Source organism: Suncus etruscus, chromosome 17 (genome assembly GCF_024139225.1).
Source record: "Suncus etruscus isolate mSunEtr1 chromosome 17, mSunEtr1.pri.cur, whole genome shotgun sequence".
Taxonomy (NCBI): domain Eukaryota; kingdom Metazoa; phylum Chordata; class Mammalia; order Eulipotyphla; family Soricidae; genus Suncus; species Suncus etruscus.
The window spans coordinates 48580281-49733713 of NC_064864.1; the positions used below are offsets into that span (position 1 = coordinate 48580281).

Below are 1153433 nucleotides of genomic sequence, written 5' to 3' on the forward strand. Positions count from 1 at the left end.
TGACTTCTCTCTTGAGGCAGTATCAAGGTTCTTCAGTAGTTCCCCCCTCCTGATCCCCCAGTGTTCCAGGAGCGTTGTCAGAGAAGTCCATGTAGAAAGCTAAGATTCACCATCTGCTCCAAGTAGTAATGAGGCTGCTCTTAACCTCAATCAGGAGGCAGTAGAAACCACTTGTTTTCCCACTGGTGGTTTGACTGCTAGAGTAGGGTGAGTGGGTGAGTAGTGGATGCCTAGTGTGACTCTGGACTTTTGCTTCTTTCTTCCTGATAGCAGGGAAGTTTCATATCAATTCCACTGTTGTGTCTGTGGAGGGCATATGAGAAGGAATATTGAGACGCACTCTCAACCCTCCTAAGAATAAAGGTTTAAAAGAGGAGCTTCGGTGGGGATGGAGAACACCCATCTTTGCCTATAGCTACTACTACTCACTATTAATTAGTAGAGACAAGAGAAGGATGTGAACTTTCCTTTCAATCCAGTAGTAATAAAGTGACACTTCCTCCAATTTTCAGGCCACACCTGTCTCAGAAGCCAGCTAAGTAGAGAAGGTCGAGTCAGATCCAGAGGCTGAACACAATATTCAAAATACTTGCATTTTAAGAAAAAGCCACCGATTATGCTCTGAATCAGAAGATCTCAAACTGAATGTAAAAAAGGCAACTGATCAATGCCAGCCTTAGATGACAAAGATGTTAGAGTTGACAAAAACTTTAAAACAGTTGTAAAAATATTTCACCAAGCATTTATACATATGTTTAACATATGAAAATACAAAAAGTTGAAGCAAGGCAATTGAAAACAGAGAGGAAGGATCAAATGGACATATTAGAACATATTAGAACATAATAGCAGAAGAAAAAAAATCAAACAATAAGATTTTCAAAAGTGGAATACAAGGACAGCAGAAAGAATAATTGAAGATAGAAAAGTAGAAATTACCCCATCTGAACAAGAGAAAAGAAAAACAAACAGAAAGAAACAACTGAGGTCTCAAGTGCTTGTGTGACAGTAGCAAAAGTCTAAGGTTCTGGAACTCAGAGGAGAGGCGACAAAACTAAGATAGAAAAGTATGCAGAGATAATGACCACAAATGAGTCATTTAGTAAAAGAAATGCTTACATATTCAAGAAACTGAGAGAGCCCTAAGGAAAATAAAAATAGAAAGAGATAGACAAGACATATCACAATCACACTTCTGAAGACTGAAAGCAAAGTAAAATCTTGAAAGTAGCAAAAAAAGAAATGACACATTACCAATAGGGGGAAACAATTCAAATGATAGAGGATTTCTCCTCTGAAATCCTGGAGATCAAAAAGAACTGACAAAACATTTTTCAACTGCTGAAAGTAAAGAATGTCAACCCAGAGTCTTATAGCCAGTAAAAATCCCCTTCAAGAATGAAGGGGAAATGAAGACATCCTCAGGTAAAAAAAAAAAAAAAACAACAGAAAACCAGGATTTGTTGTCACAGAAGACCTAGTCTTGACAAATGAATATGGGAAGTACCTTAAAGAGAAAGGAAACAATAAAGGTAGACATTTTAGAATATCAGAAAGGAAGGAAAAAATAGCAAAATAAAGCATGCAAAAAACAGATTTTCTATTCTTTTTTTTTTTTTTTTTTGGTCACACCCGGCAGTGCTCAGGGGTTACTCCTGGCTGTCTGCTCAGAAATAGCTCCTGGCAGGCACCGGGGACCTTATGGGACACTGGATTCGAACCAACCACCTTTGGTCCTGTATCGGCTGCTTGCAAGGCAAACGCCGCTGTGCTATCTCTCCAGGCCCAGATTTTCTATTCTTAAGTTTTCTAAATTGTGTGTAATTACTGAAATAGAGATGATAATACTGTGTCTCTATGTCTGTCAGTAGATGGGTAGGAAGTATTTAATCAATACCTAGGCCAACCACTAGAAAATAGTATATAGAAATATATAGCTGGGGTGGAGAGAGAACAGCACTGTTGGTGGAAATACCCCTGATTCAATGTCACTATGTACCGCAAATATTGCTGTGAAAAATTTGTAGTTCATGTTGGTCACAATAAAAATTATTTAAAAAAATCTTGGGTCCTAAGAGATAGCATGAAGGTAAGGCATTTGCCTTTCATGCAGAAGGATGGTGGTTTGAATCCCGGCATCCCATATGATCCCCCGTGCTTGCCAGGGGTGATTTCTGAGCATAGAGCCAGGAGTAACCCCTGAGAACCTCCAGGTGTGGCCCAAAAACCAAAAAAAAAAAAAAAACCCTTATAGAATGAATAAAATTATATATATATTAATCGAATAACTATGACATACACAGATACAAAGTTGCTCCTGGTTGAGATTCAGTCATAAAATATTTCAATACCCTTTACCAGTGTACATTTCCTGCCACCAATATCCTCAGTTTCTCTCCTATCTGTTCCCTTACCCTGCCTCTTTTCCTTCTAAGTCTGCTTCTATGGCAGACACTTTTCTTCTCTCTCTTTTTAAATTTATTTTTCCTTTAAGGCATTATGGTTTGCAATGTTGTTACTGACAGGGTATTATGCATATGAATTTTCCTCCTTTCAGCATCATTTAAAATAATTTTTTATTGAAATTATTGTAATTTATAAAATCCCTCATAGTTGGGGTTCAGGCATGCAATGAATGGGGGCCATCAGTGTCAAGATCCCTCCACCAATATTCCCAGAGTACACGAATTTCTTGTCCCAGTAATTATTTCTAGCTCATGTCATCATGGTCCCTTCTTTGTCCTGACTGCACTCCCCCGCCCCCTTGTGGCAAGCTTCTTATCATGGGCCAGAATTGTCTTCGGGTATTATTAAAAGTTTTTTTAAACCGTGTTATTTTTTTTTTAATATCCTGCAAACAGTGAGATCATTTATCTTTCACTCTCCCTCGGTGTCATTTCAACTCAGATTGATACTCTTCATGTCTATCCATATTATAATCAAATTTTCATTAAAATGATAATTTAAAAAAATATGCTCAAGTAATCAGCAGGGAGGCAGGAGAAATGAATGAGATAAATAAAAAAACTAAAAAGAAAAAATCTTAAATGGAAGATTAAACTCTAACATGTCATTATTTATAGGAACTATAATTATATCTTATTGTGTAAATGCATACAATGTATTTATAGGTATTGATTACCTTTATATACCTTATCATAGCCTGATTATTTTAATGTTACAATTTGAAAATCTATAGAAATATTATTTTTCTTTACATCCATCTATTCTCTCTATTTACTGTTTTAAAAACAGAAAACAATGACAGACTTAAATCCAAACACGTCACAATTACATTAAATATAACTGGTCTAAATATATAAAATCAAATACATTGGCAGAGTGGATTGACAAGCATGACCCAAATATTTGATATCTATTAGAAATTTACTTTGAGGGCTGGGAGCGGTGGCACTAGAGGTAAAGAGTCTGTCTTGCAAGCACTAGCCTAGGACGGACTATGGTCCCCCCCAAGCCAGGAGTGATTTATGAGCTCATAGCCAGGAGTAACCCCTGAGCATCAAATGTGTGTGGTCCAAAAAACAAAACAAAACAAAAAATTTACTCTGAATATAATTATAAGAGAATGATTATATGCATAATCATATACACCAGAGAGATATTATATAATATCAAAGGGGTTGTCATGTAAATAAGCTATTATAATATTAAGTGTGAAAATGTAAAATGATAGAGCTACAAAACGTGTGAAGCAGAAAGTTATATAGAAAAATACACAATATAATTATAGACCTTAGTATACCTCTTTTGTCAACTGGTAGGACAGCTAGAGAGATGAGTCAGAAAGGCTTAGCAATTTAAAAAATCATTAACTAGGTCTAGTTGTTCATTAAATATTCCATCAAAGAATATATTTTGTTTGAAAGTACCAACAGAACATAGGTTAAGGAGGTAATGTTCTGAACTATCAACTGAACCTCAGCATATGAATACAATTAAAATCATAAAGAATGTATTCTCCTGTCACCATGAATGAGACTGTAAATCAATAACAGAGAGAAAATAGGAAAATCTCCAGGTATTTGGAATCAAAGAGCATCTTTCCAAACAATCTATGAGTCAGAGACAAAGTCTCATGATGAATTTTAAATAATTTTGAATTAGGGTCTGGAGAGATACTATACCAGATAGAGCACTTGCCTTGCACAAAGCCAACCGAGATTTGATCCTCTGCATCCATATAGTCAGTAAGCCCCACCAATAATGGTTCCTGAGCACAGAACCAGGAGTAAACCCAGAGTACTGCTGGGACTAGCCAAAAAAAAAAAAAAACCCTAAAAAAATAAATTAAAAAATTTTGAACTGGTTGACAATAAAATAGTGTATCCACACTTGTGGGATATAGTTAAAAAATGCTGAGAGAGGAACGTTTATCACGAAATACATTTATTTGAGAAGAGGAACAACCTCAAGTGAGAAGTTAAGCTTCTACCTCAAGAACCTATAGAAAGAAGAGAAATAATATATCTAGTAATAAAGAAAGGTATATCAGAAGGGAAATTGCAGAATTCAATGGAACTGAAGATAGGAAAGAAACAAAAACTAAAAATAATAGTAACACAAAGTGCTATTTTTAGAAAAGCGGGGCAAATTGCAAAATGAATACACTTTATTCCGGACTTACAAAGTGAATAGAAATTAGTAATATCAAAAATTGGATCTATCGGGGCCAGAGAGATAGCATAGAGGTAAGGTGTTTGCCTTTCATGCAGAAGGATGGTGGTTCGAATCCCGGCATCCCATATGCTCCCCTGTGCCTGCCAGAGGCAATTTTCTGAGCATGGAGTCAGGTACTGAGTGCTGCCAGGTGTGACCCAAAAACCAAAAAAAAAAAAAAAAAAAAAAAGGGATCTATCATTATCAATTCTGAGATTAAAGGATGATAAAGGAATATGACAACAACTGTACACCATATATTTGAGATCATTTACAAAATAGACTGAAGTTAGAGAAAGACTATTACAACTTATACAGTAAAAATAAGTTTGAATAGCTCAATAATATTAAATACATTTGAATATATAATTTCAAAAATGCCCCAAATTATAGGCCATAAAATTTTCACTAGAGAATTCACTTTCTAAAGAGTTGGAACAAGTTCTATTAAAAATCTATTATGAACGAGTTTGAAAATCATGGTGCTTTAATTAAAAAATTAGCACCAATTCTAAATAACCCTTTCTAGAAAGTAGAAGGATACATGTCCCAGTATATTTTATGAAGTTAAAAATATACCCAAAATAACCTGATACCAACAGCAGACCAGTATATAACAAAAAACTAGAATACACAGATTAACACTAATCATGTATGTATACAGAAATCTCTAATAAAATATTAGCAAATAGAACAATATACAACAGCAATATACAAATTGGAGTTCTTACTAAAATCAAGACTCAGTTAATATCTTAATATTAATTCACATTAATAGTTTAAAAAAGAAAAATCAACTGATCTTATTAATCAATGCAATAAAGACATTTTACAAAGTTAATGCACATTTATAATAAAACTCAGAATAATAGAAATAATAAAGGAAAGGATGAAAGAAGAAATAGAAATGGAGGTGAAATTTATCTTTTTAAAGAGAAGCATAGAAAAGGAATAGTCAAAAACATCTCTATTTGTATACCCATTTTTAAATTTTAGTAGTTATAATAATAGAGAAGAATAGAACCAAAGATCAATGGTAGCTTTAAACTAGAATCTATTTATTTCACCTTGGTTCAACGAGCTAATAAAACTATGTTATATTCATTCCATAGACTCAATAGTTAAAAAATGAATGAACTCTTGACACAAGTAACCATCAGAATGATAGCCAGAGAATTGAGCAGAGTGGGAACATCTATCCCAATAGGTCATATTTTCTTTAATTTTATTTATTTAATCTTCTTGAAATGTGATAACTTAATAATAGTAATTAGAAAAGTCTAGTCCCTAGTAGATCTTTTCCATGATGAAAATGTTCTGTGTCTTGATGGTATCAGTGTCAATATACTAGCTGTGAAAATAAACTGCATAATCCTCTAAGATGGGTTTATGTGCCTTCAGGAAGGCCAACTGTTCCTGATACCTGTACTGGGTAAAGGGTACATGGAATTTCTTTGTGTAAATTCTTACAAATGCACAAAAGCTACAATGATCTCAAAATAAAAGTGTTATGTGTGCCCTCGGATGCATTGACAGGGAAATAAATAAGGACAGAACTAAATATTCAAGCCCAAGTCAATGATAATAGAATCAAACTTTGACAATCTAAACTCAAAAAGGCCTGTTATACTGGCAGGCCAAGGGGCAAAGTGTAGTGGTATAGGATGCATTCTGGGTCCGTTGATGGAGGGAGGTCAACACTAGCGGTGGGAAGGGACCTGATTTATTCTATATCTGAAATTCAACTATGAAGGATTCTGTAGGTCACAATTGTTTCCATAAAATAAAAATTTAAAAAAGTGTTATGTGGTCTCTGCCGAGGGGGTTTATAGTTTTCCGGAGGGCAGAGATATTAATCTGTACCAACATATACAATTCAAATGTCATATCGCATTAGAGAAAAGGTTCATAGTTCTAGTAAACATAGATAGGCAAGGTGGAGGACCACATAGTTTACTGCTGACTCAGAGATATTTTCCAGAGTGAAAGAGTGCTCTTAGGAACAAGGCCTGGGAAATGAGTTTAAGGGGAGACCTGTAGCCACCCTAATAATAAGGAAGAGAACTTATTGAAGCTAGGGGCAGGAGGAGATAGATCTCAGATGTAAATAAGTCAGGGGATGGATCAAGCTTGCAAGGAGAGGAGGAAAACATGGCTCATAGCCCACACGGGTGGAGCACCTGCCACTCCTGAGACCACCCAACTCCTTCTGGGGTCCATCAGGGGAAGCCTTAGCTAGACTCTGGTTTTTGTGAGTGGCTCAACTCTGCCTCCTTCCGTCTGCCTTCCTGATTCTAATTGTCAACCACATTTGTTTGGGGGTGACATTCAAGTCCTTGCTTTGCTTTTTCTGCCATGTTCCTATAATTTGCTAGGAGTCACCAGGTTAATTTTCATGGGTCCCATATGGTGCTCCAGATTCAAACTCCTGGATAGGGTAGGATGAGGGCATCCCACCAGAATGCTCCTTCTTCTCTGACAGCAGCCCATGTAATCTGTCGACATTCCCCAGGGGACCTCTCTCCTCCTTGGGGGATGCTGTTTCTGAGCTGCATTTCCATCTCTCTCTAGCCTCTTTCTTCTGAGGGCCTTTTCCCTGGTTTTGTCTCCAGGCCCTGCAGAAATCTCCAATGACCAGACAGCCAATTACTAGCCTTGGAGGGTGGTGTAATACCTGTCTGGAAAAGGAGACACTGACCTTGACACTGTCAACCTCCAGGCCTCCAGGATTCTGGATTTGATTAAGGTAGTGTGTGTACGTGTGTGTGTGTGTGTGTGTGTGTGTGTGTGTGTGTGTGTGTGTGTGCAGTTGTGTTTGTTTGTTCAGAACTTTCTAGTAAGCAATAAGCACAGAAGTCAGTCATCTTGGCCATTGTATGAGGCTAACTGCTCCTTTTTTTGTGGTACCCTCTGACAGTTCTTGGCCAAACAGGCTGGCAGTTCAGTGGAGACCCAAGGATATGTGTGGTGCCTCATAGGCTCTGTTTTACAGGGGATGTCTGAACTGCCTGAGGTAGAGGGGGATTCAGAGCCAAATGCAAGAGCAGGGGATTAGGAGTCTGGAGTTTCACTTGGTATTGACAGGGACACCTTTTGTTGCTGAGATCAAACATGGTTTGGCTAGGTGCAGGCATGTATCTTAAACCCAGTACTAACGCTCCAGTTCCAAGGCTATTTGCTCTTATGATTTCCCACTGGTGGAACAAAAGCTTCGACTTTTCCAAGAGAAAAATCCAGACATCAAAAGGCAGAGAAAACATATTATTATGGTGGGAGGAGAGTAGGAGGTGCACAAGGGAGGAAATGGGGATGAGCTATTAAGTGGCTAAGTGCCAGCACTAGTAGTAATTACCTCACTGGGCCCTAAAACTACACAAACCATAGCCCATCCTGGAGATAAGAACTATTGATCCGACCCTGGTAAGAAGGAGTCACAGGACCACAGTGGAGATGCCCCATTTTCCCAAGGACATACAGTACTAAACTTCACTGTAGTTGGCCAGGGACTCTACAGTTCCTTGAGAGTGGGTCTCGTTCAGGATCCAGATGTTTGTCTTTTCTTTAGTGCCTTCTCCCCCAATATTCCTGCCACTTCCCTCTCCTCCTCTCCCCTACCATTTTCTTCCCTTCACCATTGTACTTCTTCATCTCACTTTCATCTTTCTTATTCTTTGTCCTAGAGTCCTCTCCTACAGTGATACCTTGAGGAGCAGCTTGGCTCTGTTTGTGTTTCACTGTCACTATTGCCTAGGGTTGTTCTGTTCCCAGGTAAGCAACTGGTGAAAACAGCAATTGGTGAAAACACAATATTGTACTTCTAAGAAGGGTGTGGTATTAAGACATCTTCATATAGCTAGCTATGAATTTCTGTGAGAAAATGTAGAGTGGGAGGGTCAAGGGAAAGGAAGTTGGACTGAATAGGCACACTATTATTATGACTGAAACCCAATACAATCATGTTTGTAATCAAATTGTATAATAAAGACATTAATAAAGAAAAAATATAAACTGGGCCTTAGAACTCAAATGGTGGACTGGCTTAGGTCTGGGAAATATCAAACTTAATGTAAGATCTATAGTGAGACAACCATTAGGATAGCAAGACTGTTACCAGTGGAAGATGTTTGCTTTGCATGCAGCCATCTGAGCACTGTCAAGGGTAACTTCTGCACATAGACCATGAATCTGCACACAGTTCCTATGCACCTACAGATAAGACATCATCCCAGACACCCCAATGATGACAGTCATCAGTGAAAACAACAAATCCAAGCCTTTGTTTTAAACTTTGCTTAGTGACTCCTTGTAAATTCTGTCCTTTAATCTCCAAAGTGGTTTTCTTTCCCCCCTGTTATAATCATGCGATTTGCTAAAATCTCTCCACTAGCACCGACAAAGCTAGGACTAGGCTTTAAATCCTCTTATATCCTCCTCTCCTGTTTTTTACCATCATAGAATATACTAAATTAACTTACTCAAATATCCTTTCTGACTTTGGTATCAGTCCATTCATTCTATTATTCTTTTATTCATTTGACAAGCATTGATTGAGATTCTATTAGGTTGACCAAACTCCAGGTTAAGATTTCACATTCATTATTTTCTTAACATAACCCCAAGGAGAAGATATTAGAAAGCCTTTTTATTTGTTTTCATTTTGATTTTGAGGCTACACTCAATAGGGCTCAAGGCATACTCCTGGCTCTATGCTCCGAGTGGTGCTTGTAGGACTATATAGGTTGTCTGCAATTGAACCTGAGTCTTCCATGTACATTGTAAGCACACTGCCCACTGTAAAATCCCTTCTCCCATACAAATCCTTCTTTTAAGAAGGAAAATGGAATTACTTCCCACTCTTTGCTGAATTGATCCAAATCCCAGTTCTATAGTTCTGAATGTCCCATCCCTGCTCCAAGTAGTGTCATGCTCTATGGTCAAATATCAAAGCAGACCCTATGCCAGGAACCAGGCAGCTCCTTGACTAAAGAACTGCCCTTCAACCCTGCCAAACCCTTACAAGGGTTCAATGAAGTTCTTCCCACCCAAAGTTCCTCCTACATTCTTTTCAAGAGTCTAACCTGGCCCTCCTGGCCACCACTCCCAACTCCCTCTACTTTCTCATCCATGGCACCAATGTAGATCTCTGCACTTTTTGTAGCCTCCCCCTGTTCTGGTACTTGATCTTTGGAAGATCTAGTTAAAGAATAATCTTTGATTTTCAAGCAATACAGCCTACTCTGAGTTTGAGGATGTGAGCAGGCCAGGAGACCTGGACAACATGCTTCCACCCTTGATGATCATACACCCATTTTTGTGTGATAACTGGGTACCTGCTCAAGCTGCCCCCTTTCAATCTCTTTATTCTTCTGTTCCATTCCATCCTAAGGGTCTCATTATATGCTTGCATTTCCCATGTTGTCTTCAAGAGGTCATCTTTTTTTCTATTTTCTTTCATTGTAATTTAATTGTAATTCCTTTCTCTAATTATAGCAGTATCTTTAGTCACTAAGGAAAAGAGTTAAAATAAATCTATTATTCTTCATATCTTTTTTCCTCAATCACATCAATTGCATTAGAATGATGCTCTTCTTTTCTTTTGGACTACAGAAAAAATATCAGCAAAGTTGCCAATGACTTTTAGTCACTTAATGATTACCTTCTATTCCAAAGATTTTAGTGCTTCCATTGTTCACTTTCTTCTTTAGCCTGAACTTGCTACTTAAACACAGCCCAGCAATTCAACAACCTCATTGTAGATAAATGGTATGCACAAAAAGGGTATCGTTTATTTTATTTTAAGTAAAAACAGATTTTACTTGAAAATTCCGAGGATGGGAAATGAGAGGATAAGATAGAGTAATAAGTTCAAGAGAGCACAGAATTCTCCTAAACTCAGCGTGAAAGTAGGAAAGTCCACACTCAAGGGGGAGTTGTGGGAGACATGTGTGCAAGTGTCATGTGCATACACCCAAGGGGCACATGTGAACAACCCTTTCCAATGGTGGAGAGAGTCCAGTATACACCCCAGAGTGAAAGTATGAAAGCATGGAAGTCCACATCTCAAGAAGGGAGTTGAGGGTGTCATGTGCTCGAGTAGCATGTACCAGGCAACACGTGTGCAGAAGCAGATATCATTTAAAAGATAGTCACATCATCAAAAACGTCACCCACATCTTCTCTGTTGGTGACCACTGGCTTTGCAGCTAGGTAGACCTAATATAAATATTAGCTAACTATGGCCTGGCTTGTGATTGAGGGCAAGAAGATATCATAGAACAGAAGTTTTCAACCCTTTTAGGCCCATGGGCATAAAAACTAGGAGAAATATTTTGTAGCCTGATAAGACAAATAAAAAACATTCTTCCCCTCCCCCCAAAAAACATTCTTTATAGTAGTATTTTGTATATGCTTGTTTTTAATCTAATATTATGAAATGAAAATTCTATAGTTACTTAAATTTGAAATAGCCAGAAATGTAACCATAAACAAAAATTGCTAATAATAGATTATCATGAACCTTGGAGAAAACAATATTAATTCAACTAATGATAGTGCCAAAATTGCTTCTCTAGCTAGACTATTCTATAACCATGGCTGCGGCATTATTTCAGAGAGATGAAGTACTGTGTCTACATGTCTACATCCGTTTAATCTCTGTTTGGCTTTTGTCACTGCAGGACTGAACAGTTAAGTGGCAATAATGTTTTCAAAAACTCGTAGGGAACTTCTGTGGACAAGTATTAGTTTAAGGGTGGGAGGTTGAAAATCAGTGATAGAGACCTATGCTTAAGAGCTTAGCTCAAGTTTCAGATTTCAATTTGACCCAAAAACCTTAAACTCAATCTCTTAGAATTAAAGTTTTTCATCTGTAAAATGGGAATATAATACTGGTCTTTGAGGATTGCCAAGAAGGATACTAACATTTATAACCAAACTTTCTTGCTATTTAATCTGTGCAACATTTTAGCTGTATATTTATGGGAAATATTTTCACCATTCTCATATACAGATTAAACATGGGAATATAGGGAAGTCAAGAGGTATGTCCGAAGTCACACAGCTGTTAGAATTTGAATCTCCAAGTATGCACTTCTAATCACAAGTTAAAGTGCTCTTAGGTTCTGACCACCTCTCTGTTGCAGTCAATGCAGTATCTCTTAACACTCATCATTCTCTTTAACAACATCTTCTCTGTCCTCTGTCCCTTGAATGTGTTTCTATTTCTCAAATTGTTATTTGAACCAATTTTTGTTGTGTTTTGTTTTTGGATCACACTCAATAGTGCTCAGGTGTTACTCCTGGCTGTGTGCTCAGAAATCTCTCTTAGCAGGCTTGTGGGGACCACATAGGTTGCCAGGAATTGAACCGGGGTCTGTCCTGGGTTCTCTGTGTCCAAGGCAAACACCCTTCTATTGTGCTATTGCTCTGGCACCAATTTTGTTTTTTAGAATTAAGTGAAGCAGTGGGCATAACTGGCATAGTTTGTCTTAAAGAAAGGTCCAATTCAACATCATGTTAGGTTCTGCTCTATTTTCTTTTCCTCATTCCCTCTTAGTGTTGTCAGTGCCTTTTGTAGACAAGATTCTTAAACTTATTTGACCTATCTTTCCCCCTTCAAAAAATTACTCTGGGCCCCTCTGGAAATCTACCTTCTTTTATTTTTTTATTTTTATTTGTTGGAAATCTACCTTCTTTAAACTGTTATCAGACCCCATGATTACTATCTCTTCCCCCTCCACTGGAATCAAGGGTTCTACTTTAAGAAACACTGACATCCCTATGACTAAGGAGCATCTGTGATAGGTGATGATCTCAATCAAATCTAAGATCTCAATCAAATCTTAGAGCTACACAGGCTGAAAAGACCCTGAGATTATAGTAGAAGTGCTGCCATTGATAGTTACATGTTTTATCTTCTGTTGTGTATCACCAAAATGATGTCAGTGGCTTCAGTGCCAGGGATTGGGCCAGGTACTGAAATTATAATTGAGCAAAGACACTTGCTTTTCTGAGCACAGTGGCAGAATGCAGTGATTTAATAGTCTTCTGTCTGCTTTTATCTACACTTCAGCCTTTGTTTTATAATCATTTGCCTCTGTAGAAATTCAAGGAGTTACAATGTGGATAGTTGTTTTGATGTTAATCAATTAATTAATTTCCCATTTAGTTCTACAAAGGATGTGAAGTGGCTTATCAACAATCAACAGATATGGTAAGACCAGAGTGTATCAAACAGAAACAAATAGCACTTAGTAAAAGGAGAGCGGTGAAAAACAACTTATTCTGAAGATCATTAGAGTAAAAGGACCACCTTCCAGCTCAACTGCCAGACAAGAGGAAGACACAGAGAGAAGGGTGGGTTTAAATAAAGCCTTTAATGGAGAATGTCAGTTTCACAGGGTAAACACTTTCCTGGTTCTATGCTTTATGAGGAATTCAACTTTAGAATTCTCATATAAGAAGACTAAACACATTTAGTATCTGAGAAATAGATATAACTGGAATACTTCTATGTGCTGATTGTAGGTACTGATGATCAAGCACTTATTGTATTATTAAGGGGTTGGATTGGGGATGGTTGGATGTGTTTGTGTGTGTATGTGTGTGAGCGTTATGTCATGGAGAACAACTCTCCAAATGATATATGCATCCACTGTGATGCTCCAAAAATCTGACTGAATTCATAGCTGGGTGATATTTAGTGGAATCTCATCACTGACTTATAGCAGTGTGCTTTATTTAGTAGCTTTCAACATATACAAAAACCTGAATGGAAAATGTCCATTCAGTGTGTTTTTTTCCCCTCAATTAGGAATGGTGAAGGGCTAATCCCAGATGCAAATCTGACATTCCCAATAGAAGTAGGCACCATACCAATCAGGGAAATGAAAGTCCATTATAACCCTAGTCCTCTCTTCTAAATCCCCATATAGTAGCAGAAAGACAAAAATATTCAGTGACGATGATGATGGTATTATGACAGTGGATCCAGTACCAATACTGTAGAGTAGTGGGGTCAGGCTTCATGGCAGAACTTTGTCTTAAACCAGACTATAATGAAAATGGCAGTTGGGGGAGGCAGACTATGGAGGCTAGGTTTAAGAAATATGGCAAGCATAAAGACTGGTGCACATCACAAAGAATGGGAACAAGCAGTGCTGGTGGGGATGTAAAGAGAAAGGAACTCTTTACTGCTGGTGGAAATGCCATCTAGTCCAACCTTTATGGAAAGTGATATGGAGATTCCTCCAAAACCTGGAAATTGAGCTCCCATATGATCCAGCTATAACACTCCTAGGAATAAACCCTAGGAACACAAAAATACAATACAAAAATCTCTTCCTCACACCTATCTTCATTGCAGTGCTATTTACAATAGCCAGACTTGGAAACAACCAATATGCCCTTCAACAGATGAATGGCTAGAGAAACTGTGGTACATATACACAATGGAACATTATGCAGCCATCAGGAGAGATGAAGTCATGAAATTTTCCTATGCATGGATGTACATGGAATCTATTATGCTGAGTGAAATAAGTCAGAGAGAGAGAGAGAGAGAGAGAGAGAGAGAGAGAGAGAGAGAGAGAGAATAGTCTCCCTCATTTATGGGTTTTAAGAAAAATAAAAGACATTTTTGCAAAAATCCTCAGAGACAAAGAGAGGAGGGCTGGAATTTCCAGCTCACTACATGAAGCTCACCACAAAGAGTGGTGAGTGCAGTTAGAGAAATAGCTACACTGAGAACTATCACAACCATGTGAATGAATGAAGGAACTGGAAAGCCTGCTTAGAGTACAGGTGGGGGCAGGGTGGGGAGGAGGGAGATTTGGGACATCAGTGGTGGGAATGTTGCACTGGTGAAGGGGGGGTATTCTTTACATGACTGAAACTCAACTATAATTACATTTGTAATCAAGGTGTTTAAATAAAGATATTAATAAAAAAGAAATATGGCAAAGAAGCTGATGAAGGTGGAGCAGTGCTTGGGACCTGGGGCAATATTCTTAGAAGTCGAACTTTCTGTTAATGGTTGGTCATTGGAGAATCAGGAGGAAGATAACCCACAACATCTTTCTTGTGTATTCAGAGGCTATTCGGGCTGATAGAGTGAACTGTGTGGTCTGAAACAATGGCCACTAATCACATGTGATAACTGAGGACTTGAAATGAGGCTAATCTGTACTGAGAGATGCATTTAACAGATTATTATTATTATTATTATTATTATTATTATTATTATTATTTCTACTACTACCACTTCTACTACCACATTTCTTAGTCTCTCTTTTCATTTTTAAAATGAAAACGTACAATGACCTGAATAGCTTGTAATGTATTTTTGTAGGGCAGTGCTGGATGGAAGTTGGAATTTTTATATGCTAAGATGATAAAGGTCCTCTTTGAAGGCAGATTCTGGGAATAGACAGAAGAGGACAGATAAAAGGCTTTATAATAGGACTTAACAATGAATTTTCTGAATATGTGGACTAAAGAAGGAAGGTCTGCATTGCATGCTCAGTGTGCAATTTAGGTGACTCAGATGTTGGGAGAATTTGGTTTCAGATGGGTTTCAACGTGGAAAGGACAGTGAGGCTGTAGAAGTAAGTCAACAGCAAGAGGTGACAGTTGCAGCATAGAAATGGATGAGATTATTGAGTTCAACTGGTGAAGTACTCTATTAATACCATTCAAGCACAGAGAACTGGAGGGAAGTGGGGGCTGGAGGTTCATTTAAGACTTGGGTGGGAGAAAGGGCTGGTGAGCTCGACTAAGATTGGGCAGAGAAAAATCCAGAGGTCCCTGGTGCCATGCAAACCTAGGAAGTTCTAGATGGGACATGTTTACAGACGTAGGAAGCAAAGGCCAAGGGGCAAGTGTCCCAGGAAGGTCCTGAGTGGTGATTGCTGGGTTTCTTGTGAGTCACTTGGTCAGATGTCAGGAAAGCACAGCAGAGAGGCGCCCGGGAGAGGTGGAAACTGCAGGGCCAGAGCACAATTTCTTGACAAGTTTGGGCTCTAGAGATAGTAGGTGGAGAATGGGAGGGGGTCCGGGGCAAGGGTTTTCAGACATAGGGTGCCTGAAGGAGATACTGGAGATAGAGGAGATGGTGACAATTGATGGAGCAAGGCCAAGAAGATGAAATGGTGTCAGAACAGTGAAAATGACCCACCCAGAAGAGTCTTTTAACTTCCTGACCCATTGCGTTATGGCCACCCTTACCAGGAAGGTGACACTGTGTACATCAGTAAAGGCACCTCAATGGGGTTTCCCAGAGCTGGAAAAGTGCAGGAAGAGGTGTGTGTGTGTGTGTGTGTGTGTGTGTGTGTGTGTGTGTGAGTGATGGGGGACGATATGAATGCTACACACTTCCCTATGGGTCTGTCCTGCTCACATACCACCTCCACTCCTGCCCCAAGTCCGGGCAGGAAAGTCCTTTCGGAAACCCCAGTTTTCTGCTTGGCCTGCAGCGCCTGGTCTTCCCAGTTAGGGGCGCTGGGAACCCGCGGATGGCCTCGTCTGGTCGGGTGCCCGCAAGCACCGCAGCCCTCCCGCACCGCAACTCCCTCTATCCTGCAGGCCTCGTGCCCTAGGTCTTCGGGAAAACTCCTTAGGGCCGTACATGTCACCAAATGGCTCCGTGGCCAGGCTGCTGGGTCCTCAGTTTCCGTCTAAGCACTGGGTGGAAAATATCAAGTTCTCCAGGAAAAGGGCTCCTGGGGGCCGCGGGGGGGTCGCCCTTTGGGCCAGCTCCACGTCATAGGCGCCTCTCTACCTCCAGCCCATCCGGTCCTCCCTGGTGCTCCCCTTCACCACTTTTTGCTCTCTCCTTAGACCTCCTCTTTCCTCTCCTGCACTTCGCCATCTCTACTCGGCCCTTTTTCTATGTTCTCTTTTTTCCCTATCTTTCCATTCCCAGTACCCCCTTCCCCGCAATCCCACACCCCCAAGTGTATTTATTTTATTAGAGGAAGGAAAGGGCCTGGAGGCCGGCACCCCCTCCATTCCCCGTCCCCTCCTCCTACTTTAATAGTCCCTTCTTTAGCTCCGAGCGGGCATCCCTACCTTTGCAGTCCCTATAAGCCCCGAGAGCTTCTAGGAGGTGGTGACGGGCTGTTCTTATGAGCCAGGATCCCTATACCCCAGTCTGTTTTCTTCTGGTTTAGCTGCCTCCCTCTTCCGACTGGGCACACAGAGTGTCACCCCAGCCTGCACTTCTGCAGTGGGTTTTGGACGGGGAGGGGGCTGCTAGACAAACGCTGCCATGGAGGTGAGCGGGGCGTGGATGGTGGTGGTGAGGGGGGTCTCCTATCTGGCAGGCAGCCCGCGTTTGCCAAGAACCCGGGCGACGGGTGAGACTCCGCTGTAGGGAGCATAGAGTCTCGAGGCTGATCTAGGGGGGCTGAAACCTCCCGGTGGCTCTCTCGTCCCCCCCGCCCCCAAGCCCCAGCCAGCAATTCCGGGAAGAAGAACCCCTACATCTGGCAGGAGCGGACAAGCCCCTGACTCTGGCGCCAGAGCCTCCCCTAATCACTTCTGCAAGGCTGGAAGAACCAGGAGGTTTAAAACAGGGGAGCGGGGGAAGGAAGGCAGGATGCCAGGGGACCCGGAGGAGGGCTGTCTATGGCCTCCCTCGCTCTAAACATTTTACCTTGCTGCGACTCGCAGAGGCGGCAAGTCGGACTCTCGGAAATGCCAACAGCCCGTGCGTGATCCGCGCGCCCACGGCCCCGCGCACCCCGCCCCACCCCACAGCTCGTCGCTGCTTGCACCAACACTGGGGCTAGTGCAAACTCCGAGCACGAGAGCCACACGCTCCCTTATCCCAGCTGCCCGCACGGCTCAGCTCGGGGACCCCCCCACCCCCATTCACCCCAACCCTAGGCACCCACCCGCCAGCTCCGGGCGCACCCCTCGCCTCACCCTAGCAGGCTGGCGCGCACGTACGCGCACGCACGCATTTCCCCGCGCCCCTGCTCGTTCACTCGCTCGCTCGCTCGGTGCGGGGGCGCGGACCGCAAGGAGGGGTGGGGTGGGGGCCGCGGAGAGGCGGGCTGGGGAGCGCAGAGCGGAGTCCCGGTCCATCTATCCATTCATCCATCCATCTATCCATCCATCCCGCGCTGGGCTTTCCTGCGAGCCACGTCCCCGCGCCCAGGCTCCTGGACGCGCGCTCCGTGGATGCTGAAAACACTTTTATTACTCCTTCCTCTGTCTCCTTTACTCCGGGCCTCCTCCCCACCCTCCTTTCCTGGCCCCCTTTCCACACACCCCCGCACCCCACGACAGGCCCAAAGAGTAAACCACCCCCTCTGAACGCTGCAAGAAGCGGTCCCCAACTCTTCGCCGCGAGCAGGTTGGCGGCTGGATTTTGGGGGAAGGCTGGACCGGTGCTCGACTCCAGCCCCTTCTGCATCCGACTTGATTTTCTGATTTCGAAAGAGGATTTCTTTACTACCTTTGAACCTCCTCTTGGGCAAAATTACTGGAGGCGCTTGGAGGAGAAGATTTTGGGGTGGGGAGGAAGATCTTATTTTAAGAGAGAAATAAAAGACACCGAGGGAGTATTTCTTAATTTGCTCTCGTGGCTTGGAATCACCCTTTGGACCGGAGCGCGAGGCGGGAGAGGACGGTGGCACCCCCTCCCGGCCACCCCCTCCCCACTCTCGGCTCGCTCGCCGGCGCGCGCACTCCCCACGCACCCCCCGCGCCGGACCCGCACCTCGGCGGGCGCCCGCCACACACTCGGCAGCCCCGAGCCCCGAGCCGCGGCAGCCGCAGCGGGATGGAGGCGGCGACGCGCACCGAGCGCCCCGCAGGCTGGCCCGGGGCGCCCCTCGCCCGGACCGGGCTCCTGCTCTTGTCGACGTGGGTCCTGGCCGGCGCGGAGATTACTTGGGGCGCGACGGGCGGTCCCGGGAGCCCCGCGGCCGCCCGGGCTTCGCGGCCACCGGCGCTGCCGCTTCTCTCGCCGCGGGCAGTGGCGGCGAACTCGTGGCCCAGGGAGCTGGCGACGGCGCGGAGAGGCGCTGTTCTGGGGCGCCAGCCCAGACCCGAACCGCTGCCCCAGCCGAGAGGCGGCGGCCAGAAGAAGCCCGGAGCCGCCCGGGTGCCGTCGCCGGCGGACGCACCGTGGGGACCGGACAGCCCGGCTTTGGGCAAAGCTGGCGGCGCCAGGAGAAGTCGCCGCGCTCAGCCTCCCAGCGCCCTGGAACGCGGGGACACCCGGGCCACGGTCTTGGCCGAGGATGCCCAAGGAAGCCGCCTTCTGGCCAAGGGTCTCCGGGAGGAGTTGAAGGCGCCGCGGGCCGGCGGGGCGGCAGCGGTAGAGGAGCTCCGGCTGCCCAGCACTTCGTTCGCGCTGACCGGGGACTCGGCCCACAACCAAGCCATGGTGCACTGGTCGGGACACAACAGCAGCGTGAGTACCGCCGGAACCCCGACTCTTCGCCCGCCGGGGACCGCTGGGGGTGGGTGGGACGCGCGCGAGACAAGGATGGATAGTTGCTCCGGGCCGAGACCTAGATCAGGGAGGGGGCTCTCCGACTTTTGGGGGGCGAGCTGGTTCCTCCCACACCCCCAACAGGTTAGCGGAGTTTGTAGTGAGAGGAGGGTGCGGAGATGTGCGCTGCTTTGCGGGAGACCCTGGCTAGGGGAAGGGTGTCTTCGAGATGAGCCGGAAGGACTTGGTTGTGGCTACTCCCTAGCATGATGGACTTGTTGGGGTGGTGGTGGTGGTGCTTAAACTCATGGGTGTGGACCCAGTCTGGTCTGGGGATAGACTGGCGAATATTCCGGGTCCCCTGTCCCCCTTCTCCCTTAGAGTCCGGCACAGGGAAACCTGGAGATGGAGGCCGCTCCTGTCCTCTTGCCCGCCCCAGTGGGCTGAGCCTGGCCGTGCAGGTTAGCACCGGCACGGAACATCGCCAGGCAGCGGCTCTGCTAGGAAATTGAAGAGGCAGCCAAAAAGTTTAAAGCGTGGAGGGAAATCCCGGACCCAATCCACCCCCCGTGCACAAGCGTAAAAAAGTGGCTCAGCAGAAAACTCGCGTTGGCCTCTTCCCTCTGCCCACTCACTGTTCCGGGAGCAGAATGGGGTCCCAGAGCTTTCCGCGCACCTCTCTACCCCTTTTCCCAGCTGGCCGGGTTGCCCTGGACATCGCTGTGCCAAGAGGTGGCGCCCATGAGTCCGCTCCGGCAGCTCCCAGACTCGAGAACCCTGCTCAGGTCTTGTTTGGGCTCTGGATCTGCCTTGGCAACTGTTGCAGACTTAAGAGAGTGCCTGGAATGAGGGGTTTCCCTAACCCACTCTGCCCCCACTTGCTCCCAGCCCTGTGGGAACAAACTGAGGAACCCTAGAGCCTTTTCCAGCACGAATGGGATGGGGTGCCATCCCATGTCCTGCCTCATCCCATCCCTACCTGCAGATCACAGGTTCCCACTCTGGCCAAACAAGCAAAAATTCTCAAGCTTCTGCAGTTCCTGGATCTTATCAGAAGCTGCTGTTGGACAGTCTGGAGGAGGAAGGATGTACAGACAAACAGGTTGGGAGGAACTCATTACTCAGAAACCTCCTCTACCTTTTGTATTTCTCTTTTGTAATTGGTATTAGAGATTTTTCCTGGAAAATTCCGCTTTATTTTAAGGGGACTGGAGGTGTCACTGGGGTGAGTAGTGAGTAACAGTGAGTGGGAGTTTACAGCACAGCATATCGGCAACAGGGAGTACAGATTCCCCTTCTTAACGAAAGATACACAATATAGTGCCAGCTGTCTGACCTGCAGAAGAAACTGGTTTAAAAGGACCCCACTTCCTAGTAGGGCAGTGATGGGCAAATCTGCACGGAGTGGAGACTCCCAGCTTGGAGTGGGCAATTCCAGGCATGCAGAAGGGGCATTCATGTGCCTTGCAGGTCTGGGTGATTGGGGTGTAGACTGACATTTCCCCAGAGCATCATACTTGCTGTGTGGCATGGGCAGGGTGTGTGAAAGGAAATGCATTCCGAGGAGCAGGTTTTGTCCTCATGTATAGTCGCCACAGTTGGATAATGTAGATTCACTTTGCCTAGCGAGTTTTTTTTAAACCTCTGTTAATTAAAGGTGTGTGTGTGTGTGTGTGTGTGTGTGTGTGTGTGTGTGCATTGAAGAAGCCTTTGAAGATGGGACTTAGAATGCTTTCTGGAACTAGTAAAGAGTGTGTGACCTTCTCTGCCCATCTCAGCCACACAGCTGAGGAAGTGAGGGGCAAGTCTAACATCTCCCCCATCCTGGAGATGTGCTTTATAATCCCAGGAGGTCCTCAGTACCTGGCACGTAGACCAGTTGATCTTGAAGTCCTTAGTGACAGTGATGAAATGCAGGCAATCCTTAATAGCCATCCCCAGGGGTTTATTGGTTGTGCTCTGAACCATCTTACTCTGCAGACACAAGACACATTTGGGGTGGGGGGGATGCAGACCTTATTCTGTACTCTTTCTTGTTGAGAGAGGACTGCCTCTCTAGCTCCTGGGCTAAATCTACACTGGCGGTCAGACTGATGGGAAAAATTCGTGAAACGTGAAACACTGGGCTGCTCTGCCCAGAGGGAACATGGATCTGCCTTTGGGCACCAAAGGAAACTGGTGGGCAGTTTCTGCAATGTTACTCAGGTGGTTCCTTCCCCCACCTCTGAGAGCAACAAAAGGATGTGCTGTAAACACAAGCCAGAGTAAGGAGTGAGGAGCTGATAAACCTTCTGGAAGGTTCCCTTTTCTGTTTCAAAGTGCAGGTAAATGTACTTGAGGCATAGATCACAGGTCCTTAACATCAAGCTTTTTGGACATGAGAAGAAAATTCTTCTTACTCTGCATGTTAAACATTAGTGCAATAGCAAATTCCTCTGCTTGGTTGTCGCCTCCTTTTAAATGAGTTCCCCTTTAGGGAGAGTTTTTGGGCACCCCTTATTGAAAAAAAAAACTGAACTGCCTTCCAGCAGTTTGCAGTCAGGTCTACAGAGTTGTAAATGCAAGATCAGGGCCTCCATTCCAGTGTGTTTCCAAGGGACTGAAAGAGATTCTGGTCATTAAAGGGCACTTATTCACTTACCCAGGTGGGATGACCTGGGGGTAAGGTGGGCAAAGGGACTGATCCCCAGCAGCCTGGAACTAGGAGGAGCCTGTTGTCTGGGACTCCCTTTGATGCTGTTGCCCTGCTGTATTTCAGGGGTGAGGGAAAGGATTGGGTTTGGGAGGATCCTTGATCATCCTTTCCAGTCGAGTCCAAATGCCATCCTGGTGCTTAATGGGTTAGAGCATGTGTCACAAACACCCAGGGGAGCTGGTCCCTGTGGCTTCCAGGGAAACAGAAAAACACATCATTCTGCTCACACGCGAAGGCAGGCAGTGCTTGCTCAGTGAGTTGGCAAATGGCTACGGAGAGTGGGAAGTTGTGAAGGCATCGCTCCTTCAAGCCTGCCTCTCCTGGCTTGGGTGGGGGTGGGGGGTCCAGGCTGCACAATGTCTCCTGGTGCTTAGATGTTAGGGCTCTGCCCTTCCTTCCAGGCAGGCTGTGGTTTTGGTGGCTGTGCTCCTGCTCACTCTCAAGGCTGTTGGCCTGCAGGCTGCTGCCCTGCAGTGTGTGGTGGAAATGAGCTTTGTGTGTGCCCCCACTTCAAACTTCTCCTCAGTCCAGTTCCCCCATCCTTGAAGGTGCTGGGGGTGAACCACACAGCTCCCTACCCCCCTACCTTCCACTCCCCTCTCTGGGCAAGATTCTGTAGCCTTAGCTAATTCAGCTGGACGGTGTTCTAAAATATTTACTCCTAATGTGCAAAATAGTGACAGATTTGATCAGATTAATTGCATTTCACTCACTGGAGCATCTAATTGTGGCTCCCAAACAGATTTTTCAAATAGCTTTTGGCTGGCTGGTCTAGCCTTCCTGGGCCCTGCTCACAGCCTCCGTGTCACAATATCTTAATGCATTTGCCTTCTCCGATGCTTAATAAAGAAGCCTGCCACAGGAGCTGTGCTTCAGAGAGTTGCCAGAAAGAATCTGTTTTTAATTAATATTACATGGGGAGTCATCTCAGTTGAGACATAGTTGGAAAAGGCAGTGGGGACATAACAGCACTAATTGTTCTTGGTCACTGTCTGGGGGGCAGGGCAAGGAGGGCTCTGGGCACAGACTGTGTCTGCTCTCCCTTGCTAAAGAATATGATTGGCTTCTCAAAACCTGCAGTGATTTCTAAGGTGAGCAGAAGTTGCAAACTTCTTAATTGCGAGGTTTGATTGAAAGATGGCAAAAACTCACTGCTTGGAGCTTGCTTTGTAGCTGGCAAGAAGCAATGCTTCTCCAGCTGTGTGAGGTTTGAGGGAAGAGGAGAGTTGGTAGCTCCAGTGGCAAGAAAGCTCCTTCTATTGGGGCTGTGCAATTCTGCTAGTCCTTCTAGACTGGAGGAATTTTGGAACAAGATTTCTAGGTCAGGTATCATCCCCTGCTTCTAAGCAGGAGATGCAAAAAAGTCTGAGTTGAAAACTTAAGATGGTCCCTGAGGCCCTGGGGCTTCACTCACCTGTTGATTTTCTGCTTTTGTCAACCTCTAAACTGGTTTGAGATAATTCTCCAGAAGGAAGGACATGCAAAGCAAGTTTGGGAGAAAAGTTTACAGCGAAGGAAGTAGGAGGTACACATCTCTGGGTAAACAGGGATTGTGCTCTGCCAGGCATGGATTTGCAATTCCACATGGCTGGTGGCACTGAGAGCAGGAATGGAGCAGGGGTGGCTGGGGACCATTGAGGTGAGGTCTTGATTAGAATCCTGTTCCTAGAGTGCTGGAGCTATAGAACTGCAGATAGAGTGCTTACCTTGCACAGGACCAACATGGGTTCAGTCTCCAACATTTCATAGTTCCCACGAGTCCCACCAGGAATGGTTCCTGAGTGAAAGTGAGGAGAAAGCCCTCATCATTGCTGTGTGTGGGTCCAAATAAAACAGACAAATACAGTCTTGTCTCTGGAATGGTCATGATTTATTTATCAGAGTGTTTCTAAACCAAGTCCTGTTATCAGTGTTTTTTAAACCAGTAGATCTATATTTTAGCTTTGGTTCCTTTAATCTTTTAGGATTCAAATTTAAACTGTTTTCCATAGCCCTCCCCAGTTCCTGTGATGGGATCATTTTCCGTGACTATGAATGGAACCTTTTGATGATGGACCTCATCATCTGGCTACATCAGCCTTGTCCTGACCTGTAGCAAGTCAGCCCCTGAAGAGGTTGACTGATGGTGGGATGGAGGATGAGGCCTTTTTCTTCCAGCTCGGAGCACGCGTCTGCCACCCTGTCTAGCCCACGGTTCTGAGGTGAAACGGTGGGTAAACAGCTCACAGAAAGTCAGGCTCATGGAAATATTCGCTTTATTCGGAGGACAAAACTGAAGTCCAAAGACTCAGCTTCCGTTCCAGCCAAAAAGCCCAGGCCTTCCACAGACCCTTGTTTTTATCCCCCAGAGTCAGGTACCACCCAATGGTGGGATCAGATACCAACCAATGGTGGAAGCAGAATCAGGTCCTACCCTAGGGTGGGGGCAGAATGCCAGGTCACACCCTAGGGTAGGGCACAATCACCAATCAGTTTAGGGTGAGTAACATAGTAATCCCCCAGAATATTTACATACACAACACTGACCCACATGCGAGTGTACCCCAACCCTGATTTTGATGCTTCCTCACTTAGAAGAGCTCTTTCCCTATGGGAGTGCAGCCAGCATTTGCTGCTCAGTGGGGGATTCCAACTCAGTCTTTCCGTGGAACCTGCATGAGAAGCATTTCTTTTCCTTTGTCCTAATTGTATATAGAATTTATGGACTGCATCGCACATTGGATTCAACTTAATTTAGTGTGGAGTTATTCCAGTCTTATTCTGGGATTGTTTGAAAGACTTGGAATAAAAGAATTTGAACAGTAACCATTTCCACCAGGTAGAAGTGACATCCTTTTGTGTGCCCACTGGTGTGTGGCACTGGGCTTGGCACCTTGCTCAGAATGTACTTTTTGAACTGAATCAGAAAGGGACAGTGCCTGAGCAGTGGGGGGTGGGTGAGAGATAACCAGTCTCTTAAGAGTATCATTTATGCACCCAGTCAGCGAGTTCACATATGCATTTTAACTTAAGATGAAGCAACATTTTCAACTCACTCAGTAAGAGGATGGAAATAAGGACTTGTTAGAGACTTGGGGTTCTTTCTCACTTACTTTTGGGAGCAGATGGACTCACATTAGACATTTAGCCACTTTCTACGTGCTTTCAGTATGCTTAGCATTGTTTAGGGTCTCTGAGGTTGGCAGGCGCAGGAAGAGGAGAGAAGAATGCAGACAAAATTTTAATGTTTCTATACTTCATATTTCCAACTTGTTACTTAGATTCTTTAAACTGTATATTTTGGGTCAGAAAAAATAATTGTCTATTTAGACTGTTAAACACTGATCAAAAGGTTTTTATTAGAATTGTGTTAAATGACTTTCATACATGAAAAATGTTATCTGAAGTTCTTTGTCTTCCAGTTTTCAACTGTCTTATGACTTTTATTGGACTATATATAAATAAACTGAGTCTATAGATAAAAAAATAAGCCCATGCCATATTAAAAAAAAAGCTCATGTCCAGAGGTCCTTCCAGTAGGCTTTAGATGGGAATGGGTTCTCTTGTCAATTGAAATTACATGTGATTACAAGACAGCTGCTGGGAGTGATGGGGCTTCATTACCAACTGATGCTTTCGGGATGTGAGTACAGAGAAGAGAGGATCTCCAGGGAGAGTTACTAGGCCTCTTAGGCTAACAGAATGTCAAGGTCGGAAGAGCAGCTGGGAGCCTGCCTCCATCCCATCACTCAGCATGAGTGGAGTGATAGGGGGCTCAGACAGATCCAGGTACCCTGCTGCATGGGCACCCTACTGTTCCTCCTATCTGGACAGCCAGCCTCTGTACTGACTCCCTGGGGCGATGCAACCTTTTCCTTCCCAGAGGATTTAAGTTTTTTTACTTAAGTTAGCTGGAGGAAGAGTTGCCCATTTTGTAAGTTGAATCCTTGGTGTCTGAGGATGTGGCTACACAATGATGCTATGGGAAAGTGTCAGGAACAGATATGGAACCTCCCTCTGCTCTGGAGCTGTGTCCGAATGGAATGCCAGCCCTGGCCCACAACTCCATGGACACAGAGAATAAATATAGAGCTGGATAACCTCAGACGATCTTTATCTTACTAACAGTTGTTAATGGGGGCCTCCTATGAGTCACCTCATTATTTGAGTTAGTGAATCAAATCTGGTTGCATCACCAGGAACATTGTGCTCATTTATTTCGATAAGTGTAGTTTGGATTTAATTATTTATGGAAATGCTGTTCTTTATAGTACACTAATCCATGCACAAGAGTAAATTTGGAAAATGTAATGGAGTTGAAGAAATTCATTATTACACAAATAATTTTCTACTATTAATTCTGTGCTAGGGCTTAGTGGACATCATCACTTCTGGGTTGGAATGAGGGGAATCAAAAATTCAGTCATTCGGGGTTGATGGACACTCAAACTATTTGCACTGCTTAGTGGGGCCTGTTTTTCCCTGGCATGCTGTGTAAGAGACACTAGCAAACCAGACATGGAGCCAAAGAGTGATCAAAGCTCCTCTTTGGTTGTAGATTGTGGGGCACACAGTCTGTATATGTTGATATGGGAGGTGTAAATTTCTTACTTGTGAAGAGGTTTCATCATGAATGTTATCCTCATCAGGATGTGCAGGGAACAGCCAGAGATAGGGAGTGGGAAATAAGGTACAGGGAGTAAGGGGTTGGGATTGTGGGTCTGTAGGAGTATGGGGGCTTGAGTAGAACCTTTACTTCCTTTTGTTTGTTTTTGGGTCATGCATAGTAATGTTTAGTGTTTACTCCTGGTTATTTGCTCAGGGATATGGTGGGATGCCCAGGGTGGGATGTGGTGGGATGCATATAGGAATCAAACCACATGCAAAGCAGTTATCCTACCTGCTGCTGTACTATTGCCTTGACCCCTGCCTCAGCCTGTTTCTTAATAGAGGTGTGGAACCAGAAAAAATCTTACCCTCTCTGATATTTATTTTTAACATATGTAAAAATGGATAATATTACTCCTCGCATTGGACTGCTACCAGATTGTTTGAAGTATGGAACTGCATGAAGAAATTAGAAGAAATAGTCTGTGTGTTATGGTTGCTTAGCTGTTTACTTTTATATCAGATGGGGTCAGTCTCCCCTTCATTTTTCATAGGAAAACATGGACACAGAGGAAGGAACTTGATGTTTCTAGTGAGTGGACAGAAAAGACTTGGCTGGAATCCTATTGGTGTCTCAGTTTCATGTATATTGCCTCCACCTCCTCAGTCCATGTCTGCAGTTGGAAGAATCTATGCTGTTTGTCTTCCACTCACTGCTGAGGTCATGAAATGAGGGGGTACCCCATTTCTTGAAATGCATAATCAGAATTTTTAATAGAGATGGTTATTGTCAGATTAAAGATGACCCACATTAATGATGAATAAAAAGTATTTCAGGAGGCTGTAGTGATAGATAGTATGATGGGTCGGGTGTCTTGTTAGATTCCTGGTATCCCATATGGCCTGTCAGAAATGCTCTCTGAGCTCAGAGCCAAGAGTAACCTTGCACACTTCTGGGTGTGGACCCACAAACAAACAAATAAAAAGTATTGCAAATTTTCCACGGCTTTTCTGGGTAAGGCACTGGGAAAGAAGAATAATCTTTGTTGTTGTTGTTGTTGTTGTTGTTGTTGTTGTTGTTTTAGGCCACATTGGCTGTGTTCAGGGATTATTTCTGGTGATACCGAGAGGACCATTGTGCAATGCAGGGGATCTAACTGGGGTCTGCAGTATTCACACCCAATGCCTTTGCCCTTATATTATCTCTCTCGTCCCCAAAGTAGCTTCCTATAATTTTGGCATTTATGATGACACCGCACAGTTAAACTTGGAAGAATTCTTAAAGAAAGTGAGCACATTGTCTAGTGTTAGGACACTAGAGGAACGCTGGCTGCTGGGGCTAGCTGATAAATAAGTAGAGCCTATCTGCCAAAAACTCATCTATGTTGAAGTCATGGGGGTGGCCTTATATGTTCAGTTTTGCTTCTCCTTTGACTTCCTTGCTTTGCTTGATGCCGAGTATGAAATGGTCATCTCCATGACTGGAATTATCTCCAGGCTGTTTCACATTGGCTGCTGGCTCTTTGAAGCCATCAAAACCCGAGTTTCAGTCTTGACTTCCTTTTTGCCTCACTTTATTCACCAGCAATGGATCCTAAGATCCCTTCTCAGACACTAGAGGGAGTGTTGCCCTGGGAAAGAAGTACAAATAAATGGGATGAACTAATTTGTAAAATGCTGCATGAAGAATTGTTCTGAAAGAGAGAAGAGAAACTGCAGCCTCCACCTGCATGGTGGAAGGGGTCTTTGATGACTGATTGGTGAATTGTTTCTGGTCATTTGACCAGAAACAGGGAAGTTGAATTAAGGGGAATGATCATTCAACTTCTTGTGGAACAAAAGGAAGTAGATGTTTTGTACAAATGTGTCCATTCCAAAGTTGGTTATTCAGCCCATTCATAATACAACTGTGGCTCTAGGAATAAATTCAGCCAGAAACCATGTTAAGACTCCTTTGTTACTCCCCAATTGCTTACATATGAGTGTCAGTCTCTATGAACTTACACAGTTTCTTTGGAACAAAATTTATTGGGGAATGAACACATTTCTTAGAGGTAGGAAGGGTTTGCTGTATTTTAGCTGCTTCTAGGCTTAGCTGTACCCCTTGGGCATCACAGGTGTCCCTCAAAGTCATCAAGTCCCACATGCCTCAGTGTTCCCAAGGTCCTTTGGGAACACTGTCCTTTGGGCATTCATGGTTCGGTTGGCACTTTCTCTTCCAGGTGGTTAGAATCAGGTTAAAGATTTTACTGCAGACTCTGAGGACTTCAGGGGAAACATCTTCTATGCCTGTCTGCCTGTGCTTCTGAATTCCCGAAGGTTTCCTCAGAGGCCAAGGGAGCGCACCCCCAAAAAACTGCATTTTGAAGCTGCCCAGTAAGTACATTCTGGCTGCGGGGATCGCTGTCCAATAAGCTGAGGTCTCTGGCCTGTGGAGGCTCCACCCTGCTGTGCCTTTGTTCACTCTGAGGACTGTCAACAAGAGGCAGCAGAAGAGCACTTTGCTTCAGGTGTCGCACTCTTTCTAACCAATGAACCACACCACAACACGCAGGAAAAACCACACTACAAGTGTGACAATGGGGAAACCTCGCAGGCAAACACCATCTACAGTGAATGAAGACGAAAGCTCGGATGACCTAATAAATTCCAACCACCAGATTAACCTTTCAGATAAGGAGTTTAGAATAGAAATATGGAATATGTTCACATAACTCAAAAAAAGCATAGATCGATCTGAAGAGAACACAAAGACAGAAATCAGAAAACTCCAAACTAAAATAACAGATCTGAAAAACACGGTTGCTCAACTGAAAACCTCAATGGATAGCCTCGCCAACAGGATATCAGCAGCTGAGGAGAGAATCGGAGTACTGGAAGATGTGATGCAGAAAAACTCAACACAACAGAAGAAATTGGAAAAGAACCTTAAGACAAACGAACAGGCAATGGAAAAAGTACTCAAGGCATGCGAACAGATGAAAATAGAAGTCTTTGATAAACTCAACAGAAACAACATAAGAATCATTGGAGTCCCAGAAACCCAGGAAGGAGATCTCCAAGAAGAATCAACTGTCAAAGACATCATCAAAGAGATACTCCCAAAGTTAAAGACTACATGCAATCAAATCCTGCATGCCCAAAGAGTACCAGCTAAAAGAGACCCAAAGAAAAACACCCCAAGACATATCCTCGTTACAATGACAAATCCCGTAGATAGAGATAGAATACTGAAAGCAGCAAGATCAAAAAGGGAAATTACATTCAAAGGAGGATCCCTAACACTTACAGCAGACATGTCACAAGAAACTCTCAAGGCCAGAAGACAGTGGTGAGATATTTTGACAAGACTGAATGAAATGAATGCCTCACTGAGAATACTGCACCCAGCCCGACTCATGTTCAGGTTTGAAGAAAGAATACACAGCTTCGTGGATAAACAACAGCTCAGAAACATCACAGATGATAAACCAGCCTTAAAGGAAAAACTGACAGGTCTACTCTAAGACAAGAGAGCCCAACAAACACAGCAAACTTATCTACAAAGATGACATTAAATCCTATGACAGTCATCTCCCTCAATGTCAATGGACTAAATTCACCAATTAAAAGACACAGACTGGCAAAATGGGTCAAAAAAAATGAATCCTACCTTCTGCTGCCTACAAGAAACACATCTGAATAGTCAGAACAAACATAGACTCAAAATCAAAGGCTGGAGGAAAATCATCCAAGCAAACAACACCCTCAAAAAATCTGGGGTGGCCATATTAATATCTGATGACACCAACTTTATACTCAGAAAAGTGGTAAGGGACAAAGATGGACACAACTACTAATCAAGGGATATGTGCAACAGGAAGAAATCAGACTATTAAATATATATGCACCCACTGAGAGACCAGCAAATTATTTAATACAATTACTGACAAATCTGAAAGAAGAAATCAATAATAACACAATCATTGTGGGAGACCTCAACACGGCCCTATCAACATTTGATAGGTCAACCAGATTGAAACACAACAAAAACATACTAGCCCTGAAAAGAGTTATGGAAGAAAGAGGACTAGTACATATATATAGAGGACACTCCATCCCAAAAAACCTGGATACACATTCTTTTCCAATGTACATGGGTCATTCTCCAGAATAGACTACATGCTGATACATAAAACATACCTCCATAAAATCAAGAGGATAGAAATCTTGCAGGCTACCTTTGCTGACCACAAGGCTCTGAAATTAGATGTGAACTACAAAGCCACACAGAAGAAAAACTTTAACAATTGGAAATTAAACACCCTGCTACTGAACAACCAGTGGGTCCAAGATGAAATCAAATAGGAAATCAAAACTTTCCTGGAAACAAATGATAATGAAGACACAAACTGCCAGAATCTATGGGATACAGCAAAAGCAGTCCTGAGAGGAAAATTTAAAGCCCTACATGCACACATCAGGAAGGAAGAAGGAGCATACCTGAATAACTTAATGACGCAGATCCAAAAATTAGAAAATGACCAACAAAAGAAACCAAAAATAGGGAGACAGAAGGAAATAACAAAGCTGGAAGCAGAACTCGATGAAGTGGAAAACCAAAAAACAATCCGAAAGATCAATGAAAGCAGAAGCTGGTTCTTTGAATAAATAAACAAGATTGATAGACCATTGGCAAAACTCACAAAGAAAGAGAGAGAAATCTGATAACCCATATTAGAAATGAAAAGGGGGAGATCACGACAGAAATTGCAGAGATCCAAAGGGTCATCAGAGACTACTTTGAGAAACTTTATGCTACTGAACACGAGAACCTAGAAGAAATGGAAAAATTCTTGGACACTTATAACCTTCCACATTTAAGTAAGGAGGGTGTACCATATCTAAACACCCCCATCACTACTGAGGAAATTGAAACTGTAATCAAACATCTGCCCAAAAAGAAAAGCCCAGGCCCAGATGGTTTTCCTAATGATTTTTTTCAAATCTTTCAAAAGGAGCTACTACCAATCCTAGCCAAGCTCTTCCATGAAATTGAAAAAACGGGAACACTCCCAAACAGCTTTTATGAAGCCAACATCACCTTGATACCAAAACCAAACAGAGACGCTGCCAAAAAAGAAAATTACAGACCAATATCCCTGATGAATGCTGATGCAAAGATCTTCAACAAAATCCTGGCAAATAGGATCCATTGCATCATCAAGAAGATCATACACTATGACCAAGTAGGTTTCATCCCAGAAATGCAAGGATGGTTTAACATCCGTAAATCTATCAACATCATACACAACATCAACAACAAGAAAAATAAAAATCACATGATCATATCAATAGATGCAGAGAAAGCATTTGATAAGGTCCAACACCCATTCTTGATCAAAACTCTCAGCAAGATGGGAATGGAAGGAACCTTTCTCAATCTAGTTGAAGCCATCTACCACAAGCCAATGGCAAATATTATCCTCAATGGAGAACAACTAAAAGCCTTTCCTCTAAATTCAGGTACAAGGCAAGGCTGTCCGCTCTCACCACTCCTCTTCAACATAGTACTGGAAGTTCTTGCTATAGCGATCAGGCAAGAAAAAGATATCAAGGGAATCCAGATAGGAAAGGAAGAAATCAAGCTCTCATTGTTTGCAGACGACATGATATTCTAATTAGAAAACCCTAAAGACTCTACCAAAAAGCTTCTAGCAAGAATAGATTCATATAGCAAGGTGGCAGGCTACAAAATCAACCTACAGAAATCAATGGCATTTTTATACACCAATAATGATAGGGAAAAGATGGAAGTCAGGAAGGCAATCCCATTCACAATAGTGCCACACAAACTCAAATATCTTGGAGTCAACTTGACCAAAGATGTGAAGGACCTATACAAAGAAAACTCTAAAGCCCTACTCCAAGAAATAAGAGAGGACACACGGAAATGGAAACACATACCCTGCTCATAGATTGGCAGGATTAACATCATTAAAATGCCAATACTTCCCAAAGCATTATACAGATTTAATGCGATCCCCTTAAAAATACCCATGGCATTCTTCAAAGAAGTGGATCAAACACTTAATGAAGTTCATCTGGAACAATAAACACCCTCGAATAACTAAAGCACTCCTAGGGAAAAGGAAAATGGGAGGCATTACTTTCCCCAACTTTAAACTGTACTACAAAGCAATAGTTATCACAACAGCATGGTATTGGAATAAAGACAGACCCTCAGATCAGTGGAATAGGCTTGAGTTCTCAGAGAATGTTCCCCAGACATACAATAACCTAATTTTTGACAAAGGAGCAAGAAATCCGAAGTGGAGCAGGGAAAATTTCTTCAACAAGTGGTGCTGGCAGAACTGTTTAGCCACTTGCAAAAAAGCGAACATAGACCAGTTAACATCATGTATGAAGGTAAAATCCAAATGGATTAAAGACCTTGATATTAGACCGGATACCATAAGGTATATAGAACAACACATTGGTAAAACACTCCATGACATTGAGACTAAAGGCATCTTCAAGGAGGAAACTGCACTTTCAAAACAAGTGGAAGCAGAGATCAACAGATGGGAATACATTAAACTGAGAAGCTTCTGCATCTCAAAAGAAATAGTGCCCAGGATACAAGAGTCACCCACCGAGTGGGAGAAACTATTCACCCAACACCCTTCAGATAAGGGGATAATATCCAAAATATACAGGGCACTGACAGAACTTTACACGAAAAAAACATCTAATCCCATCAAAAAATGGGGAGAAGGAATGAACAGACACGTTGATAAAAAAGAAATACAAATGGCCAAAAGGCACATGAATAAATGCTCCTCGTCACTAATCATCAGGGAGATGCAAATCAAAACAATGATGAGATACCACCTCACGCTGCAGTGATTGGCGCACATCACAAAGAATGAGAACAATCAGTGCTGGCGGAGATGTGGAGAGAAAGGAACTCTTATCCACTGCTGGTGGGAATGCTGTCTTGTACAGCCTCTATGGAAAGCGATATGGATGTTTCTTCAAAATCTGGAAATTGAGCTCCCATTCGACCCAGCTATTCCACTCCTAGGGATATACCCTAAGAACACAAGAATACAATAAAAAACCCCTTCCTCACACCTATATTTATTTCAGCACTATTCACAATAGCCAGGCTCTGGAAACAACCAAGATGCCCTTCAACAAACAAATGGCTAAAGAAACTGTGGTACATATACACAGTGGAATATTATGCAGCCGTCAGGAGAGATGAAGTCATGACATTTTCCTATACATGGATGTACATGGAATCTATCATGCTGAGTGTAATAAGTCAGAGGAGAGAGAGACGCAGAATAGTCTCACTCATTTATGGGTTATAAGAAAAATAAAAGTCAGTTTTGTAACAACCCTCAGAGACAATGAGAGATGGGCTGGAACACCAGCTCACTCCATGAAGCTCACCACAAAGAGTGGTGAGTACAGCTATAGAAATTACACAGAGAACTACCATAATCATGTGAATGAATGAAGGAACTGGAAAGCCTGTCTGGAGTACAGGTGGGGGTGGGGTGGGATGGAGGGAGATTTGGGACATTGGTGGTGGGAATGTTGCACTGGTGAAGGGGGTGTTCTTTACATGACTGAAACCTAATCACAATCATTTATGTAATTAAGATGTTCAAATAAAGAAGAAAAAAAAGAAATAAGTAAGAGGGAGAGAGATAGATGCAGAATAGTCACACTCATCTATGGGTTTTAAGAAAAATGAAAGACATTCTTGCAATAATTTTCAGAGACAATAGAGAGGAGGGCTGGAAGATCCAGCTCAGGATATGAAACTCACCACAGAGTGATGAGTGCAGTTGAAGAAATAACTACATTGAGAACTATTATAACAAAGTAAATGAATGAGGGAAGTGGAAAGCCTGTCTAGAGTACAGGTGGGGGTGGGGTGGGGAGATTTGGAACATTGGTGATGGGAATGTTGCATTGGTGAACTTTACGTGACTGAAACCCAAATACAATCATATTTGTAATCAATGTGTTTAAATAAAGATATTAATAAAAAGATTATTTTTTAAAAAGGAAAAAAATAAATAAATAAAATAAAAATAAAAAAGATTTTACTGGAGCACCTATGAAATCTTTAAAATGGTTTCTCAGTGGGAGATAGAGAACAATTATTGAGTTGAATATTTTCATTTTTAGGACTAGAGAAGTTGTTTAAACTGTTATATCAAAATGTGATTTCACATAGCTGGGAGACTTGTCTGCAATGAGAATTTTGAAATATGAACCCAAAGACCCAAAAACACACTTTGCTTTCCAGGGAGCTTGGGGAAGAAGGAAGCAGTAAAAGCCAAAGGGTTGTTCATATCATTGTGTTGCTGTCAGTGTTTTCCATGCTTGAGCACAGGAATTTGGCTGTAAAACTTCTCAAAAATCAGGTTTAAATATATATTTTTTTTATTTTGGGCCACACCAGTGGTGCTCAGAGTTTACTCCTGGCTTTGCACTTAAGCATCACTCTTGGTGGACTCAGAGGAGTATATAGGGGTTTCTGGGGATTAAATCTGGGTTAGCTTCATGCAAGGCAAATGCCCCATCCATTGTACTATTGCTCTGGTCCTTGAGTTTATTTTTAAATGATGAAAATGTCTCATTTGGGGCCTGGAGAGATAGCACAGCAGTGCTTGCCTTGCAAGCAGCTGATCCAGGACCAAAGGTGGTTGGTTTGAATCCCGGTGTCCCATATGGTCTCCCTTGCCTGCCAGGAGCTATTTCTGAGCAGACAGCCAGGAGTAACCCCTGAGCACCGCCGGATGTGGCCCAAAAACCAAAAAAGAAAAAAAAAAGAAAATGTCTCATTTGCAACTTTGAATAATTGATCTTAATCCTTAGTTTTACTAACTGTAAAATGGAAATATTACTGAGTAGGTAGGGTTGTTTATTGTGAGTCTTTCAATCATTACCTGAAAGGATCTACCATACTAAGTTCTTGTGCTAATGATGAATGTTCGCCCTCATGAAGTGTCTTAGCAGGAATGGGGTGGCCGAGTTTCTGTTTTAAGGCAAACAGAGATTTCACCCTGAATTGGATATGGATTGACTGGTTCCCAAAAGGATCTTCCGTTGGAATTGCTGCCTTGCAGAAGAAAAGAGCACAAACAGTTCGGGGCTATAGTGAGTGGCAAAAACTTGGCTTTGAAAAGATGATAAGGGGGCATACACTTGCATTAGTTTTTACTGTCATTTCTTTGGGTTAAGGAGACTCCCCATACAATAAGATATACACTTAGTCTTTACAAAACAAATGTAAAATTTGGACTGTTTCTCCCTGTAGGTAATATCCTGTCTAGGAATATGGTAGCATTTTCTCTCTTCCCCTTGGACTCTCAGGGTCTGTTTGGGTATGGAGCAGCAGAGCTTGTATTTGGTGCCTTAGAAGCATTGGGGTATCAAGATAGGTTGCAAAGGATATTGGTTTAAGAGTTGGATCTTCTTTTAAGATTCTGCTTTACATTAAATGTCTTCAACAAGTCACTTGCTTCTTTTGTATAAGGGCATGAAGACCGAGGTATAGTAGCTTTATATGGTTATGATTAAGATTCTTCAGAAATGGGGTACATTAGTAAAGAGAGATCTAAAAATTAGAAAATGCTTAAGATTGGTCTTTTTCTCCAGCAGATGTTCATTAACTTATTCATTCATTCAGTAATTTCTGTATTTCACTTGATACGAATTAAGTTATTTGAAAATTCTGGGAGTCAGTTGCCTTATCTCTAAAAGGGAAGAGTTCCATAAATTGATTGCAAGCTCATCTCGCTACAAACTAGATGTGACATAAGGTCACTCACTTCTTTATGTGTGAAATGGGGACAATCCTATTTGCTCCCTTTATGTCACAGTTAAATAATAGGATTCTGCCTGTGAAAACATTGCGAAAAGAATGCCTTTCAAAGCGATATGAACAGAAGAAGAGAGTTCACTTTCCTCTGCATTATTCCTTAAGTAGGTGAAGTTGAGACTGCATCCAGCCTTTGGCTTCTCCCAGCACAAATGAAATACTTCCATGAGCACACAGAGGACAGATTTTCAGAACCTTAAGATTCTTATTCCGAGCATGATTGTTCAATTTACTTCAAGTCACATCTGATAGAATACAATTCTCAGATGGGAGTGTAATTGGGATGTTTAAAACAAACATTTATTCCTGGGCTTGACCTTTATTGATTGCTCTGATTATTCCTCTCAGATACTATGAAGTATTTAGGGAGCCCCTGTTCTATGCCTTGTGATGCTGGATGTGGAAACAAAATTCTACTGCAGTTTTGACATCCCCAAAGCTTTAGTCTTGTGTGTGAGAAAACCTATTCGACAATGTGAGATTGTGTAAAATAGGTGCTAATTTAAGCATATTTGGGAAACAACATTGAATGTAGTCAAGACTACAATGAAGGAAAGTGAATAAAGTTTGGGTAGCATGGCTTTCTGTGCTACCCAAATCCACTATCAATGTCAGAAATAAACATAGCAATTGTTCTGACTGAGCTTGTACAACTTGATGGAAGCCACAGATGATTATCTGAGTTTCCTTTTACAACTTTTTGTTTTTCCTTAGTTATATTACTTTATCTATATGAATAGTAAAATGCGTTATTTTTTTAAAGCATGATGCCAAGATGTTTTAGCTTCTTGTTTAACTATTAGATGTACTTTGTACTGATTTCTCTCGGGGCCCTCATCTCTCTTTTCATCTTGATATTTTCATTTATTCTGTTCCTAAATTAGTTCAGTTTCTTGGACTCTATTCCTCTCTTAAGACTGATCCTTACTTCTCTCCCTCAAGTATACTGTTCCAGAGACTGCAGGAGAATGTCCTAGATTATTCCTATCCTGACATGGTTGCTAGAATCTATTCAATCCTCAAAAGAATTTTTGTGTGAATTATATAGTGACCTTATGCTGACTGACACTTAAAAACATTTTTTAACTTCTATTTTTTGTGGGGGGGTTTACACCCAGCAGTGCTCAGGAATTACTCCTGGCTCTATGCTCAGAAATCGCTCCTGGCAGGCTTGGGGGACCATATTGGATGCTGGATTCAAACCACCGTCCTTTTGCAAGGTGAACGCTCTACTTCCATGCTCTCTCCAGCCCCCCCCCTTTTTTTTAACTTCTTGACCTGTTTAAAATTTATTTTCTGTCCTATTGGCTAGATGGTTTTTCTTTAAAAAGAAATCTAGAATCAAAAATGTTTCTGTTGGAACTTTGTAGTACATGCTTACTTGGTAGTTGTTATTTTTGATTTATAAGAACTGAGAATCATTGTTGAAATCCTAGAGGAAAATGTTATTCAGAATTTAAGGACTGAGGCTTCTATGACAGAGACCCAAAAAACTTGATGGTGAATTGGCTGGGCCATTATCAACAAACACAATATTCTGGATCTTCTACTCTGGTGTCTGTTTTATGCAAATGCGATTTTCAGTCAGTGCAGTTCTTAATGGTGGAGAGTTTGTAAAATCATGATTAGTGAGATATCAATCCTGGATGGTCTTTGGTATGACTGTGGGCTTTTATTTTTTCAGCTAACTGGGCAACAATGGACCCACTGGGTAGTACCTATTTATGCCTGGCAACTGCTCTTAACAGCTTCCCATTCTGTTTTTTTCCTCAACTTGAGATGTTTCTATCATTTCTCCTCCCCCCCACCCACTTCTTCCTCAATGTGTGATCTGGGCTTACTACTGACTCTGCTCAATTTCTGGTAGGTTCAGAGGATCATATAATTGCCATGGATTGAACTGGGTCAGCTGCATGCAAGGCAAGCACTTTCCCCACTAGTGCTTTCTCTCCAGTCCCTCCCCCCTTTTAAAAGACTTCTTAAAATACTTCTTTAAAATACTTCTTATCTTCTTTCTCATCAGTGGTGGTTCAGGACAGGGAAAGGGGCACACTTTTGGAACTGTCCAAGTTTCTAAGGGAGACCTGATATATTACAAAAGAATGTATATAAAGTGACAGGGGATTAAATCTGAACCTAGGCACTTGTCATTTAAATCAGTTTCATTAAAAATTCAACACCCCAGAGTGATTTCAGGAACTGTCTACTTAAACATTTTTCAGTTGCTTTAAATTTATCAGTGGTATTAAAAAAGTACTTGTGAAATATTCTCAAAAGTGCCCGACTATGGTGAATTCTGAGTATGTAATGGTGAACTGTGCTCTGAGGGAGGAGAGCCATCAGAGATTGTACCAGGAATATTTAACAGAGAGGGCAGGGAAGAGAGGGTCATGTGTAGATGAGCAAAGACTTCAGGTGTGCAGTATGAAGGGAAAGGACAGAGTGTTCTGGTACATAGTTCTGAGGCATCAGGAAGCAGGACCTGAAAGGAATAGGACATAGTGGCTAGAATAGGGCTTACAGGGTAGAAATGAAGTTAGATCCTGGACTTGGAGAGGGCCAAGTGGACCTTTGTGATATGGGAGAGGGAGATTAGTCTTTATCCCAAGAGGACAGTTGATAATCATAGGAGAGTTTAAAACATGAGTCAGGCAAAGTTACAAGACACATATACTGTGATCACTGGAGAAGCCTGGGTCAATGACAGACCAGACTGCTGCTGTCATCTAAAGGGATGATTGGGGTCTTGAGGAAGAGGTAACTGAAGAAACTTACCAGAAGTCAGGGAGGCTGTTGATGGCACCTCTTGTAACTTTTCACTTCCCAGCCACTCCCTTGTTTGTTTTTGCAGACTTCACCAGAGGTCTTGTAGGAAGGGCTTTGCGGCTCATATCCTAATGGCTTTGTTACTTGCTGTGGTCAGTAGAAGATATGCCATTTTTTATTTTTTTTTAATTACTTCATTTAAACGCCATGGTTACAAGTTTGTTCACAATACAGTTTTTTGTTTTTTCACAGACACAAAGTTATTCATGGTTGAGTTTCAGCCATACAATGTACAACCACTTTATCAGGGTACATTTTCTGCTGCCAATGTCCCCAGTTTCCCTCCCACCCTTTCCTCTGCCTGCCTAAGGTGCAGGCATCTCTCTCTCTCTCTCTCTCTCTCTCTCTCTCTCTCTCTCTCTCTCTCTCTCTCTCTCTCTCTCTGTCTCTGTGTCTGTCTGTCTGACTTTATTTTTCCCCTCTTTTATTACATTGTGGTTTTCAGTACTGTTTCCGAGGAATATCATGCCTATCACTTTATCTTCTTTCAGCACCCAGTTCTTATCCAGAGTGATTGTTTCCAACTATTATTGTCATAGTAGTCCCTTCTCTGTCCTAACTGCAGTCTCCTGCTTTTTGTTGTAAGCTTCTTATTATGGACTGGTCCTCTTGGCACTTGCCTCTATTGTCTTTGAGTATTTTTACCATACTATCTTTTTTCTATATACCACAAATGAGTGTGATCATTCTATATCTGTCCCTCTCCCTCTGACTCATTTCACTCAGCATAATACTCTTTATATCCATCCATGTAAAAAGCAAATTTCATGACCTCATTTTTCTTATAGCTGCATAGTATTACATTGTGTAGATATATCACAGTTTTTTTTTTAAGCCACTCATCTGTTCTTGAGCACTTGGGTTGTTTCTAGATTCTGCTATTGTGAATAATGCTGCGATGAGTATAGGAGTACAGAGGGTTTTTCTGCATTGTGTTTTTGGGATCAGAGGGTATATTTCTAGGAATGTTATTTCTGGTAAATGGAATTTCTAATTTTTAAGAAATATCTATATTATTTTTTAAAAAAAAGGTTGGGCCAGTCAGCATTTTCACCAGCAGTGAATGAAAATCCCTTTCTCTTCATCTGCACCAGCACTGGTTGTTCAGCCTAGTTCTCAAGAGTTTCTGTATGACCACTTGCTATCTCACCCTTTGGTGAGAAAACCTTCCTCTAAGAGAAGAGAGACAAGTGATCCTGGTGCCCACTTACCCAAGGAAACTACATTGATCTGCCCAGTCACAAGCAGCAAAACTACCCAAATGAGCCCCAGTGTGTCAACCAAATTTCAGCTGCCTTAAATGTTTACAAGTTGTGAGAAAAAGTAATTGAGACTTGATGGTTTGATTCAGCAGGTTTTTATATTTTATAGCTAAAGTTCATGGATACAGTGGGCAAAAGTTCATGGATACAGTGGGTCAAAGCAGGACTTTGCTGATTAGATGGAGTAAGTTTAGGAGCATAACTACAGCATAAACTTTAAGGCTCACTTGTATTTTAAGATCACTGGGTTTATACATTCACAGACTTATATTTATTTAGGTGTGTCTTCTTAGTGGTTTCCTGACATTCAAGGATTAAAATTCATGTTTTATATATATATGTGTGTGTGTGTGTGTGTGTGTGTGTGTGTGTGTGTGTGTGGTAAAAAGGCAGACCAGATCATGATCCAAAAGAATTCATCTTCCACTCTTCCTACTCTCTTTCCAGCAGCTTAATCAGATTCCAGCAGAGCATTATCGTTGAGTGGTCCTCAGGCCCCTCAATAGGGGCCCTAACATTCAGTACATTCTTATTACTGTGAAAGTCAATTTCTAGTCTAGTTGGGAAGATGGAATTTCACTTAGAGGAGGAGAGAAATGAGAGACCAGAGGTTTTCTTGGACTTGACTGATTATTTAAAATATATTAGTGCTGATAAAATATTTAGCTTTTAAACAACAAATTTAATATAGGGGATTGTGCTTTATTTATTAATGACAGTTGCAGGGAGATTGGTAGGAGTTGTGCTAAAGTGCACTGTTGTGATTTTGCAAAGTATAGTAATTACTGTAATATTTTGTTGAATTATTAATATCTATGATGCCTGCAGGAACAGAAGCTTCTGCAGTCTTACTCATTTCTAGATTGCTTTCCCCCTTCTGGTTTTTGTTTTGTGTTTTCTTTTCTTGTGAGCTCATGAATTTTTAAAGAAATGGAGGGGGTGGGGCAAAGTTGATCACATCCTGTGAAGCCCTTTGTTGTGCCCTGTAAGGGAATGTAGGTAGGCAGCAGAGAATACCTGTTGTTCCTTGAGATTCTCTGCCTAAGCCAAACCTGTCTACTTTGTCTTGACTGAGGGATGCTGAAAGCATCATGCCTGGGGCAAAATGGACTTCTTAGAGTACCTTTTCAATTGAGCTGAGAATGGGCACAGTAAACCCACAGGTGGTGTGTGCATAGGTGAGGGGAATGAGCTCACTTCAAAGCTGTGTCTTTTAATCTGTTCATGGGGTTGGAAAGTGCTCAGGTGTATTGTATTGAAGCAGTACAAGTCTCCTTTGGTTAGAGTTATACACTTTTAATGACTAGTAGGTGCTCAACTGAGATCATTGTAGATGGTGATGATGATGATGTTGAGATAATGACAACAATGATGATGTGTTAGCTTAGCTGGAAGTTGCACATCTAAGTAAGACCAGTCTCCTTCCATAACTATTTACCAGTTCTGTGAAATAACCCCAGTGAGTCAGCATCTAGCCCCCAGTTTTCTGGTCTGTGTAATAAATATATTGTTCAAAGTTAAATGGTATGTTTAAGAGGATCTGATAGACATTTATTTCCAGATACATCTAAGGAAATATCATTGTTATAGAATAAATTGTTCATACTCGACTGTGATTTTTTTGGGTTTTTATTAATTACTTGGTTGTTCATGATCAGTTGTTGTTTTCTCACAAAGTTATTCATGATTGAGTTTCCGTCAGGAAGGTACCAGCATTCTTCACCAGTGCACATTTCTCACCTCCAAAGTTTCCAGTTTCCCTCCTGCTTCTCCCCTCCATGCCTCTAGAACAAATATGCCTCCCCAATCCCCCCAAATATATTTCCTTTCTCTTTCTCTTTAAACACTGTGATTTGCAATATACCAGTAGTGAGTGAGGGGTAACAGACCTATCATTTAAGAGACAGCAGAGAAGGAGTCTTAGCTCACTTTTCTTTTGGGTAGAAATGTAAAATTTTGAGTCATTTTTGGGGGTGGACAATTGTCCTTTTTCAAGATTCTCTTAACATATATTTTATTAGGCAAAATTTTAGAGACTTGGTGATCTACCCAGATCCTTTCTTCAAATATGGAATGTGGTCAAGTGAGATTTTGCAGTGTCCAAATTTACTGAGATTATGGAAGTGCTGCCACCCATATGCAATCTCCTGACTTCTGGGCCCATGCTTTCTGGTTTTCCAGAAAATTCTCACCTTTTATTTTTTCAGAAGGAAATTTTGGAAGGAACGAAGAAATGAGATAATTTTAGGGAGACCTAGAGACATCTTCTGTAGCAGAGTAGTGCTTGGGTTAGACTTCAGTTTATTTTGAATATAAGCTCTTCCATGGACCATCTCAAATACCTGTGTAAGTTATAATTATTGTTATAAAGTCAAGATTATATTCTTGATTTTGCAAGGTTGTTGTGTAGCTTTGCGATGTTTTGCCAAGGTGTCTACACTTTTCTCAAAGATACTGGAAAATGGGTAGAAAATGATTTAGTGTGTATACATCTTGAAGACATGGGGACATTTTCTCTACTGTGAGTTTCTCTAGGGTCTAGGGATGGTGGTAGAGACTCCTGAGCTGCTTACAGAGTAAGAAAGGATCCTGCAAGGGCCAGAGGATGTGCCAGCAGTTACCACTACCCCTGGGTACTACTATATTCTGTGGCAGGTAATGACAGCTCCATTTAATATTCTCCAGGGCTGGTAGCAGGAGGCTGGGGATGAGCCTCTTCAAAGAGCATCAAATGTTTTTGGGAGATGAGATCAAACAAAGCACTGGCATCCCTCTGGCTTAGGGCTCTGTGTTTATTTATTTATTTTTGGTGTTCCCTTTACTCTTTCACATTTCTGAAAATGGTTTCAGGCTTTCTTAACTGACAGTTTGTCTTTCTTTGAACTATTCCACATTGAATTCCCTGTGGGTTGTATAGGACTCTTGCTTCTATGACTTTGCAGAAGGTGAAGCAGTACTGCTTAGAATATGCACTTCCTAGGAGGAAGGAAACCACACATACATGTTTAGAGTCTATGTCAGTAGGTAGGTCCAGGTTCAGATGTAGAACTTTTCTCAGTTGAGCCATTTTTTAGGTATCTGAAGCAGAGACATTGGTCATGTTGCATGGCTCTGCAAACCATGCCATGTTTGATTTACAGCATTTTCCATGGCCTAAAAGAAAGCTCAGGCCACTGTCTCTGACTTCCCATTGCTCGATACTTCCAACAGCACCTATCTCCACTGCCCTTCTGAGTAGGAATGGAGATGTTCTGTTTCATCTTCTCTTCTCCCCTCTCATTCCTCACCTTTACTTATTGTTCTTCCTGTACCAAAGGTACATGGACCACGAATGAAGAATTGCAGAATTCAGGACAGAGAAGTCGCAACATTTTCATCCTCTTTCAGATGCCCTGGTCATCATTTATGGCATTATTTAGGATAATTACACTTTCTGGCACCTAGAGACACGAGAGACATGTACTCTTTTGCATTCCCAAACTTATGCTCTCTGAGCACTGGCAGGTCAGGCCAGACTTTTGGCAGGCTGGCCACTCAGCCAGGTCTTAAACTTGACATTTGAAAGGGGGTATCACAATGGGCGGTACTCACTGAGCTCCTGGTTTTGTGCTCAAGAATTATTTCTGGTGGGACTTGGAGAACCATATAGAATGCTAGGGAATGAACTCAGGTAGGTCACATGCAAGTACCCTACCCACTGTATTACCTTATCTCTATAGCTCTGTGTTCCCACTTTTTTTTACAGGAATTTTGTGAAAAAATTTCTGATTGTGCAACTGCACTATAGTTGATGCAGAATAAAGAGCAATTTGAACTTGACCTTGACTTTCAGTGAAGCTAACCTCAGATACCAGTGTGTATAAAAAGAAGGATGGGGATATCAATTCAAGATTAGGGACACAAGTGAAGCATTTGGGAGCCCCTTTATTATTGCCAAGGGCCTACTATGTGCTAGCTTTCAGACTCACCTGAAGGACCATTTCATGCTGCCTCCCCACAGCCTATGGTGCTTCTTATCTTTTTTCAGATGATATAACTTTGAAAATGGGAGGTTAAGTAGATTGCCACAGCCATACAGCTAATAAGCTGCAGAGTAGCTAATGAAATAGATGCCTTTAGTGATGGAAGGTCATTACACCTGCTATGTTACTGACATAGAAATAGGAAATAAGAGAGTTTGGCAGCTAAGAAGCAGATCAGTTGGATAAATAGAGGTGAAAGGATCACCTTTCCTTTCAATCTAGAATAATAGGCTTTTATACAAGTAATGGATAGGGCTGGACATACAGCTCAATGGTAGAGCACATTCCTTAGCATGGTGAGGCCCTGAGTTGGATTCCAAGCATCACATTCTTTTTCCAGTATTGCAGAATGTACCCTGAGCACCAAAGATCTGGCCTGAGCTTCACTGGGGTTGGCCTCTATGTAGATCAGTAGAGGAAAACCTTTAGTATGTTCTTGCTGGAAACTGAGCTGTGATCTCTGCATTCAGCATCTCCAGCATCCCTAACTCCATGACTACTCCAATAGGAATATTGGTGTGAATCTGGCTGTAAGGATGAGTAAACAAAAATAGAGAGGCCAGGTCACAGCTGGTGAATGACCAAGTCATAAATTCCTATGAGATTTGTGACGGGGCACTTCTGATTCGCTGAGCTCTTTTTCCAACTGGGAGGGAAGAAGGTTTAGCTGATAACAAGTCCAAAAGCATTTGCCTCTCCATAGGAGAGGTAGGGAAGAGATGAGCTTGGATTGGAGATGTATTTCACAGTCGCCTAATAGGCTGGTGCTTAATTTTTGCAGGCATGGGGCAGCCCTTAGACACTTTAAGCAAGAGAGAGATGTAATTAGCAATGATTATCAGTCACTTTCAGAGCACCACAAAACTTATCCTCTGAGCTGGGGCTAGAGAAGGGTGAACAAAGACAGCAAGGTGGAGCACTGTGTTTGGAGGCACACAGCATCTTGTGACTGGTGGTAACCCTTGGTTCTGGTCACTGCAGGTTCCTCTTCTCTCCCTCCCCTCCCCTAGCAGTGCCTCTTGCCTGCTCCCTCCCTCTCACCACACTCTCTGCACAGTGGAGGTCCTCTTCATCATTAGAGCAAACAGTGGGGTTCTGCTGTAATTAAAGGAGGCCAACAGGAGGAAGCAAAGCAGAGCAAGGGAAAAAAGCAACCACCAATAAAACATCTTATTTTCCTCCCTAACAATCACCTCCCTAATAGTTGTCTTCTACAGACTTTCCTGGGGGCCTACTTGCTTTAAATGCTACAAAGAGAACCTCAAGGGATGGTGTAAGGAAGCAGGCAGTGAAGTTACCTGCATCTGCCATAATGGGACTGATTCCTTTTCTTGCCTTCTTTGCCATGCAAGTCAAATATTTGAGTTGGAGAGTTCTCGGTCCTTTGTTTATGATCAGAGTCTCACCCATAGTAGAGTTGTTTCCATCCCATCTCTTCCCAGGGAGGCATCTCTGACATGTACCCTGGGCTCTTCACTCACCCCCAGATCCCGAAATGAGCTGACCTGAAGCTCAGGTTGGGGAAAGGAGACACTTTGCCCAGTGAAAAATTGGCCACCACGCTTGCTGTCATTGATGGCAGAGAGTCCGGAAGTGTCTAATTAATTCATTTATCCAATTAGCCCCTTGCTCTTTGAAAAGCTTCTTCTTGGTTGCTGAGCAACTAGCATAGACTTTCAGCACATGCATGCTGCTGTTGAATGAACCGGTCGTTTTTTTTCCTTTTGCCCTAGCAACATCTCAATTCCTCCCCACCCTGCTTTCTTTTTATTTATTTATTTTTTCTGATATACTGTAATGTAGAACATCTCCACCAATCTCTGGTCTTCTCACCTTTCCTGGGTCTCTGGATTTGCTTGCTGCCTGCCTTAACACATTTCTAAAAGTAATTTTATGCCAGACATTTGTCACAGATGAGGAGAGTGACAGAATTTACATGTACACAGAGATGCATTGGCAGCCTAATGGGATTAGTTCTGCTTAGACAAGACTTGGGAGAAGCTTTGGGATTGCCTAGACTTGCCCACAGGTAGACAAGGTGTTTGGGAAGAAAGGGCAGATAGTTTCTGGGCGTCAGAGCCTTCTCAAGAGCAGTGTTAGTAGGCCATGATTCTGTCTGAACACCTGCCCTTCTTTGGGTAATTGTCAGCCACCCCAAGGTGGCTGCTTGCCTTGTGGACAGTGAATAAGGGGATATTTATGGGAGACTGAAGGGAACAGCTTCAGCCATGGAAGGCAGCAGAATACCTGGAGAATCATCCTTGTAGGAGAATATGTGCATATTTCAGGATGTGGAAATGCCCAGCACAGCTTTGGTGAGCTCCAGTCTCTGAGCTGGACAGAGCCGAACACTCATCCTTCTTAGGGTTGAACAGTTGGATCACTGAAAGGATGAGAAGTTTTTCAGTATTTTATTGTCAAGGTTTGGATGATATGTCAAGGTTTTTATTGTCAAGACTCTGGAGTCTTAGGCTTTCCCCTTTGACCACACTGCTCCTCTTCTATCTCATTAAGAGACACTTATTCAAAAGAAAGATACTAGTCACCAACATTTGAAATCGTCCTTTGTTTTAGAAGTTTTGAACTTGGCAGTGAAGATTTGCAGAACTCAGGTGACTTGAGTTCTAACCACCTTGGCAAACAGGTGTGCAGGGCATGTGTAACCCACTACTCACACACCAGCAGACTCAGTCCTGCCCTCTGGAGACCCAGGGAGATTAGGAAATGGACAGCTGAGAAGGAAGAGGCTTCTTGGCAGGGTCCAGGGAGGATTTGAGTCTTCTCCCTGGAGTTGGAGAGGACTAAGTAGGGAACATTCTGTAGGAGGGCAGGAGCCACAGGCAAGGGAGACAGGAGTTCATTTGGACATGGCAGAGAGGTCTGGGAAATGGACTGGGAGACTTTTGAGCTCTTCTCTGATAATTGGTGCATGGCTTGGTGCTGCCCACAACCTCATCCAAAAATCCCAACAACAACATGGAAATGATCATATAATCATTCAGGATGGTGACTCTGGGACACATATGGCAACAGACCTGATGGAAATGACTGACTTGGAAAAGCTTTGTAGTTGTCAGACCTGTCCACGGATGGACACAGATATTTAGGAAGAGGGCAGCAAATTAGTTTCTCATGTTAGTTAATAACAATTAAGCATGTAAAAGGTCTCATGCTTTGTATACTTGACTAATTTTAGGGCCAAACTCACCAGGAGAGAAGAGAACATCAGAACAGTAGCCACTTAGGGAGAAGAAGAAGAACCAGGCACCATTTCCAACATTCACTCTAAGTGCCTCCCAGGGCCAGGAAACCTTGACTTGGTGCCAGTCACAGCTTTTGGTGCAGCTTTTCAACCTGCAATCCAAGAGGCAACCCAAGAAGGATGAGGCATGGCAGGGAGAGAACTGATCAGCGATGTGACTAGGCCTTCCTGTATGTGCATTGGCCAGCAGGTTAACTAGTATTCTTGGCCAAATCCCCCCCATCAGTCACTGCTTTCCAAGGTTGGGCTGGCTTCTAAAGAACCCGATATGACAGACAACGTGGAATGCTCCTTAGTATATAATCTTCCTTGGGAATTTTTCTTAGGTGTTTTGAGTCCTCTTAAGCCCCCAGAAATTAACTGGCTATGGCTGTTCTTTTTCTAAAATTTCATGTTATTATAAAGTGCAGGCAGGGCTGGAAGTCACAATGGCCTGTATCAGAATAATCAAACACATGATAGTGACCTGAGGCTCAGCGAAGGAAACATTGGTGGATTTTTGTTCAATCAATATTTGCTGCACTTGGGCATTCGTGGATGAAGTCCTTTCTTCCTAGACACGAAGGTGGAGTCTCTGGGAGCCTCTGCCTCTCATTTGTCCCCTTGATTTTTCCTTGCAAAATAGAAATTTTGTGTTGGTGAGGTCTCTTACTTCCTGTTGACATCGAGTGAGGTTGTTAGTACCTGGAAGACACTGGAACTTTCTCTCCCTTTGTTCATTTCTTGCCACCCCAGAGGTGATTTGATTTCCCATTTTCTGAGACAGTCCCTCAGGGTGTCTCTCCCACCCCTCCACCCCCTTCTCTTATATAAGAAGGCGGGTGCCTGGCGTGCCAGGTTGCATTCAACACTGTAACAATCCCCTCTTTATGACATCACTGCTTGTCCCCATGGAAACCTTTCCCGGGTCACAGAGACTGGATTGTGGCATCATACCCTCATTGGGAGGAGGGATTAAAAGTGCCAGGAGGGATGAAAGTCCACCGAACTAGCATGTGATGGCAGAGACATGGGGCTTTTCTGTTTGGATCTTGAACGGATTCTCATATTGGTTGCTGGAATGAAAAAGAAGAAGACTCTGCTTTTGCTCAGTATCAAGGGAAATGAATAATCTTAAGGAGAACAAGCCTATTTCACAAAATCTCCACCAACTACTGGAATCAGAAGGATTAAATAACCTACATAGGTGACTCAGGTGGAATGGAGAACTGGAACTGGAACTAAAATTGAGAATTGGGGTATAAGATATAGTTTGGGATTTCAGGTGATTTAAAGGTGTGTGTGTGTGTGTGTGTGTGTGTGTGTGTGTGTGTGTGTGTCTGTGTGTGTCTATGTGTGTGTGTGCGTGCAAATATGCCTAAGACATCTTAGGTACATAAAATACTAATTGTTAAATTTGTGCTACATGTGAAGAGAATTAACGATGTTTAGGTTAGGATGGATTGAGAATGGGAACTGACTTGCATGGGTGTGTTGTTAGGGCTAGGACTCAGCTTGAGAGGGACACAGTGAAGAACATGGGAAACTGTACTCTCAAATATTTCTGGGTTCCACCTGCCTGAGTGCTCCCCTGGGTGCCATGGTTCTTTCTTTATTCCCAGGATACTCTTCTCTGTCTGTTCCCAACTTCCTGCTGCTCTCCATTTCTCTGCTGCCTTTTCCTGAGTTTTTTCTGACCCACTTTTTCTCCTTCCAGACCTAAACTCAGAGTAAAGACAATACTGATAGAAAAGGTCTTTCATTTGGCTCAATATCATTTAGAAGATCTTTAGTAAAAATAAGGTTGATCTATTTTATGAGTGGGGGGGAACCAATTTTGTATGCCTAGAGAATATTCTCGTATAGACTTTACTTATTTTTTTGTCCCCCAATTCACAATACAGACCAGGCAACGGGCCTGGGTTGAGGTGTATTTGGGGTGCATTTACTGTACCTCCTCTTTCTGTACAGTCAGTGTAAAGAACACAGCCTGTGGTAAGAATTGGGAGGTCTTATCTTTTCTTTTTTTTATTTATTTATACACACACACACACACACACACACACACACACACACACACACACACATATATGATCCTTCACCAGTGAAAACATTCCCATGACCAATATCCCAAGACTTTCCTTATTAAGTGTTGAATGATGAATGAACAAGTCACAGATGAACATACAAATAGGTTCCCCTTCATCCCCTGGAAGTAGCAAGCATGCTCATTTAAAATATTTGTATAGTTTCTGCCTATCGTGACTTCATGTTGTGTTTATGTGATCCAGTGACCTTTTTTGTAGTAAAATAGGCCAAGTGCAGGATGTTGGCAATAAATAATGCTCTGTTGGCTGTTGAAGCCCTCTGTGTGCGACTGTCATGGGCCCCCATCTGTTCAGTAGATGGGACCAAGGAAGGTTGCTCATATCCATATGTGATCCCTTGCTGAGCTCTCAAAAGTGTTTATTGCTTGGGTTCATAAGTCTTCCATGGAATCTCCAGGATCTAGAATGGGTGGGTCCCTAACTTCTCTCCAAAACTCAGGTTGTGCTTTTTCATGGAACACGTCAATGCCTGAATCTTTGCTCTTATATTCAACTGCAATAATGTGTGTGTTTGTGTATATTTTAATTAGTAAAGCATTAAATACATTCACAATCTAAACTTGTTTTATTTTTCTAGAAGATTGTGCATAAGCATGGAATCATAATGAATTCCTTCAGATCACAGATGTGGTATGAAATGGGTTGAAATACATGGGTTAAAATTCTTGTTAAACCTCTCACTAGCTATAATGTATGTATATTTTCTATGTGTAAATGTTTTCCTTTATAAAATAGGCAAGAATCTGAGTGCTGACTTCATGGTAAGCATGCTCATATTCAGTGAGGGATATTTATAAAGTAACTTTGGCAAACAGGTATAAAAATAGACCAGATATACCCTAATAACTTAAGTAAAGACTTGATGCAAAAACTATCTATAGCCCATGTATTAGCTACATCTTCCTACAGTTTGAGTTGTGTGAGTCAAATAACTGACTTGTTAATTGTTCTTTACAGGCAACCATAAGAAAAGGATGCTAGAACCAGAGCAACAGTACAGAGGGTAGGACACTTGCATGCAGCTGACCCAGGTTTTATCCCCAGCATCCCACATGGTCCCCTGAGCCTGCCAGGCATGATTAGTGAGTACAGTCCAGAGTAATCCCTGAGTACCATCGAGTGTGATTCCCCAACCCCCCCCAACTATAAAGAAGGGGGCTGAGGAAATATTATTCCTTTTCTGGACCAAATCTTAAGAGGCTAATAATATGATTATGAAATAATATGATTTTCCCAAGTATGTTCCTGACCTTAGTATAATAGGAGCACATTAAACAGAGATTGTCCTCTGCTCAAGCAGAGTTCTCATTATCTGCTAGAGGAGACAGTCAGCCTGGTAGGGGAGGGTGTGTGTTCAGTTTCATATGAAGAAAAGGTGAGGAGGCTGTCCACAACTGCCACCCCAAATGTGCTCTCTTCCCTTTAGACATCCAGTTCATCTCTTTATAGCCTCAGATATAAGAGAAAAACATTGGGGCCTGTTTGAAATCCCCCCAATTTTTATTGATGTGGAATATATACGCATGAGACAAGCACACTATATTAAGCATTCATCTCAGTGACATGAATTTTACATATAATTGTGCTGATTTTTCCCACACCCTAACAAGTCTCAAGATGAGGAACATTTAGTGCCTCACAGGGAACTCCTTCATCTCTTTTTACACCGATAGTCTCTCTCCCAGAAATAATCAATATTTTGATTTCTGTCAGGTTCTGTTGGTCTTTGAAATTCACCTAAGTGGAATAATATAAAGTGATCACTGGTTTCTAAGCCAATATCTCAGAACTTTTGCATCCCAAGATCCAGACCTGATGTAATCTCCCCTTGGGTAAGGACTAGTCCTTGAAACCTTTTCATCAATACAGGGGAGGGAAAGTAATGAGAGATCATTTTCCAGTTTTGGTTGCCAAAGTTACTCTGTTTTACTCTTGTACTCTCTGGTTCTTATCGCTTGCTTAGATGAAGCCAGTGGCTGCATGGCAAGTCATTTTCAGGGACAGAGTCAATGGGGAGCCTCAGACCCTAAGCTCAAAAGCATTTTTGAATGAGCCTGGAAGTAAATCTTTTTTCAACTGTATCTGGAGCTCATGATCAAAGACACCTTGATTAAAATGTGGTGCGTAGTTGGAACCAAGCTGCTCCTGGACTCTTGATTCACAGAAATCATTTTTATCAAGTGTTTTCAGTCACTGGGTGTAATTCATCACACAACAATAGAAAACTTGTGTGTGTAGTATGTTCTGTTTGTTGTCTTGCCCTTTTCACTTATTTTTATATCTGTGCACTCTATTCCTATTTCCACAAAAAGGTCTAGCATGATCATTTTTTTTGTTTTGTTTTGTTTTGTTTTGGGGGGTACACATGGTGTTTCTCATGTTTTACTCCTGGCTCTGATCTCAGGGATTACTCCTGGTGATGCTCAGGGAACCATATGGGGTATTGGGGATTGAACCCAGGTCAGACACTTGCAAGGTAGATTCCCTACCTGCTGCATTTTCGCTTCAGTCCCTTCCTTGGCTATTTTTACTGTTGTATAGTATGCCATGGAGGAATAGCTCTGTCCAATAATTATCTGTCCATTCTCTGATCTATAGTTGGGCTGTTTCCATTACCTGGCTATCAGGGACATCCTTTTGCATGAGGTTTTGTTTGTTTTGACAGATAGATACACTGATTTTTCTTGAGTATATACCCAAGTATAAACTGTCTCAACCATAGAACATACTTTATTAATACTACCAGTAAATATTCACAAAGTATCAATCTCTGGGGAATTCTTAGAATGGATCAGAGCTGATTCCCCTTTCTACATGAAGTCACAGCAGCCACTGCCACACCTAGCACTCTCATCCAAGAAAAGTGGCTCAGCTCCATAACTTAACCTTATCAAACTGCTGAGCCACCAAATTTGTTTTAGATCTATAAATCTGAAATCTTGTGGCCAACAAGCAAGCATAAATGTTCCTTAAGTCTTGTCAGTTCTTGGTCATGGTTGAATGCTTCTTTTTATACATACATACATACATACATACATACATACATACATACATACATACATATATATTTCCCATTTAACTTATTCTAGTGGTTGTATATCCCCATGTCATTTCAAGTTTCATGATAGATGGCTTAGATGCTTACTGGATATTTGAAGAGCCTCCTTAGAGCTATGACTATTCAGATGGTTTGTTTTCGATAAGGCTATCCTTGAAATTGATTTGAGGAACTCTTTATATTTTTCATATAAGGTCTTTGTCAGATATTTTTTTTTTTTTTTGGTTTTTGGGCCACACCCGGTGACACTCAGGGGTTACTCCTGGCTATGCGCTCAGAAGTCGCTCCTGGCTTGGGGGACCATATGGGACGCCGGGGGATCGAACCGCGGTCCATCTCCTAGGCTAGCGCAGGTAAGGCAGGCACCTTACCTCGAGCGCCACCGCCCGGCCCCTTTGTCAGATATTTTTATTGTAGATATCTTCTTTAAGTCTGTGGTTTTCTTTCTTATTGATTAATAATATACTTTTTATTAGACATGCTTTTAATTTTAATTAAGTTTATTTTCTGAAGGTAATAAAAATTCTTGCCTTATTCTGTGTCAGGAATATGTTCTAGGTTTTTTCTTATAAATAAATATACTTTATTAACTTTCAACAGTTAGGCTCATGACCCACCTGAAATCCATTTTTAAAATATGTAGTAAAGTCATAAATTTTTTAAATTATAACACTGTGATTTACCGAGTTGTTAATAATACAGTTATTTCAGCCATTAAATGTTTAAAAACAAGTCCTACCACCAGTGTCCTCATTTTCCCATCACTACCCTACCCTGTCACTTTGCAAGCACAACCACATTTACTTTATGTTGTTTTTTACACCACAAAGGCAAATGGAGTTATCAAAACTTAGATCAACAGGGGTTAATTTGAAATATTTGTTCTATCTCTCCATAGTGTTACTAAAATCAGTGTCCAAGGATTTACTGGGCTGTGTAGGTGCTAGTTGAGCTTTCTGTGCTCAGAAAATCTGAGCATGGCAGATTACAATGTAACTTTACCATCAGATTTCCTCTCATACAACTGGGCACTACTATGTAATTTTGAGATGTTGGCCACGTGGTCCCAGATTTATAGATATGAAACAAATTTGGTGGCTCGGCAGTTTGATAAGATTAAGTTGTGGGACTGAGCCACTTCTGTTGGATGAAGGTATTAGATGTGGCAGTGGCTGCTGTGGCTTCAAGCAGAAAGAGGAATCTATTCTGACCCATTCTGAGAATGCCTCAGAAGTTATCATCTTGGATCAGACTACCAGGGAAGAGTCTATGGCCATTGTTATTTCTTTTGGAGTATGGTAAAGGAACTGGGTCATTTTTTTGCTGAGTAGATGAAGGGTATGGGCAGAGGCTGTTGAATTTTTGAATTGCTGTGGGAGGGCCTGGGGGGTCTTGGCCCACCCCATTACAAAACTATTTCAGACTTTTAAGTCTCTAGTCTCATCCCACCTATAGAGTTATTTCTTTATATCTAATGAGATGAAGAGCTCCAATGACCCAACACCCTTTATTGAACTGTAGATGTCTTTCATCTTGATATACATGTCCGTGGATTCTATATTTGGTTTTATTGGAACTTTTTCTGTCCTAACACCAGTTCTACACCATCTTAATACTTAATAAAGCTTAATAATACATTACAGCATTATAATTTATTTTATATGGTAACTTTTTGTGTGTGTTTGGTTACTTCTTGTTTAAAAAATTTTTATTAATAATTTTATTTTGACCAAATGGATTACAAATCATTCACAGTAGTATTTTAGGTACATAGATTCATACATTGAATCAGGGGCATTCCCATCACCAATGTTGTCCTCCCTCCACCCCTGTTCCCAGCATGCATCCCATACCGCCCCTTCTTTGCCCCCCAGGCTGCTAGTATAAGTGGTCCCTTCTGTGTCTAGCTTGTTGTAGATTGGGTATTGATTCTGTTGTGTTTGGCTTTGGATTTGGTTTTTAAGTATGATAATTGTTTATTTCTATTCAATGCTCATACAACTGTTTGATATTGGTGCCCTCCATTATTTCCCCCTCAATTTGTGAGGCAAAACAAGATGGTCCAAGTTATGTGGTTCTGTTTGAAGGTAAGAAATAAAAAAGAAAAATTAAAAAAGGGGGGCAAAAATTCAAACAAGCAAAAAAGTGGAAGGAGTCCTTCTAGAGACTATAAAAATCAGTTTAAGAAAAAAAAAGGAAAAAAGGAAGGAAAACATAAAAATAATTCAAAAATAATCAACCCCCAAACAAAAGCAAAACAAAAACAACCTGAAAAGCACCACAGCAATAAAGACAACAATCAAACACTAACCATGTGCTGAAATAAAGACGAATCAAAGCACAGGGAAAAAAAAGGCAAAGAAAAAAAATAAACACAAGCAACAACAATTACAAAAAATATAAAAAAATTAATTTGTGCTATTTTTTTGCAGAGGCACAGTAAAAATTGGGGAGATTAGAAAAGGAATTCCCCTGGCCTAAGAGATACAGGGTTTCTCCGCCCTTGAAGTATACTGTTATGGGTATAACTACAGGCTCTGTACATGCTCTTTTACTCTCCCCTAGGTCCTTTTGTGATGTCTGGAAGTTTTCCGCTCCATCTTGGATGATAAGATCAGGTCTCTGTAGCTAGTGATCTTAGTTTTTTCACATGTCATAGGATGAAGCCTAGGATGAAGTCTTTCTTTACAGTTCCAGAAGTTCTGTTCCATCACTGTTGTTTTAATCAGTCTTTTGTAGTTGTTTGACTTGGTTTTTGCACCGATCCTAGAACGAAGCATAGGATAGAATCTTTCATTATGTTTCCAGAAGTTCTGCTCAGTTGCAGTTGTCTCACTCAGACCTCTGGAATTAGAGATCTTGGTTGTTCTACAGATCGTAGGCCAAAACCTAGACTAGGTCCAGGATATGTTCTGGACCTAGGATACGTTCTGGTCCCAGAATATGTTCTGCCCAGTCATAGTGGGCACAGTCAGTCTTCTATAGTTAGCAATCTTGGCTTTTGCACAGATCAAAGGAACAGGTTAAGAGGTAGTATTATAAAGGTCTTAAACTTATAAAGGAAATATAGGCTTCCCCATTGTCTTTTGAGATATTCTTGTGGGGGTAGAATTCAGAGCAGATTTTCATCACACACCTTGGTCTTGTTGAGTTTGAGAAGTGATTTGTGGCAGAAAGGGCTTGGGTAGAGTTCTTGCACTGGAGGTCCTTCTGGAGTTGGTTCTGGTATCCACATTTGGAGGGAGGATAAGAGGGAGGGCCACAGAGCATGAGTCAGCAGGAGTGTTGGTTGTAGTTTCTTTGTGGGGGCGAGATGTGGGGCTGAGTGGGTGTCCCTCCTCTTGGGAGCTGAGTGATGGCTTGTTGGAGCAGGAGGTCAGTCTTGATACCTAATGGATTATGATTGAGAGTAACAAGTGTTAATAAGGCGGGGTATCAGATTGGGATTGGGGGGGTGAAGGGATAGTAGGATTTCTGAGGGGGAGGAGGAGGGATATATATAGAATGGGCTATATACACGATAGACATGAATAGTTTATTTGGTAATTTTTATTTAAGATTTTTAATTTAGTTTTATTCATTATTGTCTTGACTTTGGCCCTTTGAGTTCCCATATACACTTTAGATTGAATGTTTTCCCTCCCTCTCCCTTCCTTCTTTTGTTGATTGTGTTGATTGTGTGGCCAGGGATCAAATAGTGAAAAGAAAGTCTCTTATCCCAGTAAAATATCTCTAATACCTAGATTCAATTTCTTTCTTTCTAAGAGTATATGGTAATAATATCCTTAAACAATGGAGACAAAGTTCCAGGAGGACTGGTCTATGGTAAAAACCTTTCCTTGAAGAGGATGAGGGAATGAAATTAGGATAGAGAAGTAACCACTATGACAATAACAGTTTTAAATGATCACTTTGGACAAGAACTGTGTACTGAAAGGAGGTAAAGTGATACCCTGTCAGTAACAATATTGCACAAGGGAAAAGAGAAGAGAGAGAAAAAGAAGAGAGGGCATAAGGAGATAGAAAAGAGAGAGAGGAGAGAGAGAATAAGAATGTTTGCCAAGAAGGGATGGGGGAAGGAAACAGTGGACATGAACAAAGAAAATATACATTGGCGTTGGGAAATTCTATGACTGAATATTATGAATAACTTTGAGACTGTATCTCAGTGGCTCAATTAAAATTTATTAATCAGGGGCCGGCGAGGTGGCACTAGAGGTAAGGTGTCTGCCTTGCAAGCGCTAGCCAAGAAAGGACCGCGGTTCGATCCCCCGGCATCCCATATGGTCCCCCCAAGCCAGGAGCAATTTTTGAGTGCTTAGCCAGGAGTAACCCCTGAGCATCAAATGGGCGTGAAAAACCAAAAAAAATTTATTAATCAAAAATAAAACATTTTATAAAAGAAACGAGTTTTATTTTCTAATTATTTGTGCTAGCATTATTTTTAGATTCTTTTAGATTTTCTTCGCCATCATATTATCTGAATATTGAAAAGCACTACGATTTTTTCTTTATATATTATATTTCATTTTCTTTTGATGGAATTAAGGAATAACTCCTGGCTCTGTGCTCAGAAGTCATCTTTGGCAGTGCTCAGGGCCCACATCTGCCAGGGATCAAACTTAGGTTTGGCTGTGTGCAACCTGCTGCCTTACCTGCTGTACTCTCTCTAGCCCCTAGTTCATTTTCTTATCTTGCTGCATAGGCTATGATCTCCCCACAGCATTGAATCAAAATTCAGCATCTTTCACTTGTGTCTGAGATGAGGGTGTGTGTGCATAGAAAGACATTCATTATTTCACTAGATCAGTATGTTTGCTGTGGAGGGCTATTACCTTTTATCAGTTAAAAGATTTCAAGCCCAAAAGTTGATATTGCCTCTAATTGTTGGGAACAATAAAACCAGAGAATAAAACAATAAAACCATATAAGAACAGGAAAGGCAGGAAGCAGATGAACAGTATGTTCAAGGGAGACTAAAGGAGTTTCTGGGTGCCAACAATGTTTCAGACATGGTGAAAGTAGAGGTGAGCTATGATCTGTAGCCCGAGAACTGGGAGAATCTTTTTTTTTTTTTTTTTTTGGTTTTTGGGTCACACCTGGCAGCACTCAGGGGTTACTCCTGGCTCTATGCTCAGAAATCACTCCTGGAAGGCTCGGGGGACCATATGGGATACCAGGATTCGAACTGATGACCTTCTGCATGAAAGGCAAATGCCTTACCTCCATGCTATCTCTCTGGCCTTAAATAATATCTTTATTTAAGCACATTATTACAAGAATGATTGTAGTTGGGTTCCAGTCATAAATGGAACACCCCCTTCACCAGTGCAACATTTCTAACACCAATGTCCCTGATCAAGCTCTTTAATGCATGGTTCTGAGGTTCAATTTTCCCCCTCAGTCTGAGAGACAGCCCTTTATCTGAAGGAATCAGGCTGGGAATATGCTGGAAATGTGAAATATCCTGTGAAAAGGAGGCTTAACTTCTGTTCCCAAGTTCTGCCTCAATGAAAGCCAGCTGAAGATGGGAAGTGTCCAGAGTGCATGGAATCTTATGGCTGAGAAACTCATAGAATGAGATTGCAAGGACCAGTTTGCTTCTTCCCATCCCTATCTCAGAATCTGCAGAGTAGTGGTGGTGTCCTGTTGAAACCATGACAAGTTAGAAGTGGAGCTCAGAGTCTGACTATATCACTGTTCTCTTGCTGGCTGAGCTGTGGGGTGTGAAGCAGGCCTTCGGGGTCCAGCGCCAGGATGGCCTAGTGCCTTTGAGGAACAATTTCAGGGTGGCCAGGGAACTTGAAGGGACCTGGTTAATTCAACAAGCAGGTGTATTTTAGCAAGGAGATATGGAGATGGACCTGGTGGCCCCAGGGACACTGCTGGCCCTGTGCCCCACTGCTGATGCATTTCCCTCACTCCCACCTACATGAAATAAATGCACTTGCCATGTGTGCTGGGCATGTGTTTGTTTTTATTTTCCTCCCATTTCCCCACTTCCACCCCAGCGTAACTTCATGCCGAGAGCACCCCTTTTTCCACTACAGAGCTTTCCTCCCCTGATTCCTGCGGACGACTCAGGACACAAGGCCAGCCTGCTTCCTTTCCTCTCTGGGCTCTGGAACACTCTGTTCCAGGAAGCTGTCAGAATCTTTTTTTCTATTATTACCAGAAAGAAAGACCAGGGAGAGAGTTCAGCTATTTCAAAATAAGCCCCAGAGGCTCCTGACATTGTGCTTTTTTTCCTCAACTTCTCTGTTTATTTTTGTTTATTTCTCAGTATCTGATGCCAACCCAGCCATGACTAATATTGGTCTCTAGCTCAGTATCATTCTTTCTCTATCCAGGTGATATGTCTGGATGTTGTTTCCATCTGGACCCTTCTGCTCTAGACTACCTTCTATCGTCATTTGTGTGATGAGGCCCAGGACATATTGCCAGTTGTCCCTGGGTCTCTCCCATCACAGTGGCTATTGGATGAGTAGTCATGGCTGTTTTCTTCCTGGTGACTGAATGTCATCACATTTGCAAATAATGGCCACTCCAAAATCACTGAGCCACTCAGTAACAGGGATACAAACTTTTGGCTGGGGTGAAGGCAGCTCCCATATCTCTCAGGACAGTCACATCTTCATGGCAATAAGATAAGAGTACCTTCTGTGACCTTTGCCTGGGCCCTGATCCTGGAGTGTTTGTGGACAGCTGTGCTGCAGTTTCTCAGAGCTGACCCAGCTCTCCTGGCAGGATTGCTTTATTGAAAAATCTGTCCTGAGGCTATTGTTTAGTTTCCTAGTCCTGACTGAATTAGGAAGATTCCATTTAAGGTGAAAACAATATAAAAACAACCACTAAAAATGTACTGAAGAAGAAACAGAATAAAGAAGGGCTATTATACTCTTGAAAGACAAATGCAAATGTATGTCGTGGTGGTTTTAATATATTTGAGTTGCTCCTCTTAAGGTGATCTCATCTGTTTTTGTCTGCCTCAGAACCTGGCGCATATGTCTGGCAGAGAAGTGTGTTGAAGATATTGAGATTTGGGTTGAGAAGCTGCCTGCTTGAAGATGCCTTTGAACCTGCATCTTGCTTAGTGCACAATTCAACAATGCCTGGTCTCTGAAGGCTGCTCTTGGTTCTGGGATTGAAGTCTGGTGGGAACAACCATTTTTGGCCATTGTCCTGTTGTTCAGCCACCACCCAGGCCTACAGCCAGGATGTAAGTCTGTGACCTGCAGCCTCTGGCACTCTTACTTTCTGGGAACATTATGCCAGTGCCAAAACTGGTACTGGGAGACATGCTTGAACATGGTTTTCAAAAGGGAAAGTGAGAAGATGCCAGAAATAACTGTCTTCACTGGATACTTGATGAGTGTTATTTCAAAACAGAGGAAGGACCTCAATATATCTCCCTATATCTGCCCTGAGTTCAGGGTAATTATATGTGAAAACAGCATGAAGCTTTCATCATAGAAAATCTTTTTCAAGAGCAGTGACCCCCAAATTCCTTAGGGTTGACTGGACTTAGTTCATGCTTGTGACTTCCAGAAGTAGAGTTTAGAGTTGCAAAGATCCTGACATGAGCTCAGGCAAGTACTACAGGAACTTGAACCTGGGACTCTGCCAATGTTAGTGAACATGGTCACTACTGTCGAAAGGCACAGAAGATGGCCAAAGGCCAGACAACTTTATGTCATTACGACAAATTTTGAGTTTGGGGACAAAGTTCCATTTTGAATAGAAACATTTGGGGGAGGGGAATTATGGCTGCTTGTTTTAAGTATGGTGCCTGCCTTAACATCTCTGCTGGGCTGAACTTGGGGTTCTGTGGGAGTTTTGTTCCCTCTTTGCCATCCCATGGACCACAAGGAGTCATGTTCTCAGTCTGCAATGGGGGGAATGACTGATATACTCACAATGATCCAGCAGTGCCTCCCCCCCCCCCCCCCCCCGCAGTCACCCTATCTATAGCAGCAGCAATGTATACAGTGAGAATTCCGGCAGTGCATTCTGATCCCCGCCTGCTGCACTCAGGTGGTTGCCATGAGATAAGCCAACCCTCAGTTCTTAGAGGGTTCAAGACACAGTAGGAAGCTAAAACCCCATATTGTAACATCATTGGTTAAAAAGAAGGATCAGGGCCAGAGAGTGAGTGCAGCAGATAAGGTGCTTGCCTTCCCTGCAGCTGATCTCTGTTCAGTCCCTGGTAATCCCCTAAGTTTCCCTCAAATAATACCAAGAGTGGTCCCTTAGAATAGTATAGAGGCAGGAGTAAGGCTTGAGCATCATTGGGTAAGACTCAAAAGAATGACAATAAACTACATTATTTATGGGTACAACCATTTCTCAAACCTGAAACTTTCCTCAGTAGCTTAGATTACTCTAAACCTGGGTTATTGCTCCTTTACTAGTTAAGATCTTCCCTTTCCAGCAGAGTCCTCTCTAAGGGCTTTCCATTGTAGCCTCCTATTTCTCTCCTTTTCAGTGGAAAGTTCCAGAAAGCCTTCTGTTGACCTCCTCTTAATTGCTAATAATTATTCAATTTTATATAGCTCAGAGTGATAAATATTCATGGATAACACAGTGTATCTGGATCCAACACTTTAAGCTATTGTGTTTTTTTCTTAATTAAATTGAAACATAGAATTAAATGCAGTAAAAAGAAAAAAAAGTGACCATACATGTGCATTTGTTTCTGCCCTCCTGTGGGGTTGTGTGAGGGCAGATGAGACACTTTGACCTGGATCATGTTCAAATCTTAAAGGTTCTAAGGGAGACTAAAAACATTGGGGTCTGGACAGATTTATTCATTTATTTGCACATTTTCAAACAAATAATTCACTGTGCATACATTAGTCCTTATAGCCTCTTTGCTTGTGGGATGCCAGTGGACAATAACATCATACAAGGAAGAGCCAGTAGAATTGTCCAGCACAATAGATATGAGTGGCCTAGGGGTGCTGATTCCTATGGTAACTATTACCAAATCCAAGTTCCAGGGCTCACTGCTTGAAGACTAGTTGCTTAAGAGATAGTCTTGATATGGAAAAAAGTTTGAATCAGTTGCTCGCCATCTGAGAAGATGGGAACTTCTTGATCTTAAAATCCATCTTACCCTGAGGTCACTGGAAGTCTAACAACAGCTGGATAGAACATTAGAAGTTAGAAGGAATTTATGGTTATGCAGGGCAGATGGCATCCTTTCTCAAGGCATGTGGCTAAGGAATCCTGGTGTGATGGTCTGCTCCTTGTAAAGCTTATACTCCACATTTTGAGCATCTTCTTAGCTCCTAGAGATTTTAAGAGATTCTAAAAACATTTGGATCTGGCCAGGCTCATTTATTCATTTGCACTTTTCAAAAAATTACTTCATTGTGCCCACATTTCCTCAGTGATACCATGAGCCCTCCTTGACTATCCTAGTGGGATGCCCAAGTGTAGATTGCCAAAGCCAGCAAGATGATGACAAAGGTAGAGCCTTCACAGATACCTTTCACATGTGTGGCCAACACACACCCAGCAGCCCCCAGGAAGAAGACTGGAAAGGGCACCCTAGTACACTCTCCAGTAGGAGCCCCCAGGGCCCTTTTCTCGAGGGTGAGAGGCCTGTGTTGGAGGGCACACTTGTGGGTGGGCAGAGGACCCCCTCTTGCCGAAGGGAATATGAAGGGTTATTTGTAGCATTTGCGGGGGGAGATGCTCATGCACCAGCAGCGAACCAGCGTGGGGATTTTCTCCAAGAAAACAAACCTGCTTTCTGAGAGGCGGTTTCTTTTTGCAGCCTGAGAGCCGGAAGGCTCCCCATTGCCAAAGGCTCTCTGGCGTTTTGACTTCCCTTTCCTGGCTCGAGGGCCATTTCTGTCATCTTGGGTGCCTCTGACAGTCATATGGGAGCTGTGAGGGGACTGAATCCATCCTTTGCACTGCCATGCTCTCCCTTTTATGCAAGTCCAGAGGAGCTGTTTGACTTTGGAATTGGATGCGATTGCCAGGTGGCAGAGGCTATGGGCATGAGGACAAGGTACTGGGTGCAGCTTGGTGGGGCAGATTCTGATTTAAGACCCTGCTTGAAACTTTGGCCTTGTGTGGCTTTCAAGGAATTGACACTCTGCACACCTGCTGTCCATGTCTGCTAGGAGTAGAGGCATGCCTGTTCCGTGAACCCCAGGACTGGTCCTGCGGCTTCTCTTCCCTTGGTTATTCAGCCCAAATCTATTAGTCTCTTACCCCTCATCTACAGACAATACTTCTTCCTTCAGAACTTTGTACAGACCCCTCCCTCCCAGGATGTTCAGAAAAGCAGAGACTTCCTTCCTTCACTGTCTCCTGTGGATTTGTGTATGTTTTTTTATTTCTCTGGAGCTCACCATTGCCACCTACCCACTCTCCCTTTCCACATTCACCTTCTTTTCCTGATTTAATTTTTCTCCTTGGAACTGTGTTTTTGCTAATTCTATAGTATGTTTTTACATATAATTTTGTAAATGAATGCGTATTGTTTTACTCTTAATAGGAAAGGATAGAAGGTTCTCTTGGAGTAGAAAGAAATAAGGGGCTCTGAAGGCCACCAGAGACCTCACAGGCTGTCTTATAGATGAAGAGACATTGGAACTGAATCTTTTGGGGGAGGAGAGGAACTTCCTAAGCAGCACTTGGGATCCAGGGACTTCTTGGTGGTACTTAGCTAAATGGGATTGACAGTTCAGTGGTCAGGTCCAGTGGTGCTGGGAGCCACCAATGTTATCCTTGGCAATAACAGGTGGTGCTTGGAAAGGGGTGTCTGTGTGGTACCAGGGATTTAATTTGTGCATGTGACCCTGAATTATATCTTGATTTGATTCTTACATGTTTTAGAAGCTCTAGTGTCAGATACTCTTGACCCTGCCACTCCTCACCAAGTGAACCTGGAAATATGGAGGACAGTAAACCCAGGAATCATGGTACTTGCTTCACAGCTACAGTAGGTGACAGCTCGAAAGTGTACCCAGTCTGTTTTAGTCAGGCACCTTTCTTAGTGTTATGGATTAATATCTGTTTTGTCTTTAATTCCTGCATTTAGTTGCTAATATAGTCACATTCTCCAGAATGGTGTCTTACATAGTATGTAAAATTAGTCTGTATATCTATACAGCTGCCCATCCTTTTATCCATTGATCCACCTATCCATCATCTATTCATTCAGTCATCCATCATCTATTCACCCACTTATTCATCTATCCATCCATTCATCCACACCTACCTACCTTACCCATCCATCTACCAGCTTCCATATATCCACTAAATCTATCCATCTGTCCATCCATCCATCACCCATCCATCCATCCGTCCGTCCGTCCGTCCGTCCGTCCGTCCGTCCGTCCGTCTGTCCGTCTGTTGTCCGTCCATCTCTCCTTCCTACACTTGCTTCATGTTTACTAAGCACTAACTCAATATTAGTAGTGTGGGCAGCAGAGTGACAGCATGGTACAGGGCCCCTCACAAGCTGTTCTGGCTAGCCCTGTTGCTCTACTATTCTGGAAAGTCGTTAAGATGCCTACTCCCGCTTAGATGATTTGTTACTAGCATACAGGTGATGAAAATACAAATCAGAAGGGTTTTTTGTGGGGAGACATCTTGAGGCCACTCCTGGAAATTATCAGCCAACCAGATTGGTAGTTCTGTGCTACCAATGGGGCCAAAGAGGCAGTGTTGATCAGACCCTATGCTTCTGGGTACCAGCGAGGCCACCCTAGTGGTGCTTGGGGGCCCCAGAACTATGCCAGGATATACTTGGTGGCTTCCAGGGACATACCACTTAATTCTTGGGGGACTTGTGGTACTGGGATTGAACTGGGATTCTATCTTTCTGATCTCTGGAGATTTTTGTGTGGATTAAATGAGCTGTTCTATGGAAGGCTCCCCATTGCCAAAGGCTCTGGCATTTTGCTCTCCTAGCACTGTGGTCAAACAGGAGACACTCTTGTGGTCTGTGAGGCTGAGAAAAAGTGTACTGCACCCAGTGGCCAAGGATGAGCTCCTGGTGTGCCCTGCAGTCACCTCAGGCACACTCCTGGGTCTGGGGGTTCCTTTCAGTAGACAGTCTTTGGGGCCTCTGCTAGTGTCTTCTGGAGGGGAATTTTAGGTTGTGGTTTGCCATCAGTTCTCTCTGCTACCCAGCACCCAAAGGCAGTAGCAGTGGGGTACCATGGCACATGTAGCCCCCACTCCAATGATGTTTCTGCTTAACCACACACCTCAGCCCTTCCTTACAGAAGCACTTCCTGGTTCATTAAAATCCCTGAGCCTACTAGCTTTGACCTGGCCCTTCTTCTGCACCTCTGAGCCCCTATATCTTAGAAAATAAGGAAGGACCCCTGCAGGGGACACTTTGATTTCTAGGGCCAAGAACAATGCTTTCTGGTGCCAGACTCTGGGGCATTCAGAACTCAGTACCCTTTGTCCACCCACCCAGCTGCCCTCACTGGTCTCACCCTTCCCCAGTGTCCTCTTGGCACTACATTTTTGCTTTATCCTTTGGGTTTCTTTGTGTGTGGACTTTTCTTCTTCCTGGTGATTAGCTGATCACTTGTCTTCCTGCCCTTGGGTTGCTTTGATGGCTCTGGAGCCCAGAGGGTGGCAGGTCAGAAGTACAAGAGAGAAGAGGAGCTGAATGAGGGAGTCCTTTGTGAGAATGAAGCAAGGCTGGGAGGGTACATCTCCAGAGGCCTCCATTCTGATTTCTAGGCTGTCCCTGCTCCCAGCTCTCTGGGGAGGGAGGGTAGGCAGGATGATATGATTTCCCTCTCAAAGGGAGGCTTAAAACAGACTCCAAGCTGTCTTCTCAGAGACCAAAGGGGTTTGGGAGGATGTAGTCCAGGGCTCAGTTTTGGTGACTGGCAAATCAAGGGTTCAGTGCCAGTCAAGGGGTACTATTAATAGTGGTGACCATCTTAGGGATGAAGGTGGAATTTAGGAATGGTGGAAGGAACTGCCAGTTGCTGCAGATTCAGGCTGCAGAGAAGCTTCAGCCTTACTCATGCCCTGCATCAGCCTCGGGGATAAATAAAGTGACAAATAACCAATTGTCATGAGCTCTAGAACACCCACACTCAGTACATTGCAGAGATGAAAAGTGGGGTTCCCAGGGGCTATCTCTGCTTTGTTGTAATACACCAAAAAGTTCAGGAATACTGGGAGGGAGCTAGATGTATTGGCACTTTCACAAAGTTCTATTTGCTTTTCTACCCTGCTCTATACATGCCCCCTTACCCTTTCCATTTATTCTGTTCTCATTCTTTATTTTCTTTCATCTTTACAAATTCTAATTGGACCTGAAGGAAATAACTGAATTTCCTGGCAGGAGCCCCATGTAGTGGGTGGTCTTAGAACTACACACTTACCTTTCTAAAAATTATTCATATTTATCCATCCACCTACCCACCCATCCACTCCCTCCATCCATCTACCTACCCACCCACTCTTTCCATTCATCATCCATACACATTCACTCACTCCATTTATTTATCCACCTGTCTACCTTATTCATCACTCCTTCCTTCTATCCACCTATCCATTTATCATCCATCCATCCATCCATCCATCCATCCATCCATCCATCCATCCATCTGCTCACTCACTAATTCATCCACCTAGCCACCAATTTATCCATTCCAGACATACCACACATTTTCCCTGTCCCAATCCAATATTGCCCTTTCCCCCACAGGATGTATGTTCCTTTGGTGAGTTCATGTAATACAGACTTTTCAGAAGCCAGCTATTTGTTCTGGGGCATATGGTGCTGCCTGAAATTTGAGGGAGGGACCTTTTGTTTCCTTACCTTTTCCTGAAACTCCCTCCGTGCAGTCCTTTAGAGAGGTGTAGCTGAGTGCATGGATAAATAATCCCCTTTAGATAACTAATAATCATTTGAGACTAAACTTCCTATAATGGTTAACATTACCTTTGCTGTCATGTGAGACAGTTTAAAATCAGGACGATATTATATTAAAAGTTGATATACCTGAAGGTGTCAGTGATGGATGTGAAGCTCTCTCCAGGGTGTTTCTGTGCCCAGGGAGAGGATCTGGCAAGAACTCATGAGTGAGGGTGGCATGTACTACACAAGGTAGGGCATGGGAGAAGTCCTTGGGATGTTGTGAGCTGGAAGGTTTGAACTGAAAGTGTTATTTTGAGTGCCCAGCTCTGCTCCAGAGATCTCTGGGAATGCCCCTTGTCTCTCAGGGCAGATGGTGTACTTAGGAGGTATGCAAAGACTCTGGCATTTCAGGGAGTGGTAGCCTTAGCTCATAACTGTGTGTTCTTGGCTGAGTTTTGAGCCTTGGCTTCTTCACCTGTGCAGTGGAGATGACAATGAAACTGCTCCCCCAGGTTGTCACGGGGATCTAACGAGTCAAGGCGTACATTGGGCTTTGCACAGCAGCTGGCCTGTAGCAGCTCAAAATGTCACTCATCATCATCATTGTCGTCATCGACATCTGTGGCTCAGGGAAAGGAATTTGCAGCCAAGTGAAAGAGGGATTTGCCCACTTACACCATTCGTCAGAGCACTGTCATATTTAGCAAATAAAAATAGAAGGAAATGTCATCTCTATGAAATGCAGACTTAGTTGGGTGCCTGTATTGTATCTGGAACCCCTATTCTCAAGAGCTACTCAGAAACAGGGCCTGGACCTGCACCCTCAGCCTGGTCCCCACTAGGAGAGACATGGGAGTATTTGGGACAGGGCTTGCAGACAGTGGGGGTCTGTGCCATACCCTGGATGAATACTGGAGAGATGACTGGACTGAAGCCAGCTGTTCATGTTGGGGATGGAGGAGGAGGAGGTGGCTGGCAGTGGCCCAGTAGCTGATGCAGAGGGTGCCTGGTGGTTGTGGGGTGTAGGGTGTGGTGACTCAGTTCCCCGTGCCTGCTGTGGGGCCAAAGAGTAGCAGTGTGTGTGGAGAGGCACCTCCATGGTGGGTGCATCTGTGTCTTCCTGAGAGAAAGGGCAGGCTGAGAGAAAGGAGCAGCTGCCCTGGTGGTGAGAAGTGCACAGTGCAGCCCTGACTGTTTCTGGGCCACCTCAGGTCCCCTAATTTCTGTCGCATTGGGCTGCGCTCTCTCTCTCTCTCTCTCTCTCTCTCTCTCTCTCTCTCTCTCTCTTTCTCTCTCTCTCTTTCTCTCTCTCTTTCTCTCTCTCTCTCCCCCCACATCCTCAATCTTTAGGAAGGAACTTGTGTGTGTGGGACAGGCACATATCATCGGGTACCTGATATTCCTACCCCTGCCCCACTGTGTCCCTCCACCCAGCCATAGGCAGTGTGACTCAGTCCTTAGTCTCAGGGACAGTTTCTCTGTGAGCTGAAATGGTCCGTGGCTTCATCGCTTAGTTAGGAAGGAGGATGACTTGTCCCATGCAGGGAAGTCAACTTTGAGTGTGCATGTGGGATGGAGGGGTTGTAATCATTAGATTCTTTCACTGATGATGGGGAGGAGTTCAAATGCAGGCTCCCATTATTCTATTTTGGGGGACAAGATCTTCTGGATTCAGAAGATCAGGGCCCTATTCCTCTGTGGATCTTCCTTATTTCTTTCTCCTGAACTTTTCAGGAGTTTTTCTTCTTTGATCTGCTCACTTTGCTTTTGTTTTCTTCCCTGTAGTTCCTGTGACTCTATGTATCTATGGTGGTTCATCTGTACCATAGATTTGTGTACTATCATACACTTGCAGTAAAATGAAACATTGGGTGGGGTGGGAGTAAAAAAGAGAGAAGAAGAGAAGAAGAAAAGAAGAAGAAGAAGATGATGATGATGATGATGAAGGAGAAGGAGAAGGAAGAGGAGGAGGAGGAGAAGAAGAGGAAGAAGAGGAGAAGAAGGAGGAGGAAGAAAAAGAAGAAGAAGAAGAAGAAGAAGAAGAAGAAGAAGAAGAAGAAGAAGAAGAAGAAGAAGAAGAAGAAGAAGAAGAAGAAGAAGAAAAGGAAAAACATTGTCTTTTAATGATCACCTGGTGTAGGGGGAGAGCAAGAAAGAGAGCAAGGGAACCTGGGAAGTGGGGGCCTGAAGCTCTGGGGCCAAACTGGTACATTTTGTGGGGAATGGGGGAGATGGGAGTGTGTGGTGGGGTAGAGGTTGAAAGAGGGGTAAGAGAGGGAAGGATACAGGGAGGGAGGGAGGAGCAAGGTGCATCTGGCTGATGCTATTTTAGGTCCAGTAGGTTTCTTCCTGGCCTCCCTCTTCTAGCCACCAGGCTTTCCCTTTTATAAGCAGTTCATTGACAGTTACAGGGGGGCATTTTATAGCACCATCACCCCTTAAAGCTACAGTAGCACACACTGGAAGTTCCTGGAATGTTTCCCCTTACCATGCCTGCCTGGTTTTGCCTCAGGGCCTTTTCACATGCTATTGGCATTTCTTGAGTATTCCTCTTTCTATTCAGGAAACTGGCCTCCTGACCCCTCTCAGAGTTCAGCTTACTTAGCACTTCTCTTGCTAAGTCTCTCTGACTCTTTCTATCCTTGAAGATTTATTTCTTTATGACAGTACTCTTTATTCTCTTAGAGGGATTATGATAATTTGAAAATGTAATTTATTTCTCTCATGTCAGTCTTTACCATGGGGCCATAACTTTAGTGACAAGACGAAGATGAGGCGTGTGAAACAGAAGCAGAGAAAGCCTGTTCATTTGCTGCGATTTCTCCTAACCAGTGCTCACTACAGAGCTCCTAAAGCCCGGAGATAAGAGTGATAAATGCATCTTTTGTTACATGAATGAAGTGACTTTCGCAAAGTCCTAGGTAACCAAGGTGGGAGCTGGTTGCCAGGGGAAACCAACAGATGATCAGAGGGTTGGAATTTTCTGTGTGCCAACCTACCCCACCCTGCCTCTGGGGAGGGGAGAGGGCTAGAGTGCCAGCCATGGACAAAGTGACTTGACTATTGAATGAAATCCCTGCAAACACCCTGAGACTGATTGGGGCACTGCCAGGAGAGGGGCCCTGGAGAGAGGGAAGCTTCCAGCCCTTTCCTTAGGCCTTGCCCTCTGATCCCTTCCACCAGGCTGCCCTACAGCCAATGTTTGTTGCTCTGAGATGCTCTAGCAAATCAACCTGAGGCTGAGGCTCTGAGTTTTACATAGTCTGTCAGACGCACAGATAATGGTCTGGTCTCCACATGGTGTCTGAGCTTAGCAAGGGTTGTCGGAAAACTGTCACCTCCAGCTGGTCCTGAGAAGGTCGACTTGTGATTGACACCTGGAATCTGGAAAGGGCCTCTGGGAGGGAGTCTTCAGAGAGTCCACTGATGTTATCTCCAGGCAGATAGTAGAGGGCTGAGTGGTTAGACACCCCACTGAGGTGGGAGACTCCTTGTTAGTGGGGTGTCCTTCCTAGCTGTGGAAATTGGCCTCAGAACCTCCATTTGCCTGGAAAAAAGGAATCCCAGGCCAGCAATCCCCTGGAGCAGTGAGGATTAATTTCTCTGCTTCTGCAGCCTTTCCTGCTTGTCTCCTGCTCTGTGAGGAGCAGACACACCCCTTCCCAGGGCAGCTTCCTAGTATGCTTTGGAATTCTTTTTTTTTTTTTTTTTTTTTAGTTTTTGGGTCACACCCGGTGACGCTCAGGGGTTACTCCTGGCTATGCGCTCAGAAGTCGCTCCTGGCTTGGGGGACCATATGGGACGCCGGGGGATCAAACCGTGGTCCATCCAAGGCTAGCGCAGGCAAGGCAGGCACCTTACCTCTAGCGCCACCGCCCGGCCCCATGCTTTGGAATTCTCTAGAATTCTCTCCAGGCCTTTTTTTTTCCTGATGTTTTTGCTCCCTGGGAACTGTGCCCAAGGGGCAGGGTGCAAACCTCAGGCTGCAACATGTAGAACTGGTGCTCAGCTCTGAGCCATGCCCTGGCCAGCAGAAGAGCTCTTTCTCTGAGAACGTGTGTGTGTGTGTGTGTGTGTGTGTGTGTGTGTGTGTGTGTGTGTGTTGTGTTTGGGAGCCCCAGGCACCTACAGGATGCCTTCCCATGTCCTCTTCCTAGGAAGGGAGAGTCAGGAGTTCAGCTGAGAAAGGTGAAAGGTGGCACAAATAGCAGGATAAATTACTAGCTCAGAGACCTGTACAGATGAGGAAACTGAGGCACATGGAGAGGAAAAGTTTTGCCTGACAACAAAGGATGGAGAATGGACAGGCATCCATGTCTTGTGACCTCTAGGGGTGCTGCATTCCCATCAGAGCTGTATACTTCCCTCATTGAGGAGGTTAAATCCTGTAGCAATCAAATGGCCCTAGGAGCTATTCCTTTCTCTTCCCCTTCTTCCTTTCCCTTCTCCTTCCCTCCCCTTCCCTTCCCTTCTCCTCCCCTTTCCTCCTTCTCCCCTCCTCTTCTCCTCCCCTCCCCTTCTTCCCCTTTCCTCCTTCTCCCCTCCTCTTCTCCTCCCCTCCCCTTCCTCCCCTTTCTTCTCCCCTCCCCTTCCCTTCTTCTCCCCTTCTCCTCCTCTTTCCTTCTTCCCCCCTCCCCTTCCCTTCCCTTCTCCTCATTGTCCCTCCCCTGCCCTTCCCTGCCCTTCCCTTCCCTTCCCTTCCCTTCCTTTCCTTCCCTCCCCTTCCTTCCCCTTCTCTTCTTCCTTTCCCTTACCTCCCTTCCCCTCTCCTTCTTCCCTTTCCTTTTCTCCATTCCTCTTTCCTCCCCTCCCCTCCCCTCCCTTCCCTCCTTTTCCCTTGCCTTGCCTTCATTTATCTTCTCTTCCTTCTCCCCCTCCCTTCCTCCCTCCTCCCTCCCTCCCTCCCTCCCTCCTTCCGTCCTTCCCTTCCTTCAGTTCCTTTCTTTCTTTTTTTTTTTTTTTTTGTGGTTTTTGGGTCACACCCGGCAGTGCTCAGGGGTTATTCCTGGCTCCAGGCTCAGAAATTGCTCCTGGCAGGCACGGGGGACCATATGGGGCGCCGGGATTCGAACCGATGACCTCCTGCATGAAAGGCAAATGCCTTACCTCCATGCTATCTCTCCGGCCCCAGTTCCTTTCTTTCTTTGTTTCTCCTTTCCTTCCCCTTCTCTTTCTCCCATTTAAAGGCCATACCATACCTAATGGTCTTAGAAATGAATTCCAGGCCTTCTCAATGCAAAGCCTGTACTCAGCCCTTGAGCTTTCTCCCCAGCCCAGTAGCTCCAGTCACCAGGCAAAGATGAACCTTTTTACCCTATTGTGGCTGTAGCAAGATATCTGAGTAGGTGAAGGCGAGGTCTCGATTTCCAGGGAAGGAGTGGGTAAGTCACATGCATTTCCCAGGACCAGTCATGGCTGACCCAGCACATGCCTGGGCTAAGAGCTGCCCTAGACTCGCTTCCTGATTTCTTCTGGAAATGTGGCACCCACCTGAACTTGCTTACTTTATTTTCTGATATATTTTAAAGGCTGTTTCTCTGGGCTTCTGGAACCTCACTGCAGAGTCATTGTGTAGGGTGATCTCAACTGGCTCAGACCACTGAGGCCAGACCTGAGAGCCTAGTGTGTGTCTACGAGCTGTTGACAAGGTCTGAGAGGGACCAGGAGGGAGGATTCCATGGTAACAAGGAGGCTGGGAGGCCATTGTGCCAGGGTGTCATAGCAACCAAAAGAAACATTCCATGCACCTGTGACAGGATCCTACTCTCTCAGGCCCCTGGGTAGGAGTGGGGGTGTGGGAAGGGACATAGCTGTGGTGGGAGAGGTAGAAGTTGTTCTGTGTGGGTTTGGAACATTGAAAATTGCTTTCAGAGGAGCCAAGAAAGGTCAAGACCACAGGAGAGACAAGCCACCAGTTCATGGATGCAGCTTGAGGAAGCATCGTTGGCTTCCCTTCTCCACCTGGGTACTTTGATATCCTGATCTTGGGTGCTTGACCCTGATTTGGAGTTAGCACTCACCTGAAGGCTCCCCCACCCACCTCTTAACATTCTTATTTTATTTTTTTGTTTTGTTTTGTTTTGTTTTGTTTTGGGTCACACCCGGCGGGGTTACTTCTGGCTCTGCAGTTGCTCCTGGCTGGTTGGGAGGACATTATAGGATTGAACCTGGGTCTGTCTTGGTTGGCTGCATGCAAGGCAGATGCTCTATCGCTGTGCTATTGCTCCAGCCACCAACATCGTTATTTTAAATGCAGATTATGACCAGGGAGATGGCTCAAAGGCTAAAGCATATGCTTTGCATGTGGGAGGCTCAGGGTTGATCTTCGGTACAATGCAGCAAGTGTTGCCTGGATCCTTCTGTTTTGGGGGTGAGCAGTTTTGGGGGTGGTTTCCCCCTCATATTCCTCTTTCAAAAAAAGGAGGGAAAATGAAAACATGCACCAAGGCTCAGATGATGCTGACAGGGATGGCGTTGTTATCTAGTGTGAACTTTTTGAGTAATAGACTATTATGTGTATATTGGATTTATCTTCTGTGCTTGGCTCCTCACCCTAGACAAGTACATGGGACAGACACCGGCAGGATGAGATCATCAGGGCTCAAGGTGGTGATAGCTGATGAGTTATAGGCTCTTGTGATTGGTGTCTGGTGACCTGTCTAGCTTTCAGAGCTGAAACCTTCTTAGGTATGTAGGAGGAATTGAACCTTCATCCTCCTTTATCATCTGTTGGGAAAGGGTATTGTGCGTGGAGTTTCTGGGGGAGTTTTGAAGAACACTGGGGAAAAGGAACAAGAAAGTTGGGAGGTTGGTATCCCAATGGCAAAGACAAAGGACTTTGACCTTTGACTGTAAAGGGATCATAGGTAATTCAGGGGTCAAAGTTTGCCTTGAATACAAGCTGGTGAGAGTTAGTGTATGCAGATGTCTTGCAAGGTTGGGCCATGACTTGCTCTGTCTTACGGAGTCATAAGAATGGACATGCGTGAGTTGACTCTAAATGAGCTAACTCAAAAATGGATCAACATATTTGTCCTTGTGAAGCTTAAAATGTCCTTGATAATTTGACATCTCTGCCCACAGATCACCAAATCCCAGGCTCACATTAACAGACTATACATTTTCAAGTATAAAGATTTTTTGGACATGTAAATGTAGGGGAGGCAGATTGGCAAAATTAACAAAAAGGCCTTATGTTGTGACCTGGGTTGTAAAGAAAAGCATTCCTGAGACTGTGGAGATTTTTCAGTGATGTGGAACTCAAGCTTTACGTGCAGAAGATTCAGATTTAATTCTCAGCACCACGTGCTTGCCCCCAATCACCACTAGTAACAACCTCTGAGCACTGAATTGGAAGTACACATGAGGACTATCTAGTGTGACCCCTCACCCCAAATAACAAAACATAAAATATATGCATGTATTGTTTTGTAGGGACATTACTCACCCTTTAGTTTTTGAAGAATCCTCTAGAATTCTACTTGAGTATATAGCTTCCCGGGAAGATCTTGTGTCAGACTGAGTTGTCTAACTCATAAGCAGTTTAATTTGTGAGGACAGGAGGGTTATACTGGGCAGTACTCATAAAGCTACTCCTGGTTCTGTGCTTGGGGGCCATTACTTGGGGAACCATATGGTGCTGGGGATTGAACCAGGGTCAGCCACATATGTGAGAAGTACCTCTGATGTGTGTGGATTTTGAACAAGATATTCAGGTTATTTCATTTGTCTTTGAGCCACACCCGGTGGTGTTCAGGTGCTTACTCCTGACTTTGCACACAGGAAACACTCCTAGAGGGCTCAGAACACCATATGGAATACTGGGGATTGAATCTGGGTCTATTGCATACAAGACAAACATCCTTCACTCTATACAATCTCTGGCCTCTCAGGTTATTTAACAGTCAATAAGACACTCCTGGAAATTTTCTACTGTACGGCATTCCAGACCTCTGTGAACCATATGTGAGGCTTCCTGTTTTGAGGTGATTCCTATAGATTAGGAAGACAGTAAGAAAGCTTCTGTGGGTTTAGCATATCTAGGACTTCACCCTTTCAGCAGAGAAAACATTCCTCTTTCCATCCTTAACTTGGGAGGCAGGAGACAAAGGTTGGCTTTTGCCCTGGCTGAGCGCCAGGATGCAGAGTGGGAAATGAACTCCTTACTCTGGGGTGTGAGCTTTTGCCCTCCTGGGTAAGGATGAGTCTGTCATTTTATCTGGCCACACTCTGGCTGCTGTGAAATGCAGGAGAAAATAGAGAATTTGCAGGGTGGACTTGGCATCTGAGGGGTTGTCACTAAAAATAGAAGAGCAAGGCCATTTATAAACCAATGGCCTTTGCCCAAAGTTGAGAAACATTTGCTCATACTCTGTGCTATCTTTCATTCTGTCTTTGCTGGTTAGAGTGGCTGATGATGATGGTTGTGATAGCAGCATTGAGGACAATAACCAAGACCTAACATTGACTCAGATCTGCCAGTTGGCATGCCCCGTTCTGAGCACATACTGTTCATTATTTTGTTTCAACTCCATGAAAGGAACCATGAGGTCTGTAGCATTCCTTTCCAGTCAACTGTGAGGGAAACTGAAGCTTCAAGCAAGACTCACCAATGATGTGCAGCTGGTAATCCACAGAGTTGGGTATTGATGCCTTTACCAAGGGTGGAGGCAACATACAAGATTTCTTTAATTTATTATTTCGCTCTCATTTTCTTCCTCCTTGTGAAAAACGTGTACCTTCTCTCCTCCAGTTTATCCTGTACAGTTTCTAAATTTGAGAGCTTATTCTAGGCCATGAGAGTAGACATGGGATAAAATAAATGGATTTTTTAAAGCTTTCAGTTGAAATTAAACCTCTCCTGGGTGAGACACAATATAAGCAGCATGAATACAATGAAGGCAGGTTGTGAGGAACTAGAGCTGAAGTGTTTGCAAAATGAACAGCTGTGATTTTCAGTCCCTGTCCTGTGTAGGAAACTAATAACTTTTGCCTGATAGTTTCCTTTTAACATCTGATTCAAGCTTTTCCCTCTCTTCTTTCCTTTGGTAGGCAAATGGAGCTTCTCAATCTCTTCACTATGAAAGCATCCATTCTAGGAATGAATGTAGAGCCAGAAACTAGCCCTTTTCAAGGCAGTCATCTTGAGTGGATACTTGGTTTGGGGAGGTTGTTTGGTTCTTGGAAGAGTTGTGCAAGCAGATTGCTCAGATTCTGCCTCTCCTTTTACATTGGGCTTATTTACTTCTCTCTCTTGTTACATTCTCATTTTGGAACATGGATATATCAGAGCAAATGCAGCATGCACTGTGTCACAACATTTCCTGTTCCAGGTGAGCTATTTTCTCTCAATAATGTAAGCAGATGCTTCCTTCACTGGGAATGCCTCAGCCTAAGAGGGTGCATAATGTAAGGTCATGCCCAGCCCTTGTGTGTAGTCTTATCCATATCAAAGGTGTAAAGATAGGCACCACCATCTTGACCTAAGGCAGGTTCTCCCTAGGGTTGCTCCTATGGGATGTAACTGCCTTTATCAGGAGCTACAGTCATGTTCCTCTGCCCAGAGCTTTAGCTTCCTGGTCCCTAGAGTCCCTGCAGCTGTTTGTCCTGAACCTCTGACCCAACTTTCCCCAAATCCTACCTACTTCCTCCAAATCCCTTCTACTTTGGAGTTGTGTGGACCCTGCTCAAATTACCTTAGTACAGTGTTTTGTGATTAAGAAGTGTTATCATGAGATAAAAGCTGTGTTGGAAAATTATAAACATAGCTTTGGTTTTATTTGCTTTAAAATTTCATAAAATGTATAGCTGTAAAATTTCAAGAAGCTTTTCTATATTTTGGGAAAATATTGAATCTGCTGTTATGATCCGGGCTTAATACATTTCAGTGAAAGCAGGAATTCTTTGGCTCTCGAAAGGAAGCCCTCCTATTGATTCATGTCAAACTTCATTATGAGAAGTGGTCAGAGACATTCAGATCAGCTCTGGGTAATGGAATTTAATCATGATGATTTTTCAACCAGTTTCCTTCTTTTTTAAATCATGGTCTCTGATGGGTCTTCTTGATATTTTTCACTTGTAGGGAGCATTTTAATGTGATCTTTTGTGAAGATTGAATGAAGAAAAGAAGTGGCATAAACTCAACAGATGAGAAGGATGTTGATAACATCAACAGTTGCTTTTTCCAAGCATGTGTTTGCACATTGTGCACAAGTGCTTGTGTTTTCAATTTAACTGGAGAATTAAAGAACTTAGTTGATGGTTACCAGTAGGGAGAGGTTATAACAGTATTGGAAGTTCTCTTGAGGAAAGAGGATCTCTAGTGTACTATTTTGAAATAATATCATTTATAAATTATTATATTAGGATTGGGAAATACATTTACACATTATTGAGATGTAGATAGTAACATGTGAAAGGCCCTTATATAATTCTGCTTTTTATCACAAATTTCATTCCTCAGAGGTAACTGCTATCAAATATTTACTCCCAGTGTCCAGCTTTTCTTCATACATTCAGCACATGTATATTGACTTATCACAACAAAGCCTGTGTGTGTGTGTGTGTGTGTGTGTGTGTAACAAATGAAATCATCATACATCCTATTGTGAGATTGGTATTGTCTCTCAACAGGGGTCCTCAAATTTTTTAAACAGGGGGCCAATTCACTGTCCTTCAGACTGTTAGAGGGCCAGATTATAGTAAAAACAAAAATTATGAACAAATTTCTATGCACACTGCATATATCTTATTTAGAATTAAAGAAACAAAATGGGAATAAATACAATATGTGGCCTGCGGGGCCGTAGTTTGAAGACCCCTGCACTATAGTGATCATTTCAGAAATGTACTGATAAATTTACTTAATTCTTCAGAGCTTTTGTGAATAATAAACCTTAAGTGTCTGCCTTTGTTTGTTTTTTTTTTGTTTGTTTGTTGTGCCTGATTTATTTGTTTTTGGGTTTGGTTTCTGGGCCATAGCTGGCGATGCTCAGGGGTTACTCTTGACTCTGTACTCAGGAATTAATTCTGGCAGTGTTTGAGGGACTTGATAGGATAGAACCTGGGTTGGCCACTAACAAGGCAAATGCCTTACCCTTTCCATTTGCTATTGCTTTGGCCCCAACTCTGAAATTATTTAAGTCATTTTCTATTGGTGGGCATTCATCTGGTAGGTGCCCTGGCTGTCTTAGCTCATCTACCCATTGTATCATTTGCACAGACGAACAATAAGCGTTGAATCAGTAGCTCTAATCCTGAGGGGAGGTTTTGCTACTTGATGTGAACATTTTCCTTTAGCAAATAAACAGGCACTGCAGTCCAGGAAAGACCTATGGTCATATATAGATCTGAAGAAGAAAAGGAGATGGTGCCTAGGAGTTCCTGGTGTGCTCACGCAGCATACCCAGTGATGCCCAGGGCTTATTTCTCCTGGCTCTTCACTCAGGGATCACTCTTGGTGAGCTCAGGGGACTAGATGGGTGGCAGGGACAGAACAGTGGTCAATTATGTGCCAGGCAATTGCACTGCCTGCTATATTATTTTTCATCTCACCACCACTATTTTTTTTATGTCCTGGGGAATGTTTTTTGTCTGTTTGTTTTGGAGACATACCAGGCATTTTTCAGAGGTTACTTCTTGCTCTGAACTCAGGAATTACACCTGGCAATGCTTTGGAGACCACCTGGGATATCAAGGATTGAGCCCAGGTTGGCCACATGCAAGGAAAATATCCTATTTGCTGTGGCCCTGGTAGGATGCTTTCCTTGGTCAAGAACTTTACCTAGGTAGGTGGAATTTCCTTGGTTGTTCAGAGTCTGTATGTGAATGTATTAGTAGTGAGTCAACACAAGTTGCCTTGTTCACAGGTATTTCACAGCATCTTTACAAGACATGGGGGGGGGTTTGCAAAGAGTAGGCACATCATTCATGACAGAGCCTCACACATGTAAATAAGTCTCTAAAATGTTCTCCAATGAATAATTAACTCTCAGATGCAACCACGACATACTGTTCAACATAGCAGTTGATATATAGGCACATGAGTGCATTTCCTTGAAAGGTCTGGTTCTGCACATTCACAGCCCAGCATATGCTTGTGTTCCCTCACCCTGGCCTTCCAGACATCCCTTTGTGCTTGAGGTGGTTAGCCCTGTTGTGCACAGTTGACTCAGGATTGTTGCATTATTTTGGGAACTGTATTTATCTCCAGATCATAGGAAGAGGTTTTTACAAAAGCTTCTAAGAGGAGCAGCTTCTTCCAGAAAATCATGGACCACTGTGGACTATACAGGTCCATCAAGCAGCATCTTGATTTTTTGTTTGATTTTGGTTTGGGGGCTATACTCAGTGGTGTTTAGGCTCTTGACTTAGTATATGGGGACTAAACCTGGGCCTCCTGCATGCTAGGCTCTTTCTCCAGCCCAACACTGTGATTTTGTTAAAGCACACCCCCATTTGTTTTGTACAACATTTGAGCAGAGCAGACATTCAAGACCCATTTACACCTGCAGGTCAGAATTCAGTGGCTCCTACCACTTTGTGTAAGAGAACCAGGACCCAATGCTGCATTTCCTTATTTCAATTGTTGAGCTCTTCCTGTAGAGTCCAGGGGTCCTCAAACTTTTTAAACAGGGGGCCAGTTCACTGTCCCTCAGACCATTGGAGGGTCTGACTATAATAAAAACAAAACTTATGAATGAATTCTTATGCACACTGCATATATCTTATTTTGCAATGAAGAAACAAAACAGATACAAATACAATATGTGGCCCGAGGGCCATAGTTTGAGGACCACTGCGAGACACACTGTGCATGCTAAGTCCTGGACATAGGTGATGCACGTTGCAGATACCACATTGAACATGAAATTAAATTCATATATATTCCTCAGCAGTAATCTTGTTAAGGGATTCTCCTCAGTAATAATGGAGCTTGAGGCTGCCAGCCACTATTGATGATGTGTGAGGGTCACTAGGACTCTACCTTGTTTTGCTGCAAGGGTAGAGGTATAATGTGTGTGGCACCAGAGAACCAATCTTGGGGTCTTCCATTTGGCCAAGCATATTCTCTTTTTTGTTTTGTATTTGGGGATTCACACCTGGCAATGTTTAAGACTTACTCCTGGCTTTCAGTCTTGGTGCTGCTTATGTGACCTTTATTTTGGGTTCCAGGAATCAAATCCATGTTGATGGCATGCAAGGAAAATACTCAATCCACTGTACTTTCATTAGCCCTAACACTACTTTTTAAGCAGCCTCTGCAGTCTTGGGGCTTTGGTCTCAATGCTCAGCATCCTTATCATGCTGTCCTGTTCATCCTATTGTTGACCATCCCTTTTTCACAGACACAAGCACACAATTCCTATAAATTAAATGCAGACCATTTGAGAAGTAGAAAGGAGTGATCTCATCACAGATTACCTTCATTGATGACATCCATTCATGACATTTCTCTTAAAACTTCTGCTTGCTTCGAGTTTCAGTCACATTTCATTAAGGTATGCACATTGTTGTTTTTGACATAACATGCCTATGCGTGCACTAGACTGCAGTGTCGTGTAAACATACCTTATATCTGCATTCCCAAGCCCCAAATTCTCCTGGGACTTGCTCTGTGGTGCCACTCATCTCTGCCTGCAGTGATGGGGGCAGGGTTTGACATGGTCCCATAGCATTGTCAAGTGGCAAGTGGGAACCCTGACTTGATCCACACAGAGAAACAGCTGTTGACACAGTGAATTGTGTGTCAGTCCAGCTGAACACAGAGTAGGAGACCATGTTGTGCAATGAGCTATTTGTGTATTCAAGATGGCAGCTCCCATAAGGCAGTTAAATATCATGAGAGCTAAGGGGGGTGTTGCTGTCTTTCTGTGGGATTTTGGGGGTGGAAGGTCTATGAGGGAAAAGGTGGCAGGGAAGCAACTCAATTCTGCATTGGGGCTTTGAGGCAGGGTAGCACTTTGAAAGAGGGAAAAGGAAAGGAAAAGTGTCTTAGGACCACCCCTCCACCCAAGACTTAGCCAGGATGTGGTAGGGAATCATAAGAGGAAGCGCTCCGTCACATGTGTGGGACATGCCTGCTCATTTGCAGAAAGCCAGCAGAGTCTTTCACGCATGGTTCCTGACACTTTTTGGCATAGAAAGACTCAAGGTTAAGAGGATACCATGGTCATGCTGGGTTATACCCAGGTTGCTGCCTCAAGGATATGACAAGTCACTCTTCTAAGCATTTGCTACATTCTAGAGATGTGTTCTGAAGTGGCAGAGTTAGTTTTGGGGTAGGATGTCTGCTATAGTGTCAATGACAAGCTTAGATTCCCTTTGGCCTTGAACAAGAGCTGGGGTAGAGGTTAGATGAGCAAGTGAAAAGAATAGGGCATATCTGTGAAGAAATGCAAACAGGATTATCTGTTTAGAAGAGTTACCCAGAATGGGGAGGTAGAAAATGGCTTAATAGTTAAAGCACTTGCCTTGCAAATATGAAGTATTAAGTTTGATCCCTGGTGCTTTATTATGTACTATGTAGTGAGTACAAACCTGGTGATTTCTGGCATGTATGTGAGAACCACAGCTATAGGAGTTGTTGTTCCCTTTGATGAGCCTGTGAGATTCTCCACAACTCTCGTGTGTGTCTCCTACGAGCATCTATGCAAACAATGTATGTAAAAGAGCACAGCTTCTGAGCACAGCTTGTGAACCCCACAAGTGTGTTTGATCCCTGCACAGTGCAACACCAATATCTACAGAAAGCACAGAATGGGGAGAAAGACAGAATGTACTACCCCCTCTTTTTCTGGAAGACAGAGTTGTTGTGTAATATTAAGAGGAGAAAGGATCTCTGATCAGGGAGTCTTTAATAGCACTTTAAAGATCTTTAAGAATATAGCTACCAAATATTATAACATTATCATCAGGTAAAATAGATAAAAACATAATCAGGACATTCTTGATTGTCAGAAAAATAATAGAAGCTAATAGATTTTTAAAATGCCTGTGATTTAAAAAGATGGATCATTTATGGTTGCTCATTAGCTTAATTGCATCTGGATGCAATGTGAGCTTTACTCTAGGAGGAATAGATTTCAGGATACTTACAAATTATTTTCTCACTCTGCTCTAAATAAAGATGCAATAAATACTCAATTCTAGGTCTGCTGAATAATTGTGTACATAAAGGCTTCAGAGTAGAATAGAGGCAAAATAGCACAGGGGGTTTTGGTACTGCTTAGGCCTGATTATTTAGGTGGCTTTGAGTTTCAATTTTAGGGTTCAATAGTTTGCCCTGAACTATGCCTATCTTGTATTTTGATATCAAGGTAAATGAGATGCCTTGAGATGCGTGTTCACTGGGCTAGTCAAAAACTTGAATGGCAAGTGACAGAAACTGACAGTGAATAGTTTTAAGCCAGGGCATTTTTACACAACTAAAAACAACTAGAACTTAAGAAATCAGGAGTGATGTAGCTTCAGTTGTGATTTGGTCTACAGGCAAAGGGTGCTTACAAGCCTGTCTTTTGTACTCGCCTTCAACTCTGCTTTACTTAATGTCTGCTTCATTTCCTAGTGCTTCATTTCCATGTGGGGAGAGAAATGGCACCTGAAAGCTTAAAATAACTAAAAGAGTCTGTCTTTGCCTTCATCTTCTTCCTCTCTATTTTTGTCCCAGAAGAAATAATCTCTCTTTGGAGAGACCACCTCTGGAGTGATTGAAAGACAGAATTCCTTGATTGATATCATGATGAAGATAAAATGGGGGTGAACAGCAGCAATTTTCAAAGGATAGATGTGGGCCAGATCATGAGGGTAGGACCCAAGGATCTAGGGATCTTAAGCATCAAGGTGATAATAGTAGGTGCTGGCTATCATGGGGAGGGAATTTATGGTCTTTCTCCTTAGGTACTTTCTGCTTGCACATTCATTCCCATTCTTACTTTGAAGGCAGGGACTTTGTTTTTCCCTGGACTGCAGCAGAGGCTGTGGATATCGGTAACCACGTCATATTGGGTCTCTCAGTCAACCACAGCTCAAGTTCTTTAAGGCTGGAGATTGACCAGCCTTAAGAATTTCTTCCAGAGATTGTTATTCATATCAGTGGAATAGAATGCAAGTGTGGATGCTATTCTTTTAGATATTACCAGGATTTAATCCACACTGGTTTTTCACACATAGATTGCCCAGCTTTGGAGTTAAGGAGGAGAGAAGTTTGTTCTTGATTCTTCAGCTTTTGTTCTGACCAGTGTATACTCCCTGACTTTCACCCCCTAGAAAGTGACTTTGTAAAAACTGTGGTCAAGAGGGTTGCAAAATAGTATAGCAGGTAGTGATCTTGCCTTGTACATGGCTAACTTGGGTTTGAGTCCTAACATCACATATGGTCCCCATGTTCCCCAGAAGTGATCGCTGAACACAGAACCAGTAGTCAGACATGAACACTGCTCGGTGTGGTCCCAAACCCAAAACAAATGAACCCAAAATCCTCAAAGAAGCCCCTAAGTCCCAAAAGAAGTAAACACAACCATTAACCATTGTTAGCATTTATCTGGGAGAGTCTCTTAAAATGCTCACATCAAATGTAATCTTTCTAATGCATCCATTCCAAATAACTGATTTGGAGAATGAAAGAAGGTTTATTAACTTTTTAAACAGGGGGCCAGTTCACTGTCCCTCAGACTGTTGAAGGACCGGACTATAATAAAAACAAAAACTATGAACAAATTCCTACGCATACCACATATATCTTATTTTGAAGTGAAGAAATAAAACGAGAACAAATACAACATGTGGCCCGTGGGCCGTAGTTTGACAACCACTGGTAGGAGATGATTTTCAGCTTTGGGTACATGTAGGAAAGTAAAACATTCAGGGGGTTAAGAGATTCTCAAGGTAATAATCATGACAAAGTCTAAAGACAGAAAGCAACATTCTTAATTTAAAATCACTTTTCCTAACAATCGATTTTCATCTTTCCTGATTCCAATATGTTTTTTCCTTTTAAAAGAGAAGCAACACATTAAAATTCACTTTCATTGGCAAGTCCATTCAGAGCCATTGGTGAACCCAAATGATAATAGCCAAAAAATCATTTAATGAGATCTAGGTCATTACAAGACACACTGCCCTCTTTGTGCATAGGCCTACATTCAATGTGCACTTCTCTGATTTTTTATTGAAAATATAGTAAAAATTGTTTTCTTTAGGGCTTTTTTTTTTCTGATTTCTAATTCCAAATGCAATGGTGATGAATGGGGTAGATGCCTGGTTCAAGAGTTCAGGCAAGAGTAGATATTATTGGCAAGATGCTTTGAAGCAGGTATTAAGTGCTCAGGTAATTTATGATTGGAGGGGTAGGAAATTTATCCTTCCTAGCTCTTTGCACATCAGTAGTACTTTGTTTAATTGCTCTTGCTGTTGGTGTTAAGTGAGTCCATGCAGTATTTCTGGAAAAGGATAGATAGTAACTATTTTTGGTTTTGTAGGCTGTAGGGTGAAAAACTGGGCTCTTTGAAGCAGCACACATAGTATATACACAAGTGGGTGCATGTAGGTGCCAGTGAAACTTTTTATGTAAAAACATATGGAGGGACAGATTTGGACCACATGCTGTCATTGCTGCTGACTCTTGGTAGACTCAGTTTGCTGGCGTCATAGTGGACAGGTCTGCTGAGCATAGCTGAAACAGTGTTCTCACATAGGTTCTTGCAGCCTCCTTTCTGCTCTCTTCTATTTTCTGTAAAAGTCTAGAGGATGCTATTTGTAAAAGCAGTTTCTAAGAACTCCTGTTTCCAGTACCTGCATTTTTATCTGGAGACCCAGGGACTTTGAATTAACTTGGGGCCTGATTCCAATTCTACAGAAGCAAAGACCAGAAAATTCTTTCATTCCAATATTTAAGTTCTTGTACCTTATATGGTAGATATGTAATTCTAAACAATTGTTGATGGAATTCTACTTTGGGTGAATTTGAACAAAGGCGTTGACCTTAATCCTCAATTGTAAGGATATCTACACTTTACTCTCCCCACAGGATAGTTGTGAAAATTCTCCATCAATGTAATGTTTTTAAAATTTTTGCTTTGGGGCCATACCTAGCAGTGCTCAGGAATCTCTCCTGCCAGTTTTAGGGGTGCAGGGGTGAACTCATATATGGTAATTGAAACTGAACCAGGGGAGGCTGGTTGTAAGACAGGCAAGCTCTTTAATTTCCATACTGTTTCTCCAACCCCATTGTTAATGGCACCTACTTCTTGTGGTAGCTTTATTAGGGTATAGGTATGGACAAAATATTAAACCAGCATACCTTCAAGTGAATCAATTTATTAATGAATATTTAACTAATTATAAGAGTGAAGATTTTCTTGATCCTTTGAGAGAAACACTTTCCCAACGACCAAAGGAAAGTTTGGTCTTTTTAGCAGCTGAAATCTCAAGAAAATCAATGGGATGGCAATTTAGATCGAATTGTCAATGGTCAGGGGAAGGACCAGGTAAGAGAGAGAGAGTCACCAGAGAAAAAGTTTGAGTGAGTTGCTAAACTATTATTTTCTACCAAAGTTTATTTCCAAAAGAAACCAAAGATTTCCCCCTGTATCTGAATTACAAGCCTAAAGAGATTACCATTAAAGTCAGCTAGTCAAGGTTAAAAATAAGAATGTAGGAGGATTCATTTTGAAAAGTTGTCAGCAACCAGCTGGAAAAAATAGCAGCTGCTGTGATTACTAGGAAATTTGTTGGAGGGTATAGAGGTATATCAGGTAATCTAATCTATCACCGATTTCAGTGGCATTTGGCTGGTTGGATAAGCATTTCAGTTTAGAAGGAAATAGCACCAAATTGGAAAGAAAGTGGCATGGTTATTTTCAACTCTTGAGTCCTTCTGAACAGTATGAATTTTTTGTTGATTAGATATGATAGCTTATCCCAGATCAATTATATGATTTTTACAGAAAAATATATTTGGAAACATCATGGGGTTGGAAATGGGATGCTGGGGTAGAGATAGGAGGCAATATCAAAGCTGAGCTAGATCTCTGCCTAATCTTGTGATGCTCAGCTTTCTAGATTCAAGGTGCAGAGGTTTTGCAAGGTGTAAGAGGTTGCACTCTCTGTATATCTTTGTTTTCCTAAAACAACTGGAAGACCTCCCTCAAAGTCTAGGTCTTAGTATGGGTGTTCCTAGACATAAGTGTGCAAATCCTTATGGAGAATCTTGTTTTTAATCACCATTTTATCTGTGTTCCAGCCATACTAACTCAAGTGGATCTACACCAGTGCACCTTGTGTCTTAATAGCTACTTCTCTCTCTTTGCCTTGTGCCTTTTTACCCGAGCTTCTGCTGGCACTTTCATAATCTTAAAGGCTAAACCTATAGTCCTTTTCCCCGAAGGTTTTTCCTCCTGGTCTTCCTTGTGGCCTTCTATGTAGCCTTCTACTCCTCTAGTGCCTAGTTCAGATGTTCCTTCTTTCCTTTCTCTGCTTTCCCACTTGGTCCATCTCTTATAGCCTATGGCTCACTGATTGTGGTTTGAAGCTTACAATGGAGACCAGTTGTGCTAATTATCGTTTTCCAAAATTGCAAGGAATCATAAAAAACAATTGATGCTGAAGTTACTCTTCTTTGAAAACAACGATGATGTACTTTTATTATCCACCTTTTGATAGAGTTAGGCTCTAGGTCATATCTTTGCATATTGATTTGCTAACTAGTTCTAAATTCTTGTGAATAAGTTACTCTTCTAATGCATCATCTGTAATTTTTTTCAGTTGATTTTTTTTTCATGGAGCAAGAAGACATTGGGTTAGGCAGATCAATATTTCTTTTTTTTGTTTTTGTTTTTAGGCCACATCTGGTGACACTCAGGGGTTACTCTTGGCTATGTGCTCAGAAATTGCTCTTCGGTTGGGGGACCATATGGGATGCCAGGGGATCGAACTGTTGTCTGTCCTAGGCTAGCGCAGGCAAGACAGATGCCTTACTGCTTGCACCACCGCTCCTGCCCTAAGATTTATTTTTATTTTGTTTGTTTGGTTTTTGGAACCACATCCAGTGGTGCTCAGGGATTAATCCTGGCTCTGCACTTAGAAATTGCTCCTGGCAGTCTCGGGGGACCATATGGGATGCTGGGGATGGAACCTACATCTGTCCTGGGTCAGCTGCATGCAAGGCAAATGCCCTACCGCTGTGCTACCACTCTGGCCCTCAATTCAAGATTTCTAGATTCTTCCCCACACCTAATATTTTATACATTTCTTGTTCATACTTAACAGCTGCATTGTTTTTTTTTAATGAATCACCTTTGTCAAGTCTTTACAAAACACTCAAAGAAGCATTTATAGAAACATGGGTTGTTTTGTACTAATTTTCTGTTGATTTACATAATATTGAATTAAATAATTTAATTATAATAACATGTACAACAACTGTACATAATTTTGTGAACAAACAATTAGCTGTTGTGAACACATTGTTCAGCTGATGGAAGAAACAATGTCTGAGCTTATGAGAGTGGAATAACACAGCTGGCACGAGAAGCATGGGGTTGGCAGCCAAAGCGGTGAACTTCCGGGAACCTGGCAGGTCTGCTAAGCTAAGTTCAGTTCAGGGAGCCTACCTTTGGTTGAACAAATCTTATGCTCATTCAAACAGATGCTTCATATGTGTTAAATGGGAGCATGAACAACTCACTAAGTGAAGGAGAGAATTTGGCTGGGAGGAGATGACTTTTTCAGAACCACTGACTGGTATTTCAACTCCTAATTGGCCATCCTCTTTATCTGTGGGATTCTGGGTCCAAATCAAAAGGCTGGAACTTTCCCCACTGTCTGTGAAATGAGACTTTGAGGAGAAATCACTCTTCAATGAACAGGAAACAGATTTCAGGAGGCGCCTGCCAGTTGGCTCCCGAGCTCTGCCCCACCTTCTAACCCAGATGCTGTCTTGCTGATGAGTCAAGTTTAAAATTTTTCTCCGTGGCTCCCTGGACACCCTCCCTGCCACAACTTCTTGTTTCACTGCCTTCTACTTTGGCTCTGAGTTGTTTAAAATATTCAGGGACAAGAGTTTCTAGCAAGAGGGAAGAAAGTCTTTATATTAAAATGTACCTTGGATCCAACCCCAGACCAGAAATTAGGGCCTCATTTCTGGTAGTCCTACAGAGACTTTACTTACTTGTGTGTACATAAACACTACATATGCGATGTTTATAGCAATCCCAGGCAGAAACTCACATATCTATGTGTGCTCACTTGCATACAGAGAGGCATTTCATGCAGGCACAGATACACCTGCATACATATATGTGCATGTGTGTGCATAAATAATTCCACTGCCCAAACATGGGACATATGTGTTATAAAGAAATAGTGCTGTGGTTCTAGGGTAAGTTTTTGCAATCTAGGGATTTGGCCATGAAGTGGGATCAAAAGATTGTATTTATGTGTTTTTGGGTGGGTGGTTGGGGCATAAAATGATGAGTGAACGGGGCAGGTGTGAGCCAGGGCACTGAGCTAGGAAATGCAAGTAATTAGCCACAAAAGGGAGGCAAGGAGCAGAAAATGTAGTGAGTCAGAGTATTAATCCTCATTTTAGGCAATTCTGGGTTCAGATTATCCTGCTGCTAATTACTTGCTTCGAGTCAAGGTAACTTATGCTTTGTGTTTTTATCTATTAAAAAAAAAGGCATAGGAGCTCCTTCAGAGGGTTGGTGGGATGAGAGTTTTATATAGAAACCATGCCTGGCAGTAAAACACTGTAAAATGTAGTATGATAAATATTAATGGAATGTGGGGACAGCACAGTTGTGTCCCACAAGGGGGGCTCTTGGGGGGGTGTTCTTGCACGCAGCAGGGCCTTACTGAACCAGACTATCTGATGAACTCAGTGGGATACAACAGAAGACATGCCAGGACTTTGGAGATGGAGGATCAAGATTGCCATGAGGTAACTGTGCAGTGTAATTGGGAGAGGGGACTGTATCAGACAGTCATATTCAGAGAAAGTGTCCAGATGAGTTTCACTGAGGGGCAGGGATCGGGATAGGACCAGCAGTTTGTCTCATCTACTTTGCATCCCAAGATTCTGAAATTCTCAGGCCGTGAGCTCAGGAAGATGTTGCTGCTTAATATCTATTTCGGAAACCAGAATAAAGTGCCTGTTGCTTCCCTTACTGGCTCAGCCCAATTCAAGCCTGTTCTGCTTTATCCTCTATATTAGGAAAGACTCGCCTGTGACAGTCGTGAGGCCTGATGTCAGACACTCTCGGGATGCAGTCCTTTTATTGCTGAGCAGGTTGGGACTTTACACGTGAGAGGGGCTGAGATGAATGAGCTTCATTGTATTTATAGATGCTGCTGCAATATCTCCCAAGGTATAAATAGAACAATGGAGTGTTGACAAAGAGGCCGGTTTTCTGTAACTGTGGAAACTCTGCAATTATTCCTGGAACTATACTCATTGTTTATCTGCATCTGAATTTTAATAAACAGGGCTCTTGCTGCTTATTCATGAATTTTCAAATGGAAATGTATCTCCTATTATTATCCCCTTCTTGTGAGTCAGGGCCCATCTTGCAAATTTGCAGCTGAGTAAATATATGGAACATTAGCAGCAATTAGATAATTGGTGCCCTGGATCAACCCACCCGCAGCTGTGAAGGAATATGGACGGTGCCAGTGTCACCTGGTGCAGCCTTCCCCATGGCACCACATGCTGCCATGGCCTGGCAATGAAGCACAGACATTTGCCAGCCCTGTTCTGGGCCTTCTTCCTTTCAGGTATTGAAATAAGGGCTGCTTCCTACAGTCAGCAAATCAGTGAAAGATTTTAGGCAAGAGAATATGTTTCTCCCCCTAACAAAAATGGGGGATTGGGATTAGTAAGAAAGCACAGAGTTGAAGCACACACTTTGTGGTGGTGTGGACCTTGATCCCCATCACTGCATGGTCTCCCAAAGCACCATTGGGTATGACCCTGGTGGCCCCCCAAGCACTGCAGAGCTGAACATCACAGCATCAGTGGCCCAAGCACCAAGCCTCAGGCTTACACAGCTGGCCCTTGGATTGCCAGAAATGTTTCTAGGTCTCTAGAGCACGATGGGGAAGCCCAATAACAAATATATTGGAGAGTAACTTTGGCTAATCTGCTCCTCATCCATTGTTTAGTACATAGAAAAAACTGGGCTTGGATTCTGGGCTGGAGGAGGAAAAAGGATGATAACTTTGGATTTCCTATGATTCTCCCCAAATTGCTTACTTTGGGTTGGCTACTATTTTATTTGATCCCTAATTATCTGGCGTTTTGGCCTCTGACAGTGATGTGGGTGTTCTTGGTTTTCTTTTGTGTTTGGGGATACACCTGGTGGTGCTCAGGGGCTGCTTCTGGGGCAGTGGTGCCGGGGCAGGAAACAACAGGAACTTAACTGGGACTCCTGGGTGCAGAGACTTGTTACAGCCTCTGAGTTGCAAATCCATTGTTTCTACTTTCCTTGGGATTGTTTCTCCCAGGCTGAAGCAATCTCTTTTCCAGTTCAGCTTCTCTCCTGTCTCTCAGAGTCACGTGCCCCCTTTCAAGTTCTTAATTTTTTTTCCAGTTGCTGGAGACTTGTTGGGAACTGCTCTATCACAAAAGGGAAAGTGGGAGGTAGGACTTGACCCTCCTATATCCTTATGGTAGGGTGCATACAGAGCCTCTATGGACTTAATTTCATTTTCTCTGCCTCACTTTTGCTTTTACTTAGAGCTCAGTTCTGCCTGGGCCTCTAGTTCTCTCACTCTCATTCCTCCACTAGCACCCCACCCCAGATGGTTTTTTAAGTCTTTGCATCTCTGTCTTACTACCCCTTTTCTAAATTTTGGAATTGGTTTACCATCTATGGGTTTGGAACAGGGAATGTGGTGAGAGTTGGTACCAGCTGGGTGGAGTGGAATGGTGGGTTGGGTTGGATGTTTCGGCCTGTGAGTGGAAGGAATGATTTTGTCTCAAGGGAGTAATTCCTGGACTTTTCTCTGTGTTCCTGCCTATTGAGACCAGAAGTGAGCATAAAAGAAGGACTCCAAGGATAACCCCAAGAAAAGCAGGGATTCTGGTTGCATTCTTGCTGCTGCTCCTTGGTGCTGATCAGGGCTGTCCTTCGTAAACATGGAGTATGTGATTCCAGCTCTTCTCATAATGCCGTATGGTTTTTTGGGGAAAGGCAGGACTTGGGCATCTGCCCTGCTGGAAGCACACCCTGCAGTGCTCAGGTCTTACGCCAATTTCTCTGCTCAAGGGGTCACTTCTGGCAGGACATGGGAACTATTTGTAGTGTCAGGATCAGCCACAGCAAGGTAAGCACTTTAACTACCCTGTATAAGTTCTCCCACTTTGTGTCATCTCTTAACAAGATTTGAATTTAACAACATTAAACATAATAAAAGCATATTTCCAACATTGGTTGCCTACTCTGCTATATGTCTATTTATCCATTATTTTCTAATCCATGAGATCTTATCTGTCTTTACACATATGAAATTAAAGGTTCAGATAAAAAGAGTTAAGATAGTTAAGGTCACTCAGCTATTAAGGATCAAATGGGGGAGGAGAAAGAGCAAGAGAGAGTGTCAGAAAGTGAGAGTCAAAAAGAGAGAGAGAAAACTAGAATGAGACTTTTTTTCCCTACAGTTTGGCCATGCTGGTTTGATCCCTGGTACTACATAGAATCCCCTTCCAGGGGTAATCTAGGAGCACAGAAACGTGAGGAATCCCTGAGTATTTCCAGGTGTGGCTCTCATAATAAACAGAATCCCCAAACAATTAAAAATAAACAAAGCACAGAGAGGGGCCCACACACAGGCAGGACTAAACCCATTCCGTAACCATGTGCCAAATGGCATGATTCAAGTCAATTGGATTTGCAAGTAAGGTCTGACTTCTTCTCCACTTAAGGCTGAGATGTTAACTTAGAGCCTGCATTTCCATTCCTTGAATTATTCGTCTGTGTTGGAGAATATATTAAAAATACAGACTCAGGCAGTGGACTGTTGTTTATTATATTTTATTTTTTCCCTTGCTGAATTTTCCCTTCCAGCGGGGAACTAGTTTTCCCAATTCTCCTCACTTGCCTTTTTTACTCTTGCCAACACATCAGATGTATCTACCACCTGAAACTGGGCTGCAGGGGCAGGATATATTTGCAAACATTTTAATTTCCCTGGTGATAAGCAAATTAATTTTGTTGCAACTCTTTAACTTTCTAATTGAATGATGGAATGTCACTGAGTGTTTTACAGATGGAAGGTGGTCAAAACCGTAGCATTTATCTATCAGAAAAAATGACAATGCTGGGACCTGGCTGGGTAGTTACTCTATGTCCCAGTGCCCACATCACCTTTCTGTGCTTGAGACAAATCCTTCATCAAAGGGGTTTTCACTCTACATCCAGCCCAACTGCTGGTGCTTGCCTCTGCTGGGTGTGGCCTTAGCTTCATTGATTCATTCTGCTATGAGCATCTGCTTTGTTGTTTTAGGCACAGTTCTAGTGCAAAATGGGCCAATCTCTCTACTGTTTTCCTGAGATAATGGTGATGAGAAAATGATGGACAAATATATGAAATTTTAGGAAGAAGAGGAGAACAGAATTTGGAATGTTGGGGAACAGGTTAAGAAAATCCTGAATGAAGCATGAATGGCATTGCAGCAAAAGGGAACAACAGATCTACAAGATTGCCCATCTTCCTACAAAATCTACTCTGCTCACAGAGTTCAGATCAGGAAATTGACTGGAATGGAAGGTCCTATGGCCATTCTATACCTGCCAGTTTTCAGTCAGGGCTTCTTACTGTGTGCTCAGGCATCATTCCTGGATGAAATTTAGGAACCATATGGGATGCCAGGGATTGAACTTGGTCGGCCATGTGCAGGTCAAGCACCCTGTCTTCTGTACTGTTGTTCTGGTCTCTATTTATACTCTTCTTGGTTGCCACCTGTGGAAGACCCTGGTTTTGTTCTGTTTTAAAAATGAAGAAGCGGTACCTCTTCCTGCCTGACATCTCAGTGGGTGCCAGAAAGCTACTCCTGGTTGCTCACTTCCCCTCTCTGCCACAGCACCACCCTCCCTAAATCATTGCCTGATGAGTCTTTTTAAGAGCTCCCTGGTTGAGCTGGTTTTGTAGCCCCTGCAAAGCAAGTGTGACTGAAACCAGATGGTCTTGCTGCTGAATAAAAACATTTATGCAATGTTGACTTCTAGGTCATCTCCCATGTGGTTCTCTTGGATCCTGAAGCCACTCTGAGTTGGGGAGGGTGGTGGAGGCTGAGGAAGGCTGGAGGCTTTGCTTGTTCCAGGTGAGGTAGTGGGCTCACTAGAGAATTGAGGTGGCCCTATGAGGAAGAAACATCTGCCTTGCTAGGGTAAGTGATATTGTCATGGACCTTGTTCCCAGCTGAAGGTGGCCCTGGTTTCCCTATTCTCACTCTCCAGCCTCTCAGGGTTCTTGGTACCTTAGTAACCAGAGAGACCACAAATGTCTGAATGGATTCATTCAGCCAAAATAACCTCACCACTGTGTGGTGGAGACATACATTTACTAAATCAGCAAATACATCTTGTCTCCAGTTTAGATTTTAACGGATGACTGTAAAATAAATCCCCACAGTGTAAAATCACTCCCAACACTGTATTTCTAACCCCAGGTTGGTGCGTATGGAGCAGGTAGGGAAGTTGTAAAGAATTAATAAACCAAGACAGTGAGGAGAGAGTTATGGAGTCAGCCTGTTTTTCGCCTTGTGGTATCTCTCAGTGTGCCAAGGCAGAACTACTCTTTCTTTATTTTTATTTCTTTATTTCTTTGCTGTTTTTTTTTTTGGGTCACACCCAGCAGTGCTCAGGGGTTACTTCTGGCTCCATGCTCAGAAATTTCTCCTGGCAGGCACAGGGGACCATATGGGATGCTGGGATTCCAACAAATGACCTTCTGCATGAAAGGCAAACGCCTGAACTCTATGCTATCTCTAGGGCCCCTACTCTTTCTTTATTAAACCAATACCCATTCATCAGGAAGGGAAGATTAAATAATACACTTGGGCTCTTACATATTAAAGGAGAAGTTTTAAGGAAAAAAGGAAGATGGGAGAATGCCTTTGTTTTGAGTTAATAACTGGATGTCATCTTACAGATGATCATTGATGGAGTGAGTCAGAGAGTTAGATAGTTCACTGCTCAGGGAAAATTCAGAAGGGGTATGAGGTGTGCTGTTGGTAGGGCCTAAAGTATTCCAGGCCTCTCATCTCAGTCCTACCCAGCATTGGATGCTTATAATCTCAATGGCATGGGGGCTATGAGAGAGGACGCAGAAAGGGGGGACCTCGAAGAACCTTCCAGCTTCTCAGTTACCACTAGACCTGAGGGAAGGAAAATGCTGAGGGGAAGGGAAGGGTAGGGAGAGAGAGAGGACAGAGAGAGAGAGGAGAGAGAGAAAAGAGAGAGAGGGAGGGAGAGAGAGGAGAGAGAGATAGGAGAGAGAAAGAGAGAGAGCAATTTCCTGGCACACTGACAACCTAGGTTTAGTCTCTGACACCAGAGAAGGTCCAAGGCAGGCCCCTGGCAATGGTGTGTGATTAGAGCCAACTCTGGCTTCTAAAATAAACAAAGCCCCAAGTAGACAAGAATGCACGTTTGGGGTTGTGAAGTTGTACTGTGGTTAGGACACTTGCCTTGCACATAGCTGACTTGGGCTTGATCCCTGCTTCTCCATATGTTTCCCTGAGCACTGGAAGGAGTATCCTTGAGTGTGGAGTTATGGTTAAGCCCTAAACACTATCAGGTGTGGCCCAAAAACAAACAAAAAAGAATGTGTCTTCACCTTTTTGTCTTTTTACTGGGATACTCTACTTAGCTCTAACCTTGCTATTTGCTCATATATATCCTCTTTATAGGTGGGATGTTCCCAACTAATATTCAAGCATTAGGGCACTGAAGGAAGGCCACTCCTGGTGATTCCTGATCTGAACAGTGAATGGTGGTTCTATGCTTGGGTCCAAAAATGTGGTTCTGCTCAGACCTGTGTGATTGGTGTGGGGCTCTATTGGGCTACTCCTAGAATTTTGAGGGGGCACTTGGAATCACACATGCTGGTGCTCTTGGGGATATCTCCCTGCATGGTAGATATTCTTCATCACTCTGAAAAGGTTTCTTCCTCTTTCTAGTTTTCTGACAGTTTTGTTCAAAACATGGATTCATATGATCATAGAATTTTTTTCTCAAGTCTGTTAATGTGATGAACCGGTTACAGTGATTGATTTAGGAATATTCAACCAGTTTTACAAACTTGAAATAAAATCCCATGCGACTATGTTGCATGATTCTCTCAATACATGGCTTGATTTAGTTTTGTGACTATTTGTTAAGGATTTTACATCTATGCTCATAGAATGATGTTAGTTTGTAGTTTTTCTTTCTTGTAATGTCTTTTTTCTGGTTTAGATATTAGGGTGTTGGTCTGACAGACTGTTTAGGAAGTGGTATCTCTGATCATTTTCTGGAAGAGATGGTATAAAACTGGTATATAGAGATATGTTTATATCTATAAATATATATATTTTTAAAATCTTAATGGGATTCCCAGGTGAGACCCTATGAAAACTGAGATATATTTTGGGGGACTATAAATTGTTACCTCAGTTTATTGAATACCTAAAGGATTTTTTAAGTTTTCTCCATTGCTTGGGGATATATTTTGGTAGTTTATATTTTTCAAAGACTAGATATATTTTAATCTAAAGTATCTACTTTAGTAGATAGTAGGATCCACAGTGATGGTTTCTCTTTCATTTCTGATATTGGTGATTTTCTCTTTTATTCCCTCCCCAGGTTATATTTCCTAGAAGTTTATCAATTTTGTTGATTTTTTAAAATAAGGAATATTAGGTTTAGTTGATTTTCTTTATTGTCTTTATTAGTTTAACTTCATAGATTTTGTTCTGAAATTTCCTATTTTTTTCTGCTTGCTTTAATACTAAATTGCTTTATTCCCTCCTTGTACTAAGGTGGAGAGCTACATTATTAATTTTAGATCACTTGTCTAACATGTTCATGTAGTGTTATAAATGTATCCCTTAAACATCGTCTTTGCTGCATATGAGAAAAATTTGATAAACTGAATTTTTATCTTATTTCAAAACATTACACATTTTCTCTTAAGATTTCAGTTGTTCATGAGCCTCCAAAGCAATGCTTTGGAGGACTGAAAGCTTCTTCAGGCCATTTCTGGCAAATCTGGCAAATTCTTCAATATGAGATTGTAAGAATGCAATGATGCTTAGACCCTGGGGTGCTAGGGATTACCGGGGTCACTTCACCAGTGTTTAGGGATCTCCAGACCTCCACTTGGCAGTGCTCTGGGAACCATGTGGGGCTTGAGGTTTAATCAGAGTTGATCACATGGAAGGCATATAATTTTTACTGTCTTTATGGACCTGAGGACTATCCTTTTAGACCCCATATGCTTTTAGAAATGTGATTTCTGGGAATCTGAGAGCCAGTAGGGCATTTGTCTTGCATCAATGGACTTGAGTTTAATTGCTGGCACTTCATATGATCCCTTGTGCCCACCAAGAGTAAACCCTGAGTTCAGAGCTAGGCAAGCCCTCAGTATAGCCAGGAGTGGCCCAAAATTAAACACATTAAAAAGAAATATGATTTTCAATTTCCAAATATTGTGATATTTTTTGTATCTTATTTTTTATTTTTATTGATTTTTAGTCTAATCCACTATTCTTGGAGGACAGACTTTGGGCCATTTCTTTTTTTGTGTTTTGTTTAGAATGAGTCCATCTTGGTGACTGTTCTACACAAACATGAGAAGAATATGGATTCCATTGCAATTACATAGTCTGATGTTAATTTTAAACAGATCCAATCCAAATTACATGGATTCCCCATCTTCCCTTCCCAGCCGAGATGGTGCCTTTCTAATAGGAATGCTTTGTGGGTAGCTGAGCATTACATTGAAGTAACCTTTCAATCTAGCAAGTGACCAGATCAGGAGGAGGAACAGGGAGGGCTAGAACCTGGAAAATAGGTCAGAAATGAAGCCATAGGGGTGGTGGCTGGGAGGAACCCATATAATTCTCCTGGTCTTCACTGGCATCACAGTGTTCTCATTGTACTTGGTACTTGATTATTTTTGTGTAGTTGACACCAGTGCTCTTTAAAGTGGAACACTGTAAAATCACCCCACATGCCCTATCTACAAGCCCAGGTGAACGAGTCTGAATTGGGGTCATACAAGAAATAATCCAAACGAGGCTGAGGGTGAAACACTTGTAGTATGGTTGTCTTCTACCTAGTATGACGAGCCAGTTGCCTGCCAGAACTGCCATTTTTTTTATTGAGTATAGAGACCACCCCAAGGTGGGATAGCTATCCTGAGCCTGTCCTGCCCAGGTTTACATATAAGGCAATCTTTGTTTTGGGTGAAACCAAGTTGTAAACAAACAGATACAAAGAGACCAGGGATAAACTTTGTTTTAGGTAAAATAAGGTATAACGAACTGACACATATTGGAGGTAGGCAAATATCCTATTGAATGGTTGGAACAAGCTATTAAACTATTTATTTTTGAATCTCATCGCTTTACTATTTATTTCTATGTGGAGTATATTTTTGAAGTCAGTAGTTCAAAACTACAAAGTTGGTGAAGTTGTACAGTTTTGGTCAACTCTGTAACTCAATACCTGCTGTGAGTCTGTGATCTCTCACTGGATTATCTCAGTGGTTTCAGGTCTGCCCCTTGCACCTGCCCTTTATGCTGTGTGATCACACCAACTAATGTTGTTCCTCAGAGGGCCAGGCTTTGCCACCTCCTCTTCCAGTTTTCAGTTTCAGTCATTCTAAGCAAAGCTATAATTCTTAACTGCTTACCTTCTTTCACTCCTACTATTCTCATCTCTCTTTTGACTTTCTTCCTTCTTTTCTTAAACTCCTTCCTTTAATTGAATCACCATGAAAACAGAGTTAAAAAGTTGTTAATGATTGAGTTTCACAGAATATTTCAACATCCATCCCTTCACCACTGTTCATTTTCTACCACCAATGTTCCTTACTGCATTTCATTTTCTTTCTTTCTGCTTCATTTTTCTCCTCCTAAATTGTAGAACTGTCAGATATATAATTTACATACTCACTTTGCTTATTGATTACCTTTCTCCCTCTAGAATATAAGATGCACAACTACAGGGTTTGGGTCAGGTTTGGTAGTGCTCTGTCTTCCATGTCTGACATAGACATATTATGCCCTCAGTAAATATCTGTTGAATATATGGAAGAATATATAATGCAAGGGTGCTAAATTTTGTTGACTGTTGGAGTGCATAATGAAAACATGGCATGGCCTCAGGCAAAGGAGGGTAGGTCACACCACCAGAAAGAAGCAGAACTGAGTTTCAAATCCAGGGCCTTCTGAGCTAGAAGCTGCAGTACTCTGCTCAGGAAGAGAGAAGAAAGAAAAAAACAGAGGAGAGGAGAAGGAGAGAAAGAGGGATAGAGAGCAAAGAAGAGAAGAGAAGAGGGAATTGAAACAAGAGCTAAGATTTAGATCATGGGGAGAAAACTGGCAACTGTTCTTTTAGCTTTTGTTTCAGACAAGAAAATCACTTTCATCTCCCCAAAGTCTTAGCTGTCGGGCCTCTGGGATGAGTTGGGAGGCAGGGAGATTTCCTTACTGCATCCATGCTCTGAAGTTGAGTCTCAAGTCAGTGCAGCCACAGCCACTGTGTTTGTGGACCACTGTCGTCTTTATTTGGAGGGTTGTACTTAGGGAATTTGATGTGTGTGGATGATGCAGTGCTGACTGCAGGTAGACAGCACTCAAAGGATTTTCCTGGTTTAGAAGAGGAGCCATTTTCCTAGTCTCCTTCCCCAACTATATGGAAAACATTCTAACCTTATGGCAGCAGTGAATGTGGTGCAGTGCATGCAGGGGTTGACTTATTAGGCCATCTATATAAAACCTATTTAATCTTGTAAGCCAAGGGTCCTTCAATTAAAAAAAAATAAGGAATGCATTTAATAATGGGCATAATGAAGTAGAACAAAAAGGAAGTGAGCTTTTTATTTGATCTCCTTGAGGTTCCTGTGTATTTTCTCCCCAGACCTTCTGTGCTTCTTTTCCGGTTCACAACCAACCTTGTTTGTTGACTCTTCTGTGATCTGGTGCTTTCCACTGATATTGGTGGGGTAAGCCCAAGTTTTTTCCTTTCCCTTTTTGTAATTTGTCCACATACAAAGATGCGAACATCATTTTTTCCCATTTGTTTCTAGTTTATGATTGCTTTTGTTTGTTTGTTTTACTTCTACACACAACAGTGCTTAGGATTTATTCTTGGCTCTGCACTTAGGGATCAGTCCTGGTGGAGCTTGGGAGACCCTAATGGGTTCCGAGAATCAAAGTTAGGTTGCCGGTGCGTAAGACAAGCACCTTATCCACTGTATTATCACTCTTGCTTCATTGCTTTTAATTTTGAAGACACAACATTGGTGCTCAGGCTTATTTTTGGCTTTATTCATAGAGATCACCTGGTACTTACTCCTGGGGGGACCATATTTTGTGTTGGAGAACAAATTGGAGTTGGCTGAGTGCAAGTCAACTTGTGCTACTTCTCCACCTGGGAATTATGATTTTATTCCTTATTTTAAAGAAAATGAGAATAGCACTTCCCAGTAATAATATAATATGAACTACTGTCATTTAAAGTATCTTAAAAGCCAAATTTTTAAAAAGCAGCTGGAATTAATTTTAGTAATTCATTTTACCTAGTATATTTAAAATATAATTTCAGCAGGTGTCTAACAGAATTCATATTCATATGAATTTTCATATTTGGTTTCTGGTATGTTTCCGACACCTGTAATTGATCTCGGTGCTGACTGTGCTTCTCATGCTACTGTATTGGCCAGTGCAGGTCTGAAAGGTCCCCTTTTCTCCTTTAAAATCTCTATTTCCAAACTGCTTCACTTGAGTCTCTATGCTTTCAATGAGATTGTTAATACAGGTGTTGTGGTTATGCCATTGTAATTGGATAAAGATATTGGAGAATGGATAGACATCCCTTTACTTCTCTATTCCTTGACTCTGGCCCAGAGAATGTGGGAGGTTGTGTAGAATGGATGGTAGGTACACTACAGAGAAAGACATTATTATGTATCATTGTCTGAGCTTAAGCTAAATTGCTCTGTCTTCATTTATCTGCTTCTCCATTAAATGGGGACGATGGGATTGTTTGTACCTGCCTCCAGGATAAAAGCACAATAGATGAAAAGGAGTTACACACATTAAGTCAGGGTATTTTAATTATTTTGAGGTTATTATAATTATCAGGACCTGGGCCCTCTATCTTTCTATGATGCAGCTCAACTTTGTGGGCAACAAGAAACTGAGATTCATAATTATGAGAATGACACTCTGATTTGATTTGGGGGTTTGTTGTGGGGAAGAAAACAAATGGACTGGATTATTAAGGTTCTTAGGACAGGGAGAGCCTTCTCTCTCTCTCTCCCTCTCCCTCTCCCTCTCCCTCTTCCTCTCCCTCTGTCTCTATCTCTGTCTCTCTCTATCTCTGTCTTTCTCTGTGTCTCTGTCTCTGTCTCTCCCTCTCTCTCTCTCTCTCTCTCTCTCTCTCTCTCTCTCTCTCTCTCTTTCTGTTATGTAGAACAATGGCGAAAAGCTCTCAGCCAGCTGTGCTTTCTGTTCCAGGGGGCTTTAGAGTAAACGTGTTTGGCAGTGGAAGGCATCAGAGGCAGATTTACCTTCCCCACATGCTGAGTTTCACGAATGCCCTACACTGTGTTACCAGAGGAGCTTCTTCCCCTGTGGGAGACATTCAGAAACATCTGGGCCTGTTCTCTCCTGCCTGCTTCTGTCTAGCCTTCATTACTGTGAAGCCACTGCTTGGAAAAGGATGTGGTTTCATGTTGTTAAATGATCAGTGCTTGCTTAGAATGAAAGCCCTGACTATTCACCCATATGTTGGCTTTAGGCAAACATGTTGTGTGTTGAGGAGCTGGGTGACCACCCAAAACAGTGTGTGTCCAGAGAGTTGCTGCAGCTAATGCCAGCCTGGGGCGCTTCTTCGACCTTGGTCATTTCACGTGCTTTGTGTCATGGCATTGGTGGCAGGCCCCTGACATTGCTTCTCCCAGGAGAGTCTCTCTCTTGCATACCTCTCTGGGGTTGCACTTGTATTCCTTCTTTTCTTCTCCAGTTTACAGATTTCTGTTCCAAAATTGCTGCCTCTTTAAAAAGCTTTACTCATTTTACTTTACTTGAAAGTTCATTGCCACTGAGTCAAGTTCACTCCCTTTTCTAGAGATCAGAGGTGTATTTAGCTAGGTAGAAGAGTCCCCTTATTTTCTTTAGGGCAAGCTATATTTCTGCCATTGTACAAACAGGCTAGGCCTGATCCTATGGAAGTCCTTGCCCTTTCCCAAATGATGCCAAATTAGCCACCATTGGATATTCTTCATAAGATTGCACTTACAATGTTCATCCTGGTAAAATTTTAGGATGCAACACAGTTAGGACATTGGTCACTCCCTCCTGTAGCATCTTCTCTCATTAAAATCGTGCGAGTGGAGGATATGGGAGGCAGGATGGGAGCGATTGTGGGAGGACAATTTGGAGGTGGGAATCCCCTTGATTCAATGTAAATATGTACCTGAAATATTACTGTGAACGATATGTAAGCCACTATAACTAAAACAAAAATTATATTAAAAAATTGTGCCCATTTGAGTGTTCTGGTAGATTCCTATTGAATGCTGAACTTTAGCACATATCTGTGCTTTGTTTTTGTTAAAGTTTTTTTGTTTGTTTTGGGGTCACTTCTGGTAGCTCAGATCTTCTGGTTCTGTGTGCAGGCATCATCATTTCTGCTGACGCAGTGGACCAAAAAAAAAAAAAAAAAAAAAGGACACCAGGGATTGAACCCAGGTTAGCTGTATACAAGGCAAATGCTCTATCTGCTGTGATATCATGCTGGCCCCTGTTGCTGTTGATTATCATAGGTGTTGGTGCTCATTTAAGTGTTTCCATGTGAAATGTAAGTAATTTGAGGACAAGGGTAACGTCTGATTCTTTGGATTCTCTGGAGGACCTTGTAGGGGTCTTTTACATTGCAGTTATTCAGATCTTATTTGATGCATTGATGAAGGGTGAATTAATTTTATATTTCATGTGAAAGGCTGTATCAGAACTACTGATTTGGGTGGATTTTACTGGTTGATTTCTATTATTTTTTTGCTGACTACAAATAATGTTTATTTCTGTAAAAAATGTGGAAAAGGGGAAGGCACATATATACTTCTCCTAAACCTACTTTCTAGGAATACTTGCTATTGATATCTTTTTGCTTGTTTCTCCAGAATCTTCCCTTTCTCATTTCCAACTCTTTATCTTTACAGTAACACTATAAATATAATATATATTTATGGAGTTTTAAAATTTGCTTTTAGGCCACACTGTGCTGCATTTGGGACTCACTTATGGCAATGCTTGGCAATTCTTGCACCATATGCAGTGCTGGCAATTGAACCTGAGATGATAGCAAGGAAAGTGCCATATCTACTGTCCATCTATATAAATCAGAGCAACATACATACATTCATACATACATGTATATCAGCAAGATAAATAGGATAGAATAAAAATTTTCATTTTTAATTATTTTATTTTATTTTTTTCTTCTTGTTTCTGCAATGAATGGAGATTGCACAGCCTTGACTGTAATGATCAGACATATGGTGGCTGTGTTTTCAGGCATCACACACACTTGATCCTAAACAGCAGAAACTCTGGTATTGTACTTGGGCATGTGAATGGTGTTTGAGACCAAATTTGTGGCCTCACAAACTTCAGTCTACCACTGAACTTTTCCCAGTCCCTCTCCTCCATATTGTTTAAGGATACTTGGATATAATAGTATATATTATTTTATAATATATATAATATATAGTATATATTATTTTATCACCTGCTACATCCCTGCTCACTTGATCAAGAATTTTCCTCATAAGATTGGTTTATGTTATCCTAATCATTAAATATGCATCCTTACATAACATGCATTTACCTGTTTGTTAATCTTCTGGATATATTATCTATAGATGAAACTCATTATGTTTTTAACCATGGTACATTTTCTGTTTTTCCTTTATAACCAGTCATCTACTTTGGATTTGTTTTCAAAATTTGTATTTGTGTCTCTAGCTTTCTGGCATTCCTGATTATTTTCTGACAAGAATTTGTTAGAGATAGGATCTCAGTCAAAGGTTTCTGAGTGACTAAAAAATTATCATTATATATAGATTTGAGTTTCAGTCATATAATGTTCCAACACCATCTCTCCACCAGTGTTCAGTTTTCAATTGTTTCTGAGTTATTTAAATGAATATCATGGTGGTTTTTTTTTTAATTCAGTTTACTTTTGATAGAGGATGCAAACTATTGTAGATAAATCTTGCTTGGGTCAGATTGACTGGAAATCTTGTTCTTCTAGTCATGCTCTAATTCTTGAGTTCTGTGGCAAGGCACAAGAAATCACAGTGAACCTGAGCTCTGTTTCTAGCTCATGGGATCCCAGGAGTCTGTGTGTCTGAAATGATGAAAGGCAATGGAAAAAAAGCAGGGATATCAGATTAGGACAGTGTGAGGCGATCAGACTAGGTGACAACTCATCAAAGATCTTTGAATTTGAGCTTCTGTTACTCTCAAATCCTGGAGCTTGTGACTGAGATAGATGCTGCTTCATGCTGAAAGCTTTCTATCTCTGCTGGGAATCATGTAGGAATTCTCTGTAAATAGCCTCTTCTAAGGTCTTGCATGCATACTCAAAGAAGTTCACAGTATAAGGAAGGTTCTCATTTCTATTGGTTCCAGTTCATCTAAGTTTAGCAAATGATGGTGGAAGTCCAAACTCACTATGAGGATAATTATGTAGGTCGAAGTATGGGTAATCTGTTCTGATGAGTCTATTACAAGAGCAACACCCTCTGCCTTAAATGAACTTGAATCTCTGGATCTCAACAGTTACATTTAAGGTAAGATGTCAAAGTCTGGCATAATATAATGTTTGAGGAAGTTGTTGCTGAGTGGGAATGTTCTAGGTGGTTGGAAACAGGCAATTATTCCTATTTTCAGAACAGTTGTGAACTAGTTTATAGATTCACTAGCTGCCTTAAAATCCTGGGAGAAATTCTAAAATAGTGTATTAAAATACAATTTGGATAACCTTGTAAAAGTAAATCATAATTACTAGGAATGGTCATATACTAAAGATTGATTGTGCTAAAAGTCTTGTAAGCTAACTTCATTCTGTTCTTTGCTATAAGCATAGCAAACTTTAAATTTAGCCAGGCATTGGAATAGATTCTCAGGATAACCTTGGTTTTAAGACTTTGGGCTAGACAAGTTATTCATGGAATGATATGCTCAGAATACTTTTTAATGAAGCATTTTAAAGCAAGAGACAGGTTCATAGAGATATAAGGTTCTATTCTTGATCCTGCATTGTTAACATTTCCTTTAATCAATGACAGAATAAATATATAGGTGACATGAAGATGGGAGAGATAATGGATATGTTGGATGAAAGAATCAGATCTACAACTATTAGCTCGGGCTTGAAAAATTAACTTAATTTCTCAAAATGATGGTTAATAGGGTCACAGGGTAGGTTTTATTCATGTATTAGAGAAGTGGAACCACTGCACAATTGCTATATGGAGAAGTTTGGCTTGCTCATATTTCAGAAGCCATGAGCTTCAAGCTAAGGCCATGTTAGGTTGCATGAATGGAACCACACACCTGGTGATGTAGTTTGAGAAAGTCTTATTCCCCTGGTCCTGTAGTGAGGTGAGTGTAAAATAAAAATATCCATAAGTGGTGCCTGCCAAAGCCAGAACTGTTCTCTATTATTCAGAACCAAATCCACCAGAGTGAGGAAAGGTTCTGTAATACAGGTGGGCTTTCACATATCAAAGGAAGAGGTTACAAGAAGAAGTTGGTGGAACACCTTTGTTTGGGGTTGATAGTTGGGTCTTATCTTATTGGTGAGCATATCTGAATGCAGCCTTTTGAGGGTGAGAAAACACAAAGAGACAATGGGTCCTGATATGACCTAATGAGTTAAACACATGCTTTGCATGTAGGAATTCCAAGTTAGGACCCCATCAAGCACTGTGACTAACTCCATGCCACACACACCACTCCCAACACTGAGCTTGTCTTTTAGCAAAAACAAAAGAAACAAGAACTCCAAAAGATAACCACCAAAAAAGGTCAGACAGTCACCAGGAAGAGACAAAACAGTACATCTTCATGTCTAGTAAACCATATGTAAACCTTGGGGCTGAGCTTATTCTTGGTGAGTTTCAGTTACCTTATCAGAAAAACTGGGGCACTATTGAGTTACCTTATCAAGTATAGGGGGGCATTATAGAGCTTGTGAACATTGCTTAGAACTGGGCTACACTCAGACTTGGCATTCAGCAAAGCTTGGATCTTTGTCTTATGTCCTTGCTAACTGGAACAAAATTCAAAAGGTGAAACACATGTTGAGTGTGGATATGCAGACATGGAGACCTGCAAAATGGCTCAGTACCTCCTGCCAGGATTTGTTTTGAGTAATTTTTAGGGGTAACCAAAAAGTTCTTTTCTCCAGGAGAGTCCTGTAAAGCATTGGCATGTTGCAATAGGGCATTGGAATATTTAGTCTAAGGATAAGAAGTCAAGTCAGGGACTTAGCTAGAAGCTCAACTTCTGCATCCTACCCTATACTACAGGTTGAAATATCTAGACCATGAGGGAGGAAATGGTGACATCCAACTAGATTCTGAGTCAGAGGCCAGCTGCTGACCTCTTGGATCTACCTCTGAGGGTGTCTATCCGCTTCCTCATTTCTCCACCAAGTTTTCACAAACTGGCATGTTAGGATATTTTGCTAGACAGTTGCTACTATCAGACTAAAACATGACAGGTCTAAGACTTCATTCTGCACTTTGGATGCCTGGAGCTGAGGCCAAGCTACTTGCAATGAATTGATCATGACAGCGAGGGCAAGGGTTGGTGGAGGTAAAGTGCACTCTCAAAGACCTCCTAAAGGTGCCTGGTTATCTGCTGCCTTCCCTTACCTGCCCCTACCTCCCAGTGGAGAAACACCATCACCCTCTACACATTCACCCTGTTGCCACTAGCTTTTACTAGTGAGATGGAGCATTGTCAGTGATTCATTGCAGCATCACAGTGACCTTTTCAAAGGGCTTTCCTGGCTTCCAGCCAGAGGCAGAGCCACAAATTGATGTGCCTCCTCCTTCTGTATCTTCATTTACTAAGTCCTTTTCCTTCTGGGAGAAAGGGCAGGGCTTGGGCCTCACTCAACATATAATCTTTCTCCCACTGCTCCAATTCTTCCACACAGAGGCCTCAGTTTCCCTCTTCCCTTTCATCCACCTTTCAGGCGCCAGGACTTGGCTCTCACTGTGACATATCTCCTATTCCTGGTTGTATTTTTTCTGACTCATTTTATTTTGTGCCCTTCTCCCTCCATAAATCTCTCATTAAGACCACAGAGCAGGACATTAGCCCTGTGACTTCAGTGAGATCAGTAGACACAGAGAGAGAAGGAATGAGCACAGGTAGGGTGCATCCAACACAGCCCCTGGAACTTGCATTCCTCAGTTGTATTGTGGTTGAATGATAGCTAACTTCCCACTGTGGGCTCCAAAGTTAGACATGGGTTCAAGTCTCAGCCTCTCCATGAACTTGGGTGCCTTAATTACAATCTCTAACCCTTCCATTCTTTATTCCTTGGGGCATCTCATTGTTGGTATAGGGAGCTTTAAATGAGATTATAAAGTAACAGGTATCCAGGCAGGTGTACAGGCCTGCATAGCATGTGTCTATATCTGCAGTATGGGGCTCCCCTTCTACAATTGCTGCTGATTTGGTGTTTATTTTCCCCCACTCCCTGTATAACCATCTTGAGTGCCTCTTAGATAATGACCCTTCTCCATCCAGAGAAAGCAAAAAAAAAAAAAAAAAAAACAAAACTCATCAAAGGTCTGACACGTTTATGATAAAACCCAACGTAGTTTTTGGCTTGAACAAAATTGTGCTTGCTGAGAGGCTTAATGGCAAATATTATGTGTACAAAGAAACATATGAAGAGAAGCATGAGGTCAGGGACCTTGTTACGTCTGTATTCTTTGTTGTCTATAAACATGATGTTCCTAAACAGCAATGCTGCCAATTTGAAAGGCGAGTCACTCCAGCACAATGCTGCCTTGAAAGATTATGATAGACACTGGTGTGAGAACACTTAGAGTCAAGCTCTGATTGAGCCCCAGGCAGAATGGCATGGCAAGGAAGAAGGAGGGTCTCCCCAGAGCCCATTCCTGCCTCTTGCATTTGAAGATTTAAGGGCTGAGCAGCTATGAGTGGAGAAGGTAGCTTCAGAGTCAACACAGAGGCAACTTAGTTTATACTCAGCCACAGTAAATAGGCTGACTAATCAGAGATAGTCAGTTTCCCTGCAAGAGCTGCTTGCAAAAGCATCTGCAAAAGAACAACCTCTGGGTTGCAGAATGTGCTTTGACTTTGGAACGCACATTTTCTGAAGCCAAATGTTCTGGAGTCCCTGGATGTTCCTGGAAGTCTGACAAGGGGTGAAGGGCACTAGCCAGACAATGCTGGACCCCCAATTGCTGGACCTAGTGCCTGTTCTTGTTTTTCTCACTTATACCCCCAAATCTTTGGACACCAGTTTTGTGTCAGGCCTTGAATTTATGTTTAAGAAATATGGAGATACAGAAAATATTTGCTAATGACCCAAACATTTAATTTTTTTAATTTTTTTAATTTAAACATCTTGGTTACAAGGTTGTTTATAATACAGTTGTTTATTTTTAAGAGACTAAGTTATCTGTATAATTAATTAAATTAATATGATCCTTGAAGGGGTGGATGATGGTGGATGGAGTGGATGGTGAGGCCTTTCTCGGCCAGCTCGGCACCTGCAGCTTCTTTCTGCAGGTCTGAGGGTTCAGGATAATGGTGAGAAAATGATCCACAGCAGTCAGTAGAAGTCAGGAGACAAGCAACTTTATTAAGAAGGCCCTAGTCACCATATGCGTATCATACATGGCTTCTATAGTAACCTTTTAGGCAGCCTCCTAAGCTGCCCTGCATCTAATCCTGTCTCTGCTCTCTACATCCTGCGTCCTTTCAACCAGGCTTCTTTCTGAATCTCTTGCTGAATCTCTCTCTGAATCTCTCCCTATATCCCTGGCCCAGGCCTAAATTACCAACCCCAGATCCTTCCCAGCAGTGAGCTAGTCTGACCATCAGGTAAGATTAGATTTAGCTTTGGGGAGGGATAACAGTTATTTATGATTTAGTTACAGTCATATAATGTACAACTTTCATCAGTGCACATTTTCTTCCACCATTGTCCCCTCCTTCCTGATGCCCTCTCTCCTTCCTATCTCTGGGGTATATAATTTTCTTCTCTCTCACTCTTTCCTTCTTGCTCTTATGTGCACAGTGCACATTTCCCACCACCAATGTCCCCAATTTCTCTCCCACTCACCCTCTCTCACCTATTTCTAGGGCAGGCATTTTTCTTCTCTCTCTTTCTTGTTCTCTCTCTCTTATTTTTGATTCTGTGGTTTGCTTTGTTGCTAATTAGAGGTACCATGTATATCATTTTATCCATTTTTAGCACTCCTTGTCCAGAGTGATCAGTTCCAGCCATCACCATCACTGTGGAACATTCAGTATCATAACTGCATTCACCACTCTTTCTTACCATGACTGGTCCTCCTGAACTCATCTCTATAGTCTCTGGGTATTATTACTATACTATTTATTATTTTTCTTGTACCACACAAATGAGTGAAATTATTCTAGGTATCTTATGCTCCCTCTGACTCATTTACTCTAATAATAATTTCCATATCCATCCATGCATAAGCAAATTTTATGACTTTATTTTTTGTAGCAGCTGCATAGTCTTCCATTGTGGAGTTTCTTTAGCTGGAACAATCTTTGTGTTGTTCCAGATTCTGGTTATTGTAAAGAGCAGTGCAATGAATATAAGTGTGAAGAAGGCATTTTTGTATTGTGTTATTGTGTTCTTATGGTATATCCCTAGGAGTGATATAGCTGGATTATGTGGGAACTCAATTTCCAGCTTTTTGAGGAATCTCCATATTGTTTTCCATAAAGGCTGTATATGATGGCATTCTCGCTAGCAGTGAATGAGTTTCTTTCTCCACATCTACGCCAGCATAGATTGTTCTTGATCTTTGTGTTGTTGGCCAGTCTCTGTGGTGTGAGATGATATCTCATTATTGTTTTTATTTGAATCTCCCTGATGATTAGTGATGTGTAAAATTTTTTTTCATGTGGATTTGGTATTTATTCTTTGAGGAACAGTCTGTTCATTTTTTTCTCCCCATTTTTGGATGGTGCTAGATGTTTTTTCTTCTTGGTAAGCTCAAGTGCCTTGTATATCTTACATATTAACTCTTATTTGATGGGTATTGAGTTTCTCCCATTTAGTGATAGTCTTTGTATCCTAGTCACTGTTTCCTTTGGAATATAGAAGCTTCTTAGTTTATTGTAGTTCCATTTGCTCATCTCTGCAACCTAGATGCAGCCAGATCAAAAATACTAATTTTTTTTTATTCTGGCTCTACCCAGCATGACTTACTCCTGGTTCTGAACTCAGAGATCACTCAGAACCAAGATACTGTCTTTTTATATTTTGGCTATATTCAGCAGTGGTCAGGGCTTACTCCTGGCTCTGCACTCAGGGATCACTCCTGGCAGGGCTCAGAAGACCATCTAGGGTACTAGAGACAGAACCTGGATCTGCTGCTTGCCAGGCAAGCACCCTACCTGCTGTACTATTGCTCTGGTCCCAGAAGTATTTATTGTTTGTTTGTCCTGGACCTCAGGAGGCACCTTTGCCTATTCTGTGAGTGGTCCCCCCCAAACTGGTGTGGTTGCTTAGCAACTGTTCCTGGAAGAAGCAGTCACAAGGCTCAGTTTAGGGGAAGAGGGACACTCCTCTCTATAACCTGAGCTGATAATTTCCTGAAATCTTTGACTCGAGATCTCATGTTCTAAGGGAAAAGTAGAATCACTTCTTTGGACATTGTGGCTTACAGGACCTTGGGTTCATCCCACTCGATGGCAAACTTCTACCCACTCTGCTCACAAGACAGGAAATATAGCACATGAGTGTGTAATTGTGCACACATATTACACAGAAAGAAAGGACCCACATACAAGGCCTTCTTGGCTTATAATTAATAGTCCAAGCCTGTTGGGTTTCCCTTAAGAAGCAAACATTTTTTGAGTGATTAATAATGAATCTACTATTTCTGGTACTTAGCTGAAAAATGTGTTCCTTTCCATGGGTGGCATATACCTTGATAGTTAGGGAAGAATATCAAGCAAAAGAGGGTGCTGTGGGTGCTGTTCCACATTGTTTTTCCCGGGGTCTTCTGCTTGGTGAATATTGGCAGAGGACACAGGCTGCTTTCAGGAAGCTTTGCCACACCACTGTTTTTGGCACATATGTACTTATGTTACCCATTTGGGGCTCTCAAACATGGGGTTATGAAATAGTTTGGAAGTTATTACTTGGGATTCAGGGAGCTCCAGGTGGCTTTTGAGAATTGGCCCCAAATGCTGCTAGAGATGCATCCCCAGTTGTTTACTTTGGGACTTTCATTATGTTTCATATTTATTTCTGGCTAGAGCCAGAGCTGGAGCATTCATAAATTCTCACTGTCTGGTTTTATGTTTTTGTTTTTAAACCTATCTCTTTGTTTCTTAGGGAGAGAAAGTATCCTGTTCCCCAAGTCCCTGGGCCCCATCATGGGTTCAAGGAAATTGGCCCTTGTAATTGTAAATTATCTATGAAAAAGACAAAGCCACTGGCTGCCTTGCTGGCTGAAGTCTTCAGATCAGCAGTGATGGAGGAAATTAATGAAAGCCACTGCTGAGTTGCTGGCCTGTTGGTGCTGAGCAGATAAAAAGGCTTTGGTTGAAGTCAGCTTTGGGGATAAGTATTCTGATCAAGAGTTTTATTGGGGATACAGTTATTATTTTGTGCTTTGGGTTCTAGCTGTGGCTCAGATTTCTTGGAACTGATTCTGACCTGCTCACTATTATATAGCTAGTTTTCTTAACATTTCTTAATTCCCTTTATTCTAATACCTATTTCTCCTACCAAAGGTCAAAGGGACGGTCCTGAAAAAGTCTCTTACCTTTGTCAGGCAAAAGTCTGCATCTTTCTCCTTTTAATAGCAGAAGGAAACTAGGTTGAACTAATTTTTTCTTACATCTCTCTCAGCCCCTTGGGCCGATGTTAAACAGCTGTCATACTTGGGCTGCCCAGGAATCCACTTATGAACAAACCAGCCAACCTTCTTAATTGCTCTCCTGTGACTGGACTGGATTTGTCATTTTGTTCTTGAATGTCTGAGTTCACAGGCCTTGGGTTGATGAGAATCCTTGTGCACTGTGACTGGCTCTCTGCCCTCAGCCAGAGCTTCTAGTATCACTGGTTAGAGATCAGAATGGCAGAACTAAAGTGTTGACTTCAGACATGGACAGGGGGAAAGGAGTAAAGTAACGGTAGTTGGATTGAGCTTGTTAGAAACCAAATGATTGTTGTTTTTCTCCTTTTTTCTGGAGTGAAATAAGTGCCCCCAAAGGGAAGAGAAAGCATGCATGTACTCAACCAGATCAAGTTGTGTGTGTGTACTCACATGGGGGTTCCCAAAAAGTACTTACTGGACTTGGGGCCACTACCAGCAATAGTTGGCCAGCTCACAGTGTGGTTTAATTTTAGGGACCAGTGATGTGATGTGATGTTGTTTGGGCTCAACAATTTTGTGGGCTACCAGGGCCATATAAATAATGCTTGGTGGGGAAGATAAGGTGAGTCACTAGGTTACTTATGTCAGTACTCAGGGAGCCACATGATGCCAGGGATAACCTATGTTCTGCTTACTCTGTTACTTCCCATTTCTAGACGTATTTTAATTGATAATGATGCATTTTATATTCAGGAATTGGATATTGTTTTGGTGTTTTAGCATTGTCAATTATGGTATTTTTTAATGACCTTGATAATTGTGCATTTCATTCATTAAATAGTTGTTTTCTCTATTTAAGGAATGATTTCCTTTCAAGGTCTTTACTTTGTGCTCTTTGAAAGAGAGTGACCTTCCTCTCTCCCTCCCTCCCTCCCTCCCTCCCTCCCTCCCTCCCTCCCTTCCTTTCTCCCCTCCTCCCTCCCTTCCTTTCTCCCCTCCTCCCTCCCTCCCTCCCTCCCTCCCTCCCTCCCTCCCTCCCTCCCTCCCTCCCTCCCTCCCTCCCTCCCTCCCTTCCTTCCTTCCTTCCTTCCTTCCTTCCTTCCTTCCTTCCTTCCTCCTCCCTCCCTCCCTCCCTCCCTCCCTCCCTCCCTCCCTCTCTCTTTTATGTTTCCATTGCTGAGAATTTCTTTGTCTTTTCCAAGTGGAAGCTTGTTATTCATTGTCTTTCTTACCTTTCTTTGGTTCAAATTCAAAGTTCTGACTTTGAATTTAATGACTTTTTTAATTCATAGTACACCCACACATCCATGACATTTTACATTGATCCAACCAAGACACACTTTGGAAACAGGTTTCTGAGTCTCTTGAAGAAACAATTTATGAATGTAGCATCTTTTTAAAAAATATTTTTTGGTTTTTGGGTCACACCCGGCAGTGCTCAGAGGTTACTCCTGGCTCTATACTTAGAAATCGCTCCTGGCAGGCTTGGGGGACCATATGAGATGCTTGTATTCGAACCACCATCCTTCTGCATGAAAGGCAAATGCTCTACCTCCATGCTATCTCTCCAGTCCCTGGATGTAACATCTTATAGTAATTAGACACTTGGTTATATTAGAAGAACATGGCTTTACATGAAGCAGTAATTTTCCCCACTGACTCTTTTATTTTTTTCTAGAAAGTTTACATTTTTCTTAAGAGAATTTTCACCAAAGTGCAGTATTTTAATATTGTGTCATTTTAATCTCAACTACTCTAAGTTTCTTGCAATGAATATCCAGGGCATCATGTTTTTAGTGTCTCTTGAAGCTCCACGGCAGAAAAATGAATGTAAAGACTCTACAAATAAACTATATTTGCAAGTACATATGGATGAAAACCACCAGAAGTATTAAAAATGAATCTCTGTTAACAGAGCAAATAATGACTCTACAAATTTGATTTCTTTCAGAGAATAGACTGACAAGTCTATTCTCTGAGACTCAGAACATAGATCCAGGACAAAAAGATTGGGAAGGAACTCTAGATAATATGCAGATTTCCTGTAAACTCCCAGAGCTCTTCAACTGGCTCTATTATTTGTATTTTCCAATATAGACAGGCAAAAGTGAAATCAAGGCTCCCCAAAACACATGCTGCAGAACTGAAGATCTCAGGACTCTCTGATGGACTCTGCTAGACTTTTATGTATGGTCACTTTGGAAGTCATTGGTAAAAATAAAGAAGGCATTAGCCATGAGGGGACTCAGATTCACACATTAATTAACAGAAGGGCAGCTTATAGCATTACAGTCACTTTAGTTATCAGTTTCTAGCCAGCACAGGATCATGTTGACCTAGATTCTCTATATCTGAGTGTTGTTAGACACTGAGAACAAATAAAAAGACCATCTTGTTTCTCCATTTCCAATTTTGTGACAGGTGAAGTAGAATAATAAACTATGGTTGTAGAATAATAAATAAGGGTCTTCAACATAAATGGAGTAAATGCATCAAATCTTTCCTAACCTTTACTTCCATGGTCACATAGATATTTACTATACCAGGACATATTTTCTGCCTTTGTTTATTATTGCTCCAACCTTTTTGATGAGTGCAGTCTAATCAGATTGCCTAGTGTCTGAACTTTCTTCTAGGAAAATTGAATGCTTTTTAGGCAATTGTAAAGCTTTTGTTCTCTGACACCAAAGAGAAAGGCAACTTAGATAGATTCTGTATGTGAGTGATCTTTTTCTTTTACCCCACCAAGTAAACCACATGAAGTGGGATGCTCAAAGTCATCCCCAAACAGGGAAAGGCCAATGACCTCTGGCAGCCAACCCTAGGAGCTCTTCATTAAAGGTCTCTTGATCTGACTGTGAAGATTCCCAAGGCACCTGGAACTCTTGAATCTGTGACACCATTTTATTGGGGCAGGTTAGAACACGGATCCTCCATCTATATCCCACACACCCATTTCTCTTACTATATTAAAGGATTTTCATTAAAATGACCAAATATGAGACTGTGCTCACCAAGCTATGAGGAGTCCAGGATTTCTAAATGGCAACTTGCAGATTTTGTGTTTATTCATCTGGAAAACAAAAATTTACTTGGCACTTTGTTTATATGGGAAATTTTGTTAAGAGATTTTCTGTTTATGGTGAAGATGAAAGACTTGCACTAGATGTTGCTAATTTGTATTAATTTTTATAAGATGCAGGTATCCTTTAATTTTATAAAGAACTTCCTTCCTTTCTTCTTTCTTTCTTTCTTTCTCTTTCTTTCTTTCTTTCTTTCTTTCTTTCTTTCTTTCTTTCTTTCTTTCTTTCTTTCTTTCTTTCTTTCTTTCTTTCTTTCTTTCTTTCTTTCTTTCTTTCTTTCTTTCTTTCTTTCTTTCTTTCTTTCTTTCTTTCTTTCTTTCTTTCTTTCTTTCTTTCTTCTCTTCCTCCTTCCATCCTCTCCCTTTCTCCCTGTCTTTCTTCCACCCTCTCTTCTCCTCCCTCCTCTTCCTTCCTCCTCTCCCTTCCTCCTCCCTCCCTTTCTTCATCCCTCCCTCCCCATCCCTCCCTCCCTCCCTCCCTCCCTCCCTCCCTTCCTTCCTTCCTTTTTTCCTTCCTTCCTTCCTTCCTTCCTTCCTTCCTTCCTTCCTTCCTTCCTTCCTTCCTTCCTTCCTTCCTTCCTTCCTTCCTTCCTTCCTTCCTTCCTTCCTTCCTTCCTTCCTTCCTTCCTTCCATTTCTTTCCTTTCCCACACCTGCTGGTGCTCAAGGCTTACTCTTGGTTCTAAATTCAGAAGTAATTTCTTCTAGTGCTCAGGGAACTCTCTGTGGTTTTGGGGATTGAGCCAGGGTCATGATCCAAGCAAACACATCCAAGGCAAATATTAACCCCTATACTATCTATCCTAAGTATTTCTTTCTAAAAGATGATAATAAAAATACCAAAGGACATAATACTAACATTTTAAAGTATATTGTGAGAAAGGCAAAAAGAAATTTTATATTGGTGATAGTACATTTCATTTAAAACAAAACTAATATCTTTATTTAAGCACCATGATTACAAAGATCATTGTAGTTGGGGTTCAGTCATAAAAAGAACACCCCCCTTCACCAGTGCAACATTCCCATCACCAATGCCCCCCCCACACACACACACCTGTATTCGAGACAGGCATTCTACAGCTTCTTTATGTTATGTGGTTCAGGAAATTTAAGTATCACCGAGCCAAATAATCAGTGTATAACATTATATATCTTGTTAAAATTTAGTCTTCTCAAATGTAGGGCTTATTTGAATTAGGTGATTTGCCTTCTATTTACTCCCTCAATCCACTCACAGTGTCATCTGAGATCTCAGATTAAGGATGCCCTTGTTTATGTTTTCATAGCTTCAACTGGATCCTTTAAAGCATTTAAAAAAAACTTTAGTTCAATTTAGAAATATGGAAGTTAAGAAGACAAGCTGTAGGATGAGTGAGAGTATAGGACAGGAAGGACAGGACCATGGGTACATTGTTGGAGGGGATGATGATACTAGTAGTGGGATTGGAAGTGGAACATTGTATGCCTAAAATTCTATTGCTGACTATTCTGTAAATCAGTGCATAATAATAAACAAATAAAATAAATAAAAAAGGAAATTGTGTATTTCTCTGTTACTTGCTAGTTTCTGTCTTTCAGTTAAGTAGAGTTTTAATTCAAATTAAAATTCAGTATCTATAAACAAAATATTAGTTCTCTTATCCCTCTTCACTCATGCATACATGTACATGCTCCTATCTATTCCTTTTTTATATTTATTAATCACTAAGAGTTCTCTGGTGTGTCTGTCCACCTCCCATATTATTAAGGTATCGTACGTATCTAAAAACTGTACAAAATTAATGTATAAAATTGGTAAGCTTGGACATAAATATATGTTCATGTATATTATCACAGCCCAAATAATAAGCATATTTATCATCACCACCAGTAGTTTCCTTGTGTTTCTATGTGTGTTTTTTGAAGTGTACATAAATGAGATCTACATACTTCTGGACATTTTTAAGCCCACAATAGTTTATTTTTTAAGCCTACAATAGTTTATTGTTAACTACAGACATAATGTCATATGTAAGATATGTGAAATTTATCCTTTAGTGTAACTGTAACCTTATACTAATCGAATAACAACCACATCCCTATTCTAACCTCCTCGATTCTCTAGTAACCATCATTTTATTATCTACTTTCCTATATTGGGCTATTTTAGACGCCTTATGCAGGAGGAATCGGTCAGTATTTTTTTCTTCTGTGACTTGACTTATTTCACAATATGGCATTACTGTTCGAACCACAGTGTTTGCAAGTGGTAGGATTTCCTTTTTTAAGCCTGAATAATATTCAATTATATACAATACCTATTTTTTTTACCTCTTCACCTGTTATTGGAAGTTTGATCCTCCATCCAATATCTTGGCTTTGTGAATAATGCTGAAAATAATATAGGAGTGGAGATTCTTCTTTGAGATTCTAATTTCAGCTCTCTATATGTATATATATGTACATATATATATGTACGCATATATATATATATATATATATATATATATATTCAGAAATTGGGTTTCTGGTCATTTGGTATTCTATTCTATTTCAGGGTTGTTGTTGGTTTTTTTTGACAAGCCTCCTGTGTTTTTCTACAGTGACTATACCATTTTACATTCCATCAATGTTTTTAAGGGTTTTCATTACTCCACCCATTGCAAGCACTTGTTATCTTTAGCTTTTCATTTGCTGTATTGAGCTCCCATCAGGTTCTGATCCCTGATGTTGGGAATGCCAGGGTTGTCTTTTTTTTTTTTCTCACTTGGCATTTCTATTGAAGAACCTCTTCAGGATAGAGAGGTTAAGTTTAATGCCTGAGTGCTGTAGTGGAATGCAGGGTGGGAGGTGAGCTGTGAGAGGTGTTAATCTTGTACAAATGGCTATTTGCTCATATAGCTAACCATGGGTTCTCTACAGGCTTGCTGAGCTTGTAGCTGGTGTGAAAGAACTGAGCAGCTTTCTCACAGCATCCCTTCCTCCCCTCTCTCTTGTAATCCCAGTCACTTAAAACCAACTCCTAAACAGTAAACAAAAGGAGCAGCATTCTGAGACAACTTACTTTTTCTGCTCCCATCTCAGCCCTGGACAGATAAATAGGCCTGGCTTGTGGGTGACAATTTACACCAGTATATCCTGGTCAGTGAGATTGGTAGCTCCTGGTAGATTTTTTTCCTCTTGTAATGGTGGTGATTGTTATTAATTACAATAATGCTATTTTTATTAAAACAACAGTGATATGCTGATAAGAGTGTTCTTGCTTTCTTTTTTACCCTCAGATAGTTGCATGGAGAATCACAAAATCAAATCTATCCTTAGAAAGGGATCTTTGATGATTTGTGATTTGCCTAAAAGGAGATGGTTGAATAAGAGGGCAAAACCAGGATATTGAACCAGGCCAACTTGAATTCAAAACATGTACTTAAGCCCCCACAATGATAATAATTTCCTCCCCACAATGATATTTCTTTATGCTATGTTTACCCAGTCTGGTCTCATTGGCATCTCTAGCATGCTTCTCAAACATTCAGAAGTGAAGGAAAAACAGAACCTTCTTCCAAGTTTCCTCTTGCCTTTTAGCTCTCAGCAGACTGCTGTTGGAGGTTGCTTGCCTGGGACCAATTTTAAGACTATGCTCCACGTGGTAGTGTGAATGTTCTAGTAAAGCCCAAGACTCGTTGTTCACTTCACGGGTGTTAATCAATGGCAAATTAGAATGGAATTGATATATGCATATGACATGCACATTAATTCCAAATGTGTTTATAGTAATTAGTGCTATTACAATGAATACCAAAGGAATCAGGGAATGATTAGCTACACTTAGTTTTTGTTACGGTTTGTTTAAAAAAGTTAAACATAGAATTAGTTGAGGTTTGAGGAGTGCTGTTCCATTTGCACAGAGAATGTGGCTGCAAGCCTTGGGTGTTGGTAAGTAGGGAGGTTTCGAGGGAATTTCCCGTGTGAGGTTTTGCAGAAAACTGAGTTAATGAGACTCTAATCCTCAATTAATGATGTGGTTTTCCTTCTAAATCATTTGTATCTCACAGCTGTTTCCTGTTGTTATACCTATATTTTAAAGCCTACAGATCACAATGATAAGGAATGGGGGACAAAAGAATAGAAAAGATTTGAAAACATCTGCAAGATTTGTATATGCAAAAATTTGGAGACCTCCCCAACTGTGCTCAGGAGGACTTGGGTCACACCTGGTGCTACTCAGCCATCTGGGATAGTCATTTAATACAAGGCCCCACCCTCAGATTTGGTAGCATTCAGGTCCTGCTCTGCCACCTGAGACATAAAACAGTGACTTTGGTACAACATTTGGTGATGCTCAGAACCCATGTGTTACCATGGATCAAACTTAGGTCAGGCAAGTAACACCTGTATTATCTCCTTGGCCCAAAGATCTGTAATATATTTTTTAAGAAGTGCCTTATTAATCAAAAGATGGTTTCTGCCTATTTGCTGACTTGTATGACATCCTGGCACATCATTTGTGTGATCATCATTCAGTCCTCAGAAGAACTCTATGAGGCAAAGTTTAAAGCATGAAACCAAAGCTTAGGGCAGTTCTCTTATTCTATCACACAACTTCTGGCTCAAATGTGGGACTTCACATGAGGTCTCTCTGAATCCAAATCCATGCATTCTCCTCTAATTATGGTTTGTTTCCTCATTGTGCCCTAAAGCCTCAACTGTTGGAACCAAAGCCATGCTGTGGTTTTCAGAGACTTCTATCCTATTGTTTTATGGCTTAGTTGTCACACAGAAGGGAAGAGATAGTCATAAAATGGGGTCAGGGGAACAGAACAATGAGCTGGACCACATGATTTGCCTACAGGAACCCCAGATTTGATCTCTAGAGTAGCCCTGGATCACCACTGAGTGTGGGTCCCCAAACAAGAAAACAAAGCAACTGATTAAATTGGAGAAAAGAGAGGATTGGTTTAGGATGAATGAACTCAATTCTGCCATGGCCAAGGGCCATGATTGCTGAAGGGGCAAGGCTCATAGAGAGTCCAGCCAACAGTGATTTGGAAAGTACTTGCACATACTAATGCAGGTGAGCCGCACAATAGTCCATGCAAATGAACTTGTAGTAGAGAACTGGAGAAAGACATATCTTCCCAAATGCTGCACTCTAGGTATGCAGCCTAAAACCAGGGGATGGAGTGATAGTCGCTGGGAGCTCTACTTCTGAAGATCTGTGCATACTTCTGCATATATACTTCTGTTCATCTGTCACAAATGCCTGACATCAAGGGCCTTCAGGCCAAATGAATGAATGAGGTCTGTGAAAGAATGAATGATTTTCACACAGAAAATACAGATCAAAAGGCCACAGACAAAGTACAATGGGTAAGACACCTGCCTGGCTTGTGGCTGACCCGGATTTGATTCTTGGCATCCCATATGGTATGCCCAGCACCACCAGGAGTGATTCCTTAGCACAGAGTCAGGAATAAACCCTGAGCATTGCCGGGAATGGCCCCAAACAAAACAATCAAAAGGCATAACAACTCCCACAGGACAATTTCTTTCTCTTTTTCACAAATCTGTGAGGCATATGGCAGCATCAGCGGAAACACATTTGCAGGCGCCTATGGTACACGGTTAGGAACTCTGGGTTTGTGAGGTGGATTTATCCCTGGCAGGTTATGCTCTCCCAGTCCCAAGTTTCCTTTTAATGGGAACTTTAGGAGGACACAGGCATAGAATGCTTACGGCCCTAAGTTCAGTCCTTGTATGGTCCGAGTGACACTGTCAGACTGACACCAAAGGACCAAGCATTTTTGAGTGGTCTTGCATCCTACCTGTTGTATATGAAAATATTTCCATGTGATTATACTTTACCTGTTTTCCTACCTTAACCTTCCAGATGTGGGTGCTGTTGAGGGCTAAATAAATAGCTTGGGTGCCAGGGGTTCAGGGTCTTTTGCTAGAGTTGGCTGGCTGGCTCGAGGTGTGTTTTGGAGCTAGCAGCAGGCTGACAAAGGATTCTCTTCGCCCAACCTTTTATCTCTTAACCCTCCTGTCTGTGTGGATTATTTGCCATGGATAAATATTACCAAGATCTCCCCCCAAAAGAGAACAAGGGGATGGGAATTAATTTCTTATTCTGGGATCTCTTTGCAGATTGTCAAAAACCAATAAAGGAGTGAACGGGACCCAACACCTACCCACATGCCAGCACTCCTGGTATTTCCCTTATTAAGAATACTAAATGGGACATGGTGATGGGAATGTTGCACTGGTGAGAGAGGGTGTTCTTTACATGACTGAAACCCAACTACAATCATATTTGTAATCTAGGTGTTTAAATACAGATATTAATAAAAAAAAGAAAGAATAAATATGGTCCCCTGTCAGGTACTTGAAACCATTGGGTCCTGACATCATTTCCACCCAAACCGGGAAACCCTTTTCCAATCATATCTGGGTTTGCAGAGAAGGGCAGGGGGAAAATATTAAATGTGACTCCTCAAAGCTCCCTTTGGCAGGACTATGATGATTAAAGGGGTCAATACATATGAAAGCTTTGAGATAATACCGAGCACTTAGTGAGTACCCAGCCATTCTTGGCCATTGGAGATTAAATTGGCCATGAAAACCACATTAATCTTCTCAGGAAAATATCTCTCTTTGGAAAATTCTGATATTTTGGTTAATATTGTTGCTGATGTCCTGTGGTCTGATTCTAAAGTCTCCGAAACCTTATAACTCTTGAGGCTACCTTTAGATCACATGACTCCATCATTTCCTTTCTAAATAACTTGGCTGTATTCCCCCTTTAAGTCTGCTTTAACAGATAGTAAAGATTAAATCTTTTATGTTTTTGGTTGTCTGTAGCAGTCTCAGCACCTGCAGCCTTGGGCAGAGCCAGGCAGATAAAACCAATGTCCTTGCCCTTCATTTGCCTCAGTGTATCAGATCAGAATTTGTTATATTACTGTTATTCAATTAAAGACAACAGAAAACAGCTGGCACTCACTTATGTACGACCAGAAATGCGTTGGAAAGACACTGTAAGAGTAGTCATTTCAGGGTTGTGAAGGATAAATCGAAGGCAGACACTCCTTTCAGATTTTCACTAATGTAACTGGATTCCTGGAAGAGGAGAGGATCCACATTTCCCAGGGTGGTCAGGCACCCCTGGTTACTGACATGGGGGCCGTGAAGCAAGATCATGACTGTGATCCCTACTTTATGTGGGTCAGGCAGTTCTCAGGGAATGGAGATCGGGGTGTACAAGTTGCTGCAGTCATTTCCTGTCACCTTGAGCACTGCAAATTCATTTGTTGTTTTCCACCTCTGTGAAACACTGTTCATGGTTATTGATACTTGCTTGTGCTCTTTTTCTGTGAGGTGTGATGGTGCTTGTGTGTGCCTGTGCTTGTGCATATAGGACACATGGACATATATTTCAAGGGCTTTGTTCTTCAGGCAGTTACTGTGCCAGGGGAGAACTAGATTGAGAGACGATTTTATTCATTTGAATGGCTGATTAAAAAAAAAAGCCAATGTACTACCGTCTGTAGCAGCTAAAAGCTAGCATGCCTACTTCTTTATCCTCAAAGCTATTTATATCTACCCATGTTTCATGCTCCTGAAAAATAGGAGCATTTTTGGCCCAAGTATTCAATATAAAGGGTAGATTTTAAATGGAAAATACCAAATTATATTATAGATATATATTACTTATTGTATATTAGTAAGAGTGCAGCCTCTCTCTGTTTTCTCTTTATTATTGGCCCTTTCCAGGTCCTTATACAGCGGGCATTAAAATTATTCTTACCTCACAATGAAGGAGATGGGGTCTTGGAAAGAAGGGTAATTATTTCAAGGGTTCACACATATTGTGAACTGAACAAAAGTTTTATATCTATGTTTAAACACCTTGATTACAAACATGATTGTGGTTGGATTTCAGTCATGTAAGGAACACCTCACCTTCACCATTGCAACATTTCCATCACCAATGTCCCAAATCTTCCTCCTCCCTACTCCACCCCCACCTGTACTCAAGAAAGGCTTTCTAATTCCCTCATTTATTCTCATTGTTAGGATAGTTCTCAATGTAGTTATTTCTCTAACTAAACTCATCACTCTTTGTGGTGAGCTTCATGCAGTGAGCTGGAATTTCCAGCCCTCCTCTCTTTTGTCTCTGAAAATTATTGCAAGAATGTCTTTTATTTTTCTTAAAATCCATAGATGAGTGAGACTATTCTGCATCTATGAACAAAAGTTTTTGAACAAAACTTTGTTTATCTCTGAACTTGTTCTTCTCCCTACTACACTATTCTAGATTTTAATTTTTATAGTTCTATTAAAAATACCTAAAACTTTCTACTTCTTTTTTGGATTTATTTTCATATATTTGTTTTTTATTTCTTTCTTTGAATTATATATTTAAATGCTTATTTTTATGATATTGGTATATTATGAACATCCTTAGTACAAATTATAGATTCCTGAAAAAATTAAAATTAAAATTCAAAGAACCATATTAATCAACAATGGCAAAACTTAAATTATCAAATGGTTATACATCTGTGCTTTACCTTGAAAAATATCCAATTCAATTTTTAGCAGTATGTTTAAAACTGGGTTCAATGGTAAGAGGTGAACATGACATAATGTAGTAAGCAGCAAACCTAAATTTTAGTAAACAAAAATTTGGAATATTTTTATTTAAAAATAAAAAACAACTTCCAGAACAATATATTTAAAGGTATTTGGAAAAATGATATTAAGAAAGGTACATTAGAATAATAGTTAATATGGAGAACACAGAATTTGTTCTCACTATAATTTTGCCTTCTGGGTCAAGGAAAAGTCATGTTCAGATCCAACATGTTATAACTTGAACATGGATGAAAAGGCAAAACCACACAAGTTATGTGAAGAGACTCTGGTAGGATGTCAGGCACATTCAGCTCTTTACTCATGGAGAAGAGAAAGGCTTGGAATGACACCACTTTGTAGATAACTGTTGAAGACCGAGAAACCTACAGAATGAGATGTGATGAAATCTGTCAGATATGTCAGATGATGGATCAGTGACTTGGAAATGATTCTAGGAATGATTTTAGATAATAAGGAGGAAGTGATGATCACTTGGATGCTGAAGGTGACATGTTGGCAACTCATGCTTTACTCTGGCTTCTCTTGTAAGGATCTCTCTTGTAGTGTAAAAGGCATTGAAACCAAAAGACCTCAAAAGCTCCTCTGAGTAACTTCCTTGAGATGGTCTTTGCCATCAACCTGGATATACATTTGTATCATTTGTATGTAAGAAAAACTGAATTTATTCTCTTTCCTTTCTTCCTCCCTCCCTCCCTCCCTCCCTCCCTCCCTCCCTCCCTCCCTCCCTCCCTCCCTTCCTTCCTTCCTTCCTTCCTTCCTTCCTTCCTTCCTTCCTTCCTTCCTTCCTTCCTTCCTTCTTCCTTCCTTCCTTCCTTCCTTCCTTCCTTCCTTCCTTCCTTCCTTCCTTCCTTCCTTCCTTCCTTCCTTCCTTCCTTCCTACCTTCCTTCTATTTATATATCTTTTTGTTTTCTTTTTCTCCTTCCTTCCTTCCTTCCTTCCTTCCTTCCTTCCTTCCTTCCTTCCTTCCTTCCTTCCTTCCTTCCTTCCTTCCTGCCTGCCTGCCTGCCTGCCTGCCTGCCTGCCTTCCTTCCTTCCTTCCTTCCTTCCTTCCTTCCTTCCTTCCTTCCTTCCTTCCTTCCTTCCTTCCTTCCTTCTTTTCTTCCTTCTCTTCCCCTTTCCCTTCCCCCAGTGATGATCATGGGTCATTCCTGCCTCTGAACTCAGGAATTATTCTAGATCATGCTTGGGGACCATATGGGATGATAGGATGCTGGGCATTAAACACAAGTTAGCTGCATGCATGCAAGCACTTTACTCAGACTTGAAACTGATCAAATTACCATTCTCCATGGATGAAGACTCCCCGCAAACCCCCCCCCCCCCCACACACAAGTTAACTGTTCTAGCAGTTCTGTGTGAGAAGGTGCTGTCCTTGGTCCTGCCACAGTCTCTACAAGAAATTCGGGACCTATTTCTCTTATGCTAGGAAGATATTGATGGCAGATTCATCGAATGTGCAAACAATACAGACAGTGTTACAGTGATTCTAAAGAAAGATACAGGATATAAAATGGTATTTATAGACCAGAGATCTGGGCCAAGTATAACAACAAAATGTAGGAGGGATAAATGTAAAAATCTACGAATCTCAAAATTAAACTGCATTATCTGCATGAAATTGGATAAGGGAGATATTTCAAAGATTTAATAGCAGAGTGAAAATTATTAAATTGCTTGGGAAAAAGTAAACTAGTACTATGGGCTCAAAATTTATAAAACATCAATATTTTGTTAATAGATGATATTGATTATAAAAAACTTAGTATTGTGCATTTTTGGAATAATTTTATTTGTATTTGTATTTTTTATTTAAACACCTTGATTACATACGTATTTGTATTTTCTATGATTTATGATTTTATGATTTTATGTATATATAATGACATGAACATAAGAAGAATTGTAGGAAAGAGAGAAAACTTGATTACAGGACCACTTTAAACTATGGAATACCAGAGAAAAAGAAGACAAAAGAAAAGACCTTATAGAAGTCTTAGAACAGTGTACATTATGGAGACATTAAGATTATACATATGGGGCCGGAGAGATAGCATGGAGGTAAAGCGTTTGCCTTTCATGCAGGAGGTCATCGGTTCGAATCCCGGCGTCCCATATGGTCCCCCGTGCCTGCCAGGAGCAATTTCTGAGCCTGGAGCCAGGAATAACCCCTGAGCACTGCCGGGTGTGACCCAAAAACCACAAAAAAAAAAGATTATACATATACCAAATTGTAGCACTAGTGCCAATCTTTGTAAGTCACATGTAGACAGGTTTGTGTTCAAAATAATTAATGTATTCTAACAGAAATGTCTAGCAATGATATGATTTTCCATGGAGGGCAAATAAGTTCTCTTATGGGAACTTAATTATCCTAGAGTGAAAGACCATATAAATTGACTCTCAAGAGATATTTGTTTAGATTTCTTGAATATTTTTATTTTTGGTTTTTGGGCCACACCCAGTGATGCTCAGGGATTACCCCTGGCTATCTGCTCAGAAATTGCTCCTGGCTTGGGGAACCATATGGGATGCCCTACCCAGAATTGGTTGAATATTTTAAAATGGTTACACTTTAAACATTTTAGTGATTGAGGTTCTTACCACCCTTAAAGAGAAATTCCTGTTTGTAATGAGGGGACTATTGATATTATGTAGGTGAAATAAAAATTGACAATTATTGGGTAAAAGTGTTAAGTAAATATAGAAGGGCTCAGTATATAGCTATTGCCATACAACCCTTGTAAAACACTGCAAGTGGATAAAGTATAACTTGTTGGTTGTGTGAACTGGGGCAGATCATTAAGTGGTTGTGGTCTTTAGCTTCCTCAGCTGTGAAATGAGAGGCTAGAATTAGGATCCCTTCCATTCATTCTATTCTGAATGAAATGAAACAAGCCATAATAATCTCATTTAAACGAAAGTACCTTTACCGTTGTGTGGCTACCTATGTAAATTGTCTGATGTGAGGAAGGAGTTAGAGGTGGTTCCTCTCCAGGATAAACTTTCAAGTTCTCCCACACATGACCTCTTCAAACAGTGAAGTTTCAGTTGAATTAAGCCCTAATTCTTTCACTTAAAACCAGTTGTAAATGCCAGTAAATGACTGCATAGTAAATGATGGTCTAACAGATTAATCTAGAAGAATGTAGGTCTTTTTTAGGTAGTTCCCTCTAAAACTTCCTATTAAAACAATAATGTCTTCAGACATTCTTGATGTTAAGGAAAAGAAAGGGCATTTTGGAATACAGTTAGGAAAGATGTGATCATTTATGAACTGAAAGGGAGAGGTTTCACCTTTAAGATCATCCTTGTTTTCTTCTTCTTCTTCTTCTTCTTCTTCTTCTTCTTCTTCTTCTTCTTCTTCTTCTTCTTCTTCTTCTTCTTCTTCTTCTTCTTCTTCTTCTTCTTCTTCAAAAAAGTGGAAGGACTTCAAGCAGTCATTAAAATCCTTTTTCAGTTTTGCTAAAGGCTAAACCTGATCTCTAATTGAATCATAGATTATATCTCACTTCTGTCTTCCATTTCTTTGAGAATAAGATCCCAAGGATATTTGGTGTGTGCTATTATGATCGCCATTGTATTTGGTCTGTGGCTGAAATAAAACTTCCTTCCAAAAGCACTTTAAACTTTTTGTAATAATTACTTTCATTTGTATAATTTATGTTAAAAATAAGATTTTGCAGAATATTTGGAGGTACTCTACTATAATATAATAGACCTTTAATGAAATTATTGCTGGGCTTCAGATGGTTATTGTGAACTTAAAGTTGAGAGGGTTTACATATATTCTATATATCTCAATACCTATAAACAGCTTACTTCCATCTTTGGTTATTTAACAGCAACCTTGGAAAGAGTTTGTTGGTAAAAATCAGTGATGATTTTAGAAGAAAAAATACCTTCATGGAAACAGGAACTTTGGCTCCAAAAATAATTTATTAAACTCTTTCTAGCAATTAGCCATTCAAAGGGGAGTATATCTACTCTCCTGTCTGGCCTTCTTTTAATTAAATGCTGTACCTGGCGAAGCATCTTTTCCGGATCTGGCATTAACTCTAGACAACAATAGGGCATCTATCCAAATAAGATTTACTTTGGTCTCCTTCAATTTCTAAAATATTAGAAAAGGACACCTTATAATATTTTAAATAAAGAGTAAGGAATCCATTGATGAATGAAACTAGGGCCACTCTCACTATTGGAGAAAGGTTAAGTGATAGCTACCAGAAAATGTCATTGCCAAGAAATATGAAAGGGAAAGTGTCTACATTCTTGTAGAGTAATTGATCCAGGCTCTGTCAAGAGGAGAATGTGTGTGCTGATTTTTCAGGTAAATTTTCATTAAAGCTTGCTTCTGAATGATGCTTTGAATACAAAATGTATGGAAAATAAGGGAAGAGAATGAAGCGTTGTGCAGATAGCAACACTTAGCTTTAATCAAGATTTTATTTCTTAATAATAATACGAATTATAGTAGGAGTATAAGAAGGATTTTGATACACTATTTTTGGATGACTTTTCACTCTGTTGCTTCTAAACATGGTTTTAAAAGGTGAACTTTCACTACTCTTGTAGTAAAAAGTAGGGCTTCTTCAAAGTGCTTCTTCATTCATTACCTTATTTTCAAGTATGTACATTTTAATTATGTTGTAGTAATATTCTAAGAAGGAGGCAGAAAATAAGAATCCTTCAGAGTTCCATGAACTGGATGCCCAAGGCTTCTGTAGATTTGGAATTTTATACTATCATTATGGTGACCATGGTCTCAGAAACTTCAAATATGTTTGTTTTCTAAGTGGGAATTCATACATACAATATAATTGAGGCAGGTATCATAATATGCAGATCTACTATGATTCAGTGACATGAGGACATAGCAGAATTTGAGAAGAGTTGAAGGGCTCTATTTATGGACAGTTTGTGTTGACTGAAGTTTTGCTATATGCCAGGCCCTTCCCTAGGTAGCTTAGTTAGTGTTATGTGTTAAAATCCTTGCAACTCTTTGAAGAAGCTATTCTTACCCAGAGGTTAAGCAACTTGCCCCCGTTTGCAGTACAGTGTAGATCTGGGATTAGCACTTAGGCCTTCCTGAATCACAGGCACATGCTGTTTGTATTACATGCTGTTTCCATGTTGTTTACTGATTTGTCCTCTGGGTGGGTGATTTCAAAATTAGTTGGGACCCTTTTAAAAATAAATTATGACCTTAAGTCTGAATCCTTCCAGTAGTTCTAGTAGTGCTCCAAGCAACTTAAATGCCTTTGAGATATGCCTAGCTTCTTCATGGCTGATGCGTTTGACAGTAACACAACAGAGGGCAGAGCTTTTGCTGTGCACTTATAGATATTAGCAAATTATTGTTAGAGACAAATCTTGCAGAGGTAGAAAGGGAATTCTGCTTCATTTGCTGGTGTTTCTGTGTTTAGGTGATGTAAAGTAAGGAGTCCCATACTGAATAATAATATTCTCCAGGCTTTGATGACTAAGAGCTATGTTAAGGTTTAGGGCCTTCTTTCCAATGCTCAGATGTGGAAATTTTACCCAGGAACTAATTTCCATTCAGGCTGCCATATCTTGGGATATTCATAGATGAATGAAAACATATTACAGAAGTAAGCAGTCCCTACTGGGCCCTGCCAGGCAGAACCTTGACCTTCATGCCCATGTATTGGCATCTTGTTTATTAGCATCAATAAAGATTTATTCCACTCATTAGGGATGGTAGTTTGAACAGCGGAATTATACTCCATTCTTGCCAGTTTGTTTACTCATTTTCTCCTTTTCCCCAAGTACCAAAATAATACAGATGGAGTCATGGAGGATTGGTGGGGGATGCCAAAAGAAAAATTAAATTAGAAAAGGTGCTGCTGAAATAACCTGGCTAATCTCAGTAGAGATGTGTGCTAATGCAGTCCAGGTGAGCTCATTTTGGTGAATGAAAACATGTGTGTGTGGGAGAGGAAAGGAGAGAGAGTGAGAGAAATAGAGAGAAGAAAATGAAAGGAGAATTTAATTTGGAATTGTCAATCTAGAATTGACACTTGACTAATGACATTGCCATTTCATTCATTCACTATTCATGCTTTCACGGATATATGTATGCCACCTGCTATGTAGCTTAGATTTGTCCATATGTGAGCTTTCTAGAGAAAATAAGTTTCCTAGAGAAATTCCATTTAGGTATATAAATTTTAGATAAATAAGATGACATGTGAATTAAATAAGGATGTAAGAACAAAATAAAAACAGAAAAAAAGCAGATGAAGTATTATAGAAAAAATAGGGAAGTAACAGAGAGCGTGAATGAAATGGTTCTATGTGATATAGCAGGGGTGGTGAACAAGTTCAACACAAAGAGCCAAAATTTTAAACTGTGAGAGTCAGAGAGCCCCTCCACGAAGTGACCTGCCAAAACAAACACACAAAAGCATATAATTTTAACAATAATATATTAAACACATTGCATTTTGCCATTTTGAGTGAGAGTCAAAATCCTGCAGTGATGGTGAGGGTGTGCTGCGTCCTCCACACTAAGAACTAACGACAAGATGTGACCCAACAGGTGACACACGGGTCCCCCGCTCGCTGGCCCGTGCAGTTGTTTCCGAGGGATGGGAGATGGGAGGACACAGCCTGGGGGTGGAACTCCACGCTTGGAGATCTCCTCAGAGGTCCCTCCTCAGAAGCAGCAGAACAAAATCCAAACTTTGCAAAGAGCCACAGTATACAAAATAATGATAAGAGGCAAAGAGCCGCATTAATTTTGGCTGGGAGCCATATGTGGCTCGAGAGCCAAGTGTTTGCCACCCCCGGGACATAGGATTCAACTCTGAACTTTGCATTTAAAAGATGTATTTGATTTCCATGGGATTGAGGACATTCTGGGTAAGGAGGATGATGTAAACAAAATCTAGAAGCACAGGGTGCAGAAGGTTTTTTGCTAAGCCAGGCTTATTTCATAGGGACATGCTGATAAATCAAGAGCAAGAGATGCAGATTTTGTGATGTAGAATGGTCTTTGTCATACCACCACCTATCACAAGGCATTCAGTATTTCTGGCTTGTTAAAGTTAAATTCCTCCAGGTCAACTACTGAATTTTTTTGTTTGATAGTTATAGACACAAAGCTGACTAAATAATGTGTACCTAGTTAGCATGGGTAGGAGGGTAAGAGATTCAATGGTGATATTTTCAGATTAAAAGTGGAGGACCAGTCCATCTTCCTTTCCTCGTTGCCTGTTACCTGGCTGATGTTGGTATAGCGGTTGTATCTTTAAATAACTTGGTTTATGTAATTCCGCATCCATGGAGTTAGAAGTCATGATGAATCATCTCATGACACTGTTCCTAGAATTCAGTCATCATTGAATCTAAGAGGAAAACTCTGATGCTGGCCAGATTTTTATGTAGAACTTCAGTGTCCATATTAAATACTTAGGGGTATGTAAAAGTTTAACGTGTAGAATAATATTGAGGCTTTGTCTTCAGAAATATATAGCATATTGGTTTGACGGCATTACCTTACATCAAATTAAAAGAAGGCCATCTTAATAAGCCACAGAGACTGTCTGAGCATTGGTTTAGTTCTACCCATAAATCTGGCCTGGATGATCTCTAGCTTTTAGAGCTGGAAACTCTTAATGAGGCTCTAAGAGTTCATCAAGGTAAGAGTAACTGCCTTACTAGGGGCAAGTAGTAATTACTCAGCACCTTCATTGTAAACAGGTTTCTTGGTAGAATAAAAGTAGGCTAAGGAGAATTGGAGATAAAAATCATCCTCAGAACTACATAAAAAAAACAGTTATTTAAAGATACAACCGCTGTACCAACATAGCCAGGTAACAGGCAATGAGGAAAGGAAGATGGAATGGTCCTCCACTTTTAATCCAGTAATATCACCATTGAGTCCCTTTTCCTCAGAGAGGAAAAAAAATGGACATAAGTGATTGGGGTTGGAATGAGCAAGCAAAATGCTTGAAAATAGAGTTAGAATTAGGGTTCTGACAGCCTAGGCTGCTGAGTATGGACAGGGTGGAAGTTCAAAGGTAAAGCATTTAGAGGCCTGTGTCTGTCCTCCTCAGCAACTGGTAGCATCTCTGCTGGTTTTCGGACAGTCTGCTGTGTTGGTGCATGAGGAAACCTTCCTGCCTGTCATCTGGTTCATTTCTGGTCTCTGCTCATGATTTCAACCAGTTCCACCTGCTTTCAGGACTTCCAGTACTCCCCCTAGGGTCCCACAAGGACTCCCCACTAGCATCTTTTCAGAGCTGGAAGATCTTCATGTGCAAGATCAGCCTTTCTTAGACCTTTGAAAGGTCTTGTCTAAGTGTAGGTATTTTTATTTTTTAAATCCAGTTACAGCACATAGAAGTTTGTGTCTGCTCTTTCCAGGTGAGTCTGCCAGAGGCATCCTGCCTGACCCAGATGGTCTGCCCCTGTCTCCCCATCATGAGGTCACCCAGTCCAATTACAAGTGACCCCAGACAGGCAGCCCACTTAATTTTAGACAGTTAACACCTAGCCCTTGGTTTTCTGGGCAAAGCAGAATCGTTGGCCTCTTGGCCTCTGCAGATCTGGTCAGCAATTACCCAGTTATTAAAATGAAGTAATTGCCATTAGATCTTGTGCCCAGAGCACCAGTGTCTCACTGCAGGCAGATTTCCATGGCGTTTACATGGCTGTTGGTGCAGAATGGGACCTGAGCCTCACACCAGAGCAGGGCCAGCATCAGAGCCCTATAGGCCATGCTCTTCAAGGCATTTCCACTTGGAGCTGCCACCTGGAGTTGAACATTCCTGCTTCAGGTGCTCTTCGGCTGTCTCTGCTCTTGTTTGTTCAGAAGGCTGTGGCCTGTGTGGTGAGGAACAGGATTTTTTTCCCTTGCTTTTTCATAGCCGGATATTGCTTTGTGCTGGTGCTTTGAAATTCCGTTGTGGGAGCATGACCTTTCTCTCCTCATTCTTTCTCTTTCCCTTTCTTAGCGTTCGAGTTCTCCTTTCTGAAGAGCTCTCTCCTGAAACACTGGCATTGAAGGCAGCATTTTTTGCTTTCTACCAGAGAAGGCTCCCACGCTGCTGTGTGCAGATCCTTGCCTCTAAGGGCTTCCCTGCTGCCCAGTGCAGAGAGGCTGCCTAGACAAAGGGCACGTTAAGATGACAGGCTGTCCGTCTCTTTGATTGTATTCTTGGCTGGAGCTCCACAGCCCTTTCTGGAAGAAACTCACATCATGCCGGATGTAGAAACTGGAGAATACGCAGCCCCAGAAATAATTGCTTCTCCGTGTAGATGTTTGGGAGTTGCAGCTCCTAGGACTGGATTTAAGACTTAGCCAGGGCAACTGATGGAGCTGGAATAGGAGGAAAGGTCCACGACCTATGTACTGAGGCAAAAATATTCTGGCAGGACCTGTGTGCATATGTATGCAGAGACCTAATTAGGTCCTGGGAGTTTTGCAAAGCTCTGGTGCTGTAACTACCACATTATCAGATTTTAACTGCTTCCACAAGGCCATGATCTGGATTCAGTCCTCTTTTTTTTCCCAAGGGAGGTTAACTGCGATCTTATCCTTCTGGTTATGGATTCATTCCATTTTTGCCTTCTCCTTTCAAGTTATTTGGAAAATGTTGATGAGGTGGCATCCTAGGTAGAAAGTATGGCATAGTCTGGGATCCACATTATAGGCATGATGCCACCAGGTATTATGGAGGCCGCAGTATAGAACTCCTGGTACAGACCACGAGGACTTGAAAGGGCCATAGGTGCTATTGACCAGAGAATCACTCTTCCTTGGAGGAGGTATACTTTTTGATTCATCACTTCTGCGGACGCTGGACCTCCTTGTTGTCTGGATGCCTGTTATTTCATCACTCTGGACTGTTTTTTCAGGGCTTTGAGCTGGTGCAGGCTCTAGCTAGTACATTGGAATGTTGTGGTTTTACCAAGAAGCTTCTTATTCTGATTTCCAACCTCAGGACCTTGCTGCTTTTCTTCTCCCCTGTTAGCAGTCTCAGAGGGCTAATCTGCTTTCACTGTGCTCCCAAATTCGAACCCAGACAGGGACAATCTCTGGAAAACAGATTGGTTTCAAACCCGAGACTTTGGTGCAGATTAAAGTAGAAGCATATATTAAAATCCAGACTCCAGTACTTCAGACTGTATTTGGAAATAGGACTGTGGCAGACTTGAAGAGATAAGAGGAAAGCTGGATGGGAAGTCTGTTGCTGTCTGTGTCCTTGACGAGAAGGGGCACAGACAGGGCCTATGAGAGAATATCACCTGAGGAGATAGAGTGGCCCACTAGCCAGCAAATGCTAGGGGGTGGGAAAGCTCTAATAGGCTTTTCCTCTTCACCTTTGTAGGCAAACACCTTGCCAGCTCCTTGATCTTGGGAGTCCAGCCTCCAGATCTGGGGCCTAGACCATATCTATTGTTGAAGCTCATTTGTCCCCCTATTGTGGAACATTGTATGGCAACTTTGGAAAAGTAACATAAGCTCCAGATCCAAGGAGTTCGGCATTGAGGCAAAGGCATCACTTTCAGAGAGATAGCAGGGGGTCTCTGCCCTGCCTGGTGCTTTCCCTACACTACAAACCACGCTCAGACCACATAGGTTGAGATTCTGGCCAGAATTATTTTGGTATAGTACTGAATATGTAGATTTTATGTGGGATGTTGTTTGGAGTAGCTCGATTCTTACCATTCTACCAAAGCTACTATTTGAGGTCTGGAGCAGTGTCCAATTATTTGAGATGCCTTTTGCTCCTCTGGTTTGGTGGGTACCGTCTTCTGGTCTTGTTGGAATCCCACCATTTCTGCAGCTTTATCAGCCCCATAGTTGCTCCATGGACTGTCTGTCCCTTTCTGGTCCTGGCTTTGAGGTACTGGATCAGTGGTGGGTACACAGGAGTGCCTTGTGCTGGCTGATTCTACTCAGATGTGGATAAATGGATACTGAGCATGTTAATGGGCAGAATAGTGTCAGAGCCTAGAGGGAATAAACAAAGAAAACAAAATGTAGCAGAAAGAGAGCAGCTGGAATAGAAAACTCTGATGATAGGTGGGAGCATTTCTGGAAGAATAGGAAGTAGATAAAAACCAGCAGGAGGAGACCATCAGGAGAGGAAGGAATATCTCCCAGCATCCCAGAGGTGAGAGGTTAGCTCTGGTGTATTCATACCCCAGGGGAACAGACTGACCACTGAGCAGGTAGGTGGGAGGCAACTCGTCCAAAGAGAGCACACACTGTCTCTGCTGGACAGATATTTGCCGAGGCCTGAAGTGGAAGCTTAAAGGGCCTGAGCACCTGCATTGTGTGTGGGAACTTCCACTTTGAACTCTAATACTCCCTAGTTCCTCCAGCACTGCCAAGTCTGACCTCCAAGCACAGAGCTTATGAGTAACTAAGCTTCAAGAAATGTCCAATATGACCGAACCTGTCCACCCCATACCAAAAGCTCATGCTTGCTGAGTGAATAGGTAGCCAGAAGGGCATGTGGTAATTATAAATCATGAGACAATGACTCCTGTTCCTCAGGATTGCTTCCGGGGCAAACTCTGCTCTTCTAGAGCATCAAGAAACAATAAATAAACCAGATCCACTCAGAGCGAGACAGCTAGCCTTTCATGTGTTCAAGGTGGTAAAATCCACAAAGCAAACACTGCCTTTGACCTTGTTCAGAGCCTATAGGCTCTTTTTTTTCACACACTGTTAGGATGCTGCTTGCTTAAGTATCCTGATTTATTAGAAATTTCGAGTAACAGAATATGTTGGGAAGCAATGAGGGTGGAGAATTGCCACCCCCAGGAGGCAAGTCCCATGATGTGAGTTGATCATGATGGGCAGACTGGTTCCAGGAAGGTAAGCAGGGGAGGGGGAAAAAGCAGGATTGAGAATTCAGAAAGCTCGTCAGCGTGAGACTGGTAATTCAGAGACAAGCAGTGCTATTTAAACATTGCTACAGGCTGTGCGGGAGCCTGGTGAAAATGCAGGCTGTTTACAGAGAAAATGCTGAAGTACTACACCAGTGGTTACATTTTGCTCTGTGTATTTGCCTGAAAAAACAGGAGAAGTCAGTCCCTTTCTAGAACAATTTCCATTTGAAATGGTTCAAATTCAAAAACAAAGCAGGTGCTGATGGATACGCTGCATTTCTCTGGAACAAACTTTTGTTCAATTCTTCCTCCTGGGATGGTGACATGTAAATGAAAATGTGATTGCTTAGGCCCTTTGATCTTCAAACACCTTTGTACAAGTGGTCGATGATTTCCTAAGACCTCCCAATCAAAGCCAGGGCTTATTATTTCTGTTTTCCCCTCCCTGAGAGCCAGGTAGAAAATGATGAGCAAACAATGACATTATTATGGTGGCACTTTAATAGGTGTTCAGGGAACAGAGAAGTCAGAGGAGGCACTCATGAAATATTCATAGATCATTTTCTTTTCCTTGCCTATTCTCTTCCCAGATACAGGAGTGGAAGGGCAAGGCCAAGAAAGTTTTGATAGTGGGAAGCGTGTAGAAAGATCTCGTCAGACTATCTTTGACTTTTTGAGGAGTGCTGCTAAAGACTCTTTCTCCCTAATGCCAGCTTGCATTTTTCTCATCCTGAAATTCTGGTTTTCCATTAAACTGAAAGACAGCTGACTCTCACAGTCTCTGGAAGTCTGCAAGGTTATTGACACCTTCATCTTCTTTGGGAATTGGAACAGGTTTTGGTAGACTTCAATTTCTCTCTGAAAAACTTGTCCAGAAGTTGTGTAGGATCTATCTTGGGTGTCACTGGTTGAAGAAATTGGAAAATAATGGGTTGGTCCAGGTTTGTCCAGGCATACCTTCAGGTTATTTGACTTGGTGCAATGTCAAAGGGCCCCTGGGTAATTCTGCAATAGCCTATTGAGTTCAAGGGTTCAAATCTGAACTTTGGCAACCAAACTTTCATATAAATACTCTTAAGCAGCATTCTTTCTATGTGTAGTTTCCTCACTGTATATGATAAACCTTGTCCCATCACCTTTAAACATATACTGCTGAACCTCTCCTTTCTTTATCTCCCTTCTCCTGCTTCACCACTTCCTGGAAGTATAAGCACTTCCTCTTTACTCCAGCACAGTGAAATGCTATCTTTTTTGGTATTGGTTGCTTATCTATTTGTCACAGCAGCCTTCTTCTCAGTGGCATGACAGTAGACATGTGAATTTAAGCCCATGGCATTGTGTCACTAAATGCATTTGGAAAGAAATGTACATAGCTGTCTTCTGAAGCTTTTGCAGTCTGATTCTGCCATAACACTTTGTATGTGTGTAAGTGAATTAACTCTTTCTCCCTATCCTGCTCATCTCTCCCATCCCCAAATTAGACTCTAAGGCTCAATGATGCTCAACTCTGATGTCACTCATGAAAATATCAGTGTCCAAACTGTTACCAGGCATTCTGATGCAGCTGCTCCTTGGGCAGAATTAGGTTTTTGGTTTGTTTTGGGGCCACATCTGATGGTACTCAGGAGTTACTCTTGGCTCTGCACTTAGGAATTACTCTTGGCAGGCTCAGTGAACTATATGGGATGCTGGAGATTAGCCACGTGCAAAGCAAACCCCTACCTATTGTGCTGTCACTCTGGCCCCTAGTATCAGGTTTTTTATTTTTTTATTTAAACCAGCATTTTTTCAAGTTTCCCAGATGATTGGAAGGTTGGGTGAAGGTGAGAATAACTGCCCTCACAGAAGGGAGCCTAATGATATCACTTCTTCTCTAAGTATGACCTCTGAACTGACAGTATCAGTACCATCCTGGGACTTGCCAGAACTGCTGACGTCCTGAATGTACCAAATGTTTTATGGGGAATGTGTGTATTAGACCAGTAATTTGACCAATGCTTTGGTAAGCCATTGAGGGGATCCTGATGCTATGTGTTAGAACCACACATGTGTATTTAATCCTTAGAAAAAAAAAAGACAGAGGCACACAGCTGTGCCCAATCAACACTTGTTGATTAAAATTTGTCAGGGAGCACATTTTTATGCAGGAAGCTTTTTCCCCCTCTTTGTGAAAAGATTTAGTGCATATCACTTTAAAATAGAGATTTCTTCTGTATGCTGAATCATGTGGTTGAAGGATATTCAGGGATCTAATACTTAATGATTATTCAGCTATGCAGAAACATGCCTGTTATACAAAACAGTTCAATGAAATTCATTCATTTGTTCCCTAAATAAATACATAGCCATGACTGGGAAAGTACAGGAAACAGCTGGTCCTCTGCACACAGTGTGCACTTTCTCATTTACTCTTGCTCATTCATTGATTCATCCATCATTTATGTAGTGAGTGACTTTGGAACTCATTGATGAGCCCGAATAATTTGCTGTTAAGCCCCCTACCTGGCATCCCACCTCTGGGCAATCATAAGTACAGACTTTTGTATTTTATATGTTACTTTCAAGTAGGAAAATCCAGTGATTGACATAAAATCCCTTTATCACTTTCATAATTATTCAACTATGCAATTCATTTCTTTTAGAATTATTATTAATGGAGATTATTGTGCTTTAAATACCTGGGGTTTTCATCTTAAGTTATTGATAATATAATTACATATTAAATAATATTTATTGACTATAGAAGTCTCTAGTAAATGAATATTATTTAACATAAAATATTTTCATCATATCTAGAGAAAAAGAAGTTGAAGGCTTTATTTTTATATTTTAATTTTAATATTTTTAAATTTTGAGCCACACCAGTGTTGCTCAGGGGTTACTCCTGGCTCTGTGCTCAGAAATCACTCCTGGAAGGCTCAGGGCTATATGGGATGTCAGGTATTGAACCAAGGTTGGTCTGGGGTCGGTTTTATGCAAGGCAAATGCCCTATCACTGTATTATTGTTCTGGCCCTCATTTTTCTAGATTTTAAAGGGTAGTTTTGCAAAATTTCAAAGGTAAGTTGCCCATGTCTCTGCTGAGGATCCTGTTTAGAGACAGATTTTGAGAAATCTGAGGTGGGGCCTACACTGCCTTTTCAACCAGTTTCCAGCTGATGCCAGAGCTGCTCTTCATAGACCATGCAACCGAGCAGCCCTGAGATTCTGGCTAATGCAATAAAATCAGAAAGAGAAAGGACAGGGCATGAGCATTGAACAGGAAATCATTTTTCAAAATAATTGCCTATTAAAAAATTTACAAACCAGTGATACATAAGAATTTTATGCATGATACATTTCAAGGTGTCTAGTTGCCTGGGGAAGTAATTGTGAGATCCATGTGATGGTAATCTGTAAATCAGAAATTATTTTACAAGCTTATGCTAAGAAAGCAATGAGTGATAGGTTTCTCCTAACATAGTTAATTGTATTGTTTTGCCTAAACAGTTGTATGAGGCGATTTTTTACTCAGAAAATCTCTCTTTTTTTATTTTTTTAAACTTTATTTGTTGATTGATTGGTTTTTGGTCCACATCTGGTGGTGCTTAGGGGCCACTCCTGGCTCTGTTTTCAGAAATCACCCCGGGCAGTCTCCAGAGACCATATGGGATTAGAGGAATCTAACCAGGTCCCTCCCGGGTTGGCCTCATGCAAGGCAAATGCCTCAATGCTGTGCTATCTTTCTGGCCCTTTCTCTCTTGTTTTAAAAAAGGAATCTTAAAAATCCACTCATCAGGGCTCTAGCAGGATATTTTATACTCATTTTGGTATTCTAATCACTTTATCCACTCTTTGAAGATGCTGGGAGGAGTTTGCTGCTGAACCTCCTTTTGGCAGCATGAAGAGAACGACTGGCTAATCTATTTTTTCACCTGATTCATTTGGGAACTTGGAGGAGCCTCTGAGGCAGACCCTGCTCCAGAGCCTGAAGGCATGAGCAGTGCTATCAATTAGTGATGTCTGTCTTTGACAAAGGTAGACAAAGTGTCTGAGCCAGAAGTCTTAGCTTTGGTGCTTTACCAAGAAGTAGACACCTTTCCCCCTTCTTAAGCTCTGAAATCTTTCTAGGTCCAGAAACTCTCTGGCTTGATCTTTCCTCCCAGCTACCAAGAGTCTACTCTTATTTCCCTCTACCTCAATCACTTCTCTTCTGTTCCCTGTGATTCTTCTTTCCCTGCAGCCCTAACTCCTAATCTTGCTGTGAAAACAGATGAATATCAGCATGATGTTAAGAGATATCGACAACCTCTCAGCTATCTAGAGGGACTAGTCTCCAGTTCCTATACAGGTTAGAGCAATTTGTGTACTGCTGTTTTCTTTACTATAAAATCAGAATTATTTGGATCTCTTGGGTTGTTGAGGAATTATCTACAATGCTTATGGGAATATTCACCCTCGAGACTAGTGCACAGGTTGAATTTGGTCTTTTGTGCTCTCTTCTGGTAAAAGGACCCCTTCTGTTAACTGGCCCCAGTACATAGTAATTCCCTTCTTTATTGAACCTAGACATTAGCTTGAAGTCCAATGTCCTAATTGGCATGGACTCTAAATGCCCTTCATACATGTTCTTGGATTGTGAGAAACACCATTATTTAACCCAAATTTCAAGGCTCTTGTTGTGTGCTCTGCATAAATTTAATGTGTTATAGATATTGGCTTATAGTATTGTGAATTTAATACTATTTCATAGCCAAGGAAATCGAGCCTCTGAGAACTTTAACACTACCTCAAGGTCTTCCAACTTGTGATTATGAGAGCTTGTTATAGTAAGTATGAGAGAGCTTGCTCCCCACTCAAGGGACTTGAGCCATTGAGAGATTGTGCTTATGGCCATAATAGACATTTGCTTTGTATTTTGGGGTAATAACTTTTGTTAATTTTATGGGATTTCTTTTTGAAAATCCTTTCCCTCAATTTTGACATTATTCACATTCCAAGGGAAATACATGAGGAGATAGTCAGGATGGGAGAGAGGAGAGTAAGTAAAGAACAGGCTCATTGACTCTGCAAAATCAGCCCAACTAAAGAGCACCAAGAGCACTATGGGGCAGTGGCAGGAAGACTGCAGCATCTGGAGAGAAAATGAGTAAAGGCTGGGGAACATAGTCACCTGGTCAGCTCTGAGTTTGCCCTCTGGGCCCAGAGCTGGGGCCCCTGGCTTATAGATATTAAGTGGCAGAGGAAGCATTGTGGGAAGTATTTAACATGGTGGTATTTTTTGCATCCATCTGTCCAGAAAGCACATTGCAATGACAGTGTTTGTCAGCCATGTCCTGTGTGAGCTCTGTGGGAGCAATAGGGGCTGTCTTCTTGCATTTCAAACACTGCTCAATGCCAGACCATAGTTGACAGAGGAATTGTGAATGACCGAAAGGAAAGACTCTTTGTTCCCTTCTTATAGAACCACTATTCACTTTGATTTTCTTTTGCCGCTTCTGTCGGGACCATGGTGGGCATCAGATATGGGGATATGGTTGCTGGAAGGAGAAAAATGAACCATGTTCTGGGTTAAGAATATCAAGAGCATAATTGTCCATGGTATCTTGAATTGTTTGCCTGTACCTTCTACAGAGCTGTGGGTTGATTTCTCTTTATGAGTCTCAGTTTGTCCTGCCTGTCTGGGTGGGCTTGACTGAACAGAGATGAGCAATACTCTTTATTTCCTATACATTTCTTTGTTTAGAGACCTGGTTTCTGCTAGGTTTCAGTGTTTAGATGAGGGTTGGTAAAAGTGGTCTTTCCTTGAATTTATGTCCTTTAAACATTGTGATTCATGTCTCCAAGTCTGCCTTGTACCCAGTTGGATGTCATTCTTTCTTGCAATATCTGATCTTCCCAGCGTAAGTGTAAGCTTTGGGAGAGCTGGTTCTGTGGTTGGTTCTGACACAGCTCTGAATTTACATAGAGAAAATAAAAATATTTGTTGCATTTGGAGAAATATGTATACACGTTATCTGTGCTGGTGTAGCTGAGAGCCTGACCTTCCTAAGAAAGAGACAAAGTCTGATTTCTGACTCTGAATAAATGAAAATTTCTAAGGAATGATGAAGTTGATAAAAATTTTACATAAGGAGAAGGTGAAACCCTGTTTATCTAGCCTACAGAGTGAACAAATTATTTTAAAAAAGTCTGAATCCATAGGACATTATTTTATTTTTTAAATATCTTTATTTAAATACCTTGATTACAAACATGATTATGGTTGGGTTTCAGTCATGTAAAGAACACCCCCCTTCACCATTGCAACATTCCCATCACCATTGCCTCAAGTCTTCCTCCTCCCCACCCCACCCCCACCTGTACTCTAGACAGGCTTTCTATTTCCCTCACTCATTCTCATTGTTAGGATAGTTCTCAATGTAGTTATTTCTCTAACTGCACTCATCACTCTTTGTGGTGAGCTTCATGAAAAGTGAGCTGGAACTTCCAGCCCTCCTCTCTTTTGTCTCTGAAAATTATTGCAAGAATGTGAAAGACATTCAAGACATTATTAAAACGCTTTTAGATTCTATCCTGAAAGCTGAGTGCTACTACTTTTGGAATTGTTAGTCCAAATTTACAAGCCAGTTAAAGCTAAGCTGTACTACTAATTATAACCAGTAGGTGCCAGTGTCTTAATCCTTTAAGGTGAGCAAGAACCAGTTAGGACCATCCAAGAGGGCACCAGCAAACAGGTGTTTGATTAGGTATAGCAGAATTAGCAATTGGGTCAAATGTTTTTTGAGAAGAAATCTGTAACACTGTATTCCATGACCCCAGTTGGATCTGTTAGAACAAGTCTTTCCATGGGAGCATCAGAGAGAAGTGCCTTACACTTTCCACGTGACCCTTCCTGTAGAGCTCCAAAGTCAATACACAGAACCTGAGTTTATAAAAAGAAGAAAAAACAACCCACAATTATACTGTTTGTAAATACCCTAGGTGATTCTTATATGCATGGAAAGTTGAGAATCATTTAATGTAGACACTCTTCCTTTCTGGAGAAAATGAATGAATGGGCACACTGGAGTAAGTGTAAAATGGTGTTGGAGAAACCTGAGTTTGTCATTCAAAAGCAAACACTAATAGGGGCAGGAAGCAATCGTATAGCTGGTAGGGCACCTGCCTTGCTCATAGTCATCATAGGTTTGCTCCCTGGCACCACATATGGCTCCCTGAACTCTGCTAAGATTGATCTTTGAGCCTCTAAAGAAAAAAAAAAGCAATATACCCTATTTCTTTCCTTCTTTAAATTGCATTTTTATAATACAGGGGCTATTTAAAGAGAAGTTATTCCTGGGGTTGGGCCAAGGAAACTGGAGAAGAGGGAATTCTTGTTACCTTGGCAAGAATAAAAGAGTCTTTTAGCTCAGTAGTTTTCCACCCTTTGACACCTGCGGACTGGCTCAGCTCCCTGGACCAGTGATTAATAATCAGACAGTGGTTTCCTGCCTTCTCCTCCCCATGACCCTGCAGCTGAAAATCACTGTCTTAGCTTATTTTTTATGTTTTCCTCCACAGTCTGGTCCTCATTGCCACCCAGGAGAGGCCTGATAACAGTCACCTGGATGCTGGAGGTGTGCAGAGGTTTAGCTCTGTTACCGCACTCATTAGTCATTCAGTATGTGTTGAGCTTCTGCTGATGGAGTGTTTGCTATTCAAGAGCTTCACAAGGCAGGAATCACCCTTGCTCCCTCCAACCCAATTTTCTATGCAAGAAAGCATCTGCTTCTCTGCCTAATTGGAGGCTCTTTTCTCCTGAGAGACCTGGTGTGGCCTCTGGTGGAGGTGTCATGTGGATTCCCAAAGTGTATGGCCAAGTGTAAAAAGGCTTGGGAGCAGAGGATGTGCTGGGGCCAAGACAGCTGGAGGAGACCCAGCACCTACTGACTTTGCAGATGGAATCCCAATGTTGTGTGTACAGCTGCAGCCTGGCGCCCCCTGCCTACAAAATAGTAACCACATATGCCAGTTCTTTCCTGCTGCATTGGGCTCTGCTCTCGGCCTCCCCATCGTCACCCATGGCCTCACCTCTGCTGTTTGCAGGAGCCTCAGAAGGGAGAGTCAAAGAATCACCTGTGCACTTGCAATAAAGGACACGGGTCTACCGTGTGTGAGAAATGGGTGTCTTTCTAGAAGAGACGGTGTTACTGAGACAGGCTGCCCTCCTGGGACAGGAGCAGTGAGAGAAGTGACACCATCCAGGTTGTCCTGGAGGCAGAGGGAGAGTCTGGAAGAAGCCAGTTCCCTCCAGCTGACCTAGAGGACATCCTGAGCTCTGTAGTCGTAGAAGCACCACAGCTAGCTCCTGTTTCTGGGAATTGTTTTAGAAATGAAGTGTCTGGTAGGTGTTTTGAGTGCTGAAGGGGACACCTCACCCGTGGGATGTGGACCAGTTATTTTCTTGGCTGTGCTCAGGTGTGGTGAGAGGCTATGGAGCTGGGGTTCTGATGTAAAACAGACTTAAGTGGGAGAGGGCAGAAAGCATTCCCGGGATACACAGGGTGTTGGGGAGTCTTTGAGATGTATTATTAGTGTGAAAGCAGGGCCACCAAGAATTGGTGTCCACCTTTCAGGAATCCAGGGACATTGGGGCAGAGCCGGAGGAGTAGTCAGCAGCCAGAGAAAGCACTGACACTCTCTGTTTGACGTGTGTGTGTGTGTGTGTGTGTGTGTGTGTGTGTGTGTGTGTGTGTGTTTGGCTGGGCAAAGCCAAATACCTGGCGTGGTCTCATATGTTACAATTTTGGTCATATGTTTCTTGTTTGGGGTACTTTTGGGGATATTGATAATGGTAGTCATCATATCCCTGACTGGGATAATGGCTGTTCCAGTGAAGGGAGCTGTCCAGTAGTGAAGTAATCAGCCATAGAAAGCCAAAAACTCATTGTTACACTATAAGAAGTAATCAAGCAGCACAATACCTCTGAGTGACTCTAGACAACTTTTGGAACCATTTATATATTAAAAAATTTGGTTCCTCAATGCTATCCCTAGAAACTCAATTTATTAGTCTTAGGAAGGAGCTGGGGGTGTTTTTGAAAGCAAGTGTGAACTGTTTGCTGCTTAGGAAAGTCAGAAAGACCTGGGCAGTTCTGCCCTCAGTCTTCCCAGTGGCCAACTCACTCAGCACAGGAGCAAGTTAAAGGCAGAACAAAGTAGAGGAGGAATCTGCTTGATTTAGGGTAACCTGCTGTTTCCAAGGCTGAATGCAGGATTTTGTTTGTTGCAAGAGCAGAGAGGAGTCCGGAGGCACCAGAATGATTTTGTGCCATTCTGTAAACTGCTGCTTTTGTGGGTTCATCATCTTTGCAGGAGAATCTATGTTGCCACTCCACAGAAATACAATATGAGCTCCATGTGAAATCTAAACATTCTAGTGGCCCTATTAAAGCTGAGTTAAATTGTTATTACTCTTTTGGTTAAATAACTATTTAAAAATATTTTTCTTGTTTATTTTTTTATTTGTTTTTTTTTGTTTGTTTGTTTTTGTTTTTTGATTTTTGGGTTTGACCTGCTGTTGCTCTGGGCTTATTCCTGGCTGATTGCTCAGGGAAGACTCCCAGAAGGCTGGGGAGAACACAGGGAGAACACATGGAGTACCAGGATTCAAACATGGTCAACCATAAAGAAGGCAAGAACTCTTCCAAGTGTACTCTCTCTGTCCCCAGAAAGTCCTTTAAATAATAATATTAATTTTTTTTTACCAAATTAGCTTTAACCAAAATGTGACTTCAAAGTGTAATCAATTGAAGATTTTTCAGGTGAGCTTCTGTGTTCCTTTTCCCTCTGAAATCTTAGAAATTTGGTACAAGTTTTGTGCATATAGCTCAGGCCAACAGAACAGAAGCTGCCTAAGCTTTAGTGACCTGGTGGTGTGATGGTATGAGCTACTATCACTCTCCAGGTGTTCCAAGGACCTGCACATCAGTATCTCAGGGGTCTTGATAAAAATACAAAGTATTGCCTAAACTCCCACCCCAAATAAGGCTCAATGAATTGGACTGGGGAGTTTCCCTGCATCTTAAAATTTGAGGTCAGCAGTTCCCCTGTCACAAGGCCCTGAGATCCTGCATGGCAAACAGACACCTCCTATTATCATGACTCCTAGTTAAAATTGCTGAATTGTTGAGGTTGTATTGAATTGCAGCATTGAATTATTGCCACTGAAATGAGTTGTCAAATCTTGGTCTAGTGGATTTTACAGGGAGACACCAGTCTCAAAGAAGGCCAGAGGAAGCAGCTTTGGTGATAAGACATGAAGGAGTAGGAATATCAGCAGCAAAAGGATCAAAGATGGCTAGCTTTCAAGTTTTATTTTTTTATTGTAAAAATTTATTCAAAAGACAAAATTAATTAACATAATGAGGTAAACTAAAATAACATAATATAGTGACATAACATATAATATAATTGATATAATAATAATACATGTAAGTCAAAAAAAGTTTCTAATTAAAAACATATTTTTTTCCATAATGGCTTTCAGGTTTTTAAAGAAGGCATGAGCATTTAGTTCTCTTTCTTGCAGGGTTTCACACCTATTCATCTGCCTATGCCCCCCAATTAGCCTAGAAGCTACATGGAGGCAGGGCTGCACTGCAGAACCTCGATCCTCCATCACATCAGCTGCAGTAGCATCCTCCTAGTTTATGTCTTGGAGAACAGACGGAAAAGTCTTCAGGGATTTTTTTGAGCTGGTTGATGCCCACTGGTTGCTTGAAATGGACTATAATGACTATATCTAAACTATCAGGATGAACAAAATCTTTTTATTCAGGGCTCTTGCACTTTCTTTTACTCTGAGCTGGTGCTTAATTGTTTTCCTTGCACAGCCCTGACACAGTATTCCTAGATTCCCAGAGCAGAGAGAAAGGAGCAGGTAGGTGTCAGAGGGAGGAGGAGCTTAGTCCTGGGAGATACCAGTTGTATATTACTGGCCAGGGTCTTCAACCTATTTGAGCTTCAGCTTCTGTATTCACCAGGTAAACCCCAAGACAGGTTGGAGTGGGAAAGGAGAGCTAGGGAGTGAAGCTCTTTAAGCTAAACATGTAGCTCAGAGAAACTTGGCCTAGCTGGTTCCTCCCTGTCTCAAAGGTCTGAATGTTGGAGCCACCTGAAATCCATTTAAAAATTATTTTAAATTGAGACAATGGTGATTTACAAAGTTCTTTATAGTTGGGTTTTAGACATACATAATGTATCAGGACCAATCCTACCACCAGTGTCAACCGCCCTCCACCAATTTCCCCAGAGTCTATCCCATGCCACCACCTTCTGCTCCAGCCTGCCTATTTTAAGTTTTGATTGTTAAAGTTTAGGCCTCATGATTTCATTATTATTGACTCTGGCTTGGTTATTTAGTTTTGTCCTTAATACCATCAATGCACCTGAAACCGCTTGAAAATCCATTCTTGATTGCACTAGAATTATTTCTGATTTTTGTTATACATTTACCATAGGAAAGGCAAAATTCTGTTTTCCATTTAATTTTACTTAGCCCCTTCTTGCAGTCTTTCTGAAAGAGGGTGATAGAGTAGTTAATAATAAAATGAAACTCCAGGAACAATTATTTTGCTCTTTTTGCCCTTGTTTTCTTTAAAAAAAAAAAGTTTTTTTTTTTTTTTTGACTAAACGTTTTTAGACCAAACTCAGTCATATTCTGAGGCTAATCTGAGCTCAATGGTGTTGATAATTTTTGAAGAACCATGCGAGGGATCAAACCTGGGCCTTCTGCATGCAAAGCATTTGTTCAGTCTCTGAGCTCTTTCTCTAGCCCCAATTGTTCTGTTCTTGTGCTCACCCACTGCACACACCCTAATCTCATGTCTCCGTGGGAAATCAGATCTGTGAAATGTTTGGTTCAGTTGTGCGAGCTGCTTCCTCAGTATGGCTGGGAAGCAACCCCCCTTACCCTCACAGCCCCTCTGACCTGCGTAGATATCACCCTTTTCCAAGAAAAGGGAAGGCAGTGTAGTCCCTTGCAGCGTGTGTACTGTGTGTTGATTATTTAAGGATAATATTTCTGGCAGTGGAGCAAACGAGGCGGGAAATGGCTTTTGCGGGTGATTAAATGCTGAGATGAAGTGGCAGCTCCTGTCTGCAGCCATGAGTCCCAATTACCTGACAAGGAAGAGATGTGGCCAACTGCCCTCCAGAGTTGGTTCTGAGAGTTGCGCAAGGGAGGAAACAATAACCCCTAAGATTTTTAGACTTGGGGTCCTGGGATACAAGTGGTGTAGACTGTCTGGGATTACTCTCTTGATCTGTGTTTACTTTGTGTTGTGTGACCTTAAGCATGTCTTTTTTCTCTATACCTCAGTTTACCTCACTGCGAAAGGCAGAGCCAGATCTTGATGACTCTTGGTCTCTCTCAGTACAGACTCTATGATTTTATGAACTCCACCAACAAGCAGAGACATTCCTGTTTAGGCTTGTTTTATGTTCTAATTCCCAAGGACATATTTCTAATGGACTGTACTCTAGAGACTCTAATTATTTCTTGTTAGCCAAGAGTAATTTCTAACAAGCAGCAGTAAGCTATGAGGTGGTTTGTGTGTGTGTGTGTGTGTGTGTGTGGTGTGTTTATGTATGTATGTTTTCAATGTTTTAGTGTTCGAGAACTCAGTTTAACAAGTAATCAATGTGTGTCTTTGCTTGGGACAGAGTGTCTATTTCAGAGCAAGATGGGGTGATGGAGGGCACAAAACCTTCTTTCCAACCAGTGATCTGCCGTCAGTTACCTGTGGCCTTCTCTCCCTTCTTGTTTACTTTGAGGCTCCATATCTTCATCTCTACTAAAGGTCCTTTCCTGTTCAGAAGCAAATGAGTAAATGTGCAGAGAAACTATTGCTCAGGGCATGAGGCAGGAAAAGGTATATGGATATGACCCCTTTTCCTCTTGGATGCTAGCTTTTTCTTAGGTGTGAGGAATGGAATACAAAGATACATGCACATCTGTGGGTTTTGCCTGCCAGACATGCTAAAGACCCAGCAGACACACTCATGGTAATAGCAATGCTGTGAAGACCAGGGCAATGGAAAAGAAAGATTCAGCTGGTGGAGCTTGAATTAGAGAAGCAGTAGTAGCCTGTGTGCTGAGGGCACAGGCCTGAGAGCATCATGAAACATCATGGTGCCACTATTCCACTGTTACATATCCAAGGAGCTTTTGGGCTGGGCCATGCTATTTAACTTATATTTGTTGGCAGCACACTGCAGACAGTCTTGTAGATGGAACAGAGCACTAATTTGTGTTTTGGGTGCTGGCCTAACCCCGTAGTGAGGGTGGAGAGAGGTAGAGGAATTAGAAGCAGCAGCCCCTGGAGGCCAGGGTTCCTTTGTATGAGACACATACAAATTCTCACCAGAATAGCAGAGATTGTGCAGAGGACCTGACAACTTCTGACCAGGCAGAGCATATCAGGGGAGAACTTGCCTCAGCTCCTCCCTCCTTCCCATTCCTGCATGGATTAAGTTTATATGGAACTCTCCCTGGTGCTGAGGGTGAAGGGACCTACAGTGAGTGGACCTGGTAATTGAAAGATTCCAATTTGATTCCAGATAGATGTTAATACAAATGTGCTTAGCCAAGGATGTGGTGCTATGGATGCAGGGACAGAATTTGAGGGCCAGAAGGGGTGGAAATAATCATCTTGATTTGAGAACATGGAATTGCAATAAGGTATCTAGAGAAGGAGCGGGGCCTCTTTCACCTTTGGGGTGATGAGTACTCTGTGCTGGTGCTCTTTACTTTTTTTTGTCCCTCCTCCCCACCCCACCCCAGCCTGCGCTCTAGACAGGCTTTCTACTTCCCTCATTCATTCACATTTTGTTATGATGGTTCTCAGTGTAATTATTTCTCTAACTGCACTCATCACTCTTTGTGGTGAACTTTATGTCGTGAGCTGGACCTTCCAGCCCTCCTCTCTTTTGTCTCTGAGAATTATTGCAAGAATGTCTTTTATTTTTCTTAAAACCCACAGATGAGGGAGACTATTCTGAGTTTATCTCTCTCCCTCTGACTTATTTCACTCAGGATAATAGATTCCATATACATTCATGTATAGGAAATTTTTATGACTTCATCTCTTCTGATGGTTGCATAATATTCCACTGTATATATGTACCACAGTTTCTTTAGCCATTCATCTATTGAAGGGCATCTTGGTTGTTTCCAGAGTCTGGCTATTGAAAACAGTGCTGCAATGAATATAGGTGTGAGGAAGAGATTTTTATACTGTATTTTTGTGTTCCTAAGGTATATCCCTAGGAGTGGTATAGCTGGGTCATATGTGAGCTTGATTTCCAGCTTTTGGAGGAATTTCCATATAGCTAGCTGTCCATAAAGGTTGGACTAGACGGCATTCCCACCAGCAGTGAATATGAGTTCCTTTCTCTCCACATCCCCTCCAGCATTGCTTGTTCTCATTCTTCGTGATGTGTACCAATCTCTGTGGTGTGAGATGGTACCTCATAGTTGTTTTGATTTGCATCTCCCTGATGATTAGTGATGTGGAGCATTTTTTCATTTGCTTTTAGCCATTTGTATTTCTTTTTTGTCAAAGTGTCTGTTAATTTCTTCTTCACATTTTTTTGATGGGGTTAGATGTTTTTTTTTTTTTGTAAAGTTCTGTCAGTGCCTTGTATATTTTGGATATTAGCCCCTTATCTGATGGGTATTAGGTGAATAGTTTCTCCCACTCAGTGGGTGGCTCTTGTATTCTGAGCACTGTTTCCTTTGAGGTGCAGAAGCTTCTCAGCTTAATATAGAGCTAGTGCTATTTACTAAAGTCTTTAGGCCCTGAGTTCCAGTGTTGTGCCCTCCTCCCATGCCAGTTTTCTAACACCCTGAGGTGGGGAAGTTTTTGTGTCTATTTTGAGTTGTTTCTGCTAGGCCAGCCTGAGTGTTGCCAGTCATCACAAGGGTACTTAGAGTTGGCATGACACTTAACTCTGAAAGTCAATTGCATTTGTTTTTTGAAAATGGGACTGGACATTTATGCTTAATATTTGAATACTTTGTTGTTGGCTTTTTATGACTACTCTTTTTATTAGGTCATACTCTGCTAGTGAAATAAGATTAATTTGAAATGGAATTATCTGTTCTGTGTAGGACACTCTTGCCAAATAATTACATCAAATATAGTTAGCAAGGGAAGTGTCTTTTTATCTTGTCACATAGGGCAGCCAGAACTTGAACCTCACCATGTTCACTTTTGAGGGCCAGCCTAGTCCTGGCCACCCCATGTATCCAAGGATTAGCTCCACCTTCCCTGAGGACCAGGCTTACTACAGTAGTTATGGAAGATGCAATAACCATATATCTCCACAATCAGAACTTTTCCATACCCTCTTCACTAAAAGGATTGGATTTCATACAAAGGAAAAAAGCAGAGCTTATTCAGCAGCAGTAGCAGCAGAGGCAAAAAGTAAAGCCAAGCTAAGTCCTATCATTCCTCTTTGTGTCAAGAAGGGGAATGGGTAGTTGAGGAAGAGAAAGGGAGAGAGGGAGGGAGAATTGGTTGTGAGGGAGAAGAGAGGGAAAGGGTGGGTTGTGGAGTGATGGGAGACCCGGGGCCTGCTGGGGTTCATTGCAAATGTGACAGAGGGGAGCTGTGGCCATGCAGGTCTGTAACTTTGCTTTTCTTTTGGGAACACAGAGGCCATCTTCTCTCTGTGCTGTCCCTATGTAACAGTTGGGGACTTTGGGTGGAAATGAAGCACTTAGAAGGCAGGTGACTCTGGAGATATTTGTACTCAGCAGGTTCCCCTCGCAAATGGGAAAGGAGATTCAGATAAGGGAAATTCAGCAGCAATGCAGTGTCTCCTGCTCTGTGTATGTCAGTGCCCTGGTTGGGGTGCCTTCTGAAATGTTCCCCAGTACCTGTGGAGTTGCTGGGTTAGGGAGACTGATGGAAGCCTCTGTGCACACCAGGCTAAGTGCCTCCTTCCCACTGCTCCTTTCCCACTTATATTTGCTCATGATGGTTCTGTGGCAGTCACTGTCATGACCTGTGCTTTCTGCTTGCTCCACCTGCCCTTCATGCTTGGGACTGGTCAGCACTATCCTGTATGTGACCCTGCCTCTAACTTGGCAACATGCCACTGGCATCTAGTTATGGAAGCCTAGCAATCTGCATCCTGTTGCACAATGCAGGCCATGTCTATAGTCTGTCACACTGCTGCCATGCATGGATAGTGGGTGTAAATGTGGGGTGCGTTTGAGAGATGTGGAAGTTTGGGGGATGATAGGGAGTCCTGGTATCTCCAGGGAGTTGAAGTAGAGACAATAAATAGCAACAACATATTTCCCCAGTCCACTTCCCTGATACCAGTACCAGAGTCTTCAAGTAGGCCTCAGAATCTGCCCAGCTTCTCTGCCTTCTCCTAGGTGATTCTGACAGGAGCCCTTTGGGTAAATAAAGGATTAGGTAGCACTTGGCATTGCCCATTCAGGTGCATCTAGATTTTAACCTCAGCTCTGATACTCATTGATGTGTGACTTTGAACAAATCACACATTCTGTGACCTGTGTTGTGTTATCCTGGAAAGAGGGATAGTCAATCCATGTTAAGGCTTGCAAAGAGTGTCCAGTGAGATAAATGATGTCAAGGTTTCTGCCCGAGGTCTAACTGTTGGTTGGGTAATAATGAGACCTAGCTGTTGTCATCTGCTTATGTTCTTGGCTCCATGGTATCTGCTTTCATGTGAGCATTTCTACTTAACTTCACAACAGGTTTGCTTTACATTTGGGCCTTTCAGGTTCCTCATGTGATTGGCTGAATAAGGCTTCCTCAGACCTCAGTTCTCTGTGACTGCTCTTGCCTGGCAGAAGGGATTTTGCACATCTTGAGACCGGGAAGATCTCAAGATGGAGTGATTATCCTGGGTGGGCCTGATGTTATCACAGGGTATTTAGAGAAGACAAAAGGTCAGATCAAAGGAGATGATCCAATGGAAATTAGTGATCGGAGATGTTGAAGGGAAGGTGCTAAGTCAAGGAAAGCTTCCACTTTACACATGTTTGACTGAGCAAGGATAGAGATGTCCCTGGAGACTCCAGACTTGGAGTCTTGGAAACAACTTCTTTTCTGCCCCTGAGAACTTGGTCCTGCTGCTGCCATGTCGTGTTCATTTCCAGGTGGCTCAGTTTCTCACTCATGTGTTGGGGAAGCAGCTTTCTTCTCCCCTGAAATTGAAGAAAGGGATGACAGGCCTCTTCCATCCTCCTCTCTACATCACCCTTTGCCGGTCCAGGGCAGCACCAGCATTGAAGCCCATGGTTATGGGAAATCTCAATTGTGCGAAGGAGCCTGCACATCCTTAAGCTGTCATTCATCAGAGGGAGGCTGGGCAGGGCCCATTAACCTCCTGCAAGTTGCTATTTTACTTCAAGAGGGAGGTAAGGTAGGGTGGGGATTGGAATTGGGGATGATGGTTGGTACAGAGAAACAGAATTGGCTGCTGTGCTGTGGAGGCTCTGAAAGACTTGCTCGAAAAAAGAAGCAGATTCTTTAAAAGAATAAAGAAAAAGCTGAGAGTAATTTGATAACACGAGTTTTTTTGGCTCCAAGACATTGTGAATTGGAAGCACAGGAGGACTAGCACATCACACACACACACACACACACACACACACACACACACACACACACACACACACACACACACACACAGACAGAGGCATCTCTGAGCATCATACCAGGATGATCACTGTAATTATAATAATGACAAATGTTCTCTCATGGTGGGGCTGGCGGAGGTCTCCCTGGGAGGAGAAAAGCAGGAAGACAGACCTGATCTGACCCTGTGCAAAGTCTCTGTCCTGGGTGACCCTTCTCACAGTCTTCCATGACCCTGATACTCCTTTGATCTTGGTTCATAAAACCCAGGAGCTCCATCATTTCCAAAGGGATGATTTTGTTGGATAAGAAAGTCACTTCTGTTTCTCATTCCTGGAGGGATTTTTCATCCGAAGATTTTCCCCCTTTGTGGAGTCAGGAGATTTGAAACCGAGTCTCTGAGTGGGATAGAAGACGAGCAATGTCTCTGGTACAATGGACAAAGAGAAGCCTCTTGTGCCCTTTGCCTTAAGGGGTTGCTGGGCTGCTGACTTCCAATAGAGGTCTTGCCTTATGTCCATTCATAGTGAGTGCTACTTATCTGGCTGGCCCTTATCTCTCAGGATCGTACAATCAGATATATCTTCACTCTGAGTCCCTGTTTCATGGTGGAATGAATCACACTACCCGAGTACTCTCTATGGAAATGGTGTTATTATTGCTGTCACCAGCACTGCTAGGAAAACATCCTTCTCCAATGACAAAGAGCAGCAGCATTGTTCAAAAGCCCTCATGGAGCTTTTCTAATATGCAGGTTGCTTTGAGTAGTGATCAACGGATGCTCTGTTGGGCCAGGATAGATGTGCTTAGCACAGAATACAGAGATCATTGCAAGCTACTGGTAGGTAATAGGTGGAGCCTCGAAGGCAAGTGGTCAGTAGACTGAAGTCTCATCACCATGGCATGCTTCAGAGCTCAACCCTCATCATCAGGATCTTCATCACAGCTCTCAGGGATGCTAGCCATCTCCCTTCTATCATACATCTAAAGGGAAGTACTGGCTTCAAACTCCCAGCACAGCAATTCATGTGAGCTGTAAGTGGTCAATACATCCCAATGTCTGCTGATGCAACTTTCCTTTGTGCCACACATGTCCTTTGTGTCTGATGGAGAAGAAATATGGGAGATAGTGGCTTGACCAGGTGTTTCAGAGGCAATGGTTTATAGAATCATGATGTGTTAGGAGGGCATGATGCCTCCATGGAAAGAATCAACACTCATGTACACACATACATGCAAACACACAGTAAAAGAGCCACAACCTGAAATAATAGCCCGTCTCTGTTCCTTGCCAGGTGCAGTGTCCTTCCTTATACTCCAGAAAGACAGTAGTGATGCTGGGAGGGCTCCTCCTATGTCCCATTTCTCCACATCCCTTGCTTGCTCTTGATTGTCCTTAGGCCCCGGTGCTGTGTTCATGGTCATCCTGATCTTTAGCACCTTCCAGGACTTGATACCCCAGGTGCATTCATTTTCCTTCTTCCTTGCCCTGAACATTGTAGGGGCCTGCAGGTAGGGCACTGAGTTGGGAGTGAAAGGACGTCTAGCTTCATTGCTGGCTTTGTTTCTGTGTTCATAGTGGGTTTTTTGCATGCATACTGGCATATGTGTCTATCCACAAATACACTTGAATGTTCCAGGTCACCCCACCCCATCTACCTTCTTAGAAACAGGGAACAGGATTGGTCCCCTCATACTCTGGTTCTGAGGTAGCTTTATTATTTTAAAATTATTTTCAAATTATTAATTTGAAAATATTTTGAATATTTGAAAATATTTTGTGCTATCTCTTCTGTCAGTTTCTGTCCTGTTTCTGCTCGACACACCCTGAGTTGTTGATTGGGTAGGGGGAAGAGGCCCGTTAGCTTCTGCCATTGCTCACGCTCTCTGCACCCACTGGTCATTTCAGCAGGTGGGTTTCCATGGAAAGGAGGCAGGAGCATGGGCATCATTCACTGGGCAGCAATCACTCTTTGTCTGGGCCTGTATCACTTCTCCAGGAGGGTCTCCTGTTGTTAAAGCTGGAAGAATGCTGCGACACTACAAAGATGTCTTTTTTCCTCCTTCTTTGCTGGTGGCCTGCCCCTTGCAGACAAATATTACTGTACTCTGAGGGAGATCACGTTGTTTTCAGGCCTCACCATTACAGACAGTGTAGTGAGTTTGCTAATGTGTTCAGTCAGCACCTGGGCAAGCAGGAGGATCTTGGGGCTTTAAGTCAGACCAAAGCATGGAGGTTTCTCAGTCTCTAAGTGATATGTCCTTGAATCTTAGGCCAGTCATGGTGAGCTGCTTGTGACTTAATTTCTTGTGTTTGTGAAGTGGGAGAACTGGTTTCACATGGGGCTCTGAGAAACTTGTGCTTTCTGGAAGGTTCTTCAGGGGCTATCAATTTGGTTGGGGTAGTAGTTCAGTGATGGTGACACTCCCAGGAAAGGAATTGCTGCCAGTTGGTGATTTTTGTAGGGTCATTGGCTTTTGTAAATGAAGCAATTTTAAAAACAGCAAAACAAGGTAATTCAAGATTTTTTCCAGCTCAGATTTTTTTAATGGTCTTTGAAACTTGGCAGTTACAACAATGTTGATTTATTTAGAATAACACCCTTTTAAGAACTTATTGTGGGAAACCATTTTACTTGCTTTCCAGACAACCCTCATACTTTCTTGGACCTTTCAAAATGTCTATACCTGGGTTAACATTATATAAGAGGTTACTGTGGCCTGAGTAGTGCCTGAAAAGAGTCCTTGCCCTATCTCTTTCCTTTTTCGTGGTGTAGGTTTTGGGCCACACCTGGCTATGCTCAGGGATCACTCCTGGTGGACTCAGTGGACCATATAGAGTGCTGAGGATCTAACCCAGGTGGGCCATGTGCAAGGTAAATGCCCTCCCTGCCTAACTATTGCTCCCACCCAAAAGAGGTCCATCTCTTGTTATTCTCTTCACCTTCAATTTCCTCTCAAACTGGTCACTCTTAGGCCATCCAAGTTGGTCAGTTTTCATCATGGAGAAAGGATTTGATTAATTTTTTAGCCTCCTCCTGGGAAAAGTGTTAGCAGATGGCGATGTAGATGTCTAAGTATCCTGAAGCATTTGGGATTTTTAGAAACCTGAAAATCTAAACACGTTCTTATGCAGTGAATCTCCGGAGATGTATGAGTTCTGAGATCCATTGTGTGGTGTAAGTTTGAGTAGGTTTGTTCCGGCAGGCTCCCTTCTCCATTTCTTCTTTGGTGCATTTGTCTTAGAGATCTGTTTCCAGTTTTGCCTTGCAGAAATGTTTCCAAAAGTAAATCCCTCAGAATACTAATCCCCAGTGCTTTGTGATAAAAGGATTCTGTGGTCAGTGCTTTAGGAAGAATGAAGGGTATTACGTTTCTCTGTAAGAGATTCCTGGTCTACCCTGAGAGAAATCCATCAGCAAAGAGCCTGTTTATCTTTGTTTAATCCACTCTTTCCTAAACTATTTGACTATACAATGGCCATTCCCCCCACCCCACTCTAAATCATTGGGCATCCCTTTGAACTGCTGTTCCGTAGATGCATTTGGGAGATCCTAGCTTACTGGTTCTCATAAAAGGTGACTTTGCTCTCTTGGGGGCTATTGGACAGAGTCTGGAGACATTTTTGGTGGTTACAGCATGTGGGGAAAATGTGTCTGGTTAATACAGGACAAGCCTGGGCGATTGCTACACCCTAAATAGACAGTCGTTCACAGCACTAATGATCTAGTCACGGTATAAGTGATGCAGAGGCTGAGAAACCCAGCTCTGGAGACAGGTGGTGATGGTGTCTGTTTAAATGCAGTATAAGACCCTGCAGGATACAGTTACCAAGACTAACTTATTTAATGAGGAATGTTTTCAAACAGAAAAGTATGCATTTGGGGGTATGTACCTGCACCTCACAGAATAATTCTGGAGCCAGAAATGCTCTGAGCATAGAGGCAGTGCTCAGCTTCCCCATTAGCCAATGTGGACAAGGATGAATGGTGCCTTCTCCCTGCAGTGTCTGGGATCAGAGTTGCTAAGGATCATTGCCTGTCTTTCCTTCCCAGAAACTATTGGGAGAGCAACATTTTTAGAGTAGCCTGTTAACCCTGCTTGCTCTTCTTCCTCCCTCCCTCCCTCCCTCCCTCCCTCCCTCCCTCCCTCCCTCCCTCCCTCCCTCCCTTCCTTCCTTCCTTCCTTCCTTCCTTCCTTCCTCCCTTCCTTTCTTCTCTTTTCCTCTTTTCTTCCTTCTCTGCATTTCCCTCTTCTCTTGTTTCTTCACTCACTTCTAGCTTCTTTTTTTTTTTTTTTTTTTTTGAATCGACAGGACTTGGTAGGTCAGGGAAAAGGGGAATGTACTTGCTGTCAAGCACACTCATGTTCCTGGTACAGGGATTCTTAAAGTCCTTCTGATTTATCTGTTTCCACAAAGCAACACAATGATAGAGGTGAGCCAGCAGCATTCTCTACTGTAGCTGCCTATATCCCCTGTCATTGCCGCTCCATTACAGTTCTCACATTTTCTGCTTTTCCAAGTCAGTCAACACAGAGTTATTTGGAGGCCATGGATACCTTTGAGAATCTGATGGAAGCCTTGGAATTTGTTTTGTAGGACAAAAATGCTTGTAGAAACAGGCACACGATCTGGCTTGTGATTTGCGGTGGTTGTGCAGTCAGAACGCAGAATTTGTCTGCCTGATTACCAGGATACTTCTTATATATGTGAGCATATATGTAGCTCTGTGCTTTCTGAGCTTAAGTATCATCACTAAGGCATATAAGAGCTACAAAGAGAGATAAGAAAGTATATAGGGCACTTGCCTTGTACATGGAAGACTCAGGTTTGGTCTCTTGAGTCCCACCAGGGGTGATCCTTAAGTGCAGAGATAGGAATTAATCCTGAACACTACTGTCTGTGTTCCCAAAACAAAAATAAACAAGAAATAGCTACCTTAATCCTTAGTGTCAAGGAACTGTTTTGGGGGGATAATAATACAGTGAGTTCATTAATCCTTTTGTTTCAGCTCTTTTATTTATTCATTCAACAAACATTTACTGAGTTTACCTATGACAAGTACAGTATTAATCATGGATGATTCAAAGATTAAAAGACAAAACAATATAATCTTCCTTCTCTAAATAACAAGGATCCAAGAATAAAAATAAAAGATAGCATCATATAAACAAGACAACATGCACACCGAGAGACAAAGCAAACAGAGAGTAAATTGGAAGCTGAAGAGTGGCAATTTGGGTTTTGAGTTTAGTGAAGAGTGGGGGTATTGGGGGTAGTGAAAGTCTTTTGGGACAGTTTCTTTTTGAAGAGCATCAGCTGCCCCAACCACTAGCTGAGACTGGCCTGACATTTGTGTGGGAGCACTCAGAGTGGGCCTGCATCCTACGACTTGGCTTGGGTTCAAGCTTGAGCACCTTAAGAATCATCTAGAATCATCTACTATTTCAAAACGTCATGGCTCAATCATTTTTTCAGTGTTCTCTATAGAGCTGGGACCACTTGGTGGTCTCTGGTAGATGGGAAGAGAGGGTAGAGTGTGTCCCCCTGGGGTTCAGGACATGCTCACTAACTGTGGTTTATAGCAGGGGTGCATGTTTTCTGCCAAAGGAGAAGGTAGGGGAGTGGAATCGTGTTTTTGGTTCATGACTGAGCCTAGTGGGGCCTTAGGATGTTTTTTCTGATTGCAGTATCCTAAATGATGATGTTCACAAATGGAGGATGCTTTATAAAGGGAGAACTTTGCAAAAATAATGAGCATCTTTGTAGTGAATCATGTTAATACCACATTTGTTTCTGTTTGATCTGCATTGTTTGGGCTCATAATGAATCATAACAAAATCAATAAAACAACAAGAAGCCTTTCTATTGAGGACACATTTGGTAGGCAGGCAGTCTGGGAAAACAACAGGCTGGTCGACTTGGAGCTGACAAAAGCTTTGACTTCAGCTACAATTCTACTTAACTCTGGTGAGCTTATACACAATTGGCAGGTGACAGTTTTTTTTTTTTTTTTTTTTTTTAACCAGGCACAATTTGTGCCTGCATAGTTTATAATGTTCTCACCAGCAGGGGGACAGTGGAGTCATAGCAGTTGAATTCAAAAGACAAATAACTATTTCATAATTGGTGCCTTTTGATTTTTTTTTTTAGAAAGTACCCTCTGTTGATACCCCCATCATGCATGCCCTAAAAAGAGCAGCATAGAGAAAGAAACATATATAAATTACAGTTGTGAGCAGGTAATGAGAACCATCTAAGAGAAAATACCTTTCTGTCTGGAAGAAGGGAACTCCTAATTACAGATTCATGTGGCTTCATTTTCAGCTTTCATTATAGCCTGTCGGAAACTCAAGCTGAGAAGTCTATCACTACAGTCTGGATAGTCACTTCCCGCTTCTATTTTTTTTTATTTATTATTTTTTTTAATGCATAATTTTTTTTTATTTAAACACCTTGATTACATACATGATTGTGTTTGGGTTTCAGTCATAAAAGGAACACCACCCATCACCAGTGCAACATTCCCATCACCCAAGTCCCAAATCTCCCTCCTCCCCACCCAACCCCCGCCTGTACCCTAAACAGGCTCTACATTTCCCTCATACATTCTCAATATTAGGACAGTTCAAAATGTAGTTATTTCTCTAACTAAACTCATCACTCTTTGTGGTGAGCTTCCTGAGGTGAGCTGGAACTTCCAGCTCTTTTCTCTTTTGTGTCTGAAAATTATTATTACAAGGGTGTCTTTCATTTTTCTTAAAACCCATAGATGAGTGAGACCATTCTGCGTTTTTCTCTCTCTCTCTGACTTATTTCACTCAGCATAATAGATTCCATGTACATCCATGTATAGGAAAATTTCATGACTTCATCTCTCCTGACAGCTGCATAATATTCCATTGTGTATATGTACCACAGTTTCTTTAGCCATTCGTCTGTTGAAGGGCATCTTGGTTGTTTCCAGAGTCTTGCTATGGTAAATAGAGCTGCAATGAATATAGGTGTAAGGAAGGGGTTTTTGTATTGTATTTTTGTGTTCCTAGGGTATATTCCTAGGAGTGGTATAGCTGGATCATATGGGAGCTCGATTTCCAGTTTTTGGAGGAATCTCCATATCGCTTTCCATAAAGGTTGAACTAGACAGCATTCCCAGCAGCAGTGGATAAGAGTTCCTTTCTCTCCACATCCCCGCCAACACTGTTTATTCTCATTCTTTGTGATGTGTGCCATTCTCTGGGGTGTGAGGTGGTATCTCATCGTTGTTTTGATTTGCATCTCCCTGATGATTAGTGATGTGGAACATTTTTTCATGTGTCTTTTGGCCATGCGTATTTCTTCTTTGTCAAAGTGTCTGTTCATTTCTTCTCCCCATTTTTTGATGGGGTTAGATGTTTTTTTCTTGTAAAGTTCTGTCAGTGCCTTGTATATTTTGGAGATTAGCCCCTTATCTGATGGGTATTGGGTGAATAGTTTCTCCCACTCAGTGGGTGGCTCTTGTATCCTGGGCACTATTTCCTTTGAGGTGCAGAAGCTTCTCAGCTTAATATATTCCCATCTGTTAATCTCTGCTTTCACTTGCTTGGAGAGTGCAGTTTCCTCCTTGAAGATGCCTGTAATGTCCTGGAGTGTTTTGCCTATGTGCTGTTCTATATATCTTATGGTTTTGGGGCTGATATCGAGGTCTTTAATCCATTTGGATTTTACCTTTGTACATGATGTTAGCTGGGGGTCTAAGTTTAATTTTTTGCAAGTGGCTATCCAATTGTGCCAACACCACTTGTTGAAGAGGCTTTCCCTGCTCCATTTAGGATTTCCTGCTCCTTTATCAAAAATTAGATGGTTGTATCTCTGGGGAACATTTTCTGAGTATTCAAGCCTATTCCACTGATCTGAGGACCTATCCTTATTCCAATACCATGCTGTTTTGATAACTGTTGCTTTGTAGTACAGTTTAAAGTTGGGAAAAGTAATTCCTCCCATATTCTTTTTCCCAATGATTGCTTTAGCTATTCGAGGGTGTTTATTGTTCCAAATGAATTTCAAAAGTGTCTGATCCACTTCTTTGAAGAATGTCATGGGTATCTTTAGAGGGATGGCATTAAATCTGTATAATGCCTTGGGGAGTATTGACATTTTGATGATGTTAATCCTGCCAATCCATGAGCAGGGTATGTGTTTCCATTTCCGTGTGTCCTCTCTTATTTCTTGGAGCAGAGTTTTATAGTTTTCTTTGTATAGGTCCTTCACATATTTAGTCAAGTTGATTCCAAGATATTTGAGTTTGTGTGGTACTATTGTGAATGGGGTTGTTTTCTTAATGTCCATTTCATCCTTATTAATATTGGTATATAGAAAGGCCATTGATTTTTGTGTGTTAATTTTGTAGCCTGCCACCTTGCTATATGAGTCTATTGTTTCTAGAAGCTTTTTGATAGAGTCTTTAGGGTTTTCTAAGTAGAGTATCATGTCATCTGCAAACAGTGAGAGCTTGACTTCTTCCTTTCCTATCTGGATTCCCTTGATATCCTTTTCTTGCCTAATCGCTATAGCAAGTACTTCCAGTGCTATGTTGAATAGGAGTGGTGAGAGAGGACAGCCTTGTCTTGTGCCAGAATTTAGAGGGAAGGCTTTCAGTTTTTCTCCATTGAGGATAATATTTGCCACTGGCTTGTGGTAGATGGCCTTCACTATATTGAGAAAGGTTCCCTCCATTCCCATCTTGCTGAGAGTTTTGATCAAGAATGGGTGTTGGACCTTATCAAATGCTTTCTCTGCATCTATTGATATGATCATGTGGTTTTTATTTTTCTTGTTATTGATGTTGTGTATTATGTTGATAGATTTACGGATGTTAAACCAGCCTTGCATTCCTGGGATGAAACCTACTTGATCGTAGTGGATGATCTTCTTAACGAGGCATTGAATCCTATTTGCCAGGATTTTGTTGAGGATCTTTGCATCTGCATTCATCAGTGATATTGGTCTGTAATTTTCTTTTTTGGTAGCGTCTCTGTCTGGTTTAGGTATCAAGGTGATGTTGGCTTCATAAAAGCTATTTGGAAGTGTTTCTGTTTGTTCAATTTCATGAAAGAGTCTTGCCAAGATTGGCAGTAGTTCCTCTTGGAAAGTTTGATAGAATTCATTAGTGAATCCATCTGGACCTGGGCTTTTGTTTTTCGGCAGACATTTGATTACTGTTTTAATTTCATCAATGGTGATGGGGGTGTTTAGATATGCTACATCCTCTTCCTTCAACCGTGGAAGATTATAAGAGTCCAAGAATTTATCCATTTCTTCCAGGTTCTCATTTTTAGTGGCGTAGAGTTTTTCAAAGTAGTTTCTGATTACCCTTTGAATCTCTGTCATATCAGTAGTGATCTCTCCTTTTTCATTCCTGATACGAGTTATCAAGTTTCTCTCTCTCTCTTTCTTTGTTAGGTTTGCCAGTGGTCTATCAATCTTGTTTATTTTTTCAAAGAACCAACTTCTGCTTTCGTTGATCTTTCGGATTGTTTTTTGAGTTTCCACTTCGTTGATTTCTGCTCTCAGCTTTGTTATTTCCTTCTGTCTTCCTATTCTTGGGTCCTTTTGTTGAGCATTTTCTAGTTCTATTAGCTGTGTCATTAAGCTACTCAGGTAAGCTCCTTCTTCCTTCCTGATGTGTGCTTGCAAAGCTATAAATTTTCCTCTCAGTACTGCTTTTGCTGTGTCCCATAAGTTCTGAGAGTTTGTGTCTTTATTGTCATTTGTTTCCAGGAACCTTTTTATTTCCTCCTTGATTTCATCTCGGACCCACTGGTTATTGAGCATGAGGCTGTTTAACTTCCAGGTGTTAAAGTGTTTCTTTTGAGTCCCTTTGGAGTTCACAAATAATTTCAGAGCCTTGTGGTCAGCGAAGGTAGTCTGCAAAATTTCTATCCTCTTGATCTTATGGAGGTATGTTTTATGTGCCAGCATGTAGTCTATCCTGGAGAATGTCCCATGTACATTGGAGAAGAATGTGTATCCAGGTTTCTGGGGATGGAGTGTCCTATATATATCCACTAGGCCTCTTTCTTCCATTTCTCTCCTCAGGTCTAGTATATTCTTGTTGGGTTTCAGTCTGGTTGACCTGTCCAGTGTTGACAAAGCCGTGTTAAAGTCCCCCACAATTATTGTGTTGTTGTTGATATTATTTTTCAGATTTGTCAACAGTTGTATTAAATATTTTGCTGGCCCCTCATTCGGTGCATATATGTTTAGGAGAGTGAATTCTTCCTGCTCTACGTACCCCTTGATTAATATAAAATGTCCGTCTTTGTCCCTTACAACCTTCCTGAGTATAAAGTTTGCATTATCTGATATTAGTATGGCCACTCCAGCTTTTTTATGGGTGTTGTTTGCTTGGATAACTTTTCTCCAGCCTTTTATTTTGAGTCTATGTTTGTTCTGACTATTCAGGTGCATTTCTTGTAGGCAGCAGAAGGTTGGATTGAGTTTTTTGATCCATTTAGCCACTCTGTGTCTCTTAACTGGTGCATTTAGTCCATTGACGTTGAGAGAAAGAATTGTCCTGGGATTTAACGCCATCTTTATTTCAAAATTTGGTGTGTCTTTTGGGTAGTCTTGTCTTAGATTAGGTCTTTCAGTTTTTCTCTTAAGACTGGTTTTGTGTCTGTGAAGTTTCTGAGCTGTTTTTTGTCTGTGAAACCATGTATTCTTCCATCAAACCGGAAAGTGAGTTTTGCTGGGTATAGTATTCTGGGTGAAGCATTCATTTCATTCAGTCTTGTCACAATATCCCACCACTGCTTTCTGGCATTGAGTGTTTCTGGTGACAGGTCTGCTGTAAATCTCAGGGAAGCTTGCTTGAACATGATTTCCCCTTTTGATCTTGCTGTTTTCAGAATTCTGTCTCTATCTGTGGGATTTGTCATTGTGACTAGGATGTGTCTTGGGGTGGTTTTTCTGGGGTCTCTTTTGGTTGGTACTCTTCGGGCATGCAGGATTTGATCACATATATTCTTTAGCTCTGGAAGTTTCTCTTTAATGATGTTCTTGACCATTGATTCTTCCTGGAAATTTTCTTCCTGGGTCTCTGGGACTCCAATGATTCTTAAGTTGTTTCTGTTGATCTTATCATAGACTTCTATTTTCGTCTGTTCCCATTCTTTGACTAATTTTTCCATTGTCTGCTCATTTGCTTTAAGTTTTTTGTCCAATCTCTCCTGCTGTATGGAATTGTTATGTATCTCATCTTCCACAGCACCAAGTCTATTCTCAGCTTCTGATACCCTGTCCCAGAGCTTATCCATTTTGTCATTCACTTCGTTTACTGACTTTTTCAGTCCTGTTAGTTGACATGTTATTTCAGTTTGGAGTTTTGTCATTTCTGCCTTCATATTTTCTTGGTTCTTATTAGTGTTCTGTTCAACTCGATCCATGGTTTCTTGGAGTCTGTTGAGCACCTTCCATATTGCTAGTCTAAAGTCCTTATCTGAGAGGTTGATTAGTTGTTCAGTCATTATCTGGTCCTCAGAATTGTCATCTTCATTCTCTATGTCTGATGCTGGCCTGCGTTGTTTCCCCATTGTCACACTTGTATTGTGGGTTTTTCTACGTGTTGTGGTGGTATTCATTGTCTATATGATGTAGGCAGCACACTCCTCTGGCTCCTCCCTTTCTGGATGGGCTGACTTGCCTCTAAGGGAGGGGAGTCCTCCGTGGATGAGGCCTCACACTGGGTCAAATCTTAGGCCCGAGCATGCAACAGAGAAGACAGTCCAGAGAGAAATGTTTGCTTCTGTGATATAGCGCCGTTCTTAGTGTGATTTTTCCTTCTTGTTGCAATGGAGTTCTTTCCTTAGAAAGAGTGCACGGCCGCATAGCGAGCGGAGCGGCCGTGCTCCTCTGAGCCTCTTTTTGCCCCACTCGCAAGAGTTTCACGCAAGAGGACAGTAGACAGACATAGACAGGTCACACTCACAGTCTTTCACAGCTGAGCCCCACTGGGCCGGTGTACTTTCGCGGATTTTCCCCGCCTGGTGTCACACACAGGGAGCCAGCTTTTGCAAAGGTTAGCCGGTTTTTCACTTCCCGCTTCTATGTCTAAAGAGATTTATTATTTTTGTAGATACTTCTTACAGCTATTCCCTTCAGATGGGATCAGAAAGAGAGGATTTCATTTATTTCATTTTTGTCGAGAACCTGGGTTCTGCAGTGATTCTTGTTCTATTTCTTAGGGGGTAGTTTTCAGAATCTAGGTGAAGAACAGTAGAAACTTGAATCAAAGAGTGGCTGTGTTGAAAGTTAAAAGGAGCCAAAGGGCCATTTACTGCTGCCTTGTGGGAACATAGGCATAATAGCTATAATGTCCATAGGCTGAGAATTGGATATGTCAGTGGTCCATTCAGTAGAATACTATGCAACTGTTAAAAAAGTGAGGATAATTTATTTCCCCAGATAAGGCTGATCTTCATGGGAGATAATATGAAATTATAAAAAAATGAAAACCAGAGTTGATTTGCAGTGCAGATTCTACATGTATAAAAGTCAGAGCCTGGGGTCAGAGTGGTGGTGCAGTGGTAGGGCATTTGCCTTGCCCGCACTAAGCTAGGATGGACCACAGTTCAATCTCCTGCCATCCCATATGGTCTCCCAAGCCAGGAGCAATTTCTGATTGCTTAGCCAGGAGTAACCCCTGAGCATCAATGGGTGTGGCCCCAAAACCAAAAACCAAAAAAGAAAAAGTCAGAGATATCTATCTATAATGATAGACCTTTTGTTTGCAAAGGGAATCTCAGAAGACTTCACAAGAAAATCAATATTTACCCACTACAGGGACAAACGTTCTTACTAAGGAGCAGGATGGTTGGAAAAATTTTATAGAAAATACATTTATGTTTTTGGATAGCATTTGTTTTCACTTTATTTTAATGTTCTCTTTTTTTTCCTGCATATTCAATGACTTTGTCAAAAATCATGTGAGACTCAAAAATGGAATTTCAAAAGTTAATAGACAAATAAGGTTTCCTTTTGAAAGGATGAGAAAATTGCCATTTGACTATGACTAACTGAAGCCACCCAGAAATGAAAAGTCATCTCCAGGAACTCCCATGACTCTGGGATTTATCATTGCTAATGATAAGTAAGAACTAGAACCTGTCAGGTGAGATGCAGTTTTACCTTCATTTATGGGGATGAATAGAGTGCATTATGGCCCACATAAATTGCATTTATGCCACACCGATTTGTTATGTGCCATCTATTAGCAGTTTGAACTCTCCTCGTAATGACATCATCATTCTCCACCCCCAAGGCTCTCTTGCATTCTACAGAGGTCTTATTTCTTTTTTTTTCTTTTTTATTGGGGAAACTTTCAGGTGGGACTCAGGAGATTCACGGTGATTTTCAGCCTACTGAGTGGTGAGTGATTTAGTGCAAAGGCCAGAGGATGTGGTGCTGCTTGGTTTCTATGGTGCCAGACTGTACCAGCAATGCTGAGAGCCTCCAGGGCTGTACCCAACGAGGCTCAGGGAACCATATGGTGCAGGGAATTGAACCCACATTGAGTACATGCTGGACACATTTTCTCTGTTCTGGCTGCTAGGCTTTTGTTTTTGTTCAAAAGAGATGGGGTTAGAAGTTTTCCTGAGGCTCTCAACATTTTGTTCTTGTGAATCAGAAGCCCAAATGGTGATTTTGGGCAAGCTGCTATGGCCAATGGAGGGACATGTCCCTCTTGGAAATAGTCCACTTTATTTTGAAAAGATCCTGAAGTTTTGCTGTCATCCAGGATCAGGGACATTATCCACTCCCCTTCCTAAGCCTTTCTCTGGTGTCCCATTCTCCACTTTTGGTAATGCCCAGTCCTGCACATTTGCTGGTAGCACCTAGTCAGGAAGCCTCTTTCTGGGTGTGAGCGTAGAATCTTTGGGGGATAGTGGGACAAAGATCTGGGACACGGTGTGTCCATGTTTCTGTGTGCTTTCAGCTTCAGGTTTTTGAAAAGGCACCTCCTCGTCTGTGTAGGACCTGAGATTCCTGAAGAGAAGGGAATGTACATCACTCAGTCAGAATCAAAGTGGAAACGTCCTGAGCTTTTCTTGGAAAACCTGGGTCAGACAGCCTCGGGCCTGCCTATGAAAGGGTAAAGCATCAGAGTTGGGCAGTTCTCTTGTCAGGAATGCATTTCTCTGATGGGAACTGTAAAAACCACAACCATTTTGTCGAGAAAAGACATAAACGAAAGGAATTAATCATAGTGTGGTATAGATTTAAAATAAGAACTTCTTGTGCATGAAGAGCAAAATGATGGTCCCGTGAAAGCCCCCAAAGCAGTCTATTGCTCTTGGAGCCTCTCCTGCATCCACAGAATCTTTGCTCCTGTGATTTGATTGCAGTGTTTCCTTTGCTTTACTGTCAGGTCTGTCTCAGTGCTCAGCTTTGTCAGAGAACTCAGGACACCTCCCTCCCCCATCCCTTAATGGTTTGGCATGACTAAGGGGATTCTGTGCCCAACCTCCATAACTCTCCTCAGTAACTCACTGGTCCAGGATTTCCTTCCCTAGAACAGGACAGCCCGTCCAGGTCCCATATAACATTACTTCTCTCCCTTGCAGAAGCAACCTGCCTGCAGACTGTATCTCAAAGCCATCCACAATACTAAATAACATAGAGCAGCAGACAGCACTGCCTATAAATTACTGAAAATGGTGCTGGGAAGACAATGGAGGGTGCATAAATTCAAGTATTTAGCCAGAAGCCCATTAACTGAGAGCAGACAAAAGGAAAGGGAAGAACATTAACAAGCTACTTCCCGGTAGGAGTTTGCAGTGGATTGGAAATAGAAGAGAGAACAAAAAGAATAAGCAATATTGGGAAGAGGGCCAGGGACTAGGAAAATAAAATAAAGGGCACATATCCATTTTAAGATAGTGGGAGAGAAAAATATGTGCTGAGAAAAATGTTTGTTCGTGAGTTAGTATCCACAGGTAGAAAGAGGGATTGATCACCAATGGGAAATCTCCTTGTCCCCCTGTTGAAAAGGCCTCTTTCTGTCTCTGCAGTTTAATAGCTTTTCCATCTAGTAGTTCCTCATGGCTTTTATGCCACCTCCACCACGGAGTTTTCCCTGAAGTTCTGAAAGAAATTACTTACCTTCTTAGGAATTATTGTGTATCAGTGCACATTTCTCTCATTGCTGACTTTATGCCTGTTATCTTGGTTATTTGTGTTGCATGTTTTTTTCTTCTTTACCTGCAAATGTGTATGATCCTTGAAGGCAGAGATTATGACTCTGTAATTGACAATTTAGCAACTATTTTTCCAAGTGTTCATTATATTTACCTAGCCTCGTGTAGGCAGGGTATACTTAGAAGAACACAATGTGATTTCAGCATTAATAGCATTTGCATTTAGCAGAGCAAGGACAGTTCTTTGCATAGTGCATGTGTAATTTCTATTGAATACATCTGGCCCAACCCTGACTTCTCTGCATTAAGGATGAGGAAATAGTTGTTCAAGACCAGTTGACCTTAATAAGAGGATACTTGTCTTTTGCATAAAGGCCACAATTCAGGAAAATCTTAATTTATTCTATAGTTTGCAAATAAGCAGAAATCACTTGATCTGGCAGATAAGTAAGGTGAACTGAGTGAGAGGCTGAATAGTTAGTATAAAGGGCCAATCACTTGTCTTATATATGGCTTATGTGTGTTTGATCCCTGACACTCTATATGCTCCCCCAAGTCCTGCCAGGAAAGAACCTTGAGCATAGAGAAAGGATTAATTTCTGAGCAACACCAACTGTGGCCTCCAAGCCAGAAACAAATAGACTTATTTTTTTAAACTCTAGTTCTCCTTTGAATACATATGTTTGCTGGATTGCTCTTCTCTGCTTTTCTACTACACCCTATGTGGCCCACCGAGCCCTGCCAGGAATAATCTCAGAGTACAGAACAGGAGTAAACCTTGAGCATTTTCAGGTGATTACTTGTAAACCCCTCAAACCCCAAACAAAAAAAAAAGGTCTTACTTTTTTCTTTCTTTGTTTTATAAGTATAACTGGGCGAACAAGTGCAGAGTTCATCACATAGTTGGGAATAAGTCTTCTTGACTGCACTGAGATGCTAATAAAGAACATGTGTGAGCTATTCAAAGCAATATCATTGAAAAAGTGGATATGTCTGAGAAAGGCACCAAAGGGGTTTTATGGATTGAAAGAGCTAGTAAGTCATAAGATCCTGGACTCAGTTACCTTTTTATCTGGTCAGTCAAAAGGCATTGAAAACTTTTAGTAGTTGTGGATTCCTCTGAGTTCTGAAAACAAATATATGTGGATCTCTACTTAGCTGCAGCCAGTGCCTTGTCAAACATAAAAAACACCCTTTTCCTTTCCAAATTGGTAGGCAGCGAAGTGCGAGCTGAAAGAAAACCCAGGAAACCTTCTGATCCAACATTTACATTTATGACCATAAGAAATTACCTTAATTTGACAGATGTCTCAAGAGACCCAGTGGATTTATAAGATATAAAACTACTATTGTTGGCATTGATAGGCTTTCCACTCTGACTGCTATGCCTGAATGATGCTAAAGGCTTAGAGGTCATTCTGAGGTCTTTTCTGATAGTGAGATTGTAACATCCTGAACCACAGAAGATCCTGAGATCAGTGTCTCCTTAGCTCATTTTTTTTTTTCATCCATCAACTAATAAACTCTTCTTAGGATACCTGGTTGATCATTCAGAGTTCTCTGAAATTCTCAGAGAAAGGCAGTACTTTCTCTCAAAATTGAGAATCTGTAATTGCAATTTCTAATATATTTTCCCATATTATTTTGCATAAAAACCAGCGATTAAAATCTTTTTGCCTTGACCAGAGTTTTGCATTAGAATGAAAAAAGGAAAGAAGGATGTAGATTGGAGTATGGAGGAAAACTTAGAGCAGCACTACATTCTCTATAAAGAGAAGTTTAGAGATAGTGCTCATTTGAATAGAAAGGTCAGAGCCCAATAAAGTCATGAAACTGAACCAAAGCTGCCCTGTATGTCCTGTGACAAAGCATCTGGGCAACAGGCATATGTGTTGGGAAGGAGAGTGGCTATTTGTGACTGGATTTTTATTCTTGCCTTATAGCCTTATAGTCTATTTGTACAGTGAAACTGCTGCTATTCGCTCTCATTCTCCTATGCCAGACACATGGTTAGTTTCTTTTATATTTTGATTGTACCATATTCTGCTTTACTTCATAGTTAAGCATATTCACAAATTTCTAAAAGCATTTGACCCTTGAAGACAATAGGTATTCAGTTCCATGTGGATTGCTCTGGGCATTTGTGCAGTTCTTGGCAGTTAAAAGAAGTAGAGTGAACATGTCCAGTGAATGGCCTTTGCACATTTCCTCTTTGGAAATTGAACCTCTAAGTCTTCTTGGTAGCAAGGTGGCCACAGTTCTTATTCTTTAAAATTACTATTTTCTTCTATAGAAATCTATTTGGAAGCATCCTCCTAGACAAAAATGTCTATATGTCTACAGTTTTTTTTTTTTTTTTGGTGATTCTGATTTAACCTTTGCCATTTTTTCTTCTAGTCTCAGGTAAATTTCATACTCCTTGGATTTTCCACAATATCCATGTTCATATTTAGAGTTAGACTGATTTTGGGCCATCATTTATCCATGTGTATCAATAATTGCATCAAAGCTGGGCAAAAGAGTAACCTGGGAACTTAAGTTAAGCAATAGAATAGACACCAGATATATAGGTATATCCTAATTTTAATCTATTAAATAAACCTGAGAAATACATCATCATTATGTCTACTTTTGATACTTATATCTATTCTTTTTCTTCTTCAACTTTCTTTTTTTAATATTTTAAAATTTTTATTGTGGTAAAAGTGAATTACAAATCTTTTACAGTAATATTTAAGGCACATAGTGACAAAGAATGAGGGGCATTTCCACCACCAGTGTTGTCCTCCCTCCACTCCTATTCCCAGCATGCATCCCACATCTCCCTCCTCATAATGCTAGTGGAAATGTTCCCCACTTGTACAGCTTATTGTAGATTGGGCATTGATTCTGTTGTCATTGACTTTGGATTTGGTATTCAAGTCTGATCATTTTTTTATTTCCACCAAATGAACATACGACTGTCTGGTCTTGGTACCATGGGGTGGAGGAAAGGCAAACATAAAAGAGAAGAACTAGGAGGAACCCGTCTAGGATCTGGGGTCTCAAACTCGCAGCCTGCAGGCCATTTGTGGCCCTCCGTACAACATTTTGTGGCCCTGCCCTAGAGGAATATTTTTTTGTTTTGTTTTGTTTTAGTTGTTTGGATCACACCCCCCAATGTTCAAGGCTTACTACTGACTTTGCACTTAAGGATCATCCCGACTTTGCCTCCTGCGCCCCCCAGATAAATTGAGTTTGAGACCCCTGGTCTAGGTGTTCTACTTTTAAGAGATTGTTATCACTTTATTAGAGTTATCTTGAATTTCACATAGCATAATCCCATTTCATATTATTATTATGTTTTTTAACTTGTAGTGGCTAAATAAGAATTTGAACTAATGTACCACAAACATAGACTCTATAGTTGGGACAATTAAAATAATGAGTATCTGGCACTGGAGACATAGTATAGCAGGTATAGTGTCTTGCACATGGCTAACCCAAGTTTGATCCTGGGACCCTATATGATCCTCTGATTCCCTCCAAAAGGGATCTCTGATCACTAGTGGGTGTGGACACCAGACAAAGACAATTAATTATGAAATAAAATAACTAGTATGCCTTCTTGTTCATATCCAAGATCACATATCCAGGAATCTGTGAACCATAATTGAGTTTTAGTTCTTCCTAATTCATAGAACTATAATTCCTTTTTTGGGAGGGAAGTTCGGCCACGCTGGTGGTGTGCAGGTGTTACTTCTGGTTCTGCACTCCTAGCAGGCATAGGGAACCATATGGGATGGCAGGATAAAACCTGGATAGGCCTCATGCAAGGCAAATTCCCTACCTGCTGTGCTTTTGCTCAAGCCCCCATAGTTCTTTTAACTGCAAGAGAGAAACAAAGTGTTGTTTCTTCTTCACAGAATCGTCTTTTATGGTAAGAAGTTAAGAGTCTGTACCAGGGGCAAGAGGGATAGCACATCTATAGGGCATTTGCCTTGCACGAGGTCAACACAGGACAGACTCCAGTTTAATTCCCGGCATCCCATCTGGCCCCCTGAGCCTGCCAAGAGTGATTTCTGACCTCAGATCCAGTGTAACCCCTGAGCATCACCAGGTGTGACCACCCTCAAAAATCTGTAACACAACTATTGAAAGCTTGATAAAGAGCTGAGTGTAAGATTTGATGACATCTTTAATAAGATAACATTGCCAGAGTTGGAAGGTGCAAGAATAAAGAGGGGACAGTTAAAATTCATAGTATTTGATGATTCCTGATAAGAGATGATACTTAAAGTTGTGGGAATATAGATAGTAGAGCAACAACTGACAATTGCAGCAATGGAGTGCTTAGAACAAAGCAATTTTTGATTGAGTTTGAGGAAGTCAGAAATAGGGCTTTTCTTATCTGTGTGGAAGAGTGGTGACAAGGGCAGGAATATGGATAGAGGGATTGGAGTTATATTTAATTTTATGGGGAAGGATAAGAATGTATATAATTTTGACATATTAGTGAAGTACGTGCAGTTCAGATATTTATTTTTCTTAGATGAATTACTAGAACTGGCAATCATGAAAGTGGTCTTAGATAGAGGAGGCAAGATTGAGGGGGAGTTTTAGATTCATTGGAGATGGAGGGAAGAGATTTGTCAGTTTGTGAATTTATATTTATCAACTTCACTAGATTTTACATACTTATAGGCCATCTTACAGGCTTTTTTTTTCAGGATAAGAAGATTGTGGTAGCAACAGTGATATTCAGCTTGTATCTCAGAGCTAATTTTCTGACTACACTACACCTCTGGGTGGACACGATAGTCTCATCATCCCAAAACTTGGAAAGGTCAATGGACCTCTATTTCTCAAACCTAAGAAAAGATCTGATAGACGGGGTGGAGGAAATAGAGGTTATTTAAATAAACCATTGTTTGGCTTATTTCTAAGGAGGATCTTCAGATACATCAGGCATGTTACCCCCCGCCCCCCTTGGTAACAAATGTTTTAAAACAATCTCTTTACAATATTGAAATGAAATTCAGATATAATGTAATCTGCCCACACACATAATTAGAAGCAACATACAGCTCTAACTTGAATGTAAAGATGAAACAAATGCAGAGTAATTTATACCAAAATGGTGTTTAGTTTAATAGGTGTTTGCATATGTCACTGCAAGGTAAAATGAGGGTTTCAGAGGCTGCCTCTATACATAGCATGCCATGACTAAGACAGATACCAGAGCAGACTGAAATAGGTGTGAGACACTGGCAGTTCACAAGTAGTCTAAGTGGTTTTGGCATCTATTATTTTATTTTTTAGTGAATTCATTTTGTATTTAATCAAAATACAAATGTATTTGAGCAGTGAATAAAATTTGTAAGATATCTCATAAAACAGAAGTCAATCTTTTCTGATGTGGTAGTTGTATACCGATAAGAATTCAATCTAATAATACTGCAAAGCATTTTAAAATGCAAGACATTTTATTCTTATATATGTAATATAAATTTAGGTTCATGTATTGATCGGCTAATGACAATGCCTTCCTGTCAGAATATCTAGTGGTTATTTCTATTTGTTTGTTTTGTTTTTAAGCCACACTGTCAGTGCTTAGGGGCTAATTCTTTTTGTTTGTTTGTTTGTTTGTTTGTTTTTGGGTCATACCCAACAGTGCTCAGGGGTTACTCCTGGCTCTACAATCAGAAATCACTCCTGGCAGGCTTGAGGGATGCTGGGATTTGAACCACCGTCCTTCTGTATGTAAGGGAAATGCCCTACCTCTATGCTATCTCTCTAGCCCCAGCAGGGGCTATTTCTTGACTCAGCTCAGAAATCATTCCTGGCAGCCTCAGGGAACCATAAGGGGTTCTGGGGATCAAACTTGTGTTGGCTGTGTGCAAGGCAAATGCCCTATCTGGCTATCCTATTGCTCCAGCCCCTTTAGTGGTTATTTTTTTTTATCTTTGTGTGGGATGTTTTGCACAATTTCTAAGGTATAGCCAAATACCCAGGATGAGTGACATTTCTGCCTCTCTGCATTAAATTTAGTATTTCTCAGTTGCACAAAATTTCCAACTGCCTGGGAAGTAAGGGCCAGTAGCTCTTTTATTAATAAAAGTTTTTATTAAACATTAGTTTAGACTTAGAGGAAGGCATAGAAGGCCAGTAATACCAGCAACCAAAGAGTTTCAGTTATTCTGAAAATGAATTCTTAATGTGCCAGAATTCTCAGTACTTGGATGCAGACCCTTACCCCCACTCCCATAGTGCTGGTTTAGACTTTAATGAAAGTGAAGTTGATTTCAATGGAATTGGCTAATTTTAAGTCCAATCTACTGCCAAAAGCCTTTTTTTTTATCCTGATTTATCTATGTCTCTATTTCCAAGCACTAGATTTCCCCATAATATGAGTTACATTCCATAGAGAAAGATGTGCAGTCAGGTCTTCTTGTCCTGCTTTGTCCTGAAACATTGTCTGAGCAGTATTGCGGCATTGCTGGAGATTTCTTGGTAGAAATCAGATGAGGACAGAGTCACAACTTCTAGGATGCTCAGAGAAAAGTTGTTGAGGAGGGATTTGGCAAGTTGTTTTCACTTTAAGCTACTGAGTAGAGCTTAGTTATATTCTCACATTAGGATTTAGTTGGTATGAAATTCCCATAATTTCTGATGTATTTTGTGAAAAGCCTGTCGTATTATAGTTTCTGAAAGAAAAACTTTTAACAAGATTTCCCAAAGTATTAGGCTTGTAGGAGTTCACATGTAGTATATGGATGTGCCAGTGGTTCGTTTGAAAGATAATTATTCCTCTTCCATATTGTCTTTAATCCCTTTGGGACAATTAGGAGAAAACCTCAATTTGGGACTAATGTCACTCACACATTTCAAATCCTTGATAATCTTTTTTAATACAGAGAGGAAAGACTTCAGGACCAGAGCCCACAGTAGGGGACAGCATAGACTAGACTCTAATGGCCCTTTTTTCTCAGCTTTGCAATTATTTCATGATTGCTTTGCATTTATGGCAGAGAAGACTGAGTTTCCATTTTCTGGTGACAATACCATGTGTTATTTCAAAATCAATTTATTTTAGTAAAAAGAAGAACCCGTTTAGAGAAATGCATTAATTTAGTACAGGCATTACATAGATGGAACTTGCAAAGAGTATGGTGCATGAAGATTGAAATGGGAAATACTGCCATTTTGAATAATTCAAGAGGCAAGTTCAGGTGTCTCCAATAAGTTCAAGGCAGTGTCAGGCAACCCTTTTTTGGGTGCTTGCTGGTTGTCATTAAATTCTTGGTTTCTTACACAGACTGTTTACTATTCTTGTTGCTATCTGTGTCCCCGGATAGGAAAGCAGCATGTTAATGCCTCATATAATCGGTGATGGATGGCCCCAGCCTGTCAGTTTCTGACACTTTGAGTGTTTAGTAATTTCATTATCTGTCCATTTCTCCTCTTTGCAGCATAGTTCCTGTGACAAGGTGGCATCCATCCCTAATGACTAGGGATGGGCTGCGATTCTCAAGAAACATTCTGCCTTTAGACAGGAAGAAATTTTTTGAAAGAAGGCATTTCCCATTTTTGTTTCTCCCTCCTTGAGAACAAAGTAAGAAGCTGAGTCAAGAATATTTATGGTTGCAAAAATAGAAAGAGAAGAACAATCTAGGTGAGAGGTCTGGAAAATGAAATCTTTAGTCACAAATAATAGTGCTTAAGTTAAATATTTTCAACTCATAATGGAGCAAAACTTTCTTTTCAGATATTTTCTTTTAGAATAAACCTTGATGCAGATTGGATGCCAACCAAGTAAATATGAGCAACGGAACAACATCTGTCACTGGTTCGATGGTGCCACGGTGTTCACAAAACAAATCTTAGCCAACTTTGCTGCTTTGAAAAGGGTATCAAACCTTGAGTCTAAATCAAGGCTGGTTAAAAAATCAACAGACAGTATATATGCAGAGTGTTTACAATATAGGCTGCTGTGTTTGATTATTTTCTACTTGTCACATACATTAATTTCAGTCTTAACTGAAACTTTAAAGAGGCTTAATTTCAAAGAGTTTGAGTTGGTTATCAATAATCACAAAACAGGCAGATGGGACTAATATTTGAATCATAGGGACTAGAGAGAAAGAGCATTTGAGTTCATGCAACTGATGTGGGTTAAATATTTAGCATCCTATAGTCTCCTGAGTAACTCCAGGAAAAATATCACTGTATAGAGCCAGGTATTACCTCTTGAACATCCCTGGGTATGGCCTCCTCTCAAATAATAACAACAATCAACAGCAGCAGCAACAACAACAAGATTTGAATCCCACCTTAACTTGTGTTTCTATAGATAAAGTTACTACTTTCGGGTCTTCAGTACTTTTTTCTTAGAAAAATATTTCTAGCATGGGTAGAAATATTCTCTCACTCTTTTTTCTTTACATTGCAAAGCTCTCCTAAAGATATAAATAACCATGGGAGATTGAAAAAAAAAACAGGATATTTAAAAAAAATAAGAAAAATACATATGTAGGTTGCTGGGCCCCAGTTCGGGTAAACTGAATCAGTATTTTTGAAGTACGTCCTTGGCAGACATCTGATAAACCCAGAAGATATTTATATGAGGAAATTTTTAAGAAACTGGTAATCTCAGGGGTGCTATTAATAATATTTAACAAATAGTAGTGAAATCCTATAGATTACTTTTTGGTTAAGAGTTATCTTAGGTACAAATTATAAAAAATAAAATTATTTGAGAATATTGGGGCCTAAGTGACAGTACAGCAGGAAGAACTCTTACCTTGCATGTAGCTGACTTAATTTGATCCCCAACATCCCACATGGTGTCCTGGATTCCATCAGGAGTATGTCATGAGTATTATCAGGTATGACCCAAAAACCAAACAAAAAGTTGAGGGTTTCTGATCAATAGATATTCTTATTCTTGTCTGGGATTGCTTGGTGGTAGTAGAATAAATAGAAGTATTGGAGCATAGCCTTTTAGTCTCCTAGTCTTTTAGGAGTTTATTTAATAAAGATGGCTGCATCAGAAAGTACCCAATGAATACCCATCTCAATAGCCCTTGTGAAAGAAAAATTATTAGCTGTGGTTTTTCTGTAAGTTATACAATTTTCAAAACATGGAGTTACCTACATGAAAATCATAGTGAAGCTCTTTCTAAAATGGCAAACTTGGTCCTATTACAAATCCCTTAGAATGTGGAACACCCAGAAACTGATACTATCAAATGCGGCGGGGGAGACCATGGATCAACAAGAACTTTCTCTCTCTACAGGGGGGATATGAAAGTAGACAAAAATGTTGTAAGACAACTTCGCAGTTTATTATACACTATCATATTATCATATATACATATCATATATATTATCACCATATGATCCAACAGTTTTCGCTTTTTAACCAAATGTGTTGAAAAACATGTCCACACAACATCCTATATATGGATCATTGTTTCCCAAATCCCCTGAGTGGCATATTAGTGATCCCTTCCAGGGGGAAGTACTAACCTTAGGTGCAAGTGAATGGCATATCCTTTATGTTTACTTAAAAATCATTATATAAGGACAGAACTAAATATCAAAGCCAAAGTCAACGATAATAGAATCAAGGGACCTAAACTTTAACAATATAAACTCATAGACCTGTTACACTGGGAAGCCAGGGAACTAAGGGTGGTGGGATAGGATGAGTCAATTGGTGGAAGGAGGTTGACACTGGTGGTGGGAATTACACTGAGTCATATATCTAAAATTTAACTATGAATATCACAATTGTTTCAATAAAATAAAATTTAAATAATCATTATTTTCCAGAGGGACACTATTGATTTTATGTTTTTTTTTTCTAAAAAGGTGGTGGTATTCCAAGAAAATTTGGGGACCTCTGTGGCAGTTTTGTTCACAAATGCCCAAATTTGGAAGTAAACAAGATGTTTAGTATCTTGTTTAACATATCACTTGATATGTTTATATAATGGAATATTATTTGACTTAGAACCCAGAGCTACAAAGATGTGAAAAAGATGTGTGGTAATGCTTGAATATGGTATAGATTGTATTATTCTAACTATGTGATGCTCTGAAAAAGAGAAAACCATAGAGGTAGCAAAAATGACTGATGATTGCTCACACTAAATAGGGAGGTATAAAAAGTCAGAATATAAAGGACATTAGGGAGGTGAAAGAATTCTGTATTATACTCTATTGACAGAAACATGCCATTATATGAACATTTGCTTATGTCTTTTATTAAAGCACAGTTAAAACACCAGATAAAATGTAAGAGATTGACTTTGGGATTAGAAACCGGTCATATAATTTTTTTTCCTCTTGCTATAAGGCTAACTTCCCTTCTGATTTTTTAAGAGTAAAGCATGATCTTCTATAGTCAGCCACAATTGGAATTGAATCCCCTTTTCCCAAATTTGTAGATATCCAAGAATATATTACTACCTTTTTCTGTTTGTATATTCTGACTTCTTTTGGTCTAAAAAGGATGCTTTACTGTGAGGTAAAGAGAACAGCAGAGCAACCTGACTTCACCTTTGTTGCTGCCACTTATTGGTATCACTTTAGGAGGTCATAGAATCTGCCCATATCCAAGGTTCTCCATGTTTTAACATGGGAGTTATTTGGAGCTTACAACTACTCTTTAAGGTACAATAATAGCTTGTCTTACCCTTAGAGGGAGAGCAAGTGGGCAGAGTGGATGGGCTGTATAGCATGACATCCTTGATGTACTCCTTGGGAAATTATTTAACCTTTGCAAGCCATAATTTCCTCACTTGTAAAATAGAAGCAAAACCGCCCATCTCTGAGTGTAATTTCCAGAGTGAAAAGCATCACCCCTGTAAAAGGCCCAACTCTGTGATTGGCGCAGTGGGTGTTAATATCCCTTTTGTGCCTGTCACTCACACTGCCACAAACACAGCAAGTGTGCGAATGAATTATGTATTACAGTGCAGTGCAGGTGGAATCTCCAATGGTCAGATAGGAATCTGTTGTGAACATAATTTTTAAATTTTAGCACTTTCATCTGGCTTGTATATTTTAATACAGAGCCTGGAAAAAGGAACTAAGCTACTAAGGGATGCAGTTGGTTCTAACTAAAATCGGACGTGGATGTACAGATATGGAAAAGCTTATGGTGTCATTGTAGCAGAGAGCAAGGGCAAGCTTCAGATTTTCTTAAAAATTGGAAAGTCTTGCCACTTTTAAAAAGGTCTTACGATTAAATGCTGATAAGAATAGAGAGTACAAATGATTTGGAAGGATCCTGGCTTCTTTGATGCTAAAAGGGGAAATTTATTCTCTGAGATTTCTTTCCCATTGCCAGCTCACTGAGCAATTGCTCACATTCTCTCTTTCAATTTATTATATTTGAAGACATTTTAAATATTTTGGTGAGTCATTCTTCTTGGTAATTAGATGTAGTGATTAGAATAGCTTTTATGTTCCAAGGCATTAAGTTTCCTTTATACACCTCAACATCATCATTTTCAGTAATGATCTACCATTTCACGATGGATTCACAAACATCTGGAATTCCTAAAGGCAAGAGGAGATGAATGTCGGGATTTGGGAATGTGGTCCTCACCTACCTTTCTCTGGGTATAATTCACAATAGATTTATCCAGAAAGAGAAAGTAGAAGAGAAGAAAACTGAAAACAGTTACAATAGAGATAAGGCTCTGTGTAGGGTTTATATGCAGTTGTTCAACATCTTAAAATAGTTCTTACAACTGATAGAGCACTTTCAGCTTGAATGGCCAGATCTTTCACAGAACAAGATACTAGACTGGTTGGTTCCAGTTAGAAAACAAAGGATCATTCCAAAACTCTCTGGAGGCAACAATTTGGGATTATGGTGAGTGTTTAGAACTGTGAAATACTAGCTTCTTAGGCCCAGATGGAGCAAGGAATAAGAGAGGGAAGGATGTGTGCAGTTTGACTCAAAGATCAGGTGGGACTTACTGTATTTCTCCTGCATCCCTTTCTGTACAGAAAATGAACCACAAACTGAACTTGTTAGTACTCAAAGCTATAATATCTGCTCAGAGATCAAGGAAGGGTCAGGAGATAAAAATGGAGTTTCCTCTTCCTTCTTTCTCTAGTATTGCCACAAAATTTATGAGTTATGAGAGCAAGCATCAGATAACATGAAAGCCAGGGTGCTGAATCAGACAGGATGAAAATACCTTTCACTCCCATTTTCAGGTATATGCAAATGGTTCAGGGAGAAGTAGTTCTGCTCTATGAGGTTATCCAGAAATACAGGCTCCTTCCATCTTGTTGCTCTAGTAGACTATAATCATGGCCATTCCGTACACTTGCAGCTAGAAATTATTATGGCCATGTTGGAGAAGGGAATGAGAGAGGAATAGTGGAGAGAGGGGAGAGAGAGGGAAGAAAGAGTTTTTTCTTTAGGAAGTAACTCAGAAATTGCATATACAACTTACATTCAACTATCTTTCCCTCAATATCATCCCTTATGATCACTTCTAGTAGCACAGTAGCAAGAGGGAGGGGCTGGGAATTAAATCTTCAGTTGGATGGAGATAAATGTGTGTATTTATTTTTCTTTTGGGGGCGGGGGTTGGGTCACACCCAGTGGTGTTCAGGGGTTACTCTGACTCTGGGCTCAGAATTTGCTCCTGGCAGGCTCGGAGGACCATATTGGGGTGCTGGGAATCAATCTGGGGTCTTTCTGGTGTTTGCCATGTGCAATGCAAATGCCCTACTGCTGTGCTATTGCTCTGGTCCAGTGTGTTTATTTCTAAATGGAAGAGAGGAGGGCCAGAGATATATGTGGTGAGCAGGGACTTGACTCTAATGTGCCTGACTTGATTTGATCTCCAGCATTGCATTCGTTTTGAAGAGCCTTACTAGGAGTGAGTCCTAAGCACAGAGCCAGGATTAAGCCTCCAGCATATCCAGATATGGCCCTAACCCAATAAATAAATAAAAGGAATGAAGGAAAATGTACAAGTTGGTAATCTATATCTCAAGTCAGTCCCAAATCCCATGCATTATTTTTTCATTTTTATTTTTTTGGTTTTCAGGCCACACCCAGTGATGCTCAAGGGTTACTCCTGGCTATGCACTCAGAAATCACTTCTGGCTTGGGGAGAACCATATGGGATGTTAGGGTATCAAACCGTGGTCCATCCTAGGTTAGCATGTGCAAGGCAAACACACTACCCCTTGTGCCACCACTCTGGCCCCAATCCCATGCATTATTAAGTCATTGTTCTGTTTATCCCTTGGGGAATTCTTTGAAGCCCTTTTAGAAGCTTCCTGCTGGGCATGGAGGGCTGTGGGCTTGAGTATTTCTATTCCCAATGAGCTCATCATGATTAAACTTATTTTTTTGTATAGGGTACTCATACCAGTTTTCTTTAAAATACATTTTCTGGGCTGAAACATATTTTGAAAACTGCTGCTGTAAGCACTTTTTATAATCCTGTTGTGCCCATCACTGGCACATTTTTCTCTTTTTACCTTTTCCTCTTTCCCCTTTTATGGGTGACTCTGGGTTGCTGTTTATAGGAGTCATTTAATGTTCCTGCATCAGTCCCCAGCCTCATTTACTCACTCAAGCTCATACTGCAGGTGGTGACCCCATTTTTGCTTCCAGACTCTCATGAAAGGTATTATATTCTTTCCTGAATTTTCCCCTTCATATCATTCATGGAGATGCCTCTGCCACCTCCAGGGCTAAGGGCCTCCTTCCCTGACTAAAGTCAAAGAGATCATCCTCAGCTCCTCCCTAATTAAGGGCTGTTTTCAATTTTAGGGAAAGAGAAATTACATATTGTTTACCAATGTGGTGGTATTGACCCAAACCAACTCCAAAGAATTGGCATATCTGTTCCCAATGTTGTAGGTATAGATCAATTACTTACCTCTATTTAATTGTCAGAAGGGAATAAAGGATTTTGTTCTTTCAGTAATTATACCTGGAAATCTCTTACTGCTTTACAGTCTTCATAGGTTTTACAGAGATGATCTCATTTGATGTTAAATAGGAACCAGGAGATAGGAGTTTTCATCATTTCCATTTTAAAGATGAGGACATTAAGTGATAATCAAAGACACATGGACTTGGGACAAAGCCACACAGATATACATGGCATAAGTAGGATTTGAACTCATTTGTTCAATCCACATTATCTGTGGTCCCTTGCTTGTGGAGAAAGTAAGACAGGTTACTGAAAGTGGTTTTATGATCTTTGCATTTTTCAAAGGAGGGCTTACAGTATTATTAGTTCCTTTCCCCCTTATTCTTTTGTAAGGGTCCCTAACTTTCAATCTTTTTCTCATTCCTATAGTATTGGAATTAAGTGATGTGGACATGGTTATGTGCTTTCTACAGGTAAGAAAGGAAAGTAAAGGCCACAGAGGTAGTACAGGAATCGGGAGGCATGGTTTGCATGTATCTGACCTTGGTTTAATAACCAGTATCACAGGCATCCTATCCCCAGCCTCACTAGGGTGATTGTAACATTCCTCTAGCACATTGGTGGGCAACCTTTTTTTTCAACTGAGCCAAATCTCGCCAAAACCACGATTGAAATTTATTTTGAGAGCTACACAGGGTGCACACTGACAGAGGCTAGGAGCAGAGTTCTGCCTCCTGGAGCAGCAGCCCAGCACACAGAAGAGCCATATTAAAAGTGTAAGGAGCCACATGTGGCTTGCAAGCCGCAGGTTGTAGACCACTGCTCTAGCACCACAGACCTTCCTGTTGCATTGCTAGCCCAGGGAAAAATGCTTGAAGTTGCTCATGAACCCCTAATCACCACATAGAAGGCCTCCCTCCTCACAAAAAATATAGAAGCTAAAAGAGATACAATCTGTATTAACTATAGTCATGTCATATTGTTATCAGTAAAAGCCAGCAGCTGAAGCTTAGTGAATGCATTTATAAGCTTGTATTTCATATAAATTTAATCTTGCACATGTCTTTTAAAAGGTGATGTTCAGTTTTCAGAAGCCAACACATATCCTGCTCTATAGAGAACATAAAATTAGGATGATTGATACAGAAATCTGGAACAGAAGTCAGATACCATTTTGGAAAATTTATTTGATTTCTATTGGAAATACTGGAGAGAAATGGAAAGGTGTGGACTTCCTGTGTTATCTGGGAAGTTTAGATTCTGAAAAAAGAAAAAAGACTCATTATTTTGCTTCCTCAAGTTTGTCTGGTATTTTTGTGGCTTTCAAAAGGAAAAATATGGATGGAATCTAAGGAGTGGTCACCAGTTCAAGTCTCCTTTTTCTTTTTGGATGTTGATAAGCTCTCTGGACATCTGGGACTTTGGGGACAGGGTTCCCTTAGAACCAACATTTCACTGAAGTTGTAACCTTTTCTTCTGCATTCTGAGCAGTTCTGAGGAAATCTCTTAGGGTGTGACTCCAGGCCACATTTTCAGGCTTTTTAGAACTGTTGCTCAGAACAAAATTTCTTCCCAACAGTCTCTTTACTAATAAAGAGAGAATGTGACAGAGAGAGAGAGAGAGAGAGAGAGAGAGAGAGAGAGAGAGAGAGAGAGAGAGAGAGAGAGAGTTGTGTTTGGAGCACTGTTTATTTCAATTTTGTCAGAGAAATAATATAGAAAAATTATTTGTTGTTGTTTGGAGATGATGGGAAGTTGGAGGTTCCTTGACTCATTAAGAGACTTTAGGTAATCCATATACCCAGGGGTTTCAAATTCATGGCCTGTGGGCCGCAAATGGCCCTCCGTACAACATTTTGAGGCCCTAGAGGAATCTTTTTTGTTTTGTTTTGTTTTAGCTGTTTGGGTCACACCCCCCAATGTTCAAGGCTACTACTGATTTTGCACTCAAGGATCACCCTGACTTTGCCTCCTGCAGCCCCCAGGTAAATTGATTTTTTTTTGTTTTTTTTTGGGGGGCCACACCCATTTGATGCTCAGGTTACTCCTGGCTAAGCACTCAGAAATTGCCCCTGGCTTGGGGGGACCATATGGGACGCAGGGGGATCGAACCACCGTCCTTCCTTGGCTAGCGCTTGCAAGGCAGACATTTTACTTCTAGCGCCACCTCTCCGGCCCCTACACACTTACATTTAAAGGGAGATTTTTTTGTATGCTTCCGTGGAGAGAGTATTCACTATTTAATAATTTTCTTTAAGAGTCTTTGGCCTCTAAATTTAAGTGATGCCCCGAAGGCAACAGAACTGGGAGGCAAGAGACACTAGCCTGGAAGGATGAGAGAGGTGAGTGACTACCTTTCTATTCAGAATATCCAAGTTTGGAGCATTTCTTGTGATTGGATGGTGGGAAATCAGTGACTACTGTCCATATTTTTTCCAATCTCTGTCCTCACCCCTTCTCTCTATATATGCATTTAGTTTTTCTTTTTTAAGCTTGATGTTAGTTTTTATAGCTGAACTTTCTGAAAATAAGAGTGACAGCCCTAAAGTTAAAATCATTCTGTAGCTTCCAACACTTGCTGCTCTCCTGCTTGTAACAGATGGATTTGTAGTTATTATTCCAGAGACTGTGATACAGTGACGTTGTCCTCACACCAGGAAAAATAGGTTCATCATTTACCTTTAGATTTGTGTTTCAGGTGGTGCTGGAGGCCTCCCCTGCCACAGTGTGAAGGGGTATGGCTCTGTTGTCTGATCTTTATTCTGTATTTAAGTACACATTCTGCTGTTTCCCTGTGGTAAATACTAGAGTGAAGGTTTTGTATCGAGGAGAGATGAGGGAAACATTTGCTGTAAAGTCGTTGGTTGCCCTGGCTGGGAGACAGGCACTTGGCTTTGAACTAGAGTTTAGGAGTGGGGTGGGGGAGTGACGGAAAATATTTTCCACATGAGTGCCAGTTACTTTGACACTAAAAGAATTAGGCCTCCCAGAGCAGAAGTAGGGTCTATTGATTCTGAATACATTTTACTTTTGTGAGTTGGTGGAGGGTAGAAGAGGGGATCTCCTATTGTTTATCCATTCTGGCATCCATCATGGCAATTGGTTAGCACGTGTTAGGATCTAGGTGCTTCCTTACCTGCATTACCTCTGACATCAACTAATCAATGTGTGATAGAAATGGATGAACATAAATGTATAATAACATACACTTCAGTAGAAGTCTGCATAAAACAGCATTAAAGAGAGGACTTTCAAGGGAATTAGTAACTCTATGCATTGCTAGGGAAAGGTGAAAGAAAGGTGAAATTATTACTGGGTTTTATGGATGAAGAGGAGTTTACCTGTAATGAATGGTGGGAAGGGCACTGCTAGATAGAGACCAAACAGGTGGAAAGATCTGGGGGTCCGGGGGGAAGTGAGGCATTGGTGATGGCATCTTCCCATAATCTTCCTGTAATGAGATGGAGGGAACTGTTACTGGGGGAGAAGACTGGCCACCAAAATGGGTGCTTTGTTGCATTGTTACTACAAAGAATAAACCAACATTTATGTACCACAGTTTCTACTGAGCACCTTAGATGCATCATCTCAATGTCCATCACTTTTATGAAGTAGGTGCTTAGTAGCAATAGCTCTGTTTTGCAGTCAAGGTAACAGACACTGAAGAACTTATGAAATGTCACATGAAATGGGTTGATAAAAACAAGACATATTAATAACAAAGTCTGAAAGAAACAAATAGTTTTAGAGAAATAGGAGACAAAATCAACATTGTGTATAGTAAAAAGACAGTACATTTGAAGATAGTTTTTAGGTTTTGGTCTTCTGAAGTATATACAAGCTATTCTCAACCTTCACAGAATATTAGCAGTTCTTGAAGGGAAGATATGAGTTCAGTTTTCAGGGATCTGGATTTTATGTACTTTTTTGCTTTTGGGCCATACCCAACAATGCTCCAGAATCACTACTGGTGGTACTTGGTGGACCATATGGGATGCTGGGGAACAAATTTGAGTCAGAAACATGCAAGGCAAGAACCCTGCCTGCTTGACTATCTCTCCAGCCCCTTATAAGCTTTTTGTACTAACAAATAGATACTTAAAAGTCTGAAAGTAGAGATTCACTTGTTGGACTGAAGCAATAGTGCAGTGGTAGGACACTTACTTTGCACATGGCCGACTTTAATTCCATCCTTGGCACCCAGTTGGTTCCTGAGTCTGCTAGAAGAAATGTAAGTGCAGAGCCAGGAGTAATCATTTAACTCAAGTGTGGCCCCCAAACAAACCAAAAACAAAAATAAAGACCCACTTGTCAGTGAATCTCTGTGTGGGTCAAAAACATTTACTTGTGTTAGGATTCATTGAGTGAGATGTTTGGGTCCAACAGGATGAGAGTTCTGGTTTGACTGATTTTCTTCATCTCTCATGCATATAGTAGCTGTGTGGCTTTTCTCAATTTAAATGGCCAGCTGCAATCTTCATCCATCAACAGATGAAGCAGGATTGCCTCAGCTTGGTTGTGTAGGTTGTAAAAGAGCAAAAAGACACATTGAAGGTTGCTGAAGGTCTAGCCCAGGTCTGGAACACTATTGTTTTTGACATTCCTTTTGGCACAAGAACTCAAAAATGATCTAACTTCAAGGACTGGAGCAATGGCCTTTTAATTCTGGGGAGAGAAAATAATGCTAGACACAAAAGCATGCAGATATGAGTTCAAGGAAGAATGGCATATGGAATCCTTGCCTTAGGCCTTGTTTCTTCTCCAAGTAAGCTGGGCTCCTTTTCAAGGCTAGAGCACTTCTTGTCTCTTCCATCTTTTCCTTCCATCTTCCCTATCTGCATGCAAGGAGGATGACTTGGTCATTGACTGTGTGAGCTACACCTCCTTCTTGTTGCTGGCAAGACAGATGTGAATAGAGACAAATTCTAGCCCTTGGTACTAAAGAGAGAAGGATAAAGAGGACCTGTGAGTGGTGAGGGCCCAGCCTTTTTTCTAGGCTGATTTGTTCCTTTCTCTAATGCTCTTGTTCTCCTGGAACAACCACTGTTGAAGCCTCAGCCCTCCTGTCCCAACTCCCCCACCGCCCACCCCTACCCCCATCTCGAGCCTGGGACTGCTTCTTGTACGTGTTCAGGAAGTGTTTCACCCACCAGTGGGATGGGCTATTTCTGCACCTCCCGAGACAGCAAGCACGTTCTCATTGCCACACAGCCATATGCCACATCGTGAATGTTAAAATTTAGCCACAGCTGAATCATCTAGAGATAAAATAAAGGTTAGAAGATTTTTAAAACAGAAATGAAGGCCTTTCAGTTCTATTTTTGTAATGCTTCTTCTTGGCTTATAAAATAAATCAAAATACCTATCGTAAGAAATTAGAAAATCCAAAACATATCAATAGGAAATAAAAATGACCTATCACACCCTATCACACACACAGATGATATGTCAACAGATGAGTGCGTTTGTTGTATAAGATTAGTTAATACTTTGTCTAAAATTTTTGACATTTCCATTACACAGAATATACATATATTATAAGCAATTTTAGCCACTTAATATTAGTGTTAGTATTTATAGAATCTACTTTATTTGGTATTGACCTGTTACACATAATAGTTAATATTGTAATAAGATTGATAACATGCAGTTTTCTCTTATATTAAAGGAAATTGCATCCAGTGAAAGAGATAATATGTGGGACTAGAGAAATTATAATTGTAGGGCACTCAACTTGAACATGGCCAGTGTGGGTCTGCATCCAGGTAGGTATAATCCTTGAGCACAGAAACAAATGTAAACTCTGATTACTGATGGGTGTGCCTTAAAATTAAAAAAAAGAACAAGAAAGAATAAAACTGCTTGCAACACTACAATACAAGAGCACATTAGAATAGCACCTAGAAAAGGGCAAGGAAATACTTATTGGCACATTTTGATTCCAGGAACCATGCCAGAGATTTTCAATTCATTTGTTTATTTTCTGGGAATACAAAGATGAAAAGCCACAGTACCTGCTCTCAAAGCACACCCTCATGGAGCAAGAGCTGCTGACTGTGGCCAGAGCCTTAATAATCACTGCAGCAGCTGCATATGTACAAGACTCAGTCTGTTTGGGAGGGTTGGAGGGCTGGACCTGGATTCATAGGGAAGGGTGATGGGAGAGTGTTGTGATGAGCTGGAAAGGATGCTTGGCTTTATTGCTTTATTTTTTATTTATAGCTTTATTTAACTGCCTCACAGCAGTTTGGGAAGGTGGGATAGGGCCTCAAAGTTTGTTTTCTAGGGGTGGAAACATGAACCTTGTGAGCACGAGGCTCTATCATACCAGCCTTCACCCATGTTGCTCAGATGTCTGTTCCCATTTCTGCTCATTGTACTGGCCTAAATCTCCAGCAGGATCTAGGATGCACCTTTTAGGATGGGGAATCCATGAGAACTGAAGCAACCAGGAGTATGTGCAGAGGCTTGGCAAGTGGCAGTTGGGTAGGTGAGCAGAGGGAGGCATCCAGAGACAGAGTGTGGTGAGCCAGCGGGCAGGGAAAAGCCTGTCTTTGGAGATGAAAATAGTGGCCTTTGTTGAAAGCAACGGAAGTGATTGACATTTTGAGAACAAGAGAGATCCCAGCTAATACATGTGCCCCTGAAAAGACAAGTCTTGGAGAGAGGTAGAGGGAGACTTACAACTGCTTTAGTAATAGCTCTCTTGCCACCCTCACCCCCACCCTACAGCTTTCCAACATGTATCTCTGCCCCATGATCTGTATTTGACTAGTTCTGGGCCTTCTTGGACAGTCCATGATTTTATTGGTTATAGAAGTCATTTATTTGTTAATTCAGTCATGATAGGGAAGCAAAGTATTCCCACCAAAATTTGAGTGTATGTTTTATTTAAATTAGCAAATAAACAAAAATCTCTTTTATGCCACTGTTAGTTCCTTCCCATTTCTCAAACCTTCCGGCTCATAAATCCCAAAATAAAAGTTTTATTTTGTTTTTTTTTGTTTGTTTGTTTTTGGGCCACACCCTGTGGTGTGGTGTGGTGTGGTGCTCAGAAATAGCTCCTGGCAGGCATGGGGGACCATATGGGATGCCGGGATTCGAACCAACTACCTTAGGTCCTGGGTCGGCTGCTTGCAAGGCAAACACCACTGCGCTATCTCTCCAGCCCCAAAAGTTTTATTTCCTTAAACAATGATGACACACCATATTGAAACATTCCAGTGGGCTGGAGGAGAGGATGGAGAGATGGAGACCTGGGAGGACTGTTTGGATTAAAGCAGATTATGCTCTTAAAACAGTGCTGAAGGTAGGGGACTTGGTATTGCCCTGCTGTGCTCCTCCCCCAGAACTAGTAAAGATCAAGCTGCGTTTTTTTAGGGTGGTGGAGAATTCCTTCCTCATTCTCTTTCCAATAAGGGACCATTACAGGGAAATGAGGGTTAAGAAGGTGTTGTAATGGAGTTCACTTAATTAAATACATTCAGTCTTAAGGCAAAAAGAGTGTGGAGATTTAATTAATTATTTAATGTCAATGGACCACCGTTAGGCAATCACCTGAAATTATGGCTCAGAGAAGGGGCCATATATAGGGCTCTTTATATATAAAAGTTTCTGGCAACATAACACATTTGTGGATCATAGGGGAGAAGAAAAAAAGAATTGAGTTTCCCTATTGGTTACAATAGGGAAATATTGTCAGGCAGGAAAGCACATGTCTGCTAGGATTGGGCCTGTATAGTTAGAAATCTTTGTGGTAAATATATTCTGTTTTAAGTTCCCTATGGGGATAGACTCGTGGTGCTAATTATTTCTGTGGTCCTGTCCTCCTGCCTTGGCAACCAGATTGGCCTGGCTCTTCTGTATTTAGACATAACTTTATGGTTCATGACCTATTCCTCTTTGCTTGGTTCCCAATTTATTTTGCATATGACACCAGTCTAGCACTCTCCCTGGTTACCTGCACTTAGTTAACTAACTTTCTCACTTTTACAATACAGCATTATTAGACATTGCTTAAGCCCAAGGAATACATGGAGTTTAGAGTCAAATGGTAACTCAGCCCTTGCATATCACACTTCAACTGCAATTTAATTCCTACATATTAGAGAGAGGTTGTATATATTTCTTGTGGAAACAGAAGAACCTTAATTTTTCTTTTTCAAGTGCCAAGACAGGGCACCGGACTTTAGCTGTAAAGCTTTCTCCAGTGTGCTTTCTTTCCCTGCATCCTAGAAAGCCCAGCCTCCTCAGCACCTTCCCAATTTTCTTATTTCTCCACCCCCTGCCCAGCCTTCTGACTGCTTTTTGGATTCTGAGGGGTGCCAATGCTTATTTAGCCTACAGGAATCTATCATGATGGTTCCCTTCAAGTCAGTGTGTTTCCTCTGGCTTTTTTTCCTAGGAAGAGCAATCTTTCCTACTTGCTAACCATTTTGCAAGAGCATTTGTGACTTCCCCATGTGAAATCTCTCCCCTACATCTCCTCTAGCCTGGAGCCTTTTGCTATCATTTCAATTACATATGCATTTCTTGGGTCTAGTTCCTCAGTCAGTCTTCTTCCAGGATTTCTGCTCAAGGACAAGAACTGTCAACTTTTTGCACTAATCTTGATTAACACATGCCAGGTACAGAAAAGGAGCATCAGTAATATTTACCAAACGGGACATTCCATTTCTGTGGCTTATTAACACAGTTTTTGGTCTGGGAGTGAACCCCTCAAGGACACTTTTCTTCATACAGACCAGAGTCCTCTGGTCCTTGAAGAATTTGCTGGTCTCTCTCCTGGGAAGAGCTGAAACACCCAGTAGGAAGAGTCCATTGGGTATACTCTGGACTGTAGAAGCTGTCAAGAAGAATAATCTATCTCTACTATAGAACAAAAATAGTATCCAGATCAACAATGATTTTGTGGATTTATGAAGGGTAAAAAGATATTTATTCTGTGACTTTTATGAGAATCTTAAAAATTCTAAAACTAGGTAAGGAAAATAATAATAATGATCAAATATTTTGGGACAGTTTTAAAAATATTAGATTTTGTGAAAGTTTCTGTATTAATTACAGTGCTATTAATAATGGTTTATTATGTGCATAAATCCAATACCACACCTTTCATATTTGGGGTAGTTTTAAAAATAAAGTTTTGGGGGACTGAGGACATGGCTCCAGACATACAATGAGTATATATCTTGCATCTGTATAACTCTGGATTGGATTCCCATAAGGCCTTGAGTATGACTGGATGTGGCCCAAAGGACAATTTTTAATTTCAATGTATAGTTATGAGAACCTTGTGTGATTTGTTCACACTCTCCCATTGTAACTTTTCAACCTACCAAAATAAAATTGTAGATGTTCTCCCCTTTCTAAATCTCATCTACATCTCCTATATTCAGGCTTCTTAGATTGTGGATAGGCAACCCCACCATCTAAGATTAAGCGTTGGTGAAAATCTTAAAAGTTGGTTTTAACTAAGTTATATTATGATGTAGTATATATTTTATACATATATATCTGTGATCCTGTTTAAATTTCTTGTATAGAAAGAGGTTGTGAATGAAAGCCATTAGACCACTGTAAAATAAAAGTCATATAACAAGCTACCTAGGGGTTAGTGCTCATCTAGTGGGAGTGGGGATGATACAGTGGGGGTTGAGGTTGTACATTGGGTATGGGATTATATAGTGGGGACTGGGGTTGTGCATTTGTTGTGGGGGTTATATAGTGAGGACTGGGGTTATGCATTTTTTGTGGGGGTTATATAATGGAGGTTACCATGGGGACTGGGTTGTTCACTGGGTGTGGGTTATACAATGGAGAGTGGGGATGTGCATTGGGTGTGGGCACTATACAGTGGGGTTGAGGTTGTGAATTGGGTGTGGGTATTATATAGTGGGAGGTGGGGTTGTGTATTGGGTGTGGGACTTACAGTGGGAGTGAGATTGTGTCTTGGGTGTAAGGGCTATCATGGGGTGTGGAGTTGTGCATTGCATGTGGGGTTATACAGTGGGGAGTGGGGTGGGCAGTGGCATGTGTGCTGTCTGCATGTCTTTTATGCTAGAGGAGGCATCAGATTTCTACTCTAGCTGCCCACTGCTTGCCCTGTAGTGAGACTTTGCCCTGACCTTTTCTGTCCTCCTCTCTCCACATCTTCCTTCTTTTCTTCCTCATTCTACGTGTATATTCAGTCCCCAATAATTGCAGGCATTTTCTGGGGGCTATCCACAGCTTCCTCTATGTCAAATTGAACACTTACGCTTTGTTTGCTTTTTTTGATTCTCCTGCCTCACTGTGTTTGCCTGTTGATCCCTTTGCTTCTCCCAACCCTACTTTCCTCACAAAAACCTCTTCTTTATCTTCCAGGGCTTAACTCAGGCATTGCTACTCCTAGAAGCCTGCCTTGATTGCCTTCACTTAGATCACCAACTCTTATTCCAACTGTCTCAAAGCACTCTCTCCTCTCAAGTATCTGCCTCACTTAATATCCAATACTTTTACAGACAGGACTGGGTCTAATTTATCTTCATATCCCTAGGAAATATTAGATACTACTTATTAATTAATGAAAATGGAGATAATTTTATATGCTTTAAAATCTTTGCCTAGTAAAACACAGCAAGTTAATTATTTGTACTTAACTTCCATTTTTAAATCTCCCAGCAGGATTATATCTTGCAAATATATTGATAATAGCGAACTTTCTCCCCCCTTTTCTTATCTTCTCATCAAACCCTAATTGAACTGAATCTGTGACGGGACCTTGAAAGATGCTCTTTATGACTAGGTTGGAAAAAAGAAGAATGGCATAATCTTGCTTATAAAAATCTAAGTTTGAAGGAGGCATGGCATAGAGCAGCATGCTGTGTGTATGTATGTATGTGTGTGTGTGTGTGTGTGTGTGTGTGTGTGACTGACAGGAAGTTGAGTTGGAATTAATAACAGCTAACCTCAGGAGTAACCATTGGGAATCTTGCAGTATAACCTTCCCAGATATTGACAGAAAGATAAAGATTTGAAATCGAGATACAAAGTCAGCCTATCACTCTTCTAATTTATCCTGTCTTGCTGGTCACTTATGGCCATTATATAATGAGATAATCTTTTGTATTTTCATGATTACTCTCTAAATAGATAAACACTGCTATTTTAGGTAGTATTCAGGTCAAATCAATCCATAAGACAAAACAGGTTTTTTTTTTTTACTGTGTATATAATTTAATAGGGTATAATCTTATTAACACCAAGCCTCATTTACAAATGGATACACATATTCACAGGGAGCTGTAATAAGAATCATACCTTTTGTGCTAATTTATAACTTAAATATGTTTATGCATTTTCCCTCTGTGTTAATATAGACCTTGTAATTTCAGTTTTCAATTTGAGGTAACAATGTGAAATCTGTCACAGAATATTCTATTAATTGCTTGAATATGTTTGTGCTGTTGGGTATTTAGCGTGTTTGTTTCTTTTCCCCCTCCGTGAGGAATAGCAGAGTGATGAACATTTCCATACAAATTGCTTTTTGCTTTTCTACTTTTGAATGATTTTCTTGTAATAGAGAGTATATTACCTGAGGTGGACCTCAGTGGTTTTGTCCTTCTTCCAGAAGGTTCCCTTGTCAGGGTCAGCCTACAGCAACCCTAGTAGGATTTTGAGGATCCTTGGTTCTTTAGAATCTTTTTAAACTTTATAACATCAAAATGAATTGTATTTAATTCAAATGGAAGCCTGGTCTGTTGGAAATGAATCCATTCACTCTTCTGTCAGAAGCTGGTGATGACATCCAGGCATTTCCCCATGTTGGGTCCCTGTAGCCTTTCCTTCATGGTTTAAAACTTTCATGCTTTTCTTGCCACAGTGTGCTTGGTGTGCTTGAAGCCTGGCCACAGTATTGGACCAGCAAGTGGTCATCCTTTCCTATTCTTCCCTGGGATGCACTTGAGGTTTGCCTCCTCACTCTAGTCAATCATGAGTTTGTCCCTAACAACTCAATATATTTATACTGGACACAGAGATAACATCATCTCTGCTTCACCCAGCCCAGGGAAGTGTGAGAGTTGAGTTGATTCTTGGCTATTCCACAGGTCAGGCAGTTACATAGACTTATTGACACTCTTATGAGTCTCTGTAATTTTAACCAAACAAATACTGAAAATATTCAAGTTGAAGGAAAAAGTCAGGATTTGAGAGGTTCCAGCCTAGACTAGTAACCTGACTCTGTTGTGTGTGACCTAGAGATTTATTAGCCTCTCTGTGCCAGAAATTCCTTGGCTAGAACAAAAAGGAGTGGTGATGGGGATGAAGAGAATGAAAGATCAAACTCTAAATAGAAAACTTGTTAATAGACCTGTCAAGGTGGCAGGATGGGTGGTGGGAGGAAATCTGGGAACATTGACATTGGTGGTGGGATTGGTACTAGACATTATATACCTAAATCTCAACTCTCAATAGCTTTGTAAATCACAATTCTTTAAATAAAATGTTTTTTGAAAGTGGACAATAATGTGCAGCCAGAGTGATAGCACAATTGGTAGGGTGTTTGCTTTGTACATGGTCAACCAAGATTTGATCGGTATCCCAATGGTCCCCAGAGCCTGCTGAATAACCTTTGGCACCCCCAAAAAAAGTGAGGGATGAATTCAAGTGCCATATGGTCTAACTCAATTCCTCACTATTTGCCAGACTCTGAGTTTTTTTTTCTTCATCTTCCTCACAAGAACCCAGTGAAAGTGCTTGGTCCTGTGCAGAGTGAGAGTAGAGGCTGAGGGTCGCAGAAATTTCCCAGTGGCAGAGGAAGGAGTGATTGCAAACTTGAACAAGGGGTTATTTGTTTTCATCCTCTTGGGTTGCAGGTACTCAGGCCCAAGGATACGCCCCCCCCCCTTACCAATGTCTGTCCTGTAACTTCTTCCTCACATGTTTTTTGCTCTTGCATTCATCCAAGAGTCAGATATTTGCTGAGCACTTCCACTCTCCCATTCCTGGTCTCCATGCAGAGGACAAGCAGCACAGACTTGACAGACTCACTGCACACCCTGCACCAGACCAGACCCACTGTGGGGAGCAAGAGATGAGGCCCTGGGCATCCAAGTATCTTGTCCAGAGTATCTTGTCACTGTGAGTGTTGGCACCAAGGCTGAATCCTGTGGCACTGGATGTCCGATTGATCACGTTTCCCTCTTGGGTAGAACTTGGTTGAGGCCACTTCTCCCTCCCATTGTCCCTAATCAGGCTGAGTAGGGCTCTTGTAGAATGTTAATGACACACAGGCATGAAGGTTCTGGGCTTGTGCTGAGAACCCACATGTTCTTTACTGAATACTCAGTTGCTGCCTTAGCCACTGGGCATCTTTCCATCAGTGAGGCAGAGCTGATGGGGCTGCCTTGAAGTAGCCAGTACTGCTTCTGAGTGGGCTCAGGCCAGACCTGGCCATAATGGAAGAGAGGGGAAGATGATTAGGCATAGCCCTTCTAGAAAATGGGGTGCAGCCACCTTGTAGTGAATATCTCACATATGTGTATTTATGACATGTGCCATTTTGATTTGCTTGGAAGATATAACTGGTGGGGGCCAGTTCATTGTGTTCACTGAGTTCACACCAGCTTAGTTCTTGTAGGTCACTCCTGGTGATGCTGGAGACTATGATGTGCTGGGGCTCAAACTCAGACCTCCTATATGCAAAGTGTATACTCCTACCTGTTACCGTCTCTCTTTCTCTCTGACATTATCATTTCAATTTTTCATGAGTTGTATGCTGAAGCAACCATATGGATTCTTCTTCCTCTCCTTTTCCTCTTCCTTTGCATTCTTCATTTTTTGGGTTGGGAGACTAGAAGTTGACCCTCAGAGGAGGCAGTAATTTGCCTAAGGTCTCACCTTGGGAAGTTCAGAGACAACTTTTGAACTGATATTACTTCCAACCTTGTAAACCTAAAATTGCTCTCCATGCATTCAATACTCTCAATGCCTTCTGCTGTTTTCTCCTCTACTGTATAGACTATAAATTACTATTGCCTGTGTAGTGTATAGCTGGCTTGTCTATAGAACTCAGAAACCATGCCCTGTCCTGGAACCATTCTCTGTGTGGGGACCATTTCTCCCTATGATGAACCATGTGGTTGTATGGTACTAATTGGTTTAGGGGAAATCTTGTAATCAAATTTATGCCAATGAGATCCAAATCGTCTTTCTGGGACTGATGGAAAAAAGAAGAATCCCTCTTCTTTCCTCGAAAATAGTGGGAAAGATTCACTTTTTAACAGTCTCCTATTTCCAATTAATATGATGTGAAGATGGTTTCAGAGTGACTAAAACCATTTACTCTCTGGAAGGGAGAAACTATATTGAAGCAGTACATAATGGAACCTCAGGTTGCAGCCAACACAGATTAAGCCAGAGTAGAAATGCAAAAACCTTGGTTCAAAGTTCTTTGAACTCCAGGATTAAGCCAAGCCTGAAACTATTAAGCTATTGTCTTTTATCATCAATTAGCCATCATGCCTTTCTGTTTCAGACAACTTGTATTCTTAACTCTTATACCAGAAATACTGCTACCATTCTTAAGGCTCATTTGAAAAACTTTGCATGCAACAGTGCAGAATAAAGTTACTCTCAGCAGTGCTTTGAGGCCACCTGAGTTATACCTGGAGTCATGCTCAAGGGGTTATGTAGTGTTAGGTATTAACTCAGGGCCTTGTACAGGCTCAACCACTTGAGTATCTCCCTAACCCCATTCAGCTTACCTTTTAAGATCAATGTTACTTTGATCACAAGGCCAGTCTTGGTTTTTCCAAAACTCTGTTCCTCCTTTTATGTGATTCTTGATATATCCAAATAGTACAGCAACTTCTCACTGAGCTGAAAGATGACTATTAAGATGACTTCTTGTCATGAAATTTTCCTATACATGGATGTACATGAAATCTATTATGCTGAGTGAAATAAGTCAGAGAGAGAGAGAAATATTCAGAATGATCTCACTCATTTATGGGTTTTAAGAAAAATGAAAGACATTTTTGCAATAATTTTTAGAGACAAAAGAGAGGAGAGCTGGAAGTTCCAGCTCACCTCATGAAGCTCACCACAAAGAGTGATGAGCTTAGTTAGAGAAATAACTACATTGAGAACTATCCTAACAATAAGAATGTAGGAGGGAAATAGAAAGCCTGTGTAGAGTACAGGCAGGGGTGGTGTGGGGAGGAGGGAGAATTGGGACATTGGTGATGGGAATGCTGCACTGGTGATGGGGGGGTGTTCTTTACATGACAGAAACCCAACCACAATCATGTTTGTAATCAAGGTGTAATCAAGGTGTTTAAATAAAATAATATTTAAATAAAATATTATTTAAAAAAAAAAAAAAGCTTTGGCACAAGGCTTGTTTCCTGGGAGGAGCTCAGAGGCTGCCTGTGGAACTAAAATTTCTTAGGGCACCTTCCGGGAAAAAAAAAAGATGACTTCTTAGCATTGTCAATAACTGAAACCTGCTTACATATGTTTATTTTGAGTATAAGTAAATATGTCAGCACTTATATAAAGTACCGCATTTCTGCCACACAAAAATCCAAAAAAGATGCTGTGGGTGTCAGTGGTACTTTGATGAAATCCTTAGGAAATGTAGAATTTTGCATGTGCGATGGAATAGGTCTGATAGGTCATGACTTTTTTCTCTCAATGAATTCACATGCTGGACCAGAGCTATAGCATAGAAAGTAGGGCATTTGCCTTTGCAGCCTTTGCATGTGGTTGGCCTTGGTTCAATTCCTGACACTTCTTATGGTCCCCAGAACCCACCAGGAGTGATCCCTTAGTTCAGAGCCAGGGGTAATTTCTGAGCATTCAGGTGTGGCTCTATATCCAAAGGAGTTTACATTATATGCTCTCTCTGGAGATTATGTCTATGGAATGAGATAATGAAAAAATTCTATGCTCAAAAGGACTGTGAGTCTTAAGAACTGCAAGTGTTGTGGGTTTTTTGTTTGTTTGTTTGATTTTAGTTTTGGGCCAACCCCGATGACACTGAGGGGTTACTCTGGCTATGTGCTCAGAAGTCGCTCCTGGCTTGGGGGACCATATCAGATGCCAGGGGATTGAACTGGACTTCGTCCTAAGTTAGTTCATGCAAGGCAAATGTCCTACCACTTGCACCACTGCTCCAGCCACAAGAACTGCAAGTGTTTTATGAATAGTATTCTTGGTACTTTTTTTTTTGCTAAGCTCACTATCTCCAAATGTGGTACAAAGGGAAAAAACCCTTTTATTATACTTGTGCATTCTGCAGTTAAAGATTTTGACAGGGCGTAATGCATCCAATGTCTGTAGATTCAGTTGCACAGTCAAAGTGGCTGACTAGGGCTATAGGCAGCAGAAGGAGCTGCCATGTGCTTTTTTCCACTGTGTCCTTAACCAGTACAGTGGCCTTAAACACCACAGCCATGCAGGGAGATCTTGGTCTTCCTTTCATGACAGTTCATCATTAGGATTCAGAAAAATCATCCTAAATGTGTAGTCTTGCTTTGAAATCACCTGGCACCCTCTTTTCATATCCTTTTAGATGGAGACAGTAACAGAACTCTGTTTGCATTCAAAGGGAGGGACATGAATACTTAATATGAGATAAGCCAAGAGCCAATTTTGAAATAATTAAGGAAAATAGAATAAAAAGTTGGCCAGTGATGGAGAAACCAGTGGGGACTAGACTGGTGTAATGAGGGCAGCCTCCTTGTTGGTTTGAAGACTGATGAGTAGGTGGAGTCTAACACAGGAAGTAAAGCAGGGTGAGGAGGACACATGAACTTTACTGGACATATAAGACAGGGTTGGTTTTTTTTTTTTTGGTGTGGGGTCTTTTAGATCAGTTTTATTCAGCAGAAGGCATTTATCATGGAATCTATCACTGCTCCAGTGTGGAACATCCAGGAACATGGCATTTCAAAACAGTGGTTCCTTTATAATTTTGATTCAAAACCACACCCAACATCAAGTTCTCTGTTGTCCCTTCATAGCTGGTTAAGATGCAAAGTCATCTCTCTTGACTCTTTTTAGTTGTTTTCTGTGCTGTTCTGGAGTAGCCGAAGCCAGTTCTTCATAGAATTGTAAGAAACAATAAATGAATGCAGAAACCTCATGCAATGAACTATTTGTTACTTACCGGTTCTCCCTTCATTAGAACGAGAGGAAACACTATATCTCACCTTTTCCAGCTCCTGAAGCAGACCTAGGTATAAAGTAACTCACAATACAAGATTGTTGGCATAAAAAAAAAGAACTGCAAAGAATGGCTTCCCATTAAAGCCAAAATGAAAGCAGTGTAGAAACACCTGCACATTTTTCTGTTGTCCTCATCGTGCCTGAGACTCAAATGTGTTTCTGCCTTTTATTTTCAATTCCTTTTCTTTGTCTCAGAATACAAACAGTCATTCTGCATTTCCTTTTCTTCTAAACTGGAGTATGATTTGGCCTGGCTTTCTCGTTTTTGTCTCAGACACTCCTGCCTTGGCACTGAGGCTTTCATTCCTGAACTCATCTTGTCTTCCTTCTGTCCTGGAGGGTGGGCATTTACACCTCAGAATCGCTGCCAGATCCTGTCCTCCCTTCTCCTGGCAGGTATCCTTGGCCTGGATTTCAGTCTAGCTGACTTATATTTAGGCAATTGGGCAGTTAGTAACAAAATACTTACCTGCCTCGTAAGCTGATAGGTAAGAGTATGATGGGATACAGGGGGAATCATGACATTTCCATAAAAGGAAAACTGCATAGATTCAGGGATATAAACTGGAAAGCATTGCCTGCCTTTGGGGCTTGAAATAAAGAGTCAATTATGCATAGCTGGAGGATGGGCTTCCTGAAAGTATTGGCACTGTGTTTGACACCCAGGCCTTTGAATTACCATGAAGCACATCAATCTGGGAAGTATCTTGGACTCAAATTTTAGCAATAACTTCCAAGGAATTTTTCCCCACTTTATTCTTTCTTTACTTTGTGAAGGCCATTGCCTCTGTTCTGTTCCTTTGATCTCCGATATTTTGACTCTGGAAATAGCTTTCTAACTCCCTGCTTTGTATCTTCTCTAACCTACCCTTCATAGTTTGTAAAGGGTAGGTTAGTACCCTAATAATTTGTGTCCCAAACTCAGTTACAGATAGATCATTCACTTTTTCAAGCACAGGAGCACATGAGACAATACCAACTATTTGCAGAGTAGAACTGAAAATTTAGGCTGGCACAGTAGGCACAAAATGATGGCCTCCTCCCAGGAATCTATAAGCTAACAAGAAAAGGGGAAGTAAGATCAGTAAGATGCTGAGATGGGGATAAAGAGATTTTTCCGGGTTTCTTGTCGTAACCCATATTATTGAAACAATCTGTAGAGGAGATATGAAAGTGACAGGAGAATGATGAGTCTAAGCCATGGAAGATGAGAAAAAGTCCATCAGCCTGCATTGGCTTTGAGAGAGATGAGAGCCACATGCACACAATCTGGGAAGATGAAAAAGATAAGAAAATCTTTCTACAGAAGGAATACAGGTGTATTCTCCACTACCTCCATGGTCTTAACCATTAAAAATCAGTTTGGATTCCTAACCTTTCACAAAATAGGTCAAGTACATGTGTGCTGTTTCAAGTCACTGAATTAGTGGGGATCTGTAGTAATAGAAGCTGGTGTAGTGAACTCTCATTATCATTGAATTTCAGTTTTCTGGCCTCAGCGGACCACCCAGGTCCTGGAACATGATTCTAGATTTCTGGTATTTAATCATGCTGGAGAAACCCCTGGCCTTTCTTCCTAGTCAATGATTTAGCTCAAATACCAGTGAAAAACGTTCACAGAAGGTAATGTTCTCCTTTACCCCTGCTAGGAAATAATTACTTTCTGTTCTGTGCCAAGGTTGTAAGGTTTCCTGAAGACTCCCATGGGTCTTTAGATCGGGCGTCCCTTATGTGGTGTTTCTTAGACTAATCTGACTTCGCTTAACTAGTTGTTTTTCACATGAGCATTTTTCTTTTTTCTTTTACTGAAAATTCTGTATGTTAGGGATTCTGTGTTTTGTCCCTCTCATTGTCATAGGACCTTCTGTGGTGCCAGGGTTTCAACCCTGGCAATTAAGAAGGTAACAGATGTCACAGCCATATTACCTTCACAGCTCTATGAAACTCAAAGTGGGGTCTGTGGGATGCTAGGCATATAACTTAACCCCCTATTCTTTATGTCCAGCCCTGAGATACATATTTATAGTGGATCTTAGAATGTACCAGGCACTTTCTAGCATAACAATTAAAAAAATTGTTTGCCTCAGGGCACCTTGAAGTTGAGTCAAGTCACAACTCTGAGTTGTGTCAGAGGCACCTTGGGCTGGTGGTTACAGGGCCAGAGGATCAGGGCTAATTCCTGGCTCTGTGTTCAGGGTTCACTCCTTAGGGCTCAGGGGTACAAAGTGGGGTACTGGTGACAGAATCTGGTTCTACCACATACAAGGCAAGTTCCCTATCCATTGTATTATCACTCTAGCCCCAGGTAGCTATTCTTGTCTAGGAATGACTGATTGATTCCCAGAAAACCCACTGTGTCAGAAGCTAGAATGATTGGGCTGACAGCCTAGAAGGAAGGTGCCTCTGATGGGAGTGGCAGAAGGGCTGTATGTGTGCTTGTGCATGCACCTTCAGGCAGGACCAGTCAATGCACATGGGTAGGATCACACAGCAGGCAAAATGGACTTGATGGGCCTGTGATCTTGCCGCTACTGAGCTGTCAGTGTGTTTCCCCACAAAGCAAGCCGATCTGAGCACCTGGGGATGCTCCTGGCTTTCATCTCCACATCAGCGAGAGTTTGTTCTTTATTTTGTGAGCTTCAGGTTGTCATCACTAAAGAAGTGACATGCAGTCTCTCAGGGACTAGGCATTCTCCTACTTGGGTGGCAAGTGGCCTGATTTGCTGAGAGAGAGAAAAGGACTTGCTGTGTACCTGGTCGAGGAGCCTATCACCTCCTGCCCTCAGAGTTCCTCTGCAGGAAGGATTTCAGCTTCATCTTTTCTTTTAATTAATATTTTTTGGGGGGGCATATCCAGTGACACTCAGGAGTTACTCCTGGCTATGTGCTCAGAAATTGCTCCTGGCTTGGGGGACCATATGGGACACTGGAGATCTGACTGAGGTTAATCCTGGATCAGCCGTGTAAAAGGCAAATGCCCTACCACTGCACTATTGCTCCAGCCCCCAGCTTCATCTTTTTAAAGGGACACAGAGGCTTCCTATGTGTAAGTACCTGTCCTGCAGTCACATATTAAGTAGCAGAGCACTAACTGCCTACCCAGTAGACTGGTACTGAACTTTTACTCTTCCCAGGGAAACAGATTGTTGCACTAATTATTATTTTTTCTTCCCAACCCTCTGTTGCATTAATTATTAATTATAAAGTCCTAGAGGTGCATGGATGGATGGTGAGGCTTTTCTCAGCCCAGCCCGGCATCTGCAGCTCCTTCAGCCTGACAGGTGTGTGGGTGCAGGATGACATAAAGAAATGATCCACAGGCAGTCATATGAAGTTTCAGAAGAAATTCAGCTTTTTTACAAGGCCTTAACCACTATGTGCATATTCCTAACATGGCCTTTAAAGTAAGCAGCCTCTTTGATTTTCTGCCTCCATCCTGTATCTCCTCTCTACCCGCTGCATCTTCCTTGCTGAGTCTGTCCCTCACCCCTTTCTTTAGGCCACTCTTAATTACCAACCATGGACCCCTCTTAGCTATGGGAGAGTCTCTCTTTTTCGATGAGATAGGCAAGAAGTTGGGGGTTAACACAGATTGCTTATCTTTGCATCTTTGATCATCTCTGGAAGCCTCACTCTTGTGCTTTTAGAGCTACTGCTCCATTTTTTCACCTGCTCTCTTCTGATTCTTCTCTTGTTCTCCAAGAGAGTCCAATATTGGTGGTGGCCACATAGGAGTGATGGACAGCTATCAAGGTCTAGGTTCACTCCTGGTTAATCACATACTTTTGGAGCAATTAACCAAAGTGAGTTTTCATCATGGAATATATTATGAGGAAGCTCTGGGGTCCTTTGACTCCACCCTGTCACTGGGCTGCATGCTACCTAAATCATTTTCAAGAGATAGCTGTCTTTTTCATTTTTAAAGTCCCTCAGGGAATAAGAGCGAATGGATTTTTAATTCATTTTTAATGGCTTGTTACACAAAACCAGAACAAACCCCCTACTATTTAACAGCCATTTTTCATAGGCTCCTTGTTTCAACAACAGTACATTTCCATTTCCTGATGTCAGTTGTCTTATTCAGGGGCCAGATTCTGAAAAAAAAAAATGCTTTCTTAATCAAGGCCCATTTTTAAGTAGGCATGATTAATGCTGATTAATTTCTCTGCCTCTCATCTCTTTCTTAATGGTGCAGGAATAGATGGACTTATGCTGTGCGGACTTACTAGCTGCTTAACTCAGGACCTATCTGGGCAAATCAAATAGTTGTGGCTATGTACATTATCTCTGTGGTATCTACAGATTACTCTAATATAGTGATTAGCACATAATAGATGCTCAGTAAATGCTTAAAGTTGCCCCTTACCTATACTTTTCTGCATCTGTTCTGCTCTTGTCTGTGCCACTGTGCCGAACCATATCATGCTTTTGAAGACTGAGTGTTTCTGTAGTCTAAATATCAGGTGGTAGAGGTGTTTATATCTGGCCTATCACACTTTAGAAGACTGCTCTCCTCATTTCTATCCTCTCTTTCTTTTTCCCCTTCCTTTTACTCTTTCTCTCTGGTGAATATTTCAAGGGATCCAGGCTAAGGAAAACCTTATAGGCCTTGTTGAAGGATTTGGATCATATACTAAAGGTAGTGAGAGGCTTTGGGAAGTTTACTCAGTAGTGGGTTGAGAATTTAGCTATGCCTTAGTGAGGCCATTCCGTTGTAAGGATGGAAGCATATTGAGGTTTAGAGATTGTGAAAACAGTTGTTTTAGCAGCCTCTGCAATTCTCTAGAAGCTAATACTAATGGAGCCTTCTCATTCTTCTCTATATTATGCGGGTGCCTCATACAGTGGAGCACTCATTCCTTTTTGAAAGACTTGATTTAACTTCTCGAGTACACATTCTACAGACTTTGATTTCACAAACCATTCTGTGCCAGTAAAGGTCTTTGACTTAAGATAGTTCTAAGATAAAACCTAGAAATCAGGGATTAATTAAAGGTACTGGTAGTTGGTGAAGCAAGAATGAGAAAGACATTGTGGCTTAAAAAACAGTAAATTCTGAAATCATGATGAACCACACATGAGAAAGGGTAAAGCAGGTTGCTTGCAGTGCCTCCCATTCAGATTCCTGCTGTGTGTGCTTAGATACAGGAACCTGTACTCCCTGTCCTCAGATCCAGCCCATTGTTCTTGTTTCCATCAGCTCTTGTGCTTTAACTAGAAAATAGAAATGTGAAGAGTGATTCTTTCACAGTTCCCCACCAGTACTTCTGTTTCACCCAGAGGGGAAGCTAGATTAGAGGGCATTCAGTGAAATACAGTTTTCAGTGATCTAACTATCTAAAATACATAGTTGGAAAGTGTCCCAAGAGTGAACATAAATCCATCCTTTTGGTTACCTTTTCACTTTCATCCTAAATGAACCTCTCCATTGGTTCAGTGGTAGTCAAAGAAACTGAAAGTAGCTGGGATTTACTTTCTGTTTTCAGTTCAAAGGAAGTAGTTTGTCTCCTGGTGACAATTCCATTCTTGGAAACCAACATTTTCCTGTTAACTGAATCAATAGTTATGGAGTAAGAAGAAAATATTTTTTGATGGCTTATTGGATTTAGTAAGGAAAGCCTCCCCCATTTGATCAGTGATTCCCAGATCTATGTATATTTACTAAAAAAGTCAGATACTGGTTGGTAGCACCCCAACCTCACACAAATTGCCCCCCAGATAGTGTTGTCATTGAGTGTTTGAAAATCCATTGAGCTATTGTACCAAGTCAGCTGCTTCTGGGTGATGAAGTTTGTGCTAAGAGCAGAGAATCCCATGGACATGCCCATTACTGCACTTCATTTGCTGTGAAATGAGTTTCTTTGTTAAAATAATGTTGTATGGGAGACCATGACAGAGATGGAGGCTTTCTGAAATTGAAATACTTGAATTCTAGCATAATCATTGCAGGCAGGGAAAGCAATTTCCACGAGAAGTAATTGTTCCCAGTATGTGATGAGAGGGATGCAGTGTAATCAGTCAGCCACTAGGTGCTGTATGGAGGCTCAGCATTAATTTCTAATGTACGCAGGTAAGGAATTAGCTTTGACAAAATCCAATAAACTTTAGATCCCAACTCTGCCACAATTACTATGCCCAAGCCAACAGAGAAGACACAGGTAGCAGGCATAGAGGCATTCTGGTTCTCACATAAGAGACCATCTCGTCCATCTGATTATTACATATCTTCTCTGCAGTAAATATTATTTGGGGAATATTGGCACAGAACATAAATCACCATGGTGCTAATTTTCAGCTTAAAACACATGTTGGTTTGCTTTCCATGTTTCCCCGACCTCTAAATGCTGAAATGCTCCCACTTTCAATTCTCATATCTTTACTCTGTCGACACTTCCTCATTGGGTGATCTAATCACACAATCTCATCACAGATGACTCCCAAATAGATTTTCACCCTCGATTCTCTTAACTCTTCCTGTCATTCATTCAACAGACTTCTCCATTTAAAAGTCTCTTAGACATCTCAAAATAAATGACCAAAGTTGAATTGGTAATCTTTTGCTATAGTTTTTATTTTGTACAGCAACTGTGCTTCCAGTTACTTAGTTCAAAACTTGAAGGATCATGACTGCTCTCATTCATATACTTACCATATTCAATTCATCAGTATCTTTGCTCTGTCTCCAAAACATTTATATTCCATCTCTTTTCACATACCCATTTTTATACAGAATGATGATCCACATTAGTTTTCATCTGAAGGATTTATTACTACAGGATCCTTGTTCAGTTGTGTCCACTTACTTCCTTTCTCAACTCAGTAGCTGGATTGATCCTGTGAAAATGTGAGTCCTCTAGTCAAAAACCTGTAGTAGCTTCTAATTCCATCAGTAAAAATGGAATCCTCTTATTGGTTCACGTTTGCTTGTAAGATCTTAGCCTCCCAAGCTCACTGCCTCATCTCCTACCATCTTCATCTCTTAGCTTCAGCCTTTCTCTTTCTGGAATGTGATACTTCAATATAGAAACTTACTGACTCCTGTTGCAGTGTCTTTGTTTTTCCGCTTCCTCTGACTAGAATGTAGATTACCTGGGTAGCCCTATGTGTTCATTCCTTTGGATTTTGTATACTATATGTTTGAAAGTCAATCATGAACTGCTTTGTAACTGGAAAATATGAAATCAACAACTGTATTATTAACAACCTTGGAAACCATGGTGTTTAAATAAAGTGATTTTTAAAAATCAGTAAATAAAGGTTAATAGAAAAGAGTTCATTTCTCCTCTGTCGGTTTTCCATGGAGTCCCTGTCCTCTGTTGTGACTTGCGAATGCCTGTGGTGTAGTCTTTACTCTTAGCTTCTTCTTTATTCCTCAAACCCTCTGGACTTACTCACCATCATCTGATCATTATGCTTCCTCCTTTGTTTTTATTTATGTGTTTGTCTCCTTTTTCTGCTGGAATGTAAACTTCCTGAAGGCACAGAAGCTGGTTTGTTTTTCTGATTCCCAAATTCACAGTGCATGACAAATTAAAAGCATTTTCTTCTTAGTTGTTTAGTGATAAAATAAAAGAAAATTATGGGGAAATTGGGGGAACCTAGTGGACTGTGGCATATTTCAGAAGGCTTGGTGTTTATATTGCCTCATCATGTTTGTGATGAGGGAGCAATCAGGGCCATGAAGTTCTCTCTTAATAAGCATAGTTATTGATAATGTACCCTAAAAGAAACAGGGGAGGAATAATTACTTTTGCAATAGTTTCTGCTTCATGTAATGACAATGTTAATATTTCTGTCATTTTTTCTTTTATCTTTGTCCTGGTGGGAATGGAAACCCTGATAATATGATTTTGGATTTGAACCCTACTCAGCACACTTCTTTGTCCTAGGGATCAATTTGGCAGAGGACTGCAAATAGCCAATATTTTTTTGCTTCAGGAAATCCTTCCCATGTGGGAGTCTGGGATTTAAACTCTGCTGACACTGAGGCCTACACTGTAGGATGTGTCCTAAGGCCCATGTTTCAGCATTTTTGTCATGTCACCGTTGTCGACTACTTCTAGAAAGGAAAGCCACAAACTTGATCCCATTTACTGGGAACAGAGAACTGCCAGGTAGAGGCAGGAAAAGTGATGAGAGGGACCTGAAGGGATTGGGGTAAAAAATCTCATGCACTGATCTAGAAACACTGAGATATCAGGGAGCCTTAATGAACTAAAGTAATTTTCCTTCAGATTAAAATTTTACAGGCATGAATGGTCTTCCCTTTACTGAATGTACTTCTGACAGGAGCATCCTAGTTATTTATGAATTCGCAAATTATACTTTCAGAGGACAAAGATCCACTGGGGACTTCCTACCTTCTTTTCTAAGCAGAGTGGAGGCCCCAGAGTTGTGATTTACAGCTAGTCTTGGGTTTGACAAGTGGCAGTAATTTTTAGGAGCTGAGTCACTCTAGAATTCACCCTTTTCTATATTGCCTCAAGATCACTTGACTCCTAAATAGAATGATCACATTAATAGCTCATATTTGTATAGTACAGTTTGTCAAACAGGTCAGCTTTCCTTATGCAGTTTTAATAAAAATCTCTGTAGATTGTCTTGGGGGAAAATGTATCATTATTCCCATTTTGGAAACAAGAGCAGATTTTGTAAAGACCTGTGCACAGTAGGACTGGGTGTGAAGTGGGGTTCTCCAGGTGCCAGTGCTATTACATTTTTGTGCCACCAAGCCAGACCCATTCAGGAGGAGAGAGCTGGGTCTCAAGAGAAAAACAAATTAAAATATGGGTGGAATTAAAAAATAACTTTAAGGAATTGTGATTTACAAAGTTACTCATGATTGGGTTATAGGCACAAATCCCATCACCAGAGTCAACTTCTCTCCACCATTGTCCAATTTGCCCCCTCCCTCCATCCCTGCTTGTCTAGATGACAGACACTGTGTTTAAAGGCATTGTGGTTTATAGTATTGTTACTAATAGGGTTTTATGACTGTCATATTGTGGCTCAACACTCTCCCTAACGTGACTGTCTCCCTGCACTCTTGTCTCAGTGTCCCCCCTCCATATTCTAACTCCTGTTCCCTGTCCTGAACCCTGCATCCTACTGATTGGGGGTAGAGGCAACACAGCTGGAATAGGAACTGCAATTTCTCAAGTTCAGAGTATAGAAACTTCCTGTTACATGGGAAGTGGTAACGGAATAATGTAGAAATTGTGAATTCCTTCCCACCTTTCCCCTTCCCCCATGTCATTCTCTCCAATACTGCCAGGATTTTGGTCTCCTTAGATCATCTTGGAAAGCAGCAGGTTAAGAAAACTATACATTTCATGCTGACAGGAACCATTTCTCTTTTGATCATTTTAGCACCAAGTGTCTTATGTTGTGCTTGAAATAAGCACAGATAAATGGCAGTGAAAAGGGAAAATGTGAATAAAGTTGTTAGTTACTGGCATCTAGTGTCTCTGAAGATCATGCAGTTGGCTGAGCCTTTGGTGGAGCTATGAGGCAGTAGAAGATACTCTTTCCAGGGACAAGAGAATTGGAGGTGAATGGTCCATAAAAATTGTCCTAACTGATTTTGTAAGAGGCTATCCATGCCCCTTATTATCCTCTTAGTATGTCTCTTTATAATAAACCATATATATTCATTCAGAATATATATTTGATTTTTATTATATTTATATTATAACCATATATATTCATTCATAATATATATCTGATTTTTATTATAATTCCTCATGCCACCATCCTTGTTGACCACAAGTTGGGCTTTCATTTCTTACTGAATGATTTCATTGTACTTTATATCTTCTTTCCCAGTTTGTATCTCTCAACTGGAAGTAGAAAAATAAAAAGGGCCTCTGCAAGGACATAAGAAAGGGAGGTTACACAGGAAGGATATAAAGAAGGAAAGGGGGAAGCAAACCAAGAATAAAAAGTAGAAAATGAGGAGGGAAAGGAAGGAAGGGGTATAGGAAAAAAAGGAAAGAAAGCAGGAATGAAAGGGAAGAAGGAAGGGAGAAAGTCTGACAGATAGAGTTTCATTTCTTTACAACTAATTTATTAGCTTTCTTTAAGTCCCAGCTCATGTCATTTCTTCTTTATGAAGATTTTGTTTATAACTTTCTGTACTGAATTGTATCATCTTTTCAACTCTTAGAACACATTATATGTACCTTTCTCATACATTTATCATGTTTTTCCTTCTTATTATCATGGATATATAATTCTTTACTGGATCTTGTATAGTACCTGTCATATGCCAGGCATTGTGCCAGGTATTAAGGGGTGCAAAGTTGAGTGTAACTTGAGTTTTGTTCTCAGACCTATATTCCCACAAATAAAGCAGTCATACAAAAATATTATTTTACTGATTATTATGTCAGATGCCTTTTTAAGGTTTTATGTGAATCTATATGTATGTATGTTCATAAATATGTATGAGCTTCCTCACTAGGGTATATATAAATATAAATATGAAGGGATTTGCCTATTATCTCTTATATGTGTCATGTAAACATTATATTAAGAGAGACATTCTATTTACTTACTATTATATATTTTTTTGATTTTGGGGGTCACACCCAGTGATGCTCAGGGGTACTCCTGGCTATGCACTCAGAAATTGCTCCTGGCTTGGGGGACCATATGGGATGACAGGGTTGGAACCTAGGTCCCTCCTGGGTCAGCCGTGTGCAAGGCAAATGCCCTACCACTATGCTATCACTCCGGCCTCTAATTGTTTTTATTTAGTTTTATTATTTTTGCTGTTTAGGATGTCTCAAGATTATAGCTATTGGTCAACCAGGTGCTTATTTGAGAAACTTAGGTCTCAAATATTTGGCTAGTTCTGTACTTATTACATATCTCTGTTTCCTATCTTTTTGTATAAAGACAATAAAAACAAAAGTTATACCTCCTGCCTCCCTTTATAGCTTGGCCCTCTTTGAGCTGTGGGTAACTACCTACCTAATTTTCAGGTTTCTTTTTTTTTTTTTTTTTTTTTGGTTTTTGGGCCACACCCTGTGACGCTCAGGGGTTCTCCTGGCTATGCGCTCAGAAGTTGCTCCTGGCTTCTTGGGGGACCATATAGGGCGCCGGGGGATCGAACCGCGGTCCGTCCTAAGCTAGCGCAGGCAAGGCAGGCACCTTATCTTCAGCGCCACTGCCCGGCCCCCTTCAGGTTTCTTTTTAATATTTTATATGTACTCATAACTTTTTAATGTTTTAATGTACTTATAACTCAGTGTGGAATTCCTGAAGTTATGACCAGTTTCATGGAGCCAGTGATGCACGTTTCTCCCTTAGTAATTCCTGTTCATTTTTCTGCACACAAGCCCCCAGAGACATTTGCTCCATGGGAGAACTTGTGTGACTGCAGATCAGCACCTGGGTGTGAACACACATGGGAATGCCTCTTGCTGTTTCTGAGCCAAGGGGATCCCATAGTTAGCAAATGGACTTCTTTATTTATCTGGGAAATACAGGATATTACCCTTGATCTGTATGTAAGAAAGTTAAATGGCTTAATTTAGGTCTTAAGATAAGTTTACGAAGCTATTTATTCTATGTTTTTGCATGACAGCTGTGAGAATAAGTTATTGATGAGGAAAGGTTAAATGAAGGGGATGGTCTGTTGTATGAGTCTACTGAAGAGAAATGGAATTATGGGGACATGACTAGACATTTGACAGAGAGGGTGTGAACAAGCCTTCATTTTTAACAAGAAGACATGAATGGGAGAGAAAGGAGCAAATAGGGGACTATGAAGAACAATCCTTTGTACAGATTTTAAACTTATTGTACTTTGGTCAGATTTGGGAGATTCTGCTGTTCTAGAAATTGCCACACCATGGAAATCTTTTAGCAACAGGGCTGCAGAGAAATTGCTGGACTTTTTTGGTCATAGACTTTCTTTGCCAATGGGTCACATCTTTATATCTTTGCCTCTTTTCTTTTTCTTTCTCAGTTTACATAAAGGAAATGAAAATGATGTTGACTGACCCCATGGGGTGTTCAGTGGGAATAAATCTCCAAAAGAGTATTTTTCTATCAGTTAAATGCCATACAAATGTTCAATATAATGGCTGATTATTTTTCTTTAATCCTAAATAGATACCTCGAATGGGAAAGACCCATCTTGGTAGCAGAAATTCATTATCTCAGAAAGAATTTAATGGCTGCTGTGCAAATGAACTGGAGGAAGTTAAATTGTGGAATGAAAAGGAGCTGAGAAAAGTGAAATGAATTGTGCATTAAATTTAGATAAACACAATCATGTGTAACTGGATTATCACGAGTGCAGGCAGGCGCTATGTATTAGGCACCTGCGTTTTGATTAAAATCGACTCAGGTGCGTGCACTTAACAACTTTGTCGATACAGAGATGTGCTGAAGCCACTGTCTAGGAATGTGGAGGCTGGATTGGGCAATGTCTGATGTCCATGTCTCCAACTGAATAAGGGTAGAAGGCATGGGATCAGACTGACCAGTCTAAGATCATTCAGAAAACTACTAACTCTATTCTAGGCAGCTTCGGCTCTCTGACAAGTTCAGCTTCTTCCTGGGGCTCTTAACTTCTGTTAGGAGTAAAGAATAAGTGTCTTGGGTCCCTGTGGAGTGCAGTAGCTGCTTACTGCACAGCCAGAAATAGGGACCAGACTGCCATCCCTTCAAGTATTTAGGGCTGGTGTTAACCCAGGTCCCTTTGATCTTTGTGGCCAGAATCTTTCAGGTCTGAGTCTTTAGTCAGTTATCTCCAGATCAAAGCTAGCCTTCTGCTCTGATCTCTGGGTGGCGAGGCCAGCAACAGAACAAGCTAGAGGGTATCTGACCTGGAAGGGGACAGATGTGCACAAACAGCTGGAGAAACTCAGTTGATTATTATTGCCATGTTGTATATCTGATGCACAGCATCTCTCGGATTAACATAAATGCTACCAGTTACAGGGATGCATTAAAGAAATTATTCCCACCCCCCTTGCTTGATCCTATAATACCCTTCACTCACTCAATGGATAAATACTAAATCCTCCTCTGGGTAATATGATATGCTCTGTACATTGTTACACAAACTCAAGTCTGCTTCCTTTGTTCCTCCCCTGGCCTTGCAGGTTATACTGATCCTGACCAAGCTGTATGACTTCAACCTGGGGAGCGTGACAGAGAGCTCACTTTGGAGGTAAGTGGATTAGTTCATCTCTCTGTGGCTCTGCCTCTGCTCAAAGGAATACTGGCTACTCAGGAGAGTGTGTGGTCTGGAAGAAGCAAGTGGTTCTTTTGCAGGAAGAGCTCTTTAATGTCCTGAATTGCTTCTCCTTAACCCTCACCTCAGGAATCCCCTCTGCCTTCTGCTGCTTTTCTCTGGGGGTAATGCTCATTGTCCCTGGATGCTTTGGTAGCATCTTCCCCTCTCTTCTCCTCTCCTCCCTTACCCTCCCTTCTCCTCTCTTCTCCTCCCCTTCTCTTCTCCCTCCCCTCCCCTGCTTTTTTCTCTCCTCTCTCTCTCTCTCTCTACACACACACACACACACACACACACACACACACACACACACACACACACACACACCAGTCTTCAGAAAATATTCTTCAGATAATAGGGACCTGTGGGGACCCAGTGTGTTGCCAGTGTGATGCTCTCCCCTGAGCTCACCAGCCTCCACAGTATTTTTATAGGGCTGGAAAGATCGCACATGGGGTAAGCAACTTGCTTCCGGGGCTTTCATGGTGAGTGACCCCTCACACTCCTAGTGCAGAGCTAGGAGCTTTCTTCTCTCCAGTACCACACCCGTGGCTGGGACATAAGTGCATCATCATCACTGCCCCCCCATCACAAAAAGAGAGAGAGTGAGAGAGAGAGAGAGAGAGAGAGAGAGAGAGAGAGAGAGAGAGAGAGAGAGAGAGAGAGAAAAACACTATTCTCTGGAATACTGCCAGAGTGGAATTCAGACCTTGAGAGCTGAACCACCCAGCTGCCTTGACTCTGTATCAGCAGGGAGGCTCCTGAGCCTGCCAAGTACTGCTTGGGAGTCCCCAGAGAACACCACAGTTAAGAGTTGGATTGCTGCATTGGATAAAGGCAGAGATGTTAAAAAAAATATGTATGAAAAGAGTTTCTCAATCTAAGTGTTTACTGTAGGTTTCACTTTGAGAGAAGCAAAACAGTTTTGTGAGCTGTAGTCACTGCCTCTGGGGTGCTGCCACATAAGTCAGTCAGAATGAGTCTGGAGGAGTAAGTCAGAGAGAGTTTTAAGGAGGCCTGGAACATTAGCATTTTGGATAGGGAATCCTCTTCCTCTGTTTACTCACACATTTTTTCTGCTTCCGACCTTGCGGACTGTGGTTGGCAGCCTTCAGATATCCATGCTTAGAGCCCAGTTCTTTGGGTATCTTCAGAATGCATAAGACTGTGTCTGCCCCTGTAGCTTTGTCATTTGTCATCTCTAGGGAGGATGGTGCCACCAGAGGCCTTTCCCTTTGCTGTACCATCATCCCTGGGCTTTTCCAGAGGACAAAAATGTGGAGTGGGAGGTTTGGCTTGCCTGACAACTTCTCCATTTCACCTGTTTGTTTGCAGCCACCTAGTTGCTTCTCTCTCCCAGGATGAGGGAGCCCTCACAGCATCTATTAAATATTTAGGGGTTAATTGCTCATATCGACTGCGGCCTGCCTCCATTTGCTCAGGATGTCCAAAAGCTAATTTTGCTGCTCAGTGAAAATTGGCTGAGATATATAAGTCACCGGGGTGCCTCGCATGGATGAAAGCACAAATATTTCCATTTACACGGGGCTCCCAGGGAATCTGAGCCTCGGAAACCTGCCCCTCAGGCACTCGCTCAGTGACACGATGGGGTTCCTTGAAGCTCGGCTCCTATAAAGGCCACTGGCTGGAAATAATGCAATGAGCTGGGCCACTGCCGGACCTGGGAAGGAGCCTCTTCTGGGAGCCCACATTTTGGAAAGGGCTTGGATGTGTCACAGATGGCCAGAGAGCCGAGACGTAGTGTTCACAGGAGCCACATTCACTGGTATGTTCCAGTATCACAGACAGCTGGTGGCTCTGACAGCTGGATACCAGACCTGCTTTGACAACTAAACTACTGTGAAGCTGCAGCATCTAGTTCCCATCAGTGTCCCTCAGTCCCCTCAGTCTGGGCAGCCAGATCAGAACTACACAGGCTGACACTGGAAAGTGCAAAACATGAGCTCCAGGTGCCTTTAGGAACAGTTTTCTTCCTGAGGCTTGCTTAGTGAGACTCTCCCTCACCTTCTCTAACAGCTGGTGGCCGCAGGCATCCCTCAGGCTTCCTGACTCTGTTTACTTTTGTAACATCCTAGGTCCTCTGTGTCCCTATGTTCTTGCGTGTTTTTTGTGGGTACACCTGCCAGTGAATTTAGGGCTCACTAGGGTTTGTGCTCACTCTAGGTCCTTAATTACATATGCAAAGATGCTTTTTCTTTTTTTTTTTTTGATTCAATTAAGGTCCCACTATCTATTCTGGAGAGTGACAAGGTGGACTTATTTGTGGGGAAGCCACGGTTCTATATATTTGCTCTTAGCTATAACTGTTGATAGTCCTGATCTTACATTTGTATATAGTACAGTGTATAGGGCACTTGCCTTGCATGTGTCCATCTCATGTTTAATCCCTGTCACCTTAAAAGGTCTTGTGAAGTCAACTAGGACTAAGGGCTTAAACTTTAGGGAACAAGTGTCACACATGGGATGTCTTCTCCCATTTTTTATCATTTCCACTCAACCCCTCAAGGTGAGTTTCTTCCTAACTCTTCACTCAGTTCCTAATTAAGATACATTTTGCAGTTAGAACAAGGAGCACTGTGATTTCCCTCACTTAATACAGTGTGTAGAGGAAAGAAACTCAATTAAGTACACACCCCTTTGGTTTCATGTTTTGGCCCAATATGCTTAATCAAGGTGAAATTTAATTTAGTGATTATGCCTGGAGTAGCAGCCATTAGGACAAGATGACAGTCACTGCCAGGTTACGGTGGGATAAAATTATTTGCCTCAGTAGATTATTAATTTTGAGGCAGTCTCCTAAATAGACAGAAGACTGGTTAAATAGTCATCAGTTTTATGACAGTAGCCATTGTTCTCATGATATTCTTTGTGGAACTCTCTAGTGCTTTTAGTCAAAGTGTTTTCTCCCCAATCCAAGCATAGCTGCATACATACATTGGCCAGTAAGTAAGACCATCTGTTGGCAGCCCTCAGTCAAGGCTCTATTTCCATATGGAGATCCTAAGCTTTGGAAATTTATGAGGTTGAGGACTCACTTCTGAAGAACAACCTAAAGCTTCATCTTCAGAACACTTCCAGTCCTGAGTGTGTCAATCCCAGAGGCTATCTAGCATTTGGGAGTGATATTGGAGTTTGTCAGTGATGGACTTTACAGAAGCTTGACTTAAGCAGGAGAAATGAAGCATGGTCAGAAGTTCAATTTATCAGTTTCCTCAACAAAGCAAAGATAAATTTGAACCTGAGACAGACAGGTTTAAGTCTTTATCCTGGGCACCTTTGAATAACTTTCTGTTCTTGTGTCTCCACATTCCTACCTGTTAAGTATCTACTTAAATGGTTCTGAGTGAGAGTCCCATGAAGTGATACATGTAAACTGCCTCATTGGTGTCAGTCTGGAAAGAGCTCATGATGAGCAATGCATTGTTGCATATAACCTATTGATAACTGAGCAGCCTCATTATGCTGCTATCTATCTGTTATGCTATTCTGTTATCTAAGCTCTTTTGTTCTGTCCTTTCCAACAGTTTGGAGGCTTGGATAAAACTTTCACCATTTTATAGATGAAACATTGAATACTACAGTGGTTTAGTAACTTTTCACAAATTCTATAGCTCTTAAGAAGGAATGCTAGGTTTGTCTGTGCTTATTTCATCTACTATACTGGGTCTTATGCTTCCCTGAAGGTAGATTAATGGTCATCTGAATAGGAAGGAGTATTTTTTTATGGAAAGGAAATTTGATAAAATGGAAAGTAGAGAAGGATTAAAAAAAATTCAGAGTGGGATATTTGCTGCTTAATGATCAGGCTAGAAGTTTGACTCCTAGGCTGAAATATTCCCCATTTAATGAAGACAGGTATTTCTTTTTTTTTATTTTTAATTATGAGAACAAAGATGCAAAGAAAGAGGACAAGGTAAAGTTACAGTGGAAGGACAATCACCCATAAACAGAATTCTCAGTAGTCCTATTGCTGATATCTTAACTTTGAACTTTCAGTCAAAGAACATTAAAAAAAATAAAACAGAACCTATGTACAGTTGCTTTGTCCCTCAAGTCCCCAGATTGTAGTACATAATATTTCTTAGCAGCATACTGAAGTAATCTAAAGACATAACACTTATGTAACTCTTTAAACATTGAAGGCAAAGTCTTTACATTTCCATGCACATGCATATTAGTTTAAGTTAACCTCAAAAGTTTAAATGGTTTCTCTTAAGGATTGGAGTCAAAGGAGCACAGTAAAATGGTGTTAGAGTGGCAATTATTATTTGCATAGGCCCACCAAAATATGAGGGACATGGAACGGAAAAGCTTTGGCCTAAATACAAGAAGACCCTACCCTTGAAGTTTCCTGGTATAAGACCAACTCTAGGCTCCAGGAAAACTAGTTTTTCCAATCCAGGTCATTGTCTGTAGTGCCAATACACTTTTATTTTTCACACAGTCTCTGTTGTTGGTATCATGTTTCTGTATTAAAGATCCTGGAATCTGCATATCCTACATTGCAGTCAGGATGGTGTGGAGCGTCCTCTCATTTCACCTCACAATTAAAGGGCAATGAAGAGAGCCCTGTCCTGTAAGCAGGTTGTGTTGTTGTCAAGTCTTCTTAGTTTTAAGGGAAGTCTCTTTGAGCAGGTCGATGTCAGAGCAGGGTAGTGGAAGACAGGTATTTCTAAGTCAGCATCCAGCAATTAGACAAACATGTGAGTCTCAGATTTTTAAGTTTTAATTTGCCAGTCACCAATATAAAAAAGGTGATACTGATTTTATCAATATATTCTGAACCTAGTCACCCCAAATCATTATTCTGATATATACTCAATCAGCTATGTTAAAATTCCACTTGGACTTGTCCCAATTTGAGTGCTTAGTGGCGCCCTATGGCTAGTGAATGACTTTCTGTATGGGAGACATCTAAACCCCTTTGCAAATATTGTCAGTTCATTTGGAAGATAATTTTTTCTTTCATGAAAATGTATGTATGTTTAATTCAAGGGCACAAGATAAAAACTTGACATTTAGTTTCCCAGATACCAGTTTTAAAAGAAAATTATTATTTATTATTCAGATTCTGGGAACATATGCAGTGTCTAAAAGCTGACCTGATAAACATCTAAACTCTGATAAAGTAATATGGAAAGAGGGGATGAGCTCAGATATAGAAGCAAGTTCCCAAGGCTTTCAGCTTATTGAGCTATGTTTCCTGGTATTTGGAAATCCTTTTATTTTACTGCTCCTATAATAAAAGAACTAGGACTGAAAAATATAGCCACAATTCCTCATCCTTGAACCATGGAACCTTATTCAGATCTCAAGGTGGGAGTTTGGTGGAGAAAGAAACTTCTGAGTTACCTAAATCTGAAATTTAGAAATGTTCTTTGGCTCCTGGTATTTAACTCTCATTCTAGTCCTACCTGTTACAAATGGGAATCTTTATAGCTGAACAGACATTACTCTGCTTACCATATCTCTTCCAACCCCAACCCACTGAAAAGTCTTTGTTATAGAGTTCAGAGTGGGCCCTCATAGACTCAAAAAGGAATTATATTCTTGCTGATTTCTGTGAGAGTAACATGTAGAGACTCCTGCTTCAATGCCTTGGCACAAGTGGGTATATGTATCTGCTTCTGATGGTGACTTGTGCTTCTCAATTTGGAAGCAACTTACTCCTAACCCCTTCTATCTGAAGGTGAAGCTTTTGTCAATTAAGCTATTGTTTCTCCCAGGAGCAACTTCCAAGCACTGTCCTAGGAGGTATCCATAGGACCACTCAGTGTGGCTTCTCAAAAATTAATCCATTGTATGAGGTTTCAGAGTCTATGTTTATTACATAAAACAGAATTTTTATGCTTGATAAACGAATAACTTTTTAGACTCCGTTTTCTATGTCTTACATGCTAACAGTTAGACTGATTGTTAAACACATTGCCTTATACACCAAATTTTTTCTAGGGTATTGTACTCTGAAAGTCAAGTTAGCAATTTTCTAGTTTCTAGGTGTCTATTCAAACTCTGTCAAAGGTTGTTGATTGTTGAGTTGTGATCAGGTGTAGGGTCTTCACCTAGCTTTCTTTTGGATTACTTACTGGATTTAGAGTTTCCAAAGAGAATGAGATTTTTTTTGTCCAGGCATAAAAGGAAACAAGAAAGGGACATCACTCAGCAGAAGATCATATATATTGCTTATATGAAGTCCTTGATTCAATCTATGACACAGCAATTACTACAAAGAGAAGCTGGAAAACTTGGCAGAGAGTAATTCTCTGATGGTAATTCTACCCCACTGAGCTTATCTATCTCTAGCTCAGCAGTTTAGTTTGCTTGCTGTTAGATAAGCCAGGAGACTGCTCAGTCATTCCTCATGCGAGTCTGGCCTTATATCTGATTTCAGACCTGGAGAACCAGGAGAGGCCTGGGGCATGGCATCCTGCCTAAGATTTATGGAAGGTACCATTTTTCTGCTACATTCCTTGCTACCACCCCAGCTCTGCTCTCTGTATCTCCTCTGACTACATTTAGTGCCACAGCCTATACTCGGTTGGGAATTTATTCCGAGTCTGTGGTCCTCTCAAGATTGGCCCTCGTACCTGTTTTGTATAGGCATTGACAGTACATTGCATTGAGCCTACACCAAGAGGGGCTTGGCTTACTGCCTGAGAGTTTCTAAGAGCCTCCAACAAGTCCCAGCACCAGCTCCGTCTTGCCCTGTCCCTTTCAATGCATTGAGTTGTCTTGTGCTCCTGCCACAGGGGAATCCTCTGACTTTTCATTGGTTTGCAAGCTGTTGTCTGGATCATGATTTCCTCCCCTAATTGTTTTGTCAGTGACCTTTCTGGGAGATGCTTTTTTTTCCTAATAGAAAACGGGAGACCTTTTGGATTTATTAATTTTTTGTTTGCCAAGAAAACCCTGATAATAATTGCTAAGACTTCCCAGAAGTTATTAGTTTACAAATTTTAATGACACTCATGATTTATTTATGGCCTTCCCTCCTTCTACAGCTGCTCACCCCAATTCCTCAGTGGGGTTCCTGCTGCATCTGAGTGAATTAATGGAAACAAAACTGCAGATTGGAATGACATTTTTTTGCTAGGTTTTTAATTAAAAGCTTTCCACCCAATTCGCTCAGCTCTTCATATTTGAGATCCAGAAGGCTGGGCTGATTCAGGCTATGGAATCCGCTCTCTAGAACTGGGTCCTTATTATATTTGCTTTCAGTAGTAATAAATCTGGTGAAAACTGAATGGGGTCACAGATCATTTAATTGAACAGATATTAATTGAGCATACTTTATATTTGTAGCTCTGTGCTCATTTCTGGGATATGCATCATAACTATGTGATAATTGTTATCCTCAGGAAAGTTTAGTTTGGTGGAGATAGGAACTAAATTTACATAAGAGCAGCACCAGGAAGATGCAAGTCTATATCCATCTATAGGAAATGCAGTGCATTCTTCAATGAGTGGGTGTATTATCTCCACCCATCTCCTTCACCAAAGGATGCAAAGTAGTTCTAGGAATGAATTAAAGAAGATATTAGACTAGCATATCTAGTATATGATTTTATTGTCTTCAATATCTATGCATGAACAAAACTGAAAACATATAATTGGTGAAATGCCCAAGAGAAAAGACGCTTTCATATTCTAATAGTTTCCTTAGTTCTCAGAAATACTTAGTAATAAATAGGATTAAATATATGTAGTAGTTGATTGAGTGGGTCTTGGTTTTAGCTTACCTGAAGGAGAGATGTGAATCTCTCCTCCACTGCTTACCAGCTGAACTGAATTGATCCATGCTTTCTCTAAGTCTTCACTTACTTATCCATCTATTGGGAGAAACTCAAACCTGCCTTGTGGAAATTTTATGAAGATTCAGTAAGTCAAGCAAGAAATTAAAATGCCTGAAGTCTAATTAATACTTAATGTAATAATTGTTTGTAGCCTTGTATCCTCTGAACCTAGCAGCTACCACAGGCTCCAGATGACAGCTGTGCTGATATCCCTTGAAATCTGGCAGCAGAGAATATATGTAGAATCCTACGTGTATAATGCCTGGCAAGGATACATTTCTATTGTGAGACTATTCTGGAGTCTTTTCTTTTAGATACTCACTGAATTGTGTTTGATAAGGTTATTGTAGATCTTTCCTACATTAAATGATGATGATTGGATGGGGGAATATGCAAAACCCAATTTCATTTTCTAGTTCCCTAATACAATACTAAATCACCTAATGTGTTATGAGTTGTTTCTTTTCTTTATGAATTTATTAGGTAACCCTTTCCATTCTAGAGCTTTCTTATCTCCCAAGTACTAAACATGGAAGGGCAGGGGTTGCTGCATGCTTTTAATTATGGGTGGATCCTCTAACTAACTTGTAGACAGTGTTAAACATGAAGATTCCTTGTATCTACCTAATAAATTCTGTGACAACAAAGTTGGGGCATTAGATACGATGTATAATTAAAATGCATGATTAGGGGCTGGAGCGGTTGCACAAGCTGTAGGGCCATGCATGCGCTAACCTAGGATGGATCGCAGTTTGATCCCCCAGCGTCCCATATGGTCCCCCAAGCAAGGAGCGATTTCTGAGTGCAAAGTCAGGATGAGCATCATCGGGTGTGGTCCACCTCCCCCATGAAAGCGTGATTAATTTGAATTTTCCCAGGGACTGTGAAGTACTGAACTCTAGATGCTTAAATTCTGGGTACATCTCAGTTACTGAGTAATTGGATTATTCATGCCATTTCTTCTATTTCCTCCTAAATAAAGACACTAACTAGAATCAAGTCTCTTTCAACTCCAGTCACACAGTTACCACTTTTATGGTAAACAGAAAACACCCAGGACTTATGGATATCCTTATTAAAAAATATAGTGGTGTCCAAAGCATAAATAACTTGCTAACCTGTTGATGGACAGTAGCCATTTGGCAGGTATTAGCCAGAACACCTGTCCAAACTACTTCATTTAAATTCATTCAACATAGGGGGCATTTTCCAGTCTGGATGCCATTGTTCCAAAAATAAATAGAAGAAGAATGGAGTTGGCCCTAAATATTGAGCCTTGAAATGTCTTACTTTGCTGTGAATAGAGAAATCAGAACGCTGAAGAAGTAGCTCTGGACTATAGATTCAATGTTTTTCTATTTATTATGGGAAAGCAGGGTTCTTTTTATGGCCATCTTTTTTCTTCTACGAGGAAGGACCTGGTCATGCATAAATCTTGATTTTTTTGTCCAGCGACTGGGAGAATATAACACTTTCATATGGATCGTGTCTGTTGATTGTTATTTTATGTTGTTTTTTCTTTCCTCCAAATGCAGTGCCATGCAACCAGAATCATAAATAACCCCACTATTTAGAGGGAGGGTGTGAAATTCTACTCATCTCTTTCCACAGCCTGTGCTCCCTCTCATTTTCTCAGCAGTAGATTCATTAGCCTTCTAATGAAGTTAATAAGTAAACAGGATCAGACAGTTCCTTCTAAAATAACATTTACAAATGGATGCATTTACCTACTCTCTAAGGTAAGCCTTAATTTAGCTCCCTGCCAGATGTCCATGTGGGCAAAACTATGATAAGTGGACCCTTGGAGTGTGGTTTGAAGTCAAGTTGTTTCCTTCAATTTACACTGAGCCTCTATATATGTAGAAATTCTGTGTATATTTATAAAGGCAGGTAGTGAAGTTTTCATACTTTTTATTTAGTTGTCAGTGCTTTACTGGACACAGCCTGTAAATATTGGCTTCTGGTAACTTCTTCACAAAGACCACTGTCCCAGACATTGTTTAGAGCAGTGGCAGTAAGCTGGTGAAAACTCCTCTTTGTCATGTATTTGTGTGGCTTCTTAGGAATAGTTGAAATTCTAAAGGGAGAATTTATGTTTTGCTTTTGCTTTCAAATATTTTGCACCAAGTTAAAGCTGAAGTTTGGTTTTAACATACAGTCCACAAAATTCTTCTTTTGAAAGTTCCCCTTTTGTTGGGCCATCTCTCTGAACTGTGTGTTCTGTGTGTCATGTTGCCCATGTGGACACAAAGCATGTCTCATGTTTTTGAGAGAAATGAGAGGCCTGTGTAAACAAATGCCTGTGTTGCACAGAACAGTCACCTAAGGTACACCACGGGCCATCATGTTTAGACCTGGTATACAGACTTCTTCCTTTTATTTTCAGTAGCCCCATGACCTTGATGTTCCTTCATTAGCAATCACTACTGCCTGGCCTTTCTTGTTTAACAGTAATTTATATTTTGTAAAGATTCTATAGCCCAGGGACTGCCTTAGGAACTATGAATGGATTTCCTCAAATATTTGCCCAAATGATTTTTCAGTTCAGGTGGATCATGAGAATCACTTGGAGAATATAAGAAAAATGGATTTCTTGGGCCTACTCTAAACACACTGAATCAATTTGTGAAGTCAAGATCTTAGATCTCTCTTCATTTGATTGTCACAGACTTCATGGTCGATGTGTTTTAGGATGGTTCATGAAAACTGGTTTTGGTCAATTCATACCTGCCTAGCACCATATCTTTGTACCAGTTTTTCCTGTAGCTGACTCAAAATGACAGGTACAATCATTCATGCAAAAATCCATAGTTGCACCCTCTTCATTATAAATGACAACCATAAAGGTTAATAATTGGAATGAGCTCTGGCACTTACTAATTAGCTCACATTCTGCCTGCACTAGGCTTTCTTAATTGGGCAATTAACATTGATTTTAGAGAGTGGTAACACAGGAGAGTGGTCATAAGCTTCGATGGAGCTGTGAGGGTGGTTGGTTTCTATGAATATGGTGTCCGGGAGAATTAGAAAGCACTACCAAGGGACAATAGTGTCCAGGACATTTGAAAAGACTATAGTTAAATCAAATTGTATTTATTTTTATTGATTAATTAATGATGTTAATTTTATGTGTATAGCTTTATACCTTGATGCATTTATTCTTAGCCACTCACCAAAATCAAAGGTCCAGTGCCATCACACAATCAAACTTGCCCCTCTGCTCGTTCCAGCCACTCAGTTTCCTTTTCCTCTTGTAACCAACATGTTTTCTCAGAAAGCCTGAGAGTTATTTTGGATGTGTTTTGTAAGTTTGCTTTTTATTTATTTATTTATTTATTTATTTATTTATTTATTTATTTATTTATTTATTGTTTTGGGGTGACACCCAGCAAGGCTCAGGGGTTACTCCTGGCTCTATGCTCAGAAATCACTTCTGGCAGGCTCAGGGGACCATATGGGACGCCAGGATTTGAACCACTGACCTTCTGCATGCAAGGCAAACACATTACCTCTATGCTATATCTCCAGCCCTAAGTTTGCTTTCTTTGGTTAATTATATTCCACATATAGTAATATTCTGTACCTGCTTTTTACATTCTGATTTGGTTTTCTTATCAAACTCCTTTCAGGTTCCATCTATGTTGGTTTAAAGGGAAAGGTGACATGGGTTTTTTTTTTATCATGTAAGTCATAGTCCCTTGAGAATATAACAGTAATTTCTTTACTATGTAGCTCTATTATCTGTCATTGTTGATTAGATTTATTTTATGTATTGGTTATTGTAATACTGCTATGAAAAGTAAGGTATACATATCCTTTTGAACTAGTATTTTGATGTTCTTCAGAAGATACTGATGGGTATTAGGTCAATATGGAATGTCTGTTTCCAATTTTAAATGAACATTCATGCTCTTTCTCCATAGAGGCTGCACCAGTTTACATCTCCACTAGCAGTGTATAGGCAGGGAGATAGAGGTGCCTTATATTCCATACCTTTGTCAGCCCTTGTTTCTAGTTCTGTTTAATAAATGTCTTTCTCAAGGTGTGAGGTAACATACTATTTTTTTTAATTGAAAGCAACAAAATCACCACTACTTTAAGCAAGAAAGGTTTTCAAATAATGAAAATAATGAAAAACCGGGAGTCTTGGCTCTATTCTTCAATGAGATGCCATCAGATGACAATAGACTGATCTGTGATTTAAATTCTTGAGTGATAATTGAAGGAACTTCTATTGGAGACAAATTTCACAGGTGAAACTCTCTAGGGATAGGAATGCCTTGCTTTTTTTGTTTTGTTTTGTTTTGTTCTTTTGGTGCTCAGGGGTTACTCCTGGCTAAGCACTCAGAAATTGCCCCTGACTTGGGGGGACCATATGGGACACTGGGGGATGGAACCTCGGTCCTTCCTTGGCTAGTGCTTGCAAGGCAGACACCTTACCTCTAGTGCCACCTTGCCAGCCCCAGGAATGTCTTGATTTTATCTGATATTCTTATTCACCTTGTTGAATAGGGAAATTGGGGTCACCAGGGGAAAATTGAAAAGGTATGTGCATGTATATGTGCGTGCCTGTGTGCATGTGTGTATGGTATGCATTTTTGTATTGTAGTACAGAGAAGATGCTAAATTGTTGTTGCCCATGATATCTCTTGCATTTTTTTCACACCCAGATCCTGTTTTTCCTAAAGCCCTATCTACCAAGCTTCACAACCACTATTTTTTTATTTTCTAAAATTTTGTCATTTCAAACATGTTACTGCTACTGGATTTGATACATTGGGGGTATAATTTTCTTTGGGTATTTGGCATTTATTTTTTACTGACCCTATCTATTTCAACAAATGCATGCTAGTCTTTTTTTCCTTTTTTTCCAAAACACTATGTTTTAATGTCTTTTTTTATTTAAACAACTTTATTACATACATAATTGTGTTTGGGTTTCAGTCATGTAAAGAACACCACCCATCACCAGTGCAACGTTCCCATCACCAATGTCCCAAATCTTCCTCCTCCCCACCCAACCCCTAACTATACTCTAGACAGGCTTTCTCTTCATAAGGATAGTTAAAAATGTAGTTATTTCTCTAACTAAACTCATCCCTGTTTGTGGTGAGCTTCATGAGGTGAGCTGTAACTTCCAGCTCTTTTCTCTTTTGTGTCTGAAAGTTATTATTGCAAGAATGTCTTTCATTTTCCTTAAAACCCATAGATGAGTGAGACCATTCTGCGTCTTTCTCTCTCTCTCTCTGACTTATTTCACTCAGCATAATAGATTCCATGTACATCCATATATAGGAAATTTCATGACTTCATCTCTCCTAACAGCTGCATAATATTCCATTGTGTATATGTACCACAGTTTCTTTAGCCATTCATCTGTTGAAGGGTATCTTGGCTGTTTCCAGAGTCTTGCTATGGTAAATAGTGCTGCAATGAATATAGGTGTAAGGAACGGATTTTTTTTATTGTATTTTTGTGTTCCTAGGGTATATTCCTAGGAGTGGTATAGCTGGGTCATATGGGAGCTAGATTTCTAGTTTTTGAAGGAAGCTCCATATTGCTTTCCATAGAGGTTGAGCTAGACAGCATTCCCACCAGCAGTGGATAAGAGTTCCTTTCTCTCCACATCCCCGCCAACACTGCTTGTTCTCATTTTTTGTGATGTGTGCCAATCTCTGGGGTGTGAGGTGGTACCTCATAGTTGTTTTGATTTGCATCTCCCTGATGATTAGTTATGTGGAGCATTTTTTATGTGTCTTTTGGCCATTTGTATTTCTTCTTTGTCAAAGTGTCTGTCCATTACTTCTCCCCATTTTTTGATGGGATTAGATGTTTTTTTTTCTTGTAAATTTCTGTCAGTGCCTTGTATATTTCAGAGATTAGCCCCTTGTCTGATGGGTATTGGGTGAATAGTTTTTCCCATTCAGTGGGGGGCTCTTGTATCCCGGGTGCTATTTCTTTTGAGGTGCAGAAGCTTCTCAGTTTAATATATTCCCATCTGTTAATCTCTGCTTTTACTTGTTTGGAGAGTACAGTTTCCTCTTTGAAGATGCCTTTAGGCTCAATGTCCTGGAGTGTTTTACCTATGTGTTGTTCTATATATCTTATGGTTTCTCTCATGTTCTTTAACATTTCTTCTTTAATTTGGCTGATATGTTCATCCATACATTTCTTATACTCGGTAGCTAGCGTTTCTTTCATTTATTTTATCAATTCTTACATTTCCTTCCTCATGGCTGCTTTTAGGTCTTCTTCCCATGGATCTGTGCGTTTTGGTGGACTTGGAAACTTGCTAGGGTTTGTCTTCGTATCTCCAGATATTAGGGTTATCCTTGATTTACCCATATTTCTTTGTATTTATTGGTGTGCTTTGGAGTGCTGTGCCTTCTAAATTCAGTCTGCTTTGGTCCCCTGAGGCATGGAGATGGGTCCTCTCCCTGAAGGTGGTTCTAGAGGGGGCTGTTGGGTGAGCTCGCTGAGGTTTGGCTCCTCCTATGCTTTTTATATGGCCTGATCCGTTGCTTTTCCCTTTTGTTGTCCGCTAGTGCAGGTCCTCCTCTGGCCACAATGGTGTAGGACATTGTTGAGCCTAGCTTTTTCTCCCCCACTTTGCTACCTGGAGGTCAGCCTTCCTTCAGTGGGTCTTGTCAATTTCCTTCTCCTTATTCTTGTCAGTTAGTGCAGTTCTGCTCCTGGTCACAATGGTTGCTGGCACTGTTGAGCATAGCTCTTTATCCTCCTCCTCTCTTTAGAAGTCAATGGAGCTCTGCCCCATTTGAACCTCAGCAGAAGAAATTCCCTCAGCTAAATCCTGTCGGCTGCTGCCCTCAGCCCTTGGGGAGTCCCATGTCCACTCCAGGGCTCAGGGTGGTGGGCTGCTATAGGTCACCCAAAGGTCCAGGTGGCCGGCCCAATCTCACCCAGTCTATTGGTCCCAGCGGTGCAGATTGGGTCAGGTGCAGGATTCTCCTCACCCCTCCTACCATCCACTCAGGCTTGGGGTCCCTGGGGCAGGTTGCTTGGGTTGTCGGGGCAGCCGCGGGTCTGGACGCCCATGTGGGTGGAAAGGACTCACCCAGTCCGCTCTTCAAACGGGCTTGGGGTCCCTGGGGCAGGCTTCTTGTGTTGCCAGGGCAGCCGCGGGTCTGGGCGCCCACATGGGGGGAATGGGCTCACCCAGTCCGCTCTGCTCGGGTTTGGGGTCTCTGGGGCAGGTTTCTTGGGTTGCTGGGGCTGCCATGGATCTGGGCGCCCTCATGGGGGGAAGGGACTCACCCAGTCCGCTCTCTGCTCGGGCTTGGGGTCCCTGGGGCAGGTTGCTTGGGTTGATATTATGGAGGTATGTTTTATGTGCCAGTATGTAGTCTCTCCTGGAGAATGTCCCATGTACATTGGAGAAGAATGTGTATCCAGGTTTCTGGGGATATAGTGTCCTATATATATCCACTAGGCCTCTTTCTTCCATTGCTCTCCTCAGGTCTAGTATATTCTTGTTGGGTTTCAGTCTGGTTGACCTATCCAGTGTTGACAAAGCTGTGTTGAGGTCCCCCACAGTTATTGTGTTGTTATTGATATTATTTTTCAGATTTGTCAACAATTGTATTAAATAATTTGCTGGATCCTCATTCAGTGCATATATGTTTAGGAGAGTGATTTCTTCCTGCTCTACATACCCCTTGATTAATATAAAATCTTTGTCCCTTACAACCTTCCTGAGTATAAAGTTTGCATTATCTGATATTAGTATGGCCACTCCAGCTTTTTTATGGGTGTTGTTTGCTTGGATAATTTTTCTCCAGCCTTTATTTTGAGTCTATATTTGAACTGACTATTCAGGTGCATTTCTTGTAGGCAGCAGAAGGTTGGATTGAGTTTTTTGATTCATTTAGCCACTCTGTGTCTCTTAACTGGTGCATTTAGTCCATTGACATTGAGAGAAAGAATTGTCCTGGGATTTAATGCCATCTTTATATCAAAATTTGGTGTGTCTTTTGGTTAGTCTTGTCTTAAATTAGGTCTTTCAGTTTTTCTCTTAAGACTGGTTTTGAGTCTGTAAAGTTTCTGAGCTGTTTTTTGTCTGTGAAACCATGTATTCTTCCATCAAACCGGAAAGTGAGTTTTGCTGGGTACAGTATTCTAGGTGAAACATTCATTTCATTCAGTCTTGTCACAATATCCCACCACTGCTTTCTGGCCTTGAGTGTTTCTGGTGACAGGTCTGCTGTAAATCTCAAGGATGCTCCCTTGAATGTAATTTCCCTTTTTGATTTTTCTGTTTTCAGAATTCTGTCTCTATCTGTGGGATTCGTCATTGTGACTAGGATGTGCCTTGGGGTATTTTTTTCTGGGGTCTCTTGGTTGGTACTCTTTGAGCATGCAGGATTTGATCACATATATTCTGTAGCTCTGGAAGTTTCACTTTAATGATGTTCTTGACCATTGATTCTTCCTGGAAATTTTTTCCCTGGATTTCTGGGACTCTAATGATTCTTAAGTTGTTTCTATTGAGCTTATCATAGACTTCTATTTTCATCTGTTCCCATTCTTTGACTAATTTTTCCATTGTCTGTTCATTTTTTTATGTTTTTTTTCCAATCTCTCCCGCTGTATGGAATTATTTATCTCATCTTCCACAGCACCAATTCTATTCTCAGCTTCTGTTATCCTGTCCCAGAGCTTATCCATTTCGTCATTCACTTCGTTTACTGAGTTTTTCAGGCCTGTTAGTTGACATGTTATTTCAGTTTGGAGTTTTGTGATTTCTGTCTTCATATTTTCTTGGTTTTTGTTAGTGTTCTGTTCAACTCGATCCATGGTTTCTTTGAGTTCTTTGAGCATCTTCCATATTGCTTGTTTAAATTCTTTATCTGAGAGGTTGATTAGTTAGTTGGTCATTATCTGGTCATCAGAATTGTCATCTTCATTCTCTATGTCTGGTGCTGGCCTGCTATGTTTCCCCATTGTCACACTTGCATTTTGGGTTTTTCTACGTGTTGTGGTGGTATTCATTGGCTAAATGATGTACGCAGCCAGACTCCTCTGGCTCTGCCCTTTCTGGGTGGGTCGACTTGCCTCCAAGGGAGGGGAGTCCTCCATGGATGAGGCCTCTCACAGGATCAAATCTTAGGCCTGAGCACGCAGCAGAGAAGACAGTCTGGAGAGAAATGCTGGGCTTCAGTGATCCAGCACAGTTCTTAGTGTGATTTTTTCTTCTTGTTGCGATGGTGTTCTTTCCTTAGAAAGATTGCATGTTTGCGTAGCGACAGGACAAGAGACAAACACACACAGGCAGCACTCACAATTTTTCACAGTTTGGCCCCACTGGGTAGGTGTAGTTTCGTCGGTATTTGGCATTTTTATCTTCAGATTCATGTTGATTGTTGTACATATGTGAAGTGTTACTTCTTATTATTTGAAAAAGATGTTCAATAATATGGACTGAAATAATAAATCCAATTATTTGACTTTTTCACTGTCGAAGGATATTTTTATTTCAATTTTTGGTTCTTTCAAATAATGATATTATTTGGAATAACAATATTTTGGTTTTGTTTCACAAACATAGATTTTCATTTCTCTGGGATAAAAAGAAGGCAATTTCTTTGTTATCTAATAATTGTTGAATAATTATAAGAAATGGACAGTTAGTATTCAGAATAACCATGTCATTTATTTTACTCTCAGCCAAATGAACTAATTCTTTTTGGGTGTGTGTGTGGATTGAAGATGTTCCTCCCAGCTGATGAGAGGGAAAGATTTGGTTTCAAGCTGATGACCAAAGAAGCTTTATTCAATTCAAACAATTTTAATATAGGACAAGAGGAACTAGAATACTTTTAGTGTAGCACAGCATAGCAAAAACATGGCCAGGGGAAATTGAGGCCAGGGAGAAGATAGGTATAAATATTTGGGCTTAGTGAATGCCTTGGGAGGAACACAGTGTTGATAGGTAATCTCTCCTTTAATCAGAGTTCTCTATAAGGGAAGGAAGGGTTGATTAGTTGCTTGATTAATTACCACTGATCATGAGGAGATGGTACCCCTCTTTGTGCTGTCCATCATCATTTCTGGTGTATCTTATCTCAAGGAAAATCCCACGAACAATTGTTCTATAGGGTTCCCAGAATAGTTGCTTTATGGGTTCCTTCTGCCAGGCAGTTTGGATGTTGCATCCAAAGGGGTTGGGAGATCCAACACTGGTCAAATTTATTGTCATTTAAAAACACTATCTAATTGCTTCCAGCAATAAAGTCTAGGGCTTCATGCTTGTGAAGCTTTTGTTCTGCCTATGAGGTATGTGTCTTGCCTCTTGTCATTGATTTTTATTTTAGAGATGCCAGTTGTTGAGCAGTGGTATTTCATTGTGATTTGAATCTGCATTTCCCTGATAACTAATAATGCTGAACATCTTTTTATGTGCTTATTTGCCATCTGTGTATTCTCATTGGAGAAATGCCTGTTCATGTCTTTTGTCTGTTTTTTCAAAAAGCACTTCATTAAGGTATGATTGAAATACAAAAAAAATCTGTATACAGTATATACAACGTGATGAGTTTGGAGATAAATATGTACCTAGGAAAACCATTATGTATGACACATAATTTTATTGTTGACACTAGAATTTTCTATGATTATTTTGTGTGTGTGGAAATATAACACAATATAATATCAACCCTTTTAGCAAAATTTTAAAGTGTATCAGTTAGCAGTGTTACTTTTAGCTCTGTGCTGTATAGAATTCTAAGATACCGTCTTGTATTATTAAAATTTTTTGTCTCTTGACTAATAGTTGCCTATTTATATCCACCCTAATCCTTAGAAACCAACAATCTGCTTCTAATGTTGTAAAGCATTTATTCTTTTGTGTTTTAGTTAATTCATGCAGTCTTCTGTTCTATCCATGTTGTTGTGAATGACAGAATTTTCATTTTTTAAAGGCTGTATAATATTTAATTATATGTATATACTAAGGTTTCTTCATTCACTCTTCTGTTGCATGTTTAGGTTGTTTTTGTCTTGGTTGTTATAATGCTACAGTGGATCAGAAATGCAGATATCTTTTCCAGGTCCTCATTTAAATTTCTGTGTCTATGGTTTTTAATTTTTTGAGAAATCTTATCTGTATTTATAGTGTTTGTGCTATTTATATTCCCACCAATAGTGTCTAAGATTTTCATTTTCCCCACATACCATCTTGCATTTATTATCTTTTGTCATTTTGATAGTAGCATCCTATCAGATGTGAAGTGTTAGCTTATTTTTCTTTTTTCTTTTCCTAGTTGATTAGTGATGTTGAGTACCTTTTTATGGACCTCTTGGCCATTTAATATCTTCTTTGGAGAAATAGCTATTCATTTTCTTAGATCATTTTAAAAAATGGGCAATTTTAATCATCATTATAATGCAGAAATTTTTTTATTATTTTGAATATTCTCTTTCAAATTTGAATGTTCTTAATATTTTGAATATTAATGGTTATTTTGATAATATAATTTGAAAAGATGGTCTCTTTTTTTTGTAGATTATCTTCATTTTGCTGATTGTTTCCATTGTTATGCAGAAACCATTTAATTTTACCTAGGCCCTCTTGCCAGTGTTTTGCTTCTGTTGCCACATCCAATAAATCATTACTGACACTAATGCCAAGATAATTTTTCTTTATTTTTTCCCTAAGAGTTTTCTGGTGTTCGGTCTTACATTTAAATTTTAATCTATTTTTATTTGAATTTTGTGTATGAGGTTAAACAGGATGCAGTTTTATTCTTTTGCTCATAAATATCCAATTTTCTTTACACTATTAAATGAAGAAACAATTATCTTTATTGTGTATTTTGTCATATTTTAAAAAGATTAGTTGATCCTGTGCTTTATTTATGGTTTATTTATGTACTCCCAGTTCCATTATACTGGACTACCTCTATGTTTTTATTCTAACATGATATTGTTTTAAATATTGGAGCTTTGCTACATATTTTGAAATGAGAATGTTGTATGTCTAGTTTTTTCTCCTCCCTCTCTCCCCTCTTCCTTACTTCTCTTTCTCACCTTCCCTCCCTCCCTTTTCTTCTCTTTCCTGACCCTCATTCTAACTCCCTTATTTCTTCCCTTCTTTCCCCCTTCCTCATTCTCTCCATCCCTCTTTTTATCCCTCCTTTTCTTCCTCCTTTTCTGTCTCCCTCCCATCCTTTCTTGTATCTTTCTCTCTTTCTTCTTTAGGAATCAATTCTTGTGGAGCTCAGAGGACCATATGGAATGATTAGAACTGAACCCAAATTGACCGCATGCAATGCAAACACCCTACCCACTATAATAGTTCTCCATTGGCAAGCTTTGGTCTTGTTGCTCAAATAGATGAAGCTTCATCTATTTTGAGCCTTTGAAACTGCTTATATATTTTAGGATTCTTTTCACTACTTATGCCTAAGACTTCATTTAGGGTCTGGTAATAATATATTGAAATAACATGGATTTAAGTAAAACTAACACTAAATTTTTAATTCTATGGACATAGAAATCTTTCCATTTATTGGTATTTAATGTTTCATCTCTATCTCTATAGTCCTACTGTACAGATATTTTACCTAATTGTTTAAGTTTATTTCTAAATATTTTTTATTCTTTTTAATGGTATTACAAATAGGATTAATTTAAAACTTGGTTTATATATATCTATATGTTGAGAATATTATAATAAGTAAAGTAATTTACAATGAAAGATTTTATGAAATAACTTATGTAGAATAAAAAAGTGAACAAGAAAATAAAGAAGAACACCAAACTCATAGATACAAAACAATCAGGGTGGTCATAGGAGATAAGAGTTGGATGGGGGAAATATGTGAAACTATGTAAAAAAGTATAAAGTTACATGTATAAATATAGAAGTATATAGAGAAGCTTATATATAATATAGAATATTATATAGAATATATATATATATATCTATGTATATCTATATAGATGTATATAGAATATATATAGAACATAGAAGCATAATGATTGTAGTTAATACTGTATCATATCTTCAAATTTTTTGAGAGCAGATCTTAAAATTTCCTTTTATAATAAATATAACTCGTGATAGATGTTAATAGATTTGTGTGATGATCACTTCATAATATATATAGTTATAAATTAAACTGCATACTTATACTGTGCACCTATTACCTGCATGCTATTATATGTCAATGAGATCTTGATAAAAAAAAGTAATGCAGCTTATTTTTAAATGCAAGTTTTGTTTCTTTCACGTTTACCAAGTTCACTAATTTTTTGTAATAGTTTTTCTTTCTGTCTTTAGGATTTTCTATAATATGTCACATGTAAACAGGTATAGTTTTACTATACCTGATTGCTTTGACTGGAATTTCTAGTACTATATTCAGTAGTTGTGGTGAAATGAGAATCCTTGGTTTGCTTATATCTTAGAGGGAAAGTTTCCAATATTTTATTATTAGCAGTCATGTTAGCTCTGGGATTTTCCTTTATATTTTTGTTGTGTCTAGTTGGGGTATTTCTATAACTTTTTATGGAATTAAAAACAAATCATCATGAAAAGAATTATTAATTTTTCCAAATTATTTTTTATATTGAGATAAACTTGTGATTGTTTTTTAAAAGCATAGTTTACAATAGTATTAAAGTTGTTATTTTAATTTTTTTTTTTTGGCCACACCTGGTGACTCTCAGGGGTTACTCCTGGCTATGTGCTCAGAAATCACTCCTGGCTTGGAGGACTATATGTGATGCCAGAGGATCGAACTTTGGTCCATCCTAGATTAGCTGTGTGCAAGGCAAATGCCCTACTGTTTGTGCCACCACTCCAGTACCTAAAGTTATTTTATAGTTGCAAGAGTACCAAAACATCTTATGAATTTACCCTAATTTTTTCTTCTTCTTTTTTTTTGGGGGGGGGACACACTCGATGACGCTGAGGAGTTATTCTTGGCTATGCACTCAGAAATTGCTCCTGGTTTGGGGGACCATATGGGACTCTGGGGGATCAAACCATAAGCTGTCCTAGGTCAGCTTCGTGCAAGCAAGGCAAACACCCTACTGCTACACCATCTCCCTGGTCATTACTCTTTTTTTTAATGTGGCATGTTACGTTGATGAAATTTTTCAGAATTGGACCATTTTGCACGTCAAACAAAACCCATTTTTTAATGGCATATATCCTCCCAACTATTTTTGTGTTAGAATTGTTATTGTTGGAGATTTTTCATCATGTTGGTTTGCGGTTTGGTGGGTGTGTTGCATTTGTGTAACTTTTGTTTTAGAATGATATTGGCCTATTAAAATAAATTTCAAAAATCTTATCTGAGTTCTGGACAGCCTTAAGAAGCTTAATGTTTCAAATATTTTGCTACAATATACATATCTCTACATAAATATTCTGATATATCTTCAAAAAAAGAAGACTTAATAGAAATCCCCTCCTTTTTAAAATAAAAAAGGCAAATGCATTTGTTAAGTTATCTAGTTCTTATATTTTCCACTTTGGAAATTTTATATTATTTATTTATATCTCTGTTTTTTTGTGTGCTAAATTTTGATTAAATAATAGTTATAACCATTTCTTTGAAGCTGATAAGAACTCAACTTTATATTAATTGCATAAAAGCTGTATTTTTTATCTCTTCCCCTTATAGTTGCTAAGTGGTGTCAGAAGTTATTTCTTTATTATGTATCCATTAACACATTTTGAAGCTATATTATTCTTAATATTTCCATCTTTTACTTTTCCTACCAGAGGCTAAGCATGATTTATGCACTGCTATAAGAGTTCTGCATTATTCCATTTGTAAATACATTTGTCTTTGTATTTACTTTTACCAGTACACTTATATTTCACATGTAATTTACATGGCTGTTTTGTATTCTCTTTTTTGAACCTGAATAACTTCTTTTAGAATTTTTGAAAGATAGGCCTATTGGTCATGAACTTTCTTAATCTTTAATTGAGTTCTTCTTCAGTTTAAAGGATAGTTTCATTAGGTATAGTATTCTTGTTTGGCTTTCCCCCCCATTCAGCATTTTGATTATTTCATTTTAATCACTATTGGAAGGTTTCTACTTAGATATCTATTGATAATCTTTTTAAAATTAAAAATAGTTAAAAAAAATTGTGGGCCATACCTGGCTATGTTCAAGACTCTGCTTCTGCAGACTCTTTTCTGCCTGGCTCTTGATTATTCTAGATGGTGTTCTGGGATTGCAGGTTCCTGGAATCTGGTTCAGTTGCGTGAAAATTATGTGCTCTACCCACTGTAATATTCTTTTTGCCCCTCTACTGATAATCTTAAGAGGAAAGTATCCTTTTGTCTATGGTGATTATTTTTCTTCTATTACTTAAATTTTTTTTATGTTTTTCACTATTGACAATTTAATTGTGTGCTTTGCTTATACTCTTCTATTTTGGGGGCCTTGTAACCAGTTTTCAGGATGTTGTAGGATTTACCGGCATTTCTCAGCCTAGTTGTGCAGGCCTGAAGATTTAATGTTCAGGTCTGGCAATATGTTAGTGATTGAGCCCAGTCTTATTGAAGGGTCATTGCAGTCACCCTGGTAGTACTTGGAAGACCACCAGAGCTATGCCCACTCTATGAAAACATTCAGTGTCAGGGACTAAATCCAAGATTGTCACATGCAAGTCATGTGGTCTGAGGCCTCTCCCTGGTTATCAACCATTTTTGATTCAAGTTATTTGGAGTCCTTTGCACTTCAGGAATGTTTATGTGCTTTTTTCCCCCTCATATAGTTATTTTTTAAAATTTATTATTTCTTACATAAGGATTTACACATTATAGAATGTCCCAAAGGAGAAAGACATGTACAGAAAACTCCTCCTGAGCCTTGAAACACATAACAAATGATATATTTCAAGTTTTGGATTTTTTCCCAAAACATTTTTTAATTTTACCATAGAAAAGCCATAAATAGTTTACTAAGTGTGCAGTTCAGAATATAATTTTCTTTGGAATTATTGTAAAGGGATTGTTGCTCTAAATTTTAGTTTCTATATTGCTTATATAAATAGAAATGAATTTTTATTTTGTATTTTAAATTTATATTCTATGATTAGGATAATATTTGGGTATTTGCTTTTGAATAATTACTGTGGAACTGGCACTGTGGCACTGTGTGCTACAGCATGGCACAAACCACAGTGGTAAGTGTCGTTCCTTTTTGAGACCTCTGAGCCCAAGAGATTTGGCTTCCCTTAGATCAAACATTAGACTAGTCCATTTAATGAAACTGAACTCCAAGAAACATTTGTGCTAAAACTGCATATAAAAATGTGTGGAAGAGATTTTTTTAGCAATATGTAACTGGGACAAGGCATGACAGAGGTATAGATAGAACATATGCCTTTAATAATATTCTGTAGTAAATAAATGTAATAGAAGTTTAAAGAAGAGATAGGTATCTTGCTTCCTGTTTAAAACAGAGAAAAGTATTGATTCTGGTTTTAAGAGATCAAAGAAATTTCATGCAAGGAACAGTTAATGAAATAGGGAGAGAAGGACTTTGATAAATAATGTGAGGGAATGGATAAAGAAATACTTCAATTAGAATCCAGGAGGAGAGCACGACCTGGACCTGTTGGAAGAATGATGAAGAGACCAATGAGTTTGGAGAAAGTGACCTAGAAGACAATTTATCAGAATGTGAGTCACACTGGGAAGTCTCTAATGTCTTTCTGCCTTTACAAAGATAAAGGTTTGTAAGCAACAATTGTAAAATAATAGCTGTGTTTTAGAATATACTTAGGAGTTGGAGGAATAGCACGGCATGTAAAGAATTTGCCTTACTTGAGACTGATCCACGTTCAATCCCCAGCACCCCCTATAGTTCCCCAAGTATCCTGAAGTTATTCTCGAGCATAGAGCAAGGAGTAAGCCCTGTGTACTGCCAGATGTGGACCACTATCACTACCACCACCACCAACAACAAATAAAACATAAAATTGTCTTTAAAAAGATGATTTAGTGTGAGATAAATCATGACAGAAAGCTCAGCTCTGCAATTGATGTCATTCTTATTGTTTTTGTTCTGTTTTATGTATATATGTAAAGGTGCATTCATGTATGTGTTTACTTGTTTGTCTATATGTCTTATCTTTTCACATGTTTTATTTGACATGAATGTCAAATGTCAGGAATAGAGGTAGGAAGGCTAAAATCAGAGCTTGCTTATAGAATTTTTTTTCTCAGAACCCCTCAAATCTCTGCCCAACTTTTAGCTTAATGTACATGGCCTGTCACCATTGAGTGAATTTACATGCAAAGTGTGTGACTTACTCAGGGAGGCCAACCAAGTGAAGAGTGCCTGGGGCTAGGAACAACTTAAGGCATTTGAAGATCTACCTTTAGCTCTCTATAAAGATTGAGATATGTACCTGGAAAAGGCCCGCTTCCCTCCATTTATCATGTTTCCTTTTAAGCATTGCCTCACGGTAAGAATTTGGGAGGAAGGTGATAGAAATGTGGGCTGTGATGATTTTGGGATTGAAAATAACTCTGACATACATTGATACCTTATGTTGGTATATTCTCTTGACATGCATCCTCCTGACTTTCATAAGACTTGAGAACAGAGATTTCATTCAAGATTTCATCTGGCTTATGAGGAAGAAAAAATAATGAATCTCTTAAGATTCTAACTTGTTTCTTATTTTCACAATTAAATATTTGAACTATAATTTCACTAATAAAACTAATTTTTCAACGCTTGACAAGGGAATTGAATGCACAAACATTTACCATGTATAATCCCCTTTAAACTATTGCTATTTCAGTAAATATATATTATTTTTCAACCTACAGGTTTGTACATAGTTGAGAGAGTTTTGTATAAATATTTTATTTTTATATAACACATGCTTAAGCATTTTTCTATATTCCTCAAAATGCTGTGTAAACAATTTTAACATTTGTATAATAATGTATTAAATTGCTGTTCTACAATTTACTCAACTCTATTCATTTCTCTTCTTTGAAGATTTAGATGGAAAGATTCAATGAATATTGAGATACTTATATTTTTGGTTTTGTTGCATTTATATTCTTTCCCCAGGTTAGAATTGTAGGGGAAAACATTGTACTGGTAGTATATATTGTCAGACTGATTGTGAGCAAGATGTATTTCTGAAACTTATGTTGATTTAAGAAAAACAAAAATGAAAAGTAAAAAACTAGAAAAATATAACAAGATTTGCACTTTGTCTTAATATGTATGTATATGTATGATGTTTGAACGTTGAAAATGCATTTCTTTTTTTTTTAATTTTTATTTTGACCATATTGGCTTACATATTTCTCACAGTAGTATTTTAGGTACATATTAACATTGAATCAGGGGAATGCCCATCACCAAATTTGTACTTCCCCACCCCCGTTCCCTTCCTGCAACCCATACCCCGCCCCATCACAAATGTATTTCTGTGACTTAAGATCATTAGGATACCTACTATGTTAAAATTGGTGGAACAAAATTTGAGTAATGAGATCCTTGAAATGAGGCACCTCCAAACTTCAAGAAGACTGCTTTTTTCCTGTGAAAGCCTGTCTTCTAGCCACAGCTGATTGGGAGATGTCAGAGAGTCTTTCCTGTGGTAAACCATGGCAGTTTCCAGGTTTTCTTGGGTTTCTAGTAGCCTTAGTAAAGTTTTACAAACTGGAGCCCAGAAATGACTGCCTCAAGTTTTGGGTACTGGTCAGTGAAAATAGTGTCCTCAGCAGCTGTGGTTGCCTTGAGTGCTATAAAAGTGGGGGAGCTGTCTTCAGCTTCTGGGTTTTTTTCTGGTCATGTTTGTTAATCCTTGACTTGTCAGTCTACCACAGTCTTCTATTCTTGTGTGCATAGGTTTCTTTGAGTGCTTCCTAGGCTCATTTTATCAGAAAATGCTCACACTCTGCCAGGGCAACCTTCATGAGTATGATGTCTTCTTTTTTTATTTTTTCTTTCAATTTTATTGAAACACTGGGATTTACAAAGTTATTTGTAATTGAATTTGAGAGATATAGTATTCAAGTGCCACTCCCATCACCATTGGCAAATTTTCTCCCATAAAGGTCCCCTTCCCCAACCTACCAGCTTGACAAGCAGCATTAAAAAAAACATTTTTCCCTTTTTACTTTTATTACACTGTGGTTACAAAGTTTTCCCTTATTGAGTTTCAGTATTATAATGTATACCACTCTTCACTCATGAACATTTCCTGCCCCTCTAGCCCCCAGTTTCCTCCAAACCTTCCCCCCCCCAGGCTGCCTCTAGCAGAATATTACTTTCCATATCATCCATATCTAAGCAAATTTCATACTTCACTTTTCCTTACAGCATCATAGTATTCCATTGTGTAGATATACCACAGTTTCTTTATCATTTGTTCTTGGGTACTTGGATTGTGTTAAGGGTCTGGCTATTGTAAATAGTGTTGTGATGAAAATAGGAGTGCAGAGAGCTTTTCTGATTGTGTATTTGTGTTTCTAGGGTATATTCCTAGGAATAACATTGCAGGATCACATGGAAGCTCCATTTAATATCCCATTTGAGGACTATTCATATTGTTTTTCAAAACAAAATATCCATATTATTTTCCAAAAGGATAGACTAGTCAGCATTCCCACCAGCAGTGAATTAGAGTCACTGTCACCTCATATCCATGCCAGCACTGATTGTTCTTTTTCTCTCTGATATGTGTCAGTTTCTGTGGTGTGAGATGATATATTTTTTTTTCATGCAAAAGCAGAGGGTTTATTGTTCAAGTATATATGCCTGGGCACCCAGCATGGCCATATGGCTAGAGGCTGAGAGCCCTGATCACAAATCCAGCAGTTCTTTTATAACACTTCAGTACAATGGAAAATTTACAGAACCAGCATGACTGTTGATTTCAGGAAGTTTAGTAACTTTTACATTTCAGGGAACATTTGGAACATTTATCACAGACACAATAACAGGTTGTACAGGTTCAGTGAATTTTCAGTTGCGGTCACCTTAACCTTTTGGGGGCTTTCCGGGCATATGTAGAGACTTTTTAAACTTTTTTTTTTTTTTTGGTTTTTGGGCCACACCTGGCGGTGCTCACGGGTTACTCCTGGCTGTCTGCTCAGAAATAGCTCCTGGCAGGCACGGGGGACCATATGGGACACCGGGATTCGAACCAACCCCCTTTGGTCCTGGATCAGCTGCTTGCAAGGCAAACGCCGTTTCTGGGCCTGACTTTTTAAACTTTTTAACTCGTTCATGTCCCTTTTCAGGTGTATGCTATTAAGTCAGTTTTGTATCTAATTTGGAATATGAATGAATAATTTTATTGTTGTTTTTATATGTATCTCCCTGATGATTAGTGATATGGAACATATTTTCATGTACCTTTTGACATCTCTATTTCTTCTTTGTAAATGTCTGTTAATTTTTCTCCTTATTTTCAGATGAAGTTAGATGTTCTTTTCTTACTAGTGCCTTGTGTATCTTAGACCTTAACCCCTTATCAGATGGGTATTGGGTGAATAGTTTCTCCCATTCCCTAGGTATTCTTTATATCCTCGTTACCATTTCCTTTGATGTGCAGAAGCTTCTCAGTTTAATGTTGTTTCTTTTGTTTATTTTTGATTCCATTTGATTGGCTAGTGGTATTTCTTCCTAGTTGCTGCCTTTAGCTTTAATATCATGGACTGTTCTACCTACATTTTCCTCTATATATCTTATGGTTTCAAGTCTGATATCAAAGTACTCATTTTGATTTAACCATTGTGCATGGACTTAGAGTTCTGAGTTAGCTTTTTTGCATGTAATTGACAAGTTTTCTCAATACCACTTGTTGAAGATACTTTTATGGATACACTTTGTATTTATTGCTTCTTTATCAAATATTAATTGAATGTATACCTGTGGGTCTGTTTCAGAATATGCAAGTCTATTCCATTGATCTGAGGGTCTGTCTTTATTTCAGTACTATGTTGTTTCAATAACTACTACTTTATAGTACAATTTAAAGTTGGGTAAAGTTATTCATTCTATCTTCTTTTTAATACGTATTGCTTTAGATATTTTTGGACATTTATTGTTTCATATGAACAATAAGGAACATTTGAAAAATGTCATGAGTATTTTTGCATTAAATCTGTACAGTGGACAAACACCATTTTAAAGTTGCGTCTCATAATTTCAGTGTTCTTATCTGTCTCTTCTCCCTATTGCTCTGTATCTCTTTCTTCTACCTATACTCTGAGACTGTGGGTGATCCAGGCATCCCACCTTTACATCATTGAATTCTATCATCCAGTTATTCTAAATAGCACATTTAAGTAATATTATTTTATGTTTATTCTCTTTATTAAGGCTTAATTTTAAAAAAATGGTATCTGCATGTTCCATCCATGTTGCAGAAAAGTGTATTTGATTGTAGTAATGCTTTAGCTATACAATGTTTCTATATAATACCCATCCAAAAGCGCCAATGTTCCTCCACCATTATGCTGATTTTCCTTCCTGTCTCTCCCCTATGCCTTGGCAGATTAATATTGTTATCAGAACTTAAGAGTTTTACTTGTTTCTTTATGTGAAAAACAGGAGTAAGATATTTCTTATTTCTCTAGTTCCATCCATGTTTTTGTGAAACGTAAGATTTCTTTGTTTTTGTGTCTGATCAGTATGTCATCATGTATGTAGATAATGATTTCATTTTGTTTTTGTTCTCCTTGAGCCACAAAAGTGGTGTTCAGGACTTAATTCTGACACTCACTCAGGAATCACTTCTGATGGGGCTCAGGATTCCATTATGGTTGTTAGGGGTTGGACTTGGATTGACTGCATGAACAGCAAGTGCCATAAGCCTTGTAATTGTCTCTTAGGTCAGGCCCCCAGACTATAATTTTTTAATAATATATTTAAGCACCATGACCATAATTTTAAGTGAAGATAGGTATTATTTTTATTGTAACTCACTGAGAAAATTTTGATAAGAGAAAAAGAGGAGAAATATGTTCAACAGAGAACACAGGAAACAAAGAAACAGAAAAGCAAGTGGGCTACATGTTCAAGGGAGAAAACAGGCTTGAGGAGCAAACACAGACACCAATTTCTTTATCCACTCATCTGTTGGATACATGAGTTGCTTCTAGATCTTGGCTATTGTAAACTATAGTGAGATGAATATGAATGTGTGCACATCTTTTCAAATTAGTGATTTTGGATTCTTGGTATAATTACTAGAGAGTAAAATCACTTGTTATCTTTTCTTTATCTTCCTTTCTAAGTCTCTATATTATTCTTTCTAGAGTCTGAACCAGTTTATAATTCCATAAAAAAATCAAGTAAAAGTTTGTTTTTATTTTACAGCCTTTTCCATATAGTTTCTTTCTAATCATCTCAACATAGTCCATTTTCACTTCACTAGTGTGAAATGTATTGTCATTTCTATTTGAATTTCCCTAATAATAAGTGATGCACATTTTTCATTTGCCTGTTGACCATCTCATTTTTTTCTGAATAAATATTTGTTTAGTTCTTCTTCCTGTGTTTGGAGAGGACAATTTATTTATTTTGTGGTTCAGTTGTATGAGTGCTTATTGTATCTTGGTTTTTGGCCTTTCATCAGATGTGTGATGTGCAAATATTTTCTTCCATGCAGTATGTTACCTTTTCATTTTAACCTTGGCTTTTTCAAAGAGTCAAAGGAAAGCAGGGAGAATGTGACTTACAGATGTAAAGTGAGACAGAGGATGTGCACTATAGTGTCTTATAAAGCTTTGTGGGGGTCCCCAGTGGTATGTATCAGGGAGTCACTCGTGTGGTGACCGTTTAGCACTTGAGTATGGTGCTGCTCAAATCCAGTGGATAGATGTGTTACCAATACCTCATCTGGTAGTGCTCTGAGTGTGATATGGTCCTGGGAATTGAACTCAGAATTGCAAGGACTTCTTGAATGCATTCTGTCCCTTGAGTTATCTCCTGGCCTCTAGTAAGCCTCTTTAAGTAGTTAAGATGTGTTTAGGCATAAAAGGGTATTAAATGACTAAGCAGGGACAAGAAAGGTATCATTTGGTGACTGTTTTAAAGATTTATTATAAAATTATATTTTATTACTATTTTCACATGATTGAGAATGGGAGTTTTTATTTCTCTTTGGTTTATTGTCCACTTTAAATCCTTAAATGCATTTTCTTTTATTGAATTTTGTATTTTTATCTATTGGTGACTTCAGGTTTTCTTATCATTTTGTGCATTCTATTTGTTAAAATACAGAAATTGAAAGCCTTAAAGAATCCTATGCTAACATTTTCCATTCTATGTCTCCTTGTTATCATCAATGCTTTTCATAAGTGAATTTTACATTTTGTAAATAATAAAATGTGCTAATATTTGCTTAAAATCACTTTCCTTCTTAGTTTTATTTGTGAGCATTGAGGAACTATCACCTTTTAAATCTATTCTTCCGCTGCAGCAAATTCATCCCTTAAATGGGAAATGTATGCTAAAAATGTTGAAAATGCTGTAACATTCATTTGGGGAAACATCTGCTTGTTTTGTGCTCAATTATCTCATCAAATTCTACCTTCAAGTCCTAGGAAACAGGTACAATTATACATTTTCTTTTTGCAGATGGGGAAACTGAGATCTTAATAAGACAGACAATCTGCTGCAGTCTTGCAGGTGGAAGAGTGCTGTGGACCCAGATGCACAGATGCCTCTTATTTATGACCAAGGAATTTCTTAGTAACTTTGAGTTCTTTCAAGGGTGGCATCTGCCCTCTTACTTCCAAGCCTGTTGCCTGCTTTGCAGATAGAAATGGGAATTTACAGAAGGGTGAATGCTTTTGTCTGTAACTGTGCTCTAGTCACACTCCTGCATCATTCTGCAGCCACTTTCCATTTAGGGAGATCACCTACCCTCTTTTAAATCTAACCTATTTTCTTTCTTCTAGTGTCTTTCTTACACATCCAAGCCTTTTCCTTCTCTTTTGCATTCCCTAAAATCTTTCTTTTCCAACCATACATCTGGGTTTCACTCTGTATGACTTTATATGCTGAACCAGAACACCTGACCTTGTGATTTAGGTATGATATATAGTCAGAAAGTGTAGGATTTTTTTTTCTTGATACTGGGAATTGATTTTCTTCGGTCTGAATATTGGAGTAGCAGTTCTTGCAGGTACTGGTGTTATGCAACCTCTTGTGGTTAATTCTGTCACCAGCTTTGGTAATGGCAGGGTTTTCTTCTTTTCAGCATGTCCTCTATAACATCTGGAGGGTGCAGGATGGGGCAGACAAAAACTTTGGAGATGCCATGGATTAGAACACTTAGCTGATAACTGAAGAATGTCATACTTATCCTAATTCTATAGTTCCTTTGAGGAAGTTGCTGAATTGTGTATCAGATTTGACCAAAGGAATATTTCCAAGAAATTGGGCATAAATGGGGACAATATGTGTTTGTGGGCAACTATCATAATTGCTAGCATATATTGAATGACTCATGAGAGCCAGGAGTTGGTATACTTTTTGATATCACTAATTTAAATATTCGAATGGCAAGATTTTTAGTGAAATGCTGTGTATGGCACTTGCTGAGAAGAATGCTATATGTATCTGGGGAAGTTGCATGACTTTCTAGCTTCCTTGTCTTGCCCAGAGATGTCAGGAATTGTTATAGGCTTATAAAAGCCTTTAGGCTTAAAAATGTTTTAAAAGGTTTAAAAAAGGTTTTAAAAGGAATCCATACAAGTTGGGGGAGATTCTGCAGGTATAGCCCGAGGGACCCAAGGAACCTTGGTTCACTGGATGAATGTGCTCACGGGGGGGGGGGGGGGCTGTCTAGCCTTGTATATCATAGGAAACTCTCTTGATCTTCTAATACATACTGGCACCAAAGCCACACTTAGTTCCTTTAGAATTCATCTCCCTTTTCTCACCAGAGATACCCCGAAGCAGTATCTGGTATTTTCAGAAAGTTTGTCCCCCTAGTTTCTCATTGGTGCTGCTTTTTAACCTGCAATACCCTGGGATTTTCTGTTTCAACCATTGAGTACCAGTGTGTTGGCCTCAGAGTTCTCTTTAGATCTGTCACCATACTTCTCTATTGGCCACCTTTAAAGCCTTAGTAACAAGGGGATTGCTGCCAGGAGTGATCCCTGAGCACAGCCAGTTACTCTCTCCCCCAAAATAACACCCATTAAAGAATTGCTACATGGCCAGGTTAGTTCATCTTAGGTCCCTGGTAGCACTATTTATTGTGTAATATGAAATATTCATTTCACATATGGGTTATACATTTACATAGGGGTAATTTATATATCTCACTACAGTTATACCATTCCTACTTTATAATTATTTATTGAGAGAAGAAGTTATGTTTTAGTCCTATAACATGGTTTATCAGCACAACACATGGGGCTTGATTCCTGGAAGGAGATAAGGGAAGAAAGTAAGAAGTGGGTGGAAGGAAAAACCGAAGCAATGAGGAGTTGACCAATAGAAATCAGGGCAAATATCTGGGGCTTCTAGTTCTCTGATTTATGGTGGAGCTTTTCTTTTATCAGTTCTCTCCTAGAGATGGTCTATATTCTTGGGTTTCCAACTCTTGCCTATAGATGTTCAGTAAGACTTCCTTCCTTGGTCTGGTAATGGTGAAAGGGAAAGAAGGTTATGGCTTTTATCACACCCCATGGTTTTTGGAAATAAGGGCATAAACCCACACTTATGTAAGGAAGATAGGCACCCTTGCATGGTCTTAGGATCTAGGTTTTAGGAATTTGTAATTAAGCCCTTTTCCTTAAAAAAAAAATAAGAGAGTTAAATGGAAAGTTAAGACTCATAGACAATCACTTTCTTGCTTTTACTCCAGAGAAATCTGTATTTGAAAGGCCCTTCATCAAGAGGGACTATAAGAACACATGGTTAGATTCTCCTTCTTTCTCCTTGGTACATATTGAGCATACCACCCCAAAGTTGAAAAGGAAGGCCCTCATCAGTACAGATGGGGTGCAGAGTTCCTCATCTCTGCCGTATTTGTCCAGAAATGTTTCCCATTTTATCTGTGCTTGTGTTCTCACCTTCCAGCAGAGTTTAGTTAGGTATCAGATAGTATTTCTCCATGTACTTTCCACACTCATTGTCTAAGTAGATCATTTAACTCTATTACTCCTGCATTTTCAGAATGGGGAGAGAAAGGAAGCATACTTAAACAGAGCTGAAGCAGTGAGCCAAAGTGTGAGGGAAAAGGTCTGAGAGGGAAGAGAATCACAGTGTGGAGCTTCCTTTTGAAGAAGTGAACTGAAGTTGGACTTGCTCTTCATAGATTGTTGAGCTATGGAGATTGAACATAAAGACATAGACTCTCGGTGAAGGTGTCAGAGGTTTATTTAACACAGGTGCTTGCTGTGGTGGTAGGAAATATTAGAATATGTAGAACGTACTAAAATATAAGTATTTTCAAAGCTAGTCTAATCATGTGGACTGCACATGGAGATTACACATACAGAATTTGTTCCTCTAGAGATTATTTAGAATCGGCCAAGAATGATTAATAGGACATTCAGGAATTTTTGTCTCTTTCCCTGTATCCTAGATATGCAATAAGTGTAGATGCTTTTTCAGTCACATGAAAGAATAATTTGGTTTCTTTTAGAAATCTTGGTGAAAACACTGGATACATTAGTAGTTTTCTGTAAAGTCATGGACTGATTACATACACTTTTGATGGATTTGTCCTCATGCAGCATGATTACAGCATGAGCATTTATTGTCATATGAAAATAGGAACAGGATTATTTCTGAGGATAAATGGGGTCATTAATTGAAAGAGTTATTATGTATCCTCATTTTCATGTTTCTTTCTTTCATTAATTTGGAAAAAGTGGCTCTCTTATGCATGTGAATCTGATATTTTTATAGTTGATTTTTGTGAACTCTAGTGCTATGGTTCTTTTTGCCTTGATTTGGGCAATTTTGTGAGGAATCTCAGGGTTGAACATTATCTCATAGCTCTGGCTCTTTCTTTGTTGTTTAAGGGAAAAATTGGGGAGGTCTTGCATGGGTTGACCAGAGTGTCTGAACACAAATGCTCACAGAAGGGTTCCCCAGCCTTGAGTTAGTCCCACTCCACATTTAGGTCCTGGAAGTCCACCACATGCGCAGCACTATGTGAAACAATGAGGACTCTAGGCTAGGAGAAGGGGAGCATAGAGATTGCTTGTGCCTTTATGGAGCTGGGCCCATGTAAGGAACCAGGGAATACCCCAGATAGTAAATACGTGATCAACACATCCGGGGAGAGGTGGGGAGAGCCACAGAGCAGGGAGTTTGCATCATGACAGAGGAGTGGTTAGCAGGTGCTGTAATCAGAGGCGACTTTACCTGGGTCAGGGGAGAGCTAGGTAAAGCACTGGGCATGCCCTCTTTAAAGAGGCACTTACTCTGTAGGTTTTGCAAGTGTCTTCTTCAGTTTTCTGTCTGATATCCTGTTGGCTTGTCTCACTGTCTCATTCCAGTCCCAGCCAGCTTAGGAGGTAACAGTAAAGCTGGAACCTTAAAGATAATGAGACTGGGCCTTCTAAGAGCTTTGTGAGCATCAAGTAAATGAGTGAAGACTGCATTTGCTGTGGCTCATTTCAGTGTGGTGCAGAGATAGCCACGTAAATCCTGTATTTGCCAAAATTGACCCATCAATGTTAAAGACCCCTTTTAAGCGGATCATTTTACACAGCCATCAAATACAGCACTAATGAGGGATGTTATTCATCTTGTTTTACAACCCTGAGCTTCTGTGTATTCATTAGCACATAGCAGTCTGGTTCCACATGATTCTTAGAAACACCACCCGTATCCTTGTTTTGTATTTTCTCATACAGATATGTTTAATTGCTAAGGAGCCTCATGGCTCAGCCCAGGTGGCTGTATCCATGTCCTCATTTCTGCTGATTTTAAATGCTTTAGGGGTCTGTTCTTTGACTACAGGAGTCTGTTTTGGTGATTTGCTTGGGGGAAATGTCTCCAGAAATAGAACATGCAACTATAGCCCATTAATTAAAAGCGCATCAAGAATATTAGCACATCATGGGAAAATGCCACAATGCCAAGTTGCAAAACTATGAGCAAAGTTTTACTTCCTGAGCCACATAAGATTGGTCTTTCAGAGGCAAAACACTTTGCTGACTCTCAAACTGTACCAGGACTGTTCACATTGTCAGGGATACTCACACCTACCTGTCATAAGAACCACATATCCTTAATGTACTACTCCACTCCATGCCTTTCAGATCTAGGTTTCCCATGTCCTCACCCTCCCACACCTCTAGCTTAGAGACACTATACAAGGCTCTGTGTCTATGATGGTGACTCTGAGATGGCTCCCAAGACACTAGATTCAATGAAATCTAAACACTATATGCTATGTTGAAGTGGGTTGGATTAAATGTTTGAAATCAGGACCTGGATAGAAATCAGTACCTCTTTGTATTACAACATGTTATCTGCCTAAATTTTCTTGCTAGATTCTTACATCATTTATTATGATGGTACATACCTCAAGGCTTCTATCTATACTGTGGGCAATGATATTCACTGCATAGAACTGTGTGGAGTAAATGAGTTGGTATATAGAATACTCTTGGCAGTTTTGGCATAGTATAAAAGCTGGAAGTGCCTTCATTATTATCAATACCATACGTATTTCTATAATTTTTTAGGCTCAAAGCTGATGTATATTCTGAATGTCAACAGCTCCCAAATGATGGCATGCATTTTGCTCTACTTTTATTTTGTAGTCGAAACATATATAAATCAAAGTTTATTGAACTGATATTTATTTTTCTCATCTTTATACTTATGCTCTGCCTCTCTTTCCAGTCTGAATCCTTTTAAAGAGAATCATGGAGGCCCCTTTTTATCAGTGACAATGAGTGAGTCATTATTCATTCATTGACTCACAGTTTTATTCAACAACTCTTTTTTGCACCTTCCACTTACCAGGCTCTATACCATTTACTTGATTAAATGGACAGATCCATATTCTTTTAGACTGTGTTTTTATTCCTGATAAAATATAGCACTTAGGATTCAGAACAATAGTACATCAGGTAAGATGCTTGCCTTGGATGTGGCAGACCTGGGTTTGATCCTCAGCATCTCATATGGTCCCATGAGCTCACTAGAAGTCAGAGAGCATGAAAGCATAGAGTCAGGAGTAAGCTCTGAGCACAGTCAGGTATGGTTTCTCCCTCCAAAACAAAGCAAAAAAACCCCAATAAAACATAGCACTTTACAATAAAAGTCATACCTTCAACTGCCATCAGCTCCTGATGGCTCAGCAATGGAAAGGTTTTGAGGAATGTTTTTGCAGTTACCAGGGAAACTAGTGTCAATTTAGGTTGCCTTGGACCGGAGGATAGCAGAGGTCATAGGCAGCTGCCAGAGGGGGAAAATCTCAGGTGAATTGGAGATGAGTTTACCCTGAAAAGGACAGATAGATCCCAAGCAGATAGTAGTCAGTTTTTGTTAGTATGACTTCATTGGGATGACACAGTTGGATTGGTGGAGAGGGGGGCAGGAATTCTCAGAGCTTACTCTTGCTTATGGTCAGGGATTACTCCTGGTGTTATTAAAGGATAAATATGCAGTATCAGGGATTGATCCTGGGTTTATTGAATGCAGACAATTGCCTTATCCACTCTGCTATCTCTCCAACTTCCCAGATGGATTTTGATAAAATAGGACCATTCCACATTGCTCTTTCTTCTACTTCCTCATCCTCTCTTTGTTTTTTGTTTTTTGTTTGTTTGTTTTTTTTTTTGGCCACACCTGGTGATGCTCAGGGGTTACTCCTGGCTATGCGCTCAGAAATTGCTCCTAGCTTGGAGGACCATATGGGTCGCTGGGGATCTAACTGAGCCCATCCTTGGTCAGCTGCATGCAAGGCAAACACTCTACCAATTCGCTATCACTCTGGCCCTTCATCCTCGCTTTTGAAAAGAATCTTGCCGTAAGCCTATTTCTACTGTTTTCTTATGACAGTAATTCTGTACATATTTATGATAGAAGGCATAGTAATTAAGGGAACTATTGCTCAAGGAATCTGGAGAGTAGGATAAACAAAGTACACGAGGTGAAAGAGCCCTGCATTCTTATGAGTTATCTGTGTCTTGAGGACCAGAATAGCTGGAAAAATGCGAATGGGTATTGGCTAGGGTATCCAGAGCTTAGAGTAAAAGTCTATCTCTTGAGATGTAAGTATGTACCATGCTTTGTCTATAATGTATGCATAGAGTATGTTTACAATTCTCCCAAACATTCAAGGCACTCCAGTAGACCCCATTATGCAGAGGGAAAAATTAAAACATGGAGATCTCATTGTGAATTGTTTGCGTGACTTATATTTAATTTTGCAAAGACAAAGGATGGAGCTTTTGATGAAGGGAGGAATAACAACAGTGAGCCCTTAACTAAAGTGTAGATATACTTGACTTAAAGGGATGGAATTCACGAGCAGTGCAATGTCCTCCTCTGAGTCTAGTTCCTTTGCAAACATGGAAACTTTGCTCTCAACCCCACTCTATGTTTCAACTCTGGGCTGGTGGCAAGCCAGGTGGACCCTCAAATGCAAATTTCCAGGAAGATAAATGAGAATTGGCAGCTGTATTTAATTATGCAGCCTTCTGCAATGTGTCTACAACAGACATTTTTCTTACAGAGAGTAATTATTCTTAGCATGCCCATCTGAGTGAGATTATGCTTTGGTAATTGGTTTTGAATCCTTCATCCATTTTTTTGAGCTGCCTTGCTGAAATTCTTGCTTGATGTTTGTGAGCTGAGACTAAGGTGCATCTGCCCCTGAGACCCTGTTTTACTGTGATCTTGTGTCTGCCCTTCCCAAAAATCAGTGAGGATCTCCAGGGCCAGGACAAATCCCAGACTGTGGAAGAGGCTTGTTTAGCAGCACTCAAGCACTCACCCTGTGCTTAGACTGTTGCTTGAACTATGCTCAGACTTCTCTTCATAAGGTGGCCTGTTGGTTCACAAATGTACCCTCCACTTACATATTTGCTAGACTCAGGCACAAAGTTTATACCCTGATATGTCAGAATCCACTATATATCTAACCATTCCTCTATACCCACGTGGATAGCAAAAATATGGCGAGGGAACCCTTTTAGGGGCTGAGAGCAGTTATCTGCTTATAATTGGTGAAGTGGCTTGAGCTTAAATGTTACAAATGCTAAACATGGTAGCTGGCTTGGACAGAATTCCAATAGTGACTTTCCATTTGACCCTTAATCCATAAGACCATTGTGCTTGAGACATTTATTTTCATTCCTGGATTTCATGTCAAAAAAAACCCAAAAAACCCAATGAGTCAGTCTGAATATTCCTGTTGAAGTATTTTTGAGAGTCTCCTTGTTCTCTGAGGTTTTTGTCTTGAAGAAGAAAAGAGACCCTTGAATTGAGTACCCATCTGCATTATTTGGCATGACAGCCCATAATCTTTCCACCAAACTATCTCTGGTTCCTAGGAACTCTGGTTCAGTGAGTGAGAGAAGGTTCCTTGTTTGTTTTCTATTTTTCTTTTCTGTTCAGTTAGCCCAGGATGTGGAGGTGCTCTCACAATGAGCAGAATAACAAAGGGGAGTGAAAGAGAAAAATGCTTGTCTTGTCACCTCCTCTGGGGTGGGGTGTCTGGATTTCAGATAAGCTTCCTTTCTTTAACTCTGCTCCCTCCTGTGCATTTCGTGTGCTTGCCCAAATGCGTACTCTCATGTCCACTCCCACACACGGTTCCAAACAATATGGGCTGAAAGTTTGTTTTCTGAAAAGCACAATATGCTGGATTCTTGGCAGGAAGAAAATTGTGTTAGGTGCTGAAAGCATCATCATTTGCCATGCGTGAAAGCTTATGGCTAGAAGGGTTGATACTCCATTTGCAGAATGTGATTGATAGTCACAAGCACAAACACAGACACACGCGCTCCGGAGTGGGCTCCCACACGAAAAATGTGTTAAGGAAATAGCAATGAGGAAAATCTACGAAACTACGCCTGCCCAGTGGGGCCCAACCATGAGAAATTGTGAGTGCTGCCTGTGTGTGTCTGCCTCCTGTCCTGTCTCTTGAACCTCTTGGGAGTGGCCCAAAAAGAGGCTCCAGCAGAGTATGGCCACTCCACTTTGCTGTGCGGCCGAGCGCTCTTTCTAGGGAAAGAACGCCATTAAAACAAAAAGAAAAAATCACACTAAGAACTGTGCTGGAGGCTGAACTCTGCTGGAACTCAGATGCCAGCACTCCTGTCTGCCTGTCTTCTGTGCTGTGCTCCATTATTGGCCCGATTTCATCCTGTGTGTGGCTCATCTGCAGATGGCTTGCCTTCCCTGGAGCCTTCCCTGGAGCTGAGCTTACATGCCCAGAAAGGGGAAACCACTGAACCCTGATGGAACTCAGATGCCAGCACCCCTATCTGCATGTCTTCTGTGCTACGCTCCATTTTTGGCCTAATTTCATTCTGTGCGTGGCTCATCTGAGTTTACAAGCCCAGCAAGGGTGGAGCCAGAGAAGCATGGCCGCTCCGCTTCACTTCCCGGCCATGCACATCATTTACCCAATGAATACAACCACAACATGTAGAAAATCCACAATACAAGTGTGACAATGAGGAAACAATGCAGGCCAGCACCAGACATAGAGAATGACGATGGCAACTCTGATGACTTGAACATGACCAACCAACTACTCAGTCTCTCAGTTCAACCTTTATGGAAAGCGATATGGAGATTCCTCCAAAAACTGGAAATCGAGCTCCCATACGATCCAGCTATACCACTCCTAGGAATATACCCTAGGAACACAAGAATACAATACAAAAACCCCTTCCTCACACCTATATTTATTGCAGCACTATTCACAATAGCCAGGATCTGGAAACAACCAAGATGCCCTTCAACAGACGAATGGCTAAAGAAACTGTGGTACATATACACAATGGAATATTATGCAGCTGTCAGAAGAGATGAAGTCATGAAATTTTCCTATACATGGATGTACACGGAATCTATTATGCTGAGTGAAATAAGTCAGAGAGAGAGAGAGAAAAAAACGCAGAATGATCTCACTCATCTATGGGTTTTAAGAAAAATGAAAGACATTCTTGCAATAATAATTTTCAGACACAAAAGAGAAAGAGCTGGAATTTCCAGCTCACCTCAGGAAGCTCAACACAAAGAGTGATGAGTTTAGTTAGAGAAATAACTACATTTTGAACTGTCCTAATAATGAGAATGTATGAGGGAAATGGAGAGCCTGTTTAGAGTACAGGTGGGGGTCGGGTGGGGAGGAGGGAAAAAAAAAGAGGCAGGGCTAGCAAAGAATGGCTGTGCTTGAAAGGTTATGAAAAAAAAAGAGTTTAGAGTTGCAATATGGAAGATGTTCAAAGAACTAAAAGAAAGTATAGAAGAGAACACTAATAAGAATCAAGAGAATATAAAGATAGAAATCAGAAAACTCCAAACTGAAATTTCAGGTCAAATAACAGGTCTGAAAAATTAAGTAGATGAATTGAAGAAAAACAGGGCTGAGCTTTCCCATGGGTTAACAGCAACTGAGGATAGAATTAGTACACTGATGGGCCTGGAGAGATAGTACAGTGGTGTTTGCCTTGCAAGCAGCCGATCCAGGACCTAAGGTGGTTGGTTCGAATCCTGGTGTCCCATATGGTCCCCCATGTCTGCCAGGAGCTATTTCTGAGGAGATAGCCAGGAGTAACCCCTGAGCGCTGCCAGGTGTGGCCCCAAAACCAAAAAACCAAACAAACAAGAATTAGTACACTGGAAGATGAGATGAATAACAATTCCATACAGCAGAAGAAATTGGAAAAAAGCCTTAAAGCAAATGATCAAACAATGGAAAAATTACTCAAAGAATGGGAAGAGATGAAAATAGAAGTCTATGATAAGCTCAACAGAAACAACTTAAGAATCATTGGAGTCCCAAGACCCAGGAAGAAAATCTCCAGGAAGAATCAACGGTCAAGAACATCATTAGAGAGAAACTACCAGAGCTAATGAATACATGCGATCAAATCCTGCATGCCCGAAGAGTACAATTAAAGAAGACCCCAGAAAAAATACCCAAAGACACATCCTAGTCACAATGACAAATCCCACAGATAAAGACAGAATTTTGAAAGCAACAAGATTGAAAAGAGAAACTACATTCAAGGGAACATCCTTAAGATTTACTGCAGACCTGTCACCGGAAACACTCAAGACCAGAAGGCAGTGATGGAACATAGTGACAAAACTCAATGAAATAAATGCTTCGCCTAGAATACTGCACCGAGCAAAACTCACTTTCAGGTTTGAAGGAACAATACATGGTTTCACAGACAAAAACAGCTCAGAAACTTTACAGACTCAAAACCATTCTTAAAAGAAAAACTGAACGACCTACTTTAAGACAAGACTGACAAACAAACACACCAAACTCCAATATAAAGATGGCACCAACTCCCAGGACAATTCTTTATCTCAATGTCAATGGACTAAATGCACCAGTTAAGAGACACAGAGTGGCTAAATGGATCAAAAAACTCAATCCAACCTTCTGCTGCCTACAAGAAATGCACCTGGATAGTCAGAACAAACATAGACTCAAAATAAAAGGTTGGAAGAATATCATTCAAGCAAACAACACCCATATAAAAGCTGGAGTGGCCATACTAATATCAGATGATGCAAACTTTATACTTAGGAAAGTTGTAAGGGACAAAGATGGACATTTTGTATTAATCAAGGGATAAGTACAGCAGGAAGAAATCACTCTCCTAAACATATATGCACCGAATAAGGGTCCAGCAAACTATTTAATACAATTGTTGACAAATCTGAAAAATAATATCAATAACAACACAATAATTGTGGTAGACCTCAACACGGCATTGTCAACACTTGACAGGTCAACCAGACTGAAACCCAACAAGAATATACTAGACCTGAAAAGAGAAATGGAAGAAAGAGGCCTAGTAGATATATACAGGACACTCCACCCCTAGAAGCCTGGATACACATTCTTCTCTAATGTACATGGGACATTCTCCAGGATAGACTGCATGCTAGCACATAAAACATACCTACATAATATCAAGAGGATAGAAATTTTGCAGGCTACCTTCGCTGACCACAAGGCCCTGAAATTATATGTGAACTACAAAGGGACACAAAAGAAAACCTTTAATACCTGGAAGTCAAACAGCCTAATACTGAATAACTAGTGGGTCCGAGATGAACTCATAGAGGAAATCAAAACCTTCCTAGAAACAAATGGCAATGGAGACAAACTATCAGAACCTATGGGACACAGCAAAAGCGGTACTGAGAGGAAAATTTATAGCTTGGCAAGCACACATCAGGAAAGAAGAAGGGGCATACCTGAATAGCATAATGACTCAGCTCATAGAATTAGAAAGTACTCAACAAAAGGACCCAAAAATAGGGAGACACAAGGAAATAACAAAGCTGAGAGCAGAAATCAGTGAAGTAGAAACCCGAAAAGCAATCCAAAAGATCAACGAAAGCAGAAGTTGGTTCTTTGAAAAACTAAACAAGATTGATAGACCACTGGCAAAATTAACAAAGAAAGAGAGAGAGAAACTTGATAACTTGTATTAGGAATGAAAAAGGAGAGATCACTACTGATATGGTAGAGATCCAAAGGGTAATCAGAAAGAAAACTTTGAGAAACACTATGCCACTAAAATTGAAAACCTGGAAGAAATTTATAAATTTTTGGACTCTTATAAAATTCCACAGTTGAAGGAAGAGGATGTAGCATATCTAAACACACCAATCACTATTGAGGAAATTAAGACAGTAGTCAAATGTCTGCTCAAAAACAAAAGTCCAGGCCCAGATGGATTTACTAATGAATTCTTTCAAACCTTTCAAGAGAAACTTCTACCAATCCTGGCAAGACATTTCATGAAATCAAAAAAACAGGAACACTTCCAAATAGCTTTTATGAAGCCAGCATCACAACAAACAGGGATGAGTTTAGTTAGAGATATAACTACTTTTTGAACTATCCTAATAATGAGAATGTAGGAGGGAAATAGAAAGCCTGCCTAGAGTACAGAGGGGGGTTGGGTGGGGAGGAGGGAGATTTGGGACATTGGTGATGGGACTGTAGCACTTTGGGACATTGGTGATGGGACTGTTGCACTGGTGATGGGTGGTGTTCTTTACATGACTGAAACCCAAACACAATTATGTATTTAATAAAGTGTTTAAATAGAAATAAAAAAAGAGTAATGAGAGAGCTGAAGATTTCCTGCCCTCTTGGCAGCAGAGAGCAGGAACTGCCAGAATATCAGTCATTTGCACAAGGAGAGCTTTACTTCCTTTTCCCAAAACTCTTTAAAAATAGAACCTGAAGCAGAAATGTGAGAAGGGATGAAAATGAGGCATTTCTTTATATGGGATTCACTTTCCTCAGTTAGAGAGAACCCCTGCTGCTTGATTTGTTTTTTGATCTTCCATAATTGCTGGGCAGCTTTTTTTTGCTGGGCATCATTTGATTTCTGGGTGAGCTTGCGAGCCTCTGCTAACTTCACAGTGCACCGTATTGCAACCCAGAGAAGTGGGGCTCACCTCTGTGCACAGTACTGAGGCAGCCCACAGCTCCATTTGGCTTTTATTACCTGCTGAACTTCCAAAGATGTAACATTCTCCCCATTTAGATGGAAAGTGTGCAGAAAAATAATTTCCTGCCCTCCCCCCTTTTTATAGCAGAAAGAAGTGCCTTTTTGGGGGGTAGAGCCTTCGTGTTGTCCTGTAGTTGTAGTTATCCAGTCACCATTTGTAGATGTGCAATCGCTCACTTTTATTACATTTGTGACATATCTTTAATTTGCATGGCATAATGCACTTAATCCATAATTATAAAGGATGTAACTAGCCCATGGCCTCATACTGCTCTCCCGCCACAGAGGCAGCTTGGCGATTTTTTTTATTATTATTAATTGAACTTTCTACAAGCTAACAGATTGCCATAAAGGAAAACAGAATTTCTCAACCAGTTCGGCTAATAGCTGTGTTTCCGCACAGGGCCCTGTGGTATGTGTTGAACAATAATCACCCCTTTCCTGCTCGATGTGCAGTTTTTAATTGAATTTCTATCCTATGGATCTCATGTTGAAACTATTCTTGTGCTCCACTATGTCTTCTGATATTTAACAAGTTCTTCCAGGTTATTATTGTAATACAAATACTGTTAAACAGTTGATTTTCATCAAAAAATTCACAGCCTTGGTGAGGGGGGGGCACTGATCCCGAATTTGGCCAAACCATGCATGTACATTAATAGGGGTGAAAATGCTGTGTGCTTATCTCATTTGCTTCCTTCACACGCCTCTCCTTTCTTTGAGTGAGAGGATTTGGTTATGGTGACAAATTTTGATGAATGACAGAATAGCAGGCATTTTTGGAGACTGCTTGCTTTGGTTTCAGAGATTGCCATTCAGATCTGCCACAAGACCCACGTGCCTGCAGCTCAGCTGCTCTTAGCTCTGCGTTGTCTTGGCTGTCTCGTCTTTCACAGATGTTGTCATTCTGGTTGATATTAGGACTATCTCTTCTAAGAGCTCTGTGTTTATAAAATTGTTTTATAGACCTCTTTGCCCCTGTATTGTGTTTTCCTGTCACTTCCCAATGTTTGTCACCTGCACTTTCTGAAGTTTGTAGACTGCTTAACTTACTAAAATGTTAGGACATTAAAATACTGTCATCCCCATAAATAATAAGGAGAAGTTTTCTGATTGAATGAAGCAAACCTTATATGTAATTGTGTGGGGTAAAGAATGAGTGGTTATAGTATATTCCAACTCTCTTAGAGTATCATATTAAAAATAAATTACTTTCTGGCCAACTGTTGTGTTTTTAGCATGTCTACTTCAGTCTGCCTTGCTGTGTTTTGTGCCTTGTTCTTGGTTTGCAATTTCTTCACTCTCGGATTCTTCAATATCCTCCATGATGACTTCTTCATCCATATTCACAGATACTTCAAAGTCCTGACTTCATAGACTTTAGTCTAGTTAGCCACCAGACAGCACCATAAAAATCTTTTGGTAGGAGCACAACCCTGGTAATGCTCAGGAATTACTTTTGGCTCTACACTCAGAAGTCATTCCTGGTGGTACTTGGGGGACCATATTGGGGCTAAGGACTGTATCTATGTCAACTGTGTACAATGCAAACACTCTACTGGTGTGCCACTCTACTTTGCCCTGTACTACAAAAAAATCTTAGTCCTCATCACCATCTGGATTAACCCTCTCTTGTTTGTCCAATTTTTCTCTCTATTGATAGCTAAATTTGTATACTTCAATATTTGATATCATATGTTTGCTTAATATTCTCTTATTTTCAGATTTTCAAGTCACATGTCACTTAGTCTATAAATATTTTTTCTCTTCTTTAAATGAAGAATTAAGTATTTTACATACATGGTATTTAATTATATATATTAATATTTCCCAACATGGATAATACTGCCTAAGTCCCTGAAGGTGTACTGGAATAACAGGGTGGTGGTAGTGGTTTGGGTTATTTTTGGCAAAACTTATTGTTTCTTTGCTTAAAAAGTTAAATCTAGGATTTATGGTGTGACTTTTTTTTTCCAGAAAAGGTATAGTAGGCCAAATAAATTTGGGAATGTCCAGAAAAGATGCTCAATGACTGATTGCAAATTGGCAATTTGATTTTATTTTGTAATTAAGAGTGTTTGACCAGTCAAAAATATATTATAGTTAATTTCCAGCCTGAGTGATGCATTGGATTATGTATGGTATCTTGGTACATGCAGTATTGTTTATACTTTGGTTTTACAAAGATCAGTTTTCCTGAAATAGTCTATCTTGAGTTGATTTTCTAGCTCTACTACTGGAACTATGTGATCTTGGGCAAATTATTCTACAACTTGAATTTTCTTATCTGAAAGATGGGGCAAGATCTATTTTATGTAGTGTCTATTTTATAAAGTAAATGTGATAGTTAAATTAGCAATGTTTAGGAAGTAGTTAACCTTACTCCTAAAACTTGGTAAACTCTTTAAAATACCAATTATGATTATTGGAATCACTGATTTGCTAAACTATTTAAATCAGTGTTTCTTTGAGATGAAAATTTGGAATTTCAGGTTGAGCTCTGAAGCATTGAAGACATTTGCATCTATAAATTGTGGCTGACACCAAGCTGGTCTAATGAAATTCCGAGTTAGTTGCTGCTGTTGGCCTTCCTATGTCTATGAAAAAAAATAGATGGTCTCATATTAGAAATTTTTCTAAATTGTAAAACCTATAAACTTGTCTGTGTGAATAACTGGTATATTGAGGGTCAGTACAACACTTAAAATGGACATAGTTATTAGTGTCTTGAATCTCTAGATATTGTAATACTGATGAGAAAGCCCATTCGCATGGCTAAAGAAAAATACATGTTTTCTCCCTTTTGCTCTATATTGCCAAATGTTAGCTCCAGGCTCCTCCAATTTATTTGGGTGTTTTGAGTCATGTTTATATTTCTTGTTTTACTTTCTAGTTAGTATTTATCCATATGTTAAGGTCAAATGTTATTAAGTAGCAATTTGTATTTCTCATCTTGGTATATGATTGTTGGACCTGAAATTTCTTGAGATAAACAGTAAAGCCTGCTGATAAAGGGTAATGGAGACTTCGACTGTTGGGAGTGACTAATGATGATAGATGTCCTGAAGGAATCCTATTCTTTTTTTTTTTTTAAGAGTTCGATGAGGTTTATTTGCAAATATTTGCAAATATAGGGAACCACATTCACACAGCTCCACGTGGCATTTTGAAATTCATCCCAACTGTGGGCTGGGTGACCTGCAAGTTGGACAGACTGCCGAAATCCAAGAGCTTCAGCATCTCCTTAGTGTCGTATTCTAAGGATTGCAATCAGCTTCTATTGTGGCAGTTTGTTTCAGCTAACTGTGTCATAAAATGTTAATGATTTTCTTTGATTTTTCTGGCTGTTGGAGGGTGGTGTTTATTATAATGATGTTATCTTTTATTTGGGCTTTAATGCTTTTTTAGTTATTAACAAAGGAGGTCAGTTTCTAAAATATTGTAATTCTGCCCCATTGAAATTAATCTGTAGAAACCTTGAAATTGGCACTAATAGATATGTTTTCATAGACTTGAGGCCAGAACCCCAAGGATACTCTGGTCCCTTTAAAACATAATAACAGCTATGCTTGATATAAATAAAGACGGAGATGGAGGTTAGGAGGTATGGGTAGGGATCTTTATGGCTAAGGCAATTTGTTATATCTGTAGAGCAGAGTAAGCATCTCATCCATATGTTACACAACTCAGCATACTGGTCAGTGCTGGCCTCTAGCATTGACCCTGGCTTCTTTTCTTTGTGTCCCAGTTTAAATTATTATAACTGTTGTTTCTCAATCACTTTAACCCCTGTTGCAGTTCAGTCAAATTCTGCATTTCTCATATCCTAAACTATTGTTTTCCCTGAATGGCTCTCTCTTATTTTTTTCTACTTTTTCTACTACTTAATACCTACTTTCAGCTCATTCCAACCCTGGGCCAATGATTTTAATATTTAATATTTCAAATTAGTTGAAATCACATTATATAATAGTATTATATAAGTTTTAGGTATATAAAGTATTATATAAGTTTTGGTATATAAGCTAACAGGTCAACATTTATATATAACATATATTGCATATTTTATATATGTATATATTATATATAAGAGGTATATAGACTAATAGACCAACATTTGTAGCTAACACCCTGTTTTTCCCTAACAGTCTGGTTTTTATCCTTCACTATACATTCCCTCTAACCAATTTATTTATACTGTATTCATTTCTTTTTTGTAGCCAGTTTTGTGGTTTTGTAGTTGACGAGTTTGATTTTTTTTTATGTTTTATCCTGGATCTGTCACCTTTGAGTGAAATCATATAACCTTCGTGTTTCATATCTGAGTATTCCACTTAGCATTAATTTAACCTTAATCTGTAAAATGATTGTACTCCATACTTTTCATGAGTATTAAATATGTCAGTTTATACTTTAGTTATTTGACACATGAATCAAGTTCAATAAAGATAATTTACAATCACTATTAATGCTTCTTATTATCATGTATTTTTCAAGCCTTATTTATAACAATTGAAACTAGGCTTTGTGATAGATATATTAAATATGTTTATGGATACACGAGCGCATATTTATGATACTCAGAATCAAAGAAGCAAAGATGTATAGAAATAATCTCAAGGCAAGGCCTTAAAAGCAGAAATATGATAAAATGAAAACAAGCTAAAGAGAGAAGATAAAGGCAAATAATACAGGGTGTCAAAAACAAGTTTCTGGGAAATTTCAAAATGTACAAGGTGTTCTTGCTACATCATTATATATTTTTTATATATTTATATTAATATATAACATATATCCTCCTATAATATCTGCAGTATAAATTTAATTTTCTTATATGACTAGTAATCATGTATATATTTTAAAATATTTATTTTTTTGTAGATTCATACCTTACCATTTCCCTGAAAATAACTGATAGTATCTATTATCTAATACTTTGCCTATGTTAAATCCAGATTTCAGAGAATCCTGAAATCCTAAGCTACATTTGCTTATGTAAAGTAATTCTTTACATAAAATAGAAATCTCAAGTCTTTATAGAAAAAGAACTTCTTTTGTCTTTTATTTGAAAACTAGTACAAAAGTACTAGTTTTTACAAGGATAAAACCATTAGATTTGCATGGAAATCTCTGTTCTCATGTCCATTCACCTGGCCATACTGTGCCCATACTTTATTCCATGTCTTCGCTTTCTTGGGGTATAGATGTGGACAGGCACCCATAGTCTCTTTCTTGGACAATCAGACATTTGGAGGAGGAAGCAGATAACAATTAGGTAAATTAATAGAAAAATAATTTTAGCCGAAGATCTGAGCTATTTTTTTATTTCTGTTAGCTGTATTTATGTGTGCATCTTTGTAGGTAAGTGTATGTATTATTCAAAACAGGAAGTTCATAAGAGAAAATAAATGAATTGTCAAGTAAGAAAATGAATAGTTTATACATGAAAATACTCTGAGCATATAAATGAATTAAATACCATATGAGATTTGTCTTAAAATTAATAAAAATCTGAGGGATAAGATAATAAATAAATATATAAAGTTATACTATTATCAGATATAATTCTATCTCTGTGGAATAAACTCTATATATTCCAGGTATGGAACAGCAGAGTCTGGGTATTAGAGAGATTTATATTACCTGTTGGAAAGTTGAGGAAGCAAAACTTTTGCTATTGCACCCAACCTGGTGTAGCACCATTGATGTTAACAAGGAGTTATGGCAGATGTCTAGAAACCTCTGGGGAGTGTCCGTTTAGACCATTTGTCTATATTAGCAAAGTTGGTGTTTTTCAAGAACAGCTTCTTGTTATAAAAGACTAAAGCAAATTTTCCCTCAAGATTTTGTTGAATGTGAGGACTAAATTTTAAAGAGCTTCAGGATGGACAAGTATGATGGATATTTCTGTTGTGTTCCATTACTTTCATAAAAATTACTACAAATTGAGTAGCTTAAAACAATGCAAATGTATTTGCTATATTAAAGTTCTGAATGTGGGTCTCATTGGGCTAAAATCCAGGTGGCTGTAAGCCATTTTCTTTTCTGGAGGAGGAAGATCTGAGCAAAATCTGTTTCTGGTCTTTATAGTTCTAGAGGCAGTTTATATTTTTAGGCTCATTCATGTTCTTCTTCCTCCAACTTCAAAGTCCAGTGAAGTCTCTCTCACATTGTATCTATTTTAATCCACCATGGCTATGGAAAGTTTTATTTATAGACTGGGTCTTAGATAATCCAGGAAGATTTCAAATTGGACTCAACTCCATTCATATTCTCATATTTCAAGGATTAAAGTAAGCACACCACAAGGATGATTTATCTGTCTTCTGCAAGGTACATGATAGATGAGGGTTTGGACCATCTCTAGCACAAATCCTCTGGTTGAACACTCTCTTTGATGAGTTAGAGAAATTTATTCCTACTACTAGACATAAGCAGCTTGGTTATTATCTACCTTGCAGAACAGAGAATGGGTTTCACAGCCCTCTCTTCATTGCTTGACTACCCTTAATCTGAACAACACTAGACAGGCACTCTGGGGAAGTAAAAAGTTAGTAGTATTTAGTAAATGTCTTATAGTGGTAGTAATTGTAATGGTGGATCAAGGTTTCTTATCACTTTTTATTTTTGCAATGGCCCTTTTTCAACTTGTCATCCCCCTATCTTGCTAATTGGACTTTTACTTTTGTCCCATGCCACCTTCCCTGCCCCCATTTATTCAGCTTCTACTTGGGGACTCATCAGTTGATAAACAGCAATCAAGGCAGGTGAGGATTCCACAACCCAAATCCTTCTTTCTAAAGTCCACATTTTGATCAATACCTGATCTCTCTCTATTTTTTAAGATTATGTCCTAATGGGGTTCAGGGGATCATATCAAAAGACAAGGTTCAATGAAAGTAGGCCACATGCAAGACAAGTGTCCTATCCATCATACTATCTCTTTGACCCCTTATATTTTTTCTATATCACCTTGATAGATAGGCTATATGTCTCTCAATGGCAATGATTGTACAGTGCTGTTTCTTTATATTCCTTATATACTAGCCTCTTCAAACATGTGGCCTAAATGAACCAATAGCTGAAGTAAAATGTAGTAGAGCTTTTGATTATTTTAAATTTACTAATACATGCTGTCTTTATCTTTATCCTGTGGAAACAATACTGGGGAGAGTATCAAATAGCAAAATGCATATTTATTCACATATTTTAATTTCCTCTATGGAATTTCCTTTTCTTCTCACCAGATTCTTTTTGCATTTCCCTCCCTCTGTCAAAATTTGCCTGCCAGTGTAGCATCCCAAATGCTATTGAGTTTTATCATTGTGTCCTCTTTTCTATTTTATATTAACCTTTGATACACCTTTGGTTTGTGCTAAAATATTGCTCAGAGCATGTGGGATAAATAAATGTATCTGATTCAGAGGTTCTTTAGTAGTAATAGCCCATGGATCTGACATTTGAATAGATCGTCCTTAGCTCTAACATCCTAACCCTTTGGTTACTACCAACTCTAACAAAGTCTACAGTAGACTTTTTCCCAGGTATCATCTTTAGGAAGAGGAACCATGTTTGCAGAGCATTCTGATCATCTCAGACTTCCTACTAGAAATTTTGCTTTTTCCCAGCCTGGTCTCTGCTTTGTTCTATTATAAAACAGAGAAGTATAGAAGAGGCTTAGATTAACCAGGCCATTACCAAGCCGATCTCCCATTGCAGCCTATCCATCTGGCAGTGGCAGTGTCATGATGTGAGTCACAATTAAATTTCTTGTGCTTTGTCAGTCTACATGCAGGGAGAAAAGATTAATAGTTCAAAATTCCCAAGAGTTCTGTGTATCTGACTTGTTAAAATATACAATCTCTGTTGTCTGAGAGATAATACCTTGATATTGAAACCATGATTATTTATTTGCTCCATCTTCAGCAGCATTTATGCAGCAGAGAATGAAAAAAGAGTTATACTTCTCCATAACATCACTAAACCCATGTTTAATGCAGATTTAAAAGGACAGCTGTTAGTTTATTGCCCCCTCCCTTCCTTCCCAACACACAGAGGTTTAGCAGCTGTGTAATAGCTATGTGCAGAGCAAAAAGAGATACGAATATGGGTGAGTGCATGTGGATTGTAGTTTAATCTCCTGGAATATTTTTACTGATCAATTACTGTAGCATCATTGTGTACAATTTTTCCCTTTAAAGTAAAATGACCTGCTTATTTGTCAGCTCAGTGCTTTGCTGGGGGAAGTAGGAAAGAAACATGTTAGTAATGCATAGAGCAATACTTTGTAATCAGAATATTAACATTTTGATTGAATTGATGGAGCATTTAAATGGAAATATTCAATTGCAAAGACTAAGCTTGGGAGGGAATTTACAAGATGCAGATGGAATCTGAACCTTTTTTTCTTGATTAAAGAGACTTCTTTTAATAGAGAAAAAGTCACAGGCAGAAGAACTTCATATTAAGAGTGAAGGGCAGGCAGTGTTCACTTTTTAATTGCTTATATTTAAATATAGATAAGTATACACATTGGCAGCTATAAAGGCAGGGGCTTTGATCTACTGGTGATTGAAGAAGATTGCAGAAGATTGTGAAAATACTAGCAGAGTCACACAGCAGTAAGATAATGCAATGTGCAGTGTTGTCGGACAAGGGGCTGGCGCCACCTCTGTTCCCTATGAGCCTTAAGACACATTTTTTTAATTTTTAAAATTTGCTTTACTCATTTTGAATTACAAGTATTTCACAGTTATATATAAGGTACATGGTGACAGTGAATTAGGGCAATTCCCACCACCAGTGTTGACCTTCCTCCATCACTGTTCCCAGCATGCATTCAGTACCTCCACCCTTAACCCCCTGGACTACTAGTGTAACAGGTCCCTTTTGTGTATGGATTTTTGTAGTTTGGGTCTCTTGACTCTATTGTCATTGACTTTGGGTTGGGTATTTAGGTCTGATCATTTTTTATTTCCATTCAATGCTCATTAGACTGATTTACTCCTGGTACCATCCACTTTTTTGTTCTCAATTTGTAGGGAGATATAGAAATATGATGGAAAACAAGGTGATTTGTGTTCTATGATTTTGTTAAAAAACAAAGAAAAAACAATAATGACCAAACAAAAATCAAAGAAAGAAAGAAAAAAAAAGAAAGAAAGAAAGAAAGAGAAAGAAGAAAGAAAGAAAGAAAGAAAGAAAGAAAGAAAGAAAGAAAGAAAGAAAGAAAGAAAGAAAGAAAGAAAGAAAGAAAGAAAGAAAGAAAGAAAGAAAGAAAGAAAGAAAGAAAGAAAGAAAGAAAAAGAAAGAGGCGAGTGCTCCTGTCTAGAAGCTATCAAAGAAGAAAAACAAAAAAGGAAAAGAAAAGAAAAAAGGGGATCTAGTATGGCATGGTTTATTTTTGTTGTTTTTTTTTTGTTGTTGTTTTATTTCTGCATATGCACAGTAATATTGGGGAAATTAGAAAGGGAATTCCCTTGACATAAAAGATACATATAAGGGTATGTTTCCCTACCTCATGACCTAACAGAGAGATGAAATCGTAAGACACTCTGTCCTTTGATCTGTGCAAAAACCAAGATCACTGATTATGAAGACTGTCTACATCAACTGCTACTGAGCATAACTTCTGGAACCATAAATAAAGACTCTAGACTTTTTCCTAGGATCTTAGTAAAAACCAAGATCCCCAATTACAAAGAACTGACTTGGACCACCACAACTGAGCAGAACATTTCCTGGCACCATAAAGACAGACCTTGGGGTTCCATAATGAACATGTCTAGAGCTTTCTGACTTATGACCAAGCTATCTTTGCTTAGTTTTTTCCCACTGGTAAATTGGGAGCAACAATGTTTGCCATAGAAAATCATTTGGTTTTTGTGTGGATTTGATGGCATACAAAATTCTTTGCATCTGGGGGGAAGAGCAGAGTCACAAGAGGTAAAGCATCTGCCTTGCATGCGGTAGCAGTTCAATCCCCCACCATCCCATAAGGTCCCCAAAGTCCAGAGCGATTTCTAAGTGCATAACTAGCAGAAACCCTTGAGCATCATAGGATGTGGACCCAAAACAAAGACAAACAAAAATAATTCTTTGCATCTGTAGTAGTTTACAAGAATCTTTGTTCGCGACTGGGAAAAAAATAATTCCCTCCCCCAATGGGAACTAAAATTAGAGGTGACAAACTTCTCAGTGGATGCAATGTGCAATGCAGAACTTTGATTATCTTTAGGATAAATTATTTTTTAAAGAGTTTTAACAAATAACTTTAATTGATCAGTACTCAGTTTCCCAAAGCCAAGATCTAAATTTTCATTTGCAACAGATTGTGACTAAAAACCTCCCCAATTCACTTTATGCCTTTGCTTCTCAGTCTTATGACCCCTAAAATGTCCAGAGTCATTATAAAAGTGATTTTTAAATCACTTTTCTTTGGCTTTGATGCATAATAATAACATGGCATTGCTTTGGTCAAAACATAACTCCTGACTTCTATTATCTTACAATAGAACTTAATAAGCAGAGCACCAGCATTTAAAGTTTATCAAGTCAATCCAGATAAATATGATTTCTTTAATTGTGTATGGGGGGAAAGGATATGTCCTTCTAGAGCACAAGATTTTTTGTAGAATCCATTTTTACAAATGAAATGACTGAAGTACAATGGGAGAAAGTTCAGTGAGAATTTAGTTTACATCTGTTTAAGGAAGAAATATCTGATGGCCACACCCTTGCCTATAGTATATGTAGACTGATTTTTTTTTGTTTCCTATAACAACCTTATCTTTTGGTGCTGCCAGATCCTAGAGTTACCTATTTCCATTTCCCAGAACAACCATTTCCTTCCAGTCAGAGCTTGCAATAAGTGAATCTTTGTAAGCTTCACAAGAACTAGTGAATATTTGGACTTGAAACAAGAGTGATAATTTGCCATGTCATGTTATCCAAAATTTCTCTTTCTTTTTCTCTCTTCCACTTCAAAGATAATGCTACTTCTTTTTAGTGGAATATAGAAGGAAGCATTCTGGTACTCAGAAGACCAGCCTCACAGAATCACAAGAGAAATAAAAAAGCATTGCAAGGTTACAGGTGGTTGTACCATCTGTTTACTTATTTCATAGAAGATAAAGGAGGAACTTATTTGCTCAAGTCCAGAGTGGTACTGTGAGTATGAGATACTCCCTGGACTTCATTCAAGCTGGCTGCCATGAGGTTTGGGAAGCCTGGGAGTCTCTGCATTGGGGTGAGCAGGTTTGACAGAAGAGGCGGGTAGAGAGTCTACATGAAAGAGCGGCCTAATTAATCACAAGCTATCAGTACCCGTCAGCAGTTAGAGTCTCTGAGGTCTTAACGACACCCTCAGTAATGTTAAAAACCAGCTTGTATGACTTCATTTTCTTAGAGACACATGATTGATCTGGCTATTGGTGAATTGAGACACGGCGGCTTCTTTTCATAGATAGTGTCATTAGATGAGAAGATTAAGTGCCTTTGTGCAAAGGCTAGGAGAGTGATTCACTGGCATTGAAGGGAGGCTAAAGAAAACTCTAAAATATGTATTTTTAAAGGCAAAACCTTAGACATTCCCTCATTTATTAGCATCATAAAAAAGCTAGTTGCAGAGTCTAACTAAGAAAAATGGCTCCTTTGGGTCAAGCGTAATAGGGGTTTTGCACAAAACTGCCTACTGGGTCTCTATGGATTATCTTTGTATCTTTTGGTGAGGCTGTTCTGTGCCCTTTCCTAGTTTTCCAAAGCTCTGAAATGGAGTGAAGGGGACTCTTCAGTTGGAAATAATGCTTCAGGGAGGAAAATGGATGGAGGAGTTGCAGCTTCCTTTACTCTGAGTATACCAGGAGTTGTGTTTGTTAAAAAGATATGGATTCTGGGGCCAGTGAGGTGGTGCTAGAGGTAAGGTGTCTGCCTTGCAAGCACTAGCCAAGGAAGGACCGTGGTTCGATCCCCCGGCGTCCCATATGGTCCCCCCATGCCAGGTGCAATTTCTGAACGCTTAGCCAGGAGTAACCCCTGAGCAAGAAACAGGTGTGGCTGAAAAAAAAAAACAAAACAAAACATCCACACTTACCATGAAAATTGGATTTTATAAAATGTATTGGCATATGCCAAGTACCTTGGACAAATTCTGGCCCATAGTTAATATTTTGGATCAAATAATTATCAATTTGAAGTTACTGGTTACAGAAAAAAATATGCAGAGGAGAATAGAAGTAAATAGTTATAGAGATGCATGAGACCTGGGCCAGCAGGAATACTTGTCTTTCTTCTCAAGTTATTCAAGTTCAGATTTTGTTGGTTTTGTTTTTGTTCATTGGGTTACACCCAACTGTAGTCAGGGCTTACTCCTGGTTTGTGGCCATTCCTGGCATTACTCAGGGAATTGTGTGATACCAGGGATGAAACTGTGATCAATTTTATACAAGGCAAGCACCTTATTTCCTCCATCTACTAATTCTCAGGCCAAAATTTAAATTTTAAGTGCTTTTTGACAGACCAAATCAAACATGCTACAGAGGAGTTAATCCAAAACATTTCTAAAAGGTCTTATTGCTTACTTTATTCATTCAGTTTTCAAACAAGGTCCTTCTTGATTTTCTTGGAGGACATAAAAATATAAAAACATGTAGCCAGAGATATAGAGCAATTCAAAATTTAGGTTCTATGGTATAAAAAATCAATATGTCCGTGAGAAACCTTTAAATTTAATAGTGTAAATTTCACAAAGACTTTAGGATTATGGGTGTTATGTGTCAGGTTAAGGTGGCAGGCAGTTGGCACAGGGGAAACTAGAGAAGATTTTGGACTGGGTGTTTGAGCATGAAAAATGAAAGGTAGGGAGAATAATTAGGTTATATTGTATGAAATATACATGATATGATAGTCTAGAAAAAGGAAGATCAGAAATGAGCCTTTCTGATGGATCATAAAGGTACAAAATTCATCACACTTAATAAAACATATGAGTGTAAATAATTAAAGATGTTTCCAAAATGGGATGTTGAATTCCCAAGTGGAGAAATTTGGATGAAGTGGGGACCTGTCAGCAAAGTGCCCCATAATCTTGTCCCAGCTTTTGTCTTGTCTTCAGCTTTTCTATTTCTCACATCATTCCAAGATTGCTCACTACCAATCACAGTAGAACAGGATAAGTGCCTTTGTTTCATGCATACTTTGTATGCCTCTCTTCTGTATTGTTTCCTCATACCATTCCATCTGCTTTGTGGACATTAGCAGGAGGTCAGAAAAGTATTACTGGGCATGTACTGTATATAGTAAATTTCTAAGCCAGTATTTTAATACATTTTTCAAATTCCTGAGAATCTACCTAGCTGTAAGCCTGGGGCAAGATATGTTGGCTTTAGTCTGGGACTGAAAAGGAGACAATTGCTGTCAGATATGCAGTGAGTATTGACTGCATAGTTTTATTGGTGCTCACAGTAACAACCTGTCTACCTGTGGATTATTGCCTCCTCTATCAATACTGTCTCTTGACTGATAATTTGGAATCAAAAGTCTTTTATTTTATTTTTAATTTTTAATTATGAGAACAAAGATGCAAAGAAAGAGGACAAGGTAAAGTTACAGTGGAAGGACAATCACCCCTAAACAGAATTCTCAGAAATCCCCTTGCTGATATCTGAACTTTGAACTTTCAGCCAAAGAACATTAAGAAAAATAAAACAGAACCCATATACAATTACTTTGTCCCATAAGTCCCCAGATTGTAATGCATATTATTTCTTAGCAGCACACAAAGCACTCTAAAGCCATAAAACTTATGTAACTTTTTAAACATTGAAGGCAAAGTACTTTTTTACATTTTCCTGCACATGCATATTAGATTAAGTTAACCTCAAAAGTTTAAGTGGGGTGTTTTTCTCAAGGATTAGAGTCAAAGGAGCACAGTAAAAACGGTTTTAGAGTGGCAATTATTGTTTGCATAGGCCCACCAAAATATGAAAGACATGGAAAGGAAAAGCCTTGGCCTAAATACAAGGAGACCCTACCCCTGAACTTTCCTGGCATAAGACCAACTCTAGGCTCCAGGCAAACTAGTTTGTCCAATCCAAGTCATTGTCTGTAGTCCCATTACACTTTTATTTTTCACACAGTCTCTGTTGTTGGTATCATGTTTCTGTATTAAAGATCTTGGAATCTGCATATCCTACATTGCAGTCAGGATGTGTGGAGCGTCCTCTCATTTCACCTCACAATTAAAGGGCAATGAAGAGAGCCCTGTCCTGTAAGCAGGTTGTTGTTGTTGTCGTCAAATATTCTTAGTGTTAAAGGAAGTCTCTTTTGAGCAGGTCGATGTCAGAGCAGTGGTAGGGTCTTCCCTGGTAGAGGATTGCTTCCAGGTATTGTTATAAAAAACTTTGGATGTTTCGTAGATAGCTTCCCTGGTTCAGTTGTGAATGGAGGATGCCCATTCTTCTGAGGCCTGTGCCTGATCATTATATCAATGTTCAGGGTTCCCATTGCACTACAAGATTTGTGTGTTCCAATTTCTATTAGATAAGAACTTATTTGTATGTATAGTATTTTCCCATGCAAACAAGGAACAATGCCACGTGGCGTTATCAGCGCATATGGGGGCCATAAGAACAAGTCCAACAATCCCCATAACATGGTTAAATCAAGCATTAAACTGAGGGACTCTTTTCCTAACCCTAACCAAAATTCCTTATTGAACAGCTTACAAAGAGAAGAAAAGATAAAAAGATAAAAAGTGGGTAGAATCGTTACTGTAAAAGAATATTAGTAAGAGTTATAACTGTCAAAGAAAATACACATAAAATATTCAAAAGACTTTTTTTTTTGTCTTTTGAAATAGTTGGGGGTTGTTAAATCCAATGCACAACTTTTGGTCTGTGATTAGTACTGTGCAGTACTGAAGTTAAAGAGTAAATGTGGGATACTGATGGTTGGGGGTGAGAGAGTTAAAGAGTAAAAATGAGCTTTGTAGGGGTGTGCAAAAAGGGCAGAATCTGTTGTGGCAGGAGGTCGGTCTTGGTGCCTAACAAAGTAAGAATTGAGGGTCAAGAGGGTTAATTAAGGAGAAGATAACAAATCCATATTGGGAGATAAGGGAGAAGAAGGGGACCTGGTGTGGAGGAGAGGCAATTTATCAGAGGGACTATATACATTGGATAGATGAATTGTTTATGGATTAGGCTTAACAGTAAGAGAGGACCACTATATAGGAAGTCTCGTCTACATATGCACTAATTTTAGATATCTATTTGAATGTTTTCCTCCAAATCTAGAGCATTTCATTTTTTTCCCTAGAAACAATCAAGAATTAAGAACATTTTTGGGTGAAGTTAAAAAGTATATAAGAAAAGAACCCCTGAATGGGGTTCAGCATGCATACGGCAGGAGTTTGTTTCCTCCCCCCTACCCCCAGGGCTCGATTTACCAGGCCCAGCCCTGAAAACCAGTCTGGCATGGGGGGGATCTCAGTCCCCTGGACTAAGTGGTCAGCCCAGGGGGCCTATGGCTAGCTGTCCTGCACAGAGCCCCCAACATACCAGTGGAAGACACCCAGAAGTCCTGGCATGTGGAGTCTTCTGAGTGCAGCCTCTGCCCCAAGAGTCTTTTCTTAATCAGGGTCTTATCAACAAAGATATAAGTACTATTCCAAGAAACTTAGTCTATATCTGAAGGCATGCTCCACTTGAGTTTCAAGTGCCACAAAGCACTTTAAAGATGTTCAAGATGCCAGAGCATTCCGGAGATCATGGTTTGGGGATGGTACACATCACACTGTAGTTTAAAGGACTCTGTAGAAATATTAAAATGCATCTTTATGAATTTTAATTTTACTAAGATTCCAAAAATGTTAATGAAGATCTTTTAAAACATTTGCAGTATATTAAGGCTTATTAGCTGGTAAAAGTTATTTAATAGAGAATGCATAACTAATAAATGAAGTTTGCAAAGTTCTTAACTTTCTTGGAATCCTACTTGCATGTAATGCATTATTAAACCAGCTGACAGTAGTCTCAAGCTAACTAGAACTTATATGGCATGAGTATCCTATGATTCTGGGACAGTTTTTGTAGACTTCAGTACTACTTGAACTTTTTTGAGGATTTTTACTTTTTCCTTACTAATTTCAGAATCCCTCTAGGTTTACATGTTCTAGATTAGAAAAGACAGCAATGACAGAGAATAGCTAAAAATAAGAAGGAAAAGTGGAGCATGGTTATATGTTCTTTGTGACAGATCATTTGATAATGTTCTAATTAAGCAAGAACATCATGCTAGAAAGGACAGCTTGACACCTTAGTCATTCCTCTGATTAACAGATTTAGAAATTGAGTCAGCAAAAATACCAGGCAGTGGACTTACAGATTCCCAGCAGTGCATGGAATATAATTTAACTTTTGACTCAGGTTCCATAGTCATCAAAGACATTTTTAATATTAATTTATTTTCCTAATAAGGGTAACTTGATTCATAGTCTAATACAATGGGGTTCAGGCTTTTATTAAGAAAGTTATGATGCATAAGGTTTAGTCATTCCTCTATGAAGGCAGCAATATCTATTTGCATTGTTTATTTAATTAGTTTGATTTTTGAGTCATGCTTAACTATGTTCAGGTATCACTCTTAGAAGATCTTAGGGAACCAGAGGGGTACCTGAATTGAACCTGGGTCAGCTGCATAGAAGGCAAATATCCTACCTGCTGTACGATAACTCCAGTTCCTGTTTGAATCTCTTCCATTTCACTAGCAAACCTAACATTATTTTTTAAGTGTTGCTTCTTTTTTCGATATTCCTGGAAATTAAATATTAATACTGTTCTCATAAAGGTAATTGGCAAATTTATTTGTTTACTTTATGGGTTTAACTATAGATATATACATATATTTATACAATTTTCACAGTAGGCAGACACATAGGCTCTACCCTCATACCAAATAAGTAATAAACTGTGATACATGTTTATAACACATGTTATAGCAGTATATCTAATAATATACTGTATAAAATGTTCTTCATTTATACCTATATCCAAATATATTTTCATTTTCCCCCAACCATAGATTTAGATAATTATTAGTTAAATTAGAACCCATGGTAATCACTACGTCTCAACAGGAAATCATGAAAGATAGAATCTATTTGTCATTGTGATATTTGTTTAATATTGTAAGAGTAGGGAGAATAGAGTTATAATTCCTAAATAAAATCTTTATTCTTTTTTCTGTGATGGCAGCATTCAGACTTGTGATAGATTTATGGAGGGTTTTTATTTTCTTCACAGTTTACCCACCACCTTCTTGGTTCAACTTGTATGGTTGCAACACTTTCAGGTTATTCACGGATTTGTCTGTGAGTTTAGTTGCTGTGCAGTTTGATAAGAACATTTTCTAAAGGATTATTTTGGTTGGAGAATCTGGACAATTCTCCTGATTCAGTAATTTTTATTCAGCAAGTATTTTAATGAATTCTTCCGAAAGCATAGTGGGGGAAATCATTTATTTTAGAGTGTCTGCTTTACAGGAATTTATGACTTGGTTGGCGAGACAAAAGATTCATGTAAGTAGCAATTACATGAAATTTAAAAGCCCATGTGAGCCAGTGGCACAGATACTTTTCCATATATGCTAAGGGATTTTTTAATCAAAAAGTAGTCATTGTGAATGGGCAAGTTTGGCACCAGTGGTGAAGGTGCATATGGCTTGACCTAGAGTCAATGAAAGGATGGATAGGAAAGGATGGATTGTAAAGAGCTGGGCAGTCATGCAGGGCAGTTTAGAGAATCATGTGGCAAAGCAAAGGCTCCACACAGAAGCAGACATGCATGTTGGAAGATTTGGAATCATTTGGACGTGCTGGTGTGGAGATCCAATGCTGAGGATTAACAAGGGATAGTTACAGAGGTGGGGAGATGAAGATGTTAATGTATATCAAAACTACCATGAGGAGTTCAGAATTTCTGCCATGGGCTCATTAGAGAAAAGGCAGCTTCTAGAGAGGAGTGCAGCTATAGGGAAGTGTAGAGAGGTCATTCTGGTTTAGGTTGCCAGGTATTACCTTTGGATTCTTTCTGCCCCCAAACTCAACTTGATGATGACTTAGCATGGTGACATGAAATTCTCATCTAGGATTATTTTATGCTTGATTTTGGGCTACTCTCAGCAAAGCTTGAGGATTACTCCTGATTCTGCACTCAGAGAGCACACCTGGCAGTGTTCAGGGGGCCATATGGAGTACCAGGGATTAAATCCAAGTAGGCCTCATGCAAGGCTACACCTTACCCACTATACTTTTTCTTCAGCCCATCCTCTAAAACTTTTGTCTAGATCTAGTGTCATCTCAAAACTGGATTATTTTCAAATGAAACAATTTTTCAGAGCCAGAGAAATATTACAGGAGATATGGCACTTGTCTTGTATGTGGCTGGCCTGAGTTTGAATCCCTGGAACCATATATGGTCTTTTGAGCACTGCTAGGTGTCACTCCTGACCAAAGAGTCACAGAGCACTGCCAGGTGTGGCCTAAACACTCTTCAAAACTCAAATTTTAAAATTAATAAAATATATGCTACTGATTTTTCATGCTGTACTCTTTCTCACCTCTATTATTTTGTTTCAGTTTTATTCACATTTCTGTAAATGTTTTAAATGCTCCTGAATCTATTATGGTTTACACTAGCCAGATCTGCAGGCGTGTCAAGCACAGAGGTTGGTCCATTCAGTACTGAGGACACTTTCTCTCTTATCTCTTGTACCTTCCCAGCACCATGGGGAGGGGCAGAGCCATGGTGACAGTGTGAGGCCAATGAGAGTGCTTCTGTGAGTTTGGGTTTGTGATAAGCATTTTTGAAGGTGGTTGGGAAGCTGTGCTCTCCCCTGGACTTCTTTTCCTCTGGCTTGTAGCATTGAGATATCATAGATTTCTTTTAGTGAGCATTGTAAAACTATTCCCGGTTATGTTCACTTTTTAGAGCCTCATAGAATTGTTACAGTTAACCTCTTTTAAATGATTTTACTCTGACTTTTATTCCCCTGCTACTGAGTATAAAACTTAAAATTAAATGTTGAAAGCAAATCCATAAATCCCTAGCTACCAACACAGAAAGTGAGTGGCCTAGTGGTTGGATCCAGAGATTCCTATGCTGTGTGATCCCAAGAATCGAGCTTAATTGTAGTTTCATGTGAACATCAGACTGGTAGTCAGTGAAAAATGTAAAATTGTCAGTGGAAGAGGTACTTACTTTCTATGTTTATAAAACATGTGTGTTCTCCCTGTATTACCCATATACAGATGAGAAAGACCCTGTCCATTTTTGTTTCTTGGCTCTTCACCACCACTACAGCATTCAGATATTCTTTTAGAATCTGTTAACTTGAATCAACACAATGATTGAACCATGAAAATGGAGGAAATTTGGAGATCACTTTCATCTAAACCCAAAGGTTTTACTTTAGCTACTAACAAAGGTTTCAATTAGGATAAAGAGAGGCTAGAGGGTTAGAATAAATTGAAGAGGAATTATACTATACAGATGTCACCCATTTAGATCCTGAATTAAGGGAGTCCTTGAGGAGAGGCAGATTTATCTGGAGAAATGTCTGAAAGCTTGTGGGACCTTGGGGGAAAATTGAGGAAACACTTATTTACTAAATTACATTTAAAAAACATTATTGTGTTCAACTATTAGCCCTGCCTGTACTGTATTCTACTTTACATATTTCAAAAGTGGACTTTATCTTCATGAATATTTATTTGGGACAGGCTGACTACTTTATCATTCTCTTTATTCAGGGAAATATTATTTTGCTTTGAAATCTCCATTTTCTGGTATAATATAGTCATACCAATTTTTCAATTGATTTATCTTTTCCTATCATTTTGATTTGAAGCTATTTACTTTTCTCTCTTGGAAGTCCATTTCTTATATACTGTAGTACTTCTAGTAGATACCATAGTGAATGGTCTTGGTTTATGTGTGTTTTTATTTTTGGATTCTGGCTCTTTGCTTAGGAGTTGTTCCTGGTGATCCCAGAGAACTGAGTGGTACCTGGGATCTAAGCCAGGTCTCCCACATGCAAAGGGTGCAATAGCTCTTTTATTCCTCTCTAGGGCCCCATCAGTATTGCTTTTACATTTAACGTGACACTACATTTTGCTTAAGCATTTAAACCATTTTCATGTTCTGTTTTTGTAGAGAGTATATAGCATTTATAATCTTACTCTTTGTGGTGGTGGTGGGGGGAATGCATCCAAACTGAGAGGGCCAGGGGATACATCCAGGTTATACTCTGACAATTGTAGTAATGTCCTTCAATACTTGGGCATAAAATACAAAGTTGCTGAGGTCCAGTTGTGCCAGGAATTATCAGTGCAACACTCAGAAGTGCTTAGAGACTTTCATAAGTACCTGGTGATGCTTAGGGACCATCTGGTGTTAAGGATGAAAGTGGGGTCAACTGTAAGCAAGGCATGGATCTTAATCCCTGTCTACTATTCAGCATTCTGACTCTGTATTTGGTTGTCATTTGGGGGCCACACACCCAACAGGCATTACTCCTGGATCTGTTCTCAAGAATCCCTCTTAAAAGTGCTCAGGTGGATATAAAGTGCCAGGGGATCAAACTGAAGTTGGAAACATTCAACATTAGTTGCATGTTGTGTAACACTTGTACTAGTTTTTAGTTCTCTATCTTGTTTATTTTGTCTAATTTTCAATATCTCCCTTTGAAATTAATATTTTATTATTCTATATACCTTATTTAAGAGGAGGAGGTTATTAGATGTAACACTTGGTTGTATCAACTGGGTTGATAATTAGTCTAGTTATTAGCTGGTATTTGGGTTTATGGTATTTATCTTTATCATGAACTGAATCTAAGTGACATTTAGCCTATTGGTAAAAGACCCTTCTAACAATTGACTTGAATAAACCTGTGGTAAAGGGGGCCAGTGAGGTGGCGCTAGATGTAAGGTGTCTGATTTGCTATCTGCCAGCATCCCATATGGTCCCCCCCAAGCCAGGGGCAATTTCTGAGCACTTAGCCAGGAGTGACCCCTGAGCATCAAATGGGTGTGGCCCAAAAAACAAAACAAAACAAAACAACAACCTGTGGTAATATCTTTTATGTATTCCCTCACATGATCTCCTTAAATACCTGATGGTCAGTGTATTTTATTTCTGCCTCTTTTATTAAAGTCACAGTACATTATTAATTTTTCTATTTATTGGGGAGATTTCAATCAAGGAAAAACATATTTATCCACATTTGCCATTTCTTTATGAAGAAAATTGGTATTTTTTTCCCACTTGAAGGACCTCAACTTATTTTAGTAGTACAGCTTATGCAGGTCATGAATTCTCTCAACTTTTTAAAAGAAAACCTTTTTTTGATCTTTGTTTATCTAAAAAAATGTTTGATATGAAATTTGACTTTTTTCAATCAAACTTTAAAAATGTCACTTCACTTTTTATTTATAGTTTCTAAAGAGAAAAATGTGCTGTCATCCATGTCTTTCTTCCACTTTATGTGATGTATCTGTCTTCTCTATATTTTTGTGATTATTACTGGTGTTGAGCTACTTAGTTGATTTTGATGTAATTTTATTCATATTTTCTATGTTGGAAAGTATTATTTTGATTTTTAAATATAGGTTTATAGTTCTTATTAAATTTTTAATAACTCATCTATTATTTTATTCAGCTATATTTTTGCCCTCCAACCTTTCAATAACTAATTATATTTTATTTTTTATCATACTGATGTTCTATTCAATTTTTACCATTTTTCATTGTGTCATTTTGTATATTTTTATTATTTTTTCCTTTTAACTTGTCTTTTTTTCTGCAGTGTCTAATTTGTCATTAACATCATTCAATGTCCTTTACAGCTCAGATATTGTGCCTTCCATCTCTAAAAGTTTGATTTGAGTCTTCTAAATATATTGTATGTCTATAACTAACATGTATTCTTGTCTTGTTTCTGAACATATGGAGAAAAGTTATAACTATTTTAATGTCCTTGTTTAAATTCTATCACTTGTATCATTTCTGAGATAGTTTAAGATTTATCTACAGAAGTCTTGACATTTGAATTGGCTGAATTTCTTGTTGTGGGGATTGTTGTTCTGTGCATTGTAGATATTTAGCCAAATGAATATCTGTTTTCCACCCTGTGTATGCCAGGAGCCTCTTTCTTTATTCATAACAGAAACTTCTGTAGGCATTGATTAGTGTTTCCATATTGGATGCTAGACAATAGCAATCACCTCAAGCTGATAACTAGACTTATTGATTATTTTCATTTTATGTGTTGTATTTTTCACTTTATAATGATGAATAATCTTTTATTTGATTCCAGATACCATTATTCTTATCTTATCAAGATATTTTGATTACTATTAATATTATAGACATTTTAAATTAATGTTTTGTGACAAACGTGAATTACAAATCTTTCACAGTAATATTTAAGGTACATAGTGACATTGAATCAGGAGGATTCCCACTACCAGTATTGTCCTCCCTTCACCTCTGTTCCCAGCATGCATCCTGTATTGCCATCATTTGCCCCCAGATTGCTAGTATAACTGATCCCTCTATGTAAAGCTTGTTTATAGATTGGATATCGATTCTGTTGTCATTGACTTTGGATTTGGTGTTCAAGTCTGATCATTTTTTATTTTCACTCAATGTTTATACAACTGTTTGGTCCTACTACCATCCATTTCTCCCATGCTTTCTGAGGGTTGCGCCTCTGACTTGAAGTCAGAACTGTATAACTCTAGAATTCTTTCCCCATAATCTTTTCTTTAGTAAAGTCTTGCAAATTCTTTTTAAGTTTCCCTGCCCACATTTTTGATACCATTTTTTTTTTATTTCGAGTACCGGCCTTGACTTAGTTTCCTTTCTGAATGTGACCTATCAGCATGCAGGGCATGAGAAAGTTGTATGGTTCCCTCCTTTGTTTCTTCATTATCAAATGTCAACTTACTTGAAGAATTTCTTCTATTTATTTTCTTCTCAGCTATTTCAGATCATATGGAAAATATAATATGGCAGTTCTCCTTGACTGCCTTGCTCCCTGGGCTCTTTCTTTTATTCCTGACATGGTCAACTCTCCCCTCTCTGCCACAGGACCCTTCCACATACCATTCTCTCCACATTATTCTTTCATTTACTCTTCTCTAGCAATTCTTCTTCATTTCAGCCCAAATAGTATTTTCTCTTGGAATACATGACTACCAAGCTTTGTCATCATCTCTTTTTTTCTACCAGCTGATTCTGCCAGTTCAGAAACCCCAGTTTCTGATTTATTATCACCATAATTAATTTTCCAATAGCCATTGTGAGTGCTTTATAAGATTTTGCCTGCTATGACAATCTTTGAGTGGTTGGTTGAGGTTCCAAGTTGATGGAAAAATATATATAGTTTACACAGAAAGGATGTGTTCATAAATTAGTGTCACAATGAAAGGCTCATGTGGATACTTAGAATACACTCATGGCATAAAGTCAACCAAGAGAGTAAATCAATCTTCTGAGTGTCACCATGACCAAAGCTTACTTTCACTATTAATATCATGTGACAGATGACAGAGGCTTCTTCTGTTCAGTCCCCATACTGCCTGACTTATCACCTTTGGTGATTGAACGGTACTAGGCACAGATCACTCCTGTTTGGTGTTAGCATCGGTGTGATTCTGACTTTGAAAATCTATTGATGTATGTGCTGGATACTTTCAATGCCTTTGACAAATGACAAGCTTTTTTTTTCTCTTGTTCAACTTTTTGCTCAGTCCACTGGTGTGGGACCTTTAATGGGTGCTTCTTTAGAGTCTGTTTCTATGAATCAGGGCACATTTTCTTCCAGGTACTAAGTTTTCTTTCCATATCTACTCTGTATGTTGAGAAGTCAGTGATGTCAATGGCAGGTTGAGCAGCCCCCTGCCTTTCCAATCATTTCTTTTTCAGGCAAGCTGTGCCATACTTAGTAGTCTGCTCAGCCACAAGTTCCTCAGAGACTCGACTTTACCCAGTCTGATAAGGACCTCCAGTTTTCTCCAGTGGCAAATTTATGCTCCTCTCCAGCTACCAATCCCTCCCTCCTTTCTGCAATATTCCTAATCCACAGAGTTAGTTCATTATTTATCTGTATCTTGTCCTCCTGGATAAATCACTTTCACCTGGCTTTGCTAGCCTTTTTGGTTCTCTCATAGATTTTTTGGGGGATGAATATTTTGTTCTTAGTTATTTTGCCTCCTTGTCTCTGAGCTTCTTCCCTGCTATTTGTCAGAAACTTGGGTAAATCTCTGTTCTCTCTGCCCCTTGCTTTCTTGTTGTTTTACACACTTGTAATTGTCAATTCATTTCTGTTTTATAAGCCCACAGGTCCTCTCAATGGCAGTGCTTCGCCTCAGTAGCTATAGAGGCAGAGAAAAAGAAGCATTTCTTTGCTCCATAGTCTTGAGCCACTGACCTTTTCATCATCAAGCAATAACTGAAGTTCGATTGTGTGCATCCTCCACCCCCCCAAGTTGGGGGTTGAGCAATGATGGTGCTTTGTACAGAAGAAACATTATATCAGAAATCTATTTTATACTCAATATGAAACTATGAGGGTCCTTGAGCTGGAAAAAAGCATTGTACTCACAGACTTGCTTTGCAAGGGAGATTTGATTACTTTGAGAGCTGAAAAATGGCTGAAGGTAGCATCACAAAAGAGGGGAGTGCAGGGAGCCCAGCTGGTTGAATTTGGCTTGTTTAGAAAGAGAGAAAGAATGGCCAAAGCAGGAGGTACTTAAAAGACACAACTAACAGGACTGGGCCAGCAGTAAGGGGCTAGAATAGTCTGGATTGGTTGTGCTGGAGGTCATAGACACATTGTGGAGAGGGGCTTGAAAGGAGAGGAGGGAGAATGGCAAGGAAGAGAAAAAACTGCAAGTGGGTTATGGTGGAGAGAGTACAGAGCTCAGTTTTTGCATCCTGGTCTTGCAATGGTGCTACTTCATTATGCAGCATTTGGAAATATGAGATTGTGGTTCAATGCAGAAGCTGAAGCAAGATTTGTTTTGGGAGTCATCCAAACAGATGTGGGAGGTGAACCCGTGAGGAGCCCTTCTGCACATGAAAAGGCAGATCCACCAGCAACTGTGGGGATACATCACAGGTGTGGGTGTGGACAGGCCCCGGGAAGCTGTGGCTTCTGGCATGGATATTCTCAGAGGGTGTCTTTCTCTCTGTTCCTGAACATAATGTTACTTGTATCTCCACCCCATCCCTTTCCATAACTGAGCACTGCTTATATTTGCATTATCAGTTCTCAACGTCATTGTTTTCCTTTCTTATCACTTGCTATTTAATCTTAAAGCCAAGAATAAAGTTCAGTGAGAGAAAAATAACAGAGCACCAGGCCCAAGCTTCTTTTGTGTTTCCAAAGACAGTGAGTTCAAGGCTTTCTTTACAATGTATAGGAATTCCAAGGTCCTACTTACTGGTACTTCCTACTAACACCCAGAACTAAAAGAAGGAAACTAAAATGCTATAAAGCTGTATCTAGAGCCTAAATTCTCAAGAACTCTTCCTGTGCATTGGGACCTTTTTTCTTTACATGCCTAGGAAATCCATTGCTACCACCTCCTTCAAACCCTAGATTCCTTTCTGTGAGTCTCTCTGTGTCTTAGCACCATACAAGAGAAATCCAGCTCCTTCAGCTAGTCTCATCAGCTGTTCTTATTTCCACTGCACTGACTCGTGACTTTGCTGGCAAGGCAAGGACTCCCTCTCCACTTACCACTCACACGCCTCCATGCTGTCCACGCTTACACAGGCTGGAGGAAGAGCTGGGGGAGCCGCTCTGCCTGCTAGCTTTGCCAAGGCCATTGAATTAAGCAGACAATTTCCTCTCAATTTCTCTCTCTGTAAATTTCCCAACCATATGGTCTGAGGAGAGTTGCTGGATTATAAATAAACAACACTGCTCATAAATCTTAGGGTTTTTGTTTTTCCCTCCAATGAGAATAAATAGCAACCATAGATTTTCCACGTCAGAAAAATGTGTTGGAGAAGAAGATAATGTCTCTCTTCTGCTCTGTATATAAATATTTCTCTCCTCTTGCTCTTTATGCAGAATCCCTTCTTACTGAAAATCATCCGTCTGACTAGGTTCCATTCATTTTTTATGGCTGCCATTTCCAACTGGGTGGTAAACTTTTGCTTTAGGCAACACGAGTATGGCCTGGCCAGATTGTGTTGACCAGATGGATTTAGTGCATCTTTTCCCCTGCTGAGATTGTCACTTGCCCTCTTTGCAGGACACATGCTTCTTTCCCAGTCTTATGGCAAAGGGAGGGAGATGATAAACGCTTGTCATCCTCTTTTGGAAGAAGCCTACCTGGGCATCAGACATGCCAGCCCATCAGGGAAGCATCAGCTTGGCCAGGCTCAACTTCAGATATTTTACTGCAGGAAACTCATGACACTTGGCAGCCATTTTGTTTGTTTCCCCACCACTAACACTACTAAATCATATAGGAATGCCAGCCACGAGGATGAATGCCAGGAGAATATCCCAGACAAGAGAGAGTTCAGCAAAGGACAGTTCAACGAAGGCACAGCAGTAAGCATGGGTGCAGGGTTGCATCTAAGAGATAAAGATAAGGGATATTGATGTTAGGTTAGACAAAAAGACAAAAAGTAGCAGAGGGACCAGAGTGATAGCACATCAGGTAGGATATTTGCCTTCCATGTGGCCCACTGGGTTTGATCCCAGGCATCCATATGGTACCCTGAGATGTCAGGAGTGATTTCTGAGTGCTTTACCAGGAGTAACACCTGAACACCACTCGTTGTGGCCCAAAATTAAAACAAAAACAACAACAACAACTAAAAGAGGCTCAGTGTGGGAAGAGACTCAGGTAGAGGCACATGAGCAGGAATCTGCAGGCTGTGGCCTTCAAGCTAGTCCCAGGCTCTTGCTTATTTTCAATAGTCTGTGTGCTGAGGAAAACTTTCATGTTTGAAATATTTTCAGTTTATTGGAAATGGGCAAGTTCATTTATTTCTGTGTTGTCTCTGTTTGTCTTTGTATCATAAAGAGTCAAGTGGCTGCAACAAAGACCATGTGCCCACCTCAAAACACAAACTATTTGCATTTGGTAAAGTTGGAAAAACTTTACTACTGTCTCTAGCCAAAGGTGCAGGAATGAGTTTTAGAATTATTGGGAGTAAGTTTATGGAGGCAGTAGATTTAAAATAGGCTCTGGACTTGCAAGCTTGGCTTCCTTGTTGGGTGCTATCCATATAAGGAGCTGATCCAGATCATTTCATTTATATACCTGAGACAAGGGGTGGGAGAGATCGTACAGTGGGTAGGACTCTTGCAGAGAGCTAAATGAACAACTCATAGAACACTATATGGTATCAATGGATGCCCCAGAACTTCCAGGTGTGAAGCTAAAGGCCTCTGTACCACTGGGCTTGGGCAGTACCACATTGACAGGCCTAAGCAGTGAAGCATCTCTCTTACATCTATCATCTACCCTATTGAGCATGGCTACTACATCCCTAGAATATTAATTGGGAGCAATCCCCTACACACACACACACACACACACACACACACACACACACACACACACAAAATCTATGTCCTATATAGCTTTGTTGGGCTCAAATAGCTTGATTAGAAAAGAGATTGATTAGTTTGGGGTTTATTTAAGGTAAAGATAAATATGTCTATCATATTTCATTCTATTCCAGGCCCTTGTATTCATAAACATAATTTTCAAGTCAATTTATATGAAAACATTGATTTGTTCAATCCTTTCCCAGGATTTTATTTTGCTTTTACCAATAATTATCTCAATGAATACATTTTAATTTGTAAAATAACTTACTAACCAAACATAAAATTTGAGGCACTGAGCAAATTCTTGGAGGATAATATGGTCCTATGAAATATCAGGAGTAATTTCTTTTTTTAATAATATTTTTAATTTAAACACCTTGGTTACAAACATGATTGTGGTTGGGTTTCAGTCATAAAAGAAGACACCCACCATCACCAGTGCAACATTTCTACCACCAATGTCCCAAATATCCCTCCTCCCCACCCCACCCTCACCTGTACTCTAGATAGGCTTTCTATTTCCCTCATAAATTCTCATTGTCAGGATAGTTCACAATGTAGTTATTTCAGAAGTAATTTCTAAGTGCCTAGCCAGGAGTAACACCTGAGCACCACTGGGTATGGCCCCCAAATTAAAAAAATTATTAGAGGCTCAGTGAAGGAAGAGACTCAGGGGAAGGCACATGGGCAGGAATCAGCAGGCTGTTTTAAATTGGGGATACTTCTTATATTCTTATAATACAGCAAATCTAACTATGAGATATAGGTTAGCTAAGGTAATATTAAATAAAATAATTCATAAGTAGTTGAAATTACTAACTTACATTATTGGAAAAATATTTTCATTCTGAAAATCTGCATTAAATTCTATATTTATTTTATCATCATTATTTTTGGTCACACATGGCAGTATTCAAGGGTTATTCCTAACTCTAAGCCCAGGGGACTATATGCAGTGTCTGGGATATAATTGGGATCAACTACATGCAAGGTAAAACACCTTAATGGTACCTCTCTGGCCAAATCCTATGATTTTTATTTTCTTTGAAACTGTTCCCTTACAACCCAGTTTAGTGACTTTTTGGGGAAATGGTGCCATAGAATCAGTTAGGGAAGAAATAATGGAAACAACCAAAAACTATTTCAGACTTTCCTTGCCAGTGAGAATGCTGTTGGCTGTGCAATGGGGTATTTTGGACAAGCCCTGACTAGTCCCTATAACTTGAAATTATATCCTGGGAGAATCCCTCTGCAATTCTGTCAGTCAGATCTGGAGAACACCCATATAGCTGCACCCCATAATGACTCTTCACACTCATTTAGTCCAGTTTAATCATTTGCAGAGAGGTACATTATGGAAGGATAAATCCCTTTAGTTGCACTTCTGTTCCTTAGCACTGTTGAGAAGCTGATTTAGGATTGTATTGCAGTGCCTCTTTAAGGTATTTTATTTTTGGATCAGTGGAGTGACTATGGAACTAATATAGTTTCTGGAGAAGAAATTAAGTTGACTGTAAAGTTAAATAGACATGATTTCAACATACTCTTTGCTAATAACTAAGGACATAAAATTTAACAAGTTACATGGTCTCACTTATTATTCTAGTATTTTTTAAGAACAGATTTTATTATGTAAAATATATGTAACATTTTTTTTTTACTATTGAACTGTTTTAAAAGGTAAAATTTAGTGATGATACAAAATGATCATCGCAATAATACATTTCAGAAATGATAATATTGACATTAAAGTTTAGAGAGGATATTTTCACTGCTTGGGTTTTTAGATGTTTTGTACACTTTTAATAATTATTATTGTTATCATTTGTGAGAACACCTAAGTTCTACAATATAAATTAGTTTCAATTTTAAATGTTCTATTTCCAATTATTGCTGTCATACATTAGATCTGGAGACTGTATTCATTTTATAAATGCCTATGTAATTTTATTTAGACATTTCTCTCAAGCATTCAGTCTGGAAAACCTAATTCTGCTCTTTCTATAAATTGATTTAAAAAATTGGTCAGGGCTGGAGTGATAAAACAGTACCCTTGTCTTATATGTGGTTGAACTAAGTTTGATCCCCTGCCATCCCATATATTCTCCAACTCCACTAGCAATGATTTCTGAGCTCAGAACCAGGAATAACCCTGAGCACTAGTGGATGTGCTCAATTTGATCACTTGCCTTGATCACATTCTTGGTTACTCAGCATTCTAAATGATCCCAGGAGTAATGCCAGAAATGGTTCCTGAGCCCAGAGATAGGAGTAAGCTCTGAGCATTACTGGATATGGCCCCAAAACAAAAATTTAGATAACATATAGAAGTGAGATTACAAAAATTTAGATAACATATAGAAGTGAGATTACAAAAAAGTATTTTCTGTTTGTCTTATTTAATTATGCAATAATGCTCTATAGGTTCATCTATATTGTCTCAACTGCCAGGAAATGGCAGGATTATTTATTTTGTAAAAGAATAATATACAATTATGATGAATATACAACCTCCATCACTCATCTCCAAATATTTGGCTGCTTCTATACCAGAGCTATTGTGAACAGTGCTGTAATGAGTAAGGGAAGGCATATACACTGAGGTATCTTTTCATTTCCTTTGGATAAAAACTTTGACTGTAGAGTGTAGCTTTATATTTATTTCTTTTACTTTTTATGTTGCTGTCACAGTGGCTGAACCAGTTTACATTTCCCCAAATTTCCACTAGCATTTATTTTTTTTGTATTTTAGGAAAATATATATATATATATATATATATATATATATATATATATATATATATATATATAACTGCTTGGAGATACTGTCTTACTGTGATATCTATACACATTTCTCTGAAAATGATAAATGTTTTAAATTTTTCCCTTGTAGTCATCTGTATGTTTCATTTGGTAAAATATTTATTTAAATCTTTTTCACATTTAAAATGTGGTATATATTGAATTATTTGATTTTTTTTAATGCATAATTTTTTTTTATTTAAACACCTTGATTACATACATGATTGTGTTTGGGTTTCAGTCATAAAAGGAACACCACCCATCACCAGTGCAACATTCCCATCACCCAAGTCCCAAATCTCCCTCCTTCCCACCCAACCCCCGCCTGTACCCTAAACAGGCTCTACATTTCCCTCATACATTCTCAATATTAGGACAGTTCAAAATGTAGTTATTTCTCTAACTAAACTCATCACTCTTTGTGGTGAGCTTCCTGAGGTGAGCTGGAACTTCCAGCTCTTTTCTCTTTTGTGACTGAAAATTATTATTACAAGGGTGTCTTTCATTTTTCTTAAAACCCATAGATGAGTGAGACCATTCTGCGTTTTTCTCTCTCTCTCTGACTTATTTCACTCAGCATAATAGATTCCATGTACATCCATGTATAGGAAAATTTCATGACTTCATCTCTCCTGACAGCTGCATAATATTCCATTGTGTATATGTACCACAGTTTCTTTAGCCATTCGTCTGTTGAAGGGCATCTTGGTTGTTTCCAGAGTCTTGCTATGGTAAATAGAGCTGCAATGAATATAGGTGTAAGGAAGGGGTTTTTGTATTGTATTTTTGTGTTCCTCGGGTATATTCCTAGGAGTGGTATAGCTGGATCGTATGGGAGCTCGATTTCCAGTTTTTGGAGGAATCTCCATATCGCTTTCCATAAAGGTTGAACTAGACAGCATTCCCACCAGCAGTGGATAAGAGTTCCTTTCTCTCCACATCCCCGCCAACACTGTTTATTCTCATTCTTTGTGATGTGTGCCATTCTCTGGGGTGTGAGGTGGTATCTCATCGTTGTTTTGATTTGCATCTCCCTGATGATTAGTGATGTGGAACATTTTTTCATGTGTCTTTTGGCCATGCGTATTTCTTCTTTGTCAAAGTGTCTGTTCATTTCTTCTCCCCATTTTTTAATGGGGTTAGATGTTTTTTTCTTGTAAAGTTCTGTCAGTGCCTTGTATATTTTGGAGATTAGCCCCTTATCTGATGGGTATTGGGTGAATAGTTTCTCCCACTCAGTGGGTGGCTCTTGTATCCTGGGCACTATTTCCTTTGAGGTGCAGAAGCTTCTCAGCTTAATATATTCCCATCTGTTAATCTCTGCTTTCACTTGCTTGGAGAGTGCAGTTTCCTCCTTGAAGATGCCTGTTCTTTCATTTTCTATAGACATGTAATAGGATATGTGGTTTTTAATTTTTAAATATATTATATAAGTCCTATTTTTCCTGATATTTTCTGTTCACAAAATTTTAATAGATTCCTATTTGCTTCTTTTAATTTTTTAGTTAATTCTTGTTATCTGTGTCTTTGTTGTCAGATTTGAGAATTTACTAGCAAGCCCAATTTTATGGGGTCTTACCTATTATTGTTTTCTTTTAGGAGTTGTATAGGTTCAGGCTAATGTTAAAGTCTTTTTTTTTTTTTTTTTTTTTTTTTTTTTATTTTTTTTTTTTTTTTTTAAACACCTTGATTACATACATGATTGTGTTTGGGTTTCAGTCATAAAAGGAACACCACCCATCACCAGTGCAACATTCCCATCACCCAAGTCCCAAATCACCCTCCTCCCCACCCAACCCCCGCCTGTACCCTAAACAGGCTCTACATTTCCCTCATACATTCTCAATATTAGGACAGTTCAAAATGTAGTTATTTCTCTAACTAAACTCATCACTCTTTGTGGTGAGCTTCCTGAGGTGAGCTGGAACTTCCAGCTCTTTTCTCTTTTGTGTCTGAAAATTATTATTACAAGGGTGTCTTTCATTTTTCTTAAAACCCATAGATGAGTGAGACCATTCTGCGTTTTTCTCTCTCTCTCTGACTTATTTCACTCAGCATAATAGATTCCATGTACATCCATGTATAGGAAAATTTCATGACTTCATCTCTCCTGACAGCTGCATAATATTCCATTGTGTATATGTACCACAGTTTCTTTAGCCATTCATCTGTTGAAGGGCATCTTGGTTGTTTCCAGAGTCTTGCTATGGTAAATAGAGCTGCAATGAATATAGGTGTAAGGAAGGGGTTTTTGTATTGTATTTTTGTGTTCCTAGGGTATATTCCTAGGAGTGGTATAGCTGGATCGTATGGGAGCTCGATTTCCAGTTTTTGGAGGAATCTCCATATCGCTTTCCATAAAGGTTGAACTAGACAGCATTCCCACCAGCAGTGGATAAGAGTTCCTTTCTCTCCACATCCCCGCCAACACTGTTTATTCTCATTCTTTGTGATGTGTGCCATTCTCTGGGGTGTGAGGTGGTATCTCATCGTTGTTTTGATTTGCATCTCCCTGATGATTAGTGATGTGGAACATTTTTTCATGTGTCTTTTGGCCATGCGTATTTCTTCTTTGTCAAAGTGTCTGTTCATTTCTTCTCCCCATTTTTTGATGGGGTTAGATGTTTTTTTCTTGTAAAGTTCTGTCAGTGCCTTGTATATTTTGGAGATTAGCCCCTTATCTGATGGGTATTGGGTGAATAGTTTCTCCCACTCAGTGGGTGGCTCTTGTATCCTGGGCACTATTTCCTTTGAGGTGCAGAAGCTTCTCAGCTTAATATATTCCCATCTGTTAATCTCTGCTTTCACTTGCTTGGAGAGTGCAGTTTCCTCCTTGAAGATGCCTGTAATGTCCTGTAGTGTTTTGCCTATGTGCTGTTCTATATATCTTATGGTTTTGGGGCTGATATCGAGGTCTTTAATCCATTTGGATTTTACCTTTGTACATGATGTTAGCTGGGGGTCTAAGTTTAATTTTTTGCAAGTGGCTATCCAATTGTGCCAACACCACTTGTTGAAGAGGCTTTCCCTGCTCCATTTAGGATTTCCTGCTCCTTTATCAAAAATTAGATGGTTGTATCTCTGGGGAACATTTTCTGAGTATTCAAGCCTATTCCACTGATCTGAGGACCTATCCTTATTCCAATACCATGCTGTTTTGATAACTGTTGCTTTGTAGTACAGTTTAAAGTTGGGAAAAGTAATTCCTCCCATATTCTTTTTCCCAATGATTGCTTTAGCTATTCGAGGGTGTTTATTGTTCCAAATGAATTTCAAAAGTGTCTGATCCACTTCTTTGAAGAATGTCATGGGTATCTTTAGAGGGATGGCATTAAATCTGTATAATGCCTTGGGGAGTATTGACATTTTGATGATGTTAATCCTGCCAATCCATGAGCAGGGTATGTGTTTCCATTTCCGTGTGTCCTCTCTTATTTCTTGGAGCAGAGTTTTATAGTTTTCTTTGTATAGGTCCTTCACATATTTAGTCAAGTTGATTCCAAGATATTTGAGTTTGTGTGGTACTATTGTGAATGGGGTTGTTTTCTTAATGTCCATTTCTTCTTTATTACTGTTGGTGTATAGAAAGGCCATTGATTTTTGTGTGTTAATTTTGTAGCCTGCCACCTTGCTATATGAGTCTATTGTTTCTAGAAGCTTTTTGATAGAGTCTTTAGGGTTTTCTAAGTAGAGTATTATGTCATCTGCAAACAGTGAGAGCTTGACTTCTTCCTTTCCTATCTGGATTCCCTTGATATCCTTTTCTTGCCTAATCGCTATAGCAAGTACTTCCAGTGCTATGTTGAATAGGAGTGGTGAGAGAGGACAGCCTTGTCTTGTGCCAGAATTTAGAGGGAAGGCTTTCAGTTTTTCTCCATTGAGGATAATATTTGCCACTGGCTTGTGGTAGATGGCCTTCACTATATTGAGAAAGGTTCCCTCCATTCCCATCTTGCTGAGAGTTTTGATCAAGAATGGGTGTTGGACCTTATCAAATGCTTTCTCTGCATCTATTGATATGATCATGTGGTTTTTATTTTTCTTGTTATTGATGTTGTGTATTATGTTGATAGATTTACGGATGTTAAACCAGCCTTGCATTCCTGGGATGAAACCTACTTGATCGTAGTGGATGATCTTCTTAATGAGGCATTGAATCCTATTTGCCAGGATTTTGTTGAGGATCTTTGCATCTGCATTCATCAGTGATATTGGTCTGTAATTTTCTTTTTTGGTAGCGTCTCTGTCTGGTTTAGGTATCAAGGTGATGTTGGCTTCATAAAAGCTATTTGGAAGTGTTTCTGTTTGTTCAATTTCATGAAAGAGTCTTGCCAAGATTGGCAGTAGTTCCTCTTGGAAAGTTTGATAGAATTCATTAGTGAATCCATCTGGACCTGGGCTTTTGTTTTTCGGCAGACATTTGATTACTGTTTTAATTTCATCAATGGTGATGGGGGTGTTTAGATATGCTACATCCTCTTCCTTCAACCGTGGAAGATTATAAGAGTCCAAGAATTTATCCATTTCTTCCAGGTTCTCATTTTTAGTGGCGTAGAGTTTTTCAAAGTAGTTTCTGATTACCCTTTGAATCTCTGTCATATCAGTAGTGATCTCTCCTTTTTCATTCCTGATACGAGTTATCAAGTTTCTCTCTCTCTCTTTCTTTGTTAGGTTTGCCAGTGGTCTATCAATCTTGTTTATTTTTTCAAAGAACCAACTTCTGCTTTCGTTGATCTTTCGGATTGTTTTTTGAGTTTCCACTTCGTTGATTTCTGCTCTCAGCTTTGTTATTTCCTTCTGTCTTCCTGTTCTTGGGTCCTTTTGTTGAGCATTTTCTAGTTCTATTAGCTGTGTCATTAAGCTACTCAGGTAAGCTCCTTCTTCCTTCCTGATGTGTGCTTGCAAAGCTATAAATTTTCCTCTCAGTACTGCTTTTGCTGTGTCCCATAAGTTCTGAGAGTTTGTGTCTTTATTGTCATTTGTTTCCAGGAACCTTTTTATTTCCTCCTTGATTTCATCTCGGACCCACTGGTTATTGAGCATGAGGCTGTTTAACTTCCAGGTGTTAAAGTGTTTCTTCTGAGTCCCTTTGGAGTTCACAAATAATTTCAGAGCCTTGTGGTCAGCGAAGGTAGTCTGCAAAATTTCTATCCTCTTGATCTTATGGAGGTATGTTTTATGTGCCAGCATGTAGTCTATCCTGGAGAATGTCCCATGTACATTGGAGAAGAATGTGTATCCAGGTTTCTGGGGATGGAGTGTCCTATATATATCCACTAGGCCTCTTTCTTCCATTTCTCTCCTCAGGTCTAGTATATTCTTGTTGGGTTTCAGTCTGGTTGACCTGTCCAGTGTTGACAAAGCCGTGTTTAGGTCCCCCACAATTATTGTGTTGTTGTTGATATTATTTTTCAGATTTGTCAGGAGTTGTATTAAATATTTTGCTGGCCCCTCATTCGGTGCATATATGTTTAGGAGAGTGAATTCTTCCTGCTCTACGTACCCCTTGATTAATATAAAATGTCCGTCTTTGTCCCTTACAACCTTCCTGAGTATAAAGTTTGCATTATCTGATATTAGTATGGCCACTCCAGCTTTTTTATGGGTGTTGTTTGCTTGGATAACTTTTCTCCAGCCTTTTATTTTGAGTCTATGTTTGTTCTGACTATTCAGGTGCGTTTCTTGTAGGCAGCAGAAGGTTGGATTGAGTTTTTTGATCCATTTAGCCACTCTGTGTCTCTTAACTGGTGCATTTAGTCCATTGACGTTGAGAGAAAGAATTGTCCTGGGATTTAACGCCATCTTTATTTCAAAATTTGGTGTGTCTTTTGGGTAGTCTTGTCTTAGATTAGGTCTTTCAGTTTTTCTCTTAAGACTGGTTTTGTGTCTGTGAAGTTTCTGAGCTGTTTTTTGTCTGTGAAACCATGTATTCTTCCATCAAACCGGAAAGTGAGTTTTGCTGGGTATAGTATTCTGGGTGAAGCATTCATTTCATTCAGTCTTGTCACAATATCCCACCACTGCTTTCTGGCATTGAGCGTTTCTGGTGACAGGTCTGCTGTAAATCTCAGGGAAGCTTGCTTGAACATGATTTCCCCTTTTGATCTTGCTGTTTTCAGAATTCTGTCTCTATCTGTGGGATTTGTCATTGTGACTAGGATGTGTCTTGGGGTGGTTTTTCTGGGGTCTCTTTTGGTTGGTACTCTTCGGGCATGCAGGATTTGATCACATATATTCTTTAGCTCTGGGAGTTTCTCTTTAATGATGTTCTTGACCATTGATTCTTCCTGGAAATTTTCTTCCTGGGTCTCTGGGACTCCAATGATTCTTAAGTTGTTTCTGTTGATCTTATCATAGACTTCTATTTTCGTCTGTTCCCATTCTTTGACTAATTTTTCCATTGTCTGCTCATTTGCTTTAAGTTTTTTGTCCAATCTCTCCTGCTGTATGGAATTGTTATGTATCTCATCTTCCACAGCACCAAGTCTATTCTCAGCTTCTGATACCCTGTCCCAGAGCTTATCCATTTTGTCATTCACTTCGTTTACTGAGTTTTTCAGGCCTGTTAGTTGACATGTTATTTCAGTTTGGAGTTTTGTCATTTCTGCCTTCATATTTTCTTGGTTCTTATTAGTGTTCTGTTCAACTCGATCCATGGTTTCTTGGAGTCTGTTGAGCACCTTCCATATTGCTAGTCTAAAGTCCTTATCTGAGAGGTTGATTAGTTGTTCAGTCATTATCTGGTCCTCAGAATTGTCATCTTCATTCTCTATGTCTGATGCTGGCCTGCGCTGTTTCCCCATTGTCACATTTGTATTGTGGGTTTTTCTACGTGTTGTAGTGGTATTCATTGTCTATATGATGTAGGCAGCACACTCCTCTGGCTCCTCCCTTTCTGGATGGGCTGACTTGCCTCTAAGGGAGGGGAGTCCTCCGTGGATGAAGCCTCACACTGGGTCAAATCTTAGGCCCGAGCATGTAACAGAGAAGACAGTCCAGAGAGAAATGTTTGCTTCTGTGATATAGCGCCGTTCTTAGTGTGATTTTTCCTTCTTGTTGCAATGGAGTTCTTTCCTTAGAAAGAGTGCACGGCCGCGTAGCGAAGCGGAGCGGCCGTGCTCCTCTGAGCCTCTTTTTGCCCCACTCGCAAGAGTTTCACGCAAGAGGACAGTAGACAGACATAGACAGGTCACACTCACAGTCTTTCACAGCTGAGCCCCACTGGGCCGGTGTACTTTCGCGGATTTTCCCCGCCTGGTGTCACACACAGGGAGCCAGCTTTTGCAAAGGATAGCCGGTTTTTATGCTCTGAAGTCCCTCCCTGAAAATGGCGTCTGGGCGAGCGAGGTTTCTGGAGGCTCTTTTTGCCCCACTCGCAAGAGTTTCACGCAAGAGGACAGTAGACAGACATAGACAGGTCACACTCACAGTCTTTCACAGCTGAGCCCCACTGGGCCGGTGTACTTTCGCGGATTTTCCCCGCCTGGTGTCACACACAGGGAGCCAGCTTTTGCAAAGGATAGCCGGCTTTTATGCTCTGAAGTCCCTCCCTGAAAATGGCGTCTGGGCGAGCGAGGTTTCTGGAGGCTCTTTTTGCCCCACTCGCAAGAGTTTCACGCAAGAGGACAGTAGACAGACATAGACAGGTCACACTCACAGTCTTTCACAGCTGAGCCCCACTGGGCCGGTGTACTTTCGCGGATTTTCCCCGCCTGGTGTCACACACAGGGAGCCAGCTTTTGCAAAGGATAGCCGGCTTTTATGCTCTGAAGTCCCTCCCTGAAAAATAATGTTAAAGTCTTTAATCCATGTTGATCTGATGTTTGTGTATGGTGTAAGATGAGTGTCTCATTTTATTCTTTTGCTTGTCACCATATAATTTTCCCAGGTAATTTAGTGAAGAGATTATCCTTTCTCCATTTTTATTCCTGACTTCTTTGTCCAAAATTAATTGACCATAATCTAACCTGTCAGCTAGATAAAATAGAAAAGGGACAATAAATAAATACTGAAGTGACTAGTAGGCAGAGAATAATAAAAAATACAACAGAACTCAATGACATTGAAAAAAGAAAATAATACAAAGTGTCAACAAAGCTAGAAGTTGATTTTTTGAACTAGTAAATAAGATGGACAAACCCTTAGTGGGATTCACTGAGAACCTAGAGAAAAACATAAGCAAATAAGGACAACCAGAGATTACAGGAGAAATCATAACAGATACCTCAGAAATAAAAAAAAAAAGATAGGAGGTTACTATGAATAACTTTCTGCCATCAAGCATGAAAACATAAAAGAAATGTACAAATTCTTAGAATCGTATGAACTCCCAAGATTGAACTAAGAAGAAACATAAACCCCAAATATATCAATCTGAAGGAACGGCTTTGAAATAGCAATTTAAAAACTCCCCAAGAGGAAAAGCCCAGATGGATTCACTAGTGAGTTCTAGCAGAACTTCAAAGATTTAGTGATCATACACTTTAAGCTCTTCAAAAATAATTGAGCGAAAATGAAGCTTTCCTAACAGCTCCATGAAGCTAATATCACACTGATACCTAAACAGAGAGCCACTACCAAAAGAATTGTCAACCAGTATCCCTGATAAACATTGATGCAAATATCCTAAACAAAATCCTTGAAAACTGAATACAGCAATATATCAACAGGATTCTACACCATGTTGAACTTGGGTTCATCTCAGGGATGCAGGGTGGTTCAATATATGTAAATAAATTAATTAAACACACCATATTAACCAAAATAGATACAATCATATGATCATATCAATCAGGAAAACTTTTTACAAAATTTAGTACCAATTTATGCAAAAATCCCCTCTAAAAGTAGGAATATAAAATATACCTTAAGAAAGCAATAATCATCTACAACAAACGAAGTGTCATACTAAATGGTGAATATCTGAACTCTGAGATTGATAGCAAGGCAAGGTCTTGTTGCCATTCTTATTCAGTATGGTTTTGGATGTCCTCACCACAAAAGACAAAAAAATATGGAAAGGTTTAAATTGAAAGTGAAGAAGTGAAGCCATCAGTATTTACAGATGATGGGGTAGTATATGCTGAAAATCCTAAAGCGTACATGTAAACACTCTTGAAAATTAAAAACCAATACAGAGAGGTAATGTATTATAAAATTAGTAAACAAAAATCTGTAATGTTTATGTATGCTAATAATGAGCTATAAAAAATAGAAATTACAAATACTACACCCTTCAGATGCCCAGAAATCAACAAGGGAGATGAGAGACTTATACAGTGCAAACTTTAAACCACCCCTAAGAGAAACAGAAGATATCAAGAAATAAAAACATTCACTATCAATAGATTGGAAAATCAACATTGTTAAATGATTATTCTAGCCAAAAGTACTATACAGTTTAATGAGATACCCATAAAATTCAAATGATTTTTCAAGAGCCTGGTGCAAATTTGACCAAAATTTGTGTGGTATAATAATAATACCCAAAGACAATAGAGATGAGGGCTGGAAGGACCATTTCATGATATGAAGCTTGCCACAAAGAGTGGTGAGCGCAGTCAGAAAAATAACTACACCAACAACTGTCATAACAATGGTAGTGAGTAATAGAAATAGAATGCCTGCCTCAAAGACAGGCAGATTGGTGGAGGAAGAGATGAGGGTGTTGGTGGTGGGAAAGTTGGTGAATGGGGGTGTGCTTTTTATCACTGAAACCCAACTACAAACATGTTTGTAACCCTGGTGTTTAAATAAAGATAGTACTAGAAAAAAATTAAAAAAGATTTTCAAATTTCAAAATATAAAATTTGTGTGGATCCATAAAAATTCATGAATAAACAAAAACAATCCTAATCAGGAAGGAGGGGGAAAAATGGAAGACATTGCATTTTGCAACTTTGAGCTAGGGTACAAAACTATAAAAATCAAAACTGCATGATATTTAAATAAAGATTGGCCAGTCAACGAAAGGGCAGATAATCTATGATAAAAGAGCTAAATATATGAAATGGAGCAAAGAAAACCTTTACAAGAAAATGGTTTTGGGAAAACAAAATGGCTAAAATATTTAATAGAGATGAAATTAGAATCACATCATTCACAAAGGTAAACCCAAAGTTGATCAGTGATATAGATATTAATATGGATTCATAAAATACATTGAAGAAAATATCAGTAGAACTCTCCAGAAGAGTTTTCAGTGCAATACCACAATGACAAAGCATTTTTTTTTATAAAAAATGGGATAATAATAACAAAAATGTAGATAACAACTTCAATAATAGATATATTATTTGACACTTGTTTTTGTATTGTTGTGGTGTCTCAGTTCCTTTTTCCCCTTCGTATCTCAAACTGAGGATGAGAGCCTCTAGAAGGACTCCACCCATTTTCGGCGTACCTGATTTTTACCCCAGTTTATTACTTTTCTCTTCTTCAAACAAAACCGCATAACTTGAATTATCTAGTCCCGCCTCCCAATTAGAAGGGGAAATTAATGGAGGAACCAAGACCAAACAGGTGTAAGATCACTAAGTAGTAAGTTAGGCACAGAGGGAACCACTCATTCTTGCAGCCCCGGGAGTGAGGGTGGAGGGTGGAGGATATGGGAGGCAGGACGGGATCAGAGGTGGAGGGAGGACAATTCAGTGATGGGAATTCCCCTGATTGAATGTTAATATGTACCTAAAATATTACTGTGAACGATATGTAAGCCACTATGATTAAAACAAAAATTCGGGGCCGGAGAGATAGCATGGAGGTAAAGCGTTTGCCTTTCATGCAGGAGGTCATCGGTTCGAATCCCGGCGTCCCATATGGTCCCCCGTGCCTGCCAGGAGCAATTTCTGAGCCTGGAGCCAGGAATAACCCCTGAGCACTGCCGGGTGTGACCCAAAAACCAAAAAAAACAAAAAACAAAAAAACAAAAATTCAAATTCAAAAACTCAGCAAAGGACACAAAACTCAACAACAAAATTCCAGTGCCCCTATTCACAAATGACATGAAGAGATGAACAAACACTACCAAATAAGAGATACAGATGGCTAATAGCATGAAAAAGGTCATAATTAGGGAAATCCAAATCAAAACAACATTGAGATATTATCTTGCTCTTGTAAGAATGGCTCATATCTAAAAGTCTGGAAGCAGACATTTTGGTGGTGGGAAGATTGCACTGATGAAGGAAGTGTACTTTTTATGACTGAAACCCAATTAGAAACATGTTTGTAATCATGGTGCTTAAATAAAGATCCTATTAAAAATAAAAATTAATTAATTAAAAAGTCTGAAAACAACCAGTATTGACAAGAGTTGCAGTGAAAAGGAACCCTGATTCAATTCCGGGGTGGAGGTGTTGTCTGGTTCAGACTCTATTGTAAACAGTATACAGATATATAAAAATAGAAATAGAACTATCATATGATCTAGCAATTTAACTTCTTGGCATCTATTTCCAAAAGTCAAAAACATTAATTCAAAAGGATACATGCACTTGCACATCCATATTCATTGCCACACCTAATACAATAGCTAATATGTTGATACAGTCCAAATGTTGATACAGTCTAATATGTTGATACAGCCCAGCTATGGAATCAATGGATCCAGAAGTTGTGATATACATATAGAATATCATACTCTTCCCTTTATAAATAAGGGGAAAAAATCATGCAACTTGTCACAACATGGCTACAACTAGAGGATATCAAGCTGAGTGAAGTCAGAAGGGGCCAGAGACAGAATGGTCTCTATGACAAGTGAGACAAAGTTACACAGCAATTGTATTTTGTAACGAAGTTTTAAAGAAACATATTGGGACAATTCTTCTACAAAATTAAGTTAGTGTGGTGGAATTGAAAAAGGGGGAAGCTAGGATTATTGTATGAAAAAGGTATAAATACTGGTGATAAGTGTAGTATTCGAATTTTGTGTATGAGAAACCATTATTGTAAACTTAAACCTTAGTGTAAACCATAAACTTTATTGTTAACTACAGAATATCAATTAAAATTAAACAAATTAAAAAACATGAAAAATTAAAAAAATTGAAGACATATACTTTGGTTTATTTATGGGCTAATTATTCGGGTTCATTGATTTATGTCTGTTTTTTTCTTCTGCCGGTGCTATGCTAATTTTATTACAATAGCTTTGTAATATAGTTAACAATCAGAAAGTGTTTGATTTACTTTTTTGAGATTGATTTAATTAAAGTCTTTTGTAATTGTGTTTGAATAGTAACATCATACAGTGGTCCTCAAACTATGGCCCGCGGGCTACATATTGTATTTGTATCTGCTTTGTTTCTTCATTGCAAAATAAGATATATGCAGTGTGCTTAAGAATTCGTTCATAAGTTTTGTTTTTACTATAGTCAGACCCTCCAATGGTCTGAGGGACAGTGAACTGGCCCCTGTTTAAAAAGTTTGAGGATCCCTGAAAATTTTATAATATTCTCCCCCACTATCTGTATAAAATGACAGTGGGCTTTTAATAAAGAATGAATTAAATTGCTAGTTTTCTTGGATAGTTTAGATATTTAAACACTTCCAGTTCATAAATATATAACACAGCTTCATTTGTTGAATTTTCCTCAAAATCAATTTCTTAAAGTATTTTGTTCAGTTTTTTCTCCTTCTTTGTTTAAATTTATACCTGGGTGTCTTGCTCATTTTTATTCAGTTACAAATGGAATTGATTGCTTAATATCTCTCATGATATATTATTTTAATGCATATAAAAAGATTTTATATATTGATTATTATTTTGTTAGCGTATTTAGGATTTTTAACATAATATTTTGTCACCAAAAATATGTCTTCTTTGATTCTCTTTCTTACCTAATTGCTCTCTTTAAGATTTCCTGTATTGTAATGAAAAGATCAGTGAGAACTAGTATTTTTGTTGCTTCAAAAGCTCGTAGACAAGCTTTTAACTTTTCATTATTGAATAATCTTTTAATCATGTTGTTAGCTTTGAGCTTATTATATGTGACTTTTAATATGTTGATGTTCATAACCTAATTTTTATCATAAAAGAACATTGAAAGGAAACAGCTTCTTTCTAAAATATTAGAATAAAAGTAAACATATATATCTGTACCCAACATATGGTTTACTGTTCCTTTTTTTTTTTTTTTTTTGGTTTTTGGGCCACACTTGGTGATGCTCAGAAATCACTCCTGGCAGGCACGGGGACCATTTGGGATGCCGGGATTCAAACCACCATTGGTCCGGGGTCAGCGCTTGCAAGGCAAACGTGCTACTGCTGTGTTATCTCTCTGGCCCCAGGTTTAATTTTCTTTATGGTGTGTTGTGCAACTAAATTAGTGCAAGGCAAGTAATGTGCAATTCACAAATACTAAAGTTAATATATATAATTAGGAATTAATTTCTCTTCTTTGATGAATCAGATATTATTCTGAGTCTGAGTGAACTCAGAATCTTCTTGACAGCAAGACAGTTTTGCCTGGAAATCATGTATAAGATAAAATTCTACTTGAATAAATGAAAACGTACCATATGTTTTGTGGTCAGAGATTAGTTGCATCTTCATAGAAACTGTTTCATTTTCATCTAGAATAAGACTAGATTCTTTCTTTTTGATTATAGTCTTATCACTAAATTATGATTCAACCAACTTGGAAGACATGATGTATGCTGATTCTATAGTTGATTTAAGTAAAAGAATATAAAAAAATACTCCTTTCTTCTGTCTTTATGCTCATTAACTTTTCCAGCCACCAGTTAAACTGAAATTACTTAACATCTCAAGGATAGCAAAACCCTGATATGGAAAGAGTGTGGGTCTGTTACTCTCTGCACAGAGAGAGCCCCTTCCAGTCCCTCTTTCCACCTTCTTCCTGGTCCATATTGAACTGTGAAGCCAACAAGAAATGCATGAGAGGATGGAAATATAGTACAGCAGGTGGGGTTTTTCAAATATATATCCAGTCCTCCTGCACCTACCTTTATTTTATTCTCTGCCAGAAAGTCTGTTTACTATTGCCAAGACATACTGCTTTTGTAAGTATGATTTTCTTCATGCCATTGGTGCACAATAAACATCTATTGATTGATTTCTGAGTTAAGGAATGAAAGAACTTAAAAAAATCTAAGTATGTTTTATGTTAGACCTGATATTTCAAATATGCATTTGGGTGTGATTCTCTACTATATAATTTAGTATATGGCTCTTAAAAGAAGAACTCCGCTTATATGCAATATTAAAACAAATAGATATACTGCAGTTTTCCAGGATCCTTTCTGCCTTACAAAAGGAAAATATGGCCAGATAAGAGTTATAGAAGTATTTATTTATCTCTAAAGAGAGGTTTCCTTAGAGCCCAGGCCAGCATATCTGAGCTAGTAGTATATGTCAGGGATCCAAAGTAATGGATTGGATGGATATTCATGCCATGTTTTATCATACATTATTACACACTAAAAATAGACATAACCCATCTTTTCTCATTTTTAGAAAGCCACCATAACATCACATGCCCCTTTATACATGTCTTGGCTAATATTGAAAATCCTGAAAAAGAAAACTTGGTCTTCTGTGGGCTTACCATGAAGTAGATCAAGCAATGGTGGGGCAAAGGGTCACACCCCTGCCCCAGTTTTACAGGGACAGAGAATTGCCATTGTCTAAGATTGTTTCTTTCACCCTTCCCTAAAATATCAAACACCATGGCATCTTTGTCATGAAAATCTTCATAATGATTAGAAAAGGCCTTTGTTGAAAATGTTTTGTCATGGTGTAAAATCATGTTCCCTGTACTCATCTACTGCTGCTACAAAGTGCTGATTTCCCCCTGCTGTAATGAACAGTAACTGGCTGATTTTGTTGAAGAGCACTGCTTTGGTATTTTAAAGGTCCTAACCCCAGACTCAGATTTCTTTTTTTGGGGGAAAGGGGTATTGGGCCACATCCAACAGTGCTCAGAGCTTACTCGTGGTTCTGTGCTCAGAAATCACTCCTGGCAGGCTCAGGGAACCATATGGATGAAGGGAATTGAACTGTGATCCATCTTGGGTTGGTAGTGCAAGGAATCGCCCTACTGCTGTGCTATCACTCCAGCCCCAGACTCAAATTTCTTTTTTCTTTTAAATATATTTATTTAAACACTGTCATTACAAACATGACTGTGTAGACTTAGATTTCTAAGTGAAGTAACTGATTTAGGCGTTTTTTTTTATTTTTCCAGTTAAAATATATATATATTTTTATTCTTTGGGGGTCTGAATTGTTTGAAGAGATAGTGAACATTTTTTAAAAGATATTATTGACTAGCCGCATTATTCTATTCTATTTACCTACTTACCCTATTTTGTGCTTATATGAGACTATTTCTGGCCCATCTACTAATTAACTTCTGAAAATATTTACATATTTCAGGTTCCTTGGGCATGTTTTTTTTGTGTTCTTTGACGTCTCATTATTCTACTTGTTACTCAAAGTTCTTGTACTGCATGAAATATTCTCCAAGTTTTTCTGAGCTTCTCTGAAACTAATAAATATCATTGGCTTCATAACTTTCATTGTCATTATCTTCACAATAATCCTAATAATGTACACCATTTATAATATGATGTAATATGCCTGACACTATGATAAATGTGAAAAATGCTTTAGGCACATTTCCTCATTGGGTTCTCATTGCCTTATTCACTCAACCCTGGGAGGAAATTTAGATAGTCTTTCCTATGTTATTAGTAAGAAAAAAATGGAATTTCAAAGATATTAAGTGACCTTCACAAGATCAGACAGGTCACATGGTAATAGCTGTAAAAACATCTTGAAACCGTGTCTGAAACTAAAAAATTGTTTGTTAACCACTCTGCTATCCAATTGCATTTGGTACAATTTTAATCTTACTTATTCATTATTAATTTACTGATTAAAATAAAAGTTGAGTGTCTAGGCACTTCATAGGGTTCTTTTCTTTTTTTTTTAGAAATATAATTTTATTTATTTTTAATATAAGTCTTTATTTAAGCACCATGACTACAAGTATGTTTGTAGTTGGGTTTCAGTTATAAACAGAATATCCCCCATCACCAGTGCAACATTACCACCACCAATGTCCCCCTCCTCCCCCACCCCTGCATGTATTCACGACAAGCATTCTACTTCTCTCATTCTTTAACACTGTCATGCCAGTTGTTAGTGTAGTTATTTCCCTAACAGGATTCATCACTCTTTGTGGTGAACTTCAAATTGTGAGCTGGTCCTTCCAGCCCTTAACTCTATTGTCTCTGGGCCTTGTTACAGTAATGTCTTTAATTTTTCTTAAAACCCATAAATGAGTGAGACTATTCTGTGTCTATCTCTCTCCCTCTGACTTATTTCACTTAACATAATAGATTCCATGTACATCCACGTATAGGAAAAGTTCATGACTTCATAGGGTTCTTAACCTCCGAAATTCCTTCTTGTTTACTTTTTCTCTACCTCTAATAAAGGACTTTGATCACAACTCTGCAGTATCATCTAGCTCATATTTCATGGTGGGTTTTTAGCCTTTGACTTTTAAAATTTATACAGTTTACTCCATGTAATCATGGAGTAGTTGTAAGTTTACTACATGTAATGATGTAATGGAAGATGATCTTCTCTAATTCAAATCCTATATTTTTCTTCAGTTTTGGGACCACACCTTATAGTCCTCAACACCTGATGGTCACTCTTGGCATTCTCAGAGGACTTTATGGGGTGCCAAGGGATAAAACCTAGGTTGGCTACTTGCAGTGAAAATGCTCTATACTGTTGCTCAGCCCCACCCCAAATTCTTTTGTTTCTGATTATGTTTCTTTAAGTGACTCGATTAGGTGATGCATAGGCTGTAGACAATTATTCTCGGGGCATGCCCAAGAAATAATTTATTCCAACCTTCACAATTTACGAAGGAGGAGAATAATCAAACTGTGAATAATTGTTTTTGGTTGGAAACAAGGAGTTTCTGTAATAAGATCTCTGAAACCCAATAGTCCTGGACTTATGGGCCTTGCTGAATTTGTAAGTTTGAACTGCAGGAAACATTCAATAGCATCATGTTGTTAGCAATCCTGGTATTGTTAATGGACTTAGAGGTTTTGTTTCCTACCAACACTCTGACTCCTCAGGCTGAAGCAAAAGTATTCAGAGAGAGAACTTGTCTTGCATGTGACTAACCCAAAGTTCAATATACAGCACCCCATATGATCTCTAGAACTTTCCAAGATTGATTCCTGAGTGCAGACCCAAAAGTAAGTGTTGAGCACCCCAAACTAAACAAAATACTGAATTCTGTGAACACTGAGACTAATAATGCACTTTAGAACTGTCTTTTCCCAAAGGCATGGCCTTTTTAGGACTCAGTCACAGTGAATCCTGGGGAATCTATGGGTTTGAGACAGGATTGGTGTCCCTTGAAGGAAGTGGACACTGGCTCCCAGAGTCACAACACCAAATAGTGCCCACTGAATTCACAATGGATTTTTTCATGTAAAAACTATTGTTTATTTTCTCCAGTGACTTTTTTTTGGGGGGGGGGCATTGTGGGGGTTGGTCTTTTGTGGCTCCTCTCTTCCAGAGATTCTAGATTCAGATGTTTGAGATCAGCCTTTTATTTTTCTTTGTGACTTATACTTAGAATTTATTGTACCTCTTTTATTTTATTAAATCAGTGCTGTTTCCCAGAGGTGGATAGACCATAGACCTTGATGGTATGATGGCTCATTGCTTCTTTTGGAAAGAATGAAAGTGTATTAAGGAACTGTTTCTTACACTGTGTCCTATGTAGATTTATATAATGTTTTTTCTCAATAACCCTGCTGTATAGGAAGGAATTAATATGCCTGCTCAAGAGATGAAAAAATAGCCCAAAAAGTAAGATGATGTGACATTCTATCAGTGAGGAAACAGGAATTCTAGCTGATTTTTTGACCCCAAACACTTTTTTCTTTTAAGTAAATACAATGCCTCTAAAATAAATGAAATAAACTAACATTTCTTGAAATGATGAGTTAATTAATTCCTTTCCATGCAAGGCAGATGCTGACAGACACCCACCTAAATCAAACCTCCAACATAGAGTATGAGAGCTTTGGAATCAGTTGACCTGGTTTCAGGTTTCAGTATTGTCATTTATCTAGTCACTTAACCTCTCTAAGTCCTTGCTTCCTCATTTTTTATGACAGAGATAAATACCAATGTCTCAAGGTCACTTTGAGAATTGAGTGATTTTGATAGAAGACGGTTCATGTAAAAACTATTCAAATGCTAGTGACTTAAACACCACAGTGATTTAGGGTGACACTTTCCCAGAGAAATCAGTTACTGAACCCCAGTGTGTTCCCCAATATGTTCCCAGTATGTTCCAAAGGTGTAACCCCTGACTTCGAGAAGCTGAAAGTTTTGTTGGGACCAAGAGATTATGGTAGTCAGAGGATGTAGTGTATGGAATTCCTTTTGTTTGATGTGGTGGGAATTTATGTTCTGAGTTGTCCCTTGCCCTTTGGGACTCAGGTATGTTCTGCCTCTGATCTTAGGGTTTCAGAGGGAGTCTTTATGGCTTACAATTTAATGAATATGCTATAATTTGGAATAAGCCCAGTTTGTAGACTGGTAATTTTTATTGCTTTAAAAACAGAAGAAACCTGTAAAAAAAACTGGAATAAGTTTTCATGTCTTATATCCCTGGTGTATTGTCAAGAGCATTTGAAATGTTAATGTAGGGTTAAAAATTGGCAGTTTTGTAAATAATGATATGTGATGTGTATTTGATAATTTATCTTTCGTTTATCTGTTTGTGTGCCACATGCATAGTGACCAGGAGTTACTCCTCGCACTGCACTCAATAATCACTCCCAGTGGTAACAAGCAGAGCATATGGAATGCAAGGATCAAACCCTGGTTAGTTGCATGCAAGGCAAGCATCTTACCCACTGTACCATCTTGTTGATCCCCAATTTATCATTTTTAAAGGAAAATGTAATGAGAGTTCAGATTTTTCAAGTCCAAAGGAAGAGAAATGATGGTTTAAAAGCCTTGATTAAAATAACTGTGATTCATTATTTGTCTTCTGTGAATTTTCTTCTTTCTGGTCTGGGAGATGTCAGTCTGGAAAATAGTTCTTTCTCTTCTCATCCAACTGTCCAGTGGGATAACTGAGAGCCAGTGCTGGAGGGGACGTGCCTGCTTTGGTTGTTCATCACTTGCAGCAAAACAGTCTCACTATCAGAAGAGCATCTGTCTGAATTTATTTCAGTCCCTAGAATACTTGTGCTTAGATTAAGTATCCTTCCTGTGTGGTATGATTCAGCACACTTGAAGGGTTCAAAGAGAAATCCCAGGTGACCATAAAAAACTTGTATGACTAGAGGAAGAATATGTTTGCGCAACAGTTACAGACATTAAAAATAAGACTCCACTACAGTGGGTAGGGTGTTTGCCGTGCACATGGCCAACCAGGTTTCAATCCCTGGCATCGTATACTATCCCTTGAGTCTTCCAAGAGTGATTTGGTTTTTTTATATATTTTATTTAAATACCTTGATTACATACATGATTGTGTTTGGGTTTCAGTCTTGTAAAGAACGCCACCCATCACCAGTGCAACGTTCCCATCACCAATGTCCCAAATCTCCCTCTTCCCACCCGACCCCCGCCTGTACTCTAAACAGGCTTTCCATTTCCCTCATACATTCTTATTATTAGGACAGTTCAAAATGTAGTTATTTCTCTAACTAAACTCATCACTCTTTGTGGTGAGCTTCTTGAGGTGAGCTGTAACTTCCAGCTCTTTTGTCTTTTGTGTCTAAAAATTATTATTTCAAGAATGTCTTTCATTTTTCTTAAAACCCATAGGTGAGTGAGACTATTCTGTGTTTTTCTCCCTCTCTCTGACTTATTTCACTCAGCATGATAGATTCCATGTACATCCATGTATAGGAAAATTTTATGACTTCATCTCTCCTGACAGCAGCATAATATTCCATTGTGTATATGTACCACAGTTTCTTTAGCCATTCGTCTGCTGAAGGACATCTTGTTTGTTTCCAGAGTCTTGTTATGGTAAATAGTGCTGCAATGAATATAGGTGTAAGGAAGGGGTTTTTGCGTTGTATTTTTGTGTTCCTAGGGTATATTCCTAGGAGTGGTATAGCTGGATCATATGGGAGCTCGATTTCCAGTTTGGGGAGGAAACTCCATATCGCTTTCCATAAAGGTTGAACTAGATGGCATTCCCACCAGCAGTGGATAAGAGTTCCTTTCTCTCCACATCCCCGCCAGCACTGTTTATTCTCATTCTTTATGATGTGTGCCATTCTCTGTGGTGTGAGTTGGTACCTTATAGTTGTTTTGATTTGCATCTCCCTGATTATTAGTGATGTGGAGCATTTTTTATGTGTCTTTTGGCCATTTGTATTTCTTCTTTGTCAAAGTGTCTGTCCATTTCTTCTCCCCATTTTTGGATGGGATTAGATGTTTTTTTTTTTCTTGTAAATTTCTCTCAGTGCCTTGTATATTTTGGAGATTAGCCCCTTATCTGATGGGTATTGGGTGAATAGTTTCTCCCACTCAGTGGGTGGCTCTTGTATACTGGGCGCTATTTCCTTTGAGGTGCAGAAGCTTCTCAGCTTAATATATTCCCATCTGTTAATCTCTGCTTTCCCTTGCTTGGAGAGTGCAGTTTCCTCCTTGAATCTGCCTGTAGTCTCAATGGCCTGGAGTGTTTTGGCTATGTGTTGTTCTATATATCTTATGGTTTTGGTTCTGATATCGAGGTCTTTAATCCATTTGGATTTAACCTTCATACATGATGTTAGCTGGGGGTCCAAGTTCAATATTTTGCAAGTGGCTAGCCAGTTGTGCCAATACCACTTGTTGAAGAGGCTTTCTTTGCTCCATTTAGGATTTCTTGCTCCTTTATCAAACATTAGGTAGTTGTATGTCTGGGGAACATTCTCTGAGTAGTCAAGCCTATTCCACTATCTGAGGTCTTGTCCTTATTCCAATACCATGCTGTTTTGATAACTATTGCTTTGTAGTAAAGTTTAAAGTTGGGGAAAGTAATTCCTCCAATATTCTTTTCCCTAATGATTGCTTTAGCTATTCTAGGGTGTTTATTGTTCCAAACGAATTTCAAAAGTGCCTGATCCACTTCTTTGAAGAATGTCATGGGTATCTTTAGAGGGATCGCATTAAATCTGTATAATGCCTGGGGGAGTATTGTCGTTTTGATTATGTTAATCCTGCCAATCCATGAGCAGTGTATGTGTTTCCATTTCCGCGTGTCCTCTCTTATTTCTTGGAGAAGAATTTTATAGTTTTTTTTGTATAGGTCCTTCACATTTTTAGTCAAGTTGATTCCAAGATATCTGAATTTGTGTGAGACTATTGTGAATAGGGTTGTTTTCTTAATGTCCATTTCTTTCTTATTACTATTGGTGTATAGAAAGGCCATTGATTTTTGTGTGTTAAATTTGTAGCCTGCCACCTTCCTATATGAGTCTATTGTTTCTAGGAGCTTTTTGGTAGAGTCTTTAGGGTTTTCTAAGTAGAGTATTATGTCATCTGCAAACAGTGAGAGCTTGACTTCTTCCTTTCCTATCTGGATTCCCTTGATATCTTTTTCTTGCCTAATCGCTATAACGAGTACTTCCAGTCCTATGTTGAATAGGAGTGGTGAGAGAGGACAGCCTTGTCTTGTGCCAGAATTTAGAGGGAAGGCTTTATTTTTTCTCCATTGAGGACCATATTTGCCACTGGCTTGTGGTAGATGGCCTTAACTATATTAAGAAAGATTCCTTACATTGCCATCTTGCTGAGAGTTTTGATCAAGAATGGGTGTTAGACCTTATCAAATGCTTTCTCTGCCTCTATTGATATGATCATGTGGTTTTTATTTTTCTTGTTTTTGATGTTGTGTATTATGTTGATAGATTTACAGATGTTAAACCATCCTTGCATTCCTGGGATGAAACCAACTTGATCATAGTGGATGATCTTCTTAATGAGGCATTGAATCCTATTTGCCAGGATTTTGTTGAGGATATTTGCATCTCTATTCATCAGCAATATTGGTCTGTAATTTTCTTTTTTCGTAGCATCTCTGTCTGGTTTAGGTATCAAGGTGATGTTGGCTTCATAAAAGCTATTTGGAAGTGTTTCTGTTTTTTCAATTTCATGAAAGAGTCTAGCCAGGATTGGTAGTAGTTCTTCTTGGAAAGTTTGAAAGAATTCATTAGTGAATCCATCTGGGCCTGGGCTTTTGTTTTTGGGAAGACATTTGATTACCATTTTAATTTCATCAATAGTTATGGGATGTTTAGATATGCCACACCCTCTTTCTTCAACCGTGGAAGATTATAAGAGTCCAAGAATTTATCCCTTTCTTCCATGTTCTCATTTTTATTGGCATAGAGATTATCAAAGTAGTTTCTGATTACCCTTTGAATCTCTGCCATATCAGTAGTGATCTCTCCTTTTTCATTCTTAATACGAGTTATCAAGTTTCTCTCTCTCTTTCTTTGTTAGTTTTGCCAGTGCTCTATCAATCGTGTTTATTTTTTCAAAGAACCAACTTCTGCTTTCATTGATCTTTCGGATTGTTTTTTGGGTTTCCACTTCGTTGATTTCTGCTCTTAGCTTTGTTATTTCCTTCTGTCTCCCTATTTTTGGGTCCTTTTGTTGAGCACTTTCTAGTTCTATTAGCTGTGTCATTAAGCTACTCAGGTAAGCTCCCTCTTCCTTCCTGAATTGTGCTTGCAAAGTTATAAATTTTCCTCTCAGTACTGCTTTTGCTGTGTCCCATAAATTCTGATAGTTTGTGTCTTTATTGTCATTTGTTTCCAGGAACCTTTTTATTTCCTCCTTGATTTTATCTCGGACCCACTGGTTATTGAGTATGAGGCTGTTTAACTTCCAGGTGTTAAAGTGTTTCTTCTGAGTCCCTTTGGAGTTCACAAATAATTTTAGAGCCTTGTGGTCAGTGAAGGTAGTCTGCAAAATTTCTATCCTCTTGATCTTATGGAGGTATGTTTTATGTGCCAGCATGTAGTCTATCCTGGAGAATGTCCCATGTACATTGGAGAAGAATGTGTATCCAGGTTTCTGGGGATGGAGTGTCCTATATATATCCACTAGGCCTCTTTCTTCCATTTCTCTTTGCAGGTCTAGTATATTCTTGTTGGGTTTCAGTCTGGTTGACCTATCCAGTGTTGACAAAGCCGTGTTGAGGTCCCCCACAATTATTGTGTTGTTATTGATATTATTTTTCAGATTTGTCAACAGTTGTATTAAATATTTTGCTGGCCCCTCATTTGGTGCATATATGTTTAGGAGAATTATTTCTTCCTGCTCTACATACCCCTTGATTAATAAAAAAATATCCATCTTTGTCCCTTACAGCCTTCCTGAGTATAAAGTTTGCATTATCTGATATTAGTATGGCCATTCCAGCTTTTTTGTGGGTGTTGTTTGCTTGGATAATTTTTCTCCAGCCTTTTATTTTGAGTCTGTTTTTTTTCTGACTATTCAGGTGCATTTCTTGTAGGCAGCAGAAGGTTGCATTGAGTTTTTTGACCCATTTAGCCACTCTGTGTCTCTTAACTGGTGCATTTAGTCCATTGACATTGCGAGAAAGAATTGTCCTGGAATTTAATGCCATCTTTATATCAAAATTTGGTGTGTCTTTTGGTTAGTCTTGTCTTAAATTAGGTCTTTCAGTTTTTCTCTTAAGACTGGTTTTGAGTCTGTAAAGTTTCTGAGCTTTTTTTTGTCTGTGAAATCATGTGTTCTTCCGTCAAACTGGAAAATGAGTTTTGTTAGGTACAGTATTCTAAATGAAGCATTCATTTTATTCAGTCTTGTCACAATATCCCACCTCTGCTTTCTGGCCTTGAGTGTTTCTGGTGACAGGTCTGCTGTAAATCTCATGGATGCTCCCTTGAATGTAATTTCCCCTTTTGATCTTGCTGTTTTCAGAATTCTGTCTCTATCTGTGGGATTTGTCATTGTGACTAGGATGTGTCTTGGGGTATTATTTCTGGGGTCTCTTTTGGTTGGTACTGTTTGAGCATGCAGGATTTGATCACATATATTCTTTAGCTCTGGAAGTTTCTCTTTAATGATGTTCTTGACCATTGATTCTTCCTGGGTCTCTGGGACTCCTATGTTGTTTCTGTTGATCTTATCATAGACTTCTATTTTCATCTGTTTCCATTCTTTGACTAATTTTTCCATTGTCTGTTCATTTGCTTTAAGTTTTTTTCCCAGTCTCTTCCTCTGTATGGAATTGTTATTTATCTCATCTTCCACAGCACCAAGTCTATTCTCAGCTTCTGATACTCTGTCCCAGAGCTTATCCATTTTGTCATTCACTTTGTTTACTGAGTTTTTCTGACCTATTAGTTTACATGTTATTTCAGTTTGGAGTTTTGTGATTTCTGTCTTCATATTTTCTTGGTTCTTATTAGTGTTCTGTTCAACTTTATCTATGGTTTCTTTGAGTTCGTTGAGCATCTTCCATATTACTAGTCTAAAGTCCTTATATGAGAGGTTGATTAGTTGATTGGTCATTATCTGGTCATCAGAGTTGTCATCTTCATTCTCTATGCCTGATGCTGGCCTGCGTTGTTTCCCCATTGTCGTACTTGTATTGTGGGTTTTTCTACGTGTTTTGGTGGTATTCATTGGCTAAATGATGCAGGCAGCCTCACTCCTATGACTCCGCCCTTTCTGGATGGGTCGACTTTCCTCCAAGGGAGGGGAGTCCTCTGTGGATAAAGCCTCACACATGATCAAATCTTAGGCTTGAGCATGCAGCAGAGAAGACAGTTTGGAGAGAAATGCTGGGCTTCAGTGATCCAGCACAGTTCTTAGTGTGATTTTTTTCTTCTTGTTGCGATGTTGTTCTTTTCTTAGAAAGGGCGCATGGCCGCGTAGCGAAGCGGAGCCAAAGTGCTCTTCTAGAGCCTTTTTTCGGCCCACTCCCAAGTGTTCACGCAACAGGACAGTAGACAGACACACACAGGCAGCACTTACAATTTTTCACAGTCGGGCCCCATTGGGCAGGCATAGTTTTGTGGATTTTCCAAGAGTGATTTCTGAGCCCAGATCAAGGAGAAATCCCTGAGAGCCAATTCTCCCCTCCCCTTAAAAAAACTCCACAAAAACAGCAGCAAAGAGATTTGTGTTTCTAGAGGGCAATTACTACACAGATAGTGACAGATAGTGACAGAGATCTTGAGATTTGCCAACTCAAGGAGTGGAGAAAGGAATGAGAGATTCATCTCAGAGAGAGCATCGGCAATGAGGATGCTATCTTCCCCTTACGGCTGTCTGCTCTGGGAGAAACAGACTGACTTTAATTGCTAAAATCATTAACAAATGTGCAGCACTCTACCATGTGCCAGGGAGAGTGCTTCTTCCTGGGAAGAAACAGGTTCACAAATGATGGGGACCCAGATTTTAGCTGAAGGTTGTCCATTGATTTCCACATCTCCATCAAGCAGCTGCTCACTTTATCCTGGGGTCTCAGGCCTTGAATAAGCTGCCATAATTGCATGCATAGCATAGGGAACCAACTGATGGCATGCTGCTTTACAGAGATATTGTAAATATCTATTCCCTAGATAGAAATAACTTGCTGAAACAGTCCCCAACCTTCAAGTTCTCGCATCATTATTTTTCCCCCCTGGAAAACTTAGTAGAAAAAAGGAATCAGTTTTCCCTTGGCTTTACTTTGCAAGCACAGGCCACCTGCTGGAAGCTCCCTCTGGTTTTGAGAGGCACCCCCATGCTGTTCCTCTGTGCCCTCGGTGAGCTTCTGCTGATACAGTAGAAATAAGATAGAGTTGTCTAGTGGTTATATAACACCAATATTGGAATTTGCCTACAATGGTAAGGACAATTCTCCTTCTGAGCTTATATTCATGCTCTACCATGGGATCTGCTGGCGACAATGAACACCATGGTATTAGGGTTATTTATATTTTAACATAAATACTTGGAAGGCATTATTTATATTTCCTTGGAGTAATATGAAATTCAGGGCTTATATAATCAGCCTCAGAATCCATACGCAGGATTTGATACTAAACCAGTTTTAATTTGAAAAAAAAAATCCTCTTACGTTGCTATTTATTTATTTATTTTTTTGGTAAAAATAAAGTTTTAGAGTACCTTTTCAGATGTGTTCATTTTTTTATCTGCATAAAGTCTACTCAGTACTAAATTTTACTATGATCATTTTTATGTCATGAGTGGTCCATGGACACATTTTTTTTCCCTCTAAGATATTGTGGTATTAAAAGTGAACTCAATTCCCTGTCACTTCCCCAGTCTCTTCCTCCTAGTCCTCTACCTAGTGGCAGCATCTATCACTAATTATTTGTGCTGGCCTCCAGCTTTTTAAGTGTACTTCAAAAACTTTTTTCATTTGAATTATCTGCCTTAGAGCCTTTTACAAGTCAATAACCTTCATATCTACCTTATTTGTTAATGCTATTAGATGACATGTTGTATAAAATACATTTTGTTAGGCCTTTCCCTAATGATGACCACTCTAATTTGTTCATCTGAACCAAGGTTCAGTGAATTATGGGCTGTTGGATATTGCATGGATTGTTGTTTGAGGGAAGCTTCTTTTCTTCATCTGAATGGCAAAAGCATGCTTCTTGGCTCTAAGGGTTGAGATCTTTTGACATTTTGAACCCTCAGAATTAAAAATCACCAACTTGATTTCTTTCAGTGAAAATGGAAGTGCCTGCATAGTGAGAAAAACCCTCTCTTCTGTTCAATATTTAGACACCCTCCCACCTACCTTTCTCCCTAGCTCCATGCATTGCTGGTGCTACTGTTGGTGCCATGTTTTATCTGCTGTCAACCATGAATTCTGCATGAACTGATCTCCAAACTCAGCTCCTTTCCAATTTCCTGTATTTGGAAGCCAGCGATGGCTCTCATTCAGATAGCTGAGGCAGGCAGACAAATTAATTATCCTGTCTCATTGTGCCTCTTTGTGAGGCCAGAGAATGCAGCTGAGAAGTCAGTGCATGAGGAGAGGTCACTGAGAGCTTTGTGAGCTTCTGCTGGGACATGAGCCTGCCTGCGGTTTTTCTGAAGCAGAGGGTGGGACCAATACCCACTTGGAGAATGAGGCAATTTAAATCACTCGCACTTGGCTTGAGCTCTGATATTAGTTATCTGGCTTAGTTATTTGTGGTCAGTCTGGTCTGCTGCCATTGAAAAGATACAAATTAATGTGGGTTTGGGCACTGACCCCCAATGGGAAGGAGAACAGGCTAAAGGGCAGCATGAATGATTTTTCCCATTTTGCTCATAAAGACTCTCTGGATAGCTGTGGGCCTGGAGCTGTGCTGTGAAGACTCTGGAGCCTGACCTTGGAATGGGTTGTGGTTCACCACACACCACAACCCCTAATCACTTCTCTATGAGCTTTGCTTATGGTTGTTCTTTAGTGTATCTTGGTGAAATATGCCCTGAGCCAGGGCTAGTGGTTGATTCTTAAAGCCTGGCCTAGACCTTGATTTCCCAGGCAGCTGTACCTTAGGGTGCTCTCATGATGGCCAGAGCTAGTTTGAGGGTCTATTGAGTATCCAGGTACCTCACATCTTGGCATATAAGGGTATATATTCAGAAAAATAAACCAAGGGGAACATTTCAATTTTCTGCAGGAAAATTGAATCTGGAGTAGTCATAAAAATGAGACAGGTAAGAATTGATGGCATAAGCCTTTTCTTACCTACTAGGTTAAGTCACTCAGTTCAGGGCACTGATTCTTCACCTAAAAGCTCTTGCTAGAGCAGAGGTTCAGAAAAGCGAGGGGCTTTTCCCTGCTTGTTCTTCTGGCTTGTGGCTTGTATCTTGTGTTCTTTGTTCTGCATCCATCTTCCCACACTCTTCACTCAAGAGCCCTGGGCAGTCCTTACAGAGAATCAAAACATCTTTCATTTGTTGTGTATCTTTAAAGGAGTGTTTATCAAATACAGAAAAGAGCCAAAGCACCTCTGCATACTCAGAGAATAAATAGGGCAGTCCTTGGTATAAAAGCAGATGAGAGCATAGACTGATGTAGGAAATATCTCCATAATTTTATTTGGCCTGGAGCTGAGAATCCAAAGGCTGGAATCTGGGCCATGGTCTACCACAAGCTCGACGGAGTGGGTTGGAGGCTGCAACAAAGACACAAAGCCAGATGGACAACTAGGTGGAGAAGGGTGCATTGGGTATCAGAGTCCCTGAAGAAACATGAGCATTTTTTTGATGGAAGGGAAGAAGGAGTTGAAAAAGGTTATGTGACCATATTGTGCATATTGTGCAGTATTAGTGCTATATTACAACTTGCTATTGGAAAAGCAAGGTTAGTGCCCTGCAGCCAAAACCACTTATTGGTTTGTTTGGTTTTTTTTGTTTTTTTTTTTTGTTTGTTTTTATTTTTGAACTAGAAAGAAGGAGTTGAAAAGCTGTGACAAAATGCCCCAAACTTGATCTATTTGTTTTCTGGTCCTTTAATCTGATAATCAGAGCAAGAGCCACAGATGGGAAGCCAAGTCCAGTGACTGGTATGTGGTTGCTGGTGAAATTATAACAGATATGTTAAGAAATCTGGTGAAACAAATATGGTTGCTTACAAGGAAGTCTTGGGAATTTTTTTGCTAAGTTGAGGTATTATTACACACCTGAGTATAATATATACCTGTGTAAAGCCTTGTGTTTCTTAGTTCAAAGCACATGAACCAGGAGTGAGCAGACAGCCCAGCCTAAGTTGAATGTAAAGTGCCCCCTCAATCTGGAACATTTAATATGATCTGTGAGAGGGGACATTGAGTCCCCAGAGCCCACTCTTTTCTGGCAGGTATTTAGCATTGGGAACAAGGTTGTTAAGGTGTTCCACTCTACCAGGAAGCCAGCTTGGCTACATTGGCTGAAAGATGCTCTTTTCTGTTCTTTTACTTAAAAAATAGTAGCCTCATATGCTGTGGCCACAAGATCTTCCCCAGAAGCTCAGAGGAGGAGCGGGTGGAGGTTGGTTGGACACCTGCATCCTGTGCTCACAGCAAAGCTTGAGAAATTGTCACTGAGATAATGGACATGGGGGACACTTGGGGAGGCTGGGAGGTGTCCCCTCAGGATGTAGGACCTGCACGTAGCTCTTCTGAAGAACTGTCGGGTAAGAAAAGAGCTTTGAGTGAAAGGACTCAGACTTTGGGGTTCCAGCCCTATTACCTCCAACATAGGCATCAGAGAGGGAGGGAGTCTAGTCTTGCATTCAGCACTGGGTACTTGAGCAGTAATGGGAACAGTCTACTGCTATGGGAGCCATGCAGACCAGCTGGTATGATCAAGGGCTGGAGCCCTCAACCAGTTCACCTACAATAATGTTAGATAGAACAGCAGGGCAGAGAACCTGAGGCCAGGAGGGAGACCCTTTGTTGACTGGGTTCCTGGAATTGGGAGTTAGAGCTATAGAGGCAGATGAGCAACCAGCCTAGAGCTCTGTTCCTGGGCCTGGGAAGGAAAGAGAAGCTGCTGCTGGAGCTGGATACCAAGCAGAAGTCTTTTTCTGGGTACAGTATTCTTCCTTAAAGAAGATTCTACTGATGACTGGCAAAGTATGAAAGATGCATGTAGTCTTAATTATGTCTTCTGAGAAGAAAGTTTTCTTCACAAATGCTCAAGAAGCTAGGTAGACCAAGGATCATGAAATCATTGCTTCTACCAAACTTTAAAAGAGAACAGAAATGTTTATCAACAGTCCAAAAAACAATGATGATTTCTTCATAAGCTATGATACTTTCCAGCAGCTAACTGAAGTAGGAATTCAGTTGCTCAATGTGCCTAAATCTGTAGCTGGGTATTAGGAATAGCAGCTGAGTGAGGAACATATATCCCATCTGCTCACACTTGTAGTTATAAAAATTGCCTCCAGGAGCTTTTGTGCTTATGAACACAAACACAATTATTCATTAGATATCATGGAGAGTGGGAAGTATGTTTGTTTATATGTGTTTGTATTGGAACTTGCTCATCAAAGTGTCAGGAAGAGGACAGAGAAAGGGGGACACACTTGGATGCATGCACGCACGCACACAAACACACACACACATAGCAGAGGGCCCATACTCGGAGGATCATTGGCTGGCACATTTCAATGTGGCCTTCCAGGTTGGCTCATGAACTGAAGGATTGGAGCATCACTGTTCTAGTGCCAGGCCCATGCTGGGGGCTGCTTGCTTGTGTTCAACGAATCGAGTGTTCTGAACATTCAGTTTTAGGGACCCAGCCTCAGGATGTGGGAAACCAGCTTTAAACTCAGAGATAAGCCTCCTGTCTGGTAACTGGTGAGGATCATATCCTTCTCAGGAAGAGTGTGCTCTGCAGGCACAGCTGTCTCTGGCTCTGGGGCAGAGCCTTAACTAGTGTGGCAGCTGTTCCTCACCCAGATAGAAACAGTCACTGAGCTCTGGACAAAGCAAGGTCCAAGGGCCATTTGGAAAGGGACAGAGTCCTGACCCCCTTTGGCCAGCAGCCCCTGGGTTGGTGATGTAGTCTCAGTCTGGGGCTAAGGGTCTCTTTTTCAGTGGGCAGGAGCAGATACTGCTGAAGGCACAGAGTGAGAAATCACTGGAATAGCTTTAGTCTTCCTCGGAAAGGCCTTCTTCACCACAGCCACTGTTGAAATATGGCAAAGACACGTGAGCTGCCATGCAACTTGTAGGTGGGGAAATCGGTTCTGGTGTGGAGGAGAGATGAGGGGCAATGAGGAAGAGAACTGGGGGAGCTGGAGCGGGATGAGAAGGGCTGGGGTTAAGTGAAGAACATGGAGTTTGCTAGTTTGGATAGAGCTGGGATCATTAGTCAAAAGTCATCAGTTTGGCTGCCAGGCCTTTCAAGCTAAGTTGTAAGTCAGGGTAGGAGCAAATTAGCATTGAAAGGTGAGGAAAGGGAGTGCAGAAACAGCTCAAAGGGTTGGAGCAGCTGTCTTGAGTGCAGAAGCCCTGGTTTGATCTCTGATACTCTTTGCTACATGAGCATTATTCATGTGCTCCAATTTGCCCCTCCAAAATTAAAATGCAATAAGGGGTGAGTGAAAAGCAGAGGGAAAATCAGGCACAGTGAGTTGCCTGGGGAGGTCTAGAGCTGGAGACAGGAGCAAAGCTCTCAGTGGCTTACTGTAAGCACATTTGACCACAGAGAGAACCTGGCCTCTGTGACTTTCTAAAGCTCCAGTGGGAGAAGCTTCATGATGCCAGCCAAGGAAGATGACAGCAGAAGAAGGCAAATCCTGTGATATTGTTGGAGAGAGGGAAGCAGTGACACATGACACTCATGAGCCCCTTTTTTGTCATCTGTTTCTCCTTATAGGAGGGCAAGATGGAGAGGGAAGGCCAAGGCATTGGGCTGTGTTTTTTTCCATGATCCCTTACTTGGGTTTTATATACCAGATCCAAGTCTAAAAAATTAGGCCCCACCAAGGAGCAGTTCAGTAACAGCATAACTAGCCTGGATAAGGACTGGCATTAGTTGATTGCCACTGGCTTTTCACCCCCAAAACAGCCTTGTTCTTGGGTTAAGCATCAAGACCACTGTTGCAGGGCATGTTGGCCATTGAAACCCTTGGGGAGGGTACTTTATTCCCTTTGAGAGTTTCCTGGCTTCAGCCCCAGTGCAAGGGTAGGATTTTAGTTACAGCTTAGTGACTTCAGAGATGACTCTCCTGGGTGCCTGGTGTCAGTTGTCCTGCCAGCAGGAGTGCCAGCCCTGCAGGGCTGTGCAAGGAAGCAGAGGGCTGGGTGTGGGGGAAAGGCAGGCTGGCTCTGTGCTCCTCCTCTCACATGCAGCTTTACAAAGGGCAGGCAAGTAGGTCTCTGAGAATGGCCCAGAGCAAAGGGGATCAGCTTCAGTAAGAAGCGGACCCAGGAGTCTAATTGTGCTTCTAAAATTAATGGGGCTTTTTATCTTCAAAGAGCACTTTTAGGAGCTCATGTGATTTGGGAACAAAAGGGCTCTTTTGGGGAGAGTCTGTCTCCCCTTTCAACACAATTCTGAACTTGGTAAAACAACTTCCCTTTTCTTTTTTTCTTTCTTACATGCAGATCAACAGATTATGGCACCACTTATGAAAAGCTCAATGACAAAGTGGGTCTGAAGACGGTCCTAAGTTACCTCTATGTCAATCCCACCAACAAAAGGAAGGTAAGAGCAGAGCTCAGGGGGTGAGTGTGGGGCTGAGGACTCCAGATGGGGAACAGAGCTGCTGGATTACTTTCATCTTGGCTGCTGAATATGCCCAGAGCATGATGGGTGTTGGGTTTGTACAATCTATGTAATATTGTGGTAAAGATAGTACTACCTATAGCAAGAATCCCAGATGGGACGAGGCAGGGCAGCTTCAGGCTTTATGTGTCGAATTCTAGCTTTCCCAAGAGTCTGATCCATAAAAGTGATTATTGTCACCATTGGCAGATGGATAAACTGAAGCTCAGAGAGGATAAATATCTAAAAATCAGACCCAAATCTAGGATTGATGTTGGACTCTGCTTGGCTACTGGACTAGGTCCTTCCCCATCCTCACTACTTGCTGGCCTCTTTTCAGCAATTTTGAATTAGAGGTTTCTGTAGAGAAGAGAATTTGACAGCTCCTGTTCCTTCAGCTGGATGCTGAACTGTTGCTGAGCCCTGGGAGAGCAGTGATCACAGTGCTCTTTTCTGCCTCTTTCCTCCGTGTTTGAGAGCTGGCATGTGAAGATGATCATGGAAGATCATGCCCTTGGATCCATGGAAAGATGAATGAAGGGTCTAAGAAAACAAATCCTGTTCAAGTGTTGATCATCTGAGACTCTACTGTTTACCACTATGTGGCTGGGAAGGCATAACTGTTAGAAACTTTGAAGGGGGGGTGTAGATTTTATGACTGAAACCCAACAACGGACATGTTTGTAACCATGGTACTTAAATACATAAATTATTAAAAAAAAAAAAAGCAGTGGGGGCCTCTGTCTAGGAATCACCATGTTCTGCCTCATATTTCTATGTTTTTCTACAAATTGAGGGGGGAAAATAGTGGATAGTACCAGGGGAAAAGCAATCTCATGGGCATTGAGTGGAAATGAAAAATAATTAGACCTAAATACCCAACCCAAAATCAATGACAATAGAATCAAGAGACCCAAACTACAACAATCTATACACAAAAGGGACCTGTTACACTAGCAGTCAGGGGGCTAAGGGTGGAGTTATGGGATGCCTGCTGGGAACAGTGGCAGAGGGAGATAAACACTGGTGTTGGGGATTGTCCTAATTTACTGTCACTGTACCATAAATACAACTGTGAAATATTTGTAATTCACATTGGTCTCAATAAAATTTATATTTAAAAAAAAGAAAGAAAGAGAGAGGAAAGAAGGAAGGAAGGAAGAAGAAAGAAAGAAAGAAGAAAGAAAGAAAGAAAGAAAGAAAGAAAGAAAGAAAGAAAGAAAGAAAGAAAGAAAGAAAGAAAGAAAGAAAGAAAGAAAGAAAGAAAGGAAAGAAAGAAGGAAGAAGGAAGAAAGAAGAGAAGAGAAAGAAGAGAAGAGAGAAGAGAGAGAGAAGAGAAAGAAAGGAAAGAAAGAAAGAAAGAAAGAAAGAAAGAAAGAAAGAAAGAAAGAAAGAAAGAAAGAAAGAAAGAAAGAAAGGAAGGAAGGAAGGAAGGAAGGAAGGAAGGAAGGAAGGTAGAAAGAAAGAAAGAGAAAGAAAGAAAGAAAGAAGAAAGAAAAAGAAGAAAGGATGGAAGGAAGGAAGGAAGAAAAAGAAAGAGAAGAAAGAAATTCATGTAGGCCTGGACTCAGCCAGCTTCCATGAAGTAGGAAAGGTCATTTCCATTCTGCATCTAAAGGCAGAGACTGGATTCCCTATCTCCAATCGGTTAACTAGCCTTTACCCTAAACTATAGTGGCCATGTTGGCCTCACCCTTAACACTGATGGCTTCCTCTTTTAGATTGGTCCTTTACGTTAGACACACACACACACACACACACACACACACACACACACACACACAGACGTGCGCGCATGTGCACACACACACACACACACAAACCACCCATCGAGGTGGTCTATCTTTCCAATAAATATTGCAATCCCAGCTGATCTCTCTCTTGCTTCACATGGTAGAAAAGTCCCCAGACTGTGTTTCATCTCTCTTCAGCCTGGTTTGGGTTATTTCCTGCGGTGGCCCAGCTCCAGACCCACTTCAACCTTCCCCGGTGGGATTACAGTGTGTGGAGCCTTTTAAACCACCACTCACATTTTTGTTCTAGATTGCATTCCCCATGTCCTATTGACAAAGCACTATATTTTGTCAATATAAGTTTAAAGTGATTTTCTATCACATGTCCCTAAAGCTTCCACTGTGGCTTCCACTGGTGAGCTCTGTGCTGCTCAGTCCAGAGCGGATGTGTCACCAGCCTTTCTATTCCCTTATTCGTTTTTCTCTGGCAGACCAAATTTTCTCCTCCCACCTTTGGGGTTCCTTCCTTTCCCAGTCCAAGCAGGAAACAACTGCTAACTTCTAATTTCACTTTGAATGCTTTAATGTGAGGGCCTCCAGGCTCCCTGATCAACACAGTCCAACAGCTCCCTACCTACGTCCTGACAGACAAGCATGTTCATTTGGCCTACTTACTCATTCTACCTTAGAATTGCCTCTTTTCTTTGTCCCCACAGATTATCCTTTTAACATTTTTCAGTGTTGTTATTTAAATTACTGAAAGTTAGCCATGGAAGGGATCATAGGTTTCAGCAATATACGGTGTTATTAATAGTTTTCTGAAGCTTAACTCCTTTGCAAATGTAGAATGACATTCTCTGCAGAAGCATCCCCTGAAAAACATCTTGAAAATAAGTTTAGAGGTTTCTAAAACACATTGAATCTCACAACTAGTCAGAAAGTCTTCATTAAGAATCATTTGTCTATACCGGTAGCCTCATTTCACAGCTAGAAACACTGAAGACTAAAGGCCCAGAAGATGTCAAAGCAAAAGACCCAGGTCTATAAGCTCGAGCTCAGCTATCAACCCAATATTCTCTGCCTCACACTATACTTTGTACCTTGACTTTGCTGATAATTATAGACCAAGGTTTCAAAATAGACAGCTCAGACCTGTTTTGGAAATGTTTGATATAAGGACCACTTTAGCAGTATTGGGTTGCTGCAGTGGTGGTGCAGGGGCCACACTTGGTGGCCTAGTGGATGCTTTGAGGTTTGGACCCAACAAGATGCTTCTCAGGCCCAGGGGTTCTGGAGGCCACCAGGAAAATCCCTGACTCGGCTCAGGCTCAGGGACATGAATTCCTGGGGATCACCTCAAGCCTTATACTTGCCGGTCTTGCTCTTGTGCTCTTTGAGCACCTCTCAGACCCCTGAGTGGAAGATTTCTTGGTGTGAGGTAGTTGCTTGGTGATTTGAATTGAAGCTTGGTGCCTTGTCCATGATGGATTAGATGCTAAAGGATAACCAAGTTGAGTCAGTCCTGATGTGGTTCCCTTACTTCTGTGTGTGTGTGTGTGTGTGTGTGTGTGTGTGTGTGTGTTTAGGCCAAATAAGCCCAGTCAGGGCTTATTTCTGACTCTGAATTTAGGGATACCTCCTGGTTGGACTAGGGGGAAGCATATGGGACTTGAGATTGAACCCTGTCATCCATGTGCAAGGCAAGCACTTTATCTACTATGCTATCCCTCTAGCCCCTCTCCCTTTCCTTTTATTTCTTCATAAGAAGGAAGTTGAGGCTCAGAAAGGGTAAGAGTCCATGGATAGTGACAGTGTGGTGAGATGGTCTTATGACACATAAAGTAATTTTCTTCCCTTCCCAACTGCAAGGTATGGGGCAGAAATGTTGTGACTATCACAACTGGGCCTATAGGTTTGGTTGGACCTGTGACTGAACCACATGTAAAATCAGTGTCTGGTATGTGTGTATGTGTGTACTGATACTTGCTCATCCTGGGATCTCTTTTGCTCTTTTTTGCCTCTTCTTTGTCTTGCCTGCCTACTTTCTCTCTGTTCAGGAGCATCTACAAATGCTCTGCAGGGTGGGGCACCCTGACAGGTTACAGCCAATGCTGAACAGAACCTACCCCTGAAATCTTGGACCAAAATTGTGCAAAAATGACATCTTGCTTCTCCTTCCCAGAGGTGAGGTCCAAACTTGGGGATCCCAGGAGCAGTTTCCCACAGGAATTGCTGCCTGTGTCACAAAAGTTAGGGCTATTCTCATGGTCTTCTTTAAGCACCATCATCAAGCCTAGTTAACAGCGCCTTAGAACCCCAGTGAAAAGCGTAGCCATCCCCTGTCCTCAGATTGGAGGAGAATGACAGGATGATGTCACTTATTTATTTCTAATAGTCATGAAAATTAATTTAATAAAGATAGTCTGATTCTGAAGTACTTTATGAATTAGCCAAGGAAGGAGGAAATTAGATTCTGATTCTTTGTATTGTTAAGTGTTTTTATTATATTTAGAGTCTCTAGGTATTGATAAAACACGGATATTCCACACAGTCATTTTCTTGGATCCAGAATATTGCTGGAGAAAAATATCTTTCTCCAGCCACTAAGCAAAATAACTGTTAGGTATAAATTATAAGTAAAAATACTCTTTGTTTTTTAATGACCTAGTGCTCTGGGTTACCTTGTAAAACAGCTTTCCATTTTTTTCTTTGTTAAATATGTTTTGCACTTAAAATCTGTGTCATTGTTTTCTCATTTCAGCTTGTAAGATTCTTTTAATTCTCTTAGCTCCAAATTATCTGTATCTCCCTGTGTTCATTGACCAACTAATGTCTATAATCTCCTGTATATTCTTCAGTTAATCTTGTGAAACACTTGCTTTTCACCTAATGAGTCATTTATTTAACAGATGGCTATGGCTTTCCTTGGAGGCTCTGAATATATCAGAGATCTGTTGCCCCTGGCAAAATAGTAAATGTGCTTGTATTTATATAGTTGTTCTCAATTCTAATTGTTGATTTTCTAGCATTTTCCTCCCTGATAACATAAAACTTCTGAATTCAGATTGCTTATAAGTCATTAGGTTGAAAGTAGAAGTAGGTCTAATCTCCTATCAGTAATAATATTAACATTAATTGAGCAACTACTATACTGAGCTTCATAGGGGCTTAATTTTTTCAATCTTCTGGGCACTTGTAGAAGGCAGGCAGCAAAAGGACAGAATCTATATAAATTAGCCTGTTGTTCTCTTGTAATTAGTGGGTCTGTGACCACCATCTCATTGGTTCTATTTTAGGACAAGAAGTGCTGAGTCCTGTCAAGAAAGTGAAAATGTGAACAAGATTTTTTTCTAAGCCCACAAGCAGATGAACAGACCATCTCAAACCCTAGTAGCTGCTCCAGAGGAAGCAGTCATAGACTATCCTAAAATAATGCTAGTGCATTATTTTAATGACCTTGGCCTACCCTGGTAGTATTTGATGTGAATTCTATGTTCCTTGCTATTTGCTTCTCACTGACCACTAACCATTTAACTCATTGTCTGGATCATGTCTGGTGCTTTGAAGATTCAGAGAAATAGTCTTGGAAGCAGATATGTGGGAGTATTGTCTCTTGGAGAAGGTGGTCTTATGTCATGGGTTCTGGGCTCCAATTTAACATTTTCTCCTTCTATTGTCTAGAGGTATTTGTCTTTGGGTTTCCAAGACCCTCTACTACGTATTGGCTTATTTTTAGGCCCATGCAGAAAGGCACTTGTCAAGGTCAAGTCTTTTTTTTACAGTGTTATGCTTTGTAAAGACAGGCTTTGATCCTCACCAGTGGGGGTCTGGTTCATGGGTGTCTATTTCTGAATACATTTTTGAGTAGACTTTTGAGCAGGTAGGAAAATATAGTTATGAAGTGCCTATCATTGCTCTGCTTCAGTGGCTTTTACCTACAGATTTGGAAATAAGTGTTCTAGAAATGGCAGAATATCAGAAATTTGACTTACCAGGGAATATTTCTCAAATCCTGTAAGGTAGAGATGCCTATTCTTCTTTCTCTCTTTCTCTCTCTCTCTCTTTTCTACTCGTTTTCTCTCTGTGGCCTATCATATTCATCAGAATCAGATAATGTTTCTTTTTACTGAATTCCTAATAAAACCAGGCATCAGGACAAATGAATCCCCAGAGCCTGGTTATTTCATCCTCATTTGATAGGTAAAGAAATGAAGACTAAATTAGGTGAGCCACTTAAATTTTTGCAAATTTTGAATTCCATCTTTCACCCAGGATATAGATCTGATCTCTGCTCTCACTACTGCTGGTTGGTAGTTTTTGCCGCAGGAAAGAAGATCATTATAGTACAGGCGAGTCTAGACACAGTAGTAAGAACTCTTAGGCCTGGGTTTCTGCCCATTAGTGGCAGAAAATTAGTAATTTCTTGGAGAAGGGGAAGGTTTAGAGCTTGTACTTTCTAATTGATTTACCAGCAAGGAGGATAATTACTTCCAGGCTTCCCTGCAGAAATGTAGTGGGAATTGCTAGTTTGAGTTCTCTGATGAACACACCGCCTCTGTCAGGCTGTTAAAGAGGCTCTGTGTGTGTGTGTGTGTGTGTGTGTGTGTGTGTGTGTGTGTGTGTGTGTGTGTGTGATTGGTTGGATGTGGTTAGTCCCATATCATTCTTTAATACAGTATCATTGTAAGTTGGAGCTCTCTGTAATAGACTCAAACACTTCTAAACAAAACAGAGCAGAGAAATTTAAAATATTCAATGCCTGCCTTCTCTGACAACGTCTCCCAAAATTATTAGAGGATCAGGAAAAGTATTCACTGAAAGGGAGAGAACCCTTTCAGTTTCCATATTTTAAAACCCCTTATGATAACATGGAGCAAAAATAATGTAGAAAGATAACTTTAGGCTGTGGAGCAATTTGTTGAATGTTGGGCTCTGAGAAATTGATCAGAATGGAGGTTCTTGCTTTCAGAAATGTGAGTTTTCATAGATAACAGCTGTCTTCTTATACTTGGTATCTCCCACTTATGTACATGCAAGGCCCAAGTAGTTGATGCCAATGAATGGCCTGAGCCAGATGAGTACTGTGCAGTTTTCTGGGATGGGAAGAAAGTTCTGTGAGTCAGCTTCAGGTGTCATGTGAGGATGAGCCAGTGTAGCTGTGGCTTTTTCTGATGTTGAAGAGGGTTTTCATGTGTTTAAATTTTTTATATTAACGATATCTTAGTTTATAATAGGACTGATGTTATTGTTTTATTCTTGCTGCAGTGCTATACCTCACCAACCAGGAAAGTACCTAGATTTCTCCGCTGTTCTCCTAAGGTTCTCCAAATCCCCTGCTTTTTGCATCTTCTATTTGTAGTTTTATTGATTATATGTTAGGATTGGTTTTCAATAAGGATTGCCAGGTTCCCCCTTTTTTCAATTTCTTTATATTCTGTGTATGATCAAGATCATTTAATGATTGTCTTTTTTTTTCTGATTCACTTCACTTAGCATGACTCCCTCCCATTACTCCCTCCAAAGCCATTCAAATTGCAATAGTATTGCCAGATTCATCTTTACTAGTAGATGTATAGTACTTCATGTGTATATGTGCCATTATTTCTTTATTTACATATTCTCTGTTGGACTCAGCTAGCTTCCAGATCATTGCTATTGTAAATAATTCAATTTTGGGATTAATGTTTTAAGATTCTTCAGATAATTCCTAGGATTAGATTATAGGGCGATATGGAATCTCTATCATTATTTTTATTTATATTTTAAATTATCTTTTTTTCTATTAATTTTTGACAAGTTTCCACACCTGCTTTTGCAAAGAGGCTGGATTGCACAGTAGTATCACCAGAAGTGAATGGGAGTTCTTTTTTAACCATATTCAACTAGCACTTATTATTTCTGGGCATTTTGATATAAATCCTTCTTCCTGCTTTGAGGTGATATTTCATTGATATTTTGATTTGTGTTTCTGATGATCAGTGTTCATATCATCTTTTTGTATGTATGTTGGAAAGTTTTATATTTTATTTGAGTGGTACCTACTCATCTCTCACAGTTTCTTGATGGCCTTTAGCATTTTATTGTTTTGATTGTTTAGCTTTGAGAGTATTTTAGATATCATGGAAAACTCTGTGTGCAGCATGAGCTAGGGATCTAATTTTCTTTTAATTTTTTGGCATGTGATTATCAAATTTTCCCAACACCATTTGTTGAAGAATCTTTTCTTTCACACTTTATACATATAGCACCTTTATCATAGATTAGTTGTCCATATAATCCACATAGCTGATGGTTTACTTCCGGGCTCACAATTCTAGTACATTCATTTGAAACTTTCTTTGCCTTAGTGCCATGTGTGGTTTTAATTATTATAATTTTGTAGTCTAATTTAAAGTATATTACATAATACTTGGAGGATATGACTTTCTTCTAATGTTTATATTAAAGCTTTATATTTTGAGATGTTTTAGGTTGGTAAGAATGTGGATTTTTAGGTGTGAGGGTTAATGGACTCTTCCAAACTGACTTTGGTCACTTATATCCAGTTAGCATCACATGACGTTTTGAAGAGCAAATCTACAGGTGACACATTGGCATTTGCTAAGTGGTTTTTGAGGACTAAAGAATAACATTGAGTAGTCATTCTTAGGCATCTTTGCCAGAGACCTGCAGTGATATTTTTATGAACTGTGGTTGAAAAAAACTCAGCTGAACATGATTTCAAAGAGAAACAAGCTCAGTTGAACATGACTTCAAAGACTATTCTCACCCAGATATCACAGAGTAGGTCCTGCAATGCAAAGCAGGCATTTGCATCATTTTAAAGGTAAGGCAACTTGAGTGGGAATATGAGTCAGATACTGGCTTTCTGTTTCTGCAGTGTCCTTGAGTAACTAAACATTCTTTAATAAGCCAGAGCCTTTTTAAAACCTCGTCTTTCTTCTTAGTGCAATGGCAGCATTCAGTTTTGTATTTTCCTTGCAGCTAGAGAAGTCTGGAGAGCTACCATTAGGACTATGCCTCACAGAGAACTACAGAACAATCATGTGCAGATATCCATGTACTTTGGGTTCAATAGATAGTTGAGTGGTCCTTGAAAGGTCTACTAAGTTCTTGCTTTTGTGGCTTAATCTGGCCAGTTAAGTTTCCATCCAGACCTGCTTCTACAAAGGTCCTGTTTTCTTGTCACAATATGGGTGGTTTGCTGTACTGATAATACTTAGAGTTGCAGCACCTTTGATGGCCATTGGAAAACTCCATCACCTTGATTGAATCAGCCTCTTATGATTACTCCTTTTTGTTTTTAAGCATGTGTAATAGTCCTAAATTAGGGGGAGATGAGTTCTGCATTGGAAACTTCAGGGCAAGGTTCCCAAGGATTGCTTTAGCAGGGAACAGATCTGCTGTATCTCATTTTTTTTCCAGTCCTCCTTTAGCTGCAGACTCAATCAAGCATCTTGTCTCTGTGGGCCATATTTTCTATTTTCAGAAAATGACCATACTAAGATATTATGTATATACATATATATTAGATATATTAGAAGGCAAGTTAAAAAACGTCCTTTGGGGGCCGGGTAGGTGGCGCTGGAGGTAAGGTGCCTGCCTTGCAAGCGCTAGCCAAGGAAGGACCGCGGTTCGATCCCCCGGCGTCCCATATGGTCCCCCCAAGCCAGGGGCGATTTCTGAGCACATAGCCAGGAGTAACCCCTGAGCGTCAAACAGGTGTGGCCCAAAAACCAAAAAAAAAAAAAAAAAAAAAAAGGAAAAAAAAAAAAAACGTCCTTTGTTGCTAAGTTCTATTTCAGAGACAAGTGATTACATGATGATGAAAAGAACAAACGCCCGTTTTATTCAACATGTATTGTGTTTAAACACATTTAAATGCTTTATATAAAATAAACTTAATACATCACCAATATACTATAATGTGGAAACTGTCATTACTATTTGCAAATGATGAAAGTTTGAATCCAGAAGCCTTGGTCTCATAAAACTCACCTCTGCTCCTGTTTAACTTTTAATTGCACCACAAGGTGCAGCTCTCCTTAAGTAGGGGCCATTTGAAGCTTTAAGTCTTTTATGTTAGATCCAGGACTATAACTGTGTCTTCTGATTTCTGGTCCAGTGTTCTCTACCAAGTCCATGGGCTTTGGACACTGAAAATCAGGGATATGATAGAGAGCCACAACTAAGAAAGAAGTGAATGCAAGAGGAGCAAGAGGGGGTTATGCACTTCCCACTGGCTTTATGAATTTGTGTTGTTGCTGGAGTGTTTACAAAGCACCCATAGTATTTCTGCCTCCAAGCCATAGGACATGGCTTCTTATATTCTATTATATATCACCTGGAAGAACAACCAAGGGTCTGAAATCTAATCTACTTATTGCATATTGGAGGCAGAAAACTGAGTGATCTGCTTGCCCCAGGCCAATGAATATCAAAGAAATAAATGCCAGGAAAGATGTCACTAAGATATCAGGATTTCTGATTTAGGCTTTTCTCTTGTTATCTTCATGGCTTGGTGAAAGCCATTTAAAATTCTTGGAGTTTCTGTTACTCAATCTGTAAAACAGGGATAAAATAAAGGCTGGAGCCTTAACACAGTGAATAGGGTGTTTGCCTTGCATGATGCTGACCCAGGTTTGATCTCCAGAATCCCATATGATACCCTGTGCCTTGTAGGAGTAATTTCTGAGTACAGAATTAGGAGTAACTTCTGAGCACCAGCTGGTGTGACCTAAAAAATAGCATACAAAAATATTTATCTATCCTATTTATTTATTTATCCCATTTCCCTATTTATTTAGAACAATGAGAAGTATTGTATTAATTTGTAGGAAACAAGTTACAGCAAATAAAAGCAGGAATGAGTACAGAGTTTTTCTAAGATCCCAGGCTGGATTGTGAGCTCATGGGGTTGGAGGTTGAGGGGCAAGTTCTGGCCATGTCTCTAATATGGACCCCAGAGGAAGCAAGGATTCCCACTCTGGGCTTCTTCAAAGACATTGCAGCTCCCATAAGCCAAAGATTTTAAAGAGCCTGTTCACAAAGCACACTGCCTCAGTCTCTACCCCATCCCTGGCCTTCCCAGGCTCTTTAAACCAAACCTGCCAAGGACCTGAGAGAGATTGATTACTCTGCTGAAAGAGAGAAATGGTCCCCTCTTGTTAATTCACAACTGCTAAGTTTTTCTTACCTCATAAATTAACAGCTACTAAGAGGTTAGAGAAGTATTTCAGAAGATGGTTAAGGAAGAAATGTGGAAATGGAAGGAGTAGACAGAAGAAGAGAAGTTGGACCAGATTTCTTTCTCTGATTCCAAGCCCAACCCTCTTTTCTTCACAACATGTCTAGAAAGAAAACTGGAAAATAAATCTCTTGAGAATGAAATTATTAGACTTTTCATGTTTTGGGAACCAGTGGTTAAAAAGAAGCTAAAAAATGAGAAGAAGCTGTGAACCTTTGAAGGGAAGATACTCTTTGACAAGTTTACATCTGGATTTTGCAAGTGCATCTTGGTGCTGGAGTCACTCTGGAGTGTGTTTGAATTCTAACTAATCACTTAAAGAAAAAAAGCTAGAGTAATTCTTGGAAATTTCACTCTTCAGTCACAAAGTCCCTTTCTCAGCAATATATGTATGTAGTTCCTTTTATAAATTATAGAATCGTGCTTTAGCCAAGAATTTATTTAAAGGCTCATTAAAATGATGACTAGTTTTTTTTTTTCATTTTATTTGAAAGTGGGGAGAATATAAACCTGTAGCCTGGATTTTTTTTCCTAAGCATCCTTTGTGGTTTATATCTTACATATCACAATTTTTTAAATTAAGATATGTTTTGTAAAATTATTCAGGCATTTAAGAAGACTAATAAAAATTAGTCACTTACTGCATTTCTTAGTGGCTTGTGTTTGCCTGACCAATTTTTTATTTGATTTTTGTTGGCTGTAGACTTTAAATATCTGCCTGTATTTGTGCATTTGCATCTATGTGGGTAGAGATATTTAACAAGGATCATTATCAAAGCCTCTGAGGTAATAAAAAATAAAACAAAATCTCAAACCTACTTCTCATCTGTATAAATTTTGGTTTGAATGGAAATGCAGATGAAATGGAACTGCAGATTGAGATGGAACTTGTATTTCTGGATGGAAACATGAGATTATGGTTCTGAGGTATTCTTTTGCTCATCCCAGTGGCCTAATCCAATTTATAAAATTGTCAATTGGCATCTCTAAGACTTTATTCTAGTCAGGAATATAAAGATGGCAGCTGGGGACATATATAGGTAAGATCCAGGAACTGAAGCAGAAAGAATAAGGACCCATCCCAACAGGTGAGGGCATTGGTTACAGCATTAAAAAAAGTGAGCCAGAAAAGAGAAAATTACACATGGACACTGACCATTGATGTGGGCTCTTGAACCTGGATGTCCCCACCATGGAGAAAATGAAGATTCTCTTCTTGGATATTTCTATTAAGGATAGCTGTGCTACTTGGACAGAAGAATAACTCAGTCCTGCAGGTTTCTGTGCAGTAGGTTGAGGGAAGGGTCTAAAATTTGTGGAAAAGGAGACTCAGCAGAGCCCTTTGGATGGTTGAAATGCTGGTGTTAAGCTCCCTATCCATCTCTACTGTCATCCCTTACCTTCCCCAACCTCTGGCTGTGTTTTTTGAGCATCCAAGACGAGAGCAATTTTCACAAAGGGCTAGGGAAGGCAGGGTGCTCTATTCTCCCTAATGTTGCGACACACAGTCATCTAGCAAATGATCTCCCTGGCCTTGAGATAGTGCTCTCTGTCTCACAAATAGCACCACCACCCGTGAAAAAGAAATGACCATTTTTTCCTTCCTTGGTGAGCTCAACCAAGCAGAGAGTTTGCTACTGGCAGGCTTGTCTTGCCCCTGGTCTGTGTCCTGTTATCAACCCAAGGTCAGGATGTCAGCCATTTCCGATCAGCACTCATCTGGGTAATGAGGAGCTAGATCATAGGGTCCCTGTATTTGCCAGAAGGCTCCAGGGCAGGTCCAGATCAAGCAAGTTTTTATCCTCACAGGTGGCCATGCAAAGCAAGACTTTGACCTCAGTGACAAATACAGACACATTTGGTATGGGCAATCCCTGGCAGAAGGCTTTCCTGAAACATTATCCATCGGCTCTGCCATTCTTTTTGTTTGTTGGTTTGGTTTTAATTTGAGGGTCACATCTGGCAGTGTTTCTTGTTTACTCCTGGTGATGCACAGGGGACCACATGGAGTGTTTGAGAATTGAAACTGGGTCAGCCACAGTCAAGACAAGTGCTTGTCCTACTCTGCTGTTGATGACCCATTCTTTTTTTTTATTGAATATATTTTTTATTTAAGTAACATGATCATATTTGGGTTACAGTCATAACCAGAATGCCCCCCTTCACCAGTGCATCATTACCCCCTCCCCCTTCCCATCCCCTACCTGTATTCGAGACAGGCATTCTACTACAGTAATTTTTTTTTAAGTTCAGTAAGTTGTATTTTTTTCCTTAAAAGATAAGAGTAAAAAAATATAGTAAAGATGTGATAGTGGCAATCGCCAATGTTTGCATAGGTCCAGAAAAATGGAGAAAATGGAAATAAAGTCCTTGACTTGATTACAAAATGGCCTCACCCCAGAAGTTTATTGGCATAAGACAGACTCTGGGTTCCAGGCATACCAGTCTATCCAACTCCAGTCAATCTCAAGGTCCCGTTGAAACTTTTGCACACTTTAGTTATAGTTGGTATCAGACTTTTATATTTAAAGACTCTGGATTCTGTGCATTTCTTTTGTCGATGTCAGGCTGATGTGGAGCATCCTCTAGTTTCAGCATATCATTAAATGCAGAGCGATCTGCCCTGAATGCAGACTGTTGCTGAGTCGCCTGGGTATTGGGAGTACTCTTTGGAGTCAGTCAATGCCAAAGCAGTGGTAGGTCTTCTCTGGTAGAGGCTTGGATCCTGGGAGTGTTAAAGACAATTGTGATTGTTTCCATAGTTCAGGTGTGTGTGGGCAATGCCCATTCTTCTGAGGCCTGAGCCAAATCATTATGCCAATGTTCAGGGTAAAAGACCTAATTACATTACCAAATTTGTGTTTCCATCTCTATTAGATAAAAACTTGTTTGCATATGTATTATTTTCCCATTTTAATGTGCCTATGCAAAAGAGAAGCAATGCCACAAGATATTGTTGGTGCATCTGGGGGCCAATGAATAAAGTCTAACATTTTCCGTAACTTGGTATAAACGTGAAATCTATACAGAGTTACTCTTCTACCAGTATTGCTTATAAAACAGATCTCACAGGGGGAAAATCAAACAATCAAATAACTAATCTAGTGGGCAAAATTGTCACTATGTGAGGATATTTGAAAAGTTATAGATGTAAGGGAATACATCTGAGATATACAAAAGAGATGCATGTGACCCTTTTATGTTTTAAAAAGAAAAAAAAGAAAGAAAACAAGGGTATTTGAAGACAACAGGTGATAGTTGAGTTTGAGACATGTTTTGCGGCATTACAAAACCATATATTGTCCTTGAAGTAGGGGTTATGCTGAAGCTGATTCCGGTATCATGTAACAGTCCATAGTTTGATGAGGGCATGAGGGGCCACCAAGCATGGGTCAACAGGCGTGTTGGTTGTAGTTATTTGTATAGGCATGAGCTGAGGACCGAGAGGGTGTCATTCACTGAGAAGCTGGATGGTGGTGTTGGAGCAGAAGGTCAGTCTTGGTGTCTACCCAATCAGGAACTGAGGATAGGGAGGGTTGAATAAGGGGAAGATAATGGTTCAGGGTTTGGGTATGAGGAGGTAGGAGAGACAAAGGGGTGAGGGGAGAGGCAATACATAAAAGACTAGACAATAAAGGTCAATTTGAGTGTTTTATCAGAATCTTGGGCATCCTGATTCTATTCCTAGGAATAGTCTAGTATCAGGAACGTTTTTAGATAATGCTTAAAAAGTACATTTGTCACGCATTTGCGCCTGCGTGGTTTTGAAAAATAGAATTACTAGCAAAAAACAACAGGGGGTCGAATATACATAAGGGAGGGGTTTCCCTCGTCCGCCTGCCCCCCAGGGCCCGACTTGCCAGGGCCGGCCATGAAGACCCGCCTGGCATGGGGGGGTCCCAGTCTCCTGGACCAAGTGTTCAGCCCAGGAGATCTGTGGCCCACTGTCCGACCAGCAACCCTAACATACCAGAAAAACAGAGGGAAGGCTTTCCTGGCATGTGCACTCTGCTGGGTCCAACTGCGAGCTCCCTCTCCAGTTTGAAAATTGAATGGGAGGGGTTTCCCTCCTCCGCCTGCCCCCAGGGCCCGACTTGCCAGGTGTGGGGTGGTGGTGACCCATTCTTTATTTGTTGCTGTTGTTGTTGTTTTGGGACCACACCCAGTGACACTCAGAAGTTACTCCTGGCTATGCTTTCTGAAATTGCACCTGGTTTGGGGGACCATATGGAACACTAGAGATCGAACCGAGGTCCATCCTGGGTTAGCTGTGTAGGCAAATTCCTGACTGCTGGACTATTGCTCTGGCCTGTGTGACCCATTCTTGACCCATTCTACCATTCTTGAACGTGTTTCAGTCTGAACAATGGATAAACTGTCTTATAATGACCCAGTATTGGAAATAGTTGAAAGAGAAGAGGAAAATGTCAGAGGAAGGGTTGCCTTTTAGAGATAGGAAAGGGTAGCCTTCTGTTGAAAAATTTGTTAACACTTAGTCTCCACTTGGCAAGGAGTATGATATTGTGTGGGGATCTCCCCAGCATAACCCATCCCTGGCTGTGTACCCTAAGCTTCCTCATCTCTAGAGGGGCTAGAGCTAGTATCAGGAAAAACAAAATAAAGGGTGAAATATGTCATGTATGTAGCATGCACAGAGCAGAAACTCATAAATATGACTTTTTTCTCCCCATTAAATACTTTCTTTTGTTTTTTTTTTTTTCTCTGCTGTGGACAGGGATGCCTCCCATGTCTATGTAAATGACCTAACTTATGTGGAACAAAGAATATGTCAATCACAAACTAGCCTAGTCAGAATCCTTTCAAATTCCATGACAAAAGAAATATCTCTATTTTTTCCTGTCTCCTTTTCTCCTTCCTGCCCACCTGCCAGTGTGCCTTCTCTATCTCTAGACACTTCTCTCTGGCAAGGTGAAGTAAACACGACTAATGGTGGATGGTAATGCATGAAGGGCCTGGCAAAGTTTTCACCCATTTTTAGCCTCTGCAACCCATTTTACTGGGCAGATTGAGCTGATAGAAAAAATTTATTTTCCCAGGAGGCCTGGCTCCAGAGCCTATGGCACTGTCTCTTACATGACAGCAGTGTCTGTCCATGTCCTGTGGAGCATCCTTCCTCCTGCTCGAGTGTCCTATTGCAACCCCATATTTGCAGTGCTCTTTGCTGATAGGAATGTGCTAGGTCAGACCCAGGAAGCTGCAGGTGCTTCGGGCTGCTGCTGCTGGTGTTTGAATGAACCATTAGGACCAGAAGAGGATTTCAGAGACTGTAGCCATGGCAGCCCTGCAAGATCAGACCTCAGGCTTCATTTCCACCAGGGTATCAGGAAGAAAAGAAATGCCAACTTACTAAGCAATTACTCTGTGCCATGTCTCTCTTAAGCAAAAATCCACAAGATAATTACTATTATTATCCACATTTTATGTGAAAGGACTTGAGATAGAGAAAGAGATGAGAATCAAACCAGGTTTTAAACCTGGGTTATCCTATTCTAAAGCATTCACTTTTACAGTGGAATATTACTGCTCTTCCTCAGCATAGATAAGCACCCTGACCTTCCAGAATTTCCCTTCATAAATCTAAAATCGAGGTGCACAGGTAGAGGGATGTGTTTTATCTAGCTCAGCAGAGTCACAATTCTATGCTGAGAAGTTAGAAAAATGTTTCCCTGCTGAGAGGGAAAGCCAAAGACATTAGTGAGGGAACAGAGAGGTGGACAGCAACTTTTTATTTTCTTTAAGCCTGGGACAGATCATAGCAAAGTGGACAGGACACTACAGAATGATGGGAAAGCCTGAGAATTTCAGACTTCACAGGAATCTGAGTAGAGTTGTCAAGCTCCAGAGTCCACTGGGCAACCTCCATAGGCCAGGGGCTGGCATGATTCCTCGGGTCTCTCTCCATTGAGGCAAGAAGCCACTTAGTCAGATTCTGGTTCTGCCTCCTTTCAGATGATTATTTCAGCATAAATATTATGCTTAAATATTTTAAAGATTCTGTTTTCTTGCCTGTGTACTCAGAGTAATACCCACTTCATAGGCTGATTGGAGGATTAAATGAGAACTGCAGGTAATCAGCCAATGACTGACTCATGGTACCTGGTTAGGACATAAAGTTGGTCTGTTGTTTTTCTCTTGGTTTTACTCTCAGGACAGTTGGCCTTTTCACTGGGGTAGCCATGATTGAGGAGCTGAATTAGCACCTGGCTGGGCACACAAGGTTCTCTCTGACATGGTGGGGTCTGTTTTGGAAAAAAATGGGGCTGATACTCAGACATCATCTGGTTCAAGTTTTAGGGCTAGGTTTATTCTCTCACTAAGCCGATGAAGAAACATAGTCCCAGGAGACTTGTTCTTCAAGCCTGTGTTCTCTCTTGAACATGTATCTTGCTTATCTCTATGTTTCTAAGCTGTAAAACATGTACTTCTCAAAAACATGTACTTCCTTCTATTGTTTACCTCATATTTTTAAAATAGGTTTCAATAAAAATGCTGCCATATTTTAAACACTAAGAAAAGCAAGCAAGAAAGAAAAGCAGAAAGAAAGTCCCAGGTAAAAAAGATGGACATAGTCAGCTTCATTGGAATATGTTTTAAAGCTAAAAAAATTTTTTTTGCCACACCCAGTGATCTTCAGTGCATACTCTAAGCTCTAAACTCATGGTGGGCTTGAGGGACTACATGTAATGCCAGGTATCAAACACCAGTAAGTTGTGGACAAGGCAAGTACTGTACCTGCTGTACTATCACTCCAGCCCCATTGGAAATCTTTTTTTCTTTTTAATCTGTGTTTGATCTGTGACATTACACAGAGGGCACTACTGCTTTGTACATACTCACCTGGCCACCATAGACATAAGGATGAGGTCAGCGTGTGTGAGGTGGGGAGAGTTTCGAGTGTTTTTCCAGGAGACCTAGAGTTTCCCAGACCCTGGCATTGGAAGTAGCTAGCTCAAACTCTGAGGCCAGGTTTACTGGTAATGGGGTGCTTCCTGGAGGGGAATTCCTGAGGATGGGGGGGTCACAGGTAAGAACTCAATTTGGACCCAGAACAGTCAGTGACAACAAAACCAAATGATAGCTTCATGCTGAAATGAAGAGGCCAGAAAAGGTTGATATTGGAGACAGTCTATGGAACTCAGTGGGAGAGGAAAAAAAGGCCCAGAGCAGAATGAGAAGAGAAGAGGAATGAGGCCCAGAAGCTGGTGGTGAGAGAGATGAAGTTATGCCTGGCCTCAGGGTTCTGGCCCGAGATTGGCAGTTGGCTGTACTGGATTCTGTACAGTCCTGTTTATCTACTAAAGGGTAGCTGGTGGCAGGAGAAGCACTTGCTGATTAAAACAGTCTGGCAGGGCAGACAAGGACAGTCGCATCAGAGGAGGATCAGAGATATGATGCAATTACACTAAGTGGTCTTTGGCCTGAGCCTTGAGTCCTCAATCACCCCAGGGAACTGGTTGCAGCCAATCTCAGCATGGAAGATTTCGTGTCTCCCATTTGGACCATGGATAGGAAGGAGTGGAGGATGACAGAACAGTCTGAGCATACTGCTTACCTCTGGGATGCTCCCTTCACTCCTCTCTCTGCTGGCTGTGGCCTTCGTCACCTCTCTTGATCTCATAGTACCAACATTCATAGCTTAGAGATGCAAGGTTGTTGAATGTTATTTTGCTGAGATTTCCTCAGCCTTAATTGCCTCTGCAATGTGGCAGTCTGGGTGCTTGTCTTGCTTCTACTCAATCCTGAGATCATTAAACATAGTATAACATGCTCAGTGCTACTCCTCTCTCTCAAGCAGCCTTAAAGATGGTCATTTGTTTGTCTCAGAGCTGGTGACAGGTGAACTCCCACTACATGCAGAGCTTCACCTGATACCTTTTCTCAACAGGTATGTGGGGTCTACACCAGAAAACCTTCATAGTATGCAGGCTGACTGCTAACCCAGGCATCTTCTAAAGACCAGACAGTCATATGAACATTAAATAGAAAAAAATGATTAGACTTAAACACCAAATCCAAAGCCAATGACAACATGCTAGACACAGAGGGGACCACTTATACTAGCAACCCGGGTGGGTAAAGGAAGGGGATATGGGACGTGTACTGGGAACAGAGGTGGGGGGAGAACAGCATTGGTGGTGGGAATGCCCCTGATTCAATGTCACTACGTACCTAAAAAATTACTGTGAAAGATTTGTAATCCACTTTGGTCAAAATAAAAATTAAAAAAAAAAGAAAAAAATTATATTGTTAAAATTCTTTTTAGGAATTCTTACTTTGATAACACCAGGTCATACTCAGAGATGAATGTCTTTAGGAAGTGATCTATCCATTTGTGGGGGGACAGCAAAGAACTCTGATCCTTTCATGATTTAATTTTTTCTGATGCTGCACAGTGAGTGAAATAAGTCAGAGGGAGAGAAAGACATACACACAAACAATGGTCTCACTCATCTATGGATTTTAAGAAAAATAAAAGATATTATTGTAATAGTACCCAGAGATAATAGAGATGAGGATGGAAGGACCGGCTCACTATATGAAGCTTACTACAAAAAAGTGATGAGTGCAGTTAGAGAAATAACTACACTGACAGCTACCATGACAATGGTAGTGAGTGAGAGAAACAAAATGCTTGCCTTGAATGTAGGTAAGAATTGGGGGAGGAGGGAGTTGGGGGCACTGGTGGTGGTAATGTTGCACTGGTGAAGGGGATTGTTCTTTTTTATAAGTAAAACTGAACTACAAACATGTTTGTAAACATGGTGCTGAAAGGGAGAAAGAAAAGGAAGGAAGGAAGGAAGGAAGGAAGGAAGGAAGGAAGGAAGGAAGGAAGGAAGGAAGGAAGGAAGGAAAGGAAGGAAAGAAGGAATAATGAAGGAAAGAAAGAAAGAAAGAAAGAAAGAAAGAAAGAAAGAAAGAAAGAAAGAAAGAAAGAAAGAAAGAAAGAAAGAAAGAAAGAAAGAGGAGAGAGAGAGAAAGAAAGAGAGAGAGAGAAAGAAAGAAAGGAAGAAAGAAAAAGAGAAAAAGAGAAAAAGAGAAAAAAGAAAGAAAGAAGTAAGGCAGGAAGGAAGGAAGGAAGGAAGAAAGAAGGAAATAAAGAAAGAAAAAAAGAAAGAGAAAGAAAGAGAGAAAGAAAGAAAGAGGAAAAGAGGGAAGGAAGGAAGGAAGGAAGGAAAGGAAGGAAGGAAGAGGAAGGAAGAAAGGCAGGAAGAAAGGAAAGAAGGAAGGAAGGAAGATGTGTTCTTAAACTCTGATTCTAACCCATTAATCTTTTTGTTTTGTTTTCTTTTGACATAAACAGATTTTATTTGGAGGTACTGAGGATGGGAGGGAGAAAATAAGACAGAGACAGTAATGATGCTCAAGAGTGAGCATGGGCTTCTCCTAAGGTGGAGACAACCTGGTAGACAGCCTCTAGTCCTACAGTCCAGCACCAGCCAGCCATAAAAGGGTCCTGCCTTTTTAAGTAAGACCCTAATTGTAAGTGGCTGGCTGAATCTGTTAAATCACCCCTCTAGGGGAAGACTGGATATGGAAAGCTGGCTGGCAGTTTGAATAGACAGTTAAAAAATCAAGTGGATTTAACTGTTTATACCCCTGGCTGTGACTTTTCTCCCTACTTTGGACAGACCTTTGGCTGTATCTTTTCCTTTATCTGGCCCTCAATCTGACCTTACCCTGGTCACAAACCCATCTCTTCCACTTTATCTCTCTCCTGATTTAGAGTATGGTCATAGGCCTCTGAGCTTCTCTAATAAATAGGACAGATATTTGTCAGAGTCTTGCCTGTAAGGCCTCATTGTCACCAGCAACATGGGCTCATCTCCGGCCACTCTGCTAGTACACTTAGCATGAAAGTAGGAAAGTCCACATCAAAGAGGGTAGATGTGGGCAACATGCGCTCTGGTACTATGTTCTGAGGCAGCTCTTGTACCTCATCTTTTTCTTAATTCAACTCAACAGTATTCATTCTGGGACAAGTTTGAAATGCTTCAAACCCAGAAGGTTATTTATGAAATGGGAGTCATGATGCTTGCCTGGGTCAGTTGGCAGATGTTGGCTTTGCAAGGTCTAGGAAACTGCCTTCACTGACTGAAAGATGGGGAATGCCTTCCTTCAGTGATAAAGCTGCAAAGAAGGGTGATTCCAGAAGGTTAATTCAGTAGTTCTGTGACATGGTCAAGGACCAGATTCTTTTCATTATTCTGCTTCATCATCTAAGATGACTGGTCTCTACCATCAGCTTAATTTCCTGTCGCTGGAAAGCATAGTTGTAGAGGTGGTAGCACCATGAAAATGTCAAGAAGAAGAATAGGAGGCAGCATATTTCCAAAGTTAGGAAACTTTCCAGTAACACATGACTCTCAGCAATGCATCTGCTGAGGGAGGGAAAACCAGGAGAACTAACATCCTTCAAGCAAATGCCCACATCAGGTGCCTCTGTAGAAATGGATTCCGTTAAAAAAAAAAAAAAAAACAGAGGGCACACAGTTCTATTGATCACCTACATAACAGCTTTCTACACACTGCAGACTGCAGGGAGACAGGACATGAAAAATCAGGTCAGTTTTAGCATTTTTTCCTCTCCACCCCTTCTGTCTCTGTGTCTTGGTGCTCACAGATATGTGCCCATTTCACTTAACAAAATCTTACTCCTGGGTCAGAGAAATAGCACAAAGGGTAAGGTGCTTGCTTTGCATGTAACTGACCTGGGTTTGATACCCAACACCATATATGTTTCCCAGAGTTCTGTCAAGAATGATCCCTGAGGGGCTGGGCAGTGGCGCTAGAGGTAAGGTGCCTGCCTTGCCTGCGCTAGCCTTGGACGGACCTCGGTTCGATCCCCCGGCATCCCATATGGTCCCCCAAGCCAGGAGCGACTTCTGAGCGCATAGCCAGGAGTAACCCCTGAGTGTCACCAGATGTGGCCCAAAAACCAAAAAAAAAAAAAAAAAAAGAATGATCCCTGAGCACAATGCCAAGAGTAAGCCCTAGGCACTTCTGGGTGTGGCCTTGATATCAGTCAACCAAACAATAGCAAAGAAAAAAGAAAGGTAAATGTTGAGCCAGAGTGATATTACAGTGGATAGGATGTTTTAGTTTTGCTTGCAACCAAGCCAGGCTCAATCTTCAATATCTCATGTGGTGCATCACTAGCCCTGCCAAAAATGGCCCTTCAGTACAGAACCTGAAGTAAACCCTGAACACCCCAGAACAAAAAAATATAAAATTTACTGTATTTTCAAAGTTCAGCTTAAATTTTTCTAGGTCTGTGTAGTTTCTTTGAGACCCTAATATCTTATCTGTATTATTTTTCTCTCAGATGAAACTTTTGCTCTTTAATATCTGGAACTCTATAATAGGTCTGCTTCAGAAAACTAGAAGACACTTGAAAAATATTGAATTCCAGACCTCACTTTCTAATTCTATAGGTCAGGAGAAGGTTAAGGATAGATATTAGGTAAAATACCTACTAGACATTCGTGATATGCAGTCTCATTTAGAAGTAATGCGTGAAATGTAATGTCTGGGCCTCATCACTTACTAACAGATAATAGGTATTTTTAAAGTTCTGCCTTAATCAAAGGGCAAGGATCATATCTTAGATATTTTTCTTAACACACAATCTGTGATCCACAACAGTAGTAAAAATAAATTTATTGAGAGAAATTAATTTAGAGAAATGTGAGGGTAGAGAGTGATATATGATCAAGAGAGCATAGACTTCTCTAAAAACTGTCACTACTTTTTAATTTTTTTTTATTTTGGGACATCCTGCAGCACTCAGGGGGTTACTCCTGGCTCTACGCTCAGAAATTTCTCTTGAAAGGCTCGGGGGACCATATGAAATGCCGGGATTTGAACCACTGTCCTTCGCATGCAAGGCAAAATGCCCTACCTCCATACTATCTTTTTGGCCCTTCTTAAGTGGGGGGCTAGTTTTAAAGTGATTGAATATTTTTTCACTGAGTCTTTTTTGACAATTTGACATTGTCTCTGAGGATAATTACGGATGGGAAGGGTCACTCCTTGCATCATCTCTTTCCTAAAGACACTGAGCAATGGGATCTATCTCTTCTAGCTGGAGCTACAGGAACGGCTGGGATACTGAGTCACAAAAGTCATTAGATCAATGATCACATTTCAAATGATAGTGGGGAGGGGCTGAGGTAATAACACAGCAGTCAGACCATTTGAATTGTATATAGTTAACCTGAGTTCAATCCCCAGAAATCCATATAGTCCCCCAAGCCTTCCAGAAGTATAATTCCTGAGCACAGAGATGGAAGAGCCCCTAAGCATTGCTGGGTATAACCCAAAAACAAAAACAAAAAACCAAATTGATCATGCAGAATATTTTCTTGTTTGGGTCAATAAAAAGGACAATAATGAAACAGTAATCAAATCCTATATGCTTACTGTGTGCCAAGGACTGGGTATGTTTTTCAATGCATTATGTGATTAACCATCAAAATTGCCCTTTGTCCCTTGTGAATTAGACACTATTCATATCCTCATTTTGCAGCTGTGAAAATGCAGGCCAAAAGGAGGAAAGAAACTTGCATCCTTAAGAAGTCGGTGTCCAGATTTGATTAATCTAGTTTTTATACTCTAATAGACTGTTCTGCTGAGTTCTATATCCACAGCTTTCTTGGACCTGCAGGTGTGAAAATGCTGAAGAAAAGTCTGTTCTGACATCATTCATCATTGCCTTCAAAGGATATGGATTTAACTTAAATGATTCTCAATTCTGGTTACCATTTGAGATTTCTGAAGAAGTTTTAGAGCCTACCCTGCCCAAGACCTCAACCTAAGGGACTATTTTTAAAAAATCTCATGTTTGGTAAGGGGCTAAGAATTTATAAAGCTTCCCAGATTCACATGAGTTTCAACCTGAAGAATCATTGAAATACCTAGAGTGAAGGAAAATCTATCCATGAATATTTTGGAGTCTTTCTTACATCCTGGGCTAGTGCTTTCACAGAAGTAGATTCTGAAGAATGGCCAGTGATGTGGACCAGAAAGATCTGGCAGTGATTCTACCTGGAAAGACCAGGAAGTCTAAGAATGAAATCTTATTTGGGCTGAATTCAGCACATGAGTGGTTACTGAGAACTAGTGAGGGTTTTCTGGGCAGAGGAAAAAACATGTTCAGTGGCCTACATATGCAGGAGAGTTAAGTACATTCAGAACATTTCAAGAACCTTGGAGTGATGGTAAAGAAAATTCATGTGGGAAAGTGACAGAGGAGAAGGTGGTGGTCAGGATCTGATGAGCAAAGATCTAATGATGGTCTATGGAGTTGCTTTGGTTGCTTATTCTTTTTTTATTTTTATTTTTTGGTGTTTGGACCGCACCCTTTGTCACTCAGGGCTTACTCCTGGCTATGTGCCCAGAAATCGCTCCTGGCTTGGAGGACCATATGGGATGTGAGAGGATCAAACTGCGGTCTGAGGATCAAACCACTTGTGCCACCGCTCCAGCCCCTGTTTGCTTATTCTTAATGAGAGACATGGAATATTAGATTGGATCTTTTAAAAACAGTATGGAAATGGAATTGAGGGGTGTTCTAAGACTGCATACAAAATATCCAATCATGACATTTCAATTAAAAGAATAGGCTGTCCAGTCACAAAATTAACACTGAATATTAATTTAGTGATTAACAATTAGTATATTTGTTAATTTGGAAATTATTTTTTATATTTATTTTAGGGTGTATCTTGAGATGGAAGTTGAATTTCTGATTGAAATGAATTTTGTGGATTTTAATAAGACATGGATTGACCACAAAGAAAGAAGGGGTCCTGGAGAAAAGACAATCACTTTAAATGAAGCATCTTGAGTTTGATAACCTGGGATAACCAGGTAGGAAGGATTTTAGGTAGTTGGATTATGGATATAGATTTTAGAAGAAAGGCTAATACTTAGGATTCTACATTAATCTTGGCAAACAAAGATATATTCAACAATAAGGTCTGTTTGTGATTCTTGTTGATCATAGAATCTAGAGCAAATAAACCTAGCTCACCATCAACTCAGCCACTGTTCATTGAAAACTTACGCTAGTGTAAGCATAGTTCCAGACATTGGAGAGTGTCAGGATGAAAGTTATATATTCTGTCCAAGGAAACATCTTACATGGAGATAAATGTCAAGTGCATTTGTAGCATGGAAAGAGGAGTAATTAATTTTATCCTGTATGGTCACAGAAGATCGCAAGTACTGCCACATCTGACCAGGTCTTAAAAGTGAGTTAGAATTTCCAAGTAGATTGATGTTTTAAGCATTACTGTTTCAACTGAAATTTATTTTAGTAATCAAGCATATTTAAAAAAAATAGGGGTTTTTGTTTGTTTGTCTTTATGGGCCACACCCAGTGACGCTCAGGGGTTACTCTTGGCTATGCGCTCAGAAATCGCTTCTGGCTTTGGGGGACCATCTGGGACACTGGGGGATAGAACCACAGTTCATCCTAGGCTAGCACTGACAAGGCAGATGCCTTACTGCTCCGCACCACTGCTCTGTGCCACTGCTCCAGCCCTAGGAAAATCATTTTAATTTTATTTATATTATTTTTTAAATTTAGCTATCATAGTTTAGGCCACATATTTAGAATTTTAGTCAATTATAATATTTTATCTTTCTCTGTGATTATCATATTCTATTGTTTTTATGTGCTTATAAATAACTTTTTATAGAACTTTTTAATAAATTCACATGCCATTAGATTTTTTGGGTTGCTTCTATATACAGTCTAATTTATTATTATACATAGGTGTTCATTTTATTTTCAAAAAATATATTGTGCATTTTGAGGGGGAGTTGCTAAGAGATTGAATCACTGTAAGATGCAAGTTTTATTTTTATTTTTTGAGAATTCCCCAAACTCATTTCCATAGAAGCTGCCCCAGCCAACACTCCTACAGCGATTGGAAGTTACTTTTTGCCACATTCCCACCAACCTTTTTTGTATACAGTCTTTTAAATATATGCTATTATCACTCATGTAATGTGAGTTTTAATTTGAAAACCAAATATTAGAATTAAAGGAATTAACTCTAAAATTCAGGAAGTTTCTTTCAAAGAGAACAGTGAACACTAATCAGGTGTTTTTTGAAAGCTAGTTTACTATTTCTCATCTATCTATCTATCTATCTATCTATCTATCTATCTATCTATCTATCTATCTATCTATCTATCTATCTATCATCTATATCCCATGTCACCTTCACTCACCAGAAGGCAAAGTTCCAACATCTAAGTACAGAGTGGGACCTGCCCTAGGTTTTCCCCCATCCTCTGTAGTTAAGTCAACTTTAGGTCTTGGAAGGACAGATGTTCTCCAGACTCCCAGCAGATGCCCTATTTACATTGCTGAAATAGGAATGGTCAGTCAGTTCTTGCTCACCAGGAGACAACTTATTGAAGGTCACTTAGCAAAGTGTTGGCAGCATCTCACTGCCGTACTCACCTTCCCACACCATTGTGCCCTTCTAAATGATGCTCCTCACATGTTTGGCTGCACTCTTTGGCAGTGCCCAATGTACTTTTTTTTACCTTTAATTACAAAGCACAGCAGTGAGTAGAGGTTTTCATTTGGGTGCCAGTGGGAATGGAAACCAGCCAAGTGGTAGAAGCTTGACCAGCTGAAGAATGACAGATTGACAGAGTATGGATTCCAGTCTCACTCTTGGATTTTGCAGCAGTTTAATGAGTTTTCTGCACTCCCAAGGTACCTTGTGCATCAGGACCCATTCAACCTCAACTTGAGCTACTGTTGTTAGTGCCTTCAATTTGGAGTTGGGAAATATAGTACAGAAATCCAAACCTTTTCAAGCTGATATGGCTCTCAGTGTTTGGCAGGTAAATTTATCACCAGAGACTAGGCTGTGCTTTGACATCTTCCCACTGAATGAGCTTTATTGGTCCAGGAAGGAATATTTTTCAGAGAGAAATGTTATGTGAGAACATTTGCTTTTATGGAGTTGATACTCTACTCAAAATCAATTGGTGACTGCCCAGTGATTTGGGACTCAAACCCAAATCTATGGCATGGGATTAAAACTCTGTTATAACCTGTCTCAGATAGTATCCTCTGCCTCATCCATCCATGTGTACTTTGTTGCTGTGTTTTCTTTGGATTCCTTAGGCTTAGGCTGATTTTTTTGGAATTTTACACCCTGTCTTCACTCTACTGGCCTGAATTCTAGCCATCTGCAGGGCTCCCTGCAAAAGTCATCTCCTACAGGTGACTTTTACCCATCAATTTGCCACCCTGTGTTCCCCTCCCATATTATCATGATTTTTTATGTTGTGCATTTCCTTTTCATTTTCTGTATATAGAAATATGGTGAGATCTTCTGAAACAAGCCCCAAGTTTTTCCTATTCTTTCCCCCATCATAATGCCAAGTATCATAATTCCTGCACCACATTCTCATTTTGATGACAGAGGGGTGGCATGGTGCAGGTGTGGAAGGCAGTTCCAGGATCTTGAATTACAGCCACCCAGAAATTGATCTCAGTCTTTACTGGGCAAGGCCTTGGAAAGCTAACTCATGAAAAGGACTTTGCTTCAGGATTTATCCCAGGTTCCTCAGTTTGCTTTTCTGGTCCAGATGGCACCTGTACTTGGCTGCTCTGTCCTGGACTCAACTTCTGTATTCAGCATTTTGCTGGCCTCTCCTCTCTTTGCCCAATAGAACTAATGTCTTCCAGCTGTGATAGCTTATAACTTTCCTTCATCATCTCCTGCCAGAATCTAGAGCACCCCTCTTGTCTGTTGGGGGAAGGGAACATTAATGGTAGAATTAATTGCTCCCTTCTTGGTGCTTTATGATGCTATTTTTATCTCCTGCTATAGCACATATCTCTGTATCTCAGCCACTAGGTCCTGTCTTCCTTGCTAAACATTATATACCCTACAGCCATCATTATGCATAAAATGACCAGGTTCTCCAGTATCTAACATAGTACTTGGCACAGGATTGAACTTCATCTCAAGTAAACTGAAATCAATAAGCAATTACTAAGCGAGAATGGCCCTGAATGTGACCAATCAAACCAGGTGAACCACCTGAACTTTATGTTAGTCTCCGCTTCTACTCTTTCCTTAAATTCCTGAAGACTCTTCTACTGAGTGCTGGGGTGATGTCTCAAAGGACTGGAATACATGCTATCGGTGCAGTAGTTCAGTCCTGGATTTGATCCTTGATAATACCATGAGTGGCCTTCTCCCTAAAGAGTGTTCTATGTTGGGGCCGGGAAGGTGGCGCTAGAGGTAAGGTGTCTGCTTTGCAAGCGCTAGTGTAGGACAGACCGCTGTTGGATCCCCCGGCATCCCATATGGTCCCCCCAAGCCAGAGGCGATTTCTGAGCGCATGGCCAGGAGTAACTTCTGAGCATCAAACGGGTGTGGCCCAAAAACAAAAACAAACAAAAAAAAAGAGTGTTCTATGTTCCTGAAACCCCTGCATACTGGAGTAAAGGGTAATATTTTCTGTCTCCTAAGTAGAAAGATAGTTGACAAGAGAAAGACTTAGTCTGACATAGACTAAATCTGGTTTAGATTCTGCAGTACAAAGTGTTACCCTCATGAAAAAACTTATCCAGAGGACTAACTTCTTTTTAGGTTCTCACACAGATCCTATTCTTAATTGTCAAAAAAAAAAAAACTGCACATAATTTACTTCACAACACACAAACTAGAAATCAATTTATTTATTTTTATTTTAGCATAAATTTATTATTATTGTTGGCATAGTGAGCCCATGATAATTGGACTAAGTATACGGACCTATTTCATATTATTTATTCTCTCTGAATCTTTTTCTATAGTCATGTGTAAAATGCTGAACTTTTGTCCTTCCATAATCTAGGGATGATGGGGAAAATCTTTAACCTAATTTAGTGATGACTTTAACTACCCTTGCCAATATCTTTCAATCAAATGTCTGGTTAATTCATTTTGTTTTCTTCTTCAGAAGCTGTGTTTGCTTCTGTCTGTGTTGAAATGGACTGTAGATGACTTCTCCAAAGCATAGGCTTCTTTCTCTGTTCATCAGCACTCCTGCCCCTCCTGTCCCCTCCTGTCCCCCAAGCCCCCACACCCTAGCATTTGTATTTTTCCCCTCTTTGTGCCTCTGACAAAGCTAAGAGAAGTACAGCCTTTCTTACTGCTATTTAATACAACATTACTGCTTAAAGGATTTAAACACTTCTCTTTTCAGAGGACTAAAACTTAAGTCAGCTTGGCTAACTTCCCAGCACTGGTCTGGGCTCTGGAGAAGAAAGCAAAGATGATTTTAACATTGGTTTCCCAATATAAGCCTCTTTCTCTTCTTGCTCTGGCTCCAAAACAAAGTTGCAGAAAAGCAATAAAGTCCTTTCTGTGGGCGGACACAGTCAGGTGCTTGGAAGCAAAAGCCAGGATGCCTGACTACCAAGGGTTTATGCAGGGAATTGGGATTTAGCTTTTGTTTAAGCTTGCTGAGTCTGGAGCCTGCGGGAAAGAAGACTTGATTTTTATGTCTTAATAAATTATACTGTGGTACTAAATTCCCAATCAAACATCCTGCTCTGAGAGCAGGATTGCATTTTCATTGTCAATGATGAAAGTGTTATGTATTCTGCAGAGAGGCACTGCAGGGGAAGAATGGAGCCCAAGACCCGAGTCAAAGCTCAGAGCTGTGGCAAGACTATCTTGAATGGTCTCACTGATAAAATGTGTCACTTTGTGTTCTAGGAGTAAACACTACTATTGGAATATTTCACAATTTCACAGTTGAAATTTTGAAGAGGCCAGAATCTATTGGAGATGCAAAGCCTGTGACGAAATTTTCCTGCTATGAGTTACTGGGCCCAGATGGCTTCAATGATGAATTCTTCCAAATGTTAGAAAAAACTAACATGGATTTTACATGAACTTTTTAGAGAATAGAGAAAAGGCAGAAGACTTTCAGCTTATTTGAGGACAGTATAACCTTGATACCAAAACTTGAGGATGATAACAAAATATTCTTGTGAATATATATGCCAAAACCTGTAATGGAAATATTAGCTTTGTCAAGACAGCAGAAAATAAAAAGGATAGTGTATTAAAACTATGTTGGGTATATTTCTAATTTTGTTTGTTTTAGTTTTGTTTTGGGGGCTACACTCAGCAGTGCTTAGTGGTCACTCCTGGCTTTGCGCTCAGAAATCACTTCTGGCAGGCTTGGGGTACCATATGGAATACTGGGGGTCTCACTTGGGTTGGCACATGCAAGACAAACAACATACCTCCTGTGCTATCACTCAACACCAGTGGGTTTATTTCTAAAAGAGGGCTTGAGGGCTTGAAATAGATTAGAGTTATGTCACTTGCCTTGCTTACCACTGATCCCTAGAACTGCATATTGTTTGGTTCCTTGAGCACTGCCAGGAATAGCCCTTGAGTATCTCTTAGAGTCATTGTGGCTCCAACAACATTCCCCTTTTCAATAAAAGACAGTTACAGTAAGGTCACTTCACATTAAAAAGCAAATGTAATTAATCATAATTACATAATAAGGGAATTCACATATAGTCTCAACTGCTACTAATACTATATATCATACACCATATGTGATTGCATTATTTTGATTGACTATTTCTCTAAAGGTAGGTATTGAATATGATAAGCAATCTTACCTCTTTTGTTCACATGATAATGGGATGCAGAAGGTAAGGAATAAAGAATTTGTGGAAAGAAGGAAAATTTAAGGGAATCTCTAAACAAGCCATTAGTCTGAATATGAAAAAGTCATGAGTTTTAATTCATCTTTCTGTATACGTATATTTATATGTTATAACTTTCTATTTAATCATAACAAGCAAATAGAAAATAAAATATGTGGCATTGAGAGGCAATTCGAGGGTCATAGACACATTCCTTGCATCATACACAAGAACCCTAGTCCGTATGTGGTACTGTGTAACCCTCTAAACATCTCTGGGGGTACTTCTAGTATTTCCTTCCAAGCACCATTGGGCCTGAGAAACATCTCATTGCAGACCCTGATATTAACTCATTTTGTGTCAGTGGCCAAGTGGTTCTCAGGCTCCCTGAACACTACTAAGGAATCCCACATTCTCAAAAATAGAGACATATATAAAATTATTCTAGTTATAATGGTATCAAACGGGTGTGATAAGCAAAATTTTATATGATACGTAATGGTTATAATAATAAAGGATGAGCAAGATTTTTATAAAAAGAATAGAAACTCTTGTTGAGAAATTAAAGAAAAGACAGTAAACTAGAGAGGGAATGATTATTATGAATTGAAAAACTAATATGATAAACACGTGAATGTTTTCCCTACAACAAATGTTAAATTTTCTAGGGGAAATTTCTGTAGAATTTGACAAATTGATTATGAAAATATATAAAAATGTGAAGGACCAAGTTTATGTGAGAAAATATTGCAAACAAAAATTAGGAAGAACTGAACTATTATACATTAAAGCTTAGTAACTAATACAATATGATACTATTAACTGCTGCAGGTGTCTTGCATCTCAGCAACTCTAGTGGGGGAAAGTATCCTTCATGAGAGAAAAGCGGGTAAACACGAAATGGATGGGCAGAAAATCAAACCATATTGAAGAAAAATCAAACCATACACAAGTATTGTATATGAGGACCCATGTCTTCTGGCAGATGTGAGACAACTTTACTCTTCCATGTTGGTAGTATATATACATAGCAAACCCAGTCTTAGGCATGGAAGGAATTTCCATGTTGACAAAAGGTGGGAGTCTTAGGAAAATAGAAATTTTAACAGCAAGCCCTGATAAAATATACATATCAAACTAGCCAGTTCAGGTAAAAAGAATCTTACTAAGAGCTCCTGAGCTAGGAAGGAGTAAGTAACATAATAAAGAGAAGGGAGTATACCTAGATTAGAAAGGAGGATATATAACAAAGATAAAGAACTTATTTTTCTGCAATTTGGGGGTTGGGCCCAGATGGAAGTCTCTATATTTTGGCCTGTGATTTTACAAGGAAGAGATACGCCAGACAATATGAAAGAAATGTAATGTCAGTACCATGGCTTGAATTTCAGAAACATTGTCAGTAATCCATGTAGGGGGAATCCACAAACAGGCCTGCTTGGAAAAATATTTCTTGAGGAATTATCAGTGCTCTGCTCCAGGCAAATTTGTAGATACATCTGGTGGTTCTCCTTAAAAGGAGGTGCCTATGTCATAGTGTGGCAATTAACAAGATATTAATACAGACCAGTAGAACAGAATAAAGGCTAAAAGTAGATTCACATTTGTGGTTGCTTCATTTATAACAAAATAACATGAAATGCAATGTTAAGAGGGTTATTTATATAGTTTTGTTTGTTTCGGGGAGCCATGCCAGTGTTAGGACTTCTATCTAGTGGTCCTTAGGGGAATCACAGTACAGAGTTAGAACCTAGGTTGCCCTGTGCAAGGTAAAAGCCTTATCTACCTACCTATCTCTCTACCTCAGGTGGTTATTTGAAAAATTATAACTTGGTTCACTAAAAATCTTAATTTAAATATTTTTGTAGGGAGGCTACACCTTAAGGTGCTCAGGATTTACTCCTGGCTTTGCACTCAGGAATCCCTTTGGCAAGACTCTGGGACACAAATGGGGTCCTATTCTTGGAGAGTGAACCCAAGTCTGCTGTGTGAAAGGCAAGTGTCCTACCAACTGTATTATTTTCCCAATACCTCCCAAGAAATATTGATTCCTATCTCACTCTAACATAAAAAGTTCTAGATGGATTATAAGTATAAATTAAAAATGAGGGGCCGGAGAGATAGCACAGCGGTAGGGCATTTGCCTTAGACGCAGAAGGTTGGTGGTTCGAATCCCGAGCCTGCCATGTACGTTTTCTGAGCATAGAGCCAGGAGTAACCCCTGAGTGCTGCTGGGTTTGACCCAAAAACCAAAAAAAAAAAAAATTAAAAATGAAACTCGTAGAGTTTCTCAACTGAAGACTATCATGAATTTTGAATAGGCAATGATTTCTTTCTACAGTCCACAAAAAAAATTGTCCATAGGAAAGACTGAATATTAAAACAAACTGATAAATTGACTATAACTTAAGTGAATAACTTCTGTTCAACAAAAGCATTATATAAAGTAAAAATACAAGACATTTAATCAGATATTATATACACATATATAATACACACATACATATGTCAAAACACTTATCTATGAAGAATTTATATGAATCATTAAAACAAATACCTGACAACTTAATGGAAAATGAGCAAAAAGCTTGAAATAACATGTCAGTAAAGATATCTAAATGTTCCATCAACATGTGAAACTCCTTTAGTCATAAGGAAATAAAAAATAAAATCACCCTGAGACATCTTTATGTAACCAAAATATTAGCTGAAATGAAATAAACAATACAGAGTGTTGGCAAAGCCACCAGAACTTTCCCACATCATTGAGAGATATAAACATTACAACTCCTCTGAAAAACTGGCAGCATCTATGTCATTTACCAATTCTTTCCTTCAGTAGAGATCAGAAAGAAATGCCAGAATTGTGTACACTACACAGCATGTAGACAAATTTTTGCTGCAATGAAATCCACTGTCTGCAACCAACCAGTTATATTGTCCACCATTGTAAGATGGACAAATAAATTCTTGAATATTTATGTAGTAGAATGCCATATAGTGAAGCAAATGAATGGATCACTGCTCTCAGCTAGCAACAAGATGGATTAATTTCATAAAATGTGGAGCCACACAAGCAAGACAAATGCATATTGTATGGCTCTGTTGATACAACATTTAACAATAATCTGCTAATCAATATGAATAGGAGGATTAGTCGTTACTCTTAGAAGATGGAAAATCTGTGGAGGTTTCTGATGTATAAATTTACATATGTTTAATCCAAAATGAATATATATATTTTCTAAAAGTTTTACTTTTGTGAAGATATATCAGTACTACTACTATGGTGACTTATTATCTAGATTTACCTTGACGTTTGGGACAAGATTTCCATTTAATTATTTTGTGACATCAAGGAGGTATTTATGAGTACATAGGATTATTTGTATTTTTTTTGCAAAATAAGCTACCCATCTCACTTTCTACACTGTCTCAGTTTTTTTCCTTTTTCTTCTCTCTCTCTCTCTCTCTCTCTCTCTCTCTCTCTCTCTCTCTCTCTCTCTCTCTCTTTCCCCTTCTCCTCCAAGTAGTGTCTGTATTAGATGGGTAGTTAGCTTGTTTCCCTGTTATCAGCAGAAACCAAAATTATCCCCATCAGATTCTCAGGAGCTTTGAGCTAGAGATAAGTCACACAGAACTCCTAGGAAACCTTAGGTCCCATCTCCTGCTGAGGTTGGGGGCCTTGCTGACTCCATACTTTCACAAGACATCAGTAGCTGCATTTCCATTAACATAACATTCCTGTATCCACTCATCACTGTGCTCCTTCTCACCCACTGTGTGAAAGTAACTGAGATCTTCCCCTTCCCTCATTCTCTAGAACTAGTCACATATGTCTCCAGGGTGATAGGCCTTCAGAGCTGAGCATACTTATCTTTATTTGGAGTTAAGGATTCTATGTCCTTGATGGAACGTTTAATTCCTAGAGAAATAGGATCTCACACTTTCTCTGAGCTCCCAACTCATTGCTTTGGGGAGCGGACACAGGTAGGAAAATTTAGTCAGAATGAAACTGCAGAAGATATGATTCTATATTAAAATCATTGTTTGTTACCCTCTGGGAGTAGCTATTTGGGGTTGGCGTGAAAGGCTGAGAGAGGAGATGATAACTCATATTCCAGGAAGAGCAATTGGGTGGACCATGAGCATTGATATTGGGTTAAAACTGTTATTCCCACCCTTCTTTCTCCTATATTTTTCCTTTGCAGCTTCTTAATTTTTCCTTTCAAGTGTAAACATGTGATCAGTTAAAGGGAGGGCTCTGTTGGAAAAAGATGCAGCTTGAAAAACAGGTTTCTACAGTGGTAACAGGCACTATTTTACACATAGGGCACTTCATAAAGACTCAAAAAAATCTTCCCTTTCTGGTCACCCTAAAGAAAGACTAGTTTTTCCGTAGAACAAAGGGAAATTAGGAAACTGGGATTTAGAGGGAAGAATATCTTTCCCCTTACTTATCCTTGAGAATGGACTGTTAGATAGAAACACACCCAGGTTCAGAGGTGAAGTTCCTCTCTGAATAGTTAGGCTGATCTGTGCTCCAAGACATTGCTGATTCCCACAGTGCTTCCAAACCCCATTTCCTTTCACACATTGGGACTTTTGTTTTTAAAGACCATGGAACTTGACCTTGTACATACACACAGTTTTTCAATGGCACATGCCTGAAACTGATGTAATGTTATAGTTATAATGCAATGTTACTTAATAAAAAAGAAAAGATCTATGACAATGTGCAGTTAGAAAAAAATTGCTTTTGTCTAACAGCAGAACTCTATGTTTTGGAGCTGGAGAATCCTTGAAACAGTGCTCTAGGCCTTAAGATTCTTGGCCAGTTGGGCCACTATTCAATGCTAAGGACATGAACATGAAGATGTGGTACAGCTTTGACCTTATATTGTTAGGGATCACTTTAATGCTGCTCCAGGTCTCCAGAGTTTCCCTGGAAATTTAAGGAGCTCCACAGCTACACTCAGCAATGCTTCAAAAACTGTCATGCTGGGATGAAATCAGTACATACTAGAGGTAACTGCTCTATTACTGCTCAGCATGGGGACTATTATAAAGTTGAATCTAAAGTTGAAGGGTTTCTTCTTCATGAGTCCCAGGAAGATAAGAATGCACTTAACACGAAGAGAAAAAATACACATATGCAATCCTCATGGTTTTCTCAACTAAGTCCAGCTCTCTGATGGTTAAGAATGCTCATCCCCAACTGACTTTGCCTGGAGAGCCACTGAATCCTGCTGCCCACTGAGGGTGTCTTAGCTGTGTCCAATGTCACCTTCATTAAAGTCCTTCTACCAATCTCTACCAAAGTTCTGGTAGAGATTGGAAAGGGCAACATATGAAGCACATAAGTAAGGACTGTGCCAAATTACTAATGAAGAAATCAAGGAAGATAGAGAAATCAGCATCAAAAAGCAGGAAAGCCAGACTTAGCTTCACAGAGGCATTCTGTTGGCATGGGTGATTGAAATCTGGATAAGAATAGAGGTATGTGTAAAGAAGAAGCAAGGTTGTAGAGCATGCAAAAAAGGTGAATGGAGTGAGAAAGGTAGAGGGAAATGGTTCAACTGGAAATGTATGCATTTGAGTTCCCTCATGGTTCCAGGTACTCTTGAGACACAGTAGAGTATTTTTTCATTTTTGTTTTCAGTTTGCCTTTTTCTTTTTCTTTTTTCTCTTTTTGGCCACACCCAGTGATGCTTGGGATTACTCCTGGCTCTGTACTCAGAAATCGCTCTTGATTTGGGGAGCCATATGGGATGCCGGGGGATCGAACCACGAACCACAATCCATCCCAGGCTAACACATGCAAGGCTTGTGCCACCGTTCTAGCCCCAGTTTGCCTTTTTCTTAATGTAAAATTTTGATTTATTGAAATTCTGGGGCTTATAATACTGTTTATAATGTTTTTTCACATACATAGCTCCAACAGCACTCATTCTCCCTCTCCCAAGGACCTCCTTCTCACACTCCTACATTCCTCCTTCTCACACTACACCCACTCAATTTTGTTCATCAGTTTTCCCATAATATTGTCTTTGGGCATTGATTGTCACCTCGTATATTTTTCAGTTCCACATATGACATTCTGTAACATATGTGATATCCTTTCCTTCTGATGACTTCACTCAGCCTAATAATCCTCTGGTTCCATTCACGTTGCTGCAAATTTTGTTCTTTCTTAGAAGTGCATTTTATTGCACTGAAGACACAATGAATGCACAGTTGGCCTGTGCTTGGTAGTCCAGTGTGATAACCAGTGTGTTTTTCTTTCTTTTCCTGTATTTTATGGATCCAGGAAAGAGTCTTAAAGAAAAAGGCTTTTATCAAGGAAAAACCAGTCAGGAAGTGAGTGAAGATAAGTTCTATTAATTTCTTAAGGGTTATCAAATGAGTCAGACCAGTCTAGACTCATATGCCTTCCATGGTCCCAGTACTGACTCTTTACACTAGTGTCTGGTGTCTCCACATTGAGTGTTAATGGTGAACTAATGTTTCCCCAGTTTTCTTTGGCTTCCACCTTAATTTCTTCCACCATATCCTAAATTTTACTTACTTTTTGAATAATGTCAATTCCTGCTAATAGTAGCCCAAACTAATTCAAAAGGATTTGTTGCCAAAAAGAGTATAGCATATAGGGCACTTACTTGTATGCAACCAATTGGGATTTGATTTCCAGGGCCCCGTATGGTCTTCTGAGCCCCTCCAGTAATAATTCCTGAATGCAGAACCAAGAGTAATCCCCAGTCATTCCCATATGTGTCCCACCACAAAAAAAAAGGATAAAAAAAAGAAAGAAAAGAAAGAAAAAGAAAAAAGTGGAAGAATATCATCCTGGATTATAAATAAGAGAAATGTTTAAATTAGTCACTGGGGCTTTATATCCCTCTAAGGTCATCACCATGGTGTAAGTAACTAAGTTTTGACAAAGTCATTTATGTTTTCTTCGTGTTTGAACAACCAGTAGGTCCCTTTGGCACACATAAACCCCATCCTTCTCGAGAGGCAGGGGATTGAGAGTTGGCTTTATTTGAAATTGCTATGCTTGCTTTGTTTTTAAATTACTATGTTTTCTACATTCACTATGCTTGTGCATGGTATCAGTGGGAAGACCTGAGGAGTGAAAGGAAACTGACTTTTAGGCCATTGAGAATGAGAAACAGTTTTGAAAGTAGCTCAAACCTAGGAAGTCAGGCTTTTCCTTTGAATTGGCAGTTCAGGGAAATGAAAGATGTACTGAATTAGTTTCCTCAGCAAGAGAATAAAGCACAAGCAGGAGAAGGCTTTCTCTTAGATATTCAATATTCTTGGCATTAATCAAAGAAATTAAAGATAACTTCCATCTACTACCCAAAAAGTTAATCCTATCTTGTGAAACTTAATGCAGAATTTCATAAATACATTCTTTTTCCTTACTCATTATATATAAGGAAGCTATTCTAAGAGCTGCAACCTGGTTTGCATTAGGTGTTTATCTGCACATTGTGGCATTTGGAAATAACTGTATGCCAGTTCCCTTTAAGAAACCCCACTATACAAACATTTGAAGTGTAAAATATGGAGGTTCTGTGTGTCTTTGTTATGGGTGTAGAAAAAGTAAAATTTATTGGTCAGTTCCTTGGTGAATTTCATCATTCATTTGCAGATCATTAGGTACTTGCCATAAAAGTTAGAGGAAACCAACTTAAAATTGCACATTGAATATCAATTTGAAGTGAGATGGTAATGAGTCATTGGAGGAATATGATTTTATTCACACAAGTTCAATGTATGCACAGTTTTTGTTTAAACTGCAAAAGCCCACCTGTACAGGTATCAGGTGGATCCCAGACAGCATCAATATAAGAGATGCAGAATCCAGGACAGTGAAAGATAATGTAAAGGTAGAGAACAAAAGAAAGTGTAGTAGCAAGCAAAGTAGGAAGAACAAAACACACAAGACAGCTCTGTTTTCCCACCTTCATATCTTGGCACTCTTCTTGGCCAGACCATTTATTTTTCTCTTACCTTTCCCTTCAAAATATTGTCCTCTAAAAGAAAGCCATGTCTAATCACTTTTATTTCTGTTACCTACTAGCTGTATTATTTTGGGTTATACTTCTTAATCTCACTGAATGTTTCTCTGAAAACAGTGCTTAATAGAGTCCTAACTCATAAAAGGACCTTGGAGGGTTAAATGAAATAGTTTTATACAAAAAGTCTTAGCAAACACCTGGGGCTTAGCAAAGAATATTAGCTATTATGATTATGATTTTAAAGCTATTTTTATGAATCTGGTTAAGTTACAAACATGTTTTATAAATTGGTTTTTGGAAAAATATGTAGGAAATTTTCATTTTAATTCAAGGGCTAGGGCTTGGGTAAAAGCATCAATTATTTTCTGACTTAGACTGTGGAAATATCTTGAGAAAAAAATGGGGTCTGGGAAGATGTCCTGTTTTGACATTAGAACATCAGAATCAGCATCTCTGGAATATGTATCATGTATTTTGAGTCTTTTAAGAATCTTTCCAGCTGGCTTTTATGCCACAGTAAAGTTGAAACTTAAAAGTAAGTTCATGGTATCTTATACAATTAAGTTCAAGTGATGTTATGAATGGGGGCCGGTTTTAATGGAAAGAGTTTTATTTTTCCATTCAATTTTATTTTGTGGAGGGCACATTGGGATAATTCCTAGTCTGTGCTCAGAGTTCACTATTGTTTAGGCTCAGAGAACTAAGAATGGTGCGAGGAATCAAACAGGGATTAGTCACATGCAAGGGAAGTGCCTTAACCTTTGTACTAATTCTCTCACCCCCTGATTGTATTTAAACAATATCTGTGGGCAGTTCATAATAAAAACATATTCCAGTTTGAAGCACACTCCTCTAAGGTAACCTTTTAGGGAGAGAGCTAGCCCCTCTGTCTCCCCTTGCTCTTAAAATATGTCATTTCTTCTTTTTCTAGATGTCCAGGATCCTGGGGTTTTCCAGTCACCCTTAGTGCAAGAGCCATTAAAAATGCTGTCTCCATTTTTCTGCTTTGGCACTAAGCTGAAAACTAATTTACTCTTTTCTGATCAGACCCAATGTCTCTGTCCCAAGCATTTGGTTTTTTTTTTGTTTGTTTGTTTGTTTCTTAAATACATGTGCATGTTAACATTGAATACTTATGTTTCCCTTTGAACTCACATCAAGCAAGTCACAATAGTACCAGAGCAGATAGAGTTGTGTTCACATGTTGTAAACTAACAGGGAGGGCAACTATTGCATATTGATGAGGAAAGAAAATGGCTAATTATTGCTCATTTCTATTTTAGAACTTAAAAGTAGATATTGAATAAAGCAGCTCATTGCCCCACCATTGATGCTAATTACTTTCCAAACATGTTATGACTATATAGGTGGTGTTTGGAAAACCTACACTATTGAAGAGAGACACACCTTCTGGGGCTTTCCTTAGTGTGGAGTTGTGAAGTTACAGAAAAGAAATTACAGAAAGGATACTACTGTGGGCAGTGTGGGAGGAAATCAAAGATTATACCAAGCAGAGAAGGGTAGGTAAGAAATGATGTCCTGATACCTGGCAAGTTCTATTCTTAGAGTCACTTCTTCCTCTCAGGCTTCACTTCCCATTGAGTCCAAGAAGATGAACCTTTTCAGTGCAAGTTATACCCACATTTCATCTTCTGCTTTACTTAATAAGAGTATTCTGGAATTTTCCCTGGCCATATCATTGTTGATGAGAAACTATCAGATTTTATTTTTCTCTACAAAAACTGGAGAACTATGGTTTTTTTTTTTTTTTTGCTTTTCTTCTTTTCTTTCAGTTTTGTAACCAGATTGAATAGTGCCAGAATGGGGGAGGATACTACTTTGGTGCAATGCTCAAGTACCCTGCAACGCCAAGGATGACACCTAGGGTTCTGTGTGCACAGCTGTCTGCAAGCTCTGAGAAACAGTGTTTGTGTTGCAAATACTTCATGAGGAGTGGCTCACATACCATTAAGTGGTACTCTTCAAAATAAATTAAAAGACAAAATCAGAATTCTGTTCCCCAAATGAGAAAACCTAACTTAGGGTTTTGGAATTAAGAAAAGGGAGTGTTTTAAAGCACTTCAAGTGACTGTCATGCTCTTTCCCAAGGGATGGATATATATATATATATGCTAAATAGTATATCACTGATCTAATTGTGGACCTTGGTTAAAATTGATCAATTGGGGATTTTAGGAAGATGACTGACACTTTCATGTGCATTCAACTGTATGTTCTGGTAGTTGAAATTGATGCCCTTGCTCTTACAGTTTTCTCAAACTGAGTTAGCTATCATTTCACTCGGGCATATCTATTACCATCTGTACTAGATATTGTGCTGATGCTAGGGATAAGAAAGATCAATCAGGCACCATTCTCAGAGGCATTACAGTTTGTTGACGGTACAACAACATATCCTCTAGAGTCATCCTGGCATGAAACATGCTAGCTGGTATCAGAGTGCTAAGGCTTGACTCATGGGGAGGTAGAGTTGGAAATACCATTGTCTCACAGTGCTCTCCATATTGTATTATATTATTGGGCTATTATAGCAGTCGGAAATAAATCATCTTGGGGAATCAAGATTTACATGAGTAGAACAAGATTCTAAAAAATACCAACTAGTGGTTAAGGCAGATGTAGACATTTTTAATAACTTCCTTTTCTTGAGTTAGTATGACATTTGATTACTAAGAAGATGAAGGAAAAACAAAACAAAACAAGTGCTTTCATTCTCCCAGGGGGACACACTCAATTGAGGCTCTGGGATTTGTGTTATTTCTAGGAAATAGGGGGTCCTCTTAGTAAAAGCTTAGAAGAGAAGTGGTCCCTGTATTGCTTTTAGTTTGGAAGGCTATCTATTCCTATTTTTCTTTATCCGATTATAAATATCATACTGAAAGTCACCTTTAACACATAAATATTGCTGGGATTTTGTGGGACTGAATTGAGCGACCAGCCATGGTATTAAAAAGCCATATGGGTGAGGGACTTTTATAAGCAGTACTTTTATAACACATGCTTCATAAAGCTGTATAAAGTGAGCACCTGTACCCTATCATTTCCAATGAGGTTGTTCAGGCATGGCACATAGGTATAAAGGAGCTTCTGTTTGTTAGTTAAACCTGTGGATAATGTTCGTTTTTTAAGACGTATGAAATAAAATCATGAAGTGATTAGAATAGGATGTGTTTCTGTCTTTGGTAGCCCACCAGACACTGTCCCTACTACAGCAGAATCTATAAATCTAGTTTAGACTGGAGGTTGGCATGGGGTGGGGGGGGACTTGAGATAAGACTCATGAACTAAGAATTGATGGTGAGTTTAATACAGCCCTCCAGGTTTTCTTGATGGCAGTGTTTTGTAGAACCTATTAGATCAGTAGTCTTAGTACTCACTTGTATTTTTTTTAATTACTCCATTTTTTAACAAAATGTTAAAGAACAAAATGTTCTTCAGTTCCAAGATGTTAATTGGAGACATGTACTTGCGAGTACTTTAGCCTTTATTCTGTAACTAGGATCCTGGCCTTCAATAGTTGTTCCTTGGACCCATTCTGGTCCACACGTATAAGATTATTAAAAACACTGTTCTAAACCACTATACATTTGACCTAAAAAGTTTCTAAAGTTCTCCAGAAATAGACTTTCTGGAAGCCATTTATTTGCTTCCTTTCTAATCTTCCATAGGTAAAAATGCATTGCATCAAATATAAACTATTTCCCTTCCATATCTTTGGATGAGCATCTATGATTGTGTCAAAGAAAGTACTAGGCTTTTTTAATTAATTATTTTTATTTAAGCACCGTGCATTAAGCTAGGAGGCTATCAACTTTACAAGCTAAATGGGGATTAGTATTTACTAGTATCTTTCACTTACTTTTCCCACTTTAGTCTCTTCTTGGCAAAGAAGAGAGAGATGATAGCCAACTGGTGTCACAGTCACACTCATTTATTTAATTGAGGTGCGACTCCCTTGACATAAAATTAACCGTGTAAAGTGACCATTCAGGGCATTTAATACATTCAAAGTGTTATATAGCCAGTTCCTCTGTTTCTAAAGTGTTTCTACCATTCCCAGAGGAAACCATATAACCATCAAGGGTCACTTCTTATTCCCCTTTACCCTTAGCCCCAGTGAGCACCAACCTGCACTTTTTCTTCTTGGGTTCAACTTTTATCCAAATTTTATATGCATGAAGTCAAAGCATATGATCTTTCTGTCACAGCTTTCTTTCCCTTCCTAGATTTATGGAAGGACTCATATTTGTATTATAACATCAGCCCATACTTTGTGCCTTTTAGAACTGAATATTGTTTGATGTACCTGGATTTGAGAACCATTTTTTTATGTTTTGGGCCACATTTTAAGAATAATGATGCTATGCCATAAATGTATGTTTTTTTGTTTTATTATTATTTTATAATTTTGGGTTTTGGGTCACTCTTAGTAGTCATCAGAACTCACTTTTGGATGTGTTAAGGGGTCACACCTGTCAAGACACACGTGACCATATGGGATTTCAGGGATCAAATCCAAGAGAGCCATATACAAGGCATATGCCTTACCCCTGTTCTATCTTATTGTGACCCACCCCTGTGCATGTTTTTATTTGAGGTTTTTGGGGGAGATGGGCCACACCTGGTGACGCTGGCTAGGGGTTACTCCTGGCTATGCACTCAGAAATCACTCCTGGCTTGGGGAACCATATGGGACACCAAGGATCGAACTGAGGTCCGTCCTGGGTCAGCAGCATGCAAGGCAAATGCCCTACCATTGCGCTATTGCTCTGGCCCCTTATTTGAGTATGTTTGTGTTTGTGATTCATTTTGACATATACCTAGCAATAGAGATCAGGCAAAGAATTTGAACAAAATAAACTTGCCTTCATCCTGTATATGGTATGTTTCCACTAAGAAGATTATGATCTCACCTTTCATGGTATAGGAGTGGCCTTTCTGTAATAGTGAGAAGACTGGTTTTCCTAGTGAACATAAAGCTTTTACAATTGTGTGAGGCTCTTCCATAACTTTCTCCTCATCCAGAGGTCCTGCAGGTGTGATTGGTGCTACTCCAGACTAGATTCATGTATAAAGTCAGAACAGCAGAGTAGAATGCTTTTTGAATTCCCTTTGAAAGAAGCTAAATTGCACTTGGTAGATTAAAAAAATAAATGGAGAAATCTCAGGCCACCAAAGAGCTTAGTTTTTCTTCAATTTAAGCAGGCCATATAGTATTGTACAGCTCTGTAGAGTGAAAGGGAGGGGACCCATTGACTGTCCCAGCAAAAATTTGGCATGGGTTAAAGGTACTGACAAGGTTGAGGTGAACTGTATTGGGTATAAAGATATTCCTAGAACCATCTCAGCAATGACATTTTACTGGGAAGGGAAGAAGTTTGGGAAGTAGGAATTGGGCTATTTTTTGCCAGGGTATTCAAACCCAAGGAAAAATGTGCTGGAAAACTTCTGCTGAACCCAGTGAGAAAATGACCATCACCTCTAATTCATTGGCATTTGGTGACTGTCCTTGTCACAGAGAGTTCTAGATAGCTTTCTGGGACCTTGGGGAGAATTATATGTAAGTTGATCACATAGAATCCCAGGTGTGTTGGTATTTTAAGTCTAAGCAGGTATGCTTTGTTTCTGACTATATCCATTGCTCAGGTCATTATTCTTTTTTTAATGGAGCCCACGATTCTCTGCCTCCTGTAAACAGTGTCTTGGGTTCTTTCCTTCCTCTGAAGCTCAGAGTTTCTTTCTTCTCATGTATGGAGTCTAGGCCTGAGATTCCCTGCTTGGGTCACTGGGTGTCTATTGCCCCATTGCTATTTGTCCCTTTGACTTCCCTGTTGTTGTCCAGAAGTACCCTGTGAGGGATTGCTTCATCTCTCTGTTCTCCCTTTGCATGCAGGGGAGGAACCCAGAGAAGAAAATCCCACCCAGTGACCTCCTTATGCTTAATTTATATAACTCCTAAGCTATTCCTGCTACCTCATTGCTTTCCCCCAATGAACATGAGATTCCAAGCAACCAATTAAATTAACAAAATTATTCAGTACTCCTTCCCCCCACTTCCACCTTAATATCTTATATCTGTCTGACATGACATTGTCTCACTGTTTCACTGCTGTTTTCTTGTGCTTTGGTGGTGGGGCACATCCTTCTACTATGATTATTTATCTTGACAATATTGTCTTTATTTCTTGCATCTCAGCCCTGCAACCCAAGGTCCTCCTCTTCTTCCATCAATTGTTTCTCTACTTTTGCTTCACATTCATCAAGAATAATCGTTGTCAAAAGTCGTTGAAAACTAAAAGAAAGTAAAGGTCTGGTATGTGCCAAAAGTCAGTATTAAGATAGGATATTTCCAAACATTATTTCTCCTGCCCCTACTCTCTAAATCTACTGTGCTGCTGAGGGTAGACTTGTTGTCTGTCTTTGGTTCACAGTTAAGGAAACTGAAGCTATGAAGTCAAGGACCTTGTCAATGAGGATTTGGATATGGTTTTACTCAGTTTCTCCTGTGCCTCTCCTAGCACTGGGCACTGATTCAGAGCCTAAGTAAAGAGTGTGAGTGTATGGTCCCACATGTGGATACCTGATGCCATGAAAAGCAGATTCTGAACTTAAAAGTAGATACTCAATTTGCAGTAAATGGATGATTTACTCCAGGGTACTCATTACCAACACCACAGCAAAACAAACACCTGAGAGCTGAGGATAGTGAATTGGGAAAATATGCCTCAGTACTGACTGGGAGGCTTGACTCTTGGTATTTTGAATGGGGTTTACTCCGCAAAGAAATGATTCCCATTTTGGCTTTCTCTTGCTTCTGCTTCTCCAGACTGATGAGTATAGACAAGTCCACTGGGTGAGACTTCTCAAGTTCATTGTCAAGGTTGTTTTCTTTGGTCCCTTTGCTATGGGATTACAGCTTTTGGAAAAACCCTCCCTTTTTAGGGAGTGGGAAAAGTGAAGAAATCAAGGTGAAATGTAATTTCCTCTTTAATATAGACTGCCATTTAATCTAATATTATAGAAAATGATTAGATCTTAAAAACCTATAAATTACAGTTGCCACTTCTCTGGTGTCCTGTGCTCTCCTCCCAGCAATTATCCACAGCACAGGCTGAGAAGAGCTCTCTGAATGCAGTTTGTTTATTGGCTCTTAATGAGAAGCGATTAATCTAAATCACCATAGGGTGGATCCTTTGCGAGCTTTGGAATCTGAAGTGGCAGTTGGACCTTTTGACAAATGTGCTCTTGCCTCCCAAGCAACAGAAGGTTTGCATGTGATTGCGTGGTAGCATTCTCTTCTTGTGAGAATGAAAGAAATAAATGAATGTAAGCACACACTAGTGCACACACACATACACACAATAGCACATGCGCACAGCCATGCTCACTCAGCATGGTCCGAGGGCAAACAGGGCAATGACAATCTTCAGACTTCTGTCTTTGCTCTTTCAAGCCTGTGATTCTTGTGTTTTTCCCCATTCTCCTTGGGCCACAGCTATGGGCCACTCATTGCTTCCTGAAAAGCTTCTTCTCTGTTATTATTGTTATTGTTGCTGTCTCTTCCCTGCCTTGTCTGGGGCCCACCTGGCATGGGATGATGGATCATTACAGACAGCCTGCCTGGCAAAATTGCTACTTCTCTGTCTTCCCCCCTTCTGCTGAATGCTGGGAAAAAGAAGAAAAAAATCAAGTAATTTAGACACCCCAAGCCCAACAGGGAAGAGGCACATGGGCCTGCTGTCATAGGCACTATTGTTGGGGGATAATAGGACTTGGCTTTGAGCTGAAGGGAAGACAGTTCTCTGTGTCATGAAAGCCCTCTTTGCTCTCCTGCTCTCTGCTGCTGCTTCTCTGCCTTTGTTTGCACTCTAGCTTGGTTATTATCTTGCTGTGTCTTCTCTCTCCCCTCCACTCTGTCACCACTATAGCACAGCAAGAAAGTTGCCACAGCACTCAACTTAGAATGTGTACTTCGTGTTTGAGCCCCATTCTTATCACCTGATATCCAATTGTGACCTCTTGCAAAAGCCCCGGTTCTAGCTCTAGCACTTTTAGCCTGAAGAAGGGGATCTGGTTAGCTGAATAAACACTCACTACCCCACTAAATTATTCTTATCCCCAGAATATGGGAAGGTGACAGGAAAATGAAATTAAACTGTGCATGATGATATTAAAATACTAGAGATTTTTCAGGGAGGACAGTGTAAACTCTAACATCTTTAAAACAAGATGAGAAGTGTCAGAGCAAGATAATGTGAAATGCTTCAGCAAAATATGGAAGTCCCTTTGGAAATCTGCTTTCTTCGGCCAACAAGCAAAAAGTGTTGCCTAATATTACCTAAGCTCACTAACGCCTCCTGGATGACCCCAATGTTCTCTCCTTCCTCCAATACTCCTACAGGAGGGTGTTTTTACTCTCTTTGGGAAATAGTCCTCTAAAATCTGGTAAAGATGAGAGAAGATAGCCTCCTAGAAAACTTGCTAAAAAATCACAGCCTTAGGGGCTGGAGTGGTGGCTCAAACAGTAAGGCGTCTGCCTTGCTCACTCTCACTAAGATAGGCTACAGTTGGATCCCTTGGAGTCCCATAGGGTCCCCCAAGCCAGGAGCGATTTCTGAGCACATAGCTAGGAGTAACCTCTGAGCGACCCTAGGTGTGGCCCTAAACCAAAAAATAAAATAAAATAAAAAATCACAGCCCTGGGCATACCTTGATTTTATCTCCAGAAATCTCTTTGGAGTATTCTAAATCTTAAATCACAAAAGAGCAAAATTGGGTTGTTTGAAATCATTAGTTTTGTTGTTATTTGCATCCTACCAACAAGTAACTAATACAGTGGCCATAATATCTACCCTGTTCTCCATTAAAGGAGGACCAAGAAGAGATCAGCTATGAAAAGACATGAAAAACTACCAAACACTTTGCATCTAGTAAGGTTTGATATTGCTGTACTCTACTGAAGCATAAGGTGTGCAGTGCAGGTTCCAGAGCTAAGAGTCAAAAGCATAGAACATGCAGGCACTTAAAGGGGATGCCCAATTCACAGTATGGTTCCTTTATGGTCCTGTGTATTTCATCCTGGTTCCAGGTGTTAATGAAGTCAAAGGATGATTGGCTCAGAGAGTTGTCTTGTTCATTTCTTCTAGCATGATGAAATGAACAGTGTATGGAAAGTGATTTGAGTGAATTTTGAGGTAAATTTTAAGACAGTGTCTTAAAATTTTATAATCACTGTAAGACACATTCTTAGACAAGATCATACTTTTTAACTATCATTATACCTGTTAACTGTTACACCTGAAATATAGTAACTCTTCGTTCGTAACTTTCATGAAGCTCTCTACTGTGTGGTTCTCTCTAATTATACCAAGTCAAGGATGTTTCCAACTGTGTATATGTCTCAGATTATTTTTCCTCAAGATAAACTAAAGATTTTCATGTGTCTCCTAACTAAAATATTTCCCTCCTTATTTCTAGGATTAGGTCCCTGATAATTGTCTAGGTTGAAGCCTCTCATAATAAGGATTTATTGGAAAATAGGATATGCAGGTAAATTTATAAAAAACCATGTTACTTTTTTGATAATTTTCAGTAAATTTAATACTGAAGATGGCACAATAAATAAATACAGTATCAGTGACAATCTGCAATTCTTAAAATTAGTTCTAATGGGCACTGTGCAATTAATTTCTGTTTATCATCTCTTGTCAATGTGAATCTGTTTAGGATCTTCCTCCCACACAGCTTCAATAAGATGTTATAAATTAGGTTTGTTTTGTGGATGATGATATATATATATGCTTGGAACAATTTTTTCTTATCTCTTTAGATTGTCATTGTGTTTCTGATTTTAGAGTTTGAGACAATGACTGTCAATTCTAGGGTTCTGGTGTGGTCCCTGGACAGCACTGTGACAACTTGGATGCTTGAAAAAATAAACACCTTGGAATCTGGTCGTTGTTCAACTTTCTTGTAATTATGAACTGACACAAGTCTCTGGATATGCTGATTGACAGCTATACCTTGTATATTTTTGATTCAACTGATAATCTCAAAACTTTCCCAAGGACACAGGGCTAATATCTGCGACAATGCTATGCCAAATCCCATAACTTCAACAAATCTCAGCATCTCTGTCTTTGCTCTCAAAGGCCTGTGTGAGCTTTAATCTTTGCTTAATGGAGAAAACCAACTCCCCCAACCAAACCACAACCAAATTTTATGGGAGGGAAGAAAATAACAGGTTATGAATGAAGCACAGCCAAGAAGGTTGCTGGGCTTAGTAGGCAAGGCCTTTGCAAATATAAAAATGTAAGAGTGAGTTTAGTGACTTGGAAAAATTTTGAGGAGGTTCTTGGCAGGAATATGTGTTTAACACTCCAGAGATGATATGTGAGAACAACATGGGTGCTTGTGTATGAGGTGTTTGGGATACCAGGCTCGTTTTTAGTGATGTGTAAAGGGCCCTTGAGTGTTAGGAAAATGTCAAGATCAGAGCTGGGCTAGGGAAGTCTCATCAAGGAATGTGAGGTGGACAGGGCAAAGAGGGACAAGAAAGTTTACTCCAGAAAGAACAGGAATTTCTCTCCCTGAGTTGGAAGGAACAGTTATTGCTAAATATATTGAGGTCCATTTACCCTAACTTCTCCCCACACTTGACCTGTGCTCAGATCATGGCTATTAGGTAGGTAATTTTCTGCTCATAAAGATATGAAGAAAAATCCAAGAGTGTAAATAAAAATAATGAAAATTGCTTCTGCTTTTGCAATATAAGTATTATTAGCTTATAATGAATATTCTCTTTAAGTTTTTCATTTATGTATAAACATGAACATCAAATAGAAATGATTTTTTAATGAAACTGAGTTGTCTTATGCATTTAATCAGTTTATAATACATTTATTTATTTATTTTTAGTATTTTAGCCAAACCTTCCTATTCTTTTTTTGTGTGTGTGTGTGTGTGTGTGTGTGGAAGGGTCACAACTGGAAGCACTCAGAGGTTACTCCTGGATCAAAGCTCAGAAATCACTCCTGGCAGGCTCGGGAGACCATATGAGATGCCAGGATTTGAACCACCATCCTACTGCATACAAGGAAAATGCCTTACCTCTATGCTATCTCTCTGACCCCAATACATTTTATTTTTTTATTTTTATTTTTTGTTTTTTGAGTCACACTCAGCAGTACTTAGGGTTTACTCCTTGCTCTGTGCTCAGAAATTGCACCTGGCAGGCTCATGGGCCCATCTGGGATGCCAGGGGTTGAACCTTGTTCTATCCCAAATCATCTGGGAGCAAGGCAAATGCCCTACTGCTGTGCTATTGCTCCAGCCCCTATGATGCGTTTTAAATATATGATAGAAAGTTTTTTTTAATCATAGTTTAAACTTATGATAGAACTTGTGTGTGTGTGTGTGTGTGTGTGTGTTTAGGTCACACCTGGCAGTGCTCAGGGGTTACTCCTGGCTCCATGCTCAGAAATTGCTCCTGGCAGGCACGGGGAATCATATGGGATGCCGGGATTCCAACCGATGACCTTCTGCATGAAAGGCAAATGCCTTACCTCCATGCTATCTCTTCGGCCCCACTAGAACTTTTTTTTAACAAAAAAACTAAGCTAAGTTTTCTTATGTGTTTCAGTCTGTTTTAATGCAGTTTAAACATATGATTATTTTTATGTATAAATTTATTTGAACCATACTTAATGGCTGCATGATATTCCCTTGAATGAAAGTAGCCTACTTTATTTAATCATTTTATCATATATTTGGATTGTGTCCAATTTTTTATTACTATAAAATAACACTGAGAAGAACATAGAGGTGCATAAACATTTTATGAGGTCCCTGATAGTTTCTTTGGTCAGATTCCTAGAAGAGAAATTACAGGGTCAAAGATATAAATATTTATAAGTCTGATTCCATTTTGTCACATTGTTATATAGAATAGCCATGCCAGTTTACACCCACTTCAGCACTGTCTGCAACTTCACTCAACACTTTTTCCCTGTTTGCTAATATTCTTCATGTTGCTTAGTCCCAATGTTCAGTTAGCAGAGTGAATCTGACTTAACTGTCCACTCTCTCTGACTCTGTTGGACCCTCTCTTCTAGATTCACTTTCATTCATGGTTTGCAAGACTTTGAGGACAAGATACCCTCTGAGTTTCCTTTTACCCTCCTGCTCCTTTTCTGATTCAGCTGGCAAAACTCTATTCAAATTTTTACAGATTTAGTGATTTCCACATTCACATTTTGAAAAGCTATTCACACCCATCCTGATGTCTCTCCAATTCCCTTTCTACAAATCACCTCATCCTCCTGAAAATAGATCTGGTACTTCCATTGTCTATTTAACACCCCCTTTGGGTATGTGCTTCAGGCCTCTTAAATCTACCTTTTCAAAACCAAATTCTTTATTTTCTAAGCCCTACTCCTCCCACTGGCTTTCCTAGCTCATCAGTGTTAATTGTGTTTTCTCCACCCTTCAGGCCAAAAAAATCTATCAGGCAATTTGAGTTATTTCCAACAATCAACTATGATAAGCAACTCTGAGATGAAAGTTCAGTTATAAGACCCTTCAATGGAAACTCTTCATTTTATCTTATACCTCACATCAAATCTGTAAGTGCACCCTATTGATGTTTTCTTCCAACTATATACAGAAGGACCACACATCAACATCTCTGCATTCCGTCCAGTTTCTCCACATCTGCATCATTACAGTCATCTTGACTGTTGTGATTCTTTGATTTCCCTCTCACTATTCCCAATCTCCTGCCATGCTCTATTCAAACAGAGTAACAGACAGAGCAAAAGAATCAAAATATACAAGCAAAAGCATAGTCTGACAATAACTTGCTTGAAATACCCCTAGGTGAGATCCACTGCTATAAAATATGTTAGGCAGATAGAGAAAGGTCAGTATGTGGGAAAGAAGCTAGAGAAATACAGGAAGGGATAAAGGGAGAAAAGAATAAATGGTGAAATATTGTACTGTGATTATCTATCACCTTCACTATTAAATATTTTATTTGTTTGTAAGCCAAGACTCAACAACACATCAATTTTACCCAAAGGTTTCAGGGTCAACCTAAAACCTATTTCTTTTACATTCTTTATGAACTTGGTATTGATATTATTGTTATTCTTTATTGAGCATTGATTGTGCTAAGGATCTCCCATTAGGACTCAATTATACAGTAAATTACATTGTTTCTTCCTTTTCCATTCAGAAGCTTTCCACTCACTCCTGTTTTGAGACAATTTTCAAAGTATTGAATTAGCATGGGTTTCCTTTGTGTTTCTGGGATCTCTGACAGCGTGAAAGATAGAAATCTTTAACTTTTCCCCATTTTTATGGGTTGCATATGGGAAAAAACAGTGAGGATGAAACAATTGAATAAAGTCACATTATAGTAATGGTTTTGTAAGAGAATATGCATTCTGGATTTTTATACACATTGTGCTAATGTTACTAAAGTTGGTGGCTTAGTCATTGACTTCTTTTTTTTAATAATATTTTTTATTTAAACACCGTGGTTACAAACCTGTTTGTGGTTGCGTTTCAGTCATATAAGAGGACAACCCCATCACCAGTGCAACATTCCCACTACCAATGTCCCAAATATCCCTCCTCCCCACCCTGCCCCCACCTGTAATCTAGACAGGCTTTCTATATCCCTCATACATTCTCATTGTTAGGATTGTTCTCAATGTAGTTATTTCTCTAACTAAACTCATCACTGTTTGTGGTGAGGTTCATGAAGTGGGCTGTAACATCCAGCCTTCCTCTCTTTTGTCTATGAAAATTATTGCAAAAATGTCTTTTATTTTTCTTAAAACCCATAGATGAGTGAGATCATTCTGCATCTTTCTCTCTCTCTCTCTCTGATTTATTTCACTCAGCTGAAAGCAAACCTCAATGAAGGTTGAACTCCAGTCTAATTCCTGATCTCTGTGATCCCTATGTCCTTCACAACTTTCTTTTGCAATTGGCAACACACCATTAAAATTTGACTATTGTTACTCAACATTTTCAAACATTTCCTGCAAAACAAGCATTGGAAGTTGAATACAAAAAGATATTACACCATTTGCTTGTGGATAAATCCTAAAGTGGTCTATCAGTAATTTACAATACAATGTATTGAATTGAGAAGTCAAAGCTTGTCACTCCTAAAATGGTAGCATTTAACTTTTGCACGACTAGCACCTCCTACCAACCTGCTGAGAGTGACCATAAAGAGTAGCCACCATGTTTCACAATGGGCAAATGATTTTCTAACTCATGTTCAGTTTAGCAGGATTGATACAGAGTGCTTTTCTTTGAATATCAACAAGAATGTTAAGAAATGTGAACTGCAGTTTTCCCCCACTGTTCCATGTGTGTTTGCAGATTTTAATTACAGTAAATACATACATTAGCATTTATGCTCTCGAGTCCATTTGTACAGTCCAGTATTGTTATCTAGTGACAGTGTTGGACTGTAGAGCTTTCCAGCTTAATCATCTTTCAAAACTGAAACTGAACTTATTGAACAGCACCTCTTTCTGCCCATTACCTATGCCTTTTGTTTTGATTCACAAAGCTTGGTAATGATGGGAGCCAGAGGGAGGCAAATAATCCCCAAATCACTTTTATTTGTCTCCAGCATGCAAGGATTTCCTTCAGATTTTAGCTGTGTGCTTGTCCTGGGTGATTTGAAGACAAAAGGTTAATGTTTATTTAGCAGTTATGTGTCTGTACTAAGCTCTTTTAATCATTATCTCATTAATTCCTTTCCATAGCATTTTCAGTTAAATACAATGTTAGCATGAAAAGGAGTTTTATTGAGCTGGTGGGTTCTTGAGAATTGTACGAAAGATATGCATGCAAAATACAGAAGGTTGTAAGTTAAAGTTTAACTTAGTCCTATACTAAGTTCCTCCTCAGTTGGGGGCCCTTTGCCGTTCTCATAAATTTTCCAATAAATAGCTTTCCTACTTTTTAAGGAAAAACCTTACATTTTTATTGTACAATATAGAAGCTAGATCCAGGTCTCTTCTTTACCTGTGATTTGTATCATTTTTCCTACCCAGTGCTGTCCTGCCCCATGTGTGACTTCATTAGTCCAGTCCCTCACTGGACTACTGTCCTCCAGTGTATGATGACCTGATTTTGTTCCTATGCTACTCTCCAATTTAAGATTTCTTAGTCTAAAGTTGTGTCCTGGGGCCTTCCCTAGACTATCTTCCAATGGTTCTCTGAAGTCTTGTTCCAGTTTTAAGTAAGTTTTCAGCCTGCCATCTGCCTGAACAAAAGACCTCTGCCTGATCTCTCCTCTATCTGAGTCTAAGAGCTTTACCTCATCTTCTCTTCCATCTGGGCATAGACCCCTACCTGAGCCTACAGTTCCCTGGATTTAAGAGCAAAAGAAGGACTGAATGAAGAGCAGAGGAGAGAGAAAAAAATAAAGAGTGAACCTGACTAGGGGCTTTAAATGCTGTCATCTCCCATCCCTTGCTATCCCATTATCTATTTTTGATAAACTATTTATTCATCAGATTTTAAAGTCACTGACTAAATTCACCTGGCACTACGTTTCCACATCCACTAGAACACAATTATTATCATTTTAATTTGTTTAAATATGTGATAAGACCAGGAAAGTTAAATAATAATTTCACAATTATAGAGAGAGTAACAAAATAAGAATCTGAATTTAAGTAACCTACTTCAAGATTATTTACCCTACCATTAATAATTCTGATCAACCACATTCATGTGATCCTCCCCTACCCATTTACTTCCATTAACCCACTGTAGAATTTATAGCCAAACTTAAACAAAAATCTTCATTAGGAACTTTTTTCTCTTTATGTCATTAAAATCGCCTACATGTCAGGGCTGGAGTACAGTGGGTAGGTCATTTGCCTTGCATACAGCAGACCCAAGTTCTATCACCAGCATCCTAAATGGTCCCTGAGACTGCTAGGCATGAACCCTGAGTGCAGACCCAAAATAACCTGCCATGTATGACCCCAAAATCAAAATATATGTGGACAAGTGTTAGGGTACACCTTATTTACCTAAAACAAAGGTCATCCCTGTTTCCTTTGAATGTTGTTTACAACTTAGATTTACCCCAAAACAGAGATTGTCTTACTTCTAAACCTGGATGGAACTGGCTCAGGATAGCCTGAGCTATATGTTTTTATTGTCCCACCCAAGGGTGGTTTCTGTACTCAATAAAAATGGCAGTTCTGGCAGGCAGCTGGATCTCCATACATGGTAGAAGACTGCCAGACTACACGTTTCACCCTCAGCCTGGTTTGGATTATTTTGTGCGTGACCCTGATTCAGACTCATTCACCTGGGGTTGAAGATACAGCACTCAGAGTGATTTTATGGAGAAGTACTAAAATATATCACCTACATGTAGAACATAGTGATATCTACAATAGCCATTGGCATAGGATTTATATCAGTATACCTGCAATTAAAAATAGAAATGCATGGTGTTTTGTTTGAAAAGAAATATTGATCATAACTTAACCAAGAAACATGTACATAGTTCAAATTTTGGTCCTCAGATTTAATTAGGTTAAAATTTATCTTTAAAATTCTACTTGTGAGCCTGTCCTTCCGGCTCTCATCTCTCTTTTCTCTGGGTATTATTACAATAATGTCCTCAATTTTTCTTATAACCCATAAATGAGTGAGTCTCACAATATGAAGCTTACCAAAAAGAGTGATGAGTGCAGTTAGGAAAATAACTACACTAAAACCATCATGACAATCTTAATGAGTGAGAGAAGTAGAATGCCTATCTTGAATACAGGGAGGAGTTGGGAAGGAGGAGGGGGTATTGGAGGTGGGAATGTTGCACTGGTGAAGGAGGGGGTGTTCTGCTTGTGACTGAAACTCAATTACAATCATGCTTGCAATCATGGTGCTTACATAAAGATTTTATAAAAAAAATAAAACAAAATTCTACTTGTAGTGGCCAGAGCAATAGAACAAAGGGTAGGGTGCTTTTTATGCATGTGACCTACCTGGGTTTGCCTTCCAAAATCCTAAATGATTCTCAGAGCCCTGGGTGTAATCCCTGAATTTAGATCCTCGAGTAAGCCCGGAACACCAAAACAAACAATCTAAAAACAAACAAAATCCAATTGTAAATATTTTAGGAAAAGATATATATGTTATTTTTTTGCAATTCTCTTGATATTCCTGAGATAATATTTTTACACAGGGAGGATATTAATAAACTATATTTTACCTGAGACAACTGGCAAGGCATTTTTCTGTCTTCTTATTTTTGTTATTATGGTAGTTTTTTTATTTTGATAATATACATTTTAAATTTTATTTTATCTTTATTAATTGATGTATTTAAATTTGCACTACTTTAGTGATGGTTTCTTGTGTACCCAATTCCAATAATGCACCCAACCAGTGTCTACACTTCTCTCCCCAAGGTCCTCAAGACAAGTTCCCTTTAAAACATTCTCTCCAGATTTCATAAACTCAGTTCTGTGGCTTGGTTATCTCATTATATTGCCTTTGGTCCTTGTTGTTTCCTTACTGTTTATATATCTTAAAGTACCACAAATAAGATGGGTCATTATGGATCTATCTTTTTTCTTCAAAATCAGTGTGGTTTGTTGCTTTTATTTTTTTGGTGAGCACTCAGATTATATGTCCTATTTAACTTCTTATACATTTACTTCTTTATATTCAGGAGAGGGAAAAAAACAAGCCAGAGAAATAAAGGGGGATTTCTTCAGGATGTTTTTATTTTTAAAATATTCAGAGTTGCTGAAAAGAAGAATCAAGAACTTTTTTTCTTGGTAAATATAGCAAATCTTTAAGTAATTGTGAGTATGTCCATCAAATTGTTCATATGTGAGAGGAAGAGAGTTGAATGTTTAAGTTATTTAGAGGCAATAATACGCAATTTTATTCTTTATCCTATAACTCAGTTTCCTAATGGTTCTGCATTAATTTGTATGATGACTTGATAAAATATATGATAAATTATAGATTAGAAATCTAGAACATGTAGGTTTCTATTATTCCTTTCTTTAAAGAAACTAAGATTGAATAGAGAACAGCCAGTGAAATCAAATTATATAAAAGGATTTCTAATGAGAATGTCAGAGAAAGATTTGGTTTTAATAAAAATAGGCTCTTGTATGATAAATTTCCTAAAACCATGGTGTAATGCCAGTCTACCTTGTCTGTAAATTCATTTCTGTCTGTGTACATGCACATGTCTGCATATGTATGTTTACAAACATGTGGCTCTTGTTTGCCCAGTAATGTGTTCTGTGTGTTCAGCAAATCTGAGCTGAGTGCAGAAAGGACAAAGCTGGAGGAAGAGAAAACTGAAATATTTGATGGTAACACTTGTTCAGTATATTGTAACTCATGGTATATAAAGCAGTACATTTTATGATGTTGGTCTCATCTTCTTTTATTTTAATTTTTATTTTTTAATATGAGAACAAAGATGCAAAGAAAGAGGACAAGGTAAAGTTACAGTGGAAGGACAATCACCCATAACATAATTCTCAGAATTCCCCTTGCTGATATCTTAACTTTGAACTTTCAGCCAAAGAACATTAAGATAAATAAAACAGAATCCATGTACAATTACTTTGTCCCTCAAGTCCCCAGAATGTAACACATTATAATATTTCTTAACAGCATACAAGGCAATCTAAAGCCATAAAACTTATGTAACTCCTTAAACATTAGAGGCATAGTATTTTTTTACATTTCCTTGTACATGCATGTTAGCTTAAGTTAACCTCAAATTTTAAGTGTTTTTTTTAAGGATTAGAGTCAAAGGAGCACAGTAAAAACAGTGTTAGAGTGGCAATTGTTGTTTGCATAGGCCCACCAAAATATGAGGGGAATGGAAAGAAATAACCTTGGCCTAAATACAAAGAGACCTGACGCCTGAAGTTTCCTGGCATAAGACCAACTCTAGGCTCCAGGCAAACTAGTTTGTCCAATCCAAGTCATTGTCTGTAGTCCCATTACACTTTTATTTTTCACACAGTCTCTGTTGTTGGTATCATGTTTCTGTATTAAAGATCCTGGAATCTGCATATCCTACATTGAAGTCAGGATGTGGAGTGTCCTCTTGTTTCACCTCACCATTAAAGGGCAATGCAGAGAGCCCTGTCCTGTGAGTCGTTGTTGTTGTTAAGTCTTCTCAGTGTTAAGGGAAGTCTCTTTTGAGCAGGTCGATGTCTGAGCAGTGGTAGGGTCTTCTGTAGTAGAGGATTGCTTCCAGGTGATGTTATAGACAAACCTGGATGTTTCGTGGATGGCTTCCCTGGTTCAGGGGTGAATGGAAAATGCCCTTTCTTCTGAGGCCTGTGCCAGGTCGTTATGTCAATGTTCAGAGTGTAAGGTCCCTTTGCACTACAAGATTTGTGTGTTCCAATCTCTTTTAGATAGGATCTTATTTGTATGTATAGTATTTTCCCATTTTAATGTGCCTATGCAAAAAAGGAGCAATGCCACATGGCATTATTGGCGCATATGGGGGCCATAAGAACAAGTCCAACATCCCCATGACATGGTTAAATTATAAGCATTAAACTGGGGGACTCTTTCAACAAAATTCCTTTTGAACAGCTCATAAAAAGAAGATAAAAAGTGGTTAGAATCGTCACTGTATAAGAGAATATTTAGGAAGACTTATAGCTGTCAGAGAAAAAACACAAAATATTCTAAAGAAATACGTGTTCATTTTATGTCTTTTGAAACAGTTTGGGGTTGTCACACACAATGTACGGCTTTCGTCTGTGATTAGCATTGTGCAGTTCTAAAGTTAAAAAGAGTAATGTGGGTTAGTGATGTTTGGGGGGGGTGAGAGAGTTAAGGAGTAAAAATGAGCTTTGTAGGGGTATGGGAAAGGGAAGAATACAAAATGGATATTCTGGATACGCAAAACAAACATAAAGATAAGGAATACACTTAATACATGCAGTGTGTGCGGGGGAAGGCTGGGGGCCTATCAAAGCTCCCAGTGCACCCAAGTTAGGGAGAAGGCCTTACACATGGGGTCTCCCCAAACCCCATGCGGCTAGAGCTAGCCTCCAGCTCAAGAGAGGATGGATAGAGAGCCGGAAGCCAAGATCTGCCCGCCCTACACCCTGTGCCCTTCCCACCCTAGAGCTGGGGGAAGGGCGGGGAAAGCTTGGGACCCCATCCAGGAGGGACCTCCCGACACCCACCTTGTCTGGCCACCTGGGCTGCCACCCAGAAGGCCTGGAGGCCGGGGGCAGAAGAGGAGAAGGCTGGGGGCCTATCAAGGCTCCCAGCACACCCAAGTTAGGGAGAAGGCCTTCCACATGGGGTCTCCCCAAACCCCATACGGCTAGAGCCGGAAGCCAGGATCTGTCCGCCCTACACCCTGTGCCCTTCCCACCCTAGAGCTGGGGGAAGGGCGGGGAAATTTTAGGACCCCATCCAGGTGGGACCCCTGACACCCACCTTGTCTGGCCGCCTGGGCTGCCACCCCAGAAGGCCTGGAGGCCTGGGGCAGAGGAGGGGAAAGCTGGGGGCCTATCAAGGCTCCCAGCGCACCCAAGTTAGGGAGACGGCCTTCCACATGGGGTCTCCCCAAACCCCATGTGGCTAGAGCTAGCCTCCAGCTCAAGAGAGCCTTATCTTCTAATTAAAATCATGGGCATGAACCTTCTTTATACCTGCATAAAATAAGCAGTTTAATTTCTCTGCACCTGGGGAAAAATGATTCCATTGCCTCCTATGAAGCCCATTGATACATCCTGTGGTGCAAACAAGGGCAGTTTTGAAAGCCTTGTACTGACCCAGTATATCTGTCAGCTCAAACTGAAGGAAAACGATGCATCCTGGAATGTTTTCTCAAGGACTGTGGGATGAATTTACCCATTTATCTAACCCTTCACCATGCCGAAGGAGGGAAAAATTATTTTGTCCCTTAATAGCTCACCCAAGTGCTTTCATCCCTAGATCATTAACACATGAATGATAATATATTACATAGAATACATTTATTTCAAAGTTTGTGATAACTAGCAATGCCTATTTTTATAAAGCCAGAGCAAATATTTGAGAAAAAGAAATTAAGTTTGTCTTGGAAGCTATAAAAGAATAGTAAAAGAAAAGGACTATGAATCCTAGCCATTAAAGGGATTGCATTTGCTTTAAAGTTTGCCTTATAATACTAATATACACTGTGGGTAATAGTTTTGAAATCCTTCTATTTAATAGTTTCATAAAGAAGGGATGTGTGTTTTGACAATTTATCTTATATTTTTGAATTGAGTCAGCATGAATTACAGTTAATCATGGTTGTGTTTCAGGATTCAGTGTTCCAATGCCAATCCCTCCACCCCCACCTGTGTCCACTTCCCTCCATCAATGTCCCCAGTTTTACTCCCAAACATCTTCCTGCCTCTGTGGTAGACTTATATTTTAGGTTCATAATTCATACCATGTGTAAAAGTTGTCTTTAATTCAGGTAAACAGAAATTAATGTCATTTGCTTCTTCAGTCATATAGCAAATATTAGGAACTCAAAGAATTTGAATCAAGTTGCATTAGAGTGCAGAAAGCCTCTGCTACTCGGGAGATCAGCGACATGAACGGGGGCGGCAAGTCTTACTTGGTTATCTAAAGTATTTAAGAACATAGAAAGGCCAATGAGTCACTGATGAACTTTTAGCAGTGGTATAAGATTGTTTTAATCTCTATGCAAAGTGCATTGAAGGAGAGATGACTAAAACTGAAATTTTCTAGGAGTGACCCATAGAAACCTAGTAAAGAGGTACTACATTTTGGACTATGGTAATCTCAGGGGAGGAAGAGGATGCATCTGATTTTAGAACTATTGATAAAACACAGGAACAACGAAATAATTATTTTAGTTGAGGAAAAAAGCAGAATTAAAAATGAATTCTGTAACTTTGGATGGATGGTTAGATGCATAGATATAGGACAGGGCACAATAGGGAAGGAAGATAGTGAGAAGAGTCTCTGAAATGTCTGTGCTTGAGGCATATACAAATGTGAAAATCTTCTAGGTTGCTGTGTTTTCAATCTTCAACTGAGAGACCTATCATTTTTTAAAGCCTTACTTTTGGCAAATTGTTTCCAGAAAGTAGTAGCTGGAAGATGAAAAGGAATGGAAGGGAGGTGACTGAAAAACAATATGTGGAATGAAAATAGGAAGAGTGGAAGGGACATTATTGAGGAACAATGTACTAAATGAGAAGAGGAGGGTTGAACCAATGTTGTGTAAGGATTAGATTGCAAAGTTACCTGCATTATCTCATTCCCCAAATTGCATATCTCTGGTCATCAAAGAAAGGTAGGAATTATAAGAGATGAAAAGGATATACCAGAGGAGTATGATGTTATGGGAGCTCTGGAAGAGAATGCTTCAAGAAGGATGGAATTGTGAATAGTATCAAAGACTGGAAATTAAGTGTTTGAGAAAAAGATATTAGTGTAGAAGTATCTATTTTTGGAATACAAATACTAGAAAGTGGTCAGACATTTAATACCACCAAGGTTGTGAGCTATACCACTGAGGTACAAACTAACCTCTGGGAGCCTGGTGTAGACTCTAAGAAGGCTAATGGATCTGATTAAAGAAGATTTTAAGTACTAAAAGTAAGGAGTAAGGGATGAAAAGATACCTCAAAGGGCCTAAGTCTCTATTTGGCATGAAGGCTACCCTGCTTTCTGCCTTAGCACTATTAGGCTGCAAGAACTTTTGGGTACAGAACCAAAACAAAGTCTAAAGGGTAGTCATAGATGTAGCATGAAAAAGCATTTTTGGTACATTTTCTCTAACTTCTTTGTCACAAGCATTTTCCCTGTCAATATTTTTTTTACTGAATTTCTTATTTTCCACAGATAATTTTTCTATAAAAGTAGGCAAAAATCACCCAAAAATATCTAGAACTTGTAAATTTCTAGCTGGCTCCTTTTCCATTTGTAAGAACTTGGCAAACCTTTGATTTGGGGGTGGGTTGGGTGGTGGACGACTGTGTTCATACCGGGATTTGCAAGCTGGAATGTTATCATTTTCTAGGTTAGTGTGCAGTCAGATTTACACTCTTCTTACTTCTAGTAAGCTTTCACTCCATCTTTTCTACCAAATATACTTAGTTGTTATCATCCCCTGGTAAGGCGTTTATGTCTGCTCTTCACTATGTATCACTTTACAAGGGCCAAAAATTGTATATGATAAATATGAAAGCTTTGCATTTATTGGAACCAAAAGTAAATGAAACCAAACTATCAACTAGTAATTTTATCAGTTTTATGGCAGAATTGTTTTTATGGTTAATGAGTGTTGCAGCCAACATGCTTGGGTAAAGAACTTATTACAAAATTGTCTAGAAATTTATGAAGGATGTATGTCCTGCCAAGAGTACAAAGCCAGACTCCATCACTATATGAAAGTGAGGTTTCTATACTTTAAATAATTTTCTGTAGTGAGTGAATATGAGCAGAAAGGTGCTGAGATTTGAAGCTTACTTTGAGGCCAAAGAATTTTTCCCTGAACCATTTTTGTTATTATCTTTTGGCTCAGGAATGACAAACTTTTTTGACCAGTGAGATTTGACCTAAGGAAAATCTTTGGAGAGAGATTTTGGGAAACTATTTAGAGCAACAGAATCATACAAGCCACTGAAATCAATGGGATCCCTCCAACAATTCAGAGATATAAATCCAATAATGGAGTCTATGAACAATCTTCCTTCTCCGGGATCCTTAGAAAGAGCAACAGAGTGATGGAGAGAGACATGGAGAAGTAGTCATGGTGTGGCAGGGGAAAGGAGAGATAACGGAATAAGGGTTTTAAGGTCCAGGGACAGATAACCACAATAAGTTACTATAATTGAAATAATAGGCATCAAAATTTAAAAATTAAATATGAACACCCAAAAGTGAAGTCTCATCTATATTTAATCATAAACTTACATAGTTTTTTTAGCTCAAATCAACAATTAGTGGAAGAAACAAATAATTTATCTGTGTTTAGATTCATATGCCTTATTTTGTGCTGTAATATACAAGTAAAATAACTTTATATTTGTGCTTTACTTTTTATATTTCTTTTCTCCTAATAACTTATTTTTTCTTTTTCCCTTCTCCTTTATATAGATCATGCTTCTTAGTGATCCTGAAATGGAGAGCAGTATATTGATTAGCTCAGATGAAGGGGCGACCTATCAGAAATATCGTCTCACCTTCAATATCCAGAGTTTGCTCTTTCATCCTAAGCAAGAGGACTGGGTGCTAGCCTACAGTCTGGATCAAAAGGTGAACAAATGCCATTTTCATGTGTCTTTTATGCGAGTTACTACATTATAAAAAGCATCTGTTTGGAGGGGATTTAATGATAAACCACTTGGTTTTTGTCTTTAGAAACTTTCTTTTCTATTTGTCTCAATAAAAAACGAAATTATCATTTCACAGGTTTAAATGGGGCTTGAGGGAATTATTGGTTTTGGGGCCACACCCAGTGGTTTTTAGGGATTAGTCCTGATTTCATACTCAGTAAGTACACTGGGTGATGCTCAGGGGACAAAATGAGATGCTGCCATTGAGCCTGGGTTGTGTGCTTGTTAGGCAAATGCCTACCAGCTATACTATTTATCCAACTCCTAAAATTGAACTCATTTGACCTTTAAGTCAACCTTGTAAGCAGAAAAGATGTTTTCATAATAATTTCATAGAGACTGCAGTAAACAAAGTTGTAGAAAGGTTAAGATGCTTCTTCAGACTCATCTAGCAAGTGACTTAGGCATCAAGACTTTGAATGCATGTTGTCATGTTCTAAGTGCATGGCATATTTCATCCCATAAAAATGATATATTTGAATATAACATTATTCTCAGTTTTTCAAAGGAAGCAAGGGACATCTTAGTATGTTAGCATTTTTATTTGCTAACGGAACATTCAAAATAAGTGACTAATAAGAACTCCATTTTTTGAGGAGTGACATACCCAGTGATACTTGAGATCTACTCCTGTCTGTATGCTCAGGGATCATTCTTGGTGATGCTCAAGGACTGTGCTGTAGATTGAACCCAGTTTGGGCCTGTGCAAAAAAAGCACCTTAATTCCTGTACTATTTCTATGGTCCAAGACTTCTTTGAACTTCAAATCTATATATCTAACTGTCTAATAGACTTTCTCTTGTATGTCTTCAAAACCTTTTGATTTAACATAGTCCCAGCATCACCTCTTGATCTCTCCCCACCTTAATTCTCCTTTTGTATTTCAATTGCAATTCCAGAGTTGCAACTAATTCTATCTAGTTGCAGTAATCACAAACATACGCGGTATCCTTAAAATTTCCTTATTCCTACTTACCACCTCAAATTTACCGTTTTACCTTTAACTATCTTTTTATTCATCCATTTCTTTTTCTTGTTTTGTTTTGTTTTTTTCTTTTTTGCCACATCCAGTGGTGCTCAGGGGTTACTCCTGGCTCTCTTCTCAGAAATTACTCCTGACTGGCTTGGGGGAACTTTATAGGATGACATGGATCGAATCCAGGTTGCATGAAGGTAAACACCCTACAACTGTGCTATCACTCTGGCCCTCTTTTCTTTTTCTTAACACCACCACTCCAACGTAGGTTACAGCTGCCATTTAAACTGTTACTAGAACCTTTTCCAATGTATTCATACTCCAGCCTGAATACTGTTGTTTTTTCTAGATGTTATTTTTTCCCTTTACTCAGGCTCCTACAACATTTCTTCCTTATATTACTCACAAAAGAAGAGCCAAGGATTCAGTAAGATCTACTAGCACTTACTTATTCTGTTATATTCTTCTCTTTTTCTAATTAGACTTCTTCAGTTTTTTTCTCTACAGTCCAATTTCAACTAAACTATTTTTCTCAATGTAAAACTCACCGTGGTCAGATCTCCAATGTAGTTTTCCTCCTCAGGGATTCCTATCCTAATCTCCCTAGCAATGTAAAATCTTTCTTTCTCATTATATAATGTCCCTGCAGAGTACCTGCTGCAGTTGAGATTTTGTATTGGATTATATGACCTTTGAATTATATTATAGTTTGAACTAGATTATAAACTGCATCAAGATTATAGTACAGGGTCTAGGACTTAGTAAGTTCTCAGTAAATATTTAAGCAAATGAAATAGTGGATAAATATATGATTACTATGGTAATGACTGCTTTATAGTTGATCAACTTATACTTAAAGGACTTTAGATTTTTTTATATTTTCTGGCATTTCTGGAACCTTATTATAGTGTTTGATGTCCAGTTATTATGTGATGTTGTAGAATCAATCAGTAAAAGGAAATAGATAATTATAAGCACTATCTCACATAAAGATATCCACAGAATAATCTTAGCTAAATTATCTCCTTTCTGTTCTCCCTCAAATCCTGAAATAGTTGCTCTTCAAAATGTATTTGAATATGTGATTTAAAGTATGTGTGTATGTATGAAAGATGTCAGCACCTTTAAACAATAATTCCAACATAACCTTTATATCTCTCATTAAGGAGCCTCATGGTGGGCGCCAGATGCTTAATGCAGTCTCCTAAGGACACCCACATGACATTTGCAGAGCAAAAGCCATTGCAAATACAGTTCTTTCATGGCATCAAGTGGATATTGTATGAAAGACTTAGCCAAATGTCAAGTAGGCTGTGAGTTTTGATACTCAGTATAGCCAGAGAATTTGAAGTTATGTTAAAAATAATAAATAATTTGGATGCTATTAAATGGCTGGGTGACAATTTATTTAGATGACTTTTAGAGCTCCTTAGCCATATTTTTATTGATTCAGAGACAAACTAGTCTTAAAGCAATGACTGTCAACAAGTTAAGAAAGAAAATACACTGTGGTTTCGTGCATCTGGAAAGGGTGAAAGAGCTCCCCTTTGCCTCCCTCTCAGTAGCACTGAGAACATCCCGTGTATAACTCCTGAAGCACTCTTGTTGATAAATGTATTCATAGCATTTTTAGAGTTGGTGATAGCTTCTTCAACTAGTAAATATTTGGAAAGGCGACAGTGGGCATCAATAGATTTTCCTAACACACAGCAAATGCTGACTGTACTAGTATTCCTTAGGTATTCTTCCTCATTGACATCTTCTGCATCAAGTGAATGAATACTGTGAAGATCCATTGAGCTTCTAGCGGGTGCCCTGCCAATCTTTTAAATAAATGGAGTAAGAAAGCAAACTATGCCCCCAGCAATATTTGTAGAGATGACACAAAAATACCTACTCCAAGTCATGCTGATTTCAGCAAAATATTTAGTTATTTTGGAATAATTTATGGGTGCAAAGTCAGGGGAACTGAGCCTATCTAGCAGCAAGTGAAGACACAAGTATAGTTGAGATTGATATTCAAATGTCTTCTTTCAGACTACAACCTTGTCAAATGAGCATGCATTAATTTCTTCTAGAGAAAATTACAAGCATGCTATGAAGGTAACTGCAGCATCACAGGGAGTTGTTTGTGATGAGAAGTGAATCGATGTTTTCATTATTGTGCCTTCGATAAAATGCAAGAGCTATTTCTTTAGAATCTGCAAGGCTATCTTCTAATGCTGTATGTGTTGCAAAAGACCTAATTGAATAATATTTTAAGGGGACAATATCTAATTGCAGAACCTTTCAAATTGCTATCACAAAACTGCAGGAGACTTACCAGAGAACTCTCTCTTGGCAAATGCACCATGTAGGAACTAAGGAAATAACTTCTGGATAGAAAACAGCTGTTTCTAGAAACTTGAGTTTTGAACATTACACAACACAATACAGGTTGTGTTGGAATGCTTCATGGCAGGTTAGGAGTCAGATAACTAGAAGGCCTTGCTATCTTATACCATGCAAGGTCTGAATAATGTTATGTAGGTTTTCTAATTTCCCAGGCTGCAAAGGTATAAGGCGGGGGGGGGGGGGGGAATCCAGAGCAAATGCTCCTTGCATTTAGCCCAGCCAGAGGACTGATTCTATTACTTTCTATTGTATCAAAGTCTTTTTTGTTAATTCAGCTCTGGCAATATTATAAACTTCCCATTTTCTGATAACTTCTATCCCAGTGCCCTCTCTGGCCTATAGATTCTCCTGCCATATTGAATTTTGATATAAATCTATGCACTAGACACAGGAGATCACTTCTTGAGTATAAGAATTATTTTAATAAGAATACTGGGGACTTTTGAAAAATCTGTGGGATAATACATGGGTTACAAAATGGAAAGAAAAATATATTCCTCTCTTCTTAGAATCAAAGTTCTAGAACCTTTTGACAGCTATGTAAGAGGCAGAACTGTCTTTTGTTTCTGTCAGACTGTTGTCTCCATGGTACTTGCAACAGTTTTTAATTGGGATATTTGTGATTAGAAAAGGGCTCAATAATATCAAAACAAAAATTTGAAAAATTGAGATTAGATTTGAAGACACTGCAGTTTTCTAAATAGATAGGTACTGTTCTCAACTGCTGGATGTTTAAAAATTCCTCATTTTTACAAGATCCTTAGTGAAGTTTTTTTGGAATGGGTACTTAGAGACATACATCTAATGTATTCTTAGAGATATACATCCTGACACAGGGGCTTTCTGCAGGAAATGGCAAGTTGAGCATAACAATTTTTCTGCATGAAAGTTGGGGGTTGAAGAGCTCTCTATTATCATTTATCTTTTTGGCAAAATGTAACTTTAACAAATACAGCTCTCTGTGGAGATCAGAGGTGAAGAATTCAATGGGATTTTAGACTCCATTGTTTTTCAGATACTTCTTTGGTAGACAGACCTAGAATTGTCAATAATTTCAATGTAAAATGCCACTCTCTGAAAATGACATAATGCATAATGAAAGGTTTCTATTATAGTAGAGGTGGGTGGGTGTGCAGCTATAAGTTTTTTGTTTTGTTTTCTTAGGTTGGTTTTGGTTTTGATCACTGGCTAGCAGCCATAATCAATAGAACCTGACAGATTGACAAGCTAGTTAAAAAGCAGATGCCATCTAGGCCTGACCACTGGCAGTATCAGGCCCACAAAGCAGGTTCTAGTGGTTCTGAGAAGACTTTATGAGTCTTCACACCCTACCCAGGTCGGCTACATCATACCTAAGCCATGTGAGTTTAACTCTAGCTGTATTGCGAAGCATCTGAAAATTTAATAGGAAGTATAAACCCATATTTCTGGAATGCTGGATACAAATGAAGCTGTTTCTTTCATTTATATTCTCACATAAACCCTCAGATTAGAAATGTAATTGTATTCAGAGCCTCCAGGATTAGCAGGTGATGATAACTTTCCTCCGTAGCTATTGGCAGAAACAGGCTTCATATGTCCACACCTGGTGGGGATAAAGCTGTTGGGGGATTAGTTAGGGATGATAGAGGTTTTGCAGCTTATCCTCCATGGACTGAAGTAGGACTGAAGGGCACCTTTTATTTAAAGGAAAATGTTGTATTTTCATTAGGTCCTCTTCCATGACTGTAAACCCTTTGTGTATCATTTAAGAGGAAGAAAAAAATCCATCACCTCCCCCTCACCTATGGCAGCCGACTCAGCTCTTACAGATGTCTCGTTGGTACCAGGAGGAGGTGCCCACTCATCACCATAGAAACGCTACTACCATGAGGCCACTTTCCTGAAAGAAAACAAAAACAATGAACCAAGAAGGGTCGGATTTTTATTAAGGAGGCAGGACAACCACTGTGTTATTCAAATGTTTGCACAAATAGATTTCAGTTTAATTCTGAGTGATGAAACTGGTTGAATGTACTGATAACTTGCATTCCGTGAGGGCTGCTGTGGTAGGAATTTCCACCCCTGGCAGTATTGCTCATAAACTCAATCGAACTACCTTTAATATCACTGTGACCTTCATCTGCTCAAGACCTGCTTTCCCTATATCATGTCGCAGACTTTCTGCACACTTTTCCACCATCTAAGCATACATTTTGGTAACCTGATGCATTCCTGTCAAGTAAAACATTTGCAAAAGTATAATGCAAGATGCAGTGTATATATGAAAAAAGAAGGATGTTCAAATACCTTTTCCTAACAGCACCTTTCATAAAGCAATTATGCTTTCAGGGTACAAATTCAGCTGTGCCAGTATTATAGTGAAGGAGGAGATAACAGTCAGAGGGAGGGAAGAAGGTAGTTCTGCCTCACAGCTCTCTCTGCTTCTGCCTGCTTTCTTGAAGCCACATAGACTGTCACATTATCTTCTTCTACGTGTTGATATTTTGGGCCCATATTGCTGCCCAATGTCCCTAACTTTGACCTCTTTGTTTAACCTGTGGTGCTGAACTTCTTTTTGTTTGTTTGTTTGTTTTTTCAGTGTCCTCAGTACTTCTTGCTTTCGTCTTTTCATTAGCAGATCATGGTAATTTGAGGTTCTTCTCTAGGTGACCTTGTCCATGACACTGTCTGAAGATACTCTATGCTCTGTCCCTGCTTTAATCATTTCCTCTGAAAAGACAGCACTTGGTCTTTTAAAGTCAGGGTCAGTTCGTTAAAGCACTTATTGACCTGTGGCATGTAGATAAGAACAAGTACATACTGAGAACTGGATGGATATTTTTTAACTTTTCTTTTAATTTTATTTTGACCATATTGGCTTACATAAGGATGGATTTTTTAAAAAAAATATCAGGACTCCTAATGAAACCAGCACCTTGACTAATGAACACAAAATATCTTCCATTCTAGAATGTTCCTTGGAGATATTTTAAGGCTATAGCACCCACAAATTAGGCTGTAGTCATAATTTCCAACTTCATTCTTAATTTTATGCAAATTATTTACAGATAGCTTACTGACTTGGAAGAATGGTTGAAAGTAGAAATGAGGCAATTGAAAGAACTGTTTTGTTCTGTAAATATTAACACTACAGAATTAGATTGAACCAATAATTCACTGATGTTGAATAAGCCCTGCTAAAATAGAAAATTTGTAAGATAAATTTTAAAGATTACTATTTAAATGGAAAAAATTTTTAGTTTTTAAGGTATGCTACTTTTTTGTGCCACAGGACTTTGTATTATTTAATGTTGACAACACTATGGTGAAATTAATATTCTACACTAGTATGGTGGTACAAGTAAATTTGCATTTTTGGGAAAATATCTTGGAAATGTGTATCAGAATTTATACAAATATTAATATCATTTTCAATTCTTTCTGAGATAAACTTAGTATAAATTCTAGGTTTAATTTTTATCAATACCATTTATAGTGGAAAACTGGGTAGAAAATATATGTCTCACAGTAAGGGACTTAAATTATGATGCATACACTTGCAAAATATTATATACACAATAAAATGGTGGTTAAGAAAACATGTAGCTACATAATATTTACAAATAGGTGTCTGATATATATAATATTTTATATAAAATTATATATATTTGTTATATTTTAATATAGTATATAAAATAAAATATTAGATGTAAAATTAGGGTGAATAAAAGAAAATTATGGAGAATGGAAGCAAATAAACACTATTATAAATCACAATACATCAATTTATTTTTTAAGAATTAAGGAAAACAGAATGGAAGGAGATATCTACAAATAAAATGTTTTCTTCTACAATTAATTTATGTATATTAATATTTTATATAATTTTTTCAAATTTTCTAAATCTAAATTATTTTATTAGATTGCTTTTATAGTTTACAAATCTGGAGAAATGTAGTCTGAATATCAGTGATCAGTTCTAATAATTAGACTCTCTTTTACAAATGGTTTCACCTATTTATGACAATGTTCCTGTTGCATAAAATCTTTGCAAATCATTATTTAAATCCATTTTCAATAGGCAATGTGACATTGAGGAAAATATTTTGCTTTTCACTCTGGTTCCATTTTAACAGTGAAACACTAGGAATTACTTTTTTTTCCCCTAACAAAAAGTGTACTCTTGTTGGATATAACCTCAATCTATATTATGTACAATTCAGTGATAGATATAGGTTTTATTATTTTGAAGCACCCACTATAGATAGATGTTATGAAGTGATTTATTCTGGTAGTTGTTCAGATGAATTTTGTGGCTATATCCCAAAATTGAATTAGTATTTGGTTATTTGATTTGACAGCTGTAATAGAAACAAATACTCTAGAGCCAAGAGGTGGAGACATATGCCGTGAATTGAGGCGTGTGTCTAGTAACTCTTGCATTCCCCCAAGTTATAGTTATATATACTCAGTATAGGATATAACCATGTTTCTGGAAATAAAGATGAATAGCCTTATGCAGCTCCTGAATATGGGCCCTGACAGGTGTTTCTCTATACATCATCACACTGAATTTTCATAAGATCCTTCAAGGTGGGTATTATTTTTTAACTCATATGACTCTTGAAGACAGTAACTTGTCCACACAGAACCAGTGAAGAGACTGATTTGGTGGATTCTCTATGACCATCATACCTTACTCTCCCTAATAAATAGTTTCTACTGTCTTGAAGCAGAATCATCTTTTTTCTGAACTCCAGACATCTAGTCCAGACAGCATTTTAATCATGAGATAGCAAAATTGGCCATCAGTGATAGTCCTTTCCAACTTGGATTTTGAGCCTAGAAGCCTTGACAATTTTCATTAAAACAGGCATTTGAACTATTTTATTCCCCTTTGATTAGAAAATAAACACAGCACAGCTGTAATTTTCTTTTGGGCTTTGTCCGGTTTTACTTATTTTTGTCCATTAATTTGCTCCAACATTTGGGTTAATATATAGATTAAAACAAAATGTTTGCCATTTGAATAAGCAATACTGAAGTTTTTTAAAGATGCTCATAGAGACAACATCTTTAATATGGTAATGAAGATAGAAGTTGAAATCATTTAACTTCATTTACAAATCATGAATATGTATTATGCTTTAAATGAAAAGAAGGCCTAAAACAGATATAGTGTTTGTTCAATTTGCTAAAGAGAAGACAATTTGTCAAGAATTTTTCCCCAAAACTCAAGCAATATGCAAATGTAGGAAAATCAGCCCCCCATGTTAATTCCATGGCATGATGAATATTTTTATAATCCTAATTAGTAGCAGTCATTTAGTCTAGCAATTTCCCCCAATCTAGCCAATTTGAAATTAAAATAGATGCCTTGATTACAAAACTCATTAGCAAAGAAGCACCCTTCTCACTAACCAGTTCATTTAAAATGCACAAACTGAATGAAGTGTGGAACACTTGTGTTGTCGATTGGCATAAGTGAAGTGAGTCTTAATTGGAAGCATTGTGAAGTATTTGTATTGCCGCATGTTTCATTGCAGTATAATATATCATTCATTAAATGTAACAAAAGCAACTTTTAAATGGTTTAATTAAGCAGAGTTGGTGCACTTGGTAATTTTTATAAAGTCAAATGTCACAATTGTTTGCATTTGAAGTACTGATGGGTATTAATGTCAGGAATATGGAGTCTGACTCTGCATTTATCACTCTGATTATGCGGGAAATGGCAGGTTTAATGTGAGAGGAGAAAATTAAATTATAGAACATTAACTTCTACTTAAAAGTACCCACATACATACTATCCTCGTGCATTTGGTTGTGGAATATCCAGAATGCCTAATTAATGGTAGGGAATATAAGGGAAGAGCTAAGGACTAGATGTGAAATGGAAGCAGAAAGGAATAGTTGTGTGTTTTTTTAAATGTAATTTCGTTTTCAATCAAGGGAGGAAGCAATAGATAGATACTATCTGCTATATTTCATCTACTCAAAAGGCAAAGGCATGTGTAGCCATGCAGATTAATGATCTATCTAAGCCAGGAGAGGTGTGAGTGGAAGATGAAAGGAAATTGGCTTCAGATCAGGTATACTCTGGAAACAGGGATTCTACAAAAGCCCTGAATGGAAGCCAGACTTCTGAACTTCAACAGGAAGTTTAAGGCTTGTTTCCTATAGAAATCTACAGAAGAAACTACAATGGTGACAATTCTGTTGGCATTGGACTTAAGACAAGCACTGGCTATGCTATTCTACATAATGTTTCTTCTCTGTGTAATCCAGATGTCAGATGTTCTCTCATATTTATGGCACTTGTTCAAGCCCATGTTAGTGAGCATGTAAAATTCAGCCCTGTCACTGATTTCCATGAGGAATCTAATTTTAACTGACACTGTTGATGTTCTGCTGGTATCTATTTGGTGTTTCCACTGCAGTATGCTTCTGTGGACTTCCAATTGATGGAATTTGCATTTCTTTGCCAAAGGCTTTCTCCAAACTCTTAAGAGTAATGATTTCCACCCTTTAACTCAAGCACTTGCACTGACCTATAGACCTGTGTCTCTGCATGCCAAGGAAGAGAATTTACAAAATTTAACTCATAAGCAAAGCTTTTAACCAATAATCAATATTTGATTAATAGATATCCTAATCCTCTCACTTTCAAGTGAGGTAGGCATGAGTCTTACACCTTTTGACCCTCAGAGTTTCCCAGTAGAATTAGTTGTCCATAGAATTGAATATTTTTAATATACTGTACCCTGACTGCCTTCCATTGCCTGGAAAATTTCTCAGATAGTCTAACATCTTCCCAATAAGTGACTTCATTTTTTTGTTGGTATGTTCTCTGGAGTAAAACTATTATACTGGTCAAGCAGTTTATGGATTGGGCATCACTAGCTTAAGTTTTGTGGGGTCAAGTTAGGAATCCCAATAGACAGAAAGTCACAGTCCTCTTTTACCTTTGTGTTCCTAGGCCCTCCTGGGCCATTCTGATCTCTGTATTTCTGCAGAAAATCAGGAGGATTAAACAATACTTTACTTTCCAAAAAAATCTTCCTCTAAATTTTCAGAATTTGAGGACAGAGCTTGGTGGGGAGGGGGGTCCATAGATGTAATTCTTTTGAAGATCTTGAGATTTTTTTCCCAACTAAGCTTGGGGAAGTTGGCAGGTGTGAAACAGATCTGAGATGGAAGGAGTAACCTTCATTACTCCTTTGGTTCAGTGTAGGCATAGGGTTTCTTGAACAAAAGAATGAGAGTCAAATAAGGTCTCCCTCTATGTGTAACTGTGACTGGTTCCTCTTTTTTAGAGGATGGCAGCCACTCTGCATTAATTTCTATAATAATAATAATTATTATTATTATCTCATTCTAATTTAATAACACTTAAAATAGCCTCTCTAACTGTTGTCACATTCTGAAGCATTAGGTGTGTGTGTTTGTGTGTTTGTGTGTGTGTGTGTGTGTGTTTGTATATGGTTTATATCTTCAACAAATGGACCTTCACAATTTGGTCAATATTATAAGCACATGTCAAGGTTGCTAAGATAGAAGCAATTGACTATAGGTTGAGGAGCAAAAGGGTCTCATGCTGTGTGGTCTGAGATGCTCCTGAGGCATATGAAATGGAACTCAAGGATGGAATTGTTTTGGATTTCCAAAGAGGCAAACAAGGAAAACACCACTTCAGTGCTTACCCCTGAGATAGAATCAGAGTCACATGAGTGGCCCAGAGACTGGTCAGAAAAGTTGTGAACTAGTCTTTACTCCTGATCTGGCTATGGTAAGATGACAGGGAGCACATGAGAAACAATGGTACCTGGACAAGGAAGGCCACTTGCTAGAACTCAGAGGCATCAGATGCTGTGCAGAGTTGCAGGTGGAAACTTAGGTTTGAAAGCTGAGGCTATTTGTATTAACTGGATATGTTGTTTGGTTGGGTTTGGGTTTTTTATTTTTCTCTATTCCTTTTTTTCCCCAGGGGCATCCACATCCAGCCATCCTCAGGGCTTACTCCTGCCACACTTTGGGGACCATATGTAGTACCAGGGATCAAACCCATGTCAATTGTGTGTGAAACTAGTGCCCTATCTGCTATACTTTCACCAGGTCTCTTTGTTGGCATTTCAAAATGTCAGCAGAGATGCCAGAAACGACCTTAAGAGGCTTGGCTGACCTGAATGTGTTGTAAGACTTGCTAAGATTCACCATTGGCTTCTTCAAAACTTAGAAGAATCACTTAGCTAGCATGCAGCCTGTTGTCAGTTGGTCCTCTTCTCCCCAGGCACTCAGGGAAAGCACCCTCCTGCTTATACAAATATGCTCAGACCCACATTCTTTTGCTGGGAGATCTTTTCCTTCCTCATCTAGTTTTCGCTAAGGTTTCAAAACTCAGTGCAAACCGCAATTGCTACAGAAAATGTTTTTATGAGGCAAAATTAATAAAGATTTTTTTCAAAATCTTGAAAGATGATTTCTCTTCTTCCTTCTCTTCATCTTCCTTCTCTCCCAGTTCCTCTTCTTCCTCTTCCTTTTCTTCCTTCTCCTTCTTATTTTTTTGTCTACACGGGTAGTATTTCAGGCTTTATTCCTGGCTCTGAGCTCAGCGATAATTCCTGGTGATCTCAAGGAATCATATGGGATTCCAAGGCTCAAACTCAGATCAGATGCATCCGAGGCAAATGCTCTACATGTTGTATGTATTCCTCTGTCCGCCCAAAAAAATTGTTTTCATTTGAGCAAATTAAAAAGCCTTTTATGGTAACTTCATTCAGGTGAAGACACTAACATTTTTCTCCATGTTCAGAACATCCAAAGATTATAAATTATCTTCAATAATAATAGTGGGCTTAAATTAAGACAGCAAGTGTGAGAGTGAATGGAAAAGGAAGCAAAATACAGAAAAAAAATTAAAATAGAAGCCAGTTGTCAGCATGGAAACCACAGGGCAGGGAGGAGGCACTTGGTACCCTCAACCAGGGTCAGAATATCTAATTGTCTGCAGAAGGAATGAAAATATTAATAAGTCTGTAAAAATACCTAAAGCCAGAGGCAATGGTCACAGGTAATTCTTCCCCCACCTGGAGATGCTTGTTTCTCACAGCCACTGAATGGATAAGGGAAGACCCTAGTAGGTACAGTATCGAAGGGTCCATGACCTTCCTTAGTGCTTCTTTTTCCCTTTAGCCACTTTCCTAACATTTTGCCCTGTGCCTCCCTCAGTTACTCTGATTGCTGGAGGCAGCAACCAGCTTTCACCATCTGAGAAATTTATTGAAGCCAGCCTTTAACAAATGGAGACTTTTAAAATTTGAAGTGCTTGGTAGTGATACTAGGGGTGGTAATTTAGAAGATTGGTAATAGGCAGCCAGGGAATGACTGAGGGGGATAAAGATATATTAACTTTTCTTTCTTCAAATACTGTTAAAGTAGTCAGGGTTTGAGTGTTTTCTTAACTAAGATACTGAAAGGTCACTGTGAAATCTCTTCTCTCCCATGTCTCTCTTATGTAAGGACAGGCTCTGAACCTTCTAGTAAAAAAGGCTCTTCCTCCAGCCTGCCCAAAGTGCTTTCCAGGTCCTCTTTCTTTGTCTATTTCTCTGTCTCTCCCCTTCTTTTTCTTTAATGCTGAAAATGAGAGTTCGGTTAGTTCAGTAAACAAGTAAAATATATTTTAGCTTATACTCAGTTATAGATACCACAGCTTTATCTTTAAAATTAACTGAAAATTAAACCCAACATCTGCTTCTGTAATAACTTATGAATAGATACAAGTCTAACAAAACATCAAAAAATATGTTAATATTAATCAAATAAATAAAATAAGTATTAAGAACAAAAATATAGTCCTTATACTTTAGTCAGGAAAGGTCTCAACAATGAGTTCTTCACTGTTCAGATGCCATATTTAAGAGTATGCTGTTCTTATTAATTGAGCACTGATTCTGTAGAAGGACTGATAGGGATTTGATAATGAAGAATCCCGACACTATCTCCACTGGCAGGAAAAGATAAACATGGAGCACACAGGTAATTGGTGGTAATTGTGATAAGTGGTGCAAAACAGAAAAAATAGACTGTTAGAAAGCTTATGTTATAGAGAACATCTTACTCTCTTCAGAATTGCTTGAGAGAAAAACTGGAGTGGAGTTAAGGTATTCTCTAAGTTGAACTTTCTCCAATGCTCAGAAACATTGTTTAAAACAAATTTAAGAACATTGTATGAGCTCTCCTCAGATTTTGGTAAATGAACCTTGATGTCTAATTAACATTAATATAAGAGGACAGATAAATATATAAAATTAGTTAAATTTTGACATAAATAGATCCACATAGTCATAAGTACTTTCAAGAAAATGTGCAGATCCATCATCTCCAAAAATTTTGTTGATCCCTGTAAATATTTTTCTTTCACTATTTTATTGTTTATATTAATCTCCACTATATTCATGCTTAGGTGTTGCTTACAATCAAGGTAGAATCATTTGTGTTCTGTATAATTTTATTTTATTTTTGTCCCCCAATTCATAATACAGACCAGGCAAAGGGCCTGGGTTGAGGTGTATATGGGGTGCATTTACTGTTCCTCCTCTTTCTATACAGTCAGTGTAAAGAACACAGCCTGTGGTAAGAATTGGGAAACCTTTTCTTTTCTTTTCTTTTTATTTTTTTGATTTTTTAATATATATATATATATATATATATATATATATATACACATATAAAAAATCCTTCACCAGTGCAACATTCTCATGACCAATATCCCAAGTGTCCTTCCTCCCCACTCCACACCGGCCTGTACTCTAGACAGGCTTTCAACTTCCCTCATTCAGTCACATTTTGTTATGATAGTTCTCAGTGCAATTATTTTTGTGATTGCACTAAACGATCCCTGTGGTGAGCTTCATGCCAGGAGCTGGACCCTCTATTTTGTCTTTCAGAATCATTACACAAATATTTTTCATTTTTTCTCAAAACCCATAGATAAGTAAGACCATTCTGTGTTTATCTCTCTCCCTCTGACTTATTTCACTCAACATAATAGATTCCATATACATCCATGTATAGGAAAATTTCATGACTTCATATCTTCTGATGGCTGCATAATATTCCATTGTGTATATGTACCATAGTTTCTTTAACCATTCATCTATTAAGGAGCATCTTCCAGGCTGTTTACAGAGTCTGGCTATTGTAAACAATGCTGCAATGAGTATAGGTGTGAGAAAGAGATTTTCTGTATTGTATTTTTGTGTTCCTAGGATATATCCCTAGGAGTGGTATAGCTGGATCGTATGGGAGCTGAAGTTCCAGCTTTTGGAGAAATCTCCATATCGCTTTCCACAAAGGTTGGACCAGGCAGCATTCCCACCAGCAGTGAATAAGAGTTCCTTTCTCTCCACATCCCTGTCAGTACTGCTTGTTCTCATTCATTCTGATGTGTGCCAATCTCTGTGGCATGACATGGTATGGTACCTCATAGTTGTTTTGATTTGCATTTCCCTGATGATTAGTGATGTGGAGCATTTTTTCATGTGCCTTTTAGCCATTTGTATTTCTTTTTGTCAAAGTGTCTGTTCATTTCTTCTTATTTTATACAAAATAAATAATATATAGGTATTTTGTTCTTACAGATTTTTTAAGCCTACAGAACCTGGTATTCTCAGGTGGTCCCACATCCAAGTACTAACCAGGGAAGACTCTGCTTAGCTTCTGAGATCAAACAAGATTGGGCGCTCGGACACATTCAGGGTGGTATGGCCATGGACAGAACTTTATTTTTTTGAGGTTTACCCAGGTTATTTTTGTATATATAACTACTTTTTTCTGATTAGTATTCCACTATATGGATATACAATAACTGATTTGACAATTTCTCTTGTTAATGCATATTTGGGGTGATTCTAACTTCTACTATTAGATTGGTATGAAACTCCTATACAATTTTTGACATGGGCACAAGCTTTTAATTCTCAGGTAGAAAGGTAGTGGAATAATTAGATCATAGGGGAGAGATCCACTTACTTCCTTTTTCTTATAAGTGTGATAATTAGGGATTCACATACACTTGGTTGTGGTATGCAGACATTTCATTTAGGGCACTAGTGATCCCAAATGATGGTACCATTAGGCTTGCATCCAATGTGTGGGGCCCTATTAGGGTGTCTAACATGCACTCTCATAATTGTCGGGGAGGTTCTCTACCATTTGAGCCATCTTTGAACCCCTCAGAGACTCAATTTTTTGAAGAAGAAAAAAAATAGTCAAAATGTTTTCCAAAATGCTAGTATCATTTTACATTCTCAATAGAAACTGACAGTCACCCAGGCTTAACGTTCCCAATCATCTCTTCTTTTAGTTTCTGTTTTGACTTTTGAGTCAGGGTCAGCTATGTGCAAAGCCCCTCTGCCTACACTCCTTATGATCAATCTTTAAATTTTTACCCATTCCACTATTGGTGTTTAAATTTTAATTGTGTTAATTAATTTTCTTTCTCTTTGTGACTAAACATTTTGAATGATATTTTCTCATATGCATGTTTGCTAACTCCCTTTGTGTATGTGTGAAGTTATTGAGCATATTGTATAAAAAACACAGTTTTGGAGCCGAAACAATAGCACAGAGTTGGGCGTTTGCCTTGCATGTGGATGACTCAGGATGGACCTCAATTTGATCCCCAGTGTCCCATATGGTTGCCCAAGCCAGAACTGATTTCTGAGCACAGAGCCTGGAGTAACCCCTGAGAGTCACAGGTGTGGCTCAAAAACCAAAAACTAAAAACAACAAACAAAAAATCCCAAAACCAAAACCCACAGTTTTATCTTATATTAAAGGTTAAGAATCCTATATTCTGAATCAAATTACTGCAAATATTTGATTTGCAGATATTTCTCCTAAACTGTGACATAACTTGTCTTTTTATTTTTTTGACATTGGGTTTCAATTCTGAGAAGTTTCTACTTTTTGTGAAATATAATATGTCCATTATTTTGGATTATTGGTGTCATGTATTTAAGAAATATTTGCATGGTGCCAGAGCGATAGCACAGTGGTAAGGCGTTTGCCTTGCACATGGCTGACCCAAGACAGACCTGGATTAGATCCCCAGCTTCCCATATGGTCCCCCAAGCCAGGAGCGATTTCTAAGTGCACAGCCAGGAGTAACCCCGGAGCGTCACCTGGTGTGACCCAAAAAAACAAACAAAAAATAGAGAACTATTTGCTTAAGAAAATTCACAGTTTTTCATCTAACTTTTATCCTACTTGCTTCATAGTTTCAAGTTTTATATTTAAGCCTATTTGAGCTCTTCTGGATCAATTTGTATAGGTGTGTAAAGTATGAGTCAAAGTTATTTATTATTATAATTTATTATTATATAGTTCTATTGAATTACATTTGCACTTTTGCCAAAAATAACTTATTTATGCAGACATGTTTCTAGATTCTATTCCTTTTCATTTATATACTTTGGCATCGTTTTTGTTTGTTTTGACACCATTACTACATTATCTTGATTATTTGAACCTTATAATAAATCTTAAAGACAAGAAATATGTTTTTCTAGTTGTACTTTATCAAAATTGTCTTTGTCATACAGGTACTTTAGGTCTCCATACATATTTGAGGTTCAACTTGTCATTTTTTATTCTACATAAAGAGTTTTCAATTTTAATTAATATTTACATAAAGTGGAGCCGAAGAGATAGTACAGCAATAGGGCATTTGCCTTGCATGTGGCCAATCTGGGATAGACCTAGATTAGATTCCTGGCATCCCATATGTCCTCACTACCCAAGCCTGCCAGAGCGATTTTTGAGCACAAAGTCAGGGGTAAACCCTGAGCACTTCATGGTGTGCCCCCAAAAAAAGATTTACATAAAATCTAAAAATTGATTTGAAGAGTAATGACATCTTACAAATATCAAGTCTTCTCATTCATGAGCATATTACGTCTCTTTCTTTACTTAAAATTTTCATTAACTTAACTATATAACATTTGTTGGTACAGGGTTTCTGATTCCCTCATTCATTCACATTGTTATGATAGTTCTCTATGTAGTTATTTCTCTAACTGGACTCATCACTCTTTGTGGTGAGCTTCATGTCATAAGCTGGGCCTTCCAGCCCTCCTCTCTTTTGTCTCTGAGAATTATTGCAAAAATATATTTTATTTTTCTTAAAATCCATAGATGAGTGAGACTATTCTGTGTATATCTCTCTCCTTCTGACTTACTTTACCCAGCATAATAGATTACATGTACATTTATGTATAGGAAAATTCCATGACTTCCTCTCCTGATGACTGCATAATATTCCAGTGTGTATATGTACCACAGTTTCTTTTTTTTAATTTTTATTTTGACCATATTGGCTTACATATCTTTCACAGTAGTATTTTAGGTACATATTATCATTGAATCAGGAGAATTACTCTCACCAAATTTGTTCTTCCTCCAACCCCCGTTCCCTTCCTACAACCCATATCCCCCACTCTCACCCCCTGGGCTGCTAAAGTAAGTGGTCCCCTCTGTGTCTAGCTTACTACTAGTGATCATATGTCTGTTTGGCCCTGGTACCCTCCCTTGTTTCCCCTTCTATTTGAGTGGTGGAGCTAGATGGTTCAAGTTATGTGGTTTTGTTTGAAAGAAAGAAAAGCAATAGAATGGGGTAAAAAATCAAATAAGCTGAAAATGGTCGGAGTCCTTCTAGAAGCTTTCAACCTCAGTTTGAGAGAGGACAGGAAAAAGGTAATTGAAACATCACAACAATACAGAAAGAAATATCAAATAAAATATCCAGTGAAAACTACAGCAATAAAGACAAGCACCACACAATAGTCTTGGTCCTGAAATCAAACCATGCTGGAGTGAAAAAAGAAAGAGAAAGATAACATATCATAAAATAAAATTGGAGACATCAACTTTAATATCTACACCAAAATAAAGAAGTCAAAATCAATCAGTTAATCAATCAATCAATAAATATATAAGTGGATAAAAGGATTATTTTGTGATTTTCCCCCCCTCCCTGCATAGGCACAGTAACTAGTGGGGACTTTATAGAGGAAATTCCATTGGCCTAGGAGGTACAGGGTTTCTCCACCCTTAAAGCACACTGTCATGGAATTAACTATCGACTCCCTGCATGATCATTTACTCTCCCCTTGGTGCTTTTGTGCTGTATGGAAGAGTACCACAGTTTCTTTAGCCATTCATCTGTTGAAGAACATCTTGGTTGTTTCCAGAGTTTGGCTATTGTAAATAGCACTACATTGAATATAGGTGTGAGGAAGGGACTTTTGTATTGTATTTTTGTGTTCTTTGGGTATATCCCTAGGAGTGGTAGAGCTGGATCATATGGGAACTCAATTTTAATTTTCAGAGGAATCTCCATATAACTTTCCATAAAGGTAGGACTAGATGGCATTACCACCAGCAGTGAATAAGAGTTTCTTTCTCTCCATATCCCCACAAGCACTGCTTGTTCTCATTATTTGTGATATGTGCCAATCTCTGTGGCGTGAGATGGTACCTCATAGTTGTTTTGATTTACATCTCCCTGATGGTTAGTGATGCAGAGTATTTTTTCATGTGCCTTTTAGCCATTTGTATTTCTTCTTTGCCAAAGTGACTGTTCATTTCTTCTTTGCATTTTTTGATGGATTAGATGTATTTTTTCTTGTAAAGTTTCATCAGTGCCTTGAATATTTTGGATACTAGCCCCTTATCTGATGGATATTGGGTGAATAGTTTCTCCCACTCAGTGGGTGATTCTTGTATCCTGGGCACTATTTCCTTTGAGGTGCAGAATCTTCTCAACTTATTATATTCCCATCTATTTATCTCTGCTTCACTTGTTTGGAGAGTGCTGTTTCCTCCTTAAAGATGCCTTTAGTCTCAATGTCATGGAGTGTTTTACTTACGTGTTTTTCTGTGTACCTTATGGTTTCAGGTCAGATATTAAGGTCTTTAATCCATTTGGATTTTACCTTCATACATGTTGTTAGCTATGGGTCTGAGTTTGCTTTTTTGCAAGTGGCTAGGGTGGGGTGGGAAGGAGGAAGATTTGGGACATTGGTGATGGGAATGTTGCACTGGTGAAGGGGGGTGTTCTTTACATGACTGAAACCCAACTACAATCATATTTTTAATCAAGGTGTTTAAATAAAGATATTAATAAAAATTGTTGGTGTATATATTGAAATTTTTATGAGACAATCCTAACCATTTCACAAGTATGAATTTTTATTCCCCCACCCAAATCAAGTACGACTTTAAGTGTATTTTGAATTAAGTGAATTAATTGCTGATTCATTTTTGGTACTTTGCAGAACAAGTAAAAAGAAAAATCATAAAGGATGTAGAAGAAGTGAGCAGAAACTATCATCAGAAACTTGACCTAACTGATATTGATAGAGTATGTTGTTCAAAAGCAGAATAGACATTGTTCTTAAGTGCATATAGAACAGTTACAAAGATGGGCCCATATTCTGGTCCTTTGTAAATATGTACATTTTGTGTAACTCTTCACCTGTAAAATATAATTATTTTTACTTAGTTTTAGGGGTTTCTGAAAATTACATAATATATGAGAAAACATTTTCAAGCCATCACAGGCTCTTCTAAAGAAATAATAATAGAAAAATTCCTTATTACTAAAATGTAAATTTAAAATATGAAGCAAGTGTAAAGTTCTTTCCTCGTGTCTCATTGAAGAAATAAAACTTGAGGTGTACATGTGAAATGAAAACAAGTGACTAGTGTGGGTGTTGTAGGGCTGGTTTTGGGGGAAAATTCAAGTTCTGTATGGAGTTTATATTCTATGGGGCACAGATGACTTGAAGAAGTGGGTAAAAGGTATGATAAAGTTTACATGTAGCTTCATTTGACAGAAGGCAGAACTCACAATAGGGACAAGGGCACACATCAGAAATATGACAGGCTTGGTTCCAGACTACCACGGTAAAGGTAACATTGCAGTACAGTGAGTCACACACTTTTTATTTACTAGTACACATAAAAGTCATGTTTTCCCGAGGCAGTAGAGAGTGAAGTAGTATTATGTCTTAAAAGCGTATCTATCATAATTAACTGTGTCACAGAGACACAAAGTGAACATGTGAAAATGGCACCTATAGACTTTCTTGAATCAGGGTTTTTATAAATTTGTAATTTATTTATAAAAAATAAAGTGGTGTCGGAGAAGTGCAGAAAGGTGAAAACACAATTAAACTAAGTTTTTCTGTAATAGGAAGTAAGGTTAAGAAGTTAATCTAGGTTCAGTCTTGGGGGTGGAGGTTCTTTTTAGTTTCAAAGGTTTGTGCTTTGTTATGCAGGTTGGTAATATAGTTTCCTTTTTATACAACCAAATAAAGTCAGCAACTCTTGATGCTAAAGTAGTAAAGGTTATCTAAGAAACTAATTTCCTAGATATCATATAACCACTTAAAATCTAAAATGAATCTTTTAGTTTAGTTTTTGATTTTCACTTACTTTTTTTTCCCCAAGGAAAATAATGATAATAATAATAATCAGACAATAATGATAGTCTGTTATAGGGAACAGCCATTTGTGCAGGCTTCCAATCCACAGGAGAAAAAAGAACATCAGGGCTTAGGGGCATCAGAGCTGAATATGTGCTTTCTGTTTCTGAAGTCTCCTAGAGAATTATCTCAAAAGCAGCGGTACTCCTGGAAAGGCAGTTTAAAACTTTCCATGTCTATGTGATGATTGTAAGAAGACTTTAATTTTCACATACCAAAGCCAATGTTTACTATCTTTTTTCCCATACTTTCACACCTTTACAAGCATTTACATGAGAGCATATAATGCTTTACCAGACGTAATTATGAACCAGATTCAGATTTTATCTGAAGCAGCCAGTCCGGGGGAGGAAAAAGTAACAGGCTGTTGTTAATCACATGCATTGATATTGCGACCCCAGGAACTGTGATTTTCTGAAACTACTAGCTTTAGGTTCTTTGAAGACTAGACAGTATTGAAAAAAAAAGTATCTGTTCAATCTTGGAAGATGAGGAGGATTCACTAGAGAAAGGAGCCTAGAGAATATTTATTAGGTTCTAGTCATACCTAGAGACTGGTCATTGATGAGAAGGAGACTAAGTTAAATAAAAGTATATACCTTAACAATGTCTAATAATTCATCACAGCTGGAAGTAGATCTTCTAGTGATCTGCATGATGGTAGGCATAGAGATAGACTTAGGCTAGAAAGAGAAGTGGCTTCCAAGTCAAAAGACCTACATTTAATTCTGTACTTCTTTTTTTCCCCAAGTGACTTACCTGGAGTGGGTAGTTTAACATTTCTGCCCTACTTCACTTTGTGTAGAGTGAGATAATGATAGAAAATTCCCAGGCGTGTTGTGAGATTCCTCTGGGAGAAGTCACACAGATGAGTTAAGTCTCTTGTTCATTGTGCCAAACCTCAGCTTGGTATAAACGAGCTCTTCTTCCTGTTAGACTCCACAGTGGAGCAGATGACACATATTTTCATATAATTCAACTTCAAATGGACTCAGCTAAGTCAGATTTCTTTGTCTCTCTTGGCAGGCCCCCCTCTTGGCAGCCCATCTCTCATTTTTTTCTACTTTGCACATTCACTTTCCTAAGACTTTAGGGAATATTTTCTCTTGGGTGACATTATCTACCAAGATTCTTTGAACCTTCCATCTCTTTAATGTCTAGTTACACAGACTTGGAACTAGAAAGGCCAGAGTCTCAGGCAAAGGAGGCTGACAGGAAACCAGTTGGCTAAGAGAACCATATATCACTGAGGACAGTTTTCCAGCAGCAAATCATCAACCGGTGATTAATATGGAGTGTGGACGGCTGTAACAGGACTATCTCTGCTCATTAAGTCATGAGCTGGGGCTCTGACTCCATTTGCAATTCATCAGGTCCTGTGTTCTCTAATTATGGAATTGAAGACAGCAATGCACAGATTATTGGGCTCTTTCGCCTGATCATAGAAATATACTCAGAGAAAGAAAATTATGACAGTGTGTGAACTATGGCATGTTTGGCATTTAAGTAAGCCTAGAAAAATCATGACTTTATTATTAATATTTATAGAATTCATTTTACTCTTGACTGGTAATTTTATATGATTCTTTTTGCTGCTTTTAACTTTCCATATTTATTTTTTCTTAATTTTTATAGAAGTTTGAGCAGGACTGATCTCGAGTCCCTTATATATTATCTATATTATACAGAGCTTCTGTTTATACACCTTTAATTTTAGGGCACTGAGTTTCTCATGGCAGACAATTCTTGTTTTAGAGATTTCTAATTACTAGCTAAGTCCTTAATCATTAAGATAAAATCTCTCCCCTTTTAATTTTCGATCTCTTGGAAATACTTTCTCATTATGTACTAGCTCATCCAAGCATTTTGTTCTCTGAAGCTACGAGCACTTCTCTCCCTATGAAAATCCTTCAAAAAGGTAACTTGGCTTTGGTGCCTGTCATATTCCTCTTACTGTATCCTAAATTGATATCACTTGCTCCACAGAATAACTGCTGAAAACCCTGAGCTGGTCGTAAAAGAGGAAATAGAAAGTTTATGCTCCCATGGTCCATGTCTTGGCTTTGATATACATATAACTTGAAGGAAGATTTATTCCCCAAACTTTGATTTCAAGTCAGGAGTCTATCCCATTTAAGTCTAAACTGGAACTGGTTATTTTTCATGACTAGCTGCTTAATTCTGTTCAATTTAGTCATTCCTCAATTCCTTTACTCCTTCATATGTTAAAACATGTAATCTCTCTCCTGTGGTGGGTATTGTGGTCAGATGAATACTATTTCCTATAGACCACTTGCTTCTTGCTAACTCCCTACTCATCTTTTTTTGGTCTCTAATCCTTTCTATATTCTTTCTTTCCAATAGTGTTAACACAAAGTATAGTTTGTCTGTCTAGAAATGAATAGATGAATCTATGAATGAATGAAATACCAAAATATGTTGATCAAACTAACAAAGAAACAAGGACAGAATCTTAAAAACATTATTTAGGACATAAAAACATGGCAGTAAAAGAATTAGCTATAAGAAACATGCACATATACATATAGACACATGTATATTTGCACTAAACATTATACTAAGTGTTTTCTTTAGGCAAATTTTAATATTCTTCACTCAATCTGATTTATTTTTTTAGTTCCATTACTTTAAGACTTAATAAAGATTTGTTGCATCTTTACAGGATTAGTTAGATTATAAAACACACCTCATAAGTGGTGTATTTTTATTTGTTTCTGCTTGAGGCATAGGAATATCAATGGATATATATATATAAACATTCAAAATATACATGATATAGCTATATTTATCTACTGTGGAGTTTTGCATCACGTAGGTCATGTGAATTTAAATGTCAAAATAAACCCATAGCTGTAGTTAGTTGAAGCATTTTTTTCTCTTGGGTAACTGTTGCCACCTCACACTAATTCAAGTCTCAGATTAAAAAATCAATTTATTGGTGCCGGAGCGGTGGCACTAGCAGGGCGTTTGCCTTGCATGCTCTAATCTTGGACAGGCTGCGGTTTGATACCGCGTGTCCCATATGGTTCCCCAAGCCAGGAGTGATTTCTGAGTTTATAACCAGGAGTAACCCCTGAGCATCACTGGTGTGGCCCAAAAAGCAAAACAAAACAAACAAAAATAAATAAAATTAAAGCTAAAAATCAATTTATTGCTGTTTGTCTGGATAGAATCTAACATATTTCAAGACTTCATTTCAACTGGATGTATTTCACATCAAATTTATATGTGTGTTTTTTCCAGCTATGTATCTTGTAGAGCAAGTTTCTCTTTTCCTGAACACAATGTATTAGGACCCACCCATTATTTTCCAAAGCCTATCATTGGTTCACAAATAGTGTAGATCAGCGTTGGTTTATTTCCTGCTTACTACTTTGGTTTAGAGTTCTCAGTATGATTTATAACATGCAGGAATATGCTTTCAAACTCAAATATTTTTTTAAAATTTTGAGTTTTACTTTAGTTATTAGTTCCATATATTTGTTAGGTGTAATCCAATTGGGGCTTATTTCCCCTAAATTAACTTCCAATTAACCCTTTAAAGTGTAGATATTAGTACCTTAATTATTATTTTGTGTATTTGGGGAGATATGAAGCCACTCCTAGCTGTACTTACTCCTAGCTCTATGCACTGAGATCACTTTTGGCATTACTCCAGGGAACCATATGGGGTTCCCAGGAATCAAATCTCCTTTACCTTAATTTTATGAATGATACAAAAAATTATATGTAAGATTTTGAAGTCATACTGTTAGTGGTAGACCAGCAATGTACAGCAACTCTTAGAGAAGCTGGTGGCAGAACATATTTGGAAGCAGGAAGAAAACCAGTGATGAGAACTGATAGGAACTTAGGGTACGAAAATAGTTCAAGGTTTGGAAAATAATCAACCATAGCAGAAAGGACTAAGAAAAGCATTGGGTTTGGTGATTTTTTTTTAAAAGAAACCAGATTATATTTAAAGTTTCTTTGAAGTGTGCCCTGAGGATCAAGATTCTGTAGTATTGTCCTTTGTATTCAGTTCCACATACAAATAGAAACTTAAGTGTTTTTTTATGGTGTAGATGATTACCCAAATTTTTTCTTAAAAATGTATTATCCATTCTAAAAACGTATGCAAGAATACAAGATCAAGCCCCTTTTCTTTTTTTCTGAATGTTCTATACACTTATTTACTTTAGCAAGTTGCTTGATAGAACCCCCAGGGGGGAAAAAAGCAAAGAAAGGCTAAGTTTAGTGGCTTAACAATTACAGGAGGCAGTTTTGGTAACTTGAGCTTGAAGATAGGGAGAAAGTCATTCTTTTTTGGATGGATCCAAACAACATATTGGAAATTGTGCTGAATTCTTTTTATTTTATCATTTTTATAGTTTATTTATTTTGTTGTTCTGGGGTCACACCTGGTGGTGCTCAGGAGTAATTTCTGGAAGGGCTCAGGGGACTATGTGGGATGCTGTGAATTAAACCCAGGTCAGCTTCTTACAAAACCCCTCTGTGCTATTGTTCCAGCCTCAATTTTATTTATTTATTTATTTATTTGTTTATTTATTTGTTTGTTTATTTATTTATTTATTTATTTATTGGTTTTTGGGCCACACCTGTGGCACTCAGGGGTTATTCCTGGCTCTATGCTCAGAAATTACTCCTGGCAGGCATGGAGGACCATACGGGATGCTGGGATTTGAACCACCGTTGGTCCTGGGGCTGCTGCTTGCAAGGCAAATGCTCTACCGCTGTGCTATCTCTCTGGCCCTATTTTATTTTATTTTTTAATATATCCTTTAAGTGAATCACTGTGAGATATTCAGTTTCAAAGTTGTTTATGATTTTCAGTCAAGCAGTGTACATCTTTCACCAGTGCACATTTCTCACCACCAATATTCCTAGTTTCCCTCCCAAGCCTGCCATGATCACTTCCCCTGCTTGCCTCTTTGGCAGACATTTTTTTCTCTTTCTTTTTCTTTCTTTTTTTTTTTCCTTTTAGATACTGTAGTCTGCAGTATTGTTACTGAAAGAGTTTCATGCATATCACTTTATCTCCTTTCAACACCTAGTTCTTGTCCAGAATCATTTTCAACTATCATAGTCAACTATCATGGTCCCTTTTCTGCCCTAACTGCAACCCTCTGCTCTTTGTGGAGAGCTTCATATCATGGACTGGTCCTCCTGGCTCTTTTCTCTATAGTCTTTAGATATTAAAACCATACTATCGTTTATATATTCCAAATCAGTGTATTATACTTTGTGTCTTTGCAACCTTAAGAACCTTAAGAAAACCTTAAGAAAAAAGTGTGCCTCCATTATAAAAATGAGGCAACCAAAAATTTAAAATATCATGTCATGTCTACACCTAGAAATTATAGAAATGGGAATGACAATATGTAACCACTGTGTTCCCAGTTGGCTTCCAGACTCTGAGATGTGTATGTTGGTAGGAGAGGGGATCTTTGATGACAGATAATTCAGAACCTCTATGATCTTGTAAGTTAGCTCATTGTTCTTTTCAAAAGAGTTGACTGTTATCCCAAAATGAACAAAACTTGCTTGAAGCAAAATATGTACACTTTACTTGGAATTTTCACAGGATTACAGCCTAGGAGACACAATTTATGTTCCAAGTTGCCAGTATTGGAAAAAGGCCTTCTATCAATCAACAAAGGATAGGTGGGTAAGCTTTTGCTTTATGCAAGTAAGGATTAAAAGTTCATTAGGTTCCAATTAACCAATCGAGTTAATATTCCAATTATTAGACTAGAAGTTATCTCAGTTATAATTAATCCAGTAACATTCAAATTAGTCTAAAAGTAGCTGAGTATTGATCTGTCTCATTTTTATTTGGGCAGGTGGGTGATAGGAAGTCTTACCTTTGATTTCTTCTTGGAGGTGGGTTTGTCTGAGCATGTTTGGATGTGCTTAAGATACAACATTCAACCATCTCCCAACTTGGTTTTCATTGCTTAGACTAAATGACTTGAGAGTATTTCTTTTTTTTTTTTGTCAAGACATGATATAGAAACTGAAGGCTGGGGAGGGAGTGTCTGTATCTTGATAGGGGAGGGGAGACCACTCTGATTTACATGGATTGACTTTGCATCTTTGCCGAAATAGACTCTTCCTTCAGTCATATGGTCAATCATTCGGCAGACAGTGGTGAGCATTTGTTAGCTAGATAATAATTCCCAACGACAGACTTAAGGGCAGTAATTTGAGATAAATAAAAATAAAAGTTTATATCCTAATAGTGACTTAGTGCCTAGTGTATTAAAAGTCAGGCAGAGCTCAGGTATAAAGAAACTAATAATGGTGTATGTGGGGGGGAGGGGGATGAATATCTAGTACAATAATAACTAGCCACATGTAGACACAAATTAAGATAAAAATTTAAAAAAAATCTCAACTCCTCTGCTGCATTAGCCACATTTCCAGTACTCAGTTACACATGACTGGTGCCTACCAGTTGAGGTAGACCCATCTCCATCAATACAGAAAGTTGCTTTACCTACCATCAATGAGAGTGAACTAGAGCTCAGCAATCTGTTGTCCTGGTGGCAATATGCCTGGCTCTTAGCAGCCATGTGTCTGTTTGTTCCTTAGAAGATTTTCAAAACTCTGTGTCTTTTTTTCCTCATCATTATAGTTTGAAAACTAAATTAGAATCACTCACAAGAATCCCACTATTTTCTTGGACTGCTGTATCCGACTTATTTGCCTGACTAGTATCTTTAAAATCCCTCTATAAGAAATGGCTTAATATTACCATTGCATCAGTGGATAAACTGAAACACAAATATCATGCCACTCCTATGTGAGGGGAATTTCCACATAGCCCTGAGCTGTTGGAACCCAGGACCACTGTTGTCATTTTATGTCAGAATTTACAACAATGACATCAGTCTCATACTGCTGTTGAAAGACTAAACTATGAATCTATTCAGATCTTAGTATCTGCTGCCATAGGGTGAAAGTTCAGAAGTTATTTATTATTGTATTTATAGAAGTCTTAAAAACTAAAATTGTATCTGTCTCAAGAATTTAGTGAAGTAAATACCTTGTTTTCATTAAATGGGGGAAAAATATGGTTAGGAGAACTCTCAAGGGCCAAAAGGGCCTTTATTCACCATTCTGCCTTACCTGAGAGAATGTCACTTATCTTCTGCTCTAGGTTCTTAATCTGTACCAATTGGGAGTTCAATAGGAATGTCTCTGGACTTGCTTTCTTCCAGTTCGCCTATGCCATGAAAAATGGGGCCTAATTTGCATTAACGCAATTGCAAGTCATGTATAAATATTAGCTTATGCACCTGGTTAATCACTTAATGTCAGATAAATGCACAGAGCAAGGTGTTTAATATGTTTACATATACTGTACAAACCATTTTGTCATTAATTGTGCTTACCAAGCATTCCTGAAGGAGCCTTTGAGGCTGGGGACTTGATGTGGGTATCCATCCCTCAAATTTTTCTTTGTGACCAGACTCTGATTGATGTCTTGAGCTTGCAATCTGGGGTTTAAAAAATATTTCTGTAAACAGTGCAGCCCCAGAACCAGAGGTATACAGGTATAAGCTCTTTCCTATATTAGGCTGAGCTACTTGTGAGCACTACATTTTTCATCCAGTCAGGAAAAAGAAGAGAATTAGAGCTAGTCTATAGTGGTTATGGATGTCAAACCTTCTTCCTTTTCTCTGACCTTCTCTTATTTAAGTTTACCACAGGAGATTCAGAACAATTTGGGGACAGTTTAGAGAAATTTCTCAGGTGTGATATTCTCTGGCTTTCTATTCCATTGTTTTTTTTTCCTTTGGCCCTATAAAATCAGAGTGGGCTAAACATAAGGATGATAGCAGGATGTGCAAGAAGTCAGGAAGCATTAGGCCAGAGCATAAGGGCACCATAAGGGAGGATCACTGTTTATTTTTGTTTTTGTTTTTGGGCCATACCTGGTGATGCTCAGGGGTTACTTTTGTGCTCAGAAATCACTCCTGGCTTGGGGGACCATATGGGATGCCGGGGAAATGAATCGCAGTCCGTCCTAGGCTAGCACACGCAACACAGACACCTTACCAATTGCACCATCTCTCCAGCCCCAGGATCACTGTTCTGATGCCAAGCAGGGTATGGGACAGAACAGGTACCTCTGGATAGAATTATAGTATGATCTGAGTGAAGGGATATTTTTTATGGGAACTAATACACCTCCTAGAAGTCAAAAGTAATCTGATGCAGCAGGAATAATCTTTTAAATCTTGACCTCAGGCGCAGGCATCGAGAACCATCCCTACAAACCTGAAGTTCTAGCATGCAGGAGAGGGTATAAAGATAAAGCATAAATGTCTTAGGAGATAGAGGAGTTCAGGCAGGCTGCATGGGGAGTGAACACAGACATATAACAAGCTCCTTCTTTGCTTCCCAGCTCAAATCCACCTGTGCCTTTCTTCTGCAGAATCCATGTGGAATTTCCAGAAGCTGATATGTGTGAACCTGTAGGGGAATGCAAGAGGTCAGAAAGTGCAGAAAATTAAGAGAAAAATTAAGAATAATCAATATAGACAGAAAGGAAAGCAGCTGTAGAGATTTAGTGAAATAATGTGCTACAGGGAAAAAGGTTGGTAAAGCTGGGAGTGCACTGGGAATGTGAGATTTGAGCTCATCAGGACTCCCCTCTTTCTCCACCCATATAAAAAATTTCTCAACTGACTTGCCTTCCCTATTGATCAAACTAATGCTAAGTGGGACCAGCAGAGCATGTAGAAGGGGTGTCTACTAGGAATTAGGTATACTTGAAATTAAATGGTTGTTTTTTTGTTTTGTTTTTTATTTTTTTGGTTTTGTTTTTTTGGGCCACACCTGGCGGTGCTCAGGGGTCACTCCTGGCTGTCTGCTCAGAAATAGCTCCTGGCAGGCACGGGGGACCATATGGGACACCGGGATTCGAACCAACCACCTTTGGTCCTAGATCGGCTGCTTGCAAGGCAAATGCACTGTGCTATCTCTCCGGGCCCTTAAATGGATGTTTTAAAGCCTCGAAGTATATATTAACAAGATGTCTTTCAGTTACTCAAATTTTGATTCTCAATTTTTTATATATCTAAGTAGAACTGATCCTAAAAACATCTCAAGTTTTCCATTACACTAATACTAAAGACTATAGTAGCCTAGCCCATGGCCTGGTGTTTATTTTTGCATTTACTTAACAAAATCATCCTGAAATAAATGGAATTCTTTAGGGTCCCTGCATGTTCAGTTAAAAAGTAATATTCATTTAAAATGATACATGTAAAAAGCATGGAATGACCCAAGTTTTAAACATATGCATATATTACTGTCCAGGGTGTTAAGAAGTCAGTGGTTACTATGATACTATATGAGGGGGTTTATACCAGGGGCTAAAAGTTCTCTTTTTTTTTTTTTTGGTTTTTGGGCCACACCCGTTTGACGCTCAGGAGTTACTCCTGGCTATGTGCTCAGAAATCGCCCCTTGGGCCCGGAGAGATAGCACAGCGGCGTTTGCCTTGCAAGCAGCCGATCCAGGACCAAAGGTGGTTGGTTCGAATCCCGGTGTCCCATATGGTCTCCCGTGCCTGCCAGGAGCTATTTCTGAGCAGACAGCAACCCCTGAGCACCGCTGGGTGTGGCCCAAAAACCAAAAAAAAAAAAAAAAAAAAAAAAAAAAAAATCGCCCCTGGCTTGGGGGGACCATATGGGACGCCGGGGGATCGAACCGCAGTCCGTTCCTTGGCTAGCGCTTGTAAGGCAGACACCTTACCTCTAGCGCCACCTTCCCGGCCCAAAAGTTCTCTTTTAAGTATTAAAACAAAGGTCAAAGAATAAAAGGTGAAAAGAAGTTTTTCAGTGAAGTCAATGAACAAGTAAGAAGAGGAGGAGGAGGACTGTGGGTGGAATAATCAAGTGAGGATACTGAGGAGGGAGCAGAGGAGAAAGAGGAAGAGAATTTTGTGGAAAATGGATATCATCTTTTTATCTTTTCCATCACTGGATGCTCTATCTCAAAAACCTTTTCAGGTCTCATCTAACCTATCAGACTTCTCCAAATATTGAAGGGCCCTTGGATACATTTTCTGGACTGCTTCCCACTCACTCTCTTTATGATCTCATCCAGGCTCCTGGATTTAAACACCACTTACTTGTTCTAATTATTAGCCCAGATCGCTCTATACTCCAGACTTGTTCATCTCAAAATGATACTTGACATTTCACCATGGGTATCTCATAAATATGCCAAGTAGTACATTCTAAAATTAAACGCCTGGTTTCTATTCATTCTCCTTCACAAAGTAGTTCTTATGGTTTCATTATTTTGAACTTTCAGGGAAAATCCATTGGAGTCTTGACTCTATTTTACACTGATTATGAGTCCCTAAACATAATCCTGGATTGATTTTTAAAGTGCATCCAGGATCCCAACAACCCTAGTTCACTCTTCCTCTTCTCACACCTGTCCATGTTGCCAGCATCACTTCTTTACATGGACTATTGCAGTAGACTTTCATTTACTTGTACCACCTACTGTTGACTCCACAGAAAGAAACCAGTAATGTAAGTGTTCTGTCATTGCCACTCAAAATCATCTCCAGCAGATACTACCTCAGCCAGAGTAGAAACTTGTCTTTTGACTATCACAAGACCATGATAAATTGCCTTGTGACCTTTTTGCTTGTTTGCTCTTTCTTGACATCTTATTTTTTTCCACTTTTTCATCACTCACAGTGCCCTATGCCACTCAAAATGCCTGAAGTTAGCTTCTTCAGGTGATTAAACCTAGTTATTTCTGAGACTGACTTTTTCTTTTAAATCAATGGACTGCAACAAGTTACTTACTGGCTGAAATTCTCCCTCAAGTCTCTGCCCAGAACTCACACCTACAGAAACATCTATATAGACATTTTTCTACAGAAGTTCACCCTGTGTAAAATTTTTTACAACTCTTCAAATGGGCCCTAACCTAGGTTCTTTTTTTGGTTAATGCAGAATTTGTCCCCATTTAGCTTGGTAGTTGTATATAGTTAGTATGTCATCCCTTTAAAATTAAAACAGTAGAAAGACAGGGGCTTCCACCCTCTTGCCCCAGGATGAATCATTTTTTTGTTTTGTTTTGTTTTGTTTTTTCTTTTATTGTGATTGAAGTTCATTACACAGAATTATTTATGATATATCGTGACAATGAATGAAGGGCATTCCCACCACCAATGTTATCCTCCCTCCACTCTTGTTCTCAATTGTCTCCCACATTTTTCCCCTTTACTTCTCAGAATCCTAGTGCAAATGGTATCCGCCTTAGAGCTTGTTATAGGTTGGATAACTATTCTGTTTGGTGTTCCAGTCTGGTCATTTTTTTATTTAGACTACATGTTCATATGACTGGTCCTGGTATCATTCTTTTCCCCCCTCAATTTATGAGGCTGAATGATTTAAATTATGCTATTCTGTTGGAGGTAAAAAGGTTAAGGAAAAGAGGAGAAAAAATTTGGTATCAACTACTAAAAAAAAATCACTGAATATCCACAAAAGTGGAAAAGAAAGAAAAATGTGAGAAGAAAAATAATATCAAAAAACAAACAAAAAATAAAACAAAACAAAGCCAGAAAAAGTGCTGCAGTGGCAGGATTTGTGTTACCCCACCTTTTTTTTTTTGTTTGTTTGTTTTCTGTTTTTTTTTTGTATAGGCACAGCAAGTATTGGGGAAGGAAGGAAATTCCCATGGCCTAAGAGATTCAGGGTTTCTCCACTCTTGAAGCATATTGTCATGGGAACAACCACTGGCTCCATACCTTCTCATTGCCATATCCCAGGAGTTTTTTTGTTTGTTTGTTTGTTTGTTTGTTTTGTTTTGTTTTGTTTTGTGGTGTCAGGAACCTTTCATCTCTGTTGTGGATGAGAAAATAAGGTCACTATAGCAAGCAATCTTGGTATTTGTGCAGGTCCTAGGACAGGGCCTAGGATAGAGTCTTTAAGGTTCTAAAGGTACTGTTCTACCATTGTTGGTGTGTTCAGTTTTCTGTATCATGTGCTCCATGTTTTTGCTCGTTCCCTAAGCTGAAGTTGAGGAAATTATGGTTCCAATGGTTCTGCTCAGTCTCTATTGTCAGAATTGGGCCTCTGTACTAAGAAGTCTTGATTTTTGTAAAATCCCTGGGCTATAGCCTAGGGTAGGGTTTTTCTTAATGGTCTCAAGGTACGTTCTGTCCAGTCACAGTTGTCAAAGTCAGTTTTCTGTAGTTAGTGCTCTTACTTTTCATAGTTCAAAGGACGATACATCTTCTGATTTCCACTTAGTGTTAGGTGATGTGATAGGACCTCCTGGTCTTAGGTCAAGTTATCCTCGCTGTCCTTGTTGTCATATTACCACTGGCTCAAGTATATCTCCCAACACAGCTTAGTTCCTGGTGTTGTCGCATGGAACACAAACCAAAGGATGAATCTATTTTGATAAAGGTATGGCATAGCACAGGTGTCCTAGAATGAGCTGTTCACCAGCTGGATAGTGGTAGAAAGTTATAACTCCGGTAGGAACTTTTATTTTCCGAAACTCATTTTCCTTACAGGAAGAAAGAAAGTTAGAGTGATTGCTTTCATCTTAAAGTCCTAACTAGTGGTTTCGCTTTTTTGTTCGTTTGTTTGTTTGTTTTTTGGGCCACACCCAGCAGCACTCATGGGTTATTCCTGGCTCTGTGCTCAGAAATTGCCCCTGGCTTGGGGAACCATATGGGATGCCGGGTATCAAACCCGCATCTGTCTGAGGTCAGCCATGTTCAAGGCAAGCACCTACCACTGTGCTACCACTTTAGCCCCTGGTATTACTGTTTGAGTGGTTGGTGAACTAATTTTTAATAAGAACCTACTTCCTGGGGTTGGAGAGGTGGCACTAGAGGTAAGGCGTCTGCCTTGCAAGAGCTATCCTAGGATGAACCACAGTTCAATCCCCTGACGGTGTCCCATATGGTCCCTCCCAAGCCAGGAGCCATTTTTGAGCACATAGCCAGGAGTAACCCCTGAGCGTCAAATGGGTGTGACCCCAAGAAAAAAAAGAACCCACTTCCTGTGTACAATATAATTTCTGTTTTCCAGAATTGTAGTTGTCTAGTTGAGATGAAATACTCTCTCCCTCTCTTTTATTTTTAAGCTCTCCTTTCCCCCATCAATATTTAATAATAGATACCAAGTTACATCTACAGTGTAAGTAAATTCTAACTACTCTATCAAAATCTCACATTCATCCGTATCCCAGTTACCTTATACTCCAAAGAAGCAAACAAATGAGAATATAGAAGCCTTTAGAGCTTCAAAATCAGGGTGACTTTGAATGGAGTTTGTAAGCATGGGGGAAGTGAGTGTAAAGAAGGAGAAAGTGAATTTATGAGTTTATAACCAACTGTTCAATACTCAGCACCATCACTGCAGGCCATGTTTTCTGTACCAAGTTCTGTTTATGGTCCAAATAGTTGTTGGAATTTCATTGGCTACCTTGTTATAAGTATTGTTTATTACATAGTTCAAGCAAGAACTTTGATGCAGACAAAAAAAATGATGGTTACTTCAGGTATGGATACTGCCAATGAAGAGCTTTGGAGGTCAAAGACAAAAATTGAAAATCTGGATAACAGCTAGAATCCAGAAGTAGATATATTTCTTTCCAAGAGGAAGTCTGCCTGGGCTGGAATGATGGCTGTGAAACAAAGGAAAGATTGAAGGTGGGGTTAAAAAGGTGGGAAAAGGAAATCATGTCTCTGGAGAGGAAAGAAACACAATGGTTTCCATTAGCCAATTCTCACTCAGCATAAGAAGTATTTTGATCTCTTCTCTTTGAGGGTTTTACAGATATACTTCAACTCAGCATCTTACAAGTCATATTGTAAACAGTTCAGTGGACAGAAGACCATGAACTACAGAGCAGCAGACACTTTCTTTCCTTTGAGAAATCCTTCTAACACAAGACTTAGTAAATATCCCAATTCAGTGGTGCATATCACAAATGCCCTATCGGAATCCCTCATGGAGGTTTATATGTCACAAATGTCCAGCAGAAATTCCTCATGAAGGCTGCTCTCTTTTTCTTCAAAAGTCCTTGATAAAAGAAATGATCTCAAACTGGTGAACTTGAAGGCTGTCTTACTAGGCTGGATGCATCCATCTCCTGGATCTGGCCTCATGTTTTCTTTTATTGTCTGAGCTCAAAATTTCCCTGCTTTTAACTCATAAGACGAGGATGGTGAGTCCTAATCAGTGTGTTAGCAAGGCTGCTGTCAACCTGCATGTTAGTTGACAGAACAACATGGTTAGTTGGAAGAGGGAGAATTAAATTAAGAATGGAAAAATTTTGCTGCACTTTTTTTCTTACTCTTTTTGCTTTGACTCTAAGAGGAAAATAACACAGACACTTTGTTTTATAGTCTAAATAGAACATTTATTGAGTACCCAAAATATAAAATATATATGTAAAAATAAACTTTGTATTAAGTATCTCCCCATACTTTGTAATCACAGGTCACCTGATAAACTTGATTCTTTGTTTTTTAAGTTAAAGAATTAAAAGTGTGGTTTAAAAATCATATGACTTGCCTTTATACTGAGGGATAAAAATGACAAAAAAATGAAAAATTATTTGGAAAATCTGGAAAAAGCTAGAGCTATAATTGTGGAAGGGCAAATTATGAAACGAAAAGGCTATATCTAAATATGTATTTGAGTTTTTAATGCTCTTATATTTAAAGATCTGTTATTTACAGTCTCTGTCTTCAAGATGCTTACCATCCAGGAAGAGACAGAAAAATTCATGCGATTTATTTTGAGTCCGTGAAAAGAACACATGAATGGATTTTCTTACATTGAAGTTAGGTCAGCAGGCAAAAAAGCATAAAACATGTTAGTAAGGGATGATAGAGGTTGAGATCAATGCATATAATTGATCTATTAGGCTTATTGAATAATGATTGATCTTTATCAAGTCTAATATTTTCAGACTTGAAAATATTTTCAGACTTTATCAAGTTGACATTTTCTCAGGTATTTGGAGGGCAAATACCAAGAGTCTGACATCTCTTCTTGCTATAGCGGGACTCTGGATCAAAAAGAAATTGACCAGCTTTCTTTTGATGGAGAACTTGGGGTCTCTTAAGTGGTACTCAGAAATGCTAGGAGGAGGGAGCATTAATGCAAATTCCAATTCAGCCAGATTAGAAGACTCAATGCTAAGGCTGAAGGATTTGGTGTTGCTTATGTCTTATAGCCACTCTACAGTGCTTGAGGGCCTCTAAGATAATGCAGAGTGATGTTCAGGGAACTCTAAAGCTATACCTGACAATGCTTTAATTCAATCTAAACACTATGCTTTATCCCTGGTCCCCAGATATTCTTTTGCTTTATAAATGAAGAGAATGGAATAAAGGATTCATATTTCTTTCCCAAATCTCTTGTTATTTGTTACAGAACCAGCATTTAACCCTACTATCAGCCTTATAGAACTGAAAGGACTGGTAGTCTGAGGTAGAAAGTTTGGAATGGAGTTCTGAGGTATCTCTGCTGTTTTCTGTGTCTGAATGCTTAAGTCAGACTGGAGACAATACCTTATAGTCTCTTATAGTAGTCTGTGAAAAAGTATACTATTGCCTCCATGTAAACCGTAAGAAAACCTAGAAATGACAGGGACTATAAGTCATTCTACTTCCATCATCTTTGGAAAATAGTGGAAAATGTCTATCATCTGAAATACTCTGATTTTTCTTTCTAGAACTGAAGGACTTGGTTTGACCTAGACAAGACATAGTCAGACAAGAACCTTGTAAATAAAAATGATTTTTCAGACTATTCAAATTGCTAAAGGCATCTCATCACATTTGGCTACTAAATATTGCCCTGAAGATCATCTACCTCGTAGAGATTCTAAAGACGAGGGAGCTGCAGCTTTAAGTTGTGCTCAAGCTAATATGTGTTTCCACTGCATTGCCTCAGCTACTCTTGCATTCAATAAACATGAGAAATTGCACTGTAATAGCAACCAATGCACCCAGACACATACTTTAATTAAAGGAATACATCACACAATAAAGTGCATTTAAATGAAAAATCTTTCTGTTAGAAGCATACTTTCTCCCCTTTTCTGTGGCAGTTTTCTGATATTTAAACACTTTTAGAGAAAAGGAAGAGCAGGCTAGTATAAAGGTCTAAAGAAATGCTGGGCTGATGACGCAGTAGTGCAGATAGAGTTTTAGGTAGACCTTGTACAGTGACAAGTGGTACATGTGGCATCTAATGGAATTGCACAGAAAAGTGGTGAATATGCACAGTTCAAATACATGTTAATGAATAAGGGAAGATTCAGGAATCTCAGGAGAAGAATAGTGGCTGGATCAAGGAAGGAATAGAGAGAGAATCTACACTTAAGGTTTGATGTTACATATCATGGATGCCTGATTGGTCTCACAACTATTGATTATGTGATAGGAAACTGAGCTCAGAGCTTGCCTGCTTTTCCCAGTGCCTATTAGGGCATTTTTTACACTACAAATTTATTGAAAAAATAATTTATGCATAATAAATCACATTTATTTAAATGACACAGTTCAATGAGTTTTGACAGATGTAAGCTCCCGTAAAAACCACCACCAAGATATAGAATATATTTATCACCGCTGCCAAAATTTTCTTAAGCCCCTTTGCTTTCTGTAACTCTGGCCCAAGGCCAATTCTACTCTACTTTTTATTATTATAGGAAGATTAGCATGCATTTGCTACAAATGGGCCCATAGAGAAAGCAGTCTTCTGTGTGCCTGACTTTCACAAGTATTTTCATATTCCATTGCTTTGTTGTGCAACTCTGATTCATTCATTTCTATTGCTTTCTATTGATTATGGTGTTTTGAGTTTAACACAGCTTCTATCTTACTGCATGGCTACTACTGGTACCTTAGAAACTCTCTAGGCTTATCAAAGCTGAAGCGTGTGAGAAAACAACTTTTTAGGGACATGGGCATTACTGACTCACCAACAAGGGTCACCATATATTTGATTCAGGCCTCAATGAGAAATGGAGGCTAGCTTTCCCTCATTGCTGTCCATACATCCTATTTCCTTTCTCTTATCAATAGCTATCTATCTATTTATTATGATTTCTAATAGTTATTGAATCCTGCTTATGTCTTTACCATTTTTCACGGTATCTGGGAGCAAAAACAAACAAAATGTACTCATAAAGAAGCTTTCTGTGTGAGGGTGAGGAACAGAGAGAGCTGGGTGGAATTGTAGCTTTGTTGTTTATTTGATTTTTTATATTTTTTGTTCTGAGGGGATTATACCTGGTGGCACTTAGGGGTTACTCCAGGCTCTGTGATCAGAAATCACTCCTGGCAGACTCAGGGGATCATATGAAATGTTGGGGATTAAACTTGGGTCCGCCACATGCAAGGCAAATACTCTACCCTTTGTGCTATTGTTCCATCCTCAAAAGTTGTATCTTTGATGGAATATTTAGAGTTGGACTCACCAAGAATGTGGCACATGGGAGAATCAAAGCTCTGGAGCAATTATCAACTGGGAACCATATCTCCCTGTCCTTTTAATTCAAAAGTTTTTCTAAAGGAGAAGCTAGTGAAAATAGTGTCAACAGGGACTGTAGGATGAGGCTTAAGTTACTATGGTAGGAAACCATACTTTAAGACATCTGGTAGAACATGGACAGGGGTTTGGTTGGGGTACAAGAAGAAAACACGATCAGAAAGGGTTTACAGTTCACAAAAGGATGAGGAACACTGATCTAGAGTAGAGGCTTTTGAAGTGTTTGTAGATCTGCAATGTGGCATGAAAGTCCAGGCATGACCTCTTGAGCATGGGATAACTTTTCACAGCATAGAGAGGGTGAAACTTTTGGACTCCCACTCTACATTTGGGATTTTGGTTTTTTTTACAGTCAAGATTCTTTTAATTATCAGTGATAAGAGCATCTTCCATAGTTTTTGCTCTATTGCTTTATCTTTCAATACAATGTCCACACTTTACTAACAGTTTATACTATGTTATATGAAATAACTCACTATGGATGGTGTACAATGATGAGAGCAAAGAGGGAGATGGAGGTTACACCTGACAAAAAGGTCAAGGAACCCTTTGTTTGGGGATATAGAGGCTAGTTTACTACCTAGACAAACCACAGCATCTGTCTCATTCTATACAACTGACCTTGCTGGACAGAGTCAAAGGTGCCAGTCCAATAGGCTCTATTGTGATGCTCTCCCACAGTGAGTAAAATTTTACTTAGAGCCACATTTTATAAAGAGGTAAAGATGCTATTTTTGTGAACTTCTTGTGTCTTCTCTAGTAGCAGGTTTTCTAGAGAGCAAAATGTATTTATATGTTTATTTTTGATAATGATAATTGATTCTTTTTCGGGAGTTCTCAGCCAGCAACACTAAGGGGTTACACTCAGAAATTACTCTCATCAGGCTCTGGGAACTATGTAATTCTGAAGATAGAACCCAGGTTGATCTTGTGCAAGGCAAATACCCTAACTGCTTTGCTACCCCTCCAGCCCTGATAATTGATTCTTTTTAATAGTCCTAAACAATGACAGCTATAAGCATACTTCTAAGTATTTTATTGCTTTTATATATTTTAATTGATTTATAATTGACTTCTAATACCAAAGAATTTCAAGATTATTACTTAAACATTTATATGTGTTTAGAATGTGCACACTCACCCCAAAATGGGATAGTTTCATTCTTTGAACTTCCTTATTCATAATGATATACAAGTGAGTGTATGAAATAGCTTCCTCTTGTGATCAAATGATGCAAATTGTATGAAATATTTTGTCAATTTCTGGTTTGCTTTAAGGGACTTATTTCCTGACAGTTTATTTTCCAGTGAGGAGATTTTAATTTTTATGGTGACAGTCTAATGCATTCTAATTTTAATTGAAGTAGCATTGTATTAGCACATAAATTAGAACTTATAAATTGTTTCAGTGCTTATTACTAAAAGTCAGTCTCTATGTATATATACACTAGACTATATTTTCCAAAAGTAAAGAGATGTTATAAGCGTACCTTAGTCTAGATAGAAAGGAGCTTAGTGATACATTCACTAAGTAATATGATGTGTTTTCATCTTGATTTTTGATCATTTTAATGTCAGCACTTTTATCCTGTTTCGTTTCTATACATACATCTAAAGAGTAGAGTTTCAAGACTCTCCAGTCAGTGTAATAGAATTAATCTAAATAACAAATAGGACTAGATACATTCTAGTCATGGATCCTATGAAAGTGGTGTATTGGGAAGGCATTCTTTTTTTTTTTTTTTTTTTTGGTTTTTGGGCCACACCCGTTTGACGCTCAGGGGTTACTCCTGGCTATGTGCTCAGAAATCGCCCCTGGCTTGGGTGGACCATATGGGACGCCGGGGGATCGAACCGCGGTCCTTCCTTGGCTAGCGCTTGCAAGGCAGACACCTTACCTCCAGCGCCACCTACCCGGCCCCGGGAAGGCATTCTTATAAGCAGTTAACATCAAACATTCAGAGAGCTATTACAAATGATTGAAATCTTGACTTGTGGAATCAGACAAGCTTGAGGTTAAGTCTTGGCTTTAACCATGGTTAGAGAAATCAGGAATATTGTGTAAAGAGATTGCTAGATACCTACTTTCTAGTAAGAAAATCCCATGCCATAAAATTAACAGTGTTGTTTGTGAATGAAAATGTTATGATTGAGATTTATCTATATCTAAAATGCAAGATGCTTTAATGTCAGAAGATTCTAAAAATGAAATTCACAGTGTTAAAGGTATAAGCAAAAAAAAACCTAAATTAGCATCTCAATTGACTCATAAAAATTCTTTTTTTTTTTTTTTTTTTTTTTGTTTTTGGGCCACACCCGGCGATGCTCAGGGGTTACTCCTGGCTGTCTGCTCAGAAATAGCTCCTGGCAGGCACGGGGGAATTCGAACCAACCACCTTTGGTCCTGGATCTGCTGCTTGCAAGGCAAACGCCGCTGTGCTATCTCTCTGGGCCCTCATAAAAATTCTTAACTAAAATTCAATACCCAGTAGGATTTACAAAACAAAACCAAAAACAAATAAGCAAGTAATCCTTAGCAAACTAGAAGATGAGTACTTCTTTAGAGTGATAAAGATTATCAACCCCAAATTACAACAATCAACATTGTTTTAAATTTATTTTTATTGAATATTATTTGTTAGTCAGCATGCAAATATTTGTTTTGATGGTACAATGTTAACACAACACTCCAATCACCAAAGTTCCAGTCTCCCTCTACTTCCTCCATTGTATTCTGTCAGTCTACTTCCCCTCATTAAAAACTATAGTTCTATAGAATAATCATTTCTTTTAATTCTGAAATATTAGATGTATTTCTTTTAAAATGCATAGTAAGATATATATCTTTATATTATCTACAAATTGAAACAATGATTTACATATACTAACAACAAAGTAGTATGGAATTTTTGCACAGCTGTGTGGATATCCCCTCTCCCACCTGAATTTATCCCACCTGAATGATCAAATTTGCCCACACCTGGAGTGGGCGGGTAGAGGAGTCTGCATGGGGAGAGAGAGGGGATAAGAAGAGAGAGAGCCACCATCATCAGAGATCCAGCATTAGATTCAACATCAGCAACTCAGTATCATTAAAGAAGCAGCAGCAGGAGCATGATCAGAGGGACTTAGTCCCTGAAGCCAGTTAGGAAGCCTGGTAAAAGCACCGGAAAGGAAAACGGAGGTCGAGAGAGCCCAGGAGGAATGGAGAAGTAGCTGCTAGCAAAAGGCTTAGTATAGGAGGCCATGTGAGGAGATGTGCATGGCAGTAGGGATTGAGTAGGGATTGTGAAATAAAGCTGGCTAACTCCTGGAATTTCATCTGACTGCTCTGTGAATCTCTCCGCCCTCACCCTGCCTACCTTTAGACCTGCCAGACCATAGGGGCTGCGGGAGCTGGGTAGACTCCAGAAAGGCCTCACCATCTCCACACCAACAGTAGGACTCTTTAATTTATATTAAGACAACAAGCTGAACCACAGCAGAGCAAACACTAAAGAAAAAACTCTAGAGTCCAAAGAGCTAAGTAACACATCCCCACAGTCTAATCACTATTTAGCAAATAATAGCTGCTGCTAACATTGACACTATGGGAGATTATTATTATTATAATAGATAAAGGCTACTTGGCCTCCACTGTGTGTGCACACCCTCATATGGTCCTGATATTCTTGCCTGCCATTTCAATATCCCGACTTCCTGCCTGAATTCACTTTGTCTTTCTACTTATTGTCTGTGGGAAATGATGACTGGCTTGCTCAAAGCTCACAAAATACATGTTATAATGAGTTTCAAGAAGGGAAAAAAGTTTCCTAAAGCAACAGTTCCAATATGATTCAGCTTAAAAATGGTCTTGGGGGGAAAGATGTTTTTAAACTGATTTGACTCAGAATCAGGAGAGCAGTGTTCTCATTTGAAGAATGACATTTTTCACAATGACTTCGATGCAGTGCAAGAATCTACATTATGTCTAATTTAAAGATTAAGTTTTGCTTGTTCTCCCATGCCAGGAATATTTTTTTCCCTGCCACTTTGGGTAATTATCAATGTTATTTGTTGTTGTAATGAAATGGCCTTTAAAAAAACAATCTATTTCTTCTGCTGTTGTCTACATGCCATGGATATATGGTTAGGCTTATGGATAGGCTGGATATGACCAGAGTTGCCAGAGGGTGTCCTCCCAAATGTTGTCAGATGGCAGTGATAGAAATGTTTGGTCAGAAAGCAGTTTGTGTAATGAACTCACAGAATTCTGAGAACCAGAGAATTGGAAGTAATGATCCTATGTTTATGTGGTGTCATGTAGAAAGAAAATATTCTCTGGTTAGATCAGCTGAATGGGAAAGGCATCCTAGGTTTTGCATTATGGCAACTAGCGCACATTTAGATGGCAATTAGTGCACATTTAGAGATAGAGTCTAGTTTAATAACATGAGAAAAGCATCAAAGTGTTGATAGAAAATGTGAGAATGATCTCCCACATCTCTTTAAACATTTTTTTGCTTTGTATTGAGTTTAGATATATAACTTTTCCCTGTATGAAATCATGACAAACCTGGTAAGCAGGAACTGTGCTAAGTTTTTTTGTTTGGTTGTTTTTTTCCACACCTTGTGGCACTCAGGGATTACTCCAGGCCTTGTGCTTAGAAATCACTTCTAGCAGACTCAAGGGACTAGGGACCAGGGATGGAACCTATGTCAGCCATGTACAAGGCAAATGCCCTACCTGCTATTACTATTGCTTTGACCCCTGCTTTCCTTTTGAACATTTCCTATCAGTGCTCAACAAATCTTATTAACCAAAGCATAATGAAATAGCCTTCTAGGACTGACCACCTGTATTATGGGTTCCCTAGCTGTGGCACACAGAGCTTACTATATTATTTTCTTTGGGCTTCATTTCTATATGCTGCCATATTACATGTGCTTACATGTTGTGCAAGAAAATTGATATTACAAAGAGGAATTTATGGTGACATTCATGGGAAAATCTGTTTTTCAAATGTGCTTGGATGTAGACAGACAGCTGTGTTTTCTCTACATCCTCTTCTCATCTCTCCCCTCTCCTTTGCTTCTATTCCTTCTCTCTCTCCTTTCCTCTCCTTTTCCTCTTCCTCTCACCCCTTTCTCCTCACCTCCTCTCTTCTCCCTCTCCCTTTTATTCCTCTTCCCTTTTTTTAGTTTTCTTTCTTTCTTTCTCTTTCTTTCTTTCTTTCTTTTCTTTCTTTCTTTCTTTCTTTCTTTCTTTCTTTCTTTCTTTCTTTCTTTCTTTCTTTCTTTCTTTCTTTCTTTCTTTCTTTCTTTCTTTCTTTCTTTCTTTCTTTCTTTCTTTCTTTCTTTTTCTTTCTTTCTTTCTTTCTTTCTTTCTTTCTTTCTTTCTTTCTTTCTTTCTTTCTTTCTTTCTTTCTTTCTTTCTTTCTTTCTTTCTCTTTCTTTCTTTCTTTCTTTCTTTCTTTCTTTCTTTCTTTCTTTCTTTCTTTCTTTCTTTCTTTCTTTCTTTCTTTCTTTCCTTTCTTTCTCTTTCTTTCTTTCTTTAGTCTTTCTTAACTTTTTTCTTTCTCTTTCCTCTTTTTTTTCTCTTTTTTCTTTTGTTTCTTCTTTATTTTCCTTTTTCCCTCTTTCTTCTTTCTTTACTTTGATTTGCCTTTTGTTTATTTTCTGCCTCTTTTTATTATCTTTTCATCATTGTCATAATTTTCAGGAAAATTTCCATTCAAAGTGTCACCAGTAGCCACTAGCAACTCTGGACCCAGAATCTGTCCTCTTGGTAAATACAGGATTACTTTAAGACAAATTGTGAGGATTAGCTCAGGTTGCTTGTGCTGGTGTCATATCCCTCAAGGTCTGTTCAGTGACTCTGTGACCCTAGGCCTGAGTTACAAGTAACACCAAGAACAGAGATGAGCATAGATCACCATCCTGGAGCCTTCCCAAAATGGAGACACATGGAGTGGAGTGGTCTCAGGCACAGACATCAAAGATAGATGTCTTATTTTTCCTTAAGTAGAAACATGCATTTCATGTCTTTTTCAAGTACATTTTAAGATTATTACATGGGAGGCTCTATTATTCTTCGGATTTTACTCTTTCTTAACTTTTAAAACCAAGTATACAGGAATAGTTCAACACAAAATCAATAAGATTAAATTAAATTGTCTTCCTTTCTTTCTCTGACAATAGAATCTCAAACAAGGTATAGGTGCATGCTCATTTTCTCCCTGTATATAAAATAGATTCTTTCATTCACAGGAAAAATGTTATTTTGTAAAATAAACCAAAATAGGTCCCCTGTTGCCAATATCTTATCATAGACAAAAACTGATTTGACCACAAGGTTGAGACCCCTTTTTTTTTCATTCTGCCCAAATGTACACCTTATTGTCTCCATTAACTCTGTCTTCCTTATGCTGTCCTGTCACTATGCCATTGTTTAAGAAAGTATCTCCTCTCACTCCAAAAGGTCTTCTGTCTCACATGTTACTGAGTCAAAAAGGCTTCTTTTCCCTTGCCTGAGCTCCCATGTTACTCATCATCTATAACTCCTTTGACCCAAGTATAGAACATGAGATCTAATATTGCCTTAATTCTTTCAAGCATTGCACTTCACCAGGTGATCATATGTTACAATATAGAGGGCAGATATCTTAGACAATTGCAGGCCCAAAGTACTTTATGCAAAGCCTCATATTACTAACATTGTTGGATTCTCAGAGAACATCCATTGACTGGTGCTTGAGCTATCAGAATACCTATACACTAATGTGAAATTAACTTATTGAGTAATGAAAAGCTTTTCTGTGCTGTTTTATAGGGTCCCTGCATTTTTCTTCCCTGATTAAACACCAACGCATTCTCAGTTTAATAAAGGCAATTTCTAATAGGTAGAGATTACAATGATACCTAAAATGGCATAATTTTGGGTGATATAATCACAAACACACTGGATAATATAAATATATAACCCTGTAGTTTTACCCTTATAGATATTATGTAGCTCCAAGTATTATTTACTTGATTGGATTTTTTCTATTATTTTTGATATGCTTCAAAGAAAATAGTTAAGGAGAGAGTTGAAAGAGACAATTTACAGTTTTTAAAGCTACTAGTCCTGACTCTGTCTTTACAAGTTACTAGTTGCAGTAAATAAAAACTAAGAGCCTTTCTTCTATGAAAAGAACTACAAAAAGCTAAAATGTGTATTGCTTAGTGAGAGAAGCCAGTTTGAAAATAGCAATAGCACAATGGCAGGGTGTTTGCCTTGCATGTGGCCAACACAGGACAGACACAGGTTCTAATCCCAGCATCCCATATGGTCGCCCTAGCCTACCAGGGGAGAATTCTGAGTGCAGAGCCAGGAGTAACCCTTGAGCACTGCCGAGTGTGGCCCAAAACACAAAATAAAAAATAATAAATAAAAATGAAAATTGTACATAAATTATGATTTTAATTCTATGGCATTCTAGAAAAGGCAAAATTTTCTATAATGTAAAACTCACATTACCAGGGACTAGAAGGGAAGGAAGTATGAGTAGATGGAACAGAGGATTTTTAAGAAAAAGTAAAACTTCTGTGCATGTTTCAAGTTAGTTTCTTATCACTGAATTAACATCAAAGCTTATAAAATATATATAGTAAACTTAATAGGTCAATACTGGCTCAATATATACCATGCAATATATGATACTAATGCTATTTAAATGATAATATTTTGAGAAGAGAAGTTAGATGGGAATTCTTCACCTGAAATTTCCACACACATTTCCCTAAAAACCTAGGTTGTTAAAAGGCCAATAATTAAAAACAGTAATTAATTTCAATCAGTAAAACTTGGAAAATATATCCCAATCCTCATGAGAAAAAAACTTCAAAAATATTGGCCAGAACTCATTTTGGACAACCCGAGAGGTTGGAAGAAGCTCATTTACAGTATCGCTGGATTGAGTAAATTGAAAGCAGACTGGAGAGGTCAGTGGGTAAGGTGTGTGTTTGCCTTGCACATTGAGGAATTTATTCTCTTGCATTATATATGGTGCCTCAAGCCCTGCCAGGAGTGGTCCCTAAAGGCTCTGCTGGGTGGGGTGTGTCCCAAATGAGAGAGAGAGAGAAATGATGGAAAAATTGGAAAAAGAAAGGAAGGAATAAATGAAGGAAGAAAGAAAAAAGAAAGAAAGAAAACTGGGTAAGTGGCATATTGACAGTTAACTGCCTTTGAGATATTTTGAGACAATAATTCCTAAGTTTCCACACTACTTATTTTTTCTGTGATAATTATTTTCTGTGTGTTTTTTTTTGGGGGGGTCACACCTGGCAGTGCTCAGGGGTTACTCCTGGCTCCATGCTCAGAAATTGCTCCTGGCAGGCACGGGGACCATATGGGACGCTGGGATTCGAACCGATGACCTTCTGCATGAAAGGCAAATGACTTACCTCCATGCTATCTCACCAGCCCCATCATCTGAGATAATTATAACGTAGAAGGCAGAGGAATAAAAAAGAGATTATAACATCTTCGGGATTTACCTGAAAAGTGACCTGATTTTTAATAGATTCCCCATTTATTCACCAAGGACACATGTTATGGAAGAGTCTATATTTTATCTCTGTTTCCTACTGAAAGGAGAACTGGGATCAAGCTTTTCTATGTATTCCTCTATTTAGTAAAACACTATTTTAGAGTTCTCACCAGTCTCATTTCAAGAGCATAAATGTTAAGCCAAAGCTGGTAGATAAATGGGTCTATTTGTTTTCATTTTAGTTACTGATTTCATTTTTTTTATTACTGAGAGTAAACAAAGGCTGGAAATAGAAGCACATATGCAGATTTATTTTTTAATCTTCCAAATTCTCTGCATCTGGGGCTCTTCCAAATACTGCTTGGCCCATAGCAGTGGCTGCCTGTAAGCTCCCCATCAGAAGAAAAGCAGCAAAGAGTTTCCAGTGTAGACTGGAGAGAGGAAAGCTTTGGTAGTGAGACCACCTTTGTGAGTTAGGAAAACAGCCTGGAGTCTTCCATTCATTGGCACTGATAGATGGAGTCGTTTTGTTGGCACTTTGCTTTCTTTGTGCCTGGGGCTCTTGGTAGAAAGCTGTTTGAGTCAGAGGCTGTGTACCATGCCATCTTGGCAATTCTGTATTTTCAGCATTTTGTCAATGCAAGAAGTAAGAGAATTTATAATTGACACTGTTTTTCTATAAATCATAGCATGGAGTGTGAGCACATCCAAATGCTGGGTCGAATAGTTAAGTTTTGTTCTTTGCCTGAGGACCATGGTGGTGATGGGCTAGGGATGTGTGTTGGAAAATCAGTATTAGGTATCTCTATTGTCGCCAAACAATGTGAAGAAGAAATTTTTAAAAAATTCAAAGTTTCCTGGCAAAAGTATGAACTCTCGATGAGAATAGGATTGGGGTGGTGGTAGAAACAAATAGCAAAAGATTATCAAAGCATAAAAATCCATCTGGAAATGGCAAGGCAAGCTTGCAGGTGAAAATAGTTCCAATATTCACATCCATACAGGCAAGAAAACAGGGAGACTCCATTTGGCGATGCCAGCTTTTAATCCTTCCCATCACGATTATCCATGCAACATGGTATATAGCTAGTGGGTTTTTTTTGTTTGTTACAATTACTTGAAGATAATCTAAAATATAGCAGAAAGGTCAGAAGTATCCATCAGTGGTCTACATTCCAGATGCAGTGCTTTTTATCACATATGTAAACTGCAGGTGAAAGTAAATTGACTAACTTTGTTGACTTTGTGACTTCCTGTCATTTTTTAAGGTTTTGTGTGTGCTGTTTTTTGAATATTTTTATGAATATTGAATATTGAATTGTTTTTCATTTGAGTATGAAATGCCAAACCTAGAATGATAAGAAGTCATTCCTCAAAAAGCTAGAAATTGAGCTTCATTGTGATCTAGTAATATCACAAAAAAATATCACACAAAAACCTGAGAGAGATATAAAGAGAGAGAGAGACTCAAATTGCCTCCTGTCCTAGATCAAAGAATTTGGCGGTGGTGGTGGGAGGAAATTGATGATAGGAAGGATGCACTGGTGAAGGATGGTGTACCTTGTATAGTAATTTTATAATGAACAATTTTATAAAGCAATTATAAAAAGTCACTTTATAGTCAAAGGTATAAGCCCAACTCTTTGGGTTGCTGGCTTCAAAGGAAACTAGAATTGACTTGTACTCTTAAGTCCTAAATTGCAAAGTTTTCATGAAATAGGATGAAATCAGGACAGGAGAAGGAAGTTGTTGTCCAACTCACATCTCTATTTTGGGTACTTTAAGGATTATTAATTTTACATTGTTTGTGCAGTGAAGTTCCACCAACTGTGATGGTTATTTCTCCTCTCCCTGAAAACATCCACTGGACTGTAGTTTACACACCAGGTGTTTACCTAGAAAAGAGGCAGGTGAAGTGTATGTTTAAAGGAATGTATTGCACATCTTGCCTGTTTAAGAAGTAAGGAGAGGTGTTCTCTGAATGCAGAGCTTTTAGACAGAATATGGAAGGAGAAGGGACTGTAAACCTGGAAAGTAAGATTCTTAGCTATTGCAGGACCAGGAAACTTTGCTTTGTGAAAGCAGTACTTTCATAATATTTGTTTTATGTTTATTTCCCTCTTGAATTTCTATAGCAAGTATTTTTTAAATGCTAGTCGCTACCAGTTGTTCTGAGGGAACACAGGAAAAGGATCATCTTATTTTTCAGTTTTGTCTCAGGCAATATTGGGGCAAGTAAGAAATGAACAAATGTACTCAAAGAAATATTTGCCTTCAAGAGGGATTTTTCTTAAGAGATCTGTTTCTACCTTTGTTCAATCCATGAATCCACTTGCATTTAATTTGATTGGGAGCCCATTCCCTGCACCAGACTACTGGGTTTCCTGGGCTTTTTTCTGGAAGAGATGCTCTTCCTTGCATTTTTAAAGCACATGTCCACCTTGAACTTGGAGATGAGTTCAGCAGGTAGAATGAAGAAAGGAGGTGCTGGTCCTGAGAGTTTGTGGGCTGTTCTCAGAACAAAGAGACATTTATGTGGCACTTAATGTGCTGTGGCTCTTGACCTGCCAGGGGCAGTTTCTCATAAACCATTTCCCACAGAGATCTTAGTAGCAATTTAATCATCTGCTGAGCTACCTGAGCTGTAATCATTTGGCTGTGTGTTTCTGGGACTAAAAAAAATCATTCTTTCTCAGGCCTGTCTAGAGAAATTGGAATTTCTTTACATCAGCATTTCTCAACCAGGGGCCATCTACAGGGCCCCCGTAAATCCCGAGGATATTACAAGGGTGTCACAGGTGAAAATCAAATTTATGGGGGAGGGGCATGAGACGGGGAAAACTGGCAGTACAAGATCACAGGAATGAAAGGTCAGAATATGGCTTTGGCCAGAAACAGTTTTAGGAACATAGTTTTATGTATGGTCTCAGAGTCTTGTTCCTTTTTTTTTTTTTGGCATGCTCTGGCTTCAGAACTTGTATTTGTGTTTTAAATAATCATTTGTTTGTCTGTATGTCTCCTTCATTATACTTCAAGCTCCTCTGAGCTGCTCTGTTTTGTTTCTGCCTTATCCCTAGCACTTAGCAGAGCATATCCAATAAGTAATTGATACATATTGATGAGTTCTATTGCTCCTTTATATTCTCTCTTCTTGCTCATCCTACAGACAGATCTGAAGAAGAATAAATAAGCCAATGCCCATAGTTCTTGAGACCCTTAAAAATTCACTTTGGGGGCCTGAACGGTGGCACAAGCTGTATGGCATTTGCCTTGCATGTGCTAACCTAGGCCAGACAGCAGTTCGACCCCCTGGGGTCCCATATGGTCCCCCAAGCTAGGAGCAATTTCTGAGTGCATAGCCAGGAGTAACTCCTGAGCCTCATTGGGTGTGGCCCAGAAATAAACAAACAAAAAATTCACTCCATCCCCAGATTTCAACTGCCATATATGGCTACCTTTTGTGTAGGGTTAATATGTTTTTTATTTCTTTCTTGAAAGATCAAATCTGACACAGTGCAAGTATTATCATGTTAATTTTAAAAAATATTAAGTTAGAGATCCTCAGTTTTTCCTTATTGACTACTATTCAGTAGACTAAATCCAAACACTTCCTGCTCTCCAATTCCTCTTTTATACTCAGATTTCTTTATGAATTCAAATTCAAATCACAAATTCAAATCACCTCCAAACTATTTCACAAACCTCTTCATTTCCCCAACTTTATTACTGACATCTAAACCACTCCTGTAACACCACCTGAAACATCACGATTCTGTACTTTCAACTTTTCTTCAACAGCCAGTGACTTTTTAAACTTTAAATCAGATCATGACAGACATTTCCTCAAATACCTCATGCTTGTCCACCTACATGGAAGAAGCCCTCAACTGCCATCTATGGCATGTTGCCATTTGTATGATGTTGCCCTTGGATTTCTCTCTAGCCTCATTTACTGAGTTATGTCCCTCTTGAGTACTCAGCTCCCACTAAGCCAAATGTCTTCAATCATAGCCCCCAAGCTCTCCTTGTAGGAACTTCCTATTTCTGACTCTTTTTCTGTCTTCGAATGTCACCTGATTATTTATATCCTTTAGGGTTCTACCCAGGGTTAGCTCTTCAGAGTGGTATTTTTTGACTGTATTTACAAAAACAATGTTGCTTGTCTGACTTTAACTCTTTTAGCCTGCTTTCATTTTTTCCTTGCTATTTTTCCCTACAGGACAATATGCATTCATTCTGTATTATTTGTGGGTTCCTTTATATTTTTTCTATTTTTTTTTACAAACATGACTGTAATTGGGTTTCAGTCATAAAATGAACACCTCCTTCATCAGTGCAACATTCCCACCACCAATGCTCCCATCTTTCTCCTCCCACATCCTCTGCCTGTATTCTAAACAGGCATTCTACTTTTCTCTCTCACTCATTAACATTGTCATGGTAGTTGTTAGTGTATTATATCTCTAACTTCACTCACCCCTCTTTGAGGTGAACTTCATATCATGAGCCAGTCCTTCAGGCTCTCATCTCTGGGCATTACTACAATAATGTGTTTTTATTAAAATCCATAGATAAGCAAGACTATTCTGTGTCTTTCTCTCCTCTGACTTATTTCTCTCAGCACAATAGTTTCCATATCCATCGATGTATAAAAAAATTTCATCAGTTCATCTATTCTGACAGCTGCATGATATTCCATTGTGTATATGTACCACAGTTTCTTTAGCCATTCGGCTGTTGAAGAACATCTTGGTTGTTTCCAGGGTCTGACTATTGTAAATAGCACTGCAATAAATATAGGTGTGAGGAAGGGATTTTTGTGTTCCTAGGGTATATCCCTAAGAGTTTACCTTGGTATTTTTAAAATTTCCTTTCGAATATGTATTTACAATGTCAATTCTAAAAAGGTCTTCATTGTAATCTATAGACATTTGCAGAGTAGCAAAAATAAGTGTTTCCAGCTGAGTTTGAATGAGGTGGTGGTATACACAGTTTATGAGATAGAGTTCTATTTTTTACATTATTTTGTAAATATATGCTTTTAATATGCTTTTATTCAGTAATTTCTTAGTGGAAAGTGGCCCTCATATCATAAGGCTGAGTGACTGTATAGTCCTCCTGAGCACTCTGATGTAAGGCCTGGAACAAAACCATATGCTGGATAAATTTTCTTTAAGCATGTGGTAGAGTTTAACTGTTCATGATACATTCTTAACAAACCAGCAAATCCTATCGAATAATGTGTCTTTATAATATATAGTACATAAACAATATTAGGTCTTGAATATGTGATAAAACGTTGGGACCTGAGAGATATAGAATCGCAAGTATCTTTTATTCTTGGAATCAGTGATTCACTATCAGCTAATATGTTTAGTGTTTTTAAATTCTATTCATCTTAGTGCCCCACAAACTCAAATATCTTGGGATCAACTTAACCAGGTAGGTGAAGGACCTATATAAAGAAAACTACAAAATACTGCTTCAAAATATAAGAGAGGACACAAGGAAATGGAGACACATACCCTGCTCAAGGATTGGCAGGATTAATACCATTAAAATGGCACTATGCCCCAAAGCATTGTTTATTTAATTATTCAATTAAATTGATTAATTAAATTAAATTAATTAGTTAATTATTTAATGTAATCCCTCTAAAGATACCCATGGCATTTTTAATAAATGGATCAAATACTCCTGAAATTCATTTGGAACAATAAACATCCACGAATAGCTAAAGCAATCATTTGGAAAAAAGAATCTAGGAGGTATTACTTTCCCCAATTTTAAACTGTACTACAAAGCAATAGTTATCAAAACAGCATGGTATTGGAATAAAGACAGATCCTCAGATCAGTGGAATAGACTTCAGTATTCAAGGAATGTTCCCCAGACATACAATAAACTAATCTTTGATAAAGGAGAAAGAAATTTAAAATGGAGCAAGAAAAACCTCTTCAACAAGTGCTATTGGCACAAATTGCCACTTGCAAAAAAAAGTGAACTCAACACCCAGCTAACACCATGGACGAAGGTAAATCTAAGTGTACTAAAGACCTTGATATCAGAAACCATAAGGTACATAGAACAACTTGTAGGTAAAACATTCATGACATTGAGATTAAAGGCATCTTTAATGAGGAAAAAGCACTCTCCAAACAAGTGGTAGCAGAGATAAACAGATGGGAATATATTAAGCTGAGAAGATTCTGCACCTCAAAGGAAATAGTGCCCAGGATACAATAGCCACCCAATAAGTGGGAGAAACTATTCACCCAATACCCATCAGATAAGGGCCAAATATCCAAAATATACAAGGCACTAATGGAACTTTACAAGAATAAAACATCTAAACCTATCAAAAATGGGGAGAAAAAATGAACAGACACTTTGTCAAAGAAGAAATACAAGTGGCCAAAAGGCACATGAATAAATGCTCCACATCACTAATCATCAGGGAGATGCAAATCAAAACAACTCTGAGGTACCATCTCACGCCACAGAGATTGATGCACATCATAAAGAATGAGAACAAGCAGTGCTGGCGGGGATGTGGAAAGAAAAGAACTCATTCACTGCTGGTTGGAATGCTATCTAGTCCAACCTTTATGGAAAGCAATATGGAGATTCCTCCCAAAACTGGAAATTGAGCCCGATATGATCTAGCTATACTACTCCTAGGGATATACCCCAGGAACACAAAATACAGTACAAAATTCCTTCCTCACACCTATATTCATTTGTAGCGTTATTTACAATAGCCAGACTTGGAACAACCAACCAAGATGCCCTTCAACAGATGAATGGCTAAAGAAACTGTGGTACATATACACAATGGAATATTATGCAGTCATCAGGAGAGATGAAGTCATGAAATTTTCCTATACATGGACATACATGGAATCTATTATGCTGAGTGAAATAAGTCAGAGGGAGAGAAATAGACACACAATAGTCTCATTTATCTATGCATTTTAAGAAAAATTAAACGCATTATTGTATTAAGGCCCAGAGTCAATAGAGTCAACTGCTGGAAAAGCTGGAAGGACCGGCTTGCAATTTGAAGCTCACCACAAAAGAGTGGTGAACTTTGTTAGGGAAATAACTACACTAGTAACTAGCATGACAATGTTAAAGAATGAGAGAAGTAGAATGCCTGTCGCGAATACAGGCAGGGGCTGGGGACAGGTTGGGGGCTGGGAGGGGGAGCACATTGTTGGTGGGAATGTTGCACTGGTGAAGGGGGATATTCTGTTTATGACTGAATCCCAACTACAAACATGCTTGTAATCATGGTGCTTAAATAAAGAGTTATATAAAAATATGCTTAGTGTTTTTAGTAACTTTAAAAAACATACCTATGAAAAAGAAGAATGCTAAATATATAATTTTTATTTATGTAAATATAAATGTTTGCTTCCTACCTGTTTCTTCCACAGTCATGTAAACTTCATAAAGCCAGGAATTAGCAACTTGTTTTCTTCTTTTCCTTTGCTGTTAATATTATACCTGGCTCATGGAAGTCTTCCAATGAATTATAAATAATGAAGTGAGTTAAAACTGAATCGAGTATAGTCAAGATTGTCTCAACTAAAAAAATCTGACAAATAATAATTTTAGTTTGCCAGGTACTTCCATTTATGTCACATCATTCTACCTTTAATTTTATCATAGTCCTCTTGAGCTAAATATTTTGAATTTTACTTTTGAATTGGTCAACCTAAACTCACAATTTGTTGTGACTCAAAGGGATTCCTGGTTGTGAATCTTGGCTTAAATATCTATTGAGTATGTGAACAGTGTAATTATACATCTTGGTTTTGATCTTGTGGCCATTCTTTGTATTTTCAAGAAACATGATTTAATCCTCTCTAAAACTTGATTTCTATTATGCAAACAATGTCCAGACATCCTCTACATAATTCTTATTCAGATTAAATTAAATTTATTTAGCCTAGTACTGATATGTAGTAAGTCTTGTTGGATACGATGATGATGATGTTGATGATTAAGATATGATTAAGTTTTGGATCCTTATGTTAGAAAAAAAAGTAGATCATAAAAAAGGTAATCCAGGAAGCTCTCTTAACAAAATCTATGAGTACCACTTTACAGGTACTAAAGATGATAATCTAAGGACAGGTATTGATAAACTTTATATAAAGAACTAAATAGGAAATATCTTAGATTTTGTTAGATATAAGAGATTTATTGTAATAAGTAGGTTATACTTTCTCTGTTTCTGCTTTAGACCAGTGATATTCAACTCTCTCTATATATTAGATTCACCTAGATAGTTTTCAAAACCCCTAGGCCTAGATAGTCTAGTCTGCATCCAGAGAGTCTTATTTACTTTTTCTGAGATGGGAACAGTCATCACAATTGTTTAAAACCTCCAGAAAACTAATGCAAGTTGATAACCATCAGTTTGGATCATTAAACCCTAGATGAAAGAATCTCACAACAGTTGATATTTTCCTGCCACTGACCAGCTCCCTTCACACCCCATTTTAGTATCTAGAGATCAGCATAGTTTGAGGGCTTCCGGCAAGGGTTGGCCAAGCTGTGGTAACTTCCTTTTGCTTAATGCACAGACCACATTACTTTTGTATCTGGAGGGAACTCTAATTATCTGTGTAATAAATGCATTGTACTTTCAGGGAACACAGTCCAGCTGTTCCTGTGCATTTTAGCTGAGACTATACTTTTTGTTATTTAATTGTGTTCCAGTGTTGGCAGTTGGACAGAATAGTTTTTTGAGAAGAAGCAGCCTGGCTATTTTCTTTGTTGAGACAATAGATTCTGGAACGAAACTGGCAATGGTTCCTGAGAGTCTAAAAGTGTTTGAGTTAAGGTCAATTCACTTTTCTGCGAAGACTATAGAATAGACTTACTACCATCTCTAAGGCACTTCAAATATTCATATGGTTCATGTCTACCTGATATGAGGGTAGAAGTTGAGTAAGGGTATGAATCTGGGCTTAGTTTTAATTGTCCACAATCTTCTGTATAAACTATTTAAAGACTTTCTTAGTGTGTGGTTTCTCAGCATTTACATAAAAATGATCCGATTGCTTCTAAAATGCCCATTTCTGAAAGTACATTGAATGAAAATTTCTGGAGAGAGAGCAGGTCTATAATATAAGTGTTTATTAAAGCATCTGGATAATTGAAACTTGAGGTCTATTGTTTTGGAGATAAATCTGAAGTTTCATCAAAAGAACACTGAGCTTGGAAGCTTTAAGTCACTGATAGACCAAAGGCTTGAATCTAGAGTAGTGTATAAGCTAACTAATGCTGGGTAACTCTCTCTATATCTAGAGGTTTAAAACAATACACATTATTGCTCATGAATCTGTAGGTTAGTTGGGTTATCTTTATGATATCAACTAGATTCACTATGTATGGCTGATTGAAGTTGAATTAGTAGCTAAGCTCATTCATCTTGGCTAGTCTCTTTATAATGTTTAGAACTCAGCAGGCTGGTATTGTTCAGAGATGATTGTATCCTGGGGTTTTTTATGTGACCTTTCACCTTTGTCAACTATCATATGTTTGCTCATATGGGGGAAACAACATTTAGATATTTTAGAAGGCTTCAGATGATGTGTATAGCTCATAGAGGCACATCTGCATGCCTACATCCCTGAGCTCCACCCTGGCACTCATGCCTTACAAGTACCACTAGATATATCCCTAAAACCCTCTGTGTGCCACTGTTTCAGACCTTCTGGTCCACAGCACAAGTGAACTCAAGCAGTAAACACTGAAGTACTAGACCTTAATATTAAATTCCTGGCCCAGCACACTAAGTGTACCAGAAGTGACCTACTGGCTCCCTGAGCACTACCCAAAAATAATAAAAATGTCCAAAGTCATTTTTAGGACCTCTTCTTTGAACTGGAACATGCCCACCACTACTGTGTTTTGGAACTTAATCAAGATGCAGGATGATAAATCATAATCTCAAAGAGACAACCTAAAAATTGACAGCATATAACAATCCTTTTACAAATGACTAACAAAGTCTGCTCTACAGAGACCTATGCCTTTGACACATCATTGGCATGCTTGCAAAAATTTTTCTGCCAGATTTTACAAGTATTGGGAGGCCATTAGTAGTCAATATCCCCCTGAATACTATTTCTAGGATTAATGTTCTTGGATAAAGAATTCACAATAACATATTTATTTTCTTTTTTTTAATATAATTTTTATTTTGATCATAGTGTCTTACATATTGTTGACAATAACATTTTAGGTACATATTTACATAAAATCAGGGGGGATTCCCATCACCAAATTGTCCTCCCTACACCTCCGTTTTTGTCCTACCTCCCATTTCCTCTTCCCTCACCCCCAGGGCGGCTAGAATATGTGGTCCCCTCTGTATCCAACCCACTACCTAGTAGTCTTGCACCTGTTTGGTCTTGATGCCTCCTTTATCTCCCCCTCTAACTGTAGGCAGGACTAGCTAGTTCAAGTTGCATGGTTTTGCCGGAAAAAGAGAAGATATATAAACTGGGGGTAAGAGTCTAATACTCCAAAAATGGGTGGAATCCTTCTAGAGGCTCTCATCATCGATTTGGGAGATGAAGGAGAAAAAGAAGGTGAAACACTCCACCAGTACCAAAAAAAAAAAGTGTCAATTATCCAGTGAGGACTCCAGCTATATCGATAAGCACCACAAAAAAATAGACGAAAAAAAAAAAAGAAAGAAACAAAAACAAACAAACCAAAAACATGCCATGGTCTTGAAATAAGAAACATGGCATAGCACATAACGAAAAAAGAGAAGAGAAAAAAAATAAGTATATTTGGGGACAACGATTTCAATAATCACACCCAAACAGAGAAATCGACCAAAATAGATAGGTAAATAAAAATAATAATAACAATAATAAATGAAGGTAAAAAATATATATGTGTATATATATATATATATATATATATATATATATATATATATATATATATATATAAAAAACCAAGGTTTTGTGCTTTTTGTATTTTTGTTTTTTTCCCCTCCTGCCCTGGCACAGTAAATATTGGGGTCATTCGAAAAGGAATTCACTTGGCCTAAGAAATAAGGGGTTTCTCCGTCCTTGGAGAATACTGTCATGGGATCAGCTCTAGACTTTGCTCAGGATCATTTATTCTCCCGGTGGTGTTTTTTTTTTTGGTGTGTGGAAGACTACTGCTCTGTCCAGGGTGATCCAATCAGAGCTCTGTGTTTAGAGGTCTCAGTATCTGCACAGATCCTGAGGTGGGACTTATGATGAAGTCAGTCTTTGTGGTTCTAGAGGTTCTGTTACCTCAGTGTCATTTTAATCCATCTTCTGTGGTTGGTGATCTTGATCTTTGCACTGAACCTAGGATGGCACCTAGGATAGCGTCTTTCTTTGTGCTTCCAGAAGCCCCATTCTGTTGCAGTTGTCTCTGTCAGACCTTTGGGACTGGGGATCATGATTATTGTACAAGTCATAGTTCAAACCCTAAATTAGGGCTTTTTTATTGGTCCCAAGATGTATACTGTCTGGTCGTGGTTCTAGTAGCCAGTCATCTGTAAGTCACGATCTTGGCTTTTGGACCTACCAAAGGGTGCCGAGTCTTCTGGTTTTGTCTTGTCGTTAGCTGGTAAGGTATGCTAATCTGCTCTCAGGTCAAGTTGTTCACATTTTCCTCAATGTCAGGATATCATGTTAGGACTGGCCCTTGTTGTTGACCCCGCAGTATTAAGGCTGTCTCAGATGGAGTTTGTTTCCTGCAGCTGATGTGAAGAGCTGTGCCAATTCTATGTCTGGGATCCAGGGTTCAAGGCTGGATGAATGGTATCTAATCACCTGAGGTCTAAGTTGATTCCACATGACATATTTTCAAGGTAGGAGATATCCCTGTATTGTAAACAACTATGAGTTCCCATCTCTAGTAGATAAGAGCTCTTTTTTTTTATATGTAAGATTTCCCCTTTATTTAGTGTGTCTTTGCAGGGGAAGTGGTGCCACATTATATTGTTGGTGTAGTTGGGGCTGGACAGAGGGGATAACAGACACAGGTCACATACCCAAAAATGATAAAAAAAAAAAGAAATAAATAAAAATGTATGTGCTCGCAAATGTATATGTAGGACCAACATTTAAAAAAATAAATAAATAAATTTAAGAAAAGAAAAAAAAAGAAGTAAAATGAGTTAGCGAAGTTTTTAAAGGACCAAAGTGGTGCAAAAGACTACCTTACATTTGGGGGAGAGCAGGTAACGAGGTGGTGTATTACAGGTCCTATGCCTATGTTGGAAGTACAGTTTTTCCCATTGTCTTTTGGGTTTTTCTTGTGATGTATGGGTTCCCAGGCATCTTCCTATCACACCCCCTGACCTTCTTCAGGTTGGTAAAAGTTTGCGGCAAGGAGGTCTTGAAAGAGTTCTTGCATTGGGGATACTTTTGGACCTAGGTCCAGTTTCAAGAAACAGTCCACGTTAGGGGGAGTTGGTAGGGAGGGCCTCACAGCATGAGTCCGCAGGGGAGTTGGCTGTCATTTCTTGCCCGGGACGAGGTGTGGGTTTGACTGGGTGTCCCTTCTCTTGGGTGCTGGGTACTGGTTCGTTGGGGTAGGAGGTCGATCTTGTTGCCTAATAGATTAAGGACTGAGGGTGAAGTGTTTTAATATAGAGGGAGGTCTGGATGGGATTGAGGGGTGGAGGGATAGTTGGATTTCCAGAGGGGGGAAAGGGTAAGGTGTATGGAAGGGGTAGGGAGGGAGAAAAGAGAAAAATACATTAGAAAGAGGGAGAAGAGAAAGGATAGAAAGTAAAGAAAAGAATATAAAAGAAAAAAAGTAAAAAAGAAAGTGGTGAGAAGAGAGGAGAGAATAGCAAGGGAATGCTAGTTTGCTTGAATGTGTTCAGTGAATAGAGCATGTAGTTTGAGTCTGTACGTCGCTGTTACTGCTTCGGTGGTCTGACTGGTCCCGTGCTTGAAACCCTAAAAGAAGGTAAACCTAGAGATAAAGTGTATGTTAAAGAGTTTTCTCGGGGTCATCTCGTAGTGCAAACTAGGTATGGTATCTCGTGTGATATCCCGAGCTGCTATCTTAGCTTGTCCGCCCTTTGTATCCAAGAATGCCTGTGGACAGAAAAGCTGAGATGTTATTTTAAATATAATAAGATAGAGGCATTAATGCATAGTGATATAGGATGTTTCCATTGGAGTCAGTGGTTTGCCGTGTTATTCTTTACCTGTGTTCCTGTATACGATCTCTACAGGATTATTATGGGCCATTATTGTAGAAGGTTGATTACGTACCTGTTCTCTCTATGCTGCTGTTCTGGTGTTGCTGTTTACTTTTTGGTATAATGTGTTGTTGAGAGTTTGTGTTGTTCCTTTTTCATGTGTTTTGGGTACTGTTCCCAGGTATATGATGACTATTACAGTGTTTGGAGTTTCTACCCTGTTAGATCCTGTTATTTGATTGTTAAGTATTAGTTGTGATTGAGATGTATGTTCTATGTGCTTCAGAATAGTGCTACCATACTGTGTTTATCTTTTGTCTTCTGACTTACTTCGTTTAACATAATATGATCTAGGTCCATCCACGTTGCTGCAAAATCTGTGATTGTATCGTTTCTGACTGCCATGTAATATTCCATTGTGTATAGATACCACATCTTAATGATCCATTCATCTTTTGTTGGACAACGCGGTTGGTTCCAAGATTTGGCTATTATACTGAGTGCTGCGATAAATAGTGGGGTGCACACGTATTTTGGAATGAATGTTCTTCCAACTTGGGGGTATATACCTAGGAGTGCAATTGCTGGGTCAAAAGGAAGTTCAATTCTGAGTTCTTTGAGCACTCTCCAGACTGTTCTCCATAGATGTTGGACTAGGGGGCATTCCCACCAGCAGTGGATGAGAGTTCCCTTCATACCGCATCCCCGCCAACAAAGATTGTTCTCAGTATTTTTGATGTGAGCCATCCTCACTGGTGTAAGGTGGTATCTCATTGTTGTCTTGATTTGTATCTCTCTGATGATGAGTGAAGGTGAGCATGTTTTCATGTGTTTGTTAGCCATCCTTCTGTCTTCCTCAGAGAAGTGTCTATTCATTTCTTCTCCCCATTTTTTTATGGCTTTATTTGGTTTTGAGGGGTTCAGTTTTCTGAGTGCTTTGTAAGTTCTAGATATCAGCCCTTTATCTGATATGTCTAGTGAAAAGATTTTTTCCCATTCTGTTAACTGTCTTGCATTAAGTAAGGTTTCTTTCGCCATGCAGAAGCTTTTTAGTTTGATGTAGTCCCATTTGTTTATGTTTGCTGCTAAGGTTCTTGCCATTGGTGCTCCATTCTCGAAGACCTTTTTGATATATAGGTCTTCGAGTGTTCTCCCTATTTTATTCTCGATAAACTTTATAGATTCGGGTCTGATTTCAAGGTCTTTGATCCATTTTGAGTTGACTTTTGTATAAGGAGTGAGGTATGGGTTGATTTTCACTTTCGTACATGTGGTTTTCCAGTTGTGCCAACACCATTTGTTGAATAGGCTTTCTTTGTTCCATTTCAGATTCTTGCCTCTTTTATCAAATATTAGTTGGCTGTATATCTGGGGGCTTATGTCTGGAAATTCTGTTCTGACCCACTGGTCAGAGGTCCTGTCTCTGTTCCAGTATCATGCTGTTTTGATTACTATGGCTTTATAGTATAGTTTCAAGTTAGGTAAGGAGATTCCACCCAGCTTCTTGTTTTTCAGTATGTGTTTGGCTATCCTGGCTCTTTTGTGGTTCCAGATGAATTTTGTGATTGATTGTTTTATTTCTTTAAAGAATTGTGTCTGGATTTGGATAGGGATTGCATTAAATCTATATAGAAGTTTGGGTAGGATAGTCATTTTGACTATGTTAATTCTACCTATCCATGAGCATGGGATGTTCTTCCATTTCTTTAGATCGTCTTCAATTTCTTTCTGAAGCGTTTTGAAGTTTCCCTGGTATAGGTCTTTAACTCTCTTGTAAGGTTGATTCCTAGGTACTTGATATTTTTTGATACTATCTTAAATGGAATTGTATTTTTAATCTCTCTCTCCTCAACTTCATTGTTTGTATATAGAAACGCTACTGTCTTTTGTGTATTGACTTTGTATCCAGCCACTTTGCTGTATTGGCTGATTGTTTCTAGGAGTTTTACTGTGGACTCTTTAGGGTTTTTGATGTATATCATCATATCGTCGGCAAATAGAGATAGCTTGTGTTCCTCTTTCCCTATTTGAATTCCTTTGATTCCCTTCTCTTGTCGGATTGCTATTGCTAGGACTTCTAAGGTTATATTGAATAAGAGTGGAGAGAGTGGACAGCCTTGTCTAGTTCCTGACCTTAGTGGGAATGCTTCTAGTTTCTCGCCATTAAGTATAATGTTGGCTGTAGGCTTTTCATAGATAGCTGTAACTATCTTGAGGAAAGTTCCTTCTAACCCTATTTTGCCAAGTGTCTTTAACATGAAAGGATGTTGGATTTTGTCAAACGCCTTCTCTGCATCGATTGATATGATCGTGTGGTTTTTGTCTTTCATGTTGTTGATGTGATGTATCAAATTGATTGATTTGCGTATGTTGAACCAACCTTGCATTCCTGGTATGAATCCCACTTGGTCGTGATGTATGATCTTTTTGATGAAGTGTTGGATTCGGTTTGCTAAGATTTTGTTAAGTATCTTTGCATCTATGTTCATTAGTGAGATTGGTCTATAGTTTTCTTTTTTGGTGGTGTCTTTGCCTTCTTTGGGAATGAGTGTGATATTAGCCTCATAAAAGGAGTTGGGGAGGATTCCTGTTTTTTCTATGGTTTGGAAAAGCCTATGGAAAGTGGTAGTAAGTCTTCTTGAAATGTTTGATAGAATTCACCTGTAAATCCATCTGGGCCTGGGCTTTGTTCTTAGGGAGTTTTTTAATTACATCTTCAATTTCCTCTGAGGTGATTGGTCTGTTTAGGCTTTCTAGATCTTCCTTTTCCAGTCTTGGAAGAGGATGTTTGTCCAAGAATCTGTCTATTTCTACTGGGTTCTCTATCCTAATTGAGTATAGTTGTTCATAATATGATCTCATGATATGTTGTATTTCTTGGGGTTCTGTTGTAATCTCTCCCCTTTCACTTGTGATCCTACTGATTTGGGTGTTTTCCCTCTTTTTTTTGGTGAGTTTTGCCAATGGTTTGTCTATCTTGTTTATTTTTTCGAAAAACCAACTCCTGGTCTCATTGATTTTTTGTATTGTTTTCTTTGTTTCAATGTTGTTTATTTCTGCTCTGGTTTTTATTATTTCTTGCCTTCTGGTTGTGGTTGGATTTCTCTGTTGCTGTTGTTCCAATTCTTTGAGGTGATCTTTTAAACTGTTGGTTTTGTTATTTTCCTGTTTCTTGACATAGGCCTGTATTGCTATGAGTTTTCCCCTAATTACTGCTTTTGCTGTGTCCCATAAATTTTGACATGTTGTCTCTTCATTGTCATTTGTCTCAAGGAATCTTTTTATTTCTTCCTTGAGTTGTTCTTTGATCCAGCTGTTATTGAGCAGCATGTTGTTTATTCTCCAGGTATTAGTTTTTCTCCATTGCTTCTTCTTGACATCAATTTAACCTCTGTTGCATAGTGATCTGAAAGGGTACTTCTTATGATCCTTACCTTTGTGGTCTTATATAGGTTGGCTTTGTATCCTAAGACATGGTCTATTCTGGAGAAGGTTCCATGTGGGTTTGAGAAGAATGTGTATTCTGCTTTCTGGGGATGGAGGGCTCTATATAAATCTATTAGCCCTAAATCTTCTAATTTTTCATTTAGAGCTCTTATTTCTTCGCTATTTTTCTGTTTGGTGGATCTGTCCAGTGGTGATAGTGGTGTATTGAGGTCCCCTACTATTATCACATTTCCCTTCATGTGTTTCTCCAGGTTTGCCAGTAGTTGCCTCACATATTTTGCTGACTCTACATTAGGAGCGTAGATATTGACCAGGGTTAGTGTTTCTTAATCTAATGTTCCCCTGATCAGTAAGTAGTGACCCTCTTTGTCTCTGATCACTTTCTTGAGGTTGAATACAATTTGGTCTGATATAAGAATGGCTGTTCCTGCTCTTTTTTGTTTTCCATTGGCCTGAATAATTACTTTCCATACTTTTATTCTAAGCCTGTGCTTATCCTGTAACTGTAGGTGTGTTTCTTGCAGACAGCAGAAGTCCGGTTTATTTTTCCTAACCCAGTTCTTTACTATGTGTCTTTTAATTGGAGAGTTTAGTCCATTCACATTTAGGGAAATTATTGATAGAGAGGACTGTTGTGCAGTTGTATTGTGTTGCGTGGTTGTTGTTACAATCAGGGGTTTGGATTGTGTAATTCATCTCTGAGTAAGTCGCTTAGGATTGGCTTGGTTTGCACAAATAGTTCAAGTTCGTTCATGTTTGAGAATGTTTTTAGTCTGCCCTCCCATATGAATGATAGTTTTGCTGGGTATTGGACCCTGGGTTGGAAATTTCTGTCATTCAGTCGTGTAAATATGTCATTCCACTGTCTTCTTGCTTGAATTATTTCAAATGGGAGATCCGGTTTGATTCTTATGTCCTTTCCTTTGTACTTGAGGTTTTTTTTCTCCCTTATTGCTTTCCTCTTTCTCTTTGTTTTTTGCCATTTTGATTATTATGTGTCTTGGTGTTGGCTTATTATGGTCTATTTTATTAGGGACCCTCTTGACTTCCTGGATTTGTCCTGAAGTGTCTTTCCAGAGGGTGGGGAAGTTCTCCGTTATTATCTCCCTGACTACCTGTTCTTCCCCCTTCCCTATTTCCTCCCCTTCTGGTATACCCACAATTCTTAGATTGTTTCTTTTGTCTTTGTTCATTAGATATTGGATTTTTCCTTCCAGTGCTTTGCCTTTTATTTCTTTGTTGGTTTCTTGATCTTTTTTTGATTGTAGTTTTCCTTCGAGCTCTTCGATGTGCTTCTCCAACTCTGTGTTTCTGCTCATAAGGCTTGTTACTTTGTCTTTTAAGTCCTTCACTTCTTTTTGTATGGACTCTCTCATGTTCTTTGGCATTTCTTCTTTAATTTGGCTGATTCGTTCTTCCATGGATTTCTTATATTTGGTAGCTAAGGTTTCTTTAATATCTTTTAGTAATTCTTGCATTTCCTTCCTCATTACCGTTTTTAAGTCTTCTTCCCCTGGATCTGTACGTTTTGGTGGACTTGGGAACTTGCTAGGATTTGTCATGGTGTCTCCAGTTATTAGGGATCTCCTTGATTTACACATGGTTCCTTGTATTTAATGGTGTGTTTTGGAGTGCTGTGGCTTCTATTTTCGGCCTGCTTTGGTCCCCTTCCTGAAGGTGGTTCTAGAGGGGCCTGTTGGGTGAGCTTGTTGAACCTAGCTCTTTCTCCTCCCCTTTGCTGCCTAGGGGTCAGCCTTCCCTGTGGGTCTTGTCCCTTTTCTGCTCTTTAGTTCTGTCAGCAGTGCAGTTCTGCTCCTGGCCACAATGGTTGCTGGCACTGTTGAGCCTAGTTCTCTATCCCCCCTCCTCTCTCTGAGAGTCAATGGAGCTCTGCCCCCTCCAAGCCTCCGTTGAAGGAGTTCCTTCCGCCCAACCCAGAGCCCTTGTCCTTGGGGAGTCCCTGGTCCACTCCAGGGCCCTAGGGGATGGACTGTTTTAGGTCCCCTGAGGGGCCAGACGGCTGGTCCTATCTCCCCTGTCTATTTGGGTTGTTCAAGTTGCCCTTCGAGGCGCCCACCCAGAGGAAGGGACTCCCTCAAGCCACTCTCCTCTGTGCTTGTGGTCCCTGGGGAAGGGGCGGGGCCAGGTGACCGCACTGGGGAGGCAGGGACTCACTCGGGCGCTTCTGCCTGCGTTCCTAGGTCCCTGGTGAAGGGGCGGGCCCAAGGGACCGCGCGGGGAGGCAGGGACTCACTTGGCCGCTTCTGCCTGCGTTCCTAGGTCCTTGGTGAAGGGCCACAATAACATATTTAAAAGGACCAAAGAAGCCATTGGTTTAGACCCCATCTGACACTTTAATTTCCTGATAGCCTTAATGAAACTGTTCATCTGTCTTCTACTCAAGCACATCCCTAAGCTCCCTAGAAAACTTGTCAAGAGAGCTTGCTTCTTCCAGCCTCAGGGTTCTTTCCATTAGAATATTCTTTTTTAAATCAAGTTACCATTCACTTATGGAATTTAGCTTTTCATTTTGTTTCTGTCCTCTGAGGTGGCACAGAAGTAAGTCCTGTTGCCCTCATTGAAAATATTTTTCTGAAATTTGAAAGCAGTTATAAACTTTGTGCATTGGTCAGCACATGAGTTCTACCAAACTCAAATAATTATAACTTTGCTCTGAGGACATAATCTGAGCTCCCTCATGATTCAAGTCATTTCCTTGTAAATTCTTTCTCAGAGGGGTTCTGGTATTTGGGATGAAACCATTTGTAGGATTAGATGTCCTATAGTTTGCTTTGAGTTTTATAAAACTCAGAGGGCCTCCAGGAAGTATAAGCTGAAGTAGTCAACTAACAGTTGACTGTGAGGCAATTAAAATGGATAACATAAAGAAATGTCTGTCAGTGGCACATCTTTCATAAATGTGTTTCTTTATTTCTGTATTTTTTCTTATTCTTATAATACTTTTTAAAGTACAGCCTTTTAAGTAATATTGTTTTTCTTTAGTGTCATGAGTTTGAACTCACTACTAGATTTTCTGGTCATCTATTAATTCTAAAGAGCAAATAATTTTAAATGTAGACTTAGACATGGGTCTCCACTGTTGTTTTACATAAAAAATACAGTAGTCTTTATTTCTGCTAAATTTAAGCTGATATTCTTGTTTCAATAGTTAGTAATTTAAATGAAATAAGCAAGCTAAAACTAAGAGATTTCCATTTTCCACACCATTTCTGATTCAGATATTTGGGAAGGAAAACAAATCTGAACCTGGAGATGAGTTAACGACAAATAAAACACAGTGAAGGCAATAAAATGAATGTTAATAATAAGATGTGATATGAAACTGAAACCATTATGAGTAGGGAAAACACAGGCCATGGTATGAAGATGTGGGTCAGAATAGATACCATCATCTCACAAAAGACTCTCAGCTTTTATGTTCAAAGGGTACTGTTTAATAGGGGATGTTCTGAATTGCAATGTATAAAAATGAATAGCATTTGATTGCTAAGAAAAATGCCAAGTGACTGGGGCCATGGAGACAAAAGGATGGATTTTGTTAAATACTATGTAAATTGTAAGATTATCTGATATGATATTAGCTCAGGAAACACTGTTCAGTATAAAAGAGGGTAAAATGAATTGTGAAAATGATTTGTAAATAAGTGTGCTAGATAAATACGAGGTAAAATGTTATTTATGCATGGTATACATAAATGAGCTATTATTTCTGCAAGCTTATATTAACATATTTTTTCCCTCAAAATCAGGGAGTAAAAAAAGAGTATTGAGTGGGGGTTAGGGTTCTGAGTTTGAACCTCAAAAGACTATATGTATGATCTGAGGCAAGTTATTTAGTCCTCTGCACTTAATTCCCCTCATATGACAAAAATTGTCCTGTTATCTCTAAGACCAACCAACCTCAACTCTATGACATTTTATTTATATATCAATAATGTTATTAGTCTAATTTTCTGTGTTTGGGGATTCCCATGAATTGTTTGTATGAAGTCAATATTTCAGATGGGGTTCCCCTTTTCCAGGAGCTTCTAATAGATTTGAAGAGTTTGAAGTTGTGATATATAAGGGAATTAATAGATCAATGTTTGGGATGAATTCAGTGGAAACAATTTGTATAAGGAAAAGCTGTTATTAGAATGTGATTGGGCATTGAGTGTTAAAAATGAGAAAAGAGATAGTAATTATAGGATATGCTTCTTTTTAGCCAGCTTCTTTATGTGTTTTATTAATTTGCTTTTCAAAGCAGTTCTTTGGATTTCATGCTTCAGTCTCCCCTCTTTTGGCCACGCATGAGTGAAGATGACATAGTGGCCATGCAAATCCAACAATGACATGGAAGACAGTTTCAACTAAGATTGAATGCTTGATGTTAGGCAACTTTTGAAGCAAAAAGAGGGTCTTTCAGTGGAAGGAATTAAAATGTGAAAAATTGTAAAGGGATATTTATGTGATCATTCAAAAGTATTTATGAGCATCATATTCTCCCATGTCTGGTAGAGTCTTACAGCACTTGGGCCTATTAAAATATATTTTTTCACTATTTAGAAAGAAAGGCATTGATCATATAATTGACCACATAGATAATTTTGTATATGATAGATTACATAATAGATAATCATCGTTAAAGTACAGATTAACAAAGGATTTCCTTTGAGAGGTATAATTTACATGGATAGCTTACATATTAGTAGGATTTTTATTTATCAATAGAAAGATTGGAAAGTAAAAAAAAATAAAGTAAGGTTGGAAAGTGGGATAAGTGTGGCATTGGGGTATGAATATATATGCAGAGGGTATAGCCTATGAAAAAATACCACAATTCAGACAGACCATGCCATATTTGAAAATACAAAGACTTGGTATGCCTGAAACTTGCTAAACTAGGGTAAACAAGAGAAACCTAAAAAAAAATGACAGTAGAGCAAAATGATCATTCATTACTATTGTATATGAAAACATTTCCATAAGATTATTCTTTGCCTGTTATCTCACCTTGATCTTCCAGGTGGGGCGCTGTTGAGAGCTGAATAAATAGTTTGGGAGTGAGGTGTTCAAAGTCTTTTGGGAGAGTTTGCTGGCTAGCTCCAGGTGTTTTCTGGAGCTAGCAGCAGGCTGACAAAGGACTCTCTTCGCCCAACCTTTTACCCCTTAACCCTCCTGTCTGTGTGGATTATTTGCTTTGGATAAATATTACCAAGATCTACCCCCAAAAGGGGACAAAGGTATGGGAATCAATTTCTCATTCTGGGAGCTCTTTGAGGATACACAAATAACCAACAAAGGAGTAAATGGGATTCCACACATTATTGCTCTAACAATATGTAGCCATAAGTTTTATGAATCACTTTGTACATTCCCAAAAAAAGATAAACATTCTTTTTTACAGGGTGGGGGGGAACATCTGGTTATACTTAGGGGTTACTCCTGGATATGCTCTCAGAAATCTCACCTGGTTTGGAGGACCATATGGGACGCTGGGGATTGAACCAAGGTCACGTGCAAGGCAAACACTCTATTGCTGCACTATCACTCCAGCCCTAGAGATAAGTATTCTATATGTGCAATAAGCATAGGGTGTTTGAGGACAACTCATGCTTTTGTTCTCATGTAGGTCTTGATTGTCATCAACATTAAGCAGAGTGTAAGACATAAAGCTGGGAAATGAAAGGCTTTGGTCATCCAAATCTATGTACTTTCAAAAGAGTCAGGGAGTAAGATCAAAGAGCTATACTAAAATCATAACAAAAGTGAAGCTAATTAAGTTGGTTGATGAGCTCAAGGGGGTAGCATGCTACCTATACAAAGTGTTTCCATTTTCCCAGTTTATTACTGTTTGAAGACAAGTGTAAACCCTGCACATGGACTGTCTCCAATTGTTAAGCCCAGAATTTAAACTGTCAGAGGCAATAAGAAATGGCCCTCCCCCATCAATCTACAGTTCGGTGATACCTCCAACAGTAGAACCAGAGCATTAATATTAGCAAATCATTCTTTTATTTTAATTTTATTTTATTGAAACCATTGTGACCTACAAAGTTCTTCATAGTTGAATTTCAGATATATAGTGAATCAGGGCTATTTCCACCACCAATGATTCCAGAGTGCATCCTATATCACCATCCTTTGGCCCTGGCCTGCCAGTCTAACAGGCCCATTGAAGTTTAAGTTGTTAAAGTTTAGGTCTCTTGATTTTATTGTTGTTGATGTTGGCTTGGATATTTATTTATGTCCCTTTTTTCCTCTACCAATGCATCTGAGACCACTTGGCCCTTGGCCTCATCTTTTTTTTCTTTCTTTCTTTCTTTTTCTTTCTTTTCTTTCTTTCTTTCTTTCTTCTTTCTTTCTTTCTTTTTCTTTCTTTCTTTCTTTCTTTCTTTTCTTTCTTCTTTCTTTCTTTCTTTCTTTCTTTCTTTCTTTCTTTCTTTCTTTCTTTCTTTCTTTCTTTCTTTCTTTCTTTCTTTCTTTCTTTCTTTCTTTCTTTCTTTCTTCTTAATTTTATAGAAACATGCAGAAATATTAGGTAAAACAAATCAATCTGTGTCCCAAGATTCTATGAAAAAAGGCAGAAGCCCCTATTTAAAGGATAAAAAGAAAAAATAAGTTAAACTAAAAATAGGTGGTGTGTCAGGGTTTGTTTGTTTTTCATAGGTGCAGCAATAGTTGGGGAAAATAAAAAGGAAATGCCTTTGGCCTAAAAAATGGAAGACCCTACCCATGAAGCATCCTGCCATAAGACCAAAAACAGGCTCTAGGCATACTAAATTGTGTCATACCAAAGTCTTTCTTCATGGTCCTAGTAAAAGTCCTTCTCAATCACAGGTTTCACAGTCAGGTTTCATTGATTTAGAGATCTTGTTTTTTGCACAGATCCTCTGTCGAAATCAGAATGTCATGGGGTATCTTCTGATTTTATCTTATGAGAAACAGAAACAATATTACTAAACCATTCTTTTATGTCTTCTTTTCAAACTGGGGCTCAAAAATTCAGCTATAGAACTAATTTTGGGGGATTGAGTCTAACAGATCCATTCGGAATGGGGTTATTGAGTTTTGCAGGATTTATATCTTTAGAGATTTGTAGAAAAACATTATTTTGTGTTCTACATAAAGTATCTTAGAGATTTTACTACAGCATAGAAAGGGGATTTTTTAGGATAGAATTAGAGATTAGAAAAATTATGTCCTATTGTTCAAGATCAAACACTCAGCTGCCTGGTGAGAGGATATAGTCCCTTTGTCCACTTGAGCAGTTAAACAAAAAAATGTAAGAAACATTGAGCTTTATAGGATTTTATACTGTTATATGGTACCCTGTGTCCTTCTCATCAGTTTCTTTTTTTTCAGTTTTTTATTTTTTAATTGCTTTATTTAAGCACCATGGTTACAAAATTGTTCATTGCTGGGTTTTAGTCATACAGTGTACATAATTCTTCACCAGTGCATCCTTCCTGCCAGTTTCTTTTAGTCAGAACATTTATGAAATTGCTTATAAAACTATTTATTTTTATTTTATATTTATATTTATTTAATTATATTTATATTTAATTAAGGAACTATGATTTACAAAGTTATTTATAGTTGAGTTTCAGACATACACTATTCCTATGTGAACTTATAACAACTGTCAACTTCCCTCCACCATTTTACCAAGTTTCCCTTCCAATGCCACAACTCTGCTTCCTTGAAAGGCACATTTTTTAGTGTGATGGTTATAGATTGGATCTCATGCTTTCCTTGATTTGGTCATTCAGCTATGAAAATGTATTATATATAAATATATGCTGCCATTTTTTCATCATTGGTTCTGTAATCTTTTCTTTCTGGGACTGCAAGAGAGAGAGTTTTCCAAAATATGAACAAGTACATCTTTATCTGTTCCTTTTTATTTTCAGAGCATTCAGTCTCACAGTCCATATTCAAGTCTTAATTTTCCCCTTCCCATGGTCTTGTAGAAGTGTTTCCTCCTCTCCATTAAGAACCCTTTATTTGACCTTGTTAGGTCCTTTTCCAAATCTGTTCATTCTCTTAGATTTCAAAAGGAGACCAGAGTACATGATCTAGAGCCAAGTGAGTTGTACTTTTGTAGGAGGATGAGATAATGTTTGTTTTATTTCCAACATCATTTTGAATGACCAGAATTTTATTTTTTATCTTTGTTAGCTACTATGTTTGGGGGAAGTTATCCTTCGGGCCAGGGCCAACTCCTACTCACCCATTATGACTCAGCTCATGGTACAGTGCCAACCTATTTAAACTGACCTCTCTTTCCTATGAATTTTTTCAGAAATCCTCTACTTCCATTAGCACAGCTCCCCCGTGTTAGGTTGTGCTTATAGTTTAATATGGTTTTATTTGTTTGTTTTCAAATCTAGATTTTTTTTTATTTTTTTTTATTTTGATCGTAGTGGCTTACATATTGTTGACAATGATATTTTAGGTACATATTTACATAAAATCAGGGGGGATTCCCATCACCAAATTGTCCTCCCTACACCTCCGTTTTTGTCCTACCACCCATATCCTCTTCCCTCACCCCCAGGGTAGCTAGGATATGTGGTCTCCTCTGTATCTAGCCTACTGCATAGTAGTCTTGCGCCTGTTTGGTCCTGGTGTCTCCCTTGTTTCCCCCTCTAATTGGAGGGGCAGGACTAGCTAGTTCAAGTTACGTGTTTTTGTTTGAAGGAGAGAAAAGTAATAAACTGGGGTAAAAGTCTAATACGCCGAAAATAAGCGGAATTCTTCCAGAGGCTCTCAACATCGGTTTGAGAAATGAAGGAGAGAAAAAAAGGTGAAACATTCCACCAGTACAAAAAGAAGTGTCAAATATCCCGTGAGAACTCCAACAATAAACACAAGCACCAAAAAAAAAAAAAACACAAAAACAAACACAAAACAAAACAAGCAAACAAACAAACAAAAAAATGCCATGGTCTTGATATAGGAAACATGGCATAGCATACAAAGGAAGAACAGAAAGGAAGAGAAAGAATAAGTATAACTGGGGACAACTTCAATTATCACACCCAAACAGAGAAATTGACCAAAAAATAGATAGGTAAATAAAAATAGTAATAATAAATGAAAATAGGGGGCCGGGCGGTGGCGCTGGAGGTAAGGTGCCTGCCTTGCCTGCGCTAGCCTAGGACGGACCGCGGTTCAATCCCCCGGTGTCCCATATGGTCCCCCAAGAAGCCAGGAGCAACTTCTGAGCGCATAGCCAGGAGTAACCCCTGAGCGTCACAGGGTGTGGCCCAAAAACCAAAAAAAAAAAAAAAAAAAAAAAGAAAATAAAATAATATATATATAAAAAAATAAATAATGTTTTGTGCTTTTTGTTTTTTTTCCCTCCTGCCCAGGCACAGTAAATATTGGGGTCATTCGAAAAGGAATTCACTTGGCCTAAGAGATATGGGGTTTCTCCGCCCTTGGAGTGTATTGTCATGGGATCAACTATAGACTCTGTTCAGGATCATTTACTCTCCCGGTGGTGCTTTTGTGGTGTTTGTAAGACCTCTGCTCTGTCCTGGGTGATACTATCAGGCCTCTGTGTCTAGGGATCTCAGTATCTGCACAGATCCTGCGGTGGGAGTTATGATGAAGTCAGTCTTTGTGGTTCTAGAAGTTCTGTTCCATCAGTGTCATTTTAATTCATCTTCTGTGGTTGGTGATCTTGGTCTTTGCACTGAAGCTAGGATGGCACCTAGGACAGTGTCTTTCTTTGTGCTTCCAGAAGCCCCATTCCGTTACAATGGTCTCTGCCAGACCTTTGAAACTGGGGATCATGTTCATTGTGCAGATCGTAGTTAAAACCCTAGGTTAGGGCTTTTTTATTGGTCCCCGGCTGTATACAGTCTGGTCATGGTTCTAGCAGCAGTCATCTGTAACTCGAAATCTTGGCTTTTGGGCCTTCCAAAGGGTGACAAGTCTTCTGCTTTTGTCTTGTCATTAGCTAGAAAGGTAGGATAACCTTCATTTAGGTCAAGTTGTTCCCATTTTCTTCGTTGTCAGGATGTCATATTAGAGCTGGCATTTGTTGGTGACCTTGCAGTATTGCAGCTGTCCCGGATGGGATTTGTTTCCTGTAGCAGTTGTGAAGAACTGTGCCGTTCCTGTGTCTGGGATCCAGGGTTCAAGGCTGGATTGATGGTATCTAAACACCTGAGGTCTAAGTTAATTCCACATGGCATATTTTCAAGGTAGGAGATATCCCTCTATTGTAAACAACTATGAGTTCCTATCTCTAATAGATAAGAGCTCTCTTTTTTAATGTATATATATATATATATATATATATATATATATATATATATATATAAGAATTCCCCTTTATTTTAGTGTGCCTTTGCAGGGGGGAAATGGTGCTACCTTATATTGTTGGTGCATTTGGGGGGTGGTCAAAAGGGGAAAACAGAAACAGGTTACATACCCAAAAAAAGATGAAAAAAATAATAAATAGAAAAAAAAATAGGTAACAAAAATGTATGTGCTTACATATGTATATGTAGGCCAGATTTTTTTTTAAATGAGGTAGCAAAGTATTTAAAGGGCCAAAGTGATGCATATGACTATCTTACATTTGGGGAAAAGCAGGTAAAGAGGTGGTGTGATACAGTTCTTATGCTTATGTTGGAAATACAGGTTTTCCCATTGTCTTTTGGGTTTTTCTTGTGGTGTGTGGGTCCCCAGGCATCTTTCCATCCCATCCCCAGATCTTCTTCAGAGTGGCAAAAGATTTGTGGCAGGGAGGTCCTGGAAGGGTTCTTGCATTGAGGGTACTTTTAGACCTAAGTCCGGTTTCAGGTAACAGTCCACGTTAGGGGGAGTTGGTGGGGAGGGCTGCGCAGCATGGATCAGCAGGGGAGTTGGCTGCCTTTTCTTGCAGGAGACGAGATGTGGGTTTGACTGGGTGTCCTCTCGACTGGGTGCTGGGTAGTGGTTCGTTGGGGTAGGAGGTCAATCTTGATGCCTAATAGATTAAGGACTGAGGGTGGAGAGTTTTAATATGGTGGGAGGTCTGTATGGGATTGAGGGGTGAAGGGATAGTTGGATTTCCAAAGGGGGAAAAGGGGAAGGTATATGGGAGGGGTAGGAAGGGAGAAAAGAGAAAATACTTTAGAAAGAAAGGGAGAAGAGAAAAGGAAAAAAGTAAAGAGAAGAGTAGAAAAGAGAGAGAAAAAGAACAAAAAGAAGAGAAAAAAAAGAAGATAAAAAATAAAAAAGAAAGTAGTGAGAAGAGAGGAGAGAATAGCAGGGGAATGCTAGTTTGCTTGAATGTGTTCACAGAATAGAGCGTGTAGTTTAAGTCTCTACATCTCAGTTACTGCTTCGGTGGTCTGACTGGTCACGTGCTTCAGTTCCTAAAAGAAGGTGTAACCTAGAGATAAAGTGTATGTTAAAGAGTTTTCTCGGGGCCATCTCATAGTGCTAGCTAGGTATGGTATCTCGTGTGGTATCCCGCGCTGCCATCTTAGTTTATCCGCCATCTGTATTCAAGGATGCCTGTGGATATAAAAGCTGAGAGGTTATTTTAAATATTATAAGATAAAGACATTAAAATGTAGTGTTATGGGATGATTCCATTGCAGACAGTGATTTCCCGTGGTGTTCTTTACCTGTGCTCCTGAATACTATCTCTAAGTGATTGTTGTGGGCCTTTGTCGTGGAAGGTTGATTACATACCTGTTCTCTCTACGGTGCAGTTTCTGGTGTTGCTGCTTTCTTTGTGGAATAATGTGTAGTCAAGAGTTTGCGTTGTTCCTTTTTCAAGTACTTTGGGGACTGCTCCTGAGTATATGTTGACTATTGCAGTGTTTAGAGTTTCTACCCTGTTAAACCATGTTATTTGATTGTTGATTATCAGTTGTGTATAAGATGTGTGTTCTGGGTGCTTCAGAATAGTGCTACCATTCTGTGTTTCTCTTTTGTCTTCTGACTTACTTTGTTTAATATAATATGAGAAATGATACAATCACAGACTTTGCAGCAACATGGATGGACCTAGATCAAATCTAGATTTTTAAGTATCTAGAAATCAAAGAACTGTGCATTATTGATCACTATATGCTCACATATGTCACTAAATATTGCACATGCTAGGTGCTCGATTAATTCTAAACCCACGGATGAGTGAAGTGTTTTGAGTTACTTGATTACAGGGAGTATTTGTCAGAAACCCAAAATTCAGTTATTTACTTGGTAATGACTAAAGTCAAGTATAAGAAACTTAATTCCTGGGGCATGGCGCGTGGTAGCGCTTTTGCCTCACATGTGGTTGACCTGGGATGGACCTCAGTTTGATCCCTTGTGTCCCATATGGTTCCCCAAGCCAGGAGCAATTTCTTAGTGCATAGCCAAGAGTAACCTCAGAGCATCACTGGATGTGGGCCCCCAAACAAACAAACAAACAAACAAACAGAAACTTAATTCCAGGAAGACATATCTTATTTTGTCTCAAAAAAATTGAAGGTCAGGCTGAAAGCTAAATTATGGAAAACCTAGTGAAATTTGAATTTCAAATTAATAACTATTAAAAACTCAGAAGCACGCCTCAGTTGTTTCTCAGAACATATATACATAAAATATATTATTTATTTTTGGGGCCATGCACAGCAGTCTTAGGTCTTAATTCTGGCTCTATGCTATGTAATTACTCCTAGAGGAGCATAGAAAACAATTTGATGCCGAGGATTGAATCCCTGTTGGCTTCATGCAAGGCAAAATACTTAACCTGTATACTATTTTTCCAGCCCCTTAAAAATGTTGTTTTTGGTATTTGGTCCATACCCAGCAGTTCTCAGGGGTTACTCCCAGATCTGTGCTCAGAAATTGCTCCTGGCAGGGTAGAGGCACCATAATGGATGTTGGTATCGAACCCAGGTCAGTTCTGGATCAGTTGCATGCGAGGCAAATGCCCTATCACTGGGCTATCACTCTGGCCCCTGAAAAACTTTTTATAAAATTATTTACTTGGATTTTTGTATCTTTCAAAGTGGAATTGTCTTTCCTGTCTCCATCAAGCAGTTTTATTTTGGTTATTGATGCCCCTGTTGGTTACCTCAAGTGTCATCTAGCCTCTGGACCAAGTTATGCTCTATTTGTATAGCAGTAGTATCTTGTAAAAACATTTGTCAATATTAAAAAATGGGGAGAATCTATAGAAAGCTGAAACAATCAAACCTTACTATATTGTATCAAATCACTGTTCAGCTAAGAAATGTTCAGCTCAGCCCATTCCTCTGGAAGATGAACATGCTGCATGTCTTCAGTCTTTAGCCTGGTGGTGCAATGTCCTTTTTTAACAATACTACAATTACTTTAAGGTTGAGAGCAACAAGAAACATATTTTTGACTCCAATGTCTATCAAAGAGGAAGACAAGACAATCCTAAAATTCCATATGTTTCAGTAAACGTAGGGCAAAATTGGCAAAGTAAAAAGTCCTTGTTTTAAGAATTAGAAAAATTGACCTTGTGTCTACAGCATATAAAGCACCCCTAACATTTCTTAGGCCTCCCTCCCACTATAACTTGAGGAATTTTTAAAAGTGATATATAGACACACAGTTTACAAAGTGTTTTACAAGTTGTTTCAAGCATATAGAGTTCCACCCTCTATCCCACCACCATGACTCCAAATCTGTACCAATAACTCCTACCTCGTTCTTCAGAGCACTCTTTTTATATTTCAAAAAGTATCCCAAGGGAAGAGATTCCCCTTATTTTGTATATTTATGGGTCCTAACCCTAAAATATAGTGTTTAGCTCTTAATAAACATTCATTAATATTTGTTAAAAATTAAAAATGAGTGATGTAAGTCATCAAAATATGAAGAAATCGCAAAGACAAAAATCTTACAGAAAAAAAAAATGGTGTCTCCTGCAATAGAATGGTTTGACTGGATGTGAAAACCTATAGTCATTCCTTAAAGTGATAACCTTGGTATATATTCCCCACATCTCCTGAGGATCAAAGGAGTTGCTGTTGAGAACAGAAGTTCTTGTTGGTGCACTGAGAGATTTGGCGAACATTGGATTAAATTAGTTTTCACTAGTATCAAGAAAGAAATTCGTTTTTAGAGAATTTTTGGATGAAAGAGTAGATGAACATGTTGAAAATAATTTTCTCCTTTCTACCACAATTCTTTCATGACTTGGGGGTTTCTCTCTGCATTCTCATAAAACCCAGCCTTCCTGCGTATTGTCTGTGTTCACTATGGAAATGCACAGACACTCTTCTTTTGAATACAAACTAGATTCATTTTATTGAAAGAAAACAACAAATTTTGTAGAACATTTAAAAACCTTGAACTCCAAAAGTTTTAACAAAAATAATTAGAAAATTAATATATTGAGTTTGAAATTAAGTACGTGGAAGAGCTTTTATATCAATGGGAATCCAAACTGTTCTTTTTTTTATAATAGATTCCTTGAAATCAGATGTGAACATCCGGAGCTCCCATTAAATGTTTATTTTGCTTCTTCTGATTATGTTGGTTTTTACCATATGGTTTTCATGAATTCATCTTATCTCAAAAAATATCCTTAGTGCATCTGAATAGTTAAGTATGTAGCTTGCACACAACCAATCCTGATTTTATTTCCTGTACCTCATGTGGTCCTTGGCCCATGTAGAGTGAGCTTGAGTGGAGAACAAGGAGAAAGCCCTGATACTGCTAGGTGTGGCCTCAAAACATGAACAAACTGTGCATGCATGTGTGTGTGTGAATGAGAAAGAGAGAAAGAGAGAGGATGTGGTTAAAATTCATAGCACAGAGAAATGGATGAGAACAAGAGTTTAGCTTTTAACCATAGACTCAATTCTGTTTACTTGTTTTCATCGTCTAGGACCACTGCAACAAAGTATCAGGAACTGAGTGCCTTAAGGAATTAGGAATTTATTTTCCCATAATTATGAGGCTTGAAGAACAAAGCAAAGTGCTGTCAGAAGCATATACATTGTAAAAACTTTTAGAGTATCCATCTATGTGGCTCTTAAATTCTAGCGCTTTGCCAGTAGCCTCTTTGGCTTTCCTTGGCTTATGAATGATCATTTTCATCTGCTGCCTTCACATGGGATCCTTCCTGAATGTCTTTATCTCTTCTTCCCAGTATTTCTTTTTATATGCACAAATTTTCCCTAAGAGGTTCTCAGAGTGTAACACCAAGGCTTTTGAACTCTGTATTCTAGACATGCCTTGAGTTCAAACAACAATAGCCTGGTTGTATATAAGTAATTTGTAAACTAAAGGAAGACAGCCCAGAGCAGGATCTCCAGACTTGATTTCCAAACGATGGTCTGGAAAATTTTTAAAGAAGCAAAAGTAGGAAGGAGGATGTGTTAGCATGTAGGGATGGGAAGCAGGATGTTGGGCTTGCAGGTTTATTTTACAGAACATACATCTTCATAGGTCTTATGTCTCACTAGTATGTTAAATATCTTACTGGGGTGTGATTTTTCAGATTTAAAATGAGGGACATTTAATGAATCATCATCAAAGTCCAGCTGGTTGAATCCATTTCCTTGCTCTAACTCACACTTGAACATGCTTGAATCGATACATTTGCAGCAGCAACAGCTTTAACATGTTTTACATATCTTCCCTCTGTATTATTCTTTTCCCTCTGTATTATTTTGAAATTATAAGTAAAGCTTTGTGTTTGCAGCAGAGCTACATTTCCTGAAAAAATGTCCCTGTTCTATTTCATCAGCAGTATTATATCAGGACACACCTATATTTAATTTTCAATTTTTATATTTAAAAATATCTTTTTTTTTCCACAAATACCTTATTTTCAAATGATACCACCTTCTGAAATACTGGGGTGAAAACTTCAACAAATCTTTCTTCTAGAGGAATGCAATTCAACTTCTAACCTAATACTCTTCTTTAAACTTAAGCTTTCTAGGTAAAACCTGTGGTTCTTCCTGTGAAATGTTGCATTGCTTAAATTGCCTCTGTAGTTCTTCACATTATAGATACTTTTCACTGACAGGCTGATGTAATTAGGGAACGGAGAACAGAATCAATAAGGGAAAGAGTATATGTTTTTCCATATTTTCCAGCTGTCCTGGAGATTCATTTATGGTTGTGTGAGTGTTTGTGTGAGTTGTTAATTAACATGTACTTGTTAGGAGAGAGGAGATCATGACAGATGATGAATAAAAGCAAGGAGAGGATATGGATTGTTCTCCGTTAAAAGCTGAAGAATGATGTCCTACAGGGAAAGAGCATGAGGAGATTGGTATGGAGGAGAAAATGTTCTTAGATATATTGCTTCATGTAAATGATGGATGATTTGAAAGAGGCTTGTTATTTAGAAAACATATTTACTTTCAATAAATATTTTATGTTGCTATTTACTTTCATACTATTATAGTATTCATCTCTTGTTTTGTGTACATACCTCCCCATCTTCATTGATGTAAATTCTACTTTTAGTCACACCATCAAAATGAACACCCTATACTCTTTTCCTTTGTCCTCTCCTTTTCTCCCCCTCTGGCAATCACATATTTTTAAGATTGTAAGAGTTACTTCAGTTGAAAGCACATTTTATATACACAAAGCAGATTGGGTTGAAGTCATACAACTATATAAACATCATGTGTGTTACTATTTTGCTTGTCTTTCCAAGGAAGAAGCTACCACTTAGCATAATATATTTATGTAAAATATTATTTTGTGGAAAATTTCAGGTTAATTTGTCTAATTTCAACTTTCTTATGAAGAAATAAAATTTTAGTTCTTAGGTTTTATTTTGGAATATAGACGAGTGTATTACAATAGTGCTATTATAAAATTTATATAAAACAATATATAGACATGTTTTACATTTCAAATATATATCAATGTTAAAGAAATATGGAAATTAATGTCAAATTTTAGGAAGTTTAAAGGAATATAATTTACCTATACTCCCTTAACTCAGTATAATGTTGGTAATATTTTGTAATTCTTCTATTCTACTTCAAGTTTCCATTAATACTTTAAATAAAATTGACATTAGTATATGCATATTTACTATGTTTTCAAATATATAATTTTGATATCACTAAAAATCTTTTAAAATTCACTAATTTATTTTATAATTACATAAACAAATTGTGTTCACAAAAATTTTAATAATCAGTATAGTTAGAGGAGAAAAATCTCAATTGCCTTTATCTCTTACCATTGCAGAAATAACTAATATAAATGTTATAACATGTAGTGCCAGCAGTATAATTGTTTGTAGTTCTATCTTCTACTTTTCGTAGCAATTTTAACTTGTGTAACCTTAGCACTTAGTTCATAGTAGTTAGAACATAGCAGTTACTTGATACTCTTGAGTGAATAAAGAAATGATGAACACATGTATGAATGGGGAAGCTGCAAACATTTGTTTCAGAGTCAGCAAGTTGCCACAGATTGAGAGACAAGGTATCTAACCCAAGTCCCTTAATGAATAGGAGAATGCTCTCTCTGTTCATCTGAATCAGCCTCTAGGCAGAGAATTCAATTTAATTTTTCTCCCATCAGTCAAACTGAAGAGCTGAAAAAGCAAAACCAGAGATAGGGGAGGCAGGAGGTGGAACAGGCATGAATGAGATCAGCATCTGATCTCTTGTTCTTTCTCAGATAGGAAAAGCATGAGATGAGACAACCATATTTCTCCCAAGGGCAAGTCACAGTAGGAGTTGAGGTGGATGACATGCTGCCACTTCCAAGGACCTCTATGGTGGAAGGACTAATCATTTTCCCAGCAGACTGAGATTCCAAAAGTTAGTGTGACTTTCATGGTTTATACCTAACTTATCTAGAGTTTGCAATAGAGAAAAACACAGTTGTTCTGGGTTTTATTTGAAGGAATTTGGAACTCTGTTGAATATGATTGAAATTAGAAAAGACAGAGGATCAATCTTTGAGTGATACAAAGCTCAATGTCTTAAGTGGGAAAAACTCAGTCATTTCAAGAAAATATGCAGACTCATTTTCCCAACAGAAAGGTTTGATTTTCACATACATTTTTCTTCATCCCATCTGTAAATATGAATATGAACAATGATGTATGTAGAACTAAGAAAGACTCTCTTTCTATGGACAGTTTTCACCTCTACTGGTCCAATATATATTATCATAGTTCTTCTCTTTCTCCCCAAATATCTATTAACCAGCCTAAAAACAAAGTTGACACCATTGCCTCTTCTCCCAACTAAAAATTTTCCCACCCTCTCTCTACTAACAACTTATCTCTAAATTCTAGCTCAAGAGCTCTTTCTTAGCCTTACTCTAGCCTCTGTTTTGGTATAGTATACTCATATATATATATATGTATATATGTATATATATCTAAGATATACAGGCCTGAAAGAATTCGTTTTTGCTTTCTGAACAGTAGGTTGTGATTATGTGTATTCAATAATTAAGGTTTTAAAGATAGCAGTGAGTTTCTGAATAAAGATATCATGCTAATCATAAAAGTAGGACTAATGGGGAATAGTTTTATATATTTCCTCATGTCCAGATAAGGCAGAAATAATGTTTAATGTTCATGGACTGAGAGAATCATTCGGATAAATACTGTGAGAGTTTGTTTAAAGTATAAATGTGCAATAAAATATATCAGTACTGACTTCCAATTTTATTTGTAACTGTCTTTGTAAAATTGAAACTCATATGAAAGCCCAACATATCCTATTGTTATTTGTATTTCATTATAAACAAAGTTCATAAATTATACTTTGTTATATTCAACTTAACATAGTTCCTTACATTGCTAACCAGTGTATTAGAGGTATACTTGCTCTTTTCCTTATGTGATTTGAAACAATCACATTCTACATGCCTATTAGGAAATGTAGAGTCTGAATCCATTATCCACAGGGAGTAAGATATTTTTTTTTTTTTTTTTGGTTTCTGGGCCACACCCGGTGACGCTCAGGGGTTACTCCTGGCTACGCGCTCAGAAGTTGCTCCTGGCTTGGGGGACCATATGGGACGCCGGGCGATCGAACCACGGTCTGTCCTAGGCTAGCGCAGGCAAGGCAGGCACCTTACCTCTAGCGCCACCGCCCGGCCCCGAGTAGGATATTTTTAATGTTTTAAAATCCCCAAGACTCTTTGAGAATATTTTTAATTCCATGAATTGTTACTCAGTCTTACCTGCATGTTTTATTTATTGATTTCAATGCTATGTATTCAATGGACCAGAGGCCAGAGGGATAGTATAACTGGGAGGGAGTTTACCTTGGATGAGGTACAATGAAATTCAATTCCTGGCATTCCTCAGCACTACTGGAGTAATTCCTGAGTGAAAGCCAAGACTAATCCCTGTGTATCATCAGGTGTGGCCCAGACAAAAATTAGTAATTCAGGAGGACAGAGCAGTGGCGCAGTGGTAGAGCGCTTGCCTTGCAGAGGCTGACCTATGATGGACCATAGTTTGATCCCCAGCATCCCATATGATCCCCCAAGACAGGAGCAATTTCTGAGCACATAGCCAGGAATATACCCTTAACATCACTGGGCATGGCCCAAAACAAAAAAAAATATTAGTTATTCAAGGAACTCTTTAGTCATATTCAAATATAAAAATGCATAATGGCTACATTATGTCTATACATATTTATTTTTAAATAAATATTTATAAATATTTATACATATTTGCCTACATAATGTATACAAATGTATAATTACATATTACTCAACATAAACAAAAGGTGAGTGAGTTAACATGACAGAAATAGAAGATGATGGAGCAGTCAGAAAATATTTATTTTGGATCACTTAAGCTGACTCGGCTTAAATGGACAATATTTTTCCTGTAGTTTAAAAATTGTTTAAGACAATTTTTTTCTTAGTTCATCCCTGATGAACACAGATACAAAGGTCCTCAATAAAATCCTGGCAAATAGAATCCAATGCCTCATCAAGAAAATCATTCAATATGATCAAGTAGATTTAATCTCAGGAATGCAAGGATGGTTTAACATCCATAAATCTATCAACATAATACACAACATCAAGAAAAAGAAAAATTAAAATCACATGATCTTATCAGTAGACACAAAGAAAGCATTTGATAAGGTCCAACACCCATTCTTGATAAAAATGCTCAGCAAAATGGAAATGAAAGGAATCTTTCTCAAAATAGTTAAGGCCATCTACTACAAGCCACTGGCAAAAATAATCCTCAATGGAGAAAAACTAAAAGCCTTTCCTCTAAATTCTGGTACAAGGAAATGCTGTTCTCTCTAACCACTCCTATTCAACATAGCACTGGAAGTACTTGCTATAGCAATTAGGTAAGAAAAAGATATCAAGGGAATCAGAAAAAGAAGTAATCAAAGTCTCACTGTTTGCAGATGACATGATACTCTACTTAGAAAACCCTAAAGACTCTACCAAAATGCTTCTAGAAACAATAGATTCAGATAGCAATTTGGCAAGCTACAAAATTAACACGCAAAACATATGGCCTTTTTATACATCAATAATGATAGGGAAGAAATGGACATTAAGAAAACAACCCAATTCATATTAGTGTCACACAAACTCAAATATCTTAGAGTCAACTTGACTAAAGACGTGAAGAACCTATACAAAGAAAATTATAAAACTCTGCTCCAAGAATATGAGAGGACACACAGAAGTGGAAACACATATGGTGCTCATGGATTGGCAGGATTAACAATTAAAATTGCAATACTTCACAAAGCATTGTACAGATTTAATGCGATCCCTCTAAAGATACCTACCCATGACATTCTTCAAAGAAGTGGTTCAAACACTTATGAAATTCTTTTGGAACAATAAACATCCTAGAATAGCTAAAGCAATCCTTGGGAAAAGGAATATGGGAGGCATTGCTTTCCCAAAATTTAAACTGTATTACAAAGCAATAGTTTTCAAAACAGCATGGTACTTAAATAAACATAGACCCTCAGATCAGTGGAATAGGCTTGAGTACTCAGAGAATGTTCCCCAAAAATACAATCACCTAATTTTTGATAAAAGAGCAAGAAATTCTAAATGGAACAAGGAAAGCCTCTTCAGCAAAAAAAAAAAAAAAAAAAAAAGCAAACTCAGACCCCAGCTAACATCATGTACAAAGGTAAAATCCATGTGGATTAAAGACCTTGAAATTAGACCTGAAACCATAAGGTACATAGAGCAACACGTAGGTAAAATACTCCATGACATTGAGACTAAAGGCATCTTTAAGGAGGAAACTGCACTCTCCAAACAAGTGGAAGCAGATATAAACAGATGGGACTATATTAAGCTTAGAAGCTTCTGCACCTCAAAGGAAATAGTGCCCAGCATACAAGAGCCACACACTGAGTGGGAGAAACTATTCACCCAATACCCATCAGATAAGGGGCTAATGTCCAAAATATACAAGGCACTAATGGAACTTTACAAGAAAATAAACATTTAATCCCATCAAAAATGGAAAGAAATGAACAGCCACTTTATCAAAGAAGAAATACAAATGGCCAAGAGGCACATAAAAATGCTCCACATCACTAATCATCAGAGAGATGCAAATCAAAACAACTCTGAGATACCATCTCACACCACAGAGATTGGCACACATCACAAAGAATAAGAGCAAGCACTGCAGGCAGGGATGTGGAGAGAAAGAAACTCTTATTCACTGCTGGTGGGAATGCTGTCTAGTCCAACCTTTATGAAAAGTTATATGGAGATTCCTCCAAAAACTGGAAATTGAGCTCCCATATGATCCAGCTATACTACTGCTAAGGATATACCTTAGGAATACAAAAATTCCTTCCTTACACCTCTATTCATTGCAGCACTATTTACCATAGCAAGACTCTGGAAACAACCAAGATGCCCTTCAACAGATGAATGGCTAAAGTAACTGTGGTACATATACACAATGGAATATTATGCAGCTGTCAGGAGAGATGAAGTCATGAAATTTTCCTATACATGTATGTAGATGAAATCTATTATGCTGAGTGAAATAAGCCAGGAGGAGTGAGATAGACACAGAATAGTCTTTCTCATCTATGGGTTTTAAGAAAAATAAAAGGCAATTTGGCAATAGATTTCAGAGACAAAAGAGAGGAATGCTGGAATATCCAGCTCATGACATGAAGCTCACCACAAAGAGTGATGAGTGAAGTTAGGGAAATAACTACATTGAGAACTATCATAACAATATGAATGAATGAGGGAAGTAGGAAGCCTTTCTCGAGTACAGATTGGGGCAGGGTGGGAGGAGGAAGATTCAGGATATTTGTGATGCGAATGTTGCACTGGTGAAGGGGGTTATTCTTTACATGACTGAAACCCAACTACAATCATATTTGTAATCAAATTGTTTAAATAAAGATATTTAAAAATGCTTAAGAAAGAGTGGCTTGGTCCTTGACATTTGCAAAACATTGCAGTATTCTTGAGCCTTATAAAGAATGAGAGAACTCATTTTATTTATAAACAGTAAAAAATAAAAAGGGAATATTATAATATTTGAATATAATATTGACTCAGATATTAGATAATGAAAATTTCACATATAATCTTATGTCTCTTATATGTACCTCTTATCATTATCTTCACTAGTGTCTTAAACATAATAGTATATCCATTATGTTTTTTGGGGGAGGGGGGTTCTCATCTGGCAGCAGTCAGAGATTACTCCTGGTTCTAAGCTCAGAAATAGCCCCTGGCAGGTTTGGGGATCCATATGGGATGGCAGGAATTGAACTTGGGTCCATCCTAGGTCAATCGTGTGTGCAAGGCAAACAGCCAACCACTGTGCTGTCTCTTCGGCTTCTATCCAGTATGTTTAAAAAAAAAAGTCAGACCACACCTAAAGTGCACATGGGGTTACTCATGATGCAACACTCAGGTATTGTAAAAGTGCTCAGGAAACCATATCTCTTGCCAGGGATCAAGTACAAGTCAGTCAGGTATATGGCAATTGACTTACCCACTATACCTTACTCTGACCCCAATACTTTTAAAATAAATATTGCTAAGCTGTTTTAGATGTAGCTGAGGTTTAAAGAATTTGAAGAACAAAGTCATGATTTTATTAAGTATTTTACCACTAAGAGAGAATAAAATAATATTATATAATATATACAATATATAATTATCGTATATAATATAGTATGATGTATTATATAATAGTATATGGAATTATAAATGTTTATATTCTGTATAATATGTCAGTCACTAAATACCTTGCATGCTTACTTGTTTCTAGAAGGTCCCATGATAAGCATATTATAGACGAATTTATTTTAATCTGTATAAAATGGGTGCTTTCTTAGTGTGCAAGGCACCCTGGTGCATTGGAACCTTCTTCGCAGGACAGACATGTGTAGGTACATTAAACAGTGATCTTGATGCTTATACACTTTTGATTTTGTTGTTTTGTAGCTCTACAGCTCCATGGACTTTGGAAGACGATGGCAGCTTGTCCATGAACGTATCACACCTAACAGATTTTACTGGTAAGTCCTACCAGCAATCTCACTATGTTCTGAAGTAAAAAATTATCAGACAACATAGCAATATTTGACATCTTTGCTACTTCAGTAGTAAGAGATACACATATTCTAGCACTTTGATAATCAAAGCATAATTCGAGGATCAGTAATATTAAGCATCTCTCAATTTGCCATGGAGAATTTCCAGCAAGATTTACTTATAGGGTGGGGTACTTGCATGTCATGTGCTTGGTCTATCTCTGGCACCACAGATGTTGCCTTGAGCACAGAATCACAAAGAATAACTGGTACTCATGTACCACAGGAGTGACCCTAAAATTAAAATAAAGAGTTGTTGATTAGGAATATGCATTTACCTTGATCTTTGGTAATTTAATATGCACATAAAAGTTGTAGAAGCACTGAAGTAGAGAGAGCTACGAGAAGCTCATCACCTAATGCCCATTTTGGTATGAGCTAATGTTTTCAAAGACCTATCCCATGTGCCCTTCACGTGCCTTCATTTAGTTCCCTTAAAAAGTCATGAGATGGCCTATAAAAAACGAGGTGGGAAGGGGGGTGTTGATTTTATATGAACACATTCATAGTAACATCTTTGGAAGCAAAAGCTTTAACAAGTTTTCCTTGTATGTGCAAAACTGAATAATATAAAAAAACGTTTGCCCAGGTATACTATAAAAATCAATTGTTTCATTTTCTGCAGTTCAGAGAGTATTGGGAGATAAAGTAAGAGTATTTTTCTCAACTCAATACATGAACTATCTTAGTTATTTTATCTTTTCAGCCTAATTATTATTTGGTCTGGCTTTAGAACAATTAAATTTTTTCAATAGATTAGAATAAAAAAGGAAATATTTGCTTCTTTGCTATTTCAGTTGTTAAACTACATCCATTTGTTGATTGAGTAGTTTCTCAGTGTGCCATTACTCAAAAATCTTTCAAAAGCAAGTGAGGAGTGTGTTCTGCTATTTCTGGAACAAACTCTTGAGTTGGTAAGGCAGTTGGCAGAGTAGAAGGTCAAGTTGATGGAGAAGCAAAGTACAATAGACTGGATAAGCCTTGTCATCATTTTGGAAGGAAATTAAATTAAGTGGATGAGGGGCGTTTTTTCCTATCTTTTGTTAAAAATAAGAAGAGAATGTTCCAGCTGTTATCCACTCTCCCCCTTCCTTTGTGTAGCAAGAAGAATAAATCCCCAGATCCTGATAATTGTGTTTCATCTCTCCTCCACTCTAAGCCTCTTTCATATGTGCCCCCATGGGGAAATATAAAAGTTAGTGTCCATGCTGGCTATCCAAGTGGTAGCTGAGAATTCCATTTTGTAATTATCACTTCTCCATTTCTGATGTATAATAATTGCCATAATTATTCTTTCAGGTGTCATAGGAGTCACGGAGGAAGAGCTCATTTTCCATAGACTTTTTTTTCCGCCCAGAGATAGAATCCAAGGCTTTCTAAAGCTCTAAACTACTTCTGCTGAATAGTGATGTGCTGGATGGGCTAGGAGTGACCACATTCAATTAACTCCTGAAAAAAGGCAAAATACCTGCTTCTCTGTGTGCAGAGCACATCTTTGACTTAGGCAGAGTTTTTTAAGCTGTGATTTTTTATTTACCATTAGTCATAGATAACAGTATTTATATCAGCTTTATAAGGTTATTGCAAAACCAAATAGAATTATTTGGACACTTGACAACATCATTTCTTTATTTCAGATATATGTGTATATGTATACACACACACACACACACACACACACACACACACACATATATATATATATATATATATATATATATATATATATATATTTGGGGATCACACTCAGGGGTTACTTCTGCCTCTGCAGTTAGGAATTACTCATAGCTGTGGGTCAAGGGACCATTTGGGACTCAGAGGATAGAACACAGATCAGGCCTGTGCAAGGCAAATGCCAAGCTGGCTGTATTATTACTCCAGCCCCCAGATTTATCATTTTTAATTAAAAATTTATATATTCTCTTTGCTAGCAGTTATGAAATTCATGACACACAAGTGATTTGTCATATTTGTAAGGCATTTTGAGCTGATGGGTTGCAACATTATTTACCTATGGACCTCTGGTTATAAGTGCATGGGTTTAATTTACTGCCAAGAATCCATGTGTCAGTCCAACTTTTGTGTCTTCTATTTTATATTGAGTCTTAATCTTTTATGATGTAGTGAAAACAAAAGCCTTAAAATGTTTTCTTTGGTAGAGATTATGCAGAGTGAAGTAGTTATGGGGGTAGGGAGGTATAGGAGACTTTTAAGAAGGTGCCAAAAACAAGAGGTTGATATACACATTTGCATTGTGGTATTTAGACAAAATGAACATGGGATCCAGAACTAATATTATCCAGATCTTGCTGTTATTTATAAGTTAGATATTTGTAAATTTCTAGGGACAGATACTTTTTTGTGTCGCATTTCTTCTCTGTGCCACCTCAATTCACAGAAAGTGGCATCCTAGAGAAGATTTATGGAGAGACAAAGATCCAGAAATTATTTCCTCTGAGGGAACAGGAGGAAGAGTGACTGACCATATATATGCTTCTTATTTTCCTTTTTTTCTTCTTGTTTTCTTTCTCCTCTCCTTTTTGGCACTGATCATGAAAGTGGGTTGATAAATATAAGCAGCTCTCATCAATAACCATTTCCTCCATTGTGCCACACTGTGCCTGTGCATTTAGATAGAGCATGAGTCATAATATTCATTGTATCAATAATAAAACTTTTTTTTATCAGAAATAAGATTTTCTTTATGTACTTTGATTTTCTAAACTTACAAAAGAGACGCCTTAGGCATTGGATATCATAAGGTGACATAGCCCTTTATCATATATCTTAGAAGAACAACAAACTTGAAAATACCTTTACTCCTTTAATACATTTTTAGCAGAGGAATCAGCAGGTCTACCTTCTGCTCCCCATGCATCACCACAAAAGCTATAGTCATCATAATTTTCAGAGAGAACACACAGTAGAGGAAGTACACTGATACCATCGCTTTCTACTAGTCTCTGTATGGGCAGAGCTGTCATAGAAACAGGTTATTTTTTTTATTAATTCTTAAATTGCTACTAGGTTGCAAATAATCAGTATTTTATTAAGGTTTTTCTTTGGGGATAAATCCCATCTTGTGGTTGAGAGTTAGCTATCTTTTCATGTTTAATACAAGTTCTAATTAGGACTGTTGTATATATCCATGACCACTGACCCTTCCTAAGTGTTACCCCTCTAAAGGCAAGCCTCTTTTTTTTAAGGAGGTCACAACATTCTAAGTCTTGGCTGAGTTCTCTGTGTAACTAAACTGACTTCAAAGTGATTTTGAGAGAATTTGTTAGTATAGTAATATCTTTAGTGTTTCTTTTTCTTTTTTTTTTTACTAACTTTTCTTTGGTTATTTCTGTCCTAAACAAATAGGCTTTCTTTTCCATCTTTTCCTATATCTAAATAAGTGTACAGAATGAAAAAACTCCCCAAAATTTAAGGGACTTAAAATATTAGTTTTTTAATGCAATATTTGGATAAAATATAGACTTGAATTTAGAGGTTCTTCAAGATTCTTCACGATTTGGGGGGAAATTCTAGAACAGTTCTAACAGAATTCTTCTGATGAGTTGAACAAACTGGCCTGGGTTTAGTGTATAAAAAATATTTATGATAGTAGGTTTTATTCTGCTATTGTACTTTGCTCAGTGTCACCTTACTATTATTTCTAGTGATGATTATACCTTCAATTTCTCTGATTTTTTAGAAATACCACAAAGGAGGGTAAAAATGAAAAAAAAAACACATGTCTCTTCTATTGTGTGTAGACAGAGGTCCTTGGCAAATGTTCTTTAAAGAAGAAACAAACAACATGGAGAGAGAGTAGGCTGAAATGCATTTTAATGAAACTTTCCTTTTTGATTTGTTACTGTTTTATTTTCCTCAGTCTTGTTTTATATGTATTTGCTCTATTATAAAGCCAAAATATTTTTCATGTAAGGCTTTAGAGTCTGCCTGTCTACCCAGGTAATGTTCTAGGACAGTTTTATGGCATTATAAAATAGTCATAGTCAACTGTTAAAATTAGCTATTAAATGGATCACTAAGTAAAACATATCTTCTTTTTTATTTTTACTGGACTTTGAAAAAATTGAAAATTTTTATTATTTTAAATAATTATTTGTCTAATATTTAGGACTGTTTTCCTGGCTGAGTCTTTGCTTAACAAAAATTTAATTATGCTTTGTTCTAATCTAATCATAGTGTCACATTTCAATAGTAGGATTCAAATTCTATACTGAAAGCATTTCAAATTAGCTTTTTATTGTTCATTTAAAATTTTCATTCAAGTGCCATGATTTACAAAGTTATTCATAGTTGAATTTTAGATATACGATGTTTCAGCACTAATACCACCACTAGTGTTAACTTCTTCCACCAATATTCCCAGAATTCTTTACCCAACCCCTCACCCCCAATCTGCCATCTTGACAGGTACTTTTTATGATTGGTAATTAAAATTTGAGTTTGAATGATGCAAAAAGCATTATATTATACATAAAATCATCCTGAAAGTCCTTTGTCCATACATGTCTCCCCAATCATGACATATGTGCTAGCTATTTTCTAATTTTCCTGTTTACATGGGTTTTGAAACTATTATCAAAGAGATTTATATCCTCCCTGCTTTCTCTTGCACAGCACTCCACTAGACATATACACCTAGGATCTAGAATCCCCAAGTACCATTGTTTATGTTCTGATTTATATCATGATCTACTACTATTACTTTTTAACAAACCCTAGATAATCAAGGTAATATTTCCCAGGTTCATATTTCTTGGAATAGAGAGGAGGGTACATTGGTAACTGTTGAATTTAATATTTTGGTTTGATTAACATTAATATACACCTTTTGAATATATTGGTGACTTAAATATTATTTTATTAATTTTAAATTTAAATACTAGATTACATATTTAAGCTTCTCAATATATGCCTATGAAACTGTAGTTGATGCTCACTTCTCTCTTGACAAGATGGTCCTAGTGTCCTAGTGTCTTTTTTTTTTCAGAAGACCATGTTATTGTATAGTGAGTTCTCTGAGTTTTCGCTGAATATAGTGACATATTTGTAGCAAATTAAAATAGTGGAAGTGATGAACTGTTACTTTGGGGGTTTGGTTACAAAAAGGCTATAGTTTTCAATATAGAGAACTCTTTGGTGGAAGCACTCAAGAGAAGGGACATCTGTCAAGAACCTGAGAAAGGTAAAGATGAGGGGTCCAGTTCTAGTGCAGAACACCAGAATTCCTCCAACACTAATGTGAGTGAACTGGAAAAATCTTTCTTTTCTCATTTCTCAGAGAAGAATTCAGTCCTGTTAAGCACATTAATTGAGACCTTTAAATCATCTTTGAGACAGGAGGAGGGGATGTGGTTCAGCGGTAGAGTACAGCGGTGATGTAACTCATGCAACACTCACATAGCAGAGTGAAGGAGATTGTGAGCTTCTAGGTCAAAGTACCCATTTTGTGATGATTTGTTATTAAAATAGTTAACAAGTAAAATTATCCATGCATTTTAATTTTGCCTCATTTATTTTTCAACATCACCACTACTGTTTTAGATCACATCTCTTCATTGTTATGAATCCCATGTGTTGTTAGACTTGAACTATTGTTTAGGTTTACCACAATTTAGATTTGCTTGGTGTTTCTGGTCTATTGAGGCTTGAAATATATGGGACTGGGGGGTGCTAATGGTTGAGTAAAAGATCTTAGAGTCTTATTATCAGTCTAAATAAGACTCATTTAGTACAATGAGGTTGTGTAACTTTGTTCTATCTTACTATCTTTTCTGTTATGCTACACTAGTATATATATTTTATTGTAATATAATCTTTTGGGAGAATATTAATTCTTATGAATATGTATATATGTGATCATACATATATGAGCCAATTTCATGCACTTCAATTTAGAATAATATGCTCATTTCACTTAACACATAAATATTTTCCTGTGTCTGGGTCCTAGAGTTACTCATTTCATCCTGTAGCAATGGTGGGAGTAGAAGATATAGGGTAGAGGAGTAGGAGATGAAATGGGAAAATATTACCTTTAGGTACAAGGCTGGGCGAACACTCTTAAACCTTGACCTCAATTTAAACGGTGTCAGTCTTCCCAGTTCTGGAATGTATCCTGTGTTTTGCTTCAAAATGAGCTGCTTCTATTCAGCCAGGAACTCATTTAAATCCTAGACTATGCTTCCAGAAGAACTACACGAGGAGTCATTCTTAGGCTATTAATACATTGCCTATGATAGAGACAGAGTTAAGGTATAGACAGAATGACTGAAGATTGCTTCCTGGAAAATCAAGGTCTTTCAAACAAAGTTAATATTATGGCTGAATTTTTGAAGCTGTCTCTAAATGTGCATATACAATTTTGCAATCTTAGTCATTTGCTATCTCAAGTAATGGGATTTAGCCATCGACCTGTTAGAAGGGATCAGATTTAGAGGTCCTTTGCAAACCAGGGTATGCCACAAATAATATTTAATTCAGTTCTTCCTTACATTTTTAAAATGGTACAGCAATTTAAAAATGCATTACATTCAAAATAATGCATGCAGGGTCAGGAAGCGAGATGGGAAAGCGCAGCTTGCAAGCAGAAACCTGCTTCTACTTTACTAGTGGGGACCACCCATGCTGTATGTCTGGTTGCATCATGGCTTTGTAAAAGCATCTTAAAACTCAGAGCAAAATGCAGTGCTCAAAGGTGACACCTGGTATTCAACCAGGGTGCAGAGGAAGGCAGAAGTCTTCCCTCATTGGATGACAACAAAGATGCAGTGGATTTTTGTGTGTCGTATGTTTAGTACAGTTGGGTTAAATTAGGGGGAGTAAGAAATATATGCAACTATATACTTAAATAACTTCTTTACTGTAAATGTCATCTTTGAGCTGCCTTTAGAAATAGGAAAACGTTTGTGTGTGATAAAAATGGTGAGCAACTTAACTGTTGGAATTTTCCTGAAGTTCTTTTTGTATTGTTTATTATCTGAAGAATGGGCATAGTAAATGAATTGATAGAGGTGAGTGGCTTTTTTTTTTTGAATTGGAGCTTCAGGGAGAAGTCGAGAGAGAAAAGAAAAAGGTATCTATTGAGCTGAGTAACTTAAAAAGACAATGGCCAGCTGAAGGTGTGCAGGCCCTTTAAAATGCAGGTGGGATACAGGGTTGCAGTCAGAAAAAATCCTTTACTCTCTGAAGAAATGGGGGTGTTTTCCATCCCAGTTTAAGCATAAAGTGTATATTATTAGGCAGATGGTGTTGCCAAGACAAACTACTATAAACTGGCAGCTTGAATAGCAGAAATGGAATTTTTCTAACAGTTCATAGGCTTTCAATGTGAGATGATGGCAACAGGGTAAGTTTCCGATGAGCGCCTTCTTCCTAGCTTGCAGACAGCTACCTTCCCGAGGTCTTCACCTGATGAAAAGGGAGAGCAAGCAACCTGGCTTCTGCACACAGGAGTTCAAATTCCATCAGGAGGGAACACCCCCTATCTCCTGTGACCTCATCTAAACCAAAGCCACCTCTCCATGCCTTCATCTACAAATACCATCTTATTCCAACTTGGAATTTAGGGTTTGAATTTGAGGTGGCTAAAGCTCAGTCCAGAGCAGGGAAGGAAAAGAAGTGCCAACTTTTCTTGCAAAAGAATTTCTGAGCTAAAATATTCTAAGGCTGTGGGAATAGATGGAGCACCAATGCCAAGGCCACAAAACTAATTTGAAAAAGACACAAATGATTTATTTTTCTTTCTGATTGCAGAATACAATTCCAGCTTGTTACAGACATTTAAAGGAAAGGCAAAAAAAAAAAAGAGAAATAGTTTCTTGTAATTTCACTGTCCAGAAAAAAATCAAGAATATTTTATAGACTTTTTATCTATTGTAATATGGCATAATATGAACATGCATTTAAGTTTTTATCACAATTGACATCATGCTGTTTAGAAAATTTCATGTCTTTGTATCATGCACATTTTTTGGTGTAATCCTCACTACTTTCTAAATATAATTTGAAACTTGCATTATTTGCATTATATTCTCATTGGTTAATATATAATAATTACATAGCTTTACCCAGTTGACATTGATTTTGATCACAATTTTTATCTCTGAAGAAGATATGGAGTGTTATTTTGAAGATGTTGAAGCAATTATTTTTCTAATTTCTGATTGTCAATAGTTTTAAAGATTATCAAAATATTACACATCATCATACAAAAATATTGCCTGAAGTGTATTAGCAGTTTCCAACTCCAATTATTAAAATGTCATTCTAAGAGATCTCATCAAATTTTAATTTAAAATAATCTAATTTAATATGCAAAACTGAATTTTCTTTGTTTTAATTTGCACTTGTCAGATTGGTGAGTTTGGATCTGTGTTATTCTCATGTTCACTGTTGTAGTTCTTTTCTATGATCATTGGATTTGCTGCTTTTATATTATGTATTCTTCACATGGGTTCCTCATTTTTTTCAGTATTTTCCTCAGCTTCTTTTCAGCCTTTAATTGCCTTATGATTTTTAACATTATTATAGTTAAATTTTTATCAGATCACTTTATTTTTTACCATTTTTTTTTAGTTTTTGGGTCACACCTGGCAGCACTCAGGAGTTACTCCTGGCTCTACACTCAGAAATCACTCCTGGTAGGAGTGGGAGACCTTATGGGATGCTAGGATTCCAACCACTGTCCTTCTGCATGCAACGCAAATGCCTTATCTCCATGCTATCTCTCCAGCCCCTATTTGTTTCTTTGTTTCTTTGTTTCTTTGTTTCTTTGTTTCGTTTCTTTCTTTCTTTCTTTCTTTCTTTCTTTCTTTCTTTCTTTCTTTCTTTCTTTCTTTCTTTCTTTCTTTCTTTCTTTCTTTCTTTCTTTCTTTCTTTCTTTCTTTCTTTCTTTCTTTCTTTCTTTCTTCCTTCTTCCTTCCTTCCTTCCTTCCTTCCTTCCTTCCTTCCTTCCTTCCTTCCTTCCTTCCTTCCTTCCTTCCTTCCTCCTTCCTTCCTTCCTTCCTTCCTTCCTTCCTTCCTTCCTTCCTTCCTTCCTTCCTTCCTTCTTTCTTTCTTTCTTTCTTTCTTTCTTTCTTCTTTTTTTTTTTTTTTGGTTTTTGGGCCATACCCGGCAGTGCTCAGGGGTTACTCCTGGCTGTCTGCTTAGAAATAGCTCCTGGCAGGCACGTGGGACCATATGGGACACCGGGATTTGAACCAACCACCTTTGGTCCTGGATCGGCTGCTTGCAAGGCAAACGCCGCTGTGCTATCTCTCCAGGCCCTCCAGCCCCTATTTTTCACCAATATTTTCCTTTATTACTTCATCATCAGATAGAAATTTGTAATATAATCATTTTATTAAGTGGTTTATATTATACTATATAAAAATATTATATGCTATTTAATATTAAGGTTATATGTATGAAACACATATATCCATATATACTAACTAGATAATATATATTACATATATCTGTCTATAATAGAATATGTAAAGCATACTAGGTATATATGCATTTAATAATATGTAAAATATAAAATACAGGAACATTTGAGGGTACGGTCAGAGAGACATTATCATATAGTGTGTACTTTCATTACATATGGTCAACCTGGGTTCAATAAATGGCGCCCCAGATGAATCCCCGAGCCCAAAGCCAAAAGCAAGATTTGGAACATTCTAAATTATACTATTGTAATCTTATACTAATAGTTGTCTATTTTGATGAATATATTACATTTTGATTTGTTAAAATAATTGATTATTTTAATATAATTTCATTTATGTGATACATATATTTATAATTTATAACATTTCTACTTTTTAGTTGGATAAAATTTAAAAAATTAATGAACTTGTTCCACTTAATCGTATTTCAGTTTCTCTTATGCAAACTCTGTTGAAGTTGATGGTACTTGTCAGCTATTTCTTTTTAACTGCATTACCCAGTGCTTTGTGCTCAGAACAAAGCCTCCCTGTATTTAATTATTGTTTAGGACATATTATAGTATCTAGCTGAACAAATCGCCTCTCTTGAAAAACATAGCACAGTAAAACAAAAATAGAAGCCTGTCTTTTTTCTACCCCAAAATATTCTTGACTTGTCATACTCAATCATGCTTTCAGAAGAATTTTTAGTCAAGTTACAGTAATATACATTACCTACCCCACTCCACAAAGCAACAGGTAAGAGTACTGATTATAATTACAGCAAGGACACAAATTCTTATGGAAAGAACTGAATCATTTTTATGATTCAACTTTCATTTTTAGCCTTGTGGTTTGTCTCTTTATTCCATTTTTGTATATTCTTTAGAAAAATTTCTGGTATTCTCTCATCATTTCTACATATTTCCCACATAATGTTACTTGTGGGAATTTTTACTTTTGAAATTATGGCAAATCAGGATTTTTGCATCTAGTGTCTTGCATGTTTGAACTGCATTGCAATAAAATGCATTTCTAATTTGACTACATGCATATATAGTTGATGTCCTGAGATTCTATCTATACATTGTAAAGAAAAGGTTTTTTAAACTTTAGAAATCAAGAGAATTGTTCTTCCATCCTGTGTCTACCATCTTGCACATTTGAACTTAAGTGCATGGCAAATGCCTGTTCTTCCCATTTAGTTCATTACTGTTGCTCTTTGACTGTTCTATGAGCCTGACACATAGGAAATATCTAATAAAAATTGCATCAATAATAACAAAATGGCTTTTGATAAAATAATTAGAAGAAATTACCATCTTCATTAACTTACTGACAAGTTTGCATCTAGCATGTCTTTAAGCTAACTAAGTTTAAGTGTGACTAAGTATTCCCTACCAATCCCCCTACATAATTTGTTTTATTGCCCAAGAATCAGTGTTGTTTGTTTTTCTGATATTTTCCCGCTCTAGGCATATGTCTTATTATTATACTTGCTAAAATCATATTTAGAGCAAATTATTGTTATTGTTAATAAGTTAAATAAAATTCATAAGACCATAAACTAAATATTGTACTGTTATCAGGCCATATGTGCTTTAACAGATGTGGTGAAAATGTTGAGACAAACTCACACAGATTATTGAGGAACTATGTCCAGAGATTGAAATGGGAAACACCAAAAGAATATTAGGTAAATATTCAGGTTTCTAAGAGAATAAAGGACTAAATTGGCATAATTTTCCCAGAAAAGTTTTCTTGGAGTGGGTGAAATTGGACAATCATGATGATTGTGTTGAATTGATATTTATAAAAGGGAGTTATGTTTTCTTGGGAAGGGAGAATAATTAGAGCAGAGTTTGGGTCTTGTATCATGTAGAGCATTAACATATCTTCTAGAACAGTAATTCTTTTTTTTTTTTTTTTTTTTTTATTTAAACACCTTGAGTAATTCTTAATCCCATATGTCTCTCAAAATATTCTAAGGGGACCACTAGTCAATATTCTGTAAATGGGGAAGTCATGGAACAAGACTAGAGGGTCAAGTGGTAGGACAGGTGAACCACAGAGAGGAAACAAGATTAGAAGGATCCTGGTCACTGTTCAAATAAGCTGAGAAAAACACTCCTTTAAAACAATTTTAAACCATCACCATTTTACCATTGGACTGGAGAATTCTCCACATTGGATTCCTGCTCTCTGCTTCAAAAATATCCACAACACTTCTCCCATTGTGGCAACCAGAATTACCTGCATATTCAGACTATACATGTTTTCTGTGAGCAGAATAGCCTCTTCACTTTATCATTGAAAATATATATGCTAGAAAACAAGGGCTTGTGTAGAGAAGGAACGAGAAATAAACCCGGGAACATAAACTGGGTTCAGATAGGGGAAAACTACTAATACCAGGTAAATAGTTTTGTCTTGTGTTTCTGTATAATAGAGGCATTCATCTTTTTTGCATGGGAGTGACATGATATTCATGTTTTATGAAGATTTATTAACATTTGGCATTTTTCCTTGACATGCTCAAGTGCATTTCTAAGCAACTCTCTTAATACATGAGCTACTGATCTTTTTTCTCATGACAGATGCAAATCTTTTAAAACATACACTTTTCAAGTTTCATTCCCAGTAAAACTAGGGAGTTTGTCAACTTTTATCAGTGGTCTCACCAATTTTTGCTCATGAGAAGATAATTGTCCACACTCACAGGAAGGTGGTTTGGGGATGTTAAGTAGTATTTCATTAGAATTGAGTCTGAAAGAGGGTGGCATACTTTGGTGATTGGATTGGAAGAAATTGTTTCTACATGGTGCCAGGAAATTTCATTGAGGATTGTTCATTTGCACCTAAACTTTCTTTTCCTTCAAATACATGTCCTTACTAGGAATTTTTTTTAGCTATTTAGTCATTTTATACCTTTGGCATATGACTTTTCAAAGATAATTTTCTTTTTATTTGCATTTTTCTTATTCTGGCAACAAGACCCAATCTCCTTGTCTTAAAAATATAATCAAGGACAAAATTCTAATTTAAGAACCTAGGCTATTTCTCCTCAAGTCTTCTCAAATGAGGACACATGTTACCTCCTTCAAGGTTCCCTATTCACATTTGCCCTTTAGAAAGACAGCTTGGATGATGGATTATCTCACCGCTGCTCATGTCCTGCTGGCCACCATGTCAGTCAGTCATTCTTCAACTTTCCCCTGAACAATGTTGAAGAGGAATTGTCAAGTAAATTGGACAGGATTGTGCTTTGTGGAGAGAGTGAGGAAAAGGGATGGAGGGAGCGAGTGAGAGAGAGAGAGAGAAAGAGAGAGAGTGAGAGAGAGAGAAAGAGAGAGAGTGAGAGAGAGAGAGAGAGAGAGAGAGAGAGAGAGAGAGAGAGAGAGAGAGGCCCTGAAGAATCCCTTCTCTGCCTACTCAGCACTTGGGATGGATGTGAGAAAACTGAAGCATTGAAAAGGTCAAACCTTGGAACCAGTCTGATCTATAAAAAGCACCAGAGTGTGCAATAATTGCCAAGGAGTCAGGCCAAGAGCACTGGGGGGTTTAAAATGGGACAACATGCAATGGTCCAAGTAACTCTAGGAAGAGAGGGCCAAATCTGCATCTCAGTTTTATCCCTCCTTATTTAACAAGTGTCATTAAAAGAAGGGATAGTAAAATCAAGAGAATGGAACTAGGGTTTATGACTTTTTTTCTACTTTGGTGGAAGAGGAGATTTATGATGTGTATTACCTAATTGAGGAAACTATGTCATCCTTCTTTCACCCTCCCTCATTATGTTAGTGCACTCATTCTTCTTTTTTCCCTTTCTTCCTTGCTTTCTTTATCTTTTGTTGATGAAAGATGGGTTAGGGTTTTCTTACAGACATTCAATAGAGGAATAAAACAAAACAAAACAAAACAAAACCAGCCTGTGATATAAGGAAGGAGCTTGTGAAAAAGTCAGACTTCCAGGTGCTAATTTAATTTCTGCCACTACTATAGAAACCAGAACTTGTGGCACTCAGAAATTTTGGTGGTTTTCTGCATTTTATACTGAAGAAATCTGTTGACTAGAAAATGGCAGCCTGAGTGTCACTCTTCAATATTAATGGTGGTTAGAGAGAAAATCCTGAATAGTTTTTGATAGTTGGGAGAATTTTGTTCTCCAAATGATGGCTAAAGGAGAAATTGTAGTGGGTTTCCCTTGGTCAAATTGCTGATCTTGTTTATTCAGGTCTTAGAAAATTCTTTTATTGATGATTTCTCCTGAAAATTCCTTTACAAATTAAGATTTAAAAATCAGGGAATCAAGCTGGCTGAGCACCAGGGAATCAAGCTTGCAGGGTACCAGGTATGGGCTACAAGAGGTTAACCATGGGACCTCCCCCATACTTGAACTCCATTTCTATCCATGCTATCCTTGACATTACAGTTAGAGGTGTTCTGACCAGTGAAGACATTGCCACCTCCAGGCAAGTTTTACACAATGTATATGCTCCATAGTAAATGGAATAATATTTTAAGTGTGCTTTAAAGCTGTAAGTATATTAAAATGCTTTGTAACTGTAAAATGCAGCAGAGATGTCAGTCATTATGAAAATGATGCGTGCAGTTCTTTTTAACACTGTGTCAAGAATGAGATTATCGATTTTATCAATGTCCATTTAGAGGTACTTATGAAAGGATTGTATTTAGCAGCCAGGTTTTAATCACTACTCTCTGGACAGAGTATGCACATATAGGCTCTAAAGGACAGTAGATGGCCACAATAGCTCACTGTCTCTCAGTGGAAGGAATGGGGTGTCATTTGACTATGTGCAGCAGATACATTCTCAATCCCCTAACTTTGGCCTCATTCAGGTGACATTTTTTTTTTTTTTTTGGTTTTTGGGTCAGACCAAGTAATGCTGAGGAGTTACTCCTGGCTATGTGCTCAGAAATCACTCCTGGCTTGGGGATATCGCAGAATCAAACCTCTGTCGTTCCTGAGTCAGCCAAGTGCAAGGCATATGCCCTACCACTGTACCACCACTCCAGGCCCTCAGGTGACATCTTTTTGCCCTGTTGGCAGAGGTGATATAAGCAGAAGCTTTTAAAATGCCTGTATTTGGGGGCCAGAGCAGTGGCACAGAGTGGTAAGACATCTGCCTTGCCAATGATAGCCTAGGATGGACCTTGGGTCAATCCCAAGCATCCCATATGGTTCCCCAACCAGGAGTGACTTCTGAGCACATGGCCAGGAGTAACTCCTGAGCGTCACTGGGTGTGGCCAAAGAAACAAAACAAAAATGCCTGTCTTTGAACGTGCCTTCTGTACCTCTTCTCTCCATGGTAACTATATCCCCTTCTCCACCTAATCTCCGTTATCACCTCTTAAAGTCTGTGAGAAGCCAAATTTGCCTCGTTCCTGGCTTAAGAGAAAAACCCAGCCTAAACAAAAACAATTCTCAACTGACATCGAGATAGGTAAGAAAAATAACTGTTTATTATACCTCATTGGTTATTATGCAACAAAAAATGAAACCAGAGAGAATGCCACCTTGAGTCACCTGGACCAATGTTTTGATATAAAGGACAGCAGTGAAGATACTGAGAGTAATATGATCTGATCTAGTGCAGTGTGGGAAGGTATTATTACTGTCCAGCAGAGTCCAGAGAGATAGTACAATGGGTAAATTGCTTGTTTTGTATGTGTCTGATCCAGGTTTGATCCCTGGTACCACCTCATGGTCACCTAGCCCTGAACCTGAGCACAGATAGGGGTAAGCCCTGAGCATTGCTGGGTGTGGCCTCAAATAATTACAAGGTAATAATTCCTTGCTAGGAGGAGGTAGCATCTGCTCGGGAGTTTGAGGGATAGGTTCCATTATAATAGGCAAGTATGTAGTGCATATGTGTGGGCCTGTGTGTTTGTGCATATGTGTGCATATGCTAGTGGGTTTTTTTGGTTAATGGGATGGCAGACTTTTTAGGCAGAGGAAGGTACAGAAAAAGAGATTCAACAATGAAAGTACATGGGAGTGTGTTTAGAAAATTGTTAAAATTCAGTCTGCCAGGAAGCTCAAGCTCGATGCATGTGAGCGAAGAGATGACAAAAAGACTGGAACAGATTAGAATGAGAAAGCGGAGGTTTTAAATGCCAGGCTGAAGATTTTGTAGTTAATCTAATCCACCCTTAAAGAGTTCTGCTTGGGGCAGACTGGCCTTCAGGAAGATCATTCTTGCCTTGCAGGGAAGGGCAGATCTGAGCAGGAAGAACTGAAGACCAGGTGGCCTATTAAAAAACAATTACTGGGGGCAGTGAGTGCTGACAAGAGGAGATGGAACTCAGGAAATTGTAGAAAATGTGCTTTGCAATTAAAGCAGAAAAAGAACCTCTTGAAGAATAGAAAATAAATCCAAATTCTTCTCTTGCCCTAGAATGTTTTTGTTGTTGTTGTTTTATACCTCAAAGTTCTACTTCTGGGCCAAAGAGATTGTACAGCAGATTTAGTGCTTACCTTACAGCCAATTGGGATTCAATCCCCAGCACCCTTATGATCCTCTGTGGACCACCAGGTTTGACTTCTTAGCACAGAGCTAGGAGTGAAGCTTGAGCACAGCTCAGTCTGGTGCAACAGCCAACACATAAAATAATATAAGATAAAAATTCTAGTCCAATTTTGAAATAAACTGATAACTTATGGCAATTCCTGACTCCTGATTTGGAGACATAAATATACTTTTTAAATGAGTGTTGAGATTCAGCATGCTGTTTATACAGTTCAAGGAAAGCCATACCTAAAGACTTAGGGAAAAATGTCTCCCACTTTAGAAAACTATTTACAGAGTTGCCTGAGTGTTTGTGATGACAGGGAACTAGTTCATATTGTACGTCTGTGATATATGTCCTGTATCTCTAAACTACATCCCAAGTCCTTTGCTGGTATAATTTTTAAAGTTAATTTTTGAGCCACACATGGTGGTCCTCAAGTACAAACTCCTAGATTGTACTTAGAACTCCCTTCCAGTGGTGATCAGATGCTTATGTGGTGCTGGGTACTTAATCTGGTTCAGGTTGAGTATCTTATTCAGACCTTATTTTAAGTGTCTTGATCCTTATTTATAATCCATCTTGGGCAATTTTGTTTTATTTTTTTTTTGCTCTCTCTCTCTCCCTCCCCCCTCTTTTTCTCTCCCCTTTCCCACATCTAGTGTGGAATGTTATAGGCAATATCTCTAGTAAATAGACTTTGAAATAGATATTTTCATGCATGAGGTGTTACTGGACTTTCTCAGGCACAACATTGCCCTCATCAAAGGGTGGAGTGACTTCTGTGGGTAATGGGGAACCTGGGCTTTATTGCAATGGAGGTGCCAGGCATGTAATGCTGGATGACCCTTCAGAGAAACTGAGACAAGGAGTCAAACCTTCATACCTCTGCACTGACTCCCCTTAATTGTGGATGATTTATAGGGGAAGGAATGTGGTGAAACTTGGTGAAGTAGTAGTTGTAGAAAATTTTCAGAAATGAATCCACTTGGGAGTTATCAGGTATATCCAATACTCAGGGCAAATACCTGGAACAGAGAATTATCCCCTCAGTCACACCCCAACAACTCATTGAATTTGCTTTGAGAGAATTTGCAGCGAGAGAATTTACTCTGGATCTATGTTGCTAAGAGAGACAGAAGTTGTGATAATCATGACCACGAAACTTGGCCATATATTGAGGAACTGACTGTCAAATCACCATTCTAGCTTGGTAGCCCCTTTATCAATGGCTACTGTAGTAAGCCTATGGATGTAGGGCCCAGGCAGAATGCCAGTGCAGTTGGCTTCTGAGAATCTATTGCTTTTGGCTACGAACGGCTTTGGTTTCTTTGTCAACTGGGCTTAATCTACAAAGAGGTCTGGAGGCAATCTGATCTAGAGAAAAGTGGGGCTGATTGTTCTGACACATTGTACAGTCATTGTCTATTAGAAGCTGTGTTAGGTTTCCTCTATGGGGACTCTCCTTTAGTGAGAGGGTGGAAGGTTTTGGGGGGTCAGGAGGACAGGGCTAAAAGGGTAGAACTGTAAGTGGCAGGAGGGTGCAAGCAATTCTAAGCTCAGTTTGTATGTTTCCTCACTAGAAAAGCTCATCTTTTGTATCTCCTATAAAAACATACCCAAGGGAATCTGGACTTCAACCTTTGGCCCTAAGCAACCCCCTTTTTGTACTGAGGCAGCTTTCTGATTTTTCTCTTCCTTCTCTGCTCCCTCTCCTTGCACAGCACAAGCATTCAGCAGACCCTATTTGGTAAAAGGGAGATTCTTGTAGTCCCCTGGTTATAAATATAGAGTTGAGTCTCCAGGAGTGACAGTTGCATAGGGAAGTATGAAGATGAGTGAGAAACAGCAATTGGTGATGGGATGGGGGGGGGTAACAGAGAAAAACCTGTTGGATGTCATTCATCACTAATTGCTGAATGATTTTATTATATGGCAGCTATAAAATACCACTTGAGGTTTTACAGCCTGTTCTAGCTTTAAGAAAACAATTTCTTATGTCGAAATGACTATTAAATTAAATGATTTCATATTAATATCCTTTGAGCATGCTATGATGAATAGGGATGGTGTCATGAATCAGGACCTTTTCTTTCTGGCCATGCACAGGAAGTTGTCAGCTGTTTCTGGAACAGCTGTTGACCTTGGGAAGCCAGAATAGACTTGAGTGTGTCCATGAGACAGTGGACAGACAGTGAGCACAGAAAAGGAGTCTTGAAAGAACAAGCCAATCACCCCTGTTTGTCAGATATGCTTCCTGTGTCCTGAAGCAAAAAGGAGATTCACCATGAAGCACCAGGTCACCATAGAACCTTACTGTGTCTGATCATCTTTTTTTTATTAATATCTTTATTTAAACACGTTGGTAACAAATATGATTGTACTTGGGTTTCAGACATGTAAAGAACACACCTCTTCACCAGTGCAATATTTCCATCACCAATGTCCTGAATCTCCCTCCTCCCCACCCCTCTACCTGTACTCTAGACAGGCTTTTTACTTCCCTCATTCATTCACTTTGTTATGATAGTTCTTAATGTAGTTATTTCTCTAACTGTACTCATCACTCTGTGGTAAGCTTCATGTCATGAGCTGGATATTCCAAACCTCCTCTTTTTGTCTCTGAGAATTATTGCAAAGATGTCTTTTATTTTTCTTAACCCATAGATGAGTGAGACTATTCTGAGTCTATCTCTCTCCCTCTGGCTTATTCTACTCAGCATAATAGATTTCATATATATCCACGTATTGGAAAATTTCATGACTTCATCTCTCCTGATGGCTGCATAATATTTCATTGTGTATATGTGCCACTGTTTCTTTAGCCATTCATCTGTTGAAGGGCATCTTGGTTGTTTCCAGAGTCTGGCTATTGTAAATAGCACTGATGAATATAGGTATGAAGAAGAGATTTTTGTATTGTATTTTTGTGTTCGTAGGGTATATCCCTAGGAGTGGCATAACTAGTTCTTATGGGAGCTCAATTTCCAGTTTTTGGAGGAATCTCCATATTGCTTTCCATAAAGGTTCCACTAAATGGCATTTCCATAAGCAGTGATTAAGAGTTTCTTTCTCTCCACATCCTGCCAGCACTGCTTGTGCTCATGCTTTGTGATGTGTGCCAATCTCTGTGGTGTGAGAAGATAACTCTTCTGATTTGCATCTCCCTGATGATTAGTGACATGGAGCATTTTTTCATGTGCCTTTTGGCAATTTGCATTTCTTCTTTGACAAAGTGTCTGTTCATTTCTTCTCCCCATTTTTTGATGAGATTAGATGCTTTTCCTTGTAAAATTTCATCAGTGCCTTGTATATTTTGGATATTAGCCCCTTTTCTTATGGGTATTGGGTGAATAGTTTCTCCCACTCGTGGGTGGCTCTTGTATTCTGGGAACTATTTCTTTTCAGGTGCAGAAGCTTCTCAGCTTATTATATTCCCATCTGTTTATCTGTGCTTCCACTTGTTTGGAGAGTGCAGTTTCCTCCTTGAAGATGCCTTTAGTCTCAATGTTTTACCTATGTGTTGTTCTATACAGCTTATGGTTTCAAAGTCTAATATCAAGGTCTTTAATCCATTTGGATTTTACCTTTGTACATGATGTTAGCTGGGTGTCTGAGTTTGCTTCTTTGCAAATGGCTAACCAGTTGTGCCAACACCACTTGAAGAGGCTTTTCTTGTTCTATTTAGGATTTCTTGCTCCTTTAATAAAAATTAGGAGATTGTATATGTGGGGAACATTCTCTGAGTTCTCAAGCCCAGTCCACTGATCTGAGGGTCTGTCTTTATTTCAATACCATGCTGTTTTGATAACTATTGCTTTGTAATACAGTTTAAAGTTTGGGAAAGTAATGCCTCCCATATTCCTTTCTCAAGGATTGCTTTAGCTATTTGAGGGTGTTTATTGTTCCAAATGAATTTCAGAAATGCTTGAACCACTTCTTTGAAGAATATCATGGGGAAATGGAAACACATACTGATAAAGTTAATTCTTAAGAAACCTAGAGAAACGGTTAGGTTTGAGGAATTGAGATTCCCTGAAGAAATCTTAGCAGGATAGTTTGCAGTGCCAATCTTTTGTATATTTCCAGGCTCTTATCTACTTCTGGAACTACTAGCTTCCACAGTGCCTCCAGGTGCCCTCACAAGCTTCCAAACAGTTCTGTTGTATCTTCAACAGACATGTTCAAAAGATATCAGGAGCCAAGCACTGTACAAAGCATAAGGTATAGCCATAGACAAAAAAACCTTCGCTTGTGGATCTAGCAGACAATTAAAGATACAATTGGTAGCTATAGTAAACAGATAAATAATGTTGAAAAGTTACTGATGAATGTGAAATCAAGGGACTCAACATATATTAGGCATCAAAAAATCTTGTCTATATAGGGTATATCAGCAAGGAACCTATTTTAGTTGTACATAATAAAGTCAAAGTATTTTGGGGACAGAGAGATAGTACAGTGGGTGGGGTCTTTGCCTCATAGGTGGATAACCAACATATGATATCTGACACCTACATGGTCTATTCCTCTCAAAAGTGATACATGTGCACAAATGCAGTTGTAAGTTCTGAGCACTTCCAAGTCAGTCCCTAAAACCAAATAATTAATAACCAAAATCAAAACCAAAGTGTGAGGGTACAAACAAAAAGAACTCTTTGTGTGGAGATTTTATTTTATCTAAATCTTGACAGGAAACATTTTAAGGAGATTCTTAAGTGGGGACTTCAGAATCAGTATTAGTCCTGACCTAGTTTAGTTCTTCTACTAAGAACATTGTATTTGGGTGACTTGACTGTGCTTTCTGCTCTTTAGCTTACTTTTATGAAGAACAAGAAGCTTGTAACAAAGCCATTGCTACTCCAACTGTGGTCCAGGGACCCACGCTGGCCCACATATTGATTTGTGATGAGATAAGTACAGATAAGTACTTCCATTGAGAGCCTTTAGTAGCCTGTATTGCAATTTGACAGACTTTGGTATCTTTATTGCATAAAAAAATATGTCTGCACTAGTTTGAGAAAATATATGCATCCCCAGTGGTTTGAAAACCCACTGTACAAGATGACCTCTAAGAACCCTCTCAGTGCTGACATTTATTGTTTCTGTTTGGTTGGGGTGGAAACTTCTAGATCAGCATTATAGAATCCCCAGTATGAGAGACTGGAGTGAGTTATTGTGAATGAGAAGATGTTATTTTAGAAAGAATTATTTTTTCAGTTTGCATCTCAGATATTAGCCGGGTCAACTCCAAATGTTTTGATAAAACATGAACGTCACGTGAGCAACTGAGTCAGAATTTGGTCATTTGAGAAAGTAGACACAGCATGTCTCCAGGCCAAAACTTAATAGATCAGGCCTAACTCATGACATCATTGTCAAAGAGGTAGGAGGAAAAAAAAGAAAAATTCAATAAAGCCAAAGCCAAATGACTGTATATATTTGATGTTTGTTCATTCTTAATCCATTTCACTCCCATCAAAATTTGAAAAAGCTACTTTAATTTATAAATGGAATTTATGAAGGGAATATTGTGAAATATAAGCAATTTAAACTTTGAAAAGTAGCTCCTGTGAAGCAGAGTAAAGGTACTTAAAGGATTTCTATTTCCCAAGACCCTAGAAACACAATGAATCTGAGTGTCTCTGTTTAACTGCTGTTATGGATATCCCCCTTGGGTAAATACTGTGCTTTATAAAAAGTTAATACTAGAAAGGGTTTTTAAAAATTAATATTCATTCATGGATCCATTCAGTGGAACAATCCATGGCTGACATTTGGTGACCATGTTGCACAAAAGGTTTGCATTAATATGAGTGAACAGCCACTCCCACCTGACCTGCTGAAATGCTTCCTTGTGACATCAACTCAGACTGTTCCTTTCTAAATGCTCCAAGTTGGATGAATTCTTTTCTTGCATGTTTCTACAAGCTATGATAGATTTGAGGAGGTTAAGATTCACTTAAAGGAATGATTTGGGTTTAGTTGAAAGAACATGTTTTAGAAGAGCTGGAGATAACTAGATGGTGTAAACAGCCATCTGAGGCCATCAAATGATTTCTGGGAAATCCAGGCACAGGGTTGGTGTGGTGTATTAGATAGTTGTCACATCATAGGTGTATCATTCTCCCTGAAGACAAAATTAGATTTATCTCTATTGTCTGCCATTTATATGGCACAGATCTACTCTATGCTGCTCTCTTCTTTATGGATGACAATTAGAATTGTCCAGCACCTGCCAGGACTTGCTTCCTTCCACCCTCCTAAACTGATTCTCAAGATAGCACTGGCTCTCATCAAACAGTGTATTCCATTTCCATTATTGAGCCCTACCATGTGAGTTAGTCCAAATCTTGACCTGCCTTAACCTCATCCCTCTCATTTGCCCCCATCCCTTCCCTACTACAGAAATCATTGTGCTTTGTCTCACTGAAAGTTTCCTCATGTAACCAACCCTATTTGTCTTTGCCCGTTTGCTTCCAAAGTTTTATTTATTCTCATATTTATTTGGCTATTATTAAATAACTATCTTTTTGGTGACATTAAATTCAATTTTACTTTTGTGGGTTCCAAGCAATATTAAGTGAGTCTAGACGAGGGACATTTCTGGTGAGATTCTACCAACTAGATTGGGTGGTTTAATGTAAGGATTTGAGGATACAGACAGAGCAGTTTGACTCTGTAGAGCTGGGTGCCTCTAAGGGGTTCTAGGGTGTGGACCTAGTGATTTCCTGCTACTCCAAAGCTGTTCCCAGTAGTGTTCAGGGAATCTTTATTGATCCTTTGATCAGCTGGAAGCTAGAATTTGAACATATGCCTCGCCCTCAAATTGTACTTTTTAGTTAAATTTTTAGTTTTCCTCCATATTAAGGGCTTTGTTTTTTTCTGTTATTATCTTTGAACAGTATTTTCACATTTCTTTTTCCCTTTACCCCAAATCACCAATATTTCTTGTTCATTCTGAAAAATGAGGAAAAACACAACTATTGTTTTCATTCAAGTGGATTTTTCATCTGTCTCCTTTTCTTTGCTTAATTGTATAATTAATAATAAATATGTGTCCTCATCTTAAAATCAACTTTCAAGCCACTTGGATTGGTTTCCTCTTCATTGTTCCCTGGGCCATGGGAACTAGGTATCTCCAGAAGGCCAAGTGTGTGTTCTTTCCAGTTCTCATCCTGTTTACTCCAACAGATTTTCCCAGTGATATCAACTTCCTCTACTCTTATGTTTCTTTGACTACTGTCCTTTTATTCTGCATTTTTATCACTATGGCACTCAATAATTTTAATGGAATCCATAGTCATCTTTGACTCCATGTCCTTGATTCCTTCTCTGAATTTGGGGATGCCATAAATGTCAATGTTTTCAAGATGGCCTGATAATTTTTTGTTTGCTTTGAAAATATTGTTTCCCAGGAAAAATACAAGTGTATCATACTTTATCACCACCACTCAAGTTCTTTTTTTTCATATTCTATTACATTTATTTCCTGGTACTTTGATATTTTTGATTTCCATAGTTTGGCTTAAGTACATTTCTTTTTTTCTTAAATTTTTAATTTAAAGACGTGGTTACAAGGGTGTTCATAAATATATTTCAAAATAAATATTTTGTGTTTATAATTATTTGAATTATACATTTTATTCTCTTTTTTGATATAATTTTTATTTAAGTTCTTAGAAGCTTCACAGAATTCCTCCCCATACTCTGCTCTCTCCAGAACATCCATGAAAACAAAGTATCATTTTCCCTGTGAATAAAAATTATCTTTCCTTCTTATCTCAACTTGATTAAAGTCTTCTTCTTGCATTTCTAATTACCAATTAATAGTATCACCTTCTACCCATTTGGCTTCAGATCACCTGACTCCCTTCATTCTCTCCACCATTTCACCTAATTTATCCCCAGGTCTAGTTTAGGACCATGCAGAACCACTTCCAAGTTACCTTTTTTGGTCTCTCCCAGCATTTCCTTAAACCAGATATGCCCATCTTATGCCTAAACCAGCTTATATTTTCATCTCTGCTTTCAGTTTTGCTATCATTTGAGTAAATCCTATATATGTTACTTTTGTTTGTTTGTTTGTTATTTGGGACACACTTGGCAGTGCTCAGGGATTACTCCTGCCACTGCACTCAGAAGTCACCCCTAGCAAGCTTGGGGGACCATTGGAAGTGTCATCCATTACACAGGTTGGCCACATTTTTGTCTCTCTGGCCCCATTTAACCTTAGTTAAAAAATTCTTTGAAATAATGAAAGAACTCATAAAAGAATTTAAGATTAAAGTAGTGACACACAAGGTGAGTCATGATGACTTGGGAAGTGTGACACTTCACAAAAATTGTGTGGCTAATAATGAAGAATAGATGTTGCTCATTTATCTCTCATCCATTCTATAGGTAGAAGTGTAAGGAAATTAAATATTATCTGTAAAATTAGGTCATTATGACATATTCCCATTATGAAATGAATAAAAATCAGTGAAATGGCAGCTAATATGTCCCCAGTCTTTTCTTTCTATTTTATTGATAGAGTAAGCTATATTATTGGACAGTTCATAGAGAGATGTATATGGTGAATGCAAATAATTTGCTAAAGAGGATTTGAGTTTAATCTTAAAATTATGGTATGTTTGCTCAGTGACATATTACATAAATAACACAGACATAATTTTATCAGAGAGAGAAGGTTGAGAAAATAAGTCTAAAGGTTATATTTAAAATCCTGTGGCTTGTCTGTCCATAGCCTTTTTACTTCCAGTTTTCAACCTCTTGAATTAGTCCAGTGATATTCACACTAGATGGAAACATCTTTCCAGACTCATGATTCTTTATTAATCCTTGATTGTTTGCCTTCAGCCTGTGCCCATCCACATCATATCAAGGATGGTTACTCTATGTGCTTAAGTCAGGCTCATGGATTCATGGTATATAATTCCAGGCAACGGACTCAATAATTTCAAAAGTTCTGCTAAAATTTTGGCCTTTATTTTGAAACTTCCCAAGTCTTCTGCATTTTCAGAATTGCCACTAGCTTATTTTCTGAAACAGACATCTTTTCTTTACCTTTTGAAGCACTAACATTTGGGGAAATTTTTTTCTAATTTAGTTTCATCAGCCTGAAGATCGCAGTAATTTCCTTTACCCCATAGACTTATTAGTTTGTCTTTTATTAGTCTATCTCTTCTAAGCTCTTCAGAACAGTAAAGATTTCCAGTTTTTTCAGACAATACATGGTAATGCCACATGCAGCTGGGGTCATTTCTTCCAAACCTCTTAACTGTGGCGTAAATTAATTTTTGGTGACTTAGATGTTGTCCCAAGGTAATTCTCTGTGATACTTTCCAGCAGGGAAGCTTTGAAATGTCATCTCTCTTATAATTAATACGTTGTTCTGTGCTGCATGCATTGGCAGATGGATTTATCCTCACCATTCAGGGTTGACAGAGGTCAAGCCATCATCTCTTTCACGTGTCCTTGTGTCCTGCTAGCCATCTGGCTTCTTCTTTTCCTTTTTTTCCCAGCCCTTCCAATCTCATTCTGTCTCTTAGCCCAGTCTGATACTTTGCTCACAACATAATAATTTGAAAATTACTATATTTGTTTAGAGTTTTGAGATGGAAACTTCACTATACATAGATTTTAGTTATGGTTAGGAGTCCCGGTGTCCTCAATATCACACACACCCTGTTGATTCTTAACAACTTGACATACAACTAGGTTATTTACAACATCCCAACATTATCTGCCCTTTTGACACATTTCTGGATGTACTTCCACTTAGAAATTTTGTAAAATGCATGGAACACTGTTGTCAGCTTCTGCTTTTTGTGTCATGGTTAAACTTTTTTCACATATTAGAAATGTAAGGTTGAAAGTGGTCAGGTAGATAGTACCTACTCACATAATTACAAAGCAACAAATCAAGATCCAACCTGGATTTACTTCAAAGCTAGGATATTAACCAGTTTGATATGCCTCTGAGTCAGAAAGGCATTTCTGTCAAGGCTGTTTTCAGATTTTGTACCAAGGAGATTTATGGATCAAATGGTCCCACATCAAAATTACCTACTTGGCAAAAGGGAAAAATCCCAGTTCTTTTGTCTCAGACAAAATTCTGGCTTGTGAAGGGGCATGTCAGGTAATATTTGTCAATGGAACCACTGTTCCTAGGCTTTTCAAAGACCTTGCATAGGAATGAGGCAGCTCATATTTTCCCCACAAACCACAGGACCCTCTTGTGATAGTTAAATAGGATGATCTCTGCAAAGCTAACAAGATGTTTCCATGTTTGTTAAACAAGAACCATTTGTTTAGCTCAGGAGCATCTGTTGAATAAACAAGATATCTGATGTGCCATTTGCTCATTGGAAATTAACAAACCCTTAAAAAATGGCAATTTGTCAGGAATTATATGAGGCAGAATTCATTCTCAGCAAGTGAACAAATTGAAACTTCCCTCCCAGGGTTTCTAAAATCCCTCTGAGCCAGTTGTGCTGAAAAAGTTCAGCTTAAATCTTCCATCATCAAGGAAAATATGCAGATGGTAAAGGGGGGGAGAGAAGAAAGTGTCCTATTAGGACAGCTGAAGGGGCCTGGGAGATGCATCTTCAACAATAGCTGGAATAAGCTGTTCTCTTTCTGGGTTGTTTTCTGTTTGTAGAATGGAGGAAGTCTCTTGGGTGGAAAAGTTTTCTTCTTTTATTCTATTTTTAGGACTCATTTATGCTCCTGTTTGAATGGGATTCTGATGGGTGAGTGGCAATGAAGGAAGAAATAGTTGTGCTCTCATTTGCATTTTTTTCCAGGACCAAAGGTGATCCAGAAATACAATATCAATATCAATATTAATATCAAAAACATATCAGAAATAAAAAAGCAATATCTCCTCCCAGGGCATATGGCAGTTGCTAGAGTTAAAGTTAAGTCTTTATATTTCACTATGTGTTTTCTTTTTTCCCCTCACAAGACTTAAGAGCTCAGAATGTTGGTCCATTTTGACTTAGTCTTTGAATAAGTAGAGTTTGCTAGTCTTGAGTGGCCAAGCATCACAGGCAATAATGGCAGTTCCCAAATCCTAAGTGCTGGAGCCATACTAAATCCATCACTGGCATGATTAGTGGCATGCCTGTGAAGTTCCATTGTGACTTCCATCTACAGATAAGGATTCAAACACAGTAGAAATGGGCCTTAATGCCAAACAGAATACGAGTTCATTGATTTCATGGAGGTGCTGTATGTAGCGTTGGGTACTCTGAATACAAAATCCCTAGGACCTTTGGTAGGAAGGCTAAATGGAACAGCTCTGAAATGATGAGCCTACCCAAGGCATAGGTTAAGTGCATTAAATAAGACCTTTCTGAGATTCCCAGGAAGTGCTGCCATGCCTTTATTGCTGGGTTGCAATTAAAATTCTTTATTTAGAGGGGGTTTGCAGATGGGAGGGGCAGTTGAGTGAGGCAGACTCTTGGATTTTATATAAGTGGGTCCCTCTGGGCTCTAGTTAGAAGCTAAGGAATTAGCTGACTCTGGGCCCAGAGCAACTTGCTGCCTCATCTCCTCACATTAGCCCTCTTAGCAATTGATCTTGTAAATGTTCTGAATCAGAGAAATTAAAGATGAAAAAGGGCCTATTAAGTGATCTTGCCCCAGACCCAGACTAGGCAGAATGACTCCCAAGAGAGGATTCCCAAGTGTCTGGTTCAGTTTAATTTGAATTGTCCCGCAGGGTCTGGCTCTGACCCTCCTTCTGGACAGCCCCTCTCTGGGAGGATGGAAACAGGTGCGTTTCAGAGGACAGGGCTGACCTCTTGCAAGGGCTGTAACACTCTTGCAATCATTTTCAGGGCTGAGATTTTTCACTTTCAAACCTCTGGGTTGTGCTAGAGCTTAGAAGGAATCTTTTCTCAGGGATGAAGACAGACAGGCTTGATTTTAACCACTTGACTTGTAGATACATCTCTCCTTTTCCAGAATTTTCCTTCTACCAAAAGCATGTGCTAGAGAAGTTTATAGAGGAAAATCTCTGGAAATGAGGGATATGGCAACTGTGGGGACCATGTTTTTTAAGAAATCCATTGAGAAGTCTAGAAACACTATCATCTAAATTCCTGTGCACTCCTAAACCATGCAATTTTTTCATTTAATTCCCACTATAGAGCTTTGAAATGAAGAATAAATGAAGAATAATGAGCCTCCCTTTTCAGAATTGAGGATTCAAATCTCACAAGTCAGATAGGTGTATGTCATGTAAAGGAGCTATTATGAGTTGGAAGGAGATATGACTCTAGATAGGACAGCAGAATCCATTACATCTCTTCTCTTTCTTTGCCTTGATATGAGATGCACAGAACATGGATGAAGGACAAAAGAGAAAGAGAAGGGAAAGGGCCAAATCTAAATCTGAATTAGAACTGACAGGTCCTTAGATTGCCCAGGTTTAGGGAGCTAAACTGGAAATCTGGAGGTTGTAGCAAGATCTCTGAGGGTAGGCAGGCCCCAGGAGTGAATTTGGAAACCTTGTGTACACTTGCTTCGCTGCGTGCACTTACACTGTGATTCCCTGCAGGCCGTAATATAGGACACGCTTCATTTATGTTTCTGGCAGGTGCTCTCTGAAATACATGTAAATGGTTAATGTTAATTCACTGTTTCCCTAACTGAGTCATCCTTCTTTGCCATAAAGAAAATCTTTGAATTCATCCAATCACTTTCCTTTGCCCTTGTTGGCTGAGGACCTGCACATTTCCATAGAATTCCAGTGTGTTTTAGAGCCCAGAATATTATCCCGAAATGGGACATCTGAGCATGGAACAATCTTGGGTTTCTTAGCATGCAATCAAGATATGAGGACATGAATGATGCAGAAATCAGAGAAAAGTGTGAAAAGGGGACTGGGATGAGGGAATAAGAGCAATTTATCAGTGAAGGATTACTTATGCCACAATTCATCATCCCTAAAGGATTTGATTTGCAGGAACAGGAAAACTCACTTGGCCTGTGCTTTCAGGAAGTATTTTGATCTTTTCACACACTTTCATAAGGGGAAGCTACTCCTCCTCTCATTTACTCCCTGAAGAATTTTGGGAAAGTCATTAAAGATATTTAAAAAGAAAAGCCAAAAACAAACAAACAAACAAAAGCACAAAATAGATAAAATAGTAAAATAAAGGATTACATAAAAAATTTTTTCTAGATTTGCCGTCTTCTGGACCTGAATGATATAGCACAGCAGTAGGACATTTGGCTTGATCCAAATGGTTGATCCAGGACGAACCTAGGTTCGATACCTGACATCTCATATGGTCCCCTAAGCCTGCTAGGGGTGATTTCTGAGCACAGAGCCAGAACCAAGACCAAACAAAGATTTGCCATCTGCATTTTCAGCTTGTGAGTAAAGCTTCCTTGACTTCTTAGATTAAAGGCTATAAGGAGACAAGATAAATGTCTGGCTTAGTGTAAGTGAGTAATATTTCTTGTTTATTTTCCTTACCATTTTTCTTCTTCCTCTCTCTTGCTCTCTTCCTCCTACTTTCACTAGACCCAAACCAACCTCCTTCCACAGTACTCTGCAGCCCAGTCCATCCTACTCCACCTGACCAGAGTGTGAAACTGGAAACTGCCACTTATTCCCTGCATTGATGCAGATCCACTTGGTTTAGTCCTTCTTTAATAAAACACACACAAACGTCATGGAATTTTCTGTGTAGTTTTCATGGTAAAATCTTGGTAATTTGTTCAGTAACAAAATTATCACCATTGTGCAAGGTGGAAGTTCTAGAGATTCCTATGATGGGCAAAACAGTGGACACCCTTGACTTTTGAAACATTACAGTCTAAAAAAAAAAAAAACCAAACATTGCAGTCTGAGGGAGGCGGGCATGATTCAAACACTAATGTGGGGAATGTTGTATGTTAGCATATGAAGTAGCCTGCTTGGGGGAGTCTAGCTTCAGTAAGATACACTTAGATCAAACATGCATTCTCAGCAAGGTTTTTGATGTGGGTTCCCAGAGGGTCACATTCTATTCCTTCACAACTTGCCTGTTGTCCTCTGATGCTTTTACACAGAGGAACACAGATGTCCTTATATCAGGTGACAGATGTGAGAATAGCTTTTCTCTGAAGTGAGTGGTCTATGTAAACTCTGGAGAGTATGCCTACACTGGTATAATGTACCAGAATGTGTGCCTGATAGTCCTGAGGCAAAGACTAGAAAATTCTGTTTTTATTCTCTTCAGAGCTAAGATACAATTAAAAATGTTACCACAGTAATTGGCAACATCCATTAACTTGATGAGAATTGCCAGAGGCAGCACATTTTTCCCCTTCTGCACATTATTAGTCTATAAATACACCTGGTCCCTTTCTCATTCTTCTCTAGAACTTCCACAAAATACCCTCCCAAACTGTCTTTTTAATGCCCTTTGCCTTCTTTTAATTAACTCCCTGAAATTCTCAAGCACTTCCCTTGGTACCACAGAATCCTGTATCTAATTGCATGTTGCCTTGTGGCTGCTAGGAGAGACCACAGTGGGAAGGCTGGGGTCCCAAGGACTCTGAGCCAGACTGAGCAGAGCCTTATGGAAAATGCAGTCTGTTGGGATTACTCTCTAAGTCATCTCCACTGTTTAGTTTTGCTCTTCTGTGGAATGGGAACAATGAGATCCCAGATGAAGGTAATGTAGCATGATAGTGACCTGCTCCAAGGTGCTGTTCCTTTTACCAGCAGCATGTATATGGCCAGCTTGGCCTTTCGATCTCTAAAGTAGTAGGGGAGGCTGGTTCTGACAGTTTAAGAATGTTCAGAGATACCTTCATCTGCTGATCCATGGCCCTGCCCATATGGGTGACAATTCAAAGATCCCAGTAGCTGAGATTCCTCTATCTTCTGGTGCATTCACTTTTTTGGAAAAGCAGACAGGGAGCAGGTTAGGACCCACCAGAGAGTCACCTGAGAGTGGCAGTGTACAGATTGTCTCTTCAAAGGCAGAACTGATGGCTCACTGTCCACAGCTTCAGTTGCCCAGTGCTAGAGGTGAGGAGAGTCCCTTTATGCTGCCCACACCCCACAGGCCCACACTACAGTTTACAGGTAAGGAAATGTGCTAGAGTCAAATGATAACACATGTAAGGCTACAGTTCTGGTGGGAGCATAGACCCTATACTGTGAATTGTTCCTAGACACTTTCTACATAGTCAGTAGTGGTTGAAGTGTGTGTATGTGTCTGTGTGTGTCTGTGTGCGTGTGTGTGTCTGTGTGTGTGTGAGAGAGAGGGAGAGAAAGAGACAGAGACAGAGAGACAGAGAGGCAGAGACAAAGCTAGAGAGAGAAACAGAGAGGCAGAGATAGACACAAAGACAAAGGAAAGGAAAGATGTCTGGAAAAAGAGTTTCTTTTTCTACAAATATTTTGAGTTGAAAATAATACAAGATTTCAACAGGAGTACTCCCAAAAATACTGTGGGACAGTGAAAAGATTGTCCATTTCTACTTGTTTTTGCTTAACTAGTTTCTATATTTTTGAGAACTTATTTTTCTCTCAAATTATAATCTATATCCATCACTCTTCACTGGCTTTTTCTACAGAGGTCCCAAGGACCCTTTCTGCCATTTGTCTTCATGCCCTATATACAAGAAGTTTTTTGGAAATACGTGTGTTGTTATCCTCAAAAGTATACCAGTGAACCAGTGGGACATAATTGAAGTATACCAGTGAACCAGTGGGACCTCATTTATTTATTTACAACTATTATTTATTTTTCTATTTACAATTATATTTCTACTCTTATTTTTATTTAATTTATTTTTAAACTGGGATTTACAATTACTGCTCATTATACTTTTTCTGAATACGTTAATCATGCCAACACCACACCCATAACCAAAGTGCCACTTCTCTTTCTCAGCGTTCTCTGGACCCTTTCTACCACCCTCTCATATAATCTTGGCTCTATAGACGAAGCCTCTAGTTTTGATTAATTTGGCCATTGTGTTATTCCATTACTGTGTTTCTCTATACTTCATATATGAGAAAGAGTCTTATAAAAATTTATTATGGAGGTGGTGACATATAAACACATGTAGATGATTAAAGTGTCTACTCACTTTCAACAACCAATCCTTTAGAAACTCCATCACACTCTGTAGAATACACTATCATTAACTCACATACCAAATTTTCTTACAAATATCTGTTTTCCATTTCACTCTGAATTTCTAGAGAACTGAAATCATTCCTTTCTCATCTTGACATATTCTCTATTATCTTTTTGGTAAAGAAATAATTTTAAATGCTCATAGCTATATGTGAATGCATAGAATCTATTATTTATTTAACATGACCCAATAATGAGACCATAGAAATGATAGAAAGATGCCTATCTTCTCCATACACATTTTCATTAAAAGTCTTGCTGGTTAAAAATATCTCTGTATTCATGGCTGATGGCATGGGTTCATAGAACAGATTTGGGAGTGATTGGAATAGATGAATGAGTACTTTAGTTTTTTTTTTTTTTATTTAAACACTCTGGTTATAAGGCTGTTCATAAGAAAGTTGTTTCTTTTTCCCCACAGATAATGTTGCTCATGACTAAGATATAGCCATACAATATACAGCAACCTTCACTAGTGCACATTTCCCATCCCAAAGTCCCCAGTTACTTCTCACCCTCCCAATGCCCTTTCCCCTCTCTGGGTCATATATGTTTTCTTCTCTCTTTTTCTCTATCTCTCCCTCTCTCTGTCTCTCTCTCTCTCTTTTTTTTTTTTAGCTTTTGGGTCACACTCAGCAGTGCTCAGGGGCTAATCCTGGCTCTACACTCAGAAATCGCCCCCAGCAGGCTCGGGGGACCATATGGGATGCCGGGATTAGAACCACCTTCCTTCTGCATGCAAGGCAAATGCCTTACCACCATGCTATCTCTCTGTCACCTATTTTTCTCTATCTCATTCACTTGCTTTCTCTCTTAGTTTTATGAGTTTTTATTTCTTGCACTTTGACTTGTATTCAACCCTAAGTGACTATGAATGTGAACTGAAAAACTCAGTTAATGATAAAGTGAGAAAATCTCCACTAAGTGATAGCGTTTGTAGAACCATGTTTTTTTCAAGTTGTAATATTTTATATATGTGGAAGGAAGACTGTTGGGTCATAACTGGTGGTGCTCAGCTATTCCTAGTTCTATGCTCAGGAGTGACTCCTAAAGGACTGAAGGACCTTATGTAACTTCAGGAATTAAACCAGGATCAATTGCATGTAAAATTAGTTAGTGCCTTATCTCCTAACTATTTCTCTGATCCTAATTATGATATTCTAAATTTCTCATGGAAGCTAAAATAATCAATAAAGGAAAATATCTAAAAGACAATTATGAAGACATATATAAATACATTTATAAGTAAAAGTTTCTATAAAACAAATCTATAAAGTTATGATTATACAAATTCATTTTGGATAAATAGAATGATGACAACTTCAGAAATAAGAATTTGTCTAGTTGCAAAACCAAAATGAAGAGTTTATTTTAGACTATAATTTCAAGAAACAACTGTCTAATTTCTGGAATGGCAGCTTTTTATTGTCTTCCGTTTCTTTCCTCTGTCTTCAGACAGTTGACTAGGATTCTAACCCTGCAACATGCCTATTTATATCACCAGATATGGCAGCTTATTCTACTCTACCATGATTTCTACTCTCCTTTCTGATTCAGAGTTTTTTCAGGTCTCTTCTTTGTCTTCTCATCTCTCTAATTCTTTGATCCACCACACCTTTCCAACAAGACTGGAAATTGTGTCACCCTACAAATTTTACCCCACAAATTTCAGTGAGAGAATATCCTACTCTCAGGAGGTGGTGGTAGTGTTTGAGAGTAACAGTTCTAAAACCCAATGATTAAGCCTGTTCTTTGTAATTACTTTGCAAAGTCTGTAACACATTTGTTATGATGAGTATGAATTAAGTGGTATTCAGTAAGCAGCAGTTGTCTTTTTAAGGCTCCCCAGTATGGTTTTATATGAAACAATAAACTTGTTTGCTTGAACTATTTTAGATTGAAGTTCACAAGTATGCATAGGACAAATGAAAAATGGAGCTATTATCCCTACTACCATACTGATTCTATTGTACTTACACATAGTAGGCACTCAATAAATGATTGCCAAATTCGGTTAAATTTCTAGTAGACTATATTTGTGGAAAGTCTTAAAGATCATGTCAGTAATTTTAAACCACTTTTTTTTTGGTGTACCATGTTTGAATACCACTCTATTATACTGTACTAATATTATCCTGATAATCTAATAAACAAAACTAGACTTTAAGTTATTACTCTTACCATTTAGCATGGTGTTGTCTATGGTTCATTAAGATTATTCACTTGAGAGAAAATTCCTCTCAGTTGAGAAATATATTTTGATGTGTTTATGCCTGTTTAAAACTCCCCCCACCAATTATACAACTGCTAGATTCAGCTAGATTCTATCTAGAATTTAAAAAACATTAGGTTATATGAAACTCAATTGCTTCTTTCTTTCTTGTTTCTAAACTATTCTCTGTTAGGGAGTATTATCATATTAGAAAGTATTGTGTTTATAACCTACTATAAGTCTGTTTATTATATGTCATAAACACAATTGTATGCAAAATACTTGGTCTCCTACATAAGAAAGTCTTTAATATGTCTACTGCTTTCCATATTATTTTATTTTAAATGCATATATAATCTAATATATGTATTTCATGTCCTTCTAATGCCTTACAGCTAAGTCTTAAAGATACCTACCAATTTATCAGTGATCTTTTTTTGTTTTGTTTCATTTTGTTTTGTTTTGGGGCCACACCTGGCTGCGTTCAGGGGTTACTCCCAGCTCTGCTCCCGGCTCTGCTCTCAGAAATCACTCCTGGTAGGCTTGGGGGACCATATGGAATGCCGGGAATTGAGCCCAGGTCTGTCCTGCATCAGCCGTATGCAAGGCAAATGACCTACTGTGGTGCTATCTCTTCAGCTCATCAGTGATCCTTTTAATTTTCTGGAAGAAACAGAACACAGAAAAGGTTGTAGCTCTGTAGGTATAATGGAAGAACTTATACATGTTAAGCAATGTTTAGAGGTTGTATTAGCCATGTTTTTTTTTGGAGGTAGTAAATAGTAACTATAGGAGCAGGTGAAGAGTGCAGGACCACCTGTATTCTCTTTAACCACAGTTACTATTTCTTGTAACCAAATACATAGCACTATGAGCATTAGCAACATCACTAGGTTCAGTTCTGGAGGACCAGAGCACTGCTGGGATAGCTTGGTTACCCCTGGCTTCATTGGGTTCCAGTACTAGTACATTCTTGTATTGGACCAAGACCCTGTTGACTGATATTTACTCACCACACACCCTGGGAGGAACCCTTAAGTCTCTTGATTACAATTTGGGAGCCATTTTTCACCTCCACACCCCCTTAAAAAGAAACATTCACTGATAGTATGTGTATGTATGAGAGAGAGATCAAGAAAGAGATAGACAGATAGAGAGAATCACAGAACGAAATAGAGGCATAGACAAAAGTTTGAGAATCAAAGAAATGCATCGAGACTTCCAACAGGACCCTCTCCCAGAAATCACAAAAGATGGTTCCCTTTCTGTGTCCTTAGTTCTGCTTTTCTCCTGTCAATACTTGCTCCAAATCTTTTCTATTAATCCTAAACCAGAAAACATGTATTTAACCCAATGTGAACTGTAGGGAATGTCTAATTAGCTATGTGCAAAGGGCAAGATTCTGTATCTAGAATTCTGAATCCATCAGCATTTAATAGGGCATCAGCATTAATAAAGACAGTTGTAATTTCAGAGCAAAGCTCCCAGAGTGCCCACTAGTGGTGCCATGCTCATTGGAGCTGCATGAAGATGCCTGTGTTGCTACCACAGCCATTTTGCCAGAATGATGACATTTGTCAAGCAAATCACAGATGATTGTGCTTGACAGATCCAATATTGCTTTGATGATAAATAGTGAAGTTATCTAAAATAAAAATGTAAAATGAGGATGTTATTCAATTAATTCCCTCGATATTAATTAAATGAATGAAATCTGTTTTGTTATATTATGGGCCTGTTTTCAGCTTTTATTCTAAACATACGGCTGGGATTATTATTACTGTTCTCATTTGTGTATTTATTCAACTACTTACCATGTATTTAATAAATGCAGAGCCAGGCACATTACTAGGTGATAATGAAAAACATAGTTTTCTCTTCAAGGATAATGCAACCCAAAAATTAAAAAAAATCAATTATACAAATAATTAGAAGAGAAGTAATATTTGACTATATTCCTGACCCTATGCCAATGGTAGTCCATGATTACACCTTAAAATCTTCATTTCAAACAGTTGTATAGACCCCCAAAATATATAATGATTAAAGTGACAGTATGTTAATAGTAAGAAACTTAACACATTATTCGCTCAAGTTCTAGATGCACTTATACATAATGTAAGCACTATTGTAGTGCACATTATAGTGTTTAAGTGTTAACACATGCCTCTCCTTGAAAATTTTTGCATGCATTTAGTTCATTTGGTCTCATAAAGGTCATGAAATGGATAATGTTATTATCTCTCCATATTTCAGATGATAAAGCTGAAGCAATGAAAAGATAGCTATATTACCTGTGATCACATAGTCAGTACATTAAGATCTATGACTGCAACTCAGAGTCTGATTCTAGAATCATAAGGAGTGGCTTGTCCAGGTTAGTGCTGTACAGAGTGTTTCCAGTTAGAGAGAGTGACTTGAATCAAAATATGTGTTATCTTCTAGGAGTTTTGAAAGTGCTAGCTTTTTGACTGTACGCACTTCAACTAGAAGTACTCAAGTTGTGATCCTTAGGACATCATTTGTCTATTTGCTAAGAATGCAAATAGTTGGATCCCACCCCAGAACTACTGAAGTCTGACAGTAGAGTCATATATCTCTTTTAATAAAGGACATCTTGACATTATGCCTTTAGGCCAATAAAGTAGAATTTCTGGTATTAGGGCCTAGACATTGGTATTCAAAGTGTATAGAAAGTTTTCCATTGAATATGGCTTTCAGCCAGTATGTAGTGCTTAGTGGACCCAGAGAATAAAGTCATAGAAGGAGAGTTCCAGGTAAGGGGTTAGCTTGAGCAAAGACATAAAAGGGGAGAATGTGGTGTGAATTATGCAAAAATATGTTAAGACAAGATTATTATGTAATTAAAGTTTCTAGCTAAGCAGTTCATACAAAATTAGTACTTAGGACTTATCAGTATTTTATCCTCAATACTTCCCTCAGGCATACCGCAATATGCAATGCTTTTCATTTGTTTGTTTTTTTAATTTGTGGATAAGCTTTTGCTCTGGGATTCACATTCACATTTACAAGGAGATAAAATGCACAGTTAAGCCCAGGCATGTCAACATGACAGCCAAATACATTTAAAGAGGTTTGGTAAAAAGTTTCTAATAGGGAATTGAAAAAACTACTAATAGGGTTCGTGAGTCACAGAACAAAATTATGTTTCTGGATAGTTGTGTGACTATTATTTTAGCTACTAAGTAAAGAGTTGGATGCAAATAAGGTGTTTTAATCATGGTCTATTTCCAGTCTACTATCATAACAATGTGTCACTGTAAGTAACTAATAGCTTTTGTTTGACTTATTTGATAGGACTTAAATGGTATACATAAGATTTGAAAACCAATTTGAACAGAAGGTACAAATGCTAACAATACATTTATTATTATTATTATTATTATTATTAATTTTTGGTTTGAGGGTCACACCTAGGGTTTATTTTAGACTCTGTGTTTAGGTTCCACACATACCTGGATATGCACAGGGATTGAATCCAGGTTGGCCACATGCAAGTCAGATGCCCACTCTAGTTACTGTGCATATCTCCAGTCCCTAAAAATAAATGTAAAGACATGTCATCTTTTTCACAGGCTTCCATCAGTAACATCTGCGAGTAAATGGGAACTTAATTTTTTTCTTCTGGAGGTGTGATTATCACTCCATATGGCAATTCGCTTCCTGTGTCCTGAATCTTTGCTCTGAACTCAAACGACACAGTTTAGAGCATAAGCATTAACCTGCTTCTCAGAATTTGTTGCAATCTTTAAGTAAAGCTATTGGACTGATTAATTCTCATAGAATTAAATATACCATGAGGAAACCTACACAGACATTATTCAGGTCTGCATATGCCCCCTACTTCATTTCAGCATCAATTGAGCAATCCACAGGATTAGCATGCATCATATGGGCGTTGACAGGGCTAGGTCATCTCTTTTGGCTGTAAGAAGGGTTTACCTTTGAATCACAAACATAAGTTCAAGGTTATGAGTACCAGAGCTTTATGAAGTATGTCTGACTGGATGAGAATATTGTAGTCTCTCATTCAGCAAATTGATGATCTTTCATGTGCCAAGACCTCTGATGGAAATGTTGATATAAGGCCCAACAAAAGTATGTGAAGTTAGATTGCATCCCATATTTTAAAAAAGAAAAAAAAGTTACATGCACTACAGGTTAATGACCTCTGCTGCAGAGGAGAGCAAGGAATTATAGGAGCCCTTATCAGAGTTGCCTAGAATCTGTCTCTAATCAGTTTAGAGAAAAATATCTAAACTGAACATCTCTATATCAGGGATTTTTTTTTAAACCAGAGCCTAGAACAAGGCTATAATTATAAGACATTCCATGCATAGAGAACTAAAATATCAGGGAGAAAAGAAGAAGAAACAGATAAGGACAGTATATTAGTTTAGTTTCTGTCCTTCAATTCAAAGTTAATAATGACCAAAAGTTAAATATTACTTTCAATGTGTGTCAGACACTGTTCTAAATTTTATGACATAGCTCATATAAACCCATAACTGTGAAGTCAGTATGATTTCTCAGTATCATAGACATGGAAAAACAAAAATTATTATCAGTGTCTGTGAGCAAAATGTGATGGGAAGTTGGCGCAGGGGAGTCTAGTTCATTTCCCTAAAGGACCTGGAGATCTTTTACAAAGGATTCTTTATCCTATAACATGCATCCTAGCTGTCCTGCTTTCTTTCTTTGTAATTTGATAAATTATTTTTATAGTGCAATGCTCACATCCTTTATAAATCGTTGATATTTCTACTATAGGGCTTTTCTTTATGATTACTTCTTTATGAGACCTACACAAAACATACATAAGTCTATTTTAAACTGATAATTACTTTTATACAAAACTCTAGCACCACATTATTTCTCTTGTGCTACAACTTATGTAATTTCACTTTGGAATATCTGTTTAAAATATTGTATAGTTCAGTTGATTCTTTTGGTCTTTTAGCCTTTACCTCAGATTTATATGTGATCTATCTTACACCATTGCAGCATTAAGAGTATTATAAATTTTAATATGTACTATTTTATCGGTGACTTTTATATTTGCATATATTTTCCTGTTATTCAAGAGCACATATTTTTTAGCTTGAAGAAGTTACTTTGAGGGAGAAAGGCTGGATGGAGCTTGAGCTTAATGGATGGTGGCCAGTGAACTTATCTTTCATGCCTATTTTATGATATCTCCATGGAAGACCAAAAAAGGGTTTAGTTGCACTCTTGGTAAGCAAACCTGATTTGGAGGAGACTGGCTTGTTTGGACAGGGCAAGGACACTGCATGCTTTTATCCTGAATTTTCCTTTTGTTACATATCTCTTATTGTTTGTACCTGAGTAGTAACATAGTAATAAATTAGTGACACACTATTTAAATAAATTAGTGAACACACCTGGCTATGCTCAAGGCTCACTCTTCACTTTGTGCTCAGGGATCACTCCTGGAGAGCTCACGGAATTATAAGGGGTAATGGGGATAAAACTTAAAGTTGACTGTGTGCAAGACAAGCATCCTACCTGTTGCACTTTCTTTTTAGCTTTATAAATTGAAGATTTAATAAATAAGTTGATTTTCTGTGTTATGTATACCATTCTAGAAAATTACACAAAACATAGAGTATGTTGAAACTCTGATTTAGTTTGTCGTTAAATTTTTCTTAACATTTATTATTAGCATTGCAACTCCAATTTCTTACTCAAAGTGTTATGATACGATTGACCCCATTTCTGTGTTGTTTGTTCCGAAGCAGAGGCGCCAGATACTGAATTGTGCTGTGCTCAGTAATGACCTTGGGGCTGTGGACAACTGTATAGATTTGTGGTATAAACTATGGGATTTTGAGTTCTTAAGCATGTTTGTCATAGATTTTTCTATTTCTTTTGCTATCTGGGTATCAACTTTGAAGCTCACCTTTTTAAATTTTACTTTTCTTTCTAAGTTGCTATTTCTCACCTATTGTGAGCTGTAAAACCAGAAAAACAATCATAATATTATTTAAAAACAGAGTAAATGGACTATGAGAGAGTTTGCCAGAAAGATGGGATGCTGTGATCTCTTTCGCACATGAATGTTTCAGTCTGTGTTGCTTCCATTAGCTGACTTTCTGTGTCTCCCCCAGACTGGCTATTTTATGCAGGGTTATTTGATGGGTTTCATACGTGGGAGGTTTACAGGATTAGTTGGGAAGTGTTATAGATCAATTGGTGGTTCCAATCCTTCCTTTTTGTTGCTTATTTTTGTGAGGTGGGAAGGACAACACACTTAGTAGTGTTAAAAGCTGGCTCTACCTTCAGAAATCACTTCTGGCAGGCATTGAGAGAATAAAATTTTGGGTGCCAGGGTCAGCTGCATGCAACGTATGTATTCTACCTGCTGTTCTGGCCCCCATCAAACATTTAAAGTCAAAGTCAGTAGGGAAATAAACAGGGGTGAGTGCTGTTTCAAAAAAGACTTTATGCTTGTGTATAATTAAAAATGTCCAAGAGGGAAGTTACTGTCTTTCCATCTTGCAGGGTCTCACTCTTAAACACAGCAAACAAGAATATTTCTGAGTATTCAAGCCTATTCCACTGATCTGAGGACCTGTCCTTATTCCAATACAATGCTGTTTTGATAACTATTGCTTTGTAGTACAGTTTAAAGTTGGGGAAAGTAATTCCTCCCATATTCTTTTTCCCAATGATTGCTTTAGCTATTCGAGGGTATTTATTGTTCCAAATGAATTTCAGAAGTGTCTGATCCACTTCTTTGAAGAATGTCATGGGTATCTTTAGAGGGATGGCATTAAATCTGTATAATGCCTTGGGGAGTATTGCCATTTTGATGATGTTAATCCTGCCAATCCATGAGCAGGGTATGCATTTCCATTTCCGTGTGTCCTCTCTTATTTCTTGGAGCAGAGTTTTATAATTTTCCTTGTATAGGTCCTTCACATATTTAGTCAAGTTGATTCCAAGATATTTGAGTTTGTGTGCACTATTGTGAATGGGGTTGTTTTCTTAATGTCCATTTCATCCTTATTACTATTGGTGTATAGAAAGGCCATTGATTTTTGTGTGTTAATTTTGTAGCCTGCCACCTTGCTGAGCAGGAAATCCTAAATGGAGCAGGGAAAGCCTCTTCAACAAGTGGTGTTGACACAATTGGATAGCCACTTGCAAAAAATTGAACTTAGACCCCCAACTAACATCATGTACGAAGGTAAAATCCAAATGGATTAAAGACCTCGATATCAGCCCCAAAACCATAAGATATATAGAACAGCACATAGGCAAAACACTCCAGGACATTACAGGCATCTTCAAGGAGGAAACTACACTCTCCAAGCAAGTGAAAGCAGAGATTAACAGATGGGAATATATTAAGCTGAGAAGCTTCTGCACCTCAAAGGAAATAGTGCCCAGGATACAAGAGCCACCCACTGAGTGGGAAAAACTATTCACCCAATACCCATCAGATAAGGGGCTAATCTCCAAAATATACAAGGCACTGACAGAACTTTACAAGAAAAAAACATCTAACCCCATTAAAAAATGGGGAGAAGAAATGAACAGACACTTTGACAAAGAAGAAATACACATGGCCAAAAGACACATGAAAAAATGTTCCACATCACTAATCATCAGGGAGATGCAAATCAAAACAACGATGAGATACCACCTCACACCCCAGAGAATGACACACATCACAAAGAATGAGAATAAACAGTGTTGGCGGGGATGTGGAGAGAAAGGAACACTTATCCACTGCTGGTGGGAATGCCGTCTAGTTCAACCTTTATGGAAAGCGATATGGAGATTCCTCCAAAAACTGGAAATCGAGCTCCCATACGATCCAGCTATACCACTCCTAGGAATATACCCTAGGAACACAAAAATACAATACAAAAACCCCTTCCTTACACCTATATTCATTGCAGCACTATTTACCATAGCAAGACTCTGGAAACAACCAAGATGCCCTTCAACAGACGAATGGCTAAAGAAACTGTGGTACATATACACAATAGAATATTATGCAGCTGTCAGGAGAGATGAAGTCATGAAATTTTCCTATACATGGATGTACACGGAATCTATTATGCTGAGTGAAATAAGTCAGAGAGAGAGAGAAAAACACAGAATGGTCTCACTCATCTATGGGTTTTAAGAAAAATGAAAGACACCCTTGTAATAATAATTTTCAGACACAAAAGAGAAAAGAGCTGGAAGTTCCAGCTCACCTCAGGAAGCTCACCACAAATAGTGATGAGTTTAATTAGGGAAATAACTACATTTTGAACTGTCCTAATAACGAGAATGTATGAGGAAAATGGAGAGCCTGTCTAGAGTACAGGCGGGGGTCGGGTGGGGAGAAGGGAGACTTGGAACATTGGTGATGGGAATGTTGCACTGGTGATGGGTGGTGTTCTTTACATGACTGAAACCCAAACACAATCATGTATGTAATTAAGGTGTTTAAATAAATTTAAAAAAAAAGAAAAAAACAAGAATATTTCTGTTCCCCCAAGTCTGACATAGCATGGAGATTTGGTTCTTTGGTGCATGCCCAAAATGGAAACACTTGCTGACATAGGTCATATAATTTTTTAGCATGTTGATCTTTTTGGATATAAATTTTTAGTAATAGATTGATTGGCTAAGTAACTGTGAGGTCACCACTGGATTCTAGATTAGAATTAGTTTAGTACTAGCTTGTTTACTCCAGTATTTTTGTCCAACTCTTTTTATTTTATTATCCTGCTGATCCACCCACATTATTCTGAGTGGTATTGCTCAAAGGGGTATGCTCAGGTGAAGCAAAGATTTTTTCTTCTCTTTTTGATTGGTTGACTCTAGACCAAGGACAAGTGGAGGGCAATCCAATTGTAATCTCTTTTTCTGATTATACTACATCTACTATTTTACCCTGTACTCACAGACTTGGGTCAAAGCTCTTCCAAATACTCCAACTGGCTTATATAAATGTTCATATTTTGGCTCTTGGTCATGAACCAGTACAATTTTTCAAGCCAAGCATCAGAAGAATATTGTCCTGACCAGATCAGATTTAGAATGCTACTAAGTAGTTATTGCTGGAAACGTAGGAGGAAGGGAGGGAAAACATCAAGAATCTATAGGGTTGTGTTGAAACAAACAGCTAGAAGCTAGAAGCAAGGGTAACAGATCTGTAGGAAAGAGCATGATCCCAGTTTGAGTGGGAAGAGGCGGGTGTAGCCAGTTGGGTGAAAGTTGCCAGATGGGTGGAAACTGGAAGATGGCCAAACTGGAAAAAAGAGAACCTTTTTCAAGTGTGAGGTGGTTGGAATAGAGGCAATGATGGCCAGAGGTTTTAATCAGCATTACAAAGGACTCTATTCCTTTGTGGTGCTTTTGGTTTTGTTTTGTTTGAGACACTGGCCTAGAGCACTCCATGCTATCTGTATTGCGACTGTTTCAGATGACAGCTGCTAGAGGCAACCATGCTTCAGGCCACCTGGGCAGACTTCTGTAGTTTTCTACTATTCAGAAGATACTGTCTTGAAAAAGTGGCTTTCCAAGTAACAGTCAGTCCTGAGTACTGTCTCTCTTTGTCATCTGCCATCTGTGTGGTTACTCAGCTTCTCTTTCCTTTCTCTAGGTCGGTGGCTGGACTGGATAAGGAGGCAGACTTGGTTCACATGGAGGTGCGGACCTCGGATGGATGTGAGTGCTGTGGCCACCAGGCGGGGCCTAGAAAGTTCTGCCTGCAGGTTCTTCTCTGACATATACGCCCATTTGCATTTTAATGGCTTGGGAAGATGAAAAGCCCTGAGCTCCATTACTGCCATATCCATCCTTATTTCCCCAAGTTGGGGAGAGGCCTCTGGTCCCAAGGTAGAAATTTTATTGAAATAAACCCTGAGGAATGAATTTTCTGGGGATATGAGTTAATGTGATGAATTTTGAGGCTCCCTTTAGTAATTTCCTAGCATCTTCAGTGTAATTCGAATAGGAATGTCCATAGCTCACCATGCTATTTTGCATTCATATGGTGAATCGCTAAGGCTACCAGCTCTAAAAAATGAACCCTTTATGTAGCCTAGCTTACCAAAAATAGGAACTGGGAAATTATTTGTGAAGCTATTTATTCCACAAAGAGTGAAGGATGACCTACTGTGTGCCAGACAGTGTTCTTGTCCCTAGAGATATTACAGTGAACAAGATCTTTATTTTCCCTGATACACATTTTTGCACTTAATCTGACCCAAGATTTTAAATATAGTTGCTTACCTAAATCTTAGGCAAAATCTGATTGCTTATGTATCATTTTGCACAAATTAAGAATTTTATTCTTCTCAGATTTGGACACATTTATAGTATTCTTCTCTATTCAAAAAAATAAAATAAACCTCAAATATATATGTGAAAATATGCATCATGAATTTAAATATAGAGACCATTTTTAGGTTAAAATAGAGACACTGTAGAAATGAAGATGGGCTACTTTTAGAAAAACAAAAATCAGATTGTGATTGTCACTTTGAGTTATAATATCACTTAACTATGAGACCGTAGAAGCTCCCTCAAAATAAACCTCTTGCTTACTGCTTTACCTCACATCAAGTTCCCTACCCACCATAGGATTATGGTTAGAATAGATTTAAAGTCAGTATCTAGTGGAAATTATAAAATCTCTCAATGAAAGAAAATTCTATTTTGACCTAGGGGTGGGTATGGTGTTATATTTTAGAATAAATTAAGTAAATTACATGCAATTTTCTCCACAATAAATTTACTCTTTTAAATCCAGATATATTCTTGGGCCAAAATACATGCTGTTGGCAAGCATCTATGTTTGGCCTCAAAAATAGTAATATTTGTTGCTTTTATTTTTATAAGAGTTAAAAGGAAACTAACATTTGTTACTATGTGACTAGCACTCTGGTATACAGTATATGTTTTCACTCTATTCTTTTGGTCTCCTGTGATCTTCGAATTAATTTAAGTCTGACAGTAGGCAGGGATGAGGGATGATTCACAATCTTAACAAATTTAATAGATGAGTAGTTAAGATTTAGTAATAGCTGCTGTATACTCACATTAACTCATCATAACGATAGTGAAGACTGGGTTCAAAATCACATACATCTTCCTCTTACTGCCAAGAAAGAAAGAAAGAAAGAAAGGAAGGAAGGAAGGAAGGAAGGAAGGAAGGAAGGAAGGAAGGAAGGAAGGAAGGAAGGAAGGAAGGAAGGAAGGAAGGAAGGAAGGAAGGAACTGAAAAAAAAAAGAAAAGAGATGTGGAAATTTAAGAAGCAGTGTCTGAAGGACATGTACAGAAAATTACCCACCAGTCAATTTTGGGGTTAAACAAAAATTCAGCTTTTCTTTCTATGTCAGCATTTTTAATACAATGTGTTGACTTTGGACACATTTCTTAACCTTCTGTGATTCTTCTACTCCTTCACTGATTTTACAATACCAGGAATTTGACTATTTGGCATTATTTCAAATACATGAATTATTTTATATTTCTCCCCAATTGGCTATTAAAGGCCTTATAGGATGAAATTTTAAATGATGCTGATTTTAAATCAGCAAACACAAGAATAATGACTAAGACTATATCCTGTTATGACATAAGGCTACTTTGTGAAAGAATAAGTTCATACTTATATAAAATATTCAAGCATCAGTCATATGGTATCCTATAGAGAGAGTGAGTGAACTTGGATCTGGGAAAATGTTTTTAAGCATCAAGATGTACCTAAAACATCTAGATCAACTGTAGCACATGTGCCACTATTTCTTTCCTGAAGCTTTTCTCAACTCTCATAACTCAATCTCTTAATTCTAACTCTAACACTTGCTAATCAAACCAGGATATGGTCTACCTAGGAAAATATTTTAGCCCATTTTAGGTGATCAACTGGTCCTAGCATACAAAGTGAAACGGTACTAATGCTATTGCCTGTGTTGTAGACATAGTGAACATAGGCTTTTCCAAAAAACTTGGATTATCACTAAATTCAGTGATATTGAACTATGGGACTTTAAACTCTAGTAGCTTTCTTATAGCTCATACATGATGGAAGTAGAGCCATATCAGTGGGGTTGTAGCTACCTAATCTTCTGCTAACTAAAGCAGGTATACAAAAATCCACTTTAAAGATTGAGGATATAGGATTGTCTTTGAAAGGAGTCCCAGAAATTTGTTTTGATGTTGAAACAAACTAGAGATTTTTCAAAATATATCATTTTTAAGAAGCCCCCAAAGTATGACAACTTGTCCAACTTGTCAGACATATAGATAAACCAGTGACAGAGAGGGAATTAGAATGTAGATTCTGTTCTGATGGTTCCTTCCATGATTCAAACAAATAATGTTAGAATTCTGGTTACCTAAATTCAAATCTCATCTCTCACTCTCTAGACTGTAGAACTCATGCAGATTAATTCATCATTCTTCAGCTTAGTTTCCTCATTTATGAAAACATGTATTGTGTTTTAAGAATTAAATCATTTAATGTATGATATAACCGATTTGACAGATGATATAGATGTAACATGTTACATATGAAATGAATTCTGATGTAACAAATTATATAGATTGAACTTTCAAATATGTACCTCTCTGGATTCTCCATCTTGCCTACATATGTTAGGAAATACTAGAATCTTTTTTTGGACAATTAGAAGTCTCACAGACACTGTATATTCATAAGCATTGTAGGAAGGAATAGAAATTGTTCTTTTATTGAATGGTTCCATTTTGATCTTTTCCATGATGTCTCCAGCACTGTATTAAACATGTCCTTCAATGTAAAAACTATTTAATATCATGTCTGCAAGCCATTGAGCCTGACTCCACAGACAGGGCAAAGGGGGTCTCATTATGGAGGTTAATTTTTTTTTTAATTTTGGAGTGTTTTTAGCCGTACTCAATGTACCTTTGAGTAATGTTCAAAGGTTATACCTGCTTCACACTCAGGAATCACTCATGGCATATTCAGGGACCATATGGGATGTTGGAGATTGAACCAGAGTCTATCACATGAAAGGCAAGAACCCTCCACTGTACTATGGCTGAAACCCCTTGAGGCTAAATGCTTTTGCAAAATTTTCTGGAATGAGCTTTCTTTTACTTATTTGCATTTGAGAGTTCATGTTTTTTTTAATAAATAGCTGCTGGATATTTTTCTAACAGAAGACCTAAAGAGCTGAATTTGCTTTTTATTCACCATTTTAATTCACTTTTTCAATTGTTGACCTCATGTATATTACCCTAAGGGATGTAAATTGAGTGAATCACAGAGAGCTTTATTCTCTGAGGTGGCAAGAGGCATGGCATGTGGGATATTTTGAATATTTAGTAAGCTCAAAGGCAAAACATAATCACAAGCCACAATATAATTCAATGTAACAAAAATGTATAGGCTTTTAATGCAATTCAGTTCAGCTTACCTAGCACTTACCAGGCTTTATGAAGTCAGCCCTAGGAGAGAAACCAAGATGACTAAGACTTTATTCCAGTGTGTAAGGAAGTGATGGTTTTAAATAAGCATGGTCAGAAGGTGAGATTCTGGACTTTCAGAAATAACTTGACACAGTAGAAGATAATTTGTATTACTGAAAGAAGTTTGAAACCATCATAGTCTGAAAAAGCTCCTCACAGAAATGCAGCTTCATAGGGGGAAAGAAATGGATAAAAGAGTATCAGGTTGTCTTCCTTCTCTCCTTCCACATTTTTCATTTTTCTGTCATTCTCTATCAGCACCAATGCTAAGGCACATTAGTTTGTGTATGCCCTATATTTGTCATTCGTCTTAGAATCTTCTGCCAAAGAACCACAAGTATACTTTGAACCTTGGACCAGTGAAGAAGGAGTGAATCTATTTTTTTGAAACTTCTTTGCTTGAGGAAGAACTCTTGGTCCAATATCTGTAAGATAAGAAAGTTGGACAGGAAATAGTATTTATAGCTTTCTTTTAAGACACTGCAAACAGTAGGGGCTGGTGGAAAATGAGGACACAAATTACTGAGCTGGCCCTCTGGACACAGTGCAGAAAAAAAAAGCTTCTGAATTTAGGTTTTCCTTTGTTAAAACAAATTAGAAATACATTATGAAGACATTTGACATTTTAAAATGCATTAATCATGGGGGAGAGTGACTCCACCATTTGAGAAATTACTCTCTGATTTTCCCACAGGAATTTCCAAATGAAATCTTCATTCAATACTTATTCTTTCTAGCTTTTATTTTGTTTTCTTTTATTAAAGGCTAATTCAAAGGAGAGGATGGAAAATAGTACTTAAAATAGGATTAATCAGAGTTCATTATTTAATGGGTAATTCTATAATATCTAATGTGAACTTTGCTTTCCTGAAGTGATCATGTACCATGCCCATCCCTCCCTCCTTCCTGTTCACATCAGAGCACATTTTCCAGTGCAGGTTAAACACAGGACAGCATCCTCCCAAGGTCCTCTCTGACAATTCCGATCAACAACTTCTTTCTTATGCCCTTTCTTCATTGCTCCCTTCCTCCCTTCTTCCCTTCCTCCCTCCCTCTCCCTTCCTCCCTCTCTCCCACCATTTCATCTTCCCTCCCTCCCTCCCTGTCACCCTTCCTTTCTTTCCTATCATTTCTATCTCCCTCCTTTCTTCCCCCATCCTTTCCTCCCTCCCTTTCTCCCTTCTTCCCTTCTTCCCTTCCTCCCTTCCTCTCTCCTTCCCTTCTCTTCCTTCCTTCCCCCTTCCTTCCTTCCTTCCTTCCTTCCTTCCTTCCTCACTTCCTCCCTTCCTTTCCCCCTCAATCCCTCCCTTTCTTCCTTTCTTCTTTCTCTCTTTCCTTTTTATTTCCTTCCTTCCTTTCTTCCTTCCTTCCTTCCTTCCTTCCTCTCTCCCTCCCTTCCTTCATCCTTCCCTCCGTCCCTTCCTTCCTCCTTCCTTTCCCCCTTTCTCCCTTCCTTTTTCCCTCTTTCCCTCCCTTTCTTCCTTTCTTCCCTCTTTTCTTTTTTCTTTCCTTCCTTCCTTCCTTCCTTCCTTCCTTCCTTCCTTCCTTCCTTCCTTCCATCCTTCCTTCCTTCCTCCCTTTCTCCCTTCCTCCCTGCTTCCCTTCCTCCCACCGTTCCTCCCTTCTCTTCCTTCCTTCCCTCTTTCTTCCTCCCTTCCTCCCTTCCTTCCTTCCTTTCTCGCTTCCTCCCTTTTCCTTCTCTCCCTCCCTATCTTCCTTCTTTCCTTTTTCTTTCTTTCCTTCCTTCCTCCCTCTCTGCCTCCCTCCCTCTCTGCCTCCCTCCCTCTCTGCCTCCCTCCCTCCCTCCCTCCCTCCCTCTCTTCCTTCCTTCCTTCCTTCCTTCCTTCCTTCCTTCCTTCCTTCCTTCCTTCCTTCCTTCCTTCCTTCCTTTCTTCCTTCCTTCCTTCCTTCCTTCCCAGACTTTAAGAAAAAGAAAGTAAATGGTGATATAATTTTAGAATAGTACATGGCTCATTGTTTATGTGATATGGTCTTAAGCTTTTCAACAATAAAACAGATATTACTTATTATCTGTAAAATGATGAGTGATGCCAAGTGTTCAATTCCCTCCTTCTCTTTTCGTAATAGAAAAGAAGTTAATATTTATCGATCTTTTGAAATGTATCCAACAGTACACTAATCATTTTTCATGCATAAGCTTATTTCATCTTGAAAAAAATTCTTTGAGGCAGATACTAATCATTATCAGCATCTCACAGATGAAGAGCTGTGCTGTTGCTTAGTGAAGAGATGCCTGTGAGTATCAAGTCCAGGACTTGAACTTGGCATTTGTATCATTAGAGGCCTTGCTCTCAAGCACTATGCCATGCAGAAATTATTAGGACCTCTTATCTTTAGAAGGAACTTGATAAAATAATATAAAATGCATTTGTTCAAATAAACTTTCTGCTTGTTTGTTTGGTCTTGGGACCATACCCATTGGGTGCTCAGGAATTACTCCTGGCTCTGTACTCAGCTTAACTCCTGGCAGAGCTAGGACAATTCTTTGACATTTTAAAATGCCTTAATCCTGGGAGAGATGTGACTATCATTTGGGAAATTAGTGTCTGCTTTTCCCACAGGAATTTCCAAACCTAGGACAGTTCTTTCAAAGTAAGAGCTCTACCCGCTGACTTATTTCTCTGACCCATCCAGTTTTACTGTATGCAAGCAAAAAGGCAAACCAATAAATAAATTAGTTGGGGGGAAGAGTGGAGGGCCTCCTAAGCTGTGCTCAGGGGACTGTGTAATGCAGAGGATAAAACCCAGTAGCCTTTCTTAGAGAAAAACATGCCAAAGAGCCTATTGAGGGATTTCTCTGGTTCCAAGTTCTATTTTGGAATTTCAAGGGATGTTCTCAATCTTTCTTTCATTTTCCTCATAGCATTTGTAACTTCAAACAGACTCATTTGAAGATCACACCCAAGTCTATATCTAAAGTCTTTTGCAAAGTGGAAAATTAGTTGCCACCTGATTCCTTTGATGCCATCTTTTGTTCTCCTAATTCCAATCAATCCTCATTCACTTCCACAACCTTCCAGGCTTTCTGACACTTGTTTCTTCTACCTTTGCACCCAGTTATGGTTCTTTCAACATAAAATGGCCACAATAACAATTGCTGTTAGTTTAGCTCTGCATTTTGGAAAACAAAAATGTTAAGCCTTCTAACATGAGTCTTGTTAAATACTTCCTAGCCACTCCATTTTAAATGAGTTTTAGAGATTTAATTTTGAGTTGTTTTCATGTGTATCAGATATTTGTTCTACTTTCATTGACAAGCCTTGTGCAGAGCCAAGAAATAAAGAAGTTTGGCACAATATTTTCCTGCATTGGCCAAGGTTCATTCAGGTGGGTTTTGATTTTGTTTGGGGAGGCTCTGAGTACAGCTCATTTATTTTTTAAAGTGTCCAAATGAAGAAATAAAAGAGTACAGAAGAGAAACAGGAGCCTGTGCTGGAGGGATATGCAGGGGTCTCTGTGTATGCTCTTTGGATTATCCAGAGAAAAATTTCTGAAGTACTTCTGGGCAACAAAGAAGCATGTTACCATAAAAACTTTTGGGGCTTCTGTACATGTATTTACTGCAGATTTTCTCTAGGTTTTTGTGCTTTAGGATAATATTACAGTGATGGAGGCCCAGGAGTATTTCCAGTAGGTAGCCCTTGTGTTCCAAGGGGATCTTCCTATCCTATCAGCACAGAGTACAAAACTAGTAAACCCTTGACTGCACCTATGAAGGGAGGCAAACACTGGAACAGGCAGACTGCTCTAAAGAAATTAGCTGTGTTTTCTTGCTAACAGGGCAGAGCAGGCAGGGAACATCTGTCTCTTTCTTGGAGACATTGGTAGGAACTAGATTATAGAACCGATTTGGACCAAGAATGGCCTTAAAGCTTATAGGAACCGCAGGCTAATTTTATTTATCCTGCACTATATTTTGCATTTGAATTTCCTATTCCTTAAAGACATCAGAAAAATTGTCCTTAAAAATTAGTGACAATTGTCTTCTCTAAGAAAGTCAGCACTTATTGCAGGTCAGTGGTGAATAGATGCTAAGAAGCAGCTGCCCTTTAAGGTTCAAGTATTGGCTTTGTCCTGTGGTTTCACTGCTCTTCAGTTGTCCCAAAGAAACCAAGATACATGACAGATGCCATTTGTCATTGTATCCATCTCATTTTACTCATGTTCATTATTTGTCCACCACCTGAGGCATTTATCTTTATAAAGATAGTTGTTAAAGGCCTTCCATGTCCTAGCAGGATATTAAGATTTGTCCCTGGGCACTCAGATTCCATGTAGTTTTGAAGCTATGGGATTATCTGCTCACATTTGGGCTTTAGAAATGACCTTGGATCCTTGCCTCAGGCCCATATTATTTCCATCCATCATGGACAAAAATACTAGTTGATAAATGGCTATAACAGACAATACACATGGCAAAAACTTATTACACCAAATGGTGGAGGTCTTGGGAAGAAGAGAAATGCTGGAAGATCTTTGAGGCAGAATGGTCACAGTTGGGACCAGCTAGATTGTATGAAAAAAAACAACTGTTTAGAAGCTTGAGTATTTTGAAAGTGAGATTTTTTTAAATTTTTTTTGTTTTGTTTTTCGGGTCACACCTGTTTGATGCTCAGGGATTACTCCTGGCTAAGCACTCAGAAATTGCCCCTGCCTGGGGGGACCATATGGGATGCTGGGAGATTGAACCATGGTCCTTCCTTGGCTAGCGCTTGCAAGGCAGATACCTTAATTCTAGCACCACCTCGCCAGCCCCTGACAGTGAGACTTTTAATGGAGAAATGCATGTCTGTTTGACATGCACTGGTTAGGGACTCAAAACATTTGAGAGAAATATACATGTAGTACACAATTTATTTTGAATCAGAGGTTTTAAGTTAAAAATCATGTTTATTTAGACCCCACAATGTGTAGGACATTTTCTTTGCATGCTATATGGTTTCCTACAATATCTAGGAGTGATTCCTGAGCACAGAACCAGGAATAGGCTCTGAGCACCATTGATATAACCTCCAAACAAACAAACATATATAAAATAAAATCATGTATATTTTAACTGCATATAGTAGTTGGCAACAAATAAAAATATGTAAGTACATCATCGTCCTACTCAGTGTTTCTATTAGAATAGAAAATCTTGACCAGATATTAGTACAGGGTTAAAGCACCTGTCAAGCATTGTAGTCAGCTCTGATTTGGTCCCCAGCACCATATATGGTCCACTGAACACTTCTAGAAATGCTTCCTGAGCACACCCAGGAGTAATTCCCAAGTAATATCACTGGGTGTGGATTTAAACAATAGTAACAACAACACCAACAAAACAGGTAGAAAAAATCTGAATCTTAAGATCAGAGAAATAGTACAGGAGTTAAGTCACTTGCTTATATGCAGCTAACCTTGGTTCAATCCCTTACATGCAATAGATACCCTTGATTTCTATCAGAAATGACCTCTGAACACAGAGCTAAGGAGCATTCGCTGAATACCACTCAGTATGATTTAATTCCATTGCAGTCAACAAAAGAAAAAAATCTTTTTCTTACTACTATATTCCCAATCTCTAAAATGTAGCTATTAAACATTATACTATAGATAGATGCTGGGCCACAGATATTAAAAAGTTGAAAACCACACTAATACACATTGATTGCTTCATTAACAGATTTTTTGTTTTGTTTTTTGGGCTGTACCTAGCAGTACTCAGGATTACTCTTGGCTCTACACTCAGGAACCACTACTAGTTCTCAGGGGGATTGTATAGAATGCCTGGGATTGAACCTATGTCAGCCACATACAAAGCAAATACCTTGCCTACTGTCCTTTTTTTTTTTTTTTATAAATCTTTACTTAAGCCCCATAATTACAAGCATGTTTGTAGTTGGGTTTTAGTCATAAACAGAATACTCCTCCTTTACCAGTGCAACATTCCTACTACCAATACACCCCTCCTCCCCTATCCTTGCCTGTATTCATGAAAGGCATTCTACTTCTCTCATTCTTTATCTTGTCATGCTAGTTGTTAGTGTAGTTATTTCCCTAAAAGCATTCACCACTCTTTGTGGTGAGCTTCAAATCATTAGCCTGTCCTTCTAGCCCTTCCAGCCCTTAACTCTATTGTCTCTGGGCCTTATTACAGTAATATCTTATTTTTTTAAAACCCATAGATAAGTGAAACTATTCTATGACTGTCTCTCTCCCTATGACTTATTTCACTCAATGTAATAGATTTGATGTACATCCAAGTATAGGAAAATTTTATGACTTCATCTTTCCTGATGGCTGCATAATATTCCATTGTGTATATGTACCACAGTTCTTTAGCCATTCAGCTATTGAGGGTCATCTTGGTTGTTTATAGAGTCTGGCTATTGTAAACAGTGCTGCTATAGCTCCAGCATCTTGAAACTTTTGAATCAAACAATAATTAAAGATAGTCAAGTATAATTTAATATAACCTTGTTTAAAGTCCAACAATTATGTGCAGTTTTAATATTTTAAACTCCCTCCCTCCCTTTCTTTTTATTTTTAGACCACACTGACCACATTTCAAGCCTATTCTTGATCTATGGCTTAAGATTGTTCCTAGCTTTACTTAGGGGACTGTTCAGGGCCTAGGACTGAATCTGAGGCTCTTTCATGCAAAGTGTGTGTTCTACCCTTTGAGCTACATCTGTGGTCCAAAACTTTATCTGTTGGGCTGGAGAGATAGTATAACAGAGAGGGCATTTGTGTTGCATGTGGACAAACTAGACTAGATTACTGGCACCACTTGTCATCCTCATTCCCAGACACACTCCCATTGGGATTCCTGAGCACTGGATGTGCTTCTCCCAAGCAAACAAACAAAAACAAAAAACAACTTTATCCTTGCTGCCTAGTGCTACTTGATCATTACCTCTGACAACTATGAACACCCAGACATCCATTCAAGGGGACAATATTATTAGATGCATAGGCACATAGTTTTAGATGATAAAATACTCTGCTTTTTATCCTAAAATGATCTGTAATTTTCACTTTGACCCATGTTATTTTTTAATACTATAGAATAAAAACCATAGTAAAATTAGATTTAGGCAGTGGTTTCTTTATATAATAAAATCACTTGTAGTTTTACTGTAATAAACTAATAGTGAATGAGTTACTTCCTTTGGATGACCTTATAGTCTTAACCAAAATGCCTTTTAGAGCCAAATATTTCCCATTCTGCTTTAGTTTCTGACATTGTTTGGAGAAAGGTTTTTGAAAAAGTGTTTAGCTGTTGAGATCTTTAGAAGATTTTATAAGTCTGTATTAAAGTTTTATAAACTAGAACAAGTCATCAGAAAATATATTCACATTGTAAATAATTAAAATGTATTCACAAAATAAATGTATATGAAAATGTATATGTATACCAACTCTATATTCTTAAATTTCTTATTTTCTCCCGAAGTAATAAAAACTAATTTTTATATGTCACTGTTCAAAGTTCTGTCTCCTGAGTACTTTGGCACAAACCTATACATATATAGGTTTATATTTGAAATGTTTCTTTATATTTATAGATGTTTCTTTGATTTCAGCAGTATTATAGTTTTATATATCTATATGATATTTAGCAGAGATGCACTGCAGTGCCTCTTGGAGAAAGAAACATGCTGATACAAATGTAATTAACTATTTAGTTTAATTACATCACCCTCTTCTGCAATATGTATATAATGTAGGTTATTTAAGTGTTCCATTGCTTATGCACATTTTGCCTATTTCAGATTTTCATGGCTGTAAGCAGTGCCACAGCATAAATCTGTGTCCTTCCTTTTTTCCCTCTTTGTGGATTTCAAGGTGCACTTCTATAGAAAACAACAGAATTGTTTGAGTAAGATATGTGACAGAATATCTTTTACAGCTCAGCAGACATTTCAAATTTGTTCTGGTGGAAAACACTACCAGTTTACTCTTTTACTTATAGGACATAAAGTTACTATCCTCTCCCTCCCTTATCTGAATTTTTTTCTAAGTCATTAAAAGTTTTGAGGATGAGAAAATGGCATTTCACTGATATCAGCTCTGTCCTTTCCAACAGGTAGATCTCTGTGTGCTAGGTGAACTCAGCTCATGATTCTCTCTTATATCTAAGTGCCTCTCTGCTCTCCTATTCCAGATGCTCACTACCTCACCTGCAGGATCCAGGAATGTGCTGAGACAACTCGTAGTGGGCCTTTTGCTCGCTCCATTGACATCAGTTCTCTGGTTGTCCAGGATGAGTATATCTTCATCCAGGTGAGTCCAGAAAAAGGCCAGTGGAGAGGAAGAATGTTCAGAGGGAGTTTTCTGCTCATTGGGAAAATGAGGATTACTTTTCTTTTTTTTTTTTTTTTTTTTTGGTTTTTGGGCCACACCCGTTTGATGCTCAGGGGTTACTCCTGGCTATGTGCTCAGAAATCGCCCCTGGCTTGGGGGAACCATATGGGACGCCGGGGGATCGAACCGCGGTCCTTCCTTGGCTAGCGCTTGCAAGGCAGACACCTTACCTCCAGCGCCACCTACCCGGCCCCAGGATTACTTTTCTTGTCTGTGAGAATTTAGAGCAGGAGTGTTGTCCTTCTATTTTGTGGGACTAGACCATCCGCAGACTTCTGAAAACTTCCGAAACTTCTCTAATAGGTCCCTAGTGCATACATCAGAGGTAAGTATCCCATAGATGCCGACAAATGGATAATATTTTATTACACTAAATACACACATCACTGACAGGAAGTTGATCCAAAGTTTGTAGTTACATAGAGTCAGTTCTCTAAAAGGATTAGAATTTTAGTTATTTATTTAAAAAATGCATCTTATTTTTTATCAAAATTATGCCTTTTACTTGGGAATATGAAAAGATAGCATATCAGGTTCAGGGAAATAACTTGAAGAAATGGATTGCATGCCTTGCCCAGCAAGGCCCTGAGTTTGTATTGTATGATCTCAGTGGAACTCATAGTTTGAGTACCCATGGGTGTAATCCTGGAAACATACCACTGGGTATGGCCTAGTAATTTCCTGTGCCTCTGAACCAGTCTTAGAAGCATCCATTGCTGGTTTGAGCTTTGAAACAACTGGCCCAGTTGGCAATGTGTCACCTAGAGTACTCCTGGGTTCTCTTGAGTATTTCTTGAATTCCTCCCCTCAAAAAAAATTATTAAACAAACATAGGAAATTTTCTGTTTTGGAAAATCTGGAACTCACTAAATGTTTCATTTTTTGAGACACATCACATGGTGATCATGGCTTCTCCTGGCATGATGCTTGGGGGTAATTTTCTATTTGCAGTTCTCAAGGGAACATACATACATTGGTAGGGGATAAGACTTAGGACTCCTGCATACAAATTAGGAACTCCAACTCTTTGTATCACATCCTTGGCCCTTAAGCTGTCTTTTCAGTGTTACCTTCCCCTCATATGTCCAAGTCTAAAGTGCTTCTCCCTACTTTTCTTAGAGAAAAGTAGGTGAAATTCACAGTTTTAGGTAGGCAAGGCAGCTTTAGTTTGCTTTTAAATTTATAGGTGGAGATATAATAAATGAAGAACAACAACAACAAAAAAATGATATCCATGTCGATGTGTGTGTGTGTGTGTGTCTGTGTGTGTGTGTGATGGAACTTGACATCTACTGGCAGCTTTATGTAGGATGGGAGTATTAAACTACCCAATGGTGCTGAGGGGCGATTTATGGCTCTCTTCAAGGGTCACTGCTGGTGGTGCTAAGAGGACAATATATGATATTGGGGAACAAACTAAGGTCAACCATAAGCAAGTCAAGTGCTTTAACCCTGTACACACAGTCTCTAGCCTCAGGGGATTTTCTGCTGAAAATACACATTTGACACCTATTCTAGGTATAACAAGGTGGCTTTCCAAATCAGAGGGACTCTGACTACTTGACGTACTGATAGTTTATAAATGTAGCAATACTTTTATTTTCCTATTTTTTTTACTAATAAATTTCATGGATTTGGGGAGGTTTAGTAAAATTTAGGCAGTCAGGCTCGAAATAAGATCAGAGAGAAGTTGGTCTCTGATCAGAGAGATCAGAGAGCATGGTCTTTGTGGCTTAAAAAGAAGCTTTTTATTTCTCAGTTGGAGATTAAATATTAAAATTTCTGATTATTGATCCTATCATTCTTCAAAATACTATCATCCTTCTCAAAAAACCAATATTTATAGGGTATATATTATGTGTACCAGGCTTAAGTCTTGGTGACCTCCCCTCATTTTCTGTCCTTGAATCTGCTTTTCACCTAGAAAAGTCTGAGGTTAAGATTCATTCAGATAAGGGGCCAGAGAGGTGGCGCTAGAGGTAAGGCATCTTCCTTGCAAGCACTAGCCTACAACGGACTGTGGTTCGATCCCCAGCATCTCATATGGTCCTCCCAAGCCAGGGGCGATTTCTAAGTGCATATCCAGGAGTAACCCCTGAGCATCAAATGGGTGTGGCCAAAAAAAAAAACAAAACCAAACAAAACAATGAATCATTCAGATGTTCTGATGACTCTCATGATAATGGGTAGAATATCCAAATTTTCTACTCTGGAAGCCCCACTCTATCAGGACAATTGGGCAGACCTGGAAATCAGTCTATGCTGCCAGACTGAGTGAGTCAGTAGCTCTCTTTATTAGTCCTAAAATATTTCAATTTTCGCACATTTGTGATCGTCCCAGTTTGTTTTTAAACATAAAAGTTGTCTCTTGGATGTTTTAAGTAGAATGATTTATACATTTAACATAATCATAAATGATAATTTATTAATTTAATATCTTACAGTTTTCTTCTAACATAAATACCATTTGTTATGATGAACATAGAATTGTTTGGGGAAAACATTATTTAGAATTAAATATTCAGATTTTTTTCCTATTTGATTTTTTATTGATTTGCACAAAAATTTTTGTGATTCTTAGAAAATATTCAGGTATTTTATAAATTATACTGAAACTTGTTCTCTTTTTTATTTTTTAATTTTATTTTTTAAATGAGTCACCATGAATTACATTGTTACAAAGTTATTATTTTTAGGCATACAATGATCTAGCACCAATCCCTTCACCAGTGTCTACTTTCCTCCTAATATTCTCAGTTTCCCTCCTGCTCACCAACCTTCTTTTATTTACTTTTTTTGTTTGTTTGTTTTTGGTTTTTGGGCCACACCAAGTGACACTCAGGGGTTACTCCTAGGTATGCATTCAGAAATCGCTCCTGGCTTTGGGGACCATATGGGACTCTGGGGGATCAAACCTTGGCCAGTCCTAGACTAGCATGCGCAAAGCAGAAGCCTTACCCCATGGGCCACTGCACCGCCCCATCATCAGCTTTCTTCTATGGCAGGCTCTTTCCCTTCCACCATTGCCCAGTTCTCTTTTTTCTAACTTATCCTCACTCACCACCCATGGGAAAATCTTCTTCTTGAAGACCATTTCTCTTGGTCTTCATATTTACTGCCTTTTGGGCATTTATTATTCCCCTACTAAATTTCTTTATATCCTGTACATGAGAGATCATTCTGTGCCTATATCTCTTTCTCTTACTAACTTTATTCAACATTAAACTCTTGAAAAAAACTCTTGAAACTTGTATTCTCAGTCATACTGGAAGTCATCAGGATTTCTTCCTCCCTCCCTCTCTTTCTCTACTTCCTTTCTCTCTCCCTTTCTATCCTTTTTTCCTTTCTCCTTTATTCATCTCCTTTCTTCATACCTCTCCTTCATTCATCTCCTTCCTTCATACCTCTCCTTCCTTCTTTCCTTCCTTACTTCCTTCTTTCCTTCTTCTCCTTCCATCCTTCTTTCCCTCTCCTTCCTTCCTACCTTCCTTCCTTTCTCCCTCTCCTTCCTTCCTTCTTTCCTTCCTTCTTTTCTTCCTCTTCCTTCCTCCCTATCCTTCCTCCCTTCCTCTCCTTCCTTCCTTTCTTTTATTTATTTATTCTCTCTGTCACTCTATCCTTTTGAGTTTTGGGTCACATTCCATGGTGTTCTTGGTTGCTATTTCTGGCTCTATTCTCAGTGGTCACACACCTTACTGTAATTGGGATCCCATATGTGATGTCAGAGATAGAACTGGGGTTGGTCACATAAAAGGAACCCAACTTTCTCCCATATACAGTCCCTCTGACCCCAGAATTTTTCTTCAATCAGTTTTAGTTTTATTTTGACTGAAAGAGATTTGAATTCTTGCTGCCCAATAGTTTTATTGATTGCCCAACTAGGCCTTAGGTTTAATGATTTAATTACTGGAATTAAATATGAAATACAGCCAAGTATCTGCTTATGTGGCTTTTGTATTCTAGACAGGAAAATATGTATATAATATATGTCTCTATATACACAGATATGAAAAGCTAGAATGGTAATAGTAAAGAACCTAAAATTAGAAGAATGATAGTATTTTTCTCCATCTCAGCTTGCCACACCTAACCATGATCCTGAGATTTGTCTCATGTTATTCACTTCTACCAAGGAAAATTGTGCCCAATTCATGGGTTAATGTCAGAATTGTGTGCTTAACTCTCACTGGAATGTGCCCAAACAATATTATATAAATGTAGCTTTTCAATCACCTATTTATATATGTACCTTTTATATATATGTATGTTTATATGTTTATTATAATTCTATAATTTATATATTATATTTATTTATATATAAATATATCTGATAATGACAATGCTATAGATAAAAATAAATAAATGAGGGTCTATCAAAGTTGAATATCTGTAGATTGTGTAGTCTTATTTAGGATGACCTAGGAAGGCCTTTTTTTTACTTTAAAAAACATATTTCATTGTGGCATCATTATTTACAAAGATATTGTTAGTTGAGTTTCAGGAGTAGAATGTTCCAATACCAGTCCTACAATCAGTGTTAACTTTCTTCCAACAGTGCCCCTGGTTCCTTCCCAGTCATCAGCCTGATTCTTTGCCAAACAAATTTTAAATTTGGTTATTGTAGTTCAGTTTTAATGCTTATAGTGTTATTTGTTGGATCTGTGACTTAAATATAGACATATACCGCCAATGATAGATGAGTGGATAATGAAAGTATGGTATACACAATGGAATACTGTGCCACTATAAGGTATGATGAAATTATGCAATTTGCTGCAAATCTATCAGATTAGAGGATAGTATGTTAAGTGATACATAAGAAGAAAGACAAATACCGGATAATATCATTTATCTGTAGTATATAAAATGACAGTATATGGAAAGGACTTTTTGAGTGGTAACTGAAAAGATGAGTGAAATCATCACAATAGAGAGAAACATAAAACTAAATATTTTGATCCCTCCATAAAGATAAGACACAGGCAGGTAGAGATTTGAGGCTAGGACTAGGAACAGGTTGGCATACAAATTTAAAGAGTGTCAGCATATTGATAATATTTTTGAACCATGACATTGAAATCACCAAGTATAGATAGAGAAGAGAAACACTAGATTAAACTACAGGACTCTCATTTTTAGAGTTCAGGAAATGAGCACAAAACATCAAATGAAACCTCAAAAGTGAATTTAGAGATAATATTACAAAGGCATAGATTCCACAGGGCCTTGGAGGCTCTTTTAAGGAATTTACTTGTATTATGGGAGAAGTAGGAAGCAATGGCCTCCAGAAATGCAAAAGACCAATTCTCTTGACAAAAAATATTGAGTTTCACAAATCGTCAGATAAATAGATTACATGCTGTTATTTACCACTGTCAAGTGGCTAATACTAAAATGAAATAAAAGGATAAGCAGGTAAGCAGCTACATGCATGCAGTCCTTATCAGGCAACAAGTATCAGTCTTTTCCTTTTCATAGGTAAATTAGGGCATTTACATTGATCTGAAAGATAAGTCTTATTTCTAACAGAGAATCTTTAGTTTATAGATACTATTTTTCTGTCCTTTAACTCCCTCTGTGTCCCTTGTGATCTTGCCTATATATTTCTTGGTAAATTTAAATATTTGTTCTATTAAGCTTCCTTAAGTTGCTGTTTTGAGGGCCATACTGAGTGCTAAGTGCATGGAATCAAGTCCTTCAGTTCTGGTATCAGTGGTGCTTGGTGCTGGAGACTGAACCCGGTGCCTCCTACATGAGAGAGCTGTGTGCTATCACTTGATCCACATGCCCATCTATCTACTATAGCTTTTAAAATATCATTTACTAAGACACAGCAGGTATTCTGTTTTGGGATATGTATTGATTTTCTCTTGTGAGCAATGACTAAATTCATGTATTTCCATGCATTTCTGTTTCCTTATCGCTCTAATTCCTCCACCAACCAATTTTTGTTGATTATATTACCTCCTTATGTTTATTTTACTATCTCAGAATATGATTCTGTTAGACTTAAATATTTTATGAAGCAGTGATAAAGGTGGAGAAATAGTAGTAGCTTTTGTTTATAATCTTTTACTCTCCCCTTTATTCAACCTGCTCTTATTTAAATCATCCACATCTAGAACTTTTGCATACAACTATCATTCCAACTTTTATTTTGTGCTTTGATGTATTCAATGTTTGTGTATTCAATTTGTGTATTCAATGTTCTGCACCTGTTATTTTCCCTCAGTTTCCTTAAGATGTCTTGGTTGTCTGAATTTTGTTTCTTATTCATTTCTTCAAAAATAGTGACTTGTTGAATAGTGAAATTTTTTTCAATCCATTTTAAGTTTTAATCTTTTAGAATATAAAATCGATGTCATTTGTTTTCCATATAAAATTTGCTTCACTAACTTCCTGAACACTACCGTGGCAGGTCACTTGGGTATTTATATATGTTTTATTTTTATTTTCTTTTTGTTTTAGAGCCACACACATCAGTGTTCAGTGCTTACTACTGTATCTGTGCTAAGAAATCACTTCAGGAAGGGTCTGAGTGACCATTTGAGTTGCCAGGGATCAAACCCAGGCTGGCCACCTGCAAGACATATGCCCTATGCATTCCAACTCTTCACTTGGATATTTTATTTCATGTATTTTTTTTTGCTAGAAACTGTATTTTAAGTCCTTTTTTAAATATATGTATTGGAGGGCCAGAGTGGTGGTCTTGCCCATGCTAGCCTAGGATGGGCCGGGATTTGATCCCTCCACATCCCTTATGGTTCCTCAAGCCAGAAGCAATTTCTGAGTACATAGCCAGGAATAAACAAAAAAAAAAACATATGTATTGGAATACTAGTTATTTTACTAGTATATATTTTGTGGTTAGTCATACTTCTTTTCTATGCAATATTAGTCTCTTTTCATTTCACATAAAAGTTTAACCTTTTTAAAAATTTTTCTTAAAAGGTTTTGTGATGACTCTTTGAAATGTGTATATATATGTCTGTGAAAATATGTGTAAAATAATACCTATATAGATAAGTATATATTTATTGAGTTTATGATTGTATGCATATATATTATATACAAGTTGATATTTCACTTATATTATTTTTACCTCTCCCACTAAGATAGAATCTATGTAGTATAAAAGATAAACTATTTTCATTTTATCCCTTTATTTCTTTATGTATTTGTGTGGTGGGGCCATACATAGCTATGCTCAGTGCTTACTCCTGTCTGTATACACAGGAATTACTTCTATTAAGGCTCATGGAATCATATATAAGTGCTAAGATTGAACCAGTGTTGCTGTATCTATAGCAAGTACCATATAACTGTACTATCCATAAAAGTCAATAGGAAAGTATTTTAATTATTTATCAGAATTGATCAGCTGCACACATACAAACAGCCTTCTAATTTTATCTATCAATGAGTCTTCAGTTAACCAAAGCATCATAACTCCCCACCCCAAACATTTGTACTAGGGTTATACAGCAGAAAAAGGAAAGGCCTTCCAATGCTCATACTTGGCTATTTCACCATTGTTCACATTATCCTTTGAATGAGTATTTAGCAATGTGTAGCCCTTCTATTTATTTTTATAATGTGTTGATTTCATCTCTTTCTTGAGCTTTGCCAGTTTGTATTCTACTTCCATTTTATGAGTGGGGGTAGGAGAAGTGACTCAGATCATGTTAAAGGTCTCAGGGTTTATTCCTGTCTTTGTACTCAGGGGCCACTTCTGGCAGTAGTTTGGCTGCCAAACCGAGTAGTTAATTCATTCAGCATTAAGGATAGAACTGGGATTGGCCTGATACAAGGCAGGTGCATTATTGGTTATATTATCTCTCCAGCATTGTATTTTACCACCTTTAATCAGCTCAACATGCCCTCTTATTTCTAATAGTTCTATGCCAAATTCTTCTCAGATAGTGAACTCATCATAGGTATTATTTAAAATCAAAGCTGTTGGCCCCAAATTTCTTTAGATACAAGGGAATATTTCTTATACTACGGCTTCTTTTGTTGCTTTCCTTCAACCTTTTTTAAAAATTTTGTTCAATATTTTATAATTTTTGCGCTTTTTTTATTTACATGTATGATTCAAATTGTACTTATTTCACAGTGATAAGAATTGGGTGAACTGCAAGAGGGCTTCATCTTGGTGTTAATATGAGCTCCGGGCTAATTTGTCATGAATGCCCAGAGGTTCTCTCATTGGTTATAACTCAAAACTGGTTTATCTCAGAAGGTTGAACCTGGATAGCTTTTTAACCAGTCACACTTTCTGTCACTATTAAGTGTAAGAACTATTTCTGCTGCCAATTCCTGGGCTAGTTCTTTTGATGGCAAATAATGGATTGTAAAGTTTATATCCATGAGAAATGTAATTCCAGGAGAACCATAGTTTCTAGCTTGATGTAGGATTTATAGCTGCAGGCAGTCTCACCCCAGTGCCTGACTGCATTCTACTTGCCCTTCATTGCTTTTAGCTTCATTTTCACATATACTGTGTTTCAGACTTATATTTTCATTATATACCGCGTTTGCATTTTTCTTTCTTGTTTTCCTTGTAGCTCTGGGGTGATTTATGAGAAGAAAAAGAGTAAGAACCATTATTACTTGGTATTTAAAACCATTTATAACCCCTTATCATATGTTTTCTGAAATATAGAAATAGCTTGTTAACTTATTTTCTTGCTTCCAGATCAGCAGTCCTCCAATCCATTCACAACACTACTTGCAAAGTAATTTATTTAAAATAAAAATCAATGTTCCTGTCTTTAGTGGCTACTCATCACCTGTAGGTTAAAATCCAATTTCTTTAACATTACCTAGAAACTTCTGTATCTTTTCATCTGCATTCTTCTCTCATCACTGGCCTCCAATCTCTCCTTGTTGTCTGCTACCTTCCAATAAAAAGCAAGCCATTTTAGTCTCCAGGCATATGCCATGCCATTTCTTACCTAATGTGCTTTTTCTGTTTATTTGTTTTGGATTTATTTTTTTCCTGCTTGAATGTCTGGTTACCAAAGCCATCTATTAGAATTCAATTTAGGTGATGCCCCTGACAGCCTCAATCCAGATCTGACCATGGTTTCTTTGCTAACTATTTATCTGTGCCCGTTATGTCTTCCCATTCAGGTCTGAAAGCTTTAAGAGGAGCAACTATGTCTTATTCATCATTGTTTCTCTTACACTCAGCATAATGACTGTTACTCAATAAATGTTTGTTGAACTGAACAGAACTGTGAAGATAAGGCACCATCCTTTTTCTCAGGGAGTACAGTTAGTTATCTTTTTCAAGCAAGACAATCTTGTTTCTCCAACTAACAATATAAGACAACTTAGGGTAATTGGCAATTGCTCACTGCATACGAAATGACCATATGTAGAATGTCTGCATTTTTTATAAAACTACTATCCAGGAATGACCCATTATGTTATTCAGTACTCTCTTTATATTCATTCATTTAAATATATTAAAATACATTCATCCCAGTGAGGAACACAGACAGCTAAACAATTTTAATATAGTATGATGAAAGTGTGTTAGGAGCCTTGCAAGAGGCAGGCGGGTGTTTTATCTGCCTGTAAAGAGGCTCAGTACCAGCTTCCCCTAGGAGCTGTTGAGTATCAGTTAAAAGGGAGGAAAAAGGGTCTCTGGGCAGAGTTGAATGGTAGAGTGGGGAGTGAGGGGAAATATATATATATAGGCTTCTTTTAGGGACAATTGTAGTTGGGGAAAAGAGTGAACAGAAAAAAAATACAAAGAGAGAATGAACATTAAAAAGTGAGCTTTGCCTATTCTCTTAATCTAGAATAGGGCTGTTATTTAGCAGTGGTTATATTTTGTGGATCTTACCTCAAATTCCACCAGGAGACCCACCCCCACCCCAAATTACACTTAGATAATTGTAATTTTCCTCTGTATAATGGAGAGAACTATCATGTCAATTTTATTAATTTTATATTTTGCTGATGCCTCAAGTCTTTTATTGATTAACTGATTCTTCACTGGGCATTGGTCAAGTGTTTATATGTGCTTTTTCATATTCTGCTTTTATTCATCCCCAAATGGGTGTTTATTTTTTTTTTGATGGTAATGGTGATTTACCAGACTATAAAGATTTATTTTATTGCTTTGGGGATACATTTACCATACCACACCCACCACCAAAGTGCCACTATATTCTGATCACTGTCCATTGAATTCTTCCTTATGTTCCTTACCCTGAGGAAACTATCCCAGTTCTGTTATTGGAATCAGAGTTGTGGCTATGTTAGTCATTTCCTTTCCTTAGGTTTTATGCTTTTTCCTTCTCTGTTCTTCTCTACTATTGATTATTTTTATTACTGATTGCTTTCATTTTTTTGTTTATAGCTTTTAGATGCATTATGGGAAGCCATCTCAAATGTATGAAATTAGCATGGGTTCTTCATCTGTCTTGGAGGGTCTAAGCTTTGAAATTGAAATGAGGATCGGGAAAGGCTTTATGGAGAGTGTAAAATTTGTACTGCCATGATTAATATCTTGAATGAGGAAATAGCAAGAATTTCTCATTCTCTTTCTTGAAATGGAATTGACAGAGAAAGCGTTTGTCCAGACAGAAAGCTTTCACTGCCACAATTTATAACCCTGCTTCATTTGCTTTTGTTTATTTGCTTGTTTTTCTGTTTTTTTTTGGGGGGGTTGCACTCAATGGTGCTCAGAGCTTGTTCTTGATTCTGTATTTAGGGATCTCTCCTGGCGAGGCTCAAAGGACCCTACAAGTAGGCTCTAGGGACCAAATCTGGACTAGCTATATGCCAGGCAAGCACTTTACTGTTGTACTATCTCTCCGGTCCCCAACAGTTTTGCTTTGCTTCAGAGTAGAAAAACACTTTAAAATTTGCTCCATATTCTTTCTACCCTACCGGCCTGTCTGCCTGAGAATGATCTTTGGAGAAGCCCTAATGCAGAAGGTAGAGGTCTAGGCTGGCTTTTATGGTGGTCCAGTAAGTCTCTCTTGAAGAGCTGGACACTGAGAATTGTGCATCCAATGAAAGAAGCCAGTTGGTTCTCAAATTGTCTTTGAAGGGAACACTTTTTAGTTTTTTTTTTTATCTGATGTTTCTATTTAGGCACCTGAATTTTTCAGGATGGACACTGGAAACTTAGTAGATTCCAGAAACAAAAGAACTGAGTCTCTTACATTTTTAATTTTAAAAAATATTTATATCTTCTATCTTTTATTTTTATTTATTGCCCATAGAGCATTAAAACTCTAATGTGGGGGGCACACTAAAAAAGGAGACCCACATACCTATGCATCCCCTCCTTTCCCCATCAACTATGCCAAAAGTGTTTTCTGTTGTCTTTATGTTGGCTTCTATGGAACTTTTAAAACTAGATTGACCACAAAAGGAAGACCATGTCTGGGTGAGTTGAATCAGGACCCCAGTTCTCTAATTCTTCCTTAGAGAAATTTTGCTTTTGTTTGATCTTGGAGTTTTTAGTATCATGGTAGGGAGTTGGTGCAGGGTCTGGGAGATTTGAGGAGGGAACTCAGGGACAATGATAGAGGGAAATATATACTCTAGTGAAGGGTGTGGGGTTGAAAAATTATATTGTGAAACCTTATATTATAAATTATAATTTATAAATAAATTATATTATAAGAAAGGGCGACTTTCAAAAACAGAAAAACATAAAGAATTTACTGATGAAAGATGTCTCAAAACAAATTGCCATCATATTAATGTTGTACCAAAAATTCATCGTCTCACATTTGTGTTTCTAAAGAAAATTTCCTGAGGCCAAATTACAGTTGTTCTTTTCAAGATGCAATTCTATTCTTTTTTATCCTGTATCTTGTATATACATCTTGTCCATATAATACAGTTTCAGTAAATTAGAGAGATCTCAGTGTTTCAGTCTCATCTTTTCACTTGTCATTGGCAGAGAAGTGTAGGTATTCATCTTGATAGTTTTACTAGGAGTTCGAGTCTTTAATCTTCCATTGTTAGGGAAGTTCAGCTTGAAATGTGAAGAAATATGTGAAATGTGTTCATCAGTCAAGCCCATTATGAAAGATAATCTAGGCTTTTATTCAAGATGTACTCTTAAATATTCATTTTTACATATTGTGACGTATTTATGGCTAAAAATTATGCATAAATACATACAGTATGTTTATTGATACATAGAGACAGGCCTGGATGTCCTCTGATTTTTGGTGTCCTGGTTTGACCATCTACAATGAAGGTTGATCTTTGACCCTCAGAACCATCCAAAATGTGTGTTTTTAGAAATCTCTTACCATTAATATTAGCTCCAATTAATGTTTAACTATTTATGAATTCAAGCTTTGTATCAACATATATGTGATAAAGATGTCTTCACATGATATCTTCCATGATGTTTATTATCCATAAATCAGCTTTTATCAGTACATAAGATTACATACATACATATACCAATATGTATATGATTATAGATATCCACGAGTTTAGTTATATTTCACCAATTTAGCAATATTTTAAGGGACTAAAGGTTACACCTGGTGATGCTAAGGGCTTAATTCTGACTCTGCACTCAGGAATCACTTTTGGCAAACTTGAGGGACCATATGGACCCTGAGGGTTGAGCCTAGATTGACTGTGTAAGGAAATAGCCCTGTCCACTGTACATTGTTTCTGGCCCTGTCAACAGTTAAGAAATTTATTATAGCATCTTAGTTCTCAGCTCTTTCCTGTTTTGATACTTTATTTAAGATTCTGCTTTATATGCCAATAGGGGAAGCAGAGATTTTGTGTGGTGTGGCTACTGTACTTTTAATAAATTGTTATCTTTCTGAAGAAAAAAGCCCGTAGGTAGAAATTAATAGAAAGTAATTATTCAAAGAAAAGCTATTTGGCAATATTTTAAATGATCTTAATTTATTCTTAATGAGGGAGATTTTGAATGTTCAATAGACAGCAATTTCTTCATTAGGGACCCACTTATACTACAGAAGTTTAGAGAAAAATAATAGTTTTAGAAGTGATCTTCAGAAGAAATCCAGTAAAGATAACTGCAGGTGAACTTTCTTGAAGCACTTTGAGACTCTTAAGTGTTTTCTAAAGGCTGCACTAATGGAAGTTCATTAAGTAGCATGGGACTGGGCTGTGTCCCCATATATATAATTATTTCAGCAGCCAGATGCAAAAGTCGCTGTTAGTATTTTTAAATCTTCTCTGAATAATCACAAATGAGTTACTGATTAAGAGGTGAAGATTCTGGGGTGGCCTTTGTTTTGACATTCCTTGTGAGCCTTCTGTCTTATGCTTGACTCAATGACTGTTACAGAGCGGGCTTGTCTTAGCTGCATTGTAAACTTCTTGGTATTTTGTTGTTGTTGTTGCTGCTGCTGTTGAGTCTAATTTTTCTGCAGATAATTCATGAGAGATTCCCTAAGCTATTCGGATTCAGATATAGACTGGAAGGTATCAGGACCCTCTGGGAACATTTGGCCAAAAAGAGTAAGGATAAGTACACTTGTATTCCTGAATAAGGAGGAAATTTTTACTCTATCTTCGTAGGGCTTTTATTTTGTATCTTTATAGTGGGATTGAGCCTACTCACTCTTAGTAATAACCAGTTAAATAATACACTGAGGATGGCTTTCCCTCCTCTTTCTTGCTCCCTATACTGTCTCTGTTCCCTAGGATCCTTTCTCACATACAAAACAACCCCCTCTAGTTTTCCCCACCCCAGAAAGAAAAATAATAAAACCATGCTTAAAAATTCATTTCACAGACTCTGTTTTTGGGTGAAAGCCAACTCATAACTGCCTTCAATGACTCAAATTTAGTGAATCCCTACCATGTTTATAGTATAGTAGATCAATTACATTCTTCACTAGAGATGGAATCTTCCTCCTTTTCATGTAAGATTCTCAGTTCAAGTATGCAATGACATTGCTTCTAATTTCTCAGAAACCTGGCTTTAGAAATTATCTTATTTCCCTTTAATCTTTAGCTTATTCATCCCTGTTCCAAACTTTCTTTCAGTACTTGAATGTTTTTAAATACCTGCCATATTTAATTGAAAACAACAGAACAGTCTTTGAACCCCACTTTCCTTCCTATAATTATCTTATCCTTCATTCACAACCAAATTTCTTGAGAAATGTTCATTACCCTAGTTTCTCATTTCCTTTTCTCTTTAACCCAAATGAAGCTGCTTCCATCAGTCCATTGAAATTACTTTTGAGTTCATCAACAATATCTTTTAATTATATCCAGACTGTGTCTCTCAATAATTGGTTGATCTGTCTGTATTGTTTAATCCCTTGACTCTCCTTTCATTAAGATCTCTGTCTCCATTGCATCTTTGATAGGTAGGGCTCCAGCTGTCCTTCCATTTTTTAAGAACCTTCAACAAATTCCTGATCTGCCTATCTTTTAAGCATGCCCTTTTTTCTGAGATGGTTCCTAAATTCATTTCCTCTCCTCAGATTCTACCCTAAACCTCTGAATTCTCTTTTCTTAAATAAATTTAATTTGACAATTATGAGATACAAAATTACAAAATTGTTCATGATTTGTTTCAGTCATACAATGTATAACAATGTATAACACAATGTATAACACCCTTCACTAGTGCACATTTCCCAAATTCAATGTCCCCAGTTTCCCTCCTGTTCTCGACCCTGCTCTCTCTTACCTACTTGCCTCTGTGGCAGACATTTTTCATGTCTTTCTGTCAATTTCTCTCTTTTTTTTTCTCCTTTTAGACACTGTGCTTTGCAATATTGTTACTATCCAAGAATGATCATTTCCAACCATCATAGTCATAGTTCAACCAATCAATTCTTACTGCATAGCATCTTTTGCCATGTAGATGCTCATGGTTCTCTGTGTCAACTGCTGAGACAGTCTGCAGAGAGAGGCACTTTATTCACTAGAAGCCCATCAATACTTTAGGCATGATGATACCTTTGCCCCACTAAGAGTTTTTCTGTTTTTGTTCCTAGTAAATTATTAAATCTTGCTTATTCCCAAGAATCTGCTTAGACTCTATGGAAGTTACAATCTTTATTGCTCACTAGACCCAAATAGCAAGGAATGCTTTCCCTTAATCTCATAGAATTGCTCCACGATTTTCTATGTATTATAGCATAAGTGTTTGCCTTTCTAGTACTAGATAGATTGGCCCTGTATGGCTCAGGGATGTCAGATTGTTTACATTTTGTGTATCACCTCTAAGTAATAACTGTGTAGAATGTTTTGTTATTATGTATGATTCAGTAGAAGAGAGTGCTGTTGTTAAGTTGGGCTTTATCTCCATGGACAAGAGCAGGAGGAGTGGTGGTAACTGTGTTTGTAATTTTTTTCTAGCAAGAGTAACACTCAGATTCTTTCATCATCCAGAAACTTCACAAGTTAGATGCTGCCTGTTGAGTTCTAGTTAAGAAAGTAGATATACTGTGCAGGGGAGCACTTAAAATTCAGCCCCAAATGGTGAAATCTGCACACAACTCTATTTTTTTTAATTGAATTTAACCAGAGGGTAAGGGACACCAACTTCCATTTAACTGACAATCTGCATATTATATTTGATTCTACCCAATGTTAATGAAAGTCATCTTGATATCCTGGGACATTGGTTGCAGAGTTCCTCACCAGATAGAAATATCCCAAGACCTTTAGATCCCTAAATTGGCTATCCCATCACTTTATCCTTGGGTTCTGCATTAGCATTTTCAGCAAAACAATTGGTTCATTTCTTGGTTGCTGAATTCTGTTATGGAGAACTAACTATATCCACTTAAAAAAGGTATTCCTGCATCTACTCTACTGAAACATATATTACTCAAGAGACACCTGTATTTGAAAATGTATAAAAGCCTATTTTCAAAACAATGATTCTTCAACATTTTCTTTCTACCTACCCATACTACATATCAGCAAACAGAAAAAATGTTATTCTTGGAAACAGACTTCTCATTTTATCCCATATTTATGTCTCGCATTTGGGAATTTTATTTTATGCAATTCTATTTTTGTTTTGTTTATTTGGGAGACCACACCCAGTGATGTTCAGGGGTTACTCCTGGCTATGTGCTCAGAAATCGCTCCTGGCTTGGGGGACCAGATGGGACGCCAGGGGACTGAACCGCGGTCCGTCCTAGGCTAGTACTGGCAAGGCAGGTGCCTTTTTGCTCCGCGCCACTGCACCAGCCCCATGAAATTCTATATATATTTTTATAAATTTTATTTTTATTTTTTTTACTTGCATGTCTTGCATTTCTTTTTTTTTAAATATTTTATTTAAACACCTTGATTACAAACATGATTGTGGTTTGGTTTTAGTCATGTAAAGAACATCCCCATCACCAGTGCAACATTCCCATCACCAATGTCCCAAATCTCCCTCCTTTTAGATAAATTTAAAGAATCAACTTTGTTATTCAACTTATTAGGAAATTGTAGCGTCATTTTGATCCCAGGTCTGCCTGTGTTCCCTAAGAATGGAAAAGAAATCAGATGTATGCTTTTCATTTCCCTTCTCCCATCTGAAAATCTTTACAGAATCCTAGTATGACTGGTATTCCCAGTAACATATAAATGAGAAATAAGCAGTTATTGTTTTCAACTTTGCTGATATGGTGATTTCCTCTTATCTGTGGTTTCACTTTTACTTTTGTGGTTTGTTATCCACAATAAATGATAGTCCCAAGCCACTATATACTATTAGATACATAGAGAGGTATCTCATTGAAATAACTTTTATTATAGTGTATTATTATAGTGCATTTTATTAATAGTTTTGTTCAGCACATAGAGGGCACAAGTATATCTTAAACTTGAGTACTGACATATCAGTATGTGTACATTTCTATTCCTACTAAGGGACTTTGAACATGTCCTCAAGAGATAAGGGGAATTGTTATACTAGAGTCAGGAAACCTCACTCCACCCATGTAGTGTTATCAGGACCTATTTTAGTTTTGTTTCAAATCAATAATTTTCTGTATCCTTGACTAAAGCCCTTAGTGGTGTTTTGTACACTAATAGTCATGTCCTAAGAATTGTTCTTTAGCAGCTAGAGCATAATTCAAATATCCATTGTTAAAATACCAATGGGAATAAAGAGAGGCCTAGTTATTTGTTTTTGCTATGCTCAATTCCACTCTCTTATAGGTCTTCCTTCATGCCTGCGTCACTTGCTATGCCTTTGACAATTTCCACCATTTATTTCAGAATTTTTCAGGTAGGGATTTTGAAGTCTCATTCCAAGGTAAGAGCTGTTGAATCATTACCCAGATGAGTTCCCCTCTCCTTCCAAGTGGCAACATCTACTCTGCTAAGCCCCACTTCCATGAGGATCCATTCTATGGTTCTTCTCCTATTAAAGATAATGATATTGTCATAAAAACAGCAGTGCTTATAATGAAGGCAGTCGGACTACTGGCTGAGAAAGAGACTATTAAGTCCAGTTTTTCCCACATTACCATTCTAAGTAGGATATATTTCTATTTATTTCAGAGTTTCAGGTTTAAAATTTTTTAATTGCTTTCCCTTTTACTATAATGAGCTAATGAGAAAAAAACAGCATTTTGGGTTTTTGCAAGAAGCTTCCAAGATTCTAAAAGTGTTTCATGATTAGATTGAACAGTCATTTTTGGGATCAAATAGTAGCAGAGCATGTAGCTAATCAATCCACTTGTTTTGATTGTTTACTCTAAAGTCAGAATTGTGATCAGCTCTAGATCCGACAGAAGTATTGATCAATTTATTTATTCATTTAGCAGCCATTTATTGGCCACTTAATATGTTAAGTCACTATATGTTAATATGTTAATATGTTAAGTCACTTAATATGTTAAGTCACTATATTAAGTCACTTAATATAGTGACTGAAGGGATACTATAGTGAGTTTGTAACTACAAAAGAATATCTTCAATACTTCAGTGACTTCAATGTTAATGAAGGCTATATAATGATAAGCATGACTGGCAGTGGTCTCATTTTCATTTTTTCTAAGTGAAGAGTTTGATTTTTTTTGCTAGTTGACACTTTCAGCAATGCTCCAAAACATTGAACAAACTGCTCATTCCTACAACCAAGAAAAGCAATCTGTAAGACTAGAGTTGATTTCCTATACATGGATGGACATGGAAATCATTATGCTAAGTAAAATAAGTCAGAGGGAGAGAGATAGAAACAGAATAGTCTCACTCATCTATGGGATTTAAGAAAAATAAAAGACAATATTGTGAAAACACCCAGAGTCAATAGAGATGAGAGTTGGAAGAATAGGCCCATGATATGAAGCTTACCACAAAGTGTGGTGAGTGCAGTTAGAGAAATAACTACACTAACAATTATCATGGCAATAGTAGTGAGTAAGAGAAAGAATGCCTGTCTGGAATATAGGCAGGAAGTGGGGGAAGAGAGAGAAGAGGACATTGGAAGGTTGCACTGGTGAAGGGGGGGTGTTCTTTTTTTAATAACTGAAACCCAACTACAAACATGTTTGTAATCATGGTGCTTAAATATATTATTTAAAAAAAAGACAAGGTGATTTTCTATTAGAAGTGAAGCTTAAACTAGCCCTTAAAGCAGAGACTTGAGATAACCACCCTTCACCAGCCAGTTAAATAAAAGAGACTCTTTATTGGTAGAAAATATTGGTTCTTACTGCTTGTTTTGTGGCCTTTTTTTTGTTTTTGTTTTTTATTGTCCACACCTACTGATGCTCCAGGATTACTCCTGGCTTTTAAATGTGTCTCCTTCAGCTTTCTTTTCCAGAGCCAAATGAAAGGTTCACATCAAAGAAAAGCTTTCAGATTGCTTATTGTGACTACTGTTGTTCAATGTATAGTGAGGATCAATTTTAAGACAAAATTGTTCACGAAAATGCAACATGAAATAAAACAGTTGGAAAAGATCATAGTTAAAGAGTGAAAAGGCAGATAAACACATTCATATGCAAGGGTATAAAGAAACAAAGGCAACAGGCAGTCCCCAAATCCCTCAAAGGAAACAAAACTTGAATCATAATCAATAGAAAGGAAGTCAGGCTAGGGGTGGGCATGGAATGATGGTGGAGGAATCTAGAAACTGCTGGAGGGACAAGTATAAAATAAAAACTTCAATAACATTGAAAAACTATGTCTCAACTAAAAAATAAGAAGAAATTAGGTTTTTCATTAGCATTGTAGGTAGCAGTCAGTCTTGCAATAAAAAGAAAGAAAAAATTTGAAATATCTTAAGAGGATGAAGGGTTATCTATATAGCCTATCCTTTTGGAATATTCCAAAAAATCTAGAACTAAAATCACAGAATCCAACAAGGAGAGCAGGCTGACTGAATAACTCCAAATCTTTAAATACTATAATTCTCCATGCCTTCTTACTCTGCCAAACACTCAATTTGGTCAGATACGTTAAAGCTAAAATTAATCAGAATTATTTCTTAGCTCACATCTTCAAAGTCAAAATTTAAAAAAAGGAAAGACATTTTGTGTAGTTAATTCTTTAAGAGAGCTGCTGAATCACTTTCCTTACTTTATATATATTTTTGGACAGCACAAAGTGGAGATAATGCAATAGATAAAATATTAAAAGATAAATAATATTTATAATCCCTGGAGGTCATACAGTATATAAGAATATATATACTGAATATATACAAGTAAGAAATGCATAATTTCTTCAAAGGAGATTTAAAGTCATATGCAATGAAGCAAGGTATGAAACAAGGCATGGTATGGTAAGTTTATGAAGAAATAAATACTATTGTTTTAAACAGAGATAACAAGATGGCTGTCCATTTATTCATTTATTCCTTCAACCCCTTAGCTAATATTTCTGGAATTTAACTAATGTCCTAAAGCATTTCCTCTACTTGGGAGATTTGATAGTATTACCAGACCAACCTATTCTCATCAAAGCTAATGACTTAGATGAATTCTCAACTTCCATAATAATTAGGAGGAATAACTAAAAGCGTATAAAAAGTCTAAGTTAAAAGGTGTGTGTGTGTGTGTGTGTGTGTGTGTCTGTGTGTATGTAAAGAAGCCCAGGCCTGCTATGGAGAGTGGGTCCTAGGAAGTGCTTTTATGACAAGCGGATACACACATACTCTCCCCCTTTCTAAACTGGGAGTCAGAAGGTCTGAACAGAAATCAATCCAAGCAATTTATTTTTAACTTCTTTCTCCTTAGCCAGGATTGATTTTTGTCTTTGTGATCAATGGCACAAAGAATAGCTCCATAGCCTAAGCAGCTGTTCAAGTACTTGGTTTGGTTAGCCCCATATCTATCGAACAGAACATTAGAAAGCTGATTATGAAAGTAATAGAATGAAGATGTTTAAAGGATGGGCCTGATGACTCTGCCTTCTGATGTTGGCTGCTATGTAAGAGCTCAGGAGATCCTGAGAGCTGCAGGGTAGCAGGAGCTGCTGTCTTCTCCAGTGGACAGAGCTTTGCCAGGAGGCAGAAAGTAGGGAGGCTTTGAGGACTTAGTCCCTCATTTGCCAACTCCTACCTCCCCCCTTTAAAAAAAATTTCCCTTTTTCTTTCTCATCCTATTTCATCCTACCTACACAATCTACTATTAGATTTAGAACTGCAAGCAAAACAGCTGTTGCAATCTGACAACCGAAAAACTCCACAAAACAAGAAATGCATTGGCTTCTCCCCTCTGTATTTCTCAAGCTTTAAAATTGTTCTTTCATCTTCATTCTTACCTCTGTCTTCTTTGTCTTCTTCTAATGTATGTGAGGTCGCTTGACAGGAGCCACTATTCTTTTCTCCCTCCAGCCTTGTAACCAGGCATGATTGCTTCTACCTTCCTCTCTGAAAAATGTTTTCAGGGGAAATGTACACCTTGTGCTGTGGTAATTCTACCAAATATAATAAGAGTAGGGAGTCTACCCTAGCCAAGGCTTCTCTCCGATCCTACCAAATAAACACTTCTGGTTTCCTGCCCTGGTGACAATTGCTTTCAGATTGCAAAATGAAGAAGTAATCAAACTACTCTTAATATGATGATGTTTATTATTTCACCGCCTGTGCAATCATTTTACAATGTGTTTTGTGTAGGGAATGGAAAGTGTAAAGTGATGCCTTCCTTTGTTCTAGCAATATATCTGAGATAAGTCCTTTAGAAGTTGATTGAACCCAGCTAAGTCTCAGCTTTCCTTGTATTCTCAATTTTCTTTCATTCCTATCCCCCCTTTACCCCTGCTCAGTGTCCTCTCTCATTGAATGATTTGGAGTGTCACTGCCTTAAGATAGTTACAGCTACATTTACTGAGTAGCTACTGGAAGTGGGAGTTACGCTTATTAATTACATAGATGCTTTTGATGACACGGCCCTATTCTTATTTTTATTTCACTGAAAGACACAGAGAGGTTAAGTTTTTCTTTCAGCATTGAATAGCTACATTCCAGGTAGAACAGATATATTGTCTGTAGCAGTTTAGAACAAGATGCTTTTTATTCCCAACTACTACATTTGTTCTACCCTTTAAAAGAAAGTCACAGCCAATTTTTTTCCTGGTTAAATTTTGGGTGATGAACTGTGTTAAGAGACAGAAAGTTAAGGCAGAATAAAGAATTACCATCAAGCAGAAGGCATAAACCCCCTTTTATGGGTCATTGAATGGCTTTCAAAGAAACTGGTGGTACATAATTTATGTGCATTGTAAGAATTTGAAAGGCCAAGTAACTGAGACCCAGGAAGGAAGTACAGAAATGAAAAACATGAAGTTCAAACTTTCAGTTCTTACTTGGTCTCAGACTTCATGCTATCAGTGTTTACCTTCTTTAGGATATATAGAGTCTGGGAAATAGTTAAAATTGCTTTTCCCAAAAACACACAGTAGGAAATTGGGGTAAAAGAGGCATCTGATTCCAATCTGAGCTTTTGTTCCTCAGCTTGGTCCTTTTCCACAATAAAGAAGTAGAAAAGTAACCTGTGAGGAGCAGACAAATAACATTTCAGATTGCTGAGCTCTAACTCTAAGCATTTTCTTTAGGCAGAACTATATTCATGATATGATGCACCTCTGTGAAGATAAACAAATAAATAAAATTACAAAGAGATTATTGAACAGTGCTGCATAGACTTTTATTGAAAATGTCAAACAAAACTGAAGCAGTGTTTACACTGATTCTGCACAGCAAAAATTACATAATAAAATCCACTCACATGACCACTATTTCTTGCCACTTTGCCAAAAAGCTGATGTTTTTACTTCTTTCAAGATTCAATCCCTCTATTTTCTTTCTGTTTCATTTTGCTTTGTTGAATAGTGTTGGCTGGGCCAGAATTCCTGGATCATTCATTCTCAATCCCATCATCTCTTTCAGTGAACAAACTATCAGTGAAGAAACTATCATTCCATGTTATGAACTTTTTCTCCTCCTCAGATAAATAACATATGAAGTACAAACCAGGATGTGTTTGGGTATCATGAGTCTAAGACCACATGGTTCCCCAATTGAATTAGGGTCAGGAGTTGTTACAAGAAAAACAGGCTTATTTAGGTTCTTACAAGCTGGGAAGATGATAGATCTATTGTCTCCCCAAACCATCTTCCTCTGGGACTTGGAATTTTTAAAGCTGGTGGAAGAAGTAGGTAAAAATAAAAAGGGTGGTGGGTTGGTGGGGAAAAAATAAGGTCATGCAAAATACCGCTGACATCAGTGGCTTGATGAGTCCACTAGGACACACTAAACTGTTCTTTGTAAAATGCAAGATGGCTTCACTTTGCAATGTTGAGATCACATTGTTGGGCACATCGTTACCCATATCATTGGTCACATTGATGATCCATATCAGCATTTCTCAGCTGTGGTCCATATGGCCCCACTGTGAACTCACAAGATATTATGTTTGTTTGTTTGTTTTTGCTTGGTTTGTATTTTGGTATTTTGAGGGGGCCACATTTGGCTGTACTAAAGCTTACTCCTGGCTCTGCTGTGGAAGACTTACAGGATAGTTAAAATCAAACCCAGGTTGACTGCATGCAAGGTAAGAATACTTCCTGCTATATTATCTCTCCAGATACTCCCATAATATTCTGAATAGATCATAGACAAATTTCATAAATAGAAGGCTATAACACAATATTGGTGATGTACCATTTCAAACAAAGGGATAGCAGGAAGGAAACAAGCTTAAAAGGCATCACAGTCTGGAAAAGGTTGAGAAATCCTAGTTTTTATGACATTATTAGGGATCAGATATTATAGGTTCATTCATTCTTTTCCCTCCTCTGTGATTGCCTCCTAGTTTAACACTAAGTACAATTTATAGGAAAGGAGGAAAAGAAACAAGAACTGAGGAAAATATCTAAAACTATTGTGAATACAAGATGATTTCTACTATTTATAGACAAGAGTGTTTTCTACTGCCTGCTCACAAATGGAAAATAGTTTATCATATTGGTGAGGTGAGGTGAGTGGAGTAGTTATTCCAATACCTTGGGAATAAGGCACCTCTCACTCTTAAGTCCTAGTTTAATCCTTCAGCCACTACAATCACTATCTGTATTCCTGCCATCTCTATCTTAGGCATATGAATTTTAAAATGAAATAGGATGGATGTGTATTCCACATCTACTGCGTCTATTCATTAGTGTGGACATCACTGATATTCATAACATTCTACAAGAAGTGTGATAATAAATTAAATAAACTAATGTGGTTCTGAGTAAGGAGTGTCTTTTATAGCTCCTAGACTATATCCTGCTTACAATACTATGCTATCATATTTTATTACTGGATTTTATTCCTAGGATTTTTTTATGTATTTTTGGGACCAAACCTGCAGTTCTCAGGGATTTCTTTTGACTCTACATTCAGAAGTCACTCCTTACGGGCTCTGGGGACCATATGAGATGTCGGGAATTGGATCCAAATCTGCCACATGCAAGGCAAATGCTCTAACAGCTGTGCTATTGCTCCAGCCCTATTACTAGGATTTGATTGCTATTTTCCATCAGGTCTATCAGGCTCTTTTTTTAACCAAGAAACAAAAAAAGTTCAAAATCCCTTGACTCCTGTGGTAGTTAATTCAACCTGGCACCAAGGTACTGAATACATGCTGGGTAGATGACTGACAAGTGTAAGGCATAGTAGAACTAGGATGGCATCCTAATGAAATGTCAAAACATGATTGATAGTCAAAGAATAAGGTAAAATTGGCTATGGCATTAATTAACAGTTAATTGGGTAGTGGGTGGGGAAGAACATCTTGTAATCTGCTTTCCAGTCTCCCATAGGAAAGCATGTTCTCTTATAGCGCCTGGTTTTGCATGTTGTGGTGTTGCCAGCCACTCAAAGGAGTAATTGATGTAGAATTATGACCCACTTGTAAAAATCCATGCAATTATCTCCACTTTGTGTTTTCCTGATATTGACTACAAACTGAAGCAGTCTGGTCACATAAAAAGAGCCTGAGTTTTCAAGCCATTCTGGAGATGGTTTTGAGCCTCACCTTTTAGTGTCAGTGTGACCTAAAGTGACTTGTCTGGGCCTCAGGCCCCCTAATTATATAATGAATGTGTAATTAGCACTTACAGGGTTGTGCTCTGACCAAATGAGATTCTGTTTAATAATTAAAACTAATGGCATAGAAAAACTCTGCAAATATTAGTTATTAAGACATGGGGGCTGGGTACTAAGACTGGACTAAAGAGAAATAAGGTGAATGTGGACAGATTTAACAGATAATAAGACCTTAGATGTATCTATTTGCCAGACATTCAGATTGGCAGCTTCTAAGTGTAAAAAAAAGGCACCAATAGAAGCAATGAAACTGGAACAAGAAATAATACCAACTGGGAAATGGTGTAGTGGGTGGAAGGTTTTATTAAGGATGTGACTTTTCTAAGTTAGTATGAAATTTATCAATGCTGTGCCTTCTAATGTTCTAGGTCAGGATGAATCCCTCTGGGTACATTGTCCTAAACTAGCCTTTCTATGTTCAAAAGTCTCTTGAGTAAACATTTTTAGCTTTAACCAGAGTTGTGTAGGGTAGAGGACACTCACAATTTAGATCTAACTTAAGATTTTGGTTCTGCCACTCTGAAGTTGAATGGCCTTATGTATGACAGCTAGATCATCAGTGAAAGAGGGCTATGTGGCCTCCTTCCTTTAGCCCTGGTGCATGGAAACAGATAGTGCATGCAATATAGGAGTTCATGCTTTGTTAGAGGACAAAAAAGTTAAGACATGGGAATATACCAGGAAAGTTTCAAGAAATTGCAGTTGATATATCTCTCATGTTCTTGGTTCTATTGGGCAAACAGTAGTGTTTTCTGTGAAATGACTTGACAGATGGCTCAATTCTATCCTCTGCAGATTTAAAATTCACTCGTCGCCCATGCAAATACCACACTAGCAAATTTCTGCTGTCAAAGATGGCAGCCCACATGCATCTACTAGAGCCTCTGGAAATCCCATGTCCAGGAGAAACTTTCTATTTTTCCAGAAGATTAATTATTTTGTTTGCCTTACCAATTTAGGGTGTTTAAAATGTCACCAAATCAATACATAGAATTAGTTCTTCTTATGCAGCTGTTTATCCTGCTATTTATTTTGTGGGACTAAAAAAGACTTGTTTTCTATGGCATGAGCCATCTAATTCCTATTTCTCTTCTCATACTCATTATCTTTCACCCTTCAGTCTGGATGTGGTAGTCTCTCTGGAAAATGTCAGGCCATCCATTTTAGAGAGTATGTCTGACCATTAGCTTGATTTCTGTATTAGAATTAACAGATGACCATAGACTGGTTGACACATAAACAGCACTTTATTTTGCTTTAAGTTCCAGAGACTAGTAAAGATAGAATTTTTTACTCTGTGTCAGTTTTTTTGGTGTTCTCTTCTCTCATGGTAGAAAGGGGAAGGGAGGTTTCTGGTATATTTTATACTAGGACTGAATCCATTCAGGGGGCCCTATTCTCAGGCACAACTTGATTACCTGCCAAGTGTCCTACGTACAAATACCATCACAATAAGGATGAGGTTCCAGCAGTTTCACTTGGGGGGTGAAACATTCAGTATATAGCAATTTGTTAGTTTAATTATGTGTAAAATTTTGGAATGCCTGGGTTTATACTATAGGTCATTCTTAACATCATAATCATAATTACATTTGTAGAACACTTGACAGTTATATGAAAGCATTTATTATCTTATCCCATTTACTTTTCTGCAACAGACGGGTAATTATTATTTGTTCTATTTTTATAGAAAAGTATCCTTAAACCCACAATAAGTTGTTGGCTTCCCTAAAAAGTGCTTGTCTGATAAATAGTTTACTGAAATAAGAATCACAGATGTTACAAATAACATTTGTGTTCCCAGGACCTTATACCCCTATTTTCTTCTCTCTTTCCCCACCATTTTGTTACTTTGATATTCTGGGACACCATAGAAAATAAAAATGATTAGTATCTAACTTGTGAAAATTTCCTTTCACTAACTGTCCATAACGTCCCCTGCATATAAGAAGCTTATGTGATATTGTAAGTGGCAAAGACAAACCATTTATTATATTAAAGTACGAAGAGTATATAGATGGGTTTGTTACAATATCTATTTTAGCTCTCTCTACATTCTGTATTGTACAAAACTATTTTAAATTTGTAGAATTTTTTAAAAAGGTGATAAGTGAAGGTTTTGACAGAGGAAGTGTTTTGATAGTAAGTTTAATATCTTGCTCTATACTTCTCATGCATGTGAAGAGTAATAATAGCACTAGTAGCAGTAGCAGCAGCAATAGTAGTAATAGTAGCGAGTTTGGGTGTGTGTATAAGTGAAGTTTTTGCGTCTTGATCCAGAATAGTCAAATCAACAGACTAAGTCTTTTGGAGGGTGTTTGACGCATACCCAAAGCCTTTAGACTTAAGAAACTCAAAAGTTATTTCTGGATTTATGATTTGGGATCTCTCCTGGTGGTTTTCAGGAGACCATAGTCAGTGAAAAAGATGAAACCAAATATAAGGGAAGAGTCATACCTCCTATAGTATCTCTTTTCCCCTCTAGGTCTTACTTTTTAAAAATACTTATCATGGGGCCGGAGCAGTGGTGCAAGCGGTAAGGCATCTGCCTTGCATTCGCTAGCCTAGGACTGACTATGACTCAATCCTCTGGCACCCCATGTGATCCCCCAACCCAGGAATGATTTCTGAGCACATAGGCAGGAGTAACCCCTGAGCATCACCGGGTGTGGCCCACCTCCCCCCCAAAACTTATCATGTTAGCTGAAAATATCTATGTAATTCCATTTTTTTTACTCCAGGATGATCATTGAAGTACCTTCCTATTTTATATTTTTCACTTTTACTTTATGTTTTGCTTTGGGGAAAGAAATCTTAGAGAGGAAAAACAAAGAAAGGTATGACACTGGAGTATGTTATGCTTGAAACTATATCAGTAACAATATAGTAAACCACAGTATCTAAAAGTTTTTTTAAAAAGCCAAACAGGGAGTCCAGAGAGATAGCAGAGCCATGTTTGCCTTGCAAGCAGCCTATCCAGGACCTAAGGTGGTTTGGTTAGAATCCCGGGGTCCCATATGTTCCCCCTGCCAGGAGCTATTTCTGAGCAGATAGCCAGGAGTAACCCCTGAGCACTGCCAGGTGTGGCCCCAAAAAAACCAAAAACAAAATAAAACAAAAAAGGCGAACAGGAATGGAAGCTATAACACAGCAGGTAGAGCATTTGCCTTGAATGCAGCTGACCTGGTTTTGATCCCTGGGTTCTGTCCCTGACATCCCAGATGGTCTCTTGAACCTGCCAGAAGTGATTTCTGAATGAAGGGCCAGGAGTAACACCTGAGTGCCGCCAGGTGTGACCCCCAACTAAAATAAACAAACAAACAAACAAACTTACATAGAAACAGGCTTGAATAGATGAGGGAAACTGGGAGTATTGATAGAAGTTGACAGTGGTGAAGGAATTAAGAGCATGATATATTATATGCTGTAATTTCATTTCAATCATTACATACTACAGTAACTTGATAAAAATTGTTTTAATCTTTTTTTAGTTTTGAGGACACACCAGTTCAGGTTTATTCCTAGCTCTGTGACCAGGGATTGCTCCTGGCAGGCTTGGGTTCCATATGGGGTACCAAAGATCAACTCTGGTTCAGCAACATGCAAGGCAATTTCTTTACTTTTTGACTATTATTATGGCCTCCTAATAAAGTTTTTCAAAATATATTTCTGTTATGAAAAGTTACTTGGTTTCCCAAAACCTTTTATCTCTAAATCAAGTACTCAAAGCAGGTCAGATCTCTATATGTAAGATATATTGGCTTTGGGATTTCATAATGGTCTTCCCCAGGAAGTCATCTTTGCTTTGAAAAGCAAAATTTCAGTGCAATTTCTTATGTGCATTTTCTACACAGATAGCCCATATTACTAGCCTATCATTATCTGATACCTCTATTTACATATAAATATAAACTTATTTACATATATGTATTATGTATGTTATTTTATATATCATTTATATATATATATATCTGTGTGTTTGATTCAGCAAGGACAAGTACTATGCCTTGAGTACTTACTTGGTGTCAGCTAAGGGGCTGGCAATTCTTTCATTTTATCTTATGTTATTTTTATTTCATGATAACATGTCCATAAGTAATATTAATATCACTTTTCTAGATGAAGTCTAAATTACCTGTCTGGGTCACAAAACCAGCAAGTGGCAGAAGGAGGACTCATATATGTATCTGGGATCATAGCCAATGCGTTATAATACTTTGAAATCAGAGAGTCCACTTTGATAATCTGTCATCAGAAATGTATTCACTTCAGGCTCTTTATGCTATTTGAAAATAGGAAGAAAAGGAAATGAAGAGTTGAACATACTGTTTCTTCTTCTAATGCTGTCTGTGCATGGTTCAGACATAGTCTTTGTCCCAGGCTTTTCCAACTCACCACATTTTTCTGCCTTACTGACATTCTCAGCAGGCAAAGAAAGATCCAAGAATGTTCTGTTAAAAAGGGGCAGTTGCTTTGTCAGTATTTTTTTTTTTTGCTAAGAGTGAATGTGAGTGAAGTACACGTCTTCTCTATTTTCTTTCTTGCTATGTACATTCACATTCATGCACACATTCATATCCTATGTACTCAGTGAGAAACAGCAGTATTGGCTTCAGTTCCAATTGTCATCTCCCAAATCCTTGGTGAAGCTATTTTGCGGCTATTTTATTAGAACCCCAATAAAATATTTTATGTGCAAATCTGATTCACAGAAGGTTCAGCCTCAGCATGGTGCACATGTGTTAGGTAATAGATCCACTCTTCCCAGAAGCAGGCAGATAAAAACGCATATTGCATTAATATCACAGAGCCTCTAGGACATAAAATGAGCAAATGCTAACTTCAACAGACACTAAATTCCACGTCAAACTGTATAGTTACTAAGATGGCTTGTTGATATGGTATCATGATTTTCTAAGGGCTGAACCACAGTTTTGATTCAAACATGTGTTGTGCTACCTGAATAAAGCACGTTTTAAAAATGAGTTCAAGAAAGTAAGAGAAACCCATGAGACTCCCCTGACACTATTGACAGTGTTCTGATGAAACTTTTGACTAACTCTTGATTCTTGTGTCCCTGTAGTCAAAATCCTGTTTCTGAAATGTGATCTCTAAGGAATTTTGTAGGTGAAGAGGCAGAGAGGGGCCTAACAACATCAAGATTTATTTTAAATAATCTGAATAGAATTAATGAACAAAGAAATTGGAAAAGTTAATTGTGCATCATAACAACTCAGCTGTCCCCTTTTATTTCTTCATGGAGGAGAAAATAATAGAGACCTGGTGAGAAGTAACTAACATGTGCCTATAAAAGTGGCCATTTCTCTAGCAGATTATTCACATTGTATTGGACCCCACAAGATCCTCTAACTGGGAAAGATTCTGTCATTTCTTGTGTCAGCTACAGCTCTGTGTAAGCTGAATTTATTTCCATTATGATCCCTCTTATTCACAGATTCCAGCAGCAATACTGTTCACTCCTATGTAACAATAGGTCATTGATTTCTCAGAGCCAGGAAATTGATATGAACTCTCACCTAGAATGATCTACTTTGTTGGTGGCCATCTTATCTGGAAAATTGGAATTTGAGTGATACAGGCTCCTTTCTCTGTCACAAAGACGTGTGGAAATTTCACATAGACTGAAGGACCAGCATAAGCTGTTTTGTCAGATGAACTTGGATTCAAATTCCAGCTTACTTGGCTGGTTTAAATTCCTCATTTACTAAACAGTATGTTTTGGAAATGTTATATCATTTCTCTAGAATACATTTTCTTACCTGCATATCATTGTCTGTACACTTTTATGTGGAGACAAATTGACACATGTGACATATGAGGACATATGTAAGCACATAATACTCAAGGTAGGTTATGTTAATACTTTACCTTGTATTATGACTTATTTAATAGAAATTATTGAATAATAGCCATTACTATTATGGGTATAATAATATAACTATGAGCCACACAACCTATAATACTGGGAATCTTTGTTTCCACTTCTCTGATAATTTATGCATAGTTGATAAATTTAGAGGCAATTCAAGTTTTCTTCTTTGCATAACAGAAAAAATGTTTAACATATCTCTAAGTCCTCTGGTTTCATTTTTCAAGGGTATATTTCTCTCTCTTCTCTAGGGTAAGTCATCATCCAGAAGCAAAGGAAAATGAAAACATAAAAGATATATCATGTTAGGCTTGGTCATAGCCAGAGTGCAGGCACATCAGAAGAGACAGATGTGTTTAATGGCCAATGTATCTGTCCAGAGAAATCATTTTCACTGGCCAGGAGCCCGATTAAACCTGTAAAATAGAAATCCAGAAAATCAGATTAATGGGCCAGTCATTAGTGAGGAAAAGACCCAGCTAATTCTGTGTTTAGCATGAAGGATGGGCCCAGAGCAAATAATTGGATGACATTCATCAAACATAAAATAAAAGGTGTCACTAAAAGGGAAAGTGGTAATAATCTTTGGGATTTACAGTGCTAGCAAATTTGCTTGTAAGGAAGAGAAAAGTTCATCAAAATAGATTAATTGTTGCTAAACTTTATTTCTTTCCTGTATGGTTGCCAGCAAGTCACACAAATAGTTATGGAGATAAAGCAAATGTATCAACTTAATGGCTTCCTAATATAGCAAAGGAGATTCTTTTCCTGGGGTGGTGCTCAAGCTTCTTTTTGGAGATCAGTACACTGGGCATGACTAGTGTTCTCTACATTCAGGTTTTAGGCATAAAGCATTGGAATGAGTACCACATTCAACATCTTTCTGGTTAGAGGACTTGATTCCAATAAATTATTATTCACTCAGTATATAAATATGTACTTTCTGTCTTACATTTAGGGGTTATGTTCATTCCTAGTGAAGGACTTAAGCCATTGGATAGAGTAGTTGGTGATGATCAAAAACTATGAGATATTATATAAGTTCGTTGTCTTTTTTCTGACTAAATTTAATGACCTGTAAGTATTTTAGGTGTGTTGGTGTGTGTGTAATTAAATCATGACTTTTATCTTTGTAGGGGTGGTTGGACCACACATGACAGTGCTTAGGAGGTACTCCTGGACTGCACTCAGATTATTACTCGTGGCAAGCTCAGGGACCATATGAGATGCCAGGGATTGAACTTGGGTTGACTGTGTGCAAGGCAAACACCCTACCTGCTTTGCTATTGCTCTGGCCCATTATTATAGCATTTTTATATATTTACTTTATTTAAATAAGCAGCATGGCTACAAAATTGTTCATGGTTCAGTCCTAGTCATAGAATGTACACATCGTCATAGAAAATACAAAGAATAGCCATAGAATGTACGTAGAATATACATATAATGTAGTTATAGAATGTAGTATTACAGCATTTTATGTAATAAAATTTTGTTAGATGGTAGTTATTAGTCATATTTTTATTGTTCCATATTTTCTTTTCTATGTATCTATCTATATCATTTTCTGTGATTACAATAAATAAAAAACTACCAGTATATATGCATGAAATTATAGAGATCAAAAAAGAAGTTTAATTTGTTCAAATCAGGGCTAAAGATTTGGTTCATTGGTAAGTCACATGTTTTGCATGCTTGAGACTTAATTTTGATCTCTAGTAAGGCAAAACAAAAACAAAAAGATGTTGAAATCTAGATAATATATTGTTTTGTAATAGGATGAGTACAGTGAATGGAAAACTTTTTTCATCACAGCAGAACAGCTTTAGAACCAAACCTATTGTGGACAGTACCCTAAGTTCTAATGACCTTTTTAGGGTTGTCTGGAAGATTATTTTATGAGTTTGCCAATGGATCTGTACTATGTACTTGTTAATCACTCCTGGCAGGCTCGGGAGACCATATGGGATGCTGGGATTTGAACCACTGTCCTTATGCATAGAAGGCAAGCACACTACTTCCATGCTATCTCTTTGGCCCCCTCATTGACACCTTTATAAAAGATATCATCATTATTTCTTTGTTTATTTATTTATTATTACACATAACTGATCACTTGCCATACACCAAATTTCTAAGTAATCAAGGAGTTTAACTCTTTATGATAGGATCTTAAGGGTATTTGTAAGAATATGTCTATCACAGGAGCCAGTGTTGAAAGTGTGAAAAAGTTTAAGTTGGAGAGTTGAGAAGAGAAAAAGATTACAATAAATTTGTGGCATTAAAAGTCACTGGGTATGAAATTTAGGGTACCTTTGGTTTTCCTCTGGCGCAGCATGAGACAGACTCAGGCAAAGGCAGTGTTAGAAGAGCCAGCATGATATTTCTGGCGAAGAATATGATGAAAGAGGGACTTGGGAAACCTCTGGGTTTCTTATACTTTATATAGCCCCTTAATGTTTTTGGGTCATTCTCTGGTGTCTCTGATCTATCACTTAAGATCTCTTCCTGCATGAACTTTCCCAGGATGTGTGTGTCAGCTTGGGAGAAAGTGTACATTCTTTTTTTTTTTTTTTTTTTTTATTTTTTTTTAATTTTTTTTTTTATTTAAACACCTTGATTACATACATGATTGTGTTTGGGTTTCAGTCATAAAAGGAACACCACCCATCACCAGTGCAACATTCCCATCACCCAAGTCCCAAATCACCCTCCTCCCCACCCAACCCCCGCCTGTACCCTAAACAGGCTCTACATTTCCCTCATACATTCTCAATATTAGGACAGTTCAAAATGTAGTTATTTCTCTAACTAAACTCATCACGCTTTGTGGTGAGCTTTGAAAGTGTACATTCTTATACAAGGCTGTCACAGACACTAAGTGTCTTAGTGGGGTCTGAGAGACTACTTTGGGATAATGTGGGCAGGGAACCTGCTAATGGCCACTCTGTGTTTCTTTGAACCTTGGTGACTAAAGCCTGCTTCCCCTCTTACCACCTCCAGGGTCCAGATTTCTTCTATGAAACTGGTTAGGAAGCCTGGTGGTGTCTTCATCCTATCCCATGTGATTGACAGGAGTCTTTGGGGAAAAGATTATTTTTGCCCACTGGGCTTTGAAAATAATTTGGAAAGGGGCTCTTTTCTTGTTGATTATTTACTTCCCCCAGGTGTCTTTGGTGCAGTTCAGGACATCACAGAGAGCTGTTTTGAAAGTCTATGATAAATAACAAGGATATTTTTATGAGATTAAAAAGCCTTTCTCAGGACCAAAGAACTAGTACAGGGTTAAGGCAAATGATTTTCATGCATCCAATCCCAATTTAATCCCCATCACCCCTTGATCTCCTAAGCATTATTAGGTAGTTATGGAGGTAACTGAGTACTGCTGTTTGCTTATATGATCTTGCACCTTAAGGCTTAAGCAATCCTGCATCCTGATATAAGAATAGTCAGGATCTTCCTCCCTGCCCCAGATTCTTGAGCGTGACTTTAGGAGACACCCTGAAAACAAAAGGGGAAAAGTCCTTATCACAGTCAGAGGTCCTATGAGAGTGATGGAATTCTGTTGTTTGTTTCATAGGTTGCAGCCCACTACTCCTGGAGATACAGCTAGAGCCTGACAGTTAGAGACTTTGTGTTTGTTTTCAGTAGTGGAGTCCCTACAAGGGTGAATACATGGGCATCAATGCCAGGGATTGATCAGGGATTTGAACATGCTAGGTATATGCTCCACCCTTTGAGTCATGGCCTCAGGGGATATTTGTATAATATTTTAGTTGTGTCAAATGTCCTTGAATTGCATACTTTGGAATAATCCTCTCTTTTTATCATTAATTTTTCCTCTGTTAAATAAAGCTCTTTATCATCATAGCAGTCATTTTACCTCTCTTAAGTAAAACTCTTTATCATCATTCAGGAAAACAGCTGTTTCCAAGAGGGAGGGAGGCTAGGTGAAAAGGCCCAGAGGCACAGAGCCTATGTCAATTGTGGTAAAAATTCCAGCTCTGTGCTACTCAAAGTGTAGTCCCCAGACAAGCGGCATCAGCGTGATCTGAAAACTTATTAGAAGAGACAAGTCTTGGAGCCCAGCCAGATTGATTGAATCAGAGACTCTGTGGGTGGGCTCAGTAGCCTGAGTCTTAACAAGCTTTCTGGGTGCTTCTGATGCATGCAAAAGCTTCAGAGCTACTGGTCTTATTTTTGGACTGGCAGATATGTTTACCTGTGTTGGTTTTATAATTAAAAATAAAAATCTTTTGTAGAAACAAATATATAAAATCATGCAAAGACTTACAGTGATTATGTGTTTAGATCCAATATTTTAATGTTTTTAGGTAGTTGAGATTTACTTCTAAAAGAAGAGGGGGAAAAAAAAGAACTTCTTAGCCACTTATTGATTCTACTATGTCAACAATCCCTGAGCCAATACAGAACAATATAGATTTAGAACTGATGTCTTATTAGAAAAAAAAAAGTCCTGAAATCAAAGACAAGTGGGCCTCTAATTAGAAAATAAAGATGTAGGTTTTGCTCTGAACATCAGGGAACAGACATATCTTTTCTTGGTTACCAGCCTGCATCTTCATACCAAGTCTTTCCCAAGTTTCTGTCTTCACACTTAGTCTAACATCTGTTCTACCTGGCAGCTTGTGGTACCTGCTTTGTGGGCTTCCAATCTGTGCAGAGAACAAGGAAGTGGAGAGGCACCATGGGAGAAGAAATTTCCTCTAATGGGGACTCTTGTTTGACTGTCAATAGAGATGTTATTCCCCTCCTGCACTCACAGCTGTAGTGGATAGGCCCCAGGTTTTGCCCAAAGTGGAAAGATGGCTCATCTCCAACAAGTGCTTGGACCTTGGTGGGAAGGGACTGTATGTATCTTGTAACTGCCTCCATAGCACAGCAGCCTGGTTGCTATTGTTGTCTTGCTATTTTCTCTGAACAAATTTTTTGCTTTTCTCTTTGAATATTAATTTTCCCTGAGTTAGAAAAACAAGGATGAGAGCAGCTTGGTAGGTCTTTTTAAGAAGCCTAGGCCAAAGGACCACCCCACAGAGCAGTGCCCAGGTTCCTCTGAGAACACGTCATTGACCATGCAAGGTTTATAGAAACAATTTCCCTGTTGTGATAATGCAGAACTAGAAGTTCACCATGGGATCTGTCACTTTCAAACCTATATATTCTTTCTCTGAACTTTGATACCTTAAGTAAATAAGTTGCATCTGAAAAGAAGCAGTAGCTGTCTGTTCAATGCATGGATTTGTAAATATAAAGGAAAACATGTTCTCTGTGCAGAAGGAAATTGAATTTCAAATGCTGAGTTTAGAGTACTGATGAGTGGTTCCCAATGACAGATCATACCCACCCCTCTTACTCCTAATAGCTGCCTGGAAAGGGCAAGGGGTTTGGCATGGAGAGAAGGAACTGACCTTATTCAAGAGTTTTCAGCATTATTAACTCTTTAGGTGCAGAAAAACACGTCTTCCTTTGACAATTATGTCATGATTGCATTGTATTAAAAAACATTTTAATAAAGCCTGAAGTGTGTTGTGTATGTAAATATTTTATGGGATTATTATGTTACTGACCCTACCCTGATCGGTGATTGTGCACTACCCTAGGGTGTGACCTGGCATTCTGCCCCCACCCTAGGGTGGTACCTGATTCTGATTCCACCATTGGGTAGTATCTGATCCCACCATTGGGTGGTACTTGATTCTGGGGGATAAAAACAAGAGTCTGTGGAAGGCAAAAGGCTTTTTGGTTGGAACTGAGGATGAGACTTTGGACTTCAGTCTTGTCCACCGAATAAAGCTAATTTTTCCACAAGCCTGACTGTCTGCGAGCTGTTTACCCTCCGTTTCACCTCAGAACCGTCAGCTGGATGGGGTGGCAGACACGTGCTCCGAGTTGGAGGGGAAAGACCTCATCCTCCATCCCTCCATCAGTCAACCTCTTCAGGGGCTGACTTGCAACAAAGTGTAAGGCTGGAGTGATATTTTTATTAAATGTGTTTGCCTTGCAATTGGCAGACCTTGTTTCTATCCTTGGCCCTGTATATGGTCTCCTGTGCACTGATAAGTGTAACACTTGAGTACAGAACAAGGAGTAATCCCTGAGTATTTATATATGTAGCCCAAACGCCATGTACCCCAAGAAAGAAAAGAAAGTAAATACATCATGAGTTCAGCCACATTAGTAGCTTCTCTTTTTTATTAAATTTTTTAAGGGTTGAGTAATAATACCAGATAGATCTCTTGCTTAGCATGTGGAAAATCCAGGTTTTATTTCCCAGAACCTCATGTGGTCCATTGATCACTGTCACTGGTTGATCCCTGAGTAGAGTCAGTAGTAAGCCCTGAGCATTGCTGGGTGTAACTTCAAATACAAATAAAAGGGGAAACAGGAATAAAGTATTTGTCAAATGTGGACTGCATGCAGCACTTAGTCACCAAATACAGATCCCTTGGACCCGGAGGAACCAGCCAATGGTGAGACAATTGTCATTGCTCCTTTTTTTGTCTAGGCAGTGACATGGAAGTATCTCCAGTGGGATTGAAAACTCAAGATCAGTTCTAAGGTCTTTAAGGTCGCCGCGGGCCAAAAAGATAGAGCTCTTATCTTGCACACAAACTGACCAAGGTTTATTCTCTGACATTACAAATTGTCTCCTAAGCCTTGCCTGGCATGTTCCCTGAGCACAGAGTCAGGAATAAGCCCAGAACATCATTGGGATTGCCTCAAAACTACCTAATATTTTTTAGGTACAAAACTGTTGTGCCTGTTTATGAGCATGTTTCACACTGTTCAGCTCATGCCAACACCTTTGATCTATCTCACCTCTGTATTTCTCCACAACCCAGGTAACAACTGGAGGAAGAGCTAGCTACTATGTGTCCTATCGAAGAGAGGCCTTCGCTCAGATCAAACTGCCAAAGTACTCACTGCCCAAGGTATTTCTACTTACTGATAGGGTCCTGCCCAACAGAACAGGGGTAAAGAGGCTGTCTTTTGGGTCTGTGGGAGGTTGGCAATCAATTGGGAGAGGGCTGCCATGTAACCTATCTTGCCATTGGGACTAGGAATGCAGATTCTTTGTGCTCTTGTATATTGAACCTGTATTCAGGTTCTGTATTCTTCTTACAGCTGATTATGCAGATAAGAGCTTTGATTTTCTATGATTGAAATATCCAATATCACCTTGGGACATTTTCAAGACAGTAGCAAAGGAGCACTAACTTTGGAGTTATTTCCGAAGGTTCTTTACTGATAGTACCCTATTGTTTTTTTTAAAATCTGTATTGCTATATGGAGTCTCAGGCTAAGAATGGCCGAAGCAGAGGACACAGACGGTGTGCAAGCATGCATGTGTGTGTGTGTGTGTGTGTGTGTGTTTGTGTATTGAAAGTGCTCAGGTGGGTCTACTGGGTTTCTGAATTCTCTAGTCTTTAATACTAAATACAAATGTGCCGCCTCTGCATTTGCTCCTTCATCCTACTCTGAGTAATTAAAAAAACCATTTACTGAAATGTTAATATCAAATGACGGCATTTTAAATTCTCTATTGGAAAACCGAGTTTCAAGAACATTGGCCTCTGGGAGGAGATGGATCTTAGACCTCATTGTGAACATGGCCACAGTATAATTGCATCACCTAATGAAACTGCAGAGAGGCAGTCTCAGGTTGAAAACATGTCAAATGTAATGTAAGAAAAATGTGAGAGTCTCAGAGCCACTGCTAGGACATATAATGCAAGGATGAATGAGTGCTGAAGTGGAGGGATTATGGGATGAGAGGTGTTTAAGGCTCACCCTCAGTTGTTTTTATTCTTATTTTACTCATGCATATCGGGAGGGATTGGTTCCTTTTCCCCTTTTTTATGCATTCATTGAATAAATCTTTCCTTTTCATTTGGAGATTTTCTATTGTGTCTTTGTACTTAGACATCTTAAATTGTAGGGATGGAGTAATCGCTTAGATACAAATGCTCCATGCCTTCACGAAGCTTTTTTCTTCAGCAGGCAAGAGAGATAGTGAACACTCATAAGCAAGCATAAGGAGTGTTTCAGGTGTGAAAGTTCAAGGGCCATTCTTGTGGGAAGGGTGGTGCTGGCTATTACAGTGAGGGCATATTTCCTAAAGACCATGATATTTGAACTTATTCAAGAGTGTCAGGGAGTTAATTCTGCAATGAACACTCAGTGAAAATACTCTATTGAAAAGAGAGTATTATTCATTCAACGGCAGAAGTAAAATATAAAGCAGTTGGGTAATAGAGGGTCATAGAGGAGGTGGAGATTGATGAAATGGACAAGGTCCATATTCAGTCACCTCAGGGGTTATGGGAGTCACTTTCTCATTTTCTCTTCCTTCTCTTGGATGAGCTTTTGTTAGCCTAGAAGAGAAGCTAGTATTGTGGTTACAAACAGTATCAGACATTATAAACCCAAACAAGCCAAAGTTATCCCTGCTTGGAAAAGATGAGAACAGGACCATCCACATCCTGAGGATTTTTTTGCAAGGAAAAGGTCCTCTCAAGGAAACCTGATGATTTCCCTGGGTTGGCCTAGGAAAAGTGTTTCAGGACCTTTCTAAACCATCTCCCAGTATAGAGAGATACTGTTTTATCTACTTGTGTGCATACTTTATAGGTTTATAACTTTTAAGGGAAAACAAACAATTTGCACTCCTGGGTATTGTGGCTGCAGGTGGGGACAAACCAAGCCTGGAATTGATTGCAACACTGGAATCGTCCATTAATGATTCGCACCCCCATGGAAATTTATTGTCATGGTGGACCATTCATGCAGCTACTTTATGGGACTCTGTCCAGAGAAGCTTCTCATTAATATGTGGGCTGCTGTGAAAATAGCTGGATAGTTATTGATCCTCTTTAGTAGCCAACACTGGCTCAGATTTTCATCATGAAAACCAAGGAGTAGGGGATGGAGGGGGTAGAAAGGGGAATGGGAACACTAGCTCTTTCTGTGGCTTTCAATGAAAACACCTTTCAAACAACTTGTTGCCATTCTATGTAATAGCTGCTGCAGCTACCGGGCACCTTGTTCAAAAACAAATGGGAGGAAAAGTTCCCTGTCATTGCCCTCATACCTCGGCTCCCAGCCTGTCTGTTCAGAATCCTGTCTCCTGGGGCCTCTGTGGCTTTGAAGTGTTTTGCAGAAAATGAAATGAGCACCATTAATAATGAGTGGTATTATTAGGAGCAGCCACCTTGTGCTGAGTCCTGCATAACCTGGTCCCTGAGCATCTGCTTGGCACTCTCAGTGCAATAGGCATGAAAATCATATTCCAGCAGAGGGCATGCAGGCAGACAGCACCAAGCAATGGTAGCTCAGGGAAAAGACAGAGGAGCTGTGAGCAGAATGAGCTTTCATTATGGCTTTGCTACTGATTTATCCCAAAGTTCAACTGCCTCCTTTGTGAAATGGGATCTTCAGACTTGGTGACAAAGTTGTGAGGACCTTACAAACATCTTGTTGTTAAAGACTTATTTATGGGACAAATCTAAGGAATGTTTAGTTTGTAAACTAAAATCAAGCTCCTACCTGCTTGGGTAAATTCATGTTTCTGGTTATACCTCATCCCATGTTGACCTAGGACTTAGCATCACCAAAGTATCCTCTTTCACCACATGAAGTTTAATCAAGGTGTTCTTCTGTCTCATTCTGGATTTATTTTTAACATGCTACTCTAATAGTAAGACACATAGAAGCTTACTATGGTAGCCATGATGTTGAATGCTAACTGAGACTTGTGCTCCTGAAAATACTAATCCTAAGAGCACTCTCCACCCATCAGGACTTTTGACATGTCTCACTGCAAAAAATGACCCTTACTCCCATCATTATTAAGATTCATATGCACTGTCACTCCCTTAACTATTGACAAGATCAAATTACATTCTTTGTCTCATATACAGGAGTTGCTTCTCTACACTGTCCAATCTGTACAAAATACCTGTTCATTTGACTTCATCAGACTTTCCTGGCTTTTGTATCTGATGCAAACTCCTGAACTTTATCCCTCTTAAGCAGATGCCAATATTGGGATATTTTAACGAACTCTAGAATTCTTAACAGCTCCTCTAAAAATTGCCAGATCCAAAGGAAAACATTTTCTTTCTAAGTGTTAGAGCCTGCCAACTACCCATTCCACCCAGTGCTGCCCTGTCTTGGTTGACAACTCTCTGCAAAGTTTCCTTTTCCTGCTCTTACTAAGGTACATAAATTATGGTCATCATATTACTTTGGCTCTTAAAATAAAGTGTCTTCTGACCTTTTTTTTAAATTGACATAAAATGTGATCAGTGTTAGTTTAAGTAATTAAAGAGAGAAGGAATTCTGTCATAATTGTACCAAGGATGACATTAACCTATTATTTCATTTCTTAGAAAAAGTTTTCTTAAATGTTTATTGTTGCTCAGCTTCAGATATATTCCTCTTTTGCTTTTTCAGAATCACACTTCTCAGAGTTAATCTCATCACTTTTTTCAATTTCCATTTCCTCTTTAACCCCCTGCTAGATACCTTCTGCTCTCTTGCACTCATCTTTCCACTTTACCACTAAAAATGCTCTAACATTGTTATTGGTGTTCCTGCATGTCAAATCCAATGAACATGTTTATATCTTTGCCTTTCACATTTGTTTTCAATCTGTCTTTTTTTTCAGACTTCATAGTCCCACATCTTTATTTTTTGAGAAATTTTTGTTTTTACCACAGTGGATTAAAAATCTTTCACAGTAATATTTTAGGTACATAGTGGCATTTAAATAGTTGAAAAAAAACCCACATTTACTTATCTTCTTGTTAGCAGTATTTGATTTTCTGGGACCCTTCCCCTAGTCTTCCTTTACATTTTGGCATTCCAAACTTTGCTGCATAATTCTTAGCTGACATGATTCCATTAGTCCAGATCTCTTCCTGGAAATTGGACTTTATACATGGTGTTTATTTGAAGAACATCACTTTAACAATCCCAATTGATCACTCTAAAACTATATAGTCACTGTCTTTAATAAACTTTATACTTTAATACTTTAAACTTTTATACTTTAAATTTTATAGTCACTGTTTTTATTATTTATAATCTCACACCCTTCTTCTTTTTACTAAATAGCATTATTTATTCATTAAACTTTTGTTGAATACCATATAGAAGAAACTTTGGCAAATTCTAGAGATAAAGAGAAAAATAAAAGCATTTCTGCCCTCTGGGAAGGGTATTATACTTTGAAAAAGACAGGCATAAAACCAATAATTATAAGATTAAATAATTATGGTCTAATACATGCTCTGAATGAATAGCAGATATATTTCTAAGTCAGATATACAAAGTATTAAGCACATGTTACTTTTTCTTACCCCCATTTTAAATATCTCTTTTTTTAACTTTTTTGATTTGGGAGAGTCACTCCCCGTGAAGTCGTTGGTTGAGTATTCTACAGTCCACGGTGAGGGAAAGAGATTTCCATACACTCAATCCGAGTAGTACAAGAGATACGAGTCCTGTAGCTATTCCAAAACAGAAAATAATCTACACATGACTGGGAAAGAATAACAGGCCAGAAACCCACACCACAAACTGTTCACCCACAAGCCAACAAGATGGAAGCTCCCTTTCTAGGCTTTCCATGCAGTGATTATTGGGAAAATAAAGCCCACCCCCAAGATCAGGGAATAGGCCAAGTGAGAACCAGCTAATACAAACAACTCACCAACAGGGGATGAGGACAACAGAGCTCTGCCTATTGATTATCAGGAGGTCATGTAATGATCCTTTATCTGCCAAGCATGTGTTCCAGCCATTTGAGCTGTATCCCTGGCCTGAACACACTTCTTTACCTTCTCACCAATCACTTGCAAAGAGCAGCTACTTAGGATTAATCTTCATAGCTTACCACCTAGATAGTTGCAATAATCTTCAAAGTCTTCCTCTCTATCTCTAGTATCCCCCACTTAGATCAACTCTTCACACTACCTCTATGAATAATGTGATTGTAAGTGATCTTAAACTTTTCCAACCAAGTCTCTGCACTGGCCAATGCTAATAATTTACATTTTCTCCTGCCTTTAATATTCTGCTAGCTTTGTACTTTTTTGGGTATAAATTAATGATCCTAAGCAATACCTCTGATGTGGCAATTCTCTGTTCTCACATTCCTAGAGGAAAACTGTGTCCAAGCTATTCTAAGACTCACACTTTCCCTTGCATGAAACACCTTATCTCCTTCACAACCTTATAGTGTTACTATTATAACACCTAATCAAGGTTACAAAGACCAGAAAAGTATATGTTGTCCATGAGTTGAGCATCTTTTGAGGTCAGCTTCTATATTTTATTCTGTAATAAATGAGGTTACATGAAACCTAGTGTAGAAAAGCATTTTAATAATTAAAATTTTCACTATTGCACATCTAGAAAATCACACATTTGGGTATTCGAAAAGCAACTATGTATCTCCCAAATTACTATCTTCAGATGGAACAGGGAAAATAGTACTTAAAATTCTTTTCCAAACAAAGCCACATATGTGCTCTCCAAATTCTAAGATGAAGCCAAGCTTCAATCAGAATTTACTCTTGCTTCATATACTTCCATTTATTTTTCTCTTGAGTGCCAAAGTTCTCTCTGCATGGTCTCAGGACCAGTAAGAATATTTTAATAAGGAGATGATTTATGTTTTAGATTTGAACAGAAAAAAACAGGATTTGGCCAATAACCATTATGTGTCATTTGGATTCCTATCAGAACAATTTTAATAAGCAATGATTCTCCTTATTCTCAAAAGCTTCAAGTTCTTGGTTGACTCTTAGTCAACCATAATACTTACATGGAGAAAGAACACAATTCAGAGCATTTCAAAGAGAGATTTCCCCAGAGTTCAGACTTTAAAATCGGCAGGAGACTTGTTCATATGGTAGGATCTTAAGCTCTTTACAAGACATACTAAAATCCAAATCTCAGGTAGTGGAACTCATATGTTTATTTGCACTTAAAATCTGGAGACCCTTTAGATGCATTCTAAAATTGCACTGTGAGGACAGGGAGTTTTAACTTTTTAATTTATAATCTTGGTTATAACTAATATTTTATTAGCTAAATAACTTTGACAAATTTAGAATCTCTCAAGTAGATATTTAAAATTCCTGAACACTAGTGTTGTTCTCTTTGTGTTTTTGTTTCAGGGCCACACAAATCAGTGCTCAGGGGCTACTCCTGGCTCTGAGCTCAGGAATCATACCTAGCAGTGCTTGGAGGACTTTTAGGGATGCCAAGAATGGAACCTGGGTTGGCCACATACAAGACAAGCACCCTACCCACTGTATTATCACTCTGGCCCAGATACCAATTTATAATCTGAGAGTCTGATGTCCCTATTAACCAGGTGACAAGGTCCTAGAGAAGCTCTAAACCATGATATATTCCAAGCCAATTGTTGCCTCTCATCTTGACTATGCCCCAGTGGTGTTCTAAGTTTTTTTTCCCCCCCATTTCTTTCACATTAATTCAGTCTAAAATAACTTAGCTCATTCATTTTTATAACCAAAACATCTGGGAAAAACCAGGCATTTCGAATGCATTTTTATCAGGATAAGTGAATTTAATCCACATTTCCTGCAGCTGCTATTTCCCCTCCTACTGGGTTCTTGGGCTTTCATTCCACACCAACACAACACGATTTCATCACATGGTTGTTAAGAGTAAGCCTTATTTCCCTTTTCTTTTTTTTTTTTTTTTCTTTTTTTTTTTTTTATTTTGATCATAATGGTTTACATAGTGTTGACAATAATATTTTAGGTACATATTTACATAAAATCAGGGGGGATTCCCATCACCAAATTGTCCTCCCTACACCTCCATTTCTGTCCTACCTCCCATTTCCTCTTCCCTCATCCCAGGTCGGCTTGAATATGTGGTCCCCTCTTTATCTAACCCACAACTTAGTAGTCTTGCACCTGTTTGGTCTTGATGCCTCCCTTAGTTCCCCCTCTAACTGGAGGCAGGACTAGCTAGTTCAAGTTGCGTGGTTTTGTTTGAAAAAGAGAAAAGTAATAAACTGGGGTAAGGATCTAATACCCCGAAACTGGGCGGAATCCTTCTAGAGGCTCTCATCATCGATTTGAGAGATGGAGAAAAAGAAGGTGAAACACTCCACCAGTACCAAAAGAAGTGTCAAATATCTAGTGAGGGCTTGAGCTGTATCGATAAGCACCACAAAAAAAAAACAGGCAAACAAACAAACAACAAAAAGCAAAACAAGCAAAAACAAACAAAAAAAACACACCATGGTCTTGAAATGAGAAACATGGCATAGCACATAACGAAAGAAAAGAAAGGAAGAGAAAATATAAGTATGGTTGGGGACAGTTTCAATAATCACTCCCAAACAGAGAAATCGACCAAAATAGATAGGTGAATAAAAATAATAACAACAATAATAAATGGAGGTAAAAAATATATAGATAATAACCAAGGTTTTGTGCTTTTTGTATTTTTATTTTTTCCCTCCTGCCCTGGCACAGTAAATATTGGGGTCATTCGAAAAGGAATTCACTTGGCCTAAGAGATATGGGGTTTCTCCGTCCTTGGAGCATACTGTCATGGGATCAACACTAGACTTTGCTCAGGAGCCTTTACTCTCCCGGTGGTGGTTTTTTTTTTTTTTTTTTTTTTGGTGTGTGGAAGACTTCTGTTCTGTGTTTAGAGGTCTCAGTATCTGCACACCTCCTGAGGTGGGACTTATGATGAAGTCAGTCTTTGTGGTTCTAGAGGTTCTGTTACCTCCGTATCATTTTAAACCATCTTCTGTGGTTGGTGATCTTGGTCTTTGCCCTGATCCTAGGGTGGCACCTAGGATAGCATCTTTCTTTGTGCTTCCAAAAGCCCTGTTCCGTTACAATTTTCTCTGCCGGACCTTTGGGACTGGGGATCCTGGTTATTGTGCAGGTCATAGTTCAAACCCTAAACTAGGGCTTTTTTTTTTTTTTGGTCCCAAGATGTATACCGTCTGGTCGTAGTTCTAGCAGCCAGTCAACTATAAATCACGATCTTGGCTTTTGGACCTACCAAAGGGTGCCGAGACTTCTGGTTGTGTCTTGTCGTTAGCTGGTAAGGTAGGTTAATCTGCTCTGAGGTCAGGATGTTCAGATTTTCCTCATTGTCAGGAAATCATGTTAGAGTTGGCCCTTGTTGTTGACCCCGCAGTATTAAGGCAGTCCCGGCTGGGATTTGTTTCTTGCCACTGTTGTGAGGAACTGTGCCGTTTCTATGTCTGGGATCCAGGGTTCAAGGCTGGATGAATGGTATCTGATCACCTGAGGTCTAAGTTGATTCCACATGACATATTTTCAAGGTAGGAGATATCCCTGTTTTGTAAACAACTATGAGTTCCCATCTCTAGTAGACAAGAGCTCTTTTTTTTTATATGTAAGATTTCCCCTTTATTTGGTGTGCCTTTGCAGGGGGAAGTGGTGCTACATTATAATGTCTGTGTATTTGTGGGTGGACAGAGGGGATAACAGAAACAGGTCACATACCCAAAAGCGAGGAAAAGAAAAAAAAAAAAGGAAATAAAAATGTATGCGCTCACAAATGTATATGTAGGACAAACATTTAAAAAATAAATTAATTAATTAAAAAAAATTAAAAAATTAAAAAAAAATTTAAGGTGAGTTAGTGAGGTTTTTTAAGGGACCAAAGTGGTGCAAAAGACTACCTTACATTTGGGGGAGAGTAGGTAAAGAGGTGGTGTATTACCAGTCTTATGCCTATGTTGGAGGTACAGTTTTTCCCATTGTCTTTTGGGTGTTTCCTGTGGTGTGTGGGTTCCCAGGCATCTTCCTATCCCACCCCCTGACCTTCTTCAGATTGGTAAAAATTTGTGGCAGGGAGGTCTTGGAAGAGTTCTTGCGTTGGGGATACTTTTGGACCTAGATCCGGTTTCAAGAAACAGTCCACGTTAGGGGGAGTTGGTAGGGAAGGCCGCACAGCATGAGTCCGCAGGGAGTTGGCTGTCTTTTCTTGCAGGAGACGAGGTGTGGGTTTGACTGGGTGTCCCCTTGCCTGGGTGCTGGGTACTGTTTCGTTGGGTAGGAGGTCGGCCTTGATGCCTAATAGATTAAGGATTGAGGGTGAAGAGTTTTAATATGGTGGGAGATCTGGATGGAATTGAGGGGTGAAGGGATAGTTGGATTTCCAGAGGGGAAACAGGGGAAGGTATATGGGAGGGGTATGCAGTGAGAGGAAAGAGAAAATACCTTAGAAAGAAAAGGAGAAGAGAAAGGGGAAAAAGTAAAGAGAGGAATAGAATTAAAAAAAAAAAGTAGTGAGAAGAGAGGGGAGAATAGCAAGGGAATGCTGGTTAGGTTGAATGTGTTCGAAGAATAGAGCCTGTAGTTTAAGTCTGTACATCACAGGCACTGCTTCGGTGGTCTGACTGGTCACTTGCTTCAATTCCTAAAAGAAGGAATAACCTAGAGATAAAGTATATGTTAGAGAGTTTTCTCGTGGCCCTCTCGTAGTGCATGCTATGTATGGTATCTCGTGTGGTATCCCGAGTTGCCATCTTAGTTTGTCCGCCCTTTGTATCCAAGGGCGCCTGTGGACAGAAAAGCTGAGAGGTTATTTAAAATATAGTAAGATAAAGGCATTAAAACATAATGCTATGGTATGCTGCCATTGCAGTCGTGATTTCCCTTGGTGTTCTATACTTGTGTTCCTGTATACGAACTCTAAGGGATTATTGTGGGCCTTTGTTTTGGAAGTCTGATTACTTACCTGTTCTCTTAATGCTGTTGTTTCTGTTGTTGCTGCTTTCTTTGTGGTATAATGTGTTGTCAAGTGTTTGTGTTGCTCCTTTTTCATGAATTTTGGACACTGCTCCCACGTATATGTTGAGTATTACAGTGTTCGAAGTTTCTACCCTGTTAAACCCTGTTATTTGATTGTTAGGTATTAGTTGTGTTTAAACTATATGTTCTAGGTGTTTCAGAATAGTGCCACCATTCTGTGTTTATCTTTTGTCTTCTGACTTACTTCGTTTAACATAACATGATCTAAGTCCATCCATGTTGCTGCAAAGTCTGTGATTGTATCGTTTCTGACTGCCATGTAATATTCCATTGTGTATATGTACCACATCTTAATGATCCATTCATCTGTTGTTGGACATCGAGGTTGGTTCCACGATTTGGCTATTATACTGAGTGCTGCAATAAATAGTGGGGTGCATACGTATTTTGGAATGAATGCCCTTCCATCTTGGGGGTATATGCCTAGGAGAGCAATTGCTGGGTCAAATGGCAGCTCAATTCTGAGTTCTTTGAGCACTCTCCAGACTTTTCTCCATAGATGTTGGACTAGGGGGCATTCCCACCAGCAGTGAATGAGAGTTCCTTTCATACCGCATCCCCGCCAACAAAGGTTGTTTCCATTATTTTTGATGTGGGCCATCCTCACTGGTGTAAGGTGGTATCTCATTGTTGTCTTGATTTGGATCTCCCTGATGATGAGTGAAGGTGAGCATGTTTTCATGTGTTTGTTGGCCATCCTTCTGTCTTCCTCAGAGAAGTGTCTATTCATTTCATCTCCCCATTTTTTTATGGCTTTATTTGGTTTTGAGGGTCTCAGCTTTCTGAGTGCTTTGTATGTTCTAGATATCAGGCCTTTATCTGATATGTCGAGTGAAAAGATTTTTTCCCATTCTGTTAGCTGTCTTCTTGCGTTAAGTAGGGTTTGTTTTGCCATGCAGAAGCTTTTTAGTTTGATGTAGTCCCATTTGTTTATATTACATGCTAAAGTTCTTGCCATTGGTGCTCCATTCTCAAAGACCTTTTTGATATATAGGTCTTCGAGTGTTCTGCCTATTTTATTCTCGATAAACTTTATAGATTCGGGTCTGATTTCAAGGTCTTTGATCCATTTTGAGTTGACTTTTGTATAAGGGGTGAGATATGGGTCGATTTTCACTTTCTTACATGTGGTTTTCCAGTTGTACCAACACCATTTGTTGAATAGGCTTTCTTTGTTCCATTTCAGATTCTTGCCTCTTTTATCAAATATTAGTTGGCTGTATATCTGGGGGTTTATGTCAGGGAATTCTGTTCTGACCCACTGGTCTGAGGTCCTGTCTCTGTTCCAGTACCATGCTGTTTTAATTACTATGGCTTTATAGTATAGTTTCAAGTTAGGTAAGGAGATGCCTCCCAGCTTCTTGTTTTTCAATATGTGTTTGGCTATCCTGGGTCTTTTGTGGTTCCAGATGAATTTTGTGATTGATTGTTCTATTTCTTTAAAGAATTGTGTCTGGATTTGGATAGGGATTGCATTAAATCTATATAAAAGTTTGGGTAAGATAGTCATTTTGACTATGTTAATTCTACCTATCCATGAGCATGGGATGTTCTTCCATTTCTTTAGATCGTCTTCAATTTCTTTCTGAAGTGTTTTGAAGTTTTCCTGGTATAGGTCTTTCACTTCTCTTGTAAGGTTGATTCCTAGATACTTGATATTTTTTGATACTATCTTGAATGGAATTGTATTTTTAATCTCTCTCTCCTCAACTTCATTGTTTGTATATAGAAACGCTACTGTCTTTTGTGTATTTACTTTGTATCCAGCCACTTTGCTGTATTGGTTGATTGTTTCTAGGAGTTTTACTGTGGACTCTTTAGGGTTTTTGATGTAGATCATCATATCGTCGGCAAATAGAGATAGCTTGTGTTCCTCTTTCCCTACTTGAATTCCTTTGATTCCCTTCTCTTGTCGGATTGCTATTGCTAGGACTTCTAAAGTTATATTGAATAAGAGTGGAGAGAGTGGACAGCCTTGTCTAGTTCCTGACCTTAGTGGGAATGCTTCTAGTTTCTCGCCGTTAAGTATAATGTTGGCTATAGGCTTTTCATATATAGCTGTAACTATCTTGAGGAAGGTTCCTTCTAATCCTATTTTGCTGAGTGTCTTTAGCATGAAAGGATGTTGGATTTTGTCAAACGCCTTCTCTGCGTCAATTGATATGATCATGTGGTTTTGGTCTTTCATGTTGTTGATGTGATGTATCATATTGATTGATTTGCGTATGTTGAACCAACCTTGCATTCCTGGTATGAATCCCACTTGGTCGTGATGAATGATCTTTTTGATGAAGTGTTGGATTCGGTTTGCTAAGATTTTGTTGAGAATTTTTGCATCTATGTTCATTAGTGAGATTGGTCTGTAGTTTTCTTTCTTAGTGGTGTCTTTGCCTTCTTTGGGAATGAGTGTGATATTAGCCTCATAAAAGGAGTTGGGGAGGATTCCTGTTTTTTCTATGGTTTGGAAAAGCCTATGGAAAAGTGGTAGTAAGTCTTCTTGAAATGTTTGATAGAATTCACCTGTAAATCCATCTGGGCCTGGGCTTTTGTTCTTAGGGAGTTTTTTAATTACATCTTCAATTTCCTCTGAGGTGATTGGACTGTTTAGACTTTCTAGATCTTCCTTTTCCAGCTTTGGAAGAGGGTGTTTGTCCAAGAATCTGTCGATTTCTACTGGGTTCTCTAGCCTAGTTGAGTATAGTTGTTCATAATATGATCTCATGATATGTTGTATTTCATGGGGTTCTGTTGTAATCTCACCCCTTTCGTTTGTGATCCTACTGATTTGGGTGTTTTCCCTCTTTTTTTTGGTGAGTTTTGCCAATGGTTTGTCTATCTTGTTTATTTTTTCGAAAAACCAACTCCTGGTCTCATTGATTTTTTGTATTGTTTTCTTAGTTTCGATGTTGTTTATTTCTGCTCTGGTTTTTATTATTTCTTGCCTTCTGGTTGTGGTTGGATTTCTCTGTTGCTGTTGCTCCAATTCTTTGAGGTGATCTTTTAAACTGTTGGTTTTGTTATTTTCCTGTTTCTTGACATAGGCCTGTATTGCTATGAGTTTCCCCCTAATTACTGCTTTTGCTGTGTCCCATAAATTTTGACATGTTGTCTCTTCATTGTCATTTGTCTCAAGGAATCTTTTTATTTCTTCCTTGAGTTGTTCTTTGATCCAGGTGTTGTTGAGCAGCATGTTATTTAATCTCCAGGTATTAGTTTTTCTCCATTGCTTCTTCTTGATATCAATTTTAACCTCTGTTGCATAGTGATCTGAAAGGGTACTTCTAATGATCCTTACCTTTGTGGTCTTATATAGGTTGGCTTTGTATCCCAAGACATGGTCTATTCTGGAGAAGGTTCCATGTGGGCTTGAGAAGAATGTGTATTCTGCTTTCTGGGGATGGAGGGCTCTATATAAGTCTATCAGCCCTAAATCTTCTAATTTTTCATTTAGAGCTCTTATTTCTTTGCTATTTTTCTGTTTGGTGGATCTGTCCAGTGGTGATAGTGGAGTATTCAGGTCCCCTACTATTATCACATTTCCCTTCATGTGTTTCTCCAGGTTTGCCAGTAGTTGCCTCACATATTTTGCTGACTCTAGATTAGGTGCGTATATATTGACCAGGGTTAGTGTTTCTTGATCTAATGTTCCCCTGATCAGTAAGTAGTGACCCTCTTTGTCTCTGATCACTTTCTTGAGGTTGAATACAATTTGATCTGATATAAGAATTGCTGTCCCTGCTCTTTTTTGTTTTCCATTGGCCTGGATGATTACTTTCCATCCTTTTATTCTAAGCCTGTGCTTATCCTGTAACTGTAGGTGTGTTTCTTGTAGACAGCAGAAGTCCGGTTTATTTTTCCTAACCCAGTTCTCTACTATGTGTCTTTTGATTGGAGAGTTTAGTCCGTTTACATTTAGGGAAATTATTGATAGAGAGGACTGTTGTGCAGTTGTATTGTGTGGGGTGGTTGTTGTTACAATCGGGTGTTTGGATTGTGTAATTCGTCTCTGAGTAAATCGCTTAGTATCGGCTTAGTTTGCACAAATAGTTCAAGTTCGTTCATATTTGAGAATGTTTTTAGTCTGCCCTCCCATATGAATGATAGTTTTGCTGGGTATTGGACCCTGGGTTGGAAATTTCTTTCATTCAGTCGTTTAAATATGTCATTCCACTGTCTTCTTGCTTGAATTATTTCAAATGGGAGATCTGGTTTGATTCTTATGTCTTTTCCTTTGTACTTGAGGTTTTTTTTCTCCCTTATTGCTTTCAGGAGTTCCTCTTTCTCTTTGTTTTTTGCCATTTGGATTATTATGTGTCTTGGTGTGGGTTTATTAGGGTCTATTTTATTAGGGACTCTCTTGACTTCCTGGATTTGTCCTGAATTGTCTTTCCAGAGGGTGGGAAAGTTCTCTGTTATTATCTCCCTGACTACCTGTTCTTCCCCCTTCCCTATTTCCTCCCCTTCTGGTATACCTACAATTCTTAGATTGTTTCTTTTGTCTTTATTCATTAGATATTGGACTTTTCCTTCCAGTGCTTTGCCTTTTATTTCTTTGTTGGTTTCTTGATCATTTTTTGATTGCAGTTTTCCTTCGAGTTCTTCGATGTGCTTCTCCAACTCTGTGTTTCTGCTTGTAAGGCTTGTTACTTTGTCTTTTAAATCCTTCACTTCTTTTTGTATGGAATCTCTCATGTTCTTTGACATTTCTTCTTTAATTTGGCTGATTCTTTCATCCATGGCTTTCTTATACTCGGTTGCTAGGGTTTCTTTCATCTGTTTTAGTAATTCTTGCATTTCCTTCCTCATGACCGCTTTTAGGTCTTCTTCCCATGGATCTGTGCGTTTTGGTGGACTTGGAAATTTAATAGGGTTTGTCATGTTGTCTCCAGATATTAGGGATTTCCTTGATTTACGCATAATTCTTTGTATTTAATGGTGTGTTTTGGAGTGCTGTGGCTTCTAATTTCGGCCTGCTTTGGTCCCCTTCCTGAAGGTGATTCTAGAGGATGCTGTTGGGTGGGCTTGTTGAACCTGGCTCTTTCTCCTCCCCTTTGCTACCTAGAGTTCGGCCCTCCTGCAGTGGGTATTATTGCTTTTCTACTCCTTATTTCTGTCGGCGGTGCAGTTCCACTCCTGGCCACACTGGTTGCTGGCGCTATTGAGCCTAGCTCCCAATCCCCCCTCCTTTCTCTGGGAGTCAATGGAGCTCTGCCCCCTCCAAGTTTCCCTTGAAGGAGTTCCCTCAGTCCGACCCTTCAGGCTCTGCCCTCGCCCTTGGGGAGTCCCTGGTCCACTCCAGGGTCCAGGGGGGTGGACTGCCCTAGGTCACCTGCGAGTCCAGAAGGCTGGCCCTATCTCCCCCCGTCTATTTGGGTTGCTCAAGTTGCCGTTCCAGGTGCCCACCTGGGGGAAGGGACTTGCCCAAATCACTCTCGCAGGCGCTCGTGGTCCCTGGGATGTGCTGGGCTAGGCTCCCGCGTGAGGCAGCAGGGACTCACCCAGGCCTCCCAGGCTGGCGTCTGGGGTCTCCGGGGGATGTGGTGGGCTAGGCGCCCGCGTGAAGGAGCAGGGACCCGCACAGGCCTCCCGGGCCGGCGTCTGGGGTCTCCGGGGGATGTGGCGGGCTAGGCGCCCGTGTGAAAGGGCAAGGACCCGCGCAGGCCTCCCGGGCCGGCGTCTGGAGTCTCCGCGGGATGTGGCGGGCTAGGCGCCCTTGTAAAGGAGCAGGGACCCGCGCAGGCCTCCCGGGCCGGCGTCTGGGGTCTCCGGGGGATGTGGCGGGCTAGGCGCCCATGTGAAAGGGCAAGGACCCGCGCAGGCCTCTCGGGCCGGCGTCTGGGGTCTCCGCGGGATGTGGCGGGCTAGGCACCCGTGTGAAAGGGCAAGGACCCGCGCAGGCCTCTCAGGCCGGCGTCTGGGGTCTCCACGGGATGTGGCGGGCTAGGCGCCCGTGTGAAAGGGCAAGGACCCGCGCAGGCCTCCCGGGCCGGCGTCTGGAGTCTCCGCGGGATGTGGCGGGCTAGGCGCCCTTGTAAAGGAGCAGGGACCCGCGCAGGCCTCTCGGGCCGGCGTCTGGGGTCTCCGCGGGATGTGGCGGGCTAGGCGCCCATGCAAAGGACAGGGACCCGCACAGGCCTTTCGGGCCGGCGTCTGGGGTCTCCGGGGGATGTGCCCAGCTAGGCTCCCGCGTGAGGCAGGAGGGACTCACCCAGGCCTCCCGGGCCGGCGTCTGGGGTCTCCGGGGGATGTGGCGGGCTAGGCGCCCGTGTAAAGGAGCAGGGACCCGGGCCGGCGTCTGGGGTCTCCCTATTTCCCTTTTCAAGCAGCTCAGCGGGAGTCTGTAATTCTACAAGGTGTGGAAGCACAAATGAACAAGTGAGGTCTCAGTCAAGGTGACCTAGGAGTTCAAGGCCAAAGGCTGAGATCTGACAGAAACCTCCAATTAAAAGATAAAGCACTTGCTTTCTTTTCACACTTCACATTTGAGTAAATTAAATGAACTTTCTTCTCTATGAAACATCTTGTATGAACTCTCCATGGTTCCTACATTATAGACATTACAACCTCAGTTAGTTGAAATTAGATCTGGAAAATGTAGGTCAAATAAGGATTGGCGAGATTGTACAATAGGCGAGGCTCTTGCCTTGCATGCAGCTGCCCCAGGTTTGATCCCTAGCATTGCATTTGGCTCTTCTGCCAAGGTTGATTCCTGTGTGCAGAGAGAAGACTAAGCTCTTATCACTCCTGGGTATAGACCCAAAACAAAACAGAAATAAAAAAGATGGCTCAAATATAGAAAATGCTAACCTCAATCTGGTCATTTTTTTCACCCCTGTTGTTCATACTTCTATTACCATTGTTTTCTTCTACAGTGGCCGGATACCTCTTTGTGTTTTCCAGAGATACTGTGACTCTGCCATCTATAGTCACATCCTTATCTATAACTGCTACACTGTCAAATATTTATGTCAATATTTCCTCCTAAAAGTATCAACTTCTTAATTCAGGCCTTGAGTTTATATCTCTGTATAATGCTTAACCATAAATAAACTGACTTCTAGGAACTATTTTGAAGTTTGAACTAATAATTTAGGGCTTCTTATTTTAGGGGGACTTGAAGGGCATTCTTAGGGATACATGACTTGGTGATATAAGTTCAGAGTTAGAGTGAAGCTTCGTGGCATTACTCAAACCCAGTGGTACAAAGGCCTACATTCAGTGCTGAGATCAAACTCTGGAATTTATACATTCTAGGCATGCATTTTAGCCCTTGCACTATCCCATCAGTCCCTGAATTATTAAATTTGATTTTAGAAATATTTTACTCCAAGAATACAAACTAAGGTAAATTTAGGGACTAAAAACATTCATATACTAGTGGAAAATATGCAAGTGGAAGAACATTTGGGTAAGGAGGGTTAAGACTCCATGTTGTAACTCTGCCTCAAAATTCTGGGCTGGAATGATAGTAAAATAGCTAAGGCGTCTGCCTTGCACATACCAACCTGGGTTCCATCCTAGGCATCCCATATGGTCCCCTGCACCCACCAGGGGTAATTCTTGCGTGCAGAGAGGAATAAACCCTGAGTATCACTAGCTGTGTCCCAAAAAGAGTACAGGCACACACACAATTGCATAGACACGTATGTAACAGAGACCAACTTTATAATTCACATTCATTTTATAGGGAATTGGTTTACAAATTCTGAACTAGAGACTAAAACTCAAACACTGTTAAAAGCTAATGTTGGGGTTAGTCATACACAAAGCTTTGAAACCTGCAATCCAGAGTGAGTTGATTAAGATAAAGTCTGCTTTATCTTAGTAGATTGCTCAATAAAATAGGTATGATAATACTTTACTATAAATTATTTTCACTTTAATTAAAATAATTTTCTTTTTGTTGTTGATAATAATGGCTTATTATAATACTTAACTGTTTTTGCTTTTGTTTAGTTTCTTTTTTTTTCCTTGGTTTTTGGACATACATGGTGATGCTCAGGGTTACTCCTGGGTATGCACTCAGAAATCACTCCTGGCTTGGGGGACCATATAGGTCACCTGGGATTAAACCAAGGTCCATCCTGGGTCAGCTGCATGCAAGGCAAATGCCCTTCCTCTGAGCTATTCCTCTGGCCCCATGCTTTTGTTCAGTTTCTGCAACTCCACCTCAACCAAAGTACTAAAGATTCTCTAGCCCTGTCATTATGTCAGTACATGTAGATAACATTGGTTGGCAGTTAAGGGTTATCTATTTTTTAATAAATATTTTTGAGGGACTTTGATTTTCAAAACTATTCATTATTAATTTGAGGCATATAGTGTCATTTCTAATTACATTTCCTCTACCACAGACAACTTCCCTTCACCAATATCTACAAGTACCTAACCTGCATCTTTCCTACTTCTAACCTGAGTCCTTGACAAGTACACTTTTTTTTAATACATTGTGGTTTACAATAATGTTAAGAGTAGTTTTTTATTCATCACACAACCTATCACCCCACCTTCATCAGAGGGTCCATTTCTCTCCACTATTTCTATTTCTCCACTATTTCTCTCCACTCAGTGCCCCTCGCCAAACTTCTCACTCCCCATGACAGCCTTCCTACTAGAGAAAGCATGGAAATAAATATATGTTTTCATTAGTATTTCAATTCTTAACTATTTTGTTGAGAAGAATGAAGCTCCAAAGGCTGAGGTATTGAATACTACACAGTTGACTTAAAGGAGATTTTATTTTATTTCTTTTAAATTTATTGTTACCAATGTGAATTACAAGTTTTTCACATTATATTTAAGGTACATAGTGACAGTGAATCAGGGTCATTCCCACCACCAGTGTTATTCTCCCTCTACCCCTGTTCTCAGCGTGCATCCAATACATTCCTCCTTTGCCCCTTGGTGAGTGTAATAGGTCTCCTTTGTGACTAGCTTGTTGTAGATTGGAGGTCTTGTTTCTGTTTTTGATTTTGGGTTTGGTGTTTAGGTCTGATCATTTTTATTTCCACTCAAATTTCAAGCGACTGTTTGCTTCTGGTATTATCCACTTTTTATTTTGTCCCTCAATTTATGAGGGATGATTCACGTTCTGTGGTTCTGTTGGAAAAAAAAAACAAACCAAACCAAATAACAAGAACAATGAAACAACCAGCGATGGCAAAACAACAACAACAACAACAACAACAAAAACCCAGCCTTAACAACAACAAGAAAAAAACAACAACAAAACAACAATAATAAGAAAAAAAGAAAGGAAATGAAAAAAATACAGAGGGAGGGCGAATGTGGCAAGTGTTATTTTTTGTTTTGTTTTGTTTTGTTTTTCTTTTATTTGTGCATAGTCACAGTAAGAATTGGGAAAATTAGAAAGCAAAATTTCTTGGCCTAAGAGATAAGGATTTTTCCACTCCTGAAGCATACTGTCATGGTATGGTAACATGGTAACAACTACAGGTTTTGGACATGCTCGTTATTGAACCCCATTATCTTTTTATGGTGCCAAGAAACTCAGTTGTGGCTGACTAAATCAGTTCTGTCATTAGAGATCTTGGTATTTGCACAGATCCTAGGACAAAGTCTAGGATAGAGTCTTAAAGAATATTTTATAGTGTGATCCAAGTCCCTTAGTACTAGGTTGTTCTTTCTTCTATATCCGTGATTTTCAACTGTCTAACATTCCTGTCTAAGTGGCAGAAGCTCTCATACATTTCATTCTAATATAAAATAAGTTAAAATTATTTTGCTTTGATTTAAATTGAATTAAAGGCCCAAAACTCCCTCTCATTATCTTTTCTTAGGACCCATGTTATAATTTCCATGAGTCTGGAGATCCCCCCAGAATATGTGAAAACCACTGCACTAAAATGCCTAAAAATGTAAATAAAGATCTAGAAAAGATATAGGCCATTGTTTTTTTACTTGTGACTCTTCTCTTGTTTGCCTGTACATTTCCGTTAGTTCTAACACTTTCTTATATCAAAATAAAAGATGAGACAGAAGAGATTCCTTAAGGCCATGAAAAATGATATCAAAGCCCCTTGCCCTCATTTTATTGTCACTTAGCAAGGAACAGAAGTCATGAAGCTCATAATTTATAGCCTTGTTCCAATACAGAATTGTTTAACATTGCCTATAACTCAAGCTTTTCCCCCAACCATTTCATAAGTCATTGTAATTACTCTGGGTCCCACCGGGCAGGGAAATATGGAGATCTGCTGCCTTAAAGTCCTTCCATCTTCTTACAGGACATGCATATCATCAGCACTGATGAGAACCAAGTATTTGCTGCAGTCCAGGAATGGAACCAGAATGACACATACAACCTCTACATCTCAGACACGCGAGGGATCTACTTTACCCTGGCAATGGAAAACATTAAAAGTAGCAGAGGTCTAATGGGAAACGTCATTATTGAGTTGTATGAGGTATGTAGCCAAGAATATCCTGCATCTCAGTCTGTCTCTCTTGTTCATTTATTTTTATATTATAAACATATGCATTGGACTCAGTTCTGAATTCAGGTCTCAACCATATAGCTTGGCAATTGTGTGACTTTGAGTAAATTATTTAAATTCCTTGCATCCTAACATCTTCTTTTACAAAAAATAAAGGGACTGCATATTTACCTGAGATTATATTGAGAATAAGAAATATGTATCAAATTATCTAATTATCTGTTTTAACTCAAAACCCACTCAAAATTATTGGAGAAAGCTTATGTATGAAGGAGCATGAATTAATGAAAATATTATGTTTGTTGTCCTACATTTGGTCTCGTAAGTAACTTTTACAATTTTATGTTGTTTCTCATGGATCCTGGGTGAAAAAATCTGTATTAGAAATGCACTTTAGGTTATTTAGAAAATTAAAAAAATTAGAAAAGGAAAGTGCATATTAGTGCTGAGAATGGGTATTTTACAAAAAGCCAGTGGATTTTAATTCATGGTGAGTAACTGATTTTATATAGAGTTTTTTTGGTTTGTTCATTTCTTTTAATATTACCAAGTTATGGAATTTACCTTGTATATATACCAAGTAAAGAATTTTCCTTAAGATTTTTTTGATCACCAGTTAAATAATTATTTATATGTAAAACAAGTGACTCAAACATCATTTTAGTGAGTCTAAGGAGGTAGCTTTTTTTTATATGTCAAGTGACAATATACTTCCACTGACAGTGATGGCTAGAGTTAAAAGGTGTGCTACCTAGTGTCACAGTTGAATAAGAGCAAGAGCATCTCATAGTCCAACACCTTTCATGACTGGTAGACAAACATTGAGGTCAGTCATTCAAGGAAGAATGAGTTGTCTGTGTATGGTAGCAGCTTATGTGACCTACATACATTTGGCGTTTTATTCCCTGATAGTTGAAAATGGCCTTTAAAGCAGAGGGAGCAATGTATGTCTTTCTGCCTTACTGTGATCTCATTTGAGTAGGTTCTGTCAAAACTCTAGCACCCCTATACTGATATCTGTGTGGGTTGCTCAGTTATTGACAGTTTTGGAAGTATTTAAGTTTCTAGGCATTTTATTGGGTAGAAGGAAAAGTACATAAAAGAGAAATGGAATTACATTTTTAAATGAGAGGAAATATCCATAGGAGGGACAGTATAGTGGGTTGAGTACGTGCTAAGCAGGTGGTGGTGATAGGTTTGTTCCCCAGCACCACATCTAATCACTGAAAACAATGAGAAGTGAGAGAGAGTGTGTGTGTGAGAGAGAGAACACAAATGAAAGCATGTCTCTTTGCAGTTGACCTTAATTTGATCATGGGCACTATATATGGCTCTATTCACTGATCAAAGCTGGGGGTGATTCCTGAGTAGAGTCAAATGTAGTTGATGGGGGCAGTATCAGAGTGATAGTGCAGTGGATAGGGCTCTTGCCTTGCATTATGGCCAACCTGGGTTTAATCCCCAGCAGTAAGCCCTGAGCACTGCTGGATTTTGCCCCAAAATCCACATACACAAAAAGTAGTCCTTGGGCAGCCCCAGAGATAACCACCTAATCCAAAATAGATAAATAAATATAAAAAATAGAGATGGGAATTAATATTGTTTAGCATAACAAAAACAACAGACATAACAGCATTTATTATGTACATATTGACCAATACTAAAGTAATTCCTTTGGCAATTACTTTAGGTCCCAATTTGGGAAATGGCCCTGATTTCTACCTCACATTGTGAAGACTGATAGTGATAAGTGAGGTGTATAAATGGCTTTAGGAAGCTTATATCTTCATGTCTCTAATCATACTAGGAAGAAGAATAAACCTTTTCATTGGGCAATATGTCACATTTCTTAGGAACAGTTGGATCAGTGTTCCGAAAACTGAGGTCATTCAGATCAAGTTCCTCTCTGCACAAGTGAGACTATATAGAGATAAGGGGATTATTCATGCTGCTGTGATCAGTTCCCAATATGAAAAGGTAGACTTTGCTAAGAATGTCCTTTCAGCTAAGAAATCTCTTTGTCTCTCATCTTATTGATATTGTGGGTGAGTTTGCCTACTATTCAGTTCCTTACCTGAGAAAAGGAGTCTGAAACTCCTTGGTCATTTAGTTCAGTGAGACCTTGATCAGGGCATCACATCAATCAAAATGAGGAATGTGATTAAATATATGCAGTATTTCTTCTTGTTAAATACACTTTTGTATTTCACTTTCTTTTTTTTATTTAATCAACTTTATTACATACATGATTATATTTGGGTTTCAGTCATATAAAGAACACCACCCATCACCAGTGCAACATTCCTGTCACCAATGCCCAAAATCTCCCTCCTCTCCACCTAATTCCTGGGGCTATAGGGAAAAGGTAGTGTCATTACATCTATAGAGGAACTAGGTCCATGGTAAACAAGGCAACTTCACTAAAACTGGCTCAGCTGAATTTGTCTGCATTCGGTTTTTATCAAGGTTGCCTGTGTCAATTCTTGTGGTCAAACACATGAAAAAAGCAGGGGACATGAAGATTCTTGATATCTGTTTTGTAACAATATGATGCCTTGATTTTTGAGGGCTCAATAAGGTTCTTCTTTTATAAGATAAGGATCTCTTTCTCTTGCACAAGATAAGACATAGTTAAGACTGAGACAAAAGGAGATCAAATAAACAACTTTCTTCTCTTTAAAAGTTAATAGGAAGATGTAGGTATGCTAATATTAAGGCGAGTATTGGGTGCTTCAACCTAGTTATATGAAGAAATAATAAATCAAAATTCAATGGCATGCACTTCGTAGAACATTACAGCATCACGGGAGGTAGAATGTGACCTTTGAAGTCAGGTTGCCAACATGGCAGAGTTGGAGATGAACTATATAAGTAGTTCTTTTACTCAGTATTCTCACTCTAATTTTAAGTTCTTTCTCTCTGAGAAAGAAGAAGTGAATAAATAAATAATGACATGAGCTAAGAATTGGATGGAAGGTATAGATTTGAGAGCATATGCTTGCGAATCTAATTGCATAGAATAGATGCTTGTCTTGTCCGGTATAAGAATGAGTGGCGGCTAGCTGGTTGGAGTTCAGATTCTAGAAGGTATTTACTACCAAGGGGATAAATTGAATTCTGACACTATCTAGACCGTGACCATATTGAAGGTTTTTAGAGGGCAATGCTTTTTTGCACCTGGAGATACATTCTGTAATTTAGAGATAAAACTCAATTTAATTGGTCTCTAGGGGTCATTAGACTTTAACCTTCTTCACTGGAGATTTTCTTAGAACTGAGATTGTGTACCATATGGACAGTTAGCAAAGAGACTATAATTTTCCTAGATTCTAAATGCCCTTGAGTAATGCAGCTGGGAAAACTAGTGTGCTTTTGTTCTCAATTCAGCTAAATTAACACACTTTCATATAGTGTATTTAGTTTGATAAGGCCAGAGCATGAAACTGACAATCTACTGGCAAGGTTTAAGTGACAATTAGGAAAATGATCATAGTCTAGCATCTCTCAGATGTAAAATGCCCCTAGTTGAGAAATAACTAAAAACGAAGGTTAATTTTAAGTTAGTAACTTGGGGAGATTTATAGATTAGTTGGCTTGAAAAATGAATTTCTTTGGGACATTGGTGGTGGGAATGTTGCACCGGTAAAGGGGGTGTTCTTTACATGACTGAAATCCAATTACAATCATATTTGTAATCAAGGTATTTAAATAAAGATTAAAAAATGAATTTCTTAAAGTTGGGAGAAAGGCTCACCTGGCAGAATTCTGGTATGAGAAGGAACTGGAGTCAGATGAGTTGAGATCTATTTCTGTGAATTGTTAAATGACCTCACGGGAGTAGTGAAGAATAATATACCAAATAACTGTTGGACCAATTGGATTAATATTCTCTAGGGGTAGTAAGGTTCTCTGGGCAGTGCCCATCCACCATCACTATGGATTTTTACTTAAGTATACATAGTAAGAAACTTATATTTATTTGCCTGAATAGGCCCGTAGACCAGGTTAATGTATAAATTTATATTGTAAGGTAATAGTATAGTTTACTTGGTATAGTTTACAGTTCCATTCTCTGAAATAACAAAGATGTGGTTATGGCAATCACAGAAGTACTATTTAAAACTATTATTTATTCACATGGACGACTCAGTCCTCTGCTTGACATTTGAAATAGAACTCTCCCAAAAAGTTAGAATTTATTTGAGAATTAACTTTGAAAGTTCTGATGCTGGGAAGTTTTGAGATTTAATGAAGATCAACTCCATAGAACTCCCTAACACAATGAGATACACTGTCTGTTTCCTAGACTGCTCCAATCGCCTGCTACAGAAATAATTTCGTCCTTGTATGGTCTCTAAACCCTACCTGAAAACACTGTTTTATGACATTAATTATATATTTCCATGAGAAAATAACTATTATAAGCCAAAATAATAATAAATTATTTCTTTAAGTTGTTGAAGTCCAATCAATCAAAACATGATTGCTTCTGATAGTAATGTAGTCAGGGCACTCATCATATACTTTTTTTTAACCTAACATATACATTTTTTTTACCTGTAATATATCTTTTCTAGAGTGTTCCTTTGTAGTTACTTCACATCCTCAATGATAGTATATTTGTTAGTTGTTTTCCACTTGTAAATTAAGAAATAAATATTATTTCCAACCCCTAAAGTTAACATTCACTGAAATGCTGTTCTGATACATTTTCTTTAATACTTTCCTATGTATTAGGCATCTAGTATAAAACTGCTAGTAATAGTACCAAGTGTACCCAGTTATACCCAAAGTCTTCATTGTTGAATATATATAAAATATATATATATATATATATATATATATATATATATATATATATATATATATATATATATATAAAATGTGGACTTTATGAACATTTTAACTTTGGGGTAAGGGAGTAGATTCTTGGCAAACTGGACTAGTGGTTCAATGCAAAGGCCTGAGATGTGATGCTACTTTGGGCCTGCAGTGTTTAGGGTTACTTGGGTTAGCCCAGTAGTGCTCAGGAGTTTCAGGGCCATAGAGAGTGTTGCTAGGGGTCTATAAGACCACATCTAGAAGTAATCAGAAAATTATGTGGTACCATGATTGAGCAAAGATTGTCCATATGGAAAAGTTTTACCTTAACCATTGTGTGTATGTTAAAATCCACATAAAATGTTTTAAAAAGATGGAATTAATTGTAATAATATATTTGTTCAACTGAATAGTCGAACTATTATAATTTTAGAGTACTCTTAATATGAAAAAAAAACAGTGAGCTAGTCTAAATTTTTTTCATGCTGTCTCCAACAAAATTCTGGGTTTATGGTACACTTCCCACACATCTCAATTCATATGCTAAATTTTCACCAGAAATATTTGATCAGCATTTACATCTCATGAAATTTTCAGTAAAAAAATTAATTCACATTCACAACTTATCCCAAATTATATTTAAAATTTTGCCAATAAGTGAATCAGACATAGCTTTTAAATTCAAGTTTAAGTTGGTTAAAGTTAAATACAATTAAAAACAGTTTCTTATTTCCCAGACCTCATTTCCTGTGCTTATTAGCCATGTGGGCTGGTATTGGCTATGATATTGGTCTGAATAATCATAAAAAATTTATAGGCTTTTCCTTATTTAACTCTCTCAGAATTCCTTGTGGTAGAGATCATTGCTTATTCTGCTCAAGTGAGTGGAGAGATACAAAAAATGTAGGATCTTGGATCAAATAGCAGCTAGTACATGGTGGCACAGATTTTGAAGAAATTCAGCTATGCTGGACTATTAAAGAAGCCATCAACTTCCTACTATATATATTTTTACATTTATACTTTTACTAATACATAATTTTTTGAAATAGCATATTTTATGTACAGAAATATTATTTTGGTATATAGTTTTATGGCTGTTTATTTTCCTTTTCTTTTTTTTTTTTTTTTTTTTTGGTTTTTCGGGCCACACCCATTAGATGCTCAGGGGTTACTCCTGGCTACGCGTTCAGAAATTGCACCTGGCTTGGGGGGACCATATGGGACACCGGGGGATCAAACCGTGGTCCTTTCCTTGGCTAGCGCTTGCAAGGCAGACACCTTACCTCTAGCGCCACCTCGCCGGCCCCTCTTTTTTTTTTTTTTTTTGGTTATTTTCCTTTTCTGATATCTGACCACACCTGGAAATGTGATTCTCCTAGGTTACTTTTGACTCTGCACTCAGGAATTACTCCTGGTAGTGCTCAGGAGACTCTATGGGATCCTAGAGATTAAGCTTGGGCCAGCCACATATAAGATAAACGCCTATATAGTGTATTATTACCCTGACCCCTATAATTCTGTGAGTTTTGACAGGAATGTGAAATTACCTCTGGAATCGAGATAGGGAAGAGTTCAGTTACCCACGCCCCAAATCTCTCATCATCTGCTTATAGTCTGTTCTCCTACCCAAAGTCATAAGCAGATATAGTTTGTGTCTCTGTCTCTGTTTCTCTCTCTTACACACTATCTCTCACACTCAATCACTTAGTAAATTACATTTGAGAACCCCAATGTTGCTGAGTGTTGGATGTTCTTTTTTGCTTAGTAATGTTCCTTATGAAGAATCTACCCTCATTTGTTTATTCATTCACTAGTTGAAAGTCTAAGAAGTTGTTTTCAGTTTTTGTGTGATTATGTAGAAAACGTTATAAACATTCACCCTGAACCATTAGGTTGTATTTTCTACTCAGAGTAAGATTGCTAGATGGAATATAAATGCATATAAATATATAGAAAGCTATGGCAATATTTAAAAAGAGGCAGATAGCACTTTTTATACCTCCACAAGGTGTGCAAGTTACAATTGTTTCATAGCCTCATCAGAAGTTAATACAGTGTGTGTCCTCATGAGTGGCTATTCTATTATGGGTTTGGTGATACAGCCACATCTGTTTCACTTGAATTTTCCAATGATTAATTACACTGACCCCATTATAATAGAATGGATTAAAAAATAAAGCTCAACTAGCCTTTCTTAATATTAATTCTCTTTGCTCATCTTGTGGCTCTTTCCTTAGTCCTCCACCCTCTGCTTAGTTAGGAACTTAGGTGTTCATTCTCTAGCCAAATGAACAGTTGCTTATGGACACTACAGGGACACATATCCATACTGACCTCAGCTGGCCTCTCCCCACAGAGCTAACTCTCCAGACTGTCCAAGGTCAACCATGGTAATTGCTTTTCTCAGTAGAAACAAGGACTTCCTTGTCTCGAGGGCCTGGAGATTGATTAGCAGATGATCATGCCACCTGGACTCAGTGCCACCATGGGAGCATCATAAGATTCTCTTTGCTATTCAATTTATTCCCAGAGGGAACATTGGCAGAACTTATCTGACATTGTATTGCCCCTTTTCATGGGTACCCTGTGTGCTTATTTTATTTTCTTTGAACAACTGGCACTAGCAGCAACCATACTTCTGATTTTTCACAACATTAGAAAGAAGGATGGTTATCTGTTACCAAATACCTTCTTCAACAGAAAAGATTTATTTTTTGTATCTTGTTCTCTGAGTCTTGTGTTTATGTAATTGAATATAAGTAATATTTCATGATACTCTTGCGTCATAGATAAATGGATGGATGTAGTGATATTTACATATGTACACAGATGGGTTAGAGAAGTAGGTCAGTGGGTAGGATTCTGGCCTTGCATGTGACTAACCTGGGTCCTATCCCCAGTAACCTGTATTACCCCCATAGCAGTATTAGGAATGATCCAAGTGCAAAGCCAAAAGTAGGCCCTGTGTAGAGCTATGTGTGGCCCCACAACTATCACAAACAAAAAAATATATGTGCACATATATGAATATTTGCCAATTAGCATATTATTCTGCAGTAGTCAATAATAGTGTTAGGAATTTGAAAAATTAAAATTTAAATAAAAGTGTTTTGATTCTTTAAAGTAATTGGGGGATTTTTTGAGGTAATGTGATTGAAGGAAAAATGATCTGAGAAATGCAAATATGTTTCTTGCGAACCTCTTCTTGCATCTTCTGTCCCCTTTATCCTACTTTTATGCTTACGATCTGAAATAATAAAATGAAATAATAGTTAAGGTAATAGAAATTTTATTACTAAGATAATTAATAATAAAATAATAGAAAACATTCATCTAAAAACCAGGTCTTTATGGGATTGAATTGTAGCATAGTTGAATGGTGGTAGCTATTCCATTTTCTGAATAAGTTCACCCAGAAGAACAAAGACTTTTAGAATGACTCTATTCACACTCTACTGAGTTGAGCCAGAGGTCAGCAAATGAAGGCCCAGAGTCTCCAAGGCATGGTATCAGAGATCCACCTAAGAACCTAAATCTCAGGGCCAGAGTAATCATTCAATGGGTAAAGCACTTGCCTTGCAAGTGACTGGTCCAAATTTGATCACTGGCATCCTTGTGCCCCACAGGAGTGATTTTTGAGCTCAGAACCAAGGAATAACCCCTGCACACAACTTGTTGTATTCTTAAAACAAACAAGCATACAAATAAACAAAAACATCTGAATCTATTGTATGAATCTATGTATATTCTTGCAGAAAGTAGAATACCAAGGACCCAGGTACATATTATATTGCAAGGGAGCTAATTTATATAGGAGTCACTGTTCTTTAGAATCATTACATAGTCATCCAGAAAAAAATGACACTAGTTTGTGGCTGAAGAGAATTTGACAAATCTTCAATGGGCAGAAATTTCTAAAGCTAAAGCTTCCATTCCATGTGAGAAATACAGAGAAACACTTTTGAGATTAGTTTATAAAAACTGAGGGCCTCCTAGTTTCTAGGCTAGTCTTTCTGAAAGGGCACCAGCTTTAAGTGGTTAGAGAAAGGAAGATCATCCTGGGAAGGATATACCTTAGATTCCACAGCCCCAACCTTGGTTAACCTCTTTTGTCTGAGGTATGAATTGATCCAGTCCATGGTTGGCTTTTTTTTTTTTAAATAATGTCCTTCACTTATATTTCTGTTCCCTTGCCATTCTTTGTTCATTTGTTTTTATGTTGGCTAGCAATCTCTTTCAAGGTTACTAAAGTTACTAAAACATACAAACTATCAAAAACACTCATTCTTTTGTCAACTAAAATATATCATTAGAAAGTAAGAGCTCACTTCTGTAGGATTCTTTCTCTTTCTCTGCATACTCTTCTCTCAGAAATACAATAAATCCTACATAAATGTAATGTTCAAAGAATGGGGAAGAATAAACACAATTACTATTGCACAATATCTAAATATTACCCAGAAGACCAAACCATTTTATTTCTTGTGAATGACTTTGAGTTGACTCCCACAGGCTTGTCCTAAGAATGTCCTACATACACTAGTTTCTGTTAGGAGGTGTGTGTGTGCCTGAACACATGTACATGAATGTTTTTGGAGGAGGGTTTGTGTGTGCTTTTGTGAATATGTGTTAGGGGAATATAGTTTTGACATAAGAGGTTGAAAATACTAACTACCTGTTCACATTGCTCAGAATGTAGATATTGAAGGAATGACAGCCTGAATAGAATTTGTACTCTATCCAAAACTTTTCCACCCCCTAGGTATGTTTTAATCCTCTGTCAGGTTATTATACTCTTCTTCTTTTAAAACAGCAAGGGTATGCAAATCTCCAAACATGGGAAACTCTGGCAAGTGTTCTCTGAATTATCTCATGTTCCTTCTGCTGGTTAAAAGGAAAAGGATAGGAGGTATTGATAATACTGTTTGTTTTAAATTGATCACGGCTGATATCCAAATCTGGTATGTTAGTTTTCCAAAGTCACACAGTGAGCCATGGCTCAGCCAGAGATGCATATAAAATCAACAGGTTGGGTGACCTGATCAATAATTGTTTTTTTAATTTTGATCTGGGTGTCAAGTTTTTCACCATTAATTTAATGCTTCTCTGCTTGGAAACATTTATCTATAAACCCTTCCTGAGATTTTAACTTGCATCATTTAGATATAATAATTCCTTAAGTTTTCTTCACCTACCCTTCAAAGGGAATAGGTATTATTAATTAAGGGTCAGGTCCTATGAATCACAGGAAAAATTAAATGAGTCAAATGGAAATAAAACCTGAAGAGAACAAGAGATGAAAGATGAGATGAACTTCTAGAGACCATATATTATACACTCCATATATTATGCTGTTTTCATTCTGTTCCAGCCTTTTTCTTCTGACACTCCCAATAACCTCTGGAAAATTTGGGTCTCATACATGATGGCATGCCTTTGGGCCCAACATGGTTCTCCATCTCTCACCCTTTTTCCTAGGTAGCAGGTATCAAAGGGATATTTCTGGCAAACAAGAAGGTGGATGACCAGGTGAAGACCTACATCACCTACAACAAGGGCAGAGATTGGCGTTTAATACAAGCCCCAGACGTGGACCTAAGAGGAAACCCAGTCCACTGCCTTCTGGTCAGTATCCACTTTCATGTAAATTCCACAAGGCTGGCCAGTTTCCTGGAGATGATTTGGGAGGGGATTTCTCCCATTCATTGCAGAGTCATCAAATGTTCCTGATGCTAGGTAGGAGTCCCTCCATACCCCTTGACTTATTCTGTAAACTCAGTTTGTCACAGTTCTTGAATATAAACTTAAATTGATTTCTACAGACCTGTTCTGATAACCTCCTACAAGATTTTATTACTATTAATATGTAGAACACTATAATGAAAAGAGCTCAAGGGTCCCAACAGAGACTCAAAGTAGCACTGATCCTATTAACTAAAGTTGATGTGACAGTTTGATAATTGTTTGATAGATGTCAAGGAATAAAAAGGTAAGCAGAAAAGGTGAGACCTTTATGTCCACATGGGATAGAATTTAATCTTTGAGTATCCCCAGATCTCTTTTATAGAATTCTGAGGTAGGTACTAGGCAGTATATGATTCATACTTCCTCTCTGTAGCATCTAAAAATTAAGGTAGGGAAGCAAAGACAAATAAAATTAAGAATTCAGGTTTTTTGAGGGTAAAATTCTTCTGAGGGTTCATAAATATTTATAGTTATAAATATTTATAACTAACATAAAGGTAACTTTAGCTACTTTTCAAAACAATTAGCCACTTATCAGCTCCTGAGTAAGAGTCAAAAACTAAGGCTAGTATAGAAGAGAGGCCATCAATTTCTTTTTCCTATTTAATGTTCAGCCCAATTGCATGGATTTATGCTTGGGGTGCTAAGAATGTTAAAGATAAATGATAAAAAATATAAAGGATTACATGCTCCATAACTGGTCACAGCATGAATTCTATTCTTTACTATTTGTTTTGTTTCTGTGTTGGAGCAGAGGCACAAGTGGTAGGGTGCTTGTTTTACGCATGCTGACCTAGGACAGACCTCAGTTGGATCTCCAGCATCCCATATGGTCCTCCAAGCCAAGAGTGATTTTTGAGCACATAGCCAGATGTAACCCCTCAGCGTCACTGGCTGTGGCCCAAAAACAAAAAGAAAAAAGAAAACTGTTTTGTTTCAGAAATAACCCCCCCAGTACTCACATACACAAGCCCTTTGCTCTGTTGCCAACATATCTTTGGCTGCACAGGATGAATTCCTTTCTAAGACCTTACCCGTGCTTAATCCTATCTACCTTACCTAACTTTATTTCTCCTGTTTCAATTTTAATAAAAAATTACAATGCCTCTTATTAATATATACCTTTAAAATTACCAACTCCTTTTTAAAAATACCACCCCAAAAAAGGAGTAGATAGTGAATGCATATGTTACAACGTTGTGATTTTTAGCATTCCATGGTTCCCTGGTACTGATCAGGTGTTGTCCTGGATGCCCCCAGCACTTTCAGATTGAGCCAGGTGGCCAGAACTATGGCATCTAAGCAGCATTGCTTCCCTGGCCCTCACACTGAATTATCTGTCTTCCATGGCCAAGAATCTGCATGGCCCTTGAGCACTATTTAGAGGCAACCCCTAAAAACCCCCCAAAAGGAAAAGTAAGTAAATAAAAAAGGGAATTAATTTATGTGAGTTTTATTCAAAATACTAAAGGTTATATGTGAAATTCAAGTAACATTTCTATAAATCGAATGTTATATCAAAGTGAAACAGACTATCTTGTGGAAGTAGAGGGCAGACCTAGACCTAGAGAATATTTGATTCATTTTTCCCTTTGTTCCCTGTATTCAAAGCTCCTTAGAATGCTAAGAAGAATATAGTGTGATGGTCCAGATAAGAGAAAGGGGAAAGTCAGTACCAACATGTGGCGAAGAGTGGGTAGGAAGGTTTTGTGAAATAAGCCATAAATTAATCAGTGATGGAAAACACAAGGATGAGGAGAAAAGAGTTCAGGGTCAGAAATGGTTCCTGATAGGAGCCTCCTAGCTGATATAGATGGAGATGAATAGGAATAGCCTCTGCCCAGAGCTCCAGATGTGCCATATTTCTTGGTAGAATACAGAGGTATCCTAACAGACAGATGTGTCAGGGGTTTCTTTGGAACCAAGTTTTTCTCTTCTTTTTTTTTTTTTAGCCATTCTGTTCCTTGCACCTGCACTTGCAGATTTCTGAAAATCCATATTCCTCAGGAAGAATCTCCAGCAAGAACACTGCCCCAGGACTCTTGGTGGCTACAGGTAAAGAAACTATTCCTTTGGCAACTTTCTGAGAGTTTCTTCAGTAGGCTTACTGTAGGACTATGGACTCATTGGAGCCTCAAATAAAAACAGTAGGCACTCACTCCAGATAGTAGGAAAGGTCTCCAAGACTAAATTAACCTAGGAAAGGAGTTCTAAAATTTCTAACTTCTGAGTGAATGTGTCATATGCTTATCAAGAGTTCTCTTGGAGAAAATGGACTGTTCTGAAAGAGTTTATAATAGGGAATCCTCACTTTAAGAAAACACAATAGATAAACTTCCCTGCTCACCAATTATAGAGCAGGTTTTTTTTTTCTTGCAAATGATTTCATCCAAAGCTGTTTGCATCAGGAGGTCTTTGGAGCATGTAAAGGTTTGTTTGCATATGATTAAATACTAGGCTGAAAGCCTGGGGGAAAGAGCAGAAAGACTTAAGGCTGCATTGTTGGAACCACTGTCCACTGCACATTAATCAGAAGTGAAGATAATAGAGTTCTGAAATAAAAATATGAGTCTCCAGGGCACTGTGTTCTGATTAACAGGCATTTGATGTACATACACCTTTTCAGGAATATCTTGATAGCATAAAATAAGATGAGGGCTTCTCATTTTAGAAGTTGGCACTCTTGGGGCCAGAGAGATAGCACAGCGGTAAGTTGCTTGCCTTAGGTGCAGAAGGACGGTGGTTCGAATCCCGGCATCCCATATGGTCCCCCGAGCCTGCCAGGAGCGATTTCTAAGCATGGAGCCAGGAGTGACCCCTGAGCACTGCCAGGTGTGACCCAAAAACCAAAACAAAACAAAACAAAAAAAGAAGTTGGCACTCTTGGGGCCAGAGAGATAGCATGGAGTTAGTGCATTTGCCTTGCATGCAGAAGGATGGTGGTTCGAATCCCCGCATCCCATATCATCCCCCGAGTGTGCCAGGAGTGATTTCTGAGCAGATAGCCAGAAGTAACCCTGAGTGCTGCCAGGTGTGACCCAAAAACAAAATAAAACAAAACAAAACAAAACAAACAAACAAACAAACAAAAAGAAGTTGATACTCTTGTGTTAGCATTTTTGTGAAAACATAAATAAATTTATAAAAACATACATTTCTGAGATGAGACATTGTTTTCTCACACTGACTAAACTCGTTCCCTTCAAGATACAAATTTCTTCCTTAAGTACCCAAGTGTGCGATCTTTTAGACCACCAATGACCTACCCTCCATTTAGGAAGACAGCTAGAGCAGCCTTTGGCATTACAGTCAAGATCTCAAAACTCCAAATGGGTTAAATTTACTGTAGTTAATACCAGTGGCCTCGGGGAGCCCAGAAATGTGGAGATAAGGGTAGGCCTTGTTCCTAACTAAGGAACATCCACAGTCATATGTAGATTGAACTTCCACACTCAAAGACTGCTGCACTCTGTCTCTTCTCCAAGTCTACAGCAAGCCCTGAACTGAAGCAGAGGCAACATGGAAAATAGTATTTTTAATAAAAGTTAGTATGATTTCTGGAGCAGAAGCAACAGTGTAGTGGTAGGGCATTTGTCTTGCTCGCGGCTGACCCTGGTCCCCAAGCCAGGAGTGATTTCTGAACGCATAGCCAGGAGTAACCCCTGAGCATCACTGGGCCCAAAAGCCAAAATAAAAAAAAGTTAGTATGATTTCAATACTAGGACAGCTTTTCTATGCAGTGTAATAACCACTCTGAACTTCAAAAGATTTTTTTGGTCCAAGTTCAAATAATAGTTATGACATGCTAAAACTGAATGTACAAAACATTAGAAAATGTGGAACAATGTCTTGGATGTATTGCAATCTCAATACATGTTACCTATTATTTTACTTAATATTTCAGATGTTTAAAGTATTCTTGAATCTCAAGAGTACATTTCTCATCTCTTCCAATGAAATTCATAATTTATATGTATCCACAGTGTACACACAAATGGTTACTCTCAGCAATCTTAGGTCCTATCTTTCAAACTAAGCTCTGATATTTAGTAACATTGTGGTGATTTTGACGTAGCTCTTTAATTGCCAAGCTTGATTTTCCTTATCTGCAAAAAAGAGTTTCTACCTTGTGAGATTGTTGAAATCAAGTTGGCACAGAATCTTCAAACTTCCAATAGTCTGTCTGCTCATAGCTCGGGAAGCTAGCATAAGTGGTGGTGGTTCTTACCTGTGACTAGTAGGACCTTTACACTAGCTTGCTATGAAGTCCACAAAATAACAAACATGCACAGGTTAAAGATTTTCTTTTGAAGTTTATTGTTCATTCACATTAGAATTGAGTACTCTCCTTTTCCATCATTTGTAACTCTTATATCCTCAGATGGTATTTGCTGAACCTTGGGATATTTGACAGACCAGAGAACTGCTGAATCAACCGCAATGAAAAGCTGGAACTAAGTCCCATGCCTCCTCATGCCCACTATCTACCTGCTTAATTGTTTGCCCATTCTCTCTGGGACATTATTTACTCTCAGAAAAATGATGACCAAGTTCTGCTAGTGTGCTATTAGTAGCTGAGATCTCCAAAGGTTCCCACATCCCAGTACTCACCTGCCTCTAGGTGACCCTTGCCATTCTCCATCCATACACACTCCTGACTTCTCCTTCTGATCTTGCAACTGAAATGTGATCCCAGGGCAGCTGTAAAAGTATATTCTAAGATTCACTTCTATCTTGGTTTGAAGACATCTCAAGAAGACAGGTAAAATCCCAGTCTGGACAGTTCAGCTATTTCTTTGAGCAAGGAGAGACCTTAAGTTCCTATAGCTCTTAGTGATTTCAGTATGGCACTCAAGTTCACAGTGCCTTACTTGTTCCTTGCTTGAATGCACAATCATCGAGTGATGTAGAAGGAATGATTACTTCTCTCTTCAATTTACAACTGGAAAAAGCAAGAAGGAATAAGTATCCTACCTAAGTTTACATTTTCTGACTCCAAGTCTCATCTGTCTATCAGTCAGATCCATCCTGGGGACCCTTCACAAGATAGATTTACCCTGCTTTGGCTCTCTACCATGTTTCCTGAAACTGAAAATCTAGACCCTCATGTCATTAGTCCTTCCAGGAGGGCACTTTCCTACATATGCTAAATCAGGTATCATGTGCTTCCAGCTACACTGAGTCCTTAATTACCCTGAAATGGCAGCAGTGGTCTGAGAGGACTATCTTAAATTCTTTCTTTCTCATTGTCTACCTAAGAATGGAAAGTTCTTGGAAAGAAATGGTGCTAAAGTCAAGCTTCTTTAAGCTGTTTCAACAGATGAAAGGCTCACTCTGATGGGAAGAGAAGTCTACTGCTTCCCTGTCCTGTCTTCCTCTTTCCAGACACACAACTTAGGAGGGGAGCGCTGTTTCGCTTTGCAATGGTCTATGGACTATTTTGGAATGCTTCCAGTTAACATTTTCTCCAGGGAAGCTTCTTATTCAAACTTCCTTCTCTAGCATCACAGTCTTTATTGCAGAAGTTTTCCACTGGCCATTTCTGGACTGAAACTATTCAAAGATTTGATTACCTGCATTGATCTTTCACTCCTATGCCATGGGAACAACTTCCTAGTTCTTGTGATCAGATGACTACACTGTGCTCCCATTCATATTATCTGTACATCTCTAAGACTAGTTTGCTTGGGTTTTAAAAGAGAAGCTGAGGGTGTGGACATACCCTGCTCCAAAGGAGGTTAACAGGTTATGAGATAAATTTCAGGAAGCCAAGACAAATGGTAGATTTGTGGCTCTGTGGAGTGTTGCTATTCTTGCTGCTGTTGATCTTTTCCTTCTCTCTCTCTCTTTCTCTCAGATTCTCTCCCTTCTTCTCCCCTTTATTCCTTGTCTCTTATTTTTTATTTCTCTTCCTTTGTCCCTCACTTCTTTATTTGCTTCTCCTATTTAGTAGACAGTAATTCAGTGCTGCACTCTAGTTTATTAAAACCAACATGCTTTCAAAATTCTTTTTAGCCATGTTTTAGAGGATCAGAGTGGATGTTCACTGTTCCTCTCCTGTTCCTTCTTTAGCTGTGTCTTCCAAAGCCATATCTGCAGGATTGAATTCCCCATTCTAGACAGATCTCTGCAGAGCTCCTCACCATGCTTCTCCCCTCTCCACTTGCCTGAGTCCTGAACCCTGGGATTATTTTTGGAAGCCCAAGTGTCAAAACAAGTTGGCTAACTGTGTGCTCCCTGATGCTGATGAGAGCTTGACAAGCTGGAGCCTGGCTTTAATTTCTCATTTTGAAACATTAAATGTCAGGAGCTCAATTAACATTTTCATTATTGCATTTTTATTGTGCTCTTATTTAGGCTACAGATGTGTTGGAGCTAACATTCCCTTCCTGCTGTTTTTTTAAAGTAAAAAAATATTTTTTTTTTCTCTTTTTTTTTTTTTTATTATTATTTTAATTATGACAACAAAGATGCAAAGAAAGAGGACAGGGTAAAGTTACAGTGGAAGCCCAATCACCCATAAACAGAATTCTCGGTAGTCCCATCGATGATATCCCAGTCTTGAACTTTCAGCCAAAGAACATTAAGAAAAACAAAACTGAACTCATGTACAATACAATTACTTTGTCCCTCAAATCCCCAGTTGTAGTACATACTATTTCTTAGCAGCACACAATATAATCTAAAGACATTAGGCTTATGTAACTCCTTAAACATTGAGGGCATAGTACATTTCTCTAGTTCCATGCATATGCTTACTAGTTTAAGTTAGCCTCAAAAGTTTTAGTGGGTTGTTCTTCTTAAGGATTGGAGTCAAGGGAACATAGTAAAAAACGGTATTAAAGTGGCATTTGTTTGCATAGGCCCACCAAAACATAAGGGATCTGGAAAGGCAAATTATGGTCTAAATACAAGGAGACCCTACCCCTGAAGTTTCCTGGCACAGGACTGACTCTAGGCTCCAGGCACACTAGTTTGTCCAATTCAAGTCATCCTCTGTAGTGGCAATACACCTCCATTCCTCACTTAGTCTCTGTTGTTGTTGGTATCATGCTTCTGTATTAAAGATCCTGGAGTCTGCATATCCCATATTGTAGTCAGGATGGTGCGGAGCATCCTCTCATTTCACCTCACACTTATGGGGCAATAGAGAGAACCATGTCCTGTAGAGCAGGTCATTGTTGTTGTCAAGTCTTCTCAGTGTAAACGGAAGTCTCTTTTTAAGAGGTCGATGTCAGACCCTTGGTAGAGTCTTTCCTGGTAGAGGACTGCTTCCAGCTGTTGCTATAAAAGACCTTGGATGTTTCGTAGATAGCTTGCCTGGTTCCGGCGTGAATGGAGGATGCCCATTCTTCTGAGGCCTGTGCCAGGTCATTATATCAATGTTCAGGGTGTAAGGTTCATTGTACTGAGATTTATTAGATAAGAACTTATCTGTATGTATGGTGTTTTCCCATTTTAATGTGTCTATGCAAACAAGGATCAATGCCATGAAGCGTTATTGGTGCATCTGGAGGCAATGGGAACAAGACCAGCAGTTTCCATGACATAGTTCAATCATAGGAATCAAACTGAGGGACAGTTCCACCAACAATCCTTACTGAACAGCTTACAAAGAAAAGACAAGATGAAAAGTGGATAGAAACATCATAGTAGAAGAATATATAGAGAGTTACATCAGTTAAAGAAAATACCCATAAAATATTCAAAAGATATATGTGTTCAATATGTGTTTAATTTCTGTCCTTCTAAGTAGTTCTGGGATTTGTTAGATCTACTGTATGTCTTTCGTCAGAGAATAGAACTGTGTGTTACTGAACTTAAGAAGAGTAAATCTGGGGTACTAATGGTTGGGAGGAGCATATGTTCACGCGGGGGCGCTAGCCCCCGCGTGGTTTGCAAAATGTAGACTGGTATGAAATTGCCAGTGACAGCCTAAGTATAGCTGAGCTAGCTATCTGCCACCCCCCAGATCAATCTCCACCCCCTTAGCCAACCTCTGTAGCCAGCCTAGGAGTGGGGAAAACCCAGGGTGCCCCATCAGCTCCTTCCAGAAACCCACCTGGAGATCCGGAGGAAAGGGGGAGAGGGGGGTCGGGTGACCCATGTCCGAGCCCCCCTACCCTAGGCCGGGCTAAGGGGCCGCTGGCACATACGGAGGCCTGCCAGCTGCCCGCCCGTGTTGGCTAAGAATCCTGCTCCAGGAAGGGAGAGAGACCCTCCCAAGCCCGAAGGACAGGGATTTAAGCCCCACCCTAGGCCAGGGTCCGGACCCGGCCAGGGAGTGGGGAAAACCCAGGGTGCCCCATCAGCTCCTTCCAGAAACCCACCTGGAGATCCGGAGGAAAGGGGGAGAGGGGGGTCGGGTGACCCATGTCCGAGCCCCCCTACCCTAGGCCGGGCTAAGGGGCCGCTGGCACATACGGAGGCCTGCCAGCTGCCCGCCCGTGTTGGCTAAGAATCCTGCTCAAGGAAGGGAGAGAGACCCTCCCAAGCCCGAAGGACAGGGATTTAAGCCCCACCCTAGGCCAGGGTCCGGACCCGGCCAGGGAGTGGGGAAAACCCAGGGTGCCCCATCAGCTCCTTCCAGAAACCCACCTGGAGATCCGGAGGAAAGGGGGAGAGGGGGGTCGGGTGACCCATGTCCGAGCCCCCCTACCCTAGGCCGGGCTAAGGGGCCGCTGGCACATACGGAGGCCTGCCAGCTGCCCGCCCGTGTTGGCTAAGAATCCTGCTCCAGGAAGGGAGAGAGACCCTCCCAAGCCCGAAGGACAGGGATTTAAGCCCCACCCTAGGCCAGGGTCCGGACCCGGCCAGGGAGTGGGGAAAACCCAGGGTGCCCCATCAGCTCCTTCCAGAAACCCACCTGGAGATCCGGAGGAAAGGGGGAGAGGGGGGTCGGGTGACCCATGTCCGAGCCCCCCTACCCTAGGCCGGGCTAAGGGGCCGCTGGCACATACGGAGGCCTGCCAGCTGCCCGCCCGTGTTGGCTAAGAATCCTGCTCCAGGAAGGGAGAGAGACCCTCCCAAGCCCGAAGGACAGGGATTTAAGCCCCACCCTAGGCCAGGGTCCGGACCCGGCCAGGGAGTGGGGAAAACCCAGGGTGCCCCATCAGCTCCTTCCAGAAACCCACCTGGAGATCCGGAGGAAAGGGGGAGAGGGGGGTCGGGTGACCCATGTCCGAGCCCCCCTACCCTAGGCCGGGCTAAGGGGCCGCTGGCACATACGGAGGCCTGCCAGCTGCCCGCCCGTGTTGGCTAAGAATCCTGCTCCAGGAAGGGAGAGAGACCCTCCCAAGCCCGAAGGACAGGGATTTAAGCCCCACCCTAGGCCAGGGTCCGGACCCGGCCAGGGAGTGGGGAAAACCCAGGGTGCCCCATCAGCTCCTTCCAGAAACCCACCTGGAGATCCGGAGGAAAGGGGGAGAGGGGGGTCGGGTGACCCATGTCCGAGCCCCCCTACCCTAGGCCGGGCTAAGGGGCCGCTGGCACATACGGAGGCCTGCCAGCTGCCCGCCCGTGTTGGCTAAGAATCCTGCTCAAGGAAGGGAGAGAGACCCTCCCAAGCCCGAAGGACAGGGATTTAAGCCCCACCCTAGGCCAGGGTCCGGACCCGGCCAGGGAGTGGGGAAAACCCAGGGTGCCCCATCAGCTCCTTCCAGAAACCCACCTGGAGATCCGGAGGAAAGGGGGAGAGGGGGGTCGGGTGACCCATGTCCGAGCCCCCCTACCCTAGGCCGGGCTAAGGGGCCGCTGGCACATACGGAGGCCTGCCAGCTGCCCGCCCGTGTTGGCTAAGAATCCTGCTCCAGGAAGGGAGAGAGACCCTCCCAAGCCCGAAGGACAGGGATTTAAGCCCCACCCTAGGCCAGGGTCCGGACCCGGCCAGGGAGTGGGGAAAACCCAGGGTGCCCCATCAGCTCCTTCCAGAAACCCACCTGGAGATCCGGAGGAAAGGGGGAGAGGGGGGTCGGGTGACCCATGTCCGAGCCCCCCTACCCTAGGCCGGGCTAAGGGGCCGCTGGCACATACGGAGGCCTGCCAGCTGCCCGCCCGTGTTGGCTAAGAATCCTGCTCCAGGAAGGGAGAGAGACCCTCCCAAGCCCGAAGGACAGGGATTTAAGCCCCACCCTAGGCCAGGGTCCGGACCCGGCCAGGGAGTGGGGAAAACCCAGGGTGCCCCATCAGCTCCTTCCAGAAACCCACCTGGAGATCCGGAGGAAAGGGGGAGAGGGGGGTCGGGTGACCCATGTCCGAGCCCCCCTACCCTAGGCCGGGCTAAGGGGCCGCTGGCACATACGGAGGCCTGCCAGCTGCCCGCCCGTGTTGGCTAAGAATCCTGCTCCAGGAAGGGAGAGAGACCCTCCCAAGCCCGAAGGACAGGGATTTAAGCCCCACCCTAGGCCAGGGTCCGGACCCGGCCAGGGAGTGGGGAAAACCCAGGGTGCCCCATCAGCTCCTTCCAGAAACCCACCTGGAGATCCGGAGGAAAGGGGGAGAGGGGGGTCGGGTGACCCATGTCCGAGCCCCCCTACCCTAGGCCGGGCTAAGGGGCCGCTGGCACATACGGAGGCCTGCCAGCTGCCCGCCCGTGTTGGCTAAGAATCCTGCTCCAGGAAGGGAGAGAGACCCTCCCAAGCCCGAAGGACAGGGATTTAAGCCCCACCCTAGGCCAGGGTCCGGACCCGGCCAGGGAGTGGGGAAAACCCAGGGTGCCCCATCAGCTCCTTCCAGAAACCCACCTGGAGATCCGGAGGAAAGGGGGAGAGGGGGGTCGGGTGACCCATGTCCGAGCCCCCCTACCCTAGGCCGGGCTAAGGGGCCGCTGGCACATACGGAGGCCTGCCAGCTGCCCGCCCGTGTTGGCTAAGAATCCTGCTCAAGGAAGGGAGAGAGACCCTCCCAAGCCCGAAGGACAGGGATTTAAGCCCCACCCTAGGCCAGGGTCCGGACCCGGCCAGGGAGTGGGGAAAACCCAGGGTGCCCCATCAGCTCCTTCCAGAAACCCACCTGGAGATCCGGAGGAAAGGGGGAGAGGGGGGTCGGGTGACCCATGTCCGAGCCCCCCTACCCTAGGCCGGGCTAAGGGGCCGCTGGCACATACGGAGGCCTGCCAGCTGCCCGCCCGTGTTGGCTAAGAATCCTGCTCCAGGAAGGGAGAGAGACCCTCCCAAGCCCGAAGGACAGGGATTTAAGCCCCACCCTAGGCCAGGGTCCGGACCCGGCCAGGGAGTGGGGAAAACCCAGGGTGCCCCATCAGCTCCTTCCAGAAACCCACCTGGAGATCCGGAGGAAAGGGGGAGAGGGGGGTCGGGTGACCCATGTCCGAGCCCCCCTACCCTAGGCCGGGCTAAGGGGCCGCTGGCACATACGGAGGCCTGCCAGCTGCCCGCCCGTGTTGGCTAAGAATCCTGCTCCAGGAAGGGAGAGAGACCCTCCCAAGCCCGAAGGACAGGGATTTAAGCCCCACCCTAGGCCAGGGTCCGGACCCGGCCAGGGAGTGGGGAAAACCCAGGGTGCCCCATCAGCTCCTTCCAGAAACCCACCTGGAGATCCGGAGGAAAGGGGGAGAGGGGGGTCGGGTGACCCATGTCCGAGCCCCCCTACCCTAGGCCGGGCTAAGGGGCCGCTGGCACATACGGAGGCCTGCCAGCTGCCCGCCCGTGTTGGCTAAGAATCCTGCTCAAGGAAGGGAGAGAGACCCTCCCAAGCCCGAAGGACAGGGATTTAAGCCCCACCCTAGGCCAGGGTCCGGACCCGGCCAGGGAGTGGGGAAAACCCAGGGTGCCCCATCAGCTCCTTCCAGAAACCCACCTGGAGATCCGGAGGAAAGGGGGAGAGGGGGGTCGGGTGACCCATGTCCGAGCCCCCCTACCCTAGGCCGGGCTAAGGGGCCGCTGGCACATACGGAGGCCTGCCAGCTGCCCGCCCGTGTTGGCTAAGAATCCTGCTCAAGGAAGGGAGAGAGACCCTCCCAAGCCCGAAGGACAGGGATTTAAGCCCCACCCTAGGCCAGGGTCCGGACCCGGCCAGGGAGTGGGGAAAACCCAGGGTGCCCCATCAGCTCCTTCCAGAAACCCACCTGGAGATCCGGAGGAAAGGGGGAGAGGGGGGTCGGGTGACCCATGTCCGAGCCCCCCTACCCTAGGCCGGGCTAAGGGGCCGCTGGCACATACGGAGGCCTGCCAGCTGCCCGCCCGTGTTGGCTAAGAATCCTGCTCCAGGAAGGGAGAGAGACCCTCCCAAGCCCGAAGGACAGGGATTTAAGCCCCACCCTAGGCCAGGGTCCGGACCCGGCCAGGGAGTGGGGAAAACCCAGGGTGCCCCATCAGCTCCTTCCAGAAACCCACCTGGAGATCCGGAGGAAAGGGGGAGAGGGGGGTCGGGTGACCCATGTCCGAGCCCCCCTACCCTAGGCCGGGCTAAGGGGCCGCTGGCACATACGGAGGCCTGCCAGCTGCCCGCCCGTGTTGGCTAAGAATCCTGCTCCAGGAAGGGAGAGAGACCCTCCCAAGCCCGAAGGACAGGGATTTAAGCCCCACCCTAGGCCAGGGTCCGGACCCGGCCAGGGAGTGGGGAAAACCCAGGGTGCCCCATCAGCTCCTTCCAGAAACCCACCTGGAGATCCGGAGGAAAGGGGGAGAGGGGGGTCGGGTGACCCATGTCCGAGCCCCCCTACCCTAGGCCGGGCTAAGGGGCCGCTGGCACATACGGAGGCCTGCCAGCTGCCCGCCCGTGTTGGCTAAGAATCCTGCTCCAGGAAGGGAGAGAGACCCTCCCAAGCCCGAAGGACAGGGATTTAAGCCCCACCCTAGGCCAGGGTCCGGACCCGGCCAGGGAGTGGGGAAAACCCAGGGTGCCCCATCAGCTCCTTCCAGAAACCCACCTGGAGATCCGGAGGAAAGGGGGAGAGGGGGGTCGGGTGACCCATGTCCGAGCCCCCCTACCATAGGCCGGGCTAAGGGGCCGCTGGCACATACGGAGGCCTGCCAGCTGCCCGCCCGTGTTGGCTAAGAATCCTGCTCCAGGAAGGGAGAGAGACCCTCCCAAGCCCGAAGGACAGGGATTTAAGCCCCACCCTAGGCCAGGGTCCGGACCCGGCCAGGGAGTGGGGAAAACCCAGGGTGCCCCATCAGCTCCTTCCAGAAACCCACCTGGAGATCCGGAGGAAAGGGGGAGAGGGGGGTCGGGTGACCCATGTCCGAGCCCCCCTACCATAGGCCGGGCTAAGGGGCCGCTGGCACATACGGAGGCCTGCCAGCTGCCCGCCCGTGTTGGCTAAGAATCCTGCTCCAGGAAGGGAGAGAGACCCTCCCAAGCCCGAAGGACAGGGATTTAAGCCCCACCCTAGGCCAGGGTCCGGACCCGGCCAGGGAGTGGGGAAAACCCAGGGTGCCCCATCAGCTCCTTCCAGAAACCCACCTGGAGATCCGGAGGAAAGGGGGAGAGGGGGGTCGGGTGACCCATGTCCGAGCCCCCCTACCCTAGGCCGGGCTAAGGGGCCGCTGGCACATACGGAGGCCTGCCAGCTGCCCGCCCGTGTTGGCTAAGAATCCTGCTCCAGGAAGGGAGAGAGACCCTCCCAAGCCCGAAGGACAGGGATTTAAGCCCCACCCTAGGCCAGGGTCCGGACCCGGCCAGGGAGTGGGGAAAACCCAGGGTGCCCCATCAGCTCCTTCCAGAAACCCACCTGGAGATCCGGAGGAAAGGGGGAGAGGGGGGTCGGGTGACCCATGTCCGAGCCCCCCTACCCTAGGCCGGGCTAAGGGGCCGCTGGCACATACGGAGGCCTGCCAGCTGCCCGCCCGTGTTGGCTAAGAATCCTGCTCCAGGAAGGGAGAGAGACCCTCCCAAGCCCGAAGGACAGGGATTTAAGCCCCACCCTAGGCCAGGGTCCGGACCCGGCCAGGGAGTGGGGAAAACCCAGGGTGCCCCATCAGCTCCTTCCAGAAACCCACCTGGAGATCCGGAGGAAAGGGGGAGAGGGGGGTCGGGTGACCCATGTCCGAACCCCCCTACCCTAGGCCGGGCTAAGGGGCCGCTGGCACATACGGAGGCCTGCCAGCTGCCCGCCCGTGTTGGCTAAGAATCCTGCTCCAGGAAGGGAGAGAGACCCTCCCAAGCCCGAAGGACAGGGATTTAAGCCCCACCCTAGGCCAGGGTCCGGACCAGGCCAGGGAGTGGGGAAAACCCAGGGTGCCCCATCAGCTCCTTCCAGAAACCCACCTGGAGATCCGGAGGAAAGGGGGAGAGGGGGGTCGGTGACCCATGTCCGAGCCCCCCTACCCTAGGCCGGGCTAAGGGGCCGCTGGCACATACGGAGGCCTGCCAGCTGCCCGCCCGTGTTGGCTAAGAATCCTGCTCCAGGAAGGGAGAGAGACCCTCCCAAGCCCGAAGGACAGGGATTTAAGCCCCACCCTAGGCCAGGGTCCGGACCCGGCCAGGGAGTGGGGAAAACCCAGGGTGCCCCATCAGCTCCTTCCAGAAACCCACCTGGAGATCCGGAGGAAAGGGGGAGAGGGGGGTCGGGTGACCCATGTCCGAGCCCCCCTACCCTAGGCCGGGCTAAGGGGCCGCTGGCACATACGGAGGCCTGCCAGCTGCCCGCCCGTGTTGGCTAAGAATCCTGCTCCAGGAAGGGAGAGAGACCCTCCCAAGCCCGAAGGACAGGGATTTAAGCCGCACCCTAGGCCAGGGTCTGGACCCGGCCAGGGAGTGGGGAAAACCCAGGGTGCCCCATCAGCTCCTTCCAGAAACCCACCTGGAGATCGGGAGGAAAGGGGGAGAGGGGGGTCGGGTGACCCATGTCCGAGCCCCCCTACCCTAGGCCGGGCTAAGAGGCCGCTGGCACATACGGAGGCCTGCCAGCTGCCCGCCCGTGTTGGCTAAGAATCCTGCTCCAGGAAGGGAGAGAGACCCTCCCAAGCCCGAAGGACAGGGATTTAAGCCCCACCCTAGGCCAGGGTCCGGACCCGGCCAGGGAGTGGGGAAAACCCAGGGTGCCCCATCAGCTCCTTCCAGAAACCCACCTGGAGATCCGGAGGAAAGGGGGAGAGGGGGGTCGGGTGACCCATGTCCGAGCCCCCCTACCCTAGGCCGGGCTAAGGGGCCGCTGGCACATACGGAGGCCTGCCAGCTGCCCGCCCGGTAAAAAAATATTGGCTGAAATGATTCAGGGTACTTTTCTGGTTCTTGATACCTCCCCAAATGCATCTCAACACTGGAACATGATTCAATCTTCTCTTCCTCCTCAATCCCTTCCATAGTGATTTGTTGAGCATAAAGCAACATTTGGGGTACTTTTGTGGCTCTCAGGTAGGTGTCTACTGAGAAATCAGTCCATATACATAGACTAGAAAAATCTTTATTACTTTCTTTTGGAATAAATTTAACTCATAGGTGCCAAAAAGATTTGGAAAGAAATAGGAGAGTAGAAGATGTGAAGGGGTGGTGGCATAAAGAGTGGTCGATTTATACATAATACTGATGATATCTTCTGTCATATTTGATGACCATAGTCTGAGGATAGTCATGCTAGTTTACAGAGACTACATTGCTGTATTACTCAGCTACTTGGCACTTGAGATATGACAAATTTATGTTGAGGCCACATACACATACTAACAAAAACTAGTGTTTGTTAGGCTAAAATTATACAAAAGAAATAAGGTAACTCTAGGCTCATCATCTACTCTTCTGCTGTTTGCCACCTACCGAGATCAATTTTAAGAGATTATTGTTACACATAATGAATTCTTCAAAAGAGCCAAGCTATTAAGTATTTTATCTTTGAGGCTTATCATTTTAGAACATATTTCTATCATATTATTTACTTTTATCATCTATATTGGGTGTTTCTTCCTGCTGAGTTTTTTGATACATCAACAAGCAAGTACCTGCACATATTAAATGTAAATACCACTCAGAAAACCTCCCTTCTCTATAACTCCCACCCTAGCTCAAACATACCTTCTCTGGAAACTGCCTGACAATTTCAAATGATCTGCTTATGTTTCAGGCAACATTGGTTCGGAGCTGTCATATACTGATATTGGTGTGTTTATCTCTTCTGATGGAGGCAATACATGGAGACAGGTAATGAGAAGATTGTGAAACAGAGGAAAGACATTTAGGCAAAGTCCTGATAACAGTTCACTTTCTTAGATATTCAAAAGTTCACTGTGACTTTATGGTTGCAGAAAATAAAAACAGCACTAGTTTTGTCACTTCATCTGGCAGGTTAGAAAGGCAAAGGAATGAAGGGGGAAGAGCAGTAGACTGAGAATAGAAGAGCTTAAATTTACCCAATACTTCTCAAAATTTTCTTAAGGACTAACTACAATTTTCCTTCTTCCATTCAAAACTTTATATGGAACAACCATCAAATGATAAACTAGTAATATAGCTAAAATCTATTTTTGTAATCTTAGAAAGTAACTCCTGCATCTTTGTGTATATGTTTCTTTATCTATAAATTGAAGTAAAATACTAAGACCAGCAGAGTTATGAAAGTCTGTTTTTTAGACACAGTAAGTGTGTAAAACTTAATAGAGATAGGACTGCATAAAAACATTTCACTTTGCACACATATGTAGCAGTGATGCCCAATAGAACTTTCAAAAAGAGGGAAATGTTCTTTCTCTATGCCATACTAGATAGTCATGGAGCATTTGAAATATGACTAAGGAACTGAATTCTAAATTCTATTTACCTGATTTAAATGTGTCTTATATGGCAGTGATTTATATGATGTCAATGGATATCTGTTGATGTATACACAACTGTTCAATACTCTGGTTTTCTTTCCTTAAAAAGCTCAAAATTTAGTAGAGGAATGGGATTGTGAATAACAGTAAAATCTAGTGTATTTAGATTACATTTAACTAAGTTATTAGAAGGTCTCTGTGTATTGAAGATATAAGAGTAAAATTAAATATCTTGATGGTGAAGGTAAAATTACTGTTCGTAACCTAACAGACTAAATTCCTTTTTGAATATAGCAGATATTCATCACGATCGCCAACATTATCATCTCCACCCCCATTACCAACACTCTTACCACTCTCATTGACCAAAATTGTTTAACAAGGATTTATTAGACACAGTCTTTTTAAGATCTCACAGGTATTTGGGCCCGGAGAGATAGCACAGAGGTGTTTGCCTTGCAAGCAGCTGATCCAGAACCTAAGGTGGTTGGTTCGAATCCCAGTGTCCCATATGGTCCCCCGTGCCTGCCAGGAACTATTTCTGAGCAGAAAGCCAGGAGTAACCCCTGAGCACCGCCGGGTGTGACCCCCCCCCAAAAAAAAATCTCACAGGTATTTAACAATGAATAAATTGCTCATGTACAATTAGGTAAGTGGAGAGATAAAAAAATTATATAACTTAAAAATTGAAAATCTGTTGTGATTCTTCAATAATAATGGAAGCTGGAATTCAAATTCCTCAGGCATGAAAATTTTTAGCAGACAAACCAGTGTCTTCCAATTCATAAAATGCTCATCTAGGCAGGTACTCACACCCACATTTCTTCCTGTTGCTGCCTTGATTTTGGTTTTTCTTTCTCTTCCCCTCCCCCCAAAAAAAGAATTCCAGTTTACACTCCACTGATTGACAGAGAAAGATTTAATATTGTTTAAATCAACAGTATTGAGAGAAAAAGTATAGTAAAGTAAACTCACTTTTCCTTAGTTCCAAGCTTATTCTTATTCCCCCGTATCCTCAGACATTATCCAACTTCTTTATTATATGACTTATCCTACTCTTATCTTACTGTCCCTGGTTTAATCTATGAAGAAAAATAATGCTGGCATTTTTAGCTATGTTTATATATTATATACCAGTTAATTGCTCATTATAATTCACTGCTAGCGTGGGCATTTTTATTTCCTTGAAAAGCAAATGTAAGAAAGGAAACTAATTGAGAAATTTAGGTATGAGAATCCACTTGTTTTCTCTATAGTGTACTCTGCAGCATATGTACAAGAGATCCTTTTCCTTTTTTAAATATTTTCATACCTCCTTACCTTTTCTAAATGCCTCATTTAACTCACCATCCAAATCTCTTGATTGAGATTGTAAGAACCACCTTTAGTGATAGAAAAAGTGGAGGAATTCTTCAAGTCTATTTTCCTTTTAGAAAATATCAAAAAATTATTTTCTGATAAAGAGTTTTCCTGTTTAGATTAGAGCTGTATAATTCAGGTATAAAGTGCTGAGTTCATATATACAAATATGTACATATATTTATACAAACACATGCACAAATAAAATGCATATATAAATGGATGTGCATATGTGCATGCCTATATTTCATTAGGGATGACAATATTTGGCTCTGAACTTCAATACTTTGTGCTTTACTACTGTTTATGTGTAGATAGAAGACTGGATCACTGAATAAATAAATAAATGAATGAGTGAAAAGTAGGTAGGTAAACATGTCATTAAAAGGAAGAGTCATAGACTTCTTCACTCTAGATATCTAGAAGCATTGTGTTCCAATGAGCATTTACAGTAAGTAGTCTCAAAGACCAGGTTAGGTTTACCTCCAACTTGCCTGTGGAGCAAAGTGGCTGAGAACAAAGCAGAGAATTCATCACAGTGCACTGAATAATATCTAGAAAGTGCCTTTTACATTACCAGGCAATTATCAACAACAGCATAAGACAAAGACCACATATAAATTTGCAAATATCAATGAGCTAAGGAAGAAAACTGTGCATATAATCTATATTCCTTTGGGTTATCTAGATAAACATGAATCTTACTGCCTCACCTTTTTTTTAACAACCTGTTTTACAATATTAGTGGAAAGAATCTTGGAATTATTCTTTAAGTGCCGACAAATAGTCACTTCTACTTGATAAGCCCATTTCCTTGTTTGTTAAATGGGAGATGATATGATAGTACTCATTACACAATCCAAAGGTATTGTTGAAGACCATGAAAAAAAATGTTGTTACAGACTTTGTAAGCTCAAGCACTTTGCAAATGTAAGGTGCTATTATGATTGTTGTTATTGTTGTTGTTTCAGATCTTTGATGAAGAGTACAATGTCTGGTTCCTAGACTGGGGTGGCGCCCTCGTGGCCATGAAACACACACCTCTGCCTGTTAAGCATTTGTGGTAAGGACAGCTCCATACCCTCATAATGATAACTATTTTTAGTGGAAAACATTAGGGCAAATGCATGGTTTTGTACCCATTTTCCATTTCCTTACCCATTTATTCATCCATCCACCCATTCACTTACTATACATTACATTCTCTAGCTCTTAAGTAACAGTAGTGGGATACATAATTTAGTTGGGGAAGAATGATGAATGGTGTGGGTTTGTAGGTTAAGGAGAAAATATAAAGTTGGAAGGACCTGTGAACTCAGCAGACAAGATTAAGAATCTAAAATAAGCGAGATGGAAGTTGCTTTAAGACAAAGGCACATACTAGATTCACTTTTAGATAAATAGAGTTTCACATGTCTATGAATATTCAAGCAGAGATTACCATTAATTGTCAGATGCATTCATCTGAAGGTCAGGAGATAAGTCTGTGCTGACACTCAGTATTTGAAGTCATTAGATGGTAGTTAAAATCAGGACAATGAACTCAGTGCCTCAGGAGAGTGGATACAACAAGGAGAAATCAGGGTCTTCAGTCGAACATGACAAACACCAAAATGTGAAAAAGAAGAAAGTATGGAACTGACTAGAATGAACAAAAAATGATTAAAAATAACCTTGAGAAATAACTGCATAGAAGTAATAGAAAGAGTTGATCAATATAATCAAATAATATAATGAGATTAAATCAATTATGGAAGAAAAAAGTCAGAGTCATATACATAGAAGTTCATTGATGTTATTCATTATAGTAGATTAAACATAAAATGGGATTGAGGGCTTGAGAAGATAACAGATAGGTTATCAATATATGCTTTGTATGTTATCAATATATGCTTTGTATGTAGTGACTCATTCATCTGCTGCTCTACATGGTCTTATGCATTACCAGATATAGTCCTGGAACTTCTATGTACTGCTGTGGTGATTCTAATAGTCCTCAGCACTGCAGGATCTGAGCAACATAGATTTCTTGAGCTCATTAATTAAAACTACAAGTAGTACCATGTCCCCAAAGCACTGCTTTATAAATGTACTTTCCCTAAAAGTAAATAAGAACAATATACATGGGAATTGAAAGATAGTTTATAATATATTTATGACTGGTTAAATGTATGACAGAAATTGAATAAAATAAGGACAGTGTAGATAGTTCCTCTCAAAATTGATTTTACAATAAAGTTGAATGTGTTTCTAACTCTAGAAAGGACAAATGGTTTGTTTTTCTAATTCCAGAAAGGACAAAGAGTGAGCAAAAAGATATGTTGTTACTCCAGCTGGAATAAAACACTCCAGAAGAAACAAATCTGAGTTAAACTATATTACAATTATATATAGCAAATATTATATGTTTATATATAGTGATAATGATAATGATAGTTATTTTATATTTGCAGTAGGAAGGAGACCTGCTCAAATACTTTAGGGTCCTCCTATATCAGGAAGGTTGAAGGATGATCTTTGAAAAAAAGAATGTCAGGAGTAGGAATGATAGGAGTTAGTATAAGGGAGAAAATATTCCAACCATAGCCTGGAATTCAAGAACTGTTGCTATGTTTAGAAGACTAAATTTGCTTGGAACCAAGATTGTGTGCAAGAGTAGAAGAATTCAAAAGAAATTAAATGATTATTTATTTATTTAATTAATTCGTCCCCTTCCATTTTTATCTAGGCACTGTGAATTATAATGTTGTTAATATTATACTTTCTGGTGAAAATTGTTCCAAATCCATATGCCTTTCCAGTGTCAGCATACCTCCACCAAGTCTCAAGGTCCCCTCTCACCCCTATAAGTGTTACCAAACTATAATAACCTGACCCTCAAATTTTTTATATTGGTAAGATAAGTGTTTCTCAGTTGAGTGAAGAACTTTTTCAATTAGGGGCTTAGTAGGACTTGTAATTTCTGAGGAATCTGCTTGATCTTATTTTAAAAACTGACTATTTTGTTTTTCTAACAAAAAATCTCCCATATCTTAGCCCTTATCATGATGCTCTAATGGAGCTGGAGAGATTGTACTGCAAATAGGGTTGTTGCCTGGCATACAGTTGAGCCAGATTTGATTCTGGCATCTCAGATAGCTGCCAGGAATAATTCCTGAGCACAGAGATAGAAGCTTCCCCCAACCCAAATAGCTATGTAAATCTCAATACAATAATGGTCCCTGATTTCTATGAGAAAAGAATTTCTATCATTTTAACAGAAATCAAAGTAGAGCCTGTTTAAGGCTGCAGGCTGTCTGTGTTACTGAATCCTGAAATGGGAAAAAGTTATCTTAAGACTATTTCCCAAAGTGGGCAATACTGCTCCAACCCACTGGTGGGGTTAGCACCTCAGATGAAACTGTTTGTTTGTTTAAAGAAGATAGATTTTTTACAAAGACCCTGAGTGATTTATTTTCTTAAAAAAGGAGATTGATCAAATAAGTTTTGAAATCTTTGAGTTCAATGGGATTCTTAGTACTGGTGGAAGAACTGGTGGCAATTTCATCTCCCATCTTGCACTTGAATGTCCTTATGTAACCCCTTCAGTTTGGTTGATGGTTTTGCTCAAAAGTTTATTTGTTCTAAAGAAAAAGGTATTGTTTCTTGTAGTGGTAGAAAAGGGTGTATATTTTTCATGGAAAAGATAGCATAGTGATCCTTCCTTCTAACCATTAGTAGCCTTCCAACTGAACATTTGGTCTATTATGCAATAATTTTCCCCAGAAACATAGTGACTCAAAAATGAAGAAATTACACGGATATTTCTAAAGAGAAGTTATCCTCATTGAGAAAAAATTAAAAATATTTTGTTTCAGGGCCAGAGTGGTGGTGCAAGTGGTAGGGCATTTGCCTTGCTCCGCGCTAACCTAGGACAAACTGCAGGTTCGATTCCCTGGTGTCTCATATGTTTCCCCCAAGCCAGGAGCGATTTCAGAGTGCATAGCCAGGAGTAACCCCTGAGCATCATTGGGTGTGGTCCCAAACCACCAAATATTTTGTTTGTTTTGGGGCCACACCCAGTTCTGTGCAGGATTTACTCCTGACTCTATATTCTTAAGAATTCCTGCTGACAGAACTCTGGGTTCTAGGAAAGTGCTCTATACACTGTACTATTGCCCCCCCCTGCAGATGTTAATATTCATAATATAAATCCAATAGAATCAAACCATGCCTCTCAAAACATAAAATTTTCCTTTCACCCCGTTTCGTGAAATCTTTCCTTTGTTGCTGAACAGTCAAGTACTGGGAAAGATAGCCACATCCCTATTGAATTTTTTTTATATCCTAGTAATGGCAATTTACCCTCTCATTGTACTCTGACTCTACCTTAGTAAGTATCAAACATGACCTTTGAAAACAAAAATTTGAGACAGAATTTCCTCCATGTATAGGATGTTGACACACTCATTTGTCATAAATGCTATAAATGTTTCTCTGAATGCAGGTGCCTCTCATGATTAATCCTTGGTTGATAATCTCTGAATGCCATTTTCTGATATAATCCCTGAATGGTTGAACAACAAATAACTAGTTCAGGAATCCATGTTGTTATTCTTGTATTTATTGACTTGGGGATCACACCCACCATTGCTTGGGGCTAATGACAGCAATTTAAGGATCAGGCAGTAGTGGGATCAAATCTCAGCCTCCGCATGAAAAACTTACTTTTGGCCAACTAAGCTACCTTTGCTTCTGTAGTTATCTTTTAAAGGTTAAGTGAGTATTTTGTAAGAGCTTGACCATATCATTATCACCAATGTTTCCACGTGGAATTCTTTCCTAATTTTGTCTCTTGCTTATGAATTACAAACTTGAGAAACTCAAATGTAATTTCTTCAGAACCAGTCATTGCTAATTAAGTCACAACATTGAAAGTAAACAAGTAGCTCATTTTAGTGCAAAAAGGTTAAGTTAATCAGCTCATTGTTGTTTTCTGTTGTAGATCTGAGGCTGACACTATTTTGTATAAAGATGTATATATTTGCATAGGAAAAAGACATGGACCAAAGACCAATCAATTCTCACACATAGGTACAGTGGGTTTCAAATTTAAATAATAGCTACATTGACTTTCAAAGAAAATAGAAATTATAATTGAAAAACTGCAAACTTTAGCTAAGCTAACAAGGCATGCTGTTTCCTATAAATTGAAATGATATGTAACTAGATCTGCATGAAGAGAAAACAGCATACAAATGAACCCATCTATTTGTGACCAAGTACATTTGGATGCATAAAGATTAGAAACTAGGTGCTATTTCAGGTAAGCCCTCTGTTCAGTATTATCTTCATATTTTAGAAGCACTGGTGTGAAATAAACAGTGGCACCCCACAGAACACAGTGCAGTATTGAAAACTCCAGCTACTTAATCAGCCAGTAGATTGGGTCTTACTGTTTGCCTACCCCTGCCAAACTGTTAGTGTCTGCTTTCAATGGAATTATCTTGGATATAGAAAAAGGAACATCATCTGGCCCCTTTTTCCTTTCATTATGTACACTGGCATTATTATCAAAGACACATTTACAGTAAAACAATATTTCTAAGTTATACCTGGTCCTAAGAATCAAAAGTGCATATGCTATTCTGAACTTCCAAGCCATTGAAATGTCACCATTTCAGGAATTTACAATATATAAATGCATCAACACATTTTACCATCAAAATATGGAATATTAATTCTTTTGTGTGTGTGTGTGTGTGTGTGTGTGTGTGGTTTTTGGGTCACACCCGGCAGTGCTCAGGGTTTATTCCTGGCTCCATGCTCAGAAATTGCTCCTGGCAGGCATGGGGGACCATATGGGACGCCGGGATTCGAACCAATGACCTTCTGCATGAAAGGCAAACACCTTACCTCCATGCTATCTCTCCGGCCCCATGGAATATTAATTCTTAGTGTCCATTATAATTCTGTTTCCTTCTTATAAAACTTCTGGAAAGAATGCTGGATAATTCTGTTCCTTTTAAAGGGAATCTCACTTCAATAGCATAATGTCATAGACACACAATTAGGAAAGGGTATACAGTCTGGATTCACACCTAATGTCTGTGATGTAACGTCTGTGATGTTTGAAGGTTATCCTCCTCACCAAAAGAGCACTGTGTGTTGTTAATTTGAAGATGCCCAAACAGAGAGTTTCAGTCTTGTATAATTGCTTTAGTTGTTAGAAAAATCGCTTTTATGCTGAGTGTTAATCTACTAGTGATGTCTGTCCATTTGTCTTCATTCTGTTGCCCAGATTCACTAAGAATAAATCTTCTCAAGAATTGTATGTGATGTTTAGAATCATACAGTTAGAAAGAAATACCAGAGTTTTCTTTGTCAAGCTAATCCTTCGAAGTTCTGGGAAAGGATCAGATAAAAAATTCAAGTAGTTACCATTTATTCTTCAAATTGTCATTTAACATATACTGGTTACACTTCATTAATATAATCGTTGGGTTTGAGCAATAAATAAGATAAAGTATTAAAGTCATTCTTGCTTTCATACAAAAACTTGACTATTCTTTTCAAAAGAATTCTTTTCTCATCCATTGCAATTCGGGTGTGCTGACCCCTGTGATTTCCCCAAATGTGGGAAACTCAACTGCATAATTAGTGGTAGTGCGGGATAATCCATAAAAATAAAAAAATAAAAAAACAAAAATAGAAGAATTCTTTTGAAAAGAATTGCAAGAATGGAAATCTTTTTTTCTATATTCTATTTGAATATTAATGGATATTTTCATATATATAACTATATTCTCTCTGATAGCTTTCACAGTTATTATCCCTTTTCAGTATTCAACAAATAGGATTTTTTTTGTTTATTTAGCTATGTGAAAGTTCCTTGTAAAATTTCTTATGGCAAAAATAAATTATTCAACTATTATTCTTTTTCTTCAGCTATTTTTAATTTATTAAGTGTTTCTAGAACACCTTGTTTTATTTTTACCTTTAATCACTTTGTCAGTTTTTTTACTATGATTGAAACTGAACATAGTATTTAGGTTCTGGGAAAGGATAATTTGTTTTATTATGTATGTTATTTACTGGTAAACACATATTCAAGTCAAAGTAGCTTGACAAGCTCTCAAGGTAGTTGTATTGCTAGGAAATGTTTACCTCTGGGATTGACAACCCTAGTGTTGTTGACTTGGTGTTTTCTTTTTTCTTTTTTTCCAGATTGATCTTCTCATTAGCTACTCTTTCTTTCTCCTATTTTGGAACTTTTTTTTTCACTCAAGGATTCTGCTTTAAATTGGTCTTACCAAATCCATATCTTCAACTTTGGTCACTCCCTGATGTCCAGCATCTTCTACTAAAGTGTTAGGACAGTGTTAGAACTTGGAAGGACAGGGAGTCTCATAACCTTTATCTAAACCAAACATAAGAAAAAGAACATTCAGTAAAAAAAAAAAAAAAACTACGATTTTCTTAATTTCCTGATTTTACTTGCTCAATTACCCAAATAATTTTGTTCTTGATTTTTTTTCTTTTTCTTACCATCATTTTTTATTTGTTGTCCCCTTCCTAACTCTCACTTGGTCTCTTTACTGCACATACACCAATTCACCTTTGCAAAAATCATCTTTCAGATTTATTTCCTTTGGATTCTGATAATTCACTACAGAGAAATAACTTATCCTTTAAAGTTTAAATCAAATAGGTTTTTTTTTTTTAACTAGAAACTAGGTCCTTCCTGAGTCTGACTCTAGCCTGATTTTCTGATTTCATTTGCTTCCACTAAAGTCCTTTCTATTCTAAAATAACAATAGCCTCTTTTCATATGGGCCTACTCTGCAGTGACTCTCATCTCCATCTCTACAGAGATAGTTCCATGTTTGGACATTCAGGTTCTCTGTCTATGTATCACCTTGGAGAAAATTTCTTATCTTTTCAAACTCATTTATACTCCATCAGACTATTCTACTTTATTTTTATGATACTTAATTCTAATTTATATTTTTGTTTCAGCTTTTTTTGCTTATTATTTTCTCACACTAGAACATGTTCCACTGAAACTAGAATTTTTCCTTTTTCTTGGACAGTCAGTTAGTCTTATTTGGAGTCAGTGGGAACTGCACTTATGTCTCCCTCAGTATTGGCAACTCTACCAATTTTGTTTGCTTGGCCTTAATAAGCTATTAAACTGGGGAAAAGTTAGGTTCTATGAGAATATTATTCCATAGATTTACCTTGGGATATTAAAAAAATAGTTGTCATCAAAAACATTCTCACAAACTGCAGGTCTTCCTTACCAAAATTTATGATACTCAATGTATTTTTGGTTGTTTGGGTTTTTTTGGGGGGTGGGTATACCCAATGATGCTCAGGGGTTACTCCTGGCTCTGCACTCAGAAATCGCTCCTGGTTTGGGGGACCATATGTGAAGCTGGGAGATCAATGGTCCATCTTAGGCTAGTGTGGACAAGGCAGACACCTTACCACTCCACGCCACCACTCTGGCCCCAATAATACTCAATGTATTTTTAATGTTCTTTTAATGTACTTATAAGGGTTTCTTTAAAAAAAACTTAACATTTGTGCCATACGCAATGGTGCTTAAAGGTATTCCTTACTCTGCACTTCAGAATTGAACCTAATGGCACTCAACTACTTAGTGTCAGGATTGCACCAGGGGTGCTGCATGCCAAGTGATTGCTCAGTCTGTTAAACTCATCTTTAATCTTGCTTTTTTTTGGGGGGGGGCACACCTGATGACACTCAGGAGTTACTCCTGGCTATGAGCTCAGAAATCGCTCCTGGCATGGAGACCATACAGGATACTGGGGATCAAACCCAGGTTCGTTCTGGATCAGCTGCGTGCAAGGAAAATGCCCTACCTTTGTACTATCGCTCTGGTCCCTCTTTAATCTTACTTTTAATAACTACCTTGAACATAGCTATTTTTGTATGTTGAGGATGACTTATCTCAGAAAGTCACCTATGTGTCATACTCCTGGACTCTCCTAGGTTACACTGATCATTTCCAACAGTGTCTTCCTGTGAACCTGTTCCTGTTTAATGTTTAAGTTATGACATCTTAGACTTTGGTTGTTGTATTTGCTAGTTTTCCCATCTAAGTTTTATTATTTCTTATCTATTTTCTTCACTGTTTTAACTCAATTTTCTTTCCCCCACCCTCGGGATTTCAACTCACAGAGTTGAAATCTCATCTTCAGTACCTCCTCTCACAATTACAGATTTAGCTGTTCCTTGTGGCTTCTAACTTCTTTGTCTGAAGAAGGTTCTGTGAGAAGAAGGCTATGGAAAAGTCCATACTTGTTTTCTTTCTTTCTATAATTTCCTTCTATAAAATGTCTTCTCTATCTTGCTGTCAGTGAAAGTGACATCCTCCTCTGGGATGTTGGTAGCATCTACAATTTTCTATGCTAGTATTCACAACTAACATTTGTGAATATGAAAATGCTAAATATTAGACGAACACAGAGACTTTCAGTTTTCTTTAATTTCTACTTATTAAGGCAAAAATGTTTATCCAGAGCTATCAAAACAAATGAAAAACTAAACAAAGGGTCAGAGGGCTACTACAGTGAGCAAAGGACTAATCTTACAAAGTTTGATCCTGACACCTAATATGGTAACCTGATCACCTCCAGGAGAGATCCCTCAGCACAGAACCAAAAGTAAATCCTGAGCATGTCTAGATATGGTTCAATTCTGCTCCCCATTTTATTTAAACTAAACAAATACTTATCTCCTGAACTCACCAAAGTTAAAATGAATGCCAACACATTAACTGATCAATAGCCATAGCATGCTGCAAAATAGCTATGATTATTTTAGGTATCAAGAGGATGTGTGAAAAACATTAAATCCATTTTTAAGATTGCTTTGGTTTTCTTTTCTGAAATAAGTAGTTTGCTTCTTAAAATTTAGTTCCTGTATTTCCAAATGTATCTGGGTCAGCTAGATCAATGTTTCTCAACCCTCTGGTTTCAATGGTTCCCTGGTCTCATACTGTGACCAGCCATTCACACAATTTTGATTGAATCCAAGTCAGCTACTTGCAAGTCAAACATCCTTACCTCTACGTTATACTCATCCCAGATATCTCAGATTTGTTAAAAATAGAACAAATACTTATCATTTAGGAACTAATGAAGATTTTATGACCAACTACTTTTGGTTATAGATACAGTCATTATTCTAGTATTACAAAAACTGTTTAAGAAGCTATCTCACCTAACAAAGTAAAGAGATTGCTTTTTAAATTTAATTTTATTCAATACACTGGTTGAGAGAAAATAAAACAGAAAGACTCAACAGAGTGAAGTTGAGAGGGACCTTGAATTAAACATAGAGACAGATTTTCCAATTGACTAGGAAAGTGTAGGACTGCTTTTTGGAAACAAAAATTAGGAGAGACAGAGCAATAGTATAGGAGGAAGTGTATGGGGTAATTGGAGGCCTTTGAAATTGTCCTCAAGGAGGGAAGGGAACATCCCCTATACCTCTTATCCAGGGAGAACAGGAGGTATTGGTATGATTGTAGTACTCCACAATAAATAATCCACACAGATATGAAGGATATAGAAGGCAAGGAAACTCACACCAGAGGCTGTTCATCCAAAAGCCAGTTGTTCCACACATACAGCCACAAGCCAAGATGAAAAGCACTCTCCACCCACTTTTTCTGCCTCCTTTTTATTCATCTCCAAAACCAAAACCCCTCTCCTGAAGAAAGGCAGTGGGAACACAGATACAAAGGAAACTATTTCAAAGGCCTCCATTCACCTCACAACTCCCCCTTTTTAAGTCTTAAAAATTAAAAAACATAGAAAATAAGTAATAGGCCCTAAAAAGACTATGTAAAAACTAAACTAAACAAATAACAGCAATTTGTAAAAATGCATCAAAAGGAAAAATGTAAATAAAAAACTTATAGGCCTAAAAACAGGGTGTTCTTATCCAAAAACAAAAGTCAAGGAACCAACTACAGGCTCTGGACAAGATTATTTCACAATTATCAAGGTACATTCTGTAAGGTTCTAAAAAAGTCTTCCTTTGTATACCAGAAGACAAAGCCCGAATTTAGAGATCATGGATCTGGTAGATTATGAAGATTTTATGAAGCCAGCAGAGAGTCACATGGTAATCCATAGTCAGAGATTATAGGAGGAGATGTAAAGGGAGTCCATCTAGCAGGCAAGATGAAGTTCATTTTCAAGTCATAACCAGGATGGCACAAAAGCCTATTTTGAAAGCACAGTTTTGAGTTCATTCCTGGTTGACAGTCAATGCACCCCAAATGTCACTGGGGAGAAACTCAGTATTGATGGTTGCCAGGGATTTTTCCAAGCTCATCTTTCTAGAAAGAATCCATGCAGAAGTTCGTGGTATGTCTGAAAATAAGGTACAAAGTTAGGGAGTTCAGCTGAATTTTGATTGATGGGAGCTTAAGTCAATTTATCAAGACAAGATGTTTCAGGTGGAGAACCTCCCTATTCTAAGAAAAAAAATGGGGTTCCATACTTAATAGATAGAAACTCCTTTCTGTACCAACGATTTTTCCAATTTAATACACCCATGCAAAAATCCTGCCACAAAATATAAAGGAGAACAATTGGGACAATGATAACAAATCAATAAAACCAAGAACCTAGATTTTAACAAAAACACGCTAGAAAACGTTATCAAATGTATCTCGGTTTCAGCTGCCTTTCTTCCCGCCTTTTTCCCTCCCCCCCAGGGAGAGAGATTTTGGTTTTGGAGATGATTAAAGAGGAGGTAGAAAAAGTGGATGGAGAAAGTGTTTCATTTTGGCTTGTGCCTCTACGTGGTGGAGCAACTGGCTTGTAGGTGAACAGCCTCTTGTGTGAGTTTTCTTGCCTGCTATAACCTTCATATCTGTGTGGATTATTTATTGTGGAGTACTACAACCAGACCAACAAACACTGTCCTTCCTGGATAAGAGGTATGGGAGTCCCCTTCCCTCCTTGGGGATAGTGGAACAATCAATCTCTACCTCTTCACTAGGGTACTTATCTTGCACACTGATGACCCAGGTTCAATCCTGGCATCCCAATTGGTCCCCTGAGCCCACAGAAATAATTCCTGAGTGCAGAGCTAGTAGTAACCCCTGAACACTGCCAATTATAGCCCCAAATTTAAAAACCTAGGTGGATTAGTAGAGCACACCCAATTATTCCTTTTGTTTTGTTTTGTTTTTGTTTGTTTGTTTGTTTGTTTGGGGGCCACGCCTGGTGACACTCAGGGGTTACTCCTGGCTATCATTCAGAAATCGCTCTTGGCTCAGGGGACCATATGGGACCTTGGGGATTGAACCTCGGTCCATCCTGGGACAGCTGCATTCAAGGCAGATGCCCTAATTGCTGTGCCACTGCTCCAGCCCCACTTTCCATATTTTATATTTATTTTATTTTTCTTCAAACTAAGATTGCAGAAACAAATTGTATCATCTTTGGTTTTAAAAGCTAGCAATTTAATGGGAATTTCAGATGATCTTCTTGAAAACATATAGTTAATATCAGGTGTGAAGACTATGTAAAAATACAGAGATGGGCTTTATGACATATATGATTCCTTTGGGATAACATTTATGCCATCCATGAGCCCTAAACTCCAAGATTATAATATTGAATTGATAGAGCCAATATTTAGGAAGAAGTCATCATGATCTAGAGCAATAGCTCAGGTGTAAGGCGCTTGCTTTGCACCTTCAACTCTGGTTTTATCCCTAATACTACATATGATCCCTTAAACACTGTGAGAAGTGACCCTGAATAAGCCCTGAACATTTCAGAATGTGCCCCCTCCTCAAGAACAATAAAGTAATAAAGTCATGACAGAAACAAAAGAGATCACTCAAGGTTCCAACATATATTTTGCATACAGGAGTCAGAATTTAACACCACAAAGTCTCCCAAATATTGCTTCAGGAATAACCCCTAAGATCTCTTAGGTGTGGTGTGTTGCCAAAAAGGATAAAAATCACCACTCAACACTATTTAGAAGAAGATCTGGTTGTAGTGGGAATATAGAGTTGCTGTAGTTCAAATTAGAGTATACTAAATCATGGAATCAGAGGAGAATTAAGAATTAACTTAAATGAGAAGAAGTAGATAAAATGGTCTTGGGGGAGAAGTCTAGAATGGTTTTCAGAGAATGTTGTCTGTGTGGTTATATTCCCAGGTGAAAGCAAGAAGCAGGCAGGTACTGGAAATGAAGCCAGTAGTAGTGTTCAAGTCTTTCACATCAGCGTAGACTTTCTTTTAGAGTTTCAGGTGCCATGTCTGTCCAAGGGCTGGACCTTTCTCTTCACTTTGAACAAAAAAATAGCCCTTTGCTGCTCAGAACATTCCAAGTACTCAATCCTCAACCCTAAAAGCCCCTTAAAGTGGCATCAGGGAAAGAAAATGATCCTAACATCCATTCTGAACAAATAGGAAATTGCTTTTTTTAAGGTTTGATCTGAAAGACACACATCTCCCTTCCCATAGGGTACACCCCACACTACTCAATTTATCTGTGTCAGAAACTCCAAGAGCTGAATTGATTGTGCTGTAAATTGAACCTCGGGTTCCATTCTGAGTACTTGAAACGTGACACTCCATCCACTAAGCTCAGCTGCCTGGGTTGTTTTTTCAATTCTAATATGTTGAAATATTTCTGTAGCTCCACCGCTATCTCTGCCTGGGCCAGGAAATGCAGTTTTGATCAAATCTTATAATAATAAGGAAAGATGTTAAAGATTGATGCTTATTGATAATCCAGACTGCCAGAGAGCAAGATATGAAGTAGAATTTAATAACCTGAAAATTGGCTGCAAAAGATTGTGGTCTTATTTCAATTGTCTTTCCCATTACTTGTCTCCAACCCAGGGTGAGTTTTGACGAGGGCCACTCCTGGGACAAATATGGTTTCACTTCAGTTCCTCTCTTTGTTGATGGTGCTCTGGTGGAAGCAGGAGTGGAGACCCAAATCATGACGTGAGTACTTCTTTTGCGGAAGGTGAAAGAAACTGAGAGACCTGAGCCCAAGTATTTATTCCAAAGAACTCTCCACCAAGACTTTCTATCTCTAGGCAAGAGTATTCTCATCTGTAAAATGAGAATGTTGATGGTTGCCTTCATCAATTAAGAAGACCATTGATGAGATTCAAGAAGATAAAACCTAATTGAAAAGTTAAACCTTTAAATGGAATTGAAAACAATCTAACACATTTCCATTTATTGAAGCCCACAGAACCAGAAAATTTAAATCTTTACAGATGTCCTCTCTCTTTTCAAAGTAATTTATAACCTTTTATGAAACAAACCAATCTTCTTATCTCACAAAAATGTTGAGAAAGTGCAAGATAATTATCTTAAACCCCCTTCTTTATTTAAATTGTCCAAATTTCCAGTGGATCTCTATGTCTGTATCTTTTAAACATAGAACATTCATCTTTGAGCATCTGTTCTGTAGTAGCACTAGGTTGGATCCCAGAGTTTATGGCTATAAATTGAAAATCATGATTGTCAAATGTGTAAGTAGTCACAACAGTTTTTCTAACTGGTATATTTCACTAGAACTTGACATATTTAGATGTGAACTTGTGTTATCAGCTGCACTCTCTGAATAGTTTTATTGTGAGATGTGAGCAAAATTTTCCATTAAATTTGTTACTCAAGAAAGAAGACTACAACTAGCATTTTGAATAGTCTCTTCAGTTTCCACAAATGCATTCAAAACAAAATTATCTCACCATGCAAATTTCTAATTAAAGTTCTTATTATTTATAAAAATCAGATTAATTTCTAAATTGTCAAATTACTTTATTAAGACTTAACGAATATTGTAGGCAAAATTTGCTATAAAAATCATAGACCATATTTAATATCATTACTGCGTAGAGTCAAGATATATCTAAAGCATCATCTAGTGAAGATGTGGCTGATGATATTATGTCATAAGTGCAAGTTCTAGATGTTCAAAGTCAATATTGTGTTGTAAATTTTATCTTTAAAATAAAAATAGCTTGGGATATGTATATGTCTATATAAAGTTATAGTTTTAAGTATTTGAAATATAGGTATATGCACAAATATATTTACTTGTATGCATGTATATAGCAAAAGATACACTAAGATATATACATAGTCAGATAAGAATCTTAAGCATTGAGTGTCCTAAAAAATAGAAGCAAAATACCAATTTTGATGGCATCTACTATGTCAGATGAACAAATAAGAAACCCTTAGTTTCATGACATGTGTATATTCATATATAAAATTAATATAATATACTTATGACTCTACCATGCTTTTCATAATATTTTCTCAAGGATTAATGCTTTTTATAAATTTCAGAAAGTGAATGGATACCTAGGAATATTAACATTTGATTACATGAATATTTCTGACTATGATTTGACTTTTCCAGATTTTATCTGACATCCTTGACTTAATTATTAGATATGACCAAAATTTTCCACTTTTCTAGGATTTCCTCTAATATGGCCATCAAAAAATGAATTTTAAATTACATCAAGCAAATACAAGTTTATGTAGGATTTGCAGTCAAATACATATGATTCTAAAGTCAAACTTTTATTGTTTTGATTTCAAAGAGATGTATTAGTCCTTACTTTATAGGGTGTGCTTGAGGAACAGGACCACTCCCAATAGAGTTCAAGATGCACAGTCATTAGTACTTGAAACTGTGACACATGGAAGTCACCAAAATTACATCTAGTGGTGCAGGGAATGATGGGAGGTGATAACTGTCCCAGGAATTGAACTCAGAGAACCTTGTCCACACTCTGCATGTTCTCTATAACTCTGTGCTTGACCCAATGGTTCATTTTATTTAACCTTTTATTCATCTTATAATGAGATTTAGTCTATAGTTTTCCTTTCTAAGGCTCATTTGCATGCACAGCATGCTTCTCTAGACCATCTCTTTGAACACCACACCACATGTATACTGATCTCTACATAGTCTAGTATCCCTGGTCAGTTTAAGACCACCACACCACATGTATACTGATCTCTACATAGTCTAGTATCCCTGGTCAGTTTAAGACCACTGTTTAAATTCTGTGTTCACCTAATCATAAATGGTTTTCCTTTTCTCAGCTTCTCATATAATTTAGCTGGCCACATGGATGTGAGGGAACTTGACCTTGGGACTAAGACATTTACTGAAGAGATGAAATAGTGTACCTCTTTTCCTTTCCTCTCCAGTAATACTCCTCAAGCCATGGAAAAATGTTTATCCTCTTTCAACTTTTCTTCTTCAGTTACTTTAAATGTGAGTAAATAGAAGAAAAGGAACTAGATTAGCACATAATTTTCTTGAATAGATTTGAGACTGAGAGGTATATTTTTTTTCATGACACTGAGTTTTGGAGGCAGTCATCCAACCAAGAATAAGCAATTCGGGCTATCTGTTTTTTAACATTTTAGTAACTATAGAGCATGTATAGTAAAAAAAAAAGTCTTGTCAGTCTTTTCAGACAAAACAATGAGTCCCTAGAAGGAAAGCCAAGAGGCAATTTATTTTTCTATTCTGCTCAAAGACTTGAAAAGGACTTTAAAACCAAGTGACCCACTAGTCTGATACATGTTTGTTTCTCTTCTGGAATAGCAATGGAAAGACTCAAGGCAGAAATATTAGACTAAGTATATTTATAATAGGAACTGTGAGGACAGGAAATATTGGGGAAAAGTATGTTTCAGTTAAGTAAAATCTAATAGTGAAACAAACCATTTGAATTCAGTGTTAGGGTCCTCCTTGATTCATATTTATAGTTCAACTGTCCTTAGGGTCAAAGAAGGATTTCATACTTCATCCAAAGGCTTTAGGTATTGTCAAATCCATTTATAACATTTAAATCTCTATCAGTGATTGATGGTAATGTGTCAATTAGCCTGGAACCCCCTCAGATATGTGATCAACTATTCGGGTGATTCTGTGAGGGTGCTTGTTTCTAGTATATTTTATATCTTTGGGGTCATTTTAAAGAAATCAATACTACTAAGAAGCTCACAGGTCTTTGTGTGTGATTGTACACTATTTATTAAGGGCCCCACCTTAGGTTAGCAGGACATGAGCTGAGGGAAATACAAACCTACCTTATAAAGAAGGTGACATTTGAGGTGGTCTGAAATATCAAGAGCATCTCATTAATGGAAAACCAATGTGTATGTTTAGAATATACATTTGAATATCAAATGTGTTAAGTAGTTTTATTGACTGCTATAAATTCAGTGCCTAAAGGAGAGATTGGTATAACTGTCATTCCATTTTCTCCTAGTAGAATTTGATAGTCTATGTACATTAAATGAACTGAGTGATTGAATGAATTTCCAAATAAATATTAGGGTCTCTGTTAATGTTACCACTGTTGCAAACATAGCAATTTTTAGGATTCCCATGGATATAGCCCTTGCTATAGTTGATTATAGACCCTCAGATATTCTGAAATACTTGTATCAGAATCTAATAGTTGAGGTTATAGAAGGTACAGGGGGTAGATAGGGTCAGAGTCATGTGTGTCTATGCATAACTGATTTAGGGGGATTAAGAAACAAGCTCGAGAAATTATGGAACGACATATAGGTATAAAGGAACACCTCAATAATTAAGACTTCCTAGGAATTATTTCTGATTTCTTTTTTTTTATTTTGGATTTTGGATCATACCAAGCAGCGCTCACGGGTTACTGCTCCTGGCTCTACACTCAGAAATCGCTCCTAGGGGCCGGGCGGTGGCGCTGGAGGTAAGGTGCCTGCCTTGCCTGCGCTAGCCTAGGACGGACCGCGGTTCGATCCCCCGGCGTCCCATATGTTCCCCCAAGAAGCCAGGAGCAACTTCTGAGCGCATAGCCAGGAGTAACCCCTGAGCGTCACAGGGTGTGGCCCAAAAACCAAAAAAAAAAAAAAAAAAAAAAAAAAGAAATCGCTCCTAGCAGGCTGGGGACCATATGGGATGCCGGGATTCAAACCACCATCCTTCTGCATGCAAGGCAAACACCCTGTCTCCATGCTATCTCTCCAGCCTCATTTCTGATTTCTTTTATTACAGCCAAGAGCCTTCCCAGAAGGCCAGAGCTCAGCAAAGATGGAGTCTTTCTGTCTTGTAGCTTTGTAGGAGAATTTGTGTGGGAGAGGGAGTTCCCAGCTAGCTGGCATGGGCTTTGCATAGTTTTACTGTTTTTTTTTCTACTGTCTTTTCAAATGTTATTATTTCAACATCTCCCTGGTAACTGTGACAGGAACCATCTAGTCTAGCCTAATTCACAGTGAAATGTGACCATTCTTATTTTTTAAAGCTGAGGACTGGTCTGGGTGATTGGCAAGTTGGAGGGCCTCTTGTCTTCTCAGTTAGTTGCTCTGCACTGACATGCCTGTGGCTGTTAGAGAACTTGGGTGTTTGTTCCTGTGTTTCTTGAAAGGTTTGCCCTCCAATTAGTGCTTTAAGGAGAGCTATTTCTTGCTGTGCTCAAATGTGGAATCAAGTGGGGAAAAAACATTGTTTTCCTCAAAGAGACATTTGAAATTCTTTCTTGATAGAAAATGTTTGAACTACTTTGCTACTATTTAGCTAATCTTTTACAGGGGCAGGGAGACAGGAGAACCTTAAAAAATCCCAGAGGTAAATGCACAGAATATATGGAGAGCAGCTAGTTGTGACCAGAAGTTAGGAATAACCAGCTGTGTCTGTTCAGCACTTTCCCTTGGTCTCAAATATCTCATAAGCACTTTCTTCAACTTGATTTTACTGAAATCTTCCAGCAACTGTGCAGGGTAGATCTGATTATTATCATTGGACAGATGAGAACACAGACCCAAAGAAACTAAGTACTCAACTCACATCATTAGTAAGAATCAAAAAATACTGAGTCTAAGGAATGTTTATTTCAAATGTCATTCTTCATTGCTCAAAATTGAAGAAAGGAATCCAGTTTTCCAAGGTTTCTCTCAATAAAGTTCCATGGGGAAGAGTGGAAAGATGTTAGTAGTTAGTGTTCATAGTAGCCTATCATGAAAATAGTCTAGTCACCACAAACTCTATATACAATTTAATTTGCATCATTATGTTGTGCAGATGTTATCTATAAAAAGGTATAAGAAGGAAAAGAACTAAAGGAGAGATAAATGATAAAGTCTGAAGCAACTTTTAGTTATGATTGAATATCAAATGTGTGGCAGAAGCTAGAATTCTAGTAAAGGCTTTTCTGTTTGAGAGGAAGAAGAGAAGATATACAAGGTAGGAAGAAGTGAGGACATTAGAATCGTGCCCAGCCTGAAGAGGTAAGAGAGAAATCAAAGGGTGAGAGATCAGGGGGTTTAGAGATACTTTTATTAATTTGATGAGGGGGAGTTGCTTTTCTGACTCCTTGTATCATTTTGCTTCTACTTGGCAAATATCTTTGATTTGTTGTTGCACCAGCAGAATGAATAGCTAAAGTGAAGGGAAGACATTACATCTTTCCCAGAAAAGTAAGCAATATCCAAAGTTACAAAGGTTTACATAAAGAGAAAAGAAGGCATTTCTTCTAAAGAGACTGTGGCCACAGGCATAGCAGGGAGCATGCTCTATAATATGGTCCAAACACAACTTGGGCATCCAGACCAAACTTAAATGTTTTGTTTAGCCTCAAGTTACTGCATCTGATAAAGTGGTAGGAAATGAACCAGTGCTATTTCCATTGATCTGTTTTTCAATTGTCTGTTGTTTGCTGAAGAGTCTGGTTTTACTTTGCCCAGAGTAAGTCATTCGAGTAATTTGCAAATCCAGTGGAAGTCCCAAGTCATTGCCTCTCAGGGTACATACTTGATTTTCATCCTCTTGTTTCTATCAAGAAATTCATACTGTGTGAACATTTGGGCAATTTTGGGGTAAATTGGAGGCTGGTAGCCATCTGAAAACAATAAGCCCATTTTGACCAGTGGGTTGTCATGTGTGAGGGAAGCTCAGTGGTTGGTGGAGGCCTTTGGGTTAGGAATTCCACTCTCAAGGACGGTGCTTCACCTGTCACTTCCACCCAAGTGAACTTACAGCCAGAGTCTGAGCTCTAGATTCCTCAAAGGATATGAAAATGAAGTCAAGTGCTCGCTTCAGCAGCACATATACTAAAATTGGAACGATACAGAGAAGATTAGCATGGCCCCTGCGCAAGGATGACACGCAAATTCGTGAAGCGTTCCATATTTAAAAAAAAAAAAGAAAATGAAGTCAAGAATTTGTAGTCTTAACAAGGCCTCTTGCAGGGAAGAACTTTGGTGAAGTAGAATAGTGCCTGCAAAATTTCTGTATGGATTTTAGATTTTGCTGAACACAAAGTCTTTTTTGCAACCTCTAGATTCTCCTGATTTAGTGCAAAAGCAGAGGTAGGCTGTATATGTGTATGCATTCCAATGAAAGGTTACTTATGAGCACTGAAGTTTAAGTTAGTACAAATTTTCACATCTGAAATTATGAAAAAACACTTTTTTCGCATCAAAGTTTCAGAACTGGTTAGTAGGCTTGATTCACTTTATGGCCAGTAACTTGCTCACTCCAAGAGTGTTCATGGAGATTTTGTAACCCACTGTGATCCTTTTCCAATTTCATTTCCTTTTTTACACTTTCATTTTCAACTTTAGAAAATTAATTTTGGGGGCCAGTGAAGTGGCGCTAGAGGTAAGGTATCTGCCTTGCAAGCGCTAGCCAAGGAAGGACCGCGGTTAGATCCCCCAGCATTCCATATGGTTCCCCCAAGCCAGGGGTGATTTCTGAGCGCTTAACCAGGCGTATCCCCTGAGCATCAAACGGGTGTGGCCCCCCAAAAAAAAACAAAAAGAAAAAAGGAAACTAATTTTGTGTGTCCATTTAAAATTGTTATATTATTGGTTTACAATATTATGAATAATGATCTCTCCTAGACAACATCCCAACACCATACCCATCACCAGTGTATCTTTGTGCCTACCCCAGGATCCCATTCAGATTTCTAAGATTCCACAATCTCCTCCATCCCCATAAAACCCCTTTCCAATTGTACTTCCTTATCAAGTGTTCAATAAACAAATCATTTTAAAGAGCTTCAGAGTTGCCTCTTTTCTTATCTATCTAAACCACAGTCAATCATTTCCTCTTTATGGAAGCCCTACACAGTTCTCCTCATGCCATCTTATTTACTTTCATTGAGTTCCTGTCTGATGCTCTTCTGTGTTGGCTTAGAGATGCTTTGGTTTCTACATTTCTAATGGAGCAAAACAGCACATATGCAGAAACATCTGGCAGTGAAAATGCAAATGCCCACAATAAAGCCAATACCAACACCCCTACTGCAGATGCCTGCTTTCAGAAGCTTGCTGGTTCTTGCCCTTCTCACCTGATGCTCATATGTCTGTCCTGGCCACCTTCATGTACTGTATTTAAGTTGCTCTTTGCCTCCTGTCAAATTTTGAATCTGTATTTTCAACAGATTCAATTTCATATCCAGCTTGTTTCCATATGGTTCTTTTTGAAAGTTTTTAAAATAGAGTAAATTGCTGAAAGCAAATCCACATGAACCAGAAATCTAGAATTAAAAAAAATTCAGGGCATCCTGTGTAGCTTTTCATAGTCTTGCTTATTTTCTCCCCATTCTATCCTTTTTGTCTTTATTCCTTCCTTCACCTCTGCTCACCCATATGCACCCTCTTCACCCTTTTCTTGCTTACTCTCCCCTCCTCTTCCTTCCTTCCACTGCCCTCAGTTATTGTGATGGGACAATGATGGAAGATCATGGTAATTTTTGCACATTTGGTTGTCATGCTTGTGGGGTTTGTATATCTGGTTTTGGTCTTCATGCACTTGCCTGCTGTGTTGGCTGGATGCCACATACTTCTTAGTTGCAGTGCTTTTACACATGCTCAGCAAAAGTCACTCCTTCAGTGGTGGTGTTTTAGGACATTCTAGATGTAGTGTTTACTAAGATCACACTCCAGGCTGTGAGGTTGCACATTTTTAACTTTCAATGATTAGTGTGGGTTGTACATGTTAGTTGTGCATGCACACACACACACACACACACACTCTTTTCTGTGGCCATCGAGAGATTAAATATGGTTGTGTGCTGGGGATTCCAATCAGCAGAGCTCACCACACTGCATGTGAGTGACACTGAAAATCAAGCTTGTCTCTTTATTATTAAAAGGCAGGTGTTTTTGCTGTTGAGTCAACCACATTGCTATTGCTCACATTCAGGCCCTTTTTTTCACTCCCTACACAGATCAATGATAGCTACAAATATGATATATATATATATATATATATATATATAAACTTATGGCACTTTTGTTGATATAATTGTATACATTTAACTATCCAGAAAATATTTGTAGTTTTTCTCTTTGTGTCTTTAAAGTGTGTAATATATCGAGAGGATATTTTTATCTGCTTCTGTCACTCAATATTCTGGGGGATAGCTACAAATATTATATATATATATATATATATATATAAACTTATGGCACTTTTGTTGATATAATTGTATACATTTAACTATCCAGAAAATATTTGTAGTTTTTCTCTTTGTGTCTTTAAAGTGTGTAATATATCGAGAGGATATTTTTATCTGCTTCTGTCACTCAATATTCTGGGGGACATAAATATCTGGATAAGATACTTCAGAACATTTTAATTGTAGTTTAGGTAAGAGCATTATATTACTATAAAGTACATGGCATTGATATGCTGTTACTGCACCACTTATTACCAAAGTGCCCACAATCTTCCAACTCTGTTACTCTGTCACCTCTAGCTCAGTCATCATTCCTCCTTTTCCTCACTCGCAGTACTTTGTAATATTCTATCATAGCATGAATAAGTATAATTTATTTCTCTAAATATCTTGTCAGTAAACATTTAGGTTGCTTTTTGCTTTGAACTAACAATCTTCTCTATCTTAATACATACCATATCTTAATATAAGTGCATAAACAGAAGTTCTCTGAGTTCTTGAAAATCTAAAATTAGAATTGCTGAGTCAGAGTTTTGGCATTTTCAGTTTTCTGATGTGTTTATATTACGTTAATCTGTGTAGTTTGTGTGAGATCTTTGTCTGCCTAAAAGGTTCATCATCTTTTCAACTGTATTTAGGCATTATCCCTAGCTTTGGACACAGTGATTTGTAATGATGCTTATCACATATATTATGGGTGAATAATACTATTGGATTAGATTTCAAGCTGTTATGGAGAAGAGCTTGATTTTCTCTCTTGGTGCAGGATTTGACATAAAGTAGGAGTCTGAATGTATGCTCTAAAGACAAAAGAAAATGAGTTACCTTTCCTCACTTAAAAGTCTCAGTTGTGTGTATCTTAATTCTCTTCTTGAACTTATTATTCTCCATCTTATTTTGATTTCTTCAGATAGTTAAATTCCTGGATCACTTCCCCAAGCATATAGACTGCAGTTTCTAACCTATTGTAAAGGACTTTCAGATACATTGAAGGAACTTATTAAGTTTTAAGAAAGACTCCCAGTTGATTGGATATAGAAATGATTTCTTTAAGTTCTTTATAAAAGTCAGCCTGCTTTCTTTTTCCTTTTTAGTTCCATTGCCTTTTGGTCTCTTTCTCTATATCCTCTCTACCTGCCTCCTCTCAGGTATTTTATTTCAATCCTTTTAATCCCTGCCTCTTTCCACCATCTCACAGATCATTGTGTCATGTAACTAATACAAGCTCTGCTTGCAGGTTCCTTGCTGTTGATCCCCTGCCTATTTCTATTAAGGTCTAGTTCATGTCTCACTTTCACTTAATGCAATTCCCCTGTAGCTGCTGACCTGCTTTACTGCTAATCCCATCTACACCCTAATGGGAAAACAATCAGGTGGCGTGGATGCACACCAATAGCCAAGGATGTGGCCTGAATTTTCAGAATCTGACAACTCTTGTTGGTTAATGGCTGGCCTTCCCAGAACAATGCTTTTTGGGCTTTAAAATTGGTCCTCAGCAGTTTCCTCCATGAAGTCAGAAAGAAGGGTAGATGGAAGCAGTGAGAAAGAAGACACGCGAGGAGCCCATGTCTTTCTGAGTGCAATGAACTCTCTAGGAACATTTGAAAAAGGAGTCAGGCACTATGTGTCAATTTGCTTTTACAATAACTTTTATTATTTCTTTATTTAATATGCACTGCTACAAAGCATGCACAATTCTGAGAGTTCTGGGAGTTGAGCTAGAGCATACACACACAGGATAGTCAAGTTCTCTGCTGCTGGGAAATTTATGTTTTAAAATCAATTCAATCCCCTTACTAGAAAAGAAAGGCCAGTTTTGTATAGCTTATTTCATCTCTAGTATTCATAGAATCAGTTCTGCAATTCAATTATGAGCTTTTAATGAGTCAGTGATGTTTTAATTGTGATTGTGGTGTGTGTAAGTTTGAGAGAGGGAGAGAGAGATGAGAGATTCTAACCTTAGTTGTGGTTTTTTTTTTGTTTGTTTATTGCTTTATTTCCTAGTCTGGCAATGGCTTGCACTATCAGTGACTGGAAGGGAACAGCATGGAATATTTAAAGCAGTTACATTGAGAGAAATTTTTATTTCTATAGATTTTTTATAGTTTCTAGTTTTGTTGGGAGCCTAAGAATTTTATAATGTGTAAAAGAAAAGTATTAAACTATATACATAGAAAGTATCTTTTAGATAATAAAAGAGGGGCTACAGTAGTATATGTGAGTGATTGTGGTTGCAAACCTTACTTTGTCTTTAAGGTTGTGGCCCAAAGGATGTCAGAGTCATTAATTTCCTTGCTAAGTAATGCTTCAAGTATATTAATACTAAATCATTTCTAATAAACAGGCTATTGGAACCAATCAAAGACAAGAATGGAAAATAGACAAATCCCACTCATAAAATAAAAATTTAGGAACTTGGTAGATAGAGGCTTCTAATGAAAAAGTGCTCTAAATAATTTCTTCAAGGTCATCTGGTTAATTTATGCTGCATTTGTAAGTTATTGTGTATTTTAAAAATTAATGAAAGATTTAATTATAGCAGGGTTGCCTGTGACCTTTTGTGAAATGACTTCATCATAAATCTGCAGGCATTTCAGAACTGTTTTCTAGGTTTCTAATAATTTGCTCTCAAATTAATGACATCCAGCCAGTGAAAGGCATCAAGGCTGAGTGAAAGGATTGAGTAGAAATTTGCAGTTTCCTAGCAGTGTTGAATTCTAAGTCCTAGACAGAGGTGGCAGTGAAGATGAGGTACAACTCATCAAAACCCACAGCAGGCTTCACTGTTGACTTAGACAAATGAGAAATAAGTGTGTCTACAGGGAAAATCCATAGCCAGCCTGGGTTATTGCAGAACATTTGATCTGGAGCACATTTATCTATTGAAGTGCAAGCACTATACAAATCAATGGGAGAACTATTTTACCTGTTATCCCCAAGAATTCTCCTTCCCTCACCAAGTCAAGGACTACCTCAGCCATCCAACTTGCTGGGTACCAGATATTACTTTAGACATCTTGCTCCTGGTATCTGCACACTATTTGGGAACTCAAAAAAGAATAGATGTACTATCCATGAGGGAAACAGTCTCATCTCTCCAAAGAAGTACCCATCATTATCTATGCCACTTTGTTGAATCATTTGGTCCAATGGAATGAATAGACTCAGCAGAAGGATGCCAAAGATTAGCACATCAGAAAAAAATCTTTTTCTTAGAAGAAGCCATTATCAATTATCTGTAGCTCCAGAGTGAGGCTAGAGCTTGAAAAATCCCACTGGATGCAGGAATCCTGGGGAAAAGCCAGAAAAGTGAAAGTAGAAAGAGAGTCTTAATTGAAGCATTCGTAGCTAAGCCATAGCCCTGAATATGATTATTACTCAACTCTGCATCCCAGATTACTCATGACACTGTAGTCATGCATGGTGCACCATGACTAAGCTTGTAAGCTGAAAAGTGTTTGATAAAAAGCAATTAGTATGTGAGAAAGAATTGGGTTTTAAGAGAGTTGGGTTCTGATATAAGCAGACAACTACTTGCTTTCTTTAGCTAGATTGTAAAAAGGTTAGGCTAAATGTTCTTCCCTACATTGTAGGCTCTCGTCATCCTCCAAAACTTTACTGTTTTGTAATTTTAAAAACGTAATTCCCAACTAGAGGCCAAACCAATGGAGATCATCATCATTTGGGTTTAAGTACATAATTCTCCACATATTACATGCTTTAAATTTTGCAGGAGGAAACAGGAGTCATAATGGGTGCTTTCTCTAATGTATTTCTCTAAATATTTTCTCTGAATATTTTTTATTTATTCCTTCTTCCAAGTGTGCTTTTTAGTTTTTATACATGATAGTGTTTATAATTTTCGGTGCAAGCAGCTTATCAATTGAGTTTTATTTGAGGTCAAGTTACTTTGTCCTATCTCCATACTATACCAAAGGGCCAACCTATGTAATCCAACAGTAGTTAGTGGATTGTTTTTTCTAACAAGCATAAGCCTTGCTGAAAGCACACTGATTAAAACTGTCTTGTAATATTGGCACCTGCTGCCTCAGTTGGCCTTCTAATTTCAGCATCTTGCCTTGTTGTGTTAGTTTTCCTCTTTGAACATTGGTTTCCTAATATGGAAAATGGAAAATAGAAAAAAGAAACAATATAATTCACTGAGATAGCAAAGTATAAAGCATAATCTGCACAAAATTCTCAGATAGCCAACAAACCAATCAAATATATTTTGACAACCTAATGCTATTATGTAAATGTTAATGCTAGTATAATTTTATTTTATTTATTTTTTATTTTTATTTATTTTTTTTCGGGCCACACCCGTTTGATGCTCAGGGCTTACTCCTGGCTAAGCGCTCAGAAATTACCCCTGGCTTGGGGGGCCATATGGGACACCGGGAGATCAAACGCGGTCCTTTCTTGGCTAGCGCTTGCAAGGCAGACACCTTACCTCTAGCGCCACCTCGCCGGCCCCATAATTTTATTATTTTATAATAAATTATAGGACACATTTCATCCTCAGAATAGGGCTACACCCAGTAATGGATGCAGTGTTACTCCTCGCTGAGCACTTAGGAATTACTCCTGGTGGTGCGCAGGGGACCATATGAGGTGTTGCAGATCCAACTCAAGTTGGTCATATGGAAGATAAGCACCCTACCACTATACTCTCTAGCCACCATACTTAGTTTTCTTTGGAGGAAGAACAGTATATATCTGGCAATGCTTGAGGGCTCATGAGTTTCCATATCTCTTGCATAAAAATCACATGCTCACCCATTGAGCTCTCCAGTCTTTTTGTTTTATTATTAGTTTTTATCTTGTACCTAATTACCACATATACTCGAGTATAAGCCAAGTTTTCTGGCACAAAATTTGTGCCAAAAACCCAAACTCAGCTTATACTCATGTCATACAGGTTATTTGATTCGGTGCACCGAATAAAATGCACGTAGTCTTCAGTCCTCTTCTGTCGTCGCTGGAGGGGGCAGTGCTTCAGCTCAGTCCACTAGTCGGGGCTGAGCTGAAGAGGTAGGAGGCTGAGCTGAACTGTATGCAACTGAACTATTTAACCCACAATATTCTGCGCTTTATTTGAGACCGACAGCAGTGATGATTATATCTGCAAACTCAGTGATGATGACACCCTCAGATCAGATACAGCTGAAGCTCTTTTTAGACATAGAGATGAGGAGGAGGAGGAGGAGGAGGAATACAGTTTTGAAGGATTTTAACCTTTGTGATTTGGCTTGATTACCTGTTAAGCTACAGTTTTCTGCATTTTTTTAAGTTTTAAAGTTATTGTTGCTAGTTTGCAATTTTTCTTTAGCAATAAATATTGAAAAACATTTAACCTACTGTTTCCTTAATTATTGTTATTATTTTGGGTATATATTTTTATTTTTGAAATATACCAGTGGCTTCTTTTTTCACCTTTGCTTATACTCGAGTCACTAAGTTTTCCCAGTTTTAGGGTAAAACTAGGGGTATCAGCTTATATACAGGTTGGCTTATACTCAAGTATATACTGTAGTTTATTTTCTTCAATTCTTCTCTACTGTTGCTATTGTCTTTGACATAACCATGGGTTACAGATGATTTATTGTGGTGCTTGCACACTTGACTCTAGTGCTCATCAATAGTCACGCAATTTATTTGTGATTTTTGCACATGTGTTTACTAGGGGTCATTTAGTTGAATTGTCACATATTCTGGTTGTGTTTCTCATACATCTTTAGTTGCAGTTCTGTACAGGACTTACATACTTTGATGAAGCGTTTGTACATTTCTGATTGTGTTTTAGGTTTTGATATTGTTTGGTTGGGTCAAAGATACTACCTAAGTAGTTATAACCATAATATATATGGTTATATATATGGTATATATACCATATAACCATACTCAGTTTATGTGTCAGTACTGGGAATTAATTTCATAGTCTCACACTTGCAAGACAGGTGGGGTTTTTGTGTGTGTGAGTGTGTGTGTTGTTTTTTTGTTGTTGTTGTTGTTTTGTTTTGTTTGCCACTGATCAAATTGTAGATCCCATGAGTTAGTTATTTTATGCTTTTGTTGTTGAGTGGTTTGAGTAATTTTAATAGGAAAAGATTTAATGAACTTGAAATCCAATAACCCATGTACAGAAAAATTAGTTGTTCTGAGATATGAAGAATACTTTACAAAGCCTGACTCAAAATACAAACCTTCACTCAAAAAATAGATAATTTAAAGAAAATGAACATATATTTTAAATGAATAGACAATGATCCAAATACAAAGCTGGTGATAATTCTGAGAATCTGGCATAATTCAGACAATTATTCTCATAATTTTACAATTAAAATTTTAAAATAAAGTGATAATGTTTTTTCAAAAACCTTTTTGCTTAGAAATAAATCACAGGTTATTTAGAAATAGCGTCATTGCTTTCCTTAACAGGATAAAATGTTATCATCAAACCAGGGAATGTCTGCTCAATAAATATTGCTTGTAAAACTGGATAGACACTTGCAAACAAATAATACTAGATTTCTATCTTATACTATGTGCAAAAGTTAACTCAAATTGATTAGAATATCCATACAATGCTTCAAAGAAAGAAAAAAATGAGCAAAGTTTTCCATTGTGTTAGCTTAATTTATATCTTTAGTGATTGACTCCAATGGCAAGAGAAAAAAAATAAAAGCAACTCCCAAACCAAATGGGATCACATCAAACTAAAAAGAAACCTTCCCTCCCACCCTCCCTCCCTCACTCACTCCCTCCTTCCCTCCCTCCCTTCCTTCCTTCTTCCCACCCTTCCTTCGTTCCTACCTTCCCACCTTCATTTCATTTCTCCTTCCTTCCTTTCTTCCATCCCTTCTTCCTTCCTTCCTTCCTCCTTCCATCCCTCCTTCCTTCTCTCCCACTTCCTTCCTTACATTTCCCCTTTCTTCCCTTCATCCCTCTTTTCTTCCTTCCATCCCCTTCCTTCCTTCCTTCTATTTTCCTTTCCTTCCATCCCACCTTCCTTCCACCCCTTCCTTCCAACCCCCTTCCTTTTTTCCTTCCTTCTATCCCTCCTTCCCCCCTCCTCTTCCTTTCTTCCAACCCTCCTTCCTTCCATCCTCTTCCTTTCCATCCCTTCTTCCTTCCTTTCCTCCCCCTTCCCTCCCTCCTTCCATTCCTCCCTCCTTCCTTCCTTCCTTCCATCTCTCCTTCCTTTCTTCACTCCTTCCTTTCTTCCATCCCTCCTTCCTTACTTCCTTTCCTCTCTCCCTCCTTCCTTCTTTCCTTCCATCCTTCCTTCCTCCTCACCCTCCTTCCATCCCTCCCCTTCCTTTCATCCCTCCTTCTTTCCATCCCCACCATCCTTTCTCCTCTCTCTCCTTCCTTCCCTTCCCCCTTCCTTCCTTCCATCCCTCCTTCCTTCCTTTGTCCCTCCCTTGGTTCCTTCCTCCCGTCCTTCCTTCCTTCCCTCCTTCCTTCCTTCCTTCCTTCCTTCCTTCCTTCCTTCCTTCCTCCCTTTCTTTCCTCCTTTTATACTTCCTCCCTTCCCTTCCTCCTTCCATTCCTTCCTCCCTTTCTTTCCTCCTTTTATACTTCCTCCCTTCCCTTCCTCCTTCCATTCCTTCCTTCCTTTCTTCCTTCCTCCCTTCCTTTCCTCCTTCCTTATTTCCCCCTCCTTCCCTCCCTCCCTCCTTCCTTCCCTCCTTCCCTTCTTCCCTTCCTCCTTCCTTCCTTCCCTCCTTCCCTCCTTCCTTTCCTCCTTCCTTCCTTATCTCTTTCCTTCCTTCCCTCCTTCCTTCCTTCCCTCCCTCCCTCCCTCCTTCCTTCCCTCCCTCCCTCCCTCCTTCCTTCCCTCCCTCCCTCCCTCCCTCCTTCCTTCCTTCCTCCCTCCCTCCCTCCCTCCCTCCCTCCCTCCCTCCCTCCTTCCTTCCTTCCTTCCTTCCTTCCTTCCTTCCTTCCTTCCTTCCTTCCTTCCTTCCTTCCTTCCTTCCTTCCTCCCTCCCTCCCTCCCTCTTCTTTCTCTTCTTTCTTCTAGTTCTGTGTTCTGTGCTTAGAGATCTCTCCTGGTGGGGCTCATATTGCCATTTAGGGTGACAGGGATTGAACCTGGTCAGCTGTAAGCAAAAGCAATTTAATTGCTGTTACTATTTCTCTAGTCCCAAAATTCAGTTTCTTAAATTAAAAACTCATAGAGGACTCTATGAAATATTTAAATTAGATATTTTTCTTTTTCATACTAATAATTTTTGCCCATTATTTGATTAAAAATTACATAATACATAGGAGCCAGACAAGATAAGATATGAAAAAAAAGTATCACAAGCAGAGAAAATCAGGGAATAGGAAGTTATGCTTATTTTAGGAACAAAATAGAATTTGAGCAAAAGTGACAGTGGAGAGTAGCAAGATATAATTCTACAAAGATAGATAGAACTACATGCAGGGAAGTTCTTGAATAAAATTTAAAGTGTTTAGTATGATATTCTTGGCTAAATCTCAAACTATTAAAGTAAAAAACATCAGAACTTTCTATATTAAAGTTTAAGTTGGAAAAACAAATAAGATTTTCAAGGTTGAGTATAGAAACAAGGCAAATGTCCTGAAAATATAAAAGTTGGAGGTAGAAAAAGGAGGAAGAGAGAGAAAACTGCACTTAAGGAAATTAGAAAAAGACAAAGAGATTATGGTAATATTACTAAAGCAAAGTTTCCTGCTTCTGTGTAACATCACAATTCTGCCCATACAAGAGAAGATAAAAGTTTAGAAGAGTTATTGCTTACACTTGGGAAATATAAGGAATGATTATAAAAAAGAAGACTTTTAAGTAGGAACTTGAGATGAAATTGGGGCAATCAGAAAATGAATGAAGTTATTTAAGCAGAGCCTATCAAAATATGTGAAATAAGTACTGTGTGTATTTGCATAAGTGTATAAGAAATGAATGCATGAGTCTAGGTAGAGGAGGAATTTATAGAAGGGAGATAAATTGGTCTAGCTATGATGAAGAGGGGAGAGGATCAAAAATTTGAAAAAATCTATGAGATCTAGATCCCAGTTAGAATATGAGTTCTGGAAATCTGCATTCTCTACTGTAACTATATGTCTGAGGAGACATATAGTGTCATTGGAATAATTGTTTAAGGCAGAGTATGGTAGAGTCCATATTCATAAAGATGGATATATGGAAAAATAAGGAAACAATTAAGAATCAAGCTTAGCTTGGGAACAAAAAAATGACAAACTTACCAGACATTACAAAAGGACCTAAGAGAGAGTAAAAGAGCATGTACAGAGTTATACAAATATAGTTATACCAATGACATTATACTTCAAGGGCGGAACAACCCTGTATCTCTTAGGACAGGGGAATTCCCTTTCTAATCTCCCCAATTTTTACTGTGACTATGCAAAAAAAAATAGCACAAATTACATTTTTTAAATGTTTTCCCCCGTGCTTTGATTTGTCTTTATTTCAGGACCATGGTTAGTGTTTGGTTGTAGTCTTTATTGCTGTGGTGCTTTTCACGTTTTTGTTTGTTTGTTTTTTCTGTTGTTGTTGTTTTTTGTTTTTGGATCCCACCCAGCAGCTTCAGAAATTCCTCCAGGCTGTATGCTCAAAAATCGCTCCTGGCAGGCTGGCATGCTTGGGGGACCATATAGGATGCTGGGATTTGAACCACCGTCCTTCTGCATGCAAGGAAAATGCACTGCCTCCATGTCATTTCTCTAGCTCTTGTTTGTTTCTGTTTTGTTTTATTTGGGGGGGGTGATTTTTTGTATTATTTTATGTTTTCATTCCTTTTCCCTTTATTTTAAACTGATTTTTATAGTCTCTAGAAGGACTCCGTCTGTATTTTGTTTGTTTGAATTTTTGCTCTCCCCTTTCTTTTTCTTTTTTCTTTTTTTCTTACCTTCAAACAGAACCACATAACTTGAACCATCTTATTCTGCCTCACAAATCGAGGGGGAAATAATGGAGGGCACCAAGACCAAACAGTTGTATGAACATTGAATAGAAATAAAAAATGATCAGACTTAAACAGCAAACCCAAAGCCAGCTACAACAGAATCAATACCCAATTTACAACAAGCTAGACACAGAAGGAACCACTTATGCTAACAGCCCTGGGGGCAAAGGAGGCAATATGGGATGCATGCTGGGAACAGGGGTGGAGGGAGGACAACATTGGTGGTGGGAATGCCCTGATTCAATGTCACTATGTACCTAAAATAGTATTGTGAATGATTTGTAATCCACTTTGGTCAAAATAAAAATTATTAATTAAAAAAGGAAGTAACTTGACATTTAATATAATAGATTCTCTAAGTGAAATAAAAAGCCAATTGATAATATGGAATTTGAATTAATCCTTGTCTTACATATGAGTTAGGAGCTCAAAATATCTTATATGTCGATGATTAAATATATGGTCATTTTGCTTTGGTACGGAAAACTTCTGGTTTTGCTTCTGTTTGTTGGGTTGGGAAGGACCCACTTCTATTTATTTTTACCTTTTAATCATTCTCTGCAGTGTTTAGAGTCTGGGAAAGCTGGGGGATACAAGTTGATATTAAGGCCACTAGTAATACTCTAGGTAGTGATTGGGGGCCCTGAAGTGATAACCAATAAAGTACAATCTTGATTTATAAATGAGAAAATGTTCACTATATATGTTATTTGGTTGTTACTTAATTATATACAAAAATGTTATAGCTGATTTTCACAAATAATACAATATGTTGACTCATTCCCTTTATAAAATATCTTTCAATTTTTTTGCATAGATAGTATAAAGTAATTATAAAATATATAATTATATATTGTGCATAATGTTATATATTACATAATTATATATTTTATAATAATAAAACATGAATTTTTATTAATTTTAGTGGTTAATAAATAAAGGTAAATTTTAGTTGGTTGCTCTAGATATATATTGAAAATCATTTTTTAATCTTGAAAATTTTAGCCCTTAAAGTAATGTAATCAAATAGTCAACTAATAGTTCAAGTTCCTCCTAACCAGCAAATAAAAAATGTCTTAAAAGAACTGCAAGGGAGTAAGAGTAGACAGTCATCAATTCTGAGGCTTGTAGTTTATAGAATGTGACTCTTTCTCTCTGGTAGGTGTCATATAGTAATATTCTTTTGGCTTTGACTAGGCCTAGAAAAGCCTAAAAATACTTTGTTATTGATACGGATCTTAGGTTCCTGCTGGGCAGTAAGAGCCAGTGAAACTGTATAAAGGAGCTCTCCTCAATTTACAGTCATTTCCTTCTCATTACCACAATAAGAAATGTTTATGATTCTGACAATGTTTCTTTGCCACTTTTTATAATATAATGTATTATTATATATGTTCATTATATTTTCCTCAATTGTGCATGTCTGTCCTCATAAATATACATTATATTTTAAAAAATTATTCAATACTTATAGACCATTATATTGTCCTAATCCCACTGGGCTTAAAACCAGATCCTCACTTTTCTTTGAAGCTCTTTCTAAAGTGGGTAGAAATGATTCTCAACTAAAGTCAGTTTCTTGCCAATAAAGTTCTAATTTTATTTAAAATAAAGGAATACATTGTTTTTAGAGCCTGTATAGTTGTATAGTTGCATTCCATGCATTTGGTCTGGGTTCAATCTCTGGCATCCCATATGGTCCCCTGAGCCTGCCAGAAGTAATTTATAAATGCAGAACAAGGAGTAATCCCTGAGCACCTCCAAGTGTGCCTCCCAAAGATTATCTATACATAAGAGAGATAGCACAGGGGTTAAGGTGCTTGTTGTACCACCATGTATAAATGCCTCCCCCATCCCCACCAAAACGAAATGTATTGGCTTCATACCAGTGTCAACTAGAATTTGTTCAACCTTAATCTTGAGCATTGGCCTACAACCTCAGTTTATTCATCTAAAATGGCCATGACTGATTATCATGGGATTTTTGTAGGATTTAGGGTTGTAATAGCAGTTACACTCTTATGGTGATACGCAAATTTAGCAAAGACATATACATGAGAAACTCACTGTGTTATCCATTATTCTTACAACAGCTTGGCCTAGAAATTTAATTGGAATTGGTAATTGTGAAACTTTGAGCAAGTATAATGAAAGATTTGAGTGTAGGTTGGAGAAGTTAAGAACTGAGTCTTCTGGTGTGATGTTTTCCAGTCTGATGACTGAGTTTAACAGATAGTAATAGGAAGAAGGACAAGACAGCACTGCCAAGTGGCTTACTTTTCTGAAGATATTCTCCAGGTAGATAACAGTGGAAATTTTAATGGTGAAAGAAATTTAATATGCAAGTGTTAAAGTCCCTGGGTAAGGAAAAATAAAAGGAGAAGTCCTGTTTAGGTCAGGCACAACACGGTATCACCCTAGTTGAGTTCGATCAAACGTTACCTCTGAAGTCAAGCTGCAGTAACTTCATCTAACTCTTTAAACAGTTTAGTCTTACTTTTTGATGTTTTTATTATCTTTCAGCTTTTATAACTATACACATACATACACACATATGTCTATGAAATTGGAGGTCATAAAAAGAGACATTGCTATGCAGGCAGAGAAATGATGCAGAATTGATCTATAAAAAGGAGAACCATCCTTACAGAACTTATTTCTCTAATTATGTTTAGGGTGGTATTGTTTCCACCTAGATGATAGCAATTATATACCAAGCTCCCCTTTGAAATAATTTAATTAATGAGTAGCTATCCCTCTGTGTGTATAGAATTCTAATGAAGTAATTAATTTATTTTCATGAACCTCCACCCTCTGAATTTAAGCACTTCTCTCTCCCCAACAAACTTCACTCCAGAAGGTGGATTATAGAGGTATGTTATTCAGGGTCCCAGTAAACTGCAGTTTTTATGGCAATACTGGTATAGTAGATGGTGATAAGAGTGATAAGTAGAAACTGCTGTTTTTCACCTGAGAGTGTTTTTGTCCTTCTAAACTCCAAAGGGCACACAACTTAACCACATTCTCTGGCCCAGACAGAAGGACAGATAGAGCTATTACCCCAATTTGAAAAGAAGAAAATGATTTTGATAGATTGATCCTATCCATTAATCAGCCAGGGACTATTTATTGAGCATCTGTTATATGAAAGAAGTGCCAGTGGAGACTAAGATGAATGACTCTGGTAAATCCTTTGTGGATAGGGTCACCAGGAGATAGATAGCTTTTATGCCTGGATATAGACATAGGAGTTGAAAGAAGATAAAATTCTTGAAAATTATCTTGAAAAGGCCATATTCTATCTAGACTATTTCTATATCCCATCCTTAGAGTATGTGCCACTGATAAAAACTTACCTTATATAATAAAGCTGGACTTTTGAGAGATGAAGTATTTTTTTTTGGTTAGGGCCACTTAGGTAATTTAGTGGAAGACTAAGACTAGAAAAAGACAACTCTTCTATTTTCCTATCTAGTATTTTTGTTACCAACAATGCTAACAGTTTTCAAAATAAGAGATCAGTGGCCAATCTGTCAACAGAGTTATATCAGAAGAATTTAAAAGAGAGAGAGAGAGAGAGAGAGATGAGGGTCACTTAGGTTTGTAACATCCAAAAAATGTGATTTTAAGTGATCTTTAAAACTCCTAAGGAAAAAATATTCAGGTTGGAAAGTAAGAAGAAAAAAGTAATAAATTTTAATTGATTTTTCTTGACAATCCATATAGTGAGAAATGGCTTAGAGGATGCATTAATTTTGTTCTGTGAGTTGAAGAAACTTCTTCAGGGCAATTAAGAGTAAGTAGGCACATGTTTTCAAGCAGTCATCTGTTTTTATATATGAGGTGTCTATTTTCATCAAGCTTCTTTCAGGAAAGAAAGCAAAGAAGAAATAAAACTATGTTCCTATGTTTAATGATTTTACCTGTAAAGGGGGATTTTTTCCTCCTTTCAATAAAAAGCAAACGTATTGTAAACTCTCTTAAAAATGATTTGAGTGATAATGTGTGGATGTCATAGCAGTAAAATAGTGGTGATAATAATGAGCCGATGTTGTCCATTGGAATTTCCAATTTTTCCATACATTAGCTCAAATTATGGAGTATATGTTAACTAACATATACTTTGAGTTATGAAAGAGAGCCAGGAATTCATTTCTGAGGAACGATATAAAATTTGTTTACCTCGAGACTGGAGAAATAGAGTAGAGTGGATTGTATACAAACAACCTGGGTTCTATCACTGGCATCCCATATGGTCCTGTGAGCACTTCCAGAAGTAAGTCCTGAGAACATAGCCAAGAGTAACCCCTGAATATCACCAAATATGACCCCAATATAAATTTGTCTATCTTAGTAATTGAAAGTAATTGGGACAGTAGATGATAGTTAGAGATAAAATAGGAATAAGCTTGCTTCTACCCACGACTTGAAAATAAGACCACCTTCTAGAGTTGACTTGTTGCATTGGTACTGCTCAAAGGTACATATTTTTATCAAACAAACATTGTACAAAGGTTCTGTGGAGTACAAAGAAGTATGTAAGTATTCTTTGACTTTAAACCAATTAGGAAATTGGTGACACAAACTTGACCAATTAAAATTGGACATTCCCTAATAGATTAAAGAAGTCTAGTTTTGGTGGCTATGCAGCTCAGGGAATGGAGCTTATGAAGTCTTTCTTTGTGGTTCTAGCAGTTATGCTTCTTCAGTGTCGTTTTAATCTATCTTCTGTAGTTGGTATTCTTGGTCGTTATGTTGCTCCTAGAATGGAGCCTGGGATAAAGTCTTTCGTTATGTTTCCGGAAGACCAGTTCAGTTGCGGTTCTCTCAGTCAGACTTCTGGAATTGGAGCTCTTGTTTGTTGAACAGATCATAAACCAAAAGCTAGGCTAGAGCTTTTTGTTGCTGTTGTTGGCGGTGGTCCCTGGATGCATACTCTCCAGTCTTGGTTGCAACAACCAGTCGTCTGCATATAGTGATCTTGGCTATTAGAGGTCTAATTTTACCATCCAAGACAAAGTAGAAGTCTTCCACACACCACGAAAGCAACAAGAGGAGAGTAAATGATCATGCAAGGAGTCTAGAGTTAATCCCATGACAGTATACTTCAGGGGTGGAGAAACCCTGTATCTCCTAGGTCAAGGGAATTCCCTCTACAATATCCTCAATAGTTACTGTGCCTATGCAGGGGGAGAAAGAAAAGGAAAAAAAAAGCACAAAACAATCATTTTTCCACATGTTTATCAATTGATCGATTTTGTTGACGTCTTTATTTTGGTGTGGAGATTAAGGTTGATGTCTCCAATATTATTTTATTTTATATTGTCTTGTCTTTCTCTTTCTTTTTGCACTCGAGCAAGATTTGATTTCAGAACCGAGACTATTGTGTGGTGCCTATCTTTATTGCTGTAGTGCTCACTGATTATTTAATTCGATATTTCTTTCTGTATTGTTGTGGTGTTTCAATTACCTTTTTCACATCCTCTCTCAAACTGCAGTTGGAAGCCTCTAGAGGGACTACACATATTTTCAGCATATTTGACTTTGAATTCTTTTTTATTTATTTTCCTCTTATTTTGTACCCCAAACTATTGCTTTTCTTTCCTTCAAACAAAACCACATAACTCTATTTATCTAGCTCTGCCTCTTAAACCGGACCAAAAAGATATGTGATCACTAAGAGTAAGCCAGACAAAGAGGGGTCCACCTACTCTAGCAGCCCGGGGGTGCTGGTGGGGTATATGGGTTGTAGAAAGGGAACTGGAATGGGGGGAGGACATATTTGGTGATGGGTATTCCCCTGATTCAATGTTAATATGTACCTAAAATACTACTGTGAAAGATATGTAAGCCATTATGGAAAAAAATTGTGTTTTTAATCAGAAACTTTCTTTGACTTACATGTATTATTATATGAATTATATGTTATGTTATGTTACTATATTATGTTATGTTAGTTTACCTCATTATGTTAATCAATTTTGTCTCTTGAATAAATTCTTTTTTTCCCATTTTTTCTTTATTTAAACATCTTGATTACATAAATGATTGTGATTAGGTTTCAGTCATGTAAAGAACACCCCTTCACCAGTACAACATTCCCACCACCAATGTCCCAAATCTCCCTCCATCCCACCCCACCCCCACCTGTACTCCAGACAGGCTTTCCAGTTCCCTCATTCATTCACTTGATTATGGTAGTTCTCTGTGTAGTTATTTCTATAGCTGCACTCACCACTCTTTGTGGTGAGCTTCATGAAGTGAGCTGGTGTTCCAGCCCTACTCTCATTATCTCTGAGGATTGTTACAAAAATGACTTTTATTTTTCTTAAACCCCATAGATGAGTGAGAGTATTCTGCATCTCTCTCTCCCTCTGACTTATTTCACTCAGCATGATAGATTACATGTACATCCATGTATAGGAAAATTTCATGACTTCATCTCTCCTGATGGCTGCATAATATTCCATTGTGTATATGTACCATAGTTTCTTTAGCCATTCGTCTGTTGAAGGGCATCTTGGTTGTTTCCAGAGCCTGGCTATTGTGAATAGTGCTGCAATAAATATGGTTGTGAGGAAGGGTTTTTTTTTATTGTATTCTTGTGTTCTTAGGGTATATCCCTAAGAGTGGAATAGGTGGGTCAAATGGGAGCTCAATATCCAGATTTTGGAGGAATCTCCATATTGCTTTCCATAGACGTTGGAGTAGACAGCATTCCCACCATCAGTGGATAAGAGTTTCTTTCTCTTCACATATCCGCCAGCACTGATTGTTCTCATTCTTTGTGATGTGCGCAAATCTCTGTGGTGTGAGGTGGTATCTCATCATTGTTTTGATTTGCATCTCCCTGATGATTAGTGATGAGGAGAATTTTTTCATGTGCCTTTTGGCCATTTGTATTTCTTTTTTTATCAAAGTGTCTGTTCATTTCTTCTCCCCATTTTTTGGGTGGATTAGATGTTTTTTCTTGTAAAGTTCTGTGAGTGCCTTGTATATTTCGGATATTATCCCCTTATCTGAGGGTGTTAGGTGAATAGTTTCTCCCACTCAGTGGGTGACTCTTGTATCCTGGGCACTATTTCTTTTGAGGTGCAGAAGTTTCTCACTTTAATGCATTCCCATCTATTGATCTCTGCTTCCACTTGTTTGGAAAGTGCAGTTTCCTCCTTGAAGATGCCTTTAGTCTCAATGTCATGGAGTGTTTTACTGACATGTTGTTCTATATACCTTATGGTATCAGGTCTGATATCAAGGTCTTTAATCAATTTGGATTTTACCTTCATACATGATTTTAACTTGGGGTCTATGTTCGCTTTTTTGCAAGTGACTAACTAGTTCTGCCAGCACCACTTGTTGAAGAGATTTTCCCTGCTCCACTTAGGATTTCTTGCTCCTTTGCCAAAAATTAGGTAATTGTATGTCTGGGGGACAATGTCTGAGAACTCAAGCCTATTCCACTGATCTGAGGGTCTGTCTTTATTCCAATACAGCTTCATAAAAGCTGTTTTGATAACTATTGTTTTATAGTGAAGTTTAAAGTTGAGGAAAGTAATGCCTCCCATTTTCCTTTTTCCTAGGAGTGCTTTAGCTATTTGAGGGTATTTATTGTTCCAAATGAACTTCATAAGTGTTTGACCCACTTCTTTGAAGAGTGTCATGGGTATTTTTAAGGGGATCACATTAAATCTGTGTAATGCTTTAGGGAGTATTGCCATTTTAATGATGTTAATCCTGCCAACCCATGAGCATGGTATGTGTTTCCATTTCTGTGTGTCCTCTCCTATTTCTTGGAGCAGAGCTTTATAGTTTTCTTTGTATAGGTCCTTCACATCTTTGGTCAAGTTGACTCCAAGATATTTGAGTTTGTGTGGAACTATTGTGAATGAGATTGCCTTCCTGACTTCCACTATCATTATTGGTGTATAAAAAGACCATTGTCTGAAGGTTGATTTTGTAGCCTGCCACCTTGTTATATGAATCTATTGTTTCTAGAAGTTTTTTGGTAGAGTCTTTAGGGTTTTCTAAGTAGAGTATCATGTCATCTGCAAACAATGAGAGGTTGACTTCTTCCTTTCCTATCTGGATTCCCTTGATATCTTTTTCTTGCCGGATCGCTATAGCAAGAATTTCCAGTACTATGTTGAAGAGGAGTGGTGAGAGCAGACAGACTTGACTTGTACCAGAATTTAGAGGAAAGGCTTTTACTTTTTTTCCATTGAGGATAATATTTGCCATTGGTGTGTGGTAGATGGCTTCAGCTAGATTGAGAAAGGTTCTTTCCTTTCCGATCTTGCTGAGACTTTTGATCAAGAATGGGTGTTGGACCTTATCAAATGCTTTCTCTGCATCTATTGATATGATCATGTGATTTTTATTTTTCTTGTTGTTTATGTTGTGTATGATGTTGATAGATTTATGCATGTTAAACCATCCTTGCATTCCTGGGATGAAACCTACTTCTTTGTAGTATATGATCTTCTTGATGATACATTGGATCCTATTTGCCAGGATTTTGTTGAAGATCTTTGAATCAGCATTCATCAGGGATATTGGTCTATAATTTTCTTTTTTCGCAGTGTCTCTGTCTGGTTTTGGTATCAAGGTGATGTTGGCTTCATAAAAGCTGTTTGGAAGTGTTCCAGTTATTTCAATTTCATGGAAGAGCTTGGCTAGGATTGGTAGTAGCTCCTCTTGAAAGATTTGAAAAAATTCATTAAAAATCCAGCTGGGCCTGGGCTTTTCTTTTGAGGCTGATGTTTGATTACCGTTTCAATTTCCTCAGTAGTGATGGGGGTGTTTAGATATGCTACATCTTCCTTACTTAAATGTGGAAGGTTATAAGTGTCCAAGAATTTTTCCATTTCTTCTAGGTTCTCATGTTTAATAGCACAAAGTAGTCTCTGATAACTCTTTGGATCTCTGCAATTTCTGTAGTGATCTCCCCCTTTTCATTTCTAATACGGGTTATCAGATTTCTCTCTCTGTCTTTCCTTTTGAGTTTTGCCAATGGTCTATCAATCTTGCTTATTTTTTCAAGGAACCAACTTCTGCTTTCGTTGATCTTTCAGATTATTTTTGGTTTTCCACTTCATTGAGTTCTGCTTTCAGCTTTGTTATTTTCTTATGTCTCCCTATTTTTGGTTCCTTTTATTGGTCATTTTCTAATTTTTTGAGTGTGTCATTAATTTATTCAGCTATGCCCCTTCTTCCTTCCTGATGTGTTCTTATAGAGCTATAAATTTTCCTCTCAGGACTTCTTTTGCTGTGTACTATAGAGTCTGGCAGTTTGTGTCTTCATTATCATTTGTTTCCAGGAAAGTTTTTATTTCCTTTTTGATTTCATCTCGGACCCACTGGTTGTTCAGTAGCAGGGTGTTTAATTTCCAATTGTTAAAGTTTTACTTCTGTGTGGCTTTGTAGTTCACATCTAATTTCAGAGCCTTGTGGTCAGCAAAGGTAGCCTGCAAGATTTCTATCCTCTTGATTTTATGGAGGTATGTTTTATGTGTCAGCATGTAGTCTATTCTGGAGAATGACCCATGTACATTGGAAAAGAATGTGTATCCAAGTTTTGGGGGATGGAGTGTCCTGCATATATCTACTAGTCCACTTTCTTCCATAACTCTTTTCAGGGCTAGTATGTTTTTGTTGGGTTTCAATCTGGTTGACCTATCAAGTGTTAATACTACTACTACTACTACTACTACTACTACTACTACTACTACTAATAATAATAATAATAATAATAATCTTTAAGATTTGTCAGTAATTGTATTAGATAATTTGCTGGTCTCTCATTGGGTGCATATATATTTAATAGTCTGATTTCTTTCTGTTGCACATATCCCTTGATTAGTACATAGTGTCCATCTTTGTCCCTTACCACTTTTCTTAGTATAAAGTTGGTGTCATCAGATATTAATATGGCCACCCCAGTTTTTTTCAGGGTGTTGTTTGCTTGGGTGATTTTCCTCCAGCCTTTGATTTTGATTCTATGTTTGTTCTTACTATTCAGATGTGTTTCTTGTAGGCAGAAGGTTGGATTCATCCTTTTGATCCATTTTGCCACTCTGTGTCTTTTAATTGGTGAATTTAGTCCATTGACATTGAGGGAGATGATTTTCATAGGATTTAATGTCATCTTTGTAGATGTTTTCTATATTTGTTGGTCTTCTTTTCTTAGAGTAGACCTGTCAGTTTTTCCTTTAAGATGGTTTCTCGTCTGTGAAGTTGCTGAGCTGTTGTTTATCCATAAAGCTATGTATTCTTCCTTCAAACCTGAACATGAGTCGGGCTGGGTGCAGTATTCTTGGTGACACATTCATTTCATTCAGTCTTGTCACAATATCCCACCACTGTCTTCTGGCCTTGAGAATTTCTTGTGACATGTCTGCTGTAAGTCTTAGGGACCCTCCTTTGAATGTAATTTCCCTTTTTGATCTTGCTGCTTTCAGTATTCTATCTCTATCTATGGGATTTGTCATTGTAACGAGGATGTGTCTTGGGGTGTTTTTCTTTGGGTCTCTTTTAGCTGGTACTCTTCGGGCATGCAGGATTTGATTGCATGTAGTCTTTAAGTCTGGAAGTATCTCTTTGATGATGTCTTTCACAGTTGATTCTTCCTGGAGATCTCCTTCCTGGGTTTCTGGGACTCCAGAAATGATTCTTACGTTGTTTCTGTTGAGTTTATCAAAGATTTCTATTTTCATCTGTTCACATGCCTTGAGTACTTTTTCCATTGCCTGTTCATTTGTCTTAAGGTTCTTTTTCCAATTTCTTCTGTTGTGTTGAGTTTTTCTGCATCACATCTTCCAGTACTCTGATTCTCTCCTCAGTTGCTGATACCCTGTTGGCGAGGCTATCCATTGAGGTTTTCAGTTGAGCAACCGTGCTTTTCAGATCTGTTATTTCAGTTTGGAGTTTTCTGATTTCTGTCTTTGTGTTCTGTTCAGAACGATCTATGCCTTTTTTTTTTGAGTTCTATGAACATCTTCCATATTTTTATTCTAAACTCCTTATCTGAGAGGTTAATCAGGTGGTTGGAATTTATTACGTCATCTGAGCTTTCTTCTTCATTCTCTGTGTATGGTATTTATCTACGAGGTTTCCCCATTGTCACACTTGTAGTGTGGTTTTTCCTGCGTGTTGTGATGGGGCTCGCTTCGCTTCATGGCCACGCTCTTCTGCTGCCTCTAGTTGACAGTCCTCAGAGTGAACAAAGGCACAGCAGGGCGGAGCCTCCACAGGCCAGAGACTTCAGCTTATTGGACAGCGACACCCCCCGCCCCCAGCCAGAATGTACTTACTGGGCAGCTTCAAAATGCAGTTTTTTGGAGGTGCGCTCCCTAGGCCTCTGAGGAAACCTTCGGGGATTCAGAAACACAGGCAGTCAGGCCCAGAAGAAGATTTTGAATAAATTCTTACAATAAAAAAAAAAGAAATCTAGTTTTAAGCTTTGTTTCTCAAAGTGAGGACATGAAACTAGCAATATCAAATTGGAGACTAATGGAAATTAGTCTGGAGACTAATATAGAAGGGACTAAATAAAAATTCAAATAATTAGAAATTGAAGCATACTAATGAGAAATAGCAAGGTAGTCCAGTCTATGACTAATACTCTCTGTAGATGATTCTAAGTTAGACAGTAGAAAACATCTGGTTTATTGATAAAATACCTACTGTTTTTGCTCTGGAAAACGAAGAGCTCAGTGTTCCTTGAAAAGTCACAGAAAACATTGTGAAAACAACAGCAGCTGATTTGTGAATCATGTTATCCTTTTAGACAAGTTTCTCACCTTTGCTTTCTTTAACCTGCCATCTTTTAGTTTTTCATATATGCTGACTAACCACTTTGTTTTCAAAAATGTTATGCCAAATGGTATGTGATTTTGGTGATAAAAATCACTATATTTATTTTTATTATTTATTTTTATTTTATTTTATTTTGGTTTTTGGGTCACACCCAGTGCTCTGGTATTAATCCTGACTCTGCTCTCAAACATCACTCCTGGAAGGCTCAGGGGACCATATGGGATGCCAGGGATTGTCTTTCCTGGGTTGGTAGTATGCCAGACAAATGCACTACCACTGTAATGTCACTCTAACCCCAAATCATTATATTTAAAGGAAATTTTCCAATAAAGAGAAATTCCTGAAGATGACTATAACACTATTTTAGAACACTAGTTTCTTAGAACAAATATTGTTAGAACAATATGTCTAAAACATTTTAGAACACATTTGTTAGAACACTGGTCTTAAAGTTAGAACATTAACATTTGTTAGAAATCATCTGGATCTTTATTTTTATTTCAGAAGCAAGTAGTCCTTGTCTATTTTCCAAACCCTCACATGAATTCTGATGATGGTTGCATTGATTTCTTTGGCTGGAGTCTTATTTATGTGAACTATATTGTAGATTCTGACATCAGAGTAGTTTTAAAAGACTAAGAAATGCTTACATTTTGAGCCATAGAGACAAAACAGAGGTTAAGTATTTCCCTTGCATAGTGTTAACTCTTGTTGAATCCCTGGTACCACAAATGGTTTCCCAAACATCACCAGGAGTGATTCCTGAACATAAAACCAGGCAAAATAACCTGAACAGAACCTTGTGTTACCTAACCCCTCTTCCCCCACCAAATGGTTTCATTGTCTTAAATTTATATCTTGTTTAGTTTTCTGTGCATCTATTAGCTCTTCAGCTTTTCTGAGCAATGGAATAGTAAATAATAGTAGGGAAACTTTATCTGCACAAAAGAGAGACCCTGGTTCAGAATCCCTTAGGTCACACATGATGGGGACCTTAACTAACATATTTCATTCTGAAAATGAGAATATATGGAAAGATAGAGAGTATATTTCTATTTCCGAGCTGATAATTGGCTTTACTCCCTATACACATACTTAATCAGGACCCAATGAGAAAAGATTATCAGCCTAATATTGAATGTTCCATAGTTTGTATATGACATATGAAAGTGACCTTATGTGTATGGACCAGAACACTCCCAAGTGAAAATGTTAGTGTAACAATTTTACATTTTGGGGAAGACCTGGGAAACACAATGTCAGGAAGTCTGGGATAAAAGCCAAAGAAATATAGATAAAATTAATGCAGCTGTCAAGACTGCAGAAGAGAAGAATATCAATTAGTGAATAAGTTCAGACTAGCATTTATTTTTGTGTTCAGTACTAAAAAGAAAGAGCCCAAAATGTTGGAAGATTAGCAACCTGGATATCCTTAGAAACTCATATAGGCTATGTATGTGAATGGTATTTACAGCCTATTCATATAATCTCTGAGAAATCATTAAATGAAATATTATATATTAATAACTTGAGCATTTCTTTCTTCTGTGGAAACTTTGTTAGCATACTCTACTCATGCTTTGTACTTTTATTTAACTTGTGCTATTTTTTATATTACAAAGTCAACCAAGATTGTGCTATTGATTTTTTTTTCCTGCCATTTGCCCATTTTCTATGTGGTTTTACCAGTCATAGTTTAAACACTTATTAGATGGAGTCTAACTTATTAGTTATTAACCACTTAGATGAGTCATATCACCTGGTGTTTTCTGTAACTACTTTCACAGTTGACATATACAAAGTGACTTTAAAGAATTTTCTTTCTCATTTCTTAAGGTCAAAGTTCCAAACCAAAATAACAAAAAGGCTTCACTCCCTCTAAAACTCTAGGATACTAGAGAAATATTCTATACATTCACCATCTTCTGGTGACTCCAGACATTCCTTGATATGTGGACAAATGATATACATCTTCACCTCTATGACTATATGACTTACTCTTTGCTTATCTCTTCTTGGTCTCTCTCTCTGTCTCTGTCTCTGTCTCTTTCTCTTTCTCTCTCTTTCTCTCTCTCTTTCACTCTCTCTCTTTCTCTCTCTCTTGTTTTTGGGTCACACCTGGCAGCACTCAGGGGTTACTCCTGGTTCTATGCTCAGAAATTACTCCTGGCAGGCTCAGGGCACCATATGAAATTCTGGGATTCAAACCATCGTTCTTTTGCATGCAAGGCAAATGCCCTAACTTCATGCTATCTCTTTGGCTTCTTCTTGGTCTATTTTAGAAGGGATACTTGCTATCATGTTTAAGGTCCATTCTGATAATTCAGGAAGATGTATTCTCAAGATACTTAATTCACAGCTATAAAGAGAATTCTGATTCCAATATAATCATATTCGCAGGTTATAGGGAATAGAACATAAACATGCATTTATGTGGACCACCATTCAACACAACTTAGTATTATGAAAATTATTAATTATTCTCAATCTTTGGAATCAAGAAGTGATTTATAAATATGCTAAGAGTCACATAATGGTATTTGATAATTTTTATAAATTTATATACATTTTTATAAATTCATATATTTTTTTTATAAATTTATATAATTTTTTATAAATTTATAAAAATTTGATGCCATAATTTGATAAAAATATATATGCCAGAAATATAAAAAATTTAGAAGTTTTAAGTTCCATTACCACTACCACAGTCAATATATGTATTCCTGATGCTACATCCTTTTTTTATAATTATCTTTATTTAAACACTGTGATTACAAATATGATTATAGTTGTATGATTACAGTCAAGTAAAGAACACCCCCCCTTTACCAGTGCAACATTCCCACTACCAATTTCCCAGCTCTCCCTCCTCCCCATGCCTCCAAAACCTGTACTCGAGACAGGCTTTCTACTTCCCTCATTCATTCACACTGTTATGATAGTTTTCAGTGTAGTCATCTCTCCAACTGCACTCATCACTCTATATGATGAGCTTCATGTCATGAGCTGCACCTGCCAGCCCTCATCTCTCTTGTCTCTGAGATACTGTTAAAAATGTCTTTCATTTTTCTTTTTTTTTTGTTTTTTTTGTTTGTTTTTTGTTTGTTTGTTTGTTTTTGAGCCACACCCATTTGATGCTCAGAGGTTACTCCTGGCTGTGCGCTCAGAAATCGCCCCTGGCTTGTTTCATTTTTCTTAAAGCCCATAGGTGAGTGAAACCATTCTGCATCTTTCTCTCTCCCTCTGACTTACTTCACTCAGCATGATAGATTCCATGTACATCTATGTATAGGAAAATTTCATGACTTCATCTCTCCTGACGGCTGCATAGTATTCCATTGTGTATATGTACCACAGTTTCTTTAGCCACTCATCTGTTGAGGGGCATCTTGGTTGTTTCTAGAGTCTGGCTATTGTAAATAGCGCTGCAATGAATATAGGTGTAAGGAAGGAATTTTTGTATTTTATTTTTGTGTTGCTAGGTTACATTCCCAGGAGTGGTATAGCTGGATCGTATGGAAGCTCAATTTCCAGTTTGTGAAGGAATCTCCATATCGCTTTCCATAAAGGTTGTACTAGACGGCATTACCACCAGCAGTGAAAAAGAGTTCCTTTGTCTCCACATCCCCGCCAGCACTGCTTGTTTTCCTTTTTGTGATGTGTGCCAATCTCAGTGGCGTGAGGTGGTACGTCATAGTAGTTTTGATTTGCATCTCCCTGACGATTAGTGATGTTGAGCATCTTTTCGTGTGTTTTTTGGCCATTTGCCTTTCTTCTTTTTCAAAGTGTCTGTTCATTTCTTCTCCCCATTTTTTGGATGGGGTTAGTTGTTTTTTTCTTGTATAGTTCTGTCAGTACCTTGTAAATTTTGGATATTAGTCCTTTATCTGATGAGTATTGGGTGAATAATTTCTCCCACTCAGTGGGTGGCCTTTGTGTTCTGGGCACTATTTCCTTTGAGATGCAGGAAGCTTCTCAGCTTAATATAGTCCCATCTGTTTATCTCTGCTTCCACTTGTTTGGAAAGTGCCGTCTCCTCCTTAAAGATTCCTTTAGTCTCAATGTCCTGGAATGTTTCACCTACATGTTGTTCTATATACCTTATAGTTTTAGATCTGATATCAAGGTCTTTAATTCATTTGGATTTTACCTTTGTACATGGTGTTAGCTGGGGGTCTGAGTTCGCTTTTTTACAAGTGACTAACCAGTTGTGCCAGTTGTTGAATAGGCTTTCTTTGCTCCATTTAGGATTTATTGCTCCTTTATCAAAAAGTAGGTGGTTATATGTCTGAGGAACATTCTCTGAGTACTCAAACCTATTCCACTGATCTGAGGGTTTGTCTTTATAACTATTTATAACTATTGCTTTGTAATACAGCTAAAAATTGGGGAAAGTAATGCCTCCCATATTCATTTTCCCAAGGAGTACTTTAGCTATTCGAGGTTGTTTATTGTTCCAAATGAATTTCAGAAGTGTTTGATCCACTTCTTTGAAGAATGTCATGGGTATCTTTAGGGGAATCACGTTAAATCTGTACAATACTTTTGGAAGTATTCCCATTTTAATGATGTTGATCCTGCCAATCCATGAGCAAGGTATGTGCTTCCATTTCCATGTGTTCTCTCTTATTTCTTGGAGCAGTGTTTTATAGTTTATAGTTTTCCTTCACATCTTTAGTCAGGTTAACTCCAAGATATTTGAGTTTGTGTGGCACTAATGTGAATGGAATTGTTCTCTTAATGTCCATTTCTTCCCTATCATTATTAGTGTATAAAAAGGCCATTGATTTTTGTGTGTTAATTCTGTAGCCTGCCACTTTGCTATATGAATCTATTATTTCTAGAAGCTTTTTGGTAGAGGCTTTAGGGTTTTCTAAGTAGAGCATCATGTCATCTACAAACAGTGAGAGCTTGACTTCTTCCTTTTCTATCTGGATTCCCTTGATATCTTTTTCTTGCCTAATCACTATAGCCAGTAATTCCAGTATTATGTTGAATAGGAGTGGTGAGAGAGGACAGCCTTTTCTTGTACCAGAATTTAGAGGGAAGGATTTTAGTTTATCTCCATTCAGGATAATATTTGCCACTGGTTTGTGGTAGATGGCTTTAACTATATTGAGAAAGGTTTCTTTTATTCCTATCTTGCTGAGAGCTTTCACCAAGAATGGGTGTTGAACCTTATCAAATGCTTTTTCTGCATCTATTGATATGACCATGTGATTTTGATTTATCTTGTTGTTTATGTGAATGATCTTCTTTTTTTTTTTTTTTTTTTTTTTTTTTTTTTTTTTTATAATTTTTTATTATGAATTATGAGAACAAAAGATGCAAAGAAAGAGGATAAGGTAAAGTTACAGTGGAAGGACAATCACCCATAACATAATTATCAGAAGAAGTCCCCTTGCTGATATCTTAACTTTGAATTTTCACCAAAAAAAGTTAAGATAAATAAAACAGAATCCATGTGCAATTACTTTTTCCCTCAAGTCCCCAGATTGTAGCACATTATAATATTTCTTAACAGCACACAAGGCAATCTAAAGCCATCAAGCTTACGTAACTCCTTAAACATTAGAGGCATAGTGTTTTTTACATTTCCATGTACATGCATATTAGCTTAAGTTAACCTCAAATTTTAAGTGGGTGTGTTTTAAGGATTAGAGTCAAAGGAGCACAGTAAAAACGGTGTTAGAGTGGCAATTGTTGTTTGCATAGGCCCACCAAAATATGAGAGGCATGGAAAGGAATAGCCTTGGCCTAAATACAAAGAGATCCTACCCCTGAAGTTTCCTGGCATAAGACCAGCTCTAGGCCTCAGGAAAGTTATCGTTCGCTCCAAGACATTGTCCGTAGCGCCAACACACTTATCACAGAGTCTCTGTTGTTGGTCTCATGTTTCTGTATTAAAGATTCTGGAATCTGCATGTCCTACATTGAAGTCATGATGAGGAGTGCCTTCTCGTTTCACTTCACCATGAAAGGGGAATGCAGGAAGCCCTGTCCTATAAGCAGGTTGTTGTTGTTGTTAAGTCTTCTCAGTGTTAAAGGAAGTCTCTTTTGAGCAGGACGATGTCTGAGCAGTGGTAGGGTCTTCCGTGGTAGAGGATTGCTTCCAGGTGATGTTATAGACAAACCTCACCATAAATGGGCAATACAGCAAGCCCTGTCCAGTAAACAGGTCATTGTTCTTGTTGTCTTCTCAGTGCTAAGGGATGTCTCTTTTGAGTAGATCGATGTCAGAGCAGCTGTAGGGTCGTCCCTGGTACAGGAATGCCTCCGGGTGATGTTATATACAACCTTGGATGTTTTGTAAATGTCTTCTGTAGATCAAGGGGTAAATGGAGAATGTCCATTCTTCTGAGGCCTGTGCCAGGTCTTTATGTCAATGTTCAGGGTGTAAGGTCTCATTGTACTACAAGATTTGTGTGTTCCCCTTTCTATTAGATAAGAACTTATTGGTATGTATAGTATTTTCCCATGTCAGTGTGCCTACGCAAACAAGATATAAAGCCACGTGGTGCTATCAGATATATGGGGGCATAAGAACATTTCCAACAAGACCCATGACTTGGTTCAAACATAAGTATTAAACTGAGGGATTCTTTCACACCAAATTCCATATTGAGTAGTTCACAAAGAGAAGATAAAAAAAAATGGGGGGGGATCATCACTGTATAAGAAAGTATTTAGCAAAAGTTATAGCCGTCAAAGAAAACACGCATAAAATGTTGAAAAGATATGTGTCCTTTTTATGCCTTTTAAAATAGTTGTGTGGGTGTTAACTCTAGGGCACCACTTTGGTCTGTGAATTAGGACTCAAGAGTACTTAAGTTAGAAAGGGTAAAAAAGGAGTAATGATGATAGGAGTTAAAGAAGTTAAAGAGAAATATGAACTTATGAAGGGGTATGCAAAAGGGCAGAGTACAAAATGGACATTCTGCATACATAAAAACATAATTCAATGATAGTGAGTACTAGTAATGTTTCTTGTGAGAGTACTATTAATGTTTCTTGTGCGCGCGGGGGCAATAGCCCCCACGCGATTTTGAAAATGTAGACTGGACAGAGATTACCAGTGCCAGCCAAACCTCCTCCTGCCTGACTCCCGGCTCCCAGGAAGGAGAGATCCTTCAAGAAGCTGGGAGAACAGAAGTTCAGAGCCCCACCCAGACCCTCCCTAAGGAGCCGCATGGATAGTGGGGGAAGGCCTAGGGTCCTTCAAGCTCCACCAAGGGACCCAACTCACCGGCTTGCCCAGGGGTGTGGCCCGGGGAAGCCCTGGAGATCTGGAGCAAGGCGGCAGAGGGGTGCTGGGGTTACCCAAATCCCGCACCCCCCCTAGGCCTGGCCAAGCAGGCCTCCGGCATGGCGTGGGCCTGCCAAACCTCCTCCTGCCTGACTCCCGGCTCCCAGGAAGGAGAGATCCTTCAAGAAGCTGGGAGAACAGAAGTTCAGAGCCCCACCCAGACCCTCCCTAAGGAGCCGCATGGATAGTGGGGGAAGGCCTAGGGTCCTTCAAGCTCCACCAAGGGACCCAACTCACCGGCTTGCCCAGGGGTGTGGCCCGGGGAAGCCCTGGAGATCTGGAGCAAGGCGGCAGAGGGGTGCTGGGGTTACCCACATCCCGCACCCCCCCTAGGCCTGGCCAAGCAGGCCTCCGGCATGGCGTGGGCCTGCCAAACCTCCTCCTGCCTGACTCCCGGCTCCCAGGAAGGAGAGATCCTTCAAGAAGCTGGGAGAACAGAAGTTCAGAGCCCCACCCAGACCCTCCCTAAGGAGCCGCATGGATAGTGGGGGAAGGCCTAGGGTCCTTCAAGCTCCACCAAGGGACCCAACTCACCGGCTTGCCCAGGGGTGTGGCCCGGGGAAGCCCTGGAGATCTGGAGCAAGGCGGCAGAGGGGTGCTGGGGTTACCCAAATCCCGCACCCCCCCTAGGCCTGGCCAAGCAGGCCTCCGGCATGGCGTGGGCCTGCCAAACCTCCTCCTGCCTGACTCCCGGCTCCCAGGAAGGAGAGATCCTTCAAGAAGCTGGGAGAACAGAAGTTCAGAGCCCCACCCAGACCCTCCCTAAGGAGCCGCATGGATAGTGGGGGAAGGCCTAGGGTCCTTCAAGCTCCACCAAGGGACCCAACTCACCGGCTTGCCCAGGGGTGTGGCCCGGGGAAGCCCTGGAGATCTGGAGCAAGGCGGCAGAGGGGTGCTGGGGTTACCCAAATCCCGCACCCCCCCTAGGCCTGGCCAAGCAGGCCTCCGGCATGGCGTGGGCCTGCCAAACCTCCTCCTGCCTGACTCCCGGCTCCCAGGAAGGAGAGATCCTTCAAGAAGCTGGGAGAACAGAAGTTCAGAGCCCCACCCAGACCCTCCCTAAGGAGCCGCATGGATAGTGGGGGAAGGCCTAGGGACTTCAAGCTCCACCAAGGGACCCAACTCACCGGCTTGCCCAGGGGTGTGGCCCGGGGAAGCCCTGGAGATCTGGAGCAAGGCGGCAGAGGGGTGCTGGGGTTACCCAAATCCCGCACCCCCCCTAGGCCTGGCCAAGCAGGCCACCGGCATGGCGTGGGCCTGCCAAACCTCCTCCTGCCTGACTCCCGGCTCCCAGGAAGGAGAGATCCTTCAAGAAGCTGGGAGAACAGAAGTTCAGAGCCCCACCCAGACCCTCCCTAAGGAGCCGCATGGATAGTGGGGGAAGGCCTAGGGTCCTTCAAGCTCCACCAAGGGACCCAACTCACCGGCTTGCCCAGGGGTGTGGCCCGGGGAAGCCCTGGAGATCTGGAGCAAGGCGGCAGAGGGGTGCTGGGGTTACCCAAATCCCGCACCCCCCCCTAGGCCTGGCCAAGCAGGCCACCGGCATGGCGTGGGCCTGCCAAACCTCCTCCTGCCTGACTCCCGGCTCCCAGGAAGGAGAGATCCTTCAAGAAGCTGGGAGAACAGAAGTTCAGAGCCCCACCCAGACCCTCCCTAAGGAGCCGCATGGATAGTGGGGGAAGGCCTAGGGTCCTTCAAGCTCCACCAAGGGACCCAACTCACCGGCTTGCCCAGGGGTGTGGCCCGGGGAAGCCCTGGAGATCTGGAGCAAGGCGGCAGAGGGGTGCTGGGGTTACCCAAATCCCGCACCCCCCCTAGGCCTGGCCAAGCAGGCCTCCGGCATGGCGTGGGCCTGCCAAACCTCCTCCTGCCTGACTCCCGGCTCCCAGGAAGGAGAGATCCTTCAAGAAGCTGGGAGAACAGAAGTTCAGAGCCCCACCCAGACCCTCCCTAAGGAGCCGCATGGATAGTGGGGGAAGGCCTAGGGTCCTTCAAGCTCCACCAAGGGACCCAACTCACCGGCTTGCCCAGGGGTGTGGCCCGGGGAAGCCCTGGAGATCTGGAGCAAGGCGGCAGAGGGGTGCTGGGGTTACCCAAATCCCGCACCCCCCCTAGGTCTGGCCAAGCAGGCCTCCGGCATGGCGTGGGCCTGCCAAACCTCCTCCTGCCTGACTCCCGGCTCCCAGGAAGGAGAGATCCTTCAAGAAGCTGGGAGAACAGAAGTTCAGAGCCCCACCCAGACCCTCCCTAAGGAGCCGCATGGATAGTGGGGGAAGGCCTAGGGTCCTTCAAACTCCACCAAGGGACCCAACTCACCGGCTTGCCCAGGGGTGTGGCCCGGGGAAGCCCTGGAGATCTGGAGCAAGGCGGCAGAGGGGTGCTGGGGTTACCCAAATCCCGCACCCCCCCTAGGCCTGGCCAAGCAGGCCTCCGGCATGGCGTGGGCCTGCCAAACCTCCTCCTGCCTGACTCCCGGCTCCCAGGAAGGAGAGATCCTTCAAGAAGCTGGGAGAACAGAAGTTCAGAGCCCCACCCAGACCCTCCCTAAGGAGCCGCATGGATAGTGGGGGAAGGCCTAGGGTCCTTCAAGCTCCACCAAGGGACCCAACTCACCGGCTTGCCCAGGGGTGTGGCCCGGGGAAGCCCTGGAGATCTGGAGCAAGGCGGCAGAGGGGTGCTGGGGTTACCCACATCCCGCACCCCCCCTAGGCCTGGCCAAGCAGGCCTCCGGCATGGCGTGGGCCTGCCAAACCTCCTCCTGCCTGACTCCCGGCTCCCAGGAAGGAGAGATCCTTCAAGAAGCTGGGAGAACAGAAGTTCAGAGCCCCACCCAGACCCTCCCTAAGGAGCCGCATGGATAGTGGGGGAAGGCCTAGGGTCCTTCAAGCTCCACCAAGGGACCCAACTCACCGGCTTGCCCAGGGGTGTGGCCCGGGGAAGCCCTGGAGATCTGGAGCAAGGCGGCAGAGGGGTGCTGGGGTTACCCAAATCCCGCACCCCCCCTAGGCCTGGCCAAGCAGGCCTCCGGCATGGCGTGGGCCTGCCAAACCTCCTCCTGCCTGACTCCCCGTGAATGATCTTCTTGATGAGGCACTGGTTCCTGTTCGCCAGGATTTTGTTGAGGATCTTTGCATCTGTGTTCATCAAGGACATTGGTCTGTAATTTTCTTTTTTGACAGCATCTCTATCTTTTGTATTTTTGTATTAAGGTGATGTTGGCTTCATAAAAGCTATTTGGAAGTGGTCTTGTTTTCTCAATTTCATAAAAGAGCCTTGCCAGGAATGGTAGTAGTTCCTCTTGAAAGGTTTGAAAGAATTCATTCGTGAATCCATCAGGGCCTGGGCTTTTGTTTTTGGGCAAATTTTTGATTATGGTTTTAATTTCCTCAATAGTGATGGGGGTGTTTGATATGCTACATCTTTATTCAACCGTGGAAGGTTATATGTGTTAAAAATTTTATCCATTTCTTCCAGGTTCTCATATTTAGTGGCATAGAGTTTCTCAAAGTATTCTCTGAATACCCTTTGAAGCTCTGCAATATCTGTAGTGATCTCCCCCTTTTCATTTCTAATACATGTTATCAAGTTTCTCTCTCTTGCTTTGTGAGTTTTGCCAATGGTCTATCAATCTTGTTTTATTTTTTCAAAGAACCAACTTCTTCTTTGATTGATCTTTTGGATTGTTTTTTGGGTTTCCATTTCATTGATTTCTGCTCTCAGCTTTGTTATTTCCTTCTGTCTCCCTATTTTTAGTTTCTTTTGTTGATCATTTTCTAATTCTATAAGCCACATCATTAAGCTGTTCATGTATGCTCCTTCTTCCTTCCTGATGTGTGCTTGAAAAGCTATAAATTTTCCTCTCAGTACTGCTTTTGCTGTATCCCATGGGTTCTGATAGTTTGTGTTTTCATTGTCATTTGTTTCCAGGAAACTTTTGATTTCTTCTTTGATTTTATCTCGGACCCACTGGTTGTTCAGTAGTAGGCTGTTTAATTTCCAGGTGTTAATTTTTTTCTTCTGTGTCTCTTTGTAGTTCACATCTAACTTCAGAGCCTTGTGGTCAGCAAAGGTAGCCTGCAAAATTTCTATCTTTTTTATTTTATGGAGGTATGTTTTATGTGCCAGCACGTGGTCTATCCTGGAGAATGACCCATGTACGTTGAAAAAGAATGTGTATCCAGGTTTCTGAGGATGGAGTGTCCTATATATATCTACTAGGCCTCTTTCTTCCATTTCTCTTTTCAGGTCTAGTATATTTTTGTGGGTTTCCATTTGGTTGACCTATCAAGTGTTGACAAGCCTGTGTTGAGGTCTCCCACAATTATTGTGTTATTATTGATATCCTTTTTCAGATTTGTCAACAATTATATTAAATACTTTGCTGGTCCCTCATTGGGTGCATATACGTGTAGGAGAGTGATTTCTTCCTGCTGTACATATCCCTTGATTAGTACATAATATCCATCTTTGTCCCTTACAACTTTTCTGAGTATAAAGTTTGTGTCATCTGATATTAGTATGGCCACCCCCGCTTTTTTAAGGGTATTGTTTGCTTGAATGAGTTTTCTCCAGCCTTTGATTTTGAGTCTATGTTTATTCTGACTATTTGGTGTGTTTCTTGTAGGCAGCAGAAGTTTTTTGATCCATTTCGCCACTCTGTGCCTCTTAACGGGAGCATTTAGTCCATTGACATTGAGAGAAATAATTGTCATGGATTTATTGCCATCTTTGTGGAAAGTTGGTTGTGTTTTTTGTTCAGTCTTGTCTTTAGAATAGATCTTTCAGTTTTTCTTTTAAGGCTGGTTTTGAGTCTGTAAAGTTTTTGAGCTGTTGTTTATCTGTGAAGCCATTTATACTTCCTTTAAACCTGAAAGTGAGTTTTGCTGGGTGCAGTATTCTTGGCGAAGCATTTATTTCATTGAGTTTTGTCACTATATCCCACCACTGCCTTCTGGCCTTGAGTGTTTCTGGTGACAGGTCTGCTGTAAATTTCAAGGATGCTCCCTGGAATGTAATTTCCCTTTTCGATCTTGCTGCTTGCAGTATTCTATCTCTATCTGTGGTATTCATCATTGTGACTAGGATGTGTCTTGGGGTGTTTCTCCTGGGGTCTTTTTTAGCTGGTACTCTTCGGGTATGCAGGATTTGGTCACGTTTTCTTTAGCTCTGGTAGTTTCTCTGTGATGATATTCTTGACTATTGATTCTTTCTGGAGATTTTCTTCTTAGATCTTTGGGACTCCAATGATTCTAAAGTTGTTTCTGTTGAGCTTATCAAAGACTTCTATTTTCATCTGCTCTTATTCTTTGAGTAACTTTTCCATTGTCTGATCCTTTGATTTAAGGCTTTTTTCCAATTTCTTCTGCTGTGTAAAGTTGTTATGCATCTCATCTTCCAGTGCATTAATTCTATCCTCAGCTGCTTTTAACCTGTTCGAAAGCTCATCCATTATGTTCTTCAATTCATCTACTGAGTTTTTCAGACCTGTTATTTGACCTGATATTTCAGTTTGGAGTTTTCTGATTTCTATCTTCATATTCTCTTGATTTTTATTAGTGTTCTGATTTATACTTTATTTGAGTTCTGTGAGCAATCTCCATATTTCTTCTCTAAACTCCATTTCTGAAAGACTGCTTAGGTGGTTGGCCATTGTTGGGTCATCAGAGTTTCCATCTTCATTCTCTATGGCTGACGTTGGTCTGCGTAAGGAGTGGCCACACTCCTCTGCTTCTACCCCTTATAAGTGGGCTTAAGGGGGCCAGCAGAGTCAGCTGTATCCGCAACTCCAGTCCGGAAACACTCACCTCAGCCAAGGCAAGCCGTCAGGGGATGAATGCCAGAGAAGATCAAAGTTCCCAGGTTGAAGCAAGCCCGGGGAAGCCCCAAAATGTCTGCAGAGCTTAAGGGGCCCAGCAGAGTCTGTCTTATCCACAACTCTGGCCGGAAAGCACTACATCCTTTTTAAGCAATGATTTATTCTAAAATTTATTTATTATATCTTTAGTATAGAGTAAAACTAGATATTGATTTTTGGTTTCCTAGATAAAATAAAAATGTTACAAATATGTTCTAAGAAAGCCTTAAAATTATTATCTCTGAGGTGATTATATCAGATTATTATATAAATTGAGACTTTTAATCTCCTAACTATATTTTGTATAAAATTTCTCATATGGCTATTTGATATTATATTTTCCTTATATTTATCCTGCACTCCATTTCTCATTCAGCATGTATATAATTGCCAGAAGTAGGATCTGACATTTCTCCCTGTTATGTCATCTGTTATTAAATTCAGTCTGTTTCTTTAGTCTGTCAAGACCTTTTTAGGTCCTGATTTTGCCATCAAGCATATTGACTGCTTCCTCTAGCTTTGTGTTACTAGAGAATGTGATTTCCAATAGTGACCATTATCTTCATGTCTTCAAGTAATTAATAAAAATGAACAAGAAAGAGAAGACAGCAGAATCTTGCAATTGACTGCTTGCATCTTCCCTCCTTGTTGATGATAATTAATTAGTTAATGTTAATATGTTTTAATTAGTTTACTTGCAACCTGCTCTTAATTGTTCATCTTTTATTCAAGCTTACTATGATAGACCCTGTATTATATATTGCTGATATTAAGACAAATTATATTTTTCTTTAATTTTTCCTCATAATTCTTTCATAGAAAGAAATGGAATTAGTCTGATATGAAGTATTTTGGATACATGAAATTATTGTAATTTGAAGCAAGCAAAAGGATTTGGTTTTGCATCTTGAATGCCCTGCTACTCAGATAGTACTTGAATTAGAGAAGACTTAGTAAAGGAGATAACAATGAAATATGAACAGATTTGTATAGACTGTATAGGTAAAAAAAGTATACATTCAGTATTTATTCCACTGTGTGTGTTTTTCCCTGGTGGACGTTCAGGTTAATTCTAAATTTCTTAAAGAAGAAACTTTTTTTAATAAGAAGTAACTGTTTTGTAAAGGATTTTAAGTGGGTCAGTTTGGGAATTTCCACAAACTGAATCAGAAATGAATAGTTCAGATATTTTAGTGGAGACCTAGCTTGTAGCACTGGTTTTATAGACTCTAAGAATGTGAGAATGCAAGAGAACAGGGTGCCCGGAGGCACCTGCTTTACATAGTGTTCTCTATACATTTCAGTATATTATATCCCATGGCTCTTATTGCCAAGTATGAAGCTAAGATTTAGAGACAAAAATCATACACATAGGAAGAGACCTTGAGTCTTTCTTGAAAAGTATGTTTAACCCTTGCTTAGACAAAACTAACAAATTTTCTTTGGACCTTTCCTGGTTTCCTTGGACCTATTTTAAATTGTATACTTTCTAATCAATCATATTTACTTTTCCTATTTAATAATTTTATTTAGTTTCCACCGCTCATAATAGCATCCAAGAAACTTTAAGATAGCAGAAGAAAATATCCCTTGAAGAAATTACTTTCTCTCTGTCTGTCTGTCTGTCTGTCTGTCTGTCTGTCTGTCTGTCTCTCTCTCTCTCTCTCTCTCTCTCTCACACACACACACACACACACGCACACACACACACACGGACATGGGAATACAGAGTTAGTGTTATATAGTAGTCTTTCAAAAATGAAGTCATCTATTTTCTTGAAAGACTCGAGTTGGTTGAAGTTTCCAACACTCACGTTCCCTTACAGCACTGTGATGGATGTCTTGCATCATAATTACAAAGCTTGCCATCTGAGTGGAGAGTAGAGGTGATCAGTCTTCCTATTTTTCTAGAAACAATTGATCATTCATATTTATAGGGCTATACATTGCTGGGATTTGGAAAGGTCAGTATTGATTATCTACATACATACATGGTGTGCTTATTTTCTATATTAATAAATATGAGCTACTTCTATGAGACTACAATACATAGTTTTCTGAGATATGGGGTGAAGGAAGATGGATTCATGTGAATTAAGTCATGGGAATTTTGACTAAAGTTCTAACTTTTATTCTCTTTGCATTTTTGGAAATGACAGAATCATTCTTTAGATTAGTTCACATATGCCATCCCTAAACACAGTAACATAAATACTGGTAAGAAAATTGAGTTCATGTCAGCTAACCTAAGTCAATAAAGTACCAGTGCTTGCATTAAGGAGAAATAAGAAGGTTGTCAATTGTAATAAGAATGGCACTTCAAGTTGGGTGGAGAATTTTGAGCTATAGTTTTTGTTTCCTTGCCTTTATTTAAAAGATATCTAGCACTTAAATATTTTTGAAGTTAAAAAAATGTTAGTTTTGATTTGCATCTCCCTGATGATTAGTGATTTGGAGCATTTTTTCATGTGCCTTTTGGACATTTGTATTTATTCTTTGACAAAGTGTCTGTTCATTTCTTCTCCCCATTTTCTGTTGGGATTAGATGTGTTTTTTTTTCTTGTAAAGTTCAGTCAGTGCCTTGTACAATTTGGACATTAGTCTCTTATCTAATGGTATTGGGTGAATAGTTACTTGCACTTAGTGGGTGGCTCTTGTATCCCAGGCACTATTTCCTTTGAGGTGCAGAAGCTTCTCAGCTTAACATATTCAGCATAATATTAAGCTTCTCAGCTTAATATATTTATCTCTGCTTTCACTTGTTTGGAGAGTGCAGTTTCCTCCATGAAGATGCCTTTAGTCTCAGTGTCATGAAGTGTTTTACCTACTGTGTTTTTCTATATACCTAATGGTTTCAAGTTTGATATCAAAGTCTTTAATCTATTTGGATTTTACCTTTGTACATGGTGTTAGCTGGGTGGAGTTCGTATCTTTGCAAGTGGCTAACCAGTTGTGCCAACACCACTTGTTGAAGAGGCTTTTCTTGCTCCTTTATCAAAAATTAGATGATTATCTGGGTTACATTCTCTGAGTACGCAAGCCTATTCCACTAATATGAGGGTCTTCTGTGTTTATTCCAATACCATTCTGTTTTGATAACTATTACTTTGAAATACAGTTTAAAATTGGGGAAAGGAATGCCTTTCATATTCTTTTTTCAAGGATTGCTTTAGCTATTTAAGGGTGTTTATTGTTTCAAATGAATTTCAGAAGTGTTTGATCCACTTCTTTGAAGAATGTCATGGGTATCTTTAGAGGGAATGCATTAAATATGTACAATGCTTTGGGGAGTCTTGCCATTTTAATGATGTTAATCCTGCCAATCCATGAGCAGACTATGTCTTTTTCATTTCTGCGTGTCCTCTCATTTCTTGGAGCAGGTTTTATAGTTGTCTTTGTATAGGTCCTTCACATCTTTAGTCAAGTTGACTTCAAGATATTTGAGTTTGTGTGACACTAATGTGAATGGGGTTGTTTTCTTACCATCTTACACCACAGAGAATGGTGCACATCACAAAGAATGAGAACAAGCAGTGCTGGTGGGGATGTAGAGAGAAAGGAACTCTTATTCACTGCTGGTTGAAATGTCATCTAGTTCAATCTTTATTGAAAGCGATTTGGAGATTCCCTCAAAAACTGGAAATTGAGCTTACATATGATCCAGTTTTACCCCTCATAGGGATATACCTAGGAACACAAAAATACAATACAAAAATCTCTTCCTCACACCTATATTTATTGCAGCACTATTTATAATAGCCAGACTCTGGAAACAACCAAGATGCCCTTCAACAGATGAATGGCTGAAGAAACTGTGGTACATATACACAATGGAATATTATGTAGCCGTCAGGAGAGATGAAGTCATGATATTTTCCTATACATGGATGCACATGGAATCTATTATGCTGCGTGAAATAAGAGGAAGAGAGATAGATAATAGATAGAGAGAGATGCAGAATAGTTTTACTCATCTATGGGTTTAAGAAAAATAAGACATTTTTGCAATAATTCTCAGAGACAAAGAGAGGTGGGCCTGAAGAGACAGAGAGATACAGAATAGTTTTACTCATCTATGGGTTTTAAGAAAAATAAAAGACATTTTTGCAATAATTCTCAGAGACAAAGAGAGGTGGGTTCACGACATGATGCTCACCACAGAGTGTTGAGTACAGTTAGAGAAATAACTACATTGAGAACTATCATAACAAAGTGAATGAATGAGGGAATGAATGAGGGAAGTAGAAAGCCTGTCTAGAGTACAGGTGGGGTGGGGTGGGGAGGAGGGAGATTTAGGACATTGGTTATGGGAATATTGCACTGGTGAAGGGGGGTGTTCATTACATGACTGAAACCCAACTACAATCATATTTGTAATCAAGGTGTTTAAATAAAAATATTAATAAAAATGAAAAAATGTTAGTTTAAACCTACTGTGAATATATTAATTGGTTGATGATATGTGCAGTGTATGACCTCCTGAGTGACCATCAAAGTACTTTCTAAATGAATAGATATGATTTAAACCTTTTTTCTTCCTGATCTGTGCATTTATGACTAACTCTGGGTCTTCCTCTTATTTTTTTCCCATCTCTGCCTTGGATGCTTAGAGTTTTTGGCCACTTCAGCCTTCGCAGTGAATGGCAGTTGGTGAAAGTGGACTATAAATCTATCTTCAGTCGGCACTGCACCAAGGAAGATTACCAGACCTGGCACCTTCTCAACCAGGTATATCCTCCAGGTGGGGAGTGCTGGCATGTAGGAATAGTAGCTACTATAAAATTACTTGCTTATATTTGAGACTCCATAACTGCAGAAGAATGGTAGTGGATCAGCTAGGAATAATGGTGGGTGTGAAGGGAAGGAGCCTACACAAGTAGTTCCAGCTGATGCAAGTGCTATTCCTTGGAATCCTGATCCTTGAGCAGTGTCTAGTTTAGCTCTATACATGGAATCATAATTGCAGAAAGAGACCCTCTATTGATCATTTCATTTTTTCAACAGTGAAAATGAAAGTATCTTTCAGACCAATCTGAAATAAGAGCCCCAAAAATGATGGGAACAGAGCCAGTGTGAAAGGATCATTATGAAAGTTCTAAGAAAGACAACTGTCTATTAATATACACCATATGCAGAACTTTCTCTATTCCTTAGAGCCACTTGTTTTTTTGCAATTTGTGCCAACTATTTTACCCTTAACTTGTTGATGGGAACTTAGTGGTGGTTATTTATCATAGAGGGGAAACTTGATTGTCAATGTTGAATTTATTCTGAAAATTTTATAGTAATAGGGCATTCCTTTTCTCCTAATTTCCATGAAAATATTTGGGCAATTTGGATAATTACCTAGTAATCTGCAGCATTCACTTGGAGGTGAAGAGGCAAGATAAAATACCTTTTGTTGGCTAGAATGGCTAAAAAAGCAGTGATATACCAATCTCCCTTATTGTTCCTCCTGTGTGGTAATAAAATATTGGTCATTTACTATGAAATCTCTCCTAGACACTGAACATAAGTGTCCTTCAAAAGTGATTGAAAGAGAATGAAAAGGATTAGGTTTCTTGCTGAGAATATAATTTATTCTCTCTTCATTTTTCTGCATCTCTCACTATGAGTTCTCTTTTTAAGGGGGAGCCTTGTGTCATGGGAGAAAGAAAAATATTCAAGAAACGCAAACCTGGAGCTCAGTGTGCCCTTGGTCGAGAGTCCTCTGGGACAGTGGTCTCAGAACCCTGTGTCTGTGCTGACTGGGACTTTGAGTGGTGAGTCTCTTGACATCTTGTCACCAATTAATTCCAACCAGATGTGTAATATCTGGGAGATGAAAGTGAAGATGGCATGAAGGGAGGAAGACAATACCCACAGGTAAAAGCTGTGTCTGCATATCTGCAGATTCAACCACCCTAGTTCCTGGCCAGTGAGAAAACATGCTTCTCTGGATGGAAGATGGAAAGAAACATTTCAAGGAAAGACCTACTTAATATTCATCTGCCTTTGAATTTCTCAGAGGGATGTTCAATGTAGTGAGGATAAAACAACATTTTTTGAATTCCCTACAAAAATACCCTAAATTTGAATACCCTGTTTTCAAATAAAACCCACAGATATCTGTTTGGTTACTTAAGTCCAATTCTAGAAGAGCTTGATTTTTGCCCTATCCCTACCTAAGGTACAAATCATTTGCAGATCCTTGTAATTCTCTATATCCAAGATTCATTGTGAGTTGCTTGTGCTGTATCTATAACTGCCTATGTATAGTTTACAAGAGTCTTCTAACTGTCTACTTTCTACATGTATTTTGCTACTAGTCATCCTTCATATTTCTAACTACTCTAATGCTAAAAACTGTCAAGTGGTTTTCTTTCTCTCCAAAAATATCCAGTTTTCTTTCCTTGGCTTGATTCACTGTAATTTATTTATTCTGATACCATATAAACTTGGAACAGAGAGAGTGAATGAGAGATTTGCATTTTGTATTTTCTAGTCCCAAAAGATATGCAGAACTTCCCAGTAACCTTGGCCCTTCTAGAATCATCATCTTAAGCTTGATATATGCTGGAATCTATCTTGTTTCCCACTCTGTTATGTCTACTATGTCTATGATGTTATTGCAAGTGTGCAGGTGACTAGGGCTGACCCCATATCTGTGTAATATCCCTGAGCTCATGCCATGTTAAATTTTACTTCAGTGAGAGTTACTTGCAGAGGATGTGCTAAATGAAAAGTATATTTTAGTATAATGGTAGATTGTGTTATTTTTATTATTTTTCAGTAAAGGCTAGTTTTCTCTCTAAGAAAACTGACTGTTAATGAATATATATTATTCAGCAAACTATCTATTTCAGCATATACAATAAGACATTCGATCTATGGCACCAGACATATTGATATCAGGCTGCATAGCATTTGGATTTTATGCTTTGCTATTCCTGTAGAATGGTCCATGGAGGCCTACTATCTGAATATTTCCTGCTGTATTCTCTCCTGTGCTTTTCTAAAGATCTGGCCCTCAGTTATTGTTGGGAAGTACAACTAAGAAAAAAGAAGTACTGGGGGTGGAGCGGTGGTGCAGAGCAGTAAGGCATCTGACTTGTTGGCACATCCCATTTGGTTCCCCAAGCCAGGAGTGATTTCTGAGCGCATAGCCAGGAGTAAACCCTGAGTGTCACTGGGTGTGGCACAAAACAAAAACAAAACAAAACAAAACAAGAAAAAAGAAGCATTATAACAAAAATAGTTTTAGTAATTCTGTTTATATTTACTAGTCTCATAAAAGTACCACTCTTAATGATCTTACTTTTGACCTTGGAATATTGTCTTACTCTTCCTGAACTTACATCCTTGACAATAAAATGCAAATATATAATTGCAGATCTTTGGTTCCTAGGGAAGAATAAATACATGTATTTATTTATTAATGTATCCCAAGCCCAACATCATTAATTGGACCCATGATGCACAATTGATATCCAACATATGGTGGCTGTAGCTGTTGCTATTTCTGTTGTTAATTTTGTATCTCCTGGGTTAGAATTCTTAATACATTTGTTTTTATATTTGGGCCACATATGGGGTGCTCGAAGATTTATCCTGTTCTGTGCTCAGGAATTACTCATGGAAGTCCTTAGAACCTACTGGGTGCCAGGGATCAAATCTAGGTCAGCTCTGTGCAAGGCAAGTGCCTTACCTGGTGTTCTTACTCTCAGGCTTCATTTCCTGATATTTTTAAAAAGTAAATCAGAGCATATATATATATATATATGTATACATATATAAGCTTATATATGTACACATACATATATAAGCTTATATATAAATGAATATTATCTTCAAAGTTCTGCCTTTGGGTCTTATCTATTTATTTTTTGTTGGTGGTATTACTTAAAATATTTATGAATCATTTCCTTGGAATCTGCTGTTGTAAAGCTAGCAGTGATGAGGTGAAAGTAAAAGTACTACCTAGATCCAATATCAGACTGACAACTATAGAATTTAAGTAAGGAAAAATAGCACCTAGAATCTGAGTTACTTAACCAAGGTTAACTAAAGGAGAAAGAGTTGGAATTCAAAGGCATAGCTAACTATATCCAATGTTCTCCTTTTAACATCATACCATTTCTAAAGAAATCAAGCAAGTTCTAATTGTTTTAGATTTATTCTATCTTTCCAAAGAAATAAGGCTTCCAAGTTTAGCTACTCTAAATTTAACACTTATCCTCAAATGACTTGTGTTGCTATTGATGAAATATAATATAGAATGTTCTATTAATACTTAAGCAATCTCAGATGAAGTAGTTTAACCAACTGTATTACATAATAACAGTTGTTTGGTAGCCAATAAAACTTTATACATTTTCCATATAAATTATAGCCAATAATATTCTATGTTAAATAGAACATAGATTATGTTTTAAGAGCATAAAAATAACCCAAGATTTGATGCTGGGTTAGTGGCTATAATGTGAAAATAATGTGAATTTAAAGGCTTGCACTACTTTTATTTTTGATTATGAATGAAGCAGCTTGATTTATGAAATTTGCTTTTTCATACTGGATTTTTGGACAGTTGAAAGAGACAAGTATTTACAATTGTCTTATTCATTTTAAGTCAACTTCCAAAACATAGCTGTCAGTTAAATCTATAGTTTCCCTAATTCATTGATATACCTTTAATGCTCCGACTGTTTAGTAAATAACAACAGTTCATAACCTTTCTTCATCTCAATTGTCCTTTCTATCACAAAGTGTTTCTAGCTAAATAATTCAAAACTTCCAGTTATATGCAGCTTCCATACACACCAAATCATGATCATTTGTGGATTTTTTTCCAGTCTACTTGTGTCTTTCAGAGAAATTATTAAAAGTCATGACTTCATTTAATCAGATAGTGAGGAATGGAATAAAGACTGGGGAGAAAGAATTTAGTGACTTGATTTTGATAGAAAAGTTAGAGTAAAGCCTGGATTCACAAATGGAAGATATTTACCACCTGTTTCCTTCCAGTGCTTGATAAGGGTTTGTTTCAAAACTTCTCAAAACGGTTTATTTGTAAAACACTATTGTCACACTATTATCACACTTTTTTCTATTTAGGTTAAGGTGGCAGTAGTTAATATGAATTTTGTATAAACACTGATGCTTCTACTTATACTCAAAAAGTGTCAGCCTTGAGTTGATATCCCAAAGAGCTTCTTCGCAGAAAAGTTTATGCTAGTACCGGTGAGGGTCCATATCTTTCTTGAGAATAAATTTTATCAGACATTATCAGCAGATATTTACAGATATTTTTCTGACATATGAGCAGTTGCTCTCTGGGAAATAAAATACATTTATATCATGAGAAACAGGCTATACCAGGGTTTATATATGCAGAAGTTGTATTTTTTAATTTGCCACTCATGCAAGCATTGAGATGTACTGAGTATATTTTCTGTTTCATGCCATTTAATTTATCCTAATCTTCTCAACTAACTTCTGGAATTAGAATAATTTATTATAAACATTTTATGAAGGAATATATGAAGACCCAAATGCTTAATTAGAGGCCAAGTCTAATTACAGTGGGTGCTAGCTTGCCTTGCATAGGGCTGACATGGGAGGACATGAGTTTGATGCCCAGAACTCCATGTGTTCCCTGAGCCTCCCAGGAGTGATCCTTAAGCATGGAACCAGAAGTAAGCCCTGAGTATCATCATATTTCACCCAATACTTTTAATTAATCCACTAAAATAATACTCTCATTCTAGAATTCTAATCCCTACTTTGTCTTTGCATCTCCCTTCCATGTTCAGCATATTTCCAGATACTCAGCATAAGAATATCATCATATACAAATAGAGAAGAGAACAGAGATTTTGCATTGACATTGCACATACACCCAATGTGTCTTAAATACATTCAGCCCTTAGTATTAAACATATAGTGCAAAGGCATATTTTTATATAAACTAGACATTACAGAAAACAATTTGCAAACATATATGAGTACATGCATATAAACCAGCATACTAAACTGAAAGAAGGCATAACAATAATTAATAAAATATATTAAGTGCTGAAATTTTATGAACAGACATGTTATCCTATGTAGTGCTTTCAAAAGAGGAAATATCATTAATACTAAGTAGCTACATTAACATAGTAGCTCAATAGTATCCATATGAATGCTCAGTTGTCACATGTAGTAACTGGTTTCTATATAGGACTTAGACATTTAACATTTTAAACATAATTATAAAACCTTTCCTTTAGCACACACTTTTTTGGATATTGTTGGTCTTATCTATAACTTTTGACCCCAGAAAATATGAGATCAGTAAGGTGAGGTAAGTTGTCAACTGAAGTTAGTAAGAAAGAAGTGTCGATTGGCTGCTGAAACCTATAAGGACAAAGTGAAGTATTTCAGAGAAATTCTGATATGCAAACTTGTTGATGGGAGGGATAAGGATAATGGGTAGCTCAAGATTAGATTAGACAAGTGTTTGAAATAATTACTGAATTATCTTTGTAAATATATTTGTAACTGCATTTGTTTGGGCTATATCTGCTTCTTTGTTAAATTTTATTTTATTGAAACCACTGTGATCTACAAAGTCCTTCATATTGAATTCACATATACAGTGATTCAAGGCCATTAACACCACCAATGTTGACCTCCCTACACCAATGATCCCAGAGTGCATCCTATACCACCACCCTTTGCCACTGGCTTCCAAATATAACAGGTCCATTGAAGTTTAGATGGTTAAAGTTTAGGAATCTTGGTTTTATTGTTGTTGACATTGGCTTGGATATTTAGTTTTTACCTTTTTATCTCCATCAATACACCTGATACCAATTGGCCCTAGCCTCTATCATTTCTTTTTTCTTTCTTCTTGTTTATATAGAAAAAATGCAGAAATATGAGGTAAAATAAAGTGATCTGTGCCCCAAGGTTATATGAAAAAAGACAGGAGCTGCTATTTAAAAGATTTTATTTGGGGGGGGGCACACCCGGTGATTCTCAGGTGTTACTCCTGGCTATGTGCTCAGAAATCACTCCTGGCTTGGGAAACCATATGGTACACCTGGAGATCAAACTGCAGTCCATCCTAGGCTAGCACTGGCAAGGCAGATGCCTTACTGCTCCACATCACCACCCCAGCCCCTATTTAAAAGATTTAATAAAGGAAAAAAAAAAACAAAGAAAAAAGAAAGATAAAACAAAAAAACTATGTGTGGAAGGTTTTTTATTTTTTAATAGATGCAGTGAAAGTTGGGGAAATAGAAAGGGAAATCTTTTTTTATATTTTATGTAAACACCTTGATTACATACATGATTGTGTTTGGGTTTCAGTCATGTAAAGAACACTACCCATCACCAGTGCAACATTCCCATCTCCAATGTCCCAAATCTCCCTCCTCCCCACCCAACCCCCGCCTGTACAGACTTCCTATTGCCCTCATACATTCTCATTATTAGGATAGTTCAAAATGTAGTTATTTTTCTAACTTAACTTATCCCTGTTTGTGATGAGCTTCATGAGGTGAGCTGTAACTTCCAGCCCTTCTCTCTTTTGTGTCTGAAAATTATTATTGCAAGGATGTCTTTCATTTTTCTTAAAACCCATATGAGTGAGACCATTCTGCATTTTTCTCTCCCTCTCTGACTTATTTCATTCAGCATAATAGATTCTATGTACATCTACATATAGAAAAATTTCATGACTTCATCTCCCCTGACAGCTGCATAATATTCCATTGTGTACATGTACCACAGTTTCTTTAGCCATTCATCTGTTGAAGGGCATCTTGGTTGTTTCCAGAGTATTGCTATGGTAAATAATGCTGCAATGAATATAGGTGTAAAGAAGGGATTTTTGTAATGTATTTTTGTGTTGCTAGGGTATATTCCTAGGAGTGGTATAGTTGGATTTCTAGTTTTTGGAGGAATCTCCATATCGCTTTCCATAAAGAATGGACTAGACGGCATTCCCACCAGCAGTGGATAAGAGTTCTCTCCACATCCCCGCTAACACTGTTTGTTCTCATTCTTTGTGATGTGTGCCAATCTCTGTAATGTGAGGTGGTACCTCATAGTTGTTTTGATTTGCATCTCCCTGATGATTAGTGATGTGGAGCATTTTTTCATGTGTCTTTTGGCCATTTGTATTTCTTCTTTGTCAAAGTGTCTGTCCATTTCTTCTCCCCAATTTTTAATGGGATTAGATGTTTTTTCTCGTAAATTTCTGTCAGTGTCATGTATAGTTTGGAGATTATCCCCTTATCTGATGGGTATTGGGTGAATAGTTTCTCCCACTCAGTGGGTGGCGCTTGTATCCTGGGTGCTATTTCCTTTGAGGTGCAGAACTACTCAGTTTAATATATTTCCATCTGTTAATCTCTGCTTTCACTTGTTTGGAGAGTGCAGTTTCCTCCTTAAATATGCCTGTAGTCTCAATGTCCTGGAGTGTTTTGCCTACATGTTGTTCTACATATCTTATGATTTTGGGTCTGATATTGAGAACTTTAATCCATTTGGATTTTACCTTCGTATATGATGTTAACTGAGGGTCTAAGTTTAATTTTTGCAAGTGGCTAGCCAGTTGTGCCAACACCACTTGTTGAAGAGGCTTTCTTTGCTCCATTTAGGATTTCTTGATTCTTTATCAAAAATTAGGTGATTGTATGTCTGGGGAACATTCTCTGAGTATTCAAGTCTATTCGACTGATCTGAGAGCCTGTCTTTATTCCAGTACCATGTTGTTTTAATATCTATTGCTTTGTAGTAAAGTTTAAAGTTGGGAAAAGTAATTCTTCCCAAATTCTTTTTTCCAATGATTGCTTTAGCTATTCTAGGGTGTTTATTGTTCCAAATAAATTTCAAAAGTGCCTGATCCACTTTTTTGAAGATTGTAACGGATATCTTTAGAGGGATCACATTAAATCTGTACAATGTGGGGCCTGCAAGGTGGTGCTAGAGGTAAGGTGCCTACCTTGCAAGCACTAGTCAAGGAAACTGCGGTTCGATCCCCCAGCATTCCATAAGGTCCCCCCAAGCTAGGGGCAATTTCTGAGTGTTTAGCCAGGAGTGACCCCTGAGCATCAAATGGATGTGGCCTAAAAAACAAAACAAAACAAAATAAATCTGTACAATGTTTTGGGGAGTATTGCCATTTTGATGATAGTAATTCTGCCAATCTATGAGCAGGGTACGTGTTTCCATTTCTGCGTGTCCTCTCTTATTTCTTGGAGCAGAGTTTTATAGTTTTCTTTGTATAGGTCCTTCATATTTTTAGTCAAGTTGATTCCAAGATATTTGAGTTTGTGTGGCACTATTGTGAATGTAGTTAAGCTCTCGCTGCTTGCAGATGACATGATACTCTACTTAGAAAGCCCTAAAGACTCTACCAAAAAGCTTCTAGAAACAATAGACTCATATAGCAAGGTGGCAGGCCACAAAATTAACACACAAAAATCAATGGCCTTTCCAGCCAACTCCCCTGCGGATCCATGCTGCAAGGCCCTCCCCAACAACTCCCCCTAACGTGGACTGTTACCTGAAACCGGACTTAGGTCTAAAAGTATCCTCAATGCAAGAACCCTTCCAGGACCTCCCTGCCACAAATCTTTTGCCACTCTGAAGAAGATCTGGGGATGGGATGGAAAGATGCCTGGGGACCCACACACCACAAGAAAAACCCAAAAGACAATGGGAAAACCTGTATTTCCAACATAAGCATAAGAACTGTATCACACCACCTCTTTACCCGCTTTTCCTCAAATGTAAGATAGTCATATGCATCACTTTGGCCCTTTAAATACTTTGCTACCTCATTTAAAAAAAAAATCCGGCCTACATATACATATGTAAGCACATACATTTTTGATACCTATTTTTTTTTATTTATTATTTTTTCATCTTTTTTTTTTTGGGTATGTAACCTGTTTCTGTTTTCCCCTTTTGACCACCCCCAAATGCACCAACAATATAAGGTAGCACCATTTCCCCCTGCAAAGGCACACTAAAATAAAGGGGGATTCTTACATACATATATATATATATATATATATATATATATATCAAAAAAAAAGAGAGCTCTTATCTATTAGAGATAGGAACTCATAGTTGTTTACAATAGAGGGATATCTCCTACCTTGAAAATATGTCATGTGGAATTAACTTAGACCTCAGGTGTTTAGATACCATCAATCCAGCCTTGAACCCTGGATCCCAGACACAGGAACGGCACAGTCCTTCACAACTGCTACAGGAAACAAATCCCACCCGGGACAGCCGCAATACTGCGAGGCCACCAACAAATGCCAGCTCTAATATGACATCCTGACAACGAAGAAAATGGGAACAACTTGACCTAAGTGAAGGTTATCCTACCTTTCTAGCTAACGACAAGACAAAATCAGAAGACTTGTCACCCTTTGGAAGGCCCAAAAGCCAAGATTTTGAGTTACAGATGACTGCTGCTAGAACCATGACCAGACTGTATACAGCTTGGGACCAATAAAAAAGCCCTAACGTAGGGTTTGAACTACGATCTGCACAATGAACATGATCCCCAGCTTCAAAGGTCTGGCAGAGACCATTGTAACGGAATGGGGCTTCTGGAACCACAAAGAAAGACACTGTCCTAGGTGCCATCCTAGCTTCAGTGCAAAGACCAAGATCACCAACCACAGAAGATGAATTAAAATGACAATGATGGAACAGAACTTCTAGAACCACAAAGACTGACTTCATCATAACTCCCACCGCAGGATCTGTGCAGATACTGAGATCCCTAGTCACAGAGGCCTGATAGTATCACCCAGGACAGAGCAGAGGTCTTACAAACACCACAAAAGCACCACCAGGAGAGTAAGTGATCCTGAACAGAGTCTATAGTTGATCCCATGACAATACACTCCAAGGGCGGAGAAACCCCATATCTCTTAGGCCAAGTGAATTCCTTTTCGAATGACCCCAATATTTACTGTGCCTGGGCAGGAGGGGAAAAAAAAAGCACAAATCATTATTTTTTTATATATATTATTTTATTTTCATTTATTATTATTATTTTTATTTACCCATCTATTTTTGGTCAATTTCTCTGTTTGGGTGTGATAATTGAAGTTGTCCCCAGTTATACTTATTCTTTCTCTTCCTTTCTGTTCTTCCTTTGTATGCTATGCCATGTTTCCTATATCAAGACCATGACATTTGTTTGTTTGTTTGCTTGTTTTGTTTTGTTTTGTGTTTATTTTTGTGGGTTTTTATTTTATTTTATTTTTTTTTGTTTTGTTTTTTTTGTTTGTTTTGTTTTGTTTTGTTTTTGGTGCTTGTGCTTATTGTTGGAGCCTTCACGGGATATTTGACACTTCTTTTTGTACTGGTGGAATGTTTCACCTTTTTTCTCTCCTTCATTTCTCAAACCGATGTTGAAAACCTCTGGAAGAATTCCACTTATTTTCGGCGTATTAGACTTTTACCCCAGTTTATTACTTTTCTCTCCTTTAAACAAAACCACGTAACTTGAACTAGCTAGTCCTGCCCCCCCAATTAGAGGGGGAAACAAGGGAGACACCAGGACCAAAGAGGTGCAAGACTACTATGCAGTAGGCTAGATACAGAGGAGACCACACATCCTAGCTACCCTGTGGGTGAGGGAAGAGGATATGGGTGGTAGGACAAAAACGGAGGTGTAGGGAGGACAATTTGGTGATGGGAATTCCCCCTGATTTTATGTAAATATGTACCTAAAATATCATTGTCAACAATATGTAAGCCACTATAATCAAAAATAAATAAAAAAAAATCAATGGCCTTTCTATACACCAACAGTAATAAGGAAAAAATGGATATTAAGAAAGGGAAATCTTTTGGCTTAAAAATAGGAAGACCCTATCCATGAAGCATCCTACCATAAGACCAACTGCAAGCTTCTGGTGTATTAATTTGTCTAACAAAGAATTTCTTTGTGGTCTCAGTAAAAGTTCTTTTTATTCACAGTTGTCACAGTCAGGTTTCTCTAATTAGAGATCTTGGTTATTGCACAGATTCTTTGTCAAAGTAAGGGTGTCAGAGAGCATCTTCTGGTTTCATCTCACTGTTAGATGGCGATGCAGGGATCTCTGCCTTGAAAGCAAGTTGTTGCTGTTACCAGGTGTCAGTGTGCCATATAAACCCACTCTGCAGCAAGTCTTTGCAGCACTAGAATTTTTCCAGGTAGAAGTTCAGTTCCTGGTTCTGGTGCAGGAAATTGTGCCATTACCATAGATGGGATCCAATCTTCAGGGGTGACAGTCCAACCAACTGAGGCCCAAGTCAAGTCACTATGACAAATGTTCAGGGTGAAAGACCCCACTACAATATAAAATTTATTAGTCCTTATCTCTATTAGATAAGAACTTCTTTCTATACGTGAGAGCCCCCCACTTTAATGTGCCTATGCAAAAAGGAACAATGATACATGATACTACTGGTACATATGAGGGTAAAAATAACAAACTAAACAATCACTATAACCTGGTTCTAAAGAGATCCAAAAAAGGAGATAGGGAAAGTACCTCTACATAAGGAAATACACAATAAGAATTATACCTATTGGGGCTGGAGTGGTGGTGCAAGTGCTAGGGGGTTTGCCTTGCACGTGCTAACCTAGGATGGATGAGGTTTGATTCCCCAGCATCCTATATGGTCTCCCAAGCCAGGAGTATTTCTGAGCACATAGCCAGGAGTAACACCTGAGTGTCATTGGGTGTGGCCAAAAAACCAAAAGCCAAAAAAAAAATTATACCTATTAAGGAAATACCCTACACACACCCCAGACATTTTCAAAAGACTTAAAGGGGATATGTATATTTCCTTTGTATGTTTTATTAAGGAAATATATCTAAAGAAATATATACAAAGAAAATATACATATCCCTTTTAAGTCTTTTGAAAATGTCTGATGGAGTGGGGGGTAAAATCCGGAGCACAGCTACAACCTGTGACATAGTCTTCTGGAGTCTGAAATACAACTAGGATTTTAAATACTATTAATTACACTTTTCATGAATACATTATTCTGAAACCAGATTATTACCAGAAAACCTACTTCCCTTCAGCATTGTTCTAAGGGCCCTTTCTCTACTACCACCAAGTAGACTCAGTTTGATAGACAAAATCTTCAGTTTCAATAACTTTATTCATTTGTTGTTCTCTTACAATATTTCATTATTATCCCTTATATTTGAGATATATTATTTTTATATTTCTTATGGGAGACATTTTTTGTACACATGGAGGTGATAACCAATAATAGAAATATATATATGTATATAAAATGAATAGACATAATATTCTGAAATTCTACAAAATTACAAATAAATGATAGGTTTATAAAATACTTAAAAAATAATTCTTTGTAGATGTACATACATTTAAAGAATTAATATTATAGCTAGTTTTGTGCTACACATTTTAGGTTTTATATGAAATAGATAAATCCCACAAATATAAAACTTAGTGAGAGTGAAGATAATTAGAAAAATTTAAATGGAAAATATGAATAAGCCATTAATATACAAAGTGTATTTTATTCTAAGGTAATACTGACTTTATGTTAGAAAATATATTGTAGATAATACTTAAGTGTCTACATTGATAGATAAAAAATTATAAAACATATTTGTGCATTTTAAAAACTGTTCATAGAACATAAATATAAATGAGGTGTTAATTATTTAAAAATGTAGAAACTTCCTTAGCAACCTAGGAATAAACATACCTTTCCTTATCTAGTAGAGGGCAACGAGAGCTAAGAGTGAGTGCCATACTCAGTGCCACATGTGTCCTGTCCTTTGTAGAATCTCCTTGAATACTTCTTTTTTTTTTTTTTTTTTTTTTTTTTTTTTTGGTTTTTGGGCCACACCCGTTTGACGCTCAGGGGTTACTCCTGGCTATGTGCTCAGAAATCGCCCCTGGCTTGGGGGGACCATATGGGACGCCGGGGGATCGAACCGCGGTCCTTCCTTGGCTAGCGCTTGCAAGGCAGACACCTTACCTCCAGCGCCACCTACCCGGCCCCTCCTTGAATACTTCTTATAAACCTGCTTTCAAGATCATGAATTTCTGGGGCACAGTGGTAGGACATTTGCTTTGCACTTGGCTGACCCAAGACAGACCTGGGTTAGATCCCTGGTATCCCATGTGGTCCCCTGAGTGTAGAGCAATTTTTTTTTTTGGTTTTTGGGCCACACCCTGTGACGCTCAGGGGTTACTCCTGGCTATGTGCTCAGAAGTTGCTCCTGGCTTCTTGGGGGACCATATGGGACGCCGGGGGATCGAACCGTGATCCGTCCTAGGCTAGCGCAGGCACCTTACCTCCAGCGCCACCGCCCGGCCCCGAGTGTAGAGCAATTTTGAGCACATGTCCAAGAGTGATTTTTGCATGCATAGCCAGCAGTAACCCCTGAGCATTACCAGGTGTGACCCAACCCCCCAAATTATGAATTTCTTTAATAAACTAGGCTATTGTTGCTGAGGTGCACATTTCATTGAGTTTTTGTACTACCTGCTCCATTCTCCTGTAGCTTGTATATTCCTAATTAATAGATCTGCTCTTAATCTTATTGGCTTTCCTTTGTATATAAATTTCTTTTTTGATCATGCTGTTTTAAATATTCTCTCTCTTTGAATTTTGTCATTCTGAACAAAAAATGTCTTAGATTTTTTCTCATTGAGTCTATTTCCTCTGTAACCCTTCATGCTTCTTATATTCATTCCTGCTCCTCAACTCTAAGAAATTCTTAATTATGATTTAATTATCTGTCCTTCATCAAATTTACCTTCCCCATCTTCAGTCAGGCATTGTTGTGATTCTGTTGTTCCTATTGAACTCAGCACACAGTTCTCTGGTATAATGTTATTTTCAGAGTTTCTCCTTTATTTTGTTGTATTCATCCATCTCTTCTTGAAGTATCTTAAGCTTTGCCTCAGCTATTGTTAATCTGCTGGTTGCTTAGAGTTTCTAGTAATTTTTATACCACTTACTATACTTTTTATTTTTCTCGCTTTTGCTTTTAGTTTTCTCATTTTGGTTCTTAGGCATTCTGATACTTTTCTGACTATCTGTGCCACTCTTTCTTTCAGCTCATTAAACATTCTTACCAAGTGTCATTTTCTAAGGGTTTAAAGAACTTGTTTATATTGGTTGTACCTCCCATGTTGCTTTTGCTCTTTGAACCTGTTGGACTTCTATAAGATTCCTTCATTGGTTTTCAAGTGTTCCTTCTGGACTGAAGATGAGTCTTTTGGTTTCTGTGATGAATATGAATCTTTGGGCTACTATTAGAAATTAGTCTGGGAGTTTCTCCTTTTCTTCTTTGTCCATTTTAATAGAGGAACTAAATCTCCCACTTTAGTATATATGGTAGAGGTTGTGTGTGTAGGGTGCTGGGACTTAGCTGAAAATGAACGGGTTTGTTTAACTTCAGTTGTACCACCTGGAAGGGTGGGGGAGTAAGCAGAAGTTCCATTTATGGCTGCTTCTTTTTGATGCATATTTCTCTATATTGCCAAAAAACAAGCCTAGACCATCATACTGATTCCTATAATGGAACAGAGAACCTGTAGGACATGAATACTGGAATATCTTAAGTGGGAGAATATGGAAATTTGGAGGTTCACTGAAACCAGCATAGAGTTATACATGGCCCAAAGTATAAAATTCCCTGCAGCTGAATTGGCCAAGAGCATAATTTCTTAACTCTCTCCAAGAGTCCGAAGGTCTTTTCTTAGCAATACAATAATTAGATAAGTGACTGTGGGGATCTACTGCTAAACTGGCAATCAGAGTTGTCATCCCCATATGCCATTGTCATCTCTATACAATCTTTATCATTTCTTTACTCTTTTTGCTAATCATTTCCTATGTAGCAGATGAGGGAACTGGATCCAAGAAATTCAAGTGTCCTTGTTGCATAAGCATTTTGCTTTTTAAATTTGTGCTGCCCAATTTTTTTTAGGACATGTAAGGTTTCTCCCTGGGTGAAATTTAGAGGTTGCACAGGTTCCTACAAAGTACAAGTTTTGCCCCAAATTTTTAAAATCTCCAAGATTTTTTAATAAAGTCCTAAGATGGTAATTTTTGAAGGAAACTTCTGTGTCTGATGAAGCTGAATAATTTCCTGAGGCAAATCAAACTTTCTGGTACATCCTTTCCAAACTTGACAATTCAACAGAAAAACATCTTTCTTCAGGAAGCTAGAGCAACAGCTGGAATTGCTTGTTTGTTTAAATCATGCAGACTTTAGAGATGGTAGGGAAGTTGGGCAGTATGAGAGATTTTAAAATGCATTTAGCAGAAGTTAATGAAGAAGTCCACAGCTTGGGGCAACTAATGCTGTTTTTGTTAATGTTATTAAATATTAATGAGGTGCTTTTTCTCTTTGAGGCAAAACAGCATGTCTGATGCACTTTTTAAATTACTGCTTCAGTAACAGGTAGCAGGGTTGAACAGAGCTGCTAACAGTGGTTACATTTAGGAGAGAACATGAATGCATTTCTCTCCTTGCCAAAACGTAGGAGAGCCCCTGTCTTTAGAGATCATCAATGTTTATTAGGGTTAGCAAGAAATTAAAAAAAAATCACATCACATAATAATCAGGGGGACTTTTAAAATTTATTGCAGCAGACATTTTTAGCCCAATTATTTCTACAGATAAACAGTGCTTAGATATTAGATACTTAGTGTTGTGCTAGGAATTACTTAACTACCAGTTCTCTGGGAACAAACAAATAAGGTTAGCCTTGATTACAAGAATTTGTTTACTGCTGCAAATATTCTCAGCTTAGCTGATGTTGAGCTACCTTAATGACATCAAGGAATGCAGAATCGGAAATAAATGCAAAAGAAACCTCACATTATAAATAAAGTGTTTGTACCATGCAGATGCATGGGTGTAAATAACCCGAAGAACATAGATAATTATTTATGAGAATGTTTCATGTACAATATAAAATAAATTATATGATGCAGTAATAAATTTAATTAATGACGTTCTGCGTCTTAGTCCTTTTCAATGCCTTTAATGATTCATTAATTGAAATTGTATAGAACTTCATTTTTAATAACGATTGTATTTAACCAATGTTAATTAGCTTGCAAAGATCCTGGATTATAAGTTAGCTTTTATTGGCTACAACTGGCTCAGCACCAAGTCACTGTGAACTTTCAGATTGGGAGATCTCCAGTTGTTGATGAAGAGGCTTAGAAAAAGATTGACTTGGCAGATGTGTCCTTTTGTCCTTTTCTTCCTGTTCAACTTATTCATAGTCACATCAAGGCTAGTCTAAAATTTTTACCTTTTATATAGTGATTGAAACCACCATAGTTCATTCTTTTTTAGGGGAGGGGGGGTCACACACGGCAATGCTCAGGGGTTACTCCTGGCTCTACGTTCAGAAATCGCTCCTGGCAGGCTCGGAGGAACATATGAGATGCCGGAATTCTAACCACCATCCTTCTGCTTACAAGGCAAACACCCCACCTCCATGCTATCTCACCAGCCCCTATAGTTCATTCTTGCTTTAGAAAACATTGCCAAGGATTTGGAATGTTATCTGCAGTCCATACCAAAATGTCTCTGTAGGGTTCTCAGTATTCTTTCAGACAGAACAAATGTAGTAGCAGCTGTAGGAGTAGTGGAGCTAAAGGAGGGCTTCCAAGCTGTACTCAGGTATACCAGGGTCCTCTCCACACAAAACTTGGCCAATGGGGATGGTCAGTTTACTGCTAAGATCCACTGCTAGGGCCCAATATTGCCAACCTGTTTAGGTGCTGGTGTCGGGAAGACCTGGACTATAGTAGGCAGTAACAGGGGCCTTCAGAGTTTATCCATCACTGCTGGCAGGGGCAGAAGTAATACATGTGATTACCAGGGTCCAAGCCCCAAACCTAGCACATGCAAAAAAAGTGTCCATCACCACTGGGATATTCTTCTTTGCTCCAATTTTAAAAATTCAAATGGAACATTAAGTGCCCACTAAATACGTTTTAAACATCTGCATTGTCCTAGGTATTACATTAATAGTCTTACATTAGCAAGATACCTCTGGTTTTTGGGTTCTTCAGCTTTTCAACAGACTATAGCATAAAGATTTCTTTCCATCCCCAGGTAAGCAATGATATTTTCATCTAACCTAGTTATTGAAGAGTTAAGTAGAAAACTGCCAAATATCAGAAACGGAGGAGTGTTTTCCAGAAAAGTGCAATATTCATACATTTAAAAGCCAGAGGAACCTATAGGTAATAAGAAAAACCTTTGTACTTTAAACATGTTCTTCCTTGGGCCAGAGAGATGGCATGGAGGTAAGGCGTTTGCCTTGCATGCATAAGTTTGGTGATTTGAATCCTGGTATCCGATATGGGTACCCTGAGCCTGCCAGGAGCGATTTCTGAGCATAGAGTCAGGAGTAACCCCTGAGCACTGCTGGGTGTTACCCCCCCCCAAAACAAAACAAAACAAAACAAAACAAAACAACAACAACAACAAAAAAAAACCATGTTCTTCCTTATTTCTCAGTATGGAGGAAAGACAAGAGCTTATGCTGATGCTCTTTTTTTTTTTTTACCACCCATTCATCATTTCCTTTCTCCTTGGGTCAACCTAGTTCAGTTAACATCCACAGCCTTTCAGGGAAGGGAAATCAGTCCTAAATATCTTTCCCAGTCTTTTTCAGATAGGACACTCCTCCAAAATGTCAGGAAGAGATGAACTGTAAAATCAAACAAGTAACTTGGTGACTAAGTGTATGAGTGTGTGTGTGTGTGTTGTGTGTGTGTGTGTTGTGTGTGTGTGTGTGTGTGTGTTGAGGAGAGAGACAGAGAAAGAAACAGAGAGAGATTAAAAAGAGAATAGCATCTTTAAATTTTTGCTCCAGTTTTGAATTCCTAATTCCCAGTCCTGGAGCATCGCCAGCTGTGACTCAAAAGCAACAAACAAATGAACAAATAACAAACAAAAACACCTATCTTGTTAATGGCAAGGAATGAGACTCTAGATGACAGAATTTGACCAGAAATTAGCTTCCTTTGCCAATGATCTGAGAATGTATCTACCTTCTAGATTGGCCATATTGCATTGTCACTGCTCAAAGTCAATTTTGGTCAAGCAGCTATGATTGAAAGGCTCTATAGAGCACAGAGAAGTATGTAAGTATTTCCAGACTTAATAAATTGTATTAAAAGCAAAACAAAACAAAATTAAATTAAAAAGTAATTAGAATTTTACTGGATTATATTGAATCTACATGCAATTTCAGTGATAATGGAAATTTTTCTATATTTATTCTTGTCATCCATGTTCATGAAATGTCTTACTGTGTCATAATATCTTTATCTGTGTTTATGTGTATTGATTCTACATATTTTTCTTCTGTTAAGTTTATTGATAGATAGTTAATTCTTTGGGGTATAGTTATAAATTGTATTATGTTCTCAAATTTTTATGTTTATCATTACCACAAAGGAATGCGACAAATTTTTTGAATATTGGTTTTGTTACTGGCCATTTTGCTGTAGTTAGTAAAGGTTTTATTTGTTTGATTTCTTTATTTGTTTGTTTGATTTGGTTATTTGACCATACCCAGAAATGCTCACATGATACTCCTGGCTCTACACTCAGGAATTATTTCTAGTAATGTTTAGGGACAATGTGGACCAGTCACATTCAAGGCATTGTACTATCTCTCTGACAATACTTAGTTATTTTTAATAATAGTCTTAAAAGAATGAGATGTTTATGTATTTTATAGAAAATACTTCTAATTATTATTTCCTTTTAAATTTGGATTTATTTTAATTTTTGTTGTTGGCTTGATTTCTCTGAAAAAATCTGTAATACTCAAGTAAATAGAAATGGTCTAGTAAAGAGTCTTATCTTGTTCCTGATTTAAAAAGAAATGCTCGCAATTTTTGACCATTATCTATATTAGCTATGAATTTATAGTATATCATACCTATTGTGAAAAGATGGTTCCCTTCTGTCAGTTTTATGTAAATATTCATCACAAATGTCTTGTTTCTTTCAAATGTTTTCCCTGCCTCTTTTGATAAACAGATGGTGTTTGTTTCTGCATTGATTTATACTGCACTGCACTTTTCATTGTGTAGTTTGAACCATCCTTGCAATGAAAATAGTGTATGCTTACATCACCATTAATAATGTATGATCCTTATAAGGCATGTGGTGTTCAGTCTATTGGTGCATTGTTGATAATCTTCACGCCTATTTTTTTCACACCTATTTTTGTCAGGCATACTGTTCTCCTGTTTACTAATTTTCTTAACTTATTTTGATATCAAACTAACATTAACCTCATCAAATACATTTTAAAAAGTTTCTTCTTTGATTATTTTGAAAGAGTTCTAGTAAAATACACTTAAATACTTTTTTAAAGGCTTAGTAAATGGGCTGGCACAATATCACAGTGGGTAGGGTATTTGCCTTGCACGCGGCCAACTCAGGTTCGATTCTGGGCATCGATATGGTCTCCTGAACATAAGTATGATTTCTGAGTGCAGAGCCAGGGGTAACCCCTGAATGCAGCTGGGTGTATAAAAATTAAAAAAAGCTTAGTAAATTTCTCAGGTCACAACCATCTCATTAGGACTTTTTTCTTTTGTTGAATGTTTTTTTATTATTATTTTAAGTTTCATGCATTTTTAATAATAATAATTTTTATTGTTACTTAAGAGTGAATAACATATCTTTCACAGTAGTATTTATGGTACATTATGTTTCATACTTTTTGTAGGTGGTTTCCAAATAGTGCATGGAGAATGAGGGATCACTCCCATTATACTTAGCAAAATGTCCCAGTGTTTCACTGTGAAGATCTAAAGATACATTGCTGGGACCAGAATAGTAAGGCATCTGCCTTGCCCGAGCTAGCCTAGGACGGACCACAGTTTGATTCCCCAGCATCCCATTTGGTCCCCCAAGCCAGGAACAATTTCTGAGCAAATAACCAAGAGTAACTCCTGAGCGTCACCATGTGTGGCCAAAGGAAAAAAAAATAATAATAAAGTTATATTGCTATTTAGTTTGTGAGTTGCCTGTATTACCTGGACCATCCCAACACTTCTCAAAAGACCGTGTAGTGAGATGATTGGTGTATACAACCATGATTAGACAGGATCATTAAAAAAGTTCTAGCCTAGGATCTGGCCTACGATCTGCACAACAAACAAGATCTCTAATTCCAGAGATCCAATTGAGATAATTGCAATTGCAACGCAAAGACCATGACCACCAACTACAGAAGATGGATTAAAATGACACGAAAGGAGCAGAGCTCCTAGAACCACAAAGAAAGTCTTTACTACAAGCTTCATTTCTTGATCTGTGTAGCTACCAAGATCTCTAGGTACAGAGGGCTGATTTTATCACCCATGACAAAGCAGAAGTCATCCAAACACCACAATAGCACCGAGGAGAAAGTAAATGAACAGACAAGGAGTCTACAGACAGTCCCATGACAGCATACTTCAAGTGGGGAGAAACCTAGGCCGAGGGAATTCCCTCCTTAATGTCCCCAACATTTACTATGCCTATGCTGGGTCTCAAATAGAGGAAGAAATAAGGGAGGATACCAGGACCAAACAGATATATGATCAATAAGTAATAAATTGGACACAGAGGGGACCACCTGTTCTGGCAGCCCGGGGGGTGAGGGTGGGGGATATGGGAGGCAAGATGGGAACTGGTGTGGGGAGGGAGGACAAACCTGGTGACGGGAATTCCCCTGATTCAGTGTTAATGTGTACCTAAGGGGCCGGTGAGGTGGCGCTAGAGTTCAGGTGTCAGCCTTGCAAGCGCTAGCCAAGGAAGGACCGTGGTTTGATCCCTCGGTGTCCCATATGGTCCCCCCAAGCCAGGGGCAATTTCTGAGCTCTTAGCCAGGAATAACCTCTGAGCATCAAACGGGTATGGCCCGAAAAACCAAAAAAAAAATTTTAATATGTACCTAAAATATTATTGTGAAATGAGGGAAGTAGAAAGCCTGTCTAGAGTACAGGCAAGTGTGGGGTGGGGAGGAGGGACACTTGGGATATTGGTGATGGGAATGTTGCACTGGTGAAGGTTTTATATATATATATAAATCAAAAGAAAAAAAGGATGGGGCCGGAGAGATAGCATGGAGGTAAGGCGTTTGCCTTTCATGCAGAAGGTCATCGGTTCGAATCCCGGCGTCCCATATGGTCCCCCGTGCCTGCCAGGAGCAATTTCTGAGCACGGAGCCAGGAATAACCCCTGAGCACTGCTGGGTGTGACCAAAAAAAAAAAAAAAGAAAAAAAGGAAAATTTATCTTAATTTGTATCTCACTACCAGAAAATCTTATATAAAAATCAATTAGGTTTGAATTTATTTTGAGGCCATCCTAGCAATACTCAGAGATTTATTTCTGGCAGTCCTAGGGTACCATATGTGATACCAAAGATCAAACTGGTAAACTGAGTGGCTGCTATGAAAAGCAAGAGCCTACCCCCCCTATACTGTAACTCCAGGACCAGGTGATATTTTAAGGAAATGTTAATATACTTGCCCTACACTAAAAACATTGGCCTAAAATCTAAAGATAAAAAATTCTTATAAACAACAGCAAATGCCTGAGCAGGGAAGACATCTGACATGCATGCAGTAGACCTGGATTAAAAAAAAAGAAATTTTCTCAATAAATAAAGGGTCTTGACTTAAAATCTACTTATTAGCATGCTGGGAACAGGGGTGGAAGTAGGACAACATTGTTAGTGGGAATGCCCCTGATTCAATGTCACTATGTATCTAAAAATTTACTGTGAAAGATTTGTAATCCACGTTGGTCAAAATAAAAATTTTAAAAAATCTACTTATTCTAATTAACTTTATTTCCATTCAACTCTGGCTCAATAGGACTTTAAACTTGTAGCATTCCCTATAGTTATCCAAAGTTAGAATACTTGACAAATTATATATATATTCACATTTTGACCTAGAATCTTTTTGGTAGCCCACTATTTCTATAAATACTAAAATGTAAATGACTCAAGATCATTACAAAATCTAAACATTTATTCTTAAGTTATGAATTTTGCATTGACTAAGAATATTTAAATGAATGTGCTTCAAGATTTGACATTGTGGAATATATTTATTTGGGGGTGATGAGGATGGATTTCAAAATTTGTCCTATCTATACCAATTTTAAATATTTATATTTTGAACAGTGACTATGGCTATGAGAGACACGGAGAGACCCAATGTGTCCCAGCTTTCTGGTATAACCCAGCATCCCCATCAAAAGATTGCAGCCTTGGTCAAAGCTACTTGAATAGCACTGGGTAAGTAAAACACCTGAGGGAACTTTACTCACTATTTTCCCATTTTTCTTAGTTGAAATTGAGGGAATATCTGTATTGAACCAAGATGGAGTGTGAATAGAGCTTACTCAGAATAAGTGACTTTTGAACCAGAGAAATATTACAGCAGGTAGGGTGCTTATGTTGCTGGTGTCCACCTTGATTTGATCATCAGCATCCCATATGGGTCCTCAAACCTTCTAGCCATAATCTGATTGCAGAGCTAAAAGTAAGCCCTGAGCACAATTAGATAGCTGTAGGTGGCTTCAAATAAAGTAAGATAAATTAGTTGCCCCGCAAAAATAAAAATTAAAAAAACAAACAAACATGTAAATCTTGAGTACTTTAACTAAAGGTAACTTTTAGGGAAATTTTCGAAAGAGATTTATTTATTTATTTTTTTTGGATCAGACCTGGTGGTGCTCAGGGTTACTCCTGACTATCTGCTCAGAAATCGCTCCTGGCAGGCACGAGGGACCATATGGAACTCTGGGATTCGAACCAATCACCTTAGGTCCTGGGTCGGCTGCTTGCAAGGCAAATGCTGCTGTGCTATCTCACCAGCCCCTCGAAAGAGAGTTCTATAAATCCAGTTTCCATTACATTTTAGCATCTGCCTCTGACACACCATCACTAATAACTATTGTTTTGGTCAGGCCTTCTAATAGCATCTTACTTGTACCTGGTATAAATAAATGAACACACTGATGTACAGATATAATCTTTCTTGATTACTTAGCTAAAGTTTGCATAGACTAGTGCTGAAAATTTAAGATAAAAACCAGTCCTAATTTCAGAACTCTTAGAATAGAAGATCAAGACACACACCGTTATCTAAATGCCTTGTTTCTCTTTTTATTTACTTATTAGCTGTTTTCTCAGATATATGAAAGAAAAATATTTGGGTATTTGTTGCCTTCTATTTGCCAACTTTTTTGTAAAGTAGGCTGGTTGTTCAAGGCAGCCTTTTCAAACTTAAATGATCTATGAATTATCCAGGGGTCTTGTTAAAAGAGCTTCTGATCCATGAGATCTGGGGTGAGTTGGCATTTCGTTATTTTTCACAAGCTCTCGCAAGCAGTCAATATTTTTGGTCCCAGAACTAGTGTTTGAATAGCAAGGAACTAAAGTATTTTGTACATTAGTCTCAAATCTTCTTGCATATCAGCTACCTTACTTATGACTTCAGTACTTTTGACTCAACTATCTTGTAAAACAGTAGTAGGTACTATATATACAATGCCTCTGTATGGAGAGAATCAATGTCAGTAGCAACAAAAATATGTTAACATAAAGGTGTAGAATAGTCTAACATAATCTAGAAAGCACAAAATTTTAGCCAAAAGTTTTGTTTTTAGGGGTTATTTATGGTATCTGTGTAAAGGTTTAAGGATCTTTGGTGTTACATTGTTGGTATTTGGTATCAGATTTCAAGATTTTTCTATTGATAGGACTATGACCATGAACATAAAAAATATAGTGTCAAAGCTAGAGAAACTGTACTGTGGGTGGGGTGATTGCATTACATGCAGCCAACTTGGATTTAATCCCAGTATCCTATTTGTTCCCCCTAGACTTTCCAGGAGTGATCACTTTGCATAGAGTTAGAAGTAAGTCCTAAGCACAGCTGGGTGTGGCTCATAATTCAAAAGAAAAACATTTCATATGGTTCACCAAAATGTCTATACATACTCTTAGGATGCTTAGATCCTAGTTTATGTTATAGTAATCTGTCAGTGAAGCAGTTGATGTTGAAGAGGATAGGCTTCCCCGTGCAATGCCTCTCACAATATCTTAATACCTTATAAATATAAGAGTCCATAAATTATATACAAAAGAAGCATGCTTAAGAAATTTAAGTTTGTTACATAGTTTAATTAGATGGGTCTAGGTCCCAGCCCGATATCTAGGCCACTTCTTTTGCCTATGTACAGAATCACTCATCCTCTCGCACAATGTCCAATCTAAATGACCAAGTCCTTGTTTTGTGTCCCACTAACTACTCATCCACAGTTCACAATGACCCAGTCTTATCCCTATGCCAGTCTGTCCAGCGTTTGCTTCCCTAGTTTGAAATCTGCAGCAATACTGTCAACTTTCTTTGTGCTGGGACTTTTCTGCTTTGCAGTCTGTTATTGGACTTCTTTAGGACTGTATCACTGTGGGACCCTATCCCCCCAGCTTTCCTTAGTTTGACCATGGCCAAAAATATATGGATGAGATCCCCGCTCTTCAATGGTCTGTCTAGACATAGATGTGGGGGCAAAAAAAGTGTCTCCTGTTTGAGAGCTTCCTTTTATCTCCTGCTGTTTCACACCCCCAGCCATTCCATTACCTATTTTAACTAGGTGCCTTTTCAGTGGGCATGGTTTAAAGTGACTAGTTAAATAATTCCCTTCTTCTATTCCATTTTTCAGTGATACTGGCTAATTTCTTGTGCATCACTAGAACATTGATTTTAGTAAAGCTTTACATCTAGTGGTGGTCCTGGCATTGATGACTTCTATGCAGTTCTGGGCCTTGGCTAAGCTTTTGAACTTAATTCCTGTGTTGGGCTATTGGGAAAGTCAGATGGCATAGCTCTGTGCTCGACAGTGCCCTGGTTTGGAAGATCATCATGTCTTGTGAGAAGTTTACCCAGGCTGACTTACTTATTCTTTAAAGATGAATAGGAGCTTCAAACTTGTGCTTTTAGAGTTACATTTGTGTTGAGTGTGAAGTGAAATACTAACAGAGAGAAATAAAATATACTATAAAATATATATAAAATATACTATAAAATAGTCCAGTGACTTTGAAGAAAGGACTATTAGATATTCAGAGATGGAATAATGTCCTAGGGTGGAGAGAAGACAAGAAAAAGGCTTCTCAATTAATCATAGTTAGAAGTCTGGTCTCTGAGTTGCTTTCTGGTATAAGGAAGTCGATGATGGCTGCCTGAAAATAGAAGCAGTTCTTCCCCCAAAGAAAGAAGCCCCTGCTTCTCCTGCCCCTCAACCCAGTGGGACAGCATCCTCCTCTTTTGTGCATGAGGCAGACATTGATTTTTGTTGACTGGTTTAGACACTGATCCAATCCATGGCTCACCAGGTACAATCAATAATAATGTTTAAAGAGCTACTCTTCCTGAGATGGAAGGATAGCAATTCTTCTATATTTGTTTGGCTTTCCAAATGACTTCTTTGAAACTCAGTTTTTTGGAAAAGCAATGTAAAATCTTGCTCAATAGTTCGCTTTGTGTTTCCTTTAAAAATACTTAGTCACTGTGTATTACAAACTAATACATTATGGTGTTTCAGGCATGCAGTGTTCTAACACCAGTCCTTTCACCAGTGTCCATTTTCTCGCACCACTATCCCATTTCTCTCTCATCCAACAGCCTTCCTTTCTGACAGGGACTCTTAAAAATAAAGTTTGGACACTGTGGCTTATAATATGGTTATACTGATATACTGTTATACTGTGGTTTATACTGATATGGCTTCATAAATAACACTTTACCACATTTCAGCATCTTTACTCCTCACCCAAGTGGCCTCTTTTCTCCACCTGTCATAATGTTCTCTTCTCTGTCCTACTCCCTGCCCTATCAAATGACAAACTTTCTACTGAAGGCCAGTTCTCATGTACTTCAATTGTAATGACTAACATACATGTGCTCATAGACGCACACATACAACACACACCCTGATAATTTTCTATATCCATCAGGTACCGGCGGATTGTTTCCAATAACTGCACAGATGGACTGAGGGAAAAGTACACTGCCAAGGCTCAGATGTGCCCTGGGAAAGCCCCTCGGGGTCTTCATGTGGTGACAACTGATGGGCGCCTGGTTGCAGAGCAGGGCCACAATGCAACCTTCATCATACTCATGGAGGAGGTGAGTACTGGGCTGAGAGTCTGAAGCCAGAATTCAATAGAAGGTTTCTAAAGAGGGAAGATGGAAAAAGTTTATGGTCTGGAGAGATAGCTCAGTGGGTGGCAGGAAGGCATGCTTTTCTAGCAGGACATCCAGTTTCCATGTCCAGCTCTGTTTGGCTCTCCAGCAATTCTAGTAGTTACTTCCTAGAACAGAACCAATAGTAGAACTTACACACCACCCAATGTGACAAGAAAAGGAAAGAAACAAAAGAAAAAAGCTAATATTACTATAGTTGTCTAAAGTAAAAACTGTGTGTAAAGCTTAGCCTTGTGGGAGAAGTGACAGGTGACTAAGAAGATTTGGCTTATTCAGACTTTCTTTCCTTCCATAGCATAGAGAAGTGATGAACCAGTTGCCCCCCACCCCCACACACCCCTATTGGTTCTGCCTTGTTGGAGGAACATGTCACCTTAGGACCATATACTGTAAGCTTTGCCATACAAAGCATTAGAGATGTATTTGCTACTTTTAGGATCCTCTTTTGCTTTATTTTAACCCTTAGCCCCAAGGATCAGGAATCACTCAAGATTTTCAAAGGTTTTTGAAAGGAATATGGTCTGGGGGGTATGAGTGCAGTCCTTTTAGTTTTTTCCTATAATAATGTTATGTGGTTTGCTAATAAATCAGCTATCTACTGCTCCACTGGCTCATTTTTAGCACTTTTTGCAATAAGAGCAGTAAAAATCAGAATGCATACATTCCATCCAGAATGGAAGTGGCTCTGTTGTATGCTTTTTGCTCCAATATGAGCTGTTTCATCTCTTCCCAAACCAGGGAAGGTTTGAGGCACTCCTTCATGAGGTGCTGAGGAAAGAGAGTTTCCCTGACTTATCAGGATATCTTACTGTATATGAAAATAGCTTTATATATGTGTGTATATATATATATATTGATATATGAGTTGAAAGCATGTCAGGGGTAGTTGTTGTTTTTGAGTTTTGTTTTCTTTTACCCCCCCCCCCCACCTCAAGTGTGAATGGTTTAGCAACTTTTAAATTGGACTCATATTAGCTAGTGTGGGGAAGGCTCCTTATCATAGGATGATATATTCTTCAGCTTTCACCCACACTGGGCACTTGAATTAAAGCACTTGAAATCCCTAGGAACTCATTATCACATTTACACTAGGGAGTTTCTACCAGTGCTATAAATACCTTCTCTTGAATGGATGTGAAAAGCCATGATCATATCCATTTGAATTGCCTCCAGTTCATTTCCACTTTAATTTATATTCATAAACTCAAGGGTAGTTGACATTGTGTGGGGAGCAATGAAATACCTATCAATATTTCACTCACATCTGTGGGGAGACATGAAAAGCAAAATGGTGATCATGCCTATTCCCTGGGCAGAAGAACAATTCTAGTAGTAGTTATATATTTTTCCTTTATCAGTCATTTTTATAAATAAGGCATATCTGATTCAATTCTTTAAATCTAAAAGCCTTTTTCTTTTTTCAGGAGAAAGAAAGTTCAACTCCAGTTTTTAGAGACTGGAGCGATAGTACAGTGGGTAGGTCACTTGCCTTTTATGTGGCCAATCTGGATTCAATTCCTAGCATCCTATATTGCCCCACCCAACACCCACCAAGAGTGCAGAACTAGAAGAAACTCATGAGCATCAGTATTTTGTTCCCCAAAAAACCCAAATAATAGCTTCAGCTTTTAGAATGCTGAACATTGATATGAGTATAAGAGGATCTCACCTAAAACGTTAATATTATATCACCAAGCAAAATCTCTTCACTGCCCAAGACATAGATATATATCTTCGTTTGAATAGTATAAAATACTTTCATAAAGAAGGGCAGTATGTAGGCTTGAGATGTCCAACATCAACAGAACTCAGATGGAATGTTAGCTGGTATGCAGTATTCACCATCACATGTGAATAATTATTGTACCTCAAAGAATAATTCTAAAACAGCATCATGATTAGCATAGTAATAAGCATAGTAATAAGTATTAAACAGAATAACAATTTTAATTGTAGCATGATGGTTGAGAGCATTAATATTGAAAGCAGACTTCCTGGGTTAATTACAATGCAGACACACACACACACACACACACACTTGTCTTTTCTACTCCTCATTTGTCTAATTTATTTTTGTCTCAATTTGTAAACTTAATGGAGTAATGTCTTTTCAAGATAGAGTTGTGAAGAGATTCATTGCTAAGAACTAAAACAAAGCTTTATTACACTTATTAATAATGTTAAGGTTCACTATTATGTTTACTCTATTGCTATTATTTTTATGATATAGGAAAAAAATCTTAAGCTCTGTGTGTGAGAGACCCAAGCAACCTTGGCCTCCTCACCTCAATGCTTCAAAGAAGCTCTTTCTTTCATTTCCCATGTTGCACCAAATCAGTCAGTCCTGAGCTTGGCCATACAGAGAAATGGGTCCTTAACATCTGCCTCAGAACATGAAAGATAAGAGTCTATGGCTCTGTTTATGGTGTTTCAGCCTTTGCAATATTAGAGGTACCCCAAGTTTTTTACAGAAGGCATGGGAAATCACCATATGGGACTCAGCCTGGACTACATAATGTTCACAAACCAATTGCTATTGCCTCCTGCAGGGTGATCTCCAAAGGACAAACATCCAGCTTGACTTTGGGGATGGGATTGCTGTGTCTTATGCTAACTTCAGCCCTATTGAGGAAGGCATCAAGCACATATACAAGAGCGCAGGGATCTTTCAGGTGACAGCCTATGCAGAGAACAACCTGGGATCTGACACAGCTGTTCTCTTCCTGCATGTGGTTTGTAAGTAGCAAGAGTCAATTCCTTTCTCCCCATTTAACAACTAACCTCCTGGGATTCTGAGCTGACATTGATTTTAGTGTAATATCTACCTCAAATTTTGACATCTACACAGAAATATTAAGATGTATGATTTCCATATTTCAGAATTTTAGGAAATTCAAATAAATTGATTTCTTCAAATGTTTAAGGACTGGGGAGCTAGTACTTGCTTTGTACACAGCCAAACCAAGTGTGATTTCTGGTATCTGCTAATCTGCTATGGCCCCCTGAGCCCTATTAAGGTAGATTCCCTGAGCACAGAGCCAGGAGTTTGCTCTGGACCCTGCAAAGTTGTAGCCTCCAAACAAAGCAAAAAGGTATGTGTATCATTACCAATAAAATCTATCTTTTCAGTTCTACTCTGTTCTGATATCAGTGTTTACATAGAGATGCACATTACTGTAAAAGACCCTTTGCTTTGCTTCAAAGACAATTCAATATATGGGAGAAGTTTATCTAGTTAGACATAGGGTAATTTTCAAGGGAGCACAAATTGAAGTAAATTGCTGAGTCTTCTGTAAGAACTAAAGAGAATTCAAAAAACATACCATATTTTTTTCTCTATAAGACACATCTGACCATAAGATGCACATAGTTTTTAGATGCTCTCCTCACTTGCATTAAAGCTTCAACTCCAGGCAGAATTCATTCCATAAGACACACTATCGGCGGAGGGGGGGAATGCATCTTTTGGCATGAAAAATACAATATATAGGATAGTTATAATGTAGAACTTAATACTACAAATTAACTAATTTTTACATATAAAGTTATTTAAAGTTAATTTCCATCAAAGGTAGTTCTAAGAAATCCCCACTATAGTTTTTGGGTCACACCCGGCAGTGCTCAGGGGTTACTGCTGGCTCTATGTTTAGAAATCATTCCTGAAAGGCTCAGGGGATCATATGGGATGCCAGGATTCGAATCACCATCCTTCCGAATGCAAGGCAAACACCTTACCTCCATGCTATCTCTCTGCCCCCTCCCCACAATATTTTTATTTAAATGCCTCTTAGCACTTATTTGCTACTAGATGTTGCTTGGCATAAACCTAAACACAGCTGAAGTTCTGAAATATTTTGTTTGTGCTGTATACATGTGTATTTGCTATGTTGGAACTTGACTTACCTAAGCTGAAACATAAATATTATTATGTTAGGATATTGAATCAAGGAAATAATACCAAGGGGTTAGTATTAGTTTTCTAAAATCTTATTATTTCTATAGGTCTAGTCTTACTTTTGTTTCTATCATTGATATGATAATCTATCATTGATAATATGATATAAGATGTCTGTTTCATAAAAAGTTTAAGAGTATAATTGAATATATCTTTTCAGTCTTCCACACACCACGAAAGCAACAAGGGGAAAGTAAATGATCATGCAAGGAGTCTAGAGTTAATTCCATGACAGTATACTTCAGGGGTGGAGAAACCCTGTATCTCCTAGGTCAAGGGAATTCCGTCTATAATATCCCCAGTAGTTACTGTGCCTATGCAGGGGGATAAAGAAAAGGAGAGAAAAAAAAGCACAAAACAATCATTTTTCCATATGTTTATTTATCGATTGATCGATTTTTTTTGACATCTTTGTTTTGGTGCGGAGACTACGGTTGATGTCTCCAATATTATTTTATATTATTTTGTCTTGTCTTTCTCTTCTTTTTGCACTTGAGCATGATTTGATTTCAGAACTGAGACTATTGTGTGGTGCCTGTCTTTATTGCTGTAGTGCTCACCAGTTATTTAATTCGATATATTTTTTTTTGTATTGTTGTGGTATCTCAATTACCTTTTTCACGTCCTCTCTCAAACTGAGGTTGGAAGCCTCTAGAGGGACTCTGCCCATTTTCAGTGTATTTGATTTTGACTCCTTTTTTTTCTCTTATTTTGTACCCCAATTTATTGCTTTTCTTTCCTTCAAACAAAACCACATTCCTCAATTTTTCTAGCTCTGCTTTTTAAATAGAAGGGGAAACAAGGGAGGGTTCCAGGACCAAACAGATATGTGATCACTAATAGTAAGCCAGTCAAAGAGGGGTCCACCTACTCTAGCAGCCCGGGGGTGATGGTGGGGTATATGGGTTGTAGAAAGGGAACTGGAATACGGGGAGGACATAGTTGGTGATGGATATTCCCCTGATTCAATGTTAATATATACCTAAAATACTACAATGAAAGATATGTAAGCCATTATGGAAAAAAATGGGTTTTTAATCAGAAGCTTTCTTTGACTTACATGTATTATTATTATATCAATTATATTATATGTTATGTTATGTCACTATATTATGTTATGTTAGTTTACATCATTATGTTAATCAATTTTGTCTCTTGAATAAATTCTTACAATAAAAAATTAAAATGATAAAAAATAAAAGAATTGAACATATCTTTCCATTTAATATAAATGAAATGATTTAATTTTCTGAGGATGACTCTACAAATAGTCCACACTTAAGCAGTGCCTGGAAAAGTCAGTTTAGCTAGACTCTAAGTTCTACTATTCTAATAACAGCACAAGGATCAATAGTGGTATGGTAGCCTATGAGAGATGACTTGAATTATAGGTCATTTGTATTCTTTTTTTTTTTTTTTGGTTTTTTGGGCCACACCCATTTGACGCTCAGGGGTTACTCCTGGCTATGCGCTCAGAAATCGCCCCTGGCTTGGGGGGACCATATGGGACGCCGGGGGATCGAACCGCGGTCCTTCCTTGGCTAGCGCTTGCAAGGCAGACACCTTACCTCCAGCGCCACCTACCCGGCCCCTCATTTGTATTCTTAAATATAAAAAAGTATGTTAGCCTGAGATGAATTTATTTATTTTTATTTTTTCTGAACTCCAGACTCAAACTGAACTTAATTCTTTCCACTACTTATGTTAGCATCCTCATAATAGTAACTGGAAATATACAATAATTCATCAATATATTGAACAGATTTCTATTTATTTTGTGATATATATTAAATGTTAGGGATAAATAATAAAGATATGGTCTGCTTATATGAGTTACATCTAGGTGGAGGTGGTAAGATGTTGCTAAAATATACCATTTTGCCGGAGAGATAGCATGGAGATAAGGCATTTGCCTTGCTTGCAGAAGGACGGTGGTTTGAATCCTGGCATCCCAGATGGTCCCCTAAGCCTGTCAGGAGCAATTCCTGAGCATAGAGCCAGAAGTAACCCCTGAGCGCTGCCGAATGTGACCCCAAAACAAAACAAAACAAAACAAAAATATATACCATCAATATATATAGAGCATGTGAGTATTACAACATTATGTCCAGTATGACCATTCTGGGCCAGAAGCACCAAATTAGAAGCACAAAGAAGTACTGTGTAGCGTTTATGAGCCCAAGACCTAAAACAAGAAAGACTTCTCGATGGATTGTTATAAAACTTTGCTAAATATCTGTTGCTGGTTAACTTCCTAAGTCTTTACAAGCCTTTGCTACCACATCAGTAATTCTTTGATTATGGGGTGACTGTGTGAGTTTAGAATTTGATTATGACAGGAGTCTAGTTCATAAGACTACTTCTACTGTGGCCTCTAGTGGTACTTAATAATTATGATTCACTACTGTGAATGGTGGAGAAGCAAGATCAACTGAGAAACAGAGTGTGAAGGTTCACACATGAGGCAGAGACCAGAAGCCACGCAGAGTACTTAAATAAAGAAATTGTTTTTTTAAACAAAAAGCATCTTGTGAAGCAACCAAGATTTGCATCATTCCTTGTTTGGAACAATGTGTTTGAAATGCTATCTATCATAAATGCTCACTTGAGACTCAGTATTTTGGTTTATTATTGAGGTGTGTTCCAATAGGCATCTTATTTATCATTTACCAAAATTTCAGACCCCTAGGAAAACAGGTTTCCATAATAAACAATATTGTTGACAAAAAACAGCCTAAAGGAGATGAACCACTCACATAGACAGGAAAGAGTACCAAACTCAGCCTCACAGGTGCCAGTTATCACCAAGTGAGTAAATAAGCCCTCCTAAATATGGCAATTATAGGTCTATGTTAACATTTTCTTCACTGTACAAAATTCTATTCAGTACATGATGGTTTTCACCTGTTATTGTAATTACTAAGTACATCCTATTAGTATTCTGTCTGATACTTCTGTTGCAGTTAAAAATTAAGACAAAAATAATTACTTTTCTCTGATCCAAGAGTTGGTTCCGCCCATGTTCCTAATTCTGCCAAGAGTGGGCCTTACCTACAGGGCAAAAAGACCAATGCATCTTTATCCAAAAAACAGAACAGGAAAGAACAGGTTTATTCTGTGGATTATGTGCCTGAAGGAGGAAATGTACCTTGAAACTTTTATTGTGTCCATAATTCCCTCCAAATCAATCATGGCTGCATTTTCCAGACAGTTATTATAGGGGAAACTGCTCTAGGCCTCACCTTGGGCCATTAGCTAACAAAAGTAGTTGTTAGCCATCCATAATAACCAATCTTGCACAGATTATTAGATTTTTTTTTTATCAACAAGCACTTGATTTAACAGGGAGAATTTTAGGACTTTACTGCTATCTCTCCTGTATCCCTTTTCTCTCTGGTCCATGATCATTTTCTGGAGAGAAGCCTAGAGATATTGGCTGAGTCTCTTTGCCATGAAAACCTATGGTATATTGTTATTCTTTCAGATTATTTTTACTCAATGTGCTTGAATTGAAATTGGCATTAAGGGGATCATATTTGTTGGTATTCCAAATCATAATAACCTCATCGTCTCATGTTTGGCATAAACTTAGGGATAAATGAGCCTTCTTTTCTCTTCTTTTGTGTTATTATACTCAGAAATGTAAATTCTGTTTAACCCAAAATCCTTCCTTTTAAAGAAAACCGAAAACATTTCATGACCACAAACTATAACAGTTTTATTACTTGAGTGTAAAAAATGTTCATGAACAACTCAGGGGAATGGGCCTCTGTTCCTTTTCCTATGAGAATGAGCGAAATGACTTTGAGGGTCAAAAAGGTTCCCTTTTCCTGAAGATGGAGGATTTGGCACCTTAACTTGTATAAAACAAATTTCTCATCACCCTTCCAAGAGACATGCAATTAGGGATCTCTTCCCACTATCTCATTCTCTGATTAATGAAACAGAAACAACCAAAGGAATAAAAATAAGGTAAATACCTGAAAATGCGTAAACAATGCACTGAAAGTCAGCAATATTTTATCACACCTGCCACATTTGTACTCTAACAGTCAACCCATATGAAAGTAATTAAACAGATTTTCTCATTGAAAATAATTAAATCTTCAGCCAAATGTGTATCCCAAATGACAAGGTTGGAATTATTCGCTAGAAGAAATCTTTAGTGTTCCATATGTCTGGGGTCAATTAGAGAACTTCGGGTAGAGAGCATTTTAGGGGTATTTTTAGGCATTTTTAGGTGTGGATTCCTAAACACTTGTTGATGGTTCAGAAAAATAAAATACCTGGACAGTGACAATCTGGACACGCTCAGCTGGTTTCCTTGCCTAAAATTATTTTTTACTCTAATATAAATTTATCTCCAGTGAATAGATCCACTGATATTGAGAAGAATATCTAATGCCTTCAGAATATTTCTACCCACTGATGGATGGAAACAATGATGCCATGATAGTAGTGTTAGAGCCAATTATAAAGAATTATGTCATAATTCTTATCACTCACATATCACTTTTACAAATGGGATGCAGGAAAGATTAGGATGTAGCAGTAGTGTGAGTAGTATCAGGCTCTGCTAGATAATAAAAAAGATGAAGGAGAAAATGGAAAAGATGAAATTGTAATCAGTTGAAATGCAAAGCATTATGTATTCTGGTTGGGAGCATGGGAGTTACAAAGCAGGAGGGTAGGAATTAAGAATGCTTACTATGTCCTATTTGTCTCCCCATAACCTTGCTGGTGAAGGTCTTGAGGGAGTTGAGGACTCCTTAATGTCTGAGAAGCATATGTTTTTCTTAATTTTTTCAATTCTTTTATTTAAACAACTTTATTACATACGTGATTGTGTTTGGGTTTCAGTCATGTAAAGAACACTACCCATCACCAGTGCAACAATCCCATCACCAATAATCTCCCTCCTCCTCACCCAACCCCAGCCTGTCCTCTAGACAGGCTTTCTGTTTCCCTTGTACATTCTCATTATTAGGATAGTTCAAAACATAGTTATTTCTCTAACTAAACTCATCCCTGTTTGTGGTGAGCTTCATGAGGTGACCTGTAACTTCCAGCCCTTCTCTCTTTTGTGTCTGAAAATTATTATTGCAAGAATGTCTTTCATTTTTTCTTAAAACCCATAGATGAGTGAGACAATTCTACATCTTTCTCTCTCTCTCTGACTAATTTTACTTAGCATGATAGATTCTATGTACATCCATGTATAGGAAAATTTCATGACTTCCTCTCTCCTGACAGCTGCATAATATTCCGTTGTGTATATGTACCACAGTTTCTTTAGCCATTCATCTATTGAAGGGTATCTTGGCTGTTTCCAGAGTCTTGCTATGGTAAATAGTGCTGCAATAAATATAGGTGTAAGGAAGGGACCTCTGTATTGTATTTTTGTGTTGCTAGACTACATTCCTTGGAGTGGTATAGCTGGGTCGTATGGGAGCACGATTTCCAGTTTTTGGAGGAATCTCCATATTGCTTTCCTTAAAGGTTGAACTAGATGGCATTCCCACCAGCAGTGGATAAGAGTTCCTTTCTCTCCACATCCCTGCCAACACTGCTTGTTCTCATTCTTTCTGATGTGTGCCAATCTCTGGGGCAGTGGTCCTCAAACTATGGCCCATGGGCCACATATTGTATTTGTATCTGTTTTGTTTCTTCATTGCAAAATAAGATATATGCAGTGTGCATAAGAATTCGTTCATAAGTTTTGTTTTTACTATAGTCAGACCCTCTAATGGTCTGAGGGACAATGAACTGGCTCCCTGTTTAAAAAGTTTGAGGACCCCTGCTCTGGAGTGTGAGGTGGAACCTCATAGTTGTTTTGATTTGCATCTCCCTGATGATTAGTGATGTGGAGCATTTTTTCATGTGTCTTTTGGCCATTTGTATTTCTTCTTTGTCAAAGTGTCTGTCCATTTCTTCTCCCCATTTTTTGATGGAATTAGATGTTTTTTTCTTGTAAAGTTCTGTCAGTGCCTTGTATATTTTGGAGATTAGCTCCTTATCTGATGGGTATTGGGTGAATAGTTTCTCCCACTCAGTGGGGGGCTCTTGTATCCTGGGTCACACCCAGTGACACTCAGGGGTTACTCCTGGCTACACTCTCAGAAATCGCTCCTGGCTTGGGGGATAATATGGGATGCTGGGGGATCAAACTGCTGTATGTCCTAGATTAGCACGCATAAGGCAAATGCCCTACTGTTGTGTCACCACTTTGGCTCATGTCTTCTACCCTCTTAAGAGTCACACATGGTGAAGGTGGGGGGGGGGTCGGAAAAATGTCTCATCAGATATAAGAACAGGAAGTCTCCAAGCTAAAAAAAATTTTTTGTTGTAGTTGTAACCTTCAGTCACTTTTACACATGAAAACTATCTTGATAGTGATCCAAAAAATTGACTCTGACATAGCATAGTATGTGTATTTTTATTGAATTTAATTGCTTTGGTTGAATAGAAAGATATGAGAGAGGAAATGAAGAAGAAAGAATTCATAAAAAAAAAAGAATGGAACTGGATACAAAGGAGAAAATAAAAAGGAATGGTGGGTTAGAATCAAGGAAGCTTTCAAAGCTTAAAAAAAGTAACAGAACCATCCCAAAATGCAATGCTGATGTCTAAAGTTTTTCCTCAACACCATCATTCTTTCATTTTGGGGTGAAATAAGTTAAAGTAAAATACTCATTTATTATTCATAGGTTATATTCATGTATTTTCTCTTACTGGATAGTTTGGAATTTGATGATGCTTATATCAGTTTTGTAGGGAGAAATGTATTTGGTTTTCTTTTCTGCAAGTAGCTCTTAAATTACTGGGGGAGGAGTCTAGCAAATTTTCCTCTTCTAGTAAGAAAGCCAGTTTTTCCTTTTTTAAAACAGCTTTGCTAGCTACTGAATGACATCCACTGAGTTTCAAAGATGACTGGCACAATGGCCAATTGTTAGAGAGGATGGAACCAATTAACACAGAGGATAATGGAAGAGCTCTCCATATAATGCATTGACCTCAAATCACAAGACAGACTAGAGACTCCTGTTTATCTTTCTACTTATTGGCTAAGTGTCTAGTAAACTAGCTTTGTCCTTGGATTGGAGTCTATAAATATTCATGATTGGTCTCATCAGATGTAAATTAAGCTCAGATGTCACTCAAAAAGTCTGATTTGAGTCTCCTGTTATATGCAATGCTTCATTTCAAGAACACAAACAAGAGCACATCTTACCTTTCAACATTTGTGTTTGTGATTCTTTTTTGGTGATAGTAACAGGAATGAAGTTTAATACTATTGTGTTTTTTTACAACTTGGATGGAAGTGGATGGATGGTGTCAGGTTCAGCACAGTGAGCCAGAAGAACAAATGCTAGATGATATCACATGAGGAGTGTAATAAAACAATGCAGTGGAAAAAGCAATGAAAACAATTCCTATCAACAGAACTGAGTTGGCCTGAGCAGAAGTCAAGAGCAGAGGTTAAGAAGCAAAATGGAGACAGAGTGATAGCACAGTAGCTTGAACATTTGCCTTATAACCGGGGTTTGATCCTGGCATCTCCTATGGTCCCCCAAGCCTGCCAGGAATGATTTCTTAGTGCAGAGCCAGGTGTACCTGAGCACCACCAGGTATGATACAAAAAAACAAAAAACAACCAAAAAATAGAAAGGACAATGATGATAAGATATTAATTAACACTCTGATTGTGCTGCAAGAGTTGTAAAAAACTGATACTACTATGAATCATGATACTTCAAAATTATAAAATTTAATTTAAATATATATTCAATATGTATTTAAATTAAATATATATTTAAAAATATATGAGAGTGTGCTAAAGTTTTACTATTTATTCCAAGAATATAAGCTCTCACATAATTTTTCTTCTTTCTGTAGGCCCTGTGGAACATGTTCATCTCCGAGTTCCGTTTGTTGCCATAAAAAATAAAGAAGTCAACATCAGTGCAGTTGTGTGGCCCAGTCAGCTGGGGACCCTTACCTATTTCTGGTGGTTCGGAAATAGCACCAAGGTATGTCCCTATCTGGGGTTGGGGAATGTCTGCTTATATCAATACTGAGAGCCTTATTACCCTGAGAAAGACGTCCATGCTCTATTTTACGTGTCAATAGGGAGGCTAGGAAGATAGATAATGGGGAATAATGAAGCTGTTGACCCAGAGAATCAAGTAATACCTAACAAGAAACAAAGTCCAGTATTTTAATGGAAACTTAAAAAAATCATAGCTAAGAAAAGCAAAAAGAAAATAAATTGTGTTCTTGCTCCTTTAATCATTATTTCTAAGACCTTATTTGATCTGCTCTGTTTTAATCCTGGTTTTACACTACCAAGGAGTTCAGAACCTGAGACCAATTGAACTTATCAGTAAACTAATTATAGATAGGGCTGTAAAATGCAGAACCTCTTAGGTAAGAGGAAGATGCTTCCTCCCATTTCAAGGATGAAAAGGAGCTAAAGATCCAACTCTGGACTTTACAACTGCTCCCAACAACTGGTGATAATTAATGAATATGTATCAAGAGTGACATCATTTGTATATTGGAAGTAGCAGGTGGTAGACTCAGGGTCCTTCTATTAGATGGTATAAGGTACTCTACTCTGATATTTGTCTTTTTCTTTTCTTTAATAATTTTTATTAAAATTAAAATTTTTATTTCCACCAAAGTGAAATCATTCACAGTAGTATTTTAGGTACAAAGTGATATTTAATCAGGGGCATTTTGAGAGTGACCACTTACACAGTTCTCAGAGATCTCATGGGCTTAGCACACTGACTTGACCCAGTTGTGCAGGCTTAAGCCTACATTCTTAGCTATGGTGAGAAATGCAATAGAACTTGGATTCAACACTGCTGGATCACCAGGGTCATAGCCAGTGATTCTCAGTGCTGTCCCAGCTGTCAAATTCAAGGACTCTCAAAACATGCACTCCTGTCTTTTAGGCTATATCTCCAACCCCTAATCTTGGTTATTCTTATTGTGATTGCATTTAGTGATCTTAATCATTAAAAATAAATAAAGAATTTAAGAAAGGTAAATTATTTAAACAGATTTTGAAATGCTTATTTTAAAGCAAAGAGGAAATACCCCATTACTAGTATAATAAATTCTTTAAAAAGAAACAGAACAATTCTCATTCATTTGTTTCAAGGTTACCCAAGGGAACTTTAGCTTATATTATTAGAGTGGGGAATTATTTATTCCTTCTCTTTGTTAGGGAGGCAGCACTGTTTGGTAGGGGAACATGACCTTGGAGACAGAGTCAAGGGTGAGATGCTGCTCCCTGCGATCAAAGATACATGAGCAAATTACTTGACCTAATATCTACTTGACTCAACTATAAACTGGAGGAAATAAAGGTTATGTTTTTTTGACTGTTGTACAAACTAATATGACATGTATCTCTCTTGAATACATGAGTTACTCCACTCAACAGATGCTTTAAATTCTACATTAAACGGATTTAGTTATTGATTGGTAAATGATAGAACTAGATTAATGAAATCAAAGTGTCTATTTCTGCTTGTATTATTTATGCTGTGGACTTTCAGATCAGTTAATTCCTCATGTAGGCTACCAATACTCAGAGAGTTTCTGGGAAAAATATTCACCAATGCAAGAAATAGTAGAAAAGGTAGGTCAACAGATCTCCCTCCTGTAAATCAGAAAAGTCAAGTTCCCTTTGTTATTTAAGCATCCCTAAAACAGTATAGACTGTCTGGAGCTGGAGCTGTTCTCTTGGTCCCTTGGTCTGACCCAACCATTGGATGTTTTAGCTCATCAGTCTGTCCTAGAAGTTACAGGTGCTTAAATTCCTGCATTTGCTAAAATTACATTTGTTTTTGTTGTTGCTAATTTTAGAACAATGCTGAAGCAGACATGCATAGTAAAAGAAAAAGGAAATGGTTTGGGAAGAAAAAGTTAGGAGAGGATTTCAAGTTCATTTCTCCTCTGAGTATGTGAAATTTTGGCTATCAGACATGGAGATTCTTTTTTGTTAGTCTTTTGACTGCTTATTTTTACTATTCTGTTCAAAAAGTCTCAATCTTGCTACTTACTAGCACAATAATTAACTCAGCAGCCCTTGCTGAATTCAAAGATACTGCATTTTTATCAGTACCATTTTCATGTATTTGAGTGATGAATCTAAAACTTGAAATACCAGATAGAATCTAATAAATATTTGATAAATAAATAGAAAAGGGGACAAAGTAATTAGGAAGTCTAGTTTCTATTTCTTTATTGATTATGTGTGTTAGCTTGAACAAATTACCTAATAGGAGTCTCAGGGTTATTTCTCTACAGTGTAGCTACAAATATCTAACCCATGTTTATCGCTGAGTTTTTAAAAATATATTTATCTTCCTAATCTATATTATGCAGTCTTAGAAGAAGATAATTTAAAAATAATTTTATAGTTTTATTATAAAATTGATGGTGAACCTCAGAAATGTGTTACTCATAATTTTGAGTATGCATTGCTATATACATATTTGAATTCCAAAGGTGTTACTAGTTGACTTTGTTACCAAGCAACTAAAATTATAATACTATAGAAGAGGCAGTAGAATAGTGGGCTTTGAAATTAGACAAACATGGCCAGGGATTCAGACTTAAGTTTTTTTGTCTATATGCTTTGGGTCAAATAATAATATATCTCTTAGCTTCAGTTAGGTTAACTATAATGCCAAACTAGTAAAAGAGTAGTTAGCTACCTTGTCATATGGATTTGATTTTTTTTTGTTTTGGGGCTACACATGGTAGTGCTCAGAGCTTAATATTGTTTCTGTACTCAGAGATCACTCCTGACAGGACATGCAGACCATCTGGGGTGCTGAAATTTAGTACATATCAGCCCCATACAAGACAAGTGCTCTACCCACTGTACTATCTCTGTAGCGCCAAGTTTCATACTGCTTTGAGGATTAAATAAAGATATGGTTTACACATAAAGCAGACATGAACAATTAAAAACCGTGGCCCTTTTTGCTTATTTGTATCAACGAAATCTGCATCTTGCTGGCAAATCTGACTTAATTCACTTAATTCATAGATTTCTCTTCTAGCTCCAAAAATGGTTTAGGTGAAAGAGGCATAGTCTTTGTAAATTTTGCCTGAAACATAGCAAGGTAAACACAGGGTTCAATAATTATTTCAGTCAGCACCATATTTGACTGGAAAAATGGATATCTTTGGAAAATGAATATCTTACTAAGTGTACTGATTTGAACAAGCTATATATTTCCCTTGATTTGCATCTACAAGCTCCAGGACTCACTCACAATTCTGAAGCTCACAAATCTGGGTGATTTCTCTCTTATTTTTATGTAAAACACTCTCATTCTTTTCCTATCTCTTTCATATTTCATAAATAATATATTTTAATTTTATTAAAAAGAGTAATGGTGGGGCATGAGAAAAGAGTAATGCTATTTTTGGACATTTATTGCTTTTTTAAATCATAATTATAAATCAGTCATCATCGTTTATATTTATTATTTTATTTAATCATCTGAATATCACTGATGAAGGAAAAGAGCCACAATTTACAGAGAAACCACTTAAATGAAATTATATTATGGATGTGTCTTATTCGTGTGCATATACATAAAATAGAGTGGAAAGAAGTAGTTAAAAGAAATGATTGAACTTATACAGGTGGTTCAATCAAATCAAATAAGCCTCTATATGAGAATCAATTAAAACTCACCTCTCTACTAAACCCTATGCTTGATGCTCTTAGGCATAGGAAAATTCATATAGCATTGCCCCTACTTTCAAAGAACACATTTCGAATGAGAGAGCAGGTTAAACACACACAATGACTGACAAGCAAATGTGATAAGTATGTATAACTATATGGAGGTAAATAAAAGTGCACACATTCGTGAAATCCAAATATAGGCTCAGTTATCTACAAGCCTATCAGGTGAGAGATGTGAAATTGAATCAGTAGCTCCACAGATCTTTTTCAAGAGCCTGTATTTTGTGCTAGATGTTGTGAAGAATACAAAGTACTATAAATTCTATTTGTTGCTTTCAAGAAACAATCACAATATATTTGAAAACACGAGGTTAACCAAGAAGAGATACTATAAGGAAGGTGATAGAAAGGGAATATGATTGTACTAGCCAGACTGTCAATGGGACAATGGATACAGGCCTTGTGGAAGGGGCGAATCCTGAATAAAACTTACCCTACTCTTGTATTAAAGGAGCAGTATAATTGAGATAGGGACAAGAGAAAGGGATTTGTGTATCAAAAGAAGGCTTGGGGCATGCTTGTGTTCTATAAAAACTGATTTAAATAAAGCAAAGTCTTCATCTAGTCAAAAATTAGAAATTAAGAAAGGTAGAGGTGATTTTTATTGACATTTTTCATAGAATTTAATATTTAGGCTAAGATGACAATATGCAAACCAATTCACAGACAATGAGATGCATAGAGACTTTCTGAAGAGGATGTAGGCGTTTTGTAGAGAGCTTTGTGTGTATTTGAGAATTTCATCTCCTAAACTGAATTTTTGCATTAATCTGAGTGAATGTATTTAGAGATAATATTTCACATTATTTCTTTCTATCCTTTGTGTGTATTTTAGATTTTTACATAATTTTAATCATAGTATATTTGCAGTTATATATTCTGCTTTTTCCACTTCACATGATAAGCACTTTTCACACATTACCGCATAATCTCCTGAAGATTCGAAGTAAGGCAAGCATAGTGATTGCAAAGTCTGTGCAATTTGGAAATGACAGCTTTTTATCAAGGTTTACATTTAAATTGTGGAGATTTCATATTATTCAATATTAACTTGACTTACTATGTCTGGGAAACTGATATAGGCTGCCTCTAAAGATTTCCCTGAAGTTACTTGTTCCATTCGTCAAGTGGAGATCTTATAACTAAATAGTCACTCAGAGCTTTGTCAATTTCTTGCTTGACTCTATAGATAATATGTGACCTATCATATATGAGAAATATTCTGTTGGCAGAGAGTTAGATCTCAATTGAGGCAAGGCTGGAGATATTATTTTAAGGCCCTACAATGGACTGGTACTACAAGTTGGAAAAAGCTATAGAAAAGTCAACTGGTTGCCTGTTGGATTTGTGAGGCTCTGAAAGAAGAATTTGCTAAGTTTAACAGAGGTCTGGCTTAATAAAAGTGTTTGCATGCCTAATAGATTTAGTAAATGAACCTTAAAATATTTGATTTAATGTAGCAGTATGCACTAAACATTGGTGGCCAACTCAAGGATCCGAAGGCGTGTTCCAGCTTTGAAAGTTAAATCAGCCATGATGCCATCACAGCATATGAAGAACAAAATAAAACCAATTTGAAAAACAAACTTAGTTCCTGCCATTCTCTGGCACAGAACTTGGGCCTGCCACTCTGGGACCAAGTGTTCCCTTTCAGCAATTTGTTTGCTATGGCTCAGAGTCCTTCCTGGCAGGCAAGATGGCCCACTCCCTCCCATCTCTGCTGGCACTCTATTGGCCCTGCTGCCCTGCCTTCTTGGCCCCTGGAATTCTTAGGGACTCAGCCAGATGGACAAAACATCAGATATTCAGGGACAGAAGGAATTATGCTTCTCTTGCAAAGAATGGACATTGTTTTGCACAGCACCAACCACTGGGAATAATGACACATACTGAGTGTGCAGAGGAGGGGAAGGGGAGCACCTACACCACTGAAAACTGCAGAAGGTAACATGAAAGTAGTAAAGAAACAGTTGTTAAGGTGGGAAGAAAATTGCCTGATGCTGAGAGATGGGAAGAGATGATGAGAGGCAGGAGGGCAAAGAACCAAAATGAAGGGCAATGTCATATAATTGGAATAATTCATGAAAACAAGAAAACTGATTTTTATATTTATCTACATTTTATATAAATATTCACTGAACTTTAAACAGTTTTATAGTAAACAGCAATATTCCCACCACATATAATTTCACATTAATATTTATGAGGTGTGCCAGAGAGCTAATGTAGGAGTTACAGTGCATGCTTTGCATATGGCTGACACTTGTTCAATCCCCAGGATCACTTGATACTCTCTTCAAAAAACACAAATATAGTCTTAGAATCCTATGAGCATTGGTCAGTAGCCAAGACATTACCTTGGATGGCCTGAGATTGCTGAACACTGCTTGGAAGCTCCCCTAAATATTTATTTTCACTAATATTTAATGTACTGGTCTTTTTAAAAATCACTTATTAGTTTATCCATTATCTATCCCCCATTTCTGTACATTCATTTCAAAGTTAATTTTTAAGATACAGATTGAAGCTCGGGTGATGCATCAAGGATTGGTCCACTTGTTTTGTTTTTTTGTTGTTTTTTTTTTATCTCCAACACTGAATGATTTTCTGAGCACTACCAGATACATATTTATGTCCTAAGTGTTTCAGCTTGTACTCAAGTTCAATATTTGTTAGATTTCCCTTCCCTGGAAATCACAAAAATGTATATTTATAAACAGTAAAATGTGCAAATCTAAAGAATCTAAAACTTTCTAAGTTTTGACAAAGTTCTATCCCTCGAACTCAAATATTTCTCAAGATACTATGTGGCCATCATTCACAGTGATGTCCCTTCTAGGTCATTTCTGTCACCAGTCTCCAGAAATAATTACTATATTTTTCCATCATATATTAGAATTATCTTTACTAAGAATTGGTATAGATATAACTAAACCATTTGAGTTGTTTTTCATGGATTTTGAAAATTCTTATAGTTTCAGGATTCATATTGTGCTTTTCAGTATTTTTTTTATGTTGACTATATAATATTATGCTTTGTTTACTTTTCTATTTATACACATATAGCCTCTTTTTCTTTTGGCTGTTATGAATATACTGTTATGAACATTTATTTTGAGCATATGTTATCTTTTGATTCTGAAATTATCATAACTTGAAATGTAGTAGCTGAGACATAAAATGTGAAATGGTGCGACTAATTTGGAAATATATCAAAATTTCTTATAATAAGGAAAAATTTTCCACATGGTAATATTATTTTGAATTCTACCAAAAATGAATGATTTTTCATTGTTCTGCATTATCCTAATATTTAATATTATCATTGTAAAAGGAAATATGTTGTTTCATTAAACTAATATAGAATTATAATACTTTATTTTCAAAGATTATGAGTAAGGTAAAAATGATGGTTATGTGACAGATGTAACCTAGGGTTTTTATTTTTATTTGGGGTATTTCAGGATATTTTTGGGAGAGCTTTGGCAGAGCTCAGTAATTATTCCTGGCTCTGTGCTGAATTATCATTACTATTGAGCCATTATAGTTGAGGTTTATCAGTGAAACAGTGTGCTCTATCTGTTATTTAACTGGGAATTCCTCACCATATGTGGATCATCATGAATTTACTACTATGAAAAATAATACTTGAACTCTATATCTTACTCTTTATTTGAGTGAGAAATTATAAACTATAGTCAGAAGTTTAGTTTATATCTAATCCTGTCTAATTCCAGCCATTAGTCTGATTATAAACTAGTACTATAGAAATGTAAAGTGGAATGAATCAATTTATTTCAGCCATTTAGTTGAAAATTTTGAGCTAGGTAGAAATTGTAGCTTTGTAGTAAGTAATGCCACTTTCTGAGGTTGCATGTACAGGCCACACTAGGTTACTATGGAAATATAGTAAGCCAATAATAAATGAAGAACTTTTTTTGTGTTTTTTGGGTCACACCCGGCAGTGCTCAGGGGTTACTCCTGGCTCCATGCTCAGAAATTGCTCCTGGGACCATATGGGACACTGGGATTCGAACCACCGTCCTTCTGCATGCAAGGCAAATGCCTTACCTTCGTTCTATCTCTCTGGCTCCAGAACTTTTAAGCATGCATGGGTATTCTGGTTCAGCACTATTCCTACTCACCTTCTTCAAGGGCACTAGATCTTTACATGCCAAACTAGCTGCACTATTACTGCCTCCTCTGTACTGTTCTAATACAGAGAGGAAATCTGCTTAAATATAGTTGAAGCATCTCTTTTGAGCTTTCTTAGAGCTAAGTCATAATGCTTCTTTTGCAAACACCAAAAAACTTGAGAAGACAACCCCCCCCAAGTGACCACTTTTGATCTCAGGAGTATTCTTCTCCTCAAGAAGCTCTTGCTTTTATCGAGCAAAATTCTTAGAAAAAACATATAATTAATCTTTTTCACTATCTATCATTGGGAAGTACCAATCTGTTAGGATAAGAACATAAAACAAAAATAAACAAAATCACAGATGTGTAGTTCATAAATAGTCTTCTAGCCCATTAAAAATTACTTACAGTGGAAAAAACACAGACATCATCAAATAAGCAAACAACAGACAACTGGTTACATGAACATAAGTACGACTTTATATATGTGTATTATACTACATGTGGGCAGTATTCCAAAAATTGATAATACAAAAGTTAAAAAAGGTTCATCTCAATGAAAGGTTTTCCCACTCAATGAAACACAAGACAAAAAATATCTGTCGTGGGGCATAAGAAGAAAAATGACTTTAGCTTCTGAAACCCAACAGGAGTAGATTACGATAGCTGCCACTTCTTTGGTTTATGAGTAGGAACTGAATGTTATCCAAATTGCATTGAGTCCCATTTCCTTCTCAGGACCGGTCATTTACAATGCATACATTTATTAGTCTTCCTAGGTACTGGATTTAATAATAATTTTAGTAAGATATGTAAAGACATTTTATGCTAGGTTACCCTGGGGATATGCAAGTATTGTACAGATTTCTGATATTCTAAGATTAACAGAAAAGTAGGAAATCGACATCTTTGAGGACTAAATGGATATTTCTATTTTTCTTTTAGCCTCTCATCACCTTGGACAGCAGCATTTCCTTCACATTCCTTGCAGAGGGAACCAATACCATCACTGTACAGGTGGCAGCAGGAAATGCCCTAATCCAAGACACAAAAGACATTGCAGTTCACGGTAAATCCTAAGAATTACTCTGGAAAACTTCTACCTTCTTAGCTGGCCTTCTGCCCTAACTTTAGGGGAAACCTCTGGCTGCTTTTGGAAATTTCCCTGACCAAGAGAAAATTAGAAAATTATGTAGACTTTCAAGACATCTTCAAACCTAACCTGTCCTAAAAAAAAGTCTAAAGTTGTAAAAAAATTATTCAGAGTGGTACATGTTATTTTTGTGATGTTCTGTATTATAGAATCAGGGGGCTCCCATTAGACATAGATGCATAATAATTGGAAGGGAAGATAAACCAAACAATTATCATAAGATTATTTAGATATGATACCTGTTAAGGTCTGACAACACACGTGGGATCCATTTTTGTGAGGATAGGTGCCAATGATTTCAAAAGCTGCATAATCATAATTCTTACTTTCTTCAGAATTTCTAACAGAAGAAATACATATAACTGATAAAATGTTCTTGATTACTGGTATTCTAGTATCATTAAGTGGAAATAAAACTAAGAATAGAATAACAGAGAAACTTTTTTACTTATTAGGCTTGTTTTAAATCAAATTGTGCTTCTTCATTAGTTAATGCAGCATTAGCTAGGCACTTTAAAACAAATGTTAGGGCCGGAGTGATAGCACAGTGGTAGGGCATTTGCCTTGCATGCAAATGATCTGAGAAAGACCCTGGTTGGATTACCGGCATCCCATATGATCCCCCAAGCCTGCCAGGAGTAATTTCTGAGTGGAGAGCCAGGCATAACCACGAGGTGTGGCCCAAAAACAAACAAACAAAAATACCAACTATTATTCCTGGAAATGTTTAGCATTTTATACAAAGATATACAGTGCTCTCAGATCATATTCCTTACTCCTTAAAAGCAGATACCTCTCTCTTTACATCTTTTCAGGCTTGATGCCCAGGCTTTCATATTGAACCCCTGAAAGTTTTATTTTTAAGTACAAATATTTACATCAAAATGTAAATTTAATACATAAAAGTATGCATCACATAGCTTCATATATTACCATTAAGTAAACAGACCTGTGTTCCAAAATGCAGATAAGAAGTTAAATGTAACCCACAAATTGTATCCAGGGTTTCAATATAGAGTTAATCTGTTGGGGAAGTTTATTGCAATATAGACAGAAGAACTTATAAATAGACAAATTAATATATATCATTCTACTCAAGTTCAATTTGGTGATACATTTTTGTTAGCTCAAAATTAGCAAAGACCTCCTTCTGAGGTTTCATACATCTTTCATTTTAATCAATATTATTTTGCCAAAATAGCCATTTCAGATCTCAGAAACTATAAAAAATGTAGGCATATAAAAGTATCTCCAGTTGCCAATTCCAACTTTCTCTCTCAAAACAAAACAGGCAAAAGTAAGTAAATAAATAAAATAAATGCACAAAGATTGTGATTCCCAATCCATTCATACTCCCCTTAGCATCACTGACAAACTCTCTTTCCTTGCAGAATATTTTCAATCCCAACTCTTATCATTCTCTCCTAACTTGGATTACCACAATCCTGATATTCCTGAGTGGAGGCAAGATATTGGTAATGTCATCAAGCGAGCTTTGATTAAAGTAAGTTGGTCTTATTTTTATCTAAATCTGTGTGAATGAAGAAAAGAACAAAGAGAGTATGATCTTGAATACATATCCATGGTTTAAAACTATAATTATACAGTTAGATAAAGATATATTTTTGTTAAACGAAGAAAGAAAAATAGAGGAGTAATGGAAAGCTGGGGGAATAGAAAAAAAGAAGAGAATTTGAGGAAGGAAACTGGCCTGTTATAGTGATTTTTTTTCTAAAGTAGGAATTTTAGCCCGTATATTGTTAATAAACCAGTAGTCCCCATTGCTGGACCTGTGCTGATATCATTAATTTATCTATTTTATTTTTTGGAGGGGAGGGGTTACCACATCCAGTGATGCTCAACGGATACCCAGGAATCACTCATAATTGGCTGGGAAAACCATATGGGATACCTGAAATCAAAGTTTGGTAGGCCAGAGGCAAAAGAAACATGTGTACTATCATTATACTATCTTCCAAGCCCCAAATTGGCCCATTCTTTACTTATAAAAGGTTTATCTTAGCCATATATTCATGTTTACATAATTATCACTGCCAATGGTAATCAAAAAGCTACAGCCTAGGAAACAGAATGCTATCAGGTTATATATACAGGATCCTTAAAGAAAGTTAAGTCTTTTGTTAACCCTCTGCTTAGTATAGGCACTATATTAAAATTATGAATAAAATTAATTCTGTTCAAATTAAATTATTATTCTTACATGCAAATAATCTGTGGTAGAGGCATGGCCAATATTTAAAAAAACATGAGGGAAAGTATTACTCACCCTCTTCATGGAAGTACAGGTTTAACATACATTCGATTTAGTAACCACATGTCAGCATGGTCTCTAGAGGGGATAGTAGTGATTTGTTGTCTATCAACATGGTCTTTAGAGGGGAAGGATGCATAGTAGTTAACAGAGAGTAGATGGTGTCTTTCAGGATAAATAAACAGCATGTGCAAAACCACTCACTGTTGAGAAAGCAGCATGTTTACTAATGGCCCAGCTGGAATGGCCCAGTTCCAGGTTATCATTTAACTGTGACTGATAAGGAGCTTGAATAGTTAATGCAATTGCAAAGTATCTGTGGAGCAAAAAGGTGGTTGACATACAGCTCACAGGCATTAGAAAATGTGACTATGCGACTAAAGTACAGTAGGTAGAGCACTTGCCATGCACTGGGCCTATCTAGTTTAAATCTCTGGCACTCTACATAATCACCCTAGACTGTCCAGAGTGATCCCTGAGGACAGATCCATGAATAAGCCCTGAGCACCACCGAATATAGTCTAAAAACATACAAAAATAATGTCACAAGCATTTTCTTACTTGGGAAAAATATTGTTAATATTAAATTAATATTTCAGACACCTACTCTAATAACAATACAGAGAAGGGACCCTGCTGGCTAGGTAATGAAAGGGGTGGAGAAGACATTTAATGGAAGCTGACTACTTCAAAGACCTCCACTTGTCTAAGTCAACCATGATAGAGATCCTGCAGTGAGAAGATTTAAAGACATTTTGGAAGTTGAATGATAGAATTGGGATCCATATCATAGGAATATTTTCTCATTTCAAGATTTAGTTAGCCTTACTCTTGATCCAGGAACCTATGTTAGTTTTAGGAAAACTGGTTTGATCTTCATTGTGTTTGGAGCCTCAGGAAAACAAGTGGGAAGTTGAGGAAAGCTGGAAATAGGGATGTAAATATGGAGAAAAGAGGCTCCCTAGAAGGTAGAGATGTAGGACTGGGACTATATCAGGCTTTAAATTGACCAAGGGCATTGAGGGGCAGGAAAGACCTGAAGAGGAAGAAGATGCAAGAAGGTCATATAAAAGAACTGACTAAAAAGAAGAATAAACAAAAGAAAGCAGTATAATAAAGCATTTCTGTGGTGAGATGTCCACAAGTAAAACCCTTTAAAATCCTTTCCTTTAGAGAAATAAAAATAAGACTGTTCTCATATACTTTTGGCTGTAAAGCATTCAGAATTGTGTTGTATTGTCTAATTGCATTGACTAAAATTTACAAGTTTTTAAATTAAAATAAGCAATTATCATAGAAATATTGAATATTAATAATTGGTCATGTCAGTTGATGACTGGGCCTGAAATCCCATGATAATGTACCACCCTTATATTTTATGGAAGGGGTGACATGATTCTAAACACTTAATCAAATCAAATTATCCTCTGCCTTCCTCTCACACAACTTTCTTTAGGGTGCCAAAAACAAATACAATATTTGGGTTTTCTAGAAAGCAATTCTAAATTATGTGATCTTCCAGTTTAGATCTTCTCTTCAGCCTAATTCCAATGAATACAGACTCATCTGGATCTCTCCACATTGTTTTGACTGACATGCCTGAAACCAATGTTCTCTGGGTCAGAGAGTCACACCAGATCTGGTTCTAAGAAGCTAACCTCTTTTTAAACACCTTCTTTGGTTGTATTAAGCAACCTGACTCTTTGATTTGATTTGAGCCTTTGATAAAAGGCTCTTTGATTCCAGCTAGTCATGATCATGCCTGAACCAGGAGGTATCTAGCCATGTTGTGTCCCTGCTGGATGGGCTTTTTGTGTCCTTGCTTTTGTTTTTTCTCTGCAAATTAGCTCCATCACTTTTCTTTATCACATCTCTGGGAGTTAATTCTAATCTGGAAACCTAGTTCCAAATAGGAATTAGAGCTGAGCAAATGGGAAACCACTAAACCTCTGCTTCTATTCAATTTATCTGAAAACTTCTTAGTCTTTGCTCTGTCGGGCATCTCTCAGAACAGTGACGTTGCCACAAAAGTCCCAGAGAACATATGGACAACCATGTATATAAAAAACAAGTTTTACTCAGATGCTTTAATTTAGGGACCAAATGAAGCTGGAAGAGCTTGGTTGAGAAGCTGATAGAGAGAATAGTGTAGGTAGAGATCAAATTGGGGGAGACTTTATAGAAGAGGTGACTATTTAGCCAGGTCAAATACAACATATCATTTTACAGTGGCAAAAGAGGTAGTTGTGCTTTTTTTCTTTAAATAATATCTTTATTTAAGCACCATAATTACAAAAATGATTGTAGTCAGTCATAAAAAAACATTCCCTATCACCAGTGCAACATTTCCAACACCAATGCCACTCAGAGGTTGTTCTGTACAAAATATTTTTTGGATGCATCTTCTTTATAGAGAGGAAGAGTAATGTTTTATTCTTTGAAGCTAGATGTTCCCAAAAGTAAGGTTTTTATCAAAAATAATGTAACTCTTACAAAATATTAAAGAATGCAAACATTCTCTCATAATCTCAGCATTTTAATGCTTAGAATTTTGTTTCATACTTCTATGCATTTTTATTTTTATAGAGCTGTAAACAAAGAAATAGAAGGAAATAGATTCACATGCAGTAGGTCTAAGTATATTTCTATTTTGGCTCATTGTACTAATTATCATCATAGTGGTAGTTTAGCATCCTGTCAAACAATTATGCCATTATTTACTTAATAATTTCAATTTTGAATTATTGCCATAATTTGCTGTTTCAAAAATGTATTTCTTCTACAAATGCCTTTTCTATATTTAGGATAATTTCTTTAAGATAATCTCTCCAACTTACAGTTTCTAAGTCAAGACTATGCATATTTTTTGACCTTAATGTAAATCTTTTTAAAAACAAATTGGAAATATCTGTCAATTATACAGCTGGCAGCCACAAATGAGGGAGTCTTTTCACTAAAACCTCACCAATATTAGCAATTTTAACTTAAAAAAAAGGCCTGTTTAATAAATGTAAACAAGTGCTGCCTTGCTTTTTTTTCCATTTGCATTTTCCCTGGTTTATGTCATCTTATTATTTCTCTTTTGCAGCCAGTCTGTTTGTATTTCAGCCAGAAGCTTTAGTCCTTTTAGTGCATAAAAATGGAATATAGGGGAGAAACTTTTGCAAATGTTTCTAGCAGAAAGTATTTTGAAAATAACATGTGTTATTAATTTACCTTTAATATAAATGTATAGAAGAGCAGAGGAAGTAGTAAAACCAAGCATTTTTTAACCTTGCAGTTCCAGTTAAAACTAGAAGGAACCTGTATGCCTACTGATATCAAAAATGGCACATATGAGGGGACTGATGAGATGCTCAAACAGCTGGAGCATATGAATGCAGGAGCCCCAGGCTCAACATCCTGCACTGTATGTTTCACTGAACACCTCTGGGTGCTGCTCCAATGTACTTAGACACGTTGATCCTTCCCCTCTGGGCAGACTATTCTTTTTGTTATAAAAGTAGGACAATTGGATCCTCAAAGATCTTACTTCCTTGCCTGAAACTCTGCAGGTAACTAGTGTCCCAGAAGAGCAGATTCTGGTGGCTGTGTTTCCTGGACTTCCCACTTCAGCTGAACTCTTTATCCTCCCTCCCAAGAACCTGACAGAGAGGCGGAAAGGCAATGAAGGTGACCTGGAACAAGTAAGTAACAGAGCACTCAGGGGACTCCCATGTCTGCAGCTCAATTGTAGGTCCACTTTGTTGCCAGCCTGAAAGTGAGGCAAAGTTCTTTTCCATGGGCCATTAGCTTTTCATTGACCAGCACCCAGGCCTGGACGAACCATCAAATTTATCTAAGATGAGCACATATGTACAATTACCAAAGCTTTCAGCCACCTGGAGGGGAAAAGCCACTTGTGATCGTTCATTCAAATATTAGCATCCCTGACCCATCCTGCAGTTCCCATCCTTTGACTTATTTGGAATAAGTGAGAGACAGGAGAGGCAGATGGAAGGAAGTTTCTCTATCTGCGTTTGGGAAAATGTGCTTCTTATCTTTAAAGCTCCTGGTCTGTCAAAGTTCTGCTTCTGAAGAAAAGAAATGAACTGCTTGGCAGTAGGTTTCTTTGGAGAGAGATGGATTGCCTCCTTTTGCTTTGACTTGTTTTGAAAGCTGCATTACAGAAAGGAACTGGGATTTACTATCACTCTCCAATGGGCCTGTAGCTCCTGTGATGTGTGCACTCTCCCAGAAGTGGAGATGACAGAGCTCCTGGCAATCCCTGTCACACATCCTCCTGGGGATGTTCTGCAAGCAGTCTTTCCTTTCTCTTCTTATAATGCTGTTGAGAAAAGTAGAAATACGTGAGAAGGGGATTGCTGAACACTAGCATGATTCAAACATATTAGCTTCCTGCTAAAAGGTGATTATTGTAGAATAGCTGTGTCCCTTCTTCTAGGTGTGCCACTCTTCTAGCTGTCTCCTCATCCTCATGTCCACCCATTGCTCTCCTTCAGCTGGACTGGGTGCACTGCAGCCTCCAGACAAAGCAAAGTTGACTATTGAAGTCAGCATGGAATAAATTCAGCCTCCCGATGCATCCATCACTTTTATAAGACCTCTTTATTCTGAAATAGCAAGTGGCATGTGTGAACTATATTTGGAAGCTACAATATCCATCCATTTAGATAAATAGGTAATTACAGTGATGAATAGCAGCTGTGATATTAAGATGAGTACTGCAAGATAAGAGTTAGGGACAACAGCCCAAGTCTGCCATAGCTTTCATGTGGGAATTACAGAGTGATTAAATCGATGTTATGTGTTTAAAGTCTTGCTGGGAGAAAACTAAAGAGGAAAAATTATCCCATAAAAAAGGAGGCAGCTTCCGGGGCTGGAGAGATTGTACAGCAGGGAGGGCAATTGCCTTATAAGCATACAACCCAGCTTTGATCCCCAAAACCCCACACAGTCTCCTGAGCAATACTGGGAGTTTTTCCTGAGAGCAGTGCCAGAAATAAACCTGAGCATTGCCAGATGTGGCTGAACATAAAACATAAAAGCATTAATTTTTTTTAAAGGAGGCAGCTTCTGTTTTGATATTTGTCTTCCATTGTCTTAGAGTATGTGGACAGGCAAGACTGAAGGTGGATGGTCATGCTTTAATCCTGATAACCTAGAAGGTTTACTTGATAGATTAACAAACTAATGATGGCTTGACATTTTACATTGAAACCTACCATGGGTCTTTCTATGGGATGTTATAATGCTGCTGAAACTGAAGTTGGAGCTGAACATCTCCGTTTATCAACTAATTCACTACATGACTTTATGTATACATGAGTAATTATACATGACTTTTATCCTTTCTATTATTACCTACAACTTCCATGGTTTCCCAGGTTTTCTCAGATTGGGAGAACTAATGTGACAAAAATCTTCCAGTATCCTATGCACTGATTGAGCCTGGTCATTTCTTGCCTAAAGAACTTGAGTTTTGCTATTCCTGTTCCCTGAGGAACATCCTTACATGTCATGTTCTCTCTTGGAGCATCTGATCTTTTTGGTTAATTTTTTTCTAGATTGTGGAACTGCTGTTTAATGCCTTGAATCAGAACTTGGTCCAGTTTGAACTGAAGCCAGGGGTTCAGGTCATCGTGTATGTCACACAGCTGACTTTAGGTGAGTACATATGAAGAGCTGGGAGGAAATGAATAAAGAAAATAGATAATTAGCAAACAAAACCCCTTGAATGCTTGAATATGGCCATGTGGCAGAACTCTTTCAGTACTAATAGTTCAGAAAGATAAATCACATCTTTCTCAAGACTTCCTGTGAGGTGACAGGAAGACTTTCTCAGAAGTGGTTTTGCATCTGAATTACCTCAGTGATATTAAGGAAAACCTATAGTTTCTTTGTTCCTTGACTAGATTGATATTTTTAGTTGCAGCTTTTGGGGTTCTATTAGCTAATCCCAGGCTTTCACAGCTTCTATAATTCTCTGAGACCCCATGGGTCTAGGTTGTGAGTCCAAATCAGGTAACTTCTGAGATTTTTTAAAGTGCACGTAGCCACTAAGAAACAAGAAACAACTTTAGTTGGTGAAAACAAATACAGAATCAATGAAAAATGCATATCCTGCTGGAGAAACCTGGAGAGGCTTTTGTTAATTCTTCTTATTAATATAAGGCTTTCTAATTATGGACATCCAGCAGATGTCCATGTCTATCCAGCATATTCATGTATATTCAGTCTATATATGGCTGTGAATATATATATGTCTATCCAGCAGATTTTTAGCACATTAAATTAGAGGCAGAGGTTAGAATATTTTATCAGTAACCATTAATTAATATCAGAGTTCCTCAGTGGACCTCCTGCAGTTATATTGACAGGAACTCAGCCCTTGAGAAAGAATATTCAAGGTATTCTATTTCCAATAGTTGGACATGCATTGCTGAGTATACCAAAAGCTACAGATTTCCCCAGGTGGGTGGATTTAAGGAGTTTAGGCTGTGGTTGAAAATATGGTTAAGATCTCATCATCTTAGTTTAGTTTTTAGTGGTCAGCTAGCACTCAGGACATCTGAAGATGCTTCCCTCTTTTCTGAACTGTGTACTTCAGCATCTACTTGAGCATTTCTCTTCTTTCCCCCTGACTAGCTCCTTTAGTGGACTCCAGTGCTGGACACAGCAGCTCAGCCATGCTTATGCTACTATCAGTGGTATTTGTTGGCTTGGCTGTGTTTCTGATCTACAAGTTTAAAAGGTAGGTGTTAAGTTTTCATCTCAGAGTAAGTTTTATGAAGGTTGATAAAAAAAAAATTCAGTAACCAATATTCTTAAACAATGCTCCAACTACGTGTAATTAAATTTTTGGAGCTCATTTATCATAGAAGTAAATCAAAACTTGTTGACTATAAGGGGTAAAATGAGCTTAAGAAACATTGAGGTGGGCCCGGTGAGATAGCACAGCGGGCGTTTGCCTTGCAAGCAACCGATCCAGGACCAAATGGTGGTTGGTTCAAATCCCGGTGTCCCATATGGTCCCCCATGCCTGCCAGGAGCTATTTCTGATCAGACAGCCAGGAGTAACCCCTGAGCAATGCCAGGTGTGGCCCAAAATCCAAAAAAAAAAAAAAAAAAGAAAGAAAGAAAAAAAGAAACATTGAGGTGGAACAGAATGGTAGCAAAGTAATAGGGCATTTACCTTGCATGTGGCTGACCCAGGGCAGACTCTGGTTTGATCCCCAGCATCCAATTTGGTCCCTGGAGCCAGCAGCGATTTCTGAGTGCAGAGCCAGGAGTAACCACCAGATGTGGCCCCCCAAAATACAAAATAAATAAATGAATAAATAAATAAGAAACATTAAGATTGTACATAAAAGTCATTCATGTTAATACTTTTATAACCATGTTACTTAAATCACAATAAAAATTAAAATATGTAACTAAACTCCATCCAACTTTTAGATATATGATTAGAAAAGTAAAGAGAAACCTGTAAAGCCAATTTAATCCCTTCAAGAGATATGTAAGGTGTTTCAAATATCATCTGAATTTCTCAAGTAAGATATCAAATATTCAGTAGCTATTTTTAAGATGAATATCTAGTCTGGGTGCTTATATAGAATAAGCCTATTTTCAAGCCTAGTCTGCTCATTCATATACACATACATACATACACACAAACACTGCATGCACAACATGATATTGTAGTGCTATTAATAAAATACCTTACATGACATTATAACTATATAGTATCTGTGTTTTAGTCTGTCTGAAAAGAAAACATATTCACCCATTTGACCCTTTTTTCTTTTGATAATGGAAAATGTATCAGCAATGCCAAATTCTAAATTATTTTGAAGCCAGAGGAATGAAGTAACAGAAATGTAATAATAAATAAAACACAAAATTTATTTCTGTATCATTATCCAAATAATATAATGCTTCTTTCAAGCAATGTATTTATTAAGGGTAGGAATTTTATATTCTTGCAGATTGTTTTTACTTTCAGCCTGTATGACTTTGGGCAATGCCTTCTCTATGCCATGGAGATTTTCTCTTTGGTTTAGATGTCAGAACTTCTAAACCTGGTACAACTACATAATCAAGAAAGCAAAGCTATTATAAATAACAAACATATCTGTCAAAGGTTCTTTATGTGTTCTAGACAGGCATATAATAGACTCAAAAAAACCTTTGTGAAATAAAGATGTGCATTTGTAAGAAGCCTGAACAAAATGGAGTCATCAGCAATTACTTATAGATGGGAATATCACTCTGAAAGCAAAACTTGGTCTTGGGAGATCTTTATAGATGCCTAAATGTAGCTTTTTTTTTTTTGCATGTTGGAAGAGATCAGTGATAATGGTGCTACACTCTAGCCAAACTTTAAAACTCTCTAACTCTCTACTTGTCTCAAGGTGAAAAAATTAAGACTTACTCACTACACATATCAGCATATAGCAGATCAAGAATCCTCCAAAATTTGCCCCTGAAAAACAGTAGAATTTATCTTCCTATTTGATTTATTGACCAGTATGTGAGTGTCTCTCTGCTTGGATTTAGACACATCTGCTTCCCTGCTGGCATTGTCTTTGAGGAGGAGGGAAATCTAAATTAAAAAGTCAGGATTTGATAAAGAAATGTTTTAGTTAAAGCAATACTTATCTATAGATGTGTTTTACTTGCATGCAAAGCACAGTTTCATTCATTCAAGTATCTCATTGTGGGGGAACCTTAATGGTTTCTGAGGTTTATAGATGAATGAAAGCATATTAATTACTTTCTGATTACTGTCCCCATTATTTGTGGGTACAAGGCCCCAAAAGGGCTACATAAACAGATTATCTTGCTGTTATGTACAATTCTTCTCTGCTTCTATGTTGCCTTTGCTTTGTCTATTACTGTCTAGATGAAAATGCTCCTTACTCTGTACTGTTCGAAATAGTAGTTCATTTTACAATATAAAGCTGATTTTTTGGTTACATTAAATTATATTTAAATGAAAGTAGCTCCATTAACTAGCAAATGTGACTAACACAATCAAGGTTAATTCTGTTTATTTCTAGACTACTAGCCATGTTGGAGTTCAACCTCCAAACTTCTTGTAATCCAGTATTAACTTTTAAAATTACTTATTTATTCAGATCTTGTTTATTAGTGGGACTTAAAGATATTCCGTGAGGAAGCAAGAAAGGTCAAAAGGTAACATGATTGGAAACCTGATTAACACAATTGAGTTTCAGTAGAAGGGAATGAGAAGGAAGGCTGCTAAGGGAATTAGGGGAGGAATTTGGGCATAGTGGAGATGGAGATGGCTGCAATATTGGCATTATGAGTGTGACAAGCCATTATTAATATTTATCAATTAAATAGACAAAATAAAATTAATTTAGGAATAAAAATAAAATCACTTAGCCAATAAATAATATTCATCAAGTGCTCGTTGTGTGCCAGAAGTTGAGAACAGACTCAGTGACCCACATGATCAGCTAACATGGCAAAGAGAAGAGTTGCCATGAGTCCCAATTTTTCTTAAGTAAAGAGGACCCCAAATCTCACATTTGATCTTGTTCTTAATAATCACTATACTTTTCTCATCTCTCTGGTAATAGTATAAAAAGCCACCTTGAAAAGTAATCTGAAATATTATGAAATTTTCAAAATAATACTGTTGTATGAGAGAGATAGTACAGGGGTTAAAATGCATGACTAGCACAAGTCAACCTCAGTTCTACCGTGCTAGCACAGCGTACAGTTTCTTAAACATAGAACCAGAAATAAGACATGTGTACCACCAGAAGTGACTAAAAGTAGAATAAAATAAAATAATTAAAAATAATACTGTATCCCCTATTCTTGTTATCCTAAATTTGAGATTTTATATTTCTTCCAGACTACTCTTTAGCTAGTTTAGGTTCATCATATTGTGAATTCTACTTAATTATCTTTAAATTTCCTCAGAGGAACTGTGACAATAATTGTCCCTATTATTTTCTTATTAAAGTATACATGAATGTATCACTATGACATTTTTCTATATTTCTTTATTTCTCACTTTATTTGAAAAGTAAAATTTAATCTTGAATTCCATTCTCAATAGTTCTGCATGATATATGAAGAAATCAAATCAATATTTAATATATTACATATTCTGGTATCAGTGGTATTAAAGTGGTATTCTCTACCAACTTTTGTTTGTTTGTTTTTGGGCCACTCCTAATGATGCTCAGAGGTTACTCCTGGCTATTCGCTCAGAAATTGCTCCTGGATTGGAGGACCATATGGGATACCAGGGATCAAACCCAGGTGTGTCCTGGGTCAGCTGCATGCAAGGCAAACTGTATTGCTGTGCTATTGCTCCGGCCCCTCTACTAACCATTTTTAATATTAAAAATTTAGCCTTTCTTTTAGAGATTGGAGTAAGGTGAACAATAGTCATACAAGTGTATTTATCCAAGCTCTGAAAAGGACTTATTGTAAGGAAAGCAAGCAAGAGAAAATTTTATGTTCTTGCTACAACGAACCTGTGTGACTAGGAATGGTTTGACGTCCCCTAGTACAAAAGAAATCTTTAGTAGATACTGATGTTCATGAGTAACATCTAATATTAAGACTAGAAAAGTTCTAAACTTTTTATATAGATAAGAAGGAAGGTTCATCATGAAATTTTAATTCTGCACATTCAAAGAGCCTTTGTCTTAGATACACATAGAACTAATGCTTTTTAGGTTATTGTACATTATATTTAACTGGTTTATGTCAATACAGGCATTGGGACACCTTTCTTAATATATAGACATATATGATATCTTCTTGTTAAAGACACAAAAACAGAAAGTTTGCACTTTTTTTAAATTTATTTAAACACCTTAATTACATACATGATTGTGTTTGGGTTTCAGTCATGTAAAGAACACCACCCATCACCAGTGCAACATTCCCATCACCAATGTCCCAAGTCTCCCTTCTCCCCACCCGACCCCCGCCTGTACTCTATCTAGGCAGGCTCTCTATTTTCCTCATACATTCTCGTTATTAGGACAGTTCAAAATGTAGTTATTTCCCTAACTAAACTCATCACTCTTTGTGGTGAGCTTCCTGAGGTGAGCTGGAACTTCCAGCTCTTTTCTCTTTTGTGTCTGAAAATTATTATTACAAGGGTGTCTTTCATTTTTCTTAAAACCCATAGATGAGTGAGACCATTCTGCGTTTTTCTCTCTCTCTCTGACTTATTTCACTCAGCATAATAGATTCCGTGTACATTCATGTATAGGAAAATTTCATGACTTCATCTCTCCTGACAGCTGCATAATATTCCACTGTGTATATGTACCACAGTTTCTTTAGCCATTCGTCTGTTGAAGGGCATCTTGGTTGTTTCTAGAGTCTTGCTATGGTAAATAGTGCTGCAATGAATATAGGTGTAAGGAAGGGGTTTTTGTATTGTATTTTTGTGTTCCTAGGGTATATTCCTAGGAGTGGTATAGCTGGATCGTATGGGAGCTCGATTTCCAGTTTTTGGAGGAATCTCCATATTGCTTTCCATAAAGGTTGATCTAGACAGCATTCCCACCAGCAGTGGATAAGAGTTCCTTTCTCTCCACATCCCCGCCAACACTGTTTATTCTCATTCTTTGTGATGTGTGCCATTTTCTGGGGTATCAGGGAGATGCAAATCAAAGTTTGCACTTTCAAACCTATTTTCGGATTTCTGAATTTAGTACAGGAAATCTTATTAAATACTTGGGATTTGGGACAGGCAAAGGTCTATAGATTTAAAAATCACTATTTGGCACCAGCCCAGCACAATTATTCTCCTTTTGAAAAGTATAGGATGCTCTGATAGGTGTCAACAGTCTCATCTATGTATTATTAAATATTACCTATGTTTAATATGTTTCTTGAAAGGTCAGGACTTTAGTTCAATTTCTCCATCCCGAATAAGATAAAATAATTATCTTCTAGGAGAGTAATAGAGTAGGTGAGACACTTACTTTGCTTACAGCTGACTTAGGTTTATCCCCTGTACTCTATATGGTTCCCAAAGTAATTGCATGAGTGATCCCTGAGCCCTGTGCCAGAAACCTTAAACATTAAAACACTTCTAGGTAAGACACAGAAACAAAGAATGATAACAATAAGAACAAAGGTAGCTTCTGTATCTGAAATGTGAAATAAAGATGTCATCTTCAGTCTTATAATGTAGTGTAGGGAAATAATAATTTCGAGTTTATTTCTTTTTATATATTTAGTATATGCTTACTGATTGTAAACCATATATCTAGCACTATATTAAATTCAGTGTGTAGAATTAAAGAGAAAACCAGACTTTGTTCAAATGATAATTTTAGTCCAATAAAGCAAAAGAAATGAATATTGTTTATATTTTTCAGCTTTGTTTGGGGGCCAGAACTGGTAGTGTTCAGAGATTACTTCTGGTTCTGAACTCGGGGGTCACTCTTGGTGAAGCTCAGGGACTATGTGAGATGCAGGGATTGAATGAGGGGAAGTGCCCTTCTCACATACTCTCTCTCTCACTCTCTCAAGAAATTTACACTTCTTCTTGTATCACCTATATTACCATGGAATTTATTTTTCTTTTAGATACAGTCCTATAATTAAATATTTATAAAAGGAGAGCTTGGGTGGTCAAAAACTATTCTTGAAAATTACTTGTAAGCCAGGATTTGAAGGACAAAAAGGACACGTGAAGAGTGGAGACAGATGTTTTTCAGACAAAGAGAACAGTTGGTTTGATGTCCCCAAAGAAAAGAAAGTTTTATATTATAACATCTGCAACACAAGTTTGATCTCTGGCCAGGGGTATCCACAACATGTGAATGCTTGAGAGATTTCAACCCATCATGTTAAGATCTATATAATCAGAATCTACTGACTAAGAAGGTTCCTGGTGATATATTAATACATTAACAATTGAGAAACTCTGACTTAGAGGGATCTACAGGAGGCTGCATAAATTAAAACAAAGGGACTCAGCAGATAATGAAGTTGGATCAGAGGAGCACTGCAGAACTCCACTTTAAACTTTAAACACTTTAAACCCACCTTCTCCAGCCTTGTTTGTCTGCCTTGTATTTTCAAACTATATATATATAATTATATATATATAATTATATATATGTCTGAGAGAAGTAACCTAAATTTATATTTCTTGTGTTACATAACTCCATAATCATGAAAGATATTGGTATTTTTATTGAACAGATGAGGAAATTATCAAAGCTCTTACTTGACCAACCATACAATACATGGTTGATTTTCTAAAAATTGGAAATAATTCTACCTTCCATTTCTTGACTATTCATAGAAGTTAATGCAAATTTAAACAAAAGCAAGTTTAGAAGATGTACTTTAACTAGGCTATAAATGTATGAATCTCAGAGTCTAGATCCTTAAAATTTTTTGTTACAGGTAAGTGTAATGGTGCAAATGACACTTTGTGTGCATCTTATTAACTATAGTATCTATTTATATCTTCTGTTTGTTTACTTTAGAAAAGGTAGATTCCTCAGAAGCTCCATATATTGCATCTCTCCTAGAGTTTGGCTTTGTGTTCCTTAATATCATAGTACCCCTTTCTTGTGACCATCCTGTTTCTCCAACATTGGTGTGTCCGATAAATTGCTTCTTTCTCCTTATTGACCTGGATTTCTATCTACCCAAAAATTTGGCATAGATTATGATCTTAATCTGATTTCGCTTCTACCCTACGTAGGAAAATTCCCTGGATTAACATCTATGCTCAAGTTCAACATGACAAAGAGCAAGAGATGATTGGATCAGTAAGCCAAAGTGAAAATGCCCCTAAAATCACACTCAGTGATTTCACTGAACCTGAGGAACTGCTGGACAAAGAGCTGGATACCCGGGTGATTGGTACGTGTGCAAATATCTCTGAATATCTGTGTTCTCTGTCCATGAACACAAGATTAGTCAAACTGGGCCTTTCACAAATGGCAAATTACTGGAGGGGGGGGGAACAACTGACCAAAGTGGCATAACTTTGTATAGACTCCACCTGACCACATGAAATGTTTACCTTAAATGTAGATTGAGATTAAAAATGCTATAGTTAGAGTGGAGGGGAATGAAGGCAACTCTGTATTACATTGAATTTCTTCTTTATTTAAGAATAAATAAAGAAAGGGCATTATTTCTCCCTTTAAAATAGGGCAGAAAATAGACATCTGCTAGCTTTGTATTCATATTCTTGCTCTTTCTAGTTACTATGGGGCCTCTCTGTGGTCTCATAACTATGTTCTTTCTCTCTCTCTCATTTGTGAGGTGGGAAGAATATAGCCTTTCTAAGATAGTAGTCATGATGAACTATGTCATTAACATAATATCTAACATGTATCAAGTGTTAAATACATATGGCTCTTTTATTATGATAAGTACAATAGAATATTGCAATGCAGTTGTCTTACCTTTCATTGAGTTTGATAGCAATGGTAGTGGTGATGATATGTGTATATTTGTGTGTGTGTGGTGAGACAAGATAAGTTGGGGGATAGCAAACATGAAACATGAGTGATTCAGTGGTATGATAGAAAAGAACAAATACATTCTTATTAAACTAACTTTTTTTAGCAGTAAATAGAGAAAGAACCTCACTTTATAGAACTTATGTTCTTTTCTCTCTCTTATTCTTGCAGGAGGCATTGCCACCATTGCAAACAGTGAAAGCACAAAGGAGATTCCCAACTGCACTAGTGTTTAAGACCAACAGTCATGTGGTTTACCATCTTTCTGAATTTTTAATTTTAATGACGATGATTACTATAATTATTGAAAAATGAAAATGTCTTTTTTTACCTTTTGTTTAGGAAGGGCCCCTTCATACAAAGCAGTTAGAGGCTTGGCTTTGGGAGACAAGCGCATTCTTAGATGATTAAAATGAGGGAAAACCCATAAATGGTGATATTTCTGCTAAAAACAAAGAATGAATCTTTCCATGGCCTTCTTGCTTTATTCTGCCACAGATAGAGCAGGAGATTCTTTTTATGAGTGGTTTGTTTTTTTTCTTTTTCAGTCAGGTTGGTTTTCCATTAACTCTCCATATACCCTATAGCACCAACAGTTCTCCTCAGCATATGCTCCTTCCATCCAAACCATTTCCCAGTTAGATCTGCAGAAGACAGGTTGATGGGGAGTGACCATAGTCTACAGAAAGCTTGCACATCTTAATGAGAGGCTCTGCCTTGTGCATGTCCATAGTGAGGCTGCAGATGGCTTATTGTATATACTTACCATGTAAATAGCTTTTTATTTCCTAAGAAATAATTTAATGTTTAGTAAAAAAGAAAACAGAAAAAAGAAAGATGTGTGTGTGGGGCTTATGCACTCATCCTCAGAGCTGACCAATCCCCCAGGCCTGCTTGAAATGTTGGGTTCTGGATGCTCTCCAGTTGTCTGTCACCCTTAACTCTTGCATTTCTGTGTCCACTTCATATCTGGTTTCTACTTATGTATATAATGGGGGTGGGGGGGAGGGCTTCTTTGGGACAATTGGTTAAGGAAGACTATAGTGACCTCATAGAACAGCGGGGTCTTTGTTCCACCAGTTGCATGGAAAAAGTTCTAAATGAAGCTCATTAGGGACTTTAGTCTGAGACACAGGTGGGAAAACTAGACTTTCCTCCACAAAAAGAAAGTTGAGGATGGATATTTATCAGCCTGAGAAATAGGATTTTCTCTCAAGAAGTCATATAATGGATCTAAATATGGTAACCTTTCTGATTTCTGGTCAGGTAGTACAGAAATATGTAGTACTGTTTAATGTTTCTGGTAATTTCCATGCTGTTTTGAGCTCAAACTAAAAAATCTACTGGATGGTATGTTAAGTCTAATGGGTGCCTCTTGGCATGGGAAGAGTTAGAGAGGTTGGGAGGGAAGATGCATTTGTGGAATCATGTATCCATGCAAACCCTGCAGGCCAAATAGGGGTTTAGCCCTTAAAGATATTAGTCAAAGATGATTTTAGCAAAGCTGTACTATTTGCTTGTCAGATGTACACAACTTCCTTAAAGTCAAATGTCTGCCTTCAGTTCCCTTAAGATAGTTCTTGCCTCTGGGGTGAGTGGCTGCCAAAGCCTCTATTTCCTTCTCAGCATCCAACCCCTTCATACATTGGCACATATCAATTCTTTTTAGTAGGGTCACTTGAAGCCATGCTGTAAGAATTGTTTTTATTTTCAGGCTCAAACTGAGCACATTTGTTTTAAAAATGATATGCTGTATATATGGATGAAAGGATGAATTCTGTACTTGTAATCTGTGGGCTGTTGCTCACATTCTTCCCTGTGAAATAGAGAATATGATCAAGAGAAATATGACTGGAGACAGCACAGGTCGGAATTTAAAGAGTGTTTCTGAAGATTCTGCTTTATTGTTTCAAGGGTTAAATGGGGCAGACAATTGCAATACTTGTACTAAACACTGGAATACAAATGCATGAGTCATATCTATATATACAGTATATGTACATATACTGTTCTTGGTTTTATTGTTCCATTTGAATATTTCTACTGTAAAAAAGACAGTGGTTTTGAAATTGTTGAAAATAAATGTATTTTTGTACATCAAAGCTATACAACTGGCTAATATTTTCTTTTTGGGAAATTATTTTTATCAATTAACTACTGAGTTATTATATTATATGGCAAAGAAAATCCAAATGTTTATATTTTTCTCAAGCTTCTTCAGGTTATCTGTGGTTTGGCTAGTTTATATACCAACCACAGTTGGTTTAGATCTGCTATCTGAACAGTCATCATTCTTAGAACTGAAGTTATTATAAGATAGAATTCTAGTCGTGGACAGTGGAATTCTACTGGTGTATTATTAGATTAGGCTAATAGAACATTCTGGATCTCAAGTCCTGAAGAAACACAGCCATCAGAATTCTTTTTTCAAAGACAACCCTAATCCAGATGAGCAAATTTCCATTATAGGGAAGCACAGATATTAACACTCTACCTTGATTCCACAAGGATTATCCTATACCCTGAGGTTTGAATAACTACTCTTTCTTACATTAAAATAGCTCAGAGAGAATGACTAGGTAAAAATCCTTAGCTCTTGTTACCAGTCACCTTAAATTACAGAAGTGAGAATAGCTTCCAAATTTGCTCATTTCCTTCAGGGCAACAGCTGCAACTCTGAGAGAGTCCTCCAATTGAGTTATTTGGAACAAAAACACACTGTAAGTCAAGGTGATGATGGATTGTGCCTGAGAAAGAATACTACAGCAGAAATTAGGAGAATGACTTTCAGCAGGATATTCTGGACCAAAGTTTCCTTCTAAAAGGAAAACATTTTATGGCTTTCTAGACAGCTAGGTTTGTTGTTGTTATTGTTTTGTTTTAAACTATGAACAGCATTTTGCCATTTCCAAAATGAATAGAGATGACCAGTATTGGCAGTAGAACTGTTCTGTAAAAGGAGAAACTGAGACTTAGGAATGACTTTCTAGACAAGAACAATAGTACAACAGGTAAAAAACTTGCCTTGCAAGTAGTGACCTTATTCAATCTTTGGCACTCCATATGGTTCCTTGAGTCCACCAAGAGTGATCTCTGAGCACAGAACCAGGAGTAGGCCCTGAGCACTGCTTGGTGTGGCCCAAAAAATGGGGGTAAAAAAGAATATGATTTACCTAAGATTGTACAGTAAATAGGATTGAAGCTGAACATAAAATCTGTATCTTCTTTCCATTAATGAAATGCTTTTTATCACACAACTTCTTAATCAAGTAAATCAGTAGAACTGCACTTTATTGGAGAGTCTGTCATTTGTACCAGTAAGGCTTCTGGATATTTACAATATCCAGACCATTTTAAAATCTTAACTTTCCAAATGTGTCTTATTCAGCATTCCCAACTTTCACATGCCATGCCCTGTTGACCCATTTGTTAAGCAGCCCAGGGCCTGATGCCATGCTTCTACCACTGCACTGAAATAGAGCTGCTCACCACTTCACATGTATTTCTATGAGCCTTTCAAAGTGATGGCCTTGCTGAGGAATGAAGGCCAGGGAGCAAGCAGAAGCATAAGGAATGCCTCATCGCCACACATATTCCAGATCCTGCCAAATTCTCTTGTCTGCTCCAATAGCACTGCCAAAAGAAACCAGATGCAGCTCTATCATTACTCGCTGAAGTACTAATAAATCTTGAGGCCCCTTAAACTTATTTTAATTACCACTAACTTTATAGTAGCAAAGTGCCCTTTAAAATGCTCTTTTCCTCTGTGTTTTCAGACCATCGATCATGATGAGATATAGATTCATTTAGAGACAAATCGATTGGACATTGTATACAGAAAAATGGAGGCAAGTGCAATTTAGCAAAGACCAAAGTCTCCTTAAATTGGGATCGGTTACTTTTTATTTGAGAACCAGAAGAGTAAAGTGATAGAATCAGGGCCCAAATTTTAGGTCCCAGTGGAAAGTTGTACCATCTACATTTTAGAGTTGTTAAAAAATGTGTAAAACTAAGGAAATAAACTGACTTATTTGCTGAATAATGAATAGAAGCTGAGGAGTTCTTATCCAGTTGTCCTGAATCCTTGTCTTCTGTCCATTCTGTTCTTGAAATTGTGAAAATTAACTTTTCTTTACTAGCATCTCACATAGAGCTGTACTCCCAGGAATATAAGTCACATCTTCTTCCTAGGTTGCCCTAGAAAGTTAGAACATACCATACTTGATTCAAAAGTCATTGCATCTTTTGTATGTGTGTGTGTGTGTGTGTGTGTATATATATATATATATATATATATACACACACAAAAGATGCACAATATACACAATATACACATAACTAATATAATTTTCTTTGAATCTTATGGACGGGCCAAGGTATGAACTATTAAAATCCAGGCTGCCAGCAATGTGTCACAGAATTTAAAAATGAAGGCTCTTAGGCTCTATGAAATGAGTGTACTCTTGATAACCCTGGTAGCATCCTAGAGATTGCCACACCACTGTGGCAAAACCAATTTGGTCTTGTATATTTCTGGGCTTTAGAATATAAACTAACTTGCTTCTTGTTTTCTCACCTTTTTAGGCCAAAATTTTGTGAGTCCATATGCTCTTCTAGGTGTTGTGTTCCCTGAAATTCTCTCTGATAGACTTTGATTTAAATACTTTCAGTTCTGTACAGTGAAAAATAATCAGGTGGAGTTAAGTTATCTATAAAATATATCTTTAATGTATGGAAATGCCAAGAACAATGTTTCTTGTCTTCCCCTCCAGTGATAGGTCAAGGAGAACTCTTTCAAAACATTAAACATAAGGTACAGATTCTTTTCCAGAATGTCAGTAGAGAAGAAAATAGATCAGGACAGGCACACGTGCCATCTGTCACTGAGGATTAGTCCCTGGGGAATAATGTGGTTTGAGGTTACTAGAAATAACTGGATAAAGTAGGTCTTTAGTAATTTGATCTAGGAATGTGCACATTCCAGTTCCCTAAGAACAGGCTTCTTCAGCTGGTCCTATCTGCCTAGCCTGTGTCCAGTGCTGAAAGTTGTTGGACTACAATGCCTCTCCCAACTAAAGACCCTGCCGTTCCTCCAGGACCGTCTCCCAGAAATCTTTTTTGCATGGTGAAGTGTCTGGTTGCTTGATCTTCTTGAAAAAAAGTTTTTGCTATAATTACTCCAGGAATTGGCTAATTGGAAAGAGAAAGGAGCAACAGCAGTAACAACAGAGGCAGAACAGAATTGTTTTTCTTGTCACTAATCTGTCTTTCTTGGTTTCTAGGTAGAACCACCTGGGATGCACGTAATTGTCTCCCCAAAAAAACACACCTGGTCCTTGGAGCGCTAGAATGGTTTTCTTGCACTGACCTTCCAAAATCTTATGGTTCAATTAGAGATTTTCTGGGCTTTTTCCATTGGCAGCTGGGACATTTGGAGAGCGAGATGCCAGGGGGAGAAGAGGGGAAAGAAGAGTCTTGGAAACTAGAGTTAATCTTTGTCAATTACAAAGCTGTACTTGACACATTCTCCTTTCGATGTGTCAATTTCAGATTCTCCTCTGTGAGGGAAAATACAGATGCTCCCCAGATTTCTAATCTATTTATAATGGTAACAAGACAACTCTAGGCAGTGTGTGCTCATCATGAGCTAATCATCCTCTGCTATGCCTTGTGCCTCCTAATTAGTGGCATGTTGGTTGCCTACTGATCAAGTTGGAGCTTCATTCAGGCAACAGGGAGTGCAGTTAGAGGGAGAGAGAGCTCTGAGCCCAGTGGAGCTCAGATCTTGGCAGACTTTCTAACAACAGGTGGACTTTCCACCATGTCTTGAATTGCAGCCCTTTTAAAGAGAAAGCCACCACGTCCATGGGTGCTAACAGGAACATGGCAGATCTCCAGACACATGGTTTTTTAGCTAGGTACTCTCTACACTGTAGAGTCTACAGCAAGAATCTGTTCTTCCAAAAACCTCTTGGCATGAATGATATAGATCCAGCAAGCATCATCAAGTTAAAGAAAAACAATTAGTTGGTTTTCTATAATTGATAGTGAAACAATATTCCCTTCATTTTTTCAATAGATCCTATTAAAATATTGCTTCAAAATATGTGGTCTGCTATGTTCTGTTTGGACTTGGGATATATCAGAGATCAAGACTCATTTAGGAGCCAGAGCTATAGCATAGCGGTAGCACGTTTGCTTTGCATGCGGCCAATCCCAGATGAACGGTGGTTTGATTCCAGCATCCCATATAGTCCCCCAAGACTTTCATGAGCAACTTCTGAGCACAGAGCCAGGAGTAACCCCTGAGCACCACCGGTGTGACCCAAAAACAAACAAAAAAAGACTCATTTAATGCAGGCTGACCATATCAATCTTTACTCAAACCTGGACACAATTTGAATGATAGGAGGACTCTTAGTTACCACTACAGGAGAAAACAACAACAATGAACAGGACTTTCAAGCCAACCAAGGTATATGACTTCCTCATTGAAAATTCAGAGGGAGTGTAAAGTTAGAGATTGTGTCATGTGCCATTTATATTTGGATTATTTTCCTCTAAAATTCTGGTTACTGGATAGAAACCCAAGTTTTAGAACCCCATTATTGAGGTTTCAAACTTATAATGAAAGGTTTTAGCTACCTTTGATATTATTTAAGGTCCTCCTATTGGGTTGATGAACTCCTACATAATCAGAAGCACTGAGCATAGCTTTTGGTGATTTTTAAAAATATTTTAAATGTTACATGAATAAGGTCCTTGAGTGAAGAAATTAGACACTGGTCCTAGCTAATTCAAGCAAAAAGCAATTTATAGGAAGATTATCAGGAGTTCAAACTTAATTCAAATTTTGAGAGAATAAGTTGGAAAGAGGTAGGAACTAAAAAAGATTTAGCAGGCTGTAATTCAGGAAACACTGAGATGGTTTTCTGACAGATAGTTCCTCATTAGAAAGTCTCCTTTTGGGTGAATGAACTCTGTCCTTTTTCTGTCCCTGGACTTACTTAAAATTAAAATGCCAGGTAAATTCCTTCACGGATAACATTTAAGTCACTTGCTAACTAAATTGTCTAGTGAATATCATGAGTAAGTTTGTGCTTCCTCAGCATTTATACATTGAAATCTACCCCCCCCAACCTTAAACCTATGCCTATTTTTAGAGAAGAGATTATTTACTTATTTAGAGAAGAGAATATTCTGGTACAATGTGTTCTGGAGAGTATCGCATACACTATTAGGATTGGTTTGCTCATAAGTGAAAACTAGAACAGAGACATTAAGTATGAAGAGCATGAGTGAGTGAGTGAAAGTGTGTGTGTGTGTGTGTGTGAGAGAGAGAGAGAGAAAGAGAGAGAGAGAGAAAGAAAGAGAGAGAAAGAGAGCTGGTCATCAATAAAGATAGGAATGAGGCCTCAGAAGAAAACCCCTGCTGATGCTTTAATCTCACTTCTAGCTTCCAGAGTTGTGAGAAAATCAACTTCTGCTGTATGAGTCATCCAAATGCAGTACTTGTACAATCTGAGAGAACTGCACCCTAAGAAAAACTCTCTGGGATATGTCTGAAAGGATTGCTCTGTCTTCTAAAATGGGATCTGGAATCCCTATTCCACTTAGATTCCACATAGGAACTTCTTCCCCCACCCTCATCCATCAGTGCAAATGGAGATACATGAATGGTTATGAAGACATAAGAGAAACTGGCAGCTCATGAATATCCACCACATTAACCTTTCGAGTGATTTCTAAAATCATTGTTCTTTTTCAATTGATCACAAACCAAGAAACAAGTGCCTGGCACTACGTTATGTATTAGAATCTCACAGATGAATTTGTGGTTCTGTGCAGTGTAGTTATTTGCTAGATGTATTTTGGCCACATCACTGACAATAAAAAATGTAATCTTTAAAGATAGAGTGAACTGTTGACAGTTTGATTGGATGGTTTGGTTTCAAACCTATTTTTCTGTTGTGAATTGTAGGGGGAGGTCAACAACCAATGCTACTGTGAAGGTACAAATGGTTTTAGGGATCTAAACTCAGCCTTGAACGGGAAAGGCTTGTGTCCTGCTCCTGAATTACTTCGCCTGGCCTTCGAGTGTGCTTTTACATTTCTTCCAGTTAGCACTGCGCCTGATGGCTTTATTGAGCTGACAGATAAGAATGATTTACCCCAAGATTTGAGAACTTGTTTTGAGATACACACCTTTGGAAAAGAAAAAGGCAAAAGTATTAACGGCACTGAATTACACTCACATTTTCTGTAGAACTCTGGAACTTCTATTAAAAGATGTGTGACAATATGACAAGAACAAACAGTATAGAAAGTTTTCACAAGACATACAAAGCTCAGTTGAGAATATACATCCTTAATCTTTATAGCTTATACTCCTTAGAAAATCACTTAGCTTTTTCCTTTGGAAAGAAATAGGAATCTTGTTCTTTTCTCCAAGTTTTTATTGTGAATAATAATGGGGAAAATAGAGCATTAGAGAAAGAAAACTATCTAAATTAGCTAATGAATTGATAATCCATGCCTTAAAAGCGTTTGGATCAATCACTGTTGACCTCTTGTGGCTTGTGATCAAACCCAAGGTCTCTTCTGTATTCTACCTTTGAGCACCATCCTGGACCCTGGATGCCTTTCTCTCATATTTGCCATAGACAACTGGAGGGAAGGATGGTTGTGTTTACAGAAGGTTTAACAGGTTGATATGCTAACAGTTTCTAGAGTAGAGTATAATATGGCTCTTCACAAATGCAATAAATTTACCCCCATTTTTAATTAAGTCAAGCTAAGGGCTAAGATTTATAGAATATTAAAATAAGAGTATGGCACCAATTGAAATAAGTAACAGTCAACCAGGTATTTTATTTTTATTGTAGTTGCCTCATTTTTGCTACAAAAGGCTTGAGGCAAACAATATTTGGCCAAAGTCACTAGACATATTTTATGCAAACTGTTTCCTACCTGAGAAAACTTACATTTCAGGAGAATTCTTGTTCAACCTCTACCACAGTTTTTCAGGACATGACAATTTAGAAAAAGGCGGTGGAAAGATGGAGGAAAATAAGCCCTTTTAATCCCAAGGAGAGGGTTATGGGAAAGTTATGGAAGATTTACCAAAGGAAATTGCATTTAAACATGCACATCTTTTTCTTATGTGGAATTTTTCTTTCCCTTCATTCTTTGGCAAAGTGATAGAGCTCTCAGCTTTGAAGAAATGGCATAATTAGAGGAAGAATAGAATTGAGAGAATAGAGGGAAATGGGTTAGGAAAACAAAGAAATGACAAGTTAGAAATCAAGAGTTGAAATTTAGAAATTTTAAATAGCTTAATATGTGCATGATATTTTTTTACTTTTACATTACCCCCAAATTTTATAATTTTCATAAATAATTTTTTTTTTGTTTGGGGCCATACCCGGTGATACTCAGGGGGTTACTCCTGTCTCTGTGCTCAGAAATCACTCCTGGCAGGCTTCAAGGACCCTATGCGATGCCAGGAATTGAACCCAGGTCCATTCTGGGTCAGCCGCTTGGAAGGCAAATGCCCTATAGCTGGGATATCTCTCTGGCCCTATATGAATTAAAATTTTATAACAAAAAATACCATATCAAATGTTCACAAGCCATTTTTCTAACTAGTGTATAGCTGGATATTTCTTTAAGTTCTTTTTCATAATTTTTTTAATGAGCAGGGATTTGCAGTAGCGATGAGGCTTGCTTATGTGAGAGGACTAGATTAAATTTCCTGCTAGCCAAAAAAAAAATTATACTCTTTCGCAAAACGTAACATTGTTCTGAAATACTGATGATTAATTACAGTTAAAATAGAAATATTCAATGGTCAAAGAATTGATGATTATATCATAAGAACCTGTGGTAACTATATCTTCTAGTGAATAGCTTACTGGTCTTTATAAAAAGGAAATAGAAACTAGTTATTTAGATCCTTCACATTGAATACTGAAGATACAGGAAATTATTGCTCAAGATTCTTGGCAAAGGAAATGGGTCTTATATTGCTCTTCTTTTTCTCATTCCTTTCACAAAAATAGAGAAACTCTTTTGTTTGGTAATTTTGCTGGCAATACCCCATCAGCAAGTAATTTACTATTGTTAACATATGTTGGAACAAAACAACACCAATTAAAGTGTAAGTGGTTCTCAAATAGGGCAAGAGATTGTGAGTGAACTGTGAGGTGAAGAATTTGGCTTCAAACCTCTTGGTGCTGGGAGACAATTTAAACAGAAGAGAAACTTGGAAGAAATTTCTTCCCTGAGTTTTGTGCACCACCTGAGGCACTGATGCAGAAGAGAAATAGCAGTTCTGGGATGTCATTGCCTAGAAAAGACATCAAAGAAAAGTTGAGCAGGGCCTAAATGAGCCCATCAGTTTTTCCTTTCTCTTAATATTTTTTTTAGGCTCTAGCATCCCAATATGTTATGTTTCATATGTTATGCATCTTTCTAAGTCACCGTCTGTATCAAGTAGGATCATTCACTGAATGCCATTTTTTTTTCTTTTTTTCTTTTTCATTTTGCCATCAGATTACCAAAGATCTGTGTTCATCTCTCAGTGGTCACCACACAAGTCAAGTCCTTTAGGAGCCCCAACCCGATTCCTAAATATACAGTGTCCCTACTGTCTCACTCCAGTTACCAGTTTCTCCTTGACAACTGGAAGAACAGCCTTTAGTAAAGACAGTTTATTTAAAAGTGGGAAGATTATCGTGTTGGTCTGCCCTTACAGGGAACACACAGAGTTCTGTATTGACCACCAAAGAATACCATTTATCAATCTTCTATCCCCTTGACTTCTTAAGATCATCTAGTTCAATTCTGAAAGGTTTAGCTTTAGTTGTTAGTGTGGGGCCCTGGTTTCTGAACAAGGAGGAATGTCATTTTGTAAAGTTAACATGGCAGGTTTCTCTTAGGTTCTGAACATGGAGGGACGCCATTTTGTAAGGACCACATGGTGTAAGCCACATGCTTGGTTTCCTCAAGCCTATTTCCATTAACACCACCCCAAGCTATCTGGCCATTCCAGGTAGCCTATCTGTGAAGGACACAAGGAAGGAGCAGTAGGATGACACCCCTAGCCAACAGCTAATCATTTTAAAGATCATCAGAAAGCTAGAACCTCCCTATATATCTTCCCTATATAACTCTATTCATAACCTTGGGCAGGGGTTATCTCCTTCTAGAGACAACTCTGGTCAGTTTTGGAGCTGTTGGTAAATAGATTAAAGATTTGTTCAGCTTTACTCCAATTGTGTGATTTCATCCTTTGACTTCGTACATTAACAGTTAGTTTATGATCATATTATTATTCCACATATAAGTGGAATTAATGTTTTTGTCTTTCTTCATCTATCTTGCAAAACATAGTATCTTTTGTGTCTACCATGTTGTGCAAATGTCCAGAAAGAAAGAAAAACATCTGTGGTCTCAGCAAGTTTTCATTTACAGAAGATACTTTCTTTGAGTGGTTATGGATGCTTCAATGTTTCTTATTTAAAACTATCTCTCTCCTATTTCGTTCTGAAAATTATAAGTGTTTTTGCTGTAGGTGCTCCTAGGACAGGAATTTTCATGAACCCCAGTCCCAGGACCTCTGTGGATCATTAATTTTAAGAAAGGTAGAAAAAAATTATGGAGAAGATGGTGTTATCACAAGGTTTGATGGAATGCCATTCAGGGTTTAGCTATAACTTTTGTTTTTAATAGTTCTGCAATTTGGATAGGTCTTGACCCTCCTCAAGCGTTAATTTTCTCATTTTTTCTCATAAAGAAATAATTGAGCCAGAATGATAGAATAGGGCACTTACCTTGCATGTGGCTGACCCAGATTTGATTCCTTATCATCCCATATGGTCCCCTTAGTGTCACCAGGAGTAATCCTTGAGTGCAGAGCCAGAAGTAAGCCCAGAGTACTGCTAGATGCAATCCTCAAACAACAAATATACTACAATATAGGCATAAATATATATGTATATATAGACATATATGTATATTATATATAGTATTTATTCACACACAAGCACACAATCATACAGGAAAACATGGAAGTAGGGCTGAGCACAGTAGACCTAGGAATCTTTGAATCCCAGTTTGCATTTTTTTTTTGTTTTTGGTTTTTGGGTCACACCCGGCAGTGCTCAGTGGTTACTCCTGGCTCTACACTCAGAAATCGCTCCTGGCAGGCTCAGGGGACCATATGGGATGACGGGATTTGAACCAATGTCCTTCTGCATGCAAAGCAAACACTCTATCTCCATGCTATTTCTCTGCCACCCCCCCCCCCCCCAGTGTGCATCTTGCAATCATTGGCCTCTTTTTCTTTCAGTCCAATCTTTAACCTGCTAGGGTCTGGAATTGAAGGACAAGACCACACAATTGGAGTAAAGCTGAACATTACTTTATTCTGCCTGCCAACAGCTCCTAACTAACCTGGTCAGGGTTCTCTCTGGCAAGAGATGAATCTCACCCAATATCCTGAATGGGATTATATAGGAAAGAGATAAAGGGAAGTTCGGAAGTTCTAGCTTTTTGATGACCTTTAAAATGATTGGCTGTTTTCTAGGAGTACCTTCCTACTGCTGCCTTGTGTCTCTTTAAGATAGGTTACCTGATATGGGCAGGTAGCTTGGGGCTGTGTAAATGGAAATAGGCTTGGGGAACCTACCTTGTGGCTCACACCATTGGTAAATTCAAAATGGCATCTCTCTTTGTTTAGAATTGAAGGGGCCTGCCATGTGGCCTTTTCAAAATGACATCCCTCTTTGTTCAGAAACCAGGTCCCAACAAACCCAGTATTTCTTCCCTTCCTGTTGGAATCAAAATAAGTTTACAGAAGAGCATCTCTAAGCGAGAGTCAACCTATCAGAAATGTTTACAGGTGCTTTGATCGTGGCTCAGAGAAGAACCACAATACCAATAATTTTGTGAGGGCAAAATGAGGATTGGAATGGTAGAAGAGAAAGAGATGGTTTGTCAGTTCTGTGATATGACCAGGGGGTAGTGCAGGATAAATGCAGCTTTGCAAAGAGCAGCCCTGATTGCCAGATAAAGGGTTTCTTTCCTTTACAATAAATATGAAACCAGACAAGTCCCTGCAGAGAGCCTATCATTAGTTTTGTTATTATGGTTATTATTTCCCCATCTCATTTAGGATCCTCCAACTACTATACACTGAGGTTTATTTGTTTTTCCTTTCTCTTCCATCTCTTTCCTCCATGGTGCCAAGGTTTCCTTTTCTTCATCCTCCCAAATCATTTTCTGGATGAAAGAGTGGCAGTGACAGCCATGGAAACTCCCTGGGATTTGGGAACTCTCTAATGGGAAAGAAAGATTTGTATATTACTCAATATCCTCCAAGTTATTCATCAGAAGTTTTATTTTTCACTCATCTATTTCTTATCATAGATTCACTGACACAAACATATATCAAATAGTTAAAAAGATTGAATTCTACTTCACTGGCCACTGCTAAGATTCATGGAGGTGCAGATTCCCAGTTCATTCCCCAAGTATACCCAAGCTGTAGCATCTTAAGGCTTGATTTTTTTTCCCCTCTTACCAAAGAAGTGCTAAAAGAGGTTGTCTCTTCATTGTGAGATGGAAATGATTGAACTTCTACTTGTATTGTTTGATCAAAGACCTTTACCAAAGAAAGCAGTTCCATCATCTTCCATGTCTCAGAGACCCCAAATTGAGCTACCATTGGGCTTAATAAAATGTTTTGGAGAAGTAATTTTGCTTGGTTACTGAGGGTAGGAGTGGCTGTTGGGAGATCACCCTCCCCACAAACTCACTGAACACTCCCTCCTTTCAATGCTGATTAACAACATAGTTTGTTAGAACTTTCATTCCTAAGAATGAAAGCCTTTGGGTTTAATTGCTTTTCTAGTCTTGTTTTCATGAACCTGTTGTAGAAGGGACATAACTTGATGTCTAGTAAGCTAGGCTTTGATCTTTATAATTATCTATCTGACTTAGATTAGTGACCTCTCCAGACACATTTATTTCCTTCTTTAAAATAAGAGATGGTATTCACAAAAATGATGCCTGCCCTGATTCTCTTCTCAGGTCATCATAGGGTCTCAAAGGGCTGTCCCAGCTTGAAATGAAATAAATAACCTCAGAGTTGTCAAAACAATGCATTTAGTGTGAGGGCAATTTCCTGGCTTCCCCTTCACCTGTACTTGACTCCCTTGGGCTGCAGCAGTGCTTGATGGATGCTAATGTTTCACAGCAGCAGGCCCATCTCCTGGGAGTAAAGCAGCAGCCCCACCTATCATGGACCAAGTTTATGATGCCATTGATGCTTAAACTGAATTTAGCCCGAGAATACTTCAGAGCTCCACTCTTTCTTTCTTTTCAAACTTTCTCTTTTTTTAAACAACTTTATTACATACATCATTGTGTTTAGGTTTCAGTCATGTAAAGAGCACCACCCATAACCAGAGCAACATTCCCATGACCAATATCCCAAATCTCCCTCCTCCCCACCCAACCCCTGCCTGTACTCTAGACAGGCTTTCTATTTCCCTCATACATACTCATTATTAGGATAGTTCAGAACTTAGTTATTTCTCTAGCAAAACTCATCCCTGTTTGTGGTGAGCTTCATGAGGTGAGCTGTAACTTCCAGCTCTTTTCTCTTTTGTGTCTGAAAGTTATTATTGCAAGAATGTCTTTCATTTATCTTAAAACTCATAGATGAGTGAGACCATTCTGCATCTTTCTCTCTCTGACTTATTCCACTCAGCATAATAGATTCCATATACATCCATTATAGGAAAAATTCATGACTTCATCTCTCCTGACAGCTGCATAATATTCCATTGTGTATATGTACCACAGTTTCTTTAGCCATTCATCTGTTGAAGGGTATTTTGGCTGTTTCCAGAGTCTTGCTATGGTAAATAGTGCTGCAAAGAATATAGGTGTAAGGAAGGGATTTTTGTATTGTATTTTTGTGTTCCTAGGGTATATTCCTAGGAATCTAGGATATTGCTAGAATCTCCATATTGCTTTCCATAAAGGTTGAACTAGATGGCATTCCCACCAGCAATGGATAAGAGTTCCTTTCTCTCCACATCCCCACTAACACTGCTTGTTCTCATTCTTTGTGATGTGTGCCAATTTCTGGGGTGTGAGGTGGTACCTCATAGTTATTTTGATTTGCATCTCCCTGATGATTAGTGATGAGGAGCATTTTTACATGTGTCTATTGGCCATTTGTGTTTCTTGTTTGTCAAAGTGGCTGTTCATTTCTTCTCCCCATTTTTTTATGGGATTAGATGATTTTTTCTTGTAAAGTTCTATCAGTGCCTTGTATATTTTGGAGATTAGCCCCTTATCTGATGGATATTGGGTGAATAGTTTCTCCCAATCAGTGGGGAGCTCTTGTATCCTGGGTGCTATTTCTTTTGAGGTGCAGAAGCTTCTCAGTTTAATATATTCCCATCTGTTAATCTCTGCTTTCACTGGGCCTGGGCTTTTGTTTTGGGGCAGACATTTGATTACTGTCTAATTTCCTTAGTAGTGATGGGTGTATTTAGATATGCTACAACCTCTTCATTCAACCGTGGAAGATTATAAGAATCCAAAAATTTATTCATTTCTTCCAGGTTTTCATTTTTAGTGGCATAGAGTTTCTCAAAGTAGTTTCTGATTACCCTTTGGATCTCTACCATATCAGTAGTGATCTCTCCTTTTTCATTCCTAATATGAGTTATCACGTTTATCTCTCTCTCTTTGTTAGTTTTGCCAGTGGTCTATCAATCTTGTTTATTTTTTCAAAGAACCAACTTCTGCTTTCGTTGATCTTTTGGATTGTTTTTTTGGGTTTCCACTTCATTGATTCCTGCTCTCAGTTTTGTTATTTTCTTCTGTCTCCCTATTTTTGGGTCTTTTTGTTGAGTACTTCCTAATTCTATGAGCTGCGTCATTAAGCTATTCAGGCATGCCCCTTCTTCTTTCCTGATGTGTGCTTGCAAAGCTATAAATGTTCCTCTCAGTGCTGCTTTTGCTGTGTCCCATAGGTTCTGATAGTTTGTGACTCCATTGTCATTTGTTTTCAGGAAGGTTTTGATTTCCTTTTTGATTTCATTTTGGACCCACTGGTTATTCAGTATTAGTCTGTTTAACTTCCAGGTATTAAAGTTTTTCTTCGTGTCCCTTTGTAGTTCACATAAAATTTCAGGGCATTGTGGTCAGTGAAGGTAGCCTGCAAAATTTCTATCCTCTTCATATTATGGAGGTATGTTTTATGTGCTAGCATGTAGTCTATCCTGGATAATGTCCCATGTACATTAGAGAAGAATGTGTATCCAGGCTTCTGGGGGTGGAGTGTCCTGTATATATCTACTAGGCCTCTTTCTTCTATATCTCTTTTCAGGGCTAGTATATTCTTGTTGGGTTTTACTCTGGTTGACCTGTCATGTGTTGACAATGCCATGTTGAGGTCTCCCACAATTATTGTGTTGTTATTAATATTATTTTTTAGATTTATCAACAATTTTATTAAATATTTTGCTGGACCCTTATTTGGTGCATATATGTTTAGGAGAGTGATTTCTTCCTGCTCTACGTATCCCTTGATTAATACATAATGTCCATCTTTATCCCTTACAACTTTCCTAAGTATAAAGTTTGCATCATCTGATATTAGTATGGCCATTCCAGCTTTTTTATGGATGATGTTTGCTTGGATGATTTTCCTCCAGCCTTTTATTTTGAGTCTATGTTTGTTCTGACTATTCAGGTGCGTTTCTTATAGGCAGCAGAAAGTTGAATTATGTTTTTGATCCATTTAGCCACTCTGTGTCTCTTAAATGGTGCATTTAGTCCATTGACATTGAGAGAAAAAAATGTCCTGGGAGTTAGTGCCATCTTTATAACAAAGTTTGGTGTGTCCATTCGTCAGTCTTGTCTTAAAGTAGGCCGTTCAGTTTTTTTTTTTTTAAGAATGGTTTTGAGTCTGTGAAGTTTCTGAGCTGTTGTTTGTCTGTGAAACCATGTATTGTTCCTTCAAACCTGAAAGTGAGTTTTGCTGGGTGCAGTATTCTGGCGAAGCATTTATTTCATTGAGTTTTGCCATTCTGTCCCACCACTGCATTCTGGCCTTCAGTGTTTCCGGTGACAGGTCTGCAGTAAATCTCAAGGATGTTCCCTTAAATGTAATTTCTCTTTTCAATCTTGCTGCTTTCAGAATTCTGTCTCTATCTGTGGGATTCGTCATTGTGACTAGGATGTGTCTTGGGGTGTTTTTTCTGGGGTCTCTTAGTTGGTACTCTTCGGGCATGCAGGATTTGATCACATATATTCTTTAGCTCTGGTATTTTCTCTTTAATGATGTTATTGACCATTGATTCTTCCTGGAGATTTTCTTCCTGGGTCTCTGGGACTCCAATGATTCTTAAGTTGTTTCTGTTGAGCTTATCATAGACTTCTATTTTCATCTCTTCCCATTCTTTGAGTAATTTTTCCATTGCTTGATTATTTGCTTTAAGGCTTTTTTCCAATTTCTTCTGCTGTATGGAATTGTTATTCATCTCATCTTCCAGTGTACTAATTCTATCCTCAGCTACTGTTAACCCGTGGGAAAGCTCAACCATGTTTTTCTTTAATTCATCTACTGAGTTTTTCAGACCTGATTTTTGACCTGAAATTTCAGTTTGGAGTTTTCTGATTTCTATCTTCATATTCTCTTGATTCTTATAAGTGTTCTCTTCTATACTTTCTTTGAGTTCTTTGAACATCTTCCATATTGTGACTCTAAACTCCTTATTTGAGAGACTGACTAGTTGGTTGGTCATGTTCAAGTCATCAGAGTTGCCATCATCATTCTCTATGTCTGGCGCTGGCCTGCGTTATTTCCCCATTGTCACATTTTCTACGTGTTGTGGTTGTATTCATTGGCTAAATGATGTGCACAGCTGGGAAGCGAAGTGGAGCAGCCAAGCTCCTCTGGCTCCTCCCTTTCTGGGCTTGTAAACTCACCTCCAGGGAAGGTAAGTCGTCAGCAGATGAGCCACACACAGGATGAAATCAGGCCAAAAATGCAGCACAGCACAGAAGACAGGCAGATAGGGGTGCTGGCATCTGAGTTCCCAGAAATCCTTTAGAACTTTAATCCTAGCCTGAAATGGGTAATCCCCTCAGATGGTTGGGGCTTCCCATCCTTTTACTGACAAAGGTGAAAGAGCTTGAAGCCTCCAAAACCTTCACTGTGGTCTCCAGTGTCACCCAAAAATTGACATTCATCTCTGAAGCAGGCAGGATCACCGGCAGGAACGCAGATGAAATCCAGTCTCAGGCAACTCTGAAGCAGGCAGGATCACCAGCAGGAATACTGATGAAATCCATGTCAGGCAGCTCTGAAGCAGGCAGGATCACTGGCAGGAACGCTGATGAAATCCAGTCTCCGGCAGCTGGAAATCGCATGGCCCAAGATGGCTTCTGCGCCCTTCTGACTCCCAGCAGAAATCAGCAGGAATCAGTGTGTATACGTCCCAACCCACCTCTGATGCAGCAGGATCACTGGCAGGAACACTGATGAAATCCAGTCTCAGGCAGCTGAAAACAGCATGACCCAAGACTGCTTCTGCACCCTTCTGACTCCTATCTATTCAAACTTTCACCCTTAGAGCAGTATTTCAAAGTGACCACAGTAAAAAAAAAAACAAACATGTACCTCAATTTGTAAGGCTTGATAAGAAACTAAGAACCCAACAAGTATGGTAGTGGATTCCCAGCTAGGAAACAAGGTCAGAGGGGAGTTTAGTCAGAATAAGGCCAAGTAACAAGCACTGCCTTAGAGCACTTTCCACCAACTTGATTCGCCAAATTTGTTCCAAATACCACTCCAGGAAACTTAAGTGGTCAACAGAACATAAAACACAATATCCCTGTCTCTGTGACTCAGAGTGACCTCACTGATAGAACATACATAAGAAACCGATGCATTCTTCAACGTCTTCTAGAGTGAAAAATTAGATTCTACTTCTACCCAAAATCTTTATAGTTGAATATATGGTATCTGTTCTTAATGGTATGCTCAAAGTCAGGATTTTTGGGAGACAGAAGGGCATGGGGCAGAGAACCAAAGCCCATCATAGCAGTTTTTCTTCCATAGAAGCTTTGATTTTTGCCAAGAATTTTCTTCTTGGCTTCTAAGCAACTAAATACAATGATTGTTTTCAACACAAGCTGAGATTTCTTGGAAGTAGTTATTTAGTGAAAACATCTGGTGTGCAAATAGACAACATCTATATTTTTTCTTCCTTTCTCTAGTAAATACTAAGTGAATATATAAAAGCCTACCCTGATTCTCTCCCAAGGATATAACTGCTTTATTAGTTAACTCTGCTCTCATCACTATGTAAGTATTTGCAAACTTCTTTTCCTGGCAGAAGAGGATATTACCCACAACTTGTGAATTTTTCTTGCTAATTAAGTTTCTAATATCTGTTTGCCAAAGAAAACACTGCCATGGTACTTGTTCAATTATCAATGATTAAATAGGATCAGCTCATCATGCTCAACAACAGTATCTATAAGTCCTGTGGATTTCTATTCATTTGCTCCAGTTGGTCTGATTACATATTCATACATGCTTATATTCCTGTGTGTATATATGAGTGTATAAGATATCTGTGAACTTAACATCATAGAAATGAATATACACTTATATATTATCTTTTATTTAATTAAATTCAGGCTTTTGAATTTTTTCTTTTCAATAATCTTCTCCAAAAGCTGTAATTATAATGAGGATGATTAGTGTATGTGTAGTAGACTATTGGTTATTCTACTATCTCCAAGAGTAAGAGTTAATTTAGGAAAAAGTCTTCTATACAGTGCCTTCAGAGCAGAATAAAGAAGACCATGGAAATAGATTTGGTCTCTCTTCCTTCTTGTTGGAGACTCATCATTAAGCCTTAGATTCTTTTCATCTCAAATAACAAATAATAGCAGGAATTTCAAGATTATATCAGGCAATTTAAAGATTATGTCAGATAATTCTAGCATCCCATGGACCTCCCATTGATCAAATGCTAATCTACATCCCTCTGGTTTGTACATAATTTGTGTAGCTTTGTTTTGGGCTTTTCATGAAGAAAAATATCTTTACATTTTATAGGAATTGACTAAGACAAATCAACAAAGAAGCAATACTCAATCCATTATTTATAACAAAAAAGAAATAAGTCTCTCAAGTCAGTTAAATATCCAGACTTTTTGAAGAGATGAAACAATAGTTATAAAAACAGGTATGCTGCAAGCTATTTTATACCAGTGTGCCCTGATTTTGCTGATAGAAAATCAGGCAGCCCTTCATTTATTGCTGAAATGTACTACCCTCAAATTGTGACTTTAGTTATGTTTTCAATTTCCCTTTCTATTTTTCCAGCAAACCCTTTTAAAATAGTTTTTTTATATTTCCCACTGTGAGAACTATTTGGAGATGATCAGAATAGGGTCTTATTCTCTGTGCCTAGTACAGAGTCAGACTAAATCTCTGCTGAGGGTATCAAATTGCAATAAGAAAAGGTAGTGTTCACTAAAAGCCAGGTGTCTGTTAAATTGGGTCCTTTATATTGTCAGTAAATGAGCTCTTGTGTCAATTGTCTTTGCATGTGACTTCATTCTTTCTCTTGACTTCTCAGCATTCAGTTCTAGTTCATAGGCAGCTTGATGACAACCTCACTGTCACTGAAAACCTCTACCCACACATCTTCCTGTTTGACTTGCTCTTCCAGCACATGCTCTCACACTTGGAAGAATTCCAGCTCAAAGTTCTAGAGAAGAGTTACAGAGATAAGGAATCATATTGCTGTACTTGCTTCTTTGAGTGAGCATGTTACTCTCCCTGTACAGGTTTTGAAATGCCAGTCTGCTGAGAAGTTGCCCATGCCCACCATCAGCTGAGACCTGGATAATAGAATCTCATGGCACAGAGTTCAACCTCTGTTTTTACAAATAGATGAGGCAGTTTAGGAGAATGCAATGGTTACGGCTAAGCCAGCAATGTACGTCTCACTCTTTTCTTCTTCCTCCTCTCCCCCAAGGTTGCTGCATCTTTTATGAGTCAAAAATGAGCAGAGAAAATATTCCCTCTTGGAGCATATGTTCAGGGTAAAAGCAAGGTACTCCCTAAGCATGAAATTTAGATTACCTTCTGAGCAGAAAGGAAAAAAAAACAGCATGTGGGAAATGAAATTAGCCATCTGTAGAAAAGCCTCCCCTAAATGATAATCTGTTGAACTTCCAGGTTCAATGATTTGGGCACCATCAATCTCAGGAGAGTACAGTTGCTTAGCAAAGCTGAAGCTGTTGCTTGTTCGTTCTCCATGAGAAGAAAAACTACTATCCGAAGGCAATTTCCTGCATGAAGAAAAGAAAATAATTATTTTTAAAAAGGGAAAAGAAAGAAAATAATACTAGAGGAGTTGCTATTTGGATAAAAACTCCCCCAGTTCTTTACTTTCAGAAGAAGGGATCTCCCTCATTTGTTATGTTTTGTTTGGTTTTGGTTTTTGGTTTTTGGGCCACACCTGGCAGTGCTCAGGGGTTACTCCTGGTTGTCTGCTCAGAAATAGCTCCTGGCAGGCACGGGGGATCATATGAGACGCAGGGATTCAAACCAACCACCTTAAGTCCTGAATCAGCTGCATGCAAAGCAAACACCGCTGTGCTATCTCTCCAGTCCCGTCATTTGTTTTAACTTAAACCATTGACTTTACCTTTTAATGGAACTCACTCATTCCATATTGCTATTTGGAAATATTTTGCTAATTTTATAAACAATTCCATTCAACTTAGCTTCCAATAATGCCCACTTTTCAATTTCAGATAGTTGTTGGAAGGAGATGGTATTATTGTACTCTCTTTTGTGAAATCCCTTTTTGATACTTCATGTCTGATTTATTCAAATCCCTTTGAAGTTATATATTTTACCGCTATAACAAATTTTTAAAAACATTTCTCAGTCATCTGCATTGTTATTCTCTTAGAAATTTAGTATTCCAAGATACTTCTACCATCTGCCTTTTAATAACACCTAAAGTGACTTAAACATTCCAGTGGTTAAGGAAGCCGCAATCTTTCTCTTGAACTCATGGAAAAGATTAGAAGTTTAATTATCTCTCTTGGTCTACATGTACAGTGCTCTGTTCCTCTGTCCTCCTATGAGCCAATAAACCGTTAACAACCAGCTTCTTCTGAGAGAGGAAAGGGGAGCTTTGATTTGAAGTTTGCCGATTTCCATGACATAAATGATTACCAGGGATAATTTTTAGCTACTAATTTGATATCAACCAGATCAAAAATAAGATTTAATAATTGACTCTCTAGAGCCATTATCCAGAGCCAGCTTAGGCACCCCATTACTCCAGCTGAAAAATGTCCTCTTGATTAACTTATATGTAGATATCTCAAACTCTGGAATCTAGAGTCTAGATAGTCAAAGCTGAACATCCCATGTGACTAATTTTCTCCAAATTAGCATTTTCACCTATCAGGAGCAATAGAATAATCATCCACGAGGAAAGAAAGAAGCTTGATATTATTTACTGTGCTATCTCAGCAAAGAGAACACTGCTGGTCTATTGCACAATAAATATTTGTAGGAAATAAAGAGATATAATGCCCAATATTCCACTCTTATTTTCTGGGACTAAGTAGCCTTTTATATGAACAGGAATTCTTATAGATAAGATTCTCAGGAATTTGTCAAGTTAACTTCTGATGACAGAAATTGTTTGAGTTCTGAGACAAAAAGTCAAGAACTTCAAACTGAACCAGGGGAATGTATCAAGGACTTGTGCATCCAGATGTCACCTTCCTGTCCTGATCCCTGCATATGTGACACAGAAAATATGTTTTTCTAAAGTTCTTGATAAAGAATAATGATAATATAAGAACACCGAGGATTCAGAAAGGATAGAAAATGCATGGATTTCCGATCTTTTAAAATCAATGTTCAGATTTCAACCTAGACATTTGTTAAGCTGGGGGCATTGAGTGAACTGTTACACTTTTGCTGACTGTAAAAATGTTTATAATAATATATACTCATAATTGAAGAAAAGGAAATAAAGTATATCATATAACTGATGTTTAATATAATGATTCAAAAATTATATTAATATAGCATAAAGTTAGTGTTGATACCTAGAAATAATGCAGAAATTATTTATAAATAGTTTAATATTTATAAATGGCATTATATGGTATTTAGAGTGATACAAACTTCCCATTAAATAAATAAGTGAAAGGATGTATGCATGAATTAATAACTGGGAGATGAAGTGCTGAGAATTTCAGTGGCTTGTCCTATGCAAGATGGAATGAAATGCTTTTTCTGGTGAATAAGAATTGTTAGGATCATGTCTTGGGGCTAACAAGAATTATGCCATATATGGACCCTTATCTGAGGCACCTGCTGATCTGGCTGATGATGACAAAATAGACTAAATCTTCTTTTCCTCCACAGTGGCGCTGATTCTGTTAGCAGAAAAAGGGTCAGCGCCCTAGCAGCTGGCTGTTGTCTGTGCCAGGGCGATGAAGCACATTGCAGAAAGGATGGAGGTGGGTCTGCTTCACTGGGCTGTGGATGCCTCTATCAGAGGAGACAGATTCCCGCCTTCTATTGGCAACTTCTCCATTTCTGCCCCACAGTCAGTCATGCTTTGAGCTGGGAAACTAACTGAGCAAAGAAGGGAAACCACAGCCACAGCAAAGTCTTCAATTGGGACTTGAATGATAATAATAATAATTAATAGTAATAAATAATAATAGCTGTAATTAAAATGATTGTCCTGCTTGCTTGGAGGGAGAGCAGATTAAAGTCATTTTGCTATTCTGTGACTGCTAGAAAATTCCTAGGCAGGTTTTCTTTATCATTTAATTCAGGGTATTTCCTGGTAACTGACTGGCTCTCGGGAGCAAATATAAGCACAATGACCGATGGTCGATAGCAGCAGATGCTCAACTGAGATCTCTAGAATCAAAGACTAAGTTTTCTCACTGTAAAGCAGCCCTGACTGAAGAGAATGGTGCTGGGAACAGACTGATCTCCGAGAACTGAGACAAAGTGAAGGGGATTGGCCATGGCCACAGAAGGAGTTCACCTCCAATAGATAACAGTTAAGACACAAAGGAAAATCGCCTTTTCCCCAGCTGCCTCTCATAGGTATGCCGATTTGGATCATCCTGTGGCAGAATCCTAATTATCTGAGTACCTTTTTGACTTTTGTGATAATTGTGACATCTGAGAATTCACTGTTGGCTCATAACCAGGTTTTTCTGGCTTGAAGATATACATAGTGGGCCTATGGTTGTTTAAACTGCTTGGTAAGGACATCATTGATTCACAATAATAGCATATTTTGAAATGTACAATTTGATAACTTTTGGCAATGTATATGCATCATGAAGCCACTGAATAAGGAAGATATACAATAAATATTCACATTACTCTAAAAATGTCCTCATTTGCTTCTGTTCCTGCAGGTGTTTTTGCTTTTAATAGAAATACCATTTTTAATCATGTACTATTTTGTTTGTTTGGGGATCATATCCAGAAATGCTCAGGGTTTACTCCTAGCTTTGCACACAGGAATCACTGCTGGCAGTGTTTAGAGATTGTATGGGAAGTCAAGGATCAAACCTGGACCAGTATACAAGGCAAGTGTATTATTCACTATACTATCTCTCCAAGCCCTACATACTATTTTTGTATCACTTTTTACTAAGCTTCATGCTTTTGAGGTAAAGTGTTAAGTTGCATAAATTACAAGTGGATTCTATTGTGAATAGTGTACGTCCATAGAGTGATCTAAAACAACACCTACTTATTGGCTCACATTTCTATGTCTTGAGGCCAGAGAGATAGCACAGTGGTAGGGTGTTTGCCTTATATGCAGCCAACCTGGGAAAGACCTGGGTTAAATTCCCAGCTTACCATATGGTCCCTCAAGCCTGCCAGGATCGATTTCTGAGTGCAGAGCCAGGATTAGCCTCTGAGAGATGCAGAGTGTGGCCCCAAAACCAACAACAACAACAACAACAAAACCCACAAAACATCTCTATAGGTTTTGTGTCTAGTATCCTATAGCTGAATTCTGCCCAGGGTCTCATGAAGCTGAAATTGAGGTGTTGGCAGGAATACCTGTCTAAGATTGCGGGCAGAATTCTGTTCTTTGTTAATGTACAGCCACATCCCCAATTCCTTGACATTCTTTGTCTTGCAACCAGCAATGTTAGATTTTTTTTTGAATCTCTTCAACATATTCTTGTGTTTAGCTTTTTATCTTTTATGATTTTAATTTTTATTAGTCTAAGCTCACACCACAGTGCAGGAAAAGTGCCTCTGGCAAAGTCACCTTATTATTATCCTAAAAATTCAAATTTCCTTTAACATATAAACTAACATAGTCACAATTATTCTGAGATTTGGGCATGAGATCTTTCAGGAGGCAGGGTCAAAATTCTATCTGCCATAGTATCTTGTAACATAAAAATGACATTAATTTATTTGGTTTTGTCTGTTTTGGGGTCACACCTCTTAGTTTTGAGGGAGAGAGGGAAGGGGCAGGAATAAAACCCAGGCCTCTGCCAACAAAACATTAACCTTTCTTTGATCCTAAATGTTGATGAAGTCCAATGCTTTACAGTTTTTTTATATTTTATTTAAACACCTTGATTACATACATGATTGTGTTTGGGTTTCAGTCATGTAAAGAACACCACCCATCTCCAGTGCAACATTCCCAACATTCCCAGTCGCAAATCTCCCTCCTGCCCATCCGACCCCCGCCTGTACTCTAGGCAGGCTCTCTATTTCCCTCATACATTCTCAATATAAGGACAGTGCAAAATGTAGTTACTTCACTAACTAAACTAATCACTCTTTGTGGTGAGTTTCCTGAGGTGAGCTATAACTTCCAGCTCTTTTCTCTTTTGTGTCTGAAAATTATTATTGCAAGAATGTCTTTCATTTTTCTTAAAACACATAGATGAGTGAAACCATTCTGAGTTTTTCTTTCTCTCTCTCTCTGACTTATTTCACTCAGCATAATAGATTCCATGTACATCCATGTATAGGAAAATTTCATGACTTCATCTCTCCTGACAGCTGCATAATATTCCACTGTGTATATGTACCACAGTTTCTTTAGCCATTCGTCTGTTGAAGGGCATCTTGGTTGTTTCCAGAGTCTTGATATGGTAAATAGTGCTGAAATAAATATAGGTGTAAGGAAGGGGTTTTTGTATTGTATTTTTGTGTTCCTAGGGTATATTCCTAGAAATGGGATAGCTGGATCATATGGGAGCTTGATTTCCAGTTTTTGGAGGAATCTTCATATCGCTTTCCCTAAAGGTTGAATTAGACGGCATTCCACCAGCAGTGGATAAGAGTTCCTTTCTCTCCACGTTCCCGCCAACACTGTTTATTCCCATCATTTGTGATGTGTGCCATTCTGTGTGGTGTGAGGTAGTACTACATAGTTGTTTTAATTTGCATCTTCCTGATGATTAGTAATGTGGAGCATTTTTTCATGTGTCTTTTGGCCATTTGTATTTCTTCTTTGTCAAAGTGTCTGTCCATTTCTTCTCCCCATTTTTTGATGTAATTAGATGTTTTTGTTTCTTGTAAATTTCTGTCAGTGCCTTGTAGATTTTGGAGATTAGCCCCTTATCTGATGGGAATTGGGTAAATAGTTTTTCCCACTCAGTGGGGGGGGGGCTCTTGTATCATGGGCACTATTTTCTTTGAGGTGCAGAAGCTTCTCAGCTTAATATATTCCCATCTGTTAATCTCTGCTTTCACTTGCTTGGAGAGTGCAGTTTCCTCCTTGAAAATGCCTGTAGTCTCAAAGTCCTGGAGTGTTTTGCTATGTGTTGCTCTATATATCTTATGGTTTCGGGTCTGATATCGAGGTCTTTAATCCATTTGGATTTTACCTTCGTACATTATGTTAGCTGGGGGTCTAGGTTCAATTTTTTGCAAGTGGCTAGCTAGTTGTGCCAACACCACTTGTTGAAGAGGCTTTCTTTGCTCCATTTAGGATTTCTTGCTCCTTTATCAAAAATTAGGTGATTGTATGTCTGGGGAATATTTTCTGAGTATTCAAGTCTATTCACTGATCTGAGGGCCTGTCCTTATTCCAATACCATGCTGTTTTGATAACTTTTGCTTTGTAGTAAAGTTTAAGGTTGGGGAAAGTATTTCCTACAATATTCTTTTCCACAATGATTGCTTTAGCTATTCTAGGGTGTTTATTGTTCCAAACGAATTTCAAAAGTGCCTAATCCACTTCTTTGAAGAATGTCATGGGTATCTTTAGAGGGATCATATTAAATCTGTATAATGCCTTGGGGAGTATTGCCATTTTGGTGATGTTAATCCTGCCAATCCATGAGCAGGGTATGTGTTTCCATTTCTGCATGTCCTCTCTTATGTCTTGGAGCAGTGTTTTATAGTTTTCTTTGTGTAGGTCCTTCATATTTTTAGTCAAGTTGATTCCAAGTTATTTGAGTTTGTGTGGCACTATTGTGAATGGAGTTGTTTTCTTAATGTCCATTTCTTCCTTATTACTATTGGTGTATAGAAAGGCCATTCATTTTTGTGTGTTAATTTTGTAGCCTGCCACCTTGCTATATGAATCTATTGTTTCTAGAAGCTTTTTGGTTCTGTATTTAGGGTTTTCTAAGTAGAGTATCATGTCCTCTACAAACAGTGAGAGCTTGACTTCTTCCTTTCCTATCTGGATTCCCTTGATATCTTTTACTTGCCCAATCACTATAGCAAGTAATTCCAGTTCTATGTTGAATAGGAGTTGTGAGAAAGGACAGCCTTTTCTTGTGCCAGAATTTAGAGGGAAGGCTTTTAGTTTTTCTCCATTGAGGATAATATTTTCATCTGGCTTGTGGTAGATCGCCTTAACTATATTGAGAAAGGTTCCTTCCATTCCCATCTTGCTTAGAGTTTTGATCAAGAATGGGTGTTGGACCTTATCAAATGCTTTCTCTGCATCCATTCATATGATCATGTGATTTTTATTTTTCTTGTTGTTGATGTTGTGTATTATGTTGACAATTTTATGGATGTTAAACCATTCTTGCATTCCTGGGATGAAACCTACTTGATCGTAGTGGATGATCTTCTTAATGAGACATTGAATCCCATTTGCCAGGATTTTGTTGAGGATCTTTGCATCTGCATTCATCAGCGATATTGGTCTGTAATTTTCTTTTTTCGTAGCATCTCTGTCTGGTTTAGATATCAAGGTGATGTTGGCTTCATAAAAGCTATTTGGAAGTGTTTCTGTTTGTTCAATTTCATGAAAGTCTTGCCAGAATTGGTACTAGTTCCTCTTGCAAAGGTTGAAAGAATTCATTAGTGAATCCATCTGGGCCTGGGCTTTTTTCGGGGGCAGACATTTGATTACTGTTTTAATTTCATCAATAGTGATGATTGAGTTTAATCTTCTGTGGAAGATTATAAGAGTCCAAAAATTTATCATTTCTTCCAGGTTCTCATTTTTAGTGGCATAGAGTTTCTCAAAGTAGTTTCTGATTACCCTTTGAATCTCTGTCATATAAGTAGTGATCTCTCCTTTTTGATTCCTAATACGAGTTATCAAGTTTCTCTCTCTTTTTCTTTCTTTCTTAGTTTTGTCAGTGGTCTATCAATCTTGTTTATTTTTTCAAAGAACCAACTTCTGCTTTTGTTGATCTTTCGGATTGTTTTTTGGGTTTCCACTTCGTTGATTAGTGCTCTCAGCTTTGTTATTTCCTTCTGTCTCCCTATTTTTGGGTCCTTCTGTTGAGCACTTTCTTGTTCTATTAGCTGCATCATTAAGCTACTCAGGTAAGCCCCTTCTTCCTTCCTGATGTGTGCTTGCAGAGCTATAAATTTTCCTCTCAGCACTGCTTTTGCTGTGTCCCATAAGTTCTGATATTTTGTGTCTTTATTGTCATTTGTTTCCAGGAACCTTTTGATTTCCTCCTTGATTTCATCTCAGACCCACTGGTTATTCAGTATGAGGCTGTTTAACTTCCAGATGTTAAAGTTTTTCTTCTGTGTCCCTTTCGAATTCACAAATAATTTCAGAGTCTTGTGGTCAGCGAAGGTAGCCTACAAAATTTCTATCCTCTTGATATTATGGAGGTATGTTTTATGTGCCAGCATAATGTGCTGGATAATGTCCCATGTACATTGAAGAAGAATTTGTATTCAGGTTTCTGGGGATGGAGTGTCCTATATATATCCACTATGCCTCTTTCTTCCATTTCTCTCCTCTGGTCTAGTATTTTGTTGTTGGATTTCAGTCTGGTTGACATATCCAGTGTTAAAAAAGCCTTGTTGAGGTCCCCCACAATTATTGTGTTGTTATTGATATTATTTTTCATAAGTATTTTGCTGGCCCCTCATTCGGTGCATATATGTTTAGGAGAGTTATTTCTTTCTGCTCTGCATACCACTTGATTAATATAAAATGTCCATCTTTGTCTTTTACAACCTTCCTGAGTATAAAGTTTGCATTATCTGATATTAGTATGGCCACTCCAGCTTTTTTATGGGTGTTGTTTGCTTGAATAATTTTTCTCCAGCCTTTTATTTTGAGTCTATGTTTGTTCTGACTATTGAGGTGCGTTTCTTGTAGGCAGCAGAAGGTTGGATTGAGTTTTTTGATCCATTTAGCCACTCTGTGTCTCTTGACTGGTGCATTTAGTCCATTGACGTTGAGAGAAAGAATTGTCCTGGGATTTAATGACATCTTTATGTCGAAATTTGGTGTGTCTTTTGGTTAGACTTGTCTTAAATTAGATCTTTCAGTTTTTCTCTTAAGACTGGTTTTGAGTGTGTAAAGTTTCTGAGCTGTTTTTTTGTCTGTGAAACCATGTATTCTTCTGTCAAACCGGAAGGTGAGTTTTGCTGGGTACAGTATTCTAGGTGAAGCATTCATTAAATTCAGTCTTGTCACAATATCCCAAAAATGTTTTCTAGTCTTGAGTATTTCTGGTGACCGGTCTGCTGTAAATCTCAAGGTTGCTCCCTTGAATGTAGCTTCCCTTTTTGATCTTGCTATTTTCAGAATTCTGTCTCTCTCTGTGGGATTCGTCATTGTGACTAGGATGTGTCTTGGGGTATTTTTTTGGGGGGTCCTTTTTGGTTGGTACTCTTTGAGCATGTAGGATTTGATCACATATATTCTTTAGCTCTCTGGAAGTTTTTTTTTTTAATGATGTTCTTGACCATTGATTCTTCCTGAAAATTTTCTTCCTGGGTCTCTGGGACTCCAATGATTCTTAAGTTGTTTCTGTTGACTTTATCATAGACTTCTATTTTCATCTCTTCCCATTCTTTGACCAATTTTTCCATTGTCTGTTCATTTGTTTTAAGTTTTTTTTCCCAATATCTCCCACTGTATGGAATTGTTATTTATCTCATCTTCCACAGCACCAAGTCTATTCTCAGCTTCTGATACCCTGTCCCAGAGCTTACCCATTTTGTCATTCACTTTGTTTACTGAGTTTTTTAGGACTGTTAGTTGACATGTTATTTCAGTTTGGAGTTTTGTGATTTCTGTCTGCATATTTTCTTGGTTCTTATTAGTGTTCTGTTCAACTCGATCCATGGTTTCTTTGTGTTCGTTGAGCATCTTCCATATTGCTTTTCTAAAGTCCTTATCTGAGAGGTTGATTAGTTGGTTGGTTATTATCTGGTCATCAGAATTGTCATCTTCATTCTCTATGTTTGTTGTTTTCTATGTATGCTGGTTTGTTGTTTTTCCCATTGTCACACTTGTATTGTTGACTCGTATTGTGGGTTTTTCTATGTGTGGTGGTGGTGGTATTCATTGGCTAAATGATGCAGGCAGCCACACTCCTCTGGCTCCGCCTTTTCTGGATGGGTTGACTTGCCTCCAAGGGAGGGGAGTCCTCCGTGGATGAAGCCTCACACAGGATCAAATCTTAGGCCTGAGCACGCAGCAGAGAAAACAGTACAGAGAGAAATGCTTGGCTTTAGTGATCCAGCATAGTTCTTAGCGTAATTCTTTCTTCTTGTTGCAATGTTGTTCTTTTCTTAGAAAGAGCTACAGGGCCGTGCTCTTCTGGAGCCTCTTTTCGGCCCACTCCCAAGAGGTTCACGTGGCAGAACAGTAGACAAACACACACAGGCATCACTCACAATTTTTCACAGTCGGGCCCCACTGGGCAGATGTAGTTTTGTAATTTTCCCAGCCTGATGTCACAAACAGGCGACCTGGCTTCTGCAAAGTACTGCTTATAGCTGGTTTTCACGTTATAGAGCAGTTCCTTGGTGTTCCCACCCTAGAATGGGCCTTTGGGAGAGCGATTTTTCTGGAGCTTCTTTTTGGCCCATTCCCAAGAGTTTCATGTGGCAGGACAGTAGACAGACACACACAGGCAGCACTCACAATTTTTCACAGTCGGGGGCTCTTTACAGTTTTTATTTGTTATTTTGTTTTCTTAAAAATGATTACTTAAAACATTATAAATGTTGTATTATGTTATGATATATTATTGTTATATTGTTATGTTATATTATGTTGTGTTATGTTATATTAAATTACAATATGTTATGTTATATATGTACATGTATATATGTGTGGGCTAGATATATGGCTTCAGAAAAAGCTCATATTTTTCTTTTTTTTTTTTTTTTTTTTTTTTTTTGGTTTTTGGGTCATACCCGGCTGCGCTCAGGGGTTACTCCTGGCTGTCTGCTCAGAAATAGCTCCTGGCAGGCACGGGGGACCATATGGGACACCGGGATTTGAACCAACCACCTTTGGTCCTGGATCGGCTGCTTGCAAGGCAAACACCTCTGTGCTATCTCTCCGGGCCCATATTTTTCTTTTTTTAAGTTATTGTTGTTATTCAGTTTGAGGGCCAAACCTAGTCTTGCTAGTCTCTCTGGTTGTTCACTAAGGAACTACATCTGGCAGGGTTCATAGAACCATATGGGGTGCTGGGGATAGGTTTGCTGCAGATAAAACCTGGGACAGCTGTCTGCAGGCAAATACCATGACTGCTGTACTATAGTTTCCTTTAAATTTATACTTATCATGCATGTGCCCCTGGGTTTGGGAAAGCTGTAGCAGCAAAACAAAACACAAAACCAAAACTAAAACGAAAAGATTTTCTCCCATATTTTCTATTGGTTTTGACCTAGGTTTGCATTTTGTAATTAGGTTTTCTATCACTTTAATTTAATTATTTGCTTCTGGTTTGAGATAATAAAAAATAATCCTCCCAAGACACCCTTCCAACCTGAAACTTTTCAGTTTCTCTCTCTCCATCTGTTAAAAATACTTCTCTTCTTGAATTGATTGTATTATTTATTCTATTGAATTGTAGCTGTTTTTGTCTACATTGGTTGCAGTTGTCTTTTTTTCAAATTTATAACTTACCTCTATAATATTATCTATGCTTTTAATGTCTTCTCCTAAAGGACTTTGGTCATTGTACTTATCTAAGAACTCTTTTCTAGCTAAAGGTAAATAAAATATTTTTTATCTTATTATAAAAATTATTGTAGTTTGAGGTAGGTATTTAAGCCAATAATTCACTTTGTTATATGTTAGCTTTAGAGATGGACTCAATTTTTCTCTTTTTCCTTTGTGTTTATTTCCCTTCTCCCAGGTGGGCAGGTCCCTATCTGGAAGTGCTCAGGGCTTAGTCATTCATGGTGTGCTCTTAGCTTTGTGCTCAGGGATCACTCTTGGTGGTGTTGGGGTGATTTTATGTTGTGACAGGATTCAAATTTTGTTGGCTATATGCAAGCAAAACTTCCTATGAGTTTTACTGTCTCTCCAGCCTTTCATTTTCTTTTTTTAAATTGCTATTTTTTTACCCAATACTATTTGTATTCCTCAGTTAAATATTTTAAGTCACTCTATCAAAAATCAACTGATCATATATGTGCACTGGCCTCTATTTTTCTCCTCTTATCTGTGATTTAACTATTGTAACCAATAATAATCTTGAAACTAGATAATGTAAGTCTTCATCTTTGTCTTCATTTATAAATATTATTTAGGCTACTTTAATTTGCTTTCTATATATAAACTTTAGCAGTCTTACCTGACATATACATGATTGGCATGGCATTGAAATGATCAATTGTGAAAGATCATTAATATATTAGTTTTAAAATATATAATTGTGATTTATATTTATTTTAATATATTATTTGACAAATTTCAATAATTATTTGAACTTATTTGTAGTATTAATTAATTAATGATGGAGCTGGATGGGGCTGGATCGTGATGGATGCCATTTCAGGCCACGTGGCTTCACAACCCCATTCAGCCAGCGAGTTCCAGGCCCAGGTGAAACGCAAAATCACTCACTCACAGGCAGGCTTCAGGAAGAATCATCTTTATTTAGGCCCTAGCCACCACATGTGTGTGGCCTACTCATAACCTTTCAAGCATTTGGCCATTCTTAGCCCTGCATCTTATAATTCAGTCTTCTTCCTCCGAGAGCCCAGCAGGGCCAAAAGGCAAAAGCCCCTTAATCCCTTCGCTTCCGGGTTTATCTATATCCTAAGACCCCTCCCAGGAATGGGCCGGGCTTTGCAGGTAAAGTCACACCTATTATCCCGGTTCCCAAGACCCCTCCCAGAAATGGGTGGGTCTCAGATAAGTACCCTACATTTCCTCCTTTTTTGAAATATAAAAAGAGCCTTTTGTAATTTTGACTCCACCTTTAGCCAAAGGTGGGTTAATATTTTCATGCAGCAACGTAATAAAGTGAAAATTAATATACCAGCCCTTTTCAAAAACATATTTTTGCAAAATATACTTTATACCTGTAACCTAAAATTCTATTAATGCTTTTCTACCAAGCACTATTCCGGAACTTTCATGTTCCTATACTTTTAAACTATATTGGGGGAACTTCATTGTTCCTATACCTTTTCTATACACAAGTACTTTAGCATACATGCATAACATACATTTTAAAAACAGGCTAAGTACATTAAAATACACAGTAAAACATTTTGAAATTGAAAATATTAACTATGAAAGACAACAAAATACATTTAAATTATAAAGAAAATGACTAAGACAAAGATGCAGGTGGTTAGAAATCAGATGTTTAAATGGGCTAAGCTGTATTACCTCCCTTTTATTTTTATTTTTTAACCACTAACTAACTAAAACTTATTCCATCACCAACTATGAGTAAACTATAAGACTACCCGCTTAGTTCCTACACCTAAAATCATAGTTCAAATGATTAATTTGTCCCACGCTGATCTCACCACGTGGCTTTTGTAAACTTAAAGTTTAGATGCTGGTTTGTTCCACGCTGATTTCACTACGTGGCTTACTTTCATGGTTTCAGGCCCCGCAGACGATTCTGTTGACCATGAGGTCGCAGGTTCCGCTGCCCGCTGCCGGTTTGCTTCTGCCGGTTTGCTTTTGCTGTTTTACCTTAGTGATGTGGAGGATGGATTTCAGGCTTGCCGCGGAGCAAAAGCTGAGCTGAGCTGAGCCAAGGCGTTTCTGCTTTTGGGCTGATAGGAGCTTTTCGCCGCTTTTTTCCTTCGGGCAGCACTTAGCAAGCCAGTTTTTGGCCACACCTCACAGGGCGCTTTTGGATGTTCAAAGTTCAAAGTTATTTAAACTAAAAGTTCAGTCCGAAATTTTCAAATTTGAAATCCAAATTGAAGCCACAGGTTATTTTCAGAAAATCAGTTCACTTTAAATACAGTTTTTTTTTCTCCTCCGTTTCCAATTTAAGCTTTTAATTAGTTTTTGTAGAGGCCGAGGTTTTTGTTTCTTGTAACAAAGTTTTAGTTTTGGGCCTGGGCCTGGGCTGGAGGTGATGCAAGCTTCCACCTCTCCTGTTTTAATTGCCCTTTTTACCCTAGAAGGGGTAACGGCCTGTTCAGGCGCCATTTGCAAGGTTTCTTCGCTGTTATCTTGGCTGGGTATTTGTGAATCCAAGAACAGTCCCCAGAATGAGAAATTACTTCCCATCCCCTTGTCCCCTTTCGGGGGAAGACCTTGGTAATATTTATCCGCAGCAAGTAATAATCCACACAGACAAGAACGATAGGGTTTAAAAGATCGGGCAAGGAGAACCAGAGAATCCTCCTGCAGCCAGCAGCTTTTCACAGAAGGACCCCTCACTCCTGTCCCTCTAGCTATTTATTGCCAACTCCACAGCGCCCCACCTGGAAGGGTTAGGTGGGGCAAAAGTCACAGAACAATCCTAAGGAAACACTTTTATATACAATTCCAAGAATCATCTTATGGAAACTTTTTCATATGCTACACTTATTTACAGAATTCAGGATTAAAAATTATCATATATATTGGGCAAATTTTAAGTAGTTCATATTTGGAGGAGTTGTAAATATTACAGTTATAAATATTGTCCATTGTCAATATAGATACTTAATGTATAGATTGAATATATGTATAGATTATTTTGCTTCCTCTCTGAATATTATTTTCATCTTCTACCTGTAAATTTCAGCTATCTCTGATTTTCTCAATTCTGAATTTTCTCCTTAACTCAAAACAACACACCATATTTCATTACATACCATTGAAAATACTATGTCCTTTAATTTTTTATGAAAACATAGGATAAGACCATTATGTGAAACTTTAAAAAATGTCTTATGCCCATATTACTCAGAAATAGGGTGTGTTTAATATCCAGATTTGCATATGATTCCCCTGAAGTCTACATGGGGGAGAATAGATCATTTCTGAGTGTCAAATCAGAAAATAGCCCTGAACATTTCCAAGTAGTACAGCCTCCTTCCTACACCAAAAAAAAAAAAAAAAAGAGGGGTGATGATTATGCACTGGCAATGATTATGTAGTAAAATATGGCATACAACCTGCTTTGTCTCCAGTTTCCTATACTACAGTCAGTTATTATCCCCAGCTAGAAGCTTAGGCAATTTTGATATTATGTTTTTAGTCCCTTCTTTTAGGGAACCACAATTTTGTGCTCTCTGTTGTCTAATACTGGAAAATATTACCACATATATTTTGTTCACTTTTATAGGTATTTATAGCTAGAGACCTGCTAGCTCACACTACTTACTCTTTATGGCTGGCAACAGTAGGTACATACTAAAAATTCATTTTTTTCTTATTTTTATTTGTAATATTTTATTGAAGATTTTTTTATCAGTGTGGTGTGATGTGTACAAGTATTTGTCAGTTTAATACCTGAGTGTTGACACCTTTGGAAAAAGACAATTTAATATATTTACTTGATATTGACAGATTGTTGTTTCTTCATGTATTTCATTAATCCTCATATGTAGATGCTTGTTTCTAATTTATCATAGCAGTATATGAACATGGTGCCTTAATAGAATGAATGAATTTTGGGAAAGAAGATAAAAAAAGAGTTTCCAACATGTACAAAATTGATCTATATCACTTGTAATTATACTTGATTTCAATCTAATGATAAAATTTCTCACTATCAGATGAATAATATCATGTGAATCTTTCTCATTGAGGTGTATCTTAATAAAGATGTAGAAAGAATAAGCCAGACAATCAAATAAAAAAGGAAGCTAAATCTGATAAGATTAAGGAACTGCATTTTTATCTCCCTCTTCTCTGACATTTGCTGCTAACAGTTATCTCAAAGAAGCACTAGCCATAGCCAAAGGATCCCTAAAGCTTTTTCAGTTTGTTGCCAAACTTTGGCTCTCCACATGGTACCATTGTCCCTTACAACATGTCAAGAACTGACTTATGTCACCAGTATTGCCAAGCAAAAATGATGGATTGCCTGAACAGATTCTACCAACACAGAACCTACAAAGCAAAAACAGAACCAAATACTGGGCCAAGTTCTCAGCACACTTCTTAATTACTCCATTAAATCTTGTGCAGGACTGTGGTGAACTTACTCTGATCCTGGCAGCCAGCTGCTAAAAGGAAGAAAACCTGTTGGGGATTTAGAAATTGAGTCTTATTTTGGATAAAGGATTTTGGATGCTTTCCATCTATTGGTCTGCAATTTTCCTTTTGCCATTGGACATATTATACTCAAAAGAAAAAGTCTCCAGTTTTGATTTGCAATTCAGAAAGTCCCTAAATTACATCCCAGGTATATACAGCTATATATTGGCAAATACTTTATAAGACTAGAATGTCAAAATACATTTTAATTTTTGTCATTTTTGAGAAACTCAGAGATGGTCAGAAATTCAGAAACCATGGATGAGGAGGATAGTTCAAAGAGGGAGGACAATTACTTTGCATTCGGGAGGTTCATGTTCAATTCCTGGCACCTGGATCTTGCCCAGAGTGACCTTTGAACACTGAAATGGGATTAACCTATGAGTGATACTGTATGCCGTTGACATTTTTTTTTAAAAAAATGTAGCAATGTAGGAACCAAATCTAGATTTGGAAAGATGGTGATTAATTATATGCAAACTTTGGAGCCATATTAGCTTTGTTTTAATCCGGATGCAGCCATAGTGGATATAAAAATATAATTAATTAACCTCTTCCTTTAACCAAATATTTTGTGTAATCAAGGGATAATTGTGTATGTTATATTATTGTGCTTAAATTATTAGATTTTTGTTGGATATTATTCACTGAAAGGTATATTTTGATCATTTTTATTTAGTTTGATAAATACAATATTGTATCTTAGAAAATTGCCCCAGGTATAGAAAAGTGACTATATACAAATGAACTCATAAATAGAAGAACATTTTTAATGTTAAATGAATTTCAAACTGTTTACTATATATGATCCACAGCTTTGTAGAGTTGTAGCTTATTTAAAATTATATGGATAATGTTTGTGAAGCTCTAACGAGAGGAACAAAGTATCAGATAAAAGACAAATATAATAATATTAGTAAATAACAATTCAGAAATTGTACTCTTGTAATATTTACAAAAATTCAATATTGGATGACTATTGGAGTCAGACTGCTATAACTTTACTTCAGTTATTTTAATAATTTTATATTCTAACTTGAACAGATTTAAAAGGCTAATACTCAGTTCATAAAGCGATATGGTTCTATTCCAGTCCTTCCCAATGCTGGGGATGATAAATTCTCTAAAAATTAATCTCAAAATTTTTCAACCCACATTAAATACCTTAAGAAACTTAGCAATGACTGACTGAAATCTGACTGAACACTTACTAAATTTATCTTTTAATTGTTTGTGCTCCTGTGTTCTTACTTATTTATCTCCTTCTCCACACACCAAACTGTTCATCACCCTCTTTAACTACCCCTATAGAGCACTATAAATATTAAAGGAATACTTTTTTCCTCCTGTCTGAAGTCTGATAACTTATTGTATTCCAATTTTATGTGGCACATATTTTGTTTTGCTACATGTTTAAAAATGTTTATTCTTAAACAACAAAGTCCAAAGAGAAACATCTTGTCATTATTGGTGAACTTTGTAAAATGGTACCTGTTTTCTTCAAGGGCATTTGGAAATGATTTTAGAAACATGAAAAGAGTGTACAACCTTTGTCAAAGTAATTGCTTTCTGACAATGTATCTATGAGAATAGCAAAAAAAAAATGTGTACCAGTATTGTACACTAAAACCTTTTATGGTTGCATTCTGAAGTTATAGAAAATAGAAAATAATTTTAATAGCCAGCATTTGGATAAAGATAAATTATTGTACAACATAGAACTTCATTTAGTATGTTAATTTGGCATGATTAAATATAATTAAATAAATTATAAATGTATTTATAAAAATTTAATTATATAAAATTTGTATAATAAATATTAAATAGAAAAGTACAGAATTAACAAAACATATGTAAAATGACATCCATTAGAGAAATGTTTAAAAATATTGAAAACTAAAATAATAAAAAGTATCAGAAATAATAATTCATACAAAGTTTAAATGTTATTTCATGCAACCAAAATATCCTTGAGTTCAATAAGTACCTTTATATTTCTTCAAAATTGTGAATAAGATACCTGTATGCCTTTTGTTTATATCTCCTCTATTGACTATATACTATTAGTACATGGATGTTTGTACAATGGCTCTCACTTGGTGGTTGCTAAATTAACAGAAATTGTAGAACTAATGTCAATATTTTTAAAAAATACTGTAAATTTTTATATATTTTAAGAGTAAAGTGTGAGGCCACATCCAAGCACCCATGTAGTGATATTATTCCATCACCATCTATTGGACTTCTTTTACTCTCCTTTCACTCCTTTCACTATCCCAGCCCTTTTCCCTTCCCTACTCTTTGGTACCCTCAGTTCTTTTTTTTTTTTTTTTTTTGGTTCTTGGGCCACACCCGTTTGATGCTCAGGGGTTACTCCTATGCACTCAGAAATCGCCCCTGGCTTAGGAGGACCATATGGGATGCCTGGGGATCGAACCGCGGTCTGTCCTATGCTAGTGCTTGCAAGGTAGACACCTTACCTCTAGTGCCACCTTCCTGGCCCCGGTACCCTCAGTTCTAAGGCAGTGTAGTAGTTAGTTTTCATTGGATTTTGTTCCTTTTGCCACATATATTACATGAGTGAAAGTATATGGCATTTATATTTATAATTTATTATTTCAATTGCGTTGCTTATCATGGTACCCTGTAGTTTCATTCAGAGTGTCTTAAAGAATAAGTTTTAATGTTTTCAAATAGCTAATTAACATTCCTGTGTGTATGTGATGTGTGTGTTTTATCTAATTATCTGTCAGTGGGTGCTTGTGTTGTTTCCAAATCTTGACTCTTATCAATAGATCTGTAATGAGCATAGAAGTGAGTACATATGCAATGTATGCATTTTTAAATTATATAAATATACATCATATACCGTATTTATTCGAGTATAACGGACACCCATGTACAATGTGTACCCCTAATTTTCGAATAAAAATCAGTATAAAATTTTGTTTCACACCAAGCATTGTAATTGACAAAAAAAGTTGTTGAACACATGAGTTTAACAAGAGTAATTGAATCTTCTCAAAGAATTGGAGAATATCAAGAGTTGGAAATATGGACAAAAATAATGCAGAGGACATATTTTACTTAAGAGAAACTTAAATGACTGAAATATTCTTGCATTGTTAGATCTGACATAACCACAAATGAAACAATCTATATACATTATGGAAGCATGCGAGACTTATGATCAGAAGACAAAGGAGCTTAGGTAAGATGGTACTATACTTTCAAACAGAACCACATAACTTGAACCATCTTGTTCTGCCTCACAAGTTGTGGGGGAAATAATGGAGGGCAACAAGACCGAACAGTCATATGAACATTGAGTAGAAATAAAAAATGATCAGACTTGAACACCAAATCCAAAGTCAACTACAACAGAATCTATACCCAATTTACAACAGGCTAGACACAGAAGGGACTACCTATACTAGCAGCCTGGTGGTCAAAGGAGAGGTGATATGGGACACATGCTGGGAACAGGGGTAGAGGGAAGACAACAGGTGAGTATGCCCCTGATTCAATGTCACATGTACCTGAAATACTACTGTGAATGATTTATAATCCACTTTGGTCAAAATAAAAATTATTAATAAAAAAGATAACATAATAAATAAAAATATACTCACTCTTTAAAAAAAAGATGGTACCATAGTTTTTCCTAAATAAAAATAAAATACTAATGACAATGCTTTGATCTCTTTCAAAAAATCTCCTTTTTACTAAATTTTTAGGTTGTGAGTCTCAAATCATAATAGGGAGAAAGAAAGTAGGAATGGCATAAAGTATTTGGAGTTCTGGATTGGCAGACATCAATGAATGTACCATCACTCATTTTTTGATACATTTTTGCCTACCTCTCTGTTCTAAGTTCAATAGTGAAATAGGGAGCTTTGTATCTAAGCTTTCCCTACTGCAAGTATTATTTAATATTCCATACATAAATGTACGTGTAATCATTAAAATTCTGCATTTTATGCAAATTATTATTTAGATTATGGAGAAGAGTATCTTATAAAGAATAGAATAGAATGGGAATTATAGGACTTAGAATCTTTACAGGTGCTATTGTTGAGGAAATAATGGGTTTTGCAGGTGTGAATGTTGGACAAATATCCACTTTTGCTCTGTTCTCAAAGTGTTTTAAGCCAACATTAAAACTGACTTGGCACTAAATCTACCTTTATAACTATATTTAATTATAGAGTGTCCCTTGTTAAAAACTCAGATATTTATTTTGAAACTATCAGGGATACGAGCACTATGAAAAGGGATTGTGTGGTAAATGAAGTAATTTTATATTACTTGATAGTCTTTCATTAAGTGGTGGCCCTATTTATTTCCTCCATCAGTCTGTTCTGGTTTATGATTAGTTTGATTAAAAAATGCTAAGATTTTAAGTGCGACTGTGCCTTTTTCAAGTTTAACTTGTAGTAGAATTGGCAGAATCTGTCTTCAATTCTTTAGATTTTTATGTAACAATTGGTCAAAACATTTAATAAGATCAATGAAGAGACACAGAAACTAAATATGGGTGGACTCCCAGGCCCTAATCTTACTCAGACTGATAATGTATCAGCCATGTAAATACAACTACTTCAGAGCTTAAGAGAAGTCCGATCACCGTTTGAATACTATTAGGTACTGGCAATATCACTTTGGCATAAGATTTTCCCAATTGAGTTGTCCAAAAATTATCACTTAACAAATCGTTAGGTTTAAGAAAAGGATGGCAGTTTAAACATGTTTCATTTTTCCCAATGTGGTATATTTTTATGATCAAGATGTATGTATGCAGCTATACCACTCCTAGGAATATACCCTAGGAACACAAAAATACAATACAAAAATTCCTTCCTTACACCTATATTCATTGCAGCACTATTTACCATAGCAAGACTTTGGAAACAGCCAAGATACCCTTCAACAGATGAATGGCTAAAGAAATTGTGGTACATATACACAATGGAATATTATGCAGCTGTCAGGAGAGATGAATTCATAAAATTTTCCTATATATGGATGTACATGGAATCTATTATGCTGAGTGAAATAAGTCAGAGAGAGAGAAAGACACAGAATGGTCTCTCATCTTTGGGTTTTAAAAAAAATGAAAGACATTCTTACAATAATAACTTTCAGACACAAAAGAGAAAAGAGCTGGAAGTTACAGCTCACCTCATGAAGATCACCACAAACATTGATGCGTTTAGTTAGAGAAATAATTACTTTTTGAACTATCATAATAATGAGAATGTACAAGGAAAATAGAAAGCCTGTCTAGAGTACAGGCGGGGGTTGGGTGGGGAGGAGGGAGATTTGGGACATTGATGATGGGAATGTTGCACTGGTGATGGGTGGTGTTCTTTACATGACTGAAACCCAAACACAATCATGTATGTAATAAAGTTGTTTAAATAAAATAAAAAATAAAAAAATTAAAAAAAGAAATACAGTAAAAAAAAGATGTGTTAAAAATACATTAGTAAAGTTGTGAAAGTGGCCATTGCTGTTGTAAAAAAAAAAGATGTATGTATGGATAGAAAATAATATGCTATAATTGTGGATATGATAGACCAAAAGAGTTAAGTATTTTAGTAATATGAGTAATTAATAATATGAAAATTTAAGTGAAAAGTTTATAAACCCAGTGGTAAATTGAGGTGTTTTAGATTTTTTTTCAGGCCACACCCGTTTGATGCTCAGGGGTTACTCCTGGCTAAGCACTCAGAAATTGCCCCTGGCTTGAGGGGATCATATGGGAGGCCAGGGATGGAACCGCGGTCCTTCCTTGGCTAGCGCTTGCAAGGCAGACACCTTACCTCTAGCGCCACCTCGCAGACCCCTAAATTGAGATGTTTTATTAATACTGAAGATAATTTAGAGTGATACAATGAGGCACTGTGTTTTTTGTTTTTTGTGTTTTGTTTTTACAAATTCAACTAACATCTTCATCTGATTATAAAGTTCTTATTAGATAAATGTTTACATTTTAGTGTGAGGAACATCTCTTGAGCAGATTTCACTTCAAGTTAAAGGCTGGTGCAAAATTCTTTAAAAATGTTTAATCATAAATGTCTACCCTTTTTACTATAGCTTGTACTTCGAAATCTGCACACATTTTAATTAAGCCACAGAATGCCCCTGTGATGATGGAAAAAGAATAACAAGCAATAATTTTACTACAGAAATATCGTCACCTCTTGGGCTAGATATAACAGCTGTTTAGCAGCTTTAAGGGATTCCTGAACTGTCATTCTGGGTAGCCAGGTTAAGGAGAATAAAATATCTGATTGAAATTGTAAAGGAAATTTGAGCAGACAGGATGCAATTACCTGAACTGGAGCCCCGCCAGCTCACTGGGATTAAGTGGCAAGTAACAGGCGCCTGAGAGCATGCCTTTTGCATATTCACAATTTACTGGGGACATTCAGTGCCTGGTGTAGACAACAATCAGAGGCTATGTAAGTCTGTGATCTGGAACATGCATTACAACGCCCTGTAACACATTTCTTCCTAGGATGATAGAATCATTATGTTAAATCTATTTGGGAAAAAGGCTCACATGGATCCTGGAAGTGAATTTGGATGGCCAAGATAAAACAGTTTCACATTAACCATACAATAAATACAGTTCAATGCAAGCAGTGCTTAAATTTTGAAGAACAATAAATAAAGTATCACAAGTCATGACTAAAACATAAAAGTACTATTAAACTCACAGGTCTATTATTACTATTTCTTTTTATTTATTTATTTATTTATTTATTTATTTTTGGTTTTGGGGCCATACCTGGTGATGCTCAGGGGTTACTCCTGGCTACGCACTTAGAAATTGCTCCTGGGTTGGGGGACCATCGGGGATGCTGGAGGATTGAACTGCGGTCTGCCCTAGGCTAGCGCAGGCAAGGGAAATGCCTTATGGCTTCCTCCACTGCTCCAGCCCCCTATTATTACTATTTTAATATGCTATAAATATACAAAATAACATTTGATTTTCTTTTTTTAAATTTTTTTAATGTTTTAATTTTTTATTTATTTAAACATCTTGATTACAAATATGATTGTGATTAGGTTTCAGTCACCAGTGCAACATTCCCAACACCAATTCACAAATCTTTCTCCATCCCACCCGACCCCCACCTGTACTCTAGACAGGCTTTCCAGTTCCCTCACTCATTCACATGATTATGGTAGTTCTCTGTGTAGTTATTTCTATAACTGCACTCACCACTCTTTGTAGTGAGCTTCATGAAGTGAGCTGGAAGATCCAGCCCTCCTCGTTGTCTCTAAGGATTGTTGCAAAAATTACTTTTATTTTTTTTAAAAATCCATAGATGAGTGAAACCATTCTGCTTTTTTCTCTCTCCCTCTGACTTATTTCACTCAGCATGATAGACTCCATGTACATCCATGTATAGAAAAATTTCATGACTTCATCTCTCCTGACGACTGCATAATATTCCATTGTGTATATGTACCACCGTTTCTTTAGCCATTTGTCTGTTGAAGGGCATCTTGGTTGCCTTGGTTTCCAGAGCCTGGCTATTATGAATAGTGCTGCAATTAATATAGGTGTGAGGAAGTGGTTTTTGTTTTGTATTCTTGTGTTCCTAGGGTATATCCCTAGGAGTGGAATATCTGAGTCGAATGGGAGCTCAATTTCCAGTTTTTGGAGGAATCTCCATATCACTTTCCATAAAGGTTGGACTAGACGGCATTCCACCAGCAGTGGATAAGAGTTCCTTTCTCTCCACATCCCTGCCAGCACTGATTGTTCTCATTCTTTGTGATGTGTGCCAATCTCTGTGGTGTGAGATGATATCTCATAGTTGTTTTGATTTGCATCTCCCTGATGATCAGTGATGAGGAGCATTTTTTCATGTGCCTTTTGGCCATTTGTATTTCTTTTTTTTATCAAAGTGTCTGTTCATTTCTTCTCCCCATATTTTGATGGGATTAGATGTTATTTTTTACTGTAAAGTTCTGTCAGTGCCCTGTATATTTTGTAGATTAGCCCCTTATCTGATGGGTATTGGGTGAATAGTTTCTTCCACATGATGGGTGGCTCTTGTATTCTGGGCACTATTTCTTTTGAGGTGCAGAAGCATCTCAGCTTAATATTCCCATCTGTTGATCTCTGCTTCCACTTGTTTGGAAAGTGCAGTTTCCTCCTTGAAGATGCCTTTAGTCTCAATGTCATGGAGTGTTTTGTTCTATATACCTTATGGTATCAGGTCTGATATCAAGGTCTTTAACCCATTTGGATTTTACCTTCATGCATGATGTTAACTGGGGGTCTATGTTTCCTATTTTGCAAGTGGCTAACCAGTTCTTCCAGCACCACTTGTTGATGAGGTTTTCCCTGCCCCACTCAAGATTTCTTGCTCCTTTGTCAAAGATTAAGTGATTGTATGTCTGGGGAACATTGTATGAGAACTCAAGCCTATTTCACTGATATAAGGGTCTGTCTTTATTCGAATACCATGCTGTTTTGATAACTATTTTTTTGTAGTACAGTTAAAAGTTGGGGAAAGTAATGCCTCCCATTTTCTTTTTCCCTAGAAGTGCTTTAGCTATTCACGGGTGTTTATTTTTCCAGATGAACTTCATAAGTGTTTGAAGAATGTTATGGGTATCTTTAGAAGGATCACATTAAATCTGTATAATGCTTTGGGGAGTACTGCCATTTTAATTATGTTAATCCTGACAATCCATGAGCAGGGTATGTGTTTCCATTTCCATGTATCTTCTCTTATTTCTTAGAGCAAAACTTTATAGTTTTCTTTGTATAGGTCCTTCACATCTTTGGACTAGTTGACTCCAAATATTTGATTTTGTGTGGCACTAATGTAAATGTAGCATATCTAAACACCCTATCACTATTGAGGAAATTAAAACTGTAATCAAACAACTGCCCAAAAAGAAAAGCCCAGGCCCAGATGGATTTACTAATTAATTCTTTCAACCTTTCAAGAGAAGATACTACCAATCCTAGCCAGGCTCTTCCATAAAATTGAAAAAACGGGAACATTCCCAAACAGCTTTTATGAAGCCAACATCACCTTGATACCAAAACCAGACATAGATGCTACAAAAAATAAAAGAAAGAAAATTACAGACCAATATCGCTGATAAATGCAGATGCAAAATTCTTGAACAAAATCCTGGAAAATAGGATCCAATGCATCATCAAGAAGATCATACACTACATCAAATAAGGTTTCATCCCAGGAATGCAAGGATGTTTTAACATTCGTAAATCTATCAACATAATACACAACATCAACAACAAGAAAAATAAAAATCACATGATCATATCAATAGATGCAGAGAAAGAATTTGATAAGGTCCTACACCCATTCTTGATCAAAACTCTCAGCAAGATGGGAATGGAAGGAACCTTTCTCAATCTAGTTAAAGCCATTTACCACAAGCCAGTGGCAAATATTATCCTCAATGGGAAAAAAACTAAAAGTCTTTTCTATAAATTCTGGTACAAGACAAGTCTGTCTGCTCTCACCACTCCTCTTCAACATAGTACTGGAAGTGCTTGCTATAGCGATCAGGCAAGAAAAAGATATCAAGGGAATCCAGATAGAAAAGGAAGAAGTCAACCTCTCATTGTTTGCAGATGGCATGATACTCTACTTAGAAATCCCTAAAGACTCAACCAAAAAGCTTCTAGAAACAATAGACTCATATAGCAAGGTGGCAGGCTATAAAATTAACACAAAGAAAACAATGGCCTTTTTATACACTGATATGATAGGGAAGAGATGGACGTCAACATTTAATTTTCAAGTCATGAGGCACCAAGGCTCATTTTTTTTCTTTCAAAATTAAAAGACACTTAAAATACAAGTAATAATCCTAATTCTACTGGAAAGTCTCTGTGTGATACTGGCACATGTTTTATCCTGGGTCTCTGCCCACTTATCTGGAAAATGATTAGGGATAATACATACTAGTATGCTCAATTTAATATTCTTTTATCATGGACCTGAAGAGCAACTGTTGGCTTCACTTTTCAGTAAATTAATTAACATTTAGGCTATATTTAGGCAAGGTCTCTTAGCTAAACATTGAGGTAAATATTTCTCTAAATATTATATTTAAATATAGATAGTGGGGGCCAGAGAGATAGCATGGAGGTAAGGTATTTTCCTTGCATGCAGAAGGACAGTGGTTCGAATCCCGGCATCCCATATGGTCCCCCAAGCCTTCCAGTAACAATTCCTGAGTGTAGATCCAGGAGTAACCCCTGAGTGTTGCCGGGTGTGACCCCAAAAAACAAAACAAAAAAATTCGAATATAGATAGTTGAAAAAGCACATTTCTTGTATGAGTGAGGCCCTAGAAACCCCTTATACATGCACAAAACATACACAAACATAATCGTGATGTCCATGAGCCAGTATTAGAGTATTAAGGTTACAGAATACTGTGATTAATTCATTTATGTAATTTGTTTAGTACTCTGCAATGAAAGGCAATAGTAAGTGCATAGGGAAAGAAAAGATAAAAAATAAAACAAATAAATGTGTGACTAAATTTAAAGACTCAATATACTGAGTAAAGGTATTTGATTATCTACAAACATTTCAGTAATTTATCATTTATAAAGCTTTCTACTTCTCTATCTTTTGAAGAAATAAAAGTATTATAAATATACAGCATCTATTTCTTACACAAGCTCTGAATATACTGTAATACTTTTCTAATTACTGACTGTGGTAGACAGACCTAAAATTTTGGCACCACCTGGAAATTTCAGAATTACAAAATTTCATCTTCACCCCCCCCCATTCTCACTACCACCACCATCACACACACACCCAGATTTTTGTAATGAGAATTTGCAATTTAACATCATTGCTGGTAATTTGCAATCACATTAAAGTTCAAGATACTCTGCTTTAGCAGATTAAAATTTCAAGGAATCCTACATAGATAAGTATATGACCTTGTTTAACTTACCTTTGAATAACTAGAACTCAGCCTTAAATATTTAGTGATATTTTAGTCTCTCAGCCATATATTCACTTGATATTTTTAGTAATTTTGTATATTTCACTTTTCTAAGTGAATATTGGCATAATTTATCTTTTATTCTTCAGCGTCTTATAATTAAGGGAAATTTCAAGCTTTAAGTGGTTACATTAAGAAAATAAGGACTCAATAAATCAAAGACCCTTTCACTGTCCCTTCAATTTCTTCAACCATAGCAATTATTTCCCTTATGCTAAAGTATTTATAAGTTTATGATTCATCACTATCTAGTATAAACCTATTGTGAATTATAATTTTATATAAATTTATTCCATTTGGCCTAAAATATTCATTTATAGTCCAGTTTGTAAATTATTCACCACAAGAGAGTAATAAAATTGCATTTCGTTAACAAAGTGTCTGCAGTTAATTTGGTTACTGAGTTATTTTGTGATCATTATTCAAAATTAGTGAGGCCTTACCAGGGATTTCATGGATATAGACATTAGCCAGAATGGTGTGAATAGCCCAATACTGAATATAAGATTTGGGATTTGTTTAGAATACCTCTTCAAGGGGCTGAAAAGGTGGTGCTAGAGGTAAGGTGTCTGCTTTGCAAGGGCTAGCCAGGAAGGACCGTGGTTTGATCCCCTGGCATCCCATATGGTCCCCCAAAGCCAGGGGCAATTTCTGAGCACTTAGCCAGGAGTAACCCCTGAGCATCAAATGGGTGTGGCCACCCCCAAAAAACAAACAAACAAACAAACAAAAAAAGAATACATCTTCAAATCTAGATGACCTGGGTTCTTTTAGACATTCACAGGATTGAATATATGGAGAGCATCTGACTTGAATTTTTCCTTTTCGATCTTCCTATTTACATTTATGTTAGATACATCAAGATGGAAAAAATAAATACACATTAAGAAGCTTAAGTTTCATTTATTCAAGACCGAAGCCTCATTGTGGAGGGCATCAAAGTTCAAATCTCAGCAGTTCCCTTTACCCATCTTTGTGCCTACCACATCCACAGAGGAAGAAACCCATTTTGTCCTATGCTTCACTTTTTTCTTACACTATCTCTGGCACAAGATATAGTTAGATCAGTTTTTCCCGATTATTAAAACTTCCGAAGAGAATCATGCCACACATCTGTGTTCTCTTTCATCCTTACATTAAGGAAAGTTTCATTGTCAGTACCTCCACCTTCTTCCCACTATTTATAGTTAACTACTTTGTTTCAATTTCCATTTTACCTTCTTGATTTATAAGCTGTGAACAAACCTCACACCATGTCGCTTTGTCTAAATTTTCTTAAAGTTCTTAAAAAGACATCTGGATGTTTCCTTCAAATAGTCTCCTATAGGTAGTTATGCGCAAGGCATTGATTTTACCCCCAAGAAGCTCAGAGCATGATGTTAGGTACCTATATATCACGTCTTTCATCTTCTTTTAATAAGTACTGTTTCTATGAAATGCAGACTGTCATGTCTTGCCACAGAGTCTACTGCGATTTCATTACTTCTTCATTCACTGATAATTTCTTAAGACATAACCATCTTCATTGTCATATATATTTCTGAGACCATTCGTAATGACTGACCTTGGATGATAGTCCCATGGGTCCTGTCTGTCCAAGGACAACCTAGCTCCCTTTAAGGAACCTTTTAAAATGAGTCTTATCATGCCATTCCCATGTTTAAAATCCAGCAATGACATTTCATTGAATTCAAAGTGAGGTAAAATTCTTACAGCCTTGTTATAGAAAGGTTTATAGACTGATAAATCCCCATACAATCACACCTCTGTCCAACTCTCACACTTCCTTTCCTATCTACCTATGAATCTAAACTACATTGGCCTTCTTTCTGATGTTCTTATATGTCAAGCTTATTTCTGCCTTTAGGACCTGAAAAGTAATGTCCCCAGCTCTTCATAGGTCTGGCTGCTCTTATTAATATCTCAGTTTAAATGTCATCTTCTTCATGCCCTACACCTGCCTCCCTGTCTTACCTAAAAAATAAAAGCCACCCAATTTATTACATCCAGTTTCAGATTGAGATATAGTGACCATTATGATTTAATCAACAGTTATTTTAACCACCTCCACATAATGCTTTCTTTGTTTTATTTGCCCTTATTCTAAATTTAGCAGTCAGTACTCTGACAAAATACTCAATAAATATTTGTTAAAAAATAAAGAATGGAATTCTCTTACATCATTATCATTTCAAAGTCATCATATGTCATTTTCATTAAATATATTGAATACTTTTAACTTCTCAATATAGGCAATATCTCCTTTGGATCATCACTTTATGTATCACAATGTATTCCCCGTTTCTGCCTATCACCTAGGAATGGTGAAGAATGTTGACTGTTGTAAAATTTGTATTGCCTAGAATGTTAGACATGTGTTTAGTTTTCCATTGGTTTGTTTTCAGATTTGTCATAGTTTTTACTAAGTGTATATTTTAAATACAAATAGTCACATGTTTGTTTGAAATAGAAACTGCACTTTTCAAAGACCTTAGTTCATATCCAAGAATAAGAAACATTTATGAAATTTAAAAGTTGCCAGACCCGCCTTTCCTTTTTAAATTACTGGTCAAACTTTTGCATTAGTAAAAAAAATAGACTTTCATGGACACACAAGTATAATACATGATTGAGATCCTAATAATATTATAGAAACTGTTGTTTCACAAATTGACCCCCACATATGGAGAATAAGGAGATTTCTAAGGAATAAGAAGACCATTCCAGATTGGTAGCCAGCAGGTTTAATAAGCAAGGCATCTTACATGTAAAGCTTGTCTCTGATGGTAGCACGATGAATAGATGTCTGCACCCACCCTCCAGAATCTTACAGGTTTAGATGGAGTCCTAATTGCTTTTAGTCACATAGGCCAGATGGTCTCAACAGCATCTAACAGCTGCTGGCATGGAAATAGTTGGCAAAACATATACAAAAAGGACAGGGGAGCATAAGGTGCCTCTGATTACTTGAGTCTAGCTTGCAGGTCTACCAGTAGTCCAATCGGCTCAACAGCCTTTTGCCACAAAAATGGGGATGACTTAACACTAATCACTTGTTTCAGTAAACTCATTTATGGTCATACCATGAAGAAAAGATTGGGGTACCAAAAACGCAAGAAAAATATTTTAATATATCTAAGAGAAATATGGAGAAAAGAAAACATGATGGCATTTAAGAACAAATTAGTAATGTGTATAGTGTTATATTTCTAATTTTATTTAAAATATTTTATTATCTTTTTCAACCCCTCTGTTGTGATGACCAGGAATAAATACACTTGCTTGTGATGCTTATATGGGTGATTGTACTACTGCGTTGGGGTTGTATATTTGGTTATGTTTGTGCACTCGGGTACTTGCTAGACATCACAAACTTTACTTGTGGTCCTCGCACACATTGTCTGAGAGTCATTATTTTTGTCTGCATTGCTGCTCATGCATTATGGCTGTAGCCATGTAGGGATCTTTGGTGCACAAGCATATATTTATGATGGGATTCATTTCTGCTTGTGAAATTTAACATTTAAGTGGTGGAGCTTGACTGGCTACCACACTTTAGCTATGTTTATACTAGTAGTTGTGTGATAGAGATTGAAAATTCTATTGAAGAGCCTGGGGTCCCATTCAGCAGAGTCAGTTGTTTTAACTAGTAGAGTAGTCATTCTGCATTTTACTTCCTTGCTTCTTTCCTTCTTTCCATTTTTCTTTCCCTTCTTCTTCCTTTTTTCCCCTTTTTAATATTTTCTTTTACTTCTGGCTTTGAGTGCGTCTTACTTCTCTATGCTCAGTGTTACTCTTGATAGGTCCCTGAAATCATTGTCCAGGGAGAGAACCTGGGTAAGCTGCATGAAAGGCAGGTGGCTTACCTACTATACTATCTTTCCAATTTTTACCTAAGCATTCTGTATTCCATTCAGTATGGTAAACTCTTTCTTTTGTATCTTCTCTACCCAACCTTTGAACACAATATAAGTACTACCTCAGAGTACTTATTGTACTTACTCAAACTTATTGTACTTCCTAAGATCTTTCTCTGAATTTTCTGAACATCTTCATTGGCCTTCATTTGGAAACAAAAAATGGAAATTCAATACACTTTTTTTTTTGCATTGAATTAAGTGCTCATTGTCAGGGAGGGGAACAAACCCTTACAGGATGATAATTAATATTAGAGTCTTGCTGATGATAATTTTTGTCTATCAATAATCATTGGGACTTATGTCAACATATTTACAAAATATGCATCATGCACCTCATTGTTCTAGACTTTATGTTGAAGAGGAAATGCTGAGAAAAGTGAGGTGGGTGCTATGTTCTTGAAATGATGATACAGTTAGAGCCGATTTTAAGCACATAATCATTAGCATTATGGTAAAATTATATACCATAAGTATAGCAGAGAAAGAAATTGGAGAAAATAAGAAACTGAGAAGATGAACAAGTTATCAATAGGCTCTACATACAGATTCTGTGCTTCACACCATGCTAAATGCTGAACATGAGCAATTTCAGTGTCTTAAAGGAATACTGGCATAATCCTATAGGTAGCAAAACTAAAGTTTTAGAAGTTAATTGCTGACAGGTGTGGTATCACACCATATGTTTGAAGAATTGTGAACATGTTCTTTGAAACATAAACAGTATGTTAACTGGAGTTAATTCAGTTAAAATACTAAATAAAATGATAAAAAGTGAGTCTAGGGGGTAAAGTACTTAGCCCTAGTTTGCAGTTGATCCTAGTTTAAGTCCTTATCTCCTAAGCTTCATTATTATTGATCCCTGAGCATAGAGCTAGAAGTAAGTACTGATTATCACCAGATGTAAACCCTGAATTAGTAATGGTACAATTAATAAAGAAGGGAGGAAGAAAAAAGAAGAAGGGGAAGAAGGGAAGAAAGTTATGGAAAAAAGGAGGGAAGAAAGAAAGAAAAGGACATAAAAAAGAAGAAAAGAAAGGAATGAGGAAGGAAAGAAGAAATTCTATTTTAATTCCAGAATAGCTTTTAACCAATCACCAAAATTTCCTATAAGTTTCACTTAATCTTACAATGGTAGAGATATGAGAGACAAATCAAGATTAGAAGTTTCTTACAGAGGGACCATTCCATTCGCAGATAAATTCCTCTGCTATCAAGTACCCCCAATATATCTCCCAAGTACTGATTAAAATTTGGATCAGTGCAAAACAGAAAAAATATCTCCAACACATCTTTTGCTATATTAAAATTAATGGTTGCTAGAATAAATATATTCAAAGATCAATAAAATTGAATCAGTTTATTCGGATTAGCTGGAAAGACAACAGGAAGTGACCTCTACATGTATAGAGAACAAGATTCAAGGAACCTGAAATGGAAATTAAAGTGTACAACTTAATGCCTTGATGAGTAAATTCAAAGCATAAACAGTATCACTGGGCCATATTTCCCCATAGTTTTTTAGTCTGTCCAGCCTTTCTGAATCACTAAAGAAAGATTAAATTACTCCATCAAATTGTGGCGATAGAGCAATACTACAAACATTAGGTAGAATTGACCTAGGTTTAATTCCCAGCACCTCATATGGCACCATGTTCACTGCCATGAGAAATCCCTGAGCTCAAAGTCAAAAAGAAGTAAGCCTTGAGCACTTCCAAGAACAGTGTAAAAATACAAAACTAAATAAATTAATAAAATACTCCAATAAATCATGAGTAGACTTCCTAATCTTTTGGAAAAGTCCCATGCAAACAGTTTCATATAGTAGAAAATTTTCATTTGTATAACATTTTTTATAAGGGTTCACATGAACCAAATTTGACATTCTCCTCAACTCTCATGACTGTTATTATCTATTAAACAATTTGAGGCCTAAATCTGTGGGTCAAAGACCTCAAGTTCACATCACAAATTAGAGGTCCAACTTCCATGACTTTTGAGTTTTATGTCTGTTGAAGCAAGTGCAGGCTCTTAGGGAAAAATATAGAGTAATTTAAGAATGTTCTAGGCATCTCTGAACTCTGAGTGAGTTTATTGAAAAGAAAGGTCAATACACTTCTCAAGAGCAGAGTGGGGAGCCCACTGCTCCCCCACCCCCAGCAAAGACATGATGTGCTAATTTTATTCTTCTCTGCAATGAAGAGTGGGATATTTGATGTAAAGTTTGAATCATATGTACATTGTCTTTTCCTGAAAGCTGAATGCTTTTACCTAGAATAAGATAATCCCTCCCTTATTCATAACCCTTCTATAGTGAACCTGGTACTTTCCTGGAAGGTTTTAGAATATTGCTGGTTATGGAGACATCCCTAGCCTGAAAATAAGGGGCTCTGATCAGATACTATGTTTTATTATAGATAAGAAATTAAGGCTGGTGGTGGCTTTGGAGAAGATAGGAGGCCTGTATGTCTTTCTGTGGTTTTGGAATATTTCCTGGAGAGGTTGGGAGTGGAGTCACTACCTACTGGAGTGCCTAGACATAGGCTGTCTTCTTCATAAATACAGGATTATCTGGTCAGGTGTTTATTTTCTGTTCCTGTCTCTTCCAACTAAACAAAATTTTCATCATTTACTTCACATACTATATATTTGTTTTGGACTTATACTGGCAATACTTAGGGACTATCCTAGCTCAGTGTGTTTTGGGAGGGGGGAACTTCTCTCTGCAGTGCTCAGGGGACTGTGTGTTGTTGGAAACTCAATTCAGTATACCTGCATGCAAAGCATGTACTTCAGTTTGTGAAGCTATTTACTGGCCCCCACAATTTATTTGAAGTTAGTAGGACCATTCTGTTTTGCAAGCTAGTTTTTAATGTAGATTTGCTTGAAAATGTATTCTTTGCATATAAATATTTGCTGACTTAAAGTCAACAAACTGTATAATGTGGATTGTTGTCATATACATCAGGGCTAGTTGTGTTTGCCATTATAAAATAACTGTTTTGCATAACTCTATAAATATTAGAATAGTCTGTTTTCCTACCATAGTCTTAATATATGTATACTCTATATAGACCTCCCAAACAATGCTCAGGAAGTCCAGGGACCCCACTAACCATTCTTGGCCAACAGGTTCAGAAGTTCAAGATAAAGGCTTGATAGTGATGCTGTTCATGTGATGCTGTGATGCCAAGTGCTTAAGTGTTCTCCTGGACTTCAGCTGGCAATATTTGTGAGGACCTGTAATGTGGCAGCAGGAACTCAGCCTGAAGTGAGAGCATATCAGGCATGTCTTTTGCCACCACACTATCTCCTGGCCCTTTTCCTGCTACATTCTTTTAGTAATATAAAAAAGTGTCTTATAGAATATTAGCTTAATAAATTTGTGATCTATGTGTATTCACCTACTATGGTAAATGTTTAAAGGAAGGGCCTGTGAAACAAAAATTTTCAGATATTGGTTCAATTTTTAAACAGATATTTCTTGCATATCCTAAAGATGATTCCTAGTCTTATTAATATTTAAAAAAACTCACCATCATGTTCTTGCTTCTGACTCACTCTGCAAAAGAAATAATAAAACCCCCAAACACTCCTAACTTTTCACTTTTCAGAAAACCTGTCAAAAATTTATTTAGCATAACTAATTCTCAACTAGATGGTGATATTCAAAAATTGAAGATTAAAAAAGGTCAAACTACCTAATTCAGAGTACAGAAACTTCCAGAATTATCATGGATGATGCTTGATTTGTTCCAAAATAAAAATACTTAGAGTTTCATTAAATCTTTGTTGGGCATATGAAACTGATATTTTATAGTTCTTTTTTGTGTATGAATCTGAATCTTTTATAATGATTAGCAGGCTATGAAAAGATTAAAACAAACTGATAAAGGGGATCTGTTTAAATTCAGAAAGATCTAGAAAAAATGACTCTTAAATCATTCTTCTGAGCAAAAATTACATACATTTTAAGTTATATTTCTATTTTCTGAATTCTTCACTGCTACCTAAACATTTTATTTCTGTATGTCACCAGGGACATTTGAGTGACCATATCCAAATCTTGTTGTCACTGACCTAATTGGTAGATGAGTCTAAGATTCTGATATTATAATCATTTCCCAAGTGGCCACTGTACCCTTCTAACATACTCTGAATGGGTGTTCAGGACAGTTTCTTACAGAATCTTAGTGCTTTATCAAGTACAAGCAATTAAATCATTTGCTCCCTGTTTTGATTTTTAAGATAGATGCCTCTTAATTTTTGTTTTTATCCTGTTGACCACTTTTTTATGTTCTAATGTATGCTTATTAGAATTCCTAGAAGCATGCAAATTATTGCTTAGAAAAACAACTGCTCGATTTCCAAAAGGATGTAGTTAAATATCCAATACACAAGGAGAGCAGAGTAATAGTGTAGGCAGTTTGTCTTACATGTGTCTGACCCAGAAAATCATATGGGATGCTTGATCTTGGAATCCCATATGAGTCCACAAGGATTTATCCTGAGCCAGAGTCAGAAGTAACTCCTGAGCATTGTTTGGTGTGCCCCCAAAACAACAGCAATAACAAAATTAAAAACAAAGACAAAACAACAACAACAACAACGAAAAACCAAAGTACAAGGAGTTTGTTTTGTCTGAATTCTGTAAAACATTTAGGGTGACCAACTCTACTGCTTTGCCCTGGACTAGGTAGTGCAAGTTTGCAAGGTAGAACTGAGGTTGGGCTTAAAGTGGTTTTGTCTAAAAAATATAAAAGAGCTGAGACAATTCCAAGTGAACTGGTATGGTTCACCATCATAGATTGGTTTAAGTTATCACATTTCTAGGAAGGGAAGGCTGCTTTAAAACATTTCCTCTTTATGCTTCCAATCATGGCCTGTTCACTAAGGATGGAATCAGTAATTTATACCACTGGGCCTCAAAAAGGGGACCTTTCCTGCTTGCTTCTTTGAGATTCACCATGTTGATTCTTTTTTGCCTTTTTTTTTTTTTTTTTTGGTAAAAAACAAATTTATTCTCTTCTCTAACTTGCATACTTTAATTGTGGACCTCAGATGTACTTGATTGTGGTGCACTAGCAATAGAACATTTCTCTTCTAGTACTGGGATTCTAAAATAGCTGTCCTGCTGGAATTCTGTTCAACACATGCTGGGTGGTGCTGGGATTCAACTTAAAGTATCACATAGCTAAGTAGGGTGCTTTTGCCTTTGAGACACTCCTTGGTTCTCCTGCCACATAAAGACCTAATTACACAGAGGCACCCAAGAGAGGGGGAACTGCAAGTCAGCTAGTGTATCAACAATTCAGAAAATGAGAGTCAATCCTGGGGACTCCAATCCATTACATAGTGTAGGCAGGAAGTCACGATGATCTGAGCTCAGCAGATCCAGATCTTGGATTCTCCCATAGGTAATAAAGTTCCAGATATAGGTCTTTAGCAACCAGCCAGAAGAATTGAATTTTGAGTCTTGACTGTTTCTATTAATGTGATTTGAAGAATGTAACTTTCCTCTGTGTTTCTGTATTCTCATCAGGTAAATGAAGGTTTTGGTGCAGGTTCTTTCAGTTCACCTCTGCTCTGGATTCACCCCTGTGCTTCCTGAGCATCTGTTATCTATCTCTGTACTTTTCATATCTTTATTCCTTTAATCCTTGCAACATTCTCAGAAAATAGTGCTATTAATATCCTCTTTCTATAGACACAAGAATGACTCCCATCCTTGTCCATTCTTTTGGACTACTTGGGACACCATTCCATCCTTTGTACACAATCTTCCCTTTAATGCTTCTGAGTCAGTTCTGCCAACAGAAAGCAGGCAATTGTAGGTACTGGACTTGAAACTAAAATTCTTAAGCTTTTGTTGTTGTTGTTGATTGACTTCTGTCATTGTGGGTTCTCCTTTAGGAATATGCATCCTCTTAAATGAAGTTTGAGCAGACCTGTCCTGCACTGGCTTTCAGTATTTTCTTTTGCCTCTACAACTCTGTACCTTTTGCATACTTGATGGAGGCTGGTTATGGGGGCAGAAGCTCTTGGCACTATTACTTTTTAAGGAAAGTAATAACATAAGTTTGTTCCCCAAGTTCCCATATCTCCAAATTCAAATTTCTATAGAGGAAAACAGAATTAAATAAGATGTCAACTTGAAAAGAAATGAAAAGATCAACATGAGGGCAAATCAACATACTGCTCTTCTCTTCTGAGTATGTTTCCTGATTTACTAAAAGCAAGAGTTGCATTTGATGATTTTTAGACTTGTTCTCAATTCCCATTTGGGAACAGGTTAGTTTTCCAAGATACTGTCCATAAAAGTACAATATACGTCCAATCCAAAAATTTGAAGATTAAAAAAAGATTAAAAATCCAACCTTTTAAGATTAAAAGAGCTTCAGCAATAATTTTCTTGAAAACATTAACCATTTAAGATAATCACTCTTGTGAAGAGAGTTTTGTAGGTTTATCATTAGAGGCTAGAAATTCAGCCCCCTGCAAACATAGACAACTCTCTGTAAGATTAGACAAATGCTTATTATTTTCACTGTGATCTCCCCTTTTAGGTTCTCTGAGTGTTCAGAGATAGCCAAGATATTTAAAGAAGTCTCTCACTTTGTGGTTCCTACTTTTTCCCTCCTCCAAGCATCTCACACCGCTGTTACTAATCAGAGTTAATGTTGTTGCAAGTTGGTGGCATCTGACATCCGAAAGTTTCCCCTGAGATGGTATTTCCAAATCCTTTACAACCTTAGGGAGTGATGTGTAATTGTTGCTATAAAGTAAGGCACTGCAATAACCTTGGGAATTTGAAATCACTACAGGAAATTGAAGAGTAAATTCCTCTTACTAAAGTAGCACAGGGCAAGATGGAGAGAAACAAGAAATTAACTCATGTGGTGGCACTTGTTGCTTTTAAAGAAAACTCATCAGGGTGGTCTTGGTATAATTTTCCACTGTAAAGTCCCCGCCCCATTTCAGAAATAGCCTTATAACATTCTAGATGAAGATATTTTAAAAACAAACTGCTGCATCTGGCTTACACTTTGATGATGATAATTTTTATTGGAGTACTATAATTTACACAACTGTTAATGATAAAGTTTATGCATTCCAAGTTCTAATGCTACACCCACACCACCAACTGCCTGTCTCCAGTGTCTCTTAGTTTCCTCTTTACCAGCCCTTAGTCCTGTAAAGTATTCTTTCAATTTTTACTTTTAGCTTATTTGTTATTCCCTTACTGTACTTCTTTATATCCTGTAGCTAGACACAGAACTCACACCCTGCTTTACCCAAATTAGTCTTTTCTCTAGTTTCCTTTTATATTCTTTCTTATTAATAATTTTTATTGTGATCAAAGTGAATTACATATCTTTCAGTAATATTTTAGGTACATAGTGGCATTAAACCCGGGGCATTCCCACCACCAGTGATGTCCTCCCTCCAATCCTGGTCCCAGCATGCATCCTATTTCGCCCCTCCTTTGCCCCTTGGGCTGCTAGTATAAGTGGTCCCCTCTGTGTCTAGCTTGTAGATTGGGTATCGATTCTGTTATCCTTGGCTTTGGATTTGGTGTTTAAGTCTGATCATTTTTATTTTTATTTCTACTCAATGTTAATACAACTGTTTGGTCTTAGTATCATCCTTTCCTCCCACCCCCCAATTAATGAGGCAGAACAAGATGATTCAAGTTATGTGGTTCTGTTTGTATGGAATCTCTCATGTTCTTTAACATTTCTTCTTTAATTTGGCTTAGTCGTTCGTCCATGAATTTCTTATACTCGGTTGCTAGGGTTTCTTTCATTCTGTTTAGTAATTCTTGCATTTCCTTCCTCATGGCCGCTTTTAGGTCTTCTTCACATGAAGTGAAGGATTTAAAAGACAAAATAACAAGCCTTACGAGTAGAACCACAGAGTTGGAGAAGCACATCGATGAACTCGAAGGAAAACTGCAATATAAAAATGATCAAGAAACCAACAAAGAAAAAAAAGGCAAAGCACTGGAAGGAAAAATCCAATATCTAATGAATAAGGACAAAAGAAACAATCTAAGAATTGTGGGTATACCAGAAGGGGAAGAAATAGGGAAGGGGGAAGAACAAGTAGTCAGGGAGATAATAACAGAGAACTTTCCCACCCTCTGGAAAGACAATTTAGGACAAATCCAAGAAGTCAAGAGAGTCCCTAATAAAATAGACCCTAATAAACCCACACCAAGACACATAATAATCCAAATGGCGAAAAACAAAGAGAAAGAGGAACTCCTGAAAGCAATAAGGGAGAAAAAAAAACCTCAAGTACAAAAGAAAGGACATAAGAATCAAACCAGATCTCCCATTTGAAATAATTCAAGCAAGAAGACAGTGGAATGACGTATTTAAACGACTGAGTGAAAGAAATTTCCAACCCAGGGTCCAATACCCAGCAAAACTATCATTCATATGGGAGGGCAGACTAAAAACATTCACAAATATGAACGAACTTGAACTATTTGTGCAAACTAAGCCGATCCTAAGCGACTTACTCAGAGACGAATTACACAATCCAAACCCCCGATTGTAACAACAACCACGCAACACAATACAACTGCACAACAGTCCTCTCTATCAATAATTTCCCTAAATGTTAATGGACTAAACTCTCCAATTAAAAGACACATAGTAGAGAACTGGGTTAGGAAAAATAAACCGGACTTCTGCTGTCTGCAAGAAACACACCTACAGTTACAGGATAAGCACAGGCTTAGAATTAAAGGATGGAAAGTAATTATTCAGGCCAATGGAAAACAAAAAAGAGCAGGGACAGCCATTCTTATATCAGACCAAATTGTATTCAACCTCAAGAAAGTGATCAGAGACAAAGAGGGGCACTACTTACTGATCAGGGGAACATTAGATCAAGAAGTGCTAACCCTTGTCAATATCTATGCACCTAATGTAAAGTCACCAAAATATGTGAGGCAACTACTGACAAACCTGGTGAAACACATGAAGGGAATTGTGATAATAGTAGGGGACCTCAATACTCCACTATCACCACTGGACAGATCCTCCAAACAGAAAAATAGTAAAGAAATAAGAGCTCTAAATGAAAAATTAGAAGAATTAGGGCTAATAGACTTATATAGAGCCCTCCATCCCCAGAAAGTAGAATACACATTCTTCTCAAACCCACATGGAACCTTCTCCAGAAAAGATCATGTCTTAGGATACAAAGCCAACCTATATAAGACCACAAAGGTAAGGATCATTAGAAGTACCCTTTCAGATCACTATGCAACAGAGCTTATAATTGATGTCAAGAAGAAGCAATGGAGGAAAACTAATACCTGGAGATTGAACAACATACTGCTTAACAACAGCTGGATCAAAGAACAACTCAAGGAGGAAATAAAAAGATTCCTTGAGACGAATGACAATGAAGAGACAACGTGTCAGAATTTATGGGATACAGCAAAAGCAGTATTTAGGGGGAAACTCATAGCATTACAGGCCTATGTTAAGAAACAGGAAAATAACAAAACCAACAGTTTAAAAGATCACCTCAAAGAATTGGAACAACAGCAACAGAGAAATCCAACCACAACCAGAAGGCAAGAAATCATAAAAAACCAGAGCAGAAATAAACAACATAGAGACTAAGAAAACAATACAAAAAATCAATGAGACCAGGAGTTGGTTTTTCGAAAAAATAAATAAGATAGACAAACCATTGGCAAAACTTACCAAAAAAAAGAGGGAAAACACCCAAATTACTAGGATCACGAATGAAAGGGGAGAGATTACAACAGAACCCCAAGAAATACAACATATCATGAGATCATATTATGAACAACTATATTCAACTAGGCTAGAGAACCCACTAGAAATCGACAGATTCTTGGACAAACACCCTCTTCCAAGACTGGAAAAGGAAGACCTAGAAACTCTAAACAGTCCAATCACTTCAGAGGAAATTGAAGAAGTAATTAAAAGACTCCCTAAGAACAAATGCCCAGGCCCAGATGGATTTACAGGTGAATTCTATCAAACATTTCAAGAAGACTTATTACCACTGTTCCATAGGCTTTTCAAAACCATAGAAAAAACAGGAATCCTCCCCAACTCCTTTTATGAGGCTAATATCACACTCATTCCTAAAGAAGGCAAAGACACCACCAAAAAAGAAAACTACAGACCAATCTCACTAATGAATATTGATGCAAAGATACTTAACAAAATCTTAGCAAACCGAATCCAACACCTCATTAAAAAGATCATACATCATGATCAAGTGGGATTCATCCCAGGAATGCAAGGTTGGTTCAACATACGCAAATCAATCAACATTATACACCACATCAACAACATGAAGGACAAAAACCACATGATCATATCAATCGATGCAGAGAAGGCGTTTGACAAAATCCAACATCCGTTCATGTTAAAGACACTCAGCAAAATAGGGTTAGAAGGCACCTTCCTTAAGATAGTTACAGCTATTTATGAAAAGCCTACAGCCAACATTATACTTAATGGCGAGAAACTAGAAGCATTCCCACTAAGGTCAGGAACTAGGCAAGGCTGTCCACTCTCTCCACTCTTATTCAATATAACCTTAGAAGTCCTAGCAATAGCAATCCGACAAGAGAAGGGAATCAAAGGAATTCAAGTAGGGAAAGAGGAACACAAGCTAGCTCTATATGCTGATGATATGATGATATACATCAAAAACCCTAAAGAATCCACAGAAAAACTCCTAGAAACAATCAACCAATACAGTAAAGTGGCTGGATACAAAGTCAATACACAAAAGACAGTAGCGTTTTTATATACAAACAATGAAGTTGAGGAGAGAGAGATTAAAAATACAATTCCATTTAAGATAGTATCAAAAAATATCAAATACCTAGGAATCAACCTTACAAGAGAAGTGAAAGATCTATACCAGGGAAACTTCAAAACACTTCAGAAAGAAATTGAAGACGATCTAAAGAAATGGAAGAACATCCCATCCTCATGGATAGGTAGAATTAACATAGTCAAAATGACTATTTTACCCAAATTGCTATATAGATTTAATGCAATCCCTATCCAAATCCAGACACAATTCTTTAAAGAAATAGAACAATCAATTATAAAATTCATTTGGAACCATAGAAGACCCAGGATAGCTAAACACATTCTGAAAAATGAGAAGTTGGGAGGTATCTCCTTACCTAACTTGAAACTATACTATAAAGCCATAGTAATAAAAACAGCATGGTACTGGAACAGAGACAGGACCTCAGACCAGTGGATTAGAACAGAATTCCCAGACATAAACCCCCAGATATATAGCCAACTAATATTTGATAAAAGAGGCAAGAATATGAAATGGAACAAAGAAAGCCTATTCAACAAATGGTGTTGGTACAACTGGAAACTCATATGCACGAAAGTGAAAATCGACCCATATCTCACTCCTTATACAAAAGTCAACTCAAAATGGATCAAAGATCTGGAAATCAGACCTGAATCTATAAAGTTTATCGAGAATAAAATAGGCAGAACACTCGAAGACCTTTATATCAAAAGGGTCTTTGAGAATGGAGCACCAATGGCAAAAACGTTAGCATCAACTATAAACAAATGGGACTATATCAAACTAAAAAGCTTCTGCATGGCAAAAGAAACCCTACTTAATGCAAGAAGACAGCTAACAGAATGGGAAAAAATCTTTTCACTTGATATATCAGATAAAGGGCTGATATCTAGAACATACAAAGCGCTCAGAAACCTGAGTCCTTCAAAACCAAACGAAGCCATAAAAAAATGGGGAGACGAAATGAATAGACATTTCTCTGAGGAAGAGAGAAGGATGGCCAACAAACACATGAAAACATGCTCACCTTCACTCATCATCAGGGAGATCCAAATCAAGACAACAATGAGATACCACCTCACACCAGTGAGGTTGGCTCACATCAAAAATAATGGGAACAACCTTTGTTGGAGAGGATGTGGTATGAAAGGAACTCTCATTCATTGCTGGTGGGAATGCCCCTTGGTCCAACATCTATGGAGAAAAGTCTGGAGAGTGCTCAAAGAACTCAGAATTGAGCTGCCATTTGACCCAGCAATTGCTCTCCTAGGCATATATCCCCAAGATGGAAAGACATTCATTCCAAAATACGTATGCACCCCACTATTTATTGCAGCACTCAGTATAATAGCCAAATCTTGGAACCAACCTCGATGTCCAACAACAGATGAATGGATCATTAAGATGTGGTACATATATACAATGGAATATTACATGGCAGTTAGAAATGATACAATCACAGACTTTGCAGCAACGTGGATGGACCTAGATCATATTATGTTAAACGAAGTAAGTCAGAAGACAAAAGAAAAACACAGAATGGTAGCACTATTCTGAAACACCTAGAACACATAAAAAACAAAAAAAGGACATTGAAGAAGCATAACTGCTAGAACCACAAAGAAAGACTTCATAAACTCCATTCCCTGATCTGCACAGCCACTAAGACCTCTAGAAACAGGTCTGATTTTACCATCCAAGATAAAGTAGAAGTCTTCCACATACCACGAAAGCAGCAAGAGGAGAATAAATGATCTATTTTTTTTGACGTCTTTATTTTGGTGTGGAGATTACGGTTGATGTCTCCAATATTATTTTATTTTATTTTGTTTTGTCTTTCTCTTTCTTTTTGCACTTGAGTATGATTTGATTTCAGAACCGAGATTATTGTGTGGTGCCTGTCTTTATTGTTGTGGTGCTTATCGGTTATTTAATTCGATATTTTTTTGTGTGTGTGTGTGTATTGTTGTGGTATTTTAATTACTTTTTTCACATCCTCTCTCAAACTGAGGTTGGAAGCCTCTAGACAGGACTCTGCCTATTTTCAGTATATTTGATTTTTGATTGAGAAGAGGACATATTAGGTGATGGGTATTCCCCTGATTTAATGTGAATATGTACCCAAAATACTACAGTGAAAGATATGTAAGCCATTATGGAAAAAAAAGAAAATTGTGTTTTTAATCAGAAACTTTCTCTGACTTACATGTATTATTATTATATTAATTATATTATATGTTATGTTATGTCACTATATTATGTTATATTAGTTTACCTTATTATGTTAATCAATTTTGTCCTTTAAATGAATTCTTACTTAAAAAAAAAAAAAAAAAAAAAAACAAAAAAAAAACAACTTTAGTTTGCCCTGAAGAAAAGAAAAAAATAAATAAAAGATAAAATAAGGCCTCCCAATTCTTACCACAGGCTGTGTTCTTTACACTGGCTGTATAGAAAGAGGAGGTACAGTAAAGGCACCCCATATACACCTCAACACAGGCCCCTTGCCGGGTATGTATTGTGAATTGGGGGACAAAAAAAAAAAAAAAAAAAAAAAGAAAAAGTTATGTGGTTCTGTTTGAAAGAAAAAAAAGAAAAAAAGGCAGAAAACAAACAAACAAATAAAACTGGGAGGGGTCCATCTAGAGGGTTATAAATATCAATTTAAGAGAAGAAAGGAAAAAAGTAAGTAAAACATCACAAAAAGATAAAACAAAACAAACAAACAAGAAAACAAATTTCCTTTTCCCTTCAACCACCCATTTTCAGATGCAAAAGACTCACCTTAGGCTTCATTAGCAGAAGAGAGGTTCTTTGTCTGTTAAGTAGGACAGCCCTTGGCCAGGCCCATAAAGTTTGCTACTGAGGAATATTGGATTTCAGTTTGGGAGACTAGATGTCCCAGGACACATGCTTTTCTCTTTTATGATTGTCTGGTTTTCTAAATCCTTCCAGTGCCCCTTCTCCAGACTAAAGATTTGGATTACAGCAAGTGGAGCCTTTACAATATCTCACATGTAAGAGAGATCATTGTATATGTGTCCCCTCCTTTCAATATATACATCATGATCTTGCTCCATCTCCTTTTGTTTTGTTTTGTTTTGTGTTTGAAACACATCAGGGCAGAGCAAACCTAGAGCTCAGGGTTTGTTCCGAGTGCAGTACTAAGGATTACATTTGGGGCTTCTTCAAGCAAATCAAGAGGTCTAGTTCTCTCAACAATCTCCCAAGTCCAGTTGTGTCATTTTAAGTCACTAAATTTATGAAAATATGTATGCAAACACAAAAATAAAAAATGTCTTTGACATAAGACTTAGAAACTACAGAACAGCCTATTTATCTATCAGCTTTTTAGCTATCATTAATAATAATTATTATAATTTATTTTCATTATGTCAGTATTAAAAAATTATTCCATGTTCTTATTGCCAGTTTTCAGAGTATAAGAGTCACTTCCAATGGTGGTGAATGAGAGATTTTTTCCCTCCTCTTTAATATTATGGATGCATGAGTTTTTAGTTATTATATTGAGAATAATTATAGTCATTATTTTTACTTAACATAGCTTTGAGACATTCTACAAATAATCTAATTTATCTAATACATTTATTTTAATAAGCAAAATTTGTCAACTTAAGTTGTAGATGAAGTCATAGGTCTTGTACCAATCATCTCCCCTGAAACAGATTCTGTTAGTTTCATTTCTTTAGAATTCCCAAGGTTCCTATTTCTATTTGCTTTTGCAGATTTCCTTCAGTTGTAAATTTTTAACAGATTCAAATAGGATCTTTCTACTTTGCATTTGATGTTGCAACTATTAGTGCCATTTGATACACATCTGAATAATTATTACGAGATCATCTAGGACATTTATTGGCAAGAATTTCTTCATAGAAATATTTCATTTGTTTTTATGGCAAGTCTACTCCCATCCAGTTTCATGCAGAATCACTGCACATAAAACGCAGTATAAAAATTTAACTTCTATTCATTTTCCTCCCCAAGAAAACTTACTTGGAATCTTAGTTTTTGTTTGTTTGTGCAACACACAGCAGTGTTCAGGAATTACTCTGGTCCTGTACTCAGGAATCACTTTTGGAGGGGGCAATGAAGACCATATGAGATGCTGGAGATTGAACCTAGCTCAATTACATGTAAGGCAAGGGCTCTACTTCCTATGCCATGTATGTCTCTAGCCCAAGAATCTTGGTCAGACCTTGTGTTTATTGCTGCATTCATTCAAAGTGGTATTCCTGGGCTTCTTGAAATATTGTATTTCTAGTATAATTCTCAGCTTCTTAATGAATCACTTGTGACCAAATAACTTCTTCAGGTTGGTAAAGGAAACACTTTGGATTCTCTATAAAATATAAAACCTGGCATTTCCATGGAGGATAAAAAATATCATAAATATTAGTGGTTAAATCTTAGTATATTTTTTCACAAAACACATTATAGATAGAAATAGATATTACTTTACATTTAAGCTATATATTTAAAAAGTCTACTTAAAAAGGTCTAAATTTAGATTCAGTGATATTAGGAACTAATTGAACTAACCACTCAACTTGGAGAAGATTATTCCAAAGGGATATAAGAAGAAAGCTATATAATTATAATATGTAAATTCATTGAAAAAATTATAAAGAAGATGCCTGTAACGTTCAAGAGATTGTGATTTTTTTAATGTGAAAACAGACCTGGGTACCTAAAGAACCCAGTAATACCCCCACTGTTGATTAATAAAAAAAAGGTAAAAATCATAGTAATAATCGAGGATAGAATCTTCTGGAATAGTACCTACAGAATCTAAATTCTAATTTTAGGATTCTGTTTCTAGCCTAATGTTCTTTTAGACAACTAATCTTTTCCTCCACTGTTAATTTTCACATTTTACACTGAAATCATATTGTTACATTTGTGCAAATGATGAAGCAAAAACTTAGAAGAGGCGAATAGAGTATTAAACTAGTCATAGAATCCATGAGTCAAATTTCTTACTATTGGTGTTTAATAGAAGAATAATGGGTGAAGCAACTGAGTTCAGTTTTTAATGGTGACTAACTCATAGTTACCACTTTGTTGCATGCATCACATCTAGAAGAATATTGTTCATATCCAAACTTTTCTTAAAAAATATGTGGACATTTGGTCCTTCAATGATTTGTGCTTTGGACTGAGTTTTGGGACAAGATCCAAAATTCTTCTTTCTATATGAAACTACCACTGTCAAAATCTCTGACCATGGATTATAAATAAATAATTCAGAAGAGCTAAAGGGAGCAGAGTCAGAAAGTCAAAAAAAAACAAAACAAAAAAAAAAACCCTGGATAAAATTTGAATATGTAAGAAGAAACTTATAATAAAATTTAAAAATTTTACATGTTAATTCCAATTTGTAAAAAGGTTCTGTGTAAGTTGGAACTGTACAAACTGGGTCCTTTTGAAAGGCAACTAATGTGGTAATTGGGTTTGCATTCACAGATCACTTTCACATTTCTGAAACTTAAATATTCTAAACCTGTTCATTATATAACCTAGACTGTATTTTTTTCCAAAATATTCATGTAGGAGAGTATACAAATATATTCCCCACCCCAAATGAAATTATAAAATCTATCATCTATAGACTCTATATGTTTTGTATGAACTTTTCTATTTCTTTGAGATAATTGAATGATCTGAGAACACTTTTTTTTTCTTTCATTATTAAATTTTAATGTTGCTTGAAGCATAATAATGAATCCTTAAGGCATGTACTACAGTGGTAAATATTTAAAGGCTCATACCTTTACCCTTGCTGACTCCCAAGTCAATGAAAATGGATAACACATTTGGTATGTGCACATTTTCCCATTAGAAGGGTGATTTTATATAGAACCAAGCTATCTCGAAATGCTTCTTTCCCTATTGGCTTAGTGTATGAGTCCTCATTTTTCTAGACAGAAGTAATCTTTGATGTGGAGAGAAAGCTTCTAGTCATCTATAGTATCCCAACCTTTTTTTTTTATAAAATTTATATTTAAGCACCATGATTACAAACATGATTATAGTTGGATTTCAGTCATAAACAGTTCACTCCCCCTTCACCAATGAATTATTCCCACCACCAATGCCCCACCCCTCCCCCACCTGTATTCTACTTCTCTCACTCATTAACATTGTCATGCTAGTTGTTAGTGTAATTATTTCCCTAACTGCACTCATCACTCTTTGTGGTGATCATCATATTATGAGCCAGCCCTTTTGGCCCTCATCTCTATTGTCAGTGGGCATTATTACAATAATCTATTTTATTTTTCTTAAAACCCAAAGATGAGTAAAACTATTCTGTGTGTCTCTCTCCCTCTGATGTATTTCACTCAGCATAATAGATTCCATGTATATCCATGTATAGGAAAATGTCATTATTTTATCTCTCCTGATGGCTGTATAATATTCCATCGTGTATATGTACTAGAGTTTCTTTAGCCATTCATTTGTTTAAAGACATCTGGCTTGTTTCCAAAATCTGGCTATTGTAAATAGCACTTCAATGAATTTATGTATGAGTAAGAAATTTTTTGTATTGGATTTTTTGTGTTCCTAGGGTATATACCTAGGAGTAATATAGCTGGATTATGTGGGAGCTCAATTTCCAGATTTTTGAGAAATCCCCATATTGTTTTTCATAAAGGCTGGACTAGACAGCATTCCTACCAGCAGTAAATAAGAGTTTTCTCTCCACATCTCTGCCAGCAGTGATTATTCTTATTATTTATGATGTGTGCCAGTCTCTGTGGCATGAGATGGTACTTATTGTAGTTTTGATTTGCATCTCCCTGATGATTAGGGATGTGAGCATTTTTTCATGTGTCTTTTGGCCATTTGTGTTTTTTCTTTGAGGAAATGTCTGTTAATTTATTCTCCTTTTTTGTTGTCGTTGTTTTTTTTTTGGAGGTCACAACCAGCAGTACTCAGGGGTTACTCCTGGCTCTATGCTCAGAAAATGCTCCTGGAAGGCTCAGGGGACCATATGGGATGCTAGGATTTGAACCATCATCCTTCTGTTTGCGAGGCAAATGCTCTACCTCCATGCTCTCTCTTCAGCTCCTTCTCATTTTTTGATCGGTTTAAATGTTTCTTTCTTGTTATGTTCTGTCAGTCCAAACTTGTTTGTTTGTTTTATATTAAAATTTATTAGGCCTGGGGCTGGAGTGATAGTACAGTAGGTATGTCATTTGCCTTGCACTCTGCTAACTAGCAGACCATTTGATTCTCCAAGCCTACCAGGAGCAATTTCTGAATGCAAAGCCAGAAGTAACCCCTGAGCACAATTGGATGTGACCCCAACCCCCCAAAATAAATAAAATAAAATAAAATTTATTAGGCCAGTTGCACTAAATATAGATTAAACTTTCCTTCACTTAGTCCAAAGTAAAATTTATTTTAAAATGTTTGTTTTAAAATATAAGATTTATTTCTTTATCTTATATTAAGCTACAATTGCTTTTGCCTTCCATTCATAATTTGCAGAAACTTAGAAATATATCATATAAACATATATATTTATTCATAGTATACATTTTCTTATCTTTCTATATACATGGTACTTCTCAGTATTTTTACAATATTGAGCTTTCATTAATCAAATGTTTCTTAAATACCAATGTGCATTGCTTTGTCTGTGAAGACATATTCATGTCAGAGTTATATATGCTTCATAAAATATGTAAAGATGTAGAAGAAAAAAACTCTATTAAGCTTAGTTGAGTAGTTCTTAAATAGAACAATACAAGAGAAGAGAATGTAATTCAACTAGAAAACATTCTAAGTGTCTATGCAACTTATATAGTCTACCTTTTTAGGAGTGCTATTGTAGCACATCTCTTGCTGGTCCCATCTACCAGGAGGAATGACCATGCTCATGCATGAATGTGCCAATAAGTGAATCCAAGTAGAGAAAGTTAAAATTTCTACCCCAGGAATTTTTTAAATTTTCTTGCTTCAAGAATTAAGTACTTGAGTTATGGGGTATCATGATAGTGGACAAGGGAAATAAGGAAAAAAGATATCAGTGATTAGAAGTAGAGTGAAGTATAAAGATCTAAGAATTGTTTTATAAATTATTTTTCCATTTATAGTTCTAATTTTAATAAACCCTGAAATATTTCTTGCCCATGTACTTTGTGAAAACACAAGCTAAAAAACAGAAGCCACTGATTTGTTATTTGTTAATATTATTTTAACTTCTTTGAAAGAATTTCGTTGCTTCCAACCAAAGGATCTTAGACAGGAATTGCATGTTAGCATGTGATCTTTGCTAAGCCATATATTATTTTTTAAATTCTGGACTTTTATCTGCAAAAGTACATTATTTTACTTAAAAGAAAAAACAATAAGCTGATAAAAAACTATACATTGACCCCAAATTTATATAATTATTTATCTTAAAATAAAGTTCCTAAGGCTTCATCCTAATACCAATGATACAAGATCGTTTTTCTCATAAAGAAAAATAACACTGATTCAAGGATGATAAATGAAACCCATTACCTCATAGCTACATTAATATAAGTCTGAACAAAGAGAAAGTCAACATACACTAGGTAAATGTTTATTATTCTGTATAATTATCTGCTTGTTTGCTTTTTCTGGAATACATATAAGATGAGAATTAAAAGTTTTACTAGCTGGGAGTCAAATGGGTGCAAGCAATTTATAGTACTAAGGAAGATTAATTTTAATTGTGTAAAGCAGCTCTTTGTAAACCAATAGCTAATCTGATGGAAAATATGGAAACTTTGTTTTCAGTTAGTTGATACAAGCTTTTATGTGCAGAACACAAGTTTTATGGTCATGAAAAGAAAAGATATAGGTTAAGTGCTAAGTAAGTTTAAGACCTAGGTGAAAATTATCCTCCTTCTTCAGAAATAGATACACGTTTCTATGAAACTTTCATATTTCAAGTTTCATTGCATAGATTTTCATATTGTCAATCAGCCATTAATTCTCATATCTGGAAATCAGTAGAATGGGAGGTGCCAATGTTAGAGCCATGTAGAAACTACTGGATACAGAAGTATTCAGTGTGAATAGATTTAATTAAAAGGTAACAAGAAAATTGGGGGAAAAAGTGATTTAAAATACACACACAAGGAACCAGAGAGGTAGAATGGAGGTAAGGCATTTGACTTGCATGCAGGAGAATGTTACTTTGAATTCTGGCATCTCACATGGTCCCTCGAGCCTGCCAGGAGTGATTCCTGAGTGTAGACCCAAGAGTAAGCCCTGAGCGCTGCCGGGTGTGACTCCCCCCCCAAAATATATATATATATATATATATATATATATATATATATACATGCTAAGAATAAATTAGGAAATATTATATGTGTTCTATATTTTTTCTAAAATATAAGCCAAGAATCCCAGAGTTTGATCACCACCAAAACAGGGTATTACTTCTTTTTTGAAATATGACTAATCATAATGTTAGAGAGACTCTGCCTTTGTAAGATATGTGGATTGATCCACAAATATCTTATCAAGCTAGCAGTTCTCTTGGAAAGAGAACAAATGCAAAGTGAGTAAAGCTAGCACAGCGGTATTTGCCTTGCAAGCAGCAGATCCAAGACCTAAGGTGGTTGGTTTGAATCCTAGCGTCCCATATCGTCCCCTGTGCCTGCCAGGAGCTATTTCTGAGCAGATAGCCAGGAGTAACCCCTGAGCACCTCCATGTGTGGCCCCCCCAAAACAAAAACGAACAAACAAAAGAATAAGAATCTAGGGGCCAGAGCAGTGACGTGGAACGGCAAGGCATCTGCCTTGCCAGTGCTAGCCTAGGGTGGGCCGCATTTCAATTCCCCAGTGGCCTATATGGTCCCCCAAGCCAGGAGCAATTTCTGAGTACATAGTCAGAAGTTACTCCTGTCACCAGGTGTGGCACAAAAAAAAAAAAACAAAACAAAACAAAAAAAAAACACACACACACAAATAAAAATAATAGTAAGAAGAATCTATGACACTATAAAGAGTTTGAATATTCTTCTTTTGAAGACATTTTTTCTAAAACCAAAATTCATTACATACTTAATCTGAGAGATTAGAAATTAGAATATAGCTACATAAAAATATAATGTTGGACTATCTTATTGGAAAACAGACAATAAAACGCCATAGACAGAATTAATCTCTTCCACTTAGTTGTGATATCTTTCACTTTTGTTATGAAACTCACCATAATCTCTAGTATTCTAAAGAACAGAAATTGAATTTCTTTAGACCATATTTATGTTATGACTCTCTTATAGTGTCTTTTATTTATTTATTTATTGGTTTTGGGGCCACTCCTGGTCATTCTCAGGCTATACTCCTGGCTATGTGCTCAGAAAAGCTCCTGGCTTGGGGGACCATATTGGATACCGGGGATCAAACCCAGGTCCATCCTGCCTTACTTGCAAGACAAAAGCCCTACCACTGCACTATCACTCTGTCTTTTTAACTCATAAAACAAGATACCTGAATATTTAGATTCTTTTTTTTGGATAGCAAAACAAGATATAAGGTGTTAAGTAATTTTTAATTAGTAAGTTTTGATGTCAAGATTTAAACCCATATTTCTTGATTAAATATTCTTGGCATGACTCTGCAAAATATAAAGATGTATAAGAAAATAACATATATTCCTCAGGATAAATCAACTATTATGCTGGATGGATGTCCAGTAGTAGATGTATTAAGTCAGTCTTATGAATATAGAGTCATTTTATATGTCTTTTTTATAAACTGAAGACTGAATGAATAACCTTTAAAATTTTTATTCAAATTGCAGTGTAGCCAAAATGTCACTCTAAAATCAGCTCAGTTTGGATACTACTGTTAAAAGTTGAGAAGAAAAAGTAATATTCTGAACTTCTCAATCTTTAGATCAAGGAGTAACTTATACTCCTTGTCGTTGTATTATTGTTTGTTAGTCCTTTAAAGATATTTTAAATGTCATTTCATTGTTCTTCCCTTAACATATAAATCAAAAACAGAATTTCTACTTGTAATTTCCACTATTGGAAAAATTCTGTTTGATAATGTAATCATCTAATGCCTTAGCTAGGGAAAAAGTTTTTAAATTCATTGCTGTAAAATCAAAAGTATGTATTTAATTAGGAAAGGTATTTGCTTGTCATAACTAAACATTGCCTCAGTAAATAAATAATTCAAAGTGAAATACAAAAATAAGATGGTCATCCCAAGATTTTAGTTAAACTTCTCATATATAGAAGGGGTAAATAAAACTAACATAAACCTCTACTTACTAATAGCATATACACACAAATTAAATGAGCCGATCTGAAGCACTTTGACCACATGTGAATGATGTAACTAAATAAAGTCTAAATCAGTGTGACTTTAATATAAATAGTTTTTCTTGCTTCCTATGTAATACCACCAGAGGGGTCAACTTGGCAACTAACTAAAACTGAAGATCCGTTATACTTTTAAATCATCTTTGGTCTTTAGAATAAAGAGTTCCATTAGGAAATAAAACTCAGTTGGTTAATAAAAGGCAATAACCTTAAGTGTTCAATTATTTAACACATTTGCTGAGGATCTAGCAAAGGTCCTAAGCAAAATCAAATTTTAAATAAAAAAGTTGTTGGGGAAAACAATTAAGAATGGCAAAAATAGAATATGAATTTGAGTAAAACAATAAAAAGTATTTTAATATTACAAACTTTTTATTGAAAATTCATAATAACTTTAAAATATATTATTATTAAATCATTATTACATCAAACTAGTCTCAGAGAAACTAAATTACTCTAAAACAAATAATTGAAAAGATAGAGGCTAAAATAAATTATTCTCCTTCTGAGTCCATACCTTATGCTTTCAGGTGATGGGTATGCTCAGCTACACAAGAAGGTGCTAATTAATGTCTTGTGGTATATAGAAACTAAAGCCAAAGCTAGAGCACAATGGGTAGAGTGTTGCCTTACAAACGACTGACTAGAGTTCATTCTCCAACATCCCATATGATTTCCCCAGGAGTGAGTCCTGAGTGCAGAGCCAGGAATAACCCCTTAGCATCACTAAGTGTGGCCCTAAAACGAAGAGTCATGTAGTATATTGGAAGTAAAGAATAGTCAATGGTATTTTCCTGTCAAAAGTGAGATTTTTCTAGAAAAATCTGCTAGAAATTATGTGTATGGATGGAGAATGACTGAGAGTGAGGTTTTGAAACAGAGTACTTAAATTTGAACCACATACCCACCAATATTCAGTCCTGTGAACTTGGCAATTCGCTTAACTTCTTTGCAATTCAGCTTATCTGGAAGATGTGGATGTATTATCAACAAAAACAGATGAAGATTTATAAATAGTCTAGAATAGTTCATAGCAAACTAACACAATAAATGAGGGCATCATTGTTACTATCTAAAGAGAAAGTCAATTCCAGGCAAGATTTGTTTATTTATCCTCCTCCTCAGTCATTTAGCATTAATTGGGAGGCCCACAGAGACTGGACTGGCACTGTCCACAATGCAGAAAAATGCATTGCTTAATCTTCTCTGTCAGGAAATCATAGAGCAATGCAGACATGGCTGTTGCCACTTGAATCTACTAATAAATCTTAAGGGAATCACTAAAACAAGACAGGCATTACATGCCTCCTGGTGTGAAGCAATCTAGTTTGCACAGTGCCACCTCTGTACCATTCATATCCAAACTGCTTATCCTGAATCTAATGAAATCTGTTGGAATAATCTTCAGTCTTCAGTTCATGTAGAAACACAGGAGATAAAGGGACATGAAAATGACATCATGAGAAAATAATTTGCCAAATTCAGAATATGGAGTATTCTCTAAGGCAATTAACTCAGTTAATTCACTGAATAATTGTGTCAAAAAGTGAAAGATAAGCAGAAATTACTTTTTATTATAAAAAACTGAAAATAGGGGCCAAAGAGATAGCATGGAGGAGGGAGTTTGCCTTGCATGCAGGTGGATGGTGGTTCGAGTCCCAGCATCCCATGTGGTCCCAGAAACCTGCCAGGAGTGATTTCTGAGCATGGAGCCAGGAGTAACCCCTGAGTGCTGCTGGGTGTGACCCAAAACCAAAAACCAAAAACCAACAAAAAACAAAAAAGAAAAAAAAAGAAAAAAAAAAGAATCTGAAATAGGAGCGACCTCTTTACATAATGATATATAATGATAAAACTCTTACATTACATAATATAATATTTGAATAAACCATCAATAAAATCAGTAAAATTTTCTGTAGACAATAATGCTTATTATAGTTTACATATTTAAAAGTATAGCTAGGAATAGGTTTAGAAACAACCTTGTTCTTATGTCATAGCATCTTCCTTTTTGGGGGCCGCATCAGGAGTACTCAGGAGTTACTCTTGGCTCTGTGCTCAGAAATCCCTATATGAAGCTGGGCATTGAACCTGGGTAGCTGCATGAAAGGCAAATTCCTTTCCCACTGTGCTATTGCACCTGACTTAAAAAAAATAAAGCAGGGGACTGGAGAGATAGCATGGAAGTAGGGCGTTTGCCTTGCATGCAGAAGGATGGTGGTTCAAATCTTGGCATCCCATATGGTCCCCTGAGCCTGCCAGGAGCGATTCTGAGCATACAGCAGGAGTGGTCCCTGAATACTGCTGGTTATGACCCCAAAACCAAAAATAAATGAATAAATAAATAAATAAATAAGTAAAAATAAAGCTGTAAAAACTATTCTAAATTTTTATTCAAAACAATAAAGTGATAAAAATTAAAGTCAGAATACTAAATTTGAAATTCAAGAACTATTTAAAAGTAAGGGTTTATTCTCCTTTGCCTAAGATCCCAAATAAGTCCTATTATAAATCCTAATACTATAGGAATTATAGTATACTATATAGAAGGTACCAGCTTATCTGTGACTTCACTTTATTTGAGAATCATAAAAGTCTGGGCCGGAGAGATAGCATGGAGGTAAGGCGTTTGTCTTGCATGCAGAAGGTTGTTGTTTCGAATTCCTGCATCCCACATGGTCCCCCGAGCCTGCCAGGAGCAATTTCTGAGCACAGAGTCAGGAGCGCTGCCAGGTGTGACTCAAAAAACAAAAATAAAAATAAAAATAAGAAAATCATAAAAGTCTTGCCTCCAGAGAAGGAACTTATCTCAATGTAGGATCCAGAAGAAAGATAAGAAAATCAGAAAAGATATCAGAGTTTCCAGGAGTAATGATAAAAATGAAAGAAATAGAAGACAAAATTTAAATTAATAAAAATAAAATAGATATAGAGCCAGACAGGAGGCATTGTAGGGTTAAAAGAGGACAAGGAGATGAGAAATACAGGTCAGCCTATAATGAGAAAAAACACCTGAGATCCCCATTGTAACAGATTAATACATTTGCCATTTGAGAGGCAAAGAGAAGTAGAGTCTAATACAAAATGGCAAGAGTATTATCAAAGTCAAGTAGAGGTTGATGTAAAAGAGACAGACACTGTCCCTTGTGAGGTTATTTTAAAGAACAATGCCATGTAGTGTATATTATCTTAAAATCTGTAAATTGAGTCATCGGCCTGTTAATCAACTTGCTTATGATCAGAGTCAGGAGTGGTTATCTAGGATCTAAACCCTGGTCTTGTTCAAAATAATGCATGCAAAATCACTGTGAAATGTCCTTGGACATAGTAATAACTTATACTCAGACAATGTCTTGCACTATTATTTGTGGCACATTTATATTTGATTTTGAAACCAGAATGTTTATCATTCCTGCCCTAGTGAGTAGTCATTCTATACTATTCTACCCTGTCTAGGATAAAGTAGGGCATAATCATAATAACTAAAGTAAACTTTTTTCTTCAGCAGGCTTAGAAGAGACACAATGACCACAAACATAGGATCATGAATATTAGTGGTAACATATATCTGACTTCAGTCAGTCAAACTTCATCATTTAATAAATGAGAAATGAAGGTTCAAAGAGGCAAAGTATTCCTATAAGTTACTTAAAACTGAATTATATAAACTCAATTAGAGCTCTGGCTTTCTAAGTACTCTTTCAAAGAGCAGAGTCAAAAATCTTAGTAACACAAAATTATTATTGTTAAAAATATAGAAGTCATATGATTCAGAAATTCCACATTACAAATATATATCTGTATTTTTGTAAGAGAATTGAAAGAAGAATCTCAAATCATTATTTGTAAGTCCATGCTTATACAGAAATATTTGTAAAAAGTCAATAGGTAGAAACAGTGCAAGTGTTCTATGATGAATAAAATTTGTAAAAGAATGCTATAGTCCTACTGTGTTATGTTTTCTTCCTCAGATATTATCTGTCCTCTAACGTGGAAGAACTGTAAGGATATGACAGAGATAAATGTCTAAAGTCCTTACAAAAATGACAGTTACAGCTTGATTCTACATATATGCAAAGCATTTGGAGTAGTCACATAAAGCCACAGAACGGTGATTGCCAGAATCAGGGCAAAGGACTTCAAAGAGCTGATTAACGTTTAATCAGATAAATAGTTCAGACAATGGATGGTGGTGATGGTAGCACAATTATGTGAATAAATTAAATATCAATTAAAAGAGGATGAAGAGTGCATAACTCATATGATAAATGGTTAATACCCAAGACTAACTTATAGAATTCTATATGCTGATAGAATTATCCAAATCAACCAACCCCATCATAAAATGAGGACCAGAGATGAGCAGATATATCCTCAAAGAATACATACTAATAGCCAAAGGCTTAAGATAAAATTCTTTGCATCACTAATCATCAAGGAAGTGCAATTCAAAACAACAATGAAATATCACCACACACCACAGAGACTGGCATACATAAAAAAATAATCAAGCCAAAAAATACCTACAAGAACAACCAGTTTTCGTGTGGATGTGAGAAAAAAGGGATCCTTTCTTTTTAATTTTAACTGTTCATTTCATTAAATAATTTGTAAATGAGATCAGTACGAAGATCTTATCATCCCTTTACTGCCTTTTAGCTTACCCTTATATATTATATATAGTTATATAGCATGTAACTATGATATACAATAACATATATCTTATATATCTCATATATTACATATATATATGTTTATATATATTATTACATAGTAGATAATATACTATATTATATATAAATATATAATTGTATAAGGGATCCTTATTCATTGCTAGAGGGATGTCAATTAGTTCAGTCTTTCTGGAAAACAGTATGAGCAAAGAATTGAATTTCCATTTGACCTTGTAATTCCACTTATGAAATATATCCGAAGGGCCCCAACACACATGGATAAAATACATTTGAACTCCTAAGTTCCTTGCAACTCTTTTCATAATAGCCAAAATCTGCAAACTACTCTTGTCCAAGAACAGGTGATTGAGTAAACAAATGATAGTATATTTACACATTAGAATTTTACTCAGCCATGAGTTAAGAAAAGAAAAATCATGCAATTTGCTATGTGAATGACACTGGAGAGTATCTTGCTAAGTGAAGTTAGAGAGGGAGGGAGACCGATATGGAATGATCTCTTTCATATGTGGGATATAAATATACACAATGGTGGAATAACAAATACCTAGATAAAATGGATAAAAAGAACATGCTTTTTGACAGAGTATGGAAGCATTAGTGATGGGAGTTGACACTGGTGGGTGCTGAGATGTTTTATGCCTAAAACGAAAGGTTATTTAATTAATTAAAAAATTAAAACTAAACTATTTTAACTAGGAAATAAGTCATTAGGAATGGGGAAAATCACAGTAAAGGAAATATAACAGTGATGAGGAAGTATTTAACTGGGAGAAGGTAGGAGACGTGAAAGGTAATAAATTGTTATGATTGAAGCCATATTAGTAAATTACTGTAAACCACAGTGCCTAAAGTTACAGACATGTGCCTCATAATGGTACTAGAGACTGGGGACTAGAAAGGGAATGGGTGTGGGGGGTGGTGGGGGGAATTGTTGGAGGGAAGTAGACATAGGTAAAGAGATTGGTGTTGAAATATTGCATTCCTGAATAATTTTATAATGTAATATATAATATTTTATAAGTAAAATACATTTTTTGCTTGTTTGGGGGTCACACCTGGCAGTGCTCAGTGGTTACTCCTGGCTTTGCAGCAAAAATTACTCCTGGCAGGCTCGGGAGACTATATGGGATGTCAGGATTTGAACCACCATCTGTTCTGGATTGGCTGCATGCAGGGCAAACACCCTACCACTGTGCTATCTCTCCAGCCCATAAAATACATTTTTTGAAAAGGGGTTAAAATAGAGCATTGAATGTTATTGTATACATTTGTATATATATATATGTAAACTATTATTTTGTATACATATGTAAACTAAAACAAACTAATCTAAGAATGACAAAATGTTCTATATTAAAAAATGTGAAAAATAATTCAACATCTGTCTGAGTTCCCTCCCAGAAATCTAAATAATAAATAATAATTAATAAATAAAATAATAAAAATAATAAAATAATAAAATAATCACAAGTCTGTAGTCATTGTTCACTCCTTTTATGTACTTATTTTTGCTTTCTGAAATCTTTATGAGGTATTGTGATTTATAATTTTGTTTTTTTCTAATAATCTATATTCAAGCACCAAGATTACAAACATGCTTGGAGTTGGCCTTCAGTCATAAAAAGTGCACCCCCTTCACCAGTGCAACCTTCCCGCCACCAATGTCCCCCCTTTTCCTTCCTGCCCCACTCCTTCCTCTTTAAGATAGGCATTCTATTTCTCTCACTAACTACCATTTTATGATAGTTGTTAGTGTAATTATTTCTCTAACTGCACTCACCGCTCTTTGTGGTAAACTCCTTGTTGGAATTATAAGGAATACACACACACATGCACACACACATGCACACATACACGCACACATGCATGCATGCACTCACACACAAACACACACAATACCATAATTTCTGCTTTTCACATCCCAGTCTATCTTTCAAAATATTTGTCAGAGCCTTTAAAATATCTTTCTAAGAAGTGAGAACCTTACTTGTCCCATATCAAAGCAATTGCAATCTGCATTGTACCTCTCTTAATATTATATTTTTATATTAATAATTTTTATTTTGACCAAAATGGATTACAAATCATTCACAGTAGTATTTCAGGTACATAGTGACATTGAATCAGGGGCATTCCTGCCACCAATGTTGTCCTCCCTCCATCCCTGTTCCCAGCATGCATCCCATATCACCCCTCCTTTGCCCTCTGGGCTGCTAGTATAGGTGGTCCCTTCTGTGTATAGCCTGTTGTAAATTGGGTATCGATTCTATTGTAGTTGGCTTTGGATTTGATGTTCAAGTCTGATCATTTTTTATTTCTACTGAATGTTCATATGACTGTTTGGTCTTGTTGCCTTCCATTATTTCCCCCTCAATTTGTGAGGCAGAACAAGATGGTTCAAGTCTAATATCATTCTTATCTCTGTATTTTTGCTTATTTGTTGATATATTTGAATCCATAATTCTAGTGAGGCTATTTCAGAGTAAACATTGCCTTTACTCATCTCTGTATCACTGCAGTTTATTATAATACACCTCATAGAATCAGTCTTAGCAAATTAATTGAGTTAATAAACAAAAGAAAAAAATTCAGAGACAAGGCAATTAATGTTTCTATGGTGTCTGCACTCACAGTCCTTAAAAGAGTTTGTCCCTTGAATCAACTTTTCAGTGTCAGTTGAAATAATCCTCAACATCTAATAAACCCAATATCTTGCCCTGTGTTCACACAGAGCGCCTTCAGATATGTAAAAATGTCATAAAGACAGCTTGCCCTTCTGGAAGAGGATGATTAAGTGCATAATTAAAAATTGATGCAATTTCCTTTGATGCAACAGTGTTTTGCTGTTTTTCTTTCTGCAGTACTAAAATGTAGATGGACACAAAGTGGACTGGTTCCCAGTTGTTGGCACCATCTGCCCTTCTCTCTGATTCTGGAGAGAACAGAGACTTTGGTTTCCACTTTGGAAAGAACCATGTAATTACTGCTTTGCAGGATCTCTGCTCAAATACAGCTTTTATTCTAAACATGAGTCAGGGATATGAGGTTTCTAAACATGAATTATGCTATTGCAAACACCATGGAGATGGGCAAGCATCAAAATGGGCAAGTATAAAAGCACAGATTTTCTGTCCAAGTTTTTACAACATATGTATTTTTCTATAATTTCAAAACAGCTAAATTTGTTGGGAATCCCAAGCATAAAGAAGTGTAATAAAGAAGTAGTATTTAGATATAGACTCTGTTGTTAACATTCCTTCTGCTCTTGTATTTTCTTTTTCTTCTCACATTCTAGGTTTTTGCCAGATCCATCTAAAGAAGAAAGTACTGAGTTTTAATTCTTCAAATATTATTACTTGTACAATAGAGTTGCAGAAACTGGAAATCAAGAAATGGGGGGAAATATGAAAGGGAAAAGAAATATTGGCATCTACGTGTTTTGGTCATTCATGTTAGAGTTCTACTAGTAACTCATTTTTATTATAGTATAATTTCCTTCCTTCCTCCCTCCATTCCTTCCTTCCTCCCTCCCTCCCTCCTCCCTCCCTCCCTCCCTTCCTTCCTTCCTTCCTTCTTTCCTTCCTTCTTTCCTTCCTTCTTTCCTTCCTTCCTTCCTCCCTCCCTCCCTCCTCCCTCCCTTCCTTCCTTCCTTCCTTCCTTCCTTCCTTCCTTCCTTCCTTCTTTCCTTCCTTCTTTCCTTCCTTCCTTCCTCCCTCCCTTCCTTCCTTCCTTCCTTCTTCCCTTCCTTCTTTCCTTCCTTCCTTCCTCCCTCCCTCCCTCTTCCCTCCCTCCCTCCTCCCTCCCTTCCTTCCTTCCTTCCTTCTTTCCTTCCTTCTTTCCTTCCTTCCTTCCTCCCTCCCTCCCTCCCTCCCTCCATCCCTCCCTCCCTTCCTTACTTCCTTCCTTCCTTCTTTCCTTCCTTCCTTCCTTCCTTCCTTCCTTCCTTCCTTCCTTCCTTCCTTCCTTCCTTCCTTCCTTCCTTCCTTCCTTCCTTTCTTCCTAGCTCTTTACCTCCTCTCCTTCCCACCTTTTTCTTTTTCTTTCTTTCTTTCTTTCTTTCTTTCTCTTTCTTTCTTTCTTTCTTTCTTTCTTTCTTTCTTTCTTTCTTTCTTTCTTTCTTTCCTTCTTTCTCTTTCTTTCTTTCTTTATTTTTCTTTCTTTCTTTTTCTTTCTTTCTTTCCTTTCTTTCTTTCTTTCTTTCTTTCTTTCTTTCTTTCTTTCTTTTTTCTTTCTTTCTTTTTCTTTCTTTCTCTCTCTCTTTCTTTCTTCCTTCCCTCTCTCCCTCCTTTTCTCTTTCTTTCTTTCTTTTTCTTTCTTTCTTTCTTTCTTTCTTTCTTTCTTTCTTTCTTTCTTTCTTTCTTTCTTTCTTTCTTTCTTTCTTTCTTTCTTTCTTTCTTTCTTTCTTTTTTCTTTCTTTCTTTTTCTTTCTTTCTTTCTCTCTCTTTCTTTCTTTCCTCCTTCCCTCTCTCCCTCCCTTTCTCTTTCTTTCTTTCTTTCTTTCTTTCTTTCTTTCTTTCTTTCTTTCTTTCTTTCTTTCTTTCTTTCTTTCTTTCTTTCTTTCTTTCTTTCTTTCTTTCTTTCTTTCTTTCTTTCTTTCTTTCTTTCTTTTCTTTTTTCTTTCACTTTTCTTTCTTTTTTCCCTCCCCTTTCTTTTTTTCCCTTCATTTCTTCACAAGCCTTCCTCTTTTTTTAAAAAAAAATTTTGTTGTCCTTTATTTTAGGTATACCTTAGTTATGGCCACTATTCAATTTAATGCCATTTTTAATAAGAAACTAAATGAAATGCATGGAATGATAGAAAAATACAGTAGAAGTTGGGTCTTAAGTTTATCCTCTAACTCTGAATTTGTGACATTTCCAAAAGAAAATGCATATAATCTGACAGGTTATGGAGCATGAAGGGTGTCATTTGTAGGTCCAGACTTTCAGAAATGCTTTTGAAGAAATGAGCAGAAAACTGGGTTATCTGCATTGGTCTAGTACAAAAAACAAAAAAAAAACAAAAAACACAAACAAACAAGAAAACACATGGGATATGAGGGAATCATATTTTAAAGGCTGAGAATAACTTAGAATACCTTTGAAAATAGGCAACCTATGATTAGATTTAAGAATGGATTTGTTTTCACAAAATTAAGAAAATGATACTATGTCAACAGTAATACTGCTTCTATTAGTTTTTCTTCTGATCTATTAAGAACAAAACATAGCTAACATGATAGATTATCAGACAGCCCTGTTCTTAGTTCAACATATAGGGGGGGGGAGAAAGAATGCAATTAAATTGTCAATACACTCTCCTTATATTTGGCCTTTCAATCCATGCCTCACTGTGCAGGCTCTCTCCCTTACATTGATTGGGTATTGTTAACCTTTATCTATCTCTTGTTTATGTTTCTCTATTAGGGCTGAACATCAATATGAAGCTTTTAGAAAGGACAGAGGCAACCAACAAAGAGACATTGGGAAAAGGTCAAAAATCTCTGAGATGAGGTGGACTGTTCTCAGGCAGGCCTGGGAAACATGCTGCAAGTAAGAGTGACTGCAGCCCTGGTGCCTGTATTTTGGGGACAAAATACTATTGACAGCAATTATCTGGTGTTTGTGTCCCCTCTCTTAGGGTTGCTGTTATAAGTTAACATGTTAAGAATTGAGAGGAGAAGGGGAGGGAAAAATATAGCTGGGGCTTGTTTCAGTGAAGACAACAATTTCAAATAGGAAATGCATATAGCCTCTTTTAGCTTCATATTCTCTATTCATTAATTGTTTTTCTAATATTTTGCTCTGTACATGTCAATAGTTTGGGTCAAAGAGAGCAAAGACATCAAGAGAGCATAGGATGGGGAGTCAGGAATGGGAAGGGAAAGGAGCAATAATGCCTACTACTACCTGGCACTTGAATCTTTATCATACTTTATTCTTTCCTCTGCCCCATTATATAAGACTGGTGGTCATGTGTAGTGACCACCCTCGTGGGACAGAGAGAAAGAGAGAGAGAGAGACAGAGAGAGAGAAACCAAGTATATTTTAATTCTTCCTGTAATCGGAGGTATGCTACAGCTGCCCTGAGGTTTCTGAAAGAAAGGGAGAGATAGGTGGAAATTCACCAGCCAAAGGTAGCTTGGGGAGGCCTGGGTTCAAAAATGAAAGAGAAAGGAATAGATACAAAGCAGACAGTATCTCTCTTATGCTTTATTTCTAGACACATTTCTGGTCACTACCCTGGGCCAACCTGCAAAGGTCCAGTTTTTTTCTTTTATACATGGCATGACAAGGGGTCATGTTCAAGAGGTGTGACCAGGGGCATGTCCATTTTCAATTGTCTTTACAGCGAGGGTATTCAAGGGACATGTCCAAGTCCAACTGCCATTACTTCAACAGTCATGGCTTCATTATATACAGGAACAGCTGAACGTTGAGGGACTGAGCAAGTTTTTTGAGGAGTCCACAGTGCCAGAGGTGCATATGGGCTTCTCTATTGCAAAAACCTGTATCTGCATCTCAGAAGCAGAAAAATTCTTTTTTTGTAAAAAAAAAAATGCCACAGAATTTGGCAGAATTGTCCTATGTGTTTTTTTTTAAAACATTTTTATTTGTTTTTTTGGGTCACACCCGGCAGCGCTCAGGGGTTACTCCTGGCTCTATGCTCAGAAATCGCTCCTGGCAGGCTCTGGAGACCATATGGGATGCCAGGATTTGAACCACTGTCCTTCTACATGCAACGCAAACACCCTACCTCCATGCTATCTCTCCAGCCTCGTGTCCTATGTGTTTAACAAAAGCAAAAAAAATATATATATATATATATATGCATAAATATACATTTAATATTTAATTGTCATACAATCTAGAGTTAAATATATTATAAATATGATTTGACCCATCCCATTCTTCTTTACATTTAGGGCCTCTGTTCTACAGTCCTAAACCATGTCTAGCTGTGAAAGTAATCTCCCTAGCTCTCAGTTTCTTACCAGTTTTACTATTATTACTTGAATAGGCCTTTTACTCAAGTGAATGTTGAACTCAATTTCAGATCTGTCTTCTTTGAGTCTATATCCTGAATTATTTTTACAAGTACTTTCAAGAATAGGCCAGGCTAATTTTGCTGTTTAGTTTTTGTTTTTATTTTTTTACAGGCTGCTGCTAAACATCATTTACATCCAAAAAATGTAAACAACACTGGGGAACAGCATCATAATTATAGTAAGGATGGAAAGGGAGAAATATATCTCAGGACATTATCTGGCAAAAAAAAATAGGCAAAGTTCATGATAGTACTTGAAAGGAAAATTGAAAAGCTTTGTGTAAATCACTTAGAACAAATTCTCATACACTGGAGAATCCACTATTCAGAACCATCACCAGAAATGCCTATGGTCTTTCAAATGTATAGTCAGAGAGGATTTTTTTGCATGAAAAATGTTCTAAAGTAAATATGCAAAGAAAATATAAAAATATCAGCAACTATGAATTGGGAAAACTTAGTTACTATATTAGGTTCCAATCAGTTTGTGTGTGATTGAGACACTCTAATCCTCAGTTCTTTGATCTACATAATGGGTGTGAGGACTTCCCCTACTTACTTACTTACTTACTTACTTACTTACTTACTTACTTACTTACTTACTTACTTAAAATAGATATTTGTAATCATATGTGTTTTTAAAGCATTTGTAAAGTACTAAATGCTTATTTTAAAGGTATTAATATAAGGCCACTCTTCAATTAGGTAGCCTTGGTATAAATACTTATTATAATAAAAATCACATTAGATTTACAAATCTTTTTCTTATATATTATCAGTGGGTGCAAGAATACCCTGGTGTTAATTCACCTTGACTGATATGTATGCTGACTTGAAGTCGTGATTATTTTCCCCTCAAACTCCCTGTGGAACTAGCTGCACTTCTCTGAGCTGGAATTAATAGCAAAGACAGAGTTTGCCTCCTACAGAGGTACAACAGAATCTCACATTGAAATGTCTCAAGGGAAGTCTGAGGTTATTCTGTTCAACAAAGTTGTGTCTGTTTATCAGATCAGAGAGTGTGATCCTATTTCTGGTCACACCAGAATACTTAAATGATTCTATCCAAGGGCTGGGCAGGAGAAGACTTGTTTGGCCGAGACATAAATATTTAGAAGAGCTTTCCTTTTACCCCTCATGTCATGAGAACAACATCCACACCCAATTGTAGTTGTGTATTTCCTATTGATATAAAATAGTACATCTTTGTTGATCTTTTTTTTTTTTTGATCAGTGAAGAAAGAATTTTTCTTCTGGTGTTGACTATTGACTAAATAGTAATTTTTTTTTGTTTTTTTGGGTCACACCTGGTGACACTCAGCGGTTACACCTGATGTGCTCAGAAATCGGTCCTGGCTTAGGGAATCATATGGGACACCAGGGAGTTGAACCGTGGTTGTTCTAGGCTAGCGCATACAAGGCAGATGCCCTACTGCTTGCACTACCTCTCCAGCCCCTGAATAGTAATATTTTAGTTGATTTGAAGATAAAAATAATGATCTGATTTCTGGATATAGAAAGCTCCAGCTAGAAATGCTGTGTTTTAAATTCATTCTCTGGCCAGGTGGGTACTCTCACTTGTTGAAATGCAAGTACTTCGAAGTAGAGAAATATATTAAACTAAGGTGGTCATTAGCTGTTTGTGCTATTTCTTCTGTGATGTTGATTTTTTTTCACTGAGTCTTCAACAGTTTGTTAGAAATTAGACACATTTCAGATCTGATAACTGAGGGTAAAGGAAAGAGGGACCCTGAAATGGAACTTCTATCTTAGAAGCTCTAGCATGAACTTATTGAGAATATTCTCAACACTATTAGGAGTCAGAACAAATCATGTTTTTGAATCATATTATATCAAGTGCTACTGGTCCCTCCCTCAATGCATCTATCCATCCACCCTCCCACTTATTCCCCATTCATTCAATATTTTCTAGTGCTTGTTGATTTGCATAATGCTTTTTGAGAGTCTGATCTAAAACACATTCATTTCCCTGCTGCTATGAACTGAAGTGTTGCTTCTTCCCAACCCAATAATATGTGGAAGCTCTCAACCCAAATATATTAAAATTGGAGATACTGAAATCTTTGGGATATAATTAGTGTTAATCTAAGTCATGAGATTTGAACACCATATAGGATGAGCACCCTTTAAGACAAGAAGGGTCCAGAACATTTTATCTCTGAAACATGATCACACTATGGGAGAAAAATCAGGTACAAATCAGGAAGTGTGCTTTTACAAGACACAGTATATGTTGATGTTTTAACAAGAAATTTTCCATATTCTAGAATTATGAGAAATAAATGTTTGTTATTTATATTATTCTGTCTCTGATACTTTTGTTGTATTAGTCTAATCTAAGATACCTGCTTTCATGTAGATGAGTCTTATGGTTCTAGTCACAATTATGCTCACAAGTATATTGAAAAGAAGACAAAAATTGTAAAAAAGCTACCCTTAGAGTAGAGAGATTCAGGAACATGCACGGGAAGGTCCTTTAGCCTGATGTGGGGAAGTCATATAAAATAATAATGCATTATTTCCTTTAATTTTCACAGTTGTCTTGTAGGCTAAACTTTAAATTAGCTTTTACAGGAATTTGCCCAGGTACAGATCTGGTAGTCTTAAAATATATAATAAAAGTTCCATTTATTACAAAACATTTGTAAAGAAAACATTTAAAGTTTCAAAGTCAATAAAGTATATATTTTATTTAATAGTCTTATCTGTAGGGTGTGTAGGTGTACTATAGTGCTGAAGGATCTATCATCATTCTTTAACCTAATGACACTATAATGAAAAGTACATATAAAAAAGACTTTATCAGAAGTCAATTTTAATGTGTCTTCAAACAAAGAGCACAGTAGACCATTTTAAAATGTCACAGATTTTCTTTTTTTTTCTCCATTCCCACATGCATATATAAATATCTTTATTTAAGCACCATGATTACAAGCATCATTGTATATGGGTTTCAGTCATAAACAGAACACCCCCTTCACCAGTGCAGCATTACCACCACCAATGCCCCCCTGTTTCCTCCCTACCTCTCAAATACAGGCATTCTACTTCTCTCACTCATTAACATTGTCATGCTATATTAGTGTAGTTATTTCCATAACTGCACTCACCACACTTTGTGGTGAGCATCATATATTTTTTTATTTAAACACCTTGATTACATATATGATTGTGTTTGGGTTTCAGTCATGTAAAGAACACCACCCATCACCAGTGCAACATTCCCATCGCCAATGTCCCAAGTCTCCCTCCTCCCCACCCGACCCCCGCCTGTACTCTAAACAGGCTCTCCATTTCCCTCATACATTCTCATTATTAGGACAGTTCAAAATGTAGTTATTTCTCTAACTAAACTCATCCCTGTTTGTGGTGAGCTTCATGAGGTGAGCTGTAACTTCCAGCTCTTTTCTCTTTTGTGCCTGAAAGTTATTATTGCAAGAATGTCTTTCATTTTTCGTAAAACCCATAGGTGAGTGAGACCATTCTGTGTCTTTCTCTCTCTCTGACTTATTTCACTCAGCATAATAGATTCCATGTACATCCATGTATAGGAAAATTTCATGACTTCATCTCTTCTAACGGCTGCATAATATTCCATTGTGTATATGTACCACAGTTTCTTTAGCCATTCATCTGTGAAGGGTATCTTGGCTGTTTCCAGAGTCTTGCTATGGTAAATAGTGCTGCAATGAATATAGGTGTAAGGAAGAGATCTTTGTATTGTATTTTTGTGTTGATAGGGTATACTCCTAGAAGTAGTATAGCTGGGTCATATGGGATTTCCAGTTTTTGGAGGAATCTCCATATTACTTTCCATAAAGGTTGAACAAGACGGCATTCCCACCAGCAGTGGATAAGAGTTCCTTTCTCTCCACATCCCCACCAACACTGCTTGTTTTCATTCTTTGTGATGTGTGCCAATCTCTGGGGTGTGAGGTTGTTCCTCATAGTTGTTTTGATTTGCAACTCCCTGATGACTAGTGATGTGGAGCATTTTTTCATGTGTTTTTGGCCATTTGTATTTCTTCTTTGTCAAAGTGTCTGTCCATTTCTTCTCCACATTTTTTGATGGAATTAGATGTTCTTTTTTCTTTTAAAGTTCTGTCAGTGCCTTGTATATTTTGGAGATTAACCCCTTGTCTGATGGATATAGAGTGAATAGATTCGCCCAATCAGTGGGGGGCTCTTGTATTCTGGGTGCTATTTCTTTTGAGGTTCAGAAGCTTCTCAGTTTAATATATTCCCATCTGTTAATCTCTGCTTTCACTTGCTTGGAAAGTGCAGTTTCCTCTTTGAAGATGCCTTTAGTCTCAATGTCCTAGAGTGTTTTACATAGGTGTTGTTCTATATATCTTATGGTTTCAGGTCTGATATCGAAGTCTTTTATCCATTTGGATTTAACCTTCATACATGATGTTAGCTGGGGGTCTAAGTTCAATTTTTTTTGCAAGTGGCTAGCCAGTTGTGCCAACACCACTTGTTGAAGAGGCTTTCTTTGCTCCATTTAGGATTTCTTGCTCCTTTATCAAAAATTAGGTGATTGTATGTCTGGGGAACATACTCTGAGTATTCACGCCTATTCCACTGATCTGAGGGCCTGTCTTTATTCCAATACCATGCTGTTTTGATAACTATTGCTTTGTAGTACATTTTAAAGTTGGGGAAAGTAAATCCTCCCATATTCTTTTTCCCAATGAGTGCTTTAGCTATTCTAGGGTATTTATTGTTCGAAATGAATTTCTAAAGTGCCTGATCCACTTCTTTAAAGAATTCCATGGGTATCTTTAGAGGGATCGCATTAAATCTGTACAATGCTTTGGGGAGTATTGCCATTTTGATGATGTTAATCTTGCCAATCCATGAGCAGGGTATGTGCTTCGTTTCCACGTGTTCTCTCTTATTTCTTGGAGTAGAGTTTTATAGTTTTCTTTGTATAGGTCCTTCACATTTTTAGTCAAGGTGATTCCAATATATTTGAGTTTATGTGGCTCTATTGTGAATGGGGTTGTTTTCTTAATGTCCATTTCTTCCTTATTACTATTGGTGTATAGAAAGGCCATTGATCTTTGTGTGTTAATTTTGTCGCCTGCCACATTGCTTTATGAGTTTATTGTTTCCAGAAGCTTTTTTTGGAGACGTTAGTGTTTTCTAGGTAGATTGTTATGTCATTTGCAAACAGTGAGAGCTTGACTTCTTCCTTTCTTATCTGCATTCCCTTGATATCTTTTTCTTGCCTAATCGCTATAGCAAGTACTTCCAGTGCTATGTTGAATAGGAGTGGTAAGAGAGGACAGCTTTGTTGTGTATTATGCTGATAGATTTACGTATGTTAAACTATCCTTGCATTTCTGGGATGAAACCTACTTGATCGTAGTGGATAATCTTCTTCATGAGGCATTGAATCCTATTTGCCAGGATTTTGTTGAGGATCATTGCATCTGCATTCATCAGTGATATTGGTCTGTAATTTTCTTTTTTCATAGCATCTCTGTCTGGTTTAGGTATCAAGGTTATGTTGGCTTCATAAAAGCTATTTGGAAGTGTTTCCGTTTGTTCAATTTCATGAAAGAGTTTTGCCAGGATTGGTAGTAATTCCTCTTGGAAAGTTTGAAAGAATTCATTAGTGAATCCATCTGGACCTGGGCTTTTGTTTTTGGGCAGACATTTGATTACCATTTTAATTTCATCAATAGTGAGGGGGGTGTTTAGATAAGCTACATACTCTTCCTTCGACCGTGGAAGATTACTAGAGTCCAAGAATTTATCCATTTCTTCCAGGTTCTCATTTTTAGTGGTGTAGAGTTTCTCGAAATAGTTTCTGATTACCATTCTAATCTCTGCCATATCAGTAGTGATCTCTCCTTTTCATTCCTAATATGAGTTATCAAGTTTCTCTCTTTCTCTTTCTTTGTTAGTTTTGCCAGTGGTTCTATCAATCTTGTTTATTTTTTCAAAGAACCAACTTCTGCTTTTGTTGATCTTTCAGATTGTTTTTTGGGTTTCCACTTCGTTGATTTCTTCTCTCAGCTTTGTTATTTCCTTCTGTCTCCCTATTTTTGGGTCCTTTTGTTGAGCACTTTCTAATTCTCTGAGCTGCGTCATTAAGCTACTCAGGTAAGCCCCTTCTTCCTTCCTGATGTGTGCTTGCAAAGCTATAAATTTTCCTCTCAGTACTGCTTTTGCTGTGTCCCATAAGTTCTGATAGTGTCTTTATTGTCATTTGTTTCCAGGAACCTTTTGATTTCCTCCTTGATTTTATCTCGGACCCAGTGTTTATTCGGTATGAGGCTGTTTAACTTCCAGGTGTTAAAGCTTTTCTTCTGTGTCCCTTTGGAATTCACAAATAATTTCAGAACCTTGTGTTCAGTGAAGGTAGTCTGCAAAATTTCTATCCTCTTGATATTATGGAGGTGTGTTATATGTGCCAGCATGTAGTCTATCCTGGAGAATGTCCCATGTACATTGGAGAAGAATGTGTATTCAGGATTCTGGGGATGGAGTGTCCTATACACACACACATACACACACACATATATACACACACACACACACACATATATATACATATATATATATATATATATATATATATATATATCCACTATGCCTCTTTCTTCCATTTTTCTCCTCAGGTATAGTATATTCTTCTTGGGTTTCAGTCTCGTTTACCTATCTAGTGTTGACAAAGCCGTGTTGAGGTCCCCACAATTATTGTGTTGTTATTGATATTATTTTTCTGATTTGTCAACAATTGTATTAAATATTTTGCTGGCCCCTCATTCGGTGCATATATGTTTAGGAGAGTTATTTCTTCCTGCTCTACATACCTCTTGATTAATATAAAATGTCCATCTTTGTCCCTTACAACCTTCCTGAGTATATAGTTTGCATTATCTGATATTATTATGGCCACTCCAGCTTTTTTATGGGTGTTGTTTGCTTGGATAATTTTTCTCCAGCCTTTAATCTTGACTCTATATTTGTTCTGACTATTCAGGTGTGTTTCTTGTAGGCAGCAGAATGTTGGATTGAGGTTTTTTTTTTTTTATCCATATAGCCACTCTGTGTCCCTTAACTGGTGTATTTTGTCCATTGATATTGAGAGAAAGAATTTCCTGGGATTTAATGCCATCTTTATATCGAAATTTGGTGTGTCTTTTGGTTAGTCTTGTCTTAAATTAGGTCTTTCAGTTTTTCTCTTAAGACTGGTTTTGAGTCTGTAAAGTTTCTGAGCTTTTTTTTTTTTTTTTTGTCTGTGAAACCATGTACTCTTCCGTCAAACTGGAAAGTAAATTTTGCTGGGTATAGTATTCTAGGTGAAGCATTCATTTCATTCAGTCTTGTCACAATATCCCACCACTGTTTTCTGGCCTTGAGTGTTTCTGGTGACAGGTCTGCTGTAAATCTCAAGGATGCTCCCTTGAATGTAATTTCCCTTTTTGATCTTGCTGTTTTCAGAATTCTGTCTCTATCTGTGGGATTCGTCATTGTGACTAGGATGTGTCTTGGGGTATTTTTTCTGGGGACTCTTTTGGTTGGTACTCTTTGAACATGCAGGATTTGATCACATATATTCTTTAGCTCTGGAAGTTTCTCTTTAATGATGTTCTTGACCATTGATTCTTCCTGGAAATTTTCTTCCTGGGTCTCTGGGACTCCAATGATTCTTAAGTTGTTTCTGTTGAGCTTATCATAGACTTCTGTTTTCATCAGTTCCCATTCGTTGACTAATTTTTCCACTGTTCATTTGCTTTAAGTTTTTTTTCCCAATCTCTCCCACTGTATGGAATTGTTATTTATCTCTTCTTCCACAGCACCAGTTCTATTCTCAGCTTCTGTTACCCTGTCCCAGATCTTATCCATTTTGTCATTCTCTTCATTTACTGAGTTTTTCAGGCCTGTTAGTTGACATGTTATTTCAGTTTGGAGTTTTGTGATTTCTGTCTTCATATTTTCTTGGTTCTTCTTAGTGTTCTGTTCAACTTGATCCATGGTTTCTTTGAGTTCGTTGAGCATCTTCCATATTGCTTGTTAAAAGTCCTTATCTGAGAGGTTGATTAGTTGGTTGGTCATTATCTGGTCATCAGAATTGTCATCTTCATTCTCTATGTCTGGTGCTGGCCTGTGTTGTTTCCCCATTGTCACACTTGTATTGTGGGTTTTTCTACGTGTTGTGGTGGTATTCGTTGGCTAAATGATGTAGGCAGCCACACCCTCTGGCTCCACTCTTTCTGGGTGGGTTGACTTGCCTCCAAGGGAGGGGAATCCTCCATGGATGAAGCCTCTCACAGGATCAATCATTAGTGCTGAGCATGCAGCAGAGAAGACAATTCTGAGAGAAATGCTGGGCTTCAGTGATCCAGCACATTTCTTAGTGTGATTTTTTTTCCTTCTGGTTGTGATGGTGTTCTTGCCTTATAAAGAGCGCAGGGCCGAGTAGTGAAGCGGAGAGGCCGTGCTCTTCTGGAGCCTCTTTTCGGCCCACTCCACACACTGGCAGCACTCACAAATTTTCACAGTTGGGCCCACTGGGCAGGTGTAGTTTCATAGAATTTCCCAGCCTGACATCACAAGCAGGGGACCTGGCTTCTGCAAAGTACTGCTTATAGCCGGTTTTTATGTATGAAGCAGTTCCTTGGCGTTCCCGCCCTAGAATGAGCTTCTGGAAGAGCGAGTTTTCTGGAGCCTCTTTTTGGCTCACTCCCAAGAGTTTCACATGACAGGACAGGAGATAGATACACACAGACAGCACTCACAATTTTTCGCAGTCAAAATGTCACAGATTTCCTATCCACACTCACCCTGGCAAGTGTCTTGCAGTTTTCCTTCCAGAGCAGCCAATTGGCGTACGGGTTTGCTCTCCCTATTTCTCCATTTTTTCTGCTAAAAGAATCTTGAGACCTGTCCTTTCGAATCTTTAAGGCAAGGATTGAAATAAATACCAGGTATTTAATAAATAAATTGAAATAAATACTGTGTTTATCCTTTAGACTAATGGCACTGATTCAATAGAAAGCTAAATGTTTCTCCTACCCAGTTTTACCCTAGCTATGCCAAGATGACGCTATATGAATATGTTTGCTGAAATTTTTCTATATTTTTAGGTATTTTCCTCTTAAGTCAACAAAAATCAAGTCTCAGAAAGTTCAAAGAGCCTAGAATTGCTCTAAGAGGATTTCTGAGTCTTAAGAGAAGAAAACCTGACCTCCCTCCTCATAGAGCTCAAAGGTATCCCCATCTTTGCAAATAGCCATGCCCTGAATGCTCTTAATATAGTGGGATTATTTGGTCAGTCCCATTGACAAAGGCTGATGATTGCTATATGAGTCTTTTTGTGACTTACTGGTTGATTTCAATGTGCTCTTTCTCCCCAAAGCCAGCAGTTTTCTGGTATGCAATTTTATGAATCACAAATAAATAAATACAAGAATTTCACTCAAGAGGCTAAACTAGCAAGGTTCAAGCTTAAGAGCAGGTTACAGGAGGTGATAAAAGTTACTACATGTTTGCAGAGCTCCCAGCTGGCCTCAGTGTGCAGGCATAAATTATACTCATGCAGAAATATCGGAAATCTCAGCTCCTTTCCCTTTCCTACCTCCACTTCTGACTTTGCTTTATTGCCCTTTATTACTCAGCATTGAAAAAGAAGGCAATGCGTATATTGTTCTTGCCTTGAAATTCCTGGAATCTTTCAAAATCCTATTGATTTAGGTCCATCTGATGATTATTTTAAATCATGGGAGGTAGATTTGAGGACTAGGAAAGCAGTTCAAGGAGTTAAGGTGGCTTCATAAAACCACTGGTAACACATTCTTGCTACCTCTTATTTTCTGGCATATGTAGGCAGAATGCCATCATCATGCTATTACTTTCATCAAAAGTAACATAATGGCCAACATCAAATAGGATACAGAAGGCTATAATTAGGATCAGTGTATACTTTTTTGAAGAAAATGACAAAATATGTGCCTTTTTTGGGGAGATTTACAGCATTTTTTCTTAATTGTCAATGCCAGAATACAACTAATAGAGGCAGAACTACTATTGCATGGAAATTGTGGACAAGTAGAAAAGCAATTACTAACAGGGACACAATCATCTTGTGAAATCACTTAGGCAGAAGAACTGCCTCTGCCTGAGATGAGAGAAAGGATACAAAGATTGACAATTGGTAAAAGATAAAGAAATTGGCTGTTGAAAAGATAAATGAATAATGGTTGCCTCCCTTCCATTGCTCCTAATCTAAAAAAAAAAAAAGATCTTGCAGGGTTTTAAACTGGATTTCTCTCATAATGCAGAATTAGGAAACAGGAAGCTCTAGGGCTAAGTCAATGTTTGCAAAAATCATGAATACAAATACAATCAGATTCATAATGCATTGAATATATATAGCCCTTTTATTTTGAGGAGCTCTATAAAGCCACACAGGGCATCTCTTTAATCTTTATTTCTCTCTTTCATGAGATGAGGTGATTAACAGAAATGGGACAAAGAATTTAAGATCAAGGCTGCAGAGGTGTTTGTGGAATGATCACTATTTCAATTTCCTAAGCAAAACCACTAGGATAGTGTTCTTGAAAAGTCCTCATTCTAAATTTCTGACCTTGTCCATAGAGTACTCTCATAAACGTGTCTTAAAAATAGAATTAAATTAAACTATTTATTGAAATGATTCTACTTTCAAACATGCTGTAGGTTTTACATAACCTATATTATAAGTCAATATTTAATCACCAAAAAAAAAAAGGTCTTTGTGGTCTAAGCTTCTTTACCTCATTTTTCCATACTTAACCTTTCTGGAAACCATGAAGTTGTTCTCATATTCTGTCCATTTGTTTTTGTATTATTTGGGTTGCTATTTTTTTAATTTATCTTCTAGATACAAGTGAAATAATATCTTTCTTGTCTGTCTCCCTCTGACTTATTTACTTACCATAGTACCTTTTAAATCTGTACATATTCTTATAAATTGTGCTAGGTTTCTTCTTTTTGCCCAATGGTGTCATGTTCTTTGGCATTTATATTATGTACTTTACCCCTATTTCTATGCACACTTAGGTTGTTTCTGATCAATTTTTGTATATGACTTTATAATAAAGAGGCACTTTTTTCAAATTTATAGTTTTTACAATTTTTGGATAATTTTATTATTGTATAATATTTTACCAAGTTGCAATTGAGATAAAAATTGTTTATAAACTAAAAAATTAAAGCATCATATAAATAGGCTACTAACTCTATGTGATATTTATATAATAACACTTGCCTATTAGGAAAATCACAAACTCAAATCCACTTATATTTATTTTTTTAATTTTTTGGTGTTTGGTCTATGCAAGGTGTTGCTCAGAGCTAACTAAGCTCTGAGGACCATATAGGTACCAGGTAGTAAGCCTGCATTGGTCTCCTAAAAGGCAAGTGACCAACTCACTCTACTAACTCTTTACAACCATAATCAACTTTTTTTTCTTTCAGAATGAGGGGTTTTCCTTCCTTTATATACTTTTTCTAAAACAGGACTTTAGAAATCATATTTAAGATAAAAGTAAACATGAATTATTTGTTATTGGAGAAAGACTGGCTAGGATAAACTCAGTATAGGTCAGATGTGGAGAAGGAATTAATAGTGATCATCAATACTCCATCTTTGCTGATCAAGAGATGAGGAGAAACACTTTTGAGCAGCTGTGTAAGGGACTCACATGGCAATAAGCTCTTCATTATTATTATTATTAAATATTGAGATATCTCATTTCTCTCCATTGTCCTTGCTACCCCTTGAAGTTCAAACTATCAACTCCCTCCAGGGTTTACTAACCTGCCAAATCACCTCAGGATTGTACTCTTTCCTTTTCCTAATTATTTTGTAAAGATCAGATGGAGATATTCTTTGTGCAAATCTGTTCATTTCATGTCTTTCTTAAAATATTTTAGGCATTTTGTCATTTTTAATGTTTGTGTCAAAAGGTTAAGTGCTACATAACCAGCAATTTATGACCTCTGCCATCCAACTCTCCATCTCATCCTAGCACTTTGTGTCACCTTTTTCTCCATGATACTTTCTTTCCTTCTCCTTCTCTGTACAAGAATTCAAGTGTATTGTGGTTCTAACTTTGCAAATTATTTAAATGTACTATTTCCTCTTTAGGTCTTTTTCCTCTGTTTCAGCTGATTCACTAAAATGTGCCCTTTATGAACCAAATATATTGAATATCCAATCTTCTACTTGACTCTATGGAACATACATATGTGTAAATCTTTGTTTAGTTAGATAGGAATTCTCTGTGATATATTTGTCCCTGTGCTTCATTGAACTCTGGTTGGTGCCTGATTCTAGTTATATAGTTAATCAACAAATGAATCTAGTAGATGCTTAGTATCCATTTTTTTGAATGATTGAATGGGTTAGGGAATAAGATTGGCAGTAAATATCAAGCTAGTTACATGTCCCCCTCTTTTGAACTTAAGGTTGGTAAAGTTTGATTCTCGATCTCTTTTTTTTCACATTGTATAAGTGCATAAAAGCTTAATTAATTTAGAATTTGTGAGTTCTTTTTACGGTTTTTCAAAACTTACAAAGAAAGGTTTTCTGCAAAGTTTCATTAACTAAGCCCATTAACAAACTGTAAATTGGAGTATAGATTGGTACCACTGTCAGAGAAAAAAAGCTGAAGATATCAATAAAATTAAAGAAATGTGACCTGATACCACTATTTCAAGAAAACTTTCCAAAGAAATTATTATTACTCTACATGTAAGAAAATATAAAGATTTACATATTATTGTAGTAAATGTAACCATTTTATAATGATTGAAAATTTGAAAACACTTAACTGTCAGACAATGTCAGCTGTTTGAGTAAACCATGGCCTATATAGCTGTCAATAAACTATGTTTAAGTAATTTTCAAACACAAGGAAAACTTACAATACAAATATTTGGTGACAAAATAAGAAAATCAAAATATTTTACAGCAGGAAAATCTTGACATTGCAAAAATCATACAATCATAGAATATTTTGAAAGGAAATAGAAGCAGATAGATTAATTTGTACATGGAGAATTTATGGAATAGTTTGACTTTCTTTCAGATTTTTTATTTTCACTTGTCAATTTCCATACCAGTTACTCACTATCAACCAAAAGAAAAACAAGCAAACACATAAAATATAGACAATTTTTAATAAACAAAAATATAGAAGTGATAATTTGGGAAGGTGAATTAAAGAGAAAATGGGAGGTTTCACTTTCTGTTTAAAACATTTTCAGCACTGTACTTCACTAAGTAACTCTCACTGGAAAATGCATGTGAGCACTCAGCTGGTCATGATGTTGTATTGTCATTCCTCAATGAAACTAAGTCAAGAAAATGAGGTCTATGTGTGATATTTATCGTAATTCAGTTCTATTATTCACTCATTTTAACAGAGAGGCACTACCATGTAAGATAGATACATTATTGAGATGTTAACTTGAAATACTGTCGATATATAGGCAAGACCTTTTCTAGTTCTTCTTAAAGTCATCCATGATTAATATGCAATGTTTACCTATAGTCCTAATCAACTTTTATGTATATTTTTTTCTCCAAGATAGTCATGGCAGCTATATTAACCCATTTGACAGCAAAATTTAAACAATGTTTTATGACTTTACTATGGTTCCAAAATCGGGGCAAAGCAAGGTTCTGACTTGGTCTTTGAAATGGTAAGTTCTCAATAGAGTTCTTTCTCTATGTATTTGTAACTACTAGTTCTTGAAATAAAAGTCTATAAGCAATGGCACTCTATACTACTCATTTGTAGAGTAGGGAATACCTCCCAAAGTGAAAATTGAATAATCTAGAGGATGGTCTTAAATTCTAGTGTAGTTGGGATACTCTTTTTTCTCTGTTCACTTAAATAAGGTATGTTTCTAGGGAACCCAAGGTTTTTTTCTTCAGAATAGCAGTAAGTCATTGTAGTTTGAGAACCACTTCAGATTGTGTGATTTCTGACCACCCCCAAATTAATAAACTGATACAAATTTTCCAGTTTTACTGACATTGTCAAAAACCATAATGTTTACCTTCAGCTTATTCTGAGAGCACTAAGTTTTATACATGGCAAGTCCTCAAAACATGTACATTAAGCAACTGGTTAAAGAATGAACAATAGTTAAATAAAATATCCTTCTTTAAAAGATAGGGTCTGAGAATTGGGGAGATATATTTGCAGCAAGGAGTACATTCTCCACAAGTATTAGGCTCTAAGTATTTGTTTCCATTGTACCACTGGTAAAGTGTTTGCCTTGTATGCAGCTGACATAAGTTCAATCCTAACACTATGTATGGTCCAAAAAGTCTGTTAAAAATAATATCTGGGTATAGAGCCAGGATCAAGTCTTGAGTTCTGCTGGTTATAGCTCCCAAATAAAAGAAAATACAAAAAAGACCACAAAATGATATAAAGAGAACATCATAAAGAACCCTTCTCCAGCAGTGCAAAGTTCTTAAATTCTCTGGATATATATCTAGAGACTTTTGACTCCTTCTGGGGTTGGCCCTGGTGCTCCCCAGATTCTCTGGGTCTAAGCATTGAACCATCTGACTTGGTTGGCCAAGTCTCACTATGATTTGCATTTGAGTTTCCCAAGAACTAATCTAAAGTACCCTAACAGACCTGACCCAAATGAGGCTCCTGAGACACAAAGCAGATTCAGCAGGTTTTCTAATATCTAAAAACAAAGAGAACAATTTGGAATTCAGAGTCAACTGGTTCATTTATGATTCCACACTTGTAAAACATGGTAGCTAAAGTATTTAGTCATATGTAGCCATACTGGTCCTTATGTCTCCACTACTTTTGAGTGGTTTGTATGACATGTTATCATTTAAGTAGAATATGAGATCCACCTCGGCATTTTGTCATCAATTTTGTTCCCTCCTATCATCCCTCACATTCAGAATAGGACCTTGTGCTTAGTACACAGATAGATTTTAATAATTCCATGAACAAATGAATGATGGTTAACTGTTTATTCCTAAAGCCTTTTTTAGACATTATTGCACATCCCCATACATTTGGGGATTTGACACAGAGATTCTGACTAAATAGATCTAGAATGAAGTACAATCATCTACATATTCACAAGCCTTGCCAAGTAATAGAGAAGCAATCCATTTGTAGGGCAAATATTTAAAACCAATTGTGCTTGCTTGGGACATAGACTGGTGCAGGTTGAGGCCTGGCTTCTTCCTGTGTGAAAGAGAATAAACTTTCTAACTTGAGTTTGCTCAGCTGTGAAATGGTTATCACAACAAACTAATATAAAAAGTGAAAGGGTTCAATGAAAACAAAAATGTTTAAAATCATAGCTTAGTAAGAGTTGCTCAACTAACATCTCATAGCAACAGCTGTCATCCTTGTTTTATTAAACAAATTATTGTTCAATGATATTAATGATAACTTATCTAAGATAATGTTTAGTAATAAAATGTGATTTTATCTATTAGTCTATCATTATTATCTTTATTATTGCTATGTTGCCATTAGAAAAGTCAGCTTGCTCTCCAAATGCAGAGTAAAATTGGTCTAAAGGTGACCTGACCCTGTCTTTGAAAACATCCCAGAGAATTCAGGCTGCCCTTTGTAACCCCTTGTTTACTTACAGCCCTTGAAGAAGGCAGCCAGTGCAGCTTCAGCATTATCAATATGGATTTTAAAATCTCCCATGGCTAATAGCCCAAATTAATAGCCTCAGGGTGACTCCAGAGTAGTTGAGAAGGAAAATCCATAACTTCTCTAAAGATGCCAGTGGCTATGCAAGGAGAGAGGTCTATATTAATTAACAGCTCTAAGCACTGAAAAAAAACTGTGCTTTCAGGAAAATAGGACAGTTAAAATTAACTTACTACAAACATTCCACCTAGATCCCTGGGTTTAGAATCTGAGGGAGGCATCCTTGGAATAGAGTTTATGTAGCTCCGAGTGGGCTTGTTCCAGGGAGTCAGCTACCTATTCTCCTACCTATGATATCTGTTCAAGACCATCTCTAAGGCAAGACTGTCCTTCAAGCATCAATGATATATTTTAAAAGTGTTTTGATATTGGGATGCATACAAACTATGGTTCTATTTTATTTTGTCTGTATATATATATATATATGTCTGTGTTTTGGAGTTTTATTTTTTTCTCCTGCAACAACATTTAGCTCCAGTGGCCTCCTTTCTCCAGGTCCCTTCTGGATAATTTGCAAGTCAGAAAACACAACTTGAATAAGTTTCTGTCAGTAAAGTGGGTTGAGAATGAGAAAACAATGCTCATTACCCTTCTGCAGTCTCTCTCAGGTGCTTTGCACATAGGAGGATTGGTATTTCCAAGAATACTTCTGATCTCAGGGGTAGAACTGAGCATACTCTTAGGAAAATCTATGGTATCCAGAGCACAAAGTAATCAGGGCTGGCACTATGGGGAACATTGTAATTTTCTACTTGATTTAATGTAGGGAGGCCACTTCATCTCCCTCTATAACACATTTATTAAAGGACATGAATACCTCTTACCACATAGAGGTCATGTAAGATTTTTTAAACTAAGAACTATGGTCAAGCATGATGTAGTTATATTTTAATATAATAATATTTTAATATTTTTCTTTCTATGTACCTTTCCACAGTGGGATCTCATTTAGTCATTCGGCTTTCAATTTCCATGAGTAAGCTAGACTATAAAAGTTTAGTTTTAGACTTCTCATTTGAACTGCAGACAGACTAATCTATAAACTCATCAATACAGCATCTTCTTTTTAATATCTAAGAGCATCTCAAAACCTCACATATCCCTTGACTTGCTCTTGGAAGCCTGTCTAAACTTATTTGCTCATGTTTTTCATAGTATGTTTCACCATTTGTTTATATATTTAATTATCATGTTATCATTTAAGTAGAATATGAGAGCCACCTCGGCATTTTGTCATCAATTTTGTTCCCTCCTATCATCCCTCACATTCAGAATAGGACCTTGTGCTTAGTACACAGATAGATTTTAATAATTCCATGAACAAATGAATGATGGTTAACTGTTTATTCCTAAAGCCTTTTTTAGACATTGTTGCACATCCCAAATCATCATCCTTGATGATAGATTTCCTTCTGTGAGTTTGCTTTGTATTCATTTTTACATATTTAGTCACATGATAGTGGTGTCAAAATAAAGATATGGAAACACAGTATGCTTTCAGTGTGCCAGGGATTCCTAGGTATGAGTCTATAACATGGAAGGTGGCACAGCCCAGCTGCTTATTTTGGCTTGTAGCCCAGTCCCATACAATAATATCGATTCATATTTATCCTCTATATCAAAAGGAATGTGGTACCTGGACAAAGTGAAAGACCTTTTTAATAAGTTACCCACCACCATATTATTTGACTGTGACAACACCATATCTGTCTGTACAGACAACTGCCAGGTTGAGTCACCAGGCATCTGTCTTCCATTTTATGAGGGAATAGAAAGAAGCATTACTTGGGGCCAAGGATGATGGTGGAAAGCTGGTCTTCCTAGGTCCATATGATTAGTCTTCAAAGGAAGAAGCTAAGCCTTCATATAAAAGAAAATTATAATGGGGCATAATGATGTCAGGAGTTTGGCACTGGGAGCCAGGAACTCTAGCTGGTCAAGATGAGAAGACGGGAAATTAAGCTTCATGTCAAGAGAGGCTTCAAGTTTCCATTTTTCCCATAAAATTCTACTTATAAGATATAGTTCATTATATAATAATCAAATTTTTAAGGCAGAGATTATAAAGCTTCCGTGCCTCCCTCACCAATCCTCTAGGACCCTAATGCAGAATCCTCTAAGTCTTGCATGATTTAGAACTGAATTGAGCTCAGGGTCCTTAGAGGCATGTTCAAGAAATGAGGCCCAGATCCCTGCCATGTAGAGAGGAGGCAAAGGTTAAGTAAGCTATGATACTTCTAGTGCATTGTCTGCCTATAAAGCAGCCTCTCCATAAAGACCAGTTTCTGAAGTTGTCTTCCATTTGGCCTGAAACTTGATCTTTGAAGAGTGTTCTAGTCTCAAAAGAGGGCATCTTTTTAAAATGCAAATTAAATTATATAATTTCTCTGCTTAAAATGCTTAAGTTACTTCTCTTTTCTCTGAAAAAAACATCATGAGGTCCTTGAATCCTGATGCAATAGCTTCACGGCTCACATCACCCCAAACCCCTTTTCTTATTTTTCCTTGTTCCTGGAACCTACTACTCTGCACTTGAGTGTCTGAATTCTTCCCATCTCAGTGTCTTGATCAAATTAAAGGAAGACAGGAGTGGCAAGCAGAAGGACTAGCCTATGCCAAGATTTATTCAATTTTAGGTTTGATAAGGGGACTTTCTAAGGGAGGTCTTATTATGATTGTGTTTTTTAAGCTTTCTTACTAGTTAAAGCAACTCACATCTTATGCTCTTCTAAATTTCTTGTATTTTATAAAAACTTAAACAAAATAAAATGTAGCAATCTAAGTATTACCTGGAATTTGGGATTAAATAATAAGCTTTATGTAGGCAGGGTCCTTGTCTCTTGATAATTGCCAAATTTGGTGCCAACCTGGAGGGCCTGAAACATGGTAGATTATCAATACTTATCAATTATAAGATTATCAATACTTATACTTGATGAATTTCTTATGTGCAGCTTCTTTTTAATTGGAATAGAATTGATGTGACTAACTCTGATTTGCTCCCTGTCACTACATAAGGTTCCCAGTGCAAGCCCTGAATTCAGCTGCACACGTAAACTAATAGTAAAAACGTTTCATAAAAGTACGTAACTTTAAATTTTGCATAAAGATGTGTGCCTTTATTTTGCATAAATTTGCATAGCGTTGTACCTGATGGCTTGGGAATCTTATGAAGTCTATCTTTTAATATAGATGAATTCTGGTGATGTCTTGTTACTTTTATTAAATTTTCAGTCAGGGGCAAACGTTCAACAGTGTATAGGAGTTACTCCCTACATAGTGTCCAGGGTAACTTCTTGTGGTGTTCACAAGAGGTTGTGGGTTATTAGATGAGATCTTTTGCAGTAGAGCATGTGCTTCAGCCCATTGGCCTGTCTCTCAAACCCTCTGGCTATGTTTTCAAAAGAAACTATTTTCTATTACTTTCTTTCATTTGTTTCTTTTCTGTCATTTTGTCTTGTTTCTTTAGATTATCTGAATGTCACCTCTTATGTTGCAAGTCACCTGGTTAGCTATTTTGCTATGTTAGGAATACTGGATAAGAAATGTATCCTTTCTCCTTAGTCTTTGTCTCCACTGTTCTGACTGTTTACTGAGCTTACTTTTTAATGTGGTTCTAGTGCCTTTATATCTCTGTTTTCTGTAATTTTCCTACAGATTGTCTCCTATTACTTAAAAGGGAGGAGTCGACTATACAGCTTGCAGAAAAAAAATCACTGCAGAAGAAAATGATCCTTTAAATAAAGACTTTTTTCTTTAAATAACCATGTTACATAAGCAGTGCAGGGCTTACCTGTGATTTTCAACTATCCATATCACACACTAGATAATCATAAAATAAGTGCAGAACATAGGCCCCAGTGTATTTAGCCACATAGCACTTTTACATGGTTCCTAACTTATTTAACTTTGTCTACAACCTATAAGATTGTATTTCCATTTCACTTTTGATTTTCTCACTGTCTATAACAAAGAGAAGCATTAATTTAATCCATAAATTCAGATCTGTCCTGTGGCTATGAACTGTGCCTTAAAAGAAAGAATCAAGATGATAAAACAGTAATATTCCATAATTACAACAATGAAATATTACTTTGCATTAGTCATGGCAGTAATACATGGCTCAGGAACTTTTAGTGAAGTCCACTGACTAAATGAGAACAAAGGGAGGGAGGACAGGAAATAGGAGGACATGCAAGGTTGCTTGCCACAAATATAGACAGTTGGGAAAATAAACACAAGATGGAGGCCATGGGGAAAAAGTCTGCCCTGGGAGGAGATGCCCTTGGTTCCCCTGGAAAACCCGCCAAGTTTCAGAGACTTGCCACAGTTTAATTAAAGTCTGCAGCTGGTGTGAAAGCAAAGGGGGAAAAGAAATTAGGGCAGCATAGAAACTAATGAAACTCTGAGTTCTCATTTCAAACTTTTCTCTCTGTTATGAGAAAAATATAACTTGTCAGATGTTCCCTGATTCACTGAGACATTCAGGGAAAGAATGTCTGGAAAACAGAGAAGATACCTGTAAACTAGGCATCCTTCAACTTAAAAACTTTTCCCATAGACCCACATCCTTAATTTTGTTGTTGTTTAACCAATCTGTATAATTGCACAGCTGTTATACAGTCATAACCTTTTGTAGCCAAGGTGGATTCACAGGTAGGTTTTACCACCTGTATTAATTTTTGGAGAAACAGAAAGATATGTCCCCATGTGAGCTACAGGAAGTCCAGACTGAAATAGAGGCAGGAGTTTGTGGAATCAAATTTGGGCACAGAGTAGAATTTTCAGAGATTTTACAGTCAGCCATAAAGATAAATAAGGCCATTTACCTTTCTCTGCTGTCCAGCTCCCTACCGAGACCAAGATAAAACAGACCCCAATCTAACAATAGCAGTCTGGGCTGCATGCCCATCTGAAGAATATACCTTAGGATAGATTTCCATTCCTTTATTTACATGACTTCCCACTTAGAATATTTTCCCTTAGGTTTACAGCCTCCAAATCTAACTGCCTTTTATTTCTCTGTTCAGATAGGGTGTTGACTATGGCCACATGTCCTTCAAAAGACAGATACTTTTAAATCTTTTATTTGATTGTACATTTATTCCTCTATTGAGAATGGTCCACCTGTAAAAATGATGTAGCAACTGATATTTACGTTACAAGGATAGGAAAATAAAGTTGAGCAGATCTTTGTTTATTTCCTTCTCTAAGCAGGCCTGAATGTTAAATTTCAAAATATGAATCTCTTTTTACCCATGAAGTAGTAATACATTATTTTATTTAACAAGTTGATGTTGCAATCTTTGGTTCAAGTTTTATAGGAATGACCAAGCACACTAGAAAATCAGGAAAGGCCTTGTTGCAGGGTTTTGTTTGTTTGTTTTATTTTTGTTTTTTTGGGGGGTCATAACTAGCCTTGGTCATGGCTTTCTTTTGGCTCTTTACTCAAGGATGACTCTTGCTGGGCTCAGGAGACTATAGAGGATGTCAGGATTGAGCTTACATCCGCTGCATTCAAGGTAAACATCCTGCCTGCTGAACCCTGCTCTGGCCCAATGTTGTAGTCTGATTTTAAATTTCTTCTCCTTTAGGAAACCTCACCCATTAGTTTCAAGGCCTAAAACTAATTGTATGAGATCTATCTACTCATCTTATAAATATAATTTATTTACACAAAGGTTAAATTTAAAAGCTAATGGAATCTAACATTTCCACAATGTTTGATTGTTGAAAAATGGGCACCATATTTTTAGCTCCATAGTCATGGCCTAACTGTGCTGAGTTATACAATTAACTCAGTATATACAATTATCAAAGTATAGAAGAATAATATAGCAGTTAATATTTAAGTGCTGCTTTCTCTTTGTCAGGCTAAACAAATACATATAGTTTTTGCAATGAAATGGGCACTATTATTTTTCTCATTTAATGAATAAGCAACATTTTAATCCAGTTAATTAGCTTCCTAAGTTCACATAGAATAAGAGGCAGAGTTGGGATTTGAAGCTATGTAACTGAACTCTCTAATTTTGTTTCTTAACCAATACCGTATGATGAATTTAGACAAGTTAATTAACTTCTCTGAGCCTTCATTCCATTATGGGTAAATACATGTACAACAGCAAATAAAGTGTGTTTTGGGGGGAAGATTAAATTAGAAAATACCTATAAAGATTTTAACTTCCTCTTTACTAGTAAGTACTCAATAAAAGTTAACTCTCTTTCCTGACCTTAAAATTGCTTGCATTTATATTGTTTCATATGTTAAAACCTCCCTCAGCTTCACTAAAGCATTATCCTACTGTTATAAAATTGGATTGCATTTGTAGCCTTTTTTTATTTTTTAGCGTTAATTTTCCCTATATCTATAAAATACTTGGGCTAGACATGTACTACTCCATGTGTTTCATCAGAACTGAACTCCACCTTGACATAAAATAAGTTCTCAATTCATGAGATAAAATCAATGAAAAGTTCTAGAAACTAATGTTCTTATTGTTAGTTGACAGGTAAAAAATTGAGGTACAAAGTCATTGACTTTTCTGAGGTATATTCACTTTTAGAGCAGTTCTTGACTAATTATTCCAGGTCTTCAGATTACACTGATAATTTAACATTTTTACTTATCTATCAGGAACCATGATTATATATTATATATGGAATATTAAGTTTCCATCATCTTTCTTACCAGCAGGGAGTCTGAGAAACTTTGAATAAAACTCAAGTGTTGAATGACATTGCCTAAATTTTATTATGCTTGGGTCTTGTAGACAGGCCCTGATCTATTTCTAAGAATGGTTATTCCCAAGTTCTTATTTCGGAATACTCATCTTCTAATCAAGAAGATGAATAGCTTCAGAGTTCAGTAATTAAGGGGTCAGTGATTCATGCAAATCAACACCGAATTTAGACACATCTAACCCACACTTATAAATGAAAAAAGAAAAACCTAAGAAAACCCACACCTTTATTCAATTTCATTTCCACCTACTGAAAACTAGTAAGAAGTACCTCTGTAATTTAAACCTAATGACAATTAAAGTACAAAGCCATTACCTACTTTTATTGAATTGCCTTCCTTTTTATGGATTAATTGAAGAAATGGCTCATTGTTACAGAAATTTGTGAGCTTATATCTAGTCAGGCCTAACTCTGAACATCTGTGAGTTGCTATCTGTGCCGTCAGGAGAATGAACATGAGTTTGGAGACATACCAAAAGAGGTCCTTCTGACATGACCATTTGCACACTAAGTGACACCGAGGGCATGACTAAAATTTTCTTCCTTTCCTCACTTTGAACACTTATAAAATCTGGGTATTGTTTTTGTCCTGAATCAATCCTGAATAATAATTCAGTGTGGTGATTTATGCAAGAGTTATGTGACTAAGTAAAATTTAAAAATTTAAAAGAAATGAACAAATATAGGTTATTATTATTATTGATGTTATTATAGTGGATTTATTTAAAAAGAGCATAGAACAAGCTTGTATTAAATTCTCTTTATTTAAAAAATTGGAAGTCTGGCAGCTGAAGTGATATTACCATGGGTAGGGCATTTACCCAGCCTGGATTCTATCCCTGGCATCCCATAGGGTTCCCTGAGCTCACCAGGAGTTATTCCTGAATGCAGAGCCAGGAGTAACCTCTGAATACTGCTTGGGTGTGGCCCCCAAACAAAAATTAAAATAAAATAATGAAGAAAAGAAAGAAGTTGAAAGCTAGAGTAAATGTGCAAATTACAAGATAAGAAACGCAAACTTCTAGGCATCGCCATATGGTATTTTTGTTTGTTTGGGGGCCACATTCAGTGACTCTCAGGGGCTACTCTTGGCTATTTGCTCAGAAATGGCTCCTGGTTTGAGGGACCATATTGGAATCCAGGGATAAGGGCCATCTTGGGTCAGTCCCATGAAAGGCAAACACCTTACCGAGGCACTATTGCTCCGGCCCCCATATGATCTTTTGACATCTCTGGCTGCCCAGCTCAAGAAATCACCCCTTTACTTCTGTAAAGCAATGATCTTTTATTTTTACAAACTTTTTTTTTACAGTTTAACAACTATACATTCTGAATTGTTGCTTATAAAACAATAATTTCACACTACAGCACCCAATATTTCAGAATAAGATTTATTTGAAATGTAGCATTTCACAAGTTAATGAATTTAGAACCATGCTTCTCAAATAGTGGGGCACACGCCCAGGGGCAGGCACGGGGCTCCGTATAGAGGGGCGCGTTTGACCTCGGCAAAGACTGTCATAACAAGCTAAGCCCCGTGTTTGTGTCCTGTATGTCTCTGTATCTGAGAGTTGCTGTGCCCTGCTTCAAACCCCACTTTGAAAAGCTATGCATTGCAAAGCGTGCTCATTGTAGCCATTAATCCAGACATCACCTCTGTTTCAAAAATCAGCTCAAATTATTTTATATATATATTTTTTCAGGTTAGTTTTTTTTTTTAATAAAGATACTATTTATAGTCCCGCATGTTTTCTTCTTCCTAGGGGAGCATGTCATAAAATAATTTAGAAGCACTGACTTAAGGGGCTGGAGAGATAGCGTGAAGGTAAGGCATTTGCCTTGCATACAGAAGGTCTGTGGTTCGAATCCCGACATCCCATAGGGTCCCCCAAGCCTGCCAGGAGCGATTTCTAAGCATAGAGCCAGGAGTAACCCCTGAGAGCTGCCGGGTGTGACTCTTCAACCCCTCTCCCCCCCCAAAAAAGAAGCACTGACTTAAAACAAGATTAATAGAATGAGCCCTAATCAAAGGTGGCCCGTGTCCTTATATTAAGAGATGATTAGAACATAGGCACACACAGAAGTAGAACCATGTGAAGGCACAGAGAAGAGAGGACAGAAATCTGTAGTACATAAGAGAGAGGCTTTGGTCACTAAGTAGTAATAAAAATGATCGGACATAAATACCAAACCCAATTCAATGACAAAGAATAGATACCTAATCTACAACAAGATAGACACAGAGGGGACCACTTATACTAGCAGGGAGGGGTAAGGGAGAGGAATATGGGATGCATGCTAGGAACAAGGGTGGAGGGAGGACAACTTTGGTGGTGGGATTTCCCCTGATCCAATGTCAATATGTATCTAAAATATTACTGTGAAAGCTATATAATCCACTTTGGTCAAAATAAAAATCATTATAAAAAATACTGAGGGGGGGGGGGGAAGAGGCGTTGGAAAACGGCTAACACTTTGATAACAAATTTCTAATCCCAGATATATGAGAAAATAAATGTCAAGTTTTTTGTTTTGTTTTGTTTGTTTTTTGGCCACATCCGGTGATACTCAGGGGTTACTCCTGGCTATGCGCTCAGAAATCGTTCCTGGCTTGGGGGAACATATGGGACGCTGGGGGATCGAACCACTGTCCGTCCTAAGCTAGCGCCAGCAAAGCAGATACCTTACAGCTCCACTAGTATTTTGACAATACTAGCGAAACAATACACCATTCTTTTAAACTAAGCTTAGATTTGAAAGCTTTAATTGGAAGGTTCTCTGTACAGCTGTTACATATACTGTAAAAAATATTTCTCACAGTCTCACAATTTTAATTATTTGATTATTCATGTACAAAACCCCACCTTTTTGAAAAATTTCTGGCAGATGGCAGAATGCTTGACATATAGAAAACAGTTAATATGCAACCATCGAGTGAATTAATTTTATTTTCTACAATGGACTGAACCTTTTGCATATCTGATCATAGTTGTATTCATTAATTTTTATTTTAGAGGGAGGGGTTGTATTGTAGGTGATACTATGAATTAACCATATTATCATTAATTTTATAACATTCTCTTACTTACTAATGTTACTTTAATGCATAATCACTACTTATTTTCAATTCCCACATAAATAATTTTTTTACTTAATTTGATGTGCATGTTCTGTGTTAATTTTTATAAAAGGCATACTTAAAAGCTAGAACTTTTAATGTACATTACTGGGATATTATATTATTTTAAAAGCTTATTATCATTATATTATGATCATAGCTTCCTCTTCCCCTTTAGAACTTCTTTGATGGTCTATTCAAGTTCTTTTCTATAAATATAATCCACTATTAATAGCTGCTACATGACACTTTGTATTAATGTGTATATGTATATGTATTGCCCATATCTGTTTATTCTGTACCTTGTACATGGAGTCATGCATTACTTAGTAAGTGTAGGAACAGGAATAAATAAACTGGATTTTTCCAGTTTCACTGAAGACCTGTCCTATTTTTTTTAAATCTTCCTCATGTTCATTCTTTCCTTTGTAATTCATTGCTATTCTATTATTTTAGAGTCTCAAAGCTTCAAGTATGGTTTATAATTATATTTAATAAATTCCCTGTTTTATGCATTTATAACCTTTAATCATACTTGAGTCTTAGTTCATTAATAACTTCACTGACATTATTTCTCTCCAAATCCTAGAACAATATTTGAGACTAATTTAGACCAATATTTTTGAAATCAAAATTCTGTCAACATGACCTTAGGACATGTGCTGCACTTCTCACCCTCTGACTTTTCACAAATAAGTTACTTTTAGAGAATTCCCTTGATTTCCATTTCAGCACCTTGCTCAATTTTTTTATATTTTAATTCTCTTCCTTTTCACTTCCTACAATCTAAATCCCAAAAGTCATTATGCAGACAGTGTATCTAAAATCTCACTATGAAACTTGCTCTGTTGCTTTGAGTTTTTTCATCACTGACCTTTAACAATAACAAGAGTTAGCATGATATTGAGAGGCAATAAGACATTTTCAAAATTGAATTACAAACAGAATCACTCAAACTACAATTTAGAGTCCCAGTTAGGTATTTAATACTGGCAAGTTGTTGGTAAAATCACATAATTCTTATAAGCTTCCCTTCTCTTATCTTTAAAATAGAAATATTAATTATAACTTATATAGAGTGTAGTGATTAACTGAGACAACTTATATAAAACATCTGCTACATAATAGTCATTCAATAAGTGGTAGCTACTATCATTATGACTACTGTCTCTATTGCTAATTGTCATCTGCCATATGCCACTTTGTGTTATTATTGAATTACGTTACAAGCTTATATCTATCTCCTCTCAAGTGGCTTTCATGTATATACTGTTTATTGCACTTATTTTACATGTCCCAGAGTGTTAAGCACAGGGATGATGTTTTCCTATTTATTACAAACATAAGAAGCTTATCCCTTGTAAAATTCATTTCAACAATGTGCCTTATTATTTTAAACACCTGTAGTTAACTCTAGTACCAACACTAATAATTTGTTGCTCAGTAGAAATCCTTCTGTATTAGTTTTGACATCTTCATTGGGAATAATTTTGTTCTATCCTTTTCTTTGTTGCCTTCATTTAAAACATAGACTGGCAAATAAGTTCTCTTAGACTGACAATGGATAATTAAATCTATTCATTTCAAATACACAGAATATGACATTTCATAATTTGCTATGTGCTGAAATACCATTCTGCAGGGAAAAATAAGTAAATTTGAGTTACATTCCATATATCTATAGACCTCAATTTCTATTTGAAATATTGGTTATCAAAATTTTTCTTCATAGATCTTATAAAGATAAAGTCTCACCCATGGCCTGCTATGTAGTAGTTTTCCCAGAGCCATTATCCTTTTTATATTGGAGTTAATGATAACAGAGTTCTAAGGCAAGTAACATCCTATTGAATCTAGATCCTTACTACCTTGTTGGTCATTGGACCAACAACTTGGGTATCTCTGATCTAAATCTGCATTTTTAAATCTTTAGGTCACAGGAAGGCAAATTAAAGTTTGAGATGCTCTGTTGTTATTATAAACTAGTAGGGACAGAAATGAACCAGACTATAGTATTTTTAATTTTTATATAGTTAATATAGTGTAGATGAACTACAAAACACACTATGAGTATTTCAAATGAATCATTACATGCAAACAATCAGACATTGGAATCAACTTATGTGGAACTTAGAAAATACAGGCAAACTGATTTCAACTTCAGTTTCATTGGGAAGGATGTTCAGCCTCAAAACTCCCTAAACTCACTAATTTATTTAATGTACTAAAATTTATTTTTTAAAAGCACAGAACCATTTGACAGACACTATTATAAGTAAATTTGGTTCAAACATTTTTTCATATTGAAATAATAGTAGTATTTCAACCAAAACATTGCATGAATTATATATCTAAAGAAAAAAACTCTCATCATTAAGATGTTACTAGAGATATTTTGACATATGAAAATATAAATAAACTTGTGCACAAATGCACTGATATAGAGATCAATTTAAATCCTTTTAACGTCTGACTTGATCTACATAAACACTCAAAACAAAATTGAAAGCTTGTGAAATATATTGTTCCAAAGTAGAGTTAGGGCACAGAATGCCATTGAAATAATTTGGATGGAAGTGTCAACGCCAATGAACATCAATGAGCGCTAGAAATATTAGGGTATCTGCACACCATGATTTTTCACTGCCAACATTTTCATGTCAGTACATCAGAGTTAAGGTTGAGCCAGATAAACTGTTAACAAAAGTTTGATTGGTGAAATATGTTCTAAATCAGAGCTTCCAGGAGTGAATCTTGCTGACTATTGTCTTTTTGTCCCCCAAACTTAAAAGAATGATAGATGGATATAATTATTTTCAAAGTGTAACTGACAAATTTATTTAGAAACAAGTGATAGTTCAGTGGGTGGGCTTGTGTAAAATATATTCCACCTACTGGTAAGGGCTATAAAATAAAGATGGATTGAGAGTTTCATCTTAAAAAGAAAGATTGCAGAATCTCAATCAAATAGATGTTTTCTCCAGTTTTAAGCTACAGAATCATATTTCCTGTAAGAAATTTTATATTATATGTCATTCTTACAAATACTTTCTGATGTGCAATAGTCAGATGTGCTCCTTATTTTAAAGAAAATATGAATTCAAAATAAGTCCCCTAATTGTTTATTATTATTAATTCAAAAATATAAGACAACATCCTTTTTTCATTTTGGTTTTTTGGTCTTTGAGCCACACTCGGTGATTCTCAGGGGTTATTCCTGGTTATGCACTCAGAAATCTCTCCTGGCTTAGGGGACCATATGAGACTCTGGGAAATCAAACCGAGGTCTGTCCTGGGTCAGCCACATGTAGGCAAATGCCCTACTGTTGCGCTATTGCTTCTACCCCAAGGCAACATTCTTTATGCCTAGGAGGTTTTGTTTTTAGGAACCTAGCTAAGACTTAATAAACATTAATAAATTTTATCAATAAAAACTTAGCTAAAGTTAATACAAAATAAAAATTAATAAATAAAAATAACAGCCATGTTATAATCTAGACATTCTGAAGGACCTTGTAATAATCACTCTCTTTTACACTTTAATTTTAAATGTCCTTTATGTAAGATAATTTCATTAAGGATAAAAAATAAATAATCATAAACTTGTTTTTAAAATCAAAATGTGATACTTATTGTGTTCATCCTGTTAGTACTATCATATATATGTTTGTTTTTGTTTTTGTTTTTGTTTTTGTTTTGCTGAGGGAAAGGCACAGCTGGCGATATTCAGGAGTTACTCCAGGATCTGAACTCAGCTATTTTTCCTGATGGTGCTCAGGTGACCATATGTGATTCAGGAGATTGAACCTGCATTGGCCCTGTGCAAATCAGGGCCTTATCAATTGTCCTATTTCTCCAACACTGGATTGTCAAATTATTATTGGTCATGGACCTAACAATTCAAAAATGTATAGTATTATTTCAGCCTTAGGTTGTGACAACTAAGAATGAGGGAGAGAGTATTAAGTAGCTAGAGAGACTATATGCAGTGGACCCAGAATTTGAGATCTGATCAACTGAATTCAAAAACATATTCTTTTTTCTTTCTTTTTGGGCCTCACCCGGTGACACTCAGGGATTATTCCTGGCTCGGCACTCAGAAATCACCCCTGGCTTGGAGGACCATATAGAACGCCGGGGGATCCCAGAACTGCAGTCTGTCCTAAGGTTAGTGCTTGCAAGTCAATGCCATACTGCTTGCACCACCACTCCGGCCCTAAATCCACATTCTTATCATTGATAAAAGAAATGTATCTATGTTTCACTAAATTGCATTGCATTTATTATAAGAGAAAGAAGAAGAGTTTTGTTCTCTTGGAAAATTATCTGTATTCAGTCTAGTAAGCTTCAATGGACAAAATAACTACATAAACTGAAAATATTCTAGCTAAAGCCCAGGCCAAACAAACCAGCAGTTGAAAAAGAGTTTTATTATTCAGAATATTATCAGTACATTATTATTTTTAAATGATTTTTATAATTGTATATAATAATAACTATATTCATTATATTATTATTGTATATATTATCTGTTATATCATAATATTGATCAGTATAAAAGTTTTATAGTCAGTGAGTACACACTGTGAGAATTGTAGAATGTTTCAGTAAAATAGAGTTAAATAAAAGTCTATTAAATGATCTGGGCTTTGGCTGGACAATCTTTTTTGTGGGGGATCTCAGCATTGGTCAGGGGTTACTCCTGGCTCTGTGCTCCGAAATCACTCCTGGCAGGGATTGAACCCAGGTCCACAATGTGCATGGCAAATGCCCTACCCACTGTATTGTTGCTCCATCCCATGGCTTGGTAACTTTCTTTCTTTCTTTTTTTTTTTTTTTGGTTTTTGGGCCACACCTGTTTGATGCTCAGGGGTTACTCCTAGTTATGCGCTCAGAAATCGCTCCTGGCTTGGGGGGACCATATAGGACACTGGGGGATCGAACCATGGTGCTTCCTAAACTAGCCCTTGCAAGGCAGACACCTTACTTCTAGTGGCACATTCCGGGCCCCTACTTTTTAAAGTAGGTTTTAGGAAGCAAGGGTTCACTATGAATCAGAAACTTTTAGGAAGTGGAGAAAATTCTTTTATCTTATATCTTAAATAATAATCTTATATCTTATATAATATCTTATATTAATATAATATAATATAATATCTTATATTAAATATCTTATATCTTAAATAATTTGGGGGGCTAGAGCGGTAGCGTAGACAATAGGGCGTTTGCCTTGCACCCGCTAATCCTAGGATGTACCACGGTTCGATCACCTGGCGTCCCATTTTGTCTCTCAAGCCAGGAGCGATTTCTGAGCACATAGCCAGAAGTAACCCCTGAGCATCACTGAGTGCTCCCCCGCCAAAAAAAAAAAATTAATTTTGGGTGAAACAAACTATAGAGAAGATAAAGCTATAATTGATAAAGATGCAGTTGTTTTATGTATATAACTTAAGGCAATGGTTGACATTTTGTGGGTTACACTACAAATGTTGTTTTGTAAGAGACCTTGTTTTCTCTCACTTTAACTTGGACTTACAATGACTATGTATGATATTAGTGTTTTGTCTCCAACAAGAAAATAATATGTTTATATTGTTGAGATAATATGAGGTAGGAAGGGGGAGTAGAGATAAAGAGAGGGTTAACCTTTAAATTAAGAGCTTCATAAGAAGTCTTTTTTTTTTAATACAGAAAGGGTTGTGAACTACTAGCAGTTAAGAATGCTTTTTAAATCAAATGGAAATAATGTAACCTTATAGTAAAAAGAATCTTTAAAATAGGAACAAATTGATCACTTGCTTTTTTTAATTTATAATTTTCCTTAAAATTGCTTTGCTTCCATTCTCTAGCTTTTTTTCTCTCATAAAGTGTTCTTCAAATCAATCAACACTTTTTGAGGATTCTACCCTCACTGTATATCTGTAAAGATGATTATGAAGTTTTCAAATATGCAACAATGCACAGTGTAACCACACAATATCTTTTTATTCCAGCCCCCTAAATATTTAAATATCAAAGCTTCAGTCCATAAAGATATATCTATATCTATATATCTTGGTCCATATATACATGGACTACATTTTGTTATTTTATTTTATTTTATTTTATTTTATTTTATTTTATTTTGGGTTTTGGGCCACACTCAATGACGCTCAGGGGTTACTCCTGGCTATGCGCTCAGAAATCGCTCCTGTCTTGGGGGACCAAATGGGATGCCGGGAGATTGAACTGTGGTCTATCCTAGATTAGCACAGGCAAGGCAGACACACTATCCCTTGCACCACCGCTCCAGCCCCTTCTCTTTTATTTTTAAGTTGAAGTAACATCGAATAATATGAAGACAGTTTAGCTTTGCAACACTGAAAATCTCTACAGAAAAACACCACAAAATTTTACCAGTAAAAACCAAGTATCTTCAAGATAGAATTGTCTTCTTTAATCCCATTTTACCTAACCTCTTCCCCCTGCTGGAAAGCACATACTGGTTTTATAATATAAACATTTATATTATTTTATTTAGTTTATTTGCTTTCTTTATTAACCACATATGAGACATATTTTGTTTACTTCATCTGGTTTACTTCACTATCCACAGTATCATGTAGGTCTAGCCATGTTGTTGCAAGGCTGTTGTTCTTGTCTGATTTCAGAATCAAGGTAGTTAGGAAATATTCTTTTCTTTTCAATTTTGATTGAATCTTAAGTATTAATATAAATTTAATATAAATTTAAGTATTAATTTAAACATTGGGAAGAATTTACTAGTGAAACTATTTTATTCTGAACTTTTGGGGTATGAGTGAGTGATTTTTTATTATAATTAGTCTCATTATGTCATATATATATATATATATATATATATATATATTAAGAATCTGATCTAGTGGTTGGTAGGGGGCTCTTCCAAGATTGGTGTTTGGGGATTGCTTTATCAAGGGACCATGTTATGATGAAGTTTTAACCTAGGCATTTCATGTCTCTTGTTGACATTTCTCTTGGTTCCAAAGACAGGAATACATCAGAAGGGGACTCTCAGGTGTTAGGGGTCTCCTACCTGTACTAGGAGGACCATTATGTCTGGTTTTGGAATGACTTGGCCAGAATCTGAGATAGGAATTGTTCCACTCATGGTTAGAAATAGACAAACTTCATAAGCAGGTTTAGAAAACATTGGTAAGAGTTTTAAGTATCATTGTGAGTGGAATTTTGGTGTATGATACAGAGGATTTACTCTTATGAGGGACAAATGTTTCCTATTCTAGAGACTAGATAGGGGTCTCATATAAGGGCAATCTGAAGCTAAGCTAAGATGGGGAGTTTGTTTCTATCTTTTGCATGCACATATGTTTATTATAACTTATTTGGTAAGAACTGGACGAAAAGTAGAAATAGCTTAGATATTTCTCAGCAGATGGTTGAAAAATCTATCTATATATAAAATTTGACTTGATTTTCATATTTCTAAGTAATATAGCAATAATTACTTTATACTATTAAATTAGCTTTTTATTTTGTAATAAATACCTATATATTACAAATAAAGTATAATAAATAAAGATTTAGCACTCTTTTTTGTTTGTTTGTTTTGTTTTGTTTTGTTTTTGAGCCACACCCGGCGGTGCTCAGGGGTTACTCCTGGCTCTCTGCTCAGAAATAGCTCCTGGCAGACAAGAGGGACCATATGGGACACCGGGATTCGAACCAACCACTTTAGGTCCTGGATCGGCTGCTTGCAAGGCAAACGCCGCTCTGCTATCTCTCTGGGCCCAGATTTAGCACTCTTAAAATATTTCTTAGCCCGCTTTCTTTCTTCTATACCATTTATACAATATAATTAAAAACAACTTTTAGTTTAATATATTTTTATTTATAATATTATGGGATTACATATATATCATTTAATGGTATATATTATTGTTAGATTTATTTGTGGTATCATGTCTTAAAGTTAATAATTATAATTCTATGCAATTGTGCTTAGTTTTTAACATATAATAATTTATTCCTAAATAATAAAACTGTATAGTATAGAAATATATAAATCACTTATTTTTCTATATAGCAACTGAGCTAGTTTGCTTTTTGTCTTTGAAACAGTCCCTGTGGTATTTTTTATCTTCTAGTTCCACTTTAGATTGGTTGCATTCTTAACTTCATATCTAACCTTTTGGGGTTTATCTTCACTCTTCTTACAATTTATCCAATGCTTCCTGCACCTTTGTCTTCCCTGTCTTGGTGGTAGGTATGACCTCATTTTATGAGAAATGAACACAAATGGACACAAAAGGGAATTTTGAGACCTTGTGTTTCTCAAAAGCAAATTTTCTCCCCTTATATTTGATGGATAATTTGACCAAGTATGGTACCATATAGCAGAAATAAATTTTCCTTTTGAGTTTTAAAAACATTACTTCTATCTTTATTTCTGTTTAGTTTATAGTATTTCTACTGAAAGTTGTCATGCTTATATCTATTTGTGAATTTATTTTCCATGATAAGTGAGAATCTTCTTTTTATTGCTGATAATCTAAAATTTATAACAATGGCCAGTCTCCAAATAAATAATTAGAAGATTTGATGTGTGAATGAAAACCATTGAGTTACAGGTTCAAGCCCTTGCAATTACACATTGAATATTTCATTAACTGCATCCTTGGGGTCAATTTCTATACTGTATTCCTATTTTAAAAAAAGAAACAAGACTAATCATCATCTAATATGATTCAGATAAAACTTTCTAGAGAAGCATCATTGCTACCACTCTTGGGTAAAAATTTTGTTTGGTAAATTCTGTTTAACCTCTTTGGTTTAGCACATAATCTCCTTCCTACTAAGTACTATACTTGGTATTACCTAGCATGTAATTTCTCTGGATTATATTACTTAAAATAAATATCAAAGCAGGTGGATAAAAAGTGACTTGTGGCCTAGCAAATATATCATGGTATGTCAACCCCGTTGATTTCTTTCAGTGCTTAGCTGTGTTCTGTGGTGTGATAGTCCTACAGGATACTAACATCCCACTCCATGCTAACTTCTCCCTCCTTGAACATTCAAGTGTCTTAGCAAAACAAGTATTATTGTCTGCTTTTCATGTTCCACAAATATTAAAATATTTTTTTGATCTTATAATACTTTTATTTTTTTTTGGATTTTTGGGTCACACCGATAGCGCTCAGGGGTTACTCCTGGCTCAGAAATCGTTCCTGGCAGGCTCAGGGGACCATATGGGATGCTGGAATTCGAACCACTATCCTTCTGCATGCTAGGCAAACACCTTAACCTCCATGCTATCTCTCCGGCCCCCTTATAATATTTTTATAATTTATTTTTGTTTTTCTCCTTATTTGTCAATTGTAAGTTGAGTTTCAGGAGAACTTGAAAGATTAATTCACACATGGAGTAACAACTGGGAGATTTTAAACTTTTCTTATTTCTAAACAATTGTTACATAATTAGTTAGCCATATACACATTGTTCTTGTAGGCATTGTTAATGACATCAATAACAAGATATATTTTAAACAGAGAGAATATTCTAACATCTACCAATAAAATTGATCTTGAGTGCTGCATGCAGGTGAATTGCATATTTCACTACCAATAGGATTATTTTTTCATCTTAAAAGCTTTTCTAGTAGTAGTCTAGCAACTGCTAAAATATTTTGTGAAATATGTAGTAGGGTATATATAATTGACTGAGTCAATCAACAGTAAATAAATTCATAATCTTTATTAACATAAAAGAATAACAAGGGGCCAGAGAGATAGCATGGAGGCTAGGCATTTGCCTTGTATGCAGAAGGTCAGTGGTTCGAATCCCGGCATCCCATATGGTCCCCTGAGCCTGCCAGAAGCTATTTTTGAGCTTAGAGCCAGGAATAACCCCTGAGCACTGCTGGGTGTGACCCAAAACCAAAAAAAAAAAAGAAGAAGAAGAATAACAAGGAAAATTCTCAATCATGTATAATTTGGTCCCTGTATATTTATTGAGTAATAAAATGTCTGATTCTAAGGGTTTGTGAAATCTTTAACAATATTAAATTATATTTAAGAGATGACCAGAACAAAGGACCCACTGTTTATTTCCTTTGTCGGAGCAATTAAATAATCCCATAGTTATAGTATTATAAGATTGTGGTTGAATTTCTGACTTCTGGTTTTAGGCAGGTTTTATGGCAGTATGTAGGAAAATGTGGAACAGTATGAAAAATTTCCATCCCCATAGCAAACATCCATCCTACTCTAATCTGCCACATTCACCTCTGGAGTTTTCCAATATTGATAGCTCTCTTTATACAAGTGAATTCTGAGAACTGTCTCATTAATGCACTGAATGGATAGTGGTGTTTAACCAATGCCATTTTCCAGGTCTCCCTTATCAACATGTAATAATCCATCATGGAAGTCAATTTCATTCCTAGGTATTTCTCCCTGCAGAATGTTTCTTCTAGAAACCAAAACTGCCCTTTCACTTCTCTTTGTCATTATTCTTTCTCTCACAAAGCATTATGCCTGTTTTCTCTCACCCTTCCTCTCTCTCTTTCTCTCTAGCTCTCTCCCTCCTTTTCTCCTCCCTGTCCATTTTATTTTCTTCCAATTAATGACTTTGGTCTCATCTGCACAGTGCTTATAATGAGTTTGACCATCACTGATGCTTCATTAGTTTTTAGTTTAGACTATAAACAACACAAGCTGTAAGATTTCCTGACATGAGCTGGTGCTTTATAAAAAGTGGGAAAATCAAATAAAATGCTTGTCAGGGAAATTCCAAGCTCTGCAGAAGACAGAAAGGGCATAACAGATAAGTATCTGGAGAAGTTAAAAAAAAATGAAGTCTTATGATAAGAAGAAAGCACTTAAAGGACAGTATGAATTGGTGAAAATTAAGGCACTGCTTTAAGACATTCTAAGGACATTTTCTAATTCTTAGTAGTCCATTTAATATCGCAAAACATGACACAAATTTAGAAAATACATGATAGAAAAATGTTCAACAAAATGACAATAGCACCAATTAAAAGAAGCTTACATAGCTATTAAAATTGTTCACTGTAAAAAATAAATAGTATGAAAAATATTTATAGTTCAACCTAAGTGGAAAAATGATAGGAAATTATAACAACAGTATTATTATATGAAGATAAAACTTATATCTTGCAAAATAGTAACAAATTTTATTTAATGTGTTAAGGTGGCAAAAATTTGCTTTCAAAATATTTCATTAGTTTGCACAATTTCTTTAAAGTATACTATCCTATAATTCTATTGCAAATAAAAAAATAAAAGTCCTCTATGTCCATTTTTTACAATGAAGATGTCTTAGTAAAATTTAAAACCTGGAGAAAAAAGATTCAAATTACATAGATTAAGTAAATACAATGAAGTATATTAATTACCTTGCATCTTCAATAATAAAAATAGAACCAAAATAATAGCCAAGATTGATGATAAAGGCAAAGAAACAGTATATATATACTATATTGTATATATATATATATATATATATATATATATATATATATATATATATATATATATATATATATATATATATATATATATATATATATATATATATATATATATATATATATATATATATATATATATATATTGGTTTTGGTTTTTGGGTCACATCCAGTGGTGCTCAAGGGTTACTCCTGACTCTATGCTTGTCTCGCTCCTGGCTGGCTCAGGGGACCATATGGGATGCTGAGACTCGAACCACAATCTGTCCTGGGTCAGCTGCATGCAAGGCAAATGCCTTACCACTATGCATCTCTTTGATCCCAAGGAACATATAATAATTTAAATAGATACTTTTCCTCTTCATCCTTCTTCTCCTCCACCTCTTTTTTCTTCTATTGTGTTTGTTTGGGTCATAACTGAAAGTGCTCAGAGATTATTCCTGATCTGTGTTCAGGGGTCACTCTTGGTGAGACTCAGGAAATCATTAATATGTGTTATCAGTGATGGGCCCATGTAGCAAGTATTTGGCCAGACCCATAGAGACATGAGACACCAGAGATATATAAAGAATAGAGTTTATTAGTGTCTAGCACTTAGGACCCAGGCCAAAGAGATACCGAGTGCCCTGAGCAGAATTTTAGTACACATTTATATACTTCTCTAACACAAAGGCTGGAGTAAAAAAGGGTAGAGTAAATTTCTTCCTTGACATAAAAAAATGGGGTACAGGAAAGAAAATCATGGTTAAAGTACTCAAGACAACCTGGTGAGCTTTTTAACACTTAATCCCATTTATGAGTTGTCTCCTCTATTTTCATATTCTTGTGGGAGAGCCCTTTTCTCAGGATAATTGATTCTGGATTTTTTTCCCCTTATATTTATTTACATCCTGTCAGGGAAGTGTCCCTTTGAGGTTAAATATTTGTGCTTTTTCTGGTATATAGAGCTTCTTTACAACTTATCTAAGTACTTTCCTTTAATATGTTTCTGAATATACCCAAAATAAACAACACATGGCAGTTAGGATAGCTTGATAACTTGTGACATATGTCCAACTTAGGTTTGGGCATTTCAAATTTTGGACTCCAGCCAGAACTTAGGAACTCCTTCTAAACTGACTCCATCTAAATTTAGGGAGAACTATATTGTCTCACATACGCAAGTGCCTTGCATGCTTTTCTACCTTTCAAGTCCTTAAATAATTTTTTCTTAAATTATTCTTTATTTTATATGTCATAAGAGCTCCAGAAATGTTTAAGAACCATACAATGTATCAAGAAGTTTGTAGAGACCAAAATAAAAGAGTAAAATATTTGAATAAAATACTTATTTCAAAGTAAAATTTAATAAACCTATGATATATGAACCTCTTAACATAAAACTGGCATTAAAATGATAAATGCCAAAACTAAGAAAACATAAAAAGTACCTGAAAAAATAAAACAGATTTTAATGCCATAAATTGTATATAAATACTGTGCTCGCTTCGGCAGCACATATACTAAAATTGGAACGATACAGAGAAGATTAGCCTGGCCCCTGCGCAAGGATGACACACAAATTCGTGAAGCGTTCCATATTTAAAAAAAAATTGTATGGGCCGGGCGGTGGCGTTAAAGGTAAGGTGCCTGCCTTACCTGCGCTAGCCTAGGACGGACCGCGGTTCGATCCCCCGGCGTCCCATATGGTCCCCCACGCCAGGAGCAACTTCTGAGCACATAGCCAGGAGTAACCCCTGAGCGTCACCGGGTGTGACCCAAAAACCAAAAAAAAAAAAAATTGTATATAAATACTGACCAAAAAGCATGAAATTTTATGAGTCTATAGAGATATGTAAATAATTATCCTGAGGGGGATGGGTTTTGTAAATATTTTTTCTGTGCAACTGTTTAATATTTAAGAGTCTTATTTTGTAAGAAAGATTACTAATGTAGAACAGATGCATGCTAACAATAATGTCTCACTTTTTTTTTAAAGAAAGAAAAACTTGGAATAGCAAAAGAATCTAAATATGGCAGCCTCTAGTATTTGTGATTACTTTTACGAGTCTCTTGTTGAACGCATTAAGACTTTGGTGGGAGAAATGAATTTATTACTGTGTACAAGGGTTCTTGAGTATTGTATAACAGATTTGCATACAGAACTCCAAATGTTTATGGAGGTATAGTTATTCATTTAGCAGCTTTAAAAAGATAGTTTTGGATCCCCTAAAGTGCCATGCCTTGGCTTTATGCTGCTCCCTCTGCTTCCTGTGTTTGTCTGTGATCCTCACAAATCTCTTTCTAGTTCTGTCTCAAAAAGTTCATGCTTGTTTCTCTCTCTGGTTCTATCCCTCAGAATTTACTACTGTCCTGGTCTGTCATTGATGCTCTGTAGCTCCTTGTCATATAATCCAGTGGCTTATTGCTTCTTGGATTTTTCTTTGTTCTTTGACCATGTTATGCATGTTAGATTTGAAAGGGTGAGTACATAAAACTAACTACATTTCCTGTCACTTGTCCTCCTCTTTACATTCACTTTAATAAAGATGGGAGTTGAGGTGGGAGGATCCAATAAAGGGATCAATTTGCAATCTTAAAAGGTAGAAGGGAGAGAGGAAAATGGTAGAGAGACATTGTATACACTAATGTAAAAAAATAAAGTAAGTCTCAAATGAAGTTTTTTCTTCTCTGCAGAGATTAAATACCGAATTGCAGTTTTAGCTTGTCCTCCAAGTGAAATTCTAAACCAGTTCCCTGGTCTGTACTGGGGTAATCTGCATGTTACCAACCTGGCTATTCCCAGGGAAGAGTGTTTTGTTATCAATCTTTGATCAATAACTTTATTCTACTTTATTTCTAGCTATAAAAATTTTGGGTTTTGTACAACATTTTGTAGTCTTTCTGCTTTCTAGATGGACTGCTATTCTATTCATTAATCATTTATCAAAGCTAACTCAACTCTAATCTTATTTGTATTTGTTTGTTTGAGATTCACACTTGGCAATGTTTAGAGGGTGCGCCTGACTCTGCACAAAGATATTCCTGGCAGTACTCAGAGGAACATATAGGAGACTAAAGATTGAACAACATATAAGGTAAGGTACATGCTTACAACCTACTATACTATATTACTGTATTAATCTAGCCCTGAATTTTTCTTCTTCTTCTTCTTTTTTTTTTTTTAGTCACATTCAGTAATGCTCAGGGGTTATTCCTGGCTCTAAACTCAGGATTACTCCTGGTGGTGGTTGGAGGATCATATAGGATGTTGGTAATCTAACCCAGTTCAGCTGCAGGTTAAGCAAGCACCCTGCCCCAATGTATTACTGGTCTGGTCCCAGTATTTTTGTTGTTTGTTTTTTTGTTTGAGGGCCATGCCCAGCACCACTTAGGGATTATTCCTGGCTCTAAATTCAGAAATCACTCCAGGATATTTTTAAAGCATGAAGCCTCTTTGAAATAATAGATTGCTTTAGAGACCAGATATACATTGCCTAGTTAAATTCTCTAATCATACTAACTTCCATAGATGTATCAAACAATCTGAAGTTTTTCTTTTTGTTTTTAAACAATACTGAGTGTTATTCTCCCAACTTTAGCAATGTTTTCTAACATTTTCTAAAAATGTCAATGACTCCATAAGGCATAGAATAGTGAATGCACGTTACTGCCAGCCCATACAATCCTACCTAAGTGTGCCCGAATACATTTTTCTACCTCAAAGAATGTTTCTTCTAGCCCCACTGGTTAGTTCTAACTGAAGGTTTTCTTCTATCTCAGGACCTTGATATTTACTCTATTGGTTTTCCCTCTTCATGAGAATTCTTGCTGCTTTCTCTACATGAAGCCTCTATTCTCACCCATCTAGCTTCTAAATGATATTTTAAGTGACCATTATGCTAACTCAATTTATAATACTTATCATAAATAGTATCTATTAAATTCACAGGTTTTAAATGTATGTGTTTATTCTTCTTCCCTACTCTTTTATATTTTTAAAAATAAATCTGTTTATTTTCTAGAATTACACATTTTGTAGAATTTATATATATATATATATATATATATATATATATATATATAATTTTTATTTTGACCATATTGGCTTACATATTTTTCACAGTAGTATTTTAGGTACATACTAACATTGAATCAGGGGAATTCCTCTTTTTAATTCCTCTTTGTCACTTTTCTCCTTTCTCTCTTCTTTCTCTTTTTCATTCCCTTCTTTTTTTCATACTACTTTTTTTATTATGTATAAGTTTTATTTTGACATATTGGCTTACATATCTTTCACAATAGTATTTAGGTACATATTAACATTGAATCAGGGGAACTCCCATCACCAAGTTTGTCCTCTCTCCACCCCTGTTCCCATCCTGCATCCCATATCCCCCACCCTCACCCCCTGGCTGCAAGAATAAGTGGTCCCCTCTGTGTCTAGCTTACTACTTAGTGATCATATATCTGTTTGGTCCTGGTATCCTCCCTTATTCCCCCCTCTATTTGAGAGGTGGAACTAGATAGTTCAAGTTATGTGGTTTTGTTTGAAGAAAAGAAAAGCAAAAAAGTGGGGTAAAAATCAAATAAGCCGAAAATGGGTATAGTCCTTAGAGGTTCTCAACCTCAGTTTGAGAGAGGACAGGAAAAAAGGAATTAAAATACCACAACCATACAAAAAGAAATATCAAATAAAATATCCAGTGAGCTCTACAGCAGTAAAGGCAAGCACCACATATCATTCCTTTATTTATGTTTAGCTTCTATTTCAGGTTTTTCTATAGGGGTAGGAATGTTATCTTTTGTTGATAAACATTTTCTCTGCAGTCCCTGGCATACTGTGTAGTTCAGTTTTGCTAAATCTTTCCTCTGCTCCTGGGGTGGTGTGGGGGCTGTTACTTAGGGTCTCATTCTGGGTGCTTTCTGTTTGCTCTATTAAACAAAGGTAGATTTTTCAAGCAGATGCACTGAGTAATATTTTTCTGGAAGGATATTTGGCCAAATTAATTTAAGAAACTCTGCCAGCACATACCAGGTGTTCAATGTTTTGGGGGTACTAATACCACAACATTTCTGAGACCATAGAAATAATAGCTTTTTTATTTGCAAGTGATACACATTTTCTCTGGATAGATGTGGTCTAATCTAAATTAGGACGATAGGCCAGATAATAGAAATATATTACTAGCTAAATTTCTCTAAGTTAGTTTTTTAAACATAACTATTATGGATGCTTATATAACATAATATACAATGTGTTATCAAGCTCAATCTATTAAAAGTAAATTTTATGTGAGCAATATTATTCTTGGCATTTTTTTCTTTATTTGGGGGAAACATCCAGTAATACTCAGGGCTTACTCCTAGATCTGTGTTTAGGGATCACTTTTGGCAGGCTTCTGAGAATCCCCTGTGTGCCAGGGATTGATGGAGATCTGTTGCTTGCAAGACAAGTGTTTTACCCTTTGTATTATCACTCTAGATTTTTAAATTCCTAATTTTAAGTTGATTTTAGGTTATGAATTATATTGTATGAGGTAATTTTATTTATATTATTACTTTATATGCAACTTACTCAGAATGTATTACAGTAGCATTACAGTATACTTAAGAATTAAATTTTAAACTTTATTTAAGAAATAATTATATATTTATTTAAGTTTGGGGGCCACAACCAGTGATGCTCAGGAGTTTCTCCTAGAGTTACTCAGAAATTATTTCTGGCAGACTCAAGGGACCATATTAGATACCAGAGATTGAATTTGGGTCTGCCACATGCAAAGCAAATCATTAACCTCTGTACTACCACTCTGGCTCCTATATAAAAATACAAAGAACCTTTTTAGTGAAATATTACCATACTGAAGTAGCCTTTTACAACATTGTAGAACAGTAGAAAGTAGGAACCAGAAGCATATCAAGGTAACACAATCTGGAATGAATTTATGTTCATATTTAGTAAATAAAACTTCAAAGTTTATCATAAGACAATATCAATTTAATGAAGCCCTTAATTAAAGTGCTTTTGCCCCTATCATACTATTTCTTGCCAAATCACTTTTAAATAAATCAGACTAAATGTTCTCTGTCATTGAGGAGTGGAACAGGGTGAATATGGAGGGATGGATATGATCTGCTCATTTCAATTCACCTAGAATAATGAGGTACTACTTTCATATATATATATGTATATATATGAATGAATATAATTGAATTCTGAGGCATATTATAGTTGTACATCAGAATATTACTCTACTAGTGACTAATACTAATTCTAATAATGTATATCACAAGGGAAGCTTAAGTATGGTCTTATTTTAACCTAGGACCTTGTACAAGAACTATCTGAAGAAATAAGATCAATAATAATTTTGGGTGGGTTGGGTTGCTTTAACTCTTATTCTATTCTTTTTTATTTGAAGTTGATTGCAGTTGATAGTGTGTAACAGCTGGTAAAAGCTTGATTATGATTTGATGCAAACCAAAATCTCCAAATCGTTTTTTTTAATCAACAAATGAAATGCAGAGAGGGTAAACTGCAAGATCTACTAGATTACCATTTTCATTCTTTTGAAGAGTGGCTGGCAGGGTCAGGGTAATTTTTATGGGAGAGGGAAGAGTACATATTGAATTGCACACTACTCTTACAAATTCCACATGGTCTTTCACATAAGTTTTCTTACATTTTATTGACCAAGGCAAATGACACAATCAAGTATAAATTCAAGGTGGCAGGAATATAAAGTATTCCTCCTGTAACAGGGGTTTGAAAATGATAAATAACAGCTACTGGATACATGAGTATAAGTTTGCAATCAGACTTCTGGCCTTGATATGTTGAAACTACAAACATCTATGCATTAAATAGCACACATCAAATAAGTGTATTTGAATCAACATCCAGAAATTGTCCGTTCACATTTCCATGACCCAGAGGACATTTTGGTGTGCCCATTTGTTTTTCTTTTGATATCCACTTCAATATTTCCATAATGAAGTTTTGCTATTGTTTCAGTCCTTATAAAAGAATTGATTTTGTTGGAGAGGAGGATACAAATGTTAGAATTAAAGAGAACATAAGCTTTCATCCTACTGCAATACCATCAAATCAATACAAAACTTGACACCTGCTCAGAGAAGAACCTGAAACATTCTCAGTTTCTACAGCAGTAGATAATATATAGTGTTCAGACTAACTAATGACAAAGATGCCCTCACCATGACACACCACCCCATGCCCCTTCTTCTCTTCCTATAGGACAACAAAGTGCATAAGAAATATATTTTAAATATTTAGAACTTTGCCTTTGGGAGTATAGAGGATGCTACATCAAATAATTTACCAATCTTATGATCATATAATATTGGTGATTTCTTTTAACTTTGTTCTTAGCTATATTGGCAGGCATCATATTCGATTTCACTCACCATAATCATGAGGGGAATTCCCTGAGGAAAATCCTATACACTCATGAAAAATCATTTATCTATTTGGGAATTAAAGAAAAACCTATTGATGGTGCTTACTCTTAATAAACAAACAGATACGGCCCTGCCAATGTATTAGCATGAGCCATATTCTTGCCTAGAAAGCCTCCTGCATACCATTCACAGCATAATCAACTACCAAGGGAATGCCTATTGTGTGTTATGAGACTGGTTCAGCCCATAGCTAGCTAGACTCTATATGTCAGCCCTTGGGTATACTCCACCACCGTCTGAGACCAAGGAGCAGCCTCCTCTCAAACTCACTTCAGCAGTTTCCTAAGCATCAAAGACACTAAAACTTAGCTCACAGCTGCTACTTATCACTCAGAACTATAGTCCCTGGATGCTCTCTTTTGAAGTTAGAGCTTCTGCTGAAAATTCATGACTCTGAATCCCCTAGTGTCTATCATGGATTGCTTGACCTCAGTGCCAAAAGGGTTACCATGCACTAATGACTATGGAACACTGAATGACATTCAGACCTGCTTAACCTCTGTGTTATTTCTTCCAGGAATAAATGATTATAATCCCTTAGTCAACACAAAAAGTATTCCTTTGCTGATACAGCTCCTGAATGGTGCTTATAATTATAAACTCCACAGTAGTTTCTTAGGCATATAAAATTTGGATCTATATTGGTTGATTGGAGATCTTGATTATGAACCATCAGTGTTACCTATATATGCAGCCCCATTTTTCTATTATCACCAATAGTAATGAGAAGAGAGAGAAACTCAGAAAAACTGATAGATGAAGATAGATCTGTGAGAAGAACCCCATGTACAATAGATCTATGTAACTCCCCAAAGAACTCTTCAAAACAAGTCTTAATAATGTTTTGCTAAGTTTTCAAACTTCTATCAAAGAAGAAAATATTTAAAAGATATTCTATTAAAGAAAAAATATTTAAAACATTTAAAGGATAAAAAAGTCCTCTTTGAAGAAAAAGAACTTATTACCTATCTTTCAAGCAAATTTAAAACCTTAAAGGAATGTAAATTTTCCTTAGATTTGAAGCCAATGAAAGCAGAGATATCACAGAAAAGAAAACTATAAGCATATATACTTAATAAAATATATATGCAATGATCAACAAAATCTTAGTAAATAGATACATAATACATTAAAAGGATTGTACATCATGAACAATCCAAGGATTCAAGGCTGGTTCAATATATTCGAATTTGAATAAGATTTATAGCACAGGGGTTAAGGCACTTTCCTTGTATTTAGCTACCTAGTAATTCAGATATTCCCCCTAAGTATTCCGGAATGATTCTTTAGCATAGAACCAGGAGTAAGCCTGATGACTATGACCTTTCTCCCTCATAATAAAACATATCATGCAAATTGAGGCTATATACTGAGAGGAAAATAAAAAATATGAATATACTAATAGATTAAGAGAAAGGTTTTTTAAATAAGGTTCAATATAATTTTATGATTAAATTCTAAATAAAATGGTGACAAAAGAAGCATTACTTACACAGAGGGAAACAGTTACACTAGCACTTCAGGTACATAGGAGAGAGATATGGGACACAGGCTGGGAAAAGGTGGAGGGAGGGCAACCCTGGTGGTAGGAATGGCCCTGATTCATTGTCACGTTGTACTTTGAATATTACTGTGAAAGTTTTGTCATTCACTTTTGTCACAATAAAAATTATTTAAAAAGAAAAAATAAACAAAAAAGAAGCATGACTCAATACCATAAAGAACATATACATATAACATACCCAGAGCTGTAACCATAACAGTGAAAATTTAAATATTTTTTTCTAAAATCAAGCAGAAGTTAGACAGTGATTACTTTTACAATTATTATTCATTATTGCTTGAAAGTACTAGTTGCAGTAATTAAGCAATAAAAATGGATTCAAACTGGAAATAGACTCTTACTATTATTAGATTATATGCCATCACACATTTAAAACCTAGAAACACCACTAAAAATGGAAATAATAAACCCATGCAATAAAATTTCAGGCAACAAAAATAAATCTAAAAAGACCACTTACATTTTATATTAAATAGTTACTATGAAAATGATCAAATTTATTATTTAATCATAATGAATCAAGTCTCAAGGTATAAGCTTAATAAAGTAAAAACATATAACACACTATATGACATTATTAAAGAAATAGAAGACAAGAAAAAATAGTTTATGTACATGAATTGTATGAATAAACATTATTGAAATGATTTTTCTACCCAAACTATCAAACAGATTTGATGCAATATCTATCAAAACAGCAGGGATTGGGCCCAGAGAGATAGCACAGTGGCGTTTGCCTTGCAAGCAACAGATCCAGGATTAAAGGTGGTTCGAATCCCGGTGTCCCATATGGTCCCCCGTGCCTGCCAGGAGCTATTTCTGAGCAGACAGCCAGGAGTAACCTCTGAGCAACGCCGGGTGTGCCCCCCCCCAAAAAACAAAACAAAACAAAAAAAAAAACAAACAAAAAAAACCCAGCAGGGACATTCTTGAAAGACATAGAATATTAGTAAAAATTTATGTGAGATTACTAAATTTTCAGAGAGAGAGAGAGCGATTGCAACCTTAATTAAATTAATTTATTTAGTTTAATTATAACCCTTAATTTATAATGGCACTATAAAGCTATATCCATCAAATATATTCATCAAATATTGTATTGTAATGAAAGTAGATAATTGCACCAATGGACTAGAACCAAGAAAATACAAGCAACTCTTACATGTAAATCACACTAATTAATGACAAAATGATCTAAAATATTAAGTGTTAAATGAAAAGTCTCCAACAAATTGTGCTAGAATTTGATTAATCATATAAAAATTAATTTATACTATTGACTCATACCTGACACAAAAATTAAATTTAAAATGTAATAAAAAGTCTTGTTACTCTGTTTTAATCTATAAATAAACTTATAAACTTTTAATTTATAAGCAAACTAAAATAATCTATATACAATCTTAGAAAAAGGAACCACTCAGATATTTTACAAATATATTTTGTTCTTTATTCAGGGATTTTATAAGAAAAAATAAAGAGATTCATATACAATTTAAAATTTTTATGTTGTGAAACAAACTATTGTTTAAAAAACAAAATTTCATTCTAAAGAATGTAAAAATATTTGGACATAATACATATGTGAAAGAGCCAATATTAGTTAAGCAAAAATAGAAACTCAAAATTCAACACAAACAAATGGGGAGAAGAGTCATTTATCTAAAGTAGAGAGGTGGGATAGCCAAGAGGCACATGATAAAATCCTCACACAGTTGATTATCATGAAGATGCAAGTAAAATGACAATTATGTATCATTTTAGACCAGTGAGTATAGATTATATAGTAAAATCTAGAAACAAGTTAGAAACAAATGAAGAAAATGAAATCTTCATTTGCTATAAGTTGCATTGTAAATTGATTCAACCCTTATGGGAAACAGTATGGATATTTTAGAAAATTAAAAATTGGTAAAAAAAAAAAACTGACCCAGTAAATGCACTTGAAGTTCTTTATTTAAAGAGACGTTCTCAATATGATGATACCATCCTCTAGATCGCACTGGAATGATTGGGTGGAGTTGTGGCAAATAGCCATGAGGACAAATGTGGGATACATGTATTTGTTTACTTGAAGATTTTTAGATGACTCTGAGTAATATTTTTTCCTGACACCTGACAGGGGAGTCCAATTGGCTTGGAAACCTCAGAAAAAAATATAAAAACATAAATATATGCACACTTATGTTCACTTCAGCTCTACTAAAACTAATCAAGAAATGAAAATAGCACAATTGCACACTAGATGAGTCAATAAAGATGAGTGATATCATATATTAGATATGTAGATGTATTTATCATGGGATACTACTATTTAGCTATAAGAAAAGATAAATTATTACTATTTGCAATATATAATAATTATGAATAATATTGGAAGATTGTAATGCTAAAAAAATAATTCAAAGGAGAAAGAAATACAAGGGATTAGCACTCATAGGTAGTACAGTGAACAAAATACTGTTGGTCATAAGGAACCAATTAGGAGGACAGAAAAGGTACAATGGAAAAAACATACTGAAGGTGATCATAGAACTGTAGTTACCAAAAAAGGGGTAGGGGATTATTTTGAAAGGAGTTGAATATTGAATTTGGGGGGGTCTATATTAACACTTTGATGGGCTCACGGAGTAGAACATTGTACTCTAAAGCATATGTATTGTTTTAAAGATATAAAATGGTGGTATTTTAAAAATAGCTGGTTCAAGTTATTCTAATGACTGAAACCGGCTGACTATTAGGCTGTGTGTGATATTGCCACCATGAAGGATTATAGAGACTGCACATTGCACATGATCAACCATCTTTGAAATGGAGGTCTTTCCTCTCTGTGCTGGAAGTGCTCAGACCAGCTTGGTTTGAACCAGATCTCTTGACACACTTTAAACAATGTGCTCCGGGGAGCTGCTGCTAATGACTGTTCAGGCTGTGATGTTCTTGTAACACATCACAGCAAACAAATAAATGCAAGAAGAAGATGTAAATAGGACAACCATGAAGTACTCTCTGGAGAAAAATGCTCATGTAAATGGAAAGTGGGCACCATTGTTACTCTCATCAAAGTCTTTCTATTGCAGTCTCAAGGTCCTTCCTGAACCATGCTAAATAGAGTGAATCTCAAAAATGTAATTTACATTAACTACCTTCTACTTATACGTTGATGACAAACAGGCTCTAGATAAATTTTACCTGGGGAGTTGCACTCCATGCTGACAGGCTATGATGAAAACTTTCAGTGAAGGAAGTATGTTTATTACTGGAACTCAATTCTGACTTATCCTGAAAATAATGTTTTGTGAAGATGCAGCTGGAGAGAAAAAAAGTTCTGTGGTAGTTAGGGAGTCATAGGAAGTGCTGGAGCTAGAATGTATTTCTACCTGCTATTTTATATTTATATCACATAAGCACATCATTTTAATAATTATTTATTTAAATATGATGAGATATATTTAAACCAAGGGAAAAATAAAACAAAGATGTCAGTTGGAATCAATGTAAGTTCACTATAGACTTTGAAATTCTGTATATTGGCTGTAGGACTCTTTGGGTGTAGTTATTTAGGTACCTAGTAGAAGAGGGCAACAAAACATCAATTTTATAAAATACAGTGAGATGTTTAAAAAATAACAATAAAATGTGTTTTAAATAAAATAATACATAATAAAATTATATGTCACAGTGAACACTGATATTTTTCCCTCTTGGGCTATTCAGAAAAAGACTGGAGAGATAGGGCACTTAAGTGGTAAGGAACTAGCCTTGCATATGGTCAGCCCAAATTCATCTTTATCATCCCGTATGTTTCTTTGAGCACAACAGGGATAATTTCTGAGTGCAGAGCCATGGATAACTCCTGGGCATTGTTGGATATGTGCATAAAAAAGAGAGAGAGAGAGAGAGAGAGAGAAATGCATGTGGGGCTGTAGTATTAACTCCTTGGGGTTGAATCAAATTTCTGAAATGTGTTACTAAATGTATTATTACTTCCTTAAGTTCTTTTTCTCATCACTAACTGGGAACAATAGCACGTATCTTATAGGATCCCTTAAGATGATCATTTTGTACATCTCTTAGTGGAATTTAGTAACATATTTATTTGTAATAGTAGCTAAAATTTAGTGATGCTTTATTTTCTATAGTGAGTAAAGCACATTTTTTCCTTCAAATCATGTCAACTTCACTAAATTAATTATGCATTATGTGTGCTTTCACACATGAGCATGTGGGCATATGTATGCACTCAAAAGATATTTCAGTCTAAGTTTTTACCTTTTAAGTTGGAAGGGAAATAAATCCTTGATGCAACTGTAGATTGATTCAGCACAAACAGAGAGTCGGGAGGATTTGTCTATTAAGGGTCTCACCAAAGATAGGTCTTACACCCTTACAGTCTTGTCCAGATATAATCGTGAAGTTCCCTATTAAGGACTGTGACTGGTTGATTGAGCTTCTACTCTTGATTCCTAGGGAATTTTCTATACAAGGAGATATGTGTTTTCTGCAAGGAACTCTTTTGATTTGGAACTGGCAGATTGGGAGAATGCTCTTTGTCCTCAGTATTGGATTCTGTGTAAGTTGATAACAATAGCATGTATTAAAGTACATACCTAAAATTAATAATATCAAGAAAGATTTTAGTTCAGAAACTGCTTCTATAGAATAACAAAAACATGGGCAACTTCACCAAGATTTTCCACAATTTGAGGTTAGACACAAGTGAACATCCACAAGTAGCTCAAGCTGTGATTTCTTGTGATGTTACTTGGAAAATTTTCATTATGTACTTGAGAAGATAATTGGTTTGTTTGTGAACTTTTATATTAATGTATTTAGAGATTGATAACTTGCTTTTGGTTCATGGAGGTTTCAACACAGAATTGTATACTCTGCATCTCCACAAGGCAATTACATGTAACATTTGCCACCTTGGTTGACCAAAAATTTATTCTTTATTGAGGAAATTGTCTTCCAAAGATGGATTTAGGAAATCCTAGTTAGGGAGAGCAGTAATAAAAGAATAATTCTTTCAGTTAGTTATTCAAATTTTGGTTTTATCCATTTTGTTCTTAAAGCTGAATTTAGAATTTAAGCTCTTTTATGATTTGACTCCAGGAAAATGTGTAGTTTCTCATTCTGTTTGAAAGAAAAAGAACAACTTTCTGCTCTAAATGTTGAAGGGACTGAGAATTATGTGATATTGACTAAGCTTTTAAATCAACAAATTGGTTTCCTGATATATGTACATTATCTCCATTGTTGGGGGGGTTGTTGGTTTTCTGGGATTTGGGATTTAATTTTGTGGAATTCTGAAATATCATTACCTTTCCTGAGTATCTATTATCTCTGAGAAATACATACATATGTTTATAGCATCAGTACATACAGATATCATACATGCTAATATAAGAAGTTTCAAATTCTAAAGTAGATTGAAGATAATGATATAGAAAGAAATATTCCTTTTCATTGGGGCATAAAAATATTCATCCATTCTATTTACTAAGTTTATAAATATGTAGATAAAGATAATAGGATTGTATGCTCTGTATATTTCCACTGTTTGCTATTGTCCTTTTAAAAAGTCTGTAGAGCAGACATGAAATTCCATAGCTTCTATCAGTGGGAATAGAAAAGTGGGCACCAGACCCTGAGAGGGTATGAGAAAAGCTATTAAGCTGGGGCCACATGTTAGTACCTAGTCATGAATAGTCATTGGAAGATGGGAAAGTGCTTTTGACATTTACCAATAGAGGGAGCTCACTAAAGGATGATTAGATATAAATTTTGTGTTAGGAAGCTTTGTGAATATTGAGAGGAAAAAAATCTATCTTTGTCTCATTCTTGCTTCTGAGATAAATATAGAGGACAAGTATAACTATAAAACATGATTTATTGAGGCTGTTGGGATAATAAGCAGGTAGGGCACTTACCTTGCACACTGTTGACCTAGATTCAATCCCAGCCACTTAATATGATCCCCTGAGACCTCCAGGATTGATTCCTGACTGCAGAGCCAGGAGTAATCCCAAGTACTGCCAATTCAAACTCAAACCAAACAAAGCATGGTCTCTTAAAAGATATTTGTAGAAGGAGATCTGATTATCAGTGAATACTGTGAAGTAGATTTTTCAGATCTCACAGAAAATGAGAGTCATTGAGAGTTTTTGTGCTGGCCAACAAATAGGCAGTAGAAAATCAGATCAGTTCTGGGAATGAGAGTGTCAATGTGAAATAGTTTATTATGATGCAAATGTATACATTTTTGCTCTTTGGTCAAGATTTGAATAAAATAAGCATAATTTTGGATTACAGATGGATGCCCCTTAAAGATGCATTTAAGTTATTGCTTGTTTGTTTTTGGGAATGTTTCCATTGTTTAAAACACCCACTGAAAGCTACACATTTTTGAGTTCTCTGAAAGTCAGTTAGTTTACACTCAGTTTTCTCTACCCCAGAGAATTCAGCCCAGAGAATCATCTGAGAAGACTATTATTTGTTATATCTTCCAGGACTGAGGAGTCCCCAGAGATGTGCAAGGTGTTTACAAACACCCACTAACTCATGCTTTGAGGCAGTAATAAACTTAAATTTTGCCTGGTTATTTCACCTGCCCTGAACATCAGGAGTTTCTGTCCTCACTGATGTCATGCTTGTAGCTGATTACATTTTCTGCTGCTCCAACAAATTCCAGTAACTCACTGCCTGTCACTCCTGATGAGCATTGACAAAGGCAGTGACTTATGTGCCACTTGTCATGTTTGAAGAGATGCATGATGATACTCTTATGGTCACGGCTAACTGGGGAAATGGATATATATTGTGTATCCTGGCTAATTGGTGCTGAATCACATAACCTCAAATTGCCAAGACAAGCACAAATTAGAGCCGTCAAGGGTGAATCTCATCCTGGTCCTGCAGGGTCGAGCTGGTATTTTAGAGTTTCAATGATTTAACATGTAGAAACACTCTTGAACCAAAGCAAATTTAGTTATAAATTGCCTAATCTTCAGGTCAAACAGATTTCAGGGTATCATAACTAAGCCCACATAATTACTGCAGGTGACAAGATGGCCTTCTCGACATAGTCAACTCTAGGAGGTAGTATGCTGAAAGTTGAACTTAGAAAGAAAATTATTCTAGAGAACAACTTTGCTTCTATAGATTTTTTCTGTTAGGTATCTTGAGCCACATGGCCTCAAATTCACAAATTTCTGGAGTCACTTTGAAAGCAACCACCTTTTCTATGTTTTCTTACAAAGAGCTCTATGATATTATTACTTAGATCTCATGGGGGATTAAATAAAATCAAATTTCTATGAGAAAACAATTGCAATATGGTGGTCTCCAAGAGACAAGAATGCTGCCTTCAGATCCTCAGAGTCTGCCATATTATTGCTTCTTCTTTTTGCGGGGAGGGGACCACACCTAGTGGTGCTCAGGGGTTACTCCTGGCTCTTTATTCAGAAAGATTGCTTCTGGCAGGCTCTGGGGACTATATGTGATGTTGCGGATGGAACCCGGATCTTTCCATGGATGGCTGTGTGCAAGGCAAACATCCAATCACAGTGCTTTAACTCAGCTTCCATATATTACTGCTTCTTGCTTCATGGAACTCACCTCTTTATGCTTTCTTAGATCCCTCTCATGCTTACATATCTAGATTGGAGATAGGAGGCAGAGAAATAGTATGGCAGGAAAGACTCTTGCCTAGCACGCAGCTGATCTAGGTAGAATCTGCAGTACCCTATATGGTCTGCTAAACAACACTGGCAATGACCATTAAATCCCTCAGTAATCCCTGAGTACTGCTAGGAGTGGCTACCAAACAACAACAGCACAAAGAACAAATAACTAATTAAGAACAAGTCTTCATTTGTAGTCATTTTTAAATATGCCAAAACACATGTTTGTTCTTTATGTCATGCCCTAATATTTATTTTATCATAAAATGTTCAAATTATACATTACTTGTTTTTTCTCACTATAATGTATTATGCCTGAGGAAATGGGAATTTATGTCAGTATCATTCACCACTGATTATCAAGGATATGTCTAGTAATCAATTTGTATTGAAATTAAAGAAAGAAAGTAAAGGTAAAAAGAAGGGAAAGTGCAGAGGTGGGACAGGGATGGTAGCAAATAGGAAAAAATGAGTTAATTTTCTCCCCAAACATTTTTGTTTTAGTGTCAATTATATTAATCAAGATTTTTCTAAAGAAATAGACTTAATAAGATACTAGATAAAATGATAATCAAGTGATTGATTATCAAAGATAAGTGACTATTGGAATTTACTCACATGATTATGGAATCAAGAAGCAGATTCAAACAGAGTCAAATATGTGAGCTGGCAATAAGAAATCAATAGTACAATGGAGCCCAAGTCCAAAACTTATGATCAAGGAGCTGGTAATGTAATTTCCATTGCTAGTCAAAGATTTAAAATAAAGAAGGGCTGATATTCAAGGGCAAGTTAAGATGGGAGAACATTTCCTTTCCTTTGTATTTTTATTCTATTCAGTCTCTGACAGAATGGATGAAGCCCACCTATGTGGCTAATCCTGTTGTGTTTACAGTCTATTGATCCTAATGCCAATCTAGGAATAGTATTTAGTCCCCTATCTGGGCCTTTTTCATTTCAGTGGATGCAGACTGATGTGTTCATTAACCATAACCCAGTGTTAATGGTTACTCAGGACCAATTTTACTTTCCATATAGGCTGGCCTCTTCGTTGTCAATGGATGAATGTTCTGGCTTAACGTAGGTTTGGTACTAAGAAAAACTATATCTGTTTGTGTTATAAAGCTGGGACTAGAAATTGGCTAGCCCTCCTTTGTACAGTTCATGCATTTCACATACATGTAATAGAAAATAACATCATCCCTGAGACTCTGGTGTGACACACTTAGTCAGGAAGGTCTTGTTCATTAGTCTTGCAAAAAGCTGGTAGGATCAGGGACATAGAGGGATGGGGAAAACCCCACAAAACAGCTCTGTTTTTCCCAGGCAGCAGATTCTCACTTATTTTTTAATTTCACTGCTGACACTCAGCTTGCTTCTGGCCTCCTGTGTCAGGTTGGCTGCCAGTTTTAAACACCAGCTTAATTAATTTAGTGAGAGATTTACAAGAAGAAAAATGAAAGAGAACTAAGCCAAGTGCTTAACTTTAATTCAAAATGAATTACCTGGTTTCTCTTAAGTAAAAGCTTCTTAAGCTTCACAGAAGCACTGACAGGTTTTTTTCAAAGATACATCTTAATCTGTGGTTATTTCCATGTGACTTTCAGAGCCAGCTCTTCTTTCACCATGAGCCTTCAAAGTTCACAGAACTTGTCTCTTGAGTATAGTTTTGTTTCTTAGCTGCTGTGAAATAGGAATTATGTCTTTCTTAAACTACTAAATAAAGATATAACTTGCATGATGTCTAAATAGTGTGAGTTGATCATTTAAAAGGTTTCACACTGATTTAACTCTCCACAAATCCTTCTTATCCATATTCTGCATAAGATCCATCAAAGTCCCCCTTGAATCCTGAAGATCCTTTTCAAATGTCTTTGGTTAGCATTGAAGATTCTTCATGATCTTGAACAAAGCTTTGTAAAGAGAATGTATGAAAAATGTATATTGTCACTTTCCAAAAACAGATTCCCTGGACCCAATGAGAAGTAAATTTGCCAAATATAATTTAAATATATAAAAATTTGAGACCTTTACTTTAGATTTTTCTCTTAATAATATACTCCTCAATCCAGGTTCACACTCTAATGCTGTTGCATCTTCTCCTTTTTAGATCTCAGTGAACTCTGTAAGATATGAGTCCCTCGATATTTACCAGCCTATTTTTCATGCATTCCTTCCACCAGTTGCAAATATTATTTTTGACAGCTTCATTCACCTGCCTGAAATATTCTTTTGCTCATCCTATTTCAAATCTTTGATCATGCTCTACCTGATCTAACCAGGTAATACCTCATGTCTCTCAAAATCTTAGCTGAGTTCTCAAAAAAATCTCTTTGGATTCTATTTTAAGATCATTGCATATCTTCTGGACTCTCATGAGGCCTACTCTCTGCACCCCAACAAGAACTATTCTTTCTGGACAGACATTGTCAATTTACTTAGAACTCTTTATTAGGGACCAGAGAGATTGCACAGTGGTAAGGTGTTTGACTTGCATGCAGCTGACCAAGGACAGATGGTAGTTTGAATCCTGGTATCCCATATGGTCCCCTGAGTCTGCCAGGAACGATTTATGAGTGCATAGCCAGGAGTAACCCCTGAACACTACCGGGTGTGACCCCCAAAAAAAACAAAAACAAAAAAAAAGAACTTATCTGAGAGCACATCTTCTTTAATTACTCTTATCATTGGCAGTTTAGGGTTTGTACATATTAACTGTGATCAATCTAATGACTTGATTGAATGGTCTAGACTAGAGCAAGAATGTAATAAAAGATAAATAATTGGTTACAGAAATATGTGCTACATACATGCACACCTTAGTTAAAGATATTTTTTATAAGTGTTAAATTAAGTTTATGGCTTAGAAGTGTTGCATCTGAAACCTAATTAAATGATATGTTGGGAAGAAAGGGGTATAATAAGTGGGAGAAAGTTTGGGAGAAGCCTAGCTAAGGATATCACAAGAGTAGTCAAGTCAAAATGATGTTGAATGGCTGAAATGAGAATCAGAGAATCAAAGAACTGGACAGAGATTTTCTGTTAGATTAAAGGTGCTGAGAATGCTGGTTTTCTTTTGAGTTCTAATTTTAGCTCTGAGAATTTCATTTGAAGATTAGCCATATCTTTGTAGCCAATCCTCATACGTGAACTGTACAATTCCATGCACCCATGGAAAGAAATCAGTGACAGTGATCTATCATCTAAAACTTTCCTTTTCCTCTTATTGACCTTTACATAGTTATTGAAGTAACTCAGCTCCATGATTTACAACCTGTTTATTTTATAGAATGTCAAGAAAAGGTATCCGACTATGAGAATTTTAGTTTGTTTAATCTGCCCCCAAATATGTGATTTTATTTTAGGAGGATGTGGGGGTAGGGGCCAACAAAGAGGGATAATAAAGGCAGGGAGAAAACAATTAGAAACAATAAACAGGCTTCTCACATTTATTTCAAGCATGTTTATTTCTTAGCAAAAATTGCAGTAGCAGTGAATGTCTTAAATTCAGTTTTCCTTCTGAAACCTGAAAGTTTTAAATAAAAAGTTTGAGATTGCAAGAAGAGTTTTCAAAGAGAGAAATATGTATATTGAAGTCACCAATGTGAATTAATAAGTATATCCATAATAAAGGGTGCTTTACATTGTTCTAATTGCTTTTGCTAATGACGAATATGCTATCCTTTTTTTTTTTTGGCTCTGAACACAAGTGATTAGAGACTCTGCTGCCAGTTTCTCCAATGTTTCTTCACATCATTGTTTTTTTTTTTTCTCATGTGCTGTAACTCTTTGCAGGATCTCTCAGTCAGTCAGAATCAGTTTTATAAACACCTGGACATGATAACATTTCAGATGCCATTGATGTGGAGTCTTAGAGTATATCTAACACAATTATCATTCTTGAGGGTCATCAGGATTGATTTTTTAATCTCAAAAGACAAAGAACAAAGAACAAAAAACTATTTTAAGCAAATTATCCTTGAAATTAAAGATACACAGTCAATAAATAATAAACATTATTTTTTTTTCAGTTTTCTCCCTTTTGCCATCAATCTACCTATAGAATTCTATTATGTACTCGATCTATAGTCAACTCTTGAACTTCTTATCAAGGACAAAGACCTGGAAGTCATAAACTGATTTTCCAGCCTATTTCATCAATGTTGAATTTTTTAATATTTTATTTAAACACCTTGATTACATACATGATTGTGTTTGGGTTTCAGTCATGTAAAGAACACCACCCATCACCAGTGCAACATTCCCATCACAATTGTCCCAAATCTCCCTCAATGTTGAATTTGTTACTCAGTTTTATTCTAAGTTCTTCACTTTTATTTAGACAACACAATTACTCTTTAATCCAGGCTCCCTTCTTACTAGTATTCTTCTTTACTTCAGAATTTCATTGCACTTACTGAAAAGTGACCCATTATAGGGGCTCATAGTTTTAGTTTAGTCTTAGAGAGGAAGACTTTGTTCCCGCTTCCCAGATAGACATCTTACTCTGTCTCACATCTCTTTCTCTACTCTCAGAAGTACCTTCTCTTCATAGTCCCCTTTTCTTCAATATTTTCTTTGTGCTCTAAATTATTTATAGTACACACACATGTATCCATGCATGTGCAAACACTAACACACACACACACACACACACACACACCAGACTTTCATTTGTCCAATTCCTAGGCATTCTAAAATACTCAATAATACTTACACTATTACTGCTTCTGTTTAACTTTTACTTTATGTGTTTTCCAAAATTATTTTGATAAGATTAGTCAGTAATTATCACATAAAATTATTTTTTACTTTCAGTTCCATCACTAAGTACAAGTGTCTTTTAGCCCTCTTGTGTTGGAGAATCTCAAAGACAAAATTCCAAATATCATGTCACTAATGTTGAAATATTAAAAGATCAAAATTTCTAAAATCTAAAATCCTAAAATTTATAATGTCCGAACTAAGACCTGGTAAATAAAATTCAGAAAAAAAATGTAATTATAAAATCCCTTAAAGTACATTTATATACATTTTCTTTTCTTTTTGTTTTTTGTTTTTTTTTGGTTTTTGGGCCACGCCCAGTGATGCTCAGGGGTCACTTCTGGCTATGCACTCAGAAATTGCTACTGGCTTGGGGACCATATGGGACACGGAGGATTTTACCATGGTCTGTCCTAGGCTAGTGTGTGCAAGGCAGACACATTACTTCCTGAGCCGCAGCTCCAGCTCCTCATATACATATTTTAACATAATTTGAGAAAACACAACAAATGACAGAAACCTTAAAGGTCATGTTAAGTAATAATGCTATTTTTATTCAAATTTGAATTTTCTTGAAGACAGATGTACAAAAAGGATATATCAGCATGGCTAAAGTGATAGAACAGTGGCTAGGGCATTCATTCTCCATGAGTTCAATACCTGCTATTCCATATGGTCCCCAGAGCCTTCCAGAATGTTCATTGAGCTATAGCCCTGAGCACTACTGGTGTGGCTTCCAATCCAAACCAAACAAGCACTCAAAATTAATATATCTTGATTGAGGATATTCCAACGTTTTTGTTTTCAGAGGTGATATAGACAAAGTACATTATATGATAGTACACTAAATGGTATTCTTTTTTAAAAAAATTGCATAAAATGATCACAAATTAAAAGTATTCAATTTATACCTCCAAATTCACAAATTATTTTAATATGAAAACATGGCATTTAAAATATATTTTAACTTGCTAAAATCTTAAAATAATTAAAAACATGAAAAGGTTAAACACTAAAGAGAAAAATCAATATATGTAAAAATCTTCATTGAAAGCAAAGTTGCATTTCTTATTCCTGGTCATGACTTTCCTCTGAGAATATATTCACTTTCATTTATACTGAGTATTGCTCTCTTTTGAAATATTTCTGTGATCAGATATAAACTCACACAAGCATTCCCTATTAACTATTCCCATCTCTTGTGTAATGCTTCTATGTTGCTTTGGGTACAAGAAAATTCATGTACGTGCATGTAAGCATGGAACAACAATTTGAAGAAAACAATACTGATTATGGAACAGCAATACCATTGAGTATCTTTTACTGTGCACAAAATGATTTAAGCAGTCAAAAATGTTTCTGACTTCTTTGGGCCATGTAATTTAATTGTATAAAAGCTCCTAGAATTTAACCATATGGAAAGAATGCTAACACAGACATGTAACTTATTTTTAAATTAAATTTTTGTAGCTGCCTAATCTAGTCATCTGAATTTTTTGCAAAATGCACAGATCTAAATGGAAAGTAAAACACAACTTTATGACTAAAACCTTGATATTCACCTCAAGAAGTCTTGACTGCGGTCAATTCCATATCTTTATTTTGGTTTGAGAATTCAATTTAAATTCCTATTTTCCTTGCCAAATTCACCATATCTTTAATAAGTGTTCATAAAGCAACTTGCTTTTTAAGTTCTTAATATGTCAGTGAGTGGATACATTTCAACAATTTCACTCTAACATGGACATGATTTGTATATGGCATATAAAAACCAGGTGTGGACAGTTTATACAGTGTCTTTCATTATTCAAAGCAAAGTAAGTGCAAGATTACACACACACATATTACAAATAAGTAACATTACAAAGATATTACAAATAAGTAATATCTTGCAAAATATGTGTAAGATTACACACAATAACTATATTCTACACAACATATATATGTATATGTATATATATGTTGTGTATATATATGAGAGAGAGATTGATTCTGGTGTCTCTGATCTCTTATCTTGTACCTTTTATATCTAATGATGGAAATAAAACCCAACTAAGTCAGAAACACATCAAATACTGTTCTTTTTGTGAAAATATACTTTTATTCTAGTTTACTAAGCCTAAGTATCTTATAGCTGTTGTTTTTATAATTTCTTCACTTAGGCACCATGGTTCCAAACATGTTCGTAGTTGGGTTTCAGTTATAGAATGTACACCACCCTTAACCAGTGTAACTTTTCCCTGCCACCAATGTTCCCCATTTCCCTCCTCCTCAATCCCTGCCTGTCTTCAGGACAGGTATTCTATTTAATATGATACTAAATTCAACAACTGGAAGCAGTAGAAGTAATGACTGGGACATAGGGGATGGGGAGAATACTTGGGAGAAGTAATTTGAGAAGAGACAAAGGGAGAGGAAAGAGGGACAGCAAGATCAAGAGAGATCACTAGAGCCCTCTCCAAGAGACCGTGCATATAACAATACATGATACTATTCCATATACTATTTTTAAAATATCTTAATTTAAACACCATGATTATAAACATGTTTGTAGTTGGGTTTCAGTCATAAAAAGTACACTCCCCCTTCACCACTACCAGTATCCCCTTCTCTCTCCTAACCCACCCTCTGCCAATATTCAAGACAGCCATTCTACTTCTCTCACTCATTAACTTAATCTTTTCAGTTGTTTGAGAAAATAAAGAATTCTGGCACATCCTTGAAAACCAAAGAAATGATCAATTAATAGTTTCTGAATGGAGGAATTAAAATATTAAAATAATGTGAAGAGAAGAAGAGACAGTTGAATTAGAGGTGGTAAAGGCATGTGAAGGCCTAAATTAAGATAAAAGTTGCTCCAATATAGCTTCTCTATGAAAATGAATGCTATATACACAAAAGGAAAAGATATGAATGAATTCATGGGTAACAGGCTGATATTTGTTGAGGGCTACACAAAATAATTTGAGTGTCTTATGGTTCCAGCCATAGGTATATCGCTTATAGATGAACAAATTAAGGAGGGAAAAGGAGAGCATGTCTCTTAGGATTCATTTTGTTAATTTATCATACAGTTCTATTTCTAAGATGTGCCCAATTAAGGGTTAAATGTTTAGTGTCTCTCTAGAAGTGTGTCCTATTATATATATATATATTCAGAGTTGTACTCTGGTTACAGAACAAAATGATGAAAACTATCAGGATTAGGTTCAATATACACTGAGCCTGACTGGGTCCCATTTGTCATGGTGAGTGAAATGTAAACAGGGCACAGACATTAAACTCAGATACTAGTTTCAGCTTCTGACCTTCAGTAAATGCTAACAACAAAATGAAGGCCATAGACAGAATGAAAGGGGGCCAGAATTAAACATGGGAACTGTGTACCCCTTTCTGACCTCCACATGACAATTCTGGGAATTCACATCCATTTACTTACTTACTCAAAGCTTATGCTTTGCAGACACAGAATATAGAAAGATTTGAAGATTCTGGAGAGATGCCTAGGGTGCCTAAAGAAGTAAGTTTATAGTTTTAGGACTAAGATGGGGAGCTTGCTTAAAATTTACATGGGGATGTTGATTCTAACTGTGATGTATTGAACTAAAGACTAATTACAAAAAAGAATCGAATAAACAACTATTTAAAACATTTAATAATAAATGAGCATGTACAAAAAGGGTATTTGTGGGGAATAGATAAGGGTAGTTGCAGATGTAATTAGTCAGAAGTTTCTTTTCTGTTTGAGAAGTGGTTGAGGGAGACAGGTGTATTGACCACATACAACAGTGCTTCAGAGATACTGATGGTGTATGCTTATAAGTTACTACTGGTGATGCTAGGAGACATGCATCTTGAGATCATTATGTGTGTATGTATACAAGTTTATTAAAAAGTAAGCAAGAAACTCTCCAGCTCTGGAGACGCGTAGTTTAGGATTAAATTCAAGACATAGACTATTAACTACTCCATACTTAATTTTAAAAACATAGTGATAAATATAAACATTTGCTTACTTGAAAAGAAAGTAATAAATATATGTATTTCTAATATAAAATATATTCACAAGGTAGCAAACAGGATTCCATTCTAAAAGGAAGGGTATGAAATAGAGAAATAACCTTAAATTTTATCAGTATTCAATAACAAGAGTAAGGTAGTATGTTATGAATAATATTGGTCTAATCATATATTTTTGGAAGGGTAAAATAGAAAAATAGTATTACCCACTAGTTCAAAGAAAATATCATATTAATAAAATTTGAACATATGACATTCTTCCATGTCTTTATAAATTTCCTACATCTTTATTTAATTCTTTGATGACTTCTGAAATGGCAGAAATCAGTGGTAACTGTCATCACACATTATGAAAATATTAATATTTAACTATTTCCTCATAATACTATGTTTAAGTATCCTTGGGCCCGGAGAGATAGCACAGTGGCATTTGTCTTGCAAACAGCTGATCCAGGACCACGGGTGGTTGGTTCGAATCCTGGTGTCCCATATGGTCCCCTGTGCCTGCCAGGAGCTATTTCTGAGCAGACAGCCAGGAGCAACCCCTGAGCACCTCTGGGTGTGGCCCAAAAACAAAACAAAACAAAACAAAAAAAGTATCCTAAATGTTTTCATTCAAAACTCCAGAATAGAATTTAAACCATGTCATTCTCTTATGTTTCCAAGTAATTAACCACATCTGATGCAAAACTGAAACAAATATTATTTATTTAAAATTCTGTACATATAAGGTATGTATGTGGACTTTATAAGGGAGCATAAATTCTCTGCCATTTTAACCGCTGCAACCTTTGAGTAGTAGAACTAATTTAATAATTGCTAGTAATAAGAGCAGAATTATATTACTTTGTAGAATATACAACGTATAAGTATTATACATTTTAACTTTTCATGTGACAATGCTTTAACTTTTTCATGTGATAAACACGTGCATATTATTTACCACAACACATTTTTACCATAAACAGGTAGGTTTGCAGTTCTATCTACTTACCTAAAAACCCCAGAGGAAAAATTGTTGCCACTAATTACAATTTATTCTGTTAATGAAACAGTGCTATTCATTTTGGGGATAGTCACAACTGCCAGAACTCAAGGTTTACTTTTGGCTCTTTTTGGGAGATCAAACCTAATGGGACTGTGGGACCATGTGTAACAAAGAGATCAAACCTGGGTTTACTGCGTGCAAGACATGCACCCTACCCACTGCACTATTGATCTCATGCTGTTTATAACTTTGATCACTTACAAAGTTATTTTACAAAGATAAGTACTCAGATCAAAATGATCAGAGCCAGTGGTTTATTATTAATATACTAATTGTCTTTCTATTTCTATGAAAAAGCAACTTTCCTTGTCCATGGCCATTTACCATAATTTCAACCCAAAGAGGGTTTAGTGAGTAAGATACTCTTCAAAAGCCCCTACTTGTGATTTTAAGATGTTAACTTTATCAAGAATCATAATACAATTCATTGATAATTAACTCACATCTATTTTACTTAAAATTTCACCATTAAAATGAAATTAAGAGGTAGCTCAAGATCTTAATGGTTTATTGCCCCCCAAATGCAAAAGCCCTATTCAATTAGAATTTTTGCAGCAATCATTATAATAATAATTACGCCATCCCACTTACATTTCTCTCTTCTCATCCTAAACATGTCTCTTATCTTGGCACTGTAGAAAATCTTTGTGTTGGCAGGATATTAGTGAAGCATGCTGTAGTTAACACTAATTAATTCATGTTGGTCTCTTCACAATCTAATGAAACAGAATTAAACCTGTACTTTGTTCATTTTGTTCATATTTTCCAAATGAGACACCTAATAGAGAGTTAGTAAAGAGCATGTCAAATCTACATAGTCTCTTTACAATTTCTTTAAGCTTTCCAAAGGGAAAGAAACCCCAAATATCAAGCTAATAATAACTAGACTGATTATATAACAAGAAAGGAAATGAGTTGCTCTAGAGTAGCTAAAGATATTTCCAAGTAATTTTCTAGCTATAAATGACGCTTAAGAAATGAAATTAAGTAGGTAAATTTCTTTCAAGTCTTCTTTGCTTATATAACAAAGAAGGTTAGAAATACTCCACCAAAATAGTTCTGAAAATGCATAATAATCCAGATAACTTTTAAAAATTAATTTGTCCTTTGAAAAATCTATAGCATTATCAATCTGAGCATTGTAAAGATTCATTTTTCTATTTTTACTTATTTAATTTTTAATAATTTTAAAAGCCTTACTTTTAATTTTTATTTAACTAGGGAAGAACTTCCTTGAAAATAGAAATCATTTATATAAATTTTATAGATTCATATTATGCTTGCTAAATTATAGTAAAAAGTAGACTTAAGGAAGTCTTTTTATCAGTTAATCTTCAACTATCAAAATAGTATATATACTTTGGAAACTATAACATTGATCCAAAAATATTTTTCTCTGATATGATGCATTTTATGGTTAAATCTTTGTTTGAAACTCAATCAAAAATAACTTTGTAATTAAAAGTGACTATATACAAAATAAAATTTAAAAAATTAAAAATATATATAATTCAAAATAACCCAATGAATAGTTAATTTTCAGCCAAAAATTATTTAGAGGAAAATTTATAGTCTGATAATTTAAGAACTAATTACCAAAAATAATCTCAGTACCTTGCTATATACTTGTTATGTCAGTTGCTATATATTATGCATTTGTATAAATATTTTGCAGACAAAAAACTCATTTAGTAAAGGAAAAAAATATAGCTATATTTTGGCCAAAACCAAAAATCCAAGAATCATACCAAATGAGTAATCTAAAAATAAAAAAATATAGACTAATATTTGTGGTGGGAAAATACCAGTACTGAATAAATCTTGCACATTTTGATATCTTTAGAAAAGCCCAGTTTATTTATCTTCTCTTTTTCAGGCAAAATCATGCAACTTGAACTAGCTAGTCCTGCCTACAGTTAGAGGGGGAGATAAGGGAGGCATCAAGACCAAACAGGGGCAAGACTACTAAGTAGTGGGTTGGATACAGAGGGGACCACATATTCTAGCCGCCCTGGGGGTGAGGGAAGAGGAAATGGGAGGTAGGACAAAAACGGAGGTGTAGGGAGGACAAATTGGTGATGGGAATCCCCCCTGATTTTATGTAAATATGTACCTAAAATGTTATTGTCAACAATATGTAAGACACTATGATCAAAATAAAAATTATATAAAAAAAAGAAAAGCAATTAAAATCTTATTATAAAGTCTCTTCTAAGGTAAAGCTTTATCGCATACAGCAGTGATACATAAGCACTGATTAATACAGTAATTTTATATAAACATTAATTTTGTATAGAAACAGTATTATCTTTTACCTCTAGTTTCACACAATTCTATAACTTCTACATGAGACCCCTATCTTATCTCTATAGTTACATGATTTACTTTACGTAATTAATGAAGAAAGTTACAAAGTTATTTTAGCTACCACTCTTAACCTGTCCTTTGCACAAAATTAAGCTCAAGACATTTTTTGCGTAGAAATTTTAACTTTACATACGATTTCTATATCAACATCTGTGTTGGTCTCAAAACTTTTCAGTCTTAAAGGAGGTCTAGTGTTATTGCCAATTCATTGATTATGAAAAATAAGACTTTAAATGTGTGAAGTTTTTATATCATGTCACAAGTAATAGTATAAGATCAGAAATTTGAATCCATATTTAACTATCTTATTTCTGGCCTGAATATATTTTTATATTTCTCACATTTTCCTTCTGCTACTCTGCAGTTCCCAGTTTTCCTAGGATTTTCTGGTGAACTTTGGTGACTCTAATATTAGAATGAGTATACAGCTATATATAAGTCAAAGCAAAAATAAAATTAAGTACAACTGAAGTTCAATGATAACCTACAATTTCCCGAACAATTGTGCTGCTTAAAATGATAAATATATAAATATATTTATATGTAATATATAATAATATATAAATATATAATATTATATATTTTTCTTCAATTTTTTTTGGTATTTTTGACTAGCATATTCAATACAGATTTATTCTTCCAATTAATTCACTTACTACTATTAAATTTGTATTTTTTCCTTTGGATCTGAAAACTGATTATATAAAATAATGTTGCTTTATTATCTTATAATCCTACATAGATTTATTATTGTTAACAATAAGTTTCATACTTGTGCTTCTTTTATATTAACTTCTGCCCTGTATTTTCCTATCACTTTCACACACAAATGCAAAAGCAGTATGTTTTTATCTGGTATGTTTTGGCAAATTCTCAGACCAATTTTTGAAGCCACACAATTCCCTTATCAACACTTCTAATATTTGCTCAGAAAAAAATTTGGGTTTATAGAGAAAGAAACCGTAGGCAGTCAGGCTTTCTTAACCTCCTTTGGGTTTAATCTAAATCAATATTTACATTGCTGCTCTAGAAAGCCTTTCCTGACATTTAAAGATATAAAAGTCTTGGTGATTCCATTCATAATTGCTTTTATTCATTAAGTGCAGTCTATCCCAAAGTGGGTGAAACTTACCTTCTATGGGTGGTACTAAAAACATTCATGAATGCTTTCTGTTTGTTCACCTAAAGAAGGTCAATTTCTAAGGAGTGCTGAATTCTTAGTACTTTTTAAATCTTATTTTTTGGAAAGAGAGTGGTAAGCCAAATTTATTTGGGAATAACTGGACTATATAGATACTATTCATTTTCAGAAGAAAATTATTAGTTTCCGAAAGGCAGTAGCCCTTTTACTGAAGCTTTTGAGTGTCTGGTTTAGAAAAGGCACTGACCAGAGATTCTTTTAAACTCATGAAAATCAGATTTTAACAAAATTTCAAATTTCAAAAAAATGAAACAGATAATCAGAACTAATAAGGAATAAAATAGCCAATAGATTTATTTATATTATTTATATAATTTATAATTTTAATTTAAATGCTAGTTATTATTAATATATTCATTTTTATTTATATTATTTTATACTAATTTGGAGAAAGATAAACTTTGGGTTATAATAATTCTGGATTGACTTCCATAATGACTTTTATTTTTGTGTTTGTGGTGGTGGGGAGGAACACTTGACAATTCTCACTGCTTACTCCTAACTCTCAATGCTCAGGAATCATTCCTGGCTGGACTTGTGGTTACCACATAAGGTGTCAGAGATCCAACCTGCTGCACTCTCTCCTGTTCACAGAATGATTTTTACGAGGTAACCATACCCTTCAGAGTATTCTTATTTTCTTGACATTCCTTGATATACTTATTGTGCCTTGCTGCTTACAAATTTGTATGCATGAAAAATGGTATAAATAGGCATTTTAAAGTGTCTAGTTTACTACAGTGGCAATAAGGATAGTTGGAAAATCAAACAGCTCACCTGAGTCATCAAAAGAGACCTATGAAAACATGAATTCTAGGCTAGATAATTCTCTGTGATGCTCCAGGCAGGTCTTAAATGAGAATTTCTGTATGGTCAACAGGAATACTTGCTTTCTTTCTTTGAACTGAGGATTATGTGACTGTCGTTTTTACTATCCTGTTTTACTTATATTTTCTTGCTCAGACTTTCTAGGAGAAATGTAAGAGATCTGAGATAAAAGAATGAGAATGTGTTGGCTAAGACAGTGATGCTGAACTAAAAGGAACGGAACCTTCCATTTGCTCTACACTCTTAGCCTGACCAGGATCATATTGTATCTGTGAGCTGTATCAGTGGCATTTCCCTTGCAACTTCTCTTTGTTTACTCTGTGCGCTTGAGCAGAACTGCCTTTTCTGGATACATCCCTCATTTTCTCACTCCCTCTTCAGTCTTCAGGGATAATTGCTTCCATCCTTATGGTAGCTATCTTATTTCTCTTAAAATGTGCAGTCTTCGTCTATAAATATTTATATTGACCTATAATACTTAATAATTTTTAAGAAAATATCTCTCTCAATCTGACTTTTCCAGCAAGACACAATTCTAAACCCCAGCTTTATAAATTGGAATTATAACTCCATATGGAATCAAATAACTAAAGATGGGGATCACAAAGAATCTTGAAATTTTGTTTTGGAATTATTTATAAGTTTTTTGTAAAACATTTTGATTTGTATAGCAGTGTAATGAACCTATATACCAGGGGTCATTTGAAAACTACTTATCAAAGAGGCCAAATGCCTTGCTGCATATTATAGGAATGATGTCCTTGTTCTGTGCTACTTCTACAATGATGATTATGATAGTGGCACTAATGATTTAATATAATGTAAGTATAATTCAGGTGCTAGGCATTGTGAAAAGAACCTTATAACCTGATTTTTTATATTGCAATGATTTCATAAAAGTATAATAAAATGAGTACATAACAAGTCAAAATGGGAAACTGTATTCAGATGAAAAATATTCAGAAAGTTTATGTTATATACCATTTTATTACTGTCCTAACTTTAAAGGAAGAAACTAGAAATACATTTATTAAATCAATTGTGATTTATTTATAACTTAAGTATTGATTATACTAAAGTATTACTTATATCCCCTTAGATTTCAGTGATGGATAATGTTTAAGCATTCAACCCTCATGAAACTTCACATATAAAGTTCATCAAGAACTTACCCATGCCAGAAATTTTCTAGATTCTCAAAAATATCAAGTTTCTTTTTACCTTTCCCTTTAGTATCAAAAATTTAATTATTTTTTCAAGAGTTGTTTTTTTGGGGGGAGGGCAGAGAGATACCATGAAGGTAAGGCATTTGCCTTGCATGCTGAAGGAGGGTAGTTTGAATACCAGCATCCCATATGATCCCCCTACCTTACCAGGAGCGATTTCTGAGCATAGAGCCAGGAGTGGCCCCTGAGCGCTGCCGGGTGTGACCCAAAAAACAAAACAAAAAAAGTTGTTTTTTTATTTAAAATTAAAATTTATTTTTTCTTAAGCCAAGTTTATGCTTGGTATTAGAAATACAGGAGTACATGTTGGCAGCAAAGAATACAATTGTTGACAGTTTAAGCATATCTATCTGCATGTTATGAGACATTAAACAAAAGTGACTCATAGTCTCAACAAATAAGTTTATGTAATGGGTATACAATATATGATATATATAATATCAATAAATTCTAGAGATGTATTGTACAACACAGTCCCTGTAGTTAGTAATATTGTATTATGTGCAAAAATTTGTTAAATGACAGGTATCATGTTGTTTTCTTAATTTACATACAAAACATTTATAAAATACACCTTTTGAAGATGATGGGTATGTTGAGTACTGTGTTAGCAAAGATGCTTTTCTAGACATTAACTTATGTCAAATTTTGAAATTTTATAAATAAACATATGGAATTTTTGGTAAAAATTATGCCCCAATAAAACAAAAGATAAATTTTATTTTATCTGCAGGTCTGAAACAGTGGCTCAGTGGTAGGGTGTTTGCCTTGCATGCACTAACCTAGGATGGACCATGGTTTGATCACCTGGTGTCCTATATGGTCCCCAAGCCAGGAGCGATTTCTGAGAACATAGCCAGGAGTAACCCCTGAGCATTATCAGGTGTGGCCCAAAAAGAAAAAAAATTGTTTTTAACTTTATGAGTTGTTAGACTTAGCATGACATTCCTAGAATTGTCATTTTTTATTAAGTTTATGAGACGAATGGCTAAAGAAACTGTGGTACATATACACAATGGAATATTATGCAGCTGTCAGAGAGAAGAAGTCATGAAATTTTCCTATACATGGATGTACACAGAATCTATTATGCTGAGTGAAATAAGTCAGAGAGAGAGAAAAACACAGAATGATCTCACTCATCTATGGGTTTTAAGAAAAATGAAAGACATAATAATATGCAATAATAATTTTCAGACACAAAAGAGAAAAGAGCTGGAAGTTAAAGCTCACCTCAGGAAGCTCACAACAAAGAGTGATGAGTTTAATTAGAGAAATAACTACATTTTGAACTGTCCTAATAATGAGAATGTATGAGGGAAATGGAAAGCCTGTCTAGAGTACAGGCGGGGGTCGGGTAGGGAGGAGGGAGATTTGGGACATTGGTGATGGGAATGTTGCACTGGTGATGGGTGGTGTTCTTTACATGACTGAAACCTAAACACAATCATGTATGTAATCAAGGTGTTTAAATATAATATATAAAAAAAGATTACAGATAATAAAGGAAAAAATTAGCTGCAAAAAATAAAAGAAAATATGTTTATGAAGATGACAAGTAATGGTGTTAGAGTTGGTAATAAGGGTGATAAAAAAAGAAATGAATTTTTTTATTTTAACCAACTCATAATTATTTCAAAAGTTATTCATATACTCAGTTTAGGGAATAAATCTTACTCAAATTATTTATTCAAAAGTAACCTGGTTTTACAATCTAATTCATCATTTGTCTCTTGTGTTATTGATTCAAAAATATTTATTTTATGGTAAAATTCATTTTACTTATTTTTATTTTTATTAAAATACTGAATTTATTTCACGTATATATTTTTGTTTTCCCATCATTTTTCCATTTCTCTGATCACCTCTACTATTATATTCTATCATAACATTCTGTAATACGTAAAACCAAATAAAAAGATGAAATTTCATATTTAAAAACAAAACAGGAAGCTGGAGAGATAGCATGAAGGCAAGGCATTTGCTTTTCATGCAGAAAGTCGGTGGTTCGAATCCCAGCATCCAATATCGTCCCCTGAGCCTGCCAGGAGCGATTTCTGAGCATAGAGCCAGGAGGAATGGGACTCCCTCCACTGCCAGAGATCTTGGATAGCCTCCTTGTCACAATCAGGAAGCATTTTTTTTTCATGTAATCAATAAATTTGGCTTCCACTTTGGGAAGAGAACCACCCTTGTCATGCTTGCACTATTTTTGCCTTGAAGAAAGAACTGGATCCTTTTGACATTTTAGGACTTTTTTTTTTCCTGTGTTTTAAAGGATTCTTCAACTTTTGATCTTGGTTTTTGTGGTGTACCCCAAGACCCACCCATATCTGGGAGGAGTTTTGGGAACCGGATAATAGGTGTAACTACCTGCAAGACCTCCCATTTCTGGGAGGGGTCTGGAAAAGGATAGATAAACCTCTGAGCCAGGGGATTCGGGCCTTTTGCCGTTTCTCTCTTGGCCCGGCTTGGCTTCCTGGCTTTTGGATCTTTGGGCCGCATGGAGCCCAAAGGGAAGATGGCTAACAGGAGATAAGATGCAGGGCTAGCAAAATATAGCTGAATGCTTAAAAGGTTGACATAGGCCACACACCTGTGGTGGCTAGGGCATAAATAAAGATGATTCTTCCTGAAGCCTGCGTGTGAGTGATTTCACCTGGGCCTGGAACTCGCCGGCTGCATGGAGGTTGCAGAGCCATGTGGGCTGGATGGCATCATCCACCATCCAGCCCCATCGTTAATTATTTAATGCAACAAATGGCGCTCCGAACTTTGACCTGAATCCTGGACCCAACAAAACAGCGAAAATGGTGAGATTTCTGCTCTTCTGTTTCATTTTGGTTTTTTTCGGGTGCACTGAGCCCAAAACACTGGGCCACGTGGAGCCATGTTCAAACATGGCCGTGACCCCTTCTAGGGAAAGAAGGGCAATTAAAACAAAAGAGGTGAAAGCTTGCATCACCTCCAGCCCAGGCCCAGGCCCAGAACTAAAACTTTGTTACAAAAAACAAAAACCTCGGCCTGTACGAAAACTAATTAAAAGCTTAAATTGGAAACGGAGGAGAAAAAAGACTGTATTGAAAATGGACTGATTTTCTGAGAATGACCTTTGGCTTGAATTTGAATTTCGACTTTGGAAATTTCGGACTGAACTTTTAGTTTAAATCACTTGGAACTCTAAACTTTCAAAAGCGCCCTGTGAACATGTGGGCCATAAGCTGCTTCCAAAGTGCGCCCGGAAAAAAGAAAAGGCAGCGGTGAAGCCCCTCCAGCATCGGAAAAGCGGCGAAAAGCTCTTATCAGCCCAGAAGCAGAAACGCCTCAGCTCAGCTTTTGCTCCGCTGCAAGCCTGAAAAGGTAAAACAGCAGGAGCGAGAAAAACCGTCCAAAGTGATGCCCAGAGGGGTAAAGCGGCTGGGCTCGGCTCGGCTGGGATCTCGGCTGGAATCGGCTTGGCTGGGCTCAGTTTGGCCCGGAAAAGCGAAAAACCTGGAATCCACCCTCCAGCGAAACCGGCAACCTCATGGTCTACAAAACCGTCTACGGGGCCTGAAACTATAAAAGAGAGCCACGTGGTGAGATCAGCGTGGGACAAACCAACATCTGAACTTTAAAAGTTTACAAAAGCCACGTGGTGAAATCAGCGTGGAACAAATTAATCTAAACTATGGTTTTAGGTGTAGAAAATTAGTGGGTAGTAATATTTTACTCATAGTTGGTAATGGAATAAGTTTTAATTAGTGGTTAAAAAATAAAAATATAAGGGAGGTAATACAGATTAGCCCATTTTAACATCTAATTTCTAACCACCTGCATCTTTGTCTTAGTCATTTTCTTCATGATTTAAATGTGTTTTGTTGTCTTTCAAAGTTAATATTTTCAATTGCAAAATGTTTTACTGTGTATTTTAATGTACTTAGCCTGTTTTTAAAATGTATGTTATGCATGTATGCTGAAGTACTTGTGTATAGAAAAGTTATAGGAACAAATAGTTCCCCCAATATAGTTTAAAAGTATAGGAACATGAAAGTTCCAAAATAGTGCTTGGTAAAAAAGCATTAATAGAGTTTTAGGTTACAGGTGTAAAGTATATTTTGCAAATGATATGTTTTTGAAAAGGGCTGGTATATTAATTTTCACTCTATTACGTTGGTGCATAAAAATATTAAGAAAAGGAGGAAATGTGGGTGTACCTATTTAAGACCCTAGACCCACCTACTTCTGGGAGGGGTCTTGGGAACCGGATAGTAGGCGTAACCTTACCTGCGAGCCCCTCCCATTCCTGGGAGGGGTCTGGAAAAAGGTAGATAAGGCATGGACCAAGGGAATTGGGCCCTTTTTGGCGCTTTGCCCTTTCTGCGCTGCTGGGCGCTTCGAGGAAGATGGCTGAAAGGAGTTTAGATGCAGGGCCAAGAATAACTAGTGCTTGAAAGGTTATGAATAGGCCACACACACGTGGTGGCTAGGGCTTGAATAAAGATGATTTTTCCTGAAGCCTGCGTGTGAGTGAGGGATTTCACCTGGGCCTGGGACCCGGCCGGCTGGATGGAGTTGCAGAGCCATGTGGCCTAGGGTGGCAGAAAGGAATCCATCGCCATCCATCGCCATCCAGCCCCATCACTAATTATTTGATTCAACAGTTTTGACCATGTTGACTGTTTTCCATTATGGTGTGCGTGTGTGTGTGTGTGTGTGTGTGTGTGTGTGTGTGTGTGTGTGTGATTTTGGCTGGAGTATTTCCTATAGATTTTTTTTACTGGAGCTTTGCTTCAGCTTCCTCACCATCAAAATCTTTATCATTATCTTAATCATTGTCATCATCAACTTCATCTTCATTGGCAACAATTTTTACTTTTTTGAGGAACTTTATTGATATTTCCAGGGTCAGACCACTTTCCAGATATGCTGAAGAGTTTCACATCCTCCTCCTCTTTATCTTCCTCTAAAGAGGAAGTGGAACAACACCAAGTGCTATTCACTGCAATGCACAGGCCTGGAACCTCACTTCAACTGCAGAGACAAAGTCTCCAAATGCTTTATGTTCCTTTCTATGTTGGGGAGGAGAGGGAGTATACCTGGCGTCACTCAGGGCTTATTCTTGACTTCACGCTCAAGGATCACTGCTGGTGGGCTCAGGGAGTGCCTTGGATCTAACAGGTTGACTGGGTGCAAGGCAAATGCTCTACCTTCTGTATCATTTCTACTGCCCCTCTTCAGTCCTCTTCTTATGGCCTTCATAGGTCTTGCTTATAGTACTTTGTTACTTTCATGAGAAATTATTAAGGGGCAAGAGCGGTGGCGAAGTGGTAGGGTGTTTGCCTTGCACATGGCTGACCTAGGACCAACCGCAGTTCGATCCCCCGGTGTCCCAAATGGTCCCCCAAGATAGGAGCGATTTCTAATCACATAGCCAAGAGTAACACCTGAGAAGTCACTGGGTGTGGCCCAAAAAACAAAACAAAACAAGTCATTAAAACTATAATTTTCTTTTAAGAACTATTTCAGTTCTATCTCATATTTGATGTGTTTTGTTGTCATTTAATTGAAATTATTTTCTTATTTTTTAATTTTTCTTTTATTTCTGGAACAGTTGTAACTTTGTTGCTTTTTCCAATGTAGGATATATTTTAGGAATTATTTTGTTGTAGTTCTGTAACTAAATGTCACTGTGGTCAAATACTTTCTGTGCATTGTAATGGCTTCTTCACCTTTTAAAAAATCTTAAGACTTATTTCATGCCTCCGTATTGATCTTTATATAGTTTATTGGTGAATATTTCATGTGATTGAGAAAAGAACATTTACTCTTTATAGCTGAATTTAACACTCTATGAATACCAATCAGTTTATTATAGCTAATTGTGTGTTCAGTACTTCAAAATAGTCACTTGGTAATTTTTCTTTTATAGACAAAATAGTAGTAAACATTTATTTATAATCATATATTTGTCTATATCTTCTGTTACTTTTAAGAAATTTACATTTCTGCCCTCTTATTAGGTTCATATATAATTATATTGATCATTTCTTCTTGCTGAATAGACAGTTTTATCTTTATGAACTCTCCCACTTTTTTCTTTTTATAGTACTCTTACTCTAGAAATATACTAGATATTTCTTACTTAATAATCTTATAGCTATTTTATCTTTCATTAAGTTTTAACTTTAATTATATTTTGAATATATCTGCTCTTTTGCTCAAAAAAATTTTGCCTTGGGGGATGGGAGAAAGAATATATAGTATAAATATATTTTTTCTCTGGGGAATGAATATATAGTACTTCTTGAAAGCTGGCTTGCCTTTCAAGCTGATGGCATTGGTTAAATCTCCGAACTCTCTGTGGTTCCCCACAAGCAGTAAGTTCTGAACACTCCTAATTTTGACTCAAATATATATAATAGTTCTTTGCCATTATAGTTGATGTTCATTTCTTTTGTTTAATAGTTCCTCCCCTTTACTTGAATTAGTAAATTAATTTGTACTTAACAACTATGTACAAGATTATATTTACCTTGACTATTTTATGATAATTTCCTGGTGGTGCTATTTTTGTTCTTTTTATTTACTAATTTCTTGATAGTCATAAATTTGTTTTTTTCATTTACTAATTTTGAGCTAATTGTGTATGCCTTTGGAATTCCAAATATCTCCTCAAGTGATGCTTTATCCTCAGAGTTTGCATTAATTTTAATGATTACACTATTTTATATATATATATATACATATTTATATATATATATATATATATATATACACACATACATACATACAGACACACACACTTATATACACTTTCTTACCCACCATGAAGTAATATGCAAAGAACACTACAATACCAAGGCATTTTATGCTTCATGGTCTTGTTTTCATCTATTTAAATTCCATATGTTATAGACATATTCTTGCCATTTTTAAATTAAACACATATTAGGTTTTTGTGTAGTCAAGAAATGCATGATTTCCTGTATCTCAACTTTTTGAACTGCTATGGAGAGGATTTAAGCTTAAGTTGAACATTTATTTGAATATAGTATTGTTTAGATTATATATCTGGCTTCAGATATTTCAGATTTTCTTCTAGTAAGGCTTTGGGCATAGAGTTAAGACTTGAAATCTCAATCATGAGACTTATAGTTGGCTCCAGAAAAGTACATTTAATATATACTTTCCCTTAACTTTGTTGGGGTAGGGGTGATATAAGCAGCACATAGGAGGTCTTCAGGCCCTCTGTTGAATCTCTGACTACTTGAACAGAGTTTCAAAGCACAAACTTGAATATGTGGCGCTGCATGGGCCCTGTCACTCTGAGGATTTTTGGATCAGTGATTAGTGTATATGCAGGTCTGTACCACAGTGTTTTGTGATCTCTGTGGTACTGGGATAGAACTGGGTTGGGGGTAATTTGGGGTGAGTAGACTGAATGTAAGCTGTGCAACTTAACCACTATAACACCTCTCTGGCCTCAGTAACTGCTAAAGTTTTGGATTTCTAGAACTTGACTCAGTGAAATATGGGACTTTCAGACAATGAGATTTTTAAGCCTAAAAATTGTGTAAACATAAGGCTTTTATTTCTTGATAGATGTTTTTTAGCATGTTATGAAATGTGAGATTGCAGGGCCTCAGCATTGAATCTGTGATTTTGTGTGAATTAAGTCTGCAGAACAATAGAATGTTTAAATTTTGAGGATATAGAATTCTGAAAAGTAGTATTAGGTGATAAACCTCTACCTTTCTGTTTGCCATGACATTTCCTACTTGACAGAAATCATTATTTTTGAGTTTGACACAATTCTATAGGATTCTACAAATTCACCAAAATTATTTTTGTCCTTTATGTTGTCATTTAAGTCTATCTGCTTCTTTTAATATTTTTTCATAAATTAAAAATGACAAATATATTAATTTCTTTGGATTCTATGTGGTTACTGTGTTTTTATTTGCTCTTATTTAGTCATGTTATTTATTTATTTACTTGGTGGAGGTGAAATGGACATACCCTGCGGAACTTAAGGCTTACTACCAGATCTGCATACAAAGATTATTCCTGATGGTGCTTAGGGGACTGACCATATGGAGTGCTAAGGTTTGAATTTGGGTCAGCTTGGTGCAAGGCAAATACCCTACACTCTCTACTATTGTTCTGGCCACAATAATATTATTCTTTTACATATTTTCAGTGACAGTTACTGAGCTAGACTGTCTCAACCTCCACCAATTCATTCTACGCTTTGATCTGATGTTCTAGGTTGCCTTGCTCACTGACTTTCCCAATGAATTCTTCTTCCAAAGAACATTAGAAAGAAATGGAAGTATTTAAGGGAGAAATAGTCCTTTCCCCCTGCAAGTGTTTTTCCTATCTGCTCCCCCTTTCTATCAGAATTATCCTAGCCATTTTCTTCACTCCAGAACTAGTATTTAAATAGCAGAAATTGATTACAGAGTCCATTTTTTAAGAATCAACCTTAATGAAAATGTCAAGTCTCTAGTATAATTTTGATTATTTTATTTATTATTTATTTTTATGATTATTTTAGCTGAAGAAGAATCCTAGTGTTTCAAGCTTTGGTACATCATTAGCCTGGCAACAGTTTTTCCTTAGGATTCTTTAGGATTTTATTTCTTGGAAGATTTATTGAAATATTTCAAAGTTCTCTCTAGTGTTACTCAGTTATAAATGAAGTAGCTGATTCTACATTTGGTAACGTTAAACATTTATACCTTTTCTTTGTCCTTTCCGTTGTTTTTGTTTATACAAAAAGTTGTTTCTTTTTTATTATTTAGATGAATCATTGGGTTTTTATTGACTGGAATCCTCAGTAGTACTCTTTCATTATTTTAATGCATGCTAAAACTTCATTAAATAATTTTCAGATTAAAATCTCAGGAGAAACTTTCTTAGCAAATTTTCTTTAATGTAATAAGCTCATTCAAAGATGAACTCCAAGCCTTGAAACCAGTGAACATACTGGTATTTATAATATAGCTTTTCAAGTTTTCAAGTCTAATTTCAAGTGTGAGCCAGAAAACCTCCTTTCGGGAGGGGGGATGCACAGGGGTTATTCCTGGCTAAGTGTTAAGAAATAGTTCCTGGCTTGGGGGACCATATGGATACAAGGGGTTTGAACTGCAGTTCGTTCTAGATTAGCGCATGAAAGGCAAAAGTCCTACCACTTGCACCAATGCTCAGGCACCAAGAACACCTCCTTTTTGATGCATTCTAAACCTAAAGGCCAATATGTTTTACTCCTCTTGGCTCATATTTTTCTTGTTTACATTTTTTAATATATGTTTACATTTTAGCTTATTTATTATTGTTTTAAATCATCAGATACTTTAAAGAAAAAAACACTACAGAATATTTTGCTCACTACTACAAACTTCTCTGTTTTCTGGTGGTTATTCTAAAAATTCTTAGTTTTGGAGCTCGAGCAAGAGTGCAGCAGGTAGGGCATTTGCTGTTTATGCATTCAATACAAGTTCAGTCCTCAGCATCAAATATGGTCCAATGAGTACCATCAAAAGTGATCTCTAAGCAAGGAAACAGAAGCAAGTCCTGTGCACTGATGGGCGTGACCTAAAACCTCAAAGAAAAAGACTCTTAATTCCTTGTTAGTTATTCTGTGGCTTCAAATAAGTCTTAATTTCTTGATTTTGTTATTGAAAATATTTGGATTTTCCAGTTGGGATTTTGTCATAAATAATTTGCCATTGATCTTCCCTTTCACCACATTTTAAAATTTTCTTTAAAGTGTTGCTTTTTTTATGACTAAACTTCCCATTGCAATAAGGTGGATTCAAGCTCTATAGTCCCAACTTAATTTTTTGTTTATCTTGTTTTTATTGCCACACCCATTTGTGCTCAGGGATCAGACCTGGAGATACTCAGTACCATATGTGGTACCAGGGATTGAAATAGGGACTCAGAGCAAGATAAGTGTTTTTACTCACATATTATCTTGGTCATGCACGGTAATATTATTTTTATCTTTAGTTTATAACTATTCTCCTTATAGAAAGCAAAGAATCCTTCATAGATATCAACCCAAGTTGACTATTCTTTGTTTTTTAAATAAGCATTTTTATTGAAGTACCAAGATTACTATAATGCTAATTATACTTTTATGTTTATATTATTCCAATACTACATCCATTACCAGAGAGCCTGCTTCCCTACACCAGAGTCCCTAGGACCCCTTCTAGGTCCTTCGCTATGTGAGCTTACTAATAGACAAGATATTCAATTCTATTTTGCTTTGTTCAATTGTTGTTCTTTTACTATGCTTCTTTTATACCCAAATGGAGAGACATCTCTTTCTCTCTCTCACTCACTCACTCACTCTCTAGTAGAGAACACCTACACAGATATAGATGAAATTCTACAAAATTGTAAATCAAAAAGTTAATTGTGTTTTTATTTACAAAATTAATTTTAGAGGCATATACATTTGCAGAACTAAAATCAATAATTAAGTGCTAATGCATTTTAGAGTTTACATGAAACAAGTCCTCAAGTATAAAATTTAGTAATGATGATAGAATAAGCTATTACTGATTTATGAAGCTCTATATCATTCCTTCAAAACTAAATAATAAAGTAGCTACAAAAATTGTTCTTAGTATGGTCTTCATTTTAATGAATCTTTGGCCTTCCATTCTATTCTGGCTTGTAGAGTCTCATTTAATAGATCTGCTTTAAATCTTATGGGTTATATTTGTTGTAAATTTCCTTTTTGACATTGTTCTTTTCAATATTCTATCTGTTTTTAATTTTTATTATTCTGAACATAATATGTCTTGGAGGTTATTTTTGTTAGCTGATACAATTTTTCCCGGGACCTTTGTTTCTTCTTTATTAGTTGCCTGTTCCTTAAGAAATTCTTAACTATAATTTTTTAAACTTTGGTTCATCAAATTTGTCTTCCTGATCCTCAGGGGCTATAACATTTCTTATATTGTTTGCCTTGACTTCATCCGTGGCTCTCTGGTATCCTTTTTTTTTTTCTTTTCAGTCTATTTTTTACATCTTCTGGTATGTTCTAGGTTTTTCTTCATCTCATCTAGGCACTTCATGATCTTTTCCTCAATTACTGTTATTCTGCTGCTCAAACACTCTAATGACTTCCTTATATCACCTGTCATACTCTTTATCTTTATTTCTACTTATGGATGAATTATTTCATTTTCATACTTTCTGTGATTTTCTGAAGACCAGTGCTATCATTTTTTTGAGTTTATTAAACATTCTCACTATTGTGTCACTAAAGTAATTTTCTGAGGGTATCCAGAGCTAGTTGGTGTTGACTGTGCCTTCCATGTTATTGTTTCCACTTTTTGAAATTCGTGGGCATCAAGTCTTGCTCATTGATTTTTCAGTGTTTCTGCTCTTCCAGGGGTAGATCATTGTAATTAGATTCACTAGGACATTCTGAGGGATTAGGCTGTAAACTTGCCCTTTGACTTCTCTGACCATCTCCACCCAGTGACAGGAATTACCACTGTGAGCAATCTGAGATTTGCTGATTAGATCTGTTGAACTTCAAGAGATGTGATGTAGGACTATTGATATGGTAGAAATAGAATGTGGAAGCTTCTGGAATATAGCTGGAAAATAATGGAACTACTTTCTATTCTGAGTAGGGACAGTTGGACATTAATCTGACTGGGAACTAAGGAGCAGCAAGCAGAAGTTCAGGAGCTGTGAAATGGCCTATTCATATATTCGAGTTGACTATTCTTAAACCAAAAAATTTTGGGCAGTGGTATGATGCGAAAAAATCTCCTTTATTTTTTAAATATTTAGCATAAAAGTAATTTATTTCAGAATATGTAGTCATTATCATAACATCAGATTATAAATTCAAAAGTTACTTTGAGATTGCATAATCCATGTAAAGTGAAAAGATAGTAAATATTGTGAGTCTAACTTAAGAGTTAATGATGCTTTAAAAATAAATCTTTGTAAGAGGCATTTGAAAAAATGTTTATAAAGTATTAAATTCAATATATATTTTGGGGGCCAGCACAGTGGTAGGGCATTTGCCTTACACGTGGCTGACTCAGGACAGACCTGGGTTTAATTCCCAGCATCCCATATGGTCCCACAAGCCTGGCATAAGTGATTTCTGAGCAAAGAGTCAAGAGCACTTAGCACTGCTGGGTGTGGCCAAAAAAAGGAAAAAAAAAAAAAAGAATTTTGAGTTTGAGATTGTTCAATGGACTAGAGCAAATATATGTTTTGCATGTTTAGGTCGGGTTTAGGTCCCAGCACAGGAAAGTCCCGTGAACACTAACTACCATGAGTGACCCCTGGACTCTGAGCAAAAAATAGCCTCTAAACACAACAGTATGTATCAAAACCAATATGTGTATGTATATCTCTATCTCTATTCACTTATGCATTTTATGATAAAATTTCAAATGCTTTAAATTTATGTAATAGTCAAACTACTTTTAATGATAAAGATTATGTAAAATTCATTTTGTTAGTAGAGTTATATGTAGCTTATCAGTATTTACTATAAGCATGCATAGTGATTAGAGAATTTCTTTGTGAAATAAAAGCAGAATGTATGATGAGAAAGTATAAAAGGTTGTTCAAGTTTGAGGGATATGTCCCAGGGTATAAATTTTCAATGGGTCTGTACTTCAGACATTCAAGATTAAAAAATGTTCTAAATATCTGCCATTAAATACCGTGCTTTATTAACAAAATGATTATTAATTACATTTGAGATGTGTTTAGAGGGTCATTCTTTAATGCATTTTAACTGAAAAAAAATTAAAACCATTATGTACAGACATAAAAATGAAGAGAATAAATGCAAAACACAGTTTTCTGAATGTTTCCCACTTTTGGTGTTATAATAAACATATTTTTTCATAATTATTTGAAATGGCTTCTCTAAATTTTCAGCAATATACTTATTTTTAATATAGAAATAAAGAGAATGAGACCCTCTTCACCATTCCTTCTATTTTATTTACATCACTCTCTGTAATTATAATGTCCTTTCTGCACTTATTCACACATACAACTCACTCTTTCCACTTCTCACTGAACTACCAAAGTACTTGTTTCCATTTGCATCAAGTGTTGTAGTTTTTTTGCTTGTTCCTTGAGACAGTCGGGCAGGCCAGTTGTAAGGGTGATATCTGTTGGCAGAGAGTATATGAGACTGAGAACAGTTTCATTATTCTAGACAACATGAGGGCTGAACTTCATTCAAATTAAGTGTGCAAATGCCCTGTGATATAGCAAATGAAGTGTTACATAGGTTCATAAATAGACAGGGGTCAGTATGTTTATAGTCAGAGGCAATTCATTATTCAAAATAAATGTCGTGATAATGTAGTGAATGTAAACAGAATATGCTGTTGCATGTAGAATAAAGATTACCAATATACTTACTACAGTAATTGAGACACAATTAAATCTTGTTAATTATTCCTGGAAAAAATAGAATAGAATTAAATGATATATATGAATTTGAAAATGCTTACAGAATATAAAGTAAAAATATATCTTTATTTTATATATAATTCATAGATTTACATAAATATAAATATAAAATCATTTCAGAAAATATTTAAAAATTAAAATAAATGCTAAGTTTACATATTTGTAGTAATATGTATAAATTCATGTATGTATTTAAAATCCATTAAAACAGGGCTTGTACCTGGGACAAAAATGCTATTTAGAATGAGAAAGCATGAAAAAATATATAAATAAGAAAGTAAGTAATAGAAGATAAATAATGATGTTTTGAACCAAAAACTGTAAGTAAATTTTTATCTATAAAATTTATAAAGAATATCTTTATGAATGTACAAAATAAAAAATAAAATTTTTGCTATATGTCCATTCTTATTAAATGATGACAAGTTATATTTTTCATAAATTTCTCAATTCATTTCAAATTAGTTTTCTTTGTCTCTCTCTACTATAACATGTGCCTACAATTTTAAATATGTTTAGTATATGTAATATGATTAAGCCTTATATTCATACCACTAAAATTTAATTTTAGTAAAAGCCTAATTTTTTTAAATTTTAATTGTTCTTTATTAACATAATTAATTTAAAATAGTTGAAAATTTTGAGTCTATCCTCACATCTTTATAAGTGAACAATTACTACCAATCCTACCACCAACATTTCAGTGCATCCCATTTTCAGAAAGACCCCTCCCTTGACTTTCTCCTTTCCCCTTCTCTCTATTCCCAATGAAAAACATAGTTTTTACTGAGTTCTGGACTTAATTGTGTTGTTTCTTGCCAATTTGCTAGCTTTGGTTATTCATATGCCTCAAATACATAAAACTATCTGATAATTGTCTTTCATTTCCTCCTTATTCTGCATAATCATCTCAAGTTGCATTCACTTTATTGCCTTACTCTCCTCAGTCATTTATAAGCAGTTAATTCTTTTCCAAATTGCTCTTGAATATAATTTTTTTAATTCCAAGCATCCAAGCAGCAGTGCAAGTCACTGAACACAATGTCCAATGGTATTTAATTATATTTATTAAAAACCAAAGAAGTAATTGTTTGCCTTTCATAGCTGGCACAAAGCAAACACTAGGCTAGACCCCCTTCTTTCCTATAATTGAGCTGTAAGCAATCCAATCCTGCTGTCCCTTATTAGCATTAGTGTCAGGACTACAGCTAAAGTTGTTTTTTGGAGGTTTAATATGTGCGGTTAAGAGCATGATAGAACTGAAAACAGTCTGTACCTAGATTCAGATCTGACAGTGAGCATACAGGCTACTTCTTTCCAGAATGGAAAGTCTGTAACTCCTCAAAATGAATCATAGGGGCTATTAATGGTACCTTACCAATGGGCCATTTTATTCACTCCAGCATTTTTTTCCTCCCAGTGACTTACCATCTCTTTTAGAGCTATATGCTCTCTACTGATTTTAAATACAAGAGAGACTCTTGTATTTCTACATACAAATCCTGGTAAGAGATGACTCCACTCTACAAATGAGAAAAGTATTTGCTGGCTACAATAAAGAACATAGCTATCCCTCTCCATAGGGGTAGATTGGGCAGTAATGTATTCTTCAGGCACTGAAAGAGTATAAATTTAAAATAGGTTTTAAATTTTCAGTAGCAACTGACATTGCCATAGATTGAGGATAGTTTCCAAAGAGGCATGCTTCCCACATTAAGATGTTAAAAATATATATTTTCTGGAGAAACAGAGCCAGTGAAATTGTTGGGCTGTGTTCTTTGGAAGAAATAGATGGTGATTTACAACCTAGTTAGCATGGCAAAGAGTTTAATTAAAATCAATTTTGTTGCAAAAATCAAAGCCTAGTTTTGTTCAGAGGTAGAGAAAATTTAAACTCAAGTCATGTCAGAACTACACAATGATGAGCTCAAACTTTTAATTTAAAGAAAATAAAATTAAAAGGGTTTGGAACAGAGAGGAGTCAACATGGGACATTGGTATAGGGTTGTCGACTCTGGTGTATGTGTGATTTAAGAAAATTGTGTGCATAAAATTTTGTAATAAACAATATTGTAAGCATTATATCTCAAAAATTAAAATATAAATTCCATTTATAATAATAACAACAACAACAGAATATCACTGGGGACTGAATCAATAGTACAGTGGGTAGGACAATTGCCTTGCAAACAACCAACCAAGTTTCAATCCTTGACACCCATATGGTTTCCTGAGTCTGCCTCTAGTGACCCCTGATCTCTGAGCCAAGAGCCAAGATCCCTGAGCACCACTGGTGTGGCCCGAAATAATTTAACTAGATAGAGTATTATTAGTCTTTTGCAAAACATTGTATACAATGTTAAATTAGTAATAAAATGTTGGCACAGTAATTTTGAAAATGGATACAAGATACATTTCATAAAAAAATTCAATGAAAGCAGTTACTGTTTTATTTAGATTATTAAATATTATGGTAAAAATTAGCATAAGTCCTATTTAAGTTGGTTGAACACATTTATGTGCCTTCTGCCTGACAACATTTGAAAGGAGAAAGACTTTAATCATGCTCAAAACTTAGGACTCATTTAATTTCCTCTCAGACAAAAACATTTGATAAAATAGCAAGGTATATAGAGGTTCTAAAGATTCTAGAGTATTCAAATTTAAGCTATAAAGGTTTCAAGCCTTGGTTTTCTTACCTTCCTCCTCATATTTGTAGAATTAAATAAAGTTTTCAAGTTAAATTGACCCTTTGGAGGAGGGAGTACTAAAATGTTGTAACTTTAGGTAAATTTAGAGATTATTAAGGGATTTATAATTAATTTGATAAAAACTGTTTATTTTACAGGAGAGAAAAGTAAAGTTCAGAGAATAAAAATACTTTCTATTAGAGCACAAGCCAAGGTTGCAGCCAGATGCATTTGATAGGGCCTAGAATGAATGTAACATCTAACTGCCTGTAACTTCCTAATATGGGAGAAAGTCATTAGGCAAAAATTAGAACAACATGACAAGTAAGTGTAGAGCATAGATCATCTTACACTCTGGACAAGAGCTGGTAACTGGGGCTCGAGTCATAGCACAGTGGGTAGGGCATTTTCCTTGCATGTGGTTGACCAGGGCTTGATCCCCAATATCACATCTGATCCCCTGATCCTGCCATGATTGGCCCCCAAAACATAAAACATAAAACATAAAAAAAAAACCAAAATAAAAAAACCTGGTAGCTGAAAGGATGCAAAGTGTGTGTTCTGTGTGTGTGTGTGTGAGAGAGAGAGAGACAGAGAGAGACAGAGAGAGAGAGAGAGGGAGAGAGAAAGAGAGGGGGGAGAGAGAGACAGAGGGAGGGAGAGGGAGAGGAAGAGACAGATAGAAAGACTTGGTGGTGGGAAATCAACACTAATGAAATGATAGGTATTAGAATATTATGATCGAAGCTAAACTATCAACAACATTTAAATCATGTTGTTTTAGGGAGGAATACCCCAGTGATGCTAAAGGGTTATGGCAGGCTCTGTACTCCTGGTGGTTCTTGGGGCATATATGGGATGTCTAGAATTGAACCCCTGTAGACAGCATGCATGGCAAATGTCCTTCCCACTGTATTATCTCTCTGGCCTCTATCAACAAAATGTTAGTGAATTAAGCAGAAATTTTATTTCCCAGATCCTCACAGATTTTTACAAACCAAAGTATCCTTTAAAAGTGTCCCACATTAAGGACACATCATCAAATACTGTAACTTCATGAATACATTTACATTTAATATCTTCACATTACATTGTTTTTAATCATTTGCAATGTCTTGTAGGTCACACTTTGAATATGAGATGAACTGGAAGATATTATGTTAAATGAATTAACCCAGACGAAGAAGGATTAATATAAAATAATATCACTTATATGTAGTATTTAGAATAACTGAATAAAGAAATGCAATTGTCTAAACAGGAGTTGTTTTGAACATCCTTGGCCCCAGAGTATAGCAATGAAAGGGAAAGAAACAGTGGAAAAGGAGAAACACAAATATAAAAAGATGGAGGACAGGTGCCAAGAGGTACCAGATGACAAAACCAAATATCCAAGCCAAAGGCAATGACAATGTAATCAAGACACCCAAATTTTAATATTCTAAACTTAAAATGAGTCTATAATACTGGGCAGAGATGGTATGGGATGTACTTGGGAATATTGGTGGAGGGAAGTAGACAGTGGTGGTGGAAATGGTCCTGATTCTTTGCATGTCTGAGACCCATTATGAAAGACTTTGTAAATCACAACGGATTCAATAAAATTAAAAATATATACTAGATAATTTTTTGTTTTGATTTTAAGCATAAACACAATCACTAAGTAGAGGAACTTACAAAAGCCAAAGATAAAAATTTGCTTCATGTACAGAACGTGGAATCTTATACACACAATGTCAATCAAAGAAATTTTGCTAAAAAATAGTTCCCATATAGTGTTAAAATTAAAACAATTTTCTCATTAAGAAAGTTCAAGACGGTCCCCAGAGTAAGTGCAGTGCCCTGAGGCCGCTCCACCTGGGCACGCAGGGACCCCCACGTCCGGGACCCCTGTGCCGGTGCTCAGGGTGAGTGCATTCCCCTGGGGCCACTCTGCACCCACCAGTCTGCGTGCCTGTCCTCAGAGTGAGTGAAGTGCTCTGAGGCCGCTGGACCTGGGCACGCAGGGACCCCCGTGTCCGCGACCCCCCCTCCGGTACTCAGGGTGAGTGCATTCCTCTGGGGCCACTCCACGTGGGTGCACGGAGACCTCCGCACCCACCAGCCTGCGTGCCTGTCCCCAGAGTAAGTGCAGTGCCCTGAGGCCGCCCCAACTGGGCACGCAGGGACCCCTGTGTCTGAGGTACCCAGGGTGAGTGCATTCCCCTGGTGCTGCTCCACAGGGGTGCGCAGAGACTCCCTTACCCACCGCCTGACTCTCCTGTCCCCAGAGATCACCCCACCCTACCCGAGCTTAGACAGGGGAGTGCAGTTCACTGGCACGTAGCAGGTCAGAGTCGCCTGCGCCAGACCCACTCTGCGCCACTAGGACAGGCTGGGACCAATAGACTGGATGAGCTTGGGCCTGTCACCTGGACCTTTGGGTAACCTAGAGCAGCCTACCCCCCTGAGCCCTGGAGTGAACCTGAGACTCCCCAAGGGCTGAGGGCAGCTACCGGGTGGGTTTGGCTGGAGGAAATTTTTCTGTTGAAATTTGGAGGGGGCAGAGCTTCATTGACTCCCAGATAGAGGAGGGAACAGAGAGCTAGGCTCAACAGCACCTGCAAACATTGTGGCCAGGAGCAGAACTACACCAGCTGACAGGAATAAAGAGAAGGAAATTGACCAGACCCACTGAAGGAAGGCTGACCTCCAGGTAGCAGAGGTGGGGAGAAAGAGCTAGACTCAACAGCGCCCTCCACCATTCTCAGCACTAGCTGACAACAAAAGGGCAAAGCAATGGATCAGGCCACATAAAGAGCACAGGAGGAGCCAAACCTCAGTGAGCTCACCCAACAGCCCCTCTAAAACCACCCTCAGGGAGGGGACCCATCCCCACGCCACAGGGGATCAAAACAGGCTGAATTTAGAAGGCACAGCACTCCAAAGCACAACAATGAATACAAAGAAATATGGATATATCAAAGAAAACCCTAACATCTGGAGATACGGAGATAAACTTTAGCAAGTTTCCAAGTCCACCAAAATGCACAGATCCATTGGAAGGTGACCTAAAAGCAGCAATGAGGAAGGAAATGCAAGAATTGATAAAAGAAATGAAAGAAATGCTAGCTACTGAGTATAAGAAATTTATGGATGAACAAATCAGACAAATTAAAGAAAAACGGTTAAAGAACATGAGAGATTCCATACAAAGAGAATTGAAGGAATTAAAAGACAAAGTAACAAGCCTTACGAGCAGAAACAAAGAGTTGGAGAAGCAAATTGAAGAACTTGAAGGAAAACTGCAAACAAAAAATGATCAAGAAACCAACAAAGAAATAAAAGGCAAAACACTAGAAGGAAAAGTCCAGTATCTAATGAACAAGGACAAAAGAAACAATCTAAGAATTGTGGGTATATCAGAAGGGGAGGAAATAGGGAAAGGGGAAGAACAAGTAGTCAGAGAAATAATAGCAGAGAACTTCCCCACCCTCTGGAAAGAAACTTCAATGCTAATCCAGGAAGTGAAGAGAGTCCCTAATAAAATAGACCCTAATAAGCCAACACCAAGACATTATAGTAATCCAAATGGCAAAAAAGAAAGAGAAATATAAACTCCTTAAAGCAATAAGGAAGGAAAAAACCCTCAAGTACTAAGGAAGGGACATAAGAATGAAACCAGATTTCCCATTTGAAATAATACAAGCAAGAAGACAGTGGAATGACATATTTAAACAACTGAATGAAAGAAATTTCCAACCCAGGGTCCAATACCCAGCAAAACTATCATTCATATGGGAAGGCAGACTAAAAACATTCTCAAACAAGAATGAACCAGAATTATTTGTGCAAAGACGATCCTAAACTACCTTCTCAGAGACGAATTACCCAATCCAAACCCCCAATTGTAACAACAACCACCCTACACAACACAACTGTAAAACAGTCATCTCTGTAAATAATCACCCTAAATGTCAACGGACTAAACTCTCCAATTAAAAAACACATAGTAGAGAACTGGATTAGGAAAAATAAACCGGACTTCCACTGTCTGAAAGAAACACACCTACAACTACAGGATAAGCACAGGCTTAGAATAAAAGGATGGAAAGTAATTATTTAGGCCAATAGGAAACAAAAAAGAGCAGGGACAGCCATTCTTATATCAGACCAAATTGCATTCAATCTCAAGAATGTGATCAGAGACAAGGTGGGTCACTACTTACTGATCAGGGGAACATTAGATCAAGAAGTACTAATCCTGGTCAATATCTATGAACCTAATGTAGAGCCAGCAAAATGTATGAGGCATCTGCTCGCAAACCTGGAGAAACACATGAAAGGAAATGTGATAATAGTAGGGGACCTCAATACTCCACTATCACCACTGGACAGATCCACCAAACAGAAAAATAGCAAAGAAATAAGAGCTCTAAATGAAAATTTAGAAGATCTAGGGCTAATAGACTTATATAGGACCCTCGATCCCCAGAAAGCAGAATACACATACTTCTCAAGCCCACATGGAACCTTCTCCAGGATAGACCATATCTTAGGATACAAAGCCAACCTATATAAAACCACAAATGTAAGGATCATTGAAGTACCCTATCAGATCACTATGCAAAAAAGGTCAAAATTGACTTCAAGAAGAAGAAATGGAGAAAAACTAATGCCAGGAGATTAAACAACATGCTGCTCAATAACAGCTGGATCAAAGAACAACTCAAGGAAGAAATAAAAAGATTCCTTGAGACAAATGATAATGAATAGACAACTTGTCAAAATTTATGGGACACAGCAAAAGCAGTAATTAGGGGGAAACTCAGAGCAATACAGGCCTATGTCAAGAAAAAGAGAAATGAAAAATTAACAGTTTAAAGGATCACCTCAAGGAATTGGAACAACAGCAACAGAGATATCTAACCACAACCAGAAGGCAAGAAATAATAAAAACCAGAGCAGAAATAAACAACATAGAAACTAAGAAAACAATACAAAAAAATCAATGAGACCAGGAGATGGTTTTTTGAAAAAATAAACAAGATAGACAAACCACTGGCAAAACGCACCAAATAAAAGAGGGAAAACACCCAAACCAGTAGAATCACAAATGAAAGGGGAGAGATTACAACAGAACCCCAAGAAATACAATATATCATGAGATCATATTATGAACAACTATAATCAGCTAGGCTAGAGAATCCAATAGAAATCGACAGATTCTTGGAAAAACACCCTCTTCCAAGACTGGAAAAGGAAGCCCTAGAAAGCCTAAACAGACAAAAAACCTCAGAGGAAATTGAAGATGTAATTAAAAACTCCCTAAGAACAAAAGTCCAGGTCCAGATGGATTTACAGGTGAATTCTATCAAACATTTCAAGAAGACTTACTACCACTTTTCCATAGGCTCTTCCAAACCATAGAAAAAAAACAGGAATCCTCTCCCAATCCTTTTTTGAGGCTAATATCATACTCATTCCCAAAGATGGCAAAGACACCACCAAGAAAGAAAACTATAGACCAATCTCACTAATGAACATAGATGCAAATATACTCAACAAAATCTTAGCAAACCAAATCTAGCACTTCATGAAAAAGATCATACATCATGACCCAGTGGGTTTTATACCAGGAAAGCAAGGCTGGTTAAACATATGCAAATCAATCAACATTATACATCACATCAACAACAAGAAAGACAAAAACAATATGATCATATCAATCGATGCAGGGAAGGCTTTTGACAAAATCCAACACCCTTTCATATTAAAGACACTCAGCAAAATAGGGTTAGAAGGAACCTTCCTCAAGATAGTTACAGCTACCTATGAAAAGCCTACAGCCAACATTATACTTAATGGCAAGAAACTAGAAGCATTCCCACTAAGGTCAGGAACTAGGCAAGGCTGCCCACTCTCTCCACTCTTATTCAATATAACCTTAGAAGTCCTAGGAGTAGCAATCCGACAAGAGAAAGGAATCAAAGGAATCCAAATTGGGAAAGAGGAACTCAAACTATTTTTATTTGCAGATGATATGATGATATACATCGAAAACCCTAAAAAGTCCACAGTAAAACTCCTAGAAACAATTAACCAATACAGTAAAGTGGCTGGATACAAAGTCAATACACAAAAGACAGTAGCATTTCTATATACAAACAACAATGTTGAGGAGAGAGAGACTAAAAATACAATTCCATTTAAAATAGTATCAAAAAATATCAGGTACCTAGGAATCAACCTTACAAGGGAAGTGAAAGACCTATACCAGATAAAATTCAAAACACTTCAGAAAGAAATTGAAGAGGATCTTAAGAAATAGAAGAGCATCCCATGCTCATAGATAGGTAGAATTAACATAGTCAAAATGACTATCCTACCCAAAACTACTATATAGATTTAATGCAATCCCTATCCAAATACAGACATCATTTTTTTTTAACGAATTAGAACAATCAATCACAAAATTCATCTGGAACCACAAAAGACCCAGGATAGCCAAACACATACTGAAAAACAAGAAGCTGGGTGGCATCATCTTACCTAACTTGAAACTATACTATAAAGCCATAGTGATCAAAACAGCATGGTACTGGAACAGAGACAAGATCTCAGACCAGTGGGTCAGAAGAGAATTCACAGACATAAAACCCCAGAGATACAACCAACTAATATTTTATAAAAGAGGCAAGAACTTGAAATGGAACAAAGAAAGTCTATTCAACAAATGGTGTTGGTACAATTTGAAAACCACATGTACGAAAATGAAAATTGACCCATACCTCACTCCTTATACAAAAGTCAACTCAAAATGGATCAAAGACCTTGAAATCAGACCCGATTCTATAAAGTTTATCAAGAATAAAATAGGCAGAACACTTGAAGACCTATATATCAAAAAGGTCTTCGAGAATGGAGCACCAATGGCACGAACATAAACAAATGGGACTATATCAAACTAAAAAACTTCTGCATGGCGAAAGAAACCTTACTTAATACAAGAAGACAGTTAACAGAATGGGAAAAAATCTTTCACTCGACATATCAGATAAAGGGCTGATATCTAGAACATACAAAGCACTCAGAAAGCTGAGACCCCCAAAACCAAATAAAGCCATAAAATTGGGAGATTAAATGAATAGACACTTCTGTGAAGAAGACAGAAGGGTGGCCAACAAACACATGAAAACATGCTCACCTTCACTCATCATCAGGGAGATCCAAATCAAGACAACAATGAGATACCTCCTTACATCAGTGAGGATGGCTCACATCAAAATAATGGGAACAATCTCTGTTGGCGGGGATGTGGTATGAAAGGCACTCTCATCCACTGCTGGTGGGAATGCCCCCTATTACAACACCTATGGAGAATAGTCTGGAGAGTGCTCAAAGAACTCAGAATTAAGCTGCCATTTGCCCCAGCAATTGCTCTTCTAGGTATATGCCCCCAAGTTGGAAGGACATTCATTCCAAAATACGTGTATACCCCACTATTTTTTGCAGCACTCAGTATAATAGCCAAGTCTTGGAACCAATCTCAATGTCCAACAACAGATGAATGAATCATTAAGATGTGGTATCTATACACAATGGAATACTACATGGCAGTTAGAAATGATACAATCACAGACTTTGCAGCAAAGTGGATGGATCTAGAACATGTTATGTTAAACGAAGTAAGTCAGAAGAAAAAAGATAAACACAGAATGATAGCACTATTCTGAAGCACCTAGAACACACATCTTATACACAATTAATACTCAACAATCAAATAACAGGGTTTAACAGGTTAGAAATTCCAAACACTGTAATAGTCAACATATACTCGGGAGTAATGCCCAAAATACATGAAAAAGGAGCAACACAAACTCTTGACTACCCTTTATAGCACAAAGAAACCAGCAACACCAGAAACAGCAGCCTAGAGAAAACAGGTATGTAACCAGCCTTCTATAACAAAGGCCCATAATAATCCCTTAGAGATCGTATACAGGATCACAGGTAAAAAATACCACAGGAAATCACTGACTCCAATGGAAACATCCTATAAGACTATGATTTAATGTCGTTATCTTACTATATTTAAAATAACCTCTCTATTTACCTATCTATTTTTGGTCAATTTCTTTGTTTTGGTGTGGTTATTGAATTTGTTGCCCCCATTTATACTTATTTTTTTTCTCTTCCTTTCTTTTCTTTCTTTATGTGCTCTGCCATGTTTCTTATCTCAAGACCATGCTTTTTTTTTTTTTTTTGGTGGTGCTTATCGTTATTGTTGGAGTCCTCACTGGATAGTTGACACTTCTTTTTGTACTGGTGGAGTGTTTCTTCTTTTTCTCCTTCGTCTCTCAAACCAATGATGAGAGCCTCTAGATTCCGCCCATTTTCGGCGTATTAGACTTTTACCCCAGTTTATTACTTTTCTCTTCTTCAAACAAAACTACATAACTTGAACTAGCTAGTCCTTCCTCCCAGTTAGAGGGGGAAATAAGGGAGGCACCAAGACCAAACAGGTGCAAGACTACTAAGTAGTAGGCTAGGTACAGAGGGGACCACATATTCTAGCAGGCCTGGGGGAGAGGGAAGAGGATATGGGAGGTAGGACGAAAACGGAGGTGTAGGGAGTACAAATTGGTGATGGGAATCCCCCCTGATTTTATGTAAATGTGTACCTAAAATATTATTGTCAACAATATGTAAGCCACTATGATTAAAATAAAATTATATTAAAAAATAAAGTTCAAGACACCATTTGACTATTGAAATATATTTTTCCAAATTTCATTTTTTTTTTAGTTTTTGGGCCACACCCTGTGATGTTAAGGGATTATTTCTGGCTATGCACTCAGGCTCCTGGCTCTGGAGACCATATGGGTCTGTCTTGGCAGCCACATGCAAGGTAAACACCCTACCACTGTGCTATTGCTCTGCCCCTCCCCCAATTTTATCTTTTAATTTGGATGCTGTAAGTTCATTAAAAAGGAACAAATTTTGCTATGACACAAACATCTTATTCAGGAACAACACATTGTAAATAATCATTCTTTATAAGCTGGTATCTGTAAACATACAATAACTATAATATATATATTATTCCAGATATAAAATACAACAATTTATTTATAAAAGAGGTGATTCTGATAAGGTATTTGTTGTAATTACAAAGAACCCCCCCAAAAAACCCCACAATTTATTTCATTATTATGTAATTGCAAGGACACTCAAATTTTTTGTATAATTTTGGCTTTGGTCTAAGTAAGTCATAGGAAAGTCTGAAATGTCCAAAAGTCATTTTAGAGAGAAGTGCTTGCTTGAGAAGTAGAGGTGGTCTTTAATGATTTATTTGCATTGGAAAGTATTTCTCAGTAAATTCTTCGGGGTAAAGGGCAGGGTATGAGCTTCTGGAAGGGGTTACTTCCAGCTGGGATACAGACCAGTAGGACACCATTGTAGGGCTTCTCATGCAGGACTGCTGAAGCTCTTTAGCAGCCTGCAAGAGTTGGGCCTTTCCATGACCACCTCCAGCCTGAGCTGCTCCACCAATTGCCACAACCTTCAGGGTCCTCACACTGGCCCAGAACACATGGCTGCAACTTCAACATATTTTTAACTCTGTATCTTTTGGTGATTTCATAAAAAAAAATCATATAAGAGGTGTTGTTGGCCACATGTTTTGTTTATACTACTTTTTACCTAAATTTCATTTTAAATAACATTTTTAAAGATTGAGATTAACTCTGTACAAGAACTGGGCATTAAAAGGAGGTAAAGTGCTATATTCATTGTACCCCAATAGTAACAATAATGTAAACCATGGCATCTACAAAATAAAAAAAAGAGCAAAGAAAAAGAGAGAGAAGAAAAATGCCTGCCATAGAGGCATGCAGTAGGGAGGGCAAGAGAAGGGTGGGAAGCAGCTACGGACATTGGTGGTGGAAAATTGCACTGTTGAAGGGAGGGATGTGTGTTTGGACATTATATGACTGATAATCATGAACAACTTTATACTTGTATCTCATGGAGATTTGATAAAATATTATTTAAAAATAAATATTAAGATTACATGACCCTGGGGCTAAAGCGATAGCACAGTGGTAGGGCATTTGCCTTGCACACGGCTGACCCAGGATGGATTTGGTTTGATCCCTGGCATACCATATGGTCCCCCAAGCCAGGAGCTTGGGTGGGGCCCCAAAATAAAACAAAACAGAAAGATTACATGACTCATATTATTTATTTGTAATCTTAATACTTAGCTTTAAGTATTTTATCTTCCTGTTTTAGAACTTTACAAGGAAGCCTCTAGACACTTTAGTGTTCAGAATGTAGCATATTTGGAGATAGCATGGACATTTATGACATTTCTAGATCATAGCTCTAGCTACTTTCCTTTCCTTTTATTTTTCTTTTTTTCAGGGGGAGGCATGTAGGTCATACCCTGCAGTGTTTAGTCTACTCTTGGCTCTTTTCTGGGTCACCACACTCAGAGGACCATATTGGGTGCTGAACATTGAATCTGGTTAGTCTTGTGCAAGCTAAATGACCCCTTTCTATTTTCTAATCTCTGATTTTTTTTTCTAATCTCTGATTTTTTATGGGAGGAGGATCACCTTATGTTATGCATAGCACTTGCATGTTTGAGTTTGAGCATAACTTACTTTATACTGACTCTGAAACTGGGCTCTCTGATTGTTCTAAGGCAATCAACATTCATTTAGCATACCTATGATGATTAGTACAGAAATTGACATGGACACTGGTTAAAGCCAATAAAAACAAAAAAATTGCCACATCACTTTTATATGGAGAGGGCATTCCAATTATATTGACACATTGGAACTTGTGTTCTTAATAGGCTCTCTTTACAATAATTTCCTCTTCATTCTCTGTGCCATATATTTTCTCCAAACTATTGAGAATTATGCTTTGATAATATGAGCCATCCTTATGAGAAGCAACACCTACCCAAATAAACTTAAAAAAATAACTTCACTGGAGAGAGTAAAGAGAAATGAATGAATCTCATGATATCTTTTAACTCCCAGGTCAAAGCAACCATCACACCTACCCATTAATTACATTATCACTTACTATTTACATACCCAATAAACTGCTAGTCAAATCTATTTGGACTTCAGTTTTCAGTGAAGTGAAAGTAAACACATAAAATTTGATAGGGCAGTTAGAGTGATTTAGGAGAGAGAATTTCTCATCTTTTGAAATAATCAAATCCAGATTCTACTCTAAGAACTGACTGTATGGCTTCAGGGTGGTCATTGCTTTTTCCTTAGGTGTAAATTTGTAATGGAATATTTTTGTTGCTGGATATTACACAGTGCTGTGAGCACTGTATAAAATAATGATTTCAAGTGAGAAAAAACTGAAAACTCTTAGCGATCGAATTGCGGGTGATAATATCACTATCATAAGACCTTGCTTGCAACCATCAATGTGCTTATTATAGAACATTGCTTCTTTATCCTACATTGCAGGAGACAGGAATAATTTATCAAGATTTGCACTTCTACAAGGTACTTGATGAAAACAAGAGTGGAAGTTTCTAAAGCAAAGCGGATTTCATTAGGCTGCTTAATATGAGTATTTATAACCAAATTGTTTCCCAATTGACTTTGTAATCCTCATTTGCGATTCATAACTCTTGGTGAATAATTGCAATTATCATCTGCTTAATGAGACAAGAATTTTCTTTCTCCCCATCTTTATTTTGCTTTTGGTAAAACCTTGCATTCAGTGCTGCATATGTCAAAGATATTTGATCCATTAAAAAGCTGAATCCCTGCCAGTCACCCAGAAAACCAAGTTAGGGGCAGAAGAGATATTTCAAATGTAAAGGGGGCAATGTAAATAAATATTCTCTGAATATTTTCCTTTTCTAATATATATGCACAAATATTTTCATGACAGAATTGACTAAAAATGATATGTTGGAGTCATAGAGACAGACAGTCAGTAGCTCACTGTGTTTGATTTCTTGCATGCCATATGGTCCTGAGTCTTCCAAGAATAATTTCTGAGCACAGAACCAGGAGTAACCCTGAGTGCTTCTGAGTGCAGTGGTGTATGAATTTAAGCAAACAATTAATTCAATATTTACATCCTACTAAAATATGTGCTGCAATGCTAGTCCCAGTGTGGTGTTTTTTTGGTTTTGATGGTTTTTTTTGTTTGTTTGTTTGTTTGGGAGATAATTTTTGAGGAGTAAACTCAGTTTTGGTCAGGGTTATTCCTGGCTATATATTCAGGAATCACTCTTGATGGGCACAGGTGACCTAATAAAATGCTAGGGATTCAAACTGGCCTCCATCTCGGGGTCAGCTATGTATAAATCAAGTACCCTACCAGCTGTACTATGACTATAACCCCTGTGTTTCTGTTTGTTTATTTGTTTGGGGTCCATAATAGATGCAGTTTCTTCAAATGTAAAGTGGTGATAATTCTAACATTATTTGTGTAGAGTGTTTAGAAGATTGAATAGGATAGATCCTAAAAATTCTTTACCAACTTACTAGTGCAGGTATAGTTTTTACTGTGTAATAACTCTTAATATCCTTCTCACTATATAAACCTTCTGTCAGTCATTTTGCAGAAGGAAGTGTCTGATTCTTAGTCTTTTTGCTTTACGTGGGAAAGGAGAAAGTTTAGAAGTCATTACTTCTAGGCATTTTTATAACATTTTGCTCATTCTTCCACAAATATGAGTAACTTGTCTAATGATGTCTAATGATGTGTGTGTGTGTGTGTGTGTGTGTGTGTGTGTGCATGCGTGTGCTTCTGTTTGGGTTTGGAATTTTAGATAATACCTGATTATTCTCAGGGCTTAACTCTAACTGAGCTCAGGAATAACTACCAGCAGAGCTTGAGAGAGTGCCAGGGATTGAACCCTAGGTAATCAGTGTTATCAGGGTTATTGATGAAGAAGGTAAACAAGCACCCTACTCTCTGTATTATCTCTTCACTCCCAAAACTATAATACTAGTGAATACCTTATACTCACAAAGACTCTCTTTTCTCTCTTTCTTGCAGCCTCTGTCTTGTGTCTAAAGCACCAAGAAATTTGATCATAAACAAAACCTGTATTTTCCTCTCAGGACTTCTGTATACAATTGAGGTTTTAATCATTTTGGCCACACACTATAGGTCAGGCTCTTTATAAATCTAGAAAGATATCATAAGAAGCCTATTTTAGCCTCAGCATAAAGCCACAGTCTACAAATTCAATATTAGTTTTATTAAAACTAGTCTTTCAATCCCTATTTTATTTAGTTCCATGTGAGTATACTATCTGAACCATGGAAAGGATTATGTGAGTGTCTTTAAATTTCACTGCTGAATTTCCAAAAAGAATTTCAAAGAAAGTAGTGAAATAGATAAGATACTCTACTAGTTTACAAAAACTTAATGAGTGGTAGTCTTTATTATTTTGTCTTGAACTAATGAAGGACTCCTAATATACATATCTTTTATTATAATTGTGGTATCACTAAAGTGTTCCTTACTAGAACATGACCTGGGAACTATAGACAGCATCATGGTGAAAAATAAATTTCAGTTGTGCAAATCACTCATTCTATTTTTATAGAAAATAGATAATGTTTTATGATAATCCAAGGTGACTAGGAGACTTGATCTTATGCAATGTAGGTAAGATCCAAAGTTACTAAATATATTATGAAACTTTTATATGATATTAGATCAGTTCTGGATAGTAGTTAACCCTGCTTTAGGCTTCACATGTAATATCTATCCTTGCTACTGAGGCTACTATATATATACCCATTATGTCTGCATTGGGTTAGCCACTGACTGAGGCTAGCTTTGGATCCAGAGCAAATCATTCCATTCACTTTATTTAGTACCTTTTTAATGTTGACTATTCTTGGAGGCCATTAATATATGGCATAGGAAATAGGGTCAATATGACCAAAGAGAAATATCTGACCAAAAGGGAAATACAGGACTTCAGGATTCATACAAAGAATGCATGTAACCTGGATTGAACATAAAATGATGGTTCAAAGTGAAAAAAATGCACTGAAGAACATAGACACCATCTCTGGCAGTTTATTACTGCATAGCATAGAACTGTGGCAAAATTCAAGACTTACTGCATACTTTTCAGGGGGTATAGAGTAGAGCAAAGTAGAAAGTAAAACTGGAAAGGTACCTGCAGAATTAAACTTAAAATGACATCATGTGGCATAGGCAGGGTTTTCTGAGCACAAAGATTTTACAGAGATTATTATTATTATATTTACAAGAAACCTAGAGCAGAAGGAACTCAATTTTGTTGACCCAATGTTAAGTTTCCATCTAAGGCTAACAAGGTAAGTGTCATTTAAGGGCCAAGTTCTATGCAGACCCCAAGGCTGTTAGAAAGTAAACCTGGTCACCCCCAGGACATTTGGCCATAAGCAGAAGATAACAAGAACTTTGGGAAATTTCCCTAGCTAGCTAATCTGTTTAATCATCACCATATACAATAACATCCTTGTGCCAAGCCTATATAATCTGGACTTCCCTGTATCAACCCTAAATAATCTGGTTTGTAACCCTGGACAGGGTCGTCTGTCTGGGAGGTGACCTGCCTGGTCAGTTTGGAGCTGTTAGTAGACAGCTTTTATTTATTTCAATTGTATGGTCTTGTCCTTCGACTCTGGACCCTAACATCGGGGGGCTTATTCTGGATCAAGTGACCAGGTCACCAACATAGCTACCAAGATCTCCTAAATACTTTTGAGAAGTCCTCGAGGTAGATGACGGCCTCAGAGGATTGGAGCTTTGGGTGTGGTCCAAGAGATAAACTGGATATAGTATAGTCCCTGCTGGAGGTAATGTGCGGACACCCCACTTGTTCCTAGAGTTGTGGCAGGAGCCTCGAGGTTCTCAGCAAAAGTTGCAAAGTTTGGAGAAGTTCTAGGGGTCATGACAGGAGCTGCCGGGTAGAAAGGACTCCCATTGACTCATTGTTCTAGAAAGGGTCAATATTCGCAGTAAGAGCTTCGACTTTTGGCAGTTTGGATCTGTTGTTAGATGTAAAGTGTGATAATGTCCTTCAACTCTGGACCCTAACAGTTAAACATTTTGCCTGAGCGAAAAGAGAATAGAAATTGGAAAGAGCACCATGGAGGATATACTATTATCCCCCCTTTTCCCCATCACCTACTCCTACTTCCTGCTGGGAGCAGCCATTCTAGAGTTTTTCCTGTCAGGTAGAGAAAGTCTGCACCTGTGGATCACTCAACATAAAAGAAATAAAAGTTCTCCCAGTCTGATGATGCAGGAATTGCCACTCACTATGTGTCTCTGTATTGGTCCATGGTTTTTTAATGTTTTCAAGAATGAAGATTTTAAATAATAAAGATGTTTGGACTCAAGGTTGAAAATAGAAAGGTTTATTGGAAATTAAGAAGAGAAGGGAAAAGAAAGGGGACTTAGTAAAATATAATTATTTTAATTTTTAATAACTCATTTCAGTTTTCTTGTTTGTTTTTAATAAAAAAAAGCCTGGATCTTTGTGTTACTTATTAAGTAACATGGATATCACAGAAAATGCAAGTGTTATCCAGATGGACCTGGCTAGTTTTGCCCTTTTAAATTATTTATTTAGCTATTGACCTCAGGTATCATTGATTATCTCTTAGGTTCCTTAAGACTAAGTTCTGGAGACAATCAATGACTGTAGAAAATATTCAGCTTCCCATTTATTAAAAAGATCCCAGGTATATTTTGGTGTCTTCAAAATGTAATATGGGACTGCTCACTGTGGTGGGCAACTAGAAATAGAAGCTTCCTTTTTTTTAGTGAGGATACTGAACCTGAATCTCCCATCTAAAGTGCTGGAGAGGGTATGACTAAGCAGTTCTCAGAAGGTGACAGAGAAGCTGGATTAATTAATTAATTAATTGGGAGCTGGGTAATCCAACATAGTGTGTTGTTGTCCCATGCATGTTGTCCCATGTCCCAGGGGTTTACTACCTTGTTAGGGTGGTTTTCAACAAGAGGAAGAGTTGGAATCAGTTTCTCTTTTTTGATCTTTCTTTCCTGGATTTTGTTCCTTCTGGAATTTCTCTTATAAGATATTATTTCTAGTATCCACAGAGTAAATCCTGGCAGCCTTAGAGCTAGTGACAGATATAACTTCTTCAAATTCCATTTCTTGATTTTATTATATTCAAAAAACTTTTAATATATCCCCAGAACTAATTGCAGGGGTAGAAATGGGAGCTTCCATGTCTACCTGCCTGTGTCATCATTAAGAGAAACAACCTCCTTGTTACCGGTATACAAGGAGAGGAAAAAATAAAGGTGAATAAAGGTTAGTGAAAGAAACATAAATTGAGTAATCTGATCTACATATATGTATATAGTATGGTGGATAGGTGTTACCATGCATGTAGCCAACCTAGATTCTATCTCCAGCATCCCATATGGGCCATAAACTTGCGAGGTTTAATTCCTTATTTCAGAGCTAGGAGTTACTCCTGAATACTACCATGTATGCCCCCAAATAAACAATAACCACAAAATCATTAGCTGAGAACTTTCTCAGCTAAGGAAGGAGACTCATGTGCATTGATCTAGTTTCAAACCAAAAGACTAAAGGAGTCTAAACAAAATAAATCAAAACACAAGAATGCCATTGTAATAAAAATGTCAAGAACCAAAGAAATATATCTCTAAAAGCAGCAAAAAATTAGAAGCAACTTATAAGGGAACTCCACAAGACTCAACTCATATTTCTCACCTGGAACTACAAGAAGCGCAATGAGTGAAATATTAAAAATATTGAGTGTAAAGAACATCTAGCCTAGAATCTTCTATTTTGCTAGTTATCATAGAAATGATTAGAGGGAATAACAAAAACATTCCAATTTTGATTTGATGAAGTGATACAAAATTCACAAACAGTGGTTAAGAGCTCTACAAGGATACTAAATGGTCTTTTATAAAAAACAAATCCATTTCAGAGGCATAATATGCATAAATATCATAAGATGGAGGGAAAGATGGAGCACTAGACTTAAGTACTTAGAACTCAAAAGAGAAAATAAGCTTAGGACTTCAGATATAAAATGTACAGCCACCTCAAAGCAAAAGCACTTTGAAGAAAGTAATAAGAAGAGATAAAATGGGAGCAAATAACTACTACATTAAAGGCCAATAACAAAAAACAAAGTGAAGAAATATGCAAAAGGTAAAAAATATTATGAAATGACAGAACACCAAAATTCTTATAAAAATGATAACAAAATGCCTTAAAATTCAGCAATTTTGGGGTGGAGCAATGGGGCAGCAGTAAGGCATTTGCCTTGCACATGTCTGATCTAGAACGGACTTCGGTTCAATCCCCAGAGTCCCATATGGTTTCCCAAGCCAGGACCTATTTCTGAGCACATAGCCAGGAGTGACCCCTGAGTGTCACTGTGAGTGGCCTCCTCCAAAACAAAACAAAACAAAACAAACAAAATACCCAGCAACTTTTTCCAAAATGTCAATGGATTGAATTCCTTATCCAAAAACTTAAAGTGGCTGAATATACAAGTAAATAAAACTCAACCTTCTAATTCTTGGATATATAGTAAGAAGTATTCTTGAATTCCCATGACAATCACAGACTCAGGGGAAATAATTCAAAAAGAAGCAGAAGACAAATAGTAAACTAAGAAAACCAGGGTCAGCCATAAATGCATTTAAGAAATAGTGTCCACTCTAAAAAGATATTGGTATATAGTGACATTGGATTCTCTGAGTACAAATTAGGAGGTATCCAACAACAGCAAAATATATGCACCAAACATAGGACTGCAAACTTCAGAAAACTAAAATTTATTTATTTTTAGTTTTTCAACTACACCCAGTGACACTCAGGGGTTACTCCTGGCTATGCACTCAGAAATCGCTTCTGGGTTCGGGGACCATATAGGATGCTGGAGGATCTAACTGCAGTCTGTCCTAGGCTAGCGCATGCAAGGCAGACACCTTACTGCTTGCATAACTGCTCCAGCCCCTATATATAATATTTATAATAAATGCATGAAGAAATGCAATGATTTAAATGGGCTTTGTAAAAAAAAACCAACTAGGGACCAGAATATAATGAGGAATAGTAAAGAAATTGAATGGAGGAGGAGAAATACAAATATGAAAAGATGTAGGACAGGTGCATTGGTGGTGATAAGAAAGGAGAGAACTAAATATCCAAGCCAGAGTCTACAATGAAATCATGAGACCCAAATTTTAATAATCAAAACTTAAAATGGGCCTATTTTGTGAGCAGGCTAGGACTACAGGTGGTTGCATGGGATGGTGCAGGAGGTTGACACTGGTGGTTGAATTGCTCCTGAAACATAATAAATCTAAAAGCCAACTATGAATAACTTTGTAAATCACAATGATTTGAATTAAAAAAAAAGCATAAGCCATGAAAACAGATATTGAGAATCAAAACAACATACTATTTATTAAGCATAGGACCAAAGTAGAAATCAAAGGAAAAATGGTCCTCAAATAAAGAAGATTTAAACAAAAACATTTCGGTCCAGAGCAGAGGTACAAAGAGGTAAGGCATCTGCCTTGCTGGCGCTAGTGTAGGATGGACCGTGGTTCGATCCCCTGGCATCTCCCATTTGGTCCCCCAAGCCAGGAGTGATTTCTGAGCACATAGCCAGGAGTAATAATTTTTAGAATCATACCACCTCCCAATATCATATTATTGAAGTTATAATATATATATATATTTTTTCCCCCCACAGGTCATAGGACAAGGTCTAGGATAGATAGACAATTCTATTCTGTGGATTGTCTTTGTATCATGGTGATTGTTTCTATTTATCTTTGCTTCCACGTACTTGGTCAGTGGTGTTTCATCCTTGAAGATGCCTGTAATTTTAATGTCATAGGTATTTCTACCTACAGTTTTCTCTGTGTACCTTATGGATTCAGGTTAGAAATGAAGGTCATTGATCCATTTTAATCCTACTTTTGTCCATGATGTTAGAAAGAGGTCTGAATCTATAGCCATTCCACACTGAATGCACCCAATCTAGTCTAACCTGTCTGTAGTGAAGGTGTACAACATATGTTTTGGTCTCTTCCAAAATATCAAAGAACTAGGACCCTTCCTTGCTGCATCAACTCCTTAGATCCTTTATAAAACAATTTAAACATTCTTTGCCATTGTCTTGTGTTCATTCTTTTTTAATCATTAGTCCTATGAATTGTAGCAAAAAGTTGTATAATAAAAAGCTACAAGTATCTTCCTGATAAATAGCCTATAATTATAACATGGCATTCTCTTAGAGATGTATTGTAATAATATTATACTTTAAATAATATTTTCAAGAATTTTGATTTGTTATTTTACCAAGAACACTTTCATCTGGGTAAGACAGTTTATGGGTTTCTAACTATTCAGTTAAAGACTGAAATAAGGGAGCCACATATATGCATTCATTCTCATTATGAAACACAATTTTTAAATTTTGATTTTGTTTTAAAATTATATACATCTAAGCATATTCTTAAATGTGTGGGACACATGCTTTCAACAAGAGTCTAATATCCTACTTTACTATTGTGCTTAATTTGGAGTTCTCATCATGAGTATTAAAATTAGCAAGGTGCACATAAAATATATTTAAAACATAAAGGGATTGGGCCTTATTTCAAGAACATCTTAATATGAACAGGCACAGAAAAGAACAATTTAATCATGTCAGCTAATAATTCATTAAATTATGTGCATTATGAGTCAGAAAACATTGTCACATTCTACACATGCTGGAATCTTGCCTTAGATCAAAAAATAAGAATTTTTTTCTTAGACACCGGTAATTTTATTTTATTTTATTTTTATTATTTATTTATTTTTATTATTATTTATTATTTATTTTATTAATTAATTTATTTTATATATTTTTGGTTTTGGGACAATAACCAGTGGTTCTCAGAGGTTACTCCTGGCTTTGCACATAGGAATCTCCTATGGTGAGCTTGGGAGACCATATAGGATATCAGGAATTGAACTCTGCAAGGCAAGCACCCTACCCTCTATCTCTCCCACATTAACACCATATTTTTAGATTTTTAATAAATTTAATGTAAAAACAGAAATGGCAAGCACAGATATATATTTTTCTAAATACATACTAATTTCTAAATAAATATTAATTTTAATTAACTAAAATTAATTAAAACTTAATTTTCTAAATACAAAGTTATTAATAAAATACAAATTTTTATACTTCTTGATAGCAATAAATGATAAAATAGTCATAATGGAGGCTTTAAAATTACCATGAGGCTAATTTATTTTTCAAGTATAGTTCTCTCTATAGATATGTATATGATAACTGATTAAAATTGGTGTTTGAAGAGTACAGGATTGCTTGTTAGAGTTTGGGAAAATTATGAATTCTGCTGATTTTTAATTAGTAAACCAATTTTTAAAATTATTAGCAGTTCTTAAAAAATGTGTTTATGTGAGTAAGTATACCCAACATTAGTTTTATTAAACTTAAAAACGTAAAAGTAAGAAACTTCTGCTTCCCAATATTGACCTTGTTGAAATTGACTACTAGGATATATTGTTTTATTCAGTATCATTTTAAAAAGAATATACTTAATTTGTATATATTTGATTTGGGGGTTAACATAAAGCAAAAATATATTATAAGTAATTTAATCCATGTGTTATTAAGCCACATATGAGTCATATATTAAATATGTAATTCAAAAATAGATGAGGAAATTGTTTAATTGTTTGTATTGCATATTGAAGCTAGAGTGTTATAGCTAGGAGAGTGTTTGCCTTGCACACGGTCAAGTAGGATAAGTATGATTTGTTTTCTGGCACCACATATGGTCTCCAGAGTACCACCAGGAATGATCCCTGAGTTCAGAGTCAGAAGTAATCCCTGAACACTGCTAGGTATGGCCCCAAAACAAAGAAAAAAATAATAATCCATATTATTTAAATTAGGTATTCTTTCTAATATACCTTTATAATATGAGCTATTTTTGTTTAATATAGTGTTTAGGCTTTAAAACAGGTTTTCTGAATTTTGCTCAGTTCCTATTATTTGTATAAACTACATTTAGCTTATCATAGAATTTTTTAAAATTGAATAAAGCAAATCATGCTGAGAGAAAGATGCTAATAGATTTAAATATCTTCATGATATGTTTGCATTCAACCTACTATGGTTTATTTGGTCTGTCACACATTGAATTTTCTACAATATTTCTAAAAATCAGAGAAAGCTTTTGACAAAATCCAACACCCTTTCATATTAAAGACACTCAGCAAATTAGGGTTAGAAGGAACCTTCCTCAAGATAGTTACAGCTACCTATGAAAAGCCTACAGCCAACATTATACTTAATGGCAAGAAACTAGAAGCATTCCCACTAAGGTCAGGAAGTAGGCAAGGCTGTCCACTCTCTCCACTCTTATTCAATATAACCTTAGAAGTCCTAGCAATAGCAATCCAACAAGAGAAGGGAATCAAAGGAATCCAAATTAGGAAAGAGGAACACAAACTATCTCTATTTGCAGACGATATGATGATATACATTGAAAACCCTAAAGAGTTCACAGTAAAACTCCTAGAAACAATTAACCAATACAGCAAAGTGGCTGGATACAAAGTCAATACACAAAAGACAGTAGTATTTCTATATACAAACAACGAAGTCGATGAGAGAGAGAGATCAAAAATACAATTCCATTTAAAATAGTATCAAAAAATATCAGGTACCTAGGAATCAACCTTACAAGGGAAGTGAAAGACTTATACCAGGGAAACATTAAAACACTCCAGAAAGAAATTGAAGAGGATCTTAAGAAATAGATGAACATCCCATGCTCATGGATAGGTAGAATTAACATAGTCAAAATGTCTATCCTACCCAAACTTAATGCAATCCCAATCCAAATTCAGACATCATTCTTTAAAGAATTAGAACAATTAATCACAAAATTCATCTGGAACCACAAAAGACCCAGGATAGCCAAACACATACTGAAAAACAAGAATCTGGGTGGCATCTCCTTACCTAACTTGAAACTATACTATAAAGCCATAGTGATCAAAACAGCATGGTACTGGAACAGAGACTGGACCTCAGACCAGTTAGTCAGAACAGAATTCCCAGACATAAACCCCCAGATATACAGCCAACTAATATTTGATAAAAGAGGCAAGAACTTGAAATGGAACAAAGAAAGTCTATTCAACAAATGATATTGGTACAATTGGAAAACCACATGTACGAAAGTGAAAATTGACCCATACCTCACTCCCTATACAAAAGTCAACTCAAAATGGATCAAAGACCTTGAAATCAGACCCGAATCTATAAAGTTTATCGAGAATAAAATAGGCAGAACACTCGAAGACCTATATATCAAAAAGGTCTTCAAGGATGGAGCACCAATGGCAAGAACTTTAGCATCAAACATAAACAAATGGGACTACATCAAACAAAAAAGCTTCTGCATGGCAAAAGAAATCTTACTTAACACAAAAAGACAGTTAACAGAATGGGAAAAAATCTTTTCACTCGACATATCAGATAAAGGGCTGATATGTAGAACATACAAAGTACTCAGAAAGCTGAGCCCCCCAAAACCAAATAAAGCCATAAAAAATGGGGAGATGAAATGAATAGACACTTCTCTGAGGAAGACAGAAGGATGGCCAACAAACACATGAAAACATTCTCACCTTCACTCATCATCAGGGAGATCCAAATCAAGACAACAAAGACATACCACCTTACACCAATGAGGATGGCTCACATGTGTCTTTTATTTATTTATTTATTTATTTATTATTTATTTATTTATTTTTTGGTCACACCCAGCAATGCTCAGGTGTTCCTCCTGGCTCTATGCTCAGAAACTGCTCCTGGCAGGCTCTGGGGACCATATGGGATGCCGGATTTGAAACACCGACCTTCTGCATGCAAGGCAAATGCCTTACCTCCATGCTATCTCTCTGGCCCCAAGCCTTATGTATCTTGCATAGTAATCCTTTATTATATTAATGGTGGGAAAATAATTATTACTTCATATTATGGCTCTTTGTATTCTGGTCTTCATTTCCTTTGAAATGAAGAAGATTCTCATTTTAAAGTGATCATAAAATTAAAAAAAATATTAGCAATGTAATAAACTCAGGAGAAGCTCTATGGCAAAATATTACTTTGCAAGCATGAGGCTGTGAGTTTTATTCTGATCACTACCCTATATGCACCAAGAACAATTCTGGTGGCACTTCTGCTGCCGTTACATATTAATTTATATATAGTAATGGGTAAAATAAATATTACTGAAGTTTATAATAGTGATATGAAATAATATATTGAGATAAAAAGTAAATATGTAATATAATAGCTATCAGCCACCCTATGACTGCATGCTCAGACTTATTCAATGTTTCTGGAATAAGGAGCACATCTGGTGATGTTTGGGGAGGCCATATGGCGAAAAAGTTCAAACTTGAGTTTCTGTACACACAAGCATGCAGTTGTGACCACTGAGATATTTCCCAGTCCTCAGGACTTTTATTTTTAAATAATAATTTTGAATATATACATATATAATATTTTATATAAATGAATTTTATTATTCATGTCTATTGAACTTATCTAAAAGTCTTTTCAATCTTTTTGTCCCATACTAACATTATTTTGGCATTAGCTATGTACGTAATGTTATGACTTAAAATTTATTGTATTTATAGTAGATATATTGATCTCTATATTTACAGATGAGGGAAAGAAAGGAACCAAAATATAATTTTATTCATCAGGAATGCTTGCCTTAAGAATATATAAATATTAGGCTTTAAAGCAAGTTAAATGTGAGCAAAACATTACTCAAATTATATTAATAAACTTATTTGTTCAAGAGACTCTTCTTTAAAATCCCTGAGGTTCTACATTACAACAAAATTCTTTTAAATTAAAGTCTGTAATCCCAAAGAATTTATAAAATAAGAACTAATAATATCTATTTGCCAATTTTATAACACAATGTGAAAAATAAGAGATGATACAATTTTGAAAGACAGAGAAGCAGTTTGAAAGATATCACTATAATTTTATAATTATAAAAATAATTTGTTTATATATTTTCATAATTATGAAAACAATTTAAATATAGGAATACATATTTAAGGGAAATGCCAGGGTGCAATATAATTTGAATACCAAAATATCCATCTGTGTTTTTCTTCAGCAAATTAATTATTATAAAATGATTTCTAAATCCTATGTGCCACTTGAATACTAAATTATTTCATTCAAGTGTGGAAATTGGAATATTGGCATTTATTTTTCCTTTGTTTTTTGAGACATGTCTGTGGGGCTAGGGAGCCCCTGGTGTGATGCTCTTGGGACCCTAGGGGTGCTGAGGATTTAAATACAGAGTAACAGAGTTAGTACATGAATTAAGATATTTTTCTTACACATCCAAATTCAAATCCAATCCCTCCCAGGAGTGATTCCTGAACAGATAGCCAGGAGTTGGCCCTGAGCGCCACCCTGAGCATCATTGGTCATAAACCCCGAACAAAAACTGATCCTAAATAAATAGATCAAGAATTCTTTTTTTTTTTTAATATAATTTTTATTTTGATCATAGTGGCTTACATATTGTTGACAATAATATTTTAGGTACATATTTACATAAAATCAGGGGGGATTCCCATCCCCAAATTGTCCTCCCTACTCCCCCGTTTCTGTCTTACCTCCCATTTCCTCTTCCCTCACCCCCAGGGCGGCTAGAATATGTGGTCCCCTCTGTCTCTAACCAACTACTTAGTAGTCTTGCATCAGTTTGGTCTTGATGCCTCCCTTATTTCCCCCTCTAAGTAGGGGCAGGGGTAGCTAGTTCAAGTTGCGTGGTTTTGCCTGAAAAAGAGAAAATAAATAAACCCCCGGGGGTAAGAGTTTAATACCCCGAAAATGGGCAGAATCCTTCTAGAGGTTCTCATCATCGATTTGGGAAATGAAGGAGAAAAAGAAGTTGAAACACTCCACCAGTACCAAAAGAAGTGTCAAATATCCAGTGAGGACTCCAGCTATAACGATAAGCACCACAAAAAAACAGATAAAAAATAAACCAAAACAAACTAAAAACAAACACAAACAAACAAAAAACACGCCGTGGTCTTGAAATAAGAAACATGGCGTAGCACATAACGAAAGAAAAGAAAGGAAGAGAAAGAAAAGAAAGAAAAAAAAAAAGAATAATTGGGGCCAACAATTTCAATAATCACATCCAAACTGAGGAATCGACCAAAATAGCTAGGTAAATAAGAATAATAATAACAATAATAAATGAAGGTAAGATATATATATATATATATATATATAAATATATATATAAATACATATATATATATACATAACCAAGGTTTTGTGTTTTTTGTATTTTTTTTCCCTCCTGCCCTGGCACAGTAAATATTGGGGTCATTCGAAAAGGAATTCACTTGCCCTATAAGATATGGGGTTTCTCCGTCCTTGGAGTATACTGTCATGGAATCAGCTCTAGTCTTTGCTCAGGATCATTACTCTCCAGGTTGTGGTTTTTTTTTTTTTTTTTTTTTTTTGGTGTGTGGAAGGCTTCTGCTCTGTCCAGTGTGATACCGTCAGAGCTCTGTGTTTAGCAGTCCCAGTATCTGTACATATCCTGAGGTGGGACTTATGGTGAAGTCAGTCTTTGTGAATCTGGAGGTTCTGTTACCTCAGTGCCATTTTAATCCATCTTCTGTGGTTGGTGATCTTGGTCTTTGCGCTGAACCTAGGAAGGCATCTAGGATAGCGTCTTTCTTTGTTCTTCCAGAAGCCCCTTTCCCTTACAATTGTCTCTGCCGGACCTTTGGGACTGGGGATCATGCTTATTGTGCAGGTCTTAGTTCAAACCCTAGACTAGGGCTTTTTTATTGGTCCCAAGATGTATACAGTCTGGTCGTGGTTCTAGTATCCAGTCATCTGTAAATCACGATCTTGGCTTTTGGACCTACCAAAGGGTGCCACGTCTTCTGGTTTTGTCTTGTCGTTAGCTGGTGAGGTAGGCTAAACTGCTCTAAGGTCAAGTTGTTCACATTTTCCTCATTGTCGAGATATCATGTTAGAGCTGGCCCTTGTTGTTGACCCTGCAGTAATAAGGCTGTCCCAGATGGAGATTGTTTCTTACAGCTGTTGTGAGGAGCTGTGCCGTTTCTATGTCTGGGATCCAGGGTTCAAGGCTGGTTGAATGGTATCTAATCACCTGAGGTCTAAGTTGATTCCACATGACATATTTTCAAGGTAGGAGATAACCCTGTATTGTAAACAACTATGAGTTCCTATCTCTAGTAGATAAGAGCTCTTTTTTTTTTTTTTTTTTACTATGTAAGATTTCCCCTTTATTTAGTGTGCCTTTGCAGGGGGAAGTGGTGCTCCATTATATGTCGGAGTATTTGGGGTGGACAGAGTGAGTAACAGAGATAGGTCACATACCCAAAGACGATTAAAAAAAAAAAAAAAAAGGAAATAAAAGTGTATGTGCCCACAAATGTATATGTAAGGCAAACATTTAAATAAATAAGTTAATTAAAAAATATAAAAAAATTAAAATGAGTTAGCGAAGTTTTTAAAGGACCAATGTGGTGCAAAAGACTACTTTGCATTTGGGAGAGAACAGGTAAAGAGTTGGTGTATTACAGGTCTTATGCCTATGTTGGAAGTACAGTTTTCCCATTGTCTTTTGGATTTTTCTTGTGGTGTGTGGGTTCCCAGGCATCTTCCAATCACACCCCCTGCCCCCCTTCAGATTGGTAAAAATTTGCAGCTGGGAGGTCTTGGAAGAGTTCTTGCATTGGGGATACTATTGGACCTAAGTCCGGTTTCAAGAAACAGTCCATGTTAGGGGGAGTTGGTAGGGAGGGTCTCGCAGCATGTGTCCACAGGGGAGTTGGCTGTCTTTTCTTGCAGGAGACGATGTGTGGGTTCGGTTGGGTGTCCCCTCGCCTGGGTGCTGGGTACTGGTTCATTGGGTAGGAGGTCGATCTTGATGCCTAAAAGATTAAGGACTGAGGGTGGAGAGTTTTAATATGGTGGGAGATCTGGATGGGATTGAGGGGTGAAGGGATAGTTGGATTTCCGGGGGGGAGAAAGGGGAAGATATATGGGAGGGGTATGAAGGAAGAGAAAAGAGAAAATACCGTAGAAAGGGAGAAGAGAAAGGGAAAAAAGTAAAGAGAAGAGTAGAAGAGAAAAAGAAAAGAGAAAAAAAAATAGAGAGAAGAAAGGAGAGAATAGCAAGGGAATGCTGGTTTGGTTGAATGTGTTCGATGACTAGAGCCTGTAGTTTAGGTCTGTACATCGCAGGTACTGCTTTGGTGGTCTGACTGGTCACGTGCTTCGATTCCTAAAAGAAGGTTTAACCTAGAGATAAAGTGAATGTTAAAGAGTTTTCTCGTGGCCGTCTCATAGTGCAAGCAAGGTATGGTATCTCGTGTGGTATCCCGAGTTGCCATCTTAGTTTGTCCGCCCTTTGTATCTAAGGGCGCCTGTGGAAAGAAAAGCTGAGAGGTTATTTTTAAAATATAGTAAGGTAAAGGGATTAAAACGTAGTGTTATGGTATGTTGCCATTGCATTACGTGATTTCCCGCGGTGTTCTATACTTGTGTTCCTGTTTACGATCTCTAAGGGATTATTGTGGGCCTTTGTTGTAGGAGTCTGGTTACATACCTGTTCTCTCCATGTTGCTGTTTCTGTTGTTGCTGTTTTCTTTGTGGTATAATGTGCAGTCAAGAGTTTGCATTGTTCCTTTTTCATGTATTTTGGACACTGCTCCCACGTATATGTTGATTATTACAGTGATCGGAGTTTCTACCCTGTTAAACCCTGTTATATGATTGTTAGGTATTAGTTGTGTATAAAATATATGTTCTAGGTGTTTCAGAATAGTGCTACCATTCTGTGTTTATCTTTTGTCTTCTGGCTTACTTCGTTTAACATAACATGATCTAGGTCCATCCACGTTGCTGCAAAGTCTGTGATTGTATCATTTCTAACTGCCATGTAATATTCCATTGTGTATATGTACCACATCTTAATGATCCATTCATCCGTTGTTGGACACCTAGGTTGGTTCCAAGATTTGGCTATTATACTGAGTGCTGTGATAAATAGTGGGGTGCATATGTATTTTGGAATGAATGTCCTTCCATCTTGTGGGTATATGCCTAGGAGGGCAATTGCTGGGTCAAATGGCAGCTCAATTCTGAGTTCTTTGAGCACTCTCCAGACTTTCCTCCATAGGTGTTGGACTAGGGGACATTCCCACCAGCAGTGGATGAGAGTTCTTTTCATACCGCATCCCCGCCAACAAAGGTTGTTTCCATTATTTTTGATGTGGGCCATCCTCACTGGTGTAAGGTGGTATCTCATTGTTGTCTTGATTTGGATCTCCCTGATGATGAGTGAAGGTGAGCATGTTTTCATGTGTTTGTTGGCCATCCTTCTGTCTTCCTCAGAGAAGTGTCTATTCATTTCATCTCCCCATTTTTTTATAGCTTTGTTTGCTTTTGGGGGGCTCAGCTTTCTGAGTGCTTTGTATGTTCTAGATATCAGCCCTTTATCTGATATGTCGAGTGAAAAGATTTTTTCCCATTCTGTTAGCTGTCTTCTTGCATTAAGCAGGGTTTCTTTTGCCATGCAGAAGCTTTTTAGTTTGATGTAGTCCCATTTGTTTATATTTGATGCTAACGTTCTTGCCATTGGTGCTCCATTCTCAAAGACCTTTTTGATATATAGGTCTTTGAGTGTTCTGCCTATTTTATTCTCAATAAACTTTATGGATTCGGGTCTGATTTCAAGGTCTTTGATCCACTTTGAGTTGATTTTTGTATAAGGAGTAAGGTATGGGTTGATTTTCACTTTCGTACATGTGGTTTTCCAGTTGTACCAACACCATTTGTTGAATAGGCTTTCTTTGTTCCATTTCAGATTCTTGCCTCTTTTATCAAATATTAGTTGGCTATATACCTGGGGGTTTATGTCTGGGAATTCTGTTCTGACCCACTGGTCTGATGTCCTGTCTCTGTTCCAGTACCATGCTGTTTTGATTACTATGGCTTTATAGTATAGTTTCAAGTTAGATAAGGAGATGCCTCCCAGCTTCTTGTTTTTCAGTATTTGTTTGGCTATCCTGGGTCTTTTGTGGTTCCAGATGGATTTTGTGAATGCTTGTTCTAATTCTTTAAAGAATTGTGTCTGGATTTGGATAGGGATTGCATTAAATCTATATAGGAGTTTGGGTAGGATAGTCATTTTGATTATGTTAATTCTACCTATCCATGAGCATGGGATGTTCTTCCATTTCTTTAGATCATCTTCAATTTCTTTCTGGAGTGTTTTGAAGTTTCCCTGGTATAGGTCTTTCACTTCTCTTGTAAGTTTGATTCCTAGATACTTGATATTTTTTGATACTATCTTAAATGGAATTGTATTTTTAATCTCTCTCTCCTCAACTTCATTGTTTGTATATAGAAACGCTACTGTCTTTTGTGTATTGACTTTGTAACCAGCCACTTTGCTGTATTGGTTAATTGTTTCTAGGAGTTTTACTGTGGACTCTTTAGGTTTTTCGATGTATATCATCATATCGTCGGCAAAGAGAGATAGCTTGTGTTCCTCTTTCCCTATTTGAATTCCTTTGATTCCCTTCTCTTGTCGGATTGCTATTGCTAGGACTTCTAAGGTTATATTGAATAAGAGTGGAGAGAGTGGACAGCCTTGCCTAGTTCCTGATCTTAGTGGGAATGCTTCTAGTTTCTCACCATTGAGTATAATGTTGGCTGTAGGCTTTTCATAGATAGCTGTAACTATCTTGAGGAAGGTTCCTTCTAACCCTATTTTGCTGAGTGTCTTTAACATGAAAGGATGTTGGATTTTGTCAAACGCCTTCTCTGCATCGATTGATATGATCATGTGGTTTTTGTCTTTCATGTTGTTGATGTGGTGTATAATGTTGATTGATTTGCGTATGTTGAACCAACCTTGCATTCCTGGGATGAATCCCACTTGATCGTGATGTATGATCTTTTTGATGAAGTGCTGGATTCGGTTTGCTAATATTTTATTGAGTATCTTTGCATCTATGTTCATTAGTGAGATTGGTCTGTAGTTTTCTTTTTTGGTAGTGTCTTTGCCTTCTTTGGGAATGAGTGTGATATTAGCCTCATAAAAGGAGTTGGGGAGGATTCCTGTTTTTTCTATGGTTTGGAAGAGCCTATGGAAAAGTGGTAGTAACTCTTCTTGAAATGTTTGATAGAATTCACCTGTAAATCCATCTGGGCCTGGGCTTTTGTTCTTAGGGAGTTTTTTAATTACATCTTCAATTTCCTCTGAGGTGATTGGTCTGTTTAGGATTTCTAGATCTTCCTTTTCCAGTCTTGGAAGAGGGTGTTTTTCCAAGAATCTATCGATTTCTACTGGGTTCTCTAGCCTAGTTGAGTAGAGTTGTTCATAATATGATCTCATGATATGTTGTATTTCTTGGGGTTCTGTTGTAATCTCTCCCCTTTCATTTGTGATCCTATTGATTTGGGTGTTTTCTCTCTTTTTTTTGGTGAGTTTTGCCAGTGGTTTGTCTATCTTGTTTATTTTTTCGAAAAACCAACTCCTGGTCTCATTGATTTTTTGTATTGTTTTCTTGGTTTCTATGTTGTTTATTTCTGCTCTGGTTTTTATTATTTCTTGCCTTCTGGATGTGGTTGGACTTCTCTGTTGCTGATGTTCCAATTCTTTGAGGTGATCTTTTAAACTGTTGGTTTTGTTATTTTCCTGATTCTTGACATAGGCCTGAATTGCTATGAGTTTCCCCCTAATTACTGCTTTTGCTGTGTCCCATAAATTTTGACATGTTGTCTCTTCATTGTCATTTGTCTCAAGGAATCTTTTTATTTCTTCCTTGAGTTGTTGTTTGATCCAGCTGTTGTTGAGCAGCATGTTGTTTAATCTCCAGGTATTAGTTTTTCTCCATTGCTTCTTCTTGACCTCAATTTTGAGCTCTGTGGCATAGTGATCTGAGAGGGTACTTCTAATGATCCTTACCTTTGTGGTCTTATATAGGTTGGCTTTGTATCCTAATATATGGTCTATTCTGGAGAAGGTTCCATGTGGGCTTGAGAAGAATGTGTATTCTGCTTTCTGGGGGTGGAGGGCTCTATATAAGTCTATTAGCCCTAAATCTTCTAATTTTTCATTCAGAGCTCTTATTTCTTTGCTATTTTTCTGTTTGGTGGATCTGTCCAGTGGTGATAGTGGAGTATTGAGGTCCCCTGCTATTATCACATTTCCCTTCATGTGTTTCTCCAGGTTTGCCAGTAGTTGCCTCACATATTTTGCTGGCTCTACATTAGGTGCATATATATTGACCAGGGTTAGTGTTTCTTGATCTAATGTTCCCCTGATCAGTAAGTAGTGACCCTCTTTGTCTCTGATCACTTTCTTGAGGTTGAATGCAATTTGGTCTGATATAAGAATTGCTGTCCCTGCTCTTTTTTGTTTTCCATTGGCCTGAATAATCACTTTCCATCCTTTTATTCTAAGCCTGTGCTTATCCTGCATCTGTAGGTGTGTTTCTTGCAGACAGCAGAAGTCCGGTTTATTTTTCCTAATCCAGTTCTCTACTATGTGTCTTTTAATTGGAGAGTTTAGTCCGTTAACATTTAGGGAGATTATTGAGAGAGAGGATTGTTGTGTAGTTGTGTTGTGTAGGGTGGTTTTTGTTACAATCGGGGGTTTGGATTGTGTAATTCGTCTTTGAGTAAGTCGTTTAGGATCGGTTTTGTTTGCACAAATAGTTCAAATTCGTTCTTGTTTGAGAATGTTTTTAGTCTATCCTCCCATATGAATGTAAGTTTTGCTGGGTATTGGACCCTAGGTTGGAAATTTCTTTCATTCAGTCGTTTAAATATGTCATTCCATTGTCTTCTTGCTTGAATTATTTCAAATGGGAGATCTGGTTTGATTCTTATGTCCCTACCTTGGTACTTGAGGTTTCTTTTCTTCCTTATTGCTTTAAGGAGTTCTTCTTTCTCTTTGTTTTTTGCCAATTGGATTACCATGTGTCTTGGTGTTTGTTTATTGGGGTCTATCTTATTGGGAACTCTTTTTATTTCCTGTATTGGCATTGCAGTATCCTTCCAGAGGGTGGGGAAGTTCTCCGCTATTATCTCTCTGACTACTTGTTCTTCCCCTTTCCCTACTTCCTCCCCTTCTGGTATACCCACAATTCTTAGGTTGTTTCTTTTGTCCTTTTTCATTAGATACTGGACCTTTCCTTCCAGTGCTTTGCCTTTTATTTCTTTGTTGGTTTCTTGATCATTTTTTGTTTGCAGTTTTCCTTCGAGTTCTTCAATGTGTTTCTCCAATTCTGTGTTTCTGCTTGTAAGGCTTGTTACTTTGTCTGTTAATTCCTTCACTTCTTTTTGTATGGAATCTCTCATGTTCTTTAACATTTCTTCTTTAATTTGGCTGATTTGTTCATCCATAGATTTCTTATACTCGATAGCTAGGGTTTCTCTAATTCCTTTTATTAATTCTTGCATTTCCTTCCTCATGGCTGCTTTTAGGTCTTCATCGCGTGTATCTGTGTATTTTGGTGGACTTGGAAGCTTGCAAGAGTTTGTCACCATATCTCCAGATATTAGTGATTTCCTTGATTTACGCATATTTCTTTGTATTTAATGGTGTGTTTTAGAGTGCTGTGCTTCTAATTTTCACCTGTTTTGATCCCCTGTGGTGTGGGAGTTGGTTCCCTCCCTGAGGGTGGTTCTAGAGGGACTTTTGGGTGAACTCGCTGAGGTTTTGATCCTCCTGTACTCTTTATGTGGCCTGGTTAGTTGTTTTCCTCTTTTGTTGGCAGCTAGTACTGGCCCTTTCCTGACCACAGTGGTGGGGGGCACTGTTTCTCCTCTCCTTTTTCTCCTCTCCTCTACTAGTTGGAAGTCAGTCTTCCTCTTTATTCCTGTCAGCAGGTGTAGTTCCGCTTCTGGCCACACTGGTTGCGGGCGCTGTTGAGCCTGACTCTCTGTTCCCTCCCTTATCTGGGGGTCAATGAAGCTCTGCTCCTCCGAGTTACCGCGGAAGAAATTCCCCCAGTCAAGCCCTCCCGGTAGCTGCTCTCAGCCCTAGGGGGGGTCTCAGGTCCACTCTGGGGCTCGGGGCTAGGTTGCTCTAGGTTACCTAAAGGTCCAGGGGGCAGGCCCAAGCTCACCTAGTCTATTCGTCCCACCTGTCCCAGCTGGGCAGGTGACTCCGGCCCACTAGGTACTAGGGAATGTCCTCCCCAGTCTACGCTCGGGTCAGGTGGGATGAACTCTGGGGCCTGGAAGTTGAGGCAACGGGTGGTGTGGTCTCTGTGCCAACAAGCTGGCCTCTGCAGTCTATGGGGGGGGGGGTCGCGCGCAGGGTGGCTGGCGGCTGCGGGTCGTCCACGTGTGAGCGCCCTAAAACAGTGCACTCACCGTGGACGCCGGGGTTCCCTACTCCCCGTTGGCGCGGCTGGCCTCTGCAGTCTATGAGGGGGGGGTCGCGCGCAGGGTGGCTGGCGGCTGTGGGTCGTCCACGTGTGAGCGCCCTAAAACCTAGATCAAGAATTCTTATATGAAATGCCTACATTTAACATATTTGAGCTCTTTAATCTATCTTCCTTGTCCAGAAGATCAGTATTTAATGGATTATAAAGTGTTTATATGTGGTTGGAAAGGAAACATAAATGAAGAAACATAAATGTGTATAGGATAATCAGTGGAAAATGTCTAAATATTCCTTTGATATGAGGCAAATTAAAGTCTGGGTTTGTATTTTTTAATTTGTTTGTTTCAAATATCCTGGGAACTTAAGTAATAGTTTTGCTCTGCAAATTGTCCCATAAGAGGAACTGAAAGACACAATTAGATGATTGTTCCTGACTAGGCAAAACAGATACAAATTATAATTACCTTCACAAATAGTTAGACTTATAAGTAATTTTACACTAAATACTAAACTAGCCTTGTTAATTGTACTGTTAATCACAGAGGGAGAGGAGTCCAGGTCACCAGTCGGATCATCTGAGTTTCTAATTGTTACCCACAGAGAGAAACTGGCAACAATTCCTGGAGTCCCCAAGCACTAATTAGTTTAAATAAGGTGTTAGAAAGCCAACTCCTAAAAGGAGACGTTCCATAATCAAACTGGTGATGTGTACTTGTGCTTTATTGATGTAACTAGCAGAAGATGTCTGCATTCTATTAGTATGGCAATTGGAAGGCAGTGGGAAATACCTGGCAAAAAGTTTATTCTGTACGAGTCTGCCACATAATGTTTGCTTAGAAAATCATTTGAAATTTGACTTTCAATGGCCTTCACAATAAGCCAATTTTATCTCCCATTTTTTACTAATCTTTCTGTGCTTAAACTCATGTTGCTAAAAATAATGGCAGCTTAGAACTTCAAGGACTCTTTATATGTTTGTGATTTTTATAGATATGAACATGCAACCTGGAATTAGTAAGCTGGTCTCAGACATCACTCTACTTTTCTTTACATTGTATCTCTAAACACATTTGAGGTCAGAATGTTCATTTAGTGACAGAAATACAAGTCAAAACCGTTAAATGTTTTTCACAAAGTTAAAATCATAATACTCAAAATCTAAAATTATTTAGTTCAGGTCAGCAAGTAGCAAGGGAAAGGTTTTAACCTTACACACAGTCAACCCTAGTTATAGTCCTGCAGCCTCATATGCACTTTCAGTAGTAAGCCTTGAGCACTGCTGGATGTGGTGCAATGAATTTGACTGAACCAATTGTTCAGTTAATTCTTAAACTTTTATTTAACAAAAAATTGAATACCAGAAATCATAATTTTCCCATCAGTCTATATATGTTTTGTTCAAAATGGAGCTATCTTTAATTAAAAAGTAAAAAATTATGTTTAATTTAGTTAAGTTAGTGGAAACATGTTAAAACATCTTAAATAAGCCTTTCTATTATTTAACTGTGTGAAAAGATATTTATTTTCTATTAAGACAAAATGTTATTAAGATATTCTACTCTAAGAGATATATAAATTATAGATTCTTAACTTATTCCTAACAATTCATTGTCAAAGTAAAGGGATATTAAAAATTGTTTGTCACAAGGGTTTGCACATCTGTATTGCCAATGATAAGGTCTTCTAAAGATGGATTTTCTATTTTTATCAAAAGCATTAGACACTATAAACTTAGGATATATTTATTTTCCCAAAGATATGCATTTTATTCACTGCATTTTATTCCTAGGATGTTTAAAAAATAGGAAAATTACTTTACAGTTTTCTTCTGATCATATTTTCAATTTTATTTCAATTTATGGAAGTCATATGATCATAATTCTTCATATATTTTATATAAAATACTTTTTTCTGTGTTATCAAATATCTTTATTAGCTCTTTTCTATTATACTATATCCCCTTTTGTTTATTTCACAGAAGAAAACTGTCAATTTTAAAGCATACACAGGGCAATAGTCTCAAAGATTTTTAGTTTTGTTTAGAGGCCGCACTTGGCTATATATATACATATATATGTACATATACACATATACATGTGTATACACATATATGCATGTACACATACATGCACATACATATATGTACATATGTGTATATACAGATATGTACATGTGCACAATATGCATATGTGTATGTGTATGTATATATGTATATACACACACACATATATATATATATTTATATACACCCCTGGCTCTGTGTTCAGGGATCATTCCTGGTGGGCTCTGTGGAACACATGTTGTCTCAGTTACTGAACCTGGTTAGCTACATGCAAGGCAAATACCCTGACTGCTGTACTATCTCTATTAATCCTGCTAATAGTCAACTAGTAAGTCCTTTTGAAGGTGACTTACAAGATTTCCAGACAATAAATAATTTTTGGAAGGACAAAACAACATATTCTATTCTTAAGTAATTCTTAAAAGGTTTCTTGAGTAAGATATCAAAGTGGGGGCCTGAGTCACAGTCCATAACAAAGTGTTTGTTTGTACTCAGCCAATGTGGATTTGATTTTAGTTTTCCATATAGTCCCTTGAGCCCTGTCAGTAGTGATCTCTAGAAAAGGTAAAGAAATAGCCCTGAACACTGTCAGTTGTGGCCTAACCCCCTCAACATAAATGTCAAGGAATCTACTCATTTCATCAGCAATTAAAATCAAATTTGGGTATGCCTTGTGATATTTTGAATTTCTAGACATTCTAACCTAGATTTTTCATTAGCTCATATTGAAATATAAAGGAATATCACGTTAGCTGATACAAACAAAATAAAAATATATGGCTGTCTCCAGCCAAGATATAAAGACATTCATCTCTATTCTTTAATAAGGAGAAAAACCAAGCAGAAAATCAGAGCACTCTCCACACTCTCCATTTTTCCTATCTATAATACATTTTCTTTTTCTTTTTTTTTTTTTTTTGGCTTTTGGTCCACACCCGGTGACACTCAGAGGTTATCCCTGGCTATGAGCTCAGAAGTCTCTCCTGGCTTGAGGGACCATATGGAATGCCGGGGGATCGAACCGCAGTCCATCCTAGGCTAGCTGGCAAGGCAGACACCTTACCTCTAGCGCCACCATGCCGGCCCCTATAACACTTTTTCTTGTTGAGAGCAATGTTTCTTCTGCCATACTCCCAACCACACCCCTGAATTTAAGGTTGAGTTCTTTGTGTGCTACACTCAAGAGGCCCCACGTTAGATCCACATTTGAATCCACTTTTATAAACAACATCGAGGTTTTTACTCTCATTTTTCAGTATCACAAGGCCAAAACATTTTCTAAGGAATTTACTGTAATGTTAACACTGGGGTTAAATGTACTCATCCACCTCTCCAGAACTGAAGTTCAAAGCTTTTCTATCAAAAGCAGCTTGATTTCCTCCCTGGTACTCTCACCAGGAAATATCCTTACCAATCTCTCAAAAACAAACAAAAAAAATTTACAGAGAACTCTCCAAACCTGAGTTTTCTTATAATCTCTCTTTGCCCTGGGAGAGAGCAGTTTTAGAGCTGCTTAATTCCTTGAGCTAAGATAGTGATTGCCCACAGCAGGCTCCTAAACTGGGACTGGAATTGACTAAGTGATGAAAGAAAAGAAGGAGTCAGCCAGTTTCGTGCACACCTTGTGACTCTTGCTCACAGGGTATAGTCAGACTTAGAGCAGACATTCTGTTACTACCATATATAGATTCTCAAGGAGTCTCTCCTCTCTATTTTTCTGGTTGGTAAAGTGGAAAACTTTTACACATTCTGAGGACCTTATTATATTCTTTTTCTCTTACAGAAGATGGGAAAAAGAAGATCACATCATTCAGAAGGAATACTAGGTACCAAATAAATACTTTGTTTATTGAATGACTGAGTGATGCACTAATAATAAACTATTGTATCACTCAATCACTGGCAAGGGATTGCCAGATCTTAACAATAATGAGACTTTTCAGGAAGCATAGCCGCAGTACAACAATTAATCTTACACACTTAGAATGTAAAATAAATCGTATAGGAATGGGGAGAATGGCACTTTATAAGAGACATGCTTTAGTGGGATAAGTGCCACTCAGACTCATGACTATTCCAGTCTTTGTCTCATTCAATTGTTTACTGCTTTAGCAAAATAGCCTCATTTTTCTTTGTCGGTGGCAATGACATTATTGTGAAGGCCACTGCATTTATTTTAAGTTGATTCCTCATCTGATTCGAATTTTCCCAAAAGTAGCCAGCACTACTCTACTTCAGTAGCAACCCAATCTATACTTCAGAGATTTCCTCATCTCTTAGCTTTATATTATTGAATCTTTTTTAGTTAAAAGTTCCTTCTTTACTCACCAACTGTCACCACTGCAAGTAAGTTATCATCAACTGATCATAAGAAATTTCTAATTTTTCAAGATAGAATAACATGTTGATAGGAAAGTATAAAATATATAATTAAATAAGTGAATTTATGTCATTATCATTCCTGAATAATCACTGAGCTCTATTTAGTAACAAGTATTTTATGTCACTTGTTCTGATTGATGATATGCATTGTCCTGTTAAAAGAATTGAGAAACCTTGTCTTATATATACCAATTTAATTGAGTTACTATCAATTTACCCTGAATTGTCTCTCTATAGAATTTTTTTTAACGTTTACGTAATGCTTGACAATGACCTAGAAGGTTCAGGAGAACTGTTTCTCAGCACTTTGAGCTTTTGCCAAACATATAAAAGTTATACTATTTATTTTTCTTCTTATTCAGTAGCCCCTTTTCTACCCATAAAGGTCTTACATGTTTTTGCTATAAACCACCTTTTATGGTTCATAGGCTATTCTACCCTTTTGTGCATCAGTTTGTCCTTGTGCTTATTCTTCTTCACATCCAGCACTGTAACCCAGAAGACTTATTTCTATGAATTATTCCAAATAAGCTTCTTTGCCCTATAAATATACCAATGACTACCTAAACTTTCACCTCTCTCCTTATGCTGGCATTTGTGGTTAGAATACCATTTAAATCATTCTAATTGTAGACCTCTTATTCATTAAAGATGATTATAATGGCATCTTTTCTTTGTATTTTTATTTTTAAAAATAATTAACAATCTTTGATATGTACTTTCATTTATATAAAGTACATAGTCACTATATCCCATTCCTTGCCCTGAAAGATTCCTCTAATTTATTTTACTCAGTAAGTTGACTGGATGTCTCTATTAACTTGAATGGGAGGTGAAATACTACATAGTGCTTATAGAAAGATATAAAAGATCAGGTCTAGTTTTTAGTATTTAATAACTTCACTCCCAATGTATGGAGTCACCTTTTGAATAGAGTACTTCATAACAACGAAGTAAAAAGCCAAGCTATCACTTAGGCACTTCAGAAGGAGCAAATAATATATTACTCCTCTGAACAACATAGTTACTATAGCAAGATTACTTTGCCAGCAAGAGATAAGTCTCAGAGTCTATCAGTCTCAAAGTGAAAACATAAATAGAACATACTTTGGAGATCTATTTCTCCATCATGCCGTAGTAGTAATTTTCAACCCTTGTGATGGTGTGGTGTGTGTTATATGACCTCTGTTCTTCTCCCTCTTGGTTGCTAGCCAAAACATAGCGCAAGCCAACCAGATTACTCAAATATACTGATAGAACAGATGGTTTAGGAATGATCATGGAGCTAAAATAGAATATAGGAAACCTATCTAAGACACTTAGGAAAACATTTTAGCATTTTTGTAGAAAAGGAATTCTTGCTTAAGATTTGTAAACTGGGTGGGAGCCCAGCGGTAGAGTGTTTGCCTTGCATGTGGCCTACCTCGGATTGACCCCAGTTCAATCCCCAGCATCTTTTCCCCCCAGGCTTTCAGGAGTAATTTCAGAGCGCAGAGCCAGGAGAAACCACTTAGCATTGCCAGGTTGGCCTTAAAACAAAACAAAACAAATAAACAAACAAAAAAAAGTGATCTGTAAACTGTAGGTTAGTATTCTTCATTTTATCCAGGTTTGGATAACTTATGTTATAATAATAAATTTCCTCACATCACTATATTAACACAGTATAGATTTTGTGTTGTTATTTTTTTTCACACATTTTCACTTTACTTCAGAGAAATTTGCTACATGATGACTCATATATTCTATCTGAATGCCTGTGGAATTTCTGCTCTTTCTGGGACATGCGGCTCTTTTGACAGGATGACAGACAGAGTGAAGTGAAAGGTTTGAGCATTAAGGCTTCTCTGTATCAGCTTGATAAGAATACGTGCCATTTATTTTTCAGTCCTGGTGACATGACCTTTCTGACTGTGAAAACAGTATATAGATGACTATTACCACCCCTACCATAGATCCTGGTGTTAGCTGCTCTGTTTCCTGTGGAAACTGCATACATAGCTGGGAGATTGAGCAAACTCCAATTGTAGATAAAACTTTATGATGGAGAAAGATGAAGCCTACACCTTAGGTATGCTGAACCATTGGCACATTGAGGTTTGCAATGACATTCTAAAGGCTGGTGTGGACTGGGGTTTAAAGTGATTGAAGACTGGGCTTTTAGTGTGTGCCTGGGGCAGTAGTGTAACAATAATAAAATAAACAATATCAATAATAAAATTGTAAAAATAAATAATAAAATAGTAACAATAATAAAAGGGAAATATGTGTCACCCTATATCAAATAAGCAAAAACTTTACAATGGCAGAACCTGCTCTATGGATTTGTATTTGTGTGATTATGTCTGATATATTCTGAGCACAAGAAGTTGTAGCCTCTAGTACACGAAGCAGGAAAGAAATAGAAGAAAAAAATTAAAAAACCCAATTTAAAAAACTGTCATGAAATTCATGCTGCTGTTCTAGAAACATTATCTACAAGTAACTGTTTTCTGTTCCACGGTTGGATAAACAAGGTTGGCAGAGGGAAATGTAGATCTTTGTAGTTAATTAGAAACTAGGAAAGTAAAGCCAGTCTTACCCTTTATTTAAATTTACAAATCATCTAGGGGAACAATTTGTTGGTGGCTTGTTTAGATATAAGATAAGCTGCTGAAGCAAATTATAGAAAACAAGTGGCTTTGTAGTTTTGAAATCATCATCTATAATGTTTGAGAATATATAGGGTAAAGTTGTCTCTAACCTGATAAGCCAAATAACAGTACTATTTTTTTTTTGTTTTTGCTATGTTCCAGACACTCTGTCTTTACTTATGTTATTTGTTAAATTTTATGATAAACCAATGAGTCTGATATATTGTTAATGTATAAGATAAATAAGCATAGGAAGATTCAGGATGTTTGTAAAATGTTGATGAGAAATTATAAGAAATTAAATTATAACTAGATATCTATAGGTTTAAAGTCTTATTTAATATTTATCATTGAGAATGACAGGAAGAATACTTTTGCAAAATAGTATGTTTGATCTTTTAAGTGAAGAGTTCTAATTTTAAAATAAGAAAGGCAGAAACTTATTATTTCTTTCTTGTCTACAGGGAAAAATGTACCAATAAATTCAAAAGATGATAATAATAGCCCTAAAGCTGGCATCTCATAATGTATCCTATTAGTGAACAAAATACTGACATAGAAAATAAGTATTATTGTCTGTTAAACTCAGCAGACCAAAATAGATGGTAGGGTAGTTTTAGTATTAAGTACATTGATAAAATTTCCTTGGAATGAAGTTAAGCACAGGGTCTTTTGTGTTAAATAATTTGAATTTGAATTGAAACTTGCCTACTCTATTACACAAATGCTATGGTAAATTAGTGAACATTTTCCAAGGTATTCTTATTTAATTAATTAAATATTTTGTTAATTAAGTCAGCATGATTTATAAGAATTCATAGCTGAGTTTCATGCATATCATGTTTAAACACCAACCTTATAATGAGTGTAATTTTTTTAACTCTAAACTTTATCACCTATAAAATATAAATAAGATACTAATAGTATCTATCCTTTGGGCATATTGTAATTATAAAGAAAGATGATCTATGCTTAAGGTTTACCAATTTGCCTTCATACTACCAGAGTTTATAGATTATTATTATCATAAATATTTTTTAACTTCTAAGTATTACTCAAGGTTTGGGAAGACAGGACTACTAATAGAAACCTTTAGTCCATTGGGCCTCAGATTTCAGTGCTCAATCTAATAATGTAGTATTATTAAGGCCCAGCAGTGTTCATGGTCTCCAGATTTACCCTAGTAGTGTATTGGAGCCACCAAGACTATTTTCATTGGTTCTCAAGATGGTGTGTTGTGCTAATGATTAAACTGGGGCCTTGCAAAAGCCTGGTATTTATCACTGTCTTCCTCAACTCCAAGAACTTACAAATTGTTGATGTTCCTCATTCTTGATAGTACTTCATTGTTTTCATTGTTGTTGTCATCATTAATATTGTCATTTATTTTTCATGACGTTTTAAATTATATTATTAACTATACCGAATCAATTTTACTCAATGATTGTCATTTTTGTGATCTGTTCAAACTTCTAGAAGATGGCTAAACTCTATTTTTTGCTGCATTTTTTAGAAGTTTTACCCCCTCTCTAAAAATAACAACAACAATAATAGTGATTTTTAGGTAAGACATCTTTTCTGGTAGAATGATTATAATTTAACATGTGGGAATTAATGTTTTTTGAAACATAAACATAATATAATTGGAACATTTTATTCAGAATTTGAATAGTGCAAGTGTATTGAGGTGAAGTGTATTGTGCTAGTATATTATATATGAAGATGGAGACTCAGACAATTTTCTATAAACAAAGATACTTTTTCTTTTTTGGTTTTTGGGTCACACCCGGCAGCGCTCAGGGGTTACTCCTGGCTCTACACTCAGAAATCAGAAATCAAATCCTGGGATGCCAGGATTTGAACCACCATCCTTCTGCATGGAAGGCACACACCTTACCTCCATGTGATCTCGCCGGCCCCTAAACAAAGATACTTTGATGTTGTTTACATGTATGCTATAAATTCAAGATTATTCAATTGCAATTCTACTTTTTTGGAGTAAGGAGTCAATATTAAACATAAGTAAAATAATGAAATATGTTATTTATAAATTATAAATATGTTATGTATAAATCAAAATATGTTAGTTATAAATTAATCTAAGCAGTAGTATATTTTAGGCATAATGTACACATAAAGAACAGTAACTCTTTTTTGGTGATATCCTTTACTAGTAATCATTGCAACCATGCTCTTTTTATTTTGAGGTTAGATTTTATGTGAACCCTTTTCTTCTGCCCTTTTATCTTTCCCTTTTTACTTAATAGGATGGATGCACTTCCTTTTTTATATTGACCAAAAAATAACTATGTATTATATGAAAATTCACTAAAATTATGTTGTCAGTTACAATGTAGATGATGTTCCAGTGGGCAATGTAATGAGCTGTGGAGCTAGGAGTTACCAGATCCAAATTTGAATATGGATAAAGAAGACTCTGGAAAAAGAAATTTCACAAAACTGACAATGTGAGAATATTTCTATGTTGTATGTGAAAATAAGGAAAGAGAAATTAAAGAAAAACAAATAGTATTTATAGAAACAGGAATTCATAATATTCAGGTCTCCGACCCATCTATTAAAGCCAATGCATGGAGTTTGATTTTGGAGATAGTGATTAGACACTTAGAAAATATATTAATTAGTCTAATGTGATATGACATGGTCATATATGTCATGCTTCTAGAAAGTTCAATTTAGCAATACCAAGGAGGATCAATTCAAAGGATTGGAAACAAGTCTAGATATAGGAGGGAAAATATAGTATCTACTAATGTAAGCATATCAAGTTAATTATATGATGACCTGTAAAAGGTTTAAAGAAATAGGAATTTCTTCTGTGGGTGTAATTGGTAATTTTTAAAGAAGAATTAAGTATCTTTGATAACTACTAGCTTTAGAGAATGGGAAAACCTGTTCTAAGGACAAAGAGCACTGAGTAATGTAAACCTTTATGAAGAAGAAAGTAGAATGTTGAAAAAAGTTTTATAAGTATGAAAAGCAGAGCTCAGAGAAGGGACTCAGGGAATGCTTGGTAGGTGGGGAATAAAACACCATTGACATAGCATCCAGGGAACTGGGTATTTGAGAAATGAAGATTTAATGTAAATGTGCTCATTAGGAATTGAGGATATGAACTATGTTTTGTTGGTATTGTTCAGGGGTTAAGAGAATAAGAAGCATTGGTGATGGGAATGTTGCACTAGTGATGGGTGGTGTTCTTTACATGACTGAAACCCAAACACAATCATGTATGTAATTAAGGTGTTTAAATAAAAAAAATAAATAAAAATAAATAAATAAATAAATAAATAAATAAAAAAAGAATAAGAAGCAACGAATGTGAAAATATGTCTCTGTCAAGGCACCCTAATTTGTGGTTTCAATGATTAAGAGATAACCTACTCCAAGAATGTGGTCAGAAAGGGGTGCTTGTTCTTCACAACAAAACGTAACTAAGTGGAGCCTGGAGTGATAGCCTAGCTCAGGGGTCTGCAACCTTTCAGACATAAAGAGCCACTTGGACCCGTTTCCGAAGGAAACTGGGAGCCGCAAAACCATTGCAACATTTAAAACAAATATAACACTGCATATATTGTTTCTTACCTTAATGCTATATACGTCACCAGGTACGGCTGCCTCCATTGGCTCCGCTCCTCAGCTCCGCCTCACTGCTATAGATATAGCGGAGAGAAGCGGAGCTGAGATTAAAGCAGTATTTTTTTTTTCTGACATCGGCTCCGGAGCCGCGGCAAGCCTTCAAAAGAGCCGCATGCGGCTCCGGAGCCGCAGGTTGCCGACACCTGGGCCCTAGCTAGTAGAGCATTTGCCTGGAACACCGCCCACCAGGGACCAACCAAGTTATGATCACTGGCATTCCATAAGGATCCTTGACTCTACCAGGAATGATTTCTAAGTGCAGAGGCAGGAGTAACCCCTGAGCGCTCCTGGGTATGATCCAACTGACACCCTAACCCACCCTCCCAAGGAAAACAATAAGCAAAAAACAAACAAACAAACAAACAAACAAAAACCCTCAACTATGACAAGAAACTAAACCTCACGAGAAGAGATATTAAAGAATATTGTTCAAACTGTGATCAAAGTTTCTCTATTGCTTATTTCTAAACTAACTGAGGGAACAATTTAAAGATAAAGGACCAGAAGAGCAAGTGTCATGATAGAGGTGTGTAATTGTGAATTTCTGTGGAAATGTTCCCCTTAGTTACATGACTGATCTCTCCACCACTTTTTCTTTATTGACACCTGGTTTTTAAATTTTAAATATCAATATTCAGGTTAAATGAAATTAATTGCGTGGTTAGGGAAAGACAGGCCTAGAAAAACCATTCTAATTTCAAGAAGTAAGTTGTAAATAACAATAATTACATTTCTCATAGTTTTACTATAATTTTCATGATAATACTTTATAGATAGACCATATGCTAAGATTTTACTTTCATTAGTACTTAATGCTTTCTACTGTTCAGTGAAGTGATTACTATTAAAATTAGCCTAATTTCACAGATGAAAAGATAAGAAATGGAGGGTTCTAATATTTTAGTGAATTTGCCTGAGCCCACACATATGATATATAATAAAATGAGAAATTAAATATGAATGTGATAGCTTTATATCTTGCCATGTTGATAGGAGAATTTTGCTTATTATAATAAAAACAAACTATGAGATAACTACTATTTATGTAAATGATATGCTAGGTGCTTTCTTTGTATCTTTCAATTTAAATCTATAGTGGTAGGCACAATCATATATCTCATTTATAAAACTGTATTCGTAAAACTTTTCTACTGTTATAGAGTTCATTTGTGATAGGGTTGGGATTTTACCTATATTGTCTGATTACAAGTCCTACAGATTAAAGTATCATTAATTAATTATTTATTAGCTTTGGGATTCATATACATGCAGAATAATGGGTCTAGAATTGAACAGAGACAATAATTAGGACTAAAAAAATTTTTTTAGTCTCCTTCTTATACACTCTAAAAGGAGACACACACTTGATTTTTACTTATTTAATAGAAATAAAATATGGTCCTAACTGATATGAGCATATAGGATGCAATCTGTATAATGCTGCTTTTATGGGATAGAGAAATGAGTTACAGAGCTCCTCAGAGAAGTGTGGAAGTGGAGAGATTATGATTGTAGGAAAGATTAAGAACAATTTTTTCCAAGTGAAGAAACTTGTAGAATGACCTTAGTATCCAGCCAAGAGGCTGAAAAATCATGTGTAGTTCAGTGTTTAATCCTAGATATGACTGTGTAGGCAATTTGTCCAAAAATAAAACCTGTAACACCTCTTCAAGGTTGTTTTTCTTCACTCAGCTTTGAAAAAGCTCTCTGGATTCTGTATCAAAAATCTTACCCTTCATAAGCAACAATTTCTATGGTTCTTACCTCTAGAGAAAGAGAAAGGAAGGCTAAAATTTATTTGGCAAATAAATAAAGCTAAAGTTTCAGTCATTTGCTGAATCCTCCTAGCTAGGGAAGAACTACTTTTTATCTAAATAATTAAGCCAAAGGAACAAATTCTAGCTATACTAAATAATACATGTTAAGAGATAATGTTAGAGAGGCATATTAAAATTTTCAAATTATAGGGATGTTTCTTTCTCAGGGAGGTCTGAGAATAAGCCCTTAGAGTACTTGGTTATTTTCTTTGGTAAAATACTGTCTACCTACATACATCATTTCTGCTTTACCTGCCATCTTTGTACTATTCATACAGTGCAAAATAACAGGTCCCCAATTTGAACTTTGAGACCTTTTCCCTAAATTTATAAAAAAAAAATGACAGTAGCTCTATTAAGGGCATTTAAATAACACATTCTCATATCTGTCTTTCATTATTTAAATAAAAATTATTAAGTAAATATTTTCATTAGGTACTCATGAACTACTATGGGTGATAAAATGAATAAGGCCTAGTTCTTAAACTCAAGGAGTATATCATTGATTGCAACAAACTGTGAAGTATAAACTTCATATTTTTTGCACTGTAGATTGCTGATTCTTCCTATATTAAATAAACAAAATGCTTAAAAATATACGAGGAAGAAAAATACAATTTTAATAAATTATTGGTTTTCAAGAGTTTTGATATTATGCCCATAACGTTATTAGATATGTAACTTTGGGTAAATTCTTAACAGCTGTAAAATTTTGGTTTCTTATGTATAAATTATTGAGAAATAAACTAGTGTTTGTAGAGATGGCCTGAAGAACTAGTAATTAATATTTGGTGTCTCTCTTATAAAGGGCTGTGGAGAAAGTTTATAAGTGGTGATTATCTTTTAGTTGCCCTTTCAAAGAAGTTAGTTTTCTATCAAAAAAGAGACTATAGTGGGAAGATTTCCAGATTAAGGCTATAGTGAAGCTGTGACATTGTACTCTCTTCCCCTCACCTTTCCAGATATCTTTCATTATAGGGTGACTCCTTTATATCAGTTTGACTAAACTGCCTCCAATGACTAGAATATGGTAATCTTGAGTCTAGGGATCAGAGGTTCAGCTATTGTTTTTTAATGTATTACTAGTCACTAACAATCAAAGCAAATCTTAGAAAGCAAATTAGGAACCTAAGTAGGTGGTTTTATTTTTTTTTTTTAATCATGTAAGTGTAGTTGAAATTCAGCAGATGAAAAAGGACAGGAATTTAGCCATATTGTGTGCTGAGGGATGCTTAGTGTCTAAAGATGATCAAATTGGCACTTTCAACCTCCATCCAACAAGCGTTGTTACCGAGAATGAGACAGATAGAAACACATAAATTAAGTTTTAGGATTGCCTGTGCATCCTTCAGTGTGGTCTCACAGCCTGCCCATTTATTCTATCCTATATTGATCAACCACCAATCTAGCCCCTCAACCCCCACTCTTACTCCCACACTAGCTCCCAACAGGAGAGCCATTTTGAAGGACAGTTAGTAAGCACATAAACATTCAATAGGTACTTGAAGAGCAGAGGCTGGGTTGTTTTACATAGCTATCAGAAGGTACCCTTCAAAGGTCCCTTACTCTACTTTTGCCCTTGTAGTTCCTTTAACTAAAAGACCAAATAGTTTTATTCTATATTTGCTGCCTTAGCACATTTTTGCAGCAAAGAATTATTTGTTATCTATTCTGCTCTTTCAGTCTTTCCTACATTATTCTTTCCTGAATGCATTTTTGTAAACCCTCTTCAGTTGAATACCTAAACTATTTTACATAGATACTTCTCTCATCCCTGGGTATTTTATTTGTTCTTGCTGTTGATTTGTGTTTTTTTTTTTAGAAAAATTAGTTTCCACATTTCACATTAATATTTGTTTGAAGGAAATACCTGCAATGACTAGAATCTTGTGTTCACTAGCATAGGTATTGAGAGGCATTGCTATTATTTTTTAATTTCTTATTAATAAATCAATCAAAAAGAGTTTTAGGAAAAGTAGCAGGAAACAGAATAGGAGTTTTTTTGTTTAAATCAAAGAATTTGGTTGGATTTCAACAGGTAAGAAAAGACAGGAGTAGGATATTGTACCCTAAGAGATGATTTGTTTGCCTGCACATAGGGCAAGACCAATGACAATCTGGTAGACTTTGAGGAAAAACCAATTGTAAATGGTTTGTTTTCAGTTTCCAAAGTCAAGTACTCTCCATATTTATCATTTTTGTTTATAAGGATGTATATCTCAAGGAAGAGAATAGAATGAGGTCCATTGATTGCTTCGTCATCAGGGCTGTGCCTCTTTTAGCACAACCATAAATAACTTTCAATCACCTTAAGTCACATTAATTTTAATATAATGTTGAAACTCATCCACAAGTTTATCATATCACATTTAATCCAGCTATAGTTCCTAATTGTGCCTCTTAGCTTATATTACTTATCACTTCAGAATGTAGGCACCTTCTCTTTTCTCTTGATAAACTAGATAATATTTATATACATCAGGATATATTTTTTTCAGAATTTTTCATGGTAATTTCTTATTTCAAATCCAAAGTCAATTTCCAACTCACTAAAGAATACGTACTCTGGGGCTAGAGTGAAGGTACTGCAAGTAGATTGCTTTACTTGCATCTGACTGACCTGTGCTGAATCTCCAACATCATATATGGTCCCATGGACCCCTAGTAGGAGTTATTTCTAAGTACAGAACCAGGAGTAAATCCTTCTATATAAAGCCCAGAAACCAAACCCCAAAAAGTAAACAAGCAGAAAAACAAAAAACTGCCTAATGAAGGAAATCATGTCCATTTATTTTTACAGCTCTGCCTCATTTCTAGAATGTAAGTCCCTAGACCAATAAGAGGTTTTTCCCTCTTATAATATCTAGCACTAAGCTTGATGTTTTTAATTAACCAAATAAAATAAAAAATCAAATAATAGGGGCTGAGTGATAACACAGTATAGGGCATTTGCCTTGAATGCTGACAACCAAGATGGGCCTGGGTTTGATCCCTGGCATCCCACATAATGCCTCGAGGCTGCCAGGAGCAATTTCTGAGCATAGAACCAGGAGTATCCTCTGAGTACCTCCAAGCATGGCCCTTAAAATCAAATAATAAACAGCGTTCTTTTATTCATTACATGTAGTCTTTTATTATTCTGAAACCTGCATTGAGCACTATCTCTTTTTGTATATAATCCTTTTCTTTTCTCCATAACACATTGGAATTATCTTGAGTAAAATTAGAAAATAGAAGGTAGTCAAATCACTAATAAGAAAATGCCAATCGACCGAGAGCCCCCCCCCCCCCGTGCCAAGCTGGTCTTCAGGGCCAGGTTTGGCAACTGAGCACTGTGGGGAGGGGGAAGAGGGAAACTCCTCCCATATTCATACTGGACCCCCTGCAGTGGTGTCTTTTCTTACTAATACTCATTTTTATAACAACACGGGCGCATTCTTGAGCTTCTTGAGCATTATCTAAAAATGTTCTTCATTCTAGATGGTTCCTAGGAAAAGAAACAGAATACCAAAGATTTGGATGATAACACTCAATTAGATCTTTAAAGTCAGTCTTTATGGACATGACTTTCCATACTGACTCCAAGCCGAAATCACAAACAATTCATATATATGTATTGTATATAGCCCCTGTCATGTATTGCCTGTCCCCTTCCCCTGTGACTCCTCTATCCCCTCACTTTTCAATCCTAATTCTTTATCTTCCCCTAATTCAACCCTCTTTACCCTCAGTTCTTAACTCGGTAGGCCCCAACAGACCACCTTCCAGCTCCTCAGTAAAAGACACCCTCTGGGTCCCCGTTCTCATGCATCGGCAAAGAACTACAACCAGCATGCCTGCTGACTCATGCTTGATGGCCCCTCTCACCCCCACCAAGTTGTAGACTATTGCACGCTACAGGAATCAGCCTCAGAAAAACTCCCAGCTCAAAGACACTATATGGTCTTTTAATGCAGCAAAGCATCTCTCAAACTCAATTCCAAGGCCTGTGAATTGAAAAGTACCTTGGCTTTTACTCCTCACAAGAATATATCAAAAGACTTAATTGGGAGTCTTATCTTGCCTATTGGAAGCTCAATACCTGTATAACACTACATGTTAAGATGTGTATTCCTAAATATACAAGTAGCCTCCTCCACCACTTGTTTTATTTGAATACCTTTTCTTTTAAACTCAGTTTTATTTATTTTTTCTATTTTAATATATACATTTTTTCGGTGCTGCTTGGTACAAAATGCCTTGACTGGGATAAAAGCTCAGAACAAAACCAGACGACAGAGACTGTGTGTGCAGCCTGTCATCCTTACCCAGAATAGCACCAGGAACACAGTATGACACAGTATGGGCACAGTAAAAAAGGGGGAAACCATAGACACAGAAACAAGATCTTATCTTCTAGGGATAAGAACTCACTTTTTATAGCAGAAGGGTGCCTCCCATCATGAACATGTGTCATGTGGATGTAACCAGTCCCCAGGAGATTGGACAGTGTTAGTCCAATCCGAAACCTCAGATCCCTGACATAGAAATGATACAGCTCCGGGCAACACTACCAGGAACTAAGCTCCATTGGGAGATTTATAACACTACTCTGGCACCAACTTGTGCCAATTTTGATATGACAACGAGGAAAGGAAAACTTGACCTAAGACCAGGCTGTCCTATCACATCACCTAACACTAAACGGAAAATAGAAGAGCTATCGTCCTTTGAACTGTGAAAAATAAGAGCACCAACAACAGAAAACTGACTTGGACAACTGTGACTGAACAGAGCCTACCTTGGGACTAATAAGGAAAACCCCACCCTAGGCTGTAATCCAGGACACATAAACAATAACAACAACAAGATGTCTTATTGCAGAGGTCCAACTTGGACAACAGAGACTGAGCAGAACCTTTGGATCCATAATATCCTAGGCTTTGGCTTAGGGACTGAACAAAAACAGGGAGCAAGTGTTACAGAAGACTGAACACCACAACAATGATGGATAGGAACTTCTAGAACCTAGAGACTCTATCCTAGACCCTGACCTATAACCTGCACAAATACCAAGATCGCTAGCTACAGTGGCTTGATTTTCTCACACACAACCGAGAGGAAACTTTTCTGGCATCACAAAAAAGCCTTTGGGATGGGGTAATGAGTATATATGGAGCCAGGAGTTGATCCCATGATGGTATGCTTCAAGGATGGAGAAACCCTGAATCTCTTAGGCCACGGGATTTCCCTTTCTTCCCCAATGCTTACTGTGCCTATGCAAAAAAAAAAAAAAAGTGGGCGGAACGCCAAACCCTACCACTCCAGCACCCAAATTTTTTCTTGTTTTGTTAGTTTTTGACTTTATTCTCCTCTTTGTTCTTCCACTTTTCTCTTTCTTTTTCACACTTGTGGTTATCATTTAGAGATTTATTTTTATTTTTGTTTGCCAGGTCCATTTTTTTCTTTTTTCTTCCATTTTTCTTCTTTTTTTCTTTTCTCCTTTCTTTTTTTGGTAGTTGTCACCAAATTTTTTTCTCCCATTTTTCTTATCCTTTTTACCTCCAATGGCAATGGAATGGATGCTCAATCTACAACAAACTATAAAGTGGAGACCAGTTGCACTGGCATATTAGGGGGTAGAGGAGGGAGATGTGGATGCATGCTGGGAATAGGGGCAGAGAAAGGACAGCACTGGTGGTGGGAATGCCCCTCATTCATTGTCACTATGTACCATAAATGATGCAGTGAAAGATTTGTAATGTACTTTGGTCACAATAAAAATAAAAAAAGCCAATCAAAATGTTTGCATGAGTCCTTCTCATGCATCTATAAACATAGTGATTTTGAAACTAGCATAGTTGAGTTATGCAATAATATACATACATACTTATGTGAAGGGAAAACATAATATTGGCTATACTTATTAAATGACCTATATCACATAGAGCAAAACCTGGAACTCCTATTTCAGGGTTCAACCAACTATGTCTTTAGAAAGATACGAGCAAGTTTGAAATAATGAGAGCTCATAGTTGATAATATAATTTTCCTTTATTATGAAGATGCATCTCCTTTTTATGCACGGTGAACAAGAACTGGAGCACACTAACACATCAGATTCTAAGAGCAGATTATCTAGAATCCCAAGTATGAACAGATTGTGTTCATGTGTAGCTCCTGTATTAGCCCCTACATGGCCTTATGCACATTGATGGTCAATGAAGACTTTTGTTCCTAACAGAGTAGCCAAGACCTAAAATTAGCCCTTCACTTTTTATAATTTCAGGGTTCCCAGCCAAAGAGATTGTTCTAGAACAATGAGCTGTGGATAGCCTGCCACAGAAATGAGTCAAATTTGTTTTTTGTTCTAGAGACTTGAAAAGGAAATGAATGCTCCTAAAATAGAAAAACATTACTCAATTATTATATTTATACTCAGAGGTGATTAAAAATAACATTTCAGAAAGAAACAATAATTATTAAATGTGTAACATTTACCAAACTTCCATATATATAAGTTAATTTTCATTGTTTCAGCATATATTTTCATTTATCAAATGCTTAAAATGTGAAAAGATATGTACTATTACTTTCATATTTTTATAATGAAATAAATACAATTGTTAATGCTAGCATAAAAGGAAAATATTACATGAATATTATTAGTACACAGACTGACCCAAACTCTCTTCTGTCCCCAAATGTTTCATTTTCTATTTGCAATCTATTGCAGGACTGACAGATTGTCATTCTATTCTAGATGCTCCCATAAAACTTTGTCAAATACTATATTGGAAATTTTATTGCATGTGCTTTAGTAATTCCCTGTATGTAACTGTTTCCCTTATTAGTTTTGGAATTCTAAGTTCAGGCTTTATCATCTTACGTCTCATAATTTTAGCCAAAACATTGAATAATTCTGAACTCTATTTCTTTTTCTATAGAATGGAGACAGAACTGTTTTCATATTACAACATATTTTGAAAAACTTGTATCAGATAAGTTAGATACTTGCATTTCCTATGTTTTGTTACTATTATCCAAAAACACAACAGTACAAAAAGATCATCATCTTCACTATAATCTATGTTTATCTAGAAACACCACTATCATATCATCCAGAAAAAAGTAAATCAATGTGTTAATAATCATTTGTCTCTTGTTTCTGAATATATTGAGCAACACATTTTTTTCTTGAATTTGAAGAGATTGAGCAGTAAATGAGTTCATCTTCAATAGCAATGGGAAATAATATACTTGTAATAGCTTTCCAAGTCCATTGAGATCATGGAAAGATATTTTACAGAAAGGCAATACATTCAAACATTTTCAATTCTCAAAGTTGAAGAAATCTCTCAATATGTAACTACAAGCTGCATAATAGTGTACTAGGTAAATTACTAGAGAAAAATATATTCTGATAGGAAAATCACAATTTATTGAAACTTTTGCTTAGATATCAACAATATAATTCCAGGGTCAAATTTTAATATCAATCAGATGTACTAATTCACGTTAGGTTGAATGCATTTCTATAAGCAAATGTTAAATGTTACAAATTGGAATATTAAGGAGAGTTTAGAGAGAAAACATTCTGTTGTTTATAAGCAATAATTACTAAGGTTTGATACGCATTTTAAATTGCAATACTTTGGGAACATCAGATGATCACATGATTTTATTTAATAGATATGAAACTAAATGAGTACTGTAGAAATGTATCTGGGGTAGAAAGGGGTTATGACTCCCATTGCTTTATTATTTTATCCAATTTGATGCCTGTTTCTGTTCTTCCCACCTGGGGACCTTTATTATGATGGGTACAATTTAGAAGAGAACTTGAGGATAAAATGAATCAGATGAGGCTGTTGCTTCTAGTACCCCGATCCTTGCCAGCTGAGAGTCACAAAGGGAGCTTGGTCTTATTAAAGGGCAGTGGGTCAGAGAACAGAATCCACAAAGCTGTTCTTAAGGCTCTCTGCTCTTGCTGAGTATCATTACTGTTGAAACCAATAGTGAAATAACTGTGTAGCATATCTGTTGCCAGAGAAAAGTAGCAAATTGATTCTCTGTGGTGTAGAGCATCTTAAACATTGAAATAGTCAGAGCTATTGTCAAACATTTCTTTTACTTTCCTTTATGATCATCACTTTTCACTTCCCTTAAATTATCCTTTCATGATTGATTTTTACTACCCCAAATGAGTCAGCATATGGGAAGTTCATTTCTTTGACCCCCATTTGCAAGCAGAGACCTGATTCTAAAGCAGTGGCTTTTTACCTGTTATGGGTTGGTATTGCTCTACAAGGGTATAGAAGTTAAAAACAATATCTGACTATTTACCACATTGATATCAGTCAGATTAGCACCTTCAACCTCCAGCCTCAGTCTCAGATGATTAATAGGCAAACAAACACACACAGCTAGACAAACAAGCATGAAGGGACTGTCCAGCATTAGGGTCACAGGGCAGCCCTGATAGTGCTCACAGCTTGTCATTTACTTCAGACAGCATTACCCTCCCTTCCCAAGTATGTGATTTATTGCTTTAGTTGACAAAGATTTACAGATAATTGGCTGATAGAACCATGACCAGACTGTATTTATCTTGGGACCAATAAAAAAGCCCTAGTCTAGGGTTTGAACTACGATCTGCACAACAACCATGATCCCCAGTTCCAAAGGTCTGGCAGAGACAATTGCAACGGAATGGGGCTTCTGGAAACACAATGAAAGACACTATACTAGGTGCAATCCTAGGATCAGTGCAAAGACCAAGACCACCAACCACAGAAGATGGATTAAAATGACATTGAAGGAACAGAACTTCTAGAACCACAAAGAAAGACTTCATCATAAGTCCCAATCCTGGACCTGTGCAGATACTGAGATCTCTAGATACAGAGGTCTCATTTTATCACCCAGGATGGAGCAGAAGTCTTCCAAACACCACAAAAGCACCACTGGGAGAGTAAATGAACCTGAACAGAGTCTATAGTTAATCCCATGACAATATACTCCAAGGACGGAGAAACCCCATATCTCTTAGGCCAAGTGAATTCCTTTATCGAATGACCCCAATATTTACTGTGCCAGTGCAGGAGGGAAAAAAAAGAGCAAAAAGCAAAAATAAATTTTATTTTTTATATATTATTTTTTATCTTCATTTATTATTATTTTTTATTTTTATTTACCTATCTACTTTTTGTCGATTTCTTTGTTTTGTTGTGGTTATTGAAGTTGTTCTCCCCATTTATACTTTTTTTTCTTTTCTTTCTTTATGTCCTTTGCCATATTTCTTATCTCAAGACCATGGGGTTGTTTTTTTTTTTGTGTGTGTGTGTTTGTGTGTTTTGCTTATCGTTATTGTTGGAGTCCTCACTGGATATTTGACACTTCTTTTTGTACTGCTGTGGTGTTTCACCTTCTTTTACTCCTTCATCTCTCAAACCGATGATGAGCGCCTTTAGAAGGATTCCGCCTATTTTTGGTGCATTGGACATTTACCCCAGCTTATTACTTTTCTCTTCTTCAAACAAAACCATATAACTTGAACTATCTAGTCCTGTCTCCCAGTTAGAGGGGGAAATAAGGGAGGCACCAAGACCAAACAGGTGCAAGACTACTAAGTAGTAAGCTAGGTACAGAGGGGACCACATATTCTAGCAGCCCTGGGGGTGAGGGAGGAGGAGGATATGGGAGGTAGGACGAAAACGGAGGTGTAGGGAGGACAAATTGGTGATGGGAAGCCCCCTTGATTTTATGTAAATATGTACCTAAAATATTATTGTCAACAATATGTAAGCCACTATGATCAAAATAAAAATTATATTATTAAAAATTAAAAAAGTAGAATTATCATGTCTGTATGTAATACAAAGTAAATATATTAAAGAATTTATCTTAAAATATGTTAAATACAGGTCTCAACTTATTCAATTGCAAAACTCTGGAATTGATGTATAGAAATGATAACTCTTTCCTTGAATGACTCTTGGATCAAGTTTTTTAAGCTTGTTTAACATGGTTATGCCATGTGCTACAAAATGTGATAATTGATCCACATTAAAGTGTATGCAACCAGTGGTACGTGATGGTGTTAACATCTTAGGTTGTAACTGTAGGCAAAAGACTTACGAAGAGAAGGAACTAGCAGACAACAAACCAACAAATTGATTTAAGGGCATAACTTTGGCCAGTAAACTAAATTAAAAAATAATAATAACTATAAGAATAGTTACCTATTAAAAGAACTTACACTCCTGCAGAATAATGTTGCATCTTTTTGTAAGTTCTCACATTTTATAAATTCCAAAAATTCCAGCAAGAGTTGCTTCTTATTTTAGACTCTACCCATCTATTAGATGAGAAATTCTAGGCTATTTACTGAGAATTTTTACACTTTTTGAATGATTATAATAAACAGTTTAGGTTGTAATTAATGTGTTGAAGCATTAAAAGTGTAAAAACATTTATATATATCACACCTTTACAAACCAATTTTCAGTATTGGTTAACACTTGAGGAAATACAAATTTGTTCTTTTTTTTAGGGGACATTTAGGTAAAGCTAGTAATTCATGAGTGTGAAAAACACAAAAATGAAATTAGTGAGAATTTAATAGCCTGAACTTTCTTAAAGGAATATTGGGCATCCTCAGGGCCCAACATGGAATAGAAAGATAATGCTCAGATGAAAGTTGTTTAGAAGGGAGAGTGAAAGTAAAGAAAACTGTCAGAGATTTCAAAGGCCAACAGTATATGAGTTCACTATCTAACCTGAATTTTTTACCTTCTTTCTTTGGGGGAGGTAAATGAATAAGTAATATCCTGAGGATTGAGAACATTAACCAAGTAAGGGGGCACTTGGTAAAGAATCATCTATACCTACAATGTTCTCCATTTAAGCAAAAAGCTCAAATTCATACATGGTAATTTTTAGGTCTTTATGAATGAGTTAAAGATGACCAGGGATCAGCTTTTTGCCCAGCTTGCTTGGAGAAGTGTGGTATTTAGAAGGGTGTGAGAAATTTTCAAGTGAGGAAGGCTGTGTTGGAAGAGGCACTGAGGAGGTAATAACAGCTGAGGCTAAAACTACAAAACTAGCTTGTTTTTAACTGCTATTTGTGGTTAATCACTTTTAAATAACAAATGAATAGCACAGTAGATGTAAGCAGGATAATTTTCTATTAATCAAGAATAATGAGTGAGTAGACTAATTCCCTCTCCAAACATTCCTAATTTTAATGCTCCTGCGTGTTGCTGCTTCACATTGATTACACAGTGATTTAGAGGGAGTGAGTTGGTAGAGAGACTCAAATAAAAACCAGGATATTATTATTTCCTGTTACACTTATGTATAATATCAACATCTCCCACATGAATCTTTTTAGAAGATGAACATTGCTGCTTCAAAAAGGAACTTAATTCAATAATGTCCAAATATAAGATTGTGAGAGTGTTTGCGTGTGAGAAAATAGAGTGGCAGAAGGAAGAATAAAATAAGAAAAGAAGAGGGAGAAGTAGAGAGGTTGGGTAGGGGGTAGATATTATTGTCCTGATTAAAAGTTGAAGCCACAATACCTAAACATAAAAGATGCATCATAAATTTCTATGTTTTATCAATTAGTAATCAATGTGAGACTTTGGGGAAATTTTCTGAGTTTATAGACATTCCATGTGTGCACTCAGTAAAGAAACATACAATATAGTGGTTTCATTCTGAAATAGACTGACTTCAACACTCTTAGTTTTGGATGAAGTTACCAGGAATTTAGATGTAATCTCAACTCTTCCAGGAGTATATTCTCATGGGGAAAAAATCACATAACTGAGAAACAAAGCAAATTAGCAAGAGTGACTAGGTTTCTTTATTGTTGATAGTATTTACAATGATCTCTATGAGGTGACCATTACCCCTATACACTAGAAAATAAATGGATACAAAACTCTATACTTATATCCTTGATGAATATAAGACACAAATATCTTTAACAAAATATAAACCAAACAAATTCAACAATATATCAAACAAACTATGCACTTTCTTTGATCAAGTATAATTTATTCTAATAATGCCTAGATGGTTTAGTATACACAAGTCAATGATTGTAGTATACCATATCAGTATTAGGGGGAAAACCTAATCATATATAGGCTCCAAGACAGCATTAATTAAAATCAACACACATTCAAGAGAAAAACTTTCTATCAAATGGTAATATAAGAAACTGTCCTTAATATAGTTAGAGCCATTTATCACAAAACCACTGTGAACATCATACTCAATGGCAAAATTGAAAGACATTACTCAAAGGTCAGGTCCAAGACAAAATATCCAATATTGGTTTATTTAATAAAGATTATACTAGTTTTCAATATAGTATTATGAAGCCTCACCCCCCACCCTTTTTCCCTAGGTAACTTGACCTTACCTGCAAGACCCCTCCCATTCTGGGGAGGGGTCTTGGAAGGTTATATAAAGCCTTTGACCCAGGGGATTAGGTGCTCTGCAGGTCTTTGCCCTTTTTGGCTCTTGCCCTTTTGGTCTTTGGCCAGCATGGAGGTCTAAGGGAAGATGGATGAAAGGAGTTAAGATGCAGGACTAGCGAAGAATGTGCTTAATGGGTTATGATATAGGCCACACATGTGGTGGATAGGGTATGAATAAAGCTGATGCTTCCTGATGCCTGTCTCTGGATGAGTCTGATTCCACCGTTCACCTAAACCTGGGACCCGCCAGCTGAATGGGGGTTGCGGAGCCACGTGGTCTGGGATGGCAGAGAAAAAGATCCCTCCATCCATCCACCACCATCGTTAATTATTTAATGCTACATCTGGCGCTCAAACTGTGATTTGAATCCTGGATCCAAGAAAACAGCAAATATGGTGAGATTTCTGCTCTTCTGTTTGGTTTTGGCTCTTTTCAGATGGAGTCAGCCCAAAGTGTTTGGCCATGTGAAGCCATGTTCAAAGATGGCCGCGACCCCTTCTAGGGGCAAAAATATCAGTAAAACAGGGGAGTTGAAAACTTGTATCACTCCCATCCAAGACTCAGGACTGAAACTTTGTTGCCGAAAATCCTTTTTCCAAAAACCTCGGCCTCCTCAGATACTGATGGAGGGCCTTAATTGAAAAAGGTTCAGAAAGAAAAAGCTTCTACAAGCGGACTGATTTTCTAAGAACAACCTTCGGCTTGAATTTGGATTTAGACTTTGGAAATTTCGGACTGGACTTTTAGTTTAAATAACTTTGAACTCTGGACATCCAAAAGCGCCCTGCGAAGCTGTGACCAGGAAGCTTCAGTGGCTGTGGTGCTTCCAAAGTGCCTCCCGGAGAGGAAAAAAGGCAGCGGTGAAGCCTGTCCAGCAGCAAAGAAGCGGTGAAAAGCTCCTAATCATCCCAAAAGCGGCAACGCCTGCGGCTCGGCTCTGCTCCAGAAAAAAGGCAAGCCTGGAATCCACCCTCCAGATCACAAAGGTGAAATGGCGTGAGTGAACCGGCCTGCAGAAAGTTTAAAGAAGCCACATGGTGAGATCAGTGTGGGACAAACCAGCATCTGGACTTATGGTTTTAGGTGTAGGGACTAAGCAGGTAATCATATATTTTACTCATAGTTGGTGATAGGATAAGTTTTAGTTAGTTAGTGGTTTAAAAAAATAATAATAATAAAAAGGGAGTAATAACAGTTTAGCCCATTTAAAGATCTCATTTCTAACCGCCTGCATCTTTGTCTTGATTAAGTCATTTTCTTTATAATTTAACTGTGTTTTGTTTTCCATAGCTAATATTTTTAATTGCAAAATGTTTTACTGTATGTATTTTAATGTACTTAGCCTGTTTTTAAAATGTATGTTATGCATTTATGCTGTAGTACTTGTGTGTAGGGAAGGTTAATAGGAACAGAAAGTTCCACCAATATAGTTTAAAAGTATAGGAACATGAAAGTTCCAGGATAGTGCTTGGTAAAAAAGCATTAAGAAAATTTTAAGTTACAGGTGTATAGTATATTTTGCAGAAATGTTATGTTTTTGAAAAGGGCTGGTATGTTAATTTTCACTTTATTACGTTGCTGCATGAAAATATTAACCCACCTTTGGCTAAAGGTGGAGTTAGGATTACAAAAGGTTCTTTTATATTTCAGAGAAGGGGGAGATGAAGCCTCATCCCCCACCCTTTCTCCCTAAGTAACTTGACCTTACCTGCAAGACCCCACGCATTCCTGGGAAGGGTCTTGGAAAAGGTAGATAAAGCCTTTGACCCAGGGGATTCGGGCCTTTTTGGATCTCTACCCTTTTGGTCTTTGGCCAGCATGGAGGTGAATGGGAAGATGGCTGAAAGGAGTTAAGATGCAGGCCTAGCTAAGAATAGCAATTGCTTAAAAGGTTATGATATAGGCGACACATGTGGTGAATAGGGCATGAATAAAGTTGATGCTTCCTGATGCCTGTCTCTGGATGAGTCTGATTCCGCCATTCACCTAAACCTGGTACCAGCCAAGCTGAATGGGGGTTGTGGAGCCAAGTGGCATGGGATGGCAGAGAAAAATCCATCCATCTCCATCCTTCTCCATCCACCACCATCATTATTAATTATTTAATGCAACAGTATTATGAATTCTTGTCACATCAATTAAGCAAAGTGATATTAAGGGCATATATATTACAAAAGTAGTCAACCATTTGCAGATGACATGATACTACATTTATCATATAGTATATGCGAACAATAAAAAGTCTACAAAGCAAACGGGAACTACTACATGAGCCCTCACATGTGAAACATTGTATATCCCTTCTTTTTCTATGTAATATAAAATTTCTGCAGAAGTTTCTATGGATAAAAAATACCTCATGGCTTTTCTGTCATGCATGATTGATTGGAAAATAAAGAATATTCTTAAGTACTGTTTTTGTATTTTTTTCTTTGTGTGTGAGGGAGGAATACCTGGTGACGATCAGGGTTTAATCCTAGCTATGCGCTCAGAAATTGCTCCTGGCTTGGGAGACCTTATAGGACGACTGGGGGTCCAAATGTGGTCTGTCCTAGGTTAGTGCAGGCAAGGCAGATGCCTTAATGCTTGTGCCACTGCTCCAGCTGCTTTTGTAATTTATTTTTCATGTGCTTATGTATTCATTTAGATATTGGGAAACTGGAAATGAATAAAGTTATACATTATTATGATACTCAAAGGCCAGGAGGGTGACATGTGCAGCAGTTTACAAGTCCATTGTTTTACTCCCATAGTTCTAAACAGGTAGTAGAGGGTAAAGGACAGACACTTGTTTATACCCCATCATATTTTTCAGTAAAAAGTGAGAAATATAGAGTAGCTGATAAGTGTTATAGTATTGCCCTGTGAAAAGCTAAACACTAAAACTTATTTAAGATTACTCACATGCAAGATAATCTGTAAGACTGAATTCAGAAGCTCTATCACCCTCTCATCCTTGGAGTTTATTTATGTATGATTTTTTTGTGGGGGGGGGGGTTTGGGCCACACCCAGGGGTGCTCAGGGGATACTCCTGGCTGTCTGCTCAGAAATAGCTCCTGGCAAGCACAGGGGACCATATGGGACACCGGGATTTGAACCAACCACCTTTGATCCAGGATCGGCTGCTTGGAAGGCAAAAGCTGCTGTGCTATCTCTCCGGGCCTGTATAATATTATTTTAACTCAGAGAAGGGTTAGATTTTTCTCACCTATCGATTTTTATTATTTTTAGAACGTGAGATGTTTGATACCCAGGTCAAAGTGTGGATTTCTGTTTGGTCAGATAAATTCGGGTTTGACTCCCAACTGAAGAATAGCCTATAATTATAAATTCAGCAAAGTTAACTCAAATTAATTTCCTTATATTAAAAACTGGACAACATAATTAATTTTCTGGCTTCTTCTAAGGATACATTGCAATTATTTTTTGAACGCAATTGGCCTGGGTCATGGAATAAAGAAACCATTTATTTTTTTCTGACTTTTTCTTTTTTCTTTCTTTCTTTCTTTCTTTCTTTCTTTCTTTCTTTCTTTCTTTCTTTCTTTCTTTCTTTCTTTCTTTCTTTCTTTCTTTCTTTCTTTCTTTCTTTCTTTCTTTCTTTCTTTCTTTCTTTCTTTCTTTCTTTCTTTCTTTCTTTCTTTCTTTCTTTCTTTCTTTCTTTCCACTGATCTGAGGGTTTGTCTTTATTACCATACCATACTGTTTTGATAACTATTGCTTTGTAATACAGTTTAAAATTGAGGAAAGTAATGCCTCCAATATTCTTTTCCCCAAGGATTGCTTTAGCTATTTAAGGGTGTATATTGTTCCATATGAATTTTAGAAGTGTTTGAACCACTTCTTTGAAGAATGTCATGGGTATCTTTAGAGCAATGGTCTTCAAACTATGGCCCGTGGACTACATACTGTATTTATTCCCATTTTGTTTCTTCACTTCTAAATAAGATATATGCAGTGTGCATAGAAATTTGTTCACAATTTTTGTTTTTACTATAATCTGGCCCTCCAACAGTCTGAAGGACAGTGAACTGGCCCCCTGTTTAAAAAGTTTGAGGAACCCTGCTTTAGAGGGATCACATTAAATCTGTATGATGTTTTGGGGAGTATTGATATTTTAATGATGTTAATCCTGCCAATCCATGAGCAGGGTATGTGTTTCCATTTCCACATGTCCTTTCTCATTTCTTGGAGCAGGTTTTTATGTTTTTTTTTTTTTTTGTATAGGTCCTTCATGTCTTTAGTCAAGTTGACTCCAAGATATTTGATTTTGTGTGACACTAATATGAATGGGGTTGTTTTAATGTCCATTTCTTCCATATCATTATTGGAGTATAAAAAGGCCACTGATTTATGTGTGTTAATTTTGTAGCCTGCCACATTGCTGTATGAATCTATTGTGTCTAGTAGCTTTGTGGTAGAGTTTTTAGGGTTTTTAAGTATAGTACCATCTCATCTGCAAACAGGGAGAGCATGATTTCTTCCTTTCCTATCTGGATTCCCTTGATATTTTTTTTTCTTTCCTAATCACTATAGCAAGTACTTCCAGTACAATGCTGAATAGCAGTAGTGAGAGAGGACAGCCTTGTCTTGTACCAGAATTTAGAGGAATGACTTTTAGTGTTTCTCCATTGAGGATAATATTTGCCATTGGCTTATAGATGGCCTTAACTATAGATAGTTGGCCTTAACTATATTGATAGTGATAGATGGCCTTAACTATATTGAGAAAGGATCCTTTCATTTCCTTCTTGTTGAGAGTTTTGATCATGAATGAATGTTGGACCTTATCAAATGCTTTCTTTGCATCTGTTGATATATGTGATTTTTATATTTCTTCTTGTTAATGTTGTGTATTATGTTGATAGATTTACAGATGTTAAACCATCCTTGCATTCCTGGGATGAAACCTACTTGATCATAGTGAATGATTTTCTTGATGAGGCATTGGATCCCATTTGCCAGGATTTTGTTGAGGATCTTTGCATCTGTGTTCATCAGGGACATTGGTCTGTAATTTTCTATTTTGGAAGCATCTCTGGTTTTTGTATCAAGGTTATGTTCGCTTCATAAAAGCTATTTGGAAGTGTTCCCATTTTTTAATTTCATAAAAGAGACTGGCCAGGATTGGTTGTAGTTCCTCTTGAAAGGTTTGAAAATATTCATTATTGAATCCATTTGAGCTTGGGCTTATGTTTTTGTGCAGAGATTTGATTACCACTTTAATTTTCTCAGTAGTGATGGGGGTGTTTAGGTATGCTACATTCTCCTTATTCAACCGTGGAAGGTTATAAGAGTCCAAGAATGTATCCATTTACTCCAGGTTCTCATGTTTCATGGCATAGAGTTTCTCAAAGTAGTCTCTGATTACCCTTTGAATCTCTGCAATATCTGTAGTCATCTCTCCCTTTTCATTTCTAGTACGGGTTATCAAGTTTCTCTCTCTTTCTTTTCAGCTATGCCAATGATCTATCAATCTTGTTTATATTTTTCAAAGAACTAACTTCTGCTTTCATTGATCTTTTGGGTTGTTTTTTGTTTTTCAACTTCATTGATTTCTGCTCTAACCTTTTTTATTTCCTTCTGTCTCCCAAATTTTTTTTTTGTTGATCATTTTCCAATTTTATAAGCTGCGTCATTAAGCTGCTCAGATATGCCCCTTCTTCCCTTCTGATGTGTGCTTGCAAGGCTAAAAAATTTTCTCTCAGTACTGCTTTTGCTGTGTCCCATAAATTCTTCTTCTTTTTTTTTTTTTTTTTTTTTTTTTGGTTTTTGGGCCACACCCGGTGACGCTCAGGGGTTACTCCTGGCTATGCGCTCAGAAGTCGCTCCTGGCTTTGGGGACCATATGGGATGCCAGGGGATCGAACTGCAGTCCGTCCTAGGCTAGAGCAGGCAAGGCAGGCACCTTACCTCTAGCGCCACCACCCGTCCCCGTCCCATAGATTCTGATACTTTGTGTCAACATTGTAATTTGTTTCCAGAAAATTTTGACTTCCTCTTTGATTTCATCTCAGACTGCTGGTTGTTCATTATGAGGCTATTTAATTTCTAATTGTTACAGTTTTTCTTCTTTGTGATTTTGTAATTTCAGAGACTTGTGGTCAGCAAAGGTAACCTGCAAAATTTACATTCTCATGATTTTATGAAGGTATATTTTATATGTCAGCATGTGGTCTATCTTGGAGAATGACCCATGTACATTGAAGAAGAATATATGTATTCAGGTTACTGGGGATGGAGTCCTATATATATATACTTAACCTCTTTCTTCCATTTTTCTTTTTATGGCTATATATTTTTGTTAGGTTTCAGTCTGGTTGACCTATCAAGTGTTTACAGGGCTGTGTTGAAGTTTACCACAATTATTGTGTTATTCTTGATATCCTCTTTCAAATTTGTCAATAATAGTATTAGATAATTTGCTGGTCTCTCATTGGGTGCATATATGTTTAGTAGTGTGATTTCTTCCTGTTGCACATATCCCTTGATTAGTGCAAAGTGTCCATCTTTGTCCCTTGCAACTTTTCTGAGTCTAAAGTTTGTGTTGTCTGATATTAGAATGGCCACCCCAGCTTTTTAAAGAGTGTGTTTGCTTGGATGATTTTGAGTCTGTTTGTTCTGACTATCTAGGTGTGTTTCTTCTTTTTCTTTTTCTTTCTTTCTTTCTTTCTTTCTTTCTTTCTTTCTTTCTTTCTTTCTTTCTTTCTTTCTTTCTTTCTTTCTTTCTTTCTTTCTTTCTTTCTTTCTTTCTTTCTTTCTTTCTCTCTCTTTCTTTCTCTCTCTTTCTTTCTTTCTTTCTTTCTTTCTTTCTTTCTCTCTCTTTATTTCTTTCTCTTTCTTTCTTTCTTTCTTTCTTTCTTTCTTTCTTTCTTTCTTTCTTTCTTTCTTTCTTTCTTTCTTTCTTTCTTTCTTTCTTTCTTTCTTTCTATCTTTCTTTCTTTCTTTCTTTCTTTCTTTCTTTCTTTCTTTCTTTCTTTCTTTCTTTCTTTCTTTCTTTCTTTCTTTCTTTCTTTCTTTCTTTCTTTCTTTCTTTCTTTCTTTCTTTCTTTCTTTCTTTCTTCTCCTTCTTCTCCTTCTCCTTCTCCTTCTTCTTCTTCTTCTTCTTCTTCTTCTTCTTCTTCTTCTTCTTCTTCTTCTTCTTCTTCTTCTTCTTCTTCTTCTTCTCTTTTTCTTTTTGGTACATACCCGGCAATGCTCAAGGGTTACTCCTGGCTCCATGATCAGAAATAGCTCCTGGCAGGCTTAGGGGATGCCTGGATTCAAACCAATGACCTTCTGCACGAGAGGCAAATGCCTTAACTCTGGCCCCAAGGTGTGTTTCTTGTAGGCAACAGAAGGTTGGGTTCATCTTTTTGATCTATTTAGCCACTCTGTTTTTTGTAATTGGTGTGTTTAGTCTATTCACATTGAGGGAGATGACTGTCATGGTATTTAATGCCATTTTTCTGTCTAAGTTTGGTGTGTCTGTTCTCTCTTTTCTTAAAGTAGACCTTTTAGTTTTTCTTTTAAAGCTGGTTTTGCATCTGTAAAGTCTCTGAGCTGTTGCTTATCCGTGAAGATATGTATCCTTCCTTCAAACCTGAACATGAGTCAGGCTGAGTACAGTATTCTAGGTGAAGAATCCATTTAATTCAGTTTTGTCACAATATCCCACCAATGTCTTCTGGCCTTGAGAGTTTCTTTTGACCTATCTGCTGTAAATCTTAATGTTGCTCCTCTGAATATAATTTTCCTTTGTGATCTTGCTGCTTTCTGTATTCTGTCTCTATCTGTGGAATTTGTTATTGTAACTAGAATGTGTCTTGGATAAAGGAGCAAGAAATCCTAAATGAAACAAAGAAAACCTCTTCAACAAGTGTGGTTGGCACAATTGGCTAGCCACTTGCAAAAAATTAAACTTAGACCCCCCCAGTTAACATCATGTACGAAGGTAAAATCCGAATGGATAAAATACCTCGATATCAAACCCGAAATTATAAGATATATAGAACAACCTGTAGGCAAAACACTCCAGGACATTGAGACTACAGACATCTTCAAGGAGGAAACTGCACTCTCCAAGCAAGTGAAAGCAGAGATTAACATATGGGACTATATAAAGCTGAGAAGCTTCTGCACCTCAAAGGAAATAGTGCCCAGGATACAAGAGCCACCCACTGAGTGGGAGAAACTATTCACCCAATACCCATCAGATAAGGGGCTAATCTCCAAAATATACAAGGCACTGACAGAAATTTACAAGGAAAAAAAACATCTAATCCCATCCAAAAATGGTGAGAAGAAATGGACAGACACTTTGACAAAGAAGAAATACAAATGGTCAAAAGACACATGAAAAACTGCTCCACATCACTAACCATCAGGGAGATGCAAATCAAAACAACTATGAGGTACCACCTCACACCACAGAGATTGGCACACATCACAAAGAATGATAACAAACAGTGTTGGCGGGGATGTGGAAAGAAAGGAACTCTTATCCACTGTTGGTGGGAATGCCGTCTAGTTCAACCTTTATGGAAAGCAATATGGAGATTCCTCAAAAAACTGGAAATCGAGCTCCCATACAATCCAGCTATACCACTCCTAGGAATATACCCTAGGAACACAAAAATACAATACAAAAATCTCTTCCTTACACTTATGTTCATTGCAGCACTATTTACTATAGCAAGACTTTGGAAACAACCAAGATACCTTTCAACAGATGAATGGCTAAAGAAACTGTGGTACATATACATAATGGAATATTACGCAGCTGTCAGGAGAGATGAAGTCATGAAATTTTCCTATACATGGATGTACATGGAATCTATTATGCTGAGTGAAATAAGTCAGAGAGAGAGAAAACACAGAATGGTCTCACTCATCTATGGGTTTTAAGAAAATTGAAAGACATTCTTGCAATAATAATTTTCAGACACAAAAAAGAGCTGGAAGTTCCAGCTCACCTCATGAAGCTCACCACAAAGAGTGATGAGTTTAGTTAGAGAAATAACAACATTTTGAACTATCGTAATAATGAGAATGTATGAGGGAAATTAAAAGCCTGTCTAGTGTATGGGCAGGGGTTGGGTGGGGAGGAGGGAGATTTGGGACACTGGTGATGAGAATGTTGCACTGGTGATGGGTGGTGTTCTTTACATGACTGAAACCCAAATACAATCATGTATGTAATCAAGGTGTTTAAATAAAATATATATAAAAACAAAACAAAACGAAAAAAGATCGTTTCTTGGGATGTTTTCCTTCGGGTCTCTTTTGGCTGGTACTCTTCATGTATGCAGGATTTGATTGCATGCAGTCTTTAGCTCTGGGAGTTTCTCTGTGATGATATCTTTGACTGTTGATTCTTCCTGGGGAACTCCTTCCTGGGCCTCTGGGACTCCAATTATTCTTATGTTGTTTCTGTTGAGTTTATCAAAGACTTCTCTTTTCATCTGTTCACATTCCTTAAGTACTTTTTTTATTTTCTGTTAGTTTGTCTTAAGGTTCTTTGCCAATATCTTCTGCTGTATGGAGTTGTTCTGCATTTGATCTTCCAGTTCACTGATTCTGTCCTTAGCTGCTGTTTCCTATTGGAGAAATCCATTGAGGTTTTCAGTTCAGCTACCGTCTTTTTCAGATCTATTATTTCAGTTTGGAGTTTTCTGATTTTTATCTTTTTGTTCTGTTCAGCTAGAGATATGTTTTCTTTGATTTCCATGAGTATCCTCCATATTTCTATTCAAAACTCCTTATCTGAGAGATTAATCAGATGGTTGGTATTTTTTTGGTCATCAGAGTTATCTTTATTCTCTGTGCATGTGTTTGCCTGCAAGGTTTCCCCATTGACATACTTGTCGTTTGATATTTTCTACATGTTATGGTGGGGTTCATTATTTAGAAAGAGCCTGCAGCAGCAAAGTGATGAGGTGCAACTGCAACCTCTGACCCCACCCTTTTCAGTGGGTCCAAGAATCCTCAGTCTCTGAGATTCCCACCGGGGTGGGCACTTTTTAAGTTGGGAATGCTTAGTTATCCATCAATGGAGACTGCAGTGGAGGCCTGCACTCGCCTTGGTTGGGGTCCAAGACCCCTCAGTCTCTGAGTTTCTCAGGGAGGCCACTCTCAGGCCTACATGCCTATACCCCTCTATGGCGACACATTACTCTTCACTTTATAGTCTCTGAGAACCTATTTCTAACAATAGAGAACTTATTCCACTTTTAGTGACAAAGTGAATTTTTCAGCAACTCTAGGCAAGAACTATTCATTGTGATTACAAAAAGAGAAAGGAGAATGGGAAGACTGTTTTTGAGTCAATTATAAACTGCAAAGAATGTCAGTGAAACTTTTGTTACCTTATTGGCAAGAACAAAACCCATAAACATCTTTGGTCTATATCCTCTTTGGCTTTTGTTAAGAAAAAATAACAATCCTAAAGAAAAGTGAATTAGTTTGAAAATATGAAACTGTAAATTTTAAGTGCAGCTGTTCACACATAATGTAATATCTTTAGTTTACTTCTACCTCTTCCCTTGGTTGAAGCAAAATCTGCCTTCTTGTATCTCAACCTTTTATTCTTTGGATCGATCTGGATTAAGTTGAGTTCCTCTTTCATGATCAAACAGCTATTCTCTTTTTTTTATTTGTCTTGTGTAAATGGTAAATAACTTCTGAGTTATGTTCCATTCCCGTAGGATGTAATTGTTAAAGTGCTCGGCAAAGGAGATGCAGTTGTGTGTAAAACCAAAGAATATAAATGGCCTTTATATAATATTCAAATGTCAAGGTTTGGGAAGCTAAGGACCTTATAAAAAGTGTACTTTAGCAATATATTTCTGTGACCTGCATTTCCAGACAGGCAGATATCATATTAGGGTAGAAGAGAATATATTTTTCTCTTGCAATAATTCTTTCTTATGTAACTGAAGCTCCTTGGAACATAGACTCTAAAAGACAACACACTGTATTATTATTATCTGCCTCACAAATAGTGCAGGCTAATTTTAGTGACCCATTTTGTCTGTTTTCATCCTTCATTTGTATACTTGGCCTTGCAAATAGAGTACTTTGAATAAACATTATAGCCATATTTATGGGTTTTCTTGCTAAGTGCTTCTCTTGGAGATGCATTATCAGGCATTCAACATAAACCACAGAGATAGAGTCATTTATCCTTGTTAGGCAAGCAAACAGAGGCAAGTTGTTTTTACCCACTATCCTGAGTCTGTTAGAGCCTTTTTCTATATCTAAGGTAGCACAAAGAAACAGAGGAGTCCCCAGCTGATTGACTAGGAATTTATGAGAAAAACAAACAAAAAAATTAAAAGCCCACATGCTGACTTTTAATAGGAAAATCCTAAGCTGCCAAGAAGCTAATGCTTACTAGATGTCAACAATATAAATAATATGTGAGTACATAATTCCATGTAACTATATTCTGCAACATATAGATCTGTAACATAACATTTAAATGAATTGTAGGCATTTTTGCCCTTGCTTTGTGGACAGGTAAGTAGAACTTCAAAGATTAAGGAATTTATCTAAGGAGAGAAAATTCCTGCAGAGATGAGCCTTAACCTAAATTTAACTTTGCTATACCAGGCAGGAAGAATAAGCAACATGAGGTATAAGTGAAGATGTCCTTTGTGTGTGTAAAAAGACATAATCAAAGCATTATCTAAAATAATAAAAGTGGAGTATGGGTGCTTTACAAGAAGTTTATCCTAAAAGAGTTAAGTTGTAAAAGTAAAAATTTTCTCCTAGCAGAAACTTCCTCAGTAAATGTTAGAACCAAGATAAAATCCAGAGAAGAGTGATTAAATGATAAATTAAAAGAGAGCTTGAAGGCTTCCTATTTTCATGCCACAGGCTAGGTTTCCATCTAACACATCAGATCTTCCTGGAAGCACCACTGGACCAGATAGACTCATGATCATCAATTCAAGAGTAGTCCTTGATTCCCCTCAGGGTCCACTGATTGTGGCTTCTAAAAGCAAACTAAGTAAATTAGGGGAAAGTAAAGGAGGAGAATATGAAAGATGATAAAGGAAGACTGACTATACTAGGGGAATGGCAAAGGAACTATTTTATATAATTTTTTTATGGTTGTAGATGTCATATATTATTTAATCTTGTTCTAAAGTTTAATGAATAACGATTTTGATTTCAATGTGCAAATTTTTCAAGTATTTTTATGATCAACAGAAATATGTACAGATATGTTAGGAAAGAAATATGAGATAAAGGTAGAAAAAAGAATATATAGGAAGGAAATAAGTCAAGTTGGTAGGAAGAATAAAGAGAGTGGGAAGAATGAAGAATGAAGAAAAAAGAAAAAGCCAATAAAACCCCAAATGATTATCTGTGGTATTGGAATTATGAGTAAAATATCTTGCAAGCACAAGCATAGACCATGCATCTACCTACTTATATTGCTGCAGTCACTGAATCAGGCTCTGTTGAATGTCTAGGGGAGTAGAATCATAGATCTTTGCCTCTTGTCTCCTGTGGTATAGGCACCATTTGTTACAGTTGCCTATTGTTCCTGCTCCTACTCAGCACCTAATCATATCTGAATAGAAAGGAAAAATCCAATTCTGTCTGATCATAATATACTGTCAGTAACACGAACTATAACTCCAATGTTCAAAACAAAGCACCAATAAATCTATGCAAATTCCCAATGGGAAAATATCTATTGGTTGTTACCTTTCCTTCGTTAAACAAGTAAGTTTGATTTCTATGACACCAATTCTAATGTATTTCATTTAATTCCTTATATTATTAGCCATCCTGGGAAATAATCACAAGGAAAGTACTTGGTATTAGATTTCTCATTAGGATGTTGCTGCATGTTGTGAACTATGATAGTCAAAATGCTTCCTTATCCAAGTGTTATTTTCATTCTCTTTAGAATCCTTAAAAACTGCTCTCTGGCTTTTGTGTTGTGCTAATTCCCCAATCTGCAGCACTATTTCAGTTCCATGTGGCATTTTGATAGCTGTTTTGAGACTTAGACTGTTTCATTAGTTATTTTTTCTAATCAGACATTCTATACTATAGTCATTTAACATTGCAATGACTTCTTCCCCCTTTCATGTTCATAATTCATCATACTTGCTATAAATTAATATGGATAAGGGTCAAATAAAATTTTTCTGATGTTGATGCTTTTCTCCTCATTTGTAATTATTTGAATCACTCTAATCAGACATATGGTGGTTGATTAAATTTAATACAAGCATTGGATATGTGTGTGTATATAAATGAGTACACACATTCTATTAAAATGTCAAATCTACATATATCTCATATAAAGACCTTCTTTCTATGTTTTTACAGGGTGACATAATATCAAACTAGCTCCCATCTTCATTCTGAGAATAAAATGAATTCATCATGAGTTGAGCAAGAACTGCATACTAATTTACTATGCAATCCAAGAAATTTTGTAATGCTGAAGAGACTACTCTGTAATCTGTAGCTTTTGTTATTTTTTCAGGATTATTGAAAGTACATGAGTCAGTAAAAGCAATAACACTTGCTTCGATGACAAATAAATCCTAAAGTTTTATGACTGAAGCAAATAAATTATTTTATTACTCTTTCTCCCCTAAATCCAATGAGACAGTCCTAGACTAGTCATTTCTCTGTAGGTAGCTGCCTTTTAGGCAGGTACTCTGAGGTCTTTCATCTCTAGAAATTTCTATGTCCTTGTTTTTGGAGTTCTGCATAGGATTGCCATCATCAATTTGGATAAAGGGGGTATAAGAGGGAGAAGATAACAGAGATGAGTATTGTAATATAAATTTTTGTAAGATACTTTTAGAAGTCATTATTGCAAACATCATACACTATTTTACTGATGTTTCTTAACTCCCATCCAAGTCATATTGCCTAACTATCTTTAAGGTACTTGAAAAAGTAGTATAGTTATGAATTCAAGAAGAAATAAAAAGAATGAAAAATACAAAGTGATGTTTCAGATATGTTCTTTCCTTCATTAGGACTCACATATTTTGTCTTCCAATTTGTATTCAGGATCACCTGCGAATCCAGCTGAAGCTCACTTGGCAATTTCCAGCCAACCAAGTTTGTGGTTTAATAAAAAGGCCTTAAGAATGAAGCTCTTCTCAGATTCTGTACTGTGAGGAACCTGGGCTGCTCTAGTGTCAGAGATCAAAGGATAATGTGAGGCTGGGTTACACATGTGATTATGTACAATGTTGGAACAAGAACTGAGCAATCACAGTAATACTAAAGAGAATTCACAAGGAAGTGCAGGAAGCTCACTTTTTCTGCTTCTCTGTTCTCAGTCTTCACTAGATCTCTCTCAAAATTAGTCTTTTTTCAAATTTTTTTCTTAAGATACCACTTTTATGAGATTATGATTCATCCTAAGATTAACTTTATTGCCGCCATAGATAACCAGTATAAATATGATAACATTTGGAATTTGAACTCCAAATTATAGATTTAGGAGATAGAATTTACTCCACAATGCATATGGTTTGTAATTATAGTTAGATATGTCAAATTTTCCAATCATATAGATTTACTAGGCTTAGATTTTAGACCTCCCTCTTTTAGACATTTTTCTCAGCTCCATGATTTTCACTCTCCTGGTAATAGTAGATATCATAGTTTAATAAAAAGCCACACTCTGCATTTATGGTTTTCTTCAATAGATTGCTTCTCTGAGTTTTTATTAAAAAATCTTTGGATATTTGAGAAATAAAGCCTTTACTTTCTGATTCTCCAATTTCCTCTTTTTTCTACTTGCAAACAAGGTAGGTCTTTAAAGGTTCACCTCTTTCTGACTGTGTCTTATCAAAATAATAAATGAAATCCAACACTCTCTAGCCACTGTAGTCTTCCATATTTTCCACTGGAGATGCTTGCTGGCTCAGTGGGCGTGTGGTTTGCCTTCTTCACTATTGAAGGTGTTAGAATTGCTGGCTGCTTTGCAACTGAAATACATAAGTTCTCATTTTTGAGTCTTTATTATCAGTCTCCTGTACTGCCTATCACCAATCCTCTAAGGCAAGTACTGCATATTTTAGGTTTTAGATCATTTCATAGTTTCATAGTTCACAGTTGCAATTATTGAACAGGTTGAATAATGCCATCCACTATCAAAATAGTAGTAAAATTCAGTAGCTTAGTTTTATTTAACTTTATTTATTGTTCCTTTAATATAATCACCATTAGCTTTCTTGAGTGGCTTATCCATAGAATCCAAACTCTCTTCTTTTATTTGTTACCATATACCTCACAATTCTCTCTTGGATTCTCTTCATATAACGAACCAATGAGAAAAGAATGAGAGACAATATGCAGGTAAAGGATAATCTGAGAGTTATTATGTGCAAGCTCGAAAAAATGGCATCCATTACTCCTGCCTATATTTTATTGATCATAACTTAGTTTCCTGGTTACATCTAACTTAAAATGGACTGGAAAATGTATTTGTCTTGATTTGGTGAACAGATAATTCTAAGAAAGAAGAGTATTAAATAAAATGATATGGATAGAATCCTTGGCACAGTGTCAGACATGCATAGAAGACATTCAGTCAAAATTGGTTACTAGTACAGAAAGCATTTAATACAGACTGGTCTCAATAAACTTATGAAGAATCTCTGCTCTGTATCTTCATAGTTTAATCAAGTATATCATTAGAAACAGAATGACATTTTCAGTTATTGAAATTCTGACAGCTCATAAATCCTTAAATCCAGAATCTACTGTAAAGAGCAGAAAAAGTGAGAAGCATTTACTTTTGGATGCATTTAGACTTGCTTGCAATTGCACACATATAGAGTCACTTTAACAGACCAATGAATAAATGACTTCAATCCTTTTATTGTTCTCTAATGAGCCCCTCTAGTCACATACTTAGTTAATAGTATAATGATGTTTTCCATTTAGACTAAAGAAAGGGTAGATGTGGTATCTATAAAATGACGATTGTCCTCAAGATGAGGAAATTGTACTTGGCAGAAATGAAAGTATTTTTTCCCACCCACTTCTATTCTGAAACATTTATAATAATAAAGACTAGCACTAAAACTATTTCTTTCTGCTTGCGGTTTGGAAGAAAATCTCCCTTTCTTACTGGTTCTATAGTGTTCTATAGCGTCATATTTATGTGTTACTGGGAGCTTCTTGTATGGCAAGAATGCTTTTGAGCAATATAATTTTATCTTTGGCTCAAGATACCTCCTACTCTTTACAGAATTAGGTAGAGGAAAGAATGCCAACCAAAGCAATGACAATGTTAATGAAACCAACTAGGGGAATTTTTTTGGTAAATGTCAATCATAAAGAAAAATGTCAGAAACAAATTAATACCCTCTTCTAGAAGAAGCCTAAGTTGAAACTATCATTTGAAACAATTTGTAAATGGCAGATTTAAAAAAAAATAATGTCCCATACAAATCAGATACACTATGGGCATTACTTCAGAGGTTCAATTTAGTTCTTTATTGATTTCCAAACCAAAGATTCCAAGTTAACTAAACAAAGTCTGCACTAATTTATTCAAAATCCCAGAGAAAAAGAAATTTCAAAGTCAGCTATATGGGCCAATATATTCCTCCTCATGTAATTAAAAATCATATTTATTCTGTTTTTTTATGTAATTCTTTTATTCTAGTTTTGGGCTATCAAATACTTAGAAGGTTGGTTGTACACTAAAATGATAAAAATAGTTACTTTTATCATTGTCATGAACACTGCTTGAAAAACAGTAAAATTTGGGGCATCATTCTTTAAAGGCATGAGAGAAGGGCTGGAAGTTACAGCTCATCTCATGAAGCTCACCACAAACAGGAATGAGTTTAGTTAGAGAAATAACTACATTGTGAACTATCCTAGCAATGAGAATGTATGAGGGAAATAGAAAGCCTGTCTAGAGTACAGGTGGGGGTTGGGTGGGAGGAGGGATATTTGGGACATTGGTGATGGGAATGTTGCACTGGTGATGGGTGGTGTTCTTTACATGACTGAAACCCAAACACAATCATGTATGTAATCAAGGTGTCTAATTAAAATAAAAAAACAACAACAATAACAAAAAAAGGCATGAAAGTTAAGGAAGAGAAGGCGTGAAAACGAGGACCAAAATCTTAATGATTTTAAATCACAATATTTATCCATTTGAGTTCAGAGATTAATTCATGAAGTAATTTTTCTGTGGTTTTTTTTGGGGAGCCACACCCGGTGATGCTCAGGGGTTACTTCTGGCTGTGCGCTCAGAAATCACTCCTGACTTAGAGGATCATATGGGACTCTGGGGGATCAAACTGTGTTACTTCCTAGGTTAACACACACAAGGAAGATGCTTTACCACTTGTGCCACTGCTCTGGCCCCTCAGGAAGTAATTTTAATAAGAACTTTTAATATATGTCAAGCATGGATAATGCTCAAACCAATCTTTATTTAATGCTTCACAGATCTGGTTAATGAGAACTTATGTGTCCTGAGTCATAGATAAAATAAAACTGGAGCTTAAGCAATAGTGCAACAGAGGGTGCTTGCTTTGAGTCCATGTCCAACCAAGTTTGATCCTTTGTACCCCATATCATCCCCCCAAACATGAAAGGAGTGATCCCTGAATGCAGAGCCAGGAGTAAGCCCTAAAAACAGTTTGATATAGACCAAAATTTAAGAGACAAAGAGAGTGAGAGTGTGTTTGTGTGAGAGAGTAAGAGACAGAGACAAAGACAGAGAGACAAAGCAAGAGAGAGATGCCTGTAAAACGCCTAGTTAACTATTTTTTTAAGAAGCAAAGAGAACATGGTAGATTTATACTAGTAAGTATAAACTTTTAATCATATTGAAAACAGCTATGTCAGAGGAAAGCAATATTACTTCATGTAGAGTGCATGTTATGCATATCTTTTAGTACTAGATTTTATCCTCAGTACCAAAAATGTAACAGAAAATTACAATAAATCAACAAATTCTAAATTCATAAGCAGTGATCCCAAAGTACAAATCAGGGCCTTTCTTTGTTTAAAGTATATCTCAGCTGTGGCACTAGTGGCATTTAGAGCAAATAATTCTTTGTGCTAGTAGACTGTCCTGTTTGTCATTCTATTCAGTATATGCCTTCAACATCTCAACATTAGTAACTACAATTTGTATTTCCAGAAATTGTCAAATGAGTAAAAAAATACAGCTGGTTGAAAACCACAGATTTCAAGGACTTTATTACCCCCAAATGTAATTACTTGATAAATGTTTTAATTTTTTCTTTTCTGTGAATTCTCTTTGATCCAAATACATATTCTTTATTCAAGTTGCTACAATATTCACTGAAAGTATGCATAGTTTTGTTTTTAACTTTATTTTTTTTGTTGTTTTTTTTTTGGGTCACACTGGTGCTGCTCAGGAGTTACTCCTGGCTCTACACTCAGAAATTGCTCCTGGCAGGGCTCGGGGACCATATGGGATGCTGGGATTCAAACCACTGTCCTTCTGCAGGCAAGGCAAACACCTTGCCTGCATGCTATCTCTCCGGCCCCCGTTTTTAACTTTATCATACTACTTTTTTTTCTTCAAAATTATATCAAAGGGGGCAGTGAAATAATACAATGAAGGGTTAGAGTGCTTGTCTTTCATGCAACAGTTCTAGATTTGATCCCTGGTGTCCTGTATAGTCCCTAGAACCACACTAAGAATAATTCTTGAGTGCAAAGCCAAGAGTAAGCCAGCTATAAGCAATGCCTATCATGACCCCAAACAAACAAACAAACAAATGTAGAGCTTAAAGAGTGAACTAGAAAGAGAGCACTTGAGTAAAGTGCTTGCTTTTTAGACAAATGACTTGGATTTAATCCCCAGCACCCCATATGGAATCTAGCATCCACAAGGAATAACCTCTTAGTGCAGAGCTAGGAATAAACCCTTAACACTGCCAGGTATATCTTCCAAACTAGCAAAATTGGCCCATTTATTTATATGACCTCAAATCTCTGCCAGGAATATGCCTGAGCACAGAGCCAGGAGTTAAGTCAGAGATAAGTTTGTTTGACCAAACCTCAAAAATGAAGACAAAAAATTATTCCACAATCTTGGCAGGCACGGGGGACCATATGGGACACCGGGATTCGAACCAACCACCTTTGGTCCTGGATCGGCTGCTTGCAAGGCAAACGCCGCTGTGCTATCTCTCCGGGCCCCACAAATTTTCTTGACCATCCTTTAAAACTCTTTGTGGCTAGATCCTTTCTGTTTCTTTTCTTTCTTTTTTCTTTTCTTTTTTTTTTGGGGGGGGGGGGAGGGTTTGGGTCACACCCTGTGACTTTCAGGGGCAACTCCTGGCTATGCGCTCTGAAATCACTCCTGGCTTTGAGGACCATATGGGATGCCAGGGGATCCATAGAGCCCTCAGGGCAAATGCCCTCCTGCTTGTGCCACCTCTCCAGCCCCGATCCTTTTTGTTTATTTGTTTTCTTATGACTTACTATTCTTTTTAGTTCTTCTCAATACAATAATTGTTAACCAATATTGTGTTTTACTAACCTTAAATCTGAGAATGTACCAATATAGTACTCTAACACATTGTCCAGAAACACAGGTCACCTCGGAGTGAGTAATACCTTCGCAAAGATTCTACTGAAACTGGAGCCAAAATACTGTATCAGTCTGTAGAGCAAAGCAGTACCTTTGAGCAAACAAGTGTTTTCACTGTGGACTTTGTCATGAATCAGCTGCTACCGTATTTGCTTTAAAGTTCTAACTTTATTTTACCTTATTTTTTTACCTTATTTATCTGCATTTTTCTTAAGCCTTAACTTTTTGTTTTGTTTTGTTTTGTTTTGTTTTTGGGCCACACCCGGCAGCACTCAGGGGTTAATCCTGGCTCTCTGCCCAGAAGTCACCCCTGGCAGGCTTGGGAGACCATATGGGATGCCAGGATTCAAACCCTCTTGGTCCTAGGTTGGCCGCTTGCAAGGCAAACACCCTACCACTGTGCTAACTCTCTGGACCAAACCTTAACTTTTTAAAATTAAGTCTTACACATAGGTCCTTTCTTGATAAAGACTTTTATATACTTTTTTTATAATGTGAAATTTTACACTTATTTTAAACCATGTCATTGTTGTCATTACCATTATTTTATATTTCTAAAACCGCATGGTTAAAAAAAAATTACACATATTGTAAGTAAATAACCTAGCCCCCCATTTTGCTCAGTCTTATTATAAAAATCTGTTTTATAGGAAGAATATGGAAAATATGAAGAATTATTTTTAGAAATATACTTATCTAGAAACACTTGAACCTGGAAAAGGCTTCCAGTATGATATTATTAAATGCTCATTTCCCACCCAATTTTGAAAGAAAAGAATAGAGACCTATAGATTATGAAAGTGGAAATCCTGCTTTCTGCTTTATTCTGTAGCTCTGACGTTCACAGCAGCATTTTTTGTTCTGATATTGCATAGTCCCTAAGCTTAGATTTGCTGTTATCACGGCCTTTTTTTCTTAAAAACTTGGGTTATTACCTTGTAAAAGAGTGCTGATACATTAATGGTTTTTATAGAAAGCCACTTCCAATCTGTTTTAGAAATAGGCAAGGTATAAATAGTAAATAAATAATGAACCAAGGAGCAGAACAGTTTTTACAGCTTGTTGGCAACAGAACTGGGACTTGAACCTAATTTCCAATTCCCAGCTCAATCCTCTCTTCATTATAACCTGTCTACCCCATTGCTATTGTGTGTCTCCCACTTTATAGCACTGTGGCCTTGAACACTTGATAAATAATCAGTACAGAATTGTAGGTTTACTCACCAATAATTCACTTGCATACCAAAATGGACAAAATTTGAAAATCAGGGTTATATATGTTGATACCTTATATGAATAAACCATTACAGTCAATCAATGTTATACACTTGAGAATTTTAAGGTTTTATATGTTTATTTTATATATACTTATTTTATATTTTACATGGTGATATGCAGTCTTTTCAGTTTAGTTCAAGAGAGATATTGCTTATTACCAAGGTTCATTTATACCAAGGATCATTATCACCAAGCAATAGCCTACTCCTCAAAGAGAAAATTTTTACAGATTAGTCCAAAGTTTCTCCCTAAAGACTCTCCTCATTCACTTTCATTCTTTAATACTTTCTGGGATAATATTAAACAAACATGACATCTTTTAAATGTTTGTACTATTAGTAATGGATTAAAATGCAATTTGGCAAAATTCAAGAATAAACTGGATAAGAGAAAAATATTATAACTTGTACTGAATTAGTGAAACATAAAACAGATTTTAATAAAAGTAAAAAGTGAATGGGAATAAAATGAGTTTTCAACCATGCTATCTTCTGGCAGAATACAGTCTTCAGTTGAGCTTGGTTGGCTTGACATGAAATTGGCTTACAAGGACTATAAATTTGAATGCCTGACCAATATTATTTAAGTGGAAGATTTAAAGTTAACATCTAAGCATCTTGACGAATCCCTAAAAATGTCTGAAAACTGCATAAAAATATATAATGTTTTGGCATGGCAAGCATTAGCTGAAACAGAACCCAAGGGGACAATTTCTTGAAGAGAGGCTGGATCCAGTGTTCTGCAATCTTAAGTGCTAATTGTAATTGTAATTCCAGCAATGGGTACTTTTATTTCCTCTTGGACTCCTGATAATGGAGGCATCTTAGGTTTATTAGAGACGCGTTTTTCTTGTGTCATACATTTTTCATTTACACAGTATGTCAAATGTTAACCTGCAATTATACCTGAAAGTCCAACTTTTAGAGATGAAACTCAGTTTCAAGATTTACTCTAGTTCATAAAAGCTTTAAAAACTCTCACTTGCTACTTCCATATATCTTGTTGCCTTCTTTTGATAAATTTCTTATTGGCCATGAACTTAAATGCATAGCACAGCACAGCAGAGGAAGGACTATAAATTTTTCCTCAAAGTGATGGGCTTCATTTGAACATGGCTAAACACCGTTGCTGCGTGCTCCAGTTCCACACCATGGCTTTCATTTCTTTTAATAGTGGACAAAATATGAAGCTTTCCTAACAAATTCACCACAAAATTGGGAAAGGAGGCACAAAATCTATAGGGAATACTTTTAATTAGGGGTGGGAGATAAGCTGCTTTTGGACAAAAAGAATTAAGCAAGAAGTCCTGGTAACAATTAATGGTTAAATTCCAATCTGACTTTGCATTGTAATAACAAGACTATACTACTTGTTTGCAACATTAATTCTTCACAGTACTTCTAAGTATCTTAGATGCTCTAAATTCTTCATTTTGCTATTAAAATTTTTGTCTTATATTATTAAGGTGGTTTATTGTTTCAGTTTCTTTTTATAAAATCTTTCTGGTTTCCACTATATCTCATCTTAGAACCCAGACATCATTCTGCTGACTTTTGTTAAATTCAGTGATACATTGCTGTATTGGAAATTTATGACTAAAATTTTCCTAGAAATTGTGTTAGTTTGTTTATTTTTGTCTAAGTTATAGTTGTAGAAATTTACAAAGTACACCAAAACATAGATTTTAGTATAATACTCAGTGGTCTATTTTTAAGTTTCAACAATAACAAGTATGTAGTTGATTTATTTATCTATTAAATGATATAACTTTATTCATCATCTATAGATATAATTTTATTATATTCAGAGGTAACATTTATTAAAATTAAATATACTGAATTAATTTTAGTTATTAAAATTTTTTCACAAGAGTTTCACAAAAATGAACTTTCGAGTTTTCACAATTTGTCTTCTAATAGCTTTTAAAAAGAATCACGATTTTTGTACTGTGTTTGAATCAGGACAACATTTTTAAAATTATAAGAATTTTCAACATAATAAATAACCTTATAACAAATTTTAAGTGTATAATAGAGTGCTGTTTATTTATTTTTGGTTTGGGGACTACAGCATGGTGGCGTTCACGATTTACTTCTGACTCTGTGATTAGGTATCATTCCTGGGGTACTGTGGAAAGGAGCACAAATGAGGTTCCAGGGATTAAATGTGAGTCGGCCACAATGCCCTATTTGCTATATAATTTTGTTAATTATATCTCATCTTATGAAGTTATCAAACAGGGTATTTGAAGAAGTGGTTTTCAACTATTGGCATATGGACAGATATTAATCTGCAGAAATTTTTTCTGGGTGTTTGAATAGATTCCAGTCACCAAGAATATGATATGCCTGGTTCATGTAAAAGTATTATAAATCTTGGTTAATAAATACTGATATCAAAACATTTATTAATACCATGTATTATTTATTTAGACATTAGTTTTGGGTCATACTTAGATATTTTCAGGGCTTACTTTGTGCTTTTTTGGTCAGGGATCACTCTAGTGTGTCTAGGTAACATAATGTGCTGTTAGGAATAGAACCTGGTCAGCCACATGCAAGAAAGATTACCTAGTATAGGACTTTGAAAAATTGTGAGTGCTGCCTATGTGTGTCTGTCTCCTGTCCTCTCATGTGAAACTCTTGGGAGGGACGAAAAGAGGCTCCAGAAAACTCGCTATCCCAGAAGCTCATTCTAGGGCGGGAACTCTAAGGAACTGCTCCATAATGTGAAAACCGGCTATAAGCAGTACTTTGCAGAAGCCAGGTCCCCTCTTTGTGACATCAGGCTGAGAAAATCTATGAAACTACACCTTCCCAGTGGGGCCTGACTGAAAAATTGTGAGTGCTGCCTGTGTGTATCTGTCTCCTGTCCTGTCACCTGAAAATCTTGGGAGTGGGCTGAAAAGAGGCTCCAGAAGGGCATGGCTGCTCTGCTTTTCTACACGGCTGTGCGCTATTTCAAAGGAAAGAACACCATCACAACAAGAAGGAAAATCACACTAAGAATTGTGCTGGATCACTGAAGCCCAGCATTTCTCTCCGAACTGTCTTCTCTGCTGCGTGCTCAAGCCTAAGATTTGATCCTGTGAGAGGCTTCATCCACGGAGGACTCCCATCCCTTGGAGGCAAGTCAACCCACTCAGAAAGGGTGGAGCCAGAGGAGTGTGGCTGCCTACATGATTTAGCCAATGAATACCACCACAACACGTAGAAAAACCCACAATACAGGTGTGACAATGGGGAAACAATGCAGGCCAGCATCAGACATAGAGAATGAAGATGACAATTCTGATGACCAGATAATGACCAACCAACTAATCAACCTCTCAGATAGGAACTTTAGACAAGCAATATGGAAGATGCTCAAAGAACTCAAAGAAACCATGGATGAGTTGAACAGAACACTAAGAAGAACCAAGAAAATATGAAGACAGAAATCACAAAACTCCAAACTGAAATAACATGTCAACTAACAGGCCTGAAAAACTCAGTAAATAAAGTGAATGACAAAATGGATAAGCGCTGGGACAGAGCAACAGAAGCTGAGAATAGAATTGGTGCTGTGGAAGATGAGATAAGTAACAATTCCATACAGCAGGAGAGATTGGAAAAAAAATTAAAGAAAATGAACAGACAATGGAAAAATTAGTCAAAGAATCGGAACAGATAAAAATAGAAGTCTATGATAAGGTCAACAGAAACAACTTAAGACTCATTGGAGTCACAGAGACCCAGGAAGAAAATTTTCAGGAAGAATCAAAGGTCAAGAACATCATTAAAGAGAAACTTCCAGAGCTAAAGAATATATGTGATCAAATCCTGCATGCTCGAAGAGTACCAACAAAAGAGACTCCAGAAATAATACCCCAAGACACATCCTAGTCACAGTGACGAATCCTACAGAGAGAGACAGAATTCAGAGACCAGCAAGATCAAAAATGAAAATTACATTCAAGGGAGCATCCTTGAGATTTATAGCAGACCTGTCACCAGAAAAACTCAAGGCCAGAAAGCAGTGGTGGGATATTGTGACAAGACTGAATGAAATGAATGCTTCACCTAGAATTCTGTACCCAGCAAAACTCACTTTCCGATTTGAAGGAAGAATACATGGTTTCACAGACAAACAACAGCTCAGAAAATTTACAGATTCAAAACCAGTCTTAAGAGAAAAACTGAAAGGCCTAATTTAAGACAAGACTAACCAAAAGACACACCAATTTTCTATATAAAGATGGCATTAAATCCCAGGACAATTATTTCTCTCAATGTCAATGTACTAAATAAACCAGTTAGAAACACAGAGTGGCTAAATGGATCAAAACACTCAATCCAACCTTCTGCTGCCTACAAGAAACACACCTGAATAGTCAGAACAAACATAGACTCAAAATAAAAGGCTGGAGAAAAATTATTCAAGCAAACAACACCCATAAAAAGCTGGAGTGTCCATACTAATATCAGATAATGCAAATTTTATACTCAGGAAGTTGTTAGGGACAAAGATGGACATTTTATATTAATCAAGGGGTATGTAGAGCAGGAAGAACTCATTCCCTAAACATATATGCACCGAATGAGGGGCCAGCAAAATATTTAATACAATTGTTGACAAATCTGAAAAATAATATCAGTAACAACACAATAATTGTGGGGGACCTCAACGCAGATTTGTCAACACTGATAGGTCAATCAGACTGAAACCCAAAATGAATATACTAGACGTGAACAGAGAAATGGAAGAAAGAGGCCTAGTGGATATATATAGGACACTCCACCCCCAGAAGCCTGGATATACATTCTTCTCCAATGTACATGGGACATCTCAAGGATAGACTACACGTGGGCACATAAAACATACCTCCATAACATCAAGAGGATAGAAATATTGCAGGCTACCTTTGCTGACCAGAAGGTTCTGAAATTATTTGTGAATTCCAAAGGGACACAGAAGAAAAACTTTAACACCTGGAAGTTAAACAGCCTCATACTCAATAACCAGTGGGTCGGAGATGAAATCAAGGAGGAAATCAAAAGGTTCCTAGAAACAAATGACAATAAAGACACAAACTATCAGAACTTATGCGACACAGCAAAAACAGTACTGAGATGAAAATTTATAGCTTTGCAAGCACACACCAGGAAGGAAGAAGGGGCTTACCTGAGTAGCTTAATGATGCAGCTCATAGAACAAGAAAGTGCTCACCACAAGGACCCAAAAATAGGGAGACATAAGGGAATAATAAAGCTGAGAGCAGAAATCAACGAAGTGGAAACCCAAAAAACAATCCGAAAGATCAACGAAAGCAGAAGTTGGTTCTTTGAAAAAATAAACAAGATTAATAAACCACTGGCAAAACTAACAAAGAAAAAGAGAGAAAGAAACTTGATAACTCGTATTAGGTATGAAAAAGGAGAGATCACTACTGATATGGCAGAGATTCAAAGGGTAATCAGAAACTACTTTGAGAAACTCTACGCCACTAAAAATGAGAACCTGGAAGAAATGGATAAATTCTTGGACTCTTATAATCTTCCATGGTTGAAGGAAGAGGATGTAGCATATCTAAACACCCCCATCACTATTGATGAAATTAAAACGGTAATCAAATGTCTGCCAAAAAACAAAAGCCCAGGCACAGATGGATTCACTAATGAATTCTTTCAAACTTTCCAAGAGGAACTACTACCAATTCTGGCAAGACTCTTTCATGAAATTGAACAAACAGAAACACTTCCAAATAACTTTTATGAAGCCAACATCACCTTGATACCTAAACCAGACAGAGATGCTATCAAAAAAGAAAATTACAGACCAATATCACTGATGAATGCAGATGCAAAGATCCTCAACAAAATCCTGGCAAATAGGATTCAGTGCCTCATTAAGAAGATTATCCACTATGATCAAGTAGGTTTAATCCCAGGAATGCAAGGATAGTTTAACATCCGTAAATCTATCAATATAATACACAACATAAACAACAAGAAAAATAAAAACCACATGATCATATTAATGGATGCAGAGCAAGCATTTGATACGGTCCAACACCCATTCTTGATCAAAACTCTCAGCAAGATGGGAATGGAAGGAACCTTTCTCAATATAGTTAAGGCCATCTACCATAAGCCAGTGGCAAACATTGTCCTCAATGGAGAAAAACTAAAAGCCTTCCCTCTAAATTCTGGCAAAAGACAAGCTGTCCTCTCTCACCACTCCTATTCAACATAGCACTGGACGTACTCGCTATAGTGATTAGCAAGAAAAAGATATCAAGGGAATCCAGATAGGAAAGGAAGAAGTCAAGCTCTCGCTGTTTGCAGATGACATGATACTCTACCTAGAAAACCCTGAAGTCTCCACTAAAAAGCTTCTAGAAACAATAGACTCATATAGCAGGGTGGCAGGATACAAAATTAACACACAAAAATCAATGGCCTTTCTATACACCAATAGTAATAAGGAAGAAATGGACATTAAGAAAACAACCCCATTCACAATAGTGCCACACAAACTCAAATATCTTAGAATCAACTTGACTAAAAATGTGAAGGACCTATACAAAGAAAACTATAAAACTCTGCTCTAAGAAATAAGAGAGGACACACGGAAATGGAAGCACATACCCTACTCATGAATTGACAGGATTAACATCATTAAAATGGCAATACTCCCCAAAGCATAGTACAGATTTAATGTGATCCCTCTAAAGGTACCCATGACATACTTCAAAAAAGTGGATCAGGCACTTTTGAAATTAATTTGGAACAATAAATACCCTCAAATAGCTAAAGCAATCAATGGGAAAAAGAATATGGGAGGAACTACTTTCCCCAACTTTAAACTGTACTACAAAGCAATAGTTATCAAAACAGCATTGTATTGGAATAAAGACAGACCCCTTAGATCAGTGGAATAGGCTTGAATTCTCAGAGAATGTTCCCCAGACATACAATCACCTAGTTTTTGATAAAGGAGCAAGAAATCCTAAATGGAGCAAAGAAAGCCTCTTCAACAAGTGGTGTAACTTTGTTTTTATTCTGTTAGGTATCCAATATTTCATTTCTTTTCTATTTATGCACTGTGATTTTTAATATTGTGAATAGCAATATCTCAGGACTACATGATACTATATCATATCTACCACCAGCATATCTGCATCCCTCTGGTAAATCCCTTTTTACTCTAAACTCCCCAACTTAGCAAATCCAGTTCAATATGTAAATTTATAGGGCCTATTACCTTTGCCATTTTTTAAATTGTTAGTTTTTCTTTGCTTTTATAAAGCAAAGAAGCACTTTTAAGTGATTCAATTATGCTCTAATTCCATATTAGTTATAAAAAACTGAGATTTTTACATTTTTTTATTTCTAGTGTATACATATGTATATGTTTATGTACACATAACCTACACAGTATTTTAAACCTATTTCTGTTTCCTGTATACTGGTGTTCAAATCTTGGCTATTGTGAATAATGCTATAATGGACAAGTATTTTTTTTATTAAGTGAAGATGCCCTTTATAATAAATGAAAAGAAGTAGAGTAGCTAGATCAGATCTGATGGAAACTCAATTTGTAATTTTGTTCAAAGTCTTTATACTGTATTCCATAAAAGCTGTGTCATGCAACATGGTACATATAGCATGCCAGTAGTGAATGAGGAGAGCCTATCATTACAGAAAAATTTTCTTCTGCCTTCACAATCATATGGCTGTTGGAGCTCCTAAACATGCCTCTCAAATTCCCTTGTGTTTCTAGTAATAGCCCTGTCTGGTATATACAGTATCCATACTACAATGTTAGTGTAAATTGGATGGATATGTGCTACAAGTTAGAATCACTGTTTTCCCCATTTTTTTTTGTTTTGAACTTAAGAAAAAGCATTATACCTTTAGGATCACATTTCCCAGAATATATAATGATTAGTCTTCCCCCTAAGTGGCAAGAAGTTAGATAAAAATTAGAAAAACAAAGGAATAAAGGACAACTCTGAGTTTCTATATCTGAATATGGTAAAAATCTGATCTCTCTTTGTTGCACATTTATAGAAAAACAATAAATCATCTGTTTCTTTGGAGTTGGGCCTCTGCCTTAAAGTCAAAAATGTCTTGCATAATTGAATTAATATATAGCTTTTATTATGAACCAATAAATAGTTGTGTTATATTAAAATACTTGCATGTTGCTACTTTTCAATAACTTATATATACCATTTATTTGAACATTAAACACCAAAGTTTCCTGATGATGTGAATTGGTTAGGGTAAAGAAGAGTGAGTGTACTTTCTAAATAAGACAACTGAATAATAAGTCATTATAAAATATGAGTTCTCTTTCAGATATTTTGATAAGAATTTTAATATAGTATCTGTGGGTATGCCCTCCCCCCCACTTCTTATTTATTCCACCTAAATGATCAGAACTGCCCACACCTGGAATGGATGAGGTGTCTGCAGTGGGGAGACAGAAGGGGATAAGAAGGAGAGTTAGAGAGAAGTGCATGAGAGGCATTATCATCAGAGATTCAGCATCAGATTCAGAATTATCAATTGAACATCATCAAAGAAGCAGCAGCAGTGGCATCACCAAAGGGATGTAGTCAGCCTGGAAGCCAGTTAGGAAGCCTAGAAAAAGCAGCTGAAAGGGAAACAGAGGCTGAGAAGGCCAGAAGGAGTAGAGAAGTAGCTGCTAGGAAAAGGCTTAGTATAGAGGCCATGTGAGGAGATGTACATGGCAGTTAGGACCATGAAAGAAAGCTGGCTGACTCCTGGAACTTCATCTGACTGCTTTGTGAATCTCTCCACCCTCACCTTGCGACCTTCAGACCTGACAGACTATAGGGGCTGTGGGAGCTGGATCGAGCCCAGAAAGGCCTCACCATCCCCTACCAATCCTAGGACTCATTAATTTATATCAAGACAATAGTATCTACACAGAAACTAGGAACTAGATGGTTTAAATCCATGTGAAAGGCTTGAGAGATAGTAAAGCAAATAATGCGATTGCCTTGCTTGCAGTCAACGCCATATAGGGACAATCCTCAACACCCCATTGATCTCTCTTGAACACTGCAAGATATGATCCCTAAGAGTCAGGAGGAATTCCTAAGTTCAGCTGAGTGTGACTCCAAAGTAGAAAAATTAAATTAATAGTAGTTTGATTCAAGCAACTTCATGGCCAAGTCCGAGGAAACAGTAGCTCAAATTGAAGCAGGAAAATTAGGAACTGGTGCACAGATAGCTCGTTTATTGTAGGTGAAGGTAAAGTACTTATAGAGAGGCCTGGCCTATAAGATGCATAGGTTTGCCCACATGGAGAAGTTTAAACAAGGGAAACATTACCCATCAGGTAATGTTTGTGAATGTGCAATGTTCTATGGCTTGAGAGTGTGCAGGTGTGAGCTCTGCTTTCAGGAAGCCAGATGTGCCATTCCAGTAAGCGCTCATTTACCCCTTCCCCATCCAGGAGTAGCCTCTCCTACTTGATAACCTGTTGAGGTTCCTTTTAGGGACCTTTGAAAAGGAGCTTTATGGGGACCTTTGCCAATCACCTTAGACAGGAGTCTTTCCTGCTTTCCAAAGCTCAGCAACAATTTATAAAAATAATACAATCTGTGCTGATAGTCAATCTGATTCTGAGACTTTAAATTTCTAATGAAGAGCTTATATTTTGGAATAAATAAATATTTACAAGTATGAAGTGTCTCTTTCCTTTAAAACTAGAACTGTCTGCCAGAGCAATAGTACAACAGGTAGAGTGTTTGCCTTGCAAGAGAGGCTTATCTGAATTTGATCCCTGGCATCCCATATGCTCCTCTGAGTCCTTCTAGAATTCTAGAAGTAATTCTAGAATTCAGAGACAAAAGTAATCTCTGAACACCACCAGGAATGGCCCTAAGTTAAAAAAAGACATACAACAAAAAATCTAGCTAAAGTCTGTCATTTCCAAAATAATTTTCAAGTGTGGTCTGGTCATTATTTTTTATTTTCAGTCCTAATAACAAATTTCCATATATTTTAACATAAATTACTTATTGGATAATATTTAGCAGTTTTAAATAGTTTTTAGGAAATTTGGGGATATTTTTTGCTTGGATTATTTATAGGGGAGGAATGCTAAATAGGAAAAGAGTTCTAGGAATTTTGTTTAGTGTCAGTGATTCTCTGGACCCCATAACTAGAATCTTCACCATAGGTGCTACACACACATACACAAATAAATCTTTATATCCTTCACTTCTGCAGGTAAAATAATTTTCTCTGTGTTGTTACAGATTATCATTTAAATTTCTGCTTTTTTCCAAACTTTTCAAATTATACTGCTATGGCTATCATATCAGTATATAAGTTGGCTGAATATAAGTAGGTGCAAGGCTTATCTTCATGGAGTCTCTTAAAAATATATGTTTTGGTTTTCTATTCTGTAGTATGATAAATTATGCTTGAAAATATTAAGCATTGGCACTTAATTAACAATATTGTTTTCTGCATATTTTTCTGAATTTTATATAAAAATGTCTATTTTTGTTTTAGAGTTGAATAAAGCTCCAAAATAGGGCAGATCAAAAAAAAATTATATTTATCCAAAGATTAAATAATCTATGTTTCTTTTTTTTAAATATGGAATGCTTTACAAATTTGGTGTCATCCTTGCACAGGGGCCATGCTAATCTTCTCTGTATCATTCCAATTTTAGTATATGTGCTGCTGAAGTGAGCACTAATCTATGTTTCTTTCACCTTATTCTGATACTACTCTTGATAATTGTTGGAGACTAAGTTTATATTCTATTAATATTCTTTCTATTGTCACTTTAATGTGACTAGAATCATTATAAAATTATCACATTTAGAAAGGCACTTAACTTCATTGCCACTATTCAAAAAATTAACATTTTAAGAATGGAATCCACAACTGTGTTAAATCTATCTCAGCAGTGTGATTTGGGAATTTTTTTAAGTGACATGTTCTAGGATTGTATAATACACATAAAAAATTTCCATCATTGTCCCTTGACTGAACCCAATTCACCACTTTCAATAGGCCTATTGTCAAAATAGTTTAATACCAGCCATTGTCTTCAAGGCTGCAATGATGATATACATACAGTTAATGTCCTTACAAAATGTCTTAAAAATGTACCTTGATTTGTTGCTGTAAAAATAGCATGGTTTTAAGATAAGTAAAACACATATAAGGAAAGAAAAAGAAGCTGATTTCTACTACTGAAAACCAGTTTTGTGTGTATTTATTTACTTATACCCAACTATAAACTATCAATATCATGCTCAAACAGTTTTATCTAAGTAATTTTAAGAATTTCCAGAACATATGTACAGGTCCATTTTACATGAAGTTCAGCAGAACTCTTTCAACTATCTTGTCTGCCTACTCTGTCTTCTTGCACCTGAAACTTGATCTGCTGTGGCTCCAGCGCAGGAGGGCCCCCTTCTTTGGAGGTGAGTGGACCCACACACAAAGGGTCCAGCCAGAGGAGCAGCACTGCTCCACTTCGCAGCCGGACACATCATTTAGCCAATGAATACTGCCACAACACATAGAAAAGCCCACAACATAAGTCTGACAATGGGGAAACACCCTTTTTAACTAATTTTCTTTGATCCAATAGCAATAATAATAATAATAATAATAATAATAATAATAATTTATTTGACCCTTAACAGAATCAAAGAGATTATATAGGAGTTAAGACTCTAACCTTGCATATAGCTAATCCAAGTTAGAACCCTGTCACTGAATATGATCTCTGACCACTGATAGAAATGACGCTTGCAAAGAACACAACTGAAGCCCAACCACAATCATGTTTGTAATCAAGGTGTTTAAATAAAATATAAAAAAAAAGAAAATAGAAAGAAAAATTAAAAAATGGAAGAAAAAGAAAGAATAAAAGTCCAGTAGCAAGTAAAAAAAAAAAAGAAATGACAATTGTATACAGAGCCAGGAATAAAACCTCAAAAATAACTCTTTGTATATACATATGTACATATACAAATACAAATAAGTACATAGTTTTATTAATGCTCTATGAAATATGGAAGCAAGGAAATACTAAAGACAATTATATAAACGAAAAACTCTTGTTACTAATAGGCTAGAATTGATATATCCAATGTTGAATCTTAGTCAACCTTACAAATAATTCTGAGTCATTTTATTTGAGGTAATAGAACGTTCCTGATTGATACTTATGAGATACCAGAGCCCCTCATGGTGATTATGAGTCAGTGAATCTCTGGTGCTGGTAGGAGCTACCAAAGTCATCCTCTGTGCTGAAGTCCTCCAGGGCGGATCTCAGTGATTCTCAAGTCTCAGGTTGCTATGAATTGTTAGGGGTCAAATCAGGGTTGACCTCAGTCAAGGCATGTGACTTAACATCTGTACTATTCCAGACTAGCTCTAGTAAACTTGATGTGAAATTTAAGTTCTTTAGAATAAAATATTACTACTATTTAAATGGGGAAGCTATCTGAAATGTGTAGCCTGAATTTATTTAAATGTGATATTTTGGTAGGAATAAGAAGAGTATAACATTATTTTTTAAATATATTAATTTCTTTTTCAAAGAGAACTACAGTAGCTGGAACTTCACTAAGAAAAACACTGTCATCAGGCAAAAAAAATTAGAATTTTGAATTAGGGGAAATTGTAAAGATTGATTGCAAGCTTTGCCACTTTACTGATAGCTATTTAATCTTGAGTGCATGTCATAGTTGTCAATTATAATTTGTACAGATTAGGGGTGAATTGGATTTGAGGGTTTATATGTCTATTTCTTGCCTGTTGACTATGAACTTAGCTACTAAGCCATTCTTCACACCAGGGAACCCACATATAACCAGTTGGCTGTTGAGACAACCACCAAGTTTTTCAGTAATTATAATTTGAATTCCAATGTTGGAATAGAGGTGGGAAGATCCTGTATTCTTTGTGAGTTTGTGTTGTACAATGAATGCAGAATGTGAAACATTAATATATTATATATTATTATTATTATTATATAATGTAGAACATTAAAATATTAGTAAACTACCACAGAAATACAAATTGTACTGGAAGTCAGGAAATCCTTATTCTTTGCCATTAACGAACTGAAAAGTAACTAGTACAGAAAGCTCTCGTCAAGATGAATACAATACTCAGAGCCAAAGTATTAGCACAGCTGGTAAGACATTTGCCTTGTACACGGTCTACCTGAGATCCATTGCTGGCATTCTATATGGTCCCCTAAGCTTTCCAGGAATAACTTCTGAGTGTAGAGTCAGGAGTAACCCCTGAGTACCATGGTTGTGTCCCAAATACTCCCTCAAAACATATGATACATTACTGATGGTGTGATACACTAACATCAGAATAGAGATAAGTGGCAGATCTGTAGAGAAAACTAATGAATATGAAGTCAAGAAGACCTGTACTTTAGCATTGTGATATTACTAAATGACCAAGATTTCTGGATTCCTCGGTATGTTTAAGATTGGTTAAATTATTTCATTTTGCTAAGCAAAGGGATACTTACTTTTCTTTGTTTCTTTCTTTCCTTTCTTTCTCTTTCATTCCTTTCTCTTTTTCTTTCTTTCTTCATTCTTTGTTTTTCTTTCTTTCTCTCTTTCTCTTTCTCTCTCTTTCTTTCTCTTTCTCTCTTTCTCTCTTTCTCTCTTTCTCTCTTTCTCTCTTTCTTTCTTTCTTTCTTTCTTTCTTTCTTTCTTTCTTTCTTTCTTTCTTTCTTTCTTTCTTTCTTTTCTTTCTTTCTTTCTTTCTTTCTTTCTTTCTTTCTTTCTTTCTTTCTTTCTTTCTTTCTTTCTTTCTTTCTTTCTTTCTTTCTTTCTTTCTTTCTTTCTTTCTTTCTTTCTTTCTTTCTTTCTTTCTTTCTTTCTTTCTCTTTCTTTCTTTCTCATTCTTTCGCTTTTTGGGCCACACCGAGTCACACTCAGGGGTTATTCTTGGCTAAGCACTCAGAAATTGCTCCTGGCTCGGGGATTGTTGAAAATGAATTATAAATGATGAACTTGAAATATATTAATCATGCTTCTGCCTCTGTGAATCATGCTTCTGCTCACGGGATTTGTTTAAATTTTACTAGAGCCCCCAAACCAGAACAATGGACAGGACATACCTGAGCAGCCCAGGTAGGTCTTGAAGCCTGGGGAAAGGGCAGAACCTTTGCATCTAAGAATGCCTTACTTATGCCATTTTCTTTAAACTAGATACTGTCCTCAGTATACCTTGAAATAAACATGAAAGTAGTTGAAGGGACAATAAGCTAGCGTATGAGAAATTTAGGTGAGATGGGAGAGGATGTTTTTGGTTAAAAATTGAAGGAAGTATTGTTTCAGAATTGCTGCAATATCTCTTAATTATTTATTGAATGACACATGTAACATTGCATAAACATAAAAAGCTGTATGTGACTGGCACTCAGGGTCCGTGGACCACTGGAGATTGTCGGACCCCTTGGCCGACATAATAAACCCCGATTGCTAATTGCACTACTGACTGGTTGTCTTTCTCTAGGATTGGTGTAAGGTCACCTGAATTCTCAACTCGCAATCCTATCTTTTCTTCTTTCCTGGTTTTCTATAATTCTAACTCCTCTTCACTGGAGCAGTCTAAATACCTCCTCAGGCATGGGTCCTCCAAACTACAAGCTCTTATAGCCTGAGGCCGAGATTGCAGCCATGACAGGATAAGGGGCCCATGAGCAGGTTTCCCCAGACCTATCCCCCCTCCACAGAAGAAAAGCCGTGCACCGTTGATAAGAACATATTGTTTGAAGCAAAACATTGTCCCAAAAAGTATATGGTAAACTGTCTCTTTTACTCTTGTTTCAGGTTTCTCTGACTCTAACAGGACCATATGGGACACTGGGGATCGAACCAAGGTCTGTCCTGGATTAGCAGTGTGCAAGGCAAATGCCCTACTGCTGTACTATTGCTCCAGTCCCTACAAAGTAATAATTTCTAACAACTCTAGGCTAATTATAAAACAGACTCTGCAGAATGGATTTTGACAAAGATATATATATATATATATATATATATATATATATATATATATATATATATATATAAAGTGCCAAGTAACTATACTAGAATGTGTCAATCCCTGCTTGTATTAATCTATTTTCTTTTTAAAACCTTTCATATACATAGGAATATATATAGCTATAAAAATCCTCCCAGATAAGCTAACAGAATATATATTTGAGGTGAAAATATATATTTGAGATAAGCTAACTGAGAATATATATATTTGAGATGAAAAATAAAAGATAGATATTTTACTATTTATATACATTTATGTTTAGGTAAAATACCATGCTGACAATAACACAGAACTATGTCATCCTTTGTGTTATTTCTGTGCCTATGCCTAATTATCTAAGGCAAGTATAATAGGAAAATACTTTCCCCATTAGAGACTTATTTCCTTTGTCCTGGATACATCAGAAATTCTCCTTTGAACATGTACTACTACCTCCTTTATAAGGTTATTCAACTTGTTCATGAGTTTCAGTTTTACTTTTCCATACAGAGAAAGAAGAGGAACAATTTATAAGTAACTTTTTGCTAATATACTAGGGTTGCATAACTTGTAGGTAAATTTAAAGGCATCTACAGATATATAAATAAATTAATATGCATTACTATATTAATTCAGTCTCACAGGCATATTGTACTTTAACTTTGTGGATAATGATACTGGATGCAATATACTTAGTGAAACACGTATAATTGCAAAAGGCAGGAGCCCCAATGCTTCTACCTAGTCTGCAATGAGTCTACTCCTAGAAATACGTGCACATACACACACACACACACACAGATACACACACATACACACCATCCATACACAGCCTACCATTTACTTTGTGGCTTGGCATTTGCATACTCGCAGATGTGCTGTAAACAGACATGCAGATAGAGCTGGCATACCAATGGACCCAGAGGTGAGGCATCTGGTGAAACAGATGTAGCATGGCAGGGAGAAACAGACTGCCCAGAAAGCACACTTCTCCCAAGATCAACGCCAAGGATCTGACCAGTGTCTGCTTGTCTGCTTGGGCATCGTGCCTTCTAAACAGATGGGAATCAATGAGAGCCAGTAAGAGTATATGGAGAAAGTGGTTTAGTTGCCAGTAAGATGGAGCGGCCTGTGCCAAAAAAGTTGAAGCAGAGCTTTTCTTTTGAAAGTCAACTCTTCCCTGTCACCTGGGTGCCATGCATTCATCAAGTCCTGTCAAACAGCTTTTGCCCAAGTTTCCCTATAGCAGAGTGAGCCTTTAAATAAATGCTTTACCTTGTTCATGGAAATGACAAGAGGATTAATTAGTTAATGTTAGCAATGCTCCTGCAAGATCAATGGATGAAAAAAACCTCACAAAGTGCATTATTAATAAAGAAATGAGGTCACACACCATAAAAGTACTGTAAAAAAGTCCCATTTTTAGTGTAGAGTAGTCACTTTGTATTAAAGTACCACTTTTTATTGAAATATTTAACAAGCGTAATGCAATGTAATTTGTGTTCTTAACAAGAAAAAAATGAATTTAGGAGAGATGTTCGGGTAAAAGCACATAAGCTTTTTCATTTTTAACTTCTGTGTGGTCGGGAGTCTTGGCCATATATCTTACGGTTATGAGCTTTCTCACTCTAATGCTTTACACTATTTGCATCCATTCAGTTAATTCTTCTTATTTTAAAAGTTATTCAAAATAAACCTTAGGATTCCTTGAAACTTCAGGTATGCAAAACTAACATGATAGGTCCAGTTGTGTAAAACTTTCTTGAATAATTGGCTTCTTCACAGCAAGTTTGGTATCAGAATGAAACAACAAAATATTTCTACAGTGGAGTCTCAAAGAGGCCAGTATTTTGTGGGGAAAAACACAACTAAATTAATAATAAATATAGGCAACAGGATCTGAAAATAGCTTAAATTTTTACAGAAGTCTTTTTTAATTTATAATATTTTAATTATAATTTTCCATTTATAAGTTATGAAAACTCAACTATCTACCAATGAACTTTGAATTTGATTTCTTTTTGTAAGTCAGAGTAGACCATCCTAGCCTAAAATATTTTCTTACCCATCATCACTTTGATATCATTATTTGAAGTTTTTATTATATATCTTATTAGTTTTTTGTTTTGTTTTGTTTTTAATTTTTATTTATTGAAACCATTGTGGTTTACAAAGACCTTCATAGTTGGATTTCAGATATACAATGAATCAGGGCCAATCTCACCACCAGTGTCAACCTCCACCACTGAAGTTCCCACAGTGTATTCTATACCTATATACCTATATCCTGGCTTGCCCATTTAACTGACTCATTTAAAACTTATATTTTTAGTTTGTGTATCTTGATTTTATTGTTATTGACATTGGCTTGGATATTTAGTTCTGTCTTTTTTTTTCCACCATTGCATCTGAGACCACTTGTCCCTCCATCCTTTCCTTTTTAATCCCTAATTAATTGTATGGTAAATACAGAAATATGAGGTAGAACAGAATAATTCATGTCCCAAGATTCTATGAAAATGTTAAGAGTCTCTATCTAAAAGACTAAAAAAAAACGTTGGCAGTTTTTTTGAATAGGTTCAATAAAAGTTGGGGGAAAATAGAAAGAATAAACCTTTGGCTCAAAAACATAGTGACTCTATCTATGAATCATCCAGCCATAAGACCAACTACAGGTTCAAGGCATACTGAGTTGTCATATCCCAGAGTTTTTCCTCATGGTTCCAGAAAAATTTTTCCTCAATCTCAGTTGTTGCAGTAAGGCTTTAATAATTAGAGATCTTGATTTATGTATAGATCCTATGTCAAACTCAGGGTGTTATGAAACACCTTCTGGTTTGTCTCACAATAGGTAGCAAGTCAAGGAAACCCAAGTTTCCTGAAATCAAGTCATTGTTATTTCCAAAGTCCTCATGATGTCATTTGAACCCACAATGGAGCAATGGTGCCAGGGTAGCATCAGGGCCTTCCCCAGTAGAAGTCTATTTCCTGGACTTTGATGCAGAAAACTATGCAGGTTCCAAAAATTGAATCCAAGGTTCTAGGTAAATGGCTGATGTCCAATTGACTGAATCCTATGTCAAGTCACTATAACACATATTCAGGGTAAAAGCCCCTCCCCTGCATTTATTAGCATTTTAATAGTCTTTATTATTCAAAGTTATAATAAACACTGAATGTGAAGAATTAGTGTTTTTCCCCTTTATTATTCAAAGTTATAATAAACACTGAATGTGAAGAATTAGTGCTTTCCCCCTATGATATCTGATATATAGTCTTTGAAAAGTATTGAATGAAGCTTAAAATAAAATCAATGATAGAACTAAAGGGAAAGTACCACTTACCTTATAAATGTCTGACCTGTTTTTGACTCTGGCAATATACTTGGTCCCATGGTATATCCAGGAGTAAATCTTGATCATAGGCAGGCATGGCAGAGAAACAAAAAACAGGCTAAACATAAATAAAATAAACAAAAAAAAACTAAATACACCCCAAACTAAAAATTCACAGAAACAAAATAAATGATAATATAAATAATATATATAAAGCTCTTTCAATGTGCCAAATAATGTACTAACTACATTAATGCACCCTCAAATTCTAGTCATCATAATACTGTATGAAGTGGATAATACTATTATTATCTATCTATTATTATTAATCTATTTTATTATAATTATTTTATTATTTGTATTTTATATATTTTATAATATATTTTATTATTATTTATCATATTATTTATCTATTTATTATTATATTATCTATTATCTATCACTTAATAATAAGTATAATATAGTTTCTAAATTGTAAAAAAAAAATCCACCTAAGAAGGCACAGGTTGGGGACTGGAATGAAAAGTACAATGGGTAAGGCATTTGCCTTTTAAACAGCTCACCTGGGTCAATCCCCAGCATCCCATATTGTCTCCTAAACACCACCAGTTATGACCTTTGAATTCACAGCCAGGAGAAATCTTTGACCACCTCAGATGTGGCCCCAAACGAAACAGCAACAACAAAGAATGTACAGCTCAGGGTAAATGTAGTTTAAGATTATTCCCTTGATATAGTATATTGCCTCTAAATTTCTTCTATTCCTTGAATAAATCTTTATTTTTCAATTGAAAAGTTTAATATTCATTTATAAAATATTATAAGTAACATCATAAGATAAATTTTGATGCTTCAATTAAGAAAAAATATCAATAACTGAGGATATACTTCACTATGTGTCCAAATAGTACAATAACTTGGACACAGCAGGTTTAAAAGGAAGACAAGAGCTTGCTCTTTGACTAAACAATCTCATTCAAACATTAATGCCACCCACTGATGACTGAATCCCAGCCTTTTCATTTACATCTGCTCTCAACCTGCAATACTATGGGGCTAATTAGATGTTGCCCACTGAGTGTAAAGTAATAATATAATTGATGATAATCCATCTAGGAGCTCTTCTACTATTATGAGATCATTTGAATACAACTATCTCTGTGGTCCAAAAGCAATAAATAGCTTACAGCCAAATGGCTTTGACATTCAGGTTCCAGGCATTCTAAGCATGGGATAATTCAATGTGCTCTAATAGCTTGAACTAGAGTCTCACTTTTAATAGTGAATTGCTTAGTTAGTTAACAGTAATAACTGCTGGGATGGAAAATAAAATCATAATGGCATAGGTTTGCAGAAAATGACTTCTCAATAGTAAAGATTTATCATCCTTTGCATTCATTATTCTAATAAACATTTGTTCAATACTATTCCAATAACCAGACAATGTAAAATTTGAGATGTGAATATGGGGACCCAAGCTATAGTACAGATTGTATGTATAAATAAATGTAAATATAGCACATAAATTTGCCTTGTATATGGCCAACCAGGATTGATCCTTGACATCCCATGTGGACCCCAAGCACCTCCAGAAGTAATTCCTGAGTGCAGAACCAAGACTAGCCCCTGGGCACTGCCATGTGTGATTCAAAGAGAGAGTGGGAAAGAGGGAAAGAGAGAGGTGTGAATATTAGTTATTGTGAATATTGAGATGAACAGTGTGAATTTGCTGCCTTATGGAACTTACATTTCATCAACCAAGACACAGATTGAACTACCATATTTTCGGCGTATAAGATGACTTTTGAAACAAAAAATAAGTCAACTGAATATTGGGGGTCATCTTATATGCCGTGTATATCCCGAAAAATGTTTCAATATGCCACTAAACGAAAATTGTCTGAATATTGCCACATAACGAATTTTCTAACTCGATCCTGCACCAATCACTGCAAGGCTGCTCAAACCGCCTCTCTAACTCAGCCAATCCAAGCAGGCTTTTTATGCATGCAAATTATACAATGTTCTGGACCCGAATCTACACTGTAAAAAGCCTGCTCAGATTGGTCAGAGTCAGAGAGGAAGTCTATTACAGTATAACCTTTGAACCTTTGCTTGTTGTGATTGGCTCACTTAGTACAGTTGCAGCACAGGAACGTTCTGTCTGATACAGCGAATATAGGCCTACACCTATGTTTTAACTGCAAAATTAGGAGGTCGTCTTATATGTCCAGTAGGCCCAGTCGTCTTATATGCTGGAAAATACAGTATGTGATTGTCTAACATCAGGTAATACTAACTGCTATAAAGAAAGCACAGTAAGACGATAGATGGTAAAAGGACATGTTAGATGGTTTTAGAGGTACTCTGCAGCAGTGGCCTGAACATATAACTGAATGTTGCAAAGATAAAATGATGACTACAAGAGTAATATTCTGGATGGAAGGGACCTCAAATATAAGGACCCTGAAATAAAAAGAAAACAGGATTGCTTCATTTAATCAATGCTAAATAACTAATTAAATTCTACACAATGCATTAGGGGAAAGTATAGAAGAATAAGAATGACTGGAAAAGGATAGAGGCTAGATCATAGAAAACCTTGGAAGTTGTATTTTGTGTTAGAGTATGGAAGTCACTGGGAGAATTTTACCTTAAGTAAGATGTGGTCAGATTTACAGCTAAAAAGATCCTGCTGACTTCTACAGGATGCAAGATAAGAGGAAAGGAGGAGATATGGGAACTATGTAAGAGAATGACAGGATTTTTTGGACTAGGGTTTAGGAATAAAAAGGTGAATATATTCATAGAGGTCAATTCTTGAAATTGTAATGGTCATAAATAGGGGTTAAATGGATTGTGGTATTTTAAATAAAAGATAAACCCCATATTCAAGGGTTAAAAAGAGGCTAATGAATGCTAAAATACTTAAAACAGGCCTTACAAACTGTTTCCTTCTCAGCCACATTTCTACAGCTTAATAGACTATTCTCAGTGGGAATTCCTTAGAACAAAAAGCTCTTACTCTTTTAAATTCAAAATCTAGTGTTATGAAAAAGTCCTTGATCTAGCAACTTAGTGCAAGTGATTTTTCTTAGTAATGAAAAACAGGATGATCTACAACTCTGATTCTCTTTCCATTTTACTTTATTTTTGAAAGTATGTGTAAATTTAGAAAATTTACAAAATTAATTCTGACTGTAGACTTAAAGCAAATTATGAAGTTTTATAAGTGATATGGTTTGATTTAATATATATATATATTGATTTGAGGCTGATGAGGTGGCACTAGAGGTAAGGTGTCTGCCTTGCAAGCGCTAGCCAAGGAAGGACTGCGGTTGGATCCCTGGGCGTCCCAAATGATTCCCCCAAGCCAGGTGCAATTTCTGAGCACTTAGCCAGGAATAACCCCTGAGCATCAAATGGGTGTGGCCCGAAAAACAAAACAAAACAAAATATATATATATATTGATTTAATATAAATGAAAATTAACAATTATATGTAGATGTCTTTTATAAAACAGAAATTATCATTAATAACATAGATTTCTCATGAAAATTAAAATTGATTCTGGAATTTGATTTGGTTTGGCAAGTTTGATTTCCTAAGTAGTACTTTTCATAGTAGAGTCTACAGTAGTTACATTTTTCTCATATACTTAAATGAGGATAATGTATTAATTTACTCTTGGTAAATATTGTATAATGCTTATGGATAATAAATCATTATGCTGTACTCTTCAGACATAATTTTTGTCAATAATACCTCAATAAAAAAGTATTTTAATAAAGAAAACATGAGAGTTTCTTGGTATATAAAATATAAAATATGTCTACAGACACACAAAATAATACAAAAGAAAAAGTACTTGTCTATCTAGCACACAGATGCCCTGGGTTTGATCTCCAGCACTGCATAGAGTTCTTTGAGCACCACCAAGGTGATCCTTGAGCATAGCCAACTGTTTAAATTGCTCTCTCCAAAACAAACAACCTGCCCCTGCATAGGTGTTTCTATGCATATTAAGCATGGTATTTTATATCAGTGTTCAATTTCCTTACTGACAGGTTTTATATATACATATATAAAATATATGTACATGCATGTACACACACACACATATATATATTTATGTATATATTTTGGTGCCACACACAATGGTATTCAGTGCTTTTATTGGTTCTCTATTCAAAGATTAGTCTTGTGGAGTCTCAGGAGACCATATGGTGTGCCAAGACTCTATCTCAGGTCAGATGTAAGAAAATCATCCTAGGAGCCAGAGCAGTGGCACAAATGGTAGGGCATTTGCCTTGCATGTGACTAACCTAGGACTGACCACTGTTCAATCCCTGGGCGTCCAATATGGTCCCCCAAGCCAGGAGTGATTTCTGAGAACATAGCCAGGAGTAACTTCTGTGCATCACTGGGTGTGGCCCCCATCTCCAAAAAGAAAGACAATCATCCTAGGTACTATATTCTATCTGCAACCCCAAAATATGTATTTAAAAAATAATAGAGAAGGGGCCGGAGAGTTAGCTTGTCTTAGATGCAGAAGGACGGTGGTTCAAATCCTGGCATCCCATATGGTCCCTCGAGCCTGCCAGGAGCGACTTCTGAGCATATAGCCAGGAGTAACCCTGGAGCACTGCCAGGTGTGACCCCCCAAAAAAGAACCCCCAAAAAATAATAGAGGAAACTTTTTTAAGTAAGAAGCATGAGCTTTAGCATCTCAAATATGGTTGATGTTTCCAACTTCAGAAACAACATGGGATCTATGTGAAAGACCCAACCTTATTCAAAGGAAAGAAAAGCTATATTTTAGTATATGATTCACTTCAATTAAAAGAATGAAGTTCCAATTGCAATTAGCCTCCAAGGCATTTTATAATATTCTCATTAGAAAATAACACAACCAACAAGCTGTATTTGTACTAAATTTAAGGACAAATAACATCAATAAGATGCTAGACATTCAAAAGCTCTCCCATTTGCTAGAAAGCACAATTTCAATTGGACAGAAGCCCAATTAAATGTAAAGGAGACTAACAAATATTAATAACAAATATTACTATAGTAGAACACATTTTTAGAAATTAAACAAATAAATAAACATTCCCCATGGAGAATATTTGTAGCAAGTATTGAAAGCTTTTTGCAAACGTGTAGAATTTTAATGAAACTTAAGCATTATATGATGTTTTATTATAGATGAGGAAGCTCTAGAGTATTTTGTTCTGATAATTGACTGGTGCTTTAGCCTTGTTCATAATGAGAGACAAGTAAATAATATAAAATATCAATTTGGTACTCAGATAATAATAATAAATGAGCATGAGAGATCTGTAACTCTTTTGGTGTGGAAAGGTGATTTCATTCCATAGATAGTGAGTTCCCAGACACTAAGATATACCTCTATCTAATAGCTACCGTGAGGTATAAATCTATTATAGGAGACATTATTGGAAGTGTACTTTTTAAGAACTATGGCACTCTAATATATTTGCTTTTTAAATTTGAAATTAAAAGTATCTTAGATTCTAAAATATTCTTTTGTTTGTGTGTTTTGGGGTCACACTCAGCAAGCTCTGGGGTTACTCTTGGCTCTGCACTCAGAAATTGCTCCTGGCATGCTTTGGAGACTATATGAAATCCTGGAGATCAAACCTGGGTCTGTCCCAGATTGGTCACATGCAAGGCATATTCCCTACCTGTTCCTGTTACAGCGTTAGCCCCAGAATCTAAAATGTTTTCAAATAGTTTAGCATCTAAAATATTTTTCAAATATATATTCAAATGTTATTCAAATTTTAATCTTCTATCTTTTTGTCTCTAAAAATAAACCTATAACATTTTTATCTAATCACTAGTAATTATGTTTCTAGTTATCTATACATCCACAAATCCACTGGCCATATAAAACATAATTCTTATATTTATACAGTCTAACTTCCATAACAGTTAAAATATTTAAATAGTTATTTAATCTCCCTGATTTTTCATTTTTTCTAAGATTAGAATATTACCTTTGCCCATAAAGTCCTCATCATCATTTAGCAAGTTAAAGAATTACAAATTTCACACACACAAATTTCATACTCTCCATATTCTCAAGATGAGGGAAAAGTCACTTACTTATAAAAAAAATTCTCACATCCAGAAAGCCTGACAGTTCTGTAAGGATCTTCTGCAAATCCCAACCTAGCAATTTCTCATTTTACCAGACTTACAAATGAAAAAGTATGAAAGTCTGTATTCTGAACTTTTACCCAAATTCAAGATATCCTATCCTACACAGAGCAGTCAGGGCCAACCAGGTCATAGGGTGATATGTACATAAACCACTTTGGCACTTTTCATTTCTAATGAATATCAGTGTGAAAGCAGAGCATCACTTTTGTACACAAACCATCTTGAAAAATAACACTGCTGTTTCCTAAGAGGCTTGAATCACAGGATTAATGTCCCTGAGTCACCAGCCTTCACTTACAAGGCATATTTACAAAATTCAGCTCCCAGCTTGAATCAAGGTTTTATTTTTTTTTCATTCTAAAGAAGCACTTTCACCATCCACTTCACTTTTTGACAGGCACACAATTATAGTTATTCTTTGGCTCTGAAATATACCATCGCAAGAAAAATGAACTATGGATCACTTCAACCAAGTGACAAAAGTCAAGAGTTATGATGTGATATATGAGGGAGGAAATAAAAGTGTAGAAATTTGAACTTACAAATGAGTTTGAGATATAATTAAATTGCTTTTCCTTAGTACCCGAGATGAATTTGACATTATTACCAAAAAAAGTTTTAATAAAAAGATTATCAATGATTTGTTACAACATATAGAATTAAGGTAAATGAATAATAAAACACTCAAAAATATATTTGCATAAAAAGCTTCAATTTTTTTTACAAAGATCATATATAGTTTGTTCATATTGTTTCTAAATATTTTTGATGGATAGCACATATATAAAACCTAAGTTAGAAATCTGGAGAAGCATAGTCGATGTCTGAATATAACTGAAACATTTTTGTCACTATCCTATAAACATATAAAATAAAGACACATACAAATATAAAATGGAAAAAAAAGAATATAAAATGTGTAAATAAATAATATGACATAAATAAAAAATAAAGAAACCAATTTACCAAATCCCTGTCTTAAGCTTTATGATGTATGTAATATTTATTTTCTATATAAAATTTACTATAGCAAGATAAGCCTTCTCAATAGAGAAGGGAGATAAAGGAAAGGGGAGAGAAGGAAGCATAGTAGAGGTAGATGAACAAAGAAACAAATAGACAAAAGAGCTGAAGATAGTGCAGTACACCTGGCAAGGCACTTGTCTTGCACATGACAAATCAGGATTCAATTCCTTATACCCATATGCTCCTTAAAACCCTGTCAGAGTAATCTCTGAGTGCAATGTCAGGAGTAAACCCTGAAAAAACTGGGTATAGCTTCAAAACAAACAAATATAAACACACACACAAAAGAAAAATAAAGATAGTTACTCTATAATGTCAACATTTTAATGATTAACATTATAACCCTTATTTTTTAATTAAGTATAGATGATAAAGTGATTTAAGTTTCTTTCATTCATAGAATATATATGAAATTCATAAACATTAAATTTCTCATTTTATTTTACTACCAGGTAAACAGGTAAAAACCCTATCATTAATAGTGTTGCAAGGCACAGTGCTTCAAATAAAAAAAAAATATGAGAAAGACAGAGTTTCTATTTCAAATAATTACATTACCTACTCATGACATATGACATAGAAGTGAGTTAATTATCTAATTTTATGTAATGATGGCTTCTATGAAAGAAAAGAAGCATGGTGGTATAAGTGACTGACTTGGCATTAAAAATACTATGAGAGGGATTATGTTTTCAGAAGATCTAAATGATCTCAGGTAATAGAACTGAAGATAGAAACAAAAAGTTGAATAATGTCAAAGTAGAAAGCAAAAGACAAAAAAATTTTCTGGAACTTCCTACATGGGTCGATGGAAAGTGAACCAGGTAGGTGAGAGGAAGCATGAGGAGATCAAGCCATTTAGAGGTTTATGACCAGTGGACTTTTATTTAGGTTATATGGGAAGTAATTAAGGGCTTGGAGCCTACCATTTTCTCCTTTCCTGTATTTTCAATTGTTCATGTAACATTTAATTTTTAATGATCATCCATATATTAAGCCAAATATAGGTCTCATTAAGTTTTATATAATGTAAGGTGTTCAGGCTATATCATGTTCTTGCAATGACATGAAATTAGCAATTAATAAAAGTGAAAGAAAAAAATCTACTACTGGAGCTTAAATTGAAAAATTCTTATAAAACCATTATGCAGGAGTCAAAACTATACTTTCAAACTATTATACAAATTTAAATATTGTTTTCCTTTTAATCATAGGCTGGATCTAGCATTAAAAATTTCTTTTCCACTATACACAATTAAAACTCTTGCAAAAACTCCGCAGCAGTAGCTAGCTAGATGTTCTTCATCTCTGTCTATATATGCACAGCTATTATATTTGCCAACCTTCTCAGATCTAGTTGAACTATATAGTTCTAGCTCTGGCATATCAATAAATTTACATGTCACATCATGTCCAACATATCTCTGAGTAGATATACCTCCTCCAATTTATCCACTACGGATGCCTTTCCATACACACACACACTCAAATGTATTATATGTATAAAAACAATTACAAAAGTGCACATTTGCAAGCAGGGGTCTCAAACTCAATTTTCCTGTGGGCCGCAGGAGGCAAAGTCGGGGTGATCCTTGAGTGCAAAGTCAGTAGTAAGCCTTAAACATTGGGGGGTGTGACCCAAACAACTAAAACAAAACAAAACAAAATAGATTCCTCTAGGGCAGGGCCACAAAATGTTGTAAGGAGGGCCATTTGTGAGTTTGAGACATTCCAATGAAGGAGCTCATATCATTGAAGTCATTGAATGAAGCAGAGTCTACTGACCAGTTAATAGCATTATATACTATGTCATATTTTAGAAATAAAACTGATGTAATGAATTAAGGATAAGTGTGTATCAGTATTTTAGTCAGATTACTGATGCTGAATTAATTAAAATTGCAGTCATTGCCTTGATTAATTTTTAGTGATCAGAGGAGAAACTGACATCAGATGTTGTAATTATAGAGTCTCGTATACAATGGCAAACCATTTTTTAAAATCGTGTCATTGCTACCTGGGGAGTCAAATTATATGTTTTTATGGAGCTGGGAGCTATAGAGATGGGCTTGGGATTCATCATATCCTAAGAGTGTGTTGGCAACAATCATTTGCTAAGAGTCTAAGACAAGAATTATCTCAATAAATGAGAGGCCGATTTGAAAGAAAAGGAAAATTGTATAAAGTGCAGAAATTTTAGAGCTTTGGGTTTTGAAAAGGTCTATAAATTATATTGAGTGAACAATACTTATTAGAGTTTAGTCTTGCAACAAATATAAGATTAATGGTATAGTCTGAGAGAGTTACTCATTTCACTGTAAGAAGTTATCAACAGGTGTAGCAAAAGGATGATAAATCAAAGAAAGATAATTAACCTAGTAATTTAACTAAACCTTTGTATTTTGTTATTGAGATAATACTTTTAAAAAATTAGAAGTAATAGAGGGATTAATTGACCCCCCCACTAAATTTCTGACATAAGAAACAAAGCCTCAAAATTTCACATATTGACAGATCTACTTATAATAACCTTTAGTGCAACATGTTTCATTAGCACAAAGCAAATTGTATATGACTATAATAAGATACCTACCTACTCTCATAAAGCCACATCAATTGTGGCCATAAATAATTCAGGAAACAACTATCTGAAGAGGAAGTTGTGAAGAAAAAATAATAATTGTTCAGACACACTCAGAGACTGTCTTTCATTTCTAAACTTTCACCATATCTTCACAGCAAGATTTTGGAATGACTAGACAAATGATAATTTTGTCTCACATTTTTAGCTTTTCCAAAAAGATGCTTTAATATTAACAGATGTGGTAATATTCAATATGCACCATAGTACCTCATTTCAGTGGGAAAAGCAGCTGGCTTATTTTTAAGTTTTTTTGTCACAACATTTCATTTTAATGCTGCAACTCCCTAGTTATAGGGAAAATTTGAACTTTGAATCATAGTATTGATAGGATGGGGTATTAGTAAGGGAGAGAGAATAAAATGGCAAAATAAATTCTAAAATGTCTTCTAAAATTGCAAGATGCAAAGATTTTTCATTCCCATTATTATTCAACATAGTATTAGAAATTCTAACTACATCAATTGGGCAATGCAATGAAATAAAATGGATCAAATTTAGAAAATAAGTTGATTAATTGCTATTTTAAGTGATATTCTACAAAGGAAACACTATAGATTCCTCAAAAAACTCTTAGAAATAACAAAACAATACAAAACATGACAAGTTAGGAAATAAATATATACAAAATCTATTAAAATTTCGGGGCCGGTGAGGTGGCGCTAGAGGTAAGGTGCCTGCCTTGCCTGTGCTAGCCTTGGAAGGACCGCGGTTCGATCCCCCGGGGTCCCATATGGTCCCCCCAAGCCAGGAGCAACTTCTGAGTGCATAGCCAGGAGTAACCCCTGAGTGTTACCGGGTGTGGCCCAAAAAAAAAAACCAAAAAAAAATCTAATAAAATTTCTCTATGCAGACAGTAAGTTAGGAGGGAAAGACATTTACAAATCTGTTTTCAACAAAAATAAATAAAATATCTAAAATCAGGCAAGATGGAAACGGGGGTGGAGGAAGGACAATTCGGTGATGGGAATTCCCCTGACTCAATGTTAATATGTATCTAAAATATTACTGAGAATAATATGTAAGCCACTATGATTAAAATAAAAATTATACTAATAAAAATATCTAAAATCAGTGTAACAAATGAACTGAACAACACATTGCTGGAAATTTTCTCAGAAAATTAAATGGAAGCAATGAGAAAGTGAAAAAGTTCATGTTAGTGAATTGGAAAAAACACAATTGTTAAAATAATCAAATCATTATACAGATCAATTCAACTCTTAGCAGCATTCATTGACATATTTCAAGGACTAAAATCAGACATTATTAAAGTGTGCATAGAACTAAAACTCCTCCAGCAGCCAAATAATTCTAAGAGGGGAATGAAGAAGAGAGGAGGCTTTTTGTTTTTTAACTTTAAAGTACATTGTAAATGTAAGGTTTTCAATATGGTGTATTAATGGGGATAAGGCTGATGCACAGTCCAAGAAAATAAAATTGAGAGTTCAGTGATAAGCTCTCAAATACATGAGTAGTTATTTACAACAAAGTGAATAAGCATTAAAAAATAACAAAAAGTTATTCAATAGGGGCCAGAGAGATAGCATGGACTTAAGGCATTCGCCTTGAATGCAGAAGTATGGTGGTTTGAATTCCAGCATCCCATATGGTCACCTGAGCCTGCCAGGAGCAATTTCTGAGTGTAGAAGCAGGAAGCCCCCTGAGAACTGCCAGGTTTGACTCAAAAAACAAAAAAAAAAGTTTTTCAACAAATATTGCTAGGAAAGTTCTTAGTCACAAGCAAAAGAAGTGAACCCCTTCCTACCTGAATTGATCCTCTTCATCTTCATTTCTATTTTTTTCTGGGTATTATCATTATATTGCATTTTATTTTTCTTATATCCTACAAGTGAATGAGATTATTCTATGTATCCTTTTCCCGACTCATATCACTCAGCATATAATCTCCATATAAGCAAATTTTATGACTTCATTTTCCTAACAGCTGCATAGTATTCCATTATGTAGATATACCACAGTTATTTTAGCCACTCATCCTCTGTGTAACATCTGGGTTGTTTCCAGATTCTGGCTATTATAAAAGTTCTGCATTGAACACATGTATGCAGAAGGCATTTTCGTATTGGGTATTTATTTTCCTAAGGTATACCCCTAAGAGTGGAATTGTTAAATCATATAGAAACTTGATTTCTAATATTTTGAGGAATATCCATATTGTTTTCCATAAAGGCTGGGCCAATCTGCATTCTTACCAGCAGTATATAAGTGTCCCTTTCTTCCTGCATCACCAGCAGCTGGTTCTTTTTGTTCTTTGTGATGTGGGCCAATCTCTGTGGTGTGAGATGATATCTCATTGTTGCAAAGAGTGATGAATGCAATTAGGATAGTAATCCAATGTGACAATGATGGTTGAAATTGATCTCTCTAGACAAGAACTGGGTGTTGAAAGGGGGTAAAGTGATATGCTTGATACCCATTTATTTTAAATATTGTAAACTTTGGTGTCAAAAAAGAAAAGAGAGAATGAGGGAAAAGAGAGATGGGGGAAACAGGAGAGGAGAAAGAGAAAGAGAGACAGAGATAAGTAAAATATTAGCCCCAGAGGCAGGCAGAAGGAGTGTAAATTCTTATGAAAAAAGTAGTGAACTCCTATCTCACTAAAGATACAAGACACAGAGAGAGGCAGGGCTGGGATCAGAAGACTCCACATGCCAGGACTTCTGGGTGTCTTCTACTGAGGCAGGGCTGGGCTCAGAAGACTCCACATGCCAGGACTTCTGGGTGTCTTCGACTGAGGCCCCTGGGCTGACCACTTAGTCCAGGGGACTGATATCCCCCCACACCAGGCGGGTCTTCAGAGCCACACCTGGTTAATTGGGCCCTGGGGGCAGGGGGGAGAGAAATTCCTCCCTATGCATCCACAAACTACAGAGGCAGGGCTAGGCTCAGAAGACTCCAGGTGCCAGGACTTCTGGGTGTTTTGGACTGATATTTGGGGGCTCTGGGCAGGACAGCTAGCAATAGGCCCCCTGGGGTTACCACTTGGTCCAGGGGACTGATATCCCCCACACCAGGCAGGTCTTCAGGTCCATGCCTGGTTAATCGGGCCCTGGGGGGAGGGGGGAGAGAAATTCCTCCCTATGCATCCACAAACTACAGAACTGCGTTGGGGCTAGTGCCCCCGTGCACACTGTAAGTATTAAGACTAGTCTTTATCCTTATGTTATGTGTTGCATATCCAGAATGTCCATTTTGTATTCTGCCCTTTCCCACACCCCTACAGAGCTAAATTTTACTCCTTAACTCTCTCACCCCCCAAACATCACTAACCCACTTTACTTTTTTTTAACTTCAGTACTGCACAATACTAATCACAGACCAAAACCGTGCATTGTGTGTAACAATCCCAAACTTTTTCAAGAGACATAAAATGAACACATATTTCTTTAGAATATTTTGTGTTTTGACAGCTATAAGTTTTACTAAATGTTCTCTTATACAGTTATGATTCTAACCACTTTTTATCTTCTCTTTATGAGCTGTTCAACAAGGAATTTTGGTGAAAGAGTCACCCAGTTTAATGCTCATGATTGAACCATGTCATGGGGATTGTTGGACTTATTCTTATGGCCCCCATATGTGCCAATAACGCCACGTGGCATTGCTCCTTTTTTGCATAGGCACATTAAAATGGTAAAATACTATACATACAAATAAAATCCTATCTAATAGAGATTTAAACACACAAATCTTGTAGTGTAAAGGGACCTTACACCCTGAACATTGACATAATGACCTGGCAAAGGCCTCTGAAGAAAGGGCATTTTCCATTCACCCCTGAACCAGGGAAGCCATCCACGAAACATCCAGGTTTGTGTATAACATCACCTGGAAGCAATCCTCTACCATGGATGACCCTACCACTGCTCAGACATCGACCTGCTCAAAAGAGACTTCGCTCAACACTGAGAGGACTTAACAACAACAACGACCTGCTTACAGGACAGGGCTTCTGCATTGCCCTTTAATGATGAGGTGAAACAGAGGACGCTCCACATCCTGACTTCAATGTAGGATATGCAGATTCCAGGATCTTTAATACAGAAACATGATACCAACAAAAGAGACTGTGTGAAAAATAAGTGTGTTGGCACTACAGACAATGTCTTGGATTGGACGATCTAGCTTGCCTGGAGCCTAGAGGTGGTTTTATGCTAGGAAACTTCAGGGGTAGGGTCTCTTTGTATTTAGGTCAAGGTTATTCCTTTCCATGCCCCTCATATTTTGGTGGGCCTATGCAAACAACAATTGCCACTCTAATATCATTTTTACTGTGCTCCTTTGACTCTAATCCTTAAAAAAAAAACCACTTAAAATTTGAGGTTAACTTAAGCTAATATGCATGTACATGGAAATGCAAAAATATTATCCCTCTAATGTTTAAAGAGTTATGTAAGTTTTATGGCTTTAGATTGCCTTGTGTGCTGTTAAGAAATATTATAATGTGTTACAATCTGGGGACTTGAGGGACAAAGTAATTGTACATGGATTTTGCTTTATTTATCTTAATGTCCTTTGGCTGAAAGTTCAAAGTTAAGATATCAGCAAGGCGACTTCTTCTGAGAATTATGTTATGGGTGATTATCCTTCCACTGGAACTTTACCTTGTCCTCTTTCTTTGCATCTTTGTTCTCATAATTAAAAATTAAAAAGTAAAAAAAGAAACAAGACACAAAAACTAACTCAAAACAGATTAAATATTAGGCAAATTTCTAAAATCCACAAAAATAAACACACTACTAGAAGTAAACCCTGAGTGCTGCCTCCAAACAGCAACAACAACAACAAAAAAAAATAAAGAAACAAGGTGAGGGGTCGAGATAGTGTTCAATCTATATAAATGTGGAGTGTCCTATTAAATTTGTTCTATAGTACCAGTTTTTGAGCTAGTGACAGAGAATGAGATTTACAAATGTACAACGACTGTCCAAACTTAAGGATTGCTTTCACAGCCATAAGTGAGTGCGAGCCCATTCATGTAGTCAGTGCATAATTGTTTCCTCATCCTTGTTTACAAAACATTAGCTATTGCATGGCAGACTGGATTATTACACATCGCCAATCAGCACGCACCCTTAAGTTAGAGTAAGATTGTAATAGCTTTAGTCCACCCACCCACACAGACCACGCAGCAAACCACCGTAGACCCCTCAGCCTGGTTTTCTCCATTTGCTTCAGGTAGGGAAGCCCCACCCATCCACACCGACCTCGCAAATATAGCCTAACACAAGGTATAGGTCTAGCCAGCTCAGACATAACACCCAAATATTTTAAATAATTAAGAGCCCATGAAACTGGAAGCAAAATACCAACCAAACCAGAAATACCTATATCAAACAAGGCAGGTGGCAAAAGCGAGCTCTAATTGAAAGGCCCTGAAAACCAGACAACACTAAGAATTGCAAAGAAATATGGGTAAACCAAGGAAGACCCTAACATCTGGAGATATGGAAGGAAACACAAACAAGTTTCCAAGTCCACCAAAACGAACAAATCCAAGAGATGAAATCTGAAAACAACCATAAAAAAAGAAATGCAAATCATGGTAAATAAAGTGAAAGAAGCAATAGCTGGTGAGTACTAAAAAACCATGTATGAAAAAATCAACCAACTAAGAGAAGAACTGCTACAGAATATGAGAAATTCCATACAAATGGAATTTAAGGAAATAATAATGTAAAAAGCTATACGAGTAGAATCTCATAGCTGGAAAAGAGTATAGAACAACTTGAAGAAAAACTGCAATCAAAAACCATCCAGGAAACCAACAAGGAAATAAAAGGCAAAGCACTGGAAGAGAAAGCCCAGTACTTAATAAACAAAGACAAAAGAAATAATCTAAGAATTGTAGGTATACCAGAAGGGGAGGAAACGGAAAGGTGAAGAACAAGTGGTCAGGGAAATAATAGCAGAAAATTTTCCAACCCTCCAGAAAGAGACCACGTTGCAATTCCAGGAAGTAAAAAGAGTCCCTAATAAAAATAGACCCTAATAAGCCAACACCAAGACATATAGTAATCCAAATGGCAAAAAAAAAAAAAAAGTAAAAGAAAAAGAAAAAGATGAACTCTTAAAAGCTATAAGGGAGGGAAAAAGCCCTCAAATACAAAGGAAGGGACATAAGAATCAAACCAGATCTCTCATTTGAAACAATTCAAGCAAGAAGACAGTGGAATAACATATTTAAATGACTGAATGAAAGAAATTGCCAACCTAGCATCCAATACCCAGCAAAACTCTCATTCATATGGGAAGGAAGACTAAAAACATTCTCAAATAAAAACAATCTTGCAATGTTTGCGCAAACAAAACCAATTTTAAATGACCTACTCAGCGACGAATTACACAATCCAAATCCCCGATTGTAACATCAACAACAACCCTACACAACACAACTACACAACAACCCTCTCTGTCAATAATCTCCCTAAATGTTAACGGTCTAAACTCTACCACTAAAAGACATATACTAGAGAACTGGATTAGAAAACATAAACCGGACTTCTGCTGTTTGCAAGAAACACATCTACTAATGCAGGACAGGCACAGACTTAGAATAAAAGGATGGAAAACAATTATTCAGGCCAATGGAAAACAAAAAAGAACAGGGACGGCCATCCTAATAACAGACCAAATTGCATTCAACCTCAAGAAAGTGATCAGAGACAAGGAAGGTCACTACATACTGATCAGGGAAACAATAGATCAATAAGTACTAGCCCTGGTAAATATTTATGAGCTAATGTAGACTAAGCAAAATATGTGAGGCAATTACTCACAAACCTGGAGAAACACATGAAGGGAAATATGATAGTAGTAGGGGATCTCAGTATTCCACTATAACTACTGTATAGATCCAGCAGGCAGAAAAATAGCAAAGTAATAAGAGCCCTAAATAAAAAATTAGAAGATATAGGGTTAGTAGATTTATATAGGGGCCTCTACTCCCAAAAAAGCCGAATACACATTCTTCTCAAATCCACATGGAACCTTCTCCAGAATAGACCATGTCTTAGGATATAAATGTAACTTATATAAAACCACAAGTGTAAGGATCATCAGAAGCACCCTATCAGATTACTATGCATCAGAGGTCAAAATTGATTGTAAGAAGAAACAATGGAGAAAATCAAACACCTGGAGATTAAACAACATGCTACTCAACAACAATTGGATCAAAGAGCAACTCAAGGAAGAAATAAAAAGATTCCTTGAATCAAATGATAATGAATAGACAACTTGTCAAAACTTGTGGGACACAGTGAAAGCAGTAATTAGGGGGAAACTCATAGCAATACAGGCTTATGTCAGAAAAAAGGAAAACAAAATCAACAATTTAAAGGATCACCTTAAGGAACTGGAACAACTGCAGCAAAAAAACCCAACCACAACAAGAAGTCAAGAAATAATAAAAACCAGAGCAGAAATAAACAGCATAGAAACCAAGAAAACAATACAAAAAATTAATGGTCCAGGAGTTGGTTTTTTGAAAAAATAAAAAAGATAGACAAACCACTGGCAAGACTCACCAAAAAAAAAGAGAGAAATCACCCAAATTAATAGGATCACAAATGAAAGGGGAGAGATTACAACAGAACCCCAAGAAATATAATATATCATGAGGTCATATTATGAACAACTATACTCAGTTAGGCTAGAGAACCCAGCAGAAATTGACAGATTCTTGGAAAAATACCAGCTACCAAGACTGGAATCTGAAGATATAGAAAATCTAAACAGGGGGCCGGGCGGTGGCGCTGGAGGTAAGGTGCCTGCCTTGCCTGCGCTAGCCTAGGACGGACAGCAGTTCGATCCCCCTGCGTCCCATATGGTCCCCCAAGAAGCCAGGAGCAACTTCTGAGCGCATAGCCAGGAGTAACCCCTGAGCGTCACAGGGTGTGGCCCAAAAACCAAAAAAAAAAAAAAAAAATCTAAACAGGCCAATCACTTCAGAGGAAATCGAAGATGTAATTAAGAAACTCCCTAAGAACAAAAGTCCACATCCAGATGGTTTCACAGGTGTATTCTATCAAACATTTTGAGAAGACTTACTACCATTGATCCACAGGCTCTTCTAAACCATAGAAAAGACAGGAACCCTCCCCAACTCCTTTTATGAGGCTAATATCACACTCATTCCCAAAGACAGCAAGGACAGCACCAATAAAGAAAACTACAGACCAATCTCCCTAATGAACATAGATACAAAAATTCTCAACAAAATTTTAGCAAACCAAATTCAGCACTACATCAGAAAGATTATACACCATGACCAAGTGGGTTTCATCCCAGGGATGCAAGGTTGGTTCAACATACATAAATCAATCAACATTACACACCACATCAACCAGAAGAAAAACAAAAACCACATGATCATATCAATCGATGCAGAGAAAGCTTTTGACAAAATTCAACACCCATTCATGCTGAAAACACTCAGCAAAATAGGGTTAGAAGGATCCTTTCTCAAGATAGTTACAGCTATCTATGAAAAGCCCACAGCCAACATTATCCTCAATGGCAAAAAACTGAAAACATTTCCACTAAGGTTAGGAACTAGGCAAGGCTGTCCACTCTCTCCACTCTTATTCAATATAACTTAGAAGTCCTAGCAATAGCAAATCGATAAGAGAAGGGAATCAAAGGAATCCAAATTAGAAAAGAGGAACTCAAATTATCCCTCTTTGCAGATGATATGATGATATACATAAAAAACCCTAAAGAGTCCAAAGTAAAACTTCTAGAAATAATTAACCAATACAGCAAAGTGGCTGACTACAAAGTGAATACACAAAAGACAGTAGCATTTCTCTACACAAATAATGAAGTAGAGGAGAGAGATTAAGAATTCAATTCCATTTAAAATAGTATCAAAGAACATTAAATACCTAGGGATAAACCTTACAAGGGAAGTGAAGGACTTATACCAGGGAAACTTCAAAACACTTCAGAACGAAATCAAAGAGGATCTAAGGAAATGGAAGAACATCCCATGTTCATGGGTAGGTAGAATCAATATAGTCAAAATGACCATCCTACCCCAAATCCTATTTAGATATAATGCAATCCCAATCCAAATTCAGACATCATTCTTTAAAGACTTAGAACAATCAATCATAAAATTCATCTGGAACCACAAAAGACCCAGGATAGCCAAACACATACTAAACAACAAGAAGCTGGGTGGCATCTCGCTACCTAACCTGAAGCTATACTATAAATCCATAGTGATCAAAATGGCATGGTACTGGTACAAAGACAGAGCCTCAGACAAGTGGGTTAGAACAGAATTTCCAGACATAAACCCCCAGACATATAGTCAAGTAATATTTGACAAAAGAACAAGAACTTGAAATGGGACAATGAAAGACTTTTCACTAAATGGTGCTGGTACAACTGGAAAACCACCTGTAAGAAATTGAAAATTGACCCATACCTCACCCCATATACAAAAGTCAACTCAAAATGAATCAAAGACCTCGAAATCAGATCTGAAACCGTAAAGTTTATTGAGAAAAAAATAGGCAGAACACTCGAAGACCTATATATCAAAAAAGTCTTTGATGATAGATTGCCAATGGCAAGAACTTTAGCATCAAACATAAACAAATGGGACTACACCAAACTAAAAAGCTTTTGCATGGCAAAAGAAACCATACTCAACACAAGAAGACAGGTAACTGAATGGGAAAAAATCTTTGCACTTAACATGTCCGATAAAGGGCTGATATCCAGAACATACAAAGCACTCAGAAAGATGAGCCCCCCAAAACCAAATAAAGTCATAGAAAAATGGGGAGATAAAATGAAAAGACACTTCACCGAAGAAGATCGAAAGATGGCCAACAAACACATGAAAACATGTTCACCTTCACTCATCATTAGGGAAATCCAAATTCAGACAACAAGAGGTACCACCTTACACCAGTGAGGATGGCTCACATCAAAAATAATGGAAACAATCTCTGTTGGCGGGATTGTGCTATGAAAGGCACTCTCATCCACTGCTGGTGGGAATGCCCCCTAGTCCAACCCCTAAGGAGAACAGTCTGGAGAGTGCTCAAGGAACTCAGAATTGAGCTGCCATTTGATCCAGCAATTGCTCTCCTGGGTATCTACCCCCAAGCCGGAAGGACATTCATCTCAAAATATGTGTGAACCCCACTATTTATCACAGCACTCAGTATAATAGCCAAGTCTTGGAATCAACTTCGATGCCCAACAACAGATGAGTGGATCATTAAGATGTGGTATCTATATACAATGGAATACTACATGGCAGTAAGAAATGATTCAGTCACAGACTTTGCAGCAACATGGATGGCCTAGAACATATTATGTTAAGCGAAGTAAGTCAGAAGATGAAAGATAAAAACAGAATGATAGCACTATTCTGAATCACCTAGAAACTACACCATATATACAACTAATATTCAAAGATCAAATAACAGGACTTAACAGGGTAGATACTCCAAACATTGTAATACCACACATATACTGGGCAGAAGTGCCCAAAACGCATGAAAGAGGAACATCATAAACTCTCAACCACACATTAAACTATAAAGAAACCAGCAACTGCAGTAACAGTAGTGTAGAGTGAACAGGTATGTAATCAGCCTGTTACTGCAATGGCTCATAATCTCTTAGAGATCTTATACAAGGTTACAGGTAAAGAATACCAAGGGAAATCACTGACTACAACCGAAGTATTTCCAAATAATAGGTGTTAATGCCTTAAGCTTAATATATTTAAAGTAACCTCTCAGCTTTCTGTCCACAGGCATTCTTGGATACAAAGGATAGACAACCTAAGATGGCATCTCAGAGCTAAGCCACACGAGATGCCATACCCAGGTTGCGTTATAAAATTGTCTGGACAAAACTTTTTAACACTGTTTATCTCTGGGGAATACCTTCTTTTAGGACCTGAAGCATGTGACCAGTCAGACCACGGAAGCAGCAACAGTGACCTGCAGACTTATACTACAGGGCCTACTCATCGAACATATTCAAGCAAAATGACATGCCCCCGCTCTTTTCACCTCTCTTCTCACTACTCCCTCTTCCTTTTTTTCCCTATTTAATCTTATTTTCCACTTTCTTCCTCTCTGTCCCTTCCAAATACTCTCCCCTATCCCCCTTCCAGGAATCCGACTACCCCTTCACCCCTCAATCCCATCCAGATTTTCCAATTTATTAAAACTCTTCACCCTCAGTTCTTAATCTATTAGGCATCAAGACTGACATCCTACCCCAACGAACCAGTAGCCAGCACCCAAGAGAAGGGACATCCACTCAAACCCACACCTCGTCCCCGGCAGGAAAAGACAACTAACACCCCTACTGACTCATTCTCTGTGGCTCTCCCTACCAACTTATCCGAATGTGGACTGTTGCTGGATACCGGACTTAGCCCTAAAAGGACTCCCAATGCAAGAACTTTACACAAGACCCCCCCCCTCAAATCTTTTACCAATCTCAAGAAGGGCAGGGTGTGCGATGAAAAGATGCCTGGGAACCTACACCCCACAAGAAAATCTCAAAAGGCAATGAGGAGCCTATACTTTCATCATAAGTATAAGACCCGTATAACACTACCTATTTATTTTTTATTTAAAATCATTTTCACTATACATATGTGAGCAAATATATATTTTTTATTTCTATTTTTATGTTTTTTGGATGTGTGACTTGTTTCTCTGTTCTTTTCACCCCCAAATGCACCAGCAATATAATGAAACACCATTTCTTACTGCAAAGGCACACTAAAAAGGGGAAATCCCACATATATAAACAGGCTCTTATCTACTAGGGATAAGAACTCATACTTATTTACAATACAGGGGAATCTTCCACATTGAAAATATATCATGTGGATCCATCTTAGATGCCAGAAGTTTATACACCGACCATCCAGACTTGAATCCTGAACCCCAGACATAGAATTGACACAGTTCTTCACAACAGCTACAGGAATCAAAGCCCATCTGGAACATACTGAATACTACTCGATCTCCAATATGAGCCAGTTCTAATATGATATCCTGACAATGAGGAAATTGGGAACAAATGGACATAAGAACAGGTTATCCTATCCGACCAACTAATGATAAAACAAAATCAGAAGACTTACCACACTATGGGCTGTGCAAAAGCCAAGAACGTGATCTACAGATGACCGGCTGATAGAACCATGACCAGGCAGTATGTATTCTGGGACCAACAAGAAAGCCCTAATCTAGTGTTTGGTCTACATCCTGCATAACAATCACGACCTCCAATTCCAGAGTTCTGACTGAGGCAATTGCAACTGAACGGGTCTTCTGGAAACATAACAAAAGATGATATCCCAGGCTCCATCTGAATTTCAGCGCAAGGGCTAAGACCACTAACCACAGAAGACAGATTAAAATGACATCGAGAAAACAGAACTTCTAAAATCACAAAGGAAGTCTTCATCATAAGTTCCACTCCTTGACTTGTGGTCTGTTTTTAACATCCAGATCAGAGCAGAAGTCTCCCATACAGCACAAAAACACCAAGGGGAGAGTAAATGAACGTGAAAGGAGTCTACAAATAATCCCATGACAACATATTCCAAGGGTAGAGAAACCCTGTATCTCTTAGGCCAAGGGGATTCCCGTTTCGGATGACCCCAATATTTACTGTGCCTATGCGGGGGGTGGGGGGAGACAAAAAACACTAAATAATCCTTTTTTAATTTTAATTTTTAAAGTTCTATTATTTTTTATCTAGTTTTTGTCCATTTCTTTGTTTTGGGGTAGATATTGAAGTAGTTGTCCATTTTTTTAATTATATATTTACTCTTTTTCTTTTTTTTTTCTTCTTTTCTCTTCTTCCTCTTTGCACCTTGTCATATTTCCTATCTCAAGACCATGGCAACTATGTGGTGCATACTTTTGTTGCTGCAGTGCTCACTGGATATTTTATTTGACTCCTCTTTTTGAACTGTTGTGGTGTTTTACCTTCTTCTTTTCCCCTTCGTCCCTCAAACCAAGGATGAGAGCCTCTAAAATGACTCTGCTCATAGTTGGCGTAGTCGATTTTTACCCCATTATATTACCTTTTTCTTCCTCAAACAAAACCACATAACTTGAACTTTCTAGTCCTGCCTCCCAATTAGAGGGGGCAGTAATGGAGGAACCAAGACCAAACAGTTATAAGACCACTAAGTAATAAACTAGACACAAAAGGGACCACGCATTTTAGCACTCCCTAGTGGGGAGAGTGGAGGATATGGGAGGCAGGATGGGAACGGTTGTGGGAGGACAATTCGGTGGTGGGAATTCCCCTGATTCAATGTAAATATGTACCTGGAATATTACTGTGAATGATATGTAAGCCACTATAATTAAAATAAAACTTATATTTAAAAAATTAAAAAAAGAAAAAGATTGTAATATCTTTCTACTTTACTTTTGCCCATGTTGCCTTCTACATTTTGTAGACCCTAAAGTGGTTTATTCTATTCTTTCCTGGGCACAGTTTTGCTTAACCTACAATATGTCATTTCCTGTCCAGTTATATTCTAAGACTTAATCTGTCTTGTCTCAAAGACTATCTCAGCCTTGGGGTTGGGTTTTTGTTCCAGGAATGACCTCCCACAGTAAACCATAGTTCTGATAACAGAACTGATTGAGTGTGGAGTAAAAGATTAGGAAGAGTCCTATGGTGATAGTATAAATATTTTGGTACATTGGTGGTGAGTATGACGTGAAAACATTGTACCTTAAAACGGAAGTGCATGTATGCTTTTGTAAGGCTTTGTTTCTTTCAAAATAGAAAACTTCGAAAATGAAATGATAAAACAACATATCTCATGATTATAGCTATAATCATAATCAATGTTTTTATAAACTTTATGAGCAATTTTGAAAGCTTATAAAATCCTCAAATTACTAGAAAAGTATATAATTTACCAAAATAATTTGAAAGTAAAAACAAAGTTAAAGCATATTGCAGATATAAGTGTAAACAGTAATACTTTCTAAATAAATTTGGGATTGTCTGAAAATATTAGGATGCTTATATCACCCCCTTAATCTTGAGATTTTTGACTTGAGATTTGTTCTGATTTTGAGTTTAACCTCAGTTTAATGATGATGACTGTTCCTTGTCCCAGGCAAAGTGATTCTTAGATAAAGTATTCAAAGCAAACAGTTCTATTCGAAGGTATTTGTCCTAGACTAATTTCTACAGGGTAAAAAGGATCTCATATTGTGATATTAGTAGCAGTATCATATTTAAAAAGAAACATAAAAACCAAGAACAGTAAGATATTTATTTGAAATATTTTTCAGATAATATGAAGAGATAATTTATAGCTCCAAGAATTTTTGAGACTATTAAGAATAATAATATACTTAAGTAATGGGGGAACTAGTTATAGATTTATATTTTTATGTAATATAATTTTGACTCACAAATATATTTTTAAAACTCTAAGAAATATTAAAAGGCCATAATGAACAGAACTTTAGGGATAATAGAGATCCCTAGGTCACTTGGGGGAAGAACTAGCAGCAGGGAGAAGCATAGGCCTTCCAAGTGCCCAGTTATTTTTTTATTAAATTTGTTATCCATATGTGAAATTTACTTATATAAATTGAATCTGCTCATTAAAGTAGAAAAATAATGCTCAAATTTATTGAGTACTTACTCTGATACAGAAATTATTGCAGGTTTACAGCTCAAAACACCACAAACTTTATTTCTTACCACGATTCTGGGAAGAAATCATTGCTCTCTTTAGGAGGAAAAAAGTGGTCTATGGTCAGAGTTGTTACTTAAAAATGCATGATTAAACTGTTCGTATAAAACCAAGTCACAGGGTTTGAACCACTATGTTTTACAGCTTCACATACCCTATTCTAATTCTGCAGGCTTTCTACTATAACTATATATAAGGTTTATGTGCAAAAGAAAACAAAAACAAACATTACAAAACAATCTTCAACCTAGCTACTGTCTGCTGGAATTCTTAGAGCAGGAATTAATTTAAGTTAAATTAAAGATTTAATGTATGACTGAAAGAACTTTGAAGCATATTAACAACTAATAGTGCAATGCTATTTACACTGAGCTTTCAATTTTAAAAGCAAGTTGCCATAAGCTTTTATAAATGCCTGGTAAAGTAGGTTTATACCAACATTTGCATTTTATGGATAAGAAAACAGGGCACGTGAGAGTATCTAGTTTTCAGAGAAGCATCCTCTTCATGTAGACAGTCATTTTATTTTTCTCTCTCAGTCATACTTACACACATAATTTGTGTCACACTGACCAGAAAAATAATGTTTTTCTTTGACAATGACTCTGAAATGTGGTAATAGCAAGTGCTCACACTGGAAATTTTGCTTTTCTCATATGGACTGGTTATAAAACTGTGGTACTGACATGATTAAATAAAATTAAAATATTAAATAATGTCTGATGGAATGGGTAGAACTGGCAGTCTTAATGCAAATATAGTTTTATAAAAATAGATAATTCTATGTAAATAGACTTTATTTTATAAATTGGACTTGGTGTAGGTTTTGGTTATGGGAGAATCCTATTAGAACAATAGAATATTTTCAAAGTTCATTTCAATGCTCTCTTAATTTTCCTTTTAGTTTTTATATTTTAGTTGATTCCACATTTCTAGATCATAGTCCAACATTATTTTTTCCTTCCTTAATTTAGCTGGCAACTAAATTGATATGGTGATCATTAATATTTGGATGAGCAAATTTATCTGGTAATTATAATACTCGTTTGATTCCAGCTGTTTCTCTAGTCTGAATGTTCCAGTTTTTTCCCCCCAGTATTTCAGTTTCTCTCTCAGACTTTGAGAAGAAGGAACTCATTCAAAAGAAAGGCACATTCACACTTGGTATTTAGGTCTCTGTAGCTATAATAAATACTTAGAAATTTACCCAAACTATTACTTCTCAATTGTCTAATCTACAATAACAAAGACTTTAAAATCTCATTTTCAACCCCTTATTATTTACTATAATATGAAGCTTGAATCACTCTTCAAATTTCTTTTGCATTGGACATCATCCTTTAATATCGGCTAAGAACTATTACCAAAATGACTAACTATTGATTCTTCTACCCTGCCTCCTTCACAGATGTCTTCACCCTGTCACATAATTGTAAATCATTATATGGTAAGGTGGCAAAATGAATCTTAAGATGTGTAGTTTATAAAAGCTAACCACGGTAAAATTAATATTGAGTACAACTTGTTTGTAATACAAATGACTTTCTGGTCCTTGTTACTACATTATTAACTTTTGATTAAAAATAGATAATTTATATTCTTTACAAACCAACCTTTCTCAACTTTTCTATTGCTTCCCTTGATATGAATTTCATTGGAACACAAATTTCTCTCCACTTAGAAATATTTTTTTTGCTTTGTTTTAACCCTCTCAATAATAATGTTAAGTAGAAAGCACATTGACTAAAAATTAAGTCTTTGAGCACTGGTATGGTTACATTCTGTAGACCATTTTGTTCACAAATATGAACTCCTTTTCTGCTAAAAAAATCAAGATTAAATAAATAAAGTCACTCAGTATCTACTATTAGCTTCTTATTTCCCTCAGAACATAACCCCAAACTACATGCTCTGGTGAATGCCCTGTATTTCTGGCTCCAACTTAGCTTTCAGTTTCTTTAAATATCTTTAAGATATTTTTGTGGTTATCAAATAATATAACTATGTGATAGTAGAATATTTTGGAACACTTATAAACTATCAATAAATATTAGCTACTATTTTTATTATAATTTATATTCATATCCAAGGTTCTGTAGTGTTGAATTTTTCACTATTTTCTTGAATTGTTAAAATTTTACTTTAGAAGAATTTCTAAAGGTCAGTTGAAATGCTACAAATCTGTGAAGTCGACCATGAAATCATGGTCAGAATTAATTGTTCCCTTTCATGCATTGTCAAAAAATTTTACTCATACATTTCTGTTTTCATTCACATTAGAATTATTTATTTCTGTCTCCACAATTAGATTGTAAGGTTAATGAGGGCAGAGACCAAGTTTCCTTTATTACTCATCTTCATGATCCCCTGAGTAACTTTGTCTGATTATCCATCCAAAAAATACTTATTAAAGTGAACTTAGAAATTGAAGATGGAAATTCTTCCTTCTGCTAAGGAGACAAATTATAATAATGGAATAATGACCATTAAAAAACATGTGGAGCAGTGACTTTCATCTAGGCTGTCTCCATTTGCTTTGACACTTATCCAAGGTCAAATATACAGTTTGCTCTTTTTAGAAATTAGTACACAAATCTAGAAAGACTGGGGGCAAAAGGAGGTGTTATTAATAATTAAACAAATATATTTATATTTGTGATTATATTTTAAAACTGCCTAAAATATTATTTTATTACTACATACAATAAAAATATTCAGATGCTATATATATCTACAATCAAGAAATTACAAATAATGAATATTACAAATGGACTCACTTATAATGAAGGAAAAGGGCAAGGCCTTTAATAATAACACTAATAATTATTCATGTTTATTTGGTGGTTACTCTTTGTAAGTTATTTTCCTTTGAGATTTACATAACTTGACTCAATAACCTTCACCTTAAATGGGTAAATGACATTGTTAACAATGTCTTATTAATGAAAAGGTGCCTGGTTAACAGAACAAAGGATTAGAAAATGAACTATCAACACAGAATAAATATAGGAAAGTGGTAACATGAAATTAGTTAATAGTTGGAGAAACCTAGAAAACATTATTTCTATTATTAGGTCAGCAAAGTTAACACTGATCCCCATATTATTGCACTATATGTTGATAGCAACTACTCTTTATATGATATAATAAAAATGACACTGTTATTCCTCCCTAAACACAGGATCCAACTATGACTGAAAAAAATCATCAGAAAAATCCCAATTACCCTCTTCTGGGTTTTTTGAGAGCATGTACCAAAAATATTAAACATAATCAAATCTAAAGATAAGCATAGGGGAACTGTCACAGTCTGGAGAATATTTTAAAAATTGTGACAACTAAATATCATGTGCTGTCATAGATGGCACTCTAGTTAGGAAAAGGCCATTAGGACAACAGGTGAAATACAACTCAATGTATTTTAGTTACCAGTGCATTGATATTGGTTTATTAATTTTAAAATAGCACTGTTCTGGGTTGAACTGAGTTCCACCCAAAAGATATATTAAAAGCCTAACCCTAGGTACTTGTGATTATAGCCTTACTAAAAATAGTCTTTGTGAAGCTATTATCAAGTTGAGAGGAAGTCATACTGAATGAAGATAAACAACAAATCTAAGGTTTTAGGGCCATAACAGACACACACAAAAGGAAGATGCCTTGATCCTTCAGTGAGAACATAAGTCTAATGATGCCTTCATCTAAGCCTTCCTCCAGAACTATTAGAAAATTATAAGGATACAGCAGCCATAAAAATAATAAAATAATAGTGTAATATGTTAATAATTAAAGAAACTGTTCATGTACAGAATGAAATAATATATCTCTACTTGCTTATAAATATTTCTGTATTCTCATATTGTTATAAAATATCTCATGATTAAAATTAAATTAAAGCAAGATCACAAAATTACAGTTAAATGTACAAAATTACAATTAAATAAAACTTCATACCAAAATGAATGGTATACCAAATTAACAAATATTTACGTATTGTCAAAGACAAGGAGAAACTATCTTAATATATTCATGGGGAGAAACAATATTGCTATAACTTATTTGTAAAACAATATGATAATCAAGAGATTAAATAGAGCATATCCATATGACCCAATATTTTCTTTCCAAGGTGTATAACCCAGAAAATTTAAAACATATGTCCACAAAAATCTTGCACATGAATGTTCATAGCAACAATATGCATAATACCCAAAACATGGAAGCCACCCCAATGACTGAGTGATGAATGAATAAACAAAATTATGTCTTCTATCTATACAGCAGAATGTTATGTGGCAATAAAAATAAATGAAGTACTTATAATGCTACAATATAAATGAGCTTTGGGCCATGGAAACAATGCTCTAAGTGGAAGAAGCAAGTTACACTGTTTTATTTTATTTGTACAACATTTCTAGAAGAGGCACATTTATAGACAGGAAGTCTATTATTGGTAGTTGTCAGAATTGGGATGGAAATAAAAAATAGCTATAATGAGTATAGTTTTGAGGGAGATTTTGTGTGTTTGTGCATGTATGTGCTATATAAAATGATTATTAAAGGAGTAAAGTGGGTAGTACAGTGGGTAGGGTAATTGCTTTTCATAACTGATCCAGGTTGGACCCCCAGTACATATATGTTACTTAGAGTGCTGTGCCCTGTTATAAATGATCCCTAAACATAGAAGTAGGAGGATGGTCTTGAGCATAACTGGTCCCATAACAAAACCCAAATTATGGCAATGCTGCCCGATTCTATTAATATACAAAAACCAACAACATTGAATAACATATGATAAATGTGTGATTTAAATGGAATATGAATTCCACTTCTCTACTACTTTATTTAAATATACATCATAGAAAATACTGAATTTTCCAAGATCACATGGTTATTTGAGCATAGAGCCATTTATCTAATGTTAGGCTTCAGAGGTTCTATGGTCCATATTTGAGGCTACTCCATATTCTTTTTTATTTTTATAGAGATCTTAACATTATATAGAAACAGTAGACTGGTGACTGTCCTAGCCTTTCTTTGCTCTAGTTGCTATGTTATAGACAAAGGCAGATTCTATGGAGAAAATGTCATTAAAGTCCTGATTACATTTACAACCTCCTGCAGAGAAGTAGGCTTTCATGGTCCTTTACAATTTGAAGAAGGGTTATATTTAAGAGAGAGCAGAAGAAAATATTTCCCAAGCAATATTATAAACACATTCCTAGTATCCTTAGTTACTTGGATGTGTAATAAAAACCATTTAAAAACCAACTTAAAAAACCATTTAAAACCAACTTAAAATGAACTCTGAAGAGGCAACATTGCCTTCTATTTCACAGCCTGTCACACATTTTTTTCTCTCCCACAATCAGTGCTTCATGTCAAGCAAAAATCTCTATATATTTCTGCACTGACTAAAACTTTTGTCTTCATGAGGCATTTTAGGGTGTATTTTCCCCCATATTTACATTTTCAAATAATATGGGTTGGGACTAGCAGCAGATCAATGGGCTGAGTATATCCTTGCATGTTAGCACCAATAAGGCACTGAGCAACACCTGGAATGACCCTGAACACAGAACCAGGAACAACCCCTGTTACTCAAAAATAAAGAATTACTATTAACATATTAGAACCAGACCAAAATGATAGCACAGCAGATAGAGCATTTTCCTTACACCCAGCCAACCTAGACTGACCTGGGTTCAATCCTTGGCATCCCATATAGTCTTTCAAGTGGCCAGGAGTGATTCCTGAGTACAGAACAAGGAGTAACCCCTGAGGGTTGCCCAGTGTAGCCCATAAAACAAAACTAAAACAAAACAAATAAAATATTAAAACCCTGTTAATCAAATTGCCCTCTTAAAGTTGTTTTCTCATTTTTATATATACCTGGGAGTAAGTAAGGGTTCTATACCCTTCTGATCCATAATGGCAAAACAACCATTTATCCTCTGATCCTAGGATTAGCTCTAAGGCAACCAAAACCAGAAAAGGGCAGGATAGTTGAAGCATATTTAGTGGAAAGAATGTTAATAAAAGGAGAGTACTGATGTATTCAGATAAACAGAAGTAAGTCAGGAATAACCTTGCTAATGAGCTAATGATGTGTGGTGTACCCCAAGACCCACCCATATCTGGGAGGAGTTTTGGAAACCGGATAATAGGTGTAACTACCTGCAAGACCTCCCATTTCTGGGAGGGGTCTGGAAAAGGATAGATAAACCTCTGAGCCAGGGGATTCGCCCTTTTGCCGTTTCTCTTTTGGCCCGGCTTGGCTTCCTGGCTTTTGGATCTTTGGGCCGCATGAAGCCCAAAGGGAAGATGGCTAACAGGAGATAAGATGCAGGGCTAGCAAAATATAGTTGTGCTTAAAAGGTTGACATAGGCCACACACCTGTGGTGGCAAGGGCATGAATAAAGATGATTCTTCCTGATGGCTGCGTGTGAGTGAGTAATTTCACCTGGGCCTGGAACTCGCCGGCTGCATGGAGGTTGCAGAGCCACGTGGGCTGGATGGCATCCTCCACCATCCAGCCCCATCGTTAATTATTTAATGCTACATCTGGCGCTCCGAACTTTGACCTGAATCCTGGACCCAATAAACCAGCAACAATGGTAATATTTCTGCTTTTCAGTTTAATTTTGGCTCTTGTCGGGTGCACTGAGCCCACAACCCTGGGCCACGTGCAACAATTTTCAAAGATGGCCAACACCCCACCTGGGGGTTCAAAGGCCATTAAAACAAGAGAGGTGAAAGCTTGCATCACCTCCAGCCCAGGCCCAAAACTAAAACTTTGTTACAATAAACAAAAACCTGGGCCTCTTCAAAGACTTATTAAAAGTCTAAATTGGAAACGGAGGAGAAAAAAGACTGTATTGAAAATGGACTGATTTTCTGAGAATGACCTTTGGCTTGAATTTGAATTTCAACTTTGGAAATTTCGGACTAAACTTTTAGTTTAAATCACTTGAAACTTTAAACAACCAAAGCGCCCTGTGAAGGTGTGGCCAAAAACTTGCTTGCAAAGTGCGCCCAAAGAAAAAAAAAAGCTGCGAAAAGCTCCAAGCGGCTGGGCTCGGCTTGGCTGGAATCTCGGCTGGGATCGGCTTGGCTGGGCTCAGCTTTGCCCGGAAAAGCGAAAAACCTGGAATCCACGCTCCAGATCACAAACCGGCTGCGGAGCCTGGAACTACGGAAGAAAGCCACGTGGTAAGATCAGCGTGGGACAAACCAACATCTGAACTTTAAAAGTTTACAAAAGCCACGTGGTGAGATCAGCGTGGGACAAATTAATCTAAACTATGGTTTTAGGTGTAGAAAATTAGTGGGTAGTAATATTTTACTCATAGTTGGTAATGGGATAAGTTTTACTTAGTTAGTAGTTAAAAAATAAAAATAAAAGGAAAGTAATTCAGTTTAGCTCATTTAAACATCTAATTTCTAACCACCTGCATCTTTGTCTTAAGTCATTTTCTTTATAATTTAAATGTGTTTTGTTGTCTTTCAGAGTTAATATTTTCAATTGCAAAATGTTTTACTGTGTATTTTAATGTAATTAGCCTGTTTTTAAAATGTATGTTATGCATGTATGCTGAAGTACTTGTGTATAGGAAAAATATAGGAACAGTAAAGTTCCCCCAATATAGTTTAAAAATATAGGAACATGAAAGTTCCAAAATAGTGCTTGGTAAAAAAGCATTAATAGAATTTTAGGTTACAGGTGTAAAGTATATTTTGCAAATAATATGTTTTTGAAAAGGGCTGGTATATTAATTTTCACTTTATTACGTTGGCGCATGAAAATATTTAAAAAAGGGGGAAATGTGGTGTACCCCAAGACCCACCCATATCTGGGAGGAGTTTTGGAAACCGGATAATAGGTGTAACTACCTGCAAGACCTCCCATTTCTGGGAGGGGTCTGGAAAAGGATAGATAAACCTCTGAGCCAGGGGATTCGCCCTTTTGCCGTTTCTCTTTTGGCCCTGCTTGGCTTCCTGGCTTTTGGATCTTTGGGCCGCATGGAGCCCAAAGGGAAGATGGCTAACAGGAGATAAGATGCAGGGCTAGCAAAATATAGCTGTGCTTAAAAGGTTGACATAGGCCACACACCTGTGGTGGCAAGGGCATGAATAAAGATGATTCTTCCTGATGGCTGCGTGTGAGTGAGTAATTTCACCTGGGCCTGGAACTCGCCGGCTGCATGGAGGTTGCAGAGCCATGTGGGCTGGATGGCATCCTTCACCATCCAGCCCCATCGTTATTTATTTAACACAACAATGATGTATCAAGTTTTTTTGGATCTTAAATGGATATCATTGTTGGAAAAATTTATGTTCCTAAATTATTTCTGATCTTGTTATGGAATGTTGATTTGAGAAGGTGAGAGACTAAACAGTTGTCTTAACCTGAAATTGTACTTTAGTTGAATTTATATGTAGATTATGTACAGCAGGGGCCTTCAAACTATGGCCCGTGGGCCACATGCCGCCCGCAGAGGAGTCTGATCTGGCCTGCCAGCAGTGAGTGCTGTTTGGTTGCCAAGATACCTGCCAGCATATACACTCAGTGTCACGGTTTCTCAGGGATGACGTCAACCGCCTCCGCCCAAGGCATGTTGTGTGCTGGGAGGGTGGGCATGTGGGCGGTGTTGAGAGGGACACTGATGCGCCCTTGTGCCTGGCACTTGGCACCCGTTGCTGATGATGCCACTGGAGGGCGCCGTATGCCACGAGGCAAGGAGTACCACATGTGGGTGATTATATGATGCAAAAAGGCGCCTGCTCCATCCCCAGGCAACGTGGTGTCTGTGTGCTGTGCCTGCCTGTCAGTGAGGTTTTCTTCCACTCCCTCCACTGCCAAAGGTCAGTCAAAAGTGCCATAGAAATAAATTTTTGACAGATTGGGGGGGGGGGGGTTCCTGCCCGATTGGGCTGTGGGTGACTCATGTGAAAATTCCCCTTTGGGGGTGGTGAGGCGTTCAGTGCTAAAATCAAAGTTAGGGGGTGGGCAGTGGTTGGGAAGTTAGGGGTTCGGTGCTGAATTGCCCATGTGGAAAATTAGGGGTTTGATGCTGAAGCATTTTAAAAGAATTACATTGAAAATTTTATATGCATTTTGCAATTCCTTTTCAGTGTTCACATGCTGATTCTGAACATATCAATTTGGGCATTATATAGGGAGATATAACTGAACTATCAGGGACTGAGCTGGTCTGCTTAGAAAAGCCTGCAAGGGGTAAGTGTTCACATCAGGGACTAATGGGGGTTCATACACTGTGTGTATATATACACACATATTTGTATTTCACTAATATCAGTTTGGAATCCCTAGGAAACAACGATGTCAAGAAAAAGAAAAATTGACGGTGAGTGTAGGATATTCAAAGAACAATGGACTTACGATTACTTTTTTATGCGGTACAAAGAAAAAGCTGTGTGTCTGATATGCCAGAATATAGTTGCTGTGTTCAAAGAATACAATTTGCGATGCCACTATCAAACTCAACATAAAGATAAATATGATTGTTTGGTTGGAGAAGTGAGAAAAGATAAAATATTACAACTGCAACATACACTTATGACTCAGCAAAATACTTTTGTGAAGCAGAAGCAGTTAAATACTTCCTCACTGCCGGCAAGTTTTCAAGTTGCCAAGCTAATAGCGTGCAATGGCAAACCATTTGTGGAGGGAGAGTTTGTTAAAGAATGCCTTATTTCTGTTGCCAAAGAGATGTGTCCAGAGAAGGCCAATTTATTTTAGTACAGTGAGCCTTTCAGGAGTTACAATGACACAAAGGATTGAAGAAATGGGAGAAAATTTGCTGCACCATTTGCAAAACTGCAAAGAAACTTTGCTATTTTTCCTTGGCACTCGACGAAAGCAATGATGTTCGTGATTCTGCCCAATTTCTCATTTATATGCGTGGGACAAATGAGTATTTTGAAGTCACAGAAGAGCTTGCTGCACTGCAAAGTATCAAAGGTACAACCACAGGAGTGGATATATTTGAAAAGGTTTGCCAAACTGTGAATGGTTTGGAGCTGGACTGGGTTAAACTAGTCAGTGTAACAACTGATGGTGCTCCTAGCATGGTGGAGTATAAGGGGGGAGTAATTGCTCACATTACACAAGATATGGACAAACATGACCATCCTCATCCAATTGCCATACACTGCCTCATCCACCAATAAGCGCTGTGTTGTAAATCACTGAAGTGGGACTCTGTTATGAAAATTGTGGTATCTTGTGTTAATTACATTAGAACTCATGCACTTAACCACAGACAATTTTAGGAATTTCTATCTGAGGTAAATGTTGCCCATGAAGATGTTCTGTACCACACAGAAGTCCATTGGCTGAGTAGAGGGAGAGTTTTGAAACGTTTCTATGACTTACTTCTGCAGATTACAGCTTTTCTACTTTCAAAAAACCAAGAAGTATCAGAGCTCAAAGATGCAGAATGGAAATGGCACCTTGCCTTTCTGACAGATATAACAGAGCTACTCAACAGTTTCAATCTGCAACTTCAAGGCAAGGGGAAGCTCATCTGTGATGTGGCATCGCATGTGAAAGCATTTGAAGTAAAATTAGGCCTTCTCATCAAACAAGTACAGGAGGAAAACTTCAGTCATCTCCCAACAACTCAAAACCTGTCAGTGGACAAACCATTGGTTGCATTCCCAAAGGAAACATGTCTGGCTTCACTAGAATTGTTGCAAAAGGAGTTTCAATTTAGATTCAAAGAGCTTCATATCCACGAACAGGACATACAGCTTTTTCATAACCCATTTTCTGTTGAGATTGAAAATGTTCTTAAAATTTACCAAATGAAACTGGCTGAACTGCAGAATTGTGACTCTCTGAAAGAAGCATTTAAGTCAAGTAACCATTTGAATTTCTATGCATCTCTCCCCTCTGAGACATATCGAAATATCAGGAACCATGCACTCAAAATGGTAACCATCTTTGGTAGCACTTATGCCTATGAACAGACTTTTTCAAGAATAAAACATCTAAAATCTCCAACCAGATCAAGAATAACTGATGCCCACTTGCATCACTTGTTACGGCTGGCAGTGACAAATATGGAAACAGACATTGACCATCTCATTAGCCAAAAGCAGGCCCACAGTTCCCATTGGTGTGTGATCTATTTATTTATAAATGGTTTTCATTTTATTTATATAAGATATGTGCAGTGTGAGTAGGAATTAGTAGTTTATATAGTCCGGCCCTCCAGCTCTCTAAGGGACCGTAATCCGGCCCCCACTTTAAAAAGTTTGAAGACCCCTGATGTACAGACTATAATTACAAAGACCAATTCAATGACTATTTTTGGGACGAGCTATTTGAATTTGAACCACTTTTTTAAAATTATTTTAAAGAAATCCATTCATTAATAGATTAATCTCTTCACTTGTAAAATGATAAAATTGTATCCCTTCCCAAAACTTGAATGAAAGTATAATAGATAAGATGTACATAGAGGTATTTATTCCTCGCTGTCCAGAGTGAGAAATTAGACAGTATAAGGTTCCATTGTTGATGCATAATGAATTAGACATGTAATGATGACTAATTTAGTGATTAATGGTCCCAATTCATCTTGGTGCTCTTCAGATATCAGTAAAGAATTTGTGAGGAACTAACAAAGTTCTACCAAAGCAATATTTGATCAGATTAATGAACTGGAAGTTCTAAAATCTTAGAAATTCTTATAATAACAGGGAATTAAATTCAGAAGTTTACTTATCAATTAAACTCATTATATTATTTGATCTTCAATTTTCTTAAATTTTAACTTTTTCTTTTGACTGGGCTCTAGAAACAGGTTATAAGGGATCATAATACTGCAAAGATAACCCAGAGCTCTGAAGAGACACTGTTTTTCCCTTTCTGTTCAATATGTTTGAGTTATCTTATAATTTTTTTTTTGGTTTTTGGGTCACATCTGGCAGCGCTCAGGGGTTACTCCTGGCTCTATGCTCAGAAATTGTTCCTGGCAGGCTCGAGGGACCATATGGGATCTTAAATGGATGGGGTTCAAACCACCATCCTTCTGCATCTAAGGCAAACGCCTTACTGCTGTGCTATCTCTCCTGTCCTGTGAGACACTGTTTTTCTTCAATGAACTTGACTTGAGTATATCATCCAGGATAAAAAAAATGAGATGAGGAGCCTGAGAAATAGCAGGAAGTTGGGCATTAGACTTGCATGCAGAAGGATGGTGGTTCAAATCCTGGCATCCCACATGGTCCCCTGAGCCTGCCAGGAGTGATTTCTGAGGTAGAGCCAGGAGTAACCCCTGAGCGCTGCCGGATGTGACCCAAAAAGCCATATATATATATATATGATAACTCAAACATATTGAATAGAAAGGGAAAATTTATTGGCCTAGAAAAGCTGTGATCTCAAATATTAAAATGGAACCTTATGTCTAACATAAGACAATAAAGAATATTAGAACAATAAAATATAATAAAAGAGCTGTTTTAAATTGTCAAAAAAAGTTAGTTTTTGAAAATGCATTATATAAATTGTAGGAGTAAGGCAACTATTATAGTATTGAATAAACAACATTACCAAACTCTGAAATATTGTTGAGAAATAATAAAACATAACTTGTAAAATTGAATACAGGAAATTATGATTTATTATGATAAAAAATATAGCAAGATAAAAGGATTTTATAATGATAAATATTTTTTGTATTTATAGTTATGCAAATGTGTGTTTTGCATCATTACTACATGCTATGAAAGAAAAAAAGATAGGCATATCAATATAAAATAAAAAGATACAGGCAAAAATTATTTCTCTTTGGAAATTAGAAAAACTCACAAAAACCAACTCACAAAGATCTATTCAAAGGTATAACACAATACAGCCGAGTTGGAACTTGACCTTGTGTCAGTTCTTTATGCTAGACACAAGTCTCTAAAGAAGTATACTTACAGCAGCTCGAGGTATAAAACAAATCCAAACTCTGTGTCATTATGTGGCACTAAATCTGCCTTTGCTGCCAGAAAAGTCTCTCTGAGTACACCTTTTGCTTCTACCCTTTTTACCGAGAACATTGAAATGGTCAGAAGCCATGTCTTCCGGAGATGAAAAGCATTTATCTGCAAAGCTCTGAAAGATATTGAACTACAATGATATGAACATCCAGAAACTTCATAACAAGAAAGATGCTTTTTAACACATACACTTTATTTTTATTTACTGTTATTTATTAATTTTTAACTCCCTCTACCCTGAAACTTTGTGCAGATATTTCCAAATTCAGTTACATTTATTAAATTATGATGGTTATGATTTTATTGCCATTATTGTTTGATCTTGCAGTATTATCTTACCCATACTCATCATAAGATGATCACATTTCTCTATCATTTCCCAGCATCTCTCCCCACCCAAACCCTTCCAATCATTTTTGCATCTTTATTTCATGATTCTATTTACAAAATTCCAAATTTGTTTCTATTGTGAAATAACTAATCCATTTCTTTGGTTCTTTATACTCCATATATGAGTATTTTTCTTCATGACATATTTTACTTAAGTATGACAGCTTCCTATTCTATCCACGTGGCAGTATATTTTCTGTTTATATGAGTAAACAAGAGCTCACTTAGAAAGTCTGGTTGCTAAATATTATTCTATAAAAGTCCTTTCTTCTTGAGATTTAGCCAAATAACCACTTTAAGGTTAACCATTTAATTCATTGATAGATCTCAAATACTAGAATGGTAACTAGCACATGATAGATGCTTGGTAAATGTTCATTTCACCTCTAAGTTATTTTCTTCCAGATAGAATAGATGCAAATGGTATAACACTAAATATTAAAGAATTGACAGTTTCTACTGGAACTATGTAGCGAGAGAAGCTACATATATAGGGTTCTCCAATGGGCGTGGTCCTAAGGTAATGATTTTTTTTTCATGTTTGAGAGTCGATAGATAAAGTATGAATCTAGAGCTAACATAATGGAAAGATTCTTAGAGCACTTGCAAGTGAGGGAAACCCCAATCTCTATTAGCAGAAGCAACTGAACTATTTCCAGGATGGCATAGCATGATCATAGAGAGAACATTAGTTCTGCATTAAAATTAAAGAAACTCTAACTACCAGCCCTCTACTTAGTGATTTGAGCTCAGACAAATTCTTATACATTCCTCGAGTTTATTTATCATATCCTCTTCTGTAAAACCAAGAACAGACTACATTAAATTATAAAAAATAGAGAGTTTTCCTCAAAATCTTGACAAAAGGAGAGAATAAAGCATTCCAATTTTCACTTTCTATTTAAGATGATTCTTTGTGTGTGTGTGTGTGTGTGTGTGTGTGTGTGTGTGTGTGGGCTACATGCAGCCACACAGCAGTACTCAGAAAACACTCTTGGCAGGCTCTGAAGACCATATGGGATGCCGGAATTGAACCCGGGTCCATTCCAGGTCGACCCCTACCACTGTACTATTGCTCTAGCCCCTAGGTTAATTCTTCAACTTTACCCTTTTGTCTTTGAGGATGCAAGCAAAATTATTTTTAAAATTTATATATTTAATAATTGAATCACTGTAAGATAGTTACAAAGTTGTTCATGATTAAGTTTCAGTCATACAATTTTCCAACACTCATCCATTTACAAGTGTGTATTTTCCAACACCAATGTCACCAGTTTCCCTAATCTGCCTCTCTGACATACATTTTTCTTCTCTTTCTCTATTTCTCTTTCTTTCTATTTCTTTACCTTTTTTTTTCTTTTAAGCACTCTTGTTTCAAGCCAAAGTACTTTAGGAAGATAACTTATGAACCAGAAAAATTATTTTGCATCTTTTTTGTCACCCACAAAGTCAAATATGTGGGATCAAAACATAACTGTGTCTCTTTAGATCTTTTTAATGGCTTGTGTGCACGGGCTGGCTCCCTTTGTTTATATGAAATTCTAGTGGTGTGTATAATCTAAGGCAAGGATAAGCAGCTAGAAATTCACCTTTAAAATTTAGATATGAAATGCTTTCCTCCAGAGATAGAGACCTGGGAATAAGCTGTCTGTTCCTGGGGCTGCCTACTATGAGGGAGAGTGACTGCCACTGACTTTAAGCTTGTCGAAAGCATTTCTTAGCTATCAGTATTTACTCCCAGGGGAACTACCACTGAGAGAATCAAAATGGAAATGAGTTAAATAGGCAGTTCTGGTGTTATAACACCTCGGCTCAACAGGACCAGGGAGGCCACACTTCAAGTATGCATAGATAGTCTCTGATTCTTTTTATGATACCCTTGAATCCCCACCACCCTCTATCTATTAGTCTCTACTGATTTATCTAACACATAACCAATGCCAGCTTTATGGCATTTCAGGCACATGCCTTGATATGTGACTTTGAAGCCATCCTGTGATGATAGAAAAATGATTTGAGATCGCAATTCAAACTGCAACTCAGAGAAGTTATATGTTGTGCACAACCACCCAGATAGTTTTACAAAACAGAAACTAGATTATTTGCAAAATAGAAACTAGACTTACACTGATTTCTAGTGTTTGTGTGAAAAAATATTAACAAAGGTCATCAGTTCTGACTTGGCACTAACAAACTCTCAGACTACTCCTGTCAATAAAGACTTCCATTCTTTGTACTTCCAATGGCCTCTTTTAAGTAACTTCCTGATCAGATCATTTTTGTGCTCGATGCTCACTAATTTGTTATGGTTCATTTGAAATTGATTTAGAAATATACAGTCAAAGTCAGGAGATGTGAAAAGGGCAAGCATAAATTGATAGTCATTTGATGATGTCCATGATAACGACAGAGTTCCACGAAACTAGTGGACCAGTAGTCCATCTAATCTACCCTATAGAACCTCATATGTACTCTCCCACTCAGTGGTATTATTGTTATCTATGATTTATAGATTGAAACAAAAATAAATTCTAAAAATTGCTTTTGAGTATTCACTTCTAAGTAGAATAAAAAGCTGAAAGCAGGGTTTTGATTTTAGAGGTATAGAGAGTTGCATTAGATTCCACAGCTCCACGTTAGTCTCTTTACAACAAGTTTAGAAAGAGAAAGAAGGGGCAGGGAAGGTGGCGCTAGAGGTAAGGTGTCTGCCTTGCAAGCGCTGGCGTAGGATGGACTGTGGTTCGATCCCCTGGCGTCTCATATGGTCCCCCCAAGCCAGGAGCGATTTTTGAGCGCATAGCCTGGAGTAACCCCTGAGCGTCACCGGGTGTGGCCCAAAAACAAAAACAAAAAAAAAACAAAAAAGAAAAAAAGAAGAAAGAGAAAGGAACATAAAGAAACAGAAACCTTTATTTTCTCTTTATCAGAAGACAATAATAAAGATTAGAAGGGAGAAAGGACCCTTTATATACATTTAGACAAAGAATGCCCACGAATGAAAGGTTACAGAGGCAATGTTGTTGGAAAGAACTTTAAAAGAAATGAGCAAACCACATTAAGGGAATGATCGAGTAGGGGCTTGAAAGAACTGCCAAGAGTTTTGCTTGATTATGTCCAGAGGCTTCTATTGCAAAGGTTTAGGTTACACTGTGCAAGGTCCCCACATCACAAGTATTGACTGCTTTCCAGGGAGGAAAAAAAAGGAATAATTAAATTGAAGAGTGTGTTAGATATACCAAACACAAATGTTTAGAACCAAAGAATTTTCTTGAAGGTCATGTGTTTCTCTCATGTCAGGCAGAATGATGACAGAGACACAGTCTGCACAGAAAACAGTAGTTTTACGGTAATGTGCACTTCTCTGAAAAAATCCCATTTACTTATCTCTGTGTTATTTTGGTGCAGGAAGTCTGTGGTTGAGGAAGAAGGCTATATTTCCTTACTTATATACATGTGAAAGCATGAGAGCTTTCATAAAAGACTGAGATTAGCTGTTTTTGGTTTCAGACAGCAAAGTGTGCAGAAATAACCTCAAGGGATGCGTTAAAAATGAAGATGCCTAATTCTCTTGTCCTAGTATTTTAAACTAAAGGTTCAAGTAAGGCTACTAGGTAGCTCCAATTAATAAACATGTTGCAGGCAGTTCTGTGTTAAAGTTTTTTTAGGGAAAAATACTTTGAGATAAAGAATTAATAGTTCTTTGTTTTCGTTTCAATTTGTACTTAATCACAGAGATTTACAATTCTATTAAGAACAGAGTTTCAGGCTCACAGTGCTCTAGCTCTACATTCACCACTAGTTACAGCATTTTTACATCATGTATCAAAAGGACCTCATGTTACTTTCTTATTCCTAAGCAAGCTCTTTCTTTGTTTTGGACTACACACTGCAGAGCTAGTGCAGTGCTATTTCTCTCACTCACTATTATTTTTGTGATAGTTGTTAGCGTAGTTCTTTCTCTAATTGCACTCTAACCACTCTTTGTGGTAGTTTTCATATCATGGACTCATCCATACAACCTTCATCTCTATTGTCTCTGGGTATTATTAATATACTGTCTTTTATTTTTCTGAAATCCCACAGATGAGTAAGACTATTCTGTGTCTATCTCTCTTCCTCTGATTTATTTCACTCAGCTTAATAGTTTTCATGTCAGTCCATGTATAGGAAAATTTTATGACTTCATTTTTCCTGATGGTTGCATAGTATTCCATTGTGTACATGTATCACAATTTCTTTAACCATTCGCCTTGGTTGGGCATCTAGGTTGTTCCTAGATTCTAGCTATTATAAATAGAGCTGCAATGAACATAGGCATGCAGAGGGCATTTTTGTATTGTATTTTTGTGTTCTTATGATATATCCCTAGGACTGGTATTGCTGGATCATATGGGAGCTCAATTTCCATTTTTTTGAGGAATCTCCACATTGTTTTTTGTAAAGACTGGACTAGAGAGCATTCCCGCCCAGCAGTGAACAAAAATTTTTTTTCTCACATACCCACAAACACTGATTGTTTTATGTACTTTGTGATGTGTGCCAGTCTTTGTGGTGTGGGATTATATCTCATTGTTTTGATTTTCATCTCCTTGATGATTAGGGATGTGGAGTATTTTTTCATCTGTATTTCTTCTTTGAGAAAATGACTGTTCATTTCTTCTTCCCATTTTTGATCAGTTTAGATTTTTTTCTTGCTAAGTTTTATCAGCATCTTATATATCTTAAATATTATTCCCTTATCTAATGGGTATCATGTAATAGTTCCCCCATTCCATGGGTGGCCTGTGTGTCCTAGTTACTGTTTCCTTTGAGGTGTAGCAGCTTCTCAGTTTAATGCATTTCCTTTAGTTTATCTCTGCTTCCACTTGTTTCAACAGTGGTGTTTCTTCCTTGAATTTGCCTGTATTCTCAATGTCATGGAGTATGAAACAACTTCTTTAGCTATTTAGATTGTTTTATATGCAAATTATTTTACTAAGTGCTGCAACCATCATAAATGTACATATATCTTTTTAAGTAAGTGTTCTTTAGAATTGTTCACGTTTCTTGATAAAAATTGCAAACTGGCTTTATTCAAGAAGTTGACTGTGAAAGTAGAGTTTAACTCTGCAAAGAAAGATATTGGTTCCAGAAAGAAGATGGCCTGGAAAGCAATGTCAAATGAAAGAAAACTTGTCCAATGCAAGGACAAGGGTTGTAGTTCTAAAATGATACTCCAGTGTTGTACTTACATGAGAAAAGGGTTTTGACTTTATAGTTCCTATTAATGATTATCTTGAAAAACACATGAGTCCATAGTCTTGACAAGGCCAATACTGGTCTCACAGGATAGCTCTAACTTCCACCAGCCACAGGGTAAATCTGGGCAGTGAGTGTCAGTTTTGGTTGGCCCGTTGGTTAGTTGACTTTGCTTTTCAGCTTCATGGATTGTTTATATTTACTACTTATTGAGAACCAGGAATGCGGCATTATTACCACAAATGTGTAAATAAAGCAGTTTTGAATATTTTCCTGATAGAAAGAGCTTTCCCCCTTTTTTCCATAGGATTATTACATTTCTTAGAGTATTGAGATCAAATGTGATCAGCTCTCTGAGACATTTTGACCAATTCATGCAGAATCATTCAGTAGATATTACTGACATTGTTACCATTACTGACATTTCATAGTTATACTTAAGTGTCTTCCACACCTATGAGTCTGCTGTTCGTTTTTGTTTGGGGTCTACACCTAGTGGTGTGCAGGGCTTATTCCTTGCAGTGTGAGGGGGACAATATGGGCCTGCAGAAAATCAAACCCAGGTTGTCCACGTGAAAGGTAAGCACCCTATGTGCTAAATTATCCCTCTACCCCTGAGTCTGTTTATTTTATTAGGGTCATGCCATATTTATTTATATATGTATCTCTAAAGGTCTATATATTTATAGATCTGAATCTCTAAAGATCTATATATTGTTAGAAACTATATGTTTCTATATGAATGAGTGAATAAAGTGTTTTTTTAATTAATAGAAGGTTAGCAGAATAGCAAAGGAAAGCTAATGACAAATATCCCATGTATCTGAAGGACAGGATGAGGATAAGAGTAATATATCTCTATTAGTATGACAATTCTGATAATTTATAGTAACTTTTAGCTTACTTAATAAAGACCTTTTGTGACCTATATCTAGAATAAAACACAAGAAAAATATTTAAAATGTGATTCAAATTCTAGGATTATCCTGCACAGCTTCTTTTTCTCTCTTTGATTCATTTCATTTATGTCAGTTTCTTGTATTAATGAAGGAAGCAGCCACACGAATGGGGTAAAAAGATGAACTAGCAAATTGTGGTATATTTGATTAAGTCCCTCTTCTGTGACTTTCAGACAACTAAAACCTTCCTTTTTTTCTTCAGTAATCTAATCCCCAGTAGGACCTGAGCTATCCAATATATCTGTAATGTGTATTACTCAGCTCAGTCACACATGTAAGCCAAGTGAATTCCCAGCTGAGCAACCCTTGGCTTGATTAGGTTGCAGCCTGTGCTCTAACTCCAATCACTTGCATGAGCAACCCTGAAGCGGAACAACCAGTGATCGGCCACAATAACAGGTCACCTAGGGCTCAGAGGAGAAGGCAAATACAATGAGTTTCACAAGTTCCTTATCCATCTTGAGAAATGCCTGGGGACTTCAGTTGTTTGAGAGACTGGTACCATTGCAGGCTCCTGACAGTTTATTTTAAATTTTTCCTGAGGGAGAGAGTATCAAAATTTCCTACTGATAGCTTGTATAGGTGAGTGATACTGTTGTTTGTTCAAGCAGAAAAGAAGAGTTAGACATATAATAGAACACAGGTTCCTCCTAGTGCCTCCAAATCCAAAAGTTTTCTAGCTATTTCTATTATGCAAAAAGTCATACAAGTTTTGAAAAACTCATATGAAGCTCAGATCAGCCATAGTCTCCAAGAAACTGAGGCAGAACTGTATCTGGTCTGTTTGTGACTCAGTATGCAATTTTAGCACCAAATAAGAAAATATGAGAACAAAGGGAGGATGTTGCTAGTTACCACTGGGGTCCATCCAGTGATAGATGAGAGCTTAACATAGCAGCAGAACATTTCTTCACCACTTTATACCTCATAGGGAGCATACAAAAGGCATAAATTTATTGCTATCTCACATGCCAACAAATAAGAAAGAACTCTATATTGCAAAAGACACAATGGGAGAAATGCAGAAATGTATAAATCGAGATGATAGACCTAAAACCCAACTATTATTAACCAGTTATTAACCTCTCTGATATTAAAATATTAGTATGTTCAAGGAATTCAAAGTAATCATGGAACAAAGACTCAATAAATCACATGAGGATATGAGAACAAAACAATAATAAAACTTTATACAGAATTGACCAAACTAAAAAATTTGGTAGACAAAATTAAAAAACTCATGTAAAAGTCTTACTTGCAGAGTAACAAAAAATGCTGAGGAAAAGAGTCAGGGAACTAAATTATTAGGTGCAAAAAACCACCAGACAATAACAGAAGATGGAAAAAGCTTGAAGATGAATGGACAGCAAAGAGAACTCTAGGATGAATTTGTGAACAACAAAATAAGGATCATCCTGATAAACTTTTAGTTACAGAGAATCAGAAAGACAACCCCAGCAACTGTCAAGAATATCATTACTGAGAAGGTCACAGAGTTATAGAGCATTTAGACCATGAAGCCCAAAGGGTACTAGCTAAAAAATATTCAAATAAAAATACTAAAGACATATCCTAATGAGAATGATGATAACCATAGATAGAGTACTGAGCATCAAGACGAAAGAAGAAAATCACATACAAAGGAGAGATCTTACTGTTTGCAGCAGATTTACCAAAGTAAACCTTCAGGCCTAAGATAGTGGTGGGATATATTGATAAAAGTAACCAAATCAAAATTTCAACAAGAATACTTTACTCACCCAAACCCTTATTAAGATATGAAAGAACAATGTATATCTTAATGGATAAACAAAAGCTCATGAACTACAGACCAAAACTATCTTTAAAAGAAGAATTACAGGGATACTTTAAAACAGAATGAATCCCACAAATTTGCCAATTTGCAAAATTATGGCACAAAATTCCATAAAAATAACATTCAATGTCAATGAGCTAAATGTACCAATTAAAAGACATAGAATGGCATAATGGATGAGAAAAATTTAACCCAACATTTTACTGCCTAGAAGATAAATATTTGAATAGTCAGAACATATGCTAAATCAAAGTCAAAGTTTAGAATACAATTCCTCAAGCAAACAACTCTATAAAAAAGGTAAGGGTTTTCATGCTAGTATCAGATGATTTTCAGCTGAAAAGGTTATAAGGGGTGGTGACAATTATTTGTCGATGACTAAGAGATATAAGGAAGAACTCACACCTCAACATATCCGCAGCAAATGAGGCCCCAGAAAAAAATCTAAAACAACTGCCAATCAAGTTGAAGAAAAATATTGATTAACAACACAATAATAATTGGATACTTCAATGTTGTTCAGTCATTTATTGATATATAAACTAATCTAAAGCTCAGTAAGTAAATGTTTGACTTAAAAGAAAAATGGAGAAAAGAGATATCATATATATGCATATATATTAGGATATTAATATTTTAAGGTCCATATACATATTGTTCCCCAATGCACATGGGACATTTTCCAAGATAACATATTTGGAAAAAAACATACCTACACAAAGTCAAGAGGATATAAATCATACCAACTATAACCTCAGACCATGATGTACTGAAAATAGAAACTAACCACAAGCAGAAACAGAAACAACTCAAACACCTGGACATTTCATAGCTTACTATTGAACAACCAGTGAACCTAGAGGGACTTAAAAGATTCATGGGGGCAAATGAGAATGAGGACACAAACTACTAATATTTGGGGAATGCAGCTAAAGTTCTGTTAAGAGGAAAATATATAATTCCTATTCACCAGGAAGAAAATTTTCACTTAAATAACTGTGTGCACAATTTAACTAAACCAAGACAAAATAAAAAAACCTGAAAACAGACAGGAAAAGGATATGATAAAATTTAGGGCAGAAATGAGTAAATCAAGAGCTGGTTTTTAAAAAAATAAACAAAATCAAGAAACAACATCAGTATTCTAAAAAAAAATGAGAAAAAAATCAAATTAAATCAAATGAAAAATGAAAGAGAAAATGTTACACCGGGCACCACAAAATTTCAAATGATCACCAGAGATTACTTTGAGAAAATTTATGCCATGAAATGAGATTATCTGGAAGAAATGGGTAAATTCTTGGACACCTATGGATTCTAAGGCTGAATTGAGATAATTTAGAAAAACTGAGCATACCAAACATTATTGAAGACATCAAAATAATCATCAAAAGTCCTTCCCAAAACAAGTATAGACCCATATGATTTCACTAGTGAGTTCTTTCATACTTTCTTCTTTCAGAGGCTCTTCTGCCAGTAATTTTTAGGTTCTTTCAGGATATTTAAGAATTTCTATGAATCAAAGGTTTCTCATACACAGAAGCAGACAGAGAAACCACAAAAAATAATTACAGGCCAATAACCTTGATGTACACCCACAAAAATATACTAACAAATAAAATCTAACAATGCAGCAAAAGCATCATACACCATTACCAAGTAGAATTCATTCTGCAAATGCAAGTATGGTTTACATAATGCTAGTCATTCAACATACTATATCATACCAATACAAGAAAAATTAAAATCATTTGAGCATATCACTCAACAAAGAGAAAACATTTGACAAGAACCAGCATCACTCTTAATAAACAGTCTCAATAGATGGTTATTGAAGTTAGTTTCCTCAATTCATTTAAGCTTACAGCAAATATATTAAATGGGAAAAAAAATTTTAAGTCTTACAATAAATCACAAAGGATAGTAGCTTTCTCTCACTACTTCTATTGACTATAGTACTGGAATTACTTGCTGTAGTAAACAGGCAAGAAAATGATATCAAGAACATCCTGATAGGAAAGAAGAAGTCAAGTTCTCCCATTTGAAGATAGCTATATTTAGAAAAACCTAAGGAGTCAATGTAAAAGCTCCTAAAAATAGATTTGCATAGAAAAATGGCAGGCTACAAAATTAACCAACAAGAGTACATAGCTTTTGTAATTACAATAATTAAAGAATAAAGGAATATTTAAAAAAATTAATTCACAATTGTGCCTTAGAAAATCAAGTATCTGCGAATCAGCCTAACTAAAGACATGAGAAACTTGTATAAAGCAAACTACTTCAAAAAATAAAAGAGAAAAAGATGGAATGAAAATACATAAATTAGGAGGATTAACATCACTGAAATGGCAAAACCCCCAAAGCATTGTATAGTTTTAATTCATTCCTTATAAGAATACCAGTTTTCAGGGCGGTGAGGTGGCGCTGGAGGTAAGGTGTTTGCCTTGCAAGCGCTAGCCAAGGAAGGACCACAGTTTGACCCCACGGAGTCCCATATGGTCCCCCCCCAAGCCAGGGGTAATTTCTGAGCGCTTAGCCAGGAGTAACCCCTGAGCGTCAAACGGGTGTGGCTCAAAAACAACAACAACAACAAAAATAATACCAATTTTCAAATAAGTAGAACAACCATTCATGAAATTAATATGAAATAATACCCCCATATCAAATAGCTAAAGTAATTTTTTAGATAAAAAATGAGATGCATTACTTTTTCCTACTTAACACTTTATTACAAAATGATAGTAAGTAAATCAGCATGGTTGGAGCCAGAGTGATAGCACAGTTGTAGGGCATTTGCCTTACACATGGCTGACCAGGGACGGACCTGGGTTTGATCTCTGGCATCCCATATCTTCCCCTGAGCCTGCCAGCAGGGATTTCTGAGCTCAGAGCCAGAACACCCCATGTGATCCAACAGGTGTGGCTCCAAACAAACAAACAAACAAACAAACAGAAACCAGCATGATATTGGAGTACACACCTTTAGTTCAATTACATAGAGTTTAATATACTGAGACAAATAGTCATATGAACAGATTAAAAAAAGAAAAAAAATATGAAGTTAAGCAAGAAAAGCCTCTTCAAAAAGTGGTAAAACTGGTCATATAATGCAAAAATAATGAAGATCTCTTTTATATGATCCAGCAATAAACTACTACTGGAAACAGAAACACAATACAGAAAATGCATCTGCCCTTCACAATAGTCAGAATCTGTATACAACCAAAGTGCCAGAGAACAGATGAATAAAGAAGCTATAAAATGATTCCATTGTGTGTGCAGCCATTAGGAAAAATGAAATAATAAATTTGGCTCATATATGGTTAGATATGAGGAGTATCATGCAAGTGAAAATAGATAATATGATACATTGATCACATATGTGGGATATAAAAAACAGTATGAGAACAATACTCACTAGTTTTACTGTCCTGATATTTTCTATTTTCTGTAAGTATAACAAGAGATTCCACATGGCCCCCTGTCTTATAATTGATACTTCAGTTCCTAAAAGGAGTGTTTTATCTGACAGATCTCAATAAGATGACAAGTTCTCAAGTCTTTGCTCTCCATGTCAGTAAACCATTAGCCAAATTCAAATGGGCACACTCAGAATCGTTAGGAAAAAACCAAGACCAAATACTTGTATGATCACTAAGTAGTAATAAAAGTGATCGAACTTAAGCGTCAAACCCAAAGCTAACAACAAAAGAATCAATATCCAATCTACAACGTGTCTTTTATAAGACCTGCATTTTTAGTGTTAATTACTTTCTTCTCAGGAAGTCAAGTATGTACTACTTTTTATAAAATTCCTCTTATCAAACTATTTCCTTTACTATGGAGAGGATTACATACCAGGAGTAGACCACTTAACTTCATGCCATGATTTCTCTCCTCTGTGGCTGCCTGTCAGTGTAACACTTGCCTCCACACCAAGGTTTCCCTAAAGTGAATCTTTCTTCTTGCCTAACTTAGTCTAAAAATTAGAAAACTCTGTCCATGCTAGAAGTAACCTGGCTATGATAAAAAGTTTCAAGATTCAATAGTACCTGGATAACATGATTCAACAATATTTAAAAAGAACCCAAACTGTACCATCTATTTCAATGATGATGAAACACATATGATTGGATCAAAAGATAGCTGGAGATAGATGCCTTTGTTAAGATCATTTTGTACAAGTACAGTGAAAATATTAATATAAGTAATGTCCCTTTTGAGATCTGTAAGGTACTATTTTCTTATTTCTACTGAACACTTGCCCTTGAGAACTCTAAGTTTATTTGTTTTGCCACTTATGTGAATTGAATTTCTGACAAGACAACCCTCAGAACAACCAAACAGACCCAGCTTTTTTGACACTTTGGAATGTCTGAAGCATACTGAGGGCAATTGATCAGGCTGCATTATTGTCTACTCACCTTCAATTAATCCCTTCTGTCTTGACCTACTTGAAGGAGGATTATGTAGAAATTTGATTGCTGCCATTTGTGAAAGTTTAGTTTGTATAGGCTTCTAATCATTAATGCACTTTGTACTTTAATGGATATTTTGATATTCTCCTTTCTTCCACTTTCTATACTCCTTGGTTGAATATTTTCTTCTTAAGACCAGAAATAAAATGAATGTTTGTCCTTACCTCTTACATTAAAAATCGTTCAATGAAAGCCATGAAATTAGAAAAGGAAATATCCTAATTCCTAATAAGGTTTGTTCTTTAAAATTAATAATCAGAACTATCACAGATAAACTTATTTTATATAAAATCCTGGGGAATCCAATAAATGACATTATACTTTTAATGCAGGTTGAAGATATAAGATTAATATATAAAAGTCATTTGTATTTTATTCAATACAAAAGAAACAAAATAATTCATTCACAATTCTATCAAATCAAATAAAACGTAACATAAGTATAAAAATAAAAAGTGCATTCTAAAGGTTGTTATTAAAATATTTGTTTCTAAATACATGAACAAAATAGTCCATGTCTGTAAACAAGAAGGTTGAGGAATATATAACAAATTTGTCAACAGTTTCAACAAAAATCCCTCCCCAAATTTCAGGTGATTCCTCTATAGAAATTGATCAACTTATTTAAAAATGCAAAATTATAAAGCCCTTGGTAATCTGAATATTTGATGACTATTAATTCTAAGCACTAACAATTTCAAAATGATCACTATAAATTGTATGTTAACTTTGGGTTTTAATATCTCTTTAATGAGCTTATCTTAATTAGGCTAATAAGCCATTTGAAAATAAATTGTATGTGAATTCACTATTTACAAGCATCTCTAACTCAAAAATACATGAATATGCTTCAATGTGAATTCAATACAAAAGGATTAAAATTTAGGAAAGGCAATCTTTGATATTCTGCTTTTCACTGTTTTATTTTTAATATCAAGAATTACCTCTTACATCTATATTTATTGCAGCACTATGTACCATAGCCAGACTCTGGAAACAACCAAGATGCCCTTCAACAGATGAATGGCTAAAGAAACGGTGGTACATATACACAATGAAATATTATGCAGCCATCAGGAGAGATGAAGTCATGAAATTTTCCTATACATAGTTGTACATGGCATCTATTATGCTGAGTGAAATAAGTCAGAGAGAGAGAGAGAAAGATGCAGAATGGTCTCACTCATCTATGGGTTTTAAGAAAAATGAAGACATTCTTGCAATAATTTTCAGGGACAAAAGAGAGGAGGGCTGGAAGTTACAGCCCACTTCATAAACCTCGCCACAAGGAGTGATGAGTTTAGTTAGAGAAATAACTACATTGCAAACTATCCTAACAATGAAAATGTATGAGGGAAATAGAAAGCCTGTCTAGAGTACAGGTAGGGGCGGGGAGGGGAGAAAGGATATTTGGGTCATTGGTGATGGGAATGTTACACTGTTGATGGGGGTTGATTTCTTATATGACTGAAACACAACCACAATCATGTTTGTGACCAAGGTGTTTAAATAAAAATATTATTAAAAAAAGAGATAGATACTTTAAAGTGAGTAAGGAAGATTATATTACTATCATTCATTTTATATTTTAAAATTGATCAGGTTATGCTTCCTTTAGCACATAGGAGATATGCTATTCTAATAGGTTCTGGATTCACCACTGATGTTATATTTATTTCAAGATTATATACTTAACACTGCTTGATTTCCTTTAGTATTGGGGCCAGCAACTCCTCAATGAGTTGTTAGAATTTAATTCTGCCTGACAAGCTAATGTAGAATATATAATGAGACTCTCTTAGGAAGGTGGCCCTCTAAGACATTCTGCTCCAAAGAGAGGAAGAAACAGAAGACACATGTTGGAAAACAAGATCATAAGAAAAATAAAAATTTTCTCCAAAGAGAATTAATTTATTTTGACAATTCTTTTCCTGAAGAAAAATATTGTATCAAGTTCAAAATAGGTTTTCATAATTCAAGGAACTCTAGAGTCTACTTGTTATTCTTTATAATCTGAAATTTGATTAAACTTGAATATTTCTACTATAATATATTCTAGGCACAGAGTAATCTATCCATGTCCATCTCTCTGTTGTAATATAGAAAGTGCCTCTCCATTTGCTCTCCAATAGAGCAACCCTGCATATAGCATGTTCATGCTTATTTAGCCATGCAGATATATGTATTAGTTATACATATTACATAATTGTATGCATAATAGATAGTATTATAATCACATAAAATGATCTTACTTTTGAAACATTCTTTTGTTGTCTATAATATTATACTTTGTATAACTTCATTTAACCTTAATTTTTAGTTCCCAAAATGCTGCTGAGGCAGCAGTGCAAATAACAATTGCCACCAGGCTGAGATCAATAATCCATGGGTTTTCATAGAGATACTCTTTTAGCATTTCAGTGTTGTTCTTCTTTTTTCTTTACCCCAGCAAAAGTCCCCAGTGGTTAAACAACAGGACCATCTACATGAACTCAATATATTCTGTGCTGAATTAGCACCACCTGCTATTATGACCATAAACCTTTATAGGTCACTAGTCTTAAGAAGTGTCACATATAGAAAACTTATTGGACCTACATTAAAAAAGATCTGGATATCATTTATTTACAGGACCTGGATTGTAGGAACATAATCACCCTTCCCCAATCCTGATTAAACTCAAGAAGAGTTCTGATTGCATGAAAAAACTGTTCCACATCACTACTCATCAGGGAAATGCAAATCAAAACTAAAATGACATAACATCTCACACAACAGAAATGGGCACACATCACAAAGAACAGGAACAATCAGTGCTGTCATAGATAAGGTGAGAAAGACACTCTAATTCACTGCTAAGGGAATACTGACTGGTCCTGCCTTTTTGGAGAACAATATGGACATTCCTCAAAAAACAAACAAACAAACAAACAAAAAAACCCTAGAAATTGAGCTTTTATATGACCCAGCAATAACACTCATTGGTACGTACCCTAGGAATTCAAAAACACAATGTAGAAAAGCCCCTGCATCTCTTTGTTCATCACAGTACAATTCACAATAGCCCGAGTCCAGTAAAACAGATGAGTGGATAAAGAAATGGGTACATTTACTCAAAGTAATACTGTATAGTTGTTAGAAGAAATGAAGTCATGAAATTCACGTAATCAGAAAGGGATAGGGAGATTATTATGCTTAGTGAAATGAGTCAGAAGGAAAGAAATAAAATTATCTCACTCATTGTGATATATAAAGATAGTATGGTAATAAATAATATTCAGAGACAATAGAGACTAGGGCCTAGAAATGATCACTCTGGATAAGAACTGAATGCTGGAAGGAGATAAAGTGATAGGCGTGATACTCCTTAATAGCAATGTTGTAAACCACAGTGTCTAAAAGAGGTAAAAAAAAAAGAACGTAAAAGAGATTGAGAGACAAAAATAGAAATGAGTAAAAATGAAAAGAAAGAAAAGAAAAAAGTCTGCCACATAGGCAGACAACGAGGGAGGACAGAAGGGAGACTGAGGACAATTGTAGTAGAATATGTGCACTGGTAAAGAGTATTGTACATTGTGTGACTGAAACAATTATGAATAACTTTGTATCTGTAAAAAAAAAGTCTATTACAAATAACCTTGTAACCATGGTGATTAAATAAAGTAATTAATTTTTAAAAAGCCTCCCTGGGCTAACAACTTTAGCCCTGATGGGGATTTTTCTTTTTTTGTTGTTTTGTTTTTGTTTTGTTTTGGAGCACAGGGGTTACTCCTGTCTATGCACTCAGAATTTGCTCCTGGCTTGGAGGACCATCTGGGACACCAGGGTATCGAATCGTCTGCCCTAGTCTAGCCCTGGCAAGACAGATGCCTTACAGCTCTGCGCCACAGCTCTGGCCCCATGATGGGGATTTTTCTACAGAAAAGAATAAATATTTTTTAAAGTACACAAATGTAAGAATAAAGTTGACATATTAAAAAACAAAGTAGAGATATGGTTAATTTAGTTAAATTATTTACTTGAAAGGAACATAGGGAATGCGTAATAAGCTTGTGTTCTTTTAATTAGGATATACTTTTAATGAAGTTAGTCATTTTAAAATTTAGTTTTCATTTACCAGTTTGCCAAAAAGTCTGTTTCTGCCAAGAGGCCATGACTATATGTACAAATTAGACAAGAGAAACTGAAAGGAGTAGAGCAAATATTTACTCTTAAACCAAATCTAGCTATTCTGCTTCAATAGGTGCCAATTTGCTTTTTTGGAAATACTACAAAGTAGCTATAAAGATTTCTCTGAGTTTAATTTTTTATCTAACTATCAGATCCAGATTACTCATTATAAATCTCTAATGTTCCTTGCGTTAGAAATCTACAATACAGAAAATTTAGACAACTTAGAATGCCTGGAACCTATAATTGGTCTTAAGTTTTGTTGTTATTGTTTGTTGTTTTTTCTGGGGGGCCCGGACCCATTTGACACTTAGGGGTTACTGCTGGATATACGCTCAGAAATCACTCCTGGCTTGGGGGGTGGCATATGGGACGCCGGGGAATCGAACCGCAGTCTGTCCTAGGCTAGCGCTTGCAGACGCCTTACCTCTAGTACCACTACTCTGGCCCCTGTAATTGATCTTATGATAAGATGCTTCATGGGTAGGGTCTTCCTGTTTTTAGTCCAAAGGTTTTTCCTTTCTATTTTCCCCAACTTTTGCTGTGCCTATGTAAAAAATTTGCCACCCCCTTTTCATTTTTTTATATTTAAATAGAGGCTCCCACATTTTTTCATAGAACTTTGGCACATTGATTACTTCGTTTTACCTCACATTTCTGCATTTTCTATAAAGTTAAAAAGAAAAGTAAAAAGAAAGGATGGAGGCCAGGAACCAAGTGATCTCAGGTGCATTGGTGGAGGGAAAAAAGGTAGAACTAAATATCCAAGCCAAGCCAAAGTCAACAGCAATAGAATCAAGACCTAAACTTTAGCAATCTAAACTTAAATGGGTCTGTTATACTGTCAGGCCAGGGAGCAAAGGGTGAAAATATAGGATACACTCTGAGAATATTGGTAGAGGGAGGTCAACACTGCTGATGGGAATGGCCCTGACTCACTGTATATCTGAAATTCAACTATGAAGAACTTTGTACATCACATTGAATTCAATAAAGAAAAAAAAATTTAAAAATATCTAATTTCCAGGGCAGAGTGATAATACAGTAGAGTTCCTGCCTTATATATAGCAGACCTGTATTCAATCCTGGTACCACTTACGGTCTTCTGAGCAATCCCTCAGTACAGAGCCAGGGGTATCCCCTGAACACAGAGTATGAAAAATACCTCCACCCCCCAAGAAAAAGAAATAAAATAAGGAAAGAGAGCTCATTTCCATGTGTTAGGTCTCACTTTCTGTATTCAGACTCTCAGATACTGGACTTCCCTATCTTAGTTTTCCTTGCACATGGATCTAAATGTACCCATTTTTTTGTTTCTTGATTTTTACTATTGTGTATTTCACTGACTTTCACATTTCTGACCTGATAATGGATAAAATCTACCCAGCTACACTAGATTTACACATCCCTGGTTCATCTATATTTTGATGAGGCAAGGCACTTTTGGATTGTATTAGCTAAAGTCTAGGTAATTGTCAAAGACATTATTATTAATAACTTTTTAATTGAATCACTGTGAGATACAGTTACAGAATCTTTCACAGTTGAATTCCAGTCAAACAATGTCTAACATTTATCTCTTTACCAGAATACATTTCATGACACCAATGTCTCCAGTTTCCCTCTCATCGCCCCCTGCCTTCCTCTATTCTCTATCTATTCTCTCTATTCTCTCTCTTCTCTTTTCCTTTAGATATTGTGGCCTGCAACATTTTTATTAAAGAGGTATCATGTATATCACTTTTCTTCCCAGTTCTTGTCCAGAATGATCATTTCCAACTGTCTTTGACAGTGTTGTTCCTTCTCAGCCCTATCTGCACTCCACTGCTCTTTGTAGCAAGCTTCGTACCATAAGCCAGTCCTCCTGGCCTTTATATCTATCATTTTTGGGTACTATTGTCATGCTATCTTTTTCTTGACTTAGTGCCAAGAAACTAGCATGAAAATTATAAATTCTGTTTTATGTAATTGCTATAAGTAAAACATAGGGAAGCAGCTTTTCCTTTAAAAATGGAAGCTAAACTCAAAATAAAGTACTATGTAGCCTGAATATATGAAGATGAAGGAATAGTTAGACATTTCTATATGATGGTATATAAAATAGATGAAACATTAAGTTATATCACATGATACATAGCAACTGTAATCAAATATATTTACTGTTGATAATTTTAATTAAGGAAGTTGTTAATGGAGTTGCGTATATTCAGGAAGGATTTCATGGGTTTATTTTTAGAAGCACAGATTCTCAAATTTACAAGTCATATGAATTAAATGAATCCAATGATCTACAAGTAATTGAAATCCATCCTTCTAGTGCTAGAGAAAAATTTTAATTGCAAATGTTATTAAACTGTCTTTGTGAATATAATTATCAGAATACGGTTTCCAGATTGTTGCTACTATATGATTGTTTCTAGGTACAATATACAATTAATAAAGAACCCCAGAAATCAAAGTACCTTTTTCTTCCATTGATCTAAGTTCCTAAACAAAGGGGAATCTCAGATTCAAAAATAAAATGAATTACTCTGTAGCACACAAATACACACCATTACATAGTACATACTACATATAATGCTGAGAGGAAGGACAATGATTTTTGAATACAGACATATGCAGTATAATTTTTGCTCTTATATAGGAGGCAATCTCTAACATTGATACAAATAACACCCAGAGAGGCAACATTGAAGACAAATTCATATTCCAGTTTCTTTCAATTTTTGCTCACTTTCAAAATAGTAAAAGATGATATGAGCAAATATTATAACTCTTTGATAGAAATTATGTATATGTGGTTTTTATTCATTAACTATGAATGTATTTTCTGACTTAAAAATCTTCTGTTTTTCATGTTGCTTTGATGTCTCAGCACCTTCACTAGGAAGGCAGCAATTTTTTCTAGGGCTTACTAACTGCTAGAATGAGACCTCCCCCAATCTGGACATGCTTTTACATGCAAACCAACCAATATGTAGTCTATAGCCCTCAATAATCACCTTATCAAAGGTTGGAAAAATAATACAGTAAGTAGGGTATTTGCCACAAGAATCTTATGTGGATTCAATCCTTAATAACCTAGATGGTCCCCTGAGTCCAACAAAGACTAATTTCTAACTGCATACCCAAGAGTAAAATGAACATGCTGAACAAACTGGTGGCCCAAATTCAAAAATAAAAGTAAAAAAATTGCTTATCATAATTTCATATGCCACATTGTTGTACTATTTGAATGCTCTAGGGAAATCCAGACTGCATACCAGATGAGGTAAAATAGTTTTTATATAATGTAATCTTCTAGAATTATTTTAATTAGACAATCTTCTCCTTGTCTTCTAACTTTGTCACTAAGAATTGCTATGAGAACCATTATAAAGGCTATGTCTACACCTTTCCCTCAATTTTTCTGCTTTTTGATCAATCCTGTTGTTTCCAGGTATGAAGCTTGTAATATGTGGCACATTTGCTTCTCTCGGTAACTTTATTTTAGGAGACAATTGGCTTATCATATATAAATATATTAAGTTTCCAGGTACAAATGGTTAGTAGGTTCTTGGAAACAGTGACTTAGAGAAAAATTGCATAATGAAACCACTTTTGATATAGGTGCATCATTTGTATTCCTTCACCATGTCAAACTATTTATTTCAGTCCAGGATTGCATATTGCCTGAATTTATCTGAAACACTCATGGCACAGGTGGCAGTGAACTTTGAATAGCAAACTTTTCCATCATAGGGTATAACTATATCACTATATATCACTATATCACTATATATCACTATATCACTATCATAGGGTATAACTATATCACTAGGTATGGTGACATGCCAGTGAACGTAACATCCAATTTGATGGTATGTGTGACGAAACAGGGAAACCTAGAGAAATACAGTTCTGTTCAAGATCAATTTTTATTTTTTTGTCATATTGGATGAAACAGTATTATTTGATGACTTAATATAATAAAAAGTTAACATTTTAAAGAGTAACCATGTCATAATATTTTCCCAAATGCTGGAGATTCAAAGAGAATGAATTATATATAGTATAATTTTTTAGATTATAGACAGAATCAAGGATTTTCTGTGCTACAAAATCATTCTTAAATATCTTGTTCTGTATCCTCTTGCACCAAATTAAGGGTTTTGCTCAGTGAAGGGATGATCATAAGATTTGGAAGGTCATAAGATTTGAAAATTATGAGATAGAGAACTTATATGTCCTTTAAATCTGGAACAAGATAATCAACATTTAAGTTAGACACATATATTTGTTCCTGACAATGTTTGAAAGTATGAAGTATTTGTGTTTCTTTATGAGTTGACTTATTATTTTAAACCAGAGAGAAACTCTGTGTGCTTTGGCAGTGCACTAAAACAGACAGAAACCAGGAGAAATAGATATCTAATAATGTTCACAATAGAGATAAAGGCTTGTGTATCTGGGGCATCTTTCCTGATGAATGCTCTGAGAACTCAGTCATGTAGATATACTGAATGTTGTACAGATCAAAAAGAAGTCTTTAGACAAGCATCTTGGCAATCTCTTTTTCTTTCTCACACATACGCACAAACATAACGCACACTCAAGTAGAATACAAACTTCTACCTCATGTATAAGAACTTTTCTTTTTACATTGAGGGATTTAAGTCCTTAAAAATACTCATGTGTAACAGGGATGAGTTTAGTTAGAGAAATAACTACGTTTTGAACTATCCTAATAATGAGAATGTACGAGGGAAATAGAAAGCCTGTCTAGAGTACAGGCGGGGGTTGGGTGGGGAGGAGGGAGATTTGGGACATTGGTGATGGGAATGTTGCACTGGTGATGGGTGGTGTTCTTTACATTACTGAAACCCAAACACAATCATGTATGTAATAAAGTTGTTTAAATAAAAAATAAAAAAATAAAATATTATATTTATATAAAAAATACTCATGTGTACACTCGGGTTATCTCTGAAATACTAGTGATAACTGTTTCTTTTCTTTTTTTTTGGGGGGGGGGGCCACACCAATTTGATGCTCAGAGGTTACTCCTGGCTACGTGCTCAGAAATTGCCCCTGGCTTGGGGGGAACCATATGGGACGCCAGGGGATCGAACCCTGGTCCTTTCCTTGGCTAGCGCTTTCAAGGCAGACACCTTACCTCTAGCGCCACCTCGCCGGCCCCGTGATAACTGTTTCACAATAAAAATACTTCATAGGGTCCAGGAGATAGTACTGATAATGGCTCATGCCTAGTATGTATAGGATACAGGCTCAAATTATGGCACTACATAGTCTCTGAGCACCATAGGGTAAAAGTCTACAGGTCCTTCAACATTTCCTGAATAGGCAGGTACCTATTGATCCAATCAGAAGATACTCTTGTGTCTTTCCATTTAAATACAAGATTTGGTAAGAAATACTGGTGGCCCCTTAGCTCCTGAGTAAATCTAGAGAAAGTATCACCACCACCACCACCAAATAGTTTTTAAATGTCTCTTATCTCAAAGAAAGCAATTCTTTCTATTCCTATTGCTTTATTTAATATAGACTTCTCATCCTGCCAAAATATTTTTATAAGCAAATCTATGTCCCAAGGAAATCACTAAAAATCAATGATTCTGAGTTACACTGGCATAAAATTTTAAAAGCTCTTTTTATCTTATTTTATTAAAAAATATCTATATAGGGGCTTTTAAGATGCAACTGACCTGAATTTAATCCCCAGTACTGCAAGTCTTGCCAGTAAAAATCCCAGAGTACAGAATTAGGAAAGAATCCAGAAATTTGTCTTGTGTGGTCAAAATCATAGCGATATTTTAAATGTCGTTGTATATCTATAAATTTCTATATGGTACAATTAATTATGTTGATTTCATGGATTTATAATTATATGGTATATATAATTATATCTTGATTAACAGTGCTGCATTCTATTTTACTCAGGGTTCACTTTTTTTTTATGCCAGTTTTGTCTTTTGTCTGAACTCTGAGTTACTGAGTTATACATGCAGAAATGGCAAGTCAGACCCTGGGATTCCAGGGAGCTGTGTGATTACTTGCATAGATAAAATGTAGTTTTCTTAGAAGAAACTATATCTAGCCAGTTTAAAACATCAGTATTAGGAACTAACAAGGACAAAGACGTGTGAGGGGATAAAACTGATTTATCTACCAGAACTGTTGGAAACAAACAAGTATCAGATAGTTTCATTTACATCCCTTCTGAAGTTCTCCTGGGAGAAGGAGGAGCTTTAATTACAGCTCAGAAAGGCATCTTGATGCCAGAGAAGGAACAGGAAATCTATACGCAGATGGATAAAGGCTGGAATCTCTAACACTTCCTGAATGGCAGAGATCCACCAGCAGGCGATTTCCTCCCATTTTCTCGTGTATAAAATGAAGGCAGTAATATTATGCATAGCTAGTTCCCAGAGTTAAGTGAGAAAAGATGAAAGTGAAAGGGGGGAGGGCAAACTGTACTAACTGTAGCATTGGTCCAATCCATAAATGAGGCACTTGGTCTATGAGGTGTGCAACCCATCACTGCTCTTCAAAACTTCTCTGGTTTAAAGACAAACAAACAAACTAAAAAAAAAAAAATCAAAACCTAACTGTAGCATTGTCACCGTGTCAAAAATCTGACAATGGCTGTAACTTTGAGAACATGTTCTTAGGCTGAAGAAATAGCATAGCATACCTTGCATGCAGTAACTGGGGTCAATCCTGATACTGCATGTGATCCCTAATCACTGTCAGGAGTGGTCACTGATTTCTGAGACCCACCAGGTGTGTCTCAAAAAGCAAAAAGCAAAAACAATAACAAAAAACAAAGGAACAAAAATGTCGGGGGCTGGAGAGACAGCACAGCGGTAGGTCATTTGCCTTGCACGCAGCCAACCCAGGATGATCTAAGTTTGATTCCTGGCTTCCCATATGCTACTCTGAGCCTGCCAGGAGCGATATCTGAGCGCAGAGCCAGGAGTAACCCCTAAGCACTGCCACGTGTGGTCCAAAAACAAAAACAAAAAAAGCTGAGTTTAAAAAAGTTTAAATGTATGATTTTTAAATATAACTGTGAAAGACTTGTAATTCACATTGGTCTTAATAAAATTATAAAAAATAAATAAAATGCATGATTTAGGTACTGGGGTGATAGTGTAATGGGTAAGCGGCTTGCCTTGCACACAAACCACCCAGGTTTAATCCTCAGTATCAAATTGTCCTGAAAGCCCACAAGAGTGATTATTGAGCACAGATCCAGAATAAGCTCTGAACATGACTAGATGTGGCTAAACACTTGGGTCACACCCGGTGATGCTCAGGGATTACTCCTGACTATGAGATTTGAAATCGCTCCTGGCTTGGTGGACCATCTGGGACGCCAGGGGATCAAACCTCAGTCCGTCCTAGGCTACTGCGTGCAAGGCAGGCACCCTATCGCTTGTGCCATCACTCTGGCTCCCAAACACAAATTTTTAAAGAAAAATGCATCATGTAAGAAAAATTGCTGCTACAAAGATCTTTATTGAAGGCAGAAATTGTGTATTTAAGTTTCTGATGTTTTGAATATTGAAAAATTTGGGGTTAAGTGGTGAGATGACCATCCTAAAATAAAAAGTACAGTGAGTTTCGGCATTTGAATTGTGCATTCTAAAAACTTGAAGGGTTCTGTCTCTTTCTTTTGGCTCTACTACAAATGCTTGCCATTCAGACCCTGCTGTGCTTAGAAGCTCTTTTTCTCTGAGAATACAACACTTTGCTACATGCTTAGAAGTTTTAGAGGATAATTTTGTAATCCTACTTGATTTTGTCTCAGATGAAACACTTGAAAGTTTAGGAGTAGTGATATTGCTCAACAGTAGGGCTTTCGCTTTGAAAGGGTTGGATCCTCAGCATTTGGGGAACTGGGCGGGGGAAGAAGAAAAAGAAAAAGAGCCGCCCTGGGGGTGAGGGAAGAGGAAATGGGAGGTAAGACAGAAACGGGGGAGTAGGGAGGACAATTTGGGGATGGGAATCCCCCCTGATTTTATGTAAATATGTACCTAAAATATTATTGTCAACAATATGTAAGCCACTATGATCAAAATAAAAATTATATTAAAAAAAAAAAAAGAAAAAGAGGAATAAATCTTAATTTAGCACAAGACATCTTTCAGCTGCTGGAAAGTGTAGTACTTTGTTATAACTCTGAATTAGAACTTATTTGAAAGAAACAAGACAAAAAAAATCCAAATAAAATGCCCAAAGATATTCTCATGGACATTCTTTTATTATTTTCAAATGTATTTTATGATAACTTCACCAGTATGATGTTGTAACAATATGCAGAAAAAAAAAGATTCTTAATTGAAATTCGCAACTGTATAGTCCAGTGCTGATTGGAATAAAGAAAATGATAACTCAGGATTGTGGGAATGGTTGAGGCTTAGAAATAAAGCATGTTCAGTCCCTTATCTTCATATTCAAAATATGAAAGAGTAACATCGTTTGGGATATCTGAGTTTATTTTAGACGGTCTTTCTTAGAGTTGAGGGAAGATGTCAAAAATGTGTTGTTAGTAAAAGTACCATGAACTATTTTCTTAGTTCTGATTCAAAGTAATGCTCTTGACTTGCTTCATATATAAAATTCTCATTCTTTCATTAAGGACTATAAAATATACATTCTTTCAACTTGCAAAAATCTGGTCCTAATTTAGACGGTCTTCTTTATTCTGAAAGAGAAAGACAGAGGAATTGTTATTGAGAACTAAGTCCCTGAATACCCTGATGTTTAAAAGATGAACCAAGCATCTTACTTAATGCATTCTTAAGAATGTGTCTGATTTAGAAAGCTTAATGTGCACTTAAGCTATATCTGATTTACAAAGCTTTCTTGATTAGAGAGGACTCTTTTCTTGGTCCATTATGATATAGGCTTGTAAAACTCAGATTATCTTCTAAAGGCAGCCTTTCAGGGCATGAACTTTCTATGGTGTTCAAGAGTCCATATCATATCGAAGTTTTCTATTGATTCTGTCCCTCGCTAGATCTGTGGCCTCTTAAACCCTTTGTGCCTCAGTTTTTCCAATAGCGAACTTGGAATAGTAATATTAATAGTGATTTAAATATTGTGGAAAAATAAAATATTTATAAAAACATTACCTGCAAATATTGCAACCATAGAATCTGAAAAGAAAGATATTTCCTTTTTTTTCTTTTTTTTTGATTTTTGGGCCACACCCAGTGAAGCTCAGGGGTTACTCCTGCCTATGTGCTCAGAAATCACCCCTGGCTTGGAGGACCATATGGGACTCTGGGATATTGAACCTCAGTCCGTCCTAGGCTAGCACACTCAAAGCAGATGCCTTACCACTTGTGCCACTGCTCCTGCCCAAAAGAGAGATCTTTCAATCTCAGTTTGTTGTGCTCTGATTGTCCCCTTAATCCCCACCCTCTCTCTTTCACACACACACACACACACACACACACACAAACACACACACACATTTACATACCTCATCTCTCTTCCTCATTTCCCTTTTTATCTACCATCTGCCAGTCAGGGATTAAATACCAGCTGATCTAACACACAAGCTAGTTCAAATTTCATTATCATATATATTTTTTCAATTATTCTACATGAAAGATACCTTGAAATCTACTAGTTTAATAGATGTCCCTTCTAATTAGCACTATACAGCTAGGTATAACTGTATAGTTATACCTGTATTCACTTGGCTGACAATACTCACTTGTTTGCTATTAGCTTTATATTGAAGAGGCATCTTTGAGGAATGATATGGGATTTATCCTATGTTTTTACATTGGCTTGCCATAGCCATACTGAGCCATAGCCTTCACAAGGAAAACTGGTAAGCTCTTTATATTATATGTCATATACAGCAATTCCTGAATTGTTCATCTGGTAATTATAGGGTTTAATAATCTAGATTTCTAGAATTATTGTAATCTAAATTCATAACAGGACTCTGTACTGTTTGAACAAAGTGAGTCCCAAAATCCAGATTTGAAGAAGAGTAAAATGAACTCTCTTGATGAAAGGAGTTGTAAAATTTGCATGACAAAGAAAATGAGTTCAGAAGAAATAGTGAATTGAGGAATTTTACAATAATTTTTCAAGTCATAAATGCTGATACATTCTTTTGTTTTTTTTACTATATCTGGAGTGCCTAGATTAATTTTCTTTTTTCACAAATTCTAAAAAGCATACCTTGGTATATGAGTACTTACCTAGCCATGAGTAAAAATCTTTCCTCTTCTTGAGCACAGAAGAAAACTGCACTGAAACAACAAACAATTTCAGAGTTAATGTTCTGACATCTGTCTTTATTTTGTATACCAATGTTTTAAAAACTCTTAATTACTTTATTCCTTCTTTCCTACAAGTCAGTAATTTTTTTATTAAATTTTTAATAAAAACACGATGATTTACAAAGTTATTCATAGCAGAGTTTAGACTTTGGATATTCCAGCATCAATCTCACCACCACTGTCAATCTCCTTCAAGCAGTGTTCCTAGAGTGTTTTCCATACACATTCCTGCCAGCCTGCCATCTTAATAGGCACCATTTCAAGTTTGGTTGTTAAAGTTTGAGATATATACCCACTATTTTTGCATTGCAGAAAAGTCATGCACAAGTAACATTTGGGAAAAATACATGAAATAATTTATAAGCATATATTTCTACTTTATGTTTGTTCTTTTGTACAGTACCCATAAATTTAAAGTATTCAGAGTTATTCTTATTTCAATGACCAGGATCTCTCCAGCCAAAGCTTAAAAAGCCAATGCTTAAACAAAGCTTGGAAAGAAACCTGTGACTTCTGCCTGCAAAGCGTGTGTTACTAAAAACATCTTACAATCTCATACTTTTAAGGCATCTTACAATCTTGCATTTTTAATTTTTATTCCTAAAGAGGGATACTGTTTGGAAACATACAAAGTCATAACAGGTACTACTTTTAAATCTATTTTTTAAAATATGACTTTGCTTACTCCCCATCTGGCTCTTTTAAGGGCCCATACCCAGCTGTGCTCAGGTGTTACTCTTTGCTCTGGGCTCAGAAATTACTTCTGGTAGACCCGAGAGACCATATGGAATGCAAGGGATTGTATCCAGATCAGTCTCGTGCAAGGCAAATTCCCTACCCACTATGCTATTGCTCCTGCTCCAACCATTTGACTTATTTTTAAAAATATTTATTCAGATACGCAAAGTCAGATTCTATTTACAGAGTTTGGCTAGCACTGGAACACAGGGTATCAGTTTTTCTGAGAAGAAGAAAACCCAAAAATCCATTCTCAGGAAAGCAGGAAAGCACAGCCTTTTTTTTTTTTTTTCCCATTTATTTATAGCCCTCTTCCTCAAGAAGAGAGCTTAAGGTCACTTGCACAATTGGCTGAAGGTAAGCCACATGTGTTTGGAAATGGGAAATCAATCCTTTTTTAACAGTCCTGTCTTTGATCAAACAGTATCTGTATGTTTAGGAAGAAGGAGAAAGATTCAGCAGATATTGATTCTTAAGTCATTATTATCCATGCTCTGTGATAACAGCAGTTTTCAGTTTCTACTCAACACTTGTTTGAATGAGCTGGAAAATACAAAGATACAGAAGAACACGGTATTTGCCTCTAAAGGCACATGGTTCATTGAACTAAGATCATCTATGAATCACTTTTTTTCTCTGAATTACCTTAGAGCACATACTTATTTATCATTCTATTTATCATTGCAAAGTGCTAGGGTCATATGTCAAAGGAATTCCTTTCTTATCAGAGACAAGTTTAAAAGCTACAAAAAGATGATTCCAAATGTCAGTTTCTTTAAAATCTTAAGTTTTCATTTGGTATTTAATAAATGTTTGATGAATTACAGCAGAAACCTGCAGAGAATTTCATTACACACAACGAGGTGCATTCGATAAATATACTTAAATTTTCTTAATAGGACATTTGTATGAGTCAGAAGTGACAGCACTTTTCTTACATATTTTACTCTGACTTACCCAAAAAATGGATATTAGTGAGAGTGCAATAAGTGATGGTTGAATATCAGAATGCAGAAGACACCATTTTTGTAAGTATTAATCATATCAGTATGTAAAAATTGAGCTGCCCCCCAGCTCAAGTCTATGGAATGACTTAGAACCATACTAGAAACACTACAAAACCATCACTGAAGAAGTAGTATCCAAACAGCTGAATTCTTAAGAGAAACTATTTTCTTTTGTATAAGTGAAACTAAGATAGAATTCATGGAAGAGGAGGCATTTGATCTTTTACTCTTCTGTTCAGATTTAATATAAATTTTTTGGTTGACAAAGATATTGCCATTTCATAATTACCTATTGAAAGCTAATTTATTCATGTTTCACATAAAGCTATTATTAAACTTACATTTATACTCTGGTATAAATTATATTGCTATTACCAGTGCCTTTTTAACTCTAAAATTTTTGTAACTATTCATTGTTACTCTATTCTTATATTTTTTCAAAATCCAGAAAGTATAAAAACATTTCTGTGGAGACCATTATTTGAGGTGGTATATTTATTAATTTTGTAGTCTTTTATTACTGTAGTCAGCCTTCCTTGAAAAATAAACCAAAAAGCTAGCCTATAAATCTCAAATGAAAAAAAGAAAACTCTAAAACAGTATAATATAGTCTTATATCAACAATAATGAAGTTTCTAGAAAGGTAAAGGATAATTCAATATTTTGATTGTCACACAGAAGTCTAAAATAGCAGAAACTCCTCTTCTACTAGACTACAATCAAGACAAATCATTTCATAGTAACAAATAATCTGCCCTTGACAATGTTGACAGAGAAATAAAATTTGGGAATATTCTCTTTATGATGCTTGAGTGTAGCTCTGCAAGAAAACCCTACAGGTAACCTTTATGGAAAGCAATATGGAGATTCCTCCAAAAACTGGAAATCGAGCTCCCATATGACCCAGCTATACCACTCCTAGGAATATACCCTAGCAACACAAAAATACAATACAAAAATCCCTTCCTTACACCTGTATTCTTTGCAGCACTTTTTACCATAGCAAGACTCTGAAAACAGCCAAGATACCCTTCAACAGATGAGTGGCTAAAGAAACTGTGGTACATATACACAATGGAATATTATGCAGCTGTCAGGAAAGATGAAGTCATGAAATATTCCTATACATGGATGTACATAGAATCTATTATGCTGAGTGAAATAAGTCAGAGAGAGAGAGAGAAACACGCAGAATGGTCTCACTCATCTATGTGTTTTAAGAAAATTGAAAGACATTCTTGCAATAATAACTTTCAGACACCAAAGAGAAAAGAGCTGGAAGTTACAGCTCACCTCATGAAGCTCACCACAAACAGGGATGAGTTTAGTTAGAGAAATAACTACTTTTTGAACTATCCTAATAATGAGAATGTATGAGGGAAATAGAAAGCCTGTCTAGAGTATAGTGGAGGTTGGGAGGGGAGGAGGGAGATTTGGGACACTGGTGATGGGAATGTTGTTGCACTGGTGATGGGTGGTGTTCTTTATATGACTGAAACCCAAACACAATAATGTATGTAATAAATTTGTTTAAATAAAAAAATTAAAAAAAGAAAACCCCTCCACAGGTTTTGCTTCAGACTAATAGTTTCCCTGGTCAGCTGCCCTATGGCAAATACTACACTACAAATCAGACACACAGAAATTAATTAAATATGAAAACTGTCTTTGAGGGATTCACAGTGTCTGTGGTGCATCAACATCAAAAAATGATAGCAGTACATGTCATTGGTGATAAATGGAATTTGACTTTACATTTTTTTTGGGGGGGGTGGGGCCACACCAGTGACACTCAGGGGTTACTTCTGGCTTGGGATTGAACCATGGTCCATCCTAGGTTAGCACATGGAAAGCAAATGCTCTACAATTTGTGCCATTGCTCTGGTCCCTGGCTTTACATTTTGAAGGAGAAAACATTCAGCTATTCCCAGATTGAGACCAGAAAGCCTTCAGATAGGGAGAGATAAAAAACTTTATTGAGAGTAAACTGGAATTTGGTAATAAAAGTCAAAGTCATCCATATGTGTAAAAAGATGCATGCTATAATATAGCAGATCAATGAACAGGTAAAACTATATGATTATCAGTACACAGCATGAAGGCAGAACACATTACTAGAAACATAAGGCTAGAGAGCAATTGTGTTCACATGTTGAACTAGATTATTTACCATCAGTTTTAAAATGTGGAAATAGAATGAAATACCTGGTATGTGGAAGTATGTATAGTATAGAACTTGGAGCTTGGGATCTGGAGGTTATAATGAAACATTGAGAGAATCCCTAGTGAAAACAAACCTGAAAGAAGACGAAAATTATAGAGAGGTTGATGAAAATGTCAAGAGGTAACAGATGACATTTAAACATGAAAAGAATTTGTTGTAGTGAGATATGATCAAGGGGAGTAAATGGAAAAAAAAAAACAATCTAGTTTTAAGAGTTTAGAATAATTGAGTATAGGTACCTTGGTTATAAAGTCAGATGTCAGAATGAAGTAGGTTAGTTAGTAGAATAAGAGCTTTGATCCATGCATCTTAAAGGGATGCAGAAACCTGAATTGTTGACTCACTGTCATCTTTGACATCTAGTCTCAGGATGCTAAGAATTCAGGCATAGACTATGGCAAACTGATCATAGTGGCCAAGTTGGGATTTGATTGGAAAGTTGGAAACTGAGAGTGTCACATTACTTACCTTCCATAAACCAGGATACACAAGCATGCCTTGCCTAACTACAGGGGTAATTGGAAAATGCAACATAACAGTATAAGTAATAAATAAAGAATAAATAAAGAATAAAATAAACAACCAGCTGGTGCTCATAACTTTTACAATTTTTCAACACAGGCAGATCTTGAACTTACAGTGCTTTATAGTTGACTATAAAGGTCTATGAAGCTGGAAAACATTTTTAAATAATTATATGAAACAGAAGTAGTGAATATTCATCACTTTTTGCTTAAATTTGATTTCTCTATCCTTTCATAGAAATTTAAGAAATATAAAAATAATTGATAGCAGATAGACATTAACAAAGAGGGGCTGGAATGATAGCGCAGTGGTAGGGTGTTTATCTTTCATGTGGGTGACCCAGGAAGGACCTGGGTTCAATCCCCAGCACCCCATATGTTGCCCCAAGCCAGGAGCGATTTATGAGCACATAGCCAGGAGTAACCCCTGAATGTCATAGAGGTGTGGCCCAAAAACAAAACCACAAAAAATAGCATTAAAAAAGAATGTTAGTATTTATATAGTTCATGTATTATTTAACATTTTTTGGAAATGCTAGTGATTCAAACCCAGGGACTTACACATGCATAGCAAAATCTACCATTGGAGTATATACTGGAGTAGGATTCTGAGGTTCCCACTTTCCTCATGAAAGTTTCTGCTTTTGCTAAACTGCTTCTATATATCTCTTTGTTATCTGGTGGGAATGTGAATTTTAGATAAGAGTTGAAGACAAAGGAACATGGCACCCAGTCCCTGCACCCGGGATAGGCCTTAACAGATCAGCATTGTAACATCTGAATTATATATCTTGTAGCATTTGAATGGTGTATTCCTTTTATCTGCTTCTTGGGGCTGTACATTCAGCTCTGATGCATGGATGTGATGACTATTATCCTGAGTGAAAAAGTGACTTGGGGTCTTTGACTAGAAGCCTGTTCCCAGCAGGAAGTCTTGGACCCTAAAGCTAGCTAAGCTTACAAAACCCCACTTTGTTACTTGCATTGCTGGGTGGTCTCTTTGTCTTATCACTGGGCTGATAGCATGAATCTAACAATACCTAGCTCTTTATCATTTCCCTTGATTCAACTTATTTCTTAGGAGTCTTAGGAATGGATAAAAATTCCATTCTTAGAGACAACAGAAACAGTCAGTTTTTTTTTTTAATCACATTTACTTTCTAGCTTGAGGGAATATTTTTGCATGTAGTTATCAAGATTTTCAATCCCCACATTATTTTATGTTTTGATAAGGCTAGTAATGGAGAGAAGGAAAACTGGTAAGAGTGTAAGGCAGGCAAGGCCTTACAAGTGATTTACTCAGGTTCAGCCCAGGAATATGCTAGAAGTGATTCCTTAAGTAGAATCCAACAACACCTTAGCAGCTTCGTGTGACCCACAGAAATGAACAAACAAAAATTGTAGTAAAAAAAACAACAGTGTGATAATTACTAAACAATTTCTGGGCAAAAAAAAAAAAACAACAACAAAGTAAGAATATTTCCATATGCTATGGTACTAGTTAGTAGTAGCACCAAAACTTCACAACTAAAACTGTCAATGTAGGAGAAAGCATTTTATTGGCTTCTTCTCTGGCTAATCTATGGGTGTCAAAGAAGGTCTTGTTGTTCTAGAGGACATGAACACTTCTGAGAATGTGAACATGACTTTGAGGGTTTTATGAAAGGCAATAGGGGAAAAACTAAGAGTATTTTTAAAATTGTTTTTTAAAACTAAGAAAAGGTTTTTGTGATTAGTGGCTCACAAATGGCATGACTCAAAATGGATAGATGATTTAAAACTGAAAATCTACCATGTATTTTATTCCAAGTACTCCAGATAAAGAGAACATGAAAAGAATTAAAGAATTTTAAGGAATCTTGGTTAGCTCCATAAAATATTTTAGAACTATTGAAAATAGAAAACAGCAAATGTATGGATCAGTGTAGCTAAACTCACAGAAAATAACATAGCAAACTTCTTGTTTTTTTTTCCCCAAGACAGCTAAAACAACCTTTTGTCTACCTAGATATATAGTTCATTTTCTGTTTGTCCTTTAAAAAAGTATACATTCCTGTTTTCCCTTTAAACAGAGCACTTATCCTGTTTTCTACTTTTCCTGTTTTCTTCCTAATCAGATTGACTGAGATGCATTATAATAGAAAACTAAAGACTACCAAAAAGCTTCTAGAAACAATAGATTCATATAGCAAAGTGGCAGGCTACAAAATTAACACACAAAAATCAATGGACTTTTTATACACCCATAATAATAGGAAAGAAATGGACATTAAAAGAATAGCCCCATTCACATTAGTGCCACACAAATTCAAAAATCTTGGAGTCAACTTGACCAAAGACATTAAGGACCTATTAAAAGAAAACAATAAAACCCTGCTCCAAGAAATAAGAGAGGACTCATGAAAATGGAAACACATGCCCTGTTCATGGACTGGCAGGATTAACATCATTAAAATGGCAAAAACTCCCCAAAGCATTATACAGATTTAATGTGATCCCTCTAAAGATACCCATGACATTCTTCAAAGAAGCAGATCAAACACTTTTGAAATTCATTTGGAACAATAAACACCCTCAAATAGACAAAGCAATCCTTGGGGAAAAAATTATGTGAGGCATTACTTTCCACAACTTTAAACTGTATTACAAAGCAATAGTTATCAAAACATCATGGTATTGGAATAAAGACAGACCCTCAGATCAGTGGAATAGGCTTGAGTACTTAGAAAATGTTTCCCAGACATACAATCACCTAATTTTTGACAAAGGAGCAAGAAATCCTAATTGGTGTAAGGAAATCTTCTTCAACAAGCGGTGTTAGCACAACTGGTTAGCCACTTGAAAAAAATTGAACTTAGATCCCCAGTCAACATCATGTATAAAGGTAAAATCCAAATGGATTAAAGACCTTGATATCAGACCTGATACCATAAGGTATATAGAACAACACGTAGGTAAAATACTTCAGGACATTGAGACTAAAGGCATCTTCAAGGAGGAAACTGCACTCTCCAAACAAGTGAAAACAGATATTAACAGATGGGAAAATATTAAGCTGAGAAGCTTCTGCACCTCAAAGGAAATAGTGCCCAGGATACAAGAGCCACCCACTAAGTAGGAGAAACTATTCACCCAATACCCATCAGATAAGGGGCTAATATCCAAAATATTCAAGGCACTGACAGAACTTTACAAGAAAAAAAAAAACATCTAATCCATTCAAAAAATGGGGAGAAGAAATGGACAGACAATTTGACAAAAAAGAAATACAAATGCCAAAAGACACATGAAAAAATGCTCAACATCACTAATCATCAGGGAGATGCAAGTCAAAACAACTATGAGGTACCACCCTACACCACAGAGATTGGCACATATGACAAAGAATGAAAACAAGCAGTGTTGGCGGGAATGTGGAGAGAAAGGTACTCTTATCCACTGCTGGTGGGAATGCCGTCTAGTCCAAACCTCTATGGAAAGTGATATGGAGATTCCTCCAAAAACTGGAAATTGATCCAGCTATACCACTCCTAGGGATCTACCCTAGGAACAAAAAAATACAATACAAAAATCCCTTCCTTACACCTATATTCATTGCAGCACTGTTTACCACAACCAGACTCTGGAAACAACCAAGATGCCCTTCAACAAATGAGTAAAGAAACTGTAGTACATAAGAGTTCTTTTCTCTCCACATCTCCACCAGCACTGCCTGTTCTCAATCTTTGTGATGTATGCCAATCTCTGTGGCATGAGATGGTACCTCATAGTTGTTTTGATTTGCATCTCCCTGATGGTTAGTGATGTGGAGCATTTTTTTAATGTGCCTTTTAGCCATTTGTATTTCTTTTTGTCAAAGTGTCTATTCATTTCTTCTGGAGACTCTGGAAACAGCCTAGATGCCCCTCAGTAGATGAATGGCTAAAGAAACTATCATACATATATACAATGGAATATTATGCAGTCGTCAGAAGAGATGAAGTCATGAAATTTTCCTATACATGGATGTATATGAAACTATTATGCTGAGTGAAATAAGTCAGAGGGAGAGATATAAATACAGAATGGTCTCACTCATCTATGTGGTTTGAGAAAAATGAAAAATATTTGTGTAATGATTCTCAGAGACAAAATAGAGGAGGACTGGAGGGTCCAGCTCCAACATGAAGATCACTCCAGAGATTGTTGGGTGCAGTCTCAGAAATAATTACACTGAGAACTATCATAACAAAATTTGACTGGATGAGGGAAGTAGAAAGCCTGTCTAGAGTACAAGCTGGTGTGGGTGGGGTGGAGGGATACTTGGGATATTGATCATGGGAATGTTGCACTGGTGAAGGATTTTTTAATATATATATAAAATTATTTTAATCAGAAGAAAAAAATATTGTCAAAAATAACCCAAAATAAACCCTGGAAATTGAGCTCCCAATGATTCAGCAATACCACTCCTAGGGATATACCCAAAAAGAAAAGAAAAGAAAAAAGAAACTGTGGTACATATACACAATGGAATATTATGCAGCCACCAGGAGAGATAAAGTCATAAAATTTTCCTATACATGGATGTACATGGAATCTATTATACTGAGTAAAATAAGTCAGAGGGAGAGAGAAAGACACAGAATAGAATCACTCATCTATTGGCTTTAAAAAAAAATGAAAGACATTCTTGCAATAATTTTCAGAGACAAAAGAGAGGAGGGCTGGTAGTTCCAGATCACTTCATGAAGCTCATCACAAAGAGTGATGAGTGTAGTTAGAGAAATAACTACATTGAGAATTATCCTAACAATGAGAATGAATGAGGTAAGTAGAAAGCCTGTCTAGAATACAGGCTGGGTTGAGGTGTGGAGGAGGAAGATTTGGGACATTGGGAATGGGAATGTTGAACTGGTAAAGGGGGGTATTCTTTACATAACTGAAACCCAGCCATATTCATGTTTATAATCAAGGTGTTTAAATAAAGATATTAAAAATAATTACTTATTTCATACCTAAGATGAATTGTTTTTGGAGTAATTTGCTCAGAAGTGGCTCCTGGATGTTTTTTGACTCTGTAGGCTCTCTACTTTCTGGGATCTGACTTCACACTGCCTTACAGATCAGAAAGGAAGTTATGATGTCAAAGGGAGGTCTATCGAGAACGTTGAGACTTTTAAGAACTTTTATGTGGTATTTAGGACAACTATTATGAAAATTTTAAAAAAAGTGAAGATAAAGCAAGTAAATACAGTGATATTAAAAAAAAGTAAAAATAGAGGCAAACAATGTGAAAATAAAAGCATATCTCTGTGAGGCACATGTAAATTATAATTACCATCACATAAGAGGGACGAATCAGCATGTACTTTTCTTCTCAGTCTTTTTATCTCTCCCATATTGGAAAAGTCAGAACAAGCATTCTTTGCATTATGAAAATAAAGCAAAATTCTAATGTATAGAGAGAACCTTTTTTCAATCACCTACAAGAAACAAAGCCCCAAACACAATTAATGATCTGTATAAACTAAGAAGAGATATTCTTATTGATAAGTAAGTATCAAGGGATTAGAAGCTAGAAGAGGAGCTCCACAACTGAAAGTGAATGAGGAAAATTATACTCATTTTTAAAGAATAACAAATTAGGATTTAGGTAATAATATCCATATGTCTGCTAACAGACGGCAGCCAAATTGAAGAACCCATAAACATGTTTATATGCACTCATTAAAATTTAGGGTAAGTTTATTTATGATATTTGCCAAACTACCTTAATTTTAGTTGTCAAAATAATAAGTGTATATTAATTATATAGAATTCTGAAAATAGAATGTGAAGCCAAATTTTACACATGGTGAAATGTATTCCTTTAATTTCAGGAGGAAGTTCCAGTTCACTTCATGAAGCTCACCACAAAGACTGATGAGTGTAGTTACAGAAATAACTACATTGAGAACTATCCTAAGATTTGGGTGATATTAGAAGTAGAAAGTTCCCTGACCCTAGAAATATCCTAACTGCATTGGAATGTAATCTTTGAGGCAGTTGTGAAATAAACAACTACATTAGACTCCATGTTCAAGCACAAGGCAGGTTTTTTTCTTTATTCTATTATTATATGCAAATCAAAAGTTGGCTGTATATTTATAACAAAAAAAAGACAGAGTGAGACAGAGAGAGATGGAGAGAGGCATTTAGAGAATAAACAATTTAAGTAAGTTACCAGGAGTGTCCATGAGATGGAATCAATTTAGACAACAAATGATTGCCTTCCATTTCTGAGAGAATTGTAAACTTCTCTGCAACAATTGCAATTAAATGAGGTGTATACTCAGCAGCTGTCCTGATGCATTAGGTAACTAGATGGAAATGTAGGGGGAAAACATATTTTTCTCTTTATTTAAAAAACTACCTCAAACTAAAGGATGTTATCGGAGTCATTTTTTGTCATTTCATTTTAAAAATATCTATTTAAATTACATGTGTCCCAATCAGCCTAATAATTATTTTTCTTTTTTTATTCTTTTTTTTTAAAATTTTTATTTTTAATTATGAGAACAAGGATGCAAAGAAAAAGGACAAGGTAAAGTTACAGTGGAAGGAAAATCACCCATAACATAATTCTCAGAAGTCCCCTTGCTGATATCTTAACTTTGAGATTTCAGCCAAAGAACATTAAGACAGAATCCATGTACAATTACTTTGTTCCTCAAGTCCCCAGATTGTAACACATTATAATATTTCTTAACAGCACACAAGGCAATCCAAAGCCATAAAACTTACGTAACTCCTTAAACAGTACAGGCATAGTATTTTCTTACATTTCCATATACATGCATATTAGCTTAAGTTAACCTCAAATTTTAAGTGAGTTCTTTTTAAGGATTAGAGTCAAAGGAGCACAGTAAAAATGGGGTTAGAGTGGCAATTGTTGTTTGCATAGGCCCACCAAAATATGAGGGACATGGAAAGAAATAACCTTGGCCTAAATACAAAGAGACCCGACCCCTGAAGTTTCCTGGCACAAGACCAACTCTAGTCTCCAGGCAAGCTAGATCTTCCAATCCAAGACATTGTCTGTAGTGCCAACACACTTTTATTTTTCACACAGTCTCTGTTGTTGGTATCATGTTTCTGTATTAAAGATCCTGGAATCTGCATATCCTACATTGAAGTCAGGATGTGGAGAGTCCTCTCCTTTCACCTCACAATCAAAGGGCAATGCAGGGAGCCCTGTCCTGTAAGCAGGTCGTTGTTGTTGTTAAGTCTTCTCAGTTTTTTCTTTGAAAAAGAAATGGTTAATTTAAATTTTTTTTAATAATTTTTATTTTGACCAAAGTGGATTACAAATCTTTCACAGTACTATTTTAGGTACATAGTGACATTAAATAAGGGTATTCCCACCACCAATGTTGTCCTCCCTCCACCCCAGTTCCCAGCAGGCATCCCATATAGCCCCTCCTTTGCCCTCTGGGCTGCTAGTATAAGTGATCCATTCTGTGTCTAGCTTGTTGTAGATTGGGTATCAATTCTGTTGTACTTGGCTTTGGATTTGGTGTTTAAGTCTGATCTTTTTTTATTTTTTTATTTTTTTATTTTATTTTATTTTTTATTTCTAGTCGGTGTTCATACGACTGTTTTGTCTTGGTGCCTGATACATTTTTTACATGTATAACCATTTTATTTAAACACACATCGCACCCCCTCCTCTCCATGTACTTCCATTAAAATTACCTAAAGGTTTGAGGCATTAAAGTCACCAACCAGACAAACATATTTGATTTTTATCTGTTCCCTTTTATATTTCTGCATTTGTCCTGAGAGGACTCAGTTGTTCAGGTTCTTGCAATCATCCATAAAGTTTAGAAGAAAATATGTAACAGCCTGGGAGATTATTAAAAGTTATGCAAATTCACAAGTGAAGAAAAGAAACAGGGATAAAAGATATTGAAAGAGGGCAGTTCACTCTGCTCTGTCTTCCTACTATATATTATATATACATATTATATATATTAAAGAAAGCTTTTGAAAAGTTATGGCTTATGAGTTCATTGCCTTTTCTTTTTCAGCTATTTAAGATAATCATATAATAAAGAAAGGAAGAAATTAAAGGTTCTTTTCAACATTTTTCCAAATTACAATTAATACTTCACATTTGTATCCCTTTGCCTAAAGCTTTTTAGGGGAACTTGTTAAATAAATAAAAATAGCAGGCCAGTGCAATAATACATGGGTAGGGTGTCTGCCTTGTCCTCTGTCAACCCGGGTTTGATATCCAGTATCCCATATGGTCCCCTGGGCCCACCAGGCATTATTTTGAAGAGCAAATCTAGCTACAACCCCTGAGCACTTCTACATGTGGCCCAGGAAGCCAAAACAAATAAATAAATATAAAAAATAAATAATAATACTCTTCTCTAGACCTAGAAAAGGATAATATAGGACACTGTGTCTGAACATGTGCATTTCCTTTATCCAGTAGAACATACTAATGCAAATAGGCTTTTTCTAAATGTTAAAAAGGGTTCTGTGTGTATTATCCCATGTATTTTCTTACTTGTTTGAGAAAATCAGAAATAGCATTATGTAGTAAATAAGGAGGACTTCTAAATTTTGTGGGTCATAAAGGCTGAGTGCTCTGAGGAGTATACTCTGTGGTACTCTTGAAGATAAACTGATGAAAGTCTATGATGGGTAGAGATGGGAAGTTAGAAGTTGTTTGTGCCTTAACCAGTTGCTATAGTGCTCTGATGTTTTGCTTGATTGGCAATCACATCCCTCACATTCTAAAAGCTTGTACTGAAACCACCCACAGGGTGACCTGGGGAAAACTTATGGTATCTTCTGTCATGCTGTGCAGGAAAGAAGAGAAATGTAGGTTTTTCTGGGAGAAGACATGAGTACAATTCAGCAGTACTAAAAATAAGGAAGAATTATAAAAAAGGTAGTAAAGCATGATGAATAACGGTTTGGTGAAAGCTCAGAGTCATATTTTTTTTGTTCTTTCCCATAACAAAACAACAAAAGAACATTCTTTTAATTGTGCTACAAAAATAGCACATTTCAAATAAATGAAAGGTATTTCAGAGCCAATAATGAACTCTAGATGGAGTGCCTACAGATTGCTAAGCAAGATTATTAAAGAAAATTAAACATTTGTATACAATAGCAATAGCATTCTATAATACATAGAAGAATAATCTAATGCTTTTTGCTTAATAGCTTATTTTTCTTTAAGAGGTATTCATCACTTGGGAGCAGGTAGGAAAATGATCTTCAGCAAGATATAAAATGTACAATTTTTCAATACAGCTGCTGGTAGAAGGTTTCTTGCCCATTCTGTATAATCAAGGTGAAGAATGGAGCTGTGTTGTGGTTTCTAAGACCAGATCACTTTCAAGTTTAGAGACTTCTTGGAAATGAATCTTGGGACTCAACCTAGCGTTCTCATGGCTAAGACTTTTAAGAGCCTGTGTAGTAGTGAAGATTTACAGCCAGATCATAAAACAAAATGACAGAGTCTGGAGGAATTCCCATGCACGCTTCCTATGCTCTCTTTTTCCCATGATAGATCATAAAAGCATATTCTTTTTTAGTAATTAAAATGTAGCCATGTTTATGATATTTCTGACGGGAAAGGCTAATTAAATAAGCATCCAAGACTGTTTTGTTTATATTGAGTAGGGCCCAACGATGAAGGAAGGTGTGGTAACAGTGTTTTCAGATCTAAAATTAACCAGATTACACCAGGGCAGAAATGAATGGCTGAATAATCAAAGAAACATAATTTTATTGTCTTGAAATCTGAATAAACAAACACATTTCTGTAAAACTGTTTCCTTATGTCCTTTATCAATTAGTCTCTTCATAGTTATCTGCAGTCTAAATCTAGGTATTAGTGACATTAAAAATATAAAGCAATTTATAAATTCAAGAAACTGTAGACTGTTATTTAGCTACTTATTTGTTGTCTATTGCTAAAATGAAAACAAATCTACATATAAGTCCCTAAAATTGCTTGCTATGCCATTATAATTTTAAATAGACAATGTTTTGTGGATTTTCGATTTCTAAATGTAGCCTTAATCCCCAGATTTTAGTCTTAAAAGTAGAATGTGACTCTACTTTTAAGGTTGGAGAATATATGCAGGGAATTTGGGGATAGAAGTAATAATATATTTTCTAAAAATATACTATAAATTTTGCTATTGTACACTTAGGAATAAAAGTCCATTCAGTACTTCTTAGAACTACCTCTTAATATAAGCAATTGAATCCAGATACCAATAAATTTATCTGAGTGAAATCTCGAGCCAATTTTTTAGTGCTTGATAACTAGCATCATATCTTAAGCATAACTATAGCTCATTGAAAACAAGTTCATTTAAAATCAAAGCATGCCTTTTAAAATTTTTATCACACTTCCATTTCTAATTCAGAATATGGCTGTTAATCCTATATTTTTCAGTCAACTTTATAATACTTCTAGCTCTCAGAACTACTCATCTAACAAAATAGTTGCCAAATAAATCTTCCCAAACATTCTGCTGTTCTACTTTGTCCCAAGTCTTGGATGAATTTCTTTTAGAATGAGAATAAATCTTTACATCTTCTCTACCATCACCACACCCTAATTCTGTGCAAACTTTGCTTTATAATTTAAGAAGTTATTGTCTTTCCTATGGCAATAAAGCTGGATTTATTGAGAAGAGTGTTAGTTTAGATCTCTGAGCAAGAGCAAAATAACTATACCTTCCTCTAATGTATGGTGGAAAATTTGCCTTAGTATCTCTGCAACAGTAAAACAAGAACTTTGATGAGTTAGAAACTATGATACCTCAAAGAAAAATTATAAAATTATATAATGAATAACAATGTAAAAATCAATCTATTGACTAGATGTATAGTCAAATATTTTTTGATATTTCCATAGGGAGTTTCTCTAGAAGACTAATATTTGACTAGTTAGAATGTATTTAGAAGATATGCCCAGAGGGAGTTCACATACCTCCTTCTCATACCTTTCTTATACCTCCTTCTTGCACTATGCTGCCTATCTGTTTCTGATTCTGCACAGTCAAGATTTTGGTTTTCAGCCCTCTGAAATCTGGAACATATACCAGCAGTCACTGGTACTCACTCAAACCATTTGATTACACTTAACTGAATTATATTGTTAGTTTTCCTGGTTCTGCAGTTGACAAGAGTAGATTGAGGGGACATTTAACCTGCTAAAATACATATACTGGTTGCTATAAGAAATCTCCCCTTACTTATCTTGACCTCTGTTTTTATATCTATTTTGATCTGTATCTTTATTTCTACTTCTCCACTCAATTCGTTTACTCTGGAGAATGTTGAACTAACATACCCAATTAAGGTCTTCCTCAGAATAATGGAAAGGGACCTATTCATCATTAGACCCTCTAGGAAATTTTCCAAGTGTGTCTCTGTTCTTAGGTAATCTATTCAAATATACATGCCCCTGAGCTTTTCAATCTTTCTTAGTACTCTTATTAATGTGTTGTACACATTCTAGTGTATGAACTTGTGTTGTACATATTCCAGTGTATGAACTATCACTCAAGCAGCACAGTCGAATAAGTTCCTGATGACTTTTGTTTGATGGTGTTAAATCCCAAAGATGGATGAAAATCCCCGTATAATAATCATCTCCTTTTCATCCTCCTCTCTCCTATATTAATCTGTTTGGCTCCTTTTTGTACATTATCAACCAGGTCCTTCAGTTATTTAGGGGATGGAAGCAAGCTTTTTCATAATTAAGTGGAGACTATCTTTCTTATTTATTGATATTGAAATATGTACTTAATTATTAATTTGAAGACTTTAATAGAGACAAGAGTTAAATAAACTTCACTTTAAATGTAAGGTGCTTCAGGTGTGGTCATTTGAAATCCCCCCAGGCAAAGTACAGCAGGATTTTCTCTCACTTGGAAATGAGAAATAAATCTGCTGGTACCCTGGGTTCTGGTTAATCTGGGATTCAAGTGTCTCAAACTTGTTATTCTACATTTTTTTTTTTTGGCTTTTGGATCACACCCAGCAGTGCTTAGGGGTTACTCCTGGCACCAGGCTCAGAAATCGCTCCTGGCAGGCTCGGGGGGGGGGGGGGGGGGGACAATATGGGATGCCAGAATTCGAAACAATGACCTTCTGCATGGAAGACAAATGCCTTATCTCCATGCTATCTCTCTGACCCTCAAACTTGTTACTCAAAAGTCCTCAATTCAGACATCAGGCATTATACTCATTATTATTAAAAGTTATAGAGTTCTAACTTTTTGTTGTTCTTAGGCAACACACTAAAACGTACACACCACACTATGTTCAGGGCTTACTCTAGGCTCTGCCTAAGGGAACACTTATAGCAGACTGCGGTTCTTGGGATAGAAACCCAAGTCACTTGGGTCTAAGAAAGTTCTAACTTGGGGCCTGCGAGGTGGTGTTAGAGGTAAGGTGCTTCTTTGCAAGCGCTAGCCAAGGAAGGACCACGATTCGATCCCCCGTACTCCATATGGTCCCCGCAAGCCAGAGGCGATTTCTGAGCGCTTAGCCAGGAGTAACCCCTGAGTATCAAACGGGTGTGGCTCAAATCCCTCCCCCCTAAAAAAAGAAAGTTCTAACATTAACACAGGCCATAAAAAGTTTTTTATGGTGAATCTATAGGACATTAATTTGAATCTGTCTTCTTATTGTAAAAGATAAGAATGTCTAATACTTTTAGAGATGGTCTCTGATTTTACAGCCTTTTCTTATTTAAGATCCCTAAGCAACTACTTTGAATTAGTCAGTGCTCTTCACAATTCTTGTTTTTACTGCTATCCAGACTGGGCTTAGAAACCAGAATTATTCAATAAACTAGATAAATCAATAAACTAAATAAGCACAATAAATAAAACTCAATAAATAAACATTAAAATCAATCAATAAATAAATTTTAATGTTTATTTATTTGTTATTATCAATCAATAAATAAATAATAACAAATGAATAAACAAACTCAATAAATCCACCTTCCACTAGATCTCATCTCAGTCCATTACAGATGAAGTTGGTAATTCTGTTGCTACAACACACTGAAACATCATTCTGAAAGAACAACACCAACAATTATTTATTGCCCTTTGAACTATGAAAATTGTATGAACTACTCAAAATTGAAGCATGTAAAAGAATTTTATTTGTAATATTGAGAAGCATACATATACTGTTTTACAGAATCTTAAATCCTTAACAGTTTTCTAAAAATGTCAATAATTTCTTTGGTGTTTTGAGGGGGTTGACTACCTTCATGTGCTCTTTGTATTTTCTGGTTATGGCTTCCTCAGGTGGTCAAATTGGATTGGGGCTGGGAATATGCAATGCAAACACTTTATTTTTAATTTTTTTATTTAAACAACTTTATTACATACATGATTGTGTTTGGGTTTCAAATAGCTTTTATGAAGCCAACATCACCTTGATACCTAAACCAGACAGAGATGCTACCAAAAAAGGAAATTACAGACCAATAACGCTGATGAATACAGATGCAAAGATCCTCAACAAAATCCTGGTATCAAGGTGATGTTGGCTTCATAAAAGCTACTTGGAAGTATTGCTGTTTTTTCGATTTCATGAAAGAGTCTTGCCAGGATTGGTAGAAGTTCCTCTTGAAAGGTTTGAAAGAATTCATTAGTAAATTCATCTGGGCCTGGAGTTTTGTTTTTGGGCAAACATTTTATTACTATCTTAATTTCCTCCATAGTGATGGGTGTGTCTAGATATGCTACATCCTCTTCATTCAACCATGGAAGGTTATGAGTCCAAAAATTTATCCATTACTTCCAGGTTTTCATTTTTAGTGGCATAGAGTTTCTCATAGTAGTTTCTGATTGCCCTTTGAATCTCTGTCATATCAGTAGTGATCTCTCCTTTTTCATTCCTAATACAAGTTATCAAGTTTCTCTCTCTTTCTTTGTTAGTTTTGCCAGTGGTTTATTAATCTTGTTTATTTTTTCAAAGAACCAACTTCTGCTTTCGTTGATCTTTTGGATTGTTTTTGGGTTTCCACTTCATTGATTTCTTCTCTCAGCTTTGTTATTTTCTTCTGTCTCCCTATTTTTTTTGAGTACTTCCTAATTCTTTTTTTTTATTATTTTTTTTTGATTTCCTTCATTTGCCTGACTGCTTTTCTTTTTTTTTTTTTTTAACTAAAGTTGTTTTTTTTTTAAGTAAGAATTCATTTAAAGGACAAAATTGATTAACATAATGAGGTAAACTAATATAACATAATATAATGACATAACATAACATATAATATAATTGATATAATAATAATACATGTAAGTCAAAGAAAGTTTTTGATTAAAAACACAATTTTTTTTTCCATAATGGCTTACATATCTTTCACTGTAGTATTTTGGGTACATATTCACATTGAATCAGGGGAATACCCATCACCTAATATGTCCTCTTCTCAATCAAAAATCAAATATACTGAAAATAGGCAGAGTCCTGTCTAGAGGCTTCCAACCTCAGTTTGAGAGAGGATGTGAAAAAAGTAATTAAAATACCACAACAATACACACACACAAAAAAAATATCGAATTAAATAACCGATAAGCACCACAACAATAAAGACAGGCACCACACAATAATCTCGGTTCTGAAATCAAATCATACTCAAGTGCAAAAAGAAAGAGAAAGACAAAACAAAATAAAATAAAATAATATTGGAGACATCAACCGTAATCTCCACACCAAAATAAAGACGTCAAAAAAAATAGATCATTTATTCTCCTCTTGCTGCTTTCGTGGTATGTGGAAGACTTCTACTTTATCTTGGATGGTAAAATCAGACCTGTTTCTAGAGGTCTTAGTGGCTGTGCAGATCAGGGAATGGAGTTTATGAAGTCTTTCTTTGTGGTTCTAGCAGTTATGCTTCTTCAATGTCCTTTTTTTGTTTTTTATGTGTTCTAGGTGTTTCAGAATAGTGCTACCATTCTGTGTTTTTCTTTTGTCTTCTGACTTACTTCGTTTAACATAATATGATCTAGGTCCATCCACGTTGCTGCAAAGTCTGTGATTGTATCATTTCTAACTGCCATGTAATATTCCATTGTATATATGTACCACATCTTAATGATCCATTCATCTGTTGTTGGACATCGAGGTTGGTTCCAAGATTTGGCTATTATACTGAGTGCTGCAATAAATAGTGGGGTGCATACGTATTTTGGAATGAATGTCCTTCCATCTTGGGGATATATGCCTAGGAGAGCAATTGCTGAGTCAAATGGCAGCTCAATTCTGAGTTCTTTGAGCACTCTCCAGACTTTCCTCCATAGATGTTGGACCAAGGGACATTCCCACCAGCAATGAATGAGAGTTCCTTTCATACCACATCCTCTCCAACAAAGGTTGTTCCCATTATTTTTGATGTGAGCCAACCTCACTGGTGTGAGGTGGTATCTCATTGTTGTCTTGATTTGGATCTCCCTGATGATGAGTGAAGGTGAGCATGTTTTCATGTGTTTGTTGGCCATCCTTCTCTCTTCCTCAGAGAAATGTCTATTCATTTCATCTCCCCATTTTTTTATGGCTTCGTTTGGTTTTGAAGGACTCAGGTTTCTGAGCGCTTTGTATGTTCTAGATATCAGCCCTTTATCTGATATATCAAGTGAAAAGATTTTTTCCCATTCTGTTAGCTGTCTTCTTGCATTAAGTAGGGTTTCTTTTGCCATGCAGAAGCTTTTTAGTTTGATATAGTCCCATTTGTTTATAGTTGATGCTAACGTTTTTGCCATTGGTGCTCCATTCTCAAAGACCCTTTTAATATAAAGGTCTTCGAGTGTTCTGCCTATTTTATTCTCGATAAACTTTATAGATTCAGGTCTGATTTCCAGATCTTTGATCCATTTTGAGTTGACTTTTGTATAAGGAGTGAGATATGGGTCGATTTTCACTTTCGTGCATATGAGTTTCCAGTTGTACCAACACCATTTGTTGAATAGGCTTTCTTTGTTCCATTTCATATTCTTGCCTCTTTTATCAAATATTAGTTGGCTATATATCTGGGGGTTTATGTCTGGGAATTCTGTTCTAATCCACTGATCTGAGGTCCTGTCTCTGTTCCAGTACCATGCTGTTTTTATTACTATGGCTTTATAGTATAGTTTCAAGTTAGGTAAGGAGATACCTCCCAACTTCTCATTTTTCAGAATGTGTTTAGCTATCCTGGGTCTTCTATGGTTCCAAATGAATTTTATAATTGATTGTTCTATTTCTTTAAAGAATTGTGTCTGGATTTGGATAGGGATTGCATTAAATCTATATAGCAATTTGGGTAAAATAGTCATTTTGACTATGTTAATTCTACCTATCCATGAGGATGGGATGTTCTTCCATTTCTTTAGATTGTCTTCAATTTCTTTCTGAAGTGTTTTGAAGTTTCCCTGGTATAGATCTTTCACTTCTCTTGTAAGGTTAATTCCTAGGTATTTGATATTTTTTGATACTATCTTAAATGGAATTGTATTTTTAATCTCTCTCTCCTCAACTTCATTGTTTGTATAAAAAAACGCTACTGTCTTTTGTGTATTGACTTTGTATCCAGCCACTTTACTGTATTGGTTGATTGTTTCTAGGAGTTTTTCTGTGGATTCTTTAGGGTTTTTGATGTATATCATCATATCATCAGCAAATAGAGCTAGCTTGTGTTCCTCTTTCCCTACTTGAATTCCTTTGTTTCCCTTCTCTTGTCGGATTGCTATTGCTAGGACTTCTAAGGTTATATTGAATAAGAGTGGAGAGAGTGGACAGCCTTGCCTAGTTCCTGACCTTAGTGGGAATGCTTCTAGTTTCTCGCCATTAAGTATAATGTTGGCTGTAGGCTTTTCATAAATAGCTGTAACTATCTTAAGGAAGGTGCCTTCTAACCCTATTTTGCTGAGTGTCTTTAACATGAACGGATGTTGGATTTTGTCAAACGCCTTCTCTGCATCGATTGATATGATCATGTGGTTTTTGTCCTTCATGTTGTTGATGTGGTGTATAATGTTGATTGATTTGCGTATGTTGAACCAACCTTGCATTCCTGGGATGAATCCCACTTGATCATGATGTATGATCTTTTTAATGAGGTGTTGGATTTGGTTTGCTAAGATTTTGTTAAGTATCTTTGCACCAATGTTCATTAGTGAGATTGGTCTGTAGTTTTCTTTTTTGGTGGTGTCTTTGCCTTCTTTAGGAATGAGTGTGATATTAGCCTCATAAAAGGAGTTGGGGAGGATTCCTGTTTTTTCTATGGTTTTGAAAAGCCTATGGAACAGTGGTAATAAGTCTTCTTGAAATGTTTGATAGAGGGCCGGGCGGTGGCGCTAAAGGTAAGGTGCCTGCCTTGCCTGCGCTAACCTTGGACGGACCGCGGTTCGATCCCCCGGTGTCCCATATGGTCCCCCAAGCCAGGAGCAACTTCTGAGCACATAGCCAGGAGTAACCCCTGAGCATTATCGGGTGTGGCCCAAAAACCAAAAAAAAAAAAAAAAAAAAAAAAAGAAATGTTTGATAGAATTCACCTGTAAATCCATCTGGGCCTGGGCATTTGTTCTTAGGGAGTCTTTTAATTACGTCTTCAATTTCCTCTGAAGTGATTGGACTGTTTAGAGTTTCTAGGTCTTCCTTTTCCAGTCTTGGAAGAGAGTGTTTGTCCAAGAATCTGTCGATTTCTGGTGGGTTCTCTAGCCTAGTTGAATATATTTGTTCATAATATGATCTCATGATATGTTGTATTTCTTGGGGTTCTGTTGTAATCTCTCCCCTTTCATTGGTGATCCTAGTGATTTGGGTGTTTTCCCTCTTTTTTTTGGTAAGTTTTGCCAATGGTTTGTCTATCTTATTTATTTTTTCGAAAAACCAACTCCTGGTCTCATTGATTTTTTGTATTGTTTTCTTAGTCTCTATGTTGTTTATTTCTGCTCTGGTTTTTATGATTTCTTGCCTTCTGGTTGTGGTTGGATTTCTCTGCTGCTGTTGTTCCAATTCTTTGAGGTGATCTTTTAAACTGTTGGTTTTGTTATTTTCCTGTTTCTTAACATAGGCCTGTAATGTTATGAGTTTCCCCCTAAGTACTGCTTTTGCTGTATCCCATAAATTCTGACATGTTATCTCTTCATTGTCATTCGTCTCAAGGAATCTTTTTATTTCCTCCTTGAGTTGTTCTTTGATCCAGCTGTTGTTAAGCAGTATGTTGTTCAATCTCCAGGTATTAGTTTTCCTCCATTGCTTCTTCTTGACATCAATTATAAGCTCTGTTGCATAGTTATCTGAAAGGGTACTTCTAATGATCCTTACCTTTGTGGTCTTATATAGGTTGGCTTTGTATCCTAAGACATGATCTATTCTGGAGAAGGTTCCATGTGGGTTTGAGAAGAATGTGTATTCTACTTTCTGGGGATGGAGGGCTCTATATAAGTCTATTAGCCCTAATTTTTCTAATTTTTCATTTAGAGCTCTTATTTCTTTACTATTTTTCTGTTTGGAGGATCTGTCCAGTGGTGATAGTGGAGTATTGAGGTCCCCTACTATTATCACAATTCCTTTCATGTGTTTCTCCAGGTTTGTCAGTAGTTGCCTCACATATTTTGGTGACTTTACATTAGGTGCATAGATATTGACCAGGGTTAGCACTTCTTGATCTAATGTTCCCCTGATCAGTAAGTAGTGCCCCTCTTTGTCTCTGATCACTTTCTTGAGGTTGAATACAATTTGGTCTGATATAAGAATGGCTGTCCCTGCTCTTTTTTGTTTTCCATTGGCCTGAATAATTACTTTCCATCCTTTAATTCTAAGCCTGTGCTTATCCTGTAACTGTAGGTGTGTTTCTTGCAGACAGCAGAAGTCCGGTTTATTTTTCCTAACCCAGTTCTCTACTATGTGTCTTTTAATTGGAGAGTTTAGTCCGTTTACATTTAGGGAAATTATTGATAGAGAGGACTGTTGTGCAGTTGTATTGTGTTGCGTGGTTGTTGTTACAATCGGGGGTTTGGATTGTGTAATTCGTCTCTGAGTAAGTCGCTTAGGATCGGCTTAGTTTGCACAAATAGTTCAAGTTCGTTCATATTTGTGAATGTTTTTAGTCTGCCCTCCCATATGAATGATAGTTTTGCTGGGTATTGGACCCTGGGTTGAAAATTTCTTTCACTCAGTCATTTAAATACATCATTCCACTGTCTTCTTGCTTGAATTATTTCAAATGGGAGATCTGGTTTGATTCTTATGTCCTTTCCTTTGTACTTGAGGTTTTTTTTCTCCCTTATTGCTTTCAGGAGTTCCTCTTTCTCTTTGTTTTTCGCCATTTGGATTATTATGTGTCTTGGTGTGGGTTTATTAGGGTCTATTTTATTAGGGACTCTCTTGACTTCTTGGATTTGTCCTAAATTGTCTTTCCAGAGGGTGGGAAAGTTCTCTGTTATTATCTCCCTGACTACTTGTTCTTCCCCCTTCCCTATTTCTTCCCCTTCTGGTATACCCACAATTCTTAGATTGTTTCTTTTGTCCTTATTCATTAGATATTGGATTTTTCCTTCCAGTGCTTTGCCTTTTTTTTCTTTGTTGGTTTCTTGATCATTTTTATATTGCAGTTTTCCTTCGAGTTCATCGATGTGCTTCTCCAACTCTGTGGTTCTACTCGTAAGGCTTGTTATTTTGTCTTTTAAATCCTTCACTTCTTTTTGTATGGAATCTCTCATGTTCTTTAACATTTCTTCTTTAATTTGGCTTAGTCGTTCGTCCATGAATTTCTTATACTCGGTTGCTAGGGTTTCTTTCATTCTGTTTAGTAATTCTTGCATTTCCTTCCTCATGGCCGCTTTTAGGTCTTCTTCCCATGAATCTGTGCACTTTGGTGGACTTGGAAACTTGATAGGGCTTGTCATGTTGTCTCCAGTTATAAGGGATCTCCTTGATTTACGCATAATACTTTGTATTTAATGGTATGTTTTGGAGTACTATGGCTTCTAATTTCGGTCTGCTTTGGTCTCCTTCCTGAAGGTTTTTCTAGAGGAGCCTGTTGGGTGAGTTTGTTGAACCTAGCCCTTTCTCCTCCCCTTTGATCCCTAGAGTTCAACCTTCCTGCAGTGGGTTTTGTCCCCTTTCTGCTCCTTATTTCTGTCAGCGGTGCAATTCCACTCCTGGCCACAATGGTTACTGGCGCTGTTGAGCCTAGCACTCAATCCACCCTCCTTTCTCTGGGATTCAATGGATCTCCGCCCCCTCCAATCCTCCCTTGAAGGAGTTCCCTCAGTCCACTCTGCAGGCTCTATCTACACCCTTGGGAAGTCCCTGGTCCGCTCCAGGGTCCAGGGGGGTGGACTGTTCTAGGTCACCTGCGAGTCTAGATGGTTGGCCCTATCTCCCCGTCTATTCGGGTCGCTCAACTTGTCTTTCTAGGCGCCACCCTGGGGGGAGGGGCCGGCCCCAAGCCGAGCAAAAAGTCAGAAACTCACTCACGCCTCCCCAGCTGGCACTCAGGAGTCTCTGAGGGGAATGGCAGGCCCAAACGCCAAGCAAAAGGAGAGAAACCCACTCACGCCTCCCCAGCTGGCACTCAGGAGTCTCTGAGGGGAGTGGCAGGCCCAAACGCCAAGCAAAAGGAGAGAAACCCACTCACGCCTCTCCAGCCGGCACTCAGGAGTCTCTGAGGGGAATGGCAGGCCCAAACGCCAAGCAAAAGGAGAGAAACCCATTCACGCCTCCCCAGCCGGCACTCAGGAGTCTCTGAGGGGAGTGGCAGGCCCAAACGCCAAGCAAAAGGAGAGAAACCCACTCACGCCTCCCCAGCCGGCACTCAGGAGTCTCTGAGGGGAATGGCAGGCCCAAACGCCAAGCAAAAGGAGAGAAACCCACTCACGCCTCCCCAGCCAGCACTCAGGAGTCTCTGAGGGGAGTGGCAGGCCCAAACGCCCTGAGTACTTCCTAATTCTATGAGCTGCATCATTAAGCTATTCAGGTATGTCCCTTCTTCTTTCCTGATGTGCGCTTGCAAAGCTATCAATTTTCCTATCAGTACCGCTTTTGCTGTGTCCCATAGGTTCTGATAGTTTGTGTCTCCATTGTCATTTGTTTCTAGGAAGGTTTTGATTTCCTCTTTGATTTCATCTTGGACCCACTGGTTATTCAGTATTAGGCTGTTTAACTTCCAGGTATTAAAGTTTTTCTTGTGTCCCTTTGTAGTTCACATATAATTTCAGGGCCTTGTGGTCAGCGAAGATAGCCTGCAAAATTTCTATCCTCTTGATATTATGCAGGTATGTTTTATGTGCTAACATGTAGTATATCCTGGAGAATGTCCCTTGTACATTAGAGAAAAATGTGTATCCAGGCTTTTATTTTGAGTCTATGTTTGTTCTGACTATTCAGGCGCGTTTCTTATAGGCAGCAGAAGGTTGGATTGAGTTTTTTGATCCATTTAGCCACTCTGTGTCTCTTAACTGGTGCATTTAGTCCATTGACATTGAGAGAAAAAATTGTCCTAGAAGTTAGTGCCATCTTTATATCGAGGTTTGGTATGTCTGTTGGTCAGTCTTGTCTTAAAATAGGCCGTTCAGTTTTTCTTTTAAGAATGGTTTTGAATCTGTAAAGTTTCTGAGCTATTGTCTGTGAAACCATGTATTATTCCTTAAAACCTAAAAGTGAGTTTTGCTGGGTGCAGTATTCTAGGCGAAGCATTTATTTCATTGAGTTTTGTCACTATGTCCCACCACTGCTCTCTGGCCTTGAGTATTTTTGGTGACAGGTCTGCAGTAATTCTCAAGGATGTTCCCTTGAATGTAATTTCTCTTTTTGATCTTGCTGCTTTCAGAATTCTGTCTCTATCTGTGGGATTTGTCATTGTGACTAGGATGTGGCTTGGGGTGTTTTTTTTTTGAGGTCTCTTTTAGTTGGTTTCTCTTTAATGATGTTCTTGACCATTGATTCTTCCTGGAGATTTTCTTCCTGCGTCTCTGGGACTCCAATGATTCTTAAGTTGTTTCTGCTGAGCTTATCATAGACTTCTATTTTCATCTCTTCCCATTCTTTGAGTAATTTTTCCATTGTTTGATCATTTGCTTTAAGGCTTTTTTCCAATTTCTTCTGTATGGAATTGTTATTCATCTCATCTTCCAGTGTATTAATTCTATCCTCATCTGTTGTTAATGCATGGGCAAGCTCAACCATGTTTTTCTTTAATTTATCTTTAATTCATCTACTGAGTTTTTCAGACCTGTTATTTGACCTGAAATTTCAGTTTGGAGTTTTCTGATTTCTATCTTCATATTCATATTCATATTCTCTTGATTCTTATTATTGTTTTCTTCTATACTTTCTTTGAGTTCTTTGAACATCTTCCATATTGAGACTTCTAAACTCCTTATCTGAGAGACTGACTAGTTTGTTGGTCATGTTCAAGTTATCAGAGTTGCCATCATCATTCTCTATGTCTGGCACTGGCCTGCATTGTTTCCCCATTGTCACACTTATATCATGGGTTTTTCTACATGTTGTGGTTGTATTCATTGGCTAAATGATGTGCACGGCCCTTTCTGTGCTTGTAAACTCACCTCCAGAGAAGGATCCAGGGAAGGTGAGCTGTCCTCAGATGCGCCACACACAGGATGAAATCAGGCTGAGCACAGCACAGAAGACAGGCAGATAGGGGTGCTGCCTTCTGAGTTCCAGCAGAGATCAGCGGCTTCCCTTTCTGGGCTTGTAAATTCACCTCCAGGGAAGGCTCCAGGGAGGTGAGCCATCTGCAGATGAGCCACACACAGGAGGAAACTAGGCCGAAAATGGAGCACAGTACAGAAGACAGGCAGATAGGGGTGCTGGCATCTGAGTTCCAGCAGAGTTCCAATACAAACACTTTAATAGCCTCTCACCAGCCATACTATTTTTCCATAATATATACCTATTAAAAATATATTAATTGAACATGTACTTAGACTTTCTTGTTTGTTGTTCACTTTAAATTTCATGGAGAAAAGCAAACTCAAAGATATCAAATAAAAATTATTTGCAAACAGTTTTATATAAATAAAATATGTATGAACCTCCTACTTTGGAGAATATGCATATTATAATTTCTTCTCGTATTGTCAATATTTTTTGTTTTAAGTATGTTTGAGGTGCATCCTCTAGGAATTCTTGGCCAAACACATCAGTCATTTAATGAGGGGGTTAGGCTAAAATACTCAGAATCCCCAGGCCTCAAGTGGTGTTCAGGGACTTCCTTGACTGCTGCAATGTGTTTGGTGGGGTGTAATTATGTCCCTTAGTATTGAACCAGGGCAGTGGTATGTATTTTATTTTCTCACTGTGAATTCTAAAGTAAATCTTTTTCTATTTTATTTCATGTACGTTTATTTAGAGTTATATTAAAGTTTATAAAATGAATCTAAAAAAACATTTGAAAGCAAATAATTACTTCCTTTTTCCCATTGTTTCATATTTATCATTGTAATTCAGTCATATAGGAAGTATTAATAAACTTGTTTTTCCTCTTAAAGAAAGATATAAAGTAAAGCTATGAATAAAGATATGAGCACTTTAAAATGTTCCCTATCCTCTCTCTTTTGGGTCTGCTTTTTTTATTTTCCTAAAAATAATAGTCTCCTTTGAGTTTGAAGTATTGGGACTGCTTGGTTAGAAGTTGAGCTGATAAAGAAGCTAATGTAGTTTTTACCATCTAAGACTATATAATAAGATCCTATCTGTACAACCAACTAACTACCTCTTGCCTTGATTAAAGTATGTCAAGGAAAATTTAGATTATTAATTTAAGTTGTTTTGTTTAGGGGCCATATCAATCAATGTTCATGATTTACCCTGGGTTTTTCACTCAGGGATCACTCCTGACAAGTATTGGGAGATGATATGAGGATCTTAGAATTGCAAGTCATGCATACTCCCTGCTGTACTAGCCCTTAAATGTTTTTTATAATATCTTTATTTAAACACTGTGATTACAAACATTATTGTAGTTGAGTTTCAATCATAAAAGAACACCCCCTTTCACCAGTGCAACTTTCCCATCATCAATGCTTCCATCACTTTCCTCCCCCACATCCCACCTGTATTCAAGACAGGCTTTCTACACCCTTACTCACTGACTTTGTTATGAAGTTCTCAATGTAGTTATTTCTCTAACTGCACTCACCACTCTGTGGTGAGCTTCATATCTTGAGCTGGTCTTTCTGGCCCTCTTCTCTGGAAATTATTTCAATGCCTTTTAGTTATCCTAAAATCCATAGATGAGTGAGATTATTATGTGTGTCTCTCTTCCTCTGACTAACTTCACTGAGCATAATAGATTCCATGTACATCCATGTATAGGAAAATTTCATGACTTCATCTCTCCTGATGGCTGCATAATATTCCATTGTGTATATGTACTACAGTTTCTTTAGCCATTCATCTGTTGTAGGGCATCTTGGTTTTTTCCAGAGTCTGGCTATTGTAAATAGAACTGCAATAAATATAAGTGTGAGGAAGGGATTTTTGTATTGTACTTTTAAATTCCTAGGATATATCCCTCAAAGTGGTATACATGGATCAAATCGGAGCTCAATTTCCAGTTTTTTTGATGAATCTCTATATTGTTTTTTATAAGTAGCCCTTAAATGATTTTATACAAACTGCATTTGTAGAACAAGAAGGTACTTTTAACTATTCTCTCAAGTTTAACATAGTTAAGTCATATTTACATAGATTTGTTAATTAGGACTATATGATGAGTTACAAAATTTATTACCAATTAATGGATAGTAAAATGGTGTGCTTATTACAAGCATTGATTAACAATTTATATAGTTTTCTTCACAAACATTTTAAAAAATTTTTAACACTTTATAATCTTAAATTTATAAATTAGTGTGTGTGCTTTATCCTTGTGTATGATCATCTCCTATGTATGGTTCCAATTTTAATATATGTACTGCCAACATGAGTTCTATAAATTACTGCAATATTTCCAAGTATTTTTATTAAATAAAATCAAGTACTATGTAACTTTTAGCAAATAGTAAGATCAACAAATAAATATAAATCACTTTTACAATATAATTTAAATTTACCTAAATTTTTATAAAAAAAAGACTATAGAAAAATTATCAATATGTCATTATCAAGCCAAGATATAGTAGAGTCTTGGTATTACTTTTTTAAGCACCTATGAAAAAATCTCCCACTCTTTCTTAGCTTTACTTATGGATTCTAGGTTAAGGATTGAATTAATAATTTTTATTACATTATTCTCCAGAGCAGATATGGTGCACATACTAATGCTTTCATAAGGGCAGTTGATTTTACATAAAATAAAAGACATTTTGTTTTACTTTTAGTTGTTTGGTTCTGGGCTAAAACTGTTTGTACTTAACAGTTATTCTTGATTTTCGTGCTTTGAGATTAGTTCTGGTGGTGCTTAGGGAAACAGGGCAGTGTCAGGGATTGAATCTGGTAAACCACATAAATGATGCATGTCCTCTTTAATATCTTGTCAGCACTTACTTGCCATTTTAAGTGAAATTTTCCAACCCAAGATTTCTAAAATTAAAACTATTTATTAAATAGCTTAAGTAATAATTATCTGACAGACAATTCTAAGAAAACTTCTTCATAGCAATCAACAAAATTTTTGACATTAGACGATTCCGATAATTCTCAACAGAGTATTGTTGAGGACTAGTTTCAGTCTTTTATGATATTTTTAAGATATAAATTTATTTGTTCTTCATTCTTCCCCTCTATACATTTTAAAGAGAGCAAAAGGGACCGATTTCAGAATTCAGTGTTCCTTAGTTTTGATTTCGTCCTGAGGAGAGAAAAGTTTTCTTTAAAACTAAAAATTAAAGTTAAAAAATAAAATTTAGATGCTGGGGCAATAGTACAGTGGAAGGGAGTTTTTCTTGCATACAACCAACCCAGGTTCAATACTGAGCACCTTGTATGGTGCCCAAAACCTAATAGGAGTGATCCTTAGTGGAGGGTCTAGATTAATAGCTGTGGTCTCCAAATAAAAATATAATCATATTTTACTTACTATTACAGTATGTGTTAAACCATAAACTAAAATTTTTCTCTCACAAATACAGGTATTATTAAAATGCCATTAGTTGGTTAGTTCAAGGGAACTAAGGAAGTTAAGGTTAGCCACTTCTAAATGCTTTCTTCCTTCATTGAGACACAATGATTGGTTTTAACAAACTCAGATCTGAATGTATAGTTTAATAAAGTTTCACAGAACTGTACATGCTTGTTATCACCAACCCATGCAAATAAATTGAGCTGCCATCAAGCCAGACACTTTATTTCCAGTCAACCAATTCCTGTCACTTTTGTAACCACTCTTCTCATCTGACTCAAATTGTCTGTTTCGCCAATTTAAAAACCCATTTAGATAAGATTCTAGAATATAAAATCTACTTTCTATGTTACTAACAGTATTTTTTATTCATGCATGAGGTTTCAAGGATCTTCCACTTATTCATTTCTCTCCATAAATTTTGTGTTATGATTTTGGTTTTATTTTTAGGTCACACACTACAATATTCATGGATCACGTATTCATTTCTATTGCTGAATATTAAAATTGCATTAAAATATGATGATCTGTTGTCCTATTGATGGGTAACTTGTGGTGGATGTACTGTAACTTTTAGTTAATTCAAAATCATTTTTAAAAATTATTTTTCTGCAAGTGTTGATATAGCCATGACTAGAAGTGGAATGGCAGAGTAATTGAGTACACTGGTGTGTAAATAAGATTAAATAAAATATAAGGAACAACAGATGTTCTTAGGCAAATTGTTTTCATCAGTTTATAATATCACTAACAGTATATGAGAGTGTTATCACTGTTTGGCAATAATTGACATTTTAATTTTAGTTAGACTAAGAAATATATGTTAGTATTTTTTTTGTTTTGGGGCCACGCCCATTTGACGCTCAGGGATTACTCCTGGCTATGCGCTCAGAAATCGCTCCTGGCTCTGGGGGGACCATATGGGACGCCGGGGGATCGAACCAAGGTCCATCCTATGTTAGCGCTTGCAAGGCAGACACCTTACCTCTAGCGCCACCTCTCCGGCCCCAAGTATTTAATGTTGATTTTAAGTAGCAATTACTGAAACTAATGATAAAAAGAGTCATTTTTAGTAGAGGTCACAGATATCTTGGCTTAGTAAGGTAGGTGAGAGAGTTGTAGTAGATACGAGGAATACTCCCAGAAGGGCTCAATCCCATGAAGGTCTATAGTATTCAGGCCAGATTTGCTCATGGGCCACAAGAGTTATACCCAGCAAGGTTGACATCAAAATTAGGACTTTTCTCATCCTGGGTTATGACCTACTACTTGCACTATTTCCCGGTCCTCTTGAGGATCTATATTATATGTTGTTCAACCATTTGTATATCTCCTTTGTATTCATTTTATTGTTGTTAAGACTAAAAAACTTGAGTTGTTTGTTTTCTTTTTTTTTTTTTTTTTTTTTTGTTTCTTTGTTTTTGGGCCACACCCGTTTGACGCTCAGGGGTTATTTCTGGCTATGTGCTCAGAAATCGCCCCTGGCTTGGGGGGACCATATGGGACGCCGGGGGATCGAACCGCGGTCCGTTCCTTGGCTAGCGCTTGTAAGGCAGACACCTTACCTCTAGCGCCACCTTCCCGGCCCCTTGTTTTCTTATTATTGAATTGTAATAGTCTTATTTTAACTATAATACTTGTCAGATATATGAATATAATTACTTTTCAGTATTTAGCTGGCCTTTCTTCCCCTAGCAATACCTTTTTTTTATCAACATAAGTTTATGAAAGAACAAAATCTAAATTAAATGTATAATTTACCATATTTCCCTTGTGAAAAATTTATATAGATAATAATTTTTAAAAACCAATTACTAAGGTTTATAATTGTTCAATAATGGCATTTTCAGAATTATTAGGTACCTGAGAGTTGCAATTTTTACTGATTGAGAATGAGTTTGAAAAAGGAAAACATATATACTGTTTTAAAAAGATTCTGGGTATCTCAAATGATAAAATATCACAGGGAAGGGGTATTACTAACAGTGACTTGAAACCTGAGTGGGTTGGAATTTGTATTAAGAAGGTCTAGGGGACTGAGCAGTGGTGTAAGTGGTAGGGCGTTTGTCTTGCATGCACTAACCTAGGATGGATCCTGGTTCGATCCCTGGGCGTCCTGTATGGTCTCCCAAGCCAGGAACGAGATCTGAATGCATAACTGGGAGTAAGTAACCCCCAAGCATCACCGACTGTGGTCCAAAAACAAACCAAAGAAAAAAAGTCTATCTTTTTGGGACAGGAGATAGTTCAAAGGGCTGGAGCACATAGATTGTATGTGAGAATCCTTGATTCAATTCTTGGTTTGTGTAGTCACTTAAATGATGCTAAGAAACAAACAGAGATATCCCAAGCAGCACCAATATTTGCCAAATACCTTTCCATAATAAATAAAAACTTAGGGCAGGAACAATAGTATAATAGGTAGGGTGTTTGCCTTGAATGCAGCAGCCAACCTGATTCAATCTCTAGCACCCCATATAATTTCCAAAGCACTGCTATGAACACAGAATGAATAGCTATTCTTGCCCAACAACGGACACCTGTGCCCCCACCCAAAAAAGGTAAAAAAAAAAGCTCTCTTATTTCTGAACCTCTGACACAAGTGTGATGTCTTATTATATACATTTTGCAAAATTAAAAATTTTTTCAGCATGCTATGGAAAGACCAATGTCATTTGTCCACTGTAACAACCATTGTTCATATTACTTTCTCCTTTCATTAACAGCATTGAAGTGAAAAATAACCTTTCAGGAAACTAGTTGAGCCACAGATGTTAATACACAGACATTCAATTTGGGTGTCACAGGATAAGACAATGAGTTTTGTAGTTACCTGTACTTAGTCACAGTTTTGTTGGTCATCCCAGTGGAAGTTTAACTTCTTGGATGCTGATATTTTACCATATATTCCTTTCGCTACTTCTCTGCCTTTTTCTTCTACCACTTCCTTTACTAGCAATAGCCAGTTTCTAACATGAAGAATTGAATCCCATGTGAAGTTCTTTATTATTCTACCATTCTAGAAAATTCTTCCCCATATCTTTATATTTTATCAAGTCAAATGTTTGATCAAGATTAAGTCCTTAGACATATTTTCCTAATTATGTAATTTTATTTTGCTCCTACTCACTACTAAGTGTGACATATTGCATAATTTAACAGTACTAGAATTTTTAAGTAATCTATATGAGCATGGGTATATCTTCATTACCTTAAGAAAAACTGAAACTACATAAAGCAAGAAATTCATAGTTCAGTGTTGTAAGAGGCAAAAATTGCTATTACCAAATGCATCTTTGACATCATAGATTATTTCATAGGCAAGTCTCTGAGAACTAGGTACAGTTGTTTTTTGTAAGAGACATTTCTACATATCCTTTTGTAAGAACATGTCCATCAAAGTGCATTGAAAACTTAATATTTTAATTACCTATTAACTATGTAAGGAGAACTTTGGTCTTTGTTGATTCAATCACTCCAGGTGATTGGCATGACCAGCCATATTTCCCCAAATTCTATAGCATTCTTTGTTTCTAACTGAAGTTATTTTGATTGGTAACTGAAATCAGGTTGCAAAATTTAATTTCACTAGTTTTTTTCCATGTAGACAGAAAGAATCTATGTTACTACTTTGTATTTATCCTCTTTCCTAATATTTTTGATTATTTGACAGCCTCAAAGAATTCAGAATACTATGATATGATTCCTCCCTTGAATGCTTGTTCTACCATTATCCTCAGTGCCCACAATAATAATTACTATAATGGTGATACCTAACAAAAATGACACTTATTTGACTGATGAGCATGAGCATTGACTTATTGGAACATCTTGAACATCACTGGATCTCATTGGAACATATTTGAAGGCTAAGAGGTGATGCAGTAACAAAAGAGAATTGTTCAGAGAGTTACTCATTACCAAGCATAAAATAGGATGCAAAAAGCCAGAATAGGACCCACTAGAAGATGTCCATTAAAGTTTCTCAGGTAACCACAATGTAAAATAAGCCCTGGTACAAGGTCTTCTGGATATCTCAGAGACACCATCAGAGATCTGACTTCCAGGCATGAGTTTTATAGACAACTCTACAAAGATGGGTGATGCCAACATCCAGAAAAGGGATATAAACCTAGATAAAAAGCAACACTGGGCTTTTTACTTTGAAGAAAAGGCCTGCTTGCCCTTTCTTTGCAAGATATTATTTCCTTGATAAACTCTCTTTGTTTATAGAATTCTTGTATATAGAATTTTTCTATAAACAACTATATTCTTATTTTAATTGATTATTTTAATCATTATTAATTATTATAAGTATATAATTATTAAAATTATTATTTAATTATTTTAATTGATTTTTATTTACTTATACATTTTTAAAATAATAAAAATCTGGTGTAAAAATTTCTGAATAAGTGATTCAAACAAGAGACTGGTAACATAATTTATTTAGAAAGAAATGAAACTTTTTTTTTTGCATAAGCACAGCAAATATTGGGGAAAATTAGAACAGGAATTCCCTTGGCCTTAGAGATACTGGGTTTCTCTCCCTTTAAAGCATACTGTCATGGGAACAGCTACATACTCCATACACGCTCATTTTCAAATCCCATGGTCTTTTACAAGGTAACTTTCTGGTAAAAATGTAGTTGCTGATCTGGGGTTTGTTTGTTTGTTTGGTTTGTTTTTTGTTTGGTTTTCTTTTTCTTTTGTCCATTTTATTTATTTTTGGGGGGGTTTTTGTTTGTTTGGTTTTTTTTTTTTTTGCTTTGGTTCTTTTTGTACTTGTGTTATTACTGCCCTATTGTCTTTTATTTTAGTTTTGTTTTGTTTGCTTGTTTTGCTTGTGTTTTGTTTGTTACCCTTTCTTCTTTTTTTTTTTTTTTTGGTTTTTGGGCCACACCTGGCGTTGCTCAGGGGTTACTCCTAACTGTCTGCTCAGAAATAGCTCCTGGCAGGCACGGGGGACCATATGGGACACCGGGATTCGAACCAACCATCTTTGGTCCTGGATTGGCTGCTTGCAAGGCAAACACCACTGTGCTATCTCTCCGGGCCCTCCCTTTCTTCTTTTTTCCTTTTCTCCTTCTAAAGGGAAATTTATAACACCTCGACAAGACGGACCCTTCCTGTTTGTTTGTTTGTTTTTGTTTTTTTCTCTTTTGCTTTTGTCTTTGTTTATGTTTACTTCTGAACCCTTATCTTTCTGTATATCTCCAACAGAACCACATTACTGGAATCATCTTGTTCAGCCTCACAATTTGAGGGGAGAAATGGATGGTACCAAGACCAGACAGTCGAATGAACATTTAGTGGAAATAAAAGATGATCAGACTTGAACATCAAACCCATAGTCAACGACAACAGAATCGATACCCAATTTACAACAAGCTGTACAAGTGGGGAACAGTTACGCTAGCATTCTGAAGAAAGATAAGAAATGCATTCTGGGAACAGGAGTGGAGGGAAGACAACACAAGGTGGTGGGAATACCCCTTATTTATTGTCACTATGTGCCTTAAATATTTCTGTAAAATAATTGCAATTCACTTTGACCACAATAAAAATTTTTGATTAAATAAATGAAACTTAGGTGTTATGCCTTACTCTACTCTGTGGGGCTTTGTATGATCTAGGTAACTATAGCATTAATCATGGAGTCAAAACTCATTCATTAGTTGATAAAGCCAACACTCATCATTGAAAACATGATTGGATTACCTATTCACATAAAAGTGCACATTTTCTTTATCAATTTTCATGTCAAAAGTGAGAATTCTAAAGCCCCTTTATAGGGTGTTTTCCTGATCTTTATGATCCCCTTCTGGAGAATTAAGTAAATTTCTTTGTTGAGGCTCTTTGGTAATTCATAGATCATTTTTTCCTTAAATTGTTTTAATGCAACTCTTAGAGAAAATAAATAAAATTGGTTAGCAAGGTTGGGGCAACTTAACTATAAAATTAGTTATCAAGGTTAGGGCAACTTAACTTTTCATCTACTTTTACCTGTGGACTAATTACACTTTGTTATGAAATAAAGTATATGAATTAGATAAAGAGTACAGCTCGTACCAGATGCCCTAGTCTGGAGACTGCAACTGTAATTCTTTTATCAAAAGTTAAATCTAGGCAGGAGACTAAAATTTCCTTTGAGACCCAAGACAAGAGAGAAGCTTTCATATTTCAGTCCTTTCTAAGGAACTCTGATTAAGATTTCTGTATAATATGTATAGGTCTTATAAGTAGTGTTGACACTACTTATGTGTGCTTATGGTCACTAAAAATCATCACCATTGCATGGAGCAAGAAAGAAGAATTATAAATTATTATCCTGAATTTTGTGTCATATTTGTTGATACTCAAGACTGCTCCTTATTCCCACTAGTGTTTGTGAAACCATTAAGTGCTGGGAAACAAACCAGCCCTTTTGAAGAAAAGCATATGGATGATTCCTTGGAAATATCTCCTTAACCTACTTAAAATAGGAAACTTTAATTGCTTTACTTATTATTTAATTTCTAGAGATAAAGCTCTGAATAAAAATCGTTTTTAATTAGGGGAACATACATAGCAGTGCTCAGACCTTATCCTTGGCTCTGTGCTTGGGAAACAGTAATCACAATTCTCAGGGGAAATATGCAATACCAGAGATAGGACAAGATTTGAACACATGCAAGACAAATGCTTTAACCACAGAACAATTTCACTGATCCATTTATTTATAGAATTTAAAGTTTAGGGCTTTCTAGAAGGACCCAACAAGAAGAGTTCTGTATAGCCATATATCTTTGTCTCAATGGGAGACATTTTACATCACAGTACTATATAAGGATAAGAAAACATTTGTCTTTGACAAACACATGGGGATTTTCAGGATCCTACTTGGATAACAAACATCAAATACATCTTGAACTTTGTGATTATTACTGATCTATAAATCATTATTGTTTTCAGGAGATGCAAATGGAGAAATAGTACTTTGGTATAGTTTCAGATGGCATCAAAGCAACTATACCTCCCTGCAAAAGACTGAACAGTGAAAGGGTGGGGCCACAGTTATACAGCCATAAAATAAAGAAATTCTGATTCTGAAAATTCATCTTTCCTGTATCAAATTTTATTTCCCACTTACAAAGACTGAGAGCACCATGCCAATACAAAGCATCTGTTGGCAGAAGATAAAAAAAACTTGCATTTCATCATGCACTAGCATTACTTATTCTATTTATTATTTAAAAAAGAATTATTTTGATAAAAAAGAATTAAGTGTCCATAGTGTCTTGATTTTTAAAATAACATTATATATAATTAAATTGCATCTTATACTATTGTAACAATCTCTTCTCTAAAATCTCCTTGACCACCATTTCTCATTTTATTTTCTTCTCTGCTTAGGTTCTAGTGGATTCAGTTCTGATATTTAAGTTCACAGGATTGTTTGTATTTGATTTTTTACCTTTATTCGTTTTATTATCTCACATGAAAATAATATAATATCTTGGTCATAAAGGTACAAAAATACATCTTGCAATGACAAAGCTAACTCCTCTAAAATTAGAGTAAGAAATGCAATCTCTGGTTTCTTCTTTAAACAGTTTACAAACAAATAACTATGATTAAGAGCATTTCAGAATTTTTTTCTGAGGAGATACTTAAAAATCTGTTAGAACAAAGTCCATTAGAAACCACTGTTCACAAGTTTTGGTACTTTAAGTGTTCTTTCTCTTATAGAGCTTTTCCATAAGCTATTAAGTTTTATTGGGTAAATAATGCTCACTTTACTATAGTTCTAACTGTATATCCACTTGTCAAAGAGTCGATGTACAGAGGTGCTGAGTAATAGTATTTTGTTAAGAGCCTTCAAAGTTATCATTCTTCTGTGAAAATATACACTAGAGACAAATTATCCCTTAATATTTTAAGTGCTTGCTATAAATACTTAAACATACAGGAATATTTATGTGATCAAAACTAGAAGTTAAAGTTCAAAAATAATTTCCATTTGTATAGAATACATAAAGATGAGTGGCTTTTATGTGCTTCAGGTTTATTTTTTCATATCATTTTTCCTTAGCAAAATATTTATATGGTTTCCCCTCTCTCCAGGATAGTTAAAGCTATAATAGACCAGTAGTATTTTTTTCATCTCAATTTGAATTAGAAAAGATTAGTAAATTAAAAGATTTAGAAGGTGCTAAAATATAAATTTTCTAGTGAACTGCCGCATGAAGAAAAGCTATGTGTGAATTTGTAAAGCAGGTTGACGCTATATTTATCGCTATCACTAATTTTCTGGTGCAAGTTGAGTAAAAATTTAGCTCTCAGTATAGCTCTAGACTATGCAACTCTTAAAATTATACAGATTCATATTGTTCTCAAGCCTTACTTTCTACTAACGTGTTTTGCTGTGCACAGTCAGAAAATAGAATAAGAATCTGTGGCCATGGTTGAAAAATGTTGAGATAGGGTCAAGATCATATGAACCAACACAAAAACAATTAGGTCCTCCTCCTTCTGCCCAAGAGGGGCATGCTTGAGCACAAACAGAGCAAATTTATTAGAAGCTACACTTCTTCCCAGATATTTTGCAAGTCAAATTTCTTGACTGTTTTCTACAATATGATTGTGTTTATAGTATTTTTGGGCAACTAGTCAACTAAAACTATTTTATTAATTAATGTCCCATATATGCAATAATTCTAACTCCAGAACTGATAACAAGAGGCATGCCTGATGGCAAAATATTGATTTAAGAATTCTCAGGATGGCCATGATTTATTTATGCACTTGTCTACATCTGTTAGAGCGAGCTTTCGGCATGCCTCAATGGGAATTTGTATAATTTGCTGGATGTGAGACCAGGAAAAAATAAACTAGTAAGTCACTGCTATCTTATACATCTAGGAAGGGGGCTATGGTTTTGTTGCTAAATGCATTTGATCATTTTATGTAAACCAATTAATGAACAAACTAAATATGTATGATATGATTTAACTGGGTAAAAGCCAAGAATTATATTCATGTGTGCAACAGTTTTGAAAAGCCTATGTGAAAGCTTGTTTTCTATTGCTATCACTGTGTTGGGATAGCAGCTTTATTTATATGCCAAGTGCCATATTCAAAGAGAAATGGTCCTGACCTAGAGGTATGCCAAGATTAATTACCGTCCAAATTTACTTGCCTTTCTCTTTTCCTCTCTTTTCATAACAGTAGAAGTTAGATGTCTCGTGTAACATAGGGATTACTTAGAAGAAATTTTTTATACAATGATATAATAAAGTTGTTTAATTTTATAGAATTTACACATATTAAAATAATATTTATATAAAATTTGTACAAAAATTATAGAAATTTCCAAATTTTTTATGCTAGAAAGCATAAAAGACACCAGAAAATTCCATGGAATATTTGGGAATATATGCTTAGTATGCCTGGTGCCTGTAGTTGGTCTTATGACAAAATGCTTCATGGGCAGTGATATCCTGTTTTTAGGCCAAAGGTCTTTACTTTCTATTTTCCCAACTTTTGCTGTTTATGCAGCAACTTTTTGTGCCTATACCAAAAAAAAAAAAAAAAACTGCCATCCCTTTTATATCTTTTCAATAGGGGCTACCATATTTTTCATAGAACCTTGTTTTACCTCATATTTCTACACTTTTTTAAAAAATATATTAAGGAGGGAAAAAAATGAAATAATAAGGGAAAGGGAAAAGTGGTCTCAGGTTTATTAGTGGAAATAAAAAAAAACAGAACTACAAAAGTGATGGACTAGAACTTATAGACTGTAAAGAAAGACTCCATCTTAGGCTCCATTCTATGACCTGTGCAAATACCAGTTTATCATCCATGACTGAGTGAAAGTTTCCAGACACCACAAAAGGCCCTAGGGGAGAGTAAAAGAACATGTACAAAGCCTGTAGTTATTTCCATGACAGTATACTTCAAGGGCGGAGAAATACTGTATCTCTTAGGCCAAGGGAATTCCCTTTCTAATCTCACCAATATTTACTGTGCCTATGCAAAAGAAAAGAAGAAGCACAAAAAGATTTTTTTTGGTTTTGTCATTGTTGTTGTTTTCTTTTCTTTTTTTTTTGTGCTTTTATTCTTTTCAGGTCTGTGGTTATTGTGTGGTTGTTGTCTTTATTGCTGTGGTGATTTATGGGTTTTTGTTTGATTTTTTCTTTTTTTATATTTTTGTTATGCTTTTTCTTCCTTTCTCTCTTTCTCCCATTATTTGCTTGTTTGATTTTTGCCCTATTTTATTTTTTTCCTTCCTTCAAACAGAACCACATAACTTGAACTATCTTGTTCTGCCTCACAAATTAAAGGGGAAATAATGTAGGGTACCAGGACCAAACAGTCATATGAACATTAAATAGAAATATAAAAATGATCAGACTTAAACGCCAAATCCAAAACCAGTGACAACAGAATTGATATCCAATTTACAATAAGCTAGACACAGAGGGGACCACTTATACTAGCAGCCCGGGGAGTAAAGAAGGGGAATATTGGATGCAAACTGGGAACAGGGGTGGAGGGATGACAACATTGGTGGTGGGAATGCCCTTGAATCAATGTCACTATGTGCCTAAAATATTATTGTGAAAGATTTGTAATCCACTTTGGTCAAAACAAATTAAAAAACAAACAAAAAAATAACTATCCAAGCCAAATTCAACAATAGAATCAAGAGAACTAAACTATAACAATCTAAACTAAAAATGGGCCGGTTACACTGTCAGGCCAGTGGATGGTAGCTTAGGATGCATTATATGAACCTTGGTGAAGGGAGTTCGGAACTGGTAGTAGCATTGGCCCTGATTTCTTGTATATTTGTAATCCAACTATGAACGACTTTGTAAATCACAATGGTTTCAATAAAATGTTTTTAAAAGATCTAGTAATGAAAAATATTGTGTATGAAAAAAAGATTTCAAAGGGAGAGCTGGCTATTTTAATATAGGAAGAACAGATGTACTTGAAGCAACTCCTTGAATTTCTTATTTTCATTTACAATAATAACTTAAGTCATTTTATAAATGAATTGAAATGCCAAATAATGTGAAATATTATTAACAGCAGGAAATTTTCATCAAATAATGATTCAGCAACTAGATAAATATGTTGTTGGCATTCCCTTTCTAAAATTTAACTGGGAATTTAATTTTCCTAGGAGTATACATCTCAGAAATTTTTTGTTACTTGAATAAGCTCATCCTTGGACCATAACGGTTTTCAAAAAACTAGAGGACATGTATCTATAGATTGTGGTTGGCATTGCAGTGTATGACCCCAGAAACTCTCTTCCATATGGGAAGATTTGTAGCTCCATCACTTGGCTGTTGGGCCCTACAATTGTTCCTACTGAAAGGCACTGCCTCACATTATATGGAGTATACCTGATTCAATGACTGACATGTGATATAGTTTCCATGCTGGACTCAGAATAATTGTCTATGGAAAAGCTTGTGATTCCTTCAAGGTTCTGTTCATGTTCTTTAAGACTGCATCATATATCAGCTTCTACCTCTGATGATAAATCTTAAGTAATATGTGAAGATGATAAGCTATGCATGCTATCAAAAATAGCATGAGGTTAAATTTATCTTTAGACCCGTAAATTGTTTCTCTATTTTAGGGGTGCCTTCCAAAGTGCACTCAGGTAGCATGGGGGCCATTCACTGATAGTTAACTGCCTTAGTGGCTCAGTGTTAGGATCTAAGACCTGAATTTTGATGTGCTTAGGACCAGCAGGATCACCCTGGTATTGCTGGAGAATCTCAAAAATTTTAAGTCTTTATTTTTATATTAGTATCTAGAATTTTATGTGAAGAAAATTTTAAGTCCCTCTGCTGAGTTGTTTCATGTTTTAAGTGTGTCTGATGTATTATAATTAGTTGGCCAATAATAAACTTTATGAAATATCAGAATTGGAGACACAAATTAAGAAAAAATTGACTGTGGAAACAGATATTAAGACTACTGTAAAGTTACTTAAAGTAATATATTTTTATAGAACCTAGTAGTGAAAATAATTTCAAGGGAGTATTTTCCACATATAAAAGTTCTAATCAAATAGTCAGGAACAGAAGAGTTTTTTTTATTTTATTTGGAAAAAGGAGGGAAGAAACATATATGATGTACTTGTATGGGCTACTCCTGAGGTCACAGCTAGTGAGACTCATGGGACCATGAGTGCCAAGAATCTAACCTGATCCTCCCACATGCAAATTTCCAGTCTAAGAGATCAAGTTACGTGCACAGATTTTTATGCATAGAATAAGGAGGAAGAGCTAGCAAGTATAAACCATGCTCCCAGGAAACTTGGTTTAAAGTAAATGAAGGAAATAAGTGATGAGTCCAAAGGGAGGAGATACTTAAGGAAGACATTTAAAATTATTTTATAATAAAATTTTGTAAGATAGTATAGTAAGAAAAATATACATTTTAACAGTATAATGCAGGGAGAGTGGTGGTAACTGACTAAAACGGTATGAAGACATTTAGATAGAATTAGGTCAAATTTACTAGTGTAGAAACTAAGTTTTTTAAATTAAAGAGATTTTGATTAAAATAATTTTATATCGCAAGTAGTGGAAACTTATTCCTAAATGTCTCAAATGTACAAAAAGGAGAGGAGTGGGTCCAGTAAGAGCTTAAGGAGGATGGAATAGCAGGGGGGAAATTATTCTAAGAATTATTGAGCAATTCCAGGAATCTGGCTGTTGGGATGGCGATGAATTATTCAGAGCAGCCATCTAAAGAGCTGTGGAGCTGTGGGCCTTTTAATTTATCAGTTTAATTGGATATTATTTTTGCTGGACATGCTCAGGAGTTTAGGTAGACTTCACTGAATATGGATCATGTATTATGGGAAGGGTGTACATTGAAGGGACAGGTGACAGAAACAGCTCAAGAGCACCTATGGACCTTATTTGAAGTATGACAAAAATAGTAATGTTTAAAGGTCTGATGCATCTGAATGCATAGAAATATCAATTAGTATAAGGTCTCAAAAATTCAAGTGAATTAGTGAGAATGATAATTCTAAAGAGATGCAAAAGGCATCATCTTAGAAGTTACTGCTACAATGGCAATAAATTCTTGGTTATTGACACAAATGAAGATAGATCAACATGAGAAGATATAAAACTCTGATGTAAGGATGTTTTATATTACTTATACCAGTTTAGAACTATGGAGTAGAAACAGGGAACTCAGTAAGATGAATGCTACAAGTAGAATACCTAGCCCAAGAAGTGGGGATGCCAAAAAATTTCTTCCAACAGCTATTCTGTAATAAAAATGTACCCATGCCACCATATTGTTACGGATTTTTATCTAAAGTAAAAAAAGTTGAAGGTTGTGATTATCTTGGGGGAAATATAAAGTTGTAGACTTTTGGTGTAAAATTGCAAAATTAATAGTTGACTTAACAAAAAAATTGGTTGTTCACCATCATACTCTGAAAATCCAAGAAAAAAGTCATTGAGAGGGCCCTGTGGAAAACAACCAAAGTGTAAATCCTAAAACCATGTCAAGAGGACAAACCTAGACTACTAAAATATAAGTGACCAAGTAATATCTATGCCAATTTTCCATTAAAATCCTATCACAAAAGAAAATTCATACATCTCTACAACATAATAAAAACACTAAAATAAACTAATATTGCACTATATATATTGACCAAAAGTAACTGGATACTATCCAAAAGTTTACTTAGGGCAAAATAAATATAAATTATAATAGAAACATAAATGAAATGCAAACAAACTAGAATAATCTCTTAAAACTAATTCTAAATGAGAGAAACAAGGAAAAGTATCCATATTCTATCTATAACCACATTAGCATAAATTGAAAACACAAAGAAAAGCTTAACAATAATATCCAAAGTCAGAGTAATGGTTTTTTGATGGAGGGTGTGACAAGGAAGAAGAATAAAGAGGGTTTTAAAAAGTCTGTTGATGTTTTATTTCTTTGTCTAAGTACTGGTTTGAAAGGTAATACAAGTCATCAATTTGGAAATTGTAGACTTTTTTGAATAAGTATTATGTGGAAAAACCAAATTTTTCTCTAAGCTATGATAGATTCACTTGTAGTAGAGCAATTGTTCTGCAAAAATCAACTACAAACTATACATGTAATATTTTAAAATGTACATGAATACAAAAGCATCAGCAACCAAGGAATATAAGGCTTGAAGGAGTAAAATATCTAAGATATATGAGACCAAGAGAATGACAAATCGTGGTGAAAGCAATAGCTAAAACAGCTGAGATATGCTCAGCAGAGTTTTCAACAATTTTATTTAGAGATAAAAATTAAAGAGAGATAGAGAAGAGGAATACTGAGATATTATTGGAAGAAGGTGGGCACACTGGTAGATTTGGAACTGGAACTTTTTACTCATGAAAACAGTACAGAAAGTCATGGCACTTAAGATATATTTTATTAGGGGCTGGGAAGGTGGCGCTATAGGTAAGGTGTCTGCCTTGCAAGCGCTAGCATAGGAAGGAGAGCGGTTCGATCCCCTGGTGTCCCATATGGTCCCCCCAAGCCAGGGGCGATTTCTGAGCGCATAGCCAGGAGTAACCCCTGAGCGTCAAACGGGTGTGGCCCCCTCCCCCCCCAAAAAAAACCAAAATAAAAAACAATGATATATTTTATTAGAGAGCAGAGAAATTAGGAATTATTCTTAGAAAAAGGAGAAAATACTGAAATGGGTGTGTTGTCACTTTGCCTTAGTATGTATTTATTAAAGGATCAGCTTAATCATAAGCAAATGAAAAAAGCCAGGAGGTGGCTCAGTGGTTGAACATATGGAATGCTTTTGTAATGTTTATGTTTTCTACCCATAGTGCTGCAAAATATGTTTCTTTCTTTCTTTCTTTCTTTCTTTCTTTCTTTCTTTCTTTCTTTCTTTCTTTCTTTCTTTCTTTCTTTCTTTCTTTCTTTCTTTCTTTCTTTCTTTCTTTCTTTCTTTCTTTCTTTCTTTCTTTCTTTCTTTCTTTCTTTCTTTCTTTCTTTCTTTCTTTCTTTCTTTCTTTCTTTCTTTCTTTCTTTCTTTCTTTCTTTCTTTCTTTCTTTCTTTCTTTCTTTCTTTCTTTCTTTCTTTCTTTCTTTCTTTCTTTCTTTCTTTCTATTTAGGGCCATACCCAGAGGTTCTCAGGGATTATTCCTGGCTCAGAACTCAGGAATCACTTCTGTAGGAGATTAGGGATCATATAGGGTACTGAGGTCCAAAACTGGGGTTGGCTAATGTAAGGCAAATACCCTACCCATATCACTGTGGCCTATTTTATAAAAATAGTTTTCTTTTGTGTTTGAGTAAAGCCTTGCAAGTAAGAGCCTTGAATCTGATCCTGGGATCAACTGCATGCACCAAGCATCCTTTTGGCAAACTATTGTTTATGCCTGGCATCTCTGTTGCCTGCCACCCTAAGATATATGAGAATCATGCTACAAAACATAGGACCTGGTACAGAGAATATATGTGCGACTACCACAGCTAGGATGTGTAGTCCTCAGCAAATATTTACACAAAAAAAGAGTTAAGACCCCAAAAAGCACCTTGGCAGTGTGTGAGTACTGTAATTATCCTTTATGTGATCACTAGGAAACATCGCCTCTTAAAGTGTAAACACAACCATCAAGTATATGTTCCAGCACTGATCTTTTCATCAACATAAAAGAAGGAAAAAAAATTTAAATGATAGATAAAAATTAAAGCAAAAAGTTTCAGCTTAGAGACAGAAAAACATAGAATTTATGGCATCTTTTTTAAAAATATATTTTTATTTAAGTAAAATGATCATATTTGGGTTACAGTCATAACCAGAACACCCCCCTTCACCAGTGTAACATTAACCCCTTCCTTTTCCCATCCCCTGCCTGTATTCGAGACAGGCATTCTACAGTTATTTGTTTTTAAGTTCAGTAAGTTGTATTTTTTTTCCTTAAAGGATAAGAGTAAAAAAATATAGTAAAGGTGTGATAGTGGGAATAGCTCTTGTTTGCATAGGTCCAGAAAAATGAGAAAATGGAGAAAAACTTCTTGACCTGATTACAAAAAGGCATCACCCTAGAATTTTATTGGTATAAGACAGACTCTAGGTTCCAGGCATACCAGTTCGTCCAACTCCAGTCATTCTCAAGGTCCTGGTGAAACTTTTTCACACTTTAGCTATTGTTGGTATCAGATTCTTATATTTAAAGACTCTGGATTCTGTACATTTCTTTCATCGATGTCAGGCTGATGTGGAGCATCCTCTAGTTTCAGCATACCATTAAATGCAGAGCGATCTGCCCTGCATGCAGACTGTTGCAGAGTCGTCTGGGTGTTGGGAGTACTCTTTGGAGTAAGTCAATGCCAAAGCCGTGGTAGGTCTTCCCTGGTAGAGGCTTGTATCTTGTTAATGTTAAAGACAATTGTGGTTGTTTCCATAGATGGTATCTATTGTTCAGGTGTGTGTGGGCGATGCCCATTCTTCTGAGGCCTGAGCCAAATCATTATGCCAATGTTCAGGGTAAAAGGCCTAATTACATTACCAAATTTGTGTTCCCATCTCTATTAGATAATAACTTGTTTGCATATGTATTATTTTCCCATTTTAATGTGCCTATGCAAAAGAGAAGCAATGCCACAAGATATTGTTGGTGCATCTGGGGGCCGACGAATAAAGTCCAAAATTCCCCATAACTTGGTACAAACATGAAATCTATACAGCGATACTCTTCTACCAGTATTGCTTATAAAACAGATCTCAAAGGGTGAAAATCAAACAATCAAATAACAAATCCAGTGGGCAAAATGGTCACTATATGAGGATATTTGACAAGAGTTATAGATGTTAAGGGAATACATCTGAGATATACAAAGGAGATACACGTGACCCTTTTATGTTTTAGAAATAGTCAAGAGGGAAGGGGGTGTTTCCAAGATACCACTTTGGTCTGTGATTGGACAAGCGAAGAGAGCATGGAGCCATGTCCTCCTCTTGTTGCCTGCTGAAGCTTTCGACTCCCCGAGAGGCTTTTGCTTCCTAATTGCTGGAAGTTGAAAGTTCAGCAGACCCCTCCCAGCCCCTTGCAGGAACAAGGAAGCCTGGGGTCTCTTTTAAATTGCACCTCACTGGAAACCAATTGCTAGGACCCTGAGCAGGTGTCCAGGAATAACCCTGGGGACAGGGAGGAAGGAGAGAGAAGGCTGTGGGGGGCTGCCGAGGCTGCATCTTCAACTTATCTTGGCCAAAAAGCTGACAGCATGGAACCTTGCCGTGACATGTTGCCTCTTGAAGCTTCAGACTCCACACAAAAATTATTGTGAAAGATATGTAATCTACCTTGGCCAAAACAAAAATCATTAGTACAGAAAATGGTTAAATGTGGGGTAACAAGAGATGGGAGTGAGAAAGTAAAGGAATAAAACGGCGTTCAGATAATGACAAGCAGATGAAACACAATGATATCCATATATTTCTTATAATGTTCCTCGTGGGCAGCTTCACAATAGACAAGTTTAATAAGGAAACTTCCCTGATAAGTCCTAATGCCATAACCTATTGTGACCCATGTCTCGCACCCCTTCCTAGGCCTAGTTAAAGCAACCTTTGGCATGGCGGAGGGCTGCCAAATGCCAGAAGCCGGAAGGTCGCAGCCCCCGCCCCCAGACCCTCCCTTTGGAGCTGGGAGGGAAATGGGGAGAGCCTAGGAAAACCAATAAACTCCTCCAAGGGACCCACCTAGGTGGCTTGCCCAGCCATGTGGCCAGGCAAAGCCCTGGAGTACCGGAGGAAGGAGGTAGAGGGGTGCTGGGGTAACCCATGTCCCACACCCCTTCCTAGGCCTGGTTAAAGCAGCCTTTGGCATGGCGGAGGGCTGCCAAACGCCATGCTGGCAGGACCTCCCAGCTCGGCTCCCAGGAAGGAAAGAGATCCCAGGAAGGAAAGAGATCCTTCCCGAGCCAGAAGGCCAAAATGTTGCAGCCCACCACCCCCAGACCCTCCCTGGGAGGGAAATGGGGAGAGCCTAGGAAAACCAATAAACTCCTCCAAGGGACCCACCTCAGTGGCTTGCCCAGCCATGTGGCCAGGCAAAGCCCTGGAGTACCGGAGAAAGGAGGTAGAGGGGTGCTGGGGTGACCCATGACCTGCACCCCTTTTAGGCCTGGTTAAAGCAGCCTTTGGCCTGGCGGAGGGCTGCCAAATGCCATGCTGGCAGGACCTCCGAATTTATAGCATCTTATATATATATATATATATATATATGTATGCATTATGACAATATATCAATAATTGATTCATAATTGTGTATACAATTTTTACTTTTTTTCCTATATACTGTTCAGCAGCATTAAGATAATAGCCAGGCTCTGGAAACAACCAAGATGCCCTTCAACAGACGAATGGCTAAAGAAACTGCGGTAAATATACACAATGAAATATTATGCAGCCGACAGGAGAGATGAAGTCATGAAATTTTCCTATACATGGATGTACATGGAATCTATCATACTGAGTGAAATAAGTCAGAGGGAAAGAGAGAGACGCAGAATAGTCTCACTTATCTATGGGTTTTAGGAAAATAAAAGTCATTTTTGCAACAATCCTCAGAGACAATGAGAGGAGAGCTGGAACTTCCAGCTCACTTCATGAAGCTCACCACAAAAAGCGGTGAGTGCAGTTATAGAAATAACTACACAGAGAACTACCATAATCATGTGAATGAATGAGGGAACTGGAAAGCCTGTCTGGAGTACAGGTGGGGGTGGGGTGGGATGGAGGGAGATTTGGGACATTGGTGGTGGGAATGTTGCACTGGTGAAGGAGGGTGTTCTTTACATGACTGAAACCTAATTACAATCATATATGTAATCAAGATGTTTAAATAAAGGAAAAAAAGTTTCTTTTAGAAAAATAATTCTACACAAGCAACTGGGCAAGACGACCTATTTTGTTTTAAATTTTTATGATAGTATACAAGAAATAAAAGATTCGATTTCCATATGCAAAAAAAAGATAGAGAGCAAGAGAAAGAAAAACATCTGTAAAGTTAAAGTTATAGAAAGAATGATTTCAAATAATAAAGTAGCTTTAACATGGAGTCTTCTGGGAGTCATAGTGAACTAAAATTAGAGCAAAATTAAAAGAAGTTTAAACCAATTATAAATCAAATGGTTTAAATTTATCCACTCTACTCACTCTCTATCTGCCAAAAGCATAAGAAGATTCTCTTTGAAATAAGAAAGTATTTTCTGAGAGGTAAAAATTATCTTTACAATTTAATTCACCATTTTTGGAATTAATTTAGCTGAAGTAAAGAAAGTTTAGCTGACCAAGAAATAGAGAGAGTGCCTCCAACATTAATAGTTCCAGAGATCATTTCAGTGCTGAATTCTCAGATACAGAGATAAAATATCCAGAGTTTATATCTTCAAGAAAATGTATGATGGAGTTGGCGAATTTCAGCAGAGATCTAAAACAAATAGAACTTTCAGAAGTGAAAGTCATGATTGAAATGAAGAACTCATATAGGGTTTAACTATAAGTTTAGGCCTGGCTAAGAGACTATCAGTGAATTATACAGGAGATTAATAGTAAATATTAAAGTCAGAGAATGTAGAGATGGAAAGCAGACTCATCTGAGACAAGTGAAACCTGGAGAAAAACTATAGTAGAAATTCTAAAGAGAAACCAGAGACTGGGGAATCATCCAAACTTAAAATATTAAGGTTACATTTTAAAATTTGATTGAAAGAAATAAAGATATATTTAATTAACATTTCAAAATCAAAGAAGACAAAAAATGAAACATGCCTAGTAAAATCTGAGTTATACTTTTCTTTTTTTTTTTTTTTTTTTTTTTGGTTTTTGGGTCACACCCGGTGACGCTCAGGGGTTACTCCTGGCTATTGCACTCAGAAGTCGCTCCTGGCTTGAGGGACCATATGGGACACCGGGGGATCGAACCGTGGTCCATCCAAGGCTAGCGCAGGCAAGGCAGGCACCTTACCTCTAGCGCCACCGCCCGGCCCCTGAGTTATACTTTTAAATGCAAAGACAAACAGGAAAAGAATAAAAACACATTCAATCTTCAGGTACAGAGCTTTTTGATTTTTAATAAAAATAAAATCTAATGGTGACATTATAGTGTTAAAGTACTTGTAGAAAATAGCATAGCTTTTTACCTAGTGGAAATATTCTTTAGAAAATAGGATAACATGAAATAATTTTCTAACATATGTCCATATATCTATATTCAAAAATTATAGTAAGAGATTCAATGCTAGTTCAAAAGGTAAATTCAAAAAGTTGTTCACATATGTTTCCATTGAATAATCTTTGATATTAGCTTTGATATTCATTTGTATAATTCACTAATAGTCTCTAGGCCTATACTTAATTGTTCAATTTGAACATTCTAAGTTGTTAAAAAGATAAATCATGCATACTAGAATTTGTTTTTCAAAAAGTAGAGCAATGGAACACAATTAAGAATACAGAAACAAATCACATCTATATATTCAGTTAATTTATGTCGAAGGGATGCTGCCATGCATTGGAAAAAGATTGCCGTTTAAATAAATGGATTTAAGTCAATAAGATACCATTATGGAACAGTATTTTTTAATCTTACCTCACAATATATATGAAACAATTCAAACTGATTTCTTAAAAGATGAAGCTTCTAGAAGTTAAATAAGGGAAATATTTTCAGTTCTTGAATTAGGCAAGATCATTTGTATGTAAAACAATATGAGCTAATCATAAATTATAAAATGAATATATCAACTTAAAAACTATTCTTTTCATTTAAAGTTACCGCTGAATAAATAAAAATGCAACTCATCCAAAAGGCTATATCTATAATAAAAAAGGTTTGCAATATTAAAATTTATGTATTGAAAGTTCTAAATTCTGCTGTTTAATTAGAAATTGAATATGAAAAGAAAAAGACTTAAATTAGCCTATCACATAACAATATCTAATATCTTTCTCTTTTCCTCATTTCCTTCTTTTTTCTCTTCATTCTCTGCTCCTCACACCCTTATATATACACGCATATATATATACAATTATATATATACATATATATACATACAAATCACATACTAAAGCATCAGTCTTTAATTTAAAAGCAATAGGATGGGCCAGAGTGATAGCACAACTAATAGTGTGTTTGCCTTGCACTGACAGATCTGAATTTGATACCCTGAGCCTGCCAGGAGTGATATCTGAGCCCAGAGCCAAGAGGAGCACCTGAGATCCAGCAGGCATGGATGAATACAAAAACTAAATGAACAAAAAGGCAATAGAACTATATATTACACAAATCAACCAACACATGTTAGATTTAAGACTCATAAGCTCAATGCCAAGTTTTTGTAAAGATAGGGAGTGTCTAAAATATATATGCACTAATAGCACTGTCATTTAGAATAAACTAATGAAGATATTCAAATAGATCATATTCACACATCCAAATCTTGTATCTAAATTAAAATACTCTAAATACACACTTAAAGGTAATAATTCAGTTGTAAGAGATTTAACTGAACTATCATAACAATGAGAATGAATGAGGGAAGTAGGAAGCCTGTCTAGAGTACAGGCAGGTGTGGAGTGAAGAGGAGGGAGATTTGGGACATTGGTAATGGGAGTGTTGCACTGGTGATGGGGGTGTTCTTTACATGACTAAAACCCAACCACAATCATGTTTGTAACCAAGTTGTTTAAATAAATTATTATTTAAAAATGAAAAGAAAAGAAAACAGGGTAGGTAAGGTGGAGCTTATGCTACACATCAGCAACGGTTTAAACAAGTACAGTGAACTCTAATCAAGGGGACATTGAGGGACCATGTACTATCTCTGGATTTGAGTCCACTATTGGTAAGGGCTACTAGAAGTATCAAATCCCTGATTTCACTATGTTCTGCTCTGTGTATTTAGTCATTAGTTGAACCAATAAAAATGTCCAAGAAAGCTCTTAAAAAGTAGAATTATGCTGGAGTGGTTGTACAAAGAATAGGGCTCTTGCTTTACATACAGTAGAAGCAGATTCAATCTCTGGTGGGTCCTGAGTATTACTGAGTGATCCCTGAGCACTGTCAAGTATGGCCTCAAAACAAACTAAAAGATGGGGTAATATAATTAGAACCAAGTGTTTATGATGGAATATTAAGAGTTTCTTCTTTACTAAAATCCCCAGAATAATGTTTTTAGACATGCTACCTAAAGTGTAAACATATATACACTAAAAACAAAGACATATCTATGAACAATAGTTGTATTGAGTCAGCCCTAAACAAAGAAAAACATTTATTTGATTTCCTTAATTTTCAAAATACTAGCATAGATAATATAAATATATACTGTATAAATAATATATTTATAACAGAACTAAAGTAGTGAGAATGAATTAGCAACTGTCTTATAGAGCAACTTGTATGAAATTATCAAATATCACATATATGAGAGATAAAATCACTGATGGAGTCTTTGCAAATAATAGTGGTCAGGGCACTTGCCTAGAACATCCATTACAGTTTCATCCCTTATACCCACAAGGTCCCCAAACCAGGGCAGGAGTGATTACTAAGCTCAGAGCCAGGGACAAGACCTGAACACTGCCAGAATTTGCCCCCAAACAAAAATAAACAATGACAAATATTCAAGCCAGATAAAATTCATTTATGTTGGTAGTAGCGTTTACCTAAAGAAAAATAGTGTCTATAATGAATGATCAAGGACCTCAGGAACCACACTGTATAGCAGTCTATTTCTTGAAAATGGTGTTGAGTGTTCACTAATTGTAAAAATCCATGGAGCTAAATATTCATTACTTGTGACCTATTATGTTTATTAACCTGCTATAAGGCATTTAAAGTTTATTTTAATACATAGATTATTTTAATACATTTAAGAGCTAAGAGCCACTTAATTTCCTATTCCTTCACAGAGAAATTATTTCTATCAGCAAGTTAATGTTGCCCAATTTAATTACATTTTATGAGTGATTCTGTTGGAAAAGTACTAGAGGACTCAGCACCTCTGTCTGTGATTAGATGAGAATACTCTGGAGAAATGACTAGAACCTGCCAAATGTTAAATCTTCATTATCATATGTTCTCCTTTGCAAGTTCTTAGCTTCAACTCTATTTTTATATTTTCTTTAACAGTTCCATAGTTCTGAGCAATTGGCTGATTTTTGTGAAATTCATTTCATTATGAGACCAAAAGAAAATGTCTTTGTTTCTTCTGATCAGTTAAATTCTTAAGAATCCTTTGTGCAACTATAACAGCCCCTACACATTCTATTAAGAAGATAAAACTCTTCTTCAGATGCTAATCTCTAGGCAACTATGGCTATACTTTTATATGCTTTTATAGAAAAATAAAATGTGTTGTCCATTTTCTTGTAAAAAAATATATATCTATATAAATATATAGATATATACATGTCTTTCATTATACTCTGAAAGACACCCTACACAGGATAGGCAGTATTATCTAGCTCAACAATAAGTGGAAACAGAGCTTAAGTATTTTTAGAAATATAGTTAAAGCCAATAGGAGCTGCTTTGGAAATGCAAATGAGGATCACATTGCCAGAAGGCAGATGTTAGGCGGAAAATGTATATGTGTGCAGTGTGTTATCCTGCCAGAGGTTACATTTCTGATTTTTTTTAAAGAGGGGAGTAGGAAATCTTTTTAGACTAGTGAAGTATCTTTTCATCACACTTTCCACCTTCTCAAGTTTACACAAAGGTTCGTAATAGTTATACATATAACTGTCAGTCATCCTGCAGTCAAGTATAGATTTCCCTATTTTCTCCAGAAGAGAAAGTAATAAGGAATCTATATTAAAAATAAAACAAGCTGGGCAAGCTAGAGTGACAGAGAAGCTAAAATCCAAAGTTTACATAAAAAGAACATTATCATCTTTTGTCTTTAGCTAACAAGAAAATTAAACATGAAAAAGAAATGTCAGCAAGCAAATCATATGAAATGGATGAATATTTAAGTCAGCACAACACTACTTGAAGGAAATGATTTCTGAAATGATTGTGTTTATTGTTTGTATTCTGATATATGGTAATGATTGACATTTTAAACAGAGTTATCTCTGTTCTAAATGCTGGAGATTGAATTAAAATAGCTAAAATTACTTTTGCTGGAGATGTCTGAAGAAAATGGAAGGGAGGTGGGAAGAAATTTCATTCAGGGGTTGACTTTTAGTGGAGATAGGCTGGATTTTCCCACCTATGTTTTCAACTATTTTGGGATTTAAGGGTGTAGCATTGTTTTTATTGTGTTCTGGTTAATCATCACTTTAAATTTTAGTATTAAAGGAAAAATAATATGTAAAATGGGATCTTTGCAATAGAGATGAGATGCTAATATTCGCAAAAGCAACCTACGGACAACTAAATTGGACACAAGTCCAATAATAAAGAATCTATCTGCCCCACATCTCTGGACAATGAGGTGCTACCATGAAAGATGATAATAATATAAATGATAGAGACATAGTTTTTTGAGGCTTGAACCCCTCAATTTGACTCAATTTTATCTAGGTGGTTGTCTGGACTTTAGAGACCTTTTCTCCCTACTGTTGAAGTATTTACTTTAGAAAACTACAAATAAGTCTAGTAACCCTTTGAAATGAAAAATTTCTTCCATCTAAATATATACTACAAGGTCTGGGTGCCAGCCTTTAGAAACTAAGCATTATGTAATATATTTAACCCTCCCAAGACGTTTGGCTTCTATTTTTGATGAGTTCTAATGATCAACTATAGTTATCCTGATTACATGAAGCACCTCTCCTAATATCCTCTGGTTTGTTTCTAGGAAATTTCCAAAATGGTTAAAAGTGGGAGTTGAGGTTAAACTTTATCCACTATCGTGATATTATTCAATAAATTCTTGAATTTTCTACTGTATAAGTACAATTTTTCTGACAAAACCTTGCAGAAGCTTTGCTGTTAGAATAACTAAATTTGAATAAAGCAAAGATTCTTCAAAGCATGCAGCCATGGTGTATCTGATGCTACGGCAGCCCCAAACCCATCCCTGCCACTTTCAAGTTTAGGATATGTAGGCCAATGGTACCAACAACCATTTAGCAGCTCCTATAATTCCAAGGTGGAGATTTCCTAAAATATTTCTTCAGTATCTGCTTATAATGTATACTTCTTACTTCAGGAAGACATAGTTAAAGAATAAATAAAATAAATAAAAGTAAACATGAATAGAACTGGGGGAAAGCAGATTAAATTGTTCAAATGCATCTAGGATATGTACATTTCAAAAAATATCTTGACATAAATTTGAACGTATTTCTGAAACTGGTTGAATATTATCAAACTCTCATGATTACATATTCCACATATGTTAAATTTAGTCTCCATGGTCATCATAATTTCCAACAAAATTTATTGTCCTGATCTTAGTTTCTCTATCAATTTAAGAGCCCTCCAAAGCTTGTTTTTTTCTTCCATGAAATGATAAGCAAAAGATGACTTTTTTTCTCACAGTCTGCATGTTGATGAAATTACCTTAACGAATATTTACTGAATATGTTAACATATTCCAATGTTTAACATTTTATGTGCTGTATAGCTCTATCAATGGCTCATGTATATATGTATTCCATTTTTATACTATTCAAATATTCATTTTAAACTCCTGAAAGTTTAAATAAATTGTTATTTCATACTCTAACAAGAGGCTATTTGTTTGATTTATTTCTTCAGCAAAAGGTGGGAATCCATTCTAAGTCATCAATTTCCTCCTCCTCCCTAGTTTATTGTAGTTAAAGGCCAAGCTAAGAAAAAGCAGTCTATTAAGATTGATGATACAACTCTTATCTGCAGAAGAGAGAATGTTAACAGACCCATGCAGGGACTAAATGCAGTGACCAAGGAAACCTTAAATAAAGCTTTTAAAGCATGATATCTACTAGTCTAGCTTTCTCTCTTAGTGAGAATATCATTTGTATATACAAATGCCAAATATGTCATCATATTGAATGTCCCCCAGCACTAAACTATGTTGCACTGCAGTGTTGTACCTGTTCTGCTGTTTTGATTGGAAATATTAGGAAAACAAATAATGGCTGGTATTTTTCAAACAGACAAAAAAAAATCTAGAGCACAGCTTCTCACGTTTTTTCATTTGGAATCCTTTTTAGCCTAAGAAATGATACATGACCCTGATTATACAATATAAGTACAAAAATAAAATATTTACAGATAGTGTATTGTGAATTTTTTAAAATATATTTTCATAATTCTCATATTCATTTATTCCACCTATATGGAGTTATGACCATAAACCATAGTTTAAGAAGCTTGGTTCTTAGGATATATAATCTAACTATACTGGAATGGTCCACTGGTATTATCATGGACTGAATCTTTCTGTAAAATTTCTGACTTTCTAGATATTCTTATTTCTGTGTTTTTCTTTGTCATCTACTGGTGACTATTGGCACTACTTCCTTAACAATATAGGCAGAGAGATAGAAGTGGAAAAAATAGGTAGTCGACTCTATATTTTAGTAAGGAAGAAATCCTGTCTTATATGTCTCACTGTAGCTTTTAGGGTCATCTGCTTCCTTTCAATGACCACGTTTACAGCAAACAACCAAATGTTAGAATAGTAGAGCTGTAGTGATACTTGCCATCAAAATATGAGGGACACTTGGGAGTCACCTGAATAAATATGGATTTATTTAAAGAACAATAATGTGAGTACAGAAGTTAAGATCTCACTTTAGTATTGTATACTAATTTAGTATCATATACTAATTCAACTATTTTTAATTCACTGTCTAATGGGAACATACAATGTATAAGACACTATAAAATTTATCTGAACAAACTTGGGTTTGTTTTTGTTTCTTTTTTTTTTTGGTTTTGGGATCACACCCAGTGATGCTCAGGGGTTACTCCTGACTCTTGGCTATGTGCTCAGACATCGCTCCTGGCTTGGGGAACCAATTGGGATGCCGAGGGGTTGAACCACAGTCCATCCTGGGTCAGCCATGTGCAAGACAAATGCCCTACCTCTTCACCATTGCTCAGGCCCCAATAAACTTGTTTATACTCACAAAAGCAGCAAAAAATAGTTCCATATTTATCTCATGTTTATAGATGATCAATCTAAATGGTAAAAATTTCAATAATTTTTCCAAGGTTGTGTACAACACCTTTTATATTAATGATCTATTTTCGATATTTTTATGGTTTAATAAATAGGTTACATGCTCTTAGGAAGAACATTATTTATAAAACAACCCAAACTGATTTTTATTATTGAAACATATAATGAAGACTTTTAAAATTGTAACATATGAAACTTTCCTTCAAGTTTAAGAACTGAAAAATATTCCAAATTCATTAATAATTTCTTGATTTAAACTGAATTCTTTAAATCTTTAGACTTCCTGCTATGTGACAGAAACCACAAAGTATAGCATGGTTAATAAAAAATATTCTGGCTCTAGAGGCAGACTAATAGACAAATAATTATAAGTATCACAGATATTATTTTAAATTGATGTGCAATTTCACTAAAGTTGACAGACCAGCCTAAGGCTAAATGTGGATATCTGGGAATATGAGAAGGAAAAGTGCTCATTGAATTTCACTTTGAGAGAACAAATGTATGAAATCTATTGGAATCAGTGAAGGTGAGAAAGTTTTGTAGAAGCAGAACCTTGAGAAATTGAAAGTTGTAATAGGATTATGTACCTTTTAACAGATGGTGTATTGAATTCACAATCAAAGAATATTGATGGAAATGGCAAGGTCTACAATGACTCTTTTGATTTGCAGAGAATTCTCCAAACATGAATCAGTTTCAGCATCAGAACTACAGGGCTGAACACTATTTCCCTAGAGGTTTGAAAATCTAAGCTTTGAATGCAAAATGTGTAGCCTGATGATTAAACTTAACTGAGCTTGTGAAAGGTGTTTGAGAACAAATGCATTTGAAATTCATGCAAATGTAATTGACTTTAGAAATGTTACATTTTATAATCCCTGGTAACTTTATCTGGTCAAAACTACACAACAGATGATATTAACTAAAATGTAATAAAAACAAATGTACAATTTATCAATTATATAATTTAAATGATGGGTCTAAGGGTGCATATTATATAATTTTTAAATTTTATATCTGTAAAACTTCATGCAATATCTTGGAAGATGAAATCAGCTAAGTTTGTATTTGTAGGAGTTCATGAATTACTAGGACTTATAATTTATCTTTTCAACTTAATCCTGAATTTGAGTAAAGCTTAATATTCCTCTTGTTTAAATTCTAGGTTTATGGGATTTCATTGCCATTGTTTTTGATTAACTCCATGTGCATCCCTCCCGAAGCTGCACGCTCAATCAAAGAGGACAGACTTCCCCAAATAGAGATGGACCATCTTTGGTCGAGGGTACATGAGTAGCTGTGTTCCTTTGCTAGAACCTCCATACAAGCTCTCATGGTCCATTAGTAGGAGAACGTATGGTAGTCAAGTTTCCAAGTGAGGAAGCTGCATCCAAACGAGGCAGACTGTATGTGGCAGTGTGCTTTCCTTAGGGGAAAAAAAAAGAAATATAAATTAGTGCAGTTTACTTTAGAAAAACAGTATAAGAAAATCTTAAGAAATTAAAGCTATTTTATAATACTAGTGGATTTCTGTTTGTAAACTATAAAATGATCTGAAACTATATATTTGGGGGGAGGTTGGAGCACACTTGGGGTTGCTCAGAAATCACTTTGAACAGGCTCAAGAGACAGTATGAGATATCCAGGATCATTTTCTGGTCAGCCATGTAGAAGGCAAATGTCTACCCACTGTGTTATTACTCTGGCTAAAATGATATTTTTGCCCATATTTTAATTGTACTTCTATTGCAATGAATATGCCAATATATAAATTCAACCTAAATGTCCATCAAAAAGTAAGTGGAAAAAGGGGGATAGTGTACTTACAAAAAAAGAATATCACTGGGGCTGGAGAGATGGCATGAAGGTAATGCATTTGTCTTGCATGCAGAAGGATGGTGGTTCGAATCCTGGCATCTCATATGGTCCCCCGAGCTTGCCAAGAGCGATTTCTGAGCAGAGAGCCAGGAGTAACCCCTGAGCGCTGCCAAGTGTGAGCCAAAAACCAAAAAAAAAAAAAAAAAAGAATAATACTTAGTTGTAAAAATAGTAAAATTCTACTACTTATGAGAACCAGATGAAATGGAAACAAAGAGTATTGTGCCAAATGAGATAAGTCAGAATGTGAAAGGCAGCGAGGTAACTGTAAACCAAGACCATAAATACCAAGGCCATTGAGAACACATGGCTTTAACCCTAATAAATTTAAGAGAAAAAAAGACAAGTAGAGAATTATCTCACCTATATGTGAAATATGCAGAAATAAAAGAGACAAAACATAAACAAATCCTTGGATTATAATAACAGAACCAGAGTTACAGGAAAAAAAGTTAATGTGAGATGGGAGTAAAGGAAAGAAATTTTCCAATATATTGTGGTGGGCATGGTACATTACTATATATTTGAAAAGTAACCTATAGTCTTCAAACATAGAAAGAGTGGTAAACCAGTATGACTGGTATTTACTAATCCTAAAATTTTTAAAGGACTAGAAGAAAAATTATTAATCTAGAAAAAAGCTTCTGGTCTTTTTCTGATGAATACTACTACTGCTGTTACTATCACTATCACTGCCAACATTAGCACCACTATTTCTATTACTGGAAAGAAACATATCCTAATACATATGAAAAATAACAGAAATCGATTAAAGTACATAAAATAGCATAATAAAATAACAAAACTTAAGTTCTTGCCTATAAGAGCCCTTCAGACTAAACATGGTTTATTTAAAATGAGGTCCATAAACCACTGCCATTGATTATCTATTGGAATAATCTTTATTTTTTGTTTTTTTTGGGGGGGCCACACCCATTTGATGCTCAAGGGTTACTCCTGGCTAAGCACTCAGAAATTACCCTTGGTCATTCTGAGGACTTCAAGGGAAACTTCTTCCACGCCTGTCTGCCTGTGCTTCTGAATCCCTGAGGTTTCCTCAGAGGCCTAGAGAGCACACCCCCAAAAAACTGCATTTTGAAGCTGCCCAGTAAGTACATTCTGGCTCGGGGGTCACTGTCCAATCAGCTGAGGTGTCTGGCCTGTGGAGGCTCTGCCCTGCTGTGACTTTGATCTCTGAGGACTGTCAACAAGAGGCAGCAGAAGTGTGCGGCAGATTTGCTTCGCGGCTGCACACTCTTTCTAACCAATTAACCCCACCACAACACGCAGGAAAAACCACACTACAAGCGTGACAATGGGGAAACCTCACAGGCAAATACCATCCACAGAGAATGAAGACAAAAGCTCAGATGACCTAATAAATCCAACCACCTGATTAACCTCTCAGATAAGGAGTTTAGAATAGAAATATGGAAGATGTTCGTAGAACTCAAAAAAAGCATAGATCGATCTGAACAGAACAAAAAGACAGAAATCAGAAAACTCCAAACTGAAATAACAGATCTGAAAAACATGGTTGCTCAACTGAAAACCTCAATGGATAGCCTCACCAACAGGGTATCAGCAGCTGAGGAGAGAATTGGAATACTGGAAGATGCAATGCAGAAAAACTCAATACAACAGAAGAAATTGGAAAAGAACCTTAAGACAAATGAACAGGCAATGGAAAAAGTACTCAAGGAATGCGAACAGATGAAAATAGAAGTCTTTGATAAACTCAACAGAAACAACATAAGAATTATTGGAGTCCCAGAAACCCAGGAAGGAGATCTCCAGGAAGAATCAACTGTCAAAGACATCATCAAAGAGATACTCCCAGACTTAAAGACTACATGTAATCAAATCCTGCATGCCCGAAGAGTACCAGCTAAAAGAGACCCAAAGAAAAACACCCCAAGACACATCCTCGTTACAATGACAAATCCCATAGAGATAGTTTACTGAAAGCAGCAAGATTAAAAAGGGAAATTACATTCAAAGGAGGATCCCTAAGACTTACAGCAGACATGTCACAAGAAACTCTCAAGGCCAGAAGACAGTGATGGGATATTGTGACAAGACTGAATGAAATGAATGCCTCACCGAGAATACTGCACCCAGCCCAACTCATGTTCAGGTTTGAAAGAAGAATCCATAGCTTCATGGATAAACAACAGCTCAGAAACTTCACAGATGATAAACCAGCCTTAAAGGAAAAACTGACAGGTCTACTCTAAGACAAGAGAGACCAACAAACACAGCAAACTTATCTACAAAGATGACATTAAATCCTATGACAATCATCTCCCTCAATGTCAATGGACTAAATTTACAAATTAAAAGACACAGAGTGGAAAAGTGGGTAAAAAGATGAATCCATCCTTCTGCTGCCTACAAGAAACACATCTGAATAGTCAGAACAAACATAGACTCAAAATCAAAGGCTGGAGGAAATCATTCAAGCAAACAACACCCTCAAAAAAGCTGGGGTGGCCATATTAATATCTGATGACACCAACTTTATACTCAGAAAAGTGGTAAGGGACAAAGATGGACATTATGTACTAACAAGGGATATCTGAACAGAAAGAAATCAGACTATTAAACATATATGCACCCAATGAGAGACCAGCAAATTATCTAATACAATTACTGACAAATCTGAAAGAAGAAATCAATAATAACACAATAATTGTGGGAAACCTCAACACGGCCCTATTAACACTTGATAGGTCAACCAGATTGAAACCCAACAAAAACGTACTAGCCCTGAAAAGAGTTATGGAAGAAAGAGGACTAGTAGATATATACAGAACACTGTATATACATGAAACATACCTCCATAAAATCAAGAGGATAGAAATCTTGTAGGCTACCTTTGCTGACCACAAGGCTCTGAAATTAGATGTGAACTACAAAGCCACACAGAAGAAAAACTTTAACAATTGAAAATTTAAAACCCTGATACTGAACAACCAGTGGTCCAAGATGAAATCAAAAAGGAAATCAAAACTTTCCTGGAAACAAATGATAACTAAGACACAAACTGCCAGAATCTATGGGACACAGCAAAAGCGGTTCTGTGAGGAAAATTTATAGCTCTACAAGCACACATCAGGAAGGAATAAGGGGCATACCTGAATAATTTAATGACACAGCTCAAAAAATTAGAAAATGACCAACAAAAGGAACCAAAAATAGGGAGACAAAAGGAAATAACAAAGCTGAAAGCAGAACTCAATGAAATAAAAAACCAAGAAACAATCCGAAAGATCAACGAAAGCAGAAGTTGGTTCTTTGAAAAAATAAACAAGATTGATAAACCATTGGCAAAACTCACAAAGAAAGAGAGAGAGAGAGAAATCTGATAACCCGTATTAGAAATGAAAAGGGGGAGATTACGACAGATATTGCAGAGTTCCAAAGGGTAATCAGAGACTACTTTGAGAAACTTTATGCTAATAAACATGAGAACCTAGAAGAAATAGAAAAATTCTTGGACACTTATAACTTTCCACATTTAAGTAAGGAGGATATAGCATATCTAAACACCCCCATCACTACTGAGGAAATTGAAACTGTAATCAAACATCTGCCCAAAAAGAAAAGCCCAGGGCCACATGGATTTCCTAATGAATTTTTTCAAATCTTTCAAGAGGAGATACTACCTATCCTAGCCAAGCTCTTCCATGAAATTGAAAAAACTGGAACACTCCCAAACAGGTTTTATGAAGCCAAAATCACCTTGACACTAAAAACAAACAGAGATGCTGCCAAAAAAGAAAATTACAGACAATATCCTTGATGAATGCTGATGCAAATATCTTCAACAAAATCCTGGCAAACAGGTTCCAATGCATCATCAAGAAGATCATACACTACGACCAAGTAGGTTTCATCCCAGGAATGCAAGGATGGTTTAACATCCGTAAATCTATTAACATCATACACAACATCAACAACAAGAAAAATAAAAATCACATGATCATATCAATAGATGCAGAAAAAGCATTTGATAAGGTCCAACACCCATTCTTGATCAAAACTCTCAGCAAGATGGGAATGGAAGGAACCTTTCTCAACCTAGTTGAAGCCATCTACCACAAGCCAATGGCAAATATTATCCTCAATGGAGAAAAACTAAAAGTCTTTCCTCTAAATTCTGGTAAAGACAAGTCTGTCTGCTCTCACCACTCCTCTTCAACATAGTACTGGAAGTTCTTGCTTAAGCGATCAAGCAAGAAAAAAATATCAAGGGAATCCAGATAGAAAAGGAAGAAATCAAGCTCTCATTGTTTGCAGATGACATGATACTCTACTTAGAAAACCCTAAAGACTCTACCAAAAAGCTTCTAGAAACAAAGATTAATATAGCAAGGTGGCAGGCTACAAAATAAACCTACAGAAATCAATGGCCTTTTTGTACACCAATAATGATAGGGAAGAGATGGAAGTCAAGAAGGAAATCCCATTCACAATAGTGCCACACAACTCAAATATCTTGGAGTCAACTTGACCAAAGATGTGAAGGACCTATACAAAGAAAACTAGAAAGCCCTGCTCCAAGAAATAAGAGAAGATGCACGGAAATGGAAACACATACCGTGCTCTTGAATTGGCAGGATTAACATCATTAAAATACTCCCCAAAGCATTATACAGATTTAATGCGATCCCCTTAAAAATACCCATGACATTCTTTAAAGAAGTGGATTAAACACTTATGAAGTTCATCTGAAACAATAAACACCCTCGAATTGCTAAAGCACTCCTAGGGAAAAAAAAGGGGGGAGGCATTACTACTTTCTCCAACTTTAAACTGTACTACAAAGCAATAGTTATTAAAATAGCATGGTATTGGAATAAAGACAGACCCTCAGATCAGTGGAATAGGCTTGAGTTCTCAGACATTGTCCCCCAGACATACAATTACCTAATTTTTGACAAAGGAGCAAGAAATCCTAAGTGGAGCAGGGAAAATCTCTTCAACAAGTGGTGCTGGCAGAACTGGTTAGCCACTTTCAAAAAAAGCGAACATAGACCCCCAGTTAACATCATGTACAAAGGTAAAATCCAAATGGATTAAAGACCTTGATATCAGACCTGATATCATAAGGTATATAGAACAACACGTTGGTAAAACACTCCATTACATTGAGACTAAAGGCATCTTCAAGGAGGAAACTGCACTTTCCAAACAAGTGGAATCAGAGATCAACAGATGGGAATACATTAAACTGAGAAGTTTCTGCACCTCAAAAGAAATAGTGCCCAGAATATAAGAGTCACCAACCAAGTGGGAGAAACTATTCACCCAATAACCTTCGTATAAGAGGCTATTATCCAAAATATACTGGGCACTGACAGAACTTTACAAGAAAAAAACATCTAATCCCATAAAAAAATGGGGAGAAGAAATTAACAAACACTTTGATAAAAAAGAATTACAAATGGCCAAAAGGCACATGAAAAAATGCTCCTCATCACTAATCATCAGGGAGATGCAAATCAAAACAACGATAAGATACCACCTCACACCACAGAGATTGAGCACATCACAAAGAATGAGAACAATCAGTGCTGGTGGGAATGCCGTCTAGTCCAACCTCTATGGAGATTCCTCCAAAATCTGGAAATTGAGCTCCCATTCGACCCAACTATTCCACTCCTAGGGATATACCCTAGGAACACAAAAATACAATACAAAAATCCCTTCCTCACACCTATATTTAGTGCAGCACTATTCACAATAGCCAGACTCTGGAAACAACCAAGATGCCCTTCAACAGATGAATGGCTAAAGAAACCATGGTACATATACACAATGGAATATTATGCAGCCGTCATGAGAGATGAAGTCATGAAATTTTTCTATACATGGATGTACATGTAATCTATCATGCTGAGTGAAATAAATCAGAGGGAGAGAGAGATGCAGAATAGTCTCACTCATCTATGTGTTTTAAGAAAATAAAAGTCATTTTTGTAACAATCCTCAGAGACAACGAGAGGAGGGCTGGAACACCAGCTCACTTCATGAAGCTCACCACAAAGAGTGGTGAGTGCAGTTATAGAAATAACTACACAGAGAACTACCATAATCATGTGAATGAATGAGAGAACTGGAAAGCCTGTCTGGAATACAGGTGGGGGTGGGATGTGATGGAGGGAGATTTGGGACATTGGTGGTGGGAATGTTGCACTGGTGAAGGGGTGTTCTTTACATGACTGAAACCTAATTACAATCATTTATGTAATCAAGATGCTTAAATAAAGAAAAATGGGAAAAAATCTTTTAAAAAAAAGGCAAAAATAAAATTACCCCTGGCTTGCGGGACACCAGGGTATTGAACCACAGTCCTTCCTTGTCTAGTGCTTACTTCTAGCGCCACCTCGCCGGCCCCTATTTTTTTTATTTTTTTTTATTTTTATTTTTTTATAATTTTTATTTTGATCATAGTGGCTTACATATTGTTGACAATAATATTTTAGGTACATATTTACATAAAATAAGGGGGGATTCCCATCACCAAATTGTCCTCCCTACACCTCCGTTTTTGTCCTACCTCCCATTTCCTCTTCCCTCACCCCAGGGCGGCTAGAATATGTGGTCCCCTCTGTATCTAACCTACTACTTAGTAGTCTTGCACCTGTTTGGTCTTGATGCCTCCCTTATTTCCCCCTCTAACTGGAGGCAGGACTAGCTAGTTCAAGTTGCGTGGTTTTGCCTGAAAAAGAGAAAATAAATAAACTGGGGTAAAAGTCTAAACCCCGAAAATGGGCGGAATCCTTCTAGAGGCTCTCATCATCGATTTGGGAGATGAAGGAGAAAAAGAAGGTGAAACACTCCACCAGTACCAAAAGAAGTGTCAAATATCCAGTGAGGGCTCCAGCTATATCGATAAGCACCACAAAAAAAAAAACAGACTAAAAAACAAAACAAACAAAAAAACAAACAAAAACAAACAAACAAAAAACACGCCATGGTCTTGAAATGAGAAACATGGCATAGCACATAACGAAAGAAAAGAAAGGAAGAGAAAAAAAATAAGTATAATTGGGGACAACAATTTCAATAATCACACCCAAACAGAGAGATCGACCAAAATAGATAGGTAAATAAAAATAATAATATCAATAATAAATGAAGGTAAAAAAATATATAAACACCATTATTACAAGCATGATTGTAGTTGGGTTTCAGTCATAAACAGGACACCCCCTTCAACAGTGTAACATTCCCACCAACCAATCCCCCCCCAAGTAACCCTTGCCTACATTCAAAATAAGCATTCTACTTCTCACACTTATTGTCATGATACTTGTTAGTGTAGTTATTTCCCTTACTGCACTCACCATGCTTTGTGGTGAGCTTCATATTGTGAGCTGGTAATATTTTAACTCTTTATATATAAATCTAATTTACTGAAAGAATTTCTAAAATATATTTCAGGATAAAGGTTCTCATGAGAACTCATTCTGCTTTATGGAGATTCACAACTTCCAAATATAGTTTCACATGGTTTTTTTCTCTGTGTATATGATGAAGTGAAAAGAGTCTCTTCCTCTAAGTACACTTATCCTCTGAAACTAAATGTAATTTTGTTGTTGTTGTTGTTGTTGTTGTTTTAGTGTCACTCCTGGTGACACTCAGGGGTTACTCCTGGTGACACTCAGGGTTTACTCCTGGCTATGTGCTCAGCTCCTGGCTTGGGAGACCATATATGACACCTTATGCAATGCAAAGGCCCTACTGCTGCACCAGTGCTCAGACCCCTAAATGTAATCTTAATCTTCATTGATCCTCTAAGTGTCTATCTACTACTGCAGTCACATTGGAAATTAAGATATCAAAATATGAATGTGAAGGGACACATTTATAATACAACATGCTCATAGTAAATTATAACTAAATAGATAAAACATGTAAATTATGAAGTTGTAATATAACACATGTTTGTATATAAATATATAATGTATATAGATAAAGTATATATATATATGTATAAATGTATATTTGTAGACTTTGGTTCACATCCACTGGTGTCTAGGCCTTACATCTGGCTCTGTGCTCAAGATTCACTCCTAAAAGTGCTTAGAAAACCATATATTGTTCCAGAGATCAAATCTAGTAGGCCATGTACAAGACAAGTACTCTACCCACTGTATTATCTCTCCCACTCCAAACAACTATAATTCTAACTTTGATTTTATTAAATATGTGACCTTTGAAATTGAACGTTACAGAATACAGGCATTCATACATTCATTTGTTCCTTTTCCCTACTTCTCTCACTCTGTTCCACATACACACTAAGAAAATAGCCCAAAACATACTTTATTGGCAATAATGACTTCACAAGCAAAAATGTCAGATTTAGTAAGGAAGAACACAGGATACCAGGTAAATTTTATTTTTAATTTAGGAAATATTAAAGGAAATATATTTTTTCTAACACTATTTGTTGCTTATCTGGATGCCAGATTTCAATGGGATTTCTTTGTATTCTCTGGAACCCTAATTAATGAGCACAGAATTTTTTGTTGTTCTTGTTGGAAGATCTGTGGTATTACCTTTGCTCTCAGAAATAATGCAATTTCTAATCCTGCTCAGTCCTTTTATGTCTAATGGTCTGTCTGATTCTGCTCAAGACAACTGCTGAGTTTATTGCATTATCTTCCTATTACATGTTTAATTTCATCAATGTCAGAAGGCATTTTTAGTGTGACATCGGATGAGTAGCTGAATGACAGGATATACATGCTTTACAAAATAAAACACAGGTTCTGTGTTTAGTAAGAAAATCTTCCAGTTACAGGAAATACACATAGTTAACATATCCATGAATAAATAAAAACATATCCTAATAGCAATATCTGATTTTTGCTGAGAGCTTATGTGTTTCACATTTATTCACATTTGTGCTATAGTGATAGTTGATATCTCTACAGTACAGTACATAATTAAATTATGAAATAAAGCACTATGAACATGATTCAACCTTGCATATTTAATTTCCTGAGTTTCCTCCCCAATATTAAAAATAAAGAACTATGACACTATGACATAACTGAATTACATGCCCCTCCATCTATAACATATCTATAAGTCCCTTTGTATGTGACCTTGTCTGGAAATAGGATTTTACATATGTTACTAGTTAGAAGCAAAACTAGTGGAGGATTAAAACACAAAACAAGAGTGACCAATGTCTTTATATGAGAGACAACTTGAGGGAATTCAATATGATATTTAAAGCCAAGAAAAGTGATTTTGGCCAGTGAGCACCAATGTTAGCTGGTTTACCTCAGGGATTTGAAACACTATTTGATGGAACGTAGGAGAGAGGCATGGGTGGACTTACAATGTGATTTCGGATTTATATCCTCTAGAACAGGAAAATGATAAATATCTGTTGTTTGGAACTATCTAGTTGCTGGTAATTTGTTACAGTGGTAACAATTATTATAATAAGGCAAGTGAAATAGGTTGCTGCAATCTTAATGTTATCATTAGAAGGCAATAGAATTGAAAGCAGATCCAGTACTCTACTTTCCCCCAACTAGAAGATAAACAATACTTAAGAAAAATCTAATCCATAGAAACCTACTCCTATAGAAAAGAGGATTTCTTAACTCCTGACAGCTCAGTTTCTTTTTTAATAAAGTTTAGAAAGAGGGGAAATGATTGCCTTGATAGTATATATTCCTTATTTCATTTTACTGCAACAATTCCAATGAGAAGTGCAAAAGGCTTTTTATTGTCAGTTCAGATTTACATGGTAAAATTTAATGTACTTCTTGTCAGCTTTAAACACTGGAAATATCAATAAAATGTCAAATTATATTTGACTTCAAATCCAAGTGGTTATAAAAACACAATACAAATTTACAATCATTTAGTCTTCCCCTTTTCCCACAATAAAGCTCATTTTATTCGTTATGGGAAGCTGGACTTATTTTGCTCAAAGCTGGTAATTTATTAGGGCTTACATCAGATCTGATGTGTTTCTCTTAGAAATCAATGGTAGGCCTGGAAGTAGGACCCAACTTTTTAATTATGGCTTTGAAGTAATATAATTGTGGTTTTTAATGCCTCGTACATCTGCTTGAAGTATTATATGAATTTGTTCAAAGTTCTGGAAGCAATAAAATTAATTTTTGGACAGTGAGCTAACAAAGAGACACCGGTGATACTAATTGGAGTGTACAGCATAATATCTCTTAATGCTTTTTTGTGATCTGTCTTATATAAGGAACATCTTGCCCAGTGTGTCAGCAAAAACTACATCAAAGAAACTTTTTTCAGCCTCTGTTCAAATACTGTTTTCCTTTGTTTTTTGTTTTTTGTTTTTTCAGGATCCTGGTATTAAAACAATTTATTTGCTTTTGAATGAAAGTTGCAATGGCATGCAACTGATAACTTTTAATGCCAATAATAAAGATTTTAGGCAAGCCTCTTTGCAGATTTGGATTTTTAGGCAAAGCCTGTCTTGATGATGGGAAACAGCAGTCATTGCTTTCTATCTAGAATAACTAAATTGGTCTGTAGTGTCGAGGAGGAAATTTAATAGCAGAAAGGAGGGAATGCTGGAGAAAACAAATAAAAAAAATAACCCAGGGTAACTTCTATTCTGGTACCTTTTCTTAAACTCCCATTGTGAAAGCATTTTATTACTTTTATAGGATATTCAGAGCTCTAGCTCGTAAATTCTTACAAAGCAAAAATTAAAAAGTAAACGCAATTTTCTAGTTCTCTGTGTTTTTCCCCTGTACACATGCTTGTTTCTTTCAATTTTACAGCATCATTTCTATCTATTGCTCATTGCCTTTTCTAGCACTCTAGCTAACTCACAGAGATTCATTTTTTCGCATATTACTTCTTCTATAACTATTTTATATAAGTAATTCAAATTTCTAAACTTTGTATATAAAACTTAAATTGGTCTGTATAAGAACTTAAAGGCTGATCTGAAGATGGGATTTTAGAAAGTACTGCCTAGGATACTTGATTGTAATTGTCTCTTTAACATTCAACAGTTTTGTGTTTTAATAGTGGCTGCTTTATCTCTCTTTTTTTATGCCCCTCCCCCCCCATTTTATCTCTTATACTTACCCTCCTTGAAGGCTTCAGATTATCTTCATTCCCCAGATCTGAGCTGCCCCTCTCCCATCTTTCCTGTTTCATTGGTTTGACTTCATATTTCATGATGAAAGAGATTCCATCCAAAGAAAGATTTCCTTCCCTATGTCTAGAAACTGTCTCATATTGGTCATTTTATTTTCATAAAATGTAGGAAAATTATCTTTCTCATATTTTTATTCCCTTCATGTTTAATGATTCATTATATTCATTATTCATTATATTGTATTATATAAATTTTATTGTATGAGTACAATGTCCACTTAAAGTATTCACATCAGGGCTTAAAACCTATGTATAGGCATATGAATAGGAATATTTATATATTTTTATATATAGGTCTGTATGTATTTACCAAATACATAGCAATATAGTAAATACATGATCTATGATCAAAGTTGTGAAATTGAATGAGATATTAAGTTTACTAATCAGATCACTTGAAATGGGTAAGCTATCTTGAATTATTTAAGTGGGTCCATAGCAATCACTATGTTTCCTGAGTGTTGACAAGTAAGATAGATGAGGAAGTCAGGGAGATTCAATCTTAGGATTCAATTAATTTTTTATCATTGAAGATATTAGAAGGAAACTAAATGCAAAGCATTATAAAAGCTACTTAGGTAGGAAAAGGAAGTTAGCATAGAATGAGGTGCTTCACTATTAGGGGAAAGTGAGAGAAGAAAATGGCAGCATGTATGATAAATCATACATTTTACCTCTATGTTTCTGTGATTTGCCTTTCTGTATTAGTCTTACCCATTCAAACCTGAACTTTAAATATAGGGGTTAAGTTTATAGTTTTAGGTTTTTATTTTGCTATTAGAAGTTTTTTTTTTAAATATTTTCTTCTAAGTTCTTATCTCTCTGTTGCTTTTCATTATAGGAAAACAGAGATGTTTTTACATGCTTACTTACTGCACAATCCCCTAGGTTAGTTTTGTTTCCATCACACTATACAATGGCACACCTTTGTGCTATTTGTCCCTGTGATACTGATATCATTCTTTGGGTCTCTTCTGTGACTTATCTATTTGTCCTGCTCAATCTGAGAAAAGAGAATCGATGTCTTTTCACTATGGTATATTTCTAGAGTCTTGATGGGAGCATAGAATTGGGTAGTCAGAAACTGTTAATAAAATGCTTGGGAAAAGTGACTCCTTTTTACTGGAATTGCCAGTTAGGTGTTCAGAAAGCAGTGTCTTCAGGCAGCAGTATCCCAAGAGGAACCCTAGAAGCTTTGAGTCATTGAGTAAAATTGATTTCTTGGCTTTTTACACACACACACACACACACACACACGAAATAAAAGGCATTCATTCCTGAAAAAATTTTTAAGTTGATTGTATTTGTAATGTGACAGCTAAGTACTTCAGTTATGAGAAATGGAAAAGACCAATGAAATTGTAAAAAGAAGTTTCTCAGATGTCTTCTTTAGCTTCAGTCTGGATTTTCTCTAGTTATATATTTAGGCTTTATATTTACAAATTATGGTGTTTGACAGGGAAGCATTTGGTCAATGAGCATGTTCCTGTACCTCTGATATCTAATGAGTGCTATGGTTGTGGTACTATTGCATTTAAAAATCACTCCCATGTTCAAAGCTCACACATCGTTTCTGATATTAGTGAAGAGTTAACAGCAAGCAGCATGCTTTAAAGGATCTGAAGAGTTAGTTGCCTTTATTTGTGAGTATTTCTTTTATAAATTACTCTGACTGGGCTTTCCTAGAGTTCCTCCCATTCATCCTTAAGGCTTAGTGTGTATCTTTCCTTAGCTAAAACACAAGGGGCTGCAAAAGGGAGAAATGAGCTCATTCACAGGGGACTCTAGTAAATTGACCAGAGCTCTGAAGATTCACAAGGGGACTCTTTCCTAAAAAAATAGCTCATACATCAGCATTATAATACAATGGGACTAGACTCAAGCCATTGTTCTGCTTCTCTATTAGCTGTTTGACCTTGGAAAGGTTCTCAAACTTTTCAGTCTCTGAAATTTATGGCAACTTTAAAGTGGAGAAAATAAAAATGAGAGTCTTTTATCTGACATTAAAATTTTACTTTTTTAAATTTTCAAACATTTTCAGATCAATAGAAATATTGCCCAGATGTACAGGTAGTGAAAAGTTCTCACATATCTCCACAGAATATTCTCTATTACTATCATCTTATATTGTCTGTTTAGTTTTTGTTTTGGGATTAGCACACCTGGGGGTGCAAATGGCCTACTCCTGACTTTGTACTCATAGATCATTCTAAGTGGTGATGTAAGAACCACATTAGGTGCCAGGAGTATTATCAGGGTCAGCTACATGAAAGGCAAGTGCTTTTACTGGCTGCATTATCTCTCATACTCATCATCTTATGATATTATCATGATACATTGTTATGATTAGTAAGTTAATATTAATGTTGTGATTATAAGTCATATATGTTATAATTATTAATTTAATACTATCACAATATTGGGTATTTAATGTACATAGATTATCTTTAATTAAGGTTCATACTCCATTTAATATTCTTTCTTAATACTCTGTCAGTTGAAGCTTCAACCCATCTATATTACAGTCATCATGTATCTGGGATACTGTAATATTTTCAGATATTTTAATGTATTTTTCTAAGTGTTTTTATGTTTTGGGGAACTATGTAGGCACTTTTAGTATTCTTCCTAGTACTTTTTTCTCTTTCCTTTAAAAAAACAAATAAACAGTGATGACTTCACTCAGATTCCTTTGTAAATAGATGTTCACATATGATCTCATCCAGCACAACTATGTAAATGTCAAGATCTGTTCATACCTCCTCTGATGGCTTATGAAAAGGGTCAGTCTTGACTAGCACAGTCCTTTGGCTTTTACATAAACATAAGTTTCATGTGTAGAAGGTAAAATAGTTATTATAAATAATATATCTTGGAAGCTGAGTGATAGTACAGCCAGTAGTGCATTTGCTTTTATGTAGTTTGATCTCTGACATCCAATGTGGTGTCCTGAGCCTGCAAGAATGATTTCAGATTGCTGTACTAAGAGTAAGCCTTGAACATTGCTGAGTATACTCTCCACCAAAATATAATATCTTTAAAATGTCATTATATACTCAGCATATCTAAATCAATTTTACTTTGGCAGGATATTTGGGCCACACCCAGTGATACTTAGGAGTTACTCCTGGCTGTGCACTCAAAAATCACTCCTGGCTAGGAGGACCATATGGGATGCCAAGATTTGAACCCAGGTACATCCTGGGTCAGACAAACAAGGCAAGCACCCTACTGCTGTGCTATAGCTCTGACCCTTCAAGTTTACTTTTATATTGAAATAAATAATACCTTATATTATTATGTTTAAATAACAGCTAAATTGTTATAGTTTTATATAAGAGAAAACTCTTCTTTTTAACATATACAATTCAGTGGCTTATATGTATTTGAAGTTGTACAACCATCACAGCTTAAGAACATTTTATTTGTTTGTTTTGGTTTTGGTTTTTGGGTCACAACTGGCAGCACTCATGGGTTAGTCCTGGCTCTATGCTCAGAAATAGCCCCTGGCAGGCACAGGGGACCATATGGGATGCAGGGATTCGAACCACCGACCTTCTGCATGAAAGGCAAACACCTTACCTCCATGCTATCTCTCCAGCCCCAGCTTTAGGACATTTTATATACCTTCCAAAGAACCCTAAATCTACTGGCAGTCTCTTATTCTCCAGTCCACCCCTGTTTTAGGCAATCACTAATTGCAAAGACTGTTTTATGTTTAGCTACTTTCACATATATAATGTGCTTTAAAATTTATGTATGTAACAGTAGGTCACTCATTTGTATAAGTGAATATGCACATAAGGAATACAAGTATAATACACACTATTTATATAATTATCAGTTAATGGATTTTTGGTTTGTTATACTGTGTAGTTATTATAAGTAATTCTTCTATGAATATATTTACAAACATTTTAATTGACCTTTTTATCTAAATAAATGAATAAAGGGACATAAATAATAATTAAGTTAATACAGGAGTAGAAACTATAGATATATTGACAGCAAAAGAATGAACAGAGAGACAAATCCAGAGAAAACAACAAAGGAGATGGGTGTGGAGGGTTAAAATTATACCTAGGTAGTTTCCCTAAACTGTCTATCATTGAATTTCTTATATACAAAAATAAATATATTATTTTCTTGTCCAAAAATATATAAAATTGGGTCCAGAGTGATAGCACAGCCAATCTGGAACTGATCCCAGTTTAATTCCTGGCATCTCATATAGTCCCAAGCCTGCCAGGCGCGATTTGAGTACAGAGCCAGGAGTAATCCCTGAGATCCACTGAGTGTCCCAAAACATATATATATATATATATATATATATATATATATGTTATATATATGCATGCATGTATATATGTATATATAATTTTTATATATAATAAATATAAATTATTTTGTTATGCAATTCTGCAGAAGTACCTTATGATTAAAACTTTGTATATAATCTGATATCTATTAAAAATCCAACTTCTTCATAAATACATAACATAAGCATTTTAATATATCTTTTGGACAAGAAATACATTTATATACGGTCTTACTCCAAAGAAACTTGCTCTTAATCTTTTATTTTTTATTAATAATTCCTTCTACATAATTCATGAAAACCAAGTAAGTACTCTGTGCATTCTTTGATCTCTACGACTTAACTTTGTATTCTTGTCTTATCTGTAAACTCATTGGACTAAATATATTCACAATGACGTCTAGAGTACCTGGATAGTTGTTAGAATAAATGAATGTTCTCAAGAAATACTTGGGGGTTTTATTCTACTGGAAATTTCTTATAGTTTCTTAGTCAATAACACATCATCTTAGTGAAATTTTCTAGCATTTTGGTGAAGGTAGGGAAGAGCAACTCTGCTTTTTTTTCTGCTGAAAAGCAAGCTATTTTCCCAGAAGCCTACAACAATCCCTGGTATATTCCAGCTTGTTACTACGGACTCAATCAACTATCCCTTACTTTTGTAAGATTAATAACAGCAAACTAATAGCTGGCAATTTTTGTTTGTTTTTGGGGCACCCCAGTGGCACTCAGGGATTACTCCTGGTTCTGTGCTTGGAAACCACTCCTGGCAGGCTCAGAGGACCATATGGGATGCTGGGATCGAACCTTGGTCGGCAGCATGCAAGGCAAAGCCCTATGTGCTGTGCTATCACTTGGCCCCAATAGCTGGCATTTCTTTAGTACTATATATATATATATATATATATATATATATATATATATATATAAAGGATAGAAAATACAATAAAGAAAAGATACAGTGTATCTGGAGGATTAAAAAGATTGTTGGGGTGATTTGATGGATTTTCTCTATCTTGATTTTGGTGGTTATAATGTAACTATAAAAATTCATTAATATATGCTTAAATGAAAAAGAGTGACTTTCATTCTAATGAATTCTATTTCAGTAAACCTCAATAAAACCCCCACATCACATCCAAGTCTAGGAGAAACAATTAAAATAGCATATGAAGTAACACGAAGTAGACTTACTAGTTGGGTCATATATAACCAACAAATAAGAAACTGTAGAAATAGTTTTTCTCTAGTTGAAAATTAATCTGGAACAGATTGAATTTATTTATAGTATATTTAAGAATTTTATATGAAAAGGTGAAGGTCACATAAAAAATTGCTATATTATATATAATATATAAATACTATAATATTATATACATATATTGGGGCCCGAGTGATAGCAGAGTGGCAAGGCTTTTGTCCTGCACATGACCAACACAGGACGAACCCCAGTTTGAATCCTGGCATTCTATATGGTCCCCAGAGACTGCCAGGAGCAACTTCTGAGTGCAAAGCCAGGAGTAACTCCTGAGCATTACCAGGTGTGACCCCAAAACAAAAAAATTATATATTATAATAATAGTTTCATAAAGGTTATATCACCTATAAATGTTAATATACAGATATATATATGTTGAGACTGTATATGTTGCCAACTTGTAACTTTAGTGATCTATCATTCTTAATTATCTAGAATGTCCTGATTTTACTACCAAAAGCACTACTTCCTAGGTTATCTCACAAGTTTTGTCAAACTAGTACACATCATAAGTTATATATAATAATAAGTATATATTAAGTAATAAATAGGGAGCAGGGGTGATGGCACGGTGGGTAGGGTATTGCCTTGCACATGGCCAAGCACGTTTGATTTGGGGCATTCCAGATGTTCACCAAAGCCTGCCAGGATTAATTTCCCTCAACATCCCATATAATTCCATTTGCCTTCCAGCAGTAATTTCTGAGCACAGATCCAGGAGTAAACCCTGAGCACTGTTGGTGTGTCCCAAAACCTATATATATATATATATATATATATATATATATATATATATATAAATACATATATACATATATATCATTTTATTTAATATACATAATAATATGAGTTTATGTAATAATTAGTAATAGTTGTACCTATACTTTTCTGAAAGTTATATGAAAACACCTGATTACAAAATTATTATTTCCTGCTTTGGTGCTTAAAATTATGCACATTAAAAGTTAAAGTTGCTTCTGCGATAATTCTCTTGTACTTTTAATTTTATTTGAAGCACTTAATATTTTTTCTCTCAATTTTATATATTAAGATAGAGAATCATATTCCTCATTCTTAAAGTTTGTTTAGTTTTTTATTTAGCATACACCATCCTTTATGTATATACTTCTGTTCTAAATACAGATTTTGCACATAATTCAACTAGATAGGCCTTTTATATATTTTCAATGCATAGCAAATGATTACATAATGCAGGCAGTAAATATCATGCTTTGGCTTAGACATAAAGTAAAAGTTTCTTGTTTTACAACTCATTATGGTAAACTCAAAGACTTTAAGCAAAGAAGTGATCAGATTTACATTTTTACATTTTTTTTATTTTATTCATTTAATTCCTTCAACAATTTCTTATTACCAGAAAGAAGAGATAAACAACCCTAACCTAATATCAGGTGAAAGATTCTAAATAATTAGGGTCCCTTGTCCAATCTTTTGTGGTTAGGAGTAAGTCATTCTGCATGGCAACTTTCTCCTCTGTAAGATAGGGAAAATAATAGTGTCAACCTCTAAGGATTGTTAAGAGAATTTTATGAGGTGATATTTCCAAGGTGCCTATAATGCAATAAGCAATATGTCACGAAGGAGTTAGGATGAGGTGATAAATAACTTTACAAGTAGTGTTCAGGCACAGCAGTGTAAGAAAGAAACTGCTGAATCAAATAATTTAATCAAAAATCATATTGTTGGATTATCAGGGCACTTTGTTTTCTCTCGGATAGCAAGGATGCCTATATGTGCATTAGTTTTCTATTGCTGCATAACAAATTGCCGCAGATGTACTGTCCTAACAAGACACATTCATTATTTATGTTTCTGTTAGTCAGACAACTGTGCACAGAGCATGTTAGATTCTGGGCTCAGCTCTCACAAAGCTGAAACCAAGAGGTCACTCAAAGCTGTATTCTCATCTGATGCACAAGACCCTAGTCTATGCTTGCTGGTTGCTAGAATTCATATTTTTATAGTTTCTGGATCCAAGGCCTTCGGCAACCAGGACACATCCTCCGTTTCTTTTTCACATGATTTCTGCCAGGCAACTACAAACAGAAAATTTTTGCTTATGCTCCAACTGTTTCAGGATGAGGCTAATCTAACATAAGGAATCATCAATTTAGTCCACTGAGGAGAATTACCTCTTTGATTAACTCCAAATAAACTGAGTTGGAACCTTAAGTTTTTCATAAAATGTCTTAATCTGTATCATAATTAAATGGCAGTACTGAAATTGGTCATGTTCTTTGTTGAAAAGGTAATGCCATAGTGAAAAATGCTAGTGACTGGAAAAAGATGGTGTTGGAACTACAGAAATGAGCTGGGTTGGGGAGATAGTTTGAAGAAAATATATCCAGACCTTGGTGATGGATAGAATGTAGAGAGAGGTGAGGTGGAATAAGAGTGATGGTTTCTATATTGTTTTCTATTGTCATATTAACTCTTTTTTCCCAAAGGTATCTATGGAAAATTACCAGCATGTTTCTCTGGGTTAGGAGGATGGCTCACTTAGAACTCTATTGGCAGGAAGCTTCATCATTTTCAACATGTCTCTGTGGGTTAGGATGGCTCAGTTATATCTCTATTGGCAGGAAGCTTCATCATTTTCAACATACCTCCCTTGAGTACTCTAACAGCATGACTTCTGTCTTTCCCCTAAACAAGTCACCTAAGACAGAGAGAAAACTGAATTTCTAATGCCTTTTAGTAACTAACATCAGAAACCTCACACTCCTGCTTATCTTGTATTATGTTCTTCAGAAGCTGTGTCCAGAACAAACACAATGAGATGAAAATTAGTTTTATGTTATGAAGATCCCAGTGACAAAGAATTGTAAGTGGATATTACAACTTCCACAATGACTTTCAGAATTAAAGTTTACACCATAAGAACTGTTCTCATTTATTAACTCACTAGGAAAGATACAACAATTTTTGTGTGTGAAGATTTGGGCTAAAACAAAGGACTCGATGGATTTTAGAGTTTACGAGTTTATGGAGATAATAGGTATTAGGTATGTGCTGAAGTAACCAAAGGAAAGGTTTTTGGTACATTTTGCAGATGTGTAGGATTTTTATAGGAATCTAAAGAATGTTGTGGAGAACCCCCCAAAATGAGCATGAAACTGGAAGAATAAAGTTTCTACTGAAGTCATAAATTTGATTGGAGACTCACTAGTACATGATTTCATACAAGTTGAAAGTCACTTCATGAAGGAATTTAAATAACTTCAAGGTATGTAACTTCCACTTGGGTGGGCAGCTTAGAATTTGCAATGTTTTTGGAAAAAGGAAAACACTGGCAGCAGTTTGACATGCACAATCTTGCCATACGTAGGTGCTCTTTCTGCTATTGATTTGTGTTCCCCCTGCTGAATTTGCTCCTCAAACTTGAGATGCCCAGGAACCTAAGTATTTTATACACGGAAGGGACTGATTGTGAATCAAATTATTCATCAGGTTTGAAAGGATTTATTGAGGAATCTTGAAGGAAAAATCTCCTGTCACCAAAGCAAGATTTAAACCACGTAAGAGCACATAAGTCAAGCAGAAATTATGGTAATTGGACTTAAACCTGCTTCCCTCTCTGCATACTGTAAATAAAAGAAGACAGTTTAAACAATGGAGCAAGATGTAAATACAAGAGTGAGATCAAAGCAAATCTGGAATTTAATTCTACACAGAGAAAACAAAATCCAAGATATATGACCAACACTTTATAATGCATTTTACAGCACTAAAAACTGACAGCCTAAAGTATGATTTGTTCAGCATGTCTATACAGAATTTGCAAAACAATTTAGAATTCCCTTCCTTTTAGTATGTCCCAATTATCTTGGATTTAATGAAGTTGTTTGCTAATTCTTCACTGAAATATGCATAATGAATTTCCTATTTGCATACAAATTACTAGCCCATTCTTGAACTTTTATCACTTAAGCAATCCAGAATCATGATGCCTATATGCTACTTTCTTTAGTAATAATGTATTTCTCTTTAAAATCCAAAAGTCTAAATAAAATTGGTAGACTTGTTTTTAGGTCTAGAAGTAAAATAGAGATGGCGTGTGAGATCACTAAACCCTATTATTTATTCTACCAAAAAATAATTTGAAGTTTGAGCTTCAAGTAAATAGAGCCAAGAACAAAGATTTTTTTCAATTAAGGAAATAAGGATGTAGGAGGGTTTGAGAAAAGATGGTGCTAAAAGATATATGCAGAATAGATCAGGGAAACAAATTGGTCAATGGCTGGGAGCTGACACAAACATTACTAATTTATCATTTTAAATCAATGCGATGATGGATGTGAAGAATTAGTATTTGCCACTCAGTCCATAGATTAACCCTGGCTAGCTATTTTTAA

The 1153433-nt window shown here is 37.7% G+C and overlaps 1 protein-coding gene and 7 non-coding genes across 8 annotated transcripts; 4 read left to right on the plus strand and 4 right to left on the minus strand.

Moving 5' to 3' along the window:
- Positions 1–18428: 18428 nt before the first annotated feature.
- On the plus strand, positions 18429–739560 carry SORCS3 (sortilin related VPS10 domain containing receptor 3). The gene is made up of 27 exons (XM_049790799.1): positions 18429–19099; positions 211669–211736; positions 318853–318952; positions 381926–382084; positions 469261–469334; positions 513395–513459; positions 525423–525541; positions 562920–563009; positions 583178–583357; positions 593690–593836; positions 595909–596011; positions 609975–610051; positions 612993–613084; positions 625911–626018; positions 674054–674171; positions 675072–675205; positions 696674–696787; positions 700517–700688; positions 703316–703502; positions 712618–712751; positions 721586–721709; positions 723185–723297; positions 727620–727751; positions 729633–729732; positions 730714–730819; positions 737798–737958; positions 738738–739560. Exons 1-27 carry the CDS (start codon positions 18464–18466, stop codon positions 738800–738802), a joined length of 3678 nt encoding a protein of 1225 aa, XP_049646756.1. The 5' UTR covers positions 18429–18463; the 3' UTR covers positions 738803–739560.
- On the minus strand, positions 49519–49651 carry LOC125995576 (small nucleolar RNA SNORA51). The gene has a single exon (XR_007491075.1). It is a non-coding gene; the product is annotated as a small nucleolar RNA SNORA51 (small nucleolar RNA).
- Positions 396033–396165, minus strand: LOC125995586 (small nucleolar RNA SNORA51). Its single transcript, XR_007491084.1, has one exon. It is a non-coding gene; the product is annotated as a small nucleolar RNA SNORA51 (small nucleolar RNA).
- Positions 632127–632233, plus strand: LOC125995265 (U6 spliceosomal RNA). The gene has a single exon (XR_007490814.1). It is a non-coding gene; the product is annotated as a U6 spliceosomal RNA (small nuclear RNA).
- Positions 739561–749111: 9551 nt separating the features above from the next.
- Positions 749112–749445, minus strand: LOC125995136 (small nucleolar RNA U85). The gene has a single exon (XR_007490728.1). It is a non-coding gene; the product is annotated as a small nucleolar RNA U85 (small nucleolar RNA).
- A 54331-nt stretch (positions 749446–803776) lies between these two features.
- Positions 803777–803909, plus strand: LOC125995603 (small nucleolar RNA SNORA51). Its single transcript, XR_007491098.1, has one exon. It is a non-coding gene; the product is annotated as a small nucleolar RNA SNORA51 (small nucleolar RNA).
- A 59078-nt stretch (positions 803910–862987) lies between these two features.
- Positions 862988–863094, plus strand: LOC125995305 (U6 spliceosomal RNA). The gene has a single exon (XR_007490849.1). It is a non-coding gene; the product is annotated as a U6 spliceosomal RNA (small nuclear RNA).
- A 136784-nt stretch (positions 863095–999878) lies between these two features.
- Positions 999879–999984, minus strand: LOC125995362 (U6 spliceosomal RNA). The gene has a single exon (XR_007490901.1). It is a non-coding gene; the product is annotated as a U6 spliceosomal RNA (small nuclear RNA).
- Between the last annotated feature and the right edge of the window lie 153449 nt (positions 999985–1153433).

Bases quoted from the DNA above. Each gene is read 5' to 3' on its own strand.
- SORCS3 (XM_049790799.1), top strand. From the start codon at position 18,464: ATGGAGGCGGCGACGCGCACCGAGCGCCCCGCAGGCTGGCCCGGGGCG. The intron at 593,837-595,908 runs GTCAGTATCCAC...TTTTTTTTTTAG, and splicing joins ACCCAGTCCACTGCCTTCTG to CCATTCTGTTCCTTGCACCT. The intron at 674,172-675,071 runs GTATATCCTCCA...TCTCTTTTTAAG, and splicing joins CCTGGCACCTTCTCAACCAG to GGGGAGCCTTGTGTCATGGG.